General features: G+C 49.2%; 14 protein-coding genes and 2 pseudogenes across 36 annotated transcripts; 7 read left to right on the forward strand and 9 right to left on the reverse strand.

Moving 5' to 3' along the window:
• Positions 1-103,785: 103,785 nt before the first annotated feature.
• ADAM33 (ADAM metallopeptidase domain 33) lies at positions 103,786-135,392 on the reverse strand. The gene is made up of 24 exons (XM_082316009.1): positions 135,241-135,392; positions 132,373-132,455; positions 125,166-125,242; positions 121,777-121,852; positions 121,214-121,290; positions 120,467-120,653; positions 120,029-120,094; positions 119,844-119,915; positions 119,179-119,345; positions 118,983-119,067; positions 118,119-118,261; positions 115,829-116,006; positions 115,378-115,467; positions 114,214-114,409; positions 113,263-113,371; positions 112,517-112,721; positions 111,484-111,561; positions 110,560-110,668; positions 110,057-110,207; positions 109,334-109,424; positions 108,354-108,599; positions 107,887-108,050; positions 106,164-106,181; positions 103,786-104,921 (listed from the first exon to the last, which is right to left on the reverse strand). Exons 1-24 carry the CDS (start codon positions 135,359-135,361, stop codon positions 104,870-104,872), a joined length of 2,841 nt encoding a protein of 946 aa, XP_082172135.1. The 5' UTR covers positions 135,362-135,392; the 3' UTR covers positions 103,786-104,869.
• Positions 135,393-142,948: 7,556 nt separating this feature from the next.
• On the reverse strand, positions 142,949-184,875 carry ALMS1 (ALMS1 centrosome and basal body associated protein; the record flags this gene model as incomplete). Its single annotated transcript, XM_082315919.1, has 13 exons — positions 142,949-143,284; positions 150,002-150,101; positions 154,263-154,326; positions 154,543-154,726; positions 155,843-156,087; positions 157,228-157,482; positions 158,761-158,875; positions 162,232-163,163; positions 168,655-168,726; positions 170,491-170,616; positions 171,750-173,508; positions 182,603-182,733; positions 183,372-184,875. The coding sequence occupies 13 exons, from the start codon at positions 184,873-184,875 to the stop codon at positions 143,240-143,242; spliced, it is 5,532 nt and encodes a 1,843-aa protein (XP_082172045.1). The 3' UTR covers positions 142,949-143,239.
• A 67,565-nt stretch (positions 184,876-252,440) lies between these two features.
• Positions 252,441-254,230, forward strand: EGR4 (early growth response 4; the record flags this gene model as incomplete). The annotated part of the gene is made up of 2 exons (XM_082314806.1): positions 252,441-252,579; positions 252,903-254,230. 2 exons carry the CDS (start codon positions 252,441-252,443, stop codon positions 254,228-254,230), a joined length of 1,467 nt encoding a protein of 488 aa, XP_082170932.1.
• Positions 254,231-260,710: 6,480 nt separating this feature from the next.
• FBXO41 (F-box protein 41) lies at positions 260,711-272,331 on the forward strand (the record flags this gene model as incomplete). The annotated part of the gene is made up of 12 exons (XM_082315536.1): positions 260,711-261,432; positions 264,109-264,319; positions 264,683-264,762; positions 264,891-265,201; positions 265,352-265,593; positions 266,007-266,122; positions 266,378-266,530; positions 268,552-268,647; positions 269,631-269,749; positions 269,977-270,135; positions 270,853-270,968; positions 272,269-272,331. The coding sequence occupies 12 exons, from the start codon at positions 260,711-260,713 to the stop codon at positions 272,329-272,331; spliced, it is 2,388 nt and encodes a 795-aa protein (XP_082171662.1).
• Positions 272,332-278,501: 6,170 nt separating this feature from the next.
• Positions 278,502-292,278, reverse strand: CCT7 (chaperonin containing TCP1 subunit 7). Of its 2 annotated transcripts, XM_082314900.1 has the most exons (12): positions 292,197-292,278; positions 290,014-290,167; positions 288,518-288,624; positions 287,942-288,067; positions 287,227-287,279; positions 286,044-286,215; positions 284,279-284,443; positions 282,979-283,167; positions 282,263-282,360; positions 281,417-281,549; positions 280,069-280,275; positions 278,502-279,135 (listed from the first exon to the last, which is right to left on the reverse strand). In XM_082314900.1, the coding sequence occupies exons 1-12, from the start codon at positions 292,200-292,202 to the stop codon at positions 278,911-278,913; spliced, it is 1,635 nt and encodes a 544-aa protein (XP_082171026.1). In that variant the 5' UTR covers positions 292,203-292,278; the 3' UTR covers positions 278,502-278,910. The 2 variants fall into 2 exon arrangements, with proteins under 2 accessions (XP_082171026.1, XP_082171027.1); XM_082314901.1 differs by lacking the exons at positions 287,227-287,279; positions 287,942-288,067; positions 288,518-288,624; positions 290,014-290,167; positions 292,197-292,278 and adding an exon at positions 286,995-287,170.
• Positions 292,279-292,337: 59 nt separating this feature from the next.
• PRADC1 (protease associated domain containing 1) lies at positions 292,338-298,101 on the forward strand. Its single transcript, XM_082314903.1, has 5 exons — positions 292,338-292,744; positions 294,548-294,648; positions 295,349-295,458; positions 295,878-296,045; positions 297,258-298,101. The coding sequence occupies exons 1-5, from the start codon at positions 292,597-292,599 to the stop codon at positions 297,376-297,378; spliced, it is 648 nt and encodes a 215-aa protein (XP_082171029.1). The 5' UTR covers positions 292,338-292,596; the 3' UTR covers positions 297,379-298,101.
• Positions 298,102-298,192: 91 nt separating this feature from the next.
• SMYD5 (SMYD family member 5) lies at positions 298,193-307,120 on the reverse strand. Its single transcript, XM_082314902.1, has 13 exons — positions 307,006-307,120; positions 306,700-306,808; positions 305,865-306,004; positions 305,516-305,637; positions 304,754-304,823; positions 304,268-304,372; positions 302,636-302,698; positions 302,358-302,428; positions 301,952-302,058; positions 301,539-301,595; positions 300,616-300,710; positions 300,284-300,354; positions 298,193-299,706 (listed from the first exon to the last, which is right to left on the reverse strand). Exons 1-13 carry the CDS (start codon positions 307,099-307,101, stop codon positions 299,568-299,570), a joined length of 1,245 nt encoding a protein of 414 aa, XP_082171028.1. The 5' UTR covers positions 307,102-307,120; the 3' UTR covers positions 298,193-299,567.
• A 3,539-nt stretch (positions 307,121-310,659) lies between these two features.
• On the reverse strand, positions 310,660-311,716 carry LOC309592309 (homeobox protein not2-like; the record flags this gene model as incomplete). The annotated part of the gene is made up of 2 exons (XM_082315547.1): positions 310,660-310,818; positions 311,585-311,716. The coding sequence occupies 2 exons, from the start codon at positions 311,714-311,716 to the stop codon at positions 310,660-310,662; spliced, it is 291 nt and encodes a 96-aa protein (XP_082171673.1).
• Positions 311,717-326,250: 14,534 nt separating this feature from the next.
• On the reverse strand, positions 326,251-329,426 carry LOC309591976 (annotated as a pseudogene). Its single transcript has 3 exons — positions 329,199-329,426; positions 326,970-327,154; positions 326,251-326,487 (listed from the first exon to the last, which is right to left on the reverse strand). The product of its transcript is annotated as an uncharacterized misc_RNA (transcript).
• Positions 329,427-342,748: 13,322 nt separating this feature from the next.
• On the forward strand, positions 342,749-386,851 carry RAB11FIP5 (RAB11 family interacting protein 5). Of its 5 annotated transcripts, XM_082314835.1 has the most exons (7): positions 342,749-343,233; positions 359,751-360,190; positions 361,945-362,683; positions 372,951-374,804; positions 375,408-375,548; positions 381,209-381,398; positions 382,473-386,846. In XM_082314835.1, the coding sequence occupies exons 1-7, from the start codon at positions 342,848-342,850 to the stop codon at positions 382,680-382,682; spliced, it is 3,960 nt and encodes a 1,319-aa protein (XP_082170961.1). In that variant the 5' UTR covers positions 342,749-342,847; the 3' UTR covers positions 382,683-386,846. The 5 variants fall into 5 exon arrangements, with proteins under 5 accessions (XP_082170961.1, XP_082170960.1, XP_082170962.1 ...); XM_082314834.1 differs by having other exon boundaries at positions 372,951-375,548; XM_082314836.1 differs by lacking the exon at positions 375,408-375,548.
• Positions 386,852-391,952: 5,101 nt separating this feature from the next.
• On the forward strand, positions 391,953-495,998 carry SFXN5 (sideroflexin 5). 14 transcript variants are annotated; one of them, XM_082315569.1, is made up of 18 exons: positions 391,964-392,045; positions 400,915-401,045; positions 401,177-401,364; positions 403,916-403,984; positions 404,120-404,296; positions 404,977-405,188; positions 415,639-415,716; positions 433,006-433,032; positions 434,346-434,400; positions 436,339-436,364; positions 440,526-440,579; positions 443,106-443,162; positions 444,015-444,080; positions 457,188-457,278; positions 461,921-462,036; positions 464,132-464,217; positions 474,388-474,505; positions 480,854-481,076. In XM_082315569.1, the coding sequence occupies exons 6-18, from the start codon at positions 405,162-405,164 to the stop codon at positions 480,944-480,946; spliced, it is 894 nt and encodes a 297-aa protein (XP_082171695.1). In that variant the 5' UTR covers positions 391,964-392,045; positions 400,915-401,045; positions 401,177-401,364; positions 403,916-403,984; positions 404,120-404,296; positions 404,977-405,161; the 3' UTR covers positions 480,947-481,076. The 14 variants fall into 14 exon arrangements, with proteins under 14 accessions (XP_082171693.1, XP_082171691.1, XP_082171695.1 ...); XM_082315570.1 differs by having other exon boundaries at positions 404,142-404,296; XM_082315560.1 differs by lacking the exon at positions 404,120-404,296.
• A 6,422-nt stretch (positions 495,999-502,420) lies between these two features.
• LOC309592301 (homeobox protein EMX1-like) lies at positions 502,421-513,124 on the reverse strand (the record flags this gene model as incomplete). The annotated part of the gene is made up of 3 exons (XM_082315539.1): positions 502,421-502,588; positions 510,491-510,675; positions 512,758-513,124. The coding sequence occupies 3 exons, from the start codon at positions 513,122-513,124 to the stop codon at positions 502,421-502,423; spliced, it is 720 nt and encodes a 239-aa protein (XP_082171665.1).
• A 15,955-nt stretch (positions 513,125-529,079) lies between these two features.
• Positions 529,080-532,215, reverse strand: SPR (sepiapterin reductase; the record flags this gene model as incomplete). Its single annotated transcript, XM_082316498.1, has 3 exons — positions 529,080-530,437; positions 530,586-530,876; positions 531,897-532,215. The coding sequence occupies 3 exons, from the start codon at positions 532,213-532,215 to the stop codon at positions 530,247-530,249; spliced, it is 801 nt and encodes a 266-aa protein (XP_082172624.1). The 3' UTR covers positions 529,080-530,246.
• A 12,794-nt stretch (positions 532,216-545,009) lies between these two features.
• Positions 545,010-849,909, forward strand: EXOC6B (exocyst complex component 6B). 2 transcript variants are annotated; one of them, XM_082315216.1, is made up of 22 exons: positions 545,010-545,191; positions 597,551-597,716; positions 604,682-604,729; positions 606,891-606,981; positions 607,085-607,130; positions 611,281-611,485; positions 690,460-690,636; positions 700,465-700,533; positions 728,131-728,214; positions 728,380-728,426; positions 729,662-729,782; positions 732,301-732,372; positions 732,826-732,923; positions 733,834-733,939; positions 735,071-735,180; positions 740,990-741,101; positions 744,562-744,696; positions 745,827-746,006; positions 767,268-767,409; positions 779,892-779,965; positions 844,468-844,580; positions 849,737-849,909. In XM_082315216.1, the coding sequence occupies exons 1-22, from the start codon at positions 545,079-545,081 to the stop codon at positions 849,861-849,863; spliced, it is 2,436 nt and encodes an 811-aa protein (XP_082171342.1). In that variant the 5' UTR covers positions 545,010-545,078; the 3' UTR covers positions 849,864-849,909. The 2 variants fall into 2 exon arrangements, with proteins under 2 accessions (XP_082171342.1, XP_082171343.1); XM_082315217.1 differs by having other exon boundaries at positions 690,460-690,561.
• On the reverse strand, positions 577,874-580,627 carry LOC309592655 (carbonic anhydrase 3-like; annotated as a pseudogene). The gene is made up of 2 exons: positions 580,556-580,627; positions 577,874-578,441 (listed from the first exon to the last, which is right to left on the reverse strand). The product of its transcript is annotated as a carbonic anhydrase 3-like (transcript).
• Positions 849,910-884,697: 34,788 nt separating the features above from the next.
• On the forward strand, positions 884,698-904,355 carry CYP26B1 (cytochrome P450 family 26 subfamily B member 1; the record flags this gene model as incomplete). Of its 2 annotated transcripts, XM_082315255.1 has the most annotated exons (6): positions 884,698-884,901; positions 887,191-887,415; positions 900,575-900,850; positions 901,892-902,047; positions 902,734-903,015; positions 903,963-904,355. In XM_082315255.1, the coding sequence occupies 6 exons, from the start codon at positions 884,698-884,700 to the stop codon at positions 904,353-904,355; spliced, it is 1,536 nt and encodes a 511-aa protein (XP_082171381.1). The 2 variants fall into 2 exon arrangements, with proteins under 2 accessions (XP_082171381.1, XP_082171382.1); XM_082315256.1 differs by lacking the exon at positions 887,191-887,415.
• Between the last annotated feature and the right edge of the window lie 237,153 nt (positions 904,356-1,141,508).

The raw sequence follows: 1,141,508 nt of genomic DNA on the forward strand, positions 1-1,141,508 counted from the left end.
TATTAATGCCTATAAATACCTGAAGGGAGGGTACAAAGAGGACTGAGCCAGGCTCTTTCCAGTGGTGCCCAGTGACAGGACCAGAGGCAATGGGCACAAACTGAAATAAAGGAGGGTCTGTCTGAACATCAGAAAACACCTTTTTACAGTGAGGGTGACTAAATACTGGCACAGGTTACCCAGGAAGGTTGTGGAGTCTTCATCTTCAGAGATATTCAAAAGCCATCTGGACACAGTCTTGGGTAACCAACTCTAGGTGGCCCTGCTTGAGCAGAAGGTTGGACCAGATGACTTCCAGAGATCCTTTCCAACCTCAAGCATTCTATGATTCTGTGAAGCCATAGCAAACAGCTTATATATCCACGACTAAGTTCTGTGTCCTACAAAGGACCAAAGCAACATTTCCAAGCACAGACTCACTGGTGGTCCCAGGAAGTTCTGGCTGATCTCTTGCAGCCACATGTTGTTTTTTGAGAAATTACCTTTTTTTGGTGACTCTGTAGAGGTGGCCTTTAAGGAGGGTCAGGAGAGAGAGGGATCATGGGGGGGCACTCACACTGCATTATGAGTCAGTGTTTGGATCCTTCAGTCTCAAATACAAGGTCAATGGTTCAGTGTGTTTCAAGGATTTAACAGCTCAGGCCCATGTCAACAATGACCATAATATTTGCTGAATGCTGCCATGCTGATGACAATTGTCACAGAGTAGAGGAGGGCTACTGAGTTGTTGGCTTACCAGGTTGTGATATGATCTGGTACCAAAATGGTCCTTAGAGAAGGTAAGAGGGATTAGACCTTCCTCAGAGAAGACAGTCCAGGTGTCTCATGGTGCATACATTTCAATAAGCCTTCCTTGTAGACTGACTTTCTTTCCTTTGTCACACCCAAGAACCAATTTAAACTTTTTCTGGAAAGTGCAAACTATTTTGCGTGGGTTTTTTGTGTGGAATTTGTTTGTGACTGTCTTGTGGAACAAAAGGTGGGTGGAAAAAGCAACTCAATGGCAATCCCTCGCATGCTTGGAAGATCCATAACTTAGTGAAGTGTCATTGTGGCATGGAGGCACCTCCTGAACTCTGCAGAGAAGTCACAGAGCAAAGTTCAAAAACAGCTCTAAAACATCCTCCACTAAATGTCACTGCATTCCTGCATGATGGCATTTTAATGAGCACCAACTGTTTGCTTTTTGTCAAGATTTCCAAATAAGCGAGGACAATATGACACTGGACGGAAAAGAATCATATTTAGGCCATTTCATAATGTCTCTAAATCTTTCTGCCTCCAAAAGTTAATAACTGCAATTAGGAGCAAAAGGAGACAGTTAAGCTCCAATAGCTGTCAGAAAAGTGTGCTGTAAACTTCTAGAGAATTTAAGGAGGTCTGTAAGTCACCACTAACAGGCACTGTGCTAAGGAAAGGGTTAACAGAAAGCCACAGACACTGATTTTAATGTCCCATTGATTCGCTTTTCCCTGTCTTTCTGTAATCACACAGACACTGGATTGGAAACCTTCTTGCTGAAGCATGCCTGTCAGCAGACAGACAAGGGGAGCCCTCTGAAAGAGTCAGTGGTGGGCTGAGGGCCGAGCCAGTAGTCTCCTTGGTTTAAATGAGCAGCCCAGCTGGCTGACCTTTGGGGATATTGTCTTGTCCATAACCTGAAGGTCACCACCCACTCCCAACCTGCACAGAGCTGTGAAACAACCTGCACTTATAAAACCAGAAACTTCCACTCGTTCTTGGCTTTTGACACCCTGACGATAAAGTTTACCATTCTAGCTGCTTTCTGTAGCATTGCTGAGAGCAATATTCCAGTGTTGTTGCATAGGACAATGGCTTCATGCCCTTGGTATGCTTGGTCATCTCCCACTGAGGCAGTAGCAGGGTCAAAGCGTTATGTATCCCTTGGCAATGCTGGCGCAGTTCTGGTTGCAGTACGTCTGTTGGGAAGACATGACTCATGAAGATCCTCATGATACTTGTGGCATCAGAAGAGAGGCAGAGCCTGTGTGGACCTGCTGATGCATATGGTACCCAGGGATGGAGCAGGTCTACATGCTCTTCTTGCACTGCTCCTTGTCACCTCTCTTCCGCATCTCAGTCATGGCTTTGTTGGGGACTTCCCGAGAGCAGCATCAGGTACAGCTGCTTCTTAACCTCAGAGGGAAAGAGTCATCATCTGACCAAGGTTTGGCTGTTTATGGTTGGAATGGAGAGCCCAGGAGATCCCTGAAAATCTGGTCTGGCTGTCACTGCTACCAGGAAAAAAAGTGAGGACAGCAGCTGATGCTACTGGAAGAAGTTACTTTCTATTCCCCATCAGTAGCTACCATCTCACATATACCCACAGCCATCCCCAGTGGAGTCCAGCTTCAGAGACCTTGAGGCAATGATTGATAAGATTTTTGGTATTCTGACTATTTGTGTGCACTTCTGCTGTGTTGTATCCACACAAAGACAAAGCAAAATTGTAGATACTGGAGTTCTCCTTGTTGTAAAATCCTTCCTCCTTCAACTGAGAAAGCTTCTCTGAAATCATATAGGATTTGAAGAGACTTGTACACAGCAAAATAGTTCTAACTTCATCCGTTTTAGGGCAGTAGAGCACATACACAGACACACTACGCAACCATACGCCCATACCTATTCATGACATCTGTCAAAGAGGCAAAGTCCTTTACTCCATGATGGAACAACTCCTTCATGCACCACAAGGCATCTGGATTTGATTTTTCCTATTATTTTATGTGTGAGAGAGAAAAAAGTCACAAGGCAGTTGAATGGCTTGCTGAAGGTCATGGTGTTCAAATGCTTAACAGGATCTTTTACCTCGGGTTTAATTCCTAGTCCTGTACATTGGCCTCTTGAAGAACAGACAGGATTTAAAAATACCCAAGGTAAGAGGAGAACTGAAACCCATGCAATACATCTCTAGAATTTACATTTAGCCTTAGGACAATGCAAGCAATTATTTAGCTACATTGAAGGGGATGTGTGTTGTGAGGGAGCCCGCTATATCTTGTAATTTGAGGGACTTACTTCCATACAGAGCTGAAGGGAAGCAGGATTGCGGGAAACTCGGGAAACACAGCAGTCCAAGAGCAGATACCAGCCCATTGCCCACTTCCAACCCAAACATAACCGAAACATAAGCCCAGTGAAAGTCTGTTCTGTACCCAGGAACTGAAACCATCTCTTCTCCCCCTAGAAACAAAATAAAGCAAGAAAAAAAAAGCCCTCCCTCTTCTTGCAGTTGAAAATCTGCCAGCTTGTAAGTGCTAACTATTATTTCTATCTTCAGTGGCTAGAAAGTGCTAATATTTTTGGCTCTGTCCCAGCTGACCTGACCTCTCTGACATCCTACATCACATGAAAACCCTCCTGTAGATCTACGCTGGCGACAGTGTCATAAAAAGCATAGAAGGGAAGGGAGGCGAGGGACTGGGGAGGGAAGAGAAAGGAATGATTAAACAAAGCAATAGCCAGGCACCCACACAAAAATCTATCTAGGTGATGAAGCTGCAATAAATGTGGCACATCAGAACTTTCGTATAAATGGTCAGGGTAAAATATATTTTTATATATATATATATGAAAGAGTAGTTTAAAAATTACTCTGAGCCCACATTCCCTCCCACCAAAAGAAAAAAAAATTGTCTGAAGTGTAGCATGTTATTGATTTTTTATAAGTCAGGGCCAAATTTATTGGAGAGAAAAGTTCATTATTTAGTAATCCCACAGCTCAATCTGCTCTGCTGGCCATTAACCCTCAACAGTTCCCATGATAAACTCCCTGTGAACTCTCTCCATGTGTTGCCTCAATGAACTGCAGATGAATTTTGCTGAGTGCTCGTTCAGCCTCGCCTGGATATTCATTGTGCTTTTTGCTGACACGGAACTCAACCCACCTGGGTACCATAGCAGTGGCTGTACGCACCTTGGCTCCCACACAATGCCACTTCCAAGGAATCACCCTCCAAGCCCTCATCACTCATTTATCAACCCTCTGTGGGTCCCATCCATGCTGACTAAGAGCAGAAGAAAATAAAGACTGAGCAACCACATGCATATGCATTAAATGCACTGACTCCTTTAATTCTCCCACAATTCTTAGTTGAATTGGTAGCAACGATTCACGAAGTATAAATATGCAGGAAAAGGAGCTTTTTCACAAGCATCATGGCATCATCGGTGCTTGATGGTCACATGTGAGTGCACGTGCATAGGTAAAGCACAACGACATGCGACTCTGCATTGGCACCAGTTACTCTGAACACACACATCAACGTGAAGCTCTGTGGTGGGGAGTTGTTGCAGCCCTACACAAGGGCCCCAACATTTTTCTGTCCCAGTTCTATATATCAAGTCGAGTAACATGGTAAATGCTGTGGCACAAGAGTCAGGACAAAACAGTGGTAAGTTTTATATCCACCTTGCACAGGTGGAAAGCTCCGCTCTGGGTAAAGGTTTGCTGGGAATAAGGCAAGGGAAGCAGAATTATAAAAAACAGTGTTGTGAAATTATGAGGGGAGGCAAAATATATTTGCCTTGTATGTGAAATCTATCTTGGTAAGTCATTTGATAGAGTAGATGAATTGCTCATCCGAGGCAGGTTGAAATACAGAGTGCGAAGGAAAGAAATAATTGAAACCAGCCATCGTAAACATTCAGGGTAAGGGAAATCATGCGTTCAGGAAAGATCCTAATCATCTGCTGACCATGAGGCAGGTTACAAAACACAGGGCAGAGTCATGGAAAAGGAGCTATTGCTTCACTTACCACTTCACTCAACTATCGTAAATCAGTGCTCTTTCAGCATTCCCACTTCTCAGGGACACAAGACACTGATCCCTCTTGCTCTGATGTAACGTGTTGGCTTGATGGAGAACCCCTTGACTTTCTTTGGCCCAGAGATGGGGAACACAGCACCAGTGAGGAGAACAAACACAGGTGGACAGTCAAATTATCATTAATCATTGAGTTATAGCTATCAGCTGAGATGCAGGTTACATTAGGACAAGAGCACACACCAGCCAGTTATGGTGTCTCTGCTGACCAGTGGTAATTTATTAATTTGTGTTGATGGATTTTGGTGGGATGCTTTTCAGCAGGGCATCTCAACCATCACTGAGTTGCAGGAGAGTTACTAGATGTACACAAGCCCTACTCTGAGAGCTGTACAGGAAGTTTTTTGTATGGGAAGCTGGCTGACACGTGACTCCTTACTCTGCCAATGCAGCAAGAAATTGCACCGTGGGCTTAATGGATGCAGACTTTGTCCTGCAGCAGGCTTTGCCTCCCTGCAGGCATCAGCTAAATAAGAGTGCTCCTACCACCTCCTGAAGGAGGAGTGGGAAAGACCCAGGCACAATCCTGTCCCCCCATCTGCCCTAACTTCCTCCTTCTCCCATGCTCACACAATGGTTTGAAGGGACAGTGTTGCTGATAAGTGATGAGGACCTGTCATGGACATGATCATTCACCCTCTTCTGGTTCTCCTGGACGCACCTGCAGGAAACTGGAGAGCAGACAGTTTTGGATCAGTCCCCAGCTTTGCAGGCTGTGGATGCCTTTTTCCCCTATAGCAGGGGACCCTGATCAGCTGCTAATGGAAGGAGGGTAGGAGGAGCCCTCCAAGCTCCCCATGAATATTCTGACCTGCCCAGTAGAAACTCAAAGGCTCCTTTTTACTCTAACACCTTGTAACTGCCCTTCAAGCACCCGCAGCTAGCCTCACTGTCTAGGATAAGAGTTTTTTTTCTGAGCTGGGCCCACCTCAGAAGCTAGGAGATAACCTTGCTCAGCATCAGCACTCATTCCCATGCAGAGCAAAGCAAGCACCTTTGCTAGGGTCCCAATCAGAGTCGCCTTCACCAAAGCTGCCTCTTTGCTTTTCATAGGATAGTACTGGGCCGTGACCCCTCCTGGTCAATGATATATGTGCTTGTTGATAGGTGTAAAGCCACCTGAATCCAAGTGGGATAAGGAAGGTTTATCATTTGGTGTTACTGAGCTTGTGCTTTGTTAGGCACTACCAGCTCACCCAAAGGTTCCTTGGATGGTGTTATTCCCCAGTCCACCCATCTCCATGCACCTATAGAATAAGCCACAAGCAAGAAGTAACAACTTGAGTTGGTCATATTATTTCCAGAAAAAAACATCTCGAGTGAGAAGGGAGATCATATACTTCAGATGGCCAACCATAATCAACTTATTTTGTAAATAATCTGTGTCTTCAAAATGCATTATCTCCACCATCTCTGGAGACTTAGATGGTTTTACAGTCACATTTCTGAGGTGGTTCAGATGTTTCCTCCCTGCACTGAGGAAGCAGGGGTTTGGGGTAGGAAGGGCAAGAAAATCCTGTTAATGGGGAACCGTTCAGTTTGGTGACATGCGTGTCACAACACACAGAAGACTGTCTAGATCTGCCCAACTGAATAGATCGAGAGGGTTTAAAAGCCTCTTCTCTTGCCCTCCATCCTTCCTGTCCCATGGCTGGTGTGGAGGGGAAGGGAACAAAACAGAGCCAGAGGGAAACGCCATCACCAAATAGCCTCTGTCCTTTAATAAAGCACCATGTCATGTGTGAAAACAAATCACTTTTCCCCAGGGCAATGAACTCACTTCGTAAGCACCTGCCAGGAGGTTTCTCAGGTTTAAAAAATAGCAGGGCTTGGTGTTTGGAGGTTATTTATTTATGTGTTCGTTAATTCTGAGTCCTGTACTCATATGAGAAAAGCCTCCAGGAAAAACTGGGTAAGAACAGGTATTTCAGCTGCTCTCTGTGACAAGCTGGTGCTTTATGCAGCCAACACGCGCATGGAGGCAAAGCTCCTTGGCAGAAACCAGCTAGTAAACATTGCACCTCCTGTGCATGGTCCCTTCAGGTGGCTGCAAAATGAGTGCCAGGAGTGTCCCAGGGAGGAGGACACATGGGACCAGGACCCTTCCTGCGCCGGTGCATCCGAGCAGACATTTCCAACCTTCCCTTGTGCTGGGACGGGGGGATGACTGTAGGGCCTGATGCCTGCATGGGACTCTTTGTGGCTGTAGAAAATAAAGAGCTCTGAGCTGTAGCTGCTATTTCAGATAAATACAAGAAAGAAGCAGGTAAAACAAGAGTTCAGCCTAGCTATAAAAATGAATAGCACTGGGGCTGGGTTTTCCTAAAAGCAGCATTTATTGTTGGCAAGGCTGTTGCTTATGCCTCAGCCTTGCCAAAGACATCTGGTCTTTTCCTCCATGCTCACGGCACTGATACAAACCTTTTCTCCAAAGGCTTGGATGCAGCCTCAGATACGGGAGGCAACACAGCATCTTGGATGCGATGGGTACCGAGGAAAGCCTTTGACATCAGTGAGGCTGACACCCGAGCTGGACCAGAGCCCCTCTTCATGTGCCCTGGCTTGACAAGTTAACAGAGCTTTGCCAATCTGCACAGACACTTCAGACTTCCAGGACTGCACATCGCTTTATCCAGGTCACTTGCTTTTTAGGCCTGACAGGGGCCGACACAGCTTTTCCTCTGCCCGCAAGCACTGGCTGTGTTTGCAGCCATCTCGCAGAAGTAAAGCAAAAAGTTTTAAATCCTCTTTTTGCTTCCAGGGTCAGGGAGGTGAAAAAAGTTCTGAAAAGTACCCATGAATTAGGAAAGGGTACACAAACTTGTTTTATGGGGGGACTCTGGCTGATGAGTTTTTCAAAGGAGAAACCTGCTTACTTTTTGGACTATTGGACAATAACATCCAATGGCTGGGAGTGGATCCTGGACATGGTTTACTGAGGAGTAAGACACACATTTTTACCTAAAGGAGATACCTTGTCATTGACCAAAATAATTGAGCACTATCTCAACATTTGTAGAGCAAGATGTGTCTTATTTAGTTAAGCCAGACCAAGGACAGATCTGATCAGCAAGGGAGCTTTCTTTGGTGTGCGGGTGTTCAGCCCAACATCATGCGTGTTATTCAGCATGTTTGGTGAAAACTACTTTTCCCCTTTCCAGGGCGCAATATTGTGCTTTTACCAGCCTTTACCAGCCCTTCAACTTGTGTCACTTTTTAAAGAATGAGCAAATCAGCACACCTATGTCTCATAGGAGCAGACTGGCAACCTTTAAATCTCCTTCAACAGCAGCTAGGGAACAGAGATTAAATGGCATGAAAAGCCAAGATTTGTGGCCCTTGCAACATCTGTGATTTATGGTCCACAGACACAGAAAAAGACTTTTTTCCATCCCACCCCTTATTAAGCTCTTCCATTGACCACTAGTTAAATTTTGTCTGGGAATTGCACAGAGTAAACATTTAGATCTCCAGCAGCATATTGAGTAACATCTTTCTGAGAAGCATAAATAAAACAGATCCATGTCTTCAGCCATCTGCATGCAAACACATACTGTTTATGTTTCAAGCCCTGGTCCAGTGAACTTCAAGACATAATGTTTTGGAGAGATGCAGCAGACACAAAAGTTCCTCCATAACCCACCAGCACTGGTACAAAGTGGAGTTGACAGTGCTGTGGTTGATGCAAAAGCCATCACACCTTCAAGGGAGGAAAAGCTGTGGCTGGAAGACAAACAGTTTATTGTTACTTGGCTGTGTTTATTCATGGAGAAACAAAGGTCCAAAGGACATTGGTCCTCAGGGCTGATGGAGTTTGGAGCAATAGAGCTGCGTTTCACTTCAGCTCCCACTCCAGAGGAGGGTCTCTCATTTTTGCCTTTCAGCCTACATACAGAGAGCCCATTCCCATGGCACCTTGAGGCTCCCCTCCCAACAGGGCAGGAAGCCCCACACACAGCTTCCAGCAGGACATGTGGCCAGAGCACAGTCATGGCCTCCAAGGACATGGTCCAAGCATGAAGGCCCCCAGGGCTGCCTCAGGTGCGTTGGGTAGGCCCATCCTCAAAGGACAATCACCCTACAAACAACAGTGCTTCTCTGTCTCCAGTGACAGTTGCTTCTGGTTTAAATCTTTGTATGATTTATGTTTTAGCTACACCTCATGCTATGTCATAGTTTGCTGCCTGGGGCCTGCAGACTTTCTGAAGGCACCAAAAGTTACTTCAAAAAGCAACTAGAAAGCCCATTTACTGTCAGTTTTTTACCCCTTAACCTGTATTCACATGCCTTGGTGGGTTTTCTTCATCAGCAGCAAGGGGTAAATCAAAGAAGGCTTGTGAAGAAATTAGGGAATGAAAATATCATATATTATGATGGAGCACCTTTTCATGATGCATTCTCTAAATTGTGTTTGGTGTCCAAAGCATCACTGTGAGATATTTTTATGATTGTGGGCATGAGATAAAGAACATTTTGGTGGTTTAGCCCATGTCACACAGGTTAAAATACACCTCAGAGCAGATCCTGATTTCCAGCCCAGTGAACAGCCAGCAAAACACAGCCTCTTCCCAGCCCGTCTTGGGGAATCAGGCCAGTCTGCAGCCAAACACCCACCAGCTGGCTAATGCTGGTTCAGATGACTCCAACTTTTTTCTTTTCCTCTTTCTTAGACAGGCAACTGAGAGCTAAAACGACTGCATGAGAAGACCTTGGCTGAAGGAACAACTTGCAGCCCTCTCACCCAGATGGTGAAAAGAACAACAAAAGGTTCAAGACCCTTCATGGTAATTTACTCGAACTTTCAGCTCCTTAGAGAGAAGAACATTCTCCTCTGGTAGGTAAGAGTGACATCAGCAGAATGAGGCAGCTGTTCTCCAGACTAGCATGGTACTGCTGCAAAACAAATAGTAAAATAAATATAGAGCAACAACTCAAGAGAAACCTTATACTAAAAATGCTTAGATGTACACTGCGTGGCACAGTATTTGCATCCACAGCCTTTGACCAACTGATTTTGGCTCACAAAGTGTCTCAAAATCCCATAAAGTGTCTTAAAATCCTGTGTCATGGCTGTCAGGCAGATGAAGAGACTTTCCCTCCTCCACCCAGCAAAGCTGTGCTGGGCAGTAACCAGCACGGCAAATATAGGCTGCTCCAATGTGGGAGCACATCACAGCATTTCTCACACTGCCAAGTCTGCTAATTGCTGTGGGGACTAAAATGACATGGACATTGGTTGAATTGGCTGCTTGGAGATGGCTTGAAAATAATTTATAGATATATTTGTATGTTTTCCAGGAACAAGTGGACAATCTAGAAAGTTCTTAGACAAAATTTCCATTTTTTTATCGTAAGTTTTCTGTTGTCAACAGACTGACTATGTGTGGGTGGGTGCTACAGAAAGAGAAAGGACAAAAATTGCTGTGCTTTCACCACAGTTTTTCCAAGTTTGTGATTTTCCTTGGTTTATTTTCCTTTCATTTTGACAAATCAATCCTAGGTTACGGAAAATTTACAGAAAAATAAATATTTCCACCTTTCCATCTGACTTTTTTGGCTGAGAGTAGAACTGCAGTGCTGCAGTTGGTTTGGGCTGTGATTGGTTTGCATGGAAGGTGAAGAGATAAAAGTATCATCCTTTCAGTCCACCCACTGCAGCAAGTGCCCTAGACCTTATATCAAGGGAGAGTTCACATGCCTACCAAGCCCCACCACCATTCACACAAGCCTCTTGTTATTATCTTGTTATCTGAAGATGAGTTCCAATAAATTTGTTGCATACAGGCCATTTGATAACACTTCTGCACCACTGACCTTGTGAGCATATTCACTTTGCAGGAATTGATAGGACCACACTGGTGCATCTCTAAGGAAGCCCTTCAGAAAATTATTCCAGGTCTCTGGGGACTTCCACATGAGTGTCTCCATGTCTCTGCCTCTAAGGTCCAGGAAGGCTGTTGAGGAAGGGGGTAATCTCCATTTGCTATCATGACTTATTATAGACAGAGTGGGCTGACACAGAAGAAGATGCTGAGTGAAGATGATAAGAGTTGGGCTGGAAAGACATGAAGATGATGAGGAGTTTCACAGACTCATGAAAAATGAGTTAGGATAATCCATACCTATCTCATTTTGGAAAAATATTTGTCTGGTCTGATGTCCAGCTCTCAGAGCTGGATTCTCCACCCTTTCTCTAAGAATTTTGCTCCAGCCCTCTACTTTGTGTACTCTAAAGCCCCAAATTAGTGTTTTTCTAAATAGTTTGCCAAGAATGTTTCATGCTTCTGCACTATCTGGCTCCAATTCAGTCAAAAATATGATGTGAATAGCTTTTCTGATGATGTTATGTTGTAGGCTTTACTCCTCTTGTTGGATTGAATGAAGAAGCAAAGAGGAAATGCAAACTGGGGAAGAAAATGAAAGCGATGGAATATCTCCAAAGTTCAAAACAAATAAAAAAAATGTTTGGGTTTGAGTTCTGGGCATACATTCAGGATGGCTCTGATTTTATTTAGACGGGGTGGCCCATTTCTATGTTTGTTAGGATCACTACGCTAATGAAGGCTTAAAGAGAAATGCCGCAAGAACAAATGCTGGGAAAGTCTTTTATGCATCTAATGACACTTAATTTCCATAGTAAATGCCTAATGTTTAACGAGTATTTTATTCTTTCCCAATTTACATATTTATAGTTAACTTTTGTAGCTACTCATAAGTAATTAGCCATCTGTTTAAAAGGAGCCTGTGAACTATACAACCACATGCTCGTTCCAGTGATGGTAACAAAAAAAACCAAAAAAACAAAAAAAAAAAACTTGGGCTCTTCTTTTAGACAAATATTTGATTACAGGTAGTTGAAAGAAAGTCAGCAAAAAAAGAGCAAGGGATTACATGAGTAAAACACAAGGGTGAAAAAAATGGGACAAAATAACATTGAGTCTGACTATGAAGGGAATTTCCCCAGTTATGAGAATATTTGCTGGTCACTTCGAGGGGAAAGGTCCCACACTGGCCAAACCGCCACAAGACACTAGACTGCATGGTGTGTTGGCGGTCGTTCAGTCATGTTAATGCAGCTTTGTCCAGAAACAAACTGGGGGGAAGCCCTGGAATTCAAGGTGCATCTTTGCTCATCAGAAGGCATCTCACAGATGTGAAATAGCTGACAGCAAGGCAATGGCATAAAGAAATCACCTAAATTCAGAGATTAAGGCGGTTCTTGTCACTGGCCATAAAGCCTTGCAGAAAATCATAAAATCTAGCTTTTCTATTTGCACACAATGATTGCTGTGGCTAAATAAGAATGAAAATCAAGAGTTAAAACCAAGTGTAAAGAAGGTGCTTTAGAGAAATGTTTGCTGAAACACACCCTGAACATTACTGCTGATCAACAATGTTCAGAGAAAGGCCAAGTCTGTGGCTAGGAATGGAATTAAGTTTCCAGGCAGATATTAACAAAGCCATTTATTGTGCTGGCCCATAACCTTGCTACCAAACACAATAATTGGGTGTTTAACCTTTATCTTGATAGCATAAAGTAGTCATGCTCTTCTTTTTCTCAAGCATTGCCTGTGGCTGAAGTCTGCGGAAAATGGCACATACAATTTATATATATGTTTATAAAGGCTGGATGTGCATCTAGGCCAGGTTTCTGTCATCCAGCAAATGAATCTATCATCCAGACCAATGAATCAGATTCCTCTTAACTCCTACTAATCATCACTGATATCAACAGTCAGATGATGGTAACTGAGTTTAGCCCATGAGCTCGTGTTCCCCAGTAGTCTGATTGGGTGTCGGTTTGTGTGTTAAGCCTCCCATCTGGATTAGTGTCATTACAGCTCTCATGGAACAAATGGCTCTGAGAGACTGGACACAACTGTCCTTGGAGGTATCTTGTTCACAGGAGAAAGGGCAAGAAAGACCACACTAAAGGTCAATAGATCCCATAAGGTATATTTTGTCTTCTCTTGAATTCCCCTTGTCCATCCTGTTGCATCACTGTCACTTTTGGAGGGTATGTTACCCTGAGCAGGCACAGAGACTGCTTACTAAAGCACCCCAATTGCTCCAGTGGTTGGAAAACTTTTGTGCTTCCCAGCACTCCTGGGTACCTTCAGCATGAGAGTTGATGCACGTTGGATTTGCTGCAGAGCTGAATTACATCAGCAGGAGCTTTTGTATTCGTTCCAATAGGCTTTGATATTTCTCCTTGTTGTTTCTAGCAGTGCTGTGCTTCCCTGCTCCATGGTCACGTCCCACATTTGCCATGGACAGAGAGGGCACAAGAGTTCAATCCTGACCTTCCTGGAGCTGTAGGGACATCACGTTGAGGAGGTAGAGGGCAGCGCTTACAAGTGGTTAGGGTGGATGGGAGGGAGGCAAACCTGGCAACAGGTCTTCACTCTTCCAGGGGCCCTTCTTCTGAATAGTAGCCTCATCTCAAGTTCTCAAGAAATTCTCAAGAAATGTAAATGCATTGTGCTACATTTTCTGACCCTCAGCTGCACCACACCAGGGCAGTTTAGGAGATTGTGAAGCCACTGACCTTGCAGATTGATGACCTCTTGGTGTCTGTAATTTCAGGTTGTTGGAATTCACAGCAAGAACAACGTTCCAAATTCATCTAGCATTTGACCTAAATTCATCTAGCAGGGAGATTCAGCAGGCTTTTTTCCAATGCCCTGCAGCAGGTCATATTTTTTTCCATTTCTATCAGGCTCATGCTCTCGCACAGTGACTGGATCTTCAAATGAAACACATGACCAAGTCCAGTATCTGGTTGGCTGAAGCTGGAGGGCACAGAGGCAGGAGCACCGGAGCAGGTGTAGTAGAGCTCAAGAGAGCAGAAAGGATGAGTGGAAGCAAACAGAAAGCCTAACAGTATCCAGAGTGATCAGGACATCATCGAATGACTTCTTGTCACTGCTGATCCTCCCTCTGTATGGGCACCGACCATGTGAAGACATCACCAGAGGCCATGCTGTTTGGATGAAGGCCATTCAAGACAAATCTTTTGTCATGTCAAGCACGGTCACGGTTGTGCAAATAGCGTCATGAGTAAGACCAAGACACTTTTCTCATGGATCTCCAGATTATAGCATGGCTCAGGGAATGAAAAGGAGCATTTGCATCAGTAAAGCAGAAGAGCTCTTGGAAGTGACAGCATGCCACTCACATTTCTCAAACTTTTTAGTTAGCTGCATTCTGGGGTCTTTACTGGAGGCATTAAGTTGGTGACTTTATAAACATCTAAAAAGGAGAAGTTGAGGAAAGAACAAATGAGTTTCACCTCGGTTTTAATGACTATAATTTTCTCTTGTAACGGTAATTTCGGTAATTAATGGCTAGATTCTTCTATTGTTGCAGTATTTGGAGATGACAGAAAATGAGCAAGTGTTTTTGTTTCAGTGACAAAAGGAGAAGATTAGCTGGTTGAATGCTGATAGGAAATGTTTGGTGGGAGGAATAAGCAAGGAAGGACTGATAACAAGTTTAGTGGTATTGTTACTTTGCTGTATTATCTCTGTTTTACTGGAAGGGAACTGTTGCAAGAGCAATGATCTGATGGGATGCTGAAAATCCCCTTCTCCAAGGAGCTCAATGGCTTCAGTACCTGGATGGACACCTTAGGACAGCTTCACCTATCACACAATATGCAAAAAGTGCTTTCTCAATTGGGAGCATGCCATGGGGCTGATTTAAAAGGTCTTGGTTCAAATCTCAGCTCTTCCCAGATTTCACAACTGTCTCTCTGGGCACCATCCCGTTAGTGAAGAGAACAATCTCTTCTTTGCTGCTTCCATGGAAGGTCCCCAGAAGGGCTTGTGGTCTCCCTGTGGCTTGAACTGAAACTTGGCCCATGAGAATCCCAGCACAGGTGTTTTTTGTGGTTTGTTTGTTTTTTTTTTTTATTTCAAATGAAATCTCCAACATAGTTCAATAGTAATAATAAGAATAACAATTAATAATAATAATCCTACGTGTCAAATTCTTGAATTCCTGCCCAGTGATGCAGGAGTTATATGCCCCATGGCAGCTAGCACTTCCCAAAGGATGCTATCGGAAATAAGTTTCTGGTATCAAGCCATGACTGAGCAGGGAGGTGTCCCCTACGCAGGTGGCCTGGCTAGCACCGCTCACATGAGGACTGACTTCCTCTCCTCCCCACAGACATCTGTAGTTACAAAGTCTTAATGAGCAATTGGACTTTGCTGTCACACCCTCTTCAGCGGGTTATTTAGGTGAACAGCCAACTTGACAAGAGTTACCTTCTGCATTCAGCTGGCTAGAGACTTGCTAGATGTTTCCAGTCTAAATTAACTTGTCTCCAAAGACTATCTCATGACTTTGTTTCTGAGGCTAGAGGGCAGGGAGATAATGAAATCCAGACTTCACCTGCAACCTTCCGAGAAAGAAACAATGATTTCATACATACCTGGTCCCAGAATGGGGCCATCAACTCACAGAGGTCCCTCTGGAAGCACAATGAGATTTTCTGCATTTAATATATTCACCACCACGTTTCACTGGGGGAGGTTGAGTTTCATCTCGTGATGGTGATTTTTTTTCCCCTTTTTCCTTGCCAACCGATTTCTGTTTGTTCTTCGCCCGCCACTCGTGCTTTGCCAACGAGGGAGGATGTTCATGACTGTGTGTCATTTCTGTTCTCATTCTGGGACTAGGGACTTGACTCAATGCTTTTGGTGCCTTCCATTGATGCCGCTTAAAATCAGCTCCAGTATCTTACGCTGCCAAACTGCACCTGTCAGAGGTTACAGAAGCCTGTCCAGATATATGTGCCATGTTTTTGGCTCGCTCTCCCCATCTTTTACTGCCATATGTTTGTTAGCTGCAGAACTGAGAAGGGGAAGCATTTGAGCACTCTTTTAGCAGCAGAGCTTTTTTCCCAGGGCTCAGAGACTAGACTCAGTCAGCGGCTAAGAAATCAACCGTAAGGAGATCCCTACCTTAAAAATAGGTCCTTTGGTTTGGTTTTAAAAGTTTAAAACCCTAAAAAAAAAAAAAAAAAAAAAATACAACACCTAAATTATGAGGCTGATCTATACTTTACCTTCTGCAAAGTGCTCCTTTCCTGTACATGGTAGTCCCTGCACCACAGCTGCTGGGATGGAAACTTATGAATGCTTCTAGCCGTGCCCATGCAAAATCAACCTTTTTAATGCAAGCTGGTATTGGAGATGGTTGAGCCAATACAGCTGATCTTCCACCAAGGCAGGCAGGACCATGACACATGCTGCTGGTGCCCAGCTCCCTCCCTCTGATTCATGCTGTTCAGCCATTAAGCAGAGAGATTTACCGAGCAGCTCTCTCTCTCTCACTGTAGAGAAAAGGATGCTTTCACAGCATCCTTCCACTTCTGTTTGCCTGCCAATCTAGCCAGGGAGCAGTTTTTCCAGCCATAATGTTTTTGCAGCATGGGAGGGCCACAGGAACTATGTGGCATCCTAGCCACAGCAAATGGCATGAAGCTGGATTTGTGTTGGCTGATGAGAGGTCTTCCTGATGTTGGACACGCTCCATTTCTGACTGGGCAACTCATCCTGGCTCCCAGCAGTGATCTGCCAGGGCTGCCTCTTCCCAGCACTCACAGCTGGCTACTGTCATGGTGGGAAAATGCCCTCCAGCCCCATTTCACTCAGTCCAACCTTGTTTGCTCTACTCACAGGCCCTACTCTTCCTCGTCCAAGGCAGCGAGCTGTACTCTTCCAAAAACACAAAGCAGCTGCACAGCTGAAGCCTCCCTGGCGGACCAGTTCTCTACTGGCTTAGAGAAGGGTTCTGCTTCTGCCTGTGGTGGGCTGTTGCTTGCTTTGCCTCCCCAGGACCCTTGGTCCTAAATCTTTGTTTTGAGATTGATCAGATGGTTATCAGTCATTAATTGTGGTATCTTCTGCTGAAGATGGAGTTACATGAATCCAGGAACAGGATACTGGCTTGCACCAAGGGGGAATTTTAAGTGAGAGGAAGGGACTGAACATGTTAACTACAGAGCTGATTTATCTCGAATCCTTTCTGCACTCCATGAACTCCTTTCTGCTTTCCAGAGGTTGTTCTTCCTCTCAGACTGGTGAGGTTGGAAGTCCAAGCCAGAGGGTGGAGATCATATTGAAGTCACTTAATACTGCTTCCATCTGGATTTTTGCTTCTGTTGCGTTTGCTCCGTCCCTCTCAGGGATGAGTCTGTGGCCTTCCCCTTGGTGATATCTCACCCCACAAAGACAAGGCCGGAGGCATTTCACAAAGGGATTTATAAGAGTGCACCTCATCCAGTGTTTTAGTACAGCCAGGTCTGGAGTAGAGCATGTGTTTGGCAGCACCAGGGCATCAGGAAAGGAAAGCGGTGAAGAAGGTGCCACACGCCTATTTGTTAACAGCAGTGCTGTCTTACTTCTTTGCTTTCCTTACCTAGTTACTCCATCCTGCTCTGCATCATCCTACAAAAATATTTTGGAAGGGCCCTCATGTTGAACTGCCAAGTAAAGATCTGGCTCAGATCTGGCTCAGCTCTCTCCATGGCCTTGGAGACCGCTAAGTGGGCAGAAGCAGGAGTGGGGCAGCAAGTGCAGGAGTGAAAGGAAGGAGCAGGGAGCTTTGCAGAGGAGAGAGGGAAGGGAAAAATCCCCTAATCCAGCACACCTCTGTGGACAGCATATGAAGAAGATGCAAACATGAGAAGTGTCACTCGTGTGTGATTTGGGCAAAGGGGCACTGCCATTAACCCACTGTGCAGGACCAGGTGTTACTGCAGGGCAACAGGACGTGCTTCCACACTGATGTGAGAAAAGACCTGGTTTAAATAACCTATTCTTTCCCTTTCCTTTTTCAAGACTACTTTATATATACATGTGAAATCATCTTTCAGATCTGGTTTAGAGCACAGGGCCCTAAGAGTTCAACCAGTGCAACTGGGGTCTAGCCACAGAGCGGGGAAGGATGGGCAGAAGGGTGGTGAAGACAAATCTCAAACCATTTCCATCCCCACAATATGACCGCAACTGTAGTTCCCCATGCAGACATAGGAGGAAAAAAAGTGTGGTTTAGCTCCAGCTTTTAAAAACAATTCTCCCACAATCAAAATAATACACAAAAAAACCAAAAAGGCATTCAGTTGTGGGTTGAACCAAACCTGGAATAAACCCTTTGTCTCCTTGCTTCAGCTTTTTCTAAAAATAAAGGCTAACAGAGGTCAATTTTGAAACACCACTTCAAACCTCCAAAAAGGAAGTATTTTGTGCTGAAATTGGCAATCAAAAACCGTTTCACATCCTCCAAAAAAATCCCAAACTCTTTGTTACGTGCTTTTAACCAAAATGTTTTGCTTAGTCCAGCCAGAATGAACAAGCACTTCTGGTCAGCCTGAATAGATTTTTTTTCCAGGGAGATAAAATATTCTACCAAATGTATGCATTTATTTATTATGCATTTTGGCTGTAAATACAAATGCTGCTTTATGCCCACAAAATGCACAAGCTATCATTTAAAAAAATGTTTATATTAACACTGGAAGTTGGGCGTACTGCCTAGCAGAGAAAATAATGTCAATTACCCACACAAATAGCTTTCCAAATCTCTCAGTGCCTGCTTTCTGCATGAGCAGTTAGATTCATAGAAATTAGAGATGGGAAAAGATCTTATTAGCATATCTCGTCTACCTCACTGCTAGCAAAGGTTTGTCCCCCACTGTGTGTTTTCTAGTTAGGTTTGCCCAGCCTAGATTTGAAATGATGGGGGTCTCTAGGGTAGCCTGGCTTTTTTTATGTATATATATCTTCATTAGCAAGCAGAAATATTGAAATTCTGTTGTGGAAAACAGTGACTTGGAGTCTGGCATCTGTATAAAAGTCTCTCACCTGTAGTCAACATGCAAGAACTGCGAGCAAGCTCTCCCCTGGGCTCAACCTTGCACAGGTAATGGGCCCTGGAGATAATGTTTCCATCACCCCTTGATGGCCTGGCAGCACTGTGATGGACAGGGATGGAAGCTTGGTTAGACAGGGTTGCTCCTCTTCCTCCAGCCTTTGCTCCCTCTGCACGGCTCCAGTACTGACAACACGTTTTCCTGGTGGGAGCCCGCAGAGCAGTTTCTATCCATGGGCTCTGACTGTGCCCCCTGCCCAGCCGCTCTCTTGAAGCCCAGCTGGTTCTATAGGCAGATGGGTGCTGTCTGTGAAATGCTTCTTTGGTGTGGGCTTGACTCTATGACCTGCTGAGGTCCCCAGCTGAGTTGTTCCCCTGGTGCATTGGCCTCCAGGGGCACCGCATTCAGATGGAAAGCAGAAATGTCCAGAACAGGGCACCCAATCTCCACCAGCACATGGGCAGTCTTCAACATGAAAGCCACATGCAGTTTCCTGGGGTCCCCAGGGAACATCTGAGATTTGCGCTAGCCATGGCTCCCGGAGCTCCTCTGCACTGAAAGGCACTTTCAAATACGGACCAGGACAGCTCAAGGCGACTACAAAGTTCTGGGAAGTCCCAAGGCAATATCTTGTGTAGTTGCTCAGCAAAAGGGGACAACGCATCTCGCTTGTCCCCCTCCCATGGCAACCTTCAGCTGCTCCATAGGTTGGTTCCTGGTGTAACTCCACTGTTGACACTCAGTCTAAAGCAGGGGAGATTTATACACATGGAAGTATGGTCACTGCTGAGACTGGAGTTGCAGGAAGGTCCCAAATTTGGGATGTGACTGCAGCAGCTGCTGAAGGCTGCTCCACACTGCACGGGGCACTAACTGCACACCCAGAGGGATGCAGCCCGCTGCCTCTAGCAGCCCTGTTCCTTTTCCACTTTGGAGTAGCCCTGCCATCCCAACAGCCTGCAAGCAAGACACTACAGGTTGCAATGCCTGAGAGATAAAGAAAGCACAAGATGATGGTGCAGTCTCCAGTCCTGGGACTTTCTTGTCCAAGTTCAGCTCAATGGATGCCAAGTGGAGAAGAGGGGAACTGTGCTAAAGCTTTGTTTACCCGCCAGCTCTCTCCAGGATCTCAGCAATCAGCTTTTGAATTTGATAGCAACTGCATGCCTGTGGCTCACATCCAGCCAAAACAACTTTGACAGTGAAACCCTGTCATATTCTTTTTAAAGGTCACCATAAGCGAGCTAGGCTCCTTCTATCAACTTATCAGTTCTTTACTTAAAACAGCTTAAAGAGAAACTTCCCATGGTGAATTATAGTTTAACAGCATGTTATTCTGTGATAAGCACAATCCATGGGGCCCGAGACACGCTCTGTTCCAGAAATCGCTGATAACAGCATGACTCTTTGGTGAGGCACGAAGTTATCTGCCATAATCATAATGCACCTTCTCCTCCATCTAGACACTGGGCACATAAGCAACTGCTGGGGCAAACAAGATTTCCTGGGCAGGATTTCTAGTTTTGGCCAAAAAATTAGCTAATCCATTGCTGCTTTTAGACAGAGATACCTGTGTATTTTTCAAAGTATATCTTCTTATCTCAGTTCTGACAATGCTCTGATTTGTCTGTGTGTACCCCACTCCATGTCCTCCAAGTTCAGCATCAACACATGTCACGTATGGGTCACCTCTGCTGTCCCACAGACCAGGTGTGGGTCAGTTCAGCTGTTAACAGTAGTAAACCCCCAGCAGAATTAAACTTTCCTGGAAGTTGTTCTTCCAAGCTCCTGTATTCAGTGGCTGCAGACATCGCCAAGCTGGAACAGTTCAACCTGAAATTTTTGGCATAGTGGGTATCCAGCCCAGGCTGTGTGGTCTTGGAAAGCTTTAACCGATACATGGCAGATATCTCTGATTAGAGAACATTCGTGTTGTTAAAAATAAAATTATAACATTATAACAACAGTGATCTTTCCCGAATGGTGTGGGTAGGGATTCCCAGTGTGCTTTTTCTGGGAAGCAGGAAGCTGCGTTGCATCAGTACCAAGGGTGAAAATGCTTTGGAAACCTGTAGACTATGCTTTGCTGCTGGCTCTCAGTGCAATGGAAACAGCTGACCTCAGACAGAGCTGGATCTGCTACTCAGAAAGTGAACTATCTCTTACCCTTCTCTCCTAGTCCTGTCCCCAGGGCATCTCAGTGCCAGCCAGAGATGACAGAACAGATTTGCAAGCCACAGAAAAACCCCAAAAGTGCATCACTAATGTAAGCAAGATGGTGACTTGCACCCAACTCAGAACAGAGGGCTGACCCATCACGCCCTGAGGGGAGAAGAGCCTTCTCTGCCTCTCTCCGCTGCTAAATCTGGGTCCCCACCAGCAGCACCCTCATAGGATGGTGGAGGTTGGTAAAACCACTTCTGATATCATTTGTGCTAGATGGACCACATGTACATGGCGGTCGGGAGGGTGATGGCACGAGGCCCCCTTTCCTTATTGCATTGCTGGAAATCCTCTAGAACACAACGATGCCTGCACCCCATGGTTCAGGGAATCAGTTATATCCTCTTCCCAGACATCAGGCTTTTCACACAAGAGAGGTTTTGTGCCTTCAGGTATATAAAGGCATCCTGAAGCCCCTGTCCATGCCAGGAATTGTTTCATCCTAGAGACATAAGAACTGACTAACTGTCCCCAGCTCAGTTCTAGGAGCGCTGTAAGCTGGGTTGGGTGCCAGTCTGAGACCCTCCAATTACAAGGTTTGCGCAGCTGAAAATCATATCTGGTCACAGAGATGCCTTCTGCTCCAGGTTGAACCTCAAAAGCAGGGTACCAGAGCAGTGGCAGGCCTGATGGAGAGTAAGTGGGATCTTTTCCAGCGCAGTAAGCCTGAACCCAACCTCCACAAGAAAGGGGCAACAACATAGTTTCAGGGAGGCAATAGTTTGTCAGGTCCCCCACAACCTCCACTGAAGCTTGCTGCTTCCCCTATCTTTTGCAAGTGCGTGTCCAAAAAGCGTTCTCAGTTCTCAAACAATCAGTGTCAGTTTGGACTAATGCTGACAGTCTCTAGATTTGAACTCAGTGCAAGCAAGTCTTGCGTGTCCTGCCTCCCCGTCTTGGGTAGGGCTGGCTGGGAGTGTGGGGAACCCACCCTGGCTATGATGCTCCTTTCAGCCTCTCTGAAACCATCTCACCAACACTCACAAGATAACAAGCTGTCTATGCAAAGACTCTTATGCAGTATCACTGGTTAATTCTCCGATAGAGATGTAGATTTCTATCATGTTAGTGTAAGTATGGAGCAACAGTACTGGTCCAGTCACTCCAGATTTTTGTGGAGGCAGCAGGGGCAGAATTCATTCCTTCACAGGTTTGGCTGGACCTCACCTGATCTACACTCAGTCCATAACATGCATAGGCTATTGGAAGTATCATTTGGCTTCTTCCATATTACACAACTCAGTACCCTTCACACTTCTACGGACTGCTGCTCGTGGTCCTACATTACCCAGCCATGCACAACGCTGCACCAGAAGTTTATAACTGACCTTCACCACAGGGAACATTACAGCTCCTGTCAAATGAGTCATCTGTTCCTAAAGCTTTTGTTACCAAAATATGGTGCGAGAGTGATTGACAGAGAGCTGGAGTCCTTCCCTGGCCCCTTCACACAGTTGCAGTGTGCTTCATCTCCTGCTGTCAGGGAGCATCTCTGGGGCCAAAGGACTGTTCACTCTCTAGGAACATTTATTTCTTAACCTTGCTTTAGACACAGAGCCATGAGGCTTTACTTCTTGCTCCATCAGGACGGTGTTGGATCACCAGGGAGCAGAAACTGTGTAGATCTGACAGCTGTGATATTTAAAAAAAAAAAAAAACAAAAAAAAAAAACCAACCAAAAACTGGCTCAGTTCCCTAAAGCCCCAACTCTCCTGCTCGGATCCTAAGTCCTTGTAGCACCACCAGTGCCCAGTCAGCAAGGACAACATGTGTCCCTTGTTCCACATCACAGGCTTAGCTTAAACATGATCCAGCTCTTCTCAGAAGGATTAAAAGCCTGAACAGCTCCTGTACTTCAGAGACAGAAATAAATACAGCAGATCCAATCCTAGGACCTATTCCAAGCTCCCTTTGTCCCTTTTCTGCTGAGAAACCTTGGGGAAATCAGTCCTTTCCTCTCCTCCCCTCAGCACCTACTCTGACACAGACAGACCTTGGGTTTGGGGTTCTTCTGCAGGTACATGGTGAATTCCAAGCCCCTCAGAAATGCTGATGAACTTAGCATGATGCTGAGGAATGAATCATACAAAGATTCAGAGATTTATTCAACGATGGGGTAGATATTGCAACCAGCTGCCCTTAACTCAAAACTGGCATCTCCCCTACAAGGTCACTTTTGTCCTCCTGAATGTCCCTGAATACCCCATGTCCCCCTGACACCTTGGCAAGGCTGGAGAAGCAAACATGTCCCTTCCCACCTCCTGATCATCTTTCCCTAACATCTCACTTATTTACCATTGTTTATATTCCGCTCCAATTAATTCCTATCCCTCACTTGGTTTCACTTTTTAATTCTCTTCTTCCTTTGTAATAACTTATAGTCTTACTATAGAAACAGTAATTGATCAAGGAACTCAGGGATAGGAGCATTTTTTTTGAATAATTCATTTTATTGCCGCTCTTCATTTCCTATTGTCTTGTTGTACTGCCTCTCTGATGTAACCCCGGAGTGCATTTTCTCATTTCCAATCCCCTGTTTGCAGCCAAGTTTCATAAGTCTGAGAAGGAAAATTAAAATAGTAATAATAATAATAATAATAATAATAATAGTAATAGTAATAATAATAACACCAACAGTGGATAAACATGAAACTGTAGCAGCCTGAAGGCAGAGAAGTGGTCATTAACAGTAGCTAGCACTGAGAGCCGATGTTGTGCCATGGACTGATCCAGAGGTTCATAAACATGAGCATGCTCCGTTGGAGTCTGGAGGAGTATTTATTAAAGCCTCCAAATTTTAGGCACCTGAGCCTGCATGGCCGAGTCTCTCCCAACACCTGATGGGAGAGATTTGGGCCAGTGTCCAAGCATCTGTCCCAAGACATGGAAACTAGGGGCTTGGTCCGTGGGCTTGCCATTGAGCTTCGCACAGCAGAGGGGAACTGGTTACCCCCAACCACCCAGTCCTTCTCCAACGCATCATCTTCCTTCAAAATATCTTCTAAATGTCTGCACTGACCTACAAGTCAGGAGGCAACCCGCCAACATGGAAATATTTGCCATCAACCCACAAATGGAGTGAGACCAAGAGGCTTCTTGCATCTGACCACAACGCAGAATAAACCTGTCCACAGCTCCTTTCAGATGCAGTGCCTTTAAATGCCTTTCTGCAGCTGTGTCTGACCATTGTTGGACATCCTTTTCCCCCCTTCTTCAGGGTTAATACCTGAGTGGAAAGGAGCCTGGAAACATTTCTGAGAATATCACAGGTACCTCTGTTTTTTATGGCTTCTATTATTATGCCCATTATTCTGCTCAAATCTGGTTATTGGCTCATTAGTATTTAAATCAGCTGATAATACGTGGAGAGATATTCCTTCTGACACAGGCTTTACAGCTGGTCTCTGCAGTGTGGAGGTTATTATGGTGCCAGTTGATGCCATTTATGTCAAACAAGCTTTGATTTTTAGCCTGCAGAAGTGATAGAGCAGGGCCATGCAATTTGGTAAGATTAGCATTTTGCCATCCACAAAGGGAGGATTACAGAGCTTATTGTGGACTGCGAAAATGAGTTGTGAGGGAGCAACACCCTGTGGTTTGCTTTCTTTATGGACAATATAGCCCTGTGGCAGTGTCGAGGGAGGAGCAGAGGGGATGTGTTTCAAGCAGCTTTGATGGCTTTAGAGTCCCGGCCACTGCCACTTTGTAGGCTGGATAATGAGCCAAATCTCATCAGTCATGTAAAAAAAGGGGGGAAGAGGCAGGATGGGGAGAGGAGAGCAGAAAGTGGGGAGATGGGGGTTTTTAGCAAGGGAAGGATGAGAGCTGGGGCAGGCAGAGAAGGTGGTTGTCCTCTCCCTCCCCACACATACGTAGCGTCTATTTAAACACTTGCTTTGGCCCTTTGCAAGGAGAAAAGAAAATAGCAGAATTACAGGCTTCCATTGCCCTTGGAGATATTGCTTGTAATTTTGCCACTTTTTGCATGGACACGGGATCTTTCAGGCCTTTGCTCTGGAAATAAAAAAATTAGCCTAGTTTTCTCTACCTGGCAGGTAGTTACAGCCCCAGGTGGCTTCTTATTTAAGCAATGAATGCACACACGCATATCGGAAGTACGTAAATGCACAGATTAGATGTCTGGCTCTGCGCAAGTCTGTCAGATACACGGTTTAGTGTGAGGATCCTTCTGGGGAAGATAGGGACTCTGTAGACTTTGTCTGGGGGGACATCTCTTGTTGAGTGCCACAACTCCAAATCCTATATTCATGGTGCACTAAGGGGGTTCAGTATTTCTCCCAATCTGCTTTGCCTGCTTCCCCAAGCAGGCAAAGGACTTGGGAGTTCACCTGGTATCCAGCTGGACATTTGACCAAGGAGTCCCAAATGTCCTGAGACTGGATGACACAAAAATACTGGAAGTCACCCCAGAACTGGAGATCTCCATGGATCCTCACTGAGAGAAAGACCTCAAAGAGAGCAAGTGCTCCTGTGCCCTCTGACATGCAGCAGGGTTGTTCCCACACATCAGAACAGCCACTGGGACTAATTGGACTTGGGACTCCTTGGGTTAGGAATCAAGAATTGCCTTCAGCAGCATTGGTGTCCCTCATGAAGGCCACTCAGATGATGAACCACTTCTGCGCAGAAGCTCAGGCATGTTCCTCTTAATTTTTCCATTGCAAGTGGGAGAGAAGCAATAAGGGATGGTGCTAAACAGAACCCTAATTTCACATGGTTGCTACCCAAAATTTCTAGCATATATTTCCTCTCCTGCACTAGAGAGGTAAAGCATCTCTTCCTACACAATGCATAGGGCTGGGGGTGAAAACCCAACACCACCCCTGTGTTGGAGGAAGGTTTCCTCTCTCTCCAGTGTCATTCTCCACAAGGTGTATATTCGTGGGGGTGCTTGTGCCTGGGAAGGGGCCAGAATCCCAGACTGAACAACCTACCTGCCTCTCCAGCTAACGAAGCTGCCTCATTATTTGTGTCACATCCAGCCATTAGCTGTAAGCGCTTTAACAGGCTCCCTAAAAGGAGCACACGCATTCTCAGATTCCTCCTCTCTCCCAGTTGGGGAAAAGAGGGGTGTGTATGTGTGTGTGTGTAGGGTTAATAGAGGAAAACTGCTCTGTATTTTCTTCAGTGAAGGAAAAAATAAAACCAGCAACAACAAAAAAATCAGCAAAAAAATTAGAAAAAAACTCTCAAAAACACCCAACCTCAAACCCTCTGTGCAATTCTTCATTTCAAAACACAAGCTTATTGTTTTCTTGTGCAACTCTCATTGTGATAACACAACTTTATTTCACCTATCCCAGGACAGTGAAGAGCAGCAGACTGAATGAGCTATCTCCTCCCCAAAAAAACACCACTAGTAAAATTAGTATTAAGGAAAGAGGACTATTTTGTTGCTGCCATCAGAGCCTGGAGGCATCGTGCTTTTCCAGGCCTTGACAGCAGAGAGCTGTGCTGTTGTGGTCACAGAGCCACTCACATGTCTTCATTTTATTCTTGCAGGGAAAGCAGTTGTCACAACTAATTACAACAGTGGTGGAGGAGGTGGTCTCCAGCCATTGAAAGCACTTCTGGAAAGAGCTTTCACACTGGGAAGAATGATCAGGTGTCTGGGCATCTGCCTAAGGATTCGGGAGATGGATGTTTGTGTCCCAGACACCCTACAGCTTTCTTGGGCGACCTTGGCCAAGCCAGGTGCAGACTGCCAATGGTGCTGAGCAATGTGATTCCTCTTGACAATCCAGTCTGTGGCCCTTCAGCATCTTAATTACCCGTTTGTGAAATGGAGATGGTGGTCCTCCGGTCTCCCAGGGCAGGAGATTTCCCATTTTCTGCCAAGAAAATTTCCCACCCATCGTCTACCTCTCTGACAGTTTGGTGGTCCTGCCCCAGAGGACATAAATGTCAGTGGCGACCGTGGTGGGAAAAGCAAGACCAAAGGGATGATCCATCTCTTCTCTTGCACATGAAGCCTGCCCAAAGCAGGGGTGGCACAGGGAAGAGTCCTCACCTCTTGGAGATGTGTGAGAGGGAAACAAGCGCAGCCTCTTCCAAGCACCCTCCCTGCTTTGAACAGAGCAGTGAATGCATCCCAGCCCTGGAGCAGCAGAAGGATGGTAGCAACCTCGCACATTCAGCAGCTGTTTTTCCCGAGGCTGGAAGGCAGCTATCAGTCAAAATTAACACTGCATGAATGCCTGTGGTAAGGCATTTTCACTGCCAAACAATAACAGGATAGGAGAGGAGAAAACTTAGCTGGAGAGAGCAGCCTCGTGTAAGGGATGAGAGAAAAGGGGGATTTTCACCTCTATTCTTAGTCAGGGTTTGGGAACATCTGTGTTTAAACCCCTGCTCTGCCACAGGTTTACTGTACTAGCATGGACCAGAGTCTTACAGATAGATTGAGTTCTTGTAGCTTCTGTTCCAGAGAATGACACCCATATGCTATGCCAGGGAATGCGGAGTCCATTCATGTCACAGAGATAGCTGGGAGCAGGTCTTGTGGAGAGGTCTTCTGAGTGTGGATGCGCCCATGCCACTTCTCTCCTGCTCCCTGGCTCCAGGTTGAAATAACAGCTGGGTACCTCATTCCAGTTCAGCTATAGCTTGTCCTGCAAGGGAGCCCTGCACCCTGAGGTGGGGCCACCGTCTCCCCTCTCCTACCAGCATGAGTACACATTGCTCCCAATCTACCCTATCATGCAACCAACATGAGCACATCGAACTTTTTCTTCAGCAGTCTTTGCACCTCTTGTTCCTCCTGGGGACCAGCACACCTCAAAGCCCCTTACTGACCTCCCCTGTGGGCAGCCACCCCATGCCCTCCTGAGGTTAGGGACAAGCTGCTCTGCCAGGCAAGGGGACGAGGGGAAACTCTATTTCCCTCATGAGAGAGTTGAACCTGAGTCATCATTTATGGTCCTGCATTATTGTTAAAAAAAAAGGACAGTTTTTCCACCAAAAACAGACCCTATTCTCCTTTTCCACAGTGGTCTTGGTGCCATGCCTTCTTTTCTGGGGCATTGCAAGGGTCACATCATTCAGGGTCTGGCTGACTCTGGATCCACCAAGAGTGGCCCTAGAGAAAGAAAATGGGGGTCTCGCAGGGTGACCAATGTGAGAAGAGTTGGCTGGCTTCACTGCAGTTCCCTGCAAAGAGACATTCCTCACCTCCTTGGCATCACCAGAATAATGCTGTAATGTATGTACATTGTCCTCAAGGTGCCATGATATCTGTGTGAAGCCAAGCAGAGGCTGCAGGGCTATGCTCATGGGAGCTCTGCTGGTTTGCTATGACGGGGAGGGGACAGAGACATCTCTGATGCTTTGGGCTTCACAGAAAATCAGAGTAAGAGAGTTTCTCTGTGTTCTGTTCTTCAGATTAATGCATGAGTCTGAATTGCCTTCTTCTTTCCGTTTTAATCTGGCAATTTTTTTTCCCTTCTGAACTCAGCAGAACATGTTCCCCCCTTCGCTTCGCTGCAGGATCTCAGCCCAACATTTCAAAGCTTTTTCCTCTCTCTGGACAGAGCCTTAGCAAACAATATTGATGATCTAAGTTTCTCTCCAAAACGAAAGAGGAATATGCTCCCTGGTGCTCTTGTGTACGGTGTGAAAGCGATCCCTGCAGAGAAGAGTTTGCAAATGAAAAGTGACAGGCACTTCCCACGATGGCATCGCTTCCCTAATCACCTTCAGCGGCACAGGCAGCAGCCGCCCCTTCTGCTTCCCCTACTTATTCTACTAGGACAGATGTGGCCCCACAGTCTTCCCATTTCCAGGGATGGAGGAGGCCAGCTGTATTTTGGGATGTGAGACAGAGTTTTGCGAATACCATATTTTCCCCAGTAAAACCCAAGCCCAGTGATGCTCATCTTGCTGTCCCCCATACAGCAAGGGGGGGACCCCCAAATCCGCAAAGAGGGTCACTGCTGGGTGATGTCCTCCATCACCCCCATCCCTCCCACCTTCTCCCATAGGTCTCTCTAGTCAAATCATGTTAGGCATGGTGTGATAGGCACATATCAAATATGATAAGAGGGATTTGGATAAGCAAAACCAATGGCTTGGAAAGCACTTTCACATCTCACCATGAGACTGGATGTGCCTCCATCACCAGGCAGCAGAGACCTTCCTTCTGCCATGGACAGAGGCACTTCTGGGCACAAAAAGGATAGAGGCCACAGCCACAGACCATGGAGCATCCCCCTGAGGAGCCCCATAGGTGAATCGCACTCTCCCCGCAGAGTGAAACATCACTGTATCAGTCAAAATGAAAGAAAAAGAAAAAAAAAAATGCCCAAAGCAAATCAGCAATCAGCTTTCAGGCTGGAAACCTATGCATTTTCATAAGAAAAGCTCCTGCTCCTCCTAATTCCTCATGATTCTATTTGCAGCCTTTCCTATGCTGTGGGAAATAAGCTGTTCCATTTTAATTGGGAGAATTGCAGCAATAACTTGTTTAAATGCATTTTGGGCCAACCCAGAGTAAAACCCAAAGAACACAACAAAATTAAAAATGCAGCATTACCCCTGTCCCTCCCTTCAAATCAGAGACAAAAATCATTTCTGGATGCACAGTGATATTATTTTTTTCCAATCTCAAAGGAAAGGTTTCGGTTTGTTGCTTCCCCCCCCCTCATTTTACTTGTAGAGTAATCACTGCATTTTGTTAAATTTTGAAATGGGGCAGCACCAGAAAATGAAAAATCAAAATATTCCATGTGACAAAATTATTAAAATTGAACTGCTGTGACTGTTCTACAGCAGAATAATTTTAAAAAGCAACTCCCCCAAAAAAATCCTATAAGTGGCTTTTGACCAAATGACTGGAAAATTAGTTCACTAAGAGTTTCACTCAAGCCAAATCTGCATTTTCCAGCATAATAAACTATTTGACCAAACATCATTTCATGTGCTAGAGTGGCCTCTCCACTACATATCAATACGAAGGCTTTAAGAAAGAGCATGCCCAGCTGGATGCACTGTTAATGGGTCAATTTGCTGCTCATTTTCCATTATCATATGGTATGGGAGACAAGTTTCTCCGTGTTAACTGGGAACCATGCAGGGACAATGGGTTTCAACGGGTTTTATTCCCCCCACCATCCCCAAACTTGCCTTTGCCTCCCATTGTTCCAGGAAACCTTTCTGAGCCCACATTGCGTGGACTTATGTTCTTACAGGCGTGTGTGGTAGAGAGGGTTGGTGCATCAGGTCTGAAGGTCTGCAGCCTCACTTGACCTCACAACCAGCCCCATCCATGACCCACCATGCTGCAGCATCCAAGACTTTCCATGCAATAGACTCCTTCCTGCAAGAAGAGGATGAAACAGTAGTGGCCATGGAGATTTTTCCTGCAAAAAGGCCAGGGAGCACACTGAAGGCTTGATGGACCTGGGGACAGGAGGTGAGATGCAGCCCAGAGGGAGGGGCGGTGGGGCAGAGCTGCAGAGCGGTGTAGGGAGCTTCCCTTCGAGGAGGCAGGAGCAGCTCTCGCCTCCAGCCCCCCACCCAGAGCAGGCAGGGTGGGTGAGATGCAGTAAACGAGCTCATTTGCCAACAAGCAGGAGCCTTTGATTGCCCACATTCGTACAGAAAGATAAAGTGGATAAAGTAATGGGTATTTACTCTTCTCCGCCTGTGTACACAACACAATTGTGTTTCTTTTAATGGGAGTTCTATTCTAATTGCAGTCATTACCAAAGTGAGACTTGAAGCTCAACACCATCTTTCTATTACCTCTGTGTGTGATGTGCTGTATTTCTGGTCTGCTCTCTTAAATATCCCCCTCCTTTGACATGATCTGGGCCACAGTCCGGATAACCCTCCCGAAACGTGTTTTTGGCATCCCCTCTGAAGTCTCCCCAGAGCCAGACATGTTCACAGCTCCACAGGATCCAAAAGGTCCTGGTGACGTTTCATTAATGGAGCTCGTCTACCCGCAGATCCAATTTTGTCTGCTCATCAATGCAGTCGGCATGTCGTGTGAACAGCATATGCCACAGCAGATGGCACGGACTCAATTCCAGCGAACAGCTCTGGAGTGAAATCACTCATCTGCTCTCCCCTGCTTTGGATAGACCAGGGGTGTTGCTGGGAGAGAGGTTTGAGCTGAAAGGGGAGAAGGAGCAATGATGGAAAATTAGCTGAACGCTGGGTCAGTATCTCCATCGCCTGGACCCTGTGAAGGACCCACAGCCAAGCAGCTCCAGATTTTGCTCTGCAGCAGGTCACCAGCTGCTGCACTGTTCCCAGCAGCCAGCAACAACACCTTTTCTCCCGGTCAGCCCCACAGAGGAGGATCTTGAAGGTTCAAATAGGAGATGGGGAGGTATTTAAACCCCAGCACTGGATACAACAAGTTGCTGTGGACATCTCAAGGTGCTTTTGTGTTGCGCCTTGTAACCTACTGTGTTGCCTTCCTTACTTGCTAATCTCTTCTCTTGCCTGCCTGTGCCATGTTGTCTGGATGCTCCTTGGTGCTTGGGTTGTGCTTTCTCCTTACTCTGCCTATGTTACCCTTCCTGCAGGATTAAAGACTCCCTGACCATGAGTCCTGCCTGAGAGTGGACATTTCAAGAGACATCCCAGTTTCTCTCCCTCTTCTGCTTGCTGACTGGGTACCTGTTGGATAGCTTGGGCTTATCGTTGCTCCACACTAGAGCTTTAAACGCAAGCACAGTCCTGTCCAGAGCTTCAACAGCAGTCACGTGCCCTTGACCATCTGGCTTTGTTGGTCAGCGGGAAGAAAGTTCAGGAGATGGACTTTGAAAACAAACTAAGCAGTAAAATGGACTGGGCCATTGTATTCTGTAAGTGTCCTCCTTGGGTGACTGTGTGTGGCTTGGTCCACCCACCGAAAGTCATTGTCTGAATAAAAATGGTGTCTGGCATATGTAACAGGTATGTAACACCTCTTCGGTGTAGCCATTGACAGCCTGCCTCTGAACACCTCAGAGCTTCCTCAGCTTTCATTTTTAGCAGTGCTTTGCCTCCAGTGCTGAAGAGTTAAGCTGGTTTGGGCTGCATACCTACATATCATTGTTATACTGGGCTTTCTGCCTTCCCAAGTGGCTGGTCTTCATTTGGAATGTAGTTTCCCCAGCAAAGTTTTCCCATGAACTTTCTCCGACCACCCATTGATTAAAGACCTTGGTCACAGCTCCTACCCAGCCCTCCAAGGGTTTCCTGCACTAGAGTCTGTGTGTGCGCCGTCCTCAACAGTCATGTGCAGTGCCACACGAAGCACAAACTCATCCCTGCATCCCATTTTCCACCATGGCTGGTGTGTCTTCATGTCACTTGATAGTGGGAGAGATTAGCTCAATTTCTGAAAGCATTATAGCTGCAATAGCATGGCATTTGGACCTACCCCATCCTGCATATTAGTTGGGTCAATTAATTTGGGAGCGTTTCTCCGCTCCTGGTTTGAGTCTCTGCCTCAGTGACCTCCACACTCTGCAAAGAGCAAAGACAAGCCTGGTTTTGCACGAGGTTTTCCTCTAATGAATGAAATGGCCCTTCTTCCCTCATGTACTGCAGGAGATTTCACCACCTCTTACATGTCCAGTTGGTACCTCCATGTGTCAGCTGAGGAGTAAGGATCTTACTCCTAGAGCAAAGCCTCCGGCAAAGCAAAACATAGCCCTTGAGTGAGGCCTGTAGATAAACTTTCCTCTGGTTCCTTGGGTCTATAGATCAGATCATTAACATTTTCTACCATCCTGGTCAAAGATTTGGATGGTGATCAGACAATAGTTCAATGCATTCAATTTACAATGCAATTACATTTTAATAAGTTGTGACCCTTGAGGCAGGACCTGCCACCTGTCAGCTGAGATCCAGCAGCTGACCTAATCTCAACCACGGATGGATGTGCTGCAGCTGAGTAGGTGGCAGTGTCGTAGAATATAATCTATGCTAATTGTCCAGCCAGACCCTTGCTGTCTGACCTCGGCAAGTAGTGGGAACCAGATGCCTCAATTTCCCTTTTGGTATAATAGAGGTCTTATTTCTGGCCTCATGAAGATGCTGCAGAGCCTTGGAAAGCCCTTTGGCTCCCCTCCCACCAGCCTGGCAGGGAAGCAAGACTCTTTGGGAGAAGGGGAAAGTGAGCAAAAGCAAAACGTTATGTACCCTCGTCTCCCCCCATGCTGAGCTGGGCTGAGAGCAGCTGCAAACGAGCTTCGCCCAGCTCTGACTGCAACTGAAAGACCGCCACTGGCTGCAACCGTTAAAAAAAATAATAATAAATCATCCATAATCCCTGATGACAAATTCCAGAGAGGGTCAAATTCCTTTATGAGGATGAGACGAGAGGTTTTATGATCACACTCCCTTATTATATCCGGCTCCCTGTAGTGTCATATGCATCCTAAGAACCAATTTACTATGTTGCTCTCTCTCTCTCCAGCAGCATTAGGAACAAAACAACTTCTAAATATTCTTCCACAGCCATAGCTGTTGTTTTTTCAGTAAACATTTGCTTAGTGGCACTCAGGGACCCAATTCTTGCAGATGGGCCAAAGCATCCAAGCATCGCTGAGGAGATAAGTGGGTTTTTGTGGTCCTTTCCTGGGAATAAAGGTTGAATGGCTTGTTCTCTTTGTGACAGAAAAGGGTACAGAGTCTCCTGAACATGCTGGCTACAACAAGGATTACATGAGGCTTTTGCTTTACTTTTCTCAAGTGACTTCCATCAGCAGAAGTGAAGAGTCTCTGGCTTAAAGCGAGGGAGCCAATTGCTCTTGCAAGGGGATGATCACCTGGAGAGAACCCTCCCATGCCTTTTTCCCAGAATATGAATTTTTTTGGTATTTTGGGGATGTTTTTTTCTTAAACATGCATGTTACATTTTCTGTTCCCTGAGAGAGAGGAGTTAACGTCACCTGAAGGAATAACAGTGGGACTCGATCTAGGCACTGTACTTGGTCAAACACTAGGACAGGCTTCCTAGAGAGGTGGTCGATGCCCCATGCCTGTCAGTGTTTAAGAGGCATTTGGACAATGCCCTTAATAACATGCTTTAACTTTTGGTCAGCCCTGAGTTAGTCAGGCAGTCAGAATGGATGATCATTGTAGGTCCCTTCCAACTGAAAATATTCTAGTCTAGTCTAGTCTAGTCTAGTCGACTCCTATTCTATTCTATTCTATTCTATTCTATTCTATTCTATTCTATTCTATTCTATTCTATTCTATTCTATTCTATTCTATTCTATTCTACTTTTGGTCCCCCTGTGGTTGGGGGATCTTGGGCTGCAATGACAGCGGCAGCCTCTACACTCACTGTTAGATGCTTCAATGTCTTTATAGGTGGCAGCAGCATCCAGACATCCCGGTGACAGCTGGATCCATGTTTTTTGAGCACAAAGGTAATAACCCCACTGAGAACATGGCTAATCAGCATGAATACAGCATCCTGCAAATGAGGGTGCTCTGCCTTGTTACAGAGCTCACAGCTCCGCTCCACATCTCCACATTGGTGCTTTCCAAGGGAGCTGAGGGCTGCAAACCAGTAGAAAGTCTGTCCCTGAAGGTCCCAATAGTTTGTGCTTAGGGGAGAGCTTTAAGAAGCGGGTGGGTGTGGAATGATACCTTTTTGCATAAAAAGTTTCCGTTTAGGGACTTTCTGAGCCAGATCGCATTCACTGTGCTGCTTTTCATTGCTCTTGCGCATTATCCTTCCCTGGATGTCTTCAGCCCATAGGAAGCAGCAGTTCTGAGCTGTTTAGACACTGGAAACTGCTATGTCAGAATATCTTTGATGTAATTCCTGCCTATGGCTGTGTAGAGGGTTGTTACAAAGGGCTCCAAGGGACTAAGTGGTGGAAGGTAACGAGGAGGTTTTTCCTTTCCAGGCTCTTAAGGAGAGGGTAGGTCACCTGGAGTCAAAGATGACTGTCCCAAAGCACTTCAATGCAGCAAATTCAGTTAATCTGTGAACAAGCCACAAAGTCAATGCTGAGCAGCAATGGGAGCACCAGCAAAAGCAAGAGCCAGGTGGAAGAGCGCTGGAGCACCTTTCATCCCAGTGACCTTTATTTCCATCATGCAGTCCCGTACTTGGAGCTTGCCAGCTAATTTCCCTTGAAAGGGGGACAAATGATGTATGGGGAAAGGGGATTCTTCCTGGGATCTCCTTTCCCAGGAGGGAGCTTCAAGCAGTAAACTCTGAGCTCTTAAACCAGCCTGGAAGGATGCATTTCACTTGCCTTTTGTATTCCCTCCCTTTGGCTTTGTTTATTTGTTTTATCTCCCCTTTTCCTTTCTTGTAGTGCTCTCAGTTTCCTTTCTTCCTTTTCTTTCTTCTTTTCTAATTCATGCTTTCAAAGAAAGACATCCTTGGCAGAAAGGAGGGGGAGAGGGGAGACAACCCCATGGAAACTTCCCTCTTCTTTATTTTCAAGCTTGTTCAGAAAAGAAGCAGGGGTGGGGGAGAGAGAAAAAACACACGGCATTAAAAACCCTGGAAATATGCTCCTGCTGCTTTCCTGAATGCCAGGGGAGCGTTATCTGGCCTTGCACGCAAGGAAGAAGAACTTGCGCCTTGTGAAGTGTAATAAGGAACACAGAGTCTAATGGAAAAATCATTTGCTTGTGGCATTTAATTAAATAGGTAAATTTATGAACGGCCCTGAAATCATCAAATTAAAAGGCAGAGCTGTTGTGAATTTTGATTTGATTTCCTCCACGGGCTTTCCCTCCATCCTCCCCCAGTCCCTTTCCCTTTAATCAAAGAGGTGGCGTGTGGGGACGGCTGAGTTGCTGCCAGCCCTGTCCTCAGGGTTTCCCCAGGGGTGATGCACACACAAGGTGTTTTTATTCCCTGCACATCATCTGCTGGTCCAAGGAGATGGCTTAGTGCGTGTTTTTTAGCTGCAGGGGATCCAGTGCACAGAGCATGGAGACACAAGTGGTTCTCACCATCTGATCCTGAAGCTTGGTGGGGTGGCACCATGTCCCTGGAGATCTGATACAACAACTGGTCCCTTACAATTTCAGTGTCCACAAACCTGCCCATCCACAAACCCATCCTGCGTCTGGAGGATTGGCATTGCCTTGTGCCCTCTGCTATTCCTTGCAAACAGCACAGTCACATCACCGCTTACCTGATGCACAACCCCCAGCACAGACATGGAGAAGAAAACCCTCCAATGAGGGCACTTTAGTCCCTTGCTGTGCTCCAAAATCTACCTTGAACTTGCATCCTGGTACCACGCTTCAGGTCATTTAGTGCTACCATGGCATCAGGACTTCCAGTGTGATGAACCCACAGCTTCAACCTTTTCCCACAGACTCAGAGATTTGGGACATTGGGACTTGTGGCATAGCATGCATTTCTCTAGGGGCCCATCATTGCTCAGCGTGAACCACTGCCAACACTCCAAAAAGCCACCATCCATCTTCAGAGCTGGGATATCCAGGGAGGTGACTTTGTCAGACTAGGGCTACTAAATTGGACCTTTTGATTTGCAGCTGACCAGGCAGAATCTGGAGCTGCCTCCACCTTCCCATGTCCAGCTCAGCTTTTGGGTCTGATGCATGGGCTATAGGGTTTAGGGTGAGCAGTTCCTGCTGATCCTTTTACCTCTGTGCCGTCCCAGTTGGTGTAGGGCATCAAAGACTCTTTCTCAGCACAAACTTCATCACAACCTTCGTAGGGTCCATCCAGGCAGGAGAGCAGAACTGAATGGGCTTGTGTGGGAAACCCCAGCCAAAACCAGAGAGGGCAGAGAGCAGCAGGGAAGGTTAGAGGCATTAGAGGGACAGCAGAGCCCCATGGCAGCCAAAAATGAGTATTCAGCTCAGGGAAGAATAGCATAGAAAAGGAAAAAAACAGGGTAAGAGAAGGTGGAGTTTGTGATGAAAAGGCCATATGTTGATGCTTGTACAAGCCAGCAGTAAGATGGAAGCTATGTCCATGATGATATGGCCATGGCTTTCTCCATCACAGCAAACCTTGCAGAGGGCACAGAGGTCTGACCCTTTCTATGATTTTTTTACCAGCTCTCAGCTGGAGTGGCAGATGTGCCTGTAAGGTGGCCTCATTCCCCCAACCACCCCTCTGTCACCACAGCAGTGCCACCTCCGCATGTGGATTGGGAGGTAGCAATAAGGAAAATCCTGAGATTTGAGCAAGCTTCATTTAAAAGACCCCAGTGTTTCATTAAAATACCTTGCCTTTTCACCGAGTGACTGCAAAGCATCTCTGCAACAAGTTAATCAGCATTTCCACCAGCTCCAGGCTTTCCCCTCTCAGGTTGCAATGACAAACCCAAATCAGGGGGTCACTTCACAGGGGCCACCCCAGGTTTCCAGGGAGCAAAACTGAGCCCCTTGTTTGTCTATGTGTTTAGGAACAGTTGGACATCTTTTCCTGCCTTCCCAGGCTCCTTTAGATCTGAGGTGAACAGGTCTTGAGGTGCAAAATCCATCTCGATTTGGCACTGACAGCTGAGTCATTATGCGAGCACAACCTCTGGAGTAAGCAATGTGCATCTCTTTCCACTTACAGCTCCTTGTGGCTGATGCTGCCAGTGGATTGCTGACTCCCCGGGTACGCCACTGATTATCCATTCGGTTTATTTATATGTCTGTCTGAAGCGGGGAGAAGAAATCTGTCGTATGTCAGGCAGGGACACATTTATCCTGCTGAGATGCTGCACTGATGCACTTGGAAAGCAGCAAGCGGCAAAGGGGTGTCCTTTCTTTCAGCCCACTCCTATCGCTGGTTCTCCAAAGAGACTAGGGACAGCTCCAGCTGTGCAAATTAAATTCAAGAGACTTAATAACATTTTAATGCATGCTCTTAGCATTGAGGGTTGGGTTTTTTCCCCCCTTCTTGCTTTCCCTTTGATGGTTATAAATGGAGGGGATGTCATTTGCTTGTACAGCTGCAAGGCCAGGTCTTTGGAGAAGGTAGGGAGGATGAGGGAGATTATTTTATTACGAACTTGAAAGAAGGCATAAAACAGTAATATACAGGTGTGCTGATTTCCCAGAGAGCTCTAATCAGCTAATAATGTAATCTGTCAGCCTGTCTCAGCAGTGATAAAAGTCTTCAGGGCTCCTGGGATGAAACTGCACTGCCCATTATCCCAGCCCCAACACTGAGCTGTTTGGGTTATTGCTGGAGAAGACAAACCTGGTCATGAGCATCTGCCCAGGAGCTGCCAGTGGGGAATTGTCCACCCAAGGCCTTTACCTTCACATGGTCTTGATCTCCAGGAGAGGTGAAGGACTGTTGAGGCTATAGGAGATGGCTGTGAAGCAGAGCTCGCCGTTCCTTTGCCTACAGGACAGCCAACAATCGCTGCTCAAATATTCCCAGGAGTTGCAAAAGCCCCTGCATTTGTGGGCAAGACTGAAAACCCCAGACTGTGAGGTTCAAAGTCTCTCCAGGCGGTGCCTTCCTGTGGTGGCTGATGGTTGGTGGTAGAATGGTCCTTGCTGTTGTCCTGTCCCATAGAAGTACTTTTGGGAACTCCAGAGCTGTGCACTACGCTCTTGATGGAACGTTGCCTTTGAGGATGTACAGTTTTTCCAGTCTTTCCGTTGGTGAGCACAGAATCACAAAAGGGTTGAATTCACCGGTGACATACCCACAGGCATTCATGCTACATTGGCTTCATTATCACCTTTTGGATACCAGGGTGACAGTGCTCAGTGCTACTTGTCTTTGTTAGGATGAAGCATGAGTTCTTAGTCTGCAAGCCAAGGCACCGCATTACCTGGTCATCTTGTTTACCATGGTTTTTTCCGATATGAGATGTTCATTCCCCATGGAAGAGGAAGGGTAGACTGAGCTGGTAATGGACAAATGACATAAGAAAATTCCTGGATGTGCCTATAGCTGTGGCATCCATGTCTGCTGTCCTCTGCATCACCCTGGGCAGACAAACCCACAGCTCACAGGGTGGTGCTGAGCTTCTGTCCTTTCCACCCAGGGTAACTGAGGCTGTGGTACTTGCACAGCCTCTCTGATCCAGCCACGGAGCCATGAGAGAGGATCTGGAGGTTTGCCATGCTCTCCTTCCCCTCCTGGGCCAGAAACATGACCAGCCCACCATCAACGCAGACTGTCCATCTCTTCATCCTCCTGGCTGGGCCAGAAAGCAGGGAAGTCTTCCCAGCATCCTCAAATATCTGGGCTAAACACAGCAAAAACAACACAAGCAAAGAAGCCATTTCTTCCTACATGTCAAGGAACGGAGCAGATGCAGGTGATCGTGACCCTGGGACTCACCATGCCCATACTGAGCTTGACCGATCCAGAGACAATGGACAAGAGTTAGGAGTGATGTTAAGGCAGAAAATGTTGGGTTTGTGTAATCCATAGTTAGGTTCCTGCTGCAACTCACTTGGGGGGGATGCTGCATCCTCCCAGTGGAGCGAGCCCTCTGGAGGTGGCATCCCTATGATAATGCAGCCATACCAGAGATGTGGCACAGCTGGCTGAAGTGGGATCTGACTGACTACGGGGGGAATAACTGCAGCAGGAATTATCATGGGATGGCCTGTTAGCATAATGAGCACATCTTTCTCATTAATAAATCAGTAGAATTACTGTTTGGAAATCTGTCATTACTAAAGAAAAAAAAAAATCTACTACCAAGAAAATGTTTGCTTTTGCAGCACAGGGCTTGAGCCAAAGGTATCATGTTAGAAGCCGCATACAGCAAGGCAAAGAGCCATGGCACAGCAGACAAGGGGCAACTGGTTGGGTGCTTCTTAGTTTGGAGAGTGCAGTCAAGCAAAACCTCTGGTACATCCATGCACACAGACATGGAATATAACCCAAATGCCACCAAACTTTTCCCAAGACATCTTCACCCATCTTCTCATCACAGCAATGGAACCAAATGGGTTGCAAATATTTTTCATCCCCAGAATCAACCAATCTGTTCAGGGTAGGGCACAGGTTCCCTGCCCCAAACATCACCTTCCAACCCTCAGCAAAAAGTCAGTGCTACTTCTGGGCCATTCTGCTAAGCAAAGATTTGCAAAAGCTCCCAGAGACGATAGGAAGAGTGTTTTTCTGATGCAGGGGGATCACAGGAGTGGTCCACACCCTGGTCATGAGCCTCACTGCCCTTGGCATCCTTCAGCCTATCTTTGAACTGGCTGAGGCCAGCAGAGCGTAGCCAGGAGAGCTGTCAGCTCTCCAGGGATCTCTGATCATGAAAGACGGCAAAGTTTTACGAACAAATTGAATTCCTCTCCATAATACAGCCGAGGGCCTTCCAACTGAACTAAATGGAGTCTCTCTGCACGTCTGTATCTAGAATATCAGGCTAGAAACACTTTCTCTATCCGTTAGATACCATTGACCCCCATGCAAACACACATTTTCCCCTGCACGGGGCTCTCAGAGAGTACAAGTTATGCATGATTATATCCCCTCCTGCAAATAAAATATCTTCACTCAGGCCCTTCTACTCTCCCCTGCACAGTTCATTTTCTTTCCAGAGCTCTTGCTGGTTCTGTTTATTTGGAGAATTGCTGGATGGTGCCATCAGGGAAAAACAACACCACTCACATCCCATGAACTCAGCACAGAAGCGCTCTGAAAATGCAAACCGTCAGTACAGCCTGCCAGGAAGGGCTTTTGTTTGACTTCGCAGCCAGATCTCTGAATTTCTATAAGTTCAGCCCAGGGGTTGGCTCACAACATTCCTTTGTGTTACCAGTTTGCTGCTGTTGCATTGCTCTTCTCACATTTGGGAGCTGCTGCACCAAATGCGTGGGTCTGGTCCCAGAGCAATTCTGTGGGATGTGTTGAAGCTGAGGAAATGTTCAGAGTTTGACTAAAGCAAAGTGTGAACATGTAGGACATCTTCATCTCTCTGTTTGGAGCAGTGTCTCCCATCAAAAAGTGCAAGGCCTTTGAGAAATGCAAGTACATTACTATCAGGGGCTCGCCCAGGATCCACCCCAACCTGTAAAACCCATCCTGGAAGAAACCAGGGAGAGCATGTTAAGAAGCTGAGTGACTCCAGGCTTATCCCCAGGTCAGACTCAGACCTAAGCTGAAGTGATCTCTGCCTCTCTGTTAATCTAGGCTTGCTGCTGCACAAATGGCTCCACACAGCCTATGATTCAGGTTGCCAGCTTAGCAGCAATGCCCCATCTGCCTGCCAGGTACCTTGGTGGCCAACATACCTACATGCCTGCACCCAATGCTTCCCATTTAAAGCCTGCCTTACTTACTTTTTCTTCCATTCCCATGAAGTCCCTTCTCCTGCTTTCCTTCAGCTGCTCTTTCAGCTCCTCTCAGAGATGTGGAGCATGGGAAACAAGCACTGCTTGAGGAGTTACTGTCCGTGTCCCTGGGAGATGTCGGCAATGGCAATGCATGGAGCAGAGCAGGAGCTGACAGTCCCAGCAGGCACTTTCTTTGGTATCTACAGCAGAGATGTTAAAACCAGGAATGCAGGGAGGAGGAGGAGGTGAGGAGGCAGTGATGAAGGGTAGGGTCTGGGAGACACCAAGACACCTCAAGGAGGTGGGACAGAGGGTATTTGGAGAAGTGGCCGCTAGCAGTGTGGTGAGACTGAAGAAACCACTGGTGCAGCATGATCCTCCTCTCCAAACCTCCCCTGCCAGGCCCTTAATCCAACTCCCTTCAGTCTCTGGAAGGACTTTATGCAAAAACAACTAAGCTGTGACAAATCTTTCCCTCTTTCTGCTTTCTTCCAGTGCTGTCAGGGCTGGCTTGGAGGTCCAGACTTCCCAAAATGAGAGCAAGTGTCATGTTGTGTGCTGAGCTGCTGAAAACTAGTCCGTTCCTCCTCCTGGACTCCTTTCTCCTAGCTAAGCTAAGCTTAGTGGCTACTAAATGTTATAGGTGCTCCTCTAAGATATTTGGGAAACTAAGCCCCACCAATCCTCTGGAAATTAGGGCGCTAAATATTGAAAAACTAAATAGTTTCCTAATTGCTGAGGGTATCTGCTGCCACACTTACCCACTCTGCTTCTGAACCTGTTTCTGAAGCTACCCAGCTCTGCAGGTTTTCAAGGTGGTCTCCTAATTTTGGAACCCAAGCTACACTGGGATGCAAAAAAAAAAGAAATCACTTTTTTTTATCTCTCTCTCTCTCCCCCAAAAAAGCTTTCACTGCTTCCAGCACAGAGAAGGTAGCAGAGGGTTTCTAATTCTGAAGCTGTCAGCTCATTTGTTTTTGTGGCAGCTGGAGCAAGCTGAAGTGACGAGGATCTGGAAATCCGTGTGTCTGAAAGCCGTGCCTGAGCCAGCAGTTTTTATCTGGCTAATAATATTTATAATTGGTTGACTTTTATTGGAGGGAGGGGGAAAAAAAACAGAAGGTTGAAAATCTTGCCTGAAGATTTTAACTCTGTCGAGTCCCAGCATCACAAATTTTGCTGTGTCTTTCTTGAGTGGAGTCGTCTAGTGATATTAGTGTTTGTCTTTCACTAGGGCGCACAGGCTTGCTCTTGCAATGGCTGTTGTTATTCTCATTGATGCTCAGACAGGACTGTGTCAAAGTGGTTGTTTGGAAAGGAGGAACCCAATCTTGGAGCACCTTTCATCATTCCCTAGGGCTAGAAGTGTTCATCAGACCTGGTGTCCCCCCACTTTGGTCACGGACCTGGACATCTGGTGAGTGGGGCAGCACAGATCCAGTGGCTGGGGAGACCAAGGCTGTATCTCAGTGTAACTTTTGTAGAGCATGGACTGTGGACAGAAATCTCGAGATCCTCTCAAGGATCCAGATCTCCTCATTTGGACCCCATTCTTCCATCCATGAAGTGGAGATGAACTCAAAGCACCCTGGAAGAGCCCAATCATTAGTCCTCCTACCTGCAACTCCCTGTAAAACCTGCCCACGACAGCCAGTTCACTCTTTCCTTTGACTGGTGATGCCTGGATTCCCAGCATAGGGAGAGGTCACCAAAGGCCTGGAGGTCTTAGGGGATGCAATGCCCAGACCACATCCAGTAGTCCCAGAGCCTGAAGCATACCCCACTTGAGGCCAGGCTGATGGCTGTCTCTCTAGAGAAGACATTCAGCAGCTTGGGCAACTAGTCAGCAAGACCCAAAGGACAGACAGATCAGGGACAGACTGCCACACCTGACTGGTAGCAACTCCATGTCCTGGTAGCTCAAGTCCCTAAAGGTCAGCAAACCAAAGCCCAACCTCTCCTGTGACTGCAGAAAAAAAAAATTGGCCTTGGTAACTCAAGTTTCTAAGACAACTCAGTGGGACGGGGGGTTTCTCTCTTTTTGGTAAGTTTGCTCTTTGTAGTTTTCTTGCAAGAAGTGTGGAAGCCTGCAAGGGACCTCCAGCCTGGAGAGGAGAGGAGCTGGTGGATGAGACTGGCTGGGTTCAGACTTCTCGCCTTCAAACTCCTCTCCCCGCTTTTCAACAACCTGTGCTTGGCAGGCAAGGTCAGTTCAAAGCCCACAGCATCCGCTCTGCACCGAGCGTGATCAGCTGCAGGAGGCTCTGGTCACCGTCCCCGGAACGGCAGCACATTGTCACACAGGGGAACAGGGCCAGCACTGCCCGAGGTGGGTCAGGGAGGAACGGGAATCAAAGGGAGCCATGCCGGTGGGGAGCCTGGCAGGCACGAAAGCCTCCCTTTGAAGAGTATATTTAGGACTCCAAGGATACCCAGTGTGCTGGTCTCCTTAGCAACAAAGCATCCTTTGCCCCCACAGCAGACAAAGCCGAGGACTCACCCCACATGCCTTCCCATGTGCTACGCACAAGGTGGAAGGGTGACCTTGTCCCTGCCTGACTCATGACAGCCACAGAGGTGCCTTCACTCCCCGGACCCCAAACTGCAAATGACACTGAAAAACCAGAATGGCCACAGTGAGTTACTGGGGATGGCTAAGAATTTTGTTGAGGCAAACCACTGGAAAGAGATGTGGAAAGTCCACATCCAAACCAAGAGGATCTTCACCCCATGTTCCAGTTGGTGAACATCAGCTTTGCAACCCTTTTCCTCCCTTCAGCTTCCCTTGGTGGGTGGCTCTACTCAGGAGACGTAGTGCAGAGCAAAGCTCACCTCTAGCCTATCTCATGTCTGCTGCAGGCAGGGAGATCACTGGGCTTGCTGGGCCACTTGACAGGCTTTACCTGGGCAAGCCCGAAGTCTCGAGAGCTGACCTGGCCTTAGCTGGCAACCAGAAGGCTCAGAGCACAGTGGTTGACTCTTTGCAGCAGCCTGGACCCCTTTTTGTCTGAGATTTTGTGGCTGCTTATTTGCTCTCTCCCCATAGACATGATTCTTCTTTTGCAGGAACTGAAAAGGGTTGAGAGACAAAGGGTTTTCTTCCCAGAAATGAAATCAAGCTGACAATTGTAGGATGCAGCCTGACTCAGGTGATGAAGCAAAAAAGTTGACCCCCTATCCAGGATGGCTTGAAACCCAGACCTACATCTGTCCATCACAGGCAGACAGACACTGTCAGGCTGTGTAATGCTGCCAGGACGGCCAGACCACTAAGAACAGAGTGGAGGAGACAGTTTCTCTGTTGATCCCTATCACTCCAGGGTCTCAGATCTTTGGCTGGTCATCAATGGCCCTCCTACCTACAAATTTGCTCATGCCAAGGGATACCATGGCTGGTACCTCCCGCTGACCAGGAAATAAACCCTCAGAGGAAAATCAGTCCTCAAAAAGGGGCATGCCGTCACCATGTGGATCCAGACACCACGGCTTTCCACAAGGATCGAGTTCTTTATGAATCCAAAAGCATCTCCCTCCTGAGACAGAGGAGAAATCCCCTGGTAGATGCAAAAACCAAGCAAAGGAGGCGACTCTTCGCTCCTTACCCAGCTGAGCTGCAAAACTCCTTGACACTGGAGGCTGCAGATGCTATTACAGGTGTTCAGAAAGGGGCTAGAAGGAAACATGTCAAGAGCTTTTAAATACAAAAAGGCCATTTCTGCCTCCGGAGAGAAGGTTGAAGGCAGCTACTAAACGTGACAGTCCTGGGTAACACTTTCATAGCCAGGAGCTGGGGTGTCTCTGACCATACCCTCTGTCTCATGCAGCAAGTCTAAAGGTCACTCTCTGCTTATTTTAATCTTCCTTCTTCTGCTGGTCGGAGACACTGCTCTGGCTTAGAGGCACCTTTGATTGACTCTGGAGGGCTATTTCACTTTCTCAGGGCCCCCAAAATCAATGAAGTAAGGGGATGAAGGCAGGAGAGGCTCTCAGATGGATCCAGGCTGACCGCAAAGCTACCTGGCACTCTGGTCACTGGTGCCTGGGAAAGGCTGGTTGTCCTCTGCTGTGTGGGACCCTTTGCCTTGCTCTTCATAAAGCCTGAGCTTGCTCCAAGAACTGCCTGCTCTTCTCCAGCCTGGACAAACCAAAGTGGGCATTGTGATGGGAAGCAAAGACCAGTGAAGCCCTTCTGTCATCCTGCCTTGCCCCATTCCTATCCTAGCCTCTGCTAGGAACCTGCAGAGACTCATGCAGGCTAATTAAACACCAGTTTATTCTTTATCATCGCTTGTCTCTGTCAATGACGGCAGCAGCCTGTGATGGCACGGACCGGGTCACTCTTAATTAGCCGTGAGATGAAGTGATAACCTTGAAGGCCTTGGCAGACCTAAGCAAGGCTAATACTCCCTGTCAAACCGGCGGCATTTCAAAGGCTGTCAGCTGAGATGTGCATGTACCAGGGAAAACAAACCCGCTCGCCTGGGCTCCTGCAACGTCTCAGGAGCAGGGAGAGATGAGGGGAGGGAGAAGAGTGTGCAGTATGATGCCTGGTTCCCTAAAGCAGGGCAAGCTTTGCCTTTGAGCCATTGCTGTGGACAGATGTGCAAACAGCTGGTGCCAGGCTGACGGGGCAACTGGGGAAAGGGGAGCAGGGTGGGACCCCCACCACCCAGCAGCAATGAAGTCTGTAGCTCCAAGGCTTTGCCTCATCGGCTCAGAAGCAGCTGCAGTGGGGGGAGATGGGCTGTCACACACATGGAGGATAATCGCCAACACTCATTTCCTATGGAAAACAAGCTGTGAAGTCTTCCTGGGTCAAGCTGGCTCTGCTTGAGTTCCCACTGGCACAGGCACACAGCCATGTCCCTACCATACCCTCAGCATCCCAAAATCCTTCCATTCCCAGCTCAGCCTCTCACTTTGGGGACGGCAGCTCAGCCAGGGATGCCTCTGCTTCGCTGCCCCAATGGACAGACAAGTGGCCCTTTTGGCCTGAAAGCTTTGTGCAGTAGGAGATGCCTCCGTGAGGGCACAGCTCCGATGCTGCTGTTAAAAAGCATCTGTAAGTTTGCATGGAGATTAGCAAGCCTTTTCTGCAGAGCCCTGGGCAGACCTCTTGCAGTCCATGTTCATGAGACTGGCCATGGAAACTGCAGCTGTTTCCAGAGTCAGCAGTTGAAACTTGCCTCTGGGCATCCTTCTGCTACTTCCCTCTGTCCTCACAGCCAAATTGCTTCACTGGTGCCTCCTTCTGCTTCTCCCACACTTGCTAGGGACCTGGATCCCAGATCTGAGCTGGGTTCCAGCCTGTCACAGCATCCTCACCTCAAAGCCCAGGGTGGAGAGGGGACCATGTCTGTGCCTTTTTGGCTCCAGAGTACACGCTTGCTTGTTTGCTTCCAGCTCCTTCCCCAAGATCCTGGTTTCATATCCACCCATGACTGTCTAGAGCAGGGACATGTGGCACCTGAGGGAGGGAGCTCTGCCCCACATGGTGCAGAGCCAGCGCAGGGTCCCCTTGCTCCAGCCCCAAGCTCTTCCCACGAGCTCCAGCAGCTCGGTGGCACTAAGCCAACTTGCTCTTATGTAGGGGCTGACCCCAGAGATCATAACAAGAAATAACAAACCAGAATCTGGATGAGTCACATCTTAATTTGCTAGTCTTATTATTTTGTGAGACTCAGTCTCTATAAATCTAGACCCTGGCAAAGCATCTAATGCAAATGGAGCGGGTTCCACCTGAGAAGCCTATGGTGTACAACCATCACGGCTATTTCAGACTTTAAGAGTGCCACCTCTGTACATGGACATGGAGACACACAGCCAGGCCCATGGCATCTTCTCCTTTCTCTTATACCTTGCTCAGCTTTTCCCAGGCAACTCCAGCTGGCCTCAGTCACTGGAAACCAGTGTGATGCAAGTGGTCCTGCCAGCCTGGGAGATATCAGGCCAAGGTGGGAGGGGAAGGGGGAAAGCACAGGGATGTGATGTGCTGCAGAAAGCTGAGGTGAGAGATGCGTTTCCTTCCCTGCACAGTGCTGGAGACGGGGTCTGGGGCTGGTGCCCACAGCTGATCCAGTCTGGCAGGCTGGGCCAGCTCCTCCTGCCTCCTGTACGAGGACATAAGGGAGGGCTCAGCCTGTTCTCTAAGGAGGATGTTTCGGCAGCTGCTTGGCCTCAAAGCACTAACGGTCCCTTTCTCCACCCTGGATCACAACGAACTCTGATTTTTTTTGGACTGACAGGAGAGAATCATCATTTCTCCTTCAGCCAGCACAGCCTGAAATAGCTTGCAATGACTTTGGATCTCCCCAGGCTCCCTTGGGAATAGCAGCAACGCTATTTGCACTGCCATCAGCATATCTGCCACTCCTAAAAGCTAACACCCTGCAAGCAGTGTCGTCCAGAAACCCAGGGAGGAGAGGAGGAGGCAGGATACATGGGTCCTGCTGGTACTTTATTTGGTAACTTTGCCAGAGTCCCCCAAAAGCTGCACTGATGTGCACACCAGCCCTCATTCTCCCTGTTGTAAAGTTGATGAATGAAGTACCCCAAATGCCATTTTGCACACTGACCTCATATCCCTTAATGAACTGGCAGATGCCAAAATCTGTCCAGCTTTCATTCCCCAGTTCCACCCTGTCCCTTGCAGCTATGCCTATATGAGTCATTTACGGACTTTTATCCATGGTCATTTATCCAGGGTGAGGCCACGGGAATGTCTTCCAGACTGTTCAGCTCCTGGCATGATTTTGGGTTGTAACAACTAGCACCCTCCCAGCCAATGCCCTGGCATGACTGAAACTGCCGCAGAGGTTCCTCCCCATGGACGAAAACATTGCAATCTCCTTTCTAAAGCCCTTTGAGATCCCCTGAATGAGGAATGCCTTATGTGAGCAAGACCTTATTATACCTCTGCCTTTTACACAAATGCAAAACAGAAATGTAGTAATATTAAAGGACTTTTCCAAAGCTGCAAGCTGGATGGTCCTAGGAGAACCAGAAATGAGCCCCAAACACATGAATTACAGTCCAAAGAGTAACTATTCCTGGTCAATTGGTGCTTTCACTGCTGCAACTATGCTGTACCCTAGAGACTCAGACCAGCAGTCCATCTAGCACACTGTATTGCCTCCCATGGCATCAATAAGAGACACTGTTTAGCGAGATGATGTGAACCAGGATCCTTTTTGTCAAGTCTTCTCCCATACTCCTCCAGGACCCACATTTTTTCTATTGGGGATGTTAAGGGGACATACCTGCCCCTCTTACATCTCTGTTTATGGACCTGCTGTCCATGAAGTTGTCTAATCCCTGGTGGGTTTGGATGTGCCATATTCCTGACTGCCTGGGAAGGAAGCTGGGATATAAACTGGGATTGCAGGGCCAGTCTGGGCCAGTCTCTACCCACCATTATAAATAAAGCCAGCAGTGCTCCAGGCACTGTGCTCTTTTCACATCCCACGAGGCAAAGCCCAGAGGCAACTTTCCCTACACAAGCATCTGCAGATTCCTGCTAGCCAGAATCCAGACCAGCATCTCAACACAGTATCTTCCACCTAAATCAACATTTTTTTTCTTTCTGTGTGCAGCCTCACACCCCAGCCAGAAGCAAGTGCTGCTTATTTAAGACATACTGCTTTCCATTTCAAATCACAGCCCTTATAAATCCCTTGGGAGGAGAGGGACAAGCGAGAGGCAGGGAAGAGGGAATCTCTGCAACTTACTGGCCTCTAATTTGGCCTCCTCTGGTCATCCCAAAAGTGAGAGGGGAGGGAAATGTGATGCCACCCCTCTGTTTGCTGTGCTGCCACTCCAAAGCATTTCCACGGCTTCCTCATCACTGGTAACGACAGGTCAGCGACGGCTGTGATTGACAAGTGTCACTATCTCTATTCTCACTCCCAAAGCACCAGGACAAATACTATCTGTCTGTCTTGCAGCTCTACACATGTTACCATTTCTCCTGGAACTGTTATGAAGCCTGGTCCATCTCAGTCGCCATAGGTTGTAAGATGGAGCATTGTGCAGCCCTGTCATTAAGGGGGTTAAATGTCTCTATTCACAAAGCCCTTCTAGCAAACAAAGTTATTAATGCCTGGATTAACGTAACGAAGCCAATGGACTGAAACAGTGGGGGGGGGGGAGGGGCAAGGGTTAATCCATTTGGGGCTCTGCCAACTAAAAACATGTCCCAAACATTTGACATCTTCCAGACATGCCTGGTCAGTGGGGAAAGGCAGCAGCACCCCATCCCATGGGGCTGAACTGAAGTCCGGGAGGAGCCCTTGCAGCTCCTGGCTCCCAGCACACCACAGTTCTTCACCGCCGGTGTGTCCAAGCACCTCCTGCCACCGTTTCTGATGGAAAACAAGCATGGGAGATGCTTTCACATGCCTGACTTGCAGGTGTGAGCCCCTTGACCCTGCAGAGCCACAAACACGGACTCCTCACCTGTTTTTAATCCCTATGGGTGGGATATGGGTGATTCAGCCTCTCCATAGTAGAGGAATAATGTCCTTTTCCTATTGACGAAGACACGGAGGTATCACATCTAGGCTCCACGCTGCTCTGAGTCCAGTTCATCTGCAGGGTAAGACCCAGCAGTGTTTAGCAGTGACAGAGGCTAGCATGAGGTCAATGTGTGCCCAGGAAGGGCAGGGATGAGACCTGCTGCCTGCCCCAGGAAAGGCACCAGCCAGCCCCTTCTCCTGCAGGATCAGCACATCTCTTCCAGCTCCATTGGGCAAACACTTCCCTGCAAACATCTGCACAGTCACTGCATGCCTATCTCCAGCCAGAAACCAAAGAGGGATGGTGATCCCCATGGGCACATCCCACCCTCTGATAAAATGCTTGGCTTCACATCAGGCAGCTCTCCCAGCCGTCTCCAGGATGCTCACCTCTCCCAGCTGGCTCTCTGGAGGGGTGTAACTCTTCTGTTTTCCAGCTTCTGTGACCGAGGTCCTTTTTTCCAGCAAAACAAATGCACAATGGGTCTCAGTATCCACTTCCCATAAACAAACAGCATGTGTGATTAGCCAGCGTTGAGCCTCAGCTGTGGTTTTTGTGCAAAAGGAGCTCTGGGGCATTTCAATATGCCCCAACAACTCCAAATGCTATAAAAGCACCAGGAGATGGTGGAAAGCAGCTCACATTTTAACAAACCCACAGACTTCCATCTTCCCCATCGTCATATTATTATCATTATTATTGCTATTATTGTAAATAAAACAGTAAAACCCCACTCCAAGTCTTACAGAGGGGAGCAGCAATTTCTTGCAGAGGCGGTAGGAAGCTGGAGAGGTCATGTAGGAACCGCTGCATGTAATAGGAGCCATGATCCTCCCAGGCTGTCATCCAGCTCTGAAAACATAGAGTTGGAGATGGTTCAGAGAGCAGAAGGAGACTTTTCTCCCTTCACTGGCAGTTTGCAGCCAGAACGGGCCCTGGGAGAAAATCCTTCTGGAAACCCACCTCCTTCCCATCTCTCCTGTCTCTACCTCCCAGAAAAAGGTGAGTCTGCGGTGGAGCTGGAAATGGATCCAAGATGTTGCACTGCCAAGTGTCTGCCTCAACCACGGACCTTGCAGAGGAAGATTGCCCCAGGGAGGCGAAGGGCTGTGTTTGATGGGTGCAGTCACCTGCAGAGCAGCAATGGGGTCTGCTCTCGACAGGCAGAGGCGAAGGTCGGTTCCCAAAGCCACCAGCCCGAGGCAAAGCGATTGAGGGATTCAAGCATTTAAGAGATTTTCTGCAAAGGTTTTCACTTTGATTGACCTTTAAAAGGCCAATTCTGTTGCTTTTGTAGTTAAAGCTGATCAGTGGGAGACATTGTTAGCACTTATTTACTTTTTTTTTTTTAACCACATGGTTTTCCAAAATGACAGTTAACTCTCTAATCCCAGCCTCACCTAAACCGTCTAGAAAAAAACAGGTTAGTGACTCAGGACTTACTTTTTGCATGTGTGTGCTCTCAGTCCAGTTTTCCTTCATCCCCTTGGCCCTGCAGAGCCACAAACATGGACTCCTCATCCAATGTCCCCTTTTCACCAGCAGACCATGCACCGGGCTCATGTCCAGTGCCTGCTGGATCCCAAAACACCACCCCTGAAGCACAGGACCTCCATGATCCCCTCTTCTCCTCACCAGCCCCCAAAATCACTATCTTGCCAGACCAGTTCTATACAGTGCCAGGAGCTGTGTCCTGGTGATGGTGGCACTGCTCCTCTGAGGCATGGGTTGTAGGGCAGGAGCAACTGATGCCTCTTGATCGAGCATTCAGTGTATTTCTTACTTGCAGCACATTAAAACATGATGGGCCAGTATATGGGACCCAGAGACTTCACCACTTTCCGTGCCAGGGCTTTCTCAAATGAACTTGTTGGTTGCCCCCAACATTTAAGTATGGTGGTAGCACTGGCTGATATGTTTTGAGATGCAGAAGAAGAACTATATCTTCATCCTCTGCTCTTTGTGCTCTGATAGGCACCTGTTGGCCTTGAAACTTCACCTCCACATCCCTCACCTCCCCTGCCTCTTGCCACATCTTAGTGGCATGAACCATCTCTTGGCTGATGGAGGTATGCAAAATCCTCTTCGTAGCATCACCCAGAATGGTTTTGTAGGGTTCAAAACAAAACTGGTAGCAGGGCTCTGGTCCTTTTATCAAAGCCTGTCATTCCCTGTTGAGGATGTTTGCACTGTAGTTGAGGCCAGCTCCACCCTGAGGATGGTGCAAGGCACCTGGCAGCATTGTGGTGTTGACCTGAGCCATGGGAGATGCCAGCTCACAGATGTTTCTGAATTTCAGGTGTGTCTAGGCTGAGTTCCTGCTTCATGGCCCATGCCTGTCGCCCAGGTCACTGCTGGTTCCAGCCATCTGGAAGCAGTTGGTGGCCCCAACTTGGGGCCTTGTGTCCCTCTGGCAAGGACGGCCTTGGTTTGATGACAGCACTAGGTCCCATATAGTGGGAAAGGATACGATGTGGTCTCACTGGGGATGAGGAAGGATATACAACAGCAGCAAAATTGAGCCAGACCACGGGCTCACCTGGCCCAGTGGCCAACAGCAGTTGCCAAAGGAAGAGCATGAAAACCAGCCAGCACATAGTGAAAGTTTCCAGATTACTCTTCCTGCTCTTCACATCTCAGGTTATCCACAGAAGTGGTGCCTTCATTTAATTTACCACATCTGATATCTTTTCTTTCTTGATTTTTTTCCCAGTTACTCCATGTAACCTTCTGGCACCCACAACATCCTGCAGAAAAGAGTCATCAGTTTAACCACCTGTTGCATGGGCCCACATGCTCTGTCTGTTTGGAGGCCATCACCTGTTACATCCTATTTTTCATCTTGGAGAAGACTCTGAATGGTCAATCTTATCCATCTTCTCCATGAGCATCATGATTTTGCAGACCACCCTCATACTGGTCAGTACTGTCAGTACTGTGTATTTCTATGTATATTTATACATAAAAAGGGGAGGAAAGTTTCCTTCCTTATAGCCTAAAATGCTCCAAAAATAGCTACTCACATCTTACTGGTTTGTTCGCATTGTACCTGTGCTAATGAATTAAGGCTTTTATAGACTAAAAGGGCAGAAGTATTGCCACCAAGTAAATTACCTTATCTTCCCCAGCTGAGAGGCAGTGTAAAGAGAGCACAGAGAACAGGTGAGCTGTGGAAAATCATACAAAGGAGGTATTGATTTCTTTTTTTTTATTCCCCTTCCCTCTTTCCCACCTCCCAGCTGGTGCCAAAGAGGAGATAAGAGCTGCCAGGACTTCTAAGGGGATGAGTCATCTTCTTTCAAGGCCCTGTGACTTGACTTAAAAAAGTCAATGAAAGAAAAGCCTCAGCAAAGTGAAAACTAGAGTCAATGAAAGAAAAGCCTCCACAAAGTGAAAACTGGAAGATGAACCAACCCAGTGTGTCGTGGTTTAACCCCAGCCAGCAACTGAGAACCACACAGCCGCTCGCTCACTCTGCCCTGGTGGGATGGGGGAGAGAATCGGAAAGGTAAAAATGAGAAAACTCCTGGGTCGAGATAAAGACAGTTTAATAGGTAAAGCAAGAGCTGCGCACACAAGCAAAGCAAAGCAAGGAATTCATTCACTTCTTCCCATTGGCAGGCAGGTGTGCAGCCATCTTCAGGAAAGCAGGGCTCCATCACGCAATTGGTTACTTGGGAAGACAAAATGCCATCACTCTGAATGTTCCTTACTTCCTTCTTCTTCCCCCAGCTTTATATGTTGAGCATGATGTCCTATGGTGTGGGATGTCCCCTTGGTCAGCTGAGGTCAGCTGTCCCAGCCGTGTCCCCTCCCAGCTTCTTGTGCCCCACAGCCTCCTTGCTGGTGGGGCGAGAAGCAGAAAAGGCCTTGACTCTGCGTAAGCACTGCTCAGCAGTAACTAAAACATCCCTGTATTATCAACACTGTTTCCAGCACAAATCCAAACCATAGCCCCATAGTAGCTACTGTGAAGAAAATTAACTCTACCCCAGCCAAAACCAGCACACAGGGCAAAGGAGGAATTATCCAAGGAAGAGCTGTTAATGGGAGCAGGAAGGGGAGGTAAGGAGTCTTATGTGCAGAAGTAGTTTAAAACCTGGCTTTGCCCCAGACTCCTGCTCCAACCCTGGGCCAGCCTGGAGGGGTGAGGCATCCCCTTAACACCCTGTAATCTTGTATTTCTGCAGCCTGAAAGAACAGGGCATGAACTACAGCCCCACACATCTCAGCCCCTCCTGAGCAGGACACAGGTGTGTTCTGCACTAGCTGCAAATGAAAAACACACACAGCAGGTTCACGATGGGGAAGCAGCCACCCCAGCCCAGGCATCCCCTGCAAAGTGGCAAGAGCCCCGTGCACGGGTGCTATGTGCCCTTGTGGCAGGAGTAAAACAGAAGGGAGGTGACTGAGAAATTTTTGGGTCATTTCACATAACAAGAGGAGCTTGCAATGATTTCCAGGGCAGGGAGCCTGCGGAAGAGGCTGCCAGCAGAGAGGACGCAGAAAGGACATTTGTTCCCTTTGCTTTCATCCTCCATCGCTTCAAAGCCTCCCAATCATCAGCTCGGTGGCAGGCCTGACTCACAGGCGGCTTCAAGGAGGCATTTTCCCTTCGAGACCCCTCTGAGGGCTCTGGTGACTCATGGGGGCCTTTGGGTACGCTGACTCCCTGTCCTGCTCTGCCCCTTGGGAAGGGCAAGGGAAGGATGTTGCCTTCAGCCTGCATCCCTCATTCCGCCCCGGTCCATGCATTGCCCAGTGACCTCAGTTGCTGGTCCTTTCCCAGCGGACTCAGGACTCACGGCTGCTTTGGGCTATCCTGTTACCAATTCTTCACGAGTCTCATCTCATCTTCCTCAACAGCTGCCCAAAGCAAAGCGCTAGACACAATCGATCCTTGCCCAAAATCACCCTACCTGCTGCTGTACCACTGGCGATTGGGTCATGGTTCCTTGTTGGGGGTCCTTGGCCTTCCCAGCTCCAGGGCTCAACCCTGGTTTCACGAGGTTCAGCATGTCTTTGATGCTGGATTTTTGCTTGTATGTATATGTGTGCATGTCATGATACAGCCAGTGCCAGGTATAGGATGATGTGACATTTCCACCCCTTCCCGAGAGCTATGCATCACTTGGAGTAATCAAGCTTCCCGCGTGCTCCCCAAGCAAACTCGATGGCTTCGCCTCTCCTTGTGCAGGATGTAGCACCATGTAGCACCAGGATTTCTCTACCATACACTGTCCAAACCCTGCTGTCGACACTGAGTCCTAGACCCAGCAGAACAGTTATAGGATACCCACTGTAAATTAGGAATCTGTCTCATACACAGACATGCCAACATTTTAGGTTGTGGTTTCAGGGGAGACTCTAATCCATTCCCCAAGCCCAGTACTGAAATCCCCATACAGGTGACAAAAAGAGTGGAAAACTCAGATGGCCTCAGGGGCTAATCCCGTCCCCCAGGTTAGCTGTCTAAATAAAATACACTGAACCAGAGCCTTAATCACAGATTTCCTGGCAGTGCTCATTATCACAGCATCAGAGTATGTCACAACCCATTAATTAACTAATCTTTGCGTCCTTTGAGTACATTATCCCTACTTACAAATGGAGAATTGAGGTTCAAAGAGCTTAAAACCGAAAGTTTCCAGGAATGCTTATTGCTCCGTATCACACACAATCTGGAGTGCTTGCCAGCCCTGGCAGAGTGCTAAGCAATGCACAATGGAGACGGTGCCTTCTTCCACTCCTTGTGGTACCAATTATTGTATTTCCCATTTCTCCACTTTGCCATTTTTCTTTCTGACCTGTTTTTCCATCCACCTCTTTGCCTGCATTAGGTCGCTTAGAAAAACACCCCCTGCATCCTGCATCCTTATGGCATTTGTGGCCTTTAGGCTTGTGTTGAAACATGGGAGGTGGCAGGTCCTGGTTGATCCAGGTCCACCGGTGGTCGTAGCTGTGACTTGTGACATGCTCAGCCCTCACTCCTGCTAAAGTCCTTGACTCTCTTCCCATTAAGACTTGCCCTAGCCCTGGGTCAGACACCTCCACTGGTCATTTAAAATCATTGGCATTTAAAATCATTCCCTGATGTGGCAAAGAGGAGGGAAGAGGAGAAGTTTGCAGCCTGCCTCCATGCACAGCAATCAGGAGGGTGGATGCATGCCAGCCCGGGGCAGCCCAGGGCCACCTGCCCCTCGTAGGGCTGCGGGGGTGGGATGGCTCCGACCATCAGCCTGAAATGGCGTGAGATAATCGCCTCCACCATCTCCAGCTCTTCCCGCCGTTCCTCACAGCTGGCTCTGACGTGTCTCCTCAGCAGGCTGGTTGCTGGAAGCCAAAACTTGCCTCCTTGCAGACTTCGTGGAGAGCTATTACTACCTTAGGAAAAGCAGTCTGAGAGACGGCAATGCCATCTCCTGATAAATGCCAAAAATAGAAGAGTGAGCCTCTTTATGCCTGCCTGTTTGTACACACCATCTGCCACACTCACAGGTAAGAGAAGTCCTACGGAGGAATAACACCTTTGGCGACAAAATGAGCCCTCTAACTGCTGTGTATCAGCAGAGCTGCTCCAAGCTGCCCCCATTTATCTGAGCATCCCTTCCCCAGGTGATTTTACATCCCATGAAGGTGGTGTTATCCAATAGCAATCATCAGCTATACAGCTTCAATTGACTATGAAATGGAGAAATTCCCAAATGGGAGTGCAATCTGTGAAGCACTTTTTGATGGATGTTTAATGTGAATATTGACTATCTAGGCTTTTCTGCCTAATAAGTGGAGTGGATTTATGTGAAAGCTCATTGTTCAGCTTTCAGTGTCATAAGGCAGCTCTGTTTTGATTATGGTGATTTATTCTGCTCTGCTGCACTATCGGTAACAGCTTATAACTGATTCAATTCCCTGTTACCTTCCCCCCCAAAAAATCCGGCTGCATTTGGGACTTCATAGATTTTTCAGAAAAGCATGAAAAAATCCATTGCGATAATTTTCGCTGACCTGCTGGTCAGCCTAGTCCGTGAGCTTTGTGCACTAATTCCCACCTCAGATCCAACAACTGTGATCAAATGAGAATCCCTCCTTTTGAAACGCAGCCCGCCTCAGCACAAATATCGCTAGTGATGGAGACTGCAACACAGCTTTTGTCTGCTGCTCCTATGATCAGTTATCTTCATCGTCAAAAAAATGGCATCTTTTTCTGGTCTAGCTTGAACTTCCAGCCACTCACTCTCGTTATACTTTTGTCTGCAGGACCAGAAAGCCTCTGTCATCGATTTCTGTCCTCCATGCAGACATTCCTAGCCTGGCATAAAGTCACCCCTTAATCCTCTCTTTGTTAAGCTAAACACAGTGAGATCTTGGAGCTTCTCACAATAAGCAGGTTCCCAATCCTTTAAGCATTTTCTTGGCTCTTCTCTGAACTTTCTCCACTCAACTGTTGATCCCCCTCTGGACACAGTCTTCCTGCAGGTTTTGCGGTGCTGCCAAAAGCAGAGGTGATACAGCCTCCTTTTTCTCCCTGAAGCATCCATTGTTTATAAGGCCAAGCATGGCATAAGCCTATTTAGCCCCAGGCAGAGACCTCCTGTTCAGCTAACTATTGTGTCTGTTAGGTCTTTTGCAACCTCTGCTTCTTGGAAAACAGTCTTGCATCCTGTAAGTATGGACAGATCCCAGGACCTGGAGCTGAGATCCTGCCCAGACCCTCAGTAGGTCTGACACCCAGTGTGTCAATTCGTGTTGAGTGACTGTACTGGGTCTGGTCCCTCTATATATGCTGTGTGGGCTGTATCTGCCAAGCCATTTGCCGGATTTCCAGATCCAGAAGTGTTTTAAGATGTCCATGTGTGCATGTCTCTAAACTGGAGTCCCACGTTTGGATTCTGCTCCTCCATGAATACTAGACCAGCAATGAAGACCACAGTCTTGATGCACCAGCCAGTGCTGTGCAGACGTGCACACTAGCCCAGCCCAAGTCCCGTCCAAGAGCATCTTCTCATAAAAGTCCATATAAAAATCAAGTAAGAAGTAGCCACCATTTAATTTCTCTTAGCCGATAAGTTAAACTGGCTGCAAATGAGCCTTCTCCCCATTTAACCCTCGCCCCCGCCGCCCCAGCCCTGGCAGCGCTATAGACAGTGAGTTAAACCTCTTGCAAAACTGCCCTTCCTTGCCAAGCCCGGATCAACCAGGCAGTGAGTGACAGTGCTCCTATTCAGCTGTCACACACCAGATGAGACTATCTTCTGCAGCATTGCCAGAGAGCTTCTTTCCCTAAGGGTTCGAGTGTTTTAAATCCTTGGTACACATTTGGTATCTTCATATTTTAAAAGACCACCAGGAATGTGGGTCAGAGATTTGACCATGGATGTAGAGGAGAGCAGTGAATTTTTGATGCAGGAATAGCACTTATTGTCTGGACTGGCTTAACAAGAAGTTTGGACATCAGTCTATGGTTCATAAAGTGAGGACTTAAGCCCACTTGAGAGCAGAAGGAGCCTATTTTTGCACATTGTCACATACAGAGGTGGTTCCCAGGTTTCCAGTCTGTTATCCTTCTTTCTTCATTTCTCAGTCCAGAATCGATGTCAAGCCAGCAGACATATCATTACCAGAAACCATCCATTTACCACCTTAAAATATTGGTACTCTTGTTTTCCTCTTGTCTTCCAGAAGCTTCAAGACTTAAGGAAAATGAGCTCAAAAGTGAGGCCTCACTTGATCAAATTTTTGCCACCTGAAAGTTAGGAATATAGTTTAAACTAGTGTCAACTCCCTCTCTAGTCACTGGAGGGAGAACAGCACCGTCAGGAGGGATGGGTAAAGCTGGGTGAGATGGGGTCGGGTCTGGGAAGTTTCCTGGCCAGCACCTTTAAAACTCTTCCAGGCAAATGTTCCTCACCTGCTGGTGGGTATAAGGTGCCTTCACCATCAGATGAAATCTCTTACATATTCCACTTCCCAGGCCACTGCTTGGACAGGACCCATTTCCCCATCTATTGCAGACGAGGTAGTCAGGCCCTTGGCAAGCAATCTTCCTGAAGAGACATCTTTTCCTCTCCTTCAGTCACTAGACTTGGGAAAGAGTTTCAAAACTTGGCTCTGCCTCAGGCTGCCCATGTGATTTTTTTTTAACAAGTTAGATCAGGCCAGAGATTTCAAAGAGCTCAGCTCCTGTTAGAAACCCAAAAGAAAAAAAAAGAGCCAGATTTGTTCCTGACCACGAGGCACCTGGCAACTCCCACTGTGACATAAAGAGCCGGAGCTTCAAAAGGGCTGGTTGAAATCCAGCCCCTCTTCACCCTGGGGCTTCTCTCTCTTCATCCAAAAAGAGAATGCTGCCTCAGATCACTGAGGTGTTTCGAGGCCAGACTCACTAATATCCATGGGCAGCATTTCAGTGGAGGAAGGAAAGGCAGATAAGATATTTGGCTGGACAGATGGAGTGATTTTCCACTTCTCTGTTACAGTCCTTGTAGAGATGGCAAAAGGATTTTGTTCTGAGCAAGAATATTCCTCGCAGCATCTTTCCTTTCAAGGACTGTGGAAACTTGGCAATACCATGACAAGACCTCTCCTCAGCGCAATCCCAGGGTCCAGCCCTTTGTGGCTTCCCAGACCAGACAGAGTTTCCATGCATTTAACAATGCTCAGCACATCTCTTCTCAAGGAACCTCTTCAGTTTCCCTTCCCTGTTAACTTTTATCAAGCACCATGCTAAAAGTAAAGTGAAGGAGGTCTCCTGCAATGTGGAGACCTTCTGCTCTTGCTTGCCGTGAGCCTGTCATGGGCTAGCCGACTCTAGAGCATGATAAACCATCCCTTGGCCACCAAGAGGGCATCCCACAGCATGTCAAGGCCTTTCCTCTCACTGAATGGGATGGGAAGAGAAAAGGACCTGTCTCAGGAAACAAAAAATTGCCTTGTAATGCTCCAATTAAGCTAGGGGCTGATGCAAAGCAATCAAAAATCACCCTGTTTCAAGGATCTGATTATGGATAGTGATTTCACCAGTGAAAAGCTGCTTTAATAAACTCTTAAACAATTGTTGAGGAGACCACAAAGTTGATCTCTGCCATGTAAACATGGATTTTATACACAGAGCAAGCACAAATACCTATAGTTCAGGCTGCCTGACACTTTCCACTGCAAGAGCTTATTTGCAGTAACTTGTAACTTTGCAAAGCTGAAACCAGATAGTCTAAAATTTTCTACACAGGATGCTTTACCTCAGATTGACCTCATCTACAGAAATTGTTCAGCTATTTCCAAGAATAAGGTTAAAGGAATATCTACTGGTTTGCCTGTATTCATCAATTTGTGGTAAGGCTTTTGTTCTGGAAACTCTCTTGCCGCGGTACTCTGCAATAGGGAGTAAATGGAAAAAGCAGTGTGTGATCAGCAGTTAGAGTTTGCATTGTGTGTACAGTGGAGGGAGGGATGCAGATTACAGAGCCAGCCTTGCAGGCAGCATTTCCCAGCTTTGTGCTTTACAACCTTAACACTATTTCATCTGGTGTTTATGTCAGGTTTTATTTTTGTTGGGAGAGAGGTGGAAGGGGAAAGCAAGGAGTCCTGTGGAGGCCCTCCTGCTGATGTCGGTGTCACGGTCTACAGGGACCACTCTACTCCTGACCTCTAAAGGAGTTTATCTTTTAAGATAAAATCTTAGTCCTTTGTTTTGGCAAGTCTGAAATTGCTTCCTGGCTTTAGCTTCTTTGCAGCGTGCTGGGGGTCAGACAGTTACCTGGCGCAGGGAGCCAGGTATTGACCACGTGCCCGGCAGCAGCGCAGGACGGGTTTTCGTGGCAAGCCGGGATGTGCATTAGCACCCTGAGCCGAGGAGGGTGTGGATGTCCATGCTGGCAGTACTGCTTGCCTCTCTTTGCCCAAAAAGCCTGCCAGCAGCTGGTGCCTGGGAGCCAGTTTTCATCCCGGCAGCCGGCCACCTCCGCTCCTTGTGTCAAAGTGTCATAGCACTGTTTTAACGGTGCTTTGCCTTCCCTGTCTGCCAGGTCCTAAACACCAGCCTAATTTTGGGTCTTCCATGCTCTCTGTGTACAAAAGCATGGACCTGAAAGACCGCTGCTGGTTTTCTGCCCCTACTCCCTGCTTTTTGACTCCTTCTAACTTTCTGTAGCACTTCAACTTTCGGTTTTGCTCATCAGCAGCAGCTGCCCAGTCTGCTAAACAGATGTGAGTTTTGCTGAGGTCTACTGAACATTTCTCCTAAGCCCTCAGTATCCTGCCACTCACACCACAGATATTTATGCTGCAAAGTGGAGAGGCAGGCAGGATTTTAATGGAAGCATCCTCTCATCCATCTGTATGAGGATTTCCAGCTCTGTATTATGCCCAGCTCTCCCTACCACGGGCAGCCCAATACTCAACACCTCCCGCACAGAGGCTGAAAGCCAGAATAACTCTCCCAGGTGGCCAAATGCCAAGAAATAGGGCGTTTGTAATGGGAACAGAGAGGAAAAACAGCTCCTGTCAGAAACAATCCGGCTGCCCTTCCCATCTTCAGCATAGCAAGGGCTTCAACGGTAAAACAAAGGTAGGCGCCCAGATTGAAGTCACCAGCGATGCCTTGCCATGAGTAATTCTCTGTATTACTCAGCAGTGATAAAGCTTTCAGCAAAGGACAGCAGAAGACAGCCCAGTGCAAGGAGCTGTGGGTTAATCCATGGTGGCTCTGGAGCAACTGGTCCTCCCTGGGGCAGGGGCAGGACAAGGCGCCATGCTGCTGCCACCTCTGTGTACCACACCAAGTTGGGTGGGAGTATCGATCTGCTGGAGGGTAGGAAGGCCCTACAGAGGGCCCTGGCCAGGCCGGGTCGATGGGCCGGGGCCAACTGTGTGAGGGTCAGCAAGGCTCAGTGCCGGGTCCTGCACTTGCGGCACAACAACCCCAGGCACCGCTGCAGGCGTGGGGAGGAGCGGCTGGGAGCTGCCCGGCGGGAAAGGACCTGGGGGTGCTGGTCGACAGCCGCTGGACATGAGCCAGCAGGGTGCCCAGGTGGCCAAGAGGGCCAGTGGCATCCTGGCTTGTATCAGTAATGGTGTGGCCAGCAGGAGCAGGGAGGTGATGGTGCCCCTGCGCTGGGCACTGGTGAGGCCGCCCCTCGAATGCTGTGCTCAGCGCTGGGCCCCGCACCCCAAGGCGGCCATGGAGGGGCTGGAGCGTGGCCAGAGCAGGGCAGCGAGGCTGGGGCAGGGGCTGGAGCACAAGGCTGGGGAGGAGCGGCTGGGGGAGCTGGGGGGGCTCAGCCTGGAGAAGAGGAGGCTGAGGGGAGCCCTCATCGCTCTCTGCAACGGCCTGAAAGGAGGCTGGAGCCGGGGGGGTCGGTCTCTGCTCCCCAGGAACAAGCGATGGGACGAGAGGGAACGGCCTCAAGCTGCGCCAGGGGAGGTTTAGGTTGGATATTAGGAAAAACTTCTTCCTCGAAAGGGCTGTCAGGGCCTGGCCCAGGCTGCCGAGGGCAGTGGTTGGGTCCCCATCCCTGGGGGTATTTAAAAGAAGGGCAGATGTGGTGCTTGAGGACATGGTTTAGTGGTGGGCTTGGCAGTGCTGGGTTAACAGTTGGACTCGATGATCTTAAGGGTCTTTTCCAACCTTAACGATTCTATGGTTCTATGATTCTATGCTGGTGATGTATGAGATGGATTTTCAGCTGTGAATGCCTGGAATCAGGGGAAGGTGATTGATCCAGAAGGATCCACAGGCTATCATCTACCCTGTGTCCCCAATGACACAGGTCCCAAACCCTGTATCCCTTTTACATTCAGCCTCCCAAGAGGAGTTCATCACACCCTGTCTGTCCTCGGAGGTGCCCAGCAGATCAGCTTGGTGTTGACTCACCTTTGCAATGAGCGAGGGGAGATGGCTCTATGGGTTTGAGCCAGTCATTCATCCAAAGGCTGTCATGCTTATCTGCAGCTACTGAAAGAGTCCCGTTAGTTTCCATGGGTCAACCCTACTCTGTGTCCTCTGTGTGAGCATCAAATATCCTCACAAGCTACTGAAGGAGCCTTAAGAAGGCTGCTGCAGACATCTCAGCATCTGCCGTCCCTTCTTCCTTGCTTGAGAGACACCCAGATAATAAAACCATAAAAAGTCAGAGACATCTCCAGCAAGCAGTGCCCACTTTCGGTTCTCAGTAACCTGGGCTATCTCCACTTTAAATGTCACCAAACTCAGCTAATTCTTTAAACTCCGAATTGCTGAAGGCTGGGACAGCCTTTGAGGGCATACCACTTTATGCTAGCCCTGTCCTGCAAGCCTTTTCAGAGCATCAGTCCCGGCCATCCAGTGGGACAGTGGATAGGCAAGCTATTTGGTCTGACCCAGGACACTTGTTCTCATCAGAGAGGCCAGCACTGAGCTCCTCTCGTGCCAAAAACGCCCAACCAACCCACCTACAGAGGAACAGGACAGCTCCACAGGCTTGGACAGAGAGCTGAGGATTTTGGATGCTATTCAGAAGAAAGCTTTTTTCCTGGTATCACACATTACAGCTAATTCAGTGGTGCTTTTTCCTATGAAGCACTTACAAAAACAGCAATGACAAAAGATATCCCAACCCAGCCATTTCAAAATCCTGCACTTTTGCTGCTATTAAGTGAATGTCTGAAAGATCTGAATTGTATAAAGCAAAGAGAATATGGAGACCAGAGCCTCAGGTGGTGTAAGAGGGCATGCCTCCAAAGGAATCAAACGACTCTTACTGATTTTTAGCCCAACCAAACGCCTTTAAAACTCAGCAGAGAAGATTGCATTGCTATTGATCAGGTACCAGCTATCACCAATGCAAGGGGAGATTTGTGCTTCTTGGGATGCAATAGAACAGGCTCCCAGACCCTGCTGAGAGAAACAGCAATTCAATAAGTGTTGAAACATGCTGTCCACTGAAAGGAAATGGAATAATCATGCAGACTGTTGAGAAGCGGGACATGATTCCTACAGAGGAAAGGATTCTTTGTAAGAAGAGGATTAGCAGCCGGAGTCCAAATCCCAGTGGCTCGTCTTTGGACCAGTAGTCCCTGTCTTTCACAGATCTCCCTGTAATGGAGAAGGAGTCACTTAAAATAACATTAGGGCAGCAGCATCCACACCAATTTGTCTGATAAAGCCTTTATCCTAATCTTAATAAGAGCTGACAATTGTTGTCATCATGAGTTAGCAGCTCTGAGCTGCAGCCCAAGACCTGCTGAAAGGACTAAGCTACAGCTCCTGGAGGGTTTTTTACTGTGTTGGAAGTATGTACAAAATACAGACCGAGGGCCCACTTCATCCCTCTGTTTCTCCAGTGTCTTGCTTTTACGGAGTGCCTGGAAGGATGAGAGCAGCTGGAGATGAGACCTCACAAAGCTCACCTCGTCCTGGTGCAACTGCCTGTGCAGGCAGCAGCGAGGCTCCAGGTCCGGTGCAAAGCTTGCTCATAGGAACAAGGCTGTGCAAAACCAGGAAAACTCTCCAGGAGTCTTCGGGGACCAGTTTGGCAGCAAAATATCATTCTATAGAGACAGGAAAGGCCTGAGAGAAAGCCAAATCTATGTGGTAGGGAGGTGGATGCAGGTGCATCCATGGGGCCATGGGGATAAAAAGAAAACACAGGGAAAAAGTAGGGCTCCTGCTCTGCAGATGAACGTCTCCAGGTATAATGATGTGAAACACTGATTTGTTCATGTTCTATCACCTCTATTTCTGTCTCACAGCTCTGATAACTCAGATATTTACAACACACGTATTCATTTGTCTCACCTCTCTTTCTAGGCTGCAATTCATCTTATTGCAGGTAGACATCTGAAAGTAGGTCATATTAATCTGAACGTGGACAAATGAATCCTACCCTAAATGACAACTTCTGTCATGTGCAATTCACCCTTCTCCCCTTTTTGTCTCAAACAGAGTAAGCTTGGGCATTCAGCAGACAGTGTTATTCTGTAGGAGTTGTTTAATTTGTTTTGTTTTGTTTTGCTTTTTGCCTGTCACTATAGATGTCATAGACAGGGAGCTGCATCAGTAAAGTGTCCTGTCTGATGTCCACAGGCCATAGTAGTCAGACCACAAAAACATCCCATTTCTACAGTATTTTCAGCCAAACTGAAAGCTTGATGACAAGCCTGGAGGGTGGTTCTCAAAAGACTCAAAAGAGGGTCCGCTAAGCTCCACAGTCCATCTGGAGACCACTGCTCTACACAGTCCTGCCTGTACCTATCTCCTGGCTGGTAAGAGATCAGATGTCCCAATGACTTAGCTAAGAAGACCTAGACCAGTTTGGTCTTACTAATTCTGGCCTGGAAGTCCTATAGGCATTTATGAAGCGTCACACCAGGCCTTTCCCCCTGCCCCCCAAGTCCCTTCTGGGGATGGCGGGAGGGCAGGAATTTGGGAATTTGGGAGGTTGTAAGCAGGACCCAGCAAATGGAGAGACCATGCACCCTGTTCCATCCTTCCTTCACAGCTCTTAGTTAGTGGCTGGCTGTCCTGGGGGGCACTAAATACAAGAGGGGAATATTTTTCCCCCATCCCACTCAAGAGAGGTGCTGATTTTTGAGTTGAAAGCTCCCATGCACCTTTCCCAAGCAGACAGGTAACCAGACTGCAAAGCTCCTTTCATACCTCGTTGCATCTCACCTCTGTGCTCTGCAAAGTTGCAGTATTATTCCCATCACCCTCTTAAAAAGACCTTTGGTGGCAAATATTTCCACTCTGTTTTGTCCTCTGTTGAAAGATTAACAGCTTAATTTTCCAGCTGTCCCTCCCTCTTCCTCCCAGCCCTCCTCCTTTTCAAGACAAAAAACGATTGATGGCTTTTTGCTGTGACATTTCCAGGCGTTTCCCTGCCTATGAAAACTGAAAAGTGACCAGCACAGATTTAATTGTGTTGGTGGGCCAGTCTTGTACAAAGGCCTAAACTGTCTTCACGCTGTGCTTCAAAAAGCTTTGTGGGGGGGCACAGTGGCCTTTGCAAAGGGTACTTAAGAGCTTAGTGCTCGCTACCCTATTACTGTAGCAAGGGGCAACATCTGGCTTTGCATCACGGCGCGCTCAGAAAACTTTTCCAGGTTCATTTTCTTTTTTCTCTGAATTGCTCCCTAAAATTGTTGATGGTGGATGCTGTGCAGAACACAGGCGTTATCGCTCTTCAGGATTTTATGGCAACTGCTTTCTGCCTCTTCCCTGCACACTGTTTCTGTTATCCTTAAGGTGTTTCTCTAATTGCAGAAATAAGTTATTATCGCATATATCCTCTTCAAACTGCATAAATGAGATGCGATACTGCTTCAACTCCCTTGTTTCTACACCGATATATATGAAGTGAAGCAGAAGTGCACTCGGGTCTTAAAAAGGACTTTTCGATAAAAAAGACCCAAGCAGATCGTGTGCTGGGGAAGACAGTGCCATCAGCAATAAAAAGCACAAGTCTGACTCACCTTTCTCTCCCGAATCACCAGCTTTAGGTTAATTTTTTTTTTAGCAAGACCGAGAATGCGTGCTTCTTATCAGCCTGCTCGTGTTTAAGGTGCTTGAGGTCTCACTTTTCAGCTTTCCTCCATAATTACAAGAGTTTTTACAAATTAGTTTTAGAGAGGGAAGAAAAAAAATAGCATAATCATGTAAATCCTGGAATTGGGACTTAAAAAGTGCATCAACTGCTGCAATATTTATGATAAACAGTACTGCCAGCTGAAGGACTGTTAGAAAACTTTGGACAAACAAAGGAACTTGTGTCCAAACATAAACTTACATCCAACACAACTTCTGGATCACCCATTTTTCTATGGGCGATCTTTGTCTCATGACCATGTGCAAATAGGTTTGACACAAGCCCTTGAATTTGGAAAACCGATTGTTCCAGTTAAAACACACAACCTTAGTACATTGCCCCAGTACCTTCTCCCTTTTCATGTGCCTTACGGCATCCATACCTGCCTTTTGGTTAGTACCTGGCCAAGTGGGACACATACACTCAGTGCTTTCTCTCAGAGGCCATGTTTTACTCATACATTTGTATTTTTATGTAATTTTTAATTATAGTTCTAAATGAAATTAAAAGTATTGTGGTGTCCAGATGGCCGGGTGGGCTGCTCTGCCCACCTGCCAGGGATGGATGGACATGGGGCTGCAGAAAAGCAGGGGGACCCTGGCGCTTCCTTGGAAGCTGATGTGCTTTGCATGACCCCGAGCTCCCCGGCCCTGAGGACTTTACCATAATCCTCCTGGCAGACACCAAGAACTGCAGACATGCCACGGCAGGGGACTGCACTTCATAGCATCAGATCAGATAAGACATATCTCCAGACCTTCCCATCACATCTCCACTCTGAGACACACACACGTATTGCTGTGCAGCAGGGGATGATAGGTGCTGCAGATTGCTTATTGGAGGGGTTTGCCAACCTTTGGAGGGCAAGAGGGAACAACCCAAGGCAGGGAAAGCTGTGCACGCTCACAGCATGACACATCAAACACTTCACGGTGGGCTGGCAGAGCTCACAGCTGGGCTGACACGCAACGGAGAAGAAGGAGCAGGCAACAGGGGTGGGATTGGAGAGGCAGCCCTACTCATGCAAAATGCTTTGCTCCCCATTATGCTCGGTTTTGGTAATTGCATGCAAAAGCCTGGGTGTTAAGGCAGGCTGCAACCAAATTAAAACCAGCCGATGGAGACATAACTTTTTTGGCAGCTTTCTGTGTATGTACAGGAAAGGTAGGACAGGGCTTGGGAAGACTCAATTACCACTGTGGTTATTAAAAGCAATGCTGCTTCTTTAACGTACTCCTGCAAGGTATCAGATTTTCTACCCCCACAGCCCTTCAATGACAGGTAGGGTGATCTAAAATGAACATGGCACATGTTGAAGGGATTCAAAGCCCTTGACTGGCCTCAGCTTGTGCCAACAGATGGGAAACATTTTCATGGAAGGTGTGGTGCCCAAGGGATCAGTGCACTCTCATCGTGCCTATCAGTGACCCACAAGGAAACCTCAAGGCCTCACCAATGAGGTCTACAGAAGAAACAAGACCCTGGCAGAAAATATTGCTGATACAAGGCAGCCTAGATGATATGTCTTAGAAGGACATGAGCAATCAGTGAGCATGATAACACCGTCCAAATTATAATCGGTACAGAGGCTCATGGTGTGATGATGAAGATGGTGAGGGTTTTGGATGCATAAGCCAGGGATTTTGCAAGAAGTCCAAGTATCACGTCTGTATGTAGCAGTAGTCCCAGGGACTGGGACACTGCATCTTGTTCTGGTATTTACATTGAAAGCAAGAGCAGAGAGAGATGAATGATTAGAAAGTCCGAGTTAACCGGAGAGGACCCAGGAGTTCAAGTTGTTTTGTCATGAAAGAGGAAGGCCAAGGGGTGGCTGGAGCACAGTCTGCAAGACCCCTCATTAACTGCAGAAATCTGGCGTCACTTGTCAGTCTGTCAGACAAAGAGATAACAAGATTCTGAGGCTAGATGTTGAAGCAGGACAAAATCAAACAAGAAATTACATCCGGTTGCTCTTTTACTTGGAAGGGTAAATAAAAGTGGAACAACTTGTGTGATGGATTGTCCATTGCTGGAAAAGACTTTAAAAACAGTCCTAGATGGGTTTTGTTCTTTTCCCCAAAATCTACTCTCATTCCATTAAGTAGGAGGGGGACAATGTCTTCCTGACCTAACAAGACATCTCCAAAGTCTGCATGTGAGCTGCAGGGAAGTTCCCACATCCACTGAAAAACCCAGGGAGGGAGGGAGCTTCGGAAGTACCATCTAGGCAAGAAGTTGCAACAGCCCCCTGGCGTCCCTCCATTTCTTTTGCAGGGTGGAGATGCACTGAGCACAACCCCCTGTTCCTGGGCTGCTGGTTAGCTGTGCACATGTTTGTTCTTACTCACTTCTGAGAAGAGCTCGTAACCCTTCACTGGTCCCCATGGGGCACTGGCAAATTCAGTAGTGGGCAGTGCTATATTGGGAATCCAGAGAGGAGAAGGCAAGTAGCTCTTCTCACCTTGTAATCCCCATGAGAAACATCAGGTGGTGGAAATACTGTCCTTCCAGGCCCTTTCCCAAATCCCCTTGTGCTTTTGCGAGGATGGAGGAGTTCACCAACACCCTCTCCTCTCTCTAACAGCAAGGGGAACAACACAGGAGACCACACAGGGCTCAATGCAGCAAAGGGAAGCCAGGGTGTGCAGGAAGGAGATGCCTAGGAATAAGCCAGTCACAGTCCTGTGCTGCCAGGTGCTTTCCCATGAAAGAGTATGTTCTCCTGTGTCTATGATTAGATATGATAGTAGCAATAGTGATGAAAATGTACAGTTAAAAAAAAAAAAAGAAAGAAAATACAGCAGCCCTAAAAATCATGAGCCATTAAATAGGTGATGATCATTTCCAGAGAAGTTTAAAATATTTAATTAGAACAAACTGGAGGCGGGGCGGGGGGGAGAAATGATAAAAACAAAACACCTGCCTGGCCTCCAGAGCAGCCCCCATTGCTGTTGCTGTCCACCACTAGGTACAAAAATAGCACCTTTCTCTCCAAGAGGGTGGGGATAAAAGAGATGAACCCAAAAGGAATGAACAGATCCAACTGTGGGTCCCCATAGCAGCTTCTCTCTGCAGGGAACACAGTGAAGAAGAGACTTCAACGGACCCCGGAGAGGGTTTCCAGCAAATGACGATGTGATCTGCTTAAGACAGGACTAAGTCGGTGAGACCAGAATTGCTTTTTGCTCTCTGCAAGGGCACTGGGTAACACCACCACAGGGGACTGGCCCTGTTCTTCTTTACGTAATTGATCCACTGAAGCATTAAAGCCTTTTTGCCATCTTTCTCCTGGCTGTGTTGTCTTTTTTATCTCTCCCAGCATACCCAGAATGGTACCCAGCCTATGAGACCGGCAAAGGACAGTGTCTGGCTTTGTCCATCCAGCTTTTTGCATTGCTCCTTGACCCAAGTTCAACTCCGCTCCAACTAGTCTAGCAAAACCATGCTGCTCACCTGCCTTCCACCTCCTTGGGCTAGTGGATGGGGGGGGTCCTGTGTGGTCCCATCCCACTCTATGAGGATATTCTTTTCTTGCTGGTGAAGACCAGCACTAGCAGGAAGAAGGTGCTGACACAATTTCTAGAGTAATTAAGAACTGCAGGCCTCCAGTAAACCATCTGCAGTGGGTAGAGGAACTGGTTGCAGTGGGTAGAGGAACTGGTTGCAGTGGGTAGAGTTCCCGTCCAGAACAGTTTTCACTGAGCTGCTCTAATAAGTAGGCCAGGACTTGTCTAAGGACAGATAAAGTGCCTACCAGAGGTCCCAGTCACCTTCTATTGCCCAATCCTGGAGTCTAGAGGGCCATCCTACATCAGATCCATGTGTAGACTGTTAAGGTTAGGCAAGACAAATTGAACCCGAAGGCCTGGAAATGGTTTTTACAGCATCCCACAGGTGGTGTGAGCCACTGCTCAACTCATAGCCTGTCCCCAGTCACACATGTAAGAAGGGATGGTGGTCCTCATAGTGGCCATCAGTGGTTTGGACATGGTCAAGACGAATTTTGACAGCCCTGTAATTACTCATGTCCTGACTCCTTGCCATGACCCCAGGAGCAATCCTGAGCAGAACGTTGCTCCTCCAATCCCGCTTGCTTTTTAGGCCAATAAAAAGCAAAATCCAGGTGCCCATTTTTGGAAGACCATCCCCAGCCCCCACCAGATCACAGTAGTCTGCCTTCTTATTAACAGCTTGGACACCTCCAGAGAGCTTTTTAATGCAATACTTTCCCTTCAGAGGAACACAGGTCTGAATATTGGAACAAGAGGAGGAGGCTGGGAGGGGGAAAGGGGTGTATTCTGCAAGCAAATCCCATTGGCTCTGGTTGTTATGTTGAATTGGGCTGCATCTGTCACATCTGATTAGATTGTGTTGTCCTTTTTTATCTCCCTGATCTAAGCTATGATTCTTCCGTTTTTATGTGACATTTCCTTGGCAGTATAACTGCTTGGATTATATATTCAGAATGTTTCCCAAACCGTAAAACATCCAGATTGCAAAGGGTATTTATTTGCACAGTTATGTTTTGCTTTGTTTTGTTTTGTTTTTTTTAATGTTGCTTGCTTTTTTTTTTTTTTTTTTGTGCTGATTCTGCTTGTGAAGAGGATCCATGAGGCTTTTTGCATTAAAAAGTATCAATCAATCAGTTAAATTTAGAGCAAGGCTATCTGTATCATACTTGGGCAAGGATGGGACTTTTCAGTTTCAAGAACTGTGTCGCTCTTCTGTTGACCTGGTGTCAGGGCAGAGTAAATCTGTGAAGTCTTATAGGTTAACAAAGTTTTAGGGGAGGCAAGAATCTCACCCAAAATGGTCATATCTACACTTGACTTTGCTGGGAAGTCCCTTGACTGTATCGTCACTTGTGCAAATCATGATTGCTGGGAATAGTGACAAAAATAGGGATCGGGGACTGACATTTTTCAAGCTGTGATATCTCCAAAACCCATCAGCTACAAAGGGGCTGAACTAGTAGCAGAAGAGACAGTATCCCAGCTAATTCCCTGTTCAGTTGTGGATATGCCTGCAAGCCTGGGTGCAGACAGTGACAAACCTAATCCTTCCATGCTCTGAGCTGGAAACAGGCTTGATGAGCCCAGGCCCCCCATCCAGAATATCTCAGCCACCACACAGGTCCATCTAGCCTCATCTGGTGCCTTGTCCGTAAGCCAGATGCAATGCCTAGGAAGAAAGCATTTCCCACAAGCACAGGCATCATGTTCTCCTGTTCTCCAGGTGGTCCACCACTTTCCTTGTCAGCCATCTCCAAAGCACCCTGCATATTAGAGGTAATTTTTTAATAATAATGACATAGATATTGACAAGTAGAGATCATGGGCCAGCTCCTCAGCTCTGACAATAGATGTTACTCTTGGAGCAAGGATGGAGTTACACTTATTTATATCAGCTGAGACGTTCAACATGTTTTTTTCTTCTGAGATACTCCTCATCTATAGCTTTTCTTCAATTAGATTGTTGCTTCCAGGATCCTCTCTTCTTGCACGCATTTTGTAACCTCAGACACCCTACCCCACAAGGCCAATGCTGGACCACTTGATTAACTGACCAACCAGTTGGGATTTGATGACTGAATCACTGTGGGAGATGATTGGGAAAAGCCTTTTAGTCCCATTAAACAGATCAGCTGAAGCAAACCTGGCCCACAAGACCCCCGAGGAGGACTGATGCTATGGCTCCATCACACAGAGCAGCTGCTCAGACACAGGAGCCCACCAGGGGATGGCTGTCTTGGTGACATCCACCCTTCATCCTGGTGGCCCATGATAAACCAATACAAAGCTTGGTGGAGGTGTGGTCCGGGAAGATTGTTGTCAGGAAAATGATGGACCCAAGTGGTATGCATACCACCCCGCTCTCTCCGACCTGCAGACCCCAGGGCCAAACACTGCCCTGTGAAAAACATCTGATACATCTCTAAATGGACCTGACCCCACCTCACTAAATCTGGTCACATCTTTGTGCCAACATAATCTTTCCTCATTTTCATCCATTATCAGCAGGGGCTGAAAGAAACCTATTAAAAAGCAACTTTGTGTGTGTGTGTGTCTGTGTGTGTGTGCTCAGAAGATAAATATAATCTCTGGGACTGATTGACTAATAAACTCCTTTCTAGAGTCTGCTGATTATTCCTATGGAGGCGAAACCATGCTGATGAATTAGCAATGGATTATTAGAGTAGTCCTGTGTCCTGTCTGCAGGGCTAATTTTCCTGCTGAGGTAACGTGTGTTTATCAAGCCAAATATTTGACTGTCTTATCTTTGTCTCCTTGTTTGCAAGAAAGTAATTCAAATCTTCTTCACCAAACTGTGGTCACGGATAGGGGAATGATTGAAAGGTTGAGCTGGTTTGACAGACTGGGAAAAGAGGTTGTGTAAAGAATTGCATCTCAGCTCAAACACATGACACCTATTAAATAAACCAACAACAAAGATAGATAGACAAACCAGCTCCCAGTCGAGTGACATTTTTGGCTCGTCCGTTCACCAAGGAGGCCTTGCACGTGTAGCTTAGAGATGTCACCTGGGCATTTGATACACTGGCAAGGAAGCATAATACCAGAAGGGTGGTTAATTCAGGTGCCAAGGCTGTTGGGAGCCCCGTAACACAGCTAAGGGAACCAAGAGCAAGATTCATATGTAGGTGAGCCTTCAGGACTAAAGCAAGTAACATTTTCTTCTGAGAACAATGGACTCATACAACTACATTCCTCTGCTCTGGTTCTTCAAGGACGATGAGATTGGTGGACCACAGACAACCAGCCATGAGTGGACAGAACCAGAATGACCAGGAGGACAAGGCTGGGTAGGGAAGGAACTGAAGATTATTTTGGCAATGTATGATATCCTTGCAGAGTCATGGAAAACAACAGGGCAAATCCCACAGCTGCCAAGCTCCTGCTTGAAATGCAGTTTCTGCCCAAGGACTGCGCACTCCCTGCTCCACCTCTGGGAATGAGCAAGCCAAGGGAAATTCAAACGCTTTCCATTGGAAAAACCCTTTTTCTGAGCCATGTCTGGCTCTGAGCTCACCATACTGGAACTGTTTCACGGATATTGTGGATGAGTTACTGAAATGATATTTTACAGAGGGTTTTTTTTCCCACTCAACAAATTGTCTGCCTTTGTAAGCTCCTAAATCAGTGCTGAAGCCATTCAGTCTCTTTTCTTGTCTTTCCAAAGCATGTTGAAAGCTTTTCAGACTGTACCCCTCTCAATCTCAGTTCTGTCATTGGTGTTGCAATGCTTGAATGGGTTGTGCCATGTGTGACCACCTGGACCTATCCTCAACCAAGTGTTTACGCAGGACGGTGATGGGGCCAGACTCAATGGCTCAAATCACTTATGGCCTGGCATGTGTCGAAGTGCCAAATTACCCCTTGGCATTTTCCCCCAGCCCAATCTCTCAGCTCTGGAATTAAAGAAGGCTCCCCAAAGCAGGAGGACAAATGAGAAGACAAATGATAGAGAATATGATGTGGGGAGTACCTGTATAACCCCATTCTGGACCTACCCGGGCTGGCTGTGTGGAAGGACCAGGGATCCAGGATGCCCCAAGCACTGAGCCAGGGGATGCACCCTCCCCTCGCTAGCCCATGAACATGACAGTATTTGCATTTAGATGGGAACAGTTATGAACTCAAATGGCCTTTTGTCACCACACAGCTGCTGCACACAGCTGCTCCTTGAAGCAAAAAGGTCCCTTATGGTTGTTACACATCGGGGCCCTGCGGTCCATTGGTGTCTTCCCCATTCATCTGAATAAAAGCGCTGGGTGGAAATGCCAGAGAGCAGTGAGATTTCCCTGCGGAGTCCTCTCGTCTGTCTGTGATCCCAGCACTGCCGTGCCTGCTAAGACACCACACTGTGTTGGAGAGGGGGACCCTGCACACAAATTCAGATACCTATACACAAGCATTTCTGTGTGATCTGGGTGCTTGATTCAGTTGCCTAAACGTGACATATGACATGAAAGATGCTGTAGGTTATCCACAGGGTCACCAGGCTACATAGGTGCAAGTCTCTTGTGGTCTGCAAGCCCTCTGCAGACATCTCAGGCCCCCCTGGACATCTCAAATGCCACTAGACAGCTATCTTTAAAAATCAAGTCAAGCCCCTAATAAATACACGCTTGAGCTTGGAGAGCAATTCAGTTGAGCCTGGGTGTGCTCTAGAGGGAGCAGAACTGCTCTCCAGACCCCTTGGACTGTACTTAGTACTTCCACTAAATTACAACATGAGCTCCTATTCCTTGCTCCTAGGAGACATCTGCAAGTACAGAGCTAAAGCCAGGGTGTGAATCTGGAGCTGAATCTCTCCTGGAGTGCTTTTGGCATTAAAAAAAAAAAAAAAGATTATTGGTTTAAAAACATACTACTTGCATGATATAGCAGCAGAAACAGCATTTTCTGTAATGCTCTGGGAACTGGGGTGACATTGTGCAGAGAGAAAGCCCCAGAAAACATAGATCTGATCTCCCTAAACATCACATCACTCCCTTCATGTCAGCAGCCGTGATTTCACATTTACCCACTGCAATGGCCAGAGGTTTCCAACAAGCTCTGCGACTCCACAGAACTGCAGGATTATTGCCCTCACCAAAAAAACACTGATTTACTGCAACTGAAGTGTTTTGCTGAAACATAGTGATTTGGGGGAGGTCAATGACTCACAGGCATGTGGGAGCTCACACTGTCCACTCTTGGAGCTGGGGATGGGATAAAATCTAAGCATCTAACACAGGACTTTATTAGGGCCCATGAACCCTGTGATTCCCCAGTGGCTGTAAAACAAATCCTTCACCTTGTGAATTCAGCAGGTTTACATTTCCAACTCAGAAGCTGTAAGGAGGTGGGCTCGACTTAGCAGAGCCAATATTTAAGATATCTGGACTTCAGATCCTGAAAGTCAGGGGTTAGTTACAAAACTGCAATAAAGCTCTCGTCTGAATGTTGAGATTTTTACGCATGCAAGTTCAGCTGAAATCCTTCTGAATCTGGATGCCTTTCCTTTCTGGAAACTGAAACATTTGTAATGGAAGATTTCCCCTCTCTAGGAAGTGCCACCCTGCCCCTTGCAGACGCACTGTCTGTTTGTTTACCAACCTTGTTTTAGAACTAATATTAACCAGTATTACTCTCTTGGCAGGGATGTTTTTTTCCCCCTCAATGGTGAAATTGCATGTGAATTCTGAATTTTCCAGTTAATTGAGCAAGCTAAGCACTGGCAATGCAACAGGCCCCTGTAACGTACATATGCTTCATTCTGCTTTTCCTCAAGGGGTCCATATTAGAATAGTTGTAAGGAAAAAAAAAAAAAACAAAAAAAACCCAAAACAAAACAAAACAAAAAAAACCAACAACAACAAACAAAGAAGACACTTGTAACTTAGAGGGTCATTTCTTGGGGGTCTCTGAAATCCTTTCCAGTTTATTTTCTCTGCATCTTGGGGGTTATCTCAGGATACCCCAGAAGCAGTGATGCCTCTACGAGTGATAGGCTTGAGGGAAAAAGGGCTCAAACAGAGCTGGGAGGAGCAGAGGTGACTGGAAATAGGACCCTTGTTCAGAGGTAAACATCAGGAAATGGCCATTCCGAGATGGAAATTTCAGCCTTTCCCATGAAACTGGAAGTCCTGGGTCAGGTTTAGGAGTTATAATGCAATGCTGACAGCCTTGGCTGTAGGATGGATGCACGGCAAGCTCAGGGCTCAGACCTGAAATGGGGTCACCTGGGAATCCCCTCTTCAGCAAAATCAGCCTGTTTGGCCACCCTACCACGGAGCCAACCCCACCCCAAGGAGCACTTCAGTGCTGATGGCTGGGGCTTTCCCAGCAGGGAAAGACGGTCCATCCACTCTGCAATACAAAATCCATCAGCTCCAAGTCGAGGTGCAATTGATGGCCAGGTCCTTCACTGGTGTAAAGCATTGTGGCTCCACCAACACCCAGCAGCAGAAAGCCAGTGGGACAATGCCAATTTACCGCCAGCAGGGAGCTGGCCCTGTATCCAAACATGCATTAAATCTCCATTTGGGCGATAGGGTTTTATTTAACATATGTTCCTCATTGACACGGTTTGGTTTATATGAAAAGGGATTTGCATTAGGATCGCTGGTGAGAGCAGCAGATGGATGTAAACAGCATGCTCAGCGATGGGTCTGCTCCCATGCTGGAGGGGACAAGACTGGTCAAGCCCCTGGGCTGAATATAGCTCCATATTTTACAGACAGGGCTTGCTTTCTCCTCCAGGTTTGGAACTGAGTTGCCAGCCAAAATATGAGTCAGGTGTGACTTCCACTGCCAGTGTTAGTGCAGGAAATTCTCTCCCTTTTCACAAAAAAAAGTGTTATTCTCCCCCATTTGAATAGGGGCTTTGCAGGAGCTCTCCTTCCCATGGCTGAAAGCCAGGGATGCAAAGCCCGCATGCTCCACCTTCACAGGTTCAGGATGTCCTTACAGCAGAGCGGGACTGATGTCCAGCCCCCTATTTTTAATGTGAATTTTAAGAGCCCAAGAAGAGTTCTTACTTAAGTGCTCCACTTAGGGTTCCCAAGGCATTTCCTTCTGTCCCTATTAACACTAGAAACCAAGATTTTAGCCATTTCCAGGTCTCCCCAGTTCCTTTCCTCCCTCACACTGGAGATTTGGGAAACCATCTCTATTTTACTCCTTCCCCATCTTACCTCTCAATCAGCTCTCCCACTGTGTTTTCTTTCACCACTCCTAGCTCAGATATCCCCTACAATTTTTTTTTCCTCTTCCCTTGCAAGGGTTAAGAATAAATCAGCTCTGACTAGCCCAGGCGTTTACTCCCAGAAACCCTTTCAAGTGGGACCTGCTGCCAATGCCGGAACATATTTGTATCCCACTGTTCCCAGCCATGTGGCAGGTGATTCTTAGTCACAACGAATTTACTTTGCTCCTGTAGGACTGTCATCTAGTGTTTACTCCGGGACCGCAGGAAAAATTGCTGGTCTGAGGCAGGGATTGAACATGGGAACTACTCATTTACCGTCTTGCACAAGGTGTCATAATTTTATTAAAACCCAAACAAGTATGACACCTTGGTGACAGAATATAATTTCCCTAACCAAATGCCTTGACACCAAAAATTAGGCTAAATTGCATTATTTTAAAGGAGCAGATGGGAATGCTAAACATTTACCCAGGGAAATGCTTAGATTGCCACAGTCCATTACTGCCACGGCACGGCAGGGTACCTAATGGCCTCTATTAGTGAGTGCAGAGCAGAAGCCACAGGTAAAAGTCCATCCCTGGGTGGTCATGTTCCTTCACAAGAAATAGCTTTGCTCCTCCCCAAACACAGCAGGCCTGGAGATGCTGGGGGGAGATGATCAGGTTTATAGTGAGGCTGTGAAGATAAGAGGATAAGGGGTTAAAGTGTGACCCGTGGTGTAGCACTCCCTCCCTGTCACATCCACACCGGTCCAGCAGCAGAAAGTGTCAGGGATGTAGCTTTGCCAGCTACATCTTCAGAAACTTCCCGCTTGCCATTGATTGAACCCTTCAGCAGCAAATCCTCCCTGTACGGTTCAGGTAGAGGACTACAGCAATGGGACTCCTGACCCACACAGTGTTTGCAGGTTCTTTTCAAGCTGGGGTGACAGCGCAGACCCCAGGACTGAGCATTACTGCCTTTCCGAGTGGCATATGCCATGTGTGGCCAAGCAAGCCAGGAGCCATGCCTGTGTCCTTGTCCCAGATGTCAATAGCAGGTCCTCATTCTGGGCCTTATCTTCCCCATCTCCAAACAGCAGGATTGAGACACGGATTTGGAAGCTGTATAGGGGAAAGCAAACTTTTGTCTACAGAAGAGTTGGGTATTGGGGTGCTTAGGTTGGCAGGTGAGAAATCAGGATTCTTGGCTTCTCTGCCCCATGGTCTCTGACTGATTAAATAAAATGACTTCCTAAGAAAGGTAGTGATGTCTACTGCATCTACATGGAAGGGAGATATCTCCTAGAGGTTGCCTGAACATTTAGGATCTTCAGCTGAGAACAGCTGGTTGCTTGTGTTAAACCATGACATTGACTTTTGCACACGCAGCCATCAGAGTTGCCTTTCACTGACTTAGAGCCCATCAACAGGAGAAGAGTTGGGCCCCTGCCAACCAGCAAATTGTCACAGGAAGAAGGCATTAGACTGGGAAACTGGAGATGCTAGTCCTGGCTTAGCCACATGTTTGTAGTGTGACCACAAGTCCTGGCCCCCACCTGTAGAGTCATGAACATGTCACAGCAGAAGTCATACACCCAGAAAGCGAATCAAGCTTTATGCATAGGGTATTTACATCTCACATTTCAGCCTCCTGCTGATCAGCAAACCAACCAAAATTCCACATGTGTGAAGGAGCAACTCACTGCTTCATCTCTCACATCCTTGGATTCTTGGAAAGGTCTTCCATCCTTGGAAGATGCAGGTCAGTCCAGGCTTGTTGTCTGCTAATGTCAGGGCTGTACACCATAGCTCTTTTTTCCTGCAGTGTTTCTGGAGAGCATGCAGCTCCCCTTGTCCCTGATGATAGATCTGGGGACATATTCATGGAAGAAAACTCCATTAGGTAACCATCAAGGCCATATTTTGGATCAGAAAGGCCCTGAGCTACAGCCTACTGGAGACTGGAGACTTGCTGAAGCCTTTTTGGGAAAACGTTACTGTGTGCTTGTGCTGTCCTTTACCTTCGATGTCTGCTACCAACCACTCTGAGAGGCAGGATATATCATGACCTGGTGTGGACAGCCTTCTCTTGTGCTGAACATGCCAAGGTGCAAAGAAAGGAGGACTGGTTTGTCCTGAGTTGAGGAACATGAAATGTTGCCTTCAGCTGGCAGCAGAGCCAGCACTGATTAAAGAGAAGTCCAAGCTTCCTCAAAGCCTCTTCGGTCCCACAAGAAAAGCAGGCTGCTGTACAAAGATCTCACCAGCTGCTGTCTTGCTGCTGCTGGACTGAAAATACTTCCAAGTGCTGGATGGGGGCATCAAAGCAGCCCATGGTCCCCCCAGTGCACTGCAAACCTGCAACTGCCAGGACTGCACAGGGACTTCAATGGCATTAGACAGGGGAGGGTGGAAGGGCTGTTGCTCCTGTGGGTTGAAGCACATCTGCCCACATTTCTCAAGCAGGTGGTAGCAGAGAGGCAACGTCCCTGGCGAAGACGGGGAAAGGCAAGGTAGAAAGCGTGAGAAATTTTCTTCACCCAGCAGCAGGTTCTGTCAAGAAAACACCCAGCCCCAGGAGCTGGGGAGGGATCTGCAGGTCCCAGCAGAGCCACAGCCTAAGGAAGGCAACTAGGTCAGGAGGTGGATGTCCTCTGCCCAGGGCTCTCTGCCACCACTGGCAGACCTGCAGGTTTGGTTTTTTTCTGGAGGCATAGCTGAGCTCACTGTGTCCATATTCAGCACAGCTGCCCAAGCAAGGTCTGACTCAAATCATAGCTTAGTTTGAGCACTGCTGAGCTTTAATAACCTGAGAAAGCCATTGTGCTTGCCAAATCTACTTCATTTCTGCCTCAGAGTTGTCTTGCAATTGGCTCCAACGATGAGCAGAGTGAAATCTGTGCTGACACGTAACCCATATCTTTCCCTGGACAGCAAGTTTGCCACAATTTGGATCTTTCTGGTGGCACTTTTCTGAATGCTTTCCAAATGGTCAGTGTGCTTTTTGAATCAAGGACTCCATATTCAACTAGTCATGTCAACAGTTTTGGAGGAGGGAACATTCTACTCTCTGAATACTCTTTTGTTAGATGTCCAAGGTCCCTCTGGACCTGCCAGCCCCATCCCTGATCTGAAACACCATCAGCTAAGAGTCTCTGTAAAAATAAAACCACCCAGAAAACCCACGGCAATTTCTAGAAATGCAAACCCAAGTCCAAATTTGAGCAGATTGGACAATTTCTTCACACTCTGGAAGCAGAATCGCAAGGAGTGTTTAAGAAACAGTTGGGGAGAAAGCAATCAAGAGGACAATAACAAAAAAAAAAAAGTAGATGTGAAAAAAAAAAATTGGTGTGCTGGAAACAGCAGTGGTTTAGCTGGAAAGAGACCCCCCAAGAGAGCAAACAGATGATGTTGGGGGGGGAGGAGAGGGGAGGAAACAGCATCAGAGAAAAAATACAGCAAAGAGACTGAGCTGGGGAAAGAGAGTGAGAGCCACAAAACAAGCAGTAAGAGCACAAAGGAATCATTAATTAGAGGAGGAAAAAGAAATAATGTGCAACAAATTGCAGAGAGCATTGGCAATTAGCGGCAAGGAATCCATTCCCTTCTGCACACAATAGACGCCAGATAAGAACATCCATTTCAGGATGTTTTGCTCAAGTATTGCTGGAGGGCAAGTAGCCATACCAGTGCGGGCATTTAAGCTGGCACTGCCTGTGCAAGGGGAGGAAAGATTTGTCATGAGAGGGAACAGCTGGCTGGGGGTGGGGAACCCAAAGAGATTGGAAAAGTGTGGGTGGCAAAGGATTTAAGAAAAGTATTCCCGTTCAATAACACTCTGAATAAGCTGAAGTATGTGTTTAAGACCCAGTAACAAGCACCTGCTTCCTCAACGGGGACCGCACTTGGAGCTGATGCTAGGAATCCCTAAACCTGTCTTGACATCTACAGCAGTGACCCTCATTGCCTGGAACGATGCGGGATGACGCAGGGTTAGCTATGCATATTCCCTCTGAACTCAAGTGACTCTTTAAATAACTTAAGTGCTTTGTGCTGGAAAGCTCTACAGAGATTGAAGGAACCAGTTCTCCACCCCAGTGGCTCTTGAACCAATCCAGGGTACTTTTCATATATATAGAGATCTGTCCAGCTCCATGACTTTGCATGAGCAAACTACCAACGCTCCCCAGCGGCTGAAACCAGCACATCCTAAATTAATCTGTGCAACATCAGTTACCGCTGGGTGGTACCTCTTTAAAGCACAATAGCTCAATTGTTTTTGACCATGTTGCAAAAGCTTGCTTCTGTCCAAGTTTTTTGGAAGACTCCCAGCTCTGTTAGTCATCGCGGCCTGCAATGAAAGGTGGAGATGATGGGGAGGGTGTTTCTTCACATCCTGCCTAGCAAAGGGATTGCCAAGTTGCAGCTCAGGATCTGAGTGCGGATGGTCAAGTACAGTTCACTCCCCCACTCACTGCAGGTGGGATTTAATTCACCGATCTCAATGTCCACATTTAGATGTCTCCATGTAGTTATCCAAGGGTCTCCTTGGATAGGAGACACTTGGATAGGGTCCCTATACCTATCAGCCTCCTTTCAGGCAGTTGCAGAGAGCGAGGAGGGCTCCCCTCAGCCTCCTCTTCTCCAGGCTGAGCCCCCCCAGCTCCCCCAGCCGCTCCTCCCCAGCCTTGTGCTCCAGCCCCTGCCCCAGCCTCGCTGCCCTGCTCTGGCCACGCTCCAGCCCCTCCATGGCCGCCTTGGGATGCGGGGCCCAGCGCTGAGCACAGCATTCGAGGGGTGGCCTCACCAGTGCCCAGCGCAGGGGCACCATCACCTCCCTGCTCCTGCTGGCCACACCGTTCCTGACACAAGCCAGGATGCCACTGGCCCTCTTGGCCACCTGGGCACCCTGCTGGCTCATGTCCAGCGGCTGTCGACCAGCACCCCCAGGCCCTTTCCCGCCGGGCAGCTCCCAGCCGCTCCTCCCCACGCCTGCAGCGGTGCCTGGGGTTGTTGTGCCCCCAGGGCAGGACCCGGCCCTGAGCCTTGTTGACCCTCACACAGTTGGCCCCAGCCCAACAACCCAGCCTGGCCAGGGCCCTCTGCAGAGCCTCCTGCCCTCCAGCAGATCGACACTTCCACCCAACTTGGTGTCGCCTGCAAAGTTACTGAGGGTGCCCTGGATCCCCTGATGGGGCTGAGCTAGCTGGAGACCCAGTCAACACAGTAAAGGGATCCTGGAGACCTGTTCTGTTGACCCGAGAGGTCTAATTTTGGGGGAGTTGTGTGGAGCTATAGATCTCCAGTAGTTGCACAGGAGCTTAAATACTTGTTGCACAGTTGGGCATGTACCTAGGGCAGCTGGAGGTATTCAATGGCAGTAGAAACATTTAGGCTACTGAACCGAGCATTGAGTTCACTCCCCATCCAGGGCATCCAGTGCCATTGGAGATGGTCTTGGGTGTCATATCTGCTCTCCAGCATCTCCTCTAAAATGGGTCACCCCTTGTCCCACATCATATCTGCCACCCTTGAGCAGATGCCTTGGAAATCTTAGCCAGTCTGAATGGTGGGAAGCGCCCATATCTTGGGAAATGTGGATGACAGGAAAGGGGTGGTGGGAGGCATGGAGGAGGAACAGGAGATGCAATAAAAGAACAGGCAGGGTTGGCAGTACGTGGGTTGCACCTGAGGACGGTGAAGGAAGTGGCAGGCATTGATGGCTGAAGAGGTGTCCTGGGGCTCAGGGGGTGACAAGGAGGTAAGGGGTGGGGAGAGGGTAGACAGGTCCCTGATCCTTGGAGAGTTTTGTAACCCTGGAGCCAGTAGGAAAGGCCAAACCCTTTCTGTACTCGTCCCAGAGCTGCCGTCCTCTCTGGGGTGGACATCAGTCTTAGAGCGAAATAAATAACCCACCTCCCTCACTTTTCAGTTCACGCCTCTGAGTTGCGTTCAGAGAGTTAAACACCACTGAAAGCCACAGGACCCTGGAAAAGCCACATAAAACCCTGCCCTGACTAAAGACAGCAGTGCAAGCGCAGGGACGAGCCATCTCACTTAGGTGATTCGCCAAACGTCTTTGAAGACATCACTACTGTGGTATTGGAAGAAAATGACTCTCTCAGCCTGTGATTTTTTTCAAAGAGCATCTCAGAAGGTTTCATCTGTGAGATATATGGTTGAAGTGAAGAGCTGGGGAGTCAGAGGAAGGAAGGAAAAACAGAGTCTGGAGCACGAATCAGAGAATGAGCAAGAAAGCAAATCCAGAGGTAGAAACCATCTGAGCTTGGAAACACACCATGGGACAGGCTGCACCAATGGGGCCATCGGGGCAGTTGTGATTTATATCAGGTAGGCAGCAAAAGACTGCAGGTTTTTAGCAGGACTGGGCAAAGAACATCCAAAGCACAGAAATGACCTAAGGTGTCTAAATCTCTTTTCAAAGTAGACGTAGTCACCTACGTTGCTTTTTCCTTCAGATTTTAAAGACCTTTTTCACTGGCTTTCAACAGTGCAGGCACATGCCACAGCACAACCTTTAGCTCCTGCGGTGCTGAAGGAAAACAAACCAAACAAATCAAACAGTCCCTTTGAAACTCATTGGTCTGGGATATAACTGAGTAAAATATTTATCATATAATTCCGCCCCGACAAGGGGAAGAGAGAAACATGAACTGAAGCAAGGGGGAAAGGAGCAGACACAGGATCTGGCTGTTTGGTAGAGCCAAGCAGGATTTCAGATCCAAATACATTGGTGTTTGCAAATGAACATCGCACTGTAATTTTGTTCTCTAGGGAGAGTGCTCCTGTTTCATCTTTTCTTACTCTCGTGCTGGTAATTAATGAAATATCCAGGAAAACTCTTGCATTTCAAACATGAGTCTTATGCCTTTCACTTTCTGAAAAAACAACTTTTCAACAATTAAAAATGAGAAGAATTCAAGTCAAGTCAAACTGAAATGCACATCTTATTTTGTTTCTAAATTTCCTGGCAAGAAATCAAGTCTTTCCATTTCAAGTTTAATTCTACTTTTGTATCAGTACTATTCTGGGGGTAAAGTGTTTGGAAACCAGTTTTGTCAACCAGTCCATGCTACTGGGAAATTATTCCTTCTGCGCAGCTAGAGCAGCATGCTGACACTGAGAAAACCTCCTACATTAGGTATTAGAATATGAACCTCACACATGTACCAGATATCTGGTTACCATGCATCGTTTTACCTCTTTTCTTGAATTTTTTTCAACTCCTCTATCAGAGATGCCATTTACTTTTCAGCTAAATATTTCATTCAGGAGCAATGGATTCTTTTTTTGGATAAATAACTGTCACTGCCTCTTTTCAGCAGTAATTAAAGTCATATGATGCAGCCTTCAGCGTCACAGGTGATGAGTGGTTCGTGGCTGTTGTTGATGGGTAACAAATTCTTTTGGGGAAGGAGCTGACAGTCACTGTACTGACATAAACCACCGCCAGCTCCCGCATCCTCCCAGGGCAGAGAAGCCACTGGGACCGACCATCACGCTGTTCCTGGGATGCAGCGACTCATTCGTTTCAGCAGGAGATACTGATGCTGGAGCTGGCAATGCAACCTGGCTTACTAAGGTCACCCTTGTCCTCAGGGCAGTCTTTCCCCAGCCCCAACCTCCTTCATTCAGCACTGAGTCTAGAAAAGCTCTGTTTTTTCTTGTTCAAAGGTCCTCTGACCTCCCAGCTCCATCTCACTGACCTCCCACTCCGGCCACCTCATGCATCCCCATCCAACCCAACCCACCTCCTCCTGCCCAGGTGGCTTATCCCATCACTCTGGCTCTGTATTGGACAGATAGAAATATATATCCATATATATATATCTATATCTAAGCTTAATTGCCTTACATATTCATGCAGAAGAGAAGGTGGCTGTGACACCCAGCCATTTCATCACAGCTCAGCCCACTGTTTTCCTACAAGCCCCCAAAACACCATGTCCCAGAGAGAGTCAAAAGGAAAATTAGGCCCCAAAAATTCCCACCCCACCAGTGAAAGGAAAACATGAGTGCAGCTCAGAAATGCTGGTGACTTGCTCTGCCACTGTTTCTCAGACTAAGATCCCATCCTCCTTCCCTTCTGCTGCAGCTAAGCTCCTCCAGCACTCGGGAATGGATAGACCTTATCCTTACCCATATCCTACTCCAGTTTGCAGCATAGACCTGCTTTGGGTATGTCCCCAGGTCATGGTAAGGGGGTGGAGAGGCTTCATCTACTTTTGATCTCAAAGCATGTAAGACTCCCCATCCCCAGGAAATTGAGGGGAAGGGGATGAAGTGACAGTCCCAGCTCACCCTACAAACAGTACATGTTAAACTTAGTCACCGTTCAGCCAAGGAGACTGTAAATTTATTAACTGCATTCCCTTCAGTCTGCACCATACATCCATACACCATCACGTGCACCAGACACCCTTCCACCCCCAGACACGCATGCACGAGCCACGCAACGCAAACCACCCATGCACTCCTGCTCTCTGCCCCCAGCACTGCTAAAGACCCCAGCTCTGCCTCCAGAGCTAAAACGTAAGTCAGAGCGTGGAGGCCAAGCAGCAGAGATGGTGGTGCTCATTTTCATTCCAGTTCAATTCAGCATCCTCAAGAAGCAAAGCCACGCACAGGCACTGATAGTGGATTTCACACAAAGTAATCAGAACGCAATAATATTCTCCCCAGTAACCATCCCGGCAAAAGCCTGGGAAATGTTGACATTATTTGCATCTTTATTGTTCCTGAGCAGTAGAGCAATGATGTTGCCGTGTTTTGACTAAATAGATGAAGAGAGATGTTTTGTTCCCTCCTTGAGTATGGAAAGATTAAGCCCAATTACACATTCGCTCCATCTCCCCCCATTCACACATACAGATTCCGCCTTTGCCAAAATTGCAGAACCACTCTGCGAGTTATTTAAGGTGGGCATTAACGGAGCGCAAGTATCTGCATGAAATGGAGGGGAATGCCACCCACCAAGGAGGATTACAATGATTTTGTCTAGATGGGTTGAGAGTGGTGGTGCAGAGGAGGTTCACACCATCCCAGGAGGCACGCCAGTCCCGGCCCCGGCCCCAAACAAGTTCAGTGTGCCCGTGTTAGCACACCCAGCCTGCAGGCAGTCTGGTTACAAGGGGAGCTTTGCGTGCCTCATTGCATCCCCTTTTGTGCTGTTGGAGATAAAAAGGCAGCCTCTTGTGCCCAGCGCTGCAGGAGCATCCAAGCAGCGCCATGATCGGATGAGAGGAAACGGCCTCAAGTTGTGCCAGGGGAGGTCTAGGTTGGATATTAGGAAAAATTTCTTCCCCCAAAGGGCTGTCAGGCCCTGGCCCAGGCTGCCCGGGCAAGGGTGGAGTCCCCATCCCTGGAGATATTTAAAAGCCGGGGAGATGTGGCACTTAGGGACATGGTTTAGTGGTAGACTTGGCAGTGTTAGGCTAACGGTTGGACTTGATGACCTTAAAGGTCTTTTCCAACCTAAATGATTGTATGATTCTATGACTCTCAGGCCATTGCAGGGCTCCATGAACCACCTCCCCATGGAAATCACACGTGGGGCTGCAGCATGGCTGCCACTCCAGCACCTCTGGGAAGAACAGGGCAAAAACAGGGGCAGTACTGATCACCCAGTCAAAGGGTGTTAGCATCCACATCAAATCTGCTGCCTTCCAGTCCAGAGGGAACCACAACCCAGCACACTCCCTGGGCAGACCAAACCCCTCCTGCCAAAATTGCGGCGCGCCTTACAAAGCAGGTCCCATCCTTCCTCCCCCCGCTTTTTTGCTGTGCATGTCCTCAGACAACCCAGACCTCTGCAGTTCCCTTGCCAGGGAGAAAATTACGATGTCACTTTGGCTGTCAGGCTTCTAGCTTGGCATCGGCAAGCAGCCAGAGGAGGAGGAGAAGGAGGAAGAGCAGGGGGAGCAGGGAGGGGGAGGGTGAAGGGGGCAAAGAGGAAGGCGAGCAAAGGTTTCTGCAGTAAAGTGGGCACCAGCTGCTGCTGCAAAATATGAATGGCAAGGGGCCAGCACAAAGGATGGATTTTGCATTCTGGCCTTCCCACCTGGAGGGAAGAAGGAACCATTGGTTGAGCGTCTGGAAGAGAAAATTAAAGTCCAGGTGGTGAGGCTGACTGAAGGCAGCCTGCATTAACCAGGCAAAGGTGACCACCTGGTCTTCCCCAGCTTCCTAAGAAAACTAACCAGCCTTTGCCACCCTTAAATCTACTTTTGGGGGTGCTGGGCAGTGAAGTCGGGATCTACATGCAGCCTAAAGCTGGGGTCACAATAGGGCGGGATGGAAGGACTTAGTATGACCATCCTGGGCTCAAGAAACTGATTCCCATCCTGCATGGTACCTCTCCACCTTTCTCTAACCCTGCCAGCTGGGCATTTGTGCACAAGCAGTTCATGCCCCCAGCTAGCACCGCTTAAGAGTACAACCCTCACATGCACACAGAAAACACCAAGGGATGGTGCAAGCTGGGATGATGCCCTCCCATCCCACCTTTGCAAGGTCTGAGGTCTGCCAATGCAGAGGACCTCCCTTGCTAACCTGCTCCTCCATCTCTCTGCTGACGCCCTCCCCAAAGGACCTTTCCCACAGTCCCCGCAAGCTTCCCCTCCGCCAGCTGCAGCTCCTCAGCCTCGGTGGATGGAGATTACTGCACCTGCCATGTAAATAGCATTCTCCCGCCCGCGCATCATGAATCTCTCTTGTTCTGAGCAAGGCAGAGCACAGTCCCACTTCTTTCCGGCCTTCTAGGTGATTTATTTAAGCTCCTGTCATCCCACTAGGAAAGAGGCTTTGCTAAGGCTTAATGCATGGCAACAGCTGCTCCTTTTTCCACATCTAGTCTTCTACTTCCATAATTTGCCCAAGTTTCTCTCCATCCCTCTCTCTGTGTCCTCCAGAGGTTTCCAACCTACAGATTTCCCAGGGAGCTGTGGTTTTCTAGGGATCTGATCAAGATGCCCAAGAAAAGTAGGGTCAGCCGGGAGGGCCTTATGGGTTTGCCTTTTTAGTGTAGCATATTGGGGATTCACAAGGAAAAAAGGGTTGAAAACTGCAGGTGTAGATGATTCCTTCTTGTCTTCTTGCACATACCTCAAAAAGGCCAGGTTTTCAGTGAAGCTCCCTCAACGCATCTCAGGGTCCCGCTGCACCCAATTGTCCACAGACAGGTTCATGTTGTCCTCATGCCTCAGGTATCAGCTTGACCTCTCTCCCTTCTTCTGTCACCGTGGTACCCCAGCGAGGTAGGAAACAAAAGGAAATTCATGTATATTCCCCATGATACTTCCCCCAGAACTTGGTCCTATCTGAGTTGCATCCCACCATTTTTCAAACATCCTGCAAAACAACAAGAAACTCCATTTTCTCAGGGTGAGAGCTGGCTTTATCTGCTGTGTCCACTCTTTCCTCCACCCTGACATGAGAAGCCAAAGACAATTAAGGGTGGCTAATGGCTCTCTGGGCAGTGTGGCCACATGCTGCCAGGGTTACTTCATTTTTCACTCTCCACTCTGGAGGAACTGAGCTGTCACCGATTAACACTCCTTTTCTCACACTTCCCCCCAGTTTCAGTGAGAGCAGGAACAGATACTGTTGGTTTTCGTTTTTCTGTTCAAACAAAAAGAGAGTCTGCTAAACTCTCCCACAGCTTAGCAAATCAACCTAATTTTCCACAAAAATCAACAGAAAGACATCTGAAAGTGCAACAAGAAGCTGACCGTCACTAAGCAAGGAGGCACAGAGACAAGGACCAGCTTTAGTTCCCCATCATATCGGCTTCTTCAAAATAAAAAAATAACACTAGGGTGATGTTTATGGGATGGCTTTGGCTTTGAGTCCTCCAAGGGTCTCCATTCATCAAACAACATGTTCCCACATAGGGGAGGAACCCAGCACCGAACCTGAAGCTGGTGAGGAACCTGGAAGTGCAGTGGTGATCACTCGACAAAGTCCAGTTGGGATGAGTGCAGATAAACCCTCCCATGGCAGAGGGGCAAATCTAGGAGAGGGATGCACTGCCCTGTAATAACTCACCCTGCAGGACGGAAGGATTTGAATAACAGATGGGTGGTGAGGGATCCAATTTTTTTGAGAATGGGTTTGGCCATGGGGTGCAGCATCTCTGGGGTTAATGGTACCTGGAAGTTTTTTCCCCCCAGTTCAGTCCCTGAAGAACGACCGCTGTCTTCTGTAGATGGGAGATCAGCCCTAAGCAACGAACGCTGCTTTTTCTGCTCCCACCACCACCACCTCCACCGAGGATTTGGGAAGGCTTTCAAACAGCCCATTTTTGTCATTAGCCACGGAGAAAGCAAAGTTAGTTGCTTCTCTCCCTGGGTTGCCGCTGCTTGAAGACTGCGCACAGAGGCAGCAGGCACAAAGCCACCGTTGGCAGCAGCTGCTTTCAAGTGCCACCGAAGCTCAGTGAAAAATGGGGAATGGGACTCACTAATTAGACAGAGAGTTAACGTAAAGCCTCTCCACAATCCTGCTTTGCCAGGATGCTTTTGTTGCTCTCCTCAGGTGAAGATCACCTCTGGTGTAAGAGCCTGCATCAGGTCTGTGCACAATTTCAACCTGAATTTGAAAACATAACAAGCGCACGAGACCTACACAGGAGTGGATTTCCCTCTCTTACCTCCCAGTTTACCAACCCCTTTCACCCTCAGCAGGACCTCTTGCCTCTGCCCAACCATTGCACCCCATCCAACAGTGAAGTTTTAAAAATCTGTCCCATTCGACCCAAAGGACAGCCACGTACTGCCACTCATGAATGTTTTTGAGTATGCAAAACCCAGGCATAAAGTTCCCCTTCTCTGGAGTGAGAGTTTTGTGCTTGTAAATCTTAATCCTACTAATACTTAGTTTTCAGACTTCACCGGGTTTTCAGCACCTCTTTTTATGTTTTCGCTGCTCTGAGCCCCCTGAAGAGGAGCCCCATGCATTCCCCATGAGCATTGGGGAGCAATCCCAGAAGCAAGTCCAAAGCTAGGATTGGGTCAGACATGCTTATCTACCTCTAAGAGGAGGGCTTACAATGGTTTCCCAATGCCACATACTTGGTTTGAGAGATGCATTTGGATTCATAGCTTATGAGTTTGGATCCTCTCCTTTTTGAAGCATTTCTTAGCAGCAGCAACAACAGCAAGGAGACCAGGGACATCTGCCCTGTGGTCCCAGCGATCCGGCATGGCCAGACCCCCAACCAGTAACCTTAGCTGGTGTGACAGCTCCTGCGGGATGCAGCGCGGATGTCTGCCCAACCACCCATCTGCTGAAGGGGCTACAGCCTTGCAATATGTCCTATATTTTAGGCTACTGGTTTCACACAGTCACTGATGCACCTACTTGACAGCCAGGATAACCTGCTCTGCTTCACGTATCTGATGAATCGATACCTCCCCTGAGCTGTCTGGGCTCCCGGAGTCATTACTGGAGAGCACTCAGCATGGTTTAGCTCATGCTTTGGTGGGCTAAAATGAAGAAAAATACCCACAGACATGCCTGTTTCTCCCCACTTAAGATAAATGGGTTCATGACCTGCTGGAGACGGCAAAAGCAATATCATAGAATCGTAGAATCATAGAATCGTTAAGGTTGGAAAAGACCTTTAAGATCATCAAGTCCAACCATTAACCCAGCACTGCCAAGTCCACCACTAAACCATGTCGCATGGTCTTGGGTGAAGACACCCTGGAAGAAAGCCCTCTCCTTCCATTAAGCTCATCTCCTCCTGGTCTCCAGAGAGACACGGCAATAGGAGAGCTCACACGGCTTTAACCCCACCAGCTTGTGGCACAACCACATCTGTGCCCACCAAACACATCTGTATCTCAGTAGGAACCAATGGGATTTAGGCGCATTAGCAAAATCGCATCCCTTTTCTTTCTGACTAAAGCTGGGAATTTTACAAAAAATTTTCTTCTAATTGGCTTTTAATACAACGTCCTCCAAAACCCATGGGGTACCCTGGGAAAAGGATCCTGAAACACTGAGCTCTTGCTGAATTTGAGTATCAAGTACCTTTCTGAGCGGACTGACCCTGCTCAGATCTCTAAAAAGCTGGCTTAGTTAACACCAAACAGATTAGAAAATCCTTCCCTGCTGAAACAGGGCTTAAATGGCAGCACTTCTGCACTTCTCAGTGGCAGCAGGGATGGTGATTGTGGGGCAGGGGGGTGGCGAGAAAGGCTGTATGATTAAGTGATTGAACTGAAGAAAAACATATTTTGAACCTATCTGAAAGGTATACTTTTCAATTTTTCACTGGCAAATCATTTGAACAAAATAAGCCCATTTTGTTTAGTTGGGAACTTCTTTCCATTTAAAATAAATACTTCTGTGTTTTAAGTTGAAGTGAAGCAAGTGAAATATTGTTTCAAATGGAGACATCAAACTGTTTGGGGGGAAAAAAGAAGTAAATTGAAGCTTTTCTTTTTCAAAATTGTCTGTTTTGGTTATTTCAACCCAAACAATGAACCAAGATTGATATAAAACCACAGCATGTTGCAGGTGACCTGAAAGTGTATCTTTCAGCGTAAAAGGTTCCAGGTGAAAATGTTTTTCTGGCTCCAGCAACAATTGATTCATGAGCAGAATTAGGATTTAAAGCTTGGGCCACACAGTTTAATCCACGCCCCCCCAAACCCAGTCAAATCCTCTTTGAACACAACCAGGGTGGAGGAGAAGGGGGGGCAGAGAAATCTTCAGGGGAAATACAAGAGCAGCTGTAGAAGGCTCTGGCATCCACTTAACTTGAAAATGAGAAAGAAAGCAGTGTAAGACCAGGAGAATTAGATCCTGAGCAACACAGACCTTTCCAAAAAATGAAAGACAGCAGGGGGAATTAATGGGCATAAATGCAACCCAGTAATTAATTGATAAATGGCATTAGAGAGTTTTCTAAAGAGGAAGACTCCAACGTGACTTATCTTCCCAAAGGCAGAAGACTATTTCTCCCCCCTTTCACCTTGCAGATAAGGACAGAGAGACAGGATTTTTCAGTTTTGAAGCTTAAGAGGAATCTGGAAGTTGAAGACAAAAGAGAAAGGAAAAAGCCCCGCGTGGCAGGAGGAACAACACAGGGGGCTGTTGTTATTGACTGAGCTGCTGAAGCTAGAGAAGAGCAACCTGCAACTATTTGCCAGTGAGTAATTCCTCTTGCAAGGGTGGAAGCAAAGTGAGGAGCAAAATGGGAGTGGGAGCAAACTGCGTCCTGCTACAAAGGCAACAGGATTATACCTTGCAGGGAAGAGGGGAACCCAGAGGTTGGTCTGGTCCACAGCTTTCTGCATAAACCCCTTTGCCTTCCCCACGAGGCCATGGGGCAGGTCTGCAGTGCAGGACCACTTCTGCTTGCTGCAGCTGCAACGTGCCAGCCAGCCCCTCAAGCATGTACATTGCCTGCCTTGGACAAGACGAAGCCCAGCTGTGGGCTCTCCATCTCCTCTCCTTGCTGCCTCCATGCCAGCTGTAGGGTCTCATCTGTGCTTCACCCCAGCCAAGATGCACAAGCCAACACCCCCTGCCCCAGCTAAGCTGCAGGGTCCACCATCTCCCGAGACATCCTGCAAGCAGCTCCATCACCGCAGGTGCCCAACAGCGCAGCAATGATTTTTTCAAGGCTGAATAAGCCTAATAATTGAGACACTTCCCTCCTGCCCTGCTAGACACTTATTATTAACAACCACATTGAATCCCTAGACAGGATTAGCTGATAGATAGGAACGCATAAATTTCAGTGTCTAAGTGTAGGTGTCTACACTCCTGTCACAGCCAGTGGAGACCAACGGCTCAGTTCAGTTGCCTGAAGTTAGGCATCTTGTGCTATCTGAGATGCCCAAACATACGCAAAACCCCTGCAGCCTTCTGGAGCAGCACATAGATTTCACATGAGTTACACCAGGGCATCCACGTAGGACCTACATGACTGGTCTCACGAGACACCAGCTTCTCAATAGCTAATGGCTGTCCCCATTAGTCTTTTTAATGTGTGCTAAATGCCAACAAGATACGTGCACTGCGACTTACTTACCCAGCTTCCTCCAAAAAAGACAGACGCAACTCGGTTTAAGAAGGAGAGGCAAAATTTGGGCGGAACAGCTGGAGAAAAGGAGTCACCCTTGCTCATGGTCAACCCAAATGCAGTGAAGAGGCACAGCTGTTTACTTGATTCCTTCCAGCCTTGGGGGCAGGAGGGTAAGAGTATGGTGAGGTCAGGCCGGATGGGTCAGCAGGGATGGGACAAGAGCCAAATTCCCCTGAACAGCTGCCCGTACCATGGTCCAGATCTGTGGTTTGTGCAAAAGCCCTTGATCCTCACGTGGAGGCGGCTCTGCACCAGTTTATAAATCCACCCATTCAGACCAGTCCTGGAGCAAAATCATTTGCTGCCACGGTGTCATCCCAACAGAGAACTTGGTCCAGTGATTTCAGTGGAGCAGCCAGGTGAGACCCAAAGACCAGCAATTTCAGAGTGGCCTCCAGAACCATCTCGAGGGTATCACAGACCCTGTCTCTACTTCCCATCCCCTTAAAAGATTTTTGCAGGAGATATAACTTGGAGGCAGGCACAAGCATGAGGGGTGCTGTGTGTCTGGAGGGTCCATTCTGCTGGACCTACACAGTCAAGGTGTCTGGCTGACCCTGTCCCTAACTGGGACCTACCTCTACCATTCCTTCAGGCTGTACTCATGCAGGGTCCCCCCACCTCAACCATGCATGAGGCTTTTCTGTGCTTGGAAAGCAAGGTAGGGCTGTGAGATGGCACAATGCATGCCCAGGTCTTGTTCCTACATGGACAACAGGATTTATCTAGGACATATTTCTGGTCCTGGGAACTCGGAAGACCTTGGCTTCCCCAGCCCAGGCACCACCTCTGGTCCCATGAGCTGGTGATGGTGAAGTAAGGCCTATGACTGGAAATGCATCAAGTATTTATCTGACATCTTGACTCTTCCCAGAGCAGTTCCTCCATTCCCAGTCCCACTGGGTAGCAGCAGACAGAACAGCTCAGCAGCTATTCATTCTTGTCATGAAAATAGGTGTAATCTCCAGCCAACCTGCCAAGCCAATTCAGCAAAAACCTGCACAATTGCCCTGAGCTGAATCAATAGCCCCCCAGCTTCATCGCTGGAACAGGTCACCCGCTTATCAAGGGAGAGCTGAAATCATTCATAGGACGCTTGTGGTTTCACCGTCCTTGCAATGGCTTTCCTGAACTCTGTCCAAAGCAGAGACATGTCATTTAGATTCTATTAAAACAAAAGTGCACGTCCGCACACGCGGGAAGAGAAGGAGGGAAGAGAAAAGAAGGAGGGAGCTGGGTGTCCTTGAGGTCATGTAATCTAACAAATCACGGAGAAGCCATTAGCACCACGAAATGACAGGAGGCAAAACAAGGCAGAACGTTAAGCGCCCGGCGCTACCAAATCCATCAGCTGTCCCTGTTATTCTGATGGTGTGTCGGTGCAGCGTATAATCATCAAAATTGGTATTCTGCTGCAAATCATCCATCTCCTGCTTTCACTCCAGGCTGAGTTTTGCTGTTCATTAGGGATCAAGGAGAAAGTACGGAGTCCACCTCGCATCAGTTCTTGCACAAAGTCTGCTTGGCCCTCCTTCATCGGCAGAGCAAGCAAGTAGGGTCCTAAATGCAATAACTCCTGTTGTGTGCTCTAAGGAGGGGAAATAACTGGGAGAGAGGCTTAATCAGCCCTGGAGTCATGAAGACTTCAAGTGGGATGTTGTTTTGGCAAAACTAGCAACGTGCTAGATCATCAAGGCCTTGGGGATGGGTCAGTGTTTGGCAGAGTCTGTGTGTCATTTGCAGAACTGCGATGGCAAAAAAATGAATCACCACCATCAGAGCTGCAACAACCCAACCCTAGCAGGTGGTGTAACCCACACACATGCACATATAGCTGTCTCTCAGGGGACAGGGGCTGAAAGGGGCCCTGAGGAGTCTTACAAGAGGGACTGGCTCTTACTTAGCATGGGATTTGTCCCTCCAGCAGAGATCAGGTTTTGTAAGACTCCCTTACTGAAGCTTGCAAGGATATTAGAATTGACCAGACACTAAGTGCAATCGCCACCAGCCTTTTCCTGGAAAGGAGAAGAAAGGCTCTGGGCAGACACCCTAGGCAGATGACAAAGGTCCTTTCTAACCAGCACCTCTGTGACTGGGAATGGGTGAAATTCACGCTCTGCAAACCAAGAGAGGACCTTGTCCCATCCAGAGGGTCACAGAGCTTTGCAGCACCACAGAATCATAGAATCATAGAATGTCCTGAGTTGGAAGGGACCCACAAGGATCATCGAGTCCAACTCCTGTCCCTGCATAGGACTACCCCAAAATTCACACCATATGTCTGAGGGCGTTGTCCAAATGCTTCTTAAATGTTGTCAGGCTTGGCGCCGTGACTACCTCCCAGGGGATCTCTATCAGAGGCAACATTTGTCCTGGGGTGGTTGCCAGCAACCCCATGGTCATTCCCTGGCTCTCAAGGAGAGACCAGCATTGCAAGCTCCACTGGAGTGATGTCCAAGGACCTCTGCTCTCTGCAGAGTTAGCAAGGTCCAGGTAGCAGAGTTCAGACCAGGTGTGAAGCTACCAAGACAACATTTCACAGAAAAAAGGGCCAGCAGGTCTCCAAGCTCTTCTTACACCAAGCTTTTGTCTGAATAGTGTTGAAGATCCAGCACATGGGCATCCAAAAGGGCAGTCATGCCACTTTTACCTGTGCTCCTCCATCCTCAGTCCCTGCCACAAGACATTCCCAGTGTGCTGCAGGACAACTGAATGGGACAACATCAGCTGGATGTTTGGGATGGTCCAGTCTCAGCTCTGCAAGCCCTGGAGAAGATCCTGACCTCCTGCTGAAAACACAGCAGAGCTCAATTTAGCTATACTCAAGGGCCTGTTCTCTAACAAGACAGAGCAGAAAAGAAGAGCAGCCATTTCCCATCCCAGAAAACAATGTGTTTTTTGAAGTTTAACAGAGAAAGTTCTCCAGCCAATTGTCTGGTGTTTTTTTTTAAAGTATTGTGCATGTCACTCAGTGCCAAGGATTTCAAAGTGTGTCATCGTTGATTTTCTTTTGTCATTAACTGCCAGGTTTGGGGGGTGGTTCAGAGCTGAGCTGGAGGAAGATCGGAGGCAAAGCTGACTTGATTAAGACTGTGTTTTGAAACCTTTCTGCATCTTGTTTAAATTGATTTTCTTCTGCTTCTGCTCTAAAAGGGGAAGTGAAAAAAAAAAAAAAAAAGAGCTCCATCCAAGGGAACATCAAAGGGAACTGAGCTATTTTCACTGCTGGTACAAAAACGAAAAACATGCAAAGACCAAACTGTATGACTGATGCTAATAAAGTGCCCAAGAACAGAGCCCTGTAGAGACAAGGCACAGGAACGGATGATAATACCTTGACTCAGTCCTGAGTTGCTTGCAATACAAAAGCTTCACATGTCCTGGAAAGACATTGTTGAGGAGACTGTGTGGTGAAAAAATCATGCCAGGAATGATTTGAAACTCAAAGAATGACTAAACTTTGTCTTGCAGTCATGGCTTTTCTTTCTGGAAAGGGCAAGGAGGAGGAGGAGGAAACCCAACAAAATGAAGCAGGATTAAAAATAGTTGAAAAAGCCACCTGTTATTTTTTATGCCCAGGAGAAAATTAGGCTGTTTATCCAAACTGTGGCTCATTTTGGATTCACTAAGCAAAGGCAGCAAAATGGCTTGGCAGGTTGGACTCTAGCCTTTGGTCACCTCAAGTCCAATGGAGACCAGGTACCTCCTGTCACACGTTCCCTGCATGACACCTGTACCTCTGTCCTGCGTGTTTGATCTGATGTATATACTTAGCTCAGGTCCTACCCCAACACATATATCTATGGCTGGAGACCTTTGCACAGCAGGAGCAGTCTTGATGGGGCCACCATGTGAGAGCAGGTCGCAGGCTCTGGAGACCCTCTATTTCAGTCCTACCATGGTAGGTCCTGTCCTGCAGCTGTAAGCTCTGCCTTGCTCTTCCCCTTGTGCTTTCTGCCCTTCTTTATGTTAGCAGAATCTTGCTGTGAATCCAAAAGGGGAAATTCACACCTTGCTAGAAAATTAGTCCAAAAGCTGTATCGAGTTGATCCAGCTGGGAATGGTAAGGTGACTTTCATAAACAAAAGGGGTCTTGCAAGGGTGCTAACATTTTCTTGTTCCTCATATACACCACTGACCACGGGAATAACTGGCGTCTCACAAGGAAAGTGGATGTTGTCACCAGGGACTCCTCATCTAGACATTTAGAGGTACCTCTTAGATCAGTCCTTTCGCACTAATGCTGTCTAAAATGACTTAAGGACGCTCTTCTTTTGTCTTCACCTATTCTCTACCAACCAGAGCCAGAAGCAGGCAGGCCAAAAATGGACCATCCTTGGTTGAGGAGAGCCACAGGGATGAAATATATTTCTTCTTAGCCTAGTCCCAAAAGCTGTGTCTGTACTCGTGAACTGAACAGTGGACTGAACTCAAGCTGCTGAATTGTTTGGCCTTAGCACAAAGCACTATATGATTCTTGCATTGGTCAGCCACTTAGGTGGCCCATGAATCATCCCAGCAGACAGTTTGCTGATGGCCACTTTGTTTTGAAGGTAGGAGAATTTAATAACACAGATGAAGACTGCCCTGTGCCATTGGCCTCAGGACCCCCAAAACATTCCCAAGCACATTTTAATCTACGAGCCCAGACAGGATCAAAGCTCCTTGCTCTGGAAGCCTAGGGATCACAAAGTGCATGAAGTCCCTCAGTCACAGGAGGCTACTTTGGACTGAAACAGCTTCTTTATTTTTATGCAAACCCAATCAAGATTAAATGACCTCTCTATGACAAAAGTTTTGTCTTATACTGATTTCTTTAAAGCACCTTTGGGTACCAAAGAAGTGGCAGTAATAGCAATAAACAGCACTCTGTCCCGGGGCGAGTGTCCCACCACTTTCCCTGTCCAAGTAGGAAGGCTGGTGAGCAACACCCTGACCTTCAGCACTTCGCTGCAGGCAAGCAGAGCGGAGGTGTGGGCTGTGGAGGGTGATAGCAAACTCAGCCATTCTCCTGGGCACTGTCAGCCCCATTCAGTCCCTGGCTAGTCATGATTGTCCTCTGCAAACATCTCATAGCACATCATCAGCGGCCACTGTGTAAAGGAGGCCAGGAAAGAGCTTTGGGATGTGTTTCTCAAGGCAGTAATTCAGTTTGTCTTTGCTAATTAGGCCAGAACAGCTCCTTCTTCATTTATATATCTCATCTGCTGACACAAGCTGGACACCTGGGTCTCATGCAGTGCATTTGAAGCCACACTGTGGTGTTTCCACCCCCATTTCTACATTCTCCAACTTCCTAATTTTACTTCTTTGGAGTGGTTTGGTTTGATTATCTCAGCTGAGCATCTGGGACCAAAACAGGCACGTTGCACATGCTCTCTGATACCCAGGTACAGCCCTGCCTCCACTCACCGATATTCTTCAAACCACGGTAGACGGCGGCAGCAGCGTCTTTGCATCAGGATGCCACATCATCATGAAGCCACATCATCATGAAGCCACAGAGCAGGTCTTCTCCTCAGCTCTAAACGTCATCCAAACTTGCACTGATTTCTTCATTTGTTTCTCCGAGCAAGGATTTAAAACAGAAAGGAAAGTTGGAGAGGGAGAGCTGCATCCTGCTTTGACACTGCTGACACAAAAGTGCTCCATCTCTAAGCTCGCTTTGTACTTCATAGCACTGGGACTTGAAAGACACTCACTTCTTTAAGAAATACTTGGAAATTAGAGAGATAAGACATCAGCTTTAGGCAACACTTCAGTGACAGCACTCAACAGGACCTCAGTCTTTACCATGTGTCTGTATAATATTATAAGTATATTTCTCTCCTTCTCTCCATATATATAGAAATGTTGACACAGTGAATTAAAATCAAGCTGTGCTTTATACTTTCATTTTTAATGGGACCATTCTTGGCTCGAAGGAGAGAGCTATCAGCCCCTGAACGGCAGGAACGGGTGGAGAGAGCAATCATCTTCTGCCAAAGACAAATAAAGTAAAAGGAAAGAAAAGGCACTGGAAGATGATGAATGGTTCAACTTCCTCAGCTGCAGGAGCCTCTTCATTAACTGCTTCACTACCTTTTTTTTTCCCTTTTTCTTTGTTTTGTTTTTTCCCTTTGGCTCTGTGCATGCGTCTGTCTGCCCGCAGCTCTGCATGCCTGTGAGTGTGTTGCCTGCCTGTGGCTGTGTGGCCCCAGTTCAGGTGTCCATCCCCCTCATCTCTCCCACTCCAGGACGCAGCATTAAATGAGAAAAATAAAAAGATGATTTTACATTTTACGCTAGCAATGTCACCTCATGCTGCATCCCAGGGGACAGAGCCTGCCTGGTGCCAGGACACCCACAGCAAACCCGGTGCAAACTTGATGCACCTCAAAATTCAGGCTCCAGGGAGCCAAGGAGGACACTTCTTGTCCCAAGGTGACTTCCCCAGTGTGCTCCAGAAAAGCCCCCCAATTTCTGAAGCTCACTGGAAGCCGCTCAATCACTGGGGACTCTTCCCCTGTCCCCTCCACCACTTGGCCCTTCTTCCACATCCCCCTTCATCCCTTGGAAACCCCTGCAGACCCCAAGCAGGCCAGAAGCCCACGGAGCTGCTGTGGGTCAGGATCTGGCCTCTTGCTGTGGTTCTTGCACCCCAGGGTGACTGGGCAGGACAGGGCATAGGTGGGACAGATGAATGACTGATGGCTCCATTTCACAAACTGGGGGGAGCTGAGGCATGGAGACAGAGGCAACGACTTGCCCAAGGGCAAGGAGATCTAGCCAGCTTCATCACAAGTGTGGTGGGCAACAATGATCCCCTGAAATGGCCAAGGAGGTACAGTCCTGAGTCCCTTTGCAAGCTAAGCTTGCTTCTGCTTCATAGGGAAAAGCAGCCAGTCCCAACAAGCCCAGTAACGTGCTGGGGCAGCTGTTCTGGGGCCAGACATCCACAGAGCCATGGTGTCCTCCTCCCAGCGAGCTACATCAGTCCTGCCTCAAAGGCAGGACCTAACCCAGGCCCAGTGTCCTGGCCAGGTCTGCCTATGACCAATAGCTCAGTCTCAGGGTGGAGCTGCTGGCATGAAGATGAAGATGGCCGTAGGCTCCCTCCACTGCCACTTGAGCTGTTTCCCTGTAGTGTCATATCTCCTTGGCCACCTCCAGGACCAGAATGGGCCCAAATGAGCCCTATCAGCTCAGCAGGACCTTTCTCCTACGTTGAGGCTGTGCCTGTCATATCACCTGGACGTTTAATTCAAAGGAGGCCACCATGTTAAGAGAAAGCCTAGTAGGTGTTAGAACACCCACACACTCTCCTACACTCCCTAATCAGCCCTGGTAAGAGTGAAAATGTCCAGAAAGCCCGGAGGCCCCTACTAATTTCATAGTAGGCTGGATCACAAGCTCTCAGTTTTGCTGTTTGCAAAGTGCCTGGTGTGCAGGGACCTCAGAAGTCTTGGCAAGAATGCTGATGGCAATGAGATACAGCAAGAGAAGAGCAGAGAAAGAGACACCACTGGACATGACTCACCCAAGTTACCCCAGCCTAACTTCTCCCCCATTTCATTTGCACAGGACCTGGAGCATCTCAGTGCGGGAGGAAGACAGAGACTGGTAAATCAGACCAAAGCTGGAGAAAATGTTTGTACCATGGGGAGGAAGGCACAGGAAGATGCTCCCTGGAGCGGTGTGGGCTCTCCATTGCTGGAGGACTGAAGAACATAAGGGCAATTGCATCAGGACAGAGCAAAGAGCTGGCACCAGGCTCCATCAGGGATCAGGTTAAAATCTAAAAGGAGCTGGGCTTTGCTCCACCTGTCTTCTGAAATGTCTGGATCTTGTTGCTGTTGGAAATTGGACATCGGACTAGATGGACCAGGGGGATGGGCCCATCCTGTCTTCCCAGATGTTACTGGGAATTAAGAAAATGGTTGCTCCCTCCAGCGTGTACAATCTAAAGCCATTGCATTTGATATTGATGCTTTCTCCTGAGCTAGCCAGGAGGTTTTTGTCTTCCTCATTTCAAGCTCACAAACTCTGCCACATGGTAAGTACAAGTACCACCGGATAAATGAGAAATGTGCATGCAAAGGGACTGCTCAAACCACCAGCGAAGCATTAGCCTAAGCCCCTCAGCCTCAGCCCTTGCTCAAGACCTCACTGAAGGTAGAAAGTTTCAGCACACTTCTCCATAACCACAGTCCCAGGTTCTCCCTTACCTCACCAGAGGGGAAATGGTGAGGCTCAACCTCACATCAGACGCAGCATTTTTTGGACACTTTTTGTCATAAGAGACATCCAGGCCGATGCCAAAAAATGCAGATGGGCTAAAGCAGGTTACAGCACTCAGTGTACTCACTCTGGTGCTGGTCTCCACCTCACAGGGCATACAGGAACAGACGTGATATATGAGTTGGCCTATACAGCAGCAAAGCTGGGACAAGCACCCAGAAACACCAAGGTGATGAAGGTAAAAGTGGTCTGATCCTCTACCCCACACCCACCTCTCCAAGCCTTTGGGAGACTGAAAGGCTTTTCAGTAGCATATGGGACCACGATGCACATCTCAGTGACCCCAGGTTTGAGTGAAATGACTGATCCAGGACCACCACCACAGGAGGTTCCCCTTTCCCCTTCACCAAGCACATGCTGTCTGAGCAATGCTCCATTAGCCAAGAAGGTGCCTTTGATCCTGAAGACCTACGGTGAAGGGCTTTGGTTTTTCTGCTCTCCTACTGTTGTTTTCCAAAGGTACCCAAACTGGTAGTGGACCTCTTTATGGTAAAACTCCCCTTGCATGGACTGCAACCTCAACAAGTCATCAGAGTCACTTGGAAGCTTTCACGCCCAGCTGATGCTTTCAATGGATTTGCAGATGATGGGGCAGGGGAGAAAGAACAAGAAGAAAAGCTGCACTTGAGGATCTGGTCCCTGGAAATCCCAGCAACAATTCAGAGGCAAGGCTGAGCAGAGGATTTCATGGTCATCTGCTGCCATCTAGTGTCATCTGGACACCCAAAAGCCCTCCCTGGATTCATTAATTAACTTCCCTAACCAGGCCTCAAGTCCTGCCGGTCCCATGGACCACAGGCCACGTCTTACATTTGTGGATGCATCAGGATGGACATCATCCATCTGCACTCCCTGTGACCATCTCAGGTTAGACAAAGCCAGCAAACAGGCCATCGTGCATCACACTTAAATTATGATTTTCTCATACCTCCACTCCAAGCAGGGAGCCAGCTTGCAGCGCAAGGGCAGAGGAGCTGCGTTGGTCTGGGCATGTGGACTGGGAGGGCTGTTCCCAGCCCTGCTGCTCTGCCTGGGGAAAAGGGATGTGATGGGTCATTCTGCACCACAGCGCAGCCAATCTGCCTCAAGAAAAATCCACTGGTGCACGCAAGGACATCTCCCAGGCAGAGAAAGGGTCTTTGAGAAAAGTGAAAAAATATCTTTGAGTACTTATTGTGCTGCTGAGCAAAGCCCTAGACCAGTATGTCTTTGCAGGGTCCCTGAGATCAGAAATGGGGTTTTCTATCAATTCCTTTCTAGCCTGAATAGCTCAAATTTAGCCCCCAAATGTGTGTGTCCTAGCTCTGCACGCTGCACTGTTGCTGAAGTTTGGATAGCTATAGAGGGAGAACTCCCCACTGGCAACAGGAGGAGATGAAAGGGAGTGTGATGGCCAGGTAAGTGACATTAATGGGCAAGAATCCAAGGCCAGGGACATTGCATCAACTTGATGTGATCACTCAATTGCTGGTCTCACACTAAGGTGTATTTTTTTGACTGCAGCACACTTTGCCATTAAGCTAAATGGTCCAACTCATTGAGAAAAGTTTTTTCCAACCACTTCATCATTGAAGCAACTTCTCCAAAGCCTCTCCAACTGTTTAACCCTCTGCTAACACCTATACTGGACAGCAGAAGGGAGGGCATTCACAGGCAGGGAGCAGGATTTCCCCTCTCCAGGAGCTCCATAGGCTCTCCCTCAAGTCTGACCATGTCAGAAGTCCTTGGGAGATCACTAAAAAGAATGGGACCTTGGGAAGGTTTAGGGACAAGTTCATTTATCCTGTCATCTGAGAGTGATCTTAAGAGGTCCCTTTCAACCTAAATGACTCTGTAATTTTGTGACTTGTTATCAGAGTAAGCGTTGATGCTGGATCCTAGATCCCACCTGGATATCCACCAACCAAGAAAGATAGGGAGGTACCAGAGATGCTTCAGGGAAGAACCATGTGCATGACCAATGACTTTGAAACAAAGCCTGATCACAACGAAGTAAGCAAGCACAGCTTAGGTTAAGGTGGCCTTAACCACAACCTGCAATTAGCAGCCCATTTTGTAACACTGAGGACAATGAAACACCAGAACAGTTTCCTGAGGGTTGCCCCTGAAGGAACAACCTTTGTACCAAGGTCCAAAGCTTCAACCATGTACGTCATGAACAACCTTTACATTGGTTGGACACATTTCAAAAAGATTTGTCCTAGGTCAGATGAGATCTACCCCAGGGTAGACAACATCACACACAGGTGAACCAAATGATCCCAGGTTTAAGGGCTAACAGAAGGGGCTCCAGGGATGTTTGCATCGGTGCGGTAGGAGACCCCGAGACCTTGGTGTCTAAAGACTCAGGGAACTTCTGAGCAAGAAAAGAGCTGGAGGAGCCAGGAGACTGTACAAAGCCTTTCTTCTTATTTCAGACCCTGACAGAGCCGCATGTCAAGTCATAGGAAAGTGGCACGGTAAAATACTGTGCAGATCAACAGCACCTTTCATCTGAGGATTGTAAAGCCCTTTCAAGACATCAGTTTGCTAAACCTCACAACACCCCTGTGAGGTAGGTATTACCCCCCATTTTACAGATGGGGGGGAACTGAGGCACAGAGAAATGCAATGGCTTGGCCAAGGCCTTTGGGCAAGCCAACGACACAGGCAGGAGGTCTTCCTGCTCTCGTTCCCGGCTTGTGGCTCCTTCCCCCTTTGGACAGCAGAGTGTTAGCAGCTCACAGAGACACTGCTGGGCTTGCCCCATGAGCAGGGAACATGTAATGTTTATGGAGGGCTCCTGAGCCCCTTGAAAGCACCCTGGTAACCAGCTGCCACCAGCACTTCAGACATTAAACCGTTTCCCAGACAGCTTCTCCTTTCAGGTACGGCCCCAGGATTGTCACTGTTTTTTCTTGTACAATCAGGCAGGAGGCCAGGAGGAGCCTGAGAACTTGGATCCTTCATGGAAATATCCCAGCACTGTATGGCACAGTCCAAACTGGAAACCAATTTTCTCTCATGGCAAATGTCTGCCCGGAGACAATGCCCAGCATTGAACTCTGGTGGCAATGGGCGGTGGGGGGGTCTCACCAGGCCCGGAGGAGAAGGAGGAGGTAGCTAGAAGGATATTACACGGCTTTTGCTGCCACTGTTGTCAGCATCTTTCGTCAGTGTTGGATGTTCACTTGACCCCAAGTCACCCCATCCCAGCCCATGTGCAATGTCAAGAAGAAACTAAAGCTGTGCGGTAAATTGGCCAGGAAGTGATGCCAGGAGCTGTGGTGGAGTCTCCATCATGGTAACTCCACCATCAACCCATCCCAACCCTTAGTTACGTCATGGTACCAATTTCCCCTCTCCTCCCCCCACCACTACAGTTTTTGTGGTGAATACATATTCTGTCTTATAAAAATAGTCCTCTGGTATCAAAAGACAAATAAAACAAGAGAGGAATAAAAGACCCCTGTCGCCAGCAGCAGTGCAAATCAGGAGAGCCAGCTCAGGAAAGATGGGCTTAAGGTGTCCTTGGTTTGTCACTTCTTCAAGGGGAAGGAGGTTGATTGGACTTTGATGGTTGGGACTGGCCTAGAGCGAGAAGAAAGAGAAAGGAGACAACTCATTTGAGTGCAGAGACCAAGCATCCACCACCTCCACCACAACCATCATTCCACAGCTCAGAGAAGACAGACCAGCTGCTGCCCCTGAGACCAGAGGGGACCTGGGACTGTCATGGTCACTCATGCCCTCTCTCAAAGATACAACCCCAAATTGTATTGCTTTGAGGTGTTTTATTTTGGGGTACCCCCAAAACCCTGATAGGACACAGAGTCCACCAAATCATGTGGTGACACCAAGCAGTGAGAACTGGGAACCCACCAGCTGTGGGAGTGATGTCCCCCAAGAGGTTACTGCTCTTGGCTTCCCAAGAACAGTCAAGGTGGTTCGTGCCCTACCAAGAGACATCACCAAATCAACCAACCCAATATGGACCCTATGGTCCGTCCTGGGAATTCATGAAATCTCTCACCTCATCCATCCAGGAAAGACAACAGTTCCCTGGCCCTCTCCTAGCATGTTGGTGGTGTCAGGTAATGAACACGGACCAGGACACGGGCACGTCCTCCTCCCTGGCACTAGTCTAGCCCTGACAGTCTACACTTTCTGACATGGGCACCGTTTCAAAAGAGGATGGCCAGGGACTGCTCTCAGTGGGCAGCAAGGACAAAACTACACTGCTTGGGGAAGGGAGCTGAGTTTGGCTGCCAGGATGTGCCAAGTCTTTCTCTTTTGGGACCACAGAACAGGCCTGTTTTATCTACTAGAAGGGATGAGCTATAGGGATTGAGTTACACTGAGAAATTTTGAGGCATATTCAGCCTCTTTGTGGTGACAACAAAATCAAAGCAGACTGTCTGGGGATGAGGACCAACTTCAGTCCAGCACGGTGCCTTCTCTCCATAGCTGGATATGGCCCACAAGCCTGGCCAGCAGGAGCAGATGCCAGCACGATACCTTGAGGCGCCACTGACCCATATCCAGAGGATTTAGCAGTATAGCAAGAGTTGAAAGTAGTGGTGATATTGTAAAGGACTTAGACTTAATCTCCCAGCTCCGAACTGGAAAACCTGCGTCCTCCATTCCCTTGGAAACAGGTGCCCAAGCCCCGCTGTTGCTGGGGTACTCAGAGGGGCTATGTCCTGCTCATCTAGGAGTCTCTGGGAAGGCGGACGTCTAATTCCCAGTCTCCTGGTTCCCAGCCCAGTGCTTAACCAAAGGCCATCCCCCCACAAGCAGTCCCCATGGTTCTGCATGGTGTCTGTGACTCACCTTTGAGGTGGCATCGGCCTGCGGGGAGGAAAGATGAAAGAGAGCATCAGTGTCCATCCCTTCACTCCACTGTCCCCCAGCAGAACACCAACAGCTCCCTCCATGCTCTGGGTTGGGAGGCCACATGCACCCCCAAAGGATGGCATCTCCCTTAACCCATCAGGACCCTACAAGACCCAAAGTCCCAACCTTGGTCACCGTTGGCCAACCTTGGCCAAACCCTGTGGGGTCCTGCCAGGCGGAGGCATGGCTGCAGACCCTGGGCACCTGCAGGTACCTTGCTCAGGTGGGCAGGCTTTTCTCCTGCACCATGCAGGAAGGAGCATGGGCACAGGATTGTTTTTGCACGTAGCATCCCCATTTGGACAAACGCTGGTTGCAGTTGCTCCCCAGGTAGCAGAATTTGGGACGTCCTCTGATTTCCTTCCTACCTTTTGCTGCTGCCCCCAAATGCCCCATACAAAAGACCCACAATGCCCTACAGGCCAGTTACCCCAAAGCTGGTGGGCTTTGAACTCCTCTGTAGCTCCAGCAGCATGCACAGACCCACACGCCCCAGAGCACAGAGCATTTCTCCTGCTCCTCAGCAGCCTGGCCTGTACAAACCAGCCATATCAGGGAGGAGCAGGAGAAACCCAGGTCACAGTGAAGACACCACGAGGGGCAGACCAGAGCACACCACAGTGACATTTGGGATGTTGTGATGGGTGTGCTCAACCCCTTGACCAGACTGGCGGTGGTTTGGTGCAGGCTCTGGAAGAAGTAATGGCCTGAGCCGTTGCCGGACCATGAACTCCTCTAGTTTCAATCCGTTCTCTGAAAATCCACAAAGGAGCCAAGTGGCACAGTGAGCATTGATGCGCATGAGCTTGGAACATCAATCATGTGATTGATGCATGAATAGCAGGTGGCTTTTCCAAGACTCATTTATCAAGGAACAAAGAAATTCGTGGGTAAAAGGAGCCTCACACATACCTTTCCTATCGCATGTAATTTGACTACGAGCCAACCACTTTATCCTATACATATGACAGCGTAAGAGAGCCTGCTTTGAGCTCTCTCTGCACGGCAGCATGGCTGCACGGCGGTGATCTCCCCTTGAGCTGGGACACCTCCCAAGGTTGCTCCTTGAGGCAAAGAGACCTTTTACCAACAACAGATCTTTGGTAAGTGACCGACATCGCACATAACCTTGTAGTATGGTACCTTTGGTTTTGTCTTGGTAACTTTGATTGCATGCTGAATTGATGCTAATGAAACATTACATAAACTTTGCATGTACAATCCCTAGACATAAACCGTTCCAAGTCTGAGACTAAGATTAGACCTAGACATACCTAAGCTCCATCAGGAGTTTAGAAAGCAAGGGGGCCTACTCTGAACCTCGTGACTCAACGCGGGGGGGTCCTCCTTACTCTTTTCCACCCACGGTCTCTCTGTGAATCATTTTAACTCGAGTGTAACTCAGTTTTCCTTTATATGTTTCTTCCAGGCAGTAATTAATAGAGTGAACCTTGCCATTGAACTTTGTTAAGTCGCACTTCTACAACATCATATTAAAACCAGTTTTGCTAATAGCTTTGATGATGATTCTTTAAGCGATCTAAATCACCCATTTGCGACATATGTCTCACCCAGATGTGACCCACAAGACCCCCCCACTGTGTCCACCTGCAGGACCCCAGCAGTGGTGGGATATAGCTCAGCTCCTCTCTCAACTTACTTTAATGGCCTCGTGGGGTGGCTCATGGCACTTGTACCCGACACCTTGAAGTTGGTAGGAGGGACCGTGACCAGCAGGGTCTGTCCATGTGCAGGAGGCAGCTCTTTGGCCAGAAGAGGACTTCCAGGCAGCGGCCGACGGGGCGGTTGGTGCTTTGGGACGACCTGGGATCACAAAGTATATGGGGAGAGACAACATCCTTAGAAGAGCATCCAATGACCTCCTGCAAACTTCTCTCCCTGCTGCTGCAGAGCTGAGATGCTTCAAAGCATGTAACAAGAACACCCAAACTGCCTTAAAATATTCTCATTATCTAATGAGCTTTCTTCACCATTGCAACAGATTCATTTCTTAGGGTGGTGTGAGAGCTCCTTAATAGTGCCCAACGCAAAACAGCCACAGGCAGCCAAAAAACAGGGAATTTCTATGAGTCTGGAAGGAAAGCACAGCCAATCAGCAAAGCTCACCTGTGGGGTCCTCACAGGGCTGCAGGGAAGAGGTTTCTTTGGAGGCGGGAGCTTAGCCTGGGAGACGACCATTTTGATGGGGACCATGGGCGATTTGCTGACTGGCGGAGGTGGCCTGGCAGGCTTGGGGTCTCTCGGGCGTGGAGGGATGGAGTGGGGAGGCGGGCGAAGAGGGTGGACAACGTTGACAGGCTGAGACCCAGGCTGGTGAGCATTGGGTTTGGAGGGGAACGCAGCCTGTGTTGCCTGCAGGGACAAGAAAAGCAGAAGTATGGAGAAAATCCTTAGGTGTGTTTTCTTGGGTGCTAAAAAGCAGATGTTCCCTCAAGGTCTGGGTGCTAGGGAGTTGCAGGAGGAGCATTGGGTATTTATTCCACTTTCTGGGACCACCGCTTTTACCATCCTGCCCAAAAGCTGAACATGTTTGCTCCTCGCTAACCATATGAGAGCACACAGGGATGAGAAAGGCGCTGGTCTCAGGAGATCTGGAGCAGGGCCAGCTCTGGTGAATCCATGCCAGATTTCCATCAGATGGGAGGCATCATCCATTCTGCCCCGCTCTCAGCCACTGTGACCATGCTCAAAAAAACCTAAATTCTTCCTAAATTCAGCCCCGGGCTTACCCATCCCGAGGTCACCAGAGCTGACTCAACCAGCAGAAGAAGCATTTGCCTCCCTGGAGACCCAGCACAAAGTCATCAGTGGGATTGCGCAGCCCCTGCTAAGCTTTGCCATGGTGATGGGCAATTTCCCAGCAGAGGCTCCTGGCACTCACCAGGGTCTTTTTGAGCAGGCAGAGCTCAACAGATTCACTTTTAGGAGGGATGCGTACTACTGACCAAAGGCTCAGAGTGTAGACACAATGTAAAACCAGCACGGAGCACCAGTTGCTTGCCCAGTTGCTAGAGGTAGATGTGGTCACCCACAAGTATCAAGTCCCAGGGAGGGAAAGAAAACCTGGAAGGTGAGTTATTACTTACTTTATTAGTGTGGCTGGAGGTGGAAATGTTCCGCAAGGTGAAAGCAGCTTTGGGATGGCCAGCGGTTGACTTCCGACTGATACTTTTGTTCCTGCCCAGGATCAAAAACATAAATCCCAGATGGCAAAATAAAGCAACTGTTTTTGCAACAGCTGCCTCCCGAAATGCTGCAGGTCAGCGAGATCCTGTCTCCTTTACCAGATCATTAACAGACAGTCTTGCAGTGCTCAGTGAGGAGGGATGCCAAGTCTGTCTTGAGATAATGAGGGTAATGAAGGAGGCTGGTTGGTTCTGGGTTTTTTTCTCAAATTATTGCAGGGGCTCTGAGGTATGTATGTGTCTGTACCTGTACTGGGAGGGGAAATAATGAGAATACCTAAATTCAGTGCTCATTTAGAGCCCTTCCAGTTCTTGCAGCCTGCTAGGAGTAGATGGCAAGAAAGCTCCTTGGTACCAGGCCACCTTCATCATCGCTCTCTGGGGTTGTCCTGTCTAGAGGACCATTCCTGTCCTCTGCTCAGGGGAGAGCTGAGAGCCTCATCTTGTCCCAGGAGAGAGCTCTTTATATCTCAACCAGGCCTCATACCAGTTTGAAACAGGCACTGTGCACTACCAGCTCCCCCACAAATGTTCCTACCAGGCTGGATGCTGCCAGTGGCAAGAAAATATTTCAGGGTCTCACTAGGTCCTCAAGAGAGAAGGGATTTAGGACACATCACCCACCTATATGTCTCCTGGCTCCTCCTTCTCATCTCCTTTATCCATTTGTTCAGGAGCGAGTTCTCCCGCCGGTACCAAAAGTAGATGCTCATCATGAGGGCCGGAAGGAAGAGCAGGAAGATGAGCAGAAGGGTTATTAAGATGGCTTCATAATCTGGCAGGGAAAGCACAAAGATGAGTTGGGGGGCTGGGAGAGCCGGCAGCCTCCAGCTTCACTCGGTGGAAACATCGGTTCCATCTGCCCATTCCCAGCCACCCAGGCTAGAGACATCATTGCTGGTCCCACCTCCGTAAAGGGAGCAGTACCATCCAGTCGTCTCTGATAAAAATGGGTGGCCACCAAGCAACCAGAGCTGGGCGCAGGCTGTGAGTCTGCCTGAACAGACCCAACCCAGCACACTTGGGAGCAGAGCTGTCAGCAGCTTTATTGCCCCACTTCCCCCTCTTGTGGCATCGCTCCAGCCCCACCAGCGTCACAAGGCACCGGACAAGGAGTCACGACTCACTGTCGCGCTGCACAGGGCCACTGTCCACGCTGCCACCCAAGCCTGGCTTCTCGCAGTAGGGGGGAGCCCAGCCGGCATCGCAGTGGCAGTTCTTGTTGCTGTTGCAGACCTGCAGGATGAGAAGGATGGTTGGAGACCACAAGAGACATATCGAAATGATGGTCCGTATGGTGGGGATGAGAGCAGATGGCCAATGGTAAGAGTCAAAGCTGAAGGAGCTTAACCCCAGCCAATATTCACCCCTTGAACATCACTTGGATCATGTCTGTGTTGCCCTCAAATGTGTAATTGCAATGTACAGAGATATTTTCTTGCTGACACTTTCATTTCCCTGCTCTTTGCAGAAACCTTGAAGACAGGTATCTTATACCCTCAGTTTTCACACTGCTTGACTAGACAAGCCTGACACCCTTAATACTTTGTGTCAGACCAGAAGTTTGTTAAACATCTTCCCCTTGTGATCTTCCCATTAAACCATAGCATTGTTGTTGCCTTATCCGACTAAGCTCTGTGCTCTGTAGAGGTCAAATCTTTGTAGCCTTTAAGCTTTGGACAACAGCGGCTTATTCTATTCACTGAACCATTTCCTTGCCTTTTTGCAGTCCCAGTTGTGTTTCTAACTTTTGTTTTGCTCTCAGATGGAACAGGCACCTGCTCTGAGCTCTAAACGCTCTCCAGTTCAAATTGGACCCTGATCTAAATTTTGCAGATGGTCCTTACATCATGAATGATCTTCTTCCTCTAACTTGGAAACGGGTAAGCAAAGATCTCGGCTCAGTCTCACCCATAGCTGATGCACGTGAGAGTTATGAAAAGCAGATGCCCACTACGTTGCAAGGCTCATCCCTGTGGGAGACGCTTGGTTTTGCTTAAGAATCTGTGCTAAGCTCAGGAGCCTGCTGTAGGTCTCAGGCAATAACTCACCCCATGGCCGTTGCACCGGGAAACGCACTTTTCCAGCTCAAAAAGGGAGGCATTCTGGCACCGGCGATCTTTGCAAACCTGAGAGGGAGCCAAGGAGCTGAGGTTAGAGATAGACCCAAGGGAGGGGGGACAGCGATCTTCTGGCTCCACAGATGGGAGTCCTCTGGAAGGATGCTGGCCATTGGAAAATGCAGGTTGGTTAAATCGTATTGTTCCAGGTCAATGCATTTCACTCCAATTTTCAGCACAGCCCAGGAAATCTCTGCCATTCCCCCATCCAGGACGGCTCAGCAGAGACCAGCCACCACCACTGCCACCCCCCTCCCCTGACAACCCACCTGGCAGCTCCTGGAGAAGACATTTCCCATCTGGCCCTAAAAGGCAGGTCCCAGCCAAGAAAAACGACACTGGATTTCAAAACCAGCCATCCTTTCTCATTAAAATGTTGACATTTTGGCCTTCCATCCCAAACTGGGATGAAAATTTCACAATTAAAATGCCAAACAGCAAAGGCTGTATCTCCCCAGCCAGCTCTGTCTGGCGTGCATCCCTGCTACCATGTTGTCTACCAGGCTTCTGCCCTTTCTCAGCTGAACTGACCCTCTGTAAAGTACTCGGAGACACAGGGGCATTAAAAGAGACTAATGCTCAGCTAGCAGCATCTGTTTGGATCTGTCATCTTGATTCCTAACACAGCTTTCCACTGGGAAACAGTTTATTCATAGGAGGAAACCTCATCCATCAAGTCCCGGGGCATGCAATTCTTGCTGCGGTTGCTCCACTATGCGTTAAATCAGTAAAGAAGCATGGAGGCCAGAGAGAGGAATTTGGTGGCCTACACACAAGCATCTGGTGGTGTCTAGAAATGCCTTGGTTGAGATGTCATTAAGGCAAGGTCTGCCAGCGTTGGGGGAACCACGTCCCATGGCCTGGCTGTAGCGCAGAGAAGAGCCAATGTCTACATTGGAGCTGGGACAAGAGCTAAGGAGCTGATCTCTTGGAGGAGACCCCAGCCCTAGGAAGAGGTACTCACCATCCCATCTCCGCATTTTGTCCCTGTCATCACCAGCCCAGGGTCAGAGAGGTCTTCCTCATCATCCTTTGCGGAGTACATGTAGGTGCCTCGGCACTTCACCTCCCGCCCATTGAAGCGGATGGTGGTGTCGATGGAGACGGTGTTGGTCCCCTGGGGCTTCTTAGCTGAGCTCTGGCACTGGATCTTGCCACACATAGCATCCCTAGGAGCAGGACATGGCTGAGGTCAGGGCAGGAGATGGGGGTATCCGCCGCTTCACCCTCCCTGCCCTTCATCCTCTGCCCTGCTGCCTGCTGGGTCACCTCCCTATGAATTTATGGCCACAGGAGGTTGTGATGGGAGAGGCTCAGCAGGTTCAGAAAGGGCCTTAGATAAATCACAGACAGAACAGAGAAATGCTGGAGGGAACAGGCAGGTGTGGTCCCTCTAACACCCCTGGTCTAACTGGGAATACTGGAGAGCACACGCTCCCTAAATAGCATCTCCTACTGATGGTGTCTTTGATTTTCCCTTCAGGCTGGGCTGGGAGGTGATGCATGGTGGGACGACCTCCTAGCAGTGATGGGGCCTGAGCCCAGGAAGGACCTGGTGTCTTCCTCAGGTCCAAAACTGAGCTGGCCCAACGGGTGATGCCAGGAGGTCGGGGTAGGACCCTGCCAGTCCCTCCGCAGGGGTGGGCAGCGGGGGGCTGCGGGTGTGGGAGGAGGAGATGGGGCACCCATGAGTGCCAGCGCTGCACCCACCTCTTGTCGCATTTCACATAGCGCCCTTGGCTGTCTTTGCCGCAGTTGCCGTACGTGTTGCCGGCCATGTTCACGTCCTGGAAACATGCGTCTGGGGCCGGCCAGGCACCTGCAGGAAGGGAGAAAAGGTCCCGCATGGGGTGGGGAAAGCAGCCAGCAGGCAGAAATAGTGATACCGGGAGCAGTGGCTGGATGCTCATGGAGAAAAAAACATGGAAAAGTCTACTGGAGAGCTTCTGCCGCGGGTGCCAGGCCAAGAACAGCACAAGAGGGGCCATACGAAGCATGGGGGCTGTATGCAGCATGGGGGCTGTATGCAGTCTGTGGCCATATAAAGTGTGTGTGTATATATATATATATTAAAAAATATATATATATGGAGTGTGTAACAAGCACACGAAGCATCTGGCCATGTACACCTTATAAGCCACATCACCTATGGGCCATATGCAGTATAGGGTCAGTCCATAGGCAGCATGAGGGCCGTATGCAGGACATGGGCTAACTAAAGCCAGGAGGCCATATACAGTCAAAGCAGCGCATGAGCATATGCAGTGCTGAAGCCATATGTAGTGCATGGGCTGCGCTACTGCACGGAGGTCACTTGCAGCATATGGAATCATGTGCAGCATGGGGGTCATATGCAGCATGGGGGCTGGATGTAATGTATGGGCTGTATGCAGCGTGGGGACCATAGGCAGAGGGTAGATGGGCTGTGCACAGCAAAGGACCAGGCACCTGTGAGTGTGTGTGCACAGCACCCCGTGCCAGCCCCATGGATGTTGACCCCAACCCTGGATGGGGACAGCACGACCCCTCCATCCACCACCCTCCAGCCCCACGGGCAGGGGGCACGGGGACCCCACGTGCAGACACAGCACTGAGACCCAACGTGGCTCCTGCCCCGGAGAAGGGTGGCAAGGAGGCAGGGCTGGGGCTGATGGGACTGACCTGGTCCCCAGAGCTGGACGCACTGCTGGTGGTGGGTCATGCACATGCCGTTGTTGCAGTAAGCCTCGCCGTAGGCGCAGGACGAGCCATCCAGCAGGTACACGTTGGCTGGGCAGTAGGGTGAGGCACCTGTGCAGTATTCAGGGAGGTCGCAGGATCCCGCTGCTTCCCTGCAGATCGTCCCAGCCACCTTTAGCTGCCACAGGAGGAGAGAGAAACATCAGCACTGAGCAGCAGCAAAGGGGCCAAGCCAGGATTGCTGCTGCCTCCCAGTACAGCTTGGGGCCATAAACTGTCCATAAGCATAGAATCATACAATCACAGAATCATTTAGGTTGGAAAAGACCCTTAAGATCATCGAGTCCAACCGTTAACCCAGCACTGCCAAGCCCACCACTAAACCATGTCCCCAAGCACCACATCTCCCCGGCTTTTGAATCCCCCCAGGGGTGGGGACTCAGCCCCTGCCCTGGGCAGCCTGGGCCAGGGCCTGACAGCCCTTTGGGGGAAGAAGTTTTTCCCCATACCCAACCCAACCCTGCCCTGGCGCAGCTTGAGGCCGTTCCCTCTCGTCCCATCGCTTGTTCCTGGGGAGCAGAGACCGACCCCCCCGGCTCCAGCCTCCTTTCAGGCCGTTGCAGAGGGCGATGAGGGCTCCCCTCAGCCTCCTCTTCTCCAGGCTGAGCCCCCCCAGCTCCCCCAGCCGCCCCTCCCCAGCCTTGTGCTCCAGCCCCTGCCCCAGCCTCGCTGCCCTGCTCTGGCCACGCTCCAGCCCCTCCATGGCCGCCTTGGGGTGCGGGGCCCAGCGCTGAGCACAGCATTCGAGGGGCGGCCTCACCAGTGCCCAGCGCAGGGGCACCATCACCTCCCTGCTCCTGCTGGCCACACCGTTCCTGATACAAGCCAGGGTGCTATAATGTCCCCTGTGGGACTATATGGGGCTGTCAAGGTATAAAGCCAAATTCCTAGGCTGGACCCCAGCCACAAAGCAGCCAGCAGAGCCAGCCCTGTGGACATGAGTTTACATATAACCCTCCTCATTTGGCACCGGGGGAGTGGGAATTGACCTCCAGGACACGCGGTGTGTGAGTCCTGGGGGGTGGTGGGGCCCGTATCTCCCTGCTCAGCGCATGGGCAGGCGGGTGGGCACTGCGGGGGGCTTACCTTGCAGTTCTGGCAGCAGTCGCCGTGGGCACACTGGGCTCCTGCCTTCAGCGTGCAGTTGTGTGCATTGCAGCACGGGTTGGTGCACTCCTGCGTGGGGAGAAGACGACACCACCACAGTCAGTGAGTCCATCCCTTCCCTGTTGCTGACCCCAGCCCCTTCTCCACCCATCACAGCATTGCTCTTCTCGATGGGGAAACTGAGGCACAGGGGGGGATGAGGAAGACCTGAGCACTCTGGGGCAAAATCAAGAAGAAAGCCAGGACTAGGTTAAATGGATTTAGGAAGGTGGGACTGGGAAGAACCCTTGGGATGGAGTCCCTGCAGTGACCAGCAAACCCCTTTCCCATGGAAATGCCCCTCTCCACATGGGCTACGTTCTGCCACCCAGCAGCTGAGCTCAGCTGCAAAAGCCTCTGCGGGAAAGCAATGCAGCACCCAGCACCGTACCTCCACCTCCCCGCAGTCACAGTCTTCTCCTTCCTCCAGAAAGCCATTGCCACATTTCCGTCCCACCACCAGGTCCTTGGTGTCGGGCAGGTTGAAGAGACACATGCCACCTCCCTTCTGAAAGTAGTTCTCCAGCTGCCTCTTGCTGCAGGAGCTGAACACGCGAGGGAAGGGGTGTCTGCGCAGGGGACAGATGGGGAGGGATGGGAACCGGGGTGATTGGGACCAGGAGAAGGTGGAAAACCACAATCAGAGCTGGGAAATAAGGACACGGGCGAACTGGCACAAACCCTTCCAAGAGCGGAAGCCACCATCAGCCAGATGCATCAAGATCGCGAACATCCCTCACTCCAACTTGCACGGCTGAGCATCAGATTAACAAGCAGGGGACACCACACTGAACCCAAGTATTTTCCCGAATGGGATGGGGTGGACAAGCAGAGCTGCTGTACACCACCCCCAGAGCATCAACCCTCCAGCGAGACACCTCTTGGAGACTGGAGAGCCCCATGGTCTGAACTTCAAAGCCCAGGGAGCACCCATGCTTGCAGGCTCTGCCAGCTCGATGCTGGTGTAGGCGTCACGTCCGTGCCTCGGTCCCCTGCACCTGGGACACCACAGACCACCCCGGTCCCAACCGCAAGGCGGGTCTCCACATCTGCAGTGACTATCTGCTCAGGATGTCCGTTAAATACGTGCCTGCTATCACCCAACCGCTGATGGGAAATACCCGTTTGCGGCTATTTAAATACCTCCGAGGCTGAGAAAAATCCTCTAAAAAATTAAAGAAAAATGGAAAAGAAACACAAAAAAATCCCGTATTAAATCATTCACAAGGCCTGAGCAGCAAAAAATAAAAATCAGAGCCTACCACATGTAAGGTAATTTCTCTAACAGCCCAACTGGCCTTTCCTGCAGGGAGCTGGAGAGAAACGGTGATTTTCTAGAGAAGTTCTGAGCATGGTTCTTCCTTAATTTTGCACAAGTTTGTGGGTTTTTTTGCGTGATGTACTAAGGAGGAGGAAGCAGAGAGTAAGAGCTGTGCACCGCTCTCTGCTTCAGTGCTGGTTTCGTTTCCTCCTATCGCTGAAAAAAAGTTCTATTTCATATTAGGACGTCTCATTTCTGAGATGACACAGAGGGCTTTTTCTAAAAGTATTTTTAAAGTCTGAGGGAAATGTCTTGAGCTGTAGGGAAAGCTGTAAGTCCATGCAAGTTATGGGAGGGTGAGCAAGTAAATACACCCAATAAGCTGGTACATGAACGTGGAAATAGGGACAGGTTGAGGACAGTTAAAAATGTGTTTCCTGCCCATGTGGGGAATAAAATATTTCAGCAAAAAGAAGAAGGAAGAAATGTCATGGGGAGGTGTCAGCTCGGAGAGCTTTGCCTGCAGGGGTGAGCAGGGGCACAGCTGAGCTACAGCATCTGCTACTGCTTTGCACCAGTGCATCCAGCTCTGGTGGGGGAGGGCAGGATAATTAATTAGTAGGATAACTAAACAAACAAGTGCACAAGTGCCTTATCCTGGAAAGCTGGTGCTTTTCCCCACCACAATCCATGTAGGCAGAGATTAAACCCCATGGGGTCAGCGCCGCGATCCGAGAGCCCCAAGAGCCATGGGAAAACAGCCTGGGGACACCCTGAGACCGCATTGTGGGTTTTGACTGTTATTTATTAATTAGAAAAGCATGTGGGTTCAAATAATGGGGAATAAACAGCTGCTTTTCTGCAGCGCGGGGAAATCTGGGACAACTGTATTGTTGGGAGCCAGGAAACCCAACAGGAGAAGGACCTTGGAAGGGAAAGTGGCACCAACCAGCTGAATTTCATACAGCTTTGGGCCAAATTAAAGGGTAAAAGCAAAAGAAAACAAACCCTGGAGGGATGCCAGAGAGCATGAAAGCTAATGACTGCCACCCCGGAGCATCCCGCATCCAGATTTAGTGGGGTTGGGGTGAGGGATGTGAGCTCACCCCATCGCAGCCCTGCGATGCCGTGAGTCCCCACCAGCATGACCAGGGACTGGGCACCCCTTGACCCTCCAGTCTTACAATAAAGAATAATTTAATTGTGCTGAGATGTGGGTTAGCACAGGAAAATGCCTTGGATTCCTGTAATGTGTCTACCAGATAACACCCATTTGCTTCCATCCCTAGCTCTTTTGGGATGGGGCTGCTACACCTCTGCTACCCCTTGGAGACCACCAGCCCAGCCCACCCAGCTGCAAACAGCATCCACAACCTGCTGGGGGGCTTAGGGACCACATCCCGTCCCCACCATCACTTACCCGGTGGCCGCTGCCATGACACAGCCGCCTTGCTCCGGGGTGGCTTCCACGCAGCAGCCCGTGCTGTCGTGGCTCATGCCGAAATTGTGGCCGATTTCGTGGGCCATAGTGGCGGCTGCTCCGATGGGCTGCTCCGAGTGGTCCTGCATAGGGATGAGGGATGCATCAGCACAGCAGCCAGGAGCGATGGAGAGGGGTGATCCCACAGCAGGGAATGGGGTTGGGGTGATGGAGGGACCACAACATCCCTGGGATTGCAACTGGATCCCGTGGGAGGGTCAGAGAGAGGGATGGAGGACGATTCATGGCAGAAGCGGGATTTGGTCTCCTAAAAGTCCCGCGTGGGACTGTTGGGAAGCTCTTTTGCTGGAGCTAACTGCTGAAAACTTGGGGCCTTGGAAGGTGCATCCCAAAAACCAGAAACCTCGGTGCCCCACACCGCCATCCTGCCTTGGGACCACAGGTCACCAGGGCCACCATCACCCCATCAGGAAGAGCATAAGAGTTATCTGGGGTGGAGATGACCCTACAAAACCAGAGAGCACAAGCAGGGAACAAGCAGGGGCGCTTCAATATGAGGGGCAGAAGCAACACAGGAGATCCCAACACTGCTGCTAGCTGCAAGCTGGGGGTGTACATGGGGTGGGAGACCTTTAAAACCAGCCCTTTCTCACCCTCCTTAGTACTTGGCCAACATCTGAGAGGGGTAAGGGGCTACCAGCACCATCATTCACTCGCAGGCTGCATCCCAGGACCAATCCCAGATGGCTGGTCCTCCAAGCCCATGAAGAAAGCCAGCAAGATGGGGCGGCGATGGGGCCCCCAGCCTGGGAGGAACACCAGGGACCCCCGTGCCCCTCTTACCACGCTGACACCTCCGGAGTTATCCGCACTGCACATCCCCTCCAGTGGGGCCATGCCGATGGTTGTCCCCCTGAATGTCTTCCCTCTGCCCAGAAAGGAGAACAGAGAGGCAGTTAGCACCCCGCGGTGGCTTGGAGACCCCGGTCCAAGCTGGGAGCCCCTGCCCCGATGTCCCCGGGCCCATAGGGGTGCTCACGTCAGCAGCTGGGCGTTGTCATGCTTCTTGCGTGACCTCAGCGCCTTCTTCCATTGCAGAAAGGACCAGAGTGTGGCGTTGGCATCGCTGGTGACGGCACACTGGTCCCGCTCTGTCCACACCTCCAGGCCGATCAGGGCCACCTTGATATTCAGTGACCTGTAAAACTGCAGGGAGGGGACAGGGATGGAGAGGATGGGGACTGGCATTCGCTGTACCTCCTCCAACACTGACATGGCATTTCAGCTGGTGGGTCTCCATGCTTTACCTCCAGCTGGGTGACTTGGGGACACACTTGTCCCAAATCCACCTGCAAGCATGAGCTCTACTGGCCCAGCCGTGGGCACAGGAGCCAGTCAGGGTGGCACGATGCCACCCCTCAGCTGACAAGGCCTAAGCGTGTCCCTGCTCATGTTGAGGATGCTGCCATTGATCCCCATCGCCACGGCAGGGCGAAAAGCCAGCATCCTCTTCACTTCTGCAGCTCAGCTGATGGGTGGCAAAGCATTTTCCACCATGTGCTCACATCTCTCATCTAAAATCCTAGCCCCAGTGACATGGGGACAGTCCCTGAGGGCCACCACCAGGCTGGCCCCAAGCTGAGGTGCTTTTACATGCACCAGGAATGAGGGAGGTGGTGGCAGGTCCCTCTCGCCGGCCGTTACCTTGTCCACGTAGTTTGCGATCTCCACGATGCGCTGCTTGGTGTGGCCCAGGTTGAGGTTCTGGTTCCTGTACTGCAGAGAGATGGGGATGGGGCAGGGTCACTGGAGGAAGAGCAGGGATGGAGGTAGAGAAGGGTCCCAGCTTTTTGGCAGGGGACCAGGTTCCTGCCCCCCGCGGCGCTCACCAGTGTGTGATCAGCAACAATGAAGAGCTCCATGTACTTCATGGTCCTCCAGGCATCTCTCTTCGCCTGCAAGACAGACACCACGGGTTCTCCAGACACTGCAGAGCTGCCCAGAGGGGAAACTGAGGCACGAGGCAACCAGGAAAATTTGGGCAGCTTTAGTGCAATTCCCAATGTCACCTCATGTCACATCCCACATTGTGTGACACAGCACCGATCCCCAACCCACGCATCCTCCCTTTGAGGTCTCCTGCCCAAACTCAAACCAGGTGAGCTGCCCATGAATGCCCCTCGCGTCCCATCTACCTGCGCAACCCTGCCCAGACGCCAGGGTGACGGGCACCCCGCCGCAAGCTGCAGGCATTCAGCAGGGGCACAGACGGCCCCGCTCTCAGCCCTCTGCCCCTCCACAAGCGAAGGACCCCAGGACGGATTTACCCGGTGGTGCACTGGCTGGAAGAGCCGAGCGATGTCAGCAACGGTGCTCCCAAAATCGTCGCCGTGGCCGCAGGTCCCACCTCGGATGGGCAAGTGCTCTGCTCGGTGGATGATGTGGTGGCCCAGCTCGGGGGTCCCCAGGGGTTTCAGGTAGTAGCTGGCGTTGCTGCTCAGCACTATCAGGCCCCTGGCAATGGAGAGCAGCCCCCAATGGCTCCTGTGGTGCTTTCACTCCAGCTCCCCCAGCCCCTGCTGAGGCCCCACAAGCTCACTGCACCTCAGCTTGGTCCATACCCAGGGTGGGGGCAGAGACAAGAGATGGGTGCCCCTGTCAATACAGCCCTATGAGCTAATATAACCTTAGCATTAAAACCTCCACGCTGGTCAGACCACGCGAACGCGGGATGGCAGCTGGTGGTTGCAACAGGGCAAAACTCAGTTCTGGGGTACCCGCTGTGGGGTGTGGGATCTTGCCTCCTCCAGAGATGAATTTCCTTGAAGGCAGCTCATGCCGCCAGAAAAATGGCCTCTCCCCCCCGCTGCCCACCCCCGGGGTCAGGTGAAGGATGGGAGAAGGGGAGCAGAGAAAATCAGCCCCATGAAGCATCTAGAGCTGGGCTTGCAGGACCATCAGTGCTGCTCCCGGGGGTCCCCAGAGGGGGTCCCTGCAGGGAGGAAGGGGGCAGCCGGATTCATCCCCCTCCTCACCAGCCCCACAAGCCCCCCCCATCCTGCACGTCTCCGTACCGTATTCCCGAGCAGGTGCTGAGGACGACCCAGGAGCTGCTGTAGCCCTGGACGTGCCCATGGTAGTAGCAGTGGTCCTGGGAGAGAGGCGATGGAGACCTCCGTTAGAAACCACCACGCAGGGCTGGGCAGCAACAAACCCCATGGGCTCGGCCCAAAAAAACACCCATTTTGTATTTCCAGGCCAGGCGAGCGGTGTCCCTCTGCACTGGGGAACAGGAGGGATGGAGCCGGGAAGCTGCCGGCTCCGGCGGTTCAGCCAGGGACACAGACGGCCCCGCGCCCGCTCGATGCGCTGGAAGGGTGACAAATGGCCGGTGGGGGGACGTCGGGGAGAGCGAGGGCTGCTCGAGCCTGGCGCTGCCTGTGTTTATTTCCCGAGGTGCTGTATTGCGGCCAAGAGATACAGGAGCCGCGTGTTGCTGCATTCCTCCCGCGACAGGCGCCGGGGATGCTGCCAGCGAAAACACCGCGCCTCGTCCCGGTGGGGTTTTGGCTTCATCCCAAGCGCCAAGGCACCCCGAAAAATGGAGATGCGCTATGCCTGTCCCCCCGGCACCCACCGTGTGGTTGGGGGCCACTATCACAGGCTGCCCATCCGCGGCGTAGTGCGTCTCGGTGTAGCCCGGTGCCAGCAGCCTGCGGAGAGAGGAGAGGGGTGAGGACCCTCGAGCTGCTCTGGGTGTCCCGGCACAGGGACATGCCGAGCCTCTGTGCCCAGCCCTGGGCAGCCATGCAGGGCTGAGCCGTCTGCACGGTCCTCCTTCACAGCCCCCCTTTGCAAAGCTTTGGGCAGCGGAGCTGGCAGTGTGGCCATCACTGCTGCGTCAGGGCTGGCCCCCATGGCCACCTGACGTGTCCACCACCAAGGACAAGCAGCCAGGCAGGGTGACAGCTTCTCCATAGGGACCAACCGCCCCTTGGGACTACCAAAGTCCCCAGGGGGAAGCATCCCGCTGGGAGAAGGAATCACTCCCATACTCGGGGTCCAGCCAAGGACGTGGGAGGTTCGGGGTCTCCGACATGGCCACCCCCTCCAGCCCCGGACACGTCACTTCGCCTCACCCGTGGCACAGCAAGGGTGATGCTCCTGACACAACACCCCAGCAACAGGGCAGGGGGGTCCCCCAAAAAACAGAGCTGATTGTGAGAAAGCTCAGGCTGCTTTTAGCAAAGCCTGCACCCCCCTCCCCGGCCTTCACCCCGCGTGTCTCGGTTTCCCCCCAGCTGCCAGCCATCTCCCACCAAGGCCGGTCCCGGAGCTGCCCGTGATGCAGCCCCGTCCCACGCTGACAAATTGCTTCGTGCCACGGGGAAGAGCCAGAGCTGAGCTTGCAACCAGCAAGCGTGTGGGGCTGGGGGTCCCGGGGAGCAGACGGGGGGAATTTAGACCGAAATGACCTCACGGGCGGTGGGAGAGAAGAGAAAGGGATGGGGGTTTCCCACGCCGCCGAAGGCTGCATGACCCTGCCCAGATGCCAGGGTGATGGGCGCCCCATGAGCTTGCAGCCACCGTGGGGACAGCAGGTGAGGGACAACATGCATGCAGGGGTCTCAGCCACCCAAAGAAGGACAAAGCAGGGCTGGATTTATCCCTGCTGACAGTTTGGACCTCGATTCCTGGGGCTTGGCCCCATCCCAGGGGTTTTATTCTGCAGCAGAGGAAAATAAACCAAGCAGCCAGCCCCAGAATAGCCCTCCCGCCTCTTGGTTTCTATTTTGCAACCAGTTTAGCCCCAAAAATGTCGCTGTGGGCACATTCCCGCCTTCCCAGCCTGCCTGTGAGTGGGTGCCTGGCACCAGTAACTCCAGTTATAGCAGAGAAAGGAGACAGAAGCTCAGCCTGGGTTCTGGAAAGGGACCTGTGGGCAGCCTGGCAAGACAAGTGCCTGGCCAGAGCGGAGGCAGAGGGGCAGCTGCCCGTGCAGGATGGGGACAGGGATGCGGACGGGTCGGCAGAGGACAGCAGAGAGGCAAAAGCCTCCATGCCATGCCTGGGGAATGGGGGAAACTGCCCCATCCAGGGGCACAGCGAGCCCCAGCGTGGCTCAGACCACTGGGATGTCCTCTCCAGGGCAGGCCAAGGACCAGGAGCCCCGGGAAAGGAAGGGCAAGGAGATGTGTATTCTCCTCCAGCACAAGGGAAGGTCTTGTTGGAAAACACCACAAAGGATGATTTTGGAGGCCAACCACGTCTCCCAGTACCAGAAGAAAGAAGATTTGAGGTCTAGCATGGCCTCACTGGCCCATGAGGTAGTAGGGCTAAGGTAGCCCTGTTAGTGGGCACAAGACAGCAGTGTAGATGGCCAGGGCTGCACTGGTCTCCCCAGCAGATACAACCACTAGGCACAGCCAGTCTTGGGTGCTGTGGACTATCCTGGGTGCCGTATGGGTCTTGGGTGCTATGGACCACCTTGGCTGCTATGGATGGTCCTCATTGCCATAGATGTTCTTGGGTGCTATAGACTGCCTTGGGTGCCACAGATGGTCCTGGGTGCCATGGAAGTTCTTGGGTGCCATGTCTTGGGTGTCATGGACTGTCCTGGGTGCCATGGATGATCTTGAGTACCATGGACTACCATGAGTGCCATGGATGGTCCTGCATGCTATGGATGCTCTTTCATGCCATGGAAAGTCCTGGGTGCCACAGATGGTTCTGGGTACCACAGATGGTCCTGGGTGCCACAGACAGTCCTGAGTGTCACGGACAGTCCTGGATGCCATGAATGCTTTTGGGTGTCATGGATGATCCTGGGTACCATAAATGGTCCTGGGTGCCATGGACTGCCCTGGGTGCTCAGCTCCCTTTTTCTGCCACCAAGCTCCTCATGTTTCACTGCGCCCTCAGCATCCTGCAATGCCCCACGCTTCCCCAGTCCTGCCAGAGGCACCACAAGGGTGCTCTTCACCCCTCCTGGCCACGCTCATCCCTTCAGCATGGCAAAGTGGTACCAAGCCAGAATTAGGGTCATGAGAAGACATACAAACACCTCCAGGCCTGGTGCACCAGCTAGAAACAAGGCTAAGCTTTGCACATGCGCTTTCAATCCCCACTGCTGACCCCCATATTGCCCACAGTCCTAAAACACAACATGGGAACCCCTCAGTTCTCCTTCCCACACACCAAAAGCCCCTCTGCACGTTGCTGGGACCTGCTGCCTGGCAGGGCTGTTCACGGGACACCGTGGTGGCTGCTTTTGTACCCAAACAGCAGCAAGAACAGGGCTCTGCCAGGCACGAGCCTCCACAGCTGCTGGAGAGAGAAGCAGAAGTGGAAGCAGAAGCCCGTCCTGCAGAGATCAGCTTTCTGCCCTGCTCCACCATGGGGCCGCGTGGCACCAGGAGGGACCTGAACTCAAAAAGGGACAAATGCCACACGGTCTCGGGAGAGAGGCAAGGAGAGCAGGGCAGGAGATGGAGATGATTGCTCTCCTTGCTCCAGCCCCAGCACGAAGGAGCCCAGAAAGGGTCGAGCATGGCAAGGTCACCCAGGAATGGTGCTAAGCTGCCAACCCCAAGACCAGTCCAGCAGAAGAGCAGCAGAGGTTTCCAAATCCCTGCCAGCAGCCAGCATTGCCCACCAGGAGATACCTCCAAAGACCTCAGAGGATTAGCCCTACCAGCGGGATGGCAGCCCAAGAGCCCCCCATCCCGCTGACCCTCTGCCTGGCACCTCTCCATCCCCTAAGCACCCCCCACCGCCTTCACCCGTGCTGGGTCCTGCCCCACGGCATCGAGCCAAGGCTGTTTCTTGCACAACACAGGTGTGGGCGGTGGAAAAAAGAGCATTTCAGCCCAAAGTGCCGCATCGACCGCAGCCGGCAGGAAGCCACACCAGGCCGTCCCTTCCCCTGCGGGCAGGAGAGCCAGGACAGGGCGGCCAGGATACTACTGCTCCCGGTGGGACCATGCCAGGGACACCCAATGCCCCTTCCCCAGCCCCAACACTTACTGGTTCCTCTCCAGCAGCAGGACGAGCTCTCTGCCCTCGGCCGTCACGGCCACCTTTGCCCGGGCAGGCGCCGGCACCTATGGAGGAAGAAAAGGAGGGACGGGGTTAGAAAAGACAGAGCCCAGGACGCTGCCAGCCGGGTGCCTGTCCACCCTGCACCCTGCCTGTATTATTGTAGGACCTACTGCTCCGTTAGCAACACAAAAGGCAGCAGGTGCAATGGATTTTGAACACTGTCCCTGTTTGCAGCTTCTGCTTCTGCCTTTCCAACCGCAAAAACACAGCAGGAGCAGGGAGAGCACGCGGGTCCCGGGGCAGTGAGTGGGGACACGGGGACCGGGAGGTCCCTGAGCATCCCCAGCCACTCTGCAGGGGACATCCCACACCGACCCACACCACCTCTCACCTCCCAAAAGCTCAGTCCCTCGATTCAAGCTGGCAACGGACCATGGGGCACCCCGTGCTCTTCCCATCGGACACCATCTCCTCTGCCCATCCCTGTCCCCAGCACCTTCCTCTGCTCCCCAGCTCAGGGCACATCCCAGCCTCTCCTCCATGGATCACCTCCACCTACTCCATCCCCTGCTACAAGCCCGTGCAAGGCGAGAAATAAACCCCCCTGCCTGATTTCCCACAAATAGCAGCAGATAAAAGAGGATTCACACTGGGATTCACCCCGCAAAAGCAGGGGTGAGAAAGCAAATCCCAACTCTGCTGGCAGCCCTCCCAGAAAAAGAGAGAACCGATATGGGATACGGGCTCAGGAGCACTGCCCCGAGCATCCCGAACGGAGTCTCTATGTGCTCTGTCCCACCGTGGCTCCATCCCACCAGAGATCCTGAGCCGGATCCTGCAGAGGCGGGTCCCTGGGTGGGTCAGCACCTGCATGCACCCCTGCAGGGTACGGAAATAAATAGCAACCGCCCGGGCACCGGATAACTGCACCGTTAAAAATACCGTGGGGCAGCAAGAGGAAACGATTGACTCAGCTTCCCCAGGATGCTGGCGGTTTTACTCACTCCCTCACTTTGGAGGGCGTTAAATGGGAACCCTACGCAGGGATCCACACCAGCACGGCTCGTTTGCACGTGACAGGATGGGCTGGAGCCCAGAAGACCTGCCCTCCTCCGATGTCCCCACATCCCTTCCCTGGCTCCAGCACCGGGAACACTAAAAGCATCGCCCTGGCTCTGTTTATGGCCCAGCTGGTGTGGCTGGCTCTGTCTCCCTCGCTCGGTCCCTCCCCATCCATGACGGATGCAGGGAACCTGGTGGGCTGCCAGCCCTCGGTCCCGTGCTCGGGATCCGCCGCGGGGCCCCGGCACCCTGGCCGCGAGCTGGCAAGGTTTTCCCAGCTCTGGAGGGAAAGGGGAGAAGAAGGAGCTGTCCCCACAAGGCTCTGGCTTTGGCTGCTCTTAGCACCACGGGGTTTTGCAGCCGATCACTAGGAATGCAGCAGGGTGGGGTGTAAAGTTGGGTGATTCCCAGCTTGGGATAAAACAGGGGTCAAATCCTGCTGTTCTCCCTCATTCCTATGGAGATGGCCAGCAAGGCTTTGATCCTCATGCACCCTGGTTCCCACCCCATGTCCTGGGCACGGGGGACGGTGGGGGACCTCCAGCCTGGCAGCCCCAGGGCCACCCTCCTAGGAACCATCATGCTTTTAAGGGGCAGCATCACGGGACAAAATGTTTTGGGGTGCAGGGCAGCCGGGTACCACCGCTGCTGCACCCCAGGACACGGGGTTTGCGCTCTCAGGATGGGTGGTCCCGCAGGTCCACCCCAAATTGAGCTCCAGGGATGGAGGGACCCCATTAAGCTGCTCCAATTGGCCACAGGGATGCTTCTGGCCCCAAGGAGACCCACGGGTCTGAGCCCTTGTGGCCCCATTTCCCAAAGACGGGGAGGTGCCGGTCACCCCAGCCCGTGGCAGCATGGGGACACGGTGACGGAGTGGGGCCGGCCGAGCCCTGCCTCCAACACCGTCTTCCCAGCTCCAAAAAAGGAGACCAGACACTGCACTTCCAAAAAAAAAAAAAAAAAAAAACCAACAGCCAAGCAAGGCGAGCCCGAGGCCCTGCCGCTTCCCGGCGAGCCCCTTCGGCACGGCCACGGCACGGCCACGGCACGGCCACGGTCCCCACTCCCGGCGAGGGGCCCTGGGTGATGCAGGGAGGAGGAAGCCGGGGCAGAGGGCTCCCGTCCTTCGGCGATGGTAGGAACGGGCTGTATTTTTAGAACATGATCTTATACAAACATCACTCCCTGGCCAAACATGGTCTGTACGTTTTTCTTGCCATTTCCCTTCTTTCCCCCGCCCTCGCCCTCCCTTTTTTCAGGCCTGTTTCTCCCCGTCTCTCATCTCCCTAACACCCTCTCCCCAAAGCCCATCTCCTCCTCCTCCTGCTCCTCCTCCTCCCCAAGTCCCTGCCGGCTCCTTCCCGGTTTTGAATTCCCCAGCAATTACTCCCTGCCTTGACTTAAAGGCCTTTACTGGCAAAATGCTCTTTCCCAGCTGCCGTCTTAAAGGGACACGTGTGTGTGTTATCCCGGCATTCGCAGCTCCCCGTGCACGCACCGTTCCATCTCCCCAGCTGCCAAAAGCTGGAAAACAAACTGCTGCTAATGGGATCTGTGTCCGGCCCTTGCAAGGTGGTACATCGCAAGCTCTCCCCCTCCCCGTGCCTCAGTTTCCCCTGAGAGCACGTGGAGAGGCAGTGGGGAGCAGGGTTTCAGCTGGGATGGGCTGAAAGCAGCTCAGCCCCTGGAGAAATAAATAGCGATGAGTAAGACGAGGGAGGAGAGTGCGAGCACTGCTCGTGCCTGGCCGGGGTCAGATAACCCAACTCTAAGGCCAGGAAAAGTTCTTGCATTAGTTAAACACTGATAATTTCACCTTGAGCCTAACCGGCAGGCAGCTGCGTCCCCAAGAGCTGGCAGCCAAGATGTTGTGCACCAGGGATCAGCATCTTCCTAGGCTCCAGCATCATCCCAGGCTCCAGCACCTTCCCAGGCTCCAGCATCCATCCCAGGCTCCAGCATCCTCCTGGGCCCCAGCATCTTCCCAGGCTCCAGCATCTTCCCAGGCTCCAGCATCCCCCTGGGCTCCAGCATCATCCCAGGTTCCAACACCTTCCTGGGCTCCAGCATCATCCTGGGCTCCAGCATGTTTTTCCTCCCTCATCCAAACACCGCCACCTCCTTTCTCCAGTGGGCACAAAAAGGATTCACCGGTCCCTACCACGGGCTGCAGGAACAACCTTCCCTTGGCTCTGCCTGGATGTGGAGGTGGTGGCCCCTCTCCAGGACATCCCAGCAAAGCCAGTCCCACCAGGGGCTGGACTGGGAGAGGTGAAGAGCAGCTGGGATGAATCTGCCTTGGCCAGGACCCAGCCCGCCAGCAGCCCAGAAGCCCCACTGGGCCTAGTTCGAGTCTATTTTTCTTTTTCAATCCGCTGATCAGAAAAACCGCAGCGATGTTTGCAGAAGAGCTGAGGCCAAGGGGTTCGCGTTGCTCTTCAAGGGGAAAGATGATCTTTGTTTCCCCACGCATCCTCCTCGCCCAGGCTCCCTCCTCTGCCCTTGCCGGAAAGCTCCCGCTGCCCTGCAGGAGAGCGGCTCACCCAGGAGCAGGCTCAGAGAGCATTGAGCTCCTTGGGAAATCAGTAGTTAAGCCAAAATCCAAAAGCCATGTTCAAATCACAGCCCGGCCATCTGCTCGGGCAGGTCCCACAAGCCCTGATTTCCTAAGTAAGCGCATGCAAGCCTGGATGTAACGAGGAAGAGGACGATCGGAGTTACCAGGAGATGCTCCGTAGAGGATTTAGTGATGGGTTTTCCAGCTGGAGCATCATGGCTGAGCCAGGTCCTCCCCAGGCAGCTGGATCCCAGCAGCAGAGTTCAGGATGGAAGAGCACAGCCTGGGGACTGCATCGCCTTGTCCTAAATGCACATCGGGATCCGACACCTCAAGGACAAGCCTCTCGCTCCAGCTGCTCACTGAAGAAGCATCCTGGGGGCAGCCAGCTCCAGGGGAGTCAGGGGGACCAGGGTAATCCAGGCCCTGGAAGCAGAGGCAGGATTTTGGTTGTTTCGAAGGAAACTTGGCTCAGGGACCACGTCAGGGGTTGCTCAATCCTGCCACACATTGACAAGGGAAAAGGGCTTCCTTGCAGGAAGCAGATTGCAGGAGTGCACGTCCTTGGCACCTGCAGCTCGCCCCAAACCACGGGCGGTCCTCTCCTCCCTTCCTCCTCCCGGAGCAGGGCTGTGACCCCACAGGGATGTGATGTTCCCGGGGGAGGGACCGGGTATCGCACCGGCAACCGGCGGGGATGCTCCAAGCGTTTGTCAGCGAGGATGAAGGGACGGCCATGTCCCACCCCCAGGACAGGCAGACACGGGCTGCTCCAGGGAGCCAGCAGATGATCCCGTGGTGCGAGGGGGAGCGGTGGGTGGAAGGAAGCTCCATTGGTGCCAAGGTGGGTTCCTATACAGGGATGGGGTGCCAGGAGAGACCCAGAGGGAGGCTGGGGGGGCTCTTCTGCCTGGGTGCTCCCCAGTCCTTGTGATTTATAGAATCACAGGACTGCAGAATGGTTTGGGTGGGAAGGGACCTTAAAGAGCGTCTGGTTCCAACCCCCTGCCATGGGCAGGGACACCTCCCACCAGACCAGGCTGCTCCAAGCCCCATCCAACCTGGCCTTGAACACTGCCAGGGATGGGGCATCCACAGCTTCTCGGGGCAACCTGCTCCAGTGCCTCACCACCCTCATCGTAAAACATTTTTTCCTTATGTCCAATCTAAATCCACCCTCTTTTGGTTTAAAACCATTGCGGCGAGAAACCATGCTTGGGAAAATGCATTTACAAAGGGAAAGAAATAAGGCAGGGAACACCATGGGCAGCACGACAGGCTAGGTGGGTCCCCAGGGCAGGGACAGGGGACTCCTGTGCCTCAGGGCTGGATACTGGTGGGATGCCTGGGCCAAGAGGCTGGGCACAACCTCCATTTCCAGCTCCAAAGGGCTGGAAAAGCCCACGGTCACCTCCGGCAGCCTTTGCTCCGTGCCCCAAGGCAGAGGGAAGGAGCAGGAGGAGGAGGATGCCAGCAGCAGCGGGGCAGGATCCCACCCCAAGCTGGCGGCGACGAGGGAGCTGTTTGCAATCAGGGTCCCCACGACCTCCTCCCCGGCCTCTCCGAAATCGCTTCCATGTGTGCCGGGAGCCGTCGAGCCCGCGGGGAGTTCAGCCTCGAACAATAGGAGAGGAGGGTGTAGAGGGGGGAGGCAGGGTCCAGCCCGCCCAGCGCCGTGCCAGCCCGCACACGATGGGACCGCAGGGCCGCCACCGCCATCCTCCTCCTCTTCCCGACGGCTCGACCTCGCTCCTCCGGGAGGAGGGAAAGGAGATGCGGTGATGCCCCCCGGGACCGTGGCTGCGGCCACCCCGCAGCGTCCCACCCGCTGCGCAGAGGAGCAGCTCCCAGCGACGGGATGAAGGAGCCTCGGGGCCGTCACCACGCTTGAACCCATCATTTCACTCACTCAGATGTTGTCTCCTCGCAGACTCCTGCCCCGAAAGCCAGCCATGCCCGGACAAACAGAGCAGGCTGGCGGCAACCACGCAGCCGGTTTTATTTCCAGGATCTTTGCTGGAGGGCAGGAGGAGACGGGGTGGGGTGGACTAAATTGATCCTAAAAATACGCGTGTCAGCAGTACCAGGGCAAAAAGGGCCGGTCTGGGGCTCTGTCCACTCGCCCCTACCCCATTCTTTGTCTGGTTGCCGCCGTCCTTCCCCCACGAAGCCTCCCCGTTCCCGGCTGCGACCACCCTCCCTCTCCCCTCCTTCCCCGCCCTCCGAGGAACAGCAGCCTCCTTGTTTCGGGCTGGCTGGAGCCAGCAGAGGCAGAGCAGATGCCAGGAAACACGCCAGGACCTGCCCAGCCACCCCGGCCCTGGCTGGTGGCCGTCCCAGCCCCACCGGCCCCGGGGTCCCCCAGTGACTCCCGAAAACACCCCGCACGCCTGCGATTTGCACCCACCCAGCACAATTTCGGGCAGCGGGGTGTTAGCGAGAGTATAAATAAACCTCCCACCGTCCAAAATAAACCTCCCATCCTGAGTGCCCTCCAAACCTAAATATAGACTGATCCGGGGCCGCTAGGAAGGGAGGGGACATTTCTGCAGGCTGACCACAGCATCCCCAACGCGATGGGCTATTTCAGCTACTGCAGAACCACGATTCCCAGCAGCCGGCGCCAATGGGAGCGACGCTCCCGATTCCCCCGGGAAAAGGCATCGTCCAGCCCCTCGGAGGAGGCAGGGCAGCACAAAGCCCCTCTCTGCGGCTGGCCCCCTCCCTCGGTATCTCCTGCCTGGGGCAAGGAGGTCTCACTTGGAGGCATCTCAGGTGGCTTCAAAGCGGCATCCTCCGCCCCTGCTTCAGGGAGATGCCACCAGAGAAGGTGGCACTGAGTCTTCTCAGCAGTGAATCTGTTCAGCGCCAAAATACAACAGTTTCCTGTAACCATCCGTATTGGTGCTTGTTTTGCTGGGAAGCGATTTGATCTGCCCCGATGGAGAACCACAGCCCTAAGACCCTCCCAGCTGCTGGGTACGAGGACCAGCTGCTGCGGCCGATGGGCAGCTGCGGAGCTGGTTGACCCCAGAGCCCAGCGAGGTGCCAAACCCAGGCGAGGGTCACCACAAGCACCTCATAAAGCGGATTTGGAGACGGTGGGAGCGGCGGGGAGGGTGCGACAGCCAGCAGAGCAGCCCTGGGAAGAGATGTCCTCTCCTCCCCGCAGCCCGCACCCGGCTTCTCCGCAGCCTTCCCAAGGACATCGCTCTTAAATCCTGCAGCACTCTCCTTTTAGCTAATATTGCTGGTCTGTCTATCCGGGCCAAACCCTGAGGAATTACCTCTACCTCCTCTCTCCAAACTGCCCGGCTCCTTACCGCTCACCCTATAGCTCTTGGCCATCCTTCCTACTGCCCAACAGTTAAGACCACATTTAATTAATTCACTGTTTCATCCTCTGCTTTCCCTGTTCATCACCTGAACAGGGTGATGGCTCCTATAAACTCGACATCCTGCTGGTGGGACCTGCAAACTCAACATCTCCATCCGAGTCCCACCGTGAAGACCTCGGGGCGCAGGACCCGGCCGCGCGGTGCAGGGGAGAGGACCCATCTCTGCCCTTACCTTTTCATCCGGGCTGACGGCTCGTCTGGTACGGCCCCCGAGGAGCCAGTGTGGGGTGACCCGCTCTCCGTGGGGCGGTGGCCCTGGGAAAGAGAAGACCTGGTAAGCACGTGAATGGACTATGCAAGTCCCTGAGAGCGGGAGCTCCTCTGCAGCCACATCAAGAGAGAAATGGGGACAAGAGACAGAGCTGGGGGCTTTGGACAACGGCCGGGGCCACCTCTGGGGTGTTTCTGGGGGATGGAGACCAGCATGAAGCCAAAGCATCACCTCCTCGCCAGGCCAGCACCCTCATCGCTGGCCCAGCCTTGCTCCTGGAAGCCTCCCGGGAGCATCGCTGCCCACCCAGGTCCCAAACCTGGGGCTTAAATCCCCTGACACCCACCCTAGAGGAGCAGCCGGGACGTGGGTGGCACCACCCTGGCCCCGCTCGCATCCCCGCCGTCACCACCCAGCCCAGGCAAACCCCACCGGAGCGAGGGCGGGGGCTCTGCGGGCAGCCGCGCACCCTCCCGCCCGCTCCATCCCTCCCGAATCCCACAACCAGCTTTGGTTTTGGCTTTCTGCTTTTCCACCATGGATCGTTGTCATTTACGGGATGGGGAAGCGCGGTTCAATCACCCAGGAATCGAGCCATCGTCTTTCCAGCCCGCGCTGGGCTGGAGCAGGGAGCGGAGGAGCTAAAATAGCTGCAGCACGTTACGGGTTGCTCTGAGCCATCCCAGCTCCCCCGGGCAGAGCAGTACAAGCAATTCCTTGGCTCGATTAGAGACAGGCAGACTTTCTAAGATATTTTTTTTTCTTTCTAAACAATGTGGCTGTGTCTGATTGCAGCAGAGCAGCTACCGATGACTTAAGCCTGGACTATAACAAAAAAAAAAAATCAGATCTGAAGATGCTGCGGAGAGGGGATGAGGTCTAGCAAAACCGTCAAGGGCTGGACCACCTTGCCAAGCCAAACGTTGTCAGTGAAAGCTTGGATCTAATAATCTTCCCCAGCAAAGGGCCAAGTTATTTATGAAGGGAGTGGAATAACAGGGCTTACGGCTTTATAATTTTATATGCTTGTTTTGGTTCCCCGTGCAACGATCTGGGGGGATTTGGCTTGGGGAAAGATGAAGTTATTGAAAATTTAAAAAAAAAAAAAGATGGAGTTAGTGGTTGGGAAGTGCAGATCGAGTGTTTAATGTGATCGAGCTCCCCAGCCCGGCCACGTCTGTCCCACCAGGCCCCGGGACGCGCCCGGCGCTATCGCACAGTGGTATTTAATCAGCTTTCATTATATATAGCATGTAATCAGATTCCAGGAATAACTGCAGATAAGGTGGGGACGCCATCCCAGTTTCCTTCCCCCCACCTCCCCCGAAAGCCTCAGCGAGGCCCTCCAACCCCCAGCCATAGACAAGCCGCATTTTCCGGCGGGGAAACTGAGGCACGGCGGCGATGCGCCGCGCGTTCGGCCCCGCGGGGCGAGCGCCTCCAGCGGGGTTTGCTCCCTTCCCGTCACACAGAAAGGGGGAAAAAAGAAAACCACCCTGTTTTTTCCTCCGCTGGCTGCGGCAGAGGGAGGAGGGCAGGGAGCCGCTGCCTCTCCCGGCCTGCGGCAAAGCCCGTCTTTCTCCCACGCTGTCTGGGGAGAGGATGGGACACGAGGGGCAGCCGTTCCGCAGGAATTACTGGGCTGGGCTTCGGGCCACGTCGTAAAAAACCCTCGGTTATTATATTAAGTTGCTCGCTGTTTTGACTATAGCTTTTGCTGGTAATGAGAGAGGCTCAGAGCATGAGATAGGGCCTTCAAAATCTAAGGCAAATAAACCCAAATGTAGCGCAGAGGAGGTTTCCCACTCCCTCCCTTCTCTTTTTTTCTTGGAAAACGCACTCATTCCCAGCCCATTCTGGGAATGCTGTGCTGGGAACAGAGTCGCTTTGGCCTTTGGGATGTTCGCACCGTTGCGGCCGGGCAGCCCCGCGTTTGGGGGATGCCGGAGCCCGGCGATGAGCCCCAGCGCCCAGGCTCCAGCCGAAGCGGGCAGCTTTCCCGTCTGCTCCTTCTCTCCTCTTTAATCCAAACAGAGGTTTCTGGCTCCCACCACCCTCCCCGTTCCTCTCCCAGCTGCGCGGCTCGAGCGGGTTTCTCTTGGAGTTGCTGGAAAACTTCTTTTCAGCAGCAGCAGAGAACCCAGCAAAGCTCGAAAGTAAACAAAAAAAATCATAATAAAAATCGTGCTTTGCGTGGAGAAGCAGCGGCCCCGGCTTCGTGGTGGGGTTGGGGAAGGAATTAGGGATGGAGAAGAGAGACCAAAGGAGGCTGAACCCAACCTGGCAACCCCCCTCCTCCTCCTGTTTGAAAAGCGATAGGAACCTCGGGGGAAAATAATGTATTTCCTCAACAACAGAAAAAGCCAAGTTTCACCGCAAAATGTGCATCGGCAGCGGGAGCCGCTGCCAGCTCCCTTTCGGGGTGCCGGGGCCCGGAGCTGGGACGGCTGCGGGGACCCAAGGGAGGCGCAGGATGGGGAGACGGGGGGGTGTTTGGGGTGCTGGGGGGTGAGGAGCCGAGCCCGTCCCCTCCCCCGGGGGGCGGCGGGTCCCAGCGCTCCCACCCCGAGCAGCCCAGAGCCCGGCCCGGGCACCGCCGGGGTGGGAGCTGGGGGACCCGAGGGGAGATTTGGGGGGCACATCCCCAGCAGGGCGAGGGGACGGAAGGGAGGGAGCTCTGCCCACAGCCTCCCACCGCTCCGAGCCCAGGGATGCGCCCCCCTCCCAAACCCCCACCCATTCCCCCCTGCAAACCCCGGGGTCCCCGCACCCGCGATTCCCTGCGGGCCGAGCTGGGGCTTCACCTCCCCCTCACCCCCCGCCCCTTACCTGGCGGTCCAGAAGCATCCCCTGGCCCGGGGACCAGCACCAACAGCCCCAGGAGGAGGATGCGGCTCCCCCAAAGAGCAGCCGAGCCCCCGCGGGGCTGGCGGGGGGCCGGCCCGGCCATGCCGGCGCTCCCCGGGGCTGTCACCGCCTCTGCTCGCCGCCGGCCCTGCCTTCCCCTCTTATGCTCTCGGATCCCCTCCCCTTCGCCCGCTTTCCCCCCGCCAGCCCCATTCACTCGCCCCCGGGCCGGCCCGAGCCCCCTTTCCCAAGCGCCCGGCTGGATGCCGGGCTGGGCGGCGGGAGGGGGCGGCTGGGGGGCCGGCATTGTTCGCCTTTTATTTATTGCTGTGTCTCTTGGCCCGGCCCGGCCGCTTAATGAAAACCAGATCGGAGGAGAAGGCTGCTCCCAGGCTCCCTCCGCCAGGGCATCCCACTGCAGCCGGGCCGGCAGCCGCCGACCCCCCCCGGGCTCCCCACCGCCCCTTTGCCCCCTTCCTCGGGGAAGGGGGGACCGAGAGGCTGCCTGCACAAAGAAAAGGGGGGAAAAAAGGCAATTAAACAACCCCCTCCATCCCACCAGGGCGAGACGGAGCCGAGACGCTTCTGCGACCCTCCCCAGTTGCTATTATGAATATGAATGTTAATATTTTTTTCCTAACAGGAGATCCAGGTCTGTCAAACCGGCGGCGGCACAGCTCGCCGCCGCGCAGAGCCAGCAGGTAGGGCGGCGTGGGGATGGGGTGCTGCTCGCCTTCCTCCCTGCTTCTTTTGGGTCCTTTCCCGGGGTCACCTGCCTCTCCTCCTAAATTCAGGGCAAGGATTCATCAATAGTCATTGGAGCCTGAATAATAATAGTGATTAACACTAAAAATTAAAGCTTTACAAATTATTTTACTCTAAAAATGGGGACGGCTGCAAGACACCCTGACCCGACATGTGCCAGGGAGCTGTGGGCGCGCCTGCCCAAGGTGACATTTCGGGAGAGGAAGGGACAGGGGACTTTTGGGGGTTTCCCAGCACAAAGGGCAAATCGAAATGGCAGAGCCCCGGCAGCAGCACAGTCAGAGCCCTCCTGGCACTCAAACAGGCGTTGAGGTCCTGTTAACAGGGCCCTCGGATGCAGCCAGCAGATGCAAACATCTGGACAGCGTTTGCGAGTCTTCCCCAGCTCGGCAGCACCTTCAAGGCCCCATTAGCCTCAGATACAGCGTTTTTTCAGGTGGGTTAATGCCATTTAGCATCACCTCCCTCTCACCATGAGCTCTCCTAAGCATCTTCCACCCTTTCTGGGTCAAGCCCTGCAGAGCACTGGGAAGGGCTCCCTGAAGCTGGAAGACGGTCTCCTGCTAAAGCTCAGCGTGGAGGGGCTGTGCAGGTCTCACCACTTCCACGAGAGGAAAAACGCTGCAAAAAAAGTCACTTCAAAGAATAAACCCGTGGAAGCGTGGTGAGGAACAGAGGGCATTGCCGTCCCTTCTTGGATCCAGGCAGCTCCGTGGAAGTTCAGCCGAGCAGCCGTAAATCAGCAGCCTGGCATGCAACTAGGAGAGATTCAAAGGCATGAGAGGGCTTTCAGCCATCAGGAAAGCATCACCAGCACGGTCCGGAGGGACGAGGCTGTGCAGAGCTGCGGAGCCCTGCGAACGCCTTTCCAAGAAAGGGCAGTCGGTGGCCAGGAGTGCCACGGAGGGGTGAGCCAGGGGCTGGGTGGAGTAGGGACCGTCAGCCAGAGGAAACCCCGGGCAGCCGGCAGGCTCCGGTCTTCCCCCAGCAGCCCATCAATCCCAGCGTAGCTTCACCGCTACTACGTTACGTGACGTTTTTCCTCATTCCTCCACTTTCTCAACCAGCGTGGATTAATGAAAGTAGCGCGGTCTCGGGGGCTGGTGAAGGCAGAAGGCTCTGCTTCCCACCGGCGCGGGGAACCTGAGCGTAGCCGTTGGCCCTGGAGAAGTACATGGCCCTACACCGGGCTGGGGGCCGCAACGGCTGGTGGTTATCCAGAGCAGCTTATAAAAGGCCTTTTTGTGCAAAGGAACAGGCGTTTTTCCCCCTGCCTGCAGCCTCGATCACTTGATATCTCTGCTGACAAAAGCCTACAGAAGCCGTGGCACCCGACCGTGGTCTGCAGCTGGGTCACGCAGCCTGGCAGCTGAGCCCGAGATCGGGGATTTCTGCGTCCCAGCGTCAGCCAAGGGCAGCACGTGTGAAGCCAGGGTGGGGGATCACTCACAGCCGTGGAATTAAAGACAGGGAGAACCCCTCGGTATCCATTTTCAGGGTGCTCCTGTCCTCCCAGGCGCTCGTTCTTCGTAGTCGTGAAGGAGGCCACCAGCACATCGAGTCGCACAAGCAGAGGAGGTGTGCGCGGGATCTTCCCACGCTTTGCGTCTTCCACCACTGCTTCGTCAGCACAAATACCTGTTATGGGTCCTTCTGCAAAGGACGAGAGCAGCTTAAGGGAGCAAAACAGCTCTACACCATTCATAAAAAACTGTGCCTTGAAAAAAAAAGTCTCCTTAGACCCAATGTCACATCATCTCCCATTAAAACGATGATTCAACCTGCACACAATGCCACAGGAACACAACTCCTCGTTCCGGAGGGCACGGAGAGCAGCTGGCGTGCTACGTCCTCCAGATCCGAGAGGCAATTCTGGGAGTCCAGGAGACCGACTCTTCTCCAGGGGAAGGCCAGGGCTGGCTCCTCGGCAGATGACTCAACCAGACTTGGCAGAGGCCGGCAGCAAGCCCCCTACGGCAGAGTGATTCGTGGGACGCGCCGCATCGAACTCGGGTAAGGCAGCCAACACAACTTTGGGAAAACGAGCTGGAGTTTTTCTTTTGCATGATGAAGACAAGTTTGAAGTAGCTTCTGATAAAGCTAGCGAGCGACAGGGCTGCAGCACGTGGGCACATAAATAAAATTAGGTTGTATTAAAAAACAACCCTTCTCCCCTATCAAGACCTCTTACAACTGTCCTCATCACCGTGGAATTTGAGTGCCTTCCAGAAGTGTATTAATCAACATGGCTTTCATTTGTCATCCAGAGGTCATTCACCCTCCCGCAGGGTCTAATTTGGCCTGGAGAATTCGGTTTATCTGCTGATGTAGGGAGAAAAATATTAATAAAAAGTTTGACTTTCAAACCTTGCTTGTGCGAAAGAATCGTGTCTTTTCCATTTACAGCGGTCCGACTGAATTCCTTCCCCCAGCCTACGACGAGCATGTCCAATGACTTCATGTTACACTTTTAAGCTTTACAGAAGTAGAGCCGCCCAGCTGGCCGACTCATAAATGCAGCATAAAGGAAGCAATATATTAAGATCTTCTTTACTGGATTAAAGTTTGATCTGGGCTAATGAACAGCCAGCCAGGAAGTCATTTCTTCATTAGGGTATGGCTTCAGGAAAAGCGCATTGTAAACCAGGATGCTCTCGTGGATAAGCAGAAGCGATGAGCTTACCTGCTTTTGCAGGGGGCAAATCTTCTTCTTCGGTCTCCTCCTCTTCAAAGTCATTCAGTTGTGTTCTCCCACAGGCACAACCACTAACAGATTCACCACCGACAAAGGCAGGCAGCAGAAGTCCTTCAGGGAATCACAGAATTGTTAAGGTTGGAAAAGACCCCCAAGATCATCGAGTCCAACCGTTAACCCAGCACTGCCAAGTTCATCTATACCATGTCCTCAAGCACCACATTTATCCGTTCTTTAAATCCCCCCAGGGATGGGGACTCAGCCCCTGCCCTGGGCAGCCTGGGCCAGGCCCTGACAGCCCTTTGGGGGAAGAAGTTTTTCCCAATGCCCAACCCAACCCTGCCCTGGCGCAGCTTGAGGCCGTTCCCTCTCGTCCCATCGCTTGTTCCTGGGGAGCAGAGACCGACCCCCCCGGCTCCAGCCTCCTTTCAGGCCGTGGCAGAGAGCGATGAGGGCTCCCCTCAGCCTCCTCTTCTCCAGGCTGAGCCCCCCCAGCTCCCCCAGCCGCTCCTCCCCAGCCTTGTGCTCCAGCCCCTGCCCCAGCCTCGCTGCCCTGCTCTGGCCACGCTCCAGCCCCTCCATGGCCGCCTTGGGGTGCGGGGCCCAGCGCTGAGCACAGCATTCGAGGGGCGGCCTCACCACTGCCCAGCGCAGGGAGACGATCACTTCCCGAAGCAGTCCTCCAGCAGCCACCCAGTCTGGACCAGGCCACATCTAGACGGACGTACAGTAACACGACTATATTCTGTGGGGAACTTCCTTTTCCAAGGAAGTCGTGCACTTCAACTTTTCTTTTACATCATCCTTGCGATTGGTTTCCATGGCAATCTTTCCAGCCACCAGCGATGAGAGAACACGTCCCAGACAACATCTGCTCGAGCTCCTCACGCATTCCCCCATCACTGCCTGAGGCGACAGACCTCTAACTTCAGAGTGGTTCTCCATAGAAAGGACTCCAAAAACACCCACCGAGAACCAAAGGACTTAGCATGTCGTTATAAAAGGTCCATCAGGATGGAATACAAAAGGTAGAAATAGTGGAAATGATCACAAAAGAGGAAATGGAAGGTGTTTCTGAAGAGCAAACAAGCCTCCTACTTTAAAACAAGGAACCTTTCAAAGCGTAGGGTGGCTTTTTTACACCCCTTTCCCCTGCTGCCTCCTTGCCTTGCCCGCCTCACCCGCACATCCATCCATCAAGTCCAGTTTGTAGACGGTACATCTACAGGCAATCCAAAGCCAAAGACCAGTCACTGTATTTATTTGATGATGAACGAGGTACAAATGAACGATGATCAAAGCTGCTTTCAGTTTCTAGAGACAACTCAACAGAGAACGGTGCTGCCCTTTCCCAGTTCCCGAGAGAGCAGCTACGACAGCCGGCCTTTCGGTGAGACTCAGTCACGCATCTGGTATCTACACAATAACCGTTGTGCAGGTGGGCATGGCAAATGCCGATCAAAGAACATTTCTGATTAACTAATAACAAAAGCCTGCTCCTGTAGGGTTAAAAAAAAAAAAAATAAATAGTTCTGTCCTCTTTAAACTTCCAAAGATTTGCAGAACTTACCCTAAAAGTCTTTGTGTAGCAGTGGATTAAGATGAGATGACTCCACTCTGGAATCAACACAAGACGAGCCTAATTTCCTGAGTTTTTGGAAAGAAGTTTTGCATGTTGGAACCAACGACTCCAAATGTCAACAGCCTCTTTCCATAGAAATATAAACACTGGATGCTTTGCACCCAGCACGAGCTTTATCTGACTGATGACAACAAGGAATGGTCGTGGAGGGGCCGTGAGTCAGCTTCACTAGCATCCCTCACCAAGAAATCAAGAGAAGGATGGACGATGACGCTGTCAGAGTGCAGGGCTGAGGAGAAGACCTGCCTCCTTTAAACCTGATCTTCACAAGTTCTGAGAAGTTGCAGCTCCTCCCGATTGCATTTGGAATTACAGGTACTCACTCCTCTGGGGAGACAAATCAATCTATCTCATGCTGTTCCTCCACAAAACTTTCTTTTCCCCCCACTGTGTGGAAAGTAAAGAGAATTTTTGTAAAACAAATGTAAAAAAAAGAAAAGAAAAGCTTTACAATATTTCAGAAAGCGGAGTGTAAATTCTTTGTGTGCCCCGAGACCAGCGTAAAACATCCAAGCACAGTCTTCCGATCACACATTCTGATATACTAAGGCAGGCCTGAACAGAAAATTTTTTAGCAGAAGCAAACACTTCTCCCTTAGCAAAGACAAAATGCTACAATATTATTAGCAAACGAGGAATTACAGCTACTTGTCACTAAATCCCTCAAGCCGCAACTCTAACAACTCACAGAGTGACAGCGACTGTTATGGTAGTGCACGTTTTTAAGCGAGGTAAAACATAAAAAAAAAATTTGCAGCAGCTCTTCCTTTGTTTTGCAAGGTTTTGCAATGTGTAGTTCTCTACTCAGAGGAGGATGGGTTGAAATGGGCCTTTCTTGGATTTGCAATCTGCTTGGTTATTGGCGCCTATGCTTTTGTTGGGGAGCAACGCACAGGCAGGCTATGGACATTTAAATAAAAACAACCATCAGCTGTGTTATCTGACTGTAAGAAGACTTCCAAGCATCCTCGGAGGCATCAGCAGGGCTCTCTTGTTTTTACATCAGTTGAAAGCTTAAAAGCATATTTAAGAAGCTAACTGGCTTTAAATGAGCACTCGGTGAGGTAAGATCTTGTCCTGACTCCAACACAACTGAATTCCTTGTCGCAAGGAAAAAGTCTATTCATATGTATACTGGAGAACGGCATGAGAAATCTCAGTACCAGCAAGTTTTAGCACCTTCTGCTTCAGCAAGGTCCAAAGCTGCTTTCTAGCCCCAGAAGTGCGCTTCAAAAGGCAAAGCAGCAGCTTGCATCCACACTGATCCCAAGGACAAGATAGCGGAAGGAGCAAAGGGGTAAAAACAGATTTTGGAAAGTGGAAAGGTCTAACGAGATAAGCCATCCTCTGAGCTGATTTATCGCAGCCATGTGATACTGTATTATTTTTAATCTGCACTTTTAGCTTCAGATTTCTGAGACCAGACCAGATATGGCCTTCTGACATATTAGATCATGGTTTTGTGGTGGCTGGGGTTTTTTTGCATGCTATTCTGATACGAAAAGTACATCCAGATAAATTATAAATCTTACACCCGGCTATATTCTCACATTTTATTTCCTTCTGACTCTGGGGTAGGATATAACAGCTGCTTTAACAGCACGTAGTACCACCGGCACAGGACACAGTTTGCAAAATACCGTGCCAGGTCTTTGTCTAGCGTAATTTAGTGTAGTTCTACTGACCTTGAAGGGAATCACATTATTCCCCATCATGTGAAGATTTGATTCATTACATCCCAATGTGAACTCCAGGGGTAACTGGCAGAGCTGGACCGTAGCCACCACTGGATGGCTTAGCCAAGGGGTGAAACAAGAAGTTCTATGAGATTTGTAGTGAACACAGGAGGTCAAAATCTGAGCTGTGCCTCACCCTCTGCAGAATTGGGTGTACTGTTACAGCTCTTCCTTGAACTAAATTGCTATGAACATCTTAGATACAGAAAATAGGAAACCACTGTTTCACACCCACTCAGTTTTCCTCAGATGTCTCATCCTGTTTATACACCATACGAACTCTATTGCGATAAGCAAATGAAACTGAGACTTCAGGATTCTATCGCCAAGAACCACAATCTTTATATTGCACCTTTTGCCACTGCGACGCTAGTGAAGTGTACACCCAAGTACCCCGCCAGAATGCAAGCACCGAATGAAGTGAGGGGGACTCTCCCAGGCAAGGCTTAAAAATTCCCAACATCACAAAAATTTTCTCTGATTAGACTCTCCTGGCTCATACAGAGAGACAGCAAACCAAGCGAAAGGTCAGTGAAGTCACGACTCCCCCCCTCTTTCAGAGCTAATAACGTCCAGTTTAAGCAGCCATTCCAGTTACCTTGCAAGTTTTTAGGTTCTGTCTTGGGTAGAGTAAGAGGGGATTACGGCCTGGTTTCTTCAGATGTTGTCCATACAGACCGCGAAGATACATTTCATGACTGCTGCAACAGTTACTACAAATCGATGTTATTTATTAAGGGTTTTTTGCAGTACAAAACATTACAAGTAGGTTTTCTACATTGAGATAGGAAATAAAAAATATTTTAAAATCGATGTTAAAAACAATTTAAAATAAATATATAAAACTGCTATTCCAATCAGGTAGTTATAAATATATTATGAACCAAGTACTTCCAAACTACGTTTACCTTGGAAGTGCATAACACCACTACAAAAACCAGCCATTTATTTAAAAATCTGTCATTCATATCAAATCATTGAGTCTTAAATACAGCAAGATTCCATTAGTACAAAAACAACTCAAGTGCATACCACAAAACATACACCGCACAAGTATTTACTGCATTATCTTTTTCACATCGCGGTCTCCTTTACGCTGCAAGTTTACTAAGCACAATACACCCTCGTTTGAACAGATCTTTATCAGTTCCACGGCACCTTCCTCCCCAAGACACGGTTGGTGATTTTCTGAAAGATAAAAACAAAGCGAGAGAGATGAGTATTATTCCTCTAAAAGTTAAAAACACTAAGCATGAAGATATTGTTAATAAGTTTCTAAACAGAATATCAAGGCGTAATACAACACTAAGAAATGGCTATTAAATTACACCTTTTAGGACATTTATTTATGACATTTGTCATAAATAATTTGTCATAAATTTGTCCTTTTAGGACATGTATTTATTACACCTTTTAGGACATTTATTTATTACTAAATTACACCTTTTAGGACAGCTAAAGCAGCCTAGCTGTTTCTCACTCATTGGTATGGAAAACACCGGGATATCCCTGTGCTGGCTGCTGGGGAAACGGTCAGAAACAAGTCCAAGGAGTCAGAATACATCTTGACATCAGCCGCCAGACCGCTTCCCCAAGTAACCATGGCGCATGTCGTGCTCCTCACCTTCTGAATACAAACTTCGGGGTGTTATGTGTTCCCCAGCTTGCGAAACATTTATGGAAGGACACAGGAAAATTAGAGTTGCAGAGAAGAGTGACAAGCATAGTGGAAGATACAGAAAGTGTTTTCTACAATAAATAACTGCATAAATTAGGACTCTTCACTACAGCGGGAGGGATGAGCCATGACTGAAGGGGAACAGACGCAAGTCTGTACAATCCTAAGCAGCCTGAAGCAGGTGAAAAGGCAATGTTATTTGCGGATTCTTCCAAAAATAATCTGGGGAGGCATCGTATAAAATAACTGGTAATAGGTTTTAAAGAAACAAAACAAAAAGACACAGAATACTTTATGTCAAGAGTCACAGCCTTGTGCAGTCAAACTGTGGAAGTCTGCTCTGTGGTGCTGCGAACACCAGGCGTTCACACTTCACAAAGCAAGTGGACAAATTCATGAAAGAAAAAAAAAACCCCACCAACCCAAAGGTCGATTCGAAGCCCCTTGGACATAAATCACACCAGCCTGTTAGAGCATCTTTGGGAAGTACTGCTAACGCTGGCTCTGTTATGTTATTCTTCCCCAGGCACCTGCGAGCGTGACCCATTCTTACGGCGACGGGCAATCCAGAAGAGAAACACCACAGTGTCGATCTGCTGGAGGGCAGGGAGGCTCTGCAGAGGGCCCTGGCCAGGCCGGGTCGATGGGCTGGGGCCAACTGTGTGAGGGTCAGCAAGGCTCATTGCCGGGTCCTGCACTTGCGGCACAACAACCCCAGGCACCGCTGCAGGCGTTGGGGAGGAGCGGCTGGGAGCTGCCCGGGGGAAAGGGCCTGGGGGTGCTGGTCGACAGCCGCTGGACATGAGCCAGCAGGGTGCCCAGGTGGCCAAGAGGGCCAACGGCATCCTGGCTTGTATCAGGAACGGTGTGGCCAGCAGGAGCAGGGAGGTGATGGTGCCCCTGTGCTGGGCACTGGTGAGGCCGCCCCTCGAATGCTGTGCTCAGCGCTGGGCCCCGCACCCCAAGGCGGCCATGGAGGGGCTGGAGCGTGGCCAGAGCAGGGCAGCGAGGCTGGGGCAGGGGCTGGAGCACAAGGCTGGGGAGGAGCGGCTGGGGGAGCTGGGGGGGCTCAGCCTGGAGAAGAGGAGGCTGAGGGGAGCCCTCATCGCCCTCTGCAACGGCCTGAAAGGAGGCTGGAGCCGGGGGGGTCGGTCTCTGCTCCCCAGGAACAAGCGATGGGACGAGAGGGAACGGCCTCAAGCTGCGCCAGGGCAGGGTTGGGTTGGGTATTGGGAAAAACTTCTTCCCCCAAAGGGCTGTCAGGGCCTGGCCCAGGCTGCCCAGGGCAGGGGCTGAGTCCCCATCCCTGGGGGGATTTAAAAGCCGGGGAGACGTGGTGCTCGAGGACATGGTATAGATGGACTTGGCAGTGCTGGGTTAACGGTTGGACTCGATGATCTTGGGGGTCTTTTCCAACCTTAACGATTCTATGATTCTGCTAGCTCAGCCAGCAGATCCCCGACATTCTGAAGCATGGAGTACGTACTAGGTGGCTTTATATACGATAAAGTATATATTTACGATAAAGTAAGAGCTTTGGGTAACTCATTATTACTAACAGCAGTGGGAATGATACAGCCATTACCTGATGAGACCTTTCGCATCATACAGATGAATGCAACACGCAGCTCAGCTTTTATACACACACACAGAGCATGCAGTATATGTGTATATAGTATATACATAAACTACATCTAGTGTATCTACCAATACAGAATATACACTGCTTACATACATACATATAAAAAGAAGCGAAGCTGCTGATATGAATCTCAGCGTGAAATCTCTCTCAAACACCTCACGAAGCCGCAGATGGGCTCAAAACACCTCGCACCACAAAACCTCTGACCAGTCCTGAGGGCTCACAGGCCCTTTTGCAATCTAACAAGCAAACCCAGCGAGCAATGAGATGCTATCGCCCCTCCTTGCTCCACTGGGCAGGAAGTGGCTACAAAACAAAAAGCCCTAACATGTTGCTGACAGGAAGGAAAATGTAGCCAAGGGCATGAGAAACAAACATTAAAAAAAAAAAAATAAATAAATGTAAAGCAGCAAGCAAAGTGCAATTCAGTTTTACACCTCTAGAAGCATGTGGGTTTTCCTTTGGGGTAGTGACACCTTGTGGCCCCTATCTTGCATAGGCTCTAAAGGACACGTCCCATACATAAATAAAATACAAGTGTTTAGTGTTCCTGAATGCTAACATCTTTTTTCTTTTTTAAGGGGTAGAGAGAAGTACATCCATTAATAACTTTGCTATCCCCGTTATGGAGGTTTCTCCCATGCTCCCTATTTACAAAAATGGCAAATTCACTACATCTCATAGAAAAGCCTCAGTAACGGAACGAATTTGTATCTGATAAACTCATAAAATTCATTTTCACTTCACCGGGGTTGAAAGAGTTCTGATTTATGCTGCCATCAGATCAGAAATCTGTCTCGACTAGACAGTTTTCAAAATTAAAGGGCATGCACCATTCTCTTATCCGACTAGCACAATTTTATGCTCTATTTGAAATTAAAAGTACAAAAGCCAAGGGATATTGGGACAGAACATCAGCCCAGACGCATGTGCATCCTGCGATAAAAATAACTTTGCTATCTTAATAAAGTTAAGCATTTAATGATTTCAAAAATTAAGAATGCTTGTGCAACCCTCAGTCGCCTTCTAGCCCATACCCTTTCCTGCCCAGGCTCCCATCCTCACTCCGTGCGAACAAAACTGTTATTTCATCCTCTCTTCGCTTCCCACCGTGCTGCCTCACATTGCCACGGCAGCACACAAATGCCTTAAAACAAGCACTGACAGCCCTTACTTCTCAGGTGTCCTCTGAGTATTTTCACTCGTACTTTACAGAAGGTAAGAGACTTTTGTTCATATATATATATATATATACACACACACACATTCACATACATACATACACACACACACACACACACTAATTTGGGGCCCTATTTGGAGGCAAATAAACTCAGTTTCATCTCATCCCTCAACCTGGACACTAATTTAAGATCATTATCCTTGGTTCCCTACAGCTAACGAAGAGTCACACGCTGCCTCCAGAGAGCAGTGTGTCCCACCTAGTAGCGGTTGTTGCTCACACTGGGAACGTACAATTTTAGCTGGCTGGTTGGTTTCTCCTCGGGATATGTTTCTAAGAAGCTGGTATTCATTTTTTTTCTGAAGTACTGACCCATAAATTATATCAATATGCAGTTATACCTAACACACCTCTAAATTCTTGTGTGAGAATTTCACTTTTAAGTGATACTTCAGCAAACATTTGTCCATGACGATGTACATAGAGGTATGGGGGTGTGTGCATGTTTAATTTATTGCTTCCTTTCCCAAACATGAATCATCCCTAACCCGTGAGCCCTCAAAGTCCTACAGAAACAGCCTGCACACCGCACTGCTAGCTAACCCCATCCTCGGAGCCAGCCTTACTGCTATTAGTGAGGTGTACGCCTAGTTTTACTTTTACATGTCTACTCCTTTGGTATCAGTGACAGGAATAGAAGCAGAAATTCAGCCAAGAAAATAGGAGTGTAAGCCTCAGACACTCCAAAACAGGGTGCCTCAGCACAGAGAGTTTCACCAGCAGTTTAACCTGCTGAGCTGCACTCTGAACTGGAGTAGCTGGGGTGTGAGTACATCCTTCCCCCATCAAGATGACCAGTGGTGGCCTGTCAAAATCCAAAGAGCGAAGGACAAAGAAGTTTCATTAGGAACAGGGCATGCCACTAAGCACTGACCTGGGAGTCAGAGATACAAGTACTATGCCTGGCTCCACCGCTGACCCACATGCAAACTTGAGCGGGGCACTTGACCCTCTGCCTCCCTCTCCTTTCCCAAGCCTTGCCCGGATAGATGCCGAACGATCTTGGAAGGAACTGTCCCCTACTAGGTTTGTATAAGGCACAACAGGACTCCTCTAGGTGACTGCAATTAAAATAAGAGTCAGATCTATTCCAGAGCACTGATCTGCTGTTCTGCATCAGCAGTTCACGAACTTGTCGCTATGAGAGACACTCACACCGCAGTTTGGGCACAGTGCTACAGATCATTTAAATGGTACAACCCTAGATTTCATATGTTTTTAGTCTAGCTTTTGTACCAGCCGTCGTCTTCTCCTAATAGCCTGTGTCATCTTTGGAGTCATTCCACAGAATCTGTGGTTCTTTTTTTCACGCACAATCAGATCCGCTTAGAAACTGATGCTCTCAGCAACGCATTTACCAAATTCTAAACAAACCATTCACTGTATTTACAGCTACTTACTACAGCTATTCTGCATCATCAAGGAAGACAAAAAGATTACAGTATTTACTGCGATGAATCATCATCCCTCTTCCAATCAAAACCACACTTGTATACAAAACCTCTGATCCAATTCCCTCTCTGCTTCTCGCTGACTACGCTACTTCAAGTCAACAACTGCCAGCTTTCATTAACTCTTATGACCTTACTGTACCGGTGTCTGAGATTCTCAGGCTAGCGACAAAAAGGTGTTCTGAATACACCCTGCAAAAGCATCAAATTCCAGTAATTCTAGTGGTAAGTACCCACAATCAGATTAGAAAGGTATTCTGGATAATACATTGCATTACAAGCCCTGACTTAAAATCCAATTACTGCTGTTCCCAACAAATAACTAACCCTATTATTCCAGCTCTGGTAGGACAACACAGCCAGGAAAGAGCTGCAATGCTAAAACTGAAGTGCAAGCTTAAGACCCAGAGGGGGGGGGGGGGGGGGGGGGAATCAATTTTCATTTTTAATGCATGTCCTTAAGCCACAGAGGCTTATAATGCAGTTTATTGCTCGCTGCCAGAGTTCTCCAGAAGGCTACGTTTTATGGTAAATGAGTTATTAAAAAGCGAGAAGGTAAGTCAGGTTAGAACCTCAGTGTTTGTATTGCAAACTGTTGTTCCTCATCTTTTAGTTCTTATTAAGTCTTAAGAGAAAGCTTAAGCATACAGCTGCCTAGAAGAGCTTAAAAAGTGACACACCGGTCAGTTTTGGAGATGCACTTCTCCGAGGGGACAAATGGACCTCCTCTGTTTTATCAGGACATTTATCACATCATTGTGTATAAACTGATACTGCTTGGTACACAGAAATACTAGATAATTAGATGTGTGCACAGGGGAGGGCATAGGGACAGAAGACTCTCCTCCTTGTTACTTGTCGTGCGCAACCCAGGTGAGTCTCTAGCACAGGGTTCTTCCACCTTTCTGTCATTAATTAAACCTGTGGTTAACGGACAGACACAAAGCACACGTTACACAACTCGGACAGCCAGCGAGGAAGAGCATTAGCAGCGGTTGTTAGCTGGGACAGAAGCAGGCATCCCTGCAGGGATCTCACTGCTTCATGGCAGAATGAGGCAGGATTCAGCAGAGTCCTAGAGTAACCCAGCAAAACGGGCCCCACTGTTTCCTTCTCCTGCTCACCAAAACCCTGGAGTCCTCACCCCACCTTTGCTCTGCTGCCGGTTGTGTGGCGAGGCCCCAGCACAGAAGCTGTTCTTGAACAGCTGGATAAGTGTTTGTGGTTCAAAGTTAGTCACGCCCATGCTTAGGGATACCGGTTTATTCTACAGCTTGCCAGACAGAGGAGATCCTTGGCTGATCGGTGCCAGTGCGGTAAGGCAACACTATTAGCTGAACAAACACATAATGGTGAAATCCACAGCCCTCAAAGTTAACAAATTACCACCAGGACTGCCAGTTCTCCGTTGGAGCAAAATTAAGAATGACGACTCCAGGCTTTGCTAACCATGGTTGTGAAGTTAGCTGGGAATTGTGTAAGCTAAATCCATCTACAGCAAGGGTACACGAGAGCAAAACCAGCAGCCTTCAGTTCAAGGAAGCATGGTCCTTCTTCAAATATGCTCCACGATCGCTCTGTTCGGCCCTCAAGACTGCGCAAGACCTTTTTTGTATGCTTTAATCAGGACCATGCTTCCTTGTCTTTTTTCCATACACCATGTGTAGGTACTGGAAGGATTTCAGGTTAAGTAAGGGGATTTTTTGTTCCACGTTTTGCTAAGCTTGACTGCTTTGACCCTGATTAAATGCTAATGTATCCTAACCACCTAGAAGTTGCAAAATAATAACACAGAATTAACATTTAGTAAATATTACTATAATGCTTGTGACCTCAAGAAAAAAAAAAAATCTAAAATGTTCCAGTATAAATACTTGACCAGAACACCTACCGTTTTGTAAAGCTGTGCTTTCAGGCGGTATGAGTTGTATTCCATTTTCCTCTTCTCTTCCTCTCGCTTCTTCTGCACCTCTGGCAGCTGCTCATAGATCCTTAAGTGTAAATACAAAAAGTCAAAAATAGTGACTTGGAAGGAAGGAACTTATTGATATAAAAAAAACATCCTCTATTTTATCTTCACAATCTCTTAAAGGCTACTGGCCAACCACATCATAGAAAAATTTATTTGGGGGTTTACTGGTGTCATACAGGGAAAATGTGGAATACATAGCAGTTGTGATACCGGAAATTCCCACATCCCATAATGCCTTTCTCTTACAAGCAGCAGCCTCCTAAAAGCAATATTTATAACATTAAAATGACCATACAGCTGATATATTACCCAGCTGCAAAAGGTAGAGCTTCAATATCTTCAGTACAGAACAGCCTCGTTGCTTTGAGGATACGCTGATTCTGAGTAACATCTTTATCCACCAATAGCAGTATTTGTATCACAAGAATAACCTGAGTTAAGCTATTTAGGCATCTTTTCAATATTTCAATATTTGCAACATTCAAGATTGTTGCCCTGTTTAGGTCTTTGTCTTCTCCAGTGCTGCACTTCTCCCATACCAGAGCCAAACAGCAAGGGATGCTTTGAGCTCAACAGAAGGTGGCTGGTGCTCAGGACAGAGCCAGCGCGCTGTTCCGGTTTGGTTTACGTGCTACCATCTAAAGGAGGGACCCGAGAGCTAGGATGGCAGTGTATCGCTCACGCTGCCTTCCCCACATCTTCCTGTACGATCATAAAGCTTTACTAATTTCATGACAGTGGTTGCCAAGAAAAAGGCAGCTCCAAAAACAAGGTTTATGGGAGGTAGGAATGAACGATGTTCAAAAATTTCAGTCCTGTCATATTTAAAGCAAGACGGATCCTACTATAACTCCTTTCTTAACATGCTGATTTGATAATCAGCGCACAGAAAACAAAAAGACTTGTTACAGATACAGTAGTGCATTATACTCTTTTAGAGACTTTCATTTTTATGTCAGTATAATATCTTTGCATAGTGACTGCTGGCACTTCCAATATTTTTCAACACATCTATGCCTTCAACTCGTATTATCTGAACTTCAACACGCTCCATTTTGAACAGTGCAAATCAATGCAGCCCACCAGCCAGGAGGGGCATCTTTGACAGTTGTCTTGGTACTAATTCCAGCAGGAAAATAAGTCATGCTTCAGACCGGCAAGAGAAGTGAGGGAGGCCAATGCGCATCCGTTTGCACCCATTTGCTATTTAGTCAGTACAAGTTAGGTGTCACTTGCATGTTTCAAAGGAGAGAAGGACGAGAAGTTAGCTGGAAAACAAAGCAATAGGAAACTGTACGATAACGCGTAACTAAGCGGGCAGAATCAAGAAAGCAAGAATCAAATCCAAGTCTCAATACTGAATTTTATCTCCTGTCTAATTCACCAGCATCAGCTAGGGAGAGCCATACACATCTGTGGCTTCTATGGTCCCCCCCACCAATGTGTCTACCAGTCCATCAGACTTCACAGTGGAACTGATGAGCAAGCAAATACACATCCAACACCAAAAAAAAGGGGGGGGGGCGGAAAAAAAGAGCAACGGCACTCCTTCCAGTGACCTACCTTCCTGCGTATCCCTATTTTCCTACTCTGTCTGCAGCTGCTCTTAGGAGGTCTTCTTTTCTAAAAATGTCACTACCCACATAACCGCTACAGAAAAGAGGAAATAAATCACATTTTGATGCTTACATTACTCCTCTTATGCTTTGCTGGAAGGCAGCAAAGGGTGCTAGGGCTATGCACGTGTTCCTGGATGGAGGTAGGCATACTTGCGAGACTTGGGGTTTGGCTTTACTACCATCTCACCATTCTCTAAAGGTTTTTGCCATTCGAGGGCTCCCCTTGAAGAAAGATCAAGATTTACCCCTCACAAATCATCCTGCCATAAAGAAGTTTAGAGCAAGAAGTGGGCAATGCAGAATCGTAGGTAAATTTCACTGAAAATTGTTTTCATTACGTCTAGCTAATGTGCCATGAGAAATTCCATTTATACCCTGACAGAGAAAAAGAAAAAGCTTTTGCAGTCATTACAGGTGTGGATTTCAAAAGAATGGTACAGAATAAATTACTTCTCAGCTCCAACTGAGAGCTGGAGTATGACAGCAGCAAGAACAAAAAAAGTCACCAGGTGTGACTGCCTGAATCAGTCTCCATAGAAGCCCTGCTGACTTCGGGTATTATGAAAGCAGTTTCTGAAAACGTATATACGAGTTCAGATACAGTCCAAGCGACCCGAACCCAAACCCTTCTCCTTCAGCTAAAACATGTGGAGATGCATTCCTCGGGGAACTGCTGTATTTACCATATTTACCACTTCTGCCCTCTCTATTAATGCCCTAAAAATACTTTTAAATGCCAAAGGCTATTGAAATAAAACATTCTGTTGGGACTCTCCCACCATATATATCAAGAGGTTTATTTTATATATTGCGTATTCCAGGAGATGTTTTGTAGAATCGCAATGTATCGTAGGTTGGAAGGGACCTCTGGAGGTCACCTACTCCACCCTCCTGCTCGAAGCAGGGCTAACTTCACGGCTACATCAGGCTGCTCAGGCCTCAGCCCCTCAACGGGTGACTATTGCCAAGGACGCAGATCCGACCACCGCCGTGGGCCCTGGCCCAGCACTTCACCACCCTCCTTGTGAAAAACTCACTTCCACCTCTCCAGCTAGAATTTCTCCTTCCCGTAACACATCACCGCCGCTGCTTGTCCCGTCACCGCGCACCTCCAAGGAGAGGCTTCCTCTGCCTTCTCTACACCCCTCCTCTGGCAGGGAAGCACCACTGCCAGCTCCGCACCTTCAGCCTCCTCCTCCCCAGGCCAAACAAACCCAGCCTCCCCAGCTTCTCCTCACGCACCGTGTGCTCCAGCCCCGACTGTCTCGGTGGCCTCCGCCAGGCTCAGGCCACTTCGTTGACCTCCCTCTTGTCCTGGCAGCCCAGAACCGGAGAGAGGATCCAGCTGTGGTCCCATGAGTGCCAAGCAGAGGGAATATCCCCTTCCCTCCACCTGCATGAAATGCAGCGTGTAGCTGGCCTTCATCGCTGCAAGAGCATACTGCCGACTCGTGTTCAGTATGCGGTCCACCAGCTGCCAGGCCCCCAAGGCCCTCTCCAGAAGGGCCACTCCGCAGGCCGTCTGTCCTCAGACACTGCTAAGGAGGGTGTCTGTCCCAAGGAGAGACTTAGTATTTATTGCTGTTGAACTTGATGAGATTCCTCTTGGCCCTTTCCTCCAGCCTGCAGAGATCTCTAGAAACTGCAGACCCACTCTCCAGCACAGTGGCTGGCCCTCCCAGTTCAGCGTCACCTGCAAACCTGTTGAGGTGTGCTCCATCCCATCGCTACGACTGATGATCACAGAATCACAGAATCGTTAAGGCTGGAAAAGACCCTTAAGATCATCGAGTCCAAGCGTTAACCCAGCACTGCCAAGGCCACCACTAAACCACATCCTCAAGCACCACGTCTGCCCGGCTTTTAAACACCTCCAGGAATGAAGACTCAACCACTTCCCTGGGCAGCCTGTGCCAGGGCCTGACAGCCCTTTCACGGAAGAAGTTTTTCCCAATATCCAACCTAAACCTGCCCTGGCCTGGCATTTTTTTTATTATACCTTCATATGCTCTCTCTGTAGCATAGGTATTCCAAATGTTTAATACGTTGTTAGTGCGCTGTGCACTCTATATATGAATTACTTGAGTCAAAAATAAGGCAAAATCTATTATAAGGTGTTTTTTTCCAAGGGTAAAAGCCTCCGTATTCCTTTGAGGGTAGTTATGTCTTACGTAAAGCTACTTTCATGTGGTGAAATGATACCTCACTTCCTGCACCAATTACCTAGTGTGTTAATGTTTAAAACTATACAGATGCTCTAGTGGCCCACACCCTACCTTTCCTCTCCTTTCGGGATCCAGTACTTGCACAGTCGCTGCAGTGCTTGGATGGCAGATACAGAACGCTCAGCTTTAGCTACAGAAATAATTTTTCCAAAATGATCTTTCTCGGGTTCTCTAAATAGGTGCTTTGTCCCTCCGATAAGGTGCCTACATCTTGCACTGAAAAAGCTGAGTTATCCCCAACACCCAATTCTTTGACTGCAGATACGATTCATCCATCTTTCCTACCCATTTACTCAGGTCACCTATCTACCTGAAACAACGTTTTCTTAACCTTACCGTTTAGATCTTTGAACCATTTCACTCTTTGGAATTGTTCTTCTCTTTTCTCTAATCGGAAAACCTAAATGGAAAATTTTGAGATAAGAGAACAGTGAACAAGTCTGCTTCTCACAAAGAACACTATTGCAACAATCTGACTCCTTTATAAGTTATGGATTCTTATAGATGATAATGTTAAATAATTGTAATGCTTTTATTAAAAATACACACAGCCGTAAGCGTACTGTGGAAATTCGTTAATTCCTATAGAACGTAAGGAGCAGAACCATAAAGGTACCTCTGTTGGACAGCATGTGACTTGCATTCCTGTAGCCCTTTCTTTTCTCCGGAGGATTAAATAGCTCTTCTCGTTCAGACTGCAGTACGTTCTGCATCCGCCTTTCCTCCATTACAAGCTTCAGATGCTTCACACGCTCTCCAGAGCGGGAGATGAAATCAGGGCGATGCACTGCCAGAGCCTCCTAAGATGGGATGGCACAAAACAAAGTCTAAAGTGGCCAGACTGTCTCCCTGCAGCTAGAAGGGAATAATCAAAATATCTAACACCATTACCAAAGCATGGGAAAAAATCCCATCAAAGTAGTATTTGGTATAACATACAAAATCTTGTATCCTTAATGCCGGGTAGATTCTTAGAGACCTTGTTTAACAATTTGTCAACAACCAGAAAATTAACTGGCCAGAAAGAAAAAAAAACGCTAAAATAATTAGCAAAAGGGACACAAATCTCTTCTCAAAAAAGCATAGCAAAAAGTTAACAAAGTTGAGCCCATAGGACAGAAGATTCTGTAACTTATTACGATCTCCCTTGTTATAAACAGTCGGCACATCAACACAAGCGATTTATTTTGGATCAGAAGCAGAATTTTGAAAGGGATCCCCTGATATCTCTGCCACACTCCAATTCCCATCGCAGGGCAGTCTCTGACACACGACCAGATGGAACTGAACTTAAAGAAACTTCAGAAGTGCACCTTAATTAGCACTTCCTAATTCACGTTTCACTTGCTGTGGACAACCTCTTTCAAAAATATTTCTGTACACTACATCTGTGTTTTTCCACAGATATTTAGAGTGATCACACCTTATCTGAAGCGTACACCGTATATGCACGTGCCTGTATGTACACACACATACACTGTTTGCACTGTATGAATTAAAGCCCACTTTAATCATATACTGTGTACATCACACAGTATTATTTCTGCATGGAAGCAAGTATGACTTGACACTGCCTCAGCCTCATTCCCTCTAGTTCCTGAAGCCAAATGATTTAAGCCTTAAAATATTAGGCCAATTCAAATATATTAGCATATTGTGGAAAGATTACCAGATTACCATAATCAAACAGGACTGACAAATTCATTAGTTTTCTTGTTCTATTTTGTTTTTGTTTTGTTTTGTTTTTTAAGCAGGAGCAGTCTGTAACATGTTGACTTCCACTGATTATAAAGGTGAAATAACAAAACAAACCAAACAAAAAAAAGGAATAAAATGAATGTGTTTCCAGAAGATTCAGCATTGCTCCCGAAATCCTACTGAGATCCCAGCAGCCTTATAGCACAGCGTGCCTTTACCTGTAGCGTCAGCTTCACGAACGGTCGCAAGGACCTGTTCTCAGCATCTCTTTCTGGAACTGCTGGCTGAATCGCGTTGCTGTGCTGCTGCTCTTGCCAGTTCTTCTCTCGGAGAGGCTCTCTCCAAGGCTTTGTGCTGGTCAATGGTTCAAACCAAGCGGGACCAGGACCAGAAAAGGTATGGGAATGGTTTTCTTTCCTAGACTCAGATTTCAAGTCTTCTGCTTGGACGAACCATGAAATTCCTGTTAAAAAGATCACAGAAGAGAAAAAAAGATTTGTAGACAATACACGTGCCTATTTTCCATCCCCGTCTATGGCCCTTCATGCCCAAGGTCTTTGCTAAACACAATCAGTGGCCTAACACTGCGATAAATACTCACTTCAGTTTAATAACAGTGGGACTCTGTAGCAGACACCTTTGGCAGTTTCAAAAGAATTCCTTTGCCAAGTGTCAGAAAACCAGCAAGTCTTTATCAAACAACACTTCTGAAAAGGCACAAAATGGCTTAGTTTGCAAGTTTCTCTCTCTCTATAGAAAGAATAGTTATTTATCAGCAATTACACATTTTTAAGGTGCCTCTGTGCTGTCCTAAGCCCTGTGGCTTAACATCTTGCAAATGTTAACATCTTGCAAATGTTAAATATGTATACAAGAATTAGATTACTCACAGTTTACATACATACTGGGATTTGAATACATCAGCTAATACTCTGAGTAGATATTCAAAATTTCCTAAATTAAACCGGTATGAGAGAGAACGATTTGTCCCTACAACAACAACGATGACTAAGGAAAACATTTTTAAACATTTAATCATGACATTGTGAAGACTGACGGGAAATTTGGGAGGGGGAAAAAGAAAAAAAAAAAAAAAAGTCAGGAGGCTACACCATCAGCCCAAAAATGCAACTCTAGCTAAAAGAGGGAGACGTCTAGTTCTTCTGGTACCACAATCTTCCCTCAAGTATTCCTGAAAAAATACTTCTTCTTTGAAGCCTCAGTACCCAAAACAGTAAGTACAACTTACAGTGATCAGTTACTCAGAGCTTAACAGAACCTTTTATATCTTGAAAAGCAAGTATCTACGTGATTCCCATCTCATTCATCTTTCTTTGCCTTATTCATTGCTTTCTATTTACTGCCTTTACTGGCTAGGTTGCATCTAACAGCTTGACTGAAAACGCCATCATAACAGAGCACTAGAGAGCTCACTTGACATAGTGGTTTTGTTTAAAATCCCTTGATTAAAAACAGACTAAGAACTGACTGTACTAGTGGCAGGCTACTCTGTGTCCTAGCTAATCCTCCTCACGTATTTTGCTGGTTGCTGTTGAGACGTACAGCTTTTCTGGTCTGCAGAGAAAGCGTATTTTGGACTGACCTTGTGGTAAATGCAGCCTGCTCCTTTTCGTCCTTTTCTCCACGAAAAAATTGCCTGGCTGTCCCTTCTGCTTACCCTTGCTTCCTGCTGCCTGATGATCTGTGACCATACCATCTGACTCTCCAAAAATACCATCAACACAATGCCAGGGTTCCTGTGGCCGTCGATTTGGCTGGCTAGATCTTGGGGTAGGAAAAGTCACACCAACATCGCGAGTGTTTTTCTTAGTTGCACTGTTCACAATCTCCAGGTCTCCTGTAGTTGAAAATGAAGTGGTAACATCTTATTCCAGAGCAGCTGGAAGTACTTCAACATCAGCACGTGTGACAGGCATAGGTCAGGGGGCGACCCTCAATTTTTACTTTGAAGATGAAGGATTGCTTTCTTTATCTCGCCTTCAAAAGGCAAAAATCTTTTATACTCCCACTTCCAATGCAAGGAGAGTTTGCAGTGACTCAGCATTGTTACTATATGATAATCTGAGTAAAATTAAAGTAGTGTAAGCCAAATACCCCAAGCAAAACAAGCATATATATATATATATATATATATATATACATACACATACACGAGGGGTAGGAATTAAACTTGAACAAACTATGCCCCTTGCTGGGGATCTGAGTAGACTCTCTGAAGAGTCAACTTCAAATCTGCTGCCAAAGACACAATGGCAGGTCAACATACAGCTCTACATTTTGCACAATGGAACTGCAGGTTTTTCTGGACCTGTTAGTTTACCCAGTGCGTCCCATCCAAAACTGTGTTTTGGCTACAGAAGATTGGTTTGCCCACAGCACTACAAATATTTAGCAGAAACACCACCACAAACATTTAACAGAAACATATGAAGTGGAAGGTGTCAACTAACATTCAAAAAAGTCATAATGTAATCTTGAAAACAAGCCATGACAATACTTTTCTGATTCAATCCACTTGCACATGAGAAACAAGCAGTAATAAATAAATAATTGATATGTCTGATGAATAAAACGAAGCCATTACTCAATCTGATGATGGGAAGTTGGTGTGTAAATGAAAGCAATAAAGAAACTGATAATTGCCACCAGAAAAACCCAAATGCAGAACTGCACCAGTCCAGGATCAGCTTATGTTTTAAATAGAATATAACATCCAAAATATTACCAAGAAGAATATGAAACACTGCAGTTGCCTTCTGAAATAGCATATGCCTACAAAATACATTCTGTGAATAACAGACGTCTTGTGGAGAAAACAATATATAAAAAAACACAGTTCGTCCACCTTTGCTACTGAAATGGATCAGAAGCTTAGGTTAATCAACTTACAAGTAAGTGAGAAAGCTGGCTACTAAAGCAGAGCAAGAAAGGAAACAAAATGGCTCATTTTAATTAGAACACAACATCTTTCCCTAAAAGCACTTGAAGTGAATTTGAAGAATGCTGCTTGTACATACCCATCACCAAAAACACGCAACAGACTTTGGAGAATGGTTTCAAGGAGATGAAAGGCAGAAGCAAACACAGAAGACAAGTCTGGAATTCAACAACTCACCTGCTTGGATCCCTTTGTTTAGCATCCGTGTCCGTCGCTTGTTACTAAGAGCGGAGCTTGGCCCCCAAGAACTGCTGCTTGCAGAAGCTGAATCCGATGAAAGGGAGATTGCATTCTAGAAAAAAAACAAACACACAAGAGAACAGAAATTCCTGAAATACTAACTGAAATGAACAGAAAGAAGGTTTTAAACAGCAAAAAAGTTATAGTCGTCATTCTTTACTTGTTGTACCTTGATCCTATTGTTATTTAGATGTTTATCACAGGCTCATCAGTGTCTCTTATTGCTATGCCACACAGATCAGTGTCTCATACTGCTACGCCAGCCTTGACTTTATCCTCACACACCAATGCACTTTCTGCATCCCATTACAGTAAGAAAAGCACATTATTTCTGTAGGCAAGAGCGTGCCTGTGATCAGAATCTGTACGGTGCTGACCATCCTCAATTCATTTGTCCAAAGTTCGTGGGACAACGTGGCCTGTCACGACAGACTTACAAAAAACCTTTGCTGTGGCAAGATCATTTGTTGGCTGTACTTTCATGAGAAACTGCAAAGTGTGAAATATTGCTGCTTTGGAAAGAGGGAGAATAAACATCTAAACTGAATCCTATATTCCTACCCTCTCAAACCAAAAGCCTTCAAAGGTTGCTGGGTGCGCTGGAGGGACAAACTGTCTTGAAAGATTAAGATGTTGCTTTGTAAATTCCCAAGGAACTCCCGCTCTGTACCACGAGCGTGAAAGAGCAAAGCCCTTTCAAAACACGGGAAGGTCTCTCACCCTGTGATCCTCCTTACACAAAGGTCTCCAGGTGGAGAAAATTAAACTCAATCACAACAAGAAACAGAAGACACGCGGGAAGAGCACGGCTTAGGCAAAACGCTAGTTTCACATCTTCACCACTCACACAAGCAGAAGTTCCAGCTGCAGGGATGGAAGCAGCACAACTTTGATACAATACATGAATTTAAATTTTATGACGTGTTATAACTTTACAGCCTTTTAAAAAGGAATATACGCTGTAAGCGTAACGCATCTAGTCCACAAGCTTTGTGGTTATATAAAATATGGAGAGGGTTAGTGCTTTATTAACAGCAATTAACTGACAGTGCTTCCCCAGGCTTCAAATCCAACAGTGCGGCACAGACCAATCTCTGCAACTCCGCTGAATTCTTAATTATGAAACAGATTTTTTTTTTTTTTCCTTGATCATAGCAATTAGTATCCTATTAGTAACTCATAACGCTAGCCACGATGGAAATGAACAGAGGCTTTTTTTTATTACCTTTTTATTGAACCTCTGCTATCACCACTTCAATGCAAAACATAATTTCATTTCAACATTAAAAGGAGGCCATTTTTACTCTCATGCATACTGGCAAGAACTGTTTTTCAGTTTCATAAAGCTGTTTCAGCTCTAGTAGAGTGCACTAGACAGATGTAGTAGATATGTATCTTCTTTCAGAGAACAGAAGCAAATTTGAATATGTGCTCAGCAAAAGGGAAGAGAGTATAAAGTAAGGGAAAAAACCGAGATAACCCATTTGCATGCACATGCATATCAGCCTGCAGAAATAAATATAAGCAGCCACTCAATACTGAATATTGACATGCATATTCCTATTTGGAGTAGAATATTCAGTGCAGCGCTTTCAAAGCCCTTCAGCAGTTGAATAGCGCAACCTTTAGCTTTGTACCTGCTACCAGATGGCAGCTTGAAGAGTACTTTAGAAATAACAGAAACTGGAATAGATAAAAACCTTCTGGGATGGGTTCAGCATCTATAAATAAAAAAAAGCTGTAACCAAGTTTTCTGGAAGAGAGCTGACAATAGGCTCTCAAAAAACTGAGCTACAAAATGCAGCACTCGCCTGAAAGATCTGTACAGTAGTCTCTCTACGAGTGGGCTCTTGCTATAAATAAATATCCGTCTCTGAACCACAGATATTTGCAACTGAAAAAATAATAAATCTTGATTTCTGTTCAGCCAAGCATCACAGAAATTACCATAATTTGGATTTTAAATTAAGTTTGCCATTTTGCCATCAATTTTCCCTCGCTCCTTATTTGAGGTGGGTCATGTGTCTCTTTATATGTATTTTTAAAAAGAACACCACATCAGCAGATAAAAGACACTACTTTCTAAAGCCATATGGGTTCAATGCAACATCAAGCACCGGGAACAGTGAGCCTTTATTCTCATATACGTATCACCGCAATCAGTTATCTCATGGGTGATTTTAACAGACAAAAGACTAGATGTTGGTTTTAAGGTCCAAATAGACATTGAAAGATTAGTCTTATGAATGGAAAATGGAATAAAATCATCTCCTAAATATTACAACCGTGCAAGAAATGTTGGATACTAATTTTATTGTTAGATGGTCAGTGTTCTGATTAATAGTCCTAATGTTGCAAAGTTTATGACAATTCTATTTTACCTTTAAATAAGTATTATAAATAAAAATATTAATTAAAAATATTTTTAAACCATTCTTAGTCTTGAAAAAGGCTGTTCCTCCCCCACACATGCATTCATTAGCTTACTCGACACAGACTGAGTTTGAGTTGTTTCTATAAAAAAAAAACCTAACTCATTTCAATGAAATCTATTAGTAATGATGACACTACCACTTTCTTCTGGTAATATGAAAAAAAAAAAAAAAAGAGAAATATTTCTGACTTGTTCCCGTACTTTTCAGCATGAATGTATATTACAGAACACCAAAACTCTGTAATTTCTTACTATGATCACCAAATCCGTGCCAAGGCCCCCTTTCAGGAAATTAATTTTCATTTCTCCTCCAAAGGGCAATGGCCGAATTCAACTGAAGTAACCAGAAAGACTTTCTCCACTTGAAAACAGCTTTACTCCAGACTTTTCACCTAGAATCCTTAGGGCCAAGCCTTGGTCTTTTAACAGAATAGACTAAACTGCCAAATAGAGAAATTGAAGAAGCTTACAACCAATACTCAACAAAATAATTCCAACATTTAAAATAGACAAACAGTAAGAAAAGTCAAATAATAATTCCAATTTTTACGAAATGGTATTTATCGTTGCCCAGAGATATTCAGGTAGCAATAGGCAGTCAAAGTCTACAACCTCAACTTACCACCACCGTCTTCAGGATTGCTAAAGCACAGAACCTGCAGGTAGCTAGAAATCAGATACAGCAGGATCTTGCTTCCCAAGACAAATAAAGGAAGAGAAAAAAGACAAATAAGAACAAAGGGAAAGAAAGCACAATTGATGTTTTAAGATATTTTGATCTCGTCCTTGTTCCTGGAAAGGCAGAGAGACTTGCTTGAGCTACTTAGATCAAAGACAGAAGCCTACCATATAAACAACGCTCTCTGGGAAATTGTAAATGATTCTCCGAATAACAAACTCGACTACTGTACAGCAGTTTAAGAGCTCCTGTAAAGATGAGTTAAAATTGTCTTTTGGTCTAACTGACCACATACCTGGATCTCTTTCCTTGTCCTGTGTCTCTCAGAAGTAACCTTTGGATATTCTACACCCACTGCTTTGCCACTTCCCTTGTCCCACTTTTCAGAGCGGCTTTTCTGGTGGTTGATGGTACAATAAAGCTGGGAAAGTCTTGGTGACACCCGCACTCTTTCATGCCCAAAAGCCCTGATCAGCCTGGCAGTGTCAATGGTGGAAATGGAACTGCTCACCTCAGTCTGAGTAGCAGTTTCCATCTCTGTTTGGGTCACCGCATCCGATTCTGAGGTGGTGGAACTGATCGTGGTGCCATGATCTCCACTAAGCCTTGTCTCTGAGGAAGTGTCACTAGGAGTTTCCAAGTACTGCTGGTGCTCCAAAATTTTATTCATGTGGTAGATAATTTTCTCTCCTGACCTATTTTTCCTGAGCTCAACAAGGCTATTTTTATCGTGGGTAATACGTGGTCTTTCTTCAACATGTGTTGCATTAGGCTCTAAGGTACTTTCAGACACGCTCTTTTCTGGCAGTCTTATTTTCTTCTGCTCTCTTCCCTTAATTTTTTTTTCAGAAACAGTCTTTTCAGATTTTGTTGGTATTAGTGTATGCTTAATGGGGTTCTGAAGGACCCTGGCCAATCGATCGAGGCGTTCAACAAGGGACAGCTCACCATTACGCCTAAAATCATGGTGCTGGTGTCTCTTCTGGCACTCCAAAAACTTAATCCAGAGTTCATCTAAGCTACCGCTGGAGTGGGTTCTGTGTCTCGGTGGTAGGTCCTTCTCCACAGTGTCACTGAGGCAAGTTGTTTGGCTACACGGCAAAGGATAATTTCTAGCTGCCTTTTGTTCTGCTTCTCTTCTGACACGTTCAAGCAGCTCCTTCCCTGACGTTTCATTCCTCAAAGATGTGCTAACATTTAGATCCTCATTCTTGCTGTAATCTGCTTCTGCAGCGAGTGGAAAGAATTCATTTTCACCATCTTTTTTATGATGAACAGAGAAAACACGTTGACGACGATGTGCTTTTTTCTGATTCTGCAAGACAGCACTTGAGGAAGGCCTAGCATGTCCAGTACCAGAACTGTCTTCGGACAGCTCGCTGTTAGATAGGAAGTAGCTCTCACACCTGGGCATTGGATGATGAAGGTAGAACCGTGCAGATCTGAAGACTGAATGAGTGGTTTTTACAGACTTCGAATGATCTCTGCGTTCTAGAAGAGAAGAAAACACTTTAAATTTTTGGTTTTTTACCGGTAAGCAAGTAGCAAACAGCAAATCTTAAACAGGATGATTTTCATCCTAACACTTTCCAATCACTTCAAAGGATTAATAGCAGGAATCATTGTACTCATTCCAAAAATGCAACAAACTTAGAAATGAAGTTTCAGCATTAGTAAAAGTACATAAATAATATTTTCTATCATTTGCAACAGGGAACCCAAGAGAACGCTATACCTAGCTGAATCTGAAGGAGGAATGTAGACACACCACAGGTTAATTACCCAGGCCAAAATTTGGACTGAGTCTTTATTTACATTTACGGAAACTCATGCCAGGCAGCCACAACTCATTTTGCCTCTTTTCAGCCAAATGCCCAGGGAGTACAAACGTCCCCTAAGGCTATATCTGAACATCATCTCTTAGCAGCACTATATATAACACAACCACTACCACTTCCCGTACAGCTCCTCGAACCGTCTCCGAGAGCACACCGAGATCGAGCCCTGCTTTGCTTTCAAGCTCAGATGACACATTTTAGTTCAAAGCAGCAGCGAAATCCCCCCAGAATATGCTACTATCTGAAATTACGAAGGGCTATATGTAGAAATCCAATTATAAACTCATTCGTAATACACATACATTAAGTATGCACGCAGCATGTGATAGCAGGAATATACTCCAAAATGATTTTAAAGCCGTTTGTAATATACTGTAAAAAAAAAAAAAAAAATAAAAAAATAAAGATGTGTTTCGTGTTATGTTCTTTGTATAACAGACTGAATTATATAATGATCCATGAAGGCAGAAACTAGGAATTATAGATACTAGTGCCAGAAGGATTTTCCAAGTTCCTATGCTTACTGCAAGATATTCCATGCCATTTTAGCCAAGTATGTCATTTAATGATGCCTTATAGAGTAGTAATAGCTTTAATATAAATAAAAAAGTCAATAAAAAAGAAGAACAGTCCATTTACTAATGGTAACAGCAGTGACTAGGTAATGGGAACCTGTCAGCAAATACATATGCGGAAAAGGACCTGGGGGTGGTGGCTGACAGCCGCTGGACATGAGCCAGCAGGGTGCCCAGGTGGCCAAGAGGGCCAGTGGCATCCTGGCTTGTATCAGGAACGGTGTGGCCAGCAGGAGCAGGGAGGTGATGGTGCCCCTGCGCTGGGCAGTGGTGAGGCCGCCCCTCGAATGCTGTGCTCAGCGCTGGGCCCCGCACCCCAAGGCGGCCATGGAGGGGCTGGAGCGTGGCCAGAGCAGGGCAGCGAGGCTGGGGCAGGGGCTGGAGCACAAGGCTGGGGAGGAGTGGCTGGGGGAGCTGGGGGGGCTCAGCCTGGAGAAGAGGAGGCTGAGGGGAGCCCTCATCGCTCTCTGCAACGGCCTGAAAGGAGGCTGGAGCCGGGGGGGTCAGTCTCTGCTCCCCAGGAACAAGCGATGGGACGAGAGGGAACGGCCTCAAGCTGCGCCAGGGCAGGGTTGGGTTGGGTATGGGGAAAAACTTCTTCCCCCAAAGGGCTGTCAGGGCCTGGCCCAGGCTGCCCAGGGCAGGGGCTGAGTCCCCATCCCTGGGGGGATTTAAAAGCCGGGGAGATGTGGTGCTTGGGGACATGGTTTAGTGGTGGCCTTGGCAGTGCTGGGTTAACGGTTGGACTCGATGATCTTAAGGGTCTTTTCCAGCCTTAACGATTCTGTGATTCTATATCAAGCTCCATTAATGGCAGGACTCGCACTCATACTAGTTTTTCTCTAGCTCTCCAACATTCCTCCCAAGTTTGGGTTTTTTTGTTTGTATTTTTGTTGTCTTGTTTTAAACAGTTTTGTTTCCGTGATTGCGATCTACCGATGAAAACAGAACTGGAAACCAGATCTTCCTTCCTTCGTTTGAGCAAGCTGTGCCACTGATTCAGCAGAAGGGTGGCAAGTCCCACAGCCTGCCCCAGGAGGAAAACACCTACCTACCTCATCAAGAATCACAAGCTGTGTTTTATAAAACCTCAGTTCCACGTGGGAAAAAGTGATGCAAGATAAGCTCAGGAAGGGTTACGATTGCCTGAATTCATACTGTTCACACTGCCTCATAAACCTTACTTTCATATAGTCACTTGTTTTCCTTACATTTTATACATCTCTTCCCTTCCCAACACAGAGACACTTCAGTGTAATGTCAAGATCATGAACAGCATAACCAGACCCAGTCTCACGAACTCCGAAATTGGAGGAATTTGTCTTTCCATACAAGGTCAATGTTTATATACTCATGTAAGAGGATTCCTCCACATCCTCCTGACAAATGAGATCAGGCTTGGGAATACTATGCAGAATTTTTGCTATTTCTGTATTTTTAAAAAGTTACCAACAAAATGGAAGGAATGCAAACAGGCAAAAAATAAAAATAAGGTTATATAGAGAAACTTTTTTTTAAAAAAAAAAAAAAACATAACTTGCATAATTTTAACCTCTAGACAAGCTCTGTGGGTAGAGGTAATCTTTAGACCATCTAAAAATATAGTTGAAGTCAGAGAAGATTTTAGACATGCGAGTCTCTTCAGAAAGCTTGCTTAAATTTCCAACTGTAACGGCTGGTTTAACAAAAGAGTATTTCTACTTACAGTTCTTTTCTTGCCTGTGTCTTTAGACCATCACAGCTACAGAAAAACACTATTAGACAATTTTATATTGACACCTGTGTTCCCCCTTTCATTTGTATCCAGGCTATTCAGACAGACGGGGATCCAGTGATCTCTGCTCCAGCCTGGTACTTTCTTTGTTGCTGCCGATTCTTGTTTGGAGAGCTCACGTCTCTACCTGCACTCTTTCTTCAGCTCTACCGCCATGACCCAGCATTCTTCTTGCGAGTTACCCGCAGTGAACGAAGAAAAGCATTTTTCTATCTTACTCCACTTGTTTCCATATCCTTGTATTTTATAAATGCTCACAGGGAATTATTTTTTCCATTAGAAAAACCAGGTTAAGACAACATTGTCTTTACCGTTGCACTAATTCAACAATTGGTCCTATGTGCACTTACCGAAAAAGTAAAATGAACACGAAACAATGAAGTTCAGCGTGGTCGCGGTTTAACCCCAGCCAGCAACCACGCACCACCCAGCCGCTCGCTCGCTCCCCCGCCCCAGTGGGATGGGGGAGAGAATGGGAAGGGTGAAAGTTAGAAAACTCACAGGTTGAGAACAGTTTAATAATTGAAGTAAAATGAAATAGAATAGTAGTAGTAGTAGTAACAACAACAACAACAATAATAATAACAACAACAATAATAATAATATACAATAATAATATACAATAATAATATACAAAGCACGTGATACACGATACAATTGCTCACCACTCACTGACCGATGCCCTGCCCGTCCCCGAGCAGCGGTCCCCGCCCCATGGCCAGCTCCCCCCAGTTTCCATACTGGGCATGATGCCATAGGGTATGGAATAGCCCTGTGCCAGGCTGGCTCAGCTCTCCTGGCTGTGCCCCCTCCCACCTCCCTGTGCACCCGGCAGAGCGCGGGAAGCTGAGAAGCCCTTGACTGGTGTAAGCACTGCTCAGCAACAACCAAACCATCGGTGCGTTATCAACATTATTTGCATACTAAACCCAAAACACAGCACTGTGCCAGCTACTAGGAAGAAAAAAATCAACTCTATCCCAGCTGAAACCAGGACAAGTGTGTCTTATGCAATCATTTTAAATTATCTTCTGGAAATAAAAATTATCTTCTGGAAATACCAAAATCTCTCCATGCTGAAGAGAAAAGCTTCAAAGAAACCCCCTTCTAAATCGAAGAATTAAAATCATCAGAAGGAATCCCTATCAATACACCAGTGCAGCTCTGTGGGGTGACCCTAGCCCAGGCATAGTGAGCTGCCTGCTTAAAAAGGGCAACAATAACCACACTGAGGTACTCCATAAAAATCTGTTTCATTAAATGTCTTCATAAAACAAGTTTACCTGATACTAAGAAAAATACACGGGCTCCCAAACCCCCTATATATGTGACTGCCTAGAGGAGAGCAGGAACTCTCTAATTCGGAATCCATTACGCTGTTCATACGTCTCGGGTCCCATCCCTCATTAACAACCACAATTCTATTACCTCCTTGCAACTTGCTCACTCTTTGTTTAATAAAGCACATGTTGCAAAATACCGTACTGTGCAATAAATAGCTTCCCTGAGGAATTAATAGCTGCATTTAGGAGAGATGGCAACCACTCAGCAATTTTCTCTGTACCGTTACTTCTGTCCAGGAACAAAATGCAATTCTCAGACGCAACAAAAATCTTCATCCCTACTCAGACTTGAGGAAGTTTATCAGCCACGCAAAATCACAGAATGAGGTTTTGTACAAAAGGAGTGTCCGTCAGGACTAATTTTAGCTACTGTCACGAGATACAGTGTCAAAATCATCAGTTAGCACAGCATAATTTCATTTTGCCAGAATTCTCAACAAATAAAGCCTTAAAGTAGGCTACTATAGTAGTAAACCCTGACCTTCATCCCTCAGGAGTACCATCCAGCAAGGTTAATGGAGGGGAGGAAGAAAGAGACAGCAGTCAAATCAAATTAAAATCCAGTTAAATACCAACATTACCAAGATACTTTACATGACATCACAAGGCATCAGTGTATTTGTAGGCAGGAACACAACCCCAACCCAGTATGCAGAGCCATCCCATCTGCTTTTATTTACCAGGGAATTTCTGTCATTTTCTACACGGGCAGCCTTTCTACACTTAAAAAAGACTTTGCACTTCACAAACTTAAGAGTGCTTTAAAAAAAAAAAAAAAAAAAAAAAAAAAACACAGCACAAAACCCCCAAAAAACCAGACCCCACCAAACCCCCAAAAATCTTACAAAGGCTCCGATAAGCACTGGGGCCACTGGAATGCTATCAAATACTAATGTGTCCAAGTATTGGGGCAGACAGGGAGAAGCAGAAAGATAGGGAAGAGAAAAATGAGTCAAATTCAGCATCTTCAGGCAGACTATCAGCAATATTGTGAGACCAGAAATCATGGATCCTGAAATGCAATTCTTTTGCTCTGCTTTCTTGTTCCATGTGAAAACCCATGTAAAGTTAAACACACACTTTAACTACCTGCGGAAGCTTCCGGTGGTATCGTTTGCTCCTCAGCCCAGGCTAGCTTGGGCTTGGCCCTCTTACTGTAGATTCCTTCTTTATGCTTGATAGCCATACTGTCCGGAGGATTATCATCCCTTAAACCAAGCACGTTTGCTGGAAACCTTGGAGGAAGAGCATCATTTGACCCTACAGAGAAAGAGAGCAATAACTGTGAGTAAAAAGAGGACGCAGGAAAAATAGATACAGAAATTTCACAACAAAGACAATGTCTGAAAGAAAGCCTGCTGTCCAAGTATTAGTACCAGTATATTCACCAACCAGCCATCATGATCCCTAGGGAGCAGCTCTAGTGACCAATACAGCAGCAGTAGGTATTGCGCCACGTTGTTTTCCATGATCTTTGGTGACAAGGTTCTTCCCTGAGAGGCAGATAAATTTTACCTATTCTACTAATGAGCAGGGAAGAATACAAGAAAATGAGCATTAGAGAAGGCTGCTAGGAAGCCAGACACAGGACTTGGAATGTCCAGACTCCCTCCTGCTCACATTAAAATTCCAGACATTTTCACTGACTGAGGTAAATATCTATTTTCCGAGCTCAGAGTAGGAATGGAGAAAAACTGCAAGGCTAGAGTAGGTCTGTATAACCTCTAAACAAGAATTCAAGACAACAGCAGCAGAGCTCTCTTGCTATCATATCACCGTCTCCTCATGTTAGAAACCTAAAATGTCCCCTAACTGATTTATCGTCCTTGTCAAAACCACCTGGTTACATTCAGCGGACTTACTCAACTCAATTTCCTTCAGCTACTACTCGTGAGCTAAGAATCCGAGCCGCAGCAAGGAGTTTAAAAAACAAAATATATTTTTTAATTCTGCTGTACATTTTCTAGAACCTTGCATTGCCTCATATGCATACTGAATTTTTGTATCTAGCATCATAGTTTCTGCAAAACAACAGACTGGCATCACATTTGTTTCATTTTGACCATATTACAACAGACAGACTGGAAAAAGGTGATGATCGGAGGCACGCGTAAACAATTACAAGCGGAATTTGTGGCTATAACGACTAACCTCTGCGCTTACCGTCGCTGTTGTATCAACCTACTCCCCTGGGGCACATCTGTCAGGAACCGGACATCCCTGTAATGTTACTTTTATCTACAAATAACTTTGGATGTCAAAAAGCTCTGACTGAAAACAACCTGCAAATAGGACCTGCAATGCTTAAGTGATGTGTTCTTTACGTATAGGAGAGAACTGAAAAATAACAGCAGGGAAAGCAAAAGAAGTTGATGAATCACAGAGCATCCTTTCCCCCGGTAAATGAGAAGTGTTTTTTACTGGAAGATGGGAGGATGTGAGGAAGAGGTGAATATGTATTTGGAACCACAGTTACGAATTACATTGTTTACAGAAAGGCTTTCTGCACTGGAATCCCCTAACATGGAAGAAAGAAATTCAGTACTGAGAAAGCTATTATCTGCAATGCGTGTTGTATTATGCAGATATTTCAGAATGCACACATACCAAATCAATAAAAAAAGGGGGAGAATGTACATAAATAAGGGAACTAAAAAGAAGGAGAACTGGCAGAGATATGAAAGAGCCCAAACTGAACAGTAATTCCCAGAGGAAAGGAAATTATCAAGCTGTAAAACATTGAGTCTCGTTCCCTTTCACTGCCAGAATGGAGTACTAACATCTCTTTCATCAAAGACATTGAAACCATAGCCTTCAGTCAGGACTCATCCATCTTTGCGTTATAAAGTGGTGTGAACATGAACAAAGACATTTTTCTATTAAAATCAATGCACTTACTCTAAACTGGTAGGACAGAAGAGTTCTGAGCTCAACTGAGCCAATTCTGCAGATGAAACAGGTATGTTTTGATCCGTGAACTACAACCATCATTTTACATTTGCAAGACCCAAGATAATTAAGTACCTGAGTGAGAGCTCTCAACGCTGGTTTCTGACTCAACTGGAGAAATTTTGGATCCTGCCTTTAGATAAGGAACATAATACATCCCAGTACTTCCAGAAGGTTTATACGGCAGCAGTAAGGGCTGATCTGTGGGGATGGAAGGCAAAGCAATTAACAGAAGTCAGGCTTTAATCCTTTAGTGCAACTGAAGATAAAAGCAACAAATCAGGATCCGAGGCGACTGCTGAAGATGTTCACTGTTGTAAATCTAGAGAAATACCCTATTCTTTAGGAAAATAAATTGCAATTATTAATTATTTCATTAATTTAATTATTTAATGCCCACCCAATGGTTAGAAGGTTGACTGTCGCTTAGCTAGAAAAAACAGCTTGCTTACCCTATTCAATATTAAATTTGTGACTAGGGTGACAAACACTGACTTAAAAAAAAATATAACTCACATACCCACATAGCTCCCAGTTGATCCATGTTTAATGAAACAATTTTAAATGAGCACAGATATCTGTCTCTCAAGTCAATAAAAACAGTGTGCTGTCATAACAGAATTCCAGCAAACGTTTGGACCAGAACATTACCTGACTTCTAATAGCAAAGAGAAGAGGTGATCAGATAGCTGAAATATTTTTTATGCTCTGATATAATGAAAGAATCCCCTGTCTCAACTCATACTATTTTAAACACCTTGAGAACAGAGATACAAGGCCTGGAGCCCAGGAAAAATCATGAAAACTACACAAGTCTACACACATCAATAGTATAAAACACCACTGTGGGAAACCACTGTGCAACATCCACGTTCCTCCGTCAACAGATTTAAAAGCCACATTTTCTATTTCATTCTATTGAAAATAGGGATGTGCATACTCTCCTCTTAGTCTTTGTACTACTTTGACTAGAGAGTAAATCAGTAATCAGATGTATCTCTTGATAAACTCTAAGCAGCGAACCAAATCAAATTAACTAGAAACAAATGTCAGAAAATTTTCTTGAACCAGACTTGTACCCAACAAATTCAGTTCCAGATAAACCTGAACTGAATCGCAACTCTATTGATAAAACTCCCTACCCACAAGACTGCAAAGCTCAAGTTTAAGGGTTGGGTTTTTTCCCATATGAGCAACTTCAAACATCAAAATTATCTCAAGAATGTTACTTCCACAAAAAAGCTGGGTTTGTTATTGGTTTTTAATACCTATAAACATCTCGAACTTGAATAGATGAAAGTCTAAATATACATATAAGACACTAATTTGCTCACCACCCTGCCTTGGGAAAGAGGAAATCTTGTTAAGAGATGAAGTTGTATTGTTGGGAAGTTCATGTGCTTTCTGGAGAGACGACGGGTGGACAGCATTTTCATTGTCCTGTGAATTAACATAAATTTCTGCTGAAAAGGTTGTTTTTTCAGGACTTTCTGTTGTTATCTGAGTGGTAGCATCAGAAGTACTTTTCCCAGTTTTTGCAGGAGCTACAGAGTTGAAGATATTCTTCAGGCTACGTCCCCCTGCACCCAGAACAGTGACTTGTGGTCTCTCACTGCTTTGCCGAGGCAGCTCTGGCCCTGCTCTGCTTGTAACAGAGGAAAGCACCAGGCGGGGATCTGCTGAAGACACTGGCACTGGGAAAGATGAAGATCTCTGATCTTCTGGAATAAGGTCAGCAGCTGATAATTTAGAAACAGTTTCTGTTAAAGTTTCTGGAGTTTTTAACGACACTGGTTGAGTATTAACTTCAGGTTTATCCCACGATCTCGTCTCATTTTCAGTATTCAGGTCACCACGCAGCTCCGAGTTATTACACTTCGACGAAAGAGTTATGTGGACACAAGACAGTACTTTCTTAGTTGGTGATGAAGGAGACGCGGACGTGCATAAAATCTCATCTGTAGATGAATGGTGAGACGTATCAATTTGCTCTCTCGCAGCCTCTTTCTGAATGAGAGGTACTCCATCAGAAGGACTTTTCTTCTCTTCTGCCAACAACTTAATATGGTCCTTCAGCAAATCAGTTTGTACAGCTGGACCTGAACCTTCTAAGCTCTCATACAACTGGATGTGGCCAAGCGGGCTGCTTTTCTCCTGCTGGTAAGAGCTTATAGAATGGGGTTCATTAAATCTATTCGTTTCTTGACTGAATCTTACATCGCAGTCAAGCCCCACGAGTCTGGCACTATGCCTGCCCAATTCAGTCACATCTTGAGGCAGAACATCAGAAATTTTTGCACTAAGGGTCTGTCTTTTATCAGCATGGATGCTTACAGAATCCCGATCTGACAAACAGTCTGTTTCTTGATAAGCTCCAATTCTGTTACTGTCAGCAGAGACATGATGAAACCTGTCTTTCTCAGCAGTGTAAGCGATCTCATTAGATACTGAGCCAGCAAGCATTGGACTTGAAGGAGGACAGGTCTTAGATCTTTCCCACTGTTGTCTGTCATGGCTGTGTTCCTCCGTGCCAGCAGAGTCAACCTCCAAAGGCGTTATCCCATCAAGACCATCTCTAGCAAGACTGCCGCTGAGTGCCATGGAAGTCAATGGTGACTGCAAACGTTTTCGGGATGAAAAGGTGATAGAAGTAATTTGCTTAGCCATATCTTCAGAACAGTCTTCCATAGACAGCTTCTTCTGAGCAGGTAAATGGACTTCTGTTTGTATACTGGAAGCGGGTGCAGACCTTACTGCACTTGTGCCCCATTCCTTCTGCAATGGTGGATGAAGTTCAACAAGGGCATCAGAATGACCAGTTGCAACCGTTTGATGTTGGTTGCAGATCGGTGTTTGAACCGTACTCAGAGATTTAAACTGCATATCCTTCAGCAGGCAACAGTCGGAAGGATCAGCTCTATATAATGGCACGGCTTGTCGTAAGCTTGACTCTGAAAGCTCCTTAGTCCTGACGGCTTGTGTGTGTTTGTCACTTTGAACTCTTTTGTCACCTGGAGCTTTGAAACGCTCTATGTCCTGTTCCTGATTGTGGCTATACTCAGCAGCAGCTTCCAAACCACACACCCATGGATCCTGGAAAATACAGAAGCATTCACATAGGTTATGTGGGTAATTTCCCACCCTTGCCAAAATCTGGATTGCAGAATTCAAAGACAGACTAGTGCTGTCAATAATCAAGAGTCTGTCATCATGAATGAGCACACGCTTTCTCTAGAACTCATCTGTTAATGGAACTAATTAAAAATTTGTCTTAAGTGCCAGCAAATTAGTTAATACGGTTTTGCTGCTGTAACAAACAGCAGCAGTGACATCTATAATAGAACCCTTGTCGTGGTTTAACCCCAGTTGGCAACTAAGCACCACACAGCTGCTCGCTCACCCTCCCCGCCCGCAGCAGGATCGGAAAAAAGAGAAAGAGAATTGGGAAAAAAAAGTAAAACCTGTGGGCTGAGATAAAGACAGTTTAACAGGGCAGCAGAGGAAGAGAAAATAATAATAATAATAATAATGACAAAAGCATGTAAAAAACAAGTGAAGCGCAATGCAGTCGCTCACCACTCACTGACCGATGCCCTGCCCGTCCCCGAGCAGCGGTCCCCGCCCCATGGCCAGCTCCCCCCAGTTTCCATACTGGGCATGATGCCATAGGGTATGGAATAGCCCTGTGGCCAGGCTGGCTCAGCTCTCCTGGCTGTGCCCCCTCCCACCTCCCTGTGCACCGGGCAGAGCACGGGAAGCTGAGAAGCCCTTGACTGGTGTAAGCACTGCTCAGCAACAACCAAACCATCGGTGCGTTATCAACATTATTCTCATACCGAATCCAAAACACAGCACTGTGCCAGCTACTAGGGAGAAAATCAACTCTATCCCAGCTGAAACCAGGACATCGCCCTCACCAAAATCTGGATCGCAGAATTCAAGGAAAGACTAGTGCTGTCAATAATCAAGAGTCTGTCGTCATGAACGAGCACACGCTTTCTCTAGAACTCATCTGTTAACGGGACAAATTTAAAATTTGTCTTATTTTAAGTGCCAGCAAATTAGCTAACATGGTTTTGTTGCTATAACAAACAGCAGCAGCGACATCTATAACAGAACCCTTTAGTTTTGTGAACAATAAAGTTGTAACTCTGTTAAATAGGCTAAGCTGTAAATACTCCTTCAACATCTCATCGCTCACTAGACAACAAGAATAAAACTTTCTTCCTTTCTATCAGTTGGCTTTGTACACAGCTGGACATTTGTTATAAACCCAGTTCATAACATACTAGGAATAATGACTGTCTTTGGAATGAATATTTGGAATGAATATACTGCTTAAGTTCAATGGGACTGAGAGACATACACACACATCGCTAAATCTTTGTGATTTCAGTGATAATTTTATTAATTAAAAAGCCAATTAGCCACACAAAATCACAGAAACACTCAGGTTGGAAGAAACCTCTGGAAGTCTCTAGTCTGACCTCTCGCTCAAAGCAGGGCTAACTTCAACGTTGGAGCAGGTTGTCAGGGCCTTGTCCCATCAAGGTTTGAAAATCTCCAAGGATGGAGATCTCGTATACGACTTCACTACTTGTGATCTGTAAATTACTGATGAAAGGCGTCCCTTCGTAGCTCCACGGAAAAACAAGACAACACAGAAACCCACGTTTACGTCCAGTTTTAAGTACTTAAACCTTAACCAAGTATGTAATGTGAAGTTCTGGTGACCTCCAAGAAATCAGGTAGCAGACAGACACTAAAACTCTTCTGGTTTGGACCAGAGCCCAGACAAACTCCACGCTATCAAAGCGCTACAGGAGATGACATTTTAGGGTTACGGGGATACTTCTGCACCTGGCATTTTGCTACGCCATAACTATCACTACATGAAACAGAACTTGACATAAAAGGTTTTCCCTTGCACTTGAGTTGTTTGATTCTAGCGTTTACGAAGCAGAACCAAAATGAAAGGAACTGAGTTACATGGGTAGAAGTGGGAAGAAAAGAAAGCTGTTCTTTACAAAGCATGAGAAAAATATTTAATTAGAAAAGCTTTCACTTTCCGTAATTGATACTTCTCTTTTCCCCTAAAACAAGCATGCCACTTTCCCTCTCAGACAAGAGCTGTAATAAATCTTTTTATTTTTATGGTCACTGCCCACTGCTGACAATAATTAAAACGTGACTGAAAATAATCAGAGCTTTGATTTGCTCTTTAAGGTAAATGATAACTTGTAAAAACTTCCCAATTCCCAGGTGCAGATCATTTTCACTCACCCATCAAAACAAATATGTTTGCCACAAATACTATTTTTTTGTTTGGAAAGCTGGTGACAAGGCTACAAAAAAGAGAAGGTATTCCCAGCAACAGATAAGGCACTAATCCCACCAAAACCAAGGAAGTTCACTGTCAGTTGTCTTTTGCTCATAAAATCTTTTTAAAAATAAGTTACATTTACACCTTCGACCATGGAAGTTGTCCCACACCTGTACCACTCCCCAGTGTCAGAGCCACTATATTTAGGACTCTGCTCCTTGCCTACACGTATTCAGGCATCTCTGGCATGTATTTTACACAACACTATAAAATGCTGTGCCTTAAATTACCTGCCTGTGGTCATTTAGGAAACTGAAACTAGTAATTAACTTCAGTACTAACTTCTGTCCTGGTTTCTTTGCCTGATTTTACTAACCATTCCCATTTTCAGCATGCTCTCCAGTCCTCAATCTTCTCCTGTACCTCAAGCCCCATTCCACCATCAAAAAAAAAGTCCCAACAGCAACAATCAACAGCAATTTATTATACCAGGTAACTAAGATGAAAGCAACATATGCTATTGCCCCTCAGCAGAATCAGATGAAGAAAATCCAGGCCCTACTCTCTGAGCATACATCAGAGTATCTCACTTCCAGCTGCCTGTTAATGAGGCAGATTACTGACATGGCAGTTAACTGGAAAATTCCCAGGGTTACAGCCCCTGCTCGCTAAGGAACCTACACCTTCCTATGGCATCTCAAAATGTAACCCGATTTCTCAACGCACCTTTTGCAGACAAAGCACTAAATATACTATACAGAGATAAAAGGTATGAAGGGTTCAGCAAATGGCTTTCGTTACTTGCCAAGCAAAGTAGAAATAAATGTGTCTAAATACTCGATGAAGTTTGGATATTCCAGGCTCTTCTTTCAACTCATGACAAACAGCAGATACTAACGAGGCACATTCATTGTCTGCAGAGATTTACAGAGATCAACAGGGCAGACAGACAAAACGTGATCCTCTCTCTCCGACTGGCTCACCACCCTCGTTTCCCTACTCTCTGCAACTCCCCGTGTGTGTAGAGGGATCAGCAGGCAGGGATGGACAAGGCCTTTGCTTCCAAGGCTTTTCTCATCACAGCAGAAGCTCCCAAATGCTGACAGCTGATCTTTGCAGCAACTTACCTGACTGCTGTAAGGAGAAGGTGGTTTGGAAGAAAAGAAATGCAAATACCTCTAGATTAAAGATCACACTACAAACAAGTGAATAAAACATCACACTCCCAGATGCATGCAGAAAGCCTGTTACGCTAAGAGCACAAAGAGAAAGCCTTGCAAGTACAACTGGGAAAACCTTAAGTTACCACCCACAGTAATTTACTTTAACTGATTAAAAAAAACTGCAACAGGTTTTGCCCTGAAGCAAATTAAGGCAATTACTCACCTGATCTGTTAACACTGCACCTCCAAGGAGGAGCAATAACAAAACAACTGAAACACTAACCTTTGGAAGTAGCTGTATCAATTCTGGAGAAATGAACATTTATCTATACACTGAGATTCCCCTCACTTAGATATGCACTAACTAAAACGTGTATCATACAGTTAGTCCCGTTCCTGACACAAAATACCACACCGCACTTCACACAGCATGCTAGAAAGCAGCTCCCTCTTACATTATTTCACCCCGATTCTTTTTGACAGGTCAGTTTAGCGTCAGAGGCGGTATCATGGTTAGTGAACACTGGAAATGGACAAGACAAAAGACAAATAATTTCATCAGCATCCAAACCTTACATCGAAATCAGGAGAGCTCATGTTAGTGCATGGGAAACTATAGGCCACCAGCCTTCGGTAGAGAGAATTTAAGTGTGGACATCGTTTTATTAATTTATCAGTATCTGCACTTCCTTAATTTAAGTGCCATTAAAAATTACAATACTTTCATTGAAGTGCAGAGAGCAAATCTGAGATAAATGCACTGCCACAGAGATGGGCTAGATAAGTTTATTTTAAAAAAAAGAAGACTCTGGACTATATTTATTTTTTCCTACCGATTGGAACAACTGTAGAAACAGCAGAGTATATTTCCTTAATAAAGTTCAGCACAGGTCCCTGGATGATTACATCCACAGAAGCTAGCTATAATTTGGAAATAAAAATCAGTCAAACACATTTTTGGTGTAAGTCACAAAGAATAAACAAGTATTCCACAGCAGATTTTCCATCCTTTCTACATCCCAGAAGTCATTAGCAGGAAGCTATTTTGGCAAGGTCTGGATTATTATTCCAAAGCAGTACTTTCCTGTGGCCTTATCTCTTCTAAGCAAGTAAACTAGTTTATTTGGCTTCCTGTATTTCCCATAGCCAAGAGGGACAACAAGGGACTGCAGAAAAATGCAAGGACACAGCGCAGTCCTTGCCAGGGTAGGGATGCTCCCGAGACATTCTCTTCCCTAAACCACGTACCGGTTCGATGGCCTGAAGTAATACACAGCAACTCCTACTACTGAAAGCAAGCACAGAAGTTGCTATAAACTCATCTTCCCAAGCCTTTCACATGTTTTATTGTGCTTGTTATGTGTCATCTTTCCAAAAAAGATCTGTATGGCATATGTTCCACAAGAGATTGCAGTGCAAATTTATAGCTACAACTCGGTGAACTTCCTGAAAAAGTGCGAAAGTACAAGGAGTGGAAAAATACAGCATATAGTGGAAGAATACAGTGTACAAAGGGGGAACGCTCTTAGGTAAGTCAAGAAATAGCTATTTGGCACCCCTAAAAACACAGGTAGGGTAATAAGGTCCTCAATTTAGAAGGAAAATTCTTTGGTTTAATATGCTGAAACTTTACTTGCATCTAACAGCAACTGATCAAAACCCCTCGATCTCAACTGGGGGACCAAAACAAATGTACACGTACAAACGGCACAAGAAGAAGGTTAAATTTGAAAGACAATGCTCCTGGAACAGCAGGCCACCTACAAGTTTTTGGCTTTCCCCAGTTTTTATTCTTGAAATTCTTCTTATCTGGAAAGACTCTAACGATTTCAGTAGAAGAACAGTAACTGGGCCGATTTCTGGAGCCTAGGATCGACTTTTCATATGCTTTTCTTAAAAATCCCAACAACCTTCACATCATTCTATGGCTCTTTGTGACTGAAGAGCATCACCCATCCTAGGGTTAAACTGCTCAAGCCTATCAAAAGAGTAAGTACTCTACCACCAACTTACCTGCTCAGGCAAAAAACAGATCTCTACAGCCACACCGCCATGGCCACAAACGTAGAAATTATTCATCAAACAGCAACCTATCTATAGGAATGTCTCCGCAACTCTCTGCCTCCCTTCATCACAAACAAGTTTATAGGAGAGTGCCATCAGCTTATTATAGGTTTCACAAGACCCATCCCTGGACAATCTGAAATGTCACATTTCTTAGGCCCTCTTACAAAACATTTGCAGTTAATCAGTCTGCAGCCTTTGTCTTCTTTTCCTCCTAAAGAAGCCCAACACACTGCACTTTCTCTTTCCATGAACGGCCAATTAAGACCTTTAGGAAGAGTCAGTATCAAATGGAGTCGGTATGAAATTTAGAAAAAAAACCCCTATGTCAAAAGTTCCATGTTTGCCAACTATTCCTAAGCATTTCTGCCAAGTGTTAGTATTATAAAAGCGTAACAGTGTGAGCAGCATGAGCAGAGTACCCTCTTTGTGTAACGGAAGAGCTATAAAATCACCAGGATGACTCCTGGAATTGAGGATACAGAAAACAGATTCACTATGCAAGGTTTGTCAAACTTCTTCCACGAAAGGTTTGAAAAAACTTCTTCCCCGAAAGGGCTGTCAGGCCCTGGCCCAGGCTGCCCAGGGCAGGGGCTGAGTCCCCATCCCTGGGGGGATTTAAAAGCCGGGGAGATGTGGTGCTGAGGGACATGGTTTAGTGGTGGCCTTGGCAGTGCTGGGTTAACGGTTGGACTCGATGATCTTAAGGGTCTTTTCCAACCTTAACGATTCTGTGATTCTATGATTCCAATTTACAGAAGAGAAAACAAAGAAAAGAAAATTTGTGAGCATTGCTTGCTATTAGAGATACCTCTTTACAATTCAGTTTTCATATTGAACGTTCCCTTTTTTGGGCCACTATTCAGCTGAGCACTTGAGTACATGTTTGGAGCCCATTTATGTGCATATGTCCCAATCACGTCCTTAAACACTCTGCTCAGCTAGAACTTGAGAAATCATTATGATGCTTCTTTTTTAGAGTGTCTGTTAACACATCACCAGTGACAAACAGCTATCAAACACATACTCGACTATCTCAAAAGATGGAACAATCTTTAGAAGTAAAAGATCGCTGAGAAGAACTCTCTCAAGCTGTCCTGCTCCTTCGTTGCATTTTCTTTTCTTTTTATAGACAAGCTTCACATGCTTCCTGCAGGAAACAATAAAATATCACGGTGGTACATTATATTTCTTGAGTTGTCACCTATAAAAACGAGAGGCAGAGTCTTAAGTTTCCAAAAAGAACACTCATCCTAAGCCTGCATCAGAAGCACTAAATAAAGATGACGGTCTGACGAAAGAATTGTTTGCATGAGTGCTAGGAACAGTTTGTCTTTCTCGCTCTTTAAAGTTTAGTAGAAGGAAAATATCTTTTCATAATCTTTGCTCTGTTCTTTTTAAGTCAGCGAATTGTCAGCTTTGCTCTATAAATTCAACAGGTATTTTACAGAACAGTTTCCATTAAATTTATAGTAGGTTATTTTGTCAGCAATAAAACTGGCTGCATTTTTTTCAGTTAAATAGTTTTCAACAATCTGTATTTTTCAGGTGACATATTGTTTTGCTTGGAGGGAAAAACACATTTATTTTAAGTATAACAAAAAAGCCCAGCCTCCTTCATTCTGCAAATTCAAACCCATCTTTTATCTCAAATTAAAGCCATTGTAAAGCAAAAATATTTTCAAGTTCAAAGCAGAAAAGGTTGTGGTTGACCTAAAGCAATTTCTTGGAATCTTAGTTTTCAAAATTATGATTAATTTTTTCTTACTCTAAATTGGGATAAAACAATTCATAGCTGGCACTGAACCACATAAAGGTACAATATTGGTTCCAGTCTGTAACAAGTTAATGTTAGGGACAAAGCTGTGATCTAACAAAATCTAAAAGTTAGAAAAAAAATAGCTTCAGGGCCTCTAGTTTTTGATGAGTAGATTGAAGAAAAAAAAGGTATTTGTGGGTTTTTTTTCTTTTTTAAGAATTGGCTGAATTTCTAAAAATAAATAAAATTGTTAAAATATATTTTTTCAGGCTCTCGAGTCAAATATTACATCAAGATGTGAATAACCGAGGGGCTCAGTCTGATTTTTTTGGAAGCTGATGTCTGTATTACCAACACTGTTCATGCCCAAGAAACTACAAACACAAACACAGACCACCCTTAAAACACTGGTTTTCATTCTTGCTGATTCAAGGCTTTTAATTAAAACAAACAAACAAACAAAACCCTAGAGCTGTTCCTGGGAGGCAGGCAGTCTACAAAGAGAAAAGAGAAAAAAAAACAATAGGGAAGATATATTGCTAAAGCTAAGGGCATTTACCTGAAACACCAAATTTAGGGCAGATTATGACTATATTTTCAAATGCAAATTTTCTGCATTCTCCTCAGAATCTGCCCCAACCTGTAGCTCTGGGTTTTCTCTATCCTGCACACACGAATACATCATCCGGCCACTACTCCTGTTATACAAACATCTCCCCATTTTTCCAGTCTGTTATCTTGTTCAAAATACTCTCTATGACTAGTGCCCTACCTTGGGGCACACAGACAGCCCCTAGAAATCATGACATAATTAGACTGGACATCAGAGGAGTGCTGAAAATGGCTATTTGAAGTCAAACTGAAGGTAATATATTCCCGCTTAGACAAATTCCAATTCGGATATACTATATGTTAATATATGAACTAGAAATGTTCCAAAGGAGATATGCAAAACATGACAACAATTCAATGTCAAGTTTTCACAGAAAAATAGAGCTGCAAGAGACTGAAAGCTCCTCTAGTCTATATCCCGGCCCCAAATCAGCATCAACTGCACTTAGGTTATTCTTTACCGATACACGCCCAAGCTCTTCTTAAAAATATACTATGATTAACACTCCATAATCTTCCTCTCATCATCCTTACCGTTAAGGAGTTTCTTTTCTAATAAGACTTCCTCACTCTTGAAGCCCATTACCTTTGATAGAATCAACACAAAGGAGGAACAATTTACTCCCCTCTTCGCTGAAGCATCCTTTCAAAAATAAATATCACACTCCTTTGCAAACATTTCAGAACACATGGGAAGTAACACAACAAATACTGCTATCACCTAGATGATATTGCACTGTACAGTAAACTCCTTCCACAGAAGGAGGAGTTTACAACGCACAGTCAGCACAGGCATAAATATTTTGTGAAAAGCAGAACTCATTAGGCCAATTAAGAATCGTGAGCTGCGTGCACTTTCGTCACCGCAATAACGCCAATTCTCCCATCGCATCATCACTGACCACGTCTCTGTCCTTCACCCCTTCCTTCAGAACATCTTCAGTTGTGTGCCACCTCCCAAATCACCCCCCCTCGCCTAAGATCACCAACTACCATCTGAGGAAAAACAAAAAAACAAAAAAACCCCGCCCAACAGCATGTGCCATGGCCGGTCCTAAAACATACGTAGGAAACGACTAAGCCGAAAGAAGCATCTCCACTGAACAGAGCTCTCGTTAGGTTGCATCCCCCTCTCCCTGTCTAGCCACCATTCTTCAAAATATTGCACGAATACAATTCATCATTTTAAGATCACAAGCAAGACAGTGGCATTTATCCCCCACTTCAAAAATTTTCTCCGGAGCAGCTGGTTTGTCTGGTTTGTACCTTGGCTAGTGCAGATTTCTTGGCACTCAGAAGCAGCTCTGCCTTTATTTCCTCTATTCTTCGTTGGTTCTCTTCATTCAGGTCTGAGACAGATTCCTGAGATCGGCTGGCCAGTTTTAGCTTCACCCATGCTACACAAAGAATATAAAACAGAAAGCGGTTCCCTTTCCATTTCCTCACATCATGTACGATAACGTTTCACAACTTAAAATCAAAACTTTGCTATATATTTCTAGCTACCATGACTGAGGGAACAAAAACCACTATCAAATACTGACAGACTGACCAGGAATACAATTTAAAATGTGTCTTTGGAACATTTCTTTGGACAGATGGATCCAAGAGGCATTGCCTGGTTCTGTCATCTTTACAGTCTCAGGCTCAAGTCGACACTCTTTCACACAATCCCTTCCCAAATTCTTACCCTAGCACGTGCCTAATGGCTACGCGGACAAAACACTTCCTCTTGTCAATGGTAGGCAAAAGAAGGTATTCAAACTGGAAGGGCCAATTCTATCCCATTCTATCATACCACATACGACGACTAAAAAACGTTGATCATTTAAGCCCTATCTCATTAAAGCTTATCAAATATAATATAATATAATATAATCACCTTTAAAATCAGGGGAACAGACTCAGATGACCTCAGAGGTCCTCTTACATCCATACCCTTTCATTTCAAAGCAATCCCTTAAACATTTACCTAAATAAAGATTTGCCATTCTAACATAACACTTGATAAAACACAACCAAGCCATTTTATTACCTCGTGCTTTCTTCTCCTCTTCATCTTCACTCTTCAGAATTTGTGGTGTGTGAATCACAGGCGACCCGTTTCTCAGAAGGGTTTTGACATGGGCAGCTAGCGAATCTCCACTGCTGCTGTCATCGGGCTCTCGCATGCCTCCTGCCTTGCTTCTGGCTGCACTACCTCTAGACGACGTGCTCTGGAAGCCCCCTGCGACATCGGTGACACTGCCTAGAGGCTCGGAGGAAGAAGTCTTCCTCAAAAGGGTTTTGACACGGGCGGCTAGCGAATCTCCACTGCTACTGTCATCGCTCTCTCGCGTGCCTCCTGCTTTGCTGCCAGCCGCACTAGCTTTAGACAGCATGCTCTGGAAGCCTGCTGGGACATCGGTGACACTGCCTAGAGGCTCTGAGGAAGGATTCCCCAGAAGGTTTTTGACACGGACGGCTAGCGAATCTCCACTGCTACTGTCATCGCTCTCTTGCATGCCTCCTGCTTTGCTTCTGGCTACAGCAGCTTTAGACAACGTGCTCTGGAAGCCTGCTGGGACATCGGTGGCACTGCCTAGAGGCTCGGAGGAAGAAGGATTCCCCAACTCTGAGGTTCTTCCAGTGCTGACTTCGCTACTTCCATTGCTTTGTGCAAGACCCACAAAACCAGGTTGATTTTTGTCTGTAGTTACACTACTACAGCCTTCTGGCTCAGACCTTCCTACAGATTTTCCCGTCCTAAACAATTTGGTCATTTCCTTCATCATCTCTTCACTATTGTGCAAACTGACATCAAAAGAATTTTCCCATCTTAAATTGCATGTGTCATAATTCAGAGGCTTTATTACCGACCCCTCTTTTTGCATACCTCTTCGGGTCGTAGTCTCATCCCATGACATTATCTTCTGAAACTGAGGGACGCTGTCTTTCACTAACCTGGAATCTTTGGGGCCACCCTCCTTTCTAATCAGCACTGGGGAAGACTCACAAGTTTCTCTAGAAAAGGCAGTGGAAAAGACAGGATCACTCCACCTGCCAGCTATATCCTCTGCCTCTGCCAAAAGCTTATGTATTTCTTGCAATGCACCAGATCCAACCAAAGAATCACTTTCTTGACCCTTATTTCCCTTACTACCTACACCTGAAGCTTGCGATCCTCTGTCAACTTCCATTTCATTTTTAACTCCAGCCAAAGAACTGGCAGTCCATCTCTGCAGGCTGCTATTCACGTCTTTTGACTCGTTTTTAGCTAGCAGATCCTGAACGCTTTTTGCAACAAGCATGGGACCCTCTCTGTCAGGATGGCAGTCAGGTGAAGCAGTCTGCAGCTGCTGGTTTGCTTCAGCTCGTTTGGAGACAGCTGAACACTCTGCCTCCCGTTGTGCAGAAAGCAGAGCGGTTATGTCCAGTTGGTGGCAGGACATACTGCACTGACTCACTGGTTTGTCTCCAAAAGATCTTGAGAAGCGGGGAGAGAGTTCACGGGGTGACAGAATATCAGAGCCAACTTCTGAATTCATTGGTATAGACATACTGAGAGCGGAAGCACCAGAGTTAAAACTTGTTTGCGTAATTTCAACTGCTGACAGCAATTTACCTACAAAGAAACAGAAGATTCATTAAGTTTGGGGCTCCAGAAAACAGCTGCATCAGTAAAGACTACTTTTTCTTGTACTAGAGCGCTTGTAAAGGAGGGAAGGAAGGAGGGAGGGAAGAATTCAAATATTGAAAAATATTTAGGAAACTGTTTTTAGAATGAGACTTGAGCTAAGACTTCCATGAGAATTGTCTACTGAGAGAAATCTCTTAGGCCATTTTGGATAAGTATCAAAGAAACTACAGAACTTGACCTAAATAACTTGCTTTTAAATAAATGCTTAGACTAGATTTTAAATAAATGTTCTTAGATAAATGACATAGTGGTGCTTGAATGTCCAAATGAACACTTGGATTATTTCCAAAATATCCTTTTGGAAAAAGGCAAAGGACACACCATGGATAAGCTTGTTTCCCACTACTGGTTAGAAAGGTCCAAAAGCAGACACGATGCACTTTCAGCATTTAGATATAAAACACCTAATTGGTTTAAAAAAAATAAAATAAAAAAAAGGCCAGACTTAAGTGCAAATGCTGTTCTTCAATCCATGCTGGCAGGTACACACAACAGTGAAGAGCCAGGGCCCAAGTATGCCTGCCAACAGCTATTTTATTTGTTTCAAACGCAATTTTGTTTCATGGCCCAACCACTGATATTTTCAAGTAGACTAAGTAGTCCAGAGCCCGGCTGAATAGTATCTCTGCCCCTGTACCGATTGCCAAGCTGTTTCAGTTGCCAAGTCTCCCACAATGCTTAAAGAAGGGAAAAATAATAACAGAAAATAAGGAAGCCCAACAGGCATAAGAAGAGAGGCGTTGAATCACTTCTGGTTAGAAAGACAGGTCAGGGCAGGATTCTTGAAGTCACAGATATTCAAAGGGTTAGGCAGGTACTTGGTGTGAAGAGGCTTCAGATCAGCTCTTCCCCACTGGGTGCAAGATGCAAATGCCGAAACAGAATATGCTAAGGAAAATACACAGTCGAAGTAGTTGTAATGCACATTTTTCACATTTTAATGACATACTACATGGGCATGCCACCGGGGAACATCTTAACCTTAACTGAGCACGCTCTCTTCTTCATACAGAAATGACTCAACACTTGTTAAGGTCATATCGATTTTTTTTATATTGAGATGCATGGATTTATGAACTGATCTGGTCAGTTATAAAATGCGTATGACTTTTTGTCACACTGAACACACCAAGAAGTCTCAGACAGAAAAAGAAACCAAGACTAATTTTTCTCACAGGAAGAAAAAGTCTGGTAACATTTCTTTAATCTTCAGATACAAAACATTTCCTTCTTAAGAACTCTTGTAAAAAGAGAAATAAAGAAAAAAAAGATAAAATGCCACTGCACTGGCTAAAAGATGCCACATAGCCATGACTCCTTAGTAAGAAGGCATGTTTTCATCGGTTTTAAGGCTTACTTTTCCAGTGCCAAATATCGCATATTTCAGATGGGAGATCAACTTATATGAATGAAACAGAGCATCACATGAGACGAAACGCACTTGACATTACCAGGCCAAGAGCAACCTCACAGGTGAGTCTGAAGTTCTGTGTTCTCTAAGGCTTGCCCAACACAAGGTCTTCCTTCCCCGTACCTTGCGGCTGCGGAGCGGTCCTCGTCAGCGTGTCAGTGGAGTCCTTCAGCGTTCTAAGCTCTGAAGGGGAAAATTCGACTTCCCTGATCGGTCCTCGGGGTACAAATGGCGTCAGTATAGTTCCAGGTGACTGATCGATGCCAAGATTGCGAAGATATATCTAGCAAAAGAAGAAATAAGTAACACATATGGCACTCTTACAGAATGTCAATGCATTCTGAAGTTGCACACGTTTTCTGTGTCATCTTAAACGCAAACAACTTGCTTTAAAGCATCTTAAGCCTCAGTCATGTTCAACTCACACTAACAGTTCACCCAAAACACTAAAGCAGTCACATATGAGACATCATCTCCAGCTTATTCTATTCTTTGGACCATGAGTGACAAGCCTTTTTTCTACCTAGTATGACTAGGCCTATGTACCAGGCACCTCACAAGCCACGTGCAGCCCAGCAGGACTGACATATCCTGCAATCTACTCCTCATCGATTTATGTTTGGCAGCAATTCAGAAATAAGTCGCAAGAACTGTTCTGGTGGTGAAGGCTTGTGCTTGTGCTCACCAACAGGTTTTTTTTTCCTGGTGCTTTCCTGACCTTTCCTTCATCCCGTGCCAAAGATAGCAACTGGCAGTAGCCTGCTGCCACCAAACCAGTGCCCAGCCCTTTCCACAGGATCCAGAAACGATGGAAAAGGTCAGCAAAGAAGAGGCCACATAGCTTGTTCTTGTGGCAAGAGCCGACTGCTTATAGTCTTTTTACTCAAATGCATGCTCTGTAGAAGAAGAAGAAGTCAGAGGAGGCTGGTGAGCTTCAACCTCAACTGTTTAAAATGACATTTGCCGGCTGGAAGGAGAACACAAAGGTTTGGTTTAAAAATGTTTTTCCTCCCCAAATGACTGCTGCACAGAAAACATTATCAGACTTGGAAATTCAAGCTAGGCAGCAGGAAAGTTCCTCACTCTTAAGGACAAGTTCAATATGGGCTAGTCTTCAAGGCAAATAGTTGGGAACCCTTTTTTAGCCCCTCAAAGATGGTTAAAAAACATCATGAAACAGCTTTTGTGACATTGCTGCAGGGAATAAGCTTGTGCTGGCCAAGGGGTAGAATCACCTTCTGCTGATGATAGTTTTATGAAGAAACACAGGTAGTCTGGTATATACCTGCCCACCTACTCACCTAGCCTGCAATGAACAGATTTCAGCAGTACCTCAAAAACTCCCTGGCTATGAAACCACTTCTGGGTACAACCTACTGCCCTAGTTTAAGTCTGTTAAACGCAGGATACTCAAGTGTACCAATTCTATGTACAACCAAGACTTAGAGCAGCTTACAACCAAGACAGTTTTACTAGAGCAGCTAAAGCAATAAACCCTTCTTAGTGAAGACAGCGTAAAATGTATGTCCTTCCCTTTTCCACACGTACAGAACAAATACACACAAGCACTATTCGTATACCACACATATATATATAACAATTGCTATCCAAGTATAACTTCATTAACATTAAACAAAAGTTAGTTTACAGAAACCAAACGAAAATCATACTCAAAACCTAAAACTCCGCAATATACTAGAGAAAAATGTAATGAGGATGAAACCAACTCTCTCCGTGCAACTCCCAGAGATTGTCAGTTCAGACACCCACAGCATCATTCCCTGTATTAATATATTTTGAAAGCTGGAGGAGTCTCATGGAGGTGAGAGCTTACCAAAGGCCGTCTAGGATCTCCTGAGAAAGTAATTTCTTCCCTTTTAAGAGAGCACCTAAGTTTACATACAGATATTATACGCAGAAAGAGAAAAAACCAAAATTTGCCTTGACTTAATCACCTGTAGGGCCAAGTTAATTTCAACTCATCTATGCTATGTCCTAAACTAGCCAACAAAATGAAATAAATTACCTTACACATCTTAGCCAACTCTACTTCCTACGATTTTATTATAAACCTACATATTAATAGCCATATATGTGACCTAATCTCCTTTACCTTGTCAGTCATTTATGAGAACAGAATTCCTCAAAACTAGGGCTGGAGAACATGCCTAATTATAGTCATTAAAAAAGGAGGCAATAGACAACCTTTATATCTCATGAATTTCATTTAAAATATCCTCCCTACAATATTTATATTTGTTTCAACATGTATTTGCAGAGACAACTCAGAGAAGAGTGCTTCTAAAACACAGTTCCAAAGACCTAATGATTATAGGAGTCATCTTGCGAGAGGAACAGCCACTTACTCAGATGATAATTACATGTTTATCATTAACATAAATCTGCATTTAATTTTCTCTAGCACTCAACAGCTATTAGTATAGTTAACATGGTTGCCACAGTCTGCCCTCCATTCTCACCAACCATCCTAAAATGGGGAAGGGAAGAAAGAAATCTGCATCAGCCAAATAAGATATAAGGGAGGAAACGTATGCAGAGGCTTCGAAAATCCTTTATGAGCAATACACAAAGAATCAAGGATTTATGCCTTAGATACGGGAACAAAGTGAACAAGCAAAAAGAGTATTTATAGAAAAAAAAAAAAGCAATTTGATTTGCCAAGGAGTTCTGTGTTGGTTTTGCTATTATTGCAGATCCGTGGGTGTGTGAAGTTCATCTCTCTCTTCTGCAGCCTAGCATTTCCTTAGTCAGCAGTTGAGCCTCAGCCTCATGTTTGGATAATTATAACCTGCTCTTTTGAAAGAATCTGGAAGATCAGAAATGGCTTATCAATGCTCTGCTAAAAGAGCTATAAGCAATTTATTTACAAGTCTTTTATCAGAGAGATTTCACTTTTTATCACTATGTCCTGTTCTTATCTTTTATGTTCCACCACCATCAGCCACCAATCTTTACATTTCTGTTGTATCCTAGTACCATGATACTATGCTAAAAATCTTTCCCATATCCAACGCTTTCTTTGCCCATGTTAAATATCACCTCAAAGTTTTTAATTCCACCTCTGTATTTAAGATAAGCTGAACTAACACAAGGGATGAAATTCACCAGTAGCACAGACCAGCGTAAAACCATTTCATTTAGCCTGTGGCGAGGCAGACCCTACCAGAGTCTCCTAAAAGAACAGTGGGAAAAAAATGGGGTAACTCTGAAACCAGAGTTTAAAATTAGAATCAGGTATAAAGGGTCCTTTAAGATTTTTTTAAGCTTACATAAAACACATATTTGCTAGCATTTCTAGAAGAATAACTATCGCGTGACAGGTTCCCAACATGACTGGATATTGGAAAATAACTATAAGCATGCTAGTGTCTCGTTCCTGTCATACCTTCTGCACTTCCTACTCGCTCTGTGACAGCCGAGTGTACTCTGTTCTCTTCATAACCAAAAGGTAAAGAAGAGTTACAAATTTGTGTTAGACACTAACTTACTGGGATCCTTTCTTCAATATTAAGCTCTTCTTTCACTGGAGTTTCCACAGAAGTTGCTCCAACGGGGATGAAGTTATCATCTTCTGCCCTGGTGAAGAAGTGTCCGCAAACCACCGAAGAGCACCCCGCAGAGCCCAAGCTCCCCTGGCTGCTTTCCCCAGAACTAACAGGAAGATTCAAACTATCTGGGGAAATATCACGATAATTGTCCAGGCTGCCGTGGCCAGCAGGAATATCTAGGTTGTGAGACTGGCTCTGATTTTCAAGAGCATCACGATTCTTCTGGTCATCAGTTGGAGAGTCTCCATCCTCTCCAAGGAGCTGAGCAGCTTCTACACCAGGAAGAAAAATATTTGGGTCTGAACTTTGTCCTGTGCTATTACTTTCTGCATCTTCACCACTAGATTCAGAAACAATCTCACCTGCAAACTGGTGTATCACGGAGCCTCCTAAACTATTTTCAGGCACTCCTAAAACATTACTTTTTTCTTCTAGAGGCTGCACTGCCTCTGTTGAGTTTGCTGGTGGAATAACTTCAACCAAGGATGTTTTCCTACTGGAAACATTTACTGCGTTGTCAGACTGAGATCTAGTAAGAGGGTAGACAACCAGTAAGTTTTCATTATGAAAACGCAAACTTCCCAGGGAACCTGTCTCTCTAGAGGAAGTAGCAACATAATCTTTGGGGTCTCTACCGCTTTTTTGTATGGACAAAATATTGTTTGAAGAACTGGCAATTGCACTGTAGGCTTTTCTTCTAGGAGAAACTCCACCTGGGTCACACGAAGTCACTGCATCGGAAACCTCCTCTGGCTGGCTCACATCCCAAGCCCCTACCTTCTCCATGAAACTAAGTGATGGGAGAGACTGAATTCTTCCAGTGTGGGGATATTTCAATTTTAAGGACTCAAAATGTTCGTTGTTTTCTTTCTGAGCACATTGGAGTGACTGCTGCTTCTCAACAGATACAGGTGTACTGGTAGATGAGTTCCCTGAAGTTTCTTCATTTAAGCCTGCAGGAGAAGCCTGAATATTCGATTTGATCACAAGGACACCAAGCTCTTCTGCCTTCACATTTTTCTTTAGAAGTATCCCTGGAGTCGACTGATAGCTTGGATGAGCAAAGTGTACAGAGAATGAGCCATCACCCACAAGAGTAAAGGAAGGGGAAATGCCTGTAACTTTATGTCCCCTTTCTATGGAAAAATCTGAAACAGTTAACTCACTCCTGCTTACTCCAGGTTCTCCTTCCACTGGGGCATTCACACTGCATGAAGAAGGAGCTTCCACGTCAGTCACAACGAGTTGTTGAGGTGCACAATCGCTGGTGCTTGTCACTGTAGGGATAAACTCCTCTTTCTCAAATCTCACTGCAGGAGACAGTTGTTTCCACCGATGATCTAGGAAAGCTCCCTGGAGTTCTGCAGCAACAGCCACGACCTTCAAGCTTTCAGAGCCATGTAAATCCACTCCATGTTCCTTTGACATTCCTTCACCTGTTTCAGAAGTCTTTGCAGAAAAAACATCTTGTGCATTTGAATTTTTACAATTGTCTTTCCTCAAATCATCAGATAAATTATTCGACAAATCAAGCTCAGGGACGTTTTCTTTTTCCAGCTTCTCCAGCTGCCTCATGCACCCTTCTGACTCACTCTCAGCCATTTTTACCTTTTCCTTTTGCATCTCTCTTTCCCTTTTTTCTGAGTTCTTAGTCAGTGCTGTTTTACAAGAGGAGTTTTCTGAAGATGAGAACTCATCGTGCCTCAGTAACCCTTTTTCTTTCTCCAAAAGCTCAAAACCAGTAGCTGGTATGTTGCTGTCGAGGGAGAAAGGTTCATCTTTTACAGATGTACTACAGGTCTGCTTTGCATGAGAAGCTTCCATTTGGTTCAGTCTTTTTGCCTCGGTTAGCATCACCTTTGAAGTGGAGTTTGCCAAATTGTCACTTGTTTGAGGAATCAATGCCTTCCCATTAGTATCATTTTTACAGTCTTCATTTGCCTCCTTGTTCACAAGTAGTTGTCCAGAAAAAGAGGTCTGCTGAGACAAACAACCACTCCAGCTGGCATCACGAGGTCCCACGCGACCGAACGGGAGAGGATGCTGGGACAGAGCGAAGCAGTCGCTGGGTGCAGCGGAGGGAGATTCCGCGTCCATCAGAGACACAGCTTCACGGGTGTGCGAAGGCTTTGAACACTCCTCAGACACACCAGAAACATCAGGGACTCCTCTATAAGAGGCAAGAAAAGTAAGTGAATTTCTGTTTTCTATTCCAACATCCATATTCTCTGCTTTACTACGAGGCAGAAGTAGAACTTCACTCAAACAAATAACTGGGGTTTAGCAACATACACATAAATACATCCCCTAACCAGGCCAACATGTGAAGAACTGTAAAGAAAGTCCAAACAATATCAAAAAGCCCTACTGCCCTATAAAACAAAGGTTGAAAATAATATTAGTTGCTACTTAGTATGCCAATATTTTTCAACCTATTCAGGACTGAAGTATTTTTTACTAACAGGATGTTTATTAGTTAAATAAAATATAGGAGTTGCTTACACACATATATAAATTTGTGTGTGATTTTTTTTTAAATATAAATCACCTCCTTCAGTTTCATTATATTATTTCTTTAAAGGATATAAAATAAGCCAGGTCTCAGATGACCACCAGCAACAAATTCCTATAAACTTCTAATATTTTTGTTGTGGATTTTGAATTAAGTTATTTTATATGAAAATGATCATCAAACCCCAATAAATATTACTCCATGCAAGTAGATCACCAGCTCTGGTGGAATTAAGTTCTGATTCACAAAGCGAAGTCACAGTGTATCACATTAGCAAACAAATCTGTCTCCTGTCACTCCAAAAAAAGTGCAACGAAGCCTAAACATCAATGACACTGTAAATACATGTGTTTACATGCACACTTTCTTTTTTTCCTCTTTTTAATACAGGGCAGAGGATTTCTTGCCGCCTTTGTACAAAAGGAATCATTTGTCCCATCTTGAAATGAAGGCTTGGACAAGGACTTTTACTGAAACAGCTATTTCTTTACATATTCATACTTTACATAAAAATATGTATTTTAAGTTACACATAACATATATTACTCCAGTATATACAAACCACAATATTATTACACGTATATGTATGCATGTATTTACTACTGTAAATACAAGTCGTATCTGATTTTTGTCCCCAAAATTTCTTGAAGTTTATCTCAGAGTCTAAGAAAGCTAAAACGATGTCTGAGAGGGCGGAGTTCCACACTTCCCCATTTTCTTCAGGTACATTAAGGATGACAAGTTCAGAAGAGGCTTGTTCTGGTTTTCCCTTGTTCAAACTCTTTTGAAGGCAAAATAAAAAGATGAGTAGAACTCTGACAATGCCTTCTCTCTATACAAAACAAACAAAGAGTAAACCACACCTTTGTCTTATTTCTGTGACCGTAAAACTGTAATTATTTAATTATCAAATGTAGGACAATTCATGGCCACTCAGGAAAAAAGGTTTGCGTTCTATCGTGACACCAGGTAACTGTATCCTACCTTAAGGGAATAAAACCCATTTCTGATTGCTGGAGAAGCGTCTCATCTGAAAATCTTTGGCCTGGCGTTGAATACATCAGCAGTGGAAGGCAGGGAGAGAATCGACTGTCCTGAATATCTGTTAAAAATAATGATAACACAGTAATAAAAGCTTGCCAGGCAATCCCTCTGCAAACTAATACAGCCTTCAGAATTCAAAAACATGCCAACTGCAGTGAAAGTGATGTAATCCCATCATTTAAATCCTTTGCTGAAGCATGTTCCCTCATGTATTAAATTCAGCTTTCATATCACGTATCAAATTCAGGCTTCTTCTCATCAACCTCAAAATGCTACACGACACTGACATCTCTAACGTACCCTCTTAGCCTTAAACTTCTTTTTGCGCACATCCCGATCCTTTTCCGCTCACTCGTCAGCACCTCCCCTCGTGATCTCCGCGCACTCTGTACACGTCAGAGAACGGCCACAGGGCTTCTACTCAGAGCACCACGAACTTCTTTAAAAACCAAGAATCCCCACTGATGCCCTTCCCAGTCTCCATTTTTCCATAAATTTTGATTACAGCAAAGGCCGCATAGGTTTTTTTCTTTAGGGTTTCAAGATACCAGTAATAATAAAACTTAGTCATCACAATTCTACTAGTACCACTGTCTGCTACTACAGCAATAAATTTTAGTTTCTACCATATATTTCTTTGTTCTTTGAGGTAGTTAGCACTTCTTTTTTTCAGTTGCCTGCTTACAAAAACAACTGGAAATGTTTTATACCACAAGAATAAAAACAATTCTAAGCTGGTATCTGATAAGTGTCAATGATTACATACACGTTTTGATGGATGCAAAAAAATTACTTCCAAAACTTTGATAAGTAAGCTCTTTTTTAAAGCAAAAAAGCTATTGGTCATCAGGAGTATGACTTTCAGAACCAGAATTCACAGTCATTTAATTTAGGTTCATCAGTTTTCAGCCATCTCAGACGAGCTATACTCTGCATCACTTACAGCAGCATAATCACATCGGATAAGATGACCGTTACATGGAAAGAATCAAGTTTACATTACGTCAGCTTTATCCTGAGGCTTTCTACAGCCTGTATTGCATCACTCGATGAGGGATAGCCAACCACAAGATGCCCTTTCTGATTCATTTTTAATTTAATACTTCCAATTACCATTTTTTTAATTACTTTAGAACTCTGTGTAGTGAGAGGATAATTATATGGACAGAAATAATTCTACATCACCCAGCAAAGCTGGCTCAAAATTTGGATGCCCCCTACTCCCACCCCATCAGCAGCTAGAAAATTAGTAATATGATTGCTGTACAGTTTCAAAGATTCCCTTCTATCTCAGCAGCTGTCTCCACCACATGGCCAGCCCAATGTCTCCTAGAGGAAGCCAAATTTATACGTTAGCATCTGTAGTACAGATGGCACAAACACGCTACAGCAACTTAAGTGGGGAGTCTTTGTTTCTCTAGCACCCAGTACCTCTTTAAAGCTAAACTCTCCTCGTTACTTTATTAGATAAATGCATTGCACTAGTCACCACTCCATTTCACTTTCGTCTTAACTATTTGCAATACCAAACATGAATGAAAAGTAAAAAAAGCCACCTGCTTTTCTGGAAGTTTATAGGAAAGGAAATGATATGTATCTTCGAAAAATAGGCATGAATAGCTACTCCTGAGCAACTTGACAAGAGGAGGCATTCGGAAGAGGCTCCATCGTAAACTGGGACGCGTCTGTGCAAAGCTGGATGAAGAAATAATTACAACACACGTGGAAGTGTAGAAAAAGTAAAGGAGAAAATGGCAGCATCGGCACAGAGGGAGCAGGACCAAGAAAATAAGGAACAAGGTCAGGGATGTCTCATTTATAATATAACGGCGCCTCAGGGCTCTGTTATGCTACAGGGCACAACCAAGACTGTGCTCCAATGTACCAGACTGATTGGTACTTGTGTGATTTTAATCCCCATTTGAATCATGATTTACAATCATGGAACAGGAGACTGATCGAATTCACTGTCATCTCCTTAGCATTTATTTAAAATGTACTTTACAGAAAACAAAGGGGTTTGTTTTCAGGGGCTGATACTGACTTAGAACGACATACAGCTTGCACATTGGATTCCTTATTCCCAGCCACTAACTGGGAGTAGACATTACTTACAATGCATTTACCCAAACATTTACTCTGTTTAGTGTACATTTACTCAAACAATTTTTTGTTGTTATACTTGAAAATACTGAGCAGATTAACCATAGTTTGGATACAGAATTGCATTAATGATGCCAAAACACATATTTTAAAAAATATTAAGCAAGTTGGAATCTAAACTATCTTAGCTGTGTTAGATGTACTCTTTTTCCTCCCAAATCTTGTTTTACATTTAAAATTATATTACTGAACAAAGGCAATAGTAATTGCAATTACTGCATTAGCCTTGTCATCTCACATCATCATACACTTCATGTTTTCAGAACTGGCATCTCATTTTTATTCATACAATAGAAGAGGCAAATTAGCTTTCCTGATTTTCAGCTTAACTTCTTCACTTTGAATGAAAATGTGTTTTCAAGCTAAACTGAAAAATCAGGAGCGATTAAAGAAAAAGCTTTTCCACACAATAAAGACTGGGTGCGCTGTCTTTGTAAATGAAGAAACAAAAAAGATTGAGGGAGGGAACCAAAAATAATTGGAAAAAAAGCTGTAAAGTGCTGTCAAAAATAGATCTTGCCAAACAATTTTAATGGATCTACACATGTATTGATAAAATAAACGTGCATATACACATATATGCACACACGCACAACATAAGTCACAACATCGGCTGATAAATCAATGCTTTAGATATATTATATCAACAAAAATGTAAGTACCACTCAACATTTGTATTAGGAAAGTCAACCCAGCACTCAAACAGATGAAAAACGATTTGCCATTCTCCAAGCAGAATTATAAACAGGAAACCCTCGCTGCACGGGGGTGTATCTCGTCAGTCCCTTCAAGAGCCGTCCTTGTCCCTGCTCTGTTCGAAACGTCAGAAACCCCCAAGTGCTCACGGAGAAGGCACGCAGATGAGGCGGCTACTAGCCAAGCAATCCATACCTCACTGCACAGACCACTGATACAGGGCAGTCGGGCTCACCTGGCGTCACAGCACGGCAACGGATACAAGTTTTAGTACAACTGAAGTCCAGCCATACGCTGGTGGGAACAAAGCACCCCAGCAAATCCAACAGAGCCAAGGACTGTCTTAGAAAGCAACAACTCGGGTGAGAACCTGGAGTCACGATGAACAAACCACCGACAGGAGAGGCCATGCAACCCTGGATCCAAAATGGCAAGCAAATTTTTCATATATATAAAAAAGAACAGTGAATAAGTAGTAACAAGGACTACTCTTTCCAACCTTTTACTGAACTACCATTGAAACGGTATTTGCAGGTTCTTATGACCATAACTCCATATTTGTAAATACCACAGGAGGATCAGAGCAAACAGCTAAAAGATTGAAGAAACATGCCTCATCACAAGAGCCTCCTGGAACTAAATCTGTTTACTATAATCGAAGAGAAAATTAAGGGTGACTTGATTACATTTGTATGTACGTATGCAAGAACAGAAATTTGGTCATTAAGAGCATTTCAGTTCAGATAATACATAACAAGATTCCAACGTGAAACACTGAAGCTATGCAAACCTAGGCGACAAATAAGACACTTCGGAGTGCATCGACACAATACGACACAGTCGGCTTTCTACAAAATGTGCAAGGCCATTAGATAGATCATTAATGGCATCAACAGGGGGTTTTTTACCAGCACAAATAAGTTTTGCTTCAATTCTGTCTCTTCCCTCCCCGCTCAGCCTCTTACATGTAGTCCTGAACGACAGCCCCCGAGTTCTCCATCTCCGCTTGAAGCAGTAAGACTGCACCTCAGCAAGAAGGGACGGACTCCATCTCTCCACCCCAGCCCAGAGATGTGTTTCTCCCTCCTTTTTTTGCGCGGGCAAGAGAACTCTGATCCAGCTGAAACGTAACCATCTCCATTTCCAATAACATTTCACTCTGAACACAAGCTGGTCTGGTCACACCAATCCACGTGGTGGGTTTAGCAGAAGGGATGCAGCAGGAACAAGTATGCAGGGCAAGGAAAAACCAGAATCTTCCCTTTCAGCAGCAGATTTTAGCTGACTAAATAAATACACTGCAAAGCTGTGCCCTCACACAAGCCTCCATTTCAGGCAGTCTTGCTCCTTTGACTTCAGAGAGCGTTCTGGTTTTGCCGTGTAGCAGAAATCTGCCTTAGGCTGTCGGTACCCTACCTTCCCCAGAGGTTTCCAGTCGGAGGAACTGTGGTGGTGATCACTGACTTGAAGCAGCAGATGACTGACAAGGCCAGGAAAGGAGAGTGAGGAAAAAAGGGAACAGGAAAAAAAAAAGAAGGAGGAAAGAGAATAGTCGAGATTCACCGCAGCTGCATCCTCGGTGGAAAGCCTCTCTCTTCCAGCTTGCCCCCTGCAGCAACCTGCAGAGGTGACCTGCAAAAGCACCCTTCTGGAGTTCAGTAAGTGACATTTAACTGGGGCTACAAAACTAATTTTTTATATATATACAAAATATAACTCCAGCCACATCACATGTTCTACCTCCTCCAGCTTTTTTGAACATTTTCTAATCTTACAGCACATGAACTGTAATGTTTTCAGTAACTTATTTTCTTCAGGAGGCAGAAAGATCATCGCTATCATATTTTGGATGCCTATGATGATTTAGGGGCTCATTACACTCAGACATCACCTAGGTTTTGCAGGCAGAGAAGCAGGTGCTTGATGCTTAAAGCAGCAAGTGACGTCAGTACAACACTCTTCGAGCATCTTGTGTCAAAACAGTAATTCTTCCCGCTGTCGCTCTGAAGGTCAAAAGCTTCCTCACAGTTGAATTCACTGAACAAGCAAAGCTGGGCATGCTACTTTATCTTACAGCCTGCTGACAATTCTGAATGCCAGAGTCAAATTGCCATTTGTGGAAGATAAAAAAGGAAGGCAAAACAAAAACAAAACCTTCTTGGCTTTGGCAATCTGTTCCGCAATGTAGCAGGAGCAATTTCAATACAACTGTCATTGTGATTCCCGCCCTCCCTAAATGAAATTAAAAACACTTTTTGAAGCGAAGAAGGAATAAATTAGTATTATAGCTTATGTTCCCTCTCACCTTTCCTCCCATATCTGGAAATTTAAGTGCCTGTACAAAAAGGCTGTAGCTACTGGCACACTCGCTAGAAAGCAACAAATAAAATATATATAAAATGTATACAGAATTCGTATATCTTTGTCCCATATTAAAAAGGCTTATGCTTTCTCTTTAATTCCAGCTGCATTTAAAACACAAACTTTGACAAATATCAGGAAATTTTTCGTGCTGAAATGGATTCCAGTTCTGCAGTCCACAAGAACGTGGACAAAACGCTATAAAATACCCTAAATACAACAATCCTATACAGAGGATGTAGGCAAAGACAAAACATGCCTAATCTACCATGTCCTCCCACTTTTTAATACCTGTCTTAAACCTGACTTTCCTACATGGCAAAACGAAAAAAGGGTGTTTTATTCAATACTAACCAACTCTAGCCAGACAGCAACTCACTGTGATGCACACATGGCCTTTAATTACAAAGCTGTCTGTAGGCCCAAACAATGAGATAGCCAAGAGTGCTTTTTATTTCATAAAGGAGAAAACCTCTTCGAAAACATCTCAGAAGTAGTTCCAAATCCACAGCAGCCAGCAATTAATTCAGCCATACCAAGCTTGTCAGCCTGTGTTGTTATGCTAGAATAGAATCTCACTTCATCTTCCCAACACGTTGTCTTAAAAAAAAAAGAAAGACTCAGGGCAGCAAGGACAGGGCTTAGTGTTCAGTGTAGACTAAAAGCAACATATTAACTCTGTATAGGCAAATGTTTGGGATTTCCAGTAAATTACCTGAAGTTTCTAGGAAACCAAAAAAAAGTGCTTTCCCTTAATGCTTTTGTATCACACACAGGATTTTAGAAGTTCCTTCAGCAGATGTATTACCTCTACCAAAGCTAACCTCATCCCGGATTCTGCCTTTGCAGATAGAAGTCATCTTCTATCTTGTTTTCCTTCATGGAAATCCATATATATTCGCCACCATAAAGTTAACACAGAACCATATACAAGAGAATCCCTGAACAAGTGAAACAAGAGGTTCAAGCAGAGAAACAGCAAGTTTTTGAACTAGATAACACAAGTTACCAAAACCAAATTCAGTCTTTGGAGAAAGCATAACAGGAGACACAAGGGATAGTTGCAGCCATCAATGTGAGACCTACAGCGGAAGGCACTGAGCCTTGGGCCTCAGAGGGGTTCAGTATGAAGCAGAACCTCTGGATCCAGATCCACCAGACAGAGGTGTTCTCGCTCCCCTTACAGGCTCCTTCATGAAGGATGGGATCAAAGCATTATCAAAATAACCACAAAACCAGATGAAAATGAGCAAGAGAGAACAATAACAGCCGAACTCATGAAACCCTCAGGAGTTGCCAGGAATGTCTACCAGGCTATTCCCAAGGCAATTTCAACTCCATCCCCTTAAGCGGTTGTTTAACTTCAGAACAAACAAAAAAAGCAACCTACATACAAGTAAGATTACACAAGCAGGTACAGGAATGGCAAATTGCAAGTTCAACTTGCAGTCAACTGGAAGCAACGCAGGTTTATTTTAAAATACCACAAGCAATCATGTTGTTTGCCTATAATAATTTTGTTTTGTACTGTGTTTGCATGGCAAGGTTTTAGTAGTCAGGGGGCTACAGGGGTGGCTTCTGTGAGAAGCTGCTAGAAGCTTCCCCTGTGTCCGATAGAGCCAATGCCACCGGCTCCAAGACGGACCCACCGCTGGTCAAGGCCGAGCCCATCAGTGATGGCGGTAGTGCCTCTGGGATAACGTATTTAGGAAGGGGAAAAAAAAAAAAATGTGCAACTGCAGCCAGAGAGAGGAGCGAGAACATGTGAGAGGTACAACGCTGCAGACACCAAGGTCGGTGGAGAAGGAGGAGGAGGTGCTCCAGTCGCTGGAGCAGCCTATGGGGAAGCCCATGGTGAGGCAGGCTGTCCCCCTGCAGCCCACGGAGGTCCACGGTGGAGCAGATCTCCACCTGCAGCCCATGGAGGTCCACGGTGCAGCAGATCTCCACCTGCAGCCCATGGAGGACCCGACACCAGAGCAGGGGGATGCCCAAAGGAGGCTGGGACCCCATGGGAAGCCCACGCTGGAGCAGGCTCCTGGCAGGAGCTGTGGCCCCGTGGAGAGAGGAGCCCAGGCTGGAGCAGGTTTGCTGGCAGGACTGGTGACCCCACGGGGGACCCACGCTGGAGCAGGCTGCTCCTGAAGGACTGCACCCTGTGGAAGGGCCCCACGCTGGAGCAGTTCATGAAGAACTGCAGGCCCTGGGAAGGACTCACGCTGGAGCAGTCCGTGTAGGGCTGTGTCCCATGGGAGGGACCCAGGCTGGAGCAGGGGCAGGGTGTGAGGAGTCCTGCCCTGAGGAGGCAGAGACAGCCTGCGATGAGCTGACCGCAGCCCCCATTCCCCGTCCCCCTGCGCCGCTGGGCGGGAGGAGGGAGAGAAATTGGGAGTGAAGTTGAGCCCAGGAAGAAGGGAGGGGTGGGGGGAAGGGGTTTTAAGATTTAGTTTTATTTCTCATTATCCTGCTCTGATTTGATTGGTAATAAACTAAACTAAGTTCCCCAAGTCAAGTCTGTTTTGGCCGTGACGGTAACTGGCGAGTGATCTCTCCCTGTCCTTATCTCGCCCCATGAACCTTTAGTTATATTTTTAGTTATATTTTCTCCCCCCTGTCCAGCTGAGGAGGGCAGTGACAGAGTGGCTTTGGGTCAGCCAGGGTCAACCCACAACATGTTTGTTCGTGAAAAAACGTAGCCCAATGGTGTAGTGAAAGCAGCTTTAGAATCACCGTTATTGAGCAATTTCAGTTACATCCTGGAAAAGTGAGTCACAAATACAACCTAATGGGCAGGGTAACACTGGATTTTGCGGAGTGATCGTCTAAGGGATATCAATACAAAAAGAAACACTTTGGGCTTAGTAACAGCGTTGTTAAGTTATGCGTTTCCAAGGAAGTGTATGCAAGCATATGCATAAATGGAATCTAGGTGGAGTATCAAAAAAGTAAAGAAGAAAGAAAACCAAGCACTATCAGCAGGTAAGAAGCAGTTAACAGATGACATAAGAGTAAGTTACAGTGCACATACGCAAAGGTTTGCGCAGGAAAAATTAACAATTCCATTGGCATTGAGACAGAGCTAACCTTGAAAGTCAAAAGTTAACACATGGTGCATGATTGAATTTGATGTAAGAACCAGCGTTTAAGAGTCGAAAAGAAAAAATAGAAATCATAGAATCATAGAATCGTTAAGGTTGGAAAGGACCTCTGAGATCATCGAGCCCAACCTGTTAACCCAGCTGCCTGGTCCACCTCTAAACCACGGCCCTAAGCACCACATCCACACGTTTTTTGAATACTTCCAGGGACCGTGACTGTACCACTTCCCTGGGCAGCCTGTTCCTAAATGCAAAAACTGCTAATTTAAGAGTGGAACCAATGGATAACAATCATGTCTGGGGGTCTGGTGAACAGTTGTTTAGGATAGTAACTTGGATGCATAAGGAAGCAGAAATAAAATAAATGGAAATAACGCAACTGAAGTAAGGCAAGCAAGGAAAATGTTCTAGCTTGGGTAACTAAAAGAGCTATCGATAACAGTCTTGGCTAACTTTGTCTTCCATAGATAGCAGAGGAGAGAGAGGAAACCACTTCAGCTGTATGAGTACTGTTAACTATGCATTGCTTAGTTTGCCTTTGCTGGTTTCGGTTTCATTAAATGCGCATGTACAAAAATCAATTGCAGAAGCTTGAATTTAAAAAAAGAAAATGTGAGCAAATAAAGGTAACAAAGAAAAATGGATCTGATAAAAATTGGCTTTATTTCCAAGAGAAACAAGTTTATCTTGTTGGGGACAGATGTGTTTCCTATGATTAATAGCCACGAGTGAAAAAAGTGAGCATCTGTTTCTACCATTTTGAGGATTACTAGAAATTATTACAACGAATCAGGAATATGGTTTGTGTCTCAAGATGCAGAGAATAATGTTGTGTTATAAAGAGAAGTTTTCTTTTTCCAAGATGTACTACTACCGGTGGACTAAAAATTATACCACCAGAATTGACCGGAATACTCTGACTCCACATGGATGAAAATTAATGTAACTAAGAACAGACAAAGGCGAAATATTAAATCTTGCAACTTCTCAAACCGATCTTTAACTAAACTATGATGATTAAATGAGAAAGGAAGCAATAGAAACGCTTAGCTTTTCGAAAGTGGAGGTGTCAGAACTGGAAAATATTACTGGCAGTAATAGAAATTGCACCCCAATGCAAGTGGTAGCAATAAGGACTACTAATAGAATATTAAACACCATAAGTAGTGGTTTATTGCCACAAAAATATAAATAATCTGAACAGTCAATGGGGGGGAGGGCGCATGGGGCAGCGAAAAAACAAAAAAAGTGTCTAGATCGGTGTAAATTCCAGGTGTGGAACAGAATACAACCATGTAATTAAGAGAACTAAAACCCAGGGTATTTTCTGTCAAAAATAGAGATGACTGCCAAATAATAGATGCACAAACCCCACCAGCATTACTGAAAATAATCCATCAGTCACTTTGGATACCTAAAGCGAGAGCTCGATGCATCACTAATGGCGTATTCATAGAGCTAAAAATGCGTTATGAAAAAGGGAATTATAACAAATCAATCTGTCCTACATGAATACAGCCTGAAGAATGCTGCACGTGAATGCAGCAACAACTACTTGCATGCAAGTACCAGTTAGCAGTTAATGTTTCTCTCACCTATGATACTGGAAACAGCTGCATGCGTGTTCTTTCCCTGTATCCAGCCTGGTGCGGATCACATCGGAAAACTGAACCCCATGCGGAAGAACAGTAACATCCTTCCTGTATATAACATATATAGTGTCCACCCATAGCATGCATTAGCTAATCAGAATTATAATGTGCTACACTGGGATTAGCACGGCTGGAACAAACTTACTGGTGAACCACAGTAAGTAGAACAAGAAGGTAAAGTACGAGGAAACATCACGTCAGAAAACTCCATATTATGTTAGAAAACCAACAGCTATTACGATTAAGCGATGGAGAAACCCTAACTATTCACCACCGGTGTATTATTCTTAAAGGATGCTCACAGCTGTATTACAATTAGTTTTTTAACACCCCACAGGTTTTTTCGTATTTCAAATTGCATTGTTAATGATAACTTTTGTAATAAAACCTGTGTGAAGTGCATTGGTGTCACCTCTTAGCGCTATGATTAACAACATTGAAGATAGCACACCAACTGAAAAAGCATTCTGAGGCCCAGATGACCAATATATTGGAAGGAATCAATATCCATATTAATGTGCTACATGCCAATATGGGTATTATCCAAACTCAAAGAAATGCGAGGATTTGTAACAGGTATTAATATTGGTATGAATGAAGTAAGAAGGTGTGTATAAACTCGTGTTTAAGCACCAGAAGAGAAGACTCATTAGCAGAAGGTCCTGTGCTCCAACAACAGGAGGATGACACAAGGTTGCTGCATTTGATACACGCAGCTCCTTTTTCTGTTGGCCCAACAGAAGGGCAGACTACAGCAAAGCACCACCCCAGGACTCGACATTTGGGAAAAACAAACAAAAACAAAAAACAGTTGGTGCTTGTGAGTGCAACAGTGAAAGTGGGTAAACATCAACTTACTTCGACAGTTTGTAAATAATTACCACCTTCCCCTTCCATGCAGTCTTTGTTATGCTAACTTCCTACATAAGCAAATCCCTTTATCTGGATAGTTTGAGTTAAATCTTGCAGTAGTACAGCACTTCTAGCTATAATTCCTCAATTTTCCCTCTTATCTGAAAAGGAATACATATATGATTAATTAAAGAGCAGTAACACTTATAAGACACTTGTGTAAAGGGCTATTGAAAACCTTTTAATACTGTATTTGGAGATTACCTTGGCTGTAAAAAAATTGTATACGAAGCAGTGAAAAATAGAAGCAGTACACAGTAGCGTGAATACATGAGAAGAGGGTGCAAGCATGCACGCACTCTTATCTGTTTTTCACGTTATCGATACAATTCTATCTACTTTAATATTATATCTACTATTTTGAAATTAACAAAGATTTTTGAATAACAAATTACTACAGATTTTAAGGACACCGAGAACTATCACCTCACCTAGACAGAGCCCCCAAAATTTCTAACTTTACTCAGGTTTACTATTAATTCTAAAGAAAAACAAGACCATGGTTTTACCCGAGACTGAAGATAATCAGTTCACATGTTAAAAGATCCAGGGAAGGTACACAAACCCTCTATCTCATTTTGAAGATGGGCTTTGACAATAAAATTACACAGAACGTGTTATGCAAACACCAGTTCTCACTAAAAGAAGTCAAATCCAGGTTAGGGATTGATTTAAAAGGAAAAGTAAAATCCTAATTGTTTAGCAGTTAAACAAAAGGCAACTTTGAACATACCCAGCACTGAGCCATGTGCTGTATCTCCAGGAAACTGCCTTCTAGACGCTTCTGCTGAAGGCAACACTCCTTCCTCCAGCGTAGGGAACTCTGTCAGGTCGTTTCTATCACAAGTCAGGCCAAGCTTCGTCTCCGAGGCAGCAGTTAAATGGCTGGCATCCACTTCTGCTGGAAGTTGATACCATGACTCGATTCCCTAAGAACAGGTGGGGAGGAAAAAAAGCGCTCAAGCATCAAGAAAGTTTTATAAAACATATTTCCGAAGGAAATAAAGACTAAGTTGTGAAATAATGGAATTATTGCTTCTAATTGTATTTTCTATATGAATACTCAGGGGTTTTTTATGTAAAAGAACTATGATGCACTATGAACTGCTGAAGTCCACGGTCAGTTCTCACTACTGCCTAAGTTGTCATCGCTCACTATCTGATCACCAGCCTTCCGTCACTTGTCTGAAACTGAGCTCCACCTCCAAATCCTACCACTGCAGAAGACTTTTTCCAAACCAGAATGAAATCTCTCACTTAGAAAGAAAAATCTTGATAAGGACAAACGCTTCAGTAGGATGCTGGGCCAATACAGTTCCTGACACTGCGTAGTAAAGATGGTTTGCATTGTACAACTGGGGAATAACAAGCAGAAGAGCTTCTGATTTGTCTTTAAAGAAAGTTTCTAGTTACAGAAATTCCGAGTTCCCACAGATAATGCCTGCGAATCCTAGCCAACTCTTTGGTATATTTTAAGAAAAAGACTTTCAGTTCATGCTCAAATGGAAAGGAGCATCTTTAGTTCAAGTAATTCATTAAAGAATTTGCACTGGGATTACTGGGGAAGTAATTAAACAGATAAATTTTAATTATAGAAAAGGCACGGACCAGTCTTCAGTGCAGAGAATTAAGAATATAAATCATTTACAAGGCAAACCATTATCATCAGCACATCTAACTTATAATTACATATATGTTAATATAAGCGAGAAAGTGTCCCAGTGAATTGGCAGAAGTACAGTACTATCCCTACTTAGTAGCTGCAAGCTCTTCTACCTTTTGAAACACTACTAAGGTATTAAAAGCTACTTTTCACATCAGAATTTTGCTATACGAACCATAATTTTTGCACAAGATTCTTATAATCATTTGGAAATAAAATTTTTGATCAACTCAATCTTTTCAAAACACCTGTGATCTTATGCAATTCTCCGAGTAATTAAATGTTTGGCAGCATGTCCATCAGATAGAACTACTACGACTGTATCACGGTGTGAGTGCGGTTCTCCTTCATCACATATGGAAGACATCATTAAAACTAAGGTCTGAAAGTAGTCAGATTCCACACGAACTGAAGCATGGCTCTGTGCTAACATGTAAATGGGCTATTTTGAGGTAGACAGATCTGAGAATTTAAGAGGCAGTAGAAGGACCAGGATTATAGCAAATTACAAACTCAATACAGATCAAAGATACTGTTGCAAAGAAGAAAACATTACACTGGGAAATAGACCAGCTTGATAACCAGAACACAGAAGAGGGGGGAAAGGGGAGGGGAAAACAAAACAAAACAAAACAAAAAAACCCCCACTAAACTACTGGGGATTCAGTTTTGAATGATAAATGTCAAAAAGGTTTGTAGCCCTTGGATCAAGACTAGACTAGATGACTTGTCAGAGTTCACAACAGTCCTATTTTTCTGCAATTCCAAGATACAGAAACCCAGACCTTTACAGGGCAAGGATGGTGGAGGTCTAAATTATACAGATAAAGCATTTCGTATTATTTTCAATCACATAATTAACCTTCAACCACAACCAAAACAAAAGACAGTACAAATACCCAATTAATGGCAGTTTTCTGACGTATTGCTTCTCCTAGGGAGATCCCACTGGTAACTGATGCCTGGGTTTCGCTGCTGCTGCGGCTTAAGGATTCCTCCTTCCAGCCACGATGTGGTGGAGTTGTTGCGATAGGCTAAAAGAAACAATATGTGTTTTTAAAACAGAAAATAATTTCTGGGTATTTCAACATGCATATCTGTTTAAGTAATCGACAATGAAAATACTCAAGCCATTGCCAATGCCGAAAGTTGGGCACCTACCTCAGCGTACTCAGGCAGTGACCTAATTCCATCCAGAGTCCTAAAACTTAACTAAAAGGGGCAGGTTCATTTGCCACTTTAGATCCCCAAAAACCAGTGAGCATGATTTTCTGCACATTAGCCAATCCTTTCTGTCCCAAAACAGTGAGCACGAATTTCTGCACATTAGCCAATCCTTTCTGAGGGCCAGAAATTTATTTTTCATTTCCAACCCATGCACATGCAGCTCTCAGTAAATCACAAAATACGAAAAAGACTCATCAGTTTGATCAAAGTCAGGTTCTGGCATTTGTTTTATTAACAGTGGTTGTTGCGTTTCTTAATAGCAACTTTTTTATATATATTTATCTATTATTTTATTAAAAAAAGAAGGGTTTTACTTGTATCAATGCTGTAAACTAAATTTTAAAAGGCATCTTATGTAAATATCTTAAAGCAAGTCTAGGTTGATTTCTAAATTATAAATTAGCAATACCTGATACACTTTGAAGGCATGAATTGAAGTTAAATTGGACTTCTGCCTAGAAAATCAGCTGTAACATTTTTTTCCCCCACAAGCTGTTCTGCAGTCAGAATGAAATTTCTCTTCTATAACATCCCGTCCCTGAGGTCACAGCAACCGTACAGCTCTCCCCAGACAAGAGAGACAGCCAGGTTCAAACACAACGGTGTATAACTGTGAAAGTAAACATTTCTGGAACATCAAGATTCAGCTCAAACAAAAAATGTTCCAGGAAAGTAGCTATCAGCTTAAAAGAAACCTCCAGACTAGCACTGGAGAATATCAGGTAATATTATTAATGCAGCAATTTAACATGAAGCCTCAAGCAGAAGAAGGACTTGTAGCTCCCCCACCTCTCTAATACCCCTCCCTGCCCTCATCCTCTTCCTCATGTCAACTCCAGTTCCAATTTAACTCACTAATAATAATTTTTTTAAAAACCAAGCTACCCTTGGAGGTGTTTTTTAGTGACCAAGCCAGCAAATGGCGGGATCTGAAGAGCCCTGCAGTAAGCGCAAGCGAGGGCAGGAGGAAGCCCCCCACCACCTACTCCTGTACCGTGAATTACGGGTCTGCGGTCGGGGGGTACCTGGCTGCCGCGAGGACTGCAACGGCCCTTAACGGGGGCAAGCGACGTGTGAAGGGCAGGAGGAAAATGTCACGGACTGAGAAAGGGAGAGGGCATCAGTGAGAAAGAAGCAGTTTCCCAGAAGCCTGCCTTCTACGTGAATAATTATAATAGTGCTGGATATGTGCCTTCAGTTACAAAGTCCTCCAGTGACAACTGCTTTTTTCTTCTCTTTTTTTTTTTATTAAATAGATTTTCTGATAAATGAGTCTAATATTCATTTGGAAATTTCCATTCAGTAGCACAAATCTACCTTGATGGACCGAGCATACCATTTGCAACCTTTATCACAAAAAAAGCAAGCCATGAAGACATTAATTACATTCTAAGAGAAGAGATCAGACACAAACTTAGAGAAAAGTCCAGAACGCAGACCTGTTTCAACTGTAAAAGAAACATGTAAAATTCAGCATTGGAGATTGTTTTCTTTAAATGTGAATATCACCTACTAGATTAGCTAAATTGACACCTGAATTCTGTTCCATTCTTCTTATGCACTAAAAAGCTGGAAAGGATGTGGATAAAAGCTTAAGATTTTTTTTTAATTTATTACGAGACTGCGAGTCCATATCGGAACTTAAGAAAGGTGAGCTCACTCTTGACTATTTAAGGCACCTCAGTTGAATGTGGTTCTTATACAAAACATAACAACATCTTCAATCCATCTGCAAAAAAAAATAAATTACAGCCATCACAAATGAATCCTTATCTATCTCTCATGTTCCTAAAAAGCCATTAATTCTGCCACAGAGACGGTGGATTTACAAATTTCAGAGAGAAGCTGAGGAAAACCCCTTCAGTTCTGACTCACCTGTTCAAGAGACACCCGAAATAATCACCATCCAGTGGCTGGCTTGTCCCCTACAGAGAGAGAGTTTGGGCCTTCCCTCTAATTCCCAATTACCAGGCACCCAAGCTTCCAGCACATAGCTTATTTTCAGCCTTGCTGACTCTGAGGACACGCAGAGCCGCAGACAGGCTGGACTTCTCTTGCCTTGAAAGGGCGTTTGGTCAGGCGACTGCTAAGACCCGCTGGCAACGCACCGCGCCGACTCCAGGGAGCTTCAGCCCCGATTCTGCCCGTGAGCAACAGGTAACCCCTAAACTCTTCCTCCCTGGGAACTTCACTTGTAAGATGGGGTTCCAATTCAGGATTTTTCCTTTTACTCCCTAAATGCCCAGTTTTTCCTTTAAAATAAGCCACTTGCTCAAATGTCCCGCTGCAAACTAAGGAACATCACTGGGGCGACACCTCTGCGTTTTTCAGGTGCAGTTACAAGAACCGCAACTCTACATAGTAATCTCACAAACTCTAGCTTTTGGAAGGACAACAGTTTCCAGAATTTCAGTACCATATGCCATCCTAAATCATTCCAAAAAATAGCATCACTGAAATAAAAACATGATGTAGCTTTCTATACAGGTCAGCACCGTAAAGTAAATTACTTGGAATGGCAAGAATATTTTTGTCCAAGTTTAAAAATGCTATAGCACTCAAAAGGAAGATGTCTATTACTGATCATGTGTAAATCACACCTATGAAACTAGGATTCAACCAGGCAGAAACTACTCTTCCAAATTAATTCCCTGCACAAAATAAGTTTGTTCGGGCTGTGTATCAGGACTAAAGATAATAATTGTAGCCTGCATGCGTACAATCCCAATTGCATTCCCCTAGTTCCTATTGTTCATACTAATCAAGTCATTAAAAGAAGTAGCACTGAAGTGTATGTGACAATAGCTCTGAAGGCAAAGCACTCCAGTAGCTATTTGGTAATTTAATTAAAGCCTATTATTGAAAATTTGGTTTTACAATATGCATCTCCAGAAAAGGGCAATTTTATTAATCCAACTGGAAATTAATAGAGTTAGGTACTGGAAATGAATAGCGTTAGGTAAGGGACCCATACTGTGATTAGAAAATTAAAAAAAAAAAAAAAAAGGTACTGATTTTATTTAGATATGCTGAGCACAGCTAATGAAGTGGGTGTTCTAGAGGATATTCGAATGGATGAGTAATGACAGCATTCAAGATGCACACAATGAACAAAAGACTCAACAAGCGAACTGTGCATGTTATTCTTCATTCTCCCCTTTAAAATGACCTTCTTTAGCCTATGGTGAGCAATTCCTCTCAAAATCGTTTAATTACTCGTCTACCTGTCAGCCACTTCAATTAAAATCCTTTTTCTATGCTGCAGCAGTTGCATCGCAGACTTCCCTCGCTCTACCCACATGCCAGAGGAACTACTTCGCATGAAGAGAATTCTGCCGTTCCCAAAGGCGACTCATTAATTTGCTTTCAGGGAAGAAAAAAAAAAAAAAAAAAAAAAAAAAGAAGTTGGCCGGCAACCTAATGAAAATATGACCAAGATAATAATTTCATTAAACCTTATAGCCAAACTTTGAATTTGAGCCCTTTTCAGTACCGTTTCCACACACCTGGAGTGGCATATTCTTTGTCACAATACTGCAAGAAAAAGTTGTTCATCATCTGAATAGGTTTCTTCCACCTGTAGCTTCAGATCTTTTACCAAAATACTTTATTATAGAATGAAAAAAAAAAAAAAAAAAAAGCACAATTCACTATCAACTGAAGTCAGCAAGAATCTTCCTTGGAGACAGAATTTAACTTGAGCAAGTCTTGGGCAAATGGGGATAAAACGAGAGTATAGAAGGATAAAGTACAACTGAGTTTCCGCTTTGAGGAAATTTCTTTCCCAGAAGTACTCCCTCCTCCCAAACGCTCCCTTAGCACTTACAGTTTTCAAAATCCATTCATGTCACATTAGAATTTGGAATAGGTTTGACCAGCCTTATTTTGGGAAAACAGAGCCAGAGATGTATCATTTGCAGATTTCTCAGGAAGAAACTGGTGGAGAAATGCTAATGAGTTATGATGCGATTACTACAAATAGCAATATTCTAGAAGATTCAGAGTACAATTATATCCAGAGCTACCAAAGGCTCAAATACTCAGCCACCCAGAAGAGCAGGAGGGAATCAAAGTAGTACTGCCATTGCTAAGAGTACTTACATAGCGCCTTCCATGCAAAGGCCCAAAAATGTTTCATAAACACTGATTCACAGCACTGCTTTAGAACTGGCATGATAAATATTTCTCCTCCTTTACTAGGCACAGAGAACTTAGCGTACAACAACATGGCAAATCAGCAGCAGAGCCGATTCCCTGAGTAGTCCAATCTGACCGTAACGCACATCTCTTATTTGATGCTCTAAAACACCATCTGTCTTTGCCTGTACACTCTGAAAGCCAAAAAGAACACGAACAGCATCACAAGCCAAGGAGATTAAAGCGTGAATGAGAACATGAAATAAGATATGAAATAAATGTTTGTATCACAATTAGATAATATGATACCCTTTACCTACGTTAATATTTCATGTAAGTAGCTGCTGTCGTTGTCACAGTGATGCTATAGTACCATGAACATGAAAAGTGGTCTGCACAGTGGCAGACTGTAGAAGAAAGTGGCAGAACTGTAGGGAAAATATATTTACAGAGTCATGTTCCTGTTAAAATGTAATTCAAATGATTTTTCAGCATGCCCGTCCCTGATCTAAACAAGAAACATACTTCTTTTTTGTTTAAGCAAGCAGAAAAAAATATGATGACAGAAAAGCAAGGAACACTCACTGGTAGTCTCCCAACTCCATGTAGGTTTACCAGTTCTCATTCCCAGCCCACTGTTTGTCAATGTTTCTTATCGAAATGCCCATAAACTATTGATCTGTCTGCAAAGCTGCTGGGGGGTGGGAGGGGAAGAGGATTTGAATTGGGGGTGGTGGGAGTGACCCCCGAGAAAGGAACAGACTTCTAATTAGTCAGGAATTCTCCACTGAAACGTGCTCCTCAGAAAACAGCAGTAGCGTTCAACCCAAGAGATCTCATGTGAAAGAAAAAATTACCATCAATGACTGATTCTCCCAGGAAGGCAATCATCCTGAAAAACCAGCCACCCAGTAACCCAAAAGCTCCACAAATCAAGAAGCAATCCTACTGCCCCAGCTTCAGAGCAGCCCACCTCGCAAATGCTCAGTGAAACCAATACTTTACCCATTCCAATACCGCTATTGAAATTGTTCAATTCTTGCACATCATCACAAGAACCACGTCCATGGTTCTCTCAAACTGTATTAGTTATCCCAATGCACTTCATAAAGTCTTCCTAGAAAAACCTAAGACTTCTTTGGAGTTTGCTCTTTCAAAATTTCCTTCAAAGAAAACAAAAAAAAATGCAAGTTTTACACAACTGCATATATCCACGACTGCGTATATCCAAATTTTATGCTGTGAAATCAAAGAGAATCAAAAGCCAATCATGCCCGAGATGCCAAAGTAATAGGAGGACCTTAAGGAAAGATGACCACTTGCTGAAGTCCAATACTTCCCACACAAGTAGGATTCTGCCGCTACCACCCGAGCCTGATTCGCGTTTTCACGTAACAAATGCCCCGGCTCAAAGCGGCAGGGCTTAAGGCCCACACACTCATCAGCTGTAGCTTCTCATGCTCGCATACATGTAGCGTTGCTCTTTAAAGGAACCTGACACGGCATTAACAAAACACCGTAAAGGAAATAATCTCTCCTTTTCAAAGACAGCCAAGTCACTAGGACCTCATGGGTTAGCAGCTGGAAGGAAGCAAAGGAAACAGGCAACAGCACATTCTGTTTCATTATTTCATTTTTAATCCTCATACCAAAGAGCAATATTAAACAAACGGCACAATGGAAGAGATCTGCCACATATTAGCACTGCACATACCAGAGCACAGGGTACGTAACAAAGCAGTTGCAAGCAAGAAATAAATTAGGATTTAGTAAGTGAGCATAATCATCTCTGAGGGCTTCCATATAATTAAACTGAAATGAAGAAAATTTAACAAGGTTGTTTTTCTTCCTGAAATCCAATACAACAAAAGTTAGCGTTTGCTGCTAAATACATAATGAGAGGAAAAGACAAAAATAAGGCTGAACAACTACAACCACCCCCAGACAACACAGTGCCATTAACTTAAATGGCATGAACAGCAGATCCTGTTTGGCATGCTTAATTGATGCTACATTTCATAGAAAGAAAAATGAACGTTTCTCAGTTTTGAGCCACTGGGAAGTTTGAATATCCAGGCTTAGCTCTCCTTACTTTATTCTGGCCTACAGACCACCGAAAATATCCCAGTAAAAATATGATACAATAGAACACAGCACAGCAAAGAAAAAGATCTAGAGAGATATGGGAAAGAGAACCACCTAGATGAGCAATGCTAACAATCTGATCTTCCCAAAACATCAAGAATACCTAGAATTTCTTCCAAACACATCCTTTCATCTCATTTCCCCCTCCTAAAAATCAGAGGTACATGGCCAGTTTAATTCAGTATAAACCTGTGTTTCAGTTTCCTTATCTGTCTGAACGTGCAGCTGCAAAATCATCAACCCTGCAAAAACAGGCAGCAGAGGTCAGGACCAACTCTTCCAACATCACCAAGCATTTACACCAAAACAAGGTAGTCACATAACAGTGCTAGAGGTAGGTCCCACTCTGAACTTGCCTTTGCTGGATTTCACCTTCCTCACTTCAGGACTTATTTTTTCCCATTTTGTCAAGAACATTGCCCATTCCGATACCATTTTCCAAAGCATTTATCACTTTCCCCAGCACAGCCTTATTTACTTATTTTCTACATCTCACCATCTACTAATCATGCGATTCATCAATGAAAATACTTAACGGGAATGAGCCAGGAAAAAAAAAAAAAAAAAAAAACACATCAAAACCTGTACCTGAAATGCCTTCCAAACTTGCTGCATATTTTCTTAGTTTGTACCAAGATCAAAATCTCTTCTGAGGTCATGATACAATCATACTCTGCCACCCCTTTAGCTACGAGATCACTTACCCTCTCAAAGATGATAATTAAATGGGTTTGAAATCAATGGTCCTTAACAGTCACACTAGGCATTTTCTTAACAATTTCTTTCAAGTGATAGTTTGTTCTAAATTCTTGCATTTCTGCGCTTTTATCGCCTACTCCTAGCGGATAAACAAGCATGCAATATAAAAACCACAATTAAGGAATAATTAAATAAACAACATCTTATATTTCAGACAAGCATGAATTTGACGGTCTGTATACACCATTAGTTTTGAATACAGATGCAGAAAAGTCCACATCCTACAAACCCCAGGCACAGTTGCTGAATAACTGGACCCAAAGCATGTATGACTGAAATCCTTCCACTGGAGGTTTCACAACTTGTACTACATACTAAAAGGTTCTAGTTTTTATTTGTCCATTAGTTTATATTCAAATTGTACGTGGCAAGAACTTTTGAAAAGCCATAAAAAGTTGTCACAAATAATACCTAAATCAAGCTTTCCAGCCTGTAGCATGGCTTTGTCCTCGGTCTGGGAAGTCTTAGGAAGAAAGCCGAGGTGTGAGCTGCCTCCCATCACCCGTAAGGACAGTGCAGTGCAAGCCTCATGCCACTTGGAGTCAGCAACCCACTGCTGCAGGGCAAGGTCTTCCCCAGCTGTGGGGAAGGAAGAAAGGAACATGGAGAAACAGGCACATCTTTACCTGTTCAAACGGGGAACTGACCATTGTGTCCCTGAAGATTAAAGATACAATTTTGCCAGAACGCCAAGAACGTAGATCTCGCTGTCTTACACCTACCTGCTCATTTCATGGCACGGTTATCAGCTTGTAATGAACCGTCAAGGAAAAGCAAAGCGGCTGTCGTACAAAAGCACTTCAAAGGCTACAGGCAAACTCAGAATTCCCTTAATGCTACATAAATGCGACTGCATTTCACAACAACGCAACAATTTAATTTATTGTGGTTCTATAGTCCGTATCAACCCTACTTTGTGTGTCAGAACACAAAGTAAAAAAAAAAAGCCTCATTCACACGCAGAATAAGTTTTTACATCAGAGATTTTTTTTTTGGCCAGAAGCCCAGTACCACAAGTTGTATGAAAAATGTTAGCATTTAAGTCCAGCTACTGAAATCAGTAACAAAATTCCCATTGCCTGCAAACGGTTTAGCTCTAGAAAATATTGAAAAATTGAAAATATTATTCAAAAAAAATGTAACAATGATTTGGCGCTATCAGGTAGGAGAAACACAAATTATTTAACCTGTAACTTGTTATTTCAATGAGGACTGGAGTGCGAGCAGGGCTTTTCAGACCCACGCCATCCCCTTCTGGCACGACGGTAACACCAACCAGTTCCTCAGGCGCTATGTAAATTCTGAACTGTTTTATTACTTTCATGCAACAAACGTTGGACTCTCAAATGGCCACGAGAGATCAGAACCAGCGCAGCAGACCTCAAATACAACAAGGGAAGATTCATGACACAGTAAACTGTCAGGGATGTGCTGAAAGCGCTCCAGAAAGGTAAACTGTGTATGTACACAACATACGCTGACATTGCAAAGACTGCTAGCGCATCATTTTGAATCTTTTAAAAATAGTAGTTTCCACTGACAAGTTTATAACATCAACAGCTTTATGAAATGTCCTAAAAGGACAAGCGAAAAATTAGTCATTTCTGATCTGCTACAAGTCTGCCTATTTTTTGCCTACCTACTCCACCCTCCTACCTATGCCTACTCCACCCTCCTGCTCGAAGCAGGGCTAACTTCACAGCTACATCAGGCTGCTCAGGCCTTAGCCCCTCAACGGGTGACTATTGCCAAGGACGCAGATCCGACCACCGCCGTGGGCCCTGGCCCAGCACTTCACCACCCTCCTTGTGAAAAACTCACTTCCACCTCTCCAGCTAGAATTTCTCCTTCCCGTAACACATCACCGCCGCTGCTTGTCCCGTCACCGCGCACCTCCAAGGCGAGGCTTCCTCTGCCTTCTCTACACCCCTCCTCTGGCAGGGAAGCACCACTGCCAGCTCCGCACCTTCAGCCTCCTCCTCCCCAGGCCAAACAAACCCAGCCTCCCCAGCTTCTCCTCACGCACCGTGTGCTCCAGCCCCGACTGTCTCGGTGGCCTCCGCCAGGCTCAGGCCACTTCGTTGACCTCCCTCTTGTCCTGGCAGCCCAGAACCGGAGAGAGGATCCAGCTGTGGCCAAGAAGAGGGAATATTCAGTTCCCTCCAGCTGCCAGTTACACTTTTATTAATGCAGCCCAATGCATGGCAGGCCTTCATTGCTGCAAGGAGTAAGCTGTCAACTCACATTCACTTGGTGTCCACCGGGTCCTCAGGCTCTTCTCTGAAGGGCCACCAGTCGGTACTGATATACGTGGATTTTCTTTCTCAGTGAGAAACACTCTGCATTTTTCATAGGTAAACCTCATGAGATTCCTTTTGGGCCATTAATCCAGCTTGCCAAGGTCCCTCTGAACGGCAGCCCTGTCCTCCAGCATATCATCCACTCCCTCCAACTCGCTGTCATCCACGAACTCGATGCGAGTGCATTCACCCCATCCGCCTGGATCACCAGTGACGACATGACACAGCTTCAGCCCAAGGACTGACCCCTGAGGACCACCACCAGTTAGATTTTGAACAGCTGACTAGGCTAACTGGGTACTAGCTCTTCAGGTCCTCTTTCCTGCCCTTCTTGAAAAAGAGCGAAACATGAACCTTTATCCAGTTACCACAAATATCCCCCAGCCATCACCACCTTTCAAAGATGACAGAGAGAGGCCTTTCAAGACATCAGCCAGCTCCACCACCCCCCTCAGATACACCCTGTCCAGCCCTATGGACTTGCGTATGTCCAGTTTACCTAAGCAGTCACTTTCTTGAGCCTCCACCACCCCAGGCACTACCTCTCACCCGTAAGTTCTTCTACTAGGCACGCAGGCTAAGAAGGAAGATGCAAATGAAACTATGGGTTGGTCCCATTTCTTTGGAACTGAACCTGGATTGCTCTTTCTACTCATTCAGAGCTAATTATTTTGGATTTCACAGAATAGCCCAGGTTGGAAGAGATCTCGAAAGATCATCTAGTTCAACCTCTTGTGGGAAAGGGAGCCTAGATGAGAGCCTAATTTGCAATTAGAATAGAATAGTTCAGTTGGAAGGGAACCACAACCATCATCTAGTCCAACTGCCTGAAAGAAGAACATACTAGATTCCTAATACCCGTTAACACTGCTACAGCCACTTCAGCAATCTAATAGCTAGTAACCAAAACTATTAACTTTCTTCCAGGCATCAACCTCTTCTCTACTTACTCCAAATAAAGACAAAATTTAGTTTAAGTATCTACCCGAGATTTCAGAACAGCTCATTACACACAAGGCAGCTAAGACATCTTACTTTCATTCCTGTGCAAAAATCCCTTAACTGCTTGCTGTCCAAACCATAGCTCCAATATCAACATTTAACAGCGTTCCTCAGCACTTTTATACAATAAGAAGGTCAACTAGTTCTTTATATGCTCAGCTTTGGACCACTGAAAAAGCAATGAGTATCCTCTGATTTTTAGATATTTGTTTGTTTGTTTAGATCATATTTACAAGAGCTGTAATTTGTACTGTACTGTCCTCTGACTTTTACAAAAATGCTCATTCCTTTATCTTTTCCACACTGAATTACCATTGAAATAAAAGGTACTACTGTCAGAAGTACCTTATTTTGATGTTTCCACTTAGCTTATTAAAAAAAAAAAAAAAAAGGAGAAAGAAAAATTTCTACTAACAATGGACTTTTGGGAATGTACCCATCAATTTGCAGCACTTAAGAATGACAACCAAAGACTTGATGCTACTGGATCCTGTTTGTAACACCTATGCTTAGCTAAATGTAGAATCAAAAACTTTGCAGGACAGGACTTAAATCATCCTCAAAATCAAAAATAAACTAAAAGAGGCAACAGACAAACCGTTTTCACCGATAAACCAAAAAATAACATAAACAGTAAAACGTATCATTACGTTGGTTACAGAATTTCTTCTCACTCTTACAGCCTCATTCCAGAAGTTCCATTAACATCTTTAAATTATCATAAATGAGCACTTTGGCTGCAAGATACGTCCCAGTCTCTCTTCAGTAAGCAAAAACGTGAGGTAAGATTGGAGTAGATGTTTCTTAAGCCAATTTTAACCACAGTTAGCAGTCCGCTGCCTAGCTGCGTTGGGTTGTTGTCTGTTGGAATACGTGCCAAAACAACACAGAGGCAACAAGAAGTAACCAGGGTCACTTCGTTTGATAGGCAAGCTGGGGCTTGCTGATTTATATGGCACTCGTGAAACCACAGCCCTGCATGTTGCAAGTTACAAACATAGATTTTCAGTGTTACTTTCTCTTTGTCAATTGAAATTATAGCTAAAACAGAAATATACAATAAAGGTGGAAGAGCAGCCATAGTACAACAGAGAGAAGATCCGCCTGGCCTATCTGCACCTGCATCCCCTTGACCCAGCAGAGCAGCAGTAGACTAGCAACCAGCTTGGCTCAGCTCCATCTGGTATTCCCAGAGCCGAGCTCCGGTTGTCAGAGCAGCAATTAAACCACAGTGCAAAACAAACGCAGAGAAGGAAGCAACGGCCACCGTAAAACAACAAAACTTGACACCCAGAAAGGATCAAAATAAACGGACCTATGATGAATACCATGAAGGTAAAACCAGAAGGAGGAGGCAAGTTCACCGGTCCATAACATCACATACAACTTAGAATCATAAAGTTAACTGTGAAATTTGTCTGTAAATCAGCATTCAAATGAACTTCATTTCTACTTAACAAGAATACATAGTAGCGCAAGAACCCTCCCTTCTATTCTGTGGCAAATCAGCCTTCCTGAAAACATACGGCGAAGGTCCTTCAGCAGAAGGCTTTTGGAAACAGAAGTAAGACTACGCTATCTGAGTCCCCATATTCACATGTTTGTTGAGGCTGGACTTGCCTTTAACATGCCATATTTATTCACATGGCTGTTTCCATTCTTTGTTTTAGTTTCTATTGTTTTTCCTGATAAGAGTGAAACCTGTACCAAACCATGGTTCTTCCCAGGGAATGTCTGTAAAAATTGCTATGACATCTACCACTGGTTGCCAATCGGCTGTTGCGCCTCTGAGTCCCTCCAGAGCCCTGGGACGAAGCTCTGGAGTGATCACCATCTTGGAACTTTACATTTTGGGTTGTCCTCTTGTACCTTTCCTAATACAGAACTGTGGACGTGACATCCATAAACATCTCCAGACCCAGGTGCCCAACATCAGCTGTTCAAGTACCCTGCACAAAGATGCCTCCCAACAGTTTGCAAGAGTCAGAACTTGTGCAGGTGCTACTTTACACTTCTGGAAGCCACCGCGAGAAGAGCGGGACAGTTAAGGCCAGGTGCCAGAACAGTGCAATACCACAGCAAGGAAGCTTCCCAGTGCTCTCACAAGGGGCAAGTTCAGGAAGACACTGATTCCAGAACGTGGGGGTGGCAGGATGTGATGGGACACCCATGATCTCCAGAGATCTCCTCTTCCCCATCTCCAGCACTGATATGAACACAGCAAAGTGCACAGAGCCATGTATGAGCTCTTCTAGGGCACGAATGGCTCCATGGGACCACACCAGCCCCACTGTCTCTGACTTCCCAGGAGGATCAGTGACGGATCCAACCGCACCCACCCCTCTCCAGGGCAGAACAAGGCACAGAGGAAAGAGGACAATTACACACACACCTTCCTCCCAGGAGGGGAGGAGGAATCAGGCCAGTTATAGCCACCCTTCTCCCAGGGGAGAATGCAGGGGACGGAGAGGGATCAGGCCGGTTACAGCCCCGCTTTCCTCCGGGGCAGGAGAAGGGGGCTCAGGTCAGCTGCATCCCCCCTTTTTTCTGGGGCAGAAGAATCAGCCAGTGACAGCCCCTTCCCGGGGCAGAAGCCAAGAGCAGCCCAGTTCCCACCCTCCCCACAGGGAAGAAGAAACACGAGCGAACCTCCCAGTCACACACGCACACACACATGCACCCCCCGTCCCCAAGGCCGGTGAGGGGCTGCTCAGAGCAGCTCCCACCTCCCTGCCGCCTCGCTCCCAAAGGCCGCCTGCCCGATCCCCTCCGCAGCCCCTGTACTCACAGGAACCCGCTCCTCCTCCTCCTCCTCTCCTGGCTCCATGGCGGCAGGCAGGCAGCAGGCAGGCAGGCAGGCAGCAGGCAGGGCCGCAGCCCCCTTCTCACGGCGGCCGCCTCAGGACGGCGGGCCGGCGCGAGCCCGCCCCGCCCCGCCCCGCCGCGCACGCGCCAACCCGCCCCCACCGTTAGGGGGTCTCGCTCCCGCCCCGCGCACGCGCGGGCACCGCCCCCTCCGCGCGCCCCCAGCGACCGTTGGAGGGCGGGGCGGGGCGGGGCGGGGCGGGGCGGGGCGGGCGCCGCCGAGCGGCGGCTGAGGGAGCGCGCGCGGCGGCGGCGGGGTTTTGGCGCGCAGAGCGGCGGTGAGTGCCCGGATGGGAGCGCTGCGGGCCGGGTCTCCACAGCCAGCCACGGGATCGCAGGACGCTTTGGGCTGGCAGGGCCCTTTCCAGGCCATCCAGTCCCACCCCTGCCATGGGCAGGGACAGCTTCAACCAGATCCGGTTGCTCAGAGCCCCATCCAACCTGGCCTGGAATGTTTCCAGGGATGGGGCATGCACCACCTCTCTGGGCAACCCGTTCCTGCGTTTCACCACCCTTATCGTGAAAAATTTCTTCCTTACATCTAGTCTGAATCTGCCCTCTTTTAGTTTAAAACCATTCCCCCTTGTCCGATTGCTATTGGCCCTGGACAAACCAGCCTCCACCCCCAAGCCTGCTCCCGGACTCTCAGAGGGTCATGGTGAGCTGGAAGTAGATGCACCCTGGGGGGGAAATTTCTATAAGTGATGTTTTTTTCAAATGAGTGTGGTGGCTGCGTGCTTTTCCTGTGAGAGGGAACCATTTCCCCAGCTCGTCTCTGCCAGCCCCCTTGTAGACAGGCAATACGTGATCATTGCGAGCTTTGGGACTTGGCGATGAGTGTACGTTAAAATCCAGCAGCAGACATTTTGAGATGGTGTAGGTGTTACCAGGGAATGCGATGCAATTTCCTAGCGGGAAGTCAGCTTACTCCAAGCTCTCCGCCAGGAGAGGTGGTCTGTCTGTGGCGGTCTGTCGGGGACCGTCTTCCCGGTCAGGCTGAAGAAGTCCAGGCATGGAGTTTGGGGGAGATGCTCTGCAAGGACCCCTTTCGGCCTGGGTGTCAGCAGGCTCCCCCCCGTTGTTCATTCCTTCCCTTTGGGTGCCGCAAAGGAAAGAGAAGCTCCACGTTTCTCCTGGTGCAGCCATAATGCTGTCTCTGAGGCGTTCGGTACAACACTGACTATAATGACATTTTCTGTTCCAGCTGGTTCTCAGCAAGGGCAAGGAAGGAATTTCCCCTTAAAAGCACAATCGTCCAGCTGTGTTTTATTTACTTACCCGTCCTCTAAAGAGCAGGTGACAGTTGAAGCCGGAGCAGCACAAGATGCAATCACTGATCCGGCACGGTACTGACAGTCCTTCCCCCACGGCTCGAGAGGTACGGAGGAGCGAGAGGAGTCTCCAGGGTCGTTGATGGCAGCTTCACGATCCATGCTTCACAGACGGAACATCATTTAATCTTTCATAAAGTTATTGAACTCCTTCTCAAAAGCAATTAAGCTTCTCTGGTGTTGGTATAAGCAATTTATCCAGCTGTCCGTATGAATATAGCTCCAGACTGTCCACCTCTCCGTATAACAATTAATAACTGCACCAGTTTTCATTCCCTACTAAGCAGGGGGAAGCTGAAGTAGACTGAAAAATAAAGGCGCCTCTATAGCATTTTCTGCCTCCTGAGTTATTTATTCTCCTCGTAGCAGTTATCTGCCATGTATCCAACGTAACATCTCCCAAAAGGCAGTGTAGGTTCATTTTTGTCTGCGTTGATTCTGCAGTGAATTGGGTGTTATTTTTCAGCGCCAGATAAATCAGAATGCTGAAGTACGTCAAGGCCAACATTGCTTAAAATAATTAAAACGCTGACAAGAAAATGCAGCTTTATGTCCGAACCCATCTCCTATTACAAATGCAATTAAATTTGCTGGTCTCAGCCTATCCTAGTCCGTGTTTATGCACATCCCCAAAAATCATCACCTAATAATTTACGAGTGAGGCTTAAGAAAATAACCCGTATCGGGGTGTGTGCCTGGGGCGACTGGGCGAGGAAGAGAAGAGGCAGCAATAAAAAAGTAAATACCGCTGCAAGAAGCAGAGGTTCCGTGCTTGCTTTCCCTGGGAAGCACGAGGAACAGCCGGTTTGATTTCAGTGCCATTTCCCTCTCATTCCAGCGGTGCAAGGGAGAGCAGAATTTAGCCCGTGCGTCGTAGCGCTAATAACAGTTCCAAATGTCATCTGTGAGAAAGCTTGCCATTTGCTTTTCGCTGCTGCGAATGACTGAAGGGCTCCTCTTGTCACACAATCCAGAAATTCTGTCATTCCCTTTATTTTTAGAAGAGCAATTCACAGGCAGAGAGGGGAGGAGGAAGGGTTTTCTGAATGTTTATCGCTTACACATCGCACAGGAAGCTGTTCGCATTCTTTATTAATTTTCTAACAATATCCAGAGACTTAACTCAGTCTGAGATGTAATACACTAAAATCCTTTCCAATAAAATGTCACTTGAAATAAAAATCCGAGGGGAATTTTAAAAAAGGCCATCGCTGTGGAAGATTTTCAGAGAGCCGGGCCTGACCAGCCCTGCCTGGTTCAGCTTCCCCCAAAATTCTGTACAGCCCAAGGGCTTTCGAAGGTGAAATATAATGGATTAAAATACAGCGATTGATTTAATGTGCTGCTTCCAGAGGAGAATATAAAATCCAGGCGTCCCTCGTGACTGCAAATATCTTGGAAAAAAGAATATTTAAAAATCAGGTCCTGGCTTGTGCCAGTGACGTGTTAATTGCAAAGCTTTTGACGTGGGGATTCGTTCCATCTATCTGGCGCAAAAGCACCCAGGCAGCGGCGGCCTCTGGATGTGACCTCAGTGGAAGTGTTTAAGAAAAGCAGATATATGTGAATATTAGACCTTATTAAGACCTATTAATTAAGAGTCTCTGCCCCTTACCACAACTGCTGGTCCCAGGCAGCCTGAGAGGATAAAGTGATCTACGAATGGTTGTGATATCCTCAGCTACTGCCCGTTTTAACCGGCCTCTTGGCGCGCCAGCGAAATACTAAACCGTTTTTCAAGTATTTCACTGAAGACCTAATTGAGTTTTCAGGCTGTGGGATTTGGATGCGCTGAGGTAGTTGGAAACCTATAATCATTGGGAGCTGGTCAACAGGATTCTTCGGCTCTTCTGGAAAAGCTCAGCTGTTTTGGTGTTTGCCTATTTCAGTACCAGGTATCTCAAGAACACTTGGACCTGACGGAGCCGGTTCCACTCCGTCTATTCCTGGTTTATGATTGAAAAAAATGTACGTGGTTTAGTGGGAGAGACCCAGGTAATCTCGACATCTAGTCTTGGTAAAAAAAAAAAGCGAGGGAAAAAGCAAGTTAAGTGAAGATAAAGCGTGTCAGTGGGCAGAAGGGTGGGCAGCAAGGAGAAAGAAAGTGCTCGTACACGAGAAGACTGATTAGGTAGGTGACTCAATTAGTGAGAGGACAGTGGGAGTGCTCCGTTAAAAGAAGAGCTGAAATGTGTATGTATTAGTGCGAGTGAAGGAGTTCAAACTGCGGATGCAGGACATGAAACCAGGTATTAGGATAACGATGATAATAATGAGTTAGAGCTCATGACTAGAGCGCAGGCACCAGAGAGTCGGTGCTGCTCGGGAAGATGGAAATAAATGTATGAATGGGGAGGGTGCGCTCCGTGCCGTGGTTTACTAGGCTGGAGAAGTAGGAGGTGGAACGGGTGGAGCAGAACCGGCGTAGGTCAACGTGACTTTGAGGAAAGCTGGAAAAAGATTTTTCTCCTCGCGGTCTGTGGTAGCGCTAACAATCTGCCATAATTACTGAAATACTGTTGGAGAAAGCGGGAAGGTTTATTAGCTGATTCTGTCTAAATCAGATTGAGGGATAAACAGAATCTGGGCTTAACTGCTGATTCCAATCCCAAAGGAGCAAATCAGGATTAAACCGAGAAAACGGTTTAAAGAGATCATAGAATCACGGAGTGGTTTGTGTCGGAAGGGACCTCATCTGGTTCCAACCCCCTGCCATGGGCAGGGACACCTTCCACTGGACCAGGTTGCTCAAAGCCCCATCCAACCTGGCCTTGGACACTGCCAGGGATGTGACAAAATCATCTGAGAAACATGGGCCCAGCATCACTCCACCAAACCTCAGGCCCCTGACTGGGGTGTTGAAGTTGGGACGACGGTTGCCTCGCAGTCCCTAACGAGGTATAGGATCACAGAATGGTTTGGGTTGGAAGGGACCTTTGAAGGTCCTCTAGTCCAACCCCCCTGCCATGGGCCAGGACGCCTTCCACTAGACCAGGTTGCTCAGAGCGCCATCCAACCTGACCTTGAACACTTCCAATGATGGGGCATCCACAGCTTCTCTGGGCACCCTGGTCCACTGTCTCACCACCCTCATCTTAAAAAAAAAACTCAGCTTGCCTGAGATCCACTCTCTGAGGGTACGTGGTTCCTTCCAGTGATGCCAGAAGGTGCCTAGGATAACTAAACACCTAAGTCAGGTGCTCTGGTAAGATGACCAAAGTTAGGCTGAATAGACCCAAGTTTTGAGGACCTGAACATGGAGAAAGCTTGAAAATTCTTTCTGTCAGTGGTGCGTGAGTTGTTTAAAATTTTATTCCATAGACAGGAGGGAAAACCCTGCATCAAAAGGCTCTGGACCTGGGTGAAAAACAACCTCAAATAGGGTACTGGGAGTAAACAGGGACCCTAAGAGTGATCAAGAGCGCTCGTCACCAAAGAAAGCTTTATCTTAGGGGTCAGAAAGCTGAGGATGCGGTTAGGAACGTGAAAGGGTAAGCTGGGATGAGGGAAGGAACCCCAATGCCTTCCTCCCAAAGAGAGGGCAATGCTAAGCCCCCGATTTCAAGCAAAAGGAGAACATTTTAGTCAACCTTTCTCCAGTGACCCGAAGTAGGGTGATATCGCTGCTGCGAAGTGTGCTGCTTATTGACATCCCAACCGATAACCAGACAGTGCAGCTCCTGCAAGTATCGCAGTCACAGATTCAGGACTGGTGTCTTGACTCACATCTTATGCAATCCTTCTCCTCACCAGGAAGCGAGAAAAAACCTATTAAATCTGCCCACACAGCGACTCTAATGCCTGAGCTGAAAGTGGTAGGAAATTATGATAGATGTATGGAGCCCTTCTCCAGGTTTCAGGCAAATCAGGGGAAAGTTCCTTTGGAAAAATGTACAACTAATTATGGATTTTCCAGCTGCGATAATGTTTGGAGGTCTAAGTCTTTCTTTAATTAAATCAGAGGTTTACGACTGAATGCTTACATTTCTGGTAGGAGTCTGTAGGGAGTAGCCTTTGAATTGGTAAATCGGCTGCCTGAATAAGCCACTCGGCAAGCTAAAACATTGCGTTCTTTGAGTTATGTGCTAAGTTTAAAGAAGAAAATAAATAAGTGAATTTAGCGGGGATGAAAAATGACAAACCGGCAGTGCTGGAAACCGGAGTCTTTCTTTTACCCGCGGGTTCAGAATAGCTCCTGCAGTACCCTTTGCGTGTGTGCCATCCCATCAGCGTCCTTCTGCTCTGACAGCGGAATCGTTTGCGCCCCGTCACCCATTCAGACCTTGCTTTCCGTGCTGCGCGGGGCTGCCAGAAATACATTCATTTCTGCTAATTGTACTGGTGGCTTTTAGACGCTTTGGACCTGGTTGTGCCAGGGCTACCTGGTTCTTCAGACGGATCTCCCTGATAAAATCTGCAGTAGCATCGGGGCTCTGAGGCCGTACCTGTGGAAGCCAAGACATCTGTTTTATGCTTGAAATATTGAGGAGTCTATTTTAAAGTTTTCTGTCTTCTTCAGTAGCGTACTCGAGTCTGTCCACCACACCAATGCCCTCATGTTGACATCCACGGTATCTGAATTACAGACCAAGGGTGGATTTCAGCTGACAGATAAAAAACCATCCGAGTTTAAGTCTCTACATGGAGGTTTCTACATGTGAATCGTGTGTTTAAACCCCTCTACAATCAGTGGCAATGTGGGATGAGATCCAGTTGCCTAAAAACAGCACCTAGTTCAGTCTGAGGCCCTTCCACCTGGAGCTGGTGAGGGGAAGGCCTTCACCCTTCTGCAATAGCAGCTTTCAGTGATTGCTGAGGCATTCAGCTGCCAAAAGGTGAGTATCTACTCTGGGGTCAGCTGAATCACTCCTACACTTCACTGGGCTCAACTCTTGTTACCTACCCACGGACATCTAGCACCACCTGAGATGCAGCAGAGTGCCCAAGACATCCGTGCAGAGCTGGTAGATCCGACACCAGACCTATGGGAGACCTGTGCCCTTATGGAAATGGAGATGTGATACCGCTGGGCATCTCAAGTAGCACTCGATGCCTATGTTTGGGCAACAGAATTGATCCTCAGATTTTAATTGACCGTAAAGGGAGCTTAGACACCTCATTCAGATGCAGGTGTTCACGTGTTTGCATGCTCCTCTTTCTGGAGCCCCACTCTTGTACTTGCAACTCTTAGTCAACTTTCACACTCTCGAGAGGAGCCACTCACTCAGTACTCTCCAGGCGTGTTTCCTCTGATGGCGTTTTCTGAAGCAACCTGCTCTCTTTCAGCATTGACCATAAACCCATAATCAGTTTTTCCATGATATCCAGATGACCAGTATTGATTAATCGTCTTCTGTGCTCAGCCATCTCACCTCTATCTTATCTCCACTCTTCAGTCTCTTCTACCTTTGACTCCTCTGCCCTTCCTTCCCGCTGCAAGGTTGCCCAGTCTCAGCTCATCCCTGACACCAGTTCTCGGCTCCCTTGTTCAAACTGCAGAGTGTTTGGGGTGGATAGGCAGCATGGCAGTTAGCTAACGTTATATTCCTACAGTACAGATTTCTAATCTGAACTCGGATGTGTAAGCTTTATAATCTGTGGGGAAAAATCATACTCTTTTAGGGCATGAGTCAGCTGATCTGTTTTAGATCTCTATTTTAGGATGAGATGAAGCATGCCCTCAAAGTTTCTGTTCTTCTGTGTTGACTTTAAAGGGAACCCAGGGTGACTTGCTCAAATGGAGATATCTGTGCTGCAAAAGTCTATCTTTGGTCTGATGAATCGCAACAATGAAGAGCAAGGGTGACTTCATCCATTATATACTCATTCTTTTGAGTGGATTCACTCAATCTCAGGTTCTGCTACCTGGCTAATACGCTGTTAGACTCACACTGTTCACTCCTTGAGGTTCCCTTTCCTCTTTGCTCTGCCTCTCTCACAGGACAGGATCTTGCCTAATACTTCCAAGAGTTTATGGACAAGACATATTGCCACCCTTCCCTGCCTCTGTGCTTCCCTGCTCTCAATCTGCCTTTCATTTTCCTCCTCCATGGTCATCAATGCAGGAGCTTCTTGGTTGTCCCCACAGTTGCCTCAAATATCTCACGCTGTCTCCTTTGCGCTCACTTTCATCCCATCCCCTGCTCTCTCCTTACACCCTCATTCTTGACTGCTAATTTCTCCTCACAGTACAGTCACGCTTTAGGTTCTGTCATCTCCAAAAACTCTCACTCTGAAACCCATTTGCCACCTCCGTTCCTGCCCCACCTTGCCTTCTCTCTCCACGCCTAAGCTCATTGAACACACTGAACAATTGCTGCCACAGATCCATAGAATAGTTTGGGGCTGGAAGGGACTTAGCAGATCCAACTAGATCAGGTTGCTCAGGACTTTGTCCAGTGGAGTTCTGAATATCTCCAAGGATGGACATGCCAAACCTATCTTGGATTCTTCCAGTGTCCATCCCTTTCAATACCTAAGAAATGCTCATTTCAGAATCCCTCATGACTCCTTTAAAGTTAAATTTCAAAACCAGTACTTCATCCTCACCTTCCCTGACCTGTCAATCAATCCCAGAAGTTACACTGGTCTTCTTGAAGTCTTGTCCTTCTCTGGCATCTTCCTATTCCTCCAGTGGATCCTTCAGTATAGACTTTGGAGAATATTTCTCTTCTTGCTCCCAGGCTCTTTGTGTAGGTCTCACAGGGCTCTATATGCTGTGTGCTGTATGGCCTCCTTGTTACATCTCCTCTGGGAGAATCTCATGGACACAAGCCCGGGTGATGGCAACTCGCGGGTCCAGCCCTTTACTCCACCTGCCCTCCTCAGTCTGGAGCAGAAGCTGTGGTGGTGTGCTCCCTCCCCACACACACTTGACCTTTTCTTGTAACCCTGCTCAAGCGATAGTCACCAGTGGCGGTCGTGATGGATGCCTCCGGCTCGAAGTGGATTCGGGGGGGACAGATAACAGCACAACAGCCAAGGGCTAATTTATGGCAATGTGTCCACCTGACCACAGCGCTGATCCATGCCCGACTCAAGCCAGATTTGGAAGAAACTGGCATCTGCATATGCAAATATGACTACGAGTCAATCATCTTTTACCCCCATAAATAGTGAGCAGCCCAAGAGCCCTTTGAGCTCTCCCGCCCGGCAGCGGGCTGCACGCCGGGATCTCCCCTTGAGCAGGGACGCCTCTCAAGGTTGCTCAAGGTTGAAAGATGCCTTGCTGCAACAGATCCTCGGTCGGTGACTAATGGCATGCTAAACTTTGAAATCTTAGCTAAGTGATATAAAGGATTGATTGCGCATATATAATCCTTTAGACATAAACCATTGACCAAGTCTGGGACTAGGATTGGATCCAGCCGCTCCTAGACTCCTCTCTGAGGAAGGAGTTTAGAAAGCAAGGGAGTCTTTTCTGAACCTCATGACTCAATGGGAGGGTCTCCCTGACCCTGTCCTCTATGCAGTAAATAATCAAGTGTACCTTGCCATCGAATCTTGTGAAACCACTGTCATATCTACCATTGAACTTTGTTAACTCAGTGGTTTATATCAATAAAGTTTTTTTTTTTTTTTTGCTTCTCTCTTACGAGTGATGTGCACTCTCACTCCCTCCGCGACAGAAGCCCAGCTTGTGTTTGGTATCCTCCTATTATGGATGTCAATTTAAATTCTGAATGGCTTCTGCTGGCCCTCTTCTACTTTTCTTAGCAGACTATCGCTCAGACCTTTCATTTGGGCCCCACTTTTGACTTGGGTCTTCCTCTTGGACTCAAGCTGTCTAAACGTCTCTGACTCTTTCCACCTGAGGGCTCTGAGAAGCAGTCATAGAACCATAGAATCATTAAGGTTGGAAAAGACCCTTAAGATCATCGAGTCCAACTGTTAACCCAGCACTGCCAAGGCCACCACTAAACCATGTCCCTGAGCACCACATCTCCCCAGCTTTTAAATCCCTCCAGGGATGGGGACTCAGCCCCTGCCCTGGGCAGCCTGGGCCAGGCCCTGACAGCCCTTTGGGGGAAGAAGTTTTTCCTAATATCCAACCTAAGCCTCCTCTGGCGCAACTTGAGGCCGTTTCCTCTCATCCTATCACTTGTTACTGGGGAGAAGACACGAAAAGTCACCCACACCCAGTCACCCACACCCAGCCATCTCCCATCCCAAATGCTGCCATATCCCCGTCTCTGCACTTCACAGCCTAACCCCACCTCTACTTACCCAAGGGGCAGCTGCAAAACCTAACATTTTCCTTCTGATGCCCTGCATCCTCTGGCTCCCTCCTCTCCGTTGCCTCCAACTCGAAGGCTTGCTCTTCATTTTCAAGGCCTTTTTTTACGTACTCTTGGCGCATCCCTCGCCTTTCATCACCATCAGGAAGCCAGCTCTCTCTGCCAGCGGTGCCAGCCTTCGTTACCTCCGCGCTAGCGTGCAGACAAGCGCCTTCTTGCTCTTTCCCGTACCGCTCCCTGCGTTTTGCTGCGATTCCTGCAAAAAGCTGCCTAACAGACTACTGGGGTGCTGAGCTGACTTCCCGTCATGCTGGCTGACATTGTATCATTGTTTCCTTGCTTTCCTCCATCTGTCTGTTTCCATCTGTTGTATCTTGCCTTATCCTTAGACCGTAGCCTTTGCGAGACGGAGACTGTCCTTTTTATTTCTGTGCCTGTGCGGCGCGTGGTGCGGCGTGGCCCTCGTCTGCGAATAGGGCGAAAAGACACTTTCATGGTAAACGTTCAATAAAATAATTATTGAAGCAATGGGTGCCTAGCCTTCGGCTCTCACGAGAAAGAAGAGAGACCTTGAATTTGTACAAGACTTGACCTCTATTCCCCAAATACTCTTCAGGGCTAATGGGAAACTACCCCAGTTTTAACCGTCCGATCGGCCTTAAATTACTTACGTTATAATTATAAACCTCCAAAGTAAAACTAATAACGTGCAACTGTAGTTCATTTTCAGACTTGGCTAAGGAAAGGCTGTAACCAGACTGAGCAATTTTAATTTAAGCAAATTAAGGATATAAATTTAGCACGGTAACTAAAATCCTACGAATCATAAACCATCACCCCATGTTAACTGCACGAATCTTCTTCTCATAGTTTAATATTATATAGCATCCTTATTTCTTGGTTTCTGACCAGTCTAAAATCACTGTTGCAGTATTAGTCATGCAACAAATGTCTGGGAACTTACAATGCTTAACATTTCGTTTCTTTCTTACTTCATGGAAGGTTTTTTTTTTATTACTTTACTATTAAAGTACAGTACAGTACTATTTTTGGATAGAAACCTTTAAAATTAACTGGGTTTTTATACTTTGTAAAAATGGGAGACCTACATGAGAAACTGCCTATTTAAATGCTCATTCTTCAATTTAATATTGAATAGCAGAAGCACTAAAGGATTTTGCTCTTAATCATATTAATGAACTTGATTATTTTAGGAATACATGCTGCCAAGCAGGTTATCTATTTTAGAATGTAATCGCATCATAAATTAAATGCAGCAATTAAAAGAAAACGTGTAGCAAATAACAGATATATGGAAGTTTTGACAGATGGGATGGTTGGGCAGGGGGAAAATAGTATGAAGGCAATCTAGTCCCAGGTATGTGTTTTATAGGATCCAGTTGTCCCAGTTGGTCGTTCCCAGTACGGACAAGAAGGAAACAGGATTTCCTTGAACAGAAACAGGATTATGTTATCAGTAGATGTTTTCTACGTGGGCCCCCTTTTTTTTAATCTTGATATATAGCCCAGAAACTTTTTAGATTCTGGATACAGAATCACCCTGGGGGGATCTAATAATAAAAAGAAATATTTATGTCTTGTCATTTTAGAAGCCCCAGCAGAAACAAAGTGCTAGGCACTGTCCAAGTGCAGGAAGGAGAGTTATACAGAGCTATACAGGGGTACCCACCAAGGACTGAGTCAAGAATCATAGAATCATAAAATAGAATCACAGAATGGTTTAGGTTGGGAAAGACCCTTAAGATCATCGAGTCCAACCGTTAACCCAGCACTGCCAAGCCCACCACTAAACCATGTCCCTGAGCACCACATCTACCCGGCTTTTAAATCCCTCCAGGGGTGGAGGCTCAACCACTTCCCTGGGCAGCCTGGGCCAGGGCCTGCCTACTCCTTCGGTGAAAAAATTTTTCCTAATATCCAAAGAAGTAATTACCAAAACCACACTGTGATGGGGACAGTCATCTCTTTGGGGGCTTTGGCTGTTGAAAAGTCCCGTGAACCTTTGCTTCACCACCGACCTACTGCAAGTAGCTTCCTCTGCCGTTCCCATCGTGAGAGCAGTTGTGAGCTCCTCCTAATCATCCTCACAAATTCTGCCCCCAGCTCCTCTTTGCAACAAGTTGCCCATGCACTGGAGACAACAAGTTCTTGTGGAGGATAGAGCAGTGCACAAGGACTTGGAGCCTCATCTGTCCTGCTTCCCATGGTACATGAGCCTGCCTTGAAGGCACGCACCTATCAGTAGCTCTCTGGAAGAAGAGTTTATGTGATAGTGCCATTAACTTCCCAACATCTCAAGAAGATAAGAGAGAAACTTAGCCTTTGCCGTCACAGTTTGCCAGTTCTAATGAAGAACAATTACTGCTGGGGAATAGTAAATGTTTCCCATTGGCAAGTTTCCTTCTCGCAGCCCACAGCTCCCCATGAGGGTGGCAGCCACTTGCTTTGCCTAAGCTGAGAGCCAGCCTTGGTGAGGGAAATGATATTCAGGTCTCAGCTATTATCGGTTCTAAATCATTTGTGCCCGTTTCAACCCACAGATGGATTCTGGTTAGATTTACAACATGGTCTCTTTGCTGCCTGGGAAGAGCTCGCTTACTCATCTGTGCCATCAAGAGCCATCCGGTGATGCAATGTTCAACACGCTGTCCGTTTAGATGGTGTTAGGGCTGCCAGCCTGGAGCTGAAGGGTGATAAAAGAAAGATGAGATGGAACGAAGGGAAAGATGATTGATAAAAATATAATTCCGCTGATAATTCCATCTGTCAGTCTAATAACTTGCTCGTAATGTTTTTTTAATAATAATAACTTGTGCTTACATAACAGCTCCTATATGTGGCTTTTTAAGCAGTTTGTGAGTATTCATTAAAGCCCAAAACAGCCGTGTGAGGCAGGTGGGAATTCGCATCGAGTATCGCTATCATCACTCCCTCATTCCACAGGCAGAGAAGTTGGCAGAGCTGGCTACGGGCTTCGCAGCGCTGCAGGCAAAATTCAGTTGGCTCTGAACAAACCAGTTTCCCCCCGCGGTACGCAGAGACGCAGGCACGGAGCAAGGTCAGATGAGCAGGCAGGAGGGTTTGGGCCACGTCTTGCCAGCATTGCTTCGTTCAGACTTCAGATCCAGCCGTCCCTGGGGGAGTCTCTGCTGTCTTGAGCCAGCGTAAGCTGGGCAGAGCTGTGGTCGCTGCTGCGATGTTCAAAATTGTCTTCGTCTTGCTCGAAGCTCAGCTTCTGCTGCTCTCGGTAACCACCTACTTTGTCTGTGTCTAAAGGCGGTGCTGGCAACTGGGAAGAAGTGCTGGGTAGTGGATCTGTAAACCTAAAAAAGAGTGGGGTCTCTTCATACACGTCCCTGAGTTATGGATAACCTTCCTCCCCGCTGCTGTCCTCCTGAGCGGACAACAGAAATGCAGGTGGCCCTGAGGTGGGTGCTTAGACAATCAGTTCTCTGTAACTGCTATGCATTTCAAGCCAAATCCTGTAAATCCTCGCTTTCAGTCCCGGGACTCCCTGCGATGACTTAGAAATCGCAATATGTGGTGCTATCTGGATCAGTCCTTTATTTTTTTCTTTTTTTAGTTACTGTCATTGATATTGTTATTTGCATCCTGGCTGTAGTCCAACAAAGAAATGGTTCCCCTTGGACTCCAAGCTACAGAAACACAACTCCAAGCCATTTGGTCTAAGCTGAAAGCAAACAGGCACACAAGGTGACCCCATTTTACTTGTCTACACATGGGTGCCCGCTTGTACGGCAGGCATCCAAGCTCCCAGGCGGTCAGTGGAGATCAGGCAGTGGAGCCTAGGGAGTGATTCACATCCCCAAAAATGGGTGCTTATATTTGCTGTGTTCTTCTTTATTACCATCTGAGCAGATCAGGTATATGTGGGACCACAGACATGGAGCCTATTTATACCACCATTCAGCTTCATCTACTTATTTAAAAAAAAATAAATTTGTAACTGCCCTCTGCAGATCCTGTTTGCTGAACCAAATACCTACAGTGTGTTCTTTCTCAGGTTTTACGCTGTAATTTTTAGTTGCAAAGACAAAATGAAAACCCCCGGTGCAGCCTTAGGAGGGGTCACACATCCTTTTATGTTGCAGAGGGTCATCATCTCCTCATTCATATCCCTGAAATCCCAGCACAGAGATTAAATGTGTAGCCCATCCCCACCTATTGACCCTCACTTTCCTGGTGAATCACTTTGTCTATGCTGCTTCAACCTTTTCGTGTTCTCCTCCACTCCTTTCAATAATAGAAACAAATCTAAAATGGTGATTGATTTTAAAAGTGCATTTTATTCCCTTTCATGCCTGTTCGGATGTTGCCAGGCTGGTATTTCACACACGCGCGCGTTGTCAGAGCCTGTTACCAAGAAAGCATGATGTTGACTTTTGTCCGGCAGGTCACTCCGAGTGTGGGGGTTTATGAATCAACGCTTGAGAGGTGTAAGATGTCCATCCTAATTCCTTGAGCTATCTCAGACATCTGTGAGCCTGGCTTCCTTGGAAACAAGGTTTAGGTGACTATGCATGCATCCATCTTCCTAATTTTAAAGGAATAAAGTAATAACTGGCTGATAGCCATTGGGCAGCTTCAACCAAATGTTGTGAATGTCCCAAGCATGGAAGGATTTTTATAGAATCTGTTAATTAGAGCCTTACAAAACACCAGGGGACCCAATTAAGAGCTACAGCTCCGTAGGACATCAGGCTTCACTGGTTCTACTTATCACTGCCCACCTTGTTCACTTACATGGTTCATCACACGTTCTGGGCAAAGCTTACCATGTGTGGAGGCCTGGCTTTCCCAGTATTATACTCAAGTTAAACCTGAGTTAACTTGAGTTACCTGTCAGACAAAGAAGTCAAGCAATAGTTTGTGCCCCACTCTCTCTCTTTCCCATCTGCAGCCAGCACACGTTTGTCTGTGCTGAGTGTTAAGACATGGGTCCAACCCCTCTCCAGAAAGAAAGCTTCTGCACCTTTGGGAAGGACCATGCTCCACTTCATGTTCTCCAAATAGACAGTCACCAGCCTCCTCAGTGGACACCCCAAACAGGGCTCACCCCACGCTGGAACAGGCATTCAGCCCAAGTGTCGTGGTTTAACTCCAGCCAGCAACTAAACCCCACCCAGCCGCTTGCTCGCTCCCCCGCGGTGGGATGGGGGAGAGAATCGGAAGGGTGAAGTCAGAAAACGCGTGGGCTGAGATAAAGACAGTTTAATAGGTAAAGCAAAAGCCACGCACACAAGCAAAGCAAAACAAGGAATTCATTCACCACTTCCCACCAGCAGGCAGGTGTGCAGCCATCTGCAGGAAAGCGGGGCTCCATCCTGTGTAATCGTTACTTGGGAAGACAAAATGCCATCACTCTGAATGTTCCCCCTTTCCTTCTTCTTCCCCCAGCTTTAAGTGCTGAGCATGATGTCCTGTGGTGTGGGATGCCCCTTTGGGCAGCTGGGGGCAGCTGTCGCAGCCGTGTCCCCTCCCAGCTCCTTGTGCCCCCCCAGCCTCCTCGCTGGCGGGGTGGGGTGAGGAGCAGAAAAGGCCTTGGCTCCGTGTAAGCACTGCTCAGCAATAACAAACACCCCCCTGTGTTATCAACACTGTTTCCAGCCCAAATCCAAACCATAGCCCCATGCTAGCTTCTATGAAGAAAATTAACGCTACCCCAGCCAAAACCAGCACACTAAGCTTCAGCCCACAGTGGGAAAGAAAAGGTGGGAGATCTCGGTGGGTGTAAGGCTAGCTTTAAGCCTGCTTCAGCATCTGGTGCGGAGGGTTCGGTGCCCTACAGGTGCCTGCAGAGCTGTCGGATCTAAGAGGGCAGTGCCTGCTCATGGATTTAGATTCAGAAATGCTGGGCTGAGGACGCAGGGTAACCCATCTTGTTAGAGATACTCTTCCTCTGAGCTCAAACACAGGCTACCACCCTGTCCCATCCATGACCTGCTTGTCCTGGCACTGCTCTAATCTTCCAGAGTATTCTTTATTTGAGAAGTTACCCTTTCCACCTCCATCTCCTCACCTTCTCTTCCATTACATTACCCTTTTCCCTATTTGGTTTTCATTTCTCCTTGACATGCCCACGATATGCCAACACTAACTTCTTGATCTTTCACAGTGACTAACGCTTCCGTTTTGCCAACCGATCTGAATCATTCGGGCTGGTTCAGCACATATCCACAGAACTGACACACATCATTATTCTTGGACGCAAAGTTATATGAAGGAATTGCATCCCCTCAGGTTGCTTTTCTAGTTGCCGTTTTTGGCTACAGGATCACCCGGAATTTGCGTGCGAAAAAAAATACGGTAGCCTATGCATTGTGGGTGTGTTACAGTTTTCAGTAATTTTATCAGCGTGATTTCTGTATCTTTCCATCTGTGAAGCAAGATGCCCTTGGCTTATACATTTGTCATCCACTCTACTAAGATTTTAGAAGCTCCTTTGAAAATCCATGCAACCCAACTTCAAGCTTTGCTATTGCAAAACAAAGCCTGCCGTGGCTAACCACAGACCTCGAGAAGACACTGGAATCCCGCTTCCTCCGAAAGAGAAGACACCTGCTTTTTGGGTTGATTCACTACTGAAACAGAGTTCAATCATAAAGGCCAAAATGTCCATGTTTTTGACCTTGGGGCAGGGCGATTCTCAGGAAGCAAGAGGCAAGCCTCCGCACAGTGCAGGCAAGTAGTAAGTGCGTTTGTGTTATAACATTTTGCCAAGTAAGGAAGTTATATGTTGTATGTTATATGTTATAACATCTTGCCGCTAAGGAAGCCAAATATTTAAAATGAAGTTTGTTTCATGGATGCAAAGATAAAGAAACTGTTGCTGTACATAGCATATACACTCCGTCGCTGGTTCCTCTTGCTCCAGCTGCGCTGTTCATTAAGGCAGCCCGGCTTTTCCCATTTCCAACGCCTGCGTTCAGTTGCTCAGAACTTTTGCCAAATTGTAATTGTTTGGACAAGAATTTTCTGGGACAAATGTCTCTCTCCAGCTGAGATTTTGTGTAAAGTTTCAGATGAAACAGTTCTGTGGTTTTCAGGAATGAGGGGAGGAGAAAAATATGTTGTTTTGCCAGATTAGAAAATGTTTTGGAGTGTTGTAAAATGTGTTCTAAAGCGATCAAGGAGATACCTCTCCCAGGAAAATCCACCTGAACATGCTTATTTCACCTTTGAAAAATCTGCCTTTTTTTCCTTCTGTTCAATGAGATTTATGGCAAATTTGCAGGCGTGTTCTGTGAACATGGATGAGTCTATCTCAGCCCTCCACAGCTCCTAAATGTGAACAGCATGTGCTCTGCTGCCCGCTCCTACAGCACATGGGACATATGTTAGGAATAGAGGAGCTCGGGAGAACTTTCTTGGCCAGTGCCAAGAATGATACGGGCAAGAGCTGACATGAATAGCAGGAGTCTGTCTGCCTCTTCCCAAGGCACCACGGAGGGGTGAGGTCTCTCATTTAGGAGGACAAAAGGGTAGGGAGGAAAGGAGACGGGGAGAAAGGAATCATGGAATCACAGAATCGTTGACGTTGGAAAGGACCTCTGAGATCATCGAGCCCAACCTGTTAACCTAACTGCCTGGTCCACCTCTAAACCATGTCCCTAAGCACCACATCCACACGTTTTTTGAATACTGTGATGGCACCACTTCCCTGGGCAATCTGTTCCAATGCCTGACCACTCTCTCTGTGAAATTTTTCCTAATACCCAACCCAACCCTGCCCTGGCGCAGCGTGAGGCCGTTCCCTCTCGTCCCATCGCTTGTTCCTGGGGAGCAGAGACCGACCCCCCCGGCTCCAGCCTCCTTTCAGGCCGTTGCAGAGAGCGATGAGGGCTCCCCTCAGCCTCCTCTTCTCCAGGCTGAGCCCCCCCAGCTCCCCCAGCCGCTCCTCCCCAGCCTTGTGCTCCAGCCCCTGCCCCAGCCTCGCTGCCCTGCTCTGGCCACGCTCCAGCCCCTCCATGGCCGCCTTGGGGTGCGGGGCCCAGCGCTGAGCACAGCATTCGAGGGGCGGCCTCACCAGTGCCCAGCACAGGGGCACCGTCACCTCCCTGCTCCTGCTGGCCACACCGTTCCTGACACAAGCCAGGATGCCATTGGCCCTCTTGGCCACCTGGGCACCCTGCTGGCTCATGTTCAGGCGGCTGTCGACCAACACCCCCAAGTCCTTTCCCGCTGGGCAGCTCTCCAGCCGCTCCTCCCCACGCCTGCAGCATTGCATGGGGTTGTTGTGACCCATGGAAAGGAGGAAAGAGAGGGAAGATGAGCTGGGCAGAAATGGAGTAGGTTATAGAAGAGACTGGGGCAGGAATCAGGAGCTTGAGCTTAAACCTTGGCATTTGGTGTCCTGACAGGGTGCCCTGCTTGAGCTCCACCTGCCACTCCAGGAGGGCACGGGTCTTCTGCAGACCGTCCATCATTTCTGGAGATGTCAGGGGACACCTCCAATGCCTCCAGATGCTGACATTTGGGCAGCTCAGTCCTTCTCTAGGAGCAAACAGCTCAGGAGCATGAGGCAGAAAGGAGGTACGCCTCACTGTAGCCTCGTCCTTGACATAGATCGTTTTGGGACCGGGACCTCAAGGCATGCTGTACCATGCTCCTGCAGTTTGGACACAGCCTGGTGTCACCCTGCAAAGGACCGCACAGGCAACCTTATTTCTGGCATTCCCAGTTTGGGACAATCTGTTCTCCAAGGTCGTGTGCTGTGCTCTGTAGGGAGATAGCGTTTGCATTGCTGGAGGAAATATCTCTGTGAATGGTGGAATAACAGGATTGGAAGCACTTAATGTACGCATTGCCTAATTTTCCTTCCAAATTACCCTGATCTAACAAGTGCTGGGGGTAGCAATGAAAAGCAAATACAGACGTTCTGGCAAAGCGCACGATAGGATTTTGAACATCGCTGGGGAGTTAAAGCCTCAGCTTTCAGTCTTCTCTGGAAGAATAATTGAACACCAGCCAATTTCATGAGTCAGCTCCTTGGTTAGTGTCAATTGGTTGGCTCCAGTGACTGGCTTGGCCCTGTAATTCAATGGAAATCGAAATGTAATGCCTGTTTTTCATGAACTTAAACGTGACAAAGGGGAAGTGAAACCCGACAGTCGGAAACAAACATTCCAGGCTCAGTTCAGGCAAGAGCCTGACATTTGCAAAACAGCGTGGTATTTTATTTAACGCATCAGAGAGGTATCAAATATTATTAATCACCTTATTCCATGACTGCAGAGGAAGCTGGAGCCACGAGAGGTTGTAATCACCAAAGAGAAGGAGGAGAAAGTGCTGAACCATCGTTTCTGATGTAATGAACCTTCAAAACGTTTCACCATGGGAAAGTCACAGCGGTGCCAACAAAACATGGCCTCATTTCATCTCCTGGAAACAACAGACGTGTTTCTTCCTCTGAAACGTTTGAGCTTCCAGTGCTTTGTGGTTTTTAGACCTTTTACTATCACTAACTGAATCTGAAGTCTAAAAAGGGGGAGGGGGGGAAGAAGAAAATGCCATGTGGAAGTTAAAATAGAGAATATTGGCACCTTCTGTACCAAAACTGGTTGCATTTCAGAGCTAAGAGTAAATACTTGTGATCATATTCAGAGCCTAAGGACAGCTGCATTATGCCTAGGACAAATCAAGAAATAGGTGTTTCCTGAGATATCAGCTTTATTTATTTCATCGGGAGAGGAGGAAAGGAAAATTCAGACCAAAGAGTCATGAAACAAGCAAAACTGTATATAGCATCAAGTGTCTCTGTGTGCGTAAAGTCCGAGGTAGGGTGGAAACCTACCAGAAATGTTGGTACCTTGAAGTCGACAGCAAAATTCCCACCGGCAGGTTCCTACAGAAGCCAACTCTCACTCCTCAAGTCCTTTTGGTTACAGCTCTGCAGGTGACTGCCTGTGTGCATGACCTCGGGCAGAGGATTTTCACCTCGTAGCCCCTTCTAAAACACTTCTTAAGCATTAATGAATTAAATCTCTTCATCGGGTCATTATTGTGACGATGGCAGATCCACCCCCAGCCTCCGGGGCCACCTGGCAATCGCTCCATCCTCTCGACATTACAGTAAGCAGTTACATTTCCCAGCTTGGTTTCAAAGGGAGTACAGGGCTGTAGCTCAGCTCTTTCCTCCTGCTTGGTTTTATTAACACAGGAGACAATAATCAAATAAATCTTCCTGGTTTTGGCTCCTCTCTGAGTTAGCGCAGGCTGGGAGCTGGGCCAGGAACCGTCCCCAGGAGGCAGCTTGGAGGAAGCCCCCCTGTTTTGAAGGGTGAGGAATTTATTAACCAGCTGGCCTCGGTGCCCACGTTCCCATGCATGTTTAATTCACTAATGTGTGTCATGCGAGTCATCTCCGGAGTCCCCGAGCCTCCGCCAGTCGAACCGGGTAACCTCATGGCTGCGGAGCACCTACATGCATTTGCTCTCTATAGGCGACCAGGTCATGGAGGGGAGGGGTGGAGGGATGATGTATAACCAGGTCTCTTCCCATCAGGGAGCTGAGGCATGATCAAGGCACAAAATAAACCTAGTCTAATTAGCAGAGACTGAAAGGTTGCAGAGAGAGTCGGGTCCTGACCTGCTGGGAGAGGCATGCAGCCCAGCTAACTTTGGGCAATGAAATGGGAGCTCAAATCTCACTATTCAGCCGGTAGGAAAAGCTGCTAATTCCATGTTATCCCATGATAAAAAAAAAAAATATCCAAAGCGCCCAAATTTGCAACTGAACTCACTGGATATTTTTCTTTTTTATCATGGGATAACATGATAAAAACACCACCTAGCCTGAGGAGGCAGAGCTCACTGCAGCTCAGTATCCTTTCTGGTGTACCCAGGCGCAGGGGGTGAGGAGGAGAAGAGGGGTAGGGCAGTGCATGCCCAGGATTCACCTTGATATGGAGCTGGGATGGACCCAGAGAGTGGGAGAGACCGGAATCAGGACTTCCAGAGGATTTCCCAGTTAAAATATAACCTCGGTCCGGCACGTAGGCCACTGTCTAACCTAGATTCTTGCAATCACAGCAGTCAGAGACAAGTGAGAGCACTGCCTTGAGACCCGAAAGCAGAAAGCAAATTTAAAAAAAGAAGAAATCAATACTTTATCTCTATATAGAGATCTAGCAATCTGGGGAGTCACCTTTGTGTTTCCTGCATGCTTTGGGTCCTCAGTTCTGCCTGCATCCTCATCTCTATGTATTTTTCCCGGCTGTATGGGAAAGAAACGTTTATTTTTCACAGGAAAACATTGATTTGGTGATTTTTCCTGGGCAGAGGTTTAAAGGGCCAGCACTGAAGGAGATGGTGTAGCTTTAGAAATGCCTTCACTTGGGAACATTGCTTTTTATTTTTATTTATCTATTGCCCCACAATTCCTTGAAGCAGACTCAGCTCCTTCTTCTGCTTATTTTTAGTTGTGAACTGGAGCAGTGAAGAGAAATCGGTGCGAGCTCAGCATGCATCTGTCACCACTAGCTGTCACAACACCCCAGACACCGTGTCCGTCCCTTGCCTTGCACCCGGTGTCGTCTCCAGCGATTACATCCCACTTTCTTTTAACAAAAAAAAAAGAGAGCTCAAACAAGGAAGTTTACAACATCAACAGGCTACAGCATTATTCTCGCCGTCGTTCAATTAGCGTCAGGTTCTCTTGTCAGGGGTTTTTATGGTGACATTGCACTGTCCTGGCAGGCAGTTTATGCTTCACGCCAGTTATATTTATTTGTATTTGTCAGTGAGCCAGAGTGGGCCAAGCCCTGCTCTGTCCATTTGGAGTAACGCAGGCTTCCCACTGGCTCCCTCCGGCAGAGCTCTGGGCACCAAGCAAGCAGGCACGCCGTCGTTTTCTACTAACACTTTCTTGTAGGGTTTATTTAATTCTTTGCAGCTCTTGGCCAAGTCTTCTGCAAAGAGAGGAGAGTCCTGGAAGAACAGCTGGCTGCAAACCTGTCCCATAGCGGAGTTACATTTGGTCCCGTGCAGGATGCTTTGGGGCTGCAGGAATAAGGGGTGTCGCAGAGCCCGCAGCATTGGATGAGTTGTTTGGGATGGTGGGACATGTCCCATAGACTGCAAGTGGGGTGTCCCTGCTCCAAGACAACCTGCGTGCTCTGTGAACGGCACACTCTGTTAGTGACTGCCTGCAAACCACCGTGTTACATCCCAATTTTGGATCACCGGTAATTTCTCAACTACTGCACTTATTTATGGCTGGATGTAAACTGCGTAACTGATGCTGATGGCTGTAGTCATTAACTGAGGTGGACTTCCATGCAAATGAGCTGCCATCAGCTAGTCTCAGCTGGCATCACCAGCTTCAGCGGACGGTGGGAGCAGGACAAGCACCGAGGAAGGCTTGGGGACCAAGAGGGAGATGAAAGGTGCCAGGAAATCACTAGCTGATGGCTAAAGTTAAGAGAAGAGCAGACTTCATCATGTGAACCTGCAGAGTAAGAGGCCACCATTAAATGGACCACGCTGTTCCCTGCAGCTTCTTGACAGAGACCGCAGGAGTATTACTGATGTAAATGGATGAGTGCACAGGACTGACAGATGCTGTCTTCTTCTGCCTGTCCATCTCCCCACCCTGCTGCTGACAAATGCAAAGCCTTTCTTCCAGATGAGGGGAACGAGCAGGGAATGGAGGCAAAGGTGGATGCGAGCCAAGGAGTCAGGGGACATTTGTCAGGAGCACAACCAGTGGGCAGATACGATATCCAGAGTCCAGGACATGAGTTGCCTTGGAAGAAGCTCTCCATGATGTCCTCATCCTGCAGGCTGCTGCATCAAGGTGGGCCGTTCATAGAATCATACAATCATTTGGGTTGGAAAAGACCCTTAAGATCATCGAGTCCAACCGTTAACCCAGCACTGCCAAGGCCACCACTAAACCGTGTCCCTAAGCACCACATCTCCCCGGCTTTTAAATCCCTCCAGGGATGGGGACTCAGCCCCTGCCCTGGGCAGCCTGGGCCAGTGCTCAACAACCTTTTCAGGGAATAAATTTTTCCTAATATCCAACCTAACCCTCCCCTTTGAGCATGCTTGAATCCCTCTTCCAGCAGATCCAAGGGAATGAAAAGACCCTTCTGTTAACTTCAGAGAGGAGCTGAAATCAAAGGCATGAATGTAAGTAAGTACTCTTGCTGATGTGTGGCATCATGATGATCCATATGTTTATAGGAAAGCTTCAAGCCCTGTCCCTCACTTTCCAGCTCAGACTAATGCTCGAAGATGGCCTCCTCACCACATTATTTAATGATCTGTTCCCAGCTCCAGCAGATCCTAGTAAAAAGGTGAGGTATGGCCCAGAAAGCATGGGCCAGCCACTGGCATGGTGTTCTCATCTGTGCTCTGCACCCATAAATTTCCAGGTTCCTCTCGAAGGAGCTGCTCTGGCCTGCACCCTGTGCCCGAGGCTCCGCTCCGAGCCTGAGCGAGAGGAGATGCATGGACTTTTTCCCATACTGAACTCATGCAGAAGCAGTGTTGACCCACATGTGTGTTTGAGTGCAAATATAGCCAGACGCGATGCAGACAATTTATTCCCCTCGGCACACTCTTAGAGACATTAGTCCATGTCATTCCCTGAAGAAAAAACCTTGGATTGGAGAATTATCCTCTTCTCAGGAACAAACGGGACTCAAACACGTTGCCAAACTGGGTGATGCACCACAGTCCAGATGCTGCCGAGCGTGCGACCTCGGCACGAGGTGCTGGACTGTCACGAAGCAACGCAGGCAGGTTTCCTTACTCCTGCACCATAGCAAGGGGATGATGTCCTGGAGCAGGAGCATGGGGTTGGTCGCTTTGAGTCAAGCTGAAGACCAAGCTAGCCAGCTACTTTGTCCCCTTGACAGTGGCCACTGATGGATGCCTCCAGGAAGGTACAAGGGGACACCCATCCACACTCGCACTCCCTCGCTACGCCCTTCCAGGTTCTGGCAATCTGTAGCAATCGGCTGCAAAATGCAGCTTAAGAAATTTTTAAGAGTAGGTAAAATCAGCGTTCTCCCATGGTATTTTGGGGTAAAATAATGCACGCTAGCATATACATTTGAGAGTGACACTTTCCCCATTTATGCTTGGGTTGGGGAGCCCAATTCCTGCAAGTCAGATGGCAAATTCTGCGCCTCTCGTAGCTGAACTATGTAATAGATATAACTTGTATTAATTTACATACCATACTATATTTAATAGTTTTCCTAATTATATGCCGAGAGACCAGAGCAGTTAATTTGAAGAGTTCCATGAATTTCCACGCACTTCCAACCTTTGGCATGAATAACATTAAGTTTTATTAACATCATTAATACTAATGGCAAAAAAAGGACTGCTATCATTTCACTCTTGTATTTTGGATATGAGTCGAGATCACGATATTGTAACCACAAGCAACAAATCAGAACTTGATAGATGGATTTGCCTTCGTTAGCAGCTGACGGTGACAGCCTTTAAATTTACTTGGGAGGAAGAATTGATGGCATAGAAAGCCGACTTCGGAGGCTGATGGTTTTATTTCATGGAGAGAAGAGTTAATAAATCTTCATACTGTTCTGATTAATGATTCTGGAGAGCATCTCTCTGGATTCTTGGAAACTTTCCTGAAAAGGAGCAGTGAGCTGGTGAAGGAAGCAAATAACACTCACAAATGAAAAGCTGTTGGATAAATTAATCTCCGAGCAGGCAATGGGCCAGGGGTGTGTGTCCCCATCTCTTTGCAATCAGAGGGGTAAGTAATTGAGCATGGTTCATGGGCGCGATTTGCAGTATGTGGTTACAAAAGTAACACGGGCTGCAGGGAGCATGGATTTAGCTCCAATCTCTGCAACAGGCTCTCTGCAACATCCTCAGTCAGTTCACTTAGCTCACACCGGTGGGTACAAAACCAGCCCTTTTAACTCGGAATGTCTCAAGGAAACCCCCTTCCTGTTCCCAGGGTCAGCCCCAGTTCCCAGGAATCCCTGTGGGCACTGGGAAACTGGGTCCCGAAACCGGCTGGGTGCCCAGCAAGGGAGGGATGGGTGGAGGCGAAGCAACCTCGAGGCTTTCTTCCTTTCCCTGGGCAAGGAAACGCGCTCCTCCCTCTCCAGCCAGCTTAGCTTTTCTTACCTGTCCTTCTCGAAAGGGATTTTATTCTAATGGTTTGTTAATGAATGCCTTTATCTGATTGCAAGGCAGCTCTCTTTCAGGTTGACGACACTGGCGGTAAAGGGGCCAACATTTCTTTACGTCTCATTCGGGGCACGCGTCCCCGGCGCACCTCTGCCGTATCGCTTGCGAAGCCGGAGCCCCGAGGCTGCCGTGCGAGCCTCTGCTTGCCCTAACGAAACCTTCCCGGGCTGCGGGACCACTGCGAGCTGAGCAAAAGGCGCCTAGAGAAGATAAACAACCCTCTTGGTTTTCATCTGCGATGGAGATCAAGATGTCCCGCAGCCTAATGAGGATAGAGCCTAACGATGCTCAGGGCTCGTTTTGGAGCTCGAGCTCCCGTTCAAAGCCCCCTGGAAACTAAAAAATAAAAGTCTGAATGTTTTTCTTCAGGCTTTTTCTAAAGAAAACAGTCCAATAATTTGCTTTAAAGAATGCTTTATTTAAAAATATACATAATTTTTTTAGAGGTGATTAAAACCAGTGTGAGAATGAGTGGAGAAAGACTTATTTGGGACTCAGTGAATCATTTCATTCAAACTGGAAGGCAAGCTTGCTTGGAAATGTTTGCAGCTTCCCAGTCAACACATCAAGGCAGACAGACTCTTGCAAAAAAATGTGAATTTGGAAAGAAGTTGAGAAAATCGTCCCCTCCTGCTTTATTGCTTTATTACAGCCAAATCCTGACAGCCCCATCCTCAGCCCCATGCTTATACTGAGCCCAATTAATCTTCCTGCCCCTGACCAATGCGTGCAAAAGCACATGCTAAAAATATTGTGATTAGGACACGTGATGAAGGAGAGAATAGAAATACCACTTCTGCTCTCCGCCGGCTTCTCCGAGGGCTCACAGCGTTAGCACTTTGCCTTTAGTATTGGGTTTGATTTTATTATTCGGGGGGCAGGGGGGAGCAGGAGATGAGATTATTTCTGACTGTAGCCTATTTTTAGGAGGAGATGCGATCGCGGGCGCGGCAGCGACCTCTCCGCTTTGGCAAGCCGCTCTGCCATCCCCGTATGCAGTCGTTGCCAGGCTGTAATTCCCCTCGGCTAAACTGCAGGTAGCAGCCAAAGCATCCAAATTTGAAGGATTTTACCCCAAAGCTCAGCTGCTTGTGATAAAAAAGCAAATATGCAGGAGAAGCAATCTGTAAATTTTAAGGGCAGGAAGAGCCGTTGTTGTTAGCTGAGCGCCCAGAGAATATGGAGATGTGCAGCAACATAAAACCTGGAGCGAGATAGCCATCCGCCCCGACCTCCCGCTGTGCCCAGGCTCTGAAATTCCAGCCAGCGATTCCTCCATCGTGCCTGGTAATTAAAAAAAAAAAAAAAAAAAAAAGCCCCTTTTGGCAGGCATTTCATAAAACCTGTTTAAATCTGCTGAGGCCGCCTGGGCATGCCTGAGGAAAGATGCTCTTCAGCAAAGATCCTTAGAGCATCCCTTCACCACCGCCCCGGGGCTGGCAGCACGGCGGGGAGGTGGTGGTGATCTCCTTCTCGACCTCTCCGGGTTGTCTCCTCTGTCACACGAGCATCCTCTCCACGGCGCCAGGAATAGGTACTCGGCGGAGACGGCACTGCTGGTCGCGTGCCAGTTGCCATGGAAATGCAGAGAGATGTATTCTAGAAGTTTTCCTGGAAGGGGAGATGGTTGGAGCAATCGGAGGGGGAGATGGAGGGCAAAGAGATGAGATCCAGCGGCTGGGCTGTGACCCATCGATGTGCCATCTCCAGTGGACGTCCCAGGAGGAATCACTGCCCCGTGCAGTCGACTGCCAGCTTCAAGATGTTCGGGTGCTGCTCTCTTCTCCATCTCCAAGGCCTGGTGGAGGGAGGTTTAGGGTGGTTTATAAAGAATTTGGGCTTTATGGTTGGCTTTTGGTGGGTTTTTTTGGTGGGAGTGGTTTAAAGGAGATGCTATGCATCCAGAAGATGGGAGTCATGCAAGGTAATTCAGGGATTCGCATGGAGCACAGGGTGGTACCGGCAGCTTTGGAGCCATGGGTGCTGGTAGGGCAGCTGCCCCTTTGGGTGCCCACCTCCGTCCCTGCCCCTGACACCATGGGGGAAAGCAACAGCACTTCCCAGGGGGATTTCTTCAAAATACCCGATTCCATCTGCTGCTCAGCCCCATCTGCAGAGCAAACCTGAACAACAAGCAGAGCATCCAAGGGACACCGTTGGCCGTAAAGGATGGCAATGCTGGGGAGCAAGGGGAGGCAGGCAGTGCTGCAGGGTTGCTGCCTTTTCCCCAGCTTCCAGGAAAAAAAACACTTTTGAATCACAGAAACATCCTTAATATTGAGGACCAGCAGCTCAAAGTCAACAAAGCCACTTTCTCGCCCATGAGAGAAGCCCTTGGAAGGGGTTAGCATTGCCGGTAGGGAATTTCCAGCTATACCCATCACCACAGAGAGTTTTGGATCACCGGGAGGAGGGAATCCGTCGCCCCGTGCAAGCAGCCGGCAGATTTATCACACGCACACCCATTTGCTCGGAGGCTCTTCTGAAGTTGCGAGCGTGGAGGCGGTGGGCACGCTCCAAACAAAGAGAAAGAGAGATTTCTTCGCCTAAAACTTAGCTCATCTCACAGCGCAGAGTATTCTACGGGTTGAAAAAGGAATCAGACAGTGGAAAAATCCACTGAGGACTATTAAATATAGGGCATCAGGTCGAATGCAGAAGATACATGAGCCATGAATACGTGGGGAAACATGGAAATTACACTTTTCCCTAGATATCTGTCGGCTTTGGGCACACGGGCCCAAGTTGGCTGCCAAAGTAGTATTGCCATGAATGAATACTCAGCCCATCCCTTTGGAAAAATGAATTCCAGCCTCAGATCAGTGCTGCCCATCTCTGCCCTTGCCGGCGGCTCTGGGGCTGCCTCCTCTTGCCCAGCCTGCGTCCTGCGATAGGGAAGGTGCTCCCCAGACCTTCCCCCAGCTCCTTGCTGGCTTGTGGCAAGGCAGATCAGGAGGAAGAGGATAATTTGCCTCCTATCCATGGCACCTTCTCCCTTAAACAGGGCTGGGAGTCCCGGGAGCATCCAACCCCCTGCCAAAATCTCCCCAGACTGTAGGGAAGACTCCAGACCAAGCCCCCAAAGATGAAAGCTAGGGGAGAAACAGGGGACAAAGCCAAGAATTAAGGCTTGATTCCATGCTATAACCCCAACTGGGAGCGCAGACTGGGAAACTGGAGGGAAAGGAAGGCTGATGTGCCATTGCAATGGATTGCACGTGGCGTGGTGGGACGGTCAGGAGAAAGGTGACCCCTGGGAGCAAGCTGGCCCCTGGCTCTGCAGGGGAAACATCTGGGTGGATCAGCAGGAGCCAGCGAGGAGCTCGCCAAGGAAGCGCTCGCCCTGGCTGGCGGAGGCGGGCAGGCACCCAGGGACGGTGGCTTGTGCCAGCCGGTTCCAGATGGCAGGTGACTGGGGGAGTCCCGGGCTGGCAGCCTGCGCGCTGCGGCACGCTTGGAGGGCTGCAGTCCTGGGCGAGCTTGGGGGAGAGCTTGGGGCTAAGCAACCTGTGCCCTGCCAGAAAGCTCAGAGACGCCTTTCGGGCTCCCAGCATCACTGGAGAAAAACCCCTTCTTCCTTTGGGGTCATCATTTGCTGCCCCACGGATGCTCCCACTGCATGGAGGGTGTACGGAGGCAGCAGGAGCCCGAAGCCCTTCTGCTTGGGTGAACCTTTGCTGCGAGATGCCCTGCGGATACGCACAGGGCCACCACAGCGGCTTGCCAAACCGCTTCAGGTCTTAAAGCCCTTAAGCAAAGCTTCACACAGCATCTCAGGGACCAGAAAAAGAGAGAGAGGACCCAAAAACCGGGAGCTCCGGTACCTCCCCGAGGTGCCTGTGTGCGGCGGGGGGTCCTGGCCGCTGCACGGATTTCCTCCCTGTATTTTTATGACGACACGTTTCACCCCAGGAAGGCTATCCCGCCTCCTCGCCAGCCAAGTCCCCCTTCTGGGAAGGGAAACGTTGTGCCAGCACCTGGTCCCGGAGCTTGGCTTTAGTCATGGTCACGTTTTCCCATTACCTCATGCGTGGTGTCACCTCCACGGTCGGAGCTAACACAGCCACACTCCTCCCATGGAAATTGCCATCCAAGAGGATCGCTTTAGACTGCTTTTTTTAATATAAGTGGGTCTCTATTTATTTAAAAGAAAAAAGCATTCATCCAGAGGAAGAGGACACATTAGACAGTACCTATACAGCCAGCCCTGTATAGTCAGCAGCGCTCTCCCAGGCAGACGAGGCATATATAGACCACGGGATAATTGTTTATTTTCTTGTCGCCACTATTTTAGGATCATCTCTGAGGACGAAGAGAGGTTTACGAGAGCTGCCTCTGCCCCACAGCAGTAGCAGGGGACCTTCCCATGGCACGTTAGGCTGGCGTCGTATAAAAGGTGGGACAGTTTTTTCCATCTCCAGGAGAAAAGGAGATGCTTGTCCTGGCAGCAGTTGTCCCAGGGATGTGCACAGCAGCAGGCAAGAGCAAGGATTTGGACTCCAGCTCAAAGACTAGAGGCCCTACACATCCCAAAGCCTGACATCCCAGTTAAAATGTGGCACAGCAAAATAAAATAAGAGTGACCAAGGTCTGATGGGTCCATCTGATGCAGCCAAGGAGAGGTGAAGAAGACAGCAAGGACCCCTCTTGATCGTATCCCACCGGCATCCAGCAGATCCCCTAAGCAGCAGGTTGGGGTTGTGTTTTGTAGCCACAGATGGACTATTTTGAACCTGTTTATCATCTTGGTCCTCGTGATGTCCTGAAGCGCTGCGTTCCAGTTTCATCGAGCACTGCAGGGCCAAGTATTGCCTTTGGTTGGCCTGAAACCCACTTTCTGGCCATTGCACCAGGCTCCCCCCCAGGCCCTGTGAGATGAGAAACGGTGAATAATTGGATCCCACTCACCATTTCCACACTTTGATAATTGTCTGGATCTCTCTCCATCCCCTCTTTTATTTCCAACCTGAACCTCACAGCTCATTCCCTGACACTCCCTGAATCACCAGCCCCGGCTTAATGCTTCTTTGCACCTCTTCGCCAGCGGTCTCGGTGCATTTTGCAGAGGCAACGATGAGCAGCCTGCCCCCAACGTGGGGAAGCGCTGCTAGACACATTTCAGAGTGATTTGCCCAAGGTAAGGCAGTGAGTCATTGCTGGAGCCAGGAATAGCACGGAGCAGGGCCCCGCTTCAGCCGCTGCGCCCCGCCTCGAGCATCGCTTGGCCCCGTGGATGTGAATGCGGGCGCTGCTGCATGTCCCCAACAGATCTGGCCTTCCAGCAAGGGCTGTAAGCGCAGGGATGCAGGGAAAACGTGCAGGTAGGGGGGCCAGAGAGAGGACCCCTCCTCCTTTCTAGCTCCTCTGCACCCCGCAGCTTTCTCCTGCAGACCCCGTTGCAGAGGTAGCCTTCTCATCGGCCGCCTTGCCCTGAGAAACGGTGGGTTTGTACCTGTAAATATTTTTATAGATGTGTTTTGGAGCGGGCTCTGAACCCAACAGCTAGATTGCCCAGAGAAGACCTTCCCGTCCCCATCCAAACTGCCTGTGCTGGATGCCAGTGGCGATCTGCTCCCCAAAGCATCGCCGCTCGCCCAGGATCAGCTCCGAATCGATGTTGGAAATTTGGAAATCTCCAAACAACCAAGCAGGGAAAGCAACAGCCTCCAGCCTTGCTTCACCAGAGGCTTCACCCCACGGCAGCGGCTGGGGGGTCGGGAGGATGCTCAGGGTGGAAGCACTGCCAGGATCCTTCCGAATCACTGCTTGTGTCGAGTCTGCTCTTAAAACACCCCCCTTTGACGAGCCGGTGGGATCTGAGTATGGATCTGCCCTCTCCCAGCCCAAATCCGTGCCTATCGCACGCCGGCCTGGGTGGGAGCCATGAACTCGGATGACTGAAACACGGCGAGGGAGCTGGCCGCAGCGTTTGCCTTCTCTTTTTGGCCGCTCGCTCGCTCGCAGGAGGAGCCGGCATCCACTTCACGGCTCCAAATCAAAGCAAATACGAAATGCCAGCAGAAAGTATTGCAAAATCAAGCAGGGAAGGGGGGGGGGGGAATAGCAAACCCAGCACCTTTCACGCTTCTAGAAGGAACAAGAGCAACAAAAGGCATTCACAGGGAAAAAATAGCATAAGGCGAATAAGAGCCTGGGGAGATGTAAATCTGGAAGAACAGCAGCCCACGTTGGGAGGGGAGCCAAGGCCCCAGTGCATCGCTGCGGCGCAAGGGCCGGATCCGGAGGGGTGCCCAGCATCCCCCCCTCCCCACCCCAGCCCTGGGACCTGCAGGGGCAGAGCAGGACCTGGAGGAGAGCAAAGGCTGCCTGCACACGCTGGTGCTTGCACACGCGTGTGTGTGTGTGTGTGTGCACACGCGTGTGTTGCTGCCGAAGGTGTGATGGGGGGGGGATGCTGTGCACACACACACACAGAGCAGCAGCCGCGGGCCCTGCAGCGATTTGTTAAAAATATCGCGATTATTAGTTAAAAATTGAGAAATGGAAGGGGGGGGGGGGGGAAAAACCACATAGAGGGAGAGAAAAGGGGGAGGGGAAGGGAGGGGGGAGGAGGAGGGAGGGGGCAGCGCGTCACGGGAGAGATTTCCTTATTGGGAGTCCCTAGCCTACATCCTGAGTCCATATATGGGCATTTACGTCACGGCAGCCTCACTGGGGACTCCAGAAATGGCTGCGGCGGAAGGTCGGAGCAGCCCCGCTGCAGCTATAAAGGGGGCGGCGGGGAGGGAGAGCCGGGCGTCCGCACGGGCTGCCGCTGCTGCCGGCCCTGCCTGCCCCTGCCTGCCCCTGCCTGCCCCTGCCTGCGCCCCCGCCCCCGGCACAGCCCCCCCCCCGCCCCCCCCGGGGCACTGCACCCCCCGGATCGCTCCCGGCAGCCGGCCCGAGCATCACCCGCATCGCCCCAAGCACCCCCGAGCATCGCCCAGATCGCCCCAAGCACCCCGCAGCATCACCCGCATCGCCCCAAGCACCCCCGAGCATCGCCCAGGCGGTCCCTGGCACCTACCCCGGGCATCCCCCGGCTCGCCCCCAGCATCCCCCGGCTCGCCCCGAGCATCCCCCGGCTCGCCCCAGCCCGGCCCCACCGCTCCAGGGGAAATGCTCAACGTTATGGATTTCTCCTGCCCGGATCCGCTTTACTCCAAGTACGAGGAAAGCTGCGAGATGAAAACCGGAGACCTGCAGGGCTTGGGGCAGCCTGAGCAGCAACTTCTGGCAGAGGCCGATTTCCTCGGAGGTAATGGCAGGGGGGATGAGGGACCCCGCTGGGAATGATAGCTCCAGCCGGGAATTGGGCATCTCCCCTTCCTCTGCCCCCAGCCTGCTCCCAGCCCCTGGCTGTGGGTTCAACAGTCCCCCCGCTAGCGCAGGGTGGGGGTCCTGGGGGTGCTGCTGGGGAAGGGGGGTGAAGCCCAGGGCTCCCTGTGTGGTCCCGGGGACCCGGCTAGGACGGGGACCTCGCAGTGACGCAACATCAGCATCCCGCTGTTCCCCTGTATCCCGCCCCCCCATCCCCGCATCCCTCCGTCCCTCTAACCGCCGTCCCCTCTGCCTCCCCAGGTGAGCTGCTGGGCGCCCCGATGAGCGGCGGGGCAGTGGATTACTCCCTCCTGGGCAGCCAGCCCTCCCCTTCGCTCAGCTACACCGGCAGCTTCTTCATCAAGGCGGTACCGGAGCATCCCCAGGACCAGGAATCCCTCTTCAACCTGATGTCGGGGATCCTGGGCATCTCCCCCTTCGCCTCCTCCGAGGGCCACCAAAGGCACCCGGATGCTCTTTACCCCTGTCCCGAGGTGGCTCAGAGCCAGCTGGACCTTTACGCCGCCTGCCAGCCCGAACTGAACGGATCCACCCAAGCCCCCTTCCCGGAGCAGGGCTACGGCGGCTTCCCCACGGCGGAGGGTGCGCAGCCCCTCCAGGCACAACCCACCTTGGGAAACACCTCGCAGTGCTTCTTCCAGCCCAAGCTCCTGGACACCAAGCAGGACATCAAGCTGCCCTCTGGTTCCCCACCCCTGGACAAGTTTAAAGCCTCATGCGCCCAGTGGGAGCCCGTCACCCAGCATCAGGCCTACTTGCCCACCGGCTACCATTCTCCCGAAGCCTTCCCGGCTGGGGAGATCAGCCAGGGGCTGTTCCACCCGCTGGGCTCCAAGATGGAGAGCGTTTTGTCCGTCAGCTGCCAGTCGGAGCTCGGCAGCCTGGCGGAGGACGCTGCCTGCTTCGGCACCCATCTGGGCTTCGGCTGCGAGCCAGAAAACTTCCCGGCCCGCGGGGACTTTGCCGACACCAAGATCCACAACCTCCCTCCTCCATTAATGCCGGAGTTCGACGCCTCCTTGGCCCAGCCCGAAGTCCTGCCGGGTCTGATGAGCTCTGCCGAGCTCCTCCATCCTCACCCCTCGCCCTCTGTCCCCCCCACGGACTTTTTGGGCCACCCCACCTCTTCCTCCATCCCTTCCCTGCTGCCCACCAACCCTCCTGCCTTGGCCGAGCCCAAGAAGAAGACCCGCCGGACCAAGTGCTCTTCCAAATGCTTCTGCCCGAAACCCCACGAGAAGGCTTTCGCCTGCCCGGTGGAGAACTGCATCCGCAGCTTTGCCCGCTCGGATGAGCTCAACAGGCACCTCCGCATCCATACGGGCCACAAACCCTTCCAGTGCCGCATCTGCCTGAGGAACTTCAGCCGCAGCGACCACCTCACCACCCACATCCGCACCCACACCGGCGAGAAGCCCTTCTCCTGCGACACCTGCGGCCGCCGCTTCGCCAGGAGCGACGAGAAGAAACGTCACAGCAAGGTCCACCTGAAGCAGAAAGCCCGGACGGAGGAGAAGCTCAAAGGTTTGGGTTTCTTCTCGGTGGGTCTCTCCTTTGGGACACTGTGAAGCCCCAACCTGAGCGCTGGGAGACGGCATTTCCCGAGGTCCCCCGAGCATCTCACGGGAGAGCCGGGGTGGGAATATCCTCCTGGGGTGGCCCCGGAGAAGATGACAGCGGATCGGGCCGTGCCGGGGAGGAGAAGGGCACGCCGGAGGCAGAGGCGATGCTGCGGCGCTGGACCACTGGCTGCGGAGGAGGGATGTGGCAGCTCCGGCCACCTGGAGCCATCTCCAAACTGCAGGGACTGAGTCATTTTTACAGCTCCTATTCCAAGGAGGGGAAAAAAAAAAAACATGTACAGAAAGAAATCCCCACCGAGATGGGTTTTTTATGTACCCAAACCCACGGACATCCTGCGTTTGTAGCGACCTGACTCTGATTTCCAGCACTTTACGCGGAGCTGCCGAGCGGTTATTTACCGGCTGGCACGGTCGGGGGCTGCGGCTGCACCGGTCCTTTCTCCCGAGGGAGAGAGATACCGCCGGGCTCCGGCAACCGGTGCCTAACGGTCCCTTTGGAAAGGTGATGTCGGTATTATTATTATTATTATTTTCCTGTTTGTAGAGAAAAAAAAATCTATCAGGAATATTAGAAAATTGTGTCTATTTTTCTAATTAAAGATTTGAGCTAATCTAAGACCTTGCTGGGGTTGCTCTCTGCCTTTCAGTCCCCTATAGCAGGCGACGCCGGTGGTATTTCTGTTGCGTTTTTGACCTCTCGCTGCTGCGTATGGGGAAAAAAGTGCTTAAATAATTAGCAGGGAGAGAAAAATCAATCAGTGCAGCGGGTGGGTTGGCAACCTCCCTCCCGAGCATCCCCAAATCCCCAGGGTGGGCGGCTCATCCCGGGAGAAGGGCCTTGTCCCGGGACAGAGCGGGGAAGGGATCCCTGTTCCCCGCCGATGGATCCCCCTCTGAAAAGGGGGACGTGGCTCCGGGTTTATTCCGATGGGGCTGAGCCCTGGAGGGATCTGCCCTACTTGGATCCAGAGCCGCCGGCTCCGCTGGGGGGACCCCAAAGCCCAGCCCAGAGCCCCCACCCTGGGCTCCTGGTCCCCCGTGGGCTGTGGGTGCCCCGCGCGCCCCGGCAGGCTTCACCCGCAAGAAATGGGGTGAAATACAGCTCCGCTCCCCGTCTTCAACCTGGCACAGCCACGGGGCTGGAGGAGATCCAGGCACCATCAGGCAGGCAGGATGCGGCCCCCTGCGAAGCTGGGGGGGCTGTTGGCTCCCTCCCTTTCGGCGTTTGAGCTGCCGAGAGACGCCGTTTCCCTTCTCCCGGGACCAGCCGGCAGCCGGATGGCTCGGGAGGAGATTTTGCAGCCTGGAAAAGTGCTGCTGATAGCAGAGCCTTCCTCCTCCAGCAGTTAAAAATCACCCAAACCCATATATCCCCCCAAATCTCATCCTTCTAACAGGAGACGCTCGCTCGGTTGGGGCATGCCGGTCTTTGGTTTAATTAATGGGGAGGAGAAGGTGTCTGTGGGAACGGAGCGGGGCACGGCCCTGGCTTGGGGCTTGGCGATCGCCATCAGCGCTCAGGCATTTTGGAGATTATTGGCCTTTTCTTGCAGAGGGGGAAACTGAGGCAGGGAAGGGGCGCTGAGCATGGCTGCAAATCTGCTCTCTCCGACAGATTTTGTCCCCTCTACCAGCCCTGGAGAGGGGGGATCTGCCCCCCAACTGTGTTATGGAGGAGGGAGGTCTCCTTCCCCAGGTGTCCTCATGTCCCCCAGCCCTTTGCTGACATGTGGGCTGGAGCACCCTGGGGCTAAACCCCAGTTATCCCATTATCCCGGCAAAATCCACTGCCCGGCACCAAGCTTGCCATGGGGTGGGAGAACGCCGTGGAGATGGGGTGGAAAGCTGGGCAGGGGACATGGGGTCCCCTGAGCAGGGAGGGGATGAGGGAAGGGGCCAGAAGGAAACCTGGTTGAGGAGGAAATCCTAAATGTCCCCTCGGACCTGTCCCTAAGAGCTCACACCTGGGATGGCACCCAAGGGTGCTCGTGCCCCTCGGGCGGGCACCCGCTGGCCCCAGGCACTGCCGGCCCCAGCAGCCGAACCATCGCACGTGTGCGGGAGCCTGATCTGGAGCGAGGACTGCTCCGTGGGGTGCGGGTGACCCCAGGCACCAGGAAAAACCCTTTCTCTTGGGGGACACCCCAGATATTGTCAATAAGGACCTCAGCGCCCAGGTTTCCTTCAGGAGGTGTCTTTTGGGCACCTCTCCGCGGGACGTCAGCTCTCGCCGGGCAGCGAACAGCCCTGCTTTCCCCCGCGCCGCTGGCCATGCATGATGCATGAGGCCTTTATTAATACCCCTCCGAAAGTGCATCTATTATTGATGCTGAGTCTGAAAGCTCTGCGAAGGCATCCGGGCTCGAGCCTTCGCCCTCTGCTCCCGTGGCCGGCGCTGTCGTGGGAGGAGGGCACCCGCCACGGCGGCTGGGTGCAGCTGCTTCTGGGGTGGGATGGGACTGAGCACCGTGCTTGTGTTTTTAGGAGAGGAGGAGCGGTTGCCCCCCAAAACCTGGGGGTGATGGGGACAACCATTCGCCCCCAGGCTGGCAGCATCCTGGTCCCAACGCCTCCGCCTTTCCCTGTGTCCACACCAGAGACAAGAAAACACGGCAGTGCTGGATGCCTTCGGCGCTGGGGGCCAAGCTGGGGTGCTCGGGGACTGGGTCAGGACCAAGGCAGGGACTAAGCCAGGGTGACTGGGGACCAGATCAGGACCAAGACAGGGACCAAGTCAGGGCGCTCAGGGACTGTATCAGGACCAAACTGGAGACCAAGCCAGGCTGGTCAGGGACTGGATCAGGACCAAGCCAGGGATTAAACCAGGGTGATTGGGGGCCAGATCAGGACCAAGCCAGGGACCAAGCCGGGGTGCTTGGGAACTGTACCAGGACCAAGCTGGGGACCAAGCTGGGGTGCTTGGGAACTGGATCAGGACCAAGCCAGGGATTAAGCCAGGGTGATCAGGGTCCAGATCAGGACCAAGCCAGGGATTAAGCCAGGGTGCTTGGGGACCAGCTGGGGACCAAGCCAGGGATTAAGCCAGGGTGTTTGGGGACCAGCTGGGGACCAAGCCAGGGTGCTCAGGGAGCAGAACAGGACCAAGCTGGGGTGCTCAGGGACTGGATCAGGACCAAGCCAGGGTCCTTGCAACTGTGGGTCCAGCCCGGGATGGGGAAGGAGCAATGCAGGTGCCCAGGCTCGGCCATACACACCACACTGGCTGGCCCCCCGGGGGGATGCTCTGGGGTGATCCCAGCTGGGAGCCTGCCAGGGGCCGGGGCTTCACTGGTGGGGGCAAGGGTGGCACCGGGGAGCGGGGGAGATGCAGGATGAGGCCGGCGGGCTGCCGCATGGCAGCAAGGCCCGGCGAGGGCCCGCGGTGTTCGTGGGGAGACAGGCAGAGGGAGCTGTGAAGGAGGAAAGCAGCAGAGAGAAACAGTCCGGGCTCAGGCTGCAAAGGAGGAGGAGGAGGCGGCTGCTAGCGCTCGCCCTCCCTCCTTCCCTCCATCCCTCCATCCCTCCATCCCTCCCTCCCTCGCCCCTGCCTTCGCCATGCGTAGCCCCCCCTGAGCCCCGCAGCGCCCCGGGGACCCGCCGTCCCCAGGGTGCCCAGCAGCCCTCGCCCTCCCACCAACCCAGCGGGGCCTTCGGCTTCTGCCCCCCTTCCTCCTCCTCCCGCAGCCACCACCCTCCCTCCTTCCCCAGGGCCTGGCTGGCATGGAGGTGCTGGCCGCAGGGAGCCGGATGCTTCCCGTGGCTCCTGCCTCCTCTTCAGGCTTCATCCCTCCTGCCCGGCATCCCTCCTCTCCGACAAAGCCCTGAGCCGCTCAGCAGCCGCCTCCTTTGTGCACCGGAGCGGGGTGTGCGCGCTCCGTCCCCCACCCCGTAGCCCCCTGCTTGGCTCCGCTCGCTCGGCGGGGACGGTGGCGGCCGGCGGGGAAGCGGGAGAGATGCTGCCCTCGTCGGAGGAGCCAAGCGCAGGAGGTCGGCGGCGAGAAGCAGGTATGGGGCGAAGCGGGATGCTGCGCTGGGAGGCGGTGGCTTGGCCCCAGGCTGCTCCTCATCCCGGGTCCCCGGGGAGCAGGGGGACGCAGCAGGGACAAAGCCACTGCCAGGAGGTGAGGAGGGACCCGCTACTCCTTGCTCCAGGTGCTGGGGGGTCAGATGCACCCCGGCTTTTCATGCCCACCTCCCACAAGCCCCCCGCGCCTCGTCCCCAGCCACCCTCGCCCACCGCGGTGCCCCCACCCCGCTCCTTCCCACCCCACTGCCATCGCAGCCTCCGCCGGGGAAGGATGGGGACCAGCACACGGCACCGGCAGCATCCGCCACCCCGGCAGCATCCGCCACCGCCACCCCTCTTCTCCATCCCCCCCTTCCCTCTTCAACCAGGCAGAGGAGCTGCCTGCTGGTAATTTTTTTTGCTGGGGGGGGGGGAGAAAAAATGTTAAACAATGCGAAGAAAGGATCCATGATGAATCCCAGGTAGCGGCGCCGAAGCAGCCCGGGGATGGGTTTCACCCGCTGCTGCAATTTCCCGGCTCCGGATGCCTGTGGGCTTTATTAGCGTGGCCGCAGTAGTAATGACTCCGCTAATAATTTCCTTAAATCCTGGTTGTTGTTAGTGGGGGTGGGAAGGAGGAGACGTTTTGTGGTCAGGGTAGGACCTGCCCAGGACAGGGACTGGGTGATGGGTGCATTCAGACCCCACCGGGGCCAGATCCTGCCTTGGCTTACGGCTGGGAAATACGGACCGAGGCTGATCAGGTACCCCGGGAGACGCGGGCAGGGAGCCAGGCCTGAGCTATCGGTGGCACGATGCTGTGGCCCCATCCCTACGACGGAAAAGCGCTTTCTCATCCCATCGGCAGCAACCGAAGTTGCCGGCGGTGCTTTGTGTTTGCCGGCTTTGGGCCAGGCTGGTGCCGGTGGTCGCCCAGGCAGGGTTAACGTGCGAGGGTGTGTTTTGTAACGACCCCAAAACACAGCCAGGCAGTTCCAGAAATCCTCCCAGCACGTCTTATTTTTATTTTTTGCATGGATTGCTTGCCTTCACTGATTTTTCCCTGAAAAATGGTTTCCCAAACCTCGTGGCCCGGTTGTGCCCTCCGAGGGAGGTGCTGAGCCGCGGGGGATGCTGCCCTGGGGATGAGCACGATGGAGGCTTCGGTGACGGTTTCGCACTCACTGCATGGCGGCTGTGGGGCGCACAGCGGCTCAGAGGGGTTTTAAGGTGATGGGAAGAGCCCTTTGTGGGATATTGCAGAGAGACGAGCGAGAGATGCTCCCACCCATGGGTGCCCTCGGTGCTTTGGGGTGAAAGCATTGCAGCAACCCACCCCCATGTGTGCTTGTGCCTCCCAGGCTGGATTTTTGCTGGAATTATCCCATTTCACAAGGGTGGGGTTTTTTCCCCCCTGCTGTCTTGGAGGGGTTTGTGAATGGGGGATAAACCAGGTCCCCACAGGGACCCTCACTTGCCCAGGCTTGGGAAGCCACTGGGTCCTCTGTATCACCAGCATGGGGGGTCCCACAGCCCCGGAGGGGATCAGCGATGAGACCTGATGGTTGCGGTGAGGGGCTGGAGAAGCAGCTAATCCTGCTGCGAGGCTGCGCAGGCTGATTTAGCAGGACTGGGTCACCCTTTGCTTGGAGGAGGTGGCTCTGCACCCTTCCCAGACACAGGGATGCTCCCGGGGCCTGGAGACCCCTGGCACTGCAGGGACTCATGGTGGTTGGGCAAGAAAGTACGTGGGTCACCCCTCTGTGGCAAGCTCAGGGCAGGTGGAGAGAGATTTCTCATGGCTTGTCCGCCATCCTGATGGCAGTACTCCTCCTAAATGGTTGTGAACCTTCCCAATGGTTGTGCACCTTCCCAAGGGCTGTGGATCTTCCCAAGGGTTGTGGGTCTTCCCAAGGGTTGTGGGTCTTCCCAAGGGTTGTGGATCTTCCCAAAGGTTATGGGTCTTCCCAAGGGTTATGGGTCTTCCCAAGGGCTGTGGATCTTCCCAAGGGCTGTGGATCTTCCCAAGGGTTGTGGGTCTTCCCAAAGGTTGTGGGTCTTCCTGAGAGCTGCGTGTATTCCCAAGGGTTGTGCACCTTCTTCAGCATTGTGCACCCTCCCAAGGGCTGTGCATGAGTGGGAGGAACATGGGAGGGGAGGATGGAGGCAGAGAGGGGACCAAGAAGAAGGACCAAGGAGGGACTTCTGGGGACCTGCCGTCCCCGTATCACTAACCCCCCTATCTCTTCCAGCGCCTGGCACCGGCCAATGCTGACATCCCTCCCAGAACTGCCGGACCCCCTGCTTCCGTCCCAGGGCTCTCACCCCACCATGCCCCAGCGGAGCCGTGGCCCCTCCACCCAGGGCTCCCGAACCCATCCCACGTGCCACCAGTCCATCCATCCCGCGCCATGAGCGGGGCCGTGCGGTTCCCCTGGGTCAGGGCGCGTAGCTGAGGGATGGCCTCACTGGACCTGCCCTACCGGTGTCCGCGGTGCGGGGAGCACAAGCGCTTCCGCAGCCTCTCCTCGCTGCGGGCGCACCTGGAGTACAACCACACCTATGAGACCCTCTACGTCCTCTCCAAGACCAACAGCATCTGCGATGCCGCCGTCTTCCCCCTGGCCGCCGACGGGGCCCTGCTGACTCCAGCCACCCGGCGGGACTACTTTGAGAGCACCTCCTTCCAAGGCAAGGACCAACGCTTCTCCTGCGACCTCGTCCCTGCTGAGGAGCTGGAGCCAGCTCCGTCCTCCTCCCCCACGCCCCGCTATGTCCACGAGATCGAGATCCCCCTGACGGAGATCTTCACCCGGGGCAAAGCTGTGGCACCGGCCCCCGTGCCACCGGCCACTATGGACGCTGCCTATGAGGAAGGCTTGGCCCGCCTGAAGATCCGCGCCTTTGAGAAGTTGGAGGTGGACAAACGGCTGGAGAAGCTGACGGAGGAGGTGGAGCAGAAGATCGCCTCGCAGGTGGGCCGGCTGCAGGTGGAGCTGGACCGCAAGAGCTCGGAGCTGGAGAAGGCCAAGCAGGAGAGCCTGCGGCTCAGCCGGGAGAAGCAGGAGCTGGAGGACCGGGCATCCGAGCTGTCCCGCCAGGTGGACGTCAGCGTGGAGATGCTGGCCTCCCTCAAGCAGGACCTGGTGCAGAAGGAGCAGGAGCTCACCCGCAAGCAACAGTGAGTCCTTTGCCCTCTCTCCCAGCTGCAGGGTGGGGGGAAATCGGTCCACAGTGGCAAACCCTGAGGGGCCCACGACCATCACCAAACCCTCAGACACAAACCCTCCTAGGGCACAGTCCCCTCAGCAGTGCCCATTAGCATCATTGCTCATCAGGTTTTGCATCTTCTCCCACACGGGCAGTGTCCACATAGACCTGAGCCTCTCCATGTCTATGACCAAGCTGGGTCACGTCATGTCAGACCTTGTCCCAGAGCCACCAGTGCCCCCAGGGCATGGCCAGACTGGGGATGCACGTGGCCATCCTGCTGTCCTGCCAAAGAACGTGGTGGTGGCCAGGTTGCTGCAGCCCATCTCTAGTACCAAAGGGTGTTCCCCCAAAGCCAGGGCTGGGTCATCCCCTCTGGCTCCACAGCTGTATTGTCCAGCCCTACACAACCTGAGCAATCCCATCGATCCATCCCATGGTCATAAACATGAGAGGGGCCACCTTGGCCATGCCTAATTCAGGGTTTTTCTCCCAGAAGGAGGGTGGAATAGCCCAAGCAGTATGAACTCCATTTGCTGCTAGGACCATGGCACTGTCATCCTCATTTTCATCCCGTGTTCCCCACTCAACACCCCCTTCCCACCCCAGCGCCGTGCCTGAGTTTCCCTCCAATCAAGCATTGGCTCATTTTGCCCATCGGTGTGGCTCAAGCAAACTAGACCTTGGTCCTCAGGAGTTTCTTAGCAAAGCTGGAGGCCACTACGGCATCCAGAAAGTCAGTGAGGAGCGGGTTAGTGGGGGCCAGTCATGGTTGTGCTGGGCTGGGAGCACTGGTGGGATTCCTCAAGGACTTGTCTTGATCCCCACCGTTGTCAGCATGTTCATTAATGACTTTGACTCCAAAATAATGACTAAGACAGGGTGGACAGAGGGTGACCAATGGGTCAAACTCATCTTGTTCAATCCGTGGTGGAGCCTGGACACCGTTACCACCTAAGAACCCGGTTTTATGCCCCAAAACTACCTCCTGGTCCTCCCTTTCCTTAGAGAAACCCTCCTGCCCCTTGACAGTCCCCATCGGTCCCCAAACTCCTTCAGCCAGAATGACAAAATCCCTTGCCAGGTTGCAGAGAGAGCATGGGAAGAGCTGATGAAAAGAGATGGGTTTTTTTCCTAGATGTGAGGAAATCATCGGAAACCATTTTCCTCGGCAAAGCCAGTTTCACCCTTCTCCAAGAACAAAACATGGCCCGGGACATTTCCCAGCTCTGAAACACCACGAGGCCATTGTCCCCATGGGAGGCTTTTTGCTCCTGGGCTCCGTTTGCTTTGCCGGGGGTGTTTTTCCACCCGGTCCACCGGAATGAGAGAGATGCAGGTGATAACCATCAGCATCACCTTACACCTGCTGAGCCAGCGCCCCATTTGCCTTCCAAATCTCCGGGGGCCCCTCACCAGGAGCCTTCCCAAATCATTACTGGGGAGCTTCCAAGCTCGCCCTGCAAATGGCAGGTTTGGGGGCAATTAATTGGTAATTAAATGGCAATTAATAAGCAGCAAGGAGAATTATGTTGCTAAGGGCTGCCCCCTCCTTTGTGCTCCCATGCAGATTGGTGCATGGTCGGGTGTGCACGGTCGGGTGTGCATGGTCGGGTGTGTGCAGTCAGGTGTGCACAAGACAGGCATGCAGAGCAGTGTTTGTGCATCTGCAGGGGTTCGTGGATGCTGCGTGAAGGTGTGAGAGCAGTTGTGCACGTGTGTGTGCACCATCGACCGTGCTGGTTGTGCATGTGCCCGACTGTACGTGTGTCTGGGGGTGTGTGTGCACGTGCGTGCTCGTGATGCCGCCTGTGCACGTGTGCCGGTTGTGCCTGGCTGTGTGTGTGTGTCGGGGGTACGTCTGCATTTGTGTTTTCATGGCGCTTGTGCGCGTAAGGGCGGCTCTGCGCGTGCCTGCGGTGCACTTGTGGGTGTGCACGACGGCTGTGCGCGTGTGCCAGCCTGGGTGTACACGTGTGCGTTCACGGGGCGCGTGCATTTGCAGGGGTGCGATGGCCGCACGTGTTTTCGGGACGCGTGCGGTCGCGGGGGTGTGACGGCTGCGTGTGCCTGTGTGCACACACCCATGTTTTTGGGAAGCGGATGAGGTCGGCGGGTGAGTGTGTGCCAGGGCACACGCGTGTGCGGGGCGGGATGGGGCCACCTCGGGTTGCTCAGCTGCTGGCACGCTCCACCCCAGAGCTGGCTGCATTTCGGGGATGACATCTTCAGGCTGCTCTTAACGTTTTTCCTTCAAGTCTGCCCCAAATGAGGCAAAGTACCACGGCCATCCTCCTCCGTCATCTCGCTGCACCATCCTCCTCCTCCTCCCTCTGCTCCATCTCTCTCAGGGGCCTGACCCCAGTCCTGGGAGCAATGTACATCCCAGCAAAGGTGCTGGGGATGTCATCCCCCCAAAACAAGGTGGCCACCTCCACCCTGCATGCCGGGAGCACCCCTTGGTCCTTGCTCTGCTCCGAACCATACCCAGGAGCCGTCTGGGCTGGCACAGACCCAAATCAGGCCGACAATGGACCAGTCTGGATGCACACGAGCATCCTTGACCCCCAGCCCAACAGGGATGGAGGTGCTTAACAGGGACGGGTGGGAAAGGATCGGGGTGTCACCCACTGCTCCCTCCATGCAGGGAGGTGCTGCAGATCGACCAGTTCCTGAAGGAGACGGCCGCCCGCGAGGCCAACGCCAAGGTCCGCCTCCAGCACTTCATCGAGGAGCTGCTGGACCGGGCGGACCGGGCTGAGAAGCAGCTCCAGATCATCAGCAGCAGCTGCGGCACCACCCCAAACGGCAGCCTGGGACGCTGCGGCACGCCGGGGGCCAAGGCCGCCGGCCGACCGGTACCTCCGCGGGCACAGGCACGGGCAACCCAGCGGCTTCGGGCATGCACCCATGTGGCTTCTCTGATGACTGCAAAGGGTTGAGCGGGGAGGTGTAGGGACCCTCATCTCATTCCCGTGGGGAAATGGATAATCCTGGGTGGGGGATCCCAAAGAGAAGTTGCTTCTCAGTGGGTCTATATTTCCATAGCGAGTGTGGGCAAGGCGATGGGGCAATGCTGGAGATGCTCTTCTGCCTCTCACTTGGGTATCGCCTCTTCCCAAAACGCAGCTGGGTGGGTGCTCAGGGTCATCTCCCTTGGCTGCACCACCCACAATTTTGGGTTTCGCCATGTTGGCTCCTCTTGTCTCTTCTCCCCACAGAGAGACCGGCACCCAGGGCCGGGGGTGGCCGTGCATGGTCCTTATGGTGTGTCCAACCAGCGCTCCTCCTCCAGCACCGGGTGAGTCCCCTATCAGTGCTGCCTGTTTGGGATTTTAATAGGATGCTCATTTTTTGGCGGGCTAGGAGCTGACAGGAAGGGGATGCACATCCCGGTGAGCACTGAGGTTGGGCATCCCTGTCCCCCAGGGCCTCAAGCCGGGCGAAAGCCGTGTCACAGAGCTCGGGCTGCTACGACAGTGACAGTGCGGAGCCGTGCCCCACCGATGACACCGCCGACGGGCATCCCTACCCGGCGCGGGACAGCGCCCGGGGCTCAGGGCTGCGCCGGCAAGCCATCCAAAACTGGCACCGCCGGCCCTACCGCAACAGCACCGAGGGCGAGGAGGGCGACGTCTCCGACGTGGGCTCCCGCACCACCGAGTCGGAGGCCGAGGGCTGGGAGCCAGATGCACCCGGATCCGCCGCATCCCGACCCACCGGCAGCTGCCGGCTGACGGGTGAGACCGCGCCGGGCTCTTCTGGTGGGGTGGGAGGACGGGGAGGCTGGAAGGTGGGGAAGAGGGATGGCTCCTCAGCTCTGCGAGGAGCATCCCTTCCCTGCTGTCCTCCCCGGCCACCAGTGGCAACTGAGGGTGGGTGTCCCACAGCCAGGACAGAGGGGGCCGGGGGCAAGGTGGGCCGGCTGGAGAGGGGCAGCCCGGGCCACTCCAGCGAGGTGATCAGCCCTGAGATCCTCAAGATGCGGGCGGCTCTTTTCTGCATCTTCACCTACCTGGACACCAAGACCCTGCTGCGGGCAGCCGAGGTGTGCAAGGACTGGAAATTCGTAGCCCGGCACCCGGCTGTGTGGACACGGGTGCTGCTGGAGAACGCCAGGGTGTCCTCCAAGGTACCGGGGATGGGGATGGCACTGCCCAGGGCGAGACCTTTCTTCCAGAAAGCTGAAGCTGTGCAAGCACCTCGCTTGTGTTTCGGGTCATGCCATTATGGTCATGGGAACATGGGTGCACACACCTGCGTGCTCGCACCAGCGGCTGGATGCGTTGCACGTTCACACGTGCATGAGCTCACGTGCGCACACGTTTTCACAAGCTTTTTGTGGTCACACCCATGATTTTGTTGCACACACTCTTGCATGACCTCCTATGTGCATTTTCACATATTTATGGCCTGTGTGTGCATGCAGAAATGCCTGTGTGTGTGCATGTGTGTGTACAGATCTGCCCAAAGACAGCCAAGGACGGGTGGTATGAGGCATGCTGAGGGTGTCCCCCTCGGTGACGGCCACCCCTCTCCCCCCAGTTCCTGGCCATGCTGTCTCAGTGGTGCACCCAGATGCACTCCCTCACCCTCCAAAACCTCAAGCCGCGCCAGCGAGGGAAGAAGGAGAGCAAGGAGGACTACATGAAGAGCACGCGGTGAGTCCCCGTGTCCCCGGCACCTCCTCCCACAGCCGGAGCCACTGGTCCTCAGGGACGACGATGCTCCATGAGCCCCAACGTCCCGTTTCCACTGACGGACGTTCATTGCATGCCAGCTCCTGCTGTGGGTTTTGGGTGTCCTGGAGCCACGAGACTGCATGGGACATGTCACCCTCCTGGGGTGGCCCCGGGGTGGCCATGGGGAGTGTGAGCGTGGGCGCCCAGGCCTGACCCTGCCTCCCTCCCCGGCAGGGGCTGCCTGGAAGCCGGGCTGGAGTCCCTGCTGAAGGCAACGGGCAGCAACCTGCTCATCCTCCGCATCTCGCACTGCCCCAACGTCCTGACGGATCGCTCGCTCTGGCTGGCCAGCTGCTACTGCCGGGCCCTGCAGGCTGTCACGTACCGGTAAGGATGGTCACCAGCATCCCCACCTTGCCCACAGGGACCGTGTGTTTCCCTGGCTTGGAGAAGGCTGGGAGCTTCCTTGGGGTGTGCTGGGACTCCTCTGATGCCCATCCCCATTCCCTGTCAGAAGGCAGCCCGTCTGGCCATGTGCGAAGGACCCACCTTTCCATGTCCCCAGCCCAGCAGCAGCCCCAGTGTCCAGTGTCCCCCCTGCAAGCTGTCCTTGCAACTCTCATCCTCTTCTGACATGTTCCCATGCAGATGTTTCCCTTCCAGCTCCATTCCCACCATCCTGATCTCACCCCAACTGGAGGCGTGACCAGGGTCTTGGTATGGGGACACTGCTTTATGTTAGAGAAGGGTGAAGAAGATGGGCACCAACACTGGGGCCCAGTGAGGTCCCACCTGACTGTCACCCCCTGATGAAGGCTTCTAATGGGGAGAAGAGACCTCAGGGTCCTTCTGTCCTGGGAGGGAGGAACAGCTCTGCCACGGGATTGCTAAGACCCAGCTTGGAGACCTTGCCCAAGAGCAAGGACCCAAGGCCCATGATGGTGTAGGTCCTGGAGAAGGTCACAGGTCCTGGGGGAGATCACTGACTCCTCCTTGGTCTTGGCCACCTTCCAAAGAGGCTCTGCCTCCCATGGAGACAGGATTTAGCTTTCCTACACTCTCAAGGAGGATGGTCCTTGCTCCGCTGCGCCCTGCAGATGACCACTTCAGCCCCTGCATCCATTTCACCTGCAGCCAATGGGTGTCCTCATCCAGCCCCGGATGGAGAATCCTTCAGGTGGGAAGGCACACCCGGCCAGCTCCTCCACATTGAACCAAGCAACAGCTCTGATCTGGGGATCCCACACCCTGAGGCAGGCCGGTGCTGCCAGGTTTAACCCAAAGGCTCCTCCATCGGCCCTTCCAAGGGTGTTAGAGCAAGCCCAAGCGCTCCTGGCACGTTGCTAACCTGTGACTCTGACTCATGCTCTAATTAACCCGCCGCGCTCACAAGGGGCTCTTGGCAAGCATCTTCAGTGGAGACGCGTGAAATGCTCAAGATAACACCCAACACTTATTTTTAGGCTTGCCTGAAGTTTTGAAGTAGGTCATTTAGAGTTAGGAAGTGCAGCCTCGGTCTTCGGGAGGAACCCAGTGCAGTGAAGCAGCTGGGGGCCTCCATCTGGGCTGGTAGCATCAGGACGATGCTCTCTGACATCCCTCCTCCATTGACTCAGTGCAGGGAGCCAACGGCATCAGCGAAAGCTCCTCTGAGCCAGTGGCACAAACGCCGGGTGGGCAGGCAGCGTGGCTGCGCCTGATCAGTGTCATGACTCATGATAAACCTACACCTCCACGAATCCAGCAGCATCCCATGAGATCTGTTTTGATACCTCCAAAAACACCAAGGAGGAGCCCACAGCAAACCTCTGCAGCAACATTTGGCCAACAGCCACCTACAATTGTGGTGGCACAACCGCAGAGCCGGTACAGAGGCCATGGAACAGCCGCTACCCTTGGCTGGAAATTACCGCCAATGAGCTGAAACGTCCTTTCCACCTCCCGGCACCTTCCCCATCCAGGCTGGGCAGGTGGCAAGTGAAACCAACCCAATGGGATCTGCAGGGATGTTATATTTGCTCTGCAAAGGGTACACAACCTGGCAATCCAGTCTCAGTTCAATCACTTGCCACCTTTGCATCTGGAAGACTTCTGCCTTCACCTTCAACCTCACCTTCCACCATCAACCTCACCTTCAGCCCTTTTACCTCATCTTCAACCTCACCTTCTTCCATTTTTCTTGACCTTGCACATCTGTAGGCACAATTCCAGATCGAAACGCCTTCAGTCTTCCTGCGTGGGTTGGTGTTGGGACTGTCTGGTTCATGGGCAGATCGTGGGTTATAAATAATGACCAGATTTGTACCTCCAGGTGCAGAGAGATGTAGCAGCATGGAGGCTGCAGACACAGCCCCTGGGGCAGCATCACTGCCGGTGGGGGCCACCACGTGTCCTCTGTGTTGTTCCAGGAGCTCTACGGACCCCGTGGGTCATGAAGTCATCTGGGCCCTTGGAGCAGGTTGCAGGGACATCATCTCCCTCCAGGTCGCACCTCTGCATCCGTGGTAAGAGTCATGCTAGGAGGAGGCCAGGCTGAGTGTGAGGGACACCACTGGGCTGGAAAGAAATTGGGTGCCAGATCCAGATTTGCTTGGTGGGGGGTCCTCGTGGGATGAGCAGCAATCCTGGAGGCCAGTTTGGGGGACTGGGAGCGCAGCCCCATCCCTCTCTGCGAAGACTGGGAGCTGTTGGGTGCAGGCACCTCCCTGCCAAGCCGGGAATGTTTCTGGGGAGGCTGCTGACACCAGAGATGAAAGGGGAGCTGTGATGGGTCTGGTAGGCGATGCTGAACATCAAACGCTTGTCTGAGCTCCTCACTGCTCATATAACAGCAGCTCTGAAGGGCCTGGATGTTTTTAAAAGGGTGTCGAGTCGCTGTTTAGGGAGATGACTGCAGTTGCTCTTGCTTTGGAAAAGCATTTTGGGGGTGTGAGGGTGGTGGTGGATCTCTGCCCCGCAACGTCTGGGTGCTAAGGAGTTCATGGCTCACAGAGCAGGGCACTTGGCTCCTCACCTCCGTGCCGTGGGGCTGCCTCCTGGGCATTTCTTCTTGTCCTGGGAGGTTTGTTGCAATGTCATGTCCCCCGTCAGCCTGGATCGAGGTGTACAGAGGGGGATGTCTCTCGGCAGAAGCTGGATGTCAAGTCCCCAAGGGCTTGTTTCTTCCCTGGGGGAAACACCACATGGCATGTGGGCTTCTGCACCTGAGCTAGAGGTCCAGATCTCCAAAGGTGGAGGGTTTGGGGCAAAGGGACTCCACTGAGTGCATGAACCTGCCCTGTCCTGGTTGCAGCACAGCCCAGGGTGGTTGCTCAGATGGAGACATCTGCTCTGGAGACACCTCCTTGCAGTGTGGCGACCCCCAAGTCGGTGGGGTGGGAGAGGTCCCAATCCCACACCACTTGCAGGAGCGCTCGTGAGGGGCTGGGGGGTGAGGGGGGAGCTTTTCTGCCAGCTCTCCCCAGCTCTTTCTTCTTCATCTCCCCAGCCAGCAGCCAACGCGTTTCAGCAACCGTTGCCTTCAGATGATCGGCCGGTGCTGGCCGCACCTGCGGGCGCTGGGCATTGGAGGGGCAGGCTGCGGCGTCCAGGGACTGGCGTCCTTAGGTAGGCAGCTCTCCTCTGATGGGACAAGGAGAAGGGGACCTTGCTGGAGGCAGGGTATACCCCTAGGAGATGCCCCATGGGGATCTCAATGGAGAAGCCCACCCCAAGGACCATGGGTGCACCCTGCCCCTCCTTGCTGCCACCCATCCCTCCTCCCACCCCATTCCCATCGGCTGTCCTCATCCCTTCCCCGTGGGGTGCTGACGGCCGGTGCTCTGTCCTTCCAGCCCGAAACTGCATGCGGCTTCAGGTCCTGGAGCTGGACCACGTGGCGGAGATCAACCAAGAGGTTGCGGCGGAGATGTGTCGAGAGGGGCTGAAGGGGCTGGAGATGCTAGTGCTGACCTCCACGCCGGTCACCCCCAAAGCCCTGCTGCACTTCAACAGTGAGTAGCAATGCCGGGAGGGGGAGTGCATAGCATCCTCCATTGACCAAAAAGCCACCAGATATCCAGATCCATGAACCAGACCCTGCCTTCCAGCCCCACCCACAGGAACCCACTGACAACACTGGAAGGTGCTGGGAGCTCCGTGGTGGAAGGTTTCTAAGAGGCAATCCAACAGCCCCATGCCAAGGATGGGCTGATCTTGCTTTGGGCCATAGGGAGGATGGAGACACTCCCTCCATGCTCTCCCCAGTATCATCGAGGCCTCAATGTCTGTGACACACCTGCGGTTCACCCAGGTGTATCTGAGGTTGGAGTCACGCCATTTACCGAAGCCATTTGCCAGGACAGGAGCTCCAGGGGGAAAGAGGTCTGCGGCCAGCAGGAGGGTCTGTTTGAGGTGCCATTCCTGGTGGTCATGGGACATGTGACCGTGGTTGGACTTGATGGGAACCCACCCCTCTGGGTGCAAGAGTAAGGGTTTCCCAAGGAAGCGGTAGGACTGCTGATTTGTGATAGGACAATCAGGGACCATCTCGTAGACCACCGTCCTCCCTACAGAGGTCTAGGTCACCAAGAGCGGGTCTCCTCCATCTTCAGGGTGAGGTTTCCCCAAATGCATGAGGAGCACTGGGTGGGTTTTAGGGTCCATCCTGGCGGCGGGGAGGCTAGCTCCCCACCAGGTATGGGGAGGCCAGGCGGTATCTCTGCCCCCAGGTGTGTGCCGGAACCTGAAGTCCATCGTCGTGCAGGTGGGCATTGTGGACTACTTCAAGGAACCCCACAGCCCTGAAGCCAAGAAGATGTTTGAAGAAATGGTGAACAAACTCCAGGTAAAGGATGCCATTTCCAGATCAACCGTGTGTCACCAGTCTCGTGTCCCCATGGGGTCTGAGGACAAATTCTTGCCCACCACTGAAGTTCCTCAGTAGAGACCATTTTAGCTCACTAGGGACATCCGGAAGGCTCGCTGTCCTTCAGACACACATGCCCCAAAGGCTAAAACAAGATCTAACATCCTGTGATTCCTTCCCATTGCTTTAACCAGGACTGCTTCTCTGTGGGTCTCTTCCCCGGGGACAGAAAAGGGCTGTTGCCTCCTTCGCAGGGCCACTTACTTGCCAAAGTGATTTAAAATCCACCCATGAAAGCAGAAATAGGGTTCATTTTAGTTAGGCTGAGTTGCAGACCTTGCTTAGCTTGTGATGCTCAGCAAGGCTTGGGCTGTCCTTGGTCTGTTCAGGGTCTCCAAGGCAGACATCTCCATCCATGTCCCAGGGGAAAAATAGGTGCCTGCCTTTCATTTCATCCTCTGGTTGACTTCATCCTGCAGCAGGTTGGGCTCCCATGGGGGTGTACGGTGAAACTCCTGTGAGATGCAAAGCAGGACTTGGGGACGGAGGCCCATCTGTGCAGTCGGATGGGTCAGAAGGCTCACGCGGTTCCTGCTCCACCGCCAAGCCCTGGCATGGGAACAACAGCGGGCAGCGAGACAAACCCACGTCCATCCCCAGGCTGGGGTTCACCTTCAGAGAAGAGCCATTTCGGAAGGGCTTTCCTTGCATGGCCACCCACTGCCGTGCTTTGCAAATCCCACCTGCCCCTGCAAGCTGCGCCAGGGCAGGTTTAGGTTGGATATTAGGAAAAACTTCTTCCCCGAAAGGGCTGTCAGGGCCTGGCCCAGGCTGCCCAGGGCAGGGGCTGAGTCCCCATCCCTGGAGGGATTTAAAAGCTGGGTAGATGTGGTGCTCAGGGACATGGTTTAGTGGTGGCCTTGGCAGTGCTGGGTTAACGGTTGGACTTGATGATCTTAAGGGTCTTTTCCAACCTAAATGACTCTGTGATTCTATGTTGATGTCATCTGCCCCAAACTACTGCTCTCCTCTGGAAATGGTGTTTTTAACCAAGCAGAAACCAAATCCAGAGCTAGATTCAAGGGCATGGGATTAAGAGGCATTGAGCCAGTCCTGCAAGGAAGCCAAATCCCCATGGGATGCGGTGGTGGGGATGGGACCAGAGCGGACCTCTTCCCATGGTGGGGATGCGAGATGTCCTCCCCGCTCTCTTGCTCACCCTGTGGGGCAGCAAGGCTGCCAGGTCCTGCACCGACCGTGCTCTCTGCTCCTCTTCCAGGCCCTGAGGAAGAGACCCGGCTTCTCCAAGATTTTACACATCAAAGTGGAAGGAGGCTGTTAGACCTTCAGGGAACCACAAAGCACATTCCCTCCTCTGCCCGGCGGAGCCAGAGGCCCCGTGAAACCAAACCCACCATCCGCCGCTCATCCGCTGCCGGACCTGGAGCACGGAGACGCTGGCCCATGCACAAAAGAACCCAAACTCTTGCAGGCCTTAGTGACTGGCAGCCGGTGCTCATCCCCGGGGCCAGCTCACGGGTGAGAAGGTGCTACTTAAGGAAATTTTTCGGCTGCCCAAAGAGGCAGGGCTACACTCTTTCCCGGGAGGGAAGATAGCTTCAAACCCCCCGCAGCTGCTCGTTGCCAAGGATCCTTGTTTGGGGAATGTCTTTTTCTTCGAACTTTCTTTCTGGGGGTTTTTTTGGCTGTTTGATGGTGTGGGAGCTGAGGATGGCTCAGCACATCCCTGTGGGTTCTTTGCAGAATGCTGGGCTCGGCGTCGCTGCGTCATGGCTGGACCGTCCCCGTCCTCTCCGTGGGCTGGTGGAGGTGGGAAGGGGCCGTTCCTCCAGAGGAAACGGTGCCCAGCATTCCTGCAGGTTTTCCGCTTGTTTTCATTTCATTTGTTTAACAGAGGGGTACCCAAACCTGGGTAAATACTGCCCAGAAACCAGCAGCCACCACAGCACAAGCCCGGATGGCAGAGCTGCATCTCGGGAGCTGTAGGAGCCAGAGGACACCAGGAGAGATGGTTGATCTTCCAGAGGTTTCCAGCCTCACCTCCCTCTCCACCCAAACCTTTCTGCCAAGGCAATAAACCATCTCCAAAATCCTCGTCCACCAGGAAACACGGGTCATGCTTCTGTCCCCACCGACATCCGCCACCCGCTCAGGCTTCTTCTGGAGCGAGTTGTCCCATGCGGAGAGAGGGACTGGCATGGGACACCCACGTTTGCCATCTCATTGCCTTCCCAAGCAGCCTGAAGGAGGAACCCTGGCCCAGTTGTCCTGAAATCCAAAGCTGCTGGTGAAGACACCAACCCAACTGCCCTGGTAGATCCCTTGCCTATGGCCACGGCTGTTTTTTTTTAATTCTGCTTTTTTCTTCTGGCTGTCTTCTGCCTGCAAGGACATCATCCCCACCAAAATACCCTTCTTTTTCTAAAGGAAAAGGCTTTTGAAAGGCATCCAGCAGGGTCAGGTGTCTCCATCCTCCACCCTGGGGAGAAGGTGCCCACGCCGTGGGGAACACCCATCACAGCACTGCCAGCAGCAGGGACATACCGGCCTTAACCGCAGCCCCCTGCCACCCCGAGCCCCAGCCAGGCATGCTTGGGCCCGACATGCTGAGCCGAGAGGAGCCGACAGGGAAAAGGAGATTTGTGGGGTTTGTCCTCTTCTCTAGACCATCGTTGGCGGTTTTGGTGCCTGTTGGCCAGCATGGCTGCGAGGAGACAGCCCTTCCCGGGGCATCTCCCCTTCCTCCAGCCCTCCCAGGGTGATGGCCTGCCATGGAGCATCCCCCCAGGAGGGAGAAGGCTGCAGACCCATCCTGGTACTACCTTCCTCATCCACGTCACGAGAGCTGCAGACCTCAGCCGGGGGCTCCCAGCATGCCGGCAACCCATGGACACCTCGACAGACTATTCCAGATCACTGAAGCTGGTGGTGGGCTGGAGGCAGCTCCTGGGTCTCCAACCCCAGAAGGCACCTCAGGAGACCATTTCATCCACCCCTCGTCCTGTCTACGCCATCTCCTCTGAAGCAGGGTAGGGTTTTTTGGCCACAACCCCCCATTTGAAGCACCTCCGTTCCCCCGCTGACTGCAGCTTTCCAGGAGAAGGCTGTTCCCCGTGTGCACAAAATTTGGGACCCCAAAAAAAAACGCCTGCAAGAAACTACCGCGTCCCACCATGCCCCCATGGGCAGCATTGGATGAGCTCCCCGGCACCGGGGACGAGCTCCCCGCCGTGGGTTTACCTCCACCCCGGGGAGGCTGGGGCACGCGTAACCCAGGGGCAAGAGGAGCAAGGGATGCCCCGACCAGCAAAAAAACCCACCCAGCAAAGCTACAACCCCCCCTGGGGACCACCTGGCCACCATCCCATGAGCATGGTCCCAGAGGAGATGTCACCATTCGAAACAGCGCAAAGACTTGCAAAATTCCCTTAAAAAAACAAAGTAAGTATTTATTTCTATAAAGAAAAGAAGGAAAAAAAAAAAAGATTTTAAAGGAAAATTATATACTCAGCATGTTTATACACTCTATGCTTAAAGACTATCGTGTTGGAGAGTCGTGTCCGAAGACTGAAGGTGGCTGCTCTGGGTTTGCTGCTAGCCCGTGCCCGGCTCCTCCGGGCCATGGGGAAGGCGAGGACGGGGTGATGGAAAGCAGGGGGAGATGTTGAGGACTCTTGGAGAAACCTTCTGTGCTCGCCAGCGAGGCCGGAGCGGCTGCTGGTGGCCGCGGTGGCCGTGTCTGCTGGTGGCCGTGGTGGCCGTGTCTGCTGGTGGCCGCGTCTGCGGGTGGCCGCGGTGGCACGGAGCGTGGGTGGGTGTCTGACGTCCCCGTCCCTCCGCTGCCGCCAGGGTTTTGTAAGTCATGGCAGGACAACCTCACCCGAATTTGGTGCTTCGGTGTGTCGCCGAGACCAGACCAAACCATCTGCCTCCCCTTGGGGCATTCCCAAAAAGTCCAACTTCTGGCTTAGCAAAGCCACGTTTTTACAAAAATCCTGCAATGACGCAAGACCTTGAGCAGGTTCAAGGATCAGAAGATGGAAAGCGGGCTTTTTCCCCATTTTGCCTGGGCTTGGATGGGTCCCTTCCTCCTCCTCCTCAGCTGTGGATGAAGGTGGCTAGCACAGCGACACAGGCTTGGTGGTAATGAGAGCCCTGCGTCTCCCTGCCCTCCCGGTGGCTCCTAATTGCCCAGGTTGTTAATGGCAACGAGCTCATTAACGGCTCCGTATTTCTTCCACTGAAATGTCACATTGATGGTTTCCCTGCTGCCTTCCCTCCCCATCCCGCCGGCGCGCGGCCCCGTTGGCTCCCCCACAAAGCCCCAGCCCTACGGGATGCTCAGGCGACGCTACCCGTGGCCGTAGGATTCACCGCGTCGGTCGTAAGGTTTGAGCCCCATTTCCTCTGGAAACGATGGAGATGCACGGGAATACCAAATCCTCTGGGAAAGCCTTGAAATCACGCAGTGTATTCGGGTGCTGGTAGGGAAGGGACTGCTGCAGCGTGAGCTCAACCCCATACTAGACCCTAGAGAAGCCCCAACGGGGCTCTGCGATGACAATCCCCAGCAAAAGCCAGGGCACAGCCGCTCGACTCGGGGCGAGCATCGGCGGCGAGCAGCTTTCGCTCGGGGCCACGGCGATGACCAGATCTGGCAGGGGCTGGACGGACGGTGCTGCCGGTTCCTGCCAGACCTGCTTCCCGTGGGACCAGTTTTGGGGGGATTTATCCCTTTTCTAGCGAGTTTGCCCAAGGTTCCCCCGTGGCCAACGCTCGCGACATTCCTCTTCTCTTGAATTCGGGTGCCGGTCAGGGATCTCAAGAGGAACAACACCAGCAAAGCCAGCTCGGAGGGCAAATTTATCCCAAATCCATGTTTTTCTGTCTCCTTTGTGTGCGGGATTTTGCTCGCATCCATGGCTCCGAGCCCCCAGGAGCCGGGGATGCTCCGGGGATCGGCTGCCTCCTCCTGCCTTCATCCCCGCGCCCCCCGCTTGGGGGGCTCCAGGGGGGTAGGGGCTCCAGGAAAGGGGGAACCCCCAGGTTGGCTCCGTCCAAGGAGGTTTTTAAACCTCTTCATCAAGAAAAGGCGGCAAGAAAAAACATCCCACCTCTCTGTGTCACGGTCCCAGCTGCCACCCAAGAAACAGCTCGTTGGGATCCTCCGAAAGGCTCCGAATTTGGTTAAAACAGAACAAAAAGCGTTGATAAAGGCTCTTAAAGCGGTCAAAGAACGTTTTTTTTTCTCAGCTCTGAGAGGAGCCCACCCCAGGAGCTGGCGCATCGCTTCAGCCTCTCGTTTTTGGGTTGCAGACCTGCAGGTTGGGGTGGAGCAACAGCATTTGGGAATCGGTGCCAAATGACAAAATGCTTTAAAAAAAAAAGAAAACAGGGAGATTTTAGCAAGCGGAGATGGTTTGTGAGCAGCGATGCACGCCCTTCCCCGGCGGTGGGAGGCAAAATAATCCCGGCGGCGGGCGAAACGCTGCCTCCCGCCCCGAGGAAAAGCGGCTGCACGGCCTTCCCCGGCGCACGGAAAACAGCCCGAAAGCAGGAAAAATGGGATTTTTCTGATCCAGCCTCAGGATTGAGCCCCGGGGAGGGGGGGGACGAGGCAGGCTGGGGCCGGGGCCAAGCGGGTGCAATGGCGCGGGAGGGCGGGATGGCTTTGGGAAGCAAGCGCGGTAACGCACACTTGCTTAGAGATAATCAGAGGACGCGCTCCCTGCGGGGAGAGGAAAAAAAGAAAAAAAAAAATATATATATATACAGGAATCGCAATCGTTTCCCTAAAGCACTTCATGGCAGCGCTTGCTCCGGCGCAAGCTCGGCCCCGGCGAGCGATGTCCGAGGGGCCCTGTACAGCGACCTCCCCCCTCCCGAAAGGTAGCGAGTTTGCCTCCTAAGTTATTTTTTTATATCTATATAAATTTAGGTCTATTTTAGTCTTTCGCAGCGATGTGCCAGTGTCTGGAGAACCAAACGTCCCTTTTCCCCTCCCCTCCCCGCGGTCCCTTGATGCTAAACCGGGTCCTCGACGCTGGATCTGCCGGAGGGCGCTGCCGAACTGGGCCGAAATCGGGGCGCAGCCGGAGGCGGGGAGGCGCCGGGGGAGGCGCGGGGGGGGTTCGGTGGCAGCAGGGTCCGACGGCGGCCGGGGAGAGCGGGCGAGGCGGCGGCGGCGGCGGGGGACCGTGGTTTTAGCACTTTGGTTGGTACTATCACCTGTAGACGCACTTTGATGTTGTTGCTTTGAAATTTTGCCGAGTGTAAACAGTGTGTATTTAAAGAATTACAAAAAAAAAAAAACCAAACGGTGTGCAAAGAGCTATTTTATGATTCAGCGTTGAATAAAGACTCTTGAGATCGAGGTGGGGTTTTCGCTCTCCTGGGAGCCACGCTGAACCCAGGCCAGTGCCAGCCAGCTCCAGCGCCAAACCAGTGAGACCAGTCGCTGGGAGCAGGGCCGAGACGCGACTCCCGGCCCCACGGCCTTCGGCAAGGGAGGGGGCTGACCTCAGAGGGAAGAGTTTTCCTTTTTTCTTTTCCCCACTGCAGAGGGAAAAGTTGAGTTTGAACCTTTTTGTGCCGGTTCTCTGCTGAAAAAAAATAATGATTTCTGAACAGTCCTGGAAGAAAAAAAAAAAGAGGATTAATTTTTGGTGGAGAAAAGAGCCCAGGTGGCCGAGGGATTCCCGGTTCCCAGATTACAACCCCGCAGAGCTGGGAATCGGCTTTAGAGACTGGAGTATGGCAGGGAGAGCTGGAAGCCGAGCTCGGCGGGTGGGGGCGAGGCGGCCTGGGGCGCGGGGAGAGGGGCAACGCCTTCTCTCGGCTTTAACCGGCACCGCTACGAACGGCCGAGAGGGTTTTACGCAAAAGCTGTAACGGCGCTCGCTTTTCACGCGCGCCGCCGAAAGGCGCTTCAGGCGAGACGAACGGCCGCGAGGGTCACCTTAAGGGACGCGCCGGGGGCCTCCGCGCCTGTCGCACGGCAGCGCTTTATGGACAGGGCAGAAGCAACACGTCTTGCGGTGTAACGCACCATCCGCTTGCCTAATTAAAACGAGATCTCACTAGATACCAAATTTCTTCCGCTGTCTTCCATTAACGCTTTCAACCTACCAGGCCCCTGCCTCCCCAAGAGAGTTTTCCTGCCGGGGACGCCCCAAGCGCCCGGATCCGCCCCTGAAGCACCGCCGGCCCCACGCATCCCCCCGCCAGGGCCGGAGACGTCAGCCGCGAAAAGCAAAGAGCAGAAACGCCACCGAGCAGCAGCGAGGAGCTCCGAGGGAGGCGACGAGCGCAGAGGCAATCTGTCTGGGAAGCACGGGGAAGCGGGGTGCGCTAGGAGTCGGGCCTGCTGCCCAGCACAGCGCCCGCTCTTAAACGGGGCAAAAACCAGTTTGAAAGGTTCACCTTTTCGCTCTAACCGCGAGCTACCGCTCTGCCGAACGAAGCAAGCAGCAGAGAACACAGGAACCCCCGTTGGCCACTGAAACGAAGTCATCTTTTTATTGTGTTTGCAACTGGGTTCAAAACCCCCAGCAGAAAGGAGGGGGGGGGGAAAAAAAAAGTATAAATACGAACAAACCCCGCACGCGCTGCGCTACCGGCCAGCGCTGAAGAGGGCTCGGCTCAGCGCGGCTTCCCGGCGGAAGGCCGAGGCGAGCCTAAGGGGATGAGTGCTGTGTAGGAAATGTTGGGGCAGGGCACCTCGCGGGAGGTTGCCGCTGCCGAGGCCAAGATTTGACTCTAATTAAACAAGGCCAGTGGTTGCCTGTAAGCCCTCAAAATGACCATCTGGCGAACGGCCCGTTAATTAAGCTAGAAACCCATTTTTTTTTCACTTTGCACATTGGAGGAGAGCTTCCCCGTCACCGACGGGCGCGGGGCCTCAGTGGTTGTGGGGTCTGCCTCGCCCCCGGCCCCGTCCGCTGGGCGCAGCGTCCACGGTGGAACGGGGGTTCTTGATGGTTTCGTCCACGGAGACGATGAGGCAGGCGGCCTCGGAGGCTGCCGTCAGGGCGTTGATGCGCACGATGGCCGGCTCCCACACGCAGGCCTCGAAGTTATCGGCGATGTCCTCGTTGTTCACGTCCACGCCGTACCACATACCTCCCTGGTGGGAGAGAAGAGGGAAGAGGGGCTCGTTATTGGGCTGGTGGGGACTTCGGGGCCAGCACGCTGGGAAGCCAAGACGTGAGAACGTTCAGGGAGAGGCAGAGACTGGACCTTGCTGTAGGAAGGAAGAATATTTGAGGGAAAAACAAAGAAAAAAAAAAACCAAAAAGTCTTTGTTGCCAGCAAACAGTGCCAGCGAAGCCTCATAAAGTAGGAGGTGTGCACCATTTCAGAAAAAAGCTGTAGAAGATTTACAGGACTGACTTCCACTCCACCGCTGTCTCGCTCCTCGGCCCACAGCCCCAGTTTTTGCAGCCCAAGATACAGCCGCCCGTTTCGGGGTATTCCTCCTAACCCCACAACCATCAGCAGGCTGAAATGTGGTGGGGGTGACCCCAGAAAGCGGCAGCTGCTTCCGAGAGAAGCGAAGGGGCAACCTCTAACTGCCTGAATGAGGAGTGGGTGTGCACGCACGCTCCACAAGGTCTGGAATGATCGCAAGCGTGACTTGGGGGTTTTGAACCCAGGCTCAAACACAATAAAAAGACCTTCGTTCTGCAGCTCCTCTGGAAAACACATGGCTCAGCCAACTTCTATACTCTAATTACTTTAATGTTTAATATAGAAGCCTCCCTCCTGACAAATGATGCATTTTTAAAAAGCAAATCAAAACTCGCAGCTCTAGAAGTCACCCGACAGCTGCGATCAAAGGCAAAACAGATCATTTCCTTTTATAGAAACCTGCACCAGGCCCACGCTCGCTCTGAAACCGAAACGCTGCATGTCATCAAAGAGGACACAGTCCTAACATGGGCATAGCTGAATTACACCGGATCCGTCCGGCTCAAGGAAAAAGAAAGAAAGAAAGAAAGAAAATCACACACGCTGCTGGTTCCTCCCAACAGCCCTCGGTTCAAAGGTGGGCACCCACCTGCGCGTGCTTGGCTCGGAGCTTGTTCAGTATGTTGGTGGCATCAAAGCCGGCGTTGTCGCAGAGCTGGCGGGGAATGATCTCGAGGGCTTTAGCGTAAGCGCCTATCAGCAGCTGCTGCTTGCCTGGAATGGTCCTGGAATAGTCCCGGAGGTATTTGGAAAGCTCCATCTCGATCGCACCACCGCCGGCAACAACCGAGTCGTTCTGCAAGAAGAAGGGAAACTCTCACTCTCGTTCCAGGAGTGGGGAGAGCAGGAAAGCCTCCTTTCCTGCAAGTGTTACGCCTCAGGGTGACGCAGACGCACCAGGCCCGTGGGAATCTGCAGCCCAGGCTGCTGCCATCCCTGGGAGCGCCTGCCAGCTTCGCTAGGAGCTTCAGAAACAGGCCAAGAACCTCCAGCAGCAGCCACCAGCGGCTCCTTGCAGCTGTGCACAAGATAAAGGAGCGGTTTGGGGAGGCTGGGCCAGGGGAGGGATGGCAGACCACGGCTCCCTTGTGCTGGGCAAGTTTCCCTCGCTTTTGTAAAGCATTCAAAATTAAGGATATTCACAGCAGCACTTTGCAGCCAAGTTCTGCTATTTTTTTCCCTTCCCTATTTTTTTTTTCCAGTAGGGAGATCAGGATGTTCTTTCTAAAAGCAAAACAGTTCAAAAAAACTCTTGACGTGCTTCTTCCCATCCCCTCAGGGCACTCAGCCTCAAAGCTGTTTTTAACCAGAAAACACTGCATTAACATGTTAGCTTGCCTAACCCAGAAACACCCGCAGCTAGGCAGCACCCATCACGCAGGACCAGCAACTCCTCAAGCAGAGCTCACGTTCACACGTGCCTCAGACTTCCCTCTCGGTGCTCCCAGCCTCCCTTCGCGGCCAGGGGACAGTCACCCCCTCAGGTCAGGCACCGAGAGGGAACGAGTGGCTTTAGCAGGTGCTGCCACGCACATGGGATCAGCCCTGCTATTCAAATCTACTGAAGATCTACCCGACGCACCCCAAATCTTGCGTTCCCTTTAGGACAGGGGTGTTGACAGAAGACACCACAACCCAGCAAGCACAAGTTACGACTGTACTGAAGAGAAGGGGAAAACCAGGCGTGCCTGAAAAGCGGTTGGCAACGCTGCAGAGACAACGCTGCTTTGGCCACGGAACAGCACTCGAGTTAATCGATCCGATGCTGCTCGTCTGCACGCTCCACTCTTACCGGCTGAGAGCTCTCGGCCTCTCCACGGAGACCTTAGCCAAACGCTGGTGTGTGAAAAGGTTTCTAGAAGGAGTTACAGCTGTGCCAGGTCTGCTCGACAACCCCAAAGCCCATCCAGCAGGGAGGTATCTCCGCCGGTCCTTACCTTGATTGCTCTCCTGACGATCATGATGGCATCGTGCAGGGACCGTTCCGTCTCTTCCATGAACTGCTCCGCACCCCCTCGCAGGATTATCGTGCAGGTCTTCGCCTTCGGGCAGCCTGTGAAGAAGTTATACCTGCCGACGGCACAACACAAGAAGGGTTAAGGTGACGGAGAAGCAGTGCTGCTGCTGAGCAGGCTTTGCACCGATACGACAGCACGGGAACAGAGAAGTTCTTTACAAGCCAGACGCATGCGTGAAGCCGTTTCACCCTGCGCAGTGCCCCTATCGGATCTTGAGCTAAGAAGGAGCAGAACCAGGCAATATGCAAGTGAAATTCAAGCTGACCCAGGAAAACCCACTCTCTCCCTGTCGCTAGGGCTTTGCGCTAAACCGGTGCTCTCATTTTCACTCGGCAGGGACACAGCAGATGTTAGCAGGCAGCCCCGGAGAGGATTTCTCCTCCAGCGACAGGAAGAACCCCATGATATAGTACCCAGCTTCACTGGCACCGGTAGTACAGTGGGACTGCGGGATATCAGGGGAGCGCCACAATCAACCCCAAAATGCGTTGCTTTTAAGTTACGAATCAAAGAATATCACTCGGCTTTCTACAAGGCATTGGGGAATAAATACATATTTTTAACAGCATATAAAAGAGGTAAGATTTGGACGAAAGCTTGCTTCTGCCCCCTCCCTCAGCCTCATAAAAAGCAGCAATAACGCAATCTTGTTTTCGCACCATCACCTTGAGAGATGCTCAAACCTGCCAACGCTCAGACCCTAACTTTTCAAACTCGTATGAGAGTGCTTACACAGGACTACAGGTTCACGGCTGACGTATTTACCTCTCTCCTCCAATCTGAGTCTCCTCAAAGAGTTCGCATCGGCCCAGGACATCATCCGACAGGGCATTGACACTAGTCTGAATGGAACCGCCGCAGGCCTGCACGGAAAGGAGATAAAGCGCGGCGTTACCAACGCTGACAAACAAGACAAATTTGCCCAGCAGGCTCCCGCTGTTCAGAGACAGCCCGGCCTTTTAGCTGATGCAAAACCACCCTGCAGGCCAGATTCAGGAAAAAAATCTTTCTACTTTCCCCCCATCTCAGGCATCTAGGCAGGCTACCAACATCAGAAACAATCCTCGACAGCAAAATAAGATTCTGCTTCTTCTGAGTGCTGACTCACAGGCTCTAGAGTCCAGCAGCTACACAAAGAAAGCGTAGGAAAAAACCACTCACGATGGAACAGGCAAGAACTAGGGAAAATAAACCTCTACCGACCCGATGTGCAGACCCTAATATGTAACAGCATCAGAGAAACAAAAAAGCGGCACAGATGCAATCAGTGTGTGATTGTTCAATCCATCAAGGAAGAGCTTTGTCAGTATATGGCAACTTTACATAATAACCACATTGGAAAAAAAATACTTGATTTTAACTTTAAATCTTTGTAAGGAACAGTGTGTTCAGTCACCGATTGCTGCCCTGTTTTGGACGTGACCAGCTTGGCGCTGTTAAAACGAAATCAAAAGTCTTTATTCTGAAACAAGGCAGCTCACCATCATAGTTCGCTTGAGATCTTCTTCCGGGACACGGCCAGCACAAAACATATCCCTGTCCGCGAAGTACTGCGTAGCCACATCACCGATAGGAAGTTTGGACAGGACGACTTTGGCTCCCGACTTGTGGATTTTGTCTAGCTTGTCATACAAGATGTTCCACTCAGCATCCACAATGGCCTGGTAATCCTGGCAGGGACGAGAGAGGACGGGACGAGCACTCACGTTACAGAGGGTTGCAAACGCCACGCCGCAGCGCCCGCAAAGGGAGAGCTCTTCTAAAGCGAAGGCAGCAGCGACGCTGCTCTGTGCAGCCCTGGCAGACAACTGCTTTCCAAGACTCACAGGTGATTTTAGGTCACTCCGTTTTATGCCAAAGAGCCATGTCTGTTAAAATGCTTCCAGCAGCAGAACTGAGTCGATAAAGGGGCTGGAGGAAGTGACAGAGAGGCAGCGGCAGCTCAGGAGAGCGAGCGCAAGGAGGGTGAAGGGATGATACACATGTCTGAGAGGTGTTTACAGGACTGCGCATGGATGTTGGGGTGGAGAGACTTACAGTACCCATCACAGAGGAAAAACACAGATCCTGAGAAGCCTCATGCTTTACCAGCGCGCTCAGGCTTCACAAGCCTGTTGTGCCCTAGCAGCCAGTGAAACACAGCCACAGGCAGCTGGGAAAGCTTACGAAAGCACACAGCAACACCACACACAGCAGCCGGATACAACAGAAAAGACCATCGTGTTCACCGCGGCAGAGAGGGGAACTTTAAGGACACCATTACTAAGATCACAGTGGGGCCAAGACCCCAAAAGCAAAGCACCCGGGGATCTTCAGATACCACAATTACGCAGGACCCAAATGCGTGCAACACTGCGGCGCTTTCCACACAGGTGTCAGAGAATGACCATGTTTCATAAAGGTATTTTAACAAGATGGAAAGGCAACTACTGTCCAAACGGCCACTTTGTTTGCTGAAATATGCTGAAAGCTTTTCCAGCATTTAAAGCACTGCTTAAGAAGCTTTCCCTGGAAGGCCACTTGTTAGGCGTGAAGAAGTCACCACACAGCTGACGACTTACGGCACAACTGAGGCACGATGACTGAGCAAACATGCCCTAAACCCGCTGTACTTCAAACTCTGCCATACCCTTCTCTCAAACGAGGCAGCATAACCCACCAGCTATTTTCAGGGGGTGAAGGATGTGCAGAAGGCAATCCCATTTATCCCACTGGCTCTCGAGCAGCCGCCGCGTCTTGCGGGCACGAGGAAGCATGACAGGCTCCCCTTTCGGCTCTTACCTCCACCGTGTTTACTCTGACTTCGGCATTGTCCTTCTCGGCTTTGAGCTCCAGCTCCACATTCAGCAAGGCGATCCTGGGACACTGATACTTCTTGGGTTGCATTTCAAACCCAGCGTAAGAGAACGTCTTCTTAAAGGCAACTCCGGCCACCAGCTGAGAGTCCTTGAAGACAGGGATTTGTGTTAGGCTCAGCTCCCAAGGTTTTCTCAACAGGGTTAGTAACTCCCACAGGAGACTCCCTGCTTTCAGAGTCCTCATTTACAAAGCGCTCACCAACAGCTGTCTCCTTTGATTAACCCACTTTTAGAGAAAATAAGCAGCAAATATTTTCTTCTCTCTGTTCGCAAAACCAGCTTCTATCACTTCCTTTCTACCCCTCAAGACACCGCAGCAAAAGATGCTATATACAATCTGAAGATCAAGGGATGGAGCAATCTGTTCTCTCTCTGATGTCTTTCCCATTTCTACCCTTTGAAGATGGATGCTGCTCATCCACAGCCCCACGCTCGGGGGTTTTGTTTGCCCTGGTTTGTTTTTCTAAGCTCCATCACCACCTCTGGGATTGTTTTGCAGCTGGACTGCCCTGCCCAACACCGCTCCCTGAAGTGGTCTTCTTGACTTCATGGCTGGGAGAGAAATCAGCATCTACATCTCCTACCCCGCGAATATCTAACCACGCACTGCAGGCTTGGCTCCGCCCGGCCACTGAAGCCCAGGGGGTCCCTGTCCCTCCTAACAGAGGACAAGCACGGACTTTCCCTGCTCTGGCTGACAGGGTGAGATGACCCAGGATCTCTCGCAAGCCAACCTTGAGAAGTACCGTGCTAAATTATTTGCCCCATCCTCGTACGGGTCTCCAGGGAGTCTGACAGAGGAGTACAAGGGCCAAACGCTACGGAGTAGGGAGCGCCGCTTTTATGCGGAACAGGGGACACCACCCTCCCCAGGGGACCAATTTCTGCAAGCCTCAGAATACCAGCAGGCCCAGACACCACAAAAACAGATGCTGAAAGGTTCCTAATTCACTAAATTAGTTGTCTGGGCAAGATAATGGCATAATTATAACGTCTCTTCTCAGTGAAAATGCTCATGCAGAGTGTTTACATACGGTAACAGCCACAGCATAATAATTCAGAGAGACTGTGGCGTGCTTTACTTTTCAGCAGAAGGGTCCCAAGTGACGGGCCAAACCTACACAGGGTACAGGCAGGAGAGAGCACGGACACACCAGCTGTCCACAGCCCAAGAACAACTCCCTACCACGTACCCGCGTGCAGTCCCATACACGGCAGGTATTCCGGCACGGTGGTATAAACCACACAGCCCGTCCGCCCTGCCCACTGCTAGATCAGCTCCTTCAAAACGTTTTCTTTGCATTTTTCCCAAGCCGGTACTCATGCATACAACCAGGACTGTATGGCTTTTGCTTCCAGAAGGAACAAAGACTTCCCACAAAAAATAAAAAAAAAAAAAATTCATTATTTGCAGAGATATAAACAGAATTCGTATCAGTAACAACATTCGCCGCAGAGGGTGGGGAGATAAGAGTGTATTTGGCTCAAGAAAACAGATTCTCCACCTACAGAAAAGAAATCCAGCCCTTCTCCCTAAGCTTCTTCCTCACAACGACAGCTTTGCTTTGCTTTGGTGATTCCCAAACAGGCACTATCAAGCCGGGCTCCATTTCTGCTGGAGTCAACCCACCAAAGGAGCTGTGATCGCTGTCTCCTACCCCTTCCACGCAGGCTCCGACAGAACTTACTTCCAAAGCACCTCCTTGCACCTTCTTTATTCCAATCATTTTGAGTTGTAACAAGTCATCTAACATCATGACAGCATCTACGACCATCTTGGAGAAAAACTCCTTGCTCTGGGAGATCAGCTTAGAGCTCAGGGCTGTGGCCGCACACTTCTCCAGCAGGCTTCTCTGCTCACTGCAAGAAAGAAAGAAAAAACAAGGTCTTGTTCACTTGGCGATTCTTTTCACAGGCTCACAAAACGCTGTGTATGGTGTGATCGATCCACTCTGATAGAAGCAAAGATCAGCTCCCTTCTATCGATGGGGAAAGCAAGGCGCACAGATGTCAAAGCCCAGACTGTCAAAGTACGATTCTCCCTTTTAGAGCCCAAGCATCAGACTAGCACTGACCAGGTCAGTTGGCTTTTACACACCAAGCCCTGACCAAAACAGCAGGGCTCAGCATCCTCTCCTTCATCCGAAGGCCGTAAGAATTTTCTAAAACCCTCTAAAGGTGGCACGTTTGCCAAAGTATTAACTCAGGTAACATACGCCGTAACAGAGTGGATGATACAGGGGACACCAGGAAACATGGATCCAACTCCCAGGCTCTATCACGCACGTTACGGCTGACCACGACGACTACTGTATTTCGCGTCACAGGAGAGCAGAAAGGATACAACTCATTTTGGTTTATTTAAGATGGTTACACAATTCAACCTGAAGCCTTCCTGCAGGTATTAGTAAGGTCAGATCAAGCACACAAGAGCTTAAAATGCAGGGAGAAAAGGAACTCTCGTATTCTCACCTCATTTCCTTACTGCTATTAGCTACCTAACTTCGTGTATGCAACAGCTAAAAAGCGATCTAATTTTCAGAGAAGCGCTGAGCATTTAACACTGCCGCTGACTGCAGCAAAGGCTGCAAGTCTCCACCACCACTGGAAAAAAGAAATCAGGCCACTTATTTTGGTACCTAGCTTCCTCCATGTGCACTGGAAGACATCGGCCTATATACGTCGCTGCAGCCCAAGTGAGAGCACGGCATCTCCCCCGGAGGAGCAGGAAACTCCAAAAGCTCCAAAACAGCTCCAGTGTGGGGCTGCAGCTGCTCAGCTCAACCTCGAGACCTCAGCCAGAGACACAGCAGAAGTCAGAAACACCCTCGCACCAGCTACACAACCAGGTCATCTGTAAGGGAAACTTACTCTTTATCTTCCTTCTTCACTGCAACAGCAATGTCTTTGATCTTGTTTACGGCCTGTCAAAACACAAGCCAACAGCTGGATTAATGATTCTTGCTCATAAGCTGATCAGATCTCCAACTTTTCTCTTTGTATTTTATGTCACCTTTTATTCCCTACTTCAGCATCACTGAAGTTTCAAGCATTTAAACTATTCCACCCCTTCCAGCACAGTAATTCTAAGAAACACACCAACGTAAGTTTAAGAGGACCGGGAAGAGGCTCAGAGCTGCTCCACTGTTTTCAGCAGAGATCTGGGGAACCAAAGGGCTACTGAAGGAGTTAACCTCCAGAGAAGGTTCAGGTTAACGGGACTGATGTGCTTCACGGGACGTAAGGTCTGCCAAGGAGTAGCAGCCATCAGGGGAGTGGGAAATCAATTTTCCCACTTATTCTTCCTTGGAGCAAAACCAAAGGAAGCAATAGCGCTCAAGAGGTACCAGCTGGCAATAACAGCTCACTGACACCAGAGAAGGCAGCTGATGTTTGCAGTAATACATCCTGCGATCGCTACTGTCACCCCCTACGCCCATTCATTACTGACTTTTGCCTGGAAGCGTGTTATTTTTCCTCTTTGGCACAGAACTCCTCTCCCCAGGCGCTCTGGTGCAGCCCAATACACCCCTCAGCTCTGCAGCAGCAGCGAGCCCTCCCTCGGCTACGAGCAGCGCTGCCTTACCAGCTGCGTTGCTGTGCGGAAAGCACGGATGATGATTTGAGGATGAAGGCCTTCCTCCACGTAGGGCTTCACTTGTTTCAGGAACTCAGCAGCAAGCAGAGTTACAGACGTGGTACCATCACCAACCTGCACGGAGAGAAAACGCTCTGTGTCACCCGCACACTGCAGAGCCGCTGTGACAGCAGCTCCAAAACCATGCAAGGGCTTCCAGAGGAAATCAGATTTCATAATTTTCTCTGCTCACAGATTTGCAGCTGGATTCTTTAGTGATTAAGAAGGGCTGGGTTCGGACTACATCCCGTTTGAGGGTGAAGTCTCATTTCCCAGTCACCTATGTTCATGAAACATGAACTCTGTACCTATGAAGTTTCCAAACCACCCATCAGACCTGGCTGAAACAGCGTAAAAGATTCAAAAGTCATCACAAAAGAGAAGGCATCAATAAAGAAACCAGAATAAATGCCAGCACTCCATGAGCAATTCCCACCTGTTAGCACCAAGCCCACACAACCACTGACAGGAGCAAGCTCTCTCCTGCGTGTTATGCTCCTGAGCGCAGCCGGGCTACCCTCCTACCTCTGCATCTTGAGATTTGGCGATGTCCACTAACGTCTTCGCAGCCGGATGGACAACATCGAGGAGCTTCAGGATGGTGGCACCATCGTTAGAGATGGTGGCTTTGCCTAGGATTGATGTGCAAAAGGACGTCAAGCTCGACTGCCGCGAGTAAAGCCCTGGTCACTCTGAAAGGGCACCCCAACACCCACGGGAGCTTTTCAGACCTCAGAGTGACATTAATACAACAGTAACTTCAGACCAGCCAGCCTCGCTGTGCGTCACCAGTTCACCTTGCAGGTCAAATGTGTCCCCAACCTGTTATTACGCTACAGTGTTCCCCAATCAAGCCCTGGTCCTGCATCACTGTGAATTTTGTTATGTCTAAACAACCACAGGCTTGCATCCCCAATTTCCACTTGAAAGTAATTTTTCTTCAGCCAAATGACTGTTGTTTTTCTCCTGTGCAATTTCAGATGTGATCACAATATTTTAATATGCTCCTACAGCCAGATACACAACTGTAAAGTGGCTGAAAAGCAAAGCGAGGGGGTCACCCCCACGGAGAGGGGGAGCCCAGAGCAGCTGTTTCACAGAGGGCATCTCAGCAGGCGCCTCCATTCCGTATTAACAGCATCTTTTTAGTCCATTTTTGGAGCAGATTAAGTGAATTTCGTCTCAGTGCAGAACAACTCTTCACACCAACTCACAGGGGCTTTAAATTTATTTCCCTCTTACTTCTCAAGAGCCTCCCCAGACAGATCAAAACAGATATTCTAGCCTGACACTCACACAAAGAGACTAGAAATCAATCACAGTAGTTATTACGGAAATTTAAATCCAATTCTCCTTTTTAATAAAAGTTACTACAGTTCCCGTTTGCAAAAACTATTTAAAGACCTTCCACCTCACCCTTCAGTACCAGTAATAACAAACACAAACGAAACATCTGTTTGGTGACTTCATACAAGTCTTTTCAGGGGGGGGGGGGCAAGTTTTATCCCTAAATCACACCCACAAAATCAACCCAGTAACATCCACTGACCTCACGCTCAGCCACAAGTGCTGAGTAACTCCACACATATTACAAGCCTCATTTAAAAAAAAATAAATAAATAGAGATGGTCAGGGATAGCTGAAGACCACGTTCAAGACACTCGGAAGCCTCCTTTCTGGTATGGACCTTCTCATATCTAGTCCCACTAGCCTAAAAACAAAGACCAGAGCTGCCTTAAATCAGGCTAGCAGGCAACAAACAGGTAGTTCCTCAGGTAGGTGTGACAATTGTTTTCCCTTAACAGCGGAGGCCAGAGTCAAGGTGTTAAACTGAAGAGAGACAGAGGCTGAACCTCTGTTGTGAGAGTTAAGTTTAGTATGGGGTGAGGAAGTTGAAGTTTGCATATATGCAAATGCCCGTTTTAACTGATATGAAGATATGAAGCGCGTGCACTGCACTTGGAGATTATTTCCGAGCCATTTTTCTACATGGCTGTGAGAGGCCACTGCCCAGCGCTTACCCCGGTCATCCACAATGAGCTTGTCCATGCCCCGAGGTCCCAGGGTAGTGCGCACGGCTTCTGCAATAACCTGGCAGGCATTGATGTTGCTGACAAGCTGGGGGATCCCCTGCGAGGTGTCCGTCCCCTCCTTCAGCAGGATAACCGGTGTTGGCTGAAGAGAGAACCCACAGCAGAGCCGTTACTCCAATCCCAACAACCTGGAGCTAACTCCTCACACAGCCCAGCAAGCTACCATCACACAAAAAGGCCGAGATCAAAACCTGCAGCCTCCTTAAAATTCCTCTGCCTTCACGTGAGCTAACTGCTTTCCACCTCCTCTTGCTCCCACAGTGTAACTGGAACCCAAGTAACAAGCGATGGGACGAGAGGGAACGGCCTCAAGCTGCGCCAGGGCAGGGTTGGGTTGGGTATGGGGAAAAACTTCTTCCCCCAAAGGGCTGTCAGGGCCTGGCCCAGGCTGCCCAGGGCAGGGGCTGAGTCCCCGTCCCTGGGGGGATTTAAAAGCCGGGCAGATGTGGTGCTGAGGGACATGGTTTAGTGGTGGATTGGCAGTGCTGGGCTAACGGTTGGACTGGGTGATCTTAGGGGTCTTTTCCAGCCTTAACAATTCTATGAATTCACCCAAGTGTCTCCAGTCCCCACTCCGAGACCGTACTGTAACTGTCCCCAAAAGTGGCCTTCCTCCACGCAGCGTAGTTCAGCAAAGTTCTGATTGCAATACTAGACTGGAGAAGACAGTACTTGCAGTAACTACTGAGACAGCGGGAAACTGCGTAAGTGCTGCAACCGGATCAGTGATTTTTTTATTATAGTGCCAGCAAAATGGTCAGCAAAACAGGCACAACAGCCCCTTCTCTGTCACCCCTCAGATCAGAGTCCAAGCTGCCCCAAGGATGGCAACTGCTGAGACGCTTTCACAGAGAGGACGTGGCAGACGAACGCAATTTAAGTGATGCTCAGAGGGCTGGAACACCTCTCCTATGAGGACAGGCTGAGAGAGCTGGGGGTGTTCAGCCTGGAGAAGAGAAGGCTGCGGGGAGAGCTCGGGCCACCCTTCCAGCACCTGAAGGGGGCCTATAGGAAAGCTGGAGAGGGACTTTTTACAAGGGAGCGTAGCGCTGGGACAAGGAGTAATGGCTACAAACTGAAAGAGGGCAGATTTAGATTAGATATAAGGAAGAAATTCTTCACCATGAGGGTGGTGAGGCCCTGGACCAGGCTGCCCAGAGAAGCTGTGGATGCCCCATCCCTGGCAGTGTTCAAGGCCAGGCTGGATGGGGCTTTGAGCAACCTGGTCCGGTGGGAGGTGTCCCTGCCCGTGGCAGGGGGTTGGACGAGATGGTCTCTAAGGTCCCTTCCCAACCAAACCATTCCATGATTACAGCTGCCTGACAGCAAACTGTGCTGGAGACGGCTTAGAGGATACCAGAGGCCAGAGCAGCCAAGGGCTTCTCGCTGCTCTGAGAGCGCACCAGTCCTTTTCAGAAAGCAAACGTGCCTTGCAGGCAAAGCTCGAACACAGTCCAAACACAGCCAAAGCTGGGGAGGCACCCGGTTTTAAACAACCACCTGCGGGCAGAGAGCAAAATTACACTATGACTGCTGCACTAAGGAGTGACAAAGCTGGGTCCGATGTGTGACTACGAGAGGGGTGTGAGGAGCACAGATCCTAAATCCTGGAAAGATCTCGTGGAAGAAAACGCACCGAGTTCTCCCACACCCACCAGAGGAGAGATCCCAATGGAAAAGGAACCCTGGCATCCCCGAGAAAATCCGGGCGGAGGCAGACACACCGCCCGTGTGCGGCCGCCTGCCTGCTCCCGAGCAACGGGCCCGGAGCCGGGGAGCGCCGGAGCCGAAGGGGCCCCGCAGCCGGGGGAGGAGCTGGGCCCTGCGGCGGAGGGGGACGAGGAGGCCGCGGCTCCGGGAGCTGCACGACTGCAGCTCCCACCCAGCGCCCGGCGGGAACCGGGGCCCGACGTGCCCCCTCACGCCGCGGGTAGCGGCAGGCCTCTGCGGCAGGGCGGCCTGCGCCACCCCCGCCCGCTCCCCTCCCGAACGCCCACCGGCGCCGCCACAACCCCGCCAAACACGGCCCCCGCAGGGTGGCGGAGGCCGATCGCGCCGCCCCCGGACGGCGGAGCGCGGCGGAGGGGAGGATGGCGGCGGATGGGACTCACCATCATCCCGGCGCCGCTCCTCGCTGCCCGCGCCTCAGCCAGGCCCCGCCCCACAATGCACCGCGCCCGCCGAGAAGCTTCCCCGGGGCGGGAGGGGAAGCGCGCGTTGCTAGGCGACCGCTTCCGGCCGCGCTCTATGGTACGGGCGGACAGAGCGGCCCCGGGGAGGTGCCCTTCCTTCCCGAACAGCATAGAGAGGCAGGGAGGCCCGGGAGGGCGGCTCACTATTGGTCAAGGGACGGAGCGGGCACACGGCCTGGGGCCAGCAGGGCTGGTGGATGGAGCTTTATTTGGCAGGGCCGGTGAGGGGACACCGAGGCCCCACCGCCCCGGGAGCGGTCACCGAGCTGACCGGGACGGAGGGCGCAGCCGGGGCCTTCCCCGGTCTCTCGGCTGATTGATGGCGGCGCCGGCCAATAGGAAGGCGAGCGGCGTGGGCGCCGCCAATGGGCGCGGGGCGGGGGCGGGGCGGCTGGCGGCGCCGGGCGCAGCCATGCTCCGCCGTTCGCTCTGGCTCTGCCTCTGCCTCTGCTCCTGCCCGGCCCGCGGTGAGTGCGACCGACCCGGCCCCCGCCCCGCCCGGCCCCGGCCCCGGCCCCGGCCCCGGCCCCCGCACCGCACCGCCCGGCTGCCTTTCCCCTCGGCGCGCCGCCATCCGGCTGCACTCCCCTCCTGCACCCCGGCCCCGTTGCGTTTCCCCTCGGTGCACCCCAATCCTGGTGCATTTCCCCTCCTGCACCCCAATCTGGGTGCATTTCCCCTTGCTGCACCCCAACCCCATTGCATTTCCCCTCCTGCACCCCGGTCCGGGTGCATTTCCTCTCGGTGCACCCCGTCTCCATTGCATTTCCCCTCCTACACCCCAATCCAGATGCATTTCCCATCACTGCACCCCAACCCCATTGCATTTCCCCTCCTACACCCCAATCTGGATGTATTTTGCCTCCATGCACCGCCATCCAGCTGCATTTCCCCTCTGTGCACCGCAATTCAGGTGCATGTCCCCTCACTGCACCCTGTCACCATTGCATTTCCCTTCCATGCACCCCAACCCCATTTCATTCCTCCTCCTGCACCCCAATCCGGCTGCGTTTCCCATCACTGCACCACGACCCTGTTGCATTTCCCCATCCAACACCCCAATCTGGCTGCATTTCCCGTCAGTGCACCCTATCTCCATTGCATTTCCCCTCCTGCACCCCAGTCTGGGTGCATTCCCCCTACGTGCACCGCAATCCAGGTGCATTTCCCCTCGCTGCACCCTGTCACCATTGCAGTTCCCCTCCTTTGCCCCAATCCTGGTGCATTTCCCCTCCTCCACCCCAAGCCTGGTGCATTTCCCCTCCTGCACCCCAATCCGGGTGCATTTCCCCTCGGTGCACCCCAACCTAATTGCATTTCCCCATCCAGCACCTCCTTCTGGGTGCATTCCCTGTTCTGCACCCCAATCCGGGTGCATTTCCCATCACCGCACCCCAGCTCCATTGCATTTCCCCTCCTGCACCCCAATCCAGGTGCATTTCCCATGACTGCACCCCTACATAATTGTATTTCCCCATCCAGCACCTCCTTCTGCATGCATTTCCCCTCTTGCACTCCAGTCTGGGTGCATTTTGCCTCCATGCACTGTGATCCAGGTGCATTTCCCCTCCATGCACCCAACCCCATTGCATTTCCCCTCCATGCACCCCAGCTCTGTTGCATTTCCCCTCCTACACCCCAATCCAGGTGCATTTCCCCTCCGTGCACCCCAATCTGGGTGCATTTTGCCTCCATGCACCGCCATCTGGCTGCATTTCCCCTCCATGCACTGTGATCCGGGTGCATGTCCCCTCACTGCACCCTGTCTCCATTGCATTTCCCTTCCGTGCACCCCAACCCCATTACATTTCCGCATCCAGCACCCCAATCCAGCTGCATTTCCCCTCCATGAACCCCAGCTCCATTACATTTCCTCTCCTGCACCCCAACCCCATTGCATTTCCCCTCCTGCACCCCAATCCGGCTGCATTTCCCCTCCATGCACCCCAACCCCATTGCACTTCCCCACCCAGCACCCCATCCCAGGTGCATTTCTTTTCAGGGCACCTCAGTCTGAGCGCATTTCCCCTCTGTGCACCCCGATCCGGGTGCGTATCACCCCTATCCCCTCCGTGTTCCGACTGCATTTTCCCCTTCCACCCCAGTCCCGGTGCCTTTCCCCCATCTGGAAATCGGCGCTGGCATTGCCGAAGGGTCTGTTCCCTTCAGCGTGCTCCAGTTCAGGACCGGTAGCTGGGCATTTTCCCTTTTTTCCCAGGAATTTTCCCTTTTGTTTTCTCCGCCTCTCACCTCTCCCTGTGCACACCCAGGTTTACGCATCCATGAATACCTGTATTTCCAAGTGCTGAGCCCGGGAGACATCCGCTACATCTTCACCGCCACTCCAGCCAAGGATTTTGGCGGCGTGTTTGTAAGTATTAAGAACTGAATTTGTCTTGGGTCCCCCCATCCTAATATTTCTCCGCTGCAGGAACCGGTGATTTGAAGCCTTTTATAAAAATGGAGCTAATTGCTCTTCCGTGAGCCTTTCCCTAAGGAAGGAGGCACACGCTGGTCCCTGCCTTCGGCCTCAGCGGGCTTTTGGAGGGGGAGTTTCGTCCCACATGTGGTCAGGGAGCACATACCCCGCTCTGTCCTCCTCCAAGGGCTGAGAGAGGCACAGCCGCGTCCCAGGAGGGCTGGTCGGGCTCCCACGGGGAACGGCAGGGAGAAACCAACGGGTGTTACGGATGTGAGACCTTTCCCCGAATAAATCCAGGGTCGGGATGGGGATGCAGGAGCAGGTCTGCTAGGAAACACATGGTACATCGACGTGACTGGAGGAAAAGATGCTTTCTGGCTCTGCACGTGTTCCCCGGGAGCACTTGTATGTATGGGTGGTGCCGTGCCTCAGTTTCCCCTCCCCATGGTCACACCAAGGTCTAGGCAAGCTCGGGACAGCTCCGCAGAGGCTGGAAAGGGGCAACCAGCGTCCCTGCACCAGGAAGCCCTAAAATCTCCCCCAAAGCCCACCCCGCAGGGGGATGAGCAGGGCACGGGACAGCGGGGCCGGCCGCGGCGGGGCTGGGAAGCCGCCCCTCGCTCACCCCTGCCCGTCTCCCTTCTTGGAGAACACAAGGTACGACCAGATCCACCTGGTCCCGGCGGATCCCCCCGAAGCCTGTGGAGAGCTGAATAATGGCGTTTTCATCCAGGACCAGATCGCCTTGGTGGAGAGGGGGTACGTCTGGCGTCGCGGGAGCTGTTTGGGGGGACCCTCAGGCAGGAGGGGTGACAGTGCCACGGCCACGTTTTCCCATCACCTCCAGCTTCTTCCCATGACTTACCCGTGGGTATACGAGGAAAACGTGAGGTTGCTCCTACCCCAGAGCGTTTCATGTGGCGTCTCTTAGAAAACAGCCTGCGCCAAGTTGGAAAAAAGCCCTATTTTATTTTATTTTTTCTTAGGAGAAAGTGGCAGAGTGTGGGCAGCCTGTGCCTAAAATACAGACTCAAAGAGGAGCAGGGTTTGGGGGAGGCGCGGGGCCAGCGCGACAGTCCCTGGTTCGGGCGTTTCCAGGCAAGCTTCGGCGCTTGCAGGTTTCGTACCTGCCGAGGATCTGCTTGTGGCCACCAAAGATCTGTCGCTCTCTGCCCCAGGGGTTGCTCGTTCCTGTCGAAGACGCGTGTGATCCAGGAGCACGGCGGACGGGCGGTGATCATCGCAGATAACGCCTACGATAACGACAGCTTCTACATCGAGATGATCCAGGACAGCACCAGGCGGACAGCCGACATCCCCGCGCTCTTCCTGCTGGGCAGGGACGGGTAGGTGCCTCGGCCAACGGACGTCTCATCTTCCCACGCGTGGAATATCCCACGGGAAGGGCCAAGCGACAGCCTTGTCCCCACAAAACAGGGATCAGCATGTCCCACCTGGGCTTGGTGAAACAGATTTTTAGCAAATTCACTCACTTTGGGGCCGGTCCTGTTCAATATCTTCATCAATGATCTGGATGAGGGGATCGAGGGCACCCTCAGTCAGTTTGCAGGGGACACCAAGCTGGGTGGAAGTGTCGATCTGCTGGAGGGCAGGAGGCCCTGCAGAGGGCCCTGGCCAGGCCGGGTCGATGGGCCCAGGCCACGGGGTGAGGGTCAGCAAGGCTCAGTGCCGGGTCCTGCCCTGGGGGCACAGCAACCCCAGGCACCGCTGCAGGCGTGGGGAGGAGCGGCTGGGAGCTGCCCGGCGGGAAAGGGCCTGGGGGTGCTGGTCGACAGCCGCTGGACATGAGCCAGCAGGGTGCCCAGGTGGCCAAGAGGGCCAATGGCATCCTGGCCTGTATCAGGAACGGTGTGGCCAGCAGGAGCAGGGAGGTGATGGTGCCCCTGCGCTGGGCACTGGTGAGGCCGCCCCTCGAATGCTGTGCTCAGCGCTGGGCCCCGCACCCCAAGGCGGCCATGGAGGGGCTGGAGCGTGGCCAGAGCAGGGCAGCGAGGCTGGGGCAGGGGCTGGAGCACAAGGCTGGGGAGGAGCGGCTGGGGGAGCTGGGGGGGCTCAGCCTGGGGAAGAGGAGGCTGAGGGGAGCCCTCATCGCTCTCTGCAACGGCCTGAAAGGAGGCTGGAGCCGGGGGGGTCGGTCTCTGCTCCCCAGGAACAAGCGATGGGACGAGAGGGAACGGCCTCAAGCTGCGCCAGGGCAGGGTTGGGTTGGGTATGGGGAAAAACTTCTTCCCCCAAAGGGCTGTCAGGGCCTGGCCCAGGCTGCCCAGGGCAGGGGCTGAGTCCCCACCCCTGGGGGGATTTAAAAGCCGGGGAGATGTGGTGCTGAGGGACATGGTTTAGTGGTGGCCTTGGCAGTGCTGGGTTAACGGTTGGACTCGATGATCTTAAGGGTCTTTTCCAACCTTAACGATTCTATGATTCTATAATTAATCCACAGAGTTTCTCTTTGAGCCGGTGTGCGGTTTATGCTCACATCTGGGCTCCGCTCTCCCAACTCCAGCGTCTCAGGCGCGCCCATCGTCTCTTTATCCTTCCAGGTACATGATCAGACGCTCCCTGGAGCAGCACGGGCTCCCCTGGGCCATCATCTCCATTCCCGTCAACGTCACCAGCATCCCCACCTACGAAATGATGCAGCCGCCCTGGACCTTCTGGTAGCAGCGGGAGGCTGCGGCGGATCGAAGGCTTCTCGGTGGATCCCAGGAGCTTGCCCCAGGGACCGGGTATGAGGAAGGGGGTCCCGACCCGCTCCAGCGATCCCACCGCCCAGCCTCGCCGGATTCAGCAATGAGGAGATCTTTCTGCTGCCACCGGCGCGTGGCTGAAGAGCAAACACCAGCACCCGCAGCAGGAACCTCGAGCCTGGCGCCGAGCTCCCGTCGTAGTGACTTTCTGGGAGGGAGGTGGTGGCCCGGAGCAGGCCAGCACTTCCCCGAGAAGTACCGGCGCGCAAGGTGCCAGCGGTAATTTGTGCTGCCGATTGCGAGGGATGCAGGGTTACGCGGATGCGGTCGGAAAGGGACGGGAGAGTGAGATACAGGCGTGGTCTGCGCTAGCAGGGCTCGCCCAGCATCTGTATATTTTTGTCTGAGCTAATGAAGTCTGAACAAGTTTTAGAGAAAGGGAAGTTTCTCTTTTTTTCAGGGGATGAAGGAACAAATCTCATCCCCTAATGAGGTTTTTCCTAGGAGACTTCCCAAGGTGCCTCCTGCAGCCGGGGCAGGGCTCCCGTCAGAGCCCGGTGCGGCACGGCGCGGTCGTGCACCAAAACAGCCCCGCAGGACGGCGCTGCCTCCGGCACCCGTCCCCGAGGGCGGGCGGGTGGCAGAGCGGAGCCCGGACCTCGGCGGGTGGCTACTCCCTCACCCCCAGACCTCCGCGTCCCCACTGGGACCAGCCCCTGGATCGCAGCCCTCGTCTCCGCACTCCCCACCCTCCGGTTTCCCGGTACAAACGACACGGCCCCGCTTCTCACCAGTCGCGGTTTATTACGAACACTGAAGGGGACGCGGCCCCGGGACGGCTGGGGACGAGCAGCGAGGTGCAGGGCTGGCGGTGATGGCAGTGCCAGAGGTGCCCATCTACAGCGTCGCCCTCGGTCCTGCAATCCAGCTGCCGCGGGCTCGAAGGAAGCAGCGGCAGGAAAACAGCTCCCCAAAATCCGAGAGCGGAGGAAAATACCGCAAAGCGCATCCCCAACCTGCTGCCCGTCCCTTGTTTGGAGCCGTTTTCTCCCTCCGGCCGCGTCGTCGGCAGTGAGGGACGCCGCACGCAGCGGTGCGGCTGGCAGCATGGGATGGATGACAACGCTCCGGTGCCGGCGACGTCTCCAGGCATCCCCGGGCACGGCGGCTCCCGCTCGGGGCGCATCCTGCTCCCGAAGCAGCGCGCGGACAGAGGGCCTGAAGGACGGCTCGCTCTCTGCAAAACCCAAAACGTTTTCTGGGTTTTGGACAGTGACTTTGCTTACGCAACACCGTAGCCCGTGTCGGCTCTGGGCTAGCCACAGCCTGGCCGTTCCCCGCTCCCCGAACAGCCCCGGCAATCGCTGCACGGGGTTTTGCATCGTGTAAAGGGAAAAAGGGATGGACCAGATGATCCTTGAGGCCCCTTCCAACCTGGTATTCTGTGATTGTAAAGGACGGGGCCGAGGCGGGAGGGAGGCGCCTGGCAGGGTCGGCCCCGCGCTCCCTGCCGGACCCGGGCATCCGAGCCACCCGTAAGGTGCCTCTGGCCCACCTGCAAAACCGTTTTGCCCCTTGCTGCTCGCCGAGCCAAGGCATGGAATGGAGTATATATAAGGACCCCAGCTCCTCGGTGTGTAGATAGTGCTAATATAGACATTAAATAGTACCCCTGGTGCACAGACACACGGACACACGCACACACGTTCCCCTCGCCCCTGCGGGGTAGGAAAGGACGTGCTCCTCCGCACCCACGGCCGGCACAGACACGGCGGAGCAGCCTCGCGGGTGGCCGCATGGTGACCATCGCGATGTCCCCGGGGCTGGCCGGACCCTGCTCTCCTCCAGCCTCCCCCGCAAGCACCAGCCAGCCCCTCCGGGGACCGGGGCGCGGCAGGGGGCCAGCGGCTCACAGCCTGTCCTCGCAGGGGGGACGGGGACGGCCCGACGCACGCACACACACGCACAGCGCGCAACGAGGACAGGCGGGAGCAGGGCCTGCCTCCGGCTCCCCCGCTGCCCCGCTCCGCCAGACCTCCGCGCCCCTCACCGGCACGTGGCCTCCCACCCGACCCCAAAACACAACCCTGTTTCTAGTATTAAAGCTGCTGCCTCTCGGAGGATCCCCCCGTCCCTTCCCTCTCCTCTCGCCCGGGGCCAGGATCAAACGTCGGTCATCTCATCCTCCAGCTCAGCATCATCTGTCTCCCCTTCGCCCTCCTCTTCTTCATCCGACGTCACGTCGGCATCGTCGGCTTGCACTAGGCACTTGGGACACGAGCAGGTAAACAAGTAGTTCTCCCTGGAAGAAGGGAAGGAAGGAGTGATGGCGTGGAGAGAACCCCGATGCCGCTGCGGGGCAGGGGGTCGGGGACGGAGCAGCCAGGAAGGGGGTAAATAGGTTAAACCCGGAGGAGTTTGCGGGCTCGATGGTGCTGGGCTCAGGTGGGGCGGAGGCAGCCTGGGTGGAGAGGGGCATTTCTCAGCCCTGCAGGGGTGACGGGACACGGGGACGGCAGCCATCAGCAGGAACCCCTACCCCTGAAGGGCAGAAAAGGAAAAGGAAGGCGGCTGGGGACAGCAAGGGTGTGCGGGAGCGAGCTGCCGAGCGGTGCAAGCCCGCAGAGAGAGGGGGAGCCCAAATCCTCGGTCCCCGAGGCTACAACACCTAAGAAGGGGCTGCAAGGAGCTCAAAGCACAAAAGCACCACGTGCTGCACGCACACCCTGCCGTGAGCATGCCGGCTTACACACCAGCCCGTGCACAGCCCCACCAGGGCACGCGCGGGGCCCCGAGGTGGGGGTGCAGCCCTGACGGACTGGCTGGGGGTGCAAAGGGGGGCCCTGTCCCCCCCCCGGCTCCCTCCCAGCAGCCCCTACCTGAGTATCTTGTTGCGGCTGTGTCTGCTCCGCTCCCTCTGACAGCAGTCTAAGTAACTGATGCAGATTTCCTGTGAGCAAAGAGAAACAAGCGGGGCTGAGAGGCGCCTCCCACGAACCCAAAGCAGCACGATTTGTACCAGTCCCTCTCAGAGGCAGGCAGAAACACGGGGTCTGGCAGCCCCTGCGTGGGGATGAGGGGTGAATTCCTCAGCCAGGACAATGCCAGAGACAGGAGGTACGGGGCTGGGGTCCGCAGGGGACGTAGGGGACACAGGGAGCCCCTGCCAAGGTGCGATGCCAGCCCAGGCTCACCCCGGCCCCGCTCTCACCTCTCCAGCTTCGATGTCCTCCAGAGCCGTCAGATGCAGGAGGAAGTTGTTTTCCGGGAAGGATGTCTCGGCATTGGGGATGCAGCTGTGGTTACCTAGGGGGAAGACGGGACGCAGCCGTGAGGGTGTCTCCAGAGGAGGGGGATAGCAGAGGCAGGGTCGGAGACCCCACACAGCCCGCAGGGCTCGTGCCTGCCCTTCTCTGTGGCCCAGGCACTGGGAGGGCCACGGCCTGGCTAAGGATAAGGCGGCACAACGCTGCAGCCACCCCATCTACCTGGGGGACACCAGCGGGACACTCTCTGCTCACACTGGGGGCTACAGGGTGCAGTGGAGCTGGGTGCAGGGTCAGGGCTCTCCCTTACACCCACAAAACCCACGCAGAGAGCTGTTCTGGATCAACGCCAGGATGCACAGCACCACCTCTGCCTCCAGGGGCTGGGGAAGGACGCACAGGGCAGCACTTTTTCCCTGCTTCGCAGCTCTCCCAGCAGCCAGTCCCCAGGCTCTGCTCGTCCCCGCTCTGCCATTAACACTTAGGAGTGAAAGAAGGAGCTCCAGGTGCTGGGACATCCTCTCCTAGGTCCCCACGGGGCAGCCAAGAAAGGCTCCCCCCCGTCAACCGTTTGTTCAGCTCCGTTTTGCTCAGAGAAGGTTGGAGACGTCCCTTCGCCAACTGCATACGTGGCTCCCGGAGACTACATCGCATTCGCATCCAGGACTGACCGTTTCGTAGCAAGGCGGGATGCCCGGAGACCCCGAGAGAGCAGCCAGGCCCCAGGGCAGCACCCATCCCATCCCACCCCACGGACGGGAAGCACAAACCCCTTTCTCCAGAAGCTTTTAGGAAGAGGTGAGCCCGTCTAGCCCAGGACGTCTCCCTCCTCACTACCAGTTTTCCTCCCAGTCTTTGTGTTACTTACAGCAGCTCTGGAGCACGTAGAGACCTGATCCCTCGCAGTTGAGGAACTCTCCTGACTCTGCGGCACAGAGAGGGGGTTAGAGCTTTGCATGGGCCGTTCCGGCTCTTGTGTAGATGAAACTTTTCTGCACAGGATCCCTCCAGATCAGCCCTCCAGCCACCCCACCCTGCCGCAGGTCGCGCTGCCCACAAACTTGGACTTGCCCTATCCACGTAGCAAGCGTGGCTCGCCTGGACCAGGCGGTGGGATCTCCCAGTCCCCAGCAGGAATCCCTCCTAGTCCCGGAATCCCTCCTAGTCCCGGAATCCCTCCTAGTCCCCGAATCCTGGGAAGAGTCTCCAGCAGCAGAAACTCCACCAGGTTCCTGCAAACGGCACCACTTGACGCTGCCCACGGTCACTTCAGAGCCTCACCCTTCTCGATGTCCTTGTAGAGCTGGTCGATGAAGGCGTCCAGCTCCTCTCGCTGCAGCATGGGGAGATCCAGCGCATCGCAAGCATGCACCCACTGGCTCAGAGAGCTGTCGGGAAGCGGAGGGACACCGTTACAGTCCCGCAGCGCTGTTGGCACATGGTGGGGCCTCGTGGGGGGGATCTAAGGGTTAAACTTGGTGGCTCTGAGTGGCCAAGGTCTGGCAGAGGGACGCGAAAGGGTTGGACACAGCCAAGATGAAGGACTGCTTTTAAGTTTGCCTCTCCATCCCCCTCTCTTGGGTCTGAACCCAGCCATTACCCAGGCCAGCGTGGATTTATGGACTGTACATCCCCTCCATGCCACATCTCCGCTGCCCTGCAAGGAGCACCCAGAAAGCCCCATTACCTTGTTCCTATGCCTTGGCCATTGGTCCCAACGAGGGCAAAGAGGGATCGAAAGCCTTCTGGAGTGAACCACTGCAGAAGGGAGATGAGAAAGCAGCTGAGCCCAGGCCAGCCTGCGGCAGCACCCTGCTCTGCAAGTGCCTCATATCCCACAGGGAGCTTTGGGGGAAGCAAGGAAGGGGTAGAGCCCCAGGGGAAGCCCTGGCCTCTGGGGCAGACATGCACCAAGCAGAGGGTCCCGCCACGCTCCTGGGCTAGTCGGGAGGCGGCTCAACTCACCCTGCTGAGATGTTCATCATAAAGGGCTTCGGTGAAGAGCAACCGCAGCAGCTCCAGCTGGCCCTGGCAGGACATGGCAACACCATCAGGGTGGGGAGACGCTGCTGGGACTCAGACCCAGCCTGACGGCCGAGCCCAGCACAGGCTAGAAGGCTCAGGAGTCAGGCTCCTCGTCCTTCATAGAATCACAGAATCGTTAAGGTTGGAAAAGACCATTAAGATCATCCAGTCCAACCATTAACCCAGCACTGCCAAGGCCACCACCAAACCATGTCCTCGAGCACCATGTCTACCTGTCTTTTAAATCCCCCCAGGGGTGGGGACTCAGCCCCTGCCCTGGGCAGCCTGGGCCAGGCCCTGACAGCCCTTTGGGGGAAGAAGTTTTTCCCAATATCCAACCCAAACCTGCCCTGGCGCAGCTTGAGGCCGTTCCCTCTCGTCCCATCGCTTGTTCCTGGGGAGCAGAGACCGACCCCCCCGGCTCCAGCCTCCTTTCAGGCCGTTGCAGAGAGCGATGAGGGCTCCCCTCAGCCTCCTCTTCTCCAGGCTGAGCCCCCCCAGCTCCCCCAGCCGCTCCTCCCCAGCCTTGTGCTCCAGCCCCTGCCCCAGCCTCGCTGCCCTGCTCTGGCCACGCTCCAGCCCCTCCATGGCCGCCTTGGGGTGCGGGGCCCAGCGCTGAGCACAGCATTCGAGGGGCGGCCTCACCACTGCCCAGCGCAGGGGCACCATCACCTCCCTGCTCCTGCTGGCCACACTGTTCCTGACACAAGCCAGGATGCCGTTGGCCCTCTTGGCCACCTGGGCACCCTGCTGGCTCGTGTCCAGCGGCTGTCGACCAGCACCCCCAGGTCCTTTCCCGCCGGGCAGCTCCCAGCCGCTCCTCCCCACGCCTGCAGCGGTGCCTGGGGTTGTTGTGACCCAAGTGCAGGACCCGGCACTGAGCCTTGCTGACCCTCACCCCGTGGCCTGGGCCATCGACCCGGCCTGGCCAGGGCCCTCTGCAGAGCCTCCTGCCCTCCAGCAGATCGACACTTCCACCCAACTGGGTGTCCCCTGCAAACTGACTGAGGCTGCCCTCCATCCCCTCATCCAGATCATTGATGAAGATATTGAACAGGACCGGCCCCAGCGCTGAGCCCTGGGGAACACCACTGGTGACCGGCCACCAACTGGATTTGACTCCATTCACCACCACTCTCTGGGCTCGGCCGTCCAGCCAGTTTTTAACCCAGCGCAAAGTGCACTTATCCAAGCCGTGAGCAGCCAGCAAGGCTTCCCTGCAAGGCTGGCGGCTGCTGCCCTCAGAGCAGCGAAAGCCACTCGTTCGAGCAGCAAAAGCCACCTACTCAGCAGCTAAATACAACCCTGTCCCACCCCACAGCAGAAGCATCTCCACCACAGGAACGAGCAGCGGTGTCCCACACAAGCCCAAAGCCCTCTAAGCAGCCCGTTTCCTCTCTGTCAGTCAGCCAGCCCCTAACGGGGGGCTTTGTGCCCCCACTTTGAGCCTGGGATTTCCAGTATCTCCCATCCCAGCTGTAACGGGGCCTCTGCACCCGTGGGCTCGCAGACACAGGCAGGGAGAGGGCAGGCTCGGGGACTCAGCACATCCAAGCACTGCCACGCTCTTACCTTAAATTTGTCCCCCAGCAGCTTGTGCACAATCTCCTCTTCTTCGTTTGCTGTCTTACTGCAGAACTGGGAGAAGGTCTTGATCCACCACTCCTTGTCTTTTGCCTGACAAAGGAATCAAGCAAAGGCATGGCACCAACACCGCTTTTCTCCCAGCCAGGAGAGAGGGAGGGGAGAACAAGCCCCACTGAGCTCAGAGGTGTCCAGCCTGCTATCAGGAACCACCAGAAGCAGTTGCATGGTGGTAATTTATTGTCAGAATAAACACTGAGGAAGCCAGGCCAAAGAAACAGAGCCAAAGGAAAGGATCAGTTCTGACTATTTTGGTACGGAAAAAAAGACCTGCTTGGCTCAGGACACAGGAACCTCCTTTCCTGCCCACTGTCTCCATGGTCGCCCAAGAAGAGATCAGTCCTTGGGAATAACAGCCACAACGGGATGAGGAAACCACACACCGGCAGCTATGGCTCCAAACTGCAGACGTACCTGTTTGACAGTAGCAACCATCCGGGCCATCAACATGATGCTGGAAGTCTCCGGTGGATAATGCATGTTTCTGGGGGATAAGAATGAAGAAAAGAGATGAGCAGATCAGTGCTGGTATGGAAATAAAAAGCTGGAGGGAGGCAGAGGCAGCTGCCATCCGTGTGGTCAGGCCCGCACTCATCCGTCACACCAAAGCGGCCAGAGCAGCGTCACTGCGTGGGGATCCTGCGCCGCTCAGGGTGAGAAGCCTGTACCCACCTGCATGCTCTGAGCATAAAAATAAACCCCTAAAGTCCTGCTAAACTCAAGCCTGGGTCCCATACACAGCCCAGGACTACAGCAAGTGCTGTAGTTTGTGACGAGCTTTGGGTCAGGGATGTCGCTTTTTCCCTGTGCCCATTTTGTCATCTGCAAGCAGGGACAGCAATTCATGTACCCGCAGGGGTGCTACGAGGAGGATCTCCCAGAGGCTGGAGATCAGCAGGAGCACTATAAAATTGCAGGAGTGAGGGATACGCAGCTCAGTGCCTTGTAGCTTTTTACTGGGAGACAAGTAAGAACTGCTCAGCTGTGTGTCCAAACCCTTGTGCTGCCAACAGCAGGTAGAGCTGGGCAGTGTCCCACAGCCACCACCACCCTCCAGCCATGCCATGCAGGGATGCAAAGCAAGGACGGTCCTCAGCCCTGGTCCCAGGCAGCGTCACCCAGCCCAGGAGAGCCACCTCCTCTGCCCATAGAGCAACAGGCAGGTCAGTCCCCTACCTCCATGCCTCCTGCAGCTTGTTGAGGGGGTGCGTGGGGTCATCACGGGACGGGCCAAGGCAGAGGACCTGGTGGTACTGCTCCAAAGCGGCCTGCCTGCATTCAGCGCTGCAGTACGTCACCTAGAGCGAGGGGCACAGTGCCCGGCATTGGCTACAGCAGCAGAAAAAGGGGGTCCTAGGCCCAGCTTTGTCCCCTCCCTGACCATCTGAGCCCCAGCTCTTTAGCCATCGCGATGCAGAAGGGAAAAGGCAGACACCCATCTCGGGACAGCGCAAGTGCCCGGCTAGATGCTGTAAAGGAGTCAGTGACCAAAACAAGACCACGGTCCCTCCCGGCAGCCCCATACCTGGCACCGGGGACACTGCTGGTGCAGGTCTTTCCGGATGCTGCACTGCTCCGGGTGAGGCAGCACCAGCGAGCTCTTCCCCAGCAGCCGCTGGGCGTTCTCCTCCGCCGTCTCCAAAGCCCGCAGGCAGTGATCGCAGGCTGCGGGGAGACAAGACGGGATGGATACTACAGTGAGACCACAGCCTTCCATAAGGAAAGGGGCCAGAGCCCACAGCAAGGCAGCGTAACTGGTACCAACAGCATCTCCAAGCTGGAGACGCCAGTCTCTTACCACTCCCTCCATAAGAAAAACCATTTCTGGTGCAATTTAACCACCCCCCAGCCCTCATCTGCTGCCCTGTAAGGCTGGGAAGCGTTTAAGGGCCATACAATGGCAAGCATCCCCGTGTCGGTGACCCACAACGGAGCTCAGCCGACAGCAGGGTCTAGGCAGGACAAAAAAAAGTTTAAAATCCTGCTCTTACAACCCTCATTTTTTGTTCTGACGCCTCTGGGGAGGACTGGCACCTTTGCAGGCTGTACCCCACCGTGGCGAGATTGGGATAGGACCCACACCACTAAAAAAACTGGGGTTCCCACATGGTGCCCGATGGCGGCACGTGGTGCTGTCCCGCGGGGCTGATGGAAGTCACCATCCCTCAAACGACCCCAAGGTTTTCAACTTGTCCACGGTTCGTTTAGCGCAGAGGTAGAAATGGCAGCAGGGCCACCTTCCCAGCGGCGCTCAGGCGGATCCAAACCTTCTCCTTGAAAAGCGGGCAGCTCCGCCGGGACCCCGCGGTCACCGCGCCGGGGCAGGTGACGGGGACGTGCCGCCACCGCCGCCCGCTCACCTCGGTAGTTGTACAGGGCGTTCCAGAGGAACTGGGACGACACCACCGGCCTCTCCACGAAGACGGTTTCACCTTTGCGGATGTTCTTGGTGGCGAACAAGCCTTTTCCCTGCCGAGGGAGAGGCGCGGGTCAGGGGACGCACCCCAAAGCCACCCGGGGGCTGAGGGTACCCCCCGCCCGCCCAGCCTGAGGGGAGCCTGCCGGCTTTTTACCCCCTTTTCCCCAAAAAAATTGGCTCTGCCGCAGCGGGAAGGGAAGGGAGGGACCCCCGCGGCGGGGGGACCGGCTGAGACGGCCGGGCTCACCTTGGCGCTGCTGATGAACCGCGCCTCCGCCGCAGCCCCGGTCGCGGCGCGGCTCCCCGGCACGGCGCCGCACACGTCCCCCGCCGCGGCGGCCATCTTCGGGCGGCGACTTCCCCGCTCTGACCCGCCGGGGGCGGGCAGCGCCTCTTCCTCTTCCTCCTCCTCCTCCTCCTCCTCCTCCGCCGCCGCCGCCCGCCTCACCCGCCGCCCCGCACGAAGATGGCTGCCGGCTCCCCTCGGGGGTCCGCGCCCGCCATCACCCCCCTCAGCCCCAGGGGCGGGCGGGGGCCGGCCGCCATCTTAGCCCTCCCCGCAGCCCACCGCCACCTTCCAAAAACACCGCCAAAAAGCCCCGAAACGGCGCTTCCACAGCCACGCGAAAACCAGGCAGGAGTTTTGCTGCCTCTCCCCTATTAATTATTATTTTTTTAATCGGAGGGGGAATAGCCTTCGTATCCCTGTCAGGCCACAATGCGAGGTAGCCCCTCACAGGGTGGGGAGCCATGGCCAGCTGCCCCCGCGCACCCAAAACTGGCTCAGCTTTCCCCAAAAAAACCTTCAAAACACGCTAACGTGGCCCCTGCGCCCTGGCTACCTCCTGCTAGCCTGTCTGCAAATGCCTCAAATCTACAAAAACGCATGTTTAGTTGTATTTACTAATTCGCCGCCCGTTCAGGTTCGGTCCCGTTCTTCATCAACCAGGCGGCTGCGGCGGGTTTGGGAATATGGGCCGATTTCATATTCAGGGTGTTTTGGGGTGTTTTGGAGTCACTAGATGTCACTGTCGCCTCATGGCAGGGACACGACAGCGGGTGGCAATGCTGCCTGGCTGGCTGGAAGCCTTGTTGCCACCATGCCCAGGCCAGCAGCCCAGGCGGGAGCACGGCCGCAGAGCAAGGAGCCCTCCCTGGCCACCCGGACGGTGACAAGGGACAGACAAACTGCCTGGGACACCTTCCCCATCTGTATTTTGGGGTCTGGCCCCGGTGAACCCCGCAGCAGCGGCACTGCTCCACCATGCAATGCCCATCCCAGGGGTCTACAAGGACCTAGACACAAGTGGACCAATGCTACCTTACAACTCCTATTTCAATTAAATCTTCATACTAATAGCAGGAAGACTCGCCATTATTGTAATAACAGCATTACGTGTCCTGTTTTTCTAAGGTTTCAGTGCTAAATGGCGAGGTGTTTCATGCGTAGAGCATCAGCTTGAGTCGTGGCACGGCCAGCAAGACCTCAAAGCGTCCTTCATGGCTCTCGACAAACCCTGGTGCCCACAACATTAATTTGGAAGTATTTGCAAAGCTGGACTGGGATTGCTTCTGCTTCTGTATTTGCAGAACACAAGGAGAACCTTCTCCTGGACTTGAGTTTGATGGAGGTTCTTGTTCCCCGCGAGCAGCAGCCCAAACCTGAGCACCCCGTGTTTACCAGACCTTATGTTTCATACTATAAATGTATAGAATCACAGAATGCTTTGGGCTGGAAGGGACCTTTCCAGGCCATCCAGTCCATCCCCCTGCCATGGGCAGGGACATCTCCAACCAGACCAGGTTGCTCAGAGCCCCCTCCAGCCTGGCCTTGAGTGTTTCCAGGGATGGGGCATCCACCACCTCTCTGGGCAACCTGGGCCAGTGTTTCAGTAGTTCTGTCTCTGCAGGAACTAGCCCAGAGATAATAACTCATGTTATCTACTTTCCCCCATGATATGGGGTCATCAATCAATTTAAAAAAAAAACTTCTTTTTTTAGCATTTATTTTGTCCAAAACAGCTTATTGAGGAAAAAAACCCTCAAACTCAAACTTTGGGGAAGATGAAAATACATTGGATTTTTTTTTTTTTTTAATAATTTCAATTGAAAATTAAAAAGAGAATAGTTGGAAATGCGTTTTCCTTCTGACTTTGACACTTACAGGTTTTCAGCTGATCTGTTTAAAAGCTGTTCTTGCTCCATTCCAAATGTTCAAGCTTGAGTGCACAGGTTTACCAGTAAACACACAAGTGGAGGGGGGGGGAAAAACGGCTTTCATATTTGTATTGGCATGTCAGGAATGAAGACGTGCGAGAAGAAATCACCCTTTCAAGAAGAAATCACCCTTTTGTGACTTCTGCTGTTAGAAAGCAGCTATTACTTTTTGACAACGGGGTTCTTATAGGAGGAGGAAAAGGTGTGGTTCTTTTCTCTTTGGTTTTTTGACTCCATTTCCTCAGAAACACGGAAAAAAGGACCAGTAACCCATCCCGGGCAGCTGTGGGGCAAGAAGCCACTGAGGCATCGCTGCCTGCTCAGAAATCAAGGAGCTGCCCAAACCCTGCCTCCCCCCAGCCAGTCCCATCTCTTTTTAAAATACACTAGATTTTTATTAAGAAGCAAAGCAAATAAATAAATGACACTTATTCGGGGGGGGTGGGGTGGGGGAAGTTATTTCTATAAATAACAATGTAAGAGTAAAGTGATATACGGTGTTCTGGGTCAGAAAGAGACAGAATAAGTTATCCTGAGCTGCTGGGACGTGGTGCCTGGTACCCTGGGCAGACCTGGGAAGGCGAGGTGACAGCCTGGGCGCTGACAGCCTGGCCTCAGAGCGCTTTGCTGCTAACACACGGGCGGGGAGGGTCGAGTGCTCAGTCCTGACCCCTCAGAGCCCTCCCAGAAATACAACCGCTAACTGCATCGGGTGGTTACAGATGTGCTCGCCGAACGCTCCAGGTGCCGTTCCCCACGGCACCTGGATGTGTAATGAGGAGAGAACAGAGCGACTGCCGTCTGCGCCAGAATCGGCACATCTGGACGAGGGGCAGGGGGTCGTCTGAAGCACCAGAGGTGTTGGAAAGCTGCCTTTTTATAAAACGGCCCCGATCCCCGCACCTCGGCCAGCCTGAGCGCCGCCTTCCCTGCTGCAGCAGCATACGCGCACCTTGGCGAAGTAAGGCAATGCCAGAAGGCAGAGAGACCCACCGGGTTCTGCCCTCCGGCTTTGGGAAGCCAAAACAAAGGCACAAAACCACCAAGGCACGGGACAAGAGGAGGCACTTCTGTTCCAGGGGCGGGATCAGACCCTGTTCACCTTACTGTAAGAGCAAGGATACAGTCTGCAGGTGGGAGCAAAGGGCTTTCCAATTGTCTTTTTTTTTTGTTGTTGTTGTGATCTAAGCATCGAACATGGGAGTCAAGCGAAGCAGGAAAAACAGTCAGGATTGATTTTCCTCCCAGCACAGGTCTCCCTCCTAGGAGCCCACAGCCACACGCAAGTGACCCCAACGTTCAAACGCCCTTACGCTCCCAGCCGTCAGAGACGCCGTCTGATTGTCACCCCAGCCCCTCCGCTGGAAACCGTTCCTGTGTCCTGCTGCTTCGAGAGCAAACAGGAGATGACACGCCTTGCCACAGCTGTGGCACCACCAAGGACAGCCGGCCTGGTGATGACGCCCCAGGAATTACGGCACGTGGCTACCAAACAGCAGCCAAACAATTTTTGGGGGGTTCCTCCCAGCCGGCTGCGGTTTAGTCCTGTGGCTCCAGCTCTCAGATCGAGAGCGTAATGTCTCGCTTGGACCAAAGCAGCACAGACGTGCCTGCATCCCCAGTATCTCCATCAAGCAAACACGGCTCAAAAAACCAACAGTGGCAGCTGAATCTCATCAGCCGTTCAAAGCTCAACGTCCACGGTGTCCTCCTCGCGGTCCTTGGCGTCCGTCGAGTCCGCGGTGGCAGGCTGTATCACCCCAAACTGCGACAGCTTCGCCGCCTTCTGCTCCATGCTCTGCTTCCTCCATTTGATCCTCCGGTTCTGGAACCAGACTTTCACCTAGCAAGAAAATGGCCCGACAGCTTAATCCCAGGTCTCCAGGAGCCCCTTTCCAATGGGGGCCGTTGCCACATGCTTCCGAGGCAGATGTCCCCAAAAAGCAGAGTTCCTTAAAGAGGGGGACGTGCCCCTTCTCTGCTCGGGGCACAGCGCGTGCGAGCGGGAGGAGGTGACACTCCGGAGGGCACGGCTGCCAGAGAGCACGATGAGACACCCACCTACCCCCTGTCCCTGCTCCCTGTGCTCTGCACACCCTCTCTGACCCCCCAGAACCGCCCGTGCTTTCCTGTCCCTTTCCCCAGCTGAATTTGGATCCCACCACAGAAGATCGGGTGGCTCCTCCTTTCCACAAGAAATAAGCAGCTTGCAGCAGGAGGGGCAGAAACTTACTGGGAAGAGCAGAAAAAAAATTTACATCCAGTGTCATAAAAGGACACTTAAAGCATGAACTGTCTTCAGAGGATCATAACGATGTGGATACCTTAGTCCAACCCCGCTTGAAGTCTAAAGCAGGCAGGTTTGTGCTCCTAAATGCTTTTTGTTCCACTTCATGGATTAAGAAAAGGATGTTCTTATTCATAAACCATCTAAACCTATCTCGCCTCCCTCCAGCCACGTGGCTTCGATGTCATCTTTGCAGCAGGGAGTCCCACGGGTCACTTCGCATCGTGTCCTCCTCCCACTGTGCTTCCCGGCAAGGAAATCACCGCGGACGGAACCCAGAGCCAGGACCTCTGCCGCCGTCCCCAGCTCCCCCATTTCTTACCTGAGTCTCTGTCAGATGCAGAGTTGCAGCCAGGTCTACTCGCTCAGTGCCCACCATGTACTGCTGCTTGAGGAACTCTTGCTCCAGCCGCTCCAGCTGCTCTGGTTTGAAGACGGTGCGGACCCTCTTCATCTTGCAGGGCCCCCCGGGCCTCCAAGGCACAGCGGGGCCCAGCGCGTTGGCCCCTACGCAGTGAGACAACTCCAGACCTGCAAGAAAGCAGCAGCCGCTGAAGGGGTCTGCATGTCTGAGGCCGTTCCCGTTGAAGTGCCAAGCCCAGCTTGCTTCAGCTGTAGCTGAAATCCAAATGCAGCTGCTCTGTGCGCCAAAGGGAGCTGGGAGAAAGTAGCAAAAAGAAAAGCAGGGATGTCCCTACCCTATCCCTACCTAGATCATCTCATCTAGGCTCCCTTTCCCACAAAGGGTTGGACCAGGTGATCTTTTGAGGTCACTTCCAACCTATTCTATGAGTCTACCCACAGGTACAACCTAGGACCGTCCTGGACGTGCCGCCAGACCCAAAGAAGTCAGCACTCGATGAGGGAAGCGGGGCTTGACCTCCATCTGTGCAGGATCTTTGTAACAGAATCATAAAGTCCATCAAGAGCTGCTGGATGCAAAAATCCCAGCTCCATCTCAGGAAGCCCCTGATCACAGATGTCCCAAGGCTGGGGGAGGTCACCCCATGCTGGCCCCTGCCTTTACCCTTCCCCTGGCAGCCACCGTCAGCCAGTGTCCAGGAGATGCTGATGAAGCCAAGAGTCACCAGCCCTCCTGCAGGTCCTCATCCTGGACCTCAGACCTTTGGTCTCAGGAGGTTGAACGATCCACAAAGTTCCTGGTGTGCAGAGGCGTTAGCAGGACTAACAATGGATCTGGTCTGGGTCTCCTAGTTGTGGCCTGATGACAACCCTAATTAACTAATTACCATACAACGCAACACCAGCACCGTCACAGGACCAGCCGGCACCAGCCCAAGAGTTTCTAAAGCCCTCATCCTGCCGGCACAGACTGGGATTCTCACACATCTGGATGTACAAAAGGAGGGCGCGACCGCTCCGTCCTCCTGAAGGACCTTCGCGCCAGCCAGCCCTCGCTGCCGGGAGGACTGCGGGGTGCAGAGACCACCCTCAAGGGCCGGGGAAAGGGGGCTGCCGCCACCGAGGCAAAACACCTCTGCATCCAAGACGCTGGTTCTGGAGCCAACGACGTGCACAGGAGCGTTAGCGTAGACTTTTTGCACATCTGACCGTCAAGCGCTATGGGGGACAACCGGGCCCCCCCTGCTCGATGCCGCTGGATTGGGGACTCCATTCCCGTTCGCAGCCCCCGAAAGAGGGCAGGCAGTGGGACCTGGCTGCACCGGCGAGCCCGCTGCGGGCCACGGGAACACCTCCACGTACAATCGTGGGGGCATTAGGAGCCAGATAAGGCCAGCAGTAAGGTACGTCCGATGGTAGCGCAGCTTCTGCCCTGCCAACACCCAGGCGCACGCTTAACTTTAAGAAAAACCCGCTGCTTATCTCTCCTTTAATGCCTGATGCTGTCGCGTTTTCCAGGCACAAGCAGGCACCTTCACCTACTTCGTTCCATGAATTGGGTGCAAAAGTTCTGCGCGCGCTTAAGGATTTGTGGGATGGAGACCTGACAGCTTAACAGCCGTAATTGCACTTAAAACTATTTTCATCGTTAAAATCATTTCACCCGTCACTTTTTTTTTTTCTATTTTAATACTAGGATAATAGCAAGTGTAATTTCGAACATGAATTACTTTGTGGAAATAGCTTTGCAAACTGTTTAACTCTATTTTCATACCTGTATATTTGATATAATACATAGATTAACACACAACTATGCAGACGCTGTCTCGTAAAAGAAATAATAGATTAAATAGTTATGCAAAGTAGTTTAAAAAAAAGATCAAGAGTAGCAAACACTTTTGGTAGCTGAATAGTGTAGCTATCAGGATCAAATCAAGAATTCCTGATAAAATATCTGCTCGGCTGCAGGTTTTGCCTGGGCGACGACGAGATCAGGCTCTGAATGCTAAAGAGAGACTTAATTTCAAGAAAAATATTCTGAATGGAGGTACTTCATTAAAACAAACGAGTCGTTTTGCTTATAAAAAGTTACAGTACCCCTCAGTGAAAATCCAGAGAGCCCGATGGATTAGCCAGGATCGTTCATCACCGCCGCGTAAATTTTACCCACAGATCAGCAACGAAACCCTTTTTCCCTAGGTGCTTTTGCACTAAAAATACCAACAGTTTTTGGGGCCGGGTGCTGCGAAACACTCAGCAGCTTCACTTCTGCCAGGGGAAAATTGCAGGGAGAGCAAAATCCCAGATGGAGGAGGGCAGGTTTGGGAGGAGAGGGGGCCCCGCACAACGGCAGAGCTGGCACGGGGGGGGGAAATTACCTTCGGGGATGGGGCTTTGGGAAATTACAGCAGGGTTTCGTAGGCGTGATGAAAATACAGGCGCTGAAGGGCCTTTATAGTGCACGAAAGGAGAAATAAGCGCCAGCGTGGGCAAAGCAGCCCCCGAAATGCAGGTGGGGGCACGCGTGGACGTGGGGGGCTGTCCCCGACCTGAAACCCTCTGCTGAAGGCTGCGAGTCCTGGCGTGAGGGTATCGCCGCACCCGGGCATTAACTGCTGGGGCAACTGGCTGGTATTAATGATCGAGCGCTACAGAGGGGAAAACCACAGAATCAGAGAATGGTTTAGGTTGGAAAAGACCCCTAAGACCATCGAGTCCAACCGTTAACCCAGCACTGCCAAGCCCACCACTAAACCATGTCCCTCAGCACCACATCTCGCCGGCTTTTAAATCCCTCCAGGGATGGGGACTCAGCCCCTGCCCCGGGCAGCCTGGTCCGGTGGTCCTCATATTTAAAATTATTGTATTATAATAATATATTATATATATATTATTTTACATACTATTATTATAAGAATATGTTACATTATATTGTACATATAATATTATATATGTAGAATAAGTTATATTATATAATTATATATATAATATGTTATATATATTGTATATTATATAAATGTTATATATAAAAATGTATGTTATGTTATATACTAGATACAGAATATGTTATATTATAATATATTATAATAATGTAATATAATATATAATGTCATAATACAATAATAATATAACATTATAAAAATAATCATTAGGAAATTCTTCCCTCTCCCTCCCTCATTTCCCACAGCCCCAGCCCAACTCTTCACCTTGGGGCTGGTCGAGAGGCTGCAAGAAATGAAACTACAGCCGTAGGGGGGAAAAAAAAAAAGGGGGCACTTTTTGGTGTCCCAAAGCCCCTTATTTTCCAGTGCCCCTTCCAGGTCCCGGCCCTCCCCGCCCACCCGCGGGCAGGCTCCCACGCTCCCCCCGCCCCGTGGCGGCCGGGCACCCCCCGCACAACCCGCACAGCCCCCGCACAGCCCCCGCACAGCCCCCGCACAGCCCCCGCACAGCCCCCGCACAGCCCCGCTCACCTGCACCGCCCCGCCCGGCCCCGCCGCAGCCCCAGCCCCAGCCCCAGGCGCCCGGCAGCGGCCCCAGCCCCGCTCCCGCCGCGGGCCAGCGCGGAGCCGGCGGGGCGGAGGGGACGGGGACGGGGACGGAGGCGGCGGGGCGGCGGCCCGGAGGCTCCCGGGCGAGGAGCGATTCGATGTGGAAGGGGGTCTTGGGGGGCGGCGGGGCGGGCCGGGGGCGCGGAGGGCTGCGCAGCATGGCCGGGCCGCTGTGCCGGCTGCCGGCCCCGCCGGTTTATATGGAGGGCGCGGTGGGGTGGGATGAGCCCAGGTCCTATGCAAAGCGGCGGCGGGGGGGCTGCCCCCAACCCCGCTGGCCTGCGGCGGCACCCCCACGGGCACCCCTTCTTCCCCACCGACACCCCCATGGACACCCCTTCTTCCCCACGGACACCCCTTCTTCCCCCCGACACCCCCACGGACACCCCTTCTTCCCCACCGACACCCCCATGGACACCCCTTCTTCCCCACGGACACCCCTTCTTCCCCCTGACACCCCCACGGACACGCCTTCTTCCCCACTGACACCCCCACGGGCACCCCTTCTTCCCCACCGACACCCCTTCTTCCCCCCGACACCCCCACGGACACCCCTTCTTCCCCACCGACACCCCTTCTTCCCCACCGACACCCCCACAGACACCCCTTCTTCCCCACCAGCACCTCCATGGACACCCCTTCTTCCCCCCAACACCCCTTCTTCCCCACCAACACCCCTTCTTCCCCACTGTCACCCCCATGGGCACTCTTTCTTCCCCACCAGCACCCCTTCTTCCCCACCAACACCCACAGACACCCCTTCTTCCTCACCGACCCCCCTTCTTCCCCACTGTCACCCCCATGGGCACCCCTGCTCCCCCACTGACAGACTCCTGTCCTTCCGTGCTGGCTCCTCCACTGACACCCGCCCGCACACCCACATCATCCCCCCACAGGCACCCGCTCTCCTTCCCCAGGGACCCCCATGCCAACACCCACCCCTTCCCCACGGACACCCACACTGACACCAGCTCCTTCCCCACAGACACCTGCTCCTACCCATGGACACCCACACAACACCCGCACGGACACTTGCTCCTTCCTCCACAGCCACCTCCCTTCCTCATGGCCAACTACACCTTCCCCCTACAACCGTGCTGGCACCCTCACTTTCCCCCACGGACACCCACATAGACACCTACAGCTTCACCCCCCTGACCCCACTGACACCCGTACCTTCCCCTACTGACACCTAAACCCCGCCTGACACCCACACCTTCACCCCGGGCCTCACAGGCGCACCCGCACCATCGCCCTGGCCAGCCCACCCCTACCCGCTGCCCCCAAGCACGGACGTACCCCGGGACCAGCTGTGCGAGCCCGGCCTGCCACCGTACCGCCGTGCCACGGGGAACGTGTCCGCGTGTACCCGCCCGGGTGTGTCAGAGGGTGTACGTACACCTGGCATATGGGAAAAAACACACCAGGAGCTCGCGCAAGACGACTGTGCTGTGGAAATGTGACCGTGTGCTGTGGAAACGTGACTGTGCGTCGGGTTTGGGTGACGTGCTCGTGTGATACCGCCGGAGCCGAGGGCCGCCGGAGGAGCCGCAGAGGGCACAGATGCCTCGCCCCGATGCCAGCGTACCCAGCAAACGCGGGGATTCGCAGCCCTGCGCACACGCAAACGTTCCTGCTCCCGTCTCCGCAAGCACCAAATTTGCACCGAAAATTCCCTCCAGTGCACGCAAACACGGAGAAATCCCCAGGCCGGAGTCTCCGGGTTCATAAACGCGGGGCAAAAATCCCCCGTGGCTTCGTAACCCAGCATTAAACCTCCCCGCGTGCGCGGGCTCGCTGTCCGTGTCCAGCCGATCCTGCCTTAAATCAGGGATTCGTGCCATTTCAAGTTTCTTTTCACTGCCCAAGCTGTAGAAACAGACCTCGCTATAAATGAGCATCTCTATATTTTTGAGCATTTCAAAGCAAATGGAAATTACGGGAATGCGCGGGCAGGATTATCCCGCTCGCGAGGAAGCACCCTGGTGATGGCTGCGGGAACCTCGGGGGAGAGGATGCCCGCAGGAGACAAAAGAGTCCCTCAAGTTTGCCTTTAAAACACCTTTTTTCTCCCGTTTAGCATCCTGTCTTCCACAGCGGCTTCAAAATAAGTGAATAAATACAGCTGCCGCTTTATTGCTCCTTATGCAAACAGCCAGCCCCGATCCTGCCGCCGTGTAACCGTGCGCTTAATTGAAATCACACGTTCAAAGCTGGGCAAGCGCCGAGGCCTCTCCCCAAAAAACAAAAAAGCCGCCACCGAGAAAAAAAAAAACCCGCAGAGATTCACAGCTTCTGGCTTTGCTGGCCCGGAGGTTGTGTGGGTTAAAATAGGGGTGGTGGTGTACGAGTTTTTGATTTGTTTTATCGAAAGCCTGTTAAATCTCTTAATTGTTTTTCCTCTTTATAATAAGTCGTGACTGACACTGTAATTGGGGTGTAGGTTCCTGGGGGAAGGGATGCTGGAGATGCTCCTCCGGTTATTCCCGGAGCAGTTCATGCTGCAGTTGTTGGGACGGGCGAGCCGGCGGCAAGGCAGGGCGTTACGGTGCGATGCTGCTGGCAAGAAGGATGGACAGACGGATGGACAGCGAGCCGGAGGGCCGAGCGACGGACAAAAGCACCGGTTGACTTTTCCCTTCGGCTTCTCCCGCTCGGCCCAATTCGCTGCCTAATGACGCGTCCTGTTTCCCATTAGTTCTGTGTGCTCAGCTAATGCATTTCGGTTGGAAAGCTGGAAATTTTCACTGGCTGGTAATGACTTGGGAAATATAGCACCCAGCAGCCAGGCGGAGCGGGGGCCGGGGACCCCCCGCGTCCCCCTGCCCGCGCCGCCTTGACCCACCGGCTCCATCCCGCCCCAGCTGCTCCAGCACAGGAGAGGTTTTTTGGGCAGGGGAGATGAAAGGATGGATCCTGATCCTTTTTTTTTTTTTTTTTTGGTGTTTTTCTGTTTAAATTTTATTTTATTCCAGTTTTGTTTTTCAAGAGGGGGTTTCTTAAGGGGGTAAAAAAAAAATCCCAACCACAAAACAACAACACAAAAAGCCCCCAGCCCTTTGTAAACATCCCCCTGCGCAAAGGGAAGGAGGTGAAAAGCATTTCCTGATAACTCCATTAAAGAATGAGGCTGCATTAACATTCCAAGTACCTCGACAAGAGATGAAAGTGGGGAACTTGAGTTCAGCCTCTCCTTGCTCCAGATGTTATTATGGGCTCCCTGAAAGGTTTTTTTATTTCTTTTTTTGCCGAGAGACAAAGATGTTGCCTACTTCAAACGGGGCTAATTGATGCTAATGACTATCAGATAGAGTGGGGGCCCTTGTTCCCCCCTGCAAAGGGGAAAGAGAGAGTGCATTTTACAATCCCCTCATAGAAAACGCCCCACTCTTCAAACCAGGTTGCTGCTTTGGGGATTTTTGTTTCTCTCTGGCTGCTGCTTTCCCTCCTCCTCCTCTCCCCCCCCCTTCATCTTCGCTGTCCCCCTTCTTCTGGGCACCCCGCGGCTCTCACTTGTTTGCCCATGAGAAATTTCACACCTCGCCTCCGTCGGTGGGGAGAGCCTGGCTCCATTTCCATCCCTCCCCGAGCCTCAAAACCATCCCGGCGGGCGAAAGAAGTGGTGGAAATTTCCCCAAAACCCACAGCAAGCACACGCGAAAACGTGATGGGCATTTTCTGCATCTGTAATCCGGGCCGTGAGCCCTTCTGCGAGTGGGAAAACGTCTTCTCGACCGAGAGCGTCCTTTCAGCCGCAGCCACTTAGGGGGAAGATGGATCCCAGGGCTCCTGTTGCTGATTAGACAGGCGTGTGCTTGCACTCATTAGGGTAACTAGCCCAGCACCGCCAACCTAAGGAGTCTGAAACCATGAGCTCGTGCCTTTTACTCTTAAAAAACATAAAAATTGGCTTAGAAATGGGATTCCGAACACTAACTTTAGCTTTTAGCCTTGTGTCAGATTTTTGCAGCCATTTCTCCTGTGATAATCCATAGTAATAATAAACAATAATCCATGGTCTGATAATAAAAGGCAATGAGGAACGTCCCCAAATCACATGGCTCCCGGAGCTGGTGATTTGCCCCTTCCCAAATCAGATCCCACTGAATCCTGTAGGGGAACGGGGATTCATCTTTGCTGAGAAAAGAGGAGCATGTTTTTTTTTCCCCGGCAGATAACTGATGCGTGTTGGTTCCTTCATCACAAAGCCTAGAAAAAGAGAAATTACTCCGGCTGACGATAATTCCCGTGCGTGCTCTCCGCTCCGGGAGCGCCCGGCAGTGCCGGGTGCCGGGGCGCTGCCTGGCCTCGGCTTTGCCGCCTTCGGCAGGGTGCTGGGGATGCGCAGAGAGCCCCCGCGCACGGCGCTGGTGTCGAAAGCTCTTGGCGAACCCCCCCGTTTGCAGCGGGATCCGGCCACAGTGGGCTTTGCCTCCCGCATCCTCGGCACCTTGCCCGGTCCCATTAACAGACCCAAACTGGGGCGAGGATGGGAGCGACGGCACGACGCCGTCTGCGCTTTGAGGGCATTATACGACAACCGGTTGCAGGTGGCAAGAGCACGGCCAGCCCCATACGTCCCCCGCGAGAGCCCAGCGCGGGGATGGCCACCGGCTGCGGGGGAATGCTGCTTCTGAGACCGTGGTTACTTCTCAGCTGAGTGCTCCCCAGTTTGATCCACTGCCCGAGCACTGGACGGGCCGCAAAGGCCCTGTGCAAGCAGCAGCGTGGGACGGACACGAGGATTTGGGAGTAGAAGAGTTTCCTCCAAGGATACGCCAAGGATATGTCTGGGGAGGAGATGGCCCCGCTCCCCTGTCCTCTCCGTCCCTCTCACCCTACCCCGGCTCTGGCTCGGCGAAGCTCTCGGGGAGCCGATTCAACACGTTCAGGCAATGGGAAATCAACTCTGCCAAACGCAGGGCCCTTGCTTTCGGCTCAGGGGTGCGGGCAGAGGGGAGCAGCACCCTCCTCTCCCCCAGCCCCAGACAGCCAATACACACCCCAGCCGCCCTTCAGACACTGGCCCCGGCTTCATTGTCAGGTTAATTTGGGATAATGGCCTGCAAAGCACCTCAGCCCCATCCAGGTCTCATTAGCACTTGATAATATCAAGCATCCTGAGGAATTGCGGCTCTTTCCCCCTCCTCCCCAGAGCAGGGTGATGTCCCCGGGGATGGGGACAGGACCTGCTCCTCCATTGCCAAGCACCTCTCCCCCCAGGGCCTCGGGGCTTTCCTGTGATTTATCACCCAGGCTGGTATTTCCAGGCAAGATCTGAATTAAGCCCAGCAAGGCTGGATCCCACTCCGGCCTTTCGATGGGGAGATGTTGTCCCTGATCCAAGCGGGGCCGTTCCTCGGTGTCACATCCCTCGGTGTCACATCTGGCCTCACATCTCAGCCAGATGTGAAATGAGGGAGCGGGGACCTGCTGCATCCCCTCCCCCTCCCCAGGTGCTGGGGGTCCCTGCAAATACAGAGTGAGTTGAGCCCCCCATGGGGTCACCATCCCAAAGTCTGGCTGACCCCCAAAAAACAAGGTGATGCCCTCCGGCGAGGCCTCGGAGGATGCTCCGTGGTCCTCCCGTCAAGCACAGACCTGAACACCACCACCACGGTGTTCACAGGGGTTGCGAGTGCAGGTATTAAGAGCATCCCAAACCCACGTATTTAAAATTAATTGGGAATTATATCCAGACTAAGCATTGAGGCAGCCCTGGTACAGGCCTGAGCGCCCGATCAGCCCGCTGCTCCCTTCAATTATCTTTTTTCTCCCACATTGTTCTCTCCTAATGAGGAGACTAATGACCAAAGGATGGTTCATAAGTGGTTCCCAGACTCTCCTTGCCCAGGGCAAACACCGGCCACAATAGGATCACAAATTGTAGGGAGAAGCCCCGGCTGATCACATCAGAAACGGTGCAGGGATTTATCTCTCTGCCTTAACAATAACAGTATGTTCTTAATCGCCACTCCAAAGGGACAGCTAGCAGGGGATCTGCCCGGCCTCATCATTAAAAGCTGGCAGCATCTTTGCTAGCGCTGCCCCTTTGTTCATCTTTCATTATTCCAATGCTCCGGCCCCGTTAATTCCTCTCCATCTTATTAAATCAATAGAGATGGAGTGGGGGAAGGATGGGGCAGAGCAAGGGTCGGATCCGGCTCGGCTCTCGGCAGGGGTGCTGAGTGGGAGCGGGATAAGCACGAATCGAGCTGACACCACGCGTGTCCAGGGCTGCGTTTACCCAGCTCCCGCAGCTGGGGAAACTGAGGCACGGGAGCATCTCAGCCTAAGTCCCAGGCGGATTTAGCAGAGCTGGGGAGCACTTTATCCGCGTCTCCCAGCCAGATCCCCTTACTCATCCCATACCATCATGGCTTACTTGATTTAATGATTTAATCAACTTTTTAAAATAAAATCACACCCTTGCAGCGGGTGCCTGGTGCCAGTGCCCCCAGTACACCCCCAGTGAGAGCCCAGCCCAGCCCTGCCAGGGCGGCAGTGCCACGGGGCCGAGGGATTTTGTGCCACCAACCATTTGCAAAGGGGGAGATGGTGCCATTCGCATCATTTTTTCTCTTTTTCCCAACAGTTCGTCTCACTGAAACGAAGCAAACTGGTTTCTGGCAGGCCCTGCCATGTGCATGGCCGGGAGCGGAGCCGAGGAGGGATTTCTCCTCCCAGTCTTTCCATTTTTGAGACTGGGATGGGAGGCGAGGAAGGAGCAGGGAGCAGGGGAGCCAGTGGGGTGAGCACCAGCAGCTTTTTAAGAGGCCAACCCAGCCCGGGGCTCCCTCAGCAGACCCCGAACCACCCTGCGCAGCCCTACGCAGGATTTAGGCACCGACAGCCCTCAGTCCATGATCCGCAGCCCTGTGTTTCTCGTTGCAGGATAAAGACCTTTTAAACCCAGGATTTTTAAATCCAGAGATTTTGGCCCCTGCAGTTCTCACCCCATATGAGGGGTCTCCTTCGTCACCCAGTTTCCCCGCTGCATTTCCAGGCAGGTCACCCCGTTTCACCCTTATTTTCATGTATCCAGGAGCTCCTTCCCAGCTGAGAGTTTATCGGTGCCTTTGCTCTTTGGCTGAGCGAGGCAACTTGGGGCAAATTCATCCCAGAAAGACTGCAAAAGTTGGGATGTCCTGGAGTTTTCTCCCATTGCTCGTGATGTTTTTTTTTAATTTCCACTGAAACCAGGCAGCGTGGAGCCGTCGGAGCTGCCCGGCAGCCTCGGGAAGCTTATTTGATGTTTCAATCGGGAATTAAAGGGGAGGGAGAAGCAGGGGGAAATGCTCCCTGACCATTTAACAAGATTACACGACGAGACGGAGCCTGGAAACATGCATGGCCGACCCCGGCGCCCCGCATCCCGGCTCGGGTCGGGCTTTGCCTTGAACCTCCGCCGCCAGCGTGTTGCCCTCGCCGGCACCCCGGCCCGTCCTCTGCACACGGTAATCCCATTTAGCAAAACTCCCCGAAAAGAGAGCCCGAGGGGGCAATCGGCCAAGGAGAAGGGGGCTGCCGGCTCGGGGAAGGGATGCAAAAGGCGCCTGGGAAAGCAGCTGGGTCATGGGGATTGGGGGGCTGGAGGGGTCCCGCTGCTCCAGCATCCAAACGCCCCATCCCGCAAACTTCTACCAAGTAAACGCGACCGGTGCAAACAAATCGCGTCCGTCGCCATGTGCTCAGCAGGAATAATCCTGGCAGGACAGAGGGGGACACAGAGGAGCCCTGCGCTAGGTTATCCCTTCTCCTATCTCTCCATCCATCTCCCATCCCATCCCATTTACCCAGCCACCCGTTTGCACCTATTCACCATTCATCCCCAATCATCCACCCATCCATCTACCCCCATGCAGACCAGCCTGTTCTTCTGGGCAAACAGTCCACCCTGCCACATCTACCCACCCGTCTCACAACCTACCTGTCCTCCTACAAGCCGCCTACTTATCTACAGAGCGGAGATTTGCTGGGGAGGGCTCAGCGCTGCATCTTTAGCAGATAGCCTTTATCCTCTTAATAAGGCTGCTTAATTCTCACTTCCTTATAATTATCTGTCACTGAAAGCCAACTTGTTTTTTGCAGACAGGTGAAAAAACGGCATCTTTGAGAGAGCAATGTGATACACAGGATTGGGAAGGGACTAGCGGGGTTGTGGGGATGAATGTGGGGTTCGGGTAAGGACACACAGCTCTTATTCTGCACAGGCTTTCCTGGGGGATGAGAGTAGCCAAGGCTCTCTCCCAGGTGAGTTGATCCAGCCCAAGACCTTGCCAAGCTCTGGGAGCATCGCTCTCCCTTATTTTCCACGGTGCCAAATCGCTGTGCCCGGGTTTGATCCCAATCCATGCGCCCCGGTCGCGCTGCCAGGAGCTGGGCTCAGCTGCAAGACCTGCTCCCCAGCCCGGGGAGGGAGGTGTCTCCAATGGGAGAAGAAAACTGCATTTCTGTCCCCTTTCTGGGATGCCAGGGCCGGTGGGGGCTTGGCAGGGCATAAAATGATCCAGCTGAATCCAGCTTTTCTGAAAACCATCAACTCCATCCCGTTATCAGGCTCAGACCTGGGCGTTTGGCTCTTCTCGTCCCCGCTGGAGCAGTAATCGGCCGCTTTGTCCTGCAGATACCGTCCCTTCCCCACCCTGAGGAGCCTGCAAACAGGTTAATGGCTGGGTGGGAGGGAGGCAGGGGATGGCCTTCCCCGTCCCCTGGCAGGTAGGAAAGGGGACACAGGCATCCTGAGCCCTGTGCACCCCCAGGGACCCGCCACCCCCTCCAGGATCATCACCCACCATCAGAAAAGGCTCCCAGCCAAAGCCCGAGGGGCCAGAGGGACGGACGTGGTTTAATTCAGCTCATATAAAAGTCACCTTTTGAAAAACTCAATCAAGCCCAGCAGTTTTAATTAAAGTCACTTCCCTGGTTGGATGCTGTCCGCAGAGGGGTCTGGGCAGACCCTGCAGGAGCATCCCCTGGCCTGGGGACGGGTCCCCTGCTGCCCGCCCCGGAGGAGCCCGGCACCGCCAAAAGGCCCAATCCTGCCCGAGGCGGAGCACGGCCAGCTCCCAGGGGATTAAAGGTGTCCTGAGAACAACTTAACTCTCGCAATCAGCTCGGCCCCCGGCCAGGCGATATTAAAACATCCCCCGTAAGCCCTGTTGTCTTGGGGATGATTGCAATAAACCCACCAGCAGGCGAGATTAGCGGGTTAACCCCGCCGGCGCAGCCCGGGCTCTCAGCAGACATGTGAAGACATTAGCACAGTTTGGGCTCTTTGAGGCGCGCTGGCTAATCCCGGCTCTGAAAACAGCCGGGACAAAGGGCAGCTTCCGTCACATCGTCCCCTTCTCCTGCCACCGTCCCCTTCTTCTTGCACTGTCCTCTTCTTGCATTGTCCCCCTCTCCTTGCATTGTCCCCTTCTTGCATCGTCCCCCTCTCCTTGCACCATCCCTTTCTCCTTGCATCGTCCCCTTCTCCTTGCATCGTCCTCTTTTCCTTGCGCCATCCCCTTTTCCTTGTATCGTCCCCTTCTTGCATCGTCCCCTTCTCCTTGCATCATCCCCTTTTCCTTGCACCATCCCCTTTTCCTTGCACCATCCCCTTCTCTTTGCACCATCCCCTTTTCCTTGCATCGTCCCCTTCTCCTTGCACCATCCCTTTCTCCTTGCATTGTCCCCTTCTCCTTACATTGTCCCCTTCTCCTTGCACCATCCCTTTCCCCTTGCATCGTCCCCTTTTCCTTGCATCGTCCCCCTCTCCTTGCACCATCCCCTTCTCCTTGCATCGTCCCCTTCTCCTTGCATCGTCCCCTTTTCCTTGCATTGTCCCCTTCTTGCATTGTCCTGTTTTCCTTGCACCATCCTCTTCTCCTTGCACTGTCCCTTTCTCCTTACATCGTCCCCCTCTCCTTGCATCATCCCCCTCTCCTTGCATTGTGCCCCTCTCCTTGCACCAACCCTTTCTCCTTGCATCATCTCCTTCTTGTATTGTCCCCTTTTCCTGGCATCGCCCCCCTCTCCTGCCATCATCTCCTTCTCCTTGCATTGTCCCCCTTCTCCTTGCATTGTCCCCTTCTCTTTGCCTCATCCCCTTTCCCCCTCTCCTTGCATCAGGTTTCATTCCTGCCCAAATAAACCCTCCACCTGGGTCCCTTCTTCCAGCCCCAAGCCCAGAGCAGACATGGGGACAATACGGTCAGCAGGAGCCAGCTCTGCCCAGGCGAGCACAGCACCCACACGTCCCCATCTCTGCTCTTATCTAGGAGGTCCAGGGCCATTGGTGCTTGCTCCCTCCCCTGCTCCCCATGGAGCCCACCCTTGGTTCATCCCCAGCCCAGTGTCCAGCCCAAACCTGCTGGATTTGAAACCTCCACAACTGCCTAAGCAGGGCCAAGCAATTAAAATTAAAACCTGGCTAATCCTTGCCCAGCTGAGATGGCACCCCAGGCGTCCAGCTCACAAAGCCACCGCCAGCTCTGCTCTCCAGGTACGTTTTCCCTGGTTTTCCCAACTTTCCTGACTCTGAAAGCCCCGGAGAGCAGGATGCCATCACTGGGTCGGGATGTGTGAGCCATGGGCAGAGCAGGGCTTTAATGGTGCAGATGCTGCTGGTAGGAAGATGGAGATGGATGGAGCACAAGATGAAGGTCCTCTACAAGGACCTGGAAGCAAGATGGAGATGGATGGACCGTGAGATGGAGCTCCTCTACAAGGACCTGGGCTCTGTGAAGGTCCTGAGCTATTTGAGAGCACAAGGAGGTATCTGAGCACCTGGCGCCTTTGGGACAAGCCTGGCTATGGGGCTGGTCGTGGGTGGGGTGTGCAGGTGGCCCCTACTCCCCCAAGTCCTCCAGGGCTTGCTCCCAGGAACAAGCCCCCACTGAACGCTTGCTGCCACTGCAGGCATGTGTTGTTCCTCCTCCTCCTCCTGCAAAGATGAGCCCAAAAGTTGCATAAATAATTTATTTTCGCACTGCAAAAATAATGGGTGCCCTGTATATATTAGATACGCTCGTTGCCAGCTATGATACATTCATATAATACACACGGAAAAGCCGCCCGAAGGGGCGATTCAGCAGCTCTTTGCCACAGTCTGTGCGGGTGCTGTCCCTGAGCCCGGGCAGGAGGCCGTGTCCTCCTGGCCGTCCTCTGACTCTGCTCGGAAGTCCTTGTCCTCCTCGCCGTGGTGGCTCTGCGAGTCGGGGCTCCTCTGTGGGGTGGCCAAACCCATTTTGGCCAGTTTGGCTTGTTGCTGTTCCAGGCTTTGTTTCCTCCACTTGATCCTCCGGTTTTGGAACCAGACTTTCACCTTAGGAAAAGGTAAAGCTCAGCTTTCAAACCTGGTTTCTCCACGGACCATGGGGTCATGGTCTGCTAAACCCCCGTGGCTCAGGCAGTGCCCAGACTCTCCAGAAACCCTTAGATGCCCACAGCCTCCGACATCCCCTGGCCAGGAGAGAGGTCCCCTGCCACGCTCTGTCCCTAGCAAGATGGAAAACTGTCCCCTGCAAGCCAGGAGCTGGGACCTGCCAGTGGTGGAGAAGGTCCAGCCTTAAGATGGACACAAGTTCAACCCCTCCACGTGGCCCTAGGACAGCCACTTGGTGACTCAGTTTCCCCATCTGTGATCCTCCACCCTTTTAATGTAAATTATCTGCAATTACTACCCGACACGGCTCCTGCCGCAGGCTGAGGGATGTGGCCCAGGTCCCACCCGTGGGCACACGGGTTTGGGAGCCTCCCTGGACCTGCTGGTGGGAGCAGGTGGAGATGGAGCACGGTGGGGCTTACCTGCTCTTCAGTGAGGTGCAGGGAGGAGGCGAGCAGGCACCTCTCCGTGCCCACCATGTACTGCTGCCGTGCAAACTCCTTCTCCAGTCGGGCCAGCTGGTCACTGGTGAAAATGGTCCGGACTCGCTTGGCTTTGCCAGTCTTGGCTTTGAAGATGGGGAAGCAGCACTTGGAGAGCAGGTAGCCTGGAGGTGAGAGAGAAGGGAGGTCAGGGTGGAGAGGAGCCCTGGAAGGGGTCCCCTTTGGAGTGGGGTCCCCCCTTGGAAGGTCCCTTCTTGGAGAGGCAGAAAGGATTTTCCCATTTGGAGGTGTCCCCTTTGGAGAGGTCTCTTTGGAGGGGGTCCGCTATTTGAAGAGGTGCGAGAGGGTCCTCCATTTAGAGAGGATCTCCTTGGAGAGGTGAATACAGGTCCCTCTCGTAGAGAATGCCTTTGGAGGGGCTCCCCGTGAAGAGGTAGAAGGAGCTCCCCCATTTGGAGATGTCCCCCTGAGAGAGGCCAGAGGGTCCCATTTAGAGAGGCAGAAGAGGGTCCTTGTTGGAGAGATCCCCTTGGGAGGAGGCGGAGGAGGTCCCCCCTTTGGAGACATCCAAATGGGAGACGTGGACAGGGGCATGGGTCCCCCTGGAAGAGATTCCCTTTGGAGAACTCCCCCGGGAGAGGCGGGCATGCCCCGCTCCTTGGAGAGGTGAAAGGAGATCCCCATTTGGAGATGTCCCCATGGAAGAGATGGATTCGAGTCCTCCTTGGAGACATCCCCTTTGGAAGGGGTCCCCTTGGAGAGGTGGAAGGACATCACCATTTGAAGACGGCCCCATGGGAGAGGTGGATTCAGGTCCCCATTTGGACACATCCCCATGGGAGAAGTGGACAGGGCCCTCCCTGGAAGAAGCCCCCTTGAGAGGGGTCTCCTGGGAGAGGTAGCCAAGGGTCCCCCCTTGAAGAGATGGAAAGAGATCCCCATTTGGAGGTGTTCCCATGGGAGAGGTGGACAAGGGTCCCCCTGGGAGAGGTCCCTTTGGGAGGGGACCCCCAGGAGAGGTGGGCAGGCATCCCCCCTTGGACACATGGAAGGAGATCCCCATTTGGAGACATCCCCATGGGAGAGGTGGATGCAGGTCCCCCTGGAAGAGATCCCCCTTGGAGGGGTCCCCCCTTGGAGTGGTGGAAGGAGGTCCCCCATTTGGGGCTGTCCCCATAGGAGAGGTGGACAGCCACCCTGCAGAAGAGGTCCCCTTGAGCGGGGTCACCCATTTGGAGAGGTGTGCCAAGGTCCCCCCTTGGAGTGGTGGAAGGAGGTCCCCATTTGGAGATGTCCCCACGGGAGAGGTGGATGCAGGTCCCCCTGGAAGAGATCCCCCTTGGAGGGGTCCCCCCTTGGGGAGCTGGAAGGAGGCCCCCATTTGGGGGTGTCCCCATGGGAGAGGTGGACAAGACCCCCCCTAGAAGAGGTTCCCTTGAGTGGGGTCCCCTATTTGGAGAGGTGTGCCAAGGTCCCCCCTTGGAGTGGTGGAAGGAGGTCCCCATTTGGAGATGTCCCCACGGGAGAGGTGGATGCAGGTCCCCCTGGAAGAGATCCCCCTTGGAGGGGTCCCCCCTTGGGGAGCTGGAAGGAGGCCCCCATTTGGGGGTGTCCCCATGGGAGAGGTGGACAAGACCCCCCCTAGAAGAGGTTCCCTTGAGTGGGGTCCCCTATTTGGAGAGGTGTGCCAAGGTCCCCCCTTGGAGTGGTGGAAGCAGGTCCCCAGTTGGAGGTGTCCCCATGGGAGAGGTGGATGGGGGTCCCCCCTTGGAGTGGTGGAAGCAGGTCCCCCACTTGGGGGTGTCCCCATGGGAGAGGTGGACGGGGGTCCCCCCTTGGAGTGGTGGAAGCAGGTCCCCCACTTGGGGGTGTCCCCATGGGAGAGGTGGACGGGGGTCCCCCCTTGGAGTGGTGGAAGCAGGTCCCCCACTTGGGGGTGTCCCCATGGGAGAGGTGGACGGGGGTCCCCCCTTGGAGTGGTGGAAGCAGGTCCCCCACTTGGGGGTGTCCCCACGGGAGAGGTGGATGGCGGTCCCCCCTTGGAGTGGTGGAAGCAGGTCCCCAGTTGGAGGTGTCCCCACGGGAGAGGTGGATGCGGGTCCCCGGGCAGAGATCCCCGTTGGAGGGGGCCCCCTTGGGCGGCGGGAAGGCGGGCCCCATGTGGGGGTGCCCCCCGGGAGCGGGCGGGCTGCCCGGGGCCGGCGGTACCTGTCGGGACCCCGCAGCAGGCGGCGCAGAGCGGCCGGGGGGCGGCGGGCGGCGGCGGCAGCAGGACCCGGGCGGCGGCGGCGGCGGCGGCGGGAGCGGGGGGGGGCCCCGGCAGGGACCCCCAAAAGGGCGGCGGAGCCGGGGGGGGGGGAGGCGCGTCCCAGCAGCGCCGCGATGGTGAAGGCCTGGCCGGGGCGGGCGGGGGGGCGGCGGGGCCGGGGCCGGCATGGCGGGCTCCGCTCGGGGCCGTGCCTCCCGCCTTTATAGGGTCGCCCACGACCGGCCCCCGCGGGACCATCGTCCGGCCCCGGCAGCCCGCGGGGGGCGGGATGGGGCGGGCGGGGACCGCTGGCATCGCCCTGTCGCCTGCCCGGGGGGTCCCGTGTCCCCTCCACGTCCCCCTGCCCTCCATCGGGATGTGTCCCCCCGCCACCTCCCCCTGGCCTCGACTGGGGTGTCCCCCCCCGTGTCCCCCTGCCCCGGGATGGAGACCCCCTGTGTCCCCCTTCCACTGGGATAGAGACCCCCCGTGTCCCCCTGCCCCTAGAGTGGAGACTCCCGTGTCCCCCTTCCCCTGGGATGGAGACCCCCCGTGTCCCCCTTCCCCGGGATGGAGACCCCCCGTGTCCCCCTGCCCCTGGAGTGGAGACCCCCGTGTCCCCCTTCCCCTGGGATGGAGACCCCCGTGTTCCCCTTCCCCTGGGATGGAGACCCCCCCATGTCCCCATTCCCCGGGATGGAGACCCCCCGTGTCCCCCTGCCCCTGGAGTGGAGACTCCCATGTCCCCCTTCCCCTGGGATGGAGACCCCCCGTGTCCCCCTTCCCCGGGATGGAGACCCCCCGTGTCCCCCTGCCCCTGGAGTGGAGACCCCCGTGTCCCCCTTCCCCAGGATGGAGAACCCCTGTGTCCCCCTGCCCCTGGACTGGAGAGCCTCCCATGTCCCGTGTCCCCCCCCCCGGTGGCTTTGGCTCTGAAATACCCAAGCAGGAGGATCCAGGCGCCCACCCTGGGGACACCACAGGACAGCCAGTGTCACCCCAAGGCCACCAAAGGCCCCAGGGGGGACTCGGGGTCCCCCTTGGCACTCTTGAGTCTGGCACACTGGCACGCACCCCACTGCACGGCTGCTTTTTGGGGGGGCACAGCTGTACGCCGGGGCCAGTGAGGTGAAGGGACAGGACCAGGGATGCTCCAAGAGGCAGTGGCAGAGGCGGGGGGCTGTCCCGGCACCCCCCTCTCTCCTGATGGGATTCAGATGGTCATTAGGGTCTGAGATTCTTAAAATCCCGCAGCTTTTCCTAATGAGCTGGGAAAAGTCACACCTCGGGCCCGGCGCGGCGGGGGAGCGAGCCCCGGTCAAAGGACTCCACCGGGGCTCGGGGGGTTTATTGGGGAGGAAATGGGGCGCGGGGGATCGGGGGGCCGGGGCCCACATCTGCACAGCAGCAGCCGCCCTCGCTCGGCTTTCACGAGGTCCCCGGGACCCAGCGCACGCGTGTGCAGCCCCCAAAGCTGGGAAAAAAAGAAAACCAAGGATCGCTGCGGTGCTGAGAAAGTCATTATGGAGCATCCTCCGCTCCGCAGCTGCGTGGCCACCCCGGGGATGGGGACGGGGACGCCCCAGCTCCTCGGTACCAGGGCACATCCGAGGCCGGTACCGGCAGGCGAAGGCTCCCCGGGGGCGTCTTTACGTTAAAAAGCCATAAAAAGCCCGTGGTGGGCACCGTGCCGGCGGCGATGCCACGCTCCGTGGGCCGTGCCGGCGGCGATGCCGCGCTCCCCAGCTCATCGCGGGGGCCATCGCCCCGCAGCCACTGCGGTGGGGGCAAATAAAGGCCCTGGGGGGGCAGAGATGAAAGGGCGGCAGATTTGGCGTTATTAGTTCTTAATTACAGTCTTGAAAAGGCCGAGATAAAAAGACAGGAGGCCCCTGCCCAGGCCTGGTGGGCTCGGTGTTTGCTTAGGAGGTGCTTTCCCTTTTTTTATTCCCTTTTTTCCTCTCTCTCTGTTTGATGGAGCTCAGCAAACAACCCCCCCCCAGCACCCCCACACAGCGGGGTGGCCCCAGCACCGGGGAGGGGGGTGCCTGGCACCCCTGTGCTGGATGGGATGCTAATGGCATCCATAGGGTTGGGATCCAGGTGATATGGGGCCAAAAATGGGGATACTGGTACGCAGTGGGGCTTTGGGACAGGCAGATGGGAAAATCCCATCCTGGAGAGATGGGGGGGGGGTAGTAATTTGGCGGGGTGATGCTGTGCAAGCGAAGAGCACGGGAGGGCTGGAATTGGGGGGTTCGCCACCCAAAAACCAAGCTCCTCCGTTCACCAGGTCCGGATCCAGAAGAGGGACGGGAACCCAGGGATGGCTCCTGCCTAATTTTCAGGCAAAATTGCCCCAAGGCTCGGGCTCCTGAGCTAATTAATAACAATGCTGCTCATTAGCCCGTGGCCGGGCTGTCTGGGCAGGGTGTGGATTGTCCGTCTGCAGGGCACTGGGGCTCCCAGGGTCCCCCCTGTCCCCAGGCAGCCTCAGGGGTGACCCCGCAGCCCCAGGGCCCCCCCTTGGTCCTGTGACCACCCCCTCTCCTGCAGCATCCCTCTGTCCGGCCCTTGTCCGTCTGGCCATCCCCGCTCTCGGAGCCCTTCACCCTTTGCATCCCATTGCCGATACGCCGTGCCGGTCCTGTGCTGGGGCTACGGACACCCACAATTTACAGGGAAAAGGGGGATTTTCTACCAATTCGGCTGAAATTATTGGAAAAAAGCAGAGTGTTTGGACACCCACTGCCATCAAGTGGCTGAGGAGGACCCAGGCCTGGCCCTCAGTCCCCCCGGGTCATTTTATCTGAATCCCAGATCTCCCCCCGCAATTAAATCCACTCTTCCTTCGGTGTTATTAAAGGTCTTGTCGCCCGGATTTGGGACGCAGAGCGAAGCCCTCCCTTAAGCACCCTAAGATATGCAGCTCTGCTGCTTCTCTCGATAGACTTGACCCAGCTCTAGTCCTCTTTTCTCAAGCAGGACTCATGCGTGCACAGGTCACCGCCACCGCAGGGGCTGTTTGCAGGTGCAAAGGCAGAAAAAAAGAAAGAAAAATATCATTTTTTAAACCCTGCGAGTGGTTGACCTGGGGAACTCCTTGCACAGGAGCTCTTGGAGGTTGAGGGCTTCAACAGAGGAGTTTCTGCAAATAATAACGTCCATAGGTGGGCGATACAGGATAAAACACGCCGTGCCCCAAACCGCGGGAGTCCTGCAGCAGATCTGGGCGAGCTGGGGCTGGGACGGGTCCCCCCGGGGCTGGGATGAGCCCCCGCTCCAGCAGACGAGCGGGATACAGAAGCCAAGCAAGAGGGATGCGCCTTAAACGTTTTGCACCTTTCCATGCACCTGAAGGAAAACTGGTGGGGTTTTTTTCCCCATAATCTTCCTTATTTCTGTTTCATGGCTTTTTAGAGCTGTGGCTCGTGGGGTTTGTGGCCGAGGACAAATCCTGTCCTGCCCTGTTCGCGCCGCTTTGGTCCCACTCTGGACCAGAGCTCTGTGGGACGCTGCTGGTGGCACAGCAGCCGCTTCCAGCAAAGCATCCGCTGCTCCGAGCACCTGGGACCGATCCCAACGGCACCCGAAGTGCAGAGCATCTCTGACCCACACGGACCCAAAAGCATCCCAGTTAGCAGGGACCCCAGTTAGCAGGCACCACTGTTAGTGGGTATACCAGTTAACAGGCATCCCAGTTGGTGGGCATCCCAGTTACTGGGCTTTTCAGTTAGTGAGTATCCCAATTAGTAGGATCCCAGTTGGTCAGGATCCCAGTTGGTCAGGATCCCAGTTGGTGAGCATCCCAGTTAGTGGGCATCCCAGTTAGTGGGCATCCCAGTTGGTAAGCATCCCAGTCAGTGAGCATCCCAGTCAGTGGGCATCCCAGTTGGTGAGCATCCCAGTTGGTGAGCATCCCCAGAAGCAGGTATCCCCGTTAGTGAGCATCCCAAGCACTGAGCATCCCAGTCAGTGGGCATCCCAGTTAGTGAGCATCCCAGTTAGTGAGCATCCCAGTTAGTGAGCATTCCAGTTAGTGAGCATCCCAGTTGGTGAGCATTTCCCGTAGCAGGCATCCCAGTTAGCGAGCATCACAGGTAATGAGTATCCCAGTTATCAGAGATCCCAGTCAGTGGGCTCCCAGTTAGCAAGCGTGCTAGTTAGTGGGGGTCCTGGTTAGCAAGCATCCCATTTAGCAGGGATCCCAGTTAGCACGATTCCAGTCAGCAGGCTGCCAGTTACAGAGGGTCCCAGTGACCAAACCCCCCAGTTAGCAGGCCGCTAATCAGCAGGGAGGCCGGTCAGTGTGGCTCCTGCTTAGCGTGTCGCTACTCGGCAGAGATCCCAGGTATCGGGGATCCCAGTTAGCAAGCGTCCCAGTGAGCGGGCTCCCAGTTCAGGAAGATTGGGGGGGGGGGGATCCAGAGCGGGCAGGGTCCTGCGGGGTGCCGGGGGGGTCCTGCGGGGTGCCGGGGAAGTCCCAGCGGGGTCTTGGGGGGTGCCGGGGGGTGCCAGGGAAGTCCCGGGGGGTGCCGGGGGGTGCCGGGGGGTGCCAGGGGGTGCCAGGGAAGTCCCAGGGGGGTCCCGGGGGGTGCCAGGGGGTCCCGGGGGGTGCCAGGGAAGTCCCAGGGGGGTGCCGGGGGGTGCCAGGGGGTCCCGGGGCGTCCCGGGGGGTGCCAGGGAAGTCCCAGGGGGGTCCCGGGGGGTGCCGGGGGTGCCGGGGGGTGCCAGGGAAGTCCCAGGGGGGTGCCAGGGAAGTCCCAGGGGGGTGCCGGGGGGTGCCGGGGGTGCCGGGGGTCCCGGTGAGCGGCTCCCGGCGGGGCCGTTCCCCCGCTGCCCGCCAGAGGCCACTGCCCGACCGCGCTGCGCCCCGGCCGCCGGCTGCGGCACCGGCGGGGACCGCGGGAGCGGGGACAGCGGGGGCGGACAGCGGGGGGGGGGACAGCGGGGTGGGGACACCGGGATGGGGGACAGCGGGATGGGACACACTGGGGTGGGACAGCGGGATGGGGCAGCGGGAGGGGGGACACCAGGATGGGGGACAGCGGGATGGGGGACACCAGGGTGGGACAGCGGGATGGGGGACAGCGGGAGGGGGGACAGCGGGAAGGCGGACAGCAGGTTGGGACACACCAGGATGGGACACATCGGGGTGGGACACCGGGATTGGGAACACTGGGATGGGGGACACCGGGATGGGGGACAGTGGGCTGGGGGACACCAGACTGGGACATCGGGCTGGGGGACAGTGGGGTGGGGGACAGGGGACTGGGGGACACCAGGCTGGGACACACCGGGATAGGACACACTGGGATGACGGACACCGGGTTGGGAGAGCAGGGTGGGGGACAGCGGACTTGGGGACAGTGGTATGGGGGACACTGGGCTGGGAAACATCGGGATGGGGGATGCTGGGGTGGAGGACAGCGGGGTGGGGGACAGTGGGGTGGGACAGCAGGGTGGGACATACCAGGATAGGACACACTGGGCTGGAGGACACCAGGCTGGGAGACAGCAGGCTGGGGACAACGGGTTGGGGGACACTGGGGTGAGACAGCAGGCTGGGGGACACTGGGCTGGGACACATTGGGATGGGACACCCGGGGCTGGGACACACCAGGGGTGGGACACATCTGGATGGGACACACCGGGATGGGACACACCGGGATGGGACACACCAGGGCTGGGACACACCAGGGGTGGGACACACCGGGATGGGACACACCAGGGCTGGGACACACCAGGGGTGGGACACACCGGGATGGGACACACCAGGGATGGGACACACCGGGATGGGACACACCGGGATGGGACACACCAGGGCTGGGACACACCAGGGGTGGGACACACCGGGATGGGACACACCAGGGATGGGACACACCGGGATGGGACACCCCAAGGCCAGGAGGTTTCTCCCGAGATGCTGCGTGGATAAAGGGGGTCCCAGCGGAGGGTGACAACCTGTCTCCTCTCCATCCACAGGTGCCACCCTTGGCCACGCAAGCTCTGGCTGAGCTTTTGGGTGATGACGAGGCCCATCTCCAGCAGCAAGTCCCACCACGCGTGCAAGCAAGCCAAGGGCAGCCCAAGGGGTTTCCAGGGGCTGAAATCTGCCCCGGAGCTCGATCCAAGGCGCATGACTTCAGCCAAGCCACATGAACTCTGCCGGGTTGGCTCCATCTGCAGCATCCCACTTGACCCCACAGCTGCTTCAGCCCAACACTAACTGGGAGAACACGTATGGGCTCCAACCAGCCCCCAAATCCCGTTAATCAGCCCTGAAAAGTCACAGCCCTGGGCAGAACCACAAGGCCATGCCCGTCCCCGCCATCCCATGGAGCAGCACCAACCAGGGGCTACGGGAAGGTTGAGGTTTGTGCTTCTCCACGCCTTGGTTATGGGGCAGCGGGGCCAAACGTTCCCCATGACGGCGTTTTCCCTCCCATTTACCCCAGGCTGGAACCCGGTGAGGGAGGTTTGCAGCATCCCCAGGGCCACCAGCATCTCTCCGGTCCCCCCCTTTTTGCGCAACCATCTGCCCCCAAAATCTGGGAGCGAGTCAAAACCCTCGTCCATCTGCCCAGCCGGGAAAGTCAAAAGCAGTGTCATTGCCAAATCCAGAGGCACCCACAGAATTGATGGCGACGGATTTCCACTCTTATTTGTCAACAAGGTTTGCTGGCCTCCCCCCCAACCCTGCAAAGCCCCGTTAATCTCCGATACAATTGCAGTTTGCTGTGCAAACAGCTTTCGGGGGGGCCGGCGTGGGGTTTGCATGAGAAATGTGTCATTTGGGGGCGGCCGGCAGCCTTGTGGGTAAGCCAGCGAGTGAATCGCGGCATCGCTAACGCCGGATTGAAACGATTTCGAAGCAATTGCCCTTCAATAACCCTAATCCTCGGCCGTGAATGGAGGTTTTTAACTCCTGGCCATTATTCCCACCTTATTATCTATTGATTGACTTTTAGAAAGGGTAATAACGTAAATAGATTGATGCTCTGAATCCCATCCGGAGATCAAATGGAGCCAGCGGTTGATTTTCCATGTGGGATCCAGCGGATAAAGCCCAGAGCTTTGATTTTGTCCCCCCGAAGCGGGGATGGGGGCGAAGGGGTGGCGGGGGGCAAGGAGACGGGGACAGGGGAGGGGGCACCCGCGGGGAGCGGCAGCCTCCGTCCCTCCCCGCTCCGCCAAACAATCAGAATAAAAGCAAATTATTTCTCCTATTTTCCTTCCCGAGATGAGCGATAAACTGTCCATCCCCGAAAAGAAACTGATAACGCCTCTAATTTTACTGGAAGGCCTAAAAATGCCATTTCTACGCAAAACAGGGCGCCGCTCTCCTCCCCGGCCAGCCTTTGATAAATGGTGGGGTGGGTTTTTTTCTTCTTTTTTGCCTTTTTTTTTTTTTTTTTCCTATTTCCCTTTTGGTTTGCAAGGGGAAATGCCCCCGGAGCTACAAACAACACACAATAAAGCAAAATAATATTTTAGTCAAAATAGGCAGACGGCGCTCGCAGCCAACTTTCAAATTAGCATTTTGAGGGCAAATATGCAGACAATTTGAGATAATGAGGCCTGATTATTCAATCCAATGAATGTTAAATAGGCAGCGAGGGCGCCCGCGTCTTATCTCCCCCGCTTTCGATTTATTTTAGTTTAGTTTAGTTTTAATCGTTTCCCATTTGAACTCTTTATTTGTCTTGGCTCCAGCCTCCCCCCCCCCCCCCCCCATTCCCGGGCATCCCTGCGCTGCCAGCCGGGATTTTGCAGTGGGAAATCGCCGGCACGGACCCACCATCCCCTTTGCAACCCATTTTCAGGGAGCATTTTGCAGCTTGTCCCCCCAAAAAATTGGAGCCTGGGGAGGTTTGGGTGCTGCTGTCAGTCCCGGTCCATGTGTCTGTCCTCAAACTGGGGGATGTTTTGTTGGTGGGGTGAATATTTGCAGGGCTGTGCGTTGCCAGCGTGGAGATTTTGGGGTGATGCATCCCCAAATCTGGCTCATCCTCCATCCCCAGGGCTGTTTGTGCAGGTGACGGTGATGTTGCTCCCACCCCGGGTCTCAGCACCCATCGTAAAACGAATGCAAACAGCAAACGAGCCCTGGAGGAGATGATCCCAGCGCCCGCTGCCGGGAAAAAACCCAGCTCAGCCCAGCAAAAACCCAAGCAAAGCCCGGCTCAGCATCCCATCGTGCATCCCCCGCAACCTTCCAGCAGATTTGCTTCGCTCTCGTGCAAACGCAATTTCTTTGCGACCCCAGCGAGGTGCATTTCCCATCCCCGGGGAGGGAAGGGTCAGCTCCGGGCTGGGGAGCTCCAGCACCACAATGGAGAGCGGCATTTTGCACCAAAAGTGAGGGGAAAAAAGCAAAATCATATAATTCGCATCATTTTCCAGCTCCTCGCCGGGAAGGCAGCTGGGTTAGGCGAGCCCCCGGCTGAGGATGCCGTTGCAACGGTGTTTTGGAGCGGGCTGGGGGAGATGCACGGCTGCCACAGAGCAGGAGGAAGCAAAAATTAAAGCTAAGCAAAAACTAAAAGTCGAAGCAAAAATGAAAGTTAAGCAAAAATGAAAATTGAAGCGAAAGTTAAAGCAAAATTTAACCCAGGCCAGGCTCACCGAGGAGGGTGCAAAGGGCGCCCGTACGGCAGTGACGCCTCTGCCGCGCTGCCGCTGACCCCCGTTTTCCCTGCGATTCAAGAGAAGAATAAAAAAAAAAAATCCATTGATTTCAGGGGTAATTAAAAAACCTCTTTATGCCTCAAATGCAAAGGTGGCGGTAAAATCAGCGAGATGAATAAATAAAAGCTGGGAAGCGGAGCAGGGAAGGTGAAGGGGGACCGAAAAAAACCCAGTTACGGGGGCAAGGATGGAAGGCGGCAGAGAGGAGGAGATGCAGCGAGAGGAGAGATAATCAGAAAGGAAAAAAAGGGGAAAAACAATCAAAAGAAGGGAAAATAAAAAGCAGATGCTGAGGAGGGATAAGAGGCGGCCGGCGGAGCGGGGCCGGGCACCGGACTGGAGGGATAATTGGATTTCGGTTCTTCTCGGGGGCGATAAGAAATTCCCCGTGTATTTTTTTTCCCCCTCTTTGCAGCGTATTTTAATGCGAGATTTGAATACGGCTGGGGCAGCGCATCCCGCCTGGAAAAATACGGGCTGCTGAGGGGTTTTTTTACCCCATTTCCCCCAGTTTATGCGCTTGCTGGGAGGCTGCTTGGGGCCGAACGCGGCTATTCCTGCACTCAGCGGCTTCGGGCTCCTGAGCAGCCGCTTGGGGTGAGCAGGAGCGGAGCGAACCCCCAAAAGCAAGGAGAGGGGACGCAGCAACCCCAAAGGGGACACAGCAAATCCTAAAGGGGACACAGCAACCCCAGAGGGGCTGTGGCAATCCCAAAGGGGACAAAGGGATCCCAGAGGGGATGTTGCACCCCCAAAGGGGACACGGTAACCCCAGAAGGGATGCAGCACCCCCAAAGGGGACATTGCACACCCAAAGGGGACACTGCACACCCCAAGGGGGCACAGCAACCCCAAAGGGGACACAGGGATCCCAGAGGGGACACGCCACCCCCAAAGGGGACACTGCACACCCAAAGGGGACACAGCAACCCCAAAAGGGACACAGGGATCCCAGAGAGGACACAGCAACCCCAAAGGGGACACAGCAACCCCAAAGGGGACACAGCACACCCCAGAGGGGACGTAGCAATCGCAAAGGGGACACAAGGACCACAAGGGGATGCAGCAAATCCCAAAGGGGACATTGCACCCTCCAAGGGGATGTAGCAACCTCAAAGGGACACAGGGATCCCAGAGGGGACACGCCACCCCCAAAGGGGACACTGCACTCCCAAAGGGGACACAGTAATCCCAAAGGGGACACAGGGATCCCAGAGGGGACATTGCACCCCAAAGGGGACACTGCATACCCCAGAGGGGACGTAGCAATCGCAAAGGGGACACAGGGACCCCAAGGGGATGCAGCAAATCCCAGAGGGGACATTGCACCCTCAAAGGGGATGTAGCAACCTCAAAGGGACACAGGGATCCCAGAGGGGACACGCCACCCCCAAAGGGGACACTGCACTCCCAAAGGGGACACGGTAACCCCAGAGGGGACACAGGGATCCCAGAGGGGACATTGCACCCCAAAGGGGACACAGCACACCCCAGAGGGGACGTAGCAATCGCAAAGGGGACACAGGGACCCCAAGGGGACGCAGCAAATCCCAAAGGGGACATTGCACCCCCAAAGGGGATGTAGCAACCTCAAAGGGACACAGAGGGGACATGCCAGAGGGGACACGCCACCCCCAAAGGGGACACTGCACACCCAAAGGGGACACGGTAACCCCAGAGGGGACACAGGGATCCCAGAGTGGACACAGCAAATCCCAAAGGGGACGTAGCAAATCCCAGAAGGGATGTTGCATCCCCAAAGGGGACACGGTAGCCCCAGAGGGGATGCAGCGACCCCAAAGGGGACATTGCACCCCAAAAGGGGACACAGCATCCCCAAAGGGAACACAGGGATCCCAAAGGGGATGTTGCACACCCAAAGGGGACACAGTAACCCCAAAAGGGGACACAGAGATCCCAGAGGGGACACAGCAAATCCCAAAGGGGATGTTGCACCCCAAAGGGGATGTACCAACCTCAAAGGGGACACAGGGGTCTCAGAGGGGACACAGCAACTCCAGAAGGGACATCGCACACCCAAAGGGGACACAGCAACCCCAGAGAGGATGTTGCACCCCCAAAGCAGATGTAGCAAATCCCAAAGGGGCCATAGCAACCCCGAAGGGGCCATCGCACACACAAAGGGGACACAGGGATCCCAGAGGGGACACAGCAAATCCCAAAGGGGACACAGGGATCCCAGAGGGGATGCAGCAAATCCCAAAGGGGATGTTGCACCACCAAAGGGGACACTGCACACCCCAAGGGGGCACAGCAACCCCAAAGGAGACACAGGGATCCCAGAAGGGACACAGCAACCCCAAAGGGGACACAGGGATCCCAAAGGGGATGCAGCAAATCCCAAAGGGGATGTTGCACTGCCAAAGGGGACACAGCAACCCTAAAAGGGCTGTAGCAACCCCAGAGGGGATGCTGTACACCCCATGGGGACACAGTAACCCCAGAGGGGACACAGCAACGCCAAAGGGGCTGTAGCAACCCCAAAGGCGATGTAGCAAATCCCAAAGGGGATGTTGCACCCCAAAAGGGGACATAGCAACCCCAAAGGGGACACAGCAACCCCAAAGGGGACATAGCAAATCCCAAAGGGGATGTTGCACTCCGAAAGGGGACTTAGCAACCCCAAAGGGGACACAGCAACCCCAAAGGGGACATAGCAAATCCCAAAGGGGATGTTGCACCCCGAAAGGGGACTTAGCAACCCCAAAGGAGACACAGCAACCCCAAAGGGGCCGTCGCACCCATGCAATGCCCCGCAACCCCGTCAGGGCACCCTGCGTCCCCGCGGCCGAGCGGAACGGACAGCCCCGGCCCCCCGGGGAGGGAACACGGAGCAGAAGGAGGCAAAAAAAAAAAAAATTGCCACTGGTTTGATGCCGGAGATGGGAGCGATAGAGCAGAGCAGCCCAGCCCCGTCCTATTAACCGAGGTGGCCCCGAATGCCCCTTATCACGATGGCATCAAAGCCCCGGGGCCCCGATCGCCCCGTCATAACCCAGCCGTGAGCACCCAAAATGCCGGTACCGAGCACGGTGCACCCCGGCACGGCTTTTCGGCGTGACCTTGCTTGAGGGGCCGGGGAACGTCGGGTTTGGTCGTGCCATCGAGTTATTAGGGTCAGCGGAGAGGTTTTTAATTGTTTATTAGGATTGGGGCCTCGTTGGGGACGCCGCTGTCCCCCTGCCCGGCTGCTGCGTGGGAAACGCTGCCGAGTATTGAAAGCAAAGGTGGGGAAGGGAAATGTTGTGCACCGCTGGATGCTACCGCCGTTCCTGGGAATAATCCCCAGGGACACCAGGAATCTGCTCCGGTGGGCGCGCGTTCAAGGGCAAAGCAGCCTGCAAAACGTGGGTGGTGTGGGTGCTCCAGCAGCAAGCGGTGCGTGGACACGCAAGCTCACGTTTGCATGCGCGTGCAGGTGCTTGCACATGCATGGACACACGTGCACGCTCGTGTATGCCTGGACACGCATGCTCGTGCTTGGACATGCATAGACACACGTGCTTGTGCTTGTGCTTGCACGTGCATAGACACGCATGCACACACATGCATGGACACACAGGCACATGCACGGACACACATGCTCACACTTGCACGTGCATGGACACACATGCACATGCATGGACACAGACGCACACGCTTGCACATGCATGCACATCCATGCACACACGCACATTTTGGGGCAAGGTAAGGGGAAAGAGCAGGAGAAACGCCGGTAACCGCCGTGCCCGGTGGGGACCGGGGCGGGTGCAGCGGGATATCGGGGTACGCAACCGCGTCCCCCAACTTTCCGTCTCGCCCTGGCGCGGGGGGCATATCGCGACACTCCGGGTCACCCATCGTGCCTTTGCGGTGGCCCCAGCCTGCTGCTGTCTCCGGCCCGGTGCAGGGCCCGCTGCCCCGTGCGCTGCCTGCTCCAGCCCCCCGCATTGCACGCCCCCCGTTGCACGCCTCCCCCGTTGCACGCCCAGCCCCGTGCACGCCCCCCCGTTGCACGCCTCCCCCGTTGCACGCGCAGCCCTGTGCACGCCTCCCCCGTTGCACGCCCCCCCGTTGCACGCCCCCCTTGCACGCCCAGCCCCGTTGCACGCCTCCCCGTTGCACGCCTCCCCTGTTGCACGCCCCCCGTTGCACACCTCCCCCGTTGCACGCCCAGCCCCGTGCACGCCCCCCCGTTGCACGCCTCCCCCGTTGCACGCCCAGCCCCGTTGCACGCTCCCCCCGTTGCACCCGCAGCCCCGTTGCACGCCCAGCCCCGTTGCACGCGAAGCCCCGTGCACGCCCCCCCGTTGCACGCCTCCCCCGTTGCACGCCCAGCCCCGTTGCACGCTCCCCCCGTTGCACCCGCAGCCCCGTTGCACGCCCAGCCCCGTTGCACGCCTCCCCCGTTGCACGCCCCCCCGTTGCACGCGCAGCCCCGTGCACGCCTCCCCCGTTGCACGCCCCCCCGTTGCACGCCCCCCTTGCACGCCCAGCCCCGTTGCACGCCTCCCCCGTTGCACGCCCCCCCGTTGCACGCGCAGCCCCGTGCACGCCCCCCCGTTGCACGCCTCCCCCGTTGCACGCCCCCCCGTTGCACGCGCAGCCCCGTGCACGCCCCCCCGTGCACGCCCCCCGGTGCACGCCCAGCCCCGGTGCACGCCCGGTGCACGGCCCCTCCGGGGGGCGTGGCCTCGGGGCGGGGGGCGGTGCTACGGCCGGGCGCGGGGGCGGGGTTAGCGCGGAGGGGGCGGGGCCTGAGGCGGGGCAGGGCGGCTGGCGGCGCTCGCGCTGCGGCCCGGCTGCGGCAGCGGCGGCGGCGGCGGAGCGAGGCCCGGCCCGGCCCGGCCCGGTTCCGTCCGGTTCCGTCCGGTTCCGTCCGGCCCAGCCCGGCCCGGCGCCTCCTCAGCGTCCCGCCATGGCGCTGCTGCGGGCGGCGGCGCTTCCCGCCGAGGGGTCTCCGGCCTGGTTGCCCACCCACGTCCAGGTGACGGTGGTGCGGGCCCGCGGGCTGCGGTGCAAGGGCGGCGGCAAACCGGGCACCAGCGACGCCTACACCATCATCCAGCTGGGCCGGGAGAAGTACAGCACCTCGGTGGCCGAGAAGAGCACCGGCAACCCCGAATGGCGGGAGGAGTGCGCCTTCGAGCTGCCCCCCGAGCTGGGCGCCCCGGCGGGCCCGGCCCGCGGCGGCCTGGTGCTCACCGTCATGCACCGGGCCTTGGTGGGCATGGACCGCTTCTTGGGCCAGGCCCTGGTGCCCCTGGAGCCCGCCCTGCAGCAGGGCCGAGCGCCCGACGAGCGGTGAGTGGGTTCCGCCGAGCATCGCCCGACGCCCGTGGGGACAGGGTGGGGACGCCGCTGAGATGGGCGTCACGGGTCCGTGTGAGCCCTGGGATGGGTGTCATGGGTCCCTGGGTGCCCTGGGATGGGCGTCACGGGTCCGTGTGAGCCCCGGGATGGGTGTCATGGGTCCCTGGGTGCCCTGGGATGGGTGTCACGGGTCCGTGTGAGCCCCAGGATGGGCGTCACGGGTCCGTGTGAGCCCCAGGATGGGCATCATGGGTCCGTGTGAGCGCCAGGATGGGCGTCACTGGGCTGTGTGAGCGCCAGGATGGGTGTCACAGGTCCTTGTGTGCCCCAGGATGGGCGTTATGGGGTCCCTGGGTGCCCTGGGATGGGCGTCACGGGTCTGTGTGAGCACCAGGATGGGCGTCGCGGGGTCCCTGAGTGCCTCCGGATGGGCATCACGGGTGCATGTGTGCCCCGGGATGGGCGTCACGGGTCCGTATGAGCCCTGGAATGGGCGTCGCGGGGTCCCTGTGTACCCCAGGATGGGCATCACAGGTCTGTGTGAGCCCCAGGAAGGGCATCGCAGTGGATGGGGTGTCGTGGGGTCCACGTGTGCCCCAGGAAAGGGCATTGCAAGAGGTAGGGTGTGGTGAGGTCCATGCATGACCCAAAGAAGGGCTTTGCAGCATGTAGGGTGTCCCAGGATCCCTGCATGCCCCAAGAAGGGTGTTGCTGGGGACAGGGAATCATGGGGACCGTGCATGCCCCAGGAAGGACAGAGGAGGAGGTAGGGCGTGGTGGGGTCCCTGGATGCCCCAGGGAGCGCGTTGCGGGAGGTAGGGCGTCACAGGGTCTGTGAACACCTTAGGGAGGGTGTCACAGGGAGGAAGGTGTCATGGGGTCCAGATGTGCTCCAGGACGGGCTTTGCAGGGGGTGATCTGCCGTCACAGGGGCTGTGCACGCCCCAAGAAGGGTGTCACGGGGGACGGGGCATCGCGGGGTCCATGGGTGCCCTTGGAAGGGTGTCACAGAGGATGGGGTGGCATGGGGTCCGTGTATGACTCAGGAAGGGCATTGCAGGATACAGGGTATGGCAGGGCCCGTGGATGCTCTGGGAAGGGCATCACGGGGGATAGGACGTCACGGGTACTCCAGGAAGGGTGTTGTGGAGGATGGGGGGGCCTTGGGGTCCCTCCGCCTCCCAGGAAGGGAGTCATGCAGGACAAAGCATCAGAGGATCCTTCCTCCCCCTGGGCAGGGGGTCCCGGGGGACAGGGTGCCGCAAGGTCCCTCCGCATCCCGGGAGGGTCCCCCCGGGGTCTGTTGCTCCTGGGAAGCCGTGGCACAGATGCCTGAGGTGGTTTGTCCTTCCGATGGCTGCGGTGGCTTTGCAGCCCCCGCCGGCTCGGTGGGACCGTCGGTGTGACCTGGTTTATCGCGGTGCTGCTGCAGGAGGGTCCCCCAGTTCGGGGGACCGAACCCCAGCCCTGCGTTGCCTCCACCATAAATCCCTGTGTGTGTGGGAATTTGCTGTTACTCCTCCTTCCCCCAGAAGGGTTTAAAACAATAATAATGTTTTCTAGCCTTTGCCAAGCAGAGAAATGCAGGAATGTGGATGAAATTCTTTTAGGGAAGAAGTTTTTTGAGCTTTGCTCCACGCAGACCCGCTGGGCTGCTGCGTGTCTCTGGGAGCGTCCCCGCTGCTCGCTGGCTCCCTGGATCCCAGGAATTCGGCTGGCTCGCTGCCTGAAGCTGCAGGCTTGGAGAGGAGCCTCCCTCGCCCTCCTACCCAGGGCATGGCCAGGGAGGTGGCGGAGAGAGCGCCGGGGCTTGGCAGATGGCGCAGCCTCGCTCCCGGAGAGCGGGATTAACGTGAAAAGGGGTTGGAAAAACTTTTCCCGTGGAGGAACACGGCTCGTTTGCATCTGCAACCCGTGGAGACTCCTGCTTGCCCTAAAATGGGAGCGTGAGCACAGAGGAAAAGTGACTAACCCCGGAGTTAGCGTCTGAGTGTTTCCCCTCCGGCGTTTATTTTGCTTTTATTAGCGCTGCCTGGAGAATGGGCGGTGTCGGAGGAGCTGGATCTGAATTCTTCAGGCCTAATTCGAACCAGCATCGTGCGCAGACTTCAGAGCGAGCGAGCTGATCCGCGGCCTTTCGGGTGCGCCGGGAGGGACATGTTGTTTTGGCACAGGAGATGCGAAATAACTTTCCGTCCTCTTTGCGGTTTGGGTGGCGAGCCCTGTGCCGGGAGCCAGGGCAGGAGCTGTGTCTCGAGGAAAGCAGCGCTCCTGTTAGCAGAAGTTTACGAAGCTGCGCAAAGCCAGGGGCCCCGCAACGGTCCCGCGAAGGTTTCGGGAGGCTGAGCCCGTGGTCTCGTCTCAAAGGTCTCGGCGTCAGGGGCTGTTAATCCCATGGGTGCAATGTCCAACGCGGCTGGACCCTGCGCTGCCTGTCTCGGCTGCCGGTCACCCCGGCAGCACTGTTACTGCAGCCCAAGGAGGGGATCTGGGCGGCGAGGCAGGAGATCCCCAGGATTTTTGCTGTCCGTCTCCCTCCCTTCCTGTGGCTTCGCTTGCATAAGGAAAATTAACTTCCCCTTGCACCGTTCAGGATCACAAGAGCTTTTAAGGCTCTCTATTTTTGCCCGTGGCCTCCGGTGATGGAAGTGAGCATAGAAAAAGTGACGGAGAGCTCTCACCCCGCGCCCCGAGCGTCTCCGTTCGCTCGAACCCCTGAGCTGGAAGGTGTCTCGAGGGTGGGTGGCAGGTCTGCAGTGTGGAAGGGGCTGCAATGTTTTTTTGGAGAGGGGTCCCGAGTGCTGGAAATTTTAGTCCCAGATTATAAATAGCAAAACAAGCACAGGCTCCCTGTCTCTGGGACTGCACTGTGGGGTACACCCCGGCCTGTGCAGCAGAGATAACCATTGGCCCCTGAGCGAGGGATGTATAAGTTGAGTCTCTGCCATACGCTGGTTTTTAGGACCCCATCTGCAGTCCTTGCTCCTGGGCATAAAACTGCTGCCAGTTGGAATGGAACCCCGCTTAAAAAAAGGCCTCGATTGTCAGCGCATTGACCTTGCTCTCATTTTCCTGCTGATTTTTGTTGCGCGGAAACTTTACCGGTGATGATTTTTATACTTGTTTTCAGCTCGATGGAAAATGTTCCGTCAAACTTGGACTATTCTCCAGGAACAAGCCGTCAGCCGGCATCCAGGGGTGTTTATGAGCTGCCTTGTTCAGCCGAATGTCTCGGTCGTTTCAGTGTTTTGCCCAGGAGAAAATCAACTCTTGGATTTGCACAAAAGCAGCCTGAGAGCTCTCATGGCCTTTTTGGGCATCCCAAGGCTTGTCCCGCGCTCAGCCAGCTCCAAGGCTTGGGGTTGGCGAGCAAAGCAACAGTGCTAAGCATCATTTCTCCCTTCTCGCTTGAGCTGTGTATTGCTTTTGTTTTTCACCCATGCCCGATGCGCGTCTCCGAACGCGATACCTTTCTCCATCAGGAAAACCCTTTGCCGTGGCCCTGCCCGGGCGGGATGCTCCTGGTCCTCGCTTCTCCCTCCTGTGACCTGATCCCTGCACCTCTCCATCCTGCCTCCTTTTTTAGGGGCCCAAACCCTGGCGTTGCCAGCAGGATGAGACTGTGCAATAAAATCCTCGTTCCCATACTGGCACGGTGACCATCACCGTCTCCGACCCTAACAGCCTGCCAGCGGGTCCTCGAGCGCTGCCGGCTCGACACAGGCATGCAGTGAGGTGTGGTTGTTCGGTGGGGTGGTCAGTCCCCTCCGAAACAAGGGCTCAGCCCAGCAGAAGAGGTTTTTTCTGCATTCGCAAGGCAGCTATCGCTTCTGCTTCCTGACATCCAGGAAATGCTGTTGCAGTCCCCTGCGGGGACTCATCCTGCCTTCCCTGCAGCGAGCCGGGGAGCGTTACCTCCACGTCCATTCCCATCAACGCAGCGTCTGGGGAGGGTGGAAACGCCTCCAGCTGCAGCGAGACCAGAGCTTCCATCCCACACCCGTCGGGCTGTGTTTTCCCCTTGGCCAACGTGGTCCGGTGGGTGGGTGGCATGGCGGGGGCTTGGCGTTGGGGAGGACAGGAGGTGCAGAGTAACGACTGCGGGGTCGGACCTTGGACTTCACTGCTTGGGGGCCCAAAAGGGCCTTGATTTTGCTCCATGGGCTGTGAGGCTGATGGCAGGGAGGGACAGTGGGCACCCAAGGTTTCCTGGGCTGTGTAAAGAAAACCCATAATTGTTATTACCTCCTTTCTCCCACCCTTGAAATCTCATTTTCATTTGCTTTCTTTCCCTCGGACCTCACAGCCCCTCGCAAATGGGAAAGGTTAAAGCAGTGAGCCTTCCAGGGCGAAGCTCTGCTGGCCGTGCAAACACCAGGCTGCCGGAGCTCGGTCTCCGGAGAGCAAAATTCAGGTGTTTGCAGTACTGGGATCCCGTGGGTAAGGGGACAGTAAGTGTAGCAGAGGAGTCGTGATTCCTGGCGCTGGCGTTTTCCTGCAGTGACTTGCAGTTGCTTGCTGGCTGCTGCCTCGGACAGGGAGCCATGGCAGCGAGTGGCCTTTGGTGTCTCTGCGACAGGGAACTCGTCTTGCGGAGTTTTTACCCGTGTAAAATGAGCCCAGCTCCAAATTCCCCAAAGGCCTCATTGCTGCAGTTCCCTTTGCTCGTTCCCGTCCCTCCCCAGCTGTGGAGGGGCTGGTTGCTTGGAGGGGTCTGGGCTTGCGTGCAGCCCTTTGCCGGGCAGTCGCAGCATCTCCGCCCAGGCAGCAGGAACGAGACACCCTCCTTCTTGCTCTCCATCAGCAAAGAAGCTACTTGGGGTACAAAACCTTTCCTCTGGGTGCTAAACTTTTCTAGCTGAAGTCCTTGAGGCCACCAGGGCTTCTCTCCTCCGTGGCCTGATGGAGCTCAGTTCTGGGGCAAGGCTCAGTGGAAAAGGGATGGGGATTTCCTTGGGCTCAGGGAGAAGATGTCACGGGGCCAGGCCAAGACGGCTGGCAGAGCCAGTTGGAGACAGGGCTCATCAGCCCCGTCCGCTCAGCAGCAAAGCAGCACGGGAACCTCGAAGAGGCGAGAAGCATCCTCGGGGCCAAGGGACAGTCCCCAAATCCCTCCCTCGCTGTCCGTTGGTCCTTCCTGAGCTAAGCCCCACATCAGGCACTTTTCCCTTCCCCTTGCTGGTTGTACCCATCACGTCCCCTCCTTGCTGTGGCGAGAGCGGATGGGTAACGTGCTTTCTGTGGCACTGTCCTCATGTTTCCCCCGGGCACGGACCCGCTCTCATCTCCACTGCCAACCCCTCTGGACTGCTGTCAGCCCATGGCGTGCTCGTGGCCGTCGCCCTCCCTTGTTAAATTAAAATCAGTGGAGATCATTAGCAGCAGAGCACGCGCTGCGGCCTGCGGGCTCTTGGCTGTGGCGTCTCTCTCGGATGCGGTGGTTTGTGCTCGTTGCCGTTCCCACTGCGGCCTTGGCTTCGGGCTGCATCGCACCCAGGGTCGGAACTCCCTTTCTGCTCCCTATCAGGCATGAGCCAAGGCCAAATCGCTGCAGCCGTGTCCTCTGCACGCCTGTCCTTCAGCCTAGGAGAGGAAGAGACCTTGCAGTGGGGCGGAGAGGAAATAGCTGTTCCGTGATAGTTTTGGGATGGAAAGTTTTAATACGAGGGCAGACAGAGCCCTCTTCCCCAGCGGCTGTGATCGGAGGCACCCAGCAAGGCTGGTGAAGGTCTTTGGGGTGGCCGAGAGCAGCAGCGAGCTCCTTGGGCTCCCTGGGCTGTGATGAAATCCTTGTTTTGGGGCTAGAAGAGCAGCTCTGAGGGGTTGTTGCATCTCAGCCAAGCCAGGAAACACCCTGCTGTGTCGAAACGCCACCGAGCAGGGGGAGGAGAGCCTTAGTCCTGCCAAAAATCAGGTCGAGATGCTCTCTGTGCTGCTGGAGGCAAGGCTGGGCTGGAGGCAGCCAGGCCTTGGGATAGGGACCTTGGTGTCCAGCTTGTCCTGGGCAAGCATTTGCCCCTAGCTGGGAGCCCCTGGGGAAAGCACCGAGGCGCTCAGGTGATGGTGACACTGCTTATGAAATGGTGGCAGTGCTTAATTTTGCTCCTGCCTGCCCAGTTACCCCTGTTTTCACCCAGTTGCTGAGGTCGGTTTAAGAGGTTTAAGACCCTTGCTCTGTTCTGCTCCAGGAAGGCTCCTTTTTTGTTGTTTTTAAAAGATATTTGAGCAGCTTGATCCCAACTTTGCAGCTCTGGCGTGTTGGGTTTGGACTGTCGGTGGCTGACAGCACTGGCCTGTCACCCTCCATCATCTTAAAAACCAAAAAGCTGCAGATTCAGGCTTCTTTCTGTGTTTCAGGCTAATCTGCAGAGCCCTAACTGCCTCCAGCGGTCTTTTTCCCTTAGCAGCTGCAGAAAAACCCGTAGCCAGCCCAGAAAACGCCTTGAACCTGTTGGCACAGAGTTCCAGACGCGGGTGGAGCTGGTGCTATTGCATGTGCCGAGTTCAGCTAGTGCTCACGCCGTGCTTCAGGAGCCTCGCCACCTCGGTTTGTCTTTCCAAGGTGACTCCCTCCCTTCCCTACAGAGTCTGGCAAAATATTTCTTGCCAGTCCTTCCTCTTTGGTGACCAGGAAGGGAGGGTGGGCTCTGCTCGCCGCTCCTCTCGCCCTCCAAGGGGCCGTGTCGTCACGCTGGGCTGAGCTGGGTGGCTCAAAGGCAGCGTCCGCAGCGGGAGAGGAGTTTTTGGGGGATGCTCTTTGTGGTTTCTGGGGGAATCTGCTCGATCGTGGCATTGCCCCAGAGGAGAGCATCTGCGGGCACCCTCAGCTGCGCCCTGGCAGCGTGGTCCCTTGGAGCGGTGTGTCACAGCTCGGGGGTCTGCTGGAGACACCCCCTTCTTTGTCACCGTCACCGGAGGGAGAACATCCATTGGGAAGGAGAGCGTGTCCGTGCCGTGGCTGCTGCCAGGGCAGTGTCTAGACCGGGTTGTTCTGCCTGTCCGCTGTAGCCAGCTTGCAAACGTGCTTATGCAGGCGCCTGTGAAAATGGGCTCCTTGCCCCCAGTAACCCCGCGGGCTCCGGATGTCACCTCGCCTGCTGAAATCCTCTTGCTCTGGACGCTGCTCCGTTGCAGGCCTGCTGGCACAGGCTGTTGCCTCTGCACGCCTGCTGCACGGGGCTTTCTTGACAACTGGAGTCCAAAAAAGACTTTGCATCATTTCTACATGCAGTCTGTCGGGTGAAAATGGCTTTTAAACCTTTACTGCCGCTTCTCGTTCTGCCCCAGGGCTTGTTGGAGCCTGTGCTCGGCAAAGGTGTGCAAATACCTGCCGTGGGAATGTGCTGTCTTTGTCAGAAGCTTGGCTGGGGACACAGGGTTTGGGTTTCCAGCGGGACAGCCTTTCCAGCCCGGGCGGGGGGTTTGGGAGCCCCATCCCCGGAGCAGCATCCCACAGCCTCCCCACGTTTCCAGCACGTGGGTCTCTTTGCCTGCAAGTCCGCCGAGGATAAAGGTGTGTGTAATTAGAGCAACTTGCTGCTGGGTTTAAGATTTGTTCCTTTTTCCCTTTTCCCCCCTTTTTGACATGCGTGACTCACACCCGAGAGCGGGTTGCAGCATCTGTTGATGCGATGAATGAACAATCAACGTGTGACCTGTTGCCGAAGAGGGTGTAGCTGGTTTCGTAAGCTGCGTGAAGCCCTTAGGATTGGTTTTCCCTTTGGAGGACAGGTGCTGCGTTCCCAAGCCTCCCGTTGCCTCTAGGTACTAGGTTCTCTATTCCAGCCCTGCCGTGATGCTCTTCCCATTTCGAAGTGGAAAAGGATTTACAGCAAAAACGGGTTTCTCCTGCCCATCCCGTGCACGTTGAGTTGTGCGTGAAGTCGCTCCCGGGAACCAGGTGTGCTGGGGGAACCTGCAGAGCAGCTCCTCGGTGCCGCTTGTGCTTTGCAATCCTGCAAAGTCAGCTCGGGGCTCATGTTTTTTTTTTTTTTTTTTGACTTTTCTTTGTGCCCTTGGTTTCTTCTGCACCGGGCCAGCGGATCGCCAGCGCTGCCTCCTCTCCCATCCTCGCACGGGGGCCTCGTCCCCCAGCCTCACTGCGCCCAGGCAGCGCTGGCCCTGCACTTCAGGTCATTTGGTGACCACAGACGTGGTTTATTGGCTTGTTCGCAATTCGGAGGACGCAAACCTTGGACGCTCTGGAGCGTAAGCGGATAAATATAGCTGAAGAGATCACTTTCTGTCTCCTGCTATTACTATCTCCATTCATAAATGTTTCATGCTCCGTTCTATAGCTCCTTAAATCTTCTCTCCTTTCCTCTTTCTACCTGCCCACCCTGCGCTAGAGAGGGGAAAGCCTCTGATCTTCTTAGCCTAAATTGATTTGCGCTGAAGTTACCTGCCCTTGCTCTCATGCCAGCACTGTCCTGGTGGCCGATAGCTCTTCTCCATCCCTGGTGTCTACCCTGCTCCTAAAACTGTCCCCCTCTGTGCCATCACACACCCCTGCTTCCCTCTGCCAGCCGGCCCAGGGGCCGTAGGGGCAGATTTGGGGGCAGTGGGGTGGCTGGGCAGCCATCCTCTGTCTCCTCTGTGGACAGGGTCAAGAAACCAGCCTGTCTGGGGGCTCGGCAGGTCTGGGCCACCCCAGTCCCCCCGTGGCCAAGGGGACCTTGCCGGGATGGACCTTGTGCACGGAGCGCTGAAGTGCTGCAGGATACGTGCCCGGAGCACCAGCTCCATAGCGCAGCCTGGGTGTTGCACCAGTGAGCTGTGGACACCAGCAGGGCTGTTTTTTTTTTTTTTCCCGGTTTTCATCATGCCTTGCAGGTTTGCAGGCTGTTCCCTGCCATCAAGACCCACTGGAGTGAGAACATCTCTACTCCTGACCTGCGAGTCACCGGACAAGCCCTTCAGCAGGGCATGGACACGGCAGAGCGTGGACGGCTTCTCTGTCCTGGCGCGGGTGTGAGTCGGTGGTGGGATTTTCTCACGCGGGTTCCCGGTTGTCCCGTGTTCCTGGTAACACATCGCTTGGAGCACCAGCGCCGAGTCTGTCGCTCCGTGCTCTTGCACCCCTCACCGCACACGGCTCCTGCTCTTTCTTTCTGACATCCCATTTAACCAGCACTCTCTTGAGCAGCCCAGTTGGTCATGCCAAAGCTGGAACCCATTAGAGGAGCAGGGTTGAGTTGCTTCATTAGCTGTGAGCTGAATTATCTAACGAGCTGTGGGGGGTTGGTTTCTTCAAGTTTGTTTTCGAGCACTTCTCAGAGGAACGGTTGGAGAGATGAACTTCTTCCCACCTCAGCCGCTCAAGCCCTTTCTTCCCCATCCGCGGGGGAATCAGCCTGTGTTTATTTTCCATCTGTGCTTTTAGCAGCTTACAGGGATCACCTTGCAAAATAGGCCATCCAAAACCAACACGAAACGAACCTACGCTGCAGAAAAGCTTCCCAGCACCGGCGGGGGAAGCTGTGTCAAAAACACAAAGCCAGACAAAAAGCACAAAACTCCCCAGGGTTGGGTTGTTTTCCACCCTCCGCTTCCCTTCTCGGGTAGGTGAGCTTCCTCCTGGCCCGATGCGATGCGCGCGTTTCCGCAGGGCTGCTTCAGCTCTCGTCTCACCGCAGTGCCTCTTCGCTGCCCGTGCCGTGCCCGTCGAGGGGGTTTGTACCAGGAGGAGCGGTGCCCCTTCTGCCGACATTCCTGTTTTCCCTGGATTGCCTTTTCTGCCCTCCGTCCTGCTCTGGCAGTGTAGGGGCCCAAGTAGTCTTTAATTAAAGACTTGGGGCTCTTCTCATAAGCCAGGCTGACCTTGTTGCGGGGATGAATCAGCAGTAAATGACAGGCTGGTGCGGCGGGGGAAGAGGCATTGGCTCCGCGTTGGGCAGTCTCGTGTTCGGTGCTGCAGCTCGGGCGGCTGAGTCGTGTGGGGCAGGAGCATTTCTGCTCGGTTTGAGGCGAACCTCGACCACCCTGACAACGCTGAGGGGTTTTGGGAGGCTTTTGGGAAGCACCTGACGGCTGAAGCGCTCTGGAAACCCTGCAGAAACGCTCCAGCTGCGCATCCTTCCCCGTGTGCATCTGTGAACACCGCGAGTCGCTAAGGGACTTAACCACCCAAGGAAGCTCTCTTGAACTCACTGGTAGTAAAGCACTGGGACCAGTCTGAGAGCAAAACTGGAGAACCATTGCTGAAGGTCCCCAGGGTGCATTGGACAGGTCTGTTGGGGCGAGGTAGGTCCAGCTGAGTTGGAGGGTGGATGGGGATCTCTTGGGGACCCCAGCCAGACCCATGGGAGAGCAAAGGTGGTCCTCCTTGGAGGGACCCACGTCCTCCTTGGAGGGACCCACGTCCTCCCTGAGAGCAGGGCAGGATGGGGCCCTGGTGGTGCACATGGCACCGCTGAGAGCCGTGTTGCCTGCGCTGCCCTGCTCGCCTGATCTCGCCCCGGTGTCGCTGGGCTTTCTCCGCTGCCTGATGTTGCATGCGACTGTAGTAATCCTGAAACAAGGCAGTGAGCTTGGATCACCCCAGGGCTTCGGGATGCTGAGCCGCGAAGCTGCTGACAGGATGGGGGCTTCAGCTTTCTGCTTGGTTTTGTGTTGAAGGAGTGGGTTGATCAGGAGGGGGACGGGGAAGGGACAAGGTGACGGAAAGCCTCGGATCACAGTCAGCGTTGCCTTTCTGATAAGGGTTGGCTCTGCGTCCCCCTGGTCATCGCAGCTTGTCTTCCCATCCGGGGAGGTGCTGGGGCAGCCCACGCAGACCAGGTGTCTCATAAACCCAAATGAGTTTTCTCATCGACGGGGCGAAAATACTGCCCAAGCCTTTTCCCCCCGTAGCTCGGGTCCCCAACGCGAGGTTTCTAGGGGCGGGGGCTCCCCCATGAACGGTGACCTGCAGCCCAGCGGAGGCCGAAGAGCAGAGGAGGGGGAACGGCGCGAACCAGGCGCTGACCCCGAGCAAATCCATCCCATCGGCATCCTCCGTGGGGTTGCTTTCCCTCCTTCACAAACAGCTCCTACGCTCTTGTTTCCATGCCAGGGTGTTTTTTCCTTTTGCTCAGCACTAGCTGGCTTTCCGGTATGGGATGCTGCTGGAGGATGAGGGAAAGCACGTGTTTTTTGGGGGCCTGGAGATACAGCAGCGCTTTGTGTCCTGCTCTCCGTGCCTCCCTTGCTGCTCCAATTGATCCTGGCAACAGCAAATGTAAAAATAGATGCTGGGCGCTTTCTGCCTTTCCTCCCAAACCTGCCTTTTGGCAGCCGTGCTGCGTGGCTCGCCGTTCTCCTTGACTCTCAGTGGAGGCAAGTGGGAGGAGAGAGGAGCCTTCGCACAGGAAAGGGTTTTACTGAAACTGGAGGCAGTTCAGCTGTGCTGATTAAACACGGTGACCTAAATGAGCGTGCACAGCCAGGCAGGGGGGCTGGGGAGCCCTCCGCCATACATCAGTGCTCACAAGCAGCGTTACTGCGGCGGGACGTGAGCTTGCAAACCCCTGGAGCACGTCTCCCTTCCCAGGAGCTGCCCGAGAGCTTGCAGGGGCCTCCAGTTGTTTCCCCTTTCTGGGGCATCTGCGGGGAGTTTTCTGTTTGAGGTTTCCTCTCCCGTCCCTGTGTGCTGGGGCGGCTTGCTGCTTCCTTCCCCCTGCAGAGATCCCCGGGGCCTGGGTGTCCGCCTGCCCCTTCCCTGCCGCAGCACCCGTGGCCGGCAGCTCCTGGGGTGATGCTGGGAGAAGCCCTTTGCCTTTGGGGGGGATGCGCACCCAGCATGGTGCAATGCTGCAGGCAGGCGCCCGATGCGCAGAGGCACTGGACCCGTGAGGTGCAAGAGGGAAGAATGTAGGGCTTTTTAGCAAAAACTAATTGCCTGAACCTGCAGTTCATAGAGTCACTGAATGCTTTGGCTGGAAGGGACCTTTCCAGGCCATCCAGTCCATCCCCCTGCCATGGGCAGGGACATCTTCAACCAGACCAGGTTGCTCAGAGCCCCGTCCAGCCTGGCCTTGAGTGTTTCCAGGGATGCAGCATCCACCACCTCTCTGGGCAACCCGTTCCTGTGTTTCACCACCCTCATTGTAAAAACTTTCTTCCTTGTATCTGGTCTGAATCTCCCCTCTTTTAGTTTAAAACCATCCCCCCTTGTCCTGTCGCATCAGACCTTGCTGAAAAGTCTGTCCCCATCTTTCTTGTAGGCCCCCTTTAAGTACTGAAAGGCCGCAATCAGGTCTCCCCGCAGCCTTCTCTTCTCCAGGCTGAACACCCCCAGCTCTCAGCCTGTCCTCATAGGAGAGGTGTCTTCAAGCTGGCTCGAGCTGCGTGCGCTGGACGTGGCGGGTTGGAGATGTCTCTTACCAAGCTCTGCTCTCCCTAAGGCCAGGGCCAAGGTGTCTCAGCAGAAGCATCGCCATGCAGTGGAGGTGGGCAGTAGCTGATGGGTGGAAAGGAGCAGGAGAAGGGTGTTGATATGGGACCAGCAGGCCCAGCAGTAGGTGGCCAGAGATGGGTGGCTTGTCCTGGATGTCCTGTGCAGCGAGGAGCTGGGCCCAAGCTGGTGGCACCTTCCTCGAGAGAGGCCTCCAAAACATCTTGGAGAAGCGGGTCCTTGCAGTCCTGGGTCCCTGGTGCTGGCCATGCTTGGCACGGCTTCCTCGATCTCCCCGCGCTCCTCGGTGCCAGCACCTCTTCCACAGTCTGGTTAATATAACCCAGTTAAATTCAGAGCGATTGGTCTGAGCCTGAGCCGCAAAGCCCACGGCTGCTATTTCAGACCTGGAAAAGGGTTTGTATGGGCAGAAGCAGGTTTGTTTTTCCAGGCGTATCGTCTGGTCCCGTAAAAGAGATCACGTCCCCCTCCGAGGCTTGCGCTTGGGTGGGAAACATGGAGGAAACATGGAAAACGGAGGGGCGTGGGATGGCGTTAATAGTGAAAAGATGCTGCGGGAGTTTGTGTTTAGCTGGGCTGGGACTTGAAACCGCCCTGATCCCGCTCTCCTGCCCCATCCCGGCCGAGGCAGCATTTGCACCTCCTGTTTCCACTGGAACTGATTCATAAAAAAAAAAAAAAAGAGTAAGCCAACATGGAACAACTTAATCCTCCCAAACACTCATCTTGTGCCATAAACTTAGAGCTCAGCCTAAAAATAGCTCTGTTCCCTGTTTGAGGTGTAGTCCCGACTGCTTGCCGACTGCTGATTAGGTCTTGGGAACCCAAAATAGCTCCTTAATCCAGCGCCAGCATAAGCAGAGGTTTTTCCTTGAACGGACGCTTTTTGAAGCAGATCAGGTTTTAAGGCTTGTTCTTTCAAAGGCGTCGCCGCCGAGCACCCAAATTAATTTTAATGACCACAACATTATAAGCGATGGGACGGGAGATGCTGAGAGCGTATCCGTGTGAGCTGAGCCAGCGCCGGGCTCTTAGGGGCTGTTACATCTCCTCATCCTCAGGCTTGTGCCTTTCCTTATGTTAATCCACCCAGATTTTCTATTTTTTTTTTCCATGAGATGACATCAGATATAAAAACTACTTGCAAGATTTTTTTTTTTTTTTCCTGCTAAATGATTCAGCCCCCAAATCTCTCCTCTCCCAGCTGGCAGGCGGCTGCAACCCTTCCCGCTTGAACTTCTTCCAGGTCTTGCATCAAACAGAACAACGTAATATTTGATGTGCTGTGGCCGCAGCCTGTTCCGAGCTGCCTTTTTCTCATCGCTCCTACGGGAAGAGTCTGCCTGACTCACCTGCTCCTGCTCCCCGGCAGCGGATCAGCCCGCTGGAGTGTCTCTTTGTGGCTGTTGGCTTGCTGTATGGGGTTAATGCTGCTTTTTTTCATGGTTTTTTTCCTGCATGTTTGGATGTTTTCAAGCTTGAAGCCTGGGTACTGAAAATTTTTCAAAGGGCATCGTATGGGAGTGGGATAAGCAAGTGGTAGGGGTAGGAATGGGTTCGCTGGGGATTTAACCCCACGTCTGTGCCCAGCAAAGTCCCAGGTGCTGTCCCTCCAGAATTGGATGGTGAAGGACCTGGGTATTTCCAGCTGTACGCTCCTTTTATTTATCCTCGCATCCCAGCAGGGAGGTAGGGGGTTTGTGCCCCCTTCCCGAGGTACGGTGCAGGCTCCCCAGGCTTTCCAGCTCCTCCCTTCGTCCGAGATGCGGTAACTTCCCCAGCAGTCATTCAGAAACTTCTGGAGGACTCGATTCAAGTTTTCTCCTCGCCCTGGTGATTTCGGCGTGGTCACACCCGTCTCCATCCCTTCACATTTTCCTTCCCCCCTTTTTTTTTTTCTTTTCGGTGACTTCACTTTTCGAGTGGATGTAAGACACCGCCGGGATTTTTATTTTCTGGGAAATCATTGGGAAATTGTTAACCCAGGTCTAGAAATTTCTTCCACCTCCTGTTGCTGCGTCTTTCGACCCTGAAGCGTGTCACGGAGAAATAGGGTCTGTCCCGAACCTACAAATTTCCTTGTGTCTTATTAAGAGCAATTTTAATACTTTGATCCGGGAGGGATCAGAGCTGCCGGGGCAGCGGCTGTGCTGGAGACCCGCTCATCCTGCTGCAGCCGCCCCGGGAAGCGGAGCCAGGAACTGGGACAGAAAGACAGGGCACCTCGCGGGAGGAGAAGGGAGCGAAGGACCACTGGGTCGGCAGCGGTTTTGGGGAAGAAACAGTTCCCTTGTGGCCTGTCTTTTGTGCTGCCCCATCTGAACGTGGTACCGTGGTGAAATGGAGAACTAGATGGTGCCTCTGGGCATCTCTTGCTTTGGTGTCCTCTCACTCGCTGTTCATTCCAGCCGGCAGGAGGCAAGACCCCTCTCCCATCGCGTACCGGGGGTTGCTCCGTGCCCTGCCAGTGCACAGGCTGTTCCCTGCGGAAGGATTGGGCCCTAAATCACAGAATCACAGAATGCTTTGGGCTGGAAGGGACCTTTCCAGGCCATCCAGTCCCACCCCTGCCATGGGCAGGGACATCCCCAACCAGACCAGGTTGCTCAGAGCCCCGTCCAGCCTGGCCTTGAGTGTTTCCAGGGATGCGGCATCCACCACCTCTCTGGGCAACCCATTCCCATGTTTCACCACCCTCATCGTGAAAAATTTTTTTCTTGTGTTTAGTCTAAATCTCCCCTCTTTTAGTTTAAAACCATCCCCCCTTGTCCTGTCGCAGCAGGCCTTGCTAAAAAGCCTGTCCCCATCTTTCTTGTAGGCCCCCTTTAAGTACTGAAAGGCCGCAATAAGGCCTCCCCGCAGCCTTCTCTTCTCCAGGCTGAACAACCCCGGCTCTCAGCCTGTCCTCATAGGAGAGGTGTTCCAGCCCTCTGGCCATTTTTGTGGCACTAAATGGAGGTTGGGAGGTTTTTTCCCTTGTGCAGTGAATGTTTTGGAGGCTTTTCCCATGCTCCTTCCATCTTTGTGTGCACAGCTAAGGAGCGAAGTCTGCGTTATGGGTTTCGTGTGGGGCAGGGCAGCAGGGAGCATCCCCCAGTAACCTGTCAGTTGAAGCTTTTGCGCTGGTGGATGTGGCCAATATCTCCTTCAGGAGCTCTTAGCAGCCCCAGCGGTGTGGTGCTGGGAGCTGGCGACCAGCATGAGGGATGCTTAATAAAGTCCTTTTTCCTCCTCAGCTCAGGCTTCTGGCTGCCTCCAATTTTACAGGCATTTCAGCAGAATTGAGGGATTTGGAGGAGGAGGTGGTGATGGCCATGTAGGCGTGCTGCATCCTCCACCATCACATCAGGTCATCGCAGATCCCAAAGCTGTACCGCAGGCTGGGAACTGCCATCGGCCAGCTGCGGGAATGCAGATATTTCCCAAAAATCCAGTAACCTGGGTAGGGTAGGGTAAAGTAGGGTAGAGTTGGGTTGGGTAGGGTAGGTGTGGCACGGCAGCTCCTCCTGCCCGTAAAGAGCTCCCGGGATGCAGCACCCTCTAAATGCTTGATGCAAGGACACTTCTGGGCAAACTGCAGCATCTTTACGTAGGGTGAGGCATGGCAGGTCTGGCATAAAGTTATTTTAATGAATGCTGTTGAGTGCCTTTGCCATTACAGTACTGTCTCTGACTTGAAAGGATTTGTTCTGAGTCACTGACTCTTGAATATTTAAAACGCAAGCACAAAGCACCGTCTTTTTTTGAACATGGGCTCACAGCAACGTATCAACTGACCGTACAAAAATTTGGCCACCAGTAACTTTCCCTTGAAACGCATGGTGGTATCTGACGCCAGGGTGAGCGAGATGGTGTTTGCCATGTTATTTAGTGGAAGGACAGTATTTAGTAGTAGGACAGGGATGGAGACAGAGCTCTTACAAAGCTGCCGCGGTTCAGGGAGGGGTCTGGTCCTCCATGCTTGGCATTTGCGTGTCTCTGACTCAGGTCTTAGGTGACTTCTGGGGCGCTTGTGCTTGCTCCCACCCAGCAGTGCCCTCCCCGAGGTCTTCCTGGCTTGTGCCTCTTGGAAATGACAGAGGGGCCTTTCCTTTTCTTTCCTCTCTGGCTGCAGGTGGCACAAGCTACACTCCAAGGCTGGGAAGAAGGAGAAGGAGCGTGGTGAGATCCTGGTGAGCATCCAGTTTACGCGCAACAACCTCACGGCCAGCATGTTCGACCTGTCCATGAAGGACAAGCCGCGGTCGCCCTTCGGCAAGCTGAAGGACAAGGTGAAAGGCAAGAAGAAATACGACTTGGAGTCAGCCTCTGCCATCATCCCCAGCAGCATGGGCGCCCTTGACATGGAGGATGACTACGACATTGGGGGCAAGAAGTCCAAAGTCAAGGGCTTCTTCTTGAAGAATAAGCTGCGCAAGTCATCCTTGACACAATCCAACACCTCCCTGGGATCCGACAGCACCATCTCTTCTGCCAGCCTGGGCTTGGCCGCAAATGTTCCCGAGGTAACCAAATCCCCGAGCAGACACAGCAGTCTGTCCACGGAGCGCTCTGGTAAGCGGATAATGGTTTTAATCCCTGCCCCCCTTTTTTTTTCCCCTTCTTTTCTTTGTAAGGGACTGTTGAGGCTTTCCTGCAAATCTGTTAACTAATTGCTTACCTAAGAATCATAGAATTGTTTGGGTTGGAAAAGACCTTTAAGATCATTGAGTCCAACCATCCAAGCCCACCACTAAACCATGTCCCTCAGCACCACATCTCCCCGGCTTTTAAATCCCCCCAGGGATGGGGACTCAGCCCCTGCCCTGGGCAGCCTGGGCCAGGCCCTGACAGCCCTTTGGGGGAAGAAGTTTTTCCCCATACCCAACCCAACCCTGCCCTGGCGCAGCTTGAGGCCGTTCCCTTTCGTCCCATCGCTTGTTCCTGGGGAGCAGAGACCGACCCCCCCGGCTCCAGCCTCCTTTCAGGCCGTTGCAGAGAGCGATGAGGGCTCCCCTCAGCCTCCTCTCCTCCAGGCTGAGCCCCCTCAGCTCCCCCAGCCGCTCCTCCCCAGCCTTGTGCTCTAGATGCCTCTGGAAGCAGCATCCTGCACAAACCCTCCGAGGCCGCCTGCCTGCTGGCAGTAACGTGCTTGCCAGAACGGGGGCAGATGTCAAAGATTTTGCTTTTTGTGCTGAACCTGCATATGAACAGCCTGCTTTCCGTTGATGCTGCAGGGCTTGCGGGCTACGAGGGTTCTTTAGGACCGTTTCTTCTCTGCCCCCTAAAAGCAGGTCGCTAACACTGACAGCAGTAAGTCCCTGGGAGAGGGCTGGGCGACGCCGAACACGCTGCTGCTGCGCTGCTGCCCGGCTGTCTAATGAGACGCCTCCGGCTTGGAAGCAAAGCTGAAACAGTGACCGGTGATTAAAGCAATCTGAGCTCTTGGCGCTCGGAGAGCGGCGATTTGCAAACAAAAAAGGCCCTTGTAGTGAATTAATTCTTGCCGTCCCTTGAAAACAAAATATATAATTAAATGGTTTAATTGGCTGGAGACAGCAAATTCCCATATTGGGTGGGAGTCCCTGGGTACGTGCTGTTTCTCACCGTGCTGGTGAAGCCGCCCGCGCGACGCCTCTCGGTTTCTGCTGGGTGACGTTGCCGCGCGCGGCCGCAGAGCGAGCGGTGGCACCGGTCTGGCCCCATCATCCTCGCGTCGTGGTGAAGGAGACGGCATCTCTGGCTAGGAGGGGAGAGCGGCTGCCTGCCACCTGAAGGCCAGGCAGTCCTTCTCAGCGGGCTCCCCCGTAACCCCAAAAATGTGCCGAGCCTTAGCGATAGCCGCAGGGTCAGGCAGCGGGAGGGAGAAGCAGGCGCTGGCCCCTCCTGGCTGAGCTCAGGCAGAGCAGCAGCCTGGCCTGTCGGAGCGGAGCTCAGAGGCTCCTCGTTGTTTATTCAATGCAAACCCTTAAATTGCACGGAAGCATAAGCCCTTTAAGTAGCTTCTGGGTAGATTCTTGCATTTATTATCGATCTCAGATCCTCTTAGACAAGGGGCTTGTCATCTTACAGAGACTCCTCTCCGGATCCTGCAGTGGGAGGCGATGTGCTTGGGGAGAATATCGTATAGCCTGTATAGCCACATACGTGTCATCCATGCTTTGCATTTCTAGTAATTTAATTATAATCCGATAGAGCCCGGGAGGAGAAAGCCGGTGTGATTTCACAGATCTCTTTAGTGTTTGCAAGTGGGAGATAACCATGCTTGTCGTACCTGTGCCGGTTACTCAGATGGCCTCACCTCTGTTCTGTGTTTTATTTCCCCCCAGTGAAAGACTACTTGCCATCTCCAAAGCTGACGCACAAGAGAGCCTTCAGTGACGATGTCTCCCAAGTCAGCCCGGTCCTGGAGCCCAAAGCAATGCAAAGCCTGAAGCCAAAGAACGATCCCGTGTCCCGGTCTTCCCTCTGCATCAACGGGAGCCACGTTTACAGCGACGAGCCTCCACCAAAGAGCCCCGTGTCTGTCCTGCAGAGCTCTGCGCCGCTGTCCGTGCCCAGCGTCCCCAGACGGCAGGAGGAGGGCTTCGGCTTCACGCCCCTCCATCCCGACTCCCACGAGGTGCCTTGGGGGGTCAGCAACTTTGAGAGGACACAGCAGAGAGACGAGCCCAGGTTCATCCCATCTCCTCCCAGCTTAGTCTTGCAAGAAGAGCTCAAGGTCTCCACGAAAGCTGTCACTCTCAGTAACCACCTGGGCAGAGCCAAGATGGAAGAAAACAGTCGCTTAGAGAACAAGCCGACTCAAGCTGCAGCACCGATGGTCTTCTCCACGGAACCGACGAAGGACAAACAACCCGAGGAAATGAGGAAGGAAGACAAGAAAGCGAAGGGCGGCCTCTTCCACCACGGGGGCAACAAGAGTGATGTGGGGAGCAAAGGCCAGGGGGAGAAAGTGGGACCCTCCCACGGCTCGTCCGTCCACGCGACGGCAGGGGGAGATGAGAGGAATAAAACCAGCAGCTGGTTCGGTTCCAAGGAGCCCAAAGAGTCCCCGCAGAAACCCAGGTCAGTGAAACGGGTGTGTTGATGTCTAGGCCATTAACTAGCTGCCCCAGCCTCCCGTCTTTGGCGGCTGCGCTGTTAAATGCTCTCCAGCATCAGCAGAGGACCGGTCCCCATTGCTCAGCCAAGATGATAGCGGGGGAAATGCTTCCTTGGTCTTAAATGTCTCAAAGGGAGGGTGATTTTTCCTGGATGCTCCCCTGGCTGCTGCCACAAACCAACTCTATTTGCCCTCCCGGGCCGTGTTTCCCAGTTGGGGAAGGGAGGGATTTCTTCATGGAGAGGGAGATGTTTCCCTCTGCAGGGGGGAGGCTCAGCGTGGTCACGCCAAGTGTTTCTGTGGCCTCGAAGTAAAGGATCGTTATCCTTTAATTAGCTAACAAAGCTTCCCCGGCAGTCAGTGTAGGATGTGGGACATAGTGACATGTAACCACGTTTCTTTATTAACAGCCCACCCCCTCTACGTCGCTGGTCTGGCCTGGGGGTGCGGTACTTGGGTAACTTGAGATATTATTAATATTTCTGAAGTAACTAATCCCAGCCCTGCTCTTTCCTCTTCCCATCCCACCCCAGCCTTCCCTCGTCCCGATTATGAATCTCTAATTGTTCTCGCTTTGTGTGATGATTCATCCCTCCAAATCCTCAGTACCGTATTTGCGGCACACAAAACGTGGTGTTCCTGCTGTTTCTGTGCGGGCTTTATCGCGACGGCGCGTCACCCATGTCCATCCCCGTAGCCCCCGGCAGCTGAGCTGGGGGTCCAGAGGTTGACCGAGAGCCTGGTGCAGTGTTAGCAGAGAGAGGGAGAAAACGGGGTTAAAAGCAGCCAGGGAAAATTAACTAGCAGTCGAGAGCTGGTTGAATCTAGAGAGTTGATTTATTATAGGGATTTTCTAATCTGGGCTGACTTTAACCTAATTTATTAAGCGGAAGGATTTTAATTCAGTCTAAGCCTCCTTTAATGAGGAGGGCACTCACGGTTTATTCAGCCTCGCCAGATTCCCACACGGGTTAAACTGCTTTTAAAGCGCTGCTCAGATGTAAGCGAGGGGGTGAGCACATCGCTCAGCACGGCTTCAGAACAGGGGCAGCCCCAAAAGTCCTCCTCTCCTCACCCCACGAGAAGATGCTGTGCTCGTAGTGGTCTTTAAGGCCAACGGGAGGCAAGACCGTGCTGCCACCCCCCTTCCCAAGGACCCAAGGCCACGCGTCCTTGTCCTGCGCGCCACACGCGGTCCCTCGAGAGGAGCGTGTGCCGTCGGTGCGAGGATGAGAGAGGAGCCACCAGGGCCGGTAAGGCTCGGTCCTGCCCGCTGCCACGCTGCACGGGCAGAGCTGGGGACACCGGGGCAGGCGGGGAGCTGCTCCCCTGCGTCACGAATGCCCCGTCTCGCAGGGCCCGGAGCCCTTTCGTAGGGGAGCAGAGCCCAGCTCGCACAGGGGAGGCGATGGGGAAGGGAAGGACCAGGGACGATGTGGGCTCTCCGTCCTCGAGCTGCTCGAGGAGAGATGGACGCGAGGTCCTGGGACTGCTGTGGCTGCATTCCTGCGTACGGGTCCTTCATTCCCAGGGGACTTGAAACCCCGGTGGTTTTTTGGTGTCGCATCCCAGTGCAGGGTTTGTTTCTGGATGAGACTAAAGTGCTCTGGTCTCTGAACGCTGTGACTGAGGGAGGACAGAATGTTACCACTCAAGATTGCTCTTTATTTTTTTTTCATTTTGCGGTAATAAACCTGCTGTTTAACTCCTAGAATAGAAAAGATACCGTATGAAAAATAAAACCCATAAAAAATCCTACTGTATTGAGGCAGCGACTCCACAAGCTGAGCCAGCCAGCGGAGTACTGCGAGCCTGCGATGTACGCGTGCGGTGGGATGGGAGATCCCCGCCGCGTCTCCCTCTGCACCCTTTTCCTCGAGAAACGCGGGAGAAACCTGCGGCTTTGCAGTTGTCGAAGGAGGCCGCCGCGGGCCGCGCGTTACAGCCCGACGTGTGAGCCGTGCCTGCCCCGCGCCTCTGATGGACGCTGCTGTCTTCGAGGCGAGGATGTCGGATCCGGCTGTCAGTCGGCTCCCGGACGCCTGTAGCATCCAGCCCAGCAGATAATCGCCGTGAGAGCAGAGGTACCCTTAAACACTGCTGGTTTCTAACAACCCTCAGCCTTTTTAAATGACAGCTGCTGGACCCATTCCCAGCGTTATTCCTCTCCCGGAGGGTTTTCACTCTGTGTGTGTTGTTTTTTTTTTTTATCTACTTCAGTGCTCACAGCTTAATTCCAAGCTAAGCTGAAGCTAAGCTTTGCTTAGAGTTGATTTGCCATGGCATGCCGAGGACCTCGTCTGCAGATGGCTGTCTTATAAGGAGAAACCTGGATGAGCCCTGCGACAGCAGCTTTTCCAGCTGGGTTTTTCTCTCCGAAAAATAGGAATTGCTTTGAAGCAGCACCGGCTGGAGGGAACAAATTCACAGGGGCCCCTTTCGGGGCGTTCATAAGCATCTGAATGGGTTTTAATTGCAGTTTGCAATTTGAAAATGGGAAGTAATGAGGTTAAACTGTAGCAAGGGAGATTTAAGGTAGTCATTAGAAGTCTCTAATGGAGGATGGTGAAGTGCTAGAGCTGCCGGGCTGGGAGGAGGAAAGCCCAGCGTCCGGGGCTTTGGGGCCCAGGGTAGATGAGCACCTCTGGGGAGCGTTACCAGAAGCATTTGTCCAAGCATGTGGCCCAGGCTGGGCGGTGGAGATGGTGACTGAGTCTCATTTGATGCGAAAATGGCCTTTCCATCATCACAGGGAGATGGACTGTCTCTAGTCTGGCTTTCCTGGTTCTTCATTTTTTCGGACCATTAATTACAACGTCACTACTTATGCTAATTATACAGAACTCTAACTTTTCTGATTTTATTCTCCTTCCTTACACTGAACGACCTTGTGGACCATGCCACCGATTCAAGTCAAAGCTGTTGAAGAGCCTATTAGGTCTTGATGGCGTCAGGTTGGACGTACGCTCTGGTGCCATCCGTTGGGACAATCATACCCCAACATATCGTAATGATTGGGATAATCAAATCCGTGTGGTCTCTCAAGCGTGCGACTGAAAAGTTAGCAGTGCTTATCTGTAGGTGTTTTATGGCTGTCCACCTGCAGCTGGAGGAGCTGTTCAGTTACCAGCGTAACTTCTAGAGCTGAAGGTGGATTAACCTTTGCTTTGGAGAGAGAAGCAGACTCTGAATCGAGTGGTTTTAAGTCTTTGACTTACCTCCAGAAAGGACTTTTTCCCCTCCCGCTCTCCTGATTCTGGAAACTTCAGCTTCGCAGCTCCTATCAGCTGAGCAAGCAGCATCTTCTCACCTTTTTGCCCACTGTGGATAGGTCAGTTTTTACCCGGAGCTGAACATGGGGAGAGAGCATCAAAAGCAGTCACCTTTGCAAGACCAAAAAACTCAACCTGTAATTAGTTAAAAGGTCTGTAATTGGAAAGATCCTTGACAGTTAAAATTGAAAAGTTAAGGTTTAAATTGGCCTTCAGCTAGGACAAGTTTGGCACGGCTTGTCTGTAACCACTTGCTCTTGCAAAACCACACCCTTTCTAAAATAAGGAAGCCGCTGACTTTCGGCTGGTTTTAACTTCAGCTTTATAAAAAGGGTTTCTGGTGTTACGGGCGGTTTTTGCTGAGCCATCGGCAAGCGCGCGCGCAAGCTGGCTCTGCCCTGCGAGCTGCAAACCTGCTCGCTCTCTTACCCAGGGAGAGGGCTGGACATTTCTGCCTTCAGCCCTTATTTACGTGTTCGTTAGCTGCTTTTGACGGGGAATCAGGTCCCAAAGGCTGTGCCTTTCTGCCCCGGCTTTGCTAATCCGTGGTGGCTATCGGGCTTTGATACTGGCTTGAATGGAAGCAGTAGGAAGATAGTGTTTGCCCTTTGGAGACCTGAATAAAAGCCTGTTTGGGGTTTGTTGTTCTTAAGGTTGTGTGGTCAAGGGTTGTATGTAAGGAAGAAGCTCAGCAGGTTTATTTGAGGCAAGGCCTGGGGCTAAAACAATTGGTTTAACTATTTTCAGGGTTTCCTACAATGTTATCAGAGCTCCACAGGTCCCGCTTCCTGCAGCGTGAATTGGGATGATAAAATGAGGCTGCATCTCATGCTTGGCAATAGGAAAAAAGAGAAATTGTGCTCTCTCTTGTAAAAATAATTGCATTAGTGCCATTTGTAGGTTAAAGCCCCTTCCCTCCGTCACTGCTCTCATGGAGGGAAAATGTAAAATCACTCCCCACCTCGGTTGTCGCTCCTCTTTCCATAGTCCCTACCCTTAAATCCAGCAGTGAGGCCAAATATCGACTCGAATTCCTCACTCTTCATCACGTACTCCTAAAAAGTACATTTCCTAAATGCTGGAAATGGGAAGAAGGTTTTGAAGGATTGGAGCACAGTCCTTGGACAGGCTGGCAGCGGGGAGCGGCGCAGGTGGACCAGGTGAGCTTGTTCCTGGGGTTGAACACCGATGCGTGGGACAGCCCCCTCCAAAGCACCGTTACCGGGGGCTTTCAGAGCAGAACCTGGCCGGCTGCAGAGTTTTGACGAAGAGGAGCACCGTGTCGTGAGAACCAGGGCGTCATGGATAACGGTGATGCCGCGGATGAGGCCATCGCGGGAGCCATCAGGGCCACATCTCTGGCACAAGTCTTGTATCCGCACGAGCTGCAAAACCGCACACCTGCATCGGATCAGCCGCAGGGTAAAAATGATCAGGGATGGAGCTGGACGTTTTCCCTCTGGCACGAGGGGTGTGGGGAGCCTGCAAGGGTGAAAAATGGCTCTTAAAATGCCTCTGCCTTCCTTTTGCCTCCTGAGCCCGCATTTCCCAGGGATGGACATGAAGCAGGATGGTGAATCGGATCCTGAGCTGGCAGTTTAGGATCACTAGCTCAGCCCCGGTGAGACAAATCTGCTCTGTAGCTGTCCAGGTAGAGCACAGCCCCGCTCCCACCCCTAACAGTGGGTTTTGGGGTTAACACTTTGCATCTGCCTGGGCTCCTACTGCCCAGATCCTCTCTCTGCTATTTTTTTTAATTCCTGTGGGTTTGGGGCAAATCTCTATAAAGCAGGACTTGTCTGTTTTAATTGGGATGATGGGCAGGTGAGGACCAAGGGGAAAGCAAAGCGGTTATTGCACAGACAGCTAAACTTCTCCAAAATTGCTATTTAGAAGCAGCATTTGCATATATTCTCTGACTCCTTCCCACTTGGGTTCCCACCCTGTACAAAAACGTCCCGGGCTGCCGTACCCATCTCTTCCCAACCCTTTTCCGCACAAATCCTGCCGTGCCAGCCTCGCTCACGCCAGTGGGAGGAAATTCCTGATCCCTGCCAGGCTCTGAAGCCACCGCCGGGGCCTCCGGTCCTGCTGGTTTTCCACCCTCCCCGGCTCACAGCGAGCCCCGGCTGCGTGCTTGTCTACGGGGAAATGGTGCAAAAAGCAGCTTGCGAGCAGTAGGGTCGTGGCACTCCCCTGGATCCAGCCCTCCTAGGAGGGATTTTCCACTTGAGCTTCAGCGCAGCTCTTAACCTTGGCACATTACGGCTGGATTTGAGCCCTGCCCTCCCCAAACCCCCGCTTTTTCGGCGCATGTGCTGTTTTCTTTATCTTCACGGTGCAGAGTTACCCACCCTCTTGCAGATGGGCTGCGATGGCTGGGGCGATGGCTCTGCGACTGCGGAGCTGGGGCCGCTGCCTTCAGCCTGAAATTCAGGCTGCGATCTGTAGGGTAAAAATCCCCCTGCATTGAACAAGCTGTTTCAAATTGACTTTCCATCAGGGGGTTGCTCAGCAATATTTTATTTTCCTTTTTTTTTTTTTCTGCTGAGAGGCTAAAACGAGTCTGTGAAGTGCTGCCAAACAAATAAATGAGGGCAGAAAGGTACCCGCTATTTATTTTGGCTGGTGGAGCTGTGTGCTGGGGTAGGGGAGGAGGAGGGTGAGTCAGCATTTCAATGCAGCAAAGATCTTCAATCAGGCTGCTGCAAGCGGAGGTTTCCCTCTAGAGGAATCCGCCGTCCTTGGCTCCTCGTTTCGCTGAGCACTTCCAGCATCCTTCATCGGAGAGGGGAATCGGGGCTTTTTGTGGGGTGGGTTATTCACGGAGAGAGCGGGTCTGCTGCCAGCGCCAGGCTGGTAACCAAACCGGGGGATGCTTGTCCCGAGGAAAGGGGTTGAGCAGGGACGGTGCAATCGGTGCTTTGAAAACCCAGGGGAAAGATGCGGGCTCTGCTGCTGGGAGCTTGCGGCCGAGAGCGGTTTGTGCAGCCCCTGAGCGAGCCGCGGTGGGTCCCAGCAGGGATGGGGACGGGCAGTGGAAAGGAAGCTTCTTCAGTAGGAAGGAGGAAAACCAGAATTGGACAAAAAAAGATGGAATTCAGTTCTGTCTTTATATCTTTAGCTTGGCTTGGGCTGCACACATTGCGGGAGGATGATAGGGGACCGCTGCCTGGCCGGGGAGAGATTTGGGTCCTCCTGCACCGGAGCCAGAAGCTACATCGCTTCTGGTTTCCTTCCCTCCAAGAAAAGATTCGTGTTCACCCACTTTGTCTCCCAGGCAAAGTGCAACCTTCCTTTTGCTGCATCCTGACGCTGATGTGCAGGTCACAACGGGCATGGGGCCGTCGGGGGCGTGCTGAAAGCACAGTCCCGATTCTGCTGGCCTGGACTGTGCAGGCAGCAGCTCGGGGCTGGGACCACCTTGCTGGCATGGATGAAAACGGCTCTTTCTGAGCAGGTCCAGCAGCCCCTGAGCCCCATCGTGACTCCTTGGGGAAGGAAGACGGGGTCACCTTGGGTGGGTTTGAAGAGACCTTGAAGCTGTTTCTCTATCTCCGCGGATGGGGATTTGCTATTTGGGGCACTGCCCATCGTGTCTGCCTGGGCAAGGGGCTGCTCTGGCATCAGCCAAACCCTGGGGAAGGAACTTCAACCATCAGCCTCCTGGCAGCTGTGAAGGACGTTAGCAGCAAGCACTCATTAGGAGCCTGAAGCTGATTAATGCTCTGTAGCCATTTAGTGCTAGAGCCCAGCAGAGCTGGCTGGATCAGGCCTTGATTGCTCTTACTCAGCACTAAATGCTCTTTAAGCAGAATCACAAATGAGGGATCTTAAGCTGGACCAAAACATTAAAGCAAGCGCCAGCAAGAAGGAGCAATCGCAGGAGCAAGCAGAGGTAGAGCAGCGCGTGTGCCATTTGCAGCCACCCTGAGATCGTGGTCTTGGACCTTGCCACCTTCCCTTTCCAGCTGGAAAGGAAAATTTGCCATGTTTTGCCCTGTTCCACCACAGATAAAACCCATTTGTGGATCTTGTGAACTCACCCAGCTGGACCCTGGGTCATGGGCAGCTGTGCTCCTCTTCTGGAGAGCTTAAATTTGAGGATGGTTAGGGAAAAAGGTCAATTTGCAGCAAGTGGCAGCAAACAGGAGCCTGTGCTCCAGCACTGTGTTCAGCTGAGGAACATGGAGCCACCCAGCAGCTGCAGGCATTTGTCTGCACCTTCTGCATTCAGAAAACCAGAAGAATCGAGGGACTTGGTCAATACGAGCCGTAGCCTTGAAACCTTTGGGATGGCAAACACCAAATAGCGGTGGCAGGGTTGGGGAGAGATGGGCTGCCCCGTGTCCTTGCGCAAACGCCGTCGTGCCGCAGTGCTGCTGCCTCGTGGATGGGCTTTTACAGAACAGCAAGGACGGCCTGTGGATGGTCCGGAGTGGGTCTTGGGCTGGAGGCAGGGTTCGGATGCGGAGCACCCCAGCCACATGCCGATGCACAGGTCACAGCACGCCTGGAGAGGTGATTCCCAAGCAGAGAGCAGCTGCCGGTCCCTCTGGGGTGGTTTGTGCCTGAAGGTCTATCACCTTCTCCATCACCTCCCATTGCTTCTCCTGGAGGTTTTCTGTGCTCACCGAGAGCTTAAAACACGCAGGGAGAGCTGGGCTGCTCAGTTATCTTCTGTGGAGGTGCCCGGCTGCCCGCAATGGGTTTTCCAGCCTGCGACACACCGGTGGTCCGAGCGGGGAGAGGGCGCGGGGACACGGCACGGCCGGGCTGTGCGGGGATGGGCACCTGCGCCACGGCCACCACTGCTGCTTGGTGACAGCAGGAGAGGGCACCCACGAGCTGTCTCTGCCTGCAGCACCCAGCGAGCTGCAGGTTGGAGTGGAAATGAAGGGTTTGGGCCTTTTTTTGTGCCTGAATGACTAGTTCTGCTGAGGCAGTAGCGTCTGATGGGTGCTGGAGTTGAGCCTGTCGCGCTCGGCCGCTTGCTGTGTGTGTTACCTACCTAAAAATGGGGACGGGGGGGACTTTGGTGTCACTGATTGCATAAATAGGCACCTTCCCAAGGTGGCTGCTCAGCAGATGGTGCGTGAGGGGGGCTTTGAAGCTGCCAGGAGCGGGAAGAAGTGGGTCCTACCCCGCTGCTGCGGTGTGCACGGGCTCCTGCCCGTCTGTGCATCGCTCGTGGTCCAAGGCGTGCTGCCGGCGCGTAACCCTGCCTGTTTTAAAAGCAACCGATGCTGACTGCACCTTCACACATCGTTAACTTTTGCCTCAAGATGGCATTTTTGCGCTTTAAAATGTCTAAGGCTTTTTGTGCATCCATGAGAACAGATGAAAATAGTTGTCCAAGCAACTTTGCCATTTGACAGCGCATTGATCGTGATCTTCCAGTGCCGCCTCTGCTCCCTATCAGCAGCTCGGGTGAGGCAGGGAAATACCGTGAGGTAGCCCCAGGGCTGGACATACCCCGTGCACATTGGCAAAGCAATTACTTTATTCATTCCTCGTTAAACTTTGATATGCCCAGGGCTGGCTGATCAATGTCCGTATTTCTCCCAAGCCAAGACTGGCATCTCTTTGAAGCTCGGCTGTCGTGGCCGATGCAGAAGGAAGCGATCCCACCGGCTCGGTTATGGGGCAGAGGGGCCGCACGTGCCGGTGCCGGGTGTCCCCATCCTGGGGACGGGATTGCTCCTGGCAGGGGTGAGGCGAGGGGCCGGGGGCTCAGGGGGAGGGAGCGCGGCAGTCGGAGCACCGGCCGGCGCACGGGGCGTCCACGCCGCACCCTTCGCGATGTGAAAACCGGCCAGCCTGGCCTGGCACATCTTCCTCGAGGGTGGTGACGCTCATTGCTGGAGGAGTTCCCAAAGGAAGATCAATGAAATCCCAAAGAAAGGTCAGCGTAGTCCCCCTTGAAAAGGCAGCAAAGAGCTGGCCGCTGACTCGGGGCGAGGTGCAGGTGGAGACTGATGGTCTGAATTTGAGCTGTGCTGAACCCCTTCCTCCATGGGGTCCCCTGCGGGGGTTCAGGCACCTCGGGACCTCAGGCCAGACGGGAGGTGACGAAGGGCGTGCAGAGAGGCTGGGCAGAGTCAAGAGCGGAGCCAGGGCCGCATCCTGGCTACATGCTCCCTCCTGCTCAGCTCTTGGTCCTTGGCGGCCCGCAGCCGCGCCACCCTCCCTCCTGTGCGAGAGGGAGCACCGTGTCCGCTGCCATCCTGATATGTTGCCAAACGAGTAACGAGGCACTGGGGTAAACTGGGAAAGACTCACTCCTGCGTGCTCTTACTGGCTCAAGTAATCCTGATCCAAGAGCCCAGCCCGGCTCCTCGTGCGCAGCCTGCCCTGGGTGTGCACCAGCGTTGGGACAAAAAAAAATGAGCCGAGTCCTTGGGCCGCAGGAGGTGGGAAAAACCTCTTGGGCTCCTGAGTCTTAGGGCTTGCTAAGGCAGAAAGGGAAAATTTGGAGGACTGTTCTAGAAGAAGGGCTGCCCTTTCCTTTTTGTCGTGCATGCCCTTTCCACGCCTTGACTCCATAATCATTGCTCTGCCTAACAAGAGAGACGAGTATGTATTTGATCATTGCATTGCTTTGAACCGAAGCGTTTGTAGTGTGTGTGGTGTATGCTTACAGCACTGTCACAGCATTAACCAGGAGGACTGTTTTGTCTTCCCTCCACAGCCTGGAAGTGTCTCCTCAGGTAGAAACCAGCTCAGATGCTCCTTCTCATTTTCCTCCCTGCTCCCCTGCCCAGTTTCCTCCTGCCGCTGTAGCCCATCTCGCTAGCATGCCAAGCGCTAACCTCTCTCCCGCTATTGGAGACAGTCAGTCCGGATGCTTGTCCCCTACCAACCCATTCCTCAACTCCCTGCAGAGCAATCCTTTCTTTGAGGACCTCCTCGCTGACCAGGTACTAAATTCTCCTTCACCTACTCACTTTTTCTCTAGTTTCCCGTCTGGGCCGCATGCTTCAACAGAGGTCGCTGGGAGCTTTTATTCCTCTGAGGATTGCAGTCCCTCTGCCTCCCTAAGACATAAAGACTCGGAGAAGGAGTCTCCAGCCAAAAGCGTTTGTGTCCCCGTTCCAGAAACTACTCCCCCATCAGAAGGAGACCTTCCTCCTCCGGATGAGAAACCCGCCGTCCCTCCTCCCCTCTCGGAGTGGGACGATACCTTCGATGCCTTTGCGACCAGCAGGCTCAAACCAGAACTGAAGAAAGAAAACTTCTTCGCTGCGGTGGCGGCGGAGGGCATGGCTTTCATCGACGATCCCGATGCAGCCAGCCCAACAGAAAGATCAGCCGAGCCGGCTCGCGAGAAGGGGACAAAGGTATTTGAAAAGGCTGATTCGCAAATCGGCAGTGAAATGCCTGCAACCCTACGATCTTGGACAAATTTTTCCAGTTTAGACGTGGGGGCAAACTTGGTGAGCACAACTCAGGAAGCGACCGTGATAGAGGATGTGCTGAGCCCTGTGTCTGCGGGGTCGATGGGAAGGAGGAAAAGCAGCACGCCTACGGTTTGGACGGCCACGTTTGCGTTGGGAAATCCTGGGGAAAAAGAGGCTTCAGCACCACTAACTGCCGAAAATAGCGCTAGGGAGGAAGGGGACAGTAATGAGGAGGAATCCTCTAGTGCAGGGACAAATGGATGGATGACCATAGCCACTGAAACTGCTCCTGACCTGTCAGAGAGCGCCCAAAGCCTGGCTGAGCGGGAGCGCGTGGGTCAGGAGAGCGCGTTCGGCCCGCGGCCTGCCTTCCTCGGCGAAGGCGCCTTCGAAGCGAAGAGCGGATCTCGTGCCGCCGCTTGCGTGCTGCCCAGAAGCACCTTCGCCCCCGAGCCCGCCTCCGAAACCCTGCCAGGCAGCAACGTGGCGGCCGTGCCCCCGCGGGTGCTCGCGGATGTGGCAGCACGACCGTTCCCCATGGTCCCCGAGCCAGGGACGGAGACCCAGGGTGCTGGGAGCGAGGAGGAAGCGTTTGACATACGGACTTCGGTCTACCGGCTCCAGGCTAGCATGCGGCTCGAGGCCAGCGAAAGCCGTGTAAAACTCAGCTCCGATGTTCGCGAGAGGCACGTTGTCCTCTCTCCGTGGACAGGTACCCGAGAGAGGGAGGAGATGGCCTCCGGCTCGGCCGCGCCGCCCCCCAAACCTCCGAGGTGGTTTGCAGCCACGGGCAGCGGAGGGGATGGCGAGGAGGAGGACGCTTGCGACCCGCAGCCGAGGCAGCGAGGCAGCGAGGAGCGATGGGAAGACATGGAGGGCCCGAAGGCAGACGTGGAGCTGCCGAGGAGCCGTCTGAGCAGCGAGCCCTCTGTCCCGGTGTCTCCCAGCCCGCCCGCACTGGGAGTGGACGTAGCTGAAGCCGGGAGCGAGTTCCCGGTCTCTGAGGATGCCAAATCTGCCGCTGCGGACTCAGCAGCTAATTTGGAGGCGAGAGCTAGCGAGCTGGCAAAAGGGGACACCTCTTTGGGGGAAGACTGGTCAGAGACAAATGCGACGGATGCGGCTGAGCAGTTCGAGACTTGCCCATCGAAGTTCTCGCTAGATGGATTAGGCCAGTCGGGTGCTAAGGAGAGCTGGAGCCAGCCAGGTTTATCTCTGACGGGAGCCGCAGATGGTGCCGAGTGGGAGATGGCCTCCGAACAGGAGCGGTTCCCTGAGGAGCTCAGTATGTCGGGACTAAACCCACCTTCCAAGCTAGACCTGGGCCAGCCAGAAATCTTCTGGACGGCTCTGGAAGAGCAGGAGGCAGCCGGTCACCCTGCGGGTCTCGGCCCGGTGGCACGACCCCAAAGGTTAGCGCGTGGGGAGAGCCCACCCCAGCCGGAGCTGGCGTGGGGTGATGGTGAGGGGCGGCACGGGCCAGCGGCCGGCCCCGCCGGGCAAGCGGGAGGCCGGCCTGAGCCTTGCGCCCCCGGGGCAGTGGCTGGCCTTCCCTGGGAGGCAGAGCAGGGCAGACCCCCTGCCAGCGAGCCCGAGGGGCCGTGGCGCCGGTGCTCGGCAGACGGCAGGATAGACTTCAAGAAGGCCGATTTCTGGAAGCCAGATAGGGCGGAGGAGAGACGCGAGCAGGTTGCTTCAGCCCCGAGAAATCCCTTTGCTCCAGCACTCGGCCCAAATGCCCCAAGCAATCCCTTTGTGCAGAAGCCACCAGACCCCCTCCCTGTTCAAGCTGTGCTGCCCGAAAGGCTCGGTCAGGGAGGCTTCAGCTTCACCAACCTCCACGAGGAAGCCCTTGGGCAAGGCTTCCAGCCCACTAACCTTCCCGGGGACCCGCTGGGCAAGCCTCCTTTCCTGCATGACAGCCAGCCCTTGGCCTTCTCCACCCCTTTCCTTGTGGCTGCAACTAACCCTAAACAGTTTGATTTCCCTTCCCCTGTTGCGTGCCCCGCGAGCAGCGGGGTCCCTGCCGCGACCAGCCGCGCAGCCGCCCAGCCCTGCCCTTTGCCGCAGTCCGGTGACACACAAGCTTCAGCACTCGTGGTTTTGCCCAGGGAGACACAGCCAGCTGAGAAGCCCTTTTTCCAGCAGACGACCAGGTGAGCACTCTCCGGGGAAGGCGAAGGGTGTGTATTTGGTAGAGGTGAACCTTGTCTCCCTTCTGCTCTTATCAGGGGGCCCATAAGCGGACCCCGGCGCAGCGTCAGCAGCTCAGGATTGCGCTGACTCCAAGGAGGCCGCTCCGTGGTCCTCTCTGCCCTCACCTTCCCGTAGTCCCAGAGAGTCCAGCTTGTACAGCTTGAAGCCTTGGCTCTCTCGGATCACGGTGGGGAATGGCCACTGGTGTCCTGTGTTTGCCCTAAACTGGGGCAAACGGTTTGACGCATCCAAGACCTGCCCCAGCTGAAAATTCAGCCACAGCAGAATTGCATCCGCATTCCACTCGATGCTAATTTTGGCTCCATCATCTTCCCTGTGCTTGCAAAAGAGGTGCCTTTTCCATGTCTGCCAGGAGAGTTTCCAGCCGTTAATGCTCTCATGAGTTCCTTCATGGCATGTGCGCAGCTGCTGCCCCTTCCCTTTTCATTAATTCAGCTTTGGTTTCTTTCCTTTTTAAACGACCGTCAGGTACTAAACCCCTTCTTCTCTCCATAGCCAAAAAAATAAAAAGCAGTTTCACCAGGGTGGTGGCAAAATGCCGTTCTGCCCTCCCTCCTCGAGATGCCCGTTGGTTATGGAGCAAGTGGGACTTAGCCTTAAGGATAACGGGAATGGGAAGGGGGGGTACCGCGGCGGTGCATCAGACGAAAGAAAGGGCTGTTCCTCCTCCCAGGTCAGTCTTGGGCTTGTAGAAATGCTGTGAAGCAGAGAAAGGTGCTGAGTTTAGGGCAGGGAGGCTTGCTCTATGTGCAGCTCGTTTTCCCGGTCTGCCTGGGCAGGGGAGGGTTGTCACGGGCTCTGTCAGGTATCGAGGATCAAGCTCTTACGGTTTACGTGGGGACCTGGGTCTTCTAGCATTGATTTATTTGATCAGCCTCGCTTCTGCAATGGCAAATGGAGCTTCATGGGGGCACTGAAATGATAAAATCCCGTCTGGCCCAAGAATAATATTGGTCGTGGCCCCAGGGAGAGAGAGGGCAGGAGGATGGGGACAGCAGAGCTTAGCTGAGCTCCAGCCCTTCTGCACGGGGATCCCTTCTTGCTTCGAGCGTGCGTTTGATGTGCAAAATGACTTCGGGAGCAAAGACCAGCAAGAGATGGGTCTCTTAGCTGATTTTTTTTTTTTCTTCTTTATCGAGGCCAGATCCTCAAATCATTCTTAATTGGATTATTCATCCTCCAGCAAATAACCTTGTTTGAAATTTGCAGATAGCAGGTACACAGAAACCTCCTGAATTTTGGTGGTTTGTTATGTTTCATGGAAAGAGAAGTGTCCTGCAGTCCCAAAGGGTCAAATGAGGCAATGAGAGAAGTGTAGTCCCAGGGCTCTCTCTGTCGATAGTGTGTGCTCACAGTCGCCTCCGGGCTTGCCTGTGCACCCATCCAAGGGCTGACCGGCTCGTGGGAGCAAAGTGGGCTTGGACCTAAGAGCTGGTCGTCGTGTCAGTGCTGGCTTCTGTCACGAGACACGTCTGGGAAGTCCTTGAACATCTCTGCTCTGGTTTCTCTACCTGTAAAACGCGGATGTTTTGGATACTTGCTGCTGCGATTCAAGAAGCTTTGAAGAGTTCCTGAGGTCTCTGTGGAAGGCCCTGAGGATCTGCACTACTTTGTAAGGTTGGGGAGATGTGGCTAATTGTCATGGGGGGAGAGAGGCAAGGTGGAAAGGCCCTTCTCCAGGTCCCCGCGGTGATGCTTGCCTTTCCTAGAATCATCTCCTGTTAGGCTGGTCAGTGGCACGTAGACAAAGAAAAGATACGATAGAAAAAAGGTGGAAGGAAAGAGGAAAGACTTCAAACTTAGAACAGGCATTAAGGCTTAGCTGGGTCAAAAGTGTCTTTCTCTTCCGTCGGATGAAGAAGGAGCTCGTACCTGGTGTGGATTATTGAGAGTCTGGTGTGGTGGGGTTATGTGCCCTCCTCGGGAGGGATGGCAGCTGCGTGTGGGGGCCCATGTCTCTTCCCAGGTGGCCAGAGTGGCTCTCTGCTGGTCATCTTGTTCAGGATGGCAAGTCAAGTGGTAGACCTGTCTATCTGAGTGACACCAGCCCCTCCCGCCTAGTCTGGCCTGGTCACAGTGAGCTGGGAGGTTGTGCCCTCCTGGAACAGCTTCTTGTGTGCCAGATTTGAAGATGCAGCTGGGGAATTCAGAGTCCAGAATTCAGAGCCCAGAAGAACATGTGTTGGGATCGCATTTGCAGATCCTTCCCCGCTCTCCTGCAGCGAGGGAGGGCTCTGGCCACAAAACTGTTGCCGCTGGGGTAAGGTGGGTGCTCGGAGCATCGGTTGCAACACTCAAGTGTACGGTGGTTCCCCTTTCGGCTCTTTGGGGAAGGGCGGGATGGTGCCTTCACCGCTGGGAAGGTGTCTCAGGTCACATCCCCTGGTTCAGGTGGGACCTGAAGGACAGCCCGTGACGGTGCTCTGGGGACTCCGCTGCCTTGGGGCAGCCCAGCACTTGTGCGGCTCCTTACCCACCGATGGGGAATTCAGATCTGTGACTGCTGCAGCTGTCGCAGCACTTGCAGGTGACAGGACTGGGGACGTCGCAGGTGCCGAGGCGGTATTGGCACGTGCCGCTTTGTGCCTTCCCAACGTCAGGAGTGCAGCAGAATCGTCCTCTTCTGAAAACGAGGTTTCAGGTTAAATCACGTGCCAGTCTTTGTGATCTGAATGTCTTCCTTGTGGAGCCCTGGGGGCTCGGAGAGTGGCTTGCCACGTCCGCAGACAGACCTGGGAGAAGAGAGGCTGATCCCGAGTTCAGTCATTCCCTTTCCTCCCGTAGACCCTTTCTCCACGGCGGTCTGGCCCTCGGCTGCTGTGTGCTGCTGCCGGCACAGCAGCTTATCCACAAGACTGATTTCCTTGGATTTGTTGTCTTGTTCTCTGCGAGAAGCATTTTAATGGGTTGATAAAGACTTAATTTCCGAGCTGCTGTCAGGGAATCTCCCCAGTTTTTCACTGTGCTCAGCAATGACCTCGGGGGCATCGGTGAAAGCTGTGCTGTGACACAGCAAGGCTCGCTCAGAGAGAGGGGCCAGGGCCGTGCTGCTGCCATCCTGAGATGTTTCCTCTTGAATGAAAGCTTCATCGTAGACATATGTCCCCTCGGAGATGCAGTACCGGATTAGGCAGGCTGTCGGTGTGAGCAACTAATTCTACTCTCAAGTTCACATTCATCGACGGGCAGATGGAAACGGGTCCAAGTTCTCGGCAGACCCATCAGGGCTTCAGACGTGGCTGTGAGGCGTGGAGCAGCCTCTGCTCCCCTGGAAGCACCCGGTGCCGACCATCCCGGGGCGGGACGCAGGCGGAGGAACGCCTCCTGCGTTCGGGACCTCGCAGAGCGATGAGCTGAGGGGACGGAGCCCCTGCTTGGCTCAGCAGGAGCCCTGCACGCACCACCTTCCCAGCGGGAAAGAAGGAGATAATGGTTTTTTCCCTTTTAAATAACTTTTCCAGCTCTGCAGAAATTAATATGATCCCACTGGCAATGGGGTTGAAAGCTGCCTGCGACCAGACTTGCAGTGGGAAATGTCCACCAGCTTTCAAAATGCATCCAAGCTATCCCACTGGCATCCCAAGGCTGTTGCTGGTTTTCATTCCGTAGAGAGGCCTTGGTAAGTTTGGTCCGAAAGAGGTCCCCTTCAGAGGCCTGAGTGTTCGTGACGGCCAGCCGGTGCCCTGCAGACCTCTTGCTTAGGGGTGTCCGTCTTCTGCTTCTGCAGCCGTACTCTGGTCTTAGCCTCTGCGCTGGCTGTGGGGATGCATGAGGCGATGGTGGCATCTGGGGCTCCTTACCTTCAGATCTGGCTGTGATGAGCAGTCCTGCTGGCTCCCCAGCCGCTCTCCTTCCCAGGCACTGTGTTTTGAGGAACCGTAGAAGTCCTCCAGTGGTAGCAGAGCTGTCTTCCCCAGATCCTGCAGTGAACCCCACTCGTTTTGGGCTGGGAAGGAGGCTAGCAGCGGTTCAAGCAAGCAAAGTCATTACTTATGTTTTTTAAAGGACTGGGGAATGAGCAATGTTTTAGGATCTGTGCACGGCCTCCGGTCCGGTTCACCCTCACCCCATCTTACGTCATTAGAAACGGACAACTGCCGGACCGCTTGTCAGGCGGTGTCACGGTGTTCGCAGCTCTGCTGGTGAAGGGTTTGGGCCAAGGTGGAGCATGCTCGAGGCTGCCGTGCAGAACAGCAACTTCTCCAACCCCTGGCGCTGTCAGTGGACTCCCGCTCAGATTTTTGGGATCCCTCTCCATCCTTTCAAGCTGTCCGGGAACCCTCGGCTCTGTGCCCATGCTCGGACAGCTCTGACAAGGGGCGTTGATCCTTTGGCTTGTTGGAGCTGGTCAGTGGCTACCATTGCTGTCCTCTCCCAGAAAATGGATGACAGGAGGCATCATCGTGGTTGAAGAGGACTTCTAGACGTGCCCTGTCAGCACAACGGGGAGATTGCTTGGTACATCATCCTGATGCCGTCACCGCTGACAAGGCACGAGGACACCAGCCTTGAGGACCTGGGCCATCCACCTGGTGCCTTATGTGATGCTACCTTTGTCCCAGCCTCACCCATCAGCTCTGCGGGCGTTATTCCTCCTCCCACAACCCATCCTACCCACACCCTGAGGTCCCTACTTGTAAAGAGAGACTTGCCCGTCTTGCTTGAGAGCTCCTGCAAGACGTCCCTCTTCCCCTGCAGCGTTGTTTGGACGCGCAGCAGTTGGGATTATCACCCTTTGCAGGGTGGCCGCTGCATCTGATGAGTGCGGAGGCTTTGCAGAGCTCCCAGGTAGATTTTACGATCTTTTCATCCCGAGTATGGTGCGCAGGTCTGCCTGTTCCTTGCAGGAAGGTAGCATCAGGTCACTTCTCTTTCCATCACGCTGAAAAGCAAACTCACTTTGTTTAAGCCCAGAATCAATCTTTTGGGTGAACAGTGAGGCAAAAGTAAATGAAAATGTAATTCCCCCTTAAGTGTCGGAGAAGGTGCATTCAGACCCCATCTCCTCGCCCTCCCTTTTGCCTAGCGGAGGGGCACCAATCCTGCGGTGTCTTCCAGGCAGGTGGAGCCCAGCTCCTGAGCTGAGGCAGCGCAGGAACTGATGCACGGTGGTGCAGGAGCATCCCTGAAGCATCCGTGGTGACCCCAGGCGCTAATCTGGGGGCTCCTGGGCAGCAAAACGCCCCTCTGGGCAGTGGGTGCAGCAGCCCCCCATTAGCTGGGACCTGGGTTAAGTTTCCCCCAGCTGTGCCAACACCTGGCGGCCGGGAGTTTTGGCTCTCAGCGTGGACCAAGCAGCATAGGTGTGGGCACGGAGACCTGTTCCGTATCTCAGCCGAACACGTGTCCTGGGGCTCCTTAGCTCATCTCTGGGTGGAAACAGTGCCGGAGAGCGCTGCGGGCTGCCTGCTCCGCAGGACGCTGGCTCTCCTCTCTCTTCTCTGAGCAGGTGAGCTTTGAGCAACGCAGGCACAGAGGATTTAGCTGTGTGGAGCTGACTAAATCTGATAAGTGGGTCCCACCCCCATAAAAACCATAGGGAGAGCCAGCCACCCAGCTCGGCAGGGTGTTAACTGTCCAACCTCCTTGTTCTCCTTAGTCCTCACCCAGTGAAACCCATCAGCGCTGCGGTACAAGAGGTCTCCAGCGAGAAGAAGCAGCAGCACAGGTCCAGCCTGACGACCGCTCTGAGCAACGGCCTGGAGAAGCTGAAGACGGTCACCACGAGCAGTGTCCAGCCTGTGGCCCCATCCTCTCACCCGGAGAAAACGGACTCGAAGAAGTTAAAGGTAGGAACCTACCACTGAGGGGAGAGCTGCGTTCCCACCCGCTTGAGATGGTCTGTAGTTGGTGACAGAGGTGCAGAAGACCAGTGTTGGAGGAGGTGGAACAGGGTCCTGCCACAGTGTGAGCGGAACCATGCGTATTAACCCCGACATCCTTGATCCTGGTTGCCCAGCCTCCCACTGGCCTCCCTTCCTCCATCACCTGGCCTCCGGACCTTCTCACCCCGTTGTTCTTCTCCCACTGCTTGCTTTGGTTGGGGGTTTTTATTGTACAGTGTGTAAGCGAATGCCTGGTTATCCGCAAGACGTGAAAGATGGAGGATGTGATAGCTGCCTGATTGAAGGCCTGAAGGATTTTTTTCTCCTGACAGAGGGAAAGTGCTTCCTGGAGCCTTGCTCAAACGCTGCTTGCCTGGCTGTATTTTAAATGCTGGCATGTCAAGGCAAGCAAGATACCTGTGTGATATGTCTGAGAGCATGGTCTCACGGGGTTACCTTCTCCTTCCCCTTGTCTGCTGCCGCTCTGTTTGCCTCCCCAACTCGCCATGTTGGGGCTCCTCTGGGAGCTCCTGAGGGGTCTTTCAGCTCTTAATTCTCTTCTCCTGTCGTCATCCAGGCCTGCTGCTGGAGGAGTAGGGAAGGGGGAAGCCACGGAGAGGTGGGGTAGCTAATGCCAGGCGTTACTATGCCAGCCCAATGGGCTCCGTTGTGCCCGTGCCCTTAGCTTCTCACTGCTGGGGGCGAGAGGTCTGGCACAGTCTTTGGGGCGACCCTGTTAAACGATTCCCTCAGCTGGTGGAAATGCCCAGCAGTCACCTCTAGCCCCATGGAGAGGGCTGCGTTGGCCTGGGGGTCTGGGCAGTTGTTCTGTCCCCAGTATTTTTGGGTGACCCCATGGCACGTGGGAAAGCTGCTTTGTAAAGACACGACGTGATAGCTGCACCATGTCTCAGATTTGGAAAGAAGACAGACATAGAAAATACTGATGGCTTTGGTTGTTGCTGCACCTTGCAAGTGCTAAAGGGAGCAGCGGTTTTCATTTGGCTCACTGAATGTTCCTCTTGGTTTCTACCACAGGATCCCGCCGTACTGGACCAGTCAGCCAAGTATTATCACTTGACCCACGATGAACTCATCCAGCTCCTGCTGCAGAGAGAGAAGGAGCTGAGCAAGAAGGAGGAGCACATCCATGAACTGGAGAATTACATTGACCAGCTGCTGGTGCGCATCATGGAACAGTCTCCCACGCTCCTCCAGATCCCGCTGGGGGAAAGCAAGACCAAGTAACCTCTCCCCAGAGACCAGCATCACTTGCCTCGAGCACTTCTCCAATAAACACGCTGCAAACATCCCTGCACTCCCCCCTCCTCTTTCAAGAGGGCTCCAGTGGCTTCTGTTCGCAGAGTTTAGCAGGAAAGGTTATCTGCTCCTTCCCAGCCCAAGCTTCTCCCAGCTCTGGCTCCAGGGAACTATAGGGTCGTGGGCTGTCATCCACCCTATGGGGAGGAGCAGAGCCTCCACATGAGGCAGATGCCTCCTTAGGTTCCTGTCATCGTGACCAAGCGGCCTCTTTGCAGGCGCTCATCCTGCCGATGCTTTACATGGTCCACGGACATTTGAGAGCTGGAAACCACCTCGCCCATGTCTTCATCCTGCTCCTGCTGCTCTTCTGCCCACACTCTTCCTCATCTCTTTGCTCTGAAGTGGTGTACCCTGGCTGATGTGTTAAATTGGTTGATGACATCAGGGATGCTTAAACTCAGCAAGGCTCTACCAGCGCGTTACTGTCTGCTGAGCCTGCTCGGCCGGGCAGCTAGGGGAAGGGGCTACCGTTGGGTGCCTCTTGCCCTTCCTGCCCCGTACGTTGTACCCCCAAGCGAAGGGTCTCCGTCCGAAGAGCCAGCTCCAGGTTGTTGCGGCACCTGACCATATGGGAGACGCTACACAAAGCAACAGCCCCGGGGTCGGAGGCCGTAAAGGACTCAAGCCGACATCACTGCCTGACCGCGAGCGGCGTCGGTTCCTTCGCTGTGTGCATGCAGAGTCTCGCCGCGGCCTCAGTTACGCGGCTCAAAACTGAACTTGCGATATGGGAGAAGGGCCAGCGATGGTTTGTGCACCGTCAGTACCGCAGGAGATCTTCTCACGCACTGCCTGACCCGTCACCGGGCTGGCTGGCCCCCGGTGCCCTGGGGGGGCCTCCTGTATGTATAAACCACAGCTGAATTTTCTACGCGGTATTTCATTCCCCCTTTCCTGCGTCCACAGGAATTGCTTTCCACTGGCTGCCTCCCACCATTGACTTTGCGTCGTCTTTCTCCACGCAACAGGAAAACGCCATCGGGACCGAAGCTCGCGCGCAGAGGAGGATGTCTGACTGCCCGGCCACCTCTATGCATGACATCCTGCTAGGTCAGGCATCCGTCAAACGCTCTCTGTCAAAGCTAGCAATTCAGTAATCCTCGCAGACCCCCGCCACGCCAGTATTAGTACCCAACACCGCTCGAATTGTATCGCAGCTACACGCCAGCGTCCGGTCTCTGGCGGCTTGGGCCCACCCTTAGGCGTTGTAGGCCAGCTCTCTAGGGAGCCGAATGCTTCTTGCTGCTCACTGTTGAGCGACCGTCTAAAGGCCTCCGATTTACGTGGTTTAGCAGCCGTAGGTGATGTTCGCCTGAGGCTGGTGAGCGATGCTCCTGGCCGCACCGGAGTACAGCGCAGCTTTTGATTTGGAGATGCTGTGGAAGGGCGTAGAAAGGACGTTGCTCCCTCTCGTTCTGCCGGGATTTTGGCTAGAGAAGGCGCCGTGCAGGCAGAGGGTCAGTTGGTGTGGGACTGGAGCTGTCGTGGCGTGTAAGGCATCTTCTCTCTCCCGTTCATCTCCCAGAGTTAACTGGATTCTCTTAAAACCTTCATATTCTTTTCTCCTTACGTGCTTCAATGTATACCATGACTTTGAAAAATCGTGCCTTTTGCAATAGAACAATAGCAGTTTCCTACCAAAAAAGGCTCTGAAATCCAATTCTCAGTTCCGTGCAACCCGTTTGGGGCAGCTTTCTCTTCTGTTTGCCTGCTAATCCGAACGAGGTGAGTTTATTTGTAAGCGCAGACAGCGGAGCCTTCCCATCCCTGTGTGCGGGTTGCTGTTGGTCTGCGGCAGGAGCGCTGCACGGGCAGCTCGCCTGACGTGGGAGGCAGGGATGTGAAGGGATGACGCTGGGGGAAGAGCAGGCCAGATGTTCCAAGACAAAATACAGCTGGATAAAGACAGTAGTGGCTCATGCTCCAAGGGTGAGGTTGGAGAAGTAGGCTGTCGGAATAAGAGGTATCGGCTGAAAAGGAGATTTGGCGTTGCTGTCATTGACGTTTGGTCATGCCTAGCCTGCAGACCATCGCGGGAGGAGGAGGATTTGTTACCGGGGAAGATAGCGGCTACGAGCCTTTAGTCCCTACCTGCCTTTGCCCCTAGGAGGAGGTAATCTGGGGTTTCACACTTCTCTACCTGCGTCTTCATGTTCCTCCTCCCTCTGTGTGTCTCGGCCGCGGGGACTTTGTTTCTGGTGTAAGATGTGAGGGTCTGAGGGAAGGTGTTTATAGAAAAGTACCAGAAACCTCTCTCTGCCTATATAATCAAAAGATCCCGTGGCCTGAGAGCTGGGTTTCCCTTTCTGGCTGGATGTCTCTCGTGGAGAAGCTCTCCCTTTTCTCTGAAAGCCGGCAGGGAGGAGCTGCGGACAGTCCAGCGTCGGACGAGCGGCGTGGCGCGGGAAGGAGGGCCGGGAGAAGGGGCAGCCCCGCCGACGGCAGGGACGCAGGGCAGGGATGGTGAAGGCTTACGTCGGGCGGGCGTTGGTAAGGGGGAGGCGCAGAGCCAAAATCTCACGCTGGCTCTGCGCTCCCTGGAAAATCGCTGCTTCCCGGGACTTCTCCCCCGTCAGCAACGTAGGTGCTCCCCACACACAAGTGCCAATGATTTAAGGAGCTCGCTGCACCTCCTCCCTGCCTTCTCCCCCTCCTCTTCCATCACGTTTCACCGCCTCCCTAATCCCCCCTCTGCCTTAGTCAGCTCTGCCTTGTTTTTTCTCTCCAAAGCTTGAATGTTTTGCACTTTACATATCCAAGTTAATCTCAGAGCTACAGCAGGCCGTACTGGGTGTGCGGCCTTTTCAGCAATACGTGCTCCCTCCCGTGTCCCGCCTCCCTTGCGGCGGCACAACGCAGCCCCCGAACCGCCTTCCACCCGCGCCGCCTCGGAGGAGGCCGGGGCGAGCAGGGCTAAAACGTTCTCGCCTTGGCTTTGTGATGGCAGAGCATCTCCGAAGGGCGAGGCGGGGGTGCGGCGGGGGTGCCTTGGCATCGCGCCTGGGACGGGGGGGCTACGGAAAACAACAAGCGGTGACGAGAGCCGAGGCCGCCCTGACGTTTCGTGTCTGTCCTCCAGCGTTTAGAAGTCCAGAGGTACCGACAAACGACGAGTTGTGCGTAGGAAAAGGCTTTTTAAAGATGTTTCTGTCTTCGTTCTCCGTTTCTCCACCCTGCTGTCCTGCAAATGTGGGGTTTTTTCCCCCACCACACAGTTTTTATTCTCTGCATAAGAGCAAGCAAGCTTGGCTATACCACCCCACAGCACTGAAGCCGGAGTCTGTATAATTTTTGTGTTAAAACCTCTAAGTTACCAGAGGGAAATGGTTTTCAGGACCTAGATGTTTTCTCGTAGGAGGGGGGGATGAGAAAAAGAAGCAGGGGAAATGTTCTCAAGTTGCTCATGTCCCAAATCTCCGTATTTAGAGATTTCTTTGCAAAAACAGGGAGGCGAGCACCGCTTCTGGTCAGCGTGCAGGGTAACGCTCCGAGGTCTGAACCGAGCGGACGAAAGGGCTTTGATGGGCCGGCAGCAGCTTTTCACCGGTTCCGTTTTAAACACGGCCGTAACAATTACTCTGTATTTTTGCCTCCTGGTCCGTCTTTCTCTTTCCACGCTCACGCTGTTTCACAAGGTCTTCCGCAGGGTGCTGTTGCTCTGCTTTTGTTGTCAGCCCACACTTGGGTTTCTTGCTTTTAAAGAACTCTGGCCAAGTGATTTATTTTTTTTGCCTTGACTGGCCCTCCTGGCCCAGAGTCGTGGGCCAGAAGAACCGCCAAGATATATCCTTAAACTGGAACAAACCTGAAGGGATGTGGATCCTGAAGCGTCACGGCGACTCGGCCGTACGACTTGTCTGTGAAGAAACCGCCGCGTGGTTTGTGTTATAAACGTGGGGTGGAAAATCATCCCGAAACGGGAGAGAGAAGCGTCGGGGGTTTCAGAGTTGTTGATTTCCCTGTACTTCACGTACGCAGGAGTGGGTTCTGTGTGTTTCATGTTTTAATAGTTGCAACTAATGTTTATAAAGAGCTTGTTATTTACGTTTTAAGCACTTTAAAAAAAAAAAATAAAAGTTGTTCAAGCTGTTCCTAGATACTTCTGATTTATTGACAACAGCGTCTGTGCCGATAGCACTTGGACAGTGAGTGACATTTATCTGTTTATTTTCTGAAGTAGGATGACGGCGTCCAACTTCTCCGGCAGCTTTTCCAGCATCGTTAACAGTCCCCGGGCGCCGTGCGGTGGCTGCGGGGGGTTGGTAGCGCTGCAGGGTTACCTCGGGTTCCTCTCCGAATATCGCCCCGGCCTGCGTCCACGGGTGCACCCGCGGGGCTGTAAGCTCCTCTCGGCTTTCTTCCCTGCGCCTTGCCGTCGTGTTGCGTGCTGAGCGACCGCAGGAGCTTGGCTCGGGTGGCCACGCTGCCCCGGGGCATCGGATCTGCCCGCAGCTCCCGTTGACTTCGCCCCTGCGTAGCAGGAGGGTGAAGGTTCTTACTGCGTTCCTCGGGATTTGTGGAAAATCAGCGGCTGAGGAGAGAGACCCCGCTGCGGCGCCCCAGAGGAAGAAGAAAGGAGAGCTGGTGTGGCGTGGTGGACACCGGATTGTCCAGCGGCTTCCTCGGGGCCGCAGCTCCCAGCACCACGCAGCTTTTACCCGCTCTTCGTGGGCATAGAGCACTTGGTTTCTCCCCCTCCGCGCCGCAGACCTCGCTTGGCACAGGACTGATCCCCAGCCGAGACCTTCGCCTCTGGCTCCTCTCCCCTAATCCCACCCAGCTGTTTTACCGCTCGGCCGTTTCCCTCCTCAAGGCCTGCTTCTTTCTTCATGCCTTTTCCTGCGAAAAACTTAACTCCCCTTAAGCTTCGGTAAATGACTTTGGTGCTCTGGCAGAAGAGTGTCATTAGCTCTAATCCCGGGTTATTTTTCACCCAGCTGGATCGCAGGTCGTTACCGAGCTCGGCACCTGTCTGGGGGGATCACATCAGCCCCGAGAGCCCGGATCGGCTGCGGGGGGGAGAATTCGGCACGCTGCTTCGCAGGATCGGGGCGCTGAACTGTGACCCTCTGAAAGACTATCCTAAGACAAGGCAGCCTGAAATGGCTGGGCTCGCCTGGGCTTCCCCCGGCTGCAGAGGGGGCACAGCAGAGCCGCAGTCGCTGGGAGGCTGGGGGAGCCGCAATCCGTCAAGTCGGGGGAAAAAAAAAAAAAAAAGAAGGATTTTAAGACCTCAGTCCTGCGAAAACTGCCGTACGTGATCGTATCGGGTGCCTCTGCCTGCTTGAAAGCTTAAAGCAGAGGCTCGGGACCGACACAAATAATTCCCGTCCCTGCAGGAAGAACTGGCTGGGTTTCTCGTTCGAAGCCTGAGTTTTGCTGCCCGTCGCAAGTTTTCTTAAAAATCTGGCTTTACAGATGGAAGCCGACAAGAAACGCTCCTGTGGCTTTCTCGCCGAGCCAGCCGGCAGCCCAGCCCCGCGGCCAGCTGTCGCGAGGGGTGGCCGGCCAGGACCCCCGCATCTCCCTCGGTTTCTGGAGGCGTTTGCTCGATGGCCGGGGGGGAGCTGCTTCTCCCCCCCCAAAACCAGAAAGAAGCGTCGGTGTTGACTTGACAGTCGTTGCTCCGGGGAAGCAAAGCCCCCCCTCCTCCATCCCCAAACCGGGGAGACGCGAGTTGTCAGTCGAAATGGATCTGGTTAGATTGATATCAGCCAAAGAATTGATATTCTTTCTGGTATTTAACCAAAAAAGTGATAGTCTTATGTCACTCCAAATGGGGTTTTAGATAAACAGATTCTCTCCCCTCTGTTGTTACAAAACATTTAGTGTGTCAACATTAGGGATTGTATCAATTATCTGGCTCTAGCTGTAACGGGAGGGAGGGGGATTTCCCTCCTGTAGAGATTTGGGTTATCATCATCCACATTTATTGGAGAGATTTTGCTGCGTTAAGGACAGGCTGAAACCTTTAGAAAAAGACGAGTTGCCTTGTAAAGCGTTAGTCACCGCAAAGCGATTTTCTTTTTTTCCTTTTAAGACAAGCACTGTTCGACCCTGCCTAGAGGAAAGCGAGCCCGGGCGACACGCTGCTCGTCGGGACGAAGGTCAGCGTCGTGGCGCAAGCGGAGGGATGAGAAGGGCAGCGGTAAAACGGAGCTGCAAGAGCCGCGGTTGCGCTGGGGGGGGGTCAAAAGGGGGTTTAAGGCGTGGGAAACCCTGCCCGGGTCGCGCAGCTGGAGCGGCAGGCGGCAAGGGCTCCCGTCTGCGCTGCAGCCGGGTTTAATTAAAACAAGCAAGCCGTTAACGCCGAGGACACGGCACAAGGACGGCAGCGGGTACGCTCCAGCAAGCGGGATTTGTTGTTGGATCTTCGCTCCTCATCTTATCTGTTCCTGGGGCGAGTCGCGTTGTCACGCCTGCAGGGAGAGGGCAAAAGGAGAGGCGACGCCGGCCGCCAGCAGCCTGTCACCCCGCGGGAGCAGCGCAGGAAGGAACAACTCGATTTTAACAGTATCTCGAAGGGAAAAGGAACAAGAAATGAGAAAAATGTCCCTTTTCCCTTCTGGTAGAAGCTCCTTCCTCGTGCGGGTGCAAGGGGAAGGCACGTGCGCTTTGGCGTGGCAGGGTAAAGCACGGCTCGCCTCTTCCCACATAACCCGAGCGACACCTCGGGAATTCCCGTCAGGAAAACGTGGCCAAGGGGCTGAGGCTTGCGACAGCAAGCCAGCACGGGGCTCGGGGATGGCACAAGCGCCCTGCCCGGGCGGCAGCTCCCGGTCGCCCGGCTGCGGCGGGGTAAGCGCGTCGGACGCGACCAGAGGTATCGCGCTCGCGGCAGGCTCTGCGCCGGGCCCCTTCTCCGTCCCTTTTCTACCCGAAGTTGCAGGAGATTTGCGATTCGGTGAAGGGGATCAGTGGTGAATTAGCCTAAAAACAGAAATGGGTTTTGCAGATGGAAAGAGAGGGGAAGAAAAAGCAGCAGCACATCCGTGAAGCGGAACAGCAGCATCCCCACAGCAAAACATTGTGATGTTCTTATTTTTCCCTGTATAGCAAAAAATAAGGGATTTGTTTTTTTCAGGTACATTGTTTAATTCCTCCTTAGATGGAAAAATCTGTTTCTGACCTGCTTTGTAATCCGTTGCCTTTACTTCTGCTGCGCTAAGCCTTCCTCTTACACCCTGCCTGCCTTGCCTGCTTCATCCCCACCTCCAGTCTATTTGCTGGCCCTTTGCTCTTCCTCAGGGAATTGATCCTAATCCTCCAAACAATTTCACCGGCATTTGAAGGGCCAAACACTTCTTATTCCACTAATCTAGAGAAGAGCATTCTGGAGATCGCTTCGCGCGCACCCCTTCTGCCCCCAGCCCTGCGCGACCTTGTCTTTATCTCCACAAATCGTAACGCTGAGGAAGCGGACAAATAAGTCTGCGTCAAAGTAAACTTTATTATTTCTAGCTTTCCTATTCTTTATTTTTAATCATGTATTTTAAAGGTCAACAGCAATTGTTAGGCTCCCATCAAAGCAAGAATATGTATTTCCACAAGGAAATGATGAAATTTTGAGTTTTTTTCCAGAAGCTTTTGGGCTTTCACCTTTCCATGTGTTATTATTTGCTCAGAAAATGTCAGAATTAAGGCAAACGAATGCTTTCCACATCACATTCCTGTGCACCTTGTACCACCACCCACTTTCTGGCTGCCACGTCGGTGTCATTGAGAAAACGGTGTCTGCGTTCAAAAAAGGAAGAACGTTTTGGAGCGAGTCCCACGTGAAGCGGTCAGAAACGTGCGCCGTGAGGTGTACGTGCTTCTAGGGCAGGAGGAACGGAGCTCTGTCACCCGGGCACCGCCGCTTGCCTCAGATGCCTCTGTTAGTTGCTAAACTCAACCGGTATTTCACAAAAAGGAGAAACGGACAGGGAGAAGAGGCAACAGAGGCGGGGGAAAGACTCACGTAGGGGGTGCGTGGCCCTCACAGAGCCCTGACGCCAGGCAGGAATGCCCTGCGCGGGAGCAGGAGGGAGGCCATACTGTACCCCAACACTTTGGCTGCTCCCGCGGGGCCTCAGGCAGCAGCAGCCTGGGCAGGGGGAGTCAGCCCTGCCGCAGCCAGGGTGGGGACACCTGGAGTCGTAGAATAGAATCGAACCATAGAATCGTTAAGGTTGGAAAAGACCCTTAAGATCATCGAGTCCAACCGTTAACCCAGCACTGCCAGGGCCACCACTAAACCATGTCCCTAAGCACCACGTCTCCCCAGCTTTTAAATCCCCCCAGAGATGGGGACTCAGCCCCTGCCCTGGGCAGCCTGGGCCAGGGCCTGGCAGCCCTTTGGGGGAAGAAGTTTTTCCCAATACCCAACCCAACCCTGCCCTGGCGCAGCTTGAGGCCGTTCCCTCTCGTCCCAGCGCTTGTTCCTGGGGAGCAGAGACCGACCCCCCCGGCTCCAGCCTCCTTTCAGGCCGTTGCAGAGAGCGATGAGGGCTCCCCTCAGCCTCCTCTTCTCCAGGCTGAGCCCCCCCAGCTCCCCCAGCCGCTCCTCCCCAGCCTTGTGCTCCAGCCCCTGCCCCAGCCTCGCTGCCCTGCTCTGGCCACGCTCCAGCCCCTCCATGGCCGCCTTGGGGTGCGGGGCCCAGCGCTGAGCACAGCATTCGAGGGGCGGCCTCACCAGTGCCCAGCGCAGGGGCACCATCACCTCCCTGCTCCTGCTGGCCACACCGTTCCTGACACAAGCCAGGATGCCACTGGCCCTCTTGGCCACCTGGGCACCCTGCTGGCTCATGTCCAGCGGCTGTCGACCAGCACCCCCAGGCCCTTTCCCGCCGGGCAGCTCCCAGCCGCTCCTCCCCACGCCTGCAGCGGTGCCTGGGGTTGCTGTGACCCAAGCGCAGGCCCTCGTACGACGCCCCCGGCCTGAGGAGAGCCCCCTCGCCCCCCGACTCCCTCCTGGGCTCCCCCAGGTTCCCGCCAAAGCACCTTTCCCGTCCTGCCCCGGGACCCCGCCCGGCTGCGGACTCCATTTCCCATGCTGCCCCGCGCCGCGCCCCCATTGGCTGGCTGGGGCGGGCCGCCCCGTCCCAGCATCCCCCTCTCTGGGACTCCATCTCCCGGCGTGCCTTGCGGGAGATGCGGTGGGCCGCGGCCAATCAGCGCGGCGGCGCCGCAAGGGGCGGGCCCGGCGGCGGGGGAGGCTGTTTAAAGTGGCGCTTGCGGCGCTCGAAGGGGATGGCGGAACCGGCGGACTATCCCCCGTTCCAGCTGGGGAAGCCCCGCTTCGAGCAGGTACCGCCGCCGCCGGGAGCTCGGGGGGGGACAGGGAGCGGCGGCGGGACCTGCCCCCCCCCAGCCCCCCCCCGCGCGGTGTCGTTCCCCCCCCCCCCCCCGCCGTGCGGAGAGACCCCCGCTCCTCTCTCCCCGCCCCCCCCAGGGCGGCGCGCTGATTGGTGCGCAGCCCCCCCCGCCGTTGGGCAGCGCGGCTGTCACTCAGAGCCGCCGCCCCCCGCCCCGCGGCGGCTCCCGCGGCGGGCGGTGATTGGCGCGTCCCGCCGTGCCCCTGTGGCTACGGGGTGGGGGGGGGCGCGGTGCGAAGCACCCGGGGCTGCGGGTTCGAGTCCCGCCGCCGCCTGCCGGGGCAGCGGGGCCGGGCGGGGGTCTTGGGGTCCGGCGCACGGCGCGGCCTCGTCCTCCCACCCCCGTAGGTCGGGGCGAGGGCTGGGCTCTGCCCCGGCGGGGGTGGCGGCGAGCCCGAGGCGGCGGGGAGGTGAGGAGCTGCCCCGGGGGGGAGCGGGGCCTCCAGGGCAGGGCCGCGGGGCGGTGGGAGCGGGAGCCGGGGCCGGTCGCGGCTGGGCGCTTCGGCCGCCTGACGACGGGCTGCCCGCGCCGCGGGCTGGCACGGCCGGGGTCGGGGTGGCGGGCGGGCGGGCAGGGGCTGACGCTCGCGAAATGGCGTCGTGCGGGGCGTCTGAGGTGGCCGCCGAGGAAACGTGGTCTGGGGCGAGGCGTGAGGGGAGGCGCGGCCGCCCCCGCCCCCGGTACCCGCTGCCCGGGGAAGGGCAGCTGCCCACCGCAGCCGTCCCGGGGCGAGGAGAGCCGGTGCGGGGCTCAGAGCGGCTCGTCCCCGCTGCCGCCTTCCGCAGCCGCTGTTCCCAGCCGCTTTGCAGGGTCCCCGCTACGGCGCGGCTGACAAAGGCCGCTCTTCGTTCTCGCGGAGCCGTGTCAGGCTTCTGGTATGGCTGGGAAAGTTCATAAAACCTCCTTCGGTTGCTCTTGAGCTGGGTAAGACGCCTCTGGAAAGGAATGAGCCATTGCCATTACCAAGAATGAGTAGCAGGAGTCTGCTCGTTAATAGGTGTGTGTGTCCCCCACGCTACTGGGGCAATCTCCAAGGAGGCTTTCTTCCCACCATCCACGCGAAATCTGTACGGGACTGCTATTTGCCAACCATCTGACTTGCTAATTGCAGCTCGCAGAGCTTGGCTTGACCGAAGCCACCCGTTTGGGTTGCTGAGAAGTCCAGTTGCTGATTTCCCGTGGGGAGCCAGCTCTCGGGTGGTGGATCTACGCGCCTCCTCCCTCGCCGCCTTATCCCCGTTTGGGGATAATGGTCGTGGCGGGACCTCCTCGGAGCAACGGATCCCCCGCAGCAAGGAAGGGGTGACTTCCCCGTGCCGGGAGCCTGCTCGGCTGCGCGAGCCGAGGGATGCTCAGGCTGGGGAGACAGAGCTTTTTAATAAGGAGAGGAGGAGGAGGAGACGCTACTCCCTTCTAGACACCACAGATGATTCGAGGCACACTTGGCAGCGAGTCAGGCACAGAATCGGTGCGTTCTGTTCATTAAGGAGCGACTGTCACTTGTAGCAACATTTAGAAAATGTTTCGAGGGGTATGGCAGGATGTTAATGATTGCGTGCGTGTTTGAGCGGAGAAGTCCTCTCTCCTCGCTGCCACTCCTAGGAGATGAACTGGGTGCATTTACACCGTGGCCCGGATCCGGGGTGAGGGTTGCCCGTGGGCAAAAGCGCCCTTGGGAGTGGATGCTTCGGGGGCCGGAGGGCCACACCGAGCATTGGAAATCATTCCCCTTCTCTTCTATAGCGGTTTTATTCCTTTCCTGTAAAATTTTCGGCAAAGCAGCGTGGAGGGCCGGCGGGAGCTGTAGCACGGGTCGTGGTGCTGGTGTCCTGCCAGCTCTCGCCCCACGCTCCCCTGTTTTCTCCTGCTCCATCTGCCCGCCTATGAAGCGCGGCCGGACGGCCCCGTTTGGGATCCGGCAGCCTTGTGGGATCGCAGAACAAGGAGGTCTCCAGTGTTGCCAGGGCTCAGGGCGCCCGGTCGGATCCTGCGGTCGGCTCTGCTCGGGTTGGGACGGGGCAGCCTGCCCTGTCAGTGCCAGGTCTCCCGTGGCACGACCCGGCAGAGCCGAGATCCTCCATCGCTGGGTCAGTCTCCAGTGCTGGGGAAGAACGCCTAGGGATCGGCGCACCTTAAACACCGCGATCCTCTTCTATCAGCTGTTGAGTGCATTCCCCCCGCAGCTCTCTGCCCTTCCCATTCTTTTGAAGGCCTGTTGCAGGGTTTTATTTGTTTATAAGATCTCGGCTTTAGTGGTCCAGCTGACAAAGGATGCCTTACTTGTTTTGGAAAGGATTAGTGACGCTTCGGGTGGTTGTTTAAATTCTAGACGTAGCCCCGTGTGATGACAGCATTTACTTTTCCTCTGAAATGCTGGCTGGGAGCAGGTCTGGGGCTATTTAAGGGGAGATTTGACTAAAACTGGGGCTGGGAGAGATGCAGGGAGCTCTGCTAAGCATCTTTGTCCCTGTGGGGAAAAACAAGGGAAAGTTGTGTGTTAGGAACAAAAACCTTGGAGAGCAAACTCGGCTGCCTGGGGATTTGGTTCAGAGGAGGCACGGTGGTTTCCTTCCCCCGCCGCGACCCAGAGCCCCCGGAAAGCGGCTGAGCAGAATTTAGGACAGCAGGCGGGAGACGTCCATCCCCAGCACCACCTCTGGAGCTTGTTAAATTCCCCTTTTCCCACCCCTTGTTTTGCAGTTCGCTTGTTTTTCTTGATCTTCAGGCAAGTGGCGTTCGGTCAAGTCACCTTTTTTTTTTTTTTTTTTGGGTTGTTGCCTCTGCCTCCCAATGGAAGCGGGCTATTTTTAGTTAAAAGAAGAAATGAGGACATTAAGCTTGAAAATGTGTGATAAGGACTTAATTTTCTGACGAGTAGTTTTAATTTGTTAGGCATACTCTTTTTTTTTTTCTTTTTTCTTTTTTTTTTTTTTTTTCCCTTTAAGGATTTGCTAAGGGCTCCCTCTGCTAGAGCCAGAGCACTAAATGTGTGTTCCCAGTGCTCTGGGGTCTTTGCCTGTACCCCAGGCATTTACCCTGGGCAAAATAAATGCATATTTTTTTTCTAGCAGAAGAGCTGAGGAAACCTTTCCACCTAAATAAGGTGTGGGTGCGGTTGTTTGCTAACCAGAGGTGTTAACTGCTGGAGGAAGATAGCACTAGTTAAACTCGGGTGGTTTTATCGGGGTCAGCTCTCTAAAAAGTAGCAGGAGGGTGTCTCGGGTCGTGCAGGAGGACTGCGAGCACCGGGGAAATGGACCGAGGAGCGAGCCCACTTCCCTCGCAGCTGGAGCTGAGGGTGGTCACCTCAACAAGCAGCGCTCAGGAGCACGCCTTGTCCTCTTTGCGAAGTAGGAAATAAAGAAAAGAAGTCGCAGATCTTCGATCCTTCAGGGGAAGGAGAGGGAAATAAAGGGGAATAAACCCAAACTGGAATCGTAAGCATCTTTTCTCCCTTGAACGGCTCAGCGTGTACGTACGATCACGGAGTACGTGATGTGCGTAGCATGTTTTATTCTGTTGGCCAAACGTGCCATTTCTATCAGTGCGGTATTAACAGCGTCGTTAGAGATGTGCTGTTGTCAGAGCTTGACCTTGCAGATATCTTAAATGTTGGAACTCAACACATGCTAATCTCGGAAATGTCTTATGAGGACATTACTGCTAAAAATCATTATTTCCTGCTCTTCGTATACTTTAATCTGGTAAGTTTAAAGTACAACCAGGGTTTATTGCCCCCTTTAGCAAAACCACGTGCCCCCTGTGTCCGAGATAACCCTTGTAATAACACACAGATAAAGACGCTGTTGATTAGATACGCCTCTCAGGAGCTTAATGGCTTGCTGCTGCCTTACTGTGATGGCTGAAAGCCCTGGTACAGGCAGCGGGAAGAACCAGAGCTATATCGTAACAGCGTAAAGTTAACACAGAAGTTTCTACTCGTGCTGCTCAGTGTAATGTTATTTTCCACTTTAAAAAGTGAATGAAACTCTGTCCTAAAGGGCCGTCATTGCAGAGAAGGGATTTTCTTAAAAGGCTGCGCAAGGATGTTTAAGGTTGGTTTGCCACTGCTTTAAGTCGTGTTATGTGCAGGTCCAGCCCAGCGCGTACGAGCTGCTCGAGATGAGGTTGGCATCTGCTAAATGGTGTTTGCTGTCGCCAAACGTGGCTTTCTGGGCCCTGAGGACGGGCTGACCCTCTTTATCCGATGCAATCTATTGGGTCCTGCAAACGCGTGCTTAAAGATGAATTGCAGAGGAGAAGAGGAAATACACCTTTGGGCTTGGTGTTCATCTGTTAACTTCACAGAACCTGCCAAAAACGCCATCCGTTGGCTTTTTTACATCTCTGTCAGCCAGGATTGGATTTTAAACACGGAGTTGGTTTGTTTGTGTCTTGTGCTACAAGATGTAACCCCCTACTACTCCACGTAACGCCTGTGGAAGGTTTCCACGTCCTGTCCCGTCTGTGTTCGTGAGCAGATCTGTCACTGGAGGTAACCGAAGTTACTGAGATGCAGGAGCTACTCCTATACACGCCCTTCGCCCTTTAATATTGTAAAGTCAAATGGAAAATATCGAAGGGCTGAGAGTCCGTAACTTTATAGCCTAAACTTGTAATTGGGGTGGACCGCAAGCGTGCGTGCAGTTACACAGCTCTGCTCTCCGGCCGTACCTTGCCAGGGTCCCGCTGCTCAATGGCTTGGATTTTCTTAATTTTGTTTGGTTTAGCTTAAATCTCTTCCTAATTAATTTAAAGCTGATGTAAGCCTGATTTTTAGCTCAAAAAACCCCCAACCCGAGTCTGCATGCCATTTGCTCTGGCTTAATTAAATTCTTTTTAAAATCACACTGTAATTAATTTGGTGAAGTTGTGCCTGTCTCCTGTTCTTCCCAGGGCTGCCCAGCACACGCTTTCAAGAAACACTCACCCTCTTTTAAGGTGATAAACAAGCGCTTGCTCGTGGCCCCTCACCTGTCTCTCCCTGCCCTTCTCCAAATTTCTTGAGCCTGGAAGGAGTCGTTTCTGTCTAGTTCTTATCTCGAGCCAGCTGGATCTTGCATGGCCCGCAGCACAGCCTCTTCGGTGAGCCGGAGCTGTAACGTTCTCCCGCGCTCGCGACGAACTGCTGTGCCACGTAAGGGAATTAATATTCCCAGCTGCTTTGCAGAACTTCATCTTGCTTGCAGGCTGGTGAGAAGTGGTCCCAAAATAGCCGCGATTAATCACAGGAAATTTGTGTTATTCAGTTTTCTTCCAGATAACTGTTTACTACAACAGATCTTACAGGAATAAAATGGCAAAAAAGACCACGGATGGATATTTGGGAGGTGAAGGTCAAACTTCTAGGTGTCTTGCAAGCTCCATCTCTTGCATGAGTATGATGGCCAGAGCTGGAAATGATCCTGTTAAAAAAGAAACAACCTGAATTCTCACTTAAATCTGGGTTTGGGTGACTGCAGCGTGCTGTAGGGCTGCTGCTGTGCTGGTGCACCGAACCGTGCCCGGCTGCTCCTGTGCCCCGGGGCTTGATCCTCTCATCCCGTTCGCTTGTCCTAACAGCTGTTGGTTTGCTGGATGGATGCAGAGTTGGCTTGTCCGGTTCAGACCTTGGAGGGAGGTGGAAATACCATGGTTTCCCCCTATTAGATGATAGCAGGCATGAAGTGATGGAGAAAGGATGGAGGAGAAAGGGGTCTGAAGGAGGTATAGGGAAAGAAAGCAGTTTGTGTATGATGTACAGCAAAAGACGACATGCTGGAACAGTGAATAACACTGTTTTAGCACCGAAATGGCATCTAAAAGGCAAATAAAATCAAATTCCCTCTTCTTAGAATTTGTAATAATGAATTAATGAATGAGCATGTGTTTGCCAGAGCCTGGGACAAGGCAGTGGTTGGCGGGAGAAGGGCTGAGCAGTGCCTTGGCCGTCAGAGTTGCAGGAATAACAGGATGCTCCATCGTGAGGACCTGCCGAAAGTGGTTCCCGAAGTATCAGGATTTACAATATGGACCGTGGGCAAGTACTTGCCGCAATGCCTGGCCTTTCCCTGCTTGTCCCGCACCCCAGGAGTTCGTTGTAGCACCGCTTTGCTGAGAGAATGCTGTTACGTACAAGAGCACTGGCTGCTTTGTTTATCCTAAAGCCCTTTAACTAACAGAGCTTGAAAAGAAAGTGGCCATAACCCGGGAAAGTAAACGCTTGTTAGCAATGGCAGAACTTCAAGCAGTTGCAGAAGAAAAGCATAAAAACTAGAAACTGCAATATTGTGCTTCACCTGAGGTCAGTCTCTTGTTTTCCCAAGGCTTTCAGTGGGGCAAATTTTAAATATATATGTATATTTTTAATAATAAAGAGAAAGGAATAAGGAAAATGCTTCTGTAACATGTTTCTGAGTTTATTTCTCCCAGCGGTTTTCGATTAGCTTCTTCATAGGGGCTTCTCCATTCCTCTTAGCAGAGCCAAAAGGTCTTGTAAGAAAATTGAGAAGATCAGGTCAGTGCCTGCCTGGTGCTTTGCAGTGCTCAAAGACAACCAGTAATGTGCAATGGATTCATTTGGTGTTGGAAAATAATTTGGGAGTTGAATGTATTTTAAGCCGAAAGAATTTTGTTACGTTCCTATTTACTTATTTCTCATCACTTCTGCTCACAGTTAAACACGATACTGCCAGCTCACAAAGCACTGCCGTGCCCAGCGAAGCCCGAGTGCAAAATGTCAGTGTGCGAATGCGAGTAAAGGGGTTCAGGGGGTCTCTGGGTTGAGTCCTCGTAGCCCGCTGTGGGAACCAATTTTTTTAGTTCGTTAGAGCCGAAGAAGCCCTTCTTGAAGGCTTCTTGTCTGTGGTCAGCCTGCAAAAGTCTTGTATTTTGGCTATTGATTTCCTGCTTATCCCGTAGAAACTTGGTATTTGCAGGAAAGTGTTTGAATCAAGGCTGGAGAGCAAAATCCTGATCTGTGAGTTCAGTTTTGTGGTTACGTTCATGAAGGCGTCTTGAGTTGCAGTTGAGGTGCAACAGTTGGATCTGATTTAATTTCCCCCTAAATTTCTGAATGATTAGGATTTAGGGTTTTTTTGCCTCTTGTTTTGCATGCAGCTTTGTGAAAACAAATACCAATCTTTAGCTAAAAAAATTCTGATGGCTTCTAGTCAGGAGACTAAACCCGGGAAGCAGGATCTGACCTGGATGATGGAAAGGCAACCAGCAAGGTCTAGCAGTGAAGCAGCTTTCCATAGTCATCTGAAAAGGAAAAACACGGAGTCCCTTGGCTGGACGGCAGTAAAACCGATGGATATTCTTTGCTCAGGGGCTGTACGGCCGCGGTAAATACACTGCTGCTTAGGAGGGCAGAGCAGTGAAATACGCAGTGATGATGTTTAGGCGCAGCCCCAAGAAGACAACTTTGCTCGCGGTTTGAATTTGCTTCCGTTTGATGTGGTTCTCAGAGAGACCACAGAAGGAGAGCTTTTGTTGTGGAAAAAGGAGGTTCTCATTCATCAAAGTTAAAAAAAAAAAAAAACAAAACAAACCCCCAAAAACCCCACAAACAACAAAAAAAACTTGTTCAAACTCATACTCCTCTACTTTTTTGGGCTGTTTTTTTCATGAAACAAGGTATGGCACCATAAATTGACTTTGCGATGCTTTAGATGTAGAAGTGGGGACTTCCACCCGTCCCACTCTGCCACTCCTCTCACTTTGATGTTGCTTTCCCCCGTCCAAGGCTGAGCTTTATTCCCTTCTTTTCCCCCTAGGTTTTTTGATTGCAAGCGAGCCCTGCTTGCGTGTGCGCGAGGGGGAGAAGCGGAATGGGGAAAGTGCTTTTTTAGCAATTAGAATGTTTTTGGGTTTTTTTCCAGTTGCTTGATTAACAAGGCTGCTCTCTTTAAAATCTTGGCCTGGACTTGGGAGTGAACGAGGTTTAATGCAGTTGCCTTGTTGGAAGAAACTTGGACCAGAGGCAGCGGAGCGAGAAGTTTGTTGATGGCTTGTCTTCTGCTGTGCCGTCCCGTGGTGGTGATGAGGGATGTCGCCGAGCCGACCCGTGAGCGTGCAGAGCCGATCAGGATGCGTTAAAGGATAACGTGCTCTCGTGGGATTGCAGCTTCTCCTGTTTCTTGGGATCTGGGAAAGAGAGCAGGCAGAGTTCGGCGTCAATCGCCGTGCCGGAGGCTGAGCCCCAGGGTGACCATAGCCCTTCTGCTGGAAGGGTTGGGTGCTGGTCGAGCACCAGAATCCCCTTCGTGGGAGACTTAAGAGTGGTTTTCACTTCCAAGAGGCTCATAGTAAGAGCAACAAGGAAAAGCACATTTGTGTAATTGCATTTTAGAGAGCTCATGGTAATGTAAAAAGGGAAGTGGAAACCACAGCCGATGAGCTGGGGCTTGTTGCTTGCCTTAGGGGAGGGAGGATGGACCGGAGCTCGGGTCGCTTTGTGCATCCCCGATGGTCAGGGACGTTCTTGAGAACTGGCTTCTGCCTTGTGTTTCACCCTAGGGAAGAAGTACATCTGCCTTCCCGTTGTCCTTTCTTTGAAGTAGCAGTAGCAAGAGGGCGATTTCTTTATTTTTTTAAAAGTGGGGATGAAAGAAGGAAGCACTGAAATAGCCCTGCCTGCCGGCAGACAAGCAGTTGGCCCCAGGTGACCTTGCGCCATGAAGTGCCTTATGGTATCGGAGAAAAGGACGCTTTGGCCATCATCTCCTAGCAAGTCTAGCACAGTGTCTGCTACTTGGCCGTGTTAATTTTCGTGGTTCCTAGCCTAGCCTGTATATTCAGACTTTTTTTTTTTTTCCAGGAGGAAGGCTAGGAGGATAAAGCAATTTTGAAGAAAGACTTCAGAAAGCGCCGAGACTCTTTCATACAGATCTTTTAAGTTTCATGAGGCTGGAAAAGCATTTCTTCCCTTACTGGGTTGCAGCATTTCTGGTTGGTTTTGTGTGTATGTGCACTTAAAGATACCCACGTTGGCCGTAAGCATTTGAAGGAACGGTCAGCAGCTCTGAATGGTATAAATAGCTTTTATATTTTTATGTTTTTCGCTCTGGACCTTACTGTAGAGTTCCATGGGAGCCTGAGTGAGGTCTGGTGTCCTGAACCTGCTCGAATGGTCCAGCCCTTGCCCCGGGGCTTGTCTGACCGCAGAAGGAACGGGTTCAGGCAACACCACCGCCTGAAAACGAATCCCTCGTTTAAGGATTAGACTTCTGGCACTGTTAGCTCCCCGATCAGACGGTTGCAGCATCGGGTGAGTGTCAGCGCTGGCACAGGGCAGGAGAGGAGGAGGGGGCGTGGGAACGGGCTCGCGGCAGGATGGGTTTGAGCTGCTGAAACGTCTCCTTAGCTGGGCGTCGCGGAGGTTGCGCCAGGCAAGGATCGGAGCGGGAGACCAGCGCTGAGCCAAATGAACGACGGCCCTGGGCTATGAGACAGCTTCCAGAGAGCCTCTGCAGCTTTGCAAATTTAAATCCGCACTTCTAAAATAACACTCACATGGTGCGCGTTTGAACTTAGGGTCTCATTCCCCCTTCCTTGTGCCTTGTACTGTCATTTACACCTTTGTAAAGTGGGTGTAAAATACCAATGTTCTATTTAATTCTATTTAATATTGTTTTTCTCACCGTGAAACGCATATTGCAGCGGAGAAGTCGAGACCACTTATATTTAAACCCCCCCCGCCCCTTTTGTTCTTGTTTAAACCATGTACTTACAACTGCTCTGAATTCTCTTATTGCTGTTTGGCATTGAGCAAGTGCAGACAGAAGGATGGGCAGTGGGAGAGGGACGGTGGGACGTGGGAGCGCTCGGGATAACGTGACGAGGGACCAAGTGAGTCAGGCGTTAGTCACGTCGCTCCCTGCACCACTGGCAAGCATCGGGCAGTAGCGATGTGGAGGACAGTGGCATCTGCAGAGATCTTTATACTGAAAATAAAAGTAAGGCAGCAAAATGTCAAGCTCGCAAAGGCTAGAAAGTACCAGAATTAGCGTTAATTAAATCCATGCTAATTAAAAACCACTGGGATTTTTTTCTGAAGTTATGCGAAGCTATTTTGTTTAGTTGTGGGCTTTTCTTTTTTTAGTGCAGAACATGGAAAAATAACAGCAGAGAGTTTTGTAAGCAGCTGAGAACGGGGTGTTGCAACGCGAGGTGGTGGACAGCAGTGTTGCTGGAAACTGCCATTAGAGAGGGATTTCTGCCTGAATAAGTAGGCAGTATTATTGGTATTTCTCTCTGCTCAGTGGATTCAGCAGAGAAGAACCAGCATGTTTCATAAAATGATGCCAGGCTGTGATTAAATGCCATTCTTGCTGCTTTATCCGTATTCCAGTCCTTTATTTATAGCACGCTTCTGCATTACAAACGCAAAAAGAGATTCGCCTGCGCGTGGCTGGAGAGCACCCAGGGCAAAGGGGTCCCAATATTCAAGAGCAGCCGGGGGCCCGTGACCTGTGTCCTTTCTGCATCCGCGATGGGCTGCAAATTCCTGGTGCAAATTCTGCTGGGGAGAAGCCGCGGGGGAGAGGGCAGCCACCGGCCCGGGCTGCCCCGTGTCCGTTTGGCTTTGCCGATGTCTGGATGAGAGTTCAGACTGCGCTAAGGCAGCTCTGGCACTCGGCCTGCATCTGCATCCAGACGAAAGAAGCCAGAGGGATGAGGTACACGTATCCTGAGTGCTCTTAATATATCAATATTTCATGGTCCGGTGCTTTGGGCTTGCCTAAATTCAATTTTTATTTTTATTTTTTTTCCTAAATACTGAGTCAAAACTACTCTCCTTTCCTTTGGAGCTGCCCATGATCTTTCCAGCCGATTTCCCAGACACCGTCCCCTTTCTCTCAGACTGTTCCCAGTTCTCTGGATCCCTTTCTGATCCTTCAGACACTTTTGCTGCTCCCGACAAAGGCATCTTCACCAGCTTTTGCACAGCATTATCCCTATGCACGCACGTCTGGATTGGATTTTTCCAAACGTGCAACTAAGAACGAGCCCAAACGGTGAAGCTGTGGTTTATTTACGTGTGTTAAGGTTCACAGTCCATCTTCTGCTCTGTGTAGGGACCGGCACAATGAAACCCAGCCCTAGTTTAGCGCCTGGACAATTCTGCAATGGATGTAAGACTTAAAACTGGGTTTATACTTGTTCTCATCTTTTACCTTTCTCATTCTTCCCATCAAGGAGAATGCTACTTGCTCCCTTGTTGAGACTTCAAACTCATTTTTGAGCGTTTGAAAATATAATTTCACATACCTTTTCTTTCCAGCAGCACATGGGTGCGGGAGTTTCTTCACGAGTCTCTCCCCAAAATCCGGGACCCTGCGGTGCTGCTGGTCCTGCGGGATGGGTGCTCGTGGGAATGGGGACAAGCAGCGCCGGGACGCTGCTAAAGCCGTTGCAGGGTGGGAATTCCTTCGACAGCATCGCTCGGCGTGGGAGGTCCGGAGCAGCGCCGTTGGGTTTTTGTGGCCTGAGACATCTCCCGGGGGTCCCATAGGGAGGGTTAAGCAGGCAATATGTCTTTTTTTGGGAAAAAGTAAGGGATATTTTAGCAGCTTGATAGTATCCCTTTATTAAAGCATCTATATTGGTGTCCTGTTAATAGCAACACTGCTGTTAGCAGGGTCCGCGTCCTCATCTTTCCCTTTCAGACTTTCTATCACAAATAACCAGTGAATAGCTTCTGTATTATTTCTTTTTAGTTGCTACTTAGCTCTGCAGAGGAAACAAAACCTTTCCCTGCAGCAGGTGAAAGGCAATTTCTAACTGAACACGTTTTGTTTTGTTTTCCTGTCTTCCAGACTTCATTTTATGGCAGATTCAGGCACTTCTTGGACATCATTGATCCGCGCACTCTCTTCGTTACTGAGGTAAGGTATATGCGCCTTGTTTTCCGAAAATACTATTTATTAGTTTGGATTAAAAACAATTTCTTCTGTGAACAGCAGAAGTAATGAAGTCAGGTTTCCAGTGAATTTGTGTCTCACAGTTGATTTATTGCCCAGCTGAGCGCTGTTAAATCCGTAGCAGAAACCTGCTCTTTATTAGACACCAGTGAACCCACACCTGTCAGTCTCCCATCTCCCTCTGGTAACCGCTGAGACCCTGAGCTGCTTTCAGGCAAACTTGACAGTGATGCCGCCTTCTCAGAAGGAAAATTTCCTGCAAGAAGAAAAACTCAGGTGAGTAGCTGAGAGAGCAAAACTTAACGCTTCGTGGAGGAAATGAGCGGGGTGGGCTCGCGCCGCAGTTTTTCAGTGGCCACGCTCAAGAAGACCTTTTCCGAGCAAGGTGTTTGTAGTTTTTCCTTAGTTATTACCCTGTTTGTAACAGGCCTTTGGGTTTCTGCCCCATTTATGTTTCATTTAGTGTTGTCCAGTGTTACCACATTTCCCTGCTTTCATAAAATATTAAGCTAATAGTTGGGAATCCTTTAGAAGAAATATTTCTACTGGTGATCTGTTGGTCAGAAAACTTAGGATTTTCCTTTCAGTGAAGAGCAGCTGCCTTTTTCTTTTTTCTTTTCCTTTTTTTTTATTGAAGTGGAGTAGCATAAGATGAAAATATACGTGCAAGCAAGTCTGAAAACACAGGGAGCTGAACTGCTCACTGTAGCTGGTGGTGAACTGAGTCCAGTTCCTTACACACTGTGATGGCGGGGGGAGAAAAAGGCCTGATGCAACTTTAAATAATCTTTTTCCTTCTGAATCAACTAGCTTTTTTCAAAAGCATCAGGCTAAGATGTATCATGCGGCTCATTTTGAGTACCTCTCGGATGTGTGTCCAAGAGAACCTCGGACAAAAAAGCAGCTGTTCTTACAGCATCACGTTGAAGATCATCCTTTCCCTTGTAAAAACACAGGTTCAGATCAAGTCTGAGATCAATTTTCAAAAGCCACCAGCCTTGATACGGAGCTCGGTGGCCGGGAGAGGTAACCTGCTAGCAAAAGAACATCGCAATTCCAAAGAGACTGTTGGCCATCACCGTGTTGTGATAAGAGGGAATGAAAATCACAGTATTACCTGCGGGTACGGTGCACTTTGCAGATGCCGGAGCTGCTACTTAAGGAGGATGTAAGCACGTATGCCAGAATAAAAACAAAACTACACACTAAAAGCTTGGTGCCGCTCTTACCTTAGCAGAGATTGAGCGTTAAGCACAACGCAGCGTGGATTGAAGGAGCGTGGTTGACAGCGTGGGGAGTCCTCCGGTGTGCGTTTGTGGGGGTGCAGAGGCTGTTGTATGTAGCTCGTGAGCTCTCTTTATGTATTTTCATAATTTTGATTCTGAAATGCATAAATAGATGCAAAGGGCCTTCACTACCTAGTGATAGTTTTTGGAGGGAAAGAGGGGATACTTTGCATGCAAAAGGGAATGGGATGTTGGAGAAGGGAGACTGTCCTTGGCCATTTTTGTCAGGCACTGAGAATGCTAATTAAACACCTAAAGACAGTGGGGAAACTGAGGCTCAGAAATACATGGATCCAGACAAACCCCCCTCTCTCAGGGGGCTAATTTGCACTAGAAAGCTTTGCAGAGTTGGTACTTGGTAGCTTTCCATAAGCGTGTGCTGTCCAGGCACTGCTGCTCTGGGGCACGATGTCTGGGTCAGGATGCGCTCGGGATATTTGGGGGTGAACACGGGTCCTGGGCTCCGGGCAGCGGCACCACCAGGTCCTGAGTTGAGGTCACTTGGAAGTGAACTTCTTCTGGTAGGACAGAAGAAACAGGTGATTCTGCTCATCCTTTTTGGTGGATTTTGTTAGGCCTCAGCTTGTTTTGTTTTCCTCTTTTTGGAGAAAATTCCGTTGCATGGAGATCATCCATCCAGTTCTGTTTAGTTAAAACGTCTCTTCCTATGGGAATGTTTCCATGGTCTAATGATAATCCTCACCTTTCTCAAATCTCCATTTAAGCCTGTAGCATGTGTATGTATGTAGTTTGTTTTTTTTTAAGCCAGGTAACCCACTGTGCATAACGCAAGACCAAACTATTGGTTTTTACAATGGCATTAATACAGAAAAAAAAGACAGAATTCCCAAACCTGCTTCTTGCGTGTCCCCAAAGTGGGGGGGGGGTATTTCTGTGATTCTGCGATGCTGTATGAGTGAACCTGATTGAGGTAGTGATTCTATTTTTTGCAGTTACAAAAAGGGTTTAAGGAGAACGTGCTGTGTTCGCATTTGGGATGGGGTAAGCACTTTCACGTTACGGTTACAGTAGTATAATGAAACAATTTAAATTGAGCACTATAACTCATTTTGGTTTCATTGTGTGCCCCAAACCTGTAATTCTGTCTGCCCATTTGGCTACCTCTAGCAACAAGCAGTTCTGGTTCCAGGACAGGTGTTTTAGGTTCCCGAAAGTCTCGCTTTTTCCCTCCTTTGTGAATTTCTTGCTTTTTTAAGGGCTGAATCTCTTCTGCCCTTGAGGGCAATTACCTTGCTTGTCACGCTCCACTGAATACAGAGGGCATCCAGGCTCTCGGGTAAGCTGTCTGTGAGTTGGGTGCCTGCTCTGAACTTCGAGGTGATCCCTCCTGTGGCTCGGCCGCATGCTTTTCCACCTTCCCGGCGTCCCCTTTTCAAATTGTTAGAAGTTTTTTGAAGCGGTTGGTAAGGTTAGGGGTACCGAGCGGTCAGCTGGCGTGACTTAATTTTTGCAGACGCCTTTTGACGAGGTTCTAGGAAAGTGGGACCTAGGGGAAAAAGCGCCAAATCCGAGTGGCCCATTTTCATCCTGGAGACAGCTGTCAAGATCTGAGTGCTTCAAGCAATTCTGGAGCCCAAACTGAACCTCAACAAACGAGGGAGGTTTGGTGTCCTGCTCTGGGGTCTAATAAGCGTAGGTCTGAACTTCATGGTCCTCAGGAATGGCTTGGTGGCTGTCCAGGGAAGGAAATGCCCTCCGTCCGTTTTCTTTGGGGTTTTGAATTATATGATAGTGATGCTTCAGCAGGCCTTCTGCCGTGCGTTTTGTGAAGTCTACGTGAGCTCTCCTTCCCTGGAGAAGTTCTCTTGGCAAAACAGATACGAACACCTGGAGTCACGGGAAGCGCTTCTCAAGAAGCTGCGTCGTTGATTGACCCGCTCGCTGTGCTCTGTGTATCTGCTCTTGTGCTTTAAAATACTTTGTATATACGTGTAGCTAAAGGCTGTTTGGTTTCATTTGATAATTTAGGTGGCAAATTAAGATCTAGAAAGGGTTTGATGAGAAGGCAGCCGTTTACGGAGAGCTCCTTCCCGCTGACAGATGGCTGCATCTTTCAGGCCCGGGGTTCTCGGGGAACAAATAAATTGCTGTTTGTCTTGGAGGAGCTCTCTAGCAAATGAAAAAAAAAAAAAGTAGATAAATGAGTCTCTAATGAGAACGGAGGTTAATCCCATGGAAAACGCTGGGAAATGTAATAATATTTTTTTTTCTACATCTTTTTTTCTTTAATTCCTGTGTGTTACGCCATTGCATCCTACTGGTGGCTGTGTTTTGAGGAAGGATGAAGTGATCCCTCTGAGCGGGGGGAACCGAGCACAGTGCTAACAAGTATAATTAGTCTCAGTGACAGGCCTCTCTTACTCATTTATTTTTTTCAATAAAGCAAATTCTTAACACAATTAAAAACTTCCTTGTCTTTTTAGAGGTTCTTAAGCATTGATCCTCAAGGGATGCATACTGAGTACTGGATTATGTTGTAGCCGTACTTTGCAGTCTGTGAACTCTCAAAAAGAAAGCGTGTGCTTGTGCGAGGCACGTGCCAGGGGCAGCTGGAAGCCAGTTGCTCCAGTTTTATCTTTACCGGGTTCTGGTAGAATAATTATCTGTATCAAACTCACCTACCAATTTTACTTGCTTTCTGAGCGCATATGATATTGAAACAGGGCACCGACCTTGCGTCAATATTGCACATAACCTCTAAAAAGGTTTTCTCGTGTGCTAATTCATATAATTACTGGCTTTCTAATGAAATAATTTTTTTTGGCAGCTGCAAATTTGCAAACTTTTCCAATAAGCAGGAAATGTGTCGTTTCGGAGGTCGAGCCCAACAAGTCCTGTCGCTGAGGCCACAAGAAACCCCTCGGTGGGTGTAATGCCTGCTTTTGAAATGTGTGAGGTTAAAATGATTGGAGTAATACTTCTAATTGCTCTGTAATTAAGGTCCATCGGGAGAAGCAGTAGGGACCAGCAGATATTTTGATAAGGCTAACTTATCCCATCTGACATTAGCCTGGACAGACTGTTAACGCTCTGTGGGAAGCTCTTCATGGAGAAAGCTGTGGATCTGATAATAATTCAAAGCAAAAGTGAAATAAGAATTAAACTGAGCGCAGTGGGGCTGTGTTATCTGCTTTTGCTTTATCTCATTGTTCGAAGCATAAATCTGCAGAGCGCTGAGCATCTTGCATTCCCATATTTGGGTTTAAAATGGAAGCAGGATTAGATGTATGTTATTTATATGAACGATACCTTCTTACTCAGCAGATTGACTGTCTGTGTTTATTCAGTGTCACATCTGCTGGCTCTACTTGAACAAAAAGTTTCTGGCTCCTGTTGTCTGTCACTGTAGATCCAATACAATAGGGCCAGCTGGAGTCAAGTCTGCCGTATGTATCATCCGTAGAGCAGCGAGACAAAATCGGAAACTGTTGAGTCGCTGATGGCAGAGCACAGCTGGATTTCCGTATCCCACGTCGAATTTGTGGTGCCAGTGGCCAGAAGACTCTTGCTTTGGATCGCGTGCCAGTAAGTCATCGTTGGTCCGAATGTGGAACCAGCGAAACTCGCAGGCACGCAGCGGGTCATCACTGGGCTAATGCGGCCTCGAAACCCCGATACGAGCCCTGTACGAGCAGAGTGAGATGCGAACTGTTCCAGCGTGCCCTGTCCCATCAGTGGATTTTCTCTTAAAAGCCTCGAATGCAGAACTTGACTCTTTTTCTGTTGATTCTGTAACAGTAATGTTGTAGTGCTACTGGCATAATGACTGTTATTACGGTCTGTATGTGCACATATGGGTTTCTGGAGGCAGCTCTAAGCCATGTGTAGGCATCAGCCGAGATCCAAGAGAAGACAAAGCACAGATCTTTCAGACAGAAACAGTTTGCCCTTGAGCAAGGAGGACGAGGTGAAAAAATCAGTACAAGAGCTCACGTGCTGGAAGGAGGTGTCTGACGCATGTACGTGTGTGCAGTCATCTATGGGACCCAAGGCGGTTGTCCTCTGTCGCACCAGGGTGCTGGAGTGATGGCCGTGAGGGACTTGGGGTGCCAACAAAGGATTCCTGGAGGTGGCCATCAGCTCAGCGTGGTGTGGGCTTCTGTCCTGCTGGCATCTCTGGCTTTGTTCTTTCTCCTCCTCTCTTTGGCATGCCAAACTAAGCCCCTAACAACATGGTTCTTCAGCAACTCTCTGTACAAAGACTGAAACATTCTGCTGATGTAGTCCTGCAAGTGTACCCCAGGCAACGACCTTCTGAGTCAACGCCTCTTGGCCTGAGTCAGGGCAGAACAGGTTACCTTAACTCCTTGCCCTAAAAACTATGGATTAAATCTAAGCTGGCTCATTCAGACTGAGTCAGGTAGTGGGTTTTGGCTGTGCAGCCGGCTGGTGTGGCTTGTGCCATGCGGCTGAGCACTCTTCCTCTCCAAAAGATGCCTGCTGGCGGCTGTCCTGGCCCATGGTAACTCCCAAACGGTGACCGGGAATCACTTGGCAAGAGGGCCGGATGGTCTGAATCAAAACTATACCAGAGATCATGCTGATGCAGGCTCATGCCCGGGCTCCGACTTGTTTAATAGCACAGCCATAACCATAAAACCCAGGCTCATGGGTCAGTGGTCGCCCGTTGCATCCCTCTCACGGGTCAGTGGTCGCCCGTTGCATCCCTCTCACGGGCTCACGGATCAGTGGTCGCCCGTTGCATCCCTCTCATGGGCTTAGGGGACTGAGCTGTAGTGCCACGACTGGGTGTTTTCCAGCCGTGTTCAGCCTGAGGCAAGGACCGACCCTTTTTCCAGGGACTTCTTGTTGTTGGGTAGTGTCTCCCAGGTGGACGTGGCTTAGGCCGCTGTGGTGGAGCACCAAGCGCGGAGTTTGTGCTTCTGAATCGCTGGGCACGGTAGATCCCTGGCACTGCTTCTGGGCTTGGGTTTGTAAGAGCATCCTCTGGGTGCAGATGGTCTGTCTAGCACCCTATTGTGAGAGCTGAGACCCCATCATCCACCACTAGAAGTGCTCTAGTTTTGATGAGAAAAGGGGTATGAAAGAAATGATACATCCTAGTAAAAACTGCGGTTGCAGGGTTTTTTTAAGTGATGCTGTAAAAACTCAAGTGACACTTCTTCCTACAGATAGCAGTAGAGAAATCAAGCAACAATAAATATTGAAACAGTAGCACAACCTTGTAGACAGACCTCTTTTTTTCCCTGTTAAAATGGAAATGAAGTGTAATCTCAGACATTATCAACTATCATAGTAATGCTGTATCCTGCTAAAAGCCAGGGAGTGGAGCTGGTCGGCATTTGGAGCTGTTGCATGCTGTAATTTCCCATTTTTTGGAGACTCTGGTTAAAAGAATGCGCTTGACTTTTCTAGAAGGGATAAAGGGCAACCGTGTACTTTCACTAACGAAATTTTGAGGCTGTGGGTCGTTCGCTAAAACTACCTGATCACCTCCAAGCCACGTGAAAGGCGTCGTCTTCATGTGGTCCTTGCGTCCCACTTCTCTTCGCTTTCTGCACCACCCTTTTGTCGACCTCGGGACCCATCAGCAGCGTTGGTCTAGGACTCTTTTCTCTGAGAAAGTTCCCCTCTCTCCCCATGGAGCTGAAAGAAGAAATTCATGAAGACTGCAATGTTAAAAGCAAAATCGGGCTTTTTTGTTTTCTGTTTGTTACCATACTAAACAAGATGGGATCTGGCCAGGGTTGTTATAGTAACTACTAAGATTTCCTCAAGAGAAGGAGAAAAAAATAGAACACAGACCCATTCATCTATTACTTCCAGTTTTTCATTCAGAGTTACATGCTGTTCTGTGTAGATAATTTGCAAGACACACAGTGTAGGTAATTTCAGTGACAAAAACACATACCAGTAATGAGCACAAATGGCTCTCCAGAATGTTGTGCTGGCAATCCTGGGTTTTTTTCTAGCTCTGGAGGCAAGAAGGGTTGTCTTCCCTGGATCTGCAGTCATTAGTCATTCAGCTGTCTGGCTTTTCACCTCTGGATTATCAGGCTAGCTGAAATATTATACAATGATATTTTATTGATGCTTGTGCTAGGTCAAGGCTTTTTCCTAATACCATATTTTTACCATGAGGCCGATAGGGCAAGGAGCTATCAAGAACAACTTCAGGAAGCTCAAGTCCTGTTGTGATGCTGTATGGTTGCTCTTCTTCACAGGTTGGAAATGCCTGAAGCAGCTAAAAATCCTATTTGTTTCTCATACCTGCAGTGCTTCATGGTTTTCTAGTGATCAACCAACACTCTTAACTGGTCTTTCTTGTAGTTGGTCATTCCAGCTACAGAGCCCTGAGGGTCTTGCTGAAATGTGAGCCTGCCCAGAAGAGCATGGCCACGTGTCCGTGCCGTTGGATTTCATCCCATGTGCCTGTTTCTCAAGGTCAGCTTTTCTTCTGTATGAGATCTTCAGCCCTTCTGGAGGAACAGCGCATCACCCGGTGCTGCGTCACCGGAAAATAGCATCCTAATTCGTAACTCTTCCTTTTTGTCCGATGTCAAGAGGACTTGGCTGAAATAATAAGGACTCGTTTCTCTGTCTGGGATATTGGATAGACGTGGAAAAGTCTGACAAGTGATGGGCCTTTTCCACTGAGGTATTCAGGAGGTGCTTACTTATGCTCCTAAAGAATGCAAGCTCCTTCCAGGAAAGGACTCACGTATTCACTCTGTCACTTGTGTATTTTTTTTTTTTTAAGATAAGTTTAAATTTTAAGACAGATTTAGCATATGTATACATAAGGGAAGGGGGCTAAGAGTTAAGACACAAATTTTTGTTGCTATATACAGCTTATCTGTTATGTCGTCTTGGATGATTTCTTGATTCTCCTTTTCTGGAGAAGAGGAGGCTGAGGGGAGCCCTCATCGCTCTCTGCAACGGCCTGAAAGGAGGCTGGAGCCGGGGGGGTCGGTCTCTGCTCCCCAGGAACAAGCGATGGGACGAGAGGGAACGGCCTCAAGCTGCGCCAGGGCAGGGTTGGGTTGGGTATTGGGAAAAACTTCTTCCCCCAAAGGGCTGTCAGGGCCTGGCCCAGGCTGCCCAGGGCAGGGGCTGAGTCCCCACCCCTGGGGGGATTCAAAAGAAGGGCAGACGTGGTGCTTAGGGACATGGTTTAGTGGTGGGCTTGGCAGTGCTGGGTTAACGGTTGGACTGGATGATCTTAATGGTCTTTTCCAACCTTAACGATTCTATGATTCTATGATGGCAGTTTGGTTCAAGCAAGCAGCTGGAAGAGAAATCCACTGAAGATCGCTAAATCCACAGAAACCTCATCTGCCTTGGCTGAAAGCAGTGGGAGGCTGGAAGGGTGCTTAGGGGAGGCGTTATTTCTGCGTGCTGCCGCCTTGCTTCTCCCTGTGCGCCTGCTTGTGGCCACTGTTGGATCAGTTTGAGTTGGGTGGATGTTTTTTCCGAACCAGTAACAAAAGCTTTTCTATATCGAGTCGTTCTCTGATTTTGGGAGTAAGGCACAGCGCTTCCAGAGTGAGCTTTTTAGGTGAAATGGGTGATTGCCTCGCCTTCGAAGAAGGGGGGAGATTCTTGAACACACTCGGTCATACTTCATCTTTGATATTCTTTGTAAAATCTGTAAAAACTAATGCTATAGTTTTCTGATCTTCCTAATTGCACAATAAAATGGGAACAGAAGAGCAAAAAGAAAGTGCTCACACCTAGCACTAAAATATAGTCCAGTTTTGGCCTTGACCATCTTTCTTTGGGATCCTTCATGCTCTTAACATAGCCTAATCCCCTTTGGGATGGGGAATGAACATGCCAGCAGTTGAGGACGATGCCAAAATCTGCAAGTGGATCTAAGTCCCATCTGGTAAGAGAAATCCGGAGCAGCTCTGGGAAGTCCGGAGCGAGCGGCTTAGCGAAGGGCGAGAAGACCCGTCAGCAGCTTTTTCTGCAGGGGCATGTCGGGCATGGAGCGTGGGACAGGCTGAGTCAAAGAGGGAGCCAATTTCAGGACAACACACCCAGAAATACAGCAGAAAGCAAACAATTTATCACTTGTTACATGTGTGTAGTGACACAGGGCCGTGAACTTTGGGTTGGTAGCACTGACCTCACCATTAGGACCCAACACGAACAAGCCCCATCTCTGAGCCCGCATTTTGCCAAGGATATCTAGTTTTTTGCAGCGTTCATTCGTATCTGATGCTAAGCCTCGTTTGGCGTCTTTGTACAGACTCTCCACTTCTGCCGAGTAGCTGCTAATGCGAGAATATATAAAATATATAAAATACCAGGGCTGGAAATAACGTGGCGCTGATGATGTGAGCGCAGCCAGTGTAAAAACGGTCATGGATCCGATCCCAACCCGCTTGCTCTGCAAAGTGAAGGAATTGCCACTATTCCATATGTCCTGTCTGTTGAATGTTTTAAGGACAATAGTCATTCATTAATTGCTGCTTTCAGGTTGGCGTAACTGCTGGCGCTTCCAAGGAAACAACCAAGTAGTCTTTGATGTTTGCATGAAAGGGAGAAAAGTAGTTTCCCTGCAACCGATCCCATGGACGCGAGCTGGTAATGAGCTCAGGGACGCTCGCTTTATTTCCAGGAGGGTTGTGAGAGCGGAGCTTGCCGTGACGACGAGGAGCCTTGACACGAAACCGCTAAAAGCTTTAGATGAGCCACCATCACACTATATGTTATTTTAGACAAAATATTCTGTATTTATGAAATGTCTTCCGGCACTAATATTAGAAAAGCTGCCAAAACAACAGAGCTAGTGCAGAAATGTCAAACCGAAGTCGATGTTACTCATCTGGATGACAGATAACCTGCAGGAGGCTTCTGAAAACATTTAGCTGAGTGATTTGTTTGCCTTCAAATATTTGGGAGCCATTACTCGCTGATCTGGTGCTTTCTGCAGGCTTGGATAAGCAGATTTAACCCCACCGAAGCCGCTCTTTGTATCCTGACTTGTTCCTCTTTAGCTTGGAATAATCAAAGAATCTTTCTACTTGTCTGCTTCTGCCCTGTGGTTTTTTTATTTCAAGAAATATATTTATATAGAGTGTGTATATATGCTCTGTATAATATAATGTGTATATATATATACACACTATGTTTTTTTCCTTGTAATTATTATATATATATATAGTTTTTGAAAGTATTATATGTATATATAAACTTTGCTTCAACTGCAGAACACTTTTTTATATTCCTATATACATGAATAACTGTTCTGGGAGTAAATTGATGATTCTGACAGGCTGGTAGCATGGCTTAATGCTCTTGTGATCCCTTGAACACATGAAATGTGTTTATTCTTCTATTTTATGACAGTGTGAGGAAGGTCTTTATTTACACACGCATGGATTTGAATCGCTAGCGATAGTCGGATTCTAACTTTAACTGCACTGATGACTGGCTTTGGTAATTTTAGAGAGAACATAACCCGTTGCGAAAACCCCGTCTGAATGAGTGTGTAACAGGCGCCGTAAAAAAGCAGCACGGGTCAGCGGTGCAGCGTAGTGGCACTCTGAGATGCGTCTGAAGCATAGGAACATGTCACGGTATTTCGGATAAATTAACTCTACTGGAACTCAGCACGCAGATACAAAGCGGTGCTGTTGCGTTGCCTTGCGCGCGGTTCAGTGCTAGGTCCAGCGGAGCTGCTCTTCTTTATAGGGCTGTGCTGAGACCGGGCTAAAACTTGCTGCGTTGTAATTTTTTAGCGGCCCTGAGTTCTTAGTGGTGATGCTTAATATGTGCAGGCTCCTACCTTGCTCCTCCCTTCAGCTGTAGCTCCCCAGTACCTGTACTGGGAGAGGGCGTGGGAGCAAAGTCAGGTCTTCAAACTAGGCAGTTTCCCCGTGGGCATCCCTGGGAGGTATTAATCTGAGAGTCGGCGTGGAGTGATACCGATGTCTTAGGTGGGTATTCCACGTTGCACCTGAATGTATCCATTTTGTCTTAAACTATTTTCTGCCTTGCAGTGAGAACTCGTTCATCTCCAAGGTTTATCAAATCTCTGGTACCACACTGAAGACACTCAAGTTTTCATGATGTCTTCTATAGCTGCATTGCAAGGGGGGGTTTTTTGTGTTTCCTCTTTTATTTCTTCCTCTCTACCACTTCTGTAGACAGCAGGGCTGTGCCAACCAGCAAAACAAGTGTCCGTGCATCCTTTCTTTTTTTAATATCATAGGGGTAAAAGGACCCATCATAAGGTTTGCACAAAAGAAGGTATAATTCTATAACTTCAATTCATTGCCTTCAATAAAACGATTCAGTGCGGGATAAGCATTGCAGACCACGCTACTGTTTTATTTGCAGAGTCGTCTGAAGGAAGCTGTGCAGTTGTTGGAGGACTACAAGCATGGGACTCTGCCCCCGGGAGTCACCAACAAAGAGGTAAGAGGAAAAAGCTTTTGTTAAATTTCTACTTCTTCCTGCAGTCTAAAGGAGGGAGGATGAGGTGGCATTTTAGGCTGTGTCTACAGTCAAATGCACTACTGCAGGGCTTTTTTTGGTATTTCTACTGGTAAAATCCCATACCGGCGCTGTTCTGGTGATTGCTGACTGCTGCGATGTTGCTTCTGGTCCCTTGCAGCTCAGCTGCCAGTGTGTTATAGTGAATTTGGGTTATTCCGAAGTTCCTACATTATAAATGTTGCGGAGCAGAAGTGAGAGCAAGGGGCTTGCAATACAAACATAAAAGATTTTTATTTAGAATAAGTAGAAAGTTTGGGATTTCTGACTTGGAGAGTTATCAATTACCTTTGGCCAATGCTATTGCTTCCCTTTCTATAGCAAAGTGTGCTTGTACAATTAAAAAAAAAGTCATTTTCTTTATTTAGCTGAAGGAAACCTTGCTGTCAGTCCTGTAGGTTCTTGTAGCAGCAACTGTGATGCATCAGCCCGCTCTCCTACTATGTTCCTGTTATAATAATTGCGATTTCTTCACTGAAATAAATGTTGTTTGGCCTGCATATAACCCCCTGGATGTCCTCACGTTGTGGATGATACCGTCAGTAGTGGTACTTTTTGCTGGGTGATGTTCCTGCTGTTGGGATGGAAGCTGAAGGAGGTTGTGGAAACCCCACCGATGCGAAGGTCTTTGCAGGGTTCAGGTAGCTGTTGAGAAAAGGGTCATTTTTGGTAGAACTTGATTCTGCTTTGGGATGGGCTGGGTGATCTCTCCAAGACCCTGTCAGTCCTGTTTTCTGGACTTTTGCCTGATATTCATCTATATGAACGCATACAACTTGGGAAAGCAGAGGCAAGTATTGCAGAGGGGCTGGACAGCTTTTTGAGCCTTTGACCTCCAAATCAGTAGCATGAAACAGTAATCATCGATTTTTTTCTTGTGGGTATTATCTCAAACTCTTTTCCTTATCTGTCCGTGTGCGGACACTTGACCATAACATGGACACAGGGGCTTTTTTTGCGGTGCATGTTTCTGCATCTAGCACAAAAGACTTCAGTCCTGTGTAATTTAATGTAATGTAAAGAACAGCACGAATCGATTGGCAGACCTGCTTCAGGAGCTGTAAGAAGCGGCCGTGCCAAAGGACCAGTGCACCTGCCAAGTAAACAGGGATGGAAATGGTAGAGTGCTCTTCTCCCACGCCCTGTAGGTCAAATAACCCCTTTATTTTTTTTTTTCCTGTTCACCTGTGATAATTTCTTCTCAGGAAAGGCAAGTATAGCAGGTAAATGAAGAAAACTGAGATTTGCATTCACTTTCAAAAGCAGCTACTTGTGTGGTAGGTGCTGTGTTGGGAAAGAGGCATGGTTTCAACAAAAAATAAATGGGAAATATCCCCTCCCTGCGTGATGTGCGGTACGAGGCATTGCTCTCCTGGTCTTTTGGTGTCACTGCATTCTTTCAACCATAATCTGATGGTAAGAAAAAAGAAACCGGGGTTGAGGAAAGGAGAAAAGCAAAGAATGATGCAGCAGCAGATGACTCAGTTCCCATCTGCCTTCAGGCAGATGAAATACAAGTCATTCACTGTGGCAAACCACGCAGACTTTTGACCTACATTTTGGGTTTGCATAGTGACAAACCTAGGATATACCCAGAGTTCATTCGGAATTGCATTTAGAGAGGGCAAACCAAAGTATGGCGCTGCTTGTTGCTTTCAGTCATGACGACGTCTGCAAGAGGTGAGCCTTGTTGTGCAAGTCAGAGGGGTTTGAGTGTGAAATAAAGGTATGGGGCGGAGGAGGAAAGAGAAAACGGTGCCAAAAATGCCTTTCCTAGAGAAATGTTGGCACAGCAGTGTAAAAAAATAATATTTTTTGTAGTAAAATCTTGACACGGTTCTCTTTGATCACAGCGTCAGTTATGGTAGAGGGGTTTGTGTACTTTGGGTGACTGTAGGATAAAGTAGCTCTCCCAGGAGGAGCCTGGGGTGGAATTGCAGCATGTGCTTGTTACTGTCTTTAACTATGCTTTGCTGCATTAATTAAACCAAACCACTGGGAGAGGTGAGTAAGCCCCGGGTAGATCCCACCCAAGGCTGTGAGGACTTGAATGTTCACCCACAATACTGCAACCTCTCTAAAAAGGGTAAAGATGGAAGGGACCTGCAAGCAGGTGACAGTCAGTGTGCTCAGGCTGCAGCGGGACAGGAGCAACCACAATCATAGAATCACAGAATCGTTAAGGTTGGAAAAGACCCTTAAGATCATCGAGTCCAACCGTTAACCCAGCACTGCCAAGTCCATCTATACCATGTCCCTCAGCACCACGTCTATCCGTTCTTTAAATCCCCCCAGGGATGGGGACTCAGCCCCTGCCCTGGGCAGCCTGGGCCAGGCCCTGACAGCCCTTTGGGGGAAGAAGTTTTTCCCCATACCCAACCCAACCCTGCCCTGGCGCAGCTTGAGGCCGTTCCCTCTCGTCCCATCGCTTGTTCCTGGGGAGCAGAGACCGACCCCCCCGGCTCCAGCCTCCTTTCAGGCCGTTGCAGAGAGCGATGAGGGCTCCCCTCAGCCTCCTCTTCTCCAGGCTGAGCCCCCCCAGCTCCCCCAGCCGCTCCTCCCCAGCCTTGTGCTCCAGCCCCTGCCCCAGCCTCGCTGCCCTGCTCTGGCCACGCTCCAGCCCCTCCATGGCCGCCTTGGGGTGCGGGGCCCAGCGCTGAGCACAGCATTCGAGGGGCGGCCTCACCAGTGCCCAGCACGGGGGGACGATCCCTGCCCTGCTCCTGCTGGCCACACCGTTCCTGACACAAGCCAGGATGCCACTGGCCCTCTTGGCCACCTGGGCACCCTGCTGGCTCATGTCCAGCGGCTGTCGACCAGCACCCCCAGGCCCTTTCCCGCCGGGCAGCTCCCAGCCGCTCCTCCCCACGCCTGCAGCGGTGCCTGGGGTTGCTGTGCCCCCAGGGCAGGACCCGGCCCTGAGCCTTGCTGACCCTCACCCCGTGGCCTGGGCCATCGACCCGGCCTGGCCAGGGCCCTCTGCAGAGCCTCCTGCCCTCCAGCAGATCGACACTTCCACCCAACTGGGTGTCCCCTGCAAACTGACTGAGGGTGCCCTCGATCCCCTCATCCAGATCATCATGAAGCAGCCGAAGCTGCCTTGTTAACCTGGAGAAAGGATCCATGAAGCCCGCAGGTCCTTCTTCACTCCTGGAGCTGGCTGGTTGTCATGAAACGGGAGGTTGAGCTAGCGGGGGGAAATTGGGCAATAAAAGCATCAAATGCTGTTTGGCAGTCTTGCGATCCTTCTGGGTGAAGGTGAATGGGAACTTCTGACTGAGTTAATTGGGAGCTTCCCAGTGTGGCATGATGGGCTGGCCAGCTCTTGGGCCATGATGGTGATGTTCCTCGAGGGACACCTGAAAACCCTGAGTCCCTGTTGTCTCAATGCTCTTCTTCTCCCAAGTATGCTCATGAGTGGACTTGAATAGGCTACTTGCCTGCATATGGTTGCAGTGAAGCAGGTGAAAATCTTCAAAATGTGGTTGTTGATTATCTCTTGTGAGAGCATCCTTATCGCCGTATAGGTGAATATCCTTGCAAGCAGAGCCACCAATTTAGAAACAAACTTCTCCTGTCGGAGGGCATTACTTTGCCGTTTTAAGTTGTGGCATTGAAAATTGCAATTAATCATTGCACACGTGGATATTCTTATGTGCTTTTCTCTTTGCATCAAAGGTGATCTTTGTAGTCTTTCATTGGCGTTAGTTGTTTCCATCCCCTGGGGCATCTTCTCATCATGCAGCTTGCATGGTGTCCTTCTGCTTTTGTGTTTACTGCTCTGCTGCAGTCACAAAATACTGCTGAACTTTCAGCTCTGCCAATGATGACCAAAGAACTCAAAGATGATCTGTATGAAAATGGGGTTTCCTTGACTGCTGAGGTTGTGGTGACATCAGGCGTTGGGTCCTTCTCCTATTGATTAGGCAAATACTCTCCGTTCCTTCTCTGAGGTGGAGAGGAAGATCTAACAGTACATCTGATGGAGGGAGGGCCGTGGTTGCTGTCTCTGCCCGGAGGACGCAGGGCTGGATGCAGCTCTCGGCGCCTGCCGCGGCACTTGCACTCGGAGCACCGGTTGTTTTCTGACTGCAGGGCAGAGGGGAAGGTGGAGGGGAGCGTGCAGGGAGAGCTGGGTAGCTGGCAAGCTTGCCAGTGCTGAATTAAATAAGTGTGCCAGATATATGCAGCTGTAAGTGGCTCATTAATTACTGGTGCATTTGCAGAACATACGATGTGCCGGTTGATTGCTTTGGGGGAGGGGAAGCATCTCACTTGCATAGATAGCACCCCAAATTTTCTATCAGTGAACCAAAGATGCCTGGAGAATGTATTTTTGCTTTCCTCAAGCTAAGTTTTACCATTTTTATGGCTTTTCTGTGCACCGCTATCTGCGAGATGGACTCTGGCTACAAGGCATTAACAATTTGCAGTTGTTCTTGTGCTAATTCGGGAAAGGGGTTTGATGCAGCTCTGGAGAGGTGCCCACTTTGTGGCTCGCGTGCACGGGTTGATGGTGGAATAAAAGACTGAGCCGTCTGATGTTTTACGTAGCTGATAACTGAGTGTCACACACACCTCTGATGCACTGATGAGGTTGCCACATGCTGGCAGAAGACCAGCAGATGAGAGGTAATTTGATTTTGGACTGATTTTTTTTTTTTTTTTTTTACCCCTCTTTGACTGTGAACAGAGCTAATCACCTCGTGCTCACGGTGGGCAAGCAGTGTATGCTGGAGTAGTGACTTGGCTCATCTGCCTTGGTAACGCAGTTGTATCTGAGAGAGGCTAATTCGCTATTATTGCTCATCAAAAAGGCTGGGTAGAACTTTATGTGATGCTCGAGAGAGAAGCACTCAGCTTTATCTCCTTTGTTTAAGAGCTGATCCAGGTTTGGTTGCTACAGCCCCTTAGAGATGCAATTGCTACCCTTATAACAGGCTTTTCAGGCATGGATTGGGTACGGCACGTGTGTAGAAGAGATGCCTGAATGGTCTTCTAGGCTTCATAATCAGAATTAAAATCATCATCACCTTAGAAGCCTTTAAAAAGAACACTTTGGGCAGAGTTTTAATGCATTAGCTTTTGAAGAACCCAACACACCCCCACCCCAAATATCAGCTTTGAGATCAAGAAGACAAGTTGTTTTGACAGAGTCGTTTCACTAATCTCCTGACTGATCCACTTTTGTGGTACGGCGTGTTTGACAGTGTTCAAATTCCTTTTTTTTTCCCCTCATTCAGAAATTCGTGGTTCTCATGAAGGATGGCAGGCAGTAGCTGAAAGCATAACAACAGCTCAGCACAATCTATATCGCTTGCTGAAATGGTTTCACCACTTGAAAATGGAAAACATAAAAGCCTAAAGCTATGTAATGTCAAGTATCTCCTCCACACTTAGCTTCTTGACAGGATTCTTGTAAAGCGAGTCTTTCTCTTCTGCATTTTCGGAGCAGATTTTTCAAAATGAGCTGAAATGGAACAATTATGGACTATCTAAAGAAAAAAAACCTCTGAAGAGCCATAATCATCTAAAGAAAAAAACTCTGAAGAGCCATAATTGTACTTTGCTCCAGTTCCCCATGACCAGTTTCCAGAATAAATGCTGCTTCGCTCCAGTGACTTGCTCTGAGATGATTCATGGACACCAGCACTGCCAACACCTACATCTCTTCCACTTTCAGGTCTCTCACACTCATCCAGTAGCTCTTGTACTTGCTCTTGAACTGGAGTGATATTACCGCTCGGGGAAACGACCATTAACTCAAGGTGGTAAAAACCTATTTCTTGGGCGTCATTAGCAAAAATGAAGAATTGATCTCTTAACTGTCAATAGCTGCCAGACTGCTGATAGCTTTCTATTGAGGGAAACCATAGGGTTTTTTCCTACATTTAAAAAATGTTTTAAAAACATGACTTTTATCATAGGTGTATCAATGATGTACTCAGCAAAACAGAGGAGGAATAGCTGCTTGACAAGTATTTATTCAGTGCTACGTACTGGAGCAAGAAAACATGCTCCAGTCTCTGCTTCTTCAGCTTAGCTTATTTACCCAACTTTTTCTTTGAATATTTAAGAGCCAGGCTTGTTTTTTGTTAGATAGGAATTGAGTGTTTCACATTCCACTTATTAGGATCCCACCAACCAGAAACATTCTGTGTAGTGGAAATACCCCGCACTGTAATTAAGCCCCGTCTCTGACAGGCTCTTATGATTGCATACTTTTTCTCTAAATAAAAAGATATTACTGGTAATGCAACCATTTAGGGTGTATTTCTGTTCTCTTGGTCATTTGGGTTAGATAGTTTAACAGGATTGGAGAACATCCTCGGAGAACGAACTCCCTGAAGGCATTGGGGAGGTTTGGTCTCCTGGTGGGGGATTTTGGGTGGTTGCTCGTCTTTGCGTTGGGTGGTTGAACTCCACGGATCCAGAAGTGTTTGATGGAAGAAACAGCTGTTTCTTATCGTGGTTTAGAAGCACGAATTTTTGCTGTGAAAACTTCAAGAGAGCTGGTGAGTTTAGTAAACTTCCTATTGCTTGGTTCTGTTTGGTGACCGCATCCATCGGCGTCCTTCGTGTGGCTCCTTCTGCAGAGGGGAGTGCGTTTGAAGAGCCGGCGTGCCACCTGATGGCGTGTATCCCCTTTCACCTCCTGGTCCTGGAGCAAGCTAAAAAGCAGTAGGATCCTTAGAAGGGGGGGAAAAAAAGGAAATGGGTGGGATTCATGTTGATGGGAGAAACCGGTTGGGTTGTCATTTATGTCCCGTCTTACCCAGCTCCACAGGTACTGTTGTATTATTGCCTTTCTATGAGGGTTTCTTCATCTCGTATGTTCTTTGCACTTTGTGCTCCTCATTTAAGTGGTCTCTCATTATACTTAAGCAACCTTTTTAGCTTGCATTCCTTACAGGCCGCTCTGCGGCAAGACAGAGATGTGGTAAAGGCCCACTGCTGCAAGCCGGTTTTAATGACGGTTTCCACCAGCGGCTCCCGGGGTTGGCAGAATCCGGCCCTTCGCACGAAGCTCCGGTGGCTGGTGCGATCTGCGAGTGGGTAGGTGAAAATGACACACACAAGTGCACCGGGAGCCAATTTGCAGCAGAAGGTATAGACTGTAACATATCCAATTCTAAACAGGGCAGGCAATTCCCCAAACTGCCTCCTGGAGGGAATCTCCGCTGGAGTAAAAAGGTTTCATTTGAGGGAATACTTTCTCCTATAAAAACCGGGGTGGTAAAATATCAGCCTGATAAACAAGGACGAAGAGCCAGCTTGCTTAAAAGCAGACGTTTTCTCTAGCTCGGGAGGGTCGGTGCTGAGGTTTAGCCTCAAACCAAAAGGCTGTACCAACTGCAGGGCGTAATGATGTGGCTTTTGTCCTTTATCCTCAGGCTTCTTTCGCTAATTTGTAGGATTGCATCTGTGTCCTCTGTGTGTGTGAGTCCCTTTCCCAACCTGTCCAACAGACCAGCACAGATTGGGGGAACAGATTGATGCTGGCATGTCAGCAGTGGTAAAAGTTAAGAGAAGCAGCACTCGGCGGCTATCAGATCCAGAGAGATTTAAATCACTCCCGTTTTACGACACAGCTGCTTTTTACTGTGTGATTTTTTTCTGCTCAGTGCTGCAGAAATGTGCATGGCAGAAAAGCCCTCTTCAACATCGATGAACATCAGATGTGGAGAAAGATGTTCAGGCACCGAAGATCTGCCTTGGAAGGACTGCAGTAAGGTATCAGTGCTGGGGAGGTTTCATTACGAACTTCAGGCTGCTCTTATCTTTCAGCTCTTCTCCCAAGATGCCTTATATTTTTATTTTCTTTGCTAGAATTCCCTGCGGTAATTCCATGCTTAAACTACACTGCTGGCATGCCCAGCAAAATGTCCTTTCTGTTGCGCGCTGAATCATTTTTGCCTTTGAAATTGGGGTAGAAATAGCTGCTGAGCTATCAGCCTAATATCGCTTTCTCATCAGCCTAATATCGCTCCAAATATTGAACAGCAGCAGCCTGTTGCTGTTCAGCAAATATTCAGCAAGTATTGCTGCTGTTCAATATTTGGAGCGATATTAGGCTGACGAGCAAGTTAGGATCAGAGCCCTGGTTTGCCCCATTTGTAGATTCGTACCACTCTGTCCTAAAAACTTAGTATCTAAACAAGAAGTAGAATACAGTCTAAGAAATACGGCGATGAAGGTTCGTCGTCCTCTTCTCCCTCCCCTCTGTCCCGTCGGTCCTGAGCTCAGGCTGGCACCCCGGCTTCTCCCTATGGGCCTGCCAGCAGAGAGAGGTAAAGAGCCACAGAATCGCAGAAGTGTCTGAGGGCTCTTCGAGTGCCTTGAACGAGGACTTGCAAGAGTGAATGATGCTTTTTCTGTGCAAGGTTTTTATTTTTTAATACCAGCATGGGGCCAATAGGAGGTTTAAAAACTCGTATAATTAACTAAATGCAACCCTTGTACATACGCAGTCGTTAGTCTTACAGGGATGACTCTGCCCTTAAACGTGCACCCCCAATAAAGATGGTACCTATTAAATTTATCATTCCCTGAACTTTATATGTGAACTGGTACAAATTTGTTCTGTGCCCAGAATATTGCAAGGGAAAGTGCGATGCCATGGCAGCGTGAGCTGATCTAAGCCAGCACTGCCATGTCTCTGCCTCCTCTCCTCCCGGCCATGTGTTCCCACCTCCTTGCTGGCTTGCACTGGCACAGCTGGTTCAGAGAGCTGATCTTAATAAAAACTAAAGCTCCCTTCCCCCACTCCCAAAATGCTTCATTTTTTTGATTTGAGCAGCTCCCTATATTTTCTGTCTGCTCTGTGTTGTCTGCACAGCGCAGGGGATGGAGTGCGTGCCGAGGATGGGGAGGGACGGTGGGGCTGTGGTACCAGAAACATTTACCAGCTTGAGCTGCTGAAGAGATAAGTCTGGGATGGAGGTAGGAAATTAATCCAAGTTTCGTAAGACCAAGACTAAACATCTTGAGCTGTGGATCTTTTGCTGACTAAAATTCATGTCGCTCGAGACACCAGGTGTTGAGATTTTTGATCCATCCGGATCTTCCTCTTTGTCTGCTGGAGGATCGTAGCCTAATTCAGGCTGGGGGGACCTCAGGAGGCCATCTAGTCCAACACAGGTCCCTAGATTTACTGGTGGAAATCTCTCTGTTCATTTGACTGCATGTTTACTTATACATGCATATTAAGATGCATGAATATCTATTTGTTAGAAAACAAGATAGCAGCGAGACAGCTCTATTACCCAGTTTTGTACCCTTAGAAACTCCACCCTGAAAGCTTCACCCCTTCAGCATAAGGGGGTGGTTGGAGGAAAAAAAAAAAAAAAAAAAAAATGGAAAATAAACCCAAACTGAATGATCTGTAGTGAGAGGAAAAATGCAGCTTTTTGAAATTGTCCCTCGGAGACAGACACTTGCTATTCTCCAGCCAGCCCCTTCCTGCGAGCGTTGGCGGAGCATGAACTGTGGTGTGTCAGTTGTGACTTCTCACTCTTCAGCCTTTCCAAATGCAGTTTTGGCAACTTGCTGTTTTGAAACTGTTTCATTTCTTCCCCATTAGTATCAGTGAAGTGAAAAGAGGCTCACCAGCTTAATGGGCATATATTTATTACTGTGTTCTTCCTTCAATCATGTTAGCAGCGGGAAGAGCTGCTCATGCTGTCCCAGACACAGCAGAGAACAATGGATCTATCAGAGTCTAAACAGCATCCCTTTTGGAGAATAATAGCTTTTCTTAACAGTGTTGATGAAGAGCGAAGAGGTCCATTTGCAGTAAACTGTACTTTTTTTATTTTCCCCTCTGGTCTCTTGCAGGCTACGATAAAACCTAGATCTATCGGTTGTCCTGCTGCTTCCTTTTCTTTGCGAGAAAGTAGCCTGTTTGCTGGTCCAAGGGCTGAGCTTGGACCTTCTCCCTTCTGCAATCTAAATATTCTTTGTGACGCTAAGATGGTTTAAGATGGGTCAAGCATTTTAGGCATCACTTCCAGAGTGTCAGAGGACAAAAGGCGCCTAGGGAGCTTGAGTAGAAGTGTTGTAGCTTAATGCACCTTAAAGAAACCACGCTGAATGCTACTGTTGATGCTCTTACTCAGTTACAAACCGGCTTTGCTTCATCTCATCATTTGAGGATTAAGAGAGTTTATCTAAATTCACGTCTAGATTACAAATCAAATGAGATTTGCAAGCTCCGTATGGCTAAAATAAGCTGAGACAAATCTGATCTTGAGCAACCTAGTTGGATTAGCAAGCCTGGTTTCCAAAGCTGTACTTTAAACCATTTAATGGCATCTAAGTCCTTCTGCAACCCTGGTGCAAGTAATGGTTTTCTCTGAGTGCTTCTTACTTAAGTCTTTCCAGTAGAATGCTGTGAGGATTAATTAGTTAATGTTTATTGAGTGCTGCGAAGCTGCAAAGTGTTATTTAAGTGCTATCTTTTTTTATCAGTCGGGACTTGATTCTGTTTCCACCTACACTTGGTTTTGTATCTGTGTAAATCTGTGTATTGCACTGGAATTGCTCGTGGTTTCCAATCCGGTTCCCAACGCCGAGGCGCTCGCCTTGCCGTGCCGCCGTGCGGGCAGCTGTCTCAGCCGATGCTCTTCAACACGTGGATTTATTCGAAGGCTTTATGGTTCTGCAGATGGGCAGCAGCTCCTGGCGCTGAGGCTCAATGGTGCTTCGGATGGGGAAGGAGTTTTCCATTGGCATCCAAGAAGAGCAGTGGCTTCTGGTGCCTCTTCTGCTGGCTTATTTCAGTGCCAGGTGCAGGGCAGAAAACGTATAGATACCCTTTGTGATTTATCCCACGCATTGGGCCATTTGAGCTTTATCTCCTTAGAGCTAAAATCTTTTTAACGTAAAGATTATTATGAGCAGGGTTGTAAAAGGTCCATTGATGAGATTCCCTACCGAGGAGCAAGTGTAGACAGTGGTTTATGCTACCTTGTTTACCATCTTTATTCGTAAAGCCAGACGTCAGATTCCATATACATTAGCAGGGAGGGTTAGGCACCTCCGCCAGGTTAACAGACATTCAGGTGACATTAAATGTGGAACCAAAAGGTCTGGGGTTCCACCACTGCAAATCTATAAATCTTGCTAAAAGCATTCAGCCCTAACCGAATGCTTGGGCTGGAGCTTGTGGTGTGCGTTTGTCTCTATGTTAAATATCACTTTTCAAGAAACGGGATTTTGGGACTGAAGCTGGAGAGAAGTGGGAGAAAGCCACGCAACGCATGAGTGATCGCACTCCTGGGGGAGAAAGTATGGGTGGAGAGCGAAGCAGAACGCGTCGTAGCTCTGTCGGGCTGCACCAAACTGCCTTGAGTTTGGCACTGGTGGTTAGTTTTAGTGAAATACTAAAAATAGGTGGATACTTATTTCTTTCCGTGTTACCTGCTGAGAGGTTCTGGGGATGCTGCCTGGAGCGGACGGACCACCGTAAAGGCCTTGAATAACTGGGAAGGCAGTAGGGAAGAATGCGGTGCTGTAAGAGGGGGTGATGTGTTGGAGAACGCAATGCAGTGGGCACTTGGGAGATCTTCATCCATAACCGTGTAAACTTAAACACCAACAAAACCTCTCAGAAGCATAGTGGAATAAAAGTGGAATAATGGCAGTGAGAAGCACCTGCTCTCGAGGATGGACCTTCTGTTTCAGCAAGTTGGGCTTCAGCAGCGAGGCCATGGATGGGCGTTCTTCTCTAGCTGCACTTGCTGTAGACGCTACCTTCTTGCCAAAAGGGCTGCGAGGAGCAATTTCAAATGGAAATGTCCCACAGTCCTGCTGGCAAAAGAGATTGTGCAAGTTTTCCAACGTGTTTAACCTTATAATGAAGATTAATATGAGCTAAGCCTGCTGAGGGGGTGCGGTGGAGCTGCTGCTGAGCGCTCCTCGTTCAAGCTGGTGGCTCTGAGGAAGGACCCGATCTGCTCAGCGAGATTTGTGGGAGATCTGTTTGGAAAAGGTGTAGTGCTTAAGTCTGGGATTCCTAAATGTTCTAGCATAAAATCTTCAACTTTCATCAGACTGCCATTGGAATCCAAAAGATAGAATCATAGCATGGTTTGGGCTGGAAGGGACCTTTCCAGGCCATCCAGTCCCACCCCTGCCATGGGCAGGGACAGCTTCAACCAGATCCGGTTGCTCAGAGCCCCATCCAGCCTGGCCTTGAATGTTTTCAGGGATGGGGCATGCACCACCTATCTGGGCAACCCGTTCCAGTGTTTTTGCTGTATCTTTGCAAGCCACGCTGAAGTCGTTATGAGCTGCAGGTGCTTGATGCTTTGGGATGTTTTTACATCTTGAGCCAAACCCAATTTGAGCCAGAACTAATCATGTAGGTCCCATCTTGACATCGACGGGGAGAAGCAAGCACTGCTGGCGTGCAGGTTATCCAGCCTGTACTGGTCATCAGTCGAACTGCCTGTTTTCTGCCCGCTGACCTAAAGGAAATCCAGAGAATTTGCTGCAGTAGGCATTCCTTATGTTGTAGACGTCGGTTAGAGATGAGTCCCACCTCTGGTGCCTTACTCTGGCCATTTGGCTACCAGTTAAGGGGTCTAGAATGAAGTTAAAACTTGTTCAGCGTCGTCACTGTCACTTAACACCAATGCGATGCCAGATCCCCGTTGCCGGTCTGAAGTGTTCCTCCGTGAATTTTCCAAGCACGGTAAGTTATGCCTTTTGAGCAAGGTTTTGTCTTTTCTTTTTTTTTTTTTTCTTTCTTTTTTCTTTTTTTCCTCTGGTTTCGTATCATTTAATCATCTGGTTTTGGAAGGTGTCCTTCCGAATGGCCACGCACATGAAAGCAGCTCACTCTTCTTCTTCAGAATGAGCTTTACTGCATCACACGTTCCACTCCCGACACCCAATATTTGGAATTCAGTGTGGGATAGATAATCCGAGCTTTGCTTTAATAAACCTTGCAACTCCCGGAGTGTGAAACTACTGGCAGTTTCTGATGGGGTGCAAACTCCAGGCTGTTACCTTATTAAAATCAAGATTTCGTGGGTGCAGGCGGGGTCTTGTGAAAGGGTGAGAACCTCTCTGATGGAGCGGAGGGGGTGAGCAGATTTTGAGATGGAACTCTGTCTCCACTTGACTGGACAGATGAAATAAATTAGCTAAAAATACTCATTCTGCTGAGGATTTCCTCTTTGGCCTTGTCTTTACTAGGGGAATTTTGCGAAGTCTTAACACAGGTAGACCACTTGTCTCTGCAGAACTTAAACTGCTATGTTTTCTCTTACACATAGGGCTCATCTACCATGAGACTCCTCATTTGCTCTTTGAAAATAACTGTGCCTTGTCATTATGCATTTTTATTGCGTGGTTAATCAGTGAGGACTTTTCTCCATAGAGTTATTCCTGACGTGGCATATCCAGAGCATGCACCTGCGGATTTAAGATCATTTCAACGTCTACTACTGCGTCGTGCGAGGGACTCGGATCCTGTTGGCGCGCGCAGTCGAGGGAGGGAAGCGTTAGAGCATCTATTACAGATTCCCGACATCAAATCTGCCTTTGCCTCTCTGTTGGTGGTAGGGAGGTGGTTGCTGGCAACGCAAGGGAGGAGGTGGTGTGAATCTGTCGGTGCTCTCCTGGCCTTAGACACCCGAGGCCAGCTTCAGCGATGTAGTAGGGGGTCTGGATACTGCCCGCGGCACTTGTGTAGGGTGGAGCTGGCCGCTTCTTTTAGCAGCGTCGGAGCCAGCTGTAAACAGGGGTGAACAATTTGTAAACACGGTTTTCTAATCTAGGTGAAATTTTGTGCAGAGGGCAGAAAAAATCCCACCTTTGAGTCCAAGACCATAAAATCTTACTGTATTTAATAGGAGGGAAGTTAATCTCTTAAGAATAACTGGTACCCTTTGTACTGTTTTTATAGTGGCAGGTGTTAGCTAATAGATTTGGGCTGGATATATTCTTTAAATAAACACTTTCTTTTGAAAGCTATCCCTTAGCTGCGATTCTGCTGCTAAATAAGGAATGCTAATGAATATCCTGTCAACCAAAGGTCGTATCCATTCCCCAAGAGTTATTCCAGTCTCTAGCTCCTTACCGCGGCTTTGGTTCTCTTTAGGTCGTGGCAGTCTTTGATACCCATCCTTAAACGTCGTAAGCATGTGATGTTTCTGTATAACTGAGTTCAGTTCCTGAGTTCAGGGTTTTAAAGCTATCTGCTGGAGGTGGTGAGCAAAGCGGTGAGTATCTCTTCCTCGAAAAATTGTAGAAAAACCAGAATCCTGGGAAGGACGGATGGAAATCTCATCCATGAGTCCGGCATCCTGAAACGCTGGTGCTGGCAGCACCTGTGAACGGTCCTGGAGCCGATTCCTCCACCACCATGAAGGACATCTCCGTGAAGCAGAGCCCGATCTGTCCTGGTGGAAGGTTGCAATGGCCACAGGGTGGAGAAACTTGTCCATCACTGCCTGCTTAGGTTGCTGGATACATATACTTATAGAGGAATATATATATATATATAGCGGAATATGTTACCAGTGCTCCAGCACTCCTGCCCCCTTGTCCTCCGGGCTTCTTTGGCGTAAACCCATGTATGAGCAGGTTTGGTTCTTGCACCTAAATTTGAATGGTGGCAAAACCCCTACGTAGCTTTGAGCCAGTAATGTACAGCAAAGCTGATGTAAAGGAAGATCATCTATTACAGGAGACCCACCCAGTATAGGCTGACTATATTTAGAGATCACGGGCCTAAATCTATCATAAATTGAGCACGAATCTGGAGTCGTTCCACGTGCTCCAGTGAAGATGCTTTGGATTCACGCTAGTGTAAATGAGATCAAAATCTGGCTGCTTCTCGAAGGTGGCCGGAGAGAGCGTGAATGAAATCCCCAGCGAAAATAGAGGCTTGCTCTCCGAAGCGAGCCCCCCAGCTGGCAAGACTCGCCAGAGTACTGGAGCTATTGAAACATGCTGCAGACAGAAAATGAATTAGAGGATAAAAAAGTGAAAATGAGCTGGCAGAATCTTTAGGTGACTCATCAGGTGCATCTTGTAAAGTCTCTTTCTGAGAAGTAATGAAATCGCATGTTCTAACAATATTTGCACTGCAGCAGGAAAATGCATAAATATTGGGATCAATTAATGAAATTAGATAATTTGACCAAAAAAGCCATAGTGCTGGCTCAGAAACCATCCCTCTTCCTTTTTGCTAGTCTTGGTGCTTGCAGTTGGAGAGGAAAACCCTGTGGTTTCGTTTCACGTCTAAGATAGGCGAGACCTGGGCAGCCACAGGGTTACTGGGACGCTTTGGGTGGTCTCCTGCAGCTCGAGGACTTCCATGGTCACCCCATGGAAGCTCTCGAGCTGCTGGGCAGGCGGGTGCAGAAAGGCCCTGGTGCCTGGGCGTGCAGCCTCCCACCCTTTGGATTTTAGGATTGGTGAGGGTAGACACATCTTGTCTCTGCCAGCCACAACGATCGTCTCTTCGTGTCCCTCAACCTCTGTTTTTCAACTGTAAAATGGGGAATAATTCCTTAAAAAGGGAAGTTTTCCTCGGGAAAGAGCCCTGTGGATATGCGCCTCAGCCTGCGACATTTAGATATTCCAGTAACTCATCGCGCGCAGTGGAGTTCAGCACCGAGCTTCAATTCTGGAGTGAAAGCTGAATTTGGAGTGAAATACTGGGGTTGCTGGTGTCAGTGGGTCAATTTATGCTGTTTATAATAAAGTAATTACCTTATTCCAACAGTATTTTAATGGATTTATATTTGGGGAAGGCACTAAACCTCGGGTGAAGAAGAATGGCAGAACAGGGCTTAATTTATACCATAATAATGATAAAATCTTAAGCGTGAGTGCCTGTATTGCAGAATATCCTCGCGGCGCTTGGGTAGGTGTTCTGGTGGGTAATCGTGAGCTCTCCAAGCAAAAAGAGCTATCGCCGTCTTCGGATTTATCAACAGCAAGAGCAGAACTCATCAGGTTAGCCTACCCTTGGTTTGGCACCGCTACAACTGTTGTTGGAATAATTTGTCTGGTTTCTGGCGTCCTCGATTCAAGAGGATGTTGACAAATTGGAAAGATGTAAAAGAGCCACGAGGGTGGTTAAAAGATTGGCAAACGCGCCTTGCCAACGAAACAGCCAGTCTCCTGGCTCGGGTGAATTTTATATTTTTTTTTTTTTTTCTTTAAGCGAAGGTTAAAGGGTGGCTTTAGCAGCTCCGAGTACCTGTGTGAAGAATAAAAATAGCGCTGGAGGCTGTCAGACAGAGGTGTAACACAAGCTGGTGCCTGGAAGTTGAAGCCAGGCTTGAGCTGAATAGTTCTTAATAGTAAAAGCAATTGATCTGTTGTGGTATTTTACAGGAGTCCTGGTTTTTCATCCTTCTCTAGAATTATATCCATTAAAATGGGGATTTTTTTTTTTTTTAGATTATAATTTGCATTTAGGTATAATTCATGGAAGAAAGCCCTCTGGCTTTATTAAGCAGGGGGCAAACTATGTGTTTACGTATATGCCGGAGCATCTCTTGATGTTGGGCACCTGCTCCCTAGCTCTACCTGCACCTCGCGTAGGGCGTTTCTTCCTCGGTGCTCAGCGATCTCCGCCGTCCGAGCCAGATTTGAGGTGTTTTGATGCTGCTGAATTACAGTCAGTAAATAACAGTAGGCGCTCGTGAGAGTTTTAAATGAGATTTTTTCTCTTCGCAAGCATTTTTCCGATGCATTTGCCTTGTGAAAAATGAAAACTAGCAGTGGTTTATTTTGAATCCAGGTTTTATTTGAAGAGCTGCTTCTTGTGTTTCCCTCCACCTTTGTTCCCCAGCAAGCCTCGGTTTCCGCAGAAAGCTCGTCCAAGGAGCGGCTGTGCTAAATTTACCTTGAGATCTACGTGCGGCAGAGTTACTGAGATGATTCTCGGTTTGTAAAGCTTATAGCAGAGCGTGAAGTCTGGCTGTTGTTATTCTTTCTTACCATTCAGTATAAGAAGGAATATCTTCTCTGCCTTGCTGGTCTTACTGGCCACACAGATTTGAAGGAGCTTGGTGTGTGTAAAGGATCTTTAAATACATCCTGGAAGGATGCAGAAAATGAGTCTGTTTTAAAGCAATCCCTCGCGTTCATTTACTACAGCAGCTAAAAGATGAATATTTGGGGTTTGGTATAAAACTACACTGCTCATTTTTTTAAATGCAATGTTCTCTTTTATTTTTCTAGCTGTGGGGAGCTCAAAAAATAAAGCAGGTAATATGCTTTTTTTATATTTCATTATTGTTTTCAATTGTTGCTGCTTTTTTTCCTTTTTGCTAAGCGATGCTGTCCTCTTCTCCATTACTGACTTTGCCAGTTGCTGTTTTGTCTTGCCACAGAAATGTAAATGCAGAGAACACTGTTGCCACCAGAGAGTCTGATTTTTTTTTTTCTTTTTGTATTTATATATTTTGATGTCTTCATTTTCTCCTTCCTGTCTAGTCAAGAGATTTCTTGTCTCCAGTCTTTTGAAAATAGTTTGACAGTTCTTTGGTAAGGCTTGTAACGGAGTCGTACCTTCCTCTTCTGCAGTCCTGGATCGCTTGGGGATTGATTTTTCATCCCCAGCCAGTTCACACCAGTGCAACCTCCTGGGCTCATTGTAAAATTTGGTAAAAATGGGCCAAGTGAGCTTCGTTGTCTGTTTATCGGTAAAACAGAATTAGGATTTCCGCGGCGGTTGGGCTGTCCCCAGCCGCCAGCGTGGGCTGAGAGGCTGTGGATACACGTAAAGGTGGAATTCTCTGGCAAATCCGAATCCCGTGCCATGCGAGGGGATTTTATTTGGGTGACCCTTATGGTGACAGCCGGAGCGGGCCATACCTGCACTTTTTTTATCCCACCTCAGCCGGATCCTGAAGCAGCGTTTCAGGCTGCCCACGACGTGCCGTGCGGGCGTACCTGCCGACGGGGAAGATGTTCCTCGGAATGAATCCGCCCGCCGTGGCTGAGCCGCGCGAGTCCTTACCAGGGTCTCCTGCGACCCGTTCGCTCCAAAGTGATTTCCACCCTCGTTCCCTCCCGAGCAGGCGGTCCTGCCCTCCCCATCCCTCGGCCACAGCCAGGGCTTTCCCCTCCCTTCTTAGGGCAGAGTGTCAGCCAGGACATGAGGCTGCACCTCCGTGGAGATGCTGAAAACAGGCAGGGACAGAAAATACCTTTCCCTTTCCCCCTCCTAAATCTGCATCCCCCCCGCCGGGGTTAAGGTACAGCGGTGGGTGGCCTTTGGGGACATTATAGTACCAAGAAGGAGACACTTTCTATATTTCAGGTTAAATTATTTACTTCTAAATTATTAACTTAGGCTAAATTATTTAAGGAGAGGGGAAAGCAGCGGTAGGAGGAGGTTTTGTGGAGGCTGCCGAACAATAACTGCCTTTGGTCGGAGCTGCAAAAGCAAGGAGGGTGCGGAGACGCGCGAGTCCCCCGGCGGAAGGTGCTGTTTGCAGAGGCTGAGCGCTGGCTTCGCTGCGCCTCGCCAACTCTTGCTGTGCCTTCACCGTGTCTGTTTGCCGACTGTTTTACAGGCCATCATCCATCCCGACACAAACGAGACCATCTTCATGCCTTTCCGAATGTCAGGTATAGTATGTCCCCATCAGACGATCATTAATTTTACTGGGAATTTGTACAAAATGCTATTTTTTTTTTTCTCTCCTGTTTTATGAATTGCATCTTGTTGACATTTAGACCAAGAGCAGAAAGCAATTAAAATGCCTAAATCCCTTTGCAATCAGGGAGAATTAGGATCCTAAATGCCTGTGTGAGATCTAGTGCTTAATATTTTCCTTTCCTTCAGATATTTTAACATGGACTCAAGCTCATGTCTTTTCTGGCATTTTTGAGGTTTCCGTCACTACAAAGGGCGTTTTAATTTTGTAGTAAACAACGAAGCTTGATGTCCAACAAACAGCTTAGGGTTTTTTTCTCCAGGAGAGAATGGGATGAGCCCTATTTTCCCATGTGGGGTGGTACCTAATAGCCATGGCACTGGCAGCCCAGGAAGGATCAGCTTGTCCGTGGCTTAACCGGGCTGCTTAATTCCGAAATTGTCACCTCCTCCTTCCCGTTGTGGGGTGTCCCTCTGCCACGCACAGGTCCACGGCTGCCTCTGCAGTGGGTTGAATAGCAGCTCTCTTGAGGATGCACGTGCAGCCTCGGTCCTTTCCCAAAGGACCTATTTAAATAAATAGGCTCTTTTCCATATTTTGGGGGGAACACCATCACCTGAATACTGGGCACAGGGGAAAAATAACAGGGTTGGTGGGCTTTGTTCTCCAGTTCTTTGAAGAAGGATGATGTTGAGGGTGAAGTGGAGGGGAGAAAAGCCAGGACCCGCTGCTTTGCTGCCTTGTTCTGTATTTTTTTTTCTAATTTTTCTTCCTCTCAGGTCTTTGCCCTTTCCGACTGTAAATTGGATCCATGAGGCTTAATTCAGTAATATTGGTAAAATGCTCTGAGACCTTCTAGTGGAAGTCATAGAGATGAATTATAATTAGCACAAAAATTGGCAGGCTTAGCAAGGGAAAAATGTGAAGCATTTGATTTTTGTGGCGCTCAATAAGATTTGGGGTAAAGGCTTATCTCTAATATAGAGAGCTTTAACTTACACCTATGGTTAAAATAGTCGCTCTCTCCTCCATGATGCAAATATGCTTTCTTCAGCTTATACCCCGTTCCTTTTTCTACTGACCTAGAAATAAATGAGCTCTCCTGGTATAAAATCACGAGCGGAGAGGTTGATAAAGCAGATGGTGAAGGAGGGAGGTCCCACCTCTGGTGGCATGGTCCCGCTCCTTAACTGGCCTGGGCTCTGCAGCTTGTTAGATGGCTTCAGGAGCATCTCCAGCGTGCTATCCTGGTGGGACCAGGCTCAACAGGAGGGGAAGGGGCACGGAAAGCTGGAGCGAGGGTAGGTTGTGGGAGGGTCTGATGAGCAACAGAGCTGGCACGAGGGAGGGAACAGATTGCGTGACTGAGCCTGGGAAAGGGGGGCAGGATCTCCCCCTTTCCGTGGCAGCAAGCCACTAGGTCAGCTCAGTTAGCACCGCCGCAGCAGCATCCAGCTCCTCCTGGTCTGGACCGCGCAGCTCCTGGTCTGAGCTGTCATCCCTTCGCTTCTGCTGATTTAAGTTTTTGCTGGCTGCCTAGCCCAGCTCAACAACACGATGCCCTCTGAAGTGCTAATACGTACTGGCGCAGACTGGGTTTACTGGAGTAAGCTCTAGGGTCTTGATGTTTTAAGTTTCAGGGAAACTCTTAGACCGCGACCCAAGAAAAGTAAATAGAGGATGGGAAGGAGATTGGGCAGAAATCAGGAGGCTGCTCTGGTTGGTGTTTGGTGCATCAGGTGTAGGTCCACAGACGGCCCCGTGGTGGGACGGAGCTGGTGGAAGTGAGCGCAGCCCGCCATGCCAGCTGCGGCTTCTACCCTAAACCGCTGCATGTCTTAGATGTGGTTTATTTTCCATCCTAAAACTGCGTATTAAACGCATGCATCTCTTTTTTCTTTTTTAATAGGTTACATTCCCTTTGGAACACCCATCGTAAGTATTTTAACATCTCTCCCCGCTTGGTTTGTGAGTACCAAGAAATGCATTTTTTAGCAGTCGCGGACAATTCTCCAAATTCCACCTTACCCCCTCGCGACGCGTTCACACAGGGTTCCCATCTTTCCCATCGCACGTTAGCAAGGGCTTCGCTGTGTAAAACCTGCCCTACGGACGCTGTGCTCGAGGTTATTTATCTATTTAACGTCCTTCGCCCAGCCCCCTGCGATGTCTTCAGCTTTATCTTTCCCTTCTGGAAAGGGAAGACCAAGATGAGCTCATTGCCTGCAAAATGCAACTTCTGCAACTCTCAGATTTCATCTTTGGACACTTTTTTTTTTTTTTTTTTTTCCCATTTACATGTTTTACAAGTGGCTTCCTGAACGTGACGAGCTACAGCACAGCGAGGCCGGTGTCGTGCGCTCTCATCTGGATTAATTAAAACGACGAGTGCTTTCCGTGGGGTTATTTGCTAAGGGCGTTTTTAGTTTGTACTTGTTATTGTGAAATTTGTAAGCATTTGGGTGCTCTCGGTAGCGAAAGCCAGAAGGGAGATAATTCTGCCTGTCTTCCTAATGCCGAAACCTCAGCTCGTCTTCGGGAACAGGAATGATTAATTAAGCCCATTTTATGAATGGGGAAACTGAGGCACACAGTTTTGCCCAAAATCGCCCAGAGTTGGTGCCAGAAGGTAGTTGGTCCTTCTAGCCGCCAGCTCTCGGCTCAACTTATTAGATCACTCATATTAAAGCGGTTGAAGGAGCAAAATCTGCTAAATTTAATCCTCCTAAACCCAGCGGACCATGGCGTGGTACTTGCTCAAAGGTAACGATCCTTTCCCAAACGGCGATAGCGGGGTTGCTAGCACCTAAAAACAGAAACCGCCGCGGCTGTTACTATTTGTTGTTGCGCGTAAGGGTTTGGTGGTAACTTTGTATGGGGCATTTTAAAAGAAAAGGTTAAACAAAAATGAGTTAACGATCAAATTGACAATGAAATCGGCCCAAATCCAGAGCTGTCAGAGGAGCCGAGAGCTGTCAGATGAGCCCAATTTCACTAGCTGTAAAGGATAAACTGGAACCTCTTGTCATTTAAAAAAAAAAAAAAAAAAAAAAAAAAACCCAAACGTTTCAAATGTTAAAATTAAAATGTAACATTTATGCCAATCGATCTGTGAAATTTAGTGACAAAATTGGCAGCCTGCTCTAGCATAAAAACAGTTTGAGTCTTGCATTTCACATAGGGGGATGGGATTTCCTCAAGAGAGACTTAATGTGCCCGCGGTGGGCTCTGGCGGAGCGAGCGTGGCTCTCCTCGCCCGCGAAGCCCTGCCGGCGCGCCCGCGCACCGCGCTAATTGTCCCGGTGTTCGGGGGTCAATTAAACACCCTGCATAGATGCCGGCAGAGACGTGATCGGATTATGTATTAACAGGTTTACTGCCTATCAGTCAATACCCGATGCTGCCTATATACGTGATTTTTTTTCCCCTCCTTGTAGCTAATGCAAAATAATTCAGTATGGTTTAGCTCATTGTGAAAGAGATTAAGGTCTCGCTGAAAATAATGGTTTCTTTTCTGGCCGAAGCAGCTACTCCCCTGACACAAGCAAATCCTGCAGCTGTTTTTGCTTTCCCCGAGTTGCAATCGCTTGCTTTGCTTTTTAGCCCTTTCCGCGCTCAGGTTTACGGTTCGTCCCCAGGATCGGTTGCAGCGGCAGAGTGGGAAGAGGATGGAGTTAGGGAGAGTTTGTGTCTGCCCACCTGGATTTCAGCCCAGGAGGGAGCAAATCCAGCCGCTCCCATTATCGCTCGTTGCCGTAGGGGTGAGATGTGCAAGGCAGTTGCTGGGCCGTAGCCTTTTACCCTGGGTTTGTGTTTCATCCCAGGGATGAAAGGCTCCAAGGAGGAAGATTTATCTGCCTGTAGGAAATGCAGCCCAAGACTCGGGCAGTGAGGCTGCAGCAGAAGCCGTGCTGCTGTTCCCAGCTGCCACCCACAGCTTTAAGCACCGTATTTTCCCCAGCCGTGTAAAAATGGGGGGGGTCCTTGGTGAGGTTTCGAAGCACGTAGAGAAGACCCGGGTGCTGATGGGGGTTGCCGGTGGCTCTCGCTGACACACCAGGCAGGACCTGGGGCTCGCAGGGGAGAGCTCGGGATGCAAACGTGCCGCAAGGCTGCTCAGAGCCGACAGATGTCCGAGCGGCGGCTTTAGCCCCGGCTTTGGGGCCACGAAGGGCCGTTCACACCTGATAGGCAATTAAATTTTGTAGCTGGTACTTTTCTAGTGTTTAGAAGCTTTTTTTATTTTGTTTTCCTTCTTAGTTATTTTTTCCCCTGACAGTAATTAAAAGTGAAACTGTACATTTCTTGACAGACTCTTGCACATATGGAGAGTTTGCATTTAAACGTGCCTCTTTCAGTCATACAGATTTTGGGTGCTCTTTTTTATTTATTTATTTTCCTCTTTTATTTTTCTCGGCCCTCAGCTTCAGCTGACAATGTAAGTAGCTGCCTGCAGTCTTCCCTCCCCTCCTGAGCCTCATTAGCCCGCTGGCTTCAGGGGCGTAAGTCAGTCCTGGGGTGAGGAGGTTCATCGCCTGTTGAATTCGTTTGGCTAAGACCGGCAACGGAGTAATTAATGACAAGATCCGCATATTGAATGGAAGCGGTAAATTAGTGTAACTTGCACAGATTGGCGCTCGGCCAGCGTACAAAGTAGCTGTAACTTCACGAAAGGCTGTAGGAGGAAAAGAGGAGGAGGAGAAAGGAAAGAAGATGTAAATGAAATCAGGCCTCCCAACCCTATTACCCTTTTGTTTGTTGTTATTTCTCTCTTACATCCTTGAGCGTAGAAGTTGCCTCCTCTTCAACTGATGCTGCTGCAGATGTGCAGAGACGGCTTTAGCTTGTCCCTCCTTGCGGCAGGCTCTCGGGGCTCTAACAGGGAAGTTTTCTTTCTTCTCGGCTTCTGGAGGGATAAACTTAAAGAAAATGGTGCAGAAGATGATCTGAGTGTGGGAATGAACTCACAGCCTTCTTGCCCAGATGCCTCGAAGACGTTTCAGTTCACATGAGTGTCCTGAAAATAAATGTATTTAGAATTAAAAGGAGTTGTTCAGTCTTTATACTCTTAACAAAGATGTAAGTGCGATTTTGCAACAAGAAGCCCGTCATCTTCAGAAACTACCAGACATTTAAGGTGCAGGACAGGACAAGAGGACAATGACGTTAGGAAGTATCTCATCTGTTTCTTACCCAAGAACTCATCTTCGTGTCCACGTTCATTAGGTTTATTGTTGAGAGTCCCCTTGCTTTGCATCCCTTTCCTCTCCTTCAACTTCTTATGCTTTAAGAGGAAAGATTGCAGTAAAACAAGGTAGGAAGGAGTCTGGCAGTGCTGGGTTTTGTCCCAAGGATGCTCTCAGGACTCTACAGGCAACATAGGCCTGTGTGGCCTTGTGCGCTGCGATGGGTGGCCTTGCAGAGCCCGCGGCGTCTCGCGTTCACGCAGCAGCAGGCAGCACCTGGCCAGATGTGCGGGGACAGGCTGCCATAAGCCTCTGGGAGACGGCGCTCGTCAGCCTGAGCTCATAACCCAAGCGGGAGTTTTCACAGCTCGGAATATGACACATCAACAATTCTCTTCTCGTAAAACAAAATTCAGGCTCCTAAACAGGAGCACATGTGCTTCCAGGTGGCACTCCTGTCTTCAGATGTTCAAATCGGATTTCTTTCTTGTGCTTTAAACAGCGAATGTTCCCAAGGAAAATAAGAAACCCCCCCAGTAGCAACAACTTTGAACTCTTGCATTCGTGCAATGTTTGTGTTGTCCTCCAGAAATACCTGGGTTAAAGAACTGGTTATATTTTAATGAACTAATCTTTGGACAGTGTCTGCTGCCAGACTCTTTTCAAGGTGTGTTGCAAGCAATAATTAGATGCAAAGCTTTCACGGGCAGCTACGTTACCCAGTTTCACCACTGGAAAATTGAGACACAATAGGCTGAAGGGAAGTTCAATAACTAGAATGAAATAAAGCCATAAATGAGGATAATTTATTCACATCATTAGAAATAAGCTTGCTGTTTGCATGCCTAGAAGAGCACTGAGAGCGAACCAACAATGCATTTGCTAATGAGAAAAATCTCTTCTCTTGCAGGTTGTTGGTCTTCTCTTGCCCAACCAGACGCTCGCATCCACTGTGTTTTGGCAGGTAACGCTCGTCTGAGCGGGTGGAGAATGTGATGGAAAGGAAAGCAGCGGCTGACTTGTGTCTAGAGGACAAACTGATGCACATGGCTTTTCTGCGCTGGCAGTGCTTTAGTTAATGGGGAGGTGATGTGGCTGGATATAATTAGGAGAGGGTCTGGTAGGTCTGGAAGGGGCTATAAGCAAACTGTTGGGTCCGCTTTCCAGCACCCGGCTATTTATGCCATCGCCTGGGATCTCAAAATCAGCTTTTTGGACCCATTTTGTACAGGTGTAAATGATTGCACAGCGTGTACTTCCATGAAAACGTAGGCCCTTAAGCTCACACATCTGCTGTTTTGAAGACACCCTGTCAAGTAGTTGGGATCTTCCTTGGTGAATTCCTGTTGGAAGTGCAATGTGTGCGCAGGGCTGGGGGCAGGGGGAGGCCCCGTGCCCAGGAATTTCGGGAATAGCTGTGCATTGCAAAGGCAAGGACCTCTGTGCTCAATGCGCTACAGGGGGGTTGGGGAAAAAAAAAATGTGTGTGTGTAGGGAGGCGTTGGTGTTATTTCCCATTAAAATTCTGGGAATTAAGAGTAAGGGGAGGAGGCGTGCACGTGAATGAGTTTTATCCATAGTAAACACCCCACTTAAGTATAATTTCAGCACTAGCTGAAATGCAAAAACAAGTTACTTTCAGACTTATTTTTAGTTGCGAATGTCTTTTTATTGTCTACAGTGTAAGTGATGATAGAGAATTATGCGGTTAAGAAATATCAAAGCAGAATGGGATCTGCCTAGTATGTTAGAAAGCCTGCAGAACCGAGAATATATTGGTACGTGCCAGTAACTTGTGGTTTGGTGTATTTAGCTATAAGTTTTGCCATGTGGCTTTACCTGCTGGGAGTGGGATAGTGGCTGGAGACATCTAGATTCCTTCATATTTTTGAAGGTAACTTGCGTCACCTGTTTTTAGACATTTGCAATGGAAGGAGTTGGCTTTTGGAGAAGTTACTCTTGCGTGAGGGAGAAGTGAGCCAGCCCCCGCATAGCTATAGAATAAAGAATATAAAGAATATAAAGAATATTTCAAACGCAGAACCAAAACGAGCCCACTCAAGGAGGAAGTCGTAGCAGGCAAGTCCGGCAGTCGTAGCCTGTCGGAGCCGCTGCTGCTGGATGAGTGGTTCTCAAACTCTTCCCTCCACCATGATGGGCACGTGGGTCACCCCTTCCTGAAAAATGCAAGTAGGAGTAGCAACCTAGAGAGGCATCACCCAAAAAGCCCAGGAGGGTGCAGGCGGGCACCTGGGGAGACGATGGAGTCAAGAAATGGGTGGTGGGGATGTCTTCAACCTAGAGAGGGCTTAAACTCTAGATTAAGGACAATATCTGAGCAGTCCACATCTCTCTGAAAAGGAGATTTATCCGGGTAAATAGCATAGGATTTAGGGACGATGCATATTACTGCATTCACAAACACTGGGCCCTATAGGAGCAGGCTTGTACAGAGAAGCACTTGTTGCCGATGCCCAAAATGTACATGTCTCAGGTTAGCTCTAGCCTGGTCCTGTGGACCTGCTGACGTAGATATGAGCTGTGGGGGTTAAAAAAAAACCCCACATCTGGAAAATTGAGGCAGATTTCCAGCACGTATTGGCAAGCTGACTTTGTAATTTTTTTTTTAATTATTATTTAGAGAAAACAAAAAAAGCAAGGTTTGCTAGGTCCAAAGTTCCAGGCTAGAGAGCTGGTCGGCAGGAAAAATGTGCTCTTGGGCTGTGAACTCGGCAATGACTGGGCTGATCCCCGTGTTTTAGTGCCTTGTTTCACCCTCTCTCCTCACCCTCACTTCATTCCTCCTCCTCCATCTTCGTTCTGGCCACAGCTGGAGAGGAGTCCAGTTCTGACACGCTCTGAACTGGGAACATGGTGTTTTGGGGATGAAAACGATAATTTTCTTTACATTGCCAGCAGTTGCTGTGGGTAAAACCCCTTCAGGAGCGTGGTGCTACTCATCCCCAGCTGCTGCCACGCTGCTTTGGTGACAAATCCTGCTCCAAAAAGTCGGGGACAGCAATACCAGTTTAGTGGCATCCGTATCCGTAAGATGGTACATCTGCTCATCTCCTGTTCCTCAGCTGAAGCCTCCTATGACCCTCTTGAGAACCACGGAGCTCAATAAGTGCCTGATTAAATGGCTGCTGGCCTTGCTGCTACGTCTTAACAGCAGTATGGATTTGGTGCTGATGAAAATAAAGACCGGTAGCTCCCAGGTGTCGTGTGGGGGTGGATTGGGCCGGGAGAAGAGTTGCATGTCAAGCGTAGAGGGAAGCAGAGCTGCCCTCTGGGCGCCTTGGGATTTCTGTCCCTCACCTTGAAAGGCATTAAATCAGATGTAGGGCATGCACGAGCCTTTGAAAAGAGGTGGCAAGTTGTGAGCGGGTCCAAAGGGAGATGAGTTTTCCTGTGGCACTCCCACGTTTATAGATTTTTTTTATTTTTGTGAAGTTATGTTTATGCTCGTCTCTTCTTCTTTCCTCTTTAGTGGTTGAACCAGAGCCACAATGCCTGCGTCAACTATGCAAACCGCAACGCGACAAAGGTGAGGAGACCCAACATATGCAGTGCGTGCAGCGCGTTAGGTCTGTTTTGACATGGAAACATAAGTCTTGTCTCTTCGCTGTTAATAGAAACTCCGGAGTCAGCACTGTGGTGAATTTATAGATTGGCCATTCTCCTGTGCAGGCTTCCATTTTAAACCTCAGCTGTAAGCGGCATGAGGATCTCGAAATTACTCGAGGCACATAAGTAACGCTCAGTGCCTTTGAGCTGAACCAGTATATAGTTCTAACTGGTATGAAATGGTTTCATTTGATATTTAAATGAGCACAAAGCAAAATTGTATCTGGGTTTTTGGAGAGCAGGAGGCGACTCCATGATCTCCTGAGGACTTTATATGTGCTACCAGCAGCGGTGCCGGGACGTGGTGGGGCTGTTCCTGCTCTCTTCCATCGCTTTAGCCTTCATTCATCCCGTGTCGGGATGCGGGAAGCTCAAGATGGGAAGCTGAGTTGGAAACCATCCAGCTCATTGAGATAACATTTCAAAGACGAATATTTAATGCGGAGAGTTTGGGGTTCATCACTGGTGTGTAAGAATGCTAATTTTGTACCATTTGCTGAATTTCATTCACATACTTCCTTTAAGCTGCTAGTATTATAATTTTCTGATGCCAATTAATTTTCCATTCCCTTTAACCTTGCTCATGAGGCTACAATTTTCCTTGCTTTTGCCGCTGCTAGATGACAGACCATGTGTCATAGAACAATATGACAAAATTAAACCTGTCTCTGGTTTAAAACAAATAAACCGAAAACAAAACAAAAAAGCTTGGTTGCATTTTAATAACCAGAAGTTTGTTTATTGAAAATATGTTTTGTTTTTCTTTCCAAAGCCTTCTCCGACATCCAAGTTCATCCAGGGCTACTTGGGAGCTGTCATAAGTGCTGTCTCAATAGCAGTGGGTAACGCTTTATATCTATATATTTCACTACTAAGTAACTGCTCCCTTACAGCAGTACTGCAGTGCTTTTGAGATGTTTGTTTGAATTGCCAAGCATGTTTATCTTTTAATTGACAGAATTCAGTCTACATAACCAGAAAATATTTTAACCATGAGGTGTCTCTGTCCGTGCATGCCCAAACTTTTCAACAGAGGGAGACTTCTACCGCTGATGGCTTCCAGCACGTCCTGCTCCGTGCACTGCCTGGGTCTCTGCACCATGGCTTTGCTGCTGGGTGAACTCAGATTATCCACACGTGCGTTAACTCGTGGTGAAGTAGCCTAGCCCGAGTTAAAAAGAGCGACTTTGAGGCCGCAGAGTGGTAGTGGGACAGCTGACATGCTGCACAGAGGCAGGCTGGTGGAGGTAGTCTCCTGGTGGGTCAGCACCTTGAATTGAAAGACCCACAGTGCTCGAAATGACATCTTTCACCTGTGGACAGTGTTCAAGCTGGAAACGGTGTTCATGTCATATCTGAAGTAATCTGTAAGAGAGGAGCTTTTAACATTGCTAAAGTCGTGGTCTCGTGGTGCAGTCATCAGGCTTTTAATACCCAGATTCCCCAGAAGCACAAGTTGGCGTCTTTAGCAGGGTCAGCTCATTCCCCAGGAGGCAGGTACATTTTTCAGAAGCGACTTATGGAAGTTATTTCTTACGTTGGGTTTTTCAAATAAGCCTCTGAAAGGTATGGCTGTACCTTTTCTGCTGGAACATTAAAGATCCCAGAGCAGTCTGTATTTTTTCCCTCCGGCCAAGACTTCTCTCCTTTTTCTCAAGCCCCAGACATCCTTTTCCAGGCATTTTTTCTGCAAACAGACTGTGCCACGGGAGGAGGTCAGCACTCAGCCTGCTCCCCACGCCATTTGTACCCAGGTTCCCCAGTTCACCTTGGGGAAAAAGCTGCATGGGCTTGTTCAGGTTTCTTTACAGAGTAAAACATTTGTCTAGAGCAGGCTGCGGATCGTTAAAAGAACTATGGAGGCAGGAGCTCCTGGCTGGGAACTGGCAGTGAGCGCTTTGGCACATCGTGTCCACAGTGGACAGCAGAAAATCTGCACAAAGCGTATCTCTGTGTTCTCCTGCAGCTGCCAGGCAGCTTTGCACCAGCGGTAGCAACAGGCGTAGAGCTGGTGAAGTGCCTTGCAGTTTTGAGTGGAAACCGTCCGTTTTATTGGATATGCTTCTGCTTGATAGTTTTCCGTATTGCTGGCTTGGCTTGCTCACTGGTTGCCGTACTGCTCCTCTGTGTCGCCTGTTTTATCCCTTCCCTGCAGAATTAACCCCGACTGCGCACACAGACCAGCCGTGCGTTGGTGTGAGCCCCCACGCTTCATAACCCCACGAAGATGCGTCCACACCAGCTCCACGCTTTCGCAGCTGAAGTACAATCCCCATCCCACCACCCTCAACGCTTCTGTTAGCAGCCGTTCTCTGCCCACTGTTTCCCAGTGTAGCATGGGAGAGCTTGACTGTCCTCCTCGGTCCTTAGTTCAGAGCTTTTTCCACCTTGTGAGTGAGTAAAGCGAAGCTCTCCAGCTTGATGTGCTGCTGCCGCTCACCACCTCCCCTCCAACCCCCAGCGCAGCTGCGGCAGAGGGATGATGAGTGGTTCCACGTTGTTGCCATTAATGCTCCTCTCCGTTTTGGCAACAGGGGCAGATAAAGGGCAGGAGAGACGGAGAAGTGATGTTGGCAGAGTTTTGTCACCCCGAGAAGCTGAGAGGCTTTGGTAAGGAAACCACGTGGGCGGCGAGCGGAGATGGCCGTGTTGGGACAGCTGATGCAGGTCCTTAAAACCTCTGGTTGCTCCTAGGCTGATTGCAGAGGAGCTGAAGCAGAAAGATAGGTTCAGAGTGCAGAAGTGACCATCAGCGGTGCTGTGAGAAACACTCTTTTTCTGAAGCAGTGTGAAAAACTACACCAAGACTTGTAGATGGAGGAAATTACAGCAACCCAGGAGTGGCCTGCTGTTGCTGCAGGGTGGCTGTCACCGCTGGTGACACGTGGGTGGCTCCTCAGTCTGCTGATGGAAGATCAGCTCGTCATCCCGCGGTGGTTTGTACCTCCGTTAGTTGTACTGTTTACTCCCTGGTGGTGAAGGAGCTGGTGGTCTGTACAGAGCAACAAGCTTTGAGTAAACGCAGAAACTGAAACGATGCTGGGATTTATCTGTTCACATAACTTGGAGATGCATCTCCAGCAGGAGCCCCAGTGCCTGGTTACCTTGCACACCTCGGCTGTCCATTACAGGGACAGTTTTAAAAACACCGTGAGGAAAGATGGTGCCACAGGACTCTGTAGTTAGAGCATTTCAAGCTTGTGCAAGAGGGAGTCATCCTTCAGCGGTGCGGATGCCAAGAGGGTGTTTCTGCCTTCCTACGTAAGGGCCACGATGGCCCCACCGGACTGGGCTTCCCCTGGGATGCCCTTAGTGTATACAAGAGTACCGTGAGCTCTGTAACAGCAGTGGGTTCGTAGCTCTGGTGCTCTGAGAGTCAGAATATTGTTATGGGGAGGCAGGAGCTTTCCTTAGATCCGTCGAGGTGGCTGGGGGACGGGGAAGGGCGGCAGCCTTCGTGGATGCTTTCTCCTTCCTGGTGTTGGAAGGAGGTCTGCTTCCGAAGTGGAGCACGCTGGTGGCACTGAGGGTGTGCGAAAATGAGATGAAGTCGCTGTGCACCGATGTCCCCATGTAGACGAGCCGGTGGGGACACTACCGATGTGTGTGTTACCGCAGAATAGCTCGTGTCCTGGTAATCCGCCGCACCGCTTATCGCGTGCTCAATTCCCGATGCAGAGCAGCCTAAAGAAAATCCTGCAGAGCAGGGAGTGATTTTTGTATTGTAAATATCTGGATTAATAACCAGCATCTCCTCGAGCAGGTTTCTTTTTTTTTTTTTTTTAAATGGTGATGACAAATACTATAGAAATAGCCCTGAGGTTCATTACGTTGGATCGTAAGGCCTCAGCCCTCATTAACTGATCTCTGCTGTCAGTTAGCAACAAATCACCTCCCAGTGTGAGCCTATTAGGACCAGATGACCTGAAAACAAGTGCCACTGCCTCCAGTGGTCTGCTGAGACCCGGTATTAATTAAAGTGAGCCCCTTCCATGTTTGCAGTTGGCAAGCGACGCGGGGAGAAGGCTCACGAAATGACAAATCCGTTGACTTGTGCTTGTGCTTCCCATCGTCTGCACCCTCCGTGTCTTTATCTAACAAGAGGGACAAACAAATTGCTTTCTCACGCGTACGGAAGAGCAGATTTTGGCTTTACACTTCTTGTAATTAAACTAGAAGTCTTAGCAAATCTTTGCAAATAACCTGATTCTTTTCCCATTTTAAGAGAGAGAGGAATTGCTGTCAGAGAGAGCGACGCTTCTCTCTTAGATCCTGTGCTACCTCTGGGAATCCTGATTTGCAGCCTTTGGGATTAGTTTTTGGAGGAATCAATATTCTCTTTTTCAATATTTTTCAATATTTTGATATTTTTTCCCCAATATTCCTTGTTTTCCCACCTACTCCTGGCTCAACACAATCCACAGCATAGCTTCAGGCAAGGAAAGCTATGCCAGGTCCAGAATTTTCTCTCTTCTCCCATGCGGGGCTTAGGTGAAGCCATCACTTGAACTAAGGCTAGAAAAGACATCAGAAGGGATAATTTTAAGACTGAGCGTGGGAAAAGAGGTGAAAAGGCTGAGATAACAGATCTCTTCCATCTCTGACTTCTTACATGACACTTCTGCACCGTCTCTGCCACCGGGCACGTGCCGAGACCTGGGCTACCCGCTCCGCGCGCATGTGCGACATCTCCGAGCTTCGTTTGCGGCGGACAATATGTTTAGAGGAGTCTGATTACCGTTAAGTAACGCAGATTTCTGTTTCTCCTTCTGTGATTGTAGTTTATCGCCTTCTCCAAGCCTCCTTCCTGCCTTTTCTTTTGATTGCTCTCGGTTTACTGCTTTTCCGAACACTGAGTGGTAATTGTTATTTTTTTTTTTTTAAACAATTGAGCGGATTCCTGTGATTAGGCCTTATTTTCTGATATCTGGCTGCTGTTCATGATGGTGGTGTACAAAGCGCAATTAATACCAGCTGGTTTTCCTAAGCAAGGCAAACAAAGGCAGAGAGTAGTAAAAAGACTTGAGAAAGACCAAGCCTATTTTAAATGTTTTATTTTTTCTCCCCAAATATTCTATCGCCAAGAACTATACTGATCGGAGGGCTTGTAATTATACAGAAACCCTTTCCAGCAGACACGCACACGCACGCACACTCTTGCTCTCTGCTAATTTTGTCACGCTTTTAAAAGGTTAAAAAAGCTATGTAATAAAAACCAATTTTATTGTTAATAACTGTTTTATACATATTTTATAAGTAGCTTTCATAGTTTCAGATCCAGATTCGATTTGCTACTGTATTGCCGATCCCTTTTGCATCTGATTCAGCTCTTCAGTGCTATGGCCTTAGACTGTCACTTCGGTTCGAGGCCAGAAATGATTCTTGCGGCTGCAATTAAATGCCTGCAGATTAAACCAGATCCAGAGAAGGATCTGGTTTCGGGCTTGTTACTGGTGCTGAGACCAGCAGACTGGAGACCGGTGGCGTTAGCCCAGGGGTTGCCTCGCCTGGAGCCCGTGGTGGTGAGTCCTTGGGTTTCTCCATACGCCCTCCTTGAAGGGTTTCACAGCAGTGGTGTTCTTGCCATTGGTTTCCGTAGTCTTTGGATCAGCACTTTATACATCAGGTTTTTAATTTCCACGATCATGGCTTCAGGTTCTGCCAAGACTGGCTCCAAATCTTGCTCCTTATGATACTGAAGACCCCGTGCGGACTCTCCAAGGGGTTTCTCTCTTCTGCCAGTATCACTTGGCCGCGTATCTGACATCCCCCAGTAAGCAGTGTGTTGTCGCTCAGCTTGGTACCCAGGTCATTAGCTCGTTGTCCATCTGTTGTCTACTCCGCGTACCCTGGAGGTGCCGTGTACATCGGTGCTGCTGGCCTTGTCCTCCCCTGTTGACAGGATGGGCTCTAATTAGACGGCAGCAAGCCTGGCAGGCGTACAGGGTGTGTTTTACATATATAGGTGTATGTAACTTAACCAGGGATCGCCCATCGTGACTGCCCGGGCACGACAGCACTGAGCTTCCCCCTGGTGATAGGGGGTCGATTCTCCCCCGATGAAAGGGGAAGCAAAAACACGTGTGTGAGATCAGGCACCTCTAAGTAGAGGGACGGTGGGGTTTTCCCCAATTAATAAAGTAGCCAGGCTCCCTCCTTCCCCTTTCAAATATACCGGGGTTTGTAACTTCTCAGAAGGTTTTTATTAAGCGCAAGTTTGGGATTTATGATCTTGTCAGTACAGAGGCAAATAAATACGTTGTTCTCACTTAGCAACCTGAGCTAAATTCTGACAAAAGTAGGTGTTTTGTCTTCTTTCGTATAAAAGACAGAGATGCAATGTCATGTAACCATGACTGCCAGCCAGGCTGTCTATTTTGTAGTGATCTATACGCTTAAAATGTACCCGCCCAGGGCTTGAAGGTTTCCTTTTGGCTTACCTTACTGGGTAACCGTGGGTTAAAAAAAATCAGGCAGTTAATGCCGTTAATAACTTTGGTGCTGTCAGCTACTAATGACTCACCTTGGAGTCACTGCTGGTCGCGGTGTTCAGGAAGGTGTTTAAAGCATCTCTTTACAGGCAGATCCAGGTCTTTTCATTTTAAAAGTGCCTCCTTGCTTCCTGACCCAACATCCTGACTCCGGACAAGCCAGTGGAGGCAGGGAACCAGTGCCAGCATGGTTTAGTGATGCTCTGGCTTACTGTATGGTGTGCACCTGGTGCTTTTGCAAACTGTGGAAGTATATGGAGTTAAGCTTGAATATGTATAAGAACAAAGTAGGCTAAAACTGGAGAGAAACAAGACAGTTTTAATGACCTAATCTGGTTTGCTGAGGTATTCCATGATACTTTTTTTCCTCTGAAAAATGCAAGGGAAGAAAGCATTCCTGCAAGTATAGAGTTGTATATAAATCAGTTTTAGGACCCCTGACACTCTGGATCTTGGTTTGTGGGTTCGGACACGTTTTCATCCAGCCAACTGCTGCAGCAGTTGGAGATGTTTCCCCCCTTCAGCTGCTTGTTACCCCTCTTGTCCCTACCGTGGCTGTGCAGAAATGGAGCGTGCCAGCGCTTCTTGGCTTTGCGCAAAGAAAAAGATGGCTTAGGTGAGTCTGTGGCTGCAACCAGCGGAGCCAAGGTGGAGGGGAGTCCCTCCAGCCGCTCCTGCCTACCTGCCCGCTGGGGGCTGGTGCCTCCACGAGCCCACCACGGGAGTTCCAGGAAGAAACCAGCAGCAATCTGCTGAAGTTAAAAGCAACTAGATCACTTGGACGGGAGCAAAGGGCAGAGCTCTCGCTGCGCAGTAGCCTCCAGCATGCTGTATGGGAGTATGTATGCTCTATGGGAGCCCCTGGAGATCTTTGGGGTGCCCCTGGGAGCCTGGGCTTGGCTCTCAGCTCTGTTGCACGGTTGGGAAACGGAGACAGAAGCTACGTGACTTGGTGTCGGGACCGATGTAGGAAGCTCTTCAGAGCAGAAACTTAAACCTCCAGGACTCAAATTCCTGCTCTCACAGTGGGAAATCACTCCTCTCCGATGCAGGTGTCTTAGTAAGTCATCCTGGGGCAATTTTCTTCTATCCAGAAGCCTCGGTGATGTTATTTCCAAGAAAATACAGCTTTTTGGGGACTGCTGTAGTTACTGTAGGGTTTCTGCAGAGTTTCTCAATTCTTGAAACGCTGTGATTTGTCTTTGAGATTTTTGGTTGTATTCCCATGGGGTTCATAGATTATAATTCATGTAGGAATCTCAGCCGCAGTTGGAACTGGTCGGGCACAGAGGTTACACAAAAATTACAACTCCTAAATTTTATCTTTAGCTGTATCAGAAAAAAAAAAAGTTGTGTAGGAGTCTAATCAGCAAAGCCCAGTGTGGGTCTGAGAGATCAGATTAAAGCAGAGGCTGCTTCTGGACAAATGGGCATTGCAAAAATGATATTACTAAACAAGCTGGATTTCGCCCCCAAAAAAGTTAGCATTTTGCAAAATCAAAATGTATTTCGTCTTGAAAACATCCCTTACAACCCAAGACATTCTCACGACCACACAGGATTTCAGTGGAAAGATCTTATTTTTCCTCTCCTAAGGAAGCTGAGAGGTGAAGACTGTTCAAGCCTAAGATTATCGCTGTAAAATAATATTAGCATTGTAATGGTTGTGTCACAGCCGGCTTCGGCGATGCCTGCCCTTGCAGCCCCGACTCCCGCAGCTCAGCGAGCTGTATCGCTGATGCCGTTTACAAGGGATAGGTTTGCCCCAATAAGCAGGTTTAAAAATCTTCTGATGCTGGGGAGCGAGAATAATAAAAAGTTACATTTCCAGCTCTGTCCTTTAAAATAAAGCCAGGCAACGCTTGAGGGTGTCTAACCAAAGCTAGAAGGAGAATCTAAGAACTTTAATTCGATGAATTCGAGTTGGGCTGGCTCATTACACTTAGAGAATTCATGAGCAATAAAAAAATAGGATCTTGATTTTTTTTTCCCCATGTTCGGGAAGGACAGGCGCTTGTTGGACCAAGTTTTCGGTCTCAGCTGAGTATGACTCGGAGCAGGGAGAGCATCCTTGCACGCAGCGCTCCGGGGCAGCAACCCTGCTCCTTCCCCTGCCGGCAGCGCCACCGGCCATGGGTTGTTCCTCCTTCCCCGCTCCCATCGCACACTTAACTCGCACACACACACACACACACACACACGGATGCAATTTTTCACTCTCCTCTCTAGGTGGAGGCGCCCCTGTGGATTTTTCTAATCCCAGCTCCTTCTTCCTGATAATTGTTTGTGAGCCGTGTGGTGCGGCTGCATTGACAGCCTGCGAATTTGGTGTGATGCCCGTAATCAGCTTGTGAGACGGTGCGGGAGGCCACCCACTGCCCTCAGGACTATCCGCCACTTAGGGCGGTCAAGAAACACTTAGAAGCCGGGGGAACTCGGTGCAAAGTAGGGTGAGGGATGGGAGGGGATGGAGCATGGCCGGGCACCTCTTCGGAGGTGAACCATTGCGGGGAGCCAGGAGCAGGAGGAAAATCACAGTAGACTGGAGGAGCTGGTGATAAACTTCTGTTTGCTGCTTAAAGTTTTTAAATGAAGCAGTGCCCGGCTCTAAAATCTGGATACCTGTGCTCAGAAACTCCTGTTCCTGCACCTCCTCTTCTCTAATGGCTCACAAATACCAAGTCCAGATACCAGAAGACACCAGAAGAGAGTGGTATGATCACTCAGGCTGGAAACCCAGCCCGGCGATTCCTCCATCAAGCCCGTAAATCGTTGGAGCTGTGGCAGCCATTTCCCAAAGGCACAGCCTCGAGCGTTCGGTGTAGTGGAGACAAAGAGGTGGTATGGTCAGAGGAGGCACCCGGTGCCCCTCACCCTGCCTCGGGGCTCAGGAGTGCATGGCGACCGCCGGGTCCTCGCTGACTGCCGCCTTCCAAACTCCTTGTGCTTCTCTGCAGCATTTTCTCTCTCGTTTCACTGGTGTGTCTGTGTTTCCAGCAAATTTGTTCTCATCCGTGCCCTTTCCTTCTGCCCCAGCCCCGCACTGCCCAGGTGTGGTGTTGCCTCTGGACCGGATCCAGATGCATGGAAAACTCAATGTTGAAACAACAACACGAGCCCCCACCGTCCTCCTTTCTCCATCACCTGCCAAATCAAGTTTGTCTCATTATTAGCATTAATCCCCTCTTTTCCTGCTCATACCTCTCCTGCAATCGTGCTTCTTTCTCAAGACCACACCATTTTCTTCCATTGAAGCATCCAGCTGTGGGGCTACTGCAGTCATCCCGTCTGCAGTCATCTTGGGTTTGACTCAAGTTTCCTCCTTTCCTTGCTCTTGCTCCTCTTTAACGTCCTTCTCCACACGGATTGTTATTGCTTTCCCTTCCCTTATACTCCTCCATTCTGTTCTCCTTGACTTGGTAAAGCTCCAGTTGGTAAACAGCCCAGTTTTCCATCTCTCTGCCTCCATCTTCACCTCCCAGCCCTAATGAATGATTTTTTTTCTTTCCTTCTCCTAATGCTCTTTTCTTCAGTTCAGCTGTATGGGACTCATCAGATCCAATTAATGTTCTAATTCAGCAATCTGGTGATTTGAGGGCTGAACCTGGAGCTTCCCTGGAGCCAGTCCCTCCTTCCAAGTTGGCTTTCTAGGTCACTTGGAGCAGCCAGCTCCAACTGTGCTGGTCAGGGTTGCCCCAATGCTACTGGAACCTGGGAAAGTTGAATCCCTTAAATCAGTGGAGATCTCACCCATGCAGTTAATGAAGTCTAGAGAGCTGCTCAGCAGCGTTCAGGTGGCGTTATCTACCAACCGATGTCCACCTTGCTTGCTGGACTCCTAATATTCCTTTGTTTTCCTCTCAAAATTAAGTGAAATACTTGAACTGCTGATGTATTTACTGCTCTAGAACTGGTTTAAGAGGTATAGGGTTAGACCTTTATCAAATAGCTCGGTCGTTGCCAACTTCAGGCATTCAAAAGCCATCTGTCAGGCTTCAAAAATCTTAATAGTCATAAAGGAAAGATAAAAAAATAAAGCGGGGAGTTTTTAAAAAATTCCTGTGCTTTTAAAATTCCTGTCTTGGTGGACATGAGGTCAGAACTTTTAGAGACACAAAGGAAAAGAAAAGGAAACGGAAACCTTGGTTTATTATTACACAGTCGCTTTGTGACGGGGCCTGATGGTACGGCTTCAAGTACAGCAACGCCGCAAACTCTGTCCTCCTTCTGCTGAGATAATGTTGTTGATGCTGAAAACAAAACCGGTAGCAAAATAAATAGCAGGAATTCTTCACACTTGAAGAAGAGGGTGGGAGGAAGGGCAGAGTGTTGCCCGAGGTGTCGTAGAGCCCCGAGTAAGGTTGCTCTCCCGTTGACGGCATTCGGTCCCGGTTTCGTGTTGCGGGATGTTAGCAGCCGTCGCGGTGGAATGCGTTCCCCATGTCCAGCTTCTCCCGGCTTGTCGGGATGCTCTGTCAGCCAGAGCGAGGAAGCGCTCTGGAGAAAGAAACCTCAAAAAAGTAGGCAGTCTGAAAAAGGTGGATTTGTCCCCTAGTCTGGGTCACAGCGCAGGAACATCCCAAACCAGAACTGCACTGAAACCGGTACTGCAAATCCCAGCTGCAAGGAGGAGCACTGAGTTGAGACATCACTAGCGTAGATATCTTCATTTGAGCTGCATCCCTGGACTCCTTCGATAGTCAGCAGGGATGAATGGGCACTGTTGGGGACATTTCGCATGAGCACCCGTAAATGTCTGTCTCGGGAGGAGAATAAAAACCCTTAAAAAGGCTCATTTCTCTGTGCTGGGCTTCGAAGGGAGCCTGTAGGAGAGGAAACGGCCTCAAGCTGCGCCAGGGGAGGTCTAGGTTGGATATTAGGAAAAACTTCTTCACTGAAAGGGTGATCAAGCATTGGAGCAGGCTGCCCAGGGCAGTGGTGGAGTCCCCATCCCTGGAGGTATTTAAAAGCCGTGTGGATGTGGTGCTTAGGGACATGGTTGAGTGGTGGACTTGGCCATGTTAGGTTTATGGTTGGACTTGATGATCTTAAAGGTCTTTTCCAACCTAAACGACTCTATGGTTCTACCACGTTTGGTGTGATGAATCCCACCTGACTCTGTTACGTGTTTGTACAGCGCCAGCGTTGTAGATCCCAGATCTGTGACTCAGGCTGTAGGCAGGATGGTGATAATAATACTGCTCCTGCGGTTGTTTTCTCAGGGATGAATTTGCCTCGATAGTCAGTGTTCTTTAGCCAGCCCCTAGGAATTAAACTCATTAAGTTTTCTCCTTGTTGATGGCCCTTTTGCTTACAGTGGTCTGAGACTGAGGAGTACCTGCTCGTTGTTGGATGCTCTCCTTGACCTGTTTACCCTCATCCCACTTCGTGACCTGCGGGAAAGAGTTCACAGATTGGCTAAAGCAATTTCAAAACTGTAAAAAACAAACCCTCATTAGTTTCCTAAATCTAGTCCTCATGTTGGGAATTTGGGAGATTGGATTTAAATCTACATCAACATTTAATTTCATATTCACAGCGGGGTGGTTGCTGTAAGTGGAGGAGCGAGTTCATCTGCAACACCAAATTGAATCTGAAAGTAAAATGCTTTTATTGCCACTAGCCTCACAGCGGTGTCTCTCCCAGACTCATCTTTTCTGTTTCAAAAGCTGCTGCTCTTCCACTTAACGGTCAAATCCTCCCATCAAACCTACAAGCAGAGGCTGCAAACCCAACAAAATTTGTCATCTACACAGATGAGCTGTATCCAGGCTATAAATACCCGAATCCATGGGGCAGTACCAGCGAAGCCAGGCTTAAGACTGTCTTACTTCTAGTCTTAAAGCCACCCGTTTTAGACTGATTTACAGTTTCTGGAAGCATTCAGATTTTACAAATACGCATCGCAGCACTTGGAAAATGTAAAAAAAAAAAATAATTCAGTCATTTTTGAGGGGGAAGAAGATTAAGACAAAACCCTCATTCTTGCCCAGACTAAGAAGAGCCACTGTGGTTCGTGGGCTCGGTGCTGGAGTCGCGGTGGCTGTGGAGAGGAGGAAGGTTTCCTGCTGGGGGGCTTGGTGAAAGCCTCGTGGGGCTCTGGAAACACTCCATGGGCTTTGAAAACCAGCACTCTACTTATGCAGGGCTTACCCAGCAGTTGTGCTTCTCAACATCTTCCTCTCAGCCTCCAAAAAGACGCGATGCACTGCGGATGCATGTATAATGTAGCAGCTTGCAAAATATGTTCTCCCATGCTTTTCTTTTCTTTTTTTTTTTTTTTTTAAAGCCCCCAAATCACTATTTGCTGGCAGGTTTTTGGCTTTGGCTGAAATTTTTTTTTAATTTTGCTGCATTTTTGGCTGAAAACTTTTTGGCCAGGCATTGCTAAAGACTTCCATTTTCGGCCTAAAATTCCCGGTTTGGGGCTGTTGGGTTTTGTTTGCGCATTTGGGTTTTTTTGGATGAAAAAGAGAAAATATTGTAGGGGAGAGTAATTTGAAGACAGAAGTCATTCCCTGCGAATAGGTTTGTTTAATTAATAACCCCAGTTCCGCTTGAAACAAATTTTGATGGAAATTCTCCGACTATCGCTACTATCCAACCACACTGAGGCTGACGAGGCAGCAACTCTCCTCCGTGCTGTTTATATTAACATACGTAATGACTTAGATCCCTGCAAAACTGCAGAGAGCTCTGCATTATTCAAGTGTTGGGGGAGGCAACAAAAAAAAAAATGATCCATGGTTATAATAAACTGCCTGCTATTTCTTGTTTCTATTAATAGCTCCTTTAGAGCCCAAATGTTTGCAATGGAGTGGGGTGGTGTGGTTTGCACAGACCTTGGGAGGAGGAATGACTTGTGTTGGGCCAACCACCACCACTGATATTGGGCTTTTTTCCTAGCCGGGTGATGACTCCCAACCCTACTGATTTTCTGCTGGATGGAGAAAATGCCAGTGAACTGGGTAAAAATGCAGCTAGGAGCATTTCCAGAAGGACCGAGTGGCGTTGCAGTGGTTTCTAGCCTGTCTTTTGGCTGGAAATGGTTTAAACCCAGCGGTTGGGTTCAGCCCTTCATTTAAACCCAACAGTTGGGTTCAGCCTTTCATTTAAACACAACGGCTGGGTTCAGCCCTTCATTTAAACCCAACGGCTGGGTTCAGCCCTTCATTTAAACCCAACGGTTGGGTTCAGCCCTTCATTTAAACCCAACGGTTGGGTTCAATGCAATGGTTGGGTTCAACCCTTCATTGAATAAAGGGTTGAACCCAACACAGCTAAGCCCTGCGGGGGGGGTGGTGGTGGTGGTTTAGTTCTCAAATGCTTCTGCATGGGGGGAGACCCCAGTCTGTCCTTCTGAAGGGCTCTGCTGCTGTCTGCAAGCTGTGGCGTCTGCCCTGCTCCTTGTAGCTAAATGTTTCTGCTTCTCTGTTTTGTTTTTCTATTCAAAGGTGGGCCTTAATGTTCTGGTTCAGAGAGCAAACAAGTTTACCCCTGCCACTCGTCTCTTGATCCAGAGGTTTGTGCCATTCCCTGCTGTCGGTAAGAAATAACGCCTTTTCTCTATATTATTCAAAGTAAACCTACCGGTGGCTAAAAGCCACTGCGATGGACACCTAACTCCTGCCTTCCTGCTTTACGCCATCGCTGCCGTGTCCCCTCGGCGGTGGGTCCCTGAGTCAGTGCAGACAGTGACGGGATGGTGCAAAGCTGCTGGGGCAGGCAGCTCACGAGGCTTTATCAAGCTGCACTTTCCACTCTCAGGCAGTTTAAAAAATGATCGGCGTTGACTGGTCCTCAACCGTCCAAATTCGAGAGCATTTAATTTGCAAGATCTGGTTTGAATCATGTCAAATCAAATCTTCAAATAAGAGGCAGCATTAGGGGTTTTTTACAATAAAAATGCAATGAAATGCTCCCAGTCTGAACATACAGATTTCTAAGAGCCACTGATTAAAAAAAGACCGAAGTGTGTGAAGAATGAAGGTTGCTGCTGGCTTGTTGGAGCACAAAATAAACCCTTCTGCAGTTTATCAGCTAACTGCTCGGTGTTTGAAGGAAGGGACACGCTGGACTCAGCCTTTGCTGAAGCCCATGGTTACAACGTTCAGCAAATGATGAGTTATTTTAGCTGTGAAAAAATCGCCAGTGGTGTAATGGTAATTTTTTATATAAGCTTGTTTATTTATAAAGGCCCCAGGTTGCTGGGGCTTTTTAATTTTTTTTCTGCCATAAAAACAGCTGCTCGCCCTGTCTGCAGAGCAGGGGATAGCGGGGCTTGTGGTCTGTAGGTTGCACCCAGTCTTTTTTCTGAGCGCTTTGCTTCTATATAGGGAATCTATGGACATTGTTATTGTTTTCCTGGAACCTTCCTGGAATATATTTTTAGAGGGTTTCAGCTTTCTTTTGATTTTTATAACCAAGAGGGCACCGGAGGTGAGCGCAAGACCCGGGAGGCAGCTCCGAGGCTGGGTTTGAGTCAGAGATGCACGCGGGAAGTCTTTGCCGCCGGGTTGATCTATTTTCATACTAAGGTGTAAGGAGAAAGAGGTTACGCTTGTGTCGGCATTGATTCGAGGACCCGTAATTAAATTGTTTAGCCTGTAATTAATTCTCTAGTTCTTATTTTATTTGTGTGCTGTCATGCTTCGTTATGTGCCAGGACATCAGGAATCCTCCCACTAATTGCCATTTTGTGGTTTTGAAAGCTGCAAGTTATTGGTTTGCAGACCTGGACAAACTGTTTAATTAAGATGCGTCTTCCCATTGCTTCTGAACCACCAGCTCCCAGCAGAAGGGCAGAATTTCACCTTTGCTACGTGAAAAGCCAGATGCTGCTGTAAATCTCTTGCTCCACTACCATTAAGCAGTTTTCCCCTTGCCCTTCTTTGCCTCCCTCTCCCACCGACCTCGGCTGAGCTGTGCTGGTTGATAGCAGCTTGAGGTATGCATCAGTCTCTCATCCCAAAGGGTCATGAGAGATGGAGACTTGGGGAAGAGCAACTACTGCTTGGGTGGAAGGCAACCAGTCTCCGAGCAGAGATGTTCATAAAGAGCCTTGTAAAGCCTTGGGAAGCTGGGCTAGGCACTGGGAAAGCTGGTCTGTGGGTTTTACTGACCTCAGAGATGCTCCACATGTTGTATCTGTCTTCTCTGGGTCAGGTAACAGTTGTCTTTGTCCAATAAACTAAACCATATCTGCAGAAATCCTGCCTGTAGGGCGTATGTAACAGAAGTGGTTCCTCCTTGAAATCCACTTTCACCATGGGACCCCGAGACGAGTGCAGGGCATGGGGATGTATCTGCAGGGGCCTCCAGACCTCACTTGCGCTAACATGGACCGTGGCCAGTCATGAATGTACCCAGGTAGCTGGTGCAGGCTCCGATTGCTCTGATCCCCACGTTGAGGCTGGTGGCACTGGAGCAGGGTGTGGGAGGTCAGACTGCACCCTCGCCCTCCACCAAAGGTGTTTGTAGTAGCGGAAAATCACAGGCTGTCCAAAAAATCCTCCCCAGCCCCAGGGGACAGATCCAGCAAACCATCTTGGGTGGAAGAGCTCAGGGAAATGGCCAAGGCTCTGCATACCCGGTGGCTGGCTTGATGCAAGAGGGGTTCGTGCTTGGTGTTGGCCACCCCGCAGCAATGTCTGGGCAGTGAAGTTGTTCTCCATGAAGGTTTTCGGTGCAGGAGAAGGGAAGGAGTGGGTCTGCGCTATGTTCTGGAGAGCTGCGATTCCTGAATTTGAACAAGAAGGGGCTTGACCCTTTCTTGGAGATGTAGGTGGTGAAGGACCTCAATGCCCAGGGTTATTGCGAAGAACCCAATTTACCCACTTCTTCCCAAGCACTGGGTGTGGATAGCTGTCAGGAAGGTAAGGGGTGTCGCTGGTGATGGTGTGCTTTATACTGGAGATGTATGTGGCTAAAAAAACCCACAGAAAACCAAAAAAAACCCCAAAGGTGGCATCCCAAACCTGAGCTGAAGGAAGGTAAAGCTGGTAGAAGGATACCCATTGGAGGGAAGGGAGGTGAGGAGGAGGAAGGATTTCTTCTCCTTGGGCTTTTTTTTTTTTTTTTGTGGGTGGGCTAAAATTTTAGATTGTGTTTAGGTGGTGCACAAAGACCTGTTTAGTGTGTGGAGAGAACCCTGGTTTAGAAAGGATACTTATACACACGTAGAAGTAGGGTAGCGGGTTGCTTTTGTATCTGAACCCAGTTTCTAATATGTCACTAAGGTTTTCACAGAAGTAGTTTCCAGGCTATATTATCACCTTTTTTTTCCAAATTCTGAAAATCAAATTGTCTACATAGATATTTATTTCTCATTTCCCCCTGTATTTGAGACTTCCATCAAATCCAACTTTATCTATAATTAGCAGCTTTTTCTGCTTTCTCAGTGTTTTACTGAAGCAGAACGGGAGCAACTAAGACAGTTGCTTGTCTCAAACAAATGGGCTGGAATCAGGTTTTGAATTTGGGACCTGGTCAATGAAGCCCTAATAGGATCCAGAGACTTGGAGAAGCACCTAGCTGTGGTGAGAGCTTCAGGTCTGGACACCCCATCATGAGTCTCACAAGAGCCTTGTGCCCGGTTCATCCTGGCTTGGCCAGAGCATCGCTGCTGGTGTGTTTTTAAATGTTCAGTCTTGACTGAAAACTAGGACGGGGCATGTGAGTGTTAAAAAAGAAAAAAAAAAAGAGGGGCTAAACTTGCTGTAAATGAAATGCCTGTTTTCTTTTTTATCTTGGATTAGGGTGCTGAAGGGTTGGTAACACAGATATTTTGATAGATGGGAAGAGTGGTCCGGTAGTTTGAATATTAAAGAGAGAGACAGAGTGTGCGTGTGTGTATGTTCCTCTTATTCTCGAGTGTAAGGAGCATTTGTCACCACAAATCATCCTTGATTGCAGAGAGCTGCATTCGTATAGGGCTCACCCACCCACCACCCTCAAAAAATTAGACATTTGTTATATGACATGAATTGAGATTAATTAGCGAATATTAACCCATCAAGCAGTACAGAAACACATTTTTGGAAGCAGTGGTACTTGCAGCAACAGCAGGTTTGTGTTAGTTCTGGTTAGAAAGTTTGCAACAAAATGTGGTGGTGGGGGGGTTGCTGGAAAATGCCAGTTTATCAAAACCCAAACTTTTATAGGAATTAGCAGCTTTTCTTTGGAAAAATTTAAGAAGTGCCTGGGCGCTGGAGAGGAGCTGCGCCTGGGAAGGATGTTCCTCAACCCCAACTCTAACACGTTACTTGAGGAGCAGAATTTGGGCTCACCTCGAGAAGGCTACAAAAGCCACAGGCTGGGCAAGGAGGGGTTGTCAGAAAGGGTCCCAGAGCTGCCTTTGCCTCCGCTACGAATGCAAGGGCTGATATTTGGGAAATGTGAATGTTGGGAACCAGAGTCCACCAAAGCGCTGCTGGTTTGTGTCTCAGTTTGGAAAAATATTGTTAAAGCAAACAAGCAGATCTCTAATAGGAAATAAGTCCACAGAGCCATTTTTCTGCTAAAGCACGTGAAATAAGGGCAAATAGTCAGCAGGACCCCTACTAATGGGATATGTGTCCATGGAAATAACCCAACCTGGCCTTATTTGATAAAAAAAAAAATTCTGTCCTCTTTAAGAGCTCAGAACTAAGCTGTCCTTCATGGCTCAGTGAAACCCCTTGCAGTGTATTTCCATCATACCTGCTAAAATCCACTATTTAAGAAGGGTTTGTCTGCTGGCTTAGTAAGGGGAGTTAAAACCGGCTCTGGGATCTGCCATCAGAAGAGGCAGCTGTCAATCAGCAGTGCCTGGTTGGCCATGACCAACTGGTAGCCCAGTGCAAGGACATGTTTGACTTAGTAGATCAAAATGTCGGGTGAAGAATCGCTATGGGAGTTGGGAGCATGTCCGAACACCAACAGCTGGGAATACTGGTATTTCTTTGCGTCAGTATGTTTCTGATTGTGGCAGCAGATCCTTTTGCAAGTAAAAGAAAATTATCTTGATTATTATTCTCCTCTGAAGAATCACATCTTTGTCTTGGTATAAGAGTGGCTCCTTGACTTGCAGAAACTTCTTGGCAGATTGACGCAAGCAAAGCTGAAGGGCTGTCACGGCAAACAGAAGCCTGCCATTTGGTATTGACCAGGGCTGCGTTGCTAATCATCATGCTTTTCTCATCCTCAGCTAGTGCCAATATCTGCAATGTTGTCCTGATGAGGCACACAGAGCTGGAAGAAGGAATTGATGTTTTGGACAATAACGGGAACATTGTCGGGTCTTCCAGAATTGCTGCAAAACACGTATGTACCTGTGATGTTCCTGGCGAACACTCGGGTGAGCTTGTACACAACTGGCCTTCAGGCTCAACGAATCCCACAGCCGTAGGAACTGATGACTTGAAAGAGCTAGAAATAGATGAGCTTTACCCATCATGCAGGAAGAACGAAGCGGCAAAACTTGATGCCTGCTTTGTACCCACGCATGCAGTTGCGTAGCCACAAAGCTGAGTGTGCTGGTGGACGCAGGCTCGCGTCATGCAGGCGAGTTCGGTGGCCGACCGCGGTGGTTTGGAAGGGCGCAGACTGACATCGGGAAGATCCTGTACTACTCTGACACATTCACAGCCTTAGGATTTCTTTGTGGGAACTTGTAAGCAGTTCATGTTGAATACGAAGCAAAGATAACTTGCACCTTTTTCTAAATGAGGAAGACTTCATTTTCGAGCTGAGTAGCTTTTTAACCCTTGCCATGTCAAAGCTGCGTTAACAATTGCCAGCCAAAGCTTTGTGAGGGGAGCCAGATGTCTTCATCCTCGTCCTAACACCTGGTTTGTTTTCCCCTGTAACCTTCTACTCTCTGCCATCTGCCTGCAGTTATTCCCTTTTCTTCCCTTCTTACATAGTTTTGTCTTCTGAGCATCATCTGATTGTCTGAGGCATGTTGTTTCCAAGTGGGCTTTAATCTGAAATGTAAAGCATGTACCGAAGCACACGCCCAGGCAGAGGAGTTAATAATATAATGCTTGGCATTTCTCTCGCTCCTTCTGTCCAAGGCTCTTAAGGCACTTCATAGACAGCAATTAATGTACAGATTTACAGTCCTCGGCAAGAAATGGGAGATCTCTAATACATCTCCATATTGTTGTTTAACAGGGAGCTTAAAACAATCTGTTGAAGGGCTCGGAGATACTTATTGGAGCCAGTTTTCCTCACTTACATTAACTGGCTTCAGGACCCAGCTTCCCCTCTCCGTCCTAACGGTCGAGGGGAAGACAGACAACATAGAAAATAAATATTAAAAGTGAAGGCACTGTAAGTGTGATTTAGGTGGAGTTTAAACATCAGATTTGGGACTTCTGAGAACTTCTGCTCAGCTGCTGTCTAATCCTGATGCTTCTTCCTGAGTAGCTTAGTACTGGGGTTTGTTGCGTAAAATTTGGCAATGTGTAACACATCTGCACCTCTCTGAGACCTTCTCCCGTTAGGAAGGAGTGAGTGCTCCCAAGCCTGTCCATATGCATAAGTTTCAGCATTTCCACCCAAAATCTATAGTACCCTCTGCCTAGGACTGCCAAAGCCCCACGCGTGGTCGCAGTGCTTGGAGCATCCCAGGTAGGTGCTGGCAAAGGTGGTTGGAAGGGGTAAATGAAGACACAGTGGTGCTTAAACACCTTGCTAGAGCACCCATGATCTTCTCTAGGTCTCATCTCAGGGTAGTTTATATGTATTGTGCTGCCGAGCTGCTCGGTTCGCTGCTCCCTGGTGAATCTTGCCGGGGAGAAAGCACCAGTGGAGGGACAACCACAGCTCCATGGCTGGGTGTCTGCCTGGGAGGGGGGAGCCCTGTGAGTTACGATGCTTTGCGATAGACCTCCAGTGATTAAAACCCAGAAACATTGGAGCAAGCAATGAGGTGCTGCGTTCCCCCAGCATGTAACTGAAACTGGAATTCAGTTAAGGGAGGAAGGGTTGAAGCTGCTGCTCAGCCCATACTGAGATATTTCACCTTATGGCATCTTCCAAGCAGCTCTTTTGCCTCTCTTTCTTCCCCCAGGCAGCGCTAACATGTTTGCGTAGGAATATGATGAGACGTTCGAGCACTTTTGGTTACATAAAGTGAAATCAGGGAAGCTATTAGGTGTCTCTGTTTATGCCGCTGGATTTGTGACCAAGCATGGGCTCCAGCCCATCGTTTGTAGCAAGGGAGCAAAAATAGGTTGTATACAAATAGCTGATAGCAAAGTTGAAAGTGTGTGTTGATACATTCATTCCTGTATGCCCCAGAAGAAAGGCCAGCCAAACCATTTCTGTGCCCATGCGTTGATTGCTCCGCGCAGGTACATCCTGAGATTTGTCTTAAATGTCTTGGGTTTGTTTGTTTGTTTTTCCTTTTCAGGCACTGCTAGAAACGGCCCTGACTAGAGTGGTCCTGCCAATGCCTATACTGGTTCTACCTCCAATTATTATGTCCATACTGGAAAAGTAAGTGTTTGCTAATACGAAGGGGGGGATTTTTCAAGGGGAAGGGAGATGAGATGCTCAGGAGGTGTTATTCATTGCTATTTCTTAGCATTGGTCCATCAAAGACTTTTTTTTGCTTATGAAAATGTTCATGTTCCAGCATTTTTGACCATTGTTGTAGGCTGTTAAAGTGTTATATTGATGTGGTTATTTTAAACCATCTTTCTGAGACCCCGGCAGTCTGAACAACTCTATTCCGTAGGGTCACTGTGAGCCAAAACTCTCTGAATTCAGTGGAAAAGCGTCTATAAGTTTTCAGTCCTCCATTTAGCAAACATTAGAGCTGCCCCATGGGGTCAGACTAAAGGTCTCAGCTCGGGGTCAGCCAGCGACAGGGAGCGTGGGGACTTGCTGACCACACGCCGCCTCCAGGCCACCTTGGCCACTGTTGGACTTGCTTCTGCCTTGTTTGAACTCACTTGTACTTTCTTTCAATAATGTCCTGTGGCTTGGACTTCCCCAGAAGAATATATGCTTCACATATTCTGCAGAAATTTGCTTTCCGGCACTGTTTAAGCCAGAATCTCTCCAAGCAGGTGTCTCCGTGGAGCATCAGTGCTAGGAGAGTGGGCAGGACTGGGCAAGGTTATTATTTCATGTCTAATTATCTCCTATCAGAGTTCTTAATAGCAAAAAAAAACCGCAAACTGCCTTGTCCATTGGCCATTCTCCCACCTTGTTTTCCAGCACCTCCGCTTTTTGTCCTGCCTAGAGATGCTGTGAGCCTGTTGGGAGCTGTTGGGTGCCTACGGCTCCTTAGGACACCCATCAGCGGCTGCTTGGGTGTGAATGATCCATGGGGCGGGGGTCACCTTGCCAACCTCTGAGACTGATTAGTGCATTGAAAGATGGAGGTGCTAAAGGGCTTGCTACCTTTGTCCAGACAGCCAAGCTGGAAGCACTCTTTAAACAAATCTGTTGATAATGGCTGCTCTAAAGCACTCCACTGACAAAGTAAATAGCAATTAGTACGATTAGGGATTGACCCATAGCTTTGGTTAGCCTTGTTTACCCTTGTAGAAACACCCCTGGGCGATTTTCTCTCCTTAACGGAAGGGTCGGGGCTGCTTCTGTAAGTTTGGAGTCTGATTTTTTAACATCTAAATTTAAAAATATAGATATTGTCTGGTACCCCTTTAGCATCTAGAGGCTCTCACCAAGATCACTTCCTCCCATGGCCTGGGTGTGGGGAGAAACAGGGCAACAAACTGTGTTTTGGGCACTGTAAAGTAAGTTCTTTCAGGCCTTTTTGGCCAAAATATACTGCTTTCCTCTCTTTTTTGAAGGGACTGTGGTGGTTCCCTGTGGCAGGGCACAGTCTTGGTACCACTTTCTGCAAGCCACGGTTTGGAGGTGGCTACTGGAGACACACAAGGACAAGGGGTAGATTCCAGTCCCCCTAATTTTGTGCAAAGCGTTTGATTTTCACTTCGTGCTGCTCCTTGACAAAAGCTCTGCAGCCTCTGTCCTGCTCGGAGACCCTGTGTCACCCAGACGGTTCCCCAGCCCATGATCTGCCTGCGGGAGAGGTGCTCAGGAGTGACCGTGTCTTACTCTGGAGTACCTTACTCAGGGCTTGCTCAAAATCCTGTGTAAGAAGAACCGGGATTGTCACTTATCTTTGTACCCCAGCATCTTGGCAGCTTCCCTGCTTCAAATTCAGACGCGCGATTCTAGCCTTTATAATCCCATCAAAGCTGCTCTGCTGTTGTCAGTCGAGAGGACTTCTGTTTTCATCTGTCCACATGCCAGACACTTCAGAAATGCCACCGATTTGTGATGTTCTTACCACCGAGCTCTTTCTTTTCGCCTTTCTGTCGCACTGAGGTTTTGCACCGAAGTGGCTGCGTGTGTTACCGCTGGCTTAACACGGGCACTGGTTCCAGTCTAACCATACCTTGATGATTAGCTCATCCAGGAAAGATCACCCCGGAGGACAAACTGTTCTATCCATATAATTCAGAGGATCTTTGCTATTCTGGTTACACATTGTCGGGGTTTAACCCCAGCCGGGGGTGTACCTGTTGTCGTGGGCTTATCCATGGCCACACGCTTTGAGGTGCTCCAGCGTGACCTCACGCACGGCCGCTGATGCTTCAAGGTGTACCTGCTCTGGCGTGGGCTTATCCACAGCCACAGACGCTTCGAGGTGTACCTTCTCCAGCGTGGACTTATCCTTGGGCCACAATCCCTTCAGAGGTACCTGCTGCGGCACAGACATAACCACGGCCACAGACGCTTCGAGATGTACCTGCTCTGGCGTGGGCTTATCCACGGCCACAGGCGCTCCGGGGTGTCCTGCTCCCGCGTGGACTCACGCACAGGTCACAGTCCCTTCGACGCGAGTTCGGACCGGAGCTCCAGCCTGTCCGGTACGGCAGCACGGGAACGGCAGCGATGCCCTGGCCGTCTGCCAGCCCAGGCGCGTGGCCATTGCTGCTATCAGACCGTTCCCAGGCACAGCAGAGGCAGACGATCAGCGGTGCAGCCCTACAGCGAGCGGCGAAAGCAAAAAGCAGCCACTAACCAGCACCAGGCTCTAATATACAGTGAGGCAAGCAAGCCCCGCGGCAAGCACAGGAGCCTCCCGATTAATAGCTAAACAGCAGAAACAGCTATAAATTCGATCTAGCGCATTCCAATCAAACCTGTCGTTATCTTGAACCCCTTGAACCACACATTGGGTGCCAAAAAGGACTGTCGTGGTTTAACCCCAGCCGGCAACTAAGCCCACCCAGCGGCCCGCTCGCTCCCCCGCGGTGGGATGGGGGAGAGAATCGGAAGGGTAAAAGTGAGAAAACGCGTGGGCTGAGATAAAGACAGTTTAATAGGTAAAGCAAAAGCCGCGCACGCAAGCAAAGCAAAGCAAGGAATTTATTCACCTCTTCCCAAGGGCAGGCAGGTGCTCAGCCATCCCCAGGAAAGCGGGGCTCCATCCTGTGTAATCGTTACTTGGGAAGACAAAATGCCATCACTCTGAATGTTCCCCCTTTCCTTCTTCTTCCCCCAGCTTTAAGTGCTGAGCATGATGTCCTGTGGTGTGGGATGTCCCTTTGGGCAGCTGGGGGCAGCTGTCGCAGCCGTGTCCCCTCCCAGCTCCTTGTGCCCCACAGCCTCCTCGCTGGCAGGGTGAGGTGAGGAGCAGAAAAGGCCTTGACTCCGTGTAAGCACTGCTCAGCAATAACAAACACCCCCCTGTGTTATCAACACTGTTTCCAGCCCAAATCCAAACCATAGCCCCATGCTAGCTTCTATGAAGAAAATTAACTCTACCCCAGCCAAAACCAGCACAAACATGAACAGTCAAAAATCTTTATGTGCAAAAATTCAAAGTTTCTAGAAATCTGGTCTATAAATGATTGTCGTCAACAGGAAGCGCTGAGGACCAACATGAGTCTTGCTAAGCATCCGCAAGCTCAAATAAAACTAACAGTAAAATTTGCTTTGCACTTGGGGGCATCGTAACTTCTTGTACTGATATGATGAGTTTTACTAAATGCACCTGTGCTCTGTGCAAGAGTTATCGAAACTAATTTTATCTGTCAGGCAAATGTAGGAGACATTTGAAGACAACAGGAGGCTGTCTTCAAAAAGTTGTCATTTTAACTAATAGAACGACCTAATTCAGGTTTGCAAGAGAATACTTTCCTCCCCACCACCCCCAAATGAAACTCTGTAGATATAAAAATATCTGGGCACTGATTTTGCCTGCCTAAATTCTACTTAGAGCTTGGTGCCTACTGTTTCATTTTCCATCAAATATCTTTGGATTCCTGGAAGCCTGTGAGTGAGAAACAGCAGGGATAGGGAGTGAGGTGCGGTTTGGCCACGCAGCTCGAGGTGGTATCGCTGTGGGACGTGGCAGCACTCACCCGCCACGGAGAGCATCCCTTTGGGTATCCCGAGGGATACGCAGGCCGGGCATCGACTCACAGATCTTCTAAAGTGGTTATTGAAGGACAGAGTCAGAGGTGAAACCTCATCTTGGAAGAAAAACTTGGAGCATTTGGTGAAAAGTTTAACTTTTTAAATTTAGTAGAATTTTAGTTAGACTAGGGCGTTTTTAATGGGAGTCATATCAAGGCATGCATTATCAATTTATTTATAGAAATCCTTACAGTGTCTATAAATGAGAAAGACGAGAGTGACGGCTTATTATTTGGAGGCTGGAGATCTGGAATCAGAAGTCGCAATCTGGATCCTCTACGAAGTCATTTGCATTTGGGGTTGCGGCGAAGGAGGAGAGCGATCCCCCTGCCTTGCCTTTGGGTCCGGGTGGAAGCGGGTGACAGTGCTGCGGTTGGGTGGGAGTCGCACCACCCCGGGAGCAAGCTCCGTGCTCCCAGCACCGCTTTTCGGATTCGTAGAAAACCCGCTCCCTCGCTTTCATCTCGGTATTCAAAAAGTTTATTTTAAGTGGCCAGTTCCTGGTCGTCGTCTTTCCACTTGGATCCAGGTCTTTCCTCTCTCTCAGCCATCTCTCCATCTGCATGTTTTAACTCCCCCAGCTGCCTCTCTCGTCTCTTGTGCCATTTTTTTCAGCTCTCTTGGCTTCTCTCGTCTCTTTGCCTGCTGTGTATTTTAACTCCCAGGGCCGCCTTCTCTGCTCTCCAAGTAATTCAATGTTACCTCCCACTGCTGCGCTCCGCAGCGCGCCATTCTTTCCCCATGTTTCATGCATTTCCTGCTGCTTGGACGCTCTGTTGAAGCAGCTAACATATAGAATCAATGTTTATTTTGAGACTACATATGCCATGCGGGGAACACGGTGTCAGTTATTTTGTGCAGATGTATTCTCATTTAAGTTTTATAAATAATATCTATGTTGGCAACTTTAATACGGAAAAATATTGGTTTCGCATCGTCTATGAGACGAAGACGACTCATCTATGGGATGTAGCTGACTTTGGAGCAGACAATGGAAACTTCACTAGTACTTCCATGTCACAGACGGGACAACTACATCCACTGCATGAAGTTGGACTTCTCGTCCCTCGGACATTTCCCTTTATTCAGATGCTTCTGTGAATCCTGTTGTCTGGTCGTTGTTAGGATGAAATTTGGGAAATGGTGCAGGTTTCTCCCAGCCATCATCCAAGACTTCTCTAGTAGTCTTTGTCCGGCTTCCGACTCCTTGCAGAGTTGAAGCCCATCGTGCAGCTGGTCTGTGGGTAGACCATCCCAGTCTGTGTGTAAGTGCAACCTCAGGTTCCCCTGTAGGCTGAGCTCTGGGGTAGGAGAGCCCAAATCCAGTGGTACTTGGTTCACGTGGTCTGGACAAGTGGTGGACAAGCTCAGTCCACCGGCAATGTCTCCTGTGGGCACTTTGAGCTAATAGCTGGCAGTGGAGATCGAAGAACGTAAGCTCTTCTTATCTCCTTATCCTAAAGCCTCTTCTCTGCCTCGGAGGGTCTGAAGTGCAGCAGAAGGTCTGAGGATGGGCTCCAAGAGCTCATGAATTTCAGGCTAGACAAGAGGAGGCCCTAGAGCCGACTGTGCAGTGTTTATGGAGGAGAGAGAACGCTGGAACTGTAAATGGGCAAGAGCTGAGAGAGAAGCAGACTAGTTGTGTCCATGAAAGAAGAGTGTTTCTACTCTTTCGTCTCCACACCGTCCTGCTCTGGTGGCAGGGCTGCCACAGCATCCTCACGCAGCAGTTGTCAGGGCTGTTTTCCTGTAAAGCTCATGAAATTAGGATGCTCCCAGGCTGGATCAACATTAGAGAGCTGCTCTGGCTTAGCTAAGTCAGTCTAAGCATGAAAAACGGATTCTCTTGATGGATAGCCAGTGCTCAGCCCATGGTTTTGTGGTGCTGGAAGGGCGTTTTCTTCAGCTTAAACCATGTTTTTCACTGCAGAAATGCGTGTGAGGTAGGAGGCCCTCCTGGGCCTCGTGTTCATGGCCTTTTGCTGGAGATAGTCTCCTTCTGACAGCGCGTGCAGAATGTTTCCTACAGGTGCTCTTCCCCCTCTGAAGTGCAAAGTCTCTCCGTCCAGCTAAACCCTTGCTGAAGTTTGTTTAAACTAAACAGCCGCCAGCAGCGACACCTTAAACTGCTGTGGCTGTCTCCAGAGTAAACATTGAAATTGCTCCTTTAATTATGTCAATCAAGCACAAAAATCCCCCAGCCTCACTCTCTTTGCATCTGCTGTGTCCTCTGGAGGGGGCACTGGGGCTACAGCCAAGAGCAGGAGATGCTCCCCGTCAGGAGGACAGCGGTGGCCTGGCTGGACAGGACAGCAGACAGAGCTAGAAGAGCTCAGCATTCCCCAAAATGACCCCAAACGAGTGAGAAAAGCTCGGAAACACCCTCTGCAGATAGCAGAGAGACCCGACGGGGTCTCTGAAGCAGAGACGTGGTACGGTGCCGGCTCCGGGAGGTTCTCAGGAGAACTGGGGCCTGGGGTAGGACAACCACCCCAAACTATTTGCCCATCAGAGGGGTGTTGTGAACCCCGGGCTCTGAGGAGCCTGGGATGCCTCGGGATACCCGGAGCTTCAGCCTCCAGCGCTTTTCTTACCCCGCCGGCATCCTCGGCGTCTTGCGATGTATGTATTAGCTTTGAACCTGTTTATACCAAACACTCCAGAAACCCCACAGAATCTGTCAGCTGGGAGACTTCGGTTAACTCCTGTCATATTTAGTTTAGCATCTGACACCTCCTTCTAGACAAATACAGCTCTGGTTCACTGAACCTGATAACTCCTTTTTAGTACAGCAACTGACTTCCATATGGAATAAATTACAGTACCTCTTGAAAAACGCCAGAGGCAGCTGCCAAATTATGCAAAATTTAAACCACTAATGAACAATGTGATGAAAGTTGAATGAAGGTGTATTTACAAGATCTACAACACACTGTCTCTGCGGAGCAGATGTACTGTCTGTACAAGTATGCGTGTGTCTGTGTATATACCTACGTACATGCACACTCATACATATTGAAATGTTACCCGTAAGGTCTAGCTGGTTTAGGTATATCCGTTAGCAGTAAGCGCTACCTAGGATCCGTAAGCCAGAAGCTCCCCAGCGTGTTGCTGCCTTTTTAATATCTGCCAGGCAAATTTTATGAGGGCAAATTGCAGAAAGAGTAGGCGTTAGGGGGCTCTGAAGGGGGGTAAAGAAACAACTCTTTAAAAAAAAAGGAAAAAGAGAGAGGAGGGGGGAAGTATTGCAAAAATGCATGTTCTTTGCCATCCGAAGGCATAACCATGGATCACTTATACTAGCGAGGCAGACCATTGGTGCCAAAAATTTGGCTTCTAAAATTGGGAACAATAAAACATACCTATTATTGTCTTCCTGAAGATTTCCAGTGTGAGACCTTCGCTGGGTGCAAACTTTTCGATCCCGTGTTGTCTAATCCGAGCGCCAAGCTTTAGTTCACCGGAGCCTGGCCAGTCCTGTCCCGTGTACGTGGTGACAGTCTGTAAAACTGCTGTTCTCGCATGAAAATAGCTTCAAGTGCTTCTGCAGAATTACTGGTAGGGTAAGATGGTATTTGCTCTTGTGAATATAGCAGTCTGCTTCAGAAGATGCCAATGGCAAAGTTGGGTGGTTGGGGGGATCTAAAGGTCCAGGCCCCCGCTTCCCTGGTCAAACCCCTTGGCAGAGCACACGGGACAGTGTTGTAAACTAATTCGCTCTTCAACAAATGGATATTAATATTATTTATTTTTAATCTGCTGTAATGCTCTGCAATTAAACCCTTTGGAAACATCAAATCATTCACTTCTGATGGGGGGCTAATGGGTGAAAAGAGGGTTTTTGATTGCATTTGACAGCTAACAAAATGCAGCATGCAATATTTTACTTAATTTCTGAGATCTGTGTCGAGAGCAAAGATCCTAGGGACAGAAGAAAAGTGGACCTCTCAACTAATTATGAGTCATTTATTCTGAACTGCACGAATTTTAGAATCTGAATCCCAATTAAGACATTACACTACATGTGTTAATTAGTCCCCTCTCCTTTTTAAATCAAGCCATAACTCTTCTTAATTAGGAGGTTAGCCATTGTAATTTGAACTGGCCTGAGTTTGAAGCACTCCTGGAAATCACACCTGGGGGCTGTACTGGGGATCCTTTTAAATTGGTTGAGTTTTTACTTGGGTGATTATAAGGTCCCCAACAGGGCAGTAATTAAAGAGGGTGCAGCTTCCAAATGAAGATGTCAGGGGTGGTATAAGCAGTGATGTCTTGGTTCTAAACTGTACTCCAGGGAGGCTTGAAGGATGCTGGTCATATGATTTTCTCAGCGAGGGCTCTCATGGATCACGACAGCTTAATCAGGAGAATAAATCAGTTCCAGGAGTTGCCCCTCTGCATCCCAGGGACTAGTTATCACAGCTTATTGACGGCAGTTCTTGAACGTTGCATTTGTTGAAGAGCGTGGAGCAAGGTAGCCTGCTTCCCTGACTCAGACAGCATCCTGGTGGACTTCTGCAGGAGTCTTTCAGGTTAGATCGTGCTCTACGCACAACAAAGTAGCTAAATATTGGAGAACAGAAGCTTGGCTTTCACAGCACAAATTGATAGGATCAACTCTGTCTCGCTAGCTTATTAGTGAGGAGCTGAGATATTGGAGGAGTTAAGGCTCTGGATCTTGTTTTCCTTCCCCACTTCCCCCAAACCTTCTCAAGATGAAGACAGCTTTCAGCGAGCATCGCTAGCAAAGGGCGAAGAGTCTGAATGTTCAGACACACAGACAACGTACAGCGGGGTAACAAGTTCCCACACATCAGCTGCTCTGTTATAATTCATCAGGTGCGGGTTTGTAGCCTGCAGTAAACGTGGAGTAGACGGGGGCTGAGGTAGTCTGTTGTCTTGCAGGGGCTGCATGGGGAGATGTGCCTGCACAATCACTTGTGCCTGTGCCAGAGCAGGCTAGCGGCGTGCCCTGGTGTGGGAAGGGTTGCTTGTCTTGGTTTTGGTGGGCACCTTGCGAATGGCGCGCATTGGATTAGAAATGCTTTTTAAAAACCCGGTGACGGTAACCACAGTGATGTTTCACGGTTGGTGTAATCTGATTGTGCCTTCCTCGATCAAAAGCGAGCTCCTGTGTTATCACCCCAGTGGAAAGGCATTAACTGGCAGCACTTTGCCCATGTTTGATGGCAGGACACTGTGAGGCATCGGCATCCTCAGGATCAGGATGGACGGAGGAGAGATGCACGCTGGGACTAAGGCCATAGCTGATGACCCAGCAGCGAATCTGCTGACTCTCTACGTTGCTAATATACACTGAATATTCAAACAAAACTCGCTGTCAAATTACTGGTTTATATTCCCAGCTGTTTCAGATTGGTAGAAGAAAGTTGAATGACAAGTGTCCTTTTGGTGTAACTAGCTCCAGAACAAACCCCTCAAGAATGACATTTTCCCCCTTAACATTTGTAACCTGTCTGAGGTCCTGTATCCTGGAATATACTTAACATGCCACCTTCTACCAGCTAAATGTTGTCCCTGTCGTTCGGCGTTAATTGCGGCAGAAGGGTCTCTTAATGGGTCATTATCAGAACTTGACCTTGCAGGTATCTGAAAGTGTTTGTTGTTAACAAGTCTTGAACTCATAAATATCCCCTGGGGCCAGCAAGTGTTAAAACATCCTTCTCGCCCACTCTGCAGAGGTTTGATTTTTAACAAATTAAGGTATTGTCAAGTTTACAACTTTATTACCCCATTAACAAAGTCGTGTGCGTTTTTCAGTACCACCACGTGATAAGGCCTAAGTTCCTTCTGCTCACCCAACCTTAATGTTGGGTGACCTTAATGGCTCCAAAGCCTTAATGTAGGTGACACCTGTGTGCGGCCAGATCACTTCGTGTGCCGTTTACTCCAGTGTGAGATGGTTTTAAAAGGGGAAAGTGTGTGTGAAGTGATCCTGTTTTAATTTAGGAGAAGTGAGCACTTAGGTTGGCGTGGGCTGTGTAACCCCAGCAGATGCAAAAGCACAGTGGGCAGGACTCGGGATCTTTTGTGGGTGAACTTGTTGATGACCTACTAAGGAGGAACCTAGACCAGTTAGAGAGAGGGAGACCGGCGGGGCTGGGTGAACACTGGTGTCTGTTCTGCTGATGGCATGCACTCACCTCGTCTATGAAATGCTCTAACGAAGCCTTTTCTTTCCAGAACATCACTCCTGAGGTCCCGTCCCCGGATGATTCTCCCAGTCCAAAGCCTTGTGTGCCTCGCTGCCTTTGGCCTGGCCCTCCCCTTGGCCATCAGTCTCTTCCCGCAGATGTCCGAGGTCAGTACATGTCTGGTCACTGCAGTGGGATATCTCGGAGGGGCTTGCCAATGCCACTGCTTGCTTTGCCTTCCTGGATAATTGTCTCATTCCTGTGGGGCCTCCTTCATTTTTGGATGAAGTCAGTTGCTGTCTTCTTCACTTGAACAAGTGCAGATTCACCGGGCAGTGATGGTTATGTTAGTCCCTCCTGTTAGCGCATGCTAGCATAGATTAATATCACACAGCTTTTCTATGCTTTTAACCAATGTTTGGATCATGTGGTGGGATGTACCTTCCAAGCAAACAGAGGAAGAACTGAACAGAGGAGCCTTTGTTCCACCCAGCAAACGCACCTTTTACAGGCAAGGGATGGCCATGTGTGGTCCTCCTCCCTTCCATCGCATCCGTTGTCCTCCCACAGGGGTGGTCTGCTCCAGGCCTCTCCCACGTGGAGGACATTTAGACTGTCCAGTAATCAAAAGACCAGGGATCAGGGGGACAACCAGGTTGGAATAAGATGGTTTTTTAAATGTATGAGGATAATGTTCTGCCTGCGTGATCAGCAGTCAGAGGAGTGTCTCGGCTAGCACGGAGGGTATCTGGTCCCTCTTTAGTGATACCCAGGTCAGGTCTGGTCAGATCACAAGTCAAGGGATGTTGGTGTTTCTGACTGATGACTTCTGCTCTGAAACTCCAGCGGGGTTCATCCTGTCTTGTCTGGGGACGTGAGCTTAGAGCTGAGCTGCACCAGGGAGAACATGGTTCAGCTCACCCTCTCCCATGGTAGCGGTGTTTCGTTGGCGTTAACATCGTGAAAACAGGTCTTTGTCCATTAAGCAAAGAGCCTGGGATACACGTTTGATGTGGATGTACTTTCCCAGAGCTTCTTGGAGAGTTTCTGCCTTTTCATCATCTAGCCTGACTCTGGGAGGGCACAGCCTGGGGGGAACAGAGGAAAACTAGCCAAGGAAACAGGCAGCATGACTAATGAAATCACTCGTACCTAAGTTAGTTGAACAAATTGCTAAGGTGTATTTTTCTGTAAGTCATAAATTTTGACCATTCAGTGTTTGGTGCTTATAGGTTGGCAGATTGTAAATGTGTACCTTTATAGGGAGGGTCACTATTATAAAGAAGTAAAACCTCTATCAAACAGAGCAAAGGACTTTGCTGCAGTTCTTTTTGTGTCAGCTAGAACAGTTGATCAGAAATTGGTATCACGGTCTCTACTGGTTAATTCATTTTTTTAGGATGGGTTTACCCATGACTTCTAGCCAGGGAATCTTGTTGTACACTTGTCTGCTAGACTGAAAAACGTGTTACAAATTTTTTGTTGTCCTTCTAGCTGTTTACAGGCTGAGATAAAACTGTCCCTTCATCTTCTCTTTAAGAAACTGAATATATCTCAATCTTGGAGGCTCTTGCTAAAAGACGTGTTTTCTGAAGCTTTAATGATTCATATGGCTCTTCCTTAAACTTTTTCTAATTAGTCAACATCCTTTTTGGAGCACTTCCATAAGAACCAGACACAGTATTCCAGTAAGAAGTTGCACAAGTACCAGTTGCAGGAGCAATGTGATTTGCCTGCTTCTACTCGAATTCATACATCCACAGAGCATGTTAGTCATTTTGGCATGAGCTCAACCTTAGCTCCTTGTCCATCAGTTTTTTGCTGTGATCCTAAGTTCTGCTCAGAGGTTTTGGTTATGAAAGACTGAGGAGTATTTCCAGGTCTCGCACCCGTTCAAGGTACATGCCCAGAGTATGTCCAAAGTTCCTGTCGGAAGGAGACTTGGACATAGAGCATCTCTTATGCTCCTCTTTCCAGGGAAAGGTGCTTCACCCACCAGAAGGTAGCCATGGCCTGTCCTGGGAGGTCTCCTTTCAGGATAATCAGGGAAGCAAGACCACAGGAGGTATCACCAACCTCATTTACCCCGAAGGTGACGTTGCCACCTTTCTTCCAAAATGGTGCCCCATGCCATAGGTACACTATTTGCATCCAGAAGCACTTTTATGTTTGACCACAGTATGTTTCACGTTGTCTTTTCCACATCTCTAGAGGCCTCTGTATCAGTGACCTGGGCTCTTAATTATTTACCACCTTCCCAGACTTCGTGTCATCTCAAGCCTTAAGCGGCGGTCATTGTGTATTTTTGATGCACGTGTTTAATAGCGCTGGCCAAACCAAACCATTCTTTCAACACAGACAGGAAACTCACCCTACAATTCTGTTCTGAAATTTAGCATTTTGTACATTTCCAGTATTTTCTGTAGGCATCGCTCAGCATGGGCTTTTCTGAAATAGTAAGTGCCTACTAAGGTCAGTGGGAACTAAAGTTTTGCTACCAGAATCTGAGGTATTCAGAGTTAAACACTTTGGGATCTACAAAAATAATTATCCATTGCCATAGTTTCTTTATCTAAAAGTGAAGCTCGCAAGGTCTTTTTGCCTTTTGTATTCTAGCTTTATGGGAGACAGATAATTTATAACGTATAGTATCTGATATTGCAGCTTGAGAAATTGTGTTGATGCTAACAGCTGAATGAATTCTAGCCCACAAGGAAAATTAAGGTCTGGCTTCCTTCAAGGGATATTCAAATTGCAGGCATCAGGCGATACTGAAACCATCCAGCATCGCTTGAAAATGACCTTCTAAAAGCAGATGAAATGTTATCTGCAGTGTAAACATGAATCAGCACTGATTAGTAGATCAAACAGAATGACGTGCTCTCTGCCCACGCTTCATGTCAACGAAGAGAAACGGTTACAGCTGGTGGTATAGCTCATTACCTACTGGGGTCTCGGCTCTGCTCAACTGGAGTTAGCTCCGTGCGCGCAGCTGGACCTCACATCTGTTGACACCACGGAATCAAGTTCTCCGTAGCAGCCTGGTCTGAACAGTCTTCCAGTTATGTTTGCGTTCATTATAAATATGTAGGAGTGTGTGTATAAAGGGCGTTCCGCCCATCCCGCAAAATCTCATTGAGACTTTCTCAGCGGTCAGTGACTGCGGGGATGCTCAAGTGAGCAGAGCAAGTGATTTATCTGAAACAATCTCTCCAGAGCCATTTCTTCACGGTCTTGCATAGGAAATCCGAGTTTCCTTGCAAAGAGCATATCTCAATACATGTCACTTCTCGGTCACTCATCAGTGGTCCATGAACTTGTCAGATAACTAAGTTAATAGACTTCGAGTGTTTGAACGTTGACCTCTCTGTATAGGTATACGCATATGCACGTGTATATATGTACGCGTGTGTGTATTTGCTTTTTCTCATAACCACGGTAGGTGAAGCAGCTATGAGCATAACACGACTGAGATGATGCTGTTGTAATGAGCACTACCCAGGGAGTAAATTATTAACAACAAGATGTAATAGGCGTGTTCTGTTCCAAAAATATGATTATGGTCTGAGCAGCAACCCTTTCAGGAATTGCAAATGAGCCAAATTCTGCCCTTAATCACACATTCACAGTCCTTTTTCTTTAGTCAGAGAGCAAACACAGAAGCTGATGTGTTATTAAGCGCTTGTTTTAGCATGGGAGCTTGACTGGCCGCCTTTGATCCACTCTCCTAAAGGGGCTCAAACTTACAATTAGTTTTCAAGCAGAATTGAAGCCTTGCAATAGATTTAATAAATGTGCTAGATAAATGCAGCCACCTTATCACATCAGCTGTAGCTGCTTCAGAGTTATACCTGCTTTAAAGTAACGTAAGAGAAATCAGAATTCAGCCCTGGTTGCATACAGGAACACCAATATAAACTAAATGAAAATTCTGGAGCTGAACAACCTTCATGTGCTGGGAAGGATAATGCATCCAGATCTGCTCTTTGGTCAGTATTTAGTCTAGCTAAGACCTCGTACCTTCCTTGGTTTTTGTACAGATGGAATCCGCTTTGATGTCTGTAACGGTGCTCCCGAGTTACAGCATGTTTCTAGATGTTACGGTTTTGAAGATCACCTTATAAAAATAAAACCCTAGTGTCAGCCGTAAAGACACGGGCCTTGAGACTAAGCATGCTTCAGATGCCGAGAAATTCACTTTTCATCCCAGTACAGTGTTAACTCCGGTACCTAAATGCATCAATATGCATTAAGTAATTCACTGCTGTTAAGTTTAGGAGAAACATCTAGTTAATGCATTTAGCCCACAACCTCCAACTGCCTCCCATGCCCCCCGGGGAATCTCTTTTCTAGCCGCCTATCCTACAGCATCCCCACTGACAACTCCTACTCAGCTATGCACTGCCAATAGAAACAGCTGTGACAGTTCCAAACTGAAAATGGGACTTGTGCAAATGAAATTCAGTGTAGCAGCAAAAGAAATAACCATGGGGTTGCTCCACTGATTTTCCACCCTTTGGTCCCTGCTCATCCAGATCATTCATTTTTCGGCATCCAAGAGGATGCTGTGGGAATTCCAGGCTGTTGCAAACCCACCGAAACTTGCCTCGTCCCATGCCCGGTGTCCTGGGGCGTGCTGATAAAGAAGGATAAACCCAGGTGAGAAATGGAGCCGAAGCAAGAGCTGATGGCAGAGAAGACCCTTCCACCAGCTCTAGTACACGTGCCCTCACCACAGGTTAAGTTTAAAGGACCTTGGTTGCTGGTTAGGGCAAAACAAGCCATCTTCCGGAATTAGGCTGATTTCAGCCGAAAGCCTTTTCTTAAAAATAATCTTCCTTTTGGATCTCCAGGACAAGGGGAATAAACAGCCTAAAATCCAAGGCTGAGCTATTGTTTTCCAATCTGTTTTAGCCTTCATCTTGTTGGCAGGCTGCTTTAGAAAAGCAAAAGGTTAATGAGCCAATGTGCAGTGGGATTATTGCAGTAAAGATGACAGTGAACCAGTAATTACTAATTAGATGCAGTTTAACAGGAGGAACAAGTGAAATCTCCTCTTCACCAACTGTCAATAATTAGCAGATTTGGTGAGGTTGAAATGTGTCCACAGTTAAAAGGCTGATTTTTTAATGAAATGGCACTTGACAAAAGAGCTGTATGGAGGTCACAGCCATAGCCCTCGAGACGCTTCCCTATACCATACTTAGGAGGGAAATCAGATGCAAGACGGCAGGGGGTCCCCATGAAACCATTTCTCCCTTGGGATTACATTGCGCGGGGGGAGGGGAGCAGGAGGGATTCTCTGCAGTAATTTTGTCCAACTTGGATGAGAAGCAAAGGAAAGGATTTGCCAGCTGCCATGGGGAAAAATGTTTGAGAAGTGAGAAGTTCTGTGGTTTTTCTTTGCTTCTGGGTCTGAGGAATGGTTTCCTGAGAGTCTGGTGACCTGGCCAAAGTCTACCCTTGGGATGGAGGTTGGGCTTGGAAGGAACTCCTCTTAGAAAAGAAGTGGCACGAGGTCCTTAAGGACTGGCAGGAGGCTGGAAACTCAGTGGTATGTGTCTCCCAAAGACTGCAGAAGATTCAATCTGTGCCCTGAAGCTTTGGTTTCATGCTGACACAGAGGCGATGCTCCATCATTGACTTCTGAAGCATTAAGAGGTTCATCTGAGGTTCCTCTCCTATGTACTGATCCAGTTTCTCTTCTGGCAAAGTAACTATTGATATAGGCAAGAGTATCTTTATTTTCCACATGAACTTAAAGTGGAGAAGTGATCTGTGTGAGCTTCTTTAATGCCCATGAAACTTCTTACTTGAGCAGAAACGCCCAGGATTTATATGATACTGAGTCGTTGAATACTGATGGGGTTCAAGTAGGGCTGGAGAGAAAAGCTATGGTATTTGGAAACGTGTTGAGCCCTGTTCTGGCCTTCAGATGAAGGATGGTGCTTAACAAGGTTTGCGCCTGGCGTTCTTTGGTAAGGATGGACTCGTTCCTGTCAGAGGTTGGAGGACGAATGAGTGACCCTTTTCAGAGCATAGTCCTGTGCCTGGAAGGGGAAAGTGATGGGAGAGGTGGTGACGTTTGGGGACCAGCAGAATGATACTGCCATGACTACACACAAAGGCTGGAGACGGTTGCACAAAACTCGAATGTAAGTTACTAGCCCATCTTTTATAAGAAATAATAGCTTAAGGAAATCATAAACTAAGTCTATAGTTGTAAACCCAGTTGTAAACTCCCAAAGCATAGAGCCTCCCTCTTTGGGGGAAGAGTTTGGCCGTATGGGTGCAAGCTGTGCCATACCGGTTGTCCCCGGAGCCTGAGACTGGATTCAGGTTCATGGTGTTTCATGCAGCTGTAGCCCTGCCTGTCCCATTGCAAGCAGTCAGGAAGATGTGGTGCGATAATTTTAGTCTGGGACCTCTCTAGGTTAATTTGATTTATGAGTTATAGGGCTTATTTGAGCTCAGTTTTGACATCAGAGGACCATGGCCTTAATCTTACATTACAGGAGAGTCGTGTCTTCCTGCACCACGACAGTACCATGCCTCAGCTGAGCAGTGGCAAGGCAAAGATCTCTTTCTCCTTTGCTTTAAGCGTCTGAGACTTGCACACAGAGCGAAGGGTACATCTGTCCGCCCGTACTTCTGATGGAGCCTACCCTTGCCGTCAGCCTGGGCATGGACCTGAAGCCTGGAGACTGAAGTGTTTGTCACCAGATTTTTGTGACAAATCCTTCCCTGCTGCAGATCAAATCACAACCCTGGCCCTGAATCTTCATGAAGTCACCAGAGCAGCTCAAAGCACTGTGGGACCGGTCCCCAGTACTCAGCCGTGATTTCAGCCCTGGTCCCAGTAGCTCATGCAGAGCGGTGGGACCTTAGCCACGCAGCACAACAGGATCCGCACCCGGACGTCTCAAGAAGGCGACTGCACGGTAACTGCCATCTGCTGAACAGGGAAGGGTGGTCGGAGGCTGCAGGCTGAGGGGTGAGCAGTGAACTTGAACCTGACTCTGGGCTAACCAGCCCATTTTTTGGCAACGTTTCGATCTCACTTGGTTTGAGACAGGAGCGCTTCTACCATTTGCTTCTCTGCTGTCTCCCTCCCTCCCCTGCTCTCACCAGCGCTCTCTGGTTGAGAGCATCAAGCAGAAGAGAAGACGATGTGTTCCCAGCTTAGCCCCCCTTCTCAGCTCAGGTTTTCCTTCACCTGCACCAGCTGTCAGGGCAGGGTTTGCAGACCCGGCATGTGTTTCCCAAGGAGCCAGACTTCACACACCGCTTCCCCCTTGGCCCTACCCTTTGGCTTTCCCTTTACACCTCCGCTGCTCTCCCCCCTCGCCCCCTGCGGCAGCCTGGCATCTGCAGAACACCTTTCCTGTCAAAGCAACCAGGGAAAAAAGAAAAAAAATATCACAGTAGCTTGTTTCCTGTGCTGCAGATTCCCTCTACATCTTTTAGTTTCCTTCTGATTGCATGGCACGGGAAAGCTGCTGCCCGGGAGCCCGCTAGCACGGAGGAGTCCCTGCGTTACTGGAAGTATTTAGGTGGTCTGAGATGATTTGGCTGGATTCGTGCTTGCGCTTAGGCTTGCAGAGAGACGCGCCAGGAGCTGGAAGGGTCTCTCCAGAGGATGGTGATGAGCTGCTATTATTAACTATCGCAGTAATTGGTGTTATTCCTGTGCTCTGTAGATGCCCATGGACTGTTCCCAACCCATTGCAGGTCTCCTGCACCGGTTCTTCTGTCAGGAGCAGCCTGGTCCAGCAGAAGGTGTCCCTGCCCGTGGCAGGGGGTTGGAACTGATGATCTTCAAGGTCCCTTCCGACCCAAACCATTCTGTGATTCTGTTCGGTGATTCTATGACTTGCTCTTGGCTGCAGAGATCTGCCCCGGTTCCTGCTCCTACCTTGAGTTTCTCTTCCTCTGCCATGGTCTCCAGTGTGACACAGAGAGAAAGAAGCCCAGAGCTTTTGCTGTACCTGCAAGGTCAGACCACCCTCCATACTATGAACTTCCAAGTCAAAGTGGCAGCAGAGCTTTTTGGGGAGCTCAGGCGTATTCAAGGCAAGGACACAGGCAGGCTCACATGCTCTAAACTCCCTTCTCGAGCACATCTCCCAGGTGAAGGCATTCCTGAAGACATGGGGACACTTCAGGCTCAGTAGTCCTCTCTTCTGCTTCCAGTGGTGCTTTAGCCTGAGCTGCTGAACCAAGAGCCACAAGCTCCCTCCTTGCTTCAGGGAGGGCTTCAATTCAGTCTTTAGTGTTTCTGCAGAGAGCTTCTAAAAACCAAACAAACCAAAAGTTCCAGATCCTACATGACTGTGACATTCTTGTTCCCAAGTCATGAAAAACCCCAGATTCTCATTATTGTATTGTAACTCCTCATCACTACTGTGTGATGCTCTTTTAAGTTCTTTTTCGGGGACTGCAGCAGGAGGATAGGGAAGATGTTGTGGCCCAGTCATTTCCTTCTGCCCTCGCCCAGCTGGATGCAGCAGCAGTTCCAGATGCAAACCCACGGCTGGTAATCTCACAGAAGGAGCATCTGCCTTGTCGCATCACCCATTTCCCAAACTCACGGCGTATTTCGTTGCAATGCCCTTTTGATTCATGCCCTGGCACAACTGAAACTCCTCTTGCTGTAGGGTCACGTACCTGAGACATGACCAGGAGAGAAGGAACCAGTTTCGCAAAGCAAAGAACATTTCTGCATCAGGACATCTCCCCTTCCCATGTTTTTTTTTCCCCATGTCTTTCTCAAAATCAAAGCATTCCCCATGCCTACTCGTTCCCCGATGGGCTGGGGTTGGGAGGTCTCAGTCACTTCGGGGAGCTAATGTCCTTCTTTCCAAGAGGAAGAGGAAGGATCTGGTCTTCAAGGGCATCAGCTCCACCATCACTCTTTACAAGCCCCTAGGAAACGTTGGGGTGGTTAGATTTACAACTGCTCAGCCTGTTTGCACATCGCGGTGTAATTATTAGGCTCGGTGACGTCTCTCGTCTGGGGAAGGTCACGAGCGAGCAGTGCTCTGATTGATTTGGAGCCCGTGTCTTTGTTCTCACGTTCCCTGTCCGAGAGGCTTTGATTTGTGACCGAGCTGGTTTTTGAAGTCTGCTCGTGAGAGTGGTCCTTTGTTTCATGACCAGCGTTTGCGGGAGTCAAAGGTGCTGAAAACTTCACAGGATCTGGCCCTAAAATCATAACCTGGAGCTTGTTCTCGCTGGGAAGCGAGGGCTTGAACCGAACTGTTATTTGTGGTCATTCGAGGTGGGTGTGGGAGAAAGGACCCTTTTGTACTGCCCAGGGGCTTCAGCAGCGGTGTCAGACGGGATCTGGTTTCATGTTTATATCTCTGTCCCTGGGATACAGGTTCAAGTATGTAAACTATCTATCCTGCAAGCACAGGCTCCTGCAGGTGTGTGGGTGCTAGTGGGCATAAAAAAACATTCCTGACACCATCCCTTTTGAGGAGTCTTCACCTCCTGATGGCTATAAGCCATTAGGAGTCAAAAGAAAGAGCTGACATCCGACAACTCCGGATAAACAGCTAAACATTAACCCTTGAAGTGGCTCGAAAAACATACTTAAAAGGCACTTTGTGGAAAGAAGCCATTTCTTTCCAGGCCTGTTAATTGCTGTCTTTCTTCAGGACACCTTTCAGCAGCACCTACTGTAAACAGAGGGGCTCCTCCCGAAGCACTTCCCCCAAGGATTCCTGCCCTGCTCGCCCAGAGCCTGTGGAGGTGGCCCTCCCATCTCCTCCTGCCCGCGGCAGTCCTCCTGCGGGTCTTGGGCTCTGATGGTTTCTTCTCGGCCTGAAAGCCAAGACCTTTCCTCTCTTTCTGCCAGCCCATCCCGAAAACTCAGTCCCCTTTCTTGGTTGCCATCAGCCTCTTTATTTGGTGCAACTGGGTTTGTCCCCAGCTTTTCCCCGGCTTACCCCTCTCCTTCTGCACAGAGTTGGATATGTCCTTTTCTGCATACTCAGAAACAGTTGTTTTAGCTCATCGGAAGCAACCGTAGCTCAGACTACTCCACGTGAGACGTTAAGGATGCGAGCTAAGGAAGGCGGCCAGTTGTCCAGACTTGCCTGCTGTAAGCATGCTTGCTTACTGCAGAGAATGCCTTATTAATCACATTTCCCAAGCACAGGTATATACAATTATCTGTAATTGCTTTTTAACTCATTTGGATCTAGCAGCCTGTTTCTAGTGAGGCTGTCAGTCCTTCAAGAGAAGGGAATGGGATGGAGGTTGGGATGCTGAGGAACTTGCTTAGCTTCTTTAAAGCACCAAGGACATCCCTAAACCCTGCAATACTCATCACGCTCTTCCTTCTGAATAGCAGGAGAATTGCAGGGTTTTATGTTCTCACCAAATAGCAACAAATGCTCTCTTCCTCGACAGAACTGCTGGAGGGATTCTTACCAGAATGGACCTAATAGCTCATTTTCATCAAAAGGGAAACTTGCTACGTTCATAATGTCCATATTCAAAAGTAGGATTTTTTTTCTTCCAAAAGAGGAGAGCTGACTCTAACTCTTTTTGTGATGCCTTTCATTCCAGCAAGGAGCAGTGACCCTAAACTCTGCAATTTTGGGGCGTTCTCAAGATCATATTTTAGGTGGGTTGATGACTTTTCCATCCATCGGTTGGCTTGAATGTTCCCCAACAAAGTCCCCATCATGTAATGCGAGGCTTCTTCCTTGAGGCCAGGAAGATGCTATAGACTGAATGCCATGCACAAACAGTTTTGGGAGAAGTCCTCTCCTGAAGAAGGGTCCTTGCCCCATGCGGCTGGGTGGCCCGAGGTCAGAACACCTGCGTTCCTGCTGTGGTACCAGCCTACGACATCCACCTCTCCAGAGCTCCTGTAGAAATTAATTCCGTGTGGCAAACTGAGAATTTACCTCATGAGCACTTATCTCCTACACGTGAGCAGACCGTCTTCTCCAGGGTAAAGGAGAAAAGGCATCTTAGCTCCTGCAAAGGCCTTTTGTGTGGTTCTTCACTTCATGGAAGACACGTCATGCCGTGGTCTTAGCTTCTCTCCATCACAACTTCACTTCGATTCTTTGTTCAGTCTCATGCCTGAGCTTCTCCTTTTCTCTGTACGGGTGGTGAATTTGTGGTACTTGTGGTGAATTTGTGGTACTTATGTCTTGCCCCTTGGTCCCTTGCAAAGCATCGCAGAACAAGGTGCCGTGCTTACCGGGGGCGCAGGCTGGCACCTTCTGGATAGCAGCGACTGGGTGAAAGCAGGGAAAGCCCTGCTCCTTCTTGGATTGCCAGAAAGAACTGGAAATGTCTCTTTTCTCTGGAAGACAGACAGAAAGAATTTTTTTTTTATCTTGCTATTTAAAACCTTATGGTTTCAAAGCCTTTATTTGTTTTTCTTTTTTTTTTTTTTTTTAAATACTTGAGATTTCTGGTGCTGTGGGCAACCCTCTTCTTTCCCAGAAGACTCAAACCCACAATTTTGCAATGACTTGGCAACGATGTCATGCGGGGTGTTGACCTTTCAATCTGTTTATAAAGCTGGAAGACTTGAGAGGGTCTGAGAGCCGCGTGAGCCCAGTGCTCACCAAACCCAGCTCCTCATCTCACCATGTTTGTTCATCATTGATGTCATCTTGAGACACCAGAGGGGTTCCCATGGGGAACTGGAAGGTTAGAGCTGGTATCTTACTGGTGGACTGGGTTGGGGCAGTGAATGAACACGGGGGCTGGAGCACGGGAGTGAAACGCGGCTGTTGAACTGCTCTGCTACAGGACAGGCAGGGACACGCCGAGGCTGAAGCTACCTTGCAGCCTTAGGTGCCTGCTGTCATATATTATTATCCCGCCTGCTGACGCCGTTACCATCAGTCATTTCTAGAGCACTGGAAACAAACGTGCCGCTGGGCCAGGGGAGCCCACTGCACGTGGGCAGCTGTGCTCTGCTCCAGCCTGGTTGGGCAGTAGCCTAAAACGCCACATTTTCCTTCTTCCCATCTGATTAAAATGTTGGGGGTTTTTTGATATGCGTATTATTTTGCTTTAGAGAAGCTGTGATACGCTAATTTGCAGCTCCCGAAGCTGAAGTTAAAAACTCCCACCCTTGATCATAGAATCACAGAATCACAGAATCGTTTATGTTGGAAAAGACCTCTAAGATCATCAGGTCCAGCCGTTAATGTAACACTGCCAAGTCCACCAACGAAGTGGTAGAAGTTACTGTCCCAGAACTGACCCATAAATCCCGCAAACTCTTCTGCTCTGCTTCAGGGCAGAGTCAGTTGTTCCCGTTTTAGGTGAGGGCAATACCATCTTAAGCCTTGTAGCTGTCTCAAAAGCAATCGCACATCTTTATCCAAACATCTGTTGAGCACGAGGAATATTCCTCCTCGTCTCGATACAGAAACCTGGTGGCACCCAAGGTGCTGCTGACACTTTGCATGTCGTGCTTTGCTGAAAGCAGTGACGTTTTCAGGGGCCGGTGCAGAGGTGTCAGCAGATGTGATAGAGCGTGAATAGCTTGTGGCACTAACACCGTCACTGACATACTTTATATCTGACGGTTGTCATAGCGGGGTGTGCGTGGTGCCACGTTCAGACCCTTCCCAGCCTGGTCTGAGAAGAACCTCTACTTTCTGCCCTGTCCTACAGAAAGCTGAAGGCAGATGCTGGCGGTCAAAGCATCCATGGCAAAACATGGAAAAATCTTTTGAAATGGATAACCCTTGAGAGCCAGAACAGCCAAATGTTCCAACTTTCCTCCTTTTTATTGTTTCAAGGAGAGGAGATAAAATTTATTTCAAGCAATGGTCCTTTTTAGTACCAGTTCTAGGTATGTCCAACCGGAGGTTAGACAGCAGCACTGAGATACATCTTTGGTGTAAATGTGCTGGCCGCAGGTCCTGTCGGAGGCAACGCATTTCTCTCGCACTTCAGCGTAAGCCTGGTTCACTGTCTGCAGATAAATGATATATCCCTAAAAACGTACTGTTTGGAAACAGGGCTCTGAATTCAGAGCCCTTTAGGTGAAATCCCCCACGGAACTACTACGTGGCAGGGATTTCAGAGGTTTACCCACCTGCTAGACACACGGCAGCAGTTCCAGATTTGCAATCAAACAAGAAACTTTGCAAATTACCCAGACTGCCTGATAGTTCCTTACTTTACCTATCTGCTGAATTACACCTGAATCCACTGACATGGCAGTGAAGGGTAGTATAAATCAAATGCGCTCCTGAGCTTGTTCTTATCTGCTTATTCCTGAGCTGTCCTTCTCTGCTGCTGGCTTTGCTTTACTTCTAAGCACGTAAGAGAGGAACCTCTTGCTCCGTGAGCGTCTGTCCTCCCAGCGTGGTGCATCAGCTGTATCCACCGTTGTAGGCTCTGATCACTCGGGTGAGGCTGTGCCACGACTTCATTAGAAATGTAAGCCAGGCACTAATGGTGGTTGTTGTCTTGATGCAGGAGTATGTGACAAATTGTAATCTTTTTCCTAAATAGATGGGTCCAGAGCACTGGAGAGGTTTAATCTATTTGCTTGTGCAGCAGCTCCCAGCCTCAGTGTCTTCTCCTTCCAAAGCCGCTACCTTCCCAGAACATCTTCTAGTGGTCTCTTCTCTGCCCTGGACCACACCGTTGCCCACCCCAGGTTGTGCGGACGTGCCGTGGGGATGCACAGCCTTTGCGGTGCTCTGCTTGCGGCGTGCGTGGGCTCTGCCCAACCGGCCAGACTGCTTCGTCGGCACAGCCCCGGCTGGAAAAGCACATCAGCCCTGCTCCGTGCGGCGTGGTGGCCGGGGAGCGTCGCAAAGGCTCTTAGGGAATGTCGGTCCCTGGGTGCAGTTGCATACCTTGGCGTGTCAGACAAAAGGAGATGATCAAAGCAGGGATGGTGAGAAGGGAGGCTCGCCGGGGAAGCGCTCAGTGCCTCTGCGCCGGCAGGCGCGCAGCTCTTTGGTCCCTGCGTTTTGGGGGGTCCAGCCCTCCCTCCCTGCACCGACCCCAAAGTCGGCACTTTTTTGGGAAGGCGGATGGTGTCAAACCCGTGAGTGGCCTCCCACCGAGCCACGGGGCTCTGGCATCCCAGGGGGGCCGGATTCGGACATGTTGCGACCAGTGATGGGTGGAGGGACACCGGCTGCTGGGCTGCGAGCGGCAGCGGTGGCTTCCCAGGCTCTGGGTCCGTTTTGTTAACACCTTATCCAGCGTCAAGGATGGAAATGGAATTGAATAACTTGTTTCCGTGTTTTTGAGAAAAATATTTTGACTAGATGGTATGTTTTTTCTTATGAAAACTGAATGTTTCTGTAAAAAAGGGGGCTCTAAAAGACTTGAGAGAAACAAAAAATGAAGAGAACTGTACCAGGCAACTCTTAAGTTCCATTTTTATTATTAATTTGAAGGAAAACCTAACAAAATTCAGGTTTATCTCAAAATCCTTTTCCCCGGCTTTGTGATTTGGCCAGCAAACTGAGTATCAATTATTTATGACGTTATTTGTTACCGTGTAGGTTAGTCATGAGACCGTCTCTCAACCAGTGTGTCCAGTTTTGGGGTATGCAGTTTTTTTAACTGTGTAGAAAAACTGGGAAGTAGTCAGAAAAAAGCTTTAACACCAGTATTTCGAACAATAATCTGCCTCGCAGAGAAGAAGCATGAGTTTTATCTATAAATTTTAATGAAGAAGATTTAATAATCTTTGAATACTTTCATGGGAATAAAATTTCTGGCAGGGTAGAGCTCCTTAGTGCAGCAAACAGATAAATGCAAAGCTGGAAGTCTGAATTTAGAAAAATGCAAACCGTGTGGATGGCTGATGCTCTTTGAAGTGGGATACCGAGAGGTCTGGTAGCTCCACTGTTGCTTGGACTCCTTAACCAGAGGCTGGGTATCTTTTGAACAACATCTTCTGTGATTTAACCAGAAGGTTTTTGGATGAGATGGGGCATTTCCAGAACTCTCTCACCTGTCAGGTCACCTTCAGTTGGCCGTAGGTCCATAGCAGTTCCAAGAGACGCTCCATAGCAAAGACCGATTTCCTCATCTCATTCCTTAGCAAGTGGATCCATGGAGAGCACTTCAGTTTTTTGACGTCTGGGAAAAGCTTTGGAAAGAGTGTATCTGAACAGAGGAGGAAAAAATCTTGCTGTCTTTAAATCATTCAGTATACATTTTCCAATTTTGGAAAGCCTTATAAAATTAAGCACAGGTTCAGATTTGTGATTTAGGCCCCATCAGCATTCTTTCAGCTACTGTCAATTAAAAGAAGAAAAGAAGATCCGAAATATCTGAAAGAAGACCGTTTAGGCAGTCTTATTGTGGGAACAAGACCATTGAAAACGCATTCAGGTTGGTTTCTGACCCCAAGTAAGCATGTTAAACCATATTTAATAAGGTTCTGCTTCTCAGCAGAGTTGCATTAGGTGACCACAGGTTGAAGGTGAAAGGAAGCCTTGGTAGACCTGTAGAGAGCTGCTTTCACACCATGGTTGCGCCAAGCTACAAGCAGAGGTGCCTGGTGACCATGGTGTGGCTGATGAGCAGTAGCTCATCTATCCGAGGAAAAACATGATCTTTTTTTCATTGTGTCTGCAAGCACCGAGGACAGGGCAGAATCTGTTAGTGGTGCTGGATGTGCCCCACCTCGCCGTCCAGCTGTGCACAGAGCCCACCACCGTGGAAGCAGCAGCTGCCGGTCCTTCACAGTGCTTCACGGTGCCATTTATTAACCGTAGTCCTTGCCACACCTCACCGAGCTTCACTCGGGCTCGGTTAGCTTGGCATGGCCCTCAGCTGTTGCCCTGATGTCTCATGGCCCAGGAGGAGAAGGCAGAGGGCTGCTGGAAGGGCCGGGAGAGCCCTCCTGGGCTCCGAACCGGGGCCACCACCGAGCCACCTCGCTGGCACTGCCGAGGCAGCAGCAGAAGACGCGGTGACCAGCCTGGTCCTCCCTTCCCCCACCTCCCGGTGCAGCATCCGTCAGTCCGCATGACCCTCCCCCTACCAAAATTGGCTGCTTTCTTCCTTCTTCTCCCCCCCCTCCCTTTTTTTGGCTGAGTGATGAGCTGTATGCCAAATCCATCTGCTCCTGTCTCCCCTAGCTGCCTTCCATATCATTACAGGATCCCTGGCAGCGAGCCTAGACCTATCTCTCTCCCTGCACTCTTAGGAGCACATTCCTTTCTACACCTTTTGCCGAGCTGGGATAGAAATGAGTATCAACCCCAAACAAAAAGCATCTGCTTTCTGCCTGCTTCTGCTTCACCGGACGCGCATGTACGCTACACCCGTGTCAGCAGCGAATGCAAAACACACACAACCCCCCACCTCGCCGCCCCGCATCCAACATGGGCTGACGAAACTTTGGGCGTCGGGAGCCTGCCTCACACCCTCTCCCTCTCCGTCTCCGCAGCACCAGCTGTGACCACCGCACCATTTGTTCCTCCAGCCCACGCCAGCACTCGGAGCCAGTTCTTTATCACCCCAATTAGCCTTGTCTGTGCTGATGAGAGGAGAGAGGCTTCCACTGCAAGGCAGAGACGGGGGGAAGAGAGCTGGCGCGCGGTGGGCACCGCGAGAGGCGATTCCCTTTACGGTGGCTTTGTTCCCCAGGAGGGATAGATTTCACCGGGTCAGGAGCACCGCTAAAAAGCCAGCGCTGTCATCCTGCCTGCATTACCTGGGTGATGCTGGTTTATAAACAGTTGCTTGAGCAAGGTCAGGGAATGCTATTTCTTGGTTTTTTTCCCCTTTTTCCTTCATGCGCTTGGCTATCCGGTAGAGGGAAGAGGAGCGTCCTCAGGCTGCACCGGCTCCCAGGTGTTGCGATGGGCTGTGGCTAGCACCGGCCACGTTTCTGGATGAGTTTGGAGATGCACTTTGGCCGTGGCCCCCCCAGCGAGGATCTCGCTGCATCTATAGCAAAGCTTCCAGTAGCCTCACAGGGAGGTGAAGCAATTCCCCCTTCTCCTGCTGCCTCGTTACAGTGTCTCCCACGCTGGTACGTCAGGGTACCGAGCGGTCAGTGCTGCAGTGCTCATGCAGCCATCAGCCTGAAAGCCTGGGTTTTTTGCCCAAACCAGCCCCCTGTAGCACTCTCTGGGAGTGCTGCTTTTCCACTGCGGTTCCCTCAGTGCTGTTGTGAGCTTGCCTTCCTCCTGGACTTTTCTCCTGGATTCGTTGTTGAAGGCCCTTTTCTGGTAGGCACCTCAGGGCTATCATCCCAGAGCCAGGATGGGGATCCATCCTCTGCCCCAGCACAGGTAGATCTACCTCATCGGGAGGAAGAGGATGGACACAATTCAAACCCAGTCCCACGGTGGGCACTCAGTTTGAAAGGACGAAGTCACCCTGTGTGGGGTGGGACAGGTCCCATCAGTGTAGTCCCAACAGGGTAGACCCTGTTCCTCAGAGCACCCTCCATGGCAGGCGTTCCCTGTTAGGGGGTTCCCAGCGTGTCCATGGCCAAGGAGGATCCTGCAGGGGAGTCTTCTTTGAAGCTGAGACACAAGAAACTTGACAAGAAACTGTGGTCTCCAGATCCATTTCACAATGCCACATCCAGTGGAAGGTTGGCCAAGCAGGTCCAGGATCCTGAACAGCCAGAGTAGCAGTCTACGCCAAAATAGGTGAAATTGCACTTTCCAACAAAAACCCCTGAAGAATTCAAAAAGACTGAACTGGTGCACAATAAGGTTGTGTCTCAATATCTGTAGCCTACCAGCCGAATGCTTCTCCCTGTTCTTCTGTGTTTGATTTCCCAGTGAGAGGAGTAAGTTATTCCTGACGCATTTCTGAATGACTTTGCCAGTGCTGCCGTGGAGTACATCCCACCTGTACCTGCCTCCTTGGTGCAGACGCACCCCTTGGACCTCCTGTGGCTGAGGCTCTAGAGCAGTTTTTAATATCTGCTTTATTAAAGTCAACCAGAAGGGGATCTGCAGAGATTGCTCCAGTTCAACCAGTCACCCCCCAGCAAATTTATTTCGCATCTTCCCAGGCTTCAGAAAGGGACGTAAGTGAGCTCAGTAATACGCAGCTCCAAACCAATGCCTGTGGCCGGCTGTATCTTCTTTCAAGATCTTCAGAGGAGTCCCTGACCAGGTGTCCATCTTGCATTGGGCATTCATTCCCTTATCCTTCTGCTCAGACACCGCAATCTGTCTCTGAACTATCGCACCTCCATCCTGTCCCTCCTGAAGCCATCCCATCTAACAGCCTTGTGTACAGCCTTGCCACAAATGAAGAGCTCAGCCACGCAGGGAAAGGAGGCCATTTCCCTCCTGGACCCATGGGAAGGAAGCCGAAAGGACCTACAAGCAGTTAGCTCATCTGTCTCTTTCCACCAAGACAAGCTTAATTCTGCTTAAACTATTCTTGTTGGGTTTCATCTAATTTGTGCTGAAAACTTCCCACCACACCTTCCCCAAGCATTTGGTTGCAATACTTTGCTCCTTCCCACTAGGATACTCTTCCTGCTGTTCAGCTTGGATCTTAGTCGATGCTTTTTGAATTGTGTCCCAAGAGAGCGTGAACAAAACATTACTCGTTTCTTCTGCGCCGTAGCCTCTTGCACACGCAAATACCGCTATGCCTCCCTTGAACTTCTCTCTTGTAGACTCAGCACATCCAAATCCTCAACATTTCCCCAGAGGTCTTGCTTTCAGACCACTAATCTGGGGTCCACCAAGGCAGATGTTGCTTTTCTTGGAGCTCCCACCTCTCCATCCCCCACTGGAGAGGAAGGGACTGTTGGTGGCTCTCTGTTAGCTTTCTGTGGAGACGTCCCAGTAGTAGGTTGGGTTTTGCGCTGTCCGAGCTGCCCCACGTCCCCAAGCCCTACTGATGCCAGCATGGACGGTCAGGGTTGGACCGCCCCATTCCAGGTCATTTTAAAGCACTTCCCACCTTGATGTTTTCATACCAGTGGGTGAAACCACCCGGCCCCGATACCTCAGAGCTTTTCTTTCTGTCTCTGGAAGAAAAATAAGAAAACAATAGGAAGAAAAGCTGCGTCAGAGCCAGGCAGATCGGAGTTAATCCTCCCTCAAAATGGATCCCGTCAGTGCCGGTGTACGTGAGAATCGCCTCTCCTGCACCTTTGCTGGGTACTCTCCCCAGCACAATGCTTCACTTTGTGTTTCAGCACAGAAAGAAATGGTGAAGTTGCTAATAATGGCACTAAAAGAAAATATGCTACATCTGTTATGGATAGCAGTACAAAATTAGCTGATCACACCTCTGACACCCAAGATGTCTTCACTTAAAATACTCGTTGGCTTACTTTACATAATTTGCTGATTATATTTAAAAGAAATACAATTTTGCAATTACTGTTCTTTCTGGTGTGCTATCTATGCATCATTTTCTTTTTATGTTTATATATTTCTCCTTCATTAGTGCAGTCTGAAGGGTGATTAGATCCCTTCAAACATTTTACAGAGGTTAAACGTTGATTAAGATTTAATTATTACTGTAAATAGCTTGGAATGACATATGGTGCAAAAACCTGACATATGTGCATTTGAATAAATGAAGTGCTATTTCCCATGATGCTTCAGTAGCTGTTTAACAGCTTTGCTGAAGGGTTATGTTGCACCTCATGTTAAGATTGCTTTGATGTTATATTTTGTTGGGTTTTTGCAGCTGAAAGCTAAGAACAGTTTTTCCAGTTTTTAAAAACATTGAATATTTTAAATACCTAAATTGTTTTGCACAAATTTTTGCTAATTTGTCTAACTAGGTTAAACATTTTCAAAAGCATTTCGATTTTAACGTGGGTTCCTAGCATTGTGTCAGCAACAGCATCAATTCAATGTATAGGATTTCTAAAAGTCTGATCTTGCAAGGTGCCCTGTCCCGGTTGGGAGCGGGATCTTTGCTTGCCGCGGGAACCGGGAGCACCACGGATCCCTCCCAGGGATGCAAGGGTTCGGAGTGATTTCAGAGCAAGGGAAAGCTTCGTGTGAAGTTGGCGAAAGGAAAAAATTAGGAAAGGGATGGAGATTTTATGGAGACAGAGAAGGGGGTGGGTGGATTTTAGCTGTGATCCATCCTTGTTGGAGGATATAGAGCCCTGGTCCAGGGTGTGCTGTCCCCTCGTGTCCCCAGGCAGCCCTTGGCTTTGCTGGGTCCCTCCGGGTGCACCCCGCAGCTTTGGGAGCTGGATTCCTTCTAGCACCATGCAAGGGGACCTTGGCTGCGGGAAAAGGAAGGGATCTCTCCTGGAAAATGATGGGTGGGATCCATTTGATTCTCAGAGACGCTCTATAATTCATTGAATATTGCAAGGCAGCGAGCGTGCATCATTTCATGTAATATAAGTCAATCCAAACAGGGTTGTTTTGAGACTTGAGCAGTGTAAAGCACATCAAAATGACACGGCAAAGGCATGATTGACATTGTATTATTTACATATTATACTTCTCCACATTAATTTATCGATCTATCACGCTCCTGCTGCGACAGAACAACGCGATACCCATTCTGATCTTGCCTTCTCTTTGATTTCACAGATTGAGACATCTCGGCTCGAGCCAGAAATCGCAATGGCCACCACCAGTAAGACTGTCGTCTACAATAAAGGATTGTAAGTGGAAGCGGACAATCTCAGCCCGGAAGATTTGGGGAGGGAAAGGGGGAAACTTGAGATCCCGACTAGGAAAAAGAAAACAACAACAAGAGAAAACAAATAATAGAGCTCAGCGATAGTAACGTATTACCGCTCCCGGCGAACCGGGAGTAAATTAACACTTGCAGAGAACTGACACCTCACACCAGTCAAAAAAATTAATATTAAAAGTTTTAAATTAGCCACAGGAGCAGCAACAAAGAACTTACATTGAAACACTTTAGAGAACTAGCTAAAGAATAATCTCAGAACTTAATAGCACTGCATGGAGGGATGTTTAACGGCGTGTTTACATGGTTATACCTAACTACGTGAAAGTAGGCTTCACCGAGCAAATTTTGTTTTCAATGTGAATTAAATCTCCACACTGATGCTGCACAAAAATAATTCCGTAGAGATCAACGGGTGCATGAATGTGAAGCGCTTGATAGGGTGTTTAAGTGTCCTGTACTGATTTCATGCCGATCCTGCCCCAGTGATCATGCTCAAAAGCAGCCTTCCATGGTTCGATGTGCAACGCTCCGTTCGCACAGCGAAGGTCATAGCCTGTGCGCCCTCCATCCCTCCCTCCTTCTTCTGCAGATGGTCCTGGTGGCATCCTACCGTTCATTGCACTTGCAAGACTTTGTGTCGCAGGAGCCCACCGCCGGGTGCATCTGCAAGGGCTTTTGCCCGGGGTTCAAGAGACTGGAAAGCCAACATGCCCACACATTGGATAGGAAGGGATCTTACAGCAAAAATACAATCGATCTGCTCTTTTCCTTTGCATAGACATGAAGGATGGGGTTTGTCCCACCTAGTGTAGATGCTCTAAAAGTAAGGTTGTTAACCTAAACTAATTGGCTAAGCTATGCTTTGCTAAGCTAGTTGTCTGAGGACATAATATGCTTTAACATTTGGCCAGCCCTGAAATGGTCAGGCAGTTGGACTAGATGATCATTGTAGGTCCCTTCCAACTGGAACTCCTCTTCTCTTCTCTTCTCTTCTCTTCTCTTCTCTTCTCTTCTCTTCTCTTCTCTTCTCTTCTCTTCTCTTCTCTTCTCTTCTCTTCTCTTCTCTTCTCTTCTCTTCTCTTCTCTTCTCTTCTCTCCTCTCCTCTCCTCTCCTCTCCTCTCCTCTCCTCTCCTCTCCTCTCCTCTCCTCTCTCCTCTCCTCTCCTCTCCTCTCCTCTCCTCTCCTCTCCTCTCCTCTCCTCTCCTCTCCTCTCCTCTCCTCTCCTCTCCTCTCCTCTTTCTTTTTCTCTCTTCTCTTCTCCTCCTTCTTCTTCATCTTCTTCTTCTTCTCCTCTTCCTCCTCCTTCTTCTTCTTTTCTTCTCTATTTTTGCCAATGCTTTCAGACAGCAAAGCCAACGCTGTCCCAAGCCTTGTGCCAGGGCAGAGGAGGACCCAAAGCAGAAACTGATGGGCAGGATGGCTTTGCCTGGCAGCCGTGCCAAGCTGATGGCTTTGTGAGACTGCAACCTCAGAGGGGTGAGCTGCCCTCTGGAGATGGCTGGCTGCCTGTCTGCCTCTTCAGCTACTCCACTTCGGGGTGCTTAAAGTGAGGTGGAGCAAGTCCTCCCAGCACTGCACCGAATCCTGCCCTCCCATGGGTTTGGGGCCATAAATTGGCTTTCTGGTATCTTGTACCCAAGGGTAAACCCTGAGTGACTCCCTGAGGACCAGAGGAGTTGGTGCAGATTTTGAACATGGTCACCACCATGCTGACAGCAAGATCTGCCTCTGGTTGTAGGGATGGAGCCACGGTGGTGATGGACACAGCCGAACGCACAGGCTGTCGTCCTTCAGATGCCAGTTTGTTGGGGGTTTTGGGGAGGGTGGGGGGAGCAGGGGAAACCAAATTGCCACTGACGCAGAATGTATTCAAAGGATTTATTGCAATGCTTGAAATCGGGAGGCCTGAGCCCCACCGTGTGCTCCTCCACCGCTGGCTGCTCTCGCTCCCCACTGGAGTCAGACCAGTAGGAACTGGAGTCACACAACGGTCAGGCTGGCTCAGGAAGACTGATTCTGTCCCCGCGCTGGTGTAAATCAGAAAGAATTGCATGAAACGAATCAGTTTTGTGGGTTTACATGCCAGCATGCAGGGGAGGAGAGGCTGGCTCTGGGCTCTCCATAGCTGCTGGTGATGGGCCGGCTCCCGGTCCCTGACACTGGTGGGTCCAGTTACACCCATGGAGCTATTCTGGATTTACACCAGGGTAAAGGACAGCTGAATCTGACACAGTAGAGTTCCTCTAATGCACTAGATGAGATGAATGTACGCTCTGGAGGAAGCGAGGCCACCCCATCTGCTCCGCGTGGGATTTGGAGAGGCTGAAGGCAGGTGGCATCTGTCCTATGGACATTTTTATGGGCGTCTGTCCTACGGGTAGCGCAGCGCAGAATCAGGCCCTGTATGTTGCCCTGAGGGCGAGTAACTCCCCGCAGCAGTGGAAGAGGGGAGCAGACCTCCCGCCCTGGGAAGGGTAGCGGGGACGCTGGCAATGCCCGAACAGCAGCCTGCCGATGGGAACCGCAGCGGCGAGGCTTCGAAGAGCCAGCTGGGATGAGCTGTGCACCTGAAAAAGGGCCCTTTCCATTGCTGCAGGATATGGGAGGAGGTAAGGACCGTTGTCGGATGCTGGGGATACAGGTCCCCCCCTTGCACACACATCCACATGTGCGTGCAGTGGGGAAAAAGCTACTCTGAGCCTAAAACTTCAGTTGACGGCTCCGCTGAGCCCGCCGAAGTTAGGAGCCAAGCCGCATCGTGTTGCACGGAGGCACAACTTGCCTTCTTCCTCCTCCCGAATGGAAATGCAAGGCTGAGACAGAAACAGCCTCTTGTGTTGACAGGGAGCAGCCTCCTGGCTCCGGCGTCTGTCTGGGTGGATCTTTTCCCCTTCCCCGGTGGGTTTTGTCGCTGCCTGAACCATTCTGCTGCAAAGCTTCTTCATCCCAGGCTTTTTTTTGGCGGGGAGGAGGAAGAAGAGATGGACACTGCCCTTTGCTGTGAGGTTTCGGAGAGGTGGAGCGAGGAGGGAGACAGTGATCTGGTTTTGCATCGTGATCACCGATCAAAGATTTTGGTGGCTGTGAGCTCCGGCTACCTGCCGGGCCCGCAGATGGAGCGAGGAATTTGCAGCGCAGGAAAGGAGTCAGGGCTTTGCTTGCCGTATTTCTTTTGCAGAGAGACCCAAGGAAAAGCAAGTTCTGCCTTGGGAAAGAGCCAATTCCCCATTTTCTCCATGATGGGAGGCGAGTACGGATGCTTTCCCGGCACACACATCACCTGCGGAGTTTCGGCTGCGCAGGTCATTAATTAGCAGGGGCTGCTCATCACGTTAATCCAGTGATGCTCAATAAAAACTGCGTTGGTTTGGAGGAGAATAGACTTAGGGCTTATTAAGCCACACGGCTCCTGTGAATCGCAAGGGCCTGATCCTGCTCGAGCGAGCGAGGACCAGCTTGAGGGATGTCAGAGGAGCCACGCTGCGAGATTATGGCTCGGCTCAAAAGCAGCTGCACAGTCGAACAAGTGACAATCAAACGGGCTAAATGAGTCTGGATTTATCGTCTTCCCATACAAACCCCGTCAAACTTGTTTCGCTTTATGTGTCAGGAAAATGGGTCTCAGTCAACTCGGCAGAGTTTTTGCTGAGAAATAAATACATCCCGGGGTCCTGAGTCAGGCGTTCGCCGGTGTTCAGCTCTAAGAGCCGATCGCAGCCTTTGGCGGGTTGGCAACAGCGTTCGCTCTCCAATTTTGTTCAAATGCAACTCAAAATGTTGTGCCCCCCCCCCGCTCCCCCCCCCCCCCGAGCACTGGGAAGATGCTTCTGCTTGGCACTGGGAAGGGAGAGCCACCACCTCATGGGGCTCAGCCCCCTTTCTAACCTCTTCCGAAAGCATCTCCAGGTCTTGCCTTGCGAGGTAGCGCCTGCAGCAGCGGTGCCCAAGGAGTTGGAGACCCAAGGACTTGACCCCACATCTCCCAAACCCATGTGTGGCCCCTTCCTCCAGACCCATCTCCGCCGCTCGTTCCCTCGCCGTCCCCTGGCTTGGTGATGAGCAGGGCGAGGGTCGTTTATGAGGAGCACGTTTTGGTGGCCCCGTGGTCCCAAACTCTTGAGGAACACAAGATCGCGGTGTCCCCGCGCTGGGACACTGCAGCCAGCTGATGCGGCTCAGCTTTTGAGCCACCGCCATCCCAACGCAGGAGGTGTCGAGGTGCGTTTTTATTGAAAAGCAGCAGAAAGGCTCAGCAGAGACAAACTTGACCCTTACGGATCTTAAAAGACCGTTTCACTCGCAGGCAGCTCGAGGTTGGGCTTCCTCGTGCAGCGGTTCCAGTGTGGTTGCTGCCATCCGAGGTGGGACCGCCGGCGCGCACCGAAATACCCTGCTCAACTCTTCCTACAGCCTTAGAAATGAAAGGTGTGGAGCTGGGAAAGCGGCAGCACATTAGTACTGTTTATTAGGACAGCAAATTGTGCCAGAAAAGACTACACACAACAGCTAATGATAACATTATGCACATTCACTTAATAGCTAATTAATCCCTTCGACTTTCCTAATGTACAAAAAGGAGCCTTCGGTTTGCGAGAACAACCCAACCATTTGCATCTCTGATTTCCTATAATTGGGGAAGTGGAAGAAATGGGGAGCGACAAACCCGCCACACACATCAAGTTGTTCACCTCAGCAGATAATAATAATGAGATGATCATCCCCTGTAGTATTTAATTAGAAATGTCGCAATTAATTGATTTCTTGGATATGTTAATTAAGAAATAATGAGGACCAGGTTGCAGCAAAAGGTGCCAGCGAGAAGTTTTGAGTCCCTCCTGGAAGATGTGTCTGTTGGCTGCTCCCCGAGCCAGCCGAGGGACAACGCGGGGACAACCCCGGGCTTGTGTCACCCGTGTCCTGAACCCACCCGTAAACTCGGGCACAGCTCAGCTCCTTCCATTTTGGCTTGTTGCTCATTTTTCTGCTCTGCACCCCAGAGCGCGGGCAGGTGCCCAGGTCCCGGCAGGATGGGGATCGCCCCGTTCGCTGCCCGGGCCAGCGCTGCGCATCGCTGGGATGCGGGATGGCCCGGCCGATGCCAGACCCTGCCACCCTGGGACGAGCCGTGCTGGGAGATCGCAGGGTTATACCCGTGCCATGCAGCCGAGAGATGTAGGCGTCCCCTCCGCTTCGGTCGGCTCCTCCCGAAGGGCTGGGGCGGAGAGCCGGAGCCGGGGATGCCCTTCAGGAGCGCGGGGGCTGCTGGCGTGTTGCGGCGAGACCCCCGACAGCCTTTGAGCAAAGCTCTTTAGGGTACAAATAAACTCACCCAAAAAGCTGGCCTGGCTCTGAGGGCGATCCCGGTGTTGGGCGTGCAGATGGTGGCGGCTTGAAGTGGTCCCGGTGGTGGTAAATACCCCCAGCCCCGGGTATTGCCCCAGGTTGCTTTAGGAAACATCCAATCCTGGCTTTTTTTTTCCCCCTTTTTTATGGTTTATTTTGCACCCGACAGCCTCAGCGGCCCCTTCTCACGCAATCTCCCGCCGGCACCCGATCTGAATGCACCTTATAACCGCGTTAACGGCAAATCCCGGGGGAGACGGCGGGGCTCGCCCGCCAGCACCGGCACCTCTTCCAGCGGTGCCTGCGCGGGACCCCGGCGCGCGGGCGCACCCCCGCCGCCCCCGTCTCTTTTTAACCTTCTCGATAGCGTTATCGACCGCGACACTTTGTGTAACGCTCCGATCCGTCTGGAATAAAAAGAGTTTAAAGCCTTGGCGGTGTGGTCCCACCTCCGTGCGGCCGTCTGATGTGAGGGACGCTGCGGCTGTCGGGGTTTAAAGGTCTCCTCGCAAAAGATGAGTTTTCTGGGCTGGGTTTGCAGGGGAGAAGCTGCCGGGGATGGGGCTCTTCCCTGCAGCACCAGGGGCTGTGGGGAGGGGGCTTTCCCAACGGCAGGAATTATTATATTGGGGGGGGGTGTGGATATAGAGAATATATAATATTAGATATAATTTGTGTATATGTAATATAGACTATAGATAATAATATAGAATAATAATACAGAATATTATATATATTATCTATAAAATAAAATATCTAATATGTAAATATGTATTATAAAACATGTAATTATTACATATAATATACACTATAAAATACAATATATATACACATTGTATACACATATATGCGTATATATTTTGTGCATGTATATATGTGTATAAGTGTGTATATATGTGTGTATATACGGTTTATCTTATATATAATTACTATACTTGTGCGTATATATTTTTTATATTTTTTTTATACATATATAAAATTATTCTAAGTGTCCTTTCCCCCAAACTCTGTTGAGACGAGGGAAGGACGCCCAACCTTCGTCCCCCGAACCCCCCCAGTCCCTCATGGCTGGGGGGCCCCAGGAGTGCCCGGGGGTCCCATCGCCGGCCCCGGCACCCCAGGGCTCGGGGGTCTCCCGGGGGGGGATATTCCCGGGGGAGCGGGAGGGAAGCAGAGCCCCTCGGAGCCTCTCCCCGTCATTCAATCCCCGGCGCAGGTGTGAAGCTGCTGGCCCCGAAGCCGCCGCATACCTCTCATACCTGCGGCCACCCCGGCGGTGGCCCCGCTCCACTGGGGACCCCCGAGGGAGACCCCCCCCTTCCTCCCGGCCACCCTCATCCCCCCGCGCCCACCACGACGGGGCCACCACGCTCTCCTGGCTCCATCGCTCCCGCGGGAGCCATCCCCCCCCAGTGCCCCCCAGTGCCCCCCAGGCAAGGACACCAGCATCCCTGTGGCCATTCCACCGGCGATGGGAGAGGGGGACGGTCCCCTTGGCCCCCGCCTCCGCAACCAAGACAGGTTTCCAGCGCATTTTGCTTTTTATTACCACGCAGTAACACACACTACAGCTGCTGACTACCTACGACAGGGAACGCACGCACACAGGCACCAAAATAAAAGAATAAATTAAAACAAAACTGTGTAAAAAAAAAAAACAAAAAACAAAAAACCAAACCAAAACAACAGAGAAAAGGAGGGAGGCGAAAAAAAAAAAAGAAAAAGAAAAAGGAAAATGAAAAAGGGGTTGGGTACATTGAGCTTCTAGGTAGGACGTTTTTATTTGATCTCATGGCTGACGGACGGCTTCCAGCGCGGAGGAGGATGCGCGGTCGCGTCCCGGGGCCGCGGGCGCCCTGGCAGCCTCCTCTTCCTCCTCGGCTCGGCGGCGGGAGCTTCCCGAAAAGCACCTCCGAGGGACGCCCCGGCGGCGGGGGGGGACAGGGTGCGGGTCCCCGGTCAGGCCGGGCGCCCCGGAGGAAAGGCAGCGGGCGGCGGCGGTGGCTTCGGCGACGTCCCTAGAGTTCGTTTGGTGATGCCGCCTGTGTCCCCCCTTCCTCCCCCGGGTTCCTCTCCATGGTGGCTGCACCAGGAGCCTGTCCCTGCCTTAGTCGTTGGAGGTGACGTCGATGTCTTCTCCGCTCGACTGCTTGGTGGCGAGGCGCCATCGGTTGATGTGGTGGGAACCTTTCTTCTTCTGATCTGAGTCAGGTCCTTCCTCCTCCAGCTTCTGCCGTTTGTATTTCGTCCGCCTGTTCTGGAACCACACTTTCACCTGGGGGAGAGGGAGAGACGGGCGCTCGCAGGGGGTCCCGGCACAGCCGGCCCCGGCGAGGGATGGTGCTGCAACCAGGCTGTGAACTCAAGTTTTCCTCGGAGACCAGCAAAAAAGAAGTCCCTGTGCCCCAGGAGCGCTCCCATGGCCACCGTGCCCTGCCTCGGTTTCCCCTCTGCCCACGGCAAGGTGGGACGGGGGCGACAAATGTGGGGGGTTGCAGGGTGCGGGGTGCTGCCGCCTCCCAGCTCCGCTTTGCTGCACCCTGCAGCCCTGGAGGAACCCAAGAGGGGTGAAGGACCCTCAATCGCACCCCAGGCACGGGGTCGGCAGGCACGTGGGACCCTCCTTACGGCACCGCAACCCGCTGCCCATCACCCCGGTGTCTGGGCTGCGCCCCGATGGGCACGGCAAGGCCGGAGCAGCTAAACCCAGCTTAACCCCTTTCATTTGGTCGCTGGTGTCAGGATGCCATGGGCACAGCGGCCGTGGCTCCGACGACCACGTGGGACGGCACAGGGAGCCATCCCACAGCTCCAGCGAGGACCTGGGTCCCAGGGCCAGGGCGGCATCGTTAGGCTTGGGCTGGACTGTATAGACCAGGTAGCTCATTACAGATAGCTAATAATTACCATTATAGATCATTAATTTACCACATTTAGGTTTCAGGAAGCCTTTACCACCATGGCGGTGGTCAAACGCTGCGCCAGGAGCCCAGAGAGGCAGCGGGGTCTCCATCCTTGGAGGTAACGCCCTCCTCGCCTGCCCGCGGCCCCCCGCGCCCTGCTCCGACCCCGCACGCCCTCCCTGCCGGCGCCGGGAGCGCGGCCCGTGGCGGGGCTGGACACGGCAGCACGGAGACGGCGGTCGGTTTGGGATGCTGAAAGCACCCATGCAGTCGGTGGTGTGGGATGCTGCGGGCACCCATGTGGCTGGTGATGCAGGATGCTGTGCAGGCAGCAGTGCGGGATGCTGCAGGCAGGGCTGCGGGATGCTGCAGGCAGCAGTGCGGGATGCTGTACAAGGGATGCGGGATGCTGCAGGCAGCGGTGCGGGATGCTGCAGGCAGGGCTGCGGGATGCTGCAGGCAGCGGTGCGGGATGCTGTACAAGGGATGCGGGATGCTGCAGGCAGCGGTGCGGGATGCTGCAGGCAGCGGTGCGGGATGCTGTACAAGGGATGCGGGATGCTGCAGGCAGGGCTGCGGGATGCTGCAGGCAGCAGTGCGGGATGCTGTACAAGGGATGCGGGATGCTGTACAAGGGATGCGGGATGCTGCAGGCAGCGGTGTGGGATGCTGCAGAAGGGATGCGGGATGCTGCAGGCAGGGATGCGGGATGCTGTACAAGGGATGCGGGATGCTGCAGGCAGGGATGCGGGATGCTGTACAAGGGATGCGGGATGCTGTAGGCAGGGATGCGGGATGCTGTACAAGGGATGCGGGATGCTGCAGGCAGGGATGCGGGATGCTGCAGGCAGGGATGTGGGATGCTGTACAAGGGATGCGGGATGCTGCAGGCAGCGGTGTGGGATGCTGCAGAAGGGATGCGGGATGCTGTAGGCAGGGATGCGGGATGCTGTACAAGGGATGCGGGATGCTGCAGGCAGGGATGCGGGATGCTGTACAAGGGATGCGGGATGCTGCAGGCAGCGGTGTGGGATGCTGTACAAGGGATGCGGGATGCTGTAGGCAGGGATGCGGGATGCTGTACAAGGGATGCGGGATGCTGCAGGCAGCGGTGCGGGATGCTGTACAAGGGATGCGGGATGCTGCAGGCAGCGGTGCGGGATGCTGCAGGCAGGGCTGCGGGATGCTGCAGGCAGGGCTGCGGGATGCTGTACAAGGGATGCGGGATGCTGCAGGCAGCGGTGTGGGATGCTGCAGAAGGGATGCGGGATGCTGCAGGCAGGGATGCGGGATGCTGTACAAGGGATGCGGGATGCTGTACAAGGGATGCGGGATGCTGTAGGCAGGGATGCGGGATGCTGTACAAGGGATGCGGGATGCTGCAGGCAGGGATGCGGGATGCTGCAGGCAGGGATGCGGGATGCTGTACAAGGGATGCGGGATGCTGCAGGCAGCGGTGTGGGATGCTGTACAAGGGATGCGGGATGCTGTAGGCAGGGATGCGGGATGCTGTACAAGGGATGCGGGATGCTGCAGGCAGGGATACGGGATGCTGTACAAGGGATGCGGGATGCTGTAGGCAGGGATGCGGGATGCTGCAGACAGGGATGTGGGATGCTGCAGGTGAGATGCTGCAGGCAGGGGTGCGGGATGCTGCAGGCAGGGGTGCGGGATGCTGCAGGCAGCAGTGCGGGATGCTGCCCGGCTTCCCAGGCCCCGCAGGACACTAGGTGCCGCTGCTCGGCCGCCGCTGCCAGCCCGGCACAGGCCAGGCTGAAGCATTTACCCACTTGTAGGTGGTGCGGTGCCCGCAGCCCCTCCAGCACCTCATCCCCGGGACCGTCACCCCCTTGCCCCTTCTCCTTCAGCATTAATTGCAGGCAGCGCTTGCTTCCTGCCCTGGAGCCCCGCGCAGCGCGGCGAAGGCCAGCGTTCACGCCTCGCTGCGCTCCCCAGGTGAGCAAAGCCCTTGCAGGGTGCCGCGCCGCCAGCGCAGTACGAGCCCTTGACTTTAAGGCATCCTTGGTCTATTGAAGCGGCTGCTTTATGGCACCGGTACACATTATAACCCCCCCGCCCTGGACTCAAACCATTTGCTTTCCTAGCTTTGGGGCATCGCTGGAACAATACTGAGCTGGCGCCTTTCATTCAACGACTGCAAAGCACTTTGCAAACTTTAATTAAAGCTCTCAGCCCTCTGGGAGCAGGGACGTTGCCTTATCCCTAAATTATAGAAGGGGAAACTAAGGCATAAAGCAATTAAGATGCTTGAGTGAGGCTCTGTGGAAATCCGGGGTGGGTGTGAAGTGGCTCCCGCATGTGAAGCCTTTCCTCCCCAGCTCGGTTCAGCTCGGAGAAACCCACCGGGGTACGGCCGTCTCCTGCGGGATGAGGCTCCCCTGCGCTTCCCGACTGTCTCGGCTGCGGGAACGGGGATGTTCCCAGGCTGGATGGGCTCCCCGACCCCTCCGATACCGCATCCCTCGCTCCAACAGGCCAGAAGCCACAATGAGAGAAGTGTGAGAACCTCACAGTGGGCACCGGGGGGATAAGCTGCCCCCTACGATGCCTCATCCTGACTCCAAGAGTAATTGGTTTAAACCCCCAAGCTCAGGGGGTTTTATCCCTTCCCAAACCCTCGCCGCATTAACCATTGTCATGCCGGGTGTTTGTGCATCCGACCGCTGCGATGCTCATGGGGTCCCTGCCTGGCCGCTCCCCGGGGCTGGCCCTGCCCTCCAGGGTCACCACCGGCCCCGCGCTCCTGCTGCGGGATGGGGACGGTCCCTGGACGGCTCCTGCATCCCGGTCCTGCCTCTAGCCGCAGCTCCCATCTGCTGCTTTGCCTGTGCCCGTGACGCGCTCCCACCCGTGCAACGCCCTGCGGGCCACCGCGGCCACCGGGAAATCACGCTCTGCTTCAGGGATGCCACCAGCACCCGGGAAAGTGGCTCTGCCCGAAAGGTGACGCTGCCATCACGAAGCTGGGGACAATTTAAATTCGGTGGCTTCATGTGCGGCTCCCCTGGACAACGGCCCTGTGACCCAAACCCTGCTGAAGGCTGAGAGCACGGGGATGGGTCTGGGGGGTGACCGAGAGGGGCCAGCCCCGCCGTCACCTGAGGACACAGTGACACCGCTTGGGCCGTGCTGTCACCCAAAGGCGCTGCCACCTTGAAGGGCAGCAGAGCTCCCCAGGCATCAGCGCTGCACCCTCGCCTACGCCTGCAGTCCCAGCCGGGACTTTTCTTCTAAAAACACCCCAAAACTTTTAAAAGATTGGTTTTGGGGACGGGGGGCCGCCGCCAGTGCCAGGAGGCTCTGCCCCGGCGGAGCGCAGGGTGCCCTGCACACCCGGCTTTGCAGCGCGGCCGCTCTCCGGCCGTATCTGGGTCGCGCATCTTTCTCCTCCCGTGACCCCCCAGCATTCGCTCAGTTATTACCGCTCCCGCCCGAGCACCTGCGATGCCCGGCCGGCCCCGAGCCAGCGGCCGGGGCTGCTGCGCCTCCACCCCTGCACGCACGATAGTGGGGGAGGATGCTGGGATGTACGGTGTCTCCATCATCACCCCAAAGCCAGGAGGGGATACTGGGATGTACGGTGTCTCCGTAATCACCCCAAAGCCGGGAGGGGATGCTGGGATGTACGGTGTCTCCATCATCACCCCAAAGCCGGGAGGGGATGCTGGGATGTACGGTGTCTCCGTAATCACCCCAAAGCCGGGAGGGGATGCTGGGATGTACGGTGTCTCCATCATCACCCCAAAGCCGGGAGGGGATGCTGGGATGTACGGTGTCTCTGTAATCACCCCAAAGCCGGGAGGGGATGCTGGGATGTACGGTGTCTCCGTAATCACCCCAAAGCCGGGAGGGGATGCTGGGACGTAGGGTGTCTCCATCATCACCCCAAAGCCGGGAGGGGATGCTGGGATGTACGGTGTCTCCGTAATCACCCCAAAGCCGGGAGGGGATGCTGGGATGTACGGTGTCTCTGTAATCACCCCAAAGCCGGGAGGGGATGCTGGGATGTACGGTGTCTCTGTAATCACCCCAAAGCCGGGAGGGGATGCTGGGATGTACGGTGTCTCCGTAATCACCCCAAAGCCGGGAGGGGATGCTGGGATGTACGGTGTCTCCATCATCACCCCAAAGCCGGGAGGGGATGCTGGGACGTAGGGTGTCTCCATCATCACCCCAAAGCCGGGAGGGGATGCTGGGACGTAGGGTGTCTCCATCATCACCCCAAAGCCGGGAGGGGATGCTGGGACGTACGGTGTCTCTGTAATCACCCCAAAGCCGGGAGGGGATGCTGGGACGTACGGTGTCTCCGTCATCACCCCAAAGCTGCCGCTGGCAGGAGCCAGGCTGAGGCCTTTGCTTTGGGAAGGTGTTTTGAGACCCCGAGCGGGGTTAGCAGCACGTGCCGCCGGGGATGGAGAGGCTCTGCTGGGAGATCCGTGCTGCCTCATGCAAAATGCACTCAGGGAAGTTATTTCCCAGCCCAGCGCGCTCCCCCAGCGACCTGATGCCACGGGCGATGGGCACAGCGGGGTGACGGCCCATGTCGCCCAGCCCAGCCCAACCACAGCGTGGTACCCCCACCTCCTCCCCGCTCCCCACCTGCCCGGCACAGGCGTCCCACCCCCGGCAGGCCACCCCGCTGCGCCCAGGCTGCCCGGCACCCCCGCGGCACGCCGCCCGCCAGCCTCGTTACGCCGTCCCGCTCACACCCCCGCGTCCCCCCCAAACCCCACGGACGGCTCCCCTTGCACGGGCCACCCCGCACCCCCCGCGGAGCCTCCCTACGCGGACTCCAGCCTCATCCCGCTTCTCGGACGCTTGCGTTTGCTTTGGGACCCTGCGCTGCTGCTGGATTTTCTCCCATTCCCTTTTTTTTGTTGTTGTTCTTGCCTGGGCCTGCCTTATCCCAGACTCACGCAGCTCCTTGGTAGGAGAAAGGATGGGAAGGGGTTAAACAGCTCCACCCTTCCACACCCTATATCCCAAGGCATTTCCCTAGCCGTAGGTACCCAGACCCTGTCCGCCTTCCCCTGGGCTGCCCCAGGCGTTGCTCCCCGGCCGGGGACCCGGAGCAGGCACAGCCCGAAGGGCAAAGCTCCCTTCTCCACTGGGAAAAAAGGCTGGGAACTGGGGCCAGGCACAGCCATAACCGGCAGCCCCTTCTCGGAGCGGCTAAACCCACTCGAAAATAATAAAGCCCACCCGCCCAGGGGCTCGGACGGGGCCGGCTGCCCGCAGCGGGTGGGAACACGCCTGTGCCACCCGGCGTCACGCCGGGGCCGCGTGTCACCGAGGACGGGGGGTGGCTTTCCACGGGAGGTTTGCGTGTGTGTAGGACATGTCACTGGAGATATAATAATAATAATAATAATAATAATAATAATAATAATAATAATAATAATAATAATAATAATAATAATAATAATAATGCCTGCTTTGGCACAGCCACCAGCCAGGCTGGCTCTCCCGCCCTGCCTGTCCCGGTACTTCGATGCCCATCCCCTATCGCACCCCTCTGCACATTGAGGGTTATTTCCCTCCAGCTAATTAAAAAAAGATTTTTTTTTTTAAAAAGAGTATTTTTCTAAAGCCACAAAGCCGAAAGGGAAAAAAAGTCTTCCCTGCCGTCCCGCGGGCCCCCTGCCAACCGCTGCCGGTCCTGAGCCTGATGCCGGCTCTCCAGCTGGAGCCGTGGGGCTGCGGGAAGGACGGGAAGGACGGAGCGGCCCCGGCCCCGCAAACGCCTCTGGCCCTGACCCGCGCTCGCTCCCTGCCCGCAGGGGATGAATTACCCCGCGCCGAGCGGCTGCAGCAGCTTTCCAAAAACATGGCAATAATGTGCTACAAAACATGCTGCAGTGCATAAAAAAAAAAAAAAATAGATATAGATCTATATTGCCTCTTTCCATTTCTAAATCTCCACCCGGATTTAGGGACGGATGCCTCTGCTTTTTCCCCAATAAATTGCATTATCGCATTGAGGCTCGGGGCAATGATGGGAAATCCACGGGACCCGCTGAGCTCCCCTCGGGCATCCCGCAGCTGCCCTGCCCGCCCGGCCACGTCGCTCTTTGTTCCTGCACCTTTGGGGTGGGTTTTTTTTTTCCCTTTAACATCATTTTCAGCCCGGAGAGGTGACAGAAGCGGCAAGGGAAGGCCCCGAGCTGGGGTGCCAGCCGCGGCCGTGCCCTGCGAGCCACAGGGCTGGGGCGCTCGGGATAGCATCGGCGTCGGGACACAAACGGCCTCCGGATTTGTGGCCTCGGTCCGTCCTCCCCAATATCGGCCCCTGCGGCTTCCCGCTGTCCCCGTGACAGGGACATTTTCCTGCTGGTAACTGCCCTCTCGCAGAGATGCTTTGGAGGTTTTGCTTGGCAGAGCCCGGGCAGGGATGAGCCAGGCTGGTACCGGGAACACCCACAGCTCCAGCTTTATTTTCCAATTGAATTAAAGGATAAAAATTAAATTAATTCAGAATGTAGGCCAAACTACCTAGCCAGAATCTGGAGAAAACTTTCTCCATCGACTCAGTTACTGAATATGATGGGAAATAGCGTACCTTCGCCCGGAGCATTTGGGAATAGCCGCTCGCCAGGACAGCGGGCTTGGACAGGCGCAGCGATGCTCAGCCCCGACTCCCCTGTTTTCCCCCAGCACCGTACGCTTTTCTGCTTCCCTTCATCCCTACGGCCCTCCTGGGCCTCATCATTTCTAAATGGCTTCTCTAAAAATCAGAAAGGTGCAGCTGAAACCGATACCCGTCGGCAGGCGCCCATCTCTGCACCCATCCTGACCTGCGGGCGCCGCGGTGCTTGCGTACAACGGCAAAGCAGCACAACTGAAGGGCGTTTTTGCAGCTCTGCGGGGAAGGGTATCAGGCTGCTGCTCCTTTTTTAATGGGATTTTAAAAACCATATATTGCTCTTGGGAAAAACACCCCAAGCAAGCAAGAAATAACACCGGAGAAGCGCTCCGGAGAGCGGCACGACGCGAGACCTGCACCCCCAGCCTCAGGCCCTGCCGGGGACGACCGTAACGACCCAACGCCGCGGCAAAAATAGAACCCCAAACCCACCCTGAGCCACGCGAATCCGCACGGCTCGGCCGCGGTTTCCACGCGGGATTCCTGGATAAACCTAGCCGGGATTTTTGCAAAGCGCAGCCCCAGCCCTGCACGGGGCCGGCGCCGTCTCTGCCGCCCGATGCCGAGCTGCTCCCGCGGACGGACGGACGGACGGCGGGACTGACGGTACCTGGGTCTCAGAGAGGCTGAGGCTGCTGGCCAGCTGCTTGCGCTCGGCGCCCACCACGTAGTGGTTCTTCTCGAAGGCCCGCTCCAGCCGCAGGAGCTGCGACGGCGAGAAGGCGGTGCGGATGCGCTTGGGTTTCCGAGCGAAGGGGCCGTGGAGGAGCAGGCTCTCCTGGGACACCTCGCTCCCTGCGGACAGAGAACGGCGTCAGGGTCCCGCGCCGGCACCCCCAGCCCGGCAGCGTCCCCTCTGCGGGATGCTGGGGAGACCAGGGAGGACGGAGACGGGGGTCCTGGGGGGCCCTGGGTGCCTTCCCCGCCCCAAGCTGGCAGCATTCATCCCCCCCAGCACCGCGGTGCTGTGGCCGTGCTCCCGCCCCGGCTGCCTGCGGTCCCACGGTGGGGCTGGACACGGGGGCAACAGGAGGGGAGGGGAGAGGAGAGAGAAAGAGAGGGAGAAGGGGGAGGCAGAGAAAAAACAGAGAGGAAGAGAGGAAAAGAAGATAAAAAGGAGGAGAAAGAGAGAAAAAGAAGATTAAAAAGAGAGAGAAAAAAAGAAGCTGAGAGAGAACAAGAAGCTAAAAAAGAGGAAAGCGAGAGAACAAGAAGATAAAAAAGATGAGAGAGAGAGAAAAAGAAGATTAAAAAGAGGGGAAAGAGAGACAGCCTAAGACAATCACGGGGCAGAAAAGAGACAGAAAGGGAGAAGTGAGAAAGAAAGAAAAAGAAAAAGCAGACAGAAAGACAGACAAGGAAAAAGAAGAGTGAAAGGGAGTAGGAAAGAGAGAAGGAAAGTGGGAGAGCAAGAAAGAAAAAGAAAGAAAAATATAAAAAGAAAGAGGGAGAGAGAGAACAAGAGAGAGAAAAAGAGAGAAAGAAGGAAAGAAGAGAGAAAGAAAAGGTAGAAAGGAACGAAAGAAAGCAAGAACTGAAGAAGGAAAAGGCAAGGGAGCAAGCCGGCAAGCGGGCACCGGCGGGAAGGGCAGGCGGAGGGGCAGGGAGCGGGCCGGAGCGGGGACCCCCGGAGCCGGGACCCCCGGAGCCGGGACCCCCGGGCCGCTGCGGGGCCGGGGCGTCCGGTCGGGGCGGCGGGGGCCGGGCCGGAGCCCCAGGCGCTGCCGGCAGCGGCCGCAACCCCCGGCGGAGCCGCCGGAGCCCGGAGGCGGGCGAGGGGTTGGTGCCGAGCAGATAGCCCCCATCGGGGCTCCTCCGGCCGGCCCGGCCCGGCCCCCGGCACCCCCGGCATCGCGGCGGGGACGGGGACGGGAGAGGAGAGGAGAGGAGAGGAGAGGAGAGGAGAGGAGAGGAGAGGAGAGGAGAGGAGAGGAGAGGAGAGGAGAGGAGAGGAGAGGAGAGGAGAGGAGAGGAGAGGAGAGGAGAGGAGAGGAGAGGAGAGGAGAGGAGAAAGGGACAGGACACAGACAGGGAAAAGAAAAGAGAGGGAAATAAGAAAAGGAGAGATAGAAAAGGAGAGAAAGAGAAGAAAGATAAAGGAGAGAGAGTCAGAAAAAGAGAAGAAAGAAAGAACAAAAAGAAAATAAATAAATAAATAAAGGACAAAAAGAAAATAAAGAACAGAAAGAAAGATAAGAAAGAAAGAAAGAAAGAAAAGAAAGAAAGAAAAGAAAGAAAGAAAAGAAAGAAAGAAAAGAAAGAAAGAAAAGAAAGAGAAAGAAAGGAAAGAGAGAGAGAAAGAAAGAAAAGAGAGAGAGAAAGAAAGAAAAGAGAGAGAGAAAGAGAGGAAGGAAAGAGAGAAAAGAAAGAAAGAAAGAAAGAAAAGAAGGAAGGAAAAGAGAGGAAAGCGATAAAATCAAAATCTCGCTGTGCAGCCGCGATCCGCCGCAATCCTTCCCTTCGTTCCCGAGCAGGAGAAACCCAAACCCCGGCTCCGCCGGCCGCGGGGCCGCGCAGGGAGGCGGCGGGGCCGGTCCCGGCCCCGGGAGCCCCGCGGTGCCCGGCCCGGCCCCGGGCGTGCAGAGGCGCCGAGCCCCGGTGTGCAGAGGCGCCGAGCCCCGGGCGTGCCCATGCACGGGGCCCCCGGTGTGCCAGTGCACGGGGCCCCGGTGTGCCCGTGCACGGGGCCCCGGGCGTGCAGAGGCGCTCGGCCCCGCCGGGCGGACGCCCGCAGCACCGGCTGTGCCCGCAGGCACCGCAGCAACAGGTTTTTGCCTCCGGCTCCGTCTCCCCCGGCCTCCCCGGTTAACGGGCCCGCAGCCCGCCCGCCCCCCGCGCCCCTCCGCGCCCCGGCGGCCGGCCGCGCCCGCAGCTCACCTTGGAAGCGATGCCCGAAGAAGCGGTTCCGTAGCACCCAGGGGTAGAAGTTGAGCGGGTCCCGGTGCTGGGGCCCGAAGAAGGAATGGGGGTGCGGTAAGGCCGAACCCCCCAGCTGGTGGGGCCCGACGGGCAGCGCCGGGTGCCCCACGGCCTCGGGGAAGACGAGCTCGGCGCTGCCGTAGAGGGCCCGGCCGGCGGCGGCGGCGCCCTGGAAGCCGGGGGCGAAGGCGGCGGCGTCGGCGGCGGCGGCGGGGCCGGGGTAGGCGAGGGCGGCGGGGCGCGGGGGCTCCTCGGGGCTGAGGTGGGTGTCTTTGCCCACCAGGGACTCGATGGTGAAGCAGCGCTTCGCAGACGGCTGGAACATGGTTTGAGCCGGGAGGGGAGGGACGGGGGGGGGCCCGGAGCGGGGCTGTTCCTCCGGTGTGTGTGTGTGTGTGTGTGTGCGTGTGCAAGAAACCTCCCCCCGGGCCGCGCGCACACACGCGCGCACCCACGCGCACACACCCGCCCGCCCCGCCGCCCACCCGCGGGCGCCCACGCACCCGCAAGCCCCGGGCAGCCGGTACAAATACGGCCGGTACCTGGCGGGGCGCGGAGGAGGGGGGCGGCCTCACCTGCTCGGGCCGGGGCAGGCAGGGCGGGCAGGGCGGGCAGGGCGGGCAGGGGGAGGCAGAGAGCGCCCGAAAAACTGGACTGGAGCCGCTCCCGCAGGCGCGCCGCGAAGTTCTGGGAGAGAGGCCCCGGCTGCGGGGTGGGTTTTTCCTTCTTCTTCAGAAAAAAAATTAAAAATTCTTTTTAAAAAATCCTCTTTTTTTTTCTTTTTTCTTTTTTTTCTTTTTTCCTTTTTATTCTTTTTTCTTTTTTCCTTTCTCTTTTTTCTGCTTTTTCTTATTTTTATTTTCTTTTTTCTTTTTCCTTTTTCTTCTTTTTCTTTTCTTTTTTCCCTTCTTTTTCTTTTTCTTCTTCTTTTTCTTCTCTTTCTTCTTTTTTCCTTTTTCTTTTTCTTTTTTCCTTCTCTCCCTTCTTTTCCTTTTTTTCCTTTCTTTCCTTCTTTTCCTTCTTTTCCCTGTTTTCCTCTTTTTCCTTCTTTTCCTTCTTTTTAAATAAAAAAAAAAAAAAAATAGATACCCGCAGCGGCCGTTTGTAACTCGGCGGCTCGGGGAGCTGCCGGCCGGGTGGGAGGGAGGGAGGGAGGGAGGGGAGGTGAAGCCCTCCCCCGCGCCCCACCGCGGCTCCCCGCCTCCCGCGCAAGCTCCGCTCCCCTCCGCGTACCCCCCCCCCCCCAAAGGCAGGACCTTCCCCCGGACAAAAGCCCGCTCTTCCCACGGGTCCGATCCTGCGCTGCGAATAAAAATAAATAAATAAATAACCCCCCAAACAGCCCAATAACTCGCGATTTCGGCTGGTTTTCCGCGGCGCGGGGGGATGCGCGGGGCGCGCAGCCCCTGCGCGGGCCGGTCCCGAGTTCACTCCGCAGTTTGGCTCTGCTCTGAGTTTTGCCGGCCCGCGGAGGCGGGGGCCAGCCCTCCCCTCCCGCACAAAGGGGGTTGAAAGTCTATTTTCCACTTGGCTGGGTTGAAATACCCCGCGCAGGCACCCGCGGATCCTTCCCCCCGCGGAGGGGAGAGCGCTGCTGCGCGCCCGCGGGTTTTCCGCGGAGACGCTCCCGCAAGAGGCTGCGGGGGGGGGGTGTGTAAAAAAATACATGGAACCCCACGGAAATGAAAGGCTAAAAATGGAGCGAGCGCGTCGCCAAAGCGCCTTTATTTTTATTTTTATTTCTGAAAGAGAGAGAGGAAAAAAATAATCTAGGTTTTAAATATATATTTAGATTAAAAAATGGAAATAAAGAAGCGGGGTTGGGTCAGCCGGCGGGCGGAGAGGGCACCGGAGCGCGGAGTGGGGAAGGGGAAGGGGAAGGGGAAGGGGAAGGGGAAGAGGAAAAGAAGGGAAGGGAAGAGGAAAAGAAGGGAAGGGAAGGGAAGGGAAGGGAAGGGAAGGGAAGGGAAGGGAAGGGAAGGGAAGGGGAATGCGGGGACAGCGCTGGGCTCAGATGCAGGAGCTGTTCCTGGCTCCAGACCATTTGTGGAATTTAATTTAAATCAATATAATTTAATTCAATTTAATTTTTTTTTTTAATTTTTTCTCTGGCTGGTTTCTTCCCCCCCCGGCCGGGCCGGGGGTCGGCGAGGCGGGGGTGCGGACCCTCGGCCCCGCTCTCCCGCAGCCGCCCGTTGGGCCCGGGCGATGGCAGAGCCGTGGGCCGCGGAGCGCTGCGCGGGGCCGGGATTTCGTTTCGTGCGGATCTCGCCGGCTTTCAGCATCTTCTGCGAGGGGAAAAAGAAAAAGCCGGCCGGGTGCTGGCTGCTCACCGCGGGAATCCCCGCCGGCAGCATCTCCCCTCCGCGCCCTGTCTCCGCAGGAACATTTTTTTGGGGGGAGTTGCTTTGGTTTGGGGGATAAATCACCCTCTTGGGAAATTATAAACCTTGAAGCTGATTTTTTTTTCCCTGTTCGCCCCGGTGGTTTTCAGTCCCAGCTCGGTGTCCAGGCGAGGCTCCCTGGATGCTCTGGAGGGAGCTGGGAAGCTGCTGCACTGAAACCAGGAGAGAAACCCAAATTTATCTTTACGTTTCTTTCCCCCCTGCCGCTCCCAGGCCTGCTCCCACCTCCAGGACAATTCAGGCAGGATCTTTATCCCCCCGGGAATAAAACACAGACCCCCCGGGCGGGTGCCTTGCTCCGGCCCCCGGTGTCCCCGGCTTATTGAGAGGAAAACTTTAGTCCCTGCATCCCCGGGAGGAGGTGATGCGGGCGCAGCCTGCCTTCCCGCTGGATTTCTGGCCAGGAGGAGCTCTGGGTGGAGGAGAAAGACATTTTCTTTTTTAACGAAAGAGCCGCAGAGCGTGCCAGCGCAACGGAGGGACGCGGCCGGCAGCGGCGGTGGGCAGGCAGGGCTGGGCAGGGGGGTGCTGCACCGGGATTAGGAGGTGCTGGAGGGGGAAAGGGGGGTCTGATGCCTGCTAAAATACAACAGTGAGGATTTTCCAAGGAGCAAACGAAAGAGGGATGAAGGAGAGGGAGAGGGGGACAGGACAGGCACCTAAAACTGGCCTTGGCATTGGGGGCGGAGGGTCAGCTCCGGGGATGCTTGGGGATGGACAGACGGACAGCGCGTCCGTCCCCATCCGTCTGCATCCCCCAGCCCTGCCCGGCGCTCGCCTGCCTGGACTCAAATCCCTGCCTGCACCCCTCCTTCCCTCCCTGCGCCGCAGCCCCGGCAGGAGCAGGCAGGCTTTGCCGGGGCCGGATCCGGCGCGCTGCCGGCAGCTGCAGTCCGGTCCCCCCGTCCTGTTAATCTGTAACGCATCGGCCTCCAGCATCAAAGGGCAGAATGTGGAAAATCAGGCCCCGGGCCCCGGAGCGTGGCCACGGGCGCAGCTTGCCGGGATGTTAAAAGTTGACCAGACTTCAAAGTGCGGGATCATTTCCTCCTCACCTCTCCCACCTGCTCGTCCCATGGGCACAGCTCCTCGCCCTGCCCCGAGTTCTTCTCGGCATCCTTCAAGTGCGACCCCGGAGTGAGGAAGGGAGGAATGGGGCTGGAGTTTGGGCTGGGGGGATGAGAAGGTCTGGAGCCTGCCTGTCCCGGGCTGCTCCCCCTTCCCTGCGTCATTGGCTTTTATTTTTTTTTATTTCGCTTGCTTCAGGGATATTCTGGGTTGGAATAAGCTGTCCCTGCACAACCCGGTGGGCTTCAGCAGGTTATTCGTCTCGCCTCCCTCAGTTTCCCTTTTTTAAGGTGGTTTTGTCAACTGGTCCGTCGATGGTGGCTGGCTGGCTGGCTGGATGGATGGCTGGCTGGCTGGCTGGCTGGCTGGCTGGCTGGAGATAACATGGGAATGGTGGGGATGGTGGTAGATATCTACATTGGCACGGATGGATGGGAGATAGCTCTAGTCTATGGAGTCAGGCTGATATTGAGAGCGGATCCCACCATTGAGCTCGGGAATGGGAAGCCACCCAGATCACATAGCTACGGGCTGGAAGAGCTGAGTCCAGCAAGGGACGATGCTGCTGGGTCCTCCCCCACCTACGCAATGGTCCCACTGGCTTTTCCATGGGTGCTGCAGCCACCCTCGCCTCTCCAGCATGGCCTGACTGGTACAGAAACCCTGCACAGATGTGGGCTCTGGTGTGATGGGTCCTGGTAGGCTTCTGACATACTCAGAGGTGGGAGATCTTGAAGGCTATTCGGCGTGGACACAGCTATGGCTTCGGTGGTGGCAGCCACATGTCATGAACAGGAATTTTGCACTTGCAAAGCAGACAGGATTTTGCACCCAGCTCCTTGTAGCCATTGAAACCCGCAGCTCCTGAAAGGATCATCTCCAAGCCTTGAAACATCTCGAGATGATCGTGCAGGTGCCCATAGCCCTGATAAAGCCTTTCAGAAAGCTGCGGCACCCTTGGCCACTGGTGGCAATGCCCGTCCCAGTGCTGAGGCTGCGCCCGCACCCAGGACAGAGATTGCTCCGGCCGTTCCTGCTCGGCGAGGTGGTACCCCAGGACCGCAGTTCGGGGAAGCTGTTGCGACTCATGAGTTGAAAGTGATGCGCAGAGGTTGGGAGCTTGGGGACCTTTCTCCTAACCTTGTGCCTGACCTTGGGGACCCCATGTCCCCTGTTTGCCCATGAGCTGAGTGGGGCAATGAGCCGGTTCACCCACGCTGGGGCCCACGGAGGGCAGCAGCATTGAAACATGGGAGTTTTGGGCAGCACCTGCATCTCCTGCTTGTGACATGACTTGTCGGAGCAGCGCTGATGCTGCAGGCACCAGCACCACGCACGGCTCCGCGGGTGGCATCACCTCCTTGGGGACCTGCTGGGGTGACAGGCATCAGGGGACAGAGCTGTGGGGGTCCCCGAGCCCTTCTCCGTAGCGAGAGGTGCAATCCGGCCGTCTCCAGGTGCTGGGAGCAAACCCAAAATGCTGACCCTGGTTTGTCATCCTGGTCCCTGGGGTGGCAGCAGCGGTGGGCGCGTGGCATCGCTGTGCCCCGGCCGGGAGCAGATCTCTCCCTCATCCCTGAGCCCACCCACCTCAGGATGCCATGGCCAGGAGCTCCGTGCTTTAGCACTGTGATTCCTGGGGATGTTTTTGGGGGGTTTATACCACTGGCAGCATGAAGAAGAGCTCAGCCAAGGAGTTTGGGCTCAGCCAGCCCTCCCCACTGGTTTTGGGGGTGAAGACTGGTCTCCTAGCTAATGTCCCACCGCAGACCTCCTCCCAGGGCTATAGGATGTCTCCCTTAGAAATGCTTTTCCATGCACGGCAGGGTCATCGTTGCAGCAAAAATGTCTTTCTCCAAGAGCTCGGGAAATTTCGACACAGGGAATTACGCCTCCAGCCCCAGGGAGGGTTTGGGTGCTCCCTCGGATGGCACCGGAGCGTGACCCCGACGTCGGACCCCCCCGGGCTCATGCTGGCTTTGCTCCAGCAGCTGAGAAAGCGAGATCCCCTGCAAGATTGCACCGTGTCAGGGGCAAAGGAACCACGGGGAGAGGGGCTGTCCCCGCTCGGATGCTTGGAGAGTCGCCCCGAAGCCCTGCGGGGACCACGCCGTGTTATGTGAGGGGAGATCAGAGGACTTGGCTCCCGCTCACCTCCGCAACGTACCATTAAAAGGCATCAAGACGGTGTATCAGCCGCTTACATATGTTGCTTATAGACGCCAAACTTATTAACACAATAAAACTGCTGCTAAGAAGCTTTCCTGCCTCCTTTCCCGCGCGGAGAGCATCAGTGTTGGAAGCACCTAGCCGCCTCGTATGGAAACACCCAGGGTTGCTTTTCATATGGCACCCAGGAAAATAAATACGTGAATCAGGCAGGGTCCCCCTTCCAGCGTTTCCAGACCTCGGCTGTGAGGGCAGGGAGTTGGGGACACCTCAAAGCAGGGGGGTTTAAAGCCGGTCCTGGGGTGAAGCGGGTCCGGGGAGGCGGCACACCTCGGGGGGATGCGGGGGCGCGCGGGGTGCTGCTGGGTGGGCTGGGTGCTGGCGGTCTCCTCCGATGCACAATGCTCCCAATCACTGCATCTTCCTCCCACTTTGCTTTGGAAGTGGTCGGAGGGGGACCCTGCCTGATTCACATATTTATTTTCCTGGGTGCCATATGAAAAGCAACCCCGGGTGTTTCCATACGAGGCGGCTAGGTGCTTCCAACACTGACATCCTCCAGGAGAAAAATAGGCAGGAAAGCTTCTTAGCAGCAGTTTTATTGTGTTAATAAGTTTGGCGTCTATAAGCAACATATGTAAATGACTGATATACTGTCTTGATGCCATTTAACATTATGTTGCGGAGGTGAGCGGGAGCCAAGTCTGCAGCATTTCAACTAATATGCGAGGAGCTGCCAATTCTGGTGGGTTTTTTCCTTCCTTTTTTCCCCCCTTTTTTTAAATTTGAACAAGTTAGCAATCTGCCCGCGCCAAAATAATGACTCGGACCCTTCCATCTCCATTGCCGTTTTTTGGAAAACGGGTAAATATTGTGTTCATTTAGCCCTGGCGGCAGCTCGAGTCCCTGGTGCTGGGATGGAAAATCCCGGCTCGCCGGGTATCCCGGTCCCCATCCCTGCGGATGGGGAGAGGGGCCAGTGAGGAACGAGCAGAGCGGCTGCCAAACACAGCCATGGCTGTTGGTAGCAGAGGTGCCAATGTCTCCGGCTTCCCCCTTCCCCGGCGAGGGGGAAAAAAAAAGACAAGGGAAAAAAAAAAATTAAATATAAAATGCCGTGAGTTTCTCCCTCTCGCAAGTAATTTTCAGTTAATTTATGTTGAATCAATGGTTCCTTGCAGTCATATGGATGGCAGGCTCCCAGCCATTATTAGTGTAAACAGATTTGTGAGCAGTATATTTAGCTGTTCCATATTGCTTTTAGGAAATGTGCACATTTCAATGGCGTATACTTAGAGAGGGCCATACCCTGCCACCGCTCTGCAGGTGGGGACGGTGCCGTGCGGAGGCGCCCGCGCTCCCGGCCTCCTCTTCCTCGCCCGAGAGGAAGCCCTGAGCCGCTTCGGGGGGGTTTGGTTACCCTTGGAGGCAGCGGGGACCATCCGCTCCTGTACGTCCCACCTGTATTTCATCTGCCAAAAAACCCTGCAGAACTGGGGGGCTGCTGGTGGGGATGGTCGGGCTGGGGCCACGCTCCCTGCGGGCCGCAGAGGCCGCATCCAGCTCCCGAGCGTGGAGACGGAGGGGTTTGCAGCAGGGGAGGTCCCTTGGGGTGGGTGCCCAGCATCGTTTTGCTGCTCCAGGGCACCCACCTATTCCCTGGAGCCCTGGGCAGTCTCACCAGCCTACAAGTGGCATGAGCTGAGCCAGTGCTCAAGCACCATTGAGGGTGAATCCCCACGGGCTCGGCCACCTGTGCTGGTGGTGGGCACCCACCCAGGGACTGTGCCGGGATGCAGGTGGCACGTCCACCCCAGGACCACGCGGGGATGCAGGTGGCACATCCACCCAGGGACCACGCGGGGATGCAGGTGGCACATCCACCCAGGGACCGTGCTGGGATGCAGGTGGCACATCCACCCAGGGACCACGCGGGGATGCCAGTGGCACATCCACCCAGGGACCACGCGGGGATGCCGGTGGCACATCCACCCCGGGGCCACACCGGGATGCCGGTGACACATCCATCCAGGGACCGTGCAGGGATGCCGGTGGCACATCCACCCAAGGACCGTGCTGGGATGCCGGTGGCACGTCCTCCAGCCACACCGTGGGTACGGGGCACAGCGGCCACATCCCTGCCATGCAGGGAGGGATCTGGACCCCCCTCCGCCGCCTGAGCGACTGATTTAAGAAAGTTGTTGTGCTGGGGAGAAGCGCCAATCTCAAGAGGTTTAGGGCCAAAATGTAAAATGCACTAAAAAAGAAATCCTCAGATTTCAACAGAACGGGTGTAAAATCCCAGCCAGCGGCGCTGTGAGGAGCCCTCCAAGTCCCGCGGCACACCTTGCCCGCCGCCAAAATAACGCAGAAACGCCGAATCCTGAACCCGCTGCCGATTCACACGTGCCGGGACAGCATGAAATGTGGGTGCATCCCCCTCGGCCAAGGAACCGGGGCAGGATATGGCCCTGGGGGCTTTTGCTATTTTAATTTTTCCTGCCTGCTTGCCTGCATGCCTGAAAATAGCTGCTGCGAGCGGGCTGGCACGGGCGGCGCGGAGCATCGCCAGCCTCCAGCGGCACGGCGGTGAAAGGATTTGGGCAACGTCTCACCATGGCTACCCGGGCCAGGCAGAAGTATGCCGGCTCCGGGGGGAGGGTGCCGGCCCCTTTCATGGAGGAGAAAGCCGCGACATCAGGGCTCTGTTGTTGGATGTCACCGTCTCCCTCCCGCCAGTGTGAAAAATCAATTAGGAAGAATTAGCGACGTGTCAACGGGCGTTGCGCGGGGAGAATTACAGGCCCCGTCCTGCACACCGCTACGCGGTTCACCCAGGAGAAGGTGGCAGTGTGTCACCGCTCCCTCGGCCGTCCCCACCACCCCAGCACCATTACAACCCCAAACCCATGATGCGCAAGCATCCGAATCCGGCCCTGGGTCCCGATTTCCAGACCGGGCGCTCGGCTCTGCCCTGGGAGCCGCACGCTGCCCCGGTGCTTCCTGCCTCAGTTTCCCCGTCCCTGGGATGGGGCTGGGCTGGACCGCAGCCCCTGAGCCCCGCAGCATCGCTGGCTGGAGGTGGTGAATCTTTTTCCCCCCTTGGAGCCCATCCCCGTGGCCCCGGGACTGGAAGCGGTTCAGCGGGAGCGTAACTCGCACCGTGTTGCCGCTTTTCTCTTCCCTCCTCTTTCTGTGTGTGTGTGTGTATATATATAAATAAGAAGGGAAAAAAAAAATCCCAAACTCTGATTAAAATCCCTTTTTTTATTCACCTGCCCATCTTTCCTCTGTCTCCGTCTCCCATTCTATCCAAACTCATAATTAATCGCTCAAGGCAAAAGTAATGAATGTTAATTGGCCATCTGTACAAAGACTAATTAAAATCTACCATGCTGGGGATTAAAACATACCTATAGCAACTGCCTGAATTGAGAATGAGACAGAGGAGAGATTGAGAAAACAGCTGAAAGGCTTGTGCAAAACGCAATCTCACTTAGGTGTGAGATGAGTTGTAACTCGGAGATCTGAGATGCTTTATTATTAAATTAAAAAAAAAAAAAAAAAAAAAAGAGGGGGTGGGGAAGAAACTTCTGAGCTGAGCCGGGAGATGGTTCAATGGGAAGAAAGGCCGCGGGAGATTTCAAAGGCGGAGGGACACCCTTCGGACCCCAACATTTCGGGTTTGGTTTGGATGAGGATAATAGCCGCCCTCTCCCCTCCCCGCCGGGAGAAAATATTTTGTGGTGTTTTCAGCTTTTTAGGGTTTCTGGATGTGAAGAAACCACACCAGGCACTGGGAAGCTGCTGGGCCGGAGTGGGGAAAGAAGCATCCCCCGAATTTGAAGAGTTAGGGCTGGAGTGCGCGGCCCGATGGAGGGCATCGCCGCCGGCCGGGCGTCCGGCGGCGCGGTCTGCATCCCGCTCTGCCCCGCAGCCGCCTCGCGCCCGCGGCCGCCCTGCTCCGCTCCCGGCCCCTTCTTTGTCCTAAATCCTCGGCTTTTCAGGTCGGCCGCCTCTTTGTTGCAGGGAGGGTTTAGGAGTTGGAGGAATAGCGCAAAACGAATAAGCCAGCGCTAATTATTCCACGGGGCTGCTCCTTCTCCTCGCCGCAGCCCCGACGAGCCCCCGCTCCCCACGCGGAGCCTGGATCCGTCCCACCCGGCCGAGGTGTCCCCTCCAGCGCCGGTGTCGCGGCTGGAGGGGGCAGGGGGTGCCCGGGGGTGCAGGGCAGCCGGGGGGATGCTGGCCGGAGGCTGGCAGGGAGGCTGGACCCTCTCTCCAAATGGGGTTCCCCCGGGCTCAGGGCAGCTCTGGCACATGCAAAATGCCATTTTTTTAGTAAAAAAAAAAAAAAAGAAATAAGTGCTTTTCCTCCAGCCAAAGCTGGGGGTGGCTTTCTGCTAGAAATCACCAACCTGCGGCTCCACCACCTCGTGTCCCCGAGCAGCTCCAGGCCAGGGCTGTCCCCATCCATCCCACGTGCCAGCTCCGATGCCACCAAACAACCCATTTTTTAATCCCGGGCCCCCAGTGTTTCCTTGCGGGAGCAGCCGACCGCATCCCCGTACCCCTGCCATGCCGGGGACCACCACCACTGCAGAGCATCCTTCCCGGGGGCTTTTTGGGGTTCCCGGCGGGGGGTGATGGGGAGGCCGGGCGTCCCCCTGCCCCCCGAGTGCGCTGATACTTCGCAGCCTCGCTGGAAGCACCCGGGTTCGGCTCTGCTCTTGTTTTCTCAGATTCGGCTGTGTTTACTCCCAACACGAGTGACCGCTGTGGCCCTATTACGGGAGCGGCTGACAGCTCGGCTGACAAGTGTGCTCGCGGCAGGAATGTGAATGTGGCTCCCGGCCTCGCCGCGGTGCCTCGGCGGCAGCTTTGCCGATGGTGGCACGGGCAGGGTGAGGCCACGCTGCCGGCTGGGTGATGTGAGATCCCTAAGGAAGGAGCCGCTCTGGGTTTCCCATGGGATCCCACGTGGGATGGGGTGCTGCGAGTGAGGGGTGCAGCACGACTTGCTCGTCCTTTCTGGTCTAAAGCCCAGTGCTGAGCACCTGCCAGAGTCCCCCAGCGTCCTAATGGGAAGGACCAGGATCCGCCGGGATTATTCAGTGCTTGGGGAAGGGCTGAGCCGTCGGCACAGGAGGGTTTCAAGGCCGGGTGGAGGATGGTGGGCAGCAGAGGTGGCGCAGGATGGGACGTGGAGGAGGAGGAGGATGGATGCACTGAGCTGACCCAGGGGAGCCACGGGAGCAGCTCAGCCACAGCCTGCCTCTGGCTCGGCACTCGATATTCGGGGAAGGACGCTCGAAATGCAGCCGGCTGCATCCCGCGTGGACCGGTGGCAAACGGGACAAAGTCTGGCTTTGGGTGCTGCATAAAAAAACAGGGAAAAACCTCCTATTTCTGGCAGCTCTTTCCGACCAGGGTGGAGGTGGCTGTTGGTCTGCAGGGCCCGGTTCGACCATCGGTGGATTTGGTGGGTGCAGGGCAGCGCCAGGAACGATGGCAAAGCCAGGGATCCAACACTGATCCCAGCTTAGTGCCCAGCCCAGCAAGTCCAGCTGCTCTGCCCGTGGCGGATAAAGGTGGTTTAATTAATCACAGATCATTTCTGCAATGTCCCCCCATTAACCTCCATAGCAGACTAAATAATAACTCATTAAAGGCATTTGAAGCTCGCAGGAACAGGACAGTTTACCAGCAAACCCGCTGCTCTTTGGCTCTAAACTGGGTTAATCTGTCATCTCTCCTTGCTGGACCAACGGGGCCCTTGTTACACATTAAATGGCTGCTCCAGGGGACACGGCCAGCCTGGAGCTGGTCCTTCTCCTTCCTTAACGCTAAGGCCACCAAAACCAGGGGACAGCATAGAGGGGAGAAGAATAAAAGCAGATCAGCAGGCTGAGAGCGAGGAGAGCAAAGAGTTACAGGCAGGAGAACGCGCGAGCAAGCGTTCAGTCTCGGGGAGAAAAGTCGGTGAGAACCGTGCCAGCTCAGCAGAAAGATGTTTGTTGTTCTAACCCTCTGGGGCTCGGTGAACATCCACCAAATCCCCGCCACGGCCCCGAGAAGACCCTGCAAAGCTCCTGGCTTGTTGCAGAGAGAGGTGGGAGGCTTTGGGATGGCTGGTTGTGTGTCTAGGAGGCACCTGAACCTGATGGGGGAACCCCCCATCCCAGGCATCCCCCATATTAAGTTCATGCCACGCACATGGCATGGGTGTCTCCAAGGGCATCTCAGGGGTCTCTGCACACAGGACGGGGGTCCCTGGGTGGGAAGCGTGGGCACCACCAGACCTTTCCCCTCTCCCCAGGAGCACCTTTGCTGGAGGAACAGCTCATTTACCTTTGGCCTCGTGTCCGGAGGCGGCTGCTTGTTTGGGCACGCGGCGTCCTGGCTGAAAGGCCCGTGCTCAGCATTTCTGGCTACTGGATGGGAAAATAAAGGTCTTCTTCTCCCCTCTGCTGAGAAAACTTTAATAAGAGGCAGAGGAGCCTGGCTGCAGCCTATCACCCCGCTGAGCCGAGGGCAGCCCAGGTCAGCGGCCGAGATTTGGGAGGTCGTTGGGTGCGCACCAGTTTTAATTTGGGAGGCTTTGGGGGGGATTTAGCAGGCTCGCCCTTGCCGCCGTCCCGGGGACTTGGTCACACAGGCAGAAACAAAATCCCAGCAGCAACTTTGCCTTCTTTCATAACCCAGTTCCCCACATTTCACCACAGGCACAAAGGGCACAGTGTCTCCCCTGGCATGGGGAGGGGGCTGGGGAGGGTCCCAGGGACCTGGGGCCGGTCGCTTGGATGGTGTCACCCCTAAGCATCACACAGACGCTTCCCTTCCTGCCCCAAAATGCTATCGATGCCATCGCAGGGGCTTTCTGTAGCGCTTTGATAGGGATCTCACACGGGGAGGCATCTGCACAGCTCACGCTCCAGCCTTGTCTCCCCCCATTTACCAGGGCTCAGGGGCACATCACACCTTCACCACCATCCATCCGTTACAGAAACCGCTGCAGCCGGGAAGGGCCCAGCACTGGCACCATGTCCATCCCGCTGCTTTGCCCCTAGCAGCGAGTAAAATGCTTTTCTTGTAAGTAGGTGAGCTCAGAGCAAAGGGGGGGACATGGGGGGACAGGCTGTCCCATGGGAGCCCTTGCAGCCACACACTGGGAGAGTGGGGCTGGACAGCCCGTCCTGGGGCTGCCACGACCCCCAGCACTTTGCTCCAGGGATGGGATGGGATGGGAAGAAAAAAGCAAAGGGGAAAAAAAAAGGGAAAAAGGGGTAAAATGCCCTGCGCAGTATTTCGCTGGAGGAGGCAGGGTGGGAAGGCAGGCTGGCGGGGGCTGGCGGGGAGGCAGACCCGCTTGCGGGGACCCCTCGTGCTGGGCAGGATTTGGGGCTTGACGAGGCCCAGTTTACCCCTGTCAGGGAGAACAGAGCCCGTGGCCCCTACCTGGGATGGAGGAGGTGATGGCTCCTTTCAGGGTGACTCCCTTCAGCCGCAAGGTTCATCCAGCCCGTGGGAGAGCACTGCCCGAATATCGGGCTCCCCGAGGGCCGGGCATGTCAGCCCCATCGGATACGCTTTGCCAGGTGAGCTGGGAGCTCCTGTCTCTGAAATTAGGAGAGGTCAAAACTTCTTTTTTTTAATACCCCTTTTTCTCCCAGTTGAGCCTCTGGCATGGTCCCATGGCTCCAGGACATGGAGCCTTAATTAAAAAAAGAAAAAATCAGTCGTCGCAGGGACCTGTGATGAGATGGTGCAGAGGCGGGAGGGGAGCCTGAGCCTGCACCCCGCTCCATCCCCACCCAGCAGCCCCTTGCTCTTCCAGAGGCACCCATGCTCTCACCCTCCGGACTCCCGGCTCTGGCTGCTGTCCGTTACCCGGTCTCGGTACGCCCTCAGCTGGTCACAGAAAATGCTAGAAAAGGGAAGAAAAATATTTCCTCTCGTTTTGCCATTGCATCTCACAGCACCCATGGGTGCACAGATGTCAGCTGGACCCACGGGGGATGGGAGTCGGGCCCGCTCCCTGGGCGGGGGATGCTGGTACCCAGGGGATGCCCTGAAAACATCACTGGCACTTCTCCTTGGCCAGGGAATGCTGGCACCCAGGGGATGCCTGTACCTGGGGGATGCTGGCACCCAGGGGATGCTGGTACCCAGGGGATGCCAGTACCTGGGGGATGCTGGTACCCAAGGAATGCTGGCACCCAGGGCGATGCTGGTACCCAGGGGATGCTGGTACCCAGGGGATGCTGGTACCCAGGGCGATGCTGGTACCCAGGGGATGTTGGTACCCAGGGCGATGCTGGCACCCAGGGCGATGCTGGTACCCAGGGGATGCTGGTACCCAGGCAATGCCCTAAAAGCATCACGGCATTTCTTCTTGGCCAGGGGATGCTGGTACCCAGGGGATGCTGGTACCTGGGGGATGCTGGCACCCGGGGGATGCTGGTACCCAGGGGATGCCAGTACCTGAGGGATGCTGGTACCCAGGGGATGCTGGTACCCAGGCAATGCCCTAAAAGCATCACGGCATTTCTCCTTGGCTAGGGGATGCTGGTACCCAGGGGATGCTGGTACCCAGGCAATGCCCTGAAAGCATCACGGCATTTCTCCTTAGCCAGGAGATGCTGGTACCCAGGGCAATCCTGGTACCCAGGAGATGCCCTGAAAGCATCACGACATTTCTCCTTGGCCAGGAGATGCTGGTACCTGGAGGATGCTGGCACCCAGGAGATGCCCTGGAAGCATCATGGCATTTCTCCCTGGGCAGAGCTCTGCTCCTGGGGCAGGAGTCAGAAGCTCAGTGTGTCCCTGGGGGTTACGGAACGATGCCAAATGCCTAAACACATGCACAGTGAGTCCAAGGGGATGAAACCCCTAAAAATTAAAACATCCGGGAGACAGCTTGGAGCGCAAAGTGTGGAGCGGCCACGCTGAAGACAAACATACCCCATTGAACTGCGAGCCCATGGTTGCTTCACCAGCAAAATTCAGCAGCGTGAGGCACAGCACATCACCGCAGCCGTAGGATGCGCACTTGGTACGCGCTTGATGTTTGCAACAGGTTTCCCCATCCAGCAGCTGTAGAGTTTCCTGGGTGAAGGGACAGTGACACCAAGGCTGAGTTTTGCTCCTGCTGCTCGTGGGCTGCCCCCGGGCACCAGGGGAGAGAGAAAAGGGAGTGAAAAGTGACCCAGCAGAAGACAGACGTGGACCTGTTAGAGCAGGTTCAGAGGAGGCCATGAAAATGGTCAGAGGGTGGCACAGCTCTGCTGTGGAGAGGCTGAGAGCTGGGGGGGTTCAGCCGGGAGAAGAGGAGGCTGCGGGGAGACCTGAGTGCGGCCTTGCAGTGCTAAAGGGGGCTGAGAAGAAAGATGGAGAGAGACTTTTTCCCAGGGCCTGCAGTGACAGGACGAGGGGCAATGGTTTTAAACTGAAGGAGGGTAGGTTTAGATTGGATGCAAGGAAGAAATTTTTTACAGTGATGAGGGTTGTGCGACGCTGGACCAGGTTGCCCAGGGAAGCTGTGGATGCCCCATCCCTTGGCAGGTCATGTTGGACGGGGCTTTGAGCAACCTGATCTAGTGGAAGGTGTCCCTGCCCATGGCAGGGGGCCTAGGTGATCTTTGAAGGTCCCTTCCAACCCAAACCATGCTATGAATCAAATCCAGGGTTTCATTACTGATTTCATTAACGTTGTGTGCAGCAGGACACAAGCACCTTGCTATTTAAAGTCAGCATTCCCAGCCTATGTATCCTCTCTTAGGGGAGAGGTTTGGGTTGGAGAAGCGCCTGGTTTCAAGTGGCACCTCTGTGACACCACAACCCTCACGCAGATGCTACAAGACACACGGAGCTGCTGACACACCCCCAGCCACTGCGGGGTGGTCAGACCTCAACCAAGTACGCACAGTCCAAAAATAATCCTCCCCCTTGGGTACCCCGGCTTTTAATGTGTCTTACCCTGAAAAACCCATCTGCATCTCCCACCCAGATGGTACCAAGTTGTCCCCATGCCCAGGGCAGCCCTGTCACCCAGCACCCACCCACCTCCTCCTGCAATTTGGGGCTCCTTGAGCCTTTTCGGGGGTCTCTTCCACCTGCAGCCCAGCCTCTGGCCAGCCCGGGGGTCTGTGACCCTGTAAGGGCAGGACTTGGGACCCCCAGCTCTGAGCACTGCCATTATTTTTTTGCAGAGAATCAGATTCCGAAAGAGGATTTCTGCCCAAGAAGGGCTGGGACAAGCCCATACAGATACAAAGTGAGGAGATGGGGGAATTTTAGCAGCAGCAGGTCCATCCAGGTTTCACAGACCACATTGAACACCACCAGGCATCAAACCCCAGAAAAACAACTCCTTGCTACTGCAGTGAGCAGCAGAGGGGGTTTGGCTAATAAAGGGTTTCACAGGCATAGAGGGAAGATGAAACCAAGCAGCAGACTAGCTAGAGAGGTTTTCTTGAGCTTGACAGGATTAAGTTAACACAGAGTTAATGAAATGGCTCAGAGACGGAAGAAGAGGACTCCAGGAGGGCACGCGTGCTGCCGTGTTGGATGAAGACAGTGCTTAACGCAGGCTCTCCCCTCCCAGAAGTTTACCCACTTGTGAACATACAGCAGAAGACCCAGACCAGACATGAAACTTTTAATGACTGGAGATTCAGCAGACAAGATTTGAAATACGGGGCTGAGACAGAAGAGGACCGCAGGAAAGTTGCTGTCAGAGTGCAGAGAGACGCCGGGCGTTTCAAGGGCGCGCAGGGGATGCCACTTCTCATTCAGAGAAGCTCTCCTGCATCAACACACACTGCAGATCAGCTGCCTTCTAGAAGGGCAAGTCTATAAGTGCTTGTGCCTCCTAGAACCTGATGAGAAAATGAGGATAAAACCCCACAAACAATAAAATAACAAGCCAGGAGGGGCTGAAGCCCCAGATCCAGGCTTGGACCCAGAACCTGCGAACAGGAGCATGGCACGGGCTCAGGGCTGTGTCCCAGATGTGCTCTAACCCTTGCTGCGCTTGTGCCCAGGTTTACGTCAGCGGGTGACCCCAGCCAGGCACCCCAAATTCCCATCTCCTCCATGGCCAGCTCCCCCTCCTGGTGATTTATCGCCTTTGCACAAAAAACACAGGGACAGGCTTTGCTCCACGTCTTCACGCACAAAACTCGCAGGGAGACAACCACAGAACTGCAGGAGAGTCTGGACAAGGCACTGGTGAGACGGGGGACGGCGACTCAGGGCTCTGGGGGGACAGCCACCACCTCTGGCCCCGGGAACGGCTCTTTTGCCCTGTGGTGACTTGCTCGGGTGCTGAGCACGCAGCTCCTGCGGGGCAGAGGGGACAGACACGGGGACACTCAGCTCTAACCCTACTGTTGGCTTGTTCAAGACCTTCTGGGGCGGCTTTCTGACCTGGCTGCGTGTGCCTCGGTACCTCCTCGGCTCACACACACTCCTGTGCAGGAGAGCTTTAAGCCTCCATGCCCATTCCCTTGGAAAAGCCACTTTTGTTCCCTGATCCGGCTCCAAGCAGCTGAGAAATCCCCGCTCCTGCCGGCAGGTACCCAGGAGGGCTCAACAGCTACAGCGCAGCAAAGCAGTAACTGCCCCCCAAACCCATCGGGGCACTAGGAGTATTGATAAGGCACCCAGAGGTCTTCTCGTGAAAGCTGCACAGCACCCAGGACTCAGACAAGGTCACCAAGCACGCTGGAGGCACCCAAGACGCAGCTCGGTGGACAGAAGCTGAAAGCAAAGCATGAAGGTGAGCGTGGAGGCGAGAGTAACTCAGATGTCGTAGAAATCCACGTGGGCGCCGGAGCTGAAGGTGTCCTCCTCCAGGAGATTCAGCAGCTTCTGGGCCGACACGGTGCAGTCTATCAGCTGGCCACTCTCCTGCAGGCTTTGGAAATATTGACGCATCTCAGGGTCTCCGGTCTTAGTCCGGGCCAAGAGCTGCATGTCCGTATCCAGAGGGCCTGGGGAAGGAGCAACAAAAACAAAATCATGTAAGGAGAAAGCAAAATCTGGGGCTCATTTTCCCTCTGTACCTGCCTCAGCTGCAAGAATCTTTTATCCACCAAGCCAGGAGAAAATTAACAGCTATTAATGAGCTTCCCTCCTCACCTGGGGCATAGTTGAGCACCCGGACATCGGGCTCCTCGAGCGCCAGCACCTGGAACATCATGTCCCGGGAAGCCTTCCCGCTGCAGTACAGCGCCCAGTTCTTGAAGGGCTTCAGGGCACAGAGCGAGGAGATGTTCACCACCGTCCTGCTCGAGCCGGGACGCTTCCCGAAGGCTTGCAGGGCGGTGGAGGTGAGGCAAAGCGCCGAGGTGACGTTGAAGGCAAAGTAGCTGTTGATCTCATCTGGGTCGGTGAGATCGAGGAAGGATTTGGAGATGTCTCCCAGGGAGCCTAGGAAGGAAGGACAAATGAGGCTGGAGTAGCTAAAGATGGGTTCAACACAGCAGATCCCTTTGGCTCCTACATTTTCACGTCCAACAGCCTATTACGGACAAAAGCGAGCAGCTTTGCTGGCCCAACCTCCAGCAGGGCCTCACAGCAGAGCGAGTTGCTCAGCACAGCCCGGCTCTGCTCATGGCTTTCGGGTCACCCACTGAACTGACAGCTGTGACACGGGACACGGACCTGCCCTGCCAAAACAAACAGCTCCCAACCTCCAGCCTGAAGCACAATGTCCCCCGGGGCCACCACGCGCCCTCCTGCATGTCCCTCTTTCGGGACTAAGTTGGTAAAAGACCTAACTCCTGCAGCACCCATTACCTGCTGGAACGTATGCTCTTATTTCTAGCGGTAATGGGTGAAATAAAGGCACTAAAGCCAACAGGCATTAAAGATCGCAAGCAAAGCAGACACAAGGCAGGGCTGGAAGTTCTTCTGAAGGTTTGTTTTTTGTTTGGTTTTACACAAGGAAAAAATTTTTTACGCTGAGGGTGGTGAAACACGGGAATGGGATGCCCAGAGAAGTGGTGGATGCCCCATCCTTGGGAACACCCAAGGCCAGGCCGGACGGGGCTCTGAGCAACCTGATCTGGTTGGAGATGTCCCTGCCCATGGCAGGGGTGGGACTGGGTGGCCTTTAAGGGCCCCTTCCAGCCCAAAGCATTTTGTGATCCTGTGATTTGTCCTCCGGGAGCAGAGCGGAGGGAGGGTGCCCAGCTGGTCCTATGCCACCAATAACGGGTCAAACCTTGCGAGCAGCAAAGCACCGTGACCCCGGCAGCGAACCACCCCTGCTCTGCTTCCCGAATTCATTACTTTAATAAAATACTAAGATCCGGAGAGGGTGAAATCCCTGCTGCTCCTCCCGTTGGTTATTTCCTGGCACCCAAAGCACCCATCGAGCCCCGGCGCAGCCGCCGCGGGCCCAAGCGGGGCTGGCCGGGGCCCAGCCCGGGGCGGGGGGGGGGTTACCGGCGTTGTTGATGAGGAGCAGGCGGCCCGGCGGCGCGGCGGGCAGCACCTCCCGCAGGGCGGCGGCCGCCCGCCTCAGCCCCTGCTCGCAGCCCAGGTCGGCGGCCACGCACTCCACCCGCAGCCCGCCGCCGTTCCCCCGCAGCTCGGCCGCCAGCTCGGCCAGCGGCGCCGCCGAACGCGCCAGCAGCAGCAGCACCGAGCCCTCGCCCAGCCGCGGAGCCAGCAGCCGCGCCAGGCCGCGCCCGAAGCCCCGGGAGGCGCCGGTCAGCACGCAGCAGGCCCCGGCCCAGCGCCCCGGGCCCGGGCCCGGCTCCATCGCGGCCCCGGGCGGACGGGAGGTGGGGGGCGTGGCACCGCGCCTCACCACGTGACCCGCCCCATTCATCCCCCGCCGCTTTGTGAATGGCCGCTCCCACCGCGCCGGCACCGCCGCCAGCTCCCATTGGTCGCCGCTGCCGCCTCGGGCCGCTGACGCGGCTGGGTGGGCGTGGCCAGGGCGGTGCCCCTCCCGCCGCGGGGGCGGGGCAGGGGCTGCGGCTCCGGGGGCGACCGGTCACAGCGCGGCTGCCCCTGGGTTTTCTCCAAAGCTTTTTTTTTTTAAATGCATTTTTCAATGCATTTTTTTTTTCATAGAACCACAGAATGGTTTGGGTGGGAAGGGACCTTAGAGATCACCTGGTTCCAACCCCCTGCCGCGGGCAGGGACACCTCCCACCAGACCAGGGTGCTCAGAGCCCCGTCCAGCCTGGCCCTGGACACTGCCAGGGATGGGGCACCCACAGCTTCTCTGGGCAGCCTGGTCCAGGGCCTCACCACCCCCATCATAAAAAATGTCCACTCTAAATCTACCTGCTTTTGGTTTAAAACCATTGTCCCTCGTCCTGTCACTGCAGGCCCTGGGAAAAAGCCTGTCCCCATCTTTCTTACAAGCCCCCTTTAAGCACGGCAAGGCCGCACTCAGGTCTCCCCGCAGCCTCCTCCTCTCCCGGCTGAACCCCCCCAGCTCTCAGCCTCTCCTCACAGCAGAGCTGTGCCACCCTCAGAGCATCTTCATGGCCTCCCCTGGCCCCGCTCCCACAGCTCCATGTCCTTCCCGTGCTGAGGACCCCCGAGCTGGACGCAGGGCTCCAGGGGGGCCTCCCCAGAGCGGAGCAGAGGGGCAGAATCCCCCCCTCGCCCCGCTGCCCACGCTGCGGGGGAGGCAGCCCAGGATGCGGTTGGCTTTCTGGGCTGCCAGCACACATTGCCAACAGCGCCGGTCCCAATACCGACCCCTGAGGAACGCCACTCGTCTCTTTCTTAATACATTATTTTTTGATACATTTTTTCCAGCGCGAATATAAATCCCCCCTCTTGCACCACCCCAACCTTGGGGCTTTGCTGGCTGCCACCGTTGCAGCTTTCCTCTCGGACCGTGCACTAACAAAGCCTTTGCAACCTTTTTCCTCCACAATCGCTATTTTTGGCACTCAGCACCGGTTGTTTATTAGGTAGCGAAAGCGCTGGCTGATCCCAAAGAGTCCTAAACCGTTTTTTTTTTTAAATAAACCTCTTTGTGCGTGAAGACGCAGACAACTTTCAAAGAGGGTTTTTGCAAGGGGTACCTGGTTTGCGTGGGATTAGCTGGCAGCTGGGCTTGGTTTCCCAGCTGTTAAATCCTGAGGACAGATGGCCCCGGCGGTGCGTGAGCAGGTAACGAAGCGGAGTTTCACTCTATTAAGCAGTCGCAGACTGGGCTGAAACCCTCCAGCGTTCTAATAAAGCATTAAAAATTCATGGTATGGCAAAAACCCAAGAGTGATATTTGTTTTGCTAAAGCAAATCTTACACATTCAGTAAAATTAAGATCATCAGCAAAAAAATAAGACAGCAAACGTGTATTTTTTTCACAAGTAGCTTCTTGATGGCAGAACTTGCTTTAGTGGCTGCCAGTTCCCCCCTTCCCATTTTGGCAGCTCCCATCTCCTGCAGCCATCGTGCTTCTTGCCCCGGTTCCCAGCCCGACGTTGCGCCCTGTCCCGCGTAGCTGTGCTCAACACAGAACCGGGCCAGCTGGAAATGGCCATCGTTTTGCTGGACTTTGCTTCCAGCGGGCTGTATCTTCCATTGGACCTCTTACCAGGCTACACCGAAGGGTGGAGATGTAGGAGCGAGGGGCTGGGAAGCAGGTTTTTTAGCTGATAGAAGTTGCTTGTGCTAATATTCACTACAAATAAAAAAATCAGAGGGAGGGAACTGGTGACCAAACCAGCCCAGAGCTGGAGCTGGAGGGCAGAGCTGCAGAGAAATTATAAATCCCTAAGATACCTCCTGATGTCTCGTTCTCTCCTTTGTGCTCCTCGGTAAACAGGCTTGTGCCAAGGACACACCTTGCACTGTGCAAATTTTGGCAAATTGGGGATGATGTGATGTATCTTTTTGGCTCCTTGTCATTGCAGCCTCAGCAAAATGACTTCCCGAGCTCACGGTGCTGCTTTCGCGTGGCTGACCCGTGACACCACGTACCCTCCTGATGCGGTTGAGCCCTGACAGCTACAGCCGCCTGCAGAAAAAGAACAAAAAACTCATTACTTTTTGTCTCGCCGCCCGCTCTTCGGGGAAGTCTTGCTGCTGTGTTTGCTGTTCTGGCTCAGACACATCATTTAGCGAGGCCAGACACTGTGTTTTGCTGGCGTGGGTGTCTGCCTCGACCTTGGGCGGGTGGACTTGTTATCTGTCACTTCTTCCTCTGCTTCATCAGTGCCAATAACATCCCTTCTTTCGCTGCTGCACCCACATATTTTCCTCGCTTTGCAGCAAAATCCCATCCCTATCACTGATGGGGAACTTATATCTTGGTGTAAATTTAATGATTTTGTACGGCCGGGTTCAGCTGCTGCGGGGGGAGATCTGTGGGGGGCAGAGGGAGCAGAAGGACATTGGCATTCCCCATCCCGGGAGAGCAAACCCCACTCAATGGGTGTTATAAAGACTCACAACTGGCCCGTGCTGACCGAGGAGAGGGGCTGGGACACAAACTACGAGAGTAAATATTTATTCACGCTGGGACATGAGGTGTCCCAGCCGAACTGGGGCACCCCAAATGTGGTTTTGCACAGGGTCCTTACACCCTTCAAGCATTCAGGTACAACACGATTTGACTAATCGCATGTACCCCCCTCCAACCGATTATTAATCATAGAAAAACTTTGCAAAGCAACTCTGGTTTTGCAGCATTTTTGCTGCTTGTCTGCTGATCCAGATGTCCAGGAGCCAGTGCTGCTGGCGTTACGGATCTATGACACCGGACGATGCTGGGAGGGTTTCAGAGGTGTGTCAGAGGGGCCGGGGTGCCAGCGTTATCTTGGTTGTCCCAGGGTGTCCTTCAGCCTTCATGGGCAGCTCTAAGCATCCCAGAAGCAAAGTCCTTCTTTCCAGGGCCGGGCCGTCCTCTAGTTTTACGTAAGTGTGAACAACACCAAAGTCTCCAGTAAAATTCCACTACCTCATTACATTACAGTGTATAATATGAACTAATATATATTAATAAAGTTAATACACTTTCATACTGTACAGACTGGTTGAGATAATAGTTAGGGAAGGGAGTTTTCATAGCCCATGAGAGCTGTGAAATATCCCCATCAGATCAGCTCTCTTTTCCTTCCCTGGGTTGCTTTTTAAGTCAGTCATTTTGAGCATTTGTTGAATGCCACTTTATGCCGCAAAGGGTGTCTCCTGACCTCAGGTGGGTGGCTTGGGGGTGACGTGCTGGGTGCTGAGAACAAGAGAAGAAGAAAACACGAAGATTCTGACCTGTCCGCAAAATGTGATTTCTGACCAGATTTGCTAAGACTTCATCCAAGACGTATTCCTCTGTCGGACACAGGGCATGGTGGAGACCCTCCGTAAGCAGCATGGTGAGGGTGAGCGTGGTGTTAGCAGCTCTGCTTGCGTGGTTATAGAGGTTAAACTTCATTCCCTGGTGTTTCTGTGTTCTTGCACCAGATGCTCTCTGGCTCCCGTGACAGCAGCTTGCTTCTTCCGCTGGATTTTAACTCGACACAATCGTGCTGATAGTGACCGTTTCACTTTTCTTGGAGAATATTAAAGCCTAAGCATCGCTCGGCAGTTTCAGAGCCTGCTGCAGTCTCACGTTTTGTGTGTTCAAGGACAGGAAGGCACCAGCGCTTCTTACCCATCCTCCAGCCGCCCTGGAGGTGCTGCTGCCGGAGCTGGGAGAAAAGGAGATGGTTTGCAGTGAGGGTAGGGAACGCAGCACCAGGAGATCTGGGCTAAGGGCCAAGTCCAGGAAAGGGTGTAGATACTGCCCAGGCATTTTGCTTTTTACTTTCTTTTTTCTTTCTCTTTTTCTTTTTCTCTTTTTCTTTTTCTTTCTCTTTCTCTTTCCCCTTTTCTTTTTCTTTCTCTTTTTCTTTCTCTTTTCTGTCTCTTTTCCTTTTTTTCCCTTTCCATTCCCCTTTCCCTTTCCCTTTCCCTTTCCCTTTCCCTTTCCCTTTCCCTTTCCCTTTCCCTTTCCCTTTCTTTCTCTTTCTCTTTTTCTACTTCTGTTTTTTTTCCTGGCTGCCCTTTTATATTTGTGGGTTTTAGCAACTTGCTTGTTCCTCTCCTCATCCACCATCCAAAACCAGCTGTAGGACCGCAGGGATAGTTCACAAAAAGAAAGATTCCCCATAGAAGAAGGACTTCACAAATGGCAGCTGCAAAAATTAAATTAATATTGGAAAAGGCCGTGGAGCAGAATACGATTTTAGTGCAATCACTAGGAGCCAGTGCATTTTGGTTGGACTGCTCGGGAGCTCTCTCAAGAGAATATATATTAAAACAGAACGGGCTGCTGTTGGCTGGGGATTTGAATAGTACATTGAGAAATACAATATAATAGCAGCTAAGGCATGGAATAAGGAAGAGTGGGTAGGGCTGTACATTGTAGAAAGATCAGCACTGGGGTTTCAGAAAGGATGTAAGTTGGGCTAGGAAGGTGATAGAGCTGGGAGAGCGCTCGAAGAAGACCTGTTGTACACGTGTGACGGAGGCGCTGGAGGATGAGCAGGTTGTCACCGAGCCTCCCGGGCCGGGGTCTCAGCCTGCACGCCAGGACCACGCTCTGGCAGCAGGAGGGTCTGAACTCTTCCCAGGACGTTGGTCGGGAAGATGAACAGAGATGGACCACAACCAGCGACAGCAATGGTCGTTCTCTCAAGATATGGAGGATGCTCTGCTTCCATCCCACCCTGTGCACAGTGGGGGACGCTCGGCCCTCAGCACCATCCCAGTCAGTCCCCTTAGAGATTCGCTCCTGTCTGATGTGGACAGACCCCGTGGCACAATCCTGTGCCGGGACAACCCGGTGTAGGCACCTCTTCACCTTCACGAAGCAGGAGGCAGGTGAAGCTGGATCCAGAAGAGCCAGCATCATGAAATCACGCACGTCACGAAACCCCTGGCTCTTCATCCATCGGCGTTAGGGCTTCCCTCGCAGCTCAGGCTGTAGTTGGGAGACCCAGCACTAGGTGTCAGCGGCATTTAAAATCTGGAGGGAGCTGCGGGCAACCCCGCAACCCCAGGGACCCCGGGAGGACAGCGAGGGGCTGGGGGCTTCGCTCGGGGCAGCGCAGGGCAGGGAGAGGCAGAGTCACTGGTAGAAGCCAGCTGGGAAGTGCCAGGGGAGTAAATTTCTCTTGGCGGTGCTGATTTTAAATATCTACTGGCGTATTATCAGCATTGCCCAAATTATCCATTGTTTGAGGTTGCACCTATTGGATTTGTCTGGAGAAGCCACCCGAGCTGCTTTGTCGTCGTGGCACAGATCCTGTTGGCACTGGGCTATCGTGCCTGTGTGTTTGCAACGCTCTCAGCAGCTTCTGAGGGGTATAACAGGGCTCCCACAAATCCCGGGGAAGGCAGGAGGGCTTCCAGGGGGGAAACCCACCCCATGTGCTGCAGAGGCAGCGGGAACGCCGTGGAGCTGGTACTCGCGAGCAGCAGCTGCCGTAACACTGCCAGGGCTCGCGCGTGTTGGAGAGGAAGCGCTAAATTCCTTCTGCAAAGGACGGTTAACAATAGCTTTCAGGAAGAGCCCTGGGTATTTCTGCCCAGCGTTACCACCCAAGAAGGGCAGGGCTCGAAGTCATACAAGGTGGCCCTGGCTGTAGTCATCATTGCCATGGCTACCCACGGGCTGCTGGAAGGCAGGACCGTGGTTTCGCTCCTGAGCTCTGCTTGTTGTTTTTAGTAGCCCAAAGGCCACCCCAACTGTGGGATCTCATCATGTTCGGCAGCTAATTGTGTGACCTCCTAAGGACAAGATGCCTTGGATGCCAGCAGATCGCTTGCTCCATGCGGCGGGGCTGCTCTCTGGCTGGGCTTCACGGCAGCGAGGATAATGAGGATGGGCTGAGCAGCACAGCAGGAACCTCGCTCCTGCAGCTATCCGGGATGAGAAGGGGAGCGCGCAGAGAGGAAACCTCCCCTCGTTATGGGCTGGGAGGTAGGGTCTCCGTCCTACTCATAAACGATGATCCCTTCTGCTGCTGTCATGGGTGAGCCACACAGCCCCAAGCTGCAGCAGAGAGCAGAACTCAATGCTCACAACGGTACTAACCACTTCCTGACCTACGTGGCATGGAAATATATCACGCACCGCTCAAGCCTGAGGGTGAATGTGTTTGTCCTTCTGCTTCTAAACAAAGACAGGGAGACCAGCCCTTTCCTTCGCTGCAATGCTCCCTGCCAGCATGGGCTTCCCAGGTTCAGCTGGAGAGTCTGGAGCTAAGGAGCAGCTCTGAAGGTCAAGTGAGGATCCACCTCTTTGGTCTTCAGATCCTGTCTAGGTGAAGCTCTCCCATGCCATGCTGGTGGGTTTTGGCAGGACTTCAGAAATGGCAGTACGGCTTGCCAAAAGATCCAAATGCCAAAAGTGGCATTGCCACCAAGGGATCCCCGTCCCTGTATTTAATTAAACCAGAAACTCAGATTTGAAAATTCCTCAGCAAAGGTTGAAAGCCAGAACTCCGTGGCTGAAGTCCTTCTCGCCAATGTTTCAGTCTGTCTGAGCTATCAATTTCCTATATTCAGAAAAAAAGATAAAATGCATGAGAAAACAAAAGTCATGCTTAGAAGCATCAAGGTACGTCCCAAGCAGGGATTTGGGGAACAGGCTAATAATATCAGAGAGGCTTTGAAATTTGTTTCAGTCTTGAAATGTGAAGCAGAATAGGATTTGAAGCACAGAGCCTAGTGGCTGGAAAACAGGGATTTATCCATAAATATGTTGTGGAAGACTGGGTTACCTTGTGGTTACCGGTAGGTGCAGATGAATGCACCCGGGGGCAATAAACCGCGCAGAGCCCGGGCTGGGCGAAGGCACCTGCCCGTGGCAGGACTGCGCTGAGAGCAGCACGACCACGGTGCCATCACCGTTCCGAGCCTCCGGCAAGGCGGGCTGGCTGCTGCTGCTGCTGTGGGTGGCATCAAAGTGTGTGGGATGGTGGCAATCGGTGCAGAGGGAGCTGCGGCCCTTCTCAGAAGCGGCAGCTGCTGACAGCGCTTCTCCCACCCTCCATACAAGCAGGAGCAGCCAGCCCGGCTCCCCATGGCTCCTCGCTTCCTCTGCCTCTCCATCCCAGCTGCAGCCCTTTCCCCTTCTCCCCGCGAAAGGGCAGCCAAGCCCCGAGCTCTCCCCGCTGGAAAGGGCAGGATTGCATTTCACGGGCACACGGGGGGTGCTTTCAGTTGGTACCGCGTGGCAAAACCACAGAAGGCGGCTGAAGGAGGGGGATAAATGAAATGCAGGCACCTCTCTAGGCAGCAGAGATTTATTTATTCCCCTGGGGTTGAGGCGGAGGGTGCTAAAGGTCAGCCTTGAAGAAGGAAACCAGGCTGCTGCACACCCAGAGCAAACAGGACCGGCTGACTTGTGTGCTTAGTCAGCACCCGCAGCATTCTTGTTGCTTTAGAAATACCGTGCGCCTTTCCTTGTCCAGCTTCGAGCCATTGGGTAAGAGAAAGCAAACGCCGAGGATGCCCAGCCCCGCTGAGAGCGGGGTTATGGCCAAAGGGGTTTGGTGAAGGCAGAAGGGAGAGGTGGGGAGCAGGTGAGGCTGGGGATGCAGGAGGAGAGCGTGGAGGCAGATACGGGGGCTCCAGGACTCCAGTCAAGCCCCCAGAAGAAGGGACCTGACCAGAGAGGTTGCTCGAGGTTACTTGAGTGTCTAACGACGTGGGGGACGAGTCCCCCAGGTCCCTGCAGGAGGTTGGTCTTCCAGGTCAACAGCATCTGGCCTTGTTTGTTCCTTTCTTTCTACCCTTAATTCCCGGGTCTGCTTGCTAGCCCCCTCATTTCGCTGTGAAATGTGTTCCTGAATGCCACCGGTAAGACCAAATGTAAGAGTAGCTCGGCATCGTGCCCACCTGTCGCTATGTGAATGTAGGTGCGGTCAGAAGAGCACGGAGGCAATGGGAAGGGAAGAAGCCAGAAGCGAGAGAAGGGAGCTGGTAAGGAAGCAGAGAAGCCAGGAGATGTTGAGAACAGTTCAGCAAAGTAGCAGCACGAAATGAAAAACCAAAATAAGCATAATATGAAATAGATCGTTAAGGTTAAAAGAAAAAAAAAAAAGACAGACATTCTGATGGTGGTATCGCTCTAGTGAAACGGCACAATTACAGCTGGTCCTGAATTTGGGAAGATCCCAGGTGCCACAGTAATTTGTAGACAGTGATGATGACCTTACATGTCAGCAGTGATGGAGCGACCGAGCAGTTGCAGAGAGAGGCAAACTGTTGAACCGGCAGCCGCAGGTGACCTGCGCACGAGGCTGTGTGAAGGCTGCTCAAGGTTTCTGACCTGTTACATTGATTTTTTTAGGAAGTTTTGGAACACCAGGGAAGTTCTGGAGGACTGGAAAACGCTAATGAGAGGTCAGTAATTAAATGGGAGAATTTGTAAAGCTCCATCAGGCTGTTGTCAGTCCCATAAAAAAAAAATTATAAGGAACTTCATTAGTAGGAAATTAAGGGCACATAAAAGAGTTAACATCAGCCAGCACGCTTTTAAGGGAAATAGAATCTGTCAGGCAAACTCGATATCATTTCTCAATGAGATTATGAGCTGGTAACAGACATCTTTGATGCATTTGTGTTGGTACTACATGATGACTTGATTAATAAATTAGAACAATACAAATTCAGCATGCTTATGTCAGTGACTGGTAAGAATAAATAAACTTCTTGGGGACAGGCTTTCAAATGGTACAAAGTTTGTGTGGCAGCAGATAATGAGGGCAAGTCCCAGACTGCTCGGTAAGCCAGACACAAGCGATGAATATTCATGTGAAGGTGACCAACTGCCATGTGTCCAGGGACAAAGAATGTAGCTTTTCTTACAGAATGGAAAATTTTATCCCGAACGGCAGTGACCTGAAAAGAATTGAAGGTGACAGTGGGTAATCAGCTGGACATCAGCCTCGGTGTGACCCTGTGGCCAACGGGACCGGCTAATGGTGCCCACGATGGTACCACCATGATGTTGAAGAGGAGCAGATGGATTATAGTTGTGTTTGTCACTAGAGCCACTGCTCTGTCCACTTCTGGCACCCACAGACTATGAAAAATCTTGAAATACAGTCATTTGCGAAAAAAAAAAAAAAGCATAAATGGGTAAATTACCGGAAAAGGCGCCTTAGAGTGAAAGGCTCCAAGACATCAGTCTGTTCAGCTGATCAAAGAAGAGGTTGGTTGATCCCAGACCTCAGGACCATACATGAACACCAAAAACTTGATCACAGCAGACTTTTGACTCTACCAGGCAAGGGTAAAAAGAGATCTGCAGTTGAAATCTGAAGTCGGAGGCCGGATGGGATTTTCTATGGCATCAAAACCAGCACTAAGTTTTCCCCTTAAAAAATATGCTCAGATTTCACCATAGCTTTAGCAGCCAATTGAAGCATGGGAAATCTATGGTTGGTGCTCCTTAGAAGGTCCTCCTATGCGGTAACACTCTCTCTCTCCCTCCCCATTTGATGTGAATATTTGTCAACCTATGGAAATGTTTTTGGTGCTTTTCTCCCCATGAGAAAATTGTGATGTTTTGGTGGAAATTAAAAAAAAAAATAATTATTCTATTCAAAACCAAACATTTCTTTTTAGACAGACTGTTATAGTGCCTCATAGCATCTTCCCACGTTGCTCGGTGGAGGTTAATGCTCTGCTTTTCTCAGGACGTGGTCTGGCTGGCTGAGTCACACCACACTCCAGGCACTGGGCTCCTCTTCTTGCTGAAGCACTACCTTGTGGCGTTGAAAACAGCGGTCCTCATTCTTTCTGCTGGTGCAGGAGAGTGAGACTAAAGTAAGACTGAAGTCAACAGCAGAGTTTGATGACTAGTTGAGTTCTAGGTTCCCGTCTCCATGCTCAACGCCCTTGTACCATAGTCTAGTGGACTAAGCAGTGTCCTCACACCAGAGAAAACTAGACCGTGTTTCTGAGACCCGTATTTGTGTTAACACCATTGCCTAACTGAGCATTCAGGATTGAACTTGGCATTGCTGTCATTTCTAGCAGTTCTTATCCTGCAATTAAAACCATTAAGGATGTTCTTTGCCCACTGGTGTTTAATCCTGTTTCTAAAGCTCAGTGAAGACAATGCAATAGTTACCACTGACTTCAGGGATATTGGGTCAGTCCCCAACAGTACAAGCCCCTACTAATTTGAACGAAAACAGTAATCTTCTTAGCTGCTAACCGCAGTAGACGGTAGTATCTACAGATTTTACACCAGAGCTGGGTATGTATCACACACTGAGCAGCACATTATATATTTCCTGTAGCCACAGGTAGCTCATCTCAGCAGTCTGAAGTCTAAAGCACTTTAAATCACAAATGATCTGCTCCTTGCAGCAGCCGTCACGGTGTTGTGCCACGGGGGATTGCCCCCGTAAGCTGCTGAAGCACCAGCCTTCTGCCACGGATGCCCCGGCTCGCCTGCAGCACCGGCCTCTGCCGCGCAGCCGGCGGAGGCAGGCACAAAATGCACAGCGCTTCCCCCCGACGCAGCTCCCGACCCAGCCCTGGGGAAGGCAGCGCCCGGCTGCTGGGCTCAGAAATCACCCTGCTATTTTTATCCGCTTTCCTTCCACCGCTGATGTGTCTCTTTGCTTCTTGGTCCGCAGAAAGCTTCTACCAGGTCTCCATGGTGACTGCCGTCGGAGGACAGATTTCCTCGCTGGTCTTAACACATCCAAAGCGACATCCATCTGGTCTCGCATGGTCTTTGGCAACCGTAGGCATGATGTCCAAGAGCCGGTGAACTTCAGGTGAACTAACAAAGTTTTTGCCAGGCTTTCCTTGCCCCTCCTGCATTGTTCCAGTCACGGTGCATCGTGTTTTGGGAAGTTCTTTTATCCCCTTCTCATTTAATTAAGTGATGATACAGGGATATTCAGGCCAGCAGCTTTCAACCTTAGCAAGCAGCGGTGAGGGAAGCCAGAGGCGTGCTCATACAATTAGTGTAGTTTATTTATATCTCAGAAGATGAAACGACAAAAGCAAATGCCCAAACCCTTGGTGGTACTCATAGCCTGGTCTTGGTCCTGCTCTTCATCCCCACCATGTCTCTGGCAGAGCATGGGATCTCTGTGCAAGGATGGCTCCACCGCACCCGATAACGCGCGGCTGGGAACGGGACCCTTCCAGCGTCGTTTTCACAACACAAAATAATAACAATAATAACCAGCTGCTTCCAAAGGAGGGAGCCGCACCGGCAGCTCGAGGAGACCTTGACATCTGAGGATGTTTCTGGGGGCTGGTGGTGTTTTTGGGAGGAAGCTCTGCTGTGTCCTTGGGCAAAGACGTCTCTTGGGTTGTGCAGCTCAGGGGGGGACACGCTGCAGCTCAGCAGCTGGTGGGACATTTTAGGATCAAGCTGAAGGGCGGTCCGGTGTCGGCAGGGAGCTTTCTTTGGGAGCAGAGTCAATGGCACCTCTTCAGGGAGGGGCTGACATTGGTTATGGGGCTGAGGGACAGGCTGGGGCAGGAGGAGCAGAGGCTCATCCATCATGGGGCAGGGGGATGCCTCCGCTGGGGACAGTGACAGAGGTTTGTTCCTGCTGGGACCTCCCCTCATGGTGGGTGACAACAGTGTCACTGCCATGGGGCTGTGTCCCCTCAGGGGGGGACATGGGGTCCCTGCCATGGGGCAGTGTCCCCTCATGGTGGGTGTCATGTCCATGGGGTTGTGTTCTTTCAGGAGGGATGTTGCTGCCATGGTGGCTGTGTCTCCTCATGGTAGGTGTCACTGCTGTGGGGCTGTGCCACCTCAGGGGGGAACATGGGGTCCCTGCCATGGGGCTGTGTCCCCTCATGGGGGAGGACTTCAGGTCCCCGCCATGGGGCAGTGTCCCCTCATGGTGGATATCACTGCCACAGGGCAGTGTCCCCTCATGGTGGATGCCATGGCCATGGAGCTGTGTCCTCCTGAGGGGGAACATGGGGTCCCTGCCACGAGGCTGTGTCCCCTCATGGGGGAGGACTTGGGGTCCTTGCCATGGGGCAGTGTCCCCTCATGGTGGGTGCCATGGCCATGGAGCTGTGCCCCTCACAGGGGAGGACACGGGGTCCCTGCCAGGGGGCTGTGTCCCTTCATGGTAGGTGTCACTGCCATGGGGCTGTGTCACCTCATGGGGGAGGACTTGGGGTCCTTGCCATGGGGCAGTGTCCCCTCATGGTGGGTGCCATGGCCATGGGGCTGTGTCCTCTCAGAGGGAGGACACGGGGTCCCTGCCAGGGGGCTGTGTCCCCTCATGCGGGAGGACACGGGGTCCCTGCCATGGGGCTGTGCCCCTCCGGAGGCAGATGTCGAGGCCATGGGGCTGTGTCCCCTCGGGGGGAGCTCGGCAGCCGCTGCCCCGGCCGGTGACACGGCCGCCGGGACGCCGCTGCCCGCCGCCGGGCCCTCCCCGCCCCTCGCTGCCGGCCGTGTCGCAGCGCCGGCGCAGGCCTCGGCGGCGCCCCCCGCCCGCCCGCACTACATTTCCCGGCGTGCCGGGCGCGGCGGGGCCGGGCCGGGCCGCACGGAGCCGAGCGGAGCGGGCGGCCCCGGCGCTGGTGCTGCCCGGGGCGGGCGAGGGCCGGGCCGGGCAGGGCAGGTGGGTCTGTCGGCTGGGCGGGCGGGCCGGCGCAGCCCCCATGGAGCGGGGGAAGATGGCGGAGCTGGAGAGCCTGGAGACGGCGGCGGAGCATGAGCGGATCCTGCGGGAGATCGAGAGCACCGACACGGCCTGCATCGGCCCCACGCTCAGGTGCGGCCGGGGCGGGGCGGCGGGACCCGGGGCGCCCAGCCTGGGCGGGGGGGCTCGGGTGGGCTTCGCCTTGCCGCTCCCCTCCCCAGAAACTCTGAAGAAATGAGGAAATGTTAATTAGTGTTATTTTTTTAATAGTCATCTCTCAGAAGTGCCCGCAGCCCCCTCGCTTCCCCCTGCCTGGCTCCCTGCCGGGCCGGGCTGCCCGGGCGGGTGGAGGCGCCCTGGGGGGCGAGCCCCGGCCTGTGCCCGGCCCCCGGCGCCTCGGCCTGGGCCGGGGCGGCTTCTCCCGCCCGGCCGCGGTGTCGGCTCCCCCGGCCGAAACCCCCGCTCGGGGCCTGCAGCCCCTCCGGGAGCCCTCGGGGCGCCCTCCCCGACGGGGCGCTGGTCGGGAGGGGAGAGGAGGGCATTTTCCTGCCCCGAGCCCCCAGTCTGTCAAAGTTATCCTTCGAAACCGCCGCCCGCCCTCCTTGTTGATGTGCGTCCGTTGGGCAAAACCCGTGGCGAAGCCGTGGGTATGGGTACAGTTACCATCCTGACGATGATATGAGTTAATGCCTCTGTTTGCTTAATGGATCCTTTGTTCTCCTATTAAGCATCTTTTCCCAGTGGTTCTTGCAGTATCCTTCAGCGGGGAGAACCCGTTGCTTCATCCGCGTTAACTGCCGAGCTCCCCTCCTGCCCGAGGAGCGCAGATGGATGTAGCTGCCTGCCCAGGAGCGCTGCCCGTTCGCTTTTGCTTTTCCCTCCGCTCCTTTCCGCGAGTCTGGGTCTGGTGTTTCAGCCTTTTCGGTATTTCTTTGTGATGCTGGTTAGGATTTTGCAGCAGTGGCTTCTGCTGGTTGTTAATCTGAAAGATGCTGGTAGCTGGCTGTTTAACTGAAGTCTGTTTCTGATGAGAAATCACCTGATTTTTTTAAAAAACATGACATTTTAGATAAATTATGCACCTCTAAGACCTGTTCTTGCTAGCCAGACCGCAGACTGTTAGCATCACTGTCCTGGTAGAAGCCACGTAATGGATTTGGCAAACTGAGACGCCTCATCTGTCCTTCCCCCTCTTTAAAGTGAAACAGAAGTTCCCCAAAGAACTTTGTATCAAAACCAAAAGGCATTACTCGCAGCGCTGAGCACAAGCGCACGCGTTACCCTCTGGAAGGTCGATGGTACAAATGGGTAGAGGATATTTATAGCTCATTGCAACCAAATTGATCGGGCTGAGAGGCAGGGAAAGGTGGAGGTGCGTTACCAGAAATACTTGGCTTCACGATCTATATAATTGCATTATTGGAAGGTGAAATTCGCCGCGAAGCTTTGCTGCTTTTCGCAGCAAGGGGAACGCGGTGCCCTTTCGCAGGGCAGCGCCGTCGGTTTCACCTTCCTCTTTCAGCTGCTCTGCATCAGCCCAGGAGCTGCTGAGCTGGGAATCACAGTGCCAGGTGGGAGTGTTTGGGTACAAACAGGGCTGGAGCCTCCTCTCCCACCCCCTCCACAGCAGCCCTTCGTTTCTTTTTGATATGTATGTTTTACAGACTCATGGTTTTAAATGAGTCACGTGGCTGTCTTTAAGAATAAATGGGTTTAAGCTGTTTGACTTGTAGTGATACTGCAGTGCGGGCACAAAACTAAAATAGGAAAGCTTTTACTTTGTGGAGCAATAGAGCACTGGATTTATCTTGCTATAGGGTTGCCCATTTGGTTAGTTTTTTTGACTTTTTGCAGTTTTCTTTCTGAAGTTCTCCTGTAAAACCTTTAAGGGCAAACTGAATGGTAGGAGATGCTGAGAATTAGATTTATTAACAAAACTGAAAAAACTGGTTCGGATGTCTGGGAACTGCCAGAATGAAGGGTGTGGGTGGTTTTTTTTCCATTTCATAGAACTAAGTGCAGTTGATCTTGTTTCTTAGTATTAAGGTTAGATGAGGAGTTGGGCTTAATGTCTATCTTTGCATACCCACAGAAGAAACACGAATAAGCGTCTGGGGCAAAGAAAGGTTTGTGCTTTGCTGGTGTTAACTGTTGGAGTACAGTGGTACTTCATCAGGAGTGTTACTAGTGATACAAGCATAAGCAATACCTGCCTCAAGGATTTTTAGAGTTGAAACTAGACCAGCTCGGGGTAAACATGATGTGCTGGAGAGTCCGGAAAAGAGGATGATGGAAACTTTACAAAAAAAGGTGACTCACTTCTTGTAGGCATCATGGAAGAAATGTGTCTTCAGGAGGCAGGCTGGCTTCCCTTCTAGGACCAGCAGTCCCACAGCACAGGTCAGAAATAGGCTGGGCTGCCGGGCTCCCGCTGCCAGCTGGGGCTTGTTTGCAGAATTGCGCTTTTATCGGTTTCTGACTCGGCAGAGCGAGATATCCCGACGGCAGCCGCTCTGTGCTGTCCTGGCGCAGCGCTCAAGGCTGAATTGTTATTATCAGAGGGTGACAGAGGGGTTAAGATGTTAAATTTAAGGTCCAACTAATTCATCTGTCTGGGTGGGTTGGTGTCCCACCCACCAGGGAGAGAAAAATAGCAAGTGTAGTAATTCTTGGCCTGGGGCAGGGGAAGGACGAGATGCCTTCTTGAAGTCCCTTCCAGCCCTATTTTTCTGCTCTGTTCTCGCTGTGATTCTGGGAGTCAGCGGCATGGGCCGGGACTCCATTGTGCCGGGCGCTGTGCAGATGTGGGACCAAGCCTTCCCCTCCTCAAGGAGAAGAATTTAAATATAAAAGGGGAGACGAGGGCATGCGAGGAAGCGTTGCAGCAGCCCCGATCTGTGTGATGAGCTGTGCCAGGCTTGTGTCTGGCTACACCAGCGGCTCCGATGCTGTCGAGGTCTCTTTTCTTTTTTTATACCTGGCAGTGAATGTCATTGTGTTTGAAGGAGGACACCGAGTGAGTTCAGTGAGTCTTTGTGGGGATCCCCTCGAGTCTGCGATGCTCCTGGCATCAAAATAATCCACTTCAGGATGTCTTTCCTGCTATTCAACCTCTACTAATTATATCCATTGCTCCTAATTCCACTTCCTTCTGCTGTTCTGATTCCTCTTTTTTTTCCTCTTGTGTTACGGTTCTTGATTTTGCAGTGTATTTTTGGATCTCCTCTCTGTATCTAGGCTTCTAAGAATCACTTAATTCTGCAGGATCAGATAACCTTCTGGGGAAAAGAAACTCTTTCTTGCTTAAAACCACCTCTTGACTAAGCTGTGACACCCGAGTGCTCTGGTTTTTATTACACTCAAATGACCGATCAAGTCTGTTGCTCTTTGGTGAGCTTTCTGTCCATTTCAGCTGTTTGTTTGTTTGTTTTTTTTCCCGGTGATGGGAAGCTAGCGATGGACCCTAATATTCTAGCTGTAAGTGAGGATGCTTGCCTCTCTGCCGGGACGCCTGTGTGGTTTCTAATCAAACTTACTCTTTGAGAAAAGGGGAGTCCCGCGCTCTGCAGGCTCAGACAGCATTTGCTGAGTGCTTGTCCTGAAATATCTCACTGTTACTTCTGATATGTAGAGATTACTTTATTGCACAGCTGATGCCGTCTCACTTTCTTCTCTTATGGTCTCCCTTTATTTTAACTTCTCCCTGGCCCTGTGCTTTGTGCTGTACTCTGAGGTTATAAATGATTGACCTAAACTGCTACAGAGTAAAGGCAGGAGGAGCAGTGAGATTATCTTGTGTGACACCCCGTAAATGTGGGCTGTATGACTTCACCCACTTTCCCCTGTGCTCAGCCTGTCATCGAAGGATGAGCCGGTGTGATTATCTGAATTGCTAATCGTTTAAAAAAAGTTTTTGGTTTCAGCCTGCGGCTGTTTTGCCGTCCTTTCCCGTGCTCCTCTGCAGTGTCCTTTAACACCTGGTGTCTTCTCACGGTTAAAATACAGGCTCGTATTTTCAAGTCACTTCTTCTTTTTGGTTTTACAGCTTGAGCTCTGCAAGCCTGTCGCTCTTGAAAACCCTTTTCCTGCTCTCAAGTGGCATTTGCAGCTTTTTGAAATCGGCGAAGGATTTTCAAACAGCATTTGATAAATAAAAAAAGCCCTGTCTGGCCATGTAGATGTAGTCACAGCATCCCTACTATCGCCTCTCCACTTTAGGTGCAGATAAAATTACGTCGATGCTGTAGTAGTCTCCTGCTTGTACACTGAGAGATCGGAGCAGCTCTTTCCCTCAGCATTATAACAGGAGGGAGTTGTTACTTACTGCAGAGTTATTTTCTTGGCAGCACAGTTGTTCGTAGCTATGCATCGTGCTCCTCATTGCTACATCCGTACCTTCGCGCTTGGTTCTCCTGCAGTGCGAGTTGCTGGGAAGGATCAAGATTTCCAAGCGATTGTTCTCTATGGCTGCCTGATTTCATGGTTTGTTATTCTGCCAGCTTTTGTGTCATCTGCAAATTATATCAGCAGTCTTTTTTTTTTTTTTTTTTTTTTTCTTTTTAGGTATATATTTGCTTTCTAGATTGTTCCTTAGTGGTTGAGATTTTATCAGTTATGTTGGGACTAGTACTTACCTGTGCCCCTTTAGAAAACTGACAAATGTTATATCTCAGACAGCAGTTAATCATCCAGTCTGTGCTTTTATATAGAACTATATTTTTAATAGGAGTTTCCTATCTGTCTGCTAATTACATGTGTTCAGAGAGATTACAATGTTGTCTAACCCAAGAATGAAGTTAAGCACACTCGATGGGGTAGCATTTCTACTAAGCAGCTCTTGACTGAGATTAAAGTAGGGCTGTAATTAAGCTCTATTCCCTAAATCCTTTATCAACTCTTCCATGGCCGTGTCTGGGATTAGCGTTGCTCTGGCTGACCTGGACCTTCCTGGCCGACCCGTTTACTGTGCTGGCAGCGTGCCGCGTTCATCCCCTGCCTGTAACTTCCCCATACCCAGGTTCACCTTAAACAATGGGGCCAGAGGTCCTCAACTGCCTTTTTTTAGGATTCTGGGTCTCTTGGCTTGAATGCTTGGCAAATAATGTTCTCATTTGGGACTAATGGATGTAATTAACCTCATCGCTCATAGGGGCATCGCCTTAAGTCCTCCTTGGTACCCGCAGGCTCTGTCTGGCTGTGTGGGGGTAGGGTTGAGACGCCTGAGCTGGGTGTGTGGGAGCCAGAGGTGCTGTTGCTGCAGCCCATCTCGCTGACGTTGTTCGGTGCTACCTCGGGTCCAGGCTGGAGCAATGGGACAGTGCACACAGCAGCAGCTTGTCTGAGATCCTGGCTCCTGAGCCAGCGCTGATGGCTTGGGAGGAGGAAAGGAGGAGGATGTTCTCCGGTTTATTTTCTTCTATAGCTTCAAATGGAGCTGAGCTGGAACTATTACAGCCCTGTTCCTCTGTCATTCAGGTGTCTGGTGCTGAACTTGGAAAACTGAGGCTTTGCTCTTAGACATAAACTTATAGATGGGGTCCAGCAAGTGCTGGGACTCTTGCTTAGCCCCTCTGAGCTCCCCAGTGTCTTCTTAGCTGAAAGTTGCAGCATGAGTACAAGCCCTGTGGTAAACCTGGTTGGAAAATAGATCTGGATGGAAAAATAACCCAGCTAAAAAATGTTTTGCCTTAATACAGCTCTGCTTCAGCTTGTTTTGCTGTGTGGTAGCACAAATACTGTTTCCAGCCCGGGGAGGAGGTTGTGTGGGGATGGGAGTGAGGCATGTGGTGATGGCAAAAGTCAAGATTGAGTCTTGCTAGATTTATAAAAGCTCAATGAGTTTGTCCAACCAGACACTAACCTGCTGTGTCGTTCCTAGCCCATAGTCACGGGCATTGATGTGGGCTTGGTCAAGCGGCCTGCGGCGAAGTGCACGTTGCTTCTCGTGGCTGGGGCTATGGGGTGTATTTTGATGGGCCAGTATTGGCTTAAGCAGTTTTCCCCATCTTTCATTTGCTCCTCCCAAATGTCGGTGTGGCTCGGCATTCATGTGGGTGCTGAAAGGCATCCCTCCCCTTTCCCACCTTATTTGAGTTGGTTTTTTTTCAGCTGGACCAGTTTGCTCCCACTTCATCTTGGGCTCATTTTGTGGCTTCCCAGCATCTACACTGGCACAAGGGATTTGGTGGCAGGGTACTGGGTCTGGGGGCCAGCTGTGCTGTTAGACATCTAATGTCCTTGAACTTGGACATGCCCTTCTTCCCTGAGCTGCTTGCAATTTCCTTACCTGGTAGAAGACTGTGTTTTACTTGGTTGGGGAGCGTAACTGGTTTACAGTAGGTCGGATGAGCATGGAAACCATGACGCAGCAAGGAGCAGCAGTTTGAGTCTTCTGGGTTGGGTGCTAAGAACGAAGGCTGGCCAAGCTGGTCCTAATCTCTGCTGCAGTGGGTGAGATGAGGATAATGGTCTGCGTTACAGATGTGAAGTGAGGGGTAATGACAGGCGTCTGGCTTAACAGCTTCCCTGTTTGTATTTTGGAGTGGAGGAGTGAAGATGGTGCGGTGTCCTTCTGATGGCTCTTGGGACCACCTTTACTGGTGGTAGGGCGCTGGGATCGCTGCGGTTTGTCCTTCAGCTGCGCCTGCCTCGGGTGAGGAGAGGGGAAGGAGACCCTGGATCAGCTTTGGGATCAAGTGGACCTTCCCTTATATGTGCCAGGGCTGGCTAGCAAGTGCCTCCTCAAGCTCCCAGGCGCAGTAAGAATTGAAGAGCATCTGAAAATCATGCACAGTATCTGTAAAAAAATCCCCTGACGCTGAATACTGTGAGAACTTTACAGGCAACAAAGCTAAAACTATGCTGAGTTGTTGTCCTGACTTCGCACCCTTTAGCTGCGCTGTGTGCCATGCTTCGCCTTGGCTCCCCGAGTCCCATCCCTTGCTTTACGTACAGTAATTCGAGAAATGCCAACCGCCAGCAAAGCAACGTCGTGAAGAAACAGCGCAGACTGTCTAGACGCGAACTGTTGGCCGCAGAGCTTGCTCAGGAAGCTGCTTGTAACAACTGTAAATTGTCTGCTAATAAAAGCCTTGCAGGATCTTTTTGAAGCATCTTTCAGCCCATTCTGCTGCCACCCAGACGGGGAAACTGCAATCTCCTGAAAATAAGCCTGGGCCTCTGTTCATATGTACATAATTAAGCGTCTTTTAAAAGACAGTTCATTGCAATACTGCTTGAATTATATTAGCATTCCCTTCTGGTCAGGCTGATGCTGTTCAGCTCCCAGTTCTCTGTTGCGGAGAAAGAAGTATCAGCAACTGCTGCTGTGAAATAATCTGGTACCAGCATTAACGGTCTACTGGGAGACGGACTAGTCTGGCTTAATGTATGGAGCATCAGCAGTCTCTACCTGGAGGTATGCTTTACTTAATTATCTCAAGTTTTATGGATACCTTCTTATTTGCAGTGCTAAGGTTCTGCAAGCAACTTTGGGATGATGAATCCTTATAATTCATATAACCCTTTTTATTTCAGTCCGCACCCTCATGCGGTCTGAAGGGAACAGCTTGCAAGAATGTACCACTCAATTATTTATAGCTTGTATTTTTCTTGGTTTTTCTCGCAAAAGTACATTCCTTTCTGGAATTTAATTAATCGCTGTCAAAGGACAGATGATCAAATGCCTGTTTCTGATCTGTGGGATATGGTTGTGTGCCTGGGCTCTCAGCAGCTCCCTGAATTTTCTTTCCTGCCTGCTCTCCAAGCACCTCGGCTGCGATAGCGGTACGTGATAGCAGCGTTGTGAGGTAGTAAGCTAAAAGGGGATGTTTCCCTTGAATCTTTAGGGAAAGGCTGCTCTACTAATCTGTCTCGGTGTTTTCTGGAGTTGTCACTGCGTATGACTTAGCAGTATTTCATCTCGAGCTGGCAGCTGAGCTCATCTTTAGCGCTCTCGGCTCTCCTGCCTATAGAGGACTGCAGAATAGTAGCTTGGGGGCTCAGCTGATTGCTGCTCTGTAGGCAGAGTCCTGTGGCATTTAAGTCTACCTAGACTGTCCTTTCTGTCATGTTCTTTCGGATTCCACTTTTAGTGGTTTGAAGGATTTTTGTCCTTTTCTAAAAATAAATAAATAACGTGGCCATTTAGCCCATGGCTGCAGAAGCCTAATACTGCTGACTTTCTGAATCTTTTTCCCAAGGGAGAGCAAACACAACCTTTGAGGAAAAAACTGAAATGGCTGGGATTGCTTAATCTAGAGAAGACAAGACGGGCACACAATTCATCTTCAGATGCAGAACAGACTGTTGAGAAGATGAAGAAAAGCTCTTGTGCGCAGGCTGGACTCTGGGCTACAATTGCGGCAGCGGGGATTTAGGATAGATGCAGGGAAGTGCTTTGTAACTAATAGTTGAGAAGATCATGAAAATGTTCGTACTGGTCGCATCAAAAGCTTTTCTTCTTTATTGTCCCGTCTCTGAGGGTAGTGAGGAGTGGGTGCTTATCAAAGGAGATACAGAGCAAATACAGACACGTGCTTTTAGCGTCTGGCAGTCCGCGCTTTGGAGACTTTCGGCACAGTGTCTACCAGCGTTTCTCTGTTCAGGAGCTTCCCGTGGACCTTTTCCCCACGACTGTCTCATCAACATTTTAGTCTGCTAGTGGTCTCACATTGAAACATTTTACAGTGATGACTTCTGCAGTTTAATTGTGCATTGTGTATTTCTTTAGGGTTTAAAATTGTTGTTTTGTTTTTTTTTTTTTTTTTGCTAGGACAAGGTCTAGGCTATCACAAAGGATTAAGAGAAATCACTCTTTTTTTTGCCTTCCGAGCTGAAGGTTCTTAATCAATTCATTCTATTCCCCTGCTAAAGCTGTTTTGAATTGCTCATTATCCCTGTTGCTTTTCTTGGAATCTTTTCTCATGCAACTGTCACCTTTTTGCGATGATGCCGGAAAGATCAGAGCTGCACATAGTGATCAAGATGCAGGTTCCCGTCTTGAGGTGCGTTAAGTGGCACAGTGATGTTTTCTGCTTTGCTTTCTCTTCTTTTTCCTGCAGCCTCTGTGGTCTGAGCCAACACTTCTGACAATATAGCCATGATACCGCTGGCGCCTCTCCTCCTCAGCGGCAGTATTAATTTGGAGCCCCTCGCTGTCAGTGTATTATAAAGGCTTTGTCCCCCGTTCCTCCCCTGCAAGTGTCCTGCTTTACACTGCTGGCACGGAGCTTTATTTGTCATTTTGCCACCTGATACTCGGTGCTGTAAGATCCTTTGCAGCTTTTTGCTTTAGAGTTAATCCAACAGAATAGTTGTGTCCTCTGCAAAGTGTCATCTTGATGTTCATCCCCGTCTCTAACCCACTGTGAAACACTGAACTAGAGGAACATCAACCATCTATTTTCCCTTTGAATTTTCACAATGCTTTTAACATTCAAGTGCGTTAGGTTGACCAGATCCCCCTTGTTAACAAGCCTGACCCCTTCAAAGGGTGCTAGTGAATAAGATGTGTCAATGCCACCCAAAAAGGCTGTTGTCTCCTTCTCTCTATTGTACTTTTTACATGTTTGCTAACTGTTTCATGAAAAGGACTTCTACTTTGCCCAGTCACGTTTAGTGCTCTGTAGCAGGATTCTTCACGTGCTGCAGAAGCCACTAAAGAAACTGGTATCGTGTTTTCCATCTTCCACCTCTCTCGCGATAACCACAATATTAGCGATAGGTTATTGCCGACCCGGCGTCCGTGGCAGTATTATGCGACGCACCTTTAGTGTTCTTGAGCGAACACAACTGCTCATTTTACTGAGCTGGTCCAAGCATCTTCTGTTAACTTCTCAGTCTGCGGCAGCAAGAGAAGTGTCGGGGTGGAACCTCCTTGGTCCCGTCCGTGGCGCACAGCAAACCATTTCTCCAGCCGTCCTACTGCAGAAGAGTTTTCCTGAAAAGCTCCCACTCCCTTCCTTGCTCTGGCAAGTCTCCTGCTTCTGATGTCTGAAGAAGCTACTAGTTTTTCATATATTAACTAATTAGCTTTTCACATGTCTTTTTTTTTTTTTTGCATAGATTATTTTGCACGTGCGCTTAGCTAACTGGGATTTGTGCTCTTTAATTTTCCAGAGTTGGAACGTTTTTCTTCTGTTCCTTGAAAGTCTCCTCTACTGCTGTTTAACCGTGGTGGCGGAGGGGGGTGTCTGTGTGAGAACGTTTAAAGCCTTTTTTCATAGTTAGTATACTGCTGCCTTAAAGCGCATAAATATGTCTTTTAAGCAGTTTCATTGCCACCCACAAGCATTTAATACTTCTAGCTGTTCCCTTTTAATTTCCTTTTTGGGAAGGGAAGAACTGAAGAAGCATGCTGGTTTTCTTCTTTGTAGCGATATGCGACAGTAATGGTTTTCTTCCTGCTCCCACAAAGGTGCTCGATTCGTGTGTTTTACCCCAACTGTTGCAGAGCGCCCATCGTTAACTCTGAACACTTCGAAGTCTTGGAGCAGAAGTACTTTCTTCTGCAGGTTGTCCTGACTCTCTGCTAACAAAACCCTTTAGCAAACGTAAAACCTTAGTCTTGGCACGGCTCCCTCGTTCGCCTGCAGAGCGTCTTGTCTGAAGGGTTTGAAAAGCAGGGTAGACGTACGTCTGTCAGTGGTGGGTTAGGGAAGGTTGACCTTGCGGTGGGGACTGAAGTGGAGGAGGTGGCTTCGGGACATCCCTTCCCTGTGAATCAATAGGGTGCTTGACTTTGCTTCCATTGGCCTGTCTGGTCATGAGCTGAGGTCCAAAAGCCATAGCTGGGCTGGCTGTGATCTCCTTTCAGTAGATGGTGTTGCTATGCAGTACGGTCCTCTGCCCATCGTCAGTATAGTGTGGTGGTTTTGGGGGGGTCAGTATGTCTCTAGCTGCCTCCTGAAGCTCAGCTTGCTTGTGCAGATCAACTGCCTCTTGTGCGTGACACTCATGGCGTTTCCAGTAAGCACGTGTCCAAGCTTCTGGGGAGACTTTGTCCTGCTTTCGCTGGATTTGAGGAGCCACCAGAGCAGCTCTTCTCAAGAGCGTGCTGCTGTCGGAGCAGTGCCTTCAGCCCGGCTTCGGCTGCCGTCCTATGTCAGCCCTTGCGAGGGCAGCAAGCTGCGGGCTGGCTTAACCGTTCTGCTGGATGCTGTCCTCGTCAAGGTGGTTCCACCTCCAGTGCCATAGGTTAGGTGCCACGGTTTCTTGAAAAAATCTGAAAATAGGAGTCCATGCTGCTTGATTTCCTGTGGCTGTACCTTGGGAAGTAACATCCTTTAATAAAATCTCTACGCACAGTTTTAGGTCATTGTAAAGAATGATTTCTTTGTAATACCCAGCCTGTTTTCCAGGCGCCGTCTGTCTTGCAGGAGTGAGGATGCACGGTGTGCCTGTCTGCTGGAACTTCCTCTCTCTGCTTCCAAATCCGTTTTGGTTTGGAAGAATCAGTGTACGGATAATTAGCTCTCCTGCTGGGTTGGCCTTAGGGCTGGCAATTTGCTCAGGCAAGACACGGCACACACTGATTTGTGCTCTTTCAGTCGCTTGGACACAAAGGAGCTGAGCAGCAGTAGCTGGGGCAGAACAGCAGGTGAGCACATCCTCGGTTCCTGCTGCTTCTCAAGCACAGCTATTAAGGAAGCTGAGGATGAGGCTAGTCATAATCCTGCTTTTTGGGGTGGGCTGGTGCTTTTGGGATTTTAAACTGCAGGCGGCAGCGATGGAAAGCTCCAAATCTGCAAAGGTGACTGTTTTCTTCCCAAAATCCCTGTGGCATGTTAGGCTCTTGTTTAGCAACTCGTTATCTGACCTGTTTTTTTTTTTTAATAGCTTGCTTCTGGCCTGAACATCCAGTGAACGTGCCCGGTGTTGTCACTGGTGCGGCAGGAGCACACGAGGTGAGGGCAACCTGTGCGTGGGGAGAGGCTTTAAGGGCGCTCTGGAGAACAGCCTGACCTGTCTGCCTGATGTCCTGGTGTCGGAGCAGGACTGTCACAGAGCTGATTTCTCTTTGCGGTGCCTGCTCTGGGTGTGGTGACATGTCCTACGCAACAGATAGCAGTGCTGTGAGCTGTGTCCTTGCGTGCCCTGGCTGGGCAAGGAGGAAGCCTGCGGATCTGCCCTTGGGTGTATTAACAGATGAGGATTTAGCTCAACAGTTGTGTGATGAGCTGTGGCTTGGGTGTCTTAGACTCATCATCAGCTGCCGTCCCAGTGAAAGAGTTTCTTGTGTTCTTGAAAATCCAGAACTGACATGTGGGGGGACCGAAGCCTCCTCAAGCTCAGGTGTCCCCACCGTTGCTGCTGCTCATTTTGGAGACGCTATGTTTCACTCCTCCTGCCAAAGAGGGCCAGGGTGCTGGTAGAGCTGCAATAACCTCATTCCTCCTCTGCACGTCCCTCCCTGGGCCAGCCCACTGATGATTCATGTGCGTCCCAGAGGAGGTTTTTGGTTTGGTGTTTTTTTTTTTTTTTTTCCCCCATCTCAGCATTGAAATAACTCCTTGCCTCCCTTTCTGTGACAACTAAAGCTCCAAACGTCTCTCCCAAGCTGCTGGCTGGCTGCACTCCCCCCGTGCAGTACCTTCTGCGGATGTCGGGGCCAAGGATACCGACACAGCGGAGCAGGGTGTGTGGCTGTGACCGATGCTGAGCTATGCGCTTGCTTTGAGTTTCAGGCTCGCAAGAGCGAGCAAACAAAATCTCCTCCTTAAAATCTGTCAGTGAGTTTAAGAGATTTGCCAGGTCTTCCATAAAAGGTTCACTGAGAAGCCAAGTGTTTGTGTGGGGTTTTTTTGGTGGTTTTTTTTTTTTTTTTTTTTCTTTTCCCTATGGCCATCCAAGAGGAACAGAAAGGGAAAAGATGAGTGTAAGGGGCATTTTTTTTTTCCTTTCCCCTCTCTGCTGGGTAATGAAGAGCTCCAATGTAAGACAAGCGGCTGGAAATGTGGAGGCAGCTCTTGGCTGCGTTTTGGGTGATGGATATGGCGGCTGTAGACTTTGCTTTCAGGCTGATGTCTCAAAGCCCAAGTGGCTGTGAACTTCCTTACTAGTAGATACAATCTTCTGGAAGACGGTACCCATTAACACAATATTTTCCAAATATCACTGTTCATTAGCTAGCCTTTGCTTTCCTTCTGGGTGGGTGGTTGTTAGGAGCTAGAGAGAGTAGACAGTTGAACCATCTCATGAATCCATTTCCTTCTTTCTCTGTCCGATTTGGAGAGAACTGGACGCCAAAAGATCGTAATGTCACACTGTTAGAGAAACTAGGCCCTTCTTGAAAGGCTGTTAAATGTATTGGTATCATTCTCAGCTTGCCTTTTCCTGAAAGTTAAGATAGTCGGATGCTTCCTTCATAAGCTGGTGTGGTGGAGCTGAGCTGGGTGGCCCGTGCAGGTGTGGAGAAGACAACCAGAGCCCTGCAGTGGGCAACGGCTGGAGGATACGGAGCGGGTGGCGTGGTTATGATCGCATACGGGTGGGAAGGGTTTGGCCAGGGCTGGGGCAAGGTCCGGGAGCGGAGAGCTGGTGCGGGTTATGGGGCGGTAGGTGAACAGGCTGAACGAGTGATCTGGTCTTGGGGTGGGAACGGAGGAAGCTGGGGGCTTTTAAATTCAGAGTGAATTTGCATGTGGTCTCGGCTTAGAAACCACCCTCATGGGGCTTTCCTGTGCGAGTGAGATGTTGCCTTTGGTAGAAATAGAAACTCTGTGCTCAGCTTCTTTGGTAAGGGCATATGGTCCTAGATTAACCCTTCAAGCTTACAGACTCCGTTGCTAATCACTTTTTTAAAAGGAGGCTAGAGATCTGCTCACCATGAATTCTTTGCAAATCTTCTGGAGCCATTTCTCTCTCAAATCAGAGAGCTTCCCTTTGTTCAAAACAATGCACACCTGTAGAGACCTTCTACTTCTGTGGCTTTGGGGTGAAGTAAAATGTATTTATGGGGCTCTTTAACATTACAGTCACCTTCCCGTGCTGCAGGAAAGATGCAGGACTGAGACCAAAACGTGTTCCATGGAGCCAAAGACCCCGACTGGGGAACGAGAGCCCTGCGGTGCTGTGCACCGTCATGAAGATGGCCTCTGTCCTGATGGGCTGTCAGATTTTTTTTTTTTTTTTTAAACTTAACAACACCCTTTTGAAGCAGTGGAAGAGCATTTAATTGATAGGTGATGTCCATGAAATGTCCATGTCCTGTCATGAAGATCTGAGATCAAACTTGTCCTGGTATTTGACCAAGCAACCTCAGCTGAAGCGCCTTTCCCGGAGGGAGAGTCTGGGAATTTCAGGTGGTCCGTTTGGGGAATACACATTTTCCTTCTTAATTTCTTCTAGAACTGAACTGAGATGCCAAAAGCGTTTCAGCTAGTGAGCAAAATGGCCGTGCTTACGGTTGCTGCATGGTTGTGTTGAGATGCCAGCTAGGCTGGAGAACACCCAGAAGGGCTGGTGTAGGTATGTGAACACGCACACGTGTGGCAGTGCTTTTTCGGGTACTAACTGGCCATGCTGCTCTTGGCATCTGTTGCCTCTGGGGAAAAAATACTTGGTAGATGGCTCACCTGTCTTCTGCCTCCTGTTCTGAGTAATCCCATGCACTGCTATCATGCTTTTATTCTAAAAGTTCGTAAATGTCTGGGAAACTTAATAATTTAAAGTCAGAACTCAAATTCAAGTTAAAATGCTGTTGCTTTTGGCTTGGATCGTGTAGCCCAAGGCAAACCAGGGGTATTTTGCCCATAGGACTGATGCGGCTGTTCACCACGACACGTGGGGCGCTCGGCTAGCTCCCCTTGGAAAGGCGCAATCCATGTTACTGGTTTAGGTCCACAGTTTTAGGTGGAATTTTTCAGAAGTGTTTGATGTCATTGGACCTCCTTTGCATTTAAGTGCTAGAGAAACCCCGGTCTGAGCTTGTCCTTAGATCCTGCCCTCCCACGCAGGACTACAGAAAACTTCTCTTTAGGAAAACTTCTCTTCGTGCTTTCAACATATAAAGGGAATTTGTAAGAAAGATGGAGAGAGACTTTTTAGCAGGGCCTGTAGTGACAGGACAAGGGGCAATGGTTTTAAACTGAAAGAGAGTAGGTTTGGATGGGATGTAAGGAAGAAATGTTTTATGATAAGGGTGGTGAGGCCCTGGACCAGGCTGCCCAGAGAAGCTATGGATGCCCCATCCCTGGCAGCGCTCAAGGCCAGGTTGGACGGGGCTCTGAGCACCCTGGTCCAGTGGAAGGGGTCCCTGCCCATGGGAGGGGGTTGGACTGGGTGGTCTTTGAGGGTGCCTTCCAACTCAAACCATGCTATGATTCTATGAAACGAAGCAACAGAGGCTAAAGCCATCTAGTGATGGTTATCTTTGTGATCGTCCCTCTGAATTAGGAGCACAGCGTGGCACGTTGTGGTCCTGGTAAGATTTTTCTTTCTTTTTTTCCAGTGCAAGCTGGCAATGCTGTAGCTGGGTTAGGAATTTTGTGCTGTGTTGGCCTGAATAGATGGGGACATTTATGTTCTGGACAAGACAAATTGGAAATTGGAGTTTCCCGATTTGTCCTGTGCTTGTGGTCTTTGCTGCGGGTGTGGATTTATCTCACGGTCCCTGGCAATCTGTGTGGCACCCTCCAGTCACCAAAAAGCCTTCTGCCCTGGTCGTACCGCCCGCTGGCTGCGTGGGGGGCACAGGCAGGATAAAAATTAAATCCTAAATAATTGATACCAATGTTTTGTTCATAAGCCGAAGCAGGTTTGAGGCCATGCAATGCTAAATATAGATAGTTCCCCCACATCCGCTTGCCCCTACCTGCTCGCAGTTTTTTTGTAGTGAAATTATGTTGTTAAGAACAAGGTTTTGGTTTCGAATTTATCCATTGACAAAAAAAAAACCAACCACCAAAGCAACAACTTCTTTCTGTATCCTCTGTGATATGTTGGTCCTGCTTGTTTGCTTCTTGGTTCGGAAGCAGCAACTAAAAATGACCGTCTTTTGCTGGTATTGTGCCATGAATTGCTGCGTGCCAGACAAACTTGCGTGCACTTTATTTCGGAGAGAATTCCAAAATAGGTCCTGGAAGGGAACTTGACAGATGACACATCCACGGATTGCAGTAAAATGTCAGGGGTGTTTGTGTTTTTACAAAAGCCTCAAATACTATTGTGCGTTTTAAGGGGAGTTAACTCTTTTGCCACAAGTAGTTGTAATAGGAAAAAACCCACCAGTTCTTTTATTATCATTTTATGGACTTGCTGTCCATTTATTTGTTTGCACTTAATCGTCATTTGTCCCTTTGCTTGATTTTATTTTTTAAACTAAATATATGAAAGTCTGAAAGTTCAAAACCAAAATACTCTCTCCTGGGAAGCGCGATCTAATTTCATTCCTCTCTGATTCTCCCAAATAATAGAAATGCTTGCAAAATAACCTGGGAATAAAGTTGTGGTTTGTTGTTTTCCTTAAAACCAGCTGTCTGTTGGAGATCGAGATGAGGTCAAACGCTGGCTTTCCGATGCCCAGATCCAAAGCCCTGTGAAATGCCCCGTAGCTGGGATGCGGAGTGCAGCTTTGGTTGGGCTTCAGGCTCGTTTCTTTAGGTCGCCCTTCTTGAATGGATCTCTGTGTCTTGTCCAGGACAAGGTGTTGGTCCTGCAGGTTAAAAGCATTATCACAATTATTTTTTTTTTCTTCAGCATTTTTAGTGCTGATGCTCAAATTTGGGTCTGGTACAGATTGATCTGAAGTGTAATAGGCAGGATGCTCGGTTAGAGTCTGAGGGTAACTAATCCAAATTGGGCTTGTTAAGCAGTGCCTTTGTTTTTATTGGAAACTATAAGTAACGCTAATAAATGACAATTGAGTTAGACGGGCAAAATATGAGGGACATAGGTGCTTAAGTAGTGTTATGCTCCCTGACTGTACTCAAAATCCTCAGTCTTTAAGAGGTAATAATAACAAAGCTGTGTTTAATTACCCACGTGGATAAAACTGCAACGCAGAGGCTGCAAGCGGTGGCAAGGACAGAAAAATAAATGGAAGCTGGAAATAAAAGCAGGAAGCGCAAGTTGAGATTCAACCTGGCTCAACCCAAGTGACGTTTCTTTGAAAAATAACTCGCCTTTGAGCGCCTGGCAGCGTGCACAAAAATAAAGCTCCTTGTCAAGAAGAGAATATAATCCAAAACAAAGAGTCCTGATGGGAACAGAGCACTTGAAAGGTACCGCCAGTGGGAATTTCTTGTAGAAATCCAGTTGCTTTTGTGTTTGCACCCTCTGTGGCTTGCGATAGGCACTGGGTCGAAGGAGGAGGGATGTACCTGCTGCTCTGCCCGCAGCCTCCTGCTGCAACAAAACACGGGGCTGCAGAAGCAAGCTGAAACTGCTCTTCAGATTGAATTGCCCCCAGCTTAGTTTCGTATGTGCGTTTTCTCTATGCAAAGTACACATGCATAAATTCAAACACAAATGTGCTTTACTGGAAGGCTGTGAGTTTTTTCATGTTGGAGTGGAATATACTCGTCTGAGTTACAAGTCAGAAGAGGAGAATGCTGCTTTCTGTATCTTAGACTAGCAGTAAGTTACGTTACAAGGTTGTAAGGAGCAGTCCTGCAAAGGCTAGTTCACAAACCAGAGTGTTTCTATCCTTCTGCGTAATCCATGTGAGACTTAGGAGTGCTTTAACAGGTCTCTTTTCAGTGTCCGATGGCTGTGACTCAGTCCCCTTCCACAGGGCTTGCAACTGCAGCTCTGCCGGGTGAACGGACAGACGCAGCACTTGCCTCCGCAAGCAGCGCGAATATCCCCATTTTCTGCTCTAGTTCTTGGGAGAATCCGCTAAATACACAAAGAGTCACAGAACTGTGAGGTATCTTAAAGCATTTCTTCAGCTGTTGTATGTAAAGGTATTTTTCTTCAATGCTTTTTGTGAATTTATGAAGGTTTGATGCAAGCATCCCTGCAGTCTGCAACTCTCTCCTCGGCTAAGACAGGAGGCAGGGACTGCGCAGGCGCTCCAGCCTGGCCCCGTCGGCGCGAAGACCGAAGGCTGTCCTGGGGTGCCGATAACACGATCTCCATCGGTCTCTGCTGAAATCGGGGGCAATTACTGTGTCCAGCGAGGGGTTTTTGTGACCTGACCGTCTGCTCACCGGGGACCGGACTGAAAACCCAACAAAACGCGTGGTACCCACTCTCGCACATTAGGAATGTGAGCTGGTTTGGGAGGGTAAAATACAGAAAAACACATCTGTCCTATTTTCAGTTGAGTGAACTGTTGCCCAGGGATGACTTCCTTCACTAAAATCTGTGTTTTTTCAGTATTTCTTTTTTCTTGGCCACTACCTGCAGGACGTCTGCGTGAAGGGGGCACTTGCATCCAGTCCTTCAGCTGGTATTGCTGTAGTGGCCTGGGTGTTACCATTTTCCAGCCGAAACACATTACTAAGTGTCAAAGCTTTGGAGTTTTTTTTTACTGTGTTTGCTCAGGAAAGGTATAATAAAGGAGCAATTTGTTTATTTTTGATGCGTGATTGGCCAGGAGTTTTGGGAGAAGCGAGCTCTCCTACGTGGGGGGGCATAATACAAACAGGTAAATTCCCATCCGGAAGCTGAAAAATGCCATGAAAAAAACAGCGACTTAACGTTGGCAGAGATGCAGAATAAAAATGTGCTGTATTTAGGGTAATTGCATTTTGGAATGTTTTCTCGGATTTTTTTTTTTTTTTTTTTAAAGTTTTAAATATAAGATTTATGGTCTGCTTCCCAACGTCTGGCAGGAGGGAAAGAAGTAGGTGTGTTTCTGGAAGCTTGCAGGCTGCTCTGCCTGTTCGTTCTGGCAGGGTTGGTAATTACTGGTCTCTTAATTTGTGGCGTTCAGGAGGTGTCATTTAAACTGAGCAACAGGAAAATTCAAAGATAAAGCAGTTCTGCCTGGGAGATGTCACGGGGATGTCTGTGAGGTCCTCGGGACCCTTTGCTCACTACAGCCTCTCCTGTATCTGACTGTTGTGGGACTTCTTTGTGCTTGCCAGCCTCTCTCGGTGGTCCACGCGCGAGATAGATGGCCTGGCTCTCCTGTGCTGTGGCACATGAAAGCTATTTCAAATTCTGAAATAATTGCCTTTCCAGAACCGATTGGTTTGGCACCACTAAACCCGCAGTCTGAGGCTGGTAGTGGAATGATTTAATGAATGTGAGAGCAAACAGGTTGCTCTTATTTGTTATTTTATTTTTTTTTTAAAGTGCATTTGCAGCTTTAAGATAACGAGGCATTCCAAGCATTTCCCCATTCCTGGTGGGTTATTTCCTCTTCTGTGAAGAGGATTTGGACACAAGCGGAACTGTTCAATTCTGGCCTCATGACTCATGGCCTCCCTCTGCTATCGAGTTATATATACACAATTTTATACACTCTTAAACCTCTTTGCAAGCTCTTCACGTGAATACTTCTCTTCCTCTTCTCTTTCCTGGACAACAGCAGTTTTATTTTTATTTTCTTAAGACCGTGGCAGTGATGATTCATTAGGTTAATCCGTAGTGTTACCTCCTTGTTTATCCTGTTATTTGTTTAATGCAATTGGACACCCAAGTTTGGCATCCGCTCCAAGTTGCGTGGTTTCCAGCTGTTACACATAAACCTCACATCTACGCACGTATATATATGTATGTATATATATTTTGGCCTTTGTCCGCAGGTGCTGCGGAGGCTGACCCCGCTCTTGGCTGCGGAGGCGTGCTTCTCCCACGTGAAATTTCGGCAGGCTGGATGTTTCCCTGAAGTCCTCCCCATCCTTGTTTTCAGGCTGAAGCACAAGCTGGAAGGCTGTTTTTCGCTTAGACAGACTTTCCGCTGCTCTTTAATGAGCTCTTGGCGTGCTTTTTTGAGTCTCCTTAATGTGGATCGTATTTTTAGAGCAGCTCATGCTTGAAGCGGCTACAGCCGTGTAAAGATAATTCCTCAGTCGTGAGCTTCACCGTCTGAAGCAGCTGAAAATAGCAAATAGCCGTTCCCGAGGGGTGGGTGGAGGAGCACGCGTGTGCGAGCGGCCGGCTCCGTGCGACTGCTCCGCTGACCCGTGTCTCCGTTCGCTTGTACGCTTGGGAACTACGTGGGGAGAGGTTATATGGCGAGTTTGATGCTTCTTTGGCTTTTCTTTTCCCCCGCCCTCCGCAGCTGGGGTGGAGAAGGTGGGCTGGGAGAGCCGAGGGATGATTTGGGGACCCGATTCAGGTTTGGAGATGGACAAAACCAGGAGCTCCCCAATTTTGTTGCTGAGTGCCTGATGTATGTATACTATACCATCTCTCCCTGAGGCATGCCGGGGTTGGACACCCACCCCATGGCACGGGGCGTGGGCTTCGGTGTAGCCGGGGTCTGCCCTTTACTATCCAGGGCCGCCATGGGTAAGTTTTCTTTTGATGGGCAGACTGCCTCACCGGGACTTCACTCCAAACCCAAGGTCTTCTGTAAAGGCAGGAGCTGCATTAATTTGTTCTTGATGGGCATCAAACTGATCTTAACTAAACCAGCCAGTCCTTTCAAAGCTTGGAAACATGCCTTAAATTCATATATCTCAATGCTGCAAGGCACCCATTTTGGCTGGCTTTCCCATGCGGAGCGTGTGAGCCTGGGCGGCCGCTGGCGCGGGGCAGGCGAGAGGGACAAGTCCCTCTACAAGCAGAGAAGGTGGGACTCATAAATAGTTGATTGTCCTGATCTAATCAGGAGCCCTATTTTTACACATCCTGTGCCGTGTGTGTTTTTTTTATATTGAACCAGCGTACTACGGTGTTTTTCCCCTTGCCCACTTCCCAAACAGGAAAAGTCAGGACTTTATTTTTTCCTCTCAAGGAAGACATCTAAACTGCTGCTGAACGACACTCGTCTTTTGACAAGCTAAAGGTGTAAATATATGAGAGATGGGGTTTGGCTCTTTAATCTTCATGTGGGACGGGGCTTAAAGAACTCTCTTCCGCAGGACGCGGTTCACGACGTTCCCTCGGTGGTGGTTACCGTCCACCGCCGCCTTTGCCGTGTGTTGGCTCGGAGGTGGAGTGGCTTTGCAAGCGGATCTTCCTGGGGGAAATACCCAGGGATAAGAGGGTTCATTTACTGCGTAGGGTGGTGACGTGCATCTGGCAACCTGCTCTTCTCTCGGGGCACTGCTGGGTTGTCACAAGGGAAATCACTCTTGCCCAAAAGCATCACGAACCCAACACATGGAAGGTGTGTTGGGAGGGGGTGTAGCTGGAGAGAAAATGCCCTGTTCTCCTCCAGCACCCCTTGCCTTCCTGTTCACCTGGCTAAAACCATGATAGAGCTGCAAACTGATTTAAATCCCACTGAGGAAATGTTTTGCGTGCACCCTCTTTAGGCTGGATTAGGCATTCGTGGATGTAGTAACTTGAGAACGATTCCTCCTGCTTTGGGAATTGCCGGGCCCCTCTATGGTGTGTGTTTATGAAGGAGATCCGATGGCCACGATAGCCCCTCCTGGCCTGGAAACGCCTGGGTCGCGTGATAACGAGCAGCTCCGCAGCCCCGGGGCTGAAGAACAGATTTGAGAGCACAGCTTTGCACGTGGTCCATCGTGTACGGCTCCCTGCTAGAGGCAAAGCACCCTGCAAAATATAAAAGCTTCGTGCATAATTTCTTTGTTTTCTACGTGTGTGGGTTGTTTTTTTTTTTTTTTTTTTTTCTTAATTCTCCCTTTGGGGACACCGAGGTCCTTTGAAGCAAATTGGCTCCAGGCCGGAGACATTACATGTTGGCTTTTTAAAATTCCTTTTGCACTATCAGTTGGACACAGCATCCTTCGCTTCCTGTCCTAAATCGCTGCAGAGAGTCGCTTTGTTCTGCCTCGGCGGTGGCTGCGTTTTGGGTAGCCCACGAAGCTGAAGTCTGAAAACTCTCTAGGAACCCTCGAGACGTGCTCTCCATCATTTGGGGCTGTTAGTGTTACTCTGTTAAATGCACATGAGGTTTTTTTTAGTGTTACTCTGTTAAATGTACTTTAAAAAAAAAAATGAGCTGCTCGCATTTTGAACCAGCTTGGTGGTTTTGAAATCTGTCGCTGGAGTCTTGCAACTGTGCAAGCTCAGACCAGCGATGAGCAAGTGGTGCTTCGACATCCGTGCTGTTTGTTGCGATGTTTTATAAAGTCGGAGCGAGGGGGTCCCAGGACGCTGCTCGGGGAGCGTTGAGCAAAGGGAGCCTGAGCCTGCGAGCTGTCTGGGATGGGGGAGAGAAGGTCCAAGCGATGACTGCTGAGATCGTAGAATTATAGAGATAGGGCCTGGACCGAGGCACCTAAACGGTACCTTCGTTTAAAGGTATCACAAGAGCAGCCCTAAAATAAGTACCTGCTTTGAGTAGTCCAGTCAAAGTGCCGCCAGTTTTGCTCTGCAGATCTGCCCTGTCCATCTAGTGCTACATACGGCTGCGGTCGTGGCCGTAGTCTTTCAGCTGGACCTCACCCGGTGAATCCAGAAAACAGAATCAGGCGATGCAGATTGCTAATGAACGCGCTGAAGTCACTATCTCAATTCTTATTTGTCGAAGCGCAATTTTTAGGGGTATTATTCTTAGCTAGCTTCATCCGAAAACTGCTGACTTGCTGTAATCTTGCTGCTTAATTATACTACAGAACGGTGCAGATTTAATTTTTTCCCTCTTGTCATGCACTTGGTGGATGCGGGTGGATTTGCAGCCTTCGGACTGGGACCCGTTCCTCTTCGGGGCTAGCAGCAAGGAGAGATTGTTGCTCCAGACAGAAGAGGCTTTTTGTAAGTTGTGCAGCCAGAGTTCCCGTGCTTTCTTGCCTTTTCTGGAACAAATTTTACAAGGTAAATTTGCAAAAGCCTTTGTAGGTCTGGGGAAGAAATTCAGCTAGCAAGTCTGTGTTCTCTTTGCTGTGCATGCAGTGCTCATGTTGATTGCTTGCTTTCAGGCCCTGCTGTATCCTGATCTTTAGCTGATGCAGGAAATTAAATATTTTCCTCTCTCTTTACCCTCGATCTCTTGGATTTCTCATAAGTGTTTTTTTATTAACCTATTAGAGCTAGATACCCTGGAAGAAGTATAAATATCCATGTACTAGACATGAAGGAACGTAAAGTGGTGGTGCTTTTACTCTGCTCTTGAGTCAGTTTAAAATGCTTTTAGTCAATTTTTTTATTGTTGCTGAAGGTGTGCGCTTTGCCCGAGGACTGGTGAAGCTTTGCAATAGCCAGAGAAACCTGATGTTAAATATGGATTTTTTTTTTTTTGTTTGTTTTATTTTGTTGTTCCTCTCCCCCCCGATCCCCCCGAAGGCTGCGCTGCAGCGTCGAGAGAGGTGACCCCGGCGTGGTGGCTGACCGACCAGTGATTAAAAATCCCCCTTTTCCGTAGATGTCCTGGAAATGATGGCTGGGATCCTCTGTTTCCCTGAAATGTTGCTTCGGCTCCAGGTCTCTTCCTTGCAGGCAGCGAGGGTGCATTTCCCTGCCGGCTGTCGTTCACGGGAGGCCATCCTGCTTCACCTGGCTTTCTAAATCTGTGGGGCAGGTTGGCTCCGCTGTGGAGAAGCGGGAAGCTTGCGGGGTTTCGGGCGCGCTGCTGCGTAGTCCCGGGCGCCGCTTGGTTCAGCAGGACCATGGGACTGGGTGCTCTCCCGACGGAGGGCTGCCCTGGCTTGCATCGGTTCGGGTAGTGCTCTTCCAGGCAGGCATCAACCAACGTGTTGTTCAGCCTCCCATCCTGGCTGTCTGAGCAGCATTGCTTTCATCGACAGTGTTATAGGCTTTTTTTTTTTTTTTTAAGAAGGGTGAATTAATTTATCTACTCTGACCTTTGCACAATACAGATCATAAATTCCTGAATCAAGGCTGTGACCTTTGCTTCAGCCAGAGTACAACTTCGAGTTGAGATTAGGTGTCTTTGTAAAAAACGCCGCGATGGAAAGTTTGCCTTTCTCTGTTCTTTATTACCAGCAGATTACTCTTGCTGCTTGCAAAACCCTGCCTTGTTCCTAATGGGAATTTGCCTGGCTTCGGTTCCCGGGTGGACCGAGTCCTGCTGCAGAAAGCACTCCCATTAAGTAATATTAGTGATTAAATAGTAAATAATCTTAACAGATCAAGTTACTCTATACATTGACTCCTTTATTTTTCTCTTAAAGCCAAACAGATGGCACTTCTTAGGTCACTTGGAGGGCAGTTTATCTGAGCCTAAGTTGGTGTTTCTGAATCTGTTTCAACTTCTCCTTTCTCTTCCAGTTTTTCAAACAAATGTTGCATCAGTAGTGCCACCATAGCAATGTTAAGCAGCAAAGACATACCGTTAGCATGAGCATTATTCTTGAATGAAAATTCAAAGTATTTCGTTACAAGTAAAGGCCATTACTCTCCGTTTTTTTGGGTGATTTTGCTGCAAGTGATGTGTTCCGTGTGATTCCAGTTTCTTCTATCGTGTGTCCACAAACAGCCATGCAAAGTATGGATCCTCCAAGTAGCATCGTGTCACAGCAGTAGGTGTTTTGGGGATGAGTTTGTCTTTTGGAGGCATCGCAGCTCACCATGAGCAGTGATCCTCGGGATGGTTGTGGTTGAAGGAAACGAGTTGAGAAGTTTAGACCCGGATGGACAAGTGCTGATAAGATAACAACTGTGTTGATGACTTCATGAAGTTCAACAAGACCAAGTGCAAGGTCCTGCACCTGCGTCGGGGCAATCCTCAATATCAGAACAGACTGGGGGATGGAGGGATGGAGAGCAGCCCTGCGGAGAAGGACTTGGGGGTGCTGGGGGGTGAAAAGCTGGACATGAGCCGACAACGTGTGCTGGCAGCCCAGAAAGCCAAGCGTCTCCTGGGCTGCATCCCCCGCAGCGTGGGCAGTGGGGCGAGGGGGGGATTCTGCCCCTCTGCTCCCTCTGGGGAGACCCCCCTGGAGCCCCGCGTCCAGCTCGGGGGTCCTCAGCACGGGAAGGACATGGAGCTGTGGGAGCGGGGCCAGGGGAGGCCATGAAGATGCTCCGAGGGTGGCACAGCTCTGCTGTGAGGAGAGGCTGAGAGCTGGGGGGGTTCAGCCGGGAGAGGAGGGGGCTGCGGGGAGACCTGAGTGCGGCCTTGCCGTGCTTAAAGGGGGCTTGTAAGAAAGATGGGGACAGGCTTTTTCCCAGGGCCTGCAGTGACAGGACGAGGGACAATGGTTTTAAACCAAAAGCAGGTAGATTTAGAGTGGACATTTTTTATGATGGGGGTGGTGAGGCCCTGGACCAGGCTGCCCAGAGAGGCTGTGGATGCCCCATCCCTGGCAGTGCTCAAGGCCAGGCTGGACGGGGCTCTGAGCACCCTGGTCTGGTGGGAGGTGTCCCTGCCCGCGGCAGGGGGTTGGACTGGGTGGTCTTTGAAGGTCCCTTCCCACCCAAACCATTCTGTGGTTCTATGAATCGGATCCAGCATTTCATGAATGATCTCACCAGTGTTGTGTGCAGCAGGACATAAGCACCCCGCCGTTTTAACTCTGCATTCTCTGCCTATATCTATACTGCGTAATGTTTTCTATCTATAAAATGTGTCAGTGCACTGAGTTGTCTTAAGGTTATTTTTTTGTCATTCTGTGTTCCTAAATTGTTCCTTAGCTATAAAAGCAACCTGCATTCTCAATTCCTAGAGGAGCGCACGCTGTTAAAGCAAAGCCTTAATACGCTTATTGAGCAACAGCCTACCAACAGTCTCCATTGCGGTAAAGCTAATTTGTCCTTAGGAGTTTTTGTTTTTACTTGCACAAGATAGTTTTATTTTTCTGGCTGCCCCGGCTGACGTATGGCTCTGGAGATGAATGTCTGTGGTGGTCTCTGTCCAACATTGAGAACAAGCTCGCTTTGTATTTTTGGTTTTAACTTTCAGCACGGGCGTTTAATTACGATTTCATGCAGCTACAATGTAGAAGGCTGTCTAGTCTAATAACAACAGAGATAAATTAGAGGTGAAATCTTGTTGCATGTTTTTGAGACCAGTGCTTCTTAGTAGGTCCTTCCAACCAACTAGTAAATACTTGTTTCGTGGGTACCTGGCAGAAGTAGAAACATATCCCAGACATTTTCTGAAACATGATATGTTTTAAAAACACTCAAACCTGGTTTTCTTTTTTTTTAATTATTATTTTAATTTTTTTTCCCATTTTGTAGCCAGTTCAGGCTAGTAATTCTTCAAAATTAAGAGGTGCTCTGGGGAAAGCAGTAATAAACATTGATCTGGCTCCCATGGGTTCTCGTTGCAGACATATTCTGCCGAGAGTTGGGGGTGAAATTTTTGCCCGCTAACAGGGATGCAAATGAAAAGCAGTAATTCATGTAGCTCCCTGCAGGGCAGCAGGTAACGGGAGGATAATCCAGGCTGGCTGTAGCAGGGGAGTTTTCGTAAATGTTTTGCAGCAGGTGAGTGCTTGGTTCTGGCTCCGAGCAAGGGCCTTCTCCAGCCAGACAGGTTGTGTCCCAGGGATGGACGTGGTCCTGGGTCTCCCGCACCAGTGCGGCATCCCAGGACGGCTTTTGTATGCTGAATGAAGACGCTTCAGGTAACCCATACCCTGGCATTGTGGTGGACTCTTGATTAACTCTGGGTAATTTTAATTGGATTGTGGATTTACCTTGTCACCCCTTGACTTGGTGGAGGGCCAGCTGGGTCTGGCAGGGCTTGGTGAGCTCGGGGTTGGCTTTGGTTTGGTTTTCCCAGGTGCTAAGTCTGTGGTGGTAACCCCAGTCCTGGAGCTGGTTCCTTGCTGCTCTGACCTGCTCCCCCTGCCCTGCCTTTTGGGGGACAAAGTGCTGGGGTACAAAGTGTGGGCGGCGAGTGCCAACTTCGTGCTTGCAGCTGATGAGAAGGGTCTTCTGAGATCACGTCTGAGGAGCAGTGGGCAGCTGTGATCTGATGGCACTGATGTGCAAATCGGCCTGCCTCAAGCTTTGCGATTGCTCCGGGCTCCCACGGTGAGTAACTGGTGCTCGCTCCTCTTTTTTGTTGGTGCCGATAGCTTGTCACCAGCCGATGCTGGTGGACTTGTGTTGTGTTTCGTCATCGGAGTTGAGTCGCTGCTTCAGGTCACGTGTGACCTAATCTATAAAGACGACGAAAAAGGCTGTGTTTGTAGCCTGTAAATACAAGCGGTGTGATCTCTTTTGCTACAGTTTGGATGCAGGAATATTATGGTCTAGGAGACTGTTTTTTATTGTGTTTTTATGCAAAGCCTTGGCCTTGAGCTTTTTCCTTGAGGGTTTAGACCTTATTTTCCCCCGACTCTTGTAATCTGGCCTGGTTGTTTGAGAATTTAGGGTTTTCTTTGGTGCCATCAAGTGGCACGATACGGTATTGTTACTTGGTTGAGATGATTCTCGGGAGGAGCAGAGGCTGCAATTAAGAAACAAGTTACTTTGCTCAAGGGTGCGGTGAGATTACTGAGGATGTGCCTTATGTGGGAAGGGTAGAACACGGGGATGTCGGGAATAATTTTATCTCGTCAAAGAGTGAGGTTATCGGGGATCTAACGCATTGCCTTCTATTTCCCTCTCATTCCTGCCCTTCTGATTGATCTCATGCACTACCTTATTCAAGCCCTTGGCTGACATCGTTTGCTCTTAGGCAGCCTCTGGACATTTAATTTAATCCTTACATGAAGCTTTGAAGAGCTGGCCCGATGTGTTGGGGAGCAGTAAGAAGAGCGAGTAGAAGGTGCTCAGTAGCACAGACTGAACCCAGCGTTTCTTTGACAGCAGTGCTGAGGATGAAGGACACGACCAAGTATACCATATTTTACCCTACAAAGGACATTCCAGATTCTATGCCTTTTGCTCTTTCCACTCCGTGAAATTACCTTTATAGATCAAAGCACTGCTGGAAACAGAGAACCCATTTATTGCACTATCTCTTCTGTTGCCAAAACCTGCATCATGTGTTGCTGTGCTGTGGGCAAGGGAGGGATGAAGACAGGGTTTGCATGATATACTTGCCACTAGGTAAATTTGGGTTTGCTCCTTCTAATAAAGAAAACCCATGGTGTTTCATCATCCCAATTTTCTAATTTGAATCTGTGGGCTTGTTGCAAAGTGTAGTCTTTGGTTGTCAGGAGGGTTATTAGCCAAATATACGGTTTCAATGAGGCTTTCTAGTTGAGCCTTCCCCTATTTCGTATTGCTCTAATGGGCTGAAACGGATGCACAGATGTTCTGTTGCTGCAGGTTACAACTTAATAAGTGAAGGTCTTTTCCAACCTTAACGATTCTATGATTCTGTGATTCTAAGGTGATGTTTCAGACCTTGAAGGTATTTTATGAATTGCTGGAGTGAAGCCTGACAGCGTGAAGGTGCGTCGCAAGCGCCCGACTTTCCCTTGGCAGCAGGACACTGATGTTGGGATCAGACTTGGGTTGGGGACAGTCCCCACGTACCTGTACATCACCCTCTGCCTGCAGACCTCCAGCCTGGCTGATCGCTAAGCATTGCTGGAAAACAAATAACTCCTGGGTACAAACACCAGGCTTTGTATGCCAAATCCTGAGGATGATAGTTTTCCAGGAGAGGGTCAGCAAAAAGTTAACACTCTGAAAAACTCTTTTTTCTGAACTCTTTTTTCCTGAACTGTGGAAGTGACTGAGCTGTTTTGATAGGTGTAAAATGGGAAACTTTGAAAGGAGAAGGAGAACCACCTGGACGCAGATACTCACTGCATCAGGCTTCAGCCCCCCAAAATACTGTTTATATATAATGCAAAACCAGGTAAGAGTACAAAGTTGGTCCAGAAGTCTCTCAGAGAGAACAGCAGCAGGTACTTCAAGAGGGTATAACTCTCTGCGTCCTGTTCCTTGTTATTCATATATATGCTTTTCTGCTTCAAATAGTTAAGAGATTCAGGATCTTCCTGAGCCGGAGCTATTCCATTTGAGTCAGTGTTTACTACCCATGGGTTGCAAGCAAAGGGCTGTTCAACACCGAACCCTTGCCGAAGGGATGCTCAGCAGCTGTAGGACGAGCAGGACCATTAGTCCATTTAGTTGTGCAATCCTTGTGATAAGGATTTACCTTATGTGTGCAGTGAGATTTTTGGCTGACAAGTGGGACTCTGCGTGTAGATTACTTGGAAGCTATAGTCCCCAAAAGGGTGGTGGAAAAGCCAAGTAATTACTGCCTGGCCCTTTAGTCCCACCTGGCAGTCTGGGTCCCCTTCCTCCCGTGCAGAGAGAGAGGGGTTTAAAGGTGTGAATGTCAGCACTTGACCTCATCCAGTGGTTTCAAAATAACCTAATTAGCTGTAATCCGCTTACTGCTGGAACTGCACCCCAGTGTTGTGATCCTGTGATGGATCAGGTTTGATGTTCGCCTTGCCTACGAATTGCCCTCCGCTAAACCGGTGCCTTTGTGCCTCCATCCACGACAGCCTGCTGGCTTGGGCAGGTTGGCAGGTCTGGAGCAGTACGGTCCTGTCTGGACCAGGACGGGAAGGGGCAGAGTACGTATGAAGAGCCACGATCCTTTGACTGTTTATGCTTAGCGCACTGGCTGAGGGGGATTAGTTAAGACTCTGTCAATTGCTAAATAGGATTTTTGGACAAATGACGTTTTCCCTGATGCAGAAATGCCTGCTTTCTGCCAGAGCTGCTCTTGTTTTTTGAGCACAGAAAGCATTTGAAAGACGGCATGCCTTAGATGTCTTCAGTTTCCAGGCAAAACCCGTTACTGCTTTGCCTTGCGTCCCTTGAAGCTGGGCTCGCGTGCTGGGCTGCGCTCCGTGCTGCCTTACCCCTGTGCGGATGCTGTGATACAGCCCAGGAGTGCCTGACCTCTCGGGGAGCCTGTGATGAAGAAGTGCTGCGTGTCCTTCAGCTGGGGTTTGCTTCTTGTAAGCACGATTTGCAAGCAGCGTGTTTTAGAGGCAGTGAAGGCCAGCTGAAGGCACGCTGCTTTTTTCTTCCTGCTAGACTTTGCATGTGTTGCAAATGTCCAGCTAGAGGGGTAGGCTGGATGGGCAGGGACCTGTAAGCTCTTAAACCACCACAGTTTGAAAATTCGAACCCATAATCTGGCTGTCTGCTTTATATAGCCCTGAACTGAATGGGATTAGTTTATACAGCAGCTGAAATCAAAGGATGTTTTGCCTTCGAATGGAAAGGCCGCGGAGCGATGCGGAGCGTGGGTGTCAGCCGGTCGGGTCCTGCGCCCGGGAGCTGCGGCGCGTTCCTGTGCCGCCATCTGGAGCGTGCAGAGCGCGCGTCCCGCCTCGCTCGCAGCCGGACACGGCGCGCCCGCCCGCCCGCCTGCTGCTGCCCGTGGCCCCGGGCTACCCATGGCCCCAAAACTCCATACATCCTTCTGGTGGTAAATGTTCCTGAGCTGGAGCAAAGGGTTTGAGATCTCGAGCACCCTTCTTGGGGAAAAGGAAAGTTGCTTCTGGTGGTTGGAAATATAGTTAGAAAGTGCAAAATAGATTGCATTGTAAAACTGTTGTGAAAAATACTCTTTTATTCCTTTCTAAAAATTTCCGTAATACTTGCAATCTCAAACTGCTCCTTAGCTTTAGGGAGCGGATTTGATCCTATGCTAAGTGCTGTAGATCCTTCAGGAAGGCGCTGGGGCTTACGGCACTGCAGATGTGGTTGTTGGTTTCTCACAAATAGGGGAAAAACTCTTGGGTACCAGATCCCGTGCCTCTGAGATGGGTAGCAGAGATGGGGACAAGATTCGGGTTGTTTGTATCTGTTGGTGTATCTGCTTGGTCAGCTTGTTTTCCCTCACCTTTCAGCTTTTTTTCTAGTTAGAAATAAATTTCTGGTGATACTGAGACGTTTTAACTGCTAAATCTCCTGTTTCAACTGTTGGGATGTAAAAGCCCTTAACCTGCCAGCCCAGGCCCTTGCCTCCCTTGAAGCTGGTGGAGTGCTGCGCCGGGGCGAGCTCAGCCTGCGCCTTCAGGCAGCCAGGCTTCGATAGAAATGGTCAGTGTTATCAACTGTCGACAGATTAATCGCTGTCTTGGCTTAAAAAGTAGTGGCTTCGGTTTAATTGCAATCCACAGCCTTTAAATGAGAAAAGTTACATCTGAAAGCTTCGGTTTGCCTTTCTTCAGCAGCCTGTTCTGGATGGCTTTACCTGCAAATGGACGAGAAGGGAAAGGAGACTTTCTTGATAGTTCAAGAAACAGATATTAGCGTGCTCCCTTCATCACATCAACCGTGCTTTCAGATGGGGATCTGTAATGTTTGGCTTGGGTAGTGCTGCATTTTGCTTGGCTACTGCTTTGGTTATCTGTTACTTTTGGAGATCTGCGAGGAGTTCAGAAAGACCTAAAATTGCAGCTCTTTCACCTTTGCCCACAGAAGTGTGGTCAGATAGGTTTTTTTTTTCCCCTCCTGCAGCTTTCCTGCTGCTGTTTCAGGACTGTCATCGGTGGGTTTTTCCTCCCTGGTGGGATTGCTTGCTTTCTGTACTGTATTTGCTTCCCATTCTCCCTAGGTCAGCATTGCCAAACTCATTTTTTTGGTTGCCTGTCAGGGTCTTGCAGGACCACCAAGAAGGCTCTGGTGCCATGGAAAAGCCTCGTCATCATCCGGATACTGATGTTTCCTATTTATTTATAGAATCTTCTTTCTTTCATTCTTGCAGCTCTGTGCTCTGGAGTGTGTAAAAGCACAAAGTGTAATAAGAACTGGAAGCTTGCTTTCAGGATAAAACCCCCGATGCCATGAAATAGTCGAGTATATCTTTCAAAAGACCTCACAGCTTGTTTTGTGGGTACTTAGTGCTTAGGAGTTGTGTGCCACATCCCAAGACGATTCCTCCAGCCTGGGATCTGCTTATGCCCATCATCCTGTATTCCCTTCCCTCCCCTCCTTAGGGGATGGCCTTGCCGTATAACGCAGCGTCCTGTGCGTGGCCCCTGAGCAGCGCTACCTAGGTCTGCCCAGATCCTCTAACAGTAACCTCCCAAAGAAAATGATACGGCTTTCAAATGACACAAAAAAGGGAAAAAAAAAAAAAAGCAAAGAAAAAAGTAAGTTTAATTAGAGTAAAAACTGGGATAATTAACTTCTTTAAATAGATTAAGGCAACTAAGAAGGAAATCAATCAAGCTGGATGGAGTGAAGTCCACAAGCACTGACTTGTAGGATATAGAACCATAGAATCAGAGAATGCTTTGGGTGGGAAGGGACCTTAGAGATCATCTGGTCCCTGGGCAGGGACCCCTTCCACTGGACCAGGCTGCTCAAAGCCCCGTCCAACCTGGCCTTGAGCGCTGCCAGGGATGGGGCAGCCACAGCTTCTCTGGGCAGCCTGGTCCAGGGCCTCACCACCCTCAAATACCCAAAGAGTGCTCTCATTTATTTCCAGGAATGACTTGTGCATTAACTGCTGCAGCTCAGAGCAGGATATGGATAATGCTGAAAACAACTACTGAAAAATACGTTTTTATGCTGAAAACAATTACTTCTGTTAACTGCAACCTCTTTAGCATGGCATAAGGCAAGCATCAAGGGACATGTGGGCAATAGGAAATGGTTTTGTAGTTGTTAGTAGCATCTTCTTTCTTCCTTCGTACTATTAACAAAAGCTAATGTTGAAGCAGTTATGAAGAGCCAAACAGATTCTCTACTTCCATTTCGCTGGTAGGATTTGCCCAAGTAAATGTTATCCTCTGAAGGTGAAATTCACATTTCATGACTCAAAAGCTTCAGCCTCTGGACCTGCAGCTGGAGTCCTGGCAAAATGCCACAGGACGCAAAACAAACCCATCTCTTGGTCCTAGAGGTCACTCAGGGACACCCAACCCGAGCCAGGTCCTAGAGGAATGATGTGCTCACCATCCTGGACACCGAGGCTGAGTTGGGCACCCGTTATCAACCCGGGGAGATCAGGTTCGTTCTCGGATGGGCTGCAGAGCTTCGCCACCTGGTCTGATCCGACTGCGACAGGCTCTCCAAGAACAATCCAGGTGATGCACTCTTCGCAAGGTGGAGGAGTGAAAGACCCATGGTATGTCCAGTAGCCATGAGATTTAGGGAAAAGAATTGAAGGATCCAAGTTTGGAAAAGGAGCTTCTTTTCCCTTTGTTTTGATAGCATTTATTTCTTTGAGAATTCTCTTCGTCTCCAGTTCGGGAGTTTTCCCTACTTGCAAAAATGTGGCCAAAGCAGCTATTCCATCAGTTCTTTTCGCAGCATTGAGGTAATTCCTGTATTTGGGATTCCAGTGTAACAAATGTAGCTCTCCTGCCTATCTCGCTCCATTCACAACACGCTCAGAGCCATGGTCGTTGGACGAACCCCAACGAAGGTGAAGCTGGCGCAGCCTGTAGACTCCTAGAAGTGGCCCACCTCTCAGCACTGATCTACCGAAAGAAGAAGAAAGCTGGGTCAAGACCTTTTTATTTGTTTAGTGTGGCAGCAAACGCTGCCCAGGGGCCCTGGTCAGCCCTCTCCGTCCCCGCGGCGCCTGGCTGCTCCTCGCTGCAGGTATCCAGCTCTGTTCTGCCTTGCCGAGCTGCTGACCCAGGTATCGGAACAAAGCAGCGCGAAGCTCTGCTGTATTAAAGGTAGGAAATATGACGGATAGCGGTTGTATTCATCCTTAAAAATTTGTCATGCTTGGGACCTGGGGACCCTGTCTGGGTATTGGCAAGTGTCTCGTGTCCTGGTTCGTAGCTTGTGCGTGCAGAGCTGGGACAGCCGGAGCGATCCAGCCGCTACAAACAGAAGTCCTCTTCCCTTCTCTCCTCTCTGAGCGAACCACGTACTGGTGTAACCACCCCTTTTGGCCATTATTTCCAGTTAGGTGTTAAAAACGTTTGCCCAACGTGTGGCTTAGTATTTAAGAGGTTCCCATCAGCACCGTCGCTATCTGGTATGTTAAAACTGTGCTTTCAAGGTTCTCCGAAGGAGAAGCTTGAAAACTCTTTTTGAAAAACAAATACATTAACAAATACGGAGTGAAATCTTTCTGGTGGGAGTTATTTGCTGCCTTGGTGTTTGGGTGCCTCTTGGACACGGAGCACCCACAGCTGCCCGGGCACTGGTCAGATCCTGGTGCCTCACCCAGAAGTAGTGAACATTGGAGGGGAAAAACAGCCTTACAGCCCCTTCGGGGGGGGCAGGTGCCGCTTCGGGCTTGCCGCCCTTTGAAACGACTTTCCTCTTTGTGAATGAAAGCGTATTTAAGCTGAAATGTGTGCTTAGCTCAATCTGAAGCCTAAACAAGCACATACTTCACTTCTCGCTGTGATTTTGTAAAACACATTCAGGAAAAATGTTATTTCTCTCCACGCCAGCAGAGCCAGCTTTTTGTGCGTGGCTGAGAGCTCCCTTCTCTGGTAGCTATGCAGGATTGCTGCTGTAGCTCTTTTAGCTCCTCGCTGCTCACTTGCTAATAAAAGAATTTTTCACTTCTTTGCAATGATCGAACAAGTTTGATATCTGCTATCGGGGCGTTGGCACTTCTAAAAACCACAGGATGAACAGATATCTCGCTACAAGACCGACCATGCTGTCTTGCTTAGATGTTTGCATGTAAATATTAAGTCATTTTCGTAATTTTTCCTGTGCTATCGTGCTGTTACTGTAGTAATTAAAGTAATGAAGAATCGCATCCTTAAACAACGTGCTCCAAAGCAGCAGCGCTGGTTGATTTTTCTCCCCAAAACTCTTGGTTAAAGTTATAAATTGTCTTGGTACGTAATGGACCGCTTCATTGCCAGTTAAGAAAAAGCCCAACCTGAAGTTCACTGAGATGGATTGTAACGGGTGTGGTTGTTTGAAATGGGGAAATGTCGGCTTGACTTGAGCGGAGGAGGAGGAGGAGGAGGAGGGTGTGAATGTGACCCAGCTCCGCGGTGACAGCGGCATGAACGCGCTCAGCTCCGGAGCAGCAACTGCAGCTGGGAGCACACGGGGGAATTTCCCCGCTGCTGAAAACAATCGTTGGCAACTGGCTCCTGCAAATGGGGGAAGAAGACGAGATGAAACCCTTTGAACAACTTGGGCATAGTTTTAGGGTTTTTTTTTTTTGTTTTTTTGTGCTGTTGCAGGGGTGTGTGTGGCGGGGTATGTCTCTGGGATCACCCCCATCAGTTTTCTAGTGCAGTTCAGTCTTGCACAAGGGCGCTTGCACCTTTACCTGCACAGAGGGCAGCTGCAAACGGTTGTCTTTTAATTAGCAGATCTGCAGGGACAGCTTGTGCTCGTTATAAAAGCACCAATTCTAGGAAATAAGTACTAGGACAACTTGTCTGTGTGTTATGGTGGGCTTTCCCCTATTCCAAAGCTGCTTTTTTTGTTGCTTGGAGGCTGTTTAATTTGGAGGGTGGAAGTGGAAGGAGGGATAATGGAGATGATGAGATTATGGGGGAGAAGGAACTTCTTATGGGAGGTGTTGGAGACCGAAGGGCAGAAGCAGTCTGGGATAAGCTACTTGTGTTTGCTGTCCCCTCCTGTTGAGGGGCTCGCACAGCTCAAGCGTGCGATACTTGCCGTGCCCGATGGATGCGGCAGCTTGGGCTGCTCCAGCATCACGCTCTGATTCTTCGTGCTCCGTGCTGGCATGTTTTCCGTCTTGCTTTGGAGGCTGACTGCTGAATATCTGCGCTTCTGAGGTGGGTAGGAGGAGAACTCGCCTGGTTCACGGTCTGAAATTTTTGGTGATTTACCCTGGTGAAGCTAAAGCTCCCTTGGCTTCGCCTCGCTCCGGGGGAAAGGCCTGATGGCTGGAAGCGCTCTGATTTCTGGCGCGGCCGCGGCTTGTTGTGTGGCCATAGGCATTTCACTGAGTTCTTCTGCGCCTGTGTTTGCCAGGGCATAAAATATGCATGGTGCTTGCCTTCAAAGGGAAACCGAGACAGGTTGGTGTTTGTAAGGTGTTCTGGTAGCTTCTGATAAGAGATAGCGTTTAAGGGTATGCACTTGGTTTAAGTTCTTGTTTTAACATATGCACAATTCAAGAAGTATTCCACTGATCCCAAAATAAACACAAATGTTTTGAGATATCCTTTGTAACGTTATACTTCCAGGAATACTACAGAATCATGCTTTGGATGCACCTTTACTAGCGGGAACCAAAGCTTACAGGCTGCCGTCCTCATTCTCAGCGCGGCGAGGTCTCGTGAAACGGCAAGCTGAGCTTGTTCAACCAGGAGGCGATACGCTATTTCCGAACTGCTTTTGGTAACTGCTGTTCAGGTTTCAGTTGTCTGAGCAAACTTTCCTCTTGCTGATTCTGTGTCTGGCTTCAGCTTACAAAACCCGCTGCAGTTGGAGCCTGGATCGTGCATCAGCGTGAAATACTTGGCTTCAGCCTCTCTGCGTGCAGAGTTCAACTCGAGGCCTTCCAGATAATGAAGCCGGCCTTGCCTGAGCCGCCTTCCCGCTGGAAAGCGTGTTACGCATGGTTTGACAGTTGTTGCTGCGCTCTGGGGGAAGCGAAACCTCAATGCAGTTCAGCCATCGCGACACAGGGTGGCGGTGCCACTTAAAGGTCTGGTGGCCCAAAGGCTGGATAATCTCGGTTTTTAGTTTGCTGTCGTCAGGGCTGTGTCCCTTTGGTGGCTCTGAATTACCTTACTGTGTGTGTGTGTGTGTCCGCTTCTTCCAAAGCCTGCTCCTCTGGGCTCAAGCGACCGAGCTGGCATTGGTGGAAGAGCTGGTGAGAAGGCTTGAACGTTCGCGGTCATCCCGTGGGCTAAGGAGCCCCCAGAATTTCTGGCAGTGGTTAAATCACCCCCGTACCTGGCAGATGTGACTTCACCTTCGCAGTCTTTTAATCCCTGTTTTTGATCCTTCCTCTTGACTTAAATCTGCTTTCTAGATCCTGCCGGCTGAACATCGGCTTGGTGAGGACTTCAGCTGGCTACGTATTGGTATGGCCATGACTTTGCACAGCGCTGCCTCTGAGGAGCGTGTGCCTGGGGGGGGTCTTGCCTTAGCTGAGCTCTGCCCCAAGAACAATCTTATTTCCCAAATTTCCCTGAGTGTCCCAGTCTCCCTCTGGTTTTCCCATTGTCTTGAGTTTGTCTCTGTAACCCAGAGCTGTCATAACTCCTAAAACACATTGCCCTAAAGCCCTTTTAGGCATTACACAAGTTCAGGAGCAAAATGTTTCTTGGTGTCTCCTCTTAGCAGTGTATATTCCCCTGTAACTGGTGAGAGCTTTCGGACACCTGTGGGCCGTCTTTGTTGCTTGCTCAGCTTTGGTAAGGTCAGTTTTGCTATTCGCAGAGGTTTCTTCCTTCCAGTTCTTGGCCCAGTGCTGCTGTTCTGTTTAGCGTCTGGTGCATCAAGCTCCTGTCAGCACATCTTGCATGGGATTTGTTTTCTTTGTGCTGTTTTTTGATAAATAGTAGCCCGAAAGCGATCTTAAGAGCATGCTCCCGCATTACTATTTCACCCCTTCCTACGCTGCTGACCCCGTGGCCTCTTTCTGGGTGTCCTCTGCAGCTCGGGTGCCAGTTGACTTGCAGGTCTCTGCTTGGGACTAAGCAGTCTCCTCCGCTATAGAAGCATCCCATATCCTGCAGCTCTCTCCCAAAGGGAAGCGTGGCAGGAGAACAGCTCTCCCAGCCCAGCTCTTCCAGGCTCGGAGGACTGGCCCGACTGGGCTGAGGCTGTTCGAGTCGTTTATCAGTCTGTGACCAGACAAGCAGGAGGAGCTGGAGAAGTGCCTACGCGCTCGCTCTCAGGCAAGGTTGGCTCTATCTCACTCTGAAAGGCAAGCCAGCCTGTGAAAATCAACACTGCAGAAGAATCACCAACAAAACCGCCTCCCACTGCTTTTTTTTTTTTTTTTTTTGTCTGCTCATGGTGGTCACTTGAAGTAATCTTTGTGGAAATCTTTATATAGGGTAGGTGGGGAGTCTGGATAACTGGCCTTCCCCTATGAAGCTGTATAGCAAATCAACAGGATGTCTGGTTCCAAGAAAAAAATACATTATAGGATGGTGTCTGCGCAGCGTTTAGGAGGCTGGGATTTTTATTTTTATTTTTTCTGTTCTTAACTGAATTATAACATGCTTCTAGGCAAGTTACTTGGTACTTGTGCCTCTGTTACCCAGTTCCATGTAGCTCTTCCTTCTGTTGGAATTGCAAAGCCCTTGTGTAATTAAGGTCAAATAAGTATATGAAATACTGAAGGTGAAGACATGCTTTCGATCTTAAGCTTTCTATTAGTGAAATGCTTATCAGTGGCATGATAGAAAATCACTTCCGAGTGTCTGAATGTCTCCTGATGTTTTGTTGTACTAATCTGTTATGGCTAAGGCATGAATAAGTGAACTATATGCCAGAATAAGCAAAACCACGTCTCATCACTCCTTGTTGCTGTTCCTTCCAAGTGTTTAAAGGCAGTAATGTTAGCTCCTTCCTCCTCAGCTGGAGGAGGGACGACCTGCCTAGACCCAGGGACCATAGTTGTGGGTGTGAAGGGACTGCAGGAAACCTGAAGTTCATGACAGTCCCAAATACGCGACAGGCTTTGTGGTTATCTCCCTACCACCGCAGGAGGTGGGCTAAGAGAGGTGAGAGACACCAGTGCTGGTTCTGTTGCCGTCCCATTACCCCCACTGAGGTGGTGCCTCTTTTACCATCCTTGTTGAAAGGTATTGTAGTAGTGGAGATAATGTCCTTTAGCCTGTGTTCCCAAAGTGGTCCCTAAGCTAAAACTGGTCGTGGTGCCTCTGGGTTCCCTCTCTAAGGGTACGTGCATTTGGCTGCCTGTGTAATGTATTGGACAGTGGGAGTCTCAAAGGTGTTGACATCCTACAGCTTTCATGAAGGCAGATGGCCTGGTAGAGCAGAAGAGACTGTAGATGAAGATGGAGTTTGTGCCTCACTTGACACTGGAGAATCCACATGGACAGTATAAATGTCCCATTCACAGGATGAGGTCGTTAGTGCCTGCACCTTCTGAGACGCTGAAATCCATCAGCCACAGGAGAGGAGCATGTGAGAAACAAGACTTGGTTGACTGAAGCGTGAGTGGAACTACCTGAGTTGTGTTTTAAGCAAAGGTGGAAGCGGTGCTTTCATCTGCTGAGGTCTTGGAACCTTCTGAAATCTGCTGTGTTTGGGAAGAAGAGGAAGATGAGGCTTGAGAGCAGGACCCCGTTGTAAGAGGTGCTGCAGGGTGAAGGTGTCTAGGTGCTGTTGGATTCTGAGAATGTCCTGTCCCCAGGAGATGATGAGCTAACAGTCTAAAAGGTAGTCATTCTTAAATGGCAAAATGGGGGAGGATGTTTGGCTTGGGAAAACAAAACCCAGAAGCAAACTAGATGATGTCCGTCGGTGCTCTCGTGCAGGTGTTGCAGGTTGTAGGGTTGCTGTTGTTACGAAAGAGGCATTAGCGGGGGGTAACTGTACTCTGAAAAAAGAGGAATTACTGGAACTAGTTAATCTTAATTTCTGGTGGCTGCAATTATTAATAGTGGTCTCCCCTTGTAGTAGAAACTAGCATTTGTAATTTGGGGTATTGCTGCCTGGGGGGCTGTCCTGGCATTTATGGAATAAAGGAATAAACCACTCAATTTGGTCCACCCAATTATTCTTCTTTCCCCTTGGAACAGTCCTATCTAGACCTTCAGAGGTAGCTTTTTCTTCATGTTGCATTAAACTTTTATATAAATTTGTCAACATATAGCCATTAAAACGCCAGACTGACTGGGAACATTTTCTATTTCAATATTACTCAGAAGTAATATTTTACTCTTAACAACTTTATTTCTCTCTGGCAATATTTCTGCTTGGATAAGAATATCTGAAAGAATCTCTCTGTTGAATTGTGATCTGTTTCATCATCAGCTTAGCAATTTGCTGGGCCCCTTTGAATGCTGACATGTTTTTCTTCGGGGTTTGTTTGGAGATGGGGAGGGAAAGAGAAGTCTGCTGACTGGTGAAAATATTCACAGAATCACAGAACACTTGAGGCTGGCTAGGACCTCTGGAGATCGTCCAGTCCCACTCCCCTGTTCAAGTAGGGTCACCTACGGCAGGTCACTCAGGACTGTGTCCCACGTGGTTTTGGATATCTTTAGGGATGGAGACTCTGCAACTTCTCTAGTCAACCTATTCCAGTGTTTGATCACCCTCAGAGTAAAAAAGTTTCTTTCCCCCCCCCCATGTTTAATGGAATTTTCTGTGTGTTGCCTCTTGTCCTGTCGGTGGGTACCAAGGAGAAGAGTCTGGCTCTGTCTTCTTTACCCTCCCAACCATCACCAGATATTTATATTCATTGATAAAGATTCCCCCCCCCAGCCTTCTCTTCTGCAGGCTGAACAGTCCCAGCTCTCAGCCTTTCCTTGCACGAGGGATGCTCCAATTGCTTTATCATGTTAGTGGCCCTTCCCTGGATGCTCTCAAGTAGCTCCATAGCTCTCTTGTACTGGGGAGCCCAGACCAGGACCCAGCTCTCTAGATGCCTCACCAGTGCCGAGTAGAGAGGAAGGATCACCTCCCTCGACCTGCTGGCTAATGCTTTTCCTTACACAGCCTAGGAGTCTGTCGGCCTTTGCTGCAAGGGCAGACATAGTCAGCTTGGTGGCCAACAGGACCCCCAGGTCCTTGCTGAGCTGCTTGCTAGATGATCAGCCCCAGTGTGTACTGGTGCCTGGGACTGGCTGTTCCTCCCCAGGGGCAGGACTTGGCATTTGCTGACCTTCATGAGGTTCCTGTTGGGCCATTTCTCCAGCCTGCCCAGGTCCCTCTGAGTGGTGGCACACCCCTCTGGTCTGTCAGTCGCTCCTTCCAGTTTTTTATCATCTGCAAACTTGCTGGGGGTGCACTCTAACTCCACATCCACGTCATTAATGAAGAGGTTAAGCAGTATTGGCCCCAGGATTGCCCCCTGGCGTTATACCACTATTCTAGATCATCTCCATCACCTTGCAAAAATACTTGAGCAGCAGTGTCTGCTCTTTCCTAGTTTGGGTTAGCTGTGGGGTTTTGTTGGGGTAAGGAGAAGACTGTATGCACCCTGTTGCAGGGCAAGATGTATGTAAGGATGTACTGCACAGCATATCTGTATGCTGCAGGCTGTACATTTTCACTCTTAGGCCTATATTGAGCTATTGAGCAAGACAACGTGTCTGGTTAGCGTATGCCGCGCTAAGCAGCGGCCAGCTTGGAAGATACTGGACGGAGAGGTTGGCTCCTCCGCTTCCCTTGTTGGTTTCTACCAATGGCTCTGGAAGCACGCAAACAAAAATATTATGCCTTCTTTCTGCTTTGAGTTTATCTGGCTTAAGATCGCAGTGATTCTATGCTATTAAGATTTTCTTCCCTAAATTAAACAGCTCCTTGGGACCCTTTTTTAGAAGGAATATGCTCATATCCAGTAACTAAATTGCCTCTCAATCTGCCTTGTGAATTAGCTAAGTGGAGAGATCCCTCAAAGCGTCCTGACACATCCAAGGCACTTTGTCCAGCCCGCAATCTTTTGTAGTCATTTTTTTGGTGTGTTCTGGGACTTGCGTTGTTCAGCGACTTCCACGTTCAGTGCTCTGGTGTTGGTATTTCCTTCGCGTCTGAGTTGCCAAATAAAGGTAACCCACATTGTCGTGGTTTCAGATAGTTTGGTTGCTCCCTTTACAAATCAGTGCTTCACTAAAGGTCAGAGTGAGAATCAACCAGAGACAGCGAGCAGATGGCTCCATTGAGCTTTCTGCCTCTCGTTATAGATAGCACATCTGATGTACATCTACCCCGTTACTCTGAGCGTGTCCTCTCCCCCCAGCCTCTGCCTGTTGTGAAGGATTAGATGTGCTGGAACACCATTGCAGGCACAGCAGAAGGGAGATTAGAACATTTGTGGTGGCTTTATGTCCACATCCTCCAATTCTTGTGGGTTTGCGTCTACCCCCTTAATTTCGACACTTTTCCTAACAATAGTACATATGGTATAAACATTCAGAAACTTCCTGCAAAGTAAGTGTGACTAGGGTGTATCATTAGATTTCTTCCTTTTTTAAACAGTGTTGTTTACAGGCATTGTAAAGATGATTCATCTCTGTCTTAATGTTAACCAGCTTGGATGGGATGAAATTTATCTCGCTTGGTTCTAGCGAGCATTCCTATCCTACACATGGTGCAAATCAACTGTCCTTCCAACTTGAAAGAGCTTGAGAGAGTAGGGCCTGCTGACGCATCGCTTTTGTTCTTGGGGGAATTGTTTCCATTGTGCTCGCAAAAAGAGGAGGGAAGTTGAAAGCTCTGCTCGTGGCCAGTTCTCTCCATCCTTGCCTCGGTTGGGGGCATTCGTGTTTGTTGTAGCTGTTCTGGCTTGCCTGGCTTTGCGTTGCTCCTTACGTTTCCTGGCTCTTCTGGAGGCTGAACGCTAATTTGTTCAAGCTCTCCCTCTTAATGCCTTTTATCATCTGAATTTCATTCTTTAATAGGGACATTATAACCAAGTTGTTCCATTATATTTTCAATTAGGGTAATTATTCTTCGTTTCCTTCAGAATCTTGTCTGGCGCGGAATAGCTATATTCTACCCTGGAGATGGCTGTGGCTTTTATGATGGCTCTATTTTTCCACTAACGTATAGTCTAAAAGTGCTTCGTTGTCGTAAGTGCACACTTAAGAAGGCTTTAGAGTATTTTACAACTAAAGACCTGATCTTGTACAAATGAAGGAAATAGGAATTTGTCTGTTGCCAGCAGTGAAAGTTGAGTTGGGTTCTTTGAAATCCTTGTAAAAACCTGGAAGGATTTAGTACCCGGGGTCGGAGACATCACTTCTTTCAGCCTCAGGGCTTTAGTACGGCATTGGTCAAGATCAGGGTTTTCCAAAGAGCTTCGGCTATTCTGTAGGCTGGACCTATAGAAAACAGGGCTTCAGGGGATCTCAAGGAGCCACCTACTCAATCCTCTCCTGATCTGAGGAGATATTTGGTCTCTCCAGCGGCAAATATATCTAATCTCCTCCTGCTTGGTATTTTTCTAGCTTATTCTGAGAAACGATCAATTTAAAGAGATCCCGTATCATGCCATGATGATCTCTTTCGGATTTCTGCCACTCTTACAGTTGGAAAACTTTGTCTAATGTTTAACCTAATTCTGGGCAATTTCAGCCCATGACTATTTTTCCTTTCTTCAATAGACACAAATATTTGCATGGGAATGAGTCCGGGCTTCCTCTGGTAGTCATACAGCCCAAATGCTGTTGCCTTTTAATCCAGCTTTCCTCCCTGAGGATGTTGCTGCTGTGTCTCATGTCCTCCCGATGAGTTTGCCAGAGTAGGCATCTATAGTTAGAAAGAAGATGGGCTTCCAGTTACGGCACTGCAGTTCTGAAGTGAGCAGCAGTTTGCGGACGAGGTTGAGATTTGTTGACAAGGATGGGTTTACTCATCCGAAACTCGGCATTAGAGTCCCAAACCTCAACCCTGGATTGGCTGGGACAACAGCGGCTTAAGGCAGGATTAGAGACTCTCTTTTATGGAAGGCTTTTGGTTGGTTTTGTTGGAGTCCAGAATGCTGCTCCTGTTGAGTGGGGCTAGCTCAGCCATTTCTGGTTTTTATAGCGAATGCTTGCCATATATTGAGCTCCCAAGCCCTGACAGAGATGCTCCGAGCTTCTGTATCTGGGTTCTGTTCTTAGAGCTGGTCCTGACCTGTTGTTTTGCCTTAAAGTCACTTCGCTTCCCTCCTCAACTGAAACGCAATCTGTAAAATACATTTCTGACAAAGCTTTTGTGAAGCGTAGTTGAAAATTCGTTGCCGCTTTTGAGACTCTTGTGCGTCACTACTAAGTCTTATTTTGACGGCATGGGTCCTGGGCCTGCGGTGGAGAAATGAAACAACGGAGAACTACAAGAGCAAGGTGGCATGCGGTACATGTGTTCTTCCATTCCCTGTTTTATCTTTTGGGGAAGCCCTTTCGTGTGCATTCATCAAGTCGAACTGATTTCTGAGCGCGCCTCCTACAGAACCTCTCTGCTTTTTGGGACGTGTAGCTGTGGGTTTGTGACCTGAGTCTTCTCAGACCGAACAAAAGGACTTCTCGTCCTTAAACGGAGCTAGCGCAGGCAGGGGGTGACTCAGGCGCAGAAGCAGAGGTACTTCGATCCCGGCATCGCAAGCGGCGCTATCTTGTCTGGCCTCCAGCTGCCTCTCTAAAAAAGCACTGGTCCTTTGTAGGTCCCGCGTTGGGTTGGCGTGCCCTAGGCAGGTGTCTCAAAGGGTGCCAGGCATCTATATTTAGGCAACTGAAGCCTACATGTTTTCTAATCCGAGGCTTGCACATGAGTTTTGGAAAGCAATTATTAGGCTGTAAATGAGAGCGAGCTTTCTCTAGCTTGGGCTGTGCTGATGGGAGAAATCGGGTCAGCAATATGCTTGTCTCTGCCAGAAGTCCCTGTTGCATAAAGTTTCCTTCTGGAGCCACTTGTGTGATTACTCCTAATCTGTTTTGATTAAATTGATCAAGGTTACAAAAATGTTTAGAAGTAGCTTCACTCTTTTTTGGGGTGCTGGTGGTGTGGGAGAGGGTATGAGGGCTGAAGGAGGAAGGCAGAAGTTGTTAGTGGGACTGGAGCAGGAGCTGGCAGAGAGCTTTTTCCACTGGCAAAGCTGTCTGCAGAGCGCAAATCTGCCTGCTGCTGAAAGTCAGGAACTTCTCGACACAATGAATTGGCAGCGAAGAGCTGCATTGTGCCATCTTGTTCAACTTTTGCCTGCGAGTGAGACCTTCAGTTGACCTTGATAATGACCCATGCTCTTCTGCAAGAGGAAAGGAGCTGGAAGCTGGCGCGGCTGAGCACCGCCCGCTGCCAGGCAGGGATGTCCGTGCCAAGCGCCGTTCGGTCGTACGCCGTACCGCACGCCGTACCGCCCGTGGAGGCGACGGAGGCAGCGAAGCCGCTGCTCTGGTCTTAAAGACCGTGCGTGGGCAGCGTGTTAGCCCGTGCGTCGTGCCGGCTAGCCTTGCTGCCCCGGTCCCCTTGCAAAGGCTCCGGTACGCACGCTTCGAGGATGGAAGTTACCAATCACTGTCAATTTTAATGCGCTTTGCATGGTTTTATAATGCAGCGCTTTTAATATCATGCATGTCTTTAGGATTTGTTATGCCTCTGTTGGATGTTGTGACAGCATTGCTTCACAGCAGAAAGGAGGGTCCGAGACTTAAAGCCAAGAATGCACCAAAAAAAAAAGTCAACTTGTTTAAACAATGCATAAGACGACAAAATGAACTTTGTTACTAGGAAAAAAACTTTTATTGGACACTAACACAGCAAGTATAGACATTAAAATTTTTCTGTGGTAATCTAATTTGCTTTTACAGATGTAAATGGCTAAATTATAAATTCTGTAAAGTTTATAAAAATGATATTCTGTTATCAGTGAACTGATTTGTGGATGCTTTGGGAGGGTGCCTTTCTTCATTGCGAAGTGTTCGTTTTCTCCTCTTTCTTGTGCTGCTGATAGGGTAGATAACACGGCAGGAGAAGAGTGGTCTCCAGTAGAAACTGCTGGTGTCCGAAACCGTCACCCTCGTGACGGAGGTGGCCTTCATCTCGCAGTGCTTTGGGAGTGGGGAGGGAGACGTGGCCAAGCTGCAATCTTTCCTGTTCTGTCTGAGAAAGATGGGGTAATGTGCGTGGTTTTTAACTTGATGCCATAGCTTTTACATTGAATGGTGAGAGGGTATTAAAAAAAAAAAAAACAAAAACAAAAAACAAAAAACAAACCACTTTTAAGAAGGGGATAGTTTGCACCAGAAATACTGATGTCTTGCGTCTAGATAGGAACCGCTTCTTCCCCTCTCTTCTCTCTCCTGCATACTGAAACACATAAGTTAGATACATACTGAAACACAGAAGTTGACCCTTTCTGGAATTTGGTGCTTCAGGTAGGCTTTTCAGTCCGGCAGTGGCTTTGCAGGGTGGTTTGTGCCTCTTGCCTTGTCCTGGTATTCCGGTCTTTAAGTTTTTCATCGCTACGCTGCTGCTGGGACTGGTAGAGTCTTTTGTTCTGCAAATGCAATGTCTGGGCTCAGGTGTGACTGCAGCTCACGTACGGTGTGGTGCTGATAAAGGCTGTAATATAAAAGATACTTTCCAAAAGACAAGGATTTTGCGTATTAATAATATCCCTACTTCGCTTTCACACAGTGCTTTTTCTTTGTTTTCCTGATATTATACCCACCCTGTTGCTTGCAGTGGTGGCTTCCAGGGTGCTGCTGTGGCAGGTGCCTCTGCATCTGCGTCATGAATCATGTTTTAATTTGGCTTTTTCTTGGTCTTCTTGGCCTTATTATGTTAGTCATCTAGAGTTTATAGTGTATTCCTCTGGTGAGGCTGAAACCTCTCTCGTGTGTTGGATGTGGGAGGTGCGTGCTTGGGCTGATGCTCCTGCCTGTGCTCTGCTCTGCTCCGGTCTCTGGCAGTTCAGTGTGGAATAGGGATAACAGCTGAGGGTCTGTAAGTTTCTAATTATTTAAAAAAAAAAGAGAAATTAAAGAAAAAAAAAAAAGGCCAAAAAGTATTTTAACTGTTGCTGAACTGCTCTGCCACCCCAGGTCAGCGGTGTTGCCTGAGGTCCTGCAGCCTATTTTCCCCCCAAGGCAGCATCAAATCCTCTCCATCCCTGAAGCAGCATCTGTTCAACTTATTTTTAAACTCTGATGAACAGGGTTTCCAGTGTCCCAGTGTGCTTTATTTCAGGGCTTTGACTATCTTCAGTTGCATTTTATCACAAAATCTAGCCTAGGCCTTTGCAAATCGATCTGCTGTCGTGCATCCCGTAACAGCTCTGCAGAACTGCTCACCTTCCTCCCTCTTTAACGTAGTGGAGGTCTTTTTCCATGGCTCTGAGCTCCCCGTGTCCTCGCCAGCCCTTTCTCTTCAAATCTAACCCCAATTCCCTCGGCTCTCCATGGGCCAATAAATAAGGTGCCTTTATTGCCTTGATTGACCTCTTGACTTCTGGAAACACTTCCAGTTTCTCGAGGTCTTTGGCTGCCGCTTTCCAGAAGGCTTGCGACTCCCTTCGCTTTGGTGTTACCAACGTATTTCGAAAGTACAGCTTGCATTATATTTTCCAATTTGCTAATAAAAACGCTGAAAAAAACCAGGCCCGGGACAAATGCGTGTAGACGCCCTGTTGAAAAGCTCCTTCTGGTTGAGGCCAGTCATTGACAAGTAACATCGTTTTTAGGGTGGTTTTTGGGTACTGTACGCATGTGGTTTATGGTGGTTTTCTGTGCAGCGTTCCTCCTGGAGCGCTTGTGAGAATATCCCCAGGGCCGTGCCAGGACTTCGCTGAAATCAAGGTGTTCCCAGCTATTAAACTGGGGTTATCTTGCCAAATAATATAGCGGTGCTCTTCAGAAACGGCTTTGTTGTCTACTCCAGGATCTTGTGATAATGGGGTATTGCTGGTATTTTGCTGAATTTTGCAGTGATTGGAATGATTTCTGTTGTAGACTGAAAATACGATGGTGGTCTGTGCAAGATAAGTGGGTCTAAGTAGGAAAAGTACACGTGGGAATGCTTTCTAATCTATAATAATGAAAAATATTTATGACTAAACATTTTATACTTCTCCAAAAAGGGAAAAAAAAGTTGCTTCTTTCTCTGTATTCATGTCATAAATATAAATCTATGTAGCTGATATGTAAAACCGAGTGGGCTTAAATTCTGTTTAATTAGCAGAATGGAAACAAGAAGCAATTTCTACACTTGCTCTTCCCCTGGGGTAATTTCAGGTGTAGCAGGCCAAGTAAGCAGGGTGTCTTTGGAGTACAGCTTGCTAATGCTGTGTCAGGACGTGGATCAGCTTTGTGAAGCACAGGGCTTGAAGCTGTGAACTCTGACAGTTAAGATATTAAACAGGTATTAGTCTTGCAAACTTTCTTTGACCTTTTTTCCATGGAGCTGTTGCACCACTCTCGAATTTTTATTTTTTTTGCATTGCTCAGTAGTTAATTTGTTTATTATAAAAGTTAGACTAAGATTAAACAAACTGCTAATGCTTTTATGTAGCTTAATGAGAAGAAAATGTTTCTGAGGGATTAAAACCACAACAGAAGTTTAAAGGGGGGGGGGAAATAAAATAAAATTGAAGTCCACAACAGACTCAGGAATTTGTTCCACTTATTAACTGAAAACAGAAACAAGTCACTTCTGTTCCACTGTCCCCAGAATGTCCTCCTTGCATTGTTCCAGATCTCTTTCATTTCGCCCCCAGAGACTTCCCTCCTCTGTACTTTCAGCTGAAGTTATTTAGGTTACTTCTGAGTCCCCGTCCTGCAGGCAGCTCTCGTTGGGAATGACGTTGCAGGGTCAACCTCGCGGCTTGGCCTTCTCCGAGACTGCCTGAAGCCCTCTTGTTAACCAGTTGAGCGTGAGACGGAGGGAGGACCTGCAAAGCCAGTTCCTAAATATTTTCTAGCATTAATTTATACATTAAGCTCCTCTGGCATTCCTTCAGCGTGTATATGGTGTCTGGCGTAGGACCTGCCAGCCTGGGAACGGCCAGATGAAGTGTCTAAGGCACGGCTGGAGAGAACGTAGGTTGAGTTGGTGCTTGGTGGCAGGGCCCAAGGTGCCCTGCCTCTGACCGCGTTTTAAGGAGATTTGTAGCTGAGCTTGTTGTCCCTTTCAGCCTCCTCTTGGGCTGGATTCCCCAAACCTCTGCTCTTGTGGATGATGAAGTGATCGAGAATGCAGTAGAGTATCCAAGAACGCGGGGGCTGAGCACAGGCAGAGTCGCGTGAGGCTCTGGGATGCGGAGGGAGCATGAAGATGCGAAAGGCTCACGATCAACACCTCGCGCTTCTGTGTGCGCTCCTGCTCGCTTTCTGCTGCTTGGAAAATGGAAAAGGCACCTGAGCATCCGGCTGTGCCACGAGTCCGCGCCTGCGGCATCCCCCTTGTTAACAGTTTGGCTGCTTGGTGTGGGCCAGGTTTGGTTGCCCCTCTTTTAGGGGATAAACTCTGCAAGGCTGCAGGCGGGAACTCCTGATGCATTTGCCTGTCGTGGCTTTCCTGGAAAGATTTTTCCAGTTGACCTTTTGAAAAAAATGAAGTGGATTTTTTTTAATGAATGCAGAAATTGTGAAACTTAACAATACAGTCCAAGAACTTTTTAAACTCATCTTAAATGGTTTTGTTTAGTGAGTGTACTTAAAAAATTTAAACCAGACAGATCTGTCACTGAGCATAGTCTTCAATCGGAGAATTACAGCCTGCTCCGGAGCTGTAAGATAAGTGCATGCTGGGCAGACCTGTCTTTCTCAGACTTTTTTAGCTGAAAGGCTTTTTGTGGGGGAGGCTTATTACTAAAGCTATCTGACCAGCAATTTTTTATAGCAAAGAAAACAAAAAAGCAGCCTCAAGGATCATTTTCTATAGCATTGTCACAGTGCTTTGTTATTTACAACCAAGAAAATGAACAGCCCAAGACAATTCTAATTTTTATTTTTGTTTTCCTTACTTTATTTTTGCATTGTGTGCTGTTGTGATTATTAGTGGGTATAAATATACGTGTAAGATTTTTTTTTTTTCTTTCTAGCAATTTTTTTGTGCATCACTTTCTAATGTCTTCTGAATTACTGGTCACTTCAGGACATTTCACGGAAGATCCGGATCAGGCTATAATTAGTGTTTGAAGTAGGAGAGTGGATATGCAGAAGAAATGAGGTAGGGGGGAGCAGCTGGAGAGACCTGTAGGTCCAGAACAAGGCAGTGAGGGTCCCGAAGGTCTGGTGAGCAAGAAGTGGGAAGATAATGCCCCAGATGTGGTAATCCTGAAAAGGGAGAAATACGTAAAGAAGGTGCTCAGTTGAGTGCGTCGGGTGAGAACCAGAGTTGGTCTTGAGAAAGCTGGCAATGGCTAGGTAGGTAACAGTGCACAAACGTTGAGGGTATGGGAACGCAAGGATGGTTTTCCGAGAGGGATGCTGTAGCTCGGGCAGCGGCAGAAACAGCTGAGGAAGGTGGATCCCTACCAGAGCCAGGGAACCAAAGATGGTGATGGTAGAGCTTGGGACTTGAGGTATGTTTTGATGTGATTCATATCACATTAATATAGGATAGATTTGTTCTTCTTGCAATCAAGCCGAGTCCCTACGTTGTTTATTTTGAGCTAAGAGTCACTGCATAGTCACTGTAGTCTGCTCGGATGACAATGTTCAATACAGAGCAAGAACTTGACATCCCATAACTTCGGAGTTGACATCCTGCAACTTCGGAGTGCGTCGTGGTTTGGTCTGGGACTTGCTTGGCTGTTGCCCATTCGCTTGTGTTTCAGAGGGAGGATGGAAGTGCAGGATGCTGGTTCTGCATTGGGGGGAGGGTTGTGGATGAATAGCAGAGCTCGGAAGGGAAGGTATGGAGTTTGAGTATCAGCTTAGAGCTGACCCCTGAGATGCGGGGGTTTCGTTGCTGCCTGTCACCAACTTTTTTTTATGCTAGAGATTGGCTAAAAAAAAAAATTAAAAAAAAAAAAAAAAAAGGTTTGTAGTCATTGGACCTTTATGTCTTAGGTTTACCATCTGCAAAGGAAACTTTGCCTAGAGTTTGTAAGTAATTTTGAGACTCTTTTCCGTTAATAGATGCCTCTGTAAATGCCGATGGTATTTTCCTTTGAACGTAAACACCTTTATTTGGCACCCGTAATTACTGTTGTGGGGTTTTAGTTTTTTTTAAATTATATTTGAATGAAAACACGACTTGTCTAACTTTATCTGCTTGTTGTATGTGAGTTATCTTTGAGTTCAGAGTTCGTTAGAGCGGAGGTGCCCGGTTGGGTTGCGTGAGAGACCCTGCAAAGGGGCTGTGCAGCACTAGATGGCACTCTGCCTCCAACTTTCACGTTTCACCAGCAAAACTCTGCTAAGCTGTAAGGAAAAACCGCTAGAATCGCACTAGTGGCAGCATTCATATAATTTTAGGAAGTTATATCTCTTTTTCACCTTTAGCACCAAACAGCTTCTACCTTGGAATAAAGGCGGCAGTGTGGTCGCCTTTGAAGACTTCTGCTCTTGGCGACTGTGTTATTTTACATTGAGTTTGAAACAGGCTTATGAAGATTTGGCATTTTTGTTTTGCCAGTGAGAACGGTTTACTGAGACTGTACAACTGAAATTGCTAGGGCAGGTTTTAAAGAATGAGAATTCAGTAGATTTCCTCCAGCTTTTAGTCCTGTCTTGGTATTTTTTGGATGACTTGGAGACCTTTATGGATTGCAGAGGTGGGATTCTCCAAAGTGACGTGTGAGCACAGATCACACCGAAGGATCACATTGCTTTCTGCAGATAGAAAGATCTAACGTGTCCGGTTGGGTTTATCTGGTTCTGGCTCTTTCTGAAGTGTAGCTTGTCACTGCCGTGATTAGGAATTTTTTTTGTAATTGTGTTTTTTTTTTTTTTTTATTCTTATAGCTTGTTACAGCTCTGTCATTCCCCATCTTTTCTCTCTAACTGCTGCATGGAATCCAGTGTAGAATTAAGTTGGCCTTTCTTTCTGACACAGTACAAGCTCAGACTCCATAAAGCTCACTGTGTACTTAATTTTTTTGGATTGGGAGAGAATTCAGGTTTAGCAGTTAACGCTGCTCTTCAAAATACTAAAACTTCACGAAGACAAGTCTAAGGGTGGGATATAGAAAATATCTATGTTTACTATAAAAAACCAACCCCCTGAGAATCCCATAGCAGTCATGATCTATTGCTTCTGCACAGCGGCTCTTTCTGCGGATGAGAGTCGCCTTCTAGGCTGCTTTACAAAACGGTTGGAAATAATCATCGTTACCAGACAGCGTGGGTTGGGAATGGGCAGAACAAAAGGTGGTTTGACGTGGCAATTCAAGCTTCTCTTCCCAGTTCCGTGGCATTTAGGAAAATACGGAGGATAGATTTATTTTTTTAACTTCCACCCTTAAATTTAACACTAGTGGTTTGGTTGTAGCATAGATTACCTGTTACCTGCAGCTTGCACGCGCGGTGTCTTGGCTTGGGGTATCCCCATCAGTTTGGGTTGTCTTCAGCTGTGTTGGCCATTCAGCGACACTGCTAACTGTGCTGGCAAAACTAGGGAGGAGAAGGGGAATGGATTTTGGCAGCTGTAGAGGTGATGCTTTTCCATTGCAGATTTTACCCCAGAAGCACAAAGAACACCCAGAAAATTGTCCAAGAGGAGTGCTCAGTGTGACAGCACGCGATAGCAGATAGGGATCAGAGATGGCTGAGCTCAAAGCTAGAGCACAAAGACTTTGCTTCAGATGATTCAGCGCTGGCTCGGCCGTGTTGCGGTCTCTGAGGCAACATTGAGCTGGTGTTGGACAGGTGGAAAAAGAAAAAGAAAGGCTGGAATAGAAAGTTTTTCAAATCTGAGTTTGGTGCCTGGTGTATGCAAATAAAAAGCAAAACTATCCCTTTATCACAGGAGGGTTTCTTTAAAGCTCATATTTTTGGTATTTCTTTTAAGTAGTGATAGTAACAGGTATTGGAATCTTGACCAATGTTGGCTTCTTCTTTTTAGGTCTGTCTATGATGGAGAAGAACACGGTCGTTTCATGGAGAAACTGGAAGCACGAATCAGAAACCACGATCGTGAGATTGAGAAAATGTGCAACTTCCATTACCAGGGCTTTGTGGACTCCATCACAGAGCTGCTGAAAGTTAGAGGAGAAGCTCAAAAACTGAAGGTAAGAGAAAGCCGTCTAGACATGGTCCTGGGCATCTGGCTCTAAGGTGGCCCTGCCTCAGCAGGGGGCTTGGGCCAGATGGCTTCAGGTTGGACCTTCCAACCTCAACCACTGTGGGATTCTGTGAAGCCACGTGAATGTCGCCTTTTCTCCTTTTGTCTAGAGCATCTCTCTTCCATCTAAAAAATAAAAAAAATAAATTAAATATATATATCTTCATTCTCCCTGTAGCAATAGGTTAGTCATCTGAAGTTTGACCATTATTTGGGTAAACTGAAACAGTGTGGTACGTTAAGAGCACAAGAAAGCTTAAAGCTAAGCCTGTTCTGCATTAGGAAACATGTGCTTTTTCCTGGTAGACCTTATACCAATTTCTTAAGCAAAAATAAGCTCTGCAATCAGAAGTACATCTGCTATAGCAGCATCTGCTCTAGTGCCCCATCTGACATTGAATTCTCGTTACAGGGTAGTGGTGTGTCTGAGACAAGTCAGCAAAGAGGTCTGATGCAGAGCTGACTCTGCCTGATGTTGGCAAGTGAAATATTAATATTTAAAAAGCAAGTGAACATCAGAGCGTTGTCAGGTGTTCAGGTGTAAGCAGGAACAGTAGTGAAATATAACTGAACTGATTTCACTAAATACTGCAAGACTGTGTAAACAAACGCACAGCTTGACTCTTTTTCAGTAGCATCTCCAGATTTGGTTGGCTTAACTAGAAGGTAAAATGGTTGGAGCTGGGAATGGAAAAAATAAAATGGTTACAGCTAGGAATGGGCTTTCCAAGTATTGTGGCCTTTCAAGCTGTGCAGAAAGATGAGAGAAAGGTGGAATTTACCTATATCTTGAAAAACTGTGTTTAGTAGTATGTGGAAAAAGCTGTTTGTAGGATCAGGATGTGGATAAGTGTCGGGAAGGAAGCTAGGCAGGTTTCTGGGGAGAAAAAGGACCTAGAGGTTGGAGGTGTTCCCACGTGTAGGGGCCAGGTGGGCTTGTAGTTGAGGCTTGGCTGCTGTGCCTTAAAATACAAGTATTCCACAATTTGGGGCGTATAAAAATGCACAGTAATGAATTAATCAGTGTCAGAGGTCAGAGAACCTTCCTCATTTTCCTACGCACATTAGCACAGAGGCAGGGGAGGCCGCTGTGCCAGCCCTTGCTGCGGCAGCAAGGTGCAACCTTGATTTGCAAGGCGAAAGCAGCCTCCCAGGACGGTCCCTTAGCCAACGGGGCTGAGTTGTGCGGCACCCAAAAAGGCACGGACTGTCTCCAGAGAGCAGCACGGCAAGTCCTTCTGGCTGAGTGGCGTCTGGCCGGTTGAGAAGGGCTTTTCTGGGAGCCCAGGAGTGTTGGAGACCATTCAATGGGCATTAGAAAAGGTGAAGTTATAAATAAGGGGGGGGGGGGGAAATCTCAGAAAAGCAAGTCTTCTGGAAAAGAAGGAAGAACTCGACCTTCAGTATGCTGACTGCTGCTTTTCATACATTTATTTATTCATTTAAAGCTACCTGTGCCATTTCCTAGCAGGCTTCTGGCCTTACCCACCCAGGTCTCCATCCCACAGACGGACGCACGTGCGCAGGAACACCTTCGTGGGGGTGACACCAGAAGCACCCGCATTATTACAGCGGCGTTCTCCATGGCAAGGATTCATCCAGCAGTTGATTGCAGGATGAGGCCATTGGAAATACCATGAAAGAAGTCTTTTTTTTTTTTTTTTAAGCTATTGTTTCTAGCCAAGAATTCCACATTGTTTGTTTGCAAAGGCTTGTTGCTGTTTCCCATTCTACAAACAGCTACTTTGTTGGTGGCGCACTGTGAAGTCCATCTCTGTACCCTCAGGATCTCTCTTGATTTCCATCACTATGTGATCTATAAAACGGCACATGGGAAAAATATACACAGAAACTTATTTGAGAAATACTGAGCCCTCTTTGTAAGGGTTTCCCCAGGGAATCATCCGTGGGTCCAGTGGTGAGAGTGTGTTTTGTTCCAGCTATTCATTCTCTGTTTGATCTTGGTCTTTTTCTCAGTAGCGCTGGTCTTTGAACATACGTGCAACCAGCAATAAAATAAATGCCCTCCGTATTGCATCTCTAGTATGTATCGTCACTCGTGTGCTTTTAGCCGTGGGGTATTTTGTATAATATCACGCTTGCAGAAATACCGGCTTCCATTGTTTTAAGAGCGCACATGCTAAATACGAGCTGGATGTATTATCTTCCCCCATTGCTGTGTAAGACAGCTGCCCTCTTCCCTCTGTACTGGAACGCTGTATTTCAGGTGGCCCCAAGTCAGCTTAAAGCCTGGTCAGGACGGGGTGGCTAAGCTTTCTGTCCTGCTTTTGTGCCCTGCGAAGGGCTAGCACCGATTGGGAACCTGACCTTCTCGATCAGCAGAGGAGCTCCTCTGCAGTGAATTTCTGCACTAGGCAACGTTGTGTTGTTTTCAAGAGGTGCTGGGTCACTGATTAATAATTATATACGGATAAAAAAGTAAGGTAATTGAAAATACATGGGATACATTTTCAGAAAGGCATCTCCTTAACTTGGATGATATTTAAATCGTAACATTTTTTTAAACCAAACCTTTTTTTTTTTTTTTTTTTGCAATTACTTATTCCTTTTTTGACTATATAGCTTCACTATGGCAATTCTCTTTACTTTTAACTTCTTACGTGGTTTCAAAGGAAAATCATGTTGCTTTGGGGTTTTTTTGTGTTATACATCTTAAACCATCTCACACCTTGTGCCGCACAAATGTTCTTCCTCGTTAGGAAGCGAGCAGTGTTACGCTGACCTGGTCTCAAACCTACAAACGCGCGGTACTGCTGGGTCTTGGGAGCCACGTACCAGTCTGGCTGTTCCGTCTCATAAAGGTGCCAGTGGAAGTTAAAAGGTCGAAGACTGATTGTACACTAGGATGGTCCCACTTGGAAAACACAACTCGAGGTGCGAAGGGGAAAGGATCACCGAGTCTCAGGGTTGGTGGCAACCTCAAGGAATCACCTGGTCCATCTTTTTTTCTCTCAAGCAAAAGCTGTGCCATTCCTGATGGATTTTTATCTAACCTCTTCTAATGTTAGCCCTCCCCCAGGTACTGCTGTCTTTCCTTCTCTAGGAAACTCGGGTTACGTGGTTGAAAAGTCTTTTTTAGGTCTACTACTTTTTGACCCATCAGGCACAAAAGAGAGATTATTCCTTCTTGGTTTTGCAGCAGTCTTCTGCAGGTTGGAGGTTGTAGGAATGTTCTTCTCTGGTCTTGTCCCCTGAACGACAGCTAGCCCCAATCCATCCTAAAGGGCTGTGCTTTCTAGGCATCTTACCGTTTTTACTTCCCTACTCTGAAGTCCTTCCAGTTGATGGGGTTGGGGTCTTTTTGGTGATAAGCGTGGTTTCTAAGCTGGGGCAGGCAATCGGTCACCAGTGAGATGGTGTAGAAGGGGTATTTCGGGGGCGTTGTAGGATTTTGTTTGTGCATACTCGTGTGATGCTTGCTTTTAGTGACAGCACAGCACTGGCTGGTCTTCAGTCGGATGTACTGTATCAACAGGTCCATTTAAGAGCTACCGTCGAGTCGTTTGTTGTCCTGCTTTATGTGGTTATCTCTGCCCAAGTTTAGCATTTCACGCTTGCCACTATTGAATGGCAATTAATAAAAAGGCTTTTCTCTGAAAAGACATCTGCAATTCTAATCCGCTCTTCCCCCACGCGCAGTACTGCTGCGTGCAGTCGTAAGGTCTGTGCAGTTATGAGTGGGGGTGAAGAAAATGAATAGGAAGCAATTTTTGTTGCTTAGTGCGTTCAGATTAGGGCAGATTTAATTAAACAGAGGCAACTGGCTTAGAGCAAAGGGGAGCTCACCTTCACCCGTGCGAAACCAAGCGGGGATCTCGCCGCCCCAGCATGCGGCGATGACCTCGAAGTGCAACGGCCGCGCAGCGGATTCCCGTCGGGGTTAGAGAAACGGAGGGAGAACGGCTGCGGGGGCGGATAACGAACCCGGACTTCGGGTGCACCCTCCAGATTGGGAAGTTCATAAGCTGCTGACCTGAAGGATCGCTCCACAGTCACCCTCCCTTCCTTAGGGAGGGTGGAAATCAGCGGTAGGCGGGTGCGGGACAGGGGGCTGGAGTCAGCACAGCCGTGCGGGGTCACAGCGGTGCCCTTCGCGCCCATTCCCAGGATTCCTCTCCGGCGCCCTTTGCTCCTCTCTCTCATCACTCTGACACTCTCTAAATGATAGCAGAGTGATGTTTAAACCCCCCCAAACAAACCCTCTGCTCCGTACCACATGTTCTGTCTATAGATGAATGAACTAATGACTTGAGCATCCCGTAAGCCCCTTGTGTGATCCCATCGTCTCATTCTTCACACGTGCCTACCTGTTGTCTGTCCCCCCTTGCTGTGCGTCTGTCTTAAATCATAAAATCTCCTTGTCTGCAAAGCTTCAACGTGTCTACAGAGAGTCTATATAAATAATCATCTATTTTTTTCAACGTATGGATGTAGACCTGAAGAAGAAAACAAAACACAACCCCCCGCCTCCTGAAGACTCTCAGTGTGCGAGGGCAGAATATACTCTTACTTTTTCCTTTAGCTGGGATTGATACGTAATTTTAATAGAAGACTAGTACAGCCTTGGCATTATTTTAGGAGCAGTTTTAAATTACCCTACATGGATTCTTTTTTCCTGGTGGGATTTTCAGGATATAAGCAAATAAAATAATCTTTGGAAGAGATGCTGTGCTCCTGCTCATAAAATCTCAATACATCATAAAGGAAATGAGCAGTTTTTGCACAGGGCAAGCAGCCAGGAGAGCTGAAGCTACTGCAGAAGGGCGAGCAATATGATGCAGATGCTGTAGAAAAATTGTGTGCGGGGAGATCACGGGATGACTCCTCTTCTTACATCACGGTAAGCTTAAAAACCAGCATGGCCAGCGTTAAAACAAAAGGAAGCCTGTGAGGCTGGATGGTTCTGCTCAGGACGAGAGGAAACGGCCTCAAGCTGCGCCAGGGCAGGTTTAGGTTGGATATCAGGAAAAATTTCTTCACGGAGAGAGTGGCCAGGCACTGGCCCAGGCTGCCCAGGGCAGGGGTGCAATCACGGTCCCTGGAAGTGTTCAAAACCGTGTGGATGTGGTGCTTAGGGCCATGGTTGGACCAGGCAGTTAGGTTAACGGTTGGACTTGGTGATCTCGGAGGTCTTTTCCAACCTTAACAATTCTATGATCGAAGCAACACCAACCTCTCAGTGCGAGACCTGTTGGCATTTGGACCAGTCCAGGAAATCGTTGTTGCCCAGTATCTTTCAATAGTCAGCAGGAAACAAATCGGATCCTGAATCAATTTTGCGTATATTAATACAAAACTCCCCTCCTGTCTGAACTGGTTGCCTCGTGGTGCGCTCAAAAAGGAAAGAGGTGGCTGTTATCTTCTGAATCCACCCCGAAGTTTGTCCTGCTTTGCTGTGCTATAGCTGCTGCTCCGCGCACCGTGCGCGTTCTGTTGGGCGACTGGAGAGCATCAAATGGCGTTCCTTCGCTAGGGGTGAATTCATTAAAAATTCAGCTTGTTTCTGCAATTGTTGAAAAGCGTTGGGGAAACAAAGATCTTAAGTTGGTTTGTGTGATCTTATGCTCCTGAATATACTTTGAGAGCTCCGTGTCACAGCTCGTGCCGTTGTCCAAGCTCTGTTAGTGATTTTGCCTATAGAATGAACAGAACTGAAAACACACAGGAACTAGTTCGTAAAATTTGATGATGCCGGCTGAAATCCAGCAGCAGCTTCCACTGTACAGTAAGCCTGAGTAAAACTAGAAACCTCCGAGACATCTTACAGAGACAAGCCTACAAATGAATATTTACAACTGTAGTTGTAAATGAAGAGAGTATTCTATGGGAAAAAGTAGTTTTATGGCACGTTAGTCTCAGACTGACGTGAGGCACCTGAACTCTGAGCAGCCCTTCTCTGCTGGTATTTACCTTTATAACTGGCTGCCTTTGCTAAAGACCTGAAGCTGGGCATGTTTACTTGAAAGTTTGTTTAGTTTTTCTCAGCTGCCCCAGCTGGTCTGTAGAAGATGGTATCTCCATTTACAAACCTTCTCCTGTCTGAACTTGAATGAGTATTCAGGAGAATTCCCAAAGTCATCTTTCTACTTGTTGTCTAAATAATGTGTAAGCTGCTTATTTTCTATCCTGACAAGTCTAAAAATTAGCTTTGTTCTCATGTGGGTCTTTACTGAGTCAGGCTGATGCCTAGAGCCCTAAAGGGCTGAACTGCTGTCATCTTGCTAGTCCAAGTTTGCAAAGTGGGAAATGCTTGAACTGTGAGCCCCAGCTTGATAGGATAATACAGAAAGATGGTTTAGCAAAGAAAATACATACCTTCTTTATACCAGGTATATGTCAGGTATATAAAAATACCTTTTTTTATACCAGCCGGGAGGAGGGATACAGTGGGAGATGCATCTGAAGATCTAAAAGAAAGTATTTGAACTTTATAGCTAAAGCCCACGTTGAAGAGTTCTTTTCTTGCTGTGATATTAAAGAGTTAAAACCTAATTGTAATCTGTTCGGTGTTGGGGAGGGGAAATTGAGTTCCTTTACCACTCAGGTAAAATAGCTTTTAAGATGAGAACCCATGTGAGCATCTGCTACAACATTTGATCCATTAAGACTGCCGCATCGTGAGGCCGCCGTGCAGCGGCGTTAACTCCTGTTGCCTTTTACTTTTCTCTAGTAGCAGGGAAGAAAATCCTTGGTGTTGCTGTGTGGCTGTTGGCATCCCGTGTGCCAGAATGGTGATGACTGTTAAATCAGCTAATAAACAGTTCTATGCCATGCAAGAGAAGATTGTGTGAAAAGTCATGGTGTTCATGTACAGTTTCTTTTTTGTGAAGAACATTGTCCTGGTATACATGTAGATGGGCTTTCTCTTTTTTCCCCCCAATGTCCCTGCAGAATCAAGTGACGGACACCAACCGAAAGCTGCAGAATGAAGGAAAAGAAGTAAGTGACACATTCATTCATTCTGGTTTTTGCTTTTCCATCATTTGGCTATGCTTGCTAGTGGGAAATTACACTGAGCGTCAATAACCGCTCAGCGTTAACTGATAATGTACACAGCATTGGTATTAAAGTGTGTGTTGATTCTCTCTCCTGTATTTTGCTTTTCTGCATGAAAGATGAGTTGTGTGAGAGTGTGGGGAAGTCATTTTTCTTTTTTACTGCTTGTGGATTGAAAGCTAGTGGGAGGCAAAGCCTGGGAAGCAGGAAGGACTTGAAGCAATGATAATCAAGTTGTAGGCTTGCTCCTGCAGCCCTGAGTGGTGTGAACGGGATCGTTCAGAGCAATACTGCATCCCCCGCAGCGGGGCGAGGGGGAGATTCTGCCCCTCTGCCCCGCTGTGGGGAGACCCCCCTGGAGCCCCGCGTCCAGCTCGGGGGTCCTCAGCACGGGAAGGACATGGAGCTGTGGGAGCGGGGCCAGGGGAGGCCATGAAGATGCTCCGAGGGTGGCACAGCTCTGCTGTGAGGAGAGGCTGAGAGCTGGGGGGGTTCAGCCGGGAGAGGAGGAGGCTGCGGGGAGACCTGAGTGCGGCCTTTCAGTACTTAGATGGAGAGAGACTTTTTCCCAGGGCCTGTAGTGACAAGACAAAGCAATGGTTTTAAACTGAAAGAGGGGAGGTTTAGATTTGATATACGGAAGACATTTTTTATGGTGAGGATGGTGAGGCCCTGGACCAGGTTGCCCAGAGAAGCTGTGGATGCCCCATCCCTGGAGGTGTTCAAGGTCAGGTTGGACGGGCCTTTGAGCACCCTGGTCTGGTTGAAGATGTCCCACCCGGTGGCAGGGGGTTGGACTGGGTGGTCTTTGAAGGTCCCTTCCCACCCAAACCCTTCTGTGATTCTGTGAATATGAGCTGGAGAGTCTGGCTCCCGCGTCCCAGCGCAGTACAGCAGCAAGTAAAGTCAGGGTGGTTTTTGAGCTGCAGGGGTAGAGGCATCGAGGCATGGAGGAAAGGAGGTGATTGAGCACGTCATGGATGCGATGTGCCTCTAACCACACTCCTCCTCCTGCCCCTTCATCACAAGGGAGCGTGAACAGACTGGGGGGCTTCAGAGCTGAGTGTGCACGAAGGCACTGATGCTTGAAGTTTTTCAAGCGCCTGAGATGGAGACGTGTGAGAACTCCCAGGGATGGTCCTTCTCCCCTCTTTTTCTGTCCTCCTGATGAATTGCATTGCTCTACTCATATAACATATAAATCTACTCTTTGCAGCTTTCCTATTTTCTTTCATAACTGCCCTCCCACACACCCAGACTTCATTTTGCTCAGAGGACGTGCAGGCATTACTATTTCAGCCAGCTGCATTGTATTTGAAAAACAAACAAGAAAATCCCCATGTTGGACTGCATCAGACCAATTATTCTAATAAAGATTAAGGATAAAAATGCCCTTTGGGGAGGTGACGATGCAGCTTCTCTCCTGAATCAAATAAACATACCTCCGTTACCTTGAATGGAGGATTCACCTCCAAGAGCAGAAGAGCCTGGGATTTCAAAAAGACTTTGCAATCTCAGTCTGGTACTGTGGAGATAAGCTGGTGCTCTGGAGGACAAATCCGTGACCTGCCCTTTGAAAAAAAGAAACTAAAGAGTTTTCCTTTGTATGCGATGGCCAGTCCTTGTTTTGCCCTTGTCCAGATGCACAGGTTTTTCTGTTGGAGACGGAGCGTTTGAAAATCCCTGTTAGTTTGTGATGGTGCGGGTCCCGCGGGAGCGAGCGGCCACATCCTGTCTTTGAGAAGAACTAAAAGGACAAGCTTGGAGAGAGAGTAGGGGAGAGATGAATAAAATGGGAAGGGGAAATCATTTTTGGAATTCACAGGATGTGCTACAAGGCTGGTATTTTGATGGCTTTGGTTTTGCTGCTTGCTTACTTGAAATTAGGCTAGGGAACGCGTCTGCTACTTGATTAAACCGCGCAAAGCTGCCGGTCCTGCCGATTCCAGCAGCGCTCTGCGGTGCCGGGCGAGCTCTGCGGTTATCAGGGTGGGCTTCGCTGTCAACCTACCGTTTGGATGGTCGCGAGAAGTGCCGAGCAGCGTATAGCCTCTCTGCCCTGTTTACTGTTCTTAGTGAAACTTTTTTTTTTCCCTTTCCAAAGTTGATAATAGCGATGGAAGAGCTGAAGCAATGCCGATTACAACAGAGAAATATTTCGGCGACGGTTGATAAGCTAACACTGTGTCTTCCCGGTGAGGAATCTGAAATTGCTCTTTATTTGTATAACTGTTTATTTTAATTCATGTCTCTTTGTGCTTGTGTCTCAATGTTTGTGTGTTTTCCTTCTCTTTCCAGTCCTGGAGATGTACAGCAAACTCCGAGAGCAAATGAAATCTAAAAGGTAAATTTTGTATAGACTGGTGTTTGTATTGGAAGAGTTGAAAAGCACCCGTTTGCTGCCGGATAAATTAGAGGTCTTCAAAACTTAGGACTTCAAAATCAGCCTTTTCAAGTTAACTTATCTGATTTCTGGCTGGTGTCTTCACAGTCCTGCTCGGCCTCCTGCGGTGCAGCCTAGAGCCGGGATTGCAGCAGGCTCTCGTTTTGTGTTAGGCTTTTTAATTACGGTGGATGTTCACTTTTTTTTTTTTTGTTTCCATGGAAGCTCACTGTTGTGATGCATGCAATCAATGCACGCCTTGCCGCTTATGTGTTATGAGCTAAATTTCATTCTATGAATGTCATAATACAAAACCTGATATAATCTGAGAGAATCCGATGAACGTGAATGGAAGCCAAACACCTGAGAAACGTGCAGGATGGAAGGAGTTGGTGGGAAGGCATACGGCTTGTTTTGCGGTAGAAATAATTGTTCAGAAGAGTGAGCTGAACTGCAGGGGCTTCGTGGCTCAGAAATCATGAGCTGTAAATCTAGGATTTTTCCCACCCCGCATCTGTTGCGATGCTGAAACCACGGACCGGGATATTGGCATGGCCGGGATCCTGGGGGATGGTTTGTTTAAGCAGCGTGGGACTTTGGAGGCGCGTTGTAGCCCTGGGGGTGGCAAATTGGGCCAAGAGCAGCCGCTGGAAGGAGGTCAGCTGAAAACACGGCAGGCTCCAGCTGAATGCCACGCAGGGAGAGCAATCCGATCCGATGCCTGGTTCGTGCCTGCCATCCATCACAGAAACAATACAGAAGAAACCAGATGTTTCGAACAAGGAGATAACTAATTCGCTGGGCGTATTTTTACACTTCCCCTCCCGCCTCTGCTGATCTCTGGGGTCCTTGGACCCAGGAGCCCTGGGTAAACAGATATGCGTTACTCCTGAAAGCTGGGCTGGCCGGAGGAGTTACAGGGAGCTTATTTAGGTGTTCGGATAGCTCGCTCTCTCTTTCTCGGGATGGCTCAGTACAGAATAGTGCAGCGTACAGTTTGTGCAACTGTTTTTAGTCTGTTTATAGGAACAGCGAGGGGCTTATCCATTGACAGATGTGGGGTGGGGAGCTGGAGCCCATCACAGCGCTGTGAACTTTTGAAGGGAATCCACATGCCGCTCGATTCCCTCGCTCTGGATAGTGTTTCCAGGGTCTGCTTCTAAGAACTGCATCTTCCCCCCCCCCCAGCTTTGGGTTGGTTCATTTTGAAACAAATAGAAGTTGAAAGCCACATTTAAAGAAAATCTGAGCCCTTGGCTTTTTTCCCCTTCTTCTTTCTTTGTCTGGATTTGATGGCTTCATTCACCCAGTGCAGCACAACACATTTAATATTTTTGTGTCTGCACCCACTCTTACTTATATATCATTTCACGATAGGCAGCCAGGGGCTTGGTTCCTAGCGTCAGCTCAGGTTTTGGGTACGCAGTCTCAGAGAAGTGATAGGTTTTGCATTCTGGGTGAATAAACTCAACTTCCCCAAGGTAGACAAAATGAGTTACGTGCTGTTTGCTGCGTTAGGTTTGTAAACCGAACGCAGGCGTTTGCCAAATGCAGAATCTGTGGCTGTCAACTGGAGTTGGAGATGGGGAACCCACGGTCCGAACCCGGAGGAGCGACTGTGCAACCGGCAGAGAGAAGAGATGGAGAGAAATGTTTTGTCTGCTGTTGTCCAGAATTTAAGGAAGGGACAGAAAGAGCTTTCATCCAGCAGCTGGGCCACATGTGGCTGCTTCTTGGAAAGTGATGAGAAACACACCCCTGCCTTCCAAGATCCCTCCTGGTTACGCAGGGCTCCAGAGGGATCCGTCTTTTTTTACCCTGAGCCACTTGGCACAACCATGAAATGAGAATGCTTCATCCTGCTTGTAGCCGAGAAGCCTCTGCAGAGCTGTACCCCCCGAGCAGGGCCTGGCGATTGCCAGAAAAAACCCCTAAAAGCCAGCTCTGACTCTGTTTTAGCAAAATGCTGCTTCCCCCGTCGGCGGGCGCTCCCGTTCCACTGGTGCCCTGGTCCCGGGGGTGCGGAGCTGGGCGAGGACGCGGCCCCTCGGGGTGGCTGGTAACAGGCGTTAGCGTGAGGGCTGTAGTCTGGGCTGAGGCGGCGGTGCTTCAGCCGCAGGATTCGCCTGTCTCGCGCAAGACCAGTGTTGAGCTTTCCTCTGCCCCCGCGTGTTTCGGACTCTGTTTTTGTCAGGCAGCCGGGGACCCGATCCGTGACCGCGCGCTGTCCCCCCGGCCGCCTTTTCGCTGCTTCTGGTTCAACAAGCAACACCCTAAAATATAACAAACCCCCCAGTGCGTGTTTATTCCTCTGGTTTGATTTCTGGCTTTCTGTGCACTCCTAAGTTTCTCTCCAGAGAGGTTTGCATTTTATTGCAAATAGTTTTTCATACCTCACCGTAGTGTGAACACCGGCCGAGTCACGGGGTTAATCTGTTTGACTTCTGGTGTTGGGAACAGGACAGGCCACTTCTGGTTAAAATAACTCCCTGTGGACCTGCCTGGAGTTCAGGCAAGAATTATTTTGAATGGGGATATGAGTGTCAGGTTTTTTTCAGCGGTGCTGATATGTTTCTTATGACTAAACACTTTTTCTCCCCCAAGAATTCAAGGTGCAAGTGGCAGGTGCTTGTGGCCAGGATTAACCATGGGTGTAGTCGGTTAAAATTGCCTTAGTTCACCCAAGAGGTGACTGTGACCTGGTATTAGTCTGAAATATGTTTTTATGGACCCTGCTAATGCTTCCTAGATGGTTCCCCGATAAATTTTTTTTTTTTTTTAACCTTTGACCAGATCTGTGGTCAGACCAGGAGAGGGACGGTCTCCCATTTTACATTGCCATTCAGGAGGGCCCCTGAATTCCAGCGAACAGGCAAATCCTATGGACGCCCGCTTCCCCAGGGGAGAAGAGGGAGGGCGTTTGAGAAAAATGATTTGCTTAGAATAGTTTCCTATTTAGCATCCTCTGTCAGGCTATGAAGGTAGCTTTTACACAGAAAGGTAGGATAAAATTTACAGTACCTTCCCTAAGGCCGTTGGGCCTGACCAGAATATAAAGGCATGCATTGTGCGTAGGGGAAGAAACGCTGGGATTCTTACATTCTTAAATGTGTAAGGTATGGTTCTTATAGAGTGGGGAAATAAATTCTTTTCAACATTGCAAAGGTCACATACCCCAGTGGTACAGCAGTAGTTGCTGGAGAGGCGGAGGCTTTGTAGAAAATGTATCCGTTGGACCCCTAATCTGGGGGTTTTATCTAGATTTTCACCTCTATCTAAATAAAAAGTGCTTGGAGTGGAAAGTGTTTTTAATGGTGCTTATCAGCGTTTGAACAGCCGGGAGAAAGGTGGGATCTGACTCCTGGTATGCACGGGGAAAGAAGTCGGAGAGCTCTCGTGTCCGGGATCTTTACAGCAGAGGAGCGAGCCTCCGTGCTGGTAGCAGGCAGGGGATATCAGCGGGCGTTAGACACGAGTTTATCAGTCTGTGGTGGATTATGGCGTATTCCCATCTCCGTGCTTCTGTCTGACGGCACCTCGCTGCCAGGGGTTGCTGACTCGGGCACCATGACAGGGTGTATGAGGTGCTCCACAGACCCGCTCGCCTTGATGGGTGTCACCTCCATCCACGGGGCCGATGGGTCTCCTGGGGAGACCAGTGCAGGGTCTTTTTGGGGTTCCCCCATGAGCCCTCGTGCCCTGTGCTCCTCTGTCTGCGTGGGGCTGAGCTTTTTCTCACATAACCTAACAACACTACGTGTGGTTGCCAGCTTTTCCTTCGCTCTGTGGCGTGGTGCCCCAAACGGCTTTACCGTGGGTGAGAGCTGCTGCTGGGCTCAGCTCCTGCTGGCCGCTTGTGACCCGGCTGCTCCTTGTCTGCACCTCCGAGCTGTGAGTAAGGAGCTGCTACTCACCTTTGTGCCTCTGCTGCTCCGTTTCAAAAGGAAAACGGTGCTTTTATGGTGACCTGGATGCTCAGGTCTATGTTCCTTTGAAAACAGCTGAGGTTCTTCAGTATGTTAAATTATTTACAGTTAGCGCACGTTTTGGAGGGGCAGTGGGATGGAAATAGCCGTGCTTCTTTCCACATCTGCTTGCTTGCTTTCCTCAGACACTACCCTGCTCTCAAGACCCTGGAGCACCTTGAGCACACGTACCTGCCCCAGGTGAGCCACTACCGCTTCTGCAAGATCATGGTGGATAATATTCCAAAGCTGCGTGAAGAGATCAAAGAAGTGTCCATGTCAGACCTCAAGGATTTCCTGGAGAGTATCCGTAAGCACTCTGACAAGATTGGAGAGACGGCGATGAAACAGGTAGGACTTCTCCTGTGCGCACACACGGTGGAGGCTTTTTTGGAAGAGGAGGGTGGTTCACCGTCATGTTAAGCAAAGTTCTACTTTTCCAATCCCCAGGCAGTAAACTTAGTTTTAAATATTGGAGTAATTTTGTTACTAGGTGAAGCAATGGTTCTTCATTCTGTGGTTGCTGCTAGAGATTATCTCCTCATTTTTATACCGTTGAAAAGCGATGCACCATTTTTGTCGTCATCTTCTCCCGCCTCTATTTTGCCATGGGCTCTTGCTAGCCCCAAGCCTGGGAGGTGCATTTGGGGTGTGTAACTCATATTTTCCGCTTAGCAGGACAGGGCCACTTGTGCTGCTGTGGCTGGTGGCAGCTGGAGGACCTGGAGACACCAGTGTTGATTTCCCAGGTGCGGGGTAAAGCAATAGAAGTTCACGCATTGAGTGCAACTTTATTTTTTTTTCCTTTTTTTCTTGCATCTTAAACTGATTTTCAAGTACTGGATAAACTTTCATTGAGGCTTGCTTGCATTTGCCTAGCAGTTGATGTCTGTAAAAGTTGAACCTGATTAATTGAACATCCCCATGCATGTATTAAAACGGAATTGCCTTTTCCCGGTCTTCTTCAGTATTCTAGTTTTGAATTTCAATACAGTTTTTCTTGTCACAGCCAGGGAGCATTGCTCACAGTGGGTCTTAAAAAGAACTTTGCTACTTTGATGAAATTCAAATTCACTCGTAATGAAATGTTCCCTCTCATGAGCAGTAAACTACTTCCTCTGATAGTGATTGATGGGTTGGACTGGTTGATTTATGAGAAGGACTCTTGCTATAATTTTTCACAAGATGATGAAATTGTGCTGTTATGTATGGGTAGAGGTACAGGCAAGTTTTGATTTTCTGTCTTATAAACACCGTCCTTTCTGTAAAATGGTCTAGCTTGAGGATTTCTATTAATTGGTTTAATTTACAGTATATCCGCTGCCTTACTGTCTTCTCAGTCTCTTTCTAGTCTTTTGGGAAAACAAACCAAGCCTTATATTGTGTAATAGAGCTGTGGAGTGATGCCATGCTGCATCCGAGAGCTCAGCAAACTTTTTTGTTAGTTGTTGCATCGAATCAAACTAGACTTTGTGCAGAAAACACGCTGTGACCTGGGCGTCCTGTCGTGGAGCCAGATGTGCGCGGGGGCGATACCTGGGAAGGCTACAGGTGTTACTGGGCTGAATTTACCTGATACAGCAGTTTCTAGAACAGTAATTGTTTACAAAAAATACCATGTTTTTGTTCCGTACGGCAGCCAAACTTGTTAAAAGATTCTTCCTTGGTTCCTGCGGCTCTGTGGCTGGAAAGGAATAGGAGTTTCACTTGTCTTTGGGTGCCCAATTAATGCAGCGAATAGGCTACTTTAAATAAATAACTTCTTTATATCCTATTAAGGATATTTACCAATTATAGAGATATAAGCGGATGCAGATGTTGTGTCCTCTTCTTGTAGTTCTCAGTTTTGTCGTCGTGATGCTGGGAGGGGTATTTAATGTCCTGGTGCCGTGGCTGATCGCTTTGATGGGTGGGCAGAGATGTGCACGTCCAGCCATATGTCCTTGCCTGCTTAGAGAGGCCAATTTGAGAAATTCCCCATAATTTCAAATAGCTTCCTTTGCTATCTTTTGACTGGAGATATTTTTGTAGCTTTGTGCTTTCCATCCCTTTCAAATCCCCGGCGCACTACTTCTTCCCGTTCTTCACGTCCCTCCCTCCTGCCCCTCCTGCTCCTGGGGAGAGCTCACGCCCTGCGGGAGCTCTGGTAACTCCCCACCTCTTGCTCTAAAAAAAAAATAAAATTCTGTCTTTTTACAGCAAAGCTAAAAAAGTTGCAGGAGCCCATACCGGCATCTGTTTTTCTGCTCTGGGCACTCTCCTGGTGTTTTGCTCACCGCTTCTGACCCTTCGTGATCAGGAGGGGCACCGGGGGTCGGTGGGGACTGGCTGCGCAAGAAGTGCCTGAGCTGACAGCAGTGAGAAGCTGGGAGAAGACCCGGGGGGAAGAACTGGATTTACTCACCCTGTTATCATCCTCCTTCGCTGGAGTTCGGCGTTTGATTTCTGCAATACTGGATTATCGAAGCTCTTGCTGTGAGCCAGCAAGCAGCCACGCATCTGAACGAAACCTCCAAAGAGGTTTCTCTGTTCGTTAGACTCTTTCTCTACTCTTCACCTTTTGTCCCTCGGTGTTTATTTCATCTGCTAAGGTTCTGAGCTTCTCTTAAGTTCATTATTTGTTCTTCAGCTCCAGATAGCCTCTCGGCCAGCGCTACGGTCCCTGCTTTGAGCTGAGCCAAGCACTCTCTTCCTTCTCCTGTCAGTACTTTTCTGCCTTACACGCTTGCAGAAGTTCTTCGTCGTTCACCGCCTTCTGCTCAGCTCCCGCCGTTTTGGATCTTAAGGATTTCTAAATTGAGGTCTGGATTGTGGTAAATTTTTGTCTTTCCTGTCGATGCTGCTGGCATCTCTGTTATGGGTGCATCAGAGCTTCAGCATCTCAGTGAATCCAACAGAAAAATACTCAAGTAGAAGAGACTTTTTTCCTTCCACGTAGATGCTAATTGGGCTGTTGCAAGGGAGCGTCAAAACAAGATGCACCAAGAGGGTGACATTCAGACATTTTTTAGTTTGCCTACAGATGATACAGTGAAGTATACATCTTCAGTCTCCCCCAAATCCCAGTTTTATGCTGTTTTATGAGAGCAAGGGGTGGACTCTAGAAGATGTTGCCTTCACCCTTTGTGGGAACAGGGTTATCTCCAAGGTCGGGCTCGATGGCTTTCCCGCATACCGTTCCCACGCAGTGGCTCTGGGAGGAAGGTCAACTTGCCACATCCAGTTGCGAAAACCGAGTTGGAAGCGATGCTGGAATTTGAGCAATGTGTTGGGTTTATTCCTGCAAGAAGTATCACGGCCCGCTTCACCGACGAGAAGCGATGGGGGGCTGAAGCTTTCGGAGCCTTCCGTTGCGTGGGGTCACTTCACGTCGTTTTGCCGAAAGCGAGGGGCAGGGTTCCCGCTGCCAGAATTACCAGTATCGCTTCTTGCATCGCCGGGTCTTTTTCCTCGGTCTGCCGGCCGTGATTGATAGCCGCTCTGGAACGGAGCGGAGCTGGCAGGAGGCCTGGGAGAGTCGGGGAACTGCGATCGGCAGCTAAATACATTCGGTTTAAATTAGCATCATATAAATTCTTTTAAAATTGTTTGATTTCACCAGCGGGAATGGAAGAGGGCTTGATACAATGGGGAAAGGAAATCATGTTTTTGTAACATTACAAATCTGAGGCCGATGATGACAAGAGCTGAAAATTTCATTTTGTGATAATCAGAAGGATCTGTCTTGGAGCGCTCGGAGCCGTTGCTGCGTTTCTGGCCGGCAGTCAAGGATGCGGGGAGCTCGCCGGCCCCGCTCTTGGAGAGGAAGCCCGTGGTGGGGTGAAGTCAAGTGAGACGTTCCCGGGGTCAGTCGGACGCGGGGACTGGAGGGACCTCGCGGCGCGCGGAGGAACCGCGTAGTCTCGCTGTGCAAATGATGAGCTCTCGTTGACTCCATTCCTCGTGTGTTTTTTTTTAAATCTGAATTTTATTACCTATGGTTCTGGGGGAATTTGCTGCATTCCAAATATTGTTCTTAATTACACGGCGCTTGAGAAGATGAAAGTAGCTCTGCGCATTTGAACTCCTTTTGGACTTTGACCCCGTGAACCTGCGTGTGTGTGTTGTTTTTGTTGGTGTGTGGGTGTGTTTTTTTTGTTGTTGTATTTTTTTTTAAAAAAAAAAAAAGATCCGAGTTCTGGGCTTGCCAGGAACGAATTACATCTTATTAACACTTGCTGATATCCGGTATGTGGTTTTATTATCTAGCTTAATGTCTGAAATATGCGTGGCATGCGGAGGAGGTCACTTAGGACGGTGCTGCATGCAAAGCGTCCAGGGTAAGCGCAGCGAGCGCTGCTGCGCAGGGGGCCAACAATAACCCATCCAAAAGCCATTATCGGATCAAGTTTGTCAGGACAGCCAAACCGTCCAGCGTGCCTTTCACATAAATGGAGGCAAACCAGCGTTATTTTTTTTTTTTTTAGCATCACTTGGACATGCTGTCAAAGCTGGTGTTTACTAGGTGGTGATCTCGTACGAGTTTGAATGGGTTGGTGTTTTGGCTATGCTTTTTTTTTTAAGGTGTTATTTACTCTTCTTGCCAACAGGTATTGGTGTCTGTGCCGTTTCTGAGCAGTATAATGTGAGGTTTGTGTAAGTATGTTTTCCCGCAGTGGCAGAAAAATATCAGCTTGCTGATGTGAACGTATACGTGCACGTAAAAAATGAGGTAACACGTTGCACAGCGATGTGCACAACTAAAATGCTGATCTGATTTTGGTAGGAGTGCAGTTCTGACGGTCAGCTGGAGAAGATGAAGCACTTCAGAGTGAGGATTAACAGCAGCTCCATAGAAAGACAACTACGTTTCTGAAATCAGTGATTCAGATCTAGGGTTCGGATGTCTTCCCTCGCTTCACACGCTATCCCTGCAGGCCAGAGCTGACCGAGAACCGCTCACGGACAGCGGTCAGAGCCGTAGCGTCCCGCACGCCTCCTCTCCTGTCCACCGTGGCCTCTCGTGCCTGCAAATAGCTTGGGCAGAGGTGCCTAAATAGCACGTGGGTATGTGCAGCTGCCGCTCTGCCGATACGCTTCTCTCTGCTATAAAAATGTTCAGTAGCACAGGATCAAAATGCAGCTGGCCTTAGAAAGAAAAAAATCTTGTGGATGAGAAATGGAAGAGGAGATTTTTATTTTTTTTTTGTTTTCCTCCAATTACTTGGAGATGACAGCTGCTAATAGGCATTCCCTGTGACTGCCGGGATGCTGTGCTGCAGGATTACGGGGCCATGCTAAGGCTGTTGAGCACGCAGCTGTGTGCTTCAATATTTTAGGTATGTCTGGATTTAAATTTAATTCTGACCTTGAGTTCCCTGGATTTACGATGATGGGTTTGAGGACGCAAGTTTCTTTGCATAGTTTATGCTACTGGTTTGTTCTGACAACTGTAAGCGAATCTCAGTGTGCATTTTTACTAGGAATACAGAGAAGTAGCTACGTGTTGGTGATGAGTCTTGGGTGTACGTCGGTTGTTTTTTAATTTTAAAGTAATTTTGAATACATTGGTATTGTAATAAAAATGCTACCATGTCATTTTTTAAAGATTGAATTGAAAGCTTGCATTTTTTTAAAAAGCTGGCTCACGTCCCAGCTGCCCTGCCTGCTTCTCCGCACGATGGCCACGGAAAGAAGCAGGTGCCCTCGGCTTGCTGGCACGTGGAGCCTGTTTTTTGGCTCGCTGCAAGCTCAGTTTCAAGCGCTTCCCTTGGTTTTTGGATCCCAGGGTGGTGTTTTGCAACAGCAACTATCGTCCTGCCCAGCAATGCTGGCTTTGTGCCTCTGCCCCTCTCCGTGAGGTTTCTCCCGTTGACCTCTTTCAGGATTTCTCTGAAAAGCTGATGGTAGCGACGGGATTACGGGGGCAACGGAGAGTTAGAGGGTCCGTGATTGCCGATTGCGAGCAGCCCCCCGGGAGGGACCGCGTCCCCCCGAGGCTGCGCCGGCTCTGGCGCCCGCTCCGCACCCGCGGGGGTCTCCCGTTGCGGGTGGCTTCAACCGAGCTGCGAAAACACGAGGGGTTTTCGGTCAGGCAGTTTATTTGAAACGATGGTGATAAGTAGAGACGTGGCATGCAGCGATTTCAGCGTTATTGGGAAATCCCGTCCCCTCCCTGTGCTTTGTTTTAAACGCGAACACATGCGCACCACCCCGAGCCACGTGAGCGAGCGGTTCCCTGCGCGGCAGGGGAGAGAAGGACGTGTTCTCCGTCTCCAGATACTGCCCGGTGGCCTTTTGATGGCCCAGAAAAACGTTTAAAAATGCAGTTCGTGTAGTGTTCTTAATTATCCTCATCCCTGACATTTTTTAACTTTATGTAATCTTCTGCGGCGCATATGGAAATTGTTTTTGCTTTGTATGTGTATTTTAGAGTAAATTAGATTTTACTGCCTTTCTCTGGATGTGCCGGGTAGGGAACGTCCTTCTGCTGGGTGTCGGAGCTCCGGCAGCAGTCAATGCTCTCCAAAGGTCACGGCAGCCCGTGTAAGACTTTGTCTCCCTTGCCACGTGGGCTGGATCCGCCGGTGCCAAGCCTGGGCTTACGTGTGGTGTTTGGAAGATCCCTGCATCCGCTTGCTCCGCGGGAGCCGTGTTTCATCGACATGCCCCAGGACTTCCAAAAGCACCCTTAGATCCGAACTTCCTGCCACCTTAAGCGGTGTCTCTTATTCCGAAGGTTTTCTTTAACAAGCACAAAAAGTAAAAAAAATGTTGTTTATTAAAAGCAAGGAGATTTTATGGTCTTGGATGCAGGCAGGAGAGCCTTTTGAAAAGGTCAGTCTGGTGGCTGGGTATGCGGTGAGTATTTACACAACAGAGTGGGGATAAGGGGATGGTGCTTTTCCCTCCTGGGCAGGTTTGGAAAGCAGAAGCTTATTTTCTAGTAAAATTCAGTAACGAGACCTTCTTAATCTTTGATACTGCTGCTTCTCTACTTGTTATATTAAAGTATTATGGAAGGAAATACATCTTCTGGGACTGTTTAGATGAGCCGTCTGATGGCCAGCTACGGTCTCGGGGAAGAGGCTCCCAAACCAGGCCGGTGAAGCGGCGGCGAAGTGGGATGCTGTGGCACAGTGGGGCAATGATCGATGCCCTCTGGTTACTGAAGAGGGCTGTCGCAGGTAGACCTGCATGAGCTCTGAGATGCCGGCAAGTGCCTCGGGAAAAATATTTATTGTCAGAAGCTTTATAATGTGTTTACACCCATCGTCTTCCCCCTCTACCGAGAGGGAGATGGATAAATAGTAGTGACTCCTGTTGGTCACTTATCCTCAGCATCTTTTGCCTAGCCTCTTTGCAAATTTACTTGAGAAAACCGGTAAAAAGATTTTTGGTTTGCACTGGATTAAAATTGCAGACAAATCTTTAATAATTTGCTACTCTCTTATTAAGACTTGGCCCTGAGAAGTGTTTTCTTAACAGCATGTTGCGCGCCATCTCGATGGTGACTGGACTCGTCACTTGGCGCTTGCTCTTCCATTTGGGAGCTTTTTGAGACGCATCCCGGTGAAGCGTCTGCATTTGTCACCTCAATCCACCCGCTCTTTTCTTGACTCAGCGGCGATCGCGATGGGTTTTGAAGACGAGAAGTGAGAATTCCCAATGCCGTTTGGCCAGAGCCAGTGTGGTGGCTTTGCGCACGGGTCTGTCACCGCCTTTTGTCCCCTGCTTTGCACGTTCCGGCTGGAGCGCACCTGCAGGAACCGAAGCGGTACCCAGCCAGGTCTCTCGCGGCTGTCGGATGCTCTGCTGCTTGCAGCAGGGATGAAAACCGGGGAAAGAAGGAGGAGGTGTGAATGATTTTGAGAATTGGAAACATTTTTTTGAAGTGGCTCCTGAAGCGAATTGTCAAGCCAGGAGCTTGAGGTTAAATGCGATCCCTCGGCTTCCCGGCGGGCGTGGGAACGGAGAGGCCGTGGCAGATGGACAAGTTCGGGTTTAGCATCTTGGGTCGGGGTGGATGGGGCAGCTGCTTGATGGGAAAAGCAGATGAAGGCATCGCCGGGGACGTCTGGAGGGGTGGACTGGAGGCCAACAGCGCGCGTGGGCCACGCTGGGGAGGTGGGACAGGGGTATGTGCAGATGTAAGCATGTTTCTGCTCCCCAGCGCACGGTGTTTGAGGGCTTTGTGCTTCCTTGGGCTTTGACTCTTCTCCTTCCCACATCACGTAATTTGAGTGCAAATGTGCTTATTATCATAAAAGAACTTTTTATTCTAGCGCTTCCTGGCTTTCTGGGGAAGGTTTCTCTGTTTATTTAAGAGGAATTCTGTGCCTTTAAGTCTGCGTTTAAAATTTATACTCCATAGGAACTTTATTAATATATGGATATTCCTCTGAATTCTTTTTATGACCTCAAAAATGAAACTGCTAAATCATGGGCCTTTTTTATTTCAGCATATGTATGACTAATGGCCACAGGGACTGCGGTATCCCCAGTAGCATATCCAGCATGTTCTGTGGACATGGCTGCGTCATAAAATCAAAAGTTTAACTGCAGGGCAACCATATGCTGGACCAGCTTTTTGTGTGGTTGCCTTTCAGACCTTTTTAAACACTTGAAATCCGGAGATGTTTCTTGAAATACGTCCTTTATCTTCCAGCCGTCGTGACAGACGGTATAATTCACAAGGCTTTAAGGAAAACGCAGTGCCTGGTTGAGGTATAAGCACCCCTTGCTCCTTCTTTTGAGCCCTTAGTAATTGCTGTTAGGCTTATTGTATTGTAGCTGGGAAAAGAGGTGCCGTTAAACTTTTTATTCACCCTGGACTGCAGGCGTTCAGTGCTGTAATTTTCACTGGTCTTGCTTCTACTGGTTTTAATTATGCAGGCTGTTAAGTTGTTTAAAGGAAGGCGCTGCCTGGTGCACCGGTCTCCCGCAGACGTGCCAGCTTTGGAGGTGAGACAGCGCGGATAGAGCTCAGACTAATAAAGCGGGTTGGGTGCCTGCTTTGGCGTAGCACGTGTGGGAAAGGATGTGGAGGAGCACGGGGGTCTGGACAGGACAGCCGTGTCGGGAGAGGTGTTGGAAGTAAGGCTTGCTCAAAAAGTGCTGGGAATTGCTCCCATCAGGATGCTGCTGCCCGGGATGATAAATTCTTCAGTTTTCATTTGGATGTCTCAGGCTTATTGTAATATAGCTGCTAATAAACCTTTTAAATTAACTGATTTTTCCTTATTTTTCTTTTTAAAAATTCCTCAAGTGGTTTTGGTAGCGGATTCTTGGGGTGGTTTGATCTCTCTGTACTTTCTCCAGCTGGTGAGTGCTCTTGCCCGGCGGCTGGCTGTGCATACGTGGAAGAGAAGCCGAGGAGGTTTTGGGAGCCTGGGTACTCCTGGTGTAACAGTCACGTAAGGGCCTTCACGTACCTTCACCTGAAGATGCAGAACACTTTGTGGATGTGGCAAATCCTTAATGCCGCTGTGAAAACGGTACCGGCGCTTTGTTGAAGGTAACAGCCGGTCACGCTGCGACCCCATCTTCCACGCTTGCGAGCGCTGCAGCCCTTTCAATTCCAGCAGCAGTTCTTGAAACTAGCCACTGCCCATTTAGTTTGGAGTTTGGCTTTTTATCCAGGTGAGCAAGATTTCATATTTATTATTTGCAAGAAGGATAATGCCTCTTGCAGCAAGCTGCCAGTTGCACAAAACACCCCTTTAGGGGAATGTCATTGCCGCGTTATTTCTAGGGAGATTTTGAAATCCCAGCCATTGCTTTTCAGCTGATGGGCTGTGACTGATTCACAAGCGACGGGGAAGGGAACGGATCATAGGAAACGATGTCAGGGCACCAGGGAGTTCTGGTCTCTGGGTTGCTAATGAGATGAAAACGGGTTAGTATTAGTAGGGCTGTATTTTTTTTCCAGTAGAGGTACAATGGTTTAGTTTTCAGGGAGAGGACTCGAGAGCTGTGCCGTGCAGCGTGCCCTTTGCATGACACTCCTGTACAGATTGCAAACGGGTGTACGCAGAAATCACCAAGTGAAATCCTTCAGCAACCCAAGACTTCCCTTATTTCCTCTTTTTTTTCTTTTTCTTTTTTCTTTTTCTTTTCTTTTTTTTAAAAATACCAAGTTCTGCTGACAGGCTCAGGTCATTTAAGCCTCTCGACATATTCTTCTAATTCGCATACACAGCAAATTTAGAACAGCTTTCATTTGTGGGTAAAAATGCACTTAAGTTACTCCAGGACAGCTCAGCTTTGTTTCTGTTCCCCCTCTCCTAGAGGTGGGCAGGTTCCTGTGGGTGGACGGGGAGGAGATGTCTCGGACACAGCGTTGTGGTCCTTTGACTTCAGGAGCCTCCGTCTACTGCGACCTGAACACGGCTCATCCCTGAGGCCGGAGAGGCCACTCATGGCACAGCTGAAGTGTTTCAAAGGCTCTTTTTTGGGTGAGAAATCAAAATGTCTCTTGGATAAGAGAGGAATACCCTCCACAGTGGGAAAAGTTGAAATGTAGAACTGATAGGGTGCTTCAGCCCTAAGCATTTGTCATTTGTGCTGGATCATCCCAAACCCAGGTTTGGATAGCTGAGAACGTAGCGCCGTGGTGAGAAGTGGTCGGGGAGGCTGTCCTCCTCCTCCCCTGATGGGCAGAGGTGAGGACTGTCCTGCCCTTAATTTTAAGAAAGCAGATAGATGTAACCCCAGGCACCGCTGCAGGCGTGGGGAGGAGCGGCTGGGAGCTGCCCGGCGGGAAAGGGCCTGGGGGTGCTGGTCGACAGCCGCTGGACATGAGCCAGCAGGGTGCCCAGGTGGCCAAGAGGGCCAGTGGCATCCTGGCTTGTGTCAGGAACGGTGTGGCCAGCAGGAGCAGGGAGGGGATGGTGCCCCTGCGCTGGGCACTGGTGAGGCCGCCCCTCGAATGCTGTGCTCAGCGCTGGGCCCCGCACCCCAAGGCGGCCATGGAGGGGCTGGAGCGTGGCCAGAGCAGGGCAGCGAGGCTGGGGCAGGGGCTGGAGCACAAGGCTGGGGAGGGGCGGCTGGGGGAGCTGGGGGGGCTCAGCCTGGAGAAGAGGAGGCTGAGGGGAGCCCTCCTCGCTCTCTGCAACGGCCTGAAAGGAGGCTGGAGCCGGGGGGGTCGGTCTCTGCTCCCCAGGAACAAGCGATGGGACGAGAGGGAACGGCCTCAAGCTGCGCCAGGGCAGGGTTGGGTTGGGTATTGGGAAAAACTTCTTCCCCCAAAGGGCTGTCAGGGCCTGGCCCAGGCTGCCCAGGGCAGGGGCTGAGTCCCCATCCCTGGGGGGATTTAAAAGCCGGGGAGATGTGGTGCTGAGGGACATGGTTTAGTGGTGGCCTTGGCAGTGCTGGGTTAACGGTTGGACTGGGTGATCTTAAAGGTCTTTCCCAACCTTAACGATTCTGTCATTCTGTGTCTCGCTGCAATTTCTTCAGGCATGCCACTGGTTTCCATGAGCGTTTCCATTTCCCTGTCATGGGCTGGGAGATCTTTAATGCAGTCCGTTTGCAAACGGCAGGCTGGAGAATGGGGGAAGGATGAAGGTCAAAGTATTGCATTGGGTTGCCCTGGTCTCCAGAGGTTGGGTCCCACAACACTGGGATCTAACTCCAGAGATGAAATGGCATCCTAAAAATAAATAAAGGGGGATTCTTGATTGCTTCACTATCACTTGTAATTATTTTTTTTTTCATTGACGGCTTATTTTAGGGTGGAAAATGTAGTGGTTAAATAGTCTCCTTGTCCTGCAGGGAATGAAAGCTAAAGACACAAGAGCATGTGTCTGCTTTAGATCCTCTAGACTGGAAAGAAGAGGGGGAGAATGTGGTTTTCTTTTCCCTTGCCAGTTTGAAGGTATTTTAGACCAGGAAAATACATTCCCCACATAACCAAGTATTTTTTAAAACAAATTGGAGAAACTAGTGTCATCACTAGCACCTCTAGTATGCTTGGATGCTATGAAGGTGCTCCAAGGAAAATGATGTTTTCATTGTCACGGACCGGGAAAATGACAATTTAAAGGCCATAGCGTTTCAGAGGAGTTGCAGCAAAAAATCTGCTCACCCTTGCTGTCAGCCGATGTGCGAAGGGAAACCTCTGTGCAAATGATTAAAAGTCCTTTTTCTGTTCCCTGGCTGCGGTGGGCGCAGGGCAGCGGCACTCTAAAAGCTGTCATTACGGCGCAGAGCTGGGGGGGAGCTGATTTTGATGCTGTTGGTACGTTTGAGGAGGCTTGCTGACTTCCATCAGTAGAAGATGCAGTATATAGATAAAAAATGTCTGCTGAAAAATCGCTGTTTTTGCATGGTTCTTCCTACTGTACAAGGAGGATAGAAATAAGTCGTGCCAGTGCTTATAAAATAAAGCTTACGATGATCTTCAGATGGGCACTGAACTCGGTCCGGGCATCGCGTGACAGATTTCAGACACACCTGGGTGGTTTGTGTACCTGGGACGGTGGGAGACCTCTGGGCTCTGAATAATTCAGGGCCTGTGGCTTATCAGCCATCTCGCTTCATGGCGATTAAGCTGGCACAAGATCTTGAGGGCAGTGTTTAGTGTTAGGTGTAACTGAGCGTCCCTCTTTCTGGAAGCACAGCTTCGCATGTGTCTCCTGTCTTCCTTGCGCTTTCAGCTCGTGCCTGGGCTAGCAGGCTGTGGAAGAGACCTCCATTCTAGAGGAAGGTAGAAAATGGGCTAAAAGCTGGCAGGAGTATGCGAGGGATGGGGATGCTCAGTGATACCTGCTTTTCCAGCCGTAGCTCGCTTCGGCAATCGAACGGCTGCTCCTTGCCTCATCGGCTGCCCGCGGTCCTGCTCGGTGCTGCGTGGGGCCCTCGGCTGGGGGTAGGAGCTGATTTTAGGGTGGAAAACATAGGAACAGGGAAGGTAAATGTGGCAAAACTTGCTTTGCAGGCCACTTTGGTGTCCAACGGCCTTAATTTTTAGTCTAATCTCAGAAACACGATACAGATTGCAGCTCTGAATTAATTCACCCTTAAGAGCCCCAGCTGCAGTTTCTCTCAGTGCAGGCTTACGTTTTTATAACCGTTGCAGGGAGAGTTTCCCAGCACTCCGTGTTGTATCTGACGGTTGTCTGAGCTTGCTGTGGATTCTGGCTTCAAGTTTTCCCCCTCACTTGTAACTTCTGCCATCAGTGAGAATTTGTAGTAGGAAACCCACAGCAGCAGCAGTTTAGCTTGAAAGACCGATGAATAAATTCCTTGGCTTAGCAATTGCTTTAATATGGAGAAAGCATCGCCTTGCCTCCCTCTGTGCCTTGTAGGGCTGCTATTCAACATCCCAGCCTCTGCAAGAAGCTGTAGGGAGATGTATGGCTTCGTCTGCAAGCCCCAGCTGCTCCAGTGCCACCGTCCCCGCTTGGATCGGGAAGCCCAAGGCAGCTCAGTGCTCCTCTGAAGTGTCTGCCTTTGCTTTACACAGCACGGGAGTAAGAAGTGGGAGCCTGGCACCGTCCCGCTGAAAAAGCGGGGCGAGAGGCTGTGTTTGAGGCGTCGGGCACGGGGCGGTTGTGGTCCTGCTTCCGAGCAGGGACCTGCTCCTCAGCTGGTGGGTGCTGTAGGGGAGAGGCCGCAGAAGGGCAGCAACGAGCAGGTTGTCCCCGTGTGGACTCCGGTTGTGACGGAGGCTTCTCCGTAGTCGCTGGTCGAGGGCAGGATTTTGCTTAGTTGCATTGACACCGATAGGAACTGTTTGGAAACTGCTACCGTGGAGCACTGAAACCGCTGCCTCCATCTGTCCTTCTCGTCCTTCCAGTTGTGCTGAAATCCTAATCAATGCTAACAATTCTTGTATTTCCCGATCCTTCCTACCTTCTTAGCGCTCTGCCCGCGGCAGCCGGGTGAGATAGGTGCCATCCGTCACTCGGCGGGCAGAAGCGCGGATGCAGGGAGGCTCGCCGGGCGGCGGGGGAAGCCGGTGACGTCGGGGATCCGAGATAAGGAGCTCCTGGCTCTGGCGGGGCTGGAAGGATGCTGCCGGTTACGAGGTGCAAACAACCTTGGCCTTCTCCGCCTTCCAGGGGGGCCTGGCGGATGCTGATGCTCCTTTTCATTGCTAACCTTTTTTTTTTCAGCCCCTCTTAACGCTGTTTGTAGTTCTGCTAAGTCATAAAACAAGCGCCCTGGGAGTTCTCCTTATAAGCAGACAGCAGTATAAACAAACACCCCATACCATTCTCCTGGCGCTCCAGCCTTGAGGAGTCTTGTTTTCAGCTCTGACCCCACAACCTTTCCTCTGGTTGGCAGCGTGCTGGCGTTGACAGTTCGGATGGTTCAGCCAGAGTTGAAAGATAATTGCTGGAGGAGCAGCGGCCGGGATGGTATGTGTTATTCAGCAGGACCCCCTTGAGGCAAAGCTTTGAATCTGGTGCACATTTCAAAGCATGTGTTAAACTTTATGTGATACTGATTAAAACGGAGGGCTTCGGGGTGAATTGGCAGGGCCCCGCAATTGCGTCTGCCAAATGACATGCAAAGAAATGTCTTGCTACAATATAGGGCTTGAGTACTTGTCTCGGCAGAATCAGGCTCTGAAAGGGGGAAAGCCTTGCTGGGCCGTTCTTCCTATATGGTGAGCACACACGAGCGCTTATAGGTCCTGTGTGAGCCCTCTGCTCATGTGGTATTTTCATTTAAAACCTTTTTACTTTCAAACCCATATGGAAATAATACTGCTCCCCCCCGCCCCGTCATGTCCTTCAACTTTGTGTTTCCACGGAGCAGATGTCAAAAAGCGAGGGGATAAATGAAGGCAGGTACCGTCAGACCCTGGCTCGGTCCGAGCGAGCGGGATGTACGCGCCAGCCCGGGGCCGCAGCAGCGCTGGGCGCTCCATCGCTGCGGACGGCGATGGAAGGAGCTCCCACACCACCACGCTTGCTCTCTGGTTCCCTATCTTCAGTGAGGATGTGCTTTGGTGTATCACCCATACAGTTGTGGTTTTTTTTTTTTTGTCTGTATATCTTGGTGGTGCTTTAATAGCTAGCTCCAGAAGCTTCCTCTGAGATGCCCAAAAGGTTGATTTTATTTTCAGGGTGACGCTGCGTTATGGGGTGTTCGCTTGGACCAAGCTCACCTGTGCCTTAGTTGCAGAATTGGAAAGAAAACGTGGGCCCTGCTGTGTTCCCGTTCCTGGGATACACAGCCTCTTTCCATGCACAGCACAACCGGGGTAACTCTTGCTGTCTCGAGAGTCTTGCAAAACTCAGCAATTAGCCAGAAAAACCCCACTCAAAAGTGGATGTGGATGGGTGGGAGCAGTCTGGTACCTTTTTGAGATAAGCCTGCTGGGCTGCATGAATTTCTCTGGCTCTGCAAGCTGCAAGTGTGCGGCCCTGGGCTTTAGCAGGAGTGGTAGCAGAGGGCAAGGAGCCTTCCTGTGCCTCAGGCAAATTGTGGGAAGGGTTTAAGAAGCAGTTGTAGGGGGCGGAAAAGAAAAAGGTACTGGGAAAATGAAGAGGAAAAGCTGTGAAACGTAGCGTGCCGGAACGTGGGTCTTGTGTGCGTGCGTCTGCGACGCAGCGGGCGGGCGATCCCGGCGGGCGGCGAGCAGAAAAGTGCCGCTGGGCTCTGGGGCAGCGTCCACTGCTGCAGGCGAAGAAGCAGGACAAAGATGTGCCCGCAGCTGTGTTTGCTTAAAACGTTTCCCTAAATCAGAGGGGCCAAGGGAGTTGGCTCCCGTTAACCTCACGGTGCTTTTGTGTGCAGGTAACACTGGTCGACGTGCTTTCCAGCTGCTTTTCCACTTGTACGCTGATGTGCGTACATCCTATGGCAGCCTTCTCCTCTGCTTGCCCATGAAAAACACAGAGCCTTTCTTCCTGGAGTATCTTCTGCTCCAGGGATTTTTATTTTTTTAGCTTCCAATAGCTTTTTCTGGAGCTGTTCGGAAGCCGTTCCCCTTTGGCGCTGGGTGTCGGCATTTCCAGTCAATGATAGAAACACTTTCCAGTAAGAGCAAACGCCGAGTGTTTGGGGTTTGCTAGGGATTGTCAGCGTTTCCAGCGCCTGGTCCTTGGGCATTTCTGGTGATTGCAGCTTTGGACATCTTCATTGTCGTGACTTTGAGCAACTTCGTTGTTCTTTTTAGGAGAACATTACCAAGAAAGGGCCGCATTACACAAATGAGGGACATCTATAGTGAGAAACAGTTTTTACCACATTTTGGCGTTGTATAAGATGGGGTGTGTGAACACTGGCTGATGTGGCACGCTAAGTGGAACTGTATTTATCCTTCAAATAACTTCTTGTCCCTCCCGTTAACCTTCCCACTGCCAGCCGATAAAATCTTTTCCATTCACCGATACGCCTGTGCGTGTTCACATCTTCTGGTTTCTTCTTGTTTTCAGTACTGTTTTTCCTTCTTTCCAACGTAATTCTGATTAACTTTTTGCTAGCCTTTTTTGCTGCTTCGCTTACTTCTAGCCTCTTTTGTTTCTTTCTGGCCATGCTTTATTAAAACTGGCAACGTTCATTACTGTCGTCTTCACTAGTGAGAGCTTGATGGACTTGGTGATGGTGGAAGTGTCACGGCGTGGAAAAAGTTGTATGAATTTTCCATCTCTGTATTTTAATTAAGACTTTATTCTTCAGTGTCCGTGACTGGAGAGGGCTGAGACCTGGCGGTGAAGCTACTGAGTTTACTGTCTGCCCAACCTCACGGGTGGATTTATCTTCTGGCATCGAGGACTGTTTTGTCTCCAGGTATTTTGGGGTTGACTACAACTGAGAAGGTGGCCAGATCAACTCCCTGTGCACCCCGTGGTAACTTAATTGAATGGTACCTTGTCCTCAGCACTCCCCTTCCATCTTACAGCATTGCAAGTGTCGCACAGAGAAAGAAAATAACAACAAAATGATTGAGTTTTGGTCCAAGCGAGATGGCGATCAGCTGGGCACGAGGACCCTTGTTTCGCACGCCGGGCGGTGTGCGTGGTGCCTCCTCCCTGCCCTTCCCGAATTCGGCGTAATGACGTATGGCCGCACAAGACTTTTGCGGGTTGTCTCCAGCTCAGCGTGTTTAGGTTTGCAGAAGTCAGCTACGGCCTGTTTGCTAGGTCAGGGAGGAGTTGTGTAGGCAGGTTATTGCATGGCAGCTGGTTCGGGAAAACTGGTGACCTTGCGTTAACTCGCTGATGTGCCTGCGCCGCGTGATCCATAAGCCGGATCCCTGTCTCGGAGATGCTCTAGGCAAACGGTGTAGCTATTTTATTTCACACCTCTGTCTCTGAAACGTTGGGCGTTGCGGGTATCGAGGCGTATTTAAGGCGTAATTAAAGATCTGCGACCACCTTAGCCGAGAGCCCTGCGCGGGGGCTCCGTGGAGCGTCCTGCCGCTCCTGCTCCCCACCAGCCTCTCCTGTGAACCTACCAGAAGTCCATTGGCGGAGTAAAAGCAAGAGATGCTTTTTGTTACTTGAAGTGTTTTCCTTATAAATCGCTGGCAAGCGTCGTGACCTAAGTGGATCATTGAAATATTAATGAAGAGATTTGTAGGGAAAGGGAATTCGTGTCCTCTGGATCAAAGAAATTTGTTGTATGTTAATTTGATGTATTTACAAGTTCAAATGCTTTCTAAATGTCGTCTTCTTGTGCTGTTTCTGTTAGCAGGGAATGCGAATGTTTTTAATAACCTTTTATTTGCAACAAAGCTGGCAGAAATGCTTTCTGTTTTACTTCAGAGTTGGTGGCATTGCCTTCAAGCGGTCTCTGGCCTTGGAGGTTGAGTTAACCCCTTAGTATCCGACGGGATTGCACCCGTGCCAGACATGTAATATCTAGAAGCACCTGGCACAGACTGCAAGAAATCTGGTTTAGTTCTTGAGAGCCCAATATTTGACATGCAATTAAAAGGCTATGAGCTTTGCTAACTCTTATAAATTTCTTTTGCAAGTGTGGCTGTTAAAGTCCAGTTTTATTAGCCACCTGTGCACGCTTTATTTTTTAAATAGGGACGTTGGCCCTGTAAATCTGACTTTTTAAAATTTAACGTATCAGATGTTATTGAAGTATCTTTACAGCGCTGTGCTGTTGTTGCAGCTGCAGCTTTGATAGCTTATATTTGCAGCTACTGCAGATCTAATTTTGTATGTGAGCTTGCGTGGGGGGCATGTATGCATACGCGCAGAAATAGGTTTTACGATATTCCCAGTGAAGCATCTACAGGCGGACCTGGACAGGGCATGGTGTTAAGGGCAAGAAGCCGTTCCCTGAGCTTCAGGAACTGTACACAAATCTAGAGGGCTGGAGCAGGCTTTAACCCTTCAACTCCTCTGTTTTCAGACATCTTGTAGCCTGGAAGAAAACAAAACCAAGCCTCCATCGTGCCGCAGTCCCATTTATTGCAATGAAACTTCAACTAAGATGATCTTCAGAGAACATAAGATCATTTGGGTGGGAAGGGACATCCAGGGAGGTCTCTAGTCCACCCTCCTGCTCAAAACAGGTCAGGCTTTTAGGTCAGGCCAAGTTTCTCAGGGTTTTATCCTGAAAATCTCCAAGGATGGAGGCTGCAGAATATCTGGGCAACCTGTTTTTTCATTATATCCAGTAAGAACCGCTCTTGTATTGTTAATGCTTGTTTTAAGTCCTCCTCCCACCACGCACCACTGTAAAGAGCCTGGCTCCATCTTCTCAATGACCTTCTCGTAGGGACTGAAGGTGGCTATCAGGTCACCCTGAAGCCTTCTCTTCTCCAGGCTGCCCAAGCCCAGCTCTCCCAGGACGTGTGCTCCAGCCCCTGACCGTGTTAGTGGTCTCCACCTGACATACCTGGTCGATGCCATCCGTGTCCCAGGGGAGCCCCAGCTGGGTGCACTATTCCAGGTGTGGTCTAACGGGTGCTGAGGTCCTTGGGGATGCGGTGAATGAGCCCTGCCGGTGACATTTCCAAGGGCTGTATCATGGAGCTACTTTCCCCGGCTCTGAGTCCCCAGCCAAAGGATTTTTGTTATGCTTTTAGTTCGTGTATTCTCCTGGTTTTGGTGCATCCTCTTTTGGGACTACAACTAGCTTTGTGCCGTTGCCCTTTTGGCAAGGAGATGGCCCTAACGGCCTGTAGGCTGAGTAGTTTTTGGGTGCTCGGGGAATATGTGAACGTAGCTGTAGAAGACTCCCCGTGGTGCTGCGTGTATGAGCCTTCGGCAGGACAGATGCCCTGCTTCATGCTGCTCGTACGAAGCGCAGGACCTGCCTGCACCATCGCAGTCAAGGATGAAGGACTCGTGGTCAGAAACCTGGGGCATGAGCGTGGCGACGGTGCTGGAAGTCACGCTTGCCCATCCCACGCGCTTTGTGTGCTGGGCCTCAGATGGGGAGATCCTTGCATGATATCATTGTCCTGGAATGCAAACTTATCCGATCCAGCGAGACTTGCATCAGCTCTCCCGTGAGCACAAACAATAAAAATTGGTCTCCCGCAGAGGGATGATGGGATTTATTGTGGGCGCACGTGGCCCAGGTCTGGCTCTTGCTCGCCTCTTTTATAGAAACCTCTAAAATGTGAGAGCGCTACCAGGTGTCCCGAGGCATTCAATCTTAATTCTGAAACTTTCTGTGGGACTGTGGCCAAGGACTGGCCACCACACTGGGGGCAATTTCATAAACGTCGTCTTTATTATGGGCAGCCCAGCTAACTGCGTTCTGCATCGTCTTCAGCCGCTGCCGTGTAGTATGTGGCATTTTACACTGGTCTGCAAAGATCTGCCCTGACCTCAGAGTCTCTTTGAGGTATAATTTTATGCTGTGCTTTTTTTTATATAAAAAAAAGCATGACTAGTTTGCTGTTGCAGCTGACTCGAATTTTTTGTCTTTCTTTTAACAGCACGGTGGCTTCTGGCTAATAGTGCTTATGGGGCTTTAATAGCTACGCTATGACTCCCCAGTTTGTTTCATATATGCTAAATGGCTTTTTTTTGGGTGCTTTTCCTCAGAACTACAGATTTAATTCTCTTCCCGCACCAGTAATAAAACCCACTTGTGTGATGTGGTTTTTAAATACTAATAATTTCCTCTTAGTCAGAGACCTTATGTACCGAGCATCAACCGGGCTGGGGAAAATTAGCTTTTCTGCCTTATAAACCCCTGCGAACAGTTGTTGCTGATAGTAATGCTGACAGACGCCCTTGCTTGGCGGTCTGCGTGGTGCCACTGGAATGAAACGTCAATAGGCTGTGCATGGGTGGGACAGCTTGTGTACAGCTGAGCCTTGCCGTCTTTATCACAAACAAACAAGTCCTTGGAAATGTTCAGTGATTTTCAGTTCCCCCTCCGCCCCCCAAGTATTTATTTGCTTTTCGCCCTTTTAGGTCAAATTCTTGTCACTTGCTGCTTCCTGGACCCGATGATTCCTGATTGACTTAAAAAATAATAATAATAATAATAGGAAAAAAATACCCTGCATAGATTAAGCTGCTGAAATGCCTTCAAGGCGTTGTTTGTAGGTCTATGTTCTTTCTTTGCTGAGAGAAAGTGAGTGCTTTAATGTCTTCCATATTTCACAAATCTCTCCGGCTTGGATGCAAAGTGCTGTGGCATTTGAAGGTGCTTTTTGCTGCTTTTAGGGAGAGACTGACGGAAATGTTGGCAGACACGGCTGTGATTCGGCCTCTTAAGGTGAGTTTTATGTGTCTGAAAGGTTCAAGATCAACGCTGTCGGAAGCTGAGGATCTTAGAGCTGCAGAATGTGCTGTGGATGAGTTATGCTCTGGAGGGAGTGTTTTTTTGGGGGAATCGGGGATGAGAAGGAACAAGTTTTGCAGCCTGGGCAGGCTCCAAGGAGCCGAGCTATTTCTGAAGCCTTAGAAATACGTTCTGGTTCCCCTTTACCGCGTAACTCTGTGCTGCTGCGTGCAGGTCGCTGGTGCTCCAGCTGTAACCTTCTGCCACCTCCACGGGCAAGGAGGAAGCTCGTGCCATGGCGGAGCTGCCGGGATCAGCGTGCCAGTCCTCCGGCGTGCCCTCTGCGGGGAGACCTCTCCGTCACCTCCTCCCTGCGCCCCTGCAAGTCGTCTCTGTTGCTGAACCTTGTGGCGTCATTCATGTTCCTGGCCGCTTCTGTTTAATTGCCAGGTGAATGGTGGTCGAAGGTGAATTGTTAACCTTCTGTGCAGAGCCTCAGAAGTGAAACCCTGCAGCTTATCAACTTTTTACAAGACCACCGCTCCTACTATTTATTTAGCCGTCTTTCTGCAGCCAACCGAAAGGCTCTTGTGGAGCAGAGGGCTTCTTAGCTGCTGTCCCTTTGTCCTTTCTCCTTCAGCGTCCCCCTTGCGAGGGGCACCCGTGTGAGGCCAGCCCTTGAGGGACACGGCGGCGTGCTTTGTGGTGATACTCCACCGACCTGGCAGGTTGCTTGTACGCTGTTTGGGTTTTTTCTAACCCCGTGGAATATTTAGGCTTTGATCATGGTCTTATCTTGGGAAACAAATGAGATACTGCTAATATTGACCCCCTAATAGCTTCTTTCCTTGTTTTTCCACTTATTGGGTGTTGTATTAGGGTCATATAGCGGCTACAGGCTGTTCTTACAGATGACAAGGTGAATCTAGTGTTTGCTTCCTTTTTGCATCCGTCTGGTTCTCTTTTTAATGAGTTAAGTTGGCACTGAGGTGAGATTTGGGTACGGGAAAGGCCGGTAAGTGGCAGATGAGCTGCAGGTGTCCAACGGCACGGTTTTGGTATGAAGTGGAGGGAGCTGCTTATGCCGTATCAGCTCTGGAATAGTTTCATGTCTGATTTTTAACATTGACAGTTGACGTTTTTGCTTCTTATCTGACCCAATGGTTCTTTATATGCTGGGGGAGAGAGGAAGAGTTGGAAGAGAAGAGACAGGGATAAATTTTATGTTTTTAATCATAACTTAGACATGGGCGCGCTGTTCTTGCTGTTCCTGTGTCGTCAGAGAGAAGCAGAAGATAAGTCCATGGACAGAAACAAGTGCAACTTCAGTCAAGTTCCTTAATGGCCAGCAAATAGGCGGTGGTTTCTTCAGCTGTTGTGCGTCCCGCAGATGCTCAGAGAGGATGGATAGCCTCTCCGCGAACAGTGGTCTCCCACGCTCTGCTGCTGTCCTACCACGGACAAGTAGCTGACATCCAGAAATTCCGAAGGATGTCGTGGTTTGATGTGCAGATCAAGAGCTGATGGGATTTCCATGTTCGTAACGTCTCTGGAGCCAACGCTGACGCTCTGGGGATGGAGGCTATATAAGGGCTTCAGTAAGAGCCCGTTGACAGCGCTTATCTGTCAGAATTACATAGTTGTTATGTAGCTCCCAAATAACGAAGACAGTCCGTAAATTAAACTTACGTCTATGACTTATAATATTTGTATGTGAGTACATGTTAACTCTTGGTGAAAAACTTTCTTTAATGCAGTTATCACATAAGAATTGAAGTAAAGATTCTTGCGTGGGTTCAGGTCCTTTCCCCACCGTGTGTTTCTTTGCAAGGCATGGATACGTTATATGCAGTACATGTGTTGCCACTAAAAGTATAGAAATGATCCAAATGAGAAACATTCAGTTTTATAGCAGTCTTTAGACTTGACTCTAACTGCTGTGATTTTTTTTCAAGTTTCAGGGAACCTCCCTTCTAAAAAAAAGAAAATAAAGATTTTATTTTAAACTGGTGGCCACTTTATGGTAGAACAGAATGAAAATCTGGGGAAAGGCGATGTGTAGGGGTATGTCTGGGACTGAGGCGGAGTTGTATGAAATGTTGAAATAGCAGCTTTGGAAGGAGGGTCTGTGATAATCGTCCCTGGCTAATTTTGTGTAAATTTGGCAGTTGTATGTGCAAGTTCAGCCTTGGAACTTCGAGTACCTGGGCAGCGGTGGGGGAGTAGGGACAGGAGAGGTGAGGAGTTCTGCAGGTAACTTCCAATCTTGGCATCGGACTGGATCCTAAAGAAAATCCCTTTGAAATGAAGGAATCCCTTTTTTACTAGTTTGCCTTGAGCAGAAGCCTAAGGGCGCTCTGGGACGGCATGGTTCAGGGTTGCTCTGCCCACCGAGGGGTCGTCTCGGATTATTAATGCTCCTAGTCAAAAAGCTTGGGATTTTCATCACTCCTAATAACCCAGTAATGCTTCCTTTTCTACGTTCTAGAAATGCCCAGCCTGAAATCCTCTCGTTAAGAAATTCCACCTGAACAAATCTGACTTATATACAGAAATACAGGAGTTACCAAAGCTAGAGCAGAGGGAGCCCATCTGAGCTCGTGGTCTTGGCGTCGGTGACGGGGCCTGGGGTTGTTCTCACGGCGGGTGCTTTAACCTTGTTCCCGTGCCGAAAAAGCATGATTTGACAGATGAGTTTTGCCCAAAAAAAACGTGTCTTCAGCAAAGCAAGTAAACAATGTTCCCACCACAGATGAGGACGTGCTGCTCTATGCCTTCAAAGTCTCTGTAGAGTGTTAACGAGGATGCAGCGAGAGCGCTGCTGGAAAAGCGCGTGGGGTGGGTTTTCCTTTGGAGTGGTAATTAGATCTGGTGATCATACCCAATTCTTCAGCCTTTGGGAGTCGGTTTTGTGCAGGTAGCCAGATGCTGATGGCTGTTGACTTCTGATCCCATAAAACCTTGATCAAACAGCTGGAAACAATTGAAAGAAAGTCCATGTTCTTTTGTTTAGCGAGACAAAGCCTATTGTGTGCTAGAGCAGGGCATGAAAGATGGTTTCTGCTGTACTGTACCGAGGGACAAAGGGCTGAGCACTTCAGTTGAAAAATTACTTTCCCAGACAAAAGAAGAAACCATTGAAACAAATGTGATGGGCAAGTTGAAATTGTTCTTTGGTATGCAGGGGGATACAGCGTACGATGTTTCGCTGACATCTGCGTCCAACGGGGAGAGCTTGAATAGGTATTAAAAGTGCATTTCTCTAAAGAAAGTGCTTTGTAGTGTTGGAGCCGTCCTTTTAGTGCCTGCTTGAAAGGTGTGCTCCGGGTTCCCGGGTGCCAGAGTATCCTTTCTGAAGGATCAGAGTGAGTTGTAATATGCTAAAAATTAGCAGCATGTTTCTCTCCCCTCTGAGGCAGGGAGCAGAGCAAATGCCAATCAGAGAGGCTTTCCATTTTGGGAACTCCTTAAAAAAAGAATAGAAATTAAAAGAAAAAAGGCATGCCTGCATCTCTGCCCTTTACTTGTTCTCTACCTGCTTGCACAAAGCTGCTTTGCTTGCAGGAGCATCATGCGCGTCCCGTTTTGCCCCACACGTGTCTGCAGGATTCACCTCTAAATACGCTAAATATTTTGCTACTCCTTTGCATCCCTCTGAAAGCTCTTGTTTTTACCATGATTCCTTTCTGAGCTGATCTTGTAGTTGTCGACGTCCTTCCCTTGTCCTGCACATCGTCCAGACCTACGTGTGGGCGTGGAGAGAGGATCGCAGAGATGTCTGGCTGTCTTCTGGCTCCCTTGGTGGGAGCCGCTTTCCACCGGGGAGCTCCATGACCGGGGTGCCGTTTCTCAGCGGTGAGATGTGGTTTGGCTGAGGTGTAACGCTGTGCGGTCACAACCGCGCATCTGGAGCGGACAGGGTGAATACGGGTGTCTGGAGCCATCCACGTAACCTTCTTCTGAGTTTGCTGGTAGCACCGAGGTGCCAGTTTTTGGGCACGTAGACCGAGGTTTTGTGTGGCAGCGTGTTAGATGACCTCCCCTAAGAAAGACCCTTTGATCCCGGCTTGGCTATGGGAATCCCATACTTCGTAAGCTTGATGGTTGTCACAATCGTACAATTCTTTGATTCTAAGTGCATTTGAGGCTTAGAGTGTAAAAAATACAATTTCACCAGAAATTTTCATTTGCAGCGAGATTTAACCGTCGGAGGAAGGGCTGTAGTGAAATTGTGCTGTTGGGACTTTGCTATGGAGGCGGTTGCATAAAAGCGGAGCGTGAGGCTGCCACTGTGCATTATTAATTTGGTGTGTGCACGCTCTTGTTCTTGAAGGGCAGGGTTACACTTCCAGCGTTTTTGCTCTCTTGCTCCAACTTTACTAGTCCCAGCGTTTGACAGGCTGATCTGAGGCTTTAGCTGTTGGAAACCACTTCAATGGGTCCTGTGAGCTATAAAGATTATCTAAGTAGGGGCCCGAGGAACTCTCAAACTTGAGCAATCAATCCCTTATGTACCGTTTCACTGGAGATCGGGGACTAAAGGCTTTCCTTGACTGACTTCTCAGACCGAACCAAACGATTTTTTTTTTTTTTTTAACTATTTTTTAAACTATTGTTCCTTTTAAGTTAAGGGCATAGCAAAGGGGGCTGGGAAGGGAAGGCGTTGAGACCTGAAGTTGAAGGCAAACATGGGCTTTGCGTAAGAGGCATAATATATCTGATGAACTTGAATGCCTTGCTCTAGGTTTTACACCCATCTGATGGTCGTTTTTTATCGTGGTTTCTCTTCCCCTCCTTGTGTTTCTGAGACGCCGGCTCACTTCTCCGTTGTTTTCCCAGACTTGTCAAGGAGCTTTGCTCTAACCTTGGCTCCCGTCATTTTGGATATTGCAAAACGAGGGAGCAGCCACGGCAGATCGGGCCAGAGGTCTCTTCATTGCAGCTTCCACCGGTCATAAGCTTCCCATTAAGATAAGCTGCAGGAACTGTTGATATTTATATTACAATAATGCATCTTATCAGCCAGCTTGTTTGGAGCTGTTAACTGCGGAGACAGCATGGGGTGCCAAGGGGAGGGGAGCTCTTGCTTGCTGTTAAACACTGGCCGTCTACATGAGCGAGGAAGGCATGAAAGCCAGGAGTGCATCTGCTGGGGCAAGCGGTCTTCTGCTGAGCGCAAAATATGAATTTTGCAATAAAAGGGCTTTTGTGCCCCTGGAGTCACTTGCATGGCTGTTGCATGTGATTCGGCCACATTTAGATTCTTGGAAGGCTTAATTACAAGGGATTAACGGTGATGGATACCCAAGGAGAGCCTTCAGAAGTGCTGTAGCTGAAGCAAAAGGCTGCAGACTAAGTTTGTGTTATTAGATGCTGGAGAACCTGCGGGCAGGGATCTCTGCCATTACACCGCTGCGGCAGCGGGGGCTCGTCCTGCTTAGACACCGAAATCCGTAAGCCCCGAGACTAAAATCCTTTGGAAACAGTCTCACCAGCTCTGGTAGTCACCAAACTCCTCGTTTATTTTGTTTTCGTCCCTATTAATTTCATTAGAGACTGGTGCTTAATTTCTGAAGTAGGCGGTTTCATATCCCTTCCAGGTTTCCCTCGCTTTGGCGCGTCCCCTGTCTCTCCTCGGCGATCTCCGTTGCTGTAACTCACCCTTCCCAGTTTTTTGAAAAGAGCGGAGGCCCACCGCTTTCCCGTTTAGATGGTGGAGATGAAACAAAGCTTTATAGGATTGTTTTTATACAATAAGTCTCAAATTGGGGTTACTAACCGGTGAGGGGCAGCATTTTGTAGTGGCTGGGTAAATCTGTTCCAGGACTGTGAGCAGACGTGTGTTTACATTAGCGTGCTAATTTCTTATATTTGGGGAGTTCTGATCCATGGAAAAACAAACTAATGAAGGTCTTTTTTTTTTTTTTTTTTTTTAAATTCTTTTTTTCCCTCTTTCTCTCTCTCCATAAATTAGAAACATTCACTTTTGAAAGAATTTTTTTTTTTGTGCAAAGTTAAAGGCAAAATTATGGCATTTATTATCTTGAATTTCCATGACTAGTTAATTTTGACTGTGTGTGGGTGGCTAAATAATCCTTCTGTTTCTGAAATCTTCCCGAGGAATTCTTTGTTACTGCAGCAAGACAGACGCCCACTGTGGAAAGTTGAAATGGTCAACCTAAATCCTCTCCTGCTTCTGGGCGCCGGGTCGGCTGCGAGGATGGCAGATAATAAGCATTTACTTCAGGGATTTTTCATTTCCAGTGTGTTAATCCTTGTCAGGACTACTCATCTGCTCGCATTTCCAGCTTTGCTATGGAGGAAGGGAGAGATGCGTGCTGGGGACGCCGTTTCTGTAGGGTTGAGGCTTCTGCTTTACGCAGGCGTCTTTGCGACTGGCGAGAGCATCTCCCCTGCAGGTGCTGGTGGAGGAACCACCTGCAGGGATCTGCAGAGACACCTCCTGCCAACCCATGCAAAGCTGTTTTGAATCACTTTTGGCTTTCTGCAACCAAAATGACTTGCGTTTTCGAGATTCATCTCTCTCTCTCTCTTGGTAATTTGTTTTAGCTTTTTATTCTGAAGCATTTTAGAGCCCTAAGGAAGCATCAAGGATTGCTTTGCTCTTTGCCAGTCCATGCTCCTCTCTGGAGCAGACCAGGTAGCGGCTCGCAATGCGGTCCAGAGGCACGGTCCTGCTGCTTTCCTCCCCCAGAGCAAAGCTTTGGCGGGAGGCAAGAGGTGAAGAAGTGTGAACTTCACCCCTGGGTATCAGACAGCAACCGTAAAGTCGTGATGGTTGAAACCACTCTGCAGGCTGGAGGACGGCATCCACCGGCCACCCAGGCAGCGTCCTCATAGCGCGATCTGGACGGGGGCTTGAAGCACGCTGCAGCCCGATTCGGAGGCAGCTTTGACCCATTTCATTTTTTTTTTTATCCTTAAGTTAAGGGGTGGGAGTGGGGCAAATGAGATCCTTAATTTGGGAATTCGTTCTGGCTAAAACAATAGCGCCCGGGAAGGCTAGCTCTTCTGCTTTCTGCGCGGTCCTTTTGAAAGCTGAGGCTTTTAGGAGTTTAACATTATGAATACCTTGGGCTCAGTGGCATATGCAGAACAAATGTGAATCAAACACAAAAATAATTCCTTCAAGAATTTTATTTATTGATGTGGTAGCGCAATACTACACTGTTTACAATAGAGAGTTAAGTGGGATTTTGGGTTTGCTGGGAAGTTGACAGCTTGCGGTCCCGAGCAAAATTTCTGCCTTTTGTGGGATGAAAGAATAAAAGCTATGTTCTTGAAATGGTTATTTATAAATGATTTGAAAGTTTGTTCCCTTTCCAGGCTGGGGAGAGCCTGCCAGGATTGCGGTTACTGCAATGGTGAAATTTTGGATGTGAAAAAAAAATCACAGAAGTCTGTTTGCATTAGAATAACAAGATAAAGAACCTCGTGGAGGCTTGTGGGGGACTCAAATGAAATGCAGTTGTGAACAGATTTCTCTCGCTCCCTTTCTCACGGGTAAGACGTTGGGGATCTCGAACCCAGGCTCTGAGCAGAAGAATCGCTGGAAGAACCGAGATGATTGGAGACGCGGAGCTCGGCCACGACTTTGGGAAGGGGATGGGAGATGCCGGCAGGGAACCGGAGCAGGGCAAACCTGTCGAAAGGGCCGGTCTCTCTTCTTTTTTGCTGCCATCAGGCTTTTCGCAGACACTGCAGTCTCAGTTCTGTGCCAGCCTGTGTGGTTTTCTCTCCCGTCCCCTCCTCAGTCGCCCTCGGTGTTTGCTTGCTGGCTTCCAGCCCGCTTGGCCGCACGTGGAGGTGGTACGTGCGAACGTGCAGCACCGGCACTCGGGGGCCAGGGATGAAATCTGTGCCCAAAAAGGAGAAAATAAACAAATAACAGATTTGTTTTTTTAATTTTGTGTCGGAGGCCTTTGACATAGTGCAAATTTGGTGGAGAAACAGAGCTGCTGGGCAGTGGTTGCTGCCTTCTCTATTAGACCAGGCACAGCGGATCGTTTGCGCTGTAGGCGATGCTGCTGTCCCATCCAGAACAGGTCCCCAGTGCCCCGTGTGTCCCCTTCCCCGTTCAGCTGCGACAAACCCAATCCAGCTCCGGGATCGGTGAAGTTAACCCCGCTTTCTGCTCATGGTGCAACGCAAATGAATAAAAGTCTGGGTTATCTGTGAGGGTACTGGCAGATGACTGGGGGGCGACCCGTGGCGATATGGACGTGTTTGGTGGAGGCCAAATACCTTTTCATGGAGTAAACGCTGCGGAAAGGGATCGAGTGGGTTGTGGAGCAGTTTATTGGCAATAAATGGTGTTATGGAGGCAGCGTTTCGATTTCATCCAGCTATCGAAGGAGTAGGTGGCCCTCTCCAGATGTTCATGCTGCAAGAGACAAATCTAAAAGTGAATTCCTTTTTGTGTTTAGTACATACCATGTGCTAATTCTTCAAGGTGCTGTGGTTTGCGTTTGTAATGCTGACAGCAGAGGGCTGGATCCCGCAGAATGGGAATGCACTTGCTCTGCGGCAGAGATCCTTGCCCGAGATAGCACGGGGAAGAGCGAGATCCCATAACCTTGGGCAGAGTTTTGACCGGTTTTTGGAGTTTGTGGAAAGAGGTTGTCCAAGCGTTTGGACTTGGCAGAGCGGTCATGGCGTTGGATCAGTGCCCTCGGTACTTTCTTCTTCTAAGGTGTTGATAATTACGGCCTCTTAGAGGGTGGCATGATTATTTTTCTCACAGGTGGCTCTCAAAAGGCTCAGTTGGATTTCAACAACAATTTCTTGACGCAGGTAAAGGCTTTTGCAGCTTTTATTTTAAAAATGAAAGCGTATCTGCTCCTCAGTCCTACGGTGCACATCGGCCGTCAATGGCCCGTGGTCCCAGGAGATGACCTGGGACGCCAGCATGAGGGTGCGGGCTCCCAGCCGTGGCCGGCGCCAGCGGGCTGGCACGTGGGGCTGGGGTCTCGTCAGCTCGGTGGGGCGAAGTAGGACGCGTCTCCATCCCGTGACGTTGCGGTCTGGATGGTGTCACCCTTTCTGGAAGGTTCCTCCTTGCTCTGCTGATGTCTGCCCTCAGAGTGGACCGAGCTGGGTTTGTTTCTGGGGCTGATCAGGGTTTAGTAGGACACCAAAACTAACTGAAAAAGCCAGCGGCTGGCTCCAGCCCAGCTGGGCTCTTTATTTGCTGTTGCTTTGCTTTAGACTCTGTGTTTTTTCCCAGATCTGTTTTGTTGCAAGCCTTGAAACTAGTATAAAACACACTGAAATGGGGAAAACCCTACGTGAAAAGAGGAGGAAAGGGTTTAGGTTTGGGTCCTGTGTGTGCCACTGCCCTCTCCTGGGGAGTGCTTTGCTGCTCAGCAGCACGCCGGACTTGCTCGGGTCTCGCACAAATGGCTACCGAATATTGGGATATTTGACCAGAAGGCTCTTATTGTGGTGTTTGCCATCTCTGAACTGGCCTTGATCTCAGCGTGCAGTGGCCGTGCTGGTAGCAGTGCAGGCAGGGACGGAGGGCAGCGCGCACCGGGGCTGGCAGCACCATACGGATGAGCCGGGCGCTGCAAGCAGGATTACAGGGCTCGCTGCCTACTCGTGCTTCGACACGACAGCGTCCCACAACCCCGTGTGTATTTGGACGCTCACGCTGCTGCCTCATCCGAGCATCGCCGCGGCTTGTCCGAACCGACACCGCTCGTCGCTGGAGTCCCCTCTCGCTCGGAGCAGGAGGAGCCCCTCGCGTCCTCGCTGCCATGCGCGTCTCCGAGAGGCGTGATGAACGAGCAGCGAGGCGGGCAGCGTGACTGCAAAGTGGCATGGGTTTGTTTTAAGTTGTGCAAGAATGCAGCGGTGTCAGATGCCAACTATTTGTTTACTTCTTTTAAGATCTAACATAATGAGTCTGTTTACGAGGCTTCAGATAGACCAGAAGGAACCCATTTGATTATTTGGAGAACATAACCTCTCCAACCATTGCTTATGCAACAGAATGACCTGGGTAGCTTTTGCACCCTGTTTTTGTTTTGTTTTTTTTTTTTTTTTTATTAAAAAAACCCCAAACCTTAGTGTTCCAGTCCCAAAGAATAATTGTATTGTCTCATCATTTGTTGTTGATTCTCTGTTAAATTCTTGTGGATCGTTTTAAGTGTGTAATTTGTGGCAGTACTCTGTGTTGTGGTGGACCGAGTAGGGCATTAATAACAGTACATGTGTGGTCACTGAGGAGGTGAACAACCTGCAAAATGGGTCGGCAGTCTGGGCAAGGCTTGGAGAGAAGGGCTTTGTGCAGGTTCAAGGGCAAGAGCAGCTGCGAACAGAGGTCGTTGCGTTTTCTTTTAAACGCTGAAGTGCGTAACCGAATTAAAAAAAACTGTTCCCCATAATTTTGTCTGTTGTTATATGGTTGGATAATGTGAGTAAGAAAATAACCCTAGCTACTGTTTGTACAGGAATATATATTGCATTTCTTCTTTAAGAAATAAGGACTGGGGATGTGCTGCTTGCAGCAACTGCTTCTTTAGCGCCCACAATTTCTCACCTCTACCTGACCATGGCTCCAACAGAAGCTGCAAAAATCCCTATAAAAATTAGGTATAGGATAATCCTTGTGAGTACTGGAAGGGTTTTGTGCCCTGATATTCTCCTGTCTCCTAAATCATCCGCGTGCAGCTGGGTTCCCCAGTCACCCACACCTATTTCAAATCCTTTTAAGTTCTTACTTCCATCAAGTAAAACTGGGTCTATCTGAAGTGTTTCATCTGTTGTGTTTTTATTATTATGATTTTTTATTAATTTATTATATTTGGAAAGAATCTGCTGCCTCTCAGGTTAATGGAGAACTGTCTTTGAGTTTTGGGAACGGGAGAGTTACTTTCACTGCTAGACGTTAACATCTGTGCCCATCCCGCACTGGGACTGGACTTGGTAGGATGCCTTGGTCATTTCAATTCTTGATATATCCAGGGCCAAACACTGCCACTCTTATTAGATCCACGGAACAAGACGATTCCCACCCTTTGGTGTCTTTTAGGATCTTGCCCTGTACCTCTCGTTGGCCTTCTAGAGCCAAGCGATGCTACTTGCGTGGCCTCTACTACTGGCAGAGGAGGCTTGGGCACGTGGAGGCAATGCCTCTTCTTCCTCCTGGCCCGGGGTTGCCCCTGTCCTCCTTGGGAGCGTGTCAGAACAGAGTTGTGGTGCCTGTGTCTTCGCTGGGGATCTGCTCTTCGCTGACCCTACCTTGTACAGGTGGATCGGAGTAGGTCATCTCCAGACCTCAACGATCCTATGACCTGTGGCTTGCAGGAGAGCGTTATGGGCGGTTTGTCCCTCTGCCGTGGGGCGATGGGTGCGGTTAGACCGCGTGGCACGTGGTGGACAGGGCTGGGCTGCGCAGGACGTTGTACGGGGGACCCAAGGGGGTTGTGATAGGGTTGGCAGCCGCTTGGTGTAGCGCATTGACGAGGCTCGGGATCCTACCACGATGGCGTTGCGTGGTGAGGTGCCGCTTTCTGAAGACAGTGCGTCAAGACTCCACCTCCAAACCCTGCTGACCCCGGGCCCGGCAGGTTAGGCGTCGCGAGTTGGTCGGTGTTTTGAAATACGGGTGTTGTGAGACACCGAAACGCTCTTGCCTGTTGTTGGCTCGCGCTCTGTTTATCCCCTTCTGTGGCTTTTAAAAATCTCATCGTCCCACTGAATTGTCTGACCCTTTACTTCTCCCTTGTTCTCTTCTTGTTTCAGTCCTCATGGGAGGAAGCTGGAAAGCCAATCTTTTGACTTTTTATCACTTTACTTCACTGATTATTGTTTATGTCTCTTATTTTTTTGTTTGTTTGCTAATGTTTGCCTATTGCAGCTGCCTCTTAAATACAGAAACCTTCTCTGAGCCTTTGAATTCCTAATTGGCGGCAGGGTTGAGCTGCTATAAACTGTTGTTCTGGGGAGCTGGCCGGTGTCCCGACGGCAGTGCGAAACTTGACTTCAGAAGAGTTGAAATGATGGAGAGAGTCTTCCCTGGTATTTATGAAACGAGAGCACTGGTTTTTTGGTTTTGCTTAGGTTGATGGGAGACTCAAGACGAGTGGTCGCTACGGGCTCCTGTACCGACCTTGTAAGATTATAAACCAAAAAACATTCATAGAGCCTGGGAAAAAATATCATCTTGGTTACGGCAGCCTGTGCCTCTTTGGCAGGGGTGAGAGGTGGGTGCTGGGGTGTGCGAAGGTCCCTGTTTGAAAAGCACCTTTGAAGGTATTTCCAGCGGGAACCAGTGGAAACGGGGGGAGGCCGGTGGAGCGTGGTGGGAAGCGAGGAGATGGCGAGGGAGGCGGCAGGGACGATGAACTGGGTTAGCTACGCGGACACCGCGCAGCTGCTCCAAATGCTTTTTTAGGAGCTGATGTCTGTTTCTGTTTTTAATAATCGCTCCTATTGCATAACTTTAAATGTTTTCCTGTTTTGATGTCTATTAAAATTATAAATTGCAGAAAGCGACCTGGTGCAGCAGCTTGTGCACAGAGCACAAACCTACTTCCACCGTTCAGTTACCTAACTGTACGTATTTATAGGTAAAATTGTGCAGTCCTTCTGGGCTTCTGTGTTTCCAGCAGGATTTGCCAAGGAGAAGCAAGGAGAGGTGGCAGACGGGGGAATGAGGAGTTTGTATTTAGGAAGGGAAAGGTCAAGAAAAGACTGCAGAAAGCAGGCCAGAACAGAAGAAACCACGGCGGAGCAAAGTCAAATAAGAGAGCGGGAAGGCTGCCGTATGTTTTTAGGAAGCCGTTGCCAAACCCCAGTGTCTGTATCTCTCTTGGCTACCAACAAAGGTATCTGTGTTAGAAATGAAAAACATCGACGCCGTCATTATATTTGTCTTGGAAAAGCGGTCCAAGAAAGGTTTGTTACTGTACCTTGTCTTGCGTCCTGCTGTTTCTGATGACTTCTAGTAGCGCAGACCTTTTACCTCCGGCTTGGAAAGCAACTTTATCTCCTGCTTTCCTGGGAATTTTAACCATCTTATTCCTCTTTTTTCCCCTGTCTTTGCACCACTTTCTTCTTGTATCTTACACCTTGCACCACTAATTCGTATTGCAGTTTTGCAGCAAGAATTGAATTTCTTGGCATCTAAATTATAACTTACAACCCTCTTGAAGCGGGACCAGGCAGCTGTTAATATTTGCCGCAGACATGTCTGTAGTGCTTGCTGCAGAAATAGCTGTAGCGTTTGCTGTTGTTACCTTTCCTGATCAGGCTTTGCGCTGGAGCAGATGCAGGATGCTCGCACAGTTTTCCGGCTGGCTCTGCGGCGGGGCCGTACCCTTCGGCAGCGGAAAGAGGTTTCCTAACACCTTCAGCTGCATCTATGGGACCACAGTCTCCGAGCACATTTGTAGAGGATCGCCCCAGCTCGGAGCTGCAGAAATGATGCAGAACCTCTTTAGAGTTTGGACCAGGGGCTTGAAAATGGGCTTGTATGAGCAGAGCACCGCCGAAGATGGTGAGACCACGAAGACCGTCTTGGGGGATGAGACCTAGCGACCTGGCTTGGTGCTACAGGAGGAATGTCCTCCTGCTCTTTGGTTCCTAACCTGCAATATCCGCGGCTTGTCATCTTGCTAAGGGAGATTTGTGGCTTGAGCATTTACTGGGAACCTGGTGTGTGGGTGATGACAGCTGCGGGGGCTTATATTGGAGGGACTTAGAATCGAAAAACAGCTTTGACAAAAATGTGTGGCCAGAGAAAAGGCCCTCGCGTCCTCCTGCAGCCTTGTTGCTCAGCATTTATCCTTTTTAGTATTCCAAAAGGATAAAAAAAGAAGCTGTTCATTTAATTTCCTTCCTTTGAAGAGCCAAAAACAACAGTGTAAAACCAGACACATGTCAGGAAAGAAGTCTTTTCAACCCCTCGCCCCCCTCTAGGAAGGACGTGATTGTTGACATTTTCCTTTGGGTTTCTGCCGTTAACCTAGCTAATCCTAAACAAGAGCAAAATTAGCAAATTAACCTCAGGACATGTTATACACATGTGTCTTACCATTGGGGAAATATAAGGCATTCTCTGCAGAAGTGCTATTTTTAAGAGCAGCACGCGGAGTGACACAGCTGGGGGAAAGTTGCTCTTTGCTGGCTGTGGCGGGCAAGCTGGCAGTGATAAGCTGTCAGGAGGCACATGGAAAGTTTGCCTTCAAGTGGTCCTGAGTGCTTTTCATGATTGCTTTTGCTTTTCCTATCCTTGCGTGACCTTGTGTTGACCCTCCTTTGCGGTCCCTCAACTTCTCCGTGGAAATTACAGCCCTTGCGAGTGTCCTTCTGCACATCGTTGGCAGCTTCGTGGGGCAGCAGCGGACAGGATGGATGAGCAGAACATGGACGTGCAACCTCGGGGGGTTGCTGGCTTGCTTTGGGCATCACTGCTAGAAAAACGTGGCGTTACCTTTCCCCTTCTCTTTGTTCCCCTTGCGTTGTGCTGTGGTGTGTAAACCAAGTAAATTTGGCTGAAAAATGGACTTGCGGAGGAGGAAGGTGTTTGTAAATTAGGTGTTGTCTGTGGTCAAGTCCATCACGTGAACTTGCCCAGCTTTGGTGGGAGCGCAGGGGTCCCCACGGCTCTGGTTTGCTTCTGGTTCTCCTGATTTAAGTTGACTTCCATGCCACAGCCTGAGCAACCACCCATCTGCCCGGGGTTTGCGGTCACGTCTGGGAATGCCCTTCCCGAAACCTGCTCCTCCTTAGGAGCATTTCTACCCTTGGTACTGCCAGGGGATTTTTGCTTTTAGAACCAAGCCCGTCTTTGGAAATATTAGGACTTTTTGGAACAAACGAATGCTGGTGGGCTGTGTGACAGGAGGTTTGGAGGAAGGGAAGAAGTCTGAAGTGCCGTGGACAGCTGTGGACATCATGTAGGTGCTTGTACTCTCGATATATGAGTTGATTGCTTTTTCCTCTCTGTTTTCAGAGCTTAAAAATTATAGGGGAGGGGAAAAAAAACAGCATATGACTACAGAAACGCAAACAGGAGTAACTGAGCAGGAATAATTTCAGTAATTACTGATCTTACAGAATGATAACAGGCTCTGTTTTAACGATGAAGGTTTTCTGAGATATCTTGGAGAAAAGGAAACCTTGTAAGAGTCTCCTCTTTCCGAGGTGTAACTGGGAGTGTAGGGCTGTATTAGCAACACCCGCTTCTACAGTGCTTAAGCCAAACTCTGCGCTTAGTCTCCCAGTGAAATCAATTATATTTAGTCTTGCAAATTTGAAGGCAAGAGTTGAGTCCGTGCTTAAGTTACGATTTCACCGTCACCAGGAGGCTTTTATAAGAAGTCTAACCTTTCCAACATTTCTTGCAGCGAGCAATGGTGTGGACCTTAACCTGGGGCAAGCAGCATCGCGCAGATGCTCTTTGAGAAGGCTGCTTTTGTCCAGCGCCCTAATGATTTCATTTAGAGCTTTCTAGTTTGCTGGTGCCTCCTTAGATGTTAGAGCTGTGAAGTGCTGCATCCGTCCCCTTGGGACTTCTGAAGCGACACCGCTGGCTTGCAGAAGTTGGAGAGCCCTGGTATGAGAGAACAGATTAAAAAAAAAAATAAAATCTCGGGTCAATTCAACCTTTGCAGAATTCACTTTTACAGAATAAATATCTGTAAATCCCCTCTGATTTCTGAAAAGGAGTCGCCATTGTCCAAAAATCAAATGAATGTCTGAATCATACAGGATAAACTGGGACTAGTTCAGCTGAACAAATAATGCTTCTCTATAAAATGGAGTGCAATAACATGCAGAGGATTGGAAAAACATGTCAGTGACCAAGAAAAATACTATTGCATCCATATTAATTTTTCATTTTCAGTTAGAAGAGAAACCATAAGTCACTATTAAACTGTATTTCAAAAGCTTATATTCTTTTTAATGCCTCGATACAGCAAACCATGACTATTTAGGAAAGTGCTTCAGCCTGCTTAAGTCACCTTTAGGGGAAATTAAGCACATGCTTAAAGTTGAGTTCGCTCCTAAGCGCATTGCTGATTCCCAGTTCCAACATCCCAAATTACTGACGCTTGCTGGAAAATAGCTTAAATTTGGCATTAGATTGAAATTTTGTTTTAGAAAACAGAAAGAGCAGAAGAAATATTTTCACTGTGTTTTTAAAATATGGAAGAATATTGTTCTATAGCGAGCTTTTATTGCATTGTCTGCAGCCTGAGAAAATCCAGAACAGCAAAATCACAAATAAGCAGTATTGATGTAGCTTGCTAGCAGTTGGATTTTTATAATTCTTCATGTCAGTCTGAGCGTAATATATAGAGTGCACACAGTGTGATTTTAAAAACAAGGTCCCTCGCAGCTTTAAATAATTATTTGAAATAAAAGAAAAAAAAAAATTAAAGCAGCTTTCTTCCATCTCCCTTATTCAGCCCATGCACTCGTTTGCTGTCCCTGGGCGGGCAGCAGGGATTAGCGGTGCAGGGTGCGCTATGGAGAACGAAGCGCTCGCTCCGCTCTTCTTGCCCAAGATGAAAGTATTCAAGTTTCCCTAGTGGGTTTTTCTCACTTAAAAAAAAAAAAAGAAAAAAATAAACCAACTTCTCTGTAATAGGGACGTGTTTACAGGAACCCTGCGTGGGAGACTTCGGGGCTCTAATTCGGGCTGTCAGAAGAGGCGAAGCATCAGCGGTTGCAGCGGGGCTGGGAGCAGCGAGAGCCTGGAGGTCTCTGGTCGAAAATTGAAATGTTACAGAACTGCTGAGAAGCTTTGAGGGGAAGGGAAAGAGGAGAAGTTTGGGGATTTGGGGAGGGGAGGGAAGTGTTTAGTGGATGGGATTGATGGGTTTTATTGTGCCGAGCTCCCTAGGTCTGCGAGCAGGAGCCCGCTGGCGGCGTGGGGGGCAGAGGCAGATCCTCTGGATGCTGGCAGCGGCGAGTCTCCTGCTGCCTGAAATTCCCTCTGGGTTTTCCTGCCTCGCCGGTGGCTGACAGCTCGAGTCTCCGTGCTGCCGAGATGTGTCTGCAGGGAAAGTTCAAACCCTTGATTCCCGTCTGGTTCAGCGGTGGGGGACCGGGAGCAGGGGGTCGGGCTGCTGACGGGGCCGGTAATGAGATCTGGGGTCACTGGTCTCGCTCCTGCCTTGTCGAGGGGCTCGTCGAGGGGCTCTCTATCAGGACAGCAGGCTGGATCGTCTGGGGGGATGGCCCCATCTGGCACACACAGCTCTTAAGCAGCGAGAATCTTATGGTTTGGAGCAGTGTCAGGGCAGCATCAGCCCTCTGCCTTTGACCTGGGATGATGGAGGAAAATCTTCTGCGGGGGAAACGGATAAAATCAGGGCTGCTCCCCGTGCCTCCGCATCGAGTGTGGCACACGGGATGGATCCCAGCGCACGTGCAGACAGACGCTTCTCGGGGCTGCGTGCCTTGGGAGACAGCATCTCTCCAGATTGCACTGAAAGGAGCATCTTTATGTATTTACGGTGCCACACACAGACCAGCAAAGAGCCTTTTCCAGGCGGTGCTGAGGGCTGTCTCAGAGTATTGTTGTCTCTTAATCTTTGTTCTATGGAAATGCGCAGGCTGAGATACAGGGTTCATCGTACCAACCCCAAATGTCAGGGTTTTGCTCGCTGTTCCCACAGTCTCTGCTGCCTCTGGCTACGAAGTGATGAGTGAGACAGTAGCCTTGCTGTGAAAGAGCAGCAAGGTGTTTAGCAGATTTTTGGCTCTCCGCTTATTTCTAGGCTGCTTGGCTGCCTTTTTTAGTCAAAAGGTTTGTGGGTTTTATTTTGCCCCTTTTTCTTTTTTTTTTTTGCCTCTTCCCCAGCTCTTAGTCCGTTCCAGGCATTTGTCTAAACTCGATTTGATGTTGCTCCCGCCAGCAAAGGTCACTGTGTTCCCCATCCCTCGGGAACGCGGTATGAGCAGCGACGGACACGTCGCTCTTGCTCGTCACCCGGACAGCGCGTAGGCAACTGCGTCCTCTCCTCCCCTTCCGTGCGACCGCTGCCAAGTAGCAGTAGGCAAGCTTCCCACCCTGTAAGATGAAGTATCCGTGGAAATCTCAAGCATCTCTGCTTCGCTAACGCGGGCGAGGTACAGCAGGTGAGCTCCTTCACTAAAAAAATCCCCTGACCTAGGAGCTCCCCCCCCGAAAACGTTTTTCTCGTGGAGTGGTGGGAAGCTCGGGCAGATGAGCTTTTGTCCTGAAGACTTCAGGAGAGCTTTGCACCACCTCAGTTTATCTGCAAACCTCCTAGTTACAGCCAGACGATCTAAAAAAGACCGGGGATCGTCGGTGAGTTAAAGAGATGGCTTGAAGCGCAGCGGGACACGTCTCTTTGCACCTGCACGGTGCAAGGCGCTGAGCAGAGGGCTGGAGTTGCACCCTGCTGCAGCTCGCATTTTGCAACTCTTAGCCTGTCGGTTTGTAATGTGGCTGCAAACAGATCTAGGCAAAATGAAGTCAACGAGCTCTGAGAGCACATTCACTTGTGTGTGCTGGGGAAGGCGCTTTGCTCCTCCGCAGCTCGTGCTTTCGGCACGGTTCTGGTGCCGTAGCTCGCTCTCACGTTAAGCAGCTTCTGGGAATGCAAAGATATGAAAGCTGCCGTCCAACATCTACATCAGATTGCAATAAATTTTTATTCCTCCTCCTATTTCTCACTTCTGAAGTTGGGAACAAAAACAACTTCGTATAAATTATGTTCCTAAAGGAGACTTAACTTCCTACTTTGCTATTTATAGATGCCTCTTTCTTCATGCATATGGATAGCAGCTTTATTTTCTCATCTTCAGTAGCTTCTGTTTGATCTCATGGGTGCTCTTTGTGCGTCTTCAAGGAACGTGGCTGAATAATTGATCCGTTCAAGACTCTGAACGGAAAGTTTAAAATGATTTCGGGGGTACCTTAGGTTCACACATATGTGATGCTTCAGAAGCTCAGGGTATGTGTGGAAGATGAGGGCTACCTGGTTTGGTCTTCAAAGGATATTAAAAAACAGAAAGCTGATCATGGAAGGGTAAGAATAATCCTGGTAATATTGGAGCCAGTTGGGAATGGTGGCTTTTGACCTTAAAAGTACATTTCTCTGTGCTACAGTGTGAAAGCAGTTTAGATATTCCCGTTATCCTCCTTGTATCCATCGGTACAGCTTGAGATTTTGTCAGACCTTGTTTGTCCCACTGTTCGAACAAAACCCAGCCAAATTTGGTTTGCGTCTTCACAGCCGTAGTGACGTCGGCGGAGTGACCTCACAGCCAGGCGCCAGCTCAGAAGAGCAGCAGAGTCGTTCAGGGCTTAGCTTGGTCCAGAAGAAGATGCCACGGGGAGAGAACACGGTATTTGTTGGCTTTGAACGGCAGCGTTCGTTTTGGGTAACTCGTCCTGCTTGTGACTGATGCGATGGCTTTCTGGTACCTGCGTACAAGGAGGAGTCAGGCTGTCCAGAGGGAAACTCCTCTCCTGCGGCGAATGAAGCTCCGGCCCTTATTTACCTGATGTTTGCCCTTCGATGCTTCTGTCCCAGGGTAAATCAGCCGTGTGCTTGCCATAGACCGAGTGTATTTGCAGCACACTTGAGGCGAGGTGAATTCAAAACTGATGGTGCAGAAGAAATAACTTCTCCCTGGGGCCGGGGGAAGGAATCGGCCTCGTTGGCCATTTGATCTTTTTGCTGACATCTAGACGAAGCGTGGAACAAGTTGGATCCCTTCCTAGAGCGTAGCGACACGTCCAGCCAAAGGGTCGAGCCCGCAATACCCCATTAGCATGTTCGAGAAGGTTTGTGAAACGTTTCCCTACCCAACAGCTGTTATTATCACCTCTCAGGCATTAAAACTTCCTCGTGCTTCTCGGTTTTACCCAGACTGAACTCTTGCAGGAGTGATTGGTTTGCTTCCCACGTTAGGGGAGGTCTCCTGATGATTACCATGTCGATGCAGGGGTGGTTTTATGATTGGAAGCTTTTCTAGATTATTATATTATTTTTTAAGAAGACAGATACTTCTGTCAGCAGTTGTAGCATCAGCTTCCAGGGTGTATTTGGGAAATAGTCTCTCCTTTGTTAAAATATCATCGGAGCCCGGTCCTTGGGGGCACTGCCAGCCTCGGAGGAAGGAAGCCGCATCTCTGAGGCCATCCAGCCCAGCCCTGCGTGTTCGTCTGTCGGACGTGCATGCACAAATTGATATAAAACTGCCGCAAGGATGATTGATACCTTTTTTTAGTAGAAACCTTATCTATATCTTAATGCCTAGGGGAAAATGCTTGCCCTGGAGTATCTTGCTTTGGACTCCTGCATTTAAGGAAATAATTCTGCGTGGAACAGTAACGCAGTGAAAAAGCTTGAAATGTTACTTCTTCAGATAAGGCCCCTGATGGAGAAGGCTGGTCTTGTGTAGATCAGAAATGACCCTGAGAGGTTGGGTTTCTTTCATTAAGAGAATTCCCTAGTTGTGTGCTGCAGCAGGTCGTTACGGCTTTTCTTTTGGGTGTCCGATATGAACGCTGTGCTTGGGAGAAGCAGATTTACTGTAATTCAGTTAGAGAGAGCTGTGTTAGTTCTTTCCCTGTCAGTGACGCATGGGTTTGATTTGGTCTTCAGGCTGCTGGCAGGACAAGGTGATGATGCTCCGACTTCATTAATAAAAGCTACGTCTTTTAGCTGCTTCTTGCTAATGTGATGTTGCTTCTGTAATTTTTTCAATTTTTATAGTTCCTTCAAGATAGATTACATCTCTGAGAAGGGGAATAAAAGGTTGAACGGTTTGATCTAAAATTGAAACGTTTTGCAGAGCCTAATTAAACAAAGTCATGATTATTATGTAAAACCCTGTCCCAGGCCTTTCTTAAATACCAGCTTTGCTTGAGAGCTGTGCCTAATCACCCCTCGAAAGAAGTAGGGAGCGATGGGTGTTGAAGGGCAACGGGTCGAGCTTGGCGAGGGGACCCAGCGACCGCAAGTGCTGAAATTTGCACGGAACAGGAGGAGGGCTTTGATCAAAACACAGCCCAAATTTCCGCAGCTTGGTACTCAACCACGGGCGCTAAGTGAGCAACGGTCAAAGAAGGTTTTGAGAGACTTCAGAAGTTACAACGGCAGTGTTGCAGCCTATAATCTCAACAGAAGACTGGCTCGATGTAATTAATAACATAGCGATGTAATCCATGTCAGGACAATCCCTCACCTCTCCTCCTGAGAACCTCTGGGCTCTTTGGGGCCTTTAGTTTCTTCCAAACTGGGTCATACGTTGAACGCAGAAGAAGAAGTGGTTGACGTGCAGCCAGGGCGACATGGAAAGGATTTTGGCATGAGCTTTCTGGATGGAAGATCTTGACGAACCCCTTGTTTTCTCTATGGAGGACGATGTGGAAACAGAGCTGCAGAACTTAAAGAAAAATAGATATCATTTTAAGTGTCCTGCCCTTTTTTGAGGCAGGCTTGGGACAGTGCTCAGAATTTGTTACAGTTTGGTGAGAGCTGAAAAAGCAAGTAATAAAGTTATTTTGTAGCTGCACCCATGGTTGATTTGATTAATTGGTAGAAGTGGGTATGTAAATATGATTATCCAGTCTTGATTATAGTCTGTCAGGCTATTTAGTTAAGGTAGCATGGCTTTTTGAAGAGTAGCGACACTCACCCCCGTTGGGTAACGTACAGCAAGATTTCTGAACTGTCAGCAAGTCTTTCTGGACTCTCAGGCCCTTTGATCTGCTGTTACCTTTACAGTTAATATTAATTCATATAATGTTCAAGTGGATTGTGAGTAGGATTAGCAGCAGATGAACATTAGAAAAACGAGGGCTGGCTAAAGAAATACCGATTTATTCCTGAGGCTGATCCAGGGCATGTGAAGGTGGGGAAGCAGCGGGGATTGGGCCACCCCATGGGGAGAGAAGACTGCTGTACTGAAGCTGAAGTTGAAGGTAGGAGAAGGAGGACAGCCATCGGGCGAGCATCTTCTAGACGTGACTGCAGCAGTTGGCTGCAAGCGGGGACGGTCCTTCTGGATTGCCTTAGGCAGAGCTTTGGGGGAATTTTCTCCTGGTGGCTCTGTGCAGCTGCGTGACTGTGAAATGCCTTTGCATCCTCAGCTGAGAAATACTTGGGTGCCAGGGAACTCTGCCGACATGGATGTGGGCGAAGCGGGTGTGCGGGGTAGGGACTCCAGCACCAAATGCTTTGCTTGAGTAGGTGGTGGGTGGTTCTCCCACCTCCCCCCAATATTTTAACTGTTTTGAGGGTGTAACAAATCATGCTTATAAATGGCCTTCAAATTTCCGAAACAGATATTCAGGTTTTTAGACTCTAAAATGTTAATGTTTCGTGTTTAACAGACAGACTTGGGTCTAGTGGTCATGCTGTGCCCACTGATTCAAGAGAAGCATACACTGGGCAATCAGTAAATTATCCATGTGAGCTTTCTGTGCAGCTGCAGAGAGGAACATTTAATTAATACTGAAGCAATTATCTTGACAAGTAAGTCGAACTCAGAACAATAACATTTTCCCAGTTACTGTGTGGTAGCCAGATGGTAATGCAGACTGTTATTAAGGGCTTGGCTTGCCACTCTTGAGGTTACTGGCAGGTAATCAGTATACTTTTCCCATTTGGAGGTTTGGATTTCACTGTTCTGGGAATTAGGCCCACAGGGATGTCCAGTAGATGTTTCAGCATGAATGGAAGAGGTTTTTTTTGTTCCTGCTAGGAAATATATCTTGGTGTTGCCAGATACCAGGATGCAAATAGAAATCTATGTGCTATGGGGTCTGTTTGGTGACAGATGGAAAGCTAAACCAGGCAAGAAGCTTTCCAGAACTTGATGTAGACTCTCACTGTTTGGTAAAACATGCTGTGTTGGTCACCTTATCGCTGTTTTCCAGTTTTGCTGCTGCTTTTGGTCGCCTCCCCCCGTGCGCAGGCCTACCAGGCTGATGGTCGTTGACAGTGGTGATCTACGCTGGGTTCAGTAGGTGGCTCTGAGGCTCTGTGCTGTCCAAAGACAAAAGTAATGAGTTGCAAATGGTGAATGAGGTCTTGTCCTGCTGACATCCCTCATCCTGTGCCTGCATTGCAACTCACATATTAAGTTTTTTCTGCTCCGGAGCGTTGACTCTCGGTGAGGGATTGCTTACATGGACCTAATGAAATGTTTCTGTGTGGGTCTGTGGCGTTGCATCCATGAAGGCAGAAACTGCTGGTGGAGCGAACCCACAGGGGCTGTTGTAAGCGTGAAAGCCAAACAAAGCTACTCCGGTGGTGACCAGAGGTAGTGTGGGCGTTGTGCACGTGGGCGCGGTGCAGAGTGAGAATTGTTCAACTGTGGTTATCAGCAAGAGCTGGATGCAAAATCTCATGGATGAAGAAGCGGTGAAAGAATTGAATCTGGTCCATGGTGTGGCCAGGAAGGTCTAAACAACTGAGATCCAAACTTCAGTACCTTTTTATGGGAGAAGGACAGGAGAGGGGCTGTGGGGCAGAGGCTGCGTTCCCTGTGCTGCTGGTTGTGGGGGACCTTTCTTCGAAGCTTGGTCTAACCAAGGTGCGCTTCTTCCACGTCAAACTTTTTGGCTGTTTGCCTCAGTAGGTTGAACTACTGTTCCTATGTAGTGGAAAAAAGAAATTCGGACTGGCCCCTGATGCATAGAGCACTTTGTATCCATAGGGAGTGTGGTTTCTTCTCCAAAGAGCATGCTGCGTAGGGGTTCTCTCTACAACTACTGGAAAGGAGGTTGTACGGAGGTGGGTGTTGGTCTCTTCTCCCCAGGAACAAGCGATGGGACGAGAGGAAACGGCCTCAAGCTGCGCCAGGGCAGGTTTGGGTTGGATATTAGGAAAAATTTCTTCATGGCAAGAGTGGCCAGGCCCTGGCACAGGCTGCCCAGGGCAGGGGTGCAATCACAGTCCCTGGAAGTGTTCAAAAACCATGTGGATGTGGTGCTTAGGGCCATGGTTTAGAGGTGGACCAGGCAGTTAGGTTAACAGGTTGGGCTCGATGATCTCGGAGGTCCTTTCCAACCTTAACGACTCTATGAGGAGCAGGAGGGAGCTGCCACGTGCTCAGACGGGTGCCGACTGCCAGCGTCCCGTGGCAGCTTAGCGATGGCACCAGTCCGTCCGTGTGTCCTGCCTGTGCTCAGTGCCCTTTCAGCAGGCTTCACTCCGTTTCCCGACTTCCCTGCTTGATGATGTGACACCACAAGGAAAACGTGCTGCTTTTTCTTCCCCATCCACTCTGTTGTGTCTCCGTCCATCACCCGAGTTAACGCTGCAGCCCTGGGCTCTGGGTTGGACCCAGCAGAACCCTTCAGCAGCAACCAGAACATGGCAGGAGCTGGAGGGGCTGCGAACCCCTCTCTGATTTACCTGTGAGCTCCCCAGGGAACGTCTCGAGAGACAAATTCCTGGTGGAGGTAGGCCCAGCAGTGTGTCTGTCCCAGATGCTGGATCTGGTTTAAATAAAAGCAGCGGAAAATACCCAATGTTCAGTTGAGCTTGCGAAATGAGAGCAAAGTGCTTTTTTTTGTTTTCCCCCTTTGCCTTTTGCTCCTTTCTTCCCCCTCCTCTTTCCCCCCTTCCTTGAAGTCCAATTTTAATGCGGGACTTTAACAAGCGTTACAATTTTGAGGTATTAAGGAGGTGTCCTTTAGTATTCTGAAGTATTTTCTCTTTTTGTCAGAATAACCCCAAAATTTTAGAAGGGGGAGGGGTTCGGGCTTTGGAATAACCTTTTTCTGTGCACAAATGAGTGCTTGCTGTAGGACAGAAAGGTTTATCCTACCCAAAGCCTGGTGATGGGAGCAGCCCTTCCAGAGCAGCCTTTGGAGGGCAGGGAAAGAGCTTCTGTTGGGAGGAGTCAACCTCGGGCACACGTATCTTGGCCAGACTTTGAGATCGGGATCCTGTTTGCCGAATGTATGGATTAAATCACAGTCGCTGCTTGGGAAAGCTTTGCTAATCCATTAAAAGCTGCATTTGAATAAAATGCCCTATTTATTTTTCCCGCTGACCCATGGCTACCTTAAAGGGATGTGTATTTCTGAATATAGACAGTGTTGAGAGGTGTTGAAATGGCAGCACCAAGAATTGGTTTTACCAGCAAATCTTAGTAATTGCTTTGTCCCCATCTGATACACTCCCAGTTTTCCCAGTGATAAAACTGGGCAGACGAAGAGGTTTGGATTCATAGCTGAGTCTTAGAGCAACTCTGTCTTTGGTCTACAGCTTTGAGGTAAATCAGTTGATATAAAAATAAAAGTGATGCCATCTGTAAGGACGCGTGTGCATCTTTAGGGAGCCAACGCTGTGTGACTTTTTATTTATTACAGCCCTTAAAGTGTAAACTGACAGCTTGGGGGTCCTCAGCTAAGGTTGTACGGGAGTTTTTAATGGCTTGGTATCTTCAAAAGACCTCTCGTGGTCTATCAGACAGTGCTCAGAAACAATTCTTCCTTGCTGCAAGTGCTCTGGACATCTCCTTCTCTGAGACTCCTGTTTTTTTCAATCATTACCTCTAATATTTAGCAACTGAGATCCTATTGATCCCTGGTAGGATAAGGTAGGGTGTGAGTCCACCTTCTAGACAAGTTCCCTACCTGTAGAAGCCAGGATCCAGCAGGTGAGTTTAGGAATCTGAAACTACCCGGTCACTTTGCAAGTTTGTTATGGCTGTGGGCAGGTTGGTCGCAATGCCGGGTCCTCTCTTGGTTATTATCAAACATTTTTCTCCCCTTGTGTTCCATGTACAGACTCTGGGATGGCTGCACAACTACCAAGTGAGAGCTGTTGTGCTATCTGAAGACCGTAATCTTTGTGGAAGTCTTAAAAGCTTCGGGAACTAGATGATAAGAAATCAGAAATGGTCACAAGTTAATTTTTGGTTGAGTTGCAAAAATGGCATCTGGCAGAGCAGCCTCTGGTGTAGCTTGTGAAAGAAGCGGAGGCAGCTCCATCGCTACGGCTCAGCTGTTTTGTTCTGCATTTGATGTATGTTTTGTGGTTAGCTTTTTTGTCTTCCGTCCCTCTCTCCCCCTTTAATTTGTGCTTTAAAGCAAAGCTCCCAATGGCTGTGGTCGAAGGGTTTGGAGAAGTAAGTAAAATAAAACTCGATCTGCAACATAAAGGACCCTTCTGTGTTGCCTGCGAGAGCTGGGCTGAGCGGTTGCAAGTCATCCATCTCGTCTTGGTTGATTCTCTTCAGAGAAAACCTGTACCTCGAAATTCCCCAGACAAAAATGAGTGAAATACGTGATTACAGCCTCATGACTTCCATAGTACACTGCAAGGGTCAGGTACCGTATGTTAAATGATTTTACGCAGTCGTTTTCTCTAGCGGGGATTGGGGTGTTTGCTTGGTAGAAAGGTCAGAGCAATCCTCGCACCTGCGTTTCGCTCCTGCTCCGCTTCATTCGTTTCACGTCCCGGTGAGTACGTACTCGGAGGTGAAGGGCAACCTTTTTTTGGGCTGCTGGGGTTGTGAAGCAACAAGTAGTTTTACCTCCTCGTTCTGGCTGTTGCCTAATTAATGCCATTTTCTATTCATGCGAGTTTAAAAAGATGTGAAATCTTGCCATAATGACCTAAAATTAACACAGGGTTTGGAATAAAAGAAAGATGTTTGCTGTCTGGGGTGTGAATATTGGATGTTTATTATCTGGATAGGTTTTGTTAGGGTTGGGTACCGTTAATGCTGTGGATACTAATGGGAGCACGACATTTATGTGATGGACAGAAGATCTCGTTGTCACTCCATTTGCCAGTCGCCGTGACTAGTACACTGCCACTAATATTTGCAAGAGTTACATGTTAATTAATACAGCAGCGAACGATCTCTGTGATGCGCAGATGTCAGATGGCACTTGTCTGCTGTTGTCTCCACTTAATGAAGAAAAAGGTATAATATCCTATCTGCAAAGTGAGCTTCCATTAAGGAAGGTCCGTAAAGGAGCTGGGAACAAAAGCATTTAGGAGCTAAAGGCAGCAATGCTTGAAGAGGAGTGGTGTGTTACCGTAGAAATCGGTGCGAGGTGGGAGCGAGCAGCCTCTGTGCTGGATGCCATCTTCCGTGGAGCAGTTTGGAGCCAGCTCCTTCAGCATCCCACATCACCGCACCTTGGATGCGAGTTTTACGTCGGCGGAGCCGGAGCTGGCCGGGTGGAAGGCGCAGAGCAGCAGCAAAGGGCGCTTGGAGGGGACCTAGGGAAAGTAATTAGGAATTGCTATTTAAAACCAAACCGAACTAAACCAAAACAACGTGGAGAGGTGCTAGAGTTGTGATACTCCAAATATTTGAAGGTAAAAATAGCTGTATTGAAATTACGTAGTGTTTGATCCTGAATTTCCTTGCCATTGGCTGCATCAGGCAATGGATCAGAAGAGAAACTTTTAAGGGAAGTCGTGCGTTTTTCCTTGTTCTGGGGTTTTTAGCTATACCTTTGACTTCACATATTTTTCTGTTTTTCTTTGACCAAAATGATTTATTAAAAGGTTGTCCTGACTTTGCTAACTTGCTGTATACAACGGGCATTATTTCACTATAGGCGCTGACCACTTGGAACTCAATGTATTTCATGTCCCTGTATCTAACTGTGCCCCTGTGTGCTGGGATGCCTCAACTTCAGCGATAGTTTCGAGTAAATGGATAGGACACCGGAGACCGCAATAACCAGTGCTGACGTTATACTCTTCTCTGCATTCAGAGGGAGGCACCGAGGTGTTTTATGTGACCAGAAATCTAAGAACTTGTCTCTGGCCACTAAAGATCTGTTGATGCTTATTAGGTTAATTTGTGTCTTCCTAAATTACCGCCTGAATATTTGCTTTCTGGCTGGCAGAATTTGTGGTGTAGTGAGGGTAGGACACAAGTGGGGGCAAGAAACAGCCCGGGGAAATGTAAAACTTCAAAACTGAACCTGAGCAACCTTTGCCTTCTACAGGAATTTTTTCTGCCTCTGGTATAAAAGATGGCAATAATGTCGTCTGTAGGTGCCCCTCCAGGATCCTGAAAATCAGGCTAAAATGAAAAACTCGTTCATTTGTTCTTGAATAGGCTTCCAGGTCCTGAGGACCTGCGGTGGCTCAGCCGTCCCTGGTGCCAGGTTGGACCCCTTTTGCTGTGGGTCGCGGTGAAGGACCTGCTTCGTTTCTGTGTAATTGCGTTGTCCTTCGGCCCTTGGACCTCGGGGCAGGTGTCCAGGGTAAGGTTTTGTACTTCAGTGGGTTTGTTGTAAAGATTAAAGAACGCCTTGCAGAGAGGTAAGCTCGCTCCAGAGATTCCCATGCTTAATATGCGCTTTTTAATGCTGTTACTAAAGGTTTTATTTATTGGCTGTGGGGTTGAAGGTACTGATGTCGGTGTAGCCCGGTGAGCGGGGAATGAGGATAATTAGCAGGAAACTATTCTGTGGCCTTCAGCAAAACTGCTCCCCCTTCTTGGCTGGTTGTGCTGCAGATTTCGGAAGGAGACTTCATCCCTCACCGTGGCCGAAAGAGAGAAATTGCAGAGTAAGCGTTTTCCTGGGTGGAGGGCTGAGCGCCGGTGTGTGCCGAAGGGGTTGGTGTGCGGTAGCTGCCTTAACTGGCCCTTCTGGACCTCGAGTCTGTTGGGTTTTTTCTTCTAGTAAACCATGAGAAATAATCATAGAATCGTAGAACCGTCAAGGTTGGAAAAGACCCTTAAGATCATCGAGTCCAACCGACTCGATTATGTGCTTTGTTCAGCACGGGGCACAGTGCACGCTTATTGCTTCCATAAGACAACTACAAAATACGTGACCAAAAAAGTGATGTTCGACTGCGTGGGGCTTTTGCAACATTAGAAATGTATAATTTCCACACCCTCGTGTGCCTGCGGTGTCTCTCAGCTTGCAAACTTTGTCTGGTTTGCACAGTTCATCCTGCTCTGGTTCCTCCAGCACCTTTTCAGGCGTGAGGATACCTTCATCCTCCTGCCTTCTCGGTCATAGCGATGTTTCCTCTCTCAGGCTTTGGGGCTACGCTTGGGTTGTCCTGTAGGTGGTGGACTGGGGTCCCGTGCATCTATGAACCCCACCAGTAAGCAGAGGAGATGTGGCAATTTTTTTTTTCAAGGCGTTGGATGAGGTATTGGAATAAGCCACTGATACTTGATGCATCCAGTGTCTTGGAACAGCACCAAGAATTCAAAAATAGATCCAACTAAAGTGTCTGTTTCAGATGAATATCTGAGTCCTTTTAAGGGGTAAAGTTCTTGATTTATTAATTGTATGTCATTAATATCTGCAATTGGAAATCAGAAGTCTGGTCTTGGAAGATGCTTCTTGTGTCTTGTGACTTTTTTTTTTTTTAGTTGGAATTTTGTAGGCTTTTTTTTAATACCCTGTTAGCATGTGGCCATCTTTTCTCTCTCTCCCATTTCGCTGTGTTTAGGAGGATTTTTCTGTTTTATTTGCTGCTAGGAAGATGTCCTGAGATGTAGGCTGGGAGCTGCTGGTCTGAGTGCAACATTCAGCGCTTCAGCTGTCTCCTAAGGCACCCCTAAAATAACCAACCCAAAACCCACCAACCCCCCCAACCTCAACACCCAAAAAAGCTTCGTCTGAAATATGTTCCTGCACTGTTGTGATGAGAAATCATGGTCTGCTTGATTTCTAGGTATCTGTTTTAGTCTCACTACCAATATTAGACTGAGTTAGGAATTCTTGGTTTTGTCTACCAGGTTTTCTTCTTTCCCTTCTCCTTTTTCTCTTTTTTTATTTTTTAATTTTAGAAGTAACTTTTAAGTTTGCCACTTACTAATAAAAATGGTGGTAGAAAAATAATCCCCTTGCCATCTTAGGAGAAGAGGTAATACAAGAGAGCGTAGAAATAAAATTGAATAAAAACTTTGAAGGCCATCCAGGACACAAAGGAGGGTTAGTTTCTTTGAAGATGTGGAAAATTACAGTTCAGTTGGAAACCTCAGTAAAAACCAGTTAGAAGGTATTGTTTATCAGAAGTGCCGACCAAATGTGAACTTCAGGTCAGGTCGCTGAATGCTGGGTGGTAGCTCCCGAAAATCACGCAGCGGGATTAGTGCTAGAATTGAGTCAGAGGCACGGCTTGAGCCTGGGTTTGGTAGGGGCTTTGCTTGTATCATGCAGATACGTGGGAATGTGCGTGAGGTTGGTGATGTGTGAAGTATGTTCTCAACACGTGCCTGTGAAAAAGTTGCCAGACTTAACCTGAAGCAGAGGTGCGTGATTTGGGGATGTCTCATAAATTGGAGATATGGGAAGAAGGAAAGTGAACAGGGAAAATAAAAATTGATTTCTTATTCACCCGTTCTGCGCTCTTCCCGCCAGATCTTGAGCTATCTGAAAACTGTGAGCACTTTTTCAAAGGTTGTTGATTGTAGGTGCAGTTATATTTTTGAGGTTATTCTTTTCTGTAATGATGGATGCAGACTTGTCCAATTCCCATAGTCACGTTGATCTGGAATCCCTTGAGGCTGAGTAAGATCTTTACACGTGTTTCCTTCTGTGGGGTTTAGGCCTGGCGTGGTTCGTTACTGCTACATCTTCTGTATAATAGTATAGGATTGCTTAGTTCACATTCAGCTCATTTTCCCCTTATTAAATGTTTTTTTTCTGATGGCTAATCTGCTGCTCATTTTATCGTAATGAAGAAAGAACCGGAGAAGTCTTCCTCCTGTGGAGCAGTAGTCTTTCTGTTATCACATGAGATGGATATTAAGCCCTTCTGGTCATGTATGGCTCTTAAATGTCTTGCTTCTGATCGCTCTTCATCAGTGAATCTGTTTTCAGCCAGGCATGGTTATCCCAGCAGCTTTGAAGAACATAGAATCTTAGAATCGTTGCGGTTGGAAAAGACCCTTAAGACCATCGAGTCCAACCGTTAACCCAGCACTGCCAAGCCCACCGCTAAACCATGTCCTCGAGCACCACGTCTACCCTAGGAGCTGCTAAAGGACACGGTGGGCTGGTTTTACAGATAGACGAAGGAAGGGGTGGAAGCTAGAGGTACAAAGAGAAATGCTCCGGAGGGTCCTTTGGAGGCATCTCTGGGTACGTAGGGTGTCTGGGTAGGATGGAGCAAAGAAAAATCTTTGATGTGAAATCAATTCCAGTGGACCTTAGGGTGTCCTAAAGGAATGAGCGTTCTTATGGACAAAATTCAGATGGGAACAGAGGGACCTAGTTTTCTCTCTGACAAATAAAGTAGAGGAGAACACCTCTGCTTGGAGTGTTATCTTCTAAATAAAATTTTTAATTCATCTTTTGACCTGTCCTCCTCAGTTGCTGCACCTTGCAGGACGTAGCACAGTACAGTTCAGGCAAAAACTGCAAGCAAGCAAGCCGTGTCATGAGCGTTACTGAACATACTCACAGCAAGCGTTAATTTTAGTTCACCTGCAAAGCATTGCTTCATGCAATGCGATATTTGCCCTTGAGCATCAGGGCTTTATGCGGAGGTTGGCCTAATATTGCTGGAGTTATTCGTGGTTTTGTTGTACAGAGATGCGACAATTTGAACCTTTGTCAGGATTAGGGTTAGGAAACAGGATTTATGATACTCGAGGAACTTAATATCTTTAATTTATCAAAGAAGAGGATTGCGATCTCTGCTTCTCTGGATGTCTTAGGAAATACTGATAGTAGCTACTGTTTTAATGTAAGCAGCCAAGGTGTGATAAGATGCAGTGGCAAAGGTCAAAGCTGGGTAAAGGCATGGGAGTGGAGGTAATGAGCTACTGGAACAATCCATCAAGATTTGTGGTGGACATTGCATCATCCCTGGAAAACCTTTAAAATCAGAATGACTTGTTTTTTCTAAAAGCTTTATTTTCCAGTTCAACCACAACTACTGACCTTGAAGTAGGTATTAATTAGTGGGCGACTCCGCGTCTGCGTTGCTCGAGATGTCAGACTACCTGACTACTGCGATCTCTTAAAATTTTATGCCTATAGGAATAATAGATTCATACTTCATGTTTGTCTTCTTGTGGCGAAGACCAAATTAAAAAAAAAGAAGAGTTTAAAAAAAAAAATAAGTTTAGCACAGCTCTGGCAGCCAAGGATTTTGGTGTTCTGATTTTGACTCTGATAACGCTCGTTCTGTGGCCTTGGGCAAGTTATTAATCCATCTGTGCCTCAGTTTGCCTATTTGTCCAATCCGGATAACCTCACTCACCTAATAGGATGACGTGTTTTTAACTTGCTGTAAATGTAAATGTGAAATAATTACGAGCTTTTTATGACTATTTTGTTTATGGCAAAGGAGAATATTTGTATTTAGAGTAGATGCCCATTTTCCAGACCTACTTCATTGAACTCCTGGAGATGGTTTGACTCTTCAAAAGAGGATTTTTCTTGACTTGGGGCCACTGCTGCGGTACTCTGTCCCGCCAAGTTCAATGTTCTTCTGGATGGAATAAAATGTGTTTATGGATTTTGATGAAACTTGAAAATTCTTGGATTATTAAACTTGCTGTGTTACGGGAAAATGAATCAAGTTCTGACTCACGGAGGAGGACTGACCTTGGGGGGAGAGGGCAGCATTGTAGACACCAGCGTTTGGCTTACTAGGAAAGTATGTCTTTGGTTGTTTCTGGCATATATTTATTCTTGTTGAATTATTACCATTGCCTGGTACTAGATGGTACCATTAAGGATGAGCCATGGTCTTGGTGCCCCTCTCTGAATTGTCAGTCTTTGTTATTTCTTATACATTTCCCCCCCAAACCAACCGTTTCCAGGCTTAAGGGTTGTCTGCTTGTTCTCAGTCCAGTCCGAGGTGTTTGGGCAGCTTAAAAGCAACAGTTTTTCTATACAAAAAGTTCATGTTAAGCAAGAAGATTGCCATTTGCATTTAAATGTTCACAAAATCTGAAAGGTCCACAGCCCGAGCCCAGGCAGCGCACAGTGGGTGTTAGTCATCTCCAGATATATTTACTAAAGGTGGTGAAACAACTCAAGGTATGATGCTGTTGATTTTCTCATCCCATAGGCTTTGAAAATCTGGCATTTCTGCAATGCTAGCTGAATGTTTTTAAGTGTTATTAGCACAGCTCTTAAGAGAAATCCCTTCCACGTTCCTTCTCCCTTTGGGTCCGTATGCCATGTTCATCCCATTGTGGTGGCCCATGCTTTGTGTGACCTGTAGATAGGTGCTAATGGATGTCCCTGGTCCTTCTAGAGCTGGGCAACTCATTTTGTCCCTTCTGACCCTTCAGCTGTCGTGGCTCTGCACCAGCTGCCTTCCCGGACGCTCGGGTCGTGCTCTGCTCTCATCTCTCATGGCTGCAGCTCCTTCAGCTTTCACCGCTCCCTTGGGTCCCAGGCAGATGCTTCACCTTTCTCTCCCCTCCTAACCTTTCAGGCTTTCCTGAATGTCCCCCCTGACCAGTCCTTCCAGGCGTATCAGCTGTGGATTTAACGTCCCTTAAAACACCCTTGAAGTTTGTTGTTTTCAGTTGGGCAAATACCTGAATTCAGCGTCGTGGACAGGTTTCTGTGCTGTTTCCTTCCACTCTTCATGAATTTTTGTTGCCTGTCTGCTCTCAGTCTTCTCTGCTTTGTTGTTGTTTCCTCCTTTTTTAATGTTTCTTCCTTTCATTTCCTAAAGGATTGCAGATACAATCAGTGGAAAATAATTGCCAAGATTTTCTTCAGTCTTCTGCTCTCTCCAAATATTAAGGTACTTTGCACTTGATGTGTCTGTTCGCCTAATCACTCTCTCTGATAATAACATGGACCTAATTTCTAGTCTACCTGTGGCTTTCTTTGAAATACTCGGATTGATTTTGTGCCACTAAACTGCAAACCCGTGTTCCCTGGCTGAGTACTTACAGTTCACTAACCTTCGCTGCGGTGGAAGAAATCAGTCAAGTTCTACTTCCCAATGGAAAACCTCCAAATTTTCCTGTCTGGCCATCTGCTGGGGTATGAAACCAGGGCCGTTTTTCACCATCCTTCTTGAATGTGGACACCAGAACTAAATCCAGTATATTAGGAGAAGTTGTGACAATATTTCCATGCTTGTACATCGAAATTGTACTATCTACTGAACTGGAAATGGCTCGCTATCCCGCCTGCCGTTTCATTGCATAGCAGTGCAGGAGGACGAGCGTTTTGCAGGTCTGTGATACGATGTCCTCCCTTAGCAGCGCAAAATAAGATACTCTTGAACAATTTTTTTCCAGTTTTGCATTTCCACAGGAAAAAAAATACCCCTTCCTTTTGCTAGAGGAACAGTCCATTGGATTGTTTTACCTTTAATGTGCTTAAAAAAAGAAATTGCTGAGAAACTTAACTCAACCAGCCCTTGATTTCTTCGTGTATCCTCTTGCTTCCCATATCGCCTATCTACACATCCTAACACCAGACTTTTTTTGTCAGCTGGAGCTTTTCTCTTTATTCCATTTGTCGTGTTCCCCCCTTTTTTTTTTTATAGCCTCCTTAACTTCCGTCTGAGCCAAGCTGCCTTTTAACTAGCGTGGCCGCCTTTTTCAGTTGTGGGATTGTGGCTTTTGGAGCATCTAGTTAAAATGTTCTTAAACAATTTTCAATTAGTCTTCATATTTTTCTGATTACATTCTTTTTCCCAACTGATTTGGCTCATAATTGTTTTCAGCTTGATGAAACTGGCCCTTTTTGAAAGTGTGTGTGTATATGTGTGTATGTATGCATATGTGTATATGTCTACTATTGGTAGTGCTATTTTATTCCTAATTTGGATGGGTTTTGGGTGCATATAGAATTGTCATCAAGTCATGGTGACTTGCATTTTAGTTATCAAAAAAAGTGGGATAAAACATGGCTGCTGGTTCAAAACTCTTTTTCCAAATGGGCACTAGCACAGGGGGTGCTGATCTGGGGATCTGTTGGCATTTAGCAGACGGTGCTTCTGTAGCGAAGGGGCATCGTCTCCAGCCCTTTGGTGTCTGAAAAACCTCAGCTCCAGCTGAACTTTCCCTGCGGTGTGTTATATCCCAGAGGTTAGTGCCGCGTTAGCTCGGGAGCAATTTAAAAAGATAAATGCTGCCTTCACACCGGCTTCAGAGGTGCTGTTGTCCACGTCAGAGCAGCGTGCATGAGTTTCCAGGTGGGACAGGAGAAAACGGCGTTGCCTCGTGCGTGCTCTGCAAAGGTGGTGGAGGAGGCACTGCCTGTAGTGGGAAGGCAGAAATTTCCTATAAACGAACCGGAAAAGTGGAGGAAAGCCCAAGTTACTCTGGAAGATCAAGGCAATGTAACTGCAGGCTGGTCCAAGTCCAGTTAGGGTCACTTGGAGATCTTTCCCGTGACCTTCACAGCAACATTAAACCAAACTGGGATAACGCCTGTGGTAGAGCAGGCGGGAGAGGGCTGTAATGGTGGAGGTGAGGTGGGGGAACCACCGTGCGACAGCCACCCGTGGGAGAAGGGCAGGTATCAACTCCTGAACCCCTCTTCCACCAGCACAGCCCCAGTGAGATGTCCTGCACCGGGAGCCGGTGAGATGTCCCGCGCCGAGCCAGCATCTCTCCCCGAAGCTGTGCCCTACAGATAACTCTGGCTGGAGCGAGCCTGCAGCGCTGGGGACGCATGGGGAGGCTCTGAAGGGAGGGACCATCCCAGATTACCCGCCAGCTGACCTTTTCCTTGAGCTGGATGGAAGTGATCAGCGCCGCGAATGTAAATGATCAGCAGTTGGGCTCCATCTGCAGCTGGTTAATTACCCGTTCACACAATATGTTGTTAGGGGTCATCTGGTTCCAGTTTCACCATAAACAGAAGTAAATGTTGAGAACATATTTTTCTACATCCAGTTTCACTTGTTGTGGATACTTGAAATAGTTTGCAACCCACATCTTTTGGTTTTCGAGGAGGGCTTTTGGCCAGAGAGCCCTGCGACCATTTGAGATTTTTTTTTTTTTTTTTTTCTTTAAAAAGTGCCCTGGAGGTTGCATTGTAGGGACTTTCCTTATGCAAAACATAAAAGTGCTGTTTTTTAAAATCATAACCATATTTTCATTAAAATCAGTTGGAGTCCCAATAAACAATTGACTCCGAAAATTTTCCAAATGTTTGCTGCAGTGCTGTTTCTATTTTTAATTATTTTTTTAAAAAGTGTTTCTGTTAAAAACATAGCTTGGCTTATAATTTAAAGAAGCGATCTAGTAAATCAGAAAAAAATGCTCATGTATATCATTCTTTATTACGATATAATTAAAACCTACTGTACCTTTGAATGTAAGAATACTTCTGTAGCAGTGTCCGACGATTTCTGCCATTTGGCTTATCGTGGGAACTTCTTTTTTTGTTAGCGACTCTCCTCAAAGATTCTTCCAGCGTGTTTATACATTTGTTTTATGTAAATTGAGAACTGTGTGCATATAGAGGGAGATGTTTGAAACTCTGCAAAGTAACAGTGAGGCACAGAAATGCCTAGTTCCTAGCGCTAAGGCATGGTTTCCACACCGCATCAGTCTTTGGTATTACTATTTTTAGTCTTTATTCAGAGTTTTATTCATTGTCTTGTTACCTGGTGCAAGATTTGTTTGCTGTCATTAAAAAAAAAAGAACTAAAGAACAACAAACCCAAGTTTTGCATCAAAAGTTGTCCTATCTGCTTTATAGAAAACGAGTAAAGATGTCTTTGCAAGATATTTAGGGTTAAAATTTTTTATTGCAATCCAGCCCAAGCTGGAGATTGAAGAGCGTTAGAAGATATCCTGGCACGGTTTCTGTAAAATGCCAAGTGTCCGATGAAAACACTCCTTTCTAGAAAGAACCAGGCCCCGGGAGAAAGCTGTGGTGATGGGGAACCTCTCCGTGCTGCCAGCAGAAAGGGAGCGAGAGGAGGAAATTGCAGACTTTAATTTGGAGTTTACCAATGTTCGTCCTGCCTCGAGCTACGCCAGTCGCTGCTGGTCCGCGCGGCCCAGGGGCTGAGCTGGGAAACCTGTTTCAGCTGATTTAACTGCTGGGGTGGGCAGGTTGGCCCGTTAGAGGTCCAGCTTTTGCCAGATGCATGGGATGTGCGGGTTGAATGGAATCACAGAGTCACTGAATGCTTTGGGCTGGAAGGGACCTTTCCAGGCCATCCAGTCCCACCCCTGCCATGGGCAGGGACAGCTTCAGCCAGACCAGGTTGCTCAGAGCCCCGTCCAGCCTGGCCTTGAGTGTTTCCAGGGATGCGACATCCACCACCTCTCTGGGCAACCTGTGCCAGTGTCTCACCACCCTCAGCGTAAACAATTTCTTCCTTCTGTCTGGTCTGAATCTCCCCTCTTTTAGTTTAAAACCATCACCCCTTGTCTTATTGCTACAGGCCCTGCTGAAAAGCCTGTCCCCATCTTTCTTCTAAGCCCCCTTTAAGCACGGCAAGGCCGCACTCAGGTCTCCCCGCAGCCTCCTCCCCTCCAGGCTGAACCCCCCCAGCTCTCAGCCTGTCCTCACAGCAGAGCTGTGCCACCCTCGGAGCATCTTCATGGCCTCCTCTGGACCTGCTCCAACAGGTCCACGTCTTTCTTGTGCTGAGGACTTGCTTGCTGGAGGTCTGTCGGAGACAGCAGCTGAGCTTGTGGACTTGTTAATTTTTCTTACCTATGGACACCAAAAACCTTTGCAAAGCTGCTAGCTAACAGCAGTCGTGCTTCTGGGTGCAAAGCTTCTGTCACATGCACCTTTCATGTGGTTCAAATCATGCTGTGAAACCAAGCAAGCAGTTCTGTGCTTCTGGGTTTTGGCTCGGCAAAGGGAAGCGTGCCCAAGCCCAAGGAATTCCTGGAGCTGGCGCCCAGCGTTGGAGTTTCATTGATGTCTTCACCATAGAAAATCGCTCTCTCGCTTCTTGCCTCTGAAGGCAAGGAAAGAAGGGAAAGTGAATTCGCTGAAGTAGTTTCCACGTTGCTCAAAGCTTGTTACGCTTCTAGTGAACGATCCAAACCATGAGTGCTGATCGGGTAAATCCACGTAATGATTTTGCTTTTCATTTGTTCCAGGATCATTTCTGTTGTGGGACTTGTTTGAAAGCAATACAAAAAGTCTGTTCGTCAGGGGCCTCTTGGACAGTCAGCCGTAGCGCTCCGCGGATGCGATACGTGCAGATAGGATGTGAAATTTCTACTTGATGTTAACATGTTTTCATGTTTCTTGAGGGACATGAACGGCAAAGGGGGTTTCTTGGTCTGAGTCCTCAGCTGGATACAACATATTTCAAATTGCGTTTAGGTCTCTTTGCTGAAGAGCGATGGCTTTAATCTACTTAGTGTCTGTATTTATCAAGAAATACTTAGTACTCTGTGAATGGGCGAGGGTCCAGCGTAATCAGTCTTGGTTTTCTGTTGAGGACCAAACACCCTTTGCGACAGGAAAATTTCTTGGGTCGGTTCAAATACACTCTGCCTACCTTCCCATACCTCTTAACGTGCTGTCTTGCTGGTGGCCAGTAGGTCTGCAGGAATTTCTGTGGTGGTCCTGGAATCTTCCTCCCTCCTGAGCTAGGTAGAGGATCTTCAGTATTGATGTGCCACCTGTACCCGTTGCTTTAGCCAGGCTAAGCTGCCTCTGGCTATAAATGTGTGGAAGGAATTTTACCCTTGTCCTCTCTGTTAAAAAGACAATTGCTTTTCTTGGGCAATCCTGCTAAGCAGCGTTATCTTTCTCCCGGCTTTGTAAGTCCTAGGCATTAAGAATTTTTGCTAGACCTCCCACAAGGATGGCTGTTGTGTCAGAAACTGAAACGCCTTTCTTGGTGGGTCCATTCAGAAGATGAATGGTTTTCTGAAGTTTGCGTGAGCAATAGTTGGGTGACTTCTTAGACTCTGAACTGCCTTAACTTCTTTCCCTTTCATTTTATTGTTTTCCACTAAAGCCTTTACAGTGGGCAGTCTTGACAAAACTCGGAATGAAATCTCTGCTGAGAGCCCTACAGAAGAGCAGAGATCCGTTTTACTAAAAGGACTTGGGAGGAACCTGAGCTGGCTTTTATGTTGAGATTGGTATCTCTTTCAACACATCTTCATTACTTGTTGCTGAGTTTTTAATCGTGTCTTGCTGAGGAGACTAAACAATTTTGTAAGAACATTGTGATGCTCAGTATCCGTTTCACATTTTTGCTGTTGACTTCTGTAGAGGATAAGCATCCATCAAGAGAACTAGTTGTCATTGTTTCATGAAAAAGGGCAGTAGCATTGTTAAAGCCCAATGGGAACCCTTTGGTACTAAGAGCCTCTAGGGATAAATGCAAATTTATACTGGCTTTTAAGACAGACATAGCCCAGAAGTCCCTTTTAAATCAGAAGCTCGAAAGATTGTTTTATCTTTGGTAGCCCTTTCCAGAAGACCTACAAAGCTAGTACGTGAGCCACAGCTTGTCTGTATCTGGCGTTAGCATCTATAGTCACTTGTTTTCTGTGGCTTTGTGGGGGAGCTGGAGAGTTGACCTTAAGACGTGTACTGGGATCCTTCAGTTGGTAGGACTGGCCGTTTGGAATGGCAGTTGCCATCTTGAGGGAGTGAGGGAGGGATGAAAAGAGCTTTATATTGCTGTGGAGAAAGCATATTGGTCCCAGATAATGGTGGCTTCAGGATTGTGGGAAAATAGGCTTTCTTTATGGCAGAAGTAAATTGTAGCGGATAGCTTCATCGATCATCCCGGGTTGGCTTGGGGCATGGGAATGGTTTTAGTCATGGACCAGATATAACAGCCCCCCTGCATTCCTTCTCCTGCTTCAAGATCTGTTCTTAATCCAGACCCACAGAACTTGTTTACCAAAGTCTGTCATGGCTTGTGTTCAACAGATGTTGCTGCCCTGTAGAGTCCTAATAGCCCATCGACCTTGTACCCCATTTCCCCACAGTTAGGCAAATACCAGTACTGGAATTTCTAAAGAGGATCAGGCCATGTTGACCATTGTATCCTCATAAATAAGTGCTTTTTCCAAATATTCACAAAGCCACCTTCTTCAGGACGTGATATCATGATATTCCAGTATCTACTTGGACTTTAAATTGACCATCTTTGTGTTGGGACTCCTGAAGGTCCCATAATGGATGGTGCTCGGCCGTTCCTCCTGAAGGAGACTGCTGTTGCCTAGGGCGTGTGGATGGGTCTCCATCGCTCGCTTTCTTCTGGCATTTATCCACCTGTTGAGCCGCTTCTTTACTCAGCATTGCTTAGGTCTTTCCCAATTTTTTTCAGCTTTCCGTCAAAATTCCCTTGTTGCGTTCACAGAGCTTGCATCACAGACCTCAGCTCAGCTTGTCTGTTCCTTCTGATGAAGACTCTTTGTCTTTTCTGTCCTTAAGCACTGCTTACGTTGGTGGTCTGTTTGTCTTCCTGAACTACAGCTACCGTTCTTGGCTTTCTCTGCAATCTTCTAGGCCCAGCCTGTTGATGTGTGATGTGTGGGTTCACTTAGCACCGCCTAAAATTTCCATTAGTTTGCAGCATCTCTCTCTCGAAGTAGCGCAGTTCTCTGTCTTAGACCAGGCAGTAGCCCTGGTCAGTGAAACGTGCTTTAAATTGGGCTCTTGCTGTTACCCTCGAGGAGAGTTTATTGATAACTTCCCACAGTAGCACCTCATAAGCGCGAGGGTTCTCGTTTTTTCCTTCTGTTTCACATTTAGCATGCTGGAACAGAAATTTCCTCCCCCAATTAGGAGAGCAGCCAACTTCCTTTTCGCACGTTGCGTTGCAGCATCTCTCAAGGTTATTTTTAAAACCTTGTTTTACTCCGGCTCTTGGCTGGCAGGAGGTGATTGCTGACTCCAGGCCGGGCAGCGCAGGAGCTGCAACCGAGGGGCAGAAATCCTGCCTGGTGTCTGGCAAATCCTAATGGCTGCTTGGAAGAAGGCTTAGCATCAGCCTTCCACGTCCCTTGGGACCGGTGTGGGGACAGTATCCTTCCACAGTCCCTTTTATCTATCCAGCTCGTTGCAGAAGTTTAATCCTGTTGTATTTGATGGTGGTTTTTACCCTCCATGAGTAGCAGGAGTAGCATTTTTGCATAACTGATCATCGGACAGCCAAGACTGACACTGCTAAATGGCTGAAGGTCTTCATGAAGGACATGAAGAAGTTTGGACTGGGTAACATGCACAGCCTAATTTTTTAATCTTCAGCTCCGGTTGTGGTTTTGGTCCTCTAGCAGCATAGGGCAGGGTATGCAGCAGCGCAGGGGAGCGGTTGGGTCACCTGCTAGGTGGGCTGGTGCTGTGTTGCTTGGTTTTATGTGTTGTGTTAACTTCATCCATCTTATTAATGCATCTGGCCATTAGTGTTTAAACTTGTGTGTGCAAAACAGAGAAATTGCGTTAGAGTTTTAAAAACTTTATCTGGTCCAGTCAAAACTTTGACTTTCTTCTTCTTTGGAATCATCTTCTTCTTCTTCGTCTTCTTCTTCGTCTTCTTCTTCGTCTTCTTCTTCGTCGTCTTTGGAATCTTCTTCTTCTTTGGAATCATCATCTTCTTTCTAATTATTGGGCTTTTCCAGTTGCAAATGAATTGGCCTGTATTATTTTTCAGGTTAGCGAGCTGCAGGAACATTTTGGTGATGTCTGTATGTAGGATGTTGGCCTGTTGTCCTATGCACAGGGTGTTTCTCTTGGCTCAACAAAATAGCACATGGCCCAGCCATGGGGATCCTCCTGCCGCGAGGGTGAGCTGCAAACCTCTCCTTACAAAGGAGAAATGAAATCTAGTATGTGAAATCCTTTTCCAAAGAAATTTTGGGTGACTGGCTTAAACACTAAAAGTAACCATTGGGAAGAAGAGCTTTCTTTTGAGATGTTTTAGGTAAAGGTTTCTTTGTTAAGGTTTTAGGAAAGCTTTTCTTCTTTTGACGTGAATCTGTCTCTAGGGAATAAACTGGTGGGTGGGTTCCTGCAACCAGGCGAGCCATTCTTGAAAATGGTGAAAATGGAACGGTTAGAGGATTTTATTGTCTCATGCCTAAAAATAATACCAGGGAGTGAGGGAAAATCCTGTGCTATTGAGGATAGGCTAGCACATTTTTAGCCATAGAAAAAAATGTATCATCCAGTTAGAGGAGCAGGCAGGCTTGTTTCTTCTCTTCCTCCCTCTCGTCCCCACCAGCTGAAGAAACATTCAGGTTTTGCATTCTTCTCTATGCAGGTAACTGCCTAGAAAAGTCCTGACTTCTTAGAAGTCGGGGCTGATGCTGGATTTTTTTTCTTTTTCCATATTTCATTATAAAGTTTCATCCTGAATTGTGAAAGACTAGGGCTTCCTCATCTGAGGGTTCAGAAGCTTTTTACTTGTAATAAAAAAATGCTGATCTATCTGTCCTTCATCTATCTGGGAGACAAGTCTGTCTCTCTTTGGGATTAATGACTTACTGCTTTGCATTAGTCCTTTGCCCTGACGGGAAAGTCAATCCCTGCTTCCCATTCCGTTGCTGGAGTGAATGCTCGCTGTAATACATTCATAGACACCTCCTGTCCTGCAAACTCTTTTTTCTGTAATGCAACACCATACCTTCAGTAGCGCAGCCTTGCGGTTCAGTAAATCATCAAGCCGGTGTCAAGAAAAATGTCTGAAACTAAGTCAGGGCTCTCGGTAGTGTCGCTCAGGTCATTAATTTGAGTAACTTTCCATTCCGGTGGAAGCACCTTAGGATTGAGGTAGCAGTCGTGCAGCTACCTGGTGTGGAATTGAGATGGGATGACGAGCACCTCCAGGGATGTGAAGCCTTTTGGCAGGTACACACAGTTCCCCAACACCCAAGGGAGCGCGTTTTGCTCGCTGTGCTAGGAGGTAGCATGGAAGATGAGAAAGGAGGGTCCAGAGACCTTGAAGTCACCTCCTGAAGCCCTAAGGATGTTACAGGGTAAGAACTGGTCTCTGAACTCGGGTAGATGTAACCTGCTTATTTCCAGTGTGGATCCTATAAATAAGACATTTCGGTTTTGAGCCCTGAAACATCATAAAGTGCTTGAAGTCTACAGAATCACATTAGCTACTGTTTCCTTCATCTTCTTCCACTCTCCCAATGATTAAATGGACCACCTCTTTACCATTCCTTGCTCTTTCTTTCCTGGAGGCAAGATAAGAACCCAAGCCTGGTTTCCAAGGTGAACTTGGAAAGTTTATATTTCATATATAACGTGCTTTCTTCTTAAATAAGTGTATGCCAAAGGCTACCCAAGGTGTATGCTTCAGGAAAAAAGAATCAGCAGAGAAATCACCCCAGTCTTTCTGGCCGTATTTCTGTAGCATGATGCTAACTTTTATCATGTGTTTTTTAAAACATCGCTGGAAAAAGGAAAAGAATCAGACGTTTTACTAGCTGCACGCTAAGTTAACTTTGGGTTGAGCAGTACTTCAATTAGCAGAGCAGTAACTGAAGTCAGCATCTATCCTTTGTGACTTGGACGGAGTCAGAGTCTTTCACTTAATCATTTATAACTAATTGCAGTAGTTCTACAAAGTCAACACAGATCTTTGGAGTGTGCTTATACTAAGCAAGAAATTAGTAGCATATTTTTGCTGTTTTTCAGTGTCTCGCATTGCAACCGTGCTCGGATGTACTTTTTTTTCATTAGTGTCAGACTTGTAAGTCTACTTCGGGAGCTGAAAATTAAGCTGTGTTGGCTCTTAAGCTTGATGGTTGGTAGTGATGCATCATAGGACAGCCAAATTTAACTTTACTTTAATGTTCTTCTGTGACTGCAGAGAATCTGTGATTTAGCTCACAAAGTAGTTTAAATATGTAGGGAAGGAGGTATGTATAAACTCTGTAGCGCAAGGCTGGCAAAGCTGTTGAGGTTTCCAACGTACTTCTGAAGCACCCGGATGCCCATCACCTTAAATGAGAAAAGTTATTTGGCAAACAGAGAATGAGCCTTGACTGCAGTCGTGGATCTGGCCCTTAAATGACCTGCAAGGCTTTAGGATGAAATTCTACTTCATATTTCTTCAGTGACTTCTATTGAAGTACCTCCAAAGCGTTTTAAGAACAACACTATTAAGAGTTCGGGAGATGGGAGGATCTCTCTTTTCCACTTTACTTGGAAAGGGAAAAAAAGGCAGTTTGGAATTTATTTGGAGGACGAGGATGTTCCAGGTCCTTGAAGATTTTCTGATTATTTGCAGCAGCAAATCTTTGAGGCTGTTCCGACGTGGGCTCTACCAGTCACTGTGCTAGGCTAAAGCTTCTTTTTAGGTGTGATTCTTCCTTGCATCCACCCCGGGAGCTCTGGGCAACGTGCTCCTGTCCAACGCTGGAGCACATGGGTGAGGAACAAGGCAGAAAGGTTTCTTTTTGGTTTTTTCGGGGGTTGCCTGCAGTTCTGTCTCTTGTCATTTTTCTTGCTCAACTGTCCCCTGATTGCCTAAAAAAATTCCAGTTTTGTGGTTCTGAGATGAACGTGACAGGCTGCCCTGTTTCAAGGGAACAAATATCTCTGCAACAATACCCAGGAGCTAAGAAAAGTGTTCTCCTCTTTTCTTCCAATAAGAAATGAAATTTAGAAGACTAAACATGACTTAGAAATTCAATCGAGCTCAGGTTCTTCGCTTCCCTTTGTGCAAAGCTCTAACCAGTGGCTTAGTGGTTGGTTACTGCTTTTGGAAGACGTGGTAGGAGCTCTGATATTAGCACATGAATGCATATGCCTATCCCGTCTTGTAAAAATACATGTAAATCTTGGATCAGTAACAAAAAGTTGCAAGAAAAGGCAAATCTGATGAGCTGGAAATCAGTTGTAGGCTTAGACGTTACAGTCACACTGAAAACTCGTGGTCCAGGGAGTGTTTTGAAAGAGAAGCATGTGCTGGCAATGGTGGTTTTTTTTTCTTCCCTTATTTTTTTTTCCCCTTTTTCCCATTTGATCTGTGCCCCACTGCCAGAATCGATGACACACTTATGCCCCGTGCAAACTGTTGTTGTTGAAGATGTTCCTGTAAATATCCTGATGGCCGCATTGTCATCCTCTACCACCCCAACCAGTCCCATGGAGTTACTCAGTCCCATGTGCAGACTAGATTGGTCCTGTGGTGAGGAACGCTTCCCAGGAACTTCTGAGGCCGTGAAGTCCCCAAAGGAGAGGAATGGCCAAGTCAGCCATGAGCTGAAGCACAGCTGAACCTGCTTCGCTGCCTGCTCCGGCGCCCGTTGTCCGGACACCTCCCTATCGCTCTGTTGTAGCTGCTGGTCAGCAAACTCAGTTGGGTTTTTGCTAGCATAAAATTTCCTGATGCTGGAGGAGAACAATAATGGTTGGTTGTGTTGACTTCTAATGACTTTTTTCTCAATCTAATGTGTTCCTCGTGATATGAAGTTATGTTTTGTTTCCTAACCTTATCCCTCATGGAGATAGCTCCCTACTGTTGTCTTGGTTCGAGGCAGTACCAGTGCCTCACTTGAGCACTTTGGGGGGGTCACGTTCACACCTTATGAAAAGCAGGTGCAACCCCATTAACTCCAGATGGAGGCATAACAGTTGAAACTCTATTGAATTTTGTCCTTCAGCTTCCCTTACCAACCTCATATTGGGGCTAGATGAAAATACACTCCAAAAAAATCTGCTTCCCCCTTTCTATCGATAGCAGGTGGAGTTAGTTACCTGCGAAAGAGCGATGGGTCAATTAAGCTGCACGTTGCGGAGGTATGAACAACGATGCCACACGTGTGCCAGTTGCTGGGGACTAAGGGAAGACCTCCCAGCTCAACTGAGAGGTGCTTTTTTTCTTTTAAAAGGTATATAAATTAAAATTGGAAAGGGCTGGAGGGAAGGTGTGAGATTTTTCTTGTGTTTTTTTTCAGAGTTATGTTTTTTATCCTTAATAGATTTATAATATGCAGGTCCCTTTATTTGTTTCTATAAAATTAACTAGTAAATTTAAAATGGAAAAAAGCTAGTAATAGGAACCAGGCCATCTTTGCCAACACTGAAATGTTGCTGTATTTATGAAAGGTAGACAAGGGCATTTTTCCTCCTGCCAGGTTTTATGCCGGAGTGCCACATGTTGGAGTGTTATAAAACTTTTACTAACGAGAAGTTGGAGGAATGCGAACTTTCTAATTGCCCTTTTTTTGTACAAGCTGCTGTTTATTTTGGTCTTTTAAAAATGTGATTGCAATTTTGAAGTCTGCGGGTTTTAAACGTAGGCAAGCAGGGCCTGGCAGTGTGGGAAGGACGCCTTACCTGGTGGCCAGAAGAAGGCCTGGTGAGCTGGTAGGGAGCGGCGCTGGCTCTTGCTCTGCTAATTCTGACGCCCTGGAAAAACTCCTCAGCATTTCAATCCTGCAAATCCAGGCTCAGTCCATGGGATTTTTGTCACTTGGATTTTTCTAAAAGTTTTTAATTTTTTTTTTTTTTTTTTTGAGCAAGGATTTCTTTACCACGTCCATAAAATAGCGACAACACGTTCCTGCTGGGAGACCCCTTGGTGTCTTTGGGTGAAACCTCTGCCTAAATGCTGAGTTATCACTGGCAGCGTGTGTTATATTAGATAGGCTTTGCCTTATTTTTTTCTTGAAAACAGGTTGTTAGGGAAGCCTGATTAAATTAAACGGATTACTTGACTGGAATGGTTGAAGAGGCATTAAAGTACAGAAGAGCTTCGTGGAAACTTGTGGGAGTTGCTTGGTGCTTGAGGGATTAAAACTTGTTTTGCAGAGATGGTAGTTTTCTGTTCCAGATAATTTAAATGCCTGCTTCCCTCCCACTCTTCTTTTTTCTCATTGTCATTTTCGTGCTAGTACTTCCATGCTGTTGGAAGTGTGGCAATGGTGAAATGGTTTGAAATGTCAGTCTTTAAACCATCGTAAAGTGCTTTATGAGGATAAGAAATGATGCCCTGGAAACTGGGCATTTTCTTTTTCTTCTTGAATATTCTTAAAAAATGTATTCGAGGGGGGAGAGGCAGAATTAGGGCTTTGAAAAAATGCCTCCAGGTTGGGCTCCTCTCTTGTGTACCACACGTTGCTCTGAAGGAAGTTTGTCACCAAAGAGTACTGCTGATTTATAAACCCCAATGATGACTTCAGTGAATTCAGCTGAAATTCAACAGAAAATCCCTTTCCAGACAAGATGGGCTAACGTCGTACGTCACATCTTCTTTGGCAGGTACTTTGGCCAAAAATGTCAATCCAGAATAGTGGATTATTCTAATCCTTATGAAGGTGCCCTAACGAAAGCAACCTGTCTGGAAAGGACGAAACACTTGTGAATGCCGTTAATGTCGATTGAGGATACTAACACCCTGGATCCCATTTAGGATCCCTGCGTAGGGAATTCAGAGGGAGAACTAAGCAGGCAGCTTTGAAGATGTCTAGATCCAAAAACCCACTCCTGGCCTTAGAAAAGCGATATGGCTGTGTTATAATGATTGCACACAAAGTGAGATTACCAGTTTCCAGGCTGGCGATGTATTTGGTTACGGCAAATTTCTGTATCGACGTTCAGGTGATCGCTTCTGGGCAGCTGTGGTCCTACCACGGCTCCTCTTCTGCTCCGTGTTGTACTGGTAGTGAGTAATTGCAATGTAAAGGCACAGCGTGCAGTATTAAAACATTTGTTCTATGAAATATGCATTTAATTTGTGTAAGTGCTTTGTGCGAGATCACGCTTTCTGAATTCATAAGGAGAGTTTGTGAAATAATACATAATGGGAACAAAAGATGCGTATTTGGATCTAGTGAATGGCAGCGCTGAGCTTTTCCATCTCTTGCTTTTTAGTAGGGCTGTCGAGGACGAGGATATTTTGATTGAGAGGAACAGGCTTCAAATAACCAAAAACCCATTGTGCCACAAGGGACGTTGTTGAGGCCCGTCAGCCTGGAACAGCTGATGGCTCGGGGGACCGGAATGGCTGCCTATATTGCCTCTTACGAAACGAGGAGTGGAAAGCCAGCTCGAACGGCCTCCCGTCCTCCAGCTGCAGCTGACTTCTTGTTTAAGATGGAAGCGTCAATAGTATTGAGGTCAAAGACTCATTTGCAGGATTTTTTTGAATGGTTGGGCCAAACATTATGTATATTGTTAGCAAACTGGTGGGGTAATGCTGCAACATCGGTGCCGTTGTCCTGGCCAGTGACTTGCAAAATTATACCAAACTGTAAAACAGATGGCATTCAGCCTGGTGTCTGGTTAAATCTTATTTATGCCTAATACTCATCTCTCTCAGCAGTGAAGAGAACTGTACCTGTAGGAGTAAGGTCTTGGCTCCGCTAGGGCAAGAGCAGAGTGGTCTTTGAGTTTAATGAGGCCAGGATTGTCACTGGGGGGGCTGAGCCCCGGCAGGCGTTGGTCAAGTTGAACCTGGGATCCTTTTGAGTGGTTGAACAGTAGGTAGGTTGTGAGGGAGAGGGCAGGGAGGTAAAGAAAAAGAAAATAAGGGGATGTATAACGCTTTCAGGTCTTTATTTCTGGCGGAAAAGTTCTCTGCAGTTTCCCCATTAGCCTTTAGAGGGCAGATCATGTCCAGTAAATCGCAGTTTTAGGGCCTTGCCTGATTTTTCTGGTTTTGAATTCTGAAAGTTTGGAGACTCTGAATATAGATTTTTTATTTTTTTTTTTAGTGGGTAATTTTAATTAATTCAGCAGTAACTTCTGCTGCTTTAAAGGATGAATGCTGTGTCAACTTACAGAAGCAAGATGAGATCAAGTTTTGATTTATCTATGTGTATTTGCAGTCTTTCTAGTTTCAGTGCTAAAAATTGTAATACAAACAAAATATTACTTATCGATGTGGGGAGAAGAATCTTGGGAACATACTGTGGTAGAGAAGCACTATGTAATATGTTGACTAAATGCATTTTTATGTTAAAAAAGACCACAAAAAAAAGTTTGAGTTTGGAGAGAGGGTTTTGGAGAGTAATACTGGGTGATGAATGTGTAATTCCATTCTTCTCTCCTGTAATCTCTTCTCTAAATTCCCAAGCCTCGTGCCCAGCAGTCTTATCCTTGGTGCAGAACTGCTTAGAAAAAACCTGTTTATCAACAGAATATTCCACAGTGTCAGAGGAATCTGTGTGAAACGAAGGAAGCCAAATGAAATTTAAGCTCTTCTGTAAAGTCATTTTCAGTGAAACTTTTCATATGGGGATTAAATACCCCTTACAGTCAACATGTTTGGAGAAGCAGTGGCTATTTAATTCTCTGATTAATTAAAACCAGAAATAACAAAATAATGTTCTGCTTTCTTCTGCTACTACCCTAAAGCTCATGGATCATGGAGAAGATGATTATTCTTGAAAAAGCCATTTAGTTCTTAACAAGAAAAGCTAGTCTTTGTGGCTCAGTCCTTTTGGCATCTGCTTTGTGGGTTTCTCATCAAAAAAACCATAGGGGTTATTCCTAAACAGAATGAAATATTCTTTGTTCCAAGAAGGATTTCTCTCTCTCTCTCTCTCTCTTTTTTTTTTTTTTTAATAATTTTCTTCTCAAATCTTCTTAAGGTGGAGGTACTGCTGCTGTCTGTGTTCCCCGAGAGATATGAACTATCTAGTAGGGGTTTCTTTAGATTTTAGAAGTCAGTCTTTAGCTGCTGTGATCCTTGCCCCGTCTTGCTGCTCAACTCTTTGATACGTTGGTACAGAGCTCTGAGGTTGTCCTTATAACACCGCCCTCTCTGAAGCGGACAGCAGTTTGGGTGAGCAACTTTAGCCTACCACTGGAAAGATAATTCTCTATCACAGAAAACAGGATAGTGAAGCTCTCAAGACATCTTCTAGTCCAACAGGTTCTTCCTAGACATGATTGATGTTACGGAGCCCATCTCTAGCATGCAGTCATCAAGTGTGTTCTTAGGTCTCCAGTGATGGAGCGTGTCCCGTTAGGCTGTCCGTTGCGGTCCTTTGCTGTCCTTAACGCTCCTGGCCCGTCTAACCCAGATCTCATCCTGGCGTGATCCGTTGCATTGTCAGGGCGTGGAGTTCAGCGCCCGTAAGAGTTTGTGAAAGTGCCTTTGGGTGCATCTCAGAACAGATGAGTCATCGGTGCCCATGTCTTTGATGACATTACTTTGAGCCGTTGCCGAGAGCGTATTAGTACAGATTCTGTCTCATGGAAGAAGGTTGGAAGAGAAGATCTGTGCCCTTGCTTGAATTGGTGGAAGGCTGCCCACTGCTTTGATGCAGTTGAGGACCAGCTGTGGAACCTGTTGTCTCAGATTATCGCGAGTATGAGTGAGGATAGTTCCTGAGTGTCGATCTGGACAGCGAGTTAGATCCTAACTCGCTGTATCTGCTGTGCAGATCTTCCCAGATCTGATTTAGAAGACTTAAAAGCTGCCTTGTGGAAAAGCCAAAAAAAAAAAAAAAAAAAAGTTTTGCCCAGGACTCACCACTCAGGGCTTTATCCTGGTATTTAGATGAGTCTCTGTGTGTTCCAGGATAATCGGGACCATCTAAGATAGGTGCTTTGAATGTTGCCGGTTTCTCAGAATCTTGAAAAAACCCAAACCAGACTGATAAATGGAAACAAAAGCAGAATCTTGAAAGGAAACTTATCTCCAAAATGCTTGACAAGGCCCAGAGAGAGGGTGTGTGAAACAGCAGTTGGGGAACTCTCACAGAGAACAGAATAAAAGGGTTTAATCTGAGGCCAGGCTACGAGGGTTAATGCCCTTTTCACCGTATAACTTTTTGAGGGTCAGTGTGGTCAAGGTAAATAAGTGTGGAGCAGAGACCCGAGCACAGATGAGCTGTAATCCTTGTTTGCTGTCCGGGCTGAGTGAGCAGCCCTTCCTCTGTTGCAGTTCTTGACCTGTAAAATTGGGGATATTAGGCAGCGCGTTCCTTAGTATACCAGTAGCTTTAAGTGGCTGGTACCCCCTAGACAGTGGGAAGGAAAAATGAGAGTAAAACCATTGAGAAATGTTGGAAATGGCTCATGCAAAACTTTTCATTTGCCTTGCCGTGGTTTATGAGAGTGCGTGAGGGCCCTGTAGCGTGTCGGACCTCGCACAGTGGTATCGCCAAGCTGAAGCAGCGGTTGTAAGCACGCTCTGATTGTTTTTCCAGAATTACCCACGTATCAACCCCTGAAAAGCTTCACAGTCCAGCATGCCTTCAAGCTTTTGTGAGATCTAATCTATGACTTCTTTTTACCCTAAATTGCTGTAGGTGTGATAGTTGCAACTTCCTTGGGCAAGGTCGGAGGCATAGGACAGCAACTGGGGGGTTGCCCAAGTTGATTTAAAGAGAGGTGAGGGTTGGTGTGCCGTCATTTGCTGCTGGAGCTGCCTGCAGGCTTTGGGTATTGAGCTGGGAATATTCCCATGTTGGGGGTGATGGTGCCGGGGGCTGGAGACCTCTTTGAGTTGAGTGCTTTCAGATGCAGGAGGACATTGCCTTGGTGCTACGTTGGCTGCTTGCTGCAAGCTCCAGTGCTTCGCTGTGGTTATCGTTAATGGAAGCACGGAGCCCAAGCAAGCGTGGGGCATAGCATGTCCTTAAGTCAAAGCCCCAGACTGTCCCTCTAGTTCTTCCCTCCCTTCTCCATCTGCATCCCCTTTTCTTCTGACGCTGGTCTCTGGGAAAGCAAGCCTTTTGTCTGGATTTTTCCTTTTTAATAGTTTCAGCGAAAAACCCCCTATTACCACCATCATGCCCTGATCGTCAGAGAGCGTGTTGAAACAAACCCTCGCGTAGAAAATAATTACTAGTCCCCAGTGCATGAGAGAGTACTTAAAGGTGAGGCTTGGTCCCACACGGTTGTGTGCACGTTGAGTTATTCTGGGACGGGGAGGGTGAGAGTTGAACCCTCTCACCTCCAACGGGTTCTGGTTGCCATTACCTTGCTGCTCCCTCTCTTACTTGGCGGGGTTTGGGTCGGTTGCAATTAGGCTAACGAGAGGTTAAACCCAAGTGTGGGAGTTCCCACTTGTGCTTTGAGTCATGATTAAGTCTCATCAGGGAGTGAGATGCCTTTTCAATGTTATGTGAAAAGGCAGCATTAAAAAACCCCCAACATCAGAGCGTGCTTTATAGTATTGCATATAGCAGGGGATTTCGTATGAAGGCGCTCAGCGTTTAAAAAGGAATTTTAAATCGTTGGTAAAAGTTAATCAAAGAATATGCATCCAGTTGCTTAACAGGGAGCAGTAAACTATTTATCTCAGCCCGGCTCGTGAAGTGCTGGGGACTGATTAAACAAAGACCCGAGCTGTGGAGTTGTCAGGGCCACGGTCTTTAATGTGTTTGAAATACTTTGTAGAACAGCCGTCCTCCTCCCTTTTAGTCCGCTTATCTAATTTTCAGCTTCTCCACTCCGTGTAAATGTGATAAATAAACTTTGTAATCGCATAACTGAGCTACTTTTGATGCCTGCCTGCAGATATCTTGTTCTCGAGGCTAGATCACACAGAAGTGTAAATCAACACTTTGCTCAATAAAGGACTTCTTAAAAAATGGCTTTTGGTCTTTTATTGTACAGCTGACCTGGAGGACTTGCTTGCCTAAGTCTTTTTATCAATGCTAATGTGATAAACCTCTTTTTACAGCTCCTAGGAAAGGAGAGTCTTGATCGTTCCTTTCTCCAAGTCCTGGGCTGCAGGAGCTTCCCCAAAGAACAGATGGGGTTTAATAGGTGTTGTATAAAATGCTGAATTAACCAAGTTACTCTTTGCAACGAACTCTGACGATATAAATAATCCTGACCTCGTCTTGCGGGTAAGGAGAAGGAGCAGGAGCGTGGGGGTGAAGATAAATCACTGGGTGAAAGCAAAAGCAAAGGGAGAATTGCCTGTTCCCCATTGCACACTTGGTGCCAAAAATTCATATTTGAGCAAAACTGATATTTGGGAATATCAGTATCATGAGCTGGATTTTAGCACCGGGTGGGCCGAGGTGGAGGAGTCGTTTTTAGGGAAGGAGAAGTGGGAGGTTGAAGCAAAGTCTGTGCAGGGTGTTGGGCAGAGCAAACTTGTTGAATGCTGCATTTCTAAACTTATTTTTTTTTAATGACCAGGAATCGAGTTAAAATAATCACGTTCTCGGTCCTCGTTTCCTGTGCTGGTGGTGAACTTTGTCAGACAAACCTCCGACAAATTGTTTTCTCTGATAAGCAGTTAACGCCGAGAGAGCAGATCGGCAAAAACTCTTATCATCTTGACAAGCGACGGGCTTTTCGTTAAAACTCAAACCAGAAACCGTGTCAGTGTGTTGAGTTTACACCTTGCAATAATAATCCGTGCTTTTATCTGATCGAAGGGGGATTTTATAACTTTTGAATGGGTCTTTGGCGGGGAGCCAGCCCTACTGTCATTTTTTATTAACTTTCTTTTTTTCTTCCCCTGTAGCCAGTCTGCCTTTTTTTGTAATATTGTTTAAGGAATATGTATCCCATTCCTAGGGATATTGGGAAACAATATTTTAAAGTTCTGTGCCTCAGCCCATTAGAGGGGTCTATAAAACAATCGCAGCAGCAAATGTGCAGTAACTAATCAAAACCACCGAAGCTAACCACAGCGGTACTTCAATCCCGTGTAAATAATAAACCCTCTTTTTTTGCTGTGCCTTATCTACTTTCTCATCAGGAAAGAGCTAATTAGATTCTTCTAGAAAGTAAATATTGTCAGTTCATTGGTGGGTGGAGGTGACGGGAGGTAAGACACGCTCACGCGTTGGCAAACCCATGCAGAAAACAAGGCGAAGTTATAAAAACCCTATAAAAAGCTACTTGAGTTTTAAAGGAGCTCGTTCCCCATGTAGGTGGTATAACAACTTTCCCTTATGGTGGGTATGGCTTCTGTAGGCAGAGCCTGGGGGAGTCCACGACCTGCTCTGCTACTCCATGTCATTCCCCAGCTCAGCTACGCAGGTCGGCGTTGCGGGTATGGGGCCGTGTTCGCTTGATGCCAAGCGGTCAAGTTACTTTGAAAATTCAGCTACAAAAAAAATCAACTACTACTTTTCCCTAGTGTTTTAAGCCAATGCGTTTAATTTCTCGTGCAGAACATTGCGTCTGCGCGCTTGGTCGGTTGGGTTGGCTTGGTTGAGTTGCGATGGGTGGTGAAGGTGGAGTTGCTGCTCCAAAGCTCGTGGCAGCCATTTCAGGGTGGACTCATACTGGGGACTCGTATTTAGGACTCTTGTATGACGGGCTTGAAGGGGAAACCCCCAAAGCCACGTCCTGCGAGGCTGAGCACTTGGTTGAGTGGCGTACAGGTAACGGAAAAGAAGCGGATGGCTGGGGAGAGAAAACTTGTAATAAAGGCAGAAGTGCTTTCTTCCCTTGTTCTGTTGATTCTCTGTTTCTCAAGGAACAACAACAAAAGAGATCGATTCTTCAGGTGGCATTCAGCCAACAAAAGCTACCAACTTCTCAGCTGTGGAGATGAAGGTCTCCTAGACTGCCCGATGGCCAGCCTCGGTCCGGTTACGACAGCAAACGTAGGTCACTGACCTAAACCTGAACCTGGAGGTGGAAACTGCCTTTGCTTCTTATATCGACCAGCCTGGAAATAGCATTGCTGTCAGGGGGCCGGGATTTCTGCCGTGTCAGAGCGGCGTGGGGTGTTCCTGTGCTGCGAGGAGGCTGCCCGGCTGCGGTGCTGGTTGCCTGGATGAAGAAAGTAGCTGCGCTTGGAGAGAGTTTCAGCTACGTGAACCAAACGCTTTGTGTGTTATTGCTAAATGTAACGTTTGCTACGAGCAGACATTTGGTTTCTTACCTTTTTTTTTTTATTGTCACATTAAGCAGAGAGGCAAGAGATTGATAGTCTTGTATAATAGAGGCAATTTTACAGAATAATACAAAAATGCACTTGCTTTCATGTAAACCACACCAAAAGGTAAGGGGATTTTTTATTTGATTTTTGTCCCTTGAGGGCTTTTCGCCTCCCCCGTAGCCCCAGGTCCCTCCGTTTTCAGAGGGCACGCTGGAGTGTCGCCTGCGCTTTGATGTGGTTTCTAAAGTGTGCCTCTTCATTGGGCTCCCTACAGATGCCTTTATGTGAAACAGAACATTAAAATCCAAATGTGCCTGCTCTGCAGGTCATTTTTCATCCTTTATGTGCGATGTCAAATATATTGCAGAGTTGTTCTGCCGCACCCCCAGCCCGGGAAGGTGCGGGTAACGAGATGGGGGCAGGAGCGGGGAGTTCCTTGGCGGTTAAGCCCAAATTTCTCCTTAGTTGCTTCCTCTGGGCCTCTCCCCAGCTCGCTCTTTCTCTCAAGGTGAAACTGAAACCTCGGTGACTTCACCCAAGCCTGCCGAAGTTAAAGAAAATTTGATATTTCTCACTTATAGGTCACTTCAGTCCAGATTGTTTCCTGCCAAGAGTGGGGGCGGGGGAAATGCCCTCCTGTTAATGGAAAAGCAATTACTATTTTTTCTGGCGTGTACGTTGTGTCGTTCTAGCGTAACACCTAGGTTATGGGCTCTGCTTGCATCGCGCCGGCTCCTCGGGCTCCCAGCCGGCTATTGATGGGCTGTGCCCATCGTACGACGGAGCGGCGGCCGTGCGAGATGGGGGTTACCTGCTGTGATGTGCAGCGGTGTGCTGGAAGGGAATAAACATCAACGGGGTTACTTTGGGGGTGTTTGTCGGTCTTTAAGATAGAAATCCCTGGAAAATCTCTCCTAATTTAGAACTTCCCTCTCCTCCCCGCCCCAAATTCCTAAAGGTAAAAATCGCTCTTGGTAGGCTGCAGCGCGTTTGTGCCATTGGGAGCATCTCTCTGGCTGCGTTTTGTGGATCTCTGGGACGTGGGACATACTTTTTTTTTCCCTTTTTTCTTTTTCCCAGTAGGTCCCTGGACTTTAATTCAGGTCAAAATTTTTCTCTTGATAAACTTCAGTTTATTTGCATTTAACGTATGCAAAATGCAAAACGTGGTGTTTGAATTTGGATGTTGAGCTCTTTGGCGTAGAGCGATGGCTTTTTCTGGAAGGACAGACTTTCTTGACTTTGGGGTTTTGATTCAGATCTTACTAATATTTGATCTGGATCTTATCAATATTGACAGCTGGTTAGTAGGTGTTACGTACTCCCGTACTCCTCGTATGAGCATAGTCAAAGCTGAAGGATGACATTAGTACCTCTTGTTTAAAAAGAGATCGGGGAGCAAGATAATGTGTCTCCAGAGAACACGTCCACAAGGTCCTCTGTTGAGACTAATTCTGTGTTCAGCCTAAAATGCTGAATGTTACATGCTTAGGGCTTTGACAGCGAAGTTCAGAGCTGGCGGCAGCATCCTTCAGCTTGCGAGCCCAGATTTTTCCTCTCCCATGACCACTTTTTCTGCTGTGATCTTGCTACGCCCTGTTTAACGATCCGTTTCAAGCACAATGTTTTATCCAAAACTTTGCATTTTCCCATTCTTTGATTTCTTCCCTTTCTAGAGGGAAAAAGATTACATAAATTTGAGAGATTTTAATGAGTACACTGGGCTTGCTTTTGGTGTAATTTACAGTGGATTCAGTGTTATAACTTCATTACGCTTCAGTTGAGTAACTTATGTCATAAATGGGCGTATCTGAGAGTGGAATCGAGCCTCGAATCTCTTTGTTGTGTGGGCTTCAGAAGGACCAAATGCTCACTCCCCTTTTTGAAGTCCTAATTCTCTTTATATGATGTTGCAATGTCTTTCTATAGAGTTTTGCCTCTGAAGTTTGAGATTTCTAATGCAAAAAATACCACTTTTTCCCCAACTGCTTCAAGTATTGACGTTGCTAGCAAAACTTGTCTTCAGCAGTGTTCACACGGACCTTTTCCTGGGGCTTTGTTGCAAAAATCCCTATTGTTGAGACTTATCCCTGAAGAGATCTTTTTAATAGGCTTGGTTGGTAGTCCCCTTGCTCAGCCGTTACTTCTCTTCTAAGAGCACTTGTAGTCAACGTCAACGATACTACTGCTTTCCAACCACTAGAGGTCAAGATTGTGCTATGGCATGGCACAGGGCTGCGCATCATGTGAGGTTCAGCGCCAGCGCCTGGTGCCACCACGGCCAGTGTCAGCTATATATATTTAATTTTATTATCAATTGCCGTGTTCATTAATTAAGACGAAGCCAATTGCATGTGCGCGGTGGGAAGGGCACTTTGCCTTACACAACGGTAGGGCCCGCTGGATTTTGCAAGGGTTGGGGTATCCGTGCCACGCTTGGATTTTAATATTCTTCAGATCTAGAAACTACACAAGTGATCGGTCTCTGATGGGGTCTTTCTTCCCAAGGAGGGATTCAAAAGGGAGTTGGGCTGAGAGAGGCTGTCAAAATAAAACTTGCTCATAAATTATTTTTGTAAGATATTAATACTTTTAAGTGTTTAAAAGGAAATAATTTTGAAGGCTTGTGCTCTGGATAGAGCTTTCTACTTTCTGCAGTTCAGGTAGCAAAAGTAATTAGTTGGTGGTTTGTTTCTTTTTTTTTTTTATTTATAGGTTCCACTTGTTTTAATTCTCCATTGTTTTCCTAGCACAGTTTGTTTCACTGACACCAGTATCTACAATACGATTTCTAGTATTCCTTCTCCCTTCTAAAGCCAGGCTGTCGTTGGTGTGGGCAGGGGATGGTCCCCTTCTGCCACCTCATTTGTCCCCTGTTGAAGGGGAGCAATAAAATACATGGGTGCAGGTTTGATTCGGGTTGTACAGGTAATCACTAGAAATAGTTTTTATTAATAAATGAAATATATATGAAACTCATTCTTTTTTGAAAAGAGACCTACCATCTAAAATAACACTTTCAGAAAGACATCTGGATGATTTCCATATACCTTTCTTCTTCTACATAAAAAATTTATAGAAAAATATGGAAGGGATCCTATAAATCTGTGTGCACATATCCATATAAATTTCAGTTTTTCAGAGTGTTTAGTTTCTAGTTACACCAGAGCATAAGCCCACATGTGCAGAACCACTGCATCCGTTGGCTTGGCCTTTTTCCCCTTGTTTTGGCCATGATTTGGCACTTGCGGCGAGAAGAGCGTCTCTACGCCATCCCCCCTCCTCGCCCTTCCCCTTCAGTTTGAAGTTCTTGGTCAACTCTCTCGATCAGTTGGGGCTAAACCATGTCTCCTGTCAGATATTGTGCTGGGGAACAACGAGGAAACCCCGTGAGTTTTTGCAGCGGAGCACACGCGTTGACCTCGGCTGCAAACAAACCCCAAAGCCGAGGAACAGGTATCGACAGCCGTTGGCGGGACCTCCGCCCAGTCCGTGTGTTTTGCTCCCTGAATCGTGGCGCTTCTCCCAGCGAGCGAATTTTTGTTCAATACCTTTGACAGCTCATTCTGTACATCAGCAACGTACAATTAAGCTCTCCTGGGGTACCACAAAAATGCTTTCAGGAACCTCTGGGGTCCAGATGTGGAATGTTTTGTGCTGACATGGGTTGAAAAGAGGAACAAATCCAACGGTTAAGTACGTCCTTTAATTTAGCCTGTGACAGTCACCACATGGCCTATGGGCTAATATTTCTGCATCTGTGCTGTAAATAGATCAATATGGCAGTATGATGGGTTTGGCATTTTGATTTGTGAAGAGTCAGAATATTGTTTGTATTGTTGCATAATCCCTGGAATGGTTTTGAAATGAATCTTCTGTTTCTTTGGAATATCTGGGTTAGGAAAAACATAACATTTCTACGTTCCATTAAGTGTGTGTTTTATTTTGTCTCATTTGTCATATTTCATGACCGATTGCATCTTTTGGCTGGAAAAAAATATAAATCCAAGGATGCTATCGTAAAATGTGAAATCTGTTTTTTTTTTTTTTTCCTAGGCGCAGCAGCAAAGAAACCTGGACAATATTGTATCGCAGCATCCCAGGATAAGCGGGGGAAAGAAGTCCAAGAAAGAAGTCTGCGCAAGCTCAGATCTGGAGGTAAAAAACACTAGCCCCATGTCTGAGCAGGATTCGGGTATCCTGGATGTTGAAGATGAGGATGAGGATGAAGAGGTAACTGTACAACATCAAACCCAGGAGACTGGACGGTTTGGGGGTGATCGGTAGTGTCTCAGACGGTGGTTGCCCCTCGCTCATTCGCGTTGCCGTGCGGCGTGTCATAAAGATGCAGGATAGGCTGTAGAACACGGGGTGCGTTTCAGTTTGGGGTTATTTTGCGCTATTGTCCCAATTCTCGTTAGCAGGCTCAGCAGAGGGGCCAAGTGTTGTATGAGAACTGAGCAGCCCGGGTCTCCTATGCTCCACTTCTGTGCTTCCTTGGGAAGGCAGTTTGGTATCCATCCTTCATTTAGAAAAAGAGAAATTGCTGCGTAGCGCATGAGATACGTGGCCTTTTCTGCGGGACGCGTGGCTGGGTGACAGAGCCATGCTTTGCGTTGAAAAGGCTTGCATCGGGACAGAATTTTGTAATCGCAATTTTAATTCCTCGGTGTGCTCCCTTGCTGCTGCTGCTTCCTCAGAGCGGCAGTCTGTCGGTTTTGTGAACCGCAAAGCGTCGCCTCGCCGGCAGCGGTGGTGCTTCCTTCGGACGGCGCGTGCAGCGGGAGAGCTGGGATTTGCAGTGCTTAAAGTGCGAGAGCGCCCTGCCCTGCGCTTCAGGAAAGGCAGCTTGGAGAGACCTGCTCGAAGTGTGGGTCGCGAGGTGTTGAGCTTTTTGAGGTGTTCTTCATTTCTTGCGATGCGGTCTCGCATTGGACCTTCAGGCGAGTTTTATCTGCCGCGCTGGATGCTTTTTCTCTTATTGCTCTTACATCAGGAGAATGATATTTTCAGCTATAACCTGTGGCTGAATTGGGTAGTACTTGTTGCCCTGAAGCCTACGACCAGCTAGAGAAGAGGAGTAAGAACAGGTTTCTGAAGTTTAAAATAGCGTGGGTTGCTCAAGGGGTTCTGTGTTCGCGTTCTGCCTTTTCCCCCGCAGTTCAGTTCTCTCCTCGTCATCTCTGCTGCGCTCCCGAAGCCGACCGAGGCGATGATCACCACTTTCCTCCCAGGGACCAACCCTAGGGTACGACCCAGAGCCCTCGCGCTGCCCTGAAACCGTCTGGGTGGGCTATTGACTCCTACACCGAAATGGAAATAGCGCAGAAGTTAAACAAAAGAAAAATGAGTGGGAAGGACACGTTTTTTGAAAACAAACATTGATTTGAATAGATCTATTTTGGTATTTCCCTGTTTAAAAAAAATATCTGGTCCTGCAATAGTTCTTGTTCCATCTCACTCTAAAAAAATCTCTCGCTGGCTGTGGAGTGGGTTCTTGCAAAACCAGGCGGCAGAGTGAAACGTGGCGGTACTTGTGGGGTGTGCAAAGCTTGAGTCAACTGGAATTAGAAATTAGAATTGAATTGGATTGGAATTAGAAGTTAGAATTGAATTGGATTGGAATTAGAAGTTAGAATTGGAATTAGAAATTAGAATTGGATTTGAAATAGAAATTAGTATTGAATTGGAATTAGAAATCAGAATTGGATTGGAATTAGAAATCGGATTGGAATTAGAAATCAGAATTGGATTGGGATTGGAATTAGAAGTTAGAATTGGATTGGTTTGGAATTAGAAGTTAGAATTGGAATTAGAAATTAGGATTGGATTGGGGTTAGAAATTAGAATTGGATTAGAGTTAGAAATTAGAATTGGATTGGAATTAGAAATGAGAGTTGGATTGGGATTGGAATTAGAAGTTAGAATTGGATTGGATTGGAATTAGAAGTTGGAATTAGAAATTAGAATTGAATTGGATTGGAATTAGAAGTTAGAATTGGATTTAGAAATTAGAATTGGATTGAATTGGATTTAGAAATTAGAATTGGATTGAATTGGATTTAGAAATTAGGATTGGATTGGAGTTAGAAATTAGAATTGGATTGGAATTAGAAATCAGAGTTGGATTGGGATTGGAATTAGAAGTTAGAATTGGAATTAGAAATCAGAATTGGATTGGAATTAGAAATCAGAATTGGATTGGAATTAGAAATCAATCAGAATTGGATTGGGATTGGAATTAGAAATTAGAATTGAATTGGATTGGAATTAGAAGTTAGAATTGGATTTAGAAATTAAAATTGGATTGAATTGGAATTAGAAATTAAATTGGTTTGGAATTAGAAATTAGGATTGGATTGGAATTAGAAATTAGGATTGGATTGGAATTAGAAATTAGGATTGGATTGGAGTTAGAAATTAGAATTGGATTGAATTGGAATTGAATTGGATTGGAGTTAGAAATTAGAATTGAATTTCAGTTGGAATTGAAAGGTATAAGGAGAAGTTCAGGGGAAGCGTCGCGGAGGGCAGAATTTCCAGGCCGTTTGTACAGGGCAGCTGGGGGGGTCTCCGGAGGCGGTCGGGGGCCGGAGCTGCCCCGCCTGGGGCAGGGGAACCGCGGCGCGGGGGCGCGGGGGCCGCGGCGGGGCCGGGCCGGGGCGGGCGGTGGCGGCCGCTGTCCGTGGTGATGAAGCGGGCGCGGCGGAGCGGGGCCCCGGCTGCTGGGGAGCCCCTGCGCCTGCCGGGCCGGGGAGCGGGGAGGAGCTCCCGCCTCCGGGGGGCTCTTCCTCCTGAATCATAAAATGATTCATTTATCCGTACAAATGGATCTCTCATCTGGAAATAGAGGCATTAAATTGTTGGGCCCCTCGCCCCAAGGCGGCCATGGAGGGGCTGGAGCGTGGCCAGAGCAGGGCAGCGAGGCTGGGGCAGGGGCTGGAGCACAAGGCTGGGGAGGAGCGGCTGGGGGAGCTGGGGGGGCTCAGCCTGGAGAAGAGGAGGCTGAGGGGAGCCCTCATCGCTCTCTGCAACGGCCTGAAAGGAGGCTGGAGCCGGGGGGGTCGGTCTCTGCTCCCCAGGAACAAGCGCTGGGACGAGAGGGAACGGCCTCAAGCTGCGCCAGGGCAGGGTTGGGTTGGGTATTGGGAAAAACTTCTTCCCCCAAAGGGCTGTCAGGCCCTGGCCCAGGCTGCCCAGGGCAGGGGCTGAGTCCCCACCCCTGGGGGGATTCAAAAGCCGGGGAGATGTGGTGCTTGGGGACATGGTTTAGTGGTGGGCTTGGCAGTGATAGGTTAACAGTTGGCCTTGATTCTCTTAAAGGTCTTTTCCAACCCAAAAGATTGTGTGATTCTAAATCTGAAGGAGTGACTGTGCATGTAGTGGGCTCAGCCTGGCCAGCAGCTAAGCCCTCACCCAGTTGCTCGCTCACCCCTTGCCCCCCAGAAGAACTGGGGAGACGGCGTGAAGGGCAAAGGTGAGAAAAGTCGTGGGTTGAGGTAGAGACAGTTTAATAAGTAAAGGCGAAAAAACCCCCACCAAGCGATGCAAAGGTAGGCAGTCACCACCTCCTACCAGCAGACCGATGCCCAGCCAGTGTCCGAGCGATGGCTGTTTTTGAAAAAAGCTGCTCCCCCCAGTTTTATTGCCGAGCATGGCGTTACATGGTATGGGATCTCTTTGGTCAGTTTGGGCCGTCTGTCCCAGTGTTGTCCCCTCCCAGCCTACTTGCTGGGGGGGCAAAGTAAGAAACAGAGAAGGTCTTGGTGCTGTGTAAGCACTATTTAGACCTAGCTAAAACACTGGTGTGTTACCAACGCTGCTTTGGTCACACATCTAAACCACAGCACCATATGGGCTGCAATGAAGAAAACGAACTCCATCCCAGCCCAAACCAGTACAGTGTGTCAAATGTTAATGGGAGGTTCTTTGGTAAGGGTTCTCTAAAGTTACAGGCCAACTGCAAAATTGTTTTTTGTGGTTGATGGATTCATTCCTAGCTTTTCATCTTCTGGTGTGACTCTCCTTATGATTACCTGGTCTGTGCAGGAATACTATTAATACAGAATTGGAGTCTCTACAGTTAATCCCTGTTGCTTAAAATTGTTAGTGCTGAGTGACCTGAGTGCAAGTGAACTGCATCTCATTCCCTGCAGAGCCCCCGGGTTCTGGAGCGATGGAGAAGGCTTTCTGGGCTTAGAGGGACGGTACTGCAACAAGTGGGCACGTGTCATTTGCTGTGCTCTGCCTCTCACCAAGATTGCTGAGGCTTATACTGCTTAAGAAAATATGGAATACTGCTAACAAGAAAGCCTGGAGAAAGGAAAGGCGGCCCCTTGTAGAATAAAGTCAGTTGACAAGTAAAGAAATGATCCTGAAGCGTCCAAAGACTGCACTGGTAGCTCTTGCTCTTGACCTGTCGCAGCCAATAAAGCCAACCAGTAACTGCAGGTTTCTATTTTAAAAGACAGCCAGTGAAGGCTGGTTGAATATGGAGAGGGAAGAATGAAGGGCACCTTGTGCCCACTCCTGCTCGGAATTGAAAACAGGATGGTCCTAGGCATTTCTGATTAAATTTAGGCAGGAGAGCTCCTGATCCTGGTGCATAGGCTGGAAAAAGTGGGGTAAATATATATATATATGGGGCTTTTTTTGACTATAGGATATATTTGAGGCCCTTCAGCAGGCTGCGTTACGCAGTTCTCCACCCAGGCTGGATGAGCTGTTCTAGAGAGCCCCGATTCCTTACCCGTGCGGAGCAATCCCTTTACCCCTGCAGCAGAATTTGCAGGAAAACCTTTGAAAAGGAAGAAAAAGTTTTTGCTTCTACTGTTGCATGCATTCTAGTGTAGATCATTCTCTCCCTTGGAGTAGAAGAGAGCTCTGCCAGCTGCATTCAAGAAGATGAATATGAGTTGCGGTTCTCCACTCCATTAGTGTTCTCCAGTTTGGAGACGTTATGGTCCAGGCTTGTCCCGCTGAAGTGCAGATGCCTCCCTGAGGTGGAAGCTCCCACTAGAATCAGAGCGAGGGAGCGGGCCCAGCTGTAAAGTGAGCTGGGAGAAGGCTTAAATTCAGTTTTTATGAATGTCAAGTTGCAGAAGGAAAATTTGCATTTCACAATGAGTAGCTCCGCAGTCCGTTCAGTTTGTGCCAGCTGTTCCCTTTGTAGTAAAAAGCATCCAGAAAACTACAAAGCTCATCCAGATTCTTCTAATTCTCAGTGACTTTTCTTTTGCGATCTTGTTGAATACAGCAGGCCAAGCTCGCCAGCGTTGTTCCTTGTTTCTTCTTGTCCCCAAAAAAGACTGATCAGGTGTCTGTGAAGTGGTTGGGTCAAACTGGACGCCCTTGTGTTCCTTTGTGGGAGAGGGGAGATTTTAAGGAAGGACATCACGCTTCAGAACAACGGGCACTCAACTCTCTTTGAAGAACAAATCGTCAAATTCCCGACAGTTTTCTGTTTGGAGGAGGAGTTTGACACTTGGGACGTCAGCAGGTGTGAGGTGTAGCCAAAATTCATCGTCCTCCTGGCGTTCTTTCAGGTTGACCTGGCTGTAGGAGTAAGTTGTAGTTCTCTAAGGGAGCGTCATAGATTTCTTACAACGTTTTGGGAGCTAGAGCAGGGACCCCCGAGAGCTCTCTTGGCTTTCCCTGATAAATGGCTTTGTTAGGTGCCATCAGCCTCCACCTTTTGTTTGCTTCCACTAGTAATTATGCAAAAAACATCTTGGACACTGAGAGAAACCTCACTGTTTCCAGACGAAGCTGTCTGCCTGTTGCCTATCACATGAGCCCGAGTGAGATCAGTTGGTCTGCAGGACCGTCTGGCCACTTCCAGTGCCACAGGATCCTGAGCATCCTCTTGACTGTGCGAATACATTCAGGTTTTTTGCCCTAAGGTTAAGCCATGGGAGACTCTGGGGCAGTCAAAGGACACCGAGAGCACACAAGATGTAGCAAATCTACAGCACAGTTTGTTCTGTACCTCCATTCACCATGGGGTAAAGTGCTTCCCGGCTGCTGGTACCCAAAGAGATTAGATGTGATTTGTTGAATCATAGAACAGTTTGGGCTGGAAGGGACCTTTCCAGGCCATCCAGTCCCACCCCTGCCATGGGCAGGGACAGCTTCAACCAGACCAGGTTGCTCAGAGCCCCGTCCAGCCTGGCCTTGGATGTTTCCAGTGATGGGGCATCCACCACCTCTCTGGGCAACCTGGGCCAGTGTTTCACTACCCTCATTGCAAAAAATTTCTTCTTTATATCTGGTCTGAATCTCCCCTCTTTCAGTTTAAAACCATTGGCCCTTGTCCTATTGCTTCAGGCCCTACTAAAAAGTCTGTCCCCATCTTTCTTCTAAGCCCCCTTTAAGCACTGCGAGGCTGCAATCAGGTCTCCCCGCAGCCTCCTCCTCTCCAGGCTGAACCCCCCCAGCTCTCAGCCTTTAGCAGAGGTGCTCCAGCCTCTGAGCATCTTCATGGCCTCCTCTGGCCCCGCTCCAACAGCTCCCTGGCTGTCTGGTACTGAGGACTCCAGAGCTGGATGCAGTGCAGAACCAACGCTACTCTGAGCAGCAGAGTTTTACTCCCTAAGGTGAACGGATGCCTTCCACCACGTGTGCGTCACGTGCGGAGGCCCAGCCTGCTCGATGGCCTCGGGTCGACCCGAGCCTTTGTGGGTGCAGTGCCGCGTGTGCTCGCGGCCCTCTGCACCGGCTCACCCGTGTACGTCAGTGGTGGAACCGTGAGGTGGTTCATCGGACACCTCTCCTGAATTGCTGGTGTTGAAGTCTGGAGGGTTTTTTTCCCCCTCGCTGAAAGAGGGGTGAATGTATCTGTGCTTGTGTCATGTCTTTACATCAAAAACGAGCAGGGATGAGAGATTCAAGCCATCGCATCACAAATTTGTCCGAAGCCGGATCAGAGCATCCCTTAACTCTGGGCCAGCCTTGTGTTGGTGGCAGCAACAGCTGAACATTCCCATTGAAAACTTGGCTTCCATGGGTTAAATGTGCTACAGGCAGTGTTTAACCTGACTGAAAATGTCTTGCAAAAAGAGAGGTTTTGGCTCTTTACAGAGACTGACAGGTCTGCCTCTGCTCCCAGCACCGGCAACGTGCCGGATGCAGGGTTTGGGAATGAGGTTTGTGGTGCTGATGTTTTGTGGACTGGGAAAATTTTGGACAAGATGAATAAATTCTTTGTTCTGCAAATCAAAAGGAAAAAAAGATTAGGCTGAAGGGGAGATGTCAGGGGAGTAATCAGTCCTGTTGTTGGGGCGGCTCTAGTTCTCATTTCATCGTCAAGTTTCAAAAAATCAAAGATTTATTTATTTTTTTGAACACTGGTAGTGCCGCTTTGGCTGAGAAAATCAAGTCACTGCTAAAGGCGATGTGCTAAGCCTGAATTTTTAGATATGTCTAAATATCTAAATATTAGATAAATATCTAAATATATAAACATTAGATATGTTTAAATTGTGCGACGTGTTAAACTAGCCACAGAGATAATTTCATATATTCTGTATATCCAGAGGCCTATATTGGTTAGTCTGGAAAGATTTCAAATGATAGGATTATTATTTCTTCTGTTGTAGGGCTGTGGCTGTATGGGGAAGAGGTGGTCTGTCCTTTTCCTTAAAATATATCGTAGGTTTATACCCTGCATAAAATCCTAGCGCAGTTTTTGGGTGCCTGTCTTTCTGTTTGCAAAAAGCTTTCTTGTGGTCCAGGACTTGCGCTTCCACGTCTGATAGCGTTCTACCTAGATGAACAATTTTAAAGCTGTTCGTGTCTCGGAGATGCTAACTCTGCAGAATAGTCCAGCCTATTTTTTTGTGAGTGTGTGTGTGGGCTTAAAAGTTTTTACAGAAGATCAGAGACTGTGAAAATGTTGCAGTCTGCTTTGAAAGAATTTCTCTGGGGGAGTCAACTCCGGTTTTGGCAATATCCCGATTTCACAAATCTTTATCAGAAATATGTCTCCGTGGACCGTGTTCAACTAGTGCCCCAAATCCAAGCGGAGCAAAAGCGTTTGATCCTGAATTCAAATTCATAGGAAAACATCGCCTGCTTTGATGATGTTGTGAAGGGATGACAGATTTCTCCTCCCTTAGAAAAACACAGGGTGGACTCGGGTCCGTCCAGCCCAGCTTCCCCACGCCGACGGCGGTCGCCAGAGGACGGCTGGGTCGAGCGAGTACCGATACTTCCCCGTCTGCTTCAGCGATCTCCAGCGGTTTCGCAATCGGGGATTTCTGAGCCAGAAGCCTTTTACTGCTTTACCAACTGGAGACCAATTACGCTTAACGCTGGAGGAATACAGCAAGGCAAAATCCGTATCCACAAACTAGCTGAAATCTGGCTTTGGGAGCTATTTAGGGAGCATTAGAAGGCCCGGGAGACTGCAAATGGAAAAGAAATGACCAGGAAGGCATGATAAAATCGGCATTAACACAGTAAAACTGCTGCCTAGAGTACGCGATTGTCAAGTATAGTCTTATAAAAGAGAGGTTAGTGGGACAGGTGAGCCGTGCTTCGCAGCTGCGTGCCCTCGGTTCGGCTCTAACCCTGCTGCTGGGGCGTGTTGAACAGCCGGGTTCAAGGTGGAAGGGGTCACACCGGCGATGCCAGCCCCGGCCCTCGCTCGGAAACCTTCCTCCTGCCTGGCGAGCCGCCCTTGCCCGTCTGTAGGAGCCGCTCCAGCGGCACGATGGAGCGCTTGGTGCGAGGGAGGGGAGGAAAGCCCAGCGAGATGGATGAGCGGGCTCATGCCATGCCCCAAAAAACCTCTTTGCTGCCTTGTTCCCGCTGAGCCGCTCAGCGCCTTCCCCTCCCTGCACCACCAGGTTGGGACTGTCAAGATTTTGGGGGTCTGGAAGCGACGCCGGTGATGCGGGATGGGATGCTCCCACGCCGTGTGCGGCTGCTCTGTCTCCATTGCTTCTTTCCTTGTTTCAGCTCTAACCAAGAACCTGTGCAGTGCTGAGGACTGAGTTTCTTTGCATGGAGTGGATTCTTTAACAGCTCCGGTTCCACTTTATACAAAGGCTATTTAACCAAATCCCCCGTTTTCCCTTTCCAGCCCATAACTCCGCACTCCCCTACTTGAAGCCATTGCTTTAGATGAGGAGGACCGCTCGCCCCAGGCGCTTTGGGCAGCGGTGGTTGAGGCTCGCATACCCTCATCCAGCTAGAAACTTCTCCCTTCTTCATCCTGCCCTCTTTTTAGCCATAATGCTTCTTTAGCATAATTAAAAATACATAAAATAAACATGTTTCCCAGGCCTGTCCATTGGTCCCTTTCATCTTTCTCCCCTTTTTTCCACCACATGTCAACAGAACACTCCCCTCCTCTCTGGATTTTGGAGGAGAAGGAGGGTTGCCTTAGCTTTATGCCTTGGCCAACAAACTTAATGCTGTGTTGGCTTGAACATATCCAAAGGACACAAGCTTCTTGTATGCAAATTTCTTCTCTGATCTTTCCTCTCGCCTTCCCTCCCTTCGTCCCACCCTTCAAAAACGCGCTTCCTTCTCCCTGTGCAAGACTCCCTATGTTGTTGAAAGGTGGTGGAGTCTGTGTGGCGGGTGTTTTTTTAAGAAAAACAATTAAAAAAAATAAAACTTGTGCTTTTAAAGAAATCAAACCAGAAATCTAGAGAATAAGATTTTTCTTTTCCCCCCCCTGTTGCATAAGTACCAGAACAGCTTGTGCCAGGATGCTGGAACTTGTATTTAAGCCTATGTTCAAAATTAAATCTCTGCTGAGCTGGCTAACAGAGGGCCAGATGCTGCAATGTGATTTCCTAGGGGAGTGTAAATGGAGTGAGAGCAATATTACATGAAATTTTCCTACTTCGAGAAACTTTAAAAAGTGTAAATACAGTCAGATATAGATAGATACCACTAATCGCTCTAATTGGTACATACCTGCAGTCTCGGTGTCCCGCTCCTTCGGGCTTGCATGCATTGGAATTGCACTTAGCTATATGTGATATATGAGAGTGGTGCTTACCTATACGTGTTCTGCGTATTTCACGCTCATCTCCTGCTGTCTTTTAGGTGCCTGGGGCCCAGGACCTGGTGGACTTCTCACCGGTGTACCGATGCCTGCACATATACTCTGTCTTGGTGAGTGACTCCGTGCTGCCCGTCGAGCGGGGCTGTGGGCTGAAGCCGGCGACGGGGTGCTGCTCCTTCCGTCGGTGCTGCTCCTTCCGTCGGTGCTGCTGGAAGGAGGCGGTTGCAAAACATTTCTTAATGTTTGCCTAGCTAGGAAGTGCGTTACCTGAAGTAGCAAGTAAGCCAGTGCTGGATGGATTTGGGTAAAACCCACGGAGTTACTTCGTGCAGGCCACAGAAACATGAAGGGATATTTTCCTCCACTATTGCAGACCCTGGGTTTATAATATATGTATTTCTTGGTCATATAGTTTTCCTCTGAGAATTCTTCTTTGACCACAGCAGCTTCATTATTCAATGCAAATGGAGGAGTTGCGGGGGGCGAAATTGGTTTTAAAGGTGTTGTTTGCTGTGCGTAAGAGAACTTTGCTGCTCTTCAGACATTGACAGGAGCAGATTTGCTGCCGTCCCACCAAATCCACCATTTGACTGTATCGCTCCCAGTTTCCCCATAGTTAGGCTTTGCGCGTGCTGAAAAATGCGACCGAACTGAAACCGTTCCGCGTTGGTGTTTGGTTATCGGCTGAAAAGTGTTACTCTGAACCGTGTCGTGTGCTTGAGAACTTTTCAAGAGAGCTCCCACCTCTGCAGATGCAGGCTGCTAGATGAGCCACCTTTTCTCCTAGGCATTACGAGTACCAAAGGTATTGATTTTTTAACTTATTTATTTATACCAAGGGCAGATAAGATGCCCTTTGTAGCTTACCCTTCAACTTTTAATGTCTAAGACGCTTCCAGCAGCGTCCGAGCCTTGCATCTGCGGACCCGAAGAACCTGTGCTGTTTGCCTCCCTTCTTTCGCGTCCCTGGGAGAGAGGCGGTTTCGGGGGGCTCTTCTCCTGCGGTTGAGCCCTCTGAAGCCCCGGCAGCGGATGAAAGGAGCGCTCTGTTCGCAGCTTTCCTCCCTTTCCACGGCCGAGCCAGGCTTGAGAGAGAATTGTTTTTAAGGCACTTGTAAACCCAGTTTCTCCAGCAATCCATACAAATGAATCTGCGAAAGGAAAAGAATTGTCATAAAAAGCATTTATATAAAATCTTTTTGTGCCCTCATCTGTTAATAATTATGTAATTTGGCTACATTGCCATGATATTTTATTGGAATGAAAAAGTTAACCTACCCAAAATGTGTTACTCTGTTTATCTTGGACAAAGCCCTCCTCCTCGAGCCCGGCGCTGGGAGCCCGGTTCGGGGAGTGTGCTAATTGAAGATTACAACTGGTCTGAAATGCTGTGTGGATTTCCAAGTGTCACTTTATTTGGAGAAACTTCAGTGAAGAATATGTATCATGAGAACAGGATTAGGAATCCTATTTGTGTAGCTTACGTGCATTTGTTTAATGCAAGGGTATTTGTTTCGTTGGGTATTGATTTCGTTGGGTATTGATTTCGTTGGGTATTGATTTCGTTGGGTATTTGTTTCGTTGGGTATTGATTTTGTTGGGTATTGATTTTGTTGGGTATTTATACATAAAGCTGTTATGAAAGGGATGAAGAGCTTTCGCTGGTGGATAGAAGGGTTTTGCATGTTTGAAATGGTCTTGTTTCGACGCTGGGGCTTTGTTGTTGTCTTGTTGCTTTGCTTTTTAATCTGAACTAGCAGTCGGTCCTCCGAAGTGTATTAGGGAGATGCTGCTGCCAGAAGACAGGTTTCATGGCCAGCGCTCTGTGGTGGATCTGGATGGGATTGTCTTCTGCCGGAGGTGGGAAGAGTGCCGTGGGCTTGGTGGTGGTGAGGTTAGACCCGGTGCAGGGGCTTCATGCCAGTGGGCTAGCGTCCCCCGTCCTGAGCCGAGATCGTCCAGCCCTCCTCCCCCTGCTCCTTCTCTGTTCCAGCCAACAGCCCTAGTAGTGAGAAAAAATACACAGCAGAGCTCTAAAGAAGGTGTGTTGGTGAGACAGGAGCAAGAGAAAAAGGTAACCGGCTGTAGTAAAGGCTCCTGAAAAGAAAATTGCCCTTTTTCTGACCTGTGATTGAATCCTGCCCTGGCTTTCTAGGCCCAACTTGGGTTGAACAATGTCAGAGATCCAGCAAGCATCGAGGGAAACGGCCACATCAGTGTCAGACGGAAGGATCATAATGTAATAGTTACCAAAAAATCCTAATATTTGTCATTTACAATAGCGTTATCTAAATGCTTGGCCTGCAGTTAAAAAGGCCCACGTTGAATAAACATTGAGATATTTATTATTTTTAGTGAAATCGACCTTCCAGTCACCTCGGTTTTATGGCTGTGCTGCTTATAAATTCCCAAAGGATTATTTGAAAAATCCTACTCATATCTGCCAGCCTTATCAGCAGGGCAGAAGTTCACATATTGTAACGGGAGGTCAGCCTTCGGTCATGGTCTTACAGAGGGGGCCAGGCACCTGTAAATCCTTCCTTCAGCAACCAAGGCGAAGTACAATATCAAACAGGCAAGGAGACTTTTCCAGGAAACGCTGAACTTTCTCAGGAAGGGCAGAGGAGGGAGAAAGAAAGTGAAGGAAGGTCAGGCGGGGGTTAATTGAGAGTTGGACCTTGGCGTGGTGGCGGCTCCGGGGAGGACAGGCTCTGGTGGGATGCTTTATGGGACTATTCATCGGCGATTCCTTTTCTTGTGAGAAACGGGCCGGCTGACGGTGTCTTGAGGAAGAAATGGGCGTAGGGGAGGCTTTGAATATCTGCAGATATCGAACAAAACATCACAGGAGCGTATTTGTGTATTGTACATGGAGTTTTGCACACGGATAACCCTTCTTTGCTCAAATAACCCTTTGATTTCATGGTTTTGGGTTTATGTCCGTAAACAGTGCCTAGAACAAGTCCTTACCCTGCCTGTGGTTTCTGCATGCAGCGAATATACTCTGAATTGCATGAAAAAAAGGCTTTTCAGATGACAGGTTTGGTTTCGAGTTGGTACGAATCGGTAACCACTGAACAACCTCGGTGTCTCGGTGGGAATCCCGGTAATATTAGATAAGTGTGTACTGTTCTTTACCTGGGAAAGTTAAAAAAAAAAAAAGACTAGCTGGAACCATGGATATGGTGGTTTTTCAGATGTCAGGAGCATCATATAAAAGGGTTGGGGGGAGCCGGCGGCAGAGCCAGGACACGCGAGTCTCGGGGCCCGTCCTGCTCTCCTTGGTCGGGTGGCCAACGTCCGTGTCTGCTTTTAGCTGGTCGTAAACGCCAAACCCCGCTTGGTTTCTGTTCAGCAGGGAGGCACTATTTAAGGACATTCATCTGCAGCGTGGCGAGGCTGCTGGGCTGTTGGTATCAGGTATATCTTTTCCTTGAGTTAATAGAGAAGTTTGTTGAAAATGGTAATATTATTATATAAAGAAAAAACAAGGATATTTCAGTGAAGTGATTCTGCCATTGATGTTTTTATCTTTTATGTTGTCTTTGACCGAAGTCTATGTAATGCTCAAGTTGCTTTGATCGATATCCAAAATAAATTAGGAAAGGTGAGGTTTGGGCCAGATGGTTTATCTGCTGGAGCATCTGAACAGCTGTTGGGTGCCTTGTATTTCAAGGCCAAGACATGGAATGGCTTTGCTTTACATAACATAAAATGAAAAGCAGTTTTTGTTTCATGTTTCCCGTAAGCCGTAGCAAGGCAGAGAGCAAAGAGTGAACGAAGAGCAGAAAGGAATTAAAAGAAAAAAAAAAAAAGCCAAAAATGGTCGGTGTGGTTTGCATGGAGGGTGCTCGCAAGAAGTTGTCTGAAGGGCAGCTGACGGTGATTTAAGTCGCTTAAGCTCCTGCTTCAGCCGGTGCTGTTGCCTGTTAGTACTCATTTAGGGTTTGCCTTAGCTAGGTGGGTTTTTTTAGCTTTATGCTAATTGGTTACCAATTACTTTGGGGTTCTTAACATGTTCATGAAGACACTGGTATTGACGCTCCCAGCTCTTTGATCCCAGCTACAAAGGGGTCATTTTAGGGTAAAGAACAAGTGTCCAAAAAAAAAAAAGAAAAAAAAGAAAAAGAGAGCAGATTCTGATGTAAATACAGACTTAAAACTGTAGCTGCCTCCTAGTTGATGAAGTATTTCTGGAGAATCCCAGAGCTGGATAATTTAGATAAATAGCAGTTGACAGGTATTTACTATAAATTTGTCGTATCTCGCCACTGACATTTTTATCTGCTGGATTGCTTCTACCCCAAGCCTCTCTAACCCTAAAGCTGCTTTGATGCACAAAATACATTAGGGATGGTAAAAAAATGTAAAACAAATAATAAACCCCCCCCCGGCTTTACTAAAAATAATCAATGTAGAAATGTCTTTAAATTCCTATATTAAAATGTGTGCATTGTGCATAGACTGTATCCGCTTGGTACTTTTTCACTTGCCTGTTTTAGTAAGAATATCACGTTTTATATCTCTTAGCTGTGCGGAGCCAGCATGGCCTTGGGAGGAGAAACTAGGGTTTATTTTTGCTGCTCGCTGCACTTGCTGACATTTGGATTGCAGAAGCTGCGCGGGGGTTCATCGGCTCAGGGACTCAAGGTGAACCGTTCGGCCGAGGATGGGAAACACCGCTTGGGATCTCCAAGCCGAGCAGATTTCATTTGAAGTGGGAGATGCCGCAAATCCGGCGGCGGATCGTTGGTCTCCTCCCAGCCCTCCACTTGAATAATTTTTTTTTTTTTATATATATTCTTAGAAGTGTGCTAGCGATTGTGCTGCCTGCATTGAATCCTCCTTTTTCTGCCTTTGCGGGCTAATGAATTGGCGGGCTGGTTGCTCGGCTGCTTGCCGGCGGTGGCTGTGACGCAGCCGCTCGTTCCTGCCCCTTCCCCACCTCTGCGGGGGCGAGGGGGGCTCCAGCATCCCCACCAAAACCTTTGTTCTCTGGTAACGGGGCGAAACAACTGAAGTTCTCCTTTCAAGGGATGAGAAAGCCTCTTATAGGAACCACAATTCAAATAATAAGAGGTACCCAACCCTCTCTTTCATATGAAAACATCTCTTTTTTTTTCCTCTTTGTAACACTAGTTGTTTCTTTTATTTGATACTGAAACACAAACCGTACCATGGAAAGTCTGTGGTTTGCTTCTGTTTTTGAGATCAGGGTTGTAAAGTTTTCCCTCGGTGTCTTTGGGAACTTTAAAACTTCTTTTTTTTTTTTTGGGGGTAGGTGGGGTGGGAGGGCAGTGGAAAAAATTTCCTTCTCGAAGTCTCTGGTAACTCCTTGTTCATCTCAGACACTTTGCAGATTGTCCCATCGTTGTGTCCTGGCATATCTCACTGTCTGCTGACTTGGCTGACCCACTGGTGCCTGGTGGAGTTAGATAGCTATAAACACAGCACTGAGATCATAGGGAAAGGCTGAGGGTGAGACACTTTGTGCACTGGATTGATAAGGACACAGGAAAAGCCATTAGAGTGAACTGGTGTCAGTGACCTGTGATAACCATTCTGTACTACGTGCTAATGGACCCTGGGCAGTGTGTCTGTCTGTAGTGGCAATAGATTTAACTTTTGTAATTGTCATATTGCTCTTTTAACCCTGTGACCTTATTACCCATGAGAAAACCACTTGGCTTCGATCAAAGAAGCAGCAAAGAAATCAGCGTTCATTCTAAGCTGGCTAGATATGATCACAGGCAGCCTTGATTCTTAAAATATTCAGCTTGGAAAACAGACATGTTAGAGGGGAGGGAAAAAAAAAAGGGAGGTTTACTACAATAGCCCGGATGCAGACTTCTTGTCACCTGAGGTTAGGAACAGCAGCCGTGCTTTCCCAGGGCTTTGCAAATCTCTGTGCAGTCACTTACTCCCTGAAGATATACTGATATTTTACATTTAAGGCTGATTTCCTCCTGGTTCACTCAGTCCCATTCCACCCTTAGCGGCTAGAGTAAGAGACTGACTCTGTTAGTCCTGACCATAGGAAATATATTGCATCCGTTCGGTATTTCGCCGAATCGTTCAGGATGGATCGGACCTCAGGAGGTCTCTGGTCCAACCTCCCGCTCAAAGCAGGGGCAGCTCTGAGATCAGACCAGGTTGCTCAGGGCTTTATCCAGTCAGGTCTTGAAAAACTCCAAGGACCAAGATGGCAAAACCTCTCAGGGCAACATATTCTGCTCCGTGACCTCCTCGTAGGTATTGAAGGTGGCTGTTAGGTCCCCCCGCAGCAGTCCCTCCTCCAGACTGAACAAGCTCCATTAACCTCCCCCTCTGGGACAAGTGCTCCAGCCCCAACCATCTTGGTGGCCTCCAGTGAACTCGCTCCGGTTTATCGGTGTCTTTCCTGTATTTGGGAGGCCCGAAACTGGATGCAGGCCATAGATATAGCCTTAACGAGTGCTGCGTAGAGGGGGATAATCGCTTCCCTCAATCTACTGGCTTTGCTCCTGTTAATACGGCCCAGGAGGCTGTTGGCTGCCTCTGCTGCCAGGGCCGACGGCTGGCCCATGTTCGGCTTGCCGGCTGCCAAGGCTCTTGGTCCTCATCCACAGAGCTGCTCCCCAGGCAGTCAGTCCCCAGTCTGTGTTGTTGCAGGAGGTTCTTCCCTCCCAGGTGCAGGACTTGGCATTTCTCCTTCCTTATTTTCATCAGGTTCCTGTCAGCCCACTCCTCCAGCGTGTCGAGACCCTCCGGATGGTGACCCCGCTCTCGAGTGTATCGGCTTTTCCCCCCAGTTTGGTGTCATCTGCAGAGTGCATGAGACTGTGCTCTGTTGCCTCCTCCAAGCCACTGATAAAGATGTTAAGCAGGCCAGGTCCCAGCACAGACCCCGCTGTGGTTCCCTACTTGTTACCAGCTCCCACGTTGGGTACAACTCGTTAACCACGACCCTCTGAACATGACCACCCAATCAATTATTTACCCATCCAGCTGATCACTCATCCAGACTGTGACATCCGAACTCGGATACAGGAATATTGTGGAAGACCATGTCAAAAGCCTTGCTAACGTCAGTGACACCCACTGCTTTCCCCTCATCCATAAATCCTGTCAGGCCATTGTAAGACAATCAGATCACTGGCATAACTTCTCCTTGTTAAATTCGTGCTGGTTGTCCCCAGTCCCCTGCTCCTCCATATTCCTGGAAATGTGTCCCAGGAGGACTCAGCTCATGACTTCTCCAGGGACTGAAGCGAGGTTGAACATGCTGTAGTTGCTCAGATCATCTTTTCTGCCTTTATTGCAGCATTGACCTTTTTCCACTTGTCAGGAGCATGTCTTCTTTTATGATATTTTAACTACTATGGGGTCTTTGGTTCTAGGGAGCTCTACGATCAGGACTGGTTTTGTTACGAGATGTTCACCTTGAGTGGTGCAGAATACGAGCCAGCTGAATGACCCTAGAGACCGACACCACGATTTGTATTGTGTGAGTGTGGGAAGGCTCTGCCTAAGATTTGCTCCGTTTCCGGGCGCGGGGGCTCAGAAGGGTCCCGGGAATGTTTGGAAAATGCCTCAGCTACCCCGGAGAACTTTGTGGTGGTGTCCAGAGGCGGCGATATCTCAAAAATAACAAGTGATAGAGACGGAAGTGCACTGATTTGCAAAGAATTTCCCTGAAGAGCATTGAGTTTTCTAAGGTAAAACTCAGTTTAACAGAAAGGGAAATCTCTAACAAGCGTTCCCACTGTCCTCTCATCCTCTGGTTATAGATTCGTAATAATTTAGACTGGAAGAGACTTGTGCGGGACTTTGATCAAACCCTCCACTCAGGGCTAAATTTGAAATACCATCAGGGCTCTCAGAGCCACATCCAGTTGAGTTTTGAGGCTCTCCAAGGGTGGAGGCTGCCCGCCCTCTCTGGGTCCCCGTTCCAGTGTCTGCCCACCCTTAATTTTTTTTTGTTTTCCTGTTAAATTAATTTGAATTTATCTTTTTGCATATTGTCTCTTACTTCTTCTTCCTCGCCTTTCCTCATGTGTTGTGTGCTCCAGCTCCCTCCGTTCCCTTGGTGGCCATTGCTGGCCTTGCTTCAATGTGCAGTACACCAGTATCTCTACAGCTGCTCTTTTGCATAACACTTTTAAAGCCTTTTTTTATTGCAGCTGGATCACGAGTGACACTTCCACTGGGCTGATGCTGATATTCAATGTTTAGGACTTATTTTGCCTCCTGAAAATAAATAAATGGCGCTCTCGGTACCAGTTCATAGTGACATGTGAAAGATATTGCAAAATAACACTAGACCCAAATTTGAGCCTGGTGAATCAGATCCAGTTTCTCTTGACTATCCCCAAAATCGGAGGGAGAGCAGAGGAGCCCCTCTTAGAAGTGAAGCGTCTCGCCCTTTGTGGCATTGCCTCCGGACTCCGTGCCTGGAAATCGCTGAGAAGCAAAAGTAATAAGATGTGGATGGAAGCAGAGCTGTGAGATTTACTGGCCCCATCTTCCCTTGGGCTGTGAAGTATCGTAGTCACCCTGGGCTTCAAACTGGATCTCAGCAGAGTGTGTGTAAGATGTGGACTCTCGAAGACTGCTATAAAAAGAGGCATTAGGAAGATCCTTCTGCGTGAGGACTGTTGAGCTATTCGTGTTAGTGGAGCTGTGTATTCTGTGAATAAATTAACCCCGGGGGAATTATCATGTGCTGACCAGAAACTTCTTTTTTTTTTTGTTTTTTTTTTAAGAGGAGAGTGTGTTTGTGGGGGAGGAGGGGGCTGTAAAATAGTAAGCCACCATGTTTTATGCATCTCAGAAAATGGCTCGGTGCACAGCTGCAGTTGCTGTTTTCCTGCTATGTATGTTGTTTCTCATCTTAAAGGCCTATATGCAGCATATCTGGGAAATGATTGCCATCCTGTTTTCAATAAAACCCTTTTTTTATGAAGGGTCTTGAGTTGGCTGGACATTAATTCTCAATCTGTTTACAAATATTTGTGCAGGAAAGGGTGAGCAATGTTCAGGACGGGCTTATGACGCATATACCCCCTATTTCAGTCCTTTGTTCAGGAAAATGTGGAAACAAGGCAGTTGTACAATGAACAAACGCTGCCTTCGCATTCCAGGAGCGCGGCACGGGAGCCGCTGGCTGCGGGGCAGCCGTGGTCTCGCAGCGGGAAGACGGGAAGCGTGCAGACCTCCATCCCAACACAAAAAGTTGTTTCAGTTCAGAGATCAACAGGCAGCTTGGGTTGTGTTTTATAAAGGGTGATGGAAAAGCTCCGCTTCAGGGGGTTGATAATTGCTGTGTACAAAAGCAGAGATATGTGCAACGTGTTCAGAAGGTGAGCGTTGCCCTCAGAGAGGTTTTCCTTGGCTCTGCTCTCCTGAATCCCTCGGAATGAGAGGTCTGGCTTCTGAGAAAGGTGCCTCAACTCTTTTATCATTTGAAGCTGGTACCTGGAGGTCTGGATGACTTACGATCCTCTAGTTTCCTCGCTTTGCGAAGACTTAATCCTCTGCTCACAGACACTGAGCAACCCACAAGAGCTGTTAGGAGAGCAGGGGTTTGTCCTTTGCCTTTAAATCTTCTCTCCTGGCTTTACTGCCTCCAGCTTGTCTTGCCCCAGCCGTGGTTGTATGGTGTTGAAATGCCTTGGAATCCTTCAGGATGAAAAATTGTAAGGAATAACGTAGTTTAAAACATTGTACCTCTTCCTCCTTGTAATTATTTCAAATATTAATGAAAGGACATCCATGGAACTGTATAGCAAACTCTTTACTGTAGTAATAGCTTGGGTGTGCCGCAGAGCGTGTTTTCTACAGCTGCTGCTGGGTAGGAAACCTCGTGATCTTTTTATGTGTAGACCCTCTAACTAAATGGGTGCACGCTGCCTCGTAGGGGTGGCCACGTGTATATACGTTATAAGCTACTGTTGTGTCCGTCTTCACAGCATCGCGGACAGAGGGTGGAGGGGACCTCTGGAGATCGCCCTGTCCCGCTCCCCACAGCAGCAGGGGCAGCTGGAGCGGGGTTGCTCAGGACCGTGTCCAGCCGGGATGGAAACTCCACAGCTTCTCTGGGCAGCCTGTTCCAGTGTTTGGTCACCCTCACAGTAAAAAGGTGTTTTCCTGTGTTCAATGGAAATCCCTGTATTTCGGTTTCTCCTGTCACCAGGCACCGAGAAGAGTCTGGCTCTGCCTTCTTTACTTCGCCATCGGGTGCTTGTGCACGTTGAGAGGGTTCCTCTGGGCCTTCTCTTCTCCAGGCTGAGCAGTCACAGAATGATAGAATATCCCGAGTTGGAAGGGGCCCACAAGGATCATTGAGTCCAACTCCTGTCCCTGCATAGGGCAACCCCAAAAATCATACCATATGTCTGAGGGTGTTGTCCAATTGCCTCCTTTGCTGCAAGGGCACAATGCTGGCTCATGGTCAACTTGGTGTCCACCAGGACCCCCAAGTCCTTTCCTTCCAAGCTGCTGGTCAGCCCCAGCGTGGACTGGTGCCGGGGACTGGCTGTTCCTCCCCAGGGGCAGGACTTGGCATTTGTTGGCCTTCATGAGGTCCCTGTTGGGCCGTTTCTCCAGCCTGCCCGGGTCCCTCTGGATGGCAGCACGACCCTCGGGTCTGTCAGTCGCTCCTTCCAGGTCTATCACCTGCATTTTCAGGGAGCAAAGGAATCGAAGGCAGATTTCACCCAACGGAGCTCCACGGGCGATGGGTAGGAGGAAGGAGAACTCTTGTTCTCCTCAAATGAGCCGAGCGCTGGTGCTTGTGCTTACGTCTCTGTGTAACACAGCTGTTTCACTGCTGTGAAATTTTGGCTCTCATTTTGGCTTCTTAACTGTTTTCTATAAGCCCATGATTATTACATAGGTGTTGGTTTAGGTGGGCAGAGTTGAGAGCTGGTCAAAGCAGAGGGTCATGCTGGTCCGCTTCTGGTTGGGAGCAGACTGTACAGCATCCCGCGTGCCTGTTTGAATTCGGTTTGTATGGATCGTTGCCTTAAAAAAAGGCAAAAAACTAGTTGTCAAACGTGGAAACGGGCTGCCAGGCCATGACTTCTTTCCCAGTACGGAGGGTGTAGCTAATACTGGATGTGCCGCTCCTCAGCAGCGCTTGGAACGGCAGGCCTGTTTATTAGTTTATCTTGGTTTTATTTCTCCGTGCTCCCTGACCATTCCCCCACCTTCTGCGATGGAAGAACAAAAAACCAAATATGCAAATGTAAGTTTCCAACCCAAACATTTTAGAGCAGGGTCTTAGGAGCGAGCTGCGTTTTTCTGCTGGAGCGGGGTGTGCGGGACGAGTGCTTTTCTGCTCCTTCCCGAGCGCGTCCTCGGGTGCAGGGAGGGCGAGAGCTTTGGACTCAAATCATCTAGCGGTACAGTACTGTCTCCTCGTGAAAATATCTTGTTTTAGGGACTTTTTTTCCCCGTGTGTCTCTGCAATTAATGCAAACCCTGTCTGTCGGTGATTATTAGCCCTCTGGTAGGAGGCACACAGCTTAAACCACACAATATTAGGCAGGCTGTAAACAAGGGGTGAGATTTGTTGCCGATTGCGTTCTTCTCAGTCCGTTTTGCTTCCACCTTCCCCTTCCCTTGGCTCCTTTGCCTCACTCCGGACCTGCCCTTCATCTTCCTCAAGGACTCATTCTGCACTCTATTTAAATTTGAAGGGGTTTTTTCCCTTAATTGATGGGAGCCCTGACAAGAGCTGATTAGCTGTTGGGGATGCATCCTTCCTTGCAAAGCTTGTGACCGATTTCCACCGCTTCCTTCCTTCCTCGAGCCCGGGAGCGAGCTTTCTTCGACAAGCAGTTGCCTGCCGGAGGTTTTATGCACGGTGGCCTCGCATGGAAGACTCTGTGGGCTTGTCCTGAATAGATTTTTTTCCCTGGCAGCTCATTCATTATAAAGTTTTAATGAATTTTAAATATATTATGAAAAGAGCACGTGGTTAGAAACCCTCTCTGCTCGTTTTACACTGGGAAGTGTTGGGTTGTGCTTCTCTTTGCAGAGAGGGTGGATTGAAAGCAAGCGGAGGAGAAAGGCACGTCCCCGTGCGCTTAACCTTGCGGGTCACCTGGAACGGGAGGAGATCGCCAAAAATGCAACCTGAAAATGTTTAGCTGCTGCTGTTTATAATGAGGAAATATCTGTCTACATCATCGCTTTGTAACTTTTCAAAAGTATGACTTAAAAAGGAGGGGGGGGTCGGAGAGGGAGCTGCGCCGCCGTATTTTCCAGAATGAGAAACACAGGCTACTTGTTCAGTCAATTCAGTTTAGGTCAAATGTAGTTATGAAAAACAGATGATTGCTGGTGATCAAGCTGTACTTTGACAAATATCCCATTGTTTGAGCGTGCAGCGATTTCTTCAGAGCATTACCCGGTGCGGGGCTTGGCGATTGCCTTCCTCCAGCCCGGAGCCTGTCGGCCGGCGCGGGGCTGGGTGCTCCGGACCCAAGGGCTTGGCTCTGCAGGAGGAGGGATTGTGCAGAAAGAAAGGCTCGGTGCAAAATGGGTGAAGTTTCCACTCTAGCTATTAAACTAGGAGCACGCTTGGGGCTCTCAGGAAAGCCTGGAAGGATGCTTCCTACGTACACGTTGTATCCCGTGCAGCAGAGTGCGGGTTTGTGTGGGGGATGCTGGTATTTGAGAGAAGCTCCTTAATATAAGCGTATCTCAGGCCTGTGTCTCTTTAAGGAGTTATACATTCTTTTATGGTTTCCCCTAGAAAAAATTCACCCATGTATTATATCTGGGAGGTAAGGGAACTATTATTCACGTTGCAGAGACAGGGCTAGTTGAAGCCGAGATGAACGTATGTGTCCCCGTGCGAGCCTGACCCGGGGAAAGGCTGAGCCCTGCTCTGACGTTTGCTGGGTCTTGTGCTCTTCTGCTTCGGAGCTGAGGGATGGTGCTTTGGTGGAATTGCTCTGCCAGGTGGCTGCCCTTAATCTGAAATGTCAAAACATCTTATATTTCAGGTGTATTTTCAAATTTCTAAGCTTGAGAAGCAATGTGGACAGATATACGCTACGTGACTGGTTTTATGGGCGATATGAAGGCTGCGAAGTGCCAAGGGAACGTTTAATCCTTTTTAGGGTCTTTGTTCTGAAATCAGTATCCCTTTGCTCGGGTATCTGTCGGTTTATGGGATGTGAGGGACTAATTCTGGGCAACTTCAGCTCGGAGAAGCTTTTCTTTCTGTGCCTCGTGGAATGTCACACCATCTAAAAGCATTCAGTCTTACCAAAAACCTCATTGCCCACAACCAAGAAACCCATCATCCCTGACTCAAGGTGTTTTATGACCCAGCATGGACCAGCTTGTGTCCATGGGGATACTGGGGAGAAGATTCCCTGGAGGTATTTAAAAGTCGGGTAGACATGGTGCTCGAGGACATGGTTTAGTGGTGGGCTTGGCAGTGCTGGGTTAACGGTTGGACTCGATGATCTTAAGGGTCTTTTCCAACCTTAACGATTCTGTGGTTCTGTGATTGGGTTGATTGGTGTGCGAGCAGGTGGATCAGATGCTCAGGACACATATGCAGATGGCTGGGAAGACTAAAAGCAGAAATGAGGTTGATTTAGAAAAGCCTTTTCGCGGCAGGAGAAGGCCTCTGACGTATCTGTCCTTGGGGCAGCTACGGGAAATATTCCGTTAGGTGCCGGGAAGACCAACGGGGTATATTTGTGTATGGTCCTGGTCATTGGCATAACTTTTAGAAAAGTACGCTGTTACTTGATGTATTTTGTCATCTGAAAGCAAAATCAAAGCTATTAAAAAATACGGAGAAATGGTTTGTGTTTGACTTTTTATCGGTGTCACTGGTCTTCGGGGTATGAACCTGCGTTGGATCTTCTGTAGCGCTGCTGCCCCTCAGAGATAAACTTTTGACTATTAATCAGGGGAGAAGATTAGACTCTCCAACAAATATTAATTTGTGCATGTTGCTTTCTCCTCCTTTGGAGCGGCATTAACTCCGAGGAACTGTGAAAGCTCGAGCTGTCATCTCAGAAAAGTTTAATGTCCTTCTCGCCTTTTACAGCTCCGTGTGCTCTGTGCTTCACTTCATTTGTCAGGCACAGCAACTCCAGATTTGGAGTACTTCTTCTTCCTAGCTATTAAAAAGCAAAATTTTTAAGATCAGAAAAGGCCCCCAAGGGAAATATTTTGAACTATTTGAGTCTTTCTTTATGTTCCTTCTGGATGAACATATCTTTTTTTAATATCGAGAATTGATTTGATAAATACAAAAATACTGTTTTAAAAGGTTGGCCATGTGTTCGGTGTTTATACAAGCAAACCACCTCTCTTTAACTAGGGTGATGTGATGTTTAATCGTATGTTGGACTGGGGCAGCAATCTTTTGCTTGGTCTAGTTTAAGGAAAAGCTGTGGTACCCAGTCCCCAGGCTGAGCAGACCAACGAAACAAATGATACTTGGGTAGCAGAGACTGAAAACCTTGCACTCCCTAGCTCTCGTTAAATGAACCCAGCAGCTCTAAACTGATGACTGAGCAGTAGCAAATACACTAAATTTTTCTACCGCTATTAAACGGAAAAGAAAACACATTTCTGGTTAACGTTTAAACCTATTAAAATGGGATTGAAGTGGAGTTCGCATCTTGGATTACTTGGAACATTTACTGTGGCTACTTGTTTGTCACATTAGGAGAACTCGCTTCACCCTGAAAATCCCTGCATTTCACCAAAATCCCCGTGTGGAGCTTGTGCCGCTCTGTACCTGCTTGCAGCTGAGCTGCCTTCGCCTGCCCGGTGCAGGAGCTCAGCCTGGGGGACCTGATGGAGCAAGCGGGAAATAAAAGCACGACTGTGTAGGGCTGGAATTAATGCGGCCAGCTGGTAAGCACGTTTTAGGATTTTAGATAAAGAAAATGGATCCGGGTGGCCTCTGGTCAGCAGAATCCTCCCGTTGCAGTGTGCTCCTTGCACCCCTAAGGGTGAGGAGCTTTTCCATCTGCCCCGTCAGCAGCGTTTTGGTGGGCCAAAGAGTTTCGCATTGCCTCGGAGAGCTTCTGTCCTAGTTCTTGCCCAAGGAACTACTTCGCCTCAGGAAACTGAAGGGTCACAGGATCTGCTGCTGTATTTGCAATCTCAAGTTTCTAATTTGAAACTTTGATCGAGCCTGGGAAGAGAGGAAGGTCTTCATCTCCCCGTCCTCTCCCCGGCTGCTGCCCGCTGTCTTTTCCACTTGCAAAGCAAGCGATGAACATACAGGTGAAAACGCCCTTTCTCATGGCAGCTCGTCCTTGGCTTGTGCAGAGGTTAAATTCTTAACAGGGGAATAAACTTGAAAGAGGAGATGCTTTCCCTTCTCCCCTTGCAAAGCTCCCCGAAACCTGTGGTGCTACGGGAAATGTGAAGTGAGTTGTTGAAGGCAAATTCTCAACACGAGCATGCTTGAAACCAGGCGTGCTGCTTGTGATTTTGCTTTAAAATTTATTTGCAAGACAGAATCCATCAGTTTTGTACAGAGATATTTGTTCTATCTCCTTCAGCGGCCTTACTGCAGGATTTGAGCATGGAGCATCAGTTCTTCATCTGATCCTTCTCTGCTTGCGTTTGGGAAGGGGTGAGGTTTTGGGTGGGTGTAATTCCTTCCAGAAGTGCATTTTGCAGCCTGACAGACCCCTGCAAAGGCTCTGCCGGCTGCAGAAATAAACTTTATCGGTGGGAGAGGGAGATCCGTTGCATAGATAGAGGCAAATTATTGATGCCGTCTTTGTCCCATAGTTTTAGGAGGAGACGTTTTCTGTGTACTCCATCCAGCCCCTTGAGGGCTTTGAAGATAAGAGCACCTGAGCCCCGATTCTCCGTGGTTAGCCATGGCGTGGGGGAGGCTGCGGGTGTGCTGAGCGTCTGTGCTGCCACGACAGCCCCCGGATTTGGGGCTTGGTTGGAGGTTTTTGGTGGCTTTTAGCTCCTCTGAGCCATGCAGCCGCACGAGTCACTTCTTCCAGCTTTGTCATGCAAGCTGGATTTTTCTAAGAGAGAATATGAAATTATAAGCACTGTTTCCCCTGGTTTTTAGAGGCTTAGACCCTGTTCTGATCTCTGCCCTCTGTTTTCTCTGAAACTCTGACACAAGGCCTTATGGACAGTAGAGGTTTCCATGGGAAGCCATTGGGCAAATTTATGGGGGGGGCGGAAAACGTCCACCAAGGGCTATTTAAATAAAAAGGCTCAGTTTGTGGCTCAGGTCATCCCTGCGCTGGAAGTTGCTGGAGACCGAGAAACGGCACTGGAAAAAGCTGGATTACGTGTTTGCCCTGCTCTTGTGTTATTTTTCAGTAACAGCAGGTCTGGCGCTGGAGGCAGGGCGCTGCGCCCGGGCTCTGCCGCCACGTAGCATTCGCACGCCTGCGGTAGGAAAGCTGGTTGTTCCTGCTGGTTAAATTCAGGTTTTATTTAGTTATCTCAACACCCGGCTGAGCCCCGTGCGGGCAGGACGCGGGCTGGCTCCTGTGACAGTTCTTGGGCACCGCCGTACGACTGCGTGGAAGACCTCACGGCTCCGGTCTTGCCAAGGGTTTGAGAGACATTCAATTTTCTGATCTTTTTTTTATTTGAATGAGGTTAAAATACTTCTAGCTGCTTTGCAGAACAGAGGCCACTGCTTTTTTGAACCTGGCAATTTCTGATTTTTTTCGGTTATCCCACTGTAGGTAAACGTGAATGAGGGGAGAGAACTTGTGGCGTTTGGAAAGGTATTTCTTTCCTGGACCGAGCAATTGAAGGGCACTTTATTCTCATTTTCATGCTTTTTTTCCTGCAGTTACAAGGATTAGAAATACCTACCTATTTATTTTCAATGAAAGCTTAGATAGCTATGCAGGACTCTTGATTCCAGCTTCTGAAGCGAAACATTTGAGCTCCTGGTTAAGATCTTGGGAGCAGAGCTAGCGACAGAAATGGCTTGTCTGTGGTTCTGAGAGAGGAGAAGTAGAGATGTGAGGTACCCAGCCCTTCCACCAAGCTGAAGAGGCAATTCTGTGCTGGCAATTTTAGTTGCTCTGGGCTTTCTTTTTTTCCTTTAAGTCTTTAATTCTTCAATTTTCCATCACATTGCTAATGGCAGTTTTCTGTCTCTTCATTGATGGCTTCCCGCTGCAAGAAAGTGGGAACCCCTGATCATGGCCAAAGCAAAGAGTTATTTGGCTTTCTGCTTCTGGTCCCCACCTCCCTCCAGTTGCTTTCATGTTGATCCCTTGGAGAGGAGGGGGAAAATGGTGGGTTTCTTCTTTTCTCTACAGCACCAGCTAGCCAGGAGCATGGGCTGGGGAGCTGGGGAGCACCAGGATCTGTTTCTCTTACTCCCCTCTACATCGCACAAACCATAAAAATTTCCCATTTCTCACCAAGTTGTGATTTCCTCCTATCGGGAAAACTGGAGCATCTAGAAAAGGGGCTGATGTGGGATGAAGCTGGCTTCTGGTCCAGACGGAGCGAGGTGATGCTCATCTCCAGACTTCTCCTCTGCCGGATTCAGCCGAGCGCGTTGCATCCCTGCAAGCTGCCAGGTTCATCTGGGATGGAAAGCCCTCCTCTCGCTAGCGTGGCCCCACCGTTTGTCATCCCGGGTCAGAGGTTGCGAAAAGCAGTAGTCAATTAAAGCTTTATTAGATGTAGTTAGTAATGCTCTGAAAGGAGCCGGCCAAGCTAAGGCCGCTAATAAAGGCCCTTTGTTAAGGTATTTAATAAATTAACACTCTGCTGTGGCGGGGAGGGCGGGAGGCGATTACAAAAGCCAGGCTCGTTAATCAGAGTGTTTACTCTCTTCAAACGCCCCGGCCGTGCGGCTCCCTAATCTTTACCCACCAGATTTGCTGGGAGCTGCGCGGGCAGCTGCCGGCCCGGGGACGGAAAGCGCCTCCGCGGGTCACGCCTGGGCCACGGCGCCGAGGACGCGCCAAGACAAACACGGCCTACGAGGGCCATCGCGCCATCGCGCCCGGCGCCGCAGCCCCTCATTCGGCAGGGACGGCCCTTCGCGCCGCTACCCGTTGCGAGCACGGGGCGATGCCGAAGCAGCGGGGTTCCCCAAAACGCTGCGATTTGTCTCATCCCTACCCCGCATCTTCAGATTTTATTATTTTTTTCTTTTTTTACCAAAACCTCCCGCGCGCCGTGCTGGATGTGCTGCCGGGCTCGAACATTAGGTGGCATCTCCTCCTCACGCTTCTTTATTTTCTATTTTTTTGGTGTGTTTTGTTTTAGTGCAGCTTAATCTATAGGGCCGTCTTTAAAAAGCAAATAGAGCATTTGACCTGCTGTGCAAATTAGCCATATGGTGAAGTGTAATATCCCGCTGACCCTCATTACCGTGCAGTATGAAAAGCTCTCCCCTTTTCACATGCAAGCATATTAAAGTGGCCTTTTCAGCATTTTCTTCCATATAAAACTGTCTTCACTCCCGTGGCCAAGCAGTTAAAAGGGAACTCCAGCTGCAGCCAGGAGGGTGAAATTAAAGGCTTTACCCTCGTCTAAATGGAAAATAGATATTGCTTCCTATAGACAGGGCTGGGGAACAATGCTGCGCCGCCGGCTCCGGCTGTGGGACGGGGGGGTAATGGCCTTATTTTCTGGGAGGAAGGAGCCCAGCTCCTTTGAGAGAGGAGCTGTTGGGCGTCCACCTTGGAGGAAGGGGGAAAAAGGGGGAAATCTTACCTATTTTCCTCTATCGTTAACTATTTCATGGCCAGGCCGGTGGGAAGCAGTGAGAAGATGTGTCAGGACCTGCTGCAGGACCCAAAGTTTTCCCTAGGACAAGCGGTGGCTCTCGTGCCGCTTTGCATCAGAGCTAAAGAAACACAACCTGCATCTTTACCCCGTGGAGAATTGGCTCTAAACCCGATTCTCTGGTGTACTGATGCCCGTATATTCCTTGTTTGCCTGACTGGGGCTGGCTGGGAGCTCACCTGGGCTCCCGGTGCCCTGCCCGGAGGGATCAGGAGGGTATTTCTCTCCCATCTTCTCCATCTCTGCTGGTGGAAGTGGCCCAGGTAGCACCGCCAGCATCTGCCAACCACATTGGACTGGTTGGTGGAGCAGGAGGCAGGTAACTTTTATCTGTTGGACCCAGATTTGAGCTTTGCTTTCTTCTTGCTTTTGCTTTGTAAATTTTTTTTGCTTTCAAACTTTGCTTTAAATTAACTTGCTAAACAAACAATGCGAGCGAGGGAAGGGAGTGCTAGAGCTCCTACGGACTCTTCTGGGCTGGCTTTCTGCTCTTGTGGCTCTCCCTCATTCTGAGTTTCTTTCAACTGACTAGCTCATGACCTTGGTGCTAGGTTATCTCTGGAGCCCTCCTTTCCTTTGGCATGGCCTTCAGTTGTGCTTCTTGGCCTTCTTCCACTTTGCTAGGTCTCAGTTATTTTTTTCAAGTGCTTGAGTACAAGTCCACGAAGTCGGGCTGTTCCTATCAGTGCGCCGTTGTTGGACACAGGCCCCGAAGCGTCTGAAACATGAAATTCACTTTGAAGCTTAGGATTTACCAGTTTAAAGAAGAAATGGGTGCTGGTCTTCCATCTGGGGTAACGACTGGAGTTGGGGTTAGGTGAAGCAGAGATCAAATCCTGCCTGGGCTGGGCTGAGCTGGTAGGAAGGAGATGGCTCCATGCCTGTGCCCGTGGCCCTTTTATTTGCGGGAAGAGATGCATAGTGCAGCGAGGGAAGCAGCACAGAAAATCAGTCTCGCCGGGACGGTGGAGACATCCCCGGTCAGGACAAGGTGGGGCTGTGAGTGTTCTCCGCTGGCGTGTGCTTGTTCGGCCGTGCAGGACACGTGGAGATGAGCGTGGCCGCTGTGAGCGTGCACGGCTCTGCAGCCCTCGGAGGGAGAGGCTCACCTCAAAAGCGGCGCTTGCCGTACTGCTGCTCTCTCTTCCCCCCACGCAATTTTCTGGTTAGCTTTATCTTTTTGTTTGCAGTATCGAGGTGGTGTTTACAGTCAACAAGCGGTTCCACGGGGCAGAGCAAGAGCCTCCTTTTTGATCCTGATTCAGCAAAGCGCTTACATGCTCAGTGCTGAGCACCTGCACGTGTGCCCGTGCGCCTCCCTGGTGTTATTTGGGAATATTTATGTTTTGAAAGTGAAGCATCTGCTTAAGAGACGGACTTCTTTGTGTTTCATTAGTGGCTACTGGTGTTCTCTTGTCTTGATAGATCTTCCAGGCATGTTAAACTTATTTTGCAAGCTCATTTGCATGCAACTTCTTTCTAAGTGTACAAGCTCCTGTTGGTTTCTTTAAGCACCAGATGATCGTCTCTCCTTAAAACAAACCTCCCCTTTTAGGTAGTTTTGGGGAAAAAAGTAGTTATTTGCAGGATTTTAAAAATCCTCTGCTGCTTTTGACAAGGTAGGTCCCATCCCAACTGCCGCACTGAGCTGTTGAGCCATCGGGCAGGGGTTGTACGTGTGGGTCTGGTTTTGGGTTTGCCCGTGAAACTCTGGGGTTACAAGAGGGGAGTAGAAGTGGGATCCGGGTTTGGCCGAGCGGCTCTCCGGCATTGATACGATGCCAAGCGTTGTTTGGCACTTGCAGGCAAATTAAAATGAAACACTATCTATAGGGGCCGTTGCAGCCAGGTGAGGGGTGACACATCACAGCACTCTTGCTCGGTGACGTGGGGGAAAAGGAATATACTGTTACTTGTTGAAATGAGCCCGAGATTGGCGAAACTGTGAACGTACCCCCCCGAAATGGGACTCCTGGCCCCAGTTCTGGCCCTTCCTCCTCGCAGAACATGACACACGGGAGATGGCTGGTGACCAGGATGTTTGGAGCCCAGGCTGGGAAATAAGTCACGTGTAAAATACCCGGAGGCTTCAAAATCTCTGCGTAGTCTGTTTGTAAAGCGTGTTTCTCACAGGATAGGGTCATCCAGCTGGGAAGGGACCTCAGGAGGTCTCTAGTCCAACCTCCTGCTCAGAGCAAGTCAGCTGTGAGATCAGACCAGGTTTCTCAGGGCTTTATCCAGTCTGGTCTCGAAAGCTTCCAAGGATGGAGACTGTGAAACACCTTTGGGGACCTCTTTCTGCTGCCTGCCTGTTCTTGTGAAAAACTTCTTTGTTACAACCAGTCAAAATGTCTCTGTTTCATTTGCACCCATTGTCTCTCCTGCCGTGCACCACGGTGAAGGGTTGGCCTGCCTTCATCTTCTGAATGACCTCCTCGTAGTTATTAGGGTTAGACCCCCAGATGCTTTTGGCTGCTTTTGCTGCGAGGATGCACTGCTGGTTCCTGTTCAGCTTGCTGTCTACCAAAACTCATGGTCCTTATCCACAGAGGTGCTCCCAGAGCAGTGGTCCTCAGTCTGTACTGTTGCAAGGGGTTCAGGGCTTCTTCCTTTTCATATGTGAGATTTGGCATTTGTCCTTATTGAATTTCATCACGTTCATGTTGGCCCATTCCTCCAGCCTGCCAAGACCCCTCCAAATGATGGCCCTGCCCTCGAGTGTATTGACTTTTCCCCCAATTTGGGGTCATCTGCAAAGTGGATGAGACCACGTCCGTTGCCTCCTCCAGGTCATCGATGTTAAGCGAGGAGGGACCCACAGCCCCTGCTGTCGTTCTCCACTTGTTGCAGGCCTCCATGTAGAGCATGACCCATTAACCCACAACCCTCTGGACCCAACCGTCCAACCAGGTACGGATGGGTACCGATCAGGTACTCATCAAGCTGATCAGTCATCCACACTGATGTCTTAGGTAGAATGTTCTGGATTTTGGGAGCTCCACAGTAAATTCTCCAAGTGAACAAGGAGCCGTTTGAAGGCAGACTTTCACAGGTAGATGAATACTGATCTGCTTCTTGGGAAACAGCTGGGCAAGCCCTTGAGATGGGCTGTATAGGAGTGGAGCTGCGCTTTTGTGAGATGCTGTGTAAGTCTCTTTTAAGGGCAGGAGAGTTCCTGAAACATTGGCCCGAGAATTTTTGTGGACTGAAGTCAAAGGAGAGTGAAGAGCCAGTGAAAGCCAGTGAGGAGTTTAAGAGAAGCTCAGGTCGCGCAGTAGCTAGTGCTAATACGTTACTAAATCCAGATGGGCCGTGGGTTTAAGATTCTCACTAACGAGGAAGAAAGCCAAATTCATCGCTGTTTGCTTAAACCGGAGCTGCAGTGATGTGAATGGCGTGGTCTGTGGATCGGGCGCTACCAAAGCGTTCTCCAGTGGATTGGAAACTCGGCTGTTACGAGTGAATTGGGTCTTGTTCTGCTTGTTCTGCCTGTGTGGTTAACTGCTGTCCACACGTACACACTGACCTAAGCACAGCTTGGGTTTATCAAGGGAGGAATCTACTCAGCATATACTGTCATAGCACATCGCCGTGCTTACTGCCATCGTAATGACATTTTAATGTAAGAGCTTAGAAGATCCACTCAGTTTTGGGTAATGGGCTGATGTTGCAAGTGCGAAGGGTTTGAGACAGCTCAGCCACCAATGTCACCATGGGAGTGATGGGTTATCGATGGTACGTGTTACCCTGTTGTATGCGGCAAGTAAATTATCATTACGTGAAGTACACAGGGCGCGTTTCTGCTTCCAGGTAAGCAGAAATGTAGTAATCCAAAATATTGTCGTCTGCATGTTCTGGATCCAGAAAATCCCATTTTACTGGGCATTTTAATGGTTTACTGAGGACAACGGCAGAATAAAACTTACAGCACGTTTTTCCCCGTGTAATTCACAACTCGATTTGCTTTCCGCTCTGAAACTTTTTTGGGTTTTTTCAGCTGTTGTTTTTGCATTCTTGTGATTATATTCTGTTTTCCCTTATGTGGTGTTCATCTATGATCTTAATTATCTGCCTCTCATTGCCAACTCTGTGAACTCTGAAGCTAATTTGAGAAGGAAAGTTCTGCCCGGTAATTTTAAAAATATGAGGCATTATTGAGGGTTTTTCCTGGACCAGTGATTACAATAAATATGGAGTTTGGAAGCATAGCTTTGGATTCTTCCCGCTCACTTAAAGAGATTGAGAATTGGGTGAAACCTATTCTCATTAAAACTGAAGAGATGAATGGGAAAGGGACCTCCTTCTCCTCTGCCCACCATGAGTGCTTGATTTCCCCAAGTTATGGGTTGAGCTCACAAGAAACCCAGGAGGAGCAAGGATGCTGCCCCTGTACCGATATGTGTTAGCAGCATCTTGCTTCTGCAGAAGGTCGGTGGTGGATTTGGATGTCCATGCGAGGCTGGGGCTGGGAGATGCTCCTTCAGCAGTCTTTCCCAGGTGGTCCTTGTTCGCAGACCTGCCATGTGCTGCTTGAGATCTGCACGTGAGCCGTGGGTTTTGTTGAAAAAGAAAAACGTTGCAGGTGCAATGCATCTTTACGGAGTAAAATAGCTGCTTTTAGGAGAAAGGAAAAGAAAGAGAGAAGTGGGGCTGTTTCCCACCGAGAGGACATGGAGAGCAGGAATAGGGCACGTGCGTGCACAGCTCTGCTCCGAGCTTATGTGCTTGCGTGTGATCAGCTCCGGTCTGGTATTTTTATGGCAGCATTGGTTGATGACGGTGGTGTTCTGCGTGGGTACCGCGCCACGCTGAAGCGCTCGGGAGATTTCGGAGCAAATCTTTTATTCAGCCCAAGACGTATTCCGAGCAGAGGCTGGCATACCTGCCTGGACCAAGAGGCTGCGCCTGGACAGCCTGAGTGATGCTCTCCAAGTCGCTTCTCACGATTCCTTGCGTACAGCATTTAGGTCCCAAAATACCGTCTTTGAACACTGGAGGTTAAGGATGGGATTGGTTAAATGTGAAAAACCACCAGGCATGGGGCTGGGAGAGGAGAATGGGAGCGAAGTACAAATACTACATGGTGTTTCAGATGAATAGTCTGTAAACACAGGGTCTTGTCGTCTGTTCTGGATACCTTTTTGGTGTGGTTTCTTTCTGTTTGTTTGTTTTCTGCTTTGCCTTTTTATTTTTTTTAACCCAGAGGAAAACAATATTAAAAAATAGAGTACAAAGGAGTAATATTATCTGAAGACCCAATAAGTTGAATAGTCTTAAATAGGTCACATGTGGGAAACTGGGTAGTCTAAGCTAAAACTGCCACCAAGGGGAAGAAAGACTTCCCATTTTTAGGAGAATATAATACACGAGCGATGAAAAGATCTAGGGAGACGATGGAGGAATGCACTTAAGAGAAAAGGATGAAATTATGTGCAAGAAAAATGCAGATAGTATCAAGAGAGATTTTCTGTGAGGAGAAGTTTTTCATAGAAGTAGCCTCTTACGAGAGAGTCCCTAATTCTTGGGGCAGTCAAAAAAGGCTCAAGAAAGAAAATACAGGGAGCAGTGCGTTGGGAGGGAGACGTCTTTGGTCAAATCGGCAGGTCTCTAGGCCATAAATTTTAGGGAAACTGTTAAAACCTGAATATGGTCTACAGTTTATTGGGAATGGTTTCAAAGGTCTTTGCTGTTCCTTCTCTTCTACTACAGTTAAAGCCATGTGTTGGGTTGGAACAAGGAGGACTTGGCATCTAAAACCTTCTAAGCGCCCTGTGAGGCTGAAGGGGCTTCCCTCCAAGGTTGAGAGGCAGGCTTAGAGTGAATCCTTCGTGCGATATCTGCAGCCCAGCTCGGATCACTCCTGCTTCTTGTGTCTGTGGAAAACATTTTTTTCCTCTGAAAGCACAATCCAAAATAGTTTAATTTTCAGAGAATGTTACGAAGTCGGTCCAGATGCTTCATCTTCCTCAAAGCCATCAGTAAAATAGGGGAAGAAACCTGGCTTGCGGTTTGTCCCCAGGGGCGAAGGAACTGAGTGATGGGGTTGGGGGTTTCGGCTCTCGGCCATGGGGACGCGTGCTTCCCGCTGCCCTGTCCCCCACGACCTGGTGGCTTCTGCCTCTCCCAGCACTTGGCGACCTCCACCATCCCCTGAGTGCTCCTGCGGAGGGGATGGGAAAGTGGTCCCATCAAACGGAGAAACTTTTTAATGAGGTGAACAGCTACAGGATAAGGCCTGTGGTGTCGCAGGGCGATGGGAGGATGTGCTGGAAGTGGAGCCACATGTGGGATGACTTCTTGGCCTTTCTTTCCTGAAGAAATGCATGGTGAGGGTGGGGTGAGCAAGAACGACCTCTTCTCGGAGCTCAGTTGGAGGGATGAGGGAAAGTGATTTCAGCTGAACTGAATTGCTGTGGTGTAGTCTTAGCAGAAATCTTCAAAATCTGGTATTAAAAGGGCTGATTGGTTTCAGACCGGCCTCTGGCTCCTGATGAACTGCTTTCCAAGTTTCCAGTAAGTCCTCGAGGTCACCACAAAATCTTGCCTGCGTAGCCTGGGGAGATGGAGCTTATGCGTGTTCAGTAACGGGAAATTAATTACCCACCGCCTTCCATCTGATGTTGCATAAAGCCGAACGCGGTGGCTGGCGTGAGCGACCGACTGCCATGGCGGCTGCGCTGGCGGTTGCGGCTGAACCTCTGTGTGCTCTTGCCTTTGGTGGTGCCGTACGTTGATTTATTAAAGAAATGGGAAAAAACCCCAACTTCGGTTTTGAATTTGCACGACAAATTCATTGGTAGCAGCGGGCTGCGCTAAGTTAGTGAGCAGCTTCACTCAAACATCCCAGTGATGCTGCCAGAGGTGAGTTGGTCTCCTGGTCAGGACGGAGATGATCAGGGTTTTTTGTGCCGCTTGCGTAGGTTTTGAGAGATGAGGCACAGCAGGATTTAATGAATATCTTAAGTCCGGTCCCATCAGTGGTGGGGTGGGAGTGGGACAGCCCGTTCTGTCTTGCTTCTCCTGTGGCACCGCCAAAAATGAGAGGAGATGGGTAACACCAGCACCCCGAGAAGCACCGGCTCCCAGGCCTGGGAGAGGAGCTCGAAGGGAGGTCAGAGCTCCCTGCTTGGAGGTCCTCTGAAGGGGGCTAGCACTTACCTTGATAAACAGTGTAATAATCCTCCCTGTTCTGGGTCTAACACATAGATCACTGATTTCGGGCTCAGGACCCTTCCCTTTCCAGGGGGAAACAGCTTTTGAGAGCATCAAGAAGACGTATGATGTGGAAATGCTGGTTCCTGGATAGTTTCTGTTTCTGAAAAGCTTTCTTAAAATGTCAGATTGCTTGGAGGTTCAAGCTGGTGCAGGATTGCAGGAGAAGGACTTATACCCGATCCCAGTTTGTCCCTTGTCGGGATATTGGCACCAGTGATGGCTGGATGGACGTTCCCGGCATGGGTCAGGAGCTGCTCATCCTGCACACCCCTGATGTTCAGCTAGGATAAAAAGTATAATTCAGAGCCAAAATCCACGATATAAATCTGTATTATCTTTGCAATGCATCTGCATGGTTGCGAGAAGGTTTTTTTGATGAATTTTAGCACTGTTGGGAAGGGCAGCACCGGGTGGGAATGCTCCTGGGCACATCAGTAAGGCTGGATTTTTGCTTAAGCCTTGAGCTCCAGCTTGTAGAAGACAAGGAGCAAGTCGGGCTACAGCTCCTCAAGGGTTCATTGCAGACATTTCATAAGACCGCTTTAGTCGAGGGCGTCCTAAGGCAGCCTGGTTGCATAATGCCATAGTAGCTGGAGACTCATTAAATTAGCATCAGGTTTTTCTTTTAATTAATTTATTTTTTGGTAGTAGAGAGGGTTGACGGCTGGTGCCTTGCTCAGGTGAGATTTGTTGTTGCGCGTTGTTTGTTTTGTGAATTCCAAATGAGTTGGTTTTTTTTTTTTTTGGCTCGGAAGAGTTCAAAGCAAGACCTTGTCCCTTCTCTGAAGTGTTTATAATCCAATTTCAGACATAAAACAGCACGGGCGTGGAGGAGGGAGGAACAGGCAGGGATAAAACGGCAAGGTTTTACATAGCCTAGGGGACCGGGGCGGTAGGCGGGTGTCTGAACGCTTCAGCAGGTCGATGGCATTTGAGGATCCTCATGGGTTTGTTGCCTGGGTGGGGATGCTCAGATGTAGCCTGGCTCGGTAAAACAAGCCACCTACAGAAGAAGCCCCCGAGGAGCGGTTCGGGTCCCCGCCGCAGCGCCCGGCGTGGGTGGGCGATGCCCGTGGAGGGGAACTCGGGTGTTCGGCTTTCGGGACTAACCAGCTCTCCTCTGGAGGCTCAGACCCACAGTACGGTTGGGAAAGAATGAGCTCAAAAACCTATTTTATTTTTCCCAACTATATAGACTCGTTTCAGAAAGTGCTATAACCCACACAAGCACGGTTTTCCTAAATTCCCTGGTGTTTGTGGCTTTGCGTCACTCTGCACCCATGAGTCAGCGGAGGAATTTCTGGTGTTGTTTGTCCCCGCTTTCCTTCTGCTAACACTAGAAATTGGTTGTTTCACTGTCCCCGTGATGAAGCAAATCTGATGTTTGTCCATGTTATGATCCGGTACAGAAGCTGGTTGCGCACCTCCGTATACCACATCTGCGCGGCGATACTGAAAACGGGCACGGAAGAGTTTATCGGGTACTCTTATACCTGAACAGCTGACTTTTTGACTTGGTGTTTAGAGTAAAGCTCTTTGTCATCTGATATTTAGATTGAATTTGGCAGGAGAGCGTCGCACAGATATGCTGGAGGAATATGAGATTTGCATCTGAAATGCGGTATATATTGCAAGTTGTCGGTAAACGCAGTATGTCACAAGTTAACGGTTAACGCAAGCTGTTATAATTACTCGAATTAATCCCTTCTGTTTTCCAGGGTGCCCGAGAAACCTTTGAGAACTACTACAGGAAGCAGAGAAGAAAACAAGCCAGATTGGTCCTGCAGCCACCTTCAAACATGGTACGACGGGCCCCCGCTTGCGGTGCCCGAACTTGCCCTGCCGAGCGAAGGAGCGGAGGGCTATCTCTGGGCGCGCTGTTCCCGGCGGGTGGTGGTCTCCGATTCCTTTCCAATTGCTCTTGGTCACCTTTGTTTTAATCTTTGCTCGCTTTTTCTTTGTTGCAGCATGAAACTTTAGATGGCTACAGGAAGTATTTTAATCAAATTGTAGGGTAGGTGTTCTTTTTATATACATCCTCGCTAAATCTGTGTGCGCTGTGTTGTTGAGGAGCCCAAAAAGAAAGAGAGGGGAGGGAATGTTGATCTTTTTGAGGGTCCTTTAAAGGGAGTCAAAACAGGAAAAAAAAAAAAAAAAGGTGGCTTGGGCTTTTTAAGTGTTTTAAGGTGTATTTTATAGCACCCGTGAACTTTGCTGTGTCACTAGTGGGGGCATGGAGCCTGCCAGCTCTTGTACCAGCAAGCGCGTTTCTGGGAATTTGAGGATAAATCATCTCCGGGGACTATGTGCATCTACTTGCCCCGCTAATGAGATGAACAGGCCCTCTGCCTTAATTATTCTTTAATATTTGATAATTATTCTTTGATTATTTTCCTGGTAAAGGAGGTGATTCTCAAGCCTCGATTCCTATGAGCTGCTTATTATTGCACTCAAATTTGACAAGAGTCTTCCAAAACCAGCCGAGCTCTAAGAGGAGGCACCCTAAGACCACTAATCTAGCAAAGACAGAGTATGACGTTGAAATTTCTTCTGCTAACGATAATAATTTCAACATCTAATGGGAACCATCGCAAATGCAGCGTGTTCTGCTCACCTTCTCACGCAGCTCCGTGCTCCTGGGCTGAATTTCCCCGACAAAACACAGCTGAGATTTTGTGCGTTGCTGTTTAAAATGTACAGTGCCATGCTCGCCCCCTGAAAAATACGGTTTCTTTTTGGCCGGCGTGTTTGATAACTGGAGATTGGAGTCAACTGATTGCCTTTAAATGGTTGTGAGCGTGTGGCGTATCCAGGTGCGAGAGAGTATTTTTCCCTGCAGTTTTAAGTATTTTTCCCTGCGGTTTAAGTATTTTTCCCTGCAGTTAACCAATTGTAATGCGATTGCTGCTGGCTGGAGCGGAGTTTCATCAGTGGTTCTTGTTGAAATAACGGGGTGGAGAACTTAGCGAGGGAAATTCTGCCTTTGTGTCTACACAGGGTGGCATTACTAGGAGCAACTTCTATAACACAGTGAAACATCATATAAAATACACGATGTTAAAAATAGGTGAATAAAGTGTTTAGCGTTGGCTCTATTTAATACAGACACTACTGCAAATCTGAGCTTGCTCTGGAGATTTATGGATGTGCAGATGCCACGTAGCCCTCGCATGCGGTGTTTGCAGATCTCTTTTGATGTCTCGAAACCTGTAACTTTTGATAAGAGTGGCATTTTCTCCCCTCCGTTAGGTTTTTTGTAGTTGAAGATCACATCTTGCATACGACGCAGGGCTTGGTAAATAGAGCCTATATTGATGAGCTGTGGGAGATGGCGTTATCAAAAACGATTGCGGCACTGAGGACGCATTCAGTAAGTAAAAGCCCCGGGTCGCTCAACTGTTGCTTGAGTATGACTTGACGTGCTGGAAATACTGGCTTTTACAGTAAAATTCTTTGTTTTCCCTCTTTCCCAATGACCCTGTTTAAAACAATGACATGAAGATACGCTGCTGTTTCCCCAAAAGCTTTCTCCAGCTTTTTTTGCCTCTTGATGCACTGCATTTCCCTGTACCAAACTCTCAATATTTTGGGGGACTGGAAAGAAGAAAATAATGGGTTTGATATTTTTCCCGTTAACTTTGCTGATCACTTTTGAAAAGCACCAGCAGAGGGAGTCGGTTTGTCCTGGAAAACTGGGGAAAAAAGTGTCTGTTTGGCACGCTGAAGTCTGACCCTGTTTGATATTCCCTTAAGGTTCATGGCAGTGAATGGGCTGCTATCAAACTGCAAATCATTTGTGCATAAAAAGACACTAAATAGACTTCTTATTCTTTAATATTGAAAGAAGTTTGGAAAAATTGCTTGTTGCTTCGGTGTTTCTCCGCTTGAGCAAAAAAACCAAAGCCAATTGCAAAAAATGTACAATTTTCTTCCAGTTTTGCATGACCTGGTACAATGTCGTACTGGTTCAGCTGGGAGCACTGGAGTTTTCTGAAAACCCTATTGGTTACCGGGATGAAAAAATTGCATTTGATCGTGAAAGGAAAAGCATTACTGACTTTCCACAAGTCCGTTTTCGAGTTGTTGGGCCATTCTCTCCAGGAAAAAAAAAAAGCTTTAAATCACTGAAATCCCACTGGTGCTGGGGGCCGGCAGCGCCGCCCGAGAGGACGAGGATGCTGCAGGGCCGTGTCGGTGCAGGCCTGCGCCTGAGGTGGTGCAACACGCACGTGGTGGTACCCAACTGATAACGGTGTCGTTGCTCTTTGCTGAGAAAACCCTAAAATTCCCGGGTGGAGACGCGATATGCTGCTTCCTCCAAACCTCACCGAGATCTGCATTTAGGTGCCCCTGAGTTCAGCTTAGCGTGGTCGCCCACGGGCAGCGTTGCTGAAGAGCTGCTTGGCTTTACCTGTGCGGGTGGGGATAATCCGGGTGAGGGACCTGGAGCTCGTTGGGATGAGGGACCGCAGAGGCTTCCCGGGCCGCTCTGCCTCCGTCTGGCACGGCAGTTGTGTCGACTGGAAAGCTGCCTCCTTCCACTTAAGCTTCTGTGTTACGAAGGGGGATAAACACAAAGATGTACACCCCGCTAGGTTGTAAACCTGTGTTTGTTTTCTTTTTAAGTGGGGTTTTCTGCTAGGTGAAAGCCGTGAGAGTAAGCCAGGTACAAACACGGTGTTTTTCAGTTTTACCAGCTTTGTTGCCACGACAAGTTGTTTTAAGTGATGCCAAACTTAATGCATGAAGTAGCTGCCAGGTGAGCTTTTTTCTTCGGTAATCATGAAGTGTTACATGATTTCTCAGAACCATTACTGTGGTCGTCCCTGTCATCTCTAAGCACCGCTCAGCCTACAGCTCCCGTATAGGCCGGTGCCGTCCGTCCCGTATTGCCCTTGAGAGGTGATGGAGGGCTCTCACGTTGGCGAGGCTGTTTCGGTTCTTCCCGTTCAGCCAAACTTACGCCTGGATTTTCTTCCTTGCTGCAGATGGGGACATCTTTTATCACTTCTGATAGCTTTAGGGCATTATCTTTCTTTCTGACTTTCTTTTTTGGACAGTGAAATGGAAAATGTGTCTCTTCCAGTCTTTCACGTTGATTAATGGAGTCATTCCTCCTTGAGTTTCCAGTGAGCTTTAAATCTGTTTCTCCTTCATTCCAGCTTATGATCACTGATTCTATATTTGGTAAGACTCTGTCTGAAACTTTACATATTTCAGCATAGGGAGGTTGTCTGCTGTGTCCGGAGAGCACACGAAGCCTGTGGGTAACACGGGGTGGCTCTGGGGGGACGATCAGCGCTGTCACTGGGCCGAGTTGTGTCTTTAGGGTTTCAAGCAGTGTCCTGAGCCGTAATAAGTACTTGTATTGTAGCTCTGACCGTTAACATTGCTGAAATATAGTCATGCAGCGTGTTTTTTCTCGGCCTGAACCACTCAGCAATGCAGCCTTTGCCCAGGGCTTGGGGATGCCTCGCTGCGATGCTTCATTACCGTCAGACACAACACACTAAATATTAAATGAGAGGCGCTGCTGTCGTCTTGGTATGACAGCGCGCTGATTTGCTTCATCTCCTCTCGCTTCCCCAGCAGCTCCTGGGTAATCTTAGAGACACTTCAGGTATCTCTAGAGCAACCAAAATCCTTATTCATCATGGAGAGCCTCAAGAGCAGCGCGTTACGAGGAGAGATACCCTTATCAGCGTGCCTTCCCTTGCCCTGTACAACATTAGGGCACGGGCTGTAGGATAAAAGCTGCTGATCATAAGACTGTACGGCGTGCCTATGTATTTATTATCACTCAAGCGATAACACAGGAGGGCTGAGGGCAATATTTTTCCCCTGTGCTGCAGTTAAGACCATGTTTTAATTTCTCCCCTTCTTTGCAGTCCTACTGCTCAGACCCAAGCCTGGTGTTAGACTTGAAGAACCTCATCGTCCTCTTTGCCGATACACTCCAGGTACGCGGCTGTTGGCGACCGCTCTTTATCTCTCTCAACGGTTGTGCTGCTCGCAGGTGGTGTCCGTCAGCGGGGTTAAATGGCTGATGTGGGCTTGCTGTGGTGGCCTGGCTTCATTTTTGGTATTGCAGTGCATGAATCGTGGCACCCGATGGACAGCCTGGTTCGCTCTGCGTGTGGGGTGGCCAGCCCATGGGCAAGGACCAAGCCTTGGCCACCTTGCCAAGCCCTTGTGCCTCCTGCCCGCACCCAGCCCAGCCTTTAATCGCCCTTGGTCCTACCACCTCACTAAACCACCGCCTAAATCCCTACACCAGCACCGTTCACCTCTCTGGTGGTGGTAGAGGAGAATTTGCCCACGTGCTCCTTATTAAACAGAGAAAATAATCTTCCAACTGCCTGTTGGTGACTTTTTCTTATCTAAAGTTGCTCTCTTCCCCCACCCCACTGCAGGGATATGGCTTCCCAGTGAACCAGCTCTTTGACATGCTGCTGGAGATCCAAGACCAGTATAGTGAAACCCTGCTGAAGAAATGGTCAGGAGTTTTCAGGTAAGAAGCTCTTTAAGCAAACTCATGAGATGTACCTTACAGAGGAATTTTGGCCCATAAATAAGATCTTTTGAGAGATTAGTAGCACGCCCATGTTTAAATTTTGGGCAACAGTAGGCTTCAGCCTGGGCTCTCCTTGGACCAGGGAGAGCCAATTTAAATGCAGTTGTGAGGGTCCTGCGTGGGTGAGATCTGTGCAATAAATCAGTGTAGACCGGAGGCTTTACATCCCAGAGGAATAAGGTTATGGTTTCATTATGGAGCTCACTTTGACAGTTAATAGGTGGAAGGCTGCAAAAATCTGGTGTTGCAGCAGTGTTGCTGTGCCCTCGCTCCAGCACTGAGCCACGTGTATCTCAGGACATCGGTGGCATAGCCTGGTGCTGTAGGCGCGTCCGTGAGCTGAGCAGTTGCCCGCGGGTAGGGCACAATATATTGTCCAGGGTCCCACGCTGCGCTCGGGAGCCACCAGCTCATCCTGTGATGGTCCTCTAGGACATCCCAGGAGGACTGAGGTGTCTCGGAGCATGGGTGTTGGGAAGAGGTGCTGGAGGATTGCTGGTGCCCTGGTAGCTCAGCCTCCATCTTCCTTGAGTCAGGCAGGACTGAAGCTTGCTTGGGCTTTACCAGGGCCTGCTGCCGAAGGTCCGGTCTGGACTAAAAGCACCGCTAAACTCTGGTCGTGGCCTTATGCACAATGAAGGCTGGGAGCTGGGAGGGATCCTTGTGTCCGGCTGCAGCCAAGATGATTTTGACAGTCACAAAGGCGGGAAGAAGTTTAGGCCCATGGGATCCCATCTTTGACTGGCACCTACTTCTTAAGAGCTTCCCAACTGAGCAGTAAATCTGCAAGCTGTGGTTGGTCTGTCGTCACAGAGCTGTCTTTCTCACTTTTCTTTTCTTTTCATAGAAATATACTTGATTCAGATAACTACAGTCCCATCCCGGTGACAAATGAAGAGGTTTATAAGAAAACAGTTGGACAGTTCCCATTCCAGGATGCAGAACTTGAAAAGGTAATCTTGAAATGGGGAAAGCGGCCCGGCGTGCCTGCTGCCGCAGGAAAGGCCCGCGCCCTTGTTAGCAGCATTGAGAGCTGCAAATGAAAGCGTCAAAACGAAAACCAACCCCAAAACCCCAAACCAAATAAACAACAAAAAAACCCAAACCAAACCAAGGGAAACGAAAAAATGCACTCTCCATGTGATGCATTTCACCTGGTGCGGATGAGGAAAGTGTGTACAGCAATACCTCATCGCTTTTGTTTTCAGATCACAGAGACTAGAAATATCTGCTTCCATTGGTATTTTATTCCCGTTTTATGAACCGTGTTATTGACCTTTATTTGTTTTAATCTCGTACTTAAAAAACAAGCACCCAACAAAGCGGTATATCTTGGCTTTTCTAGAAGTGTGTGCTTGCAAAGCCTAAGTGTAGCCAAATTTGACCTAGCCAGTGTCCCTTAAAAGCCTGCTTGGCCTTCTGCTCCACATCTGGCAGCCAGAGAGCTCCAAGCCTGGTAAACTTAATTAGGACTGGGAGGTTTTTCGATCCAAGTTAAGTGTTTAGATTTCAGAAAGTCTGCATCCTTCCCCAAAACTATATCATGGGGTCCGGTTTCTTACTGTTACACTCTGCACCTCCCAGCCACGTGTGTGCTACGGGTAAAAGCTGGTTGGAAAAATTCGGTAGAGGACATCTGTTTCCTCTTGGCTTTTGGTGTTGTAAGCAAGTGCTCACCTTGGGCAGCAACTGTGAGAGGTGACTGAGCAAAACACCTTGTGCGTGGTGGGAGAGAAAAGTCAAGACGTTCCCCGACGGTGTTTTTTCATATGAGTTAGGGAGTCGGGAGAGGGAAGGAGGGTTGTGCTGTGCTGCCTGCTCCCTCCTAGCTGCGAGTTTCCTTCCAGCCTGTTTCAGGCTCCAAATCCCTTATGCACCCGTGTGCCATTTGTAAGTGATTATCTGGTCTTTCACTTGGCTGAAATGTTTATATAATATACAATAAATGCTGGCTTGTTGTTTCATTGCTGGACTTAGCTAAATACTAGAATTAATTTGACTGCTTGGAACATGTTGCTGGAAAGCGGTCGTCACTCCTGTTAAATATCTGCTCTTCGACTTGAATTCTCTCCTGTATTTTACAGCAACCGTTTCCAAAGAAGTTCCCCTTTTCTGAGTTTGTGCCTAAAGTTTACAATCAGATTAAGGAATTCATCTACGCCTGCCTGAAGTTTTCGGAAGACCTTCATCTGAGGTAGGGGATGAGTGTGCTAGTAGTTGAAATATGGAGGTTTTGCCTGCACTAAAAAATCTCAACGGGATTAAAAGATGAATTCTCTTCCTCAATCCTTCATGCTGCTCAACTGCTCGGATATACGCTGTCCAGGCTGGAGGTGGCTGCTGGTCTCCTTGGAGCGGTAGCATCCTTCGTGTACAAAGGGTTGGCCAAGTCTTCAGAAATAGCTGCCTCATGTAGGGAAAGATAGCCCAGAACCACGCTAGCTGTATAAAAACCAAGGGGGCTGTTCCCTCTGAGGTGTTTCTGAGTCAGTAGATGAATAATAAAGAGATGAATCTGGTTGTCTCGAGAAGGATAGTGATGTCCACTTGTCATTGGGTCGGTGCCTGCTATAACATCTACAGCCTCCCCGGGCTGTCCCTCCAGGAGCGCGCTGGCAGGAAAACTCTTGAGGTTTTGATTTGCCCTGTGTGTTAATGAGTTTCGGCTGCTGGTTTAGGGGTTTTGTTTTTCTTGTTTCCCGTAGGAATTTATATACAAATAATCTGATCTTTTTTTTTTTTTAAAGCCTCCAAAATACTGCATGTGTTTACCCTCCCTTCTCCATCCCAAGGTGCCTTGATGATGGTTTTTCCCATGAGTATGTTTGTCAGGCTGGAAAACAACTGTATTAGCCAGAACCTGCAGGTTGGTGCTTTCTTTTTGCACCCAGTAATGTCTTCAGCTTGGTAGAGGTATATAAATGAATCACAAGATTTTTACTTGCAGGAGGGATCCTTCTTCCCCTCTGACCGTTGGCAGCACCGTACTAGCGAGAGGTTGGACTGGGGGGGGGTGGGTTCACCTCCCTTGGCAGCTTCGTCTCCTGGCCAGGGCCTGACACTGGACTTGCCCCAGTGCTGATGTGAAGCTCGGGCAGTGTTTTGGGGACTCGCCAGATGTTTCAGTGCCTACCCAAGGCTCTTCAGAGTTCTCATTTTCTTCCTTTGTGCGAGGGATAGTAATTTGGAAAGGCACTTTCTTTCCATCTTCTGCTGGAGGACGTGGTAGCTCCTTGGTTGATGTGGAAGCGCAGGATGTTTCTCACCCCACGTTTAATCTCAGCCTTTCACTGGTGGCAGGTTGTTCTCTTCGGTGGCTCCCAAGGCTCTTAACCCGGGGGTCACCATTAAACATCTCGGTTTCTAAAGCCGGCAGAATGGTCCGATTTCACACGGATGCTGGTTTCACCGAACCCCACCGTTGGCACTTCCCTTGTGAGTTTTGTGCTCTTCACCATTACAGAGATGATTGGGTTTGTCAGGGAAGGGAAGAAAAGTGTCCCCTTGGGTCCCTCCTCAGGGGTCCCCCCGGACACGTTATTAAAATTCCTTTCGACATTGGATTTTCCAGCCCTTTTTGAGGAGCGGTGTTGGGCTGGGGGAAGGGAGCCGAGCTCTTGGCTTTTCTAGCCAAACATTTGGAATATTTCTCTGAAAACCCCTGTTGACACTTTCTTCATTTCACCCTGACAGCTTGAATTAGGTTTTATTAGGAAGCTTGGCTACAAAGCCGGCAGCAAGTTTTCTTTCTCTTCTCTTTCTTTTTCTTCTTTGGTTGTCATTTACCTTGCACCCTGGAGTGCTTGGGGTCAGCCCGTCAGTCACGGGAGGCCTGAAGGTCATGACTACTGCTATGGGATACGGGACATCAGCTGTCATTAACCCAGACATTCGCTTAACTACTCTGCGGTCTTTTCCTGAAGAATAGAGCCTGTGGCAGAAAATGTAGCTTGTATTTTTTCTAATTATTTTTTTTAAACCAGCTCCTTGTATGTGTTGGACGGGAGCATTCTCCTTTATGTTGATATGCTTGTGAAAGTTATTGTGCTTTTCAAGTGTTTGAAGAAAATTTGGAGCTTACTATGCATTTGTAGGGGTTGCAGATTTTTTTTGGTTTGGCTCTGTTAATTTGATTAGGAGAAAGAAAACCTCCTTTATATTTTCAGCAGTTCTGCCTTTGTTAAAAAGTGTTTATTTGAGCTCATCGAGGAGATGTCTTTTAAAGTATCCCCTCATTGGGAGGCTTCCGCTGGTTCCAGTGGAATTTCCCATTTTAGAGATAGGGAATATCTTTGGAAAACAGTGGGTGGAAGGATGAGATGTCAGCTCTAATCTACCAGGACTTTGATTGTTGGGTTTCTTTCCAGCAAGGCACCAATCCTGAAAGCACTTGGGATATGATTTTTAAAGTCCTGAAAATAATTTAAGTACATAAAGTTATTAAAAATAAAATCAAATAAAAAATCAGAGGCTTGAATAAGTAAATCAGGTTGGACCTTGGGAAGCCCGCTTTAGGAGAGAGAAGATAAATGCGGTTTCTTTGACAGCTCATGTTATTGCTTCTGTGTTACTAGTGGTCCGTGGTTGTGGACCAAGGCTGGTAACGAAGTTGGTAGGTCAAACTGACTTCAGACATAAGTAGTGAGCAGCCCACATGAAAAATAGTGTTCATTTGGGGGGGGTTGCTTTCTTCTCGCATATTGAGAACTGACCTTTCTGTTGAGCCAAGACCCAACGTCTACTTCACAGTCAAGAGTCGGCATTATACAACTGGCTGGTACCATTACTCTTTGCTAACTGGTCCCGCTGGTCTGGGCACTGGGTCTGGGCTGTTGGTGTGAGCTACTGCTTGGTTCACCATATCTTGCTGGGCAAGGCCATGGCTAACACCCACCGCTCTTGTTGTCACCCTCGCTTACCTCTTCCGTTGAGCCAAGGAAGATTTGGGGCATCGCAGTGCAGTGCCTGGACAAATCCTGCTCTTTTTTTTTTTTTCCCCAAGGAATGCTTCCATTTTTTTTCCGTACTCAGTGTGTGGACCTCATGGGAGATGTCACAGATCCTTCTGCTCCAGTGGAACCCAACCGCAGGGGTTACCAGGCTGCTTGACCCACCATATAACTCAAGTTACAACCTGATTTTCTAGCTTCTGCAGCCAACAAACAAGATGAGAACAGGAAACCTTTGGAAATGGTGCTTGTACGCAGAGAAAGCTCGGTTAGAAGTGCTTTGAAGCAGTAAAAGCAGCATGGAAGCGCTGAGCAGTATTATTAAGCACTACTTGTTTATGCCCTGGAGGCTATCACGGTTGAGATGTTCCTGCAGCTGAAGTGAGCAATTAAAGCAAACCCTCACTTTGCAAAGTGTTTGGTGATATGGCAAACTTGTGCCATCAGCACTGGCTGCGGCGTGGGGCAGAGGCCGGCAGCATCCTACTCCTGCCAAGAGCATGACTGTCTCGGGGCGTACACGCAGCCAGACAGTAACTGGCTTGTTTAATTTCGATGCCCTGATGACAGGTTGGCGTTTGAATTAAAAAAAAGCAAGCTTTTCCAGCACAACCTATTTGATTGCTGTGTTGGTTTAGTGAGAAAAGCTGACATAATGTCCAAAAGCCCTTGTTTTTCATCTGCGCTTTCTCGGTTCCAGTAGATGCTGGAAGCTCCAGCCACCAGCTCCTCTTCCAGCCTCGGCCGTTCTGCACCTCCACCATCCTTAGGGACAGGCATTTTTGGATTTCCCAGGGAAAATCCCGAAAGGGCCGCAGTGCTTATACAAAGGCAGAGCTTTGCGTATCTTTGCTTCCTATGCAACTTTTTCTGTACCCCCTCTGAGCGTGGGTCCAGCCCCTTTTGCTCCCCAGCCCCGTTCCCCGGTTCCCACGCCGCTCCGGCAGCAGCAGGCGGCTGCCCCCGATGTCACAGGGTTCCTTTGTACCACCCCTTTGCTTTAAATCTCCTTTTTACCATCTGTAGATCGTCACAGGGTTAGACTTTATTGTACTTGCTATATTTAACCATGCCATTGTCTGGTGGAGGGGACTGGGGACAATCTGGTTCTTCCTGGGGGATGATGGAGGGCCTGGGGGGGGGGGGGGGGGGGGGGGGTGCATGCATGTGTGGTGGGGTTTGGTTTTTTTTTGTTTATCTTTAAGTAAAACCTTATTTGAGAGCCCTACCCGTAGTATAAAGACCAGGAAAATTCAGGTTTCTTGTACCCCCACGTTTTGATTTCTCTTCCACACTTTAAAAAAACCCAAATGCATCACCTTGGACCGGACATCAAAACCCTGCGAGAAGGAGCCAAGGGGTCCATCTGGGGCGTGGAGCGGGCTAGCCCTGATCATCGCTGGCACGGGATGTGCTTCCCCGCTAAGCGGGAGGAAAATAAACTCGCAGGGATCAGCGGTGATGATCTAGAAGAGACCCACGCTAAGACTTTGGCTGATGACATTGAATTGAAATTACCAGGAGCTGGGTCCTGCTGAGCTGCTGGCCCCGCTCCGCTTGCGTCCAACTGGGAAGGAGACAGTGGTCAACCCTTGGCAGGCGTGTAGCTCAGAAAAGCAGACTTCTAAATATCAGGGGAAAGGAAATATTAGAGAAACCTGTTGGGGAGCACGGCGTGGCAAGCAGCCGCTGGGCGTGCGGGGAGTTGTGCAGCTGGGCTTTTCCTTGGGAAAGCTGCAGCAAGACACGGCTTTCTCGGTCTCATGGAAACACGAGCATGACTTTGCTCGGAGATGTGAGCAGGGAGCAACATTTGCCACTTCTCCTGGGAATCTGGGGGATTTCAGTGCAATTCTCATGCAGCAGCACAAGGAAGGTCCTGAATGACTTGAAAAATGTAGTTGACTGAAGGATGTGTGGTGCTTGGGGAGGACGAGCAGGTTCGGGGGATGCTGCTGTGGCCCCAGGCTGCTGTTGGAGAAGACTGAGTCTTGCCTTCCCAAGCTGCTGGCGCTGATGGACCAGGGCTTGGCTCAGTGCATCTGCTCTAACGTTAAATAGACAGAGAAATTTGGGAGATGTGAGCTGGACAAGGGCTGGCAGCACCCATCCCTGCACCAGCGAGCACCCCAATAGCAGCACCCCGAGACCCCCCACCTCGCATGCTGGCAGCGGGGTGACTGCAAGGGTCGCTTTCCCTTCTTGTGTCCATCCCTGCTTTGTAATCTGGCCCATTTGTCAGGTAAAACAGGAGAAGGAGCAAAAGGTCACGGGCTTGATTTACCGGGAGCCTTAAAGTTATTAGTGCTTCTCAGCCTTCCAGTTGAAAATTTTCTTTGCCCTCAGCTGCTTGTCACTGCGCTGCCAGAGATGAAGCCCCGTGGTGTCAGGGCTAATGCAGGGCCAATGACAGATCAAAGGGACCTGTGGCGGGGTGGGTTTCCAAAACCTCCTGCAGAAAGGAGAGGTTGCACCTTACTGGTATGCGCGTCGCAGGGGCAGCAGCACTTCAGCAGAAAGCCAAGCCCCCAGACTTCAGCAATGCTGCAGTTGCAACCATCTGGCAAAGGGCATGAACCTGTTGCAAGAGCTTCCAGGCTGATTTAATTAAAGAATAAAACATGAGAAGGTGTGGGGGGGATATTTTGGGGGTTTGATTTGTTTTTTCCCCCCGTAGCAGGTCTTCGATGCCTTTCGCTCGCGTACTGAACGTGCGAAACTCCAGCGTTGTGTGCGGGCGGGGGCTTGGCTGCATGGGTTAGCGCTGATGCTGTGGGCAGCTCCCACCCGTGCTGGACCAGCCCCTCTAAGAGGAGAGGCTCAGGGATGTAGGTTTAGCACACGTTAGTCCCCCGTCCTCATAGACACATGCGTAAAAAGGCCTAAATTGTTGGTATTTTGGTATATATTGGTACGTCAGCACCTGTAAGCGGTGCACGGATGATCATGGATAAGGCAGCGGAGGGCTGGGAAGGAGACCGGGTGATGAGAGCTCCAGGTGATTTTCTTTTCATAGAGCATTTTGCACATCTCTCTTTAAATTCTACTTTTCAGTTCCACCGAAGTTGATGATATGATTAGAAAATCTACAAATCTGCTGCTGACCCGAACGCTGAGCAACTGTTTACAGAATGTCATCAAGAGGAAAAACGTCGGGCTGACGGAGGTAGGACGTGGCTTCGAGGAGACCCCTTTCTAGGGCAGGGTGACAGAAGGGGGTTTGGTCCCTTGGAGCTCCTTACGGCACTTTTAGAGACGCTGGTTTGGAGCAGTATTGTAAAATAGTAGGTTGGAAAGCAATAATGGACCCACACAGCATTGCTGTACAAAGAAAGAAACACTTAATACTGCAGGAAAGAGGAAGGTTTTTTGCTGTTGCTGTTAGAATCGCCCCTCTCTTGAATTTGCAGAGCATTATCAATCTGAATTAAAGTGGTGGGTAAGAGGACTTCAAGGAGCACCAGGGAAGAGGCAGGTGGGAGCTAGGAGAGGATGGGGGAGCGGTCCCCATCTACAGGGGATGTTTGAGGCGGTTTCAGCACGTCGCTACAGTATAAACTCTGTCTTGGCATTTTCTTTTTGCGATTGATAGTTTTTTGTACACAGAGTTAGATTTCTGAAAAGTTTAATGCATGGAAATTATGGCTGTTGGGGAATGTGTGTGGTACCCAGGGCAGTTTGGATACCTTAGCGGGACCTCTGTGTGCTGTTATTAAATGAGTAGGTATTAATACAGTTGCAGCTGTTTAATTGATTGTACTATAGAGGTGTGTTCTCTGGACACTGTAAATACCCTGCGGAGGTGAGTTTTGGAGAGCGTAGTGCATTGACAGCGGTATGTATTTACACACCATGCTTCCTCAGCCCTTTATCTCCAGGTCTGGAATCTCTCTGCTCCCTGGGGGCAAATTCCTCCTCCCTCCTGCTCCTCCCAAGGCTCCCTCTGCAGAGGAATGCAACTTTATCCTGCACTATCCATCCCCCAAATGATCTTTTGGCTGCTGCGGAAACGTTCCCACAGTATGACTGAGCGTAGGAAGGGCAAACCGAGTGCGGCGGTCCTCTCAGCCGCTTTTGCCCGCTTTGGATGGTGTAGATGGACCTTGGCATCTTCCACGTTGAGTGAAGGTGATGCCTTTCTTTGGGCTGAGAGTGGCTTCTCCACATGTTTTGGAGCTGAAGAGGATTTTTGCAAGGAAAGCCTACGTAGCACAACTTGAGTTTAAAATAAAGGTGTAGTATGTCCAGAAACCGGTGTTCCTCTCCAAATCTCTTCTCATATTTTCACCCTCTTGTTCCTTACCGCTTACCAAGGTACAAGTAGCTCACTCCTGGGGTTATCTCTACCATCAGTTTTTCTCTAATTCGGTTGAAGAAAAACTACTTTGAGCATCTTTGTCCCCTCCTGCCTTTTTTCTTTGTGTGACCATTGACCTGTTTGTCCAAATGGAAGCACGTGGCGTTTTTCTTCTGAGTTTCTCAAATTCTTCCCTTTTAAAAAAAGACATTGATGTGACTGTGTGAAGCACAGGAATTAAAGGGAACGTCGAAGAGTCCCGGATCGTACACAAGCATAGTCCTGGTGTCAAAAGTGATTGCAGAAGATATTTAAGTACCTTGCATAACTATCACTTCCTAGATTTAATTTTTGCACAAAGCAACACCATCCATTTCTGGGCTCGCCGATGTCCTTTTCCAAGCAGCGGACAAGGTAATAGAAGGCTGCGTACCAACTTTCCCAGTCGGTTATCCTCTTTAATTTATTTTTTCTTTGCTCTTTTTTGGGGCTGCCTCTGAGCAATGGATGTTGAAGTTTGCTACCAAGTCTGCTGCAAATAATCCTGGTGTTTTGAATAATCCTGACATCCCTCAACAAAAGAGAGGGAAAAGATGCTACTATTTTTTTCATTTGAATACCCTAACGAAAAGGTCTTACCCCTCTGAATTCAAGAGAAGATCAGAACTTGAAGGAGCCAGAGAGGGAGCAGAAAAGCTCATAGAAAGTGGTGGAAGAGAATCAAAGCAATCAGGGCCTTCAAGTTTGATAGCTGGTCTGGACCAGTAAGTTGTAATGATCAGAGAAGAGGTTCAGGAGGAATTTCACACAGTTCGAAATACCTAATATTTAGTTAACTTGAAACTATTGGAAAATACATCACGATCGTGATGTCAGGGCTATCTGACACGGAGAAAGGCAAACAAATGAGTGTTTGTTTGAAGGCGAATTATCAAGAACAGAACCCAAGGAGGTCGGAAAGGAGAAGCCTCCCTAGTTACCTGTGTAATACATTTCAGGGACCAGTACAAACCAAGAGGAGTTCAAATAGATTGTAATTTGATTTCTTAAAAACAAAAACCTGACTGAAGTCACAGAAGCGTTGGCTGGAAGGGACCTCTGGAGGTATCTAGCCCAGCCTCTCAGTGGGAGTGGGATTGTTACTCACTTGGATCATGTCAGCCATTGCTTTCTCTACCTGAGTTTTAATTTCTCCAGAGCATAGGTCCCACAGCTTCTCTGGGCACCCCGTTCCAGTTCTGCACTACCTTCCTAATGACTCTTGTTCTCTCTGATACCCGAGATGAACCGCCCAAACTGTGAGCCTTGCCCCTTCTCGTGTCATCTGGCACTAACAAGAGTTGGGTGCTATAATCTTTGTAGCGTTACTTCAGTATTTCTGTGCCTGCAACACTCAAATCAGTGATGAATCCATCTCATTCGGAAGATTTGTGACTGTTTCAAAATTATTTCTTTAGAGGAGGTAACTGCGGACTGCCACACCATACTCCAGCAATTAAATTACATCAATCTAGAGCATTATAATGCCTTCTGTGTCTGTAGGAGGACTGTTTTGGCATGATATCTGAGCTCGACGTTATTTGGAAAGGTTTTGTTATAGCTGATGTTGCACCTTGAAAATATTCATGGCAGTCTGCTTGGAAAAAAGGTATCTGCTTAAGGAATTAATGATGCTTCCAAGTCAGTGATCCTAAAGTGGAAGCCTGGATTGGTTTGCTCTGGATTGTAAATGTTTGTATTGGTTGACTTCAGCAGAGGCTTTTACTCTGTAGTTGCCTTCAACGTCCTGAAATAGTGCCATGTGAAGGCAGCATTAAGAAAATTGCAGGTAATGGTGGGTATGATAACCGAGGAGATACCAGGGTGAGATCTGCTGTTCACCCACACCACCCTCAGAAAAGTAAAACCTTGTGGTTTCTTTGTTAGACGCCTTAGTCTGATGTTGTTCGGTGTCACTCAAGATATGGGTTAGTTAGGGTTCATTAGCAGACAGAATGCTTGTGAGTTGACATGGCATTTTTTTGTAAGCCTGTTGTATTTGAACTGTGCTGAAATGAGCCCTGACTGACAGCTGAATGTAGGAAAGTCATTTAAAAAAAATCTTTTGTGGTAATAGTGGCTGTCATGGGAAATGCTTTTCCCCCCAAATTATCTTTTATTTAAGTTTCTGATGTTGTTAAAGGAGGGGAGCCTTTGAGTGCGTAGCAAAGCTTAGTGTGTTTGTACAGCGTCAGCTCTTCATGCCAGTTCTTATAAATTGGCATCCATTAACCTGGCACGGCCCTGGCTTCGGGAGCACCGTCTTTCAATACCTTTTTTGCCTTTGCAGCTTGTACAGATTATTATAAATACAACCCATTTGGAGAAATCCTGCAAGTTCCTAGAGGAATTCATAACCAATATCACTAATGTACTTCCAGAAACTGTCCACACTACGAAACTCTATGGGACCACAACCTTCAAGGTGAGAAGGCTGGTAGATCCACCTCCGGAGAGTTGCTCTGGATGTTTGGTGGGAGAGTATCTGCTTTCAAAGCGCGTGTGTGGATGTGTGGATGTAGGGCGCGAAGCTGCGCTGAAGGTAATTTTGTCATATCCTGGGAAGCTTACGCCATCGGACTAGCTTTTGGGTTTGTCCTTGGGAGCGTTGCTTCTGTCGAGACCCTGAGCCTTTGTAGCCCTAATTTACAGGCTGTGACTGTAGCACTTGTTATCTAAAGGATTAAGCAGCTTTTAAGCAAAAGCCTGATTTTTTTTTTTTTAATGAATTTTCATTTTGCTGTTTGAGCACTGTACACTGTTACGCACGTCTGGCCACGAACACAAGCTCTCCTCTTTCACCCCAGAGGAGAATAGATTTTCAGAACTTGTATTTCTGTATCTTTCCAGTCCTTTTAGCATTATCCCCTAAAAATCAGGGCTGGCAGAAACTGCCAGACTTCCCAGTCTTTAAATCTTTAAGTCATAACCCAGGAGTGTCCACCCAGATACTTTATATGAAATCTTAAGGCCATAATTGGGTCAGCTGTGGGGTGCCTGAATTGTGTCCCGTGGCTGGAGAGCAGGAGGTGGGAACGGCGCCGAGGACTCGAGCAGCGGTAGGGAATTGGTTAGGTGAGGTTTGCCCTTGGAAGAACTCAGCAGGAGACTAAGGCTCCATGTCCCCAGGGAAGTCCGTTCCTTGTCCCTTCTGGCATCATCTACCTATTTGCCCTGGGGGTGAGTTTTCCTACCCTTATTCTGGCAGGGAAGCTCCTCTGCGGCCCTCGTGCACCCCATACCTGCACAGAGTTTGGTGGGTCTCAACCTTTTCCCATATGGGACGTTCCTCTCCATCCTACACTAGATTTGTCCTCCTGGTCCCCAAGTTGCATCAGAGGCAGCCACCAGCTTGATCTTGCCTGCCACTGACCTGGTGGCACGTGTCCCACCAGTCTGAGCTAACCTGAGGCTGCAGTGGCCACGTAGTTGCCTGCAGGTGCTTTGTCTTGTGCTACCTTTAGGGCTAAAGGTTGCGTCAGTCTCACGTCTCGTTACTTGTGTAGTCTTGTGCTATGGAGACTCCGTCCCATGTAACGTTGTCTTGTTTCCCAGGATGCCCGCCACGCTGCCGAGGAGGAGATTTACACTAACCTGAACCAGAAGATAGACCAGTTCTTGCAGCTGGCGGACTACGACTGGATGGCCATGGAGCCGGGCAGCAAGGCCAGCGACTACCTGGTAGATCTCATTGGCTTTCTACGCAGCACGTTTGCTGTCTTCACCCACCTCCCGGTAAGCCACCTCCACCGATTTGCTTTCTTTTTCTGGCCGGGGAGTGCACAGGCATCCGACGGCGCTGTTGAAACTAATGGTTGCTCAAACTTTATGGAGTGTGATGGAAATGGGGCCTTGTACTGTCAAGTGTTATGAAATAACAAATCTATTTATAGAGTCGTAGAATCAAAGCAAGCTATTTCATCTGTTACCAGAAGCTGGGCCTCAGCGAGAGTCTCCCCATGTATTTGCCAGTCTACTCACACATGAACGAGGGAAATATCGCAGCCCACCACGTACAAGTAGGATCATAATTCACTAGCCACCTATATTTTAGATACATTAACTTTCAGCTTAATGGACATTGAAGATTTTTTTTCAAGAGATCCCGCTATAAGGGTGTCTATTATCTAAACTGCAGATATGCAGTTCAAATGTTTGTCAAGTCACTGGATGCCTTACGTCAAAATATTGCTCTGCGTTGGAAGGCAGCATATGTTTCTTTCTTTTCTCTGCTGTCTAAAATATGCCTGTGTTTATGCTGTTATTGCGATCAAAAAATGTATTTTATGTTGTTTTTTGCAGTTGGCTGAGTAGTGTCCCGTTGAATAGGAAAAATATAATCATCAGGGAGTTTCATTTTTGCTCAAACAGCTTTTTTCCCCTTAAATAAGACTTGTTCTGAGCTGTCTGGATATATACTTATGAGTGTCTTCAATCAGCAGGTATTTTGAAATAGCAAATCCACTGAACAGCATATTTGTCTTTAAAGCAATTTCAGATCTCTCTTCTTTCCTGGGGTGTTACGTACCTGTGGTTAGTGGGTGCCCAGGATTACAGTGCCCCAGCACACACCGGGCACCTTTCAGGAGCTTGGACATAAACAGGAAGAAAAGACTCATCGCCCACAGGGGCCGTTTCCTTAGCTCCATTCCCCCCGTTTGTCTCGCTGTGATTGCTCTGCTGGAAGGATGTCCGAGCACTCCGGAAGGATGTCCCAGCACTCCAGAGCCGGTTTAGGAGGTGTTACAGCCCCAAAATTTTGCAGTCTTCTGCATTGCTCATGCCTTTGGCCTTCTCTGTCCCAGCAGGAAGATTTGGTAGCCGGATGGAAACGAGAGCTGATCTGCTGTGGATGGAGAAGCCACCAAAAGAGAAAGGAAAGTGGCTTTCCCAGTTCGCTGTACCTGGAGGTGCTGCTGAGGAGAAAGTGCTTTCTTAGCTCCGTTATCGCTGGAACAACCTTCTAAATAAAGCGTTGCCTCCTGTGCAGAGAGGTCGGAAGGGCTTTCGCCCATCTTCTTGTTCAGGCCAGGTTTATTGCCAAAATGTCCTGGCCGTTAGGAGCCCTGAGCAGCGTGGCCGCTGGCCATGCGAGCAGGCATGCGGCAGGTGCCCTCTGGAGGTGCTTGGACATGGCTGGATTCCTCAGCTGCTGGATTTCACTTTAAAAAAGGAGATGTGGCTGCACAGGGGTGGGTTATTACCCGGAGCCCACTTCCAGAAGTCATACTGGGAGTACGTATGCAGGCAAGTAATGGAATTTGACAGGGAGATTGATCTCTTCACCAGAGTGTGGTGCAGAGCTCGCAGGAGAGATGAGGATGGGGAGAGATGCCCGCAGTGATTTATGAGATGGACCTGGAGCGATTTCTCTTTCTTTAATATTAATGTTTCCTTTTTGAATGAGTCAAAATTGTTTCAGAGACTGGGAGGGCAGCTAATTGGTCTAAAAAAGACCGAGACACATGAAAGCAGCCTTTTCTCTTCCAGAACTGAGTTAGAAAGGACCCAGCTGAGAAGGCGGCTGGCTGCAGTTTGCCCTGGTGAAGGTGCCGGTGCTGTTGAACCAGCACACACGCAGCACCTTATCTTCAAAGCACGGCACGGCGCCGATCTCCCGAGAGCCCTGTGAGAGAGGGGAGGCAAGTCAATCAGACGCTGCAGTCTGATTTGTGAAGCTGTAGATCTGGTTCAATGGTCCGTAGGAGATGTAGGTCTGGGATTTTTTTTTACATATTGGAGTTTCTTCCTTTAGAGGGCTGCTGTGAAGATGCCATCATTGAACATTGCTCATGGGTCCCCCCGTATCCTGCAGGCAACGGTGGGTGAGAGCAAGTCAGGAAAAAATCAGGCTATGTCAAAAAGGCACCCAGCTCCCTTGGTGCCTCTGCCGGTTCATTCTAGTAGGGTTCAAGGGCCTTTTTCCAGCAGCTTATTTAGAAACACATTAAAATTTCTGCACTTTGCTAAATGAAATGTAGGAGATAAGGGATGTAGAAGCCCAAATCTGCCTAAACCAATGCAGGAAAATGGTGGAGATGTTTATAAAAGCACCAGTTATGTGGGATGAGCTTCATTTGTGAAAGGAAAGAGTGAGAGGGGTTCAAGAGGGAAAGGAACTATCTCCAAAACGGGTGAATTGTAAGTAAAAGAGGATATTGCAGGACTCCTAGTGACAAGGTAGAGCTGTTTCTATGTTGCTGGTCCTAATCCAGCCCGAATTATTAGCACCATAGTGTTACCATCTAAGAGGAGTTGCTGCCCGGTTTGAAATGAGTTTGCAGCCTGTTCCAGCTATAAAATATAGGATTTCCACACTGCCAGTAGCTCACAAAGCAAATCAAGTGACGGTGCGCCATCCTTGGAGAGCGGAGCGTCGTCTTGTCCCTAGAAGTGGCCTCCGTGCAACACCGTCCCCTCCTGTTCTCATGTCCTTTCCTGGTTTGGAAATGCCAGTGTCTTCCCGAGCAGGTGCCTTCACGTTGACTGAACTTACACGATTTTAAAATCAGTGAGAAGCGCTCTCCTAGTATTTGAACCTGCAGCAGTTTTTTAGGAGAAAAGCGTGGCAGTCTCAGGAGACGACGAAGTGGCAGGCGCCGAGCTACTCACCTGCCTTTTGTCACACCAGTAATTACAGCGAGAAAAACCTTCACCTGCTGATCAAAGAAACTTGGCCTGGGCATGTCGGTGGTTACCATGCTAAAATTACACCAACAAAAAGTGCTGTCCTGTAATAGAACGGAGCCGAAAGTCCTGAGCCTGCAAAAATGCAGGCGGCTCCTTAACTTGACGGGTGTGAGTAATCCCATTGTCTCGGACAGGGCTGCTCATCTGCAGGAAACCTTTCTGGGGTCAAGGCTCCAGCTCGCCGCGAGGCAGATCAAATGGCCTTGAAGGGCCCGGTTGACTCGAGTCAACATTGCAGAGAGGGGGTGAAGAGGAGCAGAGATGCTGAGCGAGCTAAAAGACGACTCCAAGCCACGATTTGGGCGTTAGGTTTTGTGTTTCTCTTTTTGGGTACATGAGGCTGAATTTTTCCTGTATTTATTGGGGGTGAATCCCAGAAGGGTTGAGGTTGGAAGGGACCTCTGGAGGTCACAGAGTCACAGAATGCTTTGGGCTGGAAGGGACCTTTCCAGGCCATCCAGTCCAACCCCCTGCAACGAGCAGGGACATCTTCAACCAGACCAGGTTGCTCAGAGCCCCGTCCAGCCTGGCCTTGGATGTTTCCAGGGATGGGGCATCCACCACCTCCCTGGGCAAGCAGGTCAGCTGCTCAAGCAGGAGAACTAACCCAGACCAAAGCTAGTCCTGGCTTGCAGAGTGCCATAAAGAGCCTCCACTTTCTCTAGTGTTCAAGCAGGAATTTTTCCTTTAGAGCATCAGAGTAGATGTGGGAGATGGTGGAAACCACTTGACATTAGGAATCGCTGGAATCGATTTGCTTTTTCCAGCTTTGCTTCGGGACGCCGAGCCTCCGGCTGCAAAGGGCATGCTGGTGGGTACAGCGTGTGCCGGAGGAGAGGAAAAGTTCATGGTGAAGTTAACGGGGTTTTGGTGCATACCACTGCTGCATGAAATTTTCATGGTGGTTTAGAGCCACAATTCGAAAATGCTCCGCTAAGTGCCCGAAATGTCTCAAAGCAAATAACACGCTGGTGGAAATCAAAGCATAATTAACATTTGGCTTCAAGGCTGCCCTCTTCCTGCGTTAACCAGGGAGAGTCGGTTACTGCTGCTGCTGAGCTTATTAACATGGGATGCTCGGGCCTCCTTTAAAAGAAAATACTTTCCTTTTTTTAAGGAAAAAAAATGCTTAAAAAAAGAAAAGTATTTTAGGGGGGGAAAAAAAAAGGTGGTTTCTGGTTTTCAGCAAGTAAAGGGCCACGGCCTCAAAAATTAACATTTCCAGCATAATACTTTTAAAAGAATGACTGAAAAAGCCTTTTGTCTTTGATGGCTGATTGTTGTTTTTATTTCTTGTTAGACAAGTTAATGTAAATTGCATTGACAGGGCTACTCCAAACACACTGATTTGTTGACATTAAGCTTCTCAAAGATGGAGGGTTGTGTCAACACCTACAGTGAACTGTCAGGTTAACAAAGCAAGGATGTTTTCTTGGGGGAGGGGAGCAGAATTGGGGGAAGGGGGGGTGTTTTGTTTTTATTTTAAGTTTCCTTTAATCCTCTGTTAGTCTTGTATCTTGATAACCTCCTTTGGAAGGTAATCAGGGCAGGTCAAGAGGTGATGCTGACCCGGGAAGGGGAAGCAATCTTTCAGCGATTGAACAAACTCTAACCTCTGCCGGCCTGAGCAGTTCAGCGTGAACTCTCTGCAAAGGGGTTTTGGGGTTGTTTTTTTTTCCTTTTGTGCTTATTTTTGCCAGATGGCAGGCAGAGATTTCAGCTGGAGCTGCGCGAACGCCGCGGCCGCTCTGCCTGCAATGTTTTTGCCTTATTCACCGTATTGGCATCTCCTCCCAGTTGCAAATAAATACGCCAGCCCCGGCAGCTCTTGCTTTGGTAGAAAGAGCTTTGGAAGTGTTTATTTTCTTTTTAAAGAGAACGATTACCTATGTTTTTATTTAAAAAGCCAAATCCCTCTGTAATATTTTAAAAGGCAAGGCACTGTGCATGGAAGTAAAATGCCATGAACTTTGCACCGACCACAGCCTTGACCGCACTGGGAGGGACCCAAGTGGAATATAACCGTCATGAAAACATCATATGAGCACCAAAGACACCTTCTTTGGATTTGCACAAGTCCTGTCTGTGCACAGATTGCGGCCCCTTGCCCTCGGAAGAGCTGAGCAAGTGTTGCTTGAGCTGATCCCTGCTGTCTCTCGCTAGGGTTTGACGTCCATCACCTCCATATTACAGGTGGGAGAGCCGAGGCACGTGGCTGTTGACTTGCAGAGCATATTTAAAGCAATAAAACTGGCCTTGTGGTGCTTTGATGTCATCCTCCTCCTCCTTAGACCAGGTTCAAAGAGCCCATATTTTGCTTTTTTAATACTCTGCCAACTGCCGAGCAGCCGGTGCCTCGGCTGGAGCATTGCTGGGTTGTAGGCACCTACGGGCGATGACCGATGTGTACCTCTCTGCCTTTCTCGCTGTTGCTTTGCTCTCTTCTGCATTTGACTTTAAACTCCCTGTGTTGTCCTCTGTAGGGGGATGTAGATGTCCACTCTACAATGTCGGTGAGTACAAGACTGCGTGTCGTGCGCGTTCAGTCTGCTCTGCTCGCACTTCGAGTGTTGGAGGGTGAGTTGAACCAGAAGAGGTCCTTAGTCTGGAAGGGAGGAAAGGAAAAGACTGAGTAGAAGTTTAAATCAACAGGATAAATAAGAGATCAGGGGAAAGGGCTTCCTTCCAGACAGGTCGCCCACAACCATGCTGTTGCAGTAGCATTGCTAACTTGTTCCTTTTAGAGCACGTCGCTCCTTCTATCCCCCAAGCATCCCTAAATGTGCAGAGAATTAGGGGAAATGCCTGTTATTAGGGAAAGCACGATGTGATCTTCAACCTCTGCTCGAAAGAGAAAAGATCTTTGTAAAATCCCCTCTCGCTCCCTGTATTTTGTTCAGACAAATCCCCCACGGGGATTTCAGCCTGACGTTCCTCCTGGTCTAAGTGCTCCGACCCGGGGCTTGGACCGCTAAGCCTTCCCTCTGGCTAGAGTGGTGGAATAGTATTTTATCCAGAAAATAGCATGGGTTCTTGACATTTACTGTCTCCCTGTTTGGATTAGGGCAATTAGCACAAAGAAAGCGAAGGAGACCTTTCGGACCTGCCTTCTGGTTCAATGAACCCCTCTAATTGTTGTCATTTCTGCTTGTTTTATGTGCGGGAGAAAAATCCGTGGCACTTTCCGGCTAGATCGCAAACAAAGTGCTCTCGAGCTACCTTGTTTCCTCTATTCCCATGTCTGCAAGCCAAGGCACGTGCGAGCAAAGCGCGCCTCGTTTTTTGTGTCGGTGCAGCCCTGCTCGACGCGGTTGTGCGGTGTGAGATGCGGCCGTCGCGGAGGCGTAGCCTCTACCCCAGCTTCTGCTTTTCCGCCTTTAACCCCTGCTCTTCATTTTAATGCTGAGCTGCCACGGTAGTATTGATATTTCACGCCGCGGTTGGGTGCGTGTACCCCTTTTCCTGGAAACTGAGCATAGCTAAGCCTTGAGTATTTGCAGGCTCTGGGCACCTGGGGGTTTCTAAGTCAACATCGAGGTCTCAAATCAACGCCAGCTTCTGGAAAGAAAGAGCCTTGTTAAAGCAATTTGAGGCCAGCTTCCATCAAAGCCATGGCCGGGTTGCTGGCAGGGCTGCGGGAGCTGCCCGCGCCGTCGGGGAGCAGGCAGGGATGCTTCGGGCATCCCCCTGCGGCCGCGGGTTTCCAGGAGCGGTGTTGAATGTCGACCGTCCTACGCGGTGTCCTTAGGGCGTACCCTAAGAGAGACAGATGCAAAACGTGGTGTTGCCTCTGGCTTTTCGAGACTTTCAACCATTTAGAAGCCAGATGTATTTATTTCTTTAATTGAATCCAGTGCCTAGACAGCTATGGAGTCAGCTTCCTATGGAGAGGGGTGCATTAGTTTCATTAAGGTAAATCAATGAAAAATAATACCTGGAGGTCCCCTGGAAAGGGTCAGGAATGGAGTAATCCCTTTATATGGTGGGACTTTGCTAGCCTGCTCTTAGTTGGTTTTGTTTTTAACTGCAACCGATTCTAATTTTCCTTTTAACCCCTCTAATTTTCTGTTCTCTAGGTAGTTTGTATTAATTGGTGGAAATAAATCACTAATCTGTCTGTCTAAAAGAGATTGAAAAATACAAATCTGATCGCACAAAATAGCAGGACAAAGGAGTAATTGTAACGGAGTTTAAAATGCCCGGTGGGAAGTAGTTGTGGCTAATCCTGGAAGTTTCTTGGTGTTGTAGATACAGACACACATAAAAAAAAGAGCGAGTTGCCTGGGACGCAGACACGGACAGGGCATGAGCAGCATCCAAAATCCTCCTCGTACGGTCCTCAGGGGCTGCCTCTGCTCTCCAGAGATGATCCGAGTCTCTTGGGGGGTTGCTCGGAGCAGCTCGCCCCGAAGGTTGGGCAAAATGCCCTGAAAGCGAGGGTGCCTTGGTGGGGAGAAGGCGGGCTGGTGACGGGAACAGCGCTTGCATGGCGGCGTGGTCCCGTGCTGCCCGCCTTGCTGCGGTCCGGTGGCTCTGCATTGCTTTCCTGGTCTTCTCAAGTGTCTCCAAAATCCCAAATACTTACCAAAATGAAGGGGTCGAAACAAGAACTACTGGTTGCTTTAAAGCAAGGAGCAAAGCATTCAAATACAGCGGATTTAGCTTTGTTGGCTGGGGAGAAGGCTGACCTCTGATTAACCCAGGAGCGCTAGTTAACTCGAATCCGGGTAAGCCAAGTTATCTTGTAATTACATGGTTTCTTGTCTGCTTTCAGCACTTTGAAAATTAATTGAAGCTAAAATGCCCAGTCCCATAAATCCTTTAAACCAGGGTGTGCACGCTTCCCTAGGTATTGCTTCCCTTTGTGTAGTCACCTTGGCATGTTTGGCTTTGATTTTTCTTTCACAAACTTAGATTTATAAAGCTATTTTATGCTTACTTTTGCATGCACGTACATACTCAAAGAATCAGATGTGCGGTACGGGGAATTTGGCAGCCAAAAATCCATCCTCAAGCGTAAGGAATCCAAACATGCCTGCTGCTTCCTGCACCAGAGCCCCAGCCTCTGCCTTCCAGAAACCCCAACAGAGCTTCAAGTATGGGTTGGTTTTTTTTTTCCCCTTTAGCAAATTTACGTGAAACAATAGGCTTCGCAATTATATGCTTTCCTCTTATTTCATCCCCTGGCAACCTGAAATCTTGTAAGGCTTCTCTTAAGTTGTGAACGTGCCAAGGAGCACCGATCAACGCCGCATCTGCTTCCATAGCCCTCAGCTGTCTCGCGTAACCTACCCACGGGAGGAGACCCACCTGCCCTAGAGGAGCCCAGCCTGCAAACGCAGCGTCCTTCGGGCTCCCCGAGCAGAGATCACTTGAACTGAGGTTGCACGGAGAAGCGTTGGGAGCTCGTGCCCATCATTTGGAGCCGACGGCCGCCTGGGCCTGGTTGAGTGCAATTGGTGTGGGCGAAGCGGCTGCAATTAAGGACACGTCGTTCCATGGCCGTCCCAGGGGTGCCTCTACCCAGAGATATGTTCTGCCTGGATCTTGTAGCCTAGGTTAGATGGAATAGCAAGAGAGAGAAGCACAGCATTTAAACGTGCAGATCCTTACGGATTTCTCGTGATCGCCATGGTCTTCACTGTGTGTCATGAATGGCAATAAATAACAAGAGCCCAGTGGGTTAATTAAAAAACAAGATAACGGTAATTTCTACAGCTTTCACCATCCATCTTTTTCTTCTTTCTTTTTCAGCTATAACATCTAAATATTGAAAATGGAAATTGAATGTATGATTTAGTTTTTGGAGGAATGTGAAACGAGCTCAAGTTTCCTGTGTCGCTTGTGTTGGTCACTCAGCAATCTGCTCTGCTCGGAAAAAAAAAATCTCTCCCGAATTGGGTGTTGATGGCTGATGGAGTGGAAATGGAGTGGGTGGGTGGGTTTCTTTTTTTGTTTTGAGCTCATCCTTTTTTCCAGTCTGTTCAACATCTGGGCCTTAAGTCATGTATTAGTTGCGTTTCCAACAGGCGGCCGTACGTCACGGCAGCATGCCGACCCTTCCTTCGGCGTCTCGGCAAGCAGAAATCTGCGTAAACGGGGAATCTGGAGCGCCCATTTGTGTGCAAAGGGTGAGAAGCCCTTCGTGTCCGTGTGCCGGAGGGCTCCGCCGCGAGGATAAGGGCAACCTGCTGTGCTCCAAGCCTTGAGATCTTTCCCCTTTTATTTATAACATCAAATTATAATTATAAAATTATACAGCAAAGATGAAGCAATTCGGTTCGCTCTCTTTAAGTCTTCCTACTGCCGTAATTGGCAGATGCTTTGCCCTGATAAATCAGCAGAAAGAAGCGTGGTTCTAGCTCTTTGTATGTTAGGGAAAAAAATAAAAAAAATCTGTATTTAATCAACTTTTTGTTTCCAAAATGGCAGCTGCTTTGTATTTAATGGAAAATCAGGCTCTTCCCAATGGAAAGAATGTTATTCCCAAAGCGAATACAAAAGAAAATAAAAGCCACAAAAGAAGAGGATGAAATATGTAATTTTTTTTTTTTTTTCTTTCCTCGCTCATTCCAGTTTTGGAGCCGCGCGCTCCGATCACGGTCAGGCCACGGCTCTGGTTTGCGTCAAGTAACTCGGGAAGCCTTAGCTCCTGGACACGGGGACCGGGAGAGAGCCTCGCTCCACCTTAGAAGCCACAAATAGGAAAATTAGGGCTGCTTCATGCTTCTCGTGTGCATATGGAGGCTCGTTAAATGCAGGTTATTTGTGGGTTTAATTCCGTTGCAGGCTGAGGTGCCTCTGCTTTCGGAGCAGCACATTTTGTCCTTGACACCTCTTCTTGCAGGGTCTTGGTGTCTTTTTCAGAGGTGAATGATCTTTGTGGAGACCCAAGTGGTGAGCATGGAAGGAGGAGAAAATTGAGGAGCATCAAGCCCGTGCCTTGTCCAAGCCCAGCCAGCCGGTCCGCGGGTCGCCGTCCTCTCCCCGGAGTTGCAGTGAATCTACACACTGTCCTTTCTCGGTCTGCTGCTCGTGTTTGCTTGCAGTGTTTGCTCTGAAACGCATTTAAATGTTGGAAAATTAATATTCAGTGCTGGGGGGAGGCTGCCAAACTGCCACCCTGGCAAGTCCAGAGCCCCGGGTTTGTACCGTTCGGTCAACGGTGCAATTTGGTTGAGGGTTCCCTCCCGCTGCTGGGCCAGGGATGTTGAGCCATGTGGTGGAGGTACCCTTGGGGGGGAAGGAGCAGCGGTTCGAGCTGTCGGGATGTGTTCTGTCCACGTAATTTGGGTTTTGTGTGGATTTTGGTAGCTGCTTCCCTGCTGGCCCCTGCACCTCCCTGTCCCGCGACACCATTTCTCGGCGCAAGAAGGCGGCGCAGGCGCTTGCAGTGCAGCTTGTAACGGCGTGGAGTGTTTAGAGAGCAGGTAGATGGGACTTTTTAATCTTTTATTGTTTAAAAAAGAGGGTCACGTAAAGAAAGTAGAACGCAGCAGATTTGGAATGGGAGTTTGATGCCACGGGCTGAATCTTCAGCCTGGTGGGAGAGTTGGGATCCGATGGTTATGTGATTAATGACAGTGTCTACAGTTAAATCAAGTGGCTAACAAGGATAAAGCATGTCATTCCTAGCGTCGCTCAGAGCACAGTGCTGGCGTCCGCCTAACCCGGACTGGCCGGAGTGCTTTCCCACCCGTGTCCAGCACGAAGGTCCTTGCACAGATCTCTCAAGCATCTCAGGAGACCAGACAGCAGCTGGGTGCTCCAACGCAGGCGCTGCTCATTGCGGGTGCCCCAGGCTCTGCACACAACTGTTTCCATGCCATAGACTTTTAAAAGCGGTTAATTAAAAATATCCTGCCATGCATTTGGATGGTGTGCAAGGGAAAAGACGCAGATCTTGGAATCCTCTATTTCCTTGGGGGGTTTTTGCATATGTGCATATGCAAAAAAAAAAAAAAACCCAGCAGCTTCCCAGCTTTGCTGCAAACTACTGAGCTCCTACAAAAGACCTCTGCCCAGCTGTGTATTTGTGTGTGCCTCCGTAAGGCTTCAAAGAAACTGCCCCGTGCTCAGCTGTAACAGCTGCACCCCAAGGTACTTCCCTTCGCCACCCCCTGCCCTTCCTTCTATTTATTTATTTTCCTATTTAAAAAAGAAAAAAAAAAAAAGTAGATGTCACTTGTTGACTCTGACAGCGCAGTCAAAGCGAGGGAAAAATCTTGTGTTCCTGTGTATGCTCTTATCCTGGATCCTCTTATATCCTGGATCCCACGACTATACGTGGTTACAAAATCCTTGACTTGTGCTTTTTTGCCGTTGGGTGTATTTGCTCCTGCTTGTAAGCAAGTAGACGCAGTTCATAGTGCCAAGACCCCTTGATGCCTATGTAGGAAAAACCTTGCCATGGAGCGGGTTACTCCACAAATTAAATGTCATTTGGTTAAAGACCAAAAAAACCCAAACCGAATAAAATAACGTTATTAAAAAAAAAACCAAAAAAGCCAAGCACTTTCAGGTCTGCCTGTGGGAGCTGGTTGTGACCGTCACCCCCGATGCGATTGCTGCTGTGCTGCCCTGTATGAGAGCCTTGAGGCTCCCGCCAGCTTCGGCCAAAACAGCCCCCAGCTGTTGACCTTGGGCATCTCCGACACAGCCAAACTGTTACGGTTTTTCCTCTTTTATTGGAATGTGGGGGGTTTTGTATCGGGCTGCAGCGGTCGGCGTAACTGCCTGGTTTATTTTTTGTGTGGTGAGGATAATTGCTGTGTTTGCTTTTTTTTGCCTTTTTCTTTTTTTATTTGTCTGGTTGCCTCTAAGCTCCTGTTGGGAGTTCAGCTTTGCCATGTGTTTGTCTTGCTGCCGTATCTGTGACAGCCTGTTTTCCCTTTAGTACTCAAAATAGAATATAAGTGGTAAATGTTTACTTCTGAAAATGACACCCCGTCGATTTTTTTAAATACCTCTGGAAGACAGCCACCTAAACATGAGCTGGGGCTCAGCTTTCGTATGAGTTTGAAAGCAATCCCGCTTCAGTCAGAGGATGGTGGCCTTCCAGGTGGGTTGGAGCAACTGCTCTTTTCGCTCTTCAGATGCCGTCAGCTTTCCAGGTGAGTGCGTCTTTGCACAAGGCAAATTTCACTCGGAATTGTGTTAGTTGGCACTGATTTAAGGTGTTGCTCTTCATAGGTTTACTATGGGGAACCTGAGAGATTTCAGTGGTGGAAGGCTGTCTCTTGAACCAAGCTATTGCGTGATAGGGATGGCCAAAGTCATCCGATGACCCAAATCCCAGTTTCACTCAGAAAAGGCCACGCCGTACCACGGTGGTGATAATCTGTTTAAATCTGGTGATTTGCTAATGGCAACAAAGCTTCTTCCAGATGACTACAACCTGCCCTGCTCCCAGCCCAAGTAATCAGGTGTAGAGGGAAGGGGAGCAACGCCTGCAGCTCATCCGGCGCAGAGCATCGGTCCTCCTCCTAAACCAGAAACTGTTGTCCATCGGGTCACTTCTGGCATGGCAAATCCTGGGGAGTAAGAGGCCCTTCTTACTCCTGGTAGACCAGGTCACAGATGCCTGTCCCGTTCACTGCGAGTCGCAGGATGGATTCTGTAGCTGTTGGAAGGGAGGCTGTTGACACGAAGGCGATGCCATTGACCGTTCTGGTAGGTCCCAGCTGTGCATTGAATCCAAACTGCCTTTCTCAAAGAAACGTGTGTGCAGTCGTTGCCTCTCCTTTCATATGTTTGAGCATCAGGAAACCTTTAACTTTGTAACTGCCAAGTAATATGAAGACCTGATGGGGGTCCGAGGCTGGGGATCATCCCTTTCCCCAACAGGCATTGCCCTGTGCTCAGGAGTCCTGGCCCGCAAGCGTTGCTCATCGCCAACCTTCTCTTGTTGGCTGGAAGGTTTCTTCTTCTTTTCCTTGGCAAATTTCAAAACCACATGAACGTCAGCTTGTAGCTTGGTGCCAGTCGCCTTTTTCCAAGTCCAGAAGTCAACACACTGGCTTCAGTGTGTAGCTCCTGGGATGACTTCATGGAGCCAGAGCTCAAATACGGAGCTTGGCAGTGGCTGAAATCAATAAGTGACTGTTAATATTTGCACATCAGTCCCCTCTCGCGTCCCACGCGGGTCACGTCTAACGCAAGGTGACAGGGCTCAGCCCACAGCATGTTCCCTGCTGGAAACCAGGAACCGGTCTGCTCTCGTCCTCTTTCCAAACACAAACAATTTTGGGAGGAAAAAGTGATTTCTTCTTCTTAATAACGGTTCTGCGAAGCCAAGTAAATAAAATTAATTAAGAGTTACTTTCTTGATGCCTAATCTGAAGCTGATACTCTTAGGGATGGATTTGATTTTCTGGGATGTGTGGTGTTGTCTGACTGTATAGCACGTAATGAGTCTGTCTCCTGGACAAAGACACTGCATTGATTCTCCTTTTATATTAAACATAAAACTTCTTAGAAAAATTCACTTTTCTTTTTGCTAATTTGTATTGTTCGCAGTGATTTGACGCTCATGCTGTTGTGTTTTAACTCTGTATGGTTGCTTCCCTTCTCGCGCCTTAAGCTGGGCTTGGTTTAGCTGTGGTATCCTGCAGTTCTCCAAATCGGCGTCTTCTCTCTTTTAGACACTGGGGCAGATGTTTTGTCTACATTTCCATCAAACTCCTTAGTGCTCCGAGGCCTCTAAAAGAGGGATATCAGTTTAGGAAGCTCCCCTGCCCCTTGTCCCTCCACTGGGTCCATGTGATCCCGTCCTGTGGGTCTGGAGGTACAAGCTTTGGTTTTGGACCATGCTCCCTGTGCCGTTGCCTCTCCGTGCCGTTGGAGATGCATCCGTAGAGGCTGGTACGGCCGAGCTGGTCATTGATGCCAGCTGAGCTCCTGCCTTCAGAGGGGGCATCTTTGGAGACCACCCTGCTCCTGGTGGGCATTGCTGCACCAGCCTGCGGGCTTGGCCAGCGCAGAGGGGTGCCTCTTCTTGACCATCCGTTTTGCTTGGGGCTCTCACGTGTTGCTCCTGGACCTCTTCGTCCTGGATATGCTCACTTTTATTTGCAAGATGTTGGGTGCGGATCCACAGCTTTTTTTTTTTTTTTTTTTAAAATAATAAAAAAACAACCAACCAACAACAACAACAAAAAAAACCCCAAACAAACAAACAAAAAAACCTACGCCAAACCCAGTAAAAAACCCAACCAAAACCCCCCACAAAATCCACTTTGTCAAAATTGAAAATGGATTTCTGTGCAATTAATAAGAGGTTTCTTTGTTTTTTTGTAAACCTCTTAAAACCAGCAGAGTACTACTCATTGTACGTTTGTTTTCACTGTTTGAGAAGTGTTAATGTATCTGGGTAAAGGTTTGGGGTTTTTTGCCATCTTCAGTGACTGCAGAACAATTGTTTTTTTAAAAAAAGGCAATTAAAAAATGCACCAGGGTGGTGTTAAGAACCTGGCAAATCAGGATGGCGTGGGCAAGCCAGGGATTTTTCCTCTTACGACTTAGCAGCGCTGATTTACTGATTTTGCCCGTGGTTTAGTGACAGTTGAGGCTCCGGTGCTGCCGGCAGCAAGGACAGTCCAGAGGCATCTGGGGCAGGAGGAGATCATGCCTGGGGGTCTGCAGGGTCTGAAGTCTTCATCCGTGCCTGCACAGAAGGTATCCGCTGGGATTATTGTTGGTTTTATTGCGCCGAACAATTGCTCGTTCTTATAGCATTACGTTTCCATCTTTTGCAAAATATTCTACTAATATTGCATTATGAACTGAAAAAGTCAGCAAATTCAGTGTTGAAATTATTGGGACAACTTGTGGTGTTTATAGAATAGTGGATATTTAATATTGAGGAATTCCGATTTCTTGGCCCACTTTTCTGTTGTATGCAGTCCATGGATTTGCATGTCTAAATATACTTAATCACATCAATCCCAATGCTTGCTGCAGATTGAAAAAGAAATTCTGTTGTTAACAAAAAATAAAAATAACTGGAAATCTTGAGACCACTTGAAACCTGTCAGGCTTTGTTTTTCATGGAAACGCTGCATTAATTCTTTGGCGAGTTGGTGGAAGCGTTCTCGGTGCTACGATAGGACTTTTGTTTGCATTTCAGTGACCGCATTGCATCTAATTTTGGCCGAGCAAAAAAGAGGAGGCACCGGCAGGTTCCTCCTCAATGAAGCCAGAGGTGCTCCTGCATGGTGGTGGGATGGGGACAACCTGCTCGGGTCTCTTCTGGGACCTTCTGGCCGCTGGCCATTGCCAGCTCGTGCCACCACCGCGGCGCCGGCAGCGGTAGGTGTGTGCCGAGGAGCCCCCTCTCCCTCTGCCGCGAGGTGGGGAGTGGCAGCATAGTCCTGATTACACGTTAAGATTAATGGGTATTTATTTTAAGAACCATTCCGTCTCAGTAGCTTTTAATGAGTCCTTTGATAGCAAGTTCCTTAATTAACAAGGCAGCCTTTCAGCATTTCCTTTCCCTAATTGCTAACATATTTGCTATTTTCAAACAAATGCGCTACCATGAGCAGGGCCGGCTCCGCAGCCTCCGTGCTGACCTTCCCCACGGTGGCTGCCCGTCCTCCTGGGAACCCGGAGGCTTCAATCTGCTGCCCAAGGATGAAATACAGATGAAAAGAGATGATGTCATGGCTGATCTCCTGCAGCGTGATTGACTTGGTGGGGTCCATGGGGAGTAGCCCATGGAGATACGCTCCAGGAGGTGCCCCTTGGTTGTGTCTTTGGGAGAGCTTCAGAGGTTTAGCTCTGCCCTTTCACTGGTTGGCATGGCCACAAGGAGCCTCTCTAGATGTCCTACCCGTGTGCCCAGAGGAAGCCTTGGTGGGACAGGGAGAGCAGCATCACCTTGAGAGGTGTTGTGGAGACCCCAGCTGTGAAGAGGTTGCGTCAAAGGCCATGGGCAGAGGGATTCATTGCCAGATATATGGTAAACAAACTGATTTGAGCCTCAAAACAAAACCCCATGGCTTTTGCTCTGATAATATGCTCAGAATTGCTTTATTTCACTGAATGTTGGACCAAGCTGGAGCTTGGTGGGGGTGGCCGCGCAGGCGCTTGGGCGTTTTGGCCATTGAGCTCTGTCAGCTTTCACCCGTGACCCCCGTTCTCCTTGATGCAAATCCAGTTCCTTTTTAATGAGGTTTGCATTGATTAATTGAGGTCTATAATAATTAATAATTAATCTTAATAATTGATAATTGAGGGTTTGAATAAGCAAGTGATACTATAGTATGAATTGCTTCATGAAATTTTAAGCTCTTCGGTTTTCTGTGAAGTTGGTAAATGAGCCACTGATGGCTTTAAGAGGTTTGCTTTCCCCCTTCTCTGCAGACAGCTCAGGTTGTGGTTGCATTCCTCCCCCTTTGCCTTCCTCTCCAGATCTCATCTTGCATTTTAGATAAATCGCTCCTGAGCTGGAGGGACCGCAGCGTTCAGGCAGGTAAAGCATTTCTGAAATACAGGCAGGGACCGAGCTGGTTTGGAGCCGGGGAGCGGGATCAGCACGTAACCCTGCGATTTCTCGGGGCGCTGGCACGGGGAGAGCCTTTGGGAGTGCCACCGGTTCCGCCACGCGCTCGCAAAACTCATCAGGGTAATTAGCGTGAAGTCTGAGCCGTCCCAGCTGAGCGCGGCGGCTCCTCTGAACCGCGGGGTTTTCTAGGAGCAGCGACGTCTAGGGCTGACATCTCGGAGGCATCCAGCTCCATGCCAAGGCGCATGTCCCGACACCGCTGCCGTGGGTGGTGCAGTTAATGATTTCGGGAGGGGGGTGAGGCTGGTGGAAGACACGTCCGACGTGGGCTCGGCTCCGCTGGTTCCTCCCAGCACTGAGGGAAAGCTGAAAAATGAACTAGGGAGAAAAAAAAACCCAACACTATGAAGTGAACCTCAATGGTAAATAAGTGCCAAAGAACCGAGGTGGGCACGTTGTGGTATGAGGATGTCCTTGCTATCTGCCAGCGTGCAGCCCAAACCATCCCACGGCTGAATACAAACAGCCTTCTGCACTCGCGGCAGCAGCTTATTAGTGGTGATATATCAGTGTCCTGGCGCGGGTTTTTCTCCTGTCAACAGCAGCTGCTTATCAAGCAGATATTGCACTGTATTTCTGGGGAAATAGTCTAAAATTGATGTGCGTAAGCCATTGCTGGTGTTACAAGGAGCTGCTGTAAGTGGGCATCTGTTGCGCTGAGCGTAGGTGTGGGGCGGAAAAGGGTTAGGTTCAGTCTTATTTATAAGGGTAGGTTCAGCCTTATTTATAAGGGTAGGTTCAGTCTTATTTATAAGACTGGAAAACATAAATTCTGGAAGGGTTTTACATCTTGGTGCCCAGGGAGTGAGATGCTGGTCATCTCTGGTGGTACCTTCTTTTCTCTAGCCAGACATTTAGCACAATGATTTAAACCCCTGTGGCATCTCCAAGCCCTCCAATAGTAAATATAAGGAAAAATAGATTAGTGCTTAAAAGGTGGCAAAAAAATACCTGTATATACTTTTGTCTTCCATCCAGTAATTTTGGATCTAAACTGTCAGGAATTTGTATGTTAAATGTAAGATTAAAGACCGAGTCTTTTTTAAAGCAGAATGTTTTTTAGGTGTTTAAACCTTAAGGATAATGGAAGTAAAAGGTCAGGTTCTTAGCTGGTATGAGAAGATTCAGCTTTAGGGTTTTCCCAGACACAGTGCACATTTGCACCTGAAAAAAGCTTTGGGCCAGGCCAAATCCCACGTGAAAAAGGAAGGAGGAGGAAAGGCTGAGCCAGAAGCTGCTCCTGGGCTGGTGGAGTGGGTCCCCTTTGCCATCACTGCAGCGAGCCGCAGCAGAAAACGCTCGCAAAGAATGTCCTAAAGTACCACGTACGCGCGGCTTTCGTGGCGAAGACCCAGCAGAGTTGTTGTGCTGTCAAGCCCTGATGATTAAATTACTTTTTCCATCCCGTCTTCCTCGCGTTCGGCTTATTAACTTGACATTTCATCTCAATTATTTGCTCTTCTTCACGCCCTCCTGGGGTCGCTTGTCATTCCCTCTTTATTCGGGCAAGCCTGGCTGGCCGGAGGAATGCGTGCACCGGGGCAGGCGTGTTTGCTGCGGTTGTTGTAGGCATAGGTAACCCTTTAGGTACCTCCACGCCTGCTGATCTGACCCTTGCTTGGCGTGCAAGAAGGTTGTTCCTCTTAAATTGTTGTCAACGGGGCAGAAAACCTTCCTGGGGGTTTTCCTTTTGACTTTACCTGGGGTTGAGTGTCTCCAGGGCTTCTCTAAAGGTTGCAACCCTCGATGTGCAAGGATGAGCTACTCCTTGGGATTTTCTCCTGCTCTTCCCAGAAGGGTAGGGAGCCCTGTCCCCCGTGCCCAGCACGGGTGGGGGGCCCAGGGCATGGCCGCAGAGCTTTGCTTTCTCATCCGCTGCTTCCAGCTGGGTCTTCTGCTCAATAACACACCAAAACAACTCGGTCGCAGCAAAAACTCGAGTGTCTGTTGGAAGTAATGAAGAAAAATCACAGTCAGGTAGCAGTGCGCTTCCCGCCGCGGTCGGGGATGAGGAAACGGCACGAGCGGTGTTTTAAATAACCAAATGTGTCAGAGGCGCCCAGGTAAATGATGAAAAGCAAAAAAACCCCACGGCTCTGCTAAACTTTATGGTTGCCATGCTTCATCTTAATTTTAGTGAAGGTGTTTGGAGGTGAGTAATGAACTCTCCTGGAGCCTGGGAACGGCAGTGAAGAGCGGAGATGAAGTACCCTGCCCCACAGCGCAACGGTCTGCTCTTTTTTTTTTGATAAAAAATGATTTTTTTTCCCTCCGGCTGAAGATGAATATGGCCTGAAGATCCAAAACAACTTTGAAAAGCTGGTAAGAACACTTCCCAGCATATGCGTCAAACGTTTGCTCATCTCTCCGTGCTGCGGTAACGAAACTTGTAATGCGTAGCTTGAAACACCTCGCTTTAATCCCAGTTTAAATACAATTCGTAAAGTGCTTGTAAAAATCTGTGAGATCTCCTAAGCCACTCCTTGTTTTCAAGAAAGCGTGTTAAAGTCTTTTGTGTGCATTTGAAAACATAATCGCCTCCTGAAGCTGTTTTCATGGTAGCACCATCATCCAGAAATGTTATCGTGGGGTTACGCACGCGAAGAGCAGGATCGGTCTGTGCGGTGCTGGCCAGTGGGTCTGTGCAAGCCTCTGCTCTCCTGCCAAAGGATTTCCCCACTTTTATGGGTTTAATATATGTTTCAGACCCATGCAAATCTTACCTGCCAAATCTTATCTACCCAAATCTTATCTGCCACAAATTTTGGGTGGCACACAGCAATACTTGAGGAATGGGGGGAATCTTTTGAGCACTGGGAAATGAGGGAGAAGTTTGGATAAGTTGATACAAAATGCTCCCACATGTTCAGCGCCCCTAAGTGATGCTTGGTTTTAGTTCACTGAGAACGTGGCACCTGTAAGCTGTGAGACTTGCTGCGGTGATGCAAAATAAATTCAGTAAGAACAGAAGAAACCTTAGCTTTATAAGCACTGTGCGCGCGAGATGGTCTGAGTTTGTTTAATGGCCTTATGGGTGCTTTAGTTTTCCTTTTATGCTTCTGGTCGGTCAACTTGGGTTTTCTGAAGCGCTTGGCTAAATGCAGAGTGTGCTCCCTGCTTGCTCCCAAGCCTGGTCCTCGGGAGGACCGGGCTCCTACGAGGCAGAGCGTCTGTGCTGTTCTTGGAAAGGTCTTCTCTTCCTCTGTCCCCTTGTGGCGTCTCAGGAGGATCAAGGATCTGTGGGTCTTTATGGAGGATCTCAGTTCTTCACGTCCATGCTCATCAGCTTCCTTCTCTTCTGACATCTGGTAGCCGATGCTCTAGCCAGGTCAGGGCGTGGGTCCTCAAGTTAGGTGACCTGCTTGTGGCCTTTCGCAGGAGATGGAGCTTTCTGAGCACCCATCTCCCTTTCTCCTGTTCCACAGCCCATCCCTACTCCCACCATCATCCCTTTCCTTAGTACCACTCTTCTTTGAACATCCTAAGTCCTTGAGGCATCCTAGGCTTCCTACCTGACAGCTCAATTCTGTCGATGCAGGGGCTTTACCCATAATTTGAAAATCGGCTGTTGCAAATTAAACAGTTCAAAAATGTAAGCATGCTAATTAAATCGTCTGTTGTGATTCCTCTTCTCCTGCCTTGCAATTCTTTCTCGATCGGAAAATGGAAGGCTTACCTACGGTAACTCCTCTTGCTACGAACTGTTCGCATGATTTATAGCTTGAGATCTCAATTGTTCCTTCAAAAGTAAAACATAACCACGGTGGCCCAGAGAAAACATGTTAAAAATAAATATTTACCGACAATGTTCTCAATTTCCTTAATAGCTGGAACTCATAACTGGTCACGCTTCTGTTATAGATATGAGCATTACAAGGGATTTAAGTGGTTTCTCTCTGCACGGCAGCCTCGGCCGCGGCCTCCTCCCCATAGACCCCCTGTTTAATTGCCACGGATTAGGGGTGGCTCGGGAGGAGGCAAGTGTTGATAACCGCGTTCCCCATGGTACAGGCAGGCGCAGGACGCGTCTGGGTGCCTGAGATCAGTCCCCACCACCCCGCCCTGGGGAGCAATCCTATCCGTGTAAACATAACTGACTTCTTCAGCTATCTCCTTGCCTTGATATTTCCTTCTCCTTGCTCGCTGTTGGCTTCGGGAAGGTGCCGCACGGTGGTGGAAGTAGGCTGAAGAGCATCAGTGTCCTAGAGACACCGTTGGCACAACGGCGTGGCCCCGGCTCCCCGGTAGCCAAGGCTAAACCGTGAACTATGAGCCTCTGCTGTTGGAAAGGGATTTTGAAATTCCTATCTTCTAACATAGATAGAGTGGTTTAGTTGTCGGCTGGAGTTTGGAGTTGTCATCACACTGTTTTGACCTATCAACAAGGTTACTTCAGGCCATCTTATGTAGGATGTTGAATAAAATATCGTATGTTGTCTTGCCCACGTTAGGATGCGATAATGAGAGATGCTTAGAGTTCTAAACATCCCAAGGTTTTCCTGGATTTGAGCTGCTCCCAGGCGCTCTGCACCTGACAAGGTCTAACCCTGCTAGTAGCAACGGGGAGTCCTAAAAGGCGATTCCCTTGAAAGACGGTGGTTGCGAGATTGAGCACTACGTGAAGGTCCCGGAGCACATGGGAGATGTTAAAGGGGCTGGACTGGCGAGTCCTGGTCTAAAGAAGTTCCTCTTTCATTTTGTGCTCGATGGCCTCGATAAATCTCCCTTTTCTCTTGCAGGGGAAGGTGGCGCAGACGGCGTGCATGTCGGCGTGCAAGCACCTCTCCACCTCGCTGATGCAGCTGCTGCTGGAAGCCGAAGTGCGGCAGCTGACGCTGGGCGCCTTGCAGCAGTTCAACCTGGACGTGGAGGAGTGTGAACGTAAGATGCAAAATCATCTCGTTTTCCATGTCTCGCTTTGCCCGTTTGTATGTCGGGACCCAAGCCAGGGCTTTTAGTGGTGCCAAGTAGCTGGGACTGGTGACGGCCTGCCGAGCTCGCTGGGGCTGTCCAGGCCGACGCTTGGCAATATCTTCAGGACAGAAGCAGCTCAGCAAATTCTAAGAGATCAAAGCTTTACTCTTCCTTTTCTCTTTAATGCCGCCTTGATGCTTTCCAGACCATCCCTGCTTTTTGAGATGGAGTATTTCAAAAATAGGAGGGATTAGAGTGGGTAAAACATGAGGAGGGCTAACAAAAATCAGTTTACTTATGACTGTTTCTGAAAGCAATAACTGGCTTATGTTCTTAAGAAGTTCTGGTCCTCTCCTGACCTCAGCTGTTTGTCTTCTCTATCTGCTGCAGGGAGTTTTTTCTCAAAGCGAACCCTTTTTGCAAAGTCACTGTTAGGGAAAAGAGATGTGTCGTGACAAAATAACTACCTCTGTTCAGAGGTGTGCGTGGAGCGTCGCGGTGCCAGCACCATGGCTTTGCTCTCAACCAGGCTCATTTCAGTTCGTCTGGCTTACGCCTGAATCCGCTCTGAAAGCCCAACGTTCCCCTCAAGTTGCTTGTTGTCCTGTTCAACCAAAGGGTTAAAAAAATATAGCACAAAACTGACAAAAAGCTATTTTTCTTCCTATTTTTATAATTATGCTCAAGCAGGGCGACCACACTTCTGCACAGGGACCTCTCTCCCTTACGAGGGGGATGGATTTGTTATTGGGATTAATATTGGGGTGGATTAGCGACCGTGGCTATGGACAAGAGCTTGATAGGTGGATAAAGTGTTCAGGAAGTCTTTGTTAAAGTATTTTGGGGAAGTTTTTTTCCCAAATACCCACCTTTTTTGGCTTTCTCAGTTGATGTGGAGATTGGGATGTATCTTGTTTAGAACCTGTTTACTACAGAGTCTTCTGAGATGCGCTTTGGCGCGACGTGGCTGCCATTAAACCCCACAGCAAAATAGTCCTGGCCCCAGGGCTAATGGGATCGGAGCCTACAGAGCAGTGAGTTTGCTTTTCCTACCTCTGGTGCTCAATGAAATCAGTTGTGGTGTTTTCGTCAGCATCTGGCACTTAACGCTATCAAAAGATATTCTTCTACCCTTTATAAAACATTTTGCTGATCGTGTTTTAGTTCAGCTGCACCCATCGATAGCGAGATTAAATTTATTACTGAGAAGGATCACCCAGTAAGATTTTTGGTGTTTGGGGGGAGCGTATTTTAATTTTTTAATGTCCTTTTGGTAATTCCCAGCACTCAGCTGAGTAGCCTGGGAGAAAGATCCCTGTTTAATGAATCATATCCAAAATTTGCAGCTATATCATATGTCGTAATGCAAGCAATGCCTTATTTTTCTTTCAAAAATGCCTTCAGCCCTAAATTCTTGCTGTCTAATTTGTGTCCCATCAGCGCGTCGGGGCTGCACCGGTAGCAGCTGTGTTCCCAGTCGGTGTCCGCAGAGGGACAGGCGATGTTGCTGAGAATAATAGGAAGCATTTGTCATTCATAATAGTTTCCTTCTTTTTCTTTTGGCTGCAAACTCGTAACCCTGCCGCTTTCCGCCCCATCGGTAACGTGGGTCACTAAGCAGCAGCTCTTCCCTGAAAGCCCTCGATGCTAAGTAAAACGGATGACATTTAATATCGGGTTTAAGAGCACGATTCCTTAAATTCCAGTTGTTTTGCGAGACAAAACCAGGAGCACTCAGACATTCAAGAGCAGGTGACGCCAACCTGGGCCGCAGGGCCGGCGACCCGCTCCCCCCAGCCCCGGCCCGAGATGCCGGCTCGGGAATGGAGACGGATGCCGGTGCTGTAACCTTCCTATCCATCACTGTCAGCCCCAGAACCGTCAGCCCAGACAAAGTCTTTTTCTTCCTTTTCGGCAGCAAAAACGCGTTCCCTCGTTCCTGCGGGTTGGTCTGGGGGCTTTGCTGACACCGGGGATAATTTTAGTTCCTAATTTTTGAGAAGCAGTGCATCAAGATTTTAATTTTAAGAAAAGCCAGTCCTGAGAGTGGACTGGTATATTCAGAAAATACATTTCAATTTGCAAAGGTTTTGTTTGTTTTTTTGTGTTTTTTTTACCTTTTACCTGAAAGCGCGGGTGCGAATCTCAGCATCCTTATTATACCAGTCGACTTTATGTCTCTGCCTCCAACCCTCCTCCTCTCCCCAGACCCCCAAGCCTTACCCAATTTAGCAGCTTTATCTTGTACTATCATATTAAAATAGGATTTTACGGCTGTTTGGAGCACTTCCAGTGAGTTCTGTGATGTGGGAACGAGGCTTCGGAGTTTCGATCCTGGAGTTTATTAGGCTTTTGTTTAAGTCTCTTGTGAATGACAAAGGTATAAGCTGGTTAAGAGAGTGGTAAGGCAAATTAATGAAAGGACTTAGTCGTATATTAAGCACGGTTTGAAGGTGGTGCAGGTAATTTGCCCTGTATCAGAGTAGATATAATGCACATTATGAGAAAATGTGTTTATATCCTCAATAGATAACAATCATAGAGGTGAAAAGATGATGGTTTAGGCTTAAAACAAGACACCGGTAAATTAATTCTCCAGACTTGTGGGTTCATAAAATATTTCTTGCTTTATAAATAAGTTGCTATCCCATCAGCAGAAAAAGGGAATGGCTGCAGGAACCGTTGCATCAGGCCAAGGTTTGGCACCAGGCACACGCGAGCCCGGATGGTGCTCGGGAGAAGCACGAGGCCATGACCGGGCCCCTCGCCTGCACCATGAATCCCCCCCTCCATAGAAACGTGCTTGTTTTGCGTGTTCAAAGCACTGAATATACAGTTTATTAATTTTACGACCTTCAAAAAGAAAGCCTTTGGAGGACTGGGGAGAAGCAGTAAATTAAATAAACGTTAAGAGCCAAATCTTGCGTGTCTGAGTCGTATGAATAGTCCCGTATACACCAGCAGCATTTTTGGTGTGAGAGAGGCAAGAAAGAGTGGAGCTGCAAGGTTGTAAAAATGCTATTAGGTTGCCTGTGATGGGAAAAATGCGAGCTCTTTTCCTGTGGCATTGTGCCCCCGGTGAGACCGCGGTGCTGGAGCCCCCGGCCGGGCCGAGCCCGCGAGGAGCCGTAAGGCACCGCTCCTGCGCGTCGCGGTGGATGGCCTCTTTTTTTCCCCAGCAAAAAGCTGTTTCCCAAGAGGCGTGATGGAGGTTTGAACGTCTTGCGGTGCAGATTTACAGCGATGTGCGTGTGTGTGGATGGCACGGCTGATGCCCAGGGAAGGGCAAAAGTCATTTTTAAAACGTCTGTTGCCGGCCAGGTATTCGTTGTAACTCTTGTTCTTATTGCTTGGCTTTGCATAGCTCTTTTTTTATGCAGTCAAGAGAGATTCCCTCACCTCCTTTTTAAACCTGAAGTGAAATAAGGCATAGAGGTTAAATGAATTGCCCAGAAAGACACAGTAGGACACGTCTAATTATGTCTCAATTTAGGAGGGAGCTCTGGCTCCAGCCCAACGAGCCAACTTGAAGAGAGGAAAAGAAACAACTCTGGAGGGGGAAAAAAAAAAGAACCTAACACAAATATTTCTGTGAACCTGTAAATAGAGGAGGTGATGCTTTTTTCAGAATAGGCATTTGCTTTTTAAAACGGGTTTGCTGTCTTCCAGAATACGTCCGTAACCCAAGATTTGACAGTACGTGCAATGTGCTTTTTGTAACTGCTGCGTGCCTTGTAGCCCGGTTCCCTGCTCTGCTCTTTTTTGGAGCTCCTGGTGCTGGTATATGTGTATTTTTCCATATCTCCTGTACCTCGGAGGTAATGGGAATCAAATGTAACAACCCAAATTTGGAGATTGCGACCGAAAAAGCAGAAAGAAAAGGGGCTGCTCTCACTCCTACAAAAGTGTTTCCCATCTACGTAACCGGTTCCAGCAGTGGTTGAGGCAGATTGTTTTTACAATACTTAGATCATAAAATAAGCAGTTCCATAATCTCTAAAGTCTTTTAACTGCTGCTTTATGAGAAATTAAAAGCGCCGTAAAAATTATATTTAAAATTTCATTAAAATCCCAATTTTTGTTCAGCCCACTCCTGGGGGCAGTCAATAAGAAACACAGATGTCTCCGCCGGTTTGAGGAATCCTCCAGCCCGACACCCGAGCATGCCAAAATACGCCGATACGGGTCCCGGCGCAGCCGTTCACCACCTCCTTCTTGGCCGTGTTATCCGGCTCCGAGGACTTTCTGACGCGGAAATCCCGTGATTTGTGTAAGACGCCGGGGTTTGCACCACGCCGGAGGAGTCTTCTCCCTCGAGCGGTTTGCACCATGCAAACGGCAGCCTGGTGATCTTCCAACCTGCAGCCCATCGGGGATTAGCGTGTGCGGAGCTAGAGGGGAGCATGAGGGTTTTGAGGAAAAACTCTCTGATTTTAGGTTATCGCGCTGTGTGCTTGCTGGTATCCATCCTGCTACAATGCACCAGCAAAAGCTCATATTTTGGGGAAGAAAAGGGGATGTTGCAATGAACAGAGGGAAAGGTTTGAGCGGATCGCATCAGGAGAGGAATCTCCACGCCACTGATGCTGATCTCTCGCTGCCCCTCGAATGCTGTGCTCAGCGCTGGGCCCCGCACCCCAAGGCGGCCATGGAGGGGCTGGAGCGTGGCCAGAGCAGGGCAGCGAGGCTGGGGCAGGGGCTGGAGCACAAGGCTGGGGAGGAGCGGCTGGGGGAGCTGGGGGGGCTCAGCCTGGAGAAGAGGAGGCTGAGGGGAGCCCTCATCGCTCTCTGCAACGGCCTGAAAGGAGGCTGGAGCCGGGGGGGTCGGTCTCTGCTCCCCAGGAACAAGCGATGGGACGAGAGGGAACGGCCTCAAGCTGCGCCAGGGCAGGGTTGGGTTGGGTATGGGGAAAAACTCCTTCCCCCAAAGGGCTGTCAGGCCCTGGCCCAGGCTGCCCAGGGCAGGGGCTGAGTCCCCATCCCTGGGGGGATTTAAAAGCCGGGGAGATGTGGTGCTTGGGGACATGGTTTAGTGGTAGCCTTGGCAGTGCTGGGTTAATGGTTGGACTGGATGATCTTAAAGGTCTTTTCCAACCTAAATGATTCTGTGATTCTTCAGATCCTGCCATGCCTGATAGCTTTTTATTATATTAGTGGCTCACAGCCTCAGTCAAGCGCCTCTCCATGCCACTCAGATGTATTGTTAAAAAGAAAAGATATATGTTTAAAAGAAATTAAAGCTGCAGACCCTCCTGAGACACAGTGCTCATACACAGGGTCATGGTACTGCGCCTCTTGGTGCTTCTGTGCTGGCTGAGCTGGTGGTAACCGTGTATGTGTGAGCTCCTCACCCGCGGTGAGAGCCAAGGAGGGGACCTTTATTAGCCCATGGTGAAGGACAAAGCTACATCGTGTGTGTCCTGGGTTGCGATGGTGTGAAAGGACCGTGGCTGTGGTTTGGATGGTTGGTAAGAACTCCTTATGCTGCAGTACGGGAGTTGTAGGAGTTTGCAGGCTGGGATGAGGGTGGTCGATGATGGTACATGGGTGGCAGAAGAAGCTGATGGAAGAGCAGGGAGGAGGCATGCCAGGTAGCAGGTTGGTTTGCCACCGGCCTTGCCGTGCCTGAAGGCAGCGTCCACTAAGCCAGGGCTTTCCAACCTTTGTTTTGGAGCCAAGCCTCCCTTGGAAAATTGGCCATCTCCCCCCTGTGCTGGCTCCGGCGCCTGCCGTGCCCCGGGGCACTCGCTGCAGCACTGCTCCTTTGCCGCGGGCTGGGACTGCCGTTCCTCTGCCTCCTGCTGCTGGGAGGTCCAAGACGAAGCCTCGCAGAGATCTGCTCCACAGCTCGCTCTGGGGATGCTCTGCTCCGTGGCAAGGCTGCTTTCCTTCCCCACAGCACCTTCAGATACTCCTTCTCTTTCAGCATCCCTCTTTTCCCTCCTGGTGACTTTTCTTGCCCAAATTGCAGCTCATCATAGCCCTCGATAATGCTTTATTGTGCACGTCGGGAATAAACACAGCTCCTTCCCTCGCCTTTCCTCCGTAGGGCTGGCTTGGGGTCATGCATTGGCACCGCGTCCTGGAACATCGCAACCTGGAGCGGGGCTGAGCAGCAAGAAAAAGAGCAATTCTGGCAAAGGGGTGCTGAGCTTCGAGTGTGTGCGGGTATATTTAGTGTACGGGCACGTGACTGAACTGGATCGCGGATTTTGGCAGCTTAGAAAGCTGCTACCTGTTGATTAAAGTGCCATTAGTGTCCTAAACTGTCCCAGATAAAAGGTTGAGCACCGTTTGCATGAGCTGCCTGCATGGATGGCTTGAAAGAACACCTTTTCATCGTGGAGCGAGCAGATGCTGATGCCCCTGCAAGCACATAGCTCAGCTCATCCTGGGAACTTGCAGGCCCCCTGTTTGCCCGGTGCTTTGCCCAGGCCTGCCCGTCGCTCGCGATGCCGGTGACCTGCGCTGTTCCCTCGGAGGACGAGAGGAGCGGATTGCTTCCTTCCCACCTCTTCACCTGTCAAAACTCAGCCCTCGGTGGGAAACAAAACTTTGCATTTTCGTGCTGTTAAAATGGAGTGGGGTGATTTGTATTGACAGCAGAGCTGTCTTCCAAGCACTGCTGTACGTGCTTTCTGAAATGGGAAGGGTGAATTATTGGTGCACCGAGTAACCGGGGGCATGGAAGTGGGAGCCTCCCGCCCACGGCTGTGCCACTTTCCTACACTTAGATTTATCCTCCCTTATTTCTCCCTGAATTTGTTCCCCTGGGCATATCGTTAATTTATTTAATGCTGCCTTCATTTCTCTCAGTTGACCTTTCTTAGAGGTTGCAAAGTACTCGCAGTGGCAAAGAAAGTGATGCCTGGTGGATTAGTGCGTATAAATATGCATGGAGGAGGAGCGCATGACTCCCCATCAATGAGCTACCAAAAACGTGTCCTTTTTGTTTAGGCGCTGGTAGGACGTATTTGGACAACACTCTCTACTTTAGCACAGTACTTAAGTGGTCTTTGCAAGTCTGACTCGAGCAAATCTTGGGAGTTTGCATGGTGTCAAAGAGAAATGAACTTCTCTCCGGCCATTTTGTATTGCCCCTAAACTGAGACCTCCTGCTTGCCTCTGCCATCTCTAGCCATCAGCTCATTTTTGACTTTGATTCACCCTTCATCTGTCCTATAATCCATCACCTAGTTTCCTTCAGCGTTTTAGCTTTAGTATTTCTCTCTCTGTTTTCCTTCTCTTCTGTCTCCTTTGTAAATCTCTTGCTAATCCCACAGTGTCATCTCAGCCTCTCCTGTCCTCTTGTCTCCAACCTCTCCAACCTCTGCTGTCTGCTACAACATTTTGGATATCCTCCATCTCCCACAACTTCCTGTGTTCTCCTTTGTTACCAGAATACCCACTGATATTTATTTACCCATCCTTACAGTCCTTTGCAACTCTAGGAAGAGAAGATGCCTCTGTCCACACCTAATTTTGTTTAAGCAAGTTGAAGAGCGCACAGTTCCTCATCTCTGCACCCACCTTGCCTTCCCCACCCATCATGGACACACACTCTTGATGCTTGTGAACCTTTGCAGCTCGAGTGAGCTAATGGTGAGATGCGTACATTCCACTTTTCCTAGTATTTTAATGGAGCTGAGAACTTCACATCTGCTAAGAGGCATCCATCGTACATCTTGGGTTATGAGTTTGGGCACCTGTATAGATCTGTAACTTGATTCCATAGACCTGTCCTACGGATTGGCAAGGACCAATTTTCTTGGCACGTATCTCTAACAATTTCATCTGAAGAGCTTCTTTTTCTTCTACTTGAAGACATCTGGTGGTCCAGCAGTGAGGAGTTCCTCTCTGGGGCTGTGGGTGCTCCTCAGCCCTGTCAGCAGACCATCACAGCCCCTGGGACAACTCGTTTCTACGCAATAACGGGACTTCAGGCTCATCTTTTTTCCATTGGAGGAACAAATGACGGAGAGGGGTAGACATTTTTATTTAATCTGACCCAGTTCAGTGTGTTTTGGATAACTCCTCCCTCTCCCCGCAGCTCTCTGGAGTTCCCCAGATGGGGATGAGCTTTGATAATTTGGCCTATAATGGGGAACAGCTTCAAAGCAGGGCTGCGTGGGAATGGTGTGGGTGAAATATAAGCTCAGTATGGAAATTGGGATCTTCTCTCTGTTCCTCTTGCCTCAGTTCCTACCCATCATTTCTCATCTTCTATCCCTTGCGAGCTTCTCCAGAGTCCATGCAGAGATTTGTTCTTCAGCTTGAGTATCCTCAAGGTGTCATTTTGTGCCTCTGGGTAAGGTGCAAGAGGTCCTGTCGCTTATCTTTTCTAAGATAGTCTTCCAAGGGTTTGTCTAAGGAAGGTGACTCCGAGACCTACATTCGTCATTGAGGAATACTGAGATGGTTGTTTCCTCAAATACAAAATCCTGTTCGTGACTGATGCAACTGCGAGAGGGTTGTCCAGGTTTCCCTAACCAGGAGCTGCTGTAGCCTCGGTCCCGCAGGTCTGCCGTCATGAATTCTGGCAGTGTCGTGTAATTAGAGAAGATCTTACCCTCAAAATGATGTTTCTGGGGAATGAAGTTGCCAGCTGTGTTTATTTGAACCGCACAGTACGTGTAAGACTGTCCCTGTGTGCGTAGCCGTCCACAGTATACAAAAAGAGATTCCCCCGTTCTGTATAATTAATTTACAGTGGATGTCTCTTTTCTGGTGTGCGTTTGAACTCTTTATTCTTTGTTCATTGTAAAGGGCTTAACGGTTCCTGTTCCTTGATTCTTTCATCGCTGAAATGTTTTGGAAGAGAGGTTAGAGTCCCCCTGTGACCTGCCCTGGGTGGCCCAAGCCTGTAGACCTTGCAAAGACATTACTTTTTTGGCCTGAACACAAGTCTCTCAAACCTTTAGCCTGGCTAAATGCTTTGTACAAACAGCCGCATACTGATCTGCTCTATTCTCTTGTGATTTTCTGCTCAAGGGGCTGTACTGTAGGTGGCTTGCTATGTTTGCCACTTGCCTTGGTAGTGGAGACGGTACAATAAACGGATCCGACAGTACTGAGGCCAGCACTGTGCTTGGTTGTTCCGAGAAAATTATCCTGAAATCTGGTTGAAGAGATTAAAACCAAGAAGAACTGGCTGTGTCTTTCCTCTAAAGCTCCGTTCTCTTCTTTGTTTCTTTTTTTCTTTAAGACTTTGTTCATTCCTCCTTCAAAATAAGTTTGTGGCATTGGTATGTAAAATGTGACCTACGATTACAGAAGGTACGGCTATTTTTATAACAACCGTGGGGTGAAGCATTGCATTCATTCCTCTGCGGGCTCCTTTCAGCCAAGTGCTGTAGCGCTTTCTGCTAGCGTCTGAGCCGTATTCTTGCTCTCATTTCTTCTGTAATACGAATAATATGATCTCATACGCCATTTCACTGCTTGAATGTCAAGTGCGTTGTTAATGCAGGAGGGACTCCAATCGGTTCTTTTGATGAGAATTACTGTTCAAGCAACCGTTGGTTCACTGTGCTACCGTTGTTGTAATGGGCAGTGGTAAAGGGCAGTGTCGCTCCATAACTCTCCCAGCCTTCCTCCCATACGGTTCCTTGGTAAGAGACAGCCAAAGGTGAGCTGCTGACGAGCAACCACGTCTTGGGATGAAATCCGTCTTGGGTTGCTCATGAGCAGATGACAGTCGTGATAAATTCACGAGTCTTGTGAAAACATTCAAGACCCAGTCGCAGGCATTTTCTCATGAGGATTTGAAATTCATGCTTTCGGAAAGATCTTAAATTTCACAACTCCATGTGTGCTTCTTAATAGATTCCTAGCAGCTGCGAAGCCCTTAAATCCAAAATAGAAATTTTCTTTCATTGCAGTCCTTTCAGGGTTTCTGTTTTCCAGTGTTTCTCCAAATATAATTAGTAACATGATGGGACCCCATCCTTAGAGGGTAGGACGTAGCGGTTCAGCCACTTTCTTGGGTACCTCGACGTCTGCGACACTGAGCCGCCCAGGGCGGTTTCCTCCCTCGAGAGGATGCTCAAACGCTGTTTCTCGCATCTCAAAGTGTTTAGCTTCTCAGGTACGTGCTTTTCCAAAGTGGGGGTGTTTTAGGATTGATGTGGCTTTTGGGATAATTTTTCCAGATGAGACAGTGGGGTGTACAGCGAATGTGTAAAGATGATTTATCCCTCGCAGATCAGAGTCAGAAAGCTCGTGTTAGTCCTCCCTTGCGTGTGTGTGCTGGCACAGGCAAGCTACAGTCAAATTTTATAGCAAACGTACATTAAAATGCCTTTACAGTTAGAATTAATTAAAACAGTTTTTGAGGGTTAAATATAAGCTCTCTTTGGATTATTTGCAGCCTGAATATTGCAGCATTGGTCAGTGAAACTGGCTGGAAGCTGAGTAGCTCCTGTCTCTGTCCAGTCCCGTCCTGTGCAAAAGTGGCAAAGTCCATAGGCACAACGATGGATGGTTTCTCCTGGCTTTGACTTACGCTTTTCCTATCCAAAATCTACATGTGAACAGTCACGTACATACTTTCTCTTTTCATTTTTTATTATTCGTTTCTAGTAGTAACATTGGATAAAAGTAATGGTTTTACAGCCGTGTTTGCTATTGTCCTGCAGCAGTTGTCACTGGAGTGATCACTGCAAAGATGAGTGATCGTTTCAATCTTGGAGCTCTTCTGGCATCTGAAAATATTAAAAAACAAAGCCGCGGATGTCTGAAGAGTGTCCGCTGTGCCCCTGGAGGTACCTGTGTCTGTATTGAAGGATGTTCTCCATCCCAAGATTTTAATGGAAGGTGGAGCAAGAAAGCTGACAAATAACCCTGCTCTGGTTTCCAGAAATAAGGCAGCTGAGGAACAGGGCTGAATCCTGATGTCTGATTCATTAGGCTGTTCTCCTTAGGGCCACGGGGACTGCCCGTATGACTGGGCTGCTATAGGAAGCCCTTAAAAATAGGGCTGTGATGATTTGTTTTCCTTCTTTTGTGGCATCTCCTTGAAAATGAGATAACTTTTGGAAGGAGAAGCATTCAAAGAGAAGACCATCTGGCATGAAATGACTCTGCTTAGCGTTTAAGGACAAGACAGGCTTTGTCCTTTAGTACCTCTGTGCAGTCATGGAGACAGAAGGCAAAATCCTCCTTCCCTATTGCCGAGCCATCCTTAGTCCTCAGCTGTGTGGAGCTGCGGGAGCTGTTTTGAGGGTTCTTGTATGGTATCAACCAGAATTGTTGGGCGATAATGGGCCATACATAACTTAAACATCCGTAGGTTGGTGTAGATTTTCCCTCCCTTCTTCCTGTCTGCCATCACGCTCGATTGCATCTCAAGAAAACATTTCGTTCCAGCGTGCAGCATCTTCAGTGCCTGCAGGAGCAACAAAATGCAGCCAAAGGCAGAAGCTCCCTCTTGAGTCTTTCATGACGTTGAGTTGTGGCTTCACAAATTAGGTCCCCTTGGTGATGAAAAGTTGCGCGGAGAGCAGAGATAAAGCTGTTACTTCTGTAGCTAAAGAAGGTGAAAATGAAGTTAGGCAAGATCAACCTCAGGCGTATCTTCAAAAGACGCACTTGAATACGTGCAGTCCTTGGCTTCATGAGCGCTACCAAGTAAAAGCTGTTAAATGGCATGGAAGAGCTAAGGTCCTCTAATGTGGATTCGTTCAAGTCCCCCCTCAGTGGTTTCAGACTTGGTTTAAACAGTAGATTAGAAGAAAAATAAATGACTTAAGTATGAAATTTTGGCCAGATTACACTGGAAGGAGGTAAATGTGGCCTTGGAAATATTCTCTTTGCTTTAGAAGCCAATGTTATTCAGTTGTCAGATGTCTTCATCCAACATAAATAAATATGCCACATAATGGCCGCGATTCTTCCCATTTGGGATGACTGTACACTGGCAGTAGCACGCCATACCCGATAATGCAAATAATCTGCTGCCGAATAATTAATGATGCGGCTGGGCATATTTTTTTGATGAATGCTTATGGCCCCCAGTGACAGGCGTGAAATTAGAAAATTCCTTCAGCGCCCTAAAATATAAATAGCTTTCGGAACTGAAAAGAGTTTCACAGCTGAAGATTTTATTGTGTTGAGAGGAAAAACTTTTCCACCCCCATCCCCCCCTTTCTTCTCGGCAAGTTGTTTGTCCATTCACAAAACAAATACTCTGAAGCCCAGTACGGCTCATGGGAATAAATTTCAGGTCGAATTAGTACAGTTTCCTTGCTGTCAGGACGGTGGAATTAATGGTGTTTTGATGACACGAATTTTGAAGGGCGAACAAAGACGCTGAAGGGAGGGAGACATGACTCCTTAGAAGCGCGGTCCTCCTCTCCCCCAGCCTCTCTTGTCTTCCCTGTCATCCGTCTGCCAATCTCCCTGTCCATGGTTAGTTAAAGGCGCTTTTTATCCTCTTTTCTTTCCCACAGAGTTTGCCAGATCCGGCCCAGTGCCTGGGTTCCAAGGGGACACGCTGCAGTTGGCCTTCATCGACTTGAGACAAGTAAGTCTTTGTGTTTTTGTTTTTTGTTTTTCTTTTAAGATGTGTGACTGAAGACCATCAGGTCTTAAGGAAAGAGAGAGGAGGGGAAACGGCGTCGGCGATTTACGCCAGAGACCTATATTTTCCCCCTCCCTCCTCCTCCCTGCGCTTGAAGCCACCTCCTTATTGAGCGCTCCGGGGTCCTGGAGATGGTGGAGGTGAAAAGGGCTGGTGGTACGGGGGCGAGAAAGAAAGCCATGCCTGACCCTGGCCGATGGGGTCCATTGTGCTCCCGTTGGCTTCTGCAGACGCGGCAAAAAGATAACTCGGCGACTCTCCCGGCTGACGCCAAGCAGGTGGTGCTAACAGAGAGAGCAGTGATGCAGAGACCGCCCGCCTCGGGGACTTTTGTTCACAGATAATGCCCGCAGAGGCGTTTTGCGAGGGCGAAGGAATTTGCATTCGGGCTTGTGTGGGGAGGGTACGAGTGTGTGCGCGCCCGTTTGTGTCCGTCTTTGGCTCGGCTCCCCCCTCCCCGGTCCCCTCTTCCGCAGATGGTCCCCAGCCATGAATGACAAAGTGGCTGTTGGGGAAGATGATTGGGGAAGGCTCCACCCATCGGTGCCCACCTCTCGAGGGGGCCCCGTTAGAGCCAAGTTGACCATAGCAGGTACTGAGGCATTTGTGGGGCTTGGCAAGCCAATTTAGGGAAAAGGGCCGTTCCAATGAGTCATTTGTTTGGGGTAGAAATGGGCATTATTGATATACTAGGCTGGGGGGAAAAAGTGAGGTGGTCCTGTCATCTCTTGGCACTGAAGATGGATGGGTTGGATAGAAAGTCTGAATGAAGTAAGACTCAATGACTGATGCTTCTCTCCTATTAAAACAATCTTTTTTTGTCTGTTAAACCCCCCTGGCTTTGTCCCTCCTGCCATCATGATGCAGTGCCTCTTGTTTTCAGGGTTGACGTAGTTTGCATTCTGAAAACTTTCGGGTGCCGAGGGTATTTCTTAAATCTGCATAATCCCTTGTATCGATGATCTCCTTACCACTGGGACTCTGATTCATGCTGGAGCCACTTTTAACCCGTAAGGGTTTGAGAACTTCTCCGAATCCAATTGATGTGCAGGGAGCAATCTGTCAACCCATGACATTTCTGCGGAGCAGCCATAAGTTTAATAACGTTGAGATGCCGCGGGTTTGCTTTTCGGACTTGGGCTGGCGAGTACCTGCCAAATTTGTTTGCAAAATGGTCAAAATAACTGCACAGGAAAGGTGTGTGTTATCACTGCCATGTGTTGACACTTTTATCTTCATTAGCTTCTTGGCACTTTATTGACTGCAGTACGCAACGCGCTCGCAATCTCCTGGGTGTAAGGAAATGTAGAGGCTTTGGTCCTTTTCCAAGCACGAAGAGTTGAATGCAGGGATTTTGAAGAGGAAAGCTGTGGCTGTTTGAAGAATGAAATGCCTTAAAAATGCTCGGTGAGGTTCAGCTGCTCTGAGCCAGTGCATTAGCAGTGAAATGTTTGTACGGTTCATAAGTGCAGAACGCAGCCAAATGAATTCAGCTTGGGTGAGGTGAAAGCCGAACAGTAGCCCTCGGCAATTCTTCCTCCTCTGTCAAATGGTCTTCTTTGTACATGGCATTTTCTTCTTTGTTTTGGAAGGTAGTCCCAACTTTTTCCCTCGCATTTAAAAATAATAGCTTTTCTGAATGTTGCGAGGGGGAAGGGGAGATGCTCTGGCCTGTTGAGTTGTGGGTGAGGGCAGGCGGTCCTAGATCTGGATAACAGGGATGCTTGTTGATGCCAAGCATGGTACAGATAATGGACGACATCTCATTGCTCCAAGTAGAGAAGAATCCACCCGTCACGGGCTTCCTGAGATTAGCAATAACGCGCAAAGATGAGATAGTTCCCGGCTCCCTTGATCCTGTCAATGACATAATCCCGTGCCATGTAATGTGTCACCACGCTCATCTGTGTGAAGCTCCGGGGGCTGCTCCGGGGCCACCACAACTCCAGCGCTCCCACTGCTGTGGTCCTTGGTGGACTGCAGCTCCAGCTGCAGGGCCGGGGAGCAGGGGATAGCTGGAAGGGTGGATGGACGAAGGTACAGCAAAGAGAGCTCTTTAATTTGTTCTTCAACTTGTTTTTAATTTGTTCTTTTTGGACATTGCATTCTTTCTCTTTTAAGCTGCTAAATGTTAACACAATATTGACTTAAAGTTATGAACAGGGAAAAAGATACCACCTGAAAGTGTTTGTGTTTCTGGCTGTTCTCCTTCGCCCGGGAAGGAACACCGGCATAGCTGGTGAAAGGGTGTTTCCAACCTGAAATCCAGACAAGCTTCTCAAAATGTTAAAAGTAATTCCAGGTTTATATTTCAGGCGGGTTTATACTTACCTTGGAGCTGTCCGGTCAGTGTGGCTTTGCACGAGCAGGCAGAAGAGGTCCGGCTCGGTTATGTAGGGAGGAAAAGTGACTGGGCAAAAAATGCATCAAGTCATTAGGGAGATAAAGAGATTTCCCCCTCCCTTCCCAATATATTTCAATACCAGCTATTACAGAGCAATTGTAGATGACAGAAAATTTTCAAAGTAATGTGGAATGATTAAGATGAAGGGAATGACCAAAATTAAGTCTTAGTACTATAAAATGGTAGAAAAATGTAGTGATTTGGTTTGTGTCTTGAATACAGATCCTTGTAGTGGAAAATAAGCCCTGTGAAAATGTCGCTACCTAGGAGCACCAGAGCTCCGCCTTGTTCAGTGCAGCGGACTCAAGTCTAAGATCCCTCTGTACATCGAAAGCCTGATTTTCCCCTTGCACTCAAGGAAACTGGGAGCAATTCCATCACCGTATGGTAAAGAGGAAAGGAGTCAAGCCCAGAGAATCAAAATTGCTATTCTGAGCAGACAGTAATTTAAAAAGGGACTTTTCTTCCCATCCTGGGACAATTCTAAATCCATAAATACCTTTAATGAAGTGATAAAGTAGATCGAGTCACATCTCAAATCCTTCTGTAAGAGCCCTTTTATAACAAGGGTCTGACAGCGATACTCAAATATTTAAGGCTTTACAAGGAAGCAATAGTTACTTTTTCCCCTTAAAGTTTAAACTTACACACTCTTACGCACTCAGTGCTATATGTTAGAAATCTGAAATAAATATAGTTCCATAAACAACCTTGCTAAAATATGAAAGGCGCCTAAATAATTTAGTCTTCTGCATCTTTCAAAAGTGACTTAGGCGCTTCTGTCCAAATACCATTGAATGTCCAAGTACCACCGAAGATCTCCAGGAGCTTTCAAATCAGCCCCAAGCCTGCACATGCACTAAGTTCACTGTTCCCTCCGCAGCTTCTGGCCAGCTGGAAATGTTTTAGCTTTTCATTTTCATGGGTTTATTATAAGAAAGTTAGTTGAAGGGGAAGGTTTTATGTTTGTCTGTGAAGTCGCTGCAATCCACAGCCATGCTGATCTCTCCTAGAAGCCAGATCGACACTCGTGGCCGCCTGCCAAGGAAAATCTGTCTCCAGCACTTGAAGAATTTCACTCTGGGCTCTAGCGAGAGAATGTCCTCCATGGATTAGAGCTCCTTACTCTAGGCCTCTCCGTCTGTCCAGCAAATTGTAAATCTGTGTGTTGAATTTCCTCTGCAAGTGCAAACTTCAGCGTCGAGGGGGATTTAGAGAAAGGCAGGCAGGAGCCCGTCTTGTTGGAGGTACGCGGACGGGCAAGGGATGAGGACAGGGAGGTTCCACTCTTCTGCTCCGTCATTTTTCTGTTTTACTTTATGGTTGTAACTTGACAGTGCTTATGAATTTGAGCATCAGCTTTTCAAAGCCCATCAGTGAGGTTAAGACAGGCAAGCTTGGGTTGGGTGTGGAACAGTTCTGCTTACCGCTTGGCCAATAGCAAACCTTTTGTGCGTCTTTTTACTGTGTTTGAAAGCCAGTTGTGGTTATTGTGGGTTTGTGTTGGATGCCGTCCAGCTGGGTAATGAGAGGTCTCCCTCTAATGCATTAATTTTTCCCTATTACCTCTGATAGAGATGCTTAATAAAAGAGCGTTCCCCTCAGGAGCGCAATTCCCTTCCATCCCTGCTCTGTGCCCTGTTCTTCCCTTCATACAGGTTTTCTATCTCTTCTGCATTGCTCGCATAGTTACTGGAGGGGTTTTTTTCATTTGGAAGATGAAATACAAAGTTAGGCAGGAGCTTTTAGCCATATGAAATGTGCAGTTGTTCTGTCTTTGTGTCCATCTTAATTTCCCCCAATGACTCCTGAACCTTCTGGCCCATTTTGGCCATATTGGGTTGGTGGGCTTCAAAGGTATAACAGCCCTACAGGTTTTTCTGAAAATATGAGCCAAGATAGAGCATAAAAGTTGCAGTTTGAACTCATCCCTTAGACTCAACCTTGAGAGAGACCCATGGGGAAACCTGGATTTCTTGCTTCTATGCTTGGTTTTAAGGAACCACCTGCTCCGTTGTAGGGAACAGCAAACTGCAAGGTTGCGTTGAGAGATACAGTAATGCTGGCGTTGGTGGATATCCAGCTTAGCTTCTTATCCAAACATCAGATGGTGAATAAGGTTCTTAAAACTCCATCTGACTTGGTTGTTGGCTGCTTTAAAGGCACTTGGAGGCTTGGACTTGTGCAAGGTCAGCCTGTATCAAGTGAGATGTAGCCCTGTCTCCTACTGCTGCCATGTGGTCCAGGGCTTCCATACCCAGCCCTGGGCATGGTGCCCGAGGGGAAGCCCTTGCAAATTTGGGCTGAAGGGCCAAGGCCCCATGGGTCTGTGCCTTGACATGACACTGCAAGGCTCTGGCCACCTCTCTGCTCTGTTACCTGAGGCAGTTCGATGGTAGGAAGGTGGAGACAGTCCCTCCAAGAGCTCCGAGGCAGCATCCAGAACAGCATGCACGTTCGTTCCCACCAGGCAGGGAGCCCTGCGCTGGTTTTTTTAACTTGTTTTTGTATTTTGCAGTTAAATGTAGTTTCCCTGCCCTGCAAAGTCTAATAAGATATCTGAGGAGCAGTGTGAAAACAAGACGTTGGGTGAGCCTCGGAGCCAGTCCTGAGCCCGTGCCAGTGCCATGAGTGTGCAGTGGCGTGGAGAGAGGCTCGTTAGATGTGAAACTGGTTTGGCTTATTTTTCCCCCGCTTGTTTTGCTGGTAGATGCAACAGAAGTTGAAAATCGTATTAGAGGGAGGATTGATTAAGTTAACTGTCTCGGCGAGATGTCTCCTCTTCACATGTACTTGCTTGCATCTTTGAAGCACAGGTTTCTGTCATAAGAGAAGTTGCAGACAGAGTAGCCGCCGCGTTAATCATTGGATGCAGTAAGGCAGAGATGAAAGGGTGACTCATGGGTTTCAGCTCATCTGCTTCCTTGCCAGTTGCTATCTTCCACCTCCAAATTGTTCTGTAGACTGCCATCCCCCATGCCCACTGCCTTGCCCATCTTCGGCCTCGCAGCTCGGCTGGTTCTCCCAAGCGCCCGTTGCGCTGCTCTGGCCAAAGGCTGCAGCACGGGGGATCTATACACTATTTTTCTTGAGAAGCACTCTTACACGTTTTGGTTTCTGGTCATCTTTAGTGTTTAATGCCCTTCGCAAGGGGACTTTTACCATAGGAAGACAACATTTACATTTTATATCTCACTTCACTTGCATTCTCTCCTCTCCTTTTAACTGCATCCCTTTACTCCTGTGTTTACCCTGTATTCTGTCCTTGCTTAATAGCGCTTGCTTTAATTATTTAACCGTTGCTACGTGGCCTCTGCCACATTCTCCTCTCCAACTCAGCGATCTGAAGCCCTTCGCTGGCTCTCGAGAGCGGTCCTGCCTGCCCTGCCCGCCGCTGCCTCCCAAGTGGTGTCAAGCGAAATGTTGAATTCTATCAATCTTTCATTGCAAATGTCATCTTCTTGTGCGCTAAGGAAACAAGAGGTGTGAAGACACATGTTCCAGTTGCAGCCTTAATTCCTAATTACCCAGCAATGATGGGTTTGAGCTAGTTTTATCATTACCCTTAAATACAGGGTTTTGCTGTTAAGATCGTATCTCCAGGCTGTTAATTACTTTTGTTGCTCCTCTCCGAGTTCCTTCCACTGATTGGTATCTTTTGGATAATGCATCCACCGTTATTAATCATGTTCATTACGGTAGTGCCTCCAGGCCAACTAATAACTGCCCATTTTGCTGGATCTTGTGCAAACACGAAGACCTGAAGAGTCTAAACAGATGATGGAGACCAGAAAAGGCAGGCCAAATGCATCTGACTTACAGCCGAACACATTACTGCCAATTAAATGGTATTTTATTTCCTAACACCCGTGAATGTGATAGATGCTTTTCTAGGCATCCAGAAGCCATAGCCACATCAGCTTCCCAGAAGTGGAGATATTATCGCCTTCATCCTCTGTCACACCTCTCTACTTCCATAGACCCAAATTATGCTGGTTTTTCTAAATGCTGGATTGCCTGGGGAAACCAATTTCAAAGCTGTAGTCTGGCGTTAATTTATGGTGGACCTCAGTGGTGTCTGGGCTACTCCAGCACCATGCTGAGTTTCCTCTCAAAAGTTACCTGCATGGGGTAATACAATAATTTTGGTAACAAAAAGAAGACTTTCTCAAGAAATGCCTGAATTTGTTTTCTAAATCCATATTTGGAATTAAATTACCTTTGAAAATGTTTGCTGTAATCGCTTGGTGGAAAGTAACAGTTTGTGTAAAGTTATAGATTTATTAAGTCCCATTTAAAACCTTATGAATTTCGTACACTCGTATGAGTCGTCTGCTCTTTGGAAGGTGGAGCTGGCCATACCCTTCAGCTCAGGTTAGAAACCTGCTATGGTGAGGACATGGTACCTGTTCCACCTGTGAACAAGGTGGGCCCAAGGCTCTCAACATCTGGAGATCCCGTGAAGATGTGGGAGCTATTTTGGGCCAAGACCAACTGTGTGAGGGTCAGCAAGGCTCAGGGCCGGGTCCTGCCCTGGGGGCACAGCAACCCCAGGCACCGCTGCAGGCGTGGGGAGGAGCGGCTGGGAGCTGCCCGGCGGGAAAGGGCCTGGGGGTGCTGGTCGACAGCCGCTGGACACGAGCCAGCAGGGTGCCCAGGTGGCCAAGAGGGCCAGTGGCACCCTGGCTTGTGTCAGGAACGGTGTGGCCAGCAGGAGCAGGGAGGTGATGGTGCCCCTGTGCTGGGCACTGGTGAGGCCGCCCCTCGAATGCTGTGCTCAGCGCTGGGCCCCGCACCCCAAGGCGGCCATGGAGGGGCTGGAGCGTGGCCAGAGCAGGGCAGCGAGGCTGGGGCAGGGGCTGGAGCACAAGGCTGGGGAGGAGCGGCTGGGGGAGCTGGGGGGGCTCAGCCTGGAGAAGAGGAGGCTGAGGGGAGCCCTCATCGCTCTCTGCAACGGCCTGAAAGGAGGCTGGAGCCGGGGGGGTCGGTCTCTGCTCCCCAGGAACAAGCGATGGGACGAGAGGGAACGGCCTCAAGCTGCGCCAGGGCAGGGTTGGGTTGGGTATTGGGAAAAACTTCTTCCCCCAAAGGGCTGTCAGGCCCTGGCCCAGGCTGCCCAGGGCAGGGGTGCAATCACAGTCCCTGGAAGTACTCAAAAAAACGTGTGGATGTGGTGCTTAGCACCATGGTTAGAGGTAGACCAGGCAGTTAGGTTAATAGGTTCGGCTCAATGATCTCAGAGGTCCTTTCCAACCTTAACAACTCTATGATTCTATGATTCTGTTTCTATGTCACCTCTTGTGCTTCAAATGCCATTTTGATTTCCATTAGTCAAGGTATTCAGGTGTCTCCATCCAGCTGTCTCCCACCCCGTTTTTTGCCCTAGGAAACTTGGAAGAGGTGAAGAAATAGAAAGATAAGATGGAGGGAATGACTTAAAAAAAATAATAAAAAAAACCCAACCAAAATTAACAAACAAAACCCTGCAGATGTTTAATGAGGGGCCTTTTTTGCCTTATTTCATGCTCTTAATATCACCTAATCCTTTTGCCTTGATGTTAGCACCATCCATTTTAACCCCTGTTGGTAACATCAGAGCAAGGTCCTTTCTCTTTTCTGGAAACCATTTGAACCTTGACTAAAAGCTGCCTCAGAGCAGTTATGACACCTCTAAGAAGTAGCAAGAGATGGTTTGCAAGCTGTGTTAGAACCTCCTAAAGGTCAGGCTGGACTCCGAAGCATGGGTGTGCTCTTCCAGGCACCCTGCACCTCTGGTGGTGCTCAGCCTACGCAGAGTACTCATCGGGAAAGGTGCTCCATGTTGGGGACCCATCATGGATGATAGATAGAGGCATTTTTTTCTCCACTCCGATGCATCTTCGTGCGAATGGCCATGGACACGTGCTCAGACATGGGTTGTTGGGCAGGCACTGCCCAGGGAGCCGTGCAGGAATCCCCCGGGCTGCGGCTAACCCAGTGCACCAGGAAGGACATTCCAGGGTCTTGGCCAAACCACTGTGTTTCTTGCTTGTTAGGCTCAGGGTACGGGTTTTTTTTTTTTTTTTAGAGCCCAAAAACCAACAGTATTTGAAAAAGGCACATTAAGTAGTTTGTTTATTTTTAAATCAGCGTTAACTGTCTGACTCACAAAGGAAGGATGCTTCAAAATTTGTGCTGAAAATCCAAGCTGCTGCTCGCTGTGCTCTGCAGAAAGGCGATGGGGAGAGGGAAAGACACACAAAGCTGTGAGCTTAGAGCAGATTTAGAGCCTTAACTCTGATTTTCCTTGCTTTGGTGGGTTTAAGCTAGTCTTAGTGTTACTTTAAACATAGCCTTTTGTAGTTCAATTATATTAAAATCACACAGCTCCGTAGTCCGTTCGGCTGCTTGGACTCGGTCAGAATCCATCACTCTTGATCCAGGAAGGATGTTTTGGCATGGTGAGGAATTAAAAGTGCCTGGATGCTCCCCGGAGCCTTCAAACAAAAAAAATCAAGAGTGCAAACATATTCTGTTAGCACTTCTCTTCCACGGAGAGCGCTGCCTGGGTTTCTTTCATTAGAGCATGGCAATGGAAATTGTGGAGCCTGTCGACACTTTACAGCCTGGAACAATAAAAACAAACAAACAATCAAATCCTCTTTCCTTCGGAGATTTTTGAGCTAGACCAAAGAAATAAAGGGAGGAAATGAGGAATTTGAAAGCGAGGAATAGGCTTTTCTACCTTGTGGCTGGGTGTTAAATTCCTCGAGATGTCACGTAAACAGTGCACCGGGCTTGTTTAGATGTTGAAATCAGATGATGGTGAGGTGGGAGATATTTGGTCTCACCGTAGTCAATGCTTTAGGCTGACCCTTGGCGTTTGCTCAGGAACGACCGGGCTTTTCGCGCTGTGGCCACCCCCAAGCCTGGGGTTTGGTCCCATACACCCCACGCCGCTGCGTCCATCTGCTGAAGTTAACACAGAAATTACATTTTTCTTCCCAAGGCTGTGTGCTTAGAGTGATTCAGTAAAACATTATGCCATCACTTATTATTCCTTTCTCTTGTTTTCACATATATTTTATGGTAAAACAAGCAGCGCAGCCACGCAGATGGGACTCCATGAAGAACCTCAGCAAAACTGGATCTTGCACCAGAACAGGAACGCATTTTAGTCGGGTTTTATTTGTCTAAGACTCAACTGTAGACCCTGCCTCCTCCTGAGCATCCTCAGCTCTGGCTGCTCATGGTCCATCCACCCTGGAGCAGGTTGCTGTTACTTCAGGCGTCTGCCGTGGGGCATGACCAGCAGGAGCTGGCCCGTGCTGGTGGGAAGAGAGATCTCCTCCCCGCTGTGCCCTCGAATTGCGGGAGGCTGTGAGACCGTCATCCGACCGGGAAAACGGACACCGCTGGAGTTATAAGGCCCACTTTCACCTTTAACCTGCTGATTGAGGCAGGATGGATGGGGAATAGAGAGGGCCAGAGGTGGTTGCCCTTCACCTCAACATCCCCGCCTGTGAAACCGAATCCACTCCAGCGATCTGTGCATGCTTGGGAGCTGTCACTCTGGGGCTGGTGAGGAAGAGCCGTCCATAAAGAAGCCTTTATGGAGCTGCCTTTCACGACATCCTAGCTTCACCTTGTGCAATGTGGGTTTTTTTTTCTTTCCCGTGAGAGCTCCTGTTGCTGCTGTGAAAGTGAAGAGCCCCTCGGCTCAGCTGCTGGGTCTCCCTGGAAGGCGTTAGCTGGACCTCGGTGGGTGGTAAAGTCAGATTTGCGGAGCAGTCCTGTCTTTGAAGCCGTAGGGAAACAGTATCCCAATGCATCCGTGTGATTCTTTTCCTTGGGATCTCTCAAGTGCAGCTGGATCGCTGGGTTGCCATTTCCGAGCGAGGAAACGTTAGCTCTTGGAAAGCCTATTGTGATATCTTGCCAGTCAAGCGGTCAGCTTTCTGAAATAGCACGTGCAAATCAAAAAGCCAGCAGGGGCGTGACGAACATCTGGGGAAAGCACGCAAGACAGGACCACTGGTGCTTTATCCATCAAGGTGACTTCAGTTGCAAGGCGGTTGTTTGAGAAGCCTTCAGTGCCCTGTATCCTTCAGGAAGGAGCTATTAATTGCCTCTTAGGCAACCGGTCCCAGAGCAGTCCGTTGTCAGACTCTCCCATTGATTTTTTCCATTTGATTTAAAGAGTACACATATTGACTAGTGTTTATGTAGTGCCGTACACGTGGATTAAGAGGTTAATAAACGAGATAAGGCTTGTGAGGAAAGGCAGGTGACTCTGATGTGTAAGAGCACTATGAAGGAGAGAAGACAGAGGAGAGGAAAGTTGACCTCTTCATGCTTCAAGCTGAAGCGGTGGAGAGCAGGCGCAGGAATGACAGCAGTACTGGAGCTTTGGAAGGAACCAGCAGAGAGATGTGTCCTCCAAATAAGCTGAGAGTTGGGATCTCAGAGTTGTGTTTTAAGATGACTTTAATATTATACTTCAGCCACCAATTCCTTTGTGAAGCTCGGTCACTTGACGTTAACCTACTGCGCATCTCGCACGAAAGCACCCATCCTTTGCAGTTGTCATTTTTATTGATGAATTGACAGCAAGGTGGCACTATATAGCAAGGAACATTAGAGTATGATTTATTTCAACTTTTCTATTAATTCCCCCCCAACCCATGATAAAAATAATAATTTGCATTCCCATAGGTTCTGTTGATTCCAGGGCACGTGTGTTTGTTTTTAAACACAAGGCAATAGTTGCTGCTGTTAGATGTATAAATGGGTTATTTTCTAGGTTGGTTCTATGAGGAGAGTTTACAGATTGATCTGATGATAGTGGGAGGTTTTGTGCCCTTGCTCTGGATCAGTGCTTCAGTGTTTAAGTGCAGTTTTCCTCTAGAATAGGAGGGGAGTGGTACGGGTGTCTAAATGTGGATGTCCCCTGCTGTCATAGAAGCCCAGAGGTATCCTAGATGTCCACAAGAGACAGGTAGGTAGGACACAGGCATTCAAGAGACTTGTGCCTTGCTGGAGCAGCAGCTGGGGGATGCCCTTAGGTGCCTAAAATGGCACCAGATACCTCTCTTTAGGACCTGAACTGCATTGTGTGACTGATGGTTGGTTTATTAGATGTATGTCAACATCTGTTGTAGTGACAAAATTGAGCTTTGAGGTTAACAGTTCTGCTACTAGTAGAAGTAATGGAAGATGAGGTGGGTTTTGGTTTAGCCCATGGCTGGTTGTGTTCCAGGTATATGTGCTAATGCAGTTTCAGTCTCTATCCTTAAATGTATCTATGTAATTTCAGGGAGCCAGGAGTTGGGAACATGGTATCCAGAAAGCAGTTCTTCGGGAGGACAAGAGGAAACGGCCTCAAGCTGCGCCAGGGCAGGTTTAGATTGGATATTAGGAAAAACTTCTTCCCCGAAAGGGTTGTCAAGCATTGGACCAGGCTGCCCAGGGCAGGGGCTGAGTCCCCATCCCTGGAGGGATTTAAAAGCTGGGTAGATGTGGTGCTTAGGGACACGGTTTAGTGGTGGGCTTGGCAGTGCTGGGTTAACGGTTGGACTCGATGAGCTTAAGGGTCTTTTCCAACCTAAAAAATTCTATGATTCTGTGATTGTTCACACCCAGTGTTAAAGTGAACAAACCAGAAATATCCTCGGTTGACCTTCTAGCTCTCAGGTTGACTTTGCATTCCTGCCCATTAGAAAAAAGAACACTCAATCCTAGACATATAACAAACTTCACCAAAGCGTCAGAGATTTAACAAGCATTAGAAATCCGGTGTGCAATTTGGACTGAATATTAGAATAAGTACCCTCATTATTGCCTGTTTTTATACGTATCCAAAACAACGTGTGACTTCCAAGATGGTATGTGAGATCAGCAGAGTGCTAAGAGGGCTCTGTGTGCTGTGATACATAGGGAGGAAGAGAGCAATTAGGCTAATGGTCTTTAATTGATAAAGATTGAGGTGGTCTGACCACCGGTGCAGAGGAGTGGCAGTTTTCTGCTGTGGGGCCTGTTGGAGGATCTGGCTGAAGGTGAAACCAGTCTAACAGACACACAAATTTTGCACCTGGACCTAAGAGCAGGTATGAAGAGTGAACAAAATGAGGACAGGCTCCTTCTGGACCAGGAGGACCTCCTGCACTTTCAGGAATGTCCTGGCAATGCAGAGGAGAGTAAACGAGGGTGAGAGGAACAGTACGTCTGTGTGTGTGGCAATGGAAGTGGCCCACCAAGGAGTTTCTGCTTTGCAGGAGAGTGTGTTGATTGTGCTGTGTAACGGTTCTCGCTGCAGCACACATTGCTTGCAGTAATGCCTGAGATGAGGTGAAGCTGAACTCCGCTTTGCAGGCTCAACCCTTTCTCCAGTGAGGGGGGCTGACGTATCTCCAAGGGCTTCTGAGGTTCCAGCTGAGAAGAGCTTTCCTCTGGAAATGGTTGTGGCATCCCTATGGCTTCTGATGGGTCCAAGCAGAAAACATGCATCTTACTTGGCTCGGTTGAGGTTAAGCAATGGAAGAACCATGAAGTCTTCTCCTCCACCTCCCACTCCCTTTGAATTGCTAATGGCAGGATGCGAATGCCTTTCAGACCACGTATCTACAAAGCCTTCTGCAGGAGGCCCTTCCAACACACACAGAGTGGCTGATGCCCCTCTTGTCAAAAAAACACGTGTTTTTTAATGGTTTTGAACCTCTGGTTTCCGCACCGACAAGCAGAAACATCTGGCTGCTTCCCGCAGGGCTAAGGAGTGGGGTGGCTTCCACCATGGGCTACGTCTTCCAGTACTTGCAGACAGGTCAACCCCAGAAGTGGAGGAAGAGAGGTGGGAGGAAGGGAGGCATATGACTCCAGACAGTATTTATTATATTTAACTGTAATCTGTTCATTTAGCGCCTGTTGTTACTGGATGCTTTAACGCCGCCTTAGGCACCGTGTCTGCATCGGTGGGGCTGTTGCGAGATGCCAGACAGGTTTCTGCTGCAAAGACCCATCACCAGCTTACGGTGTGTTTTCACACAGTTCTCTTGGATAATCCCTCGCTCTTTCTAGTAAATCTAACAAACCGCACGAAGTGCAGCATTTATTCAGGTCATGTGCTCATGCATATTAATCTCTCCAGCCGGCTTCTCCTTCATTCATTTAAATTCTCCTTCTCTATCAGCCCCCACCGAAGGCAGTTCCCTGGGGGATGGATTTTCGTGTAACAGCTAGCTGGCGTCAAGTCTCGCGGATCGATACTGTGCATGCTTTCAGCGTTTAAATTACCACCATGGTCTGTTGGTCTTGGCTTAGGCAAAAGAATCCCGGTGATGAAATGACACTCGATCTGGAGTTTGCCAGATAGTGTAAACAAGCACATTAGTTGGACCGGATAGGCATGATAATTGCAGAGCGAGGCTGTTGTTTGAATGGATCCATTAAAGTCGGCTTCGGGGAACTGCATCATCCTTTTAGATTGTTGCTAAAGAAAGGACCGAAAAAATAGCCGTGGCTGGAAGGTCTTGCTGCAGAACATGAAGCACCAGATCTGTTCTTAACTCGTCATTGCTGAGCTTGTGCCGCTTGCTCGGTGCGGTTCGGGATGTTGGATTACTTGGGGATCCGCTTCTGTCGTGCTTCATGTTGTAGGAGAGCTGTGGTTAAATGGGGTCACGTAGCTGTCGCTCTCGAGCAACCGCACGCTACAGAAAATGGGTAGAGTTTTATGTCCTCCTATTCCAGGGTTCCAGTCCCTCATTGATCCCATCAGAGAGGAGAAGCATCCGCCTTTTTCCTTCTCCGAAGCGGTTCTGACTGTTTGCAGAGGGTGGGGTGAACTTTTTACTTGCTTTAAGAATTTTCATGCTTTGGAGCCAAGCGAGTACCAGAAATGCTACACTTCAGAGGGGAGGTCCCTGGGAAAAGCAGCGCACGGCATGAATTTGGAAAGGTCTGCCGGAGGAGTGGTGGGGAGGTCCTGATCTTTGTTCCCTGATACCCGCTCACGTTGATTGAGAAACAGCTCTGCCATGGGGAAGAAGGTTTTCAGGAGATGTTTGAGTTATTTTGACAGAAGTTTGAGAATTTGGCTGTAAGAATATATTCACAATTTTAAGAGCTGTGGACGAGCTCTTAAAAAAATAAATAAATACTGTAATATTAGACGTTATCTGGCCCAACTTTGTTGACCCAACTTGTGCTTACTGGGTAATCTGTTGGGATGGCGGCGGTTGGATTCTGTGCGTCACCAAGAGCCTTCATCTTGCTTGAGCAAATCCTGAGTTCATTAAATCGGGTAATTTAGCTCTGTGACTCGGTTCTTGTAGTTTTTGATTAATCTCTCAGCTGTGGTGGTTGGCCAGTCAAAGTTTGGGCTGTGGCTTGGTTTGATCAGACATAGAGGCTGCAGAGCTTTTGTTTCTGGCTCGTAGTTGGGAGTTTTGTGTCGCTTGGGATGAGACCTCTTGTGAGCAACAGATTTGTTTAATTTCTGTGATTTTTTTTCCTGTAGCTTCCCATGATCTGTCTGGTTCTGTCTCCCCTGGTGGGTGCTGGGCTGGGTGGGGCGGGGAGTTCCTGGCATTGGAAATTCGGGTTGTCCTGGGTGGATGCATGTGTGTCTGAATTTTATTTAAAGCGTGTGTATGTTTTGAGTATGGGCTGGAGCATCCTGATATGCCGAATATCATAAAAAAAAAGGTCTGGCTTTTGTATTCCGTGGCGTCAGACAGACAGACAGCGAAGGAGCAATAGGTGTGTACCACGCCGAAACTCACTTGGCATCTCCCCATCCTCCTGTTCACAGCAGTCACATCTGCCCAAGTGGAAGAGTAAATACTCCTCCGATCTAATCACATTAAATGTTCCAGAGTGTAATACCTTAATTTGGTTGCTGACATGAGGGTTGATGAGGAAATGATGTGGTAATCAGGAATGACAGCGATGGTAGATAGGAATCTTTTGTTTCAAAGATTAAGGGAACCTGAGTAGATAGTCTTGTCGGGTGTGCCCCGTAACCAGAAATAGTCCTCACATGCTGACTCAGAGCACAAAGCCACTCAGGAAAGTTGAGTCTTTCTGCAAATGGCTTGATTTGTTCTCATCTAAACCTGTTGCTGGCCTCTGGGAGATCCAGCCCAAGGTCAGAGGCGTCTACGGTTGGACTCAACGATCTTAAAGGTCTTTTACAACCGAAATGATTCTATGATTGTATGTGGTATGAAGTTGTTGTGAGTACACCATAAAGAAAAAAAGCAGCAAAAAAAATATAATGCATCTTTGCTTTGTGGCAACTTGGAACCGAAGCGTACCAAGTCTGTTACTGCTCTGCTCCTCTTGATGTTTGAGATCCGGAGGGGGGAGGGAATCCTCCCTGGAATGCACACCCTACGCAAAATTGCTTTTCAGAAGTGTTTGAAAACAATCGCTTCTGCAGGAGTAGGAGCTAATTTGAACGGCCAGTTCTGTCCTTGAGATGTACATTCCAGGATGCCAGAGGAAAATAGCAGGCTGGAATTTGCTTCATGTTTGAGGTTAGTTTGAAAGGAGTCCGGTGCTTTTATTGAGGGTGGTTTTATATAGCAGCTCTCAGTGGAAACAGTTTGTCTTTTATATTTTTAGGTTAAGGGATTTCTTTAAGGTCAGCCTGAGTTCACACAATTTTCTCTTCTGCCTTGATGGAGGTAGGCATTATTATTTGAAATGACTGGGGTCCAAACTTGCTGTATAACCTCTTGGGCACGTTATTCTATACGGTGGTGGAAGCAGGTTGATGAAATGAATGTGCACATGTCATTTCCCAGTTTGTGGAAAAACGCTGCTTCCATTTTATCCCCTCGAACGGGTGGAAGCTTTCCGTGAGCATCACCCGGCGTCCCAGCCGCTCATTGCCTTGAAGAGGAGCATTGCTCATGGATTCAACGGCAGACTCTATAATTTAGGGCATTTAAACATCCCTCTGCCTTTTAGCCACTTGCAGCTTGCTCTGAAGGCAGAGGAAGCCTCCGGCACAAATTTCTCTCCAGTAGTGTGTTTTTCGTATAAAGTATCCTTTAATATACATGGTGAGAATATTCTGCTCTCGTGAAAAGATAGTACAGCTTGTGTGGGGCTGTATGGATAAAAATATATGAAGTTACAAAGTTTTCCAAGAGGAAAAGGTGATGTAATGGACTGGAAATAATATTTTTTTTGTTCTTTCTCTCATCCGATCACGCTTACGATATAAATAGTGGAAAAAGGCACAAACCCATTGAAATGTAAACCACTCTGGTAAAGCTCCCCCATCGCTGCGTGCTGGGTTCAGGCAGCAAGCAGCATCCATTGGTGGTTTCCAGCACATTAGCAGCTACGTGTGGAGCCATCTGTCATGGCTTGGAGGTGTCGAACTGATTCAGCAGTTCATTAGGTAAGGCCAGAAGAAAAAAAATAGCCTAGAAAATCAGCATATAAGCGGGAGAAGGGGAGACTGAAGAGCTGGAGGAAGCACGATCTGCGCAATGCCATAATTTACTGAGTCATTTGCCGTCGCACCCCATTGTGGGGCCAGGGCAGTTCATTCACCGACTCTGCAAGGAGATTTGGAGTTGTCCCGGGCAGGTTAAAGCATGGTCAACAGCAGCACCCCTGCTTCGATGGGTGGCACCTGTCCCCCCCAAAACCACCCTCAGACATGCCCCAGCACCATGCTTGGGAGGTACTGTCCTGGTGGACACCTCCCTGCTTGGATTAAGTTCAAGTGAGAGCTCCAGGTAATGCTGTTTGCTGGTTTCGCAGCTGAGCTTGAGTTTTAAATGATTTGCTCTAACAAAATTGTTCAGCAGCGGGATGGCTTGAAGGAACAAACGCCTGCTTTGGTGTGCCCACAAGGCAGGTCTGACCCATGGGAACCTGCGTTCAACCCTCCGCCACGGACCCTCTAGAGATGTTTGCAGAAAGCGTTTCTGAGCCTGAGCTGTCAGCCATCCCCGGCCACCTACAGAACAGCAGGGTTTGCTTCTTCCAGCATCCTCGTCCTGGCTGGTGTGCAGGATCTGGCCTTTATCTTTCCACCTTTTCATTCCCTGTTGGAAGTTGGGCATTGCCTTGGTGGTAGTGGGTACAGCTGGCCAAGCAGCTACATGCACCATATGCAGGACATTGGTTTTAGGGCAGCTGAAGCTCCGTCTTCATCTTCTTGCCTTGTTATTAAACCCTTTTAAAACAAGTCCAACTCTGGATAATGCCAGCTTTTTGTTTCTATTTGGTTCTTGTACTGTCTTCATGGATTTCTTCTCTTCTGGTATGTTCAGAGACCAGCTTCTGTAGGCTGCATTGCCGCAGTGACTGTAGAGGTAGAAACGTGAACTAGGAATGTTTTTGTTTAATTTTCTCATTTCTCCTCCTCAACCCGTCTTACTTGCAAGTCTGTGTCTCTGCTCTGATGCTTCGCTTAACACTTTGCTGCATTCAGGCACCCAACCGTTTGCTCGAAGGGAAACCTTGCACTCTGCAGTTACACCGAGATTTGAGATGTGTTTGTTTGATTTAAATTATCGACTGACACTCTATTGATGGGCTTTATTTCTAAATGGGCATCACACAGACGTGGTACCTACCAATTTACTGTACAAGCTGTGTTTCGTTTTGAACACGAGAGTTCAATCAGGGAATACCTTTCTGTGCATTCGGAAACCGCAAAGCAAGTCCAACCATTGTAAAATGTATGGGAATAATGTCGTTTATTGCTTTCTCTGAAGCAGCTGGGTCTGTAAGCAACTTGCAGACCTGATCCCCAAGCAAGATACAGACAAGGAAGGGGAAGGAGATTCCTGCATGGGTTTTGTTTCTTGACACCTCAGTTCAGGTGAAGAGCAGGGGAAACTTTGATTTCTCCTGCCCCCATGGGGTGCAGGGCTTCTCACCCGTCCCGGCTGGAGCACGGGGCTCAGGGCAATGGGACGTTCAAGTTCCAGGTCTGAACGGAGCAGTGCAGTGAGTTAATGCAGAAATTGAGTCTTGAATTAAAGCTTTGGGGTTCCTGGTGTCCCATTAGAGGCCAATTTGAAGGATGCATGCAAAGTGTTTGCACAACTATTCTACAAGGCAAAGCTGTTTAGGTAACAGTGGTTGGAAACCTCATTTTTATTTTTATATTGGATCTGTTTGCAGAGTTTACATAATTTGGTGTGGTTTTCCCTTGAATAAGCACTTTAATACTCTTTTCATCAGAATGTAAGACCTCCTCCAGTGGTGGAAGGTACATGAGACCCCCCAGCATGGGCATCGCAGCCCCAAGCCAAGCAGCACCTTCCCTTTTAGCTGTTTTCTGTGGAACAGATGGAAATGCAGGTTTCTTCAGAAATTTATTCAGAAATGCATTTCTGAAGGTTTTCTCACCTTCAGTGTCCTGGGGAAGCCTGGATGTGGCGATAGCAAGCAAGATTGATGGTAGACTTTGAGTCTTTCCTTAAAGACGGATCACTTGAATAGAATGCCAAGTTGGATATTTTTCAAATGAAGCCAATGGCAAGTTTGCCGAAGTCTCGGGCAGGATCTGGCCCTTATAGAGTAACTAAATTCTTGGTGACTTGTCACAGCTCCGTTTAGCTACACGTAGTGGGAAAGTTGTACCAGTTGGGAGCACTGGTATATTCTCCCCATTCTTGGCAGCCTCTGATACCTTTCTGCATGCAGGCATGTACCTGTGTATATACATGTTTGCTCTTGGTTTGTCTTTTTTATCACTTTCTTCCCCATACAGATCTCCTTTCCTTACTCTGTCCTTCTCATACCCGTCGTGTTCCCTCCCATTTGTAATCCTTGGTGTTTCCTGAAAAACAGTAAGGAAACAGATTCAGACATTCAGTGAGCTGTCTTAAGGTAGGACATCTAAAATAATTCTTCTTTCTTTGGAAAAGAATGATAATTCCGGAGCACGACCGTGTAGCACAGAAGAGTATTGGGAAGGGACCTCTGGGCATCTCTGCCCCAGTCTCCTGTCCAGAGCAGAGCTCATGCCAAAGGCAGACCAGGTTGCTCAGCATCTTGTCCAGAGACTTCCCAAGCTCTTTGGACCACTTGCCCACCTCTCTCTCGGGGAAATGCTTGGTTTTTCCTTGTATGCCATTGTGGTTTCTCTTGTTGCAATCTGTGCCGCTTGTCCTTTTGCTGGTTGCCTCAAGAAGGCTCTGGTTCTTTTTTATCTGCCTTTTAGGTTGATAGCTACCAAAAATCTTGACCTCATGAACCTCAGCTTTGAGTTTGGGACCAGTGTAGTCCTGAAAATATAAATGCATTTTAAAATTTTTTTTGTCCCTTAAATGAAACTAGTGTAAAGTTGAGAGAATTAGAGAATTAGTTTTTGGGAGGAAACCATCCTCCCGTATATCACAGAAGAATGGGATTCATCTGCCCTTTGCTTTCTGGGTCATTTTAAGGGTTATCGTTGGCTTTAATTTAAAAAGATTTGGGAAAACATTGCAGCCCTGCTGGCTGGCCAACCTTTTCCTTCTTGGGCTGAGCATTGCTGTGTTTCAGGATGAACCTTCACCTGGTTTACAGGTCCAAAAACCTTGAATAGTAAATTATCAGTATTTCTGATAATGACTTCTTTAAAGCAGAGGCTGCCCATCTCCCAGCATCCCATCGCTCCTCTTCCTCTGAGGTTCCCAAAACTCTGCACTCGGCCCCAGCAGCCCCGCTGGGATGGAAGCTGAATCACGGCGCAGGAAAGTCCCGCTGTTCGAGTCACCGGAGTCGTTCACACAAGCGAAGCGCTGGCCCAAAGGCTTTGCCAAAGCCACTAATAGGATCCAGGTTTCTCGGGTCGGGGACGGAGGCGGCGGGGACCGGCGCGGAGCGGTGCGCTGGGGCTGCAGCTCTGCACCCCGCGCTGGCTGTCATCTTGGCCAGAGTCCCCGTGCCTCAGTTTCCTCCTCTCCTCCATGAAAAGCTTTGATATATGTGGAGATTGAGAAAAAGCCAAGTAGTAATGGGAAAAAAATGAGGGGTTTTTTTCCTTTTCTTGCAGGGAAACTCTTCTTGCAAACTCCTGTGGGACCTGAAGCTCCTCTTATAAAACGCACTTTAAAATTTAGGGTGGAAGAGGGTGATTTTAGCTGTTCATGGTCACCAACTAGCAGTCAGCCTTGCCCCAGAAGTGTGATAGGTGGTTTGCAAAGAGTAGCAAAGGCACGATCGTTGCTCCTGTCAGCCTGGTCTAAATGGAAAACACGCAGACGGTGGCTGGAGCTGACAATGAGCTGAGTGATCGACCCTGAAACTCAGCACAGATCTCGTTAATGCCATCACTTTTGTTTGGATTTTTATTCATATATTTTCCACTGTCTTTTCGAGCAGCGTTTTGTGCAAGTTATTGAAACTGTTTGTGGCTAGCGCTGTAACTAATGAGCCGGCTGCATCCAGCATTACAGAAACTTGTCAAAACACTCAAGTACAACCGACTCCAGCTCCCTCTTCTCAAAATTCATGGGAGCTCTGCGCACGGATCTGACAGACTGTAGCAGCTATAATAGCCTACAAATGAGATTTAGTTTTTAAAGTAGATTATGCTAAGAGGATTTTTTTTTTTTTGGTATATGATAGGGTTGCAATTGGATCTTTTGATGAAATCAGCTTTTTGGGGGGCGAGGAAGTATTTGGATACAGCAACCTGGCTCTTGCACAGGAGCTTAAATCTGTCTTCCATCAATGAGGCTGGAAATCACCATGTGTGTGATGGCGTTTAGATTCTCGAGGACGTTTGTCCATGCCGTAGGAGCAGCTGCTGCCTGCAGAAAGGCTCCCATTGAGCTCAGAGCCCCGAGCTACCCCCCAGGGTGCTGCTCTGCCCTGGCATCTCTGGATCATCCCTGGGAGTCGGGTCCTTGGAGCAGGACAAGCTGCATGGCGAGCTGGAGACGCCGAGCACCCACCAGCCAGCAGCGGTTTTTGCCACCCTTTTGGCTTGGAAATAAAATGAGCAAACTCACAGTAGCGTGGTGTTTTTAAAAGTAAAGGGCAGCATAGCCGGGCTGCCTTCCAGATAAATGAACACCCTTGGAAATGACATGTTGGCAACACATGAAAAATGGTTGATGGGTTGGAGTATTTGTTTTGAAGATAACAAATCCCACCCTGCATCCTCTTGCTTGACTCTGGTTTTGCTCTCCTCTGTCTCTAGCAATGAAGAGCTTTACCGTGCTTGCAAAATTTATATAATGCACACATTCGTTCTCCCGTGGGCTAGAGCCTTTAGTTTTGGTCAGTTTTACAGTTGTTATAGTGACATAACAAAATTTGTCAAGTCTGTATTAAATTATGTTTTCCCCATCGCCTTTTGCCCTGTGAAGGTGCGAACAGCGTCTCTGCAAAGAGATGACATCGAGAGCAGTTTCCTTCTGGTAGAAATGGTCCTGAAGCTTAAATTTGCTTCGACGGTGTCTTAAAGAAGTCTGGTAGCATGTTAAAACCCAGCTCATTTACTCTGATCTTTAAAGGTGAAAGCTTTTGCCTTAAAAGTAAATGAATAAAAGTAGGTTTGTGTCATTCTTATGCTTTTGGTGGCCTCGATGTCCTTGTTTTCCCCTGGCTTCAATGCCCAGGGAGCTACAACCTTAATCGTGAATGTGTTTTCAAAGGCACGGATGCTAACGTGAGCTGCGGGAGCTGCTTCATGCATGTCTTTCCCATGTAATTACTGAAAAAAAGGCTTAAAAAAGAAGTGCAGCAGAAGCAGAGAAAACATGCATTTGCTGCGTTGCATGGCGGTGGAGAAAGCTCTTGGTCTTCCCTGCCGGTCGGGAGTCTCGATGGTGCTCTGCCAACACCTCTTAGCTTGACCACGTCTCTAAGGGGGTTAAATATGTACACCTTCACTTAAGCCATCCAGTTATATGATCGAATGACGTTCCCAGGGGATCAAAGCTATGTGTCATCAATTCTGTTGCAGCAAAGACGGTTTTACTTGACACTTAATCAAATGATATTTACTTGCTGCCGCTCCGACTCCGAACTGTCATCTCATAGTTGTGTGATTTTTCACGAGCGCGGTGCCAGTAGAGTTGAGGAGACTGTGGTTTGGTTATAGCTTTAGGCTAAACTAAGCCAGATGTTACGGCCTTTATTTGAAGTCATTAGTTCTTCGCCAGTCGGTCCGCACACATTCCTTTCATTGCTGGAGCGCTTTGCTTTTCTGAGAATATCGCCTTCTGCAGGGAATCCTGGTCATTGTTAATAAATTACTTCTGGGCATTTCAGGAAAAATTAAGTAAAGATGTAATTTACAGAAAACAAACAACACACAGGCTTCGTTCCCACAGTCGATAAAGAGCCAGGAGACCCACAGCCACCCCAGAACATGCAGTAGGTCCCAAAAGCAGAAGAAATGTTGGAGGAACCTTCTTCAGCTTTGTTTCCAGGAGTTTGTTCCAGGGGTAGCTGGAAGAAGGAAGGAGGGGACTTTCCATAAATAGTTTTGGGAGTTGGGAGGCTCTAGGTTTGGCTTTGCCAGTTGATCTTGATAATATTGGGCAACTTGTGTTCTTGACTTTTCCACAGCTGTTGAATGGGCGTATTCTACCTAATGTGGGACTCAAGGCTTCATTTGAGTTCGTAAGCTGGTTTCTAGTTCGTAGAAAAAAGACAACAGAGAACTCCACAGCTACGTACAATGATACTAAAATACCATAATGAGGCCAGTTGTTGCCAACCAGTAGATTTTAATTTCATGACAAATATAAAAATGTTAATAAATGGGTTTTTTTCTCCTCTGAGCAAAGAACTGCGAGCTTCAACGGTGCTCCAAACCTGCAATAATTCCTTAAGAAAATTGCTGAAGCAGCTCATTGTTTTCTTGCATAGGAGCTACGCTTCTGCCTTTGAAAATCCAAAGCATGACGTGTGTTTATCAGTTCTTACTGTCCCTATTATTATTATTTTATACTGCAGTTTGAGCTGTCTTGAAAATAAAAGCTGTTGCCTGGGACGCTGCCCTCTTGGCCTCTGAATTTTGTTGGAAATGTAATGAGTTAAAAATTGCTGCGTTTTCATATGCCTTTGGTTTGTCTTAGGGCTGCAATTCTCAGAAGTTAGTTTTAATTGTTGAATAATCTCCATGACATTTGTGATGAGTGACAATACAATTACGGCGGTGGAACTGCACCGCTAAGGAATTTGGCTGCAGAAGTTACCTGCGTTTCCCACAGCTGAAACCTTACCTCATTTAACTAGTATTTGGTTGTCTGGTTAAGGTTAAGCCAAGAAGAAAAAGTTGAGCAACAGTTCTGGTTTGAGCAAAACGGGTGGATGGAGCAAAGGCTGGAATTTGCAGCAGGTCGGTCGTTTCCTCCGCACGGTCCGGCCGAGCGCCGGGACGTTCCTGTTTTGAATTAGCTTTTCCAAATAAGCGGCACCCTACGATGCCTGCCCCATGATCCGTAACACTAGCCTATGTCGCGTGTGCCCGTGGTAGAACGGTTGCATCAATTCTTTCTTTTAAAATGGCCAAGATATATTTTTGCATGCAAAAGAAATGCGTTCCCAGCATTTTAAAACATCTTTCTGGGGTAGGTTTGTTATGCGTGGTCAAGACTGCAGCTGCTTGGTTGGTCGTAGGCTGAGCCGGTGGTGGAAGTGCTCCATCAAACAAGTTCAGAGTCAGGATTTACTCCCACGCAGTAAAGTCCTAAGGACCACTAAGCTGGGTTTAAGCACTGAAAAGATATACGAGCCTTGTCCTCTGGTGCGATGAGAGTTACTCCCGGTGATAAACTTTGCCTGGTAGGATACTGAATTTGCGAAGTAATCAGGAGTATTTCTGTCCCAGCTTTCATTCAGAAGTGTCTCAGATCATTAAAAGCACAAATTAAACTTCCAGACAGCCCTAGCTAAGAGGGAGGGGAAGCATTGCACCGGTTTTACGGTCTAGGAGCTCACATGGAGATGCTGTTGTAGGGCAGCAGAGCTCCTCAATCTCAATTCCCACCACCTAGCTTTTGGTCCAGGCTGGCATGCTGTTCTTTGCAACTCCAGTTTGCAAGTATAAATGGGTTTTGTGTACTAGATGTGGTGCAAATTAAGGTTTCTTTTCACCTGAAACAATGGCTAAAGCCACTCCTGAGTCCCAGGCGTGGTTTCAAGCTTGGGTGTACATCTGCAGCATTTGCCCGACTCGGATGTTGGACGTGGATTTAGGTCCTGGAGTTGAGGTGTGAGGCCATGCTTTGTTGGCAGGCTGGAGCTGTAACCTGATTAATCTGAACAGGTAAAAAGTAACGCGATCCATCAACAGCACAACTGGCAGCGCAGCCCGGCGAGTAGTGAATTTTTCATCAGGGGGCCCTTAGAGAGGAGGTGTATGTTACCGAGGGTGGTAGAAAGAAGAGAAACTTAGCCAGGCTTTCATCCAGAGGGATATTGCCTAACCAGTGAGGAATCCTTTCATCAATAAATTATGAGAAGAATGGGAAAGTTTCGAAAGATCAGCCTGTTAACGTGCTCTCATCCGGCAAATTTAAGGAACATTATATTTTGGCCCGGGACGCCTTGCAGGAATCGAGAGGCGATAGCATGCGGTGGCGCAGACCGAGGAAGGTGAGACCCCGTTGCGTGTGTGGAGCTGGGACGGGCACCGAGCATCCATCAGCGGAGAGGAGAGGAGGCAAATGTGGTGTGACCGCTAAGCCTCGGTATTGAATAACAGGAGGAAAAACCAAGTAGGCGCCCTTTTGTTCCTCCACCTGGCTGCTGTCCACGCCACGGATCCTCCCTTGGAAGGGTGGCCGCGGCGGAGCAGACATCTGGTCGGCTTTCTGACAGCTTCTGCTTGGCGCCGGTGGGGATCCCCATCCCTTCACATGTGCAACGAACCCCGGTCCCGCTGCTCCAAGGAACAGGCGCGGTTTTATCCACCCGGAGTGACCAAAACACGTTTCGAGAAGGCAGGGTTTTAAATGCTCATTTCAGCATGATTTTAAATGCTCATGTCTTTAATTTATTGTAACCTCTGTTTGACTGGGGGCTCAGTGAATAACAAAAGATACTTTTAGCGCCTTTACGGGAAGATGGCAGGGCGCTCTGTGGGTAGCAGAGGGTACGTTGAGCAAGAGCCTCTGCTCCCTGGAGAGGCCATCTCCTTGCCCAGGCGGTACCCGGGGAGAGGAGGTGGTGATTGCAGTGGAGCAAAGTAGCTCCTGGATTGTACCTACGCATCCCCGTCCTTCGTTCCGCGCTCTAACGATGGAGCCGTGCTCCCTCGCTTATGTAAGCTGGCACGCGAACAAGAACTAAGTTATAACAGAAAGCAAAAGAATTCGGAGCTGTGATCGAACTCCCGCGGTGTTTACGGGGTGGAAACTTACCCAGAAATGCAGTTTTCCAAATGCCTCTTACTGTCAAAGTTTTTTTGTTGCTGGCTTTTTACTAATTCGGAGTGAGCAGCTCTGCGCCAGCGAGATGCCTGCTGATCCTGACAATTGGGCAAATTATTTTAATGTCAATGAAAGGAGCTGTTTCTGCGGGGCGATGAGCGGGGAGCAAACCAGAATTGGAATTTACAGTGTATTTGCTACCATCCTGCCTTAATTTCCTCTTATTTACTATGTGCAAAGATGTCTCTACGTCTAACCTCAAGCCATGTCGTGTTCCCTAGCAGGCAGCTCAGAGCAACAGCACAGGGAGCCTTGGCTCTTGTAGCTTTGGGTGCCTTGCGTTGCCCCCACACTGGATGCTAAATGGGGGTTTGACCCCCTGAGACCCCACTACCTCCCTCTTTGTGAACTTCCAGAGCCTGTTCTTCCACAGCTGTGCACTGTGCCCAGCAAAGTCTCTCCAGGCAGAGTTATTGCATAGTAGCTGCTGGAGAAAATGTCCCAACAAAGCACATTTCGCATGACCCACCTACAAGAAAGATGGGGACAGTCTTTTTAGCAAGGCCTGCTGCGACAGGACAAGGGGGAATGGTTTTAAACTAAAGGAGGGGAGATTTAGACTGAACACAAGGAAAAAAATTTTCACGCTGAGGGTGGTGAAACGCAGGAACGGGTTGCCCAGAGAGGTGGTGGATGCCCCGTCCTTGGAAACATCCAAGGCCAGGCTGGATGGGGCTCTGAGCAACCTGGTCTGGTTGGAGATGTCCCTGCCCATGGCAGGGGTGGGACTGGGTGGCCTGGAAAGGTCCCTTCCAACCCAAAGCATTCTGTGATTCTGTGATTCTATCTGAAGGTCACAAATAACGAGTTTTTGTATGGCGAAGTTGGCTTCCCCTAGGAGAGAGAAAATTTCAGATCTTTTCCTGCAGAATCTGCTCTCGGTTTGGATATTGGCAAAGAATGGATGGCTTGGAGACTTGCTAATAAATTATATTTTTCCAAAGCAATTAGCTCTTGGTGCACAGCGAGTTGCTGAATTACAACCTGGAGGAACCGGTGTTGTCAACTTGGAGTAGCTCAGGATCATCGTGGAGGACAAGAGATAGGAGGAATTTAAGTTCTTTAGTGTTTTGAGTGGCAGGTTTTGCCTTATTTTGATCCTTGTCATTGCAACCCCAGTAATCGATGCTACGGGAATTAGTGATTAACATCCCAGTGTCCTTTCTTGCACAAGAAGGTAAATGCTTCTACCATATGTTAGCAGCTTTTAGTAATCTTTCAGTTAAATAAAGCTGGACTCCTCCAGCAAGAGTTTGTCTTCCAGAGGCATCCCAAATCTCCCAACAGCCCTGAATGAGAAAGTTCAGGTGGTAAAACCTTCTATGTAAATAAATCCCCTCTTTGCCCCTTCACCGTTGTCCTATATTTCAGGTGAGAATGTCCAAGTCCCTGCTGTAGAGTGGTGTGTGGGGATGGGTCCGTATGGACCATCCATTGCGTAAGGCATTTTGAGATCAGGTCTCTGAATGATGGGATATATGGTTTCTGAGTGTTTTGGCCATCCACTTTCTTACGAAGGCAGGCAAACAGGGCTCCTTCCATGGCTTGGAAATGAACCGCTGACTTGCTCTGCTGCCTTTGCCTTGGGAATGTCATTTAAACCTCCTTAGTTCTACCTACCTTGAAGGAGGATGAGAAACCTTAATGATGTGTAACGAAGTCCTCCTAAAAGCTAGAGCAGACCAAATGAGTTTTATCCTGCTCACGTGAAGGGTAAAAAGCCATAACTCTTTTCCTCGATGTTGGAAGGGATCATCTCCTCCACAGAAGCAGCTGATTTTTTGTTGTAGGTTTTGTGGGGCTGAATCGATATGGGAGAAGTTTTTGAGGGTCCTTGGGTGTTTAACGTAAGGTATTAGCAAAACTTGGACCCGTGAGGTTTAGCAGCTGTGCAAGGACACGAAGTCAAAGGCAACACCAACGGCACATCTTTGGTGCTGCTCTTCTGGAGCAAGAGCTTAACAGGATCAGAAAACCCATGGACATGTTGGGGCGAAGGAAAGGAGGAAGCCAGAGATCCTTTATCGAAACAAATCCTGCCTCGAAGGTACTTCCAACTGTTAGGAGCAGAGCCAAGCTCGTCTTCGGAGCTCCGCTGCCAAAATTCCTGCAAGGACTTATCTGATGAGTGAGGAAACGGAGCGGCCCCCAGTCCTCCCAGGGCGGTGGGGTGTCTCCAAGGGAAGGCTGGGCTCACACCTGCCTGGAGGAGAGGAGAAGCCGAAAATAGGCGCCAACATATCTTGGCCGAGGCGAGGTACGAATCCCCACCTCTGCGGAATGGCTGCATCTCAGGCTCTGCCGTCAGCTGGCGTGCAAGGCGTCTGGTCCCGCTCGCCAGCTTATTTTTTTAAGCTTGGCTTATGGGTTAGCATTTGGGAATATCAAACATCAGCTCAGAAACGCCCTTGTGGTGGTAATTCCTGGAGCACCCAAGGATCCCACTGGGGTTATTTCTTCATGGTGGGGCTCCTCCCTGCAGCATCGTAAACCTCCTTTCAGCATTCGGCAGTGAAAGCGTCACTAAAATTGCTTAAATGAGATTGAAAGAGAAGATGATCTCCCGAGGTAGCGTATGGTGATCTGCAAATGGAGTAGCAGGCTCTGAACGATGCATTTTTTCCCGGTCTCACCGGTACTGCGGTGTCCTATCAGATAGCGTGTCCTGAAAATGGGCAAAGTTAAGGGAGAATTAGCCTCGTTTGTGGCAGTGCAATTATTTCCTTAGTTTGCTGGTGGGGATAAGAGCAAGGATGATGTGAGAATGTGAAGAAATTTGGTTGGAAAATAACTCTCCAAGTTGGGGGAGGACATCCAAAAACGCACCCCCACCTGCCCCAAAAGCCCCGAGCCTGCAAGCAGCTCTGCCCAACAAGCAAACAAAAAGCTTAGGAGGTTTCTTGTTTTGTCGCTATATTTCCTGAGATGACCCAAGTCAACATGACTCGGGGTCACAGCTCACGTGCGAGGCAGGGTTATGGGCGCGGGGCGAGCCGTGGGCTGGAAGCGGCGGCGAGCATCTCGAGACAAGAGTTTCTGACCTCAGCCACGAAGATGTGCGTCGATGCTGAGGTGGTAAGAGCCAGATTGCTGAACCAGGAAAGAATAAAAACCAGCGCTTGTGTGTCAAATGTCACGTTTACAGGGGCAAATCGTGGACCGAAGCGGGGAGCGACTGCAGGTAGTGCAGGCAGGGATGCTCTTGGAGCAGGCGGTATCACCCGGGGGTTTTCACGCTGCCCGCTGGCTGCAATCCCAGCAGGGATTTGGTGTATTTTTTTATACCTCTAAACAAACTGCATGTTCCAGTGTAAAAAAAAAAAAAAAACCAACAAAAAACAACCTTACATACGCCCTTGTGCTCAGATTGCAACTGATTAAAAATACAAGTATTACTCACCAGATTTTATCGAGACTTTCTATATCCTAAAGGGCCTCGCGCGGGCTCCAGATACCATCACCTGAACTGCGGCTGCAGAGTCAGTCTTAGCGCTATTTAATTTTGATGAACCCTATTTTCTTGTTTTGAGATGTCAGCTCTTCGGCGCATGCCTCGGCCATCGGCTCGCTTGTCGGTACTTTGCCTTTCGGGGTCTGCCCACAAAAAACCCCAATAAATAAAAAGAATCTTAAAAGATGGAGAGAAAGAAGGAGCAGGAGATGCAGAATGAAGTGGGTTGTGCTTGCCCGTGTCCACTCTGAATTGCTTTAGGATCCGATCAGATCAGGTTCCTTCATACCTCAAGCCAACCTAGAGGTTTTTGACAGCTTAAAAACACTCAACGAGCTTTATCAGCCAGAGGTTTTCAGATGAAGTCTGGGCTCCCCAGTGGTCTGATGCCAGCAACCAGAATAATTAGTGTTTCTACTGCCGCCAGCTCTGAGGTTTTCTTATTTAATATGGTAAATGGGGACAGGACCATCTTTGCCGTAATAAGGTGGGAAAAATAATCCTGGCTGTAAAACTGCATTAACTGGTGAGCTTAACTCTGCAGCAGCAGGTAGACCCTCAGGAGGGCCTACAAGCTGGTCTCCAGCAAGGTCTTGGTGGGGAGAAGGAGGCTTGACTTGGTTCTGCTGGTCTGGCTCACGCATCTTCTGGTTGAGCAGAGCGCGCTCGTCTGGAGGACGTGCCCTGGGCTAGCGTGAATTGGTGTGCTCAGCGCGTAAGTAATCGGACGGAGCCGCCGTCATCTGGAGCGCGGATTAATTAAACTGGAATTACTTTGTTATTACCTGCTTCCATCGAAGGAGAGACACGTCAGCCAGCCGTGGGCCCCATGCTGCAGCAGAAAATGCAACTGCTCTCTAGGAAATGGGGGAAAAGATGAGAAATACTCTCCTAGAAAAGCCAGAGATGTGTTACTGGCTACCGAGGGACGGGCAAAGCTTCGGCGTGGCAGGGACCTGGACTGGAGTGTGCCATTGAGCAGTGCAGCTGACCTTCAAATGAGTGAATATTGGCTATTAATTAAGGAAAAAAAACCCAATTTGTCAATAATACAATATTTTTGACTATATATTTCACCATCCGAAGGGTGACAATACAAAAATATAAAATACAAAAAAAATACAAAAATACAAAATACAAAAATACAAAATACAAAAATACAAAAAAAAACCAAAAAAACAAAACAAAACAAAAACCCCACAAAAATACAATACTTTTGACTATATATTTCACCATCCACTACCGAGCTTCCACAGGAGAGACGATACGGCTGGTGGGCACAAAGTGCTCCGGGGTTTTTGGGCTGGGCCGGAGGCTTGGTTTTTCCTTGCTGCTTTTCTCTAGCCGCGTTTCATGGGCTTGCAAATTGGTGAGCAAAGAGCAAGATCAGCTGAACGTGTTCCCTGTTTTCCTTAATAAAGCTACAAAATCATCCAAATTCCCCTTCATCTTTCAGGGAATGGAAGTTTTTTTTTTCCCCCAATGACTGTCATTCCCGACTGGATGTATTATTTAAAAAAAAAAAAAAAAAAAAATCAGAAAATCAATTCCGACCAGTGCCTCTTCATGCCGAGAGTGCTTCCATTAATATCAGATGGGAAAGTCAGTCCAAACACTGAAAGTGGATATAGTTTGCATTTGAAGGAAGGTTTTGTGTATGAAACTGAGAAATGCTTCCCAGTCTGACACCGGTGATTGATTGCAGTTCTGCTAAAGATTAGCCAGACGTTTTAAGCACCGCAATTATTCATGTTTTCATAGTTAGATGCTATATTTAAACTGTGTCTAACAACGTATGTACACTGGGTTATGCTGCTACACAGGCCCCGCTCCTGAGCGGGGAAGGAAAATGCAATTTTTTTATTATTATTTCATTTTTCCAGATATATTTTGTGCCACGCGTGCTCTCTTAACATAGCTAGCCTGACGCACACATGATGTCAATTATAGCTACGCCGCCCTTGGCACCGGCACCTTCGCGAGGACGGGGGGTGAGAGATGTCCAGCGAGGAGAGGGGGGCCTGGGGGGGTCCGGCATCGTGGGCTGCGGCTTCTGGCCGGGGTCCCCGTCCCTCGCTGCAAGGCAAAGTGCTCCCAGTAACAGCGAGCACCCCCGGGACCTCGGGGGGATGTCCGGACCCAACGGCTCGCTGTTTGCAAAGCATTTCGCTATCGATGGGTGGAAAGAGGCTGTAGAATAAAAATGTTTGTTTTTTTTTTCCTTTCCTGCTGTCGGTGGTAGTGGAAACCCAAGGCAGGAGCCGGTTGCGGGATTTCTGGTGATGACTACAGATGGGCGAAGGGATAACAGTGCAACTTTCCTAGCCACCCGTTCAGAAAACAAGCTACGGTGACCTTTTCTCCGTGCGGTTGTGCTCTGGAGTGGCGCATCTCGAACAGCCCTTCACGCGGCGATCCTCAGCCACGTCCCCATCTCGGTTTCCACCTCCAAACAAGCAAGGACACCTTGCAAACCTCAAAATTGCCCCACTTTGAAATGTTTTTAATTTTTTGGGATGAACAGCACCGTCTCAGTACCCAGCGGTGCTCCTGCTAAGCTTTCGCTTGTTCACAGCGCTGAATTTCCCACCGGCGTGAGCGAGCAAACTCTGGGTCACGGAGTTTGGTTTGCGTGAAGGCTTGTCCCGGTGATTTTGTAGGTGAAAGCCGTGGGTTTGAGCCTCTGGACAACTTCTGAGGGGTCCAGAAAAGGTAACTCAAACAGAGAAGCCTCTTGCCAGTACGCTTCAATTAATTATTCAGGAGTCTACATCTCTCTCTGCTGAATTTGGAGAGCTCAGCAGATCAAAAAGAGGTTGAGACCCGCTGGCTTAAGGAGAGAGGACGTGAAATGCTGGGAAGCCTGGTGGAAAGCCCGACCTTATGATGTGTTTCATTTTAGGAAGGATGGATGACAGCGTGTTTACTGCTGCGAGGTACTGGCTTGGAGAGTCGTCGGAGCATTTATCACCCGCCGCTCATTTAGATCTGCAGCTTATGGCGGAGCTTTGAGACAACATTAAAACTCCTACCGTTTCCGCTAAAGAATAGTAGTTACCACTTTTCCATTACTTTCCAGTGCCTTGAAAACTCAGAAGACAAATGAAACCTGCAAAATAGATGCTGCTGCTGCTGGTAACATATATGGCTAACGCAAGCGCGGCGGTGGCCGATCTGACCGGCCGTGAAAGGGTTAATTTGGTGTGCTCCTGCTCTGCCATGTCAGTGAAATGCCTTGATGGAGTTGATGGTGTAATTGAGTACAGGTGATTTTTTTTTTTTTATATGGATATGTATTGTTTTTATTCCATTTTTGGATGATTTATAACTTTGGAGCGTTACAACTGTTTAGACTATATAAAAGTTTGGCTTCCCGCGCGCTCACCTCCCATATGTTACAATATTAGTAACCCTCTGCGTTACTAAATGTAACATTTTCTCCCCCAAAAGCCAATGTTCTCCAGACGATAAGCCACACAAAACAACGGTCGGGTGTCCCAGAGCCTCACAGTCCCACCGCAGGTTTGCGAAGGGGCAAAGTGGAGCCCGAAAAGCCGATGGCGGAGGAGAACGCGAAGCATGGGAGAGGCTCGGCCCCATTGGCATCAGCCAGCTGCGAGGGTCAGGAGGCGGCGGGGGCCGGTTTGGCATCGCGCCGGCGTCCGGTGCGGGGATTGCTCCTGGTCCCTGTTAATGCCCTCGGCTGCAGGGATCGCCTCGGGATGCCACAGCTCTCTTCCCTGGGGAAAAAGAAAGAAGGAAAGGGGAAAAAAGGAACAAGAAGGAAAGAGGGGGGAAAAAGAAAGAAAAAAGGAACAAAAAGGAAAAAAGGAACAAAAAGGAAAAAAGGAACAAAAAGGAAAAAAGGGGGGGAGAGAAGAAAGGGGAAAAAAGGAAGAAAGGGGGAAAAAAGGAGAAAGGAAAAAAGGAAAGGAAAAGGAAAGAAAAAGAAAAAGGAAAGAAAAAGGAAAAGAAAAAAGGGGGGGGAGGGAAAAAGGAAAAAAAAACGAAAGGAAAAGAAGGAAAGAAGGAAAAAAGAAAAAAGGAAAAAAAGAAAGAAGAAAAAAGGAAAGAAGAAAGAAGGAAAGAAGAAAAAAGGAAAGAAGAAAAAAGGAAAGAAAAAGAAAAAGGAAAGAAAAAAGGAACAGAAAAAAGGGGGGAAGGGAAAAAGGAAAAAAGAAAAGAAAAACGGGAAAAAGAGGAAAAAAGGAAAAAATGCAGCGTAATGTGGCAGTGAAAAAAAGGAAAAAGGAAAAAAGAAAAAGGGAAAAAAGAAATAAAAAAGGAGAAAAAGAAAAAAAGGAAGAAAAGGGAAAAAAAAGGAAAAAAAATGGAGCGCAATGTGGCAGTGTCCTGCAGCGGCCCCGGGCTGGAGCCTGCCGTGGGCGCTCAGACCCCGCGCCCGCCGTTCCCTGTGGCTCGTGAAAAGCTCTCCCGCGCCCGGGGCGTTGTGCAGCCTGTCGTCACCCCGCGCCGGCACCGGCGACGGGCAGCGCTGGCAGCCTGTCACCCCGCGCCCGCGACTCCCCTTCCCTTGCCCGTTTCTTACCGGCCTTGAAAAGGAGCTTTGAGCCTACCTTAATGCCATTGTGCAACTGCCGATTAATAATTTCTTATCTAAAGGGGGTTTTGTGACTTACGGTTACAGGTAACAGGATCAGGGCTGCCGAGCTGTTTGCAGAGGATAACATTTGGCTTTACCATGCTTTCTAAAATCAATTTAAGCTCCCCTTACTGGCATCACTAAAGCCCAAAATCTTCCATGGAAGGCGTGAATGCGGACATTGGGACGGCAAACTTAACTCCAGCCTTGCCGTGACTCCGGCCGGCCGGGCTTTCCTTGGGAAGGGGCTCATCCCCTCGCAGCTCCTGCCACGTTGGTCCTCGATGCTGCGGTTCAGGGAGCATCACCTTGCGCTCCTTCCATACCGGGCAGGAACCAGGCAGGAGATGCTTGGCATCTTTTTGCCAGTGGGACCCAAGGCATTGTGTCAAACCCGATCCCTCTGTTCTTCCACAGAAATCCCTATATTCTTCCATAGAAATCCCTATGCTCTTTCATAGAAATCCCTATGTTCTTTCATAGAAATCCCTATATTCTTTTATGGAAATCCCTCTATTCCCTTGAAAGCCGAAGCAGACCTGCAGCCGAAGGTGTACCTCATACCGCGCTGCCTGCAGCCGGCGTAACCCTGCCTGCAAGCCAGCTGCCAGAAAGAAACTTCGGATCCACGTGTTCCTTGGCTCTGCAAAGGGGACAAGTGTAATTTATGATGCTGAGAGCCACCATTGTCAGGATTTCAAAATACAGCATATGTTAGGCTTGGAAAGTTGTTTTTGTTCTTGCAATTAAAGCACCACATAAATATCCGACAGATGAGGTGCTCCAGGCTCGCTGAGTTATGGCCGTGGCTTGTAGAAATCAGTCCAGCAGGCATTGATATACCTGTATTTTCTATGCTAGGATTTATATATCTCAGTTTCTTAAAGCTACTGTATATTCGTGTTTAAGGTTAGGGTTTAGTTCTGGGCAGCCTGCTAAGAAACGTGAATTGTTACTGTGAACTCTACTTGGCCTTTCAGTTTTGTTGACAGAAATTTAGTCCACATAGACAAAAGGAAGGGGAAAAAAAATTTAAAAAAAATGAAGCAGGTGAGGTCATTTGGAGTTGAAAAGAGCCTGAAGCGCGCCTGTGTTGGGAACGAAGCTGCGATGAGCCCAAAGACGGCCGAGGCGTTAGTGGAGGAGCATGACCGAGCCCTGTTTGCTCGAAGAAAAGAAAAAAAAGGATATTTAGAGAAGGGAAAATAAGAGTAAAACTAGGTGCCTGCAGGTGAGACCCTCCAGGGTCTGTCTGTGTTGTCCCAGCTCGTTTTTGCTGGTCAAGATATGGAGCCGGCTTGCTATTCCCGACGGCGTTGTCCCCGTTGTGCCGTGCCATGGCGGGGAGCTCCCTTGGTCCGGCTGCCAGGGCGGGCAGCAAGCGGGACAGGCAGCAAGCAGGCAGGGCAGGCAGCAAGCAGGGTGCTGCGAACCGGCAGCACTCCCTGTTTGATAACAGGGGGGCCCTCCTGCACACAAGGGCGAACTCGGGGCGAGCCGGGTGGCCACTGGCCAATCCCACCGCTCGCCAGCTGGGTGCCTTCGCTGCCCGTGCCCCGGTACGGTGTCGGGACTCACCGCACCCTGCCCGGAGCCTGACCCTCGCCTGCCTTCCCATGATAACATGGCCAAGGTTTGGTTACCAACCCTCCCGGTGTGTGCACAGGTGCCAGGGAGGGCAGGGAACACAAAAGGCCAAACCCCGGTGTGACCTTGGCGCCGGACCGGTGCCAGGAGGGACCTGCCAGCGCCGTGCCAACCCTCGCCCTGCTGCCATTGAGGCTGAAATGCGGGTCCCTGGGTGCTGGCGGCTGCAGGTCGGGCTTTTGCTGGGGATGCACAAGGAGCTGGAGCAAAATCCGTCCCGACCTGGGTGCTCTGGCACCAGCAGGGCTTGGGATGTCGCCTCGGGGGACTTGCACGGCGGTGGGGGCTGCTGGTGGATGCAGGGTGGTGCTTCGTGCCGCCTGGTCCCAAATCAAAGGGCACCATCAAGCAGCATCGATTTGTAGCCAGGAGGGGGAAGGAGCTGGAAAACTGAGCTGGAATTTGCTGTTTCATAGCCATGTTGTGTTGTCTCGGCGTTTGCTGTCTCAGAGCAGACCTGGCACCCCCTGATACTGCTTCCAAGAAGGTGCAAGGAACCTGGCGGGGAAGAAACATCTCCCTCAGCCCCAGCTCTGGGAGGGTGGTTTGTGCCCTGAAGCAGATAGTTTGGGAATCCTTTAAAAAACATCCACTTTGCATCTCGGTGATGCATCACGCCCAGCTGCGGTTTGTGCAGCGTCGCACGAGTGCGTTACGTCCATAGAGCTAACGAGAATGGGAAGATATATGTATATAAAATAAAGTTATAAAAGTAAGTCACCGCTTTTTATATATTGTAAAATATTCTGTAAAACTAAAGTAGGGTTTAAGTGATTTGATCCAAGCCCCGTAAACTTCAGTTGAGGGCTGTAATGATAAACTGCTGAGGAGCCTGGGATTTTGCGGTTTGTCATTAAAAATCCCGAGATGAAAACGTGGTTTCGTGCTGTGTTTCACATCCTTATCTGCGCCATAGGAGAGCGCAGAGGTTTGGGGTGAGGTTTTCCTGGGAACTGATTTTTAAATAAGAATTTTCCCCGTTATTTTGAGTGCTGTGGGTGTGCTTGTTGCTGAAGCAGGCAAGAGGCGAGATCCCTGCGGTCAGGCTGGGATGCTCCGGTCCGTGGTGGTTTCCCCTAAGGGTCCATACCTCCTGTGGTCATCTGGCCAGCCAAACCTCGTGACACTGCCCCGTACCGCTGCCTGGATGCGCGATGGTGGGAACGCTCGGTGCAAACTCGGTATGCGTCTTCTCCATGCTCCTGCATCCACCCTTGAGCCTCAGCTCCACCGCGTAGGGCGTCCTCGGCAGGAGATGGGACCCAAAGTCTCCATGCTCTTGTGACACACGGTGCAAATATTTAGTGTTTTTCTGTTCGGTTTGCATGGCTACGCGTAAAGAAGTCTCCACACCCTCGGCGTTATCCGGCATCTCCGCCGGCCTCGCTCCGTTCGGGATTGCTGGTAGGGCAAAATACTTGGGTTTTCCTTCAACAGTCACCTTTTGCACTGCATCAGATAGCCGGTGGAGACCTTCTTTTGCACGTAAACAGGATGTTTCAGTTGTGTTTTCAGGTTTCTTTAAAAAGGAAAAAAAAAGAGCTTGGTGTCTTTTGAAGGCTACTTGTAAGGTTTTATGGTTCCCGTGCTTTGAACCTGTTTTGAGCTAGATGAACGCCCCTCCTGAGCTGCCTGCAGGTAGCGGAATACTGCTGCACCATGGCACGTTTTGGTTTTTTCCCCTTGCGTTTAAGGTCCTGGGTGAACGGCTGTCTAACTGACCCAACTACAGAAAGCAGGTCTAGAGGGGATGTGGGGCGATCCCTCTGATAAGAGATAGTCAGCACTACGCCCAAGCCATTTGCGACAATCTCTTGTCACCCTGTTCTTTAAAAACACCCCGACGACGGGGAGTCGCGGGCTCCCCTGCACCGTCTGTCCTAGCGCTCGCTGCTCCTCGCTGCTACCGAAGCTCTTCTGCTGTTGAACGCCAATGTTAATTGGTTTTAATTTAAGCATGTTGTTCCCTGGTCCTCCTTGGAGCGGATATATTTATCCTCTTCATCTGCATAGCTGGTTTTTTTCTGTATCTCCTTATCCCCAGTGCTGCCCCCTGACCGCTCGCCGGTCCGTCCCCATCCCTTTCATATCACCGCCTCCAAAACTGGATGGTGGATCAGCCGAGGACGATGTGCGAACAACTCCCATGCATCTGGCAGGCCTTTTGCTCAGCGCTGACAACTCACTTTTAATTTGTGGCTCATTAGAATCGTTAGAGAGACTCTTCCTGCGCTGCTGGAACCGTGTGAGGTCTCGCACGGGTGGGAAGCGCCCGTCGATGGGACGCAGAGCTCTGCTCCTCGCGTGTCCCTCCCCGACAAGTCCTTCGGATGCCACCGAGTATTTGTTTCCCCTACGCCGGAGGCGTGTTGCAGGCTGCGCGCGAGCCTTGCCGGCTACCTGTGCAACCTGCCCCGTGGAGTCCTTTACCTCTTCTTCTCCCGCATCTCACAGGTGTGCTTTTCTCCTTATTTTGCTGGGTTAAAGAAGCACAAAGTGCAATCTCTTCCAGGCAAGGGTTTCCCCAAATTCGCACCCTGTGCTCACTGTAGGGACTGATGCTCCTTGGCCCTGTCTAAGCAGGGACCACAACACTTGCAGAACTGACACCTCGTTAAAGCACAAATCCTGCCTTGAACTTGCTCCTCTTGAGCTGAATTAAAAACCAAAACACTTTCCTGGCTTGCCCGGGGACCCTTTAAACGCTGCGATAGATGTGCAAGTTGCAGTGCTGCCTGGACCGCAGCCCTCAGCTCCCGTCTGAGCATCCAGCTGCCGTATAATCCCGGGGGATTTTTTCCGAGGTTGCCAGACCAGCAACAGGAGAGGGGTCGAACGGATTGCAGGGTGTCTGAGACCACCACGCTCCCTGCACACAGGGAAGATTTTTGGGTCCCATCAAGGCGATAAAGAAGACTTTAGCCAGTCCCCTTTTTGCACAGAGCTGTGGGACACATCCCTGCCTTTGCTATTTATTGTTTGCAACCACCAAGCGGGACCAAGCGCATACTTCTCTTTTCCAAGTTCAAAATTATGTGGCTTTGGTTCTCCTGCTGGTTTTGGCCCGGGTTGGTTCCAGTTTGTTTGACACTTCTCTTGCCCCATCCCTCCAGCCTCATCCCTGCGATAACGCTCTGCTCGAGCCTCTCGGAGCTGCCGCTGCTCTTCTGAGCCCCCAGAGAGAGAAATAAATTGTGCAGAAACAAATTCCCTGCATATGACATCCCCTTGGAAACCCGCCTGCCTGCTTTATAATTAATGCTGCTATTGTTCTCCTCTTTTTGTATATTTAGATGGCCTTTTTGTTTAAAGTTGATTACTTGCCGCTCCTTTGAGTATCTCTCAGGGGAGGGAAATGGATGATATTTCAACAGCGGATCAGCCACAATATGTACTAAATAAACAGACTTGCTAAAAACACCATAAAGGCCCCTTTGTCCTGTCGGATAGCAAAAGGGGAAAAAAAAAAATCTCCCAGAAGGATGCTGGCGAGCGTAACTTATCTATGAGATCTCCTATTGCTATGATTGTACCGGAAAGTGTCCTAAATTAAACACTTCCACCCTTCACCGGTCGCCTAAAATGTCACCCCAGCTTTAAAGGCTTAGCAGATGGTGTCGTCTTAAGGATTGCCAGCGGCAGCCCAGCCGGTGCTGGGCCAGGTCTCCGTCTTCGGCCGTGTTAACGCACCGTGCGAGAGCTTCTGTCAAGCATCACGATAATAGGTTGCACATGGCTATCGATTAAATGACAGTTTTCCCTCCTAACAAAATTGATCTTGGCTTTGGGTTTAGCAGTCCACGGCCCCGGCTGCGAGTTTGTTCAGTTATCTAATTTTAATGATCAAGTTTCCATTGCTTCTGCGAAAGTAATTCATATTTCAGAGGCTTTGGAGGGGGAGAGGAAAGGGGGAATATGTGAACACCCAGCGATGCGGGAGAAATGCTGAGCAACCTTCAGTCATCCTGGATCTGTCCCTGATAGGCGCTGGCTAGGAAATTAGTTCAGATCCTGATTTTTTGGGGTGCCGGGGGGATCACCGGTGTTTTAACCCCCAGGTGATCTGGGCCACACAGAGCGCATCCACGTGAACTTGAGTCACGAGGCTGGCTCGCAGCGTAGGCGCCCTGCAAGCTCCCCAGCGTCGCTGAGAAGCTCCGCCAGCATGGGGGTGGTTATACTTTAATTTCTCCTTGACCTCCCTGTTTGGGTGGGAACGTGTCGTGGAGCTATTACGTGGAGGAAGGGACCTGGGTTCAACCCTGCCGTTGGCTCCCGACGCAAGCGACGCGCTCAGATCGATATGATGGTGTCAGATGGTGGCACTTCCATCGGGGAGGCTCTTCAGAGCTTATCAACCTGAAGGACTCAGCCTGCTGAGGAGCAGTCTCGATTTATTATTAACGACCGGGTAAAACGATATCATGAATGACTGCAAAAATCTTGCATCCAGTCGGACACACGATTATACGCTGCTGCTTTGCAGAACTGAAGTTCAATGCTGGGTTAATTGCTTCTGGTCTGTAGTTATCTCTGGAACATCCTATCAATGTTATATGATCAATAAATAAACTCGGAAGAAAATTTAAGACATCTTTATAGACAAAAATATTGGGTATGAAATCATAGCAAAATCTGCTTGGCAAAAGAGGCCGTTAAAGCAAGATTAGTTTTCATAAACAACATCACGGCGCGTTTTGAAATGCTGGATTAGACTGCGCAGAAGGGAAGCGGCCAAGGGAGTCGAGATACAAAGCTGCGTGTGATGGGTTGAGCCTGGCTGGATGCGGGGTGCCCACCGCAGCCGCTCTGTCCCTGCCCTCCTCAGCTGGACGCGGGCAGAAACAGGACAAAAGGCTCCTTCAGGAGCAGCCTGCTCCAGCGTGGGTCCCCCGTGGGGTCACCAGTCCTGCCAGCAAACCTGCTCCAGCCTGGGCTCCTCTCTCCACGGGGCCACAGCTCCTGCCAGGAGCCTGCTCCAGCATGGGCTTCCCATGGGGTCCCAGCCTCCTTTGGGCATCCCCCTGCTCTGGTGTCGGGTCCTCCATGGGCTGCAGGGGGAGATCTGCTCCACCGTGGACCTCCGTGGGCTGCAGGGGGACAGCCTGCCTCACCATGGGCTTCCCCATGGGCTGCTCCAGCGACTGGAGCACCTCCTCCTCCTTCTCCACCGACCTTGGTGTCTGCAGAGTTGTTCCTCTCGCATGTTCTCGCTCCTCTCTCTGGCTGCAGTTGCGCAGTTTTGTTTCCCCTTCTTCACTACGTTATCCCAAAGGCGCTGCCACCGTTGCCGATGGGCTCGGCCTTGACCAGCGGCAGGTCCATCTTGGAGCCGGTGGCGTTGGCTCTATCAGACATAGGGCAAGCTTCCAGCAGCTTCTCACAGAAGCCACCCCTGTAGCCCCCCGCTACCAAAACCTTGCCGTGCAAACCCAATACGCTGCAGTAAAGCATCCCAGGGCACGTCAGGGTGCCTTAGCCTGGCACAAGTTGAAATTCATGGCAAAGCAGCCATAAAAACCAGGAGCTGAGTTGGTGTCACCAGGAACAACACAGCCCCATGAGGCTCAAACCTCCTCCTGCAGCAGCCCGCGGATCGAACGCAGGATTATGTCCTGGGAGCGGGCATCGCGCCCAGCAGCATCACCAGCAGCGTGGAGCGGAGGACGCTCCTCTTGTTTTCCATCTCTCTGCTTCTTGCCAGGCCTCTTGGACTTGAAGGGTTTTTCTTTGAGAGCAAAAGCCTTGTCTTAACCTCCTCTCTAACTGAGTTATCAACTCCGTTTACTTAACGGCATGTGGAACCGCCGCAAACAAGTTGTCGATGCAGAGAGGGAGCTTTGAATTGTAATGCAGAACAGAAGGGGAGAGTGTCGCAGGCAGAGATCAGCAGCGGAGGCCCTGCAAAACCAGAAAGAATCGTGATGCTTTCCTTGGTGGTGAGAGGAGGAACGAGCTGAAAACCAGTAGAAAAAAAATTAGGAGAAAAACCCATTCAGTCCTGCTTTTTATTTTGTCCCGTCAAGTGAGAACAAGGTAATGAAGTTAAAGATTCTTAAACTGAAAGGGATGGGAACTTGAATCCTGACAAAGTGAGCTTTTTTTTGAATAAAGAGCAATTCGCTGCCACAGTAAATCAAAGCTGATGTGGCTGAATTTAAAACACAGGCTGCCTAACTCTTCCAAAGGCGAGTTCAGAAAGGAGCATAGGAGGGAAAAGGGGGCTTCGATGGTAAGGCAAAATGCGCTTTCCTCCCAGGTGTTGCGGGTTTCTGTTCCTTTCTTTTTAAAGAATCCAAAGTTTGCAGGATTTGGGTCAGAACTTTGAAAATTGTAATCGTCTCTCAGCGTTACGCGTGTGCTTTGTGCTGGGTAAAAATAGCTTTAATTTTCGGGGGTCTCTGTGCAGGCCATAGCAATGTTGCGAGTATGAGGTTTCTTCCCCGTCGGGATGCTCTCCCTTGTGCCCTCCGCGTAACTCCCATCGAAAGCGATACGCAATATTTCCGAGGTGCTGGGAGAACAATTAATAAATTGCATTGAATAGAATTACATGAGCCCTGCAACAGAAAAATGGATTCCTTACGGCCCTGCCAGCCGCCCTTCCCGCTCCCTCCTGCGGCCATAACCTCGGAGGAACACTCACTTTACAGTTCACGCCACGACGAGGTCAGATCGAGTGTTGAAATAGGATTAAGTACCAAAGGCAGTCTCGAAATAATGTTAGTCTGAGTGAACCCTGATAAAAATCAAGGAAACTCAGAGCTCAGACCTCTTCCAGCCTGAAACCATACCAGCGCAGCCTGCGTCGGTGTGTGCCAGGGACCATGGCTCCCAAAGTGTTCGCCTTGGGAATAATAAGGTTAAATTAGATTTTTTTTTTTTTATTTTAGGAAGATTAAGGATGGATTCAGGTCCTACACCCTGGGAAATGTGTTGATCGTTAGCCAGGAACGTCTCTGTGCCTCAGTTGTCCATCTTCACGTGGATGCTGATTTTTTATCTTACCTCTTTTATTAAGCTCTTAAATTTTGAATGGGTGCAGGGTGGATGTAGCTGCCTATAGATAAACCTCGCGGTGACTGTGCACGGGCTACGGTGGTCATGGCTGTTGTCTCGATCACGGTGCAGGGTCAGTAGCTAAATATTTGCCCTCCTCCATCTCCATCTCTTGTTTCTGTCCTCTTCTATCAGGATTTCGCCTTTGCATTTGGTATTGCTTAGCGGTGGAGAGCCCAGTTGCACCAGTTTGCTCTTCTCCAGTGTTGGGACGGTCTTGAATCAGCTGACAAAAAGGATGGAATATAATTACAGTCCTTGAGGAGGTGATGGAGAGGTGATGGTTGAAGTTGGAGTGCTTACATTGTATTAACAGATGGGATAACCCCTCCGGGAAAATGGAAGCCTCGTTATTTAGTAGGCTTAGGTGCTCTTTTCTGGAGAAACAGCCTTCTGCTCAGAGAGGAGACCAGAAGAGCTGGATTTGTCCCTATCTAGACTCTCCTAAAGAAATGCAGGTGTGATAGATGATTCCTGGATCAGCCTTGCGATAATGAACACCATAAATCCCAGGTGAGCTGTCAGTGCGGAGGAGGGTGCTCGAAGGAACAACTTGTCCCCAGCTTGGGACACCAGCTGAGGTGATGGTAGGTGCTTACCAGACAGACGTGGTGGGCTTGTGTTGCTGGCGATAGACTTCTTTCACGATGACATTTTAATGATAGATGTTCAAGATTCAGATGGAAATACCATTCCCCCCCCCCCGCTTTAAACACTGCAGACTCGGTACAATGGCTGAACCGACGCTTTTGAGGAATTTGGTAGCTACTAAAAACACAGCCGCTTTTCTGGGACTTTCCTGCCGTGTCTCTGAGTGTAGCAGAGGATTTCTGGAGGCCAAGGCAAGCGCTTGGAAGGTATTTCCACAGAAAATTGCAAAACTAAATCAACTCTGCATGCTGGTAGCTCTATTATGATGAAATGCATTGAACCAAAAAGTTCAGCGTTCTTGGAGGCTTTTCTTGTGGTCAGTGCCAGAGATTTCTGATTAATAAGGAAAACAGGACGGCTTCCTCTCTCTGAGGTGCTGGGATTAAAAAAATTAAGCAATAGAGATGAGGAAAGGCCTGGAGCCAGAGAACAGAGTGGTAGGAAAAGAAAGGAGAATAAGAATAAAATGTGGGTATCCCCCAAAAAAGTGGGGAGGGAAGTGGTTTCCAAAAGGCAGTGGGAGCCTTCTCGGAGAAGGGGTTGGTTCGATTCCCTCTTGAAGATGCGCAGTTGATTTGCCGAGCATCTTTTCCAACCCTGATAAATATCTGAAACAGGGGAAACACCGCTGTCCTGGGGGTGGCATCGTTAGGAAGCCTGGTGTTGTCAGCTCGCCCTTGTTTGGATTCTCTAGTGTCTAATAGAGCTGAGCTTTTCTCTTGTATGGCCTTGTCTTCTTTAGCTGGCCATCTGCTTTGAGTAAATAGGGAAGAGAATTGCCCCAAGGAGTTGTGGAGTCTTCATCTCTGGAGATACCTAAAATCCAGCTGATGATGTCCTGAGCAAGCTGCTCCAGCTCCCATGCCTTGAGCAGGGACCAAGTGATCTTCAGGGATCCCTGCAGCCCCAGATGCTCTGTGGTTCTCCACATTCTCCATGGGAATGGTTCAGAGCTGCGCCAGGGGAGGTTTAGGCTAGACATTAGGAAGTATTTCTTTACCGAGAGAGTGGTCAAACCTTGGGACAGGCTTCCTAGAGAGGAGCCTGTCAGTGTTTAAGAGGCCTTTGGACAATGCCCTCAACAGGCTTTAACTTTTGGTCAGCCCTGAACTGGGCAGACAGTTGGACTAGGTGATGGTTGTAGGTCCCTCCCAACTGAAATAGTCTTCTGTTCTGTGGTTACAGCTGTGAGGTCTCCACTTGCCGGTTTGTGTTTTAGGGAGATTAAGGATGGCTTAAGGATTGACCCTTATAAGTATTAGATTGAATAAAAAATAACCATGTAAGCCTCGTTTTCTTGAGGAACCCATGCACAAAGGAAGGAGTTGGAAGGGTAGGAGAGGAGAGCAGAGTGGCTTATTCAACGGATCCACATTTGGTCTGTTGTCGGCAGGAGAGCGAACCGTGGGGTCAGCACCGGGCAGGGCCGGGGGGCGAGGGGGGAGGCCGAGAGGAGCCCGGCGGACGCACAAGCAGCCGGGGCATCAAACCCCGAGCCATGGCAGGGGGTATTAACTTGAGCAAGAGCAAAGTTGTACCCAAAGGCGTTTTGATGTTGTGCAGACATTTACGTAAGGATCTCTATGTTTTCTGACTGTCCTGTGTCCCTGCCAACTGAATCCGATCACCCGCCGCTCCAGTATTTTTTCCCTTTATAAATGTAGTTCGATAATGAAATAGAAACACATGGGTTTTTTTCCAAATACCATGTTAATTTAAAAAAGGCCTTTTTCATTAGACATTATATACACAAGGGCTACAGATTACAAATGCAGAAAATTAAATTGTAAACTCTACAGTGAGGCCTTGGGGGGGAGAGTAATGAGAAATGCGAGCCCTCCCCTTTCCCCAGCCTCCACGAGGACGCTGGCACAGAGGCGGGCTGGGGAAGACTGCCTCCCCTCAAACTCCATAAACCACAAAGGATGGGTCAGATCCTTATCGGCTTTAAATTATACTCATAATTCCAGGCTTGCTCAGTTTCCCAGAGTTAAATGACTTTGTGCATGGAATTGAGATGAATTAGGGATTTTCCTTTTTTTTTTTTTTTTCCTGCTGTTTCCAAGTTATTACTAAAAAAAAAAAAACCTCAGATTCATCCCATTTCTGATCCTAGATCTTAATTAATATTAATTATTGCAATAAATCTGTCTCCGTTGAATCCCTTCAGTGATTGCGGCTGTGGCAACAGGTCCAGGTACAGCAGCATCCTTCTCGTTTCTCTTAATAAACTGCTTGCTGCTTCCTTAAGCCCCCAGGGAACCGCATGTGATTCCTCTCCCGTTGCCTGTGCTGTGCACACACTCTGGGATCCTCCCTTGTCCCCTTTTTTTTAAAAAATCTTGAGCTGAAAGCACTCTGTGCCCTTCGCTACGTGATTTCTCCTCGCAGTTATAGCTTCTGACGCTGCCTGTCCATCCTGAATCTTGTCTTTTTCTCTTTTCTGATGCCCCTTGGCGAGCAGGATGCTGAATTGCCCATAAGGTTTGCCTGGGATATATATAATATATGTAATATAATATATAATATGTAATATGTAATACGTAATATGTAATATAGTATGTAGTATATAGTATATAGTGCATAAAAAGTATATATGACATGTATAATCATATATCGTTATATATATGTAACTGTATATAAATATAATATAATATAATATAATATAATATAATATAATATAATATAATCCTATATCTAGTCTAATGCTTTCTAAAGGAAACCAAGACGCAGGCAATCATGCTGCCTGCGAGTTTTGCCGAGGCCTTTCCCCCGCCGCTCCTCCCAGCACTTTTTGAACTCGCTGAAAGAGCTCGCTGCCATTTCACAAAGGGCGGCGGGTTATGAAATTACTACCAGTTTCATGGAAATAGGATAAGAGGGGAAGTCCAGCAAGCGTTATCCCTAGAGAGGGGCTGCGCCAAGAGCTCACGCTTCGTTACACCTGGAGAATCCAGCGGGAAGGGGGTTTTATTGTTGGGATGAGGTTGAAGCGGGGTTGGCCCATCCTTGTATCAAAGTCAATCAGTCACAAGACATAAATTTATGTAAAGCATAGTTGCTTAATTCGGTGCTCACCGAAACACTTGTTTAGGGCTTAGGATGTGATCTTTTTTATGCGCTCCTGGCTGACTCTGTAAACGACTTGGCCCTTAAGTCCCGCGTGGTCTAATTAATTTTTTCTTTTTTCAGCATCTCTGAAACCATTTCTGGGCTTTATTTGCTCATCTTTATTTCCTGGAACATTTTAGGGCTTAGCTCCCACAATAGCATCATCCCTATCTACGATAACGACTGTGCCGCGGTATTTCCCGCGGCTTCTTCATACTCTTTGCAACTCCATCGCAGCCGCTTCTCCCGTGCGGTGTCTTCACCACCGAAGGGTGGGAGCGCAGATACCTCCTCAAAGTGTGCAGAAAACTGATTTTTAGTTATTTTCTGTGTCCCTGAAGGGTGAGAAGGCTGTGCTGCCTTGCACAGAGCAGCCGTGACCGCAAGGTCGCTTCAGGTGAGGAGGAGGAGGGTTCTGCTGGAGCCCTTCTGGTGGCTCCCTCCCAGGGGCAGCTTGGCCACACACCGCGGTATTTGACATCGCACGTGTCCGCGGTGCAAGAGGAGGAGAATACCAAAAGCCTGAGGTTCTCTGGGCTGCTAAAAGCAGCGTTGTTTTCCCTCTTGCACATCGCATCGGCTTTTCACTTCTGCTTTAGGCATTAGATCAAGCCTTCGAGCAGGCAGGTGATCAATAACCCATATGATTTCCATCTGCACTGGCGTTTCCTTCTAAACATTCTCAATCTACAAGGATTGGTTTTTTTCTTTTCATTTTTACTAAACTCAGTAGTCCTGTAGATCACTTGTACAATCAGCTCTTCAAATGTGCTTGCTTCCAAGCGGAGCTGGGTTTTCTGGGGGCTTTGCTGTCCCTTCTGGGGCTGGGTGAGGGTGAAGGTGGGCAGAGGTGTTACTCGTCTGTCGGTGGAGTACGGCGATATGCAGAAGGTCACGGACCTGCAGACTAAATAAGTGATGAGATGTCATGAAAAATTTGTATTTGAGCACAAGGAAAGTTCAGCACAGGCCATGAGCTTGCTTGGCTTTTATTTATTTTTAATTTTTTATTTATTTTTAATTTTTTCTTTCTTTTTGAATTCGCTGTCTAATTTATTCATGCTCCTGTGTCAGGAGACTGGAGGTTTTCTGGGCCGTTCAGAAAACAAGCCCTTTTGAAAGAGAAAAGAGTATCAGACACAGCCGGTGGCTCAGAGAGGAAAATCTCGAAGCAAGAGGAAGAAATGTGGGAGAAAGCATTAAGGCAGGAATGAAAAATGAGGCTCGGAGAGAGGCTTGTTAGCAGCAGAGAGGGATGAGCAGCAGCATATAAACAGGAATTGCTTTGCAGAGTTTTGACGGTGCGTGAGGGTTTCAGGGGTGCAAGAAGTGCTGCGTAGCCAACTTCTCTTCTCCGGGGGTTGTACGTCCAGGCTGTCTGCTGAATCTACGCTAGGTGAGGGTGACCTGTGTTAGAGATGGATCCTGCTCTTCATCTATGATTTACAGCAAACCTCTGGGGAGACGGCAACTGCAGGCTCCGGGCTGGTTCTCCAAAACTACGAAGTTCACCAAAGGGTGAGAGCAATCCTGCTGAGTGGAAATTGTAGTATCGCTGGCAACTGGAAATGAAACCCTGCATGCGATTGCCTCCGGGGATGTACGAGTAATTCTATCCCACATGGATCAAGAGATGGGAAGAGGTTGGGTGTAGAGACAGCCAGGCAGACTCTTCTTTCTGACTGTAAATTTTCAGGTTAAGAGGCCTCTCTGCCTTTTCTGTTGCAACGTGCTTATATCCCATTCTTCCCTTTTGTCTAAATTTATTGATATTCATGTATTGCCTTTGATAGGGTCACTCAGGCATCCTTGGCTTTGATGAACGCCCTGTGAGTGATTTATGTCCTTCCCATAACAACGCTGTCGGCATTCCTTCCCTTTCTTTCCCAAACCCCTTTTCTATTAACGCTCAGTGCTTGAGCTGCGCGGTGCCTTCTGCCGTGGGTGCAACTGGTGCGGTTGCAGGTGGAAGCTTAACCATCTCCTGAAGGAGCTGGGTGGAAGATACTTCTTGGGAAGTATTAAAATATCCCATCCACCGCCAACAGGAGCCTTCGCTTGCAACGCTCTGTGTCTGCCAGTGGGAAACCTTGTGCCAGTACTTGCTCAGGAAACGAGCTGCTTCGCTGCCGTCACCCCCTGCTCGGTGGCTCGGACGCGTCCTTGGGATGATGTATGGCTCTTGCAAAGTTCCTCCTATTGAGGAAGAAGTAGAGGTTTTCAGTGTCAATTTTGGGGGAAAAAAAGTCTTTTGAGTCGCTGATATAAGTGATTATGAGATACATGACTGTGATAGATGACTCTCAAACCCATGCCGCTTTGCTAATGGTTTTTCTGGGCAAGCTTGAATGGAGGACAAAGTATCTCAAGAACCATCTGCCTCCCTGCCGGTGCTGTCTGCTGGACACTGGAAGGGCTGGGATCGCTCTTGTGATACCATGTCAAGAGATTGGAAGGGACAGGATGATTGCCACCAAAAGTTCCTTTTCGCTGAGCTGTGACCCTCAGAATTGGGGTTGAGATCTCCAGATGTGGTGGGGCTTCTGAGTCCAGGTTTTGTGTCATCATAATAACGTGGAGAGAGTGGCTTGGACAGGCAGATGGAAAGCGTGTGCAAGACTTGTGATTCTTTGACATTTTTGCCATGAATTTTGCCATGCACCATCTGCAGCTTCCACTCTGGCTGGAACATTAGTCTTGCTTTTTTATTTCTTTAAATAATTTCTTTTTTTTTTGTAGCTAACAATGACCTCAGCTGTTTGTTTAAGGAGTTCATAACCCCGCAAACATTTTACAGCAACCAAAAGGAAGTTTGCAAGAAGCCCTTTGGTTGCGAGCCTCTGGCATTGATCTGCTGGGCTTCTGCTTTATGTTCCTCTCAAACAATAATAAAAGAAAAAAGAAAGAAGAAAGTAAACAGTTAGGTGTAAATAAAGACAAATCCATGTTGGTTTATCCTTCCTCAAGCGCTGCCTGCCGGGCTGGGCGGGCAGCAGGGAAACGCGGCGGAAAAAAGTGAAGGAGGCAGGCGAACGGTGAAGGGAACGTGCGTACCCAGGGGTGAACCTGGCGCCTGAGGAGCCTTGAGAAAAAGAGACGCTTTCGACAGAAGGAAATCACGCAGCGTGGTATTGTACCGTGCCAGCGCCCGGCTGAGGCAGCCCCCTCGTTTGGGGCTGAAATTGCCCAGAAAAAGCCATGCTCGGCTTTATAAGCAGAGCCGCTAAGGCTGGACTTAAAGCTGAGCCGCTAAGGCTGGACTTAAAGCTGAGCCGTGTTAAGTTGAGGCTGGAGTGCACCGGCGTCGTGCGAGCTGGCCAAATTCTTGGGGGTCTCGCTGGTTTTGGAGGGTTTTCACCACCTACGGCCACGCTGAGGTAGTCAGGAGTTAACGGGTCCGTCAGACTTGGGACCAAAAGTCTGGTGCCAAAATCTGGACGGCAGTTCCCTGAGCAGATGCGGGTTCAATATATGAGGTTTTATCTGCTCTGGCAAGTCTCCCTCCTCTGAAATTATATCTACATGAAATTTCCGTCTTTTTTTAAATCATTATTTTTTTTATTTTCTGTCTTCTTTTCCTCTTTTTTCTCTTTTTTTTATTTTTCTTTCCTTTTTTCCTTTTTTATTTTTTCCTTTTTTCTTTTTCTTTGTTTTTTCCTTTTTCCTTTTTTCCTTTTTTTTTCTTTTTTCATTTGTCCTTTTTTTTCTTTCCTTTTTTTTTTTCCTTTTTTTCTTTTTCCCCGTATTTACTTCAAACTCTCCAGAGCACTTTTCTCCTGACGCATTTAAAAGTCCCCAAAGTTTTGAAAATCGAGCCGCCTTTGGGATGCGGTTGGGCCTGGCCGCTGTGGGGTGGCGGCAGGGGGAGCATCGGGTTTGGGCAAGGCTGTGCAACACATCCTTAAACAGGACAGCACCTTTTGGGGTCCCACCTCAGCCATGGGGAGCCACTCTCACCCCAAGCCCTCCCTTGGCAGCCCTACCAGTATGCTAAAAGAGCGTATTTAACCCCAAAAGGGCCTTTCTGCTGTTTCCTCCAGCCCTTCGCAGAGCCTCGTGCCGCCTCCCCATCGCCGTCCCGGCCGCAGGTGTTGAATTCCCCGCTCCGCCGGGACCTCGCCGTCGTCTGCGATCGCCTCTTTTCCCCGCGAATTGCTTTATAATAGGGCGATAACTCTGCGTGCACATCGTAAAACATCTCTTCCCGGGATTTATACCCTAGATGTCAGTGCAAAGGGGGTTTCACAGCAGCAGCGCCTCTCCTTTCTCTCTTAACCCGGCTCTTGGCATCCGAAATCTGCCTGTGTTTATACCTTTCCAAGGCTGTGACAATAAGCACGAGGCCATCCAGAGGTTAGTGTGACACCGTGTAAGGAAAAGCCTTTGCTTTTGTTTTCCGATTCCTCCGAAGGCTGAGTTTTTTTATCTACAACAAATAGCCGTAAATCCTGCTGGATCTCCCCGTGCCCAGGGCTGCCCGGCTGCAGCGCAAGCCCGGCGGATGCAAGAGCAGGGTGAAATGCTGCTGCAGCTGGGATCCCGCCTGGTGCTCGGCCTCTTCATCGCGTCATGTTTAGCTACAGGAAAGCGTGCCCGAGGGGGGCTGGGGGTTGAACTGATGGGAAGCTGGGCTTTGGTCACCCCGGCGTATTTTCAGGAGGGTTTTCAGAATGCCAAAAGCAAGCGTTGCATGCTTTCCGCACAAGAACGCTGTATGTTTTTCACCTTACACATTAGTTTCCTAGAAAATTAAAGTTCTCAAAAGGGTTTGCACCCACCAATAATGGAACAGGTTCAAATAAGCTCAATATTTTCTCAAAAGAAGAGAGTTGCTGTAGGGTGAGAGGCGGCTGGCCAGGCTCCCAAACAAACCTGACCTGAGGGGGAATTTTAAATCCTCCTCTTTTAACCCTTCCTGGAAGCACTTTTTGGGGTTCACCTGAAAGGCTGGGGTCTAGAGCACGCAAGCCCCCAAAAAGCATCAGCTCGCCCATCGCCGTCAGCTGGAGCCCAGCGATTTCATGGCCTTGGGGTTTAAAATCTGCTTTATCCTGTGGATGCTGAGAGGAGCGATGAGCCATCCCACGGGGAGGTTTGGTGGTGTCCGCTCAACCAAAGAAGAGACTTTTTTACAGCGTGGATGGAAAATATAAAGTGAAATAATGGACTTTAATCTTTACGTTTTCCATGGTAATTTATTAGTCTCTAGAACCTGAAGAAATACAATTATTTTTTCCCGAGGTCAGACATTACCAAAAGCTCTGATTTCTAACCTTCTGCAAAGTTATTTTATTTCTGTGTTTGCTTTTAGCCAAATGTTTCCTACCAGTCTTGTCTTCACAGCTGTTTTAAATATCCATTTGCTTGTGCGTCTGCCTCTCTGTAGAATACGCTAAATGGCTCTAAATGGCTCTCGCTGTTTTCCAAACACTATTTCAGACTCTGGAAATATATATCCCGCGGCCTTATAAAAATAGTTCTAATCAACCACCCAAATTGCCGGGTTATTTCACGGGCCAAATTAGTTTTGCAGGTGACGCCGCTAGATAGGGGGAATGCCGGCGGCTTTGGAGGGGACATCTCTGGAAGTCGGGGTGTTGTAAAGCCGAGCAAACCTTCTCGGTGGGAGCTGGCAGCATCCGAGGCCGCCTCCTCCACCCCCACGTCCCTGCCCTTTGCATCCCCTGCCTTGGGCAGAGACCCCAGTGTCACCGGTTTCTTCTGCGCTGATGCTGGCTCCATCTCCTTTGGCCAGGCTCCTGCAAGCTGCGCTGGAGTAAGTCTTCTCCTGGGAGGCTGGGGCAGGTCCCAGGGCAGAGAGGAGCCACGAGGACAGCAAATGGGGGGAACAAAATGCCCATTTTGCTCAAAATGTTTCCTCGGTGCTGCAGCACGAGCAGTTCTTGCATCCCCCCAGCTCCCCGTTTGCTGTCTGCTGGGGCGAGGACGTTTCTCTGGGTGAGGACCAAACCCGTGAGAAGTAAATGATGGGATGCATGAAACCGCATCTTGGTGTCCCCATCACCCGCCCTTCCCAAATCCCCATCTCTCGTTGTGTTCCTCGAACCATCCAAGATGCGTTCCCCTCTGCAAAGGTTTTATTTTTATTTTATATTTGCTCCCCATGTGCCACCCGCTCGAGGGGGATGCTGTCTGCTGGCTTTCTCCTTCACCCTGACCACCGCCAAGAGCTTCACGCCACCTCCAAACGATGCTGCTTACCTCCTCAGCCCCTGCCCCTAATGAACATTAAAGAGGTCTATAATTAGGAAAGCGGCACGTTTCCAGCCTTGCAAGCAGAAAAAGGCCCTTTATCCAGCAAAGCAGCAGCAGAGCCAGCGCTGGAGCCGCATGGTCCCTGCTCCGAGCCCAGACCACCCGCGGGTACCGCAGCCGTCCTCCCGCATCCCGCAGGTGTTTGAATCCTCGAAGCAAGCAAGCCCAATCTTTTTGTTTCCTATAGAAAAAAAAGCAAAGAAGGAGTTCCAGGTCTGAGCCTGCCTCCTGCAAAGCCAGGCAAGGGCACTGCAGTGTGTTTTCTGTTTACAGTAGAGCTTAAAGAAATAAGCATCAGTTACATAGGGGGAAAAATGAGAACACAGTCAGATTGGACCCCAGGGCAAGGCTCGCCGAGAACAATGGATCTGCTAAACAAAACCGCCGAGGATAAGGAGGAAGTTATCATGAAAAGCAGGGGATGTATTAGTTTAGTTTTCAGTGTTTAAAAAAAAAAAAAAAAAAAAAAAAGGTATTTCAAGCACTTGAACTTGAGCGTATCTGTTTCGCCGCCCAGACGCTCTCCTCTCGAACGGCCGAGTGACCCCTGCGGCAGGAATCGCCGCCGCCAGCGCGGATGCTGAGCTCTCCCTTCCCTTACGTGTCAGCCGGGAGATGGAGAGGCGGCCGCCTCTGCCTCCCGTCACGCGTGCGTCTTGAAAATAAATGGGAGGACGGCGACGGGCTGCAATGCTTTGCGTGAAGAGGGCAGCCAGAGTTTAGGAGGCCGTGGCCTGAGAAAGGTTTCCTGCTGGGTGAAGGGCCCGCCGGACCCGTTATCGCTCCTTGTTGCTCTTTTCTTTTTGCTTTTTCTTGGGTCTTTTGAGCAGAAAGCCGTGCAAGGCCTCCACGGGTCGTCCCCGCTCGCGGTGGGCACCCGGAGCCACTCGCTCCTGCGGAAGCTGCCGCAGAGCCTGTACACAACTCATTGCAGGCACTGGAGCAGAGGACGGCACAGGAGCTGCTCTAGCTCTCTCCTGTTCCCTCAGAGAGCTGCTTCTCCATCTCCCGCCCGTGCCGGTGCACAGCAGGCTGGTTCCCGGCGGCTCCCGGCGTTTCCATCGCTCCCCCTGCCCGAGGACGACGGGAGGAAGCGCGCCGATAACGCTTTTTAAATTTATAGCCGCGTTGCGCTGTAATGTTTAATCAAGGTTACGTGACTGTGTGCTGCCACGCAGGGTACAAGTTCAATGCAAGGTGAATCTTGTCTGAGATAATCTGAAAGTTCATTCGGAGGTGAAGGCAGCGGCAGCTTCTCATAGACCGGCTGGGGTTAGCGAGAGGTCACCTCGTTTTATTTTTTTTTTTATCCCCTTTTTTAATGTGTAAACAAAAGAAAAATGCAACTTTGCAGAGGACTTGGCATCAGCTGAGCAACAGGAAAAATAATTGTGGCGTGCTGGCCCCGCGGTGCGGTTTGGTACCCGGCGAGCGCCGGGCTGCGGGGCGCGGGGAAGGTGATGCCGGTGCCTTTAGGGACAGTGGGAGCGGTTTAATTCAAATATCATGGCTTTCTCCTACCGCGGACAGGAGGGACCCTCATTGCTGTGCTCCGAAAGACACTGCTGGCTCTCCTGTCCCTGCTCCCCGCGGCTGGTGGGACCCCCCGACGGGGAAACCACCACGCGGTGCCCCTCGCCGGGGTACCTGGGCATCCCGTCCTGGCTGCCGGTGGCACCAAGCGGGGCTGTATTTAGCTGAAAACGCTGAGTTGTCTTCTGGGCAGACCCTGGTCGCTCTGCGGGTACCTAGATTTGCTGCTGAACTGTCAGCAGATGGGGAGCATTAACCCCTCCTGGCCCAAAATCTTTCTGGCTGTGAATACCTGCTGTGTCGATTAATTGGGAACATTTTCCCCTAGAAAGGTGGCATTTAAAGTGATTTTTTTTCCCCTCTGATACTGTAGGGTCGATGATGGAGGTGGTTTGTCTATAGGCTTGTTTGGAGGACCGCTGCTTTTCTCCCCTCTCAGCCTGCTTTCCTGCGTTTAGGGGGTTCTGTGCTTTTTTTGTGCTCTTGTTAACTCTTCTCCTTCCTTACCAAAGCATCCTGGACCTGAGGCTGAGATATTAGGATTTTCCATGTTATTTCTTAACGTTTTCTTTGGAGCTGCTGATTTTGAAGCATGGGTCAGGCAGGGCGAGTCAGGTAAATGCAGGAGGCTGTATGCACCCCGACTTCAGCAGCAGAGAAGGTATTTCTGTGTACAAGGGGTACCCGCACGCACGATGCCATCATCTCCCGACCACAGAGCAGGAGGTCTTTTACCATTAGCAAATCCAGCTTCTCCTCCCCATAACAGCTTCAAAAATGCTTCAAAGAATAATTATCTACAAGCTGAGCGCTTTCCAAGCATTGCATCCCAAATTCGGCCCCCATCGCCTCGGATGCTGACCCCGAGGAATTAGCCAGGCTCCATCCTTGCCGGGCAGAGCGATGGACGCACCTCCCGGCTGCGCCCACCGAAGATCCGAGCCGGAGAGGCTACCGGGGGGATGCTTCTAAAGGAGACATCTTTGCTTTGGGAATGAATCCCCCTTTGTGATGGTTAAATGGAAAGGCAAAGTGTTATTCAATAGCGGTCCCTGGAGAACGGTCTTCCGAGGCTCTTTCATTTCTTTTGGCCGCTGCCCAGTATTGTCTCTTTGTCTTATGCAGATTGTAGGATCTGGAGGGTAGAAATACGGTCATCTTCTCTGGGCAGAAAGCACCATGCAAACTTGTGAACCTGCGTGGAGAATTTGATGAGTCTAAATAATTATTTTTATGAGTGCAAACTGACTACTAAATCCAGCAGGACAGAGTTTCCTTTTGTTCTTTTGGCCATTCATAAAATCCCCCGTCTGGGCGGTTATCGCTAGAACCAACTGATTTTATTCCGAAACATTGAAATCCTAGTGGTTTTGTACCAAATAATTTTCATGCCTTATTCCTTTTTTCAAGCAGCATTGCACAGTGCTTTGCACTGGTCAGAGAAACTTGGGATTTCCCTAGAATTCAGTTTATCTTCCCGGCGGGCAAGCCTCCAGTGAATGACTAAAGCCCCGATCCTGCACCATCAAAGTCAGGAGGAGTGTGAACAAAGCTGGTAGGGACTTTCCAGCCATCGTCAAGACCGTCACCGTAACACGATGTGCTAATCCTCAGCGTCCCCACCCTTCGCTCTTGGACCGCTTTGCATCACTTCCCTTGAAGCCCGACAGCCTTTCGTGGCTCCTTCATGTGGTTTCGTGTCGCAGGCTGGGAGGAGAAGGTGGATTCCTCAAAGCCGTATTTAACCCAAAAGGGAGTTTTTTTGCCATAAGTGCGGATGTGAGCTACAATCAGAAACACAACATTTTTCGGGTAAAATTGTGTTTGTTAAGATTTTAACGAGACCCATGGAATAAATATCTTCTGAAACAGTAGAAAAGTCAAACCGTGTAATTACAGCGTTACTTCAAAGCAGGTGGAAAGCTGGAGGTTTTCCTCCTAATAAACGATGAACATTTGCAGATGGAAAACCAGAAGACCTTTCTGCGCACACAGTGCAGGCAAAAAGCTTTCTGGAGACCTTCCCCTGGAAATCTGATGTAAGAAATACAAAAACCTATAACCAGGCAATAATACAAATCTGAAAATAATCCAGACTGGACAGATAAGGGCTTTGTTGGTCTCAAACCTTTCTCCGTTACATACTGTCCCATCTGCCATAAATCTTTCCAGGTTCTACTCATGTTTTTTCCAAGAACTGTTTCACTTCTGCAGAGATAAGTAAACAGGAAAAAAAAAAAAAAAAGGAAAGATAAAATTGCTGCCTTAACTTGCAAAATCAATCCAGTTAAAATGTGAGATGAGGAACCTGGAATGGGTTCTCCTCCCTCCAGCATGAGCATTTAGGAGGAAGGGCAGCCCCGGGTGGGACACCTGCCCAGGAGACCTGGAAGGGTCACTCGAGCGTAGAGTTATTGTGCCTTGCAGAGAGGTCCGAGCAGGCGGGACAGTACTCTCTGATCTACAGTAACTCCTAGAAGTCCGTCCCTCTCTTGCAGGCAGGTCTGGTAAGCACCTAAAATAAGATTGACCTTCCCTGAGCTCCTTGTGCATCAATGCCTTGGCTTGTGCATCGCGTTGGCGTACGCAGCGTCAGGTTACTACGGGTGCCGTCCACCCCCTCGCACAAACTACACTCAATACGTAAAGCAAATCTTAGTTTCCGGTGAAACTGGTGACAAACCTGCTACTGCTTTCATTTAGGCCACGATTTTACCGTCCGTGTCTTTTAAAAGTAAACGAACAAACATCATGTTCCAATTCCTGGTGCCTTTTCTTCTTAGTAACGCTATTGTCCAAACCCACGTCTCCCCATGGGTTAGAGTATTTCTTTCTCTTTCAGTATTACTTTCCCACGAGGCATAATTGAAACCTCACCAAAATAAATTATTTTGAATGTACTTGTCTGTGGCTGCTGATGTTGGAAACTCTTTGGGCTTTTGTGCTCCGTAACAATTACCTGCTGGCTGGAGGTAGGGGCTGCTCAACCGGTGGTGGGGATGGGTCGTGGGCAAGCTTAGGCATGGGCAAACTGGGAATTGGCACTGGTTTGGATTCAGTAGTTTCTTGTGCTTATATGGAGGTACCCAGCAGGACCAGGTCTTACCTGGGTGTTTTCTTGTCCTGCTGGAAGCATCTTAGTGGTTTTAGGTGGGACGATGGTAGGACCCAAGTGCTGCCTTCCTCTGAGCCTCTTGTTGTCACCTTTATCAAAGGAGCTGTGGTGTTAAATCAGCAGAACGAGCTTTTTCAAGAAAAGATTTCAGAAGGTTTGTAAGCTAACGGTGTGATTTCTTGCGAACTGAAGCACGGCTGGTTTGTAGAAGGCGTCAGGTCAAAGGCTGCTCATTCTGTGTGCTGCCCGCAACAAAGACTGGGGAAGAGGAGCATCAGACTTAGAGGTTATAAGGGTAAGGAGGGATAACAGAGCTTTTCAGAGCTGGGTTCAGCTTGGTTCTGAAAACATTCCCTCCTTCTGCCCCGAGAAAGCAAGAGCAGTTGCTCATGAACATGACCCTCAGCAGGTTTCAGGGCAGGAGCGATGCCTCCAGCTGGGAAACCCCCAAAGCCGACCTAATTAACACTTCTCTGTGCCCTGGCATCCAGGGGACATAAAGCTCATCACAAAAGCTTGACCATAAACCTGTGGCATAGCTGTCCCTTCCGTGTTGATCTGAACCTCCCCCAAAACCCCACCGCAAGGAAGATCTCAGGAAGATCTTGTCTAGACCATGCTTTTGCCAAGAAAGGTTGGCCAGATGATCCTTGAGGTCCCTTCCAACCTGGTATTCTATGATTCTGTGATCTCACGCACCCACTGTTGGCACCACCTAGACCCAGGCAAGGCTCCTCCAGACGCCTGGCTGTCTCCTGGTTTAAGATACAGCAAGTTGACTCTAATTCCCTTAGCTCAGTTGGATGTGAGAAATCGGGGATAATTGCGTTTAAATTTGTTGAAACAGGTTGCAAGATTTGCCAGCTAATGGTGTTGAGTTGTCTTTCCCTTTTCATCCTTCGGTGTGTATGCGTGCATGCTGATGGTGTTTGGTTTGGGGTTTTTTAATAGCAGTTGGTGCTTTGCAGTAGGCTTGTCAGCCAGGAACACCTCGCAGCCCGGCTCCGGCCAGCTCCGACGTGTGGTCCCTGAGTCCCACAGAAAGCCAACAGCTCCTAGTCGAGAAGAGTCTGTCTCCTGCTGTACGTGTGCTTGGAGGAAAAAAGACCTAAAAGGGTAATTAATAGCTGCAGCGACATGAGAATTCCCTAATTTGGGCTTTTGTCAAAGAGAAAGTTTAGTTCTTTATTGGATATTTCCCACCAGCCCTCGCAATGTCTCGTTGCTGGTAGATCTACTGATACTCTGGTGGTGTTGGCAGAGGAAAGTCCTTTTCAAGCCATCTTGATGCTCTCTCCTGTCACTGGGAGGAAATATTGTGGTGGGTAAGAGGGAAAGGGATGTTTGTTTCTGGGATAGAAGCACAGAACCATAGAACAGCCCAGGTTAGAAGGGACCTTGAAAGATCATCTGGTCCAACCTTTCATGGGAAGGGAAGCCTAGATGAGATGATCTAGCACCCTGTCCAATCGCGTCGTGAAACCCTCCAGCATTGGAGACCCTACCACATCCCCTGGGAAGCTGTTCCAGTGAACGGTTGTTCTCCCTGTAAGAAATTCCTTTCTTACATCGCGATGAAACCTCTCCTGGTGCAACTTGGAGACATTACCCCTTGTCTTCTCCATGTAGCTCCTTGTGAAGAGAGTGCCTCCGTCCTCCTTGTAGCCACCCTTTAAGTACTGGAATACTGTGATCAGGTTCCCCCTGAGCCTTCACTTCTCCAGGAAGAAGAGACCTAGGCCTTGAATAAAGTGCATGTTCGTCTTCAGGATGGGGTTGCTTCTCCTTTCACCATCCAGTTACTCCATAGGCAATCTGGTGCAAGAGCCTCGTGGCTCTGGTGATGGCTCTTTTACAAGAACTGATAGTTCATGTGGGATTTCAGCCCCCAAAAGTCAGGATATTAAAAAGCAAAAGGGCTGGGAAGACACAGACGCGAGCGCAGAGGTGATGACGGCTCTTTCGACCTTAACAGGACCGAAATGCATGTCTGTTAGCAACCAAATCCCTTCAGCAGGGACTGGAAAAAAACAAAAACTTTGCTTGCCAGGGAGCAGAAAGATATGGTTTCCATTTCTGGCTGGACTGCAGGCTGCCCTCGTGTCTTGGAGCAGCTCCGGTTGTGAACAGTTGTTCTTCGCTTTTAATTTGGATGGGTTTTGCTTCCTGCTCCAGGATGTAATATCGTGTCCGGTGTCGTGGCGGGTCTGTCCCAGGAAGCTCTTCCCTCTGCTAACAGGGAATGATCACACTCCTCTTCCAGTAGACTTGTCCATGAGCCCAGAGCATTTGGTGCATCTCAAGTGGTAGTCTCCTGCAGGTCAAAAGTATTTGGGTGCAACTCCGTTTGTGGATGCTCAGAGTGGTGCTGCATCAGTTCAAAAGAAGGACAAGAAAAAAACAGAAGAGCCAGGTGTTGCATGAAGTCAGGGAATTCAGGAATTTTCATCTGTCCTGCAGTAACACTTGACCTTCATATCTTTGGCTTGAAGAGGGGAGGAGAGGTCCTTGGGGCCAAGAGAATCCCATATCTAGAGTTATCCCTGCAACATCATCCTGACTTCTCTGAGATAGGACAAGGGGGTTTTGCATGGGTTTATTTTCATCTTAGAAAACATGGGTCTCCCTCTCCTGCCATCTTCTTTCTCTCTAGCCACCATGCATCACCTCCCAGGTTTGTGCAGAGCCCGCTGTGACGCTGGTGCAAGCGTGCAAATGCTGGTGCTTGCTTTGATCTTGTTCCAGGGGTGCTGGCAGAGCTTGCAAACTGTGTTTTGAATCAGTTTGGATTCACATTACATTATTTCTGGCTTGGCTGAAAGAATTTTATCCAGATTCAGTGCTGTCGTCTTGTGTCAGAGAGAACATACTGTCCTGCTTTGCTTCGCATCTGGAGGGAGAAGCTTGCAAAGTCACTGCGATGTCCCCGTTTCCTTTGCCACCGGCGTGCAATTAAGTCGCAACCATCCCTTCCCTGCACTTGATGCAAGGGCTGTAAAAACATGCCTCTGCTTTGAAAAAAAATAACATTTTTGAAGAGTTTGAGACGGCAATATTACAAGGGGGGTGACAAGGAGGTGTTTTTTGAGGTGGAACTGAGGGAAACGGGTAGAAAGTGCTTCTCGGCCCTGCCAAGGGGAGCCTGGGGCAGAGCTGGGAACTGGTTCCCAGTTTAATTCTTTCTTTCCAGCGTCACCCTTCCTTGCATCACCATTTGATTAAAAGTTCATATATGTGTATAAAACCAAATTTATTTTTTTTTAGTACCTTTCTTCTGGCAGCATATTCAAACCATTCTCCATTTCTTCGTTTTTATAAATATATCCGTGAACCTCTCCCCGCTCTTGCGGCAAAGATGCTTCTCGTGCCGCGGGAAGCTGCAGGTTCGCAGCCCCGCTCTGCGCACGCAGCACGTCTGCAGCTTTCTGAGCTTATTCCACTTTCATATCATTGCGGTAAAAGCTCCTCGGTTCCCCCCCCCCCCCCCCCCCCCTTCTTTGCCTTTCCCCCCAGTGTATGTCCTGTCGAGTTTGATTTATAGCCTTGAAAAGGAGACTCTAGTTTGAAGAATTAATGGTATTTGCATATTTTGTTTGGAATCTCCCCCGGCAGGCCCGCCGCAGCCCAGCGCCGCAGCGCAGGCAGGTTTTTCCTTTCCCTTTTTTTTTTTTTTTTTTCAGTCGTTCAGATTTAGCAGCAGAGGTGAAAAGTTTAAACAGTAAAACCAATAAAACCACATTTATGTGACAGATAAATCGTTTTGAGACAGCTTGCCCTGAGCCGTCAGGCTTCCTCCTGCAAGACCTCTCTCCTACGGAGCACGACCTGCGGCAGAGCCCTGCAAGCGCCGGCGATGCCCTGCGCCGCGCGGCAGCCGGGGGCCAAAGGTGCCAGCCCCGGCTATCCTCAGACCTGCCTCGCCGGCAAGATTGATGTGGGCAAACAGTTGTAAAATACACAGGCTATCCGTCACTGTCGTGAGCCGGCCGGGGGGAGTCTGGCTATCCCAGCGCTCGGGGAAGGTCCAGCCCAGGGGGGGAGCGGATTTAGGATGGGGCTTGTTTAGAACCATAGAATCGTTTAGGTTGGAAAAGACCTTTAAGATCACCCAGTCCAACCGTTAACCCAGCACTGCCAAGGCCACCACTAAACCATGTCCTCGAGCACCACGTCTACCCGGCTTTTAAATCCCCCCAGGGATGGGGACTCAGCCCCTGCCCTGGGCAGCCTGGGCCAGGCCCTGACAGCCCTTTGGGGGAAGAAGTTTTTCCCCATACCCACCCCAACCCTGCCCTGGCGCAGCTTGAGGCCGTTCCCTCTCGTCCCATCGCTTGTTCCTGGGGAGCAGAGACCGACCCCCCCGGCTCCAGCCTCCTTTCAGGCCGTTGCAGAGAGCGATGAGGGCTCCCCTCAGCCTCCTCTTCTCCAGGCTGAGCCCCCCCAGCTCCCCCAGCCGCTCCTCCCCAGCCTTGTGCTCCAGCCCCTGCCCCAGCCTCGCTGCCCTGCTCTGGCCACGCTCCAGCCCCTCCATGGCCGCCTTGGGGTGCGGGGCCCAGCGCTGAGCACAGCATTCGAGGGGCGGCCTCACCAGTGCCCAGCGCAGGACAAGTAAAAAGTCTCTCTCCATCTTTCCTATAAGCCCCCTTTAAGCACTGAAAGGCCACACTAAGGTCTCCCCACAGCCTTCTCCTCTCTGGGCTGAACAACCCCAGCTCTCAGCCTTTCTTCACAGCAGAGGTGCTCCAGCCCTTGCACCATTTTCGTGGCCTCCTCTGGTCTTGCTCCAACAGGTCCATGTTAAAAGAGATCCATAAAATAACTTGCCCCGACCATCCCTTCACGCTGGTGGCAGCGCAGCGGGAGGTGTGGTGGTGCACCTTCAACGCCGGCAGAGCCCGGCAGCCTCGTGCGGGAGCTGCACTGCTTCAGCCAGCTGAGCTGAACTGAGCTGGAGCAGAGCTGTGGGATGGGGATGGCCGTCGGGCCGAGGACTGTGTGCCATGCCAGCCTCATCACCTGGCCCTGGTGGGACTGCCAAGCGTTGGCGTGGGCCCCCAAGCTGGAGGGCGAGGGCTGAGCTGCCCTAGGCAGCCGTTCATCCGACTTTTGCTTAAAAACCTCCCCACGCTGCCTTGGCCACGCTCTTTCAGAGACAGGCATGGGAGGTTGCTCCGTGCCCTTTCCTTACCCATCCTCTGAGCTCCTGCACAGTTCCCCGAGCCTCTGCTGTCTCCCCAGGCCTCCTGTTTATAACGCCTCCTGATGCTTTTTATTTTATCTTCTCCTAACCCGCTTCTAATCATTGCCTTTTTATTTTGGTTCTTCTTTTGTCCCTTTCTCCCAGGACTTTACTTCTACTCCCCGTGAAGGGCTACCTGGCCCTTTGACGGTCCGGCCATGCACTTTCTATGGCAATAACTCGTGCTGCTTTGTTCGTGGTTTGCCAGAGGCACGTTTGGTCCCCCCGGGGCCACCAGCACAAGGACTTCAATGCACTGGGGGGGATCCGATTTAGCCTGTACAACCATGCAGCTTCCCCCAGCAGCCACCAAACCCGACAGAAGAGTTTTGGCCCCGCTGTGCTCTATGAAAAGAGCCTGTGAAATCATATTTAAGGTCGTCTCTTGAAGGTGCCCTTTGGAAAAAGCTCCTGCCGATGATGTTCAGCTCGGGTTTGTAGTTAACACAATGGACCCGCCGTACAAAGCCGCGCGGGACCGCAGGCTGGAAAAGCCCTCTTAGGTCCCGGCTAATCCGTCCCCCCCGCCAGCCTGGGAGATTGTTCCCGACCGCTTGTTTTCTTTGCCCTGACCTACATAGTCAAAAAGAATCTTGTTGCACATTTTTGTTTTGTACCTTGAGGTCTCAGAGGAGCCAAATCCCCTTCTTAGCAGGGCGGGACGTGTTGTTAAACAGTGCTGGAGTCTCCAAGAAAACCATGGAGGCGCAGGGACAATCAGCCCTCTATGGTCCTCGCTCGGCCGCGGGATGGTCCTTCTTCTCCGGGCTTCTGCAGTGGGCGCCGGGACGCGCGGATGCAGGCGATGAAGACGTCCACGCGCTTGGCAGCCTGTCCTGCAAAAGAGTGGTCACAGCAGCCCTCCAAGGCAGAAGGCTGGGGGTGGGGGGGGGGAATGCAGCCGCTCTTAATTAGCCTGTTTTACATGATGGAGATGAAGGCTTCATCTCATACGTCCTCAGCTGTGCTTTCACGGGTGGGCAGAGAGGCAAGTCCTCTTAGGGGTGATGAGGTCCTCGTGTGGGAAAGACGTGGGAGCTCCTGTTCGGTTTTTAAGGAAAATAAGGATGTGAAAGGTGGGGTGGAAGAGGGCATTTAGGAAACCTGGGCTGTAGTTTGCTCCTTCCTCACCTGAATCGGCTGGGAGTGGTGGGGCACTGAGGGGGTCGTTTGTGGAGGTGAAGGGCTTCAGGTGTGAATTTTGGGGGCCTGAAGCAGGGACTGTCACGGACGGCTGAATTAATCCGCTTTTTCCTTCCCCTGCTGCCAGGGGCTGGTGGTTTCTCTTACAAATGTCTGGAAACCACCTGGGACTCCCAGTCTCCTCTGGCAGCTGCGTTCACCCAAGATAAACCCTGGATGAGTTTATCTTAAGCTCCTGGACGAGTTTATCTTAAGCTCCTGGACGGGTCCCACGCCCCCGCCGAGGAGCTCTTGTCATTAGAGATGCTTACAAAGCGCTTGGAAGATGCTGAGATGGAGCAAGCGTGATGAGAAATCCTTGTGGCATGGTTCAAACGGTGCCGGGGGTTATTTGGGGACAGAAGAAGTTTGTGGTGACTTTGACCCCAAAAGTGCCCTCCTGCTGTAGCTGAGAGCATCGGGGTGCTGGGGTTCTTCGCCACCCACCTCTTTGGGGTGTCTCAGTCCTCATATCCCCTGTACTGCTAGTTCACCCCCAAAACAGAGATAACAGGAGTAGTAGGAGTCCACTATGGCTAAATTAATATAACCATTCATAAATTAACATTGACTATTAATAAATTAATAATGAAATAGGAGTAAGTTAATAATTAAATATTAGCAGCATAATACTAAATAAATTACTAAAGACTGCCAACCATTTTTTGCGGTTAACACCACCTGCCCAGGATCGTTGCCAGCTTTCAGATAAAACACCTGCTCTCTCGCCAGCTTTTTAAAATCTTATATCTGTTTTGTTCTTTCTTTCCGGCGGCTGCTTCAGCTCTTAGATCTGTTCATCCAGTGGGACTGGTCGACGTATTTGGCTGACTACGGGCAACCCACGTGCAAGTATCTTCGCGTGAACCCGACGACAGCCCTGATCCTGCTGGAAAAGTGAGTGCGGGTCCGGACACTCGGGACGGTTTTCAGCCCCATCTCGCTTCGGGCAAGCGCGTGTTTTAGGAGCTCATTCCATCACGTGCGGTGCGTGGACGGAGCAGCCTGGGGAGCAGGAGGCTCCTTGTGATCCAGTGAGCAAAGCCTTCACCCCTGGGCGGACAGTGGGAGCTCAAATAGAAAAATCCTATTTTATCCCACTAACCTGAATCCCAGGGGTTTTATCAAAATGCATTGACTGGGCTGAGGGTCTGTCTTTTTGCTTCACTCTTAAGCAGAGTTTTCCTTGTCTTACAACAGAATTCCGCTTGTAAGGGCGTATCTCAAGCCCCCCAAAATCCTTTCAAATTTGCTGGCCTGCAGGCTTGTCTAACTGCCCCAAGGCTGTCAGTGTTTAAGAGGCATTGGGCCAATGCCCTTAACCACGTGCTTTAACTTTTGGTCAGCCCTGAAGTGGTCGGGCAGTTGGACTAGGTGATCGGTGTAGGACCCTGCCAACTGAAAATATTCTGTCCTATCCTATCCTATCCTATTTATCCTATCCTATCCTATCCTATTTATCCTATCCTATCCTATGCTATCCTATCCTATCTCCCTTCTGTTGGATCCATGGAGAAAGGATCAATTGCTAAAAGCCCAGCTACGGGCCAGGGACAGTGTCTGTAGGTGGCTGTGTGCTCCAGGGCTTGCCCTTAGCAAGGACATGCTCTTTGATAAGGCTGAATCTGAGACTCTTTGGAGCCTGTAGTTCACAGGCTTTGCACAGCTTCAGCCCAAGCCCTGGAGCTGTGCCGAGGAGCAGCGCCGGGACGCGCCGGGCGAGCGCCGCGTGGCCTCTGCGGGGCTTTGGGATCCCTCCTGACGCACAGCGAGGAGGCTTGTGCCAGTCCTACGAGCCAGCAGCAAGGAAGGAAAGCCCATGAGTTTGCTGCAGACCCAAAGAGGGGGATTTACTTCGCTTGTAACCCCTCTAGCCCATGGGAGAGAAGTGCCACCAGTCACCCACCCTGCCCGTGGTAGGAGGTGGCCCAGATGACCCTTTCTCTGGTAGACCTCCAGGCTCTCATTGGGAGGATCAGCCCTACTCCTGCCCCTTTGCTGCCATCAGACCTCACAGCTGGTCTTCCAGCAGATCTGACAGTAGAAGTAACCTGCCAAAAATGATAATTAATAATTTTCCAAGCAGCTCATGCCATGGGCACTCCACTGCTAAGTCTTGCATGGAGGAGCAGGCAGGATTAGCGAGTTTGCAGTCAGATTGGGTTAGGTCTACCATGAAATCAGACCCTTAGGAGGAGTCTGAGTTGTTTTTGGAGTTCCTCTCTTTCTCAGTTGCTTGCAGAGGAGGAGATGACTTGTTTATAGTTGGGGCTACACTTTTAGAAGACCAGTCTTGGTGTGTTGCTGAGCTTTGGAGTTGCGTCTGTATTATCTGTGGTCCACGTAACCGCACCACCTCCTCTCCCACCAAGGAGAATAGCTAATTTCACAGCAACTCATGACATCCAGATGTTATCAATATGGTACACAGGGACTAAACTTAGGTAGTTGTTGTGTAAAGCACTTTTATACATTATAGCATTGTTTTGATATACATATTTCTATGTGCTGTGTAATATGTTGTGTTATTCGCAACATATTCGCAACCTGACATCCATGATGGAAAAGCGTGTGGTATATTCAGAGCTATCAATAAAATGGTAAAAATTGGAGAGCTTGGACATGAGGCAGCTGGAGGAGCCAGGGAACTGGGAGCGGCAGTGAGCTGGGATCCGTGGCAGTCGCTGGGAAGGCAGTGGGACAGCAGGAGGGCGGCTTCGTGCTCCTGGCCATTTTCCCCAGGTAGTACTTGAGCGTACAGCATCCGTGCTCGGTGCTGGTATTAAAAAGCCCCAAACCCCAGCTGGCTTGCCAGCCTTCTCCCCGAAAAGGGCCTCATTTGAAGGGCAATCTTCACGTGTCCGATTTGCTTTCCGGAGGCAGCCCCGGTGGAGTCACTGGCTTGGCACTTGCATCTCCTGCATCCTCGTGGCGTGGCATCGCCGGCATGGCACTGCCTGCATGCTCTGGCGGGCTCTGCCCTGTCCCTGCTCGGGCTTCAAGCCCTCTGGGGAGTCTCCATGCATCATCCACCAGCTCCAGCTCCCCCGAGACTCTGCAGTGACCTGGCCGTAGCTTCAGGCACGCCTGCTCCCCCCGCGCTCCGAGCCCACCTCCCCAGCCCTCTCCGTAGGCAGCCGAGCTTTGCCGACAAGGCGACGTGAAATTCTGATCCGCTGGTTCGTTTTGTAACTTGTTTTCATCATTATCTCTTTTCCTAATCACACATCTCTCATAGGATATCACGAGTGTAAGTATGCTGCTTGCTTGGGCTTTTACCCTCACCTTGCAGTGACTTTATTGTTTGATTTAAATGGGGCACTAAATGATCTAAATGCAAGCTGTCTTTGAAACGGTTCCCTCCAGTAACTTTATCGTCTCAAATGCACTAATTAGAGCTAAAAGAGGAGCTTTTACTCTGTTGCTTTTTTTCCTTATAGATTAATTTAAACAAAGCTTGGCTCTATTGAAGGTGGTGTTTGTTGACAGGGGTGGGGACAGCACTAAGCTCTCTCTTTCCCTTCCTCTTACTTTTAATTCTTGCGCTAACGCACAGGGACCACGTTACAAAACCGGGCTCGGTTCTCCCAGGGCTCTGCAGGCACATGCTTAAAGAAATAAAAGTGTTGATCCAGCCGCTGAGCTGCTCGGAAGCATTGCTTCCCTCTTTCAAAGCTGATATTCTTGGTGTCTGGATGCACCGCTTGATCAGGGACTGGGTTTTTCCTAGAGCCAAATGCTGGAAAAGAAAGAGGCCGGCATTTCGGAACACCTTGACACCAACCACGTTATAGGGCAGCTCCAGGAGTGGAGCCGGCGTGGTCTCCTGAAGCAGATCTGCAAGCTCAGCCTCTCCCAGGGATGCAGCCGCTGCCGACGCTGCCTGGTCCCTGGCACAGCACACCCAAATTCCGCAGGATTTTGCGTCCCATAGGCAGCTTCATTCATTAATGATACTTAATAGCTTAGTGCCTCTACCTTCACGTGATGTCTGAAGATACCGGCAGCTCCCGTCCCTCCCGGACACTCATCCCCCCTTTAACAGATCCACCTACGTGGGTTTGTCGTGGCATCAGTGCTCTGACTGTGAGGCTTTTTCATCCCAATCCAGTAGCTTTATCCGTGCAACTCCTTTCTAATCATTCGAACACATGCAAAGGTTTTCTTGCATACAACGTGCGTTCCTTCAAAAACATTTCATGGACCTGAACAGGTCCCACGGGATCAGGGATGGCTCCGAGGATGCCCAGGGTGAGAGGGCTCTTAGGGCAGAGGGTGCTCTGCTGTGAATTCCCCACGTGTTACCGGCGGGTAGCTGCAGCAGGCAGCGATGGGCAGGGATGGGTACAGCTCTGGGTGGAGGTTTCTGAAGGTACAGGTTTACTTTCAGCACCTCTGATGTCCCCACATAGCCTCTGAAATAGAAAGAGAGCTCTCAGCCCTCCTGGTAAAGTGGTTTGAAGCCCGCTGGAGCCGTACGGCACTGCCGGAGGAACGGGTGTCCCGCGGGAGGACGGTTATTGCCAAAATTCATGATCCCGTGGCACCTCTGGCCCGTGCAACTCAAACGCCCCGCTTCCCATCGGTGCGATCGCTCCCTGGTTCTTGCGGCGGAGCAGCTGGCAACCTGCTTTGGTTAAAAAAAAAAGAGAAAGAAAAAAAATAATACTTGTTTTGCTGAATAAAAGTGCTCCAAGCTATCTTGTTACTGTTGGGAAAGCAGCTCGATTGTAATCCTGTGTCTTTGGGCACTTATAACTTTAGCAAATCAGCCTTTGGGATAAAGTTGTTATCCTTGTTTCCAGTTCCAAGCTGGATGTTTTTGGGAACATTTCAGATTCCCTTTGGCTCTTTTTAGGAAGATTGAAGCATGAAAAACCTTAGATTTTTTTTTAATCGGTTAAATAAGTTTCAAGAGGTTTGATTTGTGCTCAGTTAACTCAAAAACCCCAGTTTGATTAAGTGCCAACTTCCCAGGGACTATCCACGCCATGTCCCCGTCACTTTAATGCTTCATTTAGGTCCCCAAAGCTGAAAATACAGGTTTATGTGACTCGTCCAAAGCCATCTGTCTCTGCCAGATCTGATTCACGGAGAAAATAATTTACAAATTGTGGTATTATAAAAGAGCGGTGCCGGCTGAGAACCAGCGGGTTGGATGCTGAGGCTGATACCTTCAGGAGCTGTTGGAGGGTTGACCCTGGCGGGGTGGTTTCCCTTCCCAGCACATGCCCTGCCTGCGGGAAGCTAACGCTCGGAGCGTGCAACGAGACTTGTCCCCCCCCAAATACGCATCCGCGAATGCAAGCGTGCATGAACCCCCGGCTTTGCATGGCGGAGAGAGATGGAGCTGCACCAGCTTCGCCGTCAGGTCCCATCCCACCACCCCCTCTTCTTGTCTCTGGCTTTTTGGAGGCCTCACGGAGACCAGTGCACTACTTCGTGTATTAAATGTGATTTTAAAAAAATAGAAATCTCAAGAGGATTTTTAAATTGAGGAAACCAGTGCTGGATTCCTTCCTTTAATATAAATTATATTATATTGTATAATATTTTCAAGTTCACAACTCCGAACCTGTCCGACTGCCACAAAAACTGCATCTCTTGGCCGCATGCAATGCACCGTTTCCAATAAGAAGCCTTAATGCTGTGGATTTGATGCTAATTTTTTAATTCCCTCCTAATATCACAGCGTTGTCATTTACCACTTCATGAGGTGACATGGGGACGTAGCAAAAGCTGTTTGGAAGGGGAGAACGAGAGGCTTTAGGGTTTCACGCGTTTTGGCATTAGAGATAGACCCTACGGTGGCATTGATCGGGATTTGTGGGGTTTAAAGCAAAACTGCAAACTGTGTAAAGCCGGCACATGGCTTGGTATGCCAGTCTTTACACAAATACGTGATAAAAATGGGGGTAGAGCCTTTAGATGCAGTCACCTCCTCTCTCTATCAGAGCCTGAATACGGGCACTTTACATGCGATTCCTTCGCGGGGCTTGGGTGCACCGTTGAGCAGCGATACCTGTGCCATAACCTGTTTCTGCTCTGCGCAGGATGAGAGACACGAGCAGAAAAAACAACGTTTTTGCCCAGTTCCGGAAAAACGAGAGGGACAAGCAGAAGCTGATAGACACCGTGGCCAAGCAGCTCCGCAGCCTGATCAACAGCCATCACTCGTGAGGGACTCGGGGACCTCCTGCCCGCGCCGGTCCCTGCGCCGCAGCCTTCCACATGCCCGGACTTGGGATTCTTGTTCAAAGAGAATATATGTATTTTTTTATTCACCTGTATAGTATTCATGAAACCTACCGTAATGATAAAACGTCCCTTGTTAAACAATCCCGGGGAAGATAGGCGGCACTGCTCGTGAAGGTGGTGTCAGGAGTCTCCTATTATAAACTCCTATTTTCAGGGGTTTATAAAGTGACGGTAAATCCTGAAGCCTGAGAGAGAAGTTCGCACCCAGACTATTTTTTTTTTTTATAAGCCAAATTGAAAGAATCGGTCTGACTTCCTTTTGTTAACTTATTCAGCCGCAAAACAAATGAAAACAAAACATATAGGGAGGAGTCGTGGTTTCAGGTTCTTCTCGCAGGCTCCGGTAAAAGGAGCACGTGTTTAGAAAGAGGGTCACCCGTTAGCTTGTCTTGCCAACTTGCGTATTGGATTTAGGTAGGAAAAGAGGCAAACTGATTTCCCAACTATTCTCCTCTTTTTCCTGGAAGGGCTGATTTCCACCGTAGGCTGCAGAGCGCTGGAGCTGCAACCCTTTCCCGCGCGTCTGTAATCAGCATGGCCACCCCCTGAGCTCCACCTCTGGGACCTGCCGGTGTCTTTTGGACCTGCACTGAATGTAGAAGGGCTTTGAGAGCTCCCTCATTCATTAGGTTTGGAAAGGGAGAGTGGGAAGGTGGCAGGGTGTCCTGCGGTGCTGGTCTGGCGCTGGGATGCTGCTGCTCACATCCAGCACGGTTGGGTAGCAGGGCAGGAGGGATGCTCGGCAGGGACGGTGCGAAGGCAGACTGGGCTCTCCCGGTGTCCAGGGCGCTCTGTTCAGGTTTTTTTTTCCTCTCCTTGCACCTCTTTTCCATGCTGATGTCCCATCTTCCCTCGCCTCCTGACACGGTGCAATGGGGTGAAGGCCCTCTGCTTCCCACGTGTGCTCTGGCTTGCGCCGTGCGAGGAGCAGCCCTGCAAACTCGCCGCTGGCCAGGACGATGAGGAGGAACCTCCTGGAGGTCCCCGAAGCGGAGGCAGCAGAAGATGCCCCATGGAGCAGCGTCCCTCAGCAACCCCCGGCTCAGAAGTGCCTATGGACAAAACTCCCCTCTCTGTTCTGGAGGTGCCCAAACATCCTCTGCTCAAATCAAGACAGCCTTTGAGGAGGACGGTGACGGTAACGCTACCAACAGGACTTTCATCCCAGGGTTCAGGTTACAGAGAGAGGGGACTTTCACCCTTATCTTCTCGTTACCCTTTTGACTCTGATTACTGCAGGTGAAAGCTTTTCCAGCTGGTTCTCCTGCCTCCCATAACGCTGGTGTTAAAGGGAATTAAAATCTTCCTGGGGTGCGTTACGGCCCTGCCGGTGCTGCCTCAGCAGGGGCGCGAGCCGTGCCCGTTCCCTGCCCGGGTTGGAAGGCGGTGGGTGCTCAGCTCTCCGGCCGCTTCTGGAAGCGGGGGGCTGATCTCCCGCCCCGCGGAGCGAGGTGCCTTCTCCTTCCCCTCCCTCGGCGCAGGCTGCAGGAGCTACGGAGGGGCAGGACTTGTTCGAACATCGCCGCCTGGCATTTGCAGAAGAGCAGCAGCACTTTCCTGGTGCGCTCGGTCCCTTTGCTCTCTGGCCACTTTATGCTGTGTGTTCCTTGCCTGGGGAGCCCTTCTGACACTCGGGCTCTGGATGCATGAAGGGGATGGTGCTTTATCTTCCCTCCTTGTTCCTCAGCAATACTTTTTTTTTTGTTTTCTTTTGGTAAGGGTACGTGTTAATTAACCCTGAAAGTAAATAGGCACGTTGTCAGCAATGACCTCCTGGGGCTGTCGCCCTGTCCCAGCAGTCTCCAGCCACGAGGACCAGTGGATTATTTGCATTAATAGGAGAGAAGAGCCAAACCTGGCTTTACGGTTCCTTGCTTTGGGGCGGGGATCAGAGGTTACTTTCCTCTTAACGCCTCTTTGAAGTACACGGAAGAAGGACGGAGGAAAAAGGCAGCTGAATGAAAGTTGGTGTTAGCGTGGCCAAAAAGGGATCATCTTCATAGATACGTCTACATATGACCCAGCAAAGGCTTTCAGAGGGACAAGTGAAAATGAACTCAGTCCATTCCCTGCTGACGACCTCTTTCCTGCTCTCCGAAATGCTGGACCTGAGCGTGAACCAGCCTGGGGGCCTCGCCACGGCCCCTGTGAGCCCCAGGGGGTCCCCAGCTCAATCTTGGCATCCCAAATCCTGCACAACCGAGAAGGAAAAATTGCCCACCTTGCCGGACTCTGATAGGAAACTCTTCCTTGCCAAATTACTGGGGAAAGGAAGCAGACTGGTCCTTATGGTCATGGCGGGATGGGAAAGCCCTCGGCCCTCTGGAGCTACAGGACCACGGGACACTTCTATTCCTCCTCCCCGTCCCTTAGCGGTGCCACCATGGGACAGAGGCGGGGACAAGAATGCGAAGGGGGTGCAGAAGCAGGTGGGATCGGCTGGTTCAAGCATCAGACCTGAGCTGGAGGGTCAGGATGGAGATCTCCACCCAGAGGATGGAGATCGAAACAAAAAACCCAGCTATCCGATGGCGACAGGAACAGGGGACGCTTCAGTCCATGGGGCACGTCAGTTAGGGGCCATTAAATAGTAACAAGCACTTTAAAATCCTTCAGAATCAAGCTGCTACAGATGCTGGCAACGGCGTCACTGAGCATCAGCGAGCATGACAAATAAGGCACTCTGGCATTTCCAGTTTTTATTAGTGGGAGGATAGACTGTCAAACACAATTTTTAATCGCTTTTGTCAGCCGCTGGCTTTGCTGCCGGGCGAGGCGGTGCTTTGCAGCTGGGAGGATTTTTCTCTCCTCCGTGCTAGGTGCGGGATGAAGGGAGGAGGAGAGGGCAGCATCGCCTCCGGACCCCGAGACCCGGGGAAGGGGCTTTCTGCTGCTGTGGGTGCGAGCGGAAAAAAGCATCCAGCTCCTGCCACCACCTTGAAATTCCATTTTTTTCCCCCAAGGGGTGACCCCTGCATTGCATTGCACAAGGAGTGCCTGCATAAAAATCCCCAAGCAGCTGGGTCGTGGGGCAAGACCTTGTTTCAGATGCTCCAGCCAGCTCCCAGCCTGCCCCATCCCACATCTGGGCTCTCCCACCCGTCTCCACCGAGCGTTAGTTAGGAGAGGAGTGACACGGCATTGCCATGCCTGCCCGCGATGGATTTCCTCGCTCCTTTAAGCTCTGCTCGGAGAGGCCGGGGTTGGGATCCTGCAAACCGGCTTCTGGCGCTCCGGACTTGCTGCTGGGAAAGTCAGGCTTGGCCAAGGGAGAGATTCAGCGAGTTTCTGATTTCGGGAGGTCAAGCGCCTAACCACAAGTCACAGAACGGGATGAAAAATGGCATTTTGGTGCTCTGGTCCTAATTAACTTTTTGTTCCAAGAGATGCAGTTCCATCCCTTCAAAATAAAATTAATCTTTTAAACAGATTGCTTAAAAAGCCCTGGAAGACATTTAAAATCCCCTCTAAATCTCTTACTAATGATCGGTATCCTCCGATACGGATGGTATTGCTTATGAGGGAAAGGTTGTTGCTATAAATTTATAAGGGGGGGTGGGAAACAGGGGCAGAACCCGCTGCAGTAATCGCAGATTTGCAACCCCCAAACCAAATAATGCTGCTATTAACACCTCCATGTACATACATCGAACCTTCCTTAGTTTCTTTTTAAGCAGTGGCTGTGGAAAAGACTGGGTTATCCCCCCCTCTTCCCTATTTCAGCACCAGTGGGGAAAAAAAATTAACAAAAAAAGCCAAGTTTGGCTTCCTGAGAAGCATCTGCACATCTTATCTTCTTTATTATCTTCAGGGGCTCTGCAAGGCAGCCCAGGGGTGGGGAGTAATTTTATATAAGGGCTCTAATGCGCTAACTTGCAGCCCAAAGCGTACCTATACCTTGGGGGGCAGGGCCGCCGTTAGCCATCAGCGGGTGTGCATGTGTGTGAGAGAGAGGAGGAGATTGTTCTGGGTGTTTTTTTATTCCTAGGGCTGGAGTTCGAGTCAGATGCTCTTAGCAATTTTGCACTTTGTTCTACATCCAACCGCAACTCCGGGCTGGGGGGGGGGGCGAAGCTGGCTGATGCTTTGTTCGAGGGGCTGTTTTGGTTTTGTTTCCTTCAAAATTGGCTGCTTTTGTGCTGCTACGAAAATGGATGTTTGGGCAGAAGGCGTGGGCGTTTGCATGCTGGCCCCAAACTGTTTGCGAGATGCTGGGAGGCAGCGTGGAAAGAGGAGGCTGAGATGGAGCCGGGGCCGCGCCGGTGGCATCGGCTGCTGTCGGCACCTCCTGCGCTGGTTTTAGGGTCAAATCTTTTACCCCCTCGAGGTAGCGATGATGGGAAGTGGCTGAGGGAGGTTTGCGGTAGGTGTCCCTCCAGCACCCCTTCAAGCCAGCGTTCAAACCCCAGGCAGAGAAATCTTCTTTCTTGGTGGTTTCCTACCTCTCCGCCACACCTCGTTTGGCTTTTCCCTTTAATTCTGGGTTGGGTTTGGTGCTTTTTTGGAGCATCAGGTGGTTTGGAGCATCGAACCGCCCTCCCTCGCTGGATGCACATCCCATCCCCCGATGCCGCGGGGATGCGGGGGTCCCTGTGCCCCGTTTCCTATGGCTCCGTGGTGCCCAGAGACCCCCGTGTGTCCCCCACCAGCGCCGCTCGCGTTTCTCACGCCGCTGGGGAGCTCGAAGGGAGCACAACTCGCAAACAAATCTCATCACAAATGACTTCAAGATGGGCCCGGCTCTGCTGTCAGCTGGGAAGGTTGTGCGTTTGAGGGCAGTGACCCACATACACCGTGCTCTGGGCGGGATTCACCCCGAAAACCACGGATGGAGAGAGGGGGGTTAGGCTGTGACCGGGGGACTGGGTGATTTGCTTCACCTCCAAAGCTGCTGCTGCTGCTTCTGCTGCTGCTGCTGCTGCTGCTGCTGCTTCTGCTGCTGCTGGTGCTGCTGCTCTGTCCCAAGCCCCCGGGGCCGCGCTGGGTGCTCAGGGCTGGGCTGGGGGGGCTTTGGCCGCAGCATCCATCCCACCCACAGCTCCTCCGGCTCGGGGGCAACACCCCAAAACCTCTGTGGGTGACTCGGGGTCGTGCTTCTGGAATCCAGGCTCCACCGAGTTGCTTTCTGCCTTGGCTCATCCCTCTGATTTTATTTTGACATGAAAACACACCCGCGCCCTCATCCCCATCCCTCCCTGTCCACTGGCTGCTTGTGTTGCCTTTTCTCATTTTTTCTGGGGGGGGAAGGATGTGATTTTGTAAACTAATGTGGTGAAAACAGCTTTTTTTGCACAAGTCGTTGCACAATAAGGGGAAAATTTAGTAAATTAGGTTTAACTTTAAAGGGAACTTTTTTTTTCCTTAAAACTCACTAGCAGAGCTACTGATTAAAAGAAGAAAAAAAAGAGATGGACTGATTAAAAAATGGACTGCATGGTTTACAGGTTAAATTGCGTTAGAAATTAGCATGTTGATTTTGACTGTACATTTATCCTATTGTAACTTCTATTAAACAATACAGCATATAACTGTTTAAATAAGTGCCTGCGCTCACTGTGGCTGTCCGCATCGCTGCGAAGGCACTGCCTTTGCCTTCACCTCACCGGAAGAAAATCCTAAATCCCATAAAAGCCAGAATTCAACATCCCTTTTGTACAACCAGCAAAGATTTGCTGCTGAAACACCCGGATTTATGGCTTGTCCCGTGGGGAAACCACCCCTTAACGAGTGCTGGCTCCTGCACCCCGTGTTGCATTGCCATGCTGTGAGCTAAAGCCAAGTTTTGCCTAATTTGGTGGCTATTTTAATTGGTTTCTGCCATAAACAAACATGATTAAACCCAAGCCTGGAGTTGAAGAGGTAGCTGCCTTGCTCTCATTGATTACATCTAGGTTTGCAGATGGGGAAAGTAATCCCGAGTAGGAATTACGGCTTTGGAGGGCAGAGCGGAGATAATAGGCAGTTCAACGAGGCAGAAAGGGGGGCTGCATTAGCTTTCTATGGGAAATCTTTTTGCCGGCTCACATTACGTATTTTCTTTCATGGTATTTATCATCCTTTGCAATTTGATGATTATATTAGCATGTTGATTTTTTTATTTTTTTTTTTTTCTGGCCCTAACTGCATTAGGATATTAGATTCCCCGCATACCTCCCAGCCCTGGCACTGAACGTGCAGCAGACTTCGGTTTCTGTAAGATGTTTGACTTGGTACCACACGGCACGTTGATTAGGAAATTAAAATGATATAAAATCAACATGACGCGTGCTAATTAAAAACTGGCTAACTGGGAAATCTCAGCATGTAAATCCAACCAGAGGTGCAGCACTGGGGCATCTCCAAGGGGCCGGGCGATACCCAGCTCCCCGGGGCGGGGGTCCTGCCCCGCTGGCGATGGGGAGGGTTGGTGGAAGGGCTCGGGCGAACGGGGTGGCTCCGTGTGGAGGAGTGAGGGATTCAGGACATGTTCGTGGGCTGGAGGGCTCCCTCCTGGAAAGCAGCCGCTGTATAAAAGGATCCTGGATGAACTGTATTCCATTATTTCCTCTAAAAGCCTTTTTTTAAGCCATTTATCCCGTTTGGTTTCCATCACGTCCTGGGGCAAGGAGTCCCGTGTGTTAGTTCAGTGCAGTGGGGAGGAAAAGCGCTCCCGGGTGCTTCTTTCTAAGTAAACCTCTGCGCATGCACACGGGGCAGAAGAGGATAAAAGGAGGATGGGAACCTCCCAAATTGTCCACCTCAAAATATTCTTGAGTGCTATCTGGCAATGGCAGTCATGAACATAAGGGAAAGCACCATCTCCTCTGACAGCGGGTGCAGGTGGGACCCCAGTAGCGCACGGAGCCCCCGAGCCCGGCCAGCCCACCCTGGGACCCAGCTGCCGGCGCAGCAGCGTGGGTCAGCCCGATGCCTGCTGCCATGGGGCAGCGCTGGGCAAAGTGCCTGGGTTAAGGGCTTCGACGTTAGCCCCCATCCCCTTGGCCTGGTGCATGCTGAGTGCTGGGCAGTGCTAAGAGCAGACTGGACGCGTGCTGGTCCAGGCTCAGGACCGTGCTACGGGGGATGCGCAGCCCCGGGCGGGAGAGCCGGAGATGCTCCACAGCACTCGCAGGACTGAGATGTGGTCCAGCACCGCAGGGCTCCGGTGGGAGGTGGTGGGCAGAGATCTCTGCGGACCATCCCGGCCAGTGGATCAGTGAGCTGCAGCCGCAGGTACGTTTTGGGACACGGATGCGGGATGCTGCAGTGCACGGCGATGGTGCACCAAGGACCGAGTGCTGCGGTGTGGCGGGGCTCTGCCTGCACCTAAATCAGTGCACAAAGCAGGGCCAAACCCCACCACAGCTGAGCGGCACCCCAGAGCCTCTCGGCTGCCTCCGTGCCACCGAGCCTTTCACCCTGGGTGTCCTCAGGACTTCTTGCAACCCCCCCAGCCCATGCAGGGAGCTGCCAGAGCAGCGAGCCTGTTGTGCCAGCCCCGGGGACATGTTGGAAGCCCAGAGTTGGAGGATGGTGCCGGGTGTAACCCCATCCCTCCGAGGAGCAGTCCCTGGAGCAAACCCTCCCCAGGAACATGCCCAGGCATCTCTGGAGAAGAGCAAGTTGGGACGGTGCAGCCGAGGGGGCGAGACGCGGCCCCACACCTCTGCTCGCACCCTGGCCTGATGCCGTGTCACTGGGTCGATGCAGGGAGCATGCCCTGAGCCCTTGGGCTGCTCCTTTGGTTGTCCATGCCTTGCTGTTCTCATCTTTAAATAAGTTTCTCATTTTGACATCTTCGCAGGGCGCTGAGTTTCTGCACTGGGATTTAACATCTCCGTGCGGTGGCTCGCTGCCTTGCGTTTCCTGCACAGATGGGATGGGGGCCAAGTGGCAAGTCTAGCTGGGTTATCGCCATCAGTATTGCGTTGCGGGGTCTGCAGGACACCGCAGGGAAGAAGATCCAGCGGAACCTTAACACGCTTGGACCTAGAGATGCTCCTGCCCTCTCCAGTGGGACAGGACCTCTGGGGGTCTCTCGGCCAGTCTCGTGCTCAAAGCAGGACTGTTGCTAACGCTGGATCAGGATGGCTGTGGCTTTATGTGACTGAGTGTTGGAAAACCTCCACGGATGGACACCCCCAGCCTCCCTGGTGGCCTGTCCCAGGGCTGCACCACCCTCCTAGTGAAGACTTTCTTACTGTCCATCCTGAACACAACTCCCAGAGCGTGGTTTGCTGTGCTCGAAAGGACAGTCACCGTGGGCTTGTGTTCAACCTGGTTGTCACTGTCACCACTAGGTCTGGTCCAATAGAGCTGATACGCAGCCGCTCAGTTCCCACTCTGGGACTGCTTTCTAGGGTGACACCAGGCAGACCATTGCACCGGGGCTGTGAGCATGCAGGCTGACGACTGCCCTGTACATGGGACATGATGAGATCGCAAACCCACAGCTTGATGCAGGCATCTTCCAGTCCCGAGCCCTTATTCTGTCCCATGGCAGCTCCGTTCCTGGGGCTGCTGAAGCTGGCTCCCTTAAGGAGGAAAATCCCATGGGCTGGAGACAGGCTCATCTGACAACTTCACTTCGTGCAACCTCAGCCAATCTCATCAAGGAAGGAGGTTAAGAGGTAAATCAAGGTGAAGGCAAGAAAGGACAGAGATAGGAGGAAATAAATGCTCAGGAATATCTGTGGAAAAGTATTTGTCTCGCCTGCCTCGAAGAAAATGGGGAGGAAAAAAACCTCCCTGCTTGTGGTTGCTTGTGGGTTTGGGATTCAGCTCTTGGAAAACAGCTACAGCAAATGCAACAAGAAAGAAAACCTCGTTGGGTGATCGCTGAACTCTGAGTCAGGGTGGTGGCTGCAGGCAGGAGACTGGAGGGGAGCCAAAACCTTCCCAACCAACCCCCAAATCGGTTGAGCACCAGATAGTGATGGCCCAGGCATCCCCTTCACTGGCTCCAAAGGTTGACTAGGTCAGATGTAGGTCCCTGCACGCGGGCAGGGGAATACTGCCCCAAACACCTGGGTGCACATCAGACCTCAAAGCCCCTGTCTGGGAGTCTGCTTCTTGGAGGTGGTGGGCTGATCTCATTAGGCCCCGTGGTGTTAAATTGGTATCCGTTGTGTGTAAATCCCCCCTTTGAACGAGTGAGGATTTTGTTCCCGGACACCTATTTGGAAGCCTTTCCAGCATCTCACTTCTCGGATACTTAAAAGTCTCTGTCCCATGTCCCACCAGTGTTTATCTGAGACGAGTTTGCACTCGCTGGCTTTTGTGTCAGCTCTTGTTCTTCAACTTTATTAACTCTTTCCCCTCCTTGGTGTTGTCTCTCTTGATACATGTAGAGAGAGAAATCACCCTGTCTTCTCAGCTGGGGTTTTCCCTGCCTGGCAAAGCTCTTTAGGCTCCTCACGCATTTTCTGGTGGCCATTTCCCATACATGTTCCCATCTGAGCCTCTCTTTCAACATGGTGGACCAAAAAGGTGTGTGCTGTAAGGAGCTGCTGGGACTGACACAGTCCCGGGCATTAATGCTTCACTGTCTCAACTGGAAATGTCTCACCAGAGACTAAAGATCCTCTTTCAGCGCTATGGCAGAATTGCTTGGTTGTAGGCAGTGACCACCCAGGTCTTTCTTCTTGTTGGCCATTTTGAGGTGAAGGGCTCTTTGCTTGGTGCATGACCCTGCACTTTGGTCTAACGTCTCTCCGCCTCCTGCCTTCACTCTGCTCATCGTGGCTGTTCGGTTCTTCCCAGTTGACATCACCATGATCCCTGTTGGTGGTGATGTTGTGGTGGTGTGGAGGGTTTGCCAGATTCATTCTGCCATGGGTCAAAACCAGTTCTGGCAGGATAGGGAAGATTGTGTGAGATGGATGAGAGAACATGGCCATCTTCAATGAACTTCTTCCACCCCTGAGAGCAAGGAATGAGTGGGAAGATGGACGCTGCACCAGCAGGACCACCAAAGTTTGCAGGACTGAAGAGTTTAAAGCAAAAGTGGAGGAAGCAAGCTGCTAGAGACAGCTGTCATCACATGCCCGGAGAGCACAGGTGAAGGAGGTTGTTAGAGCAGATGAACAACTATGAGAAGGGAGAGGAACAGATAGCCCAGAGATAGCACGACCTGCGATAAGGATGGATGAGGGAGATGAAGCAGCTAGGGAAGGGATTGCGCCTCCCCTGGCAAGAAGACTGGATGAAATCCAAGAGGAATGAGCACAGAGCATTACACACAGGGGAAGAAATGTGGGCAAGGAGACACGGGAGGTGGAGCAACAGGATTTGGGATGTGAAACTGAGTCACGCAGGGAGTAACAGGGCAGAGCAGTCGCAATGTGAGGGCAAGGATGGTCAAGCCAGATGGCAACGAAGGCGAGGGTGGTGGAAGCATCGTGCGGTGATGCCGTGTGATGGGGAAGAAGCAAGATGGCACCACTTGGGGTAAACAGGACTTTCCTCCTTTCCTCCTTGATGCTTCTGTAGTGTGTTGTCCAAACGCACCGCAGAGTATCCGATCCCCAGGTGGGACCGGGCGGCCTTCCTCCCGGTGACAGCCCCTTCATCTTCGCTCTGTGCCGTGATTATGAGGCCCACGTGGCTTCGCGGCCCTGCTAATTGCATTCTGTGGGGCAGTAATTGAATGAAGGCTCACGAGAGCCATGGATCAAAGGCAGGCGCCCATCAATATCTGCCTGCCCCAGAATCCGATTAGCAGGGAGAAGGCATAAATCACGGCTGCCCCTCCCTGACCCAGCAATACTTAATGCAGGTACGGCGCCCAGGCCGGTGTCAGGGAAATCTGATTTGCTCACGAAAGGTTAAGCAACACTGTAGATGAAAAATTATTGCGATGCCGTCTCTCCTCGGCAGTCATTCATCTCCGTGCCGCTTGCCGTGGGATGGAGGGGCTGCCCGAGCAGGCTTTGGGAGATGATTACTCAACGTCGCTGAGACGTGTGAAGTGTTAAAGACCCCCCGGCGGGGCACGGGGCAGTCGTTTGTATTCATTAGCCGGCGTGCTGCAGATGTCGGCTCACTCTTTGAGGGGGTGCGGAGACGCACGCTTGCTGCCCAGGTCCTCACTTATGGACCTCGGTGAAGTGGCGGGACCTGATTTCTTCTCCCTTGGTGGCCCCAGGCACTTGTTGCTCCACCATGCAGGGGACTCCCATCTGAGGAAGGTGATCCTGCTTCTCCTCCATCCACAGTCCTGGTAACAAAACCATGCCGGGGGGGCAGGCAGCTGCTGCCTGCGGGGAACAGGTCGTGTGGGGACCTGGAAAGAACTTGAACTTCAGTCTTTTTCACTGCTGTCCCCTTTTTAGGCTCAAGCTGCGATGGCCCCCAGGACGGCGCAGAGTATAGGGGATGCTCTGCAGCCCCGTCCCACCGCTGTCATTTGCAGCGCTGCTCGTGTTTCTCCCCCACGAAGTGCAAAAGCCCTGGCTGAAGGCAGCACTTGGCTCTTCTCCTCCCCAAATCTTTGGCACCAAGCTTTCACTCTGCCCAACCAGCCTCTTAACAAGCCAAAGCCACAAGTTTTCCAAGGCAGAGCCTGGTGGGTGACTGGATCTCGAGGTATGTTTCTGTTCCCATCTGTCCAAGAAAGGATGGGCAACAGCCTCTAAGCTGTCATGTTTGGACAGGTCTTCCCTACCTCCCTGCCTTACGCTCTTCCACTTCTCCACAGCATCATGATGCTGATTAGAAGAAGCCCACAGAAGAGGGGAAAAGCGTCCTTCAGGTGAATACCCTCGGTATCGCCCAGGCCGAGGGATGGATGCTCCGCAAGGCCATCTGGCAGTGGCTCCGGCAGGGAGTGCTCCTCCCTCAACCCCACCTGAGGCTGCAGCTTCTCCTGCTCCCTGCAGCACAGCTGTGGGGTGTTTTGAGGCAATGAGATTTGCTTTATAAGGGAGAGATCACTGGGAACCTAGTATTTATGGTCCAAATTTGCTTTTGGTGGGTCTCAGATGCATACCAGTGGGCTATAAAGAGGAAGACCACGGCTGATGTTGCCCAGGGGTTGAGATATGAGCGTAACTTTATCTCGGCTGGGTCCTTTCCTGACCTCAGCTCCACTGGCTCATGAGAAAGCAGAAAGCTTTGTGAAGAGCCTGAAGCAGCTGCTGGCAGGGTGCACCCGCACTGGCCTCTGTTGAAGCCGTGGCTACGGCTAGGGTGGAAATCCCTAGTTTATCTGCTGAGCACCTGCTTCTGGCCTCGGCATCGCAGCTTGTGCTATGAAACCCCTCCAGCTCTCGTGTGCCCCTCTTTCTAGGTACGCACTGGGGATGTGTCCGCTTCTATCCATCTGCTCAGAGGGCTGAGGGCGGGATATAAGGTAACCTGCAGTCACTGCGGTCAGAAAAATGTGGTTTTGCATCAGACCATCCACAGGAGGTGGAGCAGAGCGTGGCGCAGCAGCCCTTGGTGAGACTGGCTGGGGGTCTTGGTGCTTGATGGGCAAAACATGCCCAGCATGGGGCTGGCGAAATGATTGAAGCATCCTTGTACCTGGCGTACGGGTTCAGATCCCTTTGGATACTTCGTGGTTGAAGTGGCTGGGAATACTTTGTTCATCTCAAAGCGGGTGGTGGAGGGAGGGATCTCAACAGCATTTACAGGTAGGAGGTTGCACAGCTGGGCTTCAGGTTGCTGTCAGAAGCATGAGGGTGTTACCAGGCTAAAGGGTGAGTGCAGGCAGCCGGGGTGGCACAGACCTGTGATCTGTGTTTTGTTAGTAAGGACCTGGTCAGAAGTCCCCCAGAGCCGCGATGCAGTGCACAGCGAGCCCTTGGTGTGCAGCAGCGATGTGAGCAGCATCGGTCAGGATGCTCTTCGTTCTCCGCAGGAACCACCAGCTTCCCTGGAAGCGATGGCTCCAGCGCTGCACAGCTGCAGTGAGGTTTGACTTCCCACCCTCCGGAGCTGTTTCACCTCACCAGCGGACCCAGGAGAAACCAAGCAGCTCATCAGTGCAGCCACACGCTGTGCATTAGTTTCTGCTTTGGCCAAAAATCGCCCTCCTCCAGTGTTTCTTGGGAGAAGACATATTAACTCGGCACTGGTGAGGCCGCCCCTCGAATGCTGTGCTCAGCGCTGGGCCCCGCACCCCAAGGCGGCCATGGAGGGGCTGGAGCGTGGCCAGAGCAGGGCAGCGAGGCTGGGGCAGGGGCTGGAGCACAAGGCTGGGGAGGGGCGGCTGGGGGAGCTGGGGGGGCTCAGCCTGGAGAAGAGGAGGCTGAGGGGAGCCCTCATCGCTCTCTGCAACGGCCTGAAAGGAGGCTGGAGCCGGGGGGGTCGGTCTCTGCTCCCCAGGAACAAGCGATGGGACGAGAGGGAACGGCCTCAAGCTGCGCCAGGGCAGGGTTGGGTTGGGTATTGGGAAAAACTTCTTCCCCCAAAGGGCTGTCAGGGCCTGGCCCAGGCTGCCCAGGGCAGGGGCTGAGTCCCCATCCCTGGGGGGATTTAAAAGCCGGGTAGATGTGGTGCTTGAGGACATGGTTTAGTGGTGGCCTTGGCAGTGCTGGGTTAACGGTTGGACTCGATGATCTTAAGGGTCTTTTCCAGCCTTAATGATTCTATGGTTCTATGTTTCTAAGACAACTCCAATGTCAACTTGGCAGAAGGGCTGCAGAGCCAGCTCATCTCCGAGGGCAGACTGGGCTGCACATAGCCTTCAAGGTCATGTCCTGGACATATTGGCATTGAAAGCTTCACTGTGGTGACCTACAGGGGCAGAAAATCCCCATGAACAAGCAGTCCTGGGGATGATCCTGTACCTCCAGACTCCAGGAGTGGTGAAGCTGCAGCTTTCCTGCCTGGCTCCAGTGTTCCCCGACTTCAGGAGAGGTTTGTGAACTTTGTCTGCAGGCAGACCAGCCCAGGGCTCGTGCACGCGTGTGGTGGCATGCAGGGGTAGATAGATAGCATCTCGCTGGGGTTTGGCCCCAAGGTGCTGGAAGGAGTGCATGAGGGTGCTGGCTTCATCAAAAACCCAGCCTGGTGTTGGACACTGAGCACAGTATATGTCAGGACTGGCCTTTTGGGGTTACCAGGGCAAGATTTCCCCACCACTGACTTCAGCTTAAGACCAAACCCTTAGTCCTAAACCAGGAAAACATTTCACACCTGCTCGAATGCTTTCAAGCCTCTGGGACGCTTGCCCGGGGTAGGGCTGCAGCGAAAGCCCTGAGGCTGTGTCTATACCAGCAAATTAAACAGTTCCAGGGTTCAGACACCAATTATCCTTGTTGTTAAATTATTAGCACTCGCCCAGGTAATTCTCAGGCATGGTTCGGGAGCGTGCGTGGCCCCAGACCCTTCCCAATAGGCAGGTTGGATGTGGCTACCCTGTTTTGGCAGGTAGGGGAGGCCATTTCAATGGGCAAAGACTTGTCCTTGCCGGATGGCCTCGGCGCCGGAGGATGGCCCCAGACACGTCCATCGCGCCGGTGCAGATGTAACCTCCGTGCTTCTGCAGCGCAGACATGGTCAACCAGGCTCTCATTTAACAAACCTACAGCTCAAGTCTTTACAGCTTGGACAGTTACCAAGCATGCAGCCATGAATACCTAAGTGATAGTAATTAATTATAATTGCGAACATTCATATTAATTTACAGTAGCATCATTTTTATTTTTTTTTCCTTTTGCCAGGATGCTTATTTTTGCCGAATAAGGCCATGTCTGCAGCAGCTGGTACCGTCACCAGGAAAGGCCTAATTCCTGGCAGCAGAGACAAGAAGAAGCCCTCGCCTTTCCACCAGCTGGCGAGACACAGTCGGCTGCTGCCGTGCCTCCCAGCCCTCCTGGGAAAGCCGCTTCCCCCCCGAAACCGGGACCCGGCAGTGCATGTACCAACTGGCACTGGAGAAATCTCCGTCGCCATCCAAGGCTGCCCGAGCTGCCTGCTCCTCCTCTCCCCGCGCCGTGCACCTCGTAAAACCCTCGTGCTTCCCAGGCACTTTTGATCTGCCTGTCTGCCGGGGAGGTGGGATGGGCGGGCGAGATTTGCATGCTGGAATTTCGACGAGGAAGTTTCCTGGTGCAGAGGGGGCTGACTTCTTCCTTGCTTTTGGGCTTATTATATTTTTATTTGTTTTTCTAGTCATCTAGTGGACAATCTTCCATTTTTTTTTTTCCCCCAAGGACTACTGGAAAACAGGTGGATGTGACGTGGGACATCCTTAACACTGGAGTCATCCTGACCCTGTTCCCATATAGATAAATCGATGACTAAAGTATGTCTTGGGCTTTCTGAGACACACCTAGTTGCTTGGCTCCCTTCTAAATATTTTTTTTTACAGCCGCTCTCCCCACCCTGCTGGGAAAATTGCACCCAAGGAAAGGTGAGTGCATCTGCATCTGGGTAATGCTCTGCCCAGGTAGAGCCAAGGAGAACTGATGCTCTGGGAAACCATTTTCCTCATCAAAAAATGATGGAAGAGGGAAGGTGTGAGCTCGGTTCTGCTGGGCATGGTCCAAGCATCCAGTCTCCCTCTCCGGCTTGGTGCTACTGAGCCCTCTGAGCCTGAATTTGTGGGCTACAGTGCTGGAAGGACACAGACTGGTTGGAGACAGTCCGGAGCTGGGCTGCAAAAGAGACCAGAGGACTGGAAATCATGGCCAAGGAAGGAAGATCAAAAGGCTTGCAGTTGTTTAGTTTAGGAAAACTTTATAACAGCCTACAAATATGTAACAGGCTTCTGCAAAGAGGAAGGGAATGAACTGTTCTCCGTGTTCACCAGAAATTGGTTTAAATTACATCCAGAGAGGTTGAAGTTAGGAAGAACATTTTTCTATGCTGAGGACAGGCATTTGTGTTGGGGGCTGCAGCGAGGCAGCATGTCCATCCGTGGAGGTTTGAGAAGAGGGAGGACCACCGTGTGTCAGGAGTGGCTTGGGCAGGAGCAGATGCTGCACGGGGACCCCTGGACAGATCTGGGGTCAGCAGTGGGCTGAATGCCAGGCCATGCCACGCCATGCCATGCCACGCCACGCCAGAAAAATGCATCTGGAGAGATTTTTGAGTCATGCTCAGCACTGCGGAGCAGCCTGGGGAGCAGGCAGCTCAGGTCCCCCTGGCTTTGGGATTGGGAGCTCGTGGGAGCTGCTGCCTTGTCGGTAGCAAGGATGCAAGCTGGATTGTTGAAACCATTTGGTAACAGAGTGGTTTTAAACACTGCTTTCAGGGTTTTCTTTCTTGTTTGTTCAAACCCAGATCTTTTCAATGATCCTGTGGCTAAGCCAGCTGGGAACAGGGCTGCTTAAAGCAGTTTTGCTGCTGCAGCCACAGTAGCATCATCACCCCCCCTTCCCTGGAGTCTCACTAACGTGCCTTTTTCTTTCACAAAATTAGAAACTAAGTAGTTTACTGCACCGCTCATGAAATCTGGGGCTCCCTGAATGAGATTGCCTTTGAGGTCCTTCCAGCCTTTGATAAGTGATACAAATGAGGGTTTTTGTCTGTCCCTGGTAAACGGGTTTCAGCTGGACACTGGGCAGGATTCAGCTCCCAGACTCCCACACCTAAATGTAGAGGTGAAATTCAGTTGGAGACATCTCGGAGACCAGAGCCACTTTTAGAGACCTGGGAAGCCCACCTGGCCTCCAGTCGTTGTTCAAGGAGGGTGCAATTCTCCCGGGAGTGCTGAGCTCTTACCATTGGCTCCATATGGGCAACTCGGATACCCCGAGCACCTCAAACACCACTTTGTACTTCTGTGTGGGCAACTGAGACCTGCATTAAAGATCTAGTCTGTGTAATCAATGCAATGGAGAGCTATCAGCTGACCAAGCGTAGGTTGGCATGAGCTGAAGGCCTCCATAGGCTAGGAAATATCACAGGAGGAAGAACAAGGAGGAATTTGCTCCTGCCTGCTGCTTTGCCCATGACTATGCTCACCCATAAGGCAGCAGGAGCTAAGCACGGGATGTGGCGAGCCCTCCTAGATGTTGTGTGGCACATTGAGGGCCACCACAGACCACGTTGGTTTTTGCAAGCAAGGTGCAGCCACGCTGGCATGGAGATGCACCACACTTGGGGAGGTTGCTGGGGCTGGAGCATGAACGTGGGGCTGAAGGTCATTGTTGGTCAGATAGCTACTCCCAGCTCTTTATGCGTTGTCTGCAAAGCAAATGCCTTGTTCAAACACGCTCCTCCATTGGCAAACAGGAAAAGAAAAGAAACAAAATAATGCTGCTTGGGGCTGGGAGCAGAAAGCTGCTATGGCTTGACAGAATTGAACTGCTCTGAGCTGAGGTGGGAGGGAAGGCAGCAAACAAGAGTAAGCCTTCACATGCGTTGAGTGGTGGCTAGCGTGGAAGTAGCTATACATCCTTGTACCTCTCTCCATCATCCCTCCTTCCCTGTAGCACGCACGGTTGCAAAACTCTTTGTTTCTGTGAACAGAGTGCGTGATGTGTCCTCACCTCTCCTGAAGGACTATGTGAAGCAGAGAGATGCTCGAGCCATCTCCGATCATAAGGGAAGACGAGCTGTGAAAGAAAGGAGTTCATTTGGTCTGTCCCATTTCTGAAGCTCTGAGGTGGGGCTTTAGGTAAGAGCAGTATTTTCTGCAAGTATCTATCTTCTGTGAGTGGAGCTGGGCACGTTTTCAGGCATGTGAACCTTTCTGTGGGTCCAGAGTAGAGCCCACTTCAAGCCAAGTCCTGGCCAAGGATGACTGAGTGTGACTTAATGCTGTCAGTTGGGCAATTAGGCAAAAAAAGGTGGTTGTCAGGCAGAACGATAGGTTAGGAAGAGCAGAGGTGATATGGTCGTTAATCCCATAAAACAGAGAGAAAATAGAGGCAATAATTACCTGTGAAGCAGAGAAGCTGCTGTTGGGGAGGCCTGTAAAACGCTGTGAGAGCAATACTGCTCTTCGATCCATCATCTTTAGTGCCCAGCAGTCACAAGCTGTATTCTTGATTTTTTTCTTTCCAAGGTGTTTTTGCTGGTGGTGAAGAGGCTGAGATGTGAGTTGGGATGGTGGGGCAGAGGGGACCATGGTGATTCTCATGGGGGCCAGAGCAGGGGCTGGTCCTCCTCGAGTCACCCAGCCATACCCAGGGCCGAAAGAGAAGGGATCACCCCTTGCTCCACGCTTTGTGTCACCTCTCTGCTGGGGCTGGTGCTTGGAGTGTGGCTTAGGACCCCCTCGGCGAAAGCAAGGGAGAAAAAAATCTGAGAAAAATGCTTCCAAAACTGATGAGAAGAAACAATGTCCACCCAATTCCCTCACTGCTCTGGAGAAGTTGATGCCCATGCTGTGAGGACCCTGAATCCTGCTTACTCACCGAAACGTAGGAGACGGATTCATCTCACCCAGCTTTAGATCCTTGGGATCTTCCTAGAGCTGAAGGATAAGGGTAGATCTTCCCACCTAGGATTTGCCTGGCTGATTTTAGGTGGCTGGATGAGATGACTTGTATCACTCTGAGTACAGAGGAAGGCTGCACAGATGCTCTGGGGTGAAATGTTTATGTTCAACCAAAAGAAACCCATATGACGTGAATCTTAATGTCTTCCCCGTGAACGGCCTTGCTAGACGAGAGAGTATTGCAGTCTCCTGTCGCGCTTACCACCCCAGAGTGTATCAGCCATGTTCCTTCTCCCCTTATCTTCTTTTTATTGCCTTCTCTCCTCTTGCTGAAGTGGGGCTATGCCAGGCCATGAGGCATCTCCATGGAGAGGTTCATCCCATCCTAAGACACGGGCGCTTCCTTGGGAGAACGGATCCTACATCTCTGAAACACCAGTCCTGGGAGGAGATGCCTCCATCTCTGAAAGTACCAGGGGACTTAAGAGAGCGAGCCTGGAGCAGGCGCCGTGTTTGTGGACAGCTCCACGTAGGTGGGACGAACCGTACCCACTGCCAGCAGTGGATTCCCGATGGGACTTTTCCGTTGTGAAGTAATTCCTCCAGCTCGTGAAACATGTCGTGTGGGCTCCCTCCCGTTTCCGATGATGTCTTTTAGATGCCAAGAGGACTGCTCTGATAGACATTAGAAGAAAACTTACAAAGGTGGGAAATACCTGATGAAAGAAGAGATTTCTTTTTAGGTGTGATATTCCTGCTCTGGACCTCCATCCCCAGGGGTGTTGTGAGAGCTTAAACACAGAAACACTGAACACCAGGCAGCACAAAGACATGCAAAGTGTTTTTAAAAGTTTAATCTTCTACTTTGGCGGTGCAAAAAGGCAGGTTAAGTCTGACACCTCTTAAAGGCCTGGTCTCCCTGATTATTCTTCAAAGTATTATGGGACAGCGGACCTTGTTACCTTTGGAAGCCACCAAAGCTCAAAAATGTATCAAGGGCCAAAGAAGAACCGGGTGTCTCTCTGGGTGATCAGGGAGAGAGCTGGGAGAGCTGCTGGTGCGTTTCAGGAGGAGGGGCTCTCCAAGAGCTGCTGATGGGTTTCAGGAGGGATGTGGAGCCCAAACCTGAGGTCTCCGTTCACTCCAAAAGTACGTGACTGCCAGTACTTGGCTCCCAGGAGCATCCTTCATGGGAAGAAGGGGGAGAACATCCAGCGACCATTGTGTGACATCCCTGTGCACAGCAGGAGGTGGCCGCTCCGCAGCATCCCGGCAAGGTTTGTAGAGGGCTTTGAAGGAGGGGTCTTTCGGTGTGTCCATGGGGGGAAACCTTGAGCAGGGCGGGGAGGGTGAAGTGTCTCTCCCAAAATGATCCCCCTTGTCCAAAGTGGGAGGGGGCCCCTAAACAGCGAATGCAAGTAGGTAACGTGGAGACTGGTGATGGGGGCTGAGCTTTCAGGCCAGACATCACCCATTTCATCTTCTCCCTAATAGGGTTCCCCTTCTCTTCAATCTGCCTCCACTGATGGGTATCTCATGACATTCATTTGCTTTTTCCTTCACCCTCCCCTTGCTGCCCGCTCTTCCCCTGGAGCTCGGCTTCTGCAAAGGAGCAGAGAAAAGGGGAATACCCCCAAAATCCCATTTTTCCCTCAGCTGAAGGCAGGTGCTGAGCAGAGTCCCGCCACCCCGAGATGCTTGCGAGGCCAGTGGCGGGTGTGCGTGTGCGGGCAGGGAAGCCGGGGAGAGGAACAGTAGCTTTTTCTCTTCCTGGCGACGCCGACGTGGTGATCAGAGGAGCTGGCCAGAGTCCTAATGAAGATAAATGAATATCCCCTCTCCTCCGCTCCTCCGGCTTTTATTGATGGGCTGCGGGGTGAAAGGCGAGAGCCTGAATGTTCATTTAAGCAGACGTCACGAGTTTCTTTGGAGGGGAAGGTGTAAGAAAAACCGCCTTGTGCTTGAAAGTTACTCCAAGATGAGCACGCTCGGCTTTACAAGCCTTTCTCCATTCCTTCCCCATCCATCACTTCCCAGGAGCCCTTTGTAAATGCAAATTGCACTTTGATAGAAATAATGCACTGAGCCTCTATTAGTGTCTGTGTAATGGAGAGGGCTATTTTAATGCAATCATTCTTAAAAGAAGCTCCTCTGTGCCTTATTTTAGGCTGTGTATCAAAAACCAATCTGAAAACACGCTCCTCCCCTGCCCTCCGCTCCCTCCCATCTCCGGCCTTTGCAGGTGCTGGGATAGTTTTTATTTTGGCTTGGGATTCATGGGGCAGCCTGGGGGTTTGACCATGTGAATGAGAGCTCAGGCGGACACCCCGTCCGACCTGGCCCCCAGGACAAGGCCTGGTGTCCCAGGCTGGGACGCCTGGACCATGGGATGGTGGTGGTGACCACAGCGGTGGGACAACCTGCATCCTTTGGAGCTTGCCATCCGGGGAAGGTCCAGCTGTGATTTTAGGGGGATGAGATGCCTCATCCCCTGGAGCTGTTTCTTCCCAGGCTCTCGTGTGCTTTCTAGCAGGAGGGAGCTTGTTCAGTCCCAGCTATGAACATCTCATAACGTGATGGAGAGCGTGGATTTGCAGAGCAGCCCCTGAGATCCCTGGTGTGTTTCTGCACTCAGCAAACTGATTTTTCTCGTGTCCCAGCCTGATCTCTCCCTCCCAGGGTGTTCAGCAGGAGCAGCTCCAGCACTGAAATCAGTTTAAGCTGCTTTAAAAAAAAAGAGAGAAAAAAAGGAACATTTTCAGCCATTGAGATCCCCCTCCACACACACACGCTTTGGGAGGTCAGAAAAAAACTGCTTTGAACTGTTTAAAAACAAATCTGAGGCATCATTCATCTTCATTAATGAGATATTTAACCATTTCCTTTTAATAACTTTTTGATGCATATGCCAAATGAAAAACCATATTTTGGTCTCATTTTCTGCTTAAAAGGCCGTTATTTTGGTCTCATTTTCTGATTAAAAGACCGTTATGCTCCATGCCCCTTCCCACCTTAACCCCTGAATCCTGCTTTTTTCCTGGTATTATCATCACGCTCCCTCGGAGCAGCGCAGGCTCCTTCGCACGCCCTCTGTGTGCACCGCCGTGATTTGTGCCGGCCAGGGTCTGCCCGCAGGTCGGGGAAAGGAGGTGATTTTTACCACCTCTCCCGGGTCTTCTACAGCGCTGCCGTGCAGGATTTAATCTCCTGGAGAGGTTAATCCCGGTGGATCGGTCTGTCAGCCTCCTCCTACCTGTTTGGGTATGAATTATACTGGGTGCTGGAGTGGATTTTCTCCCATTGCTGGAAATCAAAGCCATTCAGTAGCATAAATTTGAAGCCCCCTCCCAAAGGATAGCTTCAAAGGTGTGGTCCTCCAGCACCTTCCCAGTGGAGACAAAATATTCAGTGCCAGTCAGAAACATCAGAGCAAGCCGCAGAGCGGCTCTTCTGAACTCCGGGGTGGGGACCACCACTTTTTGGGGATCCTCGACTCCCAACAAGAAAGATACAGGCAGAGAAAAGTCCTTTCATAAATCAGAGAAGCGGCGTGGAGAACAAAGGGAAGAAACATAGAAAGCAGAGGGGGTACTTTCCTGTTTCTCGAAGAGCAGAAGAGGAATGGGGAAGGCAGCGTCGTCAAAGTGAAATCCCCGACTGGAATGACAAAAGGAAAAGAAATTAAAGCCAGATTTGTTCCCCTGGGCTGAAGGAAGGAGGATCCCTTTTGGTTTGTTCCTTCTTTCTTGTTTCCTTTAAAGACAGGAGATCAATTGCGGGGCTTAATGAGAACCGTCTAGTGCGAGAGGTAGACAATGTGAGACGGAGAAGGATGTCCCAGCGCCCTGGAGATTTTACAGCAGCTTTGGGCATCGGGATCCATCCCTGGAAGTCGCAGCCCATCTCCAGGCCACGGCTTTGTGCAACGTGAGCATCGCGCGGCGCTGAGCCCGCCTGGCCCGAGCCGGGACCACCGGTGGCAATCCCAGTCCCTCATCCTGGGGGACCACCGCGTCCACGGGTCTGTCCTGCGGCGCACACCCACGTTGCGAGCTGGCGATGCAGACACGAGACCAGTGGTGCATCGGGATCCTTTGGGGCTGCTGTGAAGGTGACAGCACTCGCAGGCACGGTCCCCCGAGCTGCCTGCAGCATCGCTGTCCGTGATCCCTCATCAGGATCCTCCTCGTTCTTCTGGTCAGGATGTGCCTAACTGGGCTCCAGATGCAGGAGGTCTGGGGGCACTGATTTCATGTTGGAGGTAACCTTGGGTGCAGAGTTTCTACCAAGAGCTAAGGAGGACTTGCTGAGATGCTACTGGGATGTCCCCTTGGAGGGAGAGGAGAGCTCCTCCTGGGGAAACCTCTCTGGGAGGGTGTCCCAGAGAGCATCTTGGTGCTCCTGGAGACCCTCAAGGGACACAGGGGATGCCCGCAGCAGGCAGATGCAAATAAACCTGCTCTTTGCATGCCAAACTCATGCCAACATAGATGCCCCATCTCCCCTAGGTTTACATCCCATCGCCCATTAGAAGGCAGGGAAGGATGCAGCGGGGGGAATAAAATCCCTGATCATTTCCCACCTCATCCCGGGAATTCCCACCCCCTTCCCCGGCTCCATGGGCAGCAGCGAGAGCTGGAAGCACTTGGACACATCCGCGCCTCTCCCGGTGGAGCAAAGCCTCCCAAATCGGTGCGGAGCCGCCTTTTCGGAGGCCTCAGCACCCGGCCCTGGGGATGCATCCTCTTTCAGAGCGAATTATTTTCTCTGTCACTTGATAGGTCTCGAGCCCAGCACGATCCCTTGAGCTTCAGCCGGAGAGAGGGACCTTTCACGGGGCAGGTAAGGGGGACGGGGCGGGGGACGGAGAGGAGGGGGAGCAGGTCTGCGGTAATAGCTCTGAACTTGGCTCGGGACTGTTAATGAATGCAAACGAGCTTTTAGCTACTGGGTCACTCTGCGGTGTTTTGTGCAAAGGTTTTGTGCTCTTAACCGTAACTGTTCACGTGCCCGGCTTGAATGGCGAGGGGCACGGCGGAGGCTGAAAGGATGAGCAGGTACCTTCTCACACCAAAATGTTAACAACTTCCTCCCCACGCTGCTTGCCAGCGCCGGAGATTTGATACGGTTTTACCCGGGCCTCGAAAAACCCTTTGCAAAGGTTTTTTTTTCTGGGGCCTCGTCACCCTGGCAATTGAATACTCATTTATGGGTTTGCTCGCCATCATGCAAACAAGAGGAGGGGATGCAGAAGCGGGGCAATGCCTCCCAGTCATCCTGTACCAGTACCCCCAAACCAGCCCAGCGGGGCAGCCCACGAAGCACCTGGTTATTGCTGAAGCTCCTAATTTCTGTTCCCATCATAAATCTGAGCTATTTTATGCAGGAAGATGGGTTTTGCCTTCTCAGAAAACCTGAATGCGGCTCAAATGGGATATGCATTTCTTTCCCTGATTTTTAACTGGGAGCATGAATTGATTTTGGTTTTAAGGTAGTTTTCCTTAAACTGAATTCTGTGAGGGGAATGGGAAAACCTCCTTGTAACTCAGCGATCCTAAAGATGGGCTAGAGAAACTATCGGTGCGTGTTCCAGGAGACGAAGAGATATCGGAGCCAGCATCACTCCGCCTCATCTGCGAGCGAAATACCCATTTATTCTGTGGGTTTAATTAATCATAAGGTCACGTAAGCAGTTTGCAAGATTCAGACCGGTGCCGCTTGAAGGGGGATGAAGCATTTTTGCAAGAAAATGCGCCGTGTTGCTTTCAGCTTCGTTCCACGTGTCCTTGAGGGAAGCGGAAAACTTCCCCAAACTAGAAAGACTTGTTCTGAAAAATGCTGTTTTCTTCCTCTTCCCCAATACCTTTCCTCTCTCACAAACCTCCCTCTCATTTTCGGGATGCAGAGAAGATAGAGGTCCCTTCTAACTGCTTTGCTAAAAAAATATGGTAAATTGAAAATTGCTGAATTCTGATGGAGGAAAAAGGGCTGGTTTATGGCTTTTTTTTTTTCTCTTTTTGAAAAAAATATCAATCACCTCTTGTGCCCAACTGGGACGCAGGCCTGGTGTTATCTGACTGTGACAATAGACACCCGTCTCTCTCCTACCCTGCTTTTTGGTGCCACCTCTTGTCCCCAAGGCTGGGCGAGCTCCCAGCACCATCCTTTGGCCCGGGGCACCATCCTGCCCCTGTGTGCACCCGCTTCCGAGCAGGTTGCCAACCCAGGAGCCCCGAGTGGGGTTTCCACCCCGGGGTCCCCCTCTCTGCCACCAGCAGGTGCTTGGGTGCTTCACCCCATAAAACTGCAGCAAAGGGGTGGCCCCATCCCAGAGCATCTTCCCTCTGTTTAAGGCTTCTTGGCCCGGAGGGATGCAGGTGCTGCAGGCTGGGAGGTGTTAGGGGGTGTCCCTCACCCAGCGTGGGCTCTGCTGGGTGCCCTAAATGCTGGGTGCCCTAAATTCTGGGTGCCCCAACCACTGGGCATATGTACCCTAAGCACCCTGACCGCCCCAGCTGTGGGCAAGCTCTGGAGCCTGCCGCCATCCTCGGCTATTTGAACCAAAAGAAAAGAAATTTTTAAAACGTATGGAGGGGAAAAGGGTTTTTTTGGGGGGTCCATTAGGAAAGCATCTCCTCGGCGGGGAGCCCCGCTCTGCTGCCGGGCCGTGTCTCTGGAGGGCAGTGTGTGCCCGGCACCAGCCGAGCCCTTCGTTCGGCACTCGGGGAGACAATGAATCCCACGCTGAACTTCCTCTCGTTTGAGGCTCGATGTGTTTTTCATTTGGGTCTTGTTTTGTTTTCTTTCTTTTCTTTTTCTCCCCTCCTTCTTCCCTATTTTTCCCAGCGGGCTTTAATAAGCAGAGCCGGCAGGACTCAAGGGACGGGAGCTGGCAGTAGGGCATCGCCATGGGTAGGTTAATGTGCGCATCGGCTCCAGCTCTTTGCTTGCTGCCCATCTAAAATCACGAGCTGCCGTGCAAAAGCCGATGGTCTCCGCCACTCTCTTTCTACGAATTTTCTTCACTCTTTTTCAAAGGATTTTGGATGAGTTTGGGAGAGGGGGCAGGAGCAGGGAGGGGAAAGGGAGTTAGTGGGAATCTTTAACATGGAGAGAAGGGTGAAAATCGAGGATAACGGTGTAAATCCCAGCCCCCTTCACGTGCAGCTGGCATTTTCAGCAAGGAAAACCTGGTCTTAGAAAGAGGTTCTTGAGCAAACTTTGAATTATGCCCTCTCAGCGTGTCCTTGAAGTTGCCTCTTCGGCGGTGTTTTGTATTAAAAGGTCTGGGATATAAATAGTGGTTCAGCAGCACCTTCAAAGTCTCATCTTTTGAAAATATATACAAGCACACGTACCCCTCGCTCCCTCCCTCCCAGCCGGTCCCTGTCTCGGATTACCCTGGCATTTTCTTTTGAGATGAACGGAGAAACTTCAACGTAGTTTATTTTCCTTCAGAGCAGGGTAAGATGTTTCTCGTTATGCCTTTTTAATTTTCTAAAAGGCCGCATGGCATGTAGAATAATAGTGGCTGTATTCTTGCAATGATGCAAAAATCCTTCGCAGCCCACCCTTTCGCGTAATTATCTACTGCTCGCAGAAGACCCGGGCAGGGGAAAAGCCAGATGGTTTTCAAAAAGGGCTGAGATTTGGGAGAATTGTTTTGCCGGTAGCAGAATAAAAAAGGAAGTTTGTTAGGAAAAAGAGAATAAATACCAGCCAGGGCTGGCGGGTTGGGTTTTCAGAAAGGCATTTAAACCAGATTTTTTTTTAGGGCGATGTTTTGCAGAGATACTAGAAAGGAAGATAAAATAGGAGACGCTCCAGAAAGCAAGAAAGAAATTGTAAAAAAAAAAGAGGACATGCGGAAAAAGAATCTCGTCTTCTTGAAAAGAAATTTCAAAGCAGGAGACAGTAAGGAAAGACTCTGGGTACCTGAGATTATTCAGAATATACAGAAACTATTGCCAGCTTGCAGGGAAAGGCAGTTGCATCCCCGCTTATTTGACCCACCGAGGAGCTTAAATCTTCCTATTTTCAGAAGTGGGGGGAGAAAACATGCAAAATGTTCCTAATTGAGCAAAAAAAAGCAACAGAAACTCAAAACTTGCTGTGTGGAGCCCCCGCCAATGCCCCTGAGTGGGGCTCCCACAGGGATGCATGTCCGGGATTTGGGATTCGGGATGCTCCGAAGGGGCATGGAAGCATTTGGCCACTGGCTTATTGCCCTGGCATTCGGTTTTGAAGAAGAGATGGAGGGATGTGATGGCTTTTGGGGAGGTAGAAAGGGGCTGAGAGCGGCCCCAAAATGCTGTTGCAACACAGGGTGGCACCTGGGGGAAGAAACTTGAGCGTGGATGGGAATAAAGGTGGGGTGGGATAACGCCGGGGCGCTGCGTGGTGTCCCTGGAGCATCTTCCCAAGGGACCGGCCAGAGCTCAGCCCTGACAGCCCCTACCAGCGCACCCAGACACCGCGCTGCTCACTTTATAAGATGTAAAAAAACGAGTGGAGGGCTTTTATTTTTATTTTATTTGCATGTCTCCCTGTAGCCACCCTCTCTAATAACGCCTGGAGTGGGACCAAGCCGCCGTTCTTTTCCTTGGGAGAAGGTATATGCACAAAAAGGGGAATATCAAAATGATCTCGCTTCTGTCTCTCTTCGGTCTCATATTGAACAAAGGACAGATGGGAACAAGAAAGGAAGGAAAAAATATCACCTGTTCCCATCCAGTCTTAGAGAGATCGCAGTCATTATCTCGGCAGCTTCGCATTTCTAAAGGGGCTTCATTTTTCTTTTAAACACTGGCATCTTGTTAAAAAAACGAGCGGAGAAATCCCCCGTTTAAATTCCCCCCAAACCGAATGGCTTTTCCTTGCCTTCCCCACAGCCCCAACTTTAACACCTGGGAAAAGAAAGTCGAAAGGAAATCCAACCAAAACAAAAATAAAGGCCCCCAACCCTGGCTTTTCTCGATGGCGTTTCTCCATCTGACAAAAGCCTTTGGTTTTCTGTCATTCTTTTCATTTCCTTGATGGCTCCCCAATTGTCAAGCCTTCAAGAAAATGCACTTTAGCTCTTTGTCCCCAAATGTAATTTGATAAACTCTTTGCAGAAACATTCTGGTTTCGGAGGCTTTTCAAAAAAAAAAAAAATAAAAGGAGGAAAAAAATAAAAGGAGGAAAAAAATAAAAGGAGGAAAAAATAAAAGGAGGAAAAAATAAAAGGAGGAAAAAAATAAAAGGGGAAAACAGGGAAAAAAAAGAAGAAAAAAAGAAAAAAACTCACGAGCCTCTCCTGCAAGGGGTGCAAGTGGGGGAGACAATATTTGGGAGGCTATTTGAGCATTTTAAATGAAAACAAGGGGTTTGCAGCGGGGTGATGGAGGCGAGGAAGAAGCGGGACGGCGGGGGCCCGGCCGGTGATGCGGGCGGGCGGGCGGGCGGCAGCCGGGGCTTGGGGGAGCACGGAGGAAGCTTTACATTGTCATCGTCCCTAAAAGCTTATGAATACTCATTTTCAGGCAGCACCCTGTGGGCGGGGACCACCCCAGCTTTCACGCTATAAAATGCTCCGGGTTTCCCCGCCGTGGGGAGCGGTCCGCGGGACCTACGGCTTCGGGGTGGCTGAAGTCAACTTGGACTTCAAGATTTGGTAAGTGGCGAAAAGAATATCGATTTGATTTGATTTTTTTTTTTTCCCCAGTTTTTTTGCCCCTGGTGGGAGCTGGTTGCTGAGCAGGGTTTTCCGTACCGGGGAGCTGCACCCAATCGCCAACGAAATATCTGTTCCCCGTCCTTCGCTCCCCTCCGTTTTTATTGAACCGCTTCTGCCCAAAGGGTTTGTTGTTGTTTTCTTTCATCTGAGGGGTGAAAAAACCAGTGATGACAACTTGGAAATTTCATTGCAGGGCTTTAAAGGCGCCTGGTTTAAAAAAAAAAAAAAAAAAAAAAAAAGGAAAGCAAAACAAAGCCCTAAACCAGAAGCGGGGGCCTATTCCCAGGTGGGGGAAGTGGTGTAACTGGGCTGCAAGCGGGACAGGCTGGCTGCTGGGCACCCCTGGGACGCCTTGGGGGGAAAACACCAAAACTGAGCAAGAAGGAAAAGTTAAATTGCAGATTTGGTGGCAAAAGTTAAATTGCAGATTTGGTGGCAAAAGTTAAATTGCAGCTTTGACTGCAAAAACTAAATTGCAAATGCGGGTTTTTTTTCCCCATTAATAGCCTGGCAGGGACGGTGGTTAAATTACAAAGGAGATGGGATTTCCCTGAAATGTAAAGCTCCCATACGTTCCGGCTGGCCTGCAGTGCCCACGGGAGCGGCACAGCGGCCCCCGCGCTCCCTTTGCCGTACAGGTGGTTGAGCAGTTAGAAAGTGTGTAGCAGTCCGTCGCAGAAAAGTTATCACATCAGCTAGAAAAGTGTCATCAGAGGAGAGAATATTAACAGCCACAAGACATAAAACACACCGTCAGACTGACAAAAAGTAGCAACGTTTGTAGCAGACCGTTAGCAGCGAGTCCTGGCTCAAAAATTATTCAGGTGAATTTGATTTTTTAAAATCAAATAGAAATAGCATCACGCTATGCAGAGAGCATAGCGTGTCTTTGAATGGGACGTGAAAATCAAAAATTGCACTTGTGCATCTCCAGTTCCTCCCAGTTCCCCTTTCGGTGGGTTTTGCCTGCGCTGGATGAGATTGGGACAGAAAGGATCAGTGCGTTAAAAAAAGGGATGGGACATGAGCAAGCATTTAGCAGCGAGAAAAAGAAAAGGCAATTGCAGAAGCAACTGCTCCCTTTGAAAAAATAAAATAAGATAAAAGGTTACCTAGCCGTGCCTCCGGGATTATCAGGGCATCCGCTCTGTCCGTGCGGCTGAGATGGATGCAGCTCGCTCTGGGGACGGCAGCGGCCGTGAAAGAGGGGAAGGCAAATGCCCGCGGGGAGGTTCCGTGTGCAGGGTTCTGTGTGCAGGGTTCTGTGTGCAGGGAGCAAATCGAGCACCTCTTGCTGCCCGCCCGTAACGGAGGAGCCAGGGCCTGGAAAGGCTTCTGTCCCCACTAACCATGAGGATATCCAAGCAATGCAGCGTCGCGTTTAACCTACGGGACTCGCTGCTGCTCTCACCAGCCAGAATTTCACAGCGCTGGAGTTTTTCAGGAGCCGCAGGGAGAGCATCGCCCGCTCTGGGGAAGTCAAATCCCGTTAAATTTGGAAAAGAGAGAAATTTGCTGCTTTAGGGCACAGAGCGGCATCAGTCAGCGGGGGAGCCCCGGGGGAGCTTTGCCTGGGGCAGGTTCTTCCCTCCTTGCACTGAATTTTCCTGCTTTATCCTGGCATGGGAAGAAGCAGGAAAGTTCATGATCCCGTTTGTGTTGCAAAATTGGACTCCGGGGTCGGACCTCACGACCTCCTTGAGCCCCAGGATGCGGGAGCCGGTGAGCCCCGAACCCGCTGCTGCTTTCGGGCTGAGCCGCGTCCTGGGGCGATGAACTCCTCGTGTTCGCCCGTTCCTGGTGGGAGCAGCATCCGCCACCAAAACGCTCCTCTGGGCTGGTTTTACCAAACCTGTTGCCTGATGGTGCCATCACCGCTCTCCTCCTCGTGAATCCTTGCTCCTCCGTTACCCTCGCAACCCCATTTGCGGTTTCACGGGCTTTTGGCTTTATTTGCGGATGATGATAAAATTATCCAGGTTACGGTAAAAGCTGGGGCAAAGCCGGGAGTGGCTGGGCAGAGCCGGGCCTGCGCCCTGGTGACCTGGTTTCAGCTCTGCCATTGACCTTGGAAAAGACATTTTCCCTCTGGACTCTCATGGCTTTATCTCCAGAGGGAGGAATTCTGCAAAAAAGGAAACGCCTAAAAAACCCAAATCTTTTTTAGGCTTTTCCCCCTTGCCCTTGAATTGCCACCAGCGGGAAAAGAAACAGATTCTTGTGAAATTATGTGCTGGGGGCTTATTTCTGTCCCTCTCCCAGCCCCGCACAGGGGCATTTTCACACACTCACAGAGCAGTGGGAGACATTTCGGGACACGAGCTCTGTTCACACACGCTGCTGCTTTGGGGTGGGCCGAGAGCATCTCGGGGATGGTTTTTCCCTTGGGAAAGGGAGGAGGAGAGCGAGGCAGAGGAGGCCTCCCTCTCTGCTGGGCATGTCTATGCTCGGCCCCACACTTTGGGGGTTTCTGGGGTGTTTTCCGTGGCAGATGCTGCCATCAGGGACCCAAGCGAAGCTGTTAGAGGTGAATGTGCTTCTCCCAAATGTCTTTTTGCGGCTCTCAGCCCCCGTCCCAGCCCGGGATGCTGAGCCCGGTGTCGCGCTGGCTGTCACCTCCCTGGGGGATGCACGATGTCCCCCTCCACGCTGATCTGGGGGAACAAGGGGAGAACCGGGCCCTCCTGCGGTTCTCCTTGCTTAGCGGGGGGCACCTGAGCCCGCTGCGGTGTGCGGGCTGGCCGGGGGTTCAGCGAGGCTGGCGGGGGGGATCCAGGGCTGCAGGAGGGGCTGCCGGCCCTGGGCCGGGGGCTACCGGGCTAGTGGCTGGGCAAGGAACGCTGGGGAGTGTGGCAGGAGGAATTTGGGAAAGGTGTTTTGGGAAGATGTTTTGGGGAGGTGCTTTGGGAACATGCTTTTAGGGGGCACTTTGAGGAAGTGTTCTAGGAGGATGCTTTGGGAAGGTGCTTTTGGGAAGCACTTTGAGGAAGTGTTTTAGGAAGATGCTTTGGAAAGACGTTTTAAGAAGGTGTTTTACAAAGGTGCATTGGGAAGGTGCTTTGGGAAAGTGTTTTAGGAAGGGGCTTTGGGAAGGGGCTTTGGGAAAGTGTTTTAGGAAGGGGCTTTGGGAAGGGGCTTTGGGAAAATGCTTTGGGAAAGTGTTTTAGGAAGGGGCTTTGGGAAGGGGCTTTGGGAAGGCGCTCCGGGGAGGCGCTCCGGGCCGAGGCGCAGAGGCAGCCCGCAGGGAGGAGGGGGCTGCAGCGCTGCGCGGCGGGGTGCGGGGCGGTGCGGGGCAGTGCGGGGCGGTGCGGGGCGGTGCGGGGCGGTGCGGGCTCGGCCGCCACCTGCTCGCCGCCGCCTGCAGTGCCGCCGGCCGCCACCGGGTGGGGCGGCAGGGCAAAGAGTGAGCGCGGCGGCGGGGGGGGCGCCGGTCCGCACCGGGGGACGGGGGGGCTCCGGCACCGGGATGCACGGGGAGGGAGCTCCCTGCAGCGGGGTGCACCGGGGGGGGGGGGGGGGGGCCTGCATGCGGGTGCACGGGGAGGGGGGTCCCTCCACCGGGAGGATGGTGCCCCCCCCCCCCCCGCCGGGGGTGCGATGGGGGTGGGGGGTGTCTCTGCAGCGGGACACGCGGGGAGGGGGGCAGCAAGGAATCCGCGGGGGTGGGGGACCCGGGGTGGCGGGGCTCCCTGCCCCAGGGGTGCCCAAGGATGCTGGGGGGGGGGCGCGGGGGGTCGCTGCACCCACCCCGGGATGCTCCGGGAGGATCCCCGCACCCCGGGGCCATCCCCGCAGCGGGACGGGGGGGGGTCGCAAGGGTCACCCCCAAAGAAAAGGGGGACCCCCCGCCCCGAGCCGCAGGGGGGGCCCGCAGCCCCTCTCGGCGCTCCACAGACTCAAACCAGCTGGGGAGGCTGAAGGGGGACGCGGGGCGGGGGGGCTGGGGGTGGCGAAGGAGAAGGGGGGGAACTCAATGAACTTTTGTTTTTCCTGTAATCTGAAGCAAATGCTTTGCAAAACTGCCTGTAACCAGGCAGCCCGGATACCTGCCTTCGCCTCCATCGCTGCCGCGGCCGGGCGGGGGGGGCCGGGGGACTGCAGCAAGGCCCCCAGCACGTGGTGGGGGCAGCGAGTGAAGCATCGCAAGGGGCGAATCACCGCGAGCAAATAACGGGGGGGGATCAATGCAAGTGGGCAAATAGTGGGGGGGCGATCATTGCAAGAGGCCAAATCATTGCAGGGGGTAAATCCCTGTGGGGGTAAATCCCTGTGGAGTAAATCCCTCAGGTCATTGCAGTGGGGGAAATCAGTGCAAGCAGGGAAGGAATGGGAGGGGAGCAAGGAGTTGCAAGCGGGGAAATGGGGGGGGTCTGAGTCATTATGGGGGGGTAAATCATGGAGCGAGTAATGAAAAGGGGGCAAATGAATAGAGGGGTAAATTATTGGGGAGGGGGAGAAGCATTGCCTGGGGCAAATTAGTGTGTGTGTGGGGGGAATTATCGTCCGGGGGAAATTGGGGGGGGGGGGAAATTACTGAAAGGGGAAAATCATCGGGGGATAAATCCTGGGGGGGGAGTCATTGTAAGGGAGAAATCATTGGGGGTAATTCTTGTGGGGAAGAAATTATGGCAAGGGGGGATGGTTAAGGGTTAGACATTTGGGGGGGTATGGTAAGGGGGATAGATCTTGGGAGAGGGAATCATTCCAAGGGGGAAGTCATTTGGGGTTAAATATTGGGGGGATCATTGTAAGGGAGAATCATTAAGGGTTAAATAGAGCATGGGGCTCATTGCAAGGGGGAAATGATTAAGGATTGAATATTGGGGGGATCATTGTAAGGGGGAATCATTAGGGGTTAAATGTTGGGGGGTCACCGCAAAGGGGAATCATCAAGAGGGGTGGGAGTCATTGTGAGGGGGAAATGTTGGGGGGGAATCCTTGCAAGGGGGAAATGGTTAAGGATGAAATGTTGGGGGGAGCATCGCAAGGAGAGAATCATTGAGGGTTAAATCTTAGGGGGAATCATTGCAAGGAGGGAGTCATTAAGGGTTAAATGTTGGGGGGCTCATTGCAAGGAGGGGGTCACTAAGGGTTAAATATTGGGGGGTTCATTGCAAGGAGGGGGTCACTAAGGGTTAAATATTGGGGGGTTCATTGCAAGGAGGGGGTCACTAAGGGTTAAATATTGGGGGGCTCATTGCAAGGAGGGGGTCACTAAGGACTAAATGTTGGGTGGAGCATCTCAAGGGGGAAATCCTTAAGGATTAAGTACTGGGGGACCATCACAAGGGGGACTCATCAAGAGGGGTGGGAGTCATTGTGAAGGGAAAATGAGGGGTGGGAGGAGAAAACGTTGGGGGGATCATGGCAAGGGGGAATCATTGAGGGTTAAATGGGGGGGGGGATGCTCTGGGGAGGGGGAATCACTGAGGGTTAAATGGGGGGGGGGGATGCTTTGGGGAGGGGGAATCACTTGGGGAGGGGGGAGCACATCAGCCGGGGAGGGGTGGGGTGGTCGCCGGAGCTGAGCCGCGCTTGTCTCTCCGCAGGCCGAAGGTACGGACGGCGGCGCAGGAGGAGGAGAGGAGGAGGAGGAGGAGGAGGAGGAGGAGGAGGAGGAGGAGGAGGATGAGGCCGAGGAGCGCGGCGTGACCGTGCGGCGGGCGGCGGGCCAGGGCTCGCACGCTCCAGCGCCGCGTCCGCCCGGCTCGGCCCGCCCCCCCCGGCGCCCTCTGAAGTGCGGGTGGGTGGGTGGGTGTGCGGGGGGAGCAGCCGTGCTGGCGGCCGGCCCAGCCCCGGCTTCCCCGCCTCTATATAAACACACATTGACTTTCTTTTTTTACTCTAAACTCAACATTGAGAGGGGCTAAACCCAGCAGCCCTGCCTCCCTCTTCACAGAAGTCTGAGTGAAAAGTCTGGGGCTAACAAATAACCGGCATATAGATAGATATATATTTATAGAGATATATTTATATATATATAGATAGAGATACAAACCGCTCCGCCTCGCTCCGTGTGTGTAGATACATATATATAGCTATTTAATTCTTCCATCTCTCCAGGTCGTGGCTGAATTATTTTATGATTTTTTAATATTTTTTAAAATCTCGCTCCTTTTTTTTTTTTTTTTCTTCTTTCATTTTTTTTTTTCCCCTTCTGGTGTGTGTGGCTTTGCCCTGAAAGCGAGGGAGAGCCAGAGCATCTGCAGTTGGACTTTTTGGGGTCTTTTTTTTTTTTTTTTCTTTCTTTCCACGCCGGGTTTTTTCTTTTTCAATTTTTTTTTCTTGCGTTTTTGGCTACTCAGTTGCCCCCACCCCCTTCTTTTGGGGTCTCTCTTGGGTTTTTTATTTTATTTTATTTTTTTTTCCCCCTCTCTTTTTGTGTTGGTTTTTTTTTTTTTTTTTTCGCCCGTGTCACTCTGTCAAGTTTATTCCAAACAAAGTTTTCAGAGAGGGACAGAGGAGAAACAGCTTTTTGCCCCCCCCCCCTTTTTTTTTTGCCCCCTTTTTTCCCCTCTCCCCCCCTTTTTGCCGTTGTTTCCTACCCTGCCGGCGGAGCGGGGGGCGAGCCCGGCCCCCCCCGCCCCAGGACCCCCCCGGCGGGCTTCACCCCGCGCTCCGCGATCGCCCTCTTTCCCTGCGTGCCTGTGTGTGGGTGCGAGTGTGGTGCCTGTCAAGGGGCTGTTTCTCTCCCCACCCTCCTCCTCCTCCTTCTTCCAAATATGCTTTTTGCAAGTTTTGATCTCGTCTCGGCACTGGCTACCCTCGCCGCGTGCTTGGTGTCACTGACTTTGCTGCTGGCCGTGTCCCAACAGCTGTGGCAGCTCCGCTGGGCTGCCACCCGCGACAAAACCTGCAAGCTACCAATCCCCAAAGGCTCTATGGGATTCCCTTTAATCGGAGAAACCTTCCACTGGCTCCTGCAGGTAAGGAGGATTCCCTTCCCTTCCATCCCTGGAAGGTGGGATGGGACCGGCTTTTTTTTTTTTTTAAGGGCTCTTTTTTTTTTTTTTTTTTTTTCCTTTCTTCTTCTTTTTCTTTTCCTTTCGATTGCATCATGCGGGTTCCCGGCGAGCTGGGGAGGCAGCTGGGGCCGGGGGTTGATCGCGGCTGGGGAAGGAGGGGGGGAACGGAGGGAGCCCGGCCCGGCGGGGCCGAGCCCCGGAGCGGCCGCCGCGCTGCGCTCCCCGGCCGGGGCATCGCGGGGTTCGCCCGGCGGGGGCTGCCCGGTGCCGGGGAAGAGGCTCGGGGTCTCCCCCGCTCTGCCAAACCCCTCCTTTCCCTCCCCCCATCCCAGCCGAAATCCTTAAAAAAAAAAAAAAAAAAAATTAATAATAATGAAGGCGGGGGTGGGAGGTAGCCCCGGGGCGAGGGGGGATGTCGCCGGGTCGTGTCCCCCCGCTCGCCACCCCGCTGCCGTGTAACGGGGCACGGGGAGCTCGGAGCCCCCCCCGAGCCCCCGTCCCCGGCGCTGCTCCCGTCGGGGTTCGCAACCCGCCCGGCTCGGGTCCGGTCTGGGGGAAGCCCGCGGAGGTAATCGGTAGATTAACCCGGGATTAACCTCGCTAAACGCTGAGCAGCGGCGGGCGGAGCGGGATCCCCTCGGACCGCGCTGGGAGAGGGTGACTGCCAAAAAAAAGAGGGAAAAAAAATGAAAAAAAAAGAGCGGAGGAGAGGAGGCAGGAGGCGGCCGAGGGGTGCCCCGCTCCGGGGGGAGCCGCGGGCAGGGCCGGGGGCACCCCGGGGCTCGCAGCATCCCGGGAGGGAACCCCCGAGGCAAATCAGCCCGAGGGTTTCCCGCTCCCCCTCCTCCTAGCGCAAAATAAAAATCATCATCATCATAGTAAGCAGATGGGAGCCCGCCGAGGATGCTCCCGGCCAGCGAAGGTCGCGTTTCATTGACGGGACCGCCGGGGGGACGGCAGAGCCGGCGGCGGGGCAGGGCAGCCCGGGCCCGGCTGCCAGGGCTGCGGTGTCCCCGCTGTCCCCCCCCGCCGCCGGGGAAGCCCCGCCGGGGGAGCCCGGCCCCGCGGCCCCGCTCCCCGGCCGGCCCCCGCCCCGCCAGCGGCGCCGAAGGGGTTAACGGCACGCTCTCAATAGGGCTTTATTTTTTAAAGAAATTTATCAGATTTTTACAGGGGGACCAGAAAAGGGTTCTCGCTTTTCCACAGGCTCCGTCCAAACAGAGTCCAGGGCTAAAAATACAAAATTTTGTATAAATTGGACTCCATTCGAAACTTCTCCCACATAAAGGTCCTCTTTGTGCTGCCCTGGAAATGGTGTACAAATAACTCTTTATTAATGCCACAAAAAGGACTTTAATTATATTTACGTAGATCAAGAAACAGGGTCACCTGAACATCTGAAATTCACAACCGCGCTTTTGTTTCAAAATAAACACAACGCGCTCACAGCCCCGCTGCGGGGCGCGGAGCTGCCGCGCTCGCAGCGCTCCTCCCCACCCGCGAGCGGGTTTTTGGGGGGACCCCCTCCACCCCCCTGCGGCTCCGTCCGCCTCCTCGCCGACAAAAGCCCCCGGAGCATGTGGGAAAGTTATTAAAGCCTTCTGAAATCTGGAGATTTACTTAGGCAAATTGCAGCCTTTCGAGTAAATTCAGCCTGAGTGAAAAAAAAAAAAAAAAAAGGCGGGGGGAGAGGAAAAAAAAAGGGGGGAAAGAAAGGGGGGGAAGAAAGGGGGAAAAAAAAGAAAGGGGGGAAAAAAGAAAGGGAGGAAAAAAGGGGGAAAAGGGGGGAAAAAAGAAAGGGAAAAAAAGAAAGGGGAAGAAAAAAGAAAGCGAAAAAAAAGGAAGGAAAAAAAAAGGGGGGGGGGGGAAAGGAGGGGAAAAAAAAAAGGTAAAAAGTGCCAGGGGAGGTAAAGGTAGCAGTAAAAGCGAGGAGGAAGAGGAGGAGGAAGGGGGAGGAGGGCAGCGACCCCCGCCGGGGCGGCGGGAGGAGCGGCGGCAGCGCCGGGCGCCCCGTCGGAGGGAGCCGGGCTGCTCGCGGGTGGGACGTCGGGGTTCCCCCGCTCTCCCCCATTTCTGCCCCCCACCCCGTGGGGTTTCCCCCGGACCTGCAGGCGCGACGGCCCCCCCCCAGCCGCCTCTCGCCGCGCCGTGGGGATCCCCACGCGTGGGTGCGCCTGAGCGGCCGTGCCGTAACACCGCCCCCCCCCCCCCCCGCCGTGTTCCCCCCCCTTCTCCCCCCACCCCACGCAGGGCTCCTGCTTCCAGTCTTCACGGCGGGAGAAGTACGGGAACGTGTTCAAGACGCACTTGCTGGGGCGGCCGCTGGTGCGGGTGACGGGGGCGGAGAACGTGCGGAAGATCTTGATGGGGGAGCATCACCTGGTGAGCACCGAGTGGCCGCGCAGCACCCGCATGCTGCTGGGGCCCAACACCGTGGCCAACTCCATCGGCGACATCCACCGCCACAAGAGGAAGGTGAGGTTCCCACGCGAGACGGGGCGTGGGGGCACGCCAGGGGCGGGGGATCCCCTTCTCTTCTCCCACCTGCCCCCCCCGCTTCTTTTCCCCCTCCTCTCCCCGCGGACCCCCCCCCCCCCCGTGCGTGGGAGGTCCTGCGTGGGTGCTCCCCCCCCTCCCGTGTCCGCGCTCGATGCCTTTGAGGAATTTAAAAGGGCGATGGGGAGGAAAGAGGGTGAGCGGGGGGGGGGTCACACGCGGGGCTGCCCCGCCGGTTGCTGCTGAGGACGGAGGTGCTGCCCCTCTCCCCCCCCCATCACCACCCCCCCAGCCCCCCCGTAACCGGTGTCACGCGTGGCGGGGGCTGCCGTGAGCTGAGAGGCGAGCGCGGTCGCGGAGGGCTCTTAAAAGGGCGATGCGGGAGGCGGGCGGTGGGGGGGCACCGCGCGGCGTGGGGTGGGGGGGAGCGGGGGTCCACGAAGCGCGGCCCCCCCCATCCAGGCTCCATCGGGGGTGTTGCAGGGAGACCCCGCGGGGTTTGTGCTTGCTGGGGGGGGGTGTCACGGTGCTGAGCGTTGCGTTGGATTTCAGGGAAATCGGGGTGCTGATGGGGGTCCCGGGATGAAGCGCGGGGGGGACTGAGCGGGCTGGAGGGGGGCTGAGACCCTCCCGGGGCCCTGCCTCGCCTCACCCCCTCGGTGGTCCCGGGGTGAGACCCTCCTTGCAGGCGCTAAGGCAGCCTGGTTTCAGGGGGCGTTGAGCCCAAGCAGATGTGGGGGGCCATCCTCGCGTCCCCCCATCAGCAAAGCTCCCGCAGGCGGTGGCAAAGGTGACGGCCTGAGCAGGCTGGCGTGGCGGCACGGGTGACGGCTTTCGCACCCCGTCCTCCACGGGCCAGGCTCTTTCCCAGCTGGGCTGGGGCAGGCAGCGGATTTGGGGTGAAGGCAACGGGTCTGTCCCCGCTCTGCGGTGCGGAGCGGCGTTGGTGGCAAGGGGAGCGCGGTACCCGGCGGCAAGAGGCCGTCCCAGTCCCTGCCCCGAGGCGAGGGCCGCGCTCCTCTCTCTGCTCCAGCAGGATTTCCTATTTCGGAGTATATATTTCCATAAAATCCCTACCAAACCCAGTCGCTCCCTCTTTTCTCTTAGGGGAGAAGAGGAGAAAACAAACACCCCATGACACCCATTAGTCACATTTCTTAATGCGCTGGCGGCCGGTACTCGAGCGATGCCACAAGAAACGCGGTGTCAGTCCCTACCCGGGACCCGGGCAAACTCAGTGTTTGCAATTACGCTGCCGTAATTGCAATTAGGCTACTTTTTTGTCTTACAGAGGGAGATATTTTTTCCAGCCTTTCCATCAAAGAGAAAGGACGATAGTTTGTGGGGCTCCCTCCATCATGGAGCATAATTTGCGGTGGGAGCGGTGCAGGGAAATGGGGAGCGATGCGCTTTCCTCCGGCAGCGGGAGGAAGGCAGCAGCTTTGGCTCCTATTTATTTCCTATTAAGGGAGGGTTAAGCGGCAGCAGCCAGCGATTTGAAGGTGCCTCTATGCTCCTTCGCTGCTTCTTTTATCTTCTGCACAGCAAGATAATTTTTTGCTACTGAAAAGAGAGTAGCTGAAGGCCTTTGGTTGCGATCGCCTTAATAAAACCGCGGAATTCAGACCTCAGGAACAGACAGCGGGGGAGGCGAGGAGAGCGTGGGTTATGGGAATGGGGTCATGGAAAAGGGAGGCCTGACCTCTGTGGTATCCTGATGGACTTGTAATTTGTACCACAGCTCAGATGGGGAGTGCCGTCACCAGCAGCGAGCGATACCAGCAGCGTAGGAAGGGGAGAGCCTCTCTCCCTCGATGTTTACACCCGATGCTCTCACTCTGGTGTTTTTACCTAGCGGGAAATATATGTCCCACCCTAAACTGTGAATCCCAATGCTTTCAGATTTTTCTGAGCCCCAGGTCTGGTCTGGATCTCCATTCCCCTCCTCAAAACCCTTTTGCCTTCCCGATTTTCGGCATCATGCACGATCCCAAGCTGGCCAGGATCCTAATTCCTCCTTAAGGGGTGGCTAAAGCCTCCTGAGAACAGGTACTCTGGCAAAACACTGTCCCGGGACCACCCATGCCTGCTCCTGCTTGCGCACCTTGCCTCTGCTTTGAGCTCTGGCGTACCCGAGAGCAAACGCTTCCCCCGTATCAGCAGGACTGGGGATGCTGGAGTAGCTAATTATTTTTTAAGCTTTCTCTTTCAGCGGCATGGGGTTGGGGACACTGGGCTCAGCTGATTCCCTTCCCTTTGAAAACGGGAGGTTATTCTGATTCCTTCACTTGGTCTCCTCTTAATTGCTGTTTTCACGGAGCCGAGCATCTCACGCGTCACGCACCCTTGGGTGCTCCCTGAGCCCAGCAGCCGCTTGCTTCACCTTCTCCCCCACGCAAACCATCCCTCGCCCTGGGCCGGGTGAGTTGCGCATGCGGAGAAAAGGGCAACCTGCTTCTAACAGGAAGAAAATAGATAATTTTGTTCTCGGTGAGATCGCAATGACGGGATTAAAGATTTTTCCAGGCCAGGTGCCTTCTACTGGCGTCTTTTGAGCTCGTTAGCCCTGAGCTTTTGCTGCTGTTAAGTGGTGTTGACTTTTAACTCTCCCCATCCTGCTGCTGAGACTGCGAGAGGTCTGAGGTGGAAGCCCTAGATTTAAGATTTAAACTTTCTCCTTCTAGGTAGAAGTTTTTCTCTTGGGTACCCGGTCTGTACCTTCCTCTTGGCCTGCTGGGGCACTGAGCAAAGAACCTGTTGGCAGAAGACAGCGTTTTTCACAGACTTTGCCCACTTCCATAGTAAGAATGCTGGTATTAATAGAAAATATTAAAAGAATCGGAGCAGTCTGAAAGCTCCATGGAGAAGACCAGTAGTATTTCCTGGGAAACCTTTTAGGTTGTGGGTAATTCAGTTTGAAGTATTGTGGGGCTTTCTGGAGCGGTAGCTCCGTCCAGCTCTCAAATTCTATTTTTTACCCCATCTCTAAGCTTGAGCCTTCTCTCTTAAGTGGTTTCTCTTTTTCTGGTCTTGCCCGAAAGTGTACGTGAGGTATAATTTCTCGTGAGGCAGCTTGTGGTGTAGGGTGCTAGCCATCATGAGGAAAGGTGGAGCATGGAACCCCATGTGCTTACCCTCTTCTGCAACTTGACCCATTGGGGTCATCTCTAGCTCATGTTCCACCAAGGTTTAACCACCTGCAATAAGTCCTCATCGTCTTTCTATAAGCCCGTGGAGTTGCACTTACTGGCAGCAGCACTGGCAGATACTCTTTCATCATTCCCTGGCAATGGAGCCATGGTGTTCTCTCGATGGGACAGATTGCCACCGAGATGTGAAGACAAGCTCTAGCAAAGAGCTTTAAACCCAACATGTTCTTGCATGATGTTTCTGGTAGCTTGCCATTGAAATTGGCTGTTTTGCTGGCCGTGTATTGCAAAGCTTTCCAAAGAGATTTAGCTCTCAATGCAACTTCAAGACCAGCAAACTGCAGCTATCGCTACTGGATCTGCTGTAGGACACTTTCCCCATGACGGTGGTGGGATCAGAGCCGGGTCAGACAATTCAGTCTCAAGCTCTTCTCTCAGGTTTGCTGCTTCCCTGTCTCAGCTCCTTTTCAGGATCTTGTACAGATTCAATATCCCCTTCCATAAAGCAAATGCATATCCTCTTCTCCATCCCAGGCGCTTAAATCCCGTAGGTGTTGATAAAGGACTCCGAGATGCACATGTGAAAGGGGCTCAGGAGGAACAAAGCCATATTAACAAGCCGGTGGCTATGGCAGCTTTCTGCTTTCCCATCCCCTATTTATTAAAGCTCCCCTGCAGGAAGCTGTCAAAGTTAATATAAGTTGGAGAAAACTTCCCCCTTTTGGGAAATGAACTCTCCAATTATTAGAGAGGGGGTCTCTGGGTATAAAGGCGACTTTGCCCAGGGACGTGACAGCTTGTGGGGCGGGACGGAGGGTGAGCGCAGGGCTGGGAGCAGGGCTTGCCTGCGTCAGGGGTATCACTTTGTTGCAGATGTCATCAGCGTTGGCTCTGTCCTTGGCCTGAGATGAAGCTGGTCGATAAGAACAGTTTACAAGTAGTAAACAAAAGCAACCCAAAACCCCTCAACCTCCCTCCTGAGATAAATATCTCCTGAGAGGCTGTTACTGCTGTTGGGTCATGGAGTTTATGTTGATGTCGGAGAGGGATCTGGGCCACCCGTGCTGCAGCTCATTCCTCCGCGGTGGCATTTTTGTCTCGAAATCACCTTGCAGGTTCCTGGCGGGAGCAGCCACGTTGCTCTCACGTCTGGCTGAGCATGGGCATGTCTTTGCTCTGGCTTTTTGGTGGCAGATCCCTGCCCCTCTTCATTACATGAAGGATGCACATCATCCCTTGGGGTCAGACGTGACACGTCCCAAGGGAAGGGAGCACCTGCTCTCCTACAGTAACTGGTAGGGAAGGGGTGACTGGGGACGGTGCCTGGCTGAGGGTGCTCCTTGCTCCACGCGCCGGTGCTATCCCCATCCTGCTCTTGTTTGGGTGGCGCAGCCATGCCGCCTCTGCCGTACCCTGTCCCGGTCTGGCTGTTCACTCCATCTGTTTCACATCTTGCCCTAGATCTGTCCCTTTAGACATCTTCAGTTCCCGCTTATACCCATGAGCTCCCATTCATAACCATGAAACCCCAGTGAAATCAGTGCAGTCACTCCCAATTTACCGTGCGTGTCTTTTGGAAGTGTCAGTCCCTGGGTCAATACGAGCTGTAACGAAGGCAAAGCAGATCTGCTCTTAGGCATGGTGATAGCATGGGCTCTGGTTTTATGGGATGTAAGGCCAGTGCGAAGTTGAAGTTCAGCAGAGAGGGAGGCGCTCCTGTGCCTCTGCCTGCGAGGGACCCCAGCATCTCGGTGGAGAAGGAAATGGGAATTGGAAACGGCCAGGAGGCACGGCCCTTAGGTTTTAGGTCGAGATTAAGCAGCGCCCGGGGCCAGGAAGGAGTTTCCCCGTGCAGGACAGGCGCTGCCGGCGCGGCTGTGCTACGGTGCACGGGGAAGGTGGGACTCAGACTTTCCTCGGAAGCATCCAGCCTTGGCAGGAGAGTGCTGGACTTGCCGGGCCCGTGCTCTGTTCCAGCATAGTAATCCCAAAATAGGCACAGCTAGCTTAAAAAAGGAAAAGAAAGAATAAAATAAAAGCAGTCCGTGGGCTGGGTAGACATCCTAGACCCGGAGACTCGAGGAGGAAGCAGACAGTGGTGCAGAGAAACGGCCTGTTTTGTCTCACTGTCCAAAACTACATCATTCATTAACACACCACAATTAATGTTCTGCCTCGGAGGCATACAAGTGTTGAGCTTATTAGCACCAAGTAGAAAGGTCTGAGGCTTTAATATAGTTTGCAAGAGGATTAAGAACACAAAAGGGGCCATAAATTTACAGCCAAATATAAACCAGCTGCTGTGGGCTGGACTGGGGGGGAGGGAGGGAAGGAGGGAGACGGGGGAGAGGGGCGGGAGGAGGAAGGAGGGATGGGAAGCGGCGGGAATGTACCTTTCACGCTACAAAAAACCCTGACCCAAGTTGTTAAGAGGGGTTTTTTTAGGTTTTTTTGTTTGTCTTTCGTTTCCACCCAGCCCCGCCACCCTCCTCCGTGTGACTTTTAAATCCCACGGTGGAAAAGAAACCATCCCCTTCCATCCGAGCCCCCCCAGATCATATCGGTCAGCTCAAGCGGGCTGGATTCCAGCTGCCATCCGCTGGCCCGGCTCCAGCTCCTTCTCGGTCCGTCCGCGTTGGGCTGCTGCCCCGTGAGCTTTAACCCATGGGCAAAAGCCACTGGAGCTGGAGAAAAGGCTTTCATTGACGCAGGAGGGCTCCCGCTCGCGGTCTTGGGGAAGAATTTGTCAGCTAGGTTGGCTCATTGACTTTAGACCAAATAGCGCTGTCATCTACAGTGGTGTAAATCCAGAGTAATTCCAATGGATTAAAAAAAAAAGCAAAGCGCAGGCGCTCCTGGCTGAAAGACAAATTTCATGCGTTTTTCATAGCGCCTTCCACCCCAAAATGCCCTGCAAGCTCAGACCCTGCTTTGAGAAGCTGTGCCGTGTCGGAGCGCGGTTACAGCCCAGGAGCTGTACAATACCCTGCAAGCTGAACCTCTTTAATGTAGGCTTTTCTACCTTTCTGTGTCACCTGGGATGGAAGTTGTTGGATGTCCTGTGAGGCACAGAGAAGATGAAACCCCTCCTCAGGCTGCAATGCTCTGCACTGGGTGGAACGGATGAGAGGGAACGGCCTCAAGCTGCGCCAGGGCAGGTTTGGGTTGGGTATTGGGAAAAACTTCTTCCCCCAAAGGGCTGTCAGGCCCTGGCCCAGGCTGCCCAGGGCAGGGGCTGAGTCCCCACCCCTGGGGGGATTTAAAGGACGGATAGATGTGGTGCTGAGGGACATGGTTTAGTGGTGGCCCTGGCAGTGATAGGTTAACGGTTGGACTCGATCTTAAGGGTCTTTTCCAACCTTAACGATTCTATGAACTGCAATCTGCAGCCCCTAGCTCTGCATGGGTCCAGGCTCCACTTCAGAGCGGGAATGGGGGATGCCAGGAGCTAATCCCAGAGATGTGGAGGGAGCTTTTCAGGCTCAGGATCCATCCTACGCTGTCTTTGTGTAGCTTTGGTTTTCTACTGCATCATACTCCGTCCTTCCAAGCAGCTCGAGCAACCTGCTAAGTTGTGGTTTGTAATATCCCGCTCATCCCTCTGGGGACTGAGTGCTTTGTTTCAGATTAACGATACTCTCCATTACTTCTCAGGTGGCACTTCTACCACTAAATATATCTGTCAGCCAGCTTGCTCTTCAACTTCCTTCTCCTTAATTTTGTAGGGTGGCCTTGGGTCATCTCAGCCCTTGTCATCTCCTCCCTGGGCTTAGCTTAAAGCTCAGAAGAGGCCTCATTGATAGTCTGGAGGAGCTCACGGGTTGATAAGCGGGGACACCTCCGTGCCGTCAGATGTGTGCTCAGCCCCATATGAGGCATGGAGGTCTTGCAAGACCTTACTCAGGATTTCGGTGGCAGAGCTACTGGAGGACATGCTTTTCCAAGCATCTTCCCCTATTTCTCCTAAGTGACCACGCGTGCTTGGAAAGGCGTATTTATTTCACCTTTGGGAGGGAGTGGGCTGCATGATGGGGCGGGTGTTTCCCTCTCATCCCCTCTGTGAGCGTGGCCACCCCTCGCGCTCTGCTCCACTCCCAGCTTGTGGAACACCTGGCAGGACCAAGGACTAAGTGCTCCCATGGAAGAGCACTTGAGGCTGGTTTCTTTGCCAAGTCTGGCTTTGTCTCTAGGAGAGTCCATGCTCTGGGTTACTTAAACGTGTGGGGTCCCTTCCCTTTGGTCCCCACTCCGTGCTCCAGGAAGATGCATGGGGACAGCAAAAAGGGACCTTTTGTCTTAATATTTCTCCTCCTTGGCTCTGCACTGGTGGACAGGGCACTATCCCTGCTGCCTGGGCAAGCTGCTCTCCTCCTCTTTAGCTCTGGGTAAACTCTCATCTCCACACCACAGATCTGGGATTTAGTACGTGGTCCAAAACCAAACAGACAGCCCATCCCAGCTCAACCCAGCCCTCTGATACTGGTGAACGGCTGCTCTGACCATGCAGCGGTGTGCCTGGTGGGTTTGCAGGATGCTCCTTCTCCACAACTCCAGCCAAAGACACCAGCCACAGGCAGTGGGTGCATGCCCTGTTGGACCTCTTCTTGGCCAGCTGATCCCACCTTTCTAATCCCTTCTGTCTGGACACAACTCCCCCACACTATCCGTTGATGTGCTATCTTCTTTCTCTTTCCCTCCCTGTCCTTGGTTCCCTCCTTGAAGAGCAGTGACGATACGTAAGGTGCATTTTGCTCTCCTCAGATGCACTGGTTCCTCGTGAACAGATGGGGGTAGGCCACTTGGAGCAGCACTTCAGAGGTGGTGTAGGCACACAGATGCTGAAAAACCGCAGTGCGTTTAGGTATCCCCATAAAGTGGGCTAATAAGCCTGAATTGCTGAAGGTAGCTGGTTGCATTTTGCTGGTGCTGGCGTTGTTTTTTTTGAGACACGAGGCAGTTTTGCAGAGGAGGGTGCCGAGACAGATATAGGGTGCTGATAGAGATGTAGGATGTCCTGCTTGTTCCCTGCTCTCGCCCCCAGCCTTTGCATCACAGCCTCTTTAACCTGATAGCCTGGTAAAGGTTTTGGATTGAAAGCAAAGTCTCCCATGCCATGTGGAGGGTTTGCAGGACAGCTGTGTGGACATGGAGATTTGTGAACCATGGGGAAATGGGGTGCCTGGGCTCGTTTTTATTCTGAACTCAAGTGGAAGTATGAAATGCTAGAGTTTCTCACAACCCTAGATGTCTCAAAAAAATTTTTAAAATTAGGGGTATGGTCAGTCCTGAAAGGTGCATGATGATCATAACTTGGCCCAAGGATGCTGAAATGACTTTTAATTTTTTTTCCAGAACATTTTTTTGAGAATCATTTGAATTTCAGTAAAACTGCCTTTTGCAAAGGCACTCCATTTCTTTTCTTCAGCTGGGCCGAGTTTGGAGACTCCAGGTACTGTAACCAGACTCCCTTTGGAGATGGGTCGCAGCATTCATGGGGCTCTTGCATTTCTCCCTGGGAGAGGTTGCTGCCTTCAGCTCCCCCGAGACACCCGCGCTCCTCACCTGCACACTGCGTGGTGCAGCGTTGCTCATTTTGGGTGGTTGGGAGCTGAAACTCTTGGCTTTTCCCTCTCAATGGGCCTGAATTCCTCCCATGATGCAGCATGGCAGGAGACCTTGGAGTGGTCCATGTGCTCTGTTTTCCAATTACAGCACAGGGAGAAAAGGTGTCAGCTCTTTGCTATGTGCCTGTGAAAGGCAAAGCCCTTTATAAATAGGCGGCAGAGTGTCAGGGCAGTGGCGGGGTTTTGTGGAGGTCCTCTGCTCTTTGCGGTGCCTTGCATAGTCTTCACAACTTTTTTGCCATGTTTTCACTTTGCCTGTGCTCCTGATGCCAGGGCAGCCTCTTGCCCATGAGCCTTCTCATCCCGCTCCAAAAATATCATGGTTTACAAGCCCACTGGAGCATGGCAGTGGGCTCCACATCTGACAGCCCTGCATCTGATGCCAGAGAGAGGCAGACATCCATTATAACGTGGAGACAGGACAGGGTTGGGACAGACACTGCCTGGACTTTGAAACGTAGGAAGAAATAGTATGTCTCCAGGTTGAGACGCTGCTTTGGATGCTTCCTAACATGTCCCGCCGGCCAAGCCACCGGCGGGTGCCAAATTGGTTCATGAAAACATCTCCACACTAATTGTGCCTTCGTTTGGTTGGGCCAGCAGCTCTGGCCAGCGCGGGCTGGATGAGACACAGGTGTCTGATCCCAAAGCATAAGTTTTCCTCCTGGAGGGGAGGAAGGAAAAGTTCCGTGCCCTCTTTGCCGTGCTGATGTGCTGGGTGGGAGCAGGGGAGACCATGGTCAGCAAAAGGCAGAGGCTGAGGCTTGTGCTTGGCATGGGGAGGCTTGGCCAGCACCAAGGAGGGGTAACACAATGAAAAGCATCGTCCTTGCTAACTCGTCTCCACCCCAGCCACCAAACAAAGCCTTTGCTACACATGAAAACACTGTGGGTTGAAGTTCAGAGCTCTTCACTGGAATGCCCTCTCCTCTTCGGTGTGGTTTAAGGATGGGGCTGGGGTATTCTCCAGCTGGGACCGGGGGCAGTTGGCTGTCACAGGGAGCTGGACCTCTCCAGGAGATCCTGCAGCTGAGACACTGAGAAGGAATTTTCTGCCTTAGGAAAACCATAAATCTTTAAATATCCTGTTTCCACTATGAGATGGATTCGGAAGTTTCCAGCCAGGCTTGCTGGGTGGTGGTCTCTCCCTCGGCGCGGGGTGAGCATGTGTGTGTAAATGAATGCCCCCAGACAGAGCAAATCCCCAGACTTGGTTCTTTTGGGACATATCAAAATGTGAAAAAAACGGGGGCTGTTTTCTAGCATCCCTGGAAAGTCCTGGCCACTGCCCTGGCACCACTGCTGAGGCCACCTGGCCGGACCCCCACCATGGCTATTGCATCTCGGTGTTAGCAAAGCCGAGCATCCCCTTAGAGCTGATTTTGCCTCTTGGCAGCTCAGGAACTACTTTTTTTTGCACCGATGCTCCTTGGCTTTGCCTGGTCTTGCTCCGGCAGCGGCCGAGACGTTCGGCTCGGCTTCACTAGAGGGCGCAGGAATTGTAGGCTAGAAACGTGCGGAGGTTTGTCGGGGAAAGTTGGCTGCCTTTTCCTCCTTTTTAATCAACTGGAAAGATGCAGGGTTGAACTGGAGGTGACTGGAAGGGGATCCAGACTTGTGTCTGGCTGGGGAAGGATCCGCTGACATCTGGGATTAGGCGGCGTGGAGCGCAGCGGCGGCGAGCGGACGGGATGTTGCAGCGAGCTGGCAGCGTGGCCAGGGCTCGCGGTGTCGGCCGGCCCTATGGCCGGGAGCTGCAGGCTCCGGCAGATGTGGGGTGCAGCTGGCTGGGGCTGGAGGAGCCTGCCAGCAAAAGAACAGCTTAAAAAACAGCAAAAAAGAAAAAAATCCCCCCTAACCCCCCAGTGCTAAATGCTCCTGCTTTTTCAGGCTGGGCAGGTGCTGCATTGACCTCCACAGGGGCTCAGTCTTCTCTTCCTGGGGGTCCCCTCCTCTGCGCCTCTGCTGCACACCGCTCCTTGGGACAGGCGCTCTCCTCTTCAGGGTCTGTCTTGGTCCGTGGGGTGTGGATCTGGCCCCGGTCTGGTTCTCTGCCCCACCGCAGCAGTTTCGCGCAGCGGGACCAGAGGCGTTTCTTGGGCTGCTGTACTTTTTGCAGGGTGGAGGGGGTCCCCAAGCACTTTGCCTGTGGGAGATGCTGGGCAGAGCTGGGGAAGGACAGGGTTTGCTCCAGGTCAGGAGCCCCAGGGGCCACCTCCATCGGGACGGCGGCTCCAAGCAGGGCTGTAGCCTCGGTGCTCCTTAAGCAGCGGCTGTCCCCTCATCGGCTCTGCTTTCAGCTGGAGAAACTGAGTCGCGGGAAGCGTTTGGGGAGAGCAGGGAGATTCACTGGGAGCCTCTACTCTTATCCCAAACCCCACAGCGTGGATGAAGGGCAGACACCAGCTGGATGGGGAGACATTGGTGTCCCTTTGCCGGCCACACTCAGGAGGTCCTGTCCCATCCCTGTCGAGCAGCTCATTGCTGCCAGCTCTCCTCCAGCCGGCACTGCATCAAAGCCTGGTGTCCTGCTCGTGGCCACCAGGAACCGGCCCTTTCCCAGCTCCTTTGTACCTTCCCCAGGCAGCCAAGGGGCTCAGCTTTAGCACCTCCAGCTTTGCTTTTCCGAGCGGCTGCTTTTACACCCCCTCACCCAGGGAGGTCTGCCTGAGCATCGCTGCCCTTTCCAGGCTTAAAAATAGCTTGTGAAGCACGGAGAGGCGGCAGAAAGTGGCAGCCACACTGTCTTGCACGCTCGCCGTGATCTCACCGCGGCCCCGCTGTTTGTTCATTCATTCCTCCGCTCCGTTCATTCATGCCTCTGCTCTGCGTAGCCATCCGGGGACGGCTGTCTGTCTGCAGGCAGATCTGTGCATTGGTCTGCTTGCATTTTCTCTCCCATCCCTCCTACCATTCCATTTGCATGCTGATATTTCCATGGGGAGCCTCCAGGCTCTGCTCCACCGTGTATTGTGCGATGAGTTTTACTCGGGGCTCAGCCCAAGCGCAGCTCGTTATGAAGTGGCTCTTGTCGAGCCTCCTGCCCGGGGCTGCAAGGGGACAGAGGTGTTATTTCACCAAACAAACTCCCAGCGAACGATGTGCATTAGCAATGAGGGGTCGCAGCCAGGAAAATGTTACCTTTCCCTTTGAGTGCTGACTGCGGAGGAAATTCTCACATTTACAGCTCCAGCGAGTCCGGCGCTCATGGAAAGAGGGGGCGGCTTTGATTTCTCTCCTCTTGTTGGTTTGATAACTTTGCAGCTCCCCCACCGTGCATTGACCCCCCCCGGGAACCGGCCACCGGTGGAGGCTATGCAGGCTTGCAGCTCCCTCCTTGGGAGCCTGTTCTAATTTGATTTTCCCGGAGGCCTGGCATGTGGCGGTGCGTGTGTGCGTGCTGCCCCGTGTGTGTGTGTAGGTTAATAAAAAATAAACAAACAGCACTTTTTCCTCCAGTGCACTCTGGGAGGGATGCGGCGGGGATGCCGAATGAAAGCGTGTGCTGTGGGCTGCGCCGGGGAGGGCTGAAGGGACATTCCTGGCATTGCTGAGCTCCTCGCGCAACGCACGGGCCCTGGCCCAAATTGGAGTAAGGAGCCGTTAGCATCGGAGACCTGGGGAGGCCCACTCCTGCGCAGTGTTTACTCGCAGAGCTCAAATTAATACTGTCTACTGACATCAGGTTTTTTGCCCGGTTTCCCAAGGAAATGAGCCGTGTGCGATCGCAGCCTCTGGGTACGTGTGTGCCTCTCTTCCCCACTTGAACCCCTGTCTAAGTTCAGCCAGATTTCACAGCGATACTAAATGCCTCAAAATAATTATTTTACTTAATTTTTTACATATATTAAAAAAGAGTGATTGAGAGGTGGGAGAATCTGCTGATACTTCCCATTGAGAGAAAAGCTTCTGTGTGTCTGCACGTGTGCACAACCATAATGTTAGACACTAGAGAATCCCTGCGGAAGAGATGTATTAGTAGCATCCAAATCGTGAGATGAACGTACGTGGGAGCCATGAGACATGGAGCTGTGGGAAAGCCGGCTCCATCCATCCTGCCATGCGTGGAGTGAAGCGTTTCCTCCCGTCTCTGTTTTGCACCGGGTTATTGCCCATCATTCGTGATGGCTGTGGTGGGGATCAGCCTGCGGAGGATCTGTCAGCTGATATTTCTCCATTGACCCTTTTTGGCAGCTGTTTTAGGAGCTGGTGATTCTGGGTGATGAAGTCTGGATGATGATGAGTCTTCTGCTCAGCACAGGAGACCTGTGATGTCAATTTTTGTGGGCAGAAGCTTGTTACAAGAGAAGGCAAAGGTGAGAGTGTTGGGGCTGTGTAGAAATCTCTGCTCACTCTCTTTTGTAGGTTTTCTCCAAAATCTTCAGCCATGAGGCATTGGAGAGCTATCTCCCCAAGATCCAGCTGGTGATCAAAGACACCCTTCGGGCCTGGAGCAGCAACCCCGAGTCCATCAACGTCTACCACGAGACCCAGAAGCTTACCTTCCGCATGGCCATCCGTGTCCTGCTGGGCTTCCGCATCCCCGATGAGGAGCTCAACCGCCTCTTCGAGGTCTACCAGCAGTTTGTGGAGAATGTCTTCTCCTTGCCCATGGATCTGCCCTTCAGCGGCTACAGGAGGGTAAGAGATTTAGGTCAAGTCCTCCACCAGCTGATAACACCAAATTATTGGGATTAATGGGGTGGTGGCTAATCCCCACCTCTACAGGTTCTCGGTGGGATGTCTTCTCACCCTCTGACCTCTAGCAGCAGGTTCATTTTGGGCTACAAAGTCCTGTTTTGGCAGAGTGGAGAAGGAGATTCATTCATAGGTTTTTAGAGTGCTAGGGACTGTGCGGTTCGATGCGAGGGAGAATACAGTCAGGACTTGCCCAGATTTAATGCATAATTTTTCCTCACTCGTAACTGGCAGTTTTGCTGTATTTTTTTGTTTGTGGGCCCTTTTTCCTGTTTATTCTCTCCTCTCCCCAGGGCAAAACAGGTCATTGGACCCTCTAATTCCAAGGATTATTCTAAGTTTTTGATGAATGATGCAAAATGAAAACCTAACAAAAACCAAAGACAAAAAATTGTATTCTTTTCATGGGGAATTTTGGTAACAGAAATACGGGGCTTTGAAATTTATTTTTGTGATTATCGCTGCAAATTTTGTTATTGCTATTTGACCATGTGAATGAGCCCAAGCATTTGCAGCCCCGAAGCGTTTGCAGCAGCAGGTTAGCCCAGTGCAGCTGCACTCAGGAATTGCTTTACTGAGACCAGGTGATAAAATTGCTCGGGAAGCCCATTACAGTCCCGGGAAGAGGATCCTTTGGGATGAACTGACTTTCCTTTGTGAGACAATTTTCCCAGGGATTGCCATACATCCCAGGGTGAGCCAGAGGCCTGTGAACTGGTGCAGTACTGGGGCTCCCACATCAGACCTATCATTTGCACGTAGGTGCTGATTACTCTTGCCTGTAATCTCGCCCGCTCGGGGCTTGCTCCTCCTGCCCATGGAACAACTTCAGAGTCTTTATTCTTCTCTTTGAGCATCTGCAATTGCAGTTGTATTACTTAGACATGTTGTCCTGAGCACGTGTCCAGCTCCTGGGGATGCTGGGCTGGGGATGGTGCTGCTAGCGTTGTGTCCTGCGTGGTCTGATGGCTTCCCACTCCGCAGGGCATCCGGGCACGCGAAACACTGCAGAAAGGGCTGGAGAAAGCCATTCAGGAGAAACTGCAGAACACACAGGGCAAGGACTACGCCGATGCGCTGGACATCCTGATAGAGAGCGGCAAAGAGCATGGCAAGGAGCTCACCATGCAGGAGCTGAAGGTAAAGATCTTCCCCGTGGTCACCTTGTCCTTGCTGTGCTCAGGGCAGGGGCTCCCCAAAGAGCAAAGTGCGAGCTGTTGTAAGGAGGATTTTTTGGGGCAGACCTGAGATGGTCAGTGAGAGCCGGGGGACCACAACATGTTGGAGCTGCAAGTGAATCCTGATCTGGTGGATTGTGGTGCCAACAAGCCAGTTGCTTTCCTATGGGCTGTATTTATTTGCAGATCATGCTCAGCCCTTTCTAAAAAGTATTTCCAGGGAATACCACAAGACTGTATAAGTTTGCTGAACCTTTCAGCCTTGACCAGCTTCACCCCTTGACCCATCCAGTTTTATGGTGCCTCCTTTGCAGGGCAAATGAGCCCTCGGCAGGTTGTTATCTGCAGCAGGGTCATGGCATAACTAGTCCTTCATGTGCTATCGAGCCATCCCCAGGGTTTTTTCTCCTGCCTGTCTGGTCCTCAGCACCCTCCAAGGCTCTGCGGGAAGCTCCCCATGGTGGGTGTCCAAGATGTGTGCCTGCACAAGGAGGGACCTTGCAGTTAGACATGACCAGGCTGGAGAGTTGTTGGTGAAAAAAATGCTCCATGGCAGCCTGCATGCCTGTCCCTTGACGTGCCGTGGCTGCTGGCCTGTCTGTCTGTCCATCCCCAGTGTCTTACCCTGGCTTTGCTCTTGTCTTTCAGGATGGCACACTGGAGCTCATCTTTGCCGCCTATGCCACCACTGCCAGCGCCAGCACCTCTCTGATCATGCAGCTCCTCAAACATCCCCGGGTCCTGGAGAAGCTGCGGGAGGAGCTGCGCAGCAAGGGCATCCTCCACAACGGCTGCATCTGCGAGGGCTCCCTCCGGCTCGACAACATCAGCAGCCTCCATTACCTGGACTGCGTCATCAAGGAGGTGCTTCGCCTCTTCACCCCCATCTCCGGGGGGTACCGGACGGTGCTGCAAACCTTCGAGCTGGATGTGAGTACTGCCATCTCTCCGGGGTGCGGCTGCACCGTGAGCTCCTCAAAACAGCTTTTTGCGTGTTGTGGCAAAGCTTGCTTGAGCCTGACTTAGATGAGACCTCAGGGAGGACAAATCAGGTCCTCCTGGTGATGGGAAGTGGAATTGCTCTGGATTCAGAGGAGGGTGATGGGATCTGGCCCATGGCAGGGAAGGGATGTGCTCGGGCTGTCAAAGAGGAGACAGGCGTGATGCTTCAAAGAGCAACTCGTGACAATGGTTGACGCCAAACACTAAACTGGGGTGTGACAAGGGAAAGGTTTACTGCAAAGGGCATCTCCAGGCTGCTGGATGACAGGCGGATTACTCATCGCAATGGCTGGAATTTCCTACTAGCGAAACAAAATCTTGAGACCTGGCTTGTTGCTGTAAATCCTACTAATGTAATGATTTGAGTTGGAAACCTTTTAAAGAGCTCAGGGGATGATAAATCCTCCCCGTTTCTCATCGCCCAGGCCCTGACATGTGCGTTGGGTGTGTGGGGCTGACAGGCAGCAGGGTGGGAGCAAAGCCATGGGATGCTCTGGGGAGGGCTGGCCTGTGCACGGGGCACGGCACGGGTGCGAGAAAAGCTGCTTCCCTTTGCCCGGCGGCCGTCGAGCACTGCGGGGTTCCGGGTAGGCGACTCCTGCCAGCGACCGCAAAGCAAATAAATAGCAACGGATCATCTGGCGGGTCCCTGGGATAGAGGCAGGAATAAACATAGGATTCCCATCTCCCAGCCCTTTGCGCTGTGCTCTCTGGTTTTCTTTTAAATCTGCATCACGCTCGAGTAATAAACCCAAAGAAAATGGGAAAAAGCAGACAAAGTGAAATGGCTTTATCTTGTTCTCCCGCTCCCTCTCCCTTTGCAGGAGGGTTGACTCGCTCTGGTTTTCTCTCCACCCCTTCCCTCTCCTCTGCAGGGTTTCCAAATCCCCAAAGGCTGGAGCGTCATGTACAGCATCCGGGACACCCACGACACCGCCCCCGTCTTCAAGGACGTGGACGTCTTCGACCCTGACCGCTTTGGGCAGGGTCGAAGCGAAGACAAGGATGGCAGGTTCCACTACCTCCCCTTCGGAGGAGGCGTACGGACCTGTCTGGGCAAGCACCTGGCCAAGCTCTTCCTCAAGGCGCTGGCCATCGAGTTGGCCAGCACCAGCCGCTTCGAGCTCGCCACCAGGACTTTTCCCAAAATCACCCTGGTGCCTGTGGTCCACCCGGTCGACGGACTCAAGGTCAAATTTTTCGGACTGGATTCCAACCAGAACGAGATCCTGACGGGGACAGATGCCATGCTGGGGGCGACGGTGTAAAGCCCATGCCGGTGGCACGAGGGACGGGTGGCCGGGGGACGGAGGGGTGGGGTGGGGGCAAGGGGATGAACAGAAGGGGAGGAGAGAGGGACGAGAAGCTTCTCCATGACGCTCGCTTCACAGACCCTCCAGGTCAGGACTGCTTTCTCCACCAGTGAAGCTGCCAAAACCGTTTTGCTCTTCCCGCGGGGCGCGGAGAAGGTTGGGGTGTCGTCGCGCATCTCTTTTCATTCGGAAGGAGGAAGAGTCGCAAAACCCAAGTCGAGCTGGGATGTCTGACCATACACAGTATCTAAATATTATAAATATATATATATAAATATCTATAAAACACTTCTGCTGCGAGGAGGAGCGCTGCAAAGGCCTGACTGTGGGAAAGGCTTTGGAAATCAGCCGGCAATCAGAGGTCTGGCATCCTGGGGTGGCTCTTGGGTGGCCTCTGATCTTTTTTTTTAACAGTGTTAAATTAGCTGGTGATAACAGTGTTTTGTTTTTGGTTTTGTTTGGGTTTTTTTTTCATTTGTTCAGTTGTTTTTTGTTTTGGGGCTTTGGAGGCTTTCCTTGATGAGGGGGACACGAGCAATGCTTGTTCCTGTTCCCCCTCCCGCTGGTGCCGGGGCAGGCTGGGGAGGGGGTGCTGCCATTTTGCCTCTGCTGCGGGACCGAAAAACCCTGTGGTGTTTCGTCTGGGGCCGAACGGATGGTGAGCCGTCCCTCTGAGGCCTCGGACAAGTGCATATTTGCATTTTGCAAAATGCATTTTGCATTTAGGGCTCTGGGTGGGGGGGTATACGTTTTTTCTTGTTGAGTTTCCTGCTGCTGCTACACGGCCTGTGTGCACCGATTCCCCCGCCGCAGCCCCTCACCAGCCCCTTCCCTGTGCAGAGGCACCCGTTTTGGGGGCATTTTGGTGCCTTTGCTCTCCCTCAAGGTGCAGGCACCAGCCTCTGAACTGCATGGCCCCACTGACCCACCACGGCTCTGCGAGCACCAGGGCGCTGAGCAAAGCCGCCCTGCTCAGAGCTGCTCGTTTCCGTGCGTCCTCTTCCATGGGAGGCATTTGCATTAAAGGTGATCTCTATAAATAAGCCAATGTACGCATTGTTTGTCTCGTGTTTGGGTTTTGTTTGGTGATGGGAGAGCTCGGCAGGAAGGAGAACGAGCGGCGGGCGCCTTGCAAGCTCTCCGCCCTGTCCCATCGCTCACCTGGGAGAGGGGCCCTGCCCAAAGCTTCTCCGGCACAAGCGAGCATCCACTAAGGTATCTTGCATTCAATTTGCTGGGTGGGTTTATTTTATTTTATTTTTTGCATGCAAGAGTCTTCTGGGTTAAGTGTGAGATGGGTGGGTTGTGTCGAAAGTGGACGTGGCCTCACCCGTGGGTGCAGAGCAAAAGCTCCCCGAGTGCCCTGGCAGGCGTTCGGTTCAGACTAGAGCCAAGCAGCAGGCTGGGAGATCCCTCACTCACTTGAGGCATCTCTGCCCAGCCTACTCAGCCCCACTCCTCTCCCATCTCCCGCCCTCCGAGGTGGAAAGAACAAGACAAGGACCATGGCTGAGACCTCTCCTAACCGTGATGGGAAAAGATCTCATGCTTGGGTGGTCAGCTTGGCTTTCTGCTTTAAAGGTGTCCAGATAAGTCCGAGGGGTTGAAATAAGAAAGGCGAAGGGGCAGGTGTGGCTTACCAGGTTGCTTTGCAGGTTGTGCTTTTGATGAGCGGGTGCCTCTTTGGAAGGTCGAAGGAAGTGTGAAGCAAGCGATGGTGATGGCTGCCTTTGCCAGCCCATCGTCTGGTGGGGGCAAGGAGGAGGGAGGCAGTTGTTTTAGCCAGGGGAAGCACTTGAGGTTGGATTGCCGTCAGCCAAGCTGCCAGAAACCCCCCAGGAGCATCCCGGCAGATGGTCTCCACTCATGCCAGGGTTCACGGCTTGATTTTCAGGTTGATTTAACCTGAAATAAAACTCCCAGTCTTCTAGGAGGTGCCATTCAGATCCAGAACTTGCCTTCTGGTTGGTAAACAGCGTGCCAAACCCAAAAGCAAGGTCCCAGGAGGCTCTGGCTACGTGCACCATGTCCCTGAAACAGAGGCTCAGCTAGTTTACCAGCCTGGAAATTTTGAGCAAAACACCGCTAGCTCAGGCACTGTTGAGATTTCAGGTATTTTCCTTGTCCCTGATCGAGAGAAAACTTTCCTGGTGATAAAAGGAGCTTAATCACGATCAAAATCCTAAAGGGCAAAGAAGCAAAGAACATAAACCTTCATGCGGTGGGAAGGGGTGAGTCTCCTGGGGCAAACATTTGGGGAAAGGTAAGTGGCACGTGAGGGCGTCCGTGGTCTTTGCTGATGATGAGCCCTGTAGGACATGGGGACAGGGGCAGGAGGTGGGGGATGATTTTCCAGGGGGGAACTGCAGGGTGAAAACCCAGGAGAGACCCACCGCCGGGTGCTACCCAGGAGCCCCCCATTTCCAGCTGAGACCTGTTGGGGGAATAAAACTCTGCTCAGGGGAGAGGGGAGGCTGAGAAAGGGGAAAGCTGGAGAGAGGAACAGACAACAAGGTTAAAAGGTCCAGTTAAAGCTCACGCGTGGCTTTGCGCTGCGCTACGGAGAGCAAAATCTCTTGGGCAGACTTTTCCGAAAGGGCTCAGTCCCGCTTGTGCTTATGGGAAATCAGTGAAGGGTTTCACTGAAATTTTTATTTTAACTGCCAATGTCATTACAACGTGAAAACCAAACATGCTTTTGAGTGAGTGGCTGATTGGAGCGCGGTAATGTAAGATGCATACATCCATTATATATATATGCTTACATCATGTGTATATATAATGTTTGTGTGTGTGAGTATTTAATCTAGGCATAAGTAAGTCATGCTTTTGTTTTTCCATTCCTAACTAATATAACTTGACTAAAAAAGTTGCTGCAGTGGGTTTGCAGAATAAAGCACTTTGAATCTCAGAATTGTTTGTTTTTTTCTTAGCACAGTCCAATTTGCTATAATATTATTTTATACACAAATTTTTTTTGTCTGTCTTTATAAACTATTATAAGTACTATTTTTGTTATAATTCAAAATAGATATTTAGTATAAAGTTTTGCTGTTAAATATTTGTTATTTAGTAAAATATGATTTTTTTTCTCTTTATTGTAAACATTGTCTGGAAAAATATTAATATGTTTTATCACAGTTGTTTTTAATATTAAAAAAAAAGAAAAAAGCACTTGTGGGGTTTTTCGTTATGAAATTGGTGCCGTGTGAACATGTGTTTCAGTCATGTGGTTTTTAATATGTATATAATATTATGTGTCGCATATTAAAATGAATGTTGTGTATTTTGTGATCTTAAAAAAAAAATAATCCATGTGGCTATTTTATAGACTTCCATAATAAAAAGAGTTGAATCTCCAAACTTTTTGTTTCATATTCATCTGCATCGCCTCTCGAAGGGCTTGTGGCCTCCCGGTTTGGGGTCTCAGGGTAACACCCCCATCCTGGGAACTGGGGCACCCCATAAGTGGGATTTTTGCACCCACCTGGGGACCTATCGGTCTCCATGGCCAGGGTGAGGCCTTACTGGCCAGCATAATTGAAATCTCCCATTTGGGCTACTGAGAGATTGACTGCTCCAGTCATCAGCTCCTCAGTAAATCTGTGTCCCAGAGTTTTCTGTGGGCAGGGCTTGCTTTGAGTCTCTTAAACCCACAAAGTTTTAGGACCGTTTGGCCCTGGGTGGTGGGATGAAGGGCTTTGCAAGTGATGTGGCAGCCTGCGGACAAGCTACTGGTGGGAGTTTCAGCTGCACCTATCCCAGAGTGCAGATGGGGTGTGTTGGGAGTGCTTAGTGAGCAATTAGGTAATCATTTAAGTCATTAGCTTCTGCCTCCTTGCTCTTCTCCCCATAAAAAAAAAAAAAAAAAAAGCTCTGAGAGTGCCCCGGCTGTGGTGGCAGTGTTGGAGAACAGGATGTTGCTGCTCTGCAAGCCCTTCCTATGATGACATTCAAAGGCAAGCAAAAGCTGGAGGAATTAATATAGCTTTTTGCAGTTGGCTGGAAAATATGACCATGCAACCCAAGCCTGTGTCCCTTCGGTGCAGCCAGAGGATTTGAGGCTCCTTTCCCTCCCTTTGGTGCTTTGCAGCCTCTCTCTGTTCCTGGTTGATGTTCTGGACGTGTCCTGCCAACAGCGGTCTTGCCGTCTCTGTCCTGGCTGTCGCCAAAAAACCACCGTGCAGTTGCGCTCGTCTACCATCCTGTCCCCTTCCTGGCCTCTCCTTGAGCCGAAGGGGCCGATGTGTCACCTCCTCGCCCTTCCTTTCCCTTCCAACCCGCAACGCGTTTATAATACCCGTCTGTCACCTATTTAATAGCAGGGAAGGTCGTTTCCTTTTGGCCTTTTCTCTTTGGGATTTCTTCCCCCCCCTCTGGTCCCCTCCCTCTGCTCCTATTTATTTATTTATTTTTAATTTATGGCTTTTAGTGAGAGGCTGCACCACCCCTGGAGGGAGATGATGTGGCTCGCTCGGCTCCAACAGAAGCAGGGAGCTTTTTTCGGGTGGTCTCGCGGGAGCCGCTGGACGGCAGCGCAGGTCAGTCGGACTCCGTGTACTTTCCATTCGGCTCCGGCACCGAGTCTCATGTTACTTGCTTTGTTTTAACTTTAGCTGAACTCTTGGAAAGTTTCTTTTTAAAGGTTGTGTGTGAGAGCGTAGAAAAGGTGTGCGAGTGTGTATACACATACATGGACTTTTTCTTTTCTCTTTTTCTTCTTTTTTTTTCCTCCTTCTGAACACAGCCTGGTGGCCTTTGCAGAATGAAGCGGGCCGCTGGAGAGGGCTTGCATCCTCTCCGTCTGGCTGAAGCAAGGCTCAAGGCTCAGGCCCTTCCAACAGGATGGCAAGGCAGCGTTGAGCTAAAAGGAACAGTGCAAAGTGTTGAAGAGTAACTAAAATAACATTTATAGGAATTATTAAAGAAGAGAGAGATGGGAGAAAGCGATGGATTTCTAGGTGGTGTGAGTGGCTTCTTGGCATCACTTTCCCCCAGCTAATTTTAGGAACCATGGGAGAACCCAGCTCTGGTCTCAGCCGGCATTTAAACACTGGGTGCCTAGCACACACTGCCCCATGAATAGAATAGAATAGAATAGAATAGAATAGAATAGAATAGAATAGAATAGAATAGAATAGAATAGAATATTTCAGTTGGAAGGGACCTACAACGATCATCATACCTGCTGGGGGATGCTGCTACAGCAGACAGCTTGGGGGCTGCTCATGGCTTCTCCTCTCCACGCGCCTCTTGTGCTGGAGGCTTCACACACCAATTTTAGACTCTTGCGGTGAAATAGCGAGGTTGGTATGCTGTCTGCATCCAGTCCCCTGCTGGCCTCCTAATGGAAACAGGCTGAAAACTCCAAAAATAAATTATACTACATCTTCCCAAATGTTGTGATAATAAATTATAGCACCTGAATAGCCTTGATATCTTATGAATGTCCTATCGGTACATTTAAAAATGATCGACTGTGACAGCAAAAAGGATGTAAAGTGGCGGAATGGCAAATGGCTTTCTGGCAAATATTTCTTTTTGAAGGCCTCCCTCATCACTTGCATGTGAGAGATTTCCAATTTATCCAGCTGGAAATGTAAATTTTCCTCTATAGCAGGTGATTACACCCAAATCCTAACTTAGAGCATCTTCTTGATTATTGATTTAACTGCTGATGTGTGATTTTGATATGATAAAATATGAATGATAAAGGTCTGCATGAAAAAACTTGGGAAAGAGAGGGTCAGGGAAGCTTTGAGGCTGTGGCTCAAGTGTCCGGTGGATGTGTGTGTGTTTCCTTGTAAAGAAATAATCTACAGCGTAGAGACACAAAACTGTGAGGCTTCACGTTTGTTCCCTCTAGGTGGTTTCACGAGAGGATTGCTGAGTTTATCAAAATCCAGAGGTGGTCCTTCCACAGTGGCTTGAGCTTCCCAGGGACAGTGAAGATTGGAAAGGGCAGGCTGCAGCTCACAGGGTGAGGGCTCCACAATGGAGACCTTGGGAAAGGTCTTTATCAGGGTAGACTTTTCTCAAACAAATTCCCACAGTCACCATTAGGTGCTATGAAATTAAATTAAGGTAATGTTGAACACAATCTTAAATCTCATAATGCTAAGGAGCACAGACTCCAAACCCAAATGTTTCCTAAGTATTTCAGGCAGCAGCTTGAACAATCAAGAGAAAGTTTCTCTTTAATGGTCTAAGACCAACATCCAAATGACCTTACCTGCATCCTCCAGTTCATGGTACTATTTCATGTTCTCCTCCAACACTCAGTAAAGTCAATGGTTGTCTTTCTTTTGACTGCATTGGAAGCTGGATCAGGCTTTTATACGCTTTTTCAACATTATAAATATAGATGGAGTATATATGTATATTTGTTCTGAAGTATCGTGTTTGACCATTTGTTATGGCATGAACAGTTCCTCTTTCAGTGTAATGAACACAGTTTTATCTGGCATAAGAGCTATGTTTAGTCTACATTCACATATAGCTTTTCCTTTAACAATATTTGTCTAATTATGGCTACACGGATTCATTTTGCTCAGTAGGGAAAGGTTGTTTTTTGGACGTGCTCGTGTGTGATGGTGGTGGATTGCATTGAGCAACCCCAAACAACCACAGATGTGCTCCTTGGGTGCTCATGAAATGTAAGAGCAGCTGTTGCGCCCCACTGTACCGTATACCTGCCTTTGAGCATGGCCAGTAACATATATTGAGGGAAAGGTTGGGAAAAAAAAAAAAAAAGGATGGGTGTAGACTGAACCTCTTTTCTGGCTGAACCTCAGGTTAGGACTGCAAGGTTGGTTAGGGAGGTCCTGGCCTGCTGGAGCACAAGGATTATTTTGTAGTCACCAATGGAGATGTTCTGTATCAGCTTGTCTTGTCCTCTTCTGGAGCTCTTGAAGTAGATCTTTCTCTCTTGGTGTTGTCGTTTGCATTTAGGGAGGGAGGGATATGGGTTGAAAAGGTGAGGGAGAGATGAAGCATGGCCAGCAGTGCTGCTGGTTAAGCTTGGCTGACTCCAAGGGTTGGGCTGCAGACCACCAAAACACAGAGCCTCGTCCCGAGCCCAGTGGAGTATGTCATGGGTGTCCCAGGTTCCCATCACGTCGTGGGGCCGGACACTACCGCAGTGCTTCACATCCTAGAAACGACCAGCCCAAAACCCGGTCTCTGGCTGGTCTGAGCCACCAGCTTCTTCTGCAGAAGTTTATTTAAAAACAGAAGCCCGTGAGTACTAGAATTGCTTTTGCAGGAGTCTCATTAAGACAGACATTATTGCATCTATTAATAAAGCAGAACATTTCCCCTGCTGAACATTAATCACTGGGTGGATACACGCAATGGGGCAGTGAAGAGGCCTCATGGGCAAATCTGGAGTGAGTAAATTAATGTGTCAGATCACTCTCATAAAATTAACCACTGTTTGTCCACAGAAAGCTAGAAAAAATGGACGCAGAGAGACCACAGAACCATCCTCCTGTTAAAGCTGACCTGCTAGGTAAGGTCAATTTATAGGAAAGCCCCCTTGAGATCAATTCATTAAGGTTTATGAGACTTGAAATGTTGGACTTGTCTGAGTGACCCAGCAGAGTTTCAGCAAGCGTGTTGTTATCTGTGAGTGCTGATAAGGCAGCAGAGACCCCAAGGAGTAATTCAGCAGCGAATCCTGAGTCTTTCTTCCACCCCCCCCAAGTTCACCATCTTCTATGGCACATTGCTGAGCCATTGTCCCTTCTGCTTAGGGCAGGTGATGGGATGAGGTGACCACTGCAGGTCCCTTCTACTCTGAGTTATTCTATGATTCCTTTAAAACTCAGTTTGAATTGCTAACTGCTCCTCTTTCCTCTGTCTCTCCTGCTGGGTTTCTTCTGAACTGCCTCCAATGTTGTGCAGATAACCTCCTCAGGCTATTATATTGTGACCATGGACGGGTCTGGTTTAGCCCACCACAAGGCGGGGCACAAATGTGCACTTATGTGCAAAGAAGTGCACACGTCTTCCATGCACCCGCACACAGGGCATGCACAGGACTCATGTCCTACCTGTCATGATTTGCCTAGGTACTGCTGAGCTGCTTAGTGCCTCAGTTTCCCTCTTTGCCCTGTGGGATAGCCCAGCAGTTCCTGCTCCTGCAAGTGCTCATTTGCAGGGGATGGAGCAGGTCTTGGAAGGGGCAAAGGGCTTTATCGCTGTAACTGCTGACTCCCTGGCAGCAGTTTGGGATCAAACCCTCCCTCTTTTGCCTTGTGTTAAGTGGATTAACATCCCTCTCTGGTAACATCCGACTGCAAGTCAAGTGAAGTTTAGATGTTGTGACCCTGAACTCAAAAATGAACTTGAAATCCATGAGGCCTATTGGGATCTGTTTCTACTTTTAAGACAATAATATTGGGAAGGGAGGGGAAACTGGGTCTGAAGCCCTTCCAGACCTGCTCCATGAGCTCTGTATAAACAAATTTTGTGTTTATGTTGACCTGTTGTCAATTTTAATTTTAATTGCTATTGCAGAGTTTTCCATTAAAAAATAAAAAAACCAATCAGAACAACATATTTCAACTGGATGCAGAAGAACCCACAGTTGGTTTCTGGATCATCCCTCAATCCTGAAGATGGGCAGCACAGGGCGAAGCAAAACATCGTGTTCTCAAGGTATAATTCCGTGATTACTGGGAGCGAATGTTGATTTCCTTTTTTTAATGGGGCAGTATCGTGTCACTGTAGAGACGTTCATCTGGTCTCACTTCTTGGAGGGAATCATCCCTGTGCTACAGGCAAGCAAGAGGCCATGCCTTGTTAAGACCTAACATAAGGTTTTCAGAGGATTTTTTACAAAGCACAAGTTGTGGGAATTTCAGCCCCAGTGAGTTGAAGTCCCTAAAAATATTTTTATTGAGTAGCATGACAGTAAGAGAAATAATCTGATGGTCTGATGGGTGGGGGGATAGAAAGTTTTGTCGAAGTGAGTTCCTGTGTTCAGCAGAGGTGATTCATTGCCTCGGGTTTATGGATGGCACGACTCCATGGTGGTGTTGCGCTCACTTAAATCTCAGTCACACTCAGTAAATCTGACTTGTTCTTGCCCAGTTTTGGTCTGAGGGTTACATTGCCACAAGTGACTGCCACCTTTGGCTCTGTATCCTTCCTCCCAAAAACCCCTTCAGCCTTAAATTGCTCCCACAATGATGCAAAACCTCTGACGTTCATGATGCCAAACCAGCCTAAGACCAAAACTAATTTATTATAATATAAATATATTTAAAAAGCTGTATTCAGGAACTGCTCTTCATTGTCTGGGGAAAAGGAAGTGGGCTCGTTCACTTTTGCAGTTTACTTGTTCTCTCCTGGTGTTCACGGGGCTGTTGGCCCCCATCTTCAACGGTGCTAGTTGCCGAAACACCCACCGATTTACCTCAAATAGCAGAGATCTGTGTTTTGGCTAAACCAGCTGGGAAGGCACTCTGCAAATGTCCAGTGGTGAGGTTTATCCCTTTTTTAAATTTATTTTTGCTTTGCTCTGTTTCCTGTTTTGTTTTTCTTAGCGGAAAGAGGAATAAGTCATTTTGAGTCTCAAGTGGTTCCCTGGGCCAGTCTCGTCTGAGACATCACATTGGGTTTTGGGGGGTGATTGGGATATGAAGAAGGGTTTTGTTACCATTTGGGCAACGTCTGCTCTTGAAAGAACTGCTGTCACAGAAAATTAGTGAGATGTTTTTAATATAAGGTTTTATTAAATTGAGCAAGCATTACATGTGCAGGGGCAGACTGGGGAAATGCGTCTCTGCCAACTTTCACAGACTTCTAGATCCATCACATTTATGACCAAGAAGGGGCATTAGATCATCCTGTCTCATCTCCTGAATATAGGCCTTAAATTTCATCCTTTTACCTGTGTGTCGTTCCCTGCCATGTGAATTCAGCAAAAGCACGCCTTCCAGGAAAGCATCCCATCTTGAAGAAATCAGGTGGTGGAGAATCCACCGCTTCCCTCAGCAGTTTGTCTGGTTAATCACCCTCGCTGTTTATTTCCACTTGTAATTTGTCTGACTCTCAGCTATTAATTCTTGTTCTGCCTTTCACCACCAGGCTAAAGAGCCCTCTAGGACCCAGATTTTGCTCCTTGCAAAGAGGCTTACGCGATGTAATCAAATCAGCTCTCGATCTTCTTTTTTCGATAAGTTAAGAGAAAATTATTGAGCTCATGAAGCCTCTTGCTGCTTGAGCCTCTGAATCATTTCTCTGTGTGTTTTCCTCACAATCATTCATTAATGCACCATCCTTTTAAAAATACGGGACATAAAAACTCTGCCCAGATTTCCCTTATACATCTTGTTGGTGGAGAAATCACCGAGGAGAGATCATCTTCCTCAGAAATGTCTGCTTTCATAGATCATACTCAATTTTTCCCTTTCTTTCACAACTTTGTGATGGGACCCATCATCACCTTGGCCCCTTTGGACCTTAAATCCTTGGTGGAGTGGCTGTTTTTGGGAGATGCATCCAACACCCCTGCTTTGTGGGGAGAGGTGTGGGAGCTGAGGCAAAAAGCCCCATTATTTGTATGGGCTCAGGTTACCAAGAGCTCCAGTTTGCTCCTTGTGCTGCCTTGTTCTTGTTGCAATTTATACTTCTTCCAGGCTTTTGAGTTATCTGAGATTTTTTATTAATGTTATGGGAAAAGGTGGATTTGCCAAACCTGGCTGGTTTATCTCTGAGTTATCAGAAGAGTGGAAAGGTGGAGAGAGACTGGGCTTGATTTGCATGGGCTGGTGGAAATCCAGGAGAGGATGGGTGAGAAGATGATGATGCTGCTGGGGCAGCCAGTGCCTGAGCAGAAAAAGGTGATTGGTGGCACTGGAGATGCTCACCCCCATGTCGTGTCCCCTGAGGCAGCCGGATCAGGTAGGTGCTCCAGAGCTTCTCCATTGGCAGATGCAAACCAGCTCAGCTACTGGATGCTCCCCGCAGGCAAGGTGTGTGCTGATGCCCCAGCTCCTGTTCGCTGGCCTGGTGGTCTATTTGTCTCCCCCAGAACCCCACAATTTAGTCACCAGAACTTGTACAAACCCATGAGAAATGGCTTTCCAGCAGCTGTAAATTCCTATTTTTTTCCCTTAGGAAAGCTCTGCAGACTTACCCATGCTGAGGACCTGCTCCTGTGCTTGGGAAGGATTACAACAGGATAGATTAAATTCATTAATCTGCTTTGACCAAACAATGGTTTAATGGCAAAATCTTTATGTTGTGGTTGCACCTGAGGGTGACTTGGCCAAATGCAACATGTGCACCAGGGTCTGGTTTTCGCATGAGCCCACGATGTGGCCAGGGAAGGTGCTGAGCCCTGGGGACACATTCCCAGCTCTTCACATCCAGCTCGGAGAGGGGGAAAGGAACAGGCAGCAGGAGACAGCGGTGGCCAAACAGAGGAGCTCTGCAGCGGGTCTGATAACCCGGGCAGGTTCACACAGCCAGGTGGTTTCTCTGGCTATTAAAAGAGAGGGGAAACCAGACATTAGACGTGGTCAGCCCTGCGGTGCAGACACCTAAACAGAGAGAACGTGCAGTGGTGTTTCCATGACCCCAAAATACCAGTCAAGCTGTCCCAGCTGCCCAGTTCGGAAGTGCCAGTCGTCCCTCCAGTGCGACTCCAAGGCTTGCTCTCACTTTGCAGTTTGTGGTTTATTTACTGTCTGGGTGCTACCATTGAGCTGGGAAAATATTCCAGGGCTGGCTGAACCGCATACTCGGAAAGAGAAGGCCACACCGGCTCTGTCTGTATTTTTATGGATCTGCTATGGGACAGGCTCAGCCTCAGGAGTTAATGCGAGTGGTGAAGCCAAATGTCTGCACTGATGCAGCAGCAGTTCCTATCAGGACATTGAAAATGGAAGGGGAGAACCTGAATCCATCTTCTTTCTTTGCATGACAGAGAGGTGATAATGCAGTGGAGACTTGTCCTGTGCCTGACAGCATGCATGTGCAGAGGGTCTCCTTTGGTCCCTTTCATGGAACGCCACCATTAATTGCATTTCATGCCACTGGAAGTAAAACTGAAATTCAGCTAATCAGCCTGGCTTCAGTGTTCCTCAGCTTAAGTGCTAGGTGAAATTCTCTGCTTAGGAGCTTGGTTCTAAATTGAAATATCCTGGGCTAATTGTAAGTATGAAGATGCAAAGACAGTACGAACAGATACAACCTCTGGAACAAAAGTACATAAACTTCTGATTTCCCTGGTTATGCTCTTTCCAGCAAAGTTTTCTCTGGGTCAGCCCTGCTGTTATTATCTTTGCCCAAATACCTTTGGCCCCTTTCACCAGTGCTCAAGGAGATTGCAGGCAGTCCTTCGCCTCCAAAGCCCTCTGCTTTGTCCTCCCTTGCAGCTGCTAGAGCATCCTATGGCCATGAACCCCTCTGGCAATGCATCTCGCGCCCTTATGGTATTGGTCTCCTAATTGTCCCCTGCCTGTTGCAGCTCAGCGCAAGTCCATGAGCCAAGCAATGGCCCCGAGTCCTGCCCAAGAACCTGGAGAATATTATGGTGCCCCAACACTCTCCAAGTTGTTTGTTTTTTAGGAAAACAAACCTCTCAAAGGCATGTTAAAATAAGGTATTAGTGTGGCCGCAAAGTCCAGGCTGCAAAAGCTGGGAAACCCCAAGCTGAACTGTGGTTCTGTGGCTTTGATTTTGCTCCTTTTGGTGTGTAAATGATGCTGCTGTCTTAAATAACATGCTCACAGGCGCGGTAGTATCGCTACGCTGTGTGGATCAAAGGGATGGTGTTCACTTCGTGAGCAGCTCTTTAATAACTGGTTTTCTTCCTGTTGACCAAGAGCAGCTGTGGCTCACTGGTTTTAGGCCACTGTTGGTCCAAGCTCTGTCTGCCTGGGGCTCCACAAGTGACCCTGACCCATAGAGATTGCCCAAATTTGCACAAACTCCTCACCACAGCACTGGGAGCCAGCAGCATTTTGCAGAGGGGAAACGGAGGTGCAGTTGGCACGTCAACCTGTGCCTGAAGTGGGTGATCATGGATGTGACCCCAAGTCCAGGGCATTTGCAGGACCTGCTGCCACGCTTCCTCTGTGGGCAGCCCAGTCCCACCTCACTCTGGCCACGCAAGGGTGAGCTTGAGGCATTTGAGAACGTCTCAGGCCACCATCTGCCCACGCAGGTGTTGCCAAACCTTGTGTGTATCCTCTTTTTGCATGGCTGAAGTTTTGCGTGAGGACTTTCAGGGATGGTCCAGCACTCAGGAGGGAGCTGCACCGGGGAAGCCAGCACCAGGCAGGCAGCAGCATGGCTCCCAAAGCACCTTTGGCGATGCTCCTGCTCCATCCATATAGACGCAGGAGGAGGACAGATGTCCCAGCACCCCTCTTGCTGGCAGAAGCAAGATGCCTGCAGGTCTTCCCAGAGCAGCGCTTGCATGTTACCTAGTCAATAAGATGCGCGTGGAAATTTTTCACAGCAGACCTAGATGGCTGTGGGTCCACGCACCCCTCTGTGATGCTGGGAGCCAGTGCTGATAAAACCTCACCCTGCTTCAGTGCTACAGAGGTGCTCAGGCACTGCTGGCATCCTTGGGAAGCTGTTTGTTAGCTCAGCGCTCGTGGTCTTGTGCAGCACAGCAGCCCCGTTCAGGCTCTTTCCTCCTCTGCGGCCACCTGCTTCCCTACCTGGGGCTGCGGTCAGGCGTAGGGCCGTGTTTACCCGCTCGCAGCTGAGCATACAAGCCCTGACAAGCTGACACCCAATATATCTCTCGGCTCTGAGCTGGGATCTTCCTTCTCTGATACTTGCCCTGTGTGTGGTCATCTGGGATGTGGGAGATGCCAGTGATTCTTGATCAGTCCTGCAGGTAGGTGGAAAGGGAGACGATGCAGTGAGCGGATTGGCATCCCCGGGGACGCTCCTGCACTGAGGTCGGGATCTCCCCAAGGACCAGGGCTGCTTTTGCCTTCCATCCTTTTGCCCAGCCCGCACCCTCCTCTCCCCTCTGTCCCCTCTCTCCCTCTGCACCCGCTTCCCCATCACGCACCCGCCCGGCTGCAGGGCTTCAGGCTCAGGGAAGGCTGTGCCAAAACCACCACCCTCTGCCTTACAGCCTTGCTTTAAAGGTTTATAATCAGCTGAACTCTGATTCCCAACCCCAGGGGCTGGGGTTGGCGGGGAGCGAGGCTCTCCTTGTATGTCCTTAAACGTTGAGTTCTTTGCCAGGGTTAATTTTCTTCTCTTCCCTCCCACCATTTCGTCCCGCTTGAGGCAGGCGTTGCGAGTGCTGTGCTCAGTGTGGCTGTGATGAATAAATCCCCCTACCCTCTCCTGGAGCTTGGGGTCCCAATCTAGCCAAGCGCTTGCTCATGTGCTTGGATTTAAGTGCATGAAAAGGCTGTGCTGGATCTGGTCTCTTTTGTGTGCCAGCACCTTCCTTGGATCCAGCTTCCCACCTCCTTCAGCTGGAAGTGCGGGGTGGATGCATCTGTGTGTCCGGATTGAGTTCGGGGGTTGGCAAGGGCTGGAGCTCTTTGCTGGAGTCCCACTTGCCCTCAATGCAAAGCAGGGAGGAGATAACTCTGCTTTCTGCAGAAATCCCGGGTGGGCTGTGACAACAATGGTCACATCAGTGTATTTGCAGCAGGACGATGCACAGTGGGAGCTGTGCAGGCAACTTTCTGCATGCATGTTTGGTTATGTAGGCTGTGATCACTCTGGGTGTCCTGGTGAACAGCCAGGTCAGTCTCCCTTGAAATGGTGGCCCCTGCCCTCTTCTTCCCCAAATCTGTTGGGCAGGGGTTGAGCAGCAACTCAGTGCAATGGCACTGAGCAGTACCTGGGGTCTGGAGGGGATAACTGCACTCAGCAGCAGGCGTCATGAGCTGATATGCCCTGAGGCAGTGACTAAAAGGGAATTCCATTCTGTTAAATGTCTCATGCCAGACTGGTGTGTCATGGTGGCTGGTGCTTTAGGGAGATGGGGCAGGTGGGGGTCTGCAGGGAGAGGAGCCTGATCCTGGCTCAAGATCCTGGCTCACATCCCCTCTCTGTGGCCCAGGGGGACAGGACAGGACAGGACAGGACAGACCACGGTGCTGCTGCTGAGAGCTGTGAGCTCATTCCATGCTTCACCAGTGCAGCCTGTGGTTGCATGAACTTTCCTTTGCTGGTTGTTCGTTGGCACGTGGGTCTGCCCGGCAGGTCGGTGTGGGCAGTAGTGTCCCAGCACACCTCGCACGCACACAGGCCAGGCTTGCTGGGGTATGCAGGCACTCTTCTACCTGCCACGCTCAGTGTTTTGGGATGAGGCCTTCCCTAGGTACCGATGTGATTGGGGGTGGTATTTTTATGGTGTTTCTCTGTGTGAGGCTTTTTGGTGCTGGTGCAAATCTGCGTGCAAGTGACCAGGGGCTGCTCAGCATGATCGCACATGTGGCTGAGGGTGTGTGTTAGCAGCTGACGGTGCTATTGAGAACACACGTGTGCACATGCTGGTGTGCACTAGGGAGCATGTAAGGCTGAACATGCTTGTGCACGCCCCGCAGGGTGTGTGTATGTGTCTGTTGAGCGTGCATGGCTCTTTGGGGGTTTGCTGAATGGGACAGGGGGTAATCCTGATTGCACCCACCCAGGCGCTGTTGGAGCTGGACTCCGGTGCCGGACATCGGACTCCGGTGCTGGACATCGGACTCCGACACAGCACTTGGCTGTGCTCCCTTGCTGCCCTCTGCAGGCAACGGCCCCTCGTCCATGACTCGGCTGAGCAGATGCAGCCCATCCCGCAACAGCTGAGAAACAGCCTTGGCCTGGCTCACCACGCTTTCCTCCCTCCCAGTACCCCAAAATAACCATGCTCCATTGCAAACGCAGCCGGAGTCCGAGGGCTGCTGGGCACCGGAGGAGCTGCCGTGCTCGTTCGGGGCGGCCGGAGCCAGCTGTGCCAAAGGGCATCCGCAGCCTCCCCCGGCACGGCGGGCCAGCCGCCCAGCCGGGCAGCTCTCCGATGGCTTTGGCTGCAGCCGCTGCCGGAGGAGTGCGTAGGATGGAGAAAAGTGAGTCAGCCCCAGGAGCCTCGCATGCGAGCGGCCACGCAGAGGTGCTTGGCAGACGCTCCCGGAGGGAGGCTACGTGCGTGGTGGGTGAGTGTGGAGGGATGCAGGCGCTCAGGTCTATAGACCCAGCTGCAAAGATGCCCTCCAATGGGGAGAGCTCATGGAGAAACACAGTTGTCACTATAATTGTCACTGTTTTCTTTCTAAAGCTGCATGCAATTCAGAGGGTTGCTTTGGGAAGCTGCTTTTTCATGCACAGGCTGGACATCTGTACTATGGCTGGACCTGAAGCTTTCTCTTTCCTCCTCTCTGCCCTTTCTCTACTGGGTAAATCCAGGTTGCAGCCTGTTTGCAGGAGCTGTCTCCTGCTCCCACGCCGCAGGCCTGCACGACCCACCCTCACATCTCCCTCCACGGTCTCTTCTGGCCCAGGATCCAGAGCTGGAAATTGGGCTGATCCGGAATATCTAGCCTTCAGTCTGACCCCAACCCAGGCTGGGATGTGGATGTCTGTGAGTCGGTCTCTGACCTGAAGCAGCAGTGTGTCGGGAACCTGGACCTGTAGCACCAGGATATTTATTAGCGCTGGCTCCAGAAGCTGTGATCTGATGGGATCCAGAGGAGCCCCAAACAAAACTCCTTGCGTAGATTGGGTTCTGCATGCACTGAGGAAATCAAAACATAAAAAAAGGAGGAAGAACTTGAAACCACCCCGGTTCTGCAACACTTCATTTTTCAGTTTCTGGGCAGGATTTATATTTGGCATCTAATTAATCTCAAAACACACAAAAATCATGCAGTTTTGCAATTCCACGGTGCCTTTTACCTGTGACTTTTGAAACACCTTGTTGGGAAAAGGGGCTTTGCAATTATCCTAAGTGTCCAGATGGAAAAATTGAGCTAGGCTATGTGATTTTGCCAAGGCTACCCAGACAGTCAGTGGCAGAGGTGTGAATGAGGTGGTAAAGGCACTTACCTGTTCACAGAAAATCCAAGTTAAAGGAAAAGTGCAAGACAGGATCACTGCTGAGCTTTCCAGAAGCAAGCCCAGCTCCAGCCCTGTTTTCCAGAGCCCGTACTCAGCCTCACACTCCATAACTGTTGCAAAACTATACAGCAGCTGAGTAATATGATAGTGGGTTAATTTGTGGTTGCAAATGGCGCTCGGGAGCCCTGCCTGATGGTACCTTACTCTGACCACCAGACCCCACAGCCCTTTGTTATGAGAACATTATCTTGCACGGTACCTGGGAGCTGAAAGCAGTTTTGGCCTCCAGCAGGATGAGAAGGTCCCACCTCGTAGGCTTAGGGAGCTCCGTGTTCCAGGACTTGGAGTTCATCATTTGCTACTGGGGTTGCATGCACCAGATTTTCATGTGTATGGTGCTCTTTTGTGGCTGAGTATCAAAGCGCTGCTCAGCGGGATGTGGACCCTGCTCCATGGTAGTTTGCACTGGCAATGTGGGAGGTGGCAGGATGGCAGCTTGCCTCAGCTTCATGGCGAAGAGTCTAAACATGAGGAGCAGACAGGTCAGAAGAAGGAGAAGCGGGATAGTGAATTGGTTTGCTATTCATTCGCAGTCCAAGAGCAGTAGAGAATATCTGTGTTTTAGATCACGGCTTAAAAAATGGAGTTAATGGGACGAGGGAAGCAGCTGGACTTTGTTGCATATTGGGTCAAGGTGACAAAAAAACAGGGGAAATCTTTATGGTTAGAGGGCTAGGAGATGTGATTGGGTTCCCTGCCTGGTGTTCCTGTGTATGGTGCCCTTGGTTTGGGGCAAGGGGCAGAATGCATACTTGGGCACGTGTGGTTGTATTTCATCTTCCAAGCTGGTGGTTGAGGAAACCTGCACCTCTGCACTTCTCAGGTCTGCAAGTGCCTGTTTTCAGCTGGTGGCTATGTTTTAAGTCACCCATTCCCTGAATAGTCTTGCAGTTACATTTGAGGCTTTGCAATGTTCCAGCTGATGCCTGGGACCGGTCCTGTGAATGGCTGCCTCTGCATGAGGGGCATTAGAGCCCTGCTCTAATTCATGAAGATCCTGTCAAGCTGAGCACCTAGGTACCATAGTGACATGCCATAGATGGGGAAGCAAATAAGGACCCAAAAAATTAATAAAACCTCCACCTATAAAAGAGAGGATAAAGGCTGCAGAAAGGAGGGGTGGCACAAGAAAGGATCTCACAGTGGCTGAAACACTGGGTGTGAAACGGTGGATTTGGGATGAAGATGGCTTGGCATGAGAGGCAGAGGCAGCAGCAGATGTGGGGAGAATCCTGCGGGCAATGCCTGCCCTGTGGCTTACTGGTACCTTAGCACAGGTAAGAGGTCATTTGAGCTCTGGCAGCAGCTAAAGGGACCACCAATTGGAACCAGATGTCAGGAAGTGCGAGGCACCACAAACGTGTGGAAGGGCCTCCCAGCCATGGCGGCGGAGCCCCTAACACTGGGGTCATTCACGAAGCAATTAGTTGGCATCCTGCAGTTTTGGCCTGTTAAAAACGGGAATCAACCTTCAGGAGCTAAGTGGGGCTGCAAGGAGCTTTCCCAGCACGATGGGAAGTGCTGGCATGGAGAATTAGAGTGAGCTCTGGATGGTAGGTGACGGGAGGTGGGATGAATGGACCTACCGTTGACCATGGAAAGACTCCTGTTGAGTTCAGAGGGTTTTGCCTCAGGCTGAGTACCACAGCTTTGAAAAAAGAAATGGAAAAGAGAGGCCAGGACCTCTACCTCTCATTCAGCTTTCCTGCCGGTACATCCATTAGAGCTTCTATAGGTCGTGTCTTCTGCGTTTTCTCTTGGGGAACTGTTATCTGTTGAATCGTCGAGGCAATAAGCCTAAGGTCATGGGGGGCCCATAGGTGCTTCAGCTCTTTAAAACAGGTTTGGGAGACTTTGTTAAGCATAAGCTGTAAATCATCTGAAAGTTATGGTCGAAGCAGGAATATCTGGGTGAGATTTACTTGCCTGGCTTTTGTAGGAGGTCAGACTGTTTGAATATATGCAGTTCTTCATGCTCTTATGATCATGGTAATGCACCCTGTTTTTCCCCTTGGTTGCCACACGTTCCTCCACTTTACATCAGCTTCTCCACACGGTATGGAGAGCCTGTGAGGATATATTGTAAAAAACTCTCCTATCTACTCTCATGCATAAACCTTAAAGAAAGATGGGGAAAAAAACAGTTCTGAGGCTGGAAATTCTTTCTTTCTTTCTTTCTTTCTTTCTTTCTTTCTTTCTTTCTTTCTTTCTTTCTTTCTTTCTTTCTTTCTTTCTTTCTTTCTTTCTTTCTTTCTTTCTTTCTTTCTTTCTTTCTTTCTTTCTTTCTTTCTTTCTTTCTTTCTTTCTTTCTTTCTTTCTTTCTTTCTTTCTTTCTTTCTTTCTTCCTCCCTTCCTCCCTTCCTCCCTTCCTCCCTTCCTCCCTTCCTCCCTTCCTCCCTTCCTCCCTTCCTCCCTTCCTCCCTTCCTCCCTTCCTCCCTTCCTTCCCTTCCTTCCCTTCCTTCCCTTCCTTCCCTTCCTTCCCTTCCTTCCCTTCCTTCCCTTCCTTCCCTTCTCTTCTTTCTCTTCTTTCTTTCTTTTTCTTTTTTTCCTTCCCCCTCTCTTTCCCCTCTCTTTCTCCTTCTCTTCCCCCTCTCTTCCCTCTCCTTTCCTTTTCCTCCTTTTCCCTCTTTTCCTCCTTTTCCCTCTTTTCCTCCTTTTCCCTCTTTTCCTCCTTTTTTTCCTTCTCCACTATTTCTGCTCTATAGAAAGTCCCCCAAAATCTCAGCAGACATCTTACACTAGACCAGTTTTGCAAGCTCAAGACAGCATATGTACTGCATCCCTCTGACATAACTTGAGTATTTCATGCCCCTGATTTACTGCAGGAGGAGAAAGGCTGAGGTACAAAGTCGTCCCGTGTTGGCTGTGGAGAAGCATTTATGCAGGTGAATATTTGGAGAGTCACCAGCTCCAGCTGCTGAGCACTCACCAGTAGGCAGATGCTGCAGTGGATCAGGAGAAAGATGTCCCAGCCCCTGCTTGCAGTCTGAGAGCTGCTACGTTAAGTCTCTATCAGGCTGTTTCAAGGTCAATGGATGCTGCTCTACGGAGCTCAATAAGCTACAGGATATACCTGGGGGGAGACAGTCTTCAATTGACTCATGGTTTATTAGTGCAGTTATGGAAGCTTATTCTCTCAGGAACCATAATGCTGAGTAATATTACATGGAGAGACAGTGGTACATTGTACATCACGGGACGCCAGCTAATGGAGCAGCCAGAGCCTGGATCAGCCTGTCATAAGTATCCTCGTAAGAGGAGGCCCTTTCTCAGGGCAAGTGTCCCTGAGGCTTGACACGAGGAAGGTGTGCAAGATTTGACGCTGTGGCTGGTGTCTGCAAGGTGAATGTTTAAAGCCAGATCAGACCCTCTCCCCCTGCCTGCTTTTCCACACCCCTGGAGCATGTCACACCTCGGGAGGTGATGCTCCCCGTCTGCTGGCTGTCGGGACCGCTGGCCAAGCAGGTCGGGCTAACACCTCACTCCAAGACGGCTGGAGGGAGGCGAGAGGATTCCCAGCCAAGAGGATATGTTGCGCTGCTTATTGCATTTGCCCTGCGGGGAGGCAGAGCTTTAATTGTTCTCCCAGCATCTTTCCTTCACTTAGTGCAGGAGATATTGCAAACTTTCTACCATTACATTGCATGCTTGGAGCTGGAGGTCCTGAGTGATAGCGCAGAGCTCTGAGTTTTGTCTGCTTTGCTGTTTGTGCAGCCAGGCCAGCACACTGAAAATGAGAGCAAAACGCTACTGCTCAGGACTGCAATGGGGGACTCTTGTCTCTGGCACTTCTCTTGGCTGCAAGAGGCAGTGCAAAGGGTACGGGATGCTCTAGCACCTCACCCAGTGTCAAAGAGAGAGAGAAAGGTTCACACAGGCTGAAAAAAAAGAGCAGATTCACTCAGATTTTCCAAAATGCTGCAGGCTGCATGAGGGTACGTGAGCAGGAGTCGGAGCGGTGGGCTGGGGGGGGATATCTGGAGCAGAGGGACACCCTTCATTGCCCTCCGCTTCTTCCAAACCTCACCGAGTGAAAAAGTCCAAGGGTTTATGGCTTTATAAATGCTCACTTAACAGGATCGGAATGACTTACTAACCGTTCCTATCTGAACAAAAATAACACCAAAACATTCTCTTTTCTCCCCCCGCCCAGGCCTCATGACTTTAAAAGGATTTGTGACAAGCCATGAGCCTTGAGAAAATAAAACATGATGAATTCCCATCCACAGAGACAATTCTGAAGGTATGTGTCCCCTCCTCCCTGCTCACTGGAAAACCACAGTCTTGGCCAGGACTGGAAGAGGAGCCATTCATTCAAGCCTGATTTCTCAAATTGTATCACACGAAATGGTCTCAGCCACTCTTAAATGAGCTCCGTGGGGATTCTGCTTCCCCTCGTGTGCCAGGTTAGCTCTGCAGTGTGCGGGGCTGGCCAATGTCCTCAGCACATGTGATGGGAGGGCAGCACATTGGGACAAGCGTGTAACCAAGGGGTGGCTGGGAAGAGGAAAGCCTAATCAGTGTGCTAATCACCCTCTGGAAATACCCCGCTTCTAACTGTTCTACTGCGATTAGCTTGGAAGAGGGGCTTTAAAGTAGAAGACACTGCCTTACCTTTTTTTCTAAGCAGCTAGCGCGTTTTGAGTGCCATGCTTCACGTTTGCAAAAGGATGTTGTTTTGGGGGGTTGGCATGGCTTTTGGATTTCCGTGAGGGCATGTAGGGTGCATGGCTTGCCCCATTTGCTCCTTGCCCCTCCAGAGGTGATCTGGACAAATTTCACTGACTTGGTGGTCACAAGCGTGCTAACCAACGTGGGCAAGAAGGTTGATTTCTGCCCCGAGCAGCTTCAAGCTATCAGGGAGCAAAGCAAACAGCCTTCCGTGGCCTTAAATTAGAGACTTGACACTGGCCTAGGTCCGGGAGAGAAGTCATCTCTGCTCGATTCCTTGATGTACGTGATTTTCTTGCCTGTGCTGGCTCAGCCAGTGCTTTGTGGGGAGCAGAGCCGTGGCTCCAGCCGCTTCCTGCCCACCAAAGTGGGAGGAGGAGCACTGGGTGCTTAGAAGCTACTGGTTTCCCTCGCACTGGTCCCCACAAGACATGACTTTGCTCCTCTGAATGCACACATGAGAGGATTTACACTGGAATATGCTTCTGGGAGGGATGAGGTTAGCACAGGGCAGTCTATGTGCTACGTAAAGCTTTGTGGGATGCTTGTAAAATATTGTGGTTTGAGCTGGTCAGAAGAAGGACAAGGTTTTGCATGCAGGAATTATGTCGTTTTCTCTCTGTGCACCAGAAATCATCTGTTTGTTTGGTTTTGTTGAAAACATTGGCAGAGATGTGCAAAAAGATGTTCTTATCGACGGCATGGTGTTTTGTATTTTGTCGTCATGGTTTGTAATTGTTAAACTTGTGCTGATTTTCTTTCATTCTTCTTTTGCACTTCAGAGTTTTATTCAGACCTTGGTGAAAAATTGAAAGCAGAAATAGATTTCTTTGAGTAATCACATTCTTGGGGAAAGGCAGAGGGGAAAGACTGTATTCAACTCTTCCCTCAGTTAAAAATTATCTCTAATTCCAAGTTATAATAATAAAATTCTGGTGTTGCCTCATAGAGATGAACAAAATGGTTATTGATTCCCAACACCTCTTTCTGCAACAGGCTCGGCAAATTTTCCTGCCTTTTCAGTTGGAGCTGCCTCACCTTCATTTGCTGAAGTGGTCCCATAGTCTGCACATATTTTATGAGCAGGACCAGACAGAGGTCTTTTCCTGCAGTTTTGTGTGTGCACATAGCAAACTCTGCATAAGGAGGCCCTGTGCTGCTCCAGCAAGGCTACCCAGGGCGGGCAGGGAGGGGGAAGGACTGTGCAGGCGTGAGGTTCACTGGGAAATTCTCTTGCGATGGGTGGGGAGTGATGACACATCAAAAGAGATGGGGAGAAGCAAACCCCGTGATATCAAACACATGGCAAGATGAACCACCTACTGTTTAATAAGAGAATTAGGACACATGAATATTTTTTCTCAGGCTACTTCAATCTGTTTCTAATCCTGGCCTAGGGAAGAGTGGATGAGGAGCAGGAGGCCAATATATATATATTTTAATGTTTCTCATCTTTAGTAAGTGTGTGTGTGTATTTATATTTACCGTAATTGCTCACAAAGACATGTTTGACACTGTTATTTCTGGTGTTCCTTGGCAGCTAGGGGCTTTTTACCACCAACCTATTGATACCACATGGTGGGTAAGAGCACCTCCTGCTCTCCCTCCCAGACTGAAAGGCACAGGCTTGTCTCAGCTTGGCAGAAAAAAAGAAAAAAAAAAAAAAAGAGAGAAGCCAAGTTATCGGTTCGGCTCCAGAGCCCTCCCTGTTTCTCCTGAAATGTGAGTCCCTTGTTCCAGCAAGGGTACGTGTGCATACGTGCTTGCTATAAAGTGTTCCCATGGCAGAGCTTTCACAGTGCTTTATTTATTTTGCTGGGTTCTCGCTCAGGTCAACCACGATACTCTGAAGCGTGGTGGTTTGGACTTGGAGATGGATCATGTGGTCTCCGTTATTGGAGATCACCACTTAAAAGCCAGCCTTGCCAAGACAGACCAGAGCCTCTCATTATCTGACAGCTTTGTCCAAAGTCGGATGAACTTGGAGCCTTCTGGGAGAAGGGTCTTCTTGGTCAATGTAGATAACGCAGAAGTGCCTGTAGGATAGAGGATGAACAAGAAAATAGTTCCTTACTCCTCCATTGGTGAAAAAGGTCTGTACTTTGATGAGGAGTTTTGCTTACACAGATTGTCCACTCTCAAGTCCCCGTTTCTCTTGGGGAGTCACTATGAGTAAAGAGAATTTGTGTTTGTGGGAGCTGGTGGCCCCTTGGAGGGGCTTGTAGAGGGAAGACCATTTCATCATGTATTAAGTAGAGTTACACAATCTGTTTTTCTTCACTGAGGACTTTGTTGTGAGAAGCACTGCTGATCCAGAGCTCTGCTTTGGAAGATGAAATCTTGTCTGTGAGATACAGCTAAGAGCTCTGCTGGAAGTCCGTTGCAGAGGACTTTCTTGGAGAAATGTGCTGAATTTGTCAATGAAACCAAAATGCTGAGCTGGGTTGGGCTGAGATCCCTTCAGAGAAGATCCAGTAGACATCTGCCTGGGGACTGGAAACCAGCCCGCAAAGTGACACTTGGGTTGCCACTGCTCATTGACCTCATGGTGAGCAAGATTTTGGGTGAATGGGTGAGGTGATGCAACAACAGCACCTTGGGCTGAGGGAGGAGTATTTCTCACTGATGGTTGGGAGGGCAATCAGATGGGTTAGGGACAAAGATACCGTAAGGATGGCACAAGATAGATGTGGGCTTCCTACTTTAATATATATACACGAATCTCTCTCTCTCTCTCTCTCTCTCTCTATCTCTCTCTCTATCTCTCTCTCCATCTCTCCTTTTCTCCAAGCAGACGAATCGTTTTCTGCAACCTGTATCACAAAGTGCTGGTGACTGAACCTTTCAGGGGCTCTTGTGGGATGCGTCCCACAGCTCCTCTGGCTGGAGAAGGGAGACAGGGTAGGTTGAACTGGGGTACTTGTTTGTTACAAAGGACTTGGATATGCTAAGATAGTCCTAAAGCTGCTGTTTTCTGTCATAAATTCTGTGAAGTTAGGGTCAGAAATGGTTAGCTGATCCCCTCAGAGAACTGGCTCTTCCACAAAGTGTTTCATCTCTTCTGAAGATGGCCTGCTTTTCGGAAATGGCATTCACTCTCCATTGATTTTTAAGGAAGCCAAATGTCCAGCCTGGGCTGCCTCTGACCTTTTAAACTGCTAAATGCAGGTGGGATGAGTCCCACACTTAATATCTTAATCCTTTTTAATTAGATTGAACTTACAAGTTCTTTCACCACAGCATTTTCTCTTGCTCTCAGATAATTTTTGTGGTTTTTTCCTCAGCTCTATCCAGCTTTTAAACATCTTTTCTACAACATGTGTCGTAAACTGTACACAGTATTTCAGTATTTGTCCTGTCTATGGTTTCTGCTGACATAGAAACTCTTCCTTTCTCCTATTCACCGTCACCTTTTAAGGAAATCAGGTTGACTTTCTTGCCCATTCTAACATTCAAGTCCTTCTCAAAAAATCACTGTCTTTCAGGTGGCAGTTCTCTGCTCTATGGGTATGGTGGATGCTTCTTCTCATTGCGTGTAACATTGCATTTTGCTACCTAGAAATATATATTTGAGCTGAAGCATGCCAGCAGCTTGATAGTCCTGATGGAGCTGAGTGCCCTGCCCTCCTCATTACTTACCGCTTTGCCAGCTTCTGTGACTTAAACAGCTTACATCAGCTACAAGTAATATATTTACTTTCATGAAAGTTGATGACAATGTTGACTACCTCTGGGCAAGGCAGTAGATCCTGACAACCATTGGTGATACTTTCTCACTGAATAACACCTCCCAGCTTCCACAAGCTATCCAGTCCCAATCTATTGAATGTATGTTTTATTTCTATAGTGTAGCAGAAACTTTTCAAACAGAAGGTTGTGCAATGTTAAGTCATGCACCACATGAAAGTTTGCATTATGCCTGTAAGAGACTCCTTGATGAGCAGAACTCATAATTTTGTCAGAAAATGAGATCAGGCCTATTTCCCATGAAAAACGTTGACTGACATTTGTTGCAAATGTAATTATTTTGTAAGGTGGAGTGGTGTCACCTGGCCTGATTTTAACCAAATAACAGTTTGCTGTCTGATCCAAACTAGCTGCCAAGGTTCGTTCTGCAGTCAACGGAGCACGATCAGCCCTCCAGCAGCTGAATCATCTAATCTATGTTAGACATCTGTCTTACAGTAGGATGATTGCTGTTTGGAAGTGCCTGTCTGTCTCCATTGACTGAAGAAAAGGAGCAAGGATTAATTTTGAGCTAGCCTGTGTATAGCTACCTGAGTGAAATCACTTCTCCTGTTAAAACATTGGCACAGCCTTACCATGCCTTTCTCCAAATGTTGGGAAATGCATTGTTTCCCTTCAGGACTCTCATGACTCATAGTCTAGGGAGTTTCAGGTAAGCCATAGGATGAATACTCAACACACAAGTCCAAGATCCCATCCCTGCCCCTTCTTGTCATCCAGAAAGATGGTTAGGCTTTGGCTAAGATGTTAATGGGGCGGCATTTGCTAGACTACTCCCCGTTTGCCAGCTAGCCACAGGCTTTGATCCTTGAGCTCTGTGCATCATCCCAGCTGGAAATGAAAGTCTTGTGTTTCCCCCAGCAAATGCCTTGGAAGCAAGTGGTAAATTTGAGAGAAAGTTGCATGGGGTGAGGATGGAAATGCACATGTGATGCCGTGAGCCTGCCTTGGGGGAAGAGGGCATAGCCAGGCTGGGCTGGACGGTCAGAGCTGGTGTAAGTGCTCCTGTGGGTTGTACCAATGTAGGACAGCCACTGAGCACAGGAGCAGAGGGCCTTTTTGTCAGCAGAGCTGGGCCAGGAAACATTGACGTGCTGCAGGCTCTTAAAGATGGGCTTGATGTGGTCTCCGGGCACTGAGGTCTCATTCCAGGTGTGCGGGAATCGGAGATTAATCTATACTTGAGTAAACGAGATGGCTCATTAACAGCTCATGCCAGGCAGCTCTGCACTGTCTTACAGTGTCATAGCACTCTTGGAAGGCCCCAGCTGGCATAAGGAGGGGACCCATTGCTCCATGCACCCAATGAGTTCCCAGAAATGGAAGCAGAAGAGGTGAGCAGAAGGTGGCCAAAGGGGAGGGGAAGGAGGTGGAGAGGATTATTTCCCCCAGTCAGAAAGAAAGCAGTGGTTGTCCATGCAGCATCATGTAGCGATGCCTCAAGCCAGCTCTTAGTGAGATCAGTATCACCCTTGATAGCTCAGCTTTCGCCCCAGGGAGGAGCGCCAGGATTACAGCCCACGCTTCCAGGACCTGCTGGAGTGGGGTGACAGTCGTATCACACCGTGTGTCAGTGGCTGCAGCATTTACCAGCTCACAAAGACCATGCACAAGGAATGGCAAGTGGGGTGGGGGGGTTTGTCAATGAAAATAGATGCATCTAAAATTGCTTTTTAATCCTGGTTATCCCTCCATTTTCAGTGTGCATCACTCCAAGGAGACCAGAACAGTGCTGGCAGTGCAGAGATGTACAGCTGCAACTATGAAGTGCTGAAACCAGCCAAGGATTTAGAAGCTATTAATTACAAATAAAACAAATGAGTGCATTTCATGACCTGCTAATTTGTAAGTGGAGAGAGAAAAGCAAAACAAATCAAATTGTTGTTTGCAGCAAATTGTTTACTTTGCTCTAATAATAAATACAGCTAAAAAAGTAATGCCAATGCTCTGCCAAGGCAAAAAATGTGTGTGTCTGTATGTGAGTGTAATTCTTCTCCTGTTAAGCACTTTAAATGAGTGAAGCTGAAAGGATTACAGAAATCTCATGTTTCACCCTTTAAGCTCTTTGTTCATTTTTGCATTTCATTGATTCCATGGAGGACAGACTAGATTGCTGTAACGTGGTTAATCATCAATTAGTGTCAATTGGAGCAGTTTTGTTGTCTTTAATAGATGGGTTCCTTTTTGGGAATCAGTTTCTCTTCTAAGAAGAAGAATTCTTGTTATTGATTAAGGGAAGTGGAAACATCTTTTTAGTTGTATTGATTTTATTTTAACTTCTTTTCCCATCTAGCATGGGGATCAGCTTCTGCAGCTGCAGTGCTAGGCAGCAAAAAGGACACGTGTTAAGACATTTGTGAACAAAGACATATACTTGCATACAGCAGTATTCTCTTCTTTCCACCCCAACAGGTCCTACACCACAACGTGGAGCTGGAAAGTCACCAGATGTGCTGTGCTTTGAGGACCTGTAGTCAGGAAGAGTTTCTACTCCATCTTTCTTCAGTGTCCAGGACCGGCTCTCAAATATTTTAGCATTTCAGATATTTGCATTCTGGACACAGTCCCTTGTGGGAACAGCAGAGCTGTCCTAAGCACGGAGGAAATGTGGATTCGGAACCATATCCAGACTTAGTAACTTAAGTCTTTCTCTCTAATGGGCTGAACAGAGATCTCTGATCTGAGAAGTCCCAAAAGGCTTCAGCTGGAGCCCATGTGTCCGGTATGAGGCATTTCGAGATAGATGAAGGCCAACTGGATAAGGTCCAGGAGAGAGCAGCAAGAATGATCAGAGGTCCAGAAAACATGACCTCCAAGGAAGGACTGAAAGAGTTGGGATTGTTTAGTCTAGAGGAGAGATGACTGTAGAGAGATTTCCTGGGAGACTGCAAGTATGTAAAAGGGTACCGTGGAAAGGAAGAGAAGAACCTGCTCCTTGCATCCGCTGCAGGAGAACAGACAACACGTTTTCATTGAAATTAGGAGCAAGACATTTGGGTTGGACAGGAGGAGAGGGTTTGCAAGGGGGAGGTTAGTTATGTTAAGCAAATGTCTTTTGGTAGAACTGATCCTATGAGGGAGAAGAACAGACTAGATGACCTAGCAAGATCTCTTCTAGTTCTGTTCTTTTGTGGATATTTGAAGTTGTTTGGATTCTGATCCTGATTTTGCTGCTCTGGTGCATGCCCTCATAGATGTGAACATGGGATGTAGCTTCTGGTTTGAAAACCCAAGAGAGATGATCAGAAATGGTCAGATGAAGGAATCCTATGTAGGACAGATGCTATCCTGTGCAGAGCAAGGAGAAGAACATCTATGGGTCACCTGGGAATCTACATGGCTGGAAGGTACACCCACAGGTACGTCTGTGTACGTAAAGGAGAAGAAAGTATGAGATGAGAAAATACACTCCCTGGTGAGTGCAAATACCTTCCCTCCATGCTTTCCATCATCACTGTTCTGTTTTGGGTGGATACATTGCAGGGAGCTGGTGTTTGGAGATGTTTCTGAATCTAATGCTTAAAATATTCCTTTACTCAGCATTTGTTAGACTTCATCTAGAGAACATGTCCAGTTTTGGGGCTCTCCCAGTACAGAAAAGGCATTCATAAACTGAAGTGAGTTCAGCGGAGGCCACCAAGATGGTTGGGGGTGGGAGCACTGGCTGCATAGGGTGAGGATGACATAATGGGTTTTGTTCATCCTCAGAGGTTTTCAAGATCAGACTGGATAAAGCCCTGAGCAACCTGGTGTGATCTCCTAGCTGATGTTGCTTTGAGCAAGAGGATGGACTAGAGACCTCTGGACGTCCCTTCCAACCTAGATTATTCCATGATTCTGTGGCTCTAAAATTCACTGTCTGTATCTGCCAAAACCCAGTGCTACTACCGAGGCCAAAGACACTCTCTAAGTGTCTGCCGCCAAGAGACTACAAAAGCATCGCACTGCATCATTGGTGCCAGTACCTCTGCCTTAATTATCACCACATTTTTATATTAATTTTTATGCAGATGACAAACATGTCTAACTGTCCTCAAACGTCTCTGTGAAACCACTGCTCTTCACCTCATGTGCTCTCAACCTTTTCTCCCTTTCTCTGTTGGCAGGAAGAAGACAGCTCCAGTCTGGATTGCTCTCACCAGGAGGGATCATACAGAGATCCTCGAGCAAAAATGGACCAAACTGTGCTCGACTCGCATCAGTGTGGTGCAAAAGGAAAAGTGTATGAACTCGGGCACAATGCTGCTGCAACATGGCTATCCACTTTTTGGATCCTACTTGTTACCTTCTCAAGGTACTCCATACCCCATGCTGAGTGCACCAGTCTGCACTAGCTCTATGTTCCCCTGTCTCTGTGCTGTCCTCCATGTTCTGGGCTCTTAAAGCCTTTGGAGCAGTTGAGGTTATTCCAGGTTAATAAAGAAAGATTAATATTGTTGCTGCTGTTTAGCATCATGTTGGTGTGTTTCACTTTTACTCCAGCTCCTTCTCAGTGGAATTCTCTTTTTTTGTTTGTTTTGGTTTGGTTTGGTTTGGTTTTTTGGGCGGTTTTGTTCTTGGTTTTTTTTGGTTGGTTGATTTTGTTTTGTTTTTATGAGATCAGAGGTGTAACAGGCTCTTGGCATGGATTTTTAGGTCATAAATAACTTTTATGGCCAGTTTGAAGCTCAGGCCAGTCCAACATGTGTGATAATCTGCTGTGTATCACAGATGTTAGAGCATTCCTGATAATGAAGATCTATAGTGCTATTTCCACAGTTTGTCAGGAATCTGGAAGAGGTGTGTGTACAGACTGCAGGCACAGCATATAAAAGTTCTGTTAGCGTAAACTCCTAGCAACTTTCCCCAGACAAGGTGCCCACCCTTACATCTTGCCTTTCCCTCAGTTTCAAGTGCCTGGGAGAGAAGGAAGAACGTGAGCAACTCTTCTTGCAGACCATCACAGTTGGGCTACTCCCAGCCATGAAGAGCAAACCTTTATGCTTAGTCCATGCCTGGATTTTCTCGGATTCGGGCAAAGGGCCTGCCTGTGCTCTCTGAGCACCTTCCCATGGTGCACGCGTGCTCAGCATCACATGATGTGCTTCTTGCAGGGAACACCCTGCCTGGATCTAGTCCATCTCCAGTAAAAGGATTATTCCCAACAGACCATGCTTTAGTCCATTTTTAAATGTCTTAAAGAGCAGGGTTTCCACCACAGTCCCTAGGGAGGATGTTCCACAATCCAGTAGGTTAGATCTCACTGCTAAGAATGTTTCCCCTGATATTCAGAGTTCATTTTCCATTTCTTAATCCCATCTTGTGATTCCTGGTTATTCCCCTGTTGGGCTAACCTAAACAATTCCTCCCCCTCCCCGACATTTATGCCTGTCAGCTAGTCAGCAGACAGTTGTCCTCCTTTGCTGTCCTCCAGCCAAACTATACATATTTAGCTCCTTCATTTTTTTTCCTCATGTCAGTCCTTCCAGCCACTTAATCATCCACGTTGTCCCACTTTTTGATTTCTCTCCAGCTTGAAGCATTCTAGTGTTACTGAGGTGCCCAGAAGCAAATCAAGTCCCCAGTGACCTCAGCCCAAGGAGGAGGTTGACAGAGAAAACCTTGTTTATGAGAAAATCCCTGCAGCCACCTTCTTTGTCGTGGGGTGGAAAGAGAGTTTTGGTGTTAGCCCTCAGACCTGGCTGGAGAAAAGCTGCCAATTTCATTCAAATAGTCCATTGAATCCAAGCACTGGGAACAGTCAAGAAGTGATATCCTGCTGTGTTATTTTCATTCATTTCATTGTAATCTACTGTGCCGGTGTTGGAAGGACACAAGGAGGAAGGGTTGGCCCAAGGAAACGCAGTGATAAATGCACTGAAAGAGCTTGCTATCGAGTGCCACAGCCTGTCCATGCCAAGGTCATGTCATGACAGGGAAAAAGCCCAGAGTACCTCTTCCATTTCCCTCAGGACCCTATTTCTGTCAAAACACGAAGGAGAGGAAGTTGCTTTCTGTTTGCCATCTGTCCTGAGCCAAGGCTGATGCTCACCTTGTTTTCTTTGGGTATTAAGATGCGTTTGCTAATGCAGGCCAGACAAAAACACTCTCCAATCTTTCTTTAAAAAGTAGGAAGAACTAGCTTAGGAAGAACGGGCTGGCAGCATATGCAAATGATCCTGGGCCACTGCAAATCTTTTGTCTCCGGGTAGGGTAAATTAAACATCAAGGAGTTATGGGCGATTATCACTCTATGGAGCCTGACTTGCTCCTTTCCAGAGCCCCTCAAACTCTTCGTGCTCTTTCCAATGAAAAGAAAAGCAACTGGAAGCGGTGATTTAACCAGTGCTCACTGGAGCAGGAGTCAGGGCTCGTTTGAAGCTCTGGATTCCTCCCAGGATAGCAGTAATGTCTCAGTCTTAATTAGAGCCCAAGGTGCCATCGGGTTACAAGGAGATGTTGTGGTGATGAAGCTATTGCCTTTGCCTGTGGCATAAAACTAAGCCCCAGACTGCTTATTCACATCCAAGATCCTCTGCCATGATTGAAATTCATTACAGTGTCAGTGTCTGTTATTTGTAGTAGAGCATTGTCTGCCGCCTTAGACAAGAGAGTGCCCCAGATGACGGAAGATTTAATGACACTGGGAGGAAAAAATGACTGTGCCATCAAAATAGACAAGTCAGGAGGAGGAGGGAAATTTTTTTCTCCCTTGTTTTAATGATAAGGAGCAGAAATGTTAGGCTAGAGAGGAAAGTGTACTCAGCTGCTTCTGCTGGGTCAGGTTTTCTCAGGAGCTCAGTCCCAGCTGAAGCACTTTTGTAATGCCGCCAGTTGTAGCCAGAGACAAGGCTGTGCCTGAAGCCAAATTGCTTGAAATAGCAGGTGATGATTTTAACGCACGATCATCCTTCCCGCACACCACTGTGGGAGGACAGAGGCATTAAGTATTGACCATCCCTGATGTAGCTTAACGGCTAAACTCTATTTTTCTGCAGCAATCCTGCACTTATTTCATACAAATATCAAGTAGTGAATGGCTTTAAATCATGGTGAGGTTACTGTAGCTGAAAGTGCTTTGTACCGAAACTGCAGATTACTGTAGGTCAACCCATCAGAAAATTCCTCTTCAGATTTAGAACACAACCTCTAATTTTGCTCCTCCAGCCTATTTTAAAAATAGGAAAACAACAGCCTCTTTTAAAAATAGGAAAACAAACACTTTACTAAAAACTTCAGCTTTTTTTTCTTCCTATTTTATTTTGCAGGCTGCATAGGCCTTGACTCAGCAAGCCATTTCTCCTTTGTGCATGTCTTATGCCTCGTGTAGCACATCCCGTCTCTATTTTGATCTCCTCATGCCTCCAAGGATCTGGCTCCTGGGTAAAGACCAGTTAGTGGAAACCTGGTCCTTGTGAAATGCTGAGCGAGCAGGATTAAAAAAGAGGAAAGCCTGGATGAAAATTAACTACATGACAGTCAGAAACACCTGAAATCCCCTTTCTGCTGAGGACATAACTGTGAAGCAGAAGGCAGTGTGATAACATCAGTTCCCTGTGGTAGATGATGCTGCCAAAAGAAAAAAGCCTTGGTGCTCACCCAGATGGGGACCCAATTTCATGTGCTGTATCCAAGCCTATGTTGTTCATCTGCCATCCACTGAAGTGGGTCAGAAGTATCTGAGCTTCTGTGGGAATCTTTGCTAATCTTGAAAGAGCAAGGAGTGCTAATGAGTAAAAATGTGGGTTTTTTTCTTTAGCTCGTGCTAGGAAACGTTGCCTGTTTCTTGCACAGACATATCTGACCGTACCGACCTACCTGTTTATTCCTGGCACGCAAGGTTATTGCATCCTCCCGTGTTTGAAGTTGAATGTGATGATAAGGTACTTGTCTGAGTCCAGCCCCGCTTTGAGATGGAGGAGGGTAATGTCCATGCCATGGAGACGAAGCTAGAGAAAGGATGAAACACTGATCCTGTTATCCAGCTACTCCAGCCAATGACTGATGGCCAGAAAATGAAAGTTATCATCTTTCTTCTTTCCTGGGAGCAAAGTGAAAACTCTGTCCCAGATGACACACCTCTTTCTCCCACCTTTCGTTGCCATTTATCATGGCTTTATGTTATCTTTTTGCAGTGCCCAAAGTCAGTTTGGAGGCTTTGATCAGTCAGAAAGCGGCCATAAAAGCATTTTGGAGGTAGATGAGCTGTGAGGTTCAGGAAGTTCCTACTAGTAAGAGGGGTGTGGGTAAGGAACTATAAAAATGGACCTTGATCTGTTCAAGGATGTGATTTGCTGTTGTAGTTACAGGAGCAGAAGACTGGAGGCCGGGCGACTCTTCTGAGGAAATGTAGCTCAGTGACTTTGCTGCTGGTCTTATGTCTTCCTTAAGCCTCTGCTGCTGGCCACTCCTGCAGACAAGGTATGGGGTTAGTTGGACCTTTCGTCTAATCCTGATCATGGATTTGTAGAGGGACTCTGGCCCCAGTCATGCAGGAAAACCCTGCCCATCCTCTTTTCCTAGAGTAAGATTCAAGCAATGTGTTTGTCTTTGGGCTCTGCATGAGAACATGATACACTCTGTGGGTGCACGTTAGGTGTCATCTAAAGCCAAAATCCTACATGCTTCAAAGTGCTGCTATTAACATCCCTGTCCCTCTTAGCATTTATGGTAAGTCCCGTTACATACCAGGTGCTTTCTAAACACTTCAGGAAATTTCCAGGACTCCAGATGCTTCTTAATGCCCAGCTCAGATGACCAGTGTCCAGGACATTTGCTGCAGTGAATGGCAGGGTGATCTCAACCGTTCTTCATTCCTCCACTATGCTTTACACCTTGTTCAGGCAAAAAGCACAAGAAAACATAGACAATGTCAAAAAATGCTTTCTAAGGGTCAGGGGTTGCTTTGTGCCCTGGGTTTTTATCACGGCATTCAGGCTACTGTGGATACCCTGAGGAATAAATAGGATTCAAATAGGAAATAATAATAACAGCCACGCTCCTGAAACATGTGAGCTGCTGACATTTAAAGTTTGTTTACTGCTTTTACACAGCTTTAATCTCTCACTCCCCTTTCTCCTATGTTAAATGGCACTGTAAAAATAGTGTTTCGAGCGAAAAGCATGGGAAAGTCCAAAACCCTCTCTGCATTCCCACTAAAACACCAGCAGTTCCCACAAATTGGAGATTTCCCTCCCTCCTCCCCAACTTTTCTCTTTTTTATTTTTTGCACTGGATAGGAATTGCTAGATTCAGGGCAACCGTACAGGAATTGGGGTTGGAAAGGAAGGGAGTGGGGAAGGGGGGGAAGCAGGGTAAAGCAAATGGAAAAAAATACACCACAGTAGTAGCCACAGAATTCTTCTCTGCTCCAGCTTCTCCTTTGAACTGGATACGCCACCCCCCCTCTTTAATAAGGAACAAATTTTCAGTGCTCGATGGGAAAGTTTGAATGCAACATATTTCTGACAGGTCACTGTCAGTTCACACTGAAGAGATCTTTGCTTTTTTGTTTTCCTGCCCCCACCCCCTTTTCTTTATTCTCTTTCTTCCTTTCTATCTATCTTTCTCTCTCCCTCTTTTCTGTTTTAGAATGGAAGTGGTGCCTGCAATATGCTGGCTCAGATGCTGGTAGGCACATCGCAGTGGGTAGTGGCATGCAGGGCACTTGGGGTTAATGATGTCCTGCTGGTGCCACTTGTTGCTCATGGGTGACAAGCAGTTGCCCCGTGCTCAGCCATGGCAGAGCTTTGCCACGTCTCCGGCACACAGTGGGAGCCGAGGAATTTGGAGCTGGGCTTCACCTCTGCCTGGCCTTTGAGCTCCAATGCCCGCTCTGGTGTCGGGGGACAGGGTGAATTGGCCAGGGGCAAACCCCAGAAAGACCCTGGATGTTCCTGGACAGCTAAATGCTAAATTTATTCTCTTGGCAAATTTGCAAATAATAGCAAAGATTTGAGGAGGGGGAGAAGCAGGAATGTAATGTACAGACCTCAGGATAGCTGAGACAGAGAGCTGGAGGCTCCCTCATACTAATGGGCCTTCTTCCCTGCTAATGGACCTGCACCTTCAAGGGTCTGAGATGCTTCTGCCCAACCCTCTCCGACAGAGACGCAGCCACTGTGCTGAGCTGCATGTGAAGCTTTGGACACCCTGCTCATCTGGAGACCTAACGCAGTGTGCTGAAGTAAAGCATTGCATTGACCTTGTTGGACAAAACTCTTGATATTCAGCCAGTTTCCTCTACAGCCTGGCCAAGGGTGCTCCAGGCCTGGTCCTTTGCCCAAATGTAATGATAGTTTTCAGCCCTGTCTTGAGGCAGCACTTGCAATGCCCAACATTGGTTTTCTGGAGGACAAAAGCTGGTGCAGACTGGTACAGCCGGGACTGTTCTGGGAGCAGGCAGAGGAAACGCTTTTTAGGGGAAGCCAACAAAATAGGCAGTCTTTTTTTCCCAGTCTGCTGTGAAGCTATGGTGGCTACTGCTGCTGGGGGCTGGCTTGAGGCTGCTGGGTTGAAATAGGAGGTGCTCTCCTCCATTTCTCATCCTTCTTCTCTCTGCGGCAGTGATATTTAGTGGTTCTCCCAAGCTCTGTCTCCTCTCTCCCCCTTCTTTCTGTCCTTCCTCTTCTTGTAGGAGGAATCCATGGGGTCTGTTTTATTCCAGTGCAGAAAATCCATGTGCCATCTCCACACACCATGTCCCATGCCAGCTGAGATGATGCTCAGCCAAAGTCCCCTTGCATGTGGTGTCCTCCCCGCAAGCAGCACCTGTGCCCCAGCTTTGCTGGCTTCCCCCAGAGTAGCCGAGGGGTTAATAACTAACAACAGCGATCAATAAGCTGCATTGCTGCTGCCGGGTGATGTCTAACATGGATCGTCTCACGCAGCCTTTGGTTGCACCCGGTTTTTTGAATGACACTCAGAAGCTCGCGGAGAGTGGGGGGCCTATGGTGGAATGAGGCCCTTGAAGGGCAATCTTAGGCAAAGGTAATTGGCTTCATATGTCTCACAGGCCACTTCTGAGATCTCAAAGCAAGGTCAAGGGTGCTTGAAGCAGAGACGAGAGGCTGTTCTTGCTAACATTCATTTCCCAGTGGTATGTCAACAGCTTGTTACACGGCCAGGGCTGACAACTGTTAAAGATTGGGATGGGTGACTCATCGCATTTACTTTAATATCCATTTTTATTTAGTATCGCGGTGCAGTGGCTTGACTAATCGGCATAAATCTCCCCTGCTTCCCAGGAGTGGAACACATCAGTGCTGGGCCCAGGAGGAAAAATAGAAAAGCCTTTTAAAATGAGGTTTGGCCAGTGGTGCCCCAGGAGAGGGACAACCCTCACTTTTGGCTGTTCTTCGGGGTTTCTGCTCATCTTGCTGGGTGGATTTTGGCTTGTCAAAATGTCCCTTCTTTCACTGGTCAGGGTCTCAGGCTTTTCTTAACACGCTCTCCTTTGCAGTCCTCTGATGCTCATTGCGATGCCAGCAGTATGCCCTGCTGATGCTGCTAACAACGGAGCAAGCCCGGGCCAATAAATGCTAGGGCTGACATCCAAGTGTTTAGCAAAACTTCTTCACAACAGATGAAGGTACCTGAGTTTCTATTGATTCCTGTTGCTGCAGAGCTGAGCAGCTCTGGGGAATACTGGCCACTTGTTCTATCAGCCAAGTACCTGCTGAGATCTTTAAGAAATTTTGTGATTAGCTGTGATGGTGGATTTTGGGAAAAGGGAAGCTGGATGAAGGCAGTTGGATAAAATTAAAATCATTAAAATTACTTTCCAGCCAGCTTTCCATTCCAGGGGGCTCAAAGTGGACGCAGGACCTGTGTTTGATGGTAAGGTTTTTGTCTGGCCCTGCGTATCTTCGGCTGGGGGTGACTGATGTGTTTTAGGTCATATCCTTAGCTGGGATTACTTTTTTTATTTTCTTAGCCTAAGTGTTTCTGATTTCCCCTTATCCCCTTGTGGAAGCTTGTCCATGCTTCAGATAGGTACCTTTGCCGATGCTCCATGCACTGTTTCCCTTTGCACCCCTAAAATGCCCTGCCAAAGGGAAAGAGATGAAAATAGACCTGCTTTCCTGAGGGAAGGTCGTACAGGGCATGATCTGTCAGCTGTAGGATGTTGTGTTAGGTATTTTCATCCTCCCACTAAAGGGTGAGATCTGTGGGAACTTCCAATGTTTAAAGATTAGCCTCTTGGTCCCTGGCAGGTTTTTGAGGGTATCAGAGATAGGTGTCATAATTTCTGGTTCAGCCAAAGGGGGACTCCCAGATCCCACATGCCAAGTGGAAACCCCCAATAGAAAGTCCTGACCCCAGGACTTCTCTTGCTGGAAGTTGGAGCTTCTGCTCAAAGAGGACCCAGGACACTGACCTTGCCTGAAGGTAGGGACCCACTTAGGTAGGGGGCACCCACCTGGCTTGTGGTGGTGTCCTCTCATCTGCCCTTGTTTTTTGTTTTTTCTTTCTAAAGGGAGTTAGTGAATGAAGTACAGCCAGTGGAACATGGGTGGCTTTCTAGGTTGTGTTAGTGGACCTGGGTGTTTGGATTCCGCTCAAAGTCCCATTGCAGGTGTGAATGCAGCTACCTGAGACTGAATACTGAGGTCTGAATTAAGCTCCAAAGAGAGAGACACTTCCAGAAGGTGGTTCATGCCCAGTAGTCTAGTCTTTTGCTATTCTTTTGGGCATAATGGAAACCCTGTAGTCAACCTGACTTTTTTTCTACTTCAGATTTGCTCTCACCTCCTTCAGTTCTCTCATCTTTACTGTGAAACGACTTTACTTCTTTGTCCAAATTGTATTCACCTACCAGGCTGCCTCTTAGCACCATTTCAATGGAGTTGCAGCAATGGAAAGTCATACAAAAGTTAGTGAAGTACCTCAGCTCTGCTTACAACCCCTGTAAAATGTCTAATATAATCTGTAGTGGTGTAACTTGTGGTGTAACTTGTCAATTTTAGTATCTCACAACTAGTATGTTCATTAATTCACAGAATCATAGAATATCTCAAGTTGGAAGGGACCCACAAGGATGATCAAGTCCAACTCCCTGCTCCTCGCAGGACTACCTAAAACTAAACCATATTACTAAGAGCGCTGTCCAGACGCTCCTTGAACTCTGACAGGCTTGGTGCCATGACCGTGCCAGGTTTAAAACTGCTCCTGTTCAAATCACAGGAGAACATGTCAACACGTTATTAGAATGAGCAGTTCTCCTGCTTTGGCAGTGAGCAAGTTAGTTGTGGTGTCCAGGTAAAGTGGGATATACCTAATCCCCAGACAGTTGCTGCCTCCTGAGATCTCTAATTGGATCATCTTCTACTTTCCCATCAAAGAGCAGAAAGGTGGGGAAGGGCATGACTTCTGTGTCACCTCCTCTAAGCTATGTTAGACAACAACTTTGGGCTGAGGTGAGGTAATTTCTTCAGTGTCTTTTTCTCTCCAATCCATGAGTTATAGATGACTAACTCAATCCAATGTTTCAACTTGTAACTTTTGCATTAGTGGCAAAAGAGTGGAAAGGGGGAATAAAAGCTCTGTGAGACAGTGGCATTGCCTGGATCAAAAAGCAGGTTGCGATATTAATGCTAGAAGCCAGATTCCCTTATTCCTTGTTCAGTGTCCTACGCACTAGATTACACTGCTCCCCTTGTTGACTCCTTGGTGTAACTTGGTGAAGTCAACGGAGTCGTGCTCTCCCGCTCCCTTCTTTCTCTCTAGGCATGAATCAGAGTCCAAGCCCTTGGCTCCGGGACGCATCCACGACGATGAGGTAAGTTTCCAGTCTTAGGCACTGACAGAGACAAGCTGGGAAGAATTTGTCTCTATGTGGCTGGAGAATGACTGTGTCCTCCCATAAGGGAGCAAAACTGGAAGCCAGAAAAAGGATCGCCTCTTGGCAGTGCCGCAGAAATTCAGCATTACAGTAGCAAAAGGTCAGGATGCAGTGCAAATGTATCTAATCCTGCCACGGCAGGGGAAAGGCTTTATATGGTATGGCCCTCTCCTCTTCTCAGGAGCACAGACTTTCAGAACACCCCGGTGGAAGAAGCCAGAAGTGGGGGATTCTTGACATTTTTCTCGAAACCCCTCAAGGGAATCCTATCAAAGCAGAGAGCTGGTTACAGCCTCCTGCTGTTACAAATACCATCTAAGCAACCTTGGGCTGACCTTAGTTGGTCAGTGACACTGGTCTTTCTCAGAAACCCACAGTCCTAAAAAAGAAGGAGCCGCTTTTTCTCTTTCCTCCCCTCCATCACCCTCTCCCTGTTGAGCGCCAAGCCAGAAATGACAAACAATCTCTCGACCTTCCAAGAAAACAAGGCAGAGCCACCTAGTGCGGAACAATAGAGAATGATGAAGACACAGCCACAATAGCTGGCTGTGGTTAACCTCAGAGGCTGCAGTCAAACCCAAGGAAATTACAGAAAACCCTTAAACAAATACAATGGCCACGACTGTTTTCTCCCCAGGGGACCCATAAATAGAAGCTAGTGCTCCCGGGGAGGGAGGAGGGGAGAGGCGGGTGGCCACTGTTTGTTCTTCTGTGGTTCGGTGTAGGCTAAACTGGAGATTAGGCTATGAAATCGAAGGCAGCAAGAAAGCAGGCAGTAATGGATTTTGGCACCGATTCTCACATGAGCTGCATAAATCCAGAGCAGAAAAATGCTGTGTTCCTGCATGGTTCTGCGAGGCTTGCATGGGCTTGCTTGATCGTCTGTGAGTGCGGATTAAATTCACCTTGAGCCAAGGGTCAGGGACTCAAGATTTTTCCATCCCTATTCCTTTTCATTTTAGAGCTGAAACTTAGGTGGTGCCTAAGCAGGGCCATGGTTTGAAGCGAGCCCTCTGTATGGGGGTATCAGGCTGTTGTGGTTCTATGTGCTTCAGGCCAGTGATGGTCTCTGTCTTTCTCTATTCTATATATTATGAGACCTGGTTCCTCACAGGGACATCCGGATGATATCTAATAGTGCTGATAGCAGAGAGCAGTATAACAAAAAGAAAGGTCTAGGCTGGAGCCGACCTCAAACGGTGACAAATGGATCCATCTCCTTTAGTTTCCAAGTCTTCTGGGTGCTGCTACCCAGGGAGCTCTGGGCATTTTTCGTAAAGAAGGTCGCAATTGCACTCAGTGGCACCTTTCCTTCTGGCCAACCTATTCTGCAGCACCATTTTGTATCATTGGTTATTCTTGTTGTGAACTGTTCTATTTATAAGAAAAGGAGAATGCAGAAGAAGTTACCTATGCCTCTGTGCCTTGCAGTGCAGAGATGTGGTAAATCATCTCACTGGGGTCATAAAAGCAACCTGGTTAGAGCAACTTGGAGCTGAAGGCATTTCTGAGTCCTCAGATTAGCTTGAGTGTAGCCAGCTCAGGTATTCTGCACAGGGAAACTGTCATTTTAAAGAGCCTGGATGCACAGAAAGAAAAGAGAATGACCCACTGAGTGGTTCCTTGAACAGAAGAGGAAGGTTGTCACGGGAGAGAAAGACAGCTTATGCACCCTAGGCACTGCCATCAGGTCATCTCAGGCTGTGATTGCCTGTTGGCAGTGGTCCAGCCCCATTACCCCTGGCCCACTCTTCTCCAGTGCAAGCAATTACCAAGGCAATAACAACCTTTACTTCTGCTCCTCACAAGTCTGAATTCTACAAGGCAAATTCCTCTGTGCTGGGTGGTGTGGAACTGGATGGGCAGGTCCTAGCTGGATTTTGCTGAGCTTTCTGCTTTCAGGTCTCCCTTCCTAGAAGGTATAGGTCAAAAACAGAATAGGTGAGAATTTCTCATTAGCTTTAGCTGTGAGTTGGGAAGATGTCAGGTGCAATGAATTAATGTGGCAAATGATCAGCATTTTTTTTTTTTTTTTTTTTTTTTTTTTTAAGAAATTTAAGGAGATAGCAGCTGTGTAGGGTTTGTTTAGTCTGGGAGATCTGATTCAGAGGTGGTGTGATGGCAGCAGCTGAAGGTAGGGGCTGAGGTTTTGTGCTGTTGTTTTTGGTTTTTTTTTAGCAAGATGAGTAACTTGTTCTTACCTTTTCTCTTAAGAAAGTTGGAGTACCTGCCATAAGTTACACCGTGTCCTTTGACATGGTGTAAACTACAAAGGTGACCACTGGGAAACTTGGATTCTCAGTGGCTTTGGGATCTGGACCTCATCCCTTTTATTTCTTGTAAAAGTAAAAGAAGCTTTAAATAGTCCTGACAACCTTTTTTAGTGTTTCTCTGGAAAATATTGACTTGTTAAAACAAAGACGTCTTTGTGGAGATCCTGCTGATGAATTAGTTGATGCACCTAGCAGGAGGTACTTGGTCTAGGATGAAGCTGGTTCTTATGGTCAGATTAGTCAGCATTTGGCATACTGGCCATTAGGGTTCAGCTTCCGTGCGTGATTCATGCGGTGCAGAGGGTTACAATTGCTCTCATATCTCATGTGAGCTCTCTAATAACTGACCTATTTGTCCTTCTTCCTTCCTGCCCCTCAGCTTTACTGTATTTATGAAAAACTTCCGAAGGACATATAATAGTGGGATAATGTGATCTTCTAGTCATGGACAAGGAAAATATTTCCTGCTTAACTAAGCTTTGCAAATAATTCTGCTTGGCTTGGTGCTTTCTCTCTTGTTAATCTTAGTTCTGAATCATCTAGGGGAGGATCTAACTAATGTTTGGCCTGGGATCTCGAAGGAGGTGTCCAAGGCCACATTAATCTGGGTGAGTGATGTAAAGTTCAGCTTTCTGATTCACCCATTGTTCACAAGGTCATGATTAAGCCTTGCAAATGTCACTTACCTTGAGGTCCCTCTGGAGGTGAATCATGACTTCTTGTCTATAACCCCACTTCAAAGATAGCTTTGGCAATGTCCTGCGAAGACTTAAAGGAGCAAGTAGCAAACGCCTCTGGTTTCCTGTAACAAAATGCGCAGCTTAGGCAAAAGCGTCTGTAGTGACATGACTCCATGGTACTTGGCAGATATCCCACTGCTGATCCGCCCCTGAGCCTCAAGGTGGGTTACGATCTCTGGACAAACTGTAGTTTGCAGCAAAGTAAAACAGCCTTCAGAATCCATTTTGGAAAAGTTTAGGCCTGTTTCTGTGTCTCTTGCTGACCTCTGTCAATATTGAAGAGATGTTGCCTCGCTCAAACATAAGAGGTCTTTTCCACCTCTTGCCATGACTGGGGTATCCAGCATACACTGCAACCATATGCTACACACCACCATGTATAATTGTTGCTGTAGCAACTTGGGGGTGTGAAGAAGGGAATTAAGCTAGTTGGAGATCTCCTGTGAGGCTTGGAAAAGCTGGAAAGGTGACAGTGAGATAAAGAAGGTTGTGGAATATCTGAGGAGGATTCTGAAAAAGTTGATGAACGCCTGTACATGCTCTGAGGTTTGAGGGGACGATGTCTTTTTTTTTTTTAGGGAAAGACATGTATTTTGGAGTAAAGGAAAAAACACATCAGTGGCTAGTGGGCACGAATACTCTAGTATTGACCACCTAGACTCTTGTCAACCCATCTGACTGCTGCTAAAATACTTCACCTTTTCTCCTGTGCCTTTTGGAAGTGGTGGGATGTGCAGGCAATGGTGTTGTCCAGTACCTGGAAACCCCCGGCCTAGGCAGGAGGATGGGTGCCTAAAGGTTTGCGTCAAAAAGCTGGCTGGCCACAAGGATTTATGCCCTACACAGCTGGTGTTTTGAAGGTAGAATAAGGAATTTCCTTGGCAGAGCCAAAAACTTCCCACTTTTTCAGGTCAGCGTGAGAAATGATGCAGTGGGTCGGTGTTCCCGAGAATTCACTTGTCCTTCTTTAGTGACCTGAGAAGTGTTCGCCACTTCCCAGAGGCTTTTTGGCACTATTGGGACACTCAAGAGAAGACCTACTGGGAAGGTGGCTTTTGTAATACCAATCTTGGTTAGGGGAAATCCTATTGTGGTTTTTTTTTTTTTTAACCTAGTGTTCAGGAAAGGTGCTTTTCTCCTCTTTATCCCATTTGCTTAGAGGAAGTCTCTTCTGAGACACTTCCAAGTCCTTCTGCATCTGAATATAATGGGCCCTGAGCTCAACCAGAACATTTAAACACCCCTTGGTTGAAGCAGGAGCCCTCATCCACGGAAAGGAGAGTTCAGGAAAGGTACCCAAGCTGGTATTGTAAAACCAGGCTGATGGCTGAGTCTGTGCATGGCACCACTTCTGCCTGCCTCTGGCTCCTTGGATGGTAAACGCTGGAATAAGTGTGAACACGGCGCTGAATGCCTGAAGCACTTATAAATGCCCAGGCTGCAGCAGGTAGAAGTGTTTATGGCTGTGGGAGATATTTATGGCTCTATTACATCCTCTGTTATTTTGGCCTCATTGACTTCTTACAAAATCTTTAATGAAGGTTTATATTTTATACCTTCCCTCCTGGCTTGTGCTTGCTTGTAAGTAAGTGTGATGGCAACAGGTGAAGGTACAAAAGGTCCTGCAAAGTAAACCTGGGAAATGCTTGTGGTGGCTGTACGGCAGGACGGTATATCAGCAGAGGAGAGGGCTCCTGATTCTCAGCCTTGTTTCTTGAGAAGCCCTAATTTTCTGCTGCAGCTCACGAAAATGCAGACAGACGCAGATGCACGTTCCTACTCTGAGCCGGCTGTGTGCCAGCCCATAACCAGTAGTTCAAGCTTAGTCCCGTGTGGGTATACATCCTGCCTTTGGGCTAGTGTGACTATGTGCCTTTAGACCCGACTGACTCAGGAAAAGGATGGCATTAGTATTTGCACCAGAATATGAACGCTCACTTGCTTGCTGTTGTTGTCTAAGCTGATTCTGTGTATATCTAGCTAGCTAGCTAGTTAGTTAGTTATTTCCAGCCTGTGTCAACTGGTAAGTGCTGCCAGTCCTGTTGTTCTGAGAAGGCTGGCTGACTTTTCTCCATGTATGAAATCACGGATGTTGTCTTTCCGGAGCATTTTATGCTTTGTAATGAACTTGTCAGAAACTCGTGGGGATGCTCTGTAGGTACAATACGTTTGGCAGAAGCTTTATCTGAGAGAAGGGGGATGCAGTCTGCACCAGTCATATGGGCTCTAGGTGCTGTCCTTCTTGTTGACCTTACACGTATCGGACTAACATCCAGCGAAGAGTGTGATGGAAAAACTGCCTTAAGAAACCCCAAAACAACCCCAAAGCAGTGAGGAACTGAAATGGGCTGCAGAGTGTAGTCTTGACTGCGTGTAGAAGTGCCTCTGTGTTAGCATCCTCTCAGTTTCTTTGTATAGGCATGTGTTGCCCTATAGTTTTGGTTCTCCTTAACAGGACAGACATTGCCTTGCATCAGAGGTGTTGGGCTGGGACGCCGGGGTAGTTGTGCTCAATTCTTTTCCCTGCCATAGGCTCCCTGGGTGATCTTGAACAAATCTGCCTCTCCTGTGCTTGGTTTTCCCCACCTGCAAAAGCAAGAGGTCTGGCGTCCCTTCCTACTTCCAGGCAGTCATTGCTCTGAGCATGAATTCACTCAGGCCACCCCAGTACCAGGTGTGAAGAATGTTTGAGGTCACTTGGAGACCGACAGACATAGGACATACATCTGTCTAGGTTTATTAAAGCTGCTGTCATCTCATGTGGATCAAGACTAGCATCTATCACAGATGTGGCTTGGCCTTTGGACCTGAGGGCTTTAATTTATTTGCTGCCACTGCAGACAGGCATATCCGTAGGCAAAACTTCCCAGGAACCATCTGCCCCATTCTCTTGCTCCGTGATGGGAACAGGACAAACATTTGCAGGAGGTGACAAAGTGCAGAGGCACATGCAGCGTGGGCTGAAGGGCTCTGTGAGATGCCTCTTGACTCATTCATGATGACATGAGCTCTTTGCAATTTGTAAACTCCAGGAGGGTCAAAAGTTGAAGGGCTTTTCTCTTTTGTCTGCCACCTACGTTGCCCTGTTTGGAGGAATGCTTGTGGGAATCCTCCCTGGAGGTGCACACCAGGAAAGACAGGCTGCATTGTTCTGGCTCCCGACTCAAAACCAACACAGCTGACATGCATCGCTGCATGGTTCACCAGCTCTGAAAGGAAGGGAAGAAGCTGGCGACTTAATCCTTTGAGCGCCTGCCTTTCATCCCTTGGAAGCGCCAGATATTTTTGCTTCTTGTCATGGTTGTAGGCAAGATGAGTGCATAGGTTCCTTTAGAAGGTGCAGCCCCACACCTACAAAAATGATAGCCAAAGGGCATGTCTATCCTCCTGGTGTAGGCAGACCTGAACTCTTGTGTGAGCTCTGATTTAGGAGCACAAGGTGTGCTGTGCCAGGTCTGTATACGGCCTGGCTGCATTATCCTGGTGCCGTGCTTAACAGTCCCTGCTGAATCCCTGCAGCGCTTTACCTGAGGCTAGCAACATCGGGCTAAAATCTTAACCCATCCTGGGTGAGTCCACCCAGCACTACATGGACTTAGAGGTGTGGGGCCTTATCAGGCTGTTATTTCTGTATTAGGAAGGAGTAAAAGGCTTGGAGGTCTGGTGCAGCAGGCAAATAGCTTTGCAGAAGGGAAGCTGGCTCCAAAACTTTGGCATAAAGTTGCAAAGCACTGGGTTGCTCCTCAGTGCTTTCCTAGACATCAGAAGCACCGCGTGTCCTCAAGTGAGACCTGCGGCAGGGTTTGCTGGTGTCCTGCCTTGTCCTTTCACCAGCAGAGGAGAAACATCAGCTGCCCTCTCCTGTGGAAAGGGAAACCCACAAGCACAGGCTGGTCTCAACCTGTGCTCCTGTAACTGCACGGTCTGAGCCAGAGCCTCCACCCTCCCGTCCAGCCGCTGTCACCCAGCGAGACACGTACAGGGCTGCAGACTCTTCCTCAGGGCAGAGATTACACAGACTAACGAGTGTTTCTCCGCATTTTGAATCTGTTTTATCATGTCCCAGTCCCGGCTGTAACTTCAAGCAGGTCAGCCTTTCTCTGCTAGAAGGAGGTGTGATTTTTAGTGGCCAGTATTTTCTCTGGAGACACTTGTAGTTTTTAAGGCAGATGCTGTGAATTCCCTGAAAAGACACTTCACATCCTGTCCGAAGCTTTTCTTTACCCTTTGCAGACTTTCAAAATTATTCTGAAAATGTGGAGAGTCAGCACCGCCTACGTTTCCATCGTTTCCTGGCGCCGTGTGTGCAGTACAAGCTGCTGGGACGTAGCTCCCAGGTGAAGGTCTCTCAATTTCTTCTGTACAAAATGGAAGGCAGGTGTGTTTGATTTCAGTTTTTGACCTTAAGCATTTTAATAGATTAAAGAAAAGCTTCATAACTGTAGTAGTTGAGGGGGGTCATTGCAACAGGCCCCTTCAAACTCAGATGTGGACAACCCCAAAGTAGGCATGGACAGTGTTCTTCATCAGAAGTTACCAGTTCAGTGCCTTTTGTACTTCTTCTAACCTTACTGCGCCCGTATCTTGGGGAAAATGTTGCCTTCCCTCCGCCTTGTTTTTTTTCTTTCATCTTCTGCTACCTTACAGTGTCTCCCAAGTACTCAGCGGTTTGGTAATTGTGCTAACGGCCTTGGTGGCTTCATAGCATTTATCGTTTCTAGCACAACTGAGGAACTGTATTTTGCAAGCGTCTTCTTGGTTGTTTCATCTCTAGCCAGCTTCCTAATTTCACTTCTAAATTAGACACTCTTGCTTGGTAGAAGGCGATACTTTTTAAAAGAAGCTTATGTAAACTCTTTGGAGGTTGTGTTAATTGTATTTACTTCTATAATTAATGGACTCACTCCATTTTTGAATGATTCCTGCCCTGCTAGTAAATGCTTCACATTCCTCTTACCCACTTCTCTGCTGATGAACAAGAAAGTTAAATGACTTCATGCTGGTGAAAACTTCTTCCTATCTATTTTTTCTTTTTTAAAGCTGGAGATCTTTGAGAGGGTTTCTGTGAAACCATACCCATCGCTTCACATTCCTGGCATATTATTTCCTTTCCAAGAGTAGGGTATTATGTCTACAGAAAGTCACCTACTTCATGGGTGGATTTTAAGTGCCATATAAAGGGCTAATTTTTTCGTTCTGCAAATACTTCTGTAATAACCTCACTCGTTATCCTCTGTCAATCTAGTCTTTACTGTGGAGACAGCGTAGCACTCATGGGATGCTGCAAAGCATGCTTCTTAATCCTGATCTGGTGCTGACCTTCATTCCAACCTTGGGCAAAGCATTTTGTCCACTTCCCCTCCTTGCTCTTTGTTTCCTGACTGTTCAGATGCTCAGTCCATTGAGGCTGCTGGGACAGTCTTTTCCTGAGCAACGAATGGCATCAACGTGACCTGAGGATTTTATCAGCATCCAGTATCCTGAATTCATATACTTTGAAAATGGATAGCTAAGAACTTCCCTGACTTTCACACTTGGAATCTGCTCTTTTCCACTATTTAGGGGTTTCTGCTTGACATTTATGGATCACAGCTTTGCTTTGTACCCTCAAAGAAAGCTATCATTTATGTGACTGGACCCGAAATGTGTGTGGAGATACCTACTCAGCAACTGGTGGGCAGGACCCTGAAATTCTTCAGTTTGACTAGGGCAGAAAACAGGAGAGAAAACTTGTTTAAATGAACCCAAAGTGTGATCTGCATGGTTCAAAATATTATGGTGCAATCTGAAGCAAAACTTTTGGGTCCCGTTTCGGATTCCCTTAGCAAAGGCAATGCAGACTCTCCATCCCAGCGCCTCATAATCAGGTAACCAGTAAAGGGTAGCTGCTTCCACTTCTGTGCTATGGCTTAATAACTAAGGAACCCTTCTGTGTTTGTGGCGAAAAAATAGTTTTCCCCACATCCCAAGAAATTAGGCTATAGGCAATAGGGAATTTTTGTTATTTTTGACCCAGCAATTGTAGCTGGCCCAATGGTTTTGAATGGACTTTCTAAATAATGGACTGCTTGTGGAAAAATTCACCACATTGGAAGGCAGATACCACTTTTCTGTCACTAGCACAGTACCAGAAGGAGGAGTTAGCACACTAGTGGTCAGATCACATAGATCCATTTCTAGGGATATGGGAACTAGACCAGGAAACACCTATTCTCTGACCAGTTGACTTATGGGCAACTATTGCTTCCTCTTCCTTGCCAATACTGGTCTCGCTAGATTTGGATGAGAGCTTGACCTTGGTCGCCTATCAGTGGGTCTTGTAGGGGAAAGGCCATCTGAACTTTGTACTTACTTACTCATCACCAAAGCATATCTCAATGGTTCGGATGGGGAAACTTATCCGGCGAGATCTGCTGGGAGGAACGCGGCAGCGTAGGCAGCGGTGAGAATGTCCCCCACACGCGTGCTGCTGGAGCCAAGTCGGAGTATGAATTTGGCGTGGCAAAATTTGAATGGCGCACATTTTTGTTGGGACTTGTTGAGAGGCAGTTCGAGCTGAACTGGAATCCCATCCCAGGCTTCTTGAGCTGGCTGCCAAAATTTGCCATCGTAAACAAGTTGCACAACCCTAAGACACTTACGGTAGATAAAGTAGGACTCCTGTTTTCCTTTATGTCCCCATTACCTTGAGGTGCTGAGAATGAGAGCAGAACTGGATCTGTTCACTAGAGACTTACTCAGGATGTTTCCTGGGTTAATATCAAATATTCAAGAAGAAAAGCTCTGTAAAGGCATGAAAAGGTCAAAGTTCAAGTATTGCTTCATCTGAGCAACTTCCTTCCAAATCAAGGGCTGTGCAAGAGTAACCAGATTTAGGTATTTAGATATGGTTACTCATAAAAGGCGGGGAATGGGGGGGAGGAGGGTGAGGAAGAAAGGATCACAGAATGACACCTGCTTTTGCAAAAGTCTCTGGAATGAGCTGCCAGGTGCCTGACTCATTCTTCTTGTTGGATTTAGGCTACTGTGACAAGGGCCTCTGCAGCTCCTGCAGATGTACTGGGGGTAGTGTGGGAACTGGGTGCCCACAGGGAGTTTGCATGGCACCTGGGCAAACTGTCCCTTTGTCACCAACTTAAAACCTCCCCACCACCAATAAACTCTACCTCTCACTCCAAGGTTTTCCCTTCCCTGGTCCATGAGCTCTTCAGGACTGACTCCAGCAGCAGTGGGTAGCTGCAGCTGCTGTGCTCACCCAGGGGACTGCTCAGGGCAGGCAAGCTACAGCCTTCTCTCAGCCACTGCTTTTCACAGCCATGCATGTTTAAGGTAAACATCAAATTAGAGATGAATTAAGTTCATATATCAGAGTGCCAAGTTCATATACCAGACACTGGTTCATGGCCAGCTCTGCTGCCCTTGCTATTGGGGGAGGTAGTACCTGGCACATGGGTGCAGCAGAGAATTGGTGTTGGTCATCTCTGGTATTGTCCCAGCATGAACCAGTCAAATATGTGAATTGGCAATATTTGTCATTCAAAATTGCTTTGCCTGTATGGCACATGCATATGTGGAGAGGTCTCATCTCTGACCTGGCTGGATGTGAGCAAAGACTCCTCCGGAGCCCCCTCAGCAAGACATCCCAGCCCAGGCAGAGGGTTGTGCCAGCATGTCCAGGTGGTTCCAGTATGCCCAGCTGTAACAGCCTGTGCAGACGTGCCTTGTGTTGCATGCACAAGAGCAACCCCAAGCATGTGTTTCCCCAGGGCTTAACTAAGCTCTTCAAAACCAACCTCTCTAATTCATGGCATAGCAATACGGTTCTGTGGCATCTCTTTCAGCTTGGATAAAGCAACCTCTTCCACCTCAAATGCTTGCAAAGCACACAAGAACTGCTGTGGTTACTGAACTGGCTGTCAGCAGAGTTCTCTGCCATTCTGGAGGTGATGAGACTTGCAGTGCCCCATCACAGTGGGACTTTGGAGGCAATGTAAACAGACTGAGCCAAATTTTCACCTTATTATGGTCTTCTCCTCCCCTACTGGTATTTATTAGGGAGGAGAGACCCCAGGAAGAGGTGCTTTCAGGACACTGACTGATGACCAACCAGTGCAGCCTTTGATAGCAGCAAAGGCAAGCAATTGATGCTGCCTTTATAGGAGAATCAATCGAGAGAAGGAGCTAGGCTTGGATGGAGTTGCAGAGCTGTCCTCTGCCTCCCAAAAGGCTCTGTGAACTACAGCTCTCTGCCTCATGATGCCTCCAAAGCCAGATGAGAGACAGCCCTGCATAAGTAAGCTGTCTCACGCAAAGCGATCTTTCCCTCTTTCCCACTTCTTGCTGAGAGTGAAATATTTGTGATGAATTCCAGCAGCATAAATCTGAGCTCAATAACTCCAAAATCTCTCGCTGCAGTTGCTTGCCAGTTGCCCGGGCTCCAGCCCTGGAACGGGTCTCAGCTGTGAATTTCCTGCCTTCAGCTGCAGGATTCTCGGAGAATTCTTCATGGCACAGGGACAAACACACCATGATCTGATTTATGGGTTGAGGGCCTGTTTCTGCCCTCTGTGATTGGACAGAAAATGAATAGGAGTTGGTGTGAACTGGTGGGTGTTTGCATATGTCCAGAATGTCTCTGTGGTGACGGCCAAAATTCCTGAACATCCAAAATGACATCAAGTTGCCTTCAACAAGCCCCCATCGGTGCAAAGATAAGCTGTGTGCAGGAACACCATCATCTGAGGACATAATTCTTGGCCTATATCCAGCTGGATTTTCTTCTCCCCTTCCCTCCAGCATGGAGCCGTATGGGCAAAAGCAATAACACTCCATCACGTGCTGCTAAATACAAGGATGGCACTCCTGCCTTAAGATGTCCCTGAGCAGCAGATAACTGGAATGTAGAGAAATGTTTTGGGATGGGATTTTAGTATGTTTGTGTGTATCTTTTTTATGCTTTCCTTGTTGCTGGAGACTAAGAGAAGCGAATGTGGGGTTATCCCACAGTCGCTGCTGAAGCCTTTAATTTAGCTACAGAAGTTGGGAGGCTAGACTCCATATAGCTGATGGAGAAGGGAAGGCTGAAGGACAAATTTGCTGTATAGTAAGTCTGGGGAGACTTGGCACCTATTTGGGAGCTTCGGGTTGTGTTGGAATACCTGCTCACTGCCCCTTCACCCACCACCAGCATGCCTACATATGTGAAAGGAGAGGTCTCTCTTCTCTGTGCATCAGCAGGTGGAACATCTCCTTGGGAGTTCATCATCCTCTTGTTAGATATTGCTGTTAAGCATAAGCTAATGGTCTTCAAGGAGCCTGGAGGACTGTCATGAGCTGATTCTTACTGCTTCAGTTCCTCAAGAATCAGCTCAGCCTGACTCTTTGCTGTCAGTGGGTTTTTATTTCTTGGGTTATCAACTTCTCAGAGCTCTGTGGGGGTGCCAAGCTGGGCTCCTTCGTGCTCCTTCCAACTCTGCAGATTCCAGGCTTTTCTTCTTGGCCCCAGGCTTCCCAGCATGGTTCCTGAGTGGCCCATATCAAGTATTTCCTTAGTCTAGAAGTTCTTTCTCTTACTTGCTCCAGGTCACACTGTGAACTGGGTCTGCTAGCACTGGATCCAGTCTTCCCCTGCGAGTACTGAGCCAGTAGGCTCATTCCAGCTGCTTCTACTAGAACTGTGCAAGTCACTGATTTCTTTGGGTTGGCTCACAAAGCGGAGTGCTGACAATGTTCAGTGTGAAATGGAAGCATCTCCGTTCAAGCTTAGTCTGTTTAAAGTCAAGTAATCAGGCCTCAAAGTGCAGTTTTAAGCAGAGGCATTTCTGGAGGGGAAAAAAAAAATAAGTAAAACAAAAAGTCTAAACAAAACACTGCTTCCTTGAAATGTTTTCAGGCTTTTGGTGGAAAGTATTCACTGAGTTTGCAAATAGTTTTGGTAGGCCCAAAACCCAAATTTTTTTCAGTGAATGAATTATTCATCCAAAAAATCTCCTGTGCCGCGTCAGTCCTTGCAGAATCTACCGCCTGGTGTCCGTGGGTCAAACCCAACCGAGGGGTGTCTGCCTGCCTCCTTCGCCTGCGCAGACCCAGTCTATCCCAGGAAAGCTGCATAAATGCTCGGTTTAATCATTCACTTTGGTCACATTTGAACCCGATCCCTTGCCAGCCTGAATACTTCAGCTACTAATATTTGCTCAATGAATAGCTGAAATGTCCAGAGCAGACAACCTTTAAATGCAGAGCCCTCTATTGTGGTTTTCTTCTGTGGCAGCATGAATTTCCTTTACTTTTGCCTGAGCTGTCTCTAGAAACCCCATAATAATCATGCTATTATCTCTTACTAACTGCTAAGGAATGTTGATGTAGGAAAGACCTGTGCTTTCTAGGCAGGTTAGACAGATTATAAACCTTTATTTCCTTTTTGTGATCATTTGGCCTTGTCTTAATTCATCCGCTCTTTGTTTGGCCTCCGGATGACTTCTGGGTTTGTTACATATGTCTGGGCCACACTTTTTTTTAGATGAAGTCACACATCTAAGCCATTCTGGGCTTTTCTAGTTGGGAATCATTCTTAAAACTGAGGGTGTGTCCCCTGCCGTGGGGTGTGCATAGGGGATCTGATCTTTAAATGTCATTTTTCTGGGTTGTGTTTTTTCATCATTGAGGTGTCTTTAGTTTTTGATAATTTGAACTTCCGTGTGGTGACATGTATCTATTTACCTTGGAAAGTATCTCACGGTTGCTTTGGGAAGAGGTGGTATTTAGAGACTGGAGCAGGAAGTCTTCTGGACGGTTCACAGCCCCTCTGTGCTTGGCTTTGGACCCTCCTTTGGCAAACCGCCTTCTCCAAACATGCCAAGCCACATTTCTTTTAAGGACTACCAGCCCCATCCCAGAATAAACTCCCTTCACCCAGTGATCGTCCCGTCCCTTTGAGCAGCACCTTTCTTGAGTCACCTCCAAAACACACTGCAGTCCCTGTGGCCCTGAGTGGGGTTGTAGGTTTGGTAGAAATGCAATTGCTCCTGCTGGATCTGGTGTTGCAAACCCTAACTCAACTAGGCTTGCAGCTAAAAGTGGCCTGGGAGGGGTAGCTGGTCCTTAGATTATACCCACTGACTGCCTGTCTCCCTTGTGTATCCATCTTGCATCTGGTTGTTAAAACCCTGTGCTGAAGTGGAGGCATTTTGCTGGTGTCAAATCCAACATCAGGAAGGTTTGGGAACTGACTCACCACGCATGCTCTCCCGTCTGCAGGACCCGGAGTCATCCTGGCAGAGCTTCAGGGCTGAAGGAAAGAAAACGTTTCAAGTGGGACAGGGGAGGGAGGGGACTGGGGCTGCCTTCCCTCCTCCTCCACATGCAAGTGCCTTCTGATTCCAGGCCAGGCAAGCCCAGAGCTTTTTTCCTTTTATGTGGAGTCATGTAGAAAGGGAACTCCAAGGAAGGTGAGAAGCAATTTTGTTTGTTTGTTCTGAGGTCAAATGAACAGTTTGAAACCTGTTAGAGATGCATTTATACCACCTTCACCTGTTGCTGTAAGCACCTTGCCATTACAGTGATACAGCTTTGTAAAGAGTGGTAATGAGGCTTTGTTCGCAAGCACACGATGAACCCAGACAGAGTCACGATCCGCTGTGAGTGTAGATACACAAGGTATGTGACTTCAAGACCAGAGCTGCCTTATGTCTGGCCAGCTTGGAAGGGAGCCAGGGGATCTCGATTTACATCCATTTATTCAAACTTGGCCATAGCTCATCACTCCCTAACTTGCTTGAGGTGAAACTAATTCTGTGAAGCTTCAGAGTAATTATGCCGCGGGCTTCAGAAGGAATTGGCCCTTCATTAAAAGGAGATTCGCGGAGAGCTTTGAACAATCATCTTTTTCCTTTTGAAGAATGCTGGTTTTCCTTTACTGTCTTTTTCACCTGTTGTTTTTTATTCCTCTTTTCCTCTCTGTGTAATTTCTTTTATTTCCAAAGGTAAAATGGGCTGAGGAAGGGGTGACCAAACTGCCCTGTTTTCCCTTTTTGGTCTCACAGAAAAGAAGTGGGAAATCAAAAAATATACATTTGGGATAAAACTGTAGTTCAATGGGAGAGTGCGCGTACTGGGGGAACGATGGCTTTCAAAAAGCGTTAGCTATTGCTGTTCTGCATCTCGCACCATTTGGGAAGTTCAGAGCCTGTAGGAGACGGTGCGTAGCCCCAGCCCCTGTAGGGACATTCACAGGCAAAGCCTGCCTTGCAATTGTCCCTGAAAGACTGATCCATCCACGGCTGCAGCATCTCTTGTTAGTATATTTTAGTCCAGGACTGATAATGTCTGAGCCAAAGAGTGGCAAGGGAGCCTCTCCCTTTCCTTCAGTGTGCTTGCAAGCAGGACTCTCTTACGGTACCTGTTGTTGCAATGCCTGAGGAAGGATTTGCTCCCCAAAGGCAATGCTGAAGGGCAGGTAAACCCCTGACAAAGTGTGTAACTGGCCTGAGGCTTTGTAGGGAGAAGGCTGTGTTCCCTCTTCCCCTCATGTTTGAACAATTGGCGTTTATTTCCAGTGGGGACAAATTTAGGAAAAGTAGCAAACTGAGGCATGTTAATCATCTGCAATTTGGGTGTTCTGAGTGTGTATGAACAGCTGGACTCCAAATCCCTTTAGACTGTATTAGGAGTTGAAGGTCACTGGCATGTCTTTAGGAAGGTAATTTCCCCTAACTTCTAACAAGGGCTTGAATTTTCAGCTGTGACCTCCGTGTTACCAAAACCTACCACGGGGGTGTATGTGTGTGTCGTCTTTACCTCTTCCTGTGATGGTCTCATGAAGAATCACCAGTCTCATGACAGAAATGATCTGGTTTATTTACTTCAGAATCAGTCCTGCCTAATACAGAGAAAATCCTTTGATCTGAAATCCTCTGTCTTAACGTGTCTTTTTCTTCTCATTAATTTGGTCACCTACTTGCTGCCCTTTATTAGGTCCCCGCCTCTCAATATAAAAGTGTCCTGTGTGTAAATATTGTTCGTACCCCCTCCAGTCCTTTGGGGCTTGGCTTTCAGATTAGTCTGAAATCTGGCAGTGACACCTTGATGAACATAAGCAGTTCCAAAATCTTAATTTTTTTAAACAAACACTAAACACTCTTAAAAACTCCCAAAACAGGATGAAAAGAAAATTGTGACCTTCCCTTTGAAACTTGCATTTGGAGGCAGTTGCTCCTGCCTCCAGTATTAGGAGCAAAAAAAATCCCAACCATCATCCCAATCCATAAATCAGAGAGGATTTAGTTGGAGAGTAAACTCTATTTTGGGTGGGAATTTAATTTTCTATGGAAAACTTTAATGTTAGCCAAAGAAAATCCTCCATAAAATATGGCACCAGTTTTCTTCAGGCTCCTATTTTCTCCTTGGGGCGAGGCGTTCAGCCAGGTCATCTTCCATAAAGCATCGCTTAGCGAGGGGTAGAGGCATCGTACGAATTCCTGGTTGTTGAGCACTGACAGATGTAACCTGGTATGAACTTCCCCTTTGCTATATGAGGTAGACAGAAGTCTGGTTTCTGGTGTGGGTGTTTTTTGTTTTTTTTTTTTTTTTAAAAAAAGCTTTTTTTTTTTTTTTTTGAAAGCTTTCATAGAGTCATAAGGTACATGATTTTACATATAGAAAGGGAAGGAAACCTGACCATTTCTACCCAGGGTAAACAATTTTCTTCTCGCTATCTAAAAAAGAGAAAAATCTTTCGGCTCTTTTCTTCTGAAACCTGGGCTGCTTCTTTGGGTGCCTACATAGCAACTAAAACATCTGTTCTGTATGTGACTGGATCTGAAAATGGTGGGTGAGTTTGCTAGATGGAAGTGAAATGAAAGAAAGTAGGTTGTGTCCCTGCTCTCAACCCCTCCTGGCAACCTCCATGCATTTGAAACCCACAGGCTGAAAACCACGTTTGTAACTTATCCTTTTCTGAGCTATTTTAGTAGCTAACGTTATTAGTGTTAGTATAATTAGAGGCATTCCAGCTCGGTAATGGATTCCATTCTGGGAGACATGAGTTTGCTTAGCCCTGGGCTTCAGTCAGCTAGAGTTTCCCAAATTGAATGGAAGCTGAAGATCCAAACTTCCTTGGGGTGAAGAATTTTATTTGCGTTCCAAAGCCTTGTCTGTCCCAATTTCCCTTCAGGACTTCCACTGTTTCTGACACTGGTACAGCCTCTGAATTTGCAGCACCATTGTGGACCTTCCGGCTTGTAGCCCTGCTTGGTAAGACGGTGGCCTTTGCAGGTGACCAGATGCCACGATGGTGGTTGACAGTGTGATCTCAACTAGAGAGCCTGTAGTTTCTTGTTGCAGGAATGGGATGAACAGTGAGGTCCTGGAGCAAAAAGGAGTCTGATGTAGGCAAAGCAGAGCTGTGGTCTGCTCCCTCCTGCCTTGGTGGTGGACTGACTCAGCCTGATGCTAGCAAAGCTTCATCTTCTGGGAGGGTTATGAGCAGGGAGGGTCTGATGGTTTTATTTAGCATTGTTTTGCCCAGGCAAAGCTTCCCTCCAGTTGATGCTGGCAGGGGCTCTGGGGTGCTGAGATACCCCTCTACTTGTGAGGCCAGTACTTGAAGGCGTTGAATTAGGATCAGTCTGCTGGTGCTGGGGGCTTTGTGTGCAGCCCCTGGGAACTGAGCAGGGCTGCTAGCAGTGCAGTCTCCCAGCTGGAGACAGCTTCACCAGCTTGGAGAGAGATATTTTTTTCTTCCTAGCTCACAGCGCTGCCAAGCAGAAGGTAAAGTCATGAGAAGAATTGGAGGGGGTAAGCAGGGTGGGAGGGAGCTCTGCCTCTAACCAATTCCACCTGTTCCTGTGCACACAGACTTGCTCTAATTTCTGGCCATCTGTATTTTTACTTTACGCTCTGCCTCAGAGTCTCCTCCAAAAGGTTTTTTTAAATTACTTTCCCAGCCTCCTCCTTGCAGAGAGAGCAGCTGATTAGTGGCTCCCCCTATTTAATTTTCCTATCTAGACTAATTATTTCTCTTGATGGTCTATTTATCAGGCTAGTTACCCTTCTGGGCTGTTTTGCTCTGTGATGCTTTTCCAAAGAGGGGAGGAAGGGTAAATAAAAACCAGACAAGCAAAGTAGATGCAACTCCGTCTACATTGTTTCTTATTAAAATGAATACTAAATCCTTGGGCCACTCTTCTCCACGAAGGAGCCCATCTTCCCCTTAATTTCAATCATTTCTTATCCCCTCATTGGCCATTGACTGTGTTTCTACACAGCTGGAACTTCAGCACTGTGTTACCTGTGTTCCAGTACTGTGCAAGATCTTGGTTCTGCTGAAATGTCTGGTCTCGCAGACTTATGTCATGCTCCTGTGGTGTTCACCGAGCCTCAAACCCACCAGACAGAAGAGGTCTCTAATGAAGCAGGGTCCCTACTGTGGTCTTCCTACCTAGAGAGTAGGGTGTCATTCAGAGATGGACAGGATGCTTCAGTCTCTCCCTTCACAAGGTATATCTAGGGACTGAACTACCTAAACAGCCTCTTTTTTCCTTAAAAAGTTTGTAACTTTACAGATACACGTACCCAAGTGGAAGATTTTGCACCCAGTGACTGGGCAACGGTTCTGGGACATGACAGTCGAGTTTAACACACTGGTCCTGTTTGGGAAGAGTGGGGTCTAAAAATGGGTCTCGTGCTTCCTAGGTGAGTCTGACATCTCTCAGAGCCTAGATGTCAAGGTATTCTTCCGTGTTGTGAAGAGCCAAACTCATGGAGAAGGCTATTGAATGAGAGTCCTATAGGCCATTAGTTCCTTTGTCTGGCTTGTAATGCCGATCCCAATGCCTTGCTAGTAGAGCGAAAGCATTTCTCCCTATTCATAAAGCTTCCTAACTTCATGGCTCCCCGCAGTCTGGTTTGCAAATGCCAGCATTTTTTCACACATCATTTGTGCTGTCAAGATGAGGGCTCTAAGGCTGGGAATTGCCCTGGCTGCTGGGGATCCATTGCACCATCGCTGGTGTGGCCAGGCAGGCAGCGCTCAGCATTCCTGAAAGTTGCCCCCACTTGTATTTTGGGAGAACCAGCATATGTCCAGGTTGGGTGGGTCTCCACAGCACAAGGCGCTGCCTGTGCTGGCCTTGAGTGCGAACGGGTGTCACAAATAGCCTAGGCAGGGTGGACAGGAATCTCCAGAAGCAAGGTGAGATGTTTCAGAGACCATTTTCCTTTAGATCATTTCCCTAGCACTCCATAGACAGTGTAGGGCAGGGGTTAGGATAGAAAGACTCTAATTGCTCAGACAATATTCAGCTGTATGAGCAAGAACTCCTTATCTAAAGTGCTCTGTCATCCATTAGACTCACTCCACTTTCTCAGGACCCTGCCAGTGGGCAGCTGTCTTCCAGTCCCTTCAGCAAGGGATGAAGCAGGGCTAGTGATGAAGCTTTGCTTTCCCCTAGAGCAGGTTCATGCTGGGTGCTGGGTGAAGCTGAAGGTTTCTAGGAGTAAAGCTAGAATGCATGATTTTGTGAAGTACCTTTTCCTGAACTCTTTCAAACTTCAGGATGTGCTCATGTGGAATGGGTTATTTTAATTCTAGTGGCCCCAAACTATGGGCTGTCCAACATCGATGTTTATTATTGACTTCCTTTTTCAAGGGGGAGTGGGACTGGGATCTCCTAAAGGGGCAGTCTTAGAGCAGCCATTGGGTCAGTGTTGAGTCTTGGAGCAGAGAGCCCCAGGGATCGGAGCTGAACTCAGCTGTTGTAATTTTGGTTCATTTTACTTTATGGGCAGATTGTGCAGTAAATCTCTTAAATCTGTTCAGAGGCAAATGCCTCAAGACTGCAGAATTTCAGCATCCCTTGTTGGACTTTCCTGATGAGGCATCGTATGGACCATGCATGTAAATATCTAGTTCTGCCTTTGATGACCTGGGAAAATGAATGCCATAGATTATATGTTGCTGTTGCTCTTGTACTTAAATCCTCTTAACAACATGATTTTTCAGTGTTTTAATAATTTCTCTTCTTGACATGCTGGAGAGGAAACATGTTTTGTGCTTCTGGTTTACAAAATATGGAAAACTGATGATTTTATAAAGGTGTGTTATACTTCTTGGCGGTTAGTAGGCTGACTCATCTTAATTTCTTTGTATGAAGGTCCCAGCAGACTAGTAACTCCTGTCACTTGTCTCTCATGCTCCTTCAGGGCAGAGTGACAGCAGCAAAGGCACCATTAATGAATACAATGGCAATATTATCTCCTTCATCTCTCTTTCTACTTGATGTACCATTTGGCTTGGGTTTTGGTTTTAATTTACTGCAGCTAACAGTAACAAGCAAAAGGAGGTAGTTCCTCATGCTGCCTGTAGTTAGGCTGGGGCATGCCTTCCGGTACGATGGTGTAGATGCTTAAAATTTACCTGGGTTCATAGAGCAACTGGACAAATTAATGGTAGAGATATTCACAAGGGATGTCTCCATCCTTGGAGGTGTTCAAGGCTGAAATGTGTAAGTCCTGAGCAACCTGACTTAATTAGATCTGCTTTGAGCAGTGGTTGGACTAGGTGACCTAAAGACACCTGCAGGAGCACCCTGTTGTTGTAGGATGCTGGGAAAGTATTCTAGAGAGTATTGCTCCAAGATTGAGCCTGTTTTTATGGTTTCTCCTCCCCAATTCCTTGGTTCTTGACTAGTGTCAGAGATAAGGTACAGGGTGAAAGAGTCCCTTGGTAGACTCATTTTGGTTTTTCTCTTTTTATTATTTTGGAATTGTACCTCACAAATGTTGCTGGTTGTCAAAAAGCTTGTTCCATTAAGTTCATGACCAGTATAATTTATTTAAACCAGACCTCTTTTGTATGATTAGGCACGTATATTTAAACACACACTGCAGCACGTTCCTTTGAGATTTCTTATGGTTTTATCTTTTTATTCCTGTCTTTGGGGCAATATGTGGAGATGCTTGTCTTTTTCCAGAGCTGTCTAAGGCAGCCAAACCCAGTTCCCTGTTGAACTATAGAAACGGCTACTTAGTTTTCTAAAGTTTGTCTTTGTTTTTGTTTTCCCAACACTACCTCACTTTTCAGTTCCGTCTTTTGAAAGGTGGGCAAAGATGGCAGTGAGTGGCTTTTTGCTCTATCTAGGGTATGAAAAATCACCCTCAGATAATTAGGCTTAGCTTTAAATGTGCTAAATTTATGGCCATGGCAATCTCTTCCCGGAATGAAGTCCAGCTTCCAGAACCATCCTTTTGAACATGGTGCTGTCTATAACCCTCATTCCAGAGGCGGATGGTTACACTGCTGGGTAATGAAGGAAGGGGCTATGTTAGAGTCAAGTGACGATGTATGGAGAAGCTCAGCTCTGAAGACCGTGACATCTACTCTGTTTCCTTTTTCTGCTCCCTCGTCAGGCTGGAAAATGGTAGGGCTTGAAGGGAGGTTGCTCAATGTGCACAGCCAGCTCTTCAGCCACAAGCTAACTTCTCTTTTTGGCCTGCAAAGGAATGCCAAACTGTCACTTGGCCTGGTCATTGAAGACATTAGAATTTAGGATTCATAAACTCATAGAACAATTCAGGTTGGAAAGCGCATCTGAAGGTCATCTAGCCCAAAGCCCTGCGCAAACCAGGCCTAATAGATCAGGTTGCCCAGGGGCTTTTTGAACACCTTCAAAGATGGAGTTGGCTCCGCTTCTGTGAAAGTGTTCCAGCATTTGACCACTGTCATAGTAAAACCAAAGAAGTCCTTAAATCTGATCAGAGTTTCCCATGTTTTAATGTGTGTCCGTTGCCTCTTGTCCTATCACTGTGAACCTCTAAGAAGGGTCTGACTCTGCATTTTGTGTATTGTTGGATAAGGTAGCTGTTGGCAGCAGGAAGGTCTTGCCTGTCCCTTCCCTTCTTAAAGCTGTCCATAGAATCACAGAATGGTTTGGGTTGGAAGGGATATTTAAAGATTATCTAGTTTCTCTGCTGTGGGCGGAGACGTATTCCACTAGATCAGGTTGCTCAAAGCCCCGTCCAACCTGACCTTGAACACTTCCAGGGATGGGGCATCCACAGCTTCTCCGCGCAACCTGGTCCAGTGCCTCACCACCCTCATAGTAAAGAACTTCCTCCTTATATCCAGTCTCTAAATCTGCCCTCTTTAAGCTTAAAAACATTATGCCTTGTCCTATCACTACAGGCCCTGGTAAAAAGTCTCTCTCTATCTTTCTTCTAAGCCCCCTTTAAGTATTGAAGGGCTGCAATAAGGTCTCCCAGAATCAGATCTCCCCTTGTAGGGCAAGATCTCTCAGCCTCTCCTTGTAGGGCAAGTGTTCCAGACCTCCAACCATCTTGGGACCTCCACTCACCTCTCTCCATGATGTCCATAACTTTCTTGCATTGGGGAGTCCCACACTGGACATGGTCCTCCGCGTGTGGTCTCACAAGTGCCAAATGGAGGGGAAGGGTTATGTCCTTGGACCTGCTTCTGCACTGTTGCTAATCCAGCCCAGGACGCAGATCCTATGGGAACAGGATTGGAATTCACACCAAATGGATTTGGCTTTGATAAATAAATGCTCTGTCTATAGGAATTTAAGGAGCAAACTGTTTGGGTAGGCAGTTTTATCGTTGATTATCCTTGCTGTAACATACACACAAACTGAGATTCAGAAAACCTTGAGACCACTTTGGATTCTTTGGAAAGTAAGGAAACCTCTGTCTTTTTCATCGGTGTGTGAACAACAGTACTCCCTTGCCCTTTTTGCTTGGTCTACAGAGATTTTGAGTCTATAGAGCAGGACCGTAAGACCAGGAGTCCTGCTTCAACTTGGGGAATCCACAATGCGAACGTGACCAAAGGCACGGGTAGACCAGTTTCCACCAGGACGTCTCTGGCTGTTGCATGCAGTACATGCAGCTGGAGCTGGTCATTCGTGTGACACACAAAGACGTGGCTGCTGTAGCAGCCTGTATGCAGAGAAGAGTCTGAAAGCATGGATTCACACTCACATAACATGAATGAGCCTGAACCTTCCTGGAAAAATAGTCGGCTTTTTGTTTAGCCGTAAAAAAAGTCCAACAACCTCTTTTGTTCCGGAAACCTCTGGGCATATTAAGCGAAACCAGATACTTGAGGGTGGGGGTGTTGGGGGAGAGAGGCATACAGGAAAGCAATCAAAATCTACTGGAGGAATTTCTCCTTTCTGGAAGAACATAAACCAGTAACAGAATGTAAACAACCCGCCATATGTAACTTGTAAATCAGAAGTAAAAGGAACGAGTTCCCAGCAGGCCATTGTGAACGGTTGGCTGTTGAGTCTTTTTATTTTTGTTCTTCTTGTTTGATTTAATTTTAAATTTGTCATTCTTTTCCCTCCTCTTCCTGCTCCCCCAAGATGAACCACAAGCCGAACTCTTAAAGCCTGGCCTCCTAAGTGGTGCCTGAAATAGTCACAGCGTATTAATTTTGCAGCGGCAGAAGCATAGGGTTTAACAAGGTCTGACAATGGTTCCTCCTGAAATCATGCCAACAGCATTAGTTGGTTGGGACAAGGCTGAATTCTCTTCCCGAATTCATCAGTCACCTGTGCTAGCTGGTGTATGAGCTGGGAGGTTTAATTCCTATTTATTTAGACTACAAGGAGTGGCACTGTTGGAAAGGGGAGAGATATCTCTTTAAAGACTCTTGGGAGTATACATTTTGCAGCTTGAAAATGGCTTCAGTCTTTAACAAATACAAAGCCACTCTATTTAGACTTTAGAAGATCTCCTTTCCCCCCAAATCCCTTTTCTAACTGAGGAGAAAAAAAAAATAGGCACAGGATTTTTAAAAGCAAGTAGAAGTCTGATAGCGTAAACCACGGAGCTATGGCTCTTGTGGTGCAAAGTGGAGTCCAGGGGATTGAAGAGGCTGAGTTTGATGCCCTTCACCAAAATATCCACCTGCTCCTTCTTGATTTACAGCCACATGGACTGTATGCAGCCTGGACATGAGCTTGGAGCTGAGCCCTGGGAGGGAGGATGGGTTTTGCTGTGAAAGGTGCATCTACCCAAGATACATGTTTTGTCCTACAGTGTATTTCTATGTTTTTTTTCCTAAGGATGGAAAACAGAAAATTTCCAGAAAAGCTTAAAACCAGAAACCCTGAAGTTATTATGTTGTATGATATCAGCTATACCTGTTTTTTCTAGGACCCGTACCTTGATCTCAGAGTAGAGCTGTATTCATGAGATGGGCTCTGATCTCGGAGCATAATGCAGATTAATAGGAATGAAACAAGAGCAATGTTTTGACTTTTTAATATCTACAAAGAGCAAATTGAATTGATAAACACAGTGTCCTGAAGACAAAGGCTAAAAGAGATAATTTCTTTTTACTTCTCTCCTGTGTTAAAAGGAACAAAGCCTTCTCGTCGTTTGTTTGTTGTTGTGAAACTGGGGGAACAAAGAGGCAAACCCAGCCTCTGGAACATTTAGGGACTTCACCTCATATCCATTTCAAAGACACCTCCCTGTAGCTGAGCTTGCAAGTAGAGTTTAGCCAGGGAACATGGCTCATTTGCATGATTTCATCTCTCCCCCTAAAATACGGGCATTTGTAGTAATTTGTTAAAATAGTGATTAGCATTGATGCTTTCCGGTACCAGCCGCTGCACTGTCAATGAGATGGTTACAGCTTTGGAAATCCCCCCACCCACTGCTGCGTGTTTAGGATCGTTACCTGCTCAAGGCAATTCTTAAACTTCAAGCAGATTTGTAAAGACTTTCTGAGCCTTGTCTGCCCTTATCATGACAACTCCAATATATCGTGTTCCTGACAAGGTTGTGCATGAGATTAAAGGTGGGGTGGGAAGCGGGATGGTGAGGGCCTCGTCAGACTGATCTCATTTAAAGCTAGAAAGGTCATTTACCTTTCGGGCTGCTGGAGGTAGCGGGCTGTGACAGGCTGCAGATGAAATCCAAGGGCATCCTTATGCTGCTCTCCCCCTCCAAACTAGCTGTTTGAATGGCAGAGACAAGAGAAATTGGGCATCTTCCTTGCTTGTCACAAAGATGGAGCCACTGGGGACTGCTTCAGAGCCTATGGAAGCAGCATTGCTCTTGTCCAGTGCTGTGGGACTGAGCAGGCTTGCAAGGCAGAAGTTTTTTGAGGTGTGCAGGAACAGGAGCTGAGGGGCTGCAGCCCAGCTGGGGCCAGTGTCCTGTGATGGACACATGCAGCAGCTCTTCCTCTCCATCTTGCCCTTATGGACAGTTTTAGTCCTGTAGAAGGTCCCTCAGGTGATGGTAGCAGTGACAAAGGACTGTGTGAGTATCAAATACCTGTAGCAGGGCTGGAAACAAACCCACAGAGGGGTCAAGTGCTTAGGAAATATTGAGACTCTGTGCTGAGCGTGGAGTTGGAGCTCAAACCATGGAGTCTGGACTCCTGCCCTAATCAGTCAGGTCTTTGGTGTTGCTCTGTGCTGAGCAACGCATGGAACCACAGGGAGCAGGAGAGGCAGGCAGCGGGGATAAACCAGTGCTGCTGCCTGTGAAGGTCAGTACCTGCTTCAGGATGAGACATGACACTCCCCAGGCTCCAATAGCTCTGCTGAGGAGCTCCCAATTAACATGACAGCATTTGTGACACTGTAGCTACGCTAAAGTTAAGGGACGTGAACCCTACCCAAGGGGAAACCGCGAAAAAGGCGATTACTGGTCTGGCCCTTGTTGCTGAGATGTTTTGCAAGTCTTGTGGGAAGCCTCTGATCTCGTTGATATTTCTGCTTTGCTGGTGCCTGTTCTGTCCCTGGTGTCAGTGGGGGGATGGTGTCCTGTTCACCCAGCACTGGGCAGAGGTGTGTGCACAGCTGCTGCTCAGGAGCTTTCACAAAAGCAAATGTGATTTGGAAAAGTTCATGTCGGAAAAGTTAGAAAGCAGAAGAGGAAAGTGGTGGTTCAACCGAACATCGCAAATGTGAACAAAATGAGGGTGTTTTGGAAGTCATTTAAGGTCTGTTACTCAAAAAAACCCCTATTATCCAATACATTTTTAGCTCAAAAACATCGTTGGAACCATTTCTGTTTGAACTAAACTGTTTCCCTCAAGAAATATAATCTTTTTTTCTTTTTTTTTTTTTAAATAGGAGACTAAAGCAATATAATCACAGCAATTTTCTGGAATGACTTGAACTTGAAGAACTATTGCAATAAACTTGTATCAGCTGTTTTTAGCCAAAAGTTGAGCTGAAATACGTGACCTGACCCTAACAAGAAGCATTATGAAAGCTCAGACCTAATTCAAAAAGCTTGGCCGATACAGTAATACAACCGATAAGTTGAGGACTCTGCGTAAGAGGTAGTGTGGAAATGCGTGTTTCCTTCTTGGGTGTCGCTCACGCAGATGCTGCTTAACCCATTACTCAGACAAGCGTTTTTCAGCCCACTGGGGTCTGTCCGTGATCCAGCACTATCTCTTACAATTATCTAGAGGAAAATATAAAGTTCCTGGTAAGGTCTTTCAGATGGTGCAATCCTGGCAGAGACATCAAGTATGGACAGGACAGTTATATGAGGTGATTGTGATGACTTGGTAGAAAATCTTCTCTTGGTTGTGTTAATGCAGCCAAGGGCAAGTTTACACTTCTAAAGAGCTTACGAAAGGAGACAGTGTCTTGGAAGGCAACAGCTCGGGAAGGCTTGGGATTAACAGCAGATAACAAACTGCATGTATACAAATTATTGTACACAGTAGGAAATCCATCAACTGCCCGTTATGCCTGTAGTGGCCGGACAAGTGGTGAGGACAAAGCGCGTGGCAAAGGACACCTAAGGTGAACTAGGGGATGAGCTTTTGAACTGGAAGGACAGTTAAGTCCTGGGACAGACTGTGGGTGGGTGGAGTGGGGTGGGGAATCTCCATCCTGAAGGACTGTGATAGCTTGCAGGAACAAATTGTCCTGCAAGCAGTCAGCTGAGCTTTCCTGGATCCTTGGGGCTTGGAGCTGGCTGGTTTTGCTTTCTGAGATGGATGAACTTTTTGGCTTAGAAGTCTTTTCTTGTCCCTGTAGAAATGAACGGTTTATGGGGGTGTTCTTGCCTGAAAACTGGTGTAGCCAACTGAAGTGTTATGGTAAAATTGGCCAGAGAGGTTGGGAATACCATAAGATTCCGGTTCTCACTCGAAAATTGAGAGTTTTGTACAATTACTTTTTTTTTTTTTTTAGAAACATTTTTCTTGGGATGCTCAAAATATCCAGTGTTCTTTTTTCCACTGCATTCTTTAAAATGTTTAAATGCGTCTTGCTTTCTCTTCCCTTGATGAAGGTAAGAAACCCTTTTGTCTTTGATGTGCCTGGCACTCTTCTCTGGCCCTGAAGCCAACGGGCACAGGGCAGCCTATGTCCTTGCTGTTGGGCTCTCTTGTCCTCCAAAACAGAGTGGCTGCATCCAGACTGGCTGTTGGGGATGGTCCCTGGCTCAGGCTAGCTCCTGTTCAGACATTGTTTGCAAAAGTATCATTTGGCCTGGCCCAAAACTGTGCCAGGGGCTGCTGTAGGAGGGTAACAGTACAGATGGTGGTGTTCCTGTGCCTGGAAATCCTCCCTGACACTGTTTAATTTACTAGTGCAGATGTAGCCTTTGTATACTAGCAGGACCTAATACTCTCTGGTGGGACACGACTGCTGTGATAAATAGTGATTGAGGTGAAGCAAAGTCAAAAGATGCAGAGAGCTGCCTCGTTGTGCCATGGTGAGTGTTAGGACTTGTCTTCTGCTTCCTGATAGATTCATTCGGGCACTGGAGTTACAAGAGGGGGGGGAAAAAGCAACCACCGTCTATTCTCAGTATTGACACAGATGTATTTCTTAGTCATGAACTGGCGGAGGCAATATTAGCATGCGTCTCTTCTTGAGGAAAAATTACCACTTTTGTGGGTTTTTTTTGTTTCTTGGGTCAGGCCCTTGGCTGGTCTGAATCAGAAGAGTGTTGCCAATGCTAGGAAATTATGCTAGTTTCTACCAATTGGGATTCTGGCCAAGGATGTGCAGTCGCTCTCAGTTTGCTTGTGCTGTGGAGTGGTGGTAAGGATCAGCTTTGAGGATGTATTTCAACTGCTATAGGTGTTACAAAATAAAAAATAAAATATGGACTCACAGTGTCTTCTCCCTGGAGCCTCCAGACTCTGATTTCATATAGAGCCAGTGGGAAAAATGTGGTCTTTCAGTTTAGGCAAGACATATACAGAGAAAGGTCATGTTCAAAGGACATAGTACTGGTGACTAACCTGGGACTTGCAGCTTCTCTCTACTGTCTCTAGTGGGGTTCAAGCCTGGCAACCCTTACCTAGTAGGAACTCTGAACACAACCTTGCCCCATCTCCTAGCGAGGACATGTCCAGTACTGTGCCGTGAGCTGCTGCCAGCTGCAACATCTGCTTGTCCTCTCTGTCTCAGCAGAGCAGCCAACAGCTTGGGGCACAGCATCTCCTCTATGGCAGCCACCTGCACCTGGGGTGGGAGTCTGTGAAGGAAAATGGGGTTTTTGCAGCTCCACCTTTTCAGTTCATCAGGGTTTTTTTCCTCCCCAGAGGGTGATCCTGGTGCCCTTGCTGTTACTGGGGAAGCACCTGGATCTACAGGATGTGTAGGAACTTAATTTGTGTTGAAAGCAGTGCGATTTACACACATTTCTTTAGGGTGCTGGTACCTGATTCTGTAGGACCGAGATCAGTAAGAAGTGCAGACACAGGCTCAGGCCCTTGAAGCATATGAATGTTACAGGAATGAGTCCAAGAGAAAGCCCTAAAATAGATGACTAGATAATTTCTGACAGTTAATGGCCTACTAGAAGATCTGAGAGCTTAAGGGCTCTTCATCTAGGAACTCATTAAATGCCAGACCCATTAGCTGTCATTACTGCTCTTACTATTTTTGGATATGTAGAAATGTTCAGAAAAACAAAGAGCTTTCTGAAGTGTTGTTGAAGTTGGAGGTATAGCTGCACATTGCTGTCTATGCGCTGAGGGTGATCAAGGTCTCGCTCACATCAGGACAACCACGTTTGTCCTGAGAAGCTTCAGTGGGATTTATTCTGACTGGATACTGATCTGAGATGAACATCTGGTCCTAGGGCACAAATAAAAACATAGCAGGACTTTTATTTTCAACATTCCTCTAGTTTAGACCTCTAATTCTGAGGTGCAGCTGTGGGCCATGAAACCTCTGATCTATTTTCAATGAGATTTCACATATTTTCATGAAAAAGGTATACAGCTCTTAATTTCTTCTGCAGATGACACATGCAGACCAAATAGATTTGTCGGATATTTTCCTTTGTCTCAGATAGTTAAGATTAAGGAAAGAACACTGGTATTTGGAATCATAACAATTAAGCTCTAACTTTCCTATTCTGTATGTAATTTTCATACCGTTACAAATACTCAGATTTCAGATATGCAGTACCATAACAGGAACAACACTCACAATTACTGTTTCCTGAATAGGGGAATAGATATTAAGCTGTTATAGTGTCTGCAGGGTCTTGCTTGCACAGCGGTTTCAAAAGGACTCTGCTCTGAATCTCTTCTGCCATCACTGACACATTGGTGTAACTGTGCTTGACTTAAAGGTGTTACACTAGTGTGAATCCAAATTGACCTGGGAGTTAGATGGAGTTGCGTTGGTTTCATACCATGACAGGAGAACGCAAGGCCTTTGGCAGGCTTTTGTGGTCTAGGGCAATTTACTGCTGGTTAAATGGCTAATGGGGGTGAAAGTTGGGACCCTGTTTCAATTACATTTACGATGGAGAAAAAGTGCTGCTTGCCAGTGGCAGCAGATCCTTTCCAGACCTACATTCCCAAAGCAGGAGAATTTCCCTGTTCTCTGTGGAGCTATGCCAGGATGGAAATGGTGAATTCAGGCTCTGGGACCTGTGCTTTGTAACCATGATACCCTTTCCTCAAGAGTGCCATTGTCTAGGGCATACAACAAGCTTTGGAGAGAGAACATCCAGTGATGGAGAGAGGCTGTAACCATAGCTTTTTGTACCACTCACCCCAGCTGATGATCTGCTCTGCTCAGAGATGAGCAGTGGTGAATGTTGTGCTTCGGTGGATCTCTGAACATCCAAGGAGTGAATTGAGCAATAATGGTGACATTTTGCCTTGTACGCCAGCATGGCCATGTTGGGCCTCCAAGTAAATACACACCCTTTCATTTGGGGAAATGAAAAGACTTGTTCAAGGTCGTATAGCAGAGCTGTGAACAGACCTTAGCTTCTGGGCTCCCACCTCAAAGTGTTGGCTATCAGACCTGGCCTCTGACAATGGCTTATGAGATGATTCCCCATTTCTGCTTCATGAAGCTTGTCTGACTCATCTGCACAGAGCAGACACAACTTCCTTGGTCCTGTTCCCACAGCAGAAACTGTTGCCTTTGGCTTTGGTTCAAAAAGCCTTCTAGGTGCTAAAGTCCCATAGCAATCAGCAAGAATTTAAGGCCAAAATGCCTTTTTGGAGCTGGGTCTCTGTCTGCTCTGAGAAGCTGTCTTGTTTCTGCTGGAGCTAATGTGGCTAGTGGGAGGCTCTGAAGGTTCAGAGACGTTGGTTTTTTTGGTTAAAAGGGAAAAGTTTCTATCTGTTTTGTCTACCAGCTGCTTTACCAGGCAGCCAAACAGACTCAAATAGCTGTGGCTTTTCCTACTCAGTGCAATGCTGGGTCATTGAAACGAGCTTCATTTTATTTTTCTCTCCCATGTAGCTTCTCAGATGTAAAAGTAATTTTACTAGTTATAGGGAGGGACCTGTCTATGAAAACTGTCTCTGCTTGATCAACAGATCTTTCCTTCTTTTTTTTGGTCACTGTCTTCGTGAGAGAGAGCTCTTAGTCTAGCAGAGTGATGGATGAACCAGGTGAGGTCCATGCGGTTTCATACATTATTCCTGGCACAGAGATATCTGATGCCAATGCACAGCCTGGCACAGTGGATGTGAAGCCTCCATGATCCACCTTACCTTTCTCAAGGCTTCACTTCACGCCAGCAGGAAACAAGCAGTGCGTTTTGGCAGGTAGCTCAATGGCAGGCACGTCCCCATCCACTGATGAAACAGCATCTTGACACTGAGATAAGTTTGCTGCGTGATGTGCCTTTTCCGAAAAGGGAGACCAGGTTTTAGATTTTTATTTCACAATGACAGTCTTGTGTAGAAAACTTGCCACAAATTAAGTGATGAGAAAGCACTAATAATTTATTCTCCCCCACTCTAAAAAAGAAGGCTTTTCTTTTTTTTTTTTTTTTCTTCAGCCAGCAATGCAAATAAGAAGGGCTTGAAGGTGCCTTTGCTGTGCCAGGGGAGCGATGGTTCAGGGAACGTGAGCAATGAAAAGGAAAAGGTGAAGTGACTGTAACAGTGGGAAGCAGCAGGAGCTGCTGTGCCCCAAACAGACGATTGGAAACCTGCCCATCTCTGACTAACATGTACGTAGTTATTTATCCCTCCCCAGAACCAGGACCTCCCCTAGGAGCTGCTACAGATAAGATTTGCAGGAATGCTTCTTGGTAACTTTGCCCTGTCACCATGCAGCCCTAGCCAGTGCTGCAAAGTCCACCCCATGTAGCACTTGGCTCAGGTTTCCTCTGGGCCCCTCGTGGCTCTCTGTTATAATTAATTTCTTTTTTTTTTTTTCCCTCCCCTGTTTTAAATTGAAAGTACCTGAAATACGTGAGGACCATGTTGCAGCCTGCTGGAGAGCTGATTTTGCAGCATATTGTGATGTGTATTGTGAGGGTGTAGGGAGGTGTTTGCAAGGGTTGGATGGCTGCGGAGGATTGAGAGCACCAAAGCTGAGAGAGACTCATCTATACAGTGCGCAGGGAGCAAAACTTGGAGCAAAGCACCCTTACAACTGTGCCTGGGGTTCATCTCAGAGGACACTGGAGAGAGGAGGCAGGAACAAGCTAACATATGTGGTAGGGATGACCAGAGGACCATGACCTAGGGGCAAACTGGTTTGCTAAGCCATTGATGGTTTAGACGTTCCTAGTGGGTATCTAGAGCTGGCAGGGACCTCAAGGGACTGCCTCGAGACTGTGGCCTGAGCTAGCGCTCAGCTGGCCGAATTGGACATCCCTACCAGCCCAGCTGCAGCAACATGCGTGGGCTGCTAACACGCCTGAGAAGCAGAATAAATCAGCCTCTGCCAAGCCCCTCCTTCCTCCTTCTCTGGGTGGCTCCTCTGAACCTGCCTTCGGTGTCCTGGTATGGGGCAGATACCCCCTGAGGGACTTCTGGGAAGAAGAGCTATTTCCAAAGTACCCGAGGGATGTAGGAGCCTGATAACCCTCGGTTTCTGCTGTCTGTCAGCATTGCCTGTGCTGGAGCAGGGCGAGGAGCAGGCAGGGCTGTTCCATGTTTTGGCAATTGTCTCTCTTCTCTCTGGGCATGGCCCTTGCCTCTCACATCTCTTATCTCATGTGTGTTTTATTTCCCCACATGGAGTACAGCTGGGGCAGGAGGTTTATAAGCAGGAAGGCATTTCCCCTCCCTGAGCATGGCTTGGGAAAGGGGGAGGGAGAGGGGAGGTGATTTTGTGGCTGACAGACCAAGTGGATCCAACGTGCCAAGCTACATCTGTGGTTCCTGAGAAATCAATTAGCGAGGGAAGGGAGGGGTGGTTGGCAAACCACACGGTTGAAAGGAAAACATCACAAAAATGAAACAGAGGGATGTTTTGAAGAAGCGGCGCTGCTGGAAGATGTGAGCGAGTGGCTTTGGTAGCGGGTGCGTGTGAGAGAGAGATGCTCACCAAAAGGTTAATCAAGACCTGGTAGGGAAAGCTGGCCTAGGATCTGGGAAGCAGGCTGCTAATAAAAGAGACCGAGAGACCGCACTCATCCTGTGCTGAACAATATAACCCAGTATCTGTGGTATGCAGTGGCAGAGATTGGGGAAAATGCACATTTGGCATCATTGCAGCATTTTGCAAACTCCATTAGAGTTAGACAGAGTATTTGGGCTTTTTTTTTTTCAGACTTCAGTTCCCTCCCTACAAGTCTGGAAGACTTGAACTGCTCTATCCTAGTATTTTGGAAACAAATGTGTCCAGACATACTTAAACAAGTACGTTTCTGACACTCTTCATCATGGAAATGGAGCATATTGGAAAGGCCCTTGGATGGACAGTCAGCATGGATTGCAGTTGTAAAGAGGGAACTTCCATGTTCCTTGCTCCTTGGACTGTGCAATTATTTTGAATTAAATAAATCTTTGGGTCCAGGTCTCTCCATTTCCAGTCAGAAACCTCATCCTTGGTTTGGAGGAGTTTCTAACTCCTCTGTGTTTCACCAGAAGGAAGATATGTGGTTTTGGGATGTGACTCTCTACTTCAGGAGAGGGGCTGATGCTGACAGTGATTGTCCTCATTGAATTTCTCATCCCTCAGCCTTGCTCTGGCAGAGTTACAGGTGTGGTTATGTGGAGAGCTGGACGAGGGAACCGATCTGGCTGAAAACCTGTCCTTGTCCTGCCAGTACGGCTCATCAGTCTTGCTCACCATGTGGTTTGTGAAGTCTTCTGCTGGCACCAAGGTGAAGTAGAAATATGTGACTAGGGGTCTGTTGGAGATGTGATGACTCCTAATACCAGCAGCCTACTCCAAGACCAGCTTGAAGGGACAGTAGAGCTGAGCCTGGTGCCAGGTGAGTAGACTGCACTGCTAGGGGATGGCATATATGACCCTTAGTCTCCCTCCCCAAGCAAAAGGGAACTGAATCCCCATTTTCTACACCTGTGGCAATTGCTCAAACCACAGGTTTGTTTTTTCGTCCCCTTTCTCTCTTTCATACCACTGCAATGGTGCCATGGGGACAAGAGTGTGCACCACCTTTGGGAAGAAGCTCCGAGGCTTAGGGTCTGTGGTTATGGTGGTGCATGAAGCACCTGCAGCTCTGGTGAGGATGGAGACTTGAGATGAGGACCCAGGCCCCTGGGCTGGGGGATGTGCCCTGGCAAGCGCCTTGGTTGCCTTGTGTTCTGCAGGGAGGTTTGAACCCTCATCTCAAGCTTGACAGTTGGGAAACCAGGCCCTCAGGGTTGAGCACTGTAACACTTGGGTGACTTTCACAAATAAACTTGTCTGCCATCCATGTAGGCATGGTAGCCATGTGTACAGAAGTGTCCCCACACCTTTCTCTGTATTGTTATTCTCAAAGAAAACATTCCTCTGAGCTCCTTCCTGGTGCAACTATCCAACTTGTAGGGTTTGTCTGGTCTGCTTGTTTTCACTATGATTTTGCTCCTCTTATTAAATTCTTCCAGAACCTTTTATAGGGTCTTTCAAACCACTGCCTGTATGGGAGATGAACCTGCTGAGAAGGGAGAACCAAGCTGACATGCAGTGGGCCAGAAGAAGGGTCGAAGTGTGTGCGTGTGTCGGAGAGAGGGAGAGGACTTGGTAACGAGAGCTGCCGATGCTGTGATAGTGTCCCTGTGTGAGATGGAGTTCATCTGTGGGTGTGAGAAAGGAATATTTGGAAGTGAGTGTGCGTGGGCGTGAGGTGTGTGTGAGAGTGTGCATGCATTTCCATCCCCACACTTTGAAAACCTTTTTGGAGCACTGCAGTGTTCAAACAGGCCCCAGTTCCCGAAATAATCAACCCATCTTGAAAAGTTACAAAGTCTGTGGACACCTGGAGGAGACAGGTTTCCTAGCTGTGCCTTGTAATGCATTTTAAGCAGCTCGTGCTGGCTAACACGGCTGTGCTGGCTGCAACAAGGTGTGCTGGAGGGCAGGTACAGAGGGATGTCTAGGGGAGACAAACACCTAGTCCTTGCTCTGATAGCCTCCTCTTGCCAGGGCTTTCACAGCTTCTGAGAGATGGAGAAATGCAACGTCTCCTACATCTCCTCCACCCCTGCCCATTGCGCTCCCTGAAGGCCATGGAAGAGGTACGATTAGAGACCCACGGGGTCAGGGCTGGGCTGTAGCTGACTTCACAAACTCCTGTAGATGAGTGAGGTAGTCCTAATTTTTATGTTGCTGTGATAGGCTTTATTTTTTTCCCCTTCCAGAGTCAACACTGTGCTCCTAAATCCAATGCAGGTACTGCAATGTTCTTTGGAGCTTGTGTCCCTGGACTAAAATGCATGGGCAGCACGTACAGCATGTAAACCCTTTTTATCCAAAACCATATGTGTGCTGGCATCACTGCAAGGGGATCGGGCTTCTCCTCCTGTGTCAGCAGTTCTTCGCCTTGCTAGCCCCAACATGTGTTCACAACAGGGGAGATGTGGGCTCAGGTCCCTTTTCCATCAGGAAGGGTCCAAGCCACATCTCCCACCGCACTCTCCTACCACCTTCCTGGGGCAATGTGGGGAGGTGGCAGGTGCCTCTTTGCTCCCCCTTCCCCCCATTTGGGGAAAGCTGTTCCACCTTGCAGTGGGGAAACACCAGATTCAGTGGGTCAGCAAGAAAGAACAAGCAAGACTGTCTGTATTAGCGCTTGGGGAAATTCACCTGGGAGCGGGGCGGCCGGAGATCCAGCTCCTGCTCCGAGGACTGTTTATGTGTTTTAAAATTAAACAACCTATGGTGCTGGTAACTGGAATTCAGGTCTCCCCACTCCCAGGGGAGTGCCCCGATCCCAGGGCTGCGGAGTCATGCTCACTCTTGCCCTCTGGAGCTTCTGGTTTTAATTTTATTTATTTATATTTTTCCTGCTGAGTAGTTTCTCCAGAAAGGGGGTGTGTGAGCCCCTCTCCAGCTCCGCTGTCGGGTAGGGGCTCTGCCCACAGCAGGCAGGATTTGGAGGATTTCTGCCTCCAGCGTCAGAGGGAGCTGGGCTGAGGTTTCCCAGACGCAGGGAATGCTCACTAACCTTTCAGTTGTTAATTGGGAGGGGAACGCATGATTTTTGCCTCCTACTCCTGCGTATTATGGGCAGCTGCCGGTGCCGCATGGCGTGTGATGTGGTAGGCGTGCAATGGAAACACCTACCAGCCAGGCTTTGGTGGTGACACAAGGGAGGGATGATGCATTGGCCAGGCATGGCCTGCATGGACCAAGATACTTCTGAGCATGTCCTGATGCCATGCTTTTGGGCTGGGGACCTTCACTGTGAAATGGAGGTTTTTCATGGACTGCGATGCCCCCAGCGTGACATGGCAGGTGAGCAAGGGTGTGAGAATGAAATCTTGTATGTCAGTGGCCAAAACGCTCTGGATTTGGCTGTACAGACCCTTGTGGGCGAGTGTTCTTACTGTTGATTTATCCTGGGCAAAGCTCTTGCCATCTCCAATGGCAGCAAGCCTTCGGTGAGGCCCCTTGGAAAGCGGCGTGGTCTAAAGCCTGGCAGCAAAAGTCATGCTGGAGCCATAAACAGGAAAGCTTTGATATTGCTGGTGTTAGGGATGGAAGAGCAAGGAGAAAGGTTCTTGCACAGCTGCCATTGAGCTTGGTGCTCCCATGTTCCCCAGCTTTCCCTCTGGCTTTTTAATGGTCTTTATAGCAGACCCCTAAATCCCACAGGAGCTGTCTCCTGACCCTGCAAGGCGCTGAGCTCCTCTCTGGAGGTGCAGAGGGTCCCCAGCTCTGGTTACGACGTCGGTCTCCCAAGTTCTAGTTCAGTCTCAAGCGTGGAGTCTGTGCCTGTGGGCAAATCACTTCCACCTCTCTAAGATCTGGCTGTAAAACAAGGCTAATAACACCAAATTACCTACCTGTGAGAATTAATGAGATCATACTTGCTCAGCCCTTTGAAGGCATGAAGCATTACAGAAGCACTGGGGCATTATTACAGAGTGTGTTTTTAATATACGTCTAGTTTCACTTACAAATTGGAGTTTTGCTCCCTTTTGACTAAACGGCACTAATTAGACATGTAGGGTAGGAAATAAATGTTTCCAGTGTTACTCAGGCTGGAAACCAGTTAATTTCAGGGTTCTTTGGTTTAATTGCGTCTGAAAAGACATTGAGAAAATGTGTAATGAGCTGAGAACGCTTTAACTTTGTTTTTATTGTTCCCTAAACTCTTGCTTCTGCTAAGTCACAAAATGCCAGTAAAATAGTGGAGAACTGAACTTGGAGCACTTTTTTGTGGGTTTTTTTTTTTTTTTGGTATGTCAAGGTAAAATAATTCCTACTTTTTCAGTTTAATGTAGCACTCCTCCTCCATAAATCTCTGAGCACTTCACAAAAGCAGGTACAGCGTTACCCTCATTTTACAAAGAGGGAAACATAAAGCAGAAGGAGGTTGTGGGATTTGCCCAGGGTCAAGTAAATTAGGCCTTGTCTACGTGAGAAACATGTGCCAATTTAGTAAAACAGGTGGAAAACACACTGTGGACACTTACCTCATTTTCAGAGTGGCTTTTCTTGTTTTCACTTTAGCCAATTTGCATCAGTTTAAGCTCGCTTTAGCTTAGTGGGTTTGAAGAGAAGGCTTCCCATAGCCTGTTGGACTGGGTTGTCTAAGCTGGACTAAACTCACCCCCTAACTTGGGCCGGTGACTGTACACAAGCTCTCAGCACCAGAAAGGAGGACGCCTGAAGCCTAGCATATCTCATATCTCCCACTTATGAGAAATGTCTTTCCTTTACAGGGTTAGATTAGGTGTCCCTGACAGAGAAGCAGCCACACTGGGATGTCTCCTGAGCACACTTTGATCAGCGAGTATCATCAGTAAATGCAAAGAGTCAATGAAGGTACTGTAAGTTTTTTATTAATATAGCAGATAGCACCACTTAAATTCTAGTCACGTTTTAGATGCCTGAGTTTAGGCGGACGTTTTCGGATTTAGCCCTGTTTGGTGATGTTTCCCGCTGTGGTCTCACACATTTGCTGTCACTCGTTGCAGCTCACCGGGGAAGGTTCAGGATGGGTACGTCGCTGTGTGCCATCCAAAGGTCTGTGTGTCTGTACAGGCAGTCAGATAACGCAGCGCTGATGTGGTTCAGCTGTCAATAAAAATAACAAAAGTATTAGTAGTAAAAAAAGGAAAAAATGCTGCAAACTTGAAAAACAGAAGTTCCTCCATTGTTGTTTCTCTGCCAAGTGTAGAAGTGTCCATGTGTTTTGTGTTTTGGTTTTTGTTTTTTGATTTTCAAGTAAAAAAAAAAAAATCCTTCACAAATCTGAAATTAAATTTAAAGACAGGAAAAGTGGGGGTTTTCTCCTCCACCCTCACTGCTCTTCAGCTTCCTTCTTCTCTGAAGAGTTTTCACGAAGAATAGTGGTGTCTGATTTTGTCAGGTATGTTGTAATCAGGGACCTGAGCTTTCTCTACCCTGAGAGGAGTCCTACAAAAAATATGTCAGCAAGTCATTTCCCCAAAATTTTTGGCTCATGATCATAACTTGCAGATTTTGAGAGAATATTGTCTCATGTCTTGCTGTGAACCTTGTGTTAAAAACTTAATTGCAGAAAATTAGCTGCACAAATATCTGCTGCATTTGTACAGAACTTAACACAGCGCTGTCTTGCTCGGTGACTGTGGGTTGTAGACATTACGATAAAGCGTTACCTGGATTCTGTACATTCATTTTCAGAAAAATAGAAAGAACGCACTGGGGCTAAACTGAGTTCGTTATGATTTTGGGAGTCTTGTTCATGCTGGTGGCTATTTGGGAGGACATGGACAGGCAATTTCTGAGAACCTGTGATGAGGCACACATGGGACTGATATGTCTGTGCCTGGGAACTGGATGCACCTCTGGATTAGGTATCAGGAAAAAGGCATTTCCAGGGAATAGAAGTCAGGTCTTCACCCTCCAATGACTGTGCACAGGGCAATGGATTCCTAGAAAACACCTTTAAGTCTAAGTGCCTTAAGTTAGGTGAACCGTGGTAGGGAGGTGTTTGGGTGGGGGTTTATCTGCTTGGGTTTGTTTTTTGATTGATTGATTCTTTGTTTGTTTTAGATGGGGCACTACATAAAAGCTAAGGAGCACATCGCAAAATCACAAGGAAGTCAGACCAAGAAAAGCTGTCCGTCCTAAGCACTGAAAACCATTCCTGGGTCCGGATGTGGTGGTGTGGTATTCCGTGGCTTTCTGTTTTCATGTAACCTTAGAAACAATCCTGACTATAGAGGTGGTGGAAAGAAATTTCTTTACTTTCCCACCCCTTCATCCCTGGGGAATATAATTAGGAAACCCCAAGCTCCACAGTCGGGTGGCTCTTTGGGGAATGTGCCTGAAAAACAGCAGCATTAGGAGAGCTGTGGTTTGCTTCAAGGAGGCTTTGGGGGACAAATTGTGCCCTAGACGGGTGGTGGACGTGGTGCTTGAAACTGGCTGTGGGCAGGAAGCATCAGCCATTCTCTCGTCAGACTCCAGAAAGATTTAGAAACACATCAAATCTGCTTGTTGGACCAATTTGCAGCTGACTGGGAGCTGCTCGGAGAAGATGATTGGGCTGGCTGTGGCAAGCACAAAGAAGGGAAGACTTTAGACTAATTTACTGAATTTGGAGACACAGAAGATCTAGGGTATATGCCCAGCTGTCCATAGACTTGCTGTGTGACCAGAGCATGTTTCTTACCTGTAAAGTGGGATCAGAGAATCACAGAATGGTTTGAGTTGGAAGGGACCTTAAACATCATCTGGTTCCAACCCCCCTGCCATGGGCAGGGACACCTTCCACCAGACCAGGCTGCTCCAAGCCCCATCCAACCTGGCCTTGAACACTTCCAGGGATGGAGCATCCACAGATTCTCTGGGCAACCTGTTCCAGTGTCTCACCACCCACATAGTAAAGAATTTCTTCCTAATATCTAATCCAAATCTACCCTCTTTTTGTTTAAAACCATTACCTCTCATCCTATCTCTACAATCCCTGATCAAGAGTCCCTCCCTGTCTTTCCTGCAGGCCCCCTTTAAGTACTGGAAGGCTGCTATAAGGTCTCCCCAGAGCCCTCTCTTCTCTAGGCTAAATAACCCCAACTCTCTCAGCCTCTCAGAAGGATGAGTCCTCTCAGAAGGATCAGTCACCCTTCTCATGTTATCTGATATGGATCACAAGCAGCACTTCCATAGATTCCTCCTGCTACGTATGTTTACTCAACACGTAGTTCTATGGAGTTTGGTCATTATTGAGGAAGGTTTCAGTGAACTCCTCCTGTTTGTTGAAAATGTAAATCTTCACAAATCTCCATGTGAAACTTTTATGCAGCTATGTTTTAATTCTAACTAAGGAAGTAACTAAGGAAGTAACTGTAGTAGTCTGCAGGTAGAAATGTATGCCGTCAGAGATTTAATTTAATTCTTTAGGTTGGCTTTTAGCTATGCATTCATTATCCTGGATGGGATGGGGGTATGTCTGTCTTATTCTGTCAGTCGGTGTTAGTACAAGTTTTTCCACAGCCAAGGAAACCAAACAGTGAATGAGATACGGTGAGATACTCACTGACCTCCTACTTTTTGTTTCCTGCATTACACAGGTGTGCACTTGGTGCTGGGAGGGGAAGAGCAAAGGGAATTTGCTGAAAATGAGAGGAATTGGTTCAGGTGACATGGCAGAAAATGTTTATCTGAAACTCACAGTGAAGCAGGGGTAGGTGCAGCCCTGTTCTGCATAAGAAGGCAGGAGGCTGTGGAAACAAACTGCTGAATCTGAGCCATGTGAAAGGGGAGCATGTCCCATGCTGTCTAGGGCTGGTGGGGGGTAGAGCTTCCTCAGGACCCTTTATTTTCCTGCAAAGTCTCCTCCATCATGTCCTAAATAGGAAGGGCGCAGAAGTGGGGGAAAGATGCAGGTGTCTTCATATCATCTGTTTTTCTTGTCCTTTGGGTATCTCCCTTTGGTCTGTTCCTTTGTGGTGGGGTAATCCCAGCCTTGCTCACCTGGGATAGGCAGAGCTGGTGAGTCCTGATCACCGACGGCCCTTCCTCGAGGGACAGGAGACACCGTCTTTGGGGACTGCTACCCTCCGCTCTGCCTTGCTGCATGGGTGGCTGGTGTGATCATAAACCTCTATTTTATGGCATGATGTTCAATCTCAGTTCAAATCTATACTAGTTTCTAGCTTTAAAAATTTTGCGGAGGTTCAGGGGCATTTCAAAAGCAGCTCAGCTGTCTGTGTGGGGGGAGTATGGTCATCAAGTGGGAATGGTAACTTTGTCAGGCTTTTCCAGTAAAGCTGACTTGCCTTTGTTCATCAAACAATGATGCATTTTATGCTTTGGATTGTTTCATAAATGTATTTGGCTTTTAAGGCCCCCAGAGCAGATTCTGATGAGAGATTATGGTCTCCTGAGAGCCGAGCACTTAACTTAGGGAAATTCTGGGAGTCTGGGTGCTTCCAAAGGGTGGCATGAATCCTCTCCTTCTCTGTAACACTTGCAGGGCGGGGGCAGAGCGCTGCCTGCCCGCCAGCCCCGAGGCGCCCGGCGGGGAGAGGCGGGCAGCCCCCGCGGCGCGGCGGTACCATGGACAGCGGTGGGACGGCGCCCTGCCCCACCCGGGGGCCGCCGCTGGCGGGGACCTGCCCGGCCCCGGCCCGCGGTGGGCGATCCGTCACTGCTCCTCCCGAAGCTGATGGCACCACCTTACCCCCCTCTCTGCCTCGTGCCCTCGGCCTTTGGGAACTTTTCTTGCAGCAGCGGCTTTTCTTCAGCTGGGCTGGCTGCTGTAAAATCTTTAAAATAGCACCTGGTTTTAGACACGTAGGATAGGGTACCTACACACTTGTCATTTGCACGTGAAGCGTCCTCCATCTGCCTTAGGCAAACAGGAGTCTTTCCTCTAAAAGCAGAGAACTTGGCTTTTTGAAATCTTGCCTCTGACATCCGTACGGATCAGTGCCCCTATGTCACTGCAGATAGCTGGAACACGGGGAGGAAAAATCTACAACAACAGCTATTTCTGAGAAAGGGGATTTGACTGGTTTCTGGGAGTGGAGATCCACTTGCAGTTCTAGCTCTAAAGTGTCTATTGTAGCTCTAAAGGGTCAAGGGAAAGCCAGGCAGCTTGTTCTGGTAGTAGAGGGAGGTTACCTATCATGGCATCCCCTCTGCTCATCAGGAGGGAGGAGTGCTGAGAGATGATTAGAAAAATCTTTCAGGTTGCATGTTAAACACCTATAATTTAATGTATAGAAAAAGAACCACCTTTGAGCCTGGGGAGGAGCAGCGTACAGCAAAGTGGCTGTAGATGCTAATCAGGCTTAGTGGAGAACACAAAAGAGCTTAAACTGCAGAAGAAAGCTAATTGCAAAACCTCAGGTGAGAAACCCACCTCCAAGCGTTATTCTGCTACACCTCTGATCAGGACATTGGTGCTGAGTGCAGAGAATTGAGGACATCAAAGCAGCAGCTATGCATAACCAAGGAGCACTAATAATTGCTGAGAAACTAGTTCAGCGATCTCATAAGCACAAGTAGAAAAGGGGTGCCAGGCCCTCATGTGATGCATGTAGCCAATGAGGCTGTGGAAATCACCCAGATTTCTTCTGTGCTAGGTGAACATTATCCTGTAGATTCATGGCTAGCTGTACTTTTTTACACCAGATGGACACTTGGCCATCAGCTGATTGCTGCTATATGGGTGCTTCCCAGTGTAGTTATGTTTAAAAGGTAATTTGTCTCACACTTTCAGCAAACAGAAATAAATGTCTGTGGGGTCTAAAGCTTTGCCGTGACCTAATTATATGCCTGGCCATACCAGCCTTGTCTGCAACAGTAGTCAGTGTGGAGCACTGGTTCTGGGGCCAAGGAAGGCAACCCATGGTGGACGGACAAAATAATCTGGGGGACGGTTGTTCTGGGATGCTGTCAGCACAACTGTTCAAGCACTGAAAGGACATCATTAAACATTTGATCTGTATTTCAGAAGTACCTGGAGGTTCCATCAAAGATCATGGCTACGTTGTGCTCGGCGCTGTACAAACACCCATTCCTTCGCCTGAGGTGTTTGCAATCCCTAGAGGGACAAAACAGACAAAGGCTGGATTATGGGCTCCCTTTCTCAGTGGGAAGTGACTCGAGTGTTGCAATATCCAGTCATTTCAGACTGAGGACCAGAGGAGTCTGTATGTGTGTTTGAAGAATGGGTTGGATATCACAATACGCTGTAATCCAGAGGCAGGTCCCTCTGGATTAGGACAACCAGAGCTGTTCAGTTTCCTGAGCCCTGCACTGATGCTGGGTGTTGGGGAAAGATGGTCCTGGCAGAGGCTTTCTTCTCATGTTTGGTACCTGGATGGCACAAGCATGTATGTATGAAGGAGGATGTTGTGATTCTGGGAAGGCTGAGTTCTTGGGTTCTACCCCTCTGAAGTTGAGGGAACTGGCTGGGATTTGCCCTGGAAGACTGGCTCTGCTGGACAGTCCCACCTGTAAGAAAAAGAGGTGTGGAAGACTCTGAAACTGTAAGATCTTGGGCCTCCCATGGTCGCTGTCTATACCATGCAAGAATCTCCTATTATCTTGCTAACGAGTCTTCTAATTCATACCAATCCATTGGCTGGTCTTCTGTAGTATCAGAGCTTTCTTTGGGTACCACCAGTTGGCTCCCTCTGGGTGCTGCTCTGTATTAGGCAATGTTATATCTACCACCAAAACTTTCATGGGACCTTGGGGACAGGCTTCCTACATGCCTGGACAAGCATTACAAAAACTGTTTCTCAGTGCAAGTTTCCCACAGCCAAAGAAATTCCTTACAGGGGCCACACCTGCCTCTGAACTTGTTTAACACCAGCCTACTAAATGGGTGAAGCTGATAGGGACTGGAACCTACTGGAAAACATGCAGCCCAGCCCAATCTGAACATCTTTACCTGGGGCAAAACTTTCCTCTGCAGAGAAGGCGACAGATGTCAACTTCAGCACTCTGCTTCTCTTGATGTACTCGGGAAGAGAGCTGAGACCCACAACAGGTATCAAATCAAGAATCCCAGTCCTGGCAGTGAGAAATGTAACTCTGCATGAAGGTGAATCAAAATCATTCCTCATTAGGGACTTGAGATGGGTCCGCAGAGGAATCTGGGGTCTGAAGTCCTTCTGTGAAATTCTTGGGTGGGTTGTGATGCTTGCGTTTTCCTGGCAACAAATGCACACTTTTTGTTTTTCACTTGGAACAAGTTTTTCCAGGTTTGGAAATGTCCCAAGTGAGAAGAAAAAACTGATATCTCAGCTGCTTAAAGACTCATGGGAACACCTTTGAGAGATTGTAGTGTCATTTATCCTGAGCCTGAAAACAAAACCTGGTCTGCCCCTTGCTTTTGAACCAAGACCCTGAAATTTAGGGCAAGGGGAATGAAGAGAACGGAGTTGTGTATTTTTGGTAAAAATATTTTTGTCTAAAAATGGTTTTACTCGAAATACCGCCTTGGATCAAAAATACTTGTGATTATGGGTTCAAAATTTGAAACAGCTTAATTTGGAAAATAAAATGAAATAAATTATACTTTTGCCTTCTTCAAATACACTTTTTCCAGTTTAATTTTTCAATGGCATTTTTAGTCTAAACATTATTCTGATATTTTGTGAAGGTTAAATTATACAAAATTGAACAAAGGATTTACTCCAACGTGAGTCCGTGGCCTTTATGAAATTATTTTGTTTTACTGATTTTTTTTTTTTTCCTACCTGAAAAATCAAAGAGGTTGGGTTGGTTTTTTTTAATTCTTTTGCTACAGAGTTGAAGAATCAGTTTCTCAAGCTGCCAGTTAAGACCCAGACCTGTACTGGTCTGCATGATTGAGTTTCACAATATGTGATTAGATTTATGCGATCCTTTTGCAGCAAAGCTGAGATCCCCATGATACTTTGAAGGGGTTAAAATGTAGAAAAACAGACGACAGACTTAGTGAACTGCCTTTTTTTGGCATACTCTGGTTATTCACCTAAATAGAAGATGGAAAACTCTTATTTTTTTTTCTCTGCCATGTCTCTTGGGACTTTTCCCTCCTTTTACCTGTTTTAACCCCACCTTGTACATCATGATGTCAGCATTGTTGGCTGCTGCTTCTTTACTTGTCCGGGACGTAGAAATTCCCAGTCTAGCCCAGACTTGCAGTCTATTTTAGTCTACTGTCCAACACCAAACAGGTGTAAAATCCCTGCAGTCAGCAGAGGCAAGACAGTTGAATGGAGAGGTCCACTGGAGCCATTAGACACTGGTCCCTCTGCAAACTCTCCGTCAGGAATCCTCAAGCTGTTGGCTGCCGAGAACTGGGCAAACACACCGAGGGAATGCTTGTTCTGTGCTTGTCCTTGCTACATTATCTTTGCGTATACTCTTTCCTGGATCATGCTCCATCACAGTGGTGGATCCAGGGAGTGAGGGTAGATGGACTAGCAATGGACCATGGTGGTCCATTGGTCTAAAAGTGCAGTGGTTAGCTTAATTCTTAGGTGTGAGTGTTAACTTTGGCTGCATGAAACCCACCACAGCCAGCTGCTGAATTAGTTATCTTTGCATCTAGCTGCGGTTTGGGGGGGACATCTGCACCATCTTTTCTTAGTTTTGAAGAAGCTTATATTTTAGCCTTAACCATTAAAAAGAGGACCTGGAGTTTTCCTGACCACTGGGGAATGTGTGGTCGTGTCGGGGAATGGGACAGTGCTTCACTCCTAGGCTGCATTCAACCAAACCACAGCCATGTACATGGGATAGTTCCCAACAGACACTTGAGATAGGGGTAATAATCAAGGTGGTTAAGTTGGGGGGCAGGTTCCTTGGCTCACCTCATGCCTTGTCAAGAGCTTCCCTGCATGGTTCTTGATCTAGCGGTAGGATTTTCCATCTCATTTTCCCTTCATGAGGTGGAGGATGACTTTGGTGGTGCTACATCTGAGGAACAGGCCCTTTGGCTTGGTTAGATTCTCTTTTCACCTACTTACTGATGCGCAACTGAAACTACCCCTGAGTTTGGCTGAGGGCCATGTGAAACCATGTGGTTGCAGCCGGTGGAAAACTTCTGAGTGGAATCCCATGGGAACGAAAGGGAGCACCTGCTGTGGGGTCCAGAGCTGCCATTGTGTAGGGCAAGGCATGCAGATATGGAGTGAGACTGTAATGTGTGTTGTAGGCTTTTGCATAAGAGCACCTTGATTTTTGCAGGATGCCGAGTTTTAGGCTGAAGTGTAAACGCAAACAGAAGAGGTTTATGAGTCTCACAGCTGTAGCCTATGAACCTGCATGTGTGTGCAGGTTTGCATGTCACGTTTGAGGCTTGCTTAGATCCATCTGCTGCGCTGAATCACATAAACAGATGAGTTACCTGAGTGAGATGGGAATCTTTCCTTTCCCCTTCTTGCAGCTGGATCGTGTGTCATTGGCAATACTCGCCTGGAGGTTAATGACTTTGAAAGCCCTGTGCTTTGCCTGGCTACAATAAATGACTAACTAATACTAAGCACGTCTTTGAGAAAGAGGGTGGAACTGGTGAGGGGTGTTTTGCCTGCAGTTGTGTCTCAAGCGAGATCTGTGGAAGACTTGAGTTAGTGCTAGGAGAATTTGATACTCAAGGGGGCTCATATTTCTACTCCATGTGGATTAAATGCTGTCTCACGCCAGGCTCTGTCCAAAACTTGAGTCAGGTTCACCAGGGTCTTTTCCACTGTGACTCTTTCATGGTCCTGTCCATGGGAGCACAGGTAATCTGCCCATCAGCAATATTATTCCATGAAAACGCCAGAGTGGGATTTACAGGGTTTTACCTCCATACACACAGTACCCTCTTTTCTTGTGATGAAGACATTGATAGGTCTTGTAGGATAGGTAGGAAAGGACTGTTGAACTTATTACAGTTCTTGTTCATGAACCATCACAGTCTAGTTAGGAAGGGTCTCTGTACCACACAGCACAGGTTCTGCTTTGTTTAAAAAAAAAAAAAAAAAAAAAAACAACCAAAAAAAACCAAACAACAGCTGATTCAGATTTAATGATTTTTTTGGACATATCTTTGTTGCTTTTCCATGAGCCTTTTGAATTTCAATTAGCTGTGGGTCTGACTCATTTGTGTCTCAGACATTTGTGTATGAAACTGGGCTAGGCTGTAAGAGAGGTCATGTAGTTTGCCTTCTCTCCTCCAGACTTTCAGTGGGGGAGAACTTAGATCAGTGTTCAAAAATCAACAACTTGGCCCTGGAACTGGGACCCAGGAACTAACCTGAGATTAAAAAGCAACCAGGAATCCGTGCTGGTACAAAGGAGATGGAGATGGAACAGAGAAGAGAGTGAAAAGCTGGAGGGAGAAACAGCTGATGTTTCTCAGACCAGTATTTGCAATAGTGCCTCCACGTGACAACATTTGGCTTCAGTACCCCTGTCCTCTGCTCCTCTTAGCCTCTCTGATTAGCCTGAGAGCAGCAAGAGGCAGAAACAGACTTTTGCTGTCAGAGCAGGGCTTGAAGAGCATGCTCGACATATGGCCTCGGGAGAAACAAAGTGCTGATTAGCTGCTCGTGTGGTGAGCACCATTCATCAAGGGGAGGAAATGAGGCAGGGGTTGGGGGGGAATCCACGCTCCCCTACCTCTGGGTGTGCTACCTGGTGCATCGCAAAGCACAGCGCTCTGAGCAGGGCTACCAGGGCTTCGGTAATGCCTAGGAAGGCAGAGAAAGCCACTCTGTAACTGAGAACAGGCTCTGGGAAATGCCAGGCTGGTTCTGCGCCGAGATTTGCATTGTACCAGGACTTGTTAGCATGTGTCCTGCACGGTGTGGCTGCTGGCTTATCATGCACAAGACTACTGGAGTGAAGCTCTGCTCGCTCCAGATGTTGCACAAACTGGGCTGGAGTGATTGTGTCCTAGCTGGAGGTCAGATACCTGCCTGCAGATGACCTTGCCTTTCAAGGTCCTCTTGACCATCAGACCCAACTCTGCTGCTGAAGGATGCAGCGTTAGGGGCATTGGGGCTTCTAGGTCATCTCCTCCAGCTGCAGGAGGAGCCTGGCCAGCAGGAATGCAGTTTGGGAGAGTCTTATAGAGTCTGGGAGGCTAGACATCCCTAGTAATTAAAGACCTCAGTATAGCTGAAAAGGCTTATAGGAACTGGATGGAGGTGACAGTGGTAGCTTACTTTGGGTACTGCTGAACCTCTGAGAGCTGGGCCTTGCTGCGTGTGTGATCTTTTAGCATAACCTGGGCATCATGTATGAACATGCCTTTGACCTTGGGCCTGCAGACCTCATTGCCTCAAGGAAATGCTGAGTCCGTGAACTCGTCAGATTTCAGGCTGGTGGAGTGAAGACGAGACCCACCCTCAGATGCATTAGATAGAAAGAATTAGGAGACGTGAAAGAAAAATCTGATGCAACAGCTGACCTCAGAGGAAAGAAGGAAAGGGAAGAGGTTCAAGGTGATGACTTTCCTAGGCATTTTTTTTGTCATTATTTTCTTTGTTTGATAGTTTCTTGCAAGCCCTTCTTACAGCATACGTTATTATTGGCCACAGTCTAAATGTTGATGTTATTGAACCTCTAAAGTTTTGTCCCTGTGATGCATGAGAGAAATCCCCTGTGCTGAGTTATGCAACAGAAGTAGGTGTTTGGCATGTGTCGCGCTATATATGTGCCTTCGGCTCATGTTTGCGTGGCTTAGAGGAGTCCAGCCAAAAGGAGGCAGCTAGGGAAGCTATCACCCAGTGCAGCTCCTTGCAGGAGAGAAGCATGCTGTGGGACATCCTTTCTCAGCTGCAGTGACACCATGGAATGGCTGCAGGTGGTCAGAGCATCACCACACAGGTAAAGCAGCTGCACAGGGCAGCAGGGACAAAAAATGTGAGTGGTCCCGGTTGAAGGGTCAACTTGATACTTCTGTTATGATATTGCAACTGGGGCTTGTCCTCAAGCCTCCCAGTTTCAGGCTTCTCTGAGCAAAAGGGAAGCAAAGAGATTCCTTTGCTTTTGTGCCAGTTGAAGCCTCCACCCTCATCACTTTGCAAATTCCAAGATCTTTAGGAGATCTTTCAAAGGAGCCCCAGAATAGTCATTAGTGGAGTTGCTATTGTACTTCGGGGCTAGTGATGATGACACTTCTCTTGCTTAAGCTCATGTAACTATTCAGCTGACCAACTTCAGAGGCGGCTTCTACCTTCACTTTGGGGCAGTCAATAATAAAAAAAGAAAAAAAATAAAAATCCAGGCCTGATTCCATTTGTGGCTCAGCAGAGAGAAGTTCAGTGTGCCAAGAATATTCTCCTCCTGATTTTTTAGTTCTTGCATCTGTGTTGAAAAATACTGCAGACAGGTAGGTTTTATGGGTGTCTTTCGGCAAAGGAAAAGAATTAAGACAGCTGGATGGCAACACCCTGCCATAAATCTTTTATACATTGGTAGAGAAAGACCAAACAACATCAGATCTGCAAGTCACAGTAAATGATATAGGTGTAACCAGCCTCCTGTAAGCAAGTGCAAGCAAATTTTGAGGTTTGCTACGGGTCAGATAGGAGACAGTAGGCCAAAGTTCCTTGCTTGTGGAAAACGCCACTCTGTCAGGACACTCTGCAGGTTTTATGCCCGGGAAGAATATGCCTCCCTGTCATAAAGCTCTTCCTTTCCCTGAAAAGCATCTTTAAAGCATTTTTTTCTCTTATTGATGGTGCACAGCTGGAGACATGTAGCCTACACATCCATGCCTTGCCACTGTAGTGGTACCCATGCAGGGAGCAAACAAATGAGAGAGATGTACTTGGTATTCCAGCAGTGCAAAGAAACTAAAGAGGACAGGAAAGCCATACCCTCAGCCAGAGTAAACTAGCAGTTGTGCTGATTTATAGCAGCAGAGAAAATGGACCAAAGGGATCCCAATTTCATTTGTTGCTAGAGGAAGAAGGGTAGAGGGGGTCACCTTGGGCTCTCTGCAGACTGGTGCTCATGATATGGGGGGCACGACCTCCTGGAGCTGATGGTGCCAGCAAGTCTGCCTGTAGATAGCCCAGCGATGCGCCAGCGCTTGCTGCGTTATTTTGCTCTGCGTTGCACTGCTGCACCAGCCACAGAAGTTATTGATCTGAAGCCTGACCCTCTGCTCCGCAGCATGCACCCCGGTGCTCTTTGGGGCTGGAGGTAGCTGTGACAGCGGAGGGGTGTGAGGAGCAGGGGTGCAGGGGCAGAGGGGGTGTACAGTGGCACGGGTCCCATTGCTGAGGCAGGACATACCCAAGCTGCTGATGGGGACGTCAGGGAAGAGGGGAGGGGAGCTACACCCCCCTTAGCTGCCCTCCCTGGGAAATTTGCCCCTGCCGCTTGTGTTGAGGCAGATAGGAAAGGTGAATCCAAGCTGTCAGTCCCTGAATCCACCTTTCTGTATACTTTATTTATGCTCTTTTGGTGTCATTTGACCAAGGTGGGCCCAGTTTCACTGCAAAGAAGCAGCAGGAGGGTGGGCAGGTAAGGAACCAGCTGCAGGTGGCATTTGAGATAAACAAAGCAATTAAACTTTTACTTTTTCCTTCCGTAAAGGGGAACAGCAGTTGAGAACAGGCAGGAATGTGGTTCCCTATTCCTGTTCCTTAATGAGCTCGGGGGCGGAGGTTTGACAGACTGGCTGGCAGTCATGTCATTGTAATGACAGTGCTTTGCACTTAACACCTTTTACCTGGGGGATCTCAAAGCACTGTATAAACATCCACTCAGCTCCTGGCACTGCCGAGCAGTATTGTTCTTTTGATCTAGCAGAGGAGAGGGCGGGGCAATTGGGAGCAGGAAGATTAAAAAACAGAGATAAAAAAAATAATGCCGTGCCTATGGTTGTGCTACAAACGTAGCAGCCCAGTGGAGAGCAAGCCTGCAGTCCTCAATGCCAGGCCCGTGCCAGTGCCTTGAGTCCGTGGCCTTCCAGCAATGACGTCTCCATCCTGTCCTTAATCTTGACCACTGAAAGCACCTTGGGCCAGTCGCATGGCTCTGGTGATGCCTTTGGGCTGGGCTGTGACCTTGCTTATGGCCCTTTACAGCAGTCCCTAAGGCGCACTGCAGTATGCAACATCGATATGGCAGGAAGGCTTCCTGAAGCAAAGCCTTTAAATATTGGCTCATGCATGCCATCTTGGTCCTTGACTTCTTGCTTCAGCAGTGGCAATAAGGAGACCTCCTTTCTTCTGAGTCCCTAGTGCTGAGGTTTGCTTGTGCTCCCAGCAGCCTGTTGGACCTCCCGCAGTGCTCAAGAGACACATGTCAACTGAAGAGTATCATGGTGCCATCATTTTGGCCTCTCGTTTGCACCAAGGGTGTGAAGGCAGTAGAGCAGGTTTGGCCAGGGCAGAACCAGGAGCAGGAGAGCATGCAAATGACAGTGACAGAATGAAGTCCTGCTGGTGCCTGGTACATGTCGCTTGATCACAAAAGTAATGGCTTGGCTGTCTGGTGCGGTGTGGCCGTGGTGAAGTCTGGGCACCACCAGAGGTCTTGTGGAGATACTGTAACTTGAATGGGGTGAAGCCAAGGTTTCATTATGGACTTCAGCTTCGGTTTTGGCTCTTCTAAGCCCACCAGGACAGATTTCCTACTGGCTATGCCTGCATGTACAGACACTTGCATCATAACAGCAAGGGATTCAAACTGGAGGTGTGCAAGGCTGGCTGGGCCCATAGACCTCCCAGACTGAACAGTTGTCCTCAGAGATACCTGGTGGAAGGAAACTGGCCTCTTCCATGCTACCAGTGCTGTGCAGATATGCAGAAGTACCAACAGCTGGAGTCCCAACGTCTTTGCTGGGAGCCGATACTTCCACTGAGTTCTTGGCTAGGGTGCTGCAGGTAGCTCAGTCTATGAGAGCAGCCAGGAGTGCTGGCTGCTACTTTGCAGATGCATCAAGGTGGAGTTTGAAGACCACATGGAAATAGAGAATTTTGGCCTGAGAACTCGTTGACAGCCGTTCTCACAATGTCTCCACAAGCTATTCAAGGGCTTTTTTGAGTAATGTCATGGATGCTGTAGTAGTGGTATGTTCTACCTCTTGCTTTTAAGTTGCTAAGTGCTAAATGAGCCATGGTGGAAATGATAGTGCTGTTTTTTTATTTCTTTCAAGTGAGGACTTAGAACTACCAAGTGACTGGGTGAAGCCCTTTAAAAAACTCACAGTTACCCAGCTTTCTTACAGACCAAACCGGCTCTGCCTTGTTCTGCAGAAGAAGCAGTAAAAAACTCCTTTTTGTCAGGTTTCAACACATTTCTTATCATTCTTGGGAAGCTCATTAACCACTTTTTTAATGAAAGATTATATTGGTTGAATCTCTGACTAATTTTTTTGGTTGCTGTAGCTGGGTAATAAATAGTCTGTGTGCTTATCTCAGTGACAGATGGCTTCTGTGTTGTAATAGATTGTATCTCTATTTTATGCCAGAGCTCTCCTGTCCCTGGAGGCATTCTTTAGAAAAAGAAAAAAAGAAAAAAAAAAAAAGAAAGGTGTTTATCTCAATGAGTTTGTAATCCCTGCTTTAAAAAAACAAAAACCCAAAGCTAATCCAAATCTGAATAGTAATTTATGACTCCAGGTTCATCCCACTTTGTGACAGAGCCAAGATTGTGAGACGAGGAAGGATGGTATTGGGTGCTGCTCCATTCACAAGAATGTGTACGGTGTTTCTTCTCCTGCTTCCCTGGCTGCTGCAAGTTAGTTAGAGCTGTGCCCTTTGCTGGGGAGTCTGCCACTATGTTCACTGCTTTAACACTAGAAGTTTGTTGCTGGTTTGTATTTCTGAGAGAAGATGCATTGGTTAAGTTGACCCTGTCGACAAGAGAGTGGCTCGTGCCCTTTGTGACCTTGACCTGTGCTTCCATGCTGCTGCCTATAGGAAGCCCATGGCTGAAGTTCATGGTGTTCATGTTTTACCAGAGTAACCCGTCTGCTTTGGGCTCTGTCCTGTCTGCCCTTCAGGTAGGGAAACTGTGGCTTTTCTAGGCAGGATTGTGGCTGACACCATGCAGGTATGACATTGCTGTCAGCAGTCAGACTACTCCAAGGCTGTCTCGCTCTCTGTAGGGATGGAAGTATATATGGGCCCACACTGAGTGGTTGCAGGCTTGAGGCTTTGCCTGGTCTAATATGCTATGACATTCACCTTGAGCATCTCTGGACATGCTTCTGTGCAGGCTATACTTGACTACACTGTATTGACATGGGAACAGTGTATGTGCCTCACACATGTGGTAGCGGGCATGGGACGGGCCACCAGCCCAGCTGTTTCTCTCTTCTGGGATGAAGCGGTAATGAAGTGCATTTCAAAATCAAAGGCTGGGTCAAAAGCTGCCTGGTTGGTTTTTTTTTTTGTTTGTTTGTTTGTTTTGATTTTCTTTTTGTTGTTGTTGTTGTTGGTTTGGGTTTTGGTAAATTTTGAACATTAGCTATTAATTTAATTTATTTGATGTTACTTACTTGGGTTTTGGTGTCGTCACGTCATATATAGACTACACTTGAAAGAACCTCGAGACACTATTATGTTGAAATAGGCTAAGTAAAATGGTGCTATCTTGCACCTGCAGTAGACTAACAGTGGAGCTCAGCTTAGGTGCACAGGCTTAGTAGAGGCTTACGAATCTGCCATCTATCCATCTATGTTTGCATCTATCCATCTATGTTTGCATTTGAACTTTGAGATTTTCACAGTATGGCAAACTGAGGTTTGAATTTCACCCTTTTGGGGGGAAGAGATGGAATTTACAGTTGGGTTTTGGCTCCAACAAGTTTGCAAGTGGGATTTGGCAGCCAGAAAAGACTTATGTCTGAGATTCTGAATTTGGGTGATTTGCATGCAATAAAAAGGAGTTCTGTGAGAAGACGGGGCCCTGACAAAGCTTGTACCGTCCTTGGGAGAAGTGAGCAGCATAAAGCCCAGGAGGTCTAGCAGCTTTAGGGGCATTTCTTCCCATAGACTCTGCAAAGAACGTTATGGCTCATTGATAGAACCTTTGTGTTTGCTTTTCTTTCCCTCAACACCTAAGAATGAGTTTTAATGTAACAGCACTGAAACAAATCAGAGCTTTGAGGACCTCTCCTCTGAAAGTTTTAGGCTTAATTTTGAAGTGACTTTTAGAAGTGGCCATTTCAGGTCTTGTGTCACAGAATAGCTTTGGACTACCTTGCCCGTGGACCAAGAAACCCACGGGTAAATGCAGTGCTGGAGCAACTCAGGCACTCCCGAACACCTCACTGCCTCACCCACTTCCACCACTGGTCTGTTCTGGGACCTGTTTTAATTCCCCGCTCCATGCTTTAGGAGCCAGGCTGTTTCCAGTGCAAGCAGTATGTGACTAGTACATGCTGATCCTTTACATTTTGGCCCTTCTCCAGTACATATGAATTCTCCCACAGGTATCACTCAGGAATGTGCTCAGGTCTGGGTGGTTCACCCACACTGTCCTCCACTCTTGGGAACAGTTGTAAACCGGGGGAGCCTTTCCACTGCCTTCTGCTTCTGTTTTTTTCCAGATCCATTTTCTGAGATTTGCCCTGTTAACATGAGCTCTGCCTGCAATCTGTGATGTCTGCTCAGCACAAGTTCAGGTGGCTTTGGCAAACGGCTCTTATGTTTTTCAGGCCGTCATGCTTGCTTTAATCAGTTCCCCAGTCTACTCAGTACAGGACTTAAAACATTACCAAATAAAACAGCCCACTCCCTTCTCGCTCTGGCATAGCAGAGCACAGTGGTTATAGGCTTTCCAGAGACCTGATTTTGATTTTGGAGCAGGAGTAGAGGCTGTAGCTGATGTGCCAGCAGGAAAGGGTTAAGTGAGGGAAGCCTCTGAAGCTCCCAGCTTCTTGTGGTAGCCTGAGCCCATCTGCAGAGTCTGCTGCCGCTGTGGCTCCAGAGCAGCTGCTCATTTTGGTGATCTTGCTGGCAAACTGGGCCATGATGGAGAGGAGGAGGCAGGCAAAGCAGGAGAATGGGAGAGGAAGAAGAAGGTGGAGACATGAGAGTCACTCCTAGATACTCAACTGGTTGTTTTCCCAGACCCACCTTACACCTGAAGAGAGCCTGTGATGGCCAAATTGACAGCCTGTTGTCACCAAGGGCAATCAGTGGCCTGTACTCCCCCATACGGACATGGGGCCAACTATGCAGGTGTCTGCGGCCAGGATAGATCCTCTGGGACCTTCTTGACTGGGGCCAAGGCCGTCCTGCTGTTGCCACCGGAGTGGGACCCTCATCTTAGCAAATATCTAAGAAACACTTTCTTGCCTAGGAAAATATCTCATAGTCTGTGTTTTGCTATTTTGCTTGTGCTTGTGTCTTTCAGATTCCCACTCCTGACATCTCTGATTTTCTATCTCTGGTGAGAGTCTGTGTCAGGTCACAACATGCCTTGGTCTCAGAGACTTTGGCCATCACAGGCTCAGTAATAAATGAGTCCTGAGTTGAAACGCTGGCCCAGGTTGCCGGAGACCTGACTGTCCTGCAAGGAGCACTTGTAAAGGCAGGTCCTTCAGCCTCCCTGTGGACCAGGCATTCGTGTAATGCCCCATCACCCGCTCACAAGTGGTGCCAGTATCTGTCTTGTGCCTGTGACTGATGTAGTCATGGAAAAAAGGGCTGGGGGGACCATCTGAGATTATGCTGGTTCTTCTGCTATCCTAAGGCGGGATCAGCTGTGCTTAATCCACCCCTGACAGATGTCTGTCTAATCTTTCTCAGAAAAAAAAGAAGGATGAGAACCCTCCAATGTTGGTGATTCCAGAACTTCCCTAGAAAATTCACATCTCCATGCTGCAAGATTTCTCTCTGTGCTTAATCTAAACTCCTTTTGCCTAGTGCAATTTGATCCATGTCTTCTTGTTCTGTCTTGAGTGGATGTGAGGAGCATCTTGCAGCTGCCTCAGCTGCAATCCCATGCTGGTTTGAGCTATGCACAAGCTGTGGGGACATGTAGCTAAACCCAGTGACAAACCTCAATGCACATCCCGTTCAGTTTTTGCTGGCAGCCTGAACACTCAGCCTGGGATGACTGCTCCAGAATCAGTTTTCCCTCTTCTCCCCGATTTGAGAAGTGTAGCAGATGAATGGAGGGAGCCCATCAGTTGCCTATCCTGCTGGTGGTGTTCTCTCTCCTCTCGCTGGGGAAGCTCACCGCTCAGGGTGACAGGCCTGGTCATTTGAGATCCCACTTTTGCTTGGAGGTGGAGGTGAAGCACACTCAGGGTGCAGACCGCTGCCTTGTATTGTGGGATGGGAGGCAGAAGAGAGGATACGAACCCACTGCATTCACTAATGCTCAGCTTCAGAGATGCCGTAAGACGTGCGCCTCCCTCTCCTGCCTTTCCCCTCTCCATGCAGCCCATCTGGTCCCCTCTACCTCCCCCTTTCACACTGGCAGTGCGAGGCAGGAGTTTCACCCTGTCCTGGCCCCATGCTGCTTCCGAGTTTTTGGAAAGTCTCCCACTCACCCAGAGCCTTGGAAGCAGCTGGGCTTTGGCTTAATGAAGACAACACAACTTGTCGGGATAATTAGGACATTCCAAATTCCAGTTTCATGTGCTCCCCCTGCCCACCGCCCACCAGCCTCCCTTAGATCAACTCTGTTCCTCTCATAGTTCACCATGCCTGGGGTATTTATTCATGTAAAGGCTCTTGGCTCAATCCTTACTTAGGCAAACTCTGGTTGACTTCAAGGGCATGGGTTGATTTCAGCACTGGCTTTGCCAGTGTGAGACCACAGCCTGGTGCATTGGCCTGCTGATGTGTCCTGGTGACTTTCTCAGCTAATCCTGCTTTGTTTCTGGTCTTTCCCTGCCTTCCCGACACCTTTGTTTTCTGGGCATGTCTGGGATCACTGGTCTCCTGCACTGCCCTTGAGCTCCTCGTGGTCCCAACAGGGTCAAACAGGGACGTCCGCATGTCCTGGTGCAGCTGGAAGGGGGGAGGCAGTCCAGGGACTGGATCTTGCCTGATTCCCCTTTCAGCAGGGGCAACCTCCAGCTCCTCTCCTGGCCTGAGCAGGTCTGGCTGGTGAGGAGGCTCTTGTCAGGGGACAATAGTTCTCCTTTCCTCTGTTGTGAAAGCACCTCAGCCAGCAAACCCCCTTGATATGGAGGCTATGAAAGTGTCCATCCCCACCCCACGGGGAGTGGGGCAGGCTGCTGAGGGGTGGTGTGGGTTCACCAGAAGATTAGTTTTATTGCCTCTGGCAGAGGGCAGAGCAAAGTGTCCTGATGCATGAAGAGACCCTGTGCAACCAGCTCTCTTCCCGCACTGTCCTTTCAAGCTCACCGACACATCCCATAAACACTCACCCGTTGCCTTTCTCAGGCTTTCTTCTCCATCACCAAAGAAGGCAGATACAGACCAGCACCTTCACCGAGTAGAAACCAGTGCAGCATCACTGGAGCTGACGGAGGGAGGCTGAGCTTGGTCTGCAGAGGAGCTGGTCCTCTAGTTGTACCAGGCAGGGACCTGGTGGACATTGGAGCCTTCCTTAAAGCACTTTTCTGTCCTTCTTCAGGTTTACCTCAAGCCCATGTTGCCTTTGCTATAACAGGCTAGTTTTTCTTCAGGTGCTACCCCCAGGCTTCTTACCTTTATGTTTATGTTTTTCTCAGAAAAATCCCCCTGGAGAGCCGAGTGTGCTTGAGAGAAACTGGATTTTCACATGGTGAAATGAGTAGTTGTACAGGCTGCCCCTGAAGCCAGGAGTTAGCCAGATTTAAAAGGAAAAGGAGAGAGACAGACAGAGGGAGAAAGAAAGAAAAAAGTGAGAGAAAAAAAAGAAAGAAGGAAGGAAAGAATGAAAAGGAGAGAGAGAAAGAGAGGGAGAAAGAAAGAAAGAGAAAGAAAGGGAGGGAGGGAGGGAGGAAGGACTGGTTGTCTAATACAAATAACAACACTGCCTGGTTGTGCAGTCCTGTAGGAAAGCCTTAAATTAGCAAATGTGAAGGCTGAATCCTTCTGCAAACGGGTGCATCACCACTGCTTTCACTGGCAGCTGTGATGTTTTATGGTAGTTTTGTAGTGAATGTAGTACTTTTTGCTTCAGGGAAGACCTTGGCTTCTAAATAATGACACTCAGGAAACCTCTTACTGGGGGACTATTCCTCTCCTTGGAGCATGGGGTGCCTTCTCCCTTCTCTGATGTTACAGCCATTGCCAGGTACTTGGCAGACTACGGATGCTCATACACAAAGCATACAGTATTGAATGCCAGATTTGTTTTTTCTCTGAATTTGAGGAAATTGAATCTGGAGTGACTCTTACTTTCCTTCTAGACTACATGCCAGAACGAGGAATAATAAGTAGGAGTTTAATACTAAATTGGTCGGTGTATCTGATGTACATTAAGAGTGCCTAAACGGGGAGTAACTGAGATGTATTCCAGCATAAGTAGAACAGAAGTTGGCCTATTTATCCTTTCATGTCTGCCCAGTCCTCCACTGAGACGTATGAGAAGAAACAGAAGTGCTATTTCATCTCCAGTGTCACCACCACCTCTGGCAGAGGAAAAAAGGTTGAAAAGAAGCTCCTTCTGGAGACATCATTGTAGTCATCTTTGTTTTTCCTCTCACTCCTTCCACTCCCAGACGCCAAGGGTGGGGATCCAAAAGTCTGCAAACAAGGAAAGATCTGTATCTTTTGAGGAAGAAAACCACCAGATAGCTGTAAGGAGACTTGCCAAAAGCAGCCCATCTTCTTGTTGGTTGGGTAGAGTAACCCCCTGCAACTGCATTTTGAGGTCAATCACAAAGTCTCCTGACATCACATTGAAGAGTAAGAGCAGCATCAGGGGAAATCTGTCTCATCCCATTAGGTCCTGTGGTGTAGACACTTGGAAAATCTTCCAGACCAAGTTTAGTTTGCATGCATGGCTTGGAAGGTGCAAGAAACATCCAGATTATGAAATAAGAAGTCCATAAGTTCCTAGTCCACATCATTACAGACTGCCCTGAAGCATGAGGGTTTATGACTCTAATTCAGGAAAGTACTGAGCCTGTGCTTATTTTTAAACCTTTCCTTAATTCCTATTCACACATCTGGAAGAGCAAATTTGACACATTGAATAATTAACTGAGGACTTGCTGCACAAAGTTGGCAAGAAACCTCTGAGCTAAAAATAAGCCACTGAGAATTCGGAATAAATGGGTGAAAATCATAGTGTGTTTTCTGACAGTTCATAAAGAGAGGAGGAAAGAGAAGAGAATCTGACAAATAGTTCTCACTGAATAATTCAACCAGCATTGTTTGCTCTGTGCACAAGGGACTGAACTTGTAAGGGTCTGAAATGTTTAACTTGCTACTGAATGGGGACGGCTAAATCTAAAACATACAGTGTGGGGAAATACCTGCGTAGTCTTGGGTAGATAGGTGGTTTAGATGATTTAAGATGTCTCTCCAGCATTAAATTACTTATTTATATAATAAAAAATTACATATTTATATCATTAAACTGTAGGTAGGGTGGAAGTTGTAGCCTTTGCTGATGTGAATTGGCTCCGGTGAAGTTTGGTGAAGGATAAATTGAACCAGTTCTGCTCAAATCTAGGATTTATGCCCTGATTGATGGCAAACTGTTCAGCTCCACTGGAAGCCAGTGGATCCACTGCCAGCAGGAGCTGCTGTGGTTCAGTAAGTCAGTGGGCTGTGTGGCCAGGCAGCGTCAACCAGCATGTGCTTCTGAAGCCAGGGCTGTTTGCTGCACGGGTTTATTTTATCAATGAGAATCTGCTTTTTTTTCTTTTTTTTTTTTTTAGGTAGCTCTGGAAATGCACCTTCCTGATAATGAGGAAACAATTTCAAATTTATTTTCAGAGCCGTGGCTGTCTGGGGAGCTATTAGCTGCGGGATGGAAGAAAGCAGCTGTTGAACTCTGCACATCAACGCTACACAACAGGTTAGGGCAGGAAGTGAAGAGGAATCCAATTGAAACCTTAGGGGGAATTTAGGGAGACAGAACATAATTAACTCAAATTAGATTTTGGCCAGGATACCAGGGCTCTGCTGTTGTGAAATGCACATCTGGGATCTTGGACAGTCATGAGGCAGCTCATCAGCTGGTGTAAATGAGCCTGGCTCTATTATCCTCAGTGGGTGAAAATTGGTCTCCTTGGAAGGAGTACAATGGAGGGAGTTTGGCTTGCGCCACACTAGAAAACCTGGCCCACAAGGTCAGGAAAGCAGCTTCCCACTGCTTATCTGTCTAGTTCCTCTCCGGCGCCGGTCCTTTTAAAATAGTAATACAAATACATATATATATATATATATATATATGGCAAATAATGAATTCAGGGGAAAAAAAGTATCCCTGTAAATAACATGGAATACAAAAAGCCCAACAGTCCAGGTTTCCGCAGTATCTTTCCTGACCAGGGACAATTTCTTCCTCTAAGTCTGGGCTGTGGCTGTTGTCATTTCTATGTAAAATGGGTCAGAGGTAGTGGGGGAGAGTGGGGGCACGTGGGACATCTTGCTGGGGAGTCATTCGGTTTTGAAGGTCTTGGCTTCCTGCTGTGCTGTGATCCACCACACCAGGGAGACCTTTATTCCTATCGAAATGCCCTGAACCATGGCACATTCCTGTGTGAAGACCACCCCCAGAAATAAAAACCTTGTGGGCTCATGGGTCTGCTGCGTTTCCACGTCTTGCTGTCCCTCTGCCCCAGTGGGTTGTCCCTTGCTTGGGTCTACGGTCCAGCGTGGGCCAGGATCTTGCTGAAGTGAAGGGCATAAACAGCACCAAAATGTCACCAAACCATAGAAACCAGGAGTGGGAGGGAAGTCCAGAGGTCATGCAGTCCACCTCCTTGCCCCGAGCAGGATGAGCTTTACCTACGTCATTCCTGGCAGATATTGTCTAAATTATTCCTGAAAACCTCCAGTGATGGCTACTTTACCCCCTTCCTGACAATCTATTCCGGTACTTCTCTTTCCTTATCTGTGTTTTCCCTAGTGTCTCACATCAATCTCTCTTGCTGAAATTTAAATACAGGTCTCCTCATCCTAACCACCGAGAGCACAGTGATTAGATTTTCCTCTTCCTTACATGAGCAGATTCTCATCTCTCACCCATTGCCTTTCCTAGACAAACCATCCCCCTTTCCTTCATTCTTCCCATGCTGTCCTTGTCTGCTAGGCTAACGCTCTTCCCCTCAACCCTAATCAGGATTTTCTTCAGTTGGTCCTCATCCTCCTGGAAATCTCCCAGCACACTTTGAGGTTCTACCAGGGTGGACTTCAGGGGACAGGTTGCTTCACTTGCAGGCTGTGCTCCTGCATGCACCTCTCTGCGGCGTGTTGGCATGTCATTGCCATGCATGTGGGCAGGCATCGCTGTCTCCTGCTCGGTTCAGCCCTCTCCTGTTCTGCATCTGCCTCCCCACTTTTTTGCCTCCTCTCACGCTGTCCATCCCTCCCACCCAAGAACAGCATCCTACAAACATCTTCGCTCCCTGTTTCCTTCAGACTCGCTTTTCCAGTTTGTCTTGGAGAGGGCTATCATTGAGCTTCTTTTAGGGGTGAGCCACAAGAGTAATTTTCTGAGGCTAAAGGAGCCCCACGAGGCTGAGATAAATATCAGTGTAACTCATCCAGGGTGTGGGCGGGAGGAGGTCCAGGGCTCCTGCCTTAATCTCTGCTTGTTGGCCCCTGTGAGTCAGATACTGCCTCGGTTTAGAGGTCAAAGTGGGCATGAATTTAAATCTTGGCTGTGCTGGGGACTCGCAGGGGTATCAAGAGCCAGGTGAGCAGCGAGTTTAGGTACTGCACATCTGTCGGAAGTACCTAATGCATGTGTGGAGCAGGACCTCCAATGCTTTCTCCAGTAAAGCCTTGCCAAGAGGAGGTAACTAAGCAGCAACCACCAGGGGCTTGACTGCAAAACCCAATCCAGAAACCTCAGCATGCCAATCCCACTGTTGCTTATAGACAAGGCTGGAGGTGGCAGTTTTGCCTCCTGTACCAAAGTCCTTCTTATCCCACACAGAGTTGTCAAGGGATGTTGAGACCTGTGTGGCTAAGAAAAACCCCGTAAAGAAGCATCTCCTCATCTAAACCGTTCAGTTTAATTGTGTTGACTTCAGGCTATGTCCTGCATGAAAGTCTCACATCCTTTCCCTGACCATTTTGCCCGTGGATTGCTTCTCCTGAAGCAGTGACACTGGCCCTTCTCAGGTGATACTGAAGCAAGCAGCATCCCTGGATGAGATGGAAAAACCAAGCGTGTGGCCACTTTTCTAATCATTCAAAGTCCCTGTGGCGATTTTGCAAGAGTAGGTGTGTTATCCCTGGCTCAGTTCCAGCTTTGCTAATCATATTGCAGCCTAGAAAAAAGAAACCCCAAATCAAAACAACAAAACCCAAAAGACTCCTGCTGCAATTTTGGTTGCGTACAATAGTCTTTCAAAGCTATTGCACAGGGATGATTTTCCCGAGTGGACAAGGTGATTATCCCAGTGTTAATGATGTAAGCTGATGTGGGCAAATATCACAGCATTATACAACATTTTCTGGGATCTCTGCTGCTGTGTGTGATAGGAGGATTGATAGCCCGGTGCTATGCTGAGATACTGGTTCTGCACGTGTGTGTGTACTTGCATATATACACAATTGTTTGTAATATGCTTTATGATCAAAGGTACTACATAAATGTGAGTTATTAATAATCATAATTATTGGATGTTGAAAATTGTTTCTGGGTATTTTGCCATTAAAAAATAAAAGAAGAGGGTTTAAGCACTTTCAACTTTTGCCCAGGAATATTATGTTCATTTATAAAACAATATTAATGAGTTGCCTAAAGGAGCCTGTAATTTGGGTTGTTGCTGTGGATATTATCTTACCATTAAACAGTTCAAAAACTCAAAAGGGAGCATTTTCAGAAGCAGAAGCGTAATAACAGTTTATAATACCTGACATTCATATTGCACTTTTCATTCCAATAGATCATAAATCATTTTGCAGGCCATAAATAGAGGGGGGGGCCTGCTCACCTCCCATTGAAACGCGGTCATCGCTGGGGTGGAACGCAGCAGCCCTTCTGTGCCAGCGGTGTTAAGCAACAGCTTGTTTAGGAGGTGAAGTCATACGATCACAGGCGTTAGGGCTGGGAAAAAACTCATTAAGTAATTTACTCCATCCCTCTACCCCTACGTGCTTGTTCCTCTGTCCTGTACTTTGTCCAGACTAGTTTTAAACATCCCAGGGGAGGTAAGGAACATCTCCAAACGAAACTGCAAAAGCAAGCGGGAGTAGACAGAGGAGCTGAAGCCCAGCCAGGGCAGCACAGTAATGTTCCTCTTGAAAAAAATGCCACGGCATCTCCGGCGCCTGTTGCGCAGATTTTTAAAAGCGCAGCGCTGGGCCACCGATGCGTGCAGACTTGGAAGGAGCAGCTCTGCCTCCGCCAGCACGAGCATTAGCTTCTGCCTGTTGCTCTTGCTGCAGATCTCCTCTTCAGACACAGACCAGACACTGCTCTCTCCCCATCATTTATAGGTGTGGATGCAGCACTGGCAAAGCGGCGCGTGAGTGCAAATACAGCCGGCTGCAGAGAGACCACGCAAGTTTGAGGATGCGTCTGCAGCTCAGCAATTACGTTCCTGCAGTGGCGAAAACGAGTTTGGAATTAGCGTCGCTCTGACAGAGGTCATTTCGGGTCAGGAAAGAAGGGCTAGCATTTGAGATCTGTGGTGAGAAGAAAAAGACTCGCCACACAGGAAGCGGTGGATGCACTGTTGTTTGAATCATTTAAACCAGGGCTGGAAAAGTAGATTCAAGAATAGAAAACCATCCTGCGTTGCTTTGTGCAGGAGGCGGACGATCCGTCCTGGCACTACGCACCCGTTAAACCCAGGGTGCGTTGTGCAAGGGACACCGGTTGTGGAAAGCACTGGCTGGTGCTGGGGGAAGGAAAAGGGCTTTTTTACCAAGCCTCTGCACCTATGCAGAGTTACTCACCCTTTTAGGCCTCTGGGATAACACGCAGGGCCAAACGCACTGAGCTGACAGATGCAAAGTGTTGCTGTTCACTCAGCCCCTCTCCCTAGCCCCAAGTTCACCCGAGCAAAACCCCGGCCAGGCCCTTTGCTGGACAAATCCTCAGGTCCTCCCTAAGCCTTCCCTTGGCTAAACTCTCCCTGGCTTCAGCCGCTGTTTACTCATTTCTTACTCAAGGAAACTCCAACTGATTTTTTGATCCTGGTAAGGCTGGACGGAGGATGAGTAAGTTCCTTAGGCTCCGTCTTTGTGACCTGAGCCCCAGGGCGACCCTTTGCCAATATGGGAATGAAACCCACTGTCCGAGCGGGACGGGAGGGAATCAGCTGGAAAGTGCCAGTTGTTTAGAAATGCTGCCTTGCCTGGCTGCTAGACACACCTACTGGTTCCAGGATCGACCTTCCTGCCTAAGGATATTTAACACACAATGGCTGGCACAACTGAACTTTAATTTTCTAGACAATTATGGTGAAGCGGCATTCACCACATTCCTTTCATGCTCCTTTGATGTTCGGTGATTTCACAGTACATAATGATAGGACACAGACCAGGCTAACATCCTCACCCTTTGGAACTCGCACCCACTACCACAGCCTCATTTATTTCTAGATATATAATGTATATATTATATATCTTTATACGTGTCTTTTTTTTTCCCCCCACAGCAGATGGAGTTGTTTTGAGCATCATTACTCTGGGTTCTTAATTAAAGCACCCTTGTTAATTATATTAGGGGACACTCCTTAAGCAATTATAAGTTGGAGAGCAAGGACTCTCCCTACTCTGACTACTGCTCCCATTATACAAAGTCCTGGGAGATGGTAAGCAGGATTGTTCGGGTATTTGGGATTTTCTGCAGTCTCTCTTGAAATTATGTATGTGATGGCATACATTTTTTCTATACTCTGTTGAAAGTAATTTCTTACTGATAGATCAAAGCTAATCCTGTGCCTTTTTTTCCTGCAAGCAGCCAGACAGAAGTTGTCCATTGACTTTTAGTCTGTCGACCGCTCTGAGATCATGAGGCAAGGCTTTGGGGATTGAGACGATGTCTTGTGCCCTCCTTGCAGCATCTGGAAGCAAAGGGAGCTGGTGGTAAGGACGAACATACTGCTCCATCTCTGGGAAACATCCTACTGCAGTCAGAGGAACCCAGCTGGGGCCAAGGCAAGTTGCGTTATAAAACTGGGGCCAAGGCAGGTTGTGTTATAAAACTGTCTGTCTGGGAGCTTATAAAACTGTCTTAGATTGGCTATCTAAACAACTTAGCGATTGCCATCTTTTACATCTACCTTTGCCTTACTCCTCTGAGGCAGGGAAGTGTGAGTCCCACTTCTTAGGAACCTGAGTCATAGGGAAGCAAAGTGACTTACCCCAGGTCACGGGCTCAGAACGGCTCCCAGCATGACGAAGACAGGATGAAGACATCCTGAGCCCCAACGGTGCTGCAGCCTCACATTGTCCACTCCCCTCCATCCAGCCTGTGAGTGCACGGTCACTTCTGCAAAACATCTCTATTTGCCTGGAGCTCTTGGCCTGTGCAAGCCCAGAAACACCCCGTGCAGCCAATTTTGCATGTAATTCCCATCCAGGCCCTGCTGATGTCCCAAAAGTAGGCTGAAAGGAGCCTACATTGAGGAGCTCAGGCCACAGGTACACTGCCTGACCCTCTCTGACACTCAGGGGTAGGATGCATCCCTCAAAGAAAGTGGCAATGGCCTTAGAATCATAGAATCATAGAATCATGGAATTGTTAAGGTTGGAAAAGACCCTTAAGATCATCGAGTCCAACCATTAGCCTAGCACTGCCAAGTCCACCACTACACCATGTCCTTAAGCACCACGTCTACCCGTCTTGCCACTGCCATCTACCGGCACCTGCCTACTGCCTGCTACCATCTACCCACGTCTTGCCATCACCCAGCTCTTGTACAGTAGCTAGAGCTTTCACTCAGGCAGGAGAAGCCTGGGCTCAGATCTCACTTTGAGAGGGTTTAAAGCCACTGCCTTGTTCTCCTAGGAGAATGTTGCTATCAGCTATATTCATTTAAATCTCATTCTGCCTCTGCAACTGATATGTGCCACAGAACAGCAAGGAAAAAGATCTGGAAGATTAAAGGGAAGAAATTCACAGGAGGACGGTGTGACCTCTCTGCGAGGTGAACTGAGCGTGAACCCGGGTCTCCTGCTTTCCAGGTGAGTGAGCCAACCACTAGCACTCAGCTGGAAGGTGTGATGAAGCATCATCTCCACTTCTGCCTCCTCTGCTCCTCCAAAGAGTGCTTGTGGGAGCTGGCACTCAGGGAAAGGTCCCAGGTTTGGGCTGAAAGGGTCCTTTAGTCTTATACATGATATCCTGAGAAGTTAGATCTACCCTCAAGCAGGGCAATTCCTGCACAGCATGTGGGTATTTTGCTCTGAGTGCAACCCCATGAGAGGGAGAAGGTGTCATAATACGGGGTTTGCCTTCCACCCTCCTGCTGAGGGCAGGAGCGTTGCAGCATCTGGGCTGTGAGTGCTTTGTCTTTTGCTGGGATAACCCTTTACTCTGTGAGAGAACTGGGAACTCTGTTGTGGTTTAACCCCAGCCAGCAACTAAGCCCCACACAGCCGCTCGCTCACTCCCCCCCGGTGGGATGGGGGAGAGAATCAGAAGAGTAAAAGTAAGAAAACTCGTGGGTTGAGATAAAGACAGTTAAACAGGTAAAGCAAAAGCCGCGTGCACAAGCAAAGCAAAGCAAGGAATTTATTCACTACTTCCCATGGGCAGGCAGGTGCTCAGCCATCCCCAGGAAAGCGGGGCTCCATCACGTGTAACGGTTACTTGGGAAGACAAACGCCATCACTCCGAACGTCCCCCCCTTCCTTCTTCTTCCCCCAGCTTATATACTGAGCATGACGTCATATGGTATGGAATAGCCCTTGGGCCAGTCTGGGCCAGCTGTCCTGGCTGTGCTCCCTCCCAGCTTCTTGTGCACCGGGCAGAGCACGGGAAGCTGAAAAGTCCTTGACTGGTGTAAACTCTGCTCAGCAAGAACCAAAACATCAGTGTGTTATCAACATTATTCTCATCTTAAATCCAAAACGCAGCACTCTACCAGCTACTAAGAAGAAAATTAACTATCCCAGCTGAAACCAGGACGCAGTTCTTCTGGGAACATCACATGTTTAAATTGGAAATTATTTCTTGTTTCTCACTAATCAAATAATACAGCAAGAGAGGGACTCCTTACCTGTAGAGAAAGGGAAGCCTTTAGTGTGATGTGGTGTCTGTAAAACAATATTATGATAAATAAATAAATAAATAAAATTAAATAAATATAACAATATTATGTACAGCATATGGTTATAGACTTATCTAGCAAAAAAAGATGTCCTGGGAACAGAAAATGATGCTGTTCAGTTTAGAGAAGAAGAGAAATGATACTGCTTTTAAGGACTTAAAGGCTGGCTGCAGGGAAGGAGGATATAAGTTGCTCTCTGTATCTATAGCAGGTGGAAGAAGAAAACATGGCAAGGAAGATTTAGATTAGGAAAAGAGGAAAAGAGAAGGACCACAGTGGTGAGGATAATGAGCAGCAAGAATCAGCTGCCTGGGGAGGAGGTGGCAGGTCTGGCCTTGGAGGGCTTTGTACATCTGATAGGAAAGGTTTTGTTCTTCCTGCTTTGGGGCAGGTGGATAGACTGGGTGATGGCTATGACTTGATGGTGCAAGGAGGATATGCTAACGTGAGATGTGGGAGGCTGGGTCTTGGTTTCTCAGCCTTGCTGAGGTGACTTCCAGGACTTGGAGCATTCAGCTGAGACGCTCCAAAGCCTCTATGTCCTCGTCTCCTCTCCTTGTACCTGCTGGTGAGCAGATGCGGACTAGGAATCTTAATCAAAAGATCCTCTTTGGTAACGCTAGGAAATGCCTGGACCTTCTTGAAGAGGAGGTTTCTGAATAAGGGAAGATCTTATTCCCTTTGGGGAGCTGCATTGTATTTTCCCTATAACTTGCTTTTTTTTTATTGGTGGAATGGTGCACATCATTGTAGAGTTGTCTAGGCAAGGGGATAAAAGCACTCAGACACCCATGAGGTGATGAGGGCTGCAGCATGGTAAACAGCTCTTAGCAGGGACAATGTGGCAAAGGACAACAGAAAAGTCTCCCAGTTCAGCTGTTCTGATGGGGCTTCCAAAACCCAGTCTGAGAGCTGAAGCTGGATTCCAGTTAAACCTTGAATTTTCACCTAGAGGTGAGCAGGTAGCCGGGAGACAGGAGTTGGAACCAGCCTCCCCTTCTTGGGCAATGCTTGTCTTGGCTATGTGGTGGTCACTGGGCACTCACGTTTGTGTCTGACCTCAAGAGCCCCACTTAATATCTTTGGTCTTGACTCGCCAGCACAGCTATTGCCTGAGCACAGAGCCTGGAGCATGGCGACTGAGCAGGGGGCATTTGAGGACCTGCAGCTGCAGAGGCAGGAAGGCAGGGACTTGGCTTGAGAGGTGTCTCCATCTCGTCTCCCGCTCATTTCTCATGCTGGGGAGATGAGCACAATGCAGGGTGCATCACCAAGGCTAATGTGAAATGAGAACTGATTGCCAGGTGGTTGGAAAATTCCCTGTTTGGGTTTCCAAAGAAAATCATAGGTTGGGTGGACATGTTATTTTATTAAACCCTGACATGCACTTTTCTCCCCACCCCCGTTACCCCAGGCACCTGCCTTCCTATCAGAGGTGTGTCTTCTCCCAGAGGACCAGCAAGCTGGGGAAGAAAGGCTTTCTGCAGCATAGGCACACCACAGTTGCTCTCTGACTCAAAACCTGTGAACTGCTCAAAGCTATTTGTGTCAATTGAGGTGCTCAAACAAATAAAGGGAGTGTGCTCAGGCCAACTTCCTGGGACTGCTTGTGGTCAAAGATCCCCTTGCATTTTTTGTTTTCTCCTTGTCTTGCATGTTAAGCGGATGGCCTGGGGAAATTCCAGGCTAGGTAATTACCTTCTGCCTACTTGAAATTCCCTCCTGCAGTTTCTCCAGGAGGAATTACTCCTGACTTCTGCTGCTGGAAAGGGGCAGAAATCATGGTCCACTTCACAAAGGACGGAGGAAGGAGAAACCGCTGCAGGGTGAGCATAGGGCTTGCCAGTGGTCACTTAGCCCTGTATCTTAAGCGGTATTTCACAGTCCAACTGGGAAACTCCTTCACAAAGACCATCAGGTTTTCAGGGCTCAACTCCAGTGAACTCAGGAGACAACGCTCCCTCTTGGTGCGTGCCACAGGCAGTCAAGGCTGGTATTCAACATCAGTCTCAGTCCTGCAGTTATTTGATAGTGTACCTCCTATGTACAAAGAGCAAATGATTTAATGAAGGTGGTAGAGATACAGGGGATCTACAGAAGCAAGGGGTCTACTTGTGCTCATGCAAGTCTTGTGTCCAGTTGGACTTCTTCTCCCTGCGTTCCTTATCTAGCTTTTCTCCATTTTTGTTCTCCCTGGAGAATGCATGTCTGTGTGTACCCTCATTTCCTCCTAAATTGGGGATCAGGCGTGCCTCATCATGCATGCAGCTTATTAATGATAAAGGTTCATCTCTTCAGCCTCCACTGGGAGCTTTTCTCTTCCTTTTCATCCTCTGTCTGTTGTCTCCTCATTGCAAGTTTGGAGCTACTGGAGAGGCACTGGGCTCCAGAAGTTCTGATTAAGAGTTCACCCAAGAGCTTCTGTAAAGATGGATGTAGTTGAGGCCATCCCCAGTCTCCAAACCTCACTGCAAATATCAACCTGAGTGCACTGAAGTCCTGCTTCATCTCCTCTCAACACTTCCACCTCTGTACCTTCCATGAGCTTTAAGACCAAGACTCATCTTGCCTGGTGTGAGATATCTGATGGGGTTCAGCAGAATCCTCAGTGTAGGTGTCTGCATGTAAGTGTTTATTTGTGCACTAGGGACCTAAACTCCCATTGCAGTTGGTGGTGATCTAGTCACCACGGTCAGTGGAGATGTGACTCAGTTGACCACACAGACATGGCCAGTGCAGCACTGCCCACTTACCTCCAGCTGTCACTGCAGGAGAACAGTTGGTCCTTTATTTGCCAACCCCTTGTGGATGTCTCAGAAACCCCCGAGTGTCTGAAAAGCCACTAGGAGCTCGTGTGGGCAATTGAACTGAGCAGTGAAGGATACCAGGGGTCCATAACTCTTTCATTGAGGCTGAATTTAGGCTGAGAAAGCTGCAAGTATGGGAGCCAGGGCACAACTGGATTGTTTTTCACCTTGGTATTTTCACAGCCCATAATGGATTTGCCCTCTGGTAGTTCATCTGATCTCTTTCTGAACCCATACATTCTTTTGGGACAATGAGCTCCTAGTTATACTCAGGCACCGTGATAAAAAGCAATCCTTTTGTTTTAAAGCTGATAACAGAACTGGGGGATGAAACGCGAGATGATGAGAACAGTCATTCTTCATTCACCTTCTCAACTGTGACTTTGTTCAGACCTCTGTTCCATTTCCCTTCTTCCTACCCAGGGTTTGCTTTCTAAGTGCTCACTCTACCTTCACCCCAAAGCTATCCAGACATTTGGTCACCTTAGGTATGGTGATGTTTTCCCTTTCTGCTCTACAGTTTCTGAATCCGGAGACTAGAAGTGCACACTGCAACCAAGCCGGAGGTTCCCTGTGGAATTACACATTAACTTTTTTTTTTTTTTTTTTTTTTTGTGACATACTGTACTTATTTCCTCATATTCCTTCCTAATACTGTTGCAGCAGCCTTCACGATGATGGCTGGTGAAGCCAGGTCTGTAGAGAAAGGTAATGATGTGTCTCTTATTAGGCCAGCTAATGTAGATGTGTGTGCACACAGACACATGCTCACACCCTCCTTATAAACCTTGCCTTGTTAAAACTTCCCAACACTTGATTTGCCTTTTCTGACCACCACTCCCTCAAGGCCTGTCTGCACCCATACCTGGCAGCCCTGGTAGGGCAGGGCGGACAGTACCTGCCCCCACAGGCTCAGCCTGTCTGGATGCCTGCACAGCCCTTCCCTATCCCCCAAGATCAGGGCTCCTGCTATCATGATGCGATGCCCTTGCCCTTGGAGGAAGCCTTCAGACCCAGCTCAGAGTCATGGGTACACAAGGAGAGAAAGGGGAGAGGGAGGAGAAGTAACCTTGTCTTTGTATCTCTGTGCATTTCTGAAGGATGGAGCAGTCCAGACCTCCAAGGCACTGTCCTCAAACACTAGGCATTGCTTGTCAAATACCATGGGATTTTTTCCTGTCGAAAGCTGAAGATGGTTAATGTTACTTATCGCCTTTTGCGCTCTCTACCCTGCAGGCAAAGAGCAACCCCTTATGCCAGCCTCCTCGCCCATACACCCCTCACCTAAAGTCTTGCAGCAATCTACAGAAGCTGGCCAAAGTACCAGGCTGCAGAGACTTGGTTCATAGCCCACCCCAGGATGTGGTGAAATGGGGCACTTGCTGGTGACCATATGGCCAAGGCTGTCCAGGTGCAGGATGAAGACCCTGGGAAATCTTGGCGGTCTCAAATGAAGTTGCTCTAGCATAGCTTTGCCTAGGAGCCCTCTGAATTAATTTACCTCCTGCAGACAAGATTTAACCTTAAGAAGCACACAGCAACTGAGACAGGTCCCTGCTAACTCAGTCCTGTGGAGCCCATCTCCAAAATCAAGGCTGATATCCTCCTCAGATGCTAACAGAGCTAACTTGGAAGAAATTATATGAAACTATTCCTCCTCCATAAGAGAAGCCAAGCCTTCCCAGGGGTCCCTCCAAGTCCTCTGTAGGGTCTGCCCTGGGCCTCCTCACTTGTTTTGTGGTGTTACCTCTAGTGTGCGGGGCATGTTTGAGTTGGCTTTGGAGACGACCCAAAACAAGGTCATTCTCAAGTGGGCGTTTTGGAATGAAGGCAATGAGCAGACCCTCAGTCAGTCTTTGTCTGAACTCCTCTGACTCTACGAAGAAGGTCTGCAGCCACCAGCTTCACCCCAGAGAGAGACACTGGTGTGAGTAAGTTGGGGACATGAGATATGAAGCTCTCTCTATCTTTTTTCCCAGCATGTAAATCTGCATAACAGTGAATTTTGAAGATCAGAGAAGTTTGGGGCTGGAGTCACTGAGTGTGTGTTGGGGGGTGTCAGTCCAGTTCCCAGAAAAGCTATTATAAAGCTATTTATAATGGAATCTACTGACCCTCCAGGTGACTCGAAGGTTTTTCACCAGGTTTCTGTTTTTCTTAGGAGTAGAGACATGGTGAATACTCAGACTGTTTGGCTTTGCAGTGCACACCCAGCCTTAGGGTCCCGGCTGTGTCTAGTTCTGAGTCTCTTGAGCAGTCACACATGGTTTTCTTGCCCTTCTTTGGGTTGTAGGGCTCCATGACTCATCTCAGAAACCAAACTTTGACTTTCTGGGCCCTGCAGTTGCACACAGCTATCCTTCCTTGGCTGTAGTCACAGGGTATGCCATTCGGTTGTGCATAAAAGGGCGTCTTGTTTAACTCTTTCTGGGGCAACACAGCAGGAAATTTAGAATTTCTTAAACAACCTTCTTGTCCTTCATAGGTTTCAGGGATTTACAGCTCATTGTAAAATAACATGAATCCCAAATGTCTCCTTCCCCTTGTCCAGGTTTATTACTTCTCTGAATCTGAGCTTTAGACAAAGCCTCTCTTTCCTTCTCTGTTCACTGTATTAGGATGGAGAAGCATGCCTTGAAGGAACCTGCTTAAACATACCCCATCTGCTTTTGTAGAGCCTGCAGTTACATCAACCAAGTCTGACACTGTTTAGGAAGCTCATTGCTTCGAAGTGCTGAGCCACTGGTGGAGACAGTCCCTCCTAAGAATATTTTAAAGATAATCTGAAGCAGGATGGTCATTTTAGATGGGCCATAATAATCATAATTTAGGCAAGATGAAACTTGCTCAGCTCTTAAATAAAAAAATGAGGCTTAACATTCCATCCAGACATGTCTCCAGTCATCAGAGTGGGGCTGCGCACTTAAATACATGAGTTGTTGATTTGGGAGCTAAACAAAAAAGAGGATAGTTTTTAACAAAACACAACAAAAAACCATGAGTTTCTCAACCATACAAACTACTAGAATTCTCTTTCAGGATGAATGGATTGCATCCTTTGACCAAGATGAATTACAGTGGTTTTTAGCTATAAACATATTCCCATAATTAAATTTCAGAAGGAGAACAAAATTCAGATGGGCAAGTTAAACCATTCAATTTTGTCTTTGTTTTATTCCTCTGACTTTTAAAAAAAATAACTAGTCTGTTACCAAAAGCAGCTCAAATAATCAACCTGAATTTAATATATATGTATATTTATTTTATTTTGTGACAAGTAAACTATTCCCTGAGAGAGAGTGGCCCAGCGTTAGGAAAAGGCTCCTTCAGGATTTCTGTGGCCTCTTTGCCCTGACAATCTTTGTTTCTTGGTTCAGACCCTCAGCCCCACTTTCCATTTTGCATTCCCTGGCTGATTCCTTGCAGCGAGGCATGGGAAATGGGTGTGATATTGCAGCTCTCCTGCTGGCTGCTCCTTTGCTCTCCCAACTGTGCTGCCTTGGAGCACTCCACAGAGGACGGATGCTGTCCTTGACCCTGTCACAATTTGTCCTTCCCTTTCTTACCCACAGATTGCCCAACTCTCTGAGGCCTCTGGAATCACTTTGCCTACCACACCCTGTGCCTCCACACCCCTTTCAACACAATCCCACACCTCCTCCACCTCCCTGGGCTCCTTCCCCAGTCAGTGCCTTGAACTCACCTTCTTTTCCACCCTTTTCTCCATGTTATTTGCTATCTGCATGTCCTATCACCACTTTGGGACACCTCTTACTTCACCTTCTCTGTCTTGACATGTGTCTTGGTCCCTATCAGCACTGAAATCCCTTCCCACATCTGCAAACACCACTGAAAAACAGAAGACTCGTCTCTTTAACAGGGGTGACCCATTTATTATTCTTAATTTGTTGGTTACTAGTACTAAGCCAGCTGGGTCGGGATAGGTGTGCTAGAGGAAGGCAGAAAGACACAGTTGCTGCACTAAAGATTGTCCAGTTTAAGCAAAACAATCTTTTTCTTGGATCACACAGCAGATCAGAATATCCCAGATCCCTGTCTGGTGCAGACCCGTCAGCTCCCGGCTGGTGGTACCTGCCATAGCATCGCAGGAGAGCACTTCAATGAAGTGGTGGCATCTCAGCTCCCTCTCTGGAGCAGAGCCGTCCATGAGGACATGAGGACATGAGGACATGAGGACATGTTGTGTCTCAGCCTCAGCTTCCTCACAGATACACCAAACCGACTTATTAGGTGGGCAGCTTGTGTCAATTAATTAGTTAAGATCTATAAAATGTTTTGAATCATCTGCGGTGATCACAATAGCCAATTATCTTGCTGCAGGGAGCTGGAATTGTCTTGCTGCTCCATTAAACAGCTGGGAAAATTGAGCTGGCAGGAACTCCTCTCATGAAAGAAGAACAAATCACACAGCCAGGCTTAAATTCAGGGATTTTCCACTTACTCATCCTGAATCCAGCCTAAAGGTCCTTACTCAGCTATTACCTATCCTTCACCTGCAAATAATATTATTAATGTCAACAGGGGTTTCCCTAGCAAGGAGAGAATAAAAACAGAGGAAAGGTCAAATGTGCAAGGCCTGGTTTCCTCCCAAATGTAAAATGGACTGAGGCAATGGTTCATCCTACCTGACTGCGGGCACATGGCAGAGACATTGAAGGTTTGCAGGTATTTCCAGAGCTTGGAGTTTTGCATTTGTGTGGCTTGGTGCACTCTTTCCTCTGAGACCATAAACAAGAAGGAAAAGGGGACGTGCTCTGGGGATGGGTCTGTGCTCACAGCATGCTGATTAGTTGGCCAGTACGTGCTGACTGGCCAGCTGGCTGATAACGGAGGCTAGAAAAGGTCCTGAACTTTCTTTGAAGGTGCACTAATTTATGTCTGTCTTTGCCACCTGGCTATTGTTTTGTATGAAATTTGTGGACAGCTGGTATCTTCAAGATTCCTCTCCCTTTCCCCACTAGAAGTGAAACCAGTCAATCTGGAAGAAGTTATAGGTGGTAAGACTGTATAAGAATCATTTTATTAAGAAAAATTAGCAGAAAGCTTTCAAAAAATGTGAGAGGTAAGAGTTCTGGAGATCATACTCTAAGAATTCAGAGATGCTGAAACACCAGCCTGATGAAGTTGATCATCTGCCCCATTGCCATAGAAAGGATGCTATCTTCACTCAGCAATTGCAGATAGTATTTTCCTCTCCTCTTCTGAAGAAAGAACATGGGAGAAATCACATTTATGAAAAGCCAGTTGGCAGCAAGTGAAAATCAGAGTCTCCTATATTGGCTGTGAAGATATACAGAACTATTCAAGGACGAGACTCACGAACATCCTACAATCTGCCTCAGCTCAAGGGAAGTTTGACTGTCTTTGCAGTGAGTGACATCCCAGGTTCACCTAGTAACAGGCACAGCTGGTTTAAACAAGACTCAAAATATCATGCGTATTTATTCCTTCAGTGGATAGTACAAATGTATTTTCCATTTACTGAGGATATCAGGTGCTAAAAGTCCCCAGACCTTTAGAGTTTTGTACTGAAAATCTGACGTTAGATGGATTCAACAGGTGAAGTATTGGTCCAAGAAAGAGATTTGGCTCTATTTTATTGCTATCCTGTCTCAGAAATGCATTTCTGGGGAGGACAGTCAAAGTCAATGATCATCTAAGAATTAAAACAGAGGTGATTTTGGATCAAAATAAAATTAAATGAGGGCAGCGATACTGCACAATGGATCAGAATGGGAAACGAAGCAGGAAGACTGCAGCCAGACTGCACACGGTAGGGGGAAGTTTAGGCACCGTCCATGGTATAATCTGGTCAGAGTATGGGTCCAACAAAGCTCACATTAACAACAGCTGCTATTTGACAGCCACCACCCCACCTTCCCCTCCTCTCCGACAGGCGAACACAGACACATTGTACCTAACTGCGAGCAATTAAAATCAAGCCCAGATCCAGATGCAGAACTCAAGCGGGGCTGGGCTGCGCTTACGAGAAACAACAACAATAGAACTACAAAAAAAAAAACTGTAGCAGCAAAGGAGAAAATGCAGATTGCATGGAGAAGGGCATTGGAGGGGAGGGGTGGGGTCAGCCTTCGCCTTCCTCGGGGCCTGGAGCATCACACAAATTCTTGCAGAGACAGTAACCGAATCCACATGGTGCACAGGCCTTGGCAGATGAGTGTAATTTAATTGAGCGAGCCCCATACCTGAGGGGAGAGGAAACTTGTTTATTTGGAAACAAAACTTGTTTTTCTCATTTTTTTGGTTTGTTTTGTTTTAGCCTCAAGGCCCTTGGAAGTCTGTGCCAAGTCAGTTTGCATGAGTCCTATCTTTTTTTAACCCTGCTTCTGCTGATTCAGACAAAGAGGCAGGACAAATAAATGTGTTTCTCGGTATTAAGTAAGTCCAGAAGAGACTGTTAGAGAATTGTCAAATGCTAAAAAAGAAAAGTATCCCATTCCCAGCTTCCTGGCTGCTTCCCTGAAGAACACCTTCGGGTTGTGTTTTCTTCTCTGGTGTCTGAGATAAGAAGGGGACATTTTGATCATGGTCACTGTGAAGTTAGTGAAAAAGAAAAGAAAGCAGAAATATTCTCAAGAATCATTTGGTTCCGGGAACTGCATCTTTAAAAGAAAGCAAAAAATGCCGTGAAAAGCCCAGATAAATCTCTCTAGAATTAGTGAGACTACCAATGACAATCTTATAACCTGATCTTCTTCATCACACACTTGCAGCAGGTTCATGAGCCTAGAAAGCAACTTATGGGCCTGAACCAAAAATTTCCGGGGAGACAAAAGTTGAGGGAAAGAAAGGGATAGGGGTAAACATTCGGAATTTGAAACTGCGTATTTCTAAGGGATTGAAAGCTTCCCACTTGAAAATCCATGTACAGCTCTACACTTTGCAACACAGTTCAGTTTTCCAGGGACGTTTCAGTTTTGCTAGTCCTATTCAGCAGTCAGAAAGCTAAGAGGAGTATCATCCGTACAGTGGCTACTGATATGACTTTCTACAAAGAAATATCAAGTTCCTTGTGCAAAATCAAAAAGCAGGTTATTTAATGACTACTTTCCAGAGGTGAGTACCACAAAACTGCACTGAATAACATTCCTCTCTGAAATACTGAGCTCTTGGCTTGTAATGTTGGAGCTGCTCACTTTTTCATGTACTTTCCTCATGGCTTGGATTCAGTTTGCCCCATCAGCAGATGGGAAATGGAGGTAAAGAGAGGCTGAGTGTCAGGGCCAAAATCAAAGGAATCATTTGCAAGGAAGGTGTCTCTGTGAGGTTGATTCCAGCTCATGGTCTTTCTCTGTGCTAAGGTTTCAGAAAAATGGGAGGAAGTACTAGAAAATGTTCTTGTGCCAGAGGTGAGAAGAGTGATGCAAGTTTTCTTTCATTGCTTGTAGTTACCAGTTTGGCAGCATGCAAGAACAAGGGCAGAGACAGCAAAAGGTGCAATGGACATGAGAAAAATCCAAGAGTAAAAGTAATATTCCAGCCATGGAGAATCTGGATGCAGTACAAGTCCCATGTCTAGGCAAGGCAAACCCTTCCTCAGTCCCTAGGGGAATGTAAGTTTTCATCTTCTCCCAGGATTCACCCTATCTCTGGATCCAGGATACTGTCAGACAGAAGACCAAAGGCCCACAATTATTGCAGCGATTTCCACTTGCTTGTGGATGCAGCAAAGGACACATTCAAGGTAACGCCAAGGGTGGAGAAATTTAATAAACAGTGCCTTTGAGCGATTCCCCATATCAAAACAGTGAGATAAAAAATTACAAATGATTAGAAACTCTGCCAAGTGGTTGCACAAACAGCGCTGAGGCAATGAACCTGAAAGTGCGTCTCCATTGGGTGAAACATGCTCTCAGTGGGGAGGACACCAGGCCCTCAAAGAAAATGTGGTAGAGTGAACTTTTAGTAGATGACAGTTCAAAAGGAAGATGAGATACCAAGATATTTTTGGAAAAGAACTTAAATACTTGTGACACAGGTCCCAGCTAGATAGAGGGTACAGGAGCCAACTGGTTGCTCTGATGAGCCTAAATTGCATCTAGAGCAGAATGTGAGGAAAGAAAACATTTGAATCAATGAGATGCTTCAGTCCCAGAGATGAATGGGGCTCCTTGTGTGCAAACCTTCTCATGCTCTAGTACCATCTGGAAATGGTGTATGGGTCTACATAACATCTAGTCCAGCCTTTAAGTCGCTGTTGAGTACTACAGGTGCATGCCAAACCTGTAGTTAAATTCACCTGGGCTGTCCTCCCACTTTGCCAGTAAGGGTCAGATTCACTTGCCCACAGAGACATCCAGTGTCGTATTAGGCATTGTGGGGTATCTTGCCTCCAGCTGCTTTTCCAGAAAAAGTGAGTCTCCTGTAAGGAACGTCCCATGTGGATTTCTTAGATATGCTATGATGCATGAAGTAGTACTAGCTGTCTGTGTCTGGACAACTGAATCCCACACTAAAAGTGGGATCAATATGGAAACTAAAATATCTAAATTTAGGAGTCTGTGCGTAGGTGCCTTTACATAAGCCAGGTGTGTAAGGGTTCTTCTTTGAATAAACAGGGCTCTAGGGCTCTGTTGGAAATGTGTACATAGGTGCATGGTGCTAGCTAAGATGCTCTAAGGTATGTGAGACATCTGCATGAGGCTGGCAAAGGACCTGCCGGAGACTTGTGCCGTTCTGGAGCCGCTGTTGGAGGCCAGGTGGAATATCCCACTGTGGCTAAAATAGCACCACATGGCTATGTGGGCAACCAAAGGCATCCCAGGTCAATCTTTTCAATGAAGTGCTACTTATCACCCCTGTTACATTGCTGCAGACACCCTACTGCGTTGCTCGTTAGACCATGGTGATTAGTCCCCTTCTAAGTACTCTGGGAGCTTGTGCACTTAGTGTACAGGTAGACACCCACATGCAGGCACCCAAATATGGCTGCGGTGATCTGCGGTCTGAAGCCTACCCTAAACCACTGATAGAGATTCTCTGAGTGTGATCTTTCAATGGGATGTGCTGTGCTCCGTGGAAATGCCGTTTAGATAATTCTGTCCTTTAGTGTCTTGTGAAACCACCGCCTGGGAGGGATCCACAAGACTCACTGAAGTCAGGATATTGCTGCTATTGCTTCCGCTTTATCTACAAGGCTTGGTAACCTTCCAGATTTGGAAATTAGACTGGTTTGACGTGGTTTGTTCTTAGGAAATCTATTTCTTATCACTTCCTTATCCTCCAGGTTTGAACCAGGTATGTTCAATCAGCTTTTCCAGTATCTCTTTTCATGTTAAAGCTAAGGTGACAACTCTACAATCACTTGGAGTTTTCTCCTCTGCCCCTTCTCTCCACCTTTTTAAAGGCAGAATTTATGACAACCTTTCCCACAACTTCTTGAATTCTCATGTGCTTGTGCACACTTATCTCCTGCCACTCCTTGGTGGACTCCAGCTGGGGTGTGTAGGATCCCAGTGTCCAGAAAGCAGGAGTTAGGGGCAAAACTACGACGTTGTACTTTATCTCCCTGTCCTCCCAGGCTGAGACTGAAGATGAAAGGCCTGTGAAGCATGACTTTGCATCCCTAGCCACCTGGGTGGTTACCGAGCCTCTTATGAGCTTGGATGCTCCTGGCAATTACAGAAGAAATTGGTTGTTTGATCCACAGTGATGGGCACATTAGAAACCTGTAGGCTGGAAGATTAAAAAAATATTTTAAACGCCCTGCCCAGCAAATAGAGATGCACTCATACTTCATACTAAGGGCATGAGCTGTCCCAGATAATCGCTAATGGGTCAGAGATGGCCCTGGCTTGGCTCTTGAGTACTCCAGGACCTGCCCACCCCAGTGCATCCCACTTATCTAAACAGTCTGTAGCCTGTTCTCTCCCCACTTTGGACTTTGGCCTCTGCTCCAACCTCTGTTTTAATTGTTTTAAGCATCTGGACTCACTTAACCTTTTTTTTTTCTTCTTTATTTTGTCAGTGCAGAAGTAAAAACGAGCCCTTAATACTTCAGTCTTCTATGTGTCATTAAATAATGGTGTCTTGTGCGGAGGGGTACGCTGTTGTCATGATTTTTGAGCAGGGTCTGCCATGCAAGGGACAACAAGAAGATTAAAGCAGGAGGAATATGTCCTGGAGACAGCTGATTTACCGCACAAGCCCCTCACAGCACTATATTATGGGCAGCCAGCCCCAGGCCTGGCTGTGAGAGATGGTTAGAAAACATCTGCCAAAATAATTTTTAACTGAGAACAGTATTTTTTGGACACAGCTGAGTCCCACCCCCCACCACCACCTCCAGAGCCTTTTTCATGGAAGCATAGAGATTTCAGTGAAAGATCCCGCAGAAAGAACATCAGTGCAAGAAGATGAATTTCAGAAAAGAAGAAAAAAAAATATTTCTGAATTGTCTTTTAGATTTCTGGCGATTCATTTTACTTTTGTTATCTTTGTTCTGGGGCGATCATTTTTACAATTTTCCATGGTGTGTCAGCGGTAAAGGATTCATTAGGCAATATGTGACTATCAGTATGTCATAATATAGTCGTGGAAGTATTCTCTTATTTTCTTTTGTTTGCCTTTTCAAATAATTTAAGGCAAATGCTATTTAGCACTGACTGAAATATCTTATCTTCCTTTCTAGATCAAAGTGTCTCCTGTTTGTGTTGTAATTAATAAGTAATGAAACACCTTAATTACAATACAAACAGGAGATACTTTGATCTGGAAGGGAAGATAAGGTATTTCACTCACTGGTAAGTAGCAGCTGCTCATAATGATTTTGAAAAGAAAATAAAAATAGAATATTTAAACAATTTTGGGTCATTATGGCATGCCAGGAGTACCTGTCATAACATAGGAAGAGATAATATAAATATAATAAAATACTATTAAAACCCCATAAAATAACCAAAGAATTTCTTGAACTATGTTTTTGGAGTGAAAATTCCCTCATCCAGGCGGTTTCAAAAGTAGTTGGTTTTGTTCTGATTCCAAGTGAAAACAGTAAAGTTCCTGGGAAAATGGGAACATGTGAGCATCAGTCTCTTCTCACTCCTGCTTCAGTTCCATTTCTTGCACCAGATAAAGACGACGGATAAAGACTCTCTCCCCAGCTACAACTTCTTGTCCTTGAAATACCCAGGGCCACCACTTGCAGCACCCTGGGCTCTGCTGGGGAAAGCTTCCATGCCACCAAGAAGAGTGGCTGCACTTTGAAGCCCATGGTCTAGCTGCTGAGTTCAATCTAGAGAAGCTGGGACATCTGGTTCGTGTTTGGATCGCTCTGTGGCAGTAGCAATGAGAAGACCTCACTAGCTGCGAAGAGAGGCTGCATCCTGCAAGGCCATCTCTCCAGCCATGCATGTTGGAGAAGCTTTTAAGTCATGTCAGGAAGAGAGGTGGGACCCCTGTGCAACTTCCATCTCCTCACGGTGGCTATAGCCAGCCCTGGTTACATCCTCTTTCTTCTGAGTGCCTCATGGTTTGGTAATGATTAGCATTCACTGGGCTTATAATATAAAATTACCTGGAGGAAATTGCTCATCCATCACTTTCAGGTTTCTTCCAGAAATTCAGTCAGAAATTTGTACAGAAGTAAACATTTTCCAAGAGAAAAGGAAGCAAGCCAAGCCAAGCCAAGCTAAGTCAAGCTAAGCCAAGCCTTTTTTTTTCCTGAACTTTAATAATGTGACGCTAATGGGAGGCAGAATAATGCAAATGTATACCTAAATAAGGAGAAAAATGTAAAGTTGGATGTGTATCATATAAATGCTGATGAACTCAACTTTGACTACAATTTAACTAATTAATTTAACTTTGACTACAATTTAACTTTAATTAAAATTTTACTATGTTTTCTTTCATAGCAGAAGTAATTTCTCAAAAAGCAATGCTAGAATGAGCTAAGCTTAAAAATCAGGATGGAGAAGATGTTTCCTTTCACAAGAGTCCCCTACTGCGGTTCAAACCCCTTTGGGACGGTCTCAGGAAGGCAGAATAGCCACAAATCGGTAATACTCAGATCTGAATAAGATCAGGACTACAATGGTGGGGCCAGCAAAGAGGGAACAGGCACACTTTAGCTAACTTTATATTCATCTTTATCTGTTAATATTTCTAATGTTATCTGCATGAGGGACCCTTTTGGGAGGGGAAATCTCTCACTTTTTTGCCACCGCAACCATTTTGTGGCAAACAGGTTCAAATGTACTCTTTAGTCTGGGTGTTGTGCTCACCTATTTCATGAACTTACAGTTGGAGGCTTTTAACACAAAGATTCCCTTGAACCTTGTACTCTGTCCACCTCAAGCTTGTTCTTTGGCTCTAATATCAGTGATAAATAATAACCATTTTTGCGTACAATAGAAGTTTGATGCCCTCTACAAAGGAAGTGGTTAAAGCTGCTTTTTCACCTACTCTGGAAAGATTCCTAGTAATGAACACTTTTCCATGCAAGAATGTCTTTACTTTTTTTTTTTTTTGCCTGTTCCCAGGTTCTTTAAATGCAACTTTTCCTAAAACATGGTGTCTTTTTCTTGTTGTGTAGCTCTGTCATGCCTATCTTTATTTTCTACATGAAGCACTAAACCATATGAACATTATTACGTGTGTAATGATTGACCACTTTGGCCAACATAGCACTTAATGAATTCAGAAACTTACTTTTGTTTTCATTTGTTCTTGAATAATTGTGAGTACGGGCCATCATGTTGCATAGTACTAAGCACTGAACTGGGTCCCTCCTAAGAGAAATACATGTTCTAGCTGCAGCTACAAGTCCAGACTCAAGAATGAGAGATTTTGATGGTCCTACAGTTGCTTCTGTTGACCAAATGACCAAGACTCAAAGAACCTCAAGTTGACTTTTTTTAAAAAGCATGACCTGATCTTTTTCAGAGCACTCAACACTCCTTCTGGCCAAGGAACTCAGTCCCCTAATGGACTAATTCAGACTGAATTTCCTTTGACTTACACCTCAGAAAATGTGTAGTGCAGTAGGAAAAAAAGGGCACTGAATCAGCTTCCTAAAACTGATTGGAGAAAAACATTTCGACTTTCTCATTTCTGGGAAAATTCTGAAACTTTGAACATTTTTCTAACTAAATGGAGAAAAAAAACAACCAGTCAATGGCTTCTGATCAGGCAGATGATTAAAAAAAAAATCCAAATAATGGACATATACAATTTTGATGATACAGAAACATTCTGTTTCAAGAAGAGAGGACATTTTATTTTTATAATGTCAAAACAGAATATTTTAATATTTAGCTTGCTAAAATATGAAGCATACCTACAAATATGTCATATTAACATGAATACATGTCAAAATTATATGGAATACATGTCAAAATGGGGCTATTGAAATATTATCCAAATGAAATTATTTAATGCTTTCCTGACAAAAGAAAGGAAGGAAAAACCCTCTTAAGGTTTCCTGTTAAAAATTCCAACAAAACTCTTGACTCTTAATAAAATGGCATTCCCTGACAGCAAGATACCTTCATCAACATTTTCTAATCTATCTTGATTTCTTTCCACAGTTCCTTTTGAGGAAGAGATCGTTTCTTTTAACTATTCACTGTAATTTCATTAATATTTGAGTTCTTTCTTACAAATTCTACCTCAGACTCCTCAGACAGAACATATTCCAGTCCCAGCTACTTTGCTGTAAAGACAAAATCCTGAGCTCGACTGAAATAAAAAGTGACATCTGACATTGATTTCCAAGGAGGAACTTTTTCACTTTGGTCAGCTGAGCAGGCTTGGAAATGGGAGAATATTTCCTCCACTCTGAGGCTCATTTGCACTGTCAGAAGGGAGTAGAGCTGCAGCCCAAGAGAATCAGACCTGCTGATTTCATGGTGACACTGGCCAGGCAGAGACCACACAGGCTGTTATATTCATTTAAGAAGTTCTCCTGCAGGCCCAGAGTTACTCATGACCCAAGGTCATGGCAAGGGCCCTCCTCGGTGGTGTTTCTGGCTGGCGTTCCCAAGGTCCTTCCTACATCTCGCTGAGGTTGTGTTTCTTCATGCACCACAACCAGAGGCACTGGCTTTCTCCTCCACCAAGTGGAGGTGAGGGTGGTGGGGCTGGTGTATCAGGGAAAGACGAGTCATCGTCTTACATGAGCTGATGCCTGTGAATTAACCTTGTTGATGGAAAGTGCTATTAAAGCAGAACGGAGCCATTTATGAAATCAAGACACATTTCTAGCTTGCGGTCATGCATCTTGCTGCTTTGCTCTCTCTTGCTAAAGGCAGATCTTCTCCAAATGTTGGAGAATTACGAGTTACCAGACCGTGCAGCCCATCTCCCTGCCAAGGTAGCGATGTTTCCCACAATCTCTTTATTGTCTACTCAAGTTGTAATCCCTCTCTAAGCAATGGGGCCTCCAGAATTTCCTATGAGAGACAATTCCATAGTCGTCCAAACCAAAATGAACACTGGAGACATAGTGCATGGGTCCAAGAGAAGAATTAAGATATTGCCCTTTGGTTTAGCCCACAAGTAAATCTTCTTGGATCTCAGGCTCCTTCCTTGCTGTTTCATACACACAGGAGAGCCAGAACTGCATGAACCAGTATTTGTGTAGATCTATGCCTTTGGCAAAGCACAATGTCCTGGCCCAGCTTAAGGACAGCTTTCAGTCTAGTTGTCTTTGTTTCTCCATTTTGATGTCTGACCTTACAAATTGTTCTTCCATTTTTTTAATTTTCTTCCCCCTCCTCTTGTCCCTTCCCCTTTTTCTTCATGCCACCAGCATTAAATAGCTCAAGGCTGTATTTAAAGAACTGAGAAGCTGCAAAGAATCAAGTAGGATAATGGGAAGAAAGGCTCAATGGGTCCCCCGGGACTTATCATGGTTTCTCTCCAACTGTTTTACATGGAGTCGAAAGTTCAACCTCACATTTTCTGGAAAGGAAAAAAAAAAGTAGAGAAAGAAAGAGGACAAGTCGTGATGTGGGAATCTTTGGACTGTGATGAAGATGGAAGGCGCCACTCGAAAAAGTGGAGCTCTTCCAATGAGAAACAGATGTCCTACATGTTCCTAAACACATTCAGTCCGTTTTCAATTACACCAGAATTAGAGCAGTAATGAGAAACAAAACAGGGTTGTTGGTTGGGTTTTTCTCCCTCTCTCTCCTCTATCTTCTTTCCTTTCTGCCCCAGATGGATCGGTAGCATATCTCCAGATGACATCTCAGATTGCTTCCTAAAACAATGCTAATCATCTAATACTTCTAGCCTGACACTAATCTTTTCTTTCCTCGGTCTTATTTTCTTCAGACAACTGAATGTGGGACCAGTTCTACAATCTGAGGAGTTCATTAGACTTGATGAGAAAGGCTTATTCTGCTCATTTTCTACTTGTTAGAAGCTCATTGATAATGACACTTTTATGTTTTTTGGGTTTTGTTGTTTTTTTCCAAACCGAGATTTGACCAAATGTCTTTCTTTTCTTAGCTGTGGGATTCCTCATTAGGACAAGAAAGAGGGAGAGATTTCTCTCAAAAGACTGCATGTTAGAATCAGAAAGTATCCTGAACTACTGTTTTTCTTCTATTTTCTTCTTCCCAAAGCAATTAGGGATTTTTTTCAGTACTTTCTTGCTCGAAGGTAAGTTCACAGTAAAAGAAAACTAAAGAAAACCCAAACCATGCCCTCCCCCCTCCAAACTCCTCCGAATTGATCTGGCAAATCTGGCTTTTAAGCCTTTTCCTCAGATGCAGGTTGTTTTATAGTAGGCTAATCATCAGAACAGAGTTAGACCTAGCAAGGAACGTTCTGGTTTGAGCAAGGAACCAGGAGACAGAGGACTTTGGAAATCTGCTGCCAGCCCAGCCCATGAATAGTAGAGGCCTAAAGCTCATGTCATTTAAGGACACATGAATTAACACAAAGTGATTTGAAGGATCCTGTTCCTCCTAGTGGAGAGATCCTCCATTGGGCTGTCCTGCTAGGACTCACAGCAGAAAAGCTGAGACCTTCAGAGCCTCAAAAATCTTATGGTTTGCACATTGCTTTCTAGGTGAGGCTAGGGAAACACAGGAGAAAATTTGTGCTGATGCTAAGGGGAAGGAGGGCTTGCTCTGCGAAGGTGTGGGAGTCATGTCTGGCACAAGGACTGTGCTTGCGTGTGCAAACAGAGAGAGAGAAATGCCAAGTGAAAAGTGACTGACTCCTTAAGGACACATGTCCGTGTCCCTGGATTCTCTATAGAGTCTAACGAATTTGTGCTGAAGCATTTCCCTCAGTGAAGCACCATGAAAACTTACTTCTCTCCCCATTTTCATGACACTTGTAGATGCTGCATAGCTTTAAGACCTCTACTCTGCTTTCAAAGGTGGTTGTGGCTGAACTGCTTGTTCAGTATTCGGTGGGGGAGAAAAGACAGACCCTGTGGCCATGTAGACCTCGTATTCTGTAGGAAACCAGGTGACAATAAATTAATTAAAAATAAATAATCTCTGCAGGAGTGCAGAGCTTGTGGGGTGGGGACAGTGCTGGCAGGGCTCTTGCTACAGGTGGGAAAGGACTGAGCATCACTGCAGCCCTATCCAGCCTCCAGCTGCCCGAGTTGGCTCTTGCCAAATCCCATAGCCCCATCACAGGCGAGCAATACCTGGGCAAGCAGTCAGGCATGTGGAGGGAAATGCTGTGGATTGCAGGCCAGGCATGTCAGACCTCCTCGCTCGCTTCCCTGGTGTGCACCGACAGAGCCTGAAACAGATGCAAAGGAGCTGTCTGAAGCCCCCCAGGGCAAGAGGGAAACCAGAGGGTGCCATGCAAGGTGGAGAGCTCATGCCACTGTCCCAGATTCACTTCTGCACTTGAGGAACGCACATACAGAGGGATGTGCATACGGGGGATGTGCATGGGGTACAGAGATGGGACCAGAGTGCACTGCCGAAACGTGAAGCAGAGCCATTGAACTGATTTCCCCTCAATGGGGTGTGGCAAGGGAGTGATGGGGGCCACAGCCATGTACCTGAGACCTGCGAAGGGATGGGGCTTTTCTGCAAAAAGCCCAGGGTGAGGGATGGCTTCTCTGGGAAGGCCCCTGTAAGGGGATGGCAGAGCAGGACTCCACTTTCCAGACCAAGCCGGGACCTCTTCCAATTCCAGAGTGTTTGCATCCTCCTCTCCACACCCCTGGCTTGGGCAGGGTTATCACAAACTGTGTCTAACCCTGCTACCTTCCACATGCCATAGCACTATCATCCTTTTTTTCATGCCTATCTGATCCATGTGGCTGAATCTATTTCCCTTTCCTGTGGTCCTCAGCCATGAACTGAGGACAGTCACCTTCCCAAAGCCTCCTGTCTCTGGCTTCCCCTCCTCACAAACGGGGTCCTGCAGGAAAAACCGTGTTCCACATTTCTGGCATTCACAAGTCCAGCACTCATGTATCAGGAGCTTTTTTGCTTTCCTTTCCCCTCCTTATAAAGTTAATTCACAGGAACCCACAGTCTCTGCATTGATATTGTTCCTCTCTTTTTGTAACCTCCTTTATTTCCCTGGAGATTGTTCCATGAGAAAGAACAATAAAACAAAATGAATTGATTCCTTGCTTTTTTTTTTTTTTTTTAATACTCTGTGAATTTTAATTAAGAAAACAAAATGAAACAATAGAAACACCCCTTCAACTGCTAAATCTTGCTGGGATGTGCTGGACATGATGTGCCTTGCGGAAAGATGCCCCCTTGAACGAAGAGACAGGAGATGCTCTGGGGAGGCCACTTCCATGAAATGCAGCCCGTGACATCTGAGTTCACCCCTTGCAGTGCAGACTGACTAGCTCAGGCCCAGATCTATCCTGATTACATGAGCCCGAGGCCGCCATGCTCTTGCTAAGGCACTCAGAAGGGTTTATTACCTCTGGGCTGAGGCAGCTGGACATCCTCCAGCCTTCAGCTGGCCCTGATCCAGGCGGCTTCTTTCTCCGAACCGCAATTCCTGGCTCTTCCAGATCTGGGGTTAGCAGGGACAGGATTAACACAGGCCCAGGCCGTACCCTGACCTGCTTTATCGCTTCTGAAGCAGCTCCACAACAGTGCTGATCCACGCTCTGGAAACCCTGGAAGCCGCTGCTCTGCATGTACGTGCCGAAGCAGCAAAGCCCAAGGCTGCTCCGGGGCCGTGGAGATGCTCTGCCTCAACCGCAGCTCAAGGCAAAGCATGGCTTGCTGCCAGAACACAGCCAGGGGTGGGCTGCCATCCCAAAGCAGTTGATTTGCTTCATCATGTTGCTTGAGGACCCATTGACTGTGTTCAGTCCCCTCCCCAGGACAACCCACCCAGCCGCCTTTGCTGGCAGTCTGCTCCCACCCTTTTCTTAGCACCTTCTCCAAGGGACCTGAAACCCCTCCTATGCCACATGGAGGTGACTCACACAGGACAGACCCACTTCTGTTGTGGGAGCCTATCAAAGCTTGGTCACTGCTGGCTTTGCTCATAAGGTGCAGGACAGGGAGTCAGGAGCTTCTCCCTGTGCTCCTGAGCTCCCACACAACCTTGGGTAGGTGTCTGGCACCGTCTGACCTCCTATCTCCTCGCACTGAGAGCGGTAGGGCAGCGGCCTTGGTTGGTGCCTCCAGGCTTGACTGCAACCCAAAGAAATGAAAGGTGAAATTTCACAGTTGACTGAGGCTGCTTTAAGCCGGAGTTTCCGAAAAGGGCAGCCGTGCCCTCTGCCTGCAGCTGGCCGTGTGACCCTGCCGTCTCCTTCAAACTGGTTCTGGTCATCAGATGGTTGTAGTGATTTACTGAAAACTAGCCCAACAACAGCAAACAAGCACTGGCTTTCAGATGAACTAGGGAGCGGATGGGAAGTGGGAGAGCTGAGAAATGCAGGAGGGAGCAAGGGGAAGAAGTACATGGGTGAGCTGAAGAAGGTTGTGAAACGCTGATGTTTGAATAATGTTGCTCTCGATATATTGCAAAGCCATTTCTCTGTGATACAGTCATTTTCATCCCTCCAAAGTGGATAGAAAGTTTTGCCGCAGTAGAATTTGGCTTTGTATAATCTTCAAATAATCAGGCCTAGTATCTCCCTGAAGAAACCACGGTCGCTTCACATCAGAGCATTTAAAGTCTTCTCAGAAGCAGTGTTTGGCTGCAGCTTTAATAGACCTCTTTTCAGTACATGATGAATAATGAGTAGAAAAAGACATTGATCTACTGAAAAAGTACATCTTTTTAAACAACTTTTTAATACACAACATATGCAGTAGAAAATGTCTCTTTCACATTTAAGTAGTTGTGAAAGGTATCTGCTTTGTTACTTGGTCATCTAAGAGATATGACATGAAAAGTCTCTTAAGAAATAAAGAGGAGACTGTGGCTTTGAGGTTAAATTTACATTCTTAATTCTGCATTTCTTAATTTCTGAGCATTTGATTTCTCAACTTTTCCATTTCATTAGCCTTTGTTATTTGCCTGCAATATAAACTGCTCTTGCAGATTGCCAAAGGAAATCATAAACATTTTGGATGTTCCTTGGCCTCTCCTGAAATCTACCCTCATGAAGACAGCTGACCTAAAACAAAGTCAGCTTTCATGAAAGTCACCTCAAACTTTCTCCTTACACCTCTCTGACTGTGTCCTTGGATGTGCTTTTCAGTGTTTGCAAATGAACTTTGAGCCCCGTGAATTAGCATCCAAACCCCTGTATTTTAGCACCTGTGGCCAGATGGAGAAGCAGTTCACAACCCGCTACCCCTCCCTGGTCTGCAGCAAGTTGTTAACAAGCCTTCCTGCTTCTGTTCTCAAAATACACAAGATTAAATCGATATTAAGACTTTTCATGTGACAGCCTTTAAAATGCAATAATTAAGAGCCCAGATTATTGTTGAAAACCTGGATTCTGTGTTGGCGGAGCTGGGCTACTTGCAAGCTGCGAGAAGTGGAATGGCAAGTTGGTATTTGCCTGATCCTGTGTCCCTTAAAAGCCCTCTTTTTTTGAGTTTTAGACCACCTGGAGGGTGAGTTTCTGAGATGATATTAATGTCTGGGCATGGCACATTTGGGAATTTGACTGTTTCCATGAAGGAGCTTTTCCAAAGCAGGCTATGCGTACCCTGCACCTGAGTGGGTCTCTCACCCTGGGGCTGCACCCTGCTATCTCAGCATGGCTACCCCTGTATGCAGACACTGGGCTTACTGGCTGGCTGGCTCTCAAATTAATGCTTTTACATTGAAAAATACTAATGAACTGAAAACAAAATTCTAGGTCAACACATGGACCATATTACACCACAAAATATTTTTGTTTCAACTTGTAAGGTATTAAAATCGTAGAATACAAAGAAAAGCTTTAACTGTGTGGGAAAATCCTCCAGTGAACAAGTCCCATCCCTTTTCTCTTTTCCTCCTCGTTTTAGTTTTACAGGAAATTTCATTTTTCTGCATTCTATTTGAGAAGGGAAAAGGTCCCAGTCTGTACTGTAAGGTGAAAGACTTTGTTTTCTACCTAATTCAGACCCCGCAACACATGCACACCTATATATGGACACAAACCTAAAGCCTTTACAGATCTTCCCACTTATATTTAAAGTATTCTAGTTCCCAAACAATGATAAAACTCAGACCAAGAAAAGTTCATAGGAAATACTATGACGCAGGTGCAAAATTTCCTGTTTTCAAAGATGACACATGTCAGCAAAAATGTCCTACGGCTTTAAACCATTGAGCCAATTCCTTCCAAAAAGACAAAGAAACTTAGAGATACCTTAGAAATCCACAAAACAAGCCAAGTGTGAAGAATAGCTTGAGCTATTTTTAATTTTTATGTGTCCAAGAATTGTAATTGGGAATATCTGGAGGAATGTGCTGTTTTTTCCCCATTATTTCTTTCCCTTATTAGCTTCTCTCTTTTTTATTGGTATGTGTTTACATTAAAATTTTTAGCATGATTTTATTAAAATTTAATCACACCTCTCCCAAAACATATCCACCTTTGGAGTGAGAGTGAGAATAAGGGAAATTTTAACGCAAAGAGAATTAGCTGTAAAAAGTTATGGGAAAGTGAAAAAGAAGAGCCAGTTTTCAGTTCCAATTAATTATTATGACTACTTTGGGCAATTCACTTAGCTTGTGTATAAAGTAATACATCTAGAACTACAAAAACAATTAAGAAGGCCTCATCAAAGCATTTCACATAATCCTTTATGGATTTTAAGCTCGCTGGGAAAGGCAGCAACTTGGTGATGAAATTCTTGTACAAAGTAGGTAGATTTTAAATCTTAGTCATCCCTATCAATCTCCCCCACTTTAGAGGATTACTCAGCTGGCTTAGCACAATTTGCCTTTAGTGTACCAAAGTACAGCGTCCAGTAACAAAGACAGGAACTTTATTGCCCCTGGGGGAAAACAGAAGATGATCCCCTGCGCTGCATAACTGTTGGGATTAAACTTCAGTCAAGTTGCAACCGAATTTCCATCCGAAGCCAAAAGCATTTCTTAATGTGCTCTAACGTCCATTGGAATCCATGGAGTGTTTTCAGGTTGCCATTGTAAAATGTATGTCAAGCCCTGCAGCAGCTCTTCATGCAATATTCTCTCTTTGGTGTTTCCTGGTAGAATATCTCCTCTTGGGTCTGACAGAGCTGTGGCCTCTTGCTACATACAGGCTAACGGGAGTTGTGGGTAATGGGCAAGGATTTACGATGGAACTAAATGGGTTTAAACCTCTTCCCTCACCATTTAGCGCGACTGACGCTTTACACTTGTGGGTTTGCATTTGCACAGGGAAGGACAGAAGGGCTGTATCTCCACTGAAGATGGACCGGCCGTCTCTTAACTCACTCATGCACAATCATGCACTGAGTCTGCCTCATTTTTTGAAGAGTTGCTTGATGCGCTAGGCAGGTGGGGATATAATTTTGGGGAGGACAGGGGAGTAATGCCTTCAGGAGCCCTGTACAGATGACCCATTGCAGTGAAGGACTGGAATAAAGGAGAGGAGCACATTTAGCATCAGCTCCCCAGAGATCTGGAGGAAGGAGGCATAACAAACTCTGTAGCCTCACACCTGGGCAAGCTCAGCATCTCATCAGCACCCTGGCAGGATGCCCAGACTGAGATCCTGCCCAGCATCAGAGCCCGCTGTCTGCTCTGAGCAGACCCAAAGGCACATTTGCACTCGGCAGGCAGCTCCGTCTCTCGCACAGACACAACACATGCATCTTCCCTCACCTCCTAGGAATTTGCTTTAGATCTCACACCAGATTGAGGGATAGCTCATGGAAAAGAGTGAGGGACTGAGAGATCCGAGTGTGCTACTTGCAGATCGGGGCAGTTGTGTGGGTCGCCCACCCTGATTCTTGGGTCTCCCAATAGTTATGGGTGACCAGGGCAGAGTGAAGGGGGTTTCTCGGACCATTTCCACTCTATTTATCGTCATGAAAAACAAAGGCAAATCCCCATTGCTAGGGAGAAAACATTATTTTTTTCCATGGCAAGAAGGTTAAAGTGATGTCCTTCAGAAATGCAAGGAAAAGGTTTCTGGGAAGGTTGCAGTGGCCCTGACACTTGGGAGCTAAAGATTATGATGTCAGTCAATTTTGGATATGCCTTCACTGAGAAATGAACTCAGGTGACAGCTGCCCAACGGGGAACTCATGAGTTGGCCCAGTCTCGGAATCAGCAGTTGCCGTGCTGAAGATGTCCTGGGGTCAAACACCCTTGTGTTATGGGAAGATGATACATCATAGACCTTTCCCCACGAATCGTCTCACTTGTTCTTTTGAGGAGAGGGCAACTGTGGGAAGGCACTGGAGCACTCTCAACGTCAACACTCAGGCACCCTCTCTGCAAGGAAAGCTGTGACAGCAGAACGGAGGCCCCAGCCCTTATCCCTTGCCGGGCCAACTAACCTACAACCAAAGCTCTGCAATCAGGTGAGTGGTCCTGTGTAGAGGCAGAGATGGGATAGGGTTAATAAGAACCTACACCTGGTTCTTTCCCCAGCTTGAGGTTACCATAAAGCTCTGAGTGCAGCAGGGAATGGTAGTTGAAGCCTTTTACCTCCTTCATCTTGCAGAGTAACAATAATTACTGCTCAGCTGGAGGTAGGGCTATTGCTGCAACCGGGGCAGAAGCTTGCTCGATGCATGCCGCATGCGTGCATGTGACTTGGTTGCATAATGTGAATGATTAGTCCCAACTAACACTTGACAAGTTACATAGGCGCTTTGGTTTAGGCTATGTTTAGCAAGTGGTAGGGAATCTATCTGGAGCTGCCAGTTGGCGGAGGGAGGTTCATGTGCCCCTGTGGATGGGAGCTCTTGTTCCAAAGAGAGCACAGCAAAAGCTTCTTGCTCTGCTTAATGCCTCCGGTGAAGTTGTTTAATGATTATTTTTAAAACTAGAGCTAGAGGCTCTTCTCTAGGTCAGGGTCCAATGGAGCTAGGTGCTGTACACATAATAAATGACAACCCCTGCTTCAAGCAGCTTTGCAGCTAAGGCACAAGGCAGAGTCCGGCAATTTGTGTCCTCTCCTCAACTTTGCTAAGGTATGACTTGATGGTGAGGTATTTGCTTCACCTCTTGGAAACTCCATTTTCTTGTTTGCAAAGCAGAAGGAATTCCGGATGTGTTGCAGCGCAGTGTGCAGCCATGAGCCTTCAGTGTCTCTTTAGGCTGGAGGTACTTCAAAAGTGCAGAGTAGGTGTAAAGATTTATTATTACCAGCATCTTTCCCTGCTATACAGTGACACCCACCTACGATTTAATTGTTACTCACGCTTTAGAAAAGACCTTGTCTGATTTTGACATGTTGGGTTTATCAGTGGTGGGCATTGTACACACCTGAAAGTACAGATGATCTTGCACTGTGCTTAGTAGGGATGCAGATATCATTGACTTCTTAGCCCTAGGAATAGAGAAAATGGCATACCTCCAGGGTATGAGACAGTCCTGAGAGCTGACCCAAGCACCCTGCCTTCAAACAAGAAGTTGTGGTTGAGTAGATCTCAAACTTTGAGGTGAGATTTATCTCCACACTGTAGGCTCCTAAATCAGATATCTATAGATGTGTCTGCATGAAGTCTTAAGCACTCCAGTATAATCACAGAGAACAAGCTGACACCATCAGCCAAATCCAGACATATTTTTTTGCTTAAAGACAACTTCTAGGGCCTGACTTCATTGCTTGCATTGAGTCATCTCGTATTACCTGCGAGGTCCTGGAGCAACTGCAACATCCACACAGTGCCAACAGATGTGATACAGGAACTATTGAAAACCACAGCTGGTGGTGGAAGCTGGTGAATTCAGGGATCCCATAAACTGGGGTGGGTTTGAGCATCGGGGATTGGGTCAAGCTGTTAGGGCTAGAGTAAGGGGACTTAACTGTACCTGCAAATCCAGAGGTTCCCAGAAATGTCCATGTTTGTGAGGATTTGAACAGCTGCTGAATTTCATGGGGATCCTGTAATTTATACTTCTGCATGGGCTAATACAATACTCTTCTGCAACTCTCCAAGGGTCATGCTCTTGGGTGAGTCATGTCCCAGACTTTGGGGGAAGAAAACGCCAAGCTGGGGACCCCAGCAAGAGGAATTGAATTCTCAAAGCCCACAGTAGCCTGGAGAGGCCAGATCTAGTGCACCACCAGTTTGGTGGCCCATTAATGGCTAAAGAGAGAGGAAAAGAAAATCGTAAAAGGCTCTTCATTTCAGTCTTTTGTCTCTGGAGAGAAAGCTGAGGCTTTGCAAGTCAATGCTTTGTGTCAAGCAGGCTGAAACTGCCGTGGTTTGCAGACATGGGGCATCCCTTGAGACACACCATAGACAGCATTGTCAATCAAACCATCAGTGTTAGTGTCAGTGAGCCCTGCACAAAGTGTTAAAAATGTCATTGGGATAAGCGTAGTGTGAAAGAGAAAAAAATAGAGTAATTTTAGCCTGTAAATGATATAATTCTGTAAACAAGCTGCTTAAGCCCTACCTGTGCTGATGAGCTGCACTGATTCCCTTTTTAATTAGCACATGAATAGGTGAGGTAAGGTTCCCTGCACACCTATGGAAGCAGAAAGATTTATGAACCCGCAGCTGTTTGCTGCTGTTTCTGGAACCCGCCCCACACCCATACGTACGCAGCAGAGATCCCGCTGCCAAAACAGGGAAGGCACAAGCAAACTGAGAAGAATGGGGCCATTTCCCAGAATGCCCTGTGCTGGCAAGGGCAAAAATACTCCAAAATAAGGAATTATAGCAATGTCCCCAGGGCCCAAGGTAAATGGTGGTCCCATTATGCCCGGATGCTGTGTAAACACATGGCAAAGGGCACACCCTGCCCCAAAGAGTTTGCAGAGTGAATAGTCGTGGCAGAGGAGGTACAGCCAAATCTATAGGAGAGGAATCACAGTGCAGCACAACTGGGTGACTTGCCCAAGATCTCAAAAGTGAAGTGGGGATCTAACTCAGCTCTGGTTGCTGTCAGGCCAGGGATGTAGCCCTGGAGTTGCATCCATGGGTTTGGGGCAGGTGCCTGGGTTGTTGGGGGTCCCAGGAAGGCAACGTGGATCACCGAGGTGGGACACCATCGAACTGCTCCCTGTTTGTGCTTTTGGTGGTTTTCTTTTGGGTTTTCATTATAGAAGCCTCAAATTCTCTTGGAGCCTGTTGAGCTGAGGACACAGCAGGACCTCAGTTTTTACTGGGGTTAGACTAACTTATTCCAGGGATTTTAGCCTGAATTTCCCTTAAGGCTGCTGCTCCAGGTAAGTCTAAAGACACTGTGAGCGGCACTGGGGGAGTAAGCACAGCAGGTCCATCCTGTGCACCAAGTAAGAGGAGATGCTTGTGGAAAGAAAATGAAACATAAATGGAAACCATGTGATCAGCATCTGAAATAAGGCTTCCTACAGTCTTAGACCGTTTTACTCAACCTTAAGCCAAAACTCAACAGCTTGGCCTCTGGAATGCGGTGTAAGTTTCTCTCCACACTCAGGGAAAGCGAAGGACCTTAAAGGCAGCTTTCCCAGAAAAGTGGTACTGGGTAGAGTGCTAGGTGAGACCTCTGGAGACCTGACCACCTACCCTATGACCTTCAGCTAAGTCCTCCTGTGTCCTTGGCTAGCTGTCAAGAGGACCACTATGGCACAGACCCTGCCTTTCTAGAGTCACTTGCCGGATTCCTTACTTCAGCTGCCAATATAAAATGCATGTGTGGGAGTCAGGCTGATACGGGAGCCTGGGATAACTCAGCTTTGTAGGACACATCCTTTTCTCCCAATCTCGAATTCCCTCCTGGTGTTTTCTGTTTGTTGATCCAAAGCTCAACTCTTCTTACAGCCTCATCCCTTTGGTTGAAACCATCTTGTGTCTCCTTTGGTAAACATCTCCAGAACCTCACCCTAGCTCTCTGGGTGATTAGGTGCTGCTGAGATCACTCAGCTTCGTTAGACCACAAGCCTGAGTCTCACGATGGTGCCTGTGATAACCCCAGTGTTTGCCTCCTGGCTCTCAGCTTTCTCAGTATGCATTCCTCTCCCCAGGCAGCTCCCATGAACTCTCCACCAGGTGCCAAGGAGGGGTTGGAGCACCCTCCCAGCTCTGCTCTTGTCCTTGGGCTGGCATGAGAAGACACTCCCCAGCCAGCTGCAACACCCATGCCAGGCACTCCTTAGCCACAGCTTGTGCCTTCCACAGTCATGTGAAGCCACACATGCCACCAGGCTCATCTCTTCCCCCTCCAGGCACCCCAGCCCACGTGGCATCAGGAGTTGGTGCCGCAAGGGGCTAAAATGCACCTGGCGTCTCTGGCACGTTGATGCTTTGTGCTTAGTGTTTGTGCAAACTGGGCAGGAAGAAAAGCAGCCATCTACCCCCTAGATAGATTAACAGCGGTGACATGCACTCTCCTACAGACCTGTACAGGGTCCTTCATAGCTGACTGGGCTGTGAGTATGGATGACCAGAGTCCTGGTGCAGTATGGGGAGGTTTAGACTGATATTAGGAAAAATTTCTTCACCAGAAGGGTTATCAAGCATTGGAACAGGCTGCCCAGGGCAGGGGTTAAGTCCCCATCCCTGGAGGTATTTAAAAGCTGAGGAGATGTGGCACTTAGGGACATGGTTTAGTGGTGGGCTTGGCAGTGCTGGGTTAACGGTTGGACTTGATGATCTTAAAGGTCTTTTCCAATCCAAAAAGTTCTATGATTCTATGATCACCAAACTGTCTGCCATCAAGCCTTCCCTGGAATCACAAACAAGCAGCTGGATCACACTTAAGTCTGTCCTCAAATAAGCCAAGCCAGGCTCTCTTCTCAGGCCCCTGGGACAGGCACATGGCACAGGACTACGGATTAACTGAGTTTGGAAGGGACTTTTGGATGTCTTAATCCCAAATTTTCTCTTAAAGGAAAGCTAACTTCAAAGACCAAGGAGGTTACTCAGGAGCTTGTCCAGTCAAGATCTCAAAACCTTGAATGATGCAGCTCCCACACTGAGGAACCTTTGGGGGTTATTGCATCTCAGGTGCACAGCTTTGCATTTTGCATTTGCCCACTTGCCTGGACTCTCTTCTTCCTCGCAAAAAAAACCAATAAAAGAGTTGTGAGAACAGCCTCTGCTATCCTTTGAAATGTACCCAGACATTTTTTTTTAGGCTAGTGTTGACTGGAAGGGACAAAACTGGACACTGCTCACCATCAAGTGCCTGGGTGAGCCCACATCCTAACCCTGCTCAATTTATTAGTATAGACTTAGCCTTGGTCATTTACTTCATGAACTCTGCCAAGGGACAAGCCTTAGGCCTTATCACCAGAGGTTGCCTGCAAAACCAGCGGTATGGGTGGTAGGCCTGTTCCATGCCTGCTGCACTTTGCGGCTTATACTGATGTAAACTGAAGTCATGGGGGTTCAAGCCCATGCACTCTTCCAAGACCTCAGATGCGAGATTGCAAGGTTTGCTCTCTGCTCGTAGGATAGGGAGGATGGCTGGCATAATAATTCCTTTTATCGTGCCAGCATAATTCCTTGGGTGCAGCCTTGCCCTAATGTGATCCCAGACCTAGTCCTGCATCTCTGTGGCTCTGCTCTGGGCAATGCCGTTCCAGGTCAGGCTGGCATCAGTTCAATAGTTTGCACACCGCAGACCTTTTCACAGCAAAGACATGCTGTGCATCTTCTGAACCATCCTGACAGGCTGCGGCTCCACCAGAAATACAAATCAAACCACAGATGTGACAACCTTTCATACTTCACTGTGTCTGACGCACAAACAATCCTCTGCAATAAATCATGTTGCACCCTTTCTGCCCCATGACCAGTGGAGTGGTCCTTTGCAACCTCCACACCTCACGTGTGAAGATGAGCTTGTGCATTGAACAACCAGCACCAAAACCAACCACCTTGCAGCTTCCCAGAAAGTCCTGCGACAGGAAAGCTGTTCATGGTGTGCAACAGGCATCGACGTGGGCAGTGGGATTTATGGGACTGGGACCACAGAGGTGTGGTCAAAGCAAACAACTGTTTGAAATTATCTCAAATTTTTAACTGGCTCTACAGCCCCCTCCAGAGACATGAATGAAGAAGAGGACTTTACCAGATTTATTTCTGCAAGAACATAAGATTTACTCACGCTTGGCTCTTTTGCAGGTGTCATAAATTGAGTCTACTATCTTTTCACAGATTGTCTTTCTGGATTTATCAGAAAGGACTTTATGGTTCAGAGCACCATAGCCCATTTTCTCCCCAGCCCCCCTTCCAACAACCTGAATAACAAGCCTGGGGTACAGCCCGTGTTTATAAATATGCGTATCGGTTACATTAATGGAAACTGATTTATTACACAAATAAGAGACTTCATCAATTTTCATCTGGACCTCTTTCAATGGGACATAAATTACACTGTTGCTACTGGGTTTGGATTTCTAAGTGGATTTATCGGAGCAGGGACTTTGCTCATTTATTTTATAGCTCTCCTTGTCTGTGGAATAATTATAGTTTTGAAGTTTTTCTCCCTCCCTTTTTCTCCCTTTATGTATACCCCTTGGAAAATACTGGCTGATATTCTAGGGAGTGAGGTCAGACACTGCTTGGCAAGCCCATGAGGGGTACCTCTCCTGAGTTGTCTGCGAAAGCAACGCAATTTGCAGGACATGGTACATTGCAGAAGGCTCATTTAGACCATCTCTAACCCCAAGATAGAGGTGCTCAGTGTGATTGTTCGCTTCGGAAAAAGCTTGGTCTGTTGATCTCTTTTAGGAAGCGACTAGCCCCTTGCTGCCTGTTAGCACTGGATGGTGTGTTCTCCTGCTGTAGCATCTCCAAAAGGTGGATAGAAAGGTGAGCCCCTTGACTTGTCTGTCTGGGTGAGCAGGTCTGTCACATAAACACTGCTTGGCCACATGGACTCTCCAGTTCCTTAAATGTCTATACCTTTCCTTAAAAATCTATAACATCCATGCATAATGCTATGAGGCACCCTGTGACATGGGGAGGAGCTTTACTGGTCCCAGGACAGGACACAATGCTGTAAGGAGGAGATCTTCACATAGCAAAGCCCTTTCTCCACTGCTAAGCAGCACAGCCCCTTACAGCAGAAGGGCAGAGGTGCCCCCTTGCTCCCTGGGGACGTGACATGGGACAGCCTTTGGACTCAATCCCAGCCCCACCTCTGCACATGGGGTGACAGACCAGGAGCGCTGGGCTGGGAGGTGCGAGCACAGCCCTCGCTGCAGGAGGTGATGCTGGCTTCTCTGCAGGCCAGCCTGTGAGACCGAGACTGGCCAGCTCTGTTGAAAAGCCTTTAACTCTTCCCGCTGTCCTCAGCCTCATCACGCACCCTTCTCCCCATCTGCATGCCCTGAACTGCTGCCCAGAACACTTTCTTCTGCAACTCATTTCTGGAGCCTCCAGAAAATGAGCCAAAGGCTTGCCTGGTTTTTGTTGTTGTTGCTGCTGTTTTTGCCTGAGGCTGGAGCACAATCCCATGAAACAGAAGTCCAGGCTCCCAGGAATGCATTGCATTACGACACTGTGCCGCAGAGACTTAGACTATTTACATAATAGATCAGAAAGCCCGGCCAATTAGCTGACAAAGGAAAGGGCGTGCTAGCAGGGCACTCAGAGTTCACACTAATTAAGAGCAAGCCATTAGAGAGCTTGCCTCAAAAATGTGAGTGAAGGAGAAAGACGAGCACGAGGGAGAAGGCAATGACGACTGCGTGGAGCCCTTTCCAAGCACATAGGGATGTATCCTCCTCAGCCACAGTCCCCAGGGCTGGATGTTCCCACAGCTCAGCAGTGTGGACAGGGAAACTGAGGCAGTTCCTTTGCTTGGGGTGAGAGCAATGAGCTGACCAGCACCCCAAGCCCTCTCTGACCCCTGGCTGCTTGTCCCTCACCGGTTCCCACCTTGCAGTAACGTACAACAGGGCTCACCTTTGATGTCGTGCTTTGATTTGACGCTGGCGCATCTCCCCGTGCCCTCCTGCAAGCACAGCACCACCCCCTCCAAGGCTCAGTGCAAAAGACTGTCTTCTGCTCAGGGGACAATAGAGGCCCACACACATGCAGGCAGCAGCTGGGTGAGCAGGCAGAGGAAACCTCAGTCCCAATCACTCCCTAATTAAGTTAATTTGCTAATTGTCAGCATTTAGTCAGGGGAGGAGCGCCACCTGCTGAACCCACCATACCCCTCTTCTTGCTGCAGGTTTCCAGGGCCCACCACCCTGCAAAACCAAACAGCATCAACGGGAAGAGGATAAACCTGCTGTCTTCCATCTGCCCATACTTTGTACTCTGCAGGTCCCCCGGCTGTTTCAGTTGGCCATGGTACCAGGATGTACTGCTTCATGTAACTCTACTATACAAGCCTTGGTGGTCTTCAGTCTCAAAATGATGGAGACTCTTTGGAAGCACAAGCTTGCTTTCAAGACTGATAGCTCATCAGTGTGATGAATTATCGCTTGTCAGCTGAGCTGTGCTGACAAGGTGTGTCTTCCTAGCCAACACCAAAAAAAAAACCCCCAAACTTAAAACATTTTCCTATTCCTTCTGTCCACTCCACAGTCTTTGACCTTCATGAAGGTTTAATAAAAAGTATTTTGCTTTTTGGTTGAAGCACATAAGAGCAACACATGATTGGTTACAGTTGTTCAGCTCACAGGTGGTAACTTCCACAAGTGTTGTAATTCCATTGCTTATGATCCTCTGCCTAAACCCCAAGTATCCCCACACAGGGAGCTTGAATTGCCAACCCACATGTCAATCTACCAGGACTCTGGACACCAAAAACTGTGATGCTAGCTTGCAAGTCCAGAGATTATCTTAAGAATTACTAGGTTTAGGTCCTTTTTATTTATCTGCCAGCTTTTGAGCTTGCAGAATGCTTTTGATTTCATATTTCTAGGTTTTGCATTACAATCACAAGGGGAAGAAGCTTTTTTTTCTTTCTTTCTTTTGATGTTGGACAAAACCTGAGATTCTTCACACAATCTCCTGAACCCAGCAGCTGGGATTTTATGGAAAGAACATTGACAACTGCAAGATGTCCAATAAAATCATAAAAGTTGGCAACACTGGGGGTTACTCCCCTCCTTTATTGCTGGTCCACAGGACAAGTTAATTGGTGTGATCCAGCTGCTGGCTGGTTTTAGGACAGATCCTTAAAAGCACTTATAATTGCCAGGGCTCTGAGTGCTCCTGGCTAACCACAGACACCTAATAGAGGTATCTAAGTTATAAGCCTGTTTGTTCTGGCTGCTTTTTTAGGGCAAATTACCCCATCCTGTAACAGATAGAACAGATCAGCTTTGAAGGTGCTCATCCCTCTTCTCCTGCTAAAGAAAAAACAACTGCAGTGGCTGCTCTCCTAATACATGCCCTTCCTTAACCCATACTGCAATGAAAGTTCGGCCCCATAAGTCCTTTTAAAAGCTGGCCTCTAAGACAGTATGCCAGCCCCTTCTGGGGCCTCATGTTTTGCACAGATCACCCTCATTAGCAAGGGAAAGTGGAATAAATGGAACAGGCTGCACTCCTGGCGCGATTTTTTTGGTTCCCTCTGGAAGTCCCCCGATTCAAACAGATCCTTCCAAGCAGCCTGGTTCGTGACCGCTGAAGATTATAAAAGGGCCACGGATCCAGCATCCCTGCAGCTCATCACTGACAAACAACACTGGATGGAGTGTTTTCAATAAGGGATACTTGCTTTGCTGGGAGCTTTCAGAGAGACTGTTTACAACAACAGCCTTACAATTACCTCCAAATGATGTCCTTTGAGGAAGATATTCTGGGAACCTTAAGACCAAAGCTTCTGACCTGCTCTATCTATATCAGAAATGTGAAAGTAATCAGGAGTTGTTTGGATCTGGAGACACTGTTGTTGTAAACAGATGTTGCTTTAAAGCATCACGGGCAGATCTTCCTTAATGGTCAGCCAGAGCTGGGCCAGCTTGGAAGAAGAAGGGTGCAGCCCAAGATGAACTGATCAGAAAAATTAGTCAGGGTTTCAGTTCAATGCTCTTGTGCACTGTGTCAAATCTGATCTAACTATCCCAAATTTGCCATTCCTAGGCACGAAGATAGACACAGATCTCATTTCTTTGTGTTGAAATATTGGGGTGAAAAGGTTTGGGGCTTTGGTATTGGGTTTTTTTTTGGTAAAGACGAGTAGTAGCTAAGCCTGATGATGCTCACTGAGTGTCTGGACAATCTAGAATAAAGCTGGAGGCAAATGCTTGTTTTATTCCTAATGGAAGATTTTTCTTATGGGGAGGGAAGAGGACAGGAAAAAACAATTTATCCAGAAGACAGAGCACTGAAGTGAGCCCTCTTCTTCCCAAACCACAGGACTTTAGAGTAGGATTATACTTTCTTAATTGTTTCTTTTTCTTAGCCTTCACATTTTAAACCTTAAAAACACACTTGGATAATAATTTCCAATCCTCTTCCATGGTTGCAAGTGATAGAAACTGATCCACATGAACTAGAGAAGCTGGTTCTCCTTTAGCATTGCAGGATTCAAGAGTGCAGCTGGGGGAGCAAGGAGTGCCCAGAAATCATGGGAATTATCCCCTTGGAGGGAGGGTGGAGCCCAGGCTTCAAGAGGATTCCTACCAGCTCTCTGGGTAAGCCTGGAGAAGTCACCAAGAGCACAGTCATCCTATCTAGAGGTTCACCATCAGCTCCTCCAATTAGGAATCCCATTGCTAAGAAAGGCAGGAACACTGGAACGTGATTCAGACCATCCCTCTCCTCACTGAAGGACCCTGGGGCAACCCCTTGGCTTATTTGTGTATGGGCTGTAAATTATGCCTTAATCTAGGCAAGAATCTCTCTGTGGTTTGGTTCCCACCCTGGAGGGGCAGGATGTGCTGTTCCTCTATCTGGGCAGAGCGAGAGCTCTTTGGTACAGAGCTTCTCCTTCACACGTGCTTTCATGGCACACAGTTTGATCCTGTTTAGTGCAGCTGGATCTAATCTCAGGTGGGTAGAGGCTTGGAGGTTTATTTTACCAGAAAAAAGGGTCTCATGGGGGGAAAAAATGCACCAACACCCCCTCCCCCCAAAAAAGAAGGCTTCCTTCTGCCTGCAACATTCATCTCACCAACCACAAGAGATGCTGAGTTTTTCCTTGAACAGCTTTGACCTTCCCTGGTTCTAGGGGAATGACACAAACGTGATTCATGGGTCAGGACACTAAGTTGACTGTAAGGATATGCTGCCGAATTAAAGGGGCTAAGGCAAGGGGACCAATGGGAGGGAGGCCACAAGCTGATGTAATGTCTGGGTAGCTCAAACCAGCTCCTCAATCTCCGTTATTAGGTAAAGACAGGCTGTCCCTGGAGAACACACAAGCTCCGTTCCCCCTCTCCACAGCCCTCTGCGCGGTCACGTTAGGGACATGCCCTTTGCACTCTCACCTACGAGCTCCCGGCACACACGAGCATCCTCCAGCACTCCAGGCTTCTTCCTCCAGCAGCCAGAATAATGCAGCCACACAATGGGAGCATTGTGCAAGCAGGTCCCCCAGCACCACGGCTCCAACCCCATAATGAAATCTCTCCACCACCTTTTAGTGGAGAGAGTATTTGATTGCAGTCAAGTACCCACACCTGGAGGAGGTAGGAGGGGGTGTTGGGGTTGTGGGGAGGGGCTGCCCCCACATTAGACTGACAGCCTGCTCAGAGCTGCAGCAAGAAAAGGGAAGGGAAGGGAAGGGGAGGGGGACTGAAGGCAGGGAGGAGAGGCATCAGCACAGTTTTGCAGTGTGATGAGCTTGTGCAGCATCAGCTGTAGCAAGAATCCCTGGATGCTCTCTCCCCATCTTACACACACACTTCAGATGCTGAGAAAAGGAACAAACAAACAAAAAAGAAAAAAAAAACAAAAAAAACCAAAAAAAAACAAAACCAAGAACCACCAACCACCAAGAAGGTCTAGAGAGATTAAAAGTGGGGAAAAGTCTGCACTGCACCAAGCCATGCAGAGATGCTAACTCAGGTCCTTGTTCTGCAGCTCCAATGCACTGACAAAGAGAGTCCTTAGCACCTCGATGTGAAGAGGTTAAGTTGGCCTCATTGGAGGCAGGAATGGCACTAAATCTACACGCTGGCCACACCTGGGCTCCCCAGGTAGCGTGTCCACCTGCAAGGGAAGGAGAATCATGTTCCATGGGCAGCCACAGCTGGCAGCTTCCTAATTCAGAGGGTCAGACTTGACTGCACAAGGTCTCCCAGGTTGGAGGCCTTTTGCTGCTGTGTGCAGATGTGCTCCTCAGGTCCCATGTGCCACACTGGGGTCCCCAGGGCCATGTCTAGCTCAGGACATGGGGACGGGGCCAAAACTGCAGGATGGAGGGAGATCGGGATAGATAATGTGGAGTGTCTTTGGTGGCAAAAGATAGAGGTTCAGTTCAGTCTGAGGGGTTTGTGGTGTGGGGGAGGAAAATGAGGCCACAGAGGATGGAGGTAAATGAAGGTGGAAGTAGACGAAGGCTGGCTTTGAGGATGGCACTGGTAGGATACTGGGAGAGATAAGGAGACACAGGGATGGAGTCCTCAGTTATGGGGTGAGATATGTAGTTGAGCAGCAAAGATAAGCAAATGAATGGGTTCAAGGTCCCTACTCATGATGTAAAGGATATGGGTAAATGAAGTTTTGGGAACAGCCCCTCTGATAGCACAGAAAAAGGGGGCTGTTGAGCATACTGATCTTCTCACTGCCTATTTGGGACAGTCCTGGTGGGCTAGTTTGGAAGTTGTGTGACTGAGGACAGAGTCAAACCAGGTAAACCTGAGGGCAATTACACCATGGAGAAGCTTGGGTCAATGGGGAGGGCAGAATGAGGCCCTGTGGATAAAAGAGAAACAGGTGAGTTCTGCATAAGAGCATTCCTGTGTGGAGCATGGATGCTGGCTGTCGTTACAAAACACCAGAAACAAGTTGAATTCCCCAAACAGTGTTTATGGGAACGAGCTCTTCTTTTCTGGGGGTTTTGTTTTGTTTTGCTCAAGTCCATCTGTCACATCTTGCACATTTCATTATTTAGGAATTTTTGATTTCAGAAGATAAAGTAGTCCCAGAGGAATATTTTCAGGGAGATTATTTTAACAAGCACTTTTGTACCAGGAAATCAGTGAGTTTAACCTAACAAGCAACTACCAGGCCAGGGGGACAAATAAATCTAGTTCCCACCTATTAATTTTACAGCCTACATAAAGCAGTGTTGAAGTCAAAAGTATATGTGACCCAAAAAGACATTGCTCATTTTGACACATATATAGCTTGCCCCCTGCCTGAACCCTGTCCCTTAGCCTAAATCCAGGAAGCGGGCTCCCTTTTGTAACGGATCATAGTCCTGTGTGTCAGGAATGTGTTCTACCTTAAACCAAATGTCAGCCTTTCTCAGGGAAGGGCTAAGCTGATAGAGATGTTCGCCCCAAACGGGGATAGTTTTCCTGTTTTGCATTGTGCGAGATGTATTTGTTTTATTGCACCACTCAGTGATTCAATCCAGCCAAGCCCACGCAGGAAATATTGGGGTTTTGTCTTGCCAAGTTGACATCTGAAAAGAGCAAGCAGGCGAATGCTTCCACTTTAGGAGTATTTGTAATGGGTTAGTGAACTATTAGACACATGAAGGGAAAAACGCACCTCAAAGAAACAACCGCATCCCATGGATGGAAGTGACCTGGATAATGCAGAAATGCCGCTGACTTTCATCTTTGGAGGGGAACGCAGTGGTATGCAGCGAGAAAAAGAAAACAGAGCTTTCGGCGCACACATAAGTTAAAAATAAAGCACAGTCTCTGAATGAAGAGGGTGATGAACCAATGGAGTAAATGAGAAGGGAAAGTGATGGATTATCCACCACTTGAAGCATCTTGAAATGAGGGCTGGATGCCTTTGTGCAAGACGTGCTGTCGTCCAGCACGAGGCACTGGGCTCCAGGCAGGCTACAACCTAACACAGATTTTTTAGCCTGTGTTGCCAATGCACAAGTGGAGGATTTAGCTCCAGTTATCCTGTCTACAACTGTATCATGGAAGGACGTGAAGCAGGTGGCAAGAAACATTTGATGCCAATTCCTAATGAACCATATTAGCCAGAAACCTTAAGTCAAAGGAGAAACATAAGCAGTGAGATAGTTCATTCTGTAATCCCAGTGAAAGGAGGTTTTTGCCTAAAGCATTCGAGCCTTGAGTCTATTCCTTGATTTCATCCAGCTTGGGGTCAGGCCCTCATTGTTTGAAAGCTTTCAGAGCTCCTTGCAAGGAGGAAGCAGCTCAGTTGGGTGAGAAGAGATGCCTCATCAGGGGGAATTTCATTCACTCAGGCAAAAATGAGATCCATCAGCTCCACATCTGATATCCCAAAGGTTTTTAATTATATTGCAATGGAGACAGGTCCAGCAGTGTTTCCTAATTAAATCCTGATGCATCATATTTTGATGGTGGATGATGAGAGCCTCTACATTACACATACATATCTGCAATTTCTTTCAAATATATTTCTAGCAATTTTTGAAGCCAAATCCAAACTCATTGCAGAAAACAACTGCTGTTGGGTTGCTCTGCAGAGTGAATCAGAAATCCTTGAGGTTTAGTGGATCCAGCCCCTCGGGAGCACAGGGACAGGGGATGTGTGAGCTCTGACCCACCTCCGGAGCTGGAGTGATTGCATTGAGGGTGTCCATGTGAGACCTGGGGAGTCCTGACAGCAAATGACCAACTGAGTAGGATTCACTTGACACAGACCTAAGGGCTGGGGGCCCCTGGGAGCCTCATCTTGATTTGGAAACGTCTTTGAGTCACAACAAAAAACATAGGAAGGAACAAAGTACCTCCATGCTGAGGCTGGGCACCTGCCTGCATCTGCAAAAAGCAATTCCATGGGCACCTGATGATCTCTGCAGGCTGAAATACAAGCCCTGAAAAAATATTGATGCCTCCAGTACAGCCCGTGAATGAAGAGCCCCAAACCCATTCAAAGTCCCGTTTTAGGTGCTGAGGCAGATGCTCTGGGGCTTGGCAGCTTCTTCAAAGTCACACAGGCAAAGTGAGTCACAGCCTGAAGACCAAGTCCTGGGATCAGCTTTTCTTTCCCTCTCGTGCTTCTCATCCTCTGCTCAGCTGTCTTCCTTTAGCAATAATAGCAGCAACTGTCTTGGATTCAGGGAAAGCAGATGGGCTCCACCCTGCAGATGGCCCCCAGAAATTTTCAGAAATACTTACTTTCTGTAATTTTGTTTACTTAATTTTGTTTACTTAATTTTTTCCATTGTTTATTATGGAAGGAGAGGGTAAGACTGCAGAGTTACTTGTCTTCTGTTTAGGTTTTGTATTCTTAAGCTTTGGGACATAAAGTTATTGTGTGGCTTTACCTAAAGCCTTTTCTCCAGTTCAGAAAAGCACACTGCAGAGCCGATGAATGTGGTGCTAAGCCTCCAATTATCCTGTCTACCTCAGCTTTTTAATTACCCTGTGATTTCAGTGTCATCCCCCCTCCCTTTTTTCTTTGTATTTCAGCACTTGCAAAGCCCTCAGGTTCCCCGTGATTTAGTACCACCAAAGCCACCCTTCCCCAGAGCTCTTTTGCTGGACCTGGACCTGTTTGTGCTTCGAGTCAGATGCAGGCGTAGGTTGACCTCAGACTGATCTGGAAAGGGAAAACCAAGGCTTAGGAAAGCATCTCCCCATGGGACCAAGCCCTGATCAGACACTGACAAAGGTCCCAAACTTGGCGTCTCCTGAGCAGAATGCAGACATTTTCAGACCAAAGGGAGGTTCCCCAAAGCTGTCACTCACCTGCCCTTGCCGCATTGGTTTTCCAGATCAGATGTGCATTCATGCAGTCGTTGTGCTATATGCACTTTTCTGGTCTCTAAGACAGTAAATGAGCTTCTAGGGCAGTAAACTTCTTTGGTCTGGGGACTTTTGATTTCTTTCCATTTGAATATTTCAGTCTCTATGAAAAACAAAACAAAACAAAAAAACCCCAAACCTTCTCCTTTTTATTTTTAACAGAAGAGTTTGGTTTAAAAACCAAAGGGAGGCCTGGTTTTGGTAGGAAAAGAATCTAGTTTTTGAAAACAGCAAAGCATTTCTTTTAGTTTCTGAAATGAAAGCCAAACCACAGCCCGGACACTTCTACTGGAAAAAGATCATTGCCATATTTACTTTTCATGCAGATGCATGGGTGAAATGTCCCCTCTTTCCCCAAGCAGTTACAAAACCAGAGCTCTAAACGCAGCTGTTGTTAATGTATGTCCACAGCTTGCTTCTGTGGCCTCCTTCTCCTCCTCTGCTCTGCACTGATCCTCGCTATCAGTCGTCCTTGTCCCACCCATCATCTGGGATGATGCCTCCTGTACATCTATCCTGTCCTTCTTCAACTGTCTACACTTCTGCAGGGAACCCGCTTATGTCCCCTGAAATTGATCCCCTGCTGTCTGATCATCTCAGTATCCCCATGCTTTCTGCTTTCATAGGGATGTGCCAGTCCTTCTGCCAGCTGCAAAAGACAGGGGACCCTCCTAAACCCCCCTGCTCTCTCTCATGAAGGGCGCTCTCTTTGAAGGGTTCAAATTATTGGAAGTCATTGGAAGCTGTCATGTTCAGAATTGCTACCTCTGGCTGAAGAAATCCCAGACCCAGAATTGGCTGAAAGCATTCAGGGATTTCTGCCCTGCTCTTTTTCTCTCCTAATGCTGGAAGGAAAAGAAATCCACTGATCTCCTTGCACAGCTTTCCCCCGAGTCAGAGCAGAGCCAGCAGCACAGAGTCTTTCAAGGGGACGTCTTCAGTGGCAGCTTGGGCTCCTTTCCCCATCCACGTGCTTCAGATTATTTTATTTTTAAGTTCGCTATGTTAGGTGCAGTTGAGGTCAGAAATCACCCCAGGACTGGGAGCACTAAGCTCTATTTCGTATTCTAGGATAACACTTCGCAGATGCACAAGGCTGGGGGACAGGTAGCACCCACTGCTTCTAAACTCCTGCCATTCTGGAGTGTCACTGAGGATGCCTGAGGCCAGCACACCTCATTGCACCAGCACGCAGAGACCAGCCTGGCCATCCTGCAGAGGTGGGTTGCAGTCTCTGGCCCTCTCATCCCACGACCACAATGCTCGGGGTGCAGATGGGGAGGATGTGGGACCCCTGTACATCCACCTCCATGCATCCCCCTGAGATAATCCCTGTCTCTCCTTTAGGGGAAAACACCGTAAAAACACTGCGAGAACACAACACGCAGTGTCATGCTGGACCAGAACGCTGCAGAGGTTGGATGAGGACCTTCCTCTTCTCCTGGTGCAAGAGGAAAGTCTCCCCCATGCTGCCCTCAGGTTCCCCCTGGAGGAACTGTGCCTCAGTTTAATTTTAGATATACACAGAAATAAACACCTCTGCCCCCTCTCCACTCTGATTAGCAGAGACATTGTGAAGATAATGATTATTTGAGTTTCCTCAAATGAAGCAAGTATTCAATTATATTTTCATTCTTTGGAATGAAACTTAACCCAGTTTGTTTTCCGATAAGGCCATATGGAGAGAGGACACAGCTGGTATTTTATCCAAATTAATATGTGTCCTGGCTCAAAAACAGGTCGTGTTTGTAATGAGCTCAATCTTCATATAATAACACTGTTGAAACAATAAACGTCACTTCGGCTCCAATTTGGTGTCTGGACTGCAAGGCATAAAAACAGTTCTGCTCTAAACTGTCAGAGTGAAGGCTGGATAAACTCGAGAAAGTTCAGGTCAGGTGAAATTTCACACACGGAGACTATTATTGGAGCGAGCAGGCTGGAGGAGCTATTACGGGGAGCATGTGCATCACTTCTGTCCCCACGGACCGAAGTCAGAGCCGCTTCGCTGGTGACACATGCCTGCACGGCTGCATCTGAGACACCCCCAGCAGCTGGAGAAAAGCACTAGCTGAGCGCAGATGGCTCATTTTCCACCAGCCCCGGGAAATGCAAGGTGCTGTGGGAATGATGGTGATTTAGGACTCTGCTCAACCATTTGCCGGGCAGCTGCTGTCGGAGGTTTTTTGGAGGGCTGCTCTGTGGTGGATTGCTCCTGGTGCGTGGGTACTGGGGGTGGCATCTCTGCAAAGTGCCTTTTGTAGCTACAGCAGTGCAGGAAGCTCTCTGGGCAACATCCTCCACTCTGAAATGCAGTCATTCCTGAGCTGAAACATCACCACTTTTAGTCTGAAAGAACCGTGGAAAGAAGCAAGGGGAGGCAGAGCGGTTTGCTCCTGTGGGGCAGATGAGCAAAGCAGCAGAGGTGGGATGAGCCAGATGAAGGGGTGGCAAAGGCGACAAAGTCAAACCCCTTTGCTGGCCAGAATTCTGGCATGAACATAGTGGCTAGTCTGGTAATGAGCACTGTAGTCATTGCAGTTTCTTGTGGTCCATTCCCATCACCACCAGATTTTCTGCCTCGCAAGGAAGGGCAAAATCATTGTGGAAACCTACTCCAAGGTTAATTGATGGCTCTCACTGGCCCAGGATGAAGTCAAGCCTCTTACATGTGTGAAGCGTTTCTATGAGCAATTAAAATATCCTCAATCAATCATGAGAAATTAATTCTGCGTAGGACCTAGACCCCAATACTTGCCCTATCCCCTGTCTTTCAGCCTTTGAAACACATATTGAACTTTTACCTAATGAAGACTGTTATCCCTACAAGTCTCTTTTCCTATGCTAGGGAAATTCTAGTTATTGGCTTGATACAAGAAGCCATGGAGAGCCACATCCAAGACAGAGATGAGTAGTTGCTGCTTAGATCATATACAAGCCCTGCCAAAACCTGCAGACTAGGTGTTCCTCCAACAACCTTGCTGCCAAGGCTGGATTTGATCAACATTTTTTTATACAGCAGGTCAAGCACTCAGGAAAGACATCCAGAAGTGGGAATATGGGGTATCCATGCTCATCAGTGCTTAGACTGCTTGCCCAAGGAAGTGGGATCCTTGAGCTGAGTCTCTTTTCCAAGGACTTGAATACATCTCCCGCCTCCTGTGTGTTGCGACATGAAGAGAGCTGTGGGACAGGACAAAAATAATCTCAAATTTAGCCTCTGTGTGTGGGAAATAATATGTTCACTGGGCCCAGAGCGTGGATTTGCAAGATTGCATCAGGCTGCCAAGCTGCAATATTGGGATCTATGTTATCTTGAGGGATTGCTCAGTTCATGCTTGGTTGTGGGTACATCGTAGTTTGCAAGAAATATTGAGAGTTGGCAACAGTCTGGTCCAAAAGGCTTGGAGGTCAACAAGTCCCTGCTGCAATTTTTCTTTCATTAGGTGTTAAACACTTATGGGAGAACCCAGATCTTCCCCATTTACTTTGTAGGTACTCTGGGACCTCAAATACCGTAGGATCTGTATCTCTAGAAGTATCTCTGCTTTTTATCTCTGACCAATACATCTCTATGCATTGCACAGAAAGGTAAAAGTAATTCCTGCACCCACATTTAAGCCCATTGACCACACTCCTGTTTATTGACAGCCATTTGGTTCAAATTCTATCCTAAAATTAGTTGGGTCCTGTCCTTCCACTATCCTGGAAAGCTCTTCTGCTCTGCATGTTTGTGCTCATGTGAAAACCAAAGCTGTCGGAACAGGAGTTTAATAAAAATAAAAAATTCCCAAAGATTTCCAGCACTGCAAGGAAAGGAGGGGTTTACAGCCTAGCCGTGAGTGACCGTGATGCTCTTCTCCTTAGCGGCGGGCTGCAGGAAAGGGTGAGGCTGGGCTGCAGCTTTCCCTGAGAATAGAAACCGGCAGGAAGGAACTGAGGAGTGAATGTTTCCTCGGGATCAATATGTGGAGATTCCCTGTCTGGGAAAGGGAGGAGATGGAGCAGAGCAGGAGCTGAGATCACCGTGTCCTCGAGGGACGGGTCTCTCCAGGTCCACACCAACACCGGCGGCTGTTTCCTTCCCATCTCACCAGGCAGTGCTACCTTTTTCAGAGCCGTTGCATCTCTAACAGCAAGTACAAGAAGCATGCCCCTGGCTCACTGCAGGTTTTATTAGTTGCTCATCCCTGAGAAAGCACCACGGGCTATGGACTATGGGGTCTCTCCTGGACAGATGCTTTTGAATGTATGCTGTCATAAGGAATCACCCAGCATGGGGCCTCTTATCCAAAGCACTGGGGTCCCAGGCAAAAAGGGGTGAAGAACAAAGCCATAATTTTCCTTTTCCTGTTTCCTCTTCAAGGTCTGAGGCTGGAGCCCAGGCACTACTGTTTGCATGGGTCCAGATTTTTCTGATTTTAGACCATGTTGTAACAACCCAGATCTGTATCTGCATCTCTGTCTTAACTCTCCCCTGGTCCCAGTCCCTGAACCTGTTCTCCAATTGAGGTAAAATAGCACAACAAAGTGAGTGCTTATTGCAAAGCAGCGGGATATGCCTAAGGTTCAGCACACTTCTCCTGGAAGGTCCCAGTGCCACAATACAAAAAGGCAATTGGCATAATTGCAGGGAAACTGAGGCAGGGGGAAGCTGCATGAGCCACCCAGCAGAGCTGAGTGAGACAGCAGCAGTAGCCAGAAGAGAAATCCAGGGCATTCCCATGGCTGCAGAGTGCCATGTGCCTATTTATATCCCTGGTCTCAGTATCCACCCATTTCCTTAAGCCGTAACCTCCATGCTGATTGCTGCTAATATAAACCAGCCAAGGCTGCACTTGACTATCAGGAGCTTCCTTGCTCCTAGGACCCACAGCTCTTGAGCACTGTTCCCCACCCCGTGGGCTGGGAAGATGGCACTGGCTTTCAAGCCATTTCAGGGGGCCTGGCAGGCTCAGCTTTTTGACCATATTATCTAGGGCACTCCATGGGAAACATCCAAAGACTAAAGTTCAAGGGTCAAAATGCAAATCAGGGCAGAACTGGTTCATGGACATTTTGGCTTGGGTTGGGTGACAGAGAATCCCTTTCTCTTTACATTTATAAGAGAGATGAGACAGATCTGGCTCCTTTGATGACCAATATTACAGCTTTTGAACCCATTGATCATGAGAGATGACCACTAGAAAACTCATGAGAGCATGTCTCATACTCTGCCTTTTTCCCTAGACTATTTGCCATGGAATAGGACTAGCAAGGATCTTTATAGAGAAGACATGACTTTCCTCCTACTTCTGCCTGTTGCTTCTTGTCTGGCTGAGGGTGTACAACTTGCCCACACTTTGTCTTATGCGTAAAAGGAGTGACCTCAGATTTTAGCTACTGTCTTTCATTAAATGTGTTAGATGAGCTATTGGATCCCTGTGGTCCTCAGGGGGAATAGCTGGCATCATCTTGCTTAACACCATTGCTTCCTAATTTTGAGCATCCCCTGCTACCTGAAATGATCTGTTCGAAGTCTAAAAACTTGTGCTCCTGGCGCCTCACAGAGAATTGGTCCTGACCATATATAAATAAGGTCATACATAAATAAGAATAAATTGGGAAGAAAAGAATACAGAGAGGGCAATAGCAGGGAAAAGAGAGAGACAAAGGGCTGGGAAGATGTACGGACAGAAGATACTTGGAGGAACCTGTAGCAGTGGCTATGGGAGGAAAACACAGCTAAACGCTGGGTATCAGCACGATGTATGCTAGCATTTAACGGTATATATGAAAATGTCTAGTATAAAGCATTTGCATATTTCTCCCCGTTTTCTTTTGCTTTTGTAGCACAGAGACCCCAGAAGCATCTCCTCTTATGGCCCTGTGAACCCAACATCGGTAGCCTGGAGAGGGATTCCTTGCCAGGGATGGGGAAGGGGAAACACTCCCTGTTTGGAGAAGACTGCTGCCAGGTGACCCCATCCAGGCCTGTCTGCTCCGGGGGTATTGTCCAGGCCAAAAACTTTGCAAAAGCTCTTTCTTTTTACCCTAGGGTGAGTAAACAGTTGGGAGCTGTAGTGCCTTTTTTATTTTGGTTATGGGGTTGGCCGTGTCACTTGCTTTAAGGCTATTTTTAAAACACAGCTATAGAAAAATGCAGCGCTGAGAAGCAGGAATGTTTATTTTTTTAAGTTAAAAAACGTGTGCCTGTGCATATGTCCTTACGTCTCCTGTACCTTGTATACTGAGTGTTATCCAGGTGCCGTGGTCCAGCGTTCAATCCTCACCTCCTCTCAGCTGGGAAGGAATGCTGCTGAGCACATCAGAGGACGTGGCACAGGGCATTTTCACCCCACACAGTACCAAACATCTGGGGTTGAGAGGCTGAAGATGAAAGGAGGAGCCAGTGCTGCTAAGGAGGTCCCTTAATCCAGACTGCCTTGTTCCTCCCAAGAGGGATGGGTTGAGATTTGACTCCCATCTTCCACAGACCCAGCAGCAACCAGCAAGGGCCGGGGGTTATTTCTGCCCCTCACACTGCCATCCCTGCTGTACCACGTGCCAGTTCCAGCTATCAGGGCTCCCCTCCAGAAGAGGCCTTGGGAATGAATATTTGCTCCCTTTTAAGTACTAATTTACACGACAGTAACAGGGACTGCATCCCAGGAGCCATCCATTTACCGAGTCTGGGTTCTTCCTTCCAGCTGCGTAGTTTAGTTTGTCCCAAACCCACAGAAACCTTCCCTGGATATGAAAACAAATGTCCCAAACAATGCATTTCCAAGAACTTTCTTTTTTGGGTAGGGCAGATAGGTGGCTATTTTGTCTTCCCCTCACCTACTTCTTTTTTTCAAGTTAAAAAAGAGAGGTCATTACCTGTGATTTTGATGGCTCAACGAGACTATGTGAACAATTTTCTCTGGCCTTGAAGAACTGGGAGCAATTCTGGCACAATACCCTGTCTTCTGCCTGCTCATCCCTTTGGGCTACCACCTCTGCTGCAACAAATGGTTTCTTTTGGCTGGCCTGGAACATTTTCATCATCTTCCCTTGCTTTGGCGATAAGCTGCTCTCTTGACTGTAGAGATGGAGGCAGTTTTCCAAGGATATTTTCTGTTGAGCTGAGCCCTTCTTCAGACACCAAGTGGAGAAATGCGTTTTCAAGAGCTGATTACCCCCAAGGGCTTCCATTGCGTTGCTTATAGATAGAGACAGGGAAAAGCTTGGCGTGTGTCTGGCAGAAATTTTGTATTGAATCTTTTCGCTCTATCCAAAGATAAATAAATAAGAAAAAACTTTTGGTTGAAATGACTGTTTTGGCAAGAAATGTTTATTTTAACAAAAATGTTCCTGGTTTTGTTATAATCCCCCAATTACTGGGTTTTAGTTACTTACAAAAACTCCATTTTATTTTTTTAATGCAAGCTCAGAAATGTGAAGGTTTTTCTTCTCTCTTCATTTTAATAAATGTGTCAACTTTTTCAATCATAAATATCTTCCATAAGGAAGGAGTAATTTCCAAAAAGACTCTATGAGATGGCCAGCGAGTGTAAGGCTTGATGTGAAAAATCTTCCCCTAATAACTATCCTTGTCCTCATCAAAGAGGCCAAAAAAAGATTTCTCCATTTCTCCTAGTCCCTCAAACAGGGTTTTGCTTCAGCCCAGAATCCTTTTATTCACCGGTAATACCCTTAAACCTCTCAATAACTGAGAAAAGTCTGAAAAGTGACCAAATATGTTCTTTTTGGTTGAACTCCCGGCCTGCACAGAAGTCAGTTCTGAATTTCCTTCCATCCCTGGAAAGAGGGCAGCCTTACTGATCACGGTGCTCTTTTCCTCACCCTCTCCTACTGGCCTCTGCTCTGATGTGAGCTGTATGGAGCAAGGATTGTCATTCTGTTGTGGTTTTGTACAGAACTGTGCACGTTAAGTTCCTTGTTGAGATGACAAAAATCACATTTTTTTTGCTGAAAATATTCTCACAGGGTTTAATTTAGGTATAGGAAACCCTTTCTTGTGCCCAAGTAAAAGATCTCCATCTGTCTAACTAAGATGTCCTTTCCTTCACTCTGTGGTTTGTTTTGTCCCCGTGACAAAGTTGCAACACTCAGCTCCGTGGCTGTTGAACCAGGATCCATCCGGGTAATCCTGTGAAACGTTACTAGTATGACTACTCTTACCTTAGGTAGGGATGCGGTGGGAAAACCAGTAACTAGACACCAAAATCCCTCTGCTCTTCACCAGCTGGAGAACTTCAGCCAGGTCCAAAGACAAAGCATTGGTTCCAGCAGAGCTCTATGATACATCAAAAATCTCCAAACTAAAGACTGAGAAGTTTTCAGGTGTTATGGGAAGGACACAGGATTACAGAAATCCTTCCTGTAACAGTTTTCTGCATGGAACATGAGTTATTTCATTCAAAGACCGTCAGTGTTGAAGCATTATCATTTCAGCCAACCTCTACTGCTCACTTGCCATAAGAGGCTGCTGATCTGTGTGTTGGCTAGCTAGGAGCTAGAAAACTTATTCTGTGCTGCTGTGTTGCATGAAAATTAGATGCATGGAGAGCCTAAAAGATCAATGATTTCAAAAAACTGTGAGTCAAATCCATGGAGGAAATTTTCTTGGCTGTTTTTAAACAAAAATATTCCCTGACTTGATCTGGAATCCCCCGAGCTTCAGATGAAAGTCTGCCATGCAAAATGCTATTGCATGTTGAACCGATTATTACGTTTTTCTCTGGGCAACATCTCCTGCGTATTCCTGGAGAGAGAGGACAAGTGAGATGGACCTTTGGAGGTCTGACCAAGTGACACCAGTCTTATGGTGTTGGAACTGGTCCAATCCTGAAGGTTTTCCAATCCTGAAAAAGGCTGACCACAGGATCTTAATTCTTGAAGGTCTTGCTACTCTCAGTAGGACAGGCTTCCAGGTGGCCCAGATCACATTTCACTCCTCCAACTTCGGTTCCACTAGCATCCCAAAGAGCATTTGAAGAAAATTTCACTATTAATCTTGCATAAACACAACGAGGTGTTAGAAATCAAGTCCAACTGTGTTCATAGATGACAGCAGCTATTCTTCCTTTGTACCTGCTGTCATGGATAGTCTCTGGAAGGAAGGGTAGTAGGTAGATAGGCATTTATTGTTTGCCAAACCAATTGAAAGCCTGCTAAATCTGTATCATGTAGTCACAGAGTCAATATGAGGCCTTTGTGCTTGAACGGGAGCAGAAAGGTTCCAGTAACTCCACAGCACCCAGTTCATCCTGGTGCTTGATTAACTGAGGATGAGCAAAAGCTGAAATTTCCCCCAGCTGCTTACAGGAACTTGTTTGCAAGTTTCTGTAAAGGGCTGTGGAGAGAGTTCAACTTGCAACACATCGAGGCCACAGAGCCTGCCCTTCTGCTCCTTCATGGAAAGGGGTGGATTATCATCATGCCAGCAGGATTTAAGGAGCTCAGGAGAGGTCTTGATATACAGACTTTTGCAGCTACTTGTTCCAGGTCTCAAGGGTTGGTCCTAAGAGTTGGGCAAAAGGGGAGCAATGACAGATTTATTAACATCTCCCCTTTAAATGTGTGGAGAAGCAAGAGACAGGAAAACCAAGAACAATTGTTTCAAAAGAGTCTATACAATTTAGGAGCCTACATGCTATTTTCAAAATTGATCAAGGAATGCAGAAACCTAAATCAAATCAACTTGCACTGAGGAAACTGTGTAGACTGCATGTGAAGACTTCACTCCAAATGACTTGCCCAAGTTCACATGATCAAGGCAGTGAAATTGCATCCAGGCCTAGAAACACAGAATAATCATAAAATAAAATCATAGAATCGTTTAAGTTGGAAAAGACCTTCAAGATCATCAAGTCCAACCATTAACCCAGCACTGCCAAGCCCACCACTAAACCATGTCCCTGAGAATCACATCTATGCATCTTTTAAATACCTCCAGGGATGGGGACTCAACCACTTCCCTGGGCAGCCTGGGCCAATGCTTGACAGTCCTTTCGGGGAAGAAGTTTTTCCCAATATCCAATCTAAACCTCCCCTGGCGCAGCTTGAGGCCGTTCCCTCTCATCCCATCGCTTGTTCCTGGGGAGAAGAGACCGACCCCCCCGGCTCCAGCCTCCTTTCAGGCCGTTGCAGAGAGCGATGAGGGCTCCCCTCAGCCTCCTCTTCTCCAGGCTGAGCCCCCCCAGCTCCCCCAGCCGCTCCTCCCCAGCCTTGTGCTCCAGCCCCTGCCCCAGCCTCGCTGCCCTGCTCTGGCCACGCTCCAGCCCCTCCATGGCCGCCTTGGGGTGCGGGGCCCAGCGCTGAGCACAGCATTCGAGGGGCGGCCTCACCAGTGCCCAGCGCAGGGGCACCATCACCTCCCTGCTCCTGCTGGCCACACCGGTCCTGATACAAGCCAGGGTGCCATTGGCCCTCTTGGCCACCTGGGCACCCTGCTGGCTCATGTTCAGCAGCTGTCAACCAGCACCCCCAGGCCCTTTCCCGCCGGGCAGCTCCCAGCCGCTCCTCCCCACGCCTGCAGCGGTGCCTGGGGTTGCTGTGCCCCAAGTGCAGGACCCATCCCTGAGCCTTGTTGAACCTCATATGGTTGGCCTCGGGTTGTAATGTAGATTGGAAGGAACTGCAAAAGGTTTCTGGTCCACTCCCCTGTTTATCCTGGGTCCTTGTGCAAGTAAGTAATTCCGAAGAGCAAACCGTTGCCTGGTGGTCATCACATGGTGGAGAAAGGCCCATAACAGCAATAGACATCTGCTTGTCAAGAGGAACCAGAGACAAGGTATTCATACTCTCCTTCTTGCAGTTTCTGCAAAAGTCATCTGTGTATCATACCCTATACAGGCCTGGGAAACAGGTCAACCCACATTAAATCAGTGCTTTAATTAAGGACAGTACATGCCATTGTGATGCTTCTGTGATAAAGACCATAGCAACTACAGCTTTGGAGGTATCCAGTATCTCCACATCTGTTCTTTCTCTGTAATAAAGGCAGCTCTGTTGCTAATCTGATCTTGGCATCCCATGAACATGGATATGACCCCTGCCCTGAAGTGTTTGGGGTGCACTGCCAAATGTCAAACAGTGGCCCTCCCACCGCATGCCTTAGGGAGACTGAATCACAGGCCAGTGGATCTCACCTGACATTTCCAAAAGTGCTAGCCTCTTCATCTACCCTGGTGGAGAACTGCAAAGAGCACAGGGTCATCACAGGTCTCTTGTTTCTCCGTGGTTTCATGTAAGTCTTCTGCTCACCTCGAGGCCAGGTCGCCACCAGACATTTTCAGTGTATGCCTGTATTAGCAGGATGTCAAAGCCATAGCTCACTTCTTTGAGACTGTCATGCTGCAATAAAATGACAGCATGGTCAGGGTGGCTGAAGCTGAACCTCAGCTGCAAGCTGGAGTTACACAAAAGGGAGGGGTGATTTTTACTCCATTCCCTTTTCTCTTGCCCTTTTCAGGCATGGCCATCTAGGAAAGGAACCGGAGCTGCTTTGTCTCCTTCTCTCTGCATGGACCCCAAAGTCCCCTTGGAGTGTCATATGAAAAGTGGGGTGGTGGTGACCAGCACATAGCACTGATATTTGTAGCCTGGCAGAGATATCTCCATAGCTGGAGTGATATATTTCTGAAGTGGGCAGCAGGGCATTTTTGTTTAAAAAAATGCACATATCTGTGGTCTTCATTGCAGCGTTCACCACACAAGAGCCACTCAGAATCAGGCCAAAAATGATGTTGGTTTTTTTTTTATTGTTTCCTGAACAAAAAGTTCACTCAAAATCCTCTCTCTCTGTGTCTGTCCCATTCTCTCTCTCTCCCCCACTCTGTTTCTCTCTCCAATTTTGATTGCTTCCTTTACACATCTATTTCATGACAAGCTTGTTTGTTGCTTTTGGCTACTGGGCCAGTATATATAGGGGATTACAATGGAGTCTCTGTTCCCGTAGTGGTTGTTAAGTTGCCTTAAACAAGTGCCAACTGCAGTCTAAATCTGTTCATCTCCCTTTTTTTTTTTAATCTATAAATATATTTTAAGAAAATAATTGTTCCTGAGATTTATTTGACAGTCAAGATTTCCTAACACCGAACAAGCCTGTAGCTTTTGAGTGAAAGTCTTTCATATACATGTATGAATATGATTGATTGAAAGAAACCAGTTCCAGACACCCACCATGGAGAAAATTCCCACTGGAAACCACAGCAGAGCCTCTCAAAACCTGTCCCTGGAAGCTGGAAACGTCTCTTGCCGTGAAAGCGAGAGGGCTTCACAACCTGGGGGAATCTCATTTGTCTTAAAAATTTCCTGTTTGATTCCCCTAAATGCTTTCATCTATCCCATCCAGGAACCAATGCTGCTGGCGCTAGCAACAGATGTCTTTTGTGGACTTCCCAGATCATTTTGCACTTGATCTCTTTATTTTTTAAGTGAGTTGAACCAAACTTGGAAGTATACAGAAATCTCCTCCAACTCACTATTTTGAGAAAGAGTTTAGTTTTTGTTTTGAACTTGTATTTTTCCCCACTCGCGCGTACCATTAGATTTCACCAACAGGAATCAGCCTGGAGTCCTACAGAACTTCACAGCATCCATTGGTGAATTTTTCTGTACAACCAATGCAGAACTGGAGAGCTTGGGTGAGACATGAGACTCCAGTCTGGAGTTTCTTCTTGGCTTGTTCTCAGGCTGTATAGGTGATCAGCTGATGGAAAAAGGTGGGTGCAGGAGTGGAAGTGGAAGTCAGTCTGTCTTTCACAGCGTAGATGGTTAAAAAGTAGGTAGAAACCTACAGGCAAGATCACTTTTTCCATTTTAGGGAGTGTAAATTGAGTGACTGTCCCAGATCCCACTTAGCGCTTGTAACAAAGCAAAAGTAGAACCTGCATTGCCCCTGAGGCTCAAATCTGTAGATTTATATTAAACACTTTCCATCCTCAGCCTTGGCAAGTTCCCATATTCATTTGGGTGATTGATCTGTGCATCAAAGACTGGAGGAAATATCTTAACAGCTAACATACACACTTTGCTAGAAACCCACCCCTCAGGGCTGATCTGGGTTTCTCAGCCTCCCTGGGGCACACAGGGACAGCACTTCCCACCTCTCCCAGGTATGCTACCCACATTCTGCTGTTTGCTTTTGGAGGGGAGCATCCATCCACAGTGTCCCCCGGAGATGCAACATCCCCACAGCGTAGCTCTAGTGAGGCTGCCCAGGACAGCGGCAAGGCACTCTCCTTCTGACAAATGGAAACCTCCCCTTCCCCTCATCAGCACGGAGATTTGGGAAGAGCAAAGCTGTGAAAATGTGATGTTTGATGACTGCTGGAAAGAAAGTGGTAGGGAAACATGTGAAAATGTCAAATGCATCCTTTTCCTGAGTGAAATCTTTTGTTTCAGAAACACTGTACTATTATATTCTAACTTGGTCAATGATCCTTGTTTTGAAATAATGGTTCATAGGAAACTGGCCTTTATTTTTTTTCTAAAAAGTTAAAAAAGGTAAATAACCTGAAAATAATTTGTTGCCAATTAAAGGAAATATTTTGGTTTGAATCAAAATGAATATTGCAAATTTCTTTTAGAAAAAGATTCCCATTAAAATATTTCTGGCTTGGTTTAACTCCAACTGATTTTTCTCTTCTCTCTTTCCTTGCTAACCTCCTGATTTTCAGGTTCACCTAGTTCAGCCAGGAGAACCAGATGAAAACTTGAAGAGGCACAATTTAGTCTTTTCTTTCTCCCTGTAACTGTTCAGGGCTCCTGAATTCTGGATTCAGACCACTGAAAGCAAAAGCAAGGAAAAGATAGTCTCAATGGAAAGTGCTCCCATATATCTTTAAGAAAATCCCTAGAGTAATGTTTTTTTCTTCCAAAACCATAACCGAATAAAAATTCGGAAGTTCTGGCAGCCTTCTGCCTAGGCCAGCATCAATAGAGGTTTTCCCATTGAGATCCTAAAAGAAATACCCATCTCCCTGGTCCCCTACTGTCCACGCTGCCTGGATATGAGTTGTCTCCCAATGCTCAATACCCCTCAGCATTTTGGAGCAAAATTATTATTTCACCCTGAGTCAAACCCCAGATGATGCTCCAGGTATAGTAAACTCCAGAGATCACCCTATCGGCAGTGAAGATAAGACCTGGAAAAGTCTGATTCCCTCCACAGTCCCCCAAGACCATTCTGGCAGGTCTTCTGCACACAAACTTTGTTACCTTGCTAGCTCATGCCGCGCCCCAGGACATGCAAAACACACCCTTGGCATCATGCTATAAAAAACATCACTCCAGCAGGCTGCAACACAGCCTGTGCTTCATTTTTTGCACTTTGAATTGAAACCCCCTCCCACATGCGCACACAAAAATTGCAATATCTGTGTCTCAGGGCTGTAGGCAGCAAGTGGCTCTGAGGAGCCTGAGTCCTGTGGACATCCCCAGCCCGCTCTGATGGAGCTGGTCTTGACAGCATGAACCTTTGTACTGGGGCAGATGCCTTTAGCAAGATTAATGTTGTCTTTCCTGATCAAAGTGGGGCTCAACACCCCAAATGACCCAGGAACTGCATTAAACACCCCTAGCACCAGGACCAGCACTTGCCACCTTGCTAAGGTGGTGTAGGGATGCCTGGGGCCGAGCCTGTGCCGTTTGTGCAGTGCCTGGCACAAGTGCCGCCTCTGACTCAGACACTTCAGTGCTACTTAAACAAAGGTGTCACCCAACAGCAGGGAAAGTGCTATCCGGTTACCAGACTATTTTTGCTCGATGCATGTGCAGGCCAAACAGGAGGGCTATTGGCAGAACTGGAATGACAGAGGCTGTTAACAGGGCTGAATTCAGCTGCTATGGGCAGCCTGGTAGGGAACGGACCCTGTGCACGGCTGGTGGGTTGGGAAGGGGATGATGCTGAAAGAGGAGCAAAGGAGGAATATCCCAGGGGATGCGAGCCAGCATGGAGGCACACTGGCAGGACGGAGGAAAGCAGCGAGATCAGGGGATGGTGGATTGCAAGGGGAGAACGGGAGACCTGCCCAGCGCTGCCAGGCATGGTGCTTGTTTGCCTGATAAATTCAACCCCAAGCAGAAAAGAAAGAAATGATGAAATGAAGAAAACTAGCGCCAGTTGTGCGGAGAGAGCCCTGAGCGGACAGCATTGTTTTACGGTCCAGACTGCATGACTGATTGGATTTCCCAACAATATTTCTCAATGCCTAAGTGTGAGAGGCCCCTGGGAACAATAACTCTCCTGCAACTCCGAAGTTGAGTGATGAAGCCGTGGGTTAATAGCAATTAGTCTCCACACTGGCGGCTCCCTCTGCCACCTCCAGTTCTTTTTAATTTGTTGCCGGCCCCACAGCAGTGTAAATAATCCTTTGTTTTAAATCCACTGTAAATCTGCTGGTGAAATAACTGCGGCTTGAGTTATACAATGAGGATCCTTGATGAATACACTTGGGCAGGCTGGAGGGACTGGTGTACCTGCGTTCTCCTACTGAGATTCATGGCTGGCCGTCGAGCAGGGGGACGCAGATAATTTTATGGACTTCTGTTTTCAGTCACCATACAGATTTTACTATCAGAGAGGTCAAGTGAGGAACAGCCACAGACACTTAATCCAGGCACCAACTGAAAATGCAATTATCAAATGCATAATAAGAAAAAATAAATGAGCTCTCCAGCTATGGCTCAGGAACATCAAACATAAGTTTGGAGAAGCACTGAATGCATGATGAACTGGAGCAGGGAGAATCAGAGCGGCAGATTTAAGGGAGAGCTGAATAACCCTGTTAACATTTCAGTGACTGCCAGACGATCCACCTGAGATCACGGACAGAAACACAACATCCTTCATCCAAGGGCTTCATAGACTGATGATCCCCACCTTTGCTGGGAAGCACAGAGAGACAGATAACAGCAAGCTGGCAATATCAGACCTTCCTCTCTAGATAAGCATCGGTTTTGTTGTTTTTTTCTATTTTGTGGTGATTGTTGGAGGATCTTGCTGTCAACATCTCGCCCATGATCTATAGCCTGTGAACCATGCTATCACTAAAGGCAATGCATTCATTTCAGATGAGAACTGAGAAGCAGGAAAGCTGGGACCCACCTAGCTCTCCACAGGCTTTGAAAAGGGGGTCACATTTTGGAACCGTAAAGCTTAAGAATCTACATGGATGTTAAGCTTGGCACTAAAAAGGATTCTGGGTTGGCTGACTCTAATAACAGTGAGCTACCGTGAACATGTGAATGCATCTGGCACCAGGTATCAAAGCATGAGCCTGGCTCTGTCACCTCGTTGTATCCTCAGCTCTGATTTGGGTACCCAGGATTTTTAGGGGAGGGAGCTGAATGTCCTTTTGAGTAACTTAATGGAAAAAGGGGCCATACCTGTAAGTGCCTATCTACCTTCCCTCGCCGAAACCAGATACTGCTTAGGGGCCAAAGAAACATACGCACCAACTCGAGGATCATGAACCGACAAATCATCTTGGAATGAGTCATCTAGTTCCATCAGGAAACATGGAATTGAGGAAACTTTCCTGTCTCTTCTTTCATGGGGATCTTGGCCCACAAAGAGGGCTGTTTTAAGGAACTGGGAAGATCCTTAGAATTTGCCTACCCCAAGAGGCCATAGACGAACACTGAGTGAGGAAATTCTGCTGAACCCCACAGTTTTTCATCAAGGCTTTTCATGAAGTCTCTGGAGAACAGGCCATTCTTTGAGGCTCATCAGGCACCTACAGACCACCAACATGAAGCTTCGTGCACTGCAAAGGTGTTGGAGTCATGTCTTTGCACCATGCAAAGTGAGTCACCCCCTCTTGTGTGTGCTAGGGCATGACTTTGTAGCATGGAAGAGATGAGGCTTGCTCATCTTTGTCAAGTTTTAAAGGAATGAATATGAAAACTGCTGAATGTGGATGGGTTCCCAAGTTCTTTCTGGCTTTCTTGTTGCTGGAATGATGATGGACAGTTTGGATTGTTTGATATGATTACTTCAATCCTGGAATGGAGGACCTTAAAAAGGTGTCTGCCTACATACATAAGACAAACTTAATTCCTGGAAGGTTGAGAAGTGTGGCTGGAATAGAAAGATCTGCTTGCAGAGCTGTGCAGTGGAGCATACCTATCTCCTGCCAGAAGTGGCTTTCATAGCATCAAAGACTTCTGGGACAGAAGAGCAGAAAGCATCACCAAGCATTAGCCCCTGCAAAACATAAGCTGTTTGTTTGACATTGTCTCTCAGAGGTGTTTATTTTTTTTCTTTTTTTATTAAAAACCCTAACAAATTAGGAAAAAAACATATTCAAGAACCTTTTGACTTTTCTCATGTTCTTTTACTTTCTGTGCAAACCGTCACTGTAGACTACATCTGTGAAATGGGTGCTGTGATTAATAAGAGTGATAAAGGTCTTGCTTTCTCCTACCTTTCCTGAGGAAGAAGGTGATTAATTGGAGCCAGATAGAGGGCCTCCTTGGATTTGATTAATGCACGCATTTTCTCAGCAGGTGTTGAGACCCACCTCAGGTGTTCAAACCACCTTTGTCACAATGACCGTGCAATAAAAGCCAACTAAGCCCCTAGGCTGCGTCACCATTTCTGCTGTGTGAATTAGTCTGCTCTCAAGGGATCAGTCAGGAGTCTCAGAAAACCAAATCCTCAAAGCCCTCACAGGGTATCAAGTAAAACAACTCTTACAGACCTGAGATGTTTCTTCAGATTTTGCATCCATTTGCCATTGACTTCTGATGGATGATGCTTCAGGAGTCAGGTGGCTGAGCAGCTCAGGGGTTAGGAAAACAGCAGTATGGATCCTTTTACCCTCTGGTTTGAATCTGGCCAAGAAATCGGATCCTACACTCAGCCACTGTTGTATAAATCTGCTCTGCATCCCGTGGATGTGGTAGATGTTGTGAGAGGAATGAGTAGTTTGTCTCTGCATCCTTCCTCAGGGCCCTCACTCAACATTAACTCCATAGTCTTAAACTGGCCCTAATTGGGGTCCTCAGGCAAAGAGACTCTTTGGGGGAGGGAAACCTCAGCTCAAGTTTTTCCTTTTTCTTTGGTTTTAAAATAGGTTTGTAGTCCAGTATAATCTTAAACCCCTTTCCATCCTGGTTAGATAATTAAATCCTGACTGAGTGAAATGTCCCTTACAGATCCCACCTTGGTGAGGAGATGTGTGGAGGAAGGGAGTGATCCATTCAGGTGGGCTCTGTGCCCCAGGGACTGGACTTCCAGAAACAGGACATTCTAGTGAGGAGCAGAGCGCGTGACCTGGACACATATATATGAAGAGAGGACAGGACAGATTGGTGCCACCAGTCATGGCAGGGTCTAAACTCCTGCTGCAGAATATTCTGGGTTGTTTGGAAAAACTTATTTATAACTTAGCCTGGACTCCAGTCGTCTTGCTGATTTATTGCAAGCCCAGCTTGGAAAACTGGAAAGGATGCTTCTAGAAACGACTTTTTCTGAGCCCCATGGTAGATCGAAACCCCAGCGTTGAGGAAGGCCAACACCAAAGGCATCATAATATTTTTGTTTTAAAACCAGAGCAGAGAAATTACACTTCTTGAGCCTAAATTCCTGCACAACACAGGCCAGTGAACGTCATCTGGTAATTTCTGTGGTTGAATCTTGTCCTTGGACAACTGTCCATTTTCAAAGCATGGGACTTTCTGAACACTTTTCCTTCTGGTCTGACATTTTACTTGTTTTGTGGAGGGCCAAAAATGGCTAGCTTTGTGTTTGGGCATGCGACACATCGGAGGAAACTTGATTCCATTGACTTCTGCGGTTAGTTTATTTAGAAGAAATCTACTCACCCTTTCTTGAGTCATTGTTTTGACAAATATTTGACCTCTGAAGTACTTCATCACTTGGACTTGACTTGTGAGTAACTGATTTCTACAGCTAACTGGAAGTTCTAAATAAATAAGAAATTAGTTTTGGGCCTACTGAGACAAAACATATTTCAAAATATTTGGTAAACCAAAATGGAAAGAGTATTGTTTTTCAGGTCTCATGGAGACCTGAATTTTTGAATTCAGATGAGTTTAAAATTTTAATTCAGAATGGGAAAAAAATTTAAAATCAAGTGGAATTTTAATTAAAAAATAGAGCATCTCATTACAAATTTTGAAGTGAAAAGTACTTACTGCTTCGAAGTATTTTTTAATATATCTCTTTGGGACAAGCTATTTGGTGACACTGAGACCACTCCATGAATACTTCACTGTTGCCAAAACTGCAGGAAGATTTCAGGTTTCTTCTGACAACAGTTTCAGTCAAAAATGCCTGTGCCTGGCGGCTGCCACAGCAAAATGGCATTACAACATGACTCTCTTCCTAAGCAAACTCAGGAACATCACCTGGCTTTCATGATTTTATTTTTGTGCCAGCCACAAAATTTGCCCATTTCTGTGTGTATTTATGCAATCACAAAGTGCAAGTCTAAAGGCTCTAGGCCTTATGCTTCTGGGCCTGTTTGGAAAGAGAGATTAAACATTTCCAGAGTTGCAGATCTTCTTGGCTCTATCTTCAGACCAAGGAAAGTTTCACTTTCTCTTCCCATGGCCTGAGATTAGCCAAAGAAAGAAGACTTTACCCAGTTTCCCAGAGTTCATTTCCATCACTTTTAGGACTGAAAGTAATATTGTCCAATTTTACAAGTGAAAGCAGAAACTCATCCAAGCTCTATAGCCCATAAAACTCCAGTCTTAATGGTGGTCATTTCCAAATCAATGTTATAAAACACCAGTTATTTCTTTTTTAAGGCGAGTCAATTAAAGATCTCCATGTTATTCTTGAGTAAAAGGCAAATGGCACTTTCTGGTGGAGCACCAGGTTGACCTTTCCTGGAAAGGCGACCCTGGGCAGTACTGCTGACATTTCCAAAGCACAAACCACCAAAAAGTCTGCGGTGAGAGAAGATGAAATAACACTGATTGCTTCTGAAGGTCCCCCGAATCACCTGAGGCTCTTTCCTGTGACACAGGACTTTGTCACCTGTTTGTTTTACAATTATTTTGTCAGTTTTTTTCCTCCAGATCTGCAGAAAATAGAGAAACCTTGAAAAACAAAGGTTTGGGGAGGGGAGTGGAATTCTGCCTACATGTCATCTCAGTTCTCTTTACTCTTTCATTCTCTTATTTTCTGTTGTTCTTTTAATATCAACTTCAAAGTCTCTAGTACTTAGGTTTTGGGTGTTTCATAGGCAAAAGTGCTGTCCACTAGAATAAAGAAAACTTCCAGATGTGTCTTTAAATTTGTGAAACCCCACGCAAAATGCATGAACTTTTCCTCTCCCTGAAATCCAAATAATAAAAAGAACAAAAAAAGCAATTCCCCAACAACCCCGAAACAAGACGGTTTTTTGACCTGAAGGGAAAACTTCTAAAAGAGCTCACATCTTGCTTAACCTGACATGATCTCAGTTCAGGAAAATACTCGAAAAAAGCACTTATTTTTAGGCAATGTTCATCTCTGCTCACTGCCAGGGGGGAAATACAGTGTTTCACGACTGAGCCCCTGCACGTGCAGAGCCCCTAATTGTCACGACAGATGTTTTTCAGTGTTGTCCCTTAGATGCAGATGAGGAAAAGATGGTTAGCTCCTTCCCATGGCTTTTCTTCAGCAGCATATTGTCTACTGCAGGTCCCCTCTGTCTTGTGGTATCATCCAGCATGACTGGGAATGGCTCGGTGCAACAGGAGTACGCAGTATGTAGTTGGTCTTACTCCCAACGGGGATATAAATGGGTCCAGAAAGGACATGGAGCCTATGCCTAGAAAAACAAATGAAATTTTGATTTCAAAGGCACTCGGGAAGATAGGTGCTTGACAGCTGGTAAGGTGGTTGTGATACCAATACTTTTCCTTCTGTAAATACACAGATAGGTACAAACATATTTTCATGAAATTTGCTGTAGGTGAGTATCTCTGGGACCTCTCCTCTGTTTAATCAAATGAGAACTGGCCAGCAGTTTCCCAGTTTAGCAGAGTGGCACATAGACATTTATACAGACACAACGATATCCACTCCCCCCACCCTTCTCCTCCCAACCACAGCCTGAAACTCTATTTGCCAAGTTGTGGTTGCAGGACCAGTGGAAATCACTTTCACTGTCTTTTTTGTTTGTGTCTGTGATCTGGACTAATCCCATCTGGAATTATAGGTAGATAAAGAATCTCTGAAAGGCACATTTTTAGGAAATCTGCTCTCAGTGAAGCCATATTTTAATGTAAAAACATCCTGAGAGGAGAGTGATGGTAAACTTGTCCCATATTATTGAACAGCTTCTTCCCACAGCTGGCCAGGACCTTTTGTCTCCCTGCTCCTGCTCTCCTCACTGGTCCTTTCAGTCTCCACCAGTTTCTTGATGCAATCATAAGGCAAGTTCAACTACTTATAAACTCTTTAATTAAAAATACATTAAAAAATCAGGTAGAATTTCATGTCCTGCAATCAAACAACTGCTTTTTTTTTTTCTCTTAGTGTCATGTCTCATTCCTTCCCTGGACAGCAATTTTGCAAGAAGTCTCCTTTCCACCAGTCTGACTGTTGTTCAGACAGCCTGAAAGATGACAGCAGAACTGCACTTCTTAGAGAGAAGGGGAAAATGCTGAAGCAGCAGGGTTTGCGTTCGCTCGGAGTTCAGTCCAGCTCGCCTGAAAACAAAACAAGAGAGGAGCACAAAAAAAAGGACAGAGAAAGAAAAAAATGCAGCTTCTGTCTCTGGTGCTGACTCTGCCTGCACTCTCCCTGTGCAAAGAAAGCAGACACAGCAAATATCCCTATGAGCTCCTCAGAAAGGGATTTTTGCAAATGCTGGGTCTTTGCATCTGTTGCTTTTAGCTGCCCTTTCTAACCATGGGCTCATGGCCATTCTGCAAAGGGTGCTGGCATAGCCAAGCAAGGAGAGAGCAGAAAAAAGAACCTAGGATGGAGAAAGCCACATTGGGTATGAGTGCAAGGACCCATGTTTCATGTGTGGGACAGTTTTCAGGACTTAGCAGAAGGTTTCAGAGGTGGGTCCTCATTGGTGGCTGATCTGCTGTCAGGATCACACCAATGAACGCCCATTTATGTCCCATGATATGCCAAAGCGAGCAATTCAGAGCACAAGCCTTTGAGCTGCTGCAACCAGGGATGAACGCCTGTCTTGGTTTGGGCTTTACAGTCTCCTTGAGCCTCTGTCCTCTATAAAATGAGGAGCGCATCACCCTGAGGCATCACCTTGAGGGCTCTCTCCCAGGTGTTGGACTGCATTCGGGACCTCACGTAGGAAGACGTGAAGGGTGCCAGGCTGCTCAGCTGCAGTCTGTGTAAGTAGAGAGGAACTGGTACAAAACCATAGGTCTGTCAACAGTTAACTATTCCCAGGGCTGGGCCTTCCTGAGCTGCCTTGGAAATGAAAGGAGATGCATGTCGAAACATGGGGCTCAGCCCTAGAGCCATAGCTGCCATAGCTGTGCCAAACCAGAGCCAACCACCACCACAGCAGCTCCCTGGTCAAGCCCTGCTCTGTTTCTGCTGCCCCTCCTGACACTTTTCTGACTAGACCTGAGATGTTGAACCTGTGCACCTAGCTTCTGGCATGAAGAGCTGCCAAGAGGAAGCAATATCAGCACAGTGCGAAGCATGACGTGTCTGGAGCCCTGCCTGCTGCCAAGTTACTGAGTTCAGTGCTCACAGCAGGAATCCGGCACCCCCCGAAGAGCACCCAGCTTTGAACTCACCAGGTCTGTGCCGGAGAGGCTGCCCAGCTCTGGTCTCAGGTCCGCTCACTTGGGTGGATCATCCTGACTTCAACACACGGGCGCCAGTCCTCAATGCCCGAGCGTTGTGTCTCCTGGGACATGCTTCAGCATGACTCCATCTCATACATAAAAGCAGATAACAGAGAAGGGTATACGAGACCTGCAGAGGGTCAGTGGACCTGACGCTAACTCACAGACCTGTGTCCCAGACATGAACCTTTCCCCTGGTGTCCTGCAGACCAGGATGCCAGCTGTGGTTTACAAGCTTTGCAGGTCTCTTTCTGCATGTGAGACCAAACTTCTCGGCAGCGGAGGGTCTCCTCTGACACCCACGGCTGCAGTCAGACCTGACCTGATAAGCAGGGCAATCCCAAGCCTTGCCACTGACATGCAGTGTCTCGTGAACGGGAGCCACGCTGTGCTCTGAAAGGGCTTGCAATTCCCCTGACGAACTGTCGTTCGGTTCCAATGCAATACAGCAGCAATTGCATATTTAAAAATTATTATTGAAAGCAGATTTATTAAGGATTAACAAGAGGACTGCGGGAGTGATAAAAACACTTGCTAATCTTTGGGCTGGGCTGGTTTTGATAATCATCTAGAATTTGAAATAGCAGCACAGCAAAATCCTTATCATATAAATCTGATGCAAGGTTTAATATGACAGTTATCATATGTTTAAATATCAACTGATTATTAGAAACACATTCATTGAAAATTAACCATGTAATAGATTGTTATCTGTGACATTGCTTGCTTAAATAAATACACATGTTTTCGCAACCAATTGAGAGTCTATTTGAAATGATAGCTTGTTTTATTATTACTATTTTTTGGTAATGCTGCAGAGTGTATTTGTTTGCTCCCCATTCCTGACATAACAGAGATGTTTTTCATTCCTAAGCTGTGTATGCTTAGCCAGCACGTAATCACAAAAACAATAATAATAATAATGCATTTTATTTTTATGGCACCCACCAGTCGCAGCTCTCCGGCTGTTTCATAAACAAGAATACTAATACCCAGAGAGCACTAAAACATCCATCAGAAAAAAAGCCAAACAGAGTTCAAAATAAAATGCAGCTCATCTAATTAAAGCAAAATAACAACGCGTGCTTAGGATGACAAGTTTTCCAAGTCTCTTTTGAAAGCAAAACAAGACAAGAGCCCTGTTTTGTGGTGATCCAGCTAAGAGGCAGTGGGAGACGGGGGAAATTCAGGCTCCACAGGAGGGAGCGTCTGTCTGTCTGGGTGGGCTCCAGCATGGGTGCAGGACAAGTCAGCTCAGCATGGCTGTCCTCTTGGGTCATATCTATTTTATTGAGCAAAGCCAAGGCCCTGAGAGGTGAAATGTGTTGGGTAGATTTGCTCAGGCAGCCAGCAGCGCTTTAACTGGTATGTGATGATGCTTCTCCACTCCCCAGTCCTAGCAATGAGAGCAGTGGGACCACTGTGGGCTCTCCAGAGGAAAGAGGAGGAAACCTATTCTTGTGCCATCGCACACTTGCATCTATCAGCCACAAGAGACCAATAGACCAGAGGACAATCTTTGATGGCCATTTCCCTTCCCTGCCCCACATCTCCTCCTCACTCCAGTACCTCTCCCTGCTCCACTTTTTGCCCATATTGGGAAGAGAAGGAAGGGATCATAGAAATCAGTGGTTCCACTTTGATGCGTGGGTAATATCCTGGCAGATCTGTGGGCAAGTTTTGCTCTTCTTGCCAGTGGAAAGCACAATGCAGAACAGAGACCTTGCAGAGTCAATGTGTGAGGAACAAGGGGTCTCTGGGGGGTACTTGAATGAGTGGAGTGCTGACCTGCGGTAGGGACATGGTTATTGTTGATTCTAATGACTGTAGTTATTATTATCCAGTTGTTAATCCAGCGTTTTCTTCCTTCAGATTGCTTTTGGTGAACTCTTTGTCAGGAAATGTTTCTGAGAAGATGTGACTGTGTGCGTCTTTCTTCCAAGAAGCTGGCTTGGATCTCGGAAATCAGACCCAGACGAGCCAAATGGAGCTTCCTGGAGGCTGGGATAGGATGCCAAGCCAGCACGACTCCACCAGGCATCTGCTGTTGGCCCAGTGGTGGGCAAGGAACTTTGCAGGTTGGCAAAGGGGGCCTCAGAAGACACCAGAAGTATGGTCCCCACCCTACCACATCTGCATGTCCACACACTGGGAGGGTCTGGGACTGCTCACATTCTTCTCCAATTAGATACAGAAACCCCTGGCTCCCCTTTCAATGTGCAATACACACTCAAAAGCTAACCTGAAGAGAGGTTTTGACCATGCATGAGGAAGACTATGGTGTGGCTAAGTATAAATGCATATGTGTGGGGAATGAGCAGCCATTTAGTGGAGGGAAACTCAGGCTTCATAAAAAAGTATCTTGTCCTTTCAGTGTCACTTCTGCTTTGGTAGAAAAGCTGAAATTGCCCAGTGGGGTTTACCAAATGGATTGTTGAATCTCCTTCACCTGGATGCTTCTATGGCATTGACATACTCTGTCTGTGGGTGACCTTCTTCCCAAGGAGCAGGTTATATTGCTCTATTCAGAGAAGTTTTGCAGCTAAGGGACCAAGCTGGGACACAGGACAGCCAGGGTCTGCTTCATCACCAGGTTCTTGGGTTGCATGTCAGTTTTGCAGTGAATGTGTGCACCTAAATGCCCTAGAAGAAGAGACACAATGAACTGTGGCCACGGTGAGGGGTGTGACTGCTGAATACCTGTCCAGGTTGGTTCACCAACCCCCTGTGCCTCCATTAGCCTTAGTCACAAGGGTCTCCTGACAGCCGTGCCAGAGCTGCCACTGGGTTCTCCCTCCTTCCTCACCCATGGGGTGGGATCAGCGCTGATGAAGCTGATTTTTTCATCCTCTCACCTGAGAAGGAGCCTCCAGCAGTCAGCTCAGACTAATACACCTAATAGAGTGCTACCTGAACTAACTTAGTGTCCCCTGCTAACATGCCACCTCACTGCTCTTTTCTATTTTCAAGTTGTTATACAATCCATTGCTTGGCAAAAGACCTGATATGACATTTCAAAGCTCCTGCTGTTAACTTTTTCCATGGGGAATATCTGATTTCTTGATTTGTTTCTAGCATCTCAGCTAGCTCTGGATCCACGCTGCTACTTCTCCTCTCACCCTGAGTCCTCAGGTCCTTTCCCTCCCACCTCTCCGCCAACAACCAACTGATCGCAGCTGAGGTTTCTAGGTGTGGAAAACAAGAACTTATTCCAGGCTTGTATTTGTTGAGTGTGTGGCATGCACAAGGCTGGCCAGACACAGCTTTAAAGTGAAATTATTGTCAGACCTACAACAGTTCACAGAAAAAACCTTGCATGATAAATTTGCATGTGAATTTGTATAAACCATTGGAAGTATGTCCTCTACTTACCTCATCCTCAGTCACCTAGCTGGGAATTGTTAGAAATAGTGGAGAATCCTCCACTCATCTATCCATCCATCCCACTGTTCCTTCTCTCTCCTTCCTTGCTCTTCATTCACCCATTTTTTTATTCCCCTCCAAAACCAAAGTACCTAAAAGACACCGCAGAGTTGTTTCTTTCTGCACCAACCCCAGGGATACAATTCAGTTGCTTAATCATAGGCACAAAGTATCATCAGATGTGCCCTGAGGTGTCAGAGTTATCCTCATGAGCCTGAGCTTTATAATACTTGACATGTGGAAGATGCGTGCTCGTCTGGAGTGGCAACCAGAGGCCAGTTAGGGTGTCCTAGAGCATCTCAAATGGCACTAGATGTACGTTTAGGGAACTGAATCAAGTTGCAGGTGTCCACTGATCAGCTCCCCATAAAGGGAGCTTAACACCTTGCTCCCAGCAGTCTCATGAGGTTAGATGACTAAACGTGGAGCTGAATCTGCCTGGGGATCACCGCAGTGGGTGAATTCTGGCTTGCATTTCAAAATCAGCCTGTGACGTTCTTCTGTCTGCGCAGGGCAGTGCAGTGACGATCAACATATTGTGTGGCAAGCTCAAGGAGGCTTAGCTTGGAGACAGCCTGGGCAGGAGCTTGTTCCAGACTTGTCCACAGGCACAAAAGACAAATGGAAAAGAAAGAGAGAAAGAGTTTCCAGGAAACAGCCTTGCCCTTTGAAAACTGTAGGTAATTAGCAGCTTAGCACTGAATCCCAGGTTAATTGGCTTGGATTAGGTCACTGTTCCCTGTCCTCCTCACATGTGTCATCTCCTGCCAGGGGGGGTTGGGAAGAGAGAGTGATCAGCATCATGAATATGCATCATAAGTAGAAGGGTCTTAGAGTGACTGGGAGAGGGACTTAGCTGGGGGGCAGCAGGACTCGCCCCTGGTTGAGCCAGAGAGCAGCCAAGAGATTCCTGGCACAGAGAGGCCAAGTAGCAAGGGAAGGGGAAAAGAGATAAAGGCTGGGAATGGACTTTGACCAGTGTGTGATACAAGAGCTTACAAATACTTGAAGTGTGTGAAATGCAGAGCAGGAAGAACAGCCCTGATAGCAGGAACTGCTGCTTGTGAATGTCCTCACCTCGCATGGATCCTTCCCATCCACCGTGCAGGGATGTAGGAGGTCAGGTCCTGGTGGCCGGGCAGCTAAGAATAGCAGGTACCTGATAGCCCCCATCAGACCTGCATTAGCAAACCACCTTCGCTGCGTGCACATTAGCGACTTTGGCTTTACACCACCTCTCAAATGCTGTTGAGGATTGGAAAATAAGGGATTTACCAAGGTCACATTGGCTGTTGACAGAGGAACTGGAAATAAAGTTGTGATAAACTGGCATTTTAAAACGCACACGTACACTCACGCGTACATTTCCGTGAGAATAAGTACATAAAACCAAGGGGATCAAGAAAATCTCTTTTCCAAAAGACCTCAAAATTGTCAGTACCCTGGCACTATGCGGCTCTGCTTCTTGTTAATTGAAAGTCTGAAAATAGTCCTATAAACTCTATATTTAGTAGTAAAGTTTCCTAGGACCTGGATGAGATATGTTATTTTGGATTTGAACATATTGTAAGGAAGTACTTAAAACATTTTACAGCCAGGTTTTTCCGGCATTAAAAACAAACAGGCATTTTGACTGGGAAAAATGGGGACAATCTAAAATAGAATCATAGCAAAATATGGTGATATTAAAAGCACTGGGATCTTTTTTGGCAAAAACAGTTTGACAAGACTCAGATGATTTCACAGGACATTTTGGTGATTTTCTTTCACCTTTCACCCTTCTTCAAAAATAGGTTCATTTAAAAGATTCCACCATTTCACCAAGTCTAAACAGATTAGTTTGTAGGTCTTCTGAATCCAGACCTGCATCCTAAATTTAGCTCATTAATGACAAACGCTGTAGTCTGCAACCCCAAAACACTTGGTTTAAGGAAGGTCATTGCATTAAAACTGGACTGAAATCAAAGGAAGGAAAAGTGCACATTGCCTGTCAGAGAAATTGTCCTGACAGTGCTACCTCCAAGGCAGTCCCCTTGCAGAAGAGAAGAGAGGTTCATTGATTATTCACACAAGTTACGTAAACTGTGAATCAGGGGATTGTATTAAGGACCAGTCCCTCCAGCAGCTGGGTTCTATCCTTGAACACCATGATGCAGCCTGCCCTGGAGAATTACCATATGAAAGGATGGCAAGCTGGGACCAGCCACGGTGCAAATGACTTCACCTTCTGCAGGGACCCCTCCTAGAGCACCTCCTTGGGTTCGGCTGGATTTCCAGCAGGTCAGGGTCTCTGCCATGCGTGCACCAAACTGCACCGGACAGTCCCAAGTGGCAGGAGCTGCACCTGTGGAGCTAACCATTCATCTGGGAAGATCTCCTTTGTCAGCCCTTAGAATAAAGTTACGTGCAGGATAAGGTGAGGGATGGTGGTGGGAGGAGGAAGGGGACACTCTAGGCTGATGGATGCAGCCCTATTTCTCCGAAATGGAGTGAGCTGTGGTGATTTATTCAAGCTGGTGAGGTAGGCAGGGAGTTCTGGCCTGGGGGAGCCTGGGGCAATGAGTAAGCTTAAATTTCTGAAGGGTGGAGCTCTGAATTCTTTTTTATATTATGCAAAATTTAAAATAGGAAAGAAACTGATTCATTCTCCCCAGCCCCAAGAAAGACATTCCTCAGGTTAGCGTTAGGTGTGTCTACTGGGAATGTGGTGTAACAGAGGTCAGGAGGCACATGAGGGACGTGCACATGCATCCCCCCAGAGAGGAAGGCTCTCCAGGAGACCTGAGGATCACAGGGAGGTCCTAGCCAGGACCTCTCTGCCACCATCACAAAATCAAAGGATGCCCCTACCTTGAAGTGCTTACAGCCACTTTGGAGGAAGATGGGGACAGAAGCACCATTGTCCCAAGAAGTGGTGCACAAGGGAAAACATAAGCAGCAGTCAAATGCCAAGTCAGTCTCCAAGTAGGCTCTTTTCTCAAGCGCCGTGCTCATCTGCTCCCATGAGCCAAGAACTGCCATTGACCTGTCACTGTGTTTATCCTGCCTGCCCCACTTGAAGCAGAAGGAGATCCTTGAAAGGGGAAAGTGGAAAGTGTTATTGTGACCAGCCCCAGTTCACACCCTGCTTTGAAGGGAAAACTCATTGTCTGTTTACCAGCCAAGTTTCCTCCCTTCCTGGGACTGGCTGCGTTGGCAACACAAACAACAGCAACCAGACAGAGACCAAGAGTTTAAACAATGACTGCGGCTCCGTGGTGAATGGAAGGACTTTACAGCTCTTCATGGAGAGACACATTTTTTTCCCTGAAATTTCTGCTCCTTTGCCCCTGTTTTGAGAAAAAGGTCATTTTGTAAGAACCTCAGTGTGGGTGCAGCAGTTACCTCCTCTGCCAGCTTCTCTTGCACAGACAAGAGTGCTCCAAAACCCTTCTTCCAGCTGCCCAGGGAGCAGGTTCACCTGGTACCTGGCCCAACAGCAGGGCTGTTCTCTCTTCTGCCATCTGAAGACTCATCCAGGATGGTGGCAGGAGGCAGGAGTGCTGCTCTGTCAGTATTGCACCGCAGCATGAAGAAATGATCTTGTCTTACCCGTGGGTCTGATTCCCAGGAGAACAGAGCTTTGTTTCTGGCTCTGTTCTTGAATAAGTCATTTTGCCTCTCTTTCCATTTCTTTAAAGGTCAGGACAGTCTCCCTAAGTGCCACTGTAGTGACTAACGGCATGGAGCCCTGATCTCAGCCTCTTGCTGCTCTGGCAATACAAATAAGAGTAACGCCTTTGGTTTCCAAAACCCTCCCACCATTAGCTCTGGCACTGTCACACCAGTTGCCCTTCTATCGAAGGGGGAGTCACAGAGGAGAGCTATTCAATCACAATATTTCTAAGTCCCTAAAGCGGTTAGCATTTTCCAAGTGGAGCTCATATGCACCAGAGCCATCATGGCAGCAAAGACACTGAAAAAACTCAGCATACGCTCAAAAAGTGCCCGGCCATTTGGCAGTATGAGTCAGCCTCAAACAGAGAGAGTTTTTAAGCATGCAGTAATACAAAGCAAATGCTTAATCTTCCAGAAGTGGAACCAAACTACAGCTTCAAGTTTGGTATGGAGTCCTGTGCACAGCAGTGTTGGATTGCAACTACAGGGAGTGGGGAGGTAGGGAAGGTAAGAGGATGCTGGGGCTATGCTTGACTACCACTGGTCCCATATGGAGATGTCTACTCTCCCTCTCTCTGTGCTTGCTCACCTGCAAAATGGAGGGCTGGCTCTAGCTAATGAACCATCTGCCTTGTGTGTCTGCTCTAGGCAAGAGAGAATGCTCCCCTGGTGAGGATTTTCCAGATCAAAGAACAAATTTGGATCATGTCTCTGCTATCACCACCAATTTTTATGCCATAGTAGAAGTCAACAAGGGAATATCTTCAAAGTTCTTAACTGCAGAAGATTTGTAGCAAGTTGTGGCAGAGCGGACCCAATAAATGACTATCCCATGTGGGGAAGATTGCAAGTGGAAAGCACCGCAGTGCTCGGTCTAGGACAGCTCAGGAAAGGTGACCAAGACCTTCATGGGGCTAGATCTGGAGCTGTGTAGGTGGTTGAAGATGTTCCTTCTGCTCTGAATCAGTCACACTGTGCAAAACATGGACATTCATTATAGGCAGCCACATACCTTTTCCTGTTTGCTTTGCATGGACTTGCGATGCCTGGGCTGTGTGAAGGTTTTCCCAGGTATGTCCCCAAAAAAGCAGCTCTATTTAAGAATGAACAGCACCAGCAGTCTGCAGGAAGGAGCCCAGAGTCCATCGAGACTCTTTTCCATGTGCTCCAACACAGGGAGCTGCTCTGGGCTCTGGACAGGCTGGCTCAGTGCTGCCCTGTCCCCGTCCCCCACACCCTCCTGTTTGAAATAACCCATTCTCACCTCTGCTGGGTTTCTGGCATCTGAAGTATGCCGGGCCCCTGGTGCTCTTCTCTGCCTTCCCAGGGACAGCAAAGGATACAAAGGGTGTGATCTCAGCGTTTCCCGTCACGCTCAGACTGATAGCGGAGAGATTAGAGGTGGAAAGAACACCTATGAGGTCATCTCTGACATCCCTGGGGAGCAATCCAGGATTGTTCCTTTGCATTTTATTATCTGGTGCTCTGTCCAGCTCAGCAGTAACATGACTCAAGCCACGATCTTCCCAGAGCTTCCCTAGGGGAGGCAAGTCACAACCTTGTGTTTCTTACTGTCAGGAAACATTTCCTGATATTCAGCCTGAATTTTCCTTTCCTTAAATTCATTCTATTTACACCTATTCTCAGACAGACCTCACCCTGGTCAACCTCTCCTCCTTCTCCTCAGAGCTCAGACCTTTTTTGAACTTTGTTGTTCTGAATGCATTTGTGAGTCTAGTTTTGCTGCAGCTTCAATTCATGCTGGGTAGCCCCTGTTTCAACATCTGAGAGCCTCAGGCTCATCGGTGCCCTTCTCATTACAGCCCTGTGAGGAAAATCATGCTTCCTTAAGGCCCCCATCCTCCAGGATAACTGGGTACCCAAAAGCCAAAGGTATTTTGACGTCCATAAATGACCACTAATGCCCGTAAGTATCCTGGTTGTGATGGAAAAGATGTGCACAAATCGTCTATAGATGAAACACCTGACTGAGAGCAGTCCCTATAATTGGGATCGCCCATCACGTGTTCGAGCCTGACTCACTAGCAAATTGGTCTCCTTGGTTGTGCTGTGGATGTGGCTTACTCACTGCTCGTGGGTGTCTTGGTAGAAGCTGCAGGTGAGAAGCCCCTTTTCTGCCTCCATAAAGTAACAGTGATGAGAAAAAAAGAGTCAAGGGCAGGCTGCTCATGTGTTCAACTGGTGACCAAATGAATGGCCCAACTCTGCCGGCTCGCTTTGCTGACTGAGCCCAGACATTAATTGCCCTGATGATACTTTTTCGTAAATGCATGGCTCTGCATATCCTGCCCTTCTAATACTTGTGGTGTTCTGTCTTTGCTGTTTGCGGATAGTGAGTTGTACAAGGGAGACATGAACTAGGCAGCTTTTGCTGAAATAAAAACTGGGAAGAAGAGTACAGAAGAAACAGAGCTGAGAACTCACATCTAGAAGTTATTCAGCTTTAGAGCTGAGCTACCAAAACTGGGAGCCATTTGGAAATCGCTGATCTCTGAAGGCTGGCAGGCAGAGACAGCTTTAGCAATAAGCAAGCGGGACAGGTGCTTCAGTAGGCAGCAGGACCAGAAATAACTAGCAAATTATAGGGGATGCTCTTGGTGTTAAGTGACAGCTGGTCCTATGCTGCGACCTGCATATGCAGTGGTGAGGCAACATCTTTCCATGTGCAGCAGCAAAAGATTCCCCATACCAGGGGAATCCCCAGATAGGATCCTTCAAAATCCTTCAGTTAATGGGAGCAGCGTTAAGAGGCTGAAGTGACTCAGAGCTTGTTGGGCAGAGAAGCTCTTTTTTTGCTTCTTGGTTGCCCAAGGTGTGGTACCATGGGTGCTTGGTCTGCACTTGGGGCTCACACATACAAGGACAATAATAATCAGTATTACTGAGCAAAGGAAGTATTGTCTTGGATTGACTCCAGAGGCAGAAATGATAATAATTCCCTGGTGGGAGCAAAGCCTGAGCAGCCCATAGCTATGGTGATTCAGAGATGTTATCCAGGAAAGTCTGTGTGTATGCAGGCAGACCTTCTTCATCAGCTCCCTGGAAGTTGCTTCTAGGGAAACATAAATGAGCAGTTATGTGTTTTTCCATGGCTGGACAGTAGTTAGGATGCAGAAGTTGATGCTCCTCTACATATCTTTATGTTTCCGGCAATTAACCAGCCTTTCTTCACATCCCTGATTGCAAAGTCAGCGTGCGTGAAGGACCCTGGCTGGCACAGGCCAAGAGTTCCCTGGGCAAACAAAGTCCAGCCAGGATCTCCTGATTAGCTCTGATTACTCTGGGGATGCTCATACAATGCCACATTAGGAACAGTTGCTTTGTTTTTGGGGAAACGCATGGGCAGCCGTACCAACATGCTCACAGGGTAGATGAGCTCACAGGGGAGGCTGGGGTTAGCAGCCGGCTCCGGGCACTTGTAGTGCGCTGTGTGCACTCAGCAAGAAAATAGGCTCCGTCTGGCTTAATGGGCATGCAAGGCAGCAGGGAATATAGGCTTGCAAGAGATCTCAGGAGGTCACCTAGAACATGTCCCTGCTCCAAAACAGGACCAGCTATGGCATCATTGACAGATTTTTACCTAATCTGTTGGTAAATGCTTCCAGAAATATCTTCAAACCCCCTTTGTGTAGCTCTGCTTTGCTGTCCTGTCTATTAGGGAGCATTTATTGCCAGTTAATTTTACCCTTGCTGCAATTGAAACCCAGGTCGTCTTGTCTGATACTTGTGAATTTAGAAAATGGGTGATTCCTTTCCCCTCTGTACCAGCATTTCACGTGACAGTTCCCACCGTATCACCTCCCCTGCCCGTGTTTTCTTAACGTAAAAAACCCTGTTCTTTTGGTCCGCCTCCACAGACCATGATCTCTAGATCTCTGATTTTGTTTGCTTCCTTCTGGATGGTTTCCAGCTGGTCCATGGCTTTGTTACAGTGCAGCACCCAAACCTAGACATGGATATCATTTCCAATGCAGAACAGGACACGATTATGGTATTGTCTTACAGACTACCTTACTGACTTACAGACGGAGTGTGAGGTTTGCGTGCTTTAACATTACAACATCATTGACTCAAGTTCAGCTTATGACCCTCACTGTTTCCCTAGATTCCCTTCTGCAGCGCTGCTGCCAAGCCAGACCTCCCCCTCTTTCTGTATGTGGAAAACTGATTATTCACATTCTTGTCCCTATCCAATTTCATCTTTTTTTTTGCTCTCGGATTTTTTCTTCAGTTTGTCAAACTCATTTTGAATTCTAATCCTGATCTCCCATGTACTTGTAGTCTAGCCTAGCTTGATTTTGTAAGTACAGTCTGTATGCTAGCGACCATCATCCTGGTCATTAATGAAAATATTGAATAGCCTCAGGCCTAGGACGGACCCTTGCACAGTGCTGCTCAGCATGTCTTTCTGGCAGGACTGCGACCTGGTGCTAACTGCCTTCCAAGAACACTCCTTTAAATTGTTCTACTTGCAACTTGCTATCTCAGAGCTATGTCATTTGGACCATTGTCTGCACTTTGTTTACAAGAATGTTACGTGCAGCAGTGCAAAACACAGTACTAAAGCAGAGGTGTGAGATTTCTTGTGTACTGAGCCCATTAGTCTATCAACAAGAGAAATTAGATTGGACTGAGATAGCCTGCTCTCAACAGATCTGTCTTGGCTCGCAGTCAGCATCTTCTTGTCTTCTGTGTTCACAACCAGTTTGTTTCCTTGCCCTGTCCAAGAATTTTTCCAGGAAGTAAAGTAAAGCTGGTGGAGCCTTGACAACTCTTCATTGATATATGATGTGCAGCTAGGCATCATCTTTAGCATTCCCAACGTGCTACCTGGGATGACACAGAGAATGATGCAACTGCTAAGAAATCAGGAGGAGGAAGAAGAAGAAACTGGGGGAAAAAAAAACCAAAACCCAAATGTGCCTCTTCAGTTTTTGAAAGAAAGTGGAGGTGAAGGGGGAGGGAGCAATTACTACACAGGTACTAAAATCCGTCATCTTTAGCAGCTGAACAAACAAAAACTGGTTTTCTAAGGATTTGTGTCTCTTAGTTGATTAAACTTTTGATAGAGTTATTGTAAAATGCTCTCTTGTTTGTGCATAGATCTGTAACATTTCCTTCCTCTCTCTGTTCTGGTCTTCCTTCTGCAGGGTCTTTAGCTAACATCAATATGTGATGTCAAAAATGACAGTAGAAATTGCCTACTGACGTGCACGGCAAACAAGTTTGTGATTGTATGAACAAATTTGCCATTGTATAAACAAGTGAGACAAATTTATGACTGTATGAACTTCATTTCTGGCCATTTATGTCTGCAAAATTTGTAGGATATTAATTGTCTTTGGTATCTCTTCCCGTGGATAGAGTGACGTCTACGTCCAGCAAAGATTTCTGACAAAACCAGTGTAACCAGAGACTGTGTAATTGCACAAGCCTTATTTTCATCAATTTCAACGGTAGGATCAGACCTCTCATAACATTCTTTACACTGTTCTGAACACTGGCTGAGGTCTATCAGACCCTCACAACAGCACTTGGTTAACAATTTTGCTGGAAAAGTTGGAGTCTAATTTATAAATGGAGCAAACTCACAGCTTCAGGATGCTGAGAGTTCTTTGCTCCTGGGTGAGTGCTCCACTGAGGTGCCACAGAGCACAGCACTTTGCAGGACCAAGCCTTTGCTGACCTTGACACTGATTTTTCCACCCCATGGCTGCAGTTCAAGGATACCCAGCAAGGCCAGGCATTCAAATGTAAAAATGATTAGACTTCTGCGGTCGATTTCTGTGTTGTGATTGCCATGTACACCGTGAATACTCTGGGCTAATGTTTTCATTTAATCATGGCTTTCTTGGCTTTGAATGCTCTTGGTGTACTGGAGCCACAAAAACATTTTGATATCCTTAGATTTACCCAAACACTTTGGCTTTGCCCTGACTTTGAGGCAGCACAACAGGCGACTTGACTCTAAGCGAAAGCAATTAAGCAGGCATTTAAAAAAATGTGTGAGTGAGCTTTACACTGATCCTGTCCTCTGGGGTCCTCTGATGTAATATAAGCTGCTCAGGGATTTTTGGCTGCCGTTTGTGTGCATTGCTACCGGCTGCAAAGCCTCAGGTGGAAGCGAAGCACCTGGGTCTAAGTATTTTCATTTGAGTTTCCAAATGCCAACATTTCAGTATCTCTGACTTGTCACAGCCTGAAGACAATTGTGTCATCAGATTGCCACAAATGCTTGCTGATTCTTCCCCTGCTTGCTCCAGAGCAGGCTACTGGAGGTAAGCTCTGACACTTAAAGAAGTGTGGTGGCAATCCGCAGTTCACAGATCTGCCTAGACTTCACCGTGCAGGAATGTGGTTATAAACAAAAATGAGTCAAAACTGGGTTTTCTTGGTCTGGCCTTTGCAGCAATGTTTGAAGGATGTTTTGATGTGAATTACAATAACAAGCCAGGCTTAACAAACCTGAGGAAACCTGGTGGCTGGCTTTTGGAAAGTCCCCAGGGACTAAGTTCCAGATAACATTCTTCCATATTCATGGAATTTATGCTCCCTTGTTTGCTACCATGCAAAGAAGAAAATAATGAAGAATTACTCACGTTTTCCATCAAGTTTCCTGAATTTCTCTTAGAATTTCCAGGAAACTAGGCAACTCAAATGGCTGAGTAACATCACACGACTTTCCATGGCTCAGGGTATAAGGTCACTTGGTGTTTCATGGAAGCCATGTGACGTTTTTCAAACAACTCCTGGAAAGAGAAGGTTTCTGTCAACAAATAAACTTGTTGCCCTGGCCAACAGTGGGACTTCTGTGTTTTTAAGGCTTGATTGGAAGAAGGGTACGTGAGGGATGAGGAGCGACTACTTACAGATTCATTTATAGCAGCTCCGGGATTTTGAGTGAAAGATGTTAGTTCAGTGCATCAGTGGGCTGGGGCAAGTAGAGATGCTTAAATCCATACAGACATGCAGGAGCCTATGTCGACTTGGTGACTAACAGTGATCCTCAGATCACCTGCCCACAGGTGCCAAAAACTCTATAAGCCTCCTTTGCTGGCTTTAAAAAAACAAAGCATCCTGAATTGTGCTTCTGAGAAATGCCTAAAGGTCCTTGGAGGTGCCTCTGTCTTGACATGGGTGTATACCCTGAGGATTATCTCCTTCCTATACCCTGCTAGCTAGGATACTATCTTGCCTCTTGCTAACTGCTTTATGAAAGGAAAGTGAGAGCATGGTCAGAAAATTTGGACACATCATTCAAAGCAGGAATATTACTGAAGGTGTCCTGGTTGCATCTGTCTTTCTCCCTAGAAATTACTTTCACACCATAACAGACGTCGATTTTTTTTTTTTTTTTTAAGTGGCAATATGGTACCAATTCTCGTCCAGGACAGACCTTAGTCCCCAGAAATGTGTTGGTTTGCAGGAGCACTGTGGCATTCTGTGGATGAGTCCAGAAGAGATTCCACCCCTCTGGATCTGCACATGTGGGAAATTAGTGGAAAATTAGTGGGCAATTAGTAGTGTTTGCAGAGAATGAGACTCTAAAGCACTTTTGGGGAGCTTTTGGAAAGGAATTTAGAATAAGGGACTCAATAGCAAAAGCTGTTTGTTTCACGTGGCTAAATAATTTTAAAATCAGTGGCAGCTGCTAAGCTTTAGCTCGTGCCACTGTAACAAAGCCGGTAAATAATCATTGCTCATGAGATAACAGCAGTGCGTGAAGATGAGATTTTAAGACCCTCCTGTATGCAGACTTTTTGGGAGTCCCTGTGGTCTTGCAAGAAGAATGGGAGAAGACTTTCTGATGTTCCTGTGTGTACTTGGGAAATGGGAGTGGCAAGGACTGAGTCCCACATCTGCAAGAAGTGATACTTGACCTTGACTTCCCGTGTCCTAACCAGGTGGCTGTTGTGTCAAGTGAGAGAGGAGAAAGGTGCTGTAAGTGACCCTCCTCTGTTCTTGACATAAAAAGTGCAGGCATTTATTTTCTCAGGAGAGAAAGACAGCCTAAGGATGGCAAGATGAAGGAGATTTCTCCTTTTTCTACAGCAGAGAGAGTTTTAGGATGTGTCCCTGTCCTTGGTGTGCTTTTTAGGTCAATGCTGCATGGATCCTTTGTCACTAAGCCAAATCCCCTTGGCTTTTGGAATCCCATTTTGAAGCATCTAATTCTCCCTGCTGGTTGCACTGAGACTTTAAGAGACAAACCCCCAGTTCTGGAGTCCACTCTGGTGACCAGGTGCCTAAAGTGAAACCATTTGGCATATAAACCCTGTGGATTCAGGTGGGTCATGCTCCTCAGTCATGGATGATACACAAACACATATGGGTATGGGAATAAACATTAGAGAAGAGAACTGATTGCTGTCATCATATCTCCTTCCCTAAGCATCCATTGCTGGGGGAGATTGCTATAGATGGACTTTTCACCTGTTTTGTGGCAGTTGTTCCTATGGAAGAGTTTGGCAAAAGTGGCACCTGGAGAAGCACTGAGGACTCACTGGTAAAATTTACACTCGGCAAAGACTGCTCTGTATCTATGCCCAACATAAGAACTAGAGTAATCTTTGTGGAGAAAGAGTGTGCTAGGCTGTTAAATGAACCAGACATCTTGGAAAGTTTATCAGTACGTTGGCCCCTAAAGTTCTCGATCAACGAAATGATGTTAATAGTTTCATCCCATGCAAGGGTATTCTGGGGTCTTACTTATCATTTCCTCATTTAGATCCCTTGCTCAAGGTTATTTAGGGCTTTCATAAAAAAATTCCCACTTGGTCTATTTGTGTATTTGTTTGCAATACAATCTAAAAATTTCATTTTCATTCTCATTACATATTTTTTTTTTTTGGGGGGGGGGGGGAGGGAAGAAACAGCTCATGTGTAAAGTGGATTGTCCTTTACCCATCCAGTCTTTGATTTGAGGTGTGTCCTATCTGCCTGTAGTCTCCAGATCCACACATGAAAAAAAGAACTGCTTTCAGTTAGTAGGATTTACACTTTTTGCCTAGGTTGGTCGGTTACATGAGATTAATGCTGAGGGTCTTGAATTTGTCCTTGTTGATGACATGTTATTAAACTGGCAGAATGGATGGTAGCATCTGCTGCCAAGACCCCTTCCAAGTCTATGAACCTGACTGCTGTTACAAGACCCTCCCCTCCTGTATATTGTTGACTTCTTTGTCCAGTTCAACAAAACATGACTCATGAGGGGAAAATCGCTACTTCTCCCCAAGAGACTCCTTTGCAGGCTGACAGTTTGTCTCACCATTGAGAAACATTTCCTGATAATTCCACTGAAAGTTTCCTCTGCTTCGTTTCGGCTCGTTCCTCCTAGATAACAATCTCACATTTATATATAGTGTTGGAGCATTAAAATCCCACCTGACCAGCAGGGTGAGTGCCTCTGAATAGTACTGAGATCCTGTAGAAAGACCCCCTCCCTTCCTGCTGTATCAGAGGAAAGTTTAAGACTCTAAGGTCCTCAGCACCCCTTCTAGAAAGCAAGAAAATAAATCCTTTGAAAAATGGATGTATTTATGCCTTGCCTGCTGCTGGAGTGAAGCAGCTGTGCTCTACTAACACTATGCAGGAATCTAGACCAAGAAGTGAAATAAAAGCATCTATATCCCACAGAAATTACTGGTGGGAAGTGGGGTAAAGTGTAACACTGATCCAAGGAAAAAGACTATGTTGAAGAAGGCCATTTCCCCAAACTGGCAAGGTATTTCACATCATTGTCATTACTTTAGTTTTGGATTATATATGGGCTTTTTATTCCAGTGTAGCCTTACTACTCTGCTAACATCAAGAGGATGAAGTCGGATGGAAGTTAACTGAGCCCAGGAAAGAGCTATAGCCAAGTTGCCAACCTTTTGTAGAAGGCACATGGTGGAGTAAAAGAAAGAAGGTGTGGAGTGAAGGCTGCAGATCTGTGTGCTCTGTAGAGTGCATGAGAGCCACACGGCCTGCACTGGGGTGCTCTAAGGTATATTGTGGGTCATTCCCGGCTCTGCAGGGACCATGATCAAACCCATTTTTATCCCCCTTGTTGTTTAGACACTTCTTATCTGGAACCACTTTCCTGGGATGTCCCATGAACATCTTCAACCTACCTGGCCTCTGTTAGGGTCAGAACCAGGAACAGCACTATCCAGCCTTTCCATGCAGTAGAAGGAGTGATGCTTCGGGATACTTGCTAGTCATATGATGGCAACTCTCCTCCCATGTAGGACAGAGATTGTCCTGTGGGCATTCAGTAGCTATGAATAAGCAGGGGCACAGGTAGAAACCCAGCCATGGTGTCACACCCCGCCACTATGGAGGGCTGAAAGTGCCCGTGCTGTAATGGTGGACAAGCCTTAATGTTTCAAATTAGATCACTTTGCTGTGAATGACTCCAGTCTCCACTTGCTCTTCTCTCCCTTCTGCTCCCAGTCATCAAGTGGACCAGGACTATGCTCTCTGTCTTTTAAATGTTATTCTTATAAGCCCATTCCTCTAAATCATCCATCTTCAATGGTTCCTCTTATTTGGTTTCACACCAATTTCTCATCTTCCTTCTGGTATTGATTATGGATGCATTTCTTTGATACCTTATGTTCCTTCAGCTGGAATGGCCTTCATTTCTTTCACACTCCATGCACAGCGAAACAAGAATAAATATGTGTTATCCCTGCACCCATCAAGCCCCTCCCCTGCATTGCAAAATCAGCTGAGCAAGCTCAACACCATAAAATTAGTTTCACTGGAGGTAGAAAGAGGGAGAGGATGGATTTGGTTTAGGCATTTTTTGCATCCTGTCTGCCACTTGGCTTCTAAACAAAAGTCATTCAAAAGACTGTTCTACAAAAATTGAATGTGCCCTGGATTAAGCTGAAGTGCAAACTTTCATTTTGGTTCAACGAAGCAAAACAAAACTGTCTGATTCAGAAATGTCAAAACATTATGTTTTTCTCTGAAGTATCTCAGAGCCAACCTATTTCCTCTCTTTTCCATGAAAAAGTTAAATATTTGCATATGGAGCATATTTCTGTGTAATCTCACATACAGAGGGAGCAAAAGTATAAATTTCATCGTAACAGAATTTCTTACAGGGCAGGAGTTCCCGGGTCTGTCCCTGGTTGAAACAAAACTTATGATTTCCTTAATAATTAATCACCTTTCTTTCAGACAAGGAAACCTGGCCATAGAAAGGTGGAGTGACTTACCTGAGGTTCTCAAGATTGGACCCGTTTTTTGGCACTGTCAGGTATCTTGGGGCTTTGGTACACAGGCAAAGCCTTTAGCAACTAATACAGTTCAAATACATCAATAATAGCTAAAAGCGGTAGGAGAATCCCAGAACATGTAATTGCACTCATCTTCTCAAGCCTCTAGTCTAAAGTGATGCAGAGCTTCGTTACCCAGCTCTCACTGCCTGTCACTGCTGATTCTGCACATAAAGGTGTTTGGATCCCCAGTCCACAGCAAATCCCATTTCAACAGGACCAAAGAGTGTCATTAATGGGCCAAGAGTGGGACAGGGCTTTCAAAATTAGATTCTTTCTTATGCACATTATCTTGAATATACATTCAGACAAGACTGCCCAGTCTTTTCAATGCCATCGGTTGGGGTTATCAATTTGAAGTTACTTGCTTGGGTCATAGTAGTTCCCAGCAAATTAAGCTTCTGTCCTGCTTCATGAGAAGGCCTATGAATAGTCTAGATATTCTCCTTTCAAATGGGAACAATGGTGGCTCATGGACCATAATACCTGGCCGCGTGCTGGCAAAATAGGAAACACTCAGCAGCTGTCAGATTTAATTTTTAATTTCCTGCCAGCAGTGTTGATCTTTTTCCTCCTCAGTTCAGTCCTGGAGCAAAGCCAGTGGAGAAGAGGGTGGCATGTTGGATGGAATCATTGTCACTTGGCACTCTCAAGACCAAAAAGAAAGAGTGGATAAATCTGACAGGGCTAACAGAGACATGGGCATTCAAGATAACATAACAAAGACATGGGAGTTCACAACATAGCAGAAGCTAGAGTATAAAGTGACAGCAGCTAATTTTGTTGTATGGTTTTCTAAATAAGTTTTGGCAGTGTTAGATTGTTCTCCTTGTGAGTTACTACATGTCTTGCTGTGTCTACAAGTTTTGGGCTCCTATTCTCTAACCAGTGGCCGTTTTGGAACATTTTAGACTCAGATCTGGCTCTGTGCCCAGGATAGATAGAAACCATGACACCAGAACACAGCTGAGCCTCAGTAGAGTTGTCCTCCAAACAAGAGCAAACTATGACTTCATCTTGCATCTGTTGCCTTCTGTTTGATAGTGACTGAGGCAACCACCTCCTGCAAATACACGCCTTGCTCACACCAGAAAAGACCATAAATTTGCTCCGTGCTTTCCTACTGAGACTTGGAGGAGTTTCATATCAGAGGTCATGACCATTTGACCAGAAAAGATTCCCCTCCTCCAGGTCAAAGTTATATCTCCTCTCCTGGCACACACATAATATCAAGAATTTTCAGAGCTACATCATCATCTGTCATTTAGAAATCAAATAAAAATTTGTGTTGGAAGGCACCTCTGGAGTTGTCCAGTCCATTCTCCTGCCTGAGCTGAACTAGCTTCAAAGTTAGAGCTGAAGATCTCAATTCATTTTGACCTACCATTTTTAAAAGCTCTACTTCCTTGGCAACGGTGAATTTGAAGGAGATATATCTAAACTGGACTACGAGCTACAACTGTGTTCCCCATGGCTGCTTTGGACTTAACAACATAAGCTATAGTTATTTTATCTCTTGTCTGGTGGAACAGTTCAGAAAATGCCATGCATTTCACTTTTTCTCCCCTCCTGAAACATTATTCCACACTCCCCTCAGCATAGTAATTCAAAACCATGTTTTTAACTAAACCAATGTAAATCAGTATTTTCTTCTTTTTTTTTCTTCCCAAAACAAAATATCCAACCAAGCATTTTATTCTAGGTCAAATACTGGAGGAATTGGCTTCAGTTTTCAATTTCTTTCAGTAAAAAATATGGGCAATTTAAAACAAAACAAACTTTTAATGAAACTTTTGAAAGTCCATAATTCATCACCAAAGCTTTCAAAGAAGTATTTTCAGCGAGGTTAAAAAAAAAAAAAAGTACAAGGAGACTGAAATATGCTACATTTAATTAAATTTTCTCCTGATATTTTATGTTATGTATGCAGCTATATCAGTTGGGATCCTCTAACCCATGTATCACCAGGCATGACTGTTAAAGGTGCTGGCTTCAAAAAGCTTGTTTTCTTCGTCTGCCTTCCCTATTTTGAGGCTATCTGTTGAGACAGAAGTGGTATTCTGTCGCCATCGTCACTGAGTCCACATTGGCTCCTTTTCTAACACCCCAAAAAATCTAGGCTTGGCTTCGTTTCGCCTTGATTCATCCCGTACAACCATAGGCAGTTAGTGGAGGATCTGACATACGAAGCCTCGCTGACCTCATCTCCTTTGTCACTTGATGGAGATCCACAAGAGGCAGCTGAAACCCATGTAAAGTCTGAATTGCCTTTTGTAGACTTCTCTCATTCTTCATTGAGAGGAAATGGTGTCTGAATTAAGAACTACGCTAGACATCTTGTTAAGTGTATCTGGACTTAGGACAAATGAATCTGGCTGAAATTCAGAAACCCTTCTTTAGGTTAAATTATCTAGGCCATATCCTTGCTAGTGTGATCTTGTCCTTTTCACTTGTTGCCAAGATGGTTGGGATTCAACTCATTTATTGATCCCTTTAGTCACATAGTTTAATTTGTCTATTTAAACTGCTTACACCACATCCCAATGGTAGTTCTTAGGGTTCATTGATGAACCACAGGAAAATCGTCTCAAAGCAGATCACAGCACCTTCTCCATGTAAGAATGCTGCTTTATCCAAACATGGAAATTGGGAGAGTGGAGTATGGTGAGACTTGTGTGTCTGCACATGATGCTGGAATTGCTTTAATTGGCATTTGACCTACGTAACGACATGGCTGTGATTCCTCAATATCTGTCTAGAAAGTGATAGTGACTTTTCCTGACAATGAAACAAGGTCAGGAAATAGAAGACGTGAGTATAGTTTTAGCCATGTGCAGGACAGCAAGAAGAAAATGTAGTGACGGTAAACGATACACAGCTTCAGCACAATTCCAGAGGAGCTGAATTGTCTGGGCTGTGTCCCAGGCCATACCAGTTTTGTGTATGTTGCATTCATGCACTTGGAGACCACTGCCATAGTCTGGCCCCTTGACAGTCTCCACCTCTGTCTCATGGGGTCAAGATGCAGATGAAATGCTGAGGCTCTCCTTGACACCTTCTCAAAGGCTCACTCTAAGACCAAATTTATACTGCGTTTTGTACCTGTCAATTAGGAGTCACGATGATAAACCTGACAATTCTAGCACATGGTCTGAATATGACCAACCGCTATTTGTTCATTCTGATATGAAAAGATACACCCTAATATCACAGTCATTACGCATGACTAAGCCACTGCAAATCTGATTTTGACATAGTGGACCATGTCTTTAGCGTATCAAGCCAGTGCATTACAATCCTTGCGTAGCATCCCTCAGTTTCAACTGGCCAACTCGAAGCTTCTGTGAAATGCACTTCCAATATCTCTTCAGGACACAGCTGGATATTGTAACGTTCTCAGATATTTGTTGCTCCAGTCAAGTGCTCAGTGCTACTCAGTGCTACTGTCCCTGGCCTGCTCTGTGTGTTTGCACGGTGCTGAGCCGCACTGGCAGATGCCTGTTTTGCTCACCAGTCTCCTTCCTCACCTGTTCCTCTGCGTGCAGCTGGGACCCTTTACCACTGCACTTGGTTGGAGGCCAGGAGCCTGTTCAGTACAGAGCTACAGACTCCTGGGCACACTGGTTCCCAAGTGAGAGAGTTTTATTTGAAAAGCTCACGGCACTTCTGTGTTATTAGAAGCATTTTCCTGGCGCAGCGCCCTTTATTCTTTATCCACTAGTGCTACTGAGGAGACGAACTGTTAGTATAATATTAGCAACAAGTAACACCTAGTTTTTTTTACCACCAGGTCTCAAAACTGTTTCCAGATGATTTCATCATTCCCAGTTTACAGTTTGGGAAACTGAGGCACGGAAAAGAGAGGGATTTATCAAAGGTCCAACAGTCCTCCTTGTCCTTCTGTGCACTGTCCTCCCCTCCCCGATGTATTCATCTCCCTGCTTCATGGCTGTAGCTCTCATCAGTATCTAGGTAGACCTCATTACTGTGGAAGGGGATTGAAGAGAGGTTAATCATTGTGTTCTTGTTAAACTGTACGAGCTGCTTCTGCTCCCATAAATTTACTGGGACATGGCTAAGACAAAGCCTGACCCACAAGGGCTCTCTCTTCCCTACTTTCTAGATAACTGTAGCATCTAAGAGATATGTACAGGCTTCTTGTTATGGTATTTAAGACAGACTTGGGGATCTTCTGTGACATTAGAAGCCATTAACAATTCAGGGGTTATTCTGCCAGGGCTCTAGTTCTCTCCCAAGTCAACAGAGAAGGACTAGGTTGCATCAAGATCACTTTCTGCAGGCTATGGATTCATCCCACCTCACTCAGTCCTTGTCTGCAATGCTTATATCAGTACTTAGTTCTCCCAGGCTCTCCTGATGGACAGAACAGGGGCTAGGCACCTCCAGAGGACAATTTTGGTATTAGAAGACAGGGAGCACCCTGGGCTAACATAAAGCTATTTTGGAACCTCATCCACCGTCTTACACTTTTGTCAGAAGAAAGGCAGCCTAGATGTTTATCTTCAGTCCAGCACAGGCCTGATTTAACCCCAGTATGCTATCATTTTCTGTTTCATCTGGGGACAAATGGTAAGGGGTTACTCAAACCTTTAACATGCTGTAGAAGGAGTCTGGGGACACTTTTTGTCCCTGTGTGCAGACTCTGCCGTTGCCCTTCCTCAGGGCTGGATTGCAAACTGGCTAGCAGGCTGTGGTGGAAGAAAGGCACAGGAGGCAGAGCTTGTTCTCCCGGGTCCAGGAAAGCAATGAGCAGAGCGTAGGAACATGCACGCTGTGTGTGGCCTCCGGCATCCTATCCTCCAGGACGACTGTGGCACAAGGTCCAAGCACGCGGCTCAGCACCAGGAAATTTGGAGTTCGCGTTGACCGTGCTTTGGCCTTGGGCGAGCAGCTACAACGTGATTCCTTTCCATTTCCCCATCTGCAAAAAAGTATGAAAAATACTTACCCCATATGGAGGATTAAATGTTTAGGAGGGATTCCAAACTCCACTGAAGTCAATGGCAAGTCTCCCAGCGTTTCACCAGGAAAAAATTTTAAAGTGCTAAGTGTTCTGTAGCTTTGCATATGAAAGGGAAATTCTGTTTTGGAGAGTTTCAGCTACTGCCCAAAATACAAGAGCCCTGGTCACATCAGTCTATCTCCTGCTATCTCGAGAGCAATCTCTCTTCATTTTTCGTCTTAAAGTTTGATGTGGACTAAAACCAAAACCACAAATCCGAACATTCCTGAATGTTAGGACTTTGAACTTCAATCTGGATCTGCATTTGCAAATGTGCTTTATCTTTATAACACAGGCCAAGCAAAATCCTCCATCTGGGTACTTCTGAAGCGGGGAGGGTCTGCACGTAAATTTTGCAGTGTGAGTCTTTATCTAATCTCATCTCATCGATGCATTCTCCTGTTTGGCTGCTTATCTGTCTATCTGCCCAGAACATCAGTTTTAAATGTGTGATCTTTGGTCCTCTGCAGGGGGAGAGGCAGGAAAGGTCTGTGGACTATTGCTAAATTTGAAAAACTTAACTAAGAGTGTGAAGTCTTGCTAGACAGAGGCCTGGATTTACTATATGTGGGTTTGTCCTTCCATTGGGAAATTTTTCAGGATCAGCAAATAACAATAATAATAAAGATTAAAACCCACTTGCCTAACACACAAACATTTTGCCAGTATTTGATAGTATTTTAACTAGTCAACTTCACTAGCTTTCCCGAATTCCTATCTTGTTCCTGGGCATATAGTATCACCCAGTGGTAGAAACCAGCTTGGTCAAAAATACTGCTGATGGTATTGTATAGAAGACCAGTGACAGACCCTGACTGAGAAATGCTGAAATCTTCAAGTCTCTCTTTCTGGCTGAAACAACTTTTTTTTATTTTTATTTTTTTTTTCTTTAACGTGGGGACAGGGGAGAGAGCAACAAAAGAGCAATTTGGTTTTTTGTCTTCTTGGGCCATTGTATTTCCAGCTATAGCTACTTCTGCACCTCTTTCCCATCCGTACCCTTTTGCACTCTCAAAAGCAGGCTCACACGTTTGTGCATATGCCCGCATGCACAAACATAGAAGTTATATTGTGTAATACGTGGGGTAGGTCAAGCGGGAGGATATTTTGGTAGTCAGGGATGGATGACAAGTTCTAACAAGCCCATCCACATGTGTTAAGATTAGAGTGCAGACATCAGCCATGACTCAACAGGATATGCTGGTCCAAAGCCAGGGCTAGAACACTGTTACTGGCCTTCTGAATCATTAGTGGAAAAAAAAAAAAGGAAAAAAAAAAGACATCCCTCTGTTGCCAGCATTCTCCATCTGTTTTTAACTTGGTGATGTCCTTTGGAAGGTAGGTGAACTATTTGGTTTGCTTTAACTACACAACCATCTTGGCAGACCAGCATCTGAACACGCACGGGGCTAGCGGCACTGCCCCGATGGGGAAGCCAGACTGGCTCCGCGATTTGGATGTTTGGCTGCGTGAGGACTGCCAGGACGAGGAAAGGAGGCTGCTGATGAGGTCGGTGACCCTGCGCCTGCTGGGACCTGAGGTGGCCGGGAAGCAGGCGAGGACAGACTGCTCGATACCAGCTAGACTTAAAGGTGGTGCTAGGGGGAGAATCTGTATATTCCAGCGTGGTGCAGTGGGAGCTGTTGTACCTGGGAGGGCTCTGTCTGAAAGGAAAAAGATGTTTCCTTTCTAAGCTGGCAGCTTTTTCAAGTTCATCTTGGGAATGCACAAGTCAAACCGGGGTCATTTCTTCTCCTGGGTCTTCAACAGCAATAATGCTTTTCCATCTTACCCTGTGCAGGCCATACATGTTTTGCCCTGGGTGACTTCATGCAACCCCCTGATCTTACATGGTATCATACAGGGGGTCTCTCCAGCTTTTCCCTGCCCACGTTTGTTTATTTCCTGTACGCAGCCTAATCACTTGTAGTGGAGAGTAGTTTGTCACTGTGGATGTGCCTTTTGTTTGAAGCAGCGGAGATTTCTTGTAGGAAATTAGCCATTTGTTAGTGGTGGATAGAACATGCAAGAGTCCAAATGCAAAGTTCTATTAATGTTTTTTATGGCAAAACCCATCCAGATACAGTGAAAGCAAGCTTGGTAATGATGATGTTATTCTGCCTGAAATATCAGTCCTTCACAGGGACTTGATTGCTAAGCTCATTTTGACACATAGCAGTTTCTTTAGGAGAGGCCACTGAACGAGGCAAATCTGTGTGCTGCAATCATAGCCTGCAGTTCTGACTCTCCTGGCCCAGGCAGCAAATTCATAGCCAAGCAGTAAATGTCTAGATGTAAAAAGCAGATGATACTTAAAGGAGTCACGTGCAAGGACTATATTTGAGCAAGATTCATTGCCTGGATAAATGTCAAATGGAGAATATGTGCAGGTCTCAGTTCTGCAGAGAAGCTTTGAGGGAGCTATGATGGATTACAAACTGATCACGAATCAAGAAATTCCTACCGTTGTAAAAAAAAAGATTAGAATTACACTGAGTTGTACTAGCAGGAGTATATCCTTCCAGGAGAATGAAACAGTTCTGCTCCAGTCAGCATTGGCTAATCCATTGCAAGAATGGTATGGATGAACTGGAGAGTCCATTTGGAGCATGAGGAGGATGATTAGAGAGATGATCTAGAAGTAAAGATCAAATGAGCTTAGTCCAAAGAAAAGGGTGAAGGAAGAACCCAATTGCAAACTTGAAATATGTAAGAAACTACATGGAGAAAGGAAATAATTTACATGCAAAGGCTGAATGTAAATTTAGGTTAGCCGTTAGGACCACCTCCCTGAGGTTAAGGGTTGCAAAGCACAGTAATAGATTATTGGAAGAAGGGTTGGCATCTCCATCACTCCATCCTTTAAGAGGATGCTGGAGCCACATCTACCAAACATAGCAGAGAGAAAATGGGAGCAGAGGACAGACTGGAAGATCTCGTAATATCCCTCCCAGACATCTGAGTCCTATGTCTAAAAAGGAATACTAGGAAAGAGCTAAGCAGAGAAACAAATTACTTAGGAAAGGAAAAGGAATTAGAAATAGGAGTCACAGCATGAAATCAAGTAATGGAAAACAGGCAGAAGGAGAAGTACCTTAACTTAAAGAGCTGTGGAACAACTTGTGGAGGACAGCAGTGGAAGCCCTCAGACTTGAGTAATTCAGAAGAAAACCCAGGGGAATATATAGTAGGGAACAGCTTTATGTTGGCCAAGGGTGAATAGACAAAAAGATCTAATTAGTCTTTTCCAGATCTTCTTTTTTTGACTCCATAGAATGCCTTGATGAGGACAGTGGGATTTGGGCTTGCTAAAGGAAGCCAAGTCAAACATTACAAGCCACCACATGACAACAGCAGTCAGCATGAGAAACGGCCACCTCCCTTGTCAACGGGTTTGTGTTCCAAGTAATCCCCTCAAATTCTGCTTATTGCTGATGACTCCTGTAAAGAATTGGAAGAACGATCACACTACTTCTCTGAAAATCACTTGTAATACAGGAGACACAGGAGTTACTCTCTTGAATCACACCAGCCAACCAATTAGTTTCACTGAGTACCACCTACTGTAACAGCTACTTCAGCCAAAGGAGCCAGAGTATGATATTGTAAGATGAAGTATTGCTAGTAATAACTGTGCCTCTTTCTCGGAGATTAGTTTCATTCATGAGTCGCAGCAGGGATGCTTCAGAAAATCAGCTTTGCTGCTGGTCAGTATTTTGATGTTTCTTGGTTCTGGTGCACTCAGTTCATCTGAAACCACGATGTGCAAGACATGAGAGAAACAGACATTAATCTCTATGCCATTACCAGGAGCATCCAACCCTGTTTATGTGAAAGAATGCCTGGCAGTCAGCAATTAATACTGAAGCCAGTTTTTTCAGGGCCTAACAAAACGTTTTTATGCATATTTCTTCTCAGTTTTCAGATAAGGGTTCAAGCTGACTGAATATTCATAGTTTCAAGCATTTTTATGGCTGAAGGGTGAAAGCCTCTTAGTCTTCATTTAAAGCCCTGACTGATAAAGCACCTGAGCTTCCAGAAATGCTCTATTACCTGCCCTGCTTTTTGCCAGGGACGATGGAGCTCTTGACACTTGGAAAATACAAAACTGTTTTACAGCTTCTGCAATGTGCATAGAATCCAAACACGTACAGCATCTGCTGGCAGACCCCAGGGCGAGTTTGACCCTAAGTCTAGGCTCATGCCAGAGACATGCCATTCAACTTTTTGGTCCTGGCAAAGTCAGAGGAAGCCAGACATAATGTTAACCATGTTGTGTCCTGGTGGGACACCAGCTGTGGAAAATAGCATGCCTCATTTACTACATTAACTCTGTATGTTCCCCATGCTAAAGCAGGCTTTGATTACATGCATAACTGTGGGGCTTGGGAGAAATTATGGCTCAGGGCATGGAGAAATTTTAATTTTGGGGAGTGGGGGAAACACACCAACATTAATCACCAATTCAGATCAACAGCCCTTGATAGCAGAGGTATGGTTCTTCTACATTTCTTCCAACCGATATGTGGTTTCCTCTTGCCCATAGACCTCTCTGACTTTCTGGGCATGATAATCACAAATAGCACAGAGATTCTTGAGTCCATCCAAACCACTAAAGTCAGAAAAATCAGCACACTGCTTTGCTGACATACCTGCCTGGAGTCCCAAAGGAAAACAGCTGCTTGTCCCGTGTGCGGTGTGGTGGGAGGACAGCTGTGCTCTTTCCAGCTGACACACACCTCGAGTACCAGGTAGCAGAGTGTAACGGCAACAACCTATAAGGTAATATAAGTGCCGATGTAATACACCTCTACAGCATTGCTGTCTGTTTTAGTCCTTCTTGCCAAGATGTTGGATCCAGGCCTTCACATAAAACAAGGTTCTCATTTCCAGCTAGGGAGAGGTGCTCTTTTCCAGGCTTGGTGTGACTAAATAAAGATAAATCTGCTTTATTTATTTAGGAAAAACCCAAAACAGGGTGGAACGTGCTCAAACTAATACGCATGCTAAGTCCACACCTCTGATTGATCTTCACTTTTCCTGAGTGCTCCCATGTAGATATAGGTTTATATAGATATAACTGAAGTGGTTTCAGAGCACAGCTCTCTTTCAGGTTGACTAGTATGCCTGTGTCACTTGAAGCTGTGTTTGACCTACCTCTTAAGAGACCACATTCATAAGAGTGAAGGGATTCAGACCACCTACTATCTGAGCCTAATTCTCTGTGCAGCCAGTGGAGAGAGGTAAGGAATGAAAGCACCTCATTTATTACAGATGTTTCAAGCGAGCAACATGACCCTTTCTCTCCATTGACTGAACAGGCAGGGAGCCAGACCCTGGCAAACTTGAGCAGGAGGTGTTCTGCACTGCTTATTCTTCTCTTGAGCTTGGACAAGTAGGTAGGCATCTGAGCATCATTGGTGACTACAGTGTAACTCTCTACAGCAGAACAAGGCACCCTGTGCTCCAATTACAGTCAGTGGAGAAAAGCAGGCATTCCCAGAACAGGATCCTAAATTTTATCATATGGATTTGGTGAGATGAACCAATTTTTTTAGAGCTTCTTATTTCTCTCCATGTCCTATATACAGAAGTTGTAGGCGACTGTCTCTGCTGAGATGTCTGGACTGTAGAAATCTGAAGTTAAGTGAGCTGAGTCTCCCACACTCTGATCCAAATCCCTTTTCACTACTGGAATAAGCAGTCTAGATACAGCCCTTAGGCACTTTCTTAAGGTCTACTTCAGACCTATTCCTGTTGCAAAATTAATGCAAATACATAGTTTTGTCAGGCAAACAGAGAGGGAGAAATGTGGTGTATGTACATCGTGTCTTATGCAGGGCAAAAGTCTTTCTTTCCTACAAGAAAAATGTCTCCTTTCCTAGTGACTGTCCCACACTCTCCTACAACAGGGCAAAGAACCAAACAAACACTGCTCTGTTTTCTTTCTCACTGTGGATTGAATTTTTAGGGCTTGTGAGAGGTGCCAGCAAGACAGCCCTGCAGATTGAATTACTCTGTGTATCCACAGACCAGGTAATGTGCCAGCAGCCAGAGCGTTAGCTTTCTTTTTTTACTTCCCTGCCAAAGGGGTTTGGTTTTGACCTGGAGAAACCAGCTGAGAAGGACAGAAGGTAGCTTATTCCACTTGATTCCTTGGCCTCTCTGTTGAGACTGGAAAGCAAGTTGCCAACGAAAGGTAGCTGTAGGTTTTCTCCAGACAAGCTCTGGCAACTCACATGGGGGTGATTTAAGAGGTTACCACCTCACACTCTCTGCTGCCGGAGGTTACCGATTATTTAGCAGGGTTGGCAGAAGTGAAGCACCTTCTCAATGGTGGTTTGAGTTATGAAGGTGCTCTGTGAGCTCTACAGCTAAGGAGGCTGCATGGGTTTGACTCTGCTGACCCTGCTGCAGGCAGGTAAACCTTCTGCAGAGGGGTAGGGTGGGCAGCTGGTCTAATGAATCACACAAATGTGAGTTGCTGGAATCACCCTCAGATGTTGTTGCAGTGTAAGGAAAATAATACAGCGCAGGGATTATCACTGTTCAAACTCTGCTTTCTTCAGATAACATATGTATGTGCTCCTGCTTTCCCTTAATGGCTCTCCTCACATTCCCTCATCACAATCTCTCAAAGCAACCCAATCGGCTTATTCACTGGCAAAAAATATGATCGGTGACACTGTCTCACTTGCCTGGAAAACAGCAACTCAAGCAAATGTCTTTGGCTCAATTCAGTACTTGTTCCCCTTGGGATAGCCCATTGGCCTGCAGCTTCCACTGGAGCACAGGCTTCTCAGGAGCTTCCATTGTTCTCACCAGTCTTGTGTGGGTACCTGGGGTATCCCACAGCTGCTTGGCTAGCATTGGGCATGGTACAGGCAATTTTACCATACCTCTCATTATTGGCACACCCACATCTCAACATATCTTCCCATGCATAAACATACAGACAGTGATTCATTAATCAAGCCCTTTCTCATCTAGGCTGGGAAGAAAGGACAAAAGAAAGAGTACCAGTCACTTTCTAAACTATACGTAGATATGGTTACCACCCAGCTGGTTTCCCTCTGAAAGTTTTGCAGGGATGGGCCCTGCTTTCTGACGTTGTGTGCTCAGGGGTGCTAAACCTCAGTGACTGGTGGTTGGGGAGATGAAAACTGCAGTCAGGGTGATTCCTAGATAAGCTGCCCTTGGGTGACTTGCTGCTAACGGTACTGATTCATTGGTCTACGAAAACAAAGTCTCTTCAGCTATCAACAATCTTCTTCGCGTGGTGTCTGTTTTTCCTACACAGTCCCCGACAGATAAAAAGGCATCTCTCCTTTGCGTTTTCATCCTCCTCCCATTCTCCCCAACAGTATGGTTCAAGGGTTGAGAAGATAAACCAGATCCCAGTCAATCAATGATCTTATACTTCCCCTGTTGCTTACTTTGTGTCTTCTTATTGCTCCTGTACCAAGATAGAGGTCATGGATTCTTCTGCATTGGTGGGTGTGCTAAACCAGGGAAAAATATATAGAGTGACCCAGAAAAGTTCTAGTAGATACCCCTCATTCCCCAGGATTGTTTTCTGCATCTGTGTTTGCTGCATGAGAAAGAATCTCTGGGTCTCTGACCTTTGAATAACTGTCTCTACAGATGCTGCAGCCAAGGACGATGTTCAGGGACACGATGACTCAAGCAGGTCCCAGGGCGCATATGCGTGAGTGTGTGCACTTTGTAGTTGTGTTGGGAGAATGAAGCAGGCACCACGTAGCTCCAGATTTTGGCTGAGAAAACTATATTTGGTGTCAGCTCTTGGAGGAAAAGAGGGAAAAGGTATGGAGCAGTGGCTGAGTCAACCTGGGTGTGGACCTAGAAAGGAAATAAATGTACCTGCAAGGCTGTTTGTTTTTATTGTGTTTGTACAGGCATGCATACCTTTGCTTATACAAATGCGTGGTAGTTCAACGCTTCAAATGGATGTAGTGTATCTTGGGAACTGCCTGTGGACATGGGCCGTCAGGCCAAAGCATGTTGGTCAGGATCATTGGTAACAACATTCCCTGGGTGTTTGGAGCTGGAAAAACTACAAACTTTTTGTCCCTTTTGCTCCCACCTTCCAGTTTGTTCTGTGTGTGACAGATTGGGCCATGTTTCTTAAGCTCAGTGGTGCCCTGTGAGTAGGGTATGATTTATAGCACGGATAGTTGCATGCCAAGGTGCCACTTTGCACTCCTCTAGACTTGCCAGCATGCATTTGTGTGACCAACATCTGTTCCCTTCCCCGAGTCTAATATGGCCTTATGGCAGAAGCATTTGCATTGAGCTGTGGTCACCAGTTCTCTCACTGATGAGTGGCTCTTCCTCTTCCATGTGATATAAGCCCAGATTCATCCAGCTGAAGTTCCAGCCAGGACCCAGAGCCTGGTGTTCCTTTCGGCTAGGTGCCTCCAAAGGCTTTGAGTGAGCCAGCAGGAAACTTTAGGCATAAGGACTGAGGTGTGATTTAGTCCAGTTGACTCTAGGCCCAGGGCTGGAGTAAGGAAGAGGTCGAAAAACTTTGCAAAGACAACATGTAGTTTTGCTTTGATTTACTATATTCGCTCAAATAGTAGCCACATTTCTTGACCTGCCTCCTGCCAGATTTTGCCTCTGAAAACACAGGCACAGGCATTGTACATATACATTCTGAGATAATGATGGTCTGGACCCTGCTGCTGTTTTCTGTCCTGTTTCCCAACACCTTTCCCTTGCTCCACCCTTGAGATGACTGCAAGGGCACCTACTCCTGGCACACCTTGGTCTTCCTTTCTTGGTCATCATTCTCCACTCCTCAGTGCTATTATTGTGAAGTCAACGAGACAACACAAGCAGGCAGCATAGGACTTGGTGTTGTAACTAGAGGCAATAAGCATCCTTGACATAACTTCTCAACTGGCTCAAACACTGTAAATTTTTCTCATCTGATGACTGCTAAGGACCTATTAGAAGATAAGACAAAGAGTTCTAAAGTATCATCAAACACGTTCTGTCCAGTCTCCTGAGTTTAACCAGCTAGTTACGTAGTGGTATCGCAGCTCCTCAAAGCTGTGTCTATGGAACTGTTTTTCAATGACATAAATTTAGCCCAAGGCTCTCTGCAAACTCAGCACTAAAAAAGAGGAGTTAAGAGCCAAAATTAGTAATCTGTTCTTGTTCTTTAACTGTAGAGAGAGTCTAGGGACTGTTAGGGTATCAAAGACAGCCTAGGTTATTAAATTCAGATATTCCCCTGTATCTTGAGAACACCTCACATATGGCCCTTAACAGTCAGTAATGAGAAATAAAATTCTTTCTTTGCCATATATTTGACAGAGCAGGATAACTGATCACAGTGGTCTATTTTGGCTATGCAGCCTGAAAACATCGCCCATTGTCAAGGTAAGGTGGCAGTTCAGAGATGTCTGAAAGGGTTAAATGAATCCATGGTTGAAAGGATATGTGATGGATCTAAAGGATGGATCAGACAAGGCCTACAGGTCTCTTCCTGTCTTATTTTCAATGGTTAAGTCAAGTCACATATTCTCTTCTGTAAATTCACTGCAGACAATTTTCCCTAAAATGATTTCAGTGCTTTACTTACATTAATTTTCAAGGCAGGTCTCATATATCATTGTTAGCAAATTTCTGTGCACCTTCACTGTGTATTAGTCTAACTTATCCTCTTGATCTTCATTACAGTATCCCATTTTAACTAAATCTTGCTATAGCCTCACAATTCCTGAAGTGGTGAGGCACTTAGACAAGATGATCATTGTAGGTCCCTTCTAACTGAGCTACTATAATCTATTGTGTTCTGTTCTATTCTATTCAATCAATCAGCTTCAATCCTCCCATATCCTTGGCTTTTTCTCATCTGACAGTGGTAATGGGTTGGAAAGTAGTTTTTCAGATTATTTGATTTCTGTAGTGTAGCGTTTACCTGTCTCAGCTTTTGGCTACATCATCTTTAACTGACCGAAGACCAATTGCTAAACAGAAATGATGCTGCTTAGTTTCCAATGGCCAGCACAAGCACCCACATATTGCAAAGAGGTATATGCTGAGGCGTTTTCCCAGTAATTCTCTCCATGATGTTATGGGTGACCTCTTGGAGAATAAGCAATGCTCTTCTGCCTTCACCAAGGATGTTGCTGTCCAGAGCTCTGGTAACGGTTGTTCTCTCTTTAATATATTTTGCTGAGCCAGCCCAATTTCTAGGCTCCTTCACTTCTGATTTCTGGCTAATTTCCCTGGCATTCAGAGGAGAAATTTTCCTCTACTCAGTTCCTAGGATTCAGATCTTACAGCACATCAGGATTTTACTCAGAAACTCCTCTATGTCTCTCTTAAATCGTGCTGAACATCTGAGACTCAAGAGACTCATGGCAGGTGTTGCAACAATTTGGAAGAAATCTTGGGATAAAATCCTTATTGTGGAGAGTCTAGTTCCTACATGCATCTCAACACTAAGGAAATGCTTATGCCTGGGTTCAATCAAGATACTCCCAAGAGACACTGGTGTTGGGAAGTTTTGCTATGATGCTGAACAAAATTCTAGTCTCTGGGGCTGCCAGGAACACAGTTTTTCTGTTGTTTTTACATGAGTCACAGTGGACTCCTTTCACCGTCCATTCTTGCCTGCAAGGCTAGGAAGAGTCAGGATGTTGTTTTTGTCTCCGTATCTCTCTGACTTGGTTAGTCTAAACGGGGCCAAGCCTCTGAGGTGAGAAGGGAGCTGGTTCACAGTCTGTTTTCAGATATGGTGGAGGCATTGGCTAGTTCCTCTCATAAAGGGAACATCCTTTCCTGGAGAAGATGCAAAAATGAAAACCTATGGAAATAAATGGGAGCTAAGGGCCGACATTTCTTTGGACATCTGGCCTCTAGCCTCTCTATGGCTTCTCAGCTCTGCGAGGATAGCATTATAGGGCAATTGTTTTGCCTATTGACTTGTAAGCTCTCTGGAGCCCATCCTGTCTTTCCCTGTGTCAGGCTGAGGATCACACTTTGGTCTCGGTTTCTTGGGGCTGTGTGACAGCAATGAAGTTTTAGGCAATTCTCTGTTCCTGAATGTCCTTTTGGAAGACCAATTTGAATGTCAGAGTGCCAGCTGCCAGTTTAAAAATAGAGGCATAGGACGTATAGAAAACAGTTCATGACCCTGCTGGGAGGCTTCCAACACTGGGCAGGTTTACTGAAATTGCAGGGAACAGTCTGATTTTTTACTAGTTTTTATTGGCGTAAATGCAGAAAGTTATATTTAAAAAGAAAAAAAAGGAGGGAGGGAAAAGAGGAAAAAAGAGAGATGTGGACCTTTCTGACGTGTATTTGGTGGAATCTGTCAGTCACACGATCACATACTGGCCCCACATTGGCCCCGGGTGGCGAGGACAGGCTGTGCTGAGGCTGGCTGCCAAGATCTCCTGGTGGAAATGTGCAGTTACCGGAGGTGGGAATAGCCAAGTCCCCAAGCTTTCAAACGCCTTCCAGGCAGTGCAGTTCCCCATGTCCCATGCTTCCAGATTCCACTGCAGTGGCAGTGAACACCACTGACCAGTCAATCCAAGACGGACACACTCATCTGATCAATTCTGCCGTCAAACCCATTTTGGTCTCAGCTCCTCCTAATCACTCAGCTGGGAAAAGCTTGTCTCCCAGGTCCTAGATTGTGTTTGTCCCGGTCATCCACAAGCACTCTTGTCTCCTCTCAGCTGCCAGGGACTGGTCGTGATGCCTGGGGTTGATTCAGTTTCCCTACACAGGCATCCAGGGGCTCCTGCGATGTCCTGGGGTACAAAGGCATGGAACAGAGTACCTGGTATGTGCTTTAGGGTGAGGTGGATCACTCTTCAGGATCCACTTACTAGATTTCCATTGACTATAATGGGAGCTTAGCTATCTTGTGCATGGGCAAACACCTATCTTTCTACATCTGAGACTGAGGATATCTGCAAGCTAAACCCTCCCCCAATGTAGGAAAATACTCCTTTCCACTGGTGTCTCTGCAGACCCTTTCCAATCACCCCATTTGGCTCCAGACCCTTTCCCATTTCATAAGGCAGTGGAGACTCAGCTCTCCATTTTGCTGATGGAGAAACAGAGGAATAACTTGTTTCTTTTATGATCCTGTGACTTTCTGCAAAAATGAGAGGCAGCTCAACCACTCTGCTCTACCTCTTGGATACAGTCTTCCTCAAGAGACAACTGAGCAATGAAGGAGAACTCAACCAGTCCTGTATTCCTGAAAGTGCAATTGTGAGCTAGCTGCTCTGCTCTTTACCAGAGCTGGCTGCATCCACTGTGACCTGCATTTGGCCCATGACTGTTTCTAGTGCCAGGCCAGCAAGAAGTTCATAAGATATTTGTCATTTCTTTCCATCCCTTTCAGCATTTGGTGGGATTTCCAGAGCCATGTGGCTCTGGCTATGGAAAATGTTGCAGTGAGGAGCTGAGTTGTTTAGATGAAATGTTCTGCATCCTCTTGAGTCACTTGCAATTTCCTTGAGCTCCCTGTATTATAGCCCTGATTGCCTATAGCCTCTCAAGTGAAGCATTAAAAAAAAAAAAAAAAAAAAAAAAAAGAAAGAAAAAATTGAAAGAAATGTTTCTCATCCTGAGCCAAAGGGAGAGAGAGAGAAATTCCCCTGGTAGGTATCAGATTTTGGGTTGCAAAATGAACAGCAAATGAGCATGTTCTCTTCAGAGAGTGCACCTTGCCCTTATCATGACTTCTGCTTGGAAAATTTCTCCTAGGCAGGGTGGCAAGGACACCCAGTGGCACTTGGCTGCCTGGGAGGTCAACTCTCATTTCATTCATGGGAGGCAGGCATTGGGACTGACCCTCTGACTCAGCAGCACTTAAGCATCCTCCCCCAGGGTTCTTCCTGCCGAGAAGATGTGACTAATAGCAACCTGCCCCATGAGGCTGGGAGCTTGGTTTCAAGGCGTCCACCACCTTGGGGAGCAGAGACGGCTGCATTGCATTCCTGGTTTTGCTGGTGGCTCACTGGCAGGTAATCATGTCAACCCCACCTGTGCCTCAGTTTGCTAATCCCTAAACCAGAGACATAAACCCGTATGGGTTCTCACTGTGCCACGGGCCCTGGCGTTTTGGGATTTGATGCTGGCAGCAGACAGAACAGAAGTTCCTACCATGTAAGCAGAAGGAAATTCCTTGCAGTGTCTTGAAATAGGACCTGTAATGTCCTTTTCATGCCACTTCCTGATGAGAAATTCTGAGACTGTTCAACATAGCTCTGGGGACCAGGCCGAGGGAAAAGGAGCGGGAAAAGATGGCAACTCTTCTTTCTTTACTCCTGAACTGGCTTTGCTCTGATGAGTCACTGGAGTGAGTCACAGTAATGGTTCAGCTGTAAAGACCATGGCATTTTCTCCCCATCCCTGGGACTCATGCCATGAACTCCTCCAGGTTTCTTGGACTTGGTTTCAGTTTTACTGGGAGGAGGAAATGGTATCTCCGAATTCCACCCATTTTCAGCATCATGTGAGATGTCTGCTGGTAGTGAAGGGAACTGAGATAATATTGTGCATTCTTATTGTCAAACTGGTTCCTTTCTCCTTCGCTCCAGTACCTTGCCCACGCAGATCACCCACACCACATATTTTGCTCTAATATGGACTGAACTGCTTGCTTTCCTTTTTAAGGAAACCTGGATGTGGAAAGGAAAATAGTTCACTCCAGGGTTAACATGCTTTAGATAGCATGTTAGACCTGTTTGCAGCATGTGTCTATGGGCTTAGGGCTCACCCCCTGAATTGCAGAAAAGGCAGCATGGATGAAGAGCTGGACTAACACAAGCACGGTGTCCTTCCATATTAAAAGTGCAAGAGGAGCTGACACTAAAAGCATATATTCCACAAAGTGAGGGGAAAGAGTTCCCTCATTTAGGTGGGGGAGACAAAGATGTTGGATATTACTTGACCCCAGGATGACTATCACCCACCAGTGAGACCTCAGCACGACCAAACTGTGCTTAAAGTGAAGAACTTCCCATAGTTTTAGGAAAACACTGGGCCTATTTTGGCACAAGATAAAAGAATGGCTGCAAAGTCGAAGTATGTGTGTAAGATAATGGTGGAGACCAGGCAGCAGTTTTCCAACAGAGGTAGCAGGGGAAGGATTGCAACTAGCTTGAGATGGAGAATGATAACTTTTAAAGGGAGCTCTCTGCATGAAGGGCATCTCTAGCCTGGCATTCCTATTAGTGGCATTGTACAACTCTGCTGGACTCCAAGGTTCAATTTTAGTTCATCGTGTTTAAGGACGATGAATTCAACCTGGAACAGGTGCAGAGAAGGGCAATGATGAGCATCAGAGGAAGGGAGTGCCCTGTTTAGGAGACTCAAAGAGCTCGACTTGTTTAGCTCAGCAAAACACAGGCTTGGAGAAGATATGATCATACTCTATAAATAGAATGGGAGCTAAACACCAGAGAGGGAGAAAAGCTATTTAAACTTAAAGACAGTGTTGGCATTGGAACAGATGGGGATAAACTGGTCATGAATAAATTTAGGTTGGAAAGTGGAAGATGTTTTTTAACCACTAGAGCAGTGAGATTCTGGACCAATCTTCCAAGGGGAGCAAATAAATGAATTCCTGGAACTTGCTAAGTTTATGAGGTGGTAACTGCAACAGCAGAGAGCTGGCCTTGAAGATCCTAGACTTTAAAATTACCATCATTGGAGTGAATGGCCCACCCAGACCTATAGGCTATTGTCCTGTCCTCTTACTGATATTCTTGTTATGCTCCACTCTGCTTGCATTTTGAGGGATTCCTCATAATGCTAACATCAAAGAGTGCACTGCCTGAGTTGCTGAAAAGCATGGGGATATGGAAACAACTCCTCTCTTCCAGCAAAGGAGTGACGATGGTTTTGCTTCTTCATTAAAGCAGGTGCACACCTGGTGTTCCTGCACGCATAGACATAGCATGCACAAAGAAAATGGTTATTAATACTTCTGCTGTAAGAGCTAGCAGACGTAGGTCTTAGCTCCACAAGGCAGGTGCCTGACCTTAACCATAGTTGCGATTTTTAAAGTTTTTAAGTTTTTAAGATTTAAAGGGATCTAGTAATAACAGTGTTATGCAGAGGGTGATTTGGTTTGACAGAAGAATTGATCACTTTGGTTTGCACAGACAGCATTAAGCTAAATGGATTTAAACTAATCCCAGTCCTAGTTTAGTAAAACTGATATAATTTGCCTATGAATGCTGTAAGCACTGGGAATGTGGATGCAGGCAAGATGATAAACTCTCCAGGGGACTAGTTTCTGTGGTCACTCATACCTGGTGATAACTGATGGTAAATAACATGGAGATGCTTAGTCTTCTTGCAGTGAAAGGGACGTCACCTATACAGCATGGTAAGAGCATGCAGCCAATACTTACTGTGGATAGCTGATGGTCTGTAAACTGGGATTTGGTTCACCTCTACACAATGAGACCACCTTGTTTTGGGGGAAAGCCTGCTTAGCTGAATGGACAGAAGGTCCATGGACCTTCTGAATGGACAGAAGGACCACAGGCAGTGGTCCCTGGATTACTTTATTAGCTAGTATAGCTGTAAATCTTTCCCTTGGAAAATAGTCCTGAATTTTGATGAGGACTTTGGTCCTGATTCACTAAAGAGCTCAGCTATTGGCTTCAACAGGCATGAAGCTAGTCATGTCCTAGACTTCACTGGGGGCATTTGGTAGGACTGAATTCTGAAACCAAAGTGATAGAAAATGAATTCAGCTTAAAAAACTTAAAAAATCACCCATCATTCCAGGACTTCTATGAAATAAGCCTTTATTCCCTTCTGGTGCAGATCACCTCTCTTCCACAAATGGAAGAATGGAAGCGTGGAAATTTTTTTCTTCAAGATGCATGAGGACAGCAGGACCAGAAATCCTGGCTATACTCCAGTGGCTGAGAGCAGAGCAATATTTCTAACTTTATTTCCTATGCCAAGTTGGTCAGTGAAACTACAGCCTAGCCAGCTGCATGAGACTTGGAAAACAAGAAGGAAAGCAAGAAAGGATTGGATTCCCAGGAAGAGCTGGGCTCCTGTGATTCATGGTCCTGAGTTAGGCACCTAAATTTCCTGTACAAGTAATGAGGAGAATATGTCTCCTACCCACAGAGTTCATAATACCTATTCACATACTTATTGCCTGTCACTCGGGACAGTGTAAATGGTCCATCTCTCCCAGGTGGTATCAAAAATAAAGTATGCTTCTAAAAAATGGGTAGCTGTGGGTTTGATCTCCTTCAGGTCAAGAAAAGTCTTGAATCCGCATCTTCTATATTTCTTAGGTGCAATGAGGTCGAGACTATAATGCAAAGAGGATGTGTTGATTCTTCTTTCACTACATAGAGAACATATGTTTACATTTTCTGTTTAACTCCCATTTTCCTCCAGAGCCCTGGTCCACTGATTGTCCACACGCAGGCAACTTCCCTTGTGAAGAAAGCTAGTTATTTCACTAAGAGAAGAAACTCAGTAATTCACTCATGGCTCCACACCAGACAGCGTGGACACATTGCACCAAGTTGCCTTACTGCCCCAAGGCAATCCCCCAACACTATCCATCCAGACTGCCCTAGACTGCCTCCTACTTTTCAGCTTGCTCTGTATGTTTATAGCTTGTTCGAGGACATGCAACACCCGCAATGCTACAGAAACACTATTTGGTAGGGTGCAAGACAGCCTCATCATTATTTCAGGCACTTTGAACCGAGTTGTCCCTCTCCCTCCAGGAAAACCACGACTTATGAGTCAAGGTCACTAGGTTCCAGCAAAGGCCCAGGCCAAGGTCTTTGCGGCGGAGATACTGTTGGTCCACCCCCGAGTGTGAGACCTGAGCATTGCGGTTATGGGTCAGTCTACACCAGACAGTCCAGGAATGAGTCTTCTTCCCCTCCTGAAACCCACAAAGGCTCAGCCCAAATGTTGAGCTTCACTCCCAGAGCCAGTCACTACTGAACTGCTAGGACCACCACTGAGTGCAGTAAGACCTCATTTCTCTTGGTGAATCTTGTCCCTGTTACTTAGCCAGAGTTATTCAACAAGCCTTTAGCAAGCCTATAGCTTGAACCCAAGGCATCCATGTCCCAAACCACCATGAATATGGCTGGACTAGATTTCCTTTTACAACTAGCCACTCCTCAGATATTTCATAGCTGGGCCAGTGAATCTCACACTTGTAGTGCAAGGTAAAACAAAGATGAGGCAACTGCACTGAAAGAAAGTGGCCAGGGAGCCACAAAGAAGCTGTTTCTGGGGTGGCTTGTGTCATCCAAAGAGAGTTGAGGGCACAGGGCTCAAGTCATCAGGAGTTAGCCCTAGAGCCAGCAATGTTGGTGCAAGAGGTGGTCAGAAAACCAATATGGCCAGGCCAATGCAGATCAGCCTTGGAAGCAGATGGGCCACATGTTGACTGTGCTGTACCCTCTCAGCAAGCTTTGCTGTTCCTAGACTCAGGTTGTTGCATGTGCTCAGGGCTGCACCACGTTTCTTGTCTGTGCTAGATCAGGAGACTCAAACACACCTTGCACTGTGTGAGGGACCCCAATCTGAAGGGAGAGGGCTCCCAGGCTGTACTCTCTGGAGGTTGTCCCTTGGTTGATGTGCTTGGACAGGTAGGGAATATTTCCCACTTTTTGCATGGTCTATATTTTCTTTCCATGATATTGTGTCTCTCTTTCCATGCCCTTAGACCGAGCTCCTTTGCTGGTGTTTAAAACCCTCACATTCTTGTGGATAATTAGCATATCCCCATCTCTGCCATCTGATCCTCTCCTTAGGTCCGCTCAGGGCCTCTTCAATCAAGAGCCATCCTGGTAGTATTGTGATGTCTCATGCTGGCCTCTTAAGAACACAATCCCTCAGTAAACACAGAACAAATGAGGTAATTAGGAAAATGTAAACAGGACGAGAGAGGCCCTTTCCCCCTCCTGAGAGCGGGACTTGGAGAAATTAGCAGGAGTTTAGATTTACATTGTGTAGAGACGCAGATACCAGCAGTCCCCATGTAAAGCTAAATTCCTCATCTAATTTCATTATGGAATAATTTCTTCTGTCAGGAATATAAGCCTGCCACCAAACTGCTCCTGGGATACATCAAGCTTCATCTGATGACAGCAACTGGGACGGCAGCACAGCCTCTCTTCCATCTACCTTGGATAAGCTTCATAATTTAAAACACATAGGAAAGGGAGATAGACAGTCAGAGCCTCAGTACACATCACGCAATAACCTTCTGTCTCGCTCTATATTCTCAAAATATGCTACGTGTCCACTATAAGGTTGCCGCCTTCTTCTTTGCTCCCTTTCAGGCACTAAGGCTAAGTTGACACTAATAAATTAAATGTATCTGGGACTATTCCCTGGCCTGGGTCCACTGTCACAGAATGATCACATCTGTGTGATTAAACTCTCTTACTTTCTAAGACAGGGTGGTTGCCTCCAGATTGCTTGACAGGCATGGCCCCTGGTCTGTGCTAGCTTCCGAAACGTGCCCAAGAACTGTCTGGGAATGAGCTGGTGGGCTTGGGCTGGAGGTGACTGAGGACTCCTTGGGCAATGTAAGAGACCCAATGACCCAGTTCTTGTGCCCTGGCCCTGTTTAATCTACTATAATATATGCAGCATAAGGGGTACAGAAAAATGAAGCTTTGTCCTCCCAGTGAAGAAGTAATTACATGAGAGGGAGTTCAGGGTAATTTGGTTCCATTTAGTTTTTATACTTGAACCCCGCTCTTGAAAAAGTGATGATCTTGATCAGTCTGCTGCTCTGGAAATGCCCAGCCTGCACACCAATCTTGTTCTTTTCAAGAATCTACTTTCAACAACTAAAATGGGGAACAAATTCTGTGTTGTCCACCATAGCCTCTCTCTAAAGACTGCCACACAACAAACTCTGGTGCAAAACAGTATTTCTTCGTCATAAAAGCGAAACACAACCTGTATGTGCTGGCCAAAATATCTTGCCCTGGTGAGCATGGGTAACATTGCCATCTAGTGACTCCTCCCATAACAGTTAATTAGCCATACTCTAGATTTACCCAAATTCAGGGAGGCATTTCAATGGGAGCAGCAAGTAGGGATTGGAGACAAAGAATGGTCGAGACCAAGTTTTTCTAATATATCCTGATTACCGCAAGAATTGAGCACAGCATTTGTCCTTGAAGTCAATGCGTTGCAAGCCTAGCCTTTCAGGAAACCAGACTGTCCATTTCGATGGCAGAATAAGACTGTGGGGATTTAATTTTAATTATGTTTTTCAGGAAATCTTGGCTGATTTTCATGCCTGGCTTAACTCTGTGGTTCCTGGTTCAGACAGCTGGAGAGACAGGCAGATTTTGAGAGCACAACTGAATCCCAGACTCCAACATATGGGGGAAAAGGGATGCAGTCAGCAGACTTTCCATTTGCACTAAAAGCCTCTTCTCTTTTGATGAGACTTATAAAGCATGATTGCTCCTCATCTCAGGCCTGCTTCTGAGGTCCTCTTGTTCTAAACAAGTGCATCTGTCCTCTGCCATGATACTTTCTCTTCACTTATCTTTAATTCTGCTGGTACTTTCTCTGGTCAGTCTTTAACTTATTCCCTCTGTTCTGCAAAGCTTTCTTGGGGTGCATTTGAAGCGAACAGTGAATCAGTCTCCTCTGAAAACAAAGATCACGTAGGGATGATATTTCTGTTATCTTGAAGCCCCCTCAAGACTGAAGTCTTCTATCTCTGTTTTGCAAGTCAGCTAACACCACGTCAGAAGGTTTGGACTGCATGAGCATCCCCGGTGTGTTAGGGTGTTGCCAGAGATGTTCACACAGCCGAGCTGCCAGACAGCTATATGCATGCATTGGCAAGGATGACCAGCAGATGCTGACATCTCTAAAGACTTACTCTTTCAGTACAATACAGATATAGTCAATATTATTCCTTTCCTATGGCTCCTTTGGAATCATTTCAGCTCTTCTCCCTCCAAGCTTCCCCGGCAACAGCGAATGACTCCTGTTTTTCAGCCAAAATGAGCTGTGAGTAGTTAATAGAAGGACACGAATTAACAGAAATAGCTTAAGCAGTATTCCGTATACTTGCTGAGTGCTGCATTCCTCAAGTCACAGTATCTGACAGGTCACACATTGTTTCCATCCCTTTCCATTTTTTCCAGAACAGGTAGTTCACATTCAGACTCTATTTGTGCTTGGTGCGCCATTCCTGGTTGAAGCTGGCAACCCTCATCTTGATTGCACCGTGTGCCAAGAATGTAACTTAGACTTGGGTTATCTTTGGCCAGTCCTTGAAATCTAATTATTATTAGTAAACAGGGCAATCTGCTTGCATTCTGTTCTGTGTTTGATCGCTGCCCTGAGAATAACATTGTGTAAATAGCAGCATTCATGCAGGGACTTCAAATATGTTGAAAGAACAAGGGTTGTCTAGTTCCCAGTCAAAGTGGTAGGAATCTACCCCGCTCATTCACGGGAACGTATTTTTTAGGATGCTAATATTTCCCTTGCTTGCTCTCAGTGCCTATCTTAGTTGTTAGTGCTGTGATGCTCAGGCCTAAGGAAAGGATGAGTATCTCAGGCAATGTCTCAGAGACTGTGTTCAAACCATGTACTTGAGGTGAGTAACCTGGTGTCATGAGCACATCTCTTCCTTGATCGTACAGGGAGACAGCTCTGGGGAACCGCTGTTTGGAATTGGTCATCATCTCCTTGGGCATATGACAAGTAAGAGTGTTGCAAATAGGGCTCTTAGTAGTCAGGTCTGACTGTGACCCCAGCTGACTAAGCACTCTTTGGGTGATAGTTTAGACAACAAGAACATCGTTTATACATTTATTTTCTTGTTACCCTGTCATTTATACAGCTGATCATCACAGAACACTGTTATTTGATTTTAAGACCAGAAAAAGATCATTAATAGCATTGTGCTCAAATAGTGGACTCTGATGCACACCATGAGCCAGTTTTGCCTGGATTTTATGGAAGTCCAAGAAAAGAAGAGGAATGCTGCTCACAGGTTGTGCTTTGCTAGATAGCCTGATTTATTAACCTCAGTCAGAAGAGCTTTGCTCTCCAGGGGCTGGGCATGAAGCTTCCTCCCTCCTGCCCCACTCCCAAGAGCCCTGCTGTTACATCAGTCCCTGGAAGTAGAAGCCGGCAGACCAGCATCCTTGCCCCATGCACTCCCATCCCATCCATGCAGAAGAAGGAGGAAAATGGAACTTGGCAGAAATTTGCCTGGAGCTAAGCTGACCTGCCAGTCACCCTGGGAGAGTGGTCCCTCTCCTCCCTGCCATGTACGCAGTGCCCTACACCATGCAGATGATTCATCTCACAGGGCTTCAGGTGCCTAGAATGAATCTGAAATTGGGACTTTTTTTCCATATTTAAGAAAGGAGTTGGGGTTTTATTTTATTTTATTTTATTTTATTTTATTTTATTTTATTTTACTTTCTCGCTTTCTAGGTGTCAACATGTTTGGTTAAAAATGCCTCACAGAGGAGTGTTTAGCATGGAGTGAGAATGTGGATGGGATTATCAGGAAGAAAAATCTAAAGTTTCTGTGTACTGTCTGATTTTTGAGTGATGAGAGGAGGAAGCTCTACTTGCCACTATTTAAAGAAAGCCAGGCAGACAAACTAAAAGAAAGTTAATATCTGTCTATCACAGCAGCGTAGGGTCATAAGATAATTCAGATTGGAATGAATGTCAGGAATATGACTGCTTTTCCAGGTAGGTGTGTATAGGGGTAGACAGACAAATGTGTGCATATGGAAAAAGGAGAGAGAGAAGTTAATTCTGGTGGAAAGCATGGCCATGAGAACCTTGAAAATCAATGTGCTTTAGCTACAGGATTGCTAAAAGGGTTGCCTATTGGCTTTTCGCCAGGCTGCCTTAAGATACACTCTAATGTCTTACAGACCTCGCTACCTCTTCTCTAGTCCCACGTGATCACTGCAGAAACACCAGCCTTCAACAGCTTCCACCCAAAGCTTCCAACCACGGTGGCAGAGCTCTCAGCCTTTGTCTTCACACCTCGTGACTGGATAGGGTGAGACATGGACACAACACTCAAAGACCATGTACAACCTCTGCAACAAAAGAAGTCTTGTCTCGCTGTGGGGTGGCTAAGATCTTACAGAGCTGGGTTACCCCCGCCTAAGGTCCCTTTTGGAATTGGGGGAAAAATCTCTCCTTGAGAAACTAAAGACTCAGACTGGTAGGGGGAGGAGAAACGTGGGGGTAGGGGAGAGGGATGCAGCCAAGTCATTAGGACCACGCGAAATAAATGGAGGCCACGTTGTACAGGCCTGCTAAATGGGGTCTGGCTCCCTGGTGCTCATTTTCACTAAAGAGAAACAGTTGAAATCATTTAAAAAGGTGCTCAGTCTTGCCAGAGACATTTCTCCTGCCCCGCCATAGCAGCACGGCTGTTTGAATAGTGAATTTGGCATTCATCGCACAATCCAGCAGGGAAGGGGAGGAGGAAGGAAAAAACGGGCAGAATCTGGCACTTCCAAAAGCAGGTGAGCTGCCAAGGGAAACCAACCGTCCCATCAGCAGCAGAGCAGATTCCCAGCGCCCGCTGCTCATTCCCAGCTCCTGATGAAGGTCTCCATCCCTCCCTGTTACCCTAAGTGCTGAATCATTTCTTTGTGTTGCTGTGTTGTGTAGGAAGCCTCTGGTGGGGAACGGAAATGGGAAAAATGGGAATAATTTTCAAAGAGATTACAGTTGTGCTTACAGGACTTAAAATCTCTGTCTTGAATGGATTAAAACTGGCTACTTGATAGATCTCAGAAAATATCTGTGCACAGGGACTTATAATCTGCCCGAAATACACCTAGAAAGGGTCCCACAGCAACCCACCCTGATCCAATTCTATCCAACACCTTTATCAACATCTTTTATTGATCCAAGAAAAGTGAAAATTATTGCTGGCACAATCCGCAAGTGTTGCAGTTTACAGTAAAGCGATGAAAATCGTCAGAAACAGGTCAGTTACACCCAAGCAGTCTGGATCGCTTGCTCGGGCAGCTCATTTGCGCAGCCTACAATTTTAACGCAGCCAAAGTCATGGCAAATAATTGGGAAACGAAGAATGCAAGTCACACGAGATTGGAGACAGCGTCCTGGAAAGCAGCAGCCCTGACCAGCTTGGGATTGTGGTGTTGGAACGGCTCTGCAGCGCCGCGGGTGAGGGCTAATGAAGCCCTTGGATGTGTAAGCATGGACCTGATGGATACAGCACTCATATTCTCTCTGCTACTTCTGAGACCACTGCTAAAATATTGGACCACAGTTGTGATGTCCACACTTGAGATGTTAAAAACCTAAACGGATTGATTTTTGTCCCAGGGTGAACTGAAATCTTTTCCTCTAAAGTCGTTTTGAGCCAAAAAGGGGAAGTTTGGTGTGAAGATTATTAGAGGAAATTCTTAGTTTTAACTGGGATTCCTGTAAAAGGGAGATGTTGTAAGAGCAGGGGATTTTCACTCAGGACCGACTGGGCATGAGGTAATTTTCCCTCAATCAAGTAAAGGGTGACTAGGAGTTCATTCCCTGCTAATTATGTAGGGAAGGGAAAGTTAAAACAGTTTGTAGAAGTATTTACTTAGAGCTTGCACACCCCATGGAAGGAAAGAGAGAACAAATTAACAAAAAAAGTAAAAGTCAACCAATACTCTGGGCTATCACTTCAGTGGTGGAAAGAGACGTACTGTTTTACGCTACAGGTCTCAGTTTTATCTGTTCCCTAGGGCTAAATAAAAGATTTCTAGGAAAGCAGACACTGGAACAAGGTCAAGTAGCTATGCCCAGCCTCAGAGAAGTCATTGTCAGAATACATGGAATAATCCTGGCACATGCTGTACGTAAAAAGCCTTTAGAGAAGGTACCAGATCAGTAATTCTCAAACTTTTTGGAAGAACCCTGCCAACCCTCAAATTTTCTTGCAAACCACTGCACACCCAATCAAGCTTAGGAAATGCAGACTTGGTAGCTCATATGTCTTTAGGCTTAATATGCTTCTATGGCCCAGATGCAGCCCACTCACCACAGGCACATGGACCACCAGCAGTTTCTAAACCGCAGCTGGAGTTCTCCTGGGCTCAGAGGATAAAACTGAGCCCGCTGAGGTCAACAGGAGTCTTTTTACTAACTTCAACAGGCTTTAGATCATGGCCTTCCCACGCTAGCCGAGAAGCACTACTGCTGACAAGTTTTTAACGGGGGATCGCAAACAGCGTTGTTCTGGTAGCTGGATGGGTCCAAGCTGTTTGCTTGGGTTTTTTGTTTGTTTGTTTGTGTGTTTGTTTGTTTTCCAGGTGAATGCCTGCCTTTGCGTTTTTCAGCATCTCTGGAAATCCAGACACTGAGCTGGCTGAGTATATTCAGGCATTCACGGTTGCAGAGTTTGTCCTCAGCCTCTTTGTGGTAGGAGCGTTGGTTGATATTTGTATGAGGAAAGTGTCTCGAGGACCCCTGGAGCTTGTAGGGTGCAGTGTGGCAGCCAGCAGACCTGGTCGTCATTTGCTTCTCTTTCCTCATTGCAAGAAGGAGCCATTTTATCACTTATTTCCACTGAGGAAAAGATTTGAGGAAGGGATTATAACCATCCTCCAATGCGATGGGCTGCCTCACTCTTTATCAATGATCAATCTCTCCCAACAACCACCTTGCAATTTAAAGCAAGCTAGTTTCTCTACATCAAAATACCCATTTTTAGATTTATCTCCCATCTTTAAGACTGTTTTCTTGTCTGGCTAAATGGAAATGTGTGCAGCACAGAGGTGGCTTTGAGCCCTCATATATGCTGGTGTTTTAATTTGAATGTGAGTCTTACCCCTGCAGCTTGATGAGATTAATTTCCCTTAGAAAACCACAGTGTAGACACATACATTCAGTCTAGTCATCTCGAGCTTTCTTGACAAGGGTGTGAGGCACTTTCAGGGTTTGAATCATCTGACCAAACAGGAATATCTATTTTACAAGGAGATGAGTTATACACTAGAGACTCCATTTATCTCCATTGACATTGAGGAATCTGAAAAAAAACTAACTCAGAAGTTAAATATCTGGGTTTGGTCAGAAAAATGGCATCAGCGCTGTCTCATCTTTGCGTTTTGGTGTTCTATGTTCTATATGAAGATGAGGATCTTTACTTAACTACACGACCACTAGAAGCTTTGACTAAAGAGCCTTCTGCTTAAGGCATAAGGATGTGACCTGTTTCTCAAAATTTTCAATGCATCATTTTGCAAAGATGACTTCAACCTCCATTTGGGTTGTTCTTGCTGCAGATGAGTTTATGCTGGTTTTGCTCTCATGGATGACTTTTAGGGTTATACTCTGACTTTTGCACTCAGGTGCCAGGCTTTTTCTGAAATTAATCTTAATCTTGAATCTTAAATTTGGGCACTTTTTCAATGCTACATTCTCATTTCTTCTGCTAGGAATTTAAGGTGAAATCTTCCCTGCTACCTTGCTGTATAGTGGACCAATCTGCTTATAGTCAGCAAAAAGGAGACACCAAGGAGTCATCATATCAGCGATAGCTGGTGGAACCCTTTCTCTCAGAAGCTGCTAGTAGGAACTCATCCATCCATCAGCTGAACAGTAACAGCTGCCCCTATTGTTGCTCCTTTTGCCATTGCTTTTACAAGCATGTTTGCATTCGGGGTATGTGTTCAAAATCCATGTTTGTTTTCTGTTATGATAAGAAGAATACTTCCGGGCAGTAAAAAAGATGAATAGCACATCTGAAGGAGATCTACTTCTACTATTAAAAAAATCTGCCTTACAAATACTGCAGATTTCCACTAACATGAACAATAGTCCTCAGGTCAATATTTCCAAAGTAGTTTTTTTAGTCAGAATTTCCAGTCATAGGCAATAATGAAGGAAAGAATTTTATTTTCTTAGTCAGAATAAAAGCAAATTTCCAAATGCCAAAATTTCTCATGAATTAGAAACCCTGAAATTTGGCTGGTATAATTTCCTAACCCTGGTATCTTCAGTTGTGCCAGAACTAGAGAATAAATATGATCTCTACAGTCTGACTCACAGTAAATAAAGGAGCTATTGTATGCAAGCCAAAAGTGATGAGATCTGGCCTTTACTGATAAATTGGTAAGGAAGATTACCTTGGAGGAGTTTGATTTTACAATTCTTTTTCCTAAAGGTTGCTTTACAGTACCTTCCCTTTATATCTTGTATTCACACCTTCTAATGAGGTATTAATGAGCTGTTGGTGGTTTCTTTAATTTAAGGCAAGACCATTAAGGGAACATGAAGTCTTTACTAGGTTCCAGATTCTTAATAAAAAGAAGTGATGCATTATTAGATAGGTCATGCCTGAAAGCTTTCAGCACGGAGCAGTGACTCTATCGCCGTCGGGGCTGTCGTGTAGCTGTGGGCTGTTGTCAGTGTTAAGATTTCCTGCACTAGGTTATACCTGTTGAGCAGCTTGGATTGTTTTCTGGCTGTTCAGAGCAAAATTCCACTTTCTCAGTAGTTTTACTCGAGCTTTTTTTCCTCTCATGAGTAATGGCATAGGCTTGGGTAGAAGAAGAGGAACTGGATAAGGGCAAAATAGATATGGATTTAAATTGCTAGCAGTAGGTGTGCAGCTTTCTACTCTGATCACCCAGATTTATTTCCAGGTTTCACCAGGCTCCATGCATAGGCTTGAGAACACCATTTCATCCTCCCAAGCCCTAGCCTCCTTCTGTGTAAAAAGGTGGTAGCATGACCTTCAGTCTCCTAAAATTTCTGCTTTGCTATTTCTCCATAGCGTTACAACAATTTGGTAGCTCTATTAAATCGCTTACCAACAAGGGGGCTCTTTTGGAAATGCAGAATGGGAAAAAAACAGACTTTGAACTGATTTTAAATTTGGACGTGACTTCAAAGCTAGAGCACCTTTGAGTTGGCCGTGTGACCGGAGGCCTCCAGAAATACCAGAAACACCTTCCAAGCTTAATTAGCCTGTGATTATAATAAGCTTGTCTAGATGTGGCCGTATAGCCCCTGTCACCAAAGTACCAAACTCCATTATGGAACCACATAGATTTCTAATATCCACTCTGCCATCTCCTTATCTTGACAGAAATTTTGTATATACAAATAAGTCACAGTAAAAAAGACTTTAAAAAGAGATATAGTGGTGAGACTGCAAAAAAAATCTGCCTTCCAGTTTTATGGTTTAATCCTTAGCATGTTTTGTATCTAGGCAGCTGCAGTCCTCTCTCACTCTGCCAGCCACCGTAGGGACCCCTGGTCCCCCACGCTTTTGTTTTTCTGTTTTTAGCTTTGCCATGATCTTACCCATATCAGGCAAGTGTGAAAGCTTAATGCTGGTGAAAGATGTGGACCTCTGCCTTTGTTGTACAACTTATCTAGCCTGGACCCCCTGCCTACATTTTCTCCCCGCCGACACCACTCATGATGTGAGGGAAGGCTATGGCACCATCCAAACCATCAAACCATTCCAATGCAAAATCTCTGTTGGAGGAACCAGGAAAAAAAGGTATCCCAGAAAACTTTTTCACAGAGCTTTCCTGTTGGTTTTACGTCCTGAAGGATCTACGGAATAGGTAGACATACGTACAGAGGGAGATAAAGTCTTTTCTCATGTTTGTGGCTTGAAGTTGACTTTGCACTGACCTTTTAAACTCATCCTCTGAGAAAATAAATTGCATATACTATTGCGTTTTACAGTAGAGACCTTCTTTGAAGTCTTGAGGTAGGCTCTCTCAAGCTCTCTCACTGACACTCTGAATGATATTAACCTCTTTAATCACTTTAAAGGGTCTAAACAGACTGAACTTCTGCTCAGAACAAGGTCACTGCCATTCCCTTTTATTTTATATTTGTAGTGAGTCCTTAAGAAAATGACAGACGAATGGGATTTTTCTCTCAGATTTACAGCTTTGGTACCCTTGGTGCAGAGACTATAGGTATGCTTTTCCTTCTCATTTACCTGCTGTAGGGCAAACAGCAAGGTCACTTAGATCTTGGCCTCTCTTACCTCTGTTTGCTCATGGAGAATCAGGCTTTAAATAACTGTATAATGGAGATAATAATTGACTAGCAATGGTTTACTCTGGGTTTGGATCGATAACTTTGGGAAGAGCATTGACCCTGCTCAGCCTAGAAGAAAGTCTACCAGCCTATGTAGCAGACCAAGCCTTGTGAGCTTATGCACTAAGGACTGTGATGAGACACTTCACATCTCTGCCGCTACAAAACTAAGCGGCACGGCTGGCCTTTTGCAAATGCTGTAAAGTTGTTCTTTTTCCTACTTCTCTGTGTCAGTCATGGAGCCAAGCAGCTGCGATAACCAAAGATGATCCAATCCCAGATGAACTGCAGCCGTTTAAACATGACCTGGTGTTTGCTTTGTTGATAAGCAATTTACAGTATTGGTGGACGGGAACAAAGGATAGAGACAAAATGGGGCTAAGCTACAGAAATTGAATATAAAGCACAAAAAGGGAAAAAAACAGCCTTGAGGAGCCACAGAGAAAGGTGTGGTATCCAACATCTATAAAAATGCGGTTTTCCAGTGTAGGCAGCTAAATATAAAAACCCTACAGAGAACTATAAATTCCTAATAAATATGATTGAACTACTGGAGAAAATCAGGCAGCCTAGGCTCAAGAAAACAGAAGCAAAGCTGAGAGCAAGCTGAGGCCAGGGACACGTCTATTTATGATGTGTATTTTACGTTACTCCGGAACTTGAGGATTTGTGACCTGGGTCAGGATCTGGTGAGCGCTGTTTGAGGGCACATGCCTCGGGGAGCCATGAAAATTGAAGGTTGTTCTGCGGCACTGAGAGGGAACGGTGTTGACGGCACATCTCCCAGAGGACAGCCAAGGGTAGTGTGCCTCAGAAGGACATGTACCAACCACCTTTCTCATCCAGTGCTGTATGGAATAGATATTTACAGCTGGCCTAGACCAGCTGAAAATGGATTTTTGTACCTTTACTAGTTCAGCTAGGCTGGTCAATGAGTCATGGGCATGAAAATCAGTTTTTGATTCTTCCTGCTTAGGTTTCAAGGGCAGGATAAAGAGTTATACATCTAGTTCTCTCAGTGCTCCTGGGCTTGAGGTTGAAGCAGTTATCAGCACAGCAGAGAACTACCTTTATTTCAGGCTTTAGCATATCATGCAAGCCCAGGTCTGCAATTTCCCCAGCCTATATATTTCTCTCTTTTTTTTTTTTTTATTATTTGTACTGTTTTCAAGAGGTGCTAATAGTTATTTGCCAAACAAGGAGATCTTAAGACCGTGTTGGGGAGTGTGAGTTGAACGCACACTTCAGTAAAGATTGCCAAAACTAGCAGAGATAATTGTCTCTACAGAAGGGCTGGAGGCAGCAAGTGGCTGCAGAACAGACTGGCATGGAAAATGAGAGCTGGAATCAGCATGATCCTCACTTTATCTGAGTACAATACCAGGCGTCCAAGGCAGCTGTGTAGGTTTGCGTTGAAGTCACATAGTAAACAGGAGTGATGACGGTGGGTGGAGGGAGGAGGGACAGCTCTGCATCTTTTTTCTCCTCCATGAAGCTTCAAAATGCTCAGGCCAAAGAAAACAAAGCAGGGCATATGCATAGTTGGAAAGGCTAAGCTGCTGGAGAGAGCGCAGCCAAGGTGCTGAGGGCAACCTCTGCCTCTTTCCATTGCTTTAAGAGCATCTGCAGGAAAGCTCTACCCAAAGCAGATATCAGAGAAGCCATTTTTTATGGTACAGCTTTTTTGGAGTGGGTAATGGTGAGGTTCTTGCTTGAGCTTTGGGATACTCTTAGTGCAGCTCACACAGAGCAATTCAGGTCTAGTCTGACTTCTGGGACTGGAGCTGAAACCTCTTCAAACCTTCCCCTGGCTCAGGTTTTTTTTGGACAACTCTTGTTCCTGCCAATGACTCAACATTCCTTGTCTTTCCTGAACAAGATGGCTGTGTGGGAACCGCTCAGTCTTATTTGGTAGGAAATGCCATGATTCTGAAATCTGGTTTTGTTCTGAAGTGGAAGAACACACAAACAAACATAAAATTATTTTGTGCCCAAAGTTTCCTCCAAATCACAATAAAAATTATCTGTTCTTTTAAAACCTGAGCCATTTCATCCTGACTGTGACCTTTCCAAATTTGATAGGAACATTTTTAAAGTTGGCAAACAGAAGCTGATGCATGCCAGTTGAACAAGGTCAAAATATTTTGTTCTGATTTTTTTGTCTGCAAATAAGAAGGTGTCAAAATTGACGGTTTCCCAGGTCAAGTTCTGATGTTAAAAAAAAGGGCATTTTGGGCTGAAAGGCATTCTCCTTTTTCTTTTCTTTTTTTTCACTGTGCTGTATGGGCATCTTTGTAGATAAAGCATAGCTTATTATAATGTTGCAGTACTGTTATCTCAAAACCTCCTAAAATGCTTTAAAGGACACAGGTCATACATGAAATATAGGCAACCTGGAGCCATGTTTAACAGGTCACATGCAAAGCCTCGTGATACTTTGTGATGCCAGGGGAGACAGACTGGAGCAAGCTTTTCTGCGCAACAGAAATTGCAGGGGAAGTTTAGGGGAGGAAGGAGAACGAGAGGGTGACTTGGCATCTGGAGGACAAAGTTTAGCCTGCTGCTCTGCCAGGCCAGTGATTCAAAGGCTGTTAACAAAATGCATTTCCACCCACCAAATTACAACCACAGCTGGGCAACATTGCCTAATGGATAAAGTACTGCTCTAGGACTCACAAGCCTTTGATTCTGTTCCGAGCTCTACCCTTGAACTTCTGTGTGACACCGGGTGAGTCGTGCTCTGCCTTCAAGTCCTCTTTTTCTCTCTGTTGGCCTCTGTTAAGATGAAATGCTCTCTTGTAGGTTTTACAGCGGTTTCCTCTTTGGCTCTTGACTCAGCCCTGCCTGATCCACCAGTAGGATTTTAAGGATGCAGAGAAGACTTTGAAGACTTGCTGTCCTTCAGCTAATGGTGCCATTGAGTTTCAAGTCTGAGCCTGGGGAGACCAGGCCCCCATATCAGCTATTCCTGCTGATGAGCCTGTCTGCAGGACCTGGGTGAGAAGTGTTGGCTCCTTTTTCCTGTGCTTTCTGAAGTCACAGCCAGTAAACAAGGCTGAAGCAGGGAGCTGTGATAAACAGGCCTTTCTATCTGCCAAGAATTAATTAAAAAAATAATAATTGTAAGCTTCCCACCCTACTGCTGCCCTGGCTTTGCGCAAACATGACTGGTATGGAAGAAAGGAAGGGGACAACGCGGTGCGTTTGTCACGTACATGCCCCCAGTTTTTGTAGGGCAGCTTTGTTGTTGGTGATGAGACCAGCCTGACTCCTCCTGAGGACAACTGCCCGGGTGCATTGAGTGAGACATGACATCATGTGCCCTGGCCATTATGGGGCTGAGGTTTTGTCCTTGATTGACATCAAAATAGTAAGGGCAGTCATTGTCATGAGGGGGCAGAGGTCTAATCGACTCTCATTCCTGTGTTTCCCAAAGAAAGACTGGCAGTCCCACCACCCAAGACTCATACCACCTGGGAGTCTGCATCACCAAAATCTGGATCAGACATCTGAAAAAAGGGGGGAGTGGCTTGCTTAGCATGCCTGGGTGCACTTGGTCCTGCTATCTGTGGTCAGTCTTGCAAATATGGTGGGACTTCTTATCAACTTCTTTTAAATATTAATTTTTAATTGATTATTAGTTTCCTTCTCTGGGAGAGAAATCCTATTGTAGCTTGTTCTCCTTGCCATAAAGCAGCCCACAATGCCCTGCTGGGATACTCATAGGTCTCTACTCAGAAACTCCGGGCTGGTGCAGAATCAGGCCAGCAGGAGCGGATAGGGCTGGAGCAGCGATGGGCTGAGCTGGCTGGAGCTGCCCAGGGAGGGAGGGAAACTTAATTTCTACGGGGAGGGAGGACCCTGATGATACCAAAGACAGGGTGAGGAATAACTCCAGGGTGGTGAGGTTGTTATATGTGATCATGGGATTGTATCAATAGCTGCTTTTAACCATTTTTCCTATTCAGTTACTGGTGTGGTCACAAGTCCTAATTAACAATTCATTCTACTAGCTTCTAGTGATCTAGTTTTCACTGCAGATTATTGTAACCCTCTAAAATATACTGGCATATATTTCTATCAGGCAGATCAGAGAATGCCTGGAAATCTGAAAAGAAGAGAGGGTAAATGTCTTGGCATAGGTGCTAGCTCCATGCAATGTCTTGTAAGCAGCTCTGCAAAAGTCTGTTCATAGCCTTTTTTTTTTTTTTGTCTCCTATGGAGAATGGAGGTAGCTCAGCTAGGGATATATATACCCTTGTGTGATGGGTATATATTCAGTTCTGTACTTACACAGCTCACCTGCAAAGTGACCCAAGGTGTCTGTGCACACCCATCATATAAAGCAATAAGCACCAAGTGCTCAATACTGGCTCTCATGCTTTGCTTATGTGGGTGGGCAAGAGAGACAAACTGTCTGCTCCATGACCCACTCTAACCACAGCTCTAAGGAAAGGTGAGCATGAGTCCAGGTTATGGGCTGAGTAATTTTTCCAGCATGCCTAACCCAATCCATGGGCCATAGGTAGGATGTGCTGGGTCTGCACCATCATCAGTCACCATCATCAGAGAAAAGCTGATGGGACCTGGGCTTGGAGCCCATGAAACCAAGGTGGGAGGTTGTAGGAGCTGCAAGCGTCAGCAGTTGGCAGCTGGTCTGTGCAAAGACAGGGCCTGGCTCTGTGTTGGCAGTGATTTTTCAGGCTGGAGTGAATATAAATACCAACACAGCTGCTGTTGTTCTTGTGTGGGGCTGGAATGGGGCTTTGAGGCAGGGGGGCAAAGGGAAGGCGGATGCAAATAGGCACATCACCGTTGGTTCATTTTCACAGCAAGCTAAGATCATGTCTGAGAGCCTGTGAAACTCATATTTCCCCAGTTAATTATAGCACTGGTGCTGAGGACAACAGCTCCCACTGACATTTATCACATTGGCTGAACTCTGCTGCTCTGTTTTGAGGAGAGATAAGGCTGGAGTCGATGAACATCGCAGGGTGGACTCTGGGGATGGTCTTTCTCTTTCTTACTTCTTTTCCTATTTTCTATGTCTTCTCTTTCTTATTCCCTCTCCTGTCCTTCTTACTGCATCTCTTTCTCTGTCTTTTCTTTCTAGCCAGCTCAATCATTTGCTTGCTGTGGGTGATTAATTGCCAGCTTTGGAAGGCAGCTCAGCAATGCAGACCATTTAGTCGGTGACTTAGCAAGCTGTCTGGGTGGTGTTTAGTGGAAACACAGCCCCATCAGCCACACACCCAAACCATGAGTGCTGATGCCTTGTGCTGAAAGCCAGAGCTGGAAAGGGAGAGGGGGAGAGGGGCAGGATCAGTTCCAGAAAATGAGCAGCTACTAGGAGATTCATTACCTGGTCTGTATTTCAGAGGGAGATCAACAGTTACTCCTCTCCCGTTTCCACCTGTAAAATGAAGGCTATTTGCAGAAAGTTTGGAGGATTAAATACTGCTAAGGGCGTGACACATTTTATTGCCCAATGCTAATGAGTTCAATCCTAGGAGGTGACCTCAAGGTCAGAAGAATGAGCCATTTTGCTAGGAGCAGATTCTTTGATCACCAGGACTGGGAAAAGCAAGAAGTCCATGTGTGGCGATATGGATATGATATGAGGTGGAGCACCACACCCACTGATCTTTGGAGGTCAAATGTCCTTAGAGTTTCACACAGGCTGCTTCTTTTTTAACTGTCAAGGTCTTTGTTGAGCATTGATGACCTGCAGGTCTAATATACTGGTGCATCAGTGAATTAGACATCAATCTGCAATGGGGAGGGGCCTTAGACTGCAAAGCCTCTGTCAGGAGAGCAGGGAACCAGTCTGACTCTGCCACTGCATGGCAATGAGTCAGCTGTTACTTTCTCCCCCTCTCCATATGAATGGGAAGCCATTAGGTGAGAGTCTTTTCTTCTATTCTGCGTGTGCCTGGCAACATGGACTCAGATTTCAATGGGCATCTCAGGCACTGCTGTTAAATAAGGGCAAGAAATATTCCCCTATGACCTGGAACAGTTCTTGCAGGGAAGACCAGAAACACAAGAGCACCAAGAGAAGAGGTAGTCCATTCTGCTCCTGCTCTGACATCTCTGGACTTCAGACGTTCACTGTCTAGGGCTGTAAATCCTCTGCTTTCAGTAGGCTCTGAATTTACCAGTTAAAAAAAAATGTTGTCTTCAAGATGTTATGGTAGAAAGCTAAGACATAAAAAGCTCAGCTCAAGACATTAATAGAAAAGATATTATTTGACTATATAAATGAGCTTTACCTGAGTTACGGATTAAGGGAACATAACTGGCACTAATGGGCACCACATTAAAGGCTGCATCTCCTCTGCTACATAGTCCAGGAACCATTCTCTGACCCTGAGGGAAAGCGACACAACCCAGCCCCTGTGGTCATGTCAAAATGCTTTCCACTCCCTCAGGCTGCCTGGTGGGAAGGGTCCTTGACACATGTCCCCGACATTGTCTGGGATAGTGTCACTGGCAAGGGCCAAAACCCATGCCAGGAAACGTTCTGACAGCTAAAGAGTCTGGATAACCAAGACTGGTGCTCGAATCTACATCCTAGCCTGTTTAGTTTAGTAGAGGCATTACTGCTCTACCTCCAGACCCTCAGTCTAAGAGACCGCTGTGATCTCTGTCAGTTTAACCTTGAATGAGTTTTACTTATGTAACTCTTTTGGTGAGTATTTCTCCATCCACCTTCTTCTGGTTTCTGGTTTCTCCTTTCCTGCTTTTCTGTGAGATCATTAGCTCCCCTGTTCCCCTGCTAATGGCTCATCTTGGGCATCATAACTCTTAAGATGAGTAAGGCTCTGTGAGGTGAGTCTCACCAATGTCCCCAGCCCAGGCTGAAATTCAGCACTTTTTATAACATGTTGTGTTGATGGCCAAGAAGTTGAAAACTGCATGATTTTTGCTCAATCACAGGACAAGCCCAGAGATGACACAGCTATTTCACAACCAGCCCCCTGGTTATGCTATAACTGACTCAGAAAGCCCAGTTACAACACAATCACTTTTCTTGGGCTGGTGACGACATGAAGAGAATTGGCCCATGGGCAGAACTCAACTAGATCCCTTTGATTTCATAGCAGCATTGAAATATTGGTTGGAAGGGGTCTGGAGATAATCTAGTCCAGCCTATGCTTGAAGCAGGGTGTTTGCCAACACTACATCAGGTTAGCTGAGTGTCGTGGTTTAACCCCAGCCAGCAACTAAGCACCACGCAGCTGCTCGCTCACTCCCCACCAGTGGGATGGGGGAGAGAACCAGAAGGGTAAAAGGGAGGAAACTCGTGGGTTGAGATAAGAACAGTTTAATAATTGAAGTAAAATAAATTAGAACAGTTAAATAGGCAAAGCAAAAGCCGCGCGCACAAGCAAAGCAAAGCAAGGAATTCATTCCCTCCTTCCCATGGGCAGGCAGGTGTTCAGCCATCCCCAGGAAAGCAGGGCTCCATCACGCGTAACGGTTACTTGGGAAGACAAACGCCATCACACCCAATGTCCCCCCCTTCCTTCTTCTTCCCCCAGCTTATATACTGAGCATGACGTCATATGGTATGGAATAGCCCCTTGGCCAGTCTGGGTCAGCCCTCCCCCCGGCTGTGCCCCCTCCCAGCTTCTCGTGCACCCGGCAGAGCAGGGGAAGCTGAAAAGTCCTTTACCACTGTGAGCGCCACTTAGCAACTACTTAGCAAGAACAAAACGTCAGTGTATCCTCGACATTGTTCTCATCCTAAACCCAAAACACAGCCCCATACCAGCTACCAAGAAGAAAATTAACTCTATCCCAGCTGAAACCAGGACACTGAGATTGTTTAGTCAATTGTTGGAAACCCCTGAGGATGGAGCTGCCACCACCTTTCTCACCTTGCTGAGGAACCTGTCCCAGTGCTGCTCTATCCCCCAAGTGAAAAAAAGCTTTTTCTTTACATCTAGGCTGAACATCTTGAGGCACAATTTGTGGGCTTTTTGCTCTATGTCCAGGTGATTGGGAAGCTTGCCTCCCAGACACGTTGAAAATTTAACAAGGGGTGACAACGCAGCTCAAAAGCCGGGGAAAAACCAGACAGGATTTGACTCAAGGGCTACGCTGGAGGCGACAGGAGGGTTAGGAGGAAGGGCTTTGAGACTATGAACAAATAAGTTGAGCAACACAACTGATGCAACAGAATAAGAAATACCAGGGGAAAGATGCACAGAGACAGGTGAGGGGAATGACCTTGTAGCAACAGCAGAGGAATTTCATAGTGGTCAAAGCCAGGGAGAAGGATGTAGTAAGAATAGATTTCCAAGATGATGAGAGTTTTAGAAACCTTATATTAATTTCCAGACTAAATTTATTCCCAGCTCATTTATACTCATTTGTTCTTGTTCCATCAGTGTCCTTTAACTTAAATAGCTCTTCTGTCTCTGTGATTTTTACCTCCCCAATGTATTTATAGAGAGCAATACATCTTTGTTCCAGGCTAAACGTACTGAGTTCTCCTAGTCTCCTCACATTTGATTGGCTTTCTGTCCACCTGATCACCACAGGAGCCCTTTACTATGTCTGCTCCAGTTCAAATTCACCTTTTTTGGACATGTAGCACAGGAACCGTCTATGATATGCCAAGGGACATCTTCTCCCATGCTATTAACACTTCACTAACTTCACTGTAAATAGCTTTTGTACAGCACACTGCTATTGCGTTCTGCTTTTCCATAACTGCATCACACCAACAGTGCCTAATAGTGCTATGATGAACACATGCATCCACGTCCTTCTCCTGCAACTTTGTTGTTTCCAGTGGATGAGCCCACAGCTTACAGCAGCTATTCCTGTTATCAGTCTCTAAGTGCTTGACTCTGTACTATTAGATTTCATTCTATTTCTATTACTCCTGGGCTTAAGGTCATCCAGCTTTTCTTGTGTATTTATACCAAGGGCCTTATAAATATGCAGATTGATAGACTGAATAACTTCTAGCCTCTGGATTATGGGATAGTCTTGTTGTATCCCAGCCCATCCATCTAAGGCAGAGTTGTAGCAGAGTAAAGATCAGGCGTGCAGCATGATTTTCCTCCCCTTCTTCGGAAATGCCTGGCATTAGCTGGTAGAGGATAAGAAACAACAGGTGAGGGGCCTTTTTGCTCTGAAGCAACAGTTCTGCTCCAAACTTGGATAGAAGCAGGATAGAACAAATTAAGAAAGGGCTATGGAGGCCACTGGGTAAGGGCAGAACTGAGACCAGTCTTAATGGAAAGTACCTATTTTTTAACCAAACACATCACATCATGGGAAAATAACTAGATCTGCATCCAGCTGTCCTGGTAAATGTGCTTTCCACAGACTAAACATGGAGCTAAGCAAACCAGCAGTCTTTGCTCTTTTAAATCTAGCTCCTAATCTTAATTCTTCATCTTTTATTCTGGTGAGTTTTGGTTTATCCTCATTATGCTCTCCTCCTCATGTTTCCCCCTTGCTTCACTGTTCCTTAGCTTCTTTAGTTAAAGAAATCTACTGTTCTCCTACTTCACCTTTTTGCCTGTCAGGCAGGGCTCAGACAAAGCATTTACACTCTATTCTGAGGTTTCAGTGACCCCAGGACAGGATGATTTTCCTAGATGATCAGTGACATCTGCCATATAGAAAAATGGGACAGCTGGAGATATAGGCCCCTCTGGAGTGGAGCCAATTATATCCTAGAGATGCTCAAAGTATGGTGCACACAAATTTTGCCACCAGGAGATCCATGAAGGAGTGTTGAAGCCGGTCCCAGCGGCATTTCTGCAAACAGCCAAGTTGTTGCCCTTGGGATGCCATGGGAGGGTAGGCTACTACAGAAAGTAGACTCAAGGAGAACTCTGTAGGGGAAGACAAAACACCTCTGCACACACCTGGTGTGAAGAAAACTGTTCAGTGTCCAAATTCCATCTTTTCTAAACTCTCTCATGCATCAGCTGGAGCAATCGTTCCACCTTACTTCCCCAGACTGACAATGCACCTGCACTTGATGGGAAATTGCTACCATAAGCCTCTCCAGAGGTAGCTGCATTTCAGCTGTGGCAAGTGATTGTTCTTTCAGAGTGGAAAGAAACCCTCCTTCTAGCCCCTTTTCTAACAGACTGTGTGAGTAATAAGTTAATGGGGTTGGGAGAAGCTGCTGGCAATTCTCAGCTCTGCAGCTTTCCACTTGAATGCTCTGTGGCTGAGCTAATAGTCAGCAAAGTCCTTCGATGGATACAGAAACCATTTGCACTTTTGATGGGAAGAGAGAATGGAAAAGAGAATGCCACTGCTTTTTCTCCCCGTTGTTTCTTTCTTTCCTTCCTGCTGCTGCTTTGCTGTTTTTAAAATGGGGGCTGGAATCTGGTGATTCCTTCATGTTGGTCTCTGCCATGTCCTGGCCATGCCTCAGTCTTCTGAAAACTACCTTGCTTCTCTCTCTGCTTAGACTTCCAAAAGGAAAAGGGAAGGGAAGCGAAGGGAAGGGAAAGGAAAGGAAAGGAAAGGACAGGAAAGGAAAGGAAAGGAAAGGAAAGGAAAGGAAAGGAAAGGAAAGGAAAGGAAAGGAAAGGAAAGGAAAGGAAAGGAACTCAATAAATTTTGTTTGCTCTAGCTATTTTGGGATTTTTCAGGTGAAGTAGTTTGATTAGAGAACACCCGTCTTTTCTGCAGTGCAAATATTTCAAAGTGATGAACATTTGGACAAGTTGCTGTTGAAACACTGGGAGAGGGTTTTCCACCTGATTTTCTACCAGTTCATTTCATGGCTGGTCAGATGGCAGAGCCTCCAAAAACTTGAAAGGGTCCACTGGGCTGTTTAGACTGCCCTGAGACTCCAGAACCTGAGATTTCCAGCCTGCAGGACATGCTGCTGAGATCCTGGAGCCTCTTGAGAGCACTGGGTTCCCTATAGCACTGAGTGTCTCCATTTCCAGATGAGGAGCCTGAGGTTTTCCTATTGGAGATCTCAGAGGCATTAGACTTCCCACCCCAGGGAGTCTCCATTTTGTTTCTCAACCAAAATTCTGAAATGAAAGCAACCCAAAGCAAACCAAAAAATCAAATGAAAATGTTTTGATTTTTTTTTCCCCCAGTGAAATATTTTCAGAGTGGAAAATGAAGTACTAATTTTTTTATTTCATTTGGGAACAAAGACTTTTTAAATAAAAATGTTGGAATTTCCCAATAAATGGAAATTTGGAGCTCTGTTGCCTGCCTTAAGGTGTTGTTATTATACAGGTCCTTATTCTGTTACTACATAAATTAGGGTAACACCAAGAAGTTCTAGCTGAAAATGAGATCTTAATGTGTTAGACTGATTCAAATACATAACGATGGATAGTCTTGTTCCCACAGAGCTTAAGATATAAACAGATTAAGTATCTGAGTGGCTGCGGTGGTGTTGGAATTAAAAAACACCATGAAAAACAGTTTCAAAGGTTAGGATCTTCTTGCCTGATTACATGCACAACCATAACCACCAAGTAAGAGGAGTTATTTGGAAAATACAGGTAGTAGCGATTGAATCCCTGCACATCTGGCCCTGATCTCATTGACTGCCCACTGCATTCAGTGGAGTTTTTCCTGGTTTTAGTGAAGCTAAACAAAAAAAAAAAATCACGTAAATTGATGCAGAGCAACATTTCCCAGTAGCTCTGCGAAGAGGCTGTTGATCCTTTAAGAATTTTATGATGAGTGAGTCAAAATTGTCCCATCTCAGGGCAAGCTTATGCCATTTGCCTCTCTGTCCCTCTCCAGTCAGTCCCTGTCTAGGGGTTATGATGGTGCCAGTATGATGGTGCTACTGTTTCGGGCTAAGGGACTTGGCTGTTTGTCAGAGGCAGGAGAGGCTTTAAGCAACAAGACTCATGAATTTGGTCTCCACCAGCTCAGCCAGTGGTGACATATCAATGTTTACGATGACCATTGGACACGTGACTGGGGTTCAGGTCTGCCCTTTGGGTTACGCTTTGATTACCTGTCAAACCAGGGCTTTCAACAAGTTATCAGCTAGCGTCAGTGAGATGTTCAGCACATTCCCACCCTGACAGTGACCCTGTGAGGTTACATGTGAAGTAGCATTGGACTCAAGATAAGGCTCTGTTACTTTTTTCCACTATTTTCTTAGAAGAAACATATTAATATATTATGAAACTTTGACTTATTCCACTTTTTGCCATGTTCTTTCCAACCACAAGATTTGCCTCAGTTCTCTTTGTTTTTTGTTTCTTCCCATCCAGCTCTTTGTTTCTTTTTTTTTTTTTTTTAATTTTAACTATCACTCTTCCTTGCTCCTCTCTCATTTCCTCTCCCAAACAGAAGGGGAATTTAAATTGCAACTGGTCGCAGATGTAAAACCGGCAAGAGCATGCTCCAAAGACACTCTCTTATATTGGGTTCATCCAGAGGTCAAAGAGGTTGGCTGCAGGACAAAACAGAGCAAAAAACCTACCCGGGCCCTACTGTGTCATCATCATCACTTGGCTGTGAGCAGGATGGGACAGGAGAGGTGGAAGAATGCTGCTTCACAGCCACACTTGCAAAGACTCAGGATAAAGAGGCACCTCCAAGCCTTGGCTTCGGCCACCCCAGTTTTGGGGTGGCCCGGGGGAGAGGCGGGCAGCCAGGCTAGCGAGGGAACAGGGAGGGCAGCCAGGGAGGGTGGAAGGGGGGGACACAGAGGAGACGCCAGCCAGCTGTCTCGCATGCGCTCAGTGGTTGCAGCTGTGCCAGGGGGACGTGGGGAGGCAGCCCAGCTGCCGGCTGCTCACGCCGTGGGGCTGCACAGCGTGCCAGCTGGTGGGGCGGGAGAAGGGGGAAAGGGGGACAGAGGGAGAGGAGGAGGACAGCCAGAGGGGATGGGTGCCAAGGTGCTCTCTGGTCCCCAAGATGGGATGGTGGAGGGGAAGCTCACAGGAGCAAGACATTGATAGAGGTATGTGCAGGTCTGAGCAATTCCCTTGCCCACTCCTATCAAAGGCAGCCCTGCCTGTGCCACAGTGCTATGAGCCATGGGTCACAAGACTGACGTCCCCAGTTTCCATCAGCTTACCCATGGCTTGAAGAGGTAGACGGCACAACTGCAGCTCAGCAAGGAGCCTGGTACCCTTGCTGAGGAGCAGAAAACACAGAGTGAATCTGACAAAAGCCAGCTGCTCATGCAAGGCTTGCACTGTCTCACCTAAAAGAAGCACTCATGAAATACAAATACCCAGTCACAAAGTCACATCAGGAAATGAAGATGAGGACAGTCACCTGCCCGGGCGGCTTGATGGCACCAAGGAAAGATGGCAACAGTGTTGGGAGGAACATCCCCACCACTCACTATTTGCAAGAGCATCAGATATACATGAGGAAGAGCATCCAGCTCAGATTTGATCTTAGTGCTAACTCATCTGAGCAGGAGAGCTCGCAGAGCAGCACGTGGGAAATTAATACCCTTGTGAATAGATGCCTACAGGGGATCTTGGGCATTCAGTGGAAATACACCGTCACAAGGGAAAAATGGAAAAGCCATTCCCTGGCAACCTGTCATCAGACTGGAAGACTTCCCTGATGAGGCCATCAAGTAAAAATTGACCAGGGTAATGAATTGCTTGTGTCCATAGGGAATCCTAGGGAGAGCAAAGGTGGCTGGAGCAAAAGAACTGCAGAGCAATAAAATTAGAAGTCAGGAAGAATCAGAAGCAGGAGAAATGACTCAGAAGAGAAGTGACTGTACACCAGTGTTGGCATACGAAGAGTGAAAGAATAAAGGTCATAACTAGAGCCCATCATAAAGAGAAGGTTATTAGTCTGTAAATCTCATGGTGAGACCCTCAGGTTGCTCTATAAAACTGATAAAAGCCCATGAATGCTGTCTGATCACTGCACTTGTCATGCTATCACTTCTTTAATTCAGAAAACATCCTAAGCCATCTGCCCAGGCTGACAAAAAACTGTGATGTTGCCCATGCAATTCAATGGCACTTTCTTTTTCAGTACGTCCAGGAAAAGCAAAGCACCATGATGCTCCTGGGGTGTTCCTCACAGGGGGACTTCAGCTCAGTTCCTGCTTCTTTCCATTAAATGAAGAGATCAGAAAAATCTACCCTCAGCAGATAAATCCCAGCAACCTTCAATGTCATCAAATCAATTCCTCCAGCTCCAGATGACTCCAAAGTAAGTGCTGGCTGCCTTGCCCAGGCTAGCCTTGGACAGGTCACCTACCAGAGCTTCCTCTGAAAACACTCTCCTAGAAGCTGGCAGTACTTGGTTATGAGATGCTTGCGTTGATAATCACATTTTCCTTAGCTCAGTTTCATCCCATTGCTCTGTGTTATCAACCCTAATAGCACCCTGACCTCTTTGAGTTCCACATCCTCCTCATTTACAAAAAATAAAGCTATTCAGCATTCATCAAGTTATCTATGGCAAGAGCCTATGAAAGTGAGAGAAACAGGACTCAAAGACCCATGGTCTATTAAGACCTCCAGTGCAAGGACACTGGCTTTTGTTATGTTTGTATAGCACTGAGATATTTGTGCTAGATAAGATCACCAGACAAGCAATAAATGATAATATGTCTCTTTTGGAAACAAAGCATTTATTAGAACTGGATGGAATTTGTTTCATTTAAAATAAAATGGAATTAACAGTTCAAATAATCTTAACAATTTTAAAAGGCTCATACAAATATTGAAAGCTATCTCTCTGTTTTGCTAGCTGAAGATCTGCTTGGAATTTTCCAGTTAAAAAAAACGCATCAAAATATTTTTTTCTCCCCACTCTTCAAAAATTAACAGTGTGAATTCCAGAATATTTTTCTGAAATTTGTTACTGTTTTTCAATGCGTTCTCATTCTACCCTAATTCTTTTGCAAGCCTGAATACAAGGTTATTTTCTACAGTATCTTTTACACAAAGCTATGATGCCCAGGCTTGGTGACGTATCTCCAGCTTGTGGTGAGAAGAGGTGAGCTACTCCCATAAGGAGTCTCCACTGGGACTCAGCTTTGCGTATTTTTGGTCATAGATTTCGAGAAAGTAGTAAGCACCAGTGAGAAACTTAGAAACTGAAAGAGGCTACCCTTAGTCAGGGGTCTTTTCCGTGGGCTAAATGTTTTGACTTAAAGAACTTAAAGAATGGCTTAAAGAACACACGACAGAGGTAAGGTAATGGTATGGGAAATAGCAATGT

The sequence above is a fragment of the Platalea leucorodia genome (genome assembly GCF_965183815.1).
Source record: "Platalea leucorodia genome assembly, chromosome: 6".
Lineage (NCBI taxonomy): Eukaryota > Metazoa > Chordata > Aves > Pelecaniformes > Threskiornithidae > Platalea > Platalea leucorodia.

What these genes read in the sequence shown, in the direction of transcription:
- ADAM33 (XM_082316009.1), bottom strand. Translation starts at nt 135,361, where the DNA reads ATGGCCGGGCCGGCCCCCCGCCAGCCCCGCGGGGGCTCGGCTGCTCTT. An exon ending in ACTGCTGCCAGAACTGCAAG is followed by an intron (nt 114,410 to 115,377) that starts GTAAGCCCCCCG and finishes CTCCTGTGGCAG; the next exon opens with CTAAAGGTGGCTGGGACGAT. An exon ending in GCCCTGTGAGGACCCCACAG is followed by an intron (nt 108,051 to 108,353) that starts GTGAGCTTTGCT and finishes TTGTGATCCCAG; the next exon opens with GTCGTCCCAAAGCACCAACC.
- CCT7 (XM_082314900.1), bottom strand. An exon ending in CCAAATCTCAAGATGCAGAG is followed by an intron (nt 288,068 to 288,517) that starts GTAGGAGGGTAG and finishes CTCTCCGTGCAG; the next exon opens with GTTGGTGATGGTACCACGTC. An exon ending in TCAGAGTAAACACGGTGGAG is followed by an intron (nt 283,168 to 284,278) that starts GTAAGAGCCGAA and finishes CGTCCCTGCCAG; the next exon opens with GATTACCAGGCCATTGTGGA.
- PRADC1 (XM_082314903.1), top strand. Translation starts at nt 292,597, where the DNA reads ATGGCGGCGCCGGCCAATAGGAAGGCGAGCGGCGTGGGCGCCGCCAAT. An exon ending in AGGATTTTGGCGGCGTGTTT is followed by an intron (nt 294,649 to 295,348) that starts GTAAGTATTAAG and finishes CCCTTCTTGGAG; the next exon opens with AACACAAGGTACGACCAGAT. An exon ending in ATCGCCTTGGTGGAGAGGGG is followed by an intron (nt 295,459 to 295,877) that starts GTACGTCTGGCG and finishes TCTCTGCCCCAG; the next exon opens with GGGTTGCTCGTTCCTGTCGA.
- SMYD5 (XM_082314902.1), bottom strand. Translation starts at nt 307,101, where the DNA reads ATGGCCGCCGCGGCGGGGGACGTGTGCGGCGCCGTGCCGGGGAGCCGC. An exon ending in GGTTCATCAGCAGCGCCAAG is followed by an intron (nt 306,809 to 307,005) that starts GTGAGCCCGGCC and finishes CTCCCTCGGCAG; the next exon opens with GGAAAAGGCTTGTTCGCCAC. An exon ending in AAGCTGCAGGAGGCATGGAG is followed by an intron (nt 304,824 to 305,515) that starts GTAGGGGACTGA and finishes CTTATCCCCCAG; the next exon opens with AAACATGCATTATCCACCGG.
- RAB11FIP5 (XM_082314834.1), top strand. Translation starts at nt 342,848, where the DNA reads ATGGCGCTGCTGCGGGCGGCGGCGCTTCCCGCCGAGGGGTCTCCGGCC. An exon ending in GGCCGAGCGCCCGACGAGCG is followed by an intron (nt 343,234 to 359,750) that starts GTGAGTGGGTTC and finishes CTCTGGCTGCAG; the next exon opens with GTGGCACAAGCTACACTCCA. An exon ending in TCTGTCCACGGAGCGCTCTG is followed by an intron (nt 360,191 to 361,944) that starts GTAAGCGGATAA and finishes ATTTCCCCCCAG; the next exon opens with TGAAAGACTACTTGCCATCT.
- SFXN5 (XM_082315557.1), top strand. Translation starts at nt 395,621, where the DNA reads ATGTTTTATTCTGTTGGCCAAACGTGCCATTTCTATCAGTGCGGTATT. An exon ending in TTCCCTTTGGAACACCCATC is followed by an intron (nt 436,365 to 440,525) that starts GTAAGTATTTTA and finishes CTTCTCTTGCAG; the next exon opens with GTTGTTGGTCTTCTCTTGCC. An exon ending in TCTTCCCGCAGATGTCCGAG is followed by an intron (nt 474,506 to 480,853) that starts GTCAGTACATGT and finishes CTTACATTACAG; the next exon opens with GAGAGTCGTGTCTTCCTGCA.
- EXOC6B (XM_082315216.1), top strand. Translation starts at nt 545,079, where the DNA reads ATGGAGCGGGGGAAGATGGCGGAGCTGGAGAGCCTGGAGACGGCGGCG. An exon ending in AAATGGTCAGGAGTTTTCAG is followed by an intron (nt 732,924 to 733,833) that starts GTAAGAAGCTCT and finishes TTCTTTTCATAG; the next exon opens with AAATATACTTGATTCAGATA. An exon ending in AAAACGTCGGGCTGACGGAG is followed by an intron (nt 741,102 to 744,561) that starts GTAGGACGTGGC and finishes TTGCCTTTGCAG; the next exon opens with CTTGTACAGATTATTATAAA.